The sequence below is a fragment of the Chiloscyllium punctatum genome, chromosome 22, assembly GCF_047496795.1.
Source record: "Chiloscyllium punctatum isolate Juve2018m chromosome 22, sChiPun1.3, whole genome shotgun sequence".
NCBI classification, from domain to species: domain Eukaryota; kingdom Metazoa; phylum Chordata; class Chondrichthyes; order Orectolobiformes; family Hemiscylliidae; genus Chiloscyllium; species Chiloscyllium punctatum.
Genome location: NC_092760.1, coordinates 82,272,560 through 83,425,992, shown reverse-complemented (window position 1 = coordinate 83,425,992; position 1,153,433 = coordinate 82,272,560). Strand labels below are relative to the sequence as shown.

Below are 1,153,433 nucleotides of genomic sequence, written 5' to 3'. Positions count from 1 at the left end.
TGCCAAATATTTTCAGGGAGTGAAGTTCACTATCAGCTTTCTTGAAACTATATAGTGCAGCTAATTGTCACATGTACTGTTTGGCCAAATCATTGAACCAGGAAAAAGGAAGAATTTCACTGTATCATGGGACACCACAGTTTCAGCATGGTCAAGCAAACTGATATTCACAAATTAGCAAGAAGTAATTAGCCGTTAATGTATTCATTTTAAGATGACTGAGCAAAGGAATGGCAAATCCTATTTATATTTGCTCCCCAAATGAAATGGACAGTGTGCTCGAGGGAACATTCTCCTGTGATGCATGTGTCCTTTCACAATTAGTGTTGGTATCCTCATAGCCATTTATGAAAACCTGTAGAGCGAGACATTACAAAGGATTACACCTTTAACTGTGCACCTGCTACCACTGGGCTCAGTAATAAATTTTACATATTATTTCAAAGCCTACCTTTTCTAAATGCATGGGGTTGACCGTGCCAGCTCCTAACCTTTATTGCAGTATAATTATCACAACTTTTTGGCACAGGGATCCAAAAGGTTTAACCCTAATGTATGATCTCCAGTCCTCAATGCAGCTCTGGATAAAATTATTAATTTCTGTTTTTTGCCCTGTAGTAATTGGAGTGAAGACCAGGTGGATCTTATTGACTATGAGATCCATGACTGGGGCTGTTAATCTGGGCTAATCAGGGAATCCGGGCTGACAATATAAACAGGAGATTTAGAGAGTCTCCTCATTCTAAGGTCTGGCTTTGAGCTGGCTGGTCAGAGCCCGTCTACGGTGCACATATAAATATTGGGTGAAGGGATACCGGCCTCTGTGCAGCCATTTCATTCCCCAAACTTGAAACCAACCCTTTTTCTTTCCAAAGCAACTACTGGAGAAATTCAGCTGTTCTGGCAGCATCTGTAGAGAGAGAGAGACAGAAAAGAAAGTTAAAGTTTTGAGTCTGAAATGATCTTTCATCAGAACTGGTTCAGATTTCCAGTGACCACAGTATTTTGTTTTAATCAAGATCTCTTTCTTTCTGCCAATTGAGATGGACCTCATTAAAATTGCCTTCTAGCCCCTTGACCAACTGGCCATTATTGACATGTCAAATCCTTTCAGTGAATGTTCAGTTGGCTATTTGACAATGAGGGCTATCATACAACTGAGCTTCATGTTAATTTTGCACCTGATGTCTTCACCCATAGAATATTGCAAAACAGGCAGGAATGAATGAAATCCCTTGGATGAATTCTCTTTCCTTCATCCTGAATGATGATTTGCTCTTCCCATTGGAGCCTCATTCTAAACTAAAGCTAACAAAACACTGTATAGACTGGAAAAAGAAATCAGCATCCTTCTAGTTTTCTAAATCAGATCACTGTGACATCATGGAGCCTTTCTTTAAATGCAACAGGGAGGTAGTTGTGACACATACATTTGTCTCTAAGCTAAACCAAAGATATTTCACCATATTTCAATCTTTTTGAGTAAAGCCACAAGGAACTCAAATTGGCATGAGACAGTGAAAAGATTAAAGAGTGCTGTCAAGCTCAATTCTGTACAAAGTAATATTTCAGTGAAAAAAAAGGACTATCTTGCCAGCAGCAATAGCATAAAGTCAGAGATGTTGGCCTATAATTTCCACTAGCCAGGCAGTTGTTATTCCAATGTGGAAAGGAGCTATACATGCGAACTCTGTGGAATCCCCATTGGCGCTGAGTCCGGGAGAATCGGCCATGAAAATTGAAGATTCTATTAGGCAACTCCTGTAATCCTCCAAAAGGCTTTCTTTATTTATTCATTGGATGTGGATGTTGCTGGCAAGGATTTATTGCCCCGTCCCTAATTAAGAGTCAGCCATATTGCTGTGTGTCTGGAATCACATATTGGCCTGACCAGATAAGGATGGCAGTTTCCTTCCCTAAAGGACGAGATGGGATTTTCCAACAATCAACAATAGATTCATGGTCATCATTAGACTCTTAATTCCAGAATTTTTGTTGAATTGAAGTTGTGCCATCTGCTGTGGCAGGATTTTTAACCATGGTCCCCAGAACATTAACTGGCCTATGGATTAATAGTCCAGCAATAATACTACAAGGCCATTCCCTCCCAATTAAATTGGGAAACTATGGATTGTCCTAATGAAATTAAGTTAGTAGTTACTATGGAGATGTTACTTAGGTGATAAATGCATAGTCTAACTCCTGTGTAACTGATAAACTGACCACATACTTTCCACACATGCCCAAAACAACATTTCTCCCAGACTCTTTACACCAACCCCAGACCCATCACTCAACAAAAAGACCACCCCCAGGATTTGACACCTTCCCACCCTTCCCTGTGGGACTGGACACCATGTGACTCAATGACCTCCAGGAACCTGACATCATCAACCCAATGCCTCCCCCCCAATCCCAGAGATCTTACACCGCCCTCATTCAGGGACTTGACACCCACTGCGTGGATCCGACATCGTCTCAAACCCAGCGTTGACACTATCCTGCCCACTCTTGCCCCACCCCCACTGCTAGTCCCACCACCTCTCTCTAGTACCCTGACACTCCTAAACCCGAGGAAATGACAAGCCACCCATTCCCCGTGGAGCTTACCCCCACCTCTCACATCACCATCAGACCTGGTACAACAATGCCTCTGATATTCCAAACTGCTCACCCATCTCAATGCCCCCAATCCTGCCAGCCCCCAATCTGGCAGCATCTCCTGTCACCTTGACAGACCCAGAAGCTTTGGGACCTGACCCAACACCCCATGCCTTGAACACAACACCATTTTCCTTGCCATCTTACACCCTGGAACTCTACCCCTTTCCCACATGGAATTCTATCCACCTAACACCCTACCCAGTTGGTATTCTACTTACCTAACACTCTACCCCACCCTCATCCTACCTCTTCTCACCTGGCACTCAACCTTCTTCTCATCTAGCATCCTATTCCTGTAACACTACACCCATCCTGACTGATATCCTTCTCTCCTGGCAACCTACTCACCCTACCCCTTACTTATCTGACATCCTACCCAACAGTCTGCACCCTCTCCATCTTGCACCAATCTGAGTTGGCATCCTACCTACATGCTGCACATTGGAAAGAAGGCGGTTGATGGGGGAACCTGAGTGAGGCTGACAAAATCATGAGAGGTATAGATAGGATGGATAGCAAGAAGCTTTTTCCCAGAGTGGGGGACGCAATTACTAGGGGTCACGAGTTCAAAGTGAGAGGGGAAAGGTTTGAGGGAGATATGTGTGGAAAGTTCTTTACACAGAGGGTGGTGGGTGCCTGGAATGTATTGCCAGTGGAGGTGGTAGGGGTTGGAACAATAGCATCATTTAGGATGCTATCATTTAGACAGATATGTGAATGGGCAGGGAACAGTGGGACACAGATCCTTAGAAAATAGACAGCAGATTTAGATAGAGGGTATGGATTGGCACAGGCTAGCAGGGCAGAAGGGCCTGTTCCTGTGCTGCAGTGTTCTTTGTTCTTTGTTCTAGTTCAACCTCTGGGTGTGGAAGGATTTTCTTATGAGGAAACATTGAGGAAGTTGGGTTTGTACTTATTGGAATGTGGAAGAATGAGAGGCAATCTTATTGTAACATTTGTTGATTGGGTGTCTTGACAAGGTAGATGCTGAGAGATTGTTTCCAATTATAGGAACATCTCCGGCCATATTTTCCAAGTAAAGAGTCACCCAGTTAGGACAGAGATGAGGAGGAATTTCATCTTTCAGAATCTGTGGAAAGCTTCATCACAGACGATGTTGAGGCTGGATCATTAAATATATTCAAGGCTGAAATAGATAGATTTTTATGCAGTAAGGGAATTGAGGAATCAGTTGTGATCTCATTGAATGATATAACAATCTCAATGGATCAAATTATATGCTTTCCTTTATTGGTCAGAGTGTTGAGTACAGGTGTTGGCAGGTCATGTCGCAGCTGTCCAGGACATTGGTTAGACCACTTGTAGAATTTAGTGGGCAATTCTGGTCTCCTTCCTATCCGAAGGATTTTGTGAAATTCGAAAGTGTTCAGAAAAGATTTATAAGGATATTGCCAGGGTCGGAGGATTTGAGCTATAGGGAGAGGTTGAATAGGCTGGGGCTATTTCCCTGGAGCATCGAAGGCTGAGGGGTGACCTTATGGAGTTTAATAAAATCATGAGGGACATGGATAGGGTAAATAGATAAGGTCTTTTCCCTGGGGTGGGAGAGGGAATAGGTTTAGAGTGAGAGGGGAAAGATATAAAAGATACCTAAGGGGCAACTTTTTCATGAAGAGGGTGGTATCTGTATGGAATGAGTGGCCAGAGGAAGTGGTGAAGGCTGGTACAAATGCAACATTTAAAAGGCATTTGGATGGGTATATCAATAGGAAGGGTTTGTAGAGATATGGGCTGGGTGCTGGCAGGTGGGATTAGATTGGGTTGAGATATCGGGTTGGCATGGACGGATTTGACCAAAGGGTTTGTTTTCATGCTGTACATCTCGATGACTCTATGACTCTATGAAATGAATCACCTCTGCTCCCTTGTCTCGTGGTCTTCTAGATTCACATAGTCTCAGAGAAATCATATGGGTTGCTTTTGCATTAGTGAGAGATAGTGAAGGTTAGTAACTTGAAGGTCACCATACCTCAAGTGAGAATGTGGGACCTTTATGATAACTTTAATCGGTGTAGGAAATGAACCCGCAACGTTGGTGTCATGCTGCATCAGCCAGTCAACTAAGCTAACTGACCCTCAGTGGTCTTGTAGATGTTTGGAAACACTGTCATCTGCTATGTCACCTCCAAGTCATTCACCATCCTTATTTTGAACAATATTGTCTTAACGTCACTGTCACTGAGTTAAAATCCTTGAACTGCTTTCCTAACAGCTCTGCGAATATGGCTTATGGCCCATGAACTGAAACAACTCACATCATCTTCTCCATACGGACATAGGGATGCATAATGAATGCTCTCATGACCAGAAACATCCATGTTCAATGAATCAATAATAAAAGAAAGAAGATTATTTCCCAGTGGCCAGGGAAGACAATAGCAAGATCTATGCAATGCTTCCACCTTCTTTTGAGGATTTTGTCCATAATATTGACAGGCTATTCCTCCTACTTAATACAACAATCGAGTGTTGAAGCTTCTGATGTATGCACTAACCCTCAGGCAGTACATTTCATGTCACTCCTACAATATATTTGATGTCCTTCCTTGTTACTTATTATCTCTTGATACAATTTACAGCCTATATTCTCGAGTGGAATTTACATTCAAGTGGAGTCTCTGAGGTCTTGAAAGGTTTGCAGTAATTAAATGCTGCTAGGTGTCATTTCAAGAGGATAAAAGGGAGACACTTGATTGCTGAAATTGTACAGATACACAGTGGATGTTGCTATGGCACTGTGAGGAAATCTCACAACCATGACCAGTGAAAGAGTTGTACATTTCGCACTCCTCTGTATTTTGCCAATGCTGACACTGGGATAAAAGCCTTAAAAAGCTGATGTTAGCATATTGGATGCTAATGTAGCATTTTTAGATGAAGTTTTCTAAAAAGTACATTGCAATCACTGCAAGGAATATGATTCTGTGTTAGACTCTGTAACAAGTGTTATGTACAAGCAATCTCTCATTATCTTCCTTCAGCTCCCTCCCACCATGTTGAAGTTACTTGCTTCATGCTCTGACACGTCTCAAATTTATGCTGATGGGTGGCAGCAGTGAATGCTTCAGGAGAATATAGATGCATATTCTGTAAAGCATGTGTCAGCACATAAGCTATATTCTTTTTACTCCATAACTGACCTGGACATTGTCTGTCGTAAGGCTTTCTTTATTTATAGCTAGTATAAACAAAACTTCAGGATAAAGAATACATTAACTTTATTCTCCTTGTCTGCTTTTCTGTCTAACCCCCAAGATTGTGTCATAATTTAATGGCAGTCTCACTGATATAAACAGTAACCCATTCCTCTTCATCTCTCACCAATGCCCTCTCCTCTTATCCAGTGTAATCTCAGCAAATGATTCACATTCGCACCACTTTCCCTCCAAAGTCTTAACCTCACAGGTTGAGTCTGTTTGATGCCTTCGTTATACTTCCTGATTTACTTGACTGATTGAGGGTGATGGATAATGCTTGACACCTGGATATAATGAATGGTGTAGAAATGGTATCTTTTTTTAAGAATACCTACAGTGTGGAAACAGGCCTGTCAGCCCAAGTCCACACTGACCCTCCGAAGAGTATCCCACCCAGACCCATTCCCCTACATTTACTCCTGACTCGCGCACCAAACCTCCACATCCCTGAACACTGGGACAATTTAGCATGGCCAATTCACCTGACCTGCACATCTTTGGATTGTGGGAGGAAACCGGAGCACCCGGAGGAAACCCACACAGACACTGGGAGAATGTGCCACCCAAGGCTGGAGTCAAATTTGGGCTCCTGGTGGTGTGAGGCAGCAGTACTAAACACTGAACCGCCATGCTGCCCTGTCATTTCACACTCTATAATGTTGTCATGAGCCTTTCCTTGTGGCTCTAATAGCATCAGAACTTTTCTGCTTTTCCTGAAGACCTAATGTGGACATACGGCCATAGTTGTTGTGTTTGCTTGATGATCTAACTCTCAGTTTGGTGGTCTCTTATCCACAGCTTTTGTCTAAGTAGCAATGTGGTGGCATCTTTGTTCAATTGTACTTTCTGGACTGTTGGTCTCTTCAAGTTTTCCTTTTTACCTCACCAAATCATGATTTTTTAAGTTAATGTTGGGTCTAAGCCTGATGCTGTAATTAATGAAGCTGAGAATTTTACCCATTTGCAACTCTGATGGTGAAAGTCCATTGTGTAATAGTGACGTAAGATTAAGGCTACATTGGTTTTGTTTATCATAAGCTGTTTGATAGTTTTTCAGTATCTCTTCATTTCTTCATTAGCTTGTAGATGGATTGGCGAACTGATTACATGATGAAATCCACATTCTTGAGCAAATTGTCTGAAATCTTCGTTCAGTGATTGAGGACCATTATGCAATACTATTTTGTCTGGAAAATAATGTGTGAAGAAAACCTTTCCCCCAGTGTTTGCCACATTGGTAGTGAGGCTTCTGATCTCTAAGCAACCAGCTTAGGAATAGTAGTCTTTAACTTTGAGAAAAAAATTACTCTTTCAGAAAGTAAAGAGAAGTAAACCTCGAACAAAAAACAGAAATTGCTGGAAAAGCTCAGCAGGTCTGATAGCATCTGCAGAGAGAAAGCAGAGTTCATGTTTCAAGTCCAGTTCTGAAGAATAGTCACTGGACTTGAACTCGTTAACTCTTTCCCCTCCAGCTCTCCACTGATGCTACCAAACCTATTGAATTTCTCCAGCAATTTCTGTTTTGGTTTGAGATTTCCAACATCTACAGTTCTCAATTTTAATTTAGATGCAAATATCATTTTTGCATGTGTCTACATAGGAAGGTTGGTGGTAGCTTCTCAGACACCACCTAGCATGCTGACTGCTGTACTCATGCTCTGACTTTTGTTACGAGCAGATGATTGACATGGATCCTTTGGAGATTTTCCCTTCTAACTTCCTACACAGCTTTCAGGATCACTGGTCTGTTATTGAAGACAAGAAGGTCATCCATCATTGAAGACCTGGAAACTCAACGACCAGTGAAGACCAGAAACTCATTCACCCTTGAAGACCAGAAGTTTATCCGTCATTGAAGATTGGAATATTGAACACTGGAAGCTTGTCTAGCAATGAAGACTGGAAGCTTATTCATCACTGAAGATCAGAATCCGTCCATCATTGTTAGGTGCACCTAATGTGGTTCAGCAACTGACGGTGTGGGAAAGAAACAGGCCAACAATCTTGGCAGTGTGTCCTTTCCTGAAAACATACCCCGCATTTCAATTCCATTGCTCTAATCACTTTGAATTTGTCCCTGAGCCTGGTAGAGATTTTGCTCATGTCAAAGGTCATGTCTGTACCTCAAAAGATAAGTGTCAAATCTTGCTTTGCAAACCAGTCAATTGCTGGTCCTGACAGCGTTTTGGCACAACGGCCAACTTGTGTGATTACATCAACTTCTGAAAGACCTGGATTCCATCACATTTCCCTGCTGACCATGCTGGTTTCATTAATATCTTCTGTCTTTGGATCCATAAGTTTTGTAATCTGGCCCATAACTTCAAGCCGTTGTCTTATGGTTCTTTCCGTTATAACTTGGTTGCCTGACTTTCAACTTCTTTAAATTATATGAAGTGTTTCTTAAAACTTTGACTCTGGCAAGTCCTGTGTTGAGCTTACATTCCATCCAGGATACTTTGGCTTCAAGATATATCAACCAGAAATTCCTACTGTGATTTTTATTTAACCTCAGACATCTTCAGGATCACCTTTCAATTTCCTGTATTTTGTAATTGTTGAAAATGTGTTCCATCTTTCAATGATTAAGTATCAATGAGGTTACAGAACATTTGTCCCATTGAGTCTGTGCCAGCCAAAAACAATTACATAGCTATTCTCATCATAAATCTTTACATAGACATATAGATTTGCAAACCTGCTTAAACTGCCTTGACTGACTACAGAAAAATAACTTGTCTCTCTGTAATGGAGATGCAGCCAAGTGATAAAGCTTTCTGTAACCACCTCAGGAGGTTTCCTTGCTGCTTTGTCTTACCATTACATTATCTGCTGTTGGCCCAATGGTATACCATGTGGACCTGTAAATGCAAAGTTCCCCTCAAACTGAGGCTTCTTGTGTTCAATTGTTGCCCTTGATGTGGAGCATTAATATTTTTCAAAGACTGGTGCAAGTGACATTTGAGTCAAGGCTGTCACCTCTGCTGGTTCACATTGTGGTTCAACTATAAACTGTAGGACTGAAGAAGGCCATTCGGCCCATTGAGTCTACTCTGCCATTCAATGAGAGCATTGTGATTACTATGGATGCAAATCTTCCTTTTACTTTCCACTTCTTTGTAAGGATATGCTTCATATTCAAATTAAATTTCTGTTTTCTCCTGCATGTTTTAAATGTGCAGTTTCAGTTCCCCTAAACAGCTGCCACCATCTTTTGGGATCATTATCATACTGTTCTCTGTGAGTTGTGCTGAACTAGATGCATCTGAGTAACGTGGACCATGGTCTGAAGTAAACCTTCTTTTAATACTTTATATACAGCCAGCATCAAGAGCTCAGAACAGAAATATGTCCATTTGACTGCTCTGTTATACAGCCCAAATCCTCACTTACTCACAATCTCATAATCATGAACATTAACCCATACCTGCACAGTAAACAGTGAGAATCTGACTGCTGCAATTTTGATTGGAAACTTGTGGATCATCAGGTGATCACCAATCTCCCATGAAATGTACAATTTTGAATAAGGAGAGGAACGCTCTGCTCACTGTTCAACATCAGCTCATGCAATGTCAATACCTCAGTTTTAATATTTTCATCCTCTTATTCAAACATAGCCTCATATTTCTTCATATCTCCACAACCCTTCAGCCCCACAATCCACTACATGTGTGTTTCTCCAATTCTCTTATGAAGCTCTAATTTACATCGCTCAGTCAGTGGAGGCTATAACTTTAAATGCCTAAGCCTTATCTTCTGTTACTTCCTCACCAAATCACAGCTATTCTCCTTCATTCCTTGTAGATCTGGTAGCAGCTGTGGAGAGAAAGTAGAGTTAGCATTTCACAAGGGTCACTGGACCAGAAACATTAACTCTGCCTTCTCTCCACAGATGCTTTCAGACCTGCTGAGCTTTTCCAGCAACATCTGCTTTTGTTTCAAATTATACAGCTTGCCTACATTATTCACATTAAGTGCTGGCAAATGGGACCAGATCAGTTTAGATATCTGGTCAGCATGAACGAGTTGGACCAAAGGGTCTGTTTCTGTGCTATAACCGCTATGACTCGATAAATGCTCCAAAACAGCAAACTGCCTGATTGTCCATTAACAAAATACTTGCTCTCCCAGAGAAATATTGCTTAGAAGTTGCCGGGAATGACAGTAAATGAGACTTTCGAACAATATTTTTTCTTCAGGCAGTAAATGAGACTTTCAAACAATATTTTTTCTTCAAGCATCAGAAGCAACGATCAAAAACGTATTGTTTATAATAGCAGTGAAATAATGCACCTTGCTGTTGGCACTGCCTGACCACTCTATCTTAAATTGCTGTCAACACTTTTTATTTCTTAATTGAAAATGTGCCTGGCAATACGTGCAGCGGCTCCCTGGAGCCAAATCCCACTAGTCTTCAACTGGCAACATGTGGGGCAGCTGGTGACCTTCATTTCCCAAGACAATTTAGCAATTTAACTCGTGTGAGCTATTTTGGAGGAACTACGTGATGAAAATTCAGCTCTCTCCACCTTTAGCGTTTCTTGTCTGTGGCAGTCTGAACTTATTGTTATCTTGTTAAATGAGATATTTCCAGAAAAAAAAAAGAACATTTACAAGGCTTCTTTTTGCTAACTCTGAGGAAATGTGTTTCATTACCTTCTTTGTTTTAATTTAAATGAAGTACAATCTGATGATAGTTATATATTTTTCAAACAGAAATGGCTTTGTAGTTTCCTGAAGGCATTCAATGCAGAATAAAAGACGTTTACATAAAAGGTAGAACTGGTTTTTTTTCTCCTATACATAATCCCTTTCTTTTCAAGACTTAAATAATAGATAATAGCTTTCTGATGTATATTCTTCACAGAAAGATTTTTCCCTGAGCTGTCATGAATGCTAACTGTTAGCGAATGGATTGGGGTTATGCTAAAGGAAAGTGAAAAGTAGTAGCTCCAAGCATACAATATAGAACATAAAAAAGTACAGCACAGAGCAGGCCATTCAGTCCATGATGTTGTGCATGTCCAGCAGTCGCTTAAATCTCCCCAATGACTCTGCTTCCACCACCACCGCTGGCAACACATTCCATGCATTCACAACTCTCTGTGTAAAGAACCTACCTCTGACGTCTTCTCTATACCTTCCTCCTAACTCCTTAAAACTTATGACCCTTCATGCCAGTCAATCCTGCCCTGGGGAAAGGTCTCTGGCTATCAACTCTATCCATGCCTCTCATTAGATTGTACACCTCGATCAGGTCACCTCTCTTTCCTCCTTCTCTTTAGAGACAAAAGTCTGAGATTAGTCAACCTCACTTCGTAAGACAAGCCCTCCAGTCCAGGCAGCATCCTGGTAAACCTTCTTTGTTCCGTCTCCAAAGACTCCATATCTTTTCTATAGTAGGGTGACCAGAACTGGACACAATATTCCAAGTGTGGTCTCAACAGGGGGTTGTAGAGCCTGCAGCAAAGTCTTGCAGCTCTTAAACTCTTTTAATGGAAGCCAAAACACCATTTGCTTTCTTAACAACCCTACCCACTTGGACGGCAATTTGAGCAAGGGATCTATGCATTTGAACACCGAGATCCCTCTGTTTCTCCACACTGCCAAGAATCCTGTCTTTAATCCGATAATCAACATTCAAGTTTGACCTTCCAAAATGCATCACTTCACATTTATCCAGATTGAACTCTATCTGCCATTTCTCAGGCCAGCTCTGCATACTGTCAATGTTGCGCTGCAGCCTGCAATAGCCCTCAATACTATCAATGGTACCCCAACTTTTGTGTCATCAGCAAATTTACTAACCCACCCCTCAACCTCCTCATCACACTCATTCATAAAACTACAAAGAGCAGAGGCCCAATAACAGAGCTTTGTGGGACCCCACTCAACACTGACCTCTACACAAAATGCTTTCCATCTACGACCACTCTATGCCTTCTGTCAGCCAGCCAATTCTGAATCCAGACAGCCAAATCTCCCTGTATCCCATACTTCCTGACTTTATGAATGAGCTTAGCATGGGGAACCTTACCAAATGCCTTGCTGAAGTCCATATACACCATATCCACTGCTCGACCTTTGTCGACCTGTCTTGCTACCTCCTCAAAAAACGCAATAAGATTTGTGAGGCATGACCTGCCCCCTCACAAAGCCATGCTGAGTGCCTTTAATCACTCTATGCTTTTCCAAATAGTCATAAATCCAGTCCCTCAGAATTCTTTCCAAAACCTTGCTGAACACAGACATAAGACTGACTGGTCTGTAATTGCCAGGGATTTCCCTATTATCCTTCTTGAAAAGAGGAACAATATTTGCCTCCCTCTAATCCTCCGATATGACTCCCGTGGAGAGTGAGGAAGCAAATATCCTCACTAGGGGCTTAGCAACCTCCTTTCTTGCTTCCCGGAGCAGCCTAGGATAAACATGGTCTTGCCCTGGGGACTTATCAATCTTAATGCTTGTCAAACTTTCCAGCACATCAACTTCCTCAATCTTGATTTGTTCAAGTCTATTTCCCTGCTCCTCAAAGTTTTCATTCACAACAAGGTCCCTTTTCTTTGTGAAAATCAAAGCAAAAAACTCATTTAGGGCTTCACCTATCTGCTCAGACTCCACACACAAGTTCCCTCCGCTATCCCTGATCAGCCCTACCTTCTCCCTGAGATAAAATTCTCTTATTCCTCACGTATGAGTAAAATGCCTTTGGGTTCTCCCTAATCCTTCCTGACAAACCTTTTTCATGCTCCCTCCTGGCTCTCCTCTGTCTTTTTCTGAGCTCCTTTCTAGCAAATCTACATTCATCAAAAGTGCTGCTAGATCCTTGCTTCCTCCACCTTATGTAAGCTGCCTTCTTCCTTTTGATGAGAAGGTCCTCTGTTCTCATCATTCAAGGCTCCTTAATCTTACCTCTTCTTACCTGTCTCAGAGGAGCAAATTTGTGCATCACTCGCAACAACTGCTCCTTAAATAGTCTCCACATGTCTGCTGTGCCCTTTCTGTGGAACAATTGCTCCCGATCTGTACTCCCCAATTCCTGTCTGATCATAATTTCCTTTTCCCCAATTAAATATCTTCCCTCGGTAACTGCTCCTTTCCCTCTCCAAGGCTATGGCAAATGTGAGGCAGTTGTGGTCACTGTCACCAAAGTGTTCTCCCACTGTCAGATCTGATACCTGTCCTGGCTCATTGCGAGCACCAAATCCAAAATGGCCTCTCCCCTCATTGGCCTGTTTACATACTGAGTAAGGAAGCCGTCCTGAACACACATGACAAAAACGGCTCCATCCAAACCATCTGCACTAAGGAGGTTCCAGTCGATATTGGGAAAGTTGAAATCACGCATAACAACAACCCTGCTACTTCTGCATTTTTCCAGAATCTGCCTACCTATGAGTTCTTCAATCTCCCTACTGCTATTAGGGGGTCTGTAGAAAACCCCAATGCGGTGGCTGTTCCCTTGCTGTCCCTATCTTCCACCCGTACTGACTCAGTAGACAGACCTTCCTCAACAACTTTCATTTCTGTAACTGTAATGTATTCTCTGATTAGCAATGCTACATCCCCTCCTCTTTTTACACCCTCCCTGTTCTTTTTAAATGTTCTAAACCCTGGAACATCCTGCCTCTGCGAAACCCATGTCTGCATTATGGCCACAACATCATACTCCCAAGTACTGATCCATGCTCTAAGTTCGTCACTCTTATTTCTGACACTCCTTCTGTTAAAGCAGAAACACTTTAACTGATCTCTTTGTTCCATCACATGAAAAACCTTCCTGATAAATTCACTACATCCTGTCACTGCCCCATCCACAGCTACCCCACCTCAGATATGTAGCTCTGGTTCACACCTCACTGCCAAACGAGTTTAAACCCTCCTGAACCACACGAGCAAATCTCCCACCCAGGACATCTGTGCCCCTTCAGTTCAGGTGCAACCCGTCCTTCATATACAGGTCCCACCTTCCCCAGAAGGTATCCCAATGGTCTAGGTATCTGAAGCCCTCCCTCCTGCACTAGCCTTGCAGGCAGGTGTTAAGCTGCACTCGCTTGTTCCCCACCTCAATGTCTCATGGCACCGATAGCAAACCAGAGATCACTACTCTACTCATCCTGGTTTTCAGCTTCCAACCTAACTCTCTGTCGGCTCTTTTCAGATCCTCAATCCCTTTCCTGGCTATGTCATTGGTGCCGATATGTACCATAATTTTTGGCTATTCACCCTCCCCCTTCAGAATCCTGTAAACCCGATCGGCGACATCCCGGACCCTGGCACCTGGCAGGCAACATACCTTTCGAGAGTCCTGTTCCTGACCACAAAATCTCCTGTCAATCCATCTAACTATTGAGTCCCCTACCACTAGCGTTTTTCTATTCTCCCTCCTTCCCTGCTGAGCCACAGTGCCAGGCTCAGTGTCAGAAACCTGACACCTATGGCTTTCCCCTGGTAGGCTGTCCCCACCAGCAATATCTAAAACGGTATAAGTATTGCTGAGGGAATGGCCACTGGGGATCCCTGCTCTTTTTATTGGTTCCCTTTTCTCCCCCTGACTGTAACCCAGCTGCCCTTATCCTGTGTCTGAGGAGTGACCACCTCCTTGTCCCTCTCAATTTCCCCCTCAGCCTATGAATGATCCGCAGTTCATCCAGCTCCCGCTTCAGTTCCCTAACTCGGTTTTCAAGGGGTTAGAGTTGGGTGCACTTCCCACAGATGTGGCCAATGGAGACATGTGTTGTGTCCCTCACCTGCCACATTCTGCAGGAGGAACATGCAACTGCCCTAACAGCCATATCCTGCTAATTTGAAAGCCCAGACAGGACTCAACAAGGAAGAGAAGCAAAGAAACAAAAAAGAGAAAATCTGAAAACTTACTGAGTTTACAGACTCTTAGTAAGGTTAGAGGAGGTGGGTGGGAGGTAGGCCCTACAGTGTAGGGTAACGGGTTTAGATCTCACCCACTTAAAAACTTCCCAGCAGCCCTCGCTTTTCACTGCCCTCTCTTCTCGTTGCTCTGTTTAAAAGCAATTGTTCTTTTCTTATTGCTGATGAATAAAGTCAGAGCCCAAGTTGATAACAGTGTCTTTACTGAGTATCATTAACCATTTGTGTAATCAACATCTCTTATTACACCCACGGCTAAAATCCTCACACTTGCAAAATATGGTCACATGCGAAATGATTGTGGCTAACTCATGAGAACAAGACAACTTATAACTTACAAATCCTGAAAAATACCCCATTCAAGGCATCTTTCATGTCTAAAGTTCATGTGCATCTTCACTAATCAACCTCTAACCTGTTTCAAGTTGCCATTGAGTCATTTAACTCATTTGAATAGGCAACAGCAATGCGCTAATCTACTTTGAACTAGCCCTGAGGTGAAAAGCCGTGCACGGGAGGCCAGTCCTCTCCGATTTCCACCTCAATGACTTTCTACATTGCACCAGGACCTCCAGAAGCCAGCGGTGATGGTGATAGAAGGCACTGAGCAAAGGAGTTGAGCAGTTTTCCAACACCTTCTGCTGGTGATGATGGGTGGTGACGCTGAGGGCAGCTGTTATGGTAAGGAAAAGCTGAAAGAACTGCGGATGCTGTAAATCAAACACAAAAACAGATATTGCTGGAAAAGCTCAGCAGGCCTGGCAGCATCTGTGCAGAGAAAATCGGACTGGACCCAAAATATTAATTCTGAGTTCTCTCCACAGATCTTGTCAGACCTGCTGAGCTTTTCCAGCAACTTCTGTTTTTGCAGCTGTTTATGGTCATTGCTAGGCAATTGTGTGGCACGAATATTATTTGCCACATATTCAGACTGCCTCCCTCAGTTGGGATGGCCTCTTATTGTCACATAGAAACATACAGTTTGAAGGTGAGCCATACTGAGCTTGAAATGTTAACTCTGTTACTCTCTCCATTGCTGCTGCCAGAACCACTGTGTTTCTGCCATAATCTCTGTAATTGCATCATTTAACTAAACTTCTGGCTCCTGACCAATTACTTCCCCCATGGCTGCCTTTCGAAAAGTTCAGGGTGCCCACAGAATATTCTGCCCAAAGGGATTTCTTCTTTTCATGTGACAGAGAAAATGTTCTCAGCTAGCAAGAACATTGTAATTAACAAGAGCTCATTTATCGCATGTTAACAGTTACTGTATATACTCATGTAAAAGTCAAATTTTTTAGACCACTTTTTACAGTTAAATTTATGGGGTCAACTATTACATGGATGCTACTTTTGAGGGGCTGAAATTAATGCTATAGTCCAAAATATTGTATCATTGGCAGAAGCCCAATTGATTTCTAAACGAATAAATAAAAATTCAATTAATTATGTTAATGTGACTGTATTCCACAAATGTTACAGGGGAACTGAGCTCAGCTGAGCTGCACACAAAGGGAGGTTGTCACCTGACTCTGACCTGATGCATCTTAAACTTTCATGCAAAATTGGCATGAGTTGCACATCAAATCACATAACAGTACGAAAAAGAAAATTCATTTCCCCATTGTAACATTGATGTTCAGGATATTACCTTGACACACAAATATTGATCTGTTATCCGTGAAGATCTATGATTAAATTTCCCATGAGATATGTGGAAAATTCAAAGTTTGTGAGAAGATTTGTAGCTCGGGTGCTCGTTGTTGTGGTTCTGTTCGCCGAGCTGGGAATTTGTGTTGCAAACGTTTCGTCCCCTGTCTAGGTGACATCCTCAGTGCTTGGGCGCCTCCTGTGAAGCGCTTCTGTGATGTTTCCTCCAGCATTTATAGTGGTTTGTCTCTGCTGCTTCCGGTTGTCAGTTCCAGCTGTCCATTTCAGTGGTCGGTATATTGGGTCCAGGTCGATGTGCTGATTGATTGAATCTGTGGATGAGTGCCATGCCTCTAGGAATTCCCTGGCTGTTCCCTGTTTGGCTTGTCCTATAATTCAACCCAAACTCTGGGTCAGATATGTGGATGACACCTCTGTAATCATTAAAAACACAGAAATAGAGAACACACACCGGATCATTAATGCCACACTCACAGGAATCCGATTCACTAGAGAGGAAGAAAAGGACAACCAACTCCCATTCCTAGACATGATGGTACAGAGAACACCGAACGGAGAATTCACCACAAAGGTTTACAGGAAAGGCACACACACAGAGCAAGTCCTAAACTACGAAAGCAACCACTCCAACACACACAAAAGAAGTTGCATCAAGACATTGTTCAAAAGGGCCACAACACACTGCAGTACACCAGAACTGCAAAAAGAGGAAGAAGAACACCTCTACAATGTATTCGCCAAAAACGCGGAATTTCATCAACAGATGCCTAAGGGAAAGACAATGGAATGAGGACATGCCACAACCCAAAGGACTAGGCACACTACCATACATCAGGAGCATTTCTGAACTGACAGCCAGACTACTGCGACCACTAGGACTCATAACAGTACACAAACCAACAGCCACTCTCAGACAACAACTCACCAGAATGAAGGAGCCGATACCCAGCATGAGCAAAACCAATGTAGTGTACAAAATCCCATGCAAGGACTGCACAAAACACTACATAGGATAAACAGGAAGACAGCTAATGATCTGCATCCATGAACACCAACTAGCCACGAAACGACACGACCAGCTATCCTTAGTAGCCACACACGCAGATGACAAGCAGCATGAGTTCGACTGGGACAACACTACTATTATAGGACAAGCCAAACAGAGAACAGCCAGGGAATTCCTAGAGGCATGGCACTCATCCACAGATTCAATCAATAAGCACATCGACCTGGACCCAATATACCGACCACTGAAATGGACAGCTGGAACTGACAACCAGAAGCGGCAGAGACAAACCACTATAAATGCTGGAGGAAAGATCACAGAAGCGCTTCACAGGAGGCTCCCAAGCACTGAGGATGTCACCTAGACAGGGGACGAAATGTCTGCAACACAAATTCCCAGCTCGGCGAACAGAACCACAATATGTGGAAAATTCCAGATATTTTGGCCAAAGAATAAGGGGTTGACTTTTACATGAGATCGACTTTTATTTGAGTGTATACGGTAGTTACAGTTTCATTGATGCAATAAACACTATTTTGGATCAGCAATGATCCGATTGGACGTGTGCGGCAGGCACAAGAGACCAAATAGCCTACGCCTGATCCCATTTCTCATGGCTTTATTACAAAGACTTGAGGTGCAGTGGTAATATCCCTACCTCTGGGCCGGGGGGTGGGGGGGAGGGGGGGCTGGTGTTAAGTCCCACTTGCTCCAGGGATGCACAGATTGATTATAAAATATCTGCAAAGACTTTGAGGAGGACCGCATGTTAAGTCTCATTCCTTTGAAGTCCTAAACTTCTCTACCCACAAATTCATTTGACATCATCATTATGGATGGAGCTTATGGAACTTCTCACAGTTAACTCCTTCAGACCCATATACAATAGAAAATTCCCTCGGGACCTTTACTTCATTCAATATTCTATAGTAGAGACAGGCGAGATGAATAAGAAAGAATTATGGTAGAATATGTTTTTTTTCTGCAAAGGCCTCTATCAAAATACGCAAACAATAATTGTAAGATGCTACTGTCCTGTAATACATGTAGTAACCTATTATTTTATGACAGTATTACATATTTTTCAAGTTAGTAAAGAAACTCTGCAATTGTAACAGAAGCACATCCGAGTTTTCTAACTTGGTGGCTCAGCGGTTAGCACTGCTACCTCACAGTCGTAGGACCCAGGTTCAATTCCAGCCTCAAGTATTGAATTGAGTTGGGTTTATTGTCACGTGTACCGAGGCACAGTGAAAAGTTTTGTCTTGCGAGCAATACAGGCAGATCACAGAGTTCAGTAGGAGAGATAAGTAAATAATATGTAAACAGTGGCAAAAACAAAACACAGACGCAGGAGAATGTTAAGAGTTTGCAAGCCAATTCAGTATTCTAACAACAGTAGGTAGAGACTGTTTTGAAACTGGCTGGCGCGTGTATTCAGGCTTCTGTACCTTCTCCTCAATGGTACAGGTTGTAGAAAATCATTACCAGGGTGGGATTGATCTCTGAGAATGCTGGTGACCTTTCCTTGACAGCGGGCCTGGTAGATGGATTCTGTGGATGGGAGATTGGCCTTTGTGATTGTCTGGGCCGAGTTCACCACTCTCTGTAACCATCTCTGATTTTGAATGGTACAGATACCATACCAGGTAGTGATACACCAAGGCAGAATGCTCTTGTTGGCGCACCTATAAAAGTTGGCAAGGGTATTCACCGTCATGCCAAATGTCCTCAGCTACCCAAGGAAGAAGACACGTCGTTGGGCCTTTGTAACCAGTGCGCCCACATTAAGAGTCCAAGAAAGCTTGTTGAGTTATAAATCCATGTGGAGTTTGCACATTCTACCTGTGTCTGTATGGGTTTCCTCTAGGCGCTCTGGTTTCCTCCCACTGTCCAAAGATATGCAGGTTAGTGGATTGGCCATGGGGATAAGGGGGAGTGGGCTTGCATGAGAAGCTTTCTAAAGAGTGGGTGTGGCATGATGGGCTGAATGGACTGCTCCCACACTGTAGGGATTCTGTGAGTCTCTACCTCACCAGCTCCAACCTACTTCACCCAGGTAAATAGTGCTGTGAAGAAGGCATATGGTGTACTGGGCTTTATTAGTGGAGGAATTGAGTTCCGGAGTCCTGAGGTCATGTTGCAGTTGTATAAGATTCTGGTGCGGCCTCATCTGGAGTATTGTGTGCAGTTTTGATCGCCATACTACAGGAAGGATGTGGAGGCATTGGAACGGGTGCAGAAGAGGTTTACCAGGATGTTGCCTGGCATGGTAGGAAGATCGTATGAGGAAAGGCTGAGACACTTGGGACTTTTCTCATTGGAGAAAAGAAGGTTTAGGGGAGATTTGATAGAGGTACAAGATGATTAGGGGTTTAGATAGGGTTGACAGTGAGAACCTTTTTCCGCATATGGAGTCAGCTGTTACTAGGGGACACAGCTTTAAATTAAGGGGTGGTAGGTATAGGACAGATGTTAGGGGTAGATTTTTTACTCAGCGGGTTGTGAGTTCATGGAATGCCCTGCCAGTAGCAGTGGTGGACTCTCCCTCTTTATGGTCTTTCAAGCGGGCATTGGACAAGCATATGGAGGTTATTGGGCTAGTGTAGATTAGGTAGGCTTCGGTCGGCGCAACATCGAGGGCTGAAGGGCCTGTACTGCGCTGTATTTTTCTATGTTCTATGTTCTATGTTCACTGCCCAAATCTATACCCAGACCCAAGTTTATATTTTACTGAAGCTACACTTGAGGAGTGTAGGTCTTAGGAAAATCTGGACCGAAATTTATTTTCCAGAATCTGCTTTTTAAAAAAATTACACATTGCCAACTTTGGGAAAATGAACACCTTGCCCAGTGCCTTCACTGGACCCTAATCTTCAATTCTGTAGTCAGCCATGGTCTACCTGCCATCCATTCTGAATCACTGACCCATGGAGAGACCCGCCCCATTGCATTTTATTGGGATTTCTTTTTGAACTCCTTGGAATTTGAACTACTGCGAATTTTGATTCATCATTAACAGATCATCCATGAGTAGGAATTGTGACCATGTGAGGCTATCAGTTGAAAATTAAATTGCTTTTGGCTTCCTTGAGTGTCATAGAATCATAGAGGACTACAGCATGAAACAAAGCCCTTCTGCCCAACCTGCCCAAGCCACCCAGTTTTCACAACCAAGCCTGTCCTACTTGCCTGCATATTCCTCATCACTATCTCATTCATGTACCTCTCTAAATGTTTCTTAAAATTGCATCAACTTTCAACACAATTTCTAGCAGCCCACTCTAGACACCTGCCACCCTCTGTGTGGAAAACATTGCCACTCTGGATCCTTTTGTATCCCTTCCCTCTCACCTTAAAGCTGTCCTCTCTAGTTTTAGACATCTCTACCATGGGGAAAAGCTGTCAGCTATCTACCACATCTCTGCCTCTCAACATTTAAAAGATCTCTACTGGGAGGTAAAAGGAGCCCACCAAATCCCATATACATGAATTCTGTGATCCTGAGAAGTCTCTGCAATCAGCCGTTTCTGTCATGTACTCAGCTTGAGGATGAGGTTGCTGTTCTGGTTCTAAGGAAAACAATTGCTTGCACTTCCTGGCCTGGTAACTAAACGGCACTGGCTTCGGGATGGTGAACAGATCCATGAGTAGGAATTGGCAATTCTAAAACGGCCTCAGCAGCAAGAGAGAAAAATATTGGCATCATCCTCACGACTTTTGATAATTCTACAATCACACAGGATCTAGTCTGTGAAGTTACTGAAGGTGATTACAGAAACCAAATAATGTTTGTCAATGTGACCTACACTTAGCAACAGAACAGCTGGGAATACTGAAGACAACTTTAGCACTCGGTGATAAATGGTGGAAAGACGATTGGCTGGCCATTTCAATGAAAAACAATATCCACAAAGAGATAATGCAAACAGCTGACTCACGAATGCTTACTGTTCACCCAGTGTGAAAGATTGGAATGAATTCATACACACATCACCTCTCCATAGTGTTGTTTGCTCATTAAAAAGCAATGGAAATAAACCCAAGCCAACACTGTATTATCCTTTCCTGGGTATTTTAAATTCTTTTTTAATCTCGATTTTCTTCTTTTGATTAGGGTAATGAGAAAACGACACTTCAACTATTCCAGATTCATCGAATATTCTCTGTTTTTTTTTGAAATGCTGGCTGTGTTCAGTTTTCATGAGCTTCCAGTCAAGTCTTATCTGTGTCAACACATTACCTTTGAATTGGTGCTAAAAATTGCTTATGGTTATGTGATTCATTATTTCTGCTCTTTTCCTGCCATTAATGGGCAAAGGATGTCTGCTTTCAAACTTAAGCTTGGGGCGATGTTTCAGTGAAAAACAAATTTAAATTTGACACAAAATTGCTTGAGTATAGATGAGCAGCAATCTTGCTCATGCACCCATTCAAACTTTGGGATTGTCTTTTTCAGAAGACCCTATAGAATCCCTACAGTGCAGATAGAGGTCAATTCGGTCCATCCAGTCTGCATTTACCCTCTGAAAATCCTCCTCACCCTATCCCCACGTTTTCCATGGCTAAGCTATATAGCCTGCACAATCCTGGTCAGTACGGGCAATTTAGCATTGACCAATCCACCCTAACCTGCACATCTCTGCGAGGAAACCAGAGCATCCGGAGGAAACCCATGCAGACACGGGGAGAATGTGCAACCTCCACACAGACAGTTGTCCGAGGCTGGAATTGAACCCATGTCCCTGGCACTGTGAGGCAGCGGATTCTGGTTAGGAAGGGATTAATTTCCTAGGGTGGTAGGACTGATATATGAAGACAAACTGGATTAGTTCTGATTCAAGTCACTGGTGTTCAGAAGAATGAGGGGGAATACAAAGAAAACTATAAAATTCTAACAGGACTAGGTAGGATAAAGCAAGAAGGACATTCCCAATGACTGGGGAGTCGAGAATAAGGAGTCACAGTCGAAGAATTTGGGATAGGCCATTTAGAACTGAGATGAAGAGAAATCCAAAGAATGAAAAACAATGACAGGGACAGTAAATTGACCCATCTCATAGCCATGCCACCAAATTCTTAAATTTATTGACATAAACATAGAAAGTGCTGTAAATATTAAGCAGGTTAAGCAGCATAGAGTCATAGAGTAATACAGCATGTAAACAGACTCTTCAGCCCAAACAGTCCATGCTGAACATAACCCCAAATGAAACTACTCCCACCTGCCTACTCCTGGTCCATGTCCCTCCAAACCTTTCCTATTCATGTACTTATCCAAGTGTCTTTTAAGTGTTGTAACTGTGCCTGCATGCACCACTTCCTCAGGAAATTCATTCCCCACATATCTACTAAGAAAGAAGCAGAGAAATCATTTTGAGACATTGTGATCCATGCATTCACTCTCTTTCCTGGAAACAACAAATACTGGAGGTCACAGCGGGTCAGGCAGCATCCATAGAGAGAGAGCAAACTTATGTTTCCAGTCCAGATGACTCTTCGTCAAACACAGATGCTGCAAAGCCTGTGAAAGATTTATGGCACTTTCAGTTTTCATTTCAGATTCCCAAAATCCACACCATTTTGCTTCTAACTAAATGGTAGGAGATTTTATTTAATTTATCAATGTGTTTGTACAATGACAAACAAACTCACTCACATGAGAAGGACTATAAGGAATCTTGAGGGGCAGGTTAAGCTAACAGGAAAATTATAAGGGCTAATGAGTTAAAGGTCTTTCCACTTCCTCAGTAAAATTAGCTCAAAGATGTTATGTTCACTGTGAGATGGGTCAATTTACTATCCCTGCTATTGCTTTTCATTGTTTGAGTTTCTCTTCATCTCAGTTCTAAATGGCCTATCCCAAATTCTTCGACTGTGACTCCTTATTCTCAACTCCCCAGTCATTGGGAATAGTCTTCTTGCTTTATCCTACCTAGTCCTGTTAGAATTTTATAGCTTTCTTTGTAATCCCCCTCATTCTTCTAAACTCCAGTGACTTTAGTTAGAACCAATCCAGTTTGTCTCCATATGTCAGTCCTACCACACTAGGAAACAGACTATTAAACCCTTCTATGCTCAGATAAGGAGACCAATACTGCATACAATAAATAAGGTGTGGTTTCACTACAGACTTCTACATTTGTAGCAAAACATCCCTACTCCTGTACTTGAATCCTGTCACTATGAAGATCAATGTACTTTTTGCCTTCATGGCCTACCAGACCTGCGTGTTCAAATTCATTCCTTATGTGTGTACATGGGACCAGAAAATCCACCAAATTTCATTATGAGAGGAATTCCACTGCACTGTTTCAGTGCGGCTCGTTTTAATTTTTTAAAAATTCCTTCACAGTTAGTGGACTTTGCTGACAATGTTAGCATTTGTTGCCCATCCCTGATTTCCCTTGTTGTGGTAACTCCTGGTTTTGGTAGGCCCTGAGTGTGGGTCCAGCACAGGATCTGACATCGCTGGTCCATCGACAGGGCGCTCCCAGAGACAAAGAGATGCCGTCCGAAGAATGACGACTCCAAGGTTTTGGGTTCGGCCCAGGTGGTATCGCAGGCATTGCTGGTCAGCTGGCTCAGGGTTTTCTTTCAGTTTTATCTTTTCATTCTTGAAGCATTTGAATGGTATGACAGTTGAAACCGTTCACTGTATTTTACCATGTTGTTCACTTTAGAGTACAAGTGACAATAAATCATCACTCATTTGTTGAACGATTGGTTTCAAAGCCAATTCAATGGGCAGCTGACAATAGGTGAGGACAACAGATTTCCAAACCCTTTATTTATTGGTACTTGGATCCATGTCTTTGGAATATCAGCCTGGGTTATCAGAATACTCACTCAATGACATTATCACACTGCCACCACCTCCGAGCCTACACATGAAGAAACATAATTCACTGGCAAAATCCATACCTTTTCCCAAAATATAATAGAATAACAACCTCAATGTTTCTTTATCTGCGTGCTGTGTTCTCCAGGAAACTTCAGTGCAGCTGGTGCAAACCATACTCATGGCACTACTGATAAATAATGGGATTCTAACTCTTCATCTTCAGTCGCGAATTAAGCAATCAGTTTTTTTTCTAATATCTTAGGCAAAATACTATTTAATTCATTTTCTTTTACAAAAAAAACTCTTTAACTAAATATCAATTGGCCCATCACATCTCATCTACTGAGAGGTCCTGATCATATATATTCATGACTTATTTAATTGCCATAGAATCTTTTACAGGAGTTGCTTTTGCTAACTAGTAAATGGACTTGGTGCAAAATAGAACTGTACTGCCTTTCTTTCCTGATCACCAGGTGAAAAGTCTGGAACTTCTACCCTAACATCATAGTGGGTGTACCACCGCAAGGACTACAGAGATTCAAGAAGGCTTCTCACCATCACCTTCTCATAGGCAATTAGGGATGGGCACTAAATGCTGGCGCCCCAGTGATGTCCACAGTTCCCGATTGAATAAATTTTATAATGGGGCAGGCTGCACCTGGGACAGGAGCTGAGCTAATGTTTCTGGTTAATGTGATCTATCATTAGAATTCTAATTAAAGGTCATTTTAACCTGAAGCAATAACTTTTCTTTTCTCCAGAGATGTTGCCTGACCTGCTGAGTATTTCAATCAATTTTGAATTTTGTTTTAGATTTCCAGCACATGCAATTTTTTTTCTCTTCTGTTGGTTCCTAAGTATTGGTAACTTGAAATTTATTGTTAGTCTATGTCAAGCCAATATCCTCTTGTTTTCATGCTGTGAGCTGACTCCAAAAATGTGACTAATGGTCAGATTCTCATTCAGCCTTTATGTCTGAGATGTTGAAGTCACGTCTTCAAATTTGACAGATCCTACTTTTGCCAGTAAAGGGAAGTGACAGGGACATGAGTAGCACTGAAAGAAAATGTGAAGACAGTGGGGCCATTTGAATTTAACCCTGAACTTTAACAGGTCCAATTTTGGTTTTTCAAAGTACCTTAACTCACTAGATGAAATTTGTTTAACAGTCATGATTTTACTTTAATAAGTTCTTTATCCTTTAAGTTTCAAAATCCAAGTGAATCTGTTGACCACTTTTTATGAAAAATCATCTGATGACCTCCTTTGATTAGCAGACCAGACGGAGTTGCATCTGTTTGAGATATTTCAATAGCATTAAGTTTCGATAATTCCTTTAGAGTTCTTCATTTTGAATGCTACATTGAATTTCAAAAGCCACAATCATCTCAGCAGGGGAGTTGCTGAGTCCACAGGTTGTATTGACATATTGAAGAGATTTTGTAAAGAATTAAGAGTATGAATAGAAGCCTTTTTAATCTCTATAAGTGAGTAACAACCCAAGGTGATTTAAAAGCCTTTATGTTTTTATGACTAGGTAATGGTTCATTATCAGTTTCATGGGGTCATACAATCCAGTAGAGGCCCTTCAACTCATCAAGTACTAACCTATCTACACTAATCTTAGTTTCTAATATTCAAACATTATAGCACTATCTATATACAGCTATCTATCTACATTTTAAAGGTTATAATGATTCCCATTCCATCTCCATTACCTTCCTAGGCTGTGCATTTCAGATGTTCTCCACCCTCTGGTAGAAAACATGTTCCTCTAAACCCCTCTAAAGCTCCTGTTCTTCACCTTAAAGTTATGGACCTTTCAACTAAGGGGGACAACTGTTTCTGCATAGTCAGAGATGTATTGGATTCTTAGAAGTTTATGATTCATTTCCACGCAGTTACTGTGTGAGTGGTCACCAGGTTAGTGTGGAATGTATGAGGGGCGATAAGGCAGAGTATAGGAGGCATAGTTGGCATGGAAGATATGAGGAGTGATGGAGGGATGGGATGAATTTGAGTGCGTGTGAATGATGAGGGCTAGAGTGCTGTACTCCTCCAAAACACTGTGGTGACAACCCATAGAAACAAAGTAGACTTTCTAACCAACTGGCTTTGGCATTTGCCTGGCTCCCAGCATTACTTACCTTCTGTTTCCAAAGTGGGCATTGATAGTGCCAACTTTCACCTAACCTGGTACAGTGAAAGTCTCAGGACTCAAATATGTTTACAGGGACAAGATGTGAAATTTCTCACCTTGAGTTATTCACCTCAGCAGCCAGAACTTGGCCCTGAGACTTAGAAACCGTACAGACATAACGGCATAGAGAGAGGCCATTTGGCCCATTGTGTCTTCACTGGGAGAATACACTAGCCATCCATTCCAATCCCACTGAGCAGCACCTGGTCTGTATCCTCACAAGTTACTGTGCTTCAGGAGAGGATCCAAGTTCCTTTTAAATGAGTTTGAGGTGGCTTCCACCTCAACCACAAAACTGAACAACGAATTCCAAACACCCACTGCCCTCTGTGTCCCCGCTAATCCTTCGACCAATCACTTAAATAGTGAATGCGGAGAAGACGTGTGCCTGGTGTTGCAGTAGAGATAAGCAGTGCAGACAATATATTTATCATACCAGTTATTTCCTGCAGTCCAATAGCCTGTTGAATCCTTAACCCTCTGCACTTATCAGTGCACATACCTTCCTTTTCTATCTGAAAGGACCCAGTGTAAACATTTCACTGTGTAGCTTGACTCCTGCTAATGAATATGCTTGGTTCATTTGGAATAAAATAAATGGTATTTGAACATTAACAATAGCACTGTCATCATTTATAGAGGCACTGTTTCTGAGTTCCTTCTACTCATTTTGGAAAGAAATCAAAGTGAATGTTTCAATTCAAATTGTAAATCTCAGTTCACATTTTCCACTAGTGGATACCAGATGAGAACTGGCAATTGCCTGATTAGCTCCCAAGGAGGCAGCGAATAGAAATGACAAACCGCACGCATCAAAGATGAGGATGTATTTCATCGCTGCCACCCATTGTGGATTTACTGTTTCTTGGTAAATTGCACAAACACCAACTCTCTCAGCGTCGATTGTCCCCATGCCCTTTCAGAATCTCATGTGTCTCACTGAGATTACATCTCACTCCAGAGATTACAGGCTCATTTTATTTACCCTTTTATGATGGGACAACCAATCTATTCAACCTTTGCTTTATTACATTTTCAAGGAACTGTCTCCTTCCTCACATATGGAGTCCAAAACTGCACACATCGCTCCAGGTTTGGTGTGAACAAAGCCGTGCACAATTATAGGAAGGCCTCCATGTTCTTGTACTTCAATTCCCTCTCAGTAAAGACTGAAAAGCCATTACCCTTCCTAGTTGATTGATTGTACCTGCTTTATTTTCTGCAGTCCTTGTATGACCCCCCTCTGAACATCAACCTTCGGAAGTTTCATGGTGTCAGTAGCCTGTGCTGGCTGGATGACAAGCAATAATAGAGACTTTGATAGATTGGCAGCAATGGGAGCACTGTTGTTGTTATCGTGTGACACAGGAGTACAAGTTTGTGCTCCATGGAACCACTGCTGTTTTCCCCAGATCCCTTCTCCCAGGTTAGCACCTCAGCGATTCTAGTGACCATTGGAGTACAGATTGCTGGACCACTGAGAGATCCTACAGTCAGTTTTGAAATCTATAGCTGTGATCACAGCAGTCTGAGCCAGTTGGCACTGAGGTGCAATAGCATAACACTGTACTGGGTTAGCATGGCACTGTATTGAGTTAGCATGGCACTAAACTACATTAGCATGGCACTATATTGAGTTAGCATGGCACTAAACTACATGAGCATGGCACTTTATTGGGTTAGGATGATACTGTATTGGGTTAGCATGGCACTGAACAAGGTTAGTGTGGCACTGAACTGGGTTAGCGTGGCACTGAGCTGGGTTAGAATAACACTGAATTGGGTTAGAATGATACTCTACTGGGTTAGCATAGTTCTCAGCTGGGTTAGCATGGCACTGTATTGGGTTGGCATGATACTGAACTGGGTTGCATGGTTCTAAGCTGGGTTAGCATAGCACTCTATTGGGTTAGGACAGCACTGTATCAGGTTAGCATGGTACTAAACTGGTTTAACATGGCACTGTACTAGATTAGCATGTCATTGAGCTAGAATCTCAGGTTCTCTAACCTTCAACTGGCAGTTTTGAATGGTCCTGCCCCTACAGTGATCGATAATGTGATATCAACCATGAAACATTGCTTCCTCACTGCTAGGCCTGCAGGTTTTCTCTTAGAGTTGGCTGCCAGGTCCTTACTGGAAGTGGTGCAGCAGTATTCCAAGACCTGCCTGGAGTCCTGTGCCAAGTTGGAGCCAAACTCCTCCCTTGATAGTGCCGACAGGGCCTTTGACTGATCTGCCAAAGCACCTTTCTGCCAATCCAACAACCTTTTAATGACCTTGTTTGAGCGCTCCTCTGATGCTGCCTGAACTGTTTTTCCAGCATCACTCTAATCCAGATTATGGAAAGATGTAGAGGACACCATTCCAAACTCAGCCTCGTGGGATTGCGCTGACCGATTCAGGCTCTCCACTGCCCTCTGGGGTGCATGCAGTGCTAATACTCCAGCTGTTAGCTTTGAAGGTCAGAACAAATGTCAATGCTTCTCCTTCAAGACCTGCTTTTCCTTTGGGCCTTCAGTCATTGTCTAGGAAAGCAATAGCAGCAGCTCTTGGTTACCTGAAAGCAGCAAGTATACACAAAGACTGTTTGGGGTGAGGAGAGATGGTGCAAAGCAGGAGGTGAGAAGGCTCGGCATCAGCAAGTTCACCATCTGACTTTGTCCAGACTGTGAAATGATGGTGAAATGGGAGTTCAGAAGGTGCAAAAGGCAGGAACATTCTGGATGACTTCAATAATGCTGGTTACCACAGCAACAATGACAACCTTATCAAGAATACCCTGCACCTTCCCATCCAAGGACGTGAACATTCGCAGACGTGCCCATTTCCTGCCAGTTGGTTGATCTTGGCTCCTGTTGTGCTAAAGGAGCCCACTATGGAGGTCTTGGGTAGTGAGGCAATATGGGTGGAGCTGAGAAATAAGAAGGGTGCAGTTACATTGTTGGGGCTGTATTACAGGCCTCCCAACAGTGAACGTGAGGTAGAAGAACAAATAGGTAAACAGATTATGAAAAGATGGGTAAAAACAATGACTGTAGATGCTGGAAACCTGATGAACGGCTTTTGCCCAAAACATCGATTTTCCTGCTCCTCGGATGCTGCCTGAACTGCTTTTCCAGCATCACTCTAATCCAGATTATGGAAAGATGTAGAGGCAATAGGGTAGTGGTGATGGGAGATTTTAATTTTCCCAACATTGACTGGGATACACTTAGCGTCAGAGGTCTGGATGGGGTAGAGTTTGTAAGACGTGTCCAGGAGAATTTTCTAGAGCAGTATGTCAATAGTCCGATGAGGGAAGGGGCCATATTGGACCTGGTACTGGGGAACGAGCCAGGACAAGTGGTAGATGTTGCAGTGGGGGATTTCTTTGGGAACAGTGACCACAATTCTGTAAGTTTTAGAATACTCGTAGATAAAGAAGAGAGTGGTCCTAAGGGAAGAGTACTAAACTGGGCCAAGAGCTGAAAATGTTTTGCTGGAAAAGCTCAGCAGGTCAGGCAGCATCCAAGGAACAGGAGAATCAACGTTTCGGGCATTAGCCCTTCTTCAGGAATGAGGAAACTGGGCCAAGGCGAATTATATCAAAATTAGGCAGGAGCTCGGAAATGTGGATTGGACACAGCTATTTGAAGGGAAGTCCACATTTGAGGTATGGGAGGCTTTCAAAGATAGGTTAAAGATAGTGCAGGATAGACATGTCACGTTGAAGACAAAGGATAGGAAGGACAAATTTGTGAACCGTGGATGACAAGATAAATTGTACGACTAGCCAAGAGGAACAAGGAAGTGTACATAAGGTCTAGGCAACTAAGAACAAAACGGGACCTGGAGGAATATCGGAAGAATAAGACAAGTCTTAAACGAGGAATCATGCGGGCTAAAAGGGGTCATGAAATAGCTTTAGCGAGCAGAATTAAGGAGAATCCCAAAGCATTTTATTCTTATATAAGAAGCAAGCGGGTAACAAGAGAAAGGATTGGTCCACTAATGGATAATGAAGGAAGGCTGTGTGTCGAACCTGCGAGAATGGGTGAGATTCTGAATGGTTACTTTGCATCAGTGTTCACTGAGGAGAGGAACATGATGAATGTTGAGATTAGAGATAGAAGTTTGATTAGTCTGGATCACATTGACATAAGTAGGGAAGATGTGTTGAGTAGGTTAGAGGTTATTAAGGTAGAGGTTATTAAGGTGGACAAATCCCTAGGACCGGATGGGATCGATACCAGGTTGCTGAGGGAGGTGAGAGAGGAAATAGCCGGGGCCCTGACAGATATCTTTGTGGCATCCTTAAATACAGGTGAGGTGCCGGAGGACTGGAGTGTTGTTCATGTTGTGCCCCTGTACAAGAAGGATAGTAGGGATATTCTGGGTAACTACAGACCAGTGAGCCTGACGTCAGTGGTGGGAAAGGTACTGAAGGAGGCACTGAGGGATAGGATCTATTTATATTTAGAAAAAAATGGCCTTATCAGTGATAGACAACATGGTTTTGTGCGGGGAAGACCGTGCCTTACCAATTTAATAGAGTTCTTCAAGGAAGTGACAAAGTTGATAGATAAGGAAGGGCTGTTGATGTCATATACATGGACTTCAGTAAGGCATTTGATAAGGTTCCCCATGGTAGACTAATGGAGAAAGTGAAGTCACATGGTGTGCAGGGTGTTCTAGCTAGGTGGGGAAAGAACTGGTTGAGCAACAGGAGCCAGAGAGTAGTAGTTGAAGGGAGTTTCTTGAAATGGAGAAAGGTGACCAATGGTGTTCCACAGGGGTCAGTGTTGGGACCACTGTTGTTTGTGATATATATAAATGATCTGGAAGAGGGCACTGTTGGTATGATCAGCAAGTTTGCAGATGACACGAAGATTGGTGGAGTAGCAGAAAGCATAGGACACTGTCAGAGAATACAGGAGCATATAGATAAGGCTGGAGAGTTGGGCGGAAAGGTGGAAGTTGGTTTTCAATCCAGACAAATGTGAGGTGATGCATTTAGGCAAGACTAATTCTAAAGCGAATTAGATAATGAATGGAAGAGCCTTGGGGAAAAGTTGCTGGGCAGAGAGATCTGGGAGTGTAGGTCTATTGTACCCTGAAGGTTGCTGCACAGGTGGAGAGAGTGGTCAAGAAGGCATATTATATGCTTGCCTTTATTGGACGGGGTATTGAGTATAAGAGCTGGCAAGTCATGTTAAAATTGTACAAGACATTGGTTCAGCCACATTTAGAATACTGTGTACAGTTCTGGTCGCCACATTACCAAAAGGATGTGGATGCTTTGGAGAGGGTGCAGAGAAGGTTTACGAGGATGTTGCCTGGTATGGAAGGTGCTAGCTATGAAGAGAGGTTGAGTAGGTTAGGTTTATTTTCATTAGAAAAAAGGAGTTTGAGGGTGGACCTGATTGAGGCTTACAAAATCATGAAGGGTATAGGCAGGGTGGATAGAGATAAGCTTTTTCCCAAGGTGAAGGATTCAATAATGAGAGGTCACGCTTTCAAGGTGAGAGGTGGAATGTTTAAGGGAAATACACACGGCAAGTAGTTCACACAGAGGGGGGTGGGTGTCTGGAACGTGTTACCTGCAGAGGTGGTAGAGGCAGGCATGGTAGATTCATTTAAGATGCATCTGGACAGATGCATGAGTAGGTGGGGAGCAGTGGGTTACAGATGCTTCGGAGCTGACCGACAGGTTTAGACAGTACATTTAGATAGGCTCAGGCTTGGAGGGCCAAAGGGCCTGTTCCTGGGCTGCAAATTTTCTTTGTTCTTTGTTCTTTCTTTGATTCACCAGGAATGAAGAGTGTCAGTGAGTGTGCTGCAGTAATTGGCTGGCCATAGTGGAACTGCTGGACTTATATAAAAGGTGTAAGATGTGGGTGTGGGACTTGCAATGGTGTGTGAAGGTCAAATGACGCATCTGAACATTAGGCATAATTTGTGATTGCTGAAGATTGCTGATGGATGAGTATCGAGGTTGTGATGCCTTGAGCAGTGCTTGAGTTTGGCGCTGTAGTTGGTTGGATACTGCCTTTGAAGATGTATTCATTGATTTTGACCACTCACGCAAAATCACTGTCTCACAATGTATCAGTTTTCATGCAGCCAAATTCCTGGCATTGAGCTTCTTGATTAGCTGCTCTCACTGCCTTTGTCGTTTGTGCCTAGAGGATTTTATCGGCTGCTACAGTAGGATGATCTCTGTGTTCCTTTCCAACTCTGATCATTCGGCCTCCAGCACTGCAGCTGAGAATCTAGGAGGTGTCTTTCACTGGCCTGCTGCTCCAGTCATCCAGTTAATTCCTGCTCAGTGCCTTCCCCAGCACCTGCTACAGCCATCTCCTTTAATGTAAGTAGTGATGGCCTTGTCTGTAATTGAGCTGTCACTGAGCATGTAGCCAATTAGCAACATACTTACTGCGTGTGGCACATTTTGAAGATGAGCAGGCATTTTGGGATTAGTGTGGTACCTGCATCATCTCCCCTACCTGTTAACACGCTGATTAAAAGCTTCCCCAAAAAGATAGTTTCAATTTCACGCTTCACAAAAAATAGTTTATGCATTTTTGATATTATACAAAATTGGATATAATATTACATTAACCATAACTTGCATGCAAGGTTGATTATTTGTTCTTTCATTGGATGTAAGCATCACTGGCTAGGTCTGAGTTTGTTGCTTATCCCTAACTGCCCTTGCACGGAGTGGCTTGGCTAGCCTCATTGGAGAGTAGTTTAAGAGTCAACTACATTGTTGATGGTCTGGAAACTAGGCCAGATTAGGTAAAGAATAAATTTCCTTCTCTAAAAGACACTGGTGAAACAGATGGGACTTTACAAAGGAATGATGATTCACAGGCCCAACCTACTCAACCTTTCCTCATCAGACAATTCCCCTATATCCAACACTTCATGGTCACTTCCCACTACTGAGCCTAGTTGTAATTCTAGATTTAGCCATTGGATTAAAACGTGATTGGCTGTCATAACAGGATACGAATTTATGCTCCCAGAGCATTAGATAGCACTCCTAGATTACTATTAATATTACCTCTGCACCATCACCTCCCCTTAGAGTTAATGCTTGATAGGGAATAAGCATATGCTCTCATTCAGGAAGGTCAGGGATTAGTGAACAGTTCATGAAGTATTGGCTCAGGATGAACCACCTTATCTATCATTAGTCATTCATCAGCAATTTCTAACTCAGGAATTAAGCCTAACGTTCAGATGATCCAATTCACCTTTACACACAGTTGCTAGTTTCACACCCACAAGTTGCAGTTTTCCATAACTCCATCTATTTAGCTATGGTGAGATGATCACTGCAACACACTCACTGACACTCTTCACTCCCCCTTGCAGGAGAGCGTGAACCACAACAGGAGGCAAGACCAACCAACTGACACGAGATGGGCACGTCTGCTAATGTTCATTCCCTTGGATGAGAAGGTGTAGGATATCCTTTGCAAGGTTGTCCTTGATTCTGTGGTAACCAGCATTATTGAAGTCGTTTTATAAGGAGAGTAGATTGGGCATGGACTCATTGCAGCTCAACAACCCTCAGTAACCCCATTGAAAATGGCCAGAGTTTTAGATCATAAGACTTCAGAGCAGAATTAGGCTATTTGGCCCATCAAATCTGCTCAACCACCTAACAATGGCTGATGTGTTTCTCAAACTCATTCTCCTCCTGCCTTCTCCATGTAAAACTTGATCCCCTTCCCAATCTTGGTGGACTTGACAAGGCAGATGCAAAAATGGGGGAATCTAGGACCAGAGGGCCTACTCTCAGACTCATGGATCACCCTTTTAAGATAGAGATGAGGAGGAATTCTTTTCTCAGTGGCTGGTGAATCTGCTGAATCCTGTCTCACAGAGGACAGCTAAGGTTACATTGTTAGATATAATTGAGGCTGAGAATAACAGAATTTTAATCAGCCAGTAAGGGAATCAGTTATGTGGGCAGGACAGGAAAGTGGAGTTGAGAGTTATAGGATCAGTTAATGAATAGTATGGCACTGGAAAAGCACAGCCAGTCAGGCAGCATCCAAGGAGCAGGAGAATTGACGTTTCGGGCATAAGCTCTTCATCAGGAAGCTCTTCATCAGCACATTCCTGACGAAGAGCTTATGCTTGAAACATCAATTCTCCTGCCCCTCAGATGCTGCCTGACTGGCTGTGCTTTTCCAGCACCAAACCTTTTGACTCTGATCTCTAGTGTCTGCAGTCCTCATTTTTTCCTCTGCCAGTGAATAGCAGAACAGTCTCAAAGGGCTGACTGGCCTTCTGCTCCTATATCTTGGTGTTGTGGCTTAAGGCTTGCAACAAATCATATAATATTTGACTTTTTTATTGTTGTTTGAATAAGAATGAGTCATTTGCATTTCTATATTTAAAGATGCATGACAGGTTGTCCTGCAGTTTCCTCAGAATGAATTGGCTGTTGCGCAATTGATGAATTGTGGACATTGTTTGGATAACACAAACTTTCTACAGAACCCTTAGAGTGATCTTGTACAGCAGGATGTTTGAGGACTGTTTCCCACAGTGTGATTTTCTATAGTGCGAGAGTGCAGAGGAACACAGCTGTTGCATTATAACAGAACAACCTGTATCTGGAAGTATTTTGTAAATCACAGATTGTACAATCATTGTGCTGTTGATTAAATCATATCTTCCCTGGAAATGCTGCCGTATTACCACCTCCTCTGGATCCAGTGAAATTTATCCGAAGTAATGGAAGATTTCAGATTGTTTAAAGCAGATAACTCCGAGGGACTATTGGCAATAACATCCGGTGTTCTTTCTAAATCACACAGCACTTTGATCTCTGTACAATTATGCCATAAAGTGTTGCAACCCTTCAATGAACAAATATTAAATGAAATTCTGGGGTTTTTTTACTGCATAGAGCACTATAGCAGCCTCTGCTTAGTTCATGGGTCATTACGTTTCTCATTTCATGTTTGTGCGGTTTAATTAGAAATATTAAAGAAACTTGTAATATATACGCAACATGCTGAATCCCACTTTCAGAGATTTATAAATCAGGAAAATAAGCAAGTCATCCGTCGAGCTTAGGCTAAGTTATATATTCAGCTCATCACATATCCACAGGTTCATAATCACATTTTCATGCCATGAATGTTTGTCCTATAAGTTTAATTAATATGAGAGTGACAATTTTTAATGTGTAGAGTGCTCGAATAATGCTTGAAAAGTGGGGGCAATTCACAATTAAAATGATATCAATTCTTTATACTCATGATATTCCTGAATAGCAACATCTCTGAATTTCCTTTATGACTTTTCAAGCAATCTAACCATGTCTGAAGAGGTCACATCTGTCACATATTTGTGCCTCTGAATTCAGACTTTGAAGGGACCTTCTCCGTGCATTACCCTCAAGTCCTCTCTGTCCATACAAAGCCCTCAATTCCTTGCCACTGAATCTCCTCTAGATTACACCTCCTTATTCCACCGTCATCCCATTCTTAATTCCCTATTTCCTTGAGATTCTTGTTCGTGCCATAGAAACATAAAAAATAGGAGCAGGAATACGCCATTTGGCCCTTTGAACTTTCTCTGTCATTCAGTATGACCATGACTTGATCATCCAACTCTGTACCCTGTCACTGCTTTCTCCTCATACCCTTCGATACCTTTTACCTTATGAAGTATCTCATTTGTACTTGAAAATATTTGATGTTTTGGCCTCCACAGCTTTCTGTAGCGGAGAATTCCACAGGCTGACCACTTTTCATGTGAAGGCATTTCCTCATCATCTCAATCCTAAATGGTCCACCCTGTAAAGGTAAGGTAAAGTCACCATGGTCCCTGAAGGCTGTTCTCACATTAGAGAGGGATACAACTGTTGGTGGCTTGCACTAAGGGTCATCCCATCTCAGGTAAAGGAAGCTCTGACAAGGAGAGCCCTTTAGGGCAGCTTTAGCAGGAATTGAACCCACCTTGTTGATATCGCTTTGCATTACAAACTAGCCATCCAGTCAACTGAGCTAACCAATCAGCCTACCCTACACTGCTAGACTGTGACTCCTGGATCTGGACTAGCTCCCCTGTTGGGAATATCATTCCTGCATTTACCCTTTCTGGTCCTGTTGGAAGTTTTCACAATTTCTATGAGATCTTTCCTCATTCTTCTAAGCCCCGGTGAATAGTGTCATAACTGATCTCTCTTACAACTATAGGGCCATACAGTATTCATCATCAAAACAGACCCTTTGCTCCAACTTGACCATACCAAAAATATTTTCCCAAACTAGTCCCATTTGCCTGCACTTGGCCCATATCCTTCTAAACCTTTCCCAATCATGTCTCTTAAATGTTGTAATAATACCTGCATCAACTATTTCCTCTGGCAATTCATTCCACAAACAAACAAACCTTTGAGTGAAAATGTTGCCTGTCCAGTCCCTTCTTCAACCGTTAAATCTCATTGGTGAAGGAGATACAAGGCATACAAGGCTGTGGGCCAAGTGCTGGGAAATGGGATTAGAATAGTTAGGTGCTTGCTTTTGCTTTGAGCAGATGTGAAGAGCCTTTTTCTGTGCTGTGGATCTCTATGACTAACCCTTTTACTCAATGAGATGGTTTCCCATAAGTGGCTTGTGATGATCTTTTCTCTTCAAACTCTGCTGCCTGTATACAGTTCAACAGGCAGTCCCACAAACCACACCCAGACACAGTGAAGTCATCATCAAGTCATGGAATATGAAAACAGGCTCTTCGATCCCACTTGTCCATTTCAACCACATTTCCCAAACTAAAACAGTCCCATTTGCCTGCATTTGGCCCATATCCCTCCAAATCTTTCCTGTTCATGTACCTGTCCAAATGTCTTTGTACAAACATCTACCACTTCTTCTGGCAGTTCATTCCACATGCACAACACCTTCTGTGTCAAAAAGTTGCCCCTTAATATAAATTCAAGTTGGGCTAGTGAAGAGACTTTCAAAGTAGCTATGTTCCCATGTTGCCCTTAACCTTCAAGGTAAGAAAGTTCTCAGGTTTGGAAGGTGATGTCAAAGAAGCATTTCTGAGTTTCCAAAATAGGCATGTACATGGAGTAGATTAAAGTTTGTCTCTCCACCCTGGAGGCTCCCTGCCTCATTCCTGATGAAGGGCTTTTGCCTGAAACATTGATTTTCCTGCTCCTCAGATGCTGCCTGACCTGCTGTGCTTTACCAGCACTACTCTAATCTGGACTCTGATCTCCAGCATCTGCAGTCCTCACTTTTGCCTATGTAAATGCAGTGTGCCACCGGCATATCTATTATTTCAATACTTATATTACAAGAACAATCAAAGCATTCAATAATCTGTTTTGAAATTGTACACTTAGAATAAGCAAGTGAGGCTTAGTTCCAAGGCAACCCAAGCCCACCCTTAACCATTTTGGTCTCACTCTCCATGATATTTGACAGTCTATCACTCTTGCATTGACTGACAGTGAACTAGTGATGTTTGCTATTTTAAGGTTGCAGACTGTATTTCGTATCAATTTATCCAGTAGACTGTTGTATATGTCCGCTTGAGAGAAAGTTGAAAAACAGTTCTGAAGAAGGGTCACTGGCATCAAAACATTAATTTAACACAGATGCTAGGAGAAAGTGAGAACTGCAGATGCTGGAGCGTTAGGGTCAAAGAGTGTGGCGTTGGAAAAGCACAGCAGGAACAGGAGAGTCAACATTTCGGGAATAAGCCCTTCATTGGGAATGGGGAGGGGGAAGGGGGCTGAGAGATAAATGGGTGAGTGGGGCTGGGGGGAAGGGGCTGGGAAGGCGATAGGTGAAGGCAGGTTGAGGGTAATAGTGATAGGTCATTGGTGAGGGTGGAGCAGATAGGTGGGAAGGAAGATGGACAGGTAGAACAGGTCAAGAGTGCATTGTCGAGTTGTAGGGTTGGATCTGGGATGAGGTGGGGGATGAGGTAGGGAGGTGGGGGATGAGGAAACTGGTGAAGTCAATGTTGATGCTGTGTGGTTGAAGGGTCCCAAAGAGGAAGATAAGGTGTTCTTCTTCCACTTGGCAGGTCTCTAGGATTTGATGGTGGAGGAGGCCCAGAACTTGCATGTCCTTGGGAGTGTGGGAGGGGGAGTTAAAGTGGTCAGCCACAGGGTAGTGGGGTTGTTTGGTGTATGTGTCCCAGAGATATTCCCTGAAATGCTCCACAATTTGGTATCCTGTCTCCCTGATGTAAAGGAGACCACATTGAGCGCAACAGACACAGTAGATCAGGTGGAGATGCAGGAAAATCTAAACTGAATGTGGAAGGCCTTGGGGGTCTTGGACAGAGGTGAGTATGGAGATGTGGGCAAAAGTTTTACAACTCTTGCGGCAGCAAGGGTAAGTGCCGGGAGTGGAGAATGGGTTGGTGAGGGGCTTGGACCTAACGAGGGAGTATCTCAGGAAGGACGTACTGGCCCTGGAGCATTTTCAGAAGAAGTTCACAAGAATGGTCCCAGAAATGACAACTTAACATATGAAGAACGTTTGAAGACTCTGGGCTTGTACCTGATGGAGTTTAGAAGGATGAGGGGGGATCTAAAATGTGCGGGAAACTTACAGAATATTGAATGACCTGGATAGAGTAGATGCTGGGAAGATGTTTCCATTGGTGGGAAAGACTGGGACACAAGGACATAGCCTTAAAAAAAAGGAAGGCCTCTTAGAAGGGAAATAAGGAGAAACTTCTTCAGCCAAAGAGTGGTGAGTCTATGGAATTCATTTTCACAGAAGACTGTGGAGGCAAGGTCATTGTGTTTTGAAGACTGAGATAGATAAGTTCTTGAGTATCAAGGGGATCAAGGGTTATGGGGAGAAAGCAGGAGAATGGGATTGAGAAACGGATTAGCCATGATGGAATGACAGAGCAGACTCAATGGGCTGAATGTCGTGATTTCTGTTCCTGTGTCTTATGGTCTTATGGTCTTATGAGTCATAGAGGGAATGGTCTCTGCGAAATGCTGATAGGATTGGGGAAGGAGATATATCTTTAGTGGTGGGGTCTGATTGTAGATGACAGAAATGGCAGAGGATAATGCGCTTTTCACATTTTGCAGGGATTTTCCTGCACATCCACCCACCTCACCTATTGCATCTGTTGCTCTCGATGTTGGAGAGACAGGATGCTAACTTGCAGAACATTTCAGGGAACATCCCTGGTATACACGCACCCAACAACCCTACTATCCTGTGGCTGACCACTTCAACTCCCCTTCCCACTCCACCAAGGACATGCAAGTCCTGAGCCTCCTTCACTGCCAAATCCAAGCCACCCACTAACTAGAGGAAGAATGCCTCATCTTCCACCTTGGGACCCTTCAACCACACGTCATCAGCGTTGACTTCACCAGTTTCCATATCTCCCCTCCCCTCCACCTCATCCAAGATCCATAAGCACTTCATCAGGAATGTGGTGATGAAGAGCTTCCTGATGAAGGGCTTAAACCCGAAACAACAAGTCTCCTGCTACTTGGTTGCTGTGTGACCTGCTGTGCTTTTCCAGCACCATAGTTTTCGACTCTCCACAGATGCTGTCAGACCTGCTGAGTTTCTCCAGCATTTTCTGTGCTTTTGTTACCTGCAAGTAGTATGCAGCAGTACATTTGGAATGCTTCAACAGTATTTCATTGGCTTTAAAGTAATTTGGTGCAGTTTTGAAGCTATGAAAGACTTGGACTTCCTCTTTGAAGATTTGAAGTATTTAAAGCCAATGAGTTCCTCTTTAAGAGCCAGTGAGGGAGTTGCCTGATCACAGAACCTCAACACATACAGAATTCACTGTCAGATTTTGGGGAAAACATTTTGGGGCTGAGAAGTGGAAAAGGTACAAATCCCACACAGTATTTTAACAGGAAATTTGAACATTTGAAACACTACCAACGAGATTCTCACCTTGCCATTAAGACCTTGTGTTCTTGACTCAAATAAAACAAAGAACTGCTGGTGGTGGATAGTTAGCATGCATGAATTCTATCACAGCATCATTAGATAAAGTTACATCAAAAGAACTATGCAATGTAATTTCTGTGAAGAATATGACAAAGCTTCAAGTGCTGCACGCTCTGACAGTTTGTTATTATTTCCCCTCAGCTACCTCCTACAATGTTTTGTTTCATGGTTTAGCTCATCAGCTGATTGGCTGCAGCGGTCAATTCATAAAAGCAATGTAAATGCACATCTTTTGCTGATTAGGTGTCAGCCCAGAAACAAGGACCAACACATGTACATAAAGGGAAGCCCATTGCCATTCATTGTATTAAATTTGTGCTGTCCACGATTTTGAACGTGCAGCCCAAACTATCTACAATATGGATTTGCTCCATGCAGAAGTGAGGGCACCTGCATTGAGGGTGGCTCACAGCTAAAGGGCAGACTGTGTGTCTTGAAGGGCAAGTGCAGTGTCGCAGCAGGAAGTGACAGAGGTCATTTGAAAGCTGAATCTGTGCTGTCGAACTTTGAGGAATGACTAAACAGTCCTGTGGACCATGCACCTATTCAATGGACAGCTCAGTACACAATGAGAGGGGATAGACATCCTGTATCTGCAGGACGGGTACAGGAGAAGCAACAAAGACATGAGTTCAGGAGGCAGTGGGAAGAACTTGTGGTGAAAACCATTACCAGGTTTGTAGCTCCCAGAATATGAACACTATGTAAGAAATAAATGTAGCAATCTAAAGTGAATTGTCAAGGGGAATGACTTCCGTCAATGGAGGATGGGGTTAGAAAGCAATCCGCTGCCCAACCAGTCTCATCCCTTTACTATTTCCTTTGTTATTTCACAGGACGTGAGCATTCACTACCCAGCCCCAATAACCCTTCAACACAGTGTCGTGCTGGTATATTTCAAAGGGCAGATTTGATTCAAACACATTACTGTGGGTCACATGTATATGGCAGATTATGAATTCCGTGAAACATTAGCGAACAAACAATTGACAATTCTTTCTTAGTGATCATTAAACCAGCTTTTATTTCATTCTAGTTTAATCCATGCCTTGTTGATCTAGTGACTTAGGACATTCAAGCAGCAAGCCTGATGTCTGAACCTCAGTTGCGGATTATATCAACTGTTAGGAACCACATTTGAACCAGCCGCCTAAATCAGTGCAGTGTCCACAATCTGGAGAAACACACTGTAATGCTGAAAGTAGGTTAGTGACCGTATGCATTCTGCAAGGGTAATAGTCGATATTTTCAGTCTGCTATCTCTTACTCAATGTAAATCTCCATTGGAACGACCTCCTACCAATGTTCATGAGGTGTCACGTTGGAGGTGCTGCGGCTGGACTGGGGTGGACAAATTTAAAAATCATACAACACCAGATTGTGTGATTTTTAACCTTCAATACTGCAAGCAAACTCTTCACTGACTGGCTTTTGCCTATCTCGTAGGTAAAAACAATGACTGCAGGTGCTGGAAACCAGATTCTGGATTAGAGTGGTGCTGGAAAAGCACAGCAGGTCAGGCCTACCTCATGCCTCCCGATCCTTTCCTGACCTCTGCTGCCCTGACTCACTCACCTGGGACACCTTTTCCTGACCGAAGGAGGATCAGCTGACTGACTGATTGACCATACTCCCCCTGGTCTGTTCATTGTTGCCAAACATGAAAAGCTGCCTGACTATCCGTCTATATATAAAAATAAAACAAGGCAAGGCAGAGATGATGTGAGCAACAAAGTCAGCACAAAGTGCCATGGAAGTGAAGTTAAGAGCCTGAGATGCTGGTTCCCGTCCATGAGATGGATGTCTGTCCTTGCATGGAAATCAGCCTGGTGTTGGTAAACAGGGTACAGCACTGAAATGTGGACATGCTTTGAAAGTGAGTCCCAAATGTGCCTTGATGTCACTAGGGATCCTGATGCTTTGCCAATGCAAACTCATGAAAGACAGGTGCGGAAGATCACAATCTATGGAGCATCTGTGAGACACTAGGTAAAGGTGATCAAGATAGAACATTGAACAGTGCAGCACAGTACAGACCCTTCAGCCCTCGATGTTGTGCTGGCCTTTTATCCTACTCTAAGGTCTGACTAACCTACATACCCTTCATTGTACTATCCAAGAGTCACTTAAATGTCCCTAATGTATCTGACTCGACAGCCACTGCTTGATCACCCATCACTCTCTGTGTAAAGAACCCACCTCTGACATCTCCCATCAACCTTCCTCCAATCGTCTTAAAATTATGCCAGTTTGTGACAACCATTTCTGCCATGGGAAAATGTCTCTGGCTATCCACACTATCTATGCCTCTCAACATCTTGTACACCTTTATAGAGTCATCACTCATCCTTCTTCACTCCAATGAGAAAAGCCCTAGCCCCCTCAACTTTTTTTCACAAGGCATGCTCTCCAGGCAGCGTCCTGGTAAATCTCCGTTGCACCCTCTCTAATGCTTCCACATCTTTCCTATAATGAGGCAACCAGAACTGAACACAATATTCCAAGTGTAGTCTAACCAAGGCTTTGTAGAACTGCAGCATAACCTCGTGGCTCTTAAACTCAATCCTCCAGCTAATGAAAGCCAGCACACCATACAGTTTCTTAACCCTATCAACTTGGGTGGCAACTTTGAGGGATCTATGGACATGGACCCCAAGATCCCTCTGTTCCTCCAAACTGCCAAGAATCCTTCCTTTAACCCAGTATTCTACATTCAAATTCAAACTTCTAAAATAAATCACTTCACACTTTTCTAGGCTGAACTCCATCTGCCACTTATCCGCCTAGTTCTGCATCCTGTCAAAGTCCCATGCAAACTACAATAGCCCGCTACACTATCCACAAATCCACCAACGTTCATATCATCAGCAAACTTACTAACCCACCTTTCCACTTCCTTATCCAAGTCATTTATAAAAGTCACAAAGAGTAGAAGTCCCAGAACAGATCCCTGCAGAACACCACTAGTTACCGAGCTCCAGGCTGAATACTTTCCATCTATCACTACCCTCTATCTTCTATGGGCTTTCTAATTCTGCATCCAGACAGCCAGATTTCCCTGTATCCCATGCCTCCCTTACTTTCTAAATGAGCCTAACGCGGGAAACCTTATCAAACTCCTTAGTAAAATCCATTTACACCACAGCCTTTTCTCTACCTTCATCAACATGTTCTGTCACATCCTCAAAGTATTCAATAAGGCATGACCCTCCCCCCTACCCCTTACAATGCCATGCTGACTATTTCTAATCAAACTATGGTTTTCCAAATAATCATAAATCCTGTCTTTCAGAATCCTCTCCAATACCTTGCCCACTACTGACGTAAGACTGACTGGTCTGTAATTCCCAAGATTATTCCTATTTCCTTTCTTGAACAAGGGAATAACACCTGCCACCCTCTAATCATCTGGTACTACTCCAGTGGACAGTGAGGACACAAAGATCATTGCCAAATGCGCAGCAATCTCTTCCCTCAGTTCATGTATTAACCTAGGACATATTCTGTCTGGCCCAGGAGATTTATCTATGTTTTTCAAAATTTTCAGCACATCATCCTTCCTAGGTTAACCTGCTCCAGCATATCAGTTTGTTTCACACTGTCCTCAGAAACGTCAAGGTCTCTCTCAGTAGTGATTACTGAGTATTAAGGACCTCCCCGATCTCCTCCAACTCCAGGCGCAAGCTCCCTCTACTATCCCTGATCAGTCCTACTCTCACTCTGGTCATCCTCTTGATCCTCACAAGCATAGAATGCCTTAGGGTTTTCCTTAATCCTTCCCGCTAAAGCATACCCCCTTTTGACTCTCCAAAGTCCATTCTTCAGTTCTTTCCTGGCATCTTGTAACCCTCTAAAGCCCTGACTGATCCTTGCCTCTTCAGCCTTAAGTAAGATTCCTTCTTCCTCTTGACTAGATTTTCCACACCTCTTGTCACCCACAGTTCTTTCAACCTACCATCCTTTCTTTGCGTCAGTGGGACAAACCTGTCCAGTACCATTAGTAATTTCTTCCTATAGAACCTCCAACATTTCTGTTAAACATTTCCCCGAGGATGGCTGTTCAGAATTTAGGCACCCCAGTTCCTGCCTAATAGTGTTGTAATTCCCCCCCCCCCCCCCCCCCAATTAAATACTGCCCCATAAAGTCTGCTCCTATCCCTCGCCATGAGTATAGTAAAGGTCAGGGAGTTGTGATCGCTATCACCAAAATGCACTCCCACTGAGGGATCTGACACTTGGCATGGTTTATTGCCAAGCACCAAGTCCAATATGGCCTCCCCTCTAGTCAGCCATATTGCATCAGGAACCCTTCCTGGACGCACCTGACAAAAACTGCTCCAACCAAACTATTTGAACTCATTAGATTCCAACTAATGTTAAGGAAGTTAAAGTCATCCATATCAACAGCTCTATTATTTCTGCACCTTTCCAAAATCTGCCTCCCAATCTGCTTCTCCACATCTCTGGTGTTATTGGGGAGGCCTGTAGAAAACTCCCAATAAAGTGACTGCTTCTTTCCTGTTTCTGACTTCCACCCATACAAGTGGAGGCCCAGAGAAAACGCTGGTGAATTGCAGCAGTCAGGAATTTTCACCATCCAGTTTCCCTCTACTGTCTTGAAAAATAGCAAACTGCTTATAAATGGAACACGATTAGAAAAGGAAGTATCTGTGAATATAAATGACCCTCTTTATACCCACTATGGAGATCCTCATCTCACCATTAAGATGAGAAAATGAAAATAGACTTTCTTTCGCTTGACTGAAATAAAACAAGGAACTCCTTTAAATAAAACAACATAAAACAACCTCTCCCCTACATAGAGCCAAAAAGATGTACAGCATGAAAACAGACCCTTTGGTCCAACCAGTCCATGCCAAACAACTATTCTAAACTGAACTAGTCCCCATTTTTCTGCATTTGGCCCTTATCCCTCTCAACGTTTCCTATTCATGTACTAGTCCAAATGTCTTTTAAATGGTTGTTATTGTACACACCTCTACCAATTCATATGGCAGTTCATTCCATACATGCACCACCCTATGTGTGGAAAAGTTGTGTCTCAGGTCCTTTTTAAATCTTTTGCATCTCACCTTAAACATATATCCTCGAGTTTTGGGTTTCCCGATCTTTGGAAAAGGACTTTTTGATACTCACTTTATCTATACCCTTTATGACTTTATAAATTTCTATAATGTCACCTTCAGCTCCAGGGGAAAAAGTCGCAGTCAATCCATCTGCAACAACAACAGAAATTGCTCGAGAAATTCATCAGGTCTGGCAGCACTTGTAGAGAGAAAGCAATGTTAACATTTCGAGTCCAGTGAGCCTTCTTCAGAATTGACAGTAGCAGGAAAAAGAGCATGTCAATACTGATGGCAGGAGGATGCAGGGGAGAGATAGGGGGAAGGAGTGAGTAGATAGATAGATAGAGAGAAAGGCAGTTGGGGATTGCTGATAATAAGCCAGGAAAGGAGAAAAGCAGATAGTGGGGACAAAAAACGGGTGAAAAAATGGTCTGGCTGTGACGAAAGCAGTCCATGTCATGCCCTGGTCTGGTGTGTAAAGGATATGGAAGAAAGAGTTCAGACCCGAAAAGTATTGACCTCTAATTTTCTTTTCTTGACATGAGAATCTCATTGTTCATTCTTGGATATTTTCTAAATGGACTTTCCATTGCCTGCTTTGTTCAATGTGCTGTTACAGTACTTTTTTGTTTTTGCCTCAATCCCTGTTTGGGAATCAGTTTAGCTCAGTTGGCTGGATTGTTGGTTTACAGAGCAGTGTAAGTTCAATTCCCATCACTGGTTTGAAGTGTCATGAAGGACTCCCCTTCTCAACCTCTTGCCTTGCCTGAGGTCTGGTGGCCCTCAGGTTAAATTACCACTTCTCTCCAATGAGAAAGTAGCCCCTATGATCTGGTAAGACTATGGCGACACAATAACAATCTCATTTTACCTCCTTCTCTCCTTTGGAGCCGTCCACATGACTTTGTGTCAGAACTGCTTTCAACCAAGGGCCACATGGGTCAGTATGTCTCATTAATCAAGAAAATGGTAATCATAATGTCACAGAGTCATGCAACACACAAACAGGCCCTTCAGCCCACCATGTCTATACTGACCAACAAACACCAAATAAGCTAATCCCATTTACCTGAACTTGGTCAATTGCCTACTATGTCCTGGTATTTTAAGTGTTTATCCAGGTGCTACTTAAATATTATGAGAGGACCTGTCTCCACCACCCTTTCACCCAGCATGTTTCATATTTCTACCACCCTCTGGATGAACAAAATCCTTCTCATATCTCCTCTAAGCCACTTGCTTCTCACCTTAAACTTATACCCTCTGGTCTTAGTCACATCTGCCATGGGGAAACGATTCTCATGATCTACTCTGTCTATACCTCTCACAATTTTATAGAATTCATTCAGATACCCCTCAGCCTCCTCTACTCCAAGAGAAACAAGCCCAGTCTGTTCAATCTCTTCTCATAACTGGGTGTCTTTGTCGCAGGCAACATCCTGGGGAATTGTTTCTCTGCATCTCTCCAGCACACTCGCATCCTCGTGTGGTGACTGGAACGACACACAATATTCCATCAATCTTGGCCTAACCAATCTTTTATGAAGTTGTAACAAGACTTCATTGCTCCTTTGTTCCATGCCCTGGCTAATGAAGGCAAATATCCCATATGCCTTCTCCATTGCCCTGTCTATCATGCTGATCCCTTCAGGAATTTATGTGCACCAAGGTCCCTCTGTTCCTCAGTACTCCATAGGGACCTACCATTCATTGTGCATGTCCATCCCTTATTTGACCTTGTAAAATGCACCACCCTGCCCTTTTCACGATTAAATTCCATCAGCTATTGCTCTGCCCAATTTACTAGCTGATCAACATCAGATTGTAGCCTGAGATCATCTCCTCAATAACAAAACTCCCAATTTTCATGTCATCTGCAAGGTTACTAATTATACCTTCTACATTCACATCCAAATCGTTAATGTATATAACCATCAGCAACAAACACCAATCCCTGTGCTACACTGCTGCTCACAGGCATCAAACTGCAATAGCCAACTCACCACTATTACTCTCTACCTCCTGTTTGGAAGCCAATTTTGGATCCATATTGCCAACTTGCCATGGGCTCTTAACTTTTGGACCAACTTTCCATGTGGGACCTTGTCAAAGCTCCATGTAAGCCATGTCAACTATGCTACCTTCATCAATACATTTGGTCACCTTTTCAAAAAACTCAATTAAATTAGTCAGACAGGAATTCCCTTGAGCAAATCCATGCTGATGATTCATGATCAATCACTGTCTTTTTAAAATATTAATTGATTCTGTCCTTCAGAATTTTTCCAAAATTTCCCTACCATTGACATCAGATTAACTGCTCTGTATAAACCTGCTCTAATCCCTGCTACCTTTCTTAATAAAAGGAAACACTTCACCTCTTCTCCAATCATCTAATAACTTCTTCCCAGTCTCCCATGGCAGCCCTGGGATACATCATCAGGCCCTTGACATTTATGCACCTTTATACCCATTAAAATGTTGCTAGAGCATCTAATACCTGTAATCAATCCCTTCAGCATTGGTGCAATGTTTTTAGAAGTCCTTGTTGAACATTTTTAAAATGAATTAAAGATTCCACAGAAGTTTCTTATAAATTGGAAAACATTCTTGCTGTGCTGCTTCTGGCTCAAAGGTTGTCAGGGCATACTCACAAAATTGAATATATTAATTTTTGCTTGATAATGCCCCATGAATTTTGACTACATGAAAGATGTTTGATCAATACATTTTTCTTTGTTGCTGTTGTCATTGAATGTCATTGGAAAATCTCAATGAGCTGTTAAAAGCTTTTCAATGATGCTAAGTAAAATATAATGGGGTTGATGCCATACATTATTAGTCTCTAGGCAACCAATTTACCAGGTAATAGTACTTTCAAATCCTACTTTAATCCACCTCTCAACTTAATTTAATCAAGATGAATTGTTTGATTCAATGTGCATTTGAGAACTCCATGAATATAGCTCTTTGGCCAGGAGCTCCTGTAGTGGGAATCTCCCATAGCCAGGAGTCTCATCATTACCAGGAGACCAAACATCTTGACCAAGGACAAGGAAAACCCATTTTTCACCCAGTCTATCTGTGGCCTTTCTGGCTGTTGGCAGGTTTCAATGAGACAAGCATAAAAACGACAATGATATTGCACCAAGACATTAAGTCAGAACAAATGTGTGATGACTTGCATCAATGCAATGCCCTCAATATTGAAATACCACACAATAACTAACATTTGGGATGCAGATTAAGGACCCTGGCTGGAATCCACTTGGACTACTGCAAACAGATCTAGTCACTGAACTTTAAGAAAGATATATTGGTATTGGACAGAGTACAATGAAGCTTTACTGGACTTTGGGAGTTAAATTATGCAGAGAGCATGTTTAAATTAAACATGTTTTCTCTGCAATTTAGAAAATTGGAGGGTGATTTGATCAAAGTCTTCAAGATATTAACAGGAAAAGACGTTTTAGATAAAGATAAACTGTTTCCACTGGTTGGAGATTCTAGAACTAGGAGCATTGTTTGAGATTTAGAGCCAGACCATTCAGGAGAGATGTTAGTGAAGTGTTTCTACATACAAAGGGTGGTTGAGATGTCCAATGTTCCTATGACAGGTTAGGAAAGGATAACAAGACATGTCCTGATTGATAAGGAAGGGTGGCTATTTCCTTGGTTAGCTGAACGAAAGCTGAATTTCCCGTAAACAAATGGGAGAGAGAAATTGAGACATATGGGGGTTTAGTTGGGTCTGGGGGTCGGGGGAAATCCAGGAGCCACGTCGAGTTGATTGAATGCTCTCTCGTAAACTGTAGAGAAAACAATGGGTCAATAGGAGGACAGGCGGTTAAATTACAAATGAGGTCCTTATGTTTATTGTCAGAGGAGTAAAGAATGCCATAAATGATATAATGACAGATTGATGCACCTAGTTCTATAATAATTAACTAATTGATGGAAAATATGGCTCCACAGACCAGAACGGAATGCCAGGGAGTGTCTCAGTTTGTTCTGATTCTCTTGAGCCAAGGCTCCAATGTAACAACGGCATTAGTTTCTGCTGTCAATTTGATTGCAGTTCTGTTTGATTTGGTATTGTTTATCTAAGCAAACAAAGGGACTTCACAGCTCAATCATTGTAAGTCACTCATTGATGTTAAGAATCTGTTTCCAGCAATGGAATATTGACTCTATTTTGAGTCGACATTTTAAGATCTATTGTCGAATCCATTGCATAGAGTGCGGCATTAAAAAAAACATTGCTAACTGATATGAAGATGGTGCCTGATTTCTGAAATGTCATTATGGTTTGTTTTCAGTTTCAAAGGAGAAAAAAGAATGCACATTAATCCCATTACAGCAAATTCCTGGCGATTCAGATATAGAAACACCAGCGGTACCAATTTATGCACTTCTATTACATATATTCAACATTTAAAAGAGTATTTCCATATTAAATGAATAAATTTGAAAGACTTGAGGGTTATTATAAAGGTCTCCTTTCTAAGGTAACACTCATTTAATTATTGGATTCACTGGAGTCTCAGTTCCATTCCCAGGTCTGGTTAACCTTGTCATTAGCGCTTTCTATATAACTCTGGGAATGTACAGAATTGTATAGGGTTGCACAGTGGCTCAGTGGTTAGCACTGCTGCCTCACAGCACCAGGGACCTGGGTTTGATTCCAGCCTTGGGTGACTGTCTGTGTGGAGTTCGCACATTCTCCCCATGTCTGCATGAGTTTTCTCTGGGTGCTCTGGTTTCCTCCCACAGTCTAAAGATGTGCAGATCAGGTGAATTGGCCATGCTAAATTGCCTGTGTTTGGTGCAGTAGTAACGGACAAATATATGCTGGGGGAATGGGTCTGGGTGGGTTACTCTTCGGAGGGTCGGTGTGGACTGGTTGGGCTGAAGGGCCTGTTTCCATACTGTAGGGAATCTAATCTAAATTCAAACATTTTGATATGGGATGCCACCCAAAATATGTAAAGTTGCTAACCAAAAGGCTACAGATTAGCACAGAATTATCTGGTGGAGGAGTTGTTTTATGAGGAAAGATTGATCATTGAAGTTTAGAAGAACTAATCTTGTGAAAACATGTAAACTTCTGAGGCAGCTTGATACAATACACGATGATGATTTTTTTTCCTTGAAGGGAAAGTCTTGTATTATTGAATACACAGTTTCAAAATAAGGAATCTCTCATTTAAGAAACAAGGAAGAAAGCGATTTCTTCTCTCAGCAGGTGGATTGTGTCTGGAACTCTCTTCCTCTGACAGTGGATGAGGCTGGGTCATTGAATGCATTCAAGGCTGACTTTTTAAAATCTATTTTGTTTATGGGGGCAGGCACAGCACTGGAATTAAAGCCACATTAGATCACCCATAATCTTATCGACAGCTAGAGCAGACTCAAGGGGTAGAATTGTCTGTTGCCAGAGGAGGTAGTGGATGCAGATATGACAGCAACATTTAAGGAGCATTTCGACAGATCCATGAACAAGCAGCGAATAGAGGGTTGAGGGCTATATGCAGGCAGATGAAGAAGCTGAATCGTTCTGAAGATGGGTCCACGCCTCTCCACAGATGCTGCCAGACCGATGGAGATTTTCCAGCAATTTCTGTGTTTGTTGCAGGCCTTTGGGTTTACTTTAAAATTGTGGCCTGCACAGCCACAGGTGAGCCGCAGGGCCTGTTCCTGTGCTCTGTCATTCTGTGGTGTACGCGATATGTTATGTGAGATTATTACCACAAGGGAGATCAAATCAAGGACTGAAAAGAGAATGGTTAACTGTTCAGTCTGTGTCGTTTAAAACACATTCTGCCAAACCTCAGGTGTCAATCATATGTATAATTTTATTAATAAGCCTATAAGCCTTCTGGCTTATCTATTTGAACATTTTTTAATTAATTGCCCCTTTTAATTATCACATTGAAATAATAAAAAGGGATAACTTATAACATTACATCAGGGATCACATCAATAACCACGTCACTCAAAAAGGGTTTAAATATTAAATATTAAACTCCAAAATTAAAAATGCAGGCTTTGAAATTCCCCTCTGTGTTGGAACTGTGTGCACATGGGTGAGCAATTGTGGTGGAGGATGTTGCTTTTAACGTAAGGCCATAAGTTATAGGAGCAAAATTAGGCCATTCAGCCCATCAAGTCTGCTCCACAATTCAATTGTGGCTGATATGTTCCTCAACACCATTCTCCTGCTTTCTCCTCATAACCCTTCATCCCTTTATTGATCAAGAACCTGTCTATCTCTGTCTTAAATACACTCAATGATTTGTCATCCAGAACCTTCTACGACAATGAGTTCCACAGATTGACCATCCTTTGGCTGAAGACATTCTCAGTTTTTCACAATGAGTCCATAGTGAATGAAGATGGTCCACGTGGTTTTAGCAGCTGTTTATTCAATTTTCCTGCAATGTTCCCCACTCTCCCATTGGAGTCCCAGCAGGACAGGGCCGTGGTGCAATGACATCCTCACTAAATTAGCAATCCAGAGACTGCTATTATTCTGGAGACCTGGATTCGAATTCCACCACAGTAGATAGTGCAATTTGACTTCAACAAAAGCAAAGTCGAGAAGAAAACATCATAAAACCACTACCGATTGTCCTGAAAACCCAAATGGTTCTCTACTGTCCTTTAAGAAAGTAAATTTGCCAGCTTCACCCAGCCTGGCCAACATATGACTCCAGACCCCCAATAATATTGTTGACTCTTAACTCGGAAGTGGCCATCTCAAGTCATTCAGTTCAATGGCAAAAAGGGACAGGCAAAAAGTGCTTGCCAGCCAGCAACACACACATCCCACGGATTAATTATAAAAGCAAGAATGACATCATAATCCCAATGGGACTTTCGAGCCAAGATTGGATAAATTTGTACTCAGGCTTTGGAAAGGACACAAAGAAGCTTCAACATGAAATATTTGGTGATCAGGAACACTGCACAGAAAGTAAAATGTGGGGAAGCATTAAGTTATTTATTATGGAGGGAAATGTAGAAAGGCAAAAGCTTTTTAAATGGTAAGGAGTATCAAGTGTGTCATCATTTACTGATCATAGAAAATCAACTTACAGATTCAGAAAGCAATTGAGAAAACAGATGTTATCAGTAACCGTGATTACAAAGGAAGAGCTGCTGTCATGTTCCAAGTTAATTTTTATTCCTTCATTCTATCATCGGATGTGGGTGTCCCTGGCAAGGCCGGCATTTGTTGCCCATCCATGACTTGCTTCCCACTCTAATCTTGACAGCCAATTCAGAGTCAGCCCCATTGCTGTGGGTCTGGAGTCACATGGGAACCTGACCAGGTAAACCATGGTGTGAAAATGCCAGTGTTAGACTGGGATGGACATAGTCAGAAGTCACGTGACACCAGGTTTATATTTCAGCAGGTTTATTTGAAATCACAAGCTTTCAGAGCACTTCCCCTTCGTCAGGTGATCTGACGAAGGACCAGCGCTCCAAAAACCTGTGACTTCAAATAAACCCGTTGGATTATGATCTGGTGTTGTGTGACCTTTGACCTTGACCAGGTAAGGATAGCATATTTCCCTCCCAAAAGGTCATTCATGAACCAGATGGGTTTTTAATAATATTTAATTATAATTTTTGTGGGGACTATCACTCAGACATTTTTCTAAAAATCTGTTCTGAGATGTTATGACACAACTCTGGAACAGGTGACACTTGAACTGAAAACTCCTGGCTCTGAGGTAGCGACACTACCAATGCACCACAAGATCTCACCAACACGTATGTTAATTGGACTTCAAATTGCATTACCTACTAAGCATTAAATTAAAATATTAATGTTGAGAATGTATTTGATTTTGAAGTCCGTAATAGATTTCCACATTGCCTTGGTATTTTTTGCCCGATTATAGCTCTCTCTACAAGGGCGATGATAACATAATGGTAATGCAATTCAAAAGCTCAGAATAATATAAAAAGAATGGTATAAATCCTCCCCTAGGCAGAAGTCTGATTGGGTTCTTGATGAAGGGCTTTTGCCCAAAACTTTGATTTTCTTGCTTCTCGGATGTTGCCTGACCTGCTGTGCTTTTCCAGCACCACTCAAATATTGTCATAAACCCTACCATGACAATTGACAAAATTTAAATTGATTCGAGTGAAATTTGGAATTCGAAGGGATGGTGATCATATTACCATTTTAATTATTAAAAAGCCTATCTGGTTTACTAAGGGATGAGACTTTTCTGTCCAAAATTCCTTTACATTGCACAGCCATGCTGCTGTACAGTCACTCTGAGGACCCCTATCTAGTTTCTAAAGTCTCTGCTGCACACAGATCTTGGAGGTACACAAGGATATGTGGAAATGTGGCTTTTGTCCTTTTCTGGATTGACCTCCCTGTGACTCCAGACTTGCAGCAATGTGCATGACTCTCAGCTGCTCTGTGAAGTGGCCGTAGCAAGCCACTCAGTTAAAGAGCAATTAGGGACGAGGACCAAATCCTGGAGTTGTCAGTAATCTCCACACTCTGTGAATGCATGTTAAAAGAAATCTCTTTAAAAGCAGATATCTAGAAATCAACCATAAATTCAAGGTGTCAGTGATTGTTTTATTAAGTGCTATGGAGAATGTTAACCAGCATTTGCAGTTTCACATCACTTCAGTTTGTGTTTTCTGGTTCAGGAGATGACTGCATTATATTTTTTGATGCGGCACTAGATATTCAGGAGAAGTGTGCTTGCAAAGTACTGTAGCTAGTTAAAACAGATGCTGTGTTTCAGTGTCAGAACTTTTAAATGGAGGCCAGGGACCAGTTGACATGCAATTATGAACTAAAGTTCTTTATCAAATTATAGATCATTTGAAGGATGATGAATATTTTATTTCTGGATCAACACCAAAATTGATTTGATTCCTAGCAAGTGTCAAAGCAATAAAGAAAGACTTCCAGTTATATTGTACTTTTGATATCCTTGGGACATTCCAAAACATTTCACAACCAATTAATTATTTCTGAATTGTAGCCATTTGTGTGCGCATTTGTTATGTGGAAAAATTGTCAAAATGTATGATCTTGCATATGAATCCTAACTTGGATTTGTCACAGAAGATGTCCACAATATGTGTTACTAAGCAACAAGGAATCCTGGCCTGGAAGTGTTTGGTCACGGAATTGAGGTCGTCTCACCTGAATTGATGAGAGAGGGTCTCCAGTCTCACTAAAACGGCTAGGAGGTCTGAATCCAGGGATCTCACCCCTCAAACTTGGCAACCAACATTTTCATGGAGGCAGCTGTGGATATCAAACTTCACCTGTCTTCCATTAAACGTGGTTCTGGAAAGAAAGGCAATCAAACCTGCAAACTTTAAAAGTACCACGAGATGGTGTAAACCTTTTGAGTTTATTTGGAGAGGGAGAATAACGATTTGGAAAGGAGACAGGGAAGTCTGCAGAGGCTGGAGAGCAGAGTCGAGAGTGTGTTACTGGAAAAGCACAGCAGGTCAGGCAGATTCTGAGGAGCAGGAGAATCAACGTTTCGGGTCAGAGCCTTACCCCGTTAACTTAACCATAAGCACTACTTCCGACCCCTTTGTCAGCGTCACCTCCTTTGGCGACATCACTACTGACTCCATAACCACGCCCACTCAAGTCACTCTCTCCGCCTCCACATTGAACTTCAGCTCCCCTCGAACTCCAGGTCCTAGCTCCTATCCCACCTTGAATTCCCAGCCCCACTCCAGGTCCTAGCTCCCATCTCTACCATGTCTTTACCATTCCCCAGACCTCCCCCTCACTGAGGACCAACGTTTAGTCCTCAGTAAAGGCCTCACCTTTATCCCTCTACGGTCCCAGATTAATGAGTTCAACACACGCTGTGACCTTGAATGTTTCTTCCACTGCCTCTGCCTCCATGCCTACTTTTACAACCAAGACACCCACCCTCCCATCGAGGACCCCTTCTTTCACCTCCAACACACCCCATCCACCGGGGCACCCTGTTCTGGCCTGTTACCCACCCTTGACCTCGTCATTTCAAACTGCTGCTGTGACATCAACCGCCTCAACCTGTCCAACTGCCTCACCCACTCCAACCTCTTGCCCTCACAACGTGCAGCCCTCCACTCCCTCTGCTCCAATCCCAACCTCACCATCAAACCAGCGGACAAAGGAGGTGCAGTGGTAGTTTGGCGCACTGACCTCTACACCGCTGAAGCCAGACGCCAACTCGAGGCCACCTCCTCCTACTGCTCCCTCGACCATGACACCTTATCAGCAACTCATAATCTTGCAGACCATACACAACCTCATCACCTCAGGGGATCTCCCACCCACAGCTTCCAACCTCTTATTTCAGGAACCCCGCACCATCTGATTCTACCTCCTACCCAAGATCCACAAATCTGACTACCCTGGCCGACCTATCATCTCAGCCTGCTTTTGTTCCACCAAGCTCATCTCTACCTACCTTCATACTGACCTACCTTCCGTGGTCCAGGACCTCCCCACATACATTCGTGAAACCCACGCCCTCCACCTCCTCCAAAACTTCCGTTTCCCCGGCCCCCAATGCCTCATCTTCACCATGGACATCCAGTTCCTCTACACCTCCATCCGCCATGACCAGGGCCAGCATTTATTGCCTATCCATCATTACATTTGACAAGGTGATAGTAAGGTGTCTCTTGAATCATTGCATTCTATGGGGCTGGGTACACTCACAGTGCCATTCAGAAGGCAGTACCAGGATTTTGCACAAATATGGTGAAGGGATAGTCAGTGATTTACAGCAAACTTTTTATTAACCAGCAGCTATGGGACCAGGAGTGTTCCAATTGATCAAATATTCTGGATAATCAAGAGCTCCGCATAATTAATGTAAACACACACACTAAGTAATGGAAGCGCAATGCAGGGGGTATACACATCACTGTTAAACTATATTTACAGCATAACCCATTTAAATAATAATGCAACTTTACCTTAACTAGCACTTAGTGGTGGTTTTTCACTTGCATCCTCAACAGAATGCAGTCAGTTCTGCGATAACACAATAGTTCCATTCTCGTGGAATACCGTGTTAAAAGAAAATCGCATAACAGCAGCACCATTTAAACAAATGGGGCCAGAATCGCATTATAACCAATAAATACTTTGAAACTTTGTGCTTTAGAAACAGTGTCCCCAATTCGGCAATCATCTTACAGCGAAAAGGCATTAATGAAACAGGCGTTATAGCAGAATGAAGTGCACAAGATCATCTCGGTAGATCGCGATATTTGAGGAGAAATTAACTCAAAATTGAATCAACTGCTAACATTTCATGTGGCTATTCGATTGAACAACAATTATATTTACATTGATTGATATCTCCAAGTGCTTTGCAAGTCTTTGAAGTAGGGCTATTCAGTGAGATTGTGTGCGATCCGAAAATCCTCAAAACCATTTTCTTGCCCTTTCCATATAACCCTTGATTCCCTTTATAATTAAAAATCTGTTTACTTCTGCCTTGGTTTCTTAATGTCCCAGCCTTAACATCTCTAATAATTTCACAGATTCACAAATCTCTAAGAGGAGACGTTCCTCCTCATCTCTGTCTTAAATGTGTGACCCTTATTCGGAGATTATGTCCCCTGGCCCTACAAGGGGTAACAACCTTATCATATCTATCCAGTCAAGTCCCCTAAGGATCTTGTATGTTTCAGTAAGATTGCTTCCCAATATTTTACATGGAACTATTCTTAGTTCAGTTTCTAGCATTTGAGCTCCGATATTCTGGTTTTGAACAAACTTTAGGCACAAATGACTACTATTACATCTTGAAAGGCAGAAGGGGAAGTATATTATTTACTCCAGACATTCCATGTCTCTCACATGATTAGTTGATCGTATGAAAGATTTGCAATCATGGTGGAAGACAAAAGGAAGATTATTTAGATAGAAAAGCAATAAACAAGAATTGCGGATGTTGAAAATTTGAAACAAAATACAAAGTCTTTTCCCTGGGGTGGGGGAGTCCAGACTAGAGGGCATAGGTTTAGGGTGAGAGGGGAAAGATACAAAAGAGACCTAAGGGGCAACTGTTTCACGCAGAGGGTGGTACGTGTATGGAATAATCTGCCAGAGGGTGTGGTGGAGGCTGGTACAATTGCAACATTTAAAAGGCAGTTGGATGTGTATATGAATAGGAAGGGTTTGGAGGGATATGGGCCGGGTGCTGGCAGGTGGGACTAGATTGGGTTGGGATATTTGGTTGACATGGACAAGTTGGACCAAAGGGTCTGTTTCCATGCTGTAGATCTCCATGATTCTAATTGCTGGAGAAATTCGGCAGGTCTGGCAGCATATGTGGACAGAAAGCAGAGTACACGTTTCAAGTCCAGTGACCTTTCTGCAGAACAGAGTTTCACCAGCAATTTCTGTTTGTTGTTATTAATGGGATTGACGTAGGCATGATTTCAGTTGAACAATAGAAAGTCAAAATGCTTCTATAAATGTTCAAGAGCTTCAAAAGACACTTTAAGACCAACAGCAGCCTTTACCAGAGCTCAACAAAAAGGGACAAGAATTAATGAAGGGAACTCGAAATCTGACAAGATGGAAATCCTGCATTTTTTTCTATGTGAAGGATCAGAGTGATGTAAAATTAATGTACCCTTCAATACTATGTTCAACATTTTGGTCTGGCTGTGCACTGTTCAATAACTCAATAAAACCTAACACAGAGTAGGTAATTTTTCTGAATATAGATAAATGTGCGATGTAAGATAGATGTTCAGATTGCTGAGTGCTGTTCTTGCAGTCTATAAAATTAATAGAACCTTTCTTTGCAAATGAGGCTTGATAAAAATGGGATTGTATTAATTGATTTATAAGACTATAATATTTTGAGATTGCAGCGTTATATGGAGGGTGGATGAAATAGGGTCATGTTGGGCACCGGCTTGGCTGTAAGCCAGAGTGGATTAATTGCTAAAGATCTCAGCAAGACTCAGATACTTTTCGTAGAGTCATAGAGATGTACAGTACAGAAACAGACTCCTCGGTCCAGCTTGTCATGCCGACCAGATATCTTGACCTAATCTAGTCCCATTTGCCAGCACTTGGCACATATCCCTCCAAACCCTTCCTATTCATATACCCATCCAGATGCTTTTTAAATGCCATAATGGTACTAGCCTCTACCATTTCCTCTGGCAGCTCATTCCATTCACGTACCACTTTATGCGTGATAACGTTGCCCATTTGGTCTCTTTTATTTCTTTCCCCTCTCACCCTAAACCCATGCCCTCTAGTTCTGGACTCCTCCACCCCATGGAAAAGACCTTGCCTATCCATGCCCCTCATGATTGTATAAACCGCTATAAGGTCACCTCTCAGCCTCCGACGCTCCAGGGGATACAGCTCCAGCCTATTCAGCCTCTCGCTATAGCTGTAATCCTCCAAACCTGGCAACATCCCTGTAAATCTTTTCTGTACCCTTTCAAGTTTCACAACATCCTTCCAATAAGAGGGAGACCAGAATTGAACTCAATATTCCAAAAGTGGCCTGACCAATGTCCTGTACAGCCACAACCTAACCTCCCAATTCCTATTCTCAATGTCCTGACCAATAAAGGAAAGCATACACAGTGGAAGATACAAATAACATGCCAGTAAGTGACGAAAAGACGAAAACAGGTAAGGCCCTGGAAACAATTATTTGTATGGAAGAACTAGTATTGGGTAAGCTAATAGAGCTAAGGATAGACAAGTCTCCAGGCCCTGATGGAATGCATCCCAGGATACTTAAAAGAGATGGCAGGAGAAATAGCAGGTGGACTGGCGGTAATTTTGCAAAATTCACTGGACTCTGGGGCAGTCCCAGCAGATTTGAAAATAGCAAATGTGACACCACTGTTTAAAAAGGGAAGTCAACAAAAGATGGGGAATTATTGACCAGTGAGCTTAACCTCTCTAGTGAGGAAGATGCTTGAGTCTATTATCAAGGAAGAAATAACAGGGCATCTCGAAAGAAATTGTCCCAACGTACAGATGCAGCATGGGTTCATGAAGGGCAGGTCATGCCTCACAAATGTTTTGGAATTCTATGAATACTTTTCAAGAAAGGTGGACCTTGGGGACCCAGTGGATGTGGTGTACCCCGATTTCCAAATGGCCTTTAACAAGGTGCCACACATGATGCTGCTGCATAAGATAAGGATGCATGGTGTTAGGGGTGGAGTATTAGCATGGATAGAGGATTGGTTGACTGATAGGAAATAAAGAGTGGGGATAAAGAGTGCTATTCTGGCTGGCAATCAGTGAATAGTGGTGTGCCTCAGGGATTGGTGTTGGGACCACAATTATTTACAATTTATACAGATGATTTGGAGTTGAGGACCATGTGTATGGTGTCAAAATTTGCCAATGACACTAAGATGAGTGACCGAGCAAAGTGTGCATGAGGACTGCAAAATGTTGCCGAGGAACAGATACATTGAGTGAGTGGGTAAAGGTTTGGCAGATGGAATACAATGTTAGTAAATGTGAATTCATACATTTTAGTAGGAGTAACAGCAAAATAGATTATTACTTGAATGGTAAAAAGTTACAGCATGCTGATTTGCAGAGGGACCTGGGTGTCCTTGTGCATGTACCGCAGAAGGTTGATTTGCAGGTACAACAAGTAATTCGGAAGGCAAATGGAATTTTGCCCTTTATTGCTGAAGGAGTTGAGTTTAAAAGCAGAGAGCTAATGTTACAGCTGTACAATGTGCTGGTGAGACCATACCTGGAGTACTGTGTACAAATTTGGTCTACATACTTGAGAAAGAATGTTCTGGCAGTAAAGTGGGTGCAGAGGATGTTCAGTAGGCTGATTCCAGAGTTGAGGGAGTTGGTGTATGAGGAGTGACTGAATAGATTGGGATCATATTCATTGGAATTCTGAAGAATGAGGGGGCATCTTATAGAAACATAAAAATATGAAGGAAATTGATAAAATACAAATAGATAGGATGTTTCCACTGGTGGGTGAAACTAGGACAAGAGGGCATGGCCTCAAGATTAGAGGAAGCAGGTTTAGAACTGAACTGAGAAGGAACTTCTTCACCCAGAGGGGTTGTTAATCTATGGAATTCCTTGCTCAGGGAAGTAGTTGACGCTACTTCAGTAATTGCTTTTAAAACTAAGATAGTTTTTTTTAAAAAATAAAGGAATTAAGGGATATTGGGGAAAATGTGGATAAGTGGAGCTGAGTCCATCAGATCAGCCATGATCATTATGAGTGGCAGAGCAGGCTCAAAGGAATGGACGGCCTACTCCTGCTCCTTGCTCTTATATTCTTATACCAAATGCCTTCTTCATTACCTATCTACCTGCGACTCCACTTTCAAGCAGCAACACTCCCCAGGACCTTACCATTAAGTTAATAAGTTCTGCCCTGATTTGCCTTTCCAAAATGCAGCACCTCACATTTATCTAAATTATCTGCTACTCCTCGGTCCATTGGCCCATCTGATCAAGATCCCATTATACTCTGAGGTAATCTTCTTCACTGTCCACGACACCTCTAATTTTGGTGTCATCTGCAAACTTACCAATGACACCTCCAATGTTCACATCCAAATCATTTATATAAATGACAAAAAGCAGTGGACTCAGCACCGATCCTTGTGGCACACCACTGGTCACAGGCCTCCAGTCTGAAAAGCAACCTTGCACCACCACCCTCTGTCTTCTACCTTTGAGCAAGTTCTCCCTTTACTCAATGAGATCTAACCTTGCTAACCAGCGTACCAGGAGGAACCTTATCGAGCGTCTTACTGAAGTCAATATAAAGCATGTCCACTGCTCTGCCCTCATCAATCCTCTTCATTACTTCTTCAAAAAACTCAGTCAAGTTTGTGAGACATGATTTCCCACTCACAAAGCCATGCTGACTATTTCTAATCAGTCCTTGCCTTTCCAAATACATGTAAATCCTGTCCCTCAGGATTCCATCCATCAGCTTTCCCACCACTCATGTCAGGCTCACCGGTTTATCGCTCCCTGGCTTTTCTTTATTATCTTTCTTAAGTAGTGGCACCACGTTACCTAACCTACAGTCTTCCGGCACCTCACCTGTGACTATAACTATATATCTATAACTGATATATGCTTCCTTCTTTTCCTTAACCAAAATCTCAATTTCTCCAGTCAATTCATCAAATCCCTACACCTACCAGTCTTGTCTTTCACCTAATAGGAATATACTGTCTCTGGACTCTCATTTTTTTTTGAAGGTTTCCCATTTTCCAGCCGTTCCTTTAGCTGCAAACAGCTGCACCCAATCAACTTTTGAATGGTCTTGCCTAATATCTTCAAAATTGGCCATCAACCAATTTAGAACTTCAACTTTTAGACTCGGTCTATTCTTTTCCGTCACTATTTTAAAACTAAAGTTAAAAATCATACAACACCAGGTTATAGTCCAATAGGTTTATTTAGAAATGCTAGTTTTAGGAGCTCCTGGTGTTGTGTGATTTTTAACTTTGTCCACACCAGTCCAACACTGGCACCTGCACATCATACTTTAAAACTAATAGAATTATCATCACTGGCCCCAGTGTGCTCCCCCACTGACACCTCAGTCACCTGTCCTGCCTTACTTCCAAAGAGTAGGTCATGTTTTGTTCCTTCTCTAGGAGGTACATCCACACACTAAATCTGAAAATTTTTCTGTGACGGATGTGCAAGATATGTATTCCTATGGACAAGGTCAGCAGTTTCTGAATCTACAGTGCAATAATATCCTTTCTATAATAGGAGAGCAGAACAGGACACAGTACTGCAGAATAGGTAAAAACAAGGACTGCAGATGCTGGAAACTAGAGTCTAGATTAGAGTGGTGCTGGGAAAGCACAGCAAGTCAGGCAGCATCCGAAGAGCAGGAAAATCGACGTTTCGGGCAAAAGCCCTTCACCACTCTAATCTAGACCCCAGTACTCCAGAATAGGCCTCACCAATGTCCTGTGCAAGCTCAACATAATGTCCCAATTCCTATACGCGAAGGTCAATGAAGGTAAGCATGCCAAACGCCTTCTTAACCACCCTGTCTATACATGAGGCAAACCTCAAAGGATGAACCTGAACCCCTTGGCCCTCTGTTCTACATTATCCAAGGCCCTACGTTTAATTGTATAAGTCTTTGTTGTTTCACCAAAATGCAATACCTCACATTTATCCAAATTAAACTCCGTCTGCCATTCTTCAACCCATTGATCCAAACATTCAAGATCTCTTTGTAATCTTAGATAGCCTTCTACACTGTCCACGTTACCATACTTTCTATTTAAATTCCAGCAATTTACTGCATTTTGAGATTAATTTCCTGCCCCCTGAGTCATGGAAACAGAAAATAAAGTATACAAATTTCCATTCTTAAGAAATGTTTTCTGTAATTAAGATGGTGGGAAAGCAATTTAAAGGGAACAAAATGCCTGAAGAGTAAGATTAGGATTAAGGTCCTGTTTATTTATTAGTTTCAAAGGAACAGGTTGAATATAGAGAATATTAAAATTAAAATTAATTAGAATTAGAATTAGATTTATTGTCACATGTACTCTCATGAGTGCTTTGAAAAATTTACAAAGTTGCCACTATCTTAGCTACAAAAGTTCCTAAGTACAGGATTTTAGGAATAAATTAGAAAAATAAAGAGATGAAACATTCAGCGTTACAGTCCTTCAAGCGGACCATTCCAGGCCTTACCACCGGGCCACATCAGGTCTCACCTCCAGTCCACGTCATCCTCGTCTCCCGTGCCCAATGAGTTCCTGAGTCCAGGCTCTGCACCTATCGCTGCTGCCAGTGACCGTCCAACCCCATCCCATCTCCCCCATGACATCAGAAGATGAAAGAAAAGAAGAGAGAAAGAAAAAGAGGAAAAATATGACGGGGGGGGAGGGGAGTTGGGGGTGGAGAGAGAGAGAGAGAGAGAGAGAGGGATGTGGCTGGCCTGGAGCATACCAGTTCAGGAGCCCTAACACTCCCTACCAGGTTGGCACCGTCCTCGTATACAATTCTTATATAATAGAACATTGAACATAGAACAGTACAGCACAGAACAGGCCCTTCAGCCCACGATGTTGTGCCAATCATTGATCCTCATGTAAGGTAAATCTAATGTACGAACCCTCAAATTTCTGTGACCATATGCATGTCCAGCAGTCTCTTAAATATCCCCAATGACCTCGCTTCCACAACTGCTGCTGGCAACGCATTCCATGCTCTCATAATTCTCTGTGTAAAGAACCCACCTCTGACATCCCCTCTATACTTTCCGCCAAACAGCTTAAAACTATGACCCCTCATGTTAACAATTTCTGCCCTGGGAAAAAGTCTCTGGCTATCTACTCTATCTATGCCTTTCATTATCTTGTACACCTCAATTAGGTCCCGTCTCTTCCTTCTTTTTTCCAATGAAAAACGTCTGAGCTCAGTCAACCTCTTTTCGTAAGATAAGCCCTCCCATTCCAGGCAGCATCCTGGTAAATCTCCTCTGAACCCTCTCCAAAGCATCCACATCTTTCCTATAATAGGGCGACCAGAACTGGACACAGTATTCCAAGTGCAATCTAACCAAAGTTTTATAGAGCTGCATCAAGATCTCATGGCTCTTAAACTCAATCCCCCTATTAATGAAAGCCAAAACATCATATGCTTTCATAACAACCCTGTCCACTTTGATGGCAATTTTAAGGGATCTATGTACCTGCACACCAAGATCCCACTGTTCCTCCACACTGCCAAGAATCCTGTCTTTAATCCTGTACTCAACTTTCAAGTTCGACCTTCCAAAATGCATCACTTTGTATTTATCCAGGTTGAACTCCATCTGCCACCTCTCAGCCCATCTCTGCATCCTAGCAATGTCATGCTGCAGCCTACAACAGTCCTCTATACTGTCAACAACACCTTCAACCTTTGTGTCATCTGCAAACTAACCCATCCTTCAATCTCCTCATCCAAGTCATTAATAAAAAGTACAAAGAGTAGAGGCCCAAGAACAGAGCCTTGTGGAACACCACTTCCAAGCAGAATATTTTCCTTCCACTACCACTCGCTGTCTTCTGTTGATCAGCTAATTCTGTATCCAGACAACTAAATTTCCCTGTATCCCATTCTTCCTGACCTTCTGAACAAGCCTACCATGGGGAACCTTATCAAATGCCTTGCTGAAGTCCATATCCACCACATCCAGCGCTCGACTTCATCAACTTGTCTAGTAACATCCTCAAAGAACTCAATAAGATTTGTGAGGCATGACCTGCCTCTCACAAAGCCATGCAGACTGCATTTAATCAAGCCATGCTCTTCCAGATGGTCATAAATCCTATCCTTCAGAATCCTTTCTAACACCTTGCAGATGTCAGACGTGAAACTGACTAGTCTGTAATTGCCGGGGATTTCCCTATTTCCTTTCTTGAAGAGAGGAATTACATTTGCCTCCCTCCAGTCCTCAGGTATGACTCCGGTGGAGAGCAAGGATGCAAAGATCTTCGCAAGCGGCAAAGCAATCACACTTCTTACTTCCCAAAGCAGCCGAGGACAAATCTGGTCTGGCCCTGGCGACTTGTCAATCTTAATGTTCATCAACATTTTCAGCACATCAGCTTCCTCAATCTCTATCCATTTCAGCATGCTTACCTGCTTCTCAATGGTTTCATTCACTACAAGGTCCTTTTTTTTAGTAAAGACAGAAGCAAAAAACTCATTTAGGGCTTCCCCTACCTCATCAGACTCTATACGCAAGTTCTCTATGCTATCCCTGATCGGCCCTACTCTTTCTTTGAAAATTTTCTTATTCCTCACATATGTGTAAAATGCCTTTGGATTCTTCCTAATCCTTCCTGCCAAGCCTTTTTTGTGCCCCCTCCTGGCTCTCCTCAGACCATTTTTGAGCTCCTTCCTCGCCTGCCTGTAATCCTCTAGAGCTGAGCAAGACCCTTGCTTCCTCCATCTTACGTAAGCTGCCTTCTTTCTTTTGACGAGAAGCTCCTCCGCTCTCGTCATCCAAGGTTCCTTTATCTTACCCCTTCTTGCCTGTCTCAGAGGAACACATTTATGCATCACTCGCAACAACTGTTCCTTAAACAGTCTCCACATGTCTATAGTGCCCTTTCCATGGAACAATTGCTCCCAGTCCATGCTTCCCAACTCATGTCTGATAGCATCATAGTTTCCTTTTCCCCAATTAAATATCCTCCCATTGTGCCTGCTTCTCTCCTTCTCCATAGCTATGTAGAATATGAGGCAGTTTTGGTCACTATCACCAAAATGCTCTCCCACCGCAAGGTTTGACACCTGTCCCGGCTCATTGCCGAGCACCAAATCCAAAATGGTCTCTCCCCTCGTCGGCCTGTCAAAGTACTGAGTTAGGAAACCCTCCTGAATGCACCTTACAAAAACAGCTCCTTCCAAACCATCTGCTTGAAGGAGGTTCCAATCAATATTGGGAAAGTTAAAGTCACCCATTACAACAACCCTACTACATTCACACTTTTCCAAAATCTGCCGACCTATGCTTTCTTCCATCTCCCTGCTGCTATTGGGGGGCCTGTAGTAAACCCCTAATGAGGTGACTGCTCCCTTACTGTTCCTAATTTCCACCCATACTGACTCAGTAGGCAGACCCTCCTCGACAATGGTAACTTCTGTAGCTGTGATACCCTCTCTGATTACTAGTGCTACACGCCCTCCTCTTTTCCCCCCTCCCTATTCTTTTTAAATGTTCTAAACCCTGGAACATCCAGCAACCATTCCTGCCCCTGAGAAACCCATGTCTCTGTTATGGCCACAACATCATAGCACCAGGTACTGATCCATGCTCTAAGTTCGTCACTTTTATTCCTGATACTCCTTGTATTAAAGCAAACACACTTTAACCGATCCCTTGGTTCTTTCCCAGGAAATTCCTTCCCACTGGCTGCGCTACCTCTTGTATTTGCTTCATCTCCATCAACTCTCACCACCGGTACACAGCTCAGGTTCCCACCCCCCTGCCATACTAGTTTAAACCCTCCTGAACCACTCGAGCAAACCTTCTACCCAGGACATTGGTCCCTTTCCAGTTCAGGTGCAACCTGTCCTTCATGTACAGGTCCCACCTTCCCCAGAAGGCATCCCAATTATCTACATTTTTGAAGCCCTCCCTCCTACACCAGCTGCTCAGCCACGTGTTAAACTGTCCCTGCTCCCTGTTCCTCACCTCACTATCTTGTGGCACCGGTAGTAAACCCGAGAACATTACTATGTTCGTCCTGCTCTGCAGCTTCCACCCTAACTCCCTGAAATCACTTTTTATATCCTCAGTCCTTTTCCTGGCTATATCATTGGTGCCAATATGTAACACGATTTCTGGCTGTTCGCCCTCCCCTTTCAGAATCTTATACACCTGATCGGAGACTGGCACCAGGGAGGCAACATATCTTCCGGGAATCCCGATCCTGACCAAACAATCTCCTTTCAATTCTCCTAACAATCGAGTCTCCTACCACGAGCACTTTTCTATTCTGCCCCGTTCCCTTCAGGGCCACAGTGTCAGGCTCAGTGCCAGAGAACTGACCACTATGGCTTTCCTCCGGTAGGTCATCCCCCCCAGCAGTATCCAAAATGATATACTTATTGCTGAGGGGAATGTCCACAGGGGATCTCTGCACTGTCTGTCTGTCCCCTTTCCTCCCCCCGACTGTAACCCATCTCTCCTTGTCCTGAGCCTTAGGAGTGACCAACTCCCGGTAACTCCTCTCAATTCCCCCCCCTCAGCCTCCCGAATGATCCATAGTTCATCCAGCTCCAGCTCCAATTCCCTAACACGGTTTCCAAGGAGCTGGAGTTGGGTGCACTTCCCACAGATGTAGCCAGTGGAGATGTGTGCCATGTCTCCCACCTGCCACATTCTGCAGGAGGAGCAAGCAACTGCCCTAGCGTCCATACCCCACTTATCTGAACGCCCACACAATACTAAACAAGAAAGCTTAATTCAATAAAATCAAGCAATAAACTTCTATTCAATAAAGGAAGTTTAGAAATGAACCATACCTTATTAACTTGGTTTGAGGAGGCGGGCGGGTGGGAGACACTACAGTTGTAGTGCCACGGGTTTAGCCTCCTTGCTAACATAGACGGTCACTTACTTTCCTTCTCGGCAGCCCCTCTGGTCCCCGATACTTCTGCTGCTGCACCCACCCCTACTGTGGAGGAAAAACACCGCTGGCCACTACCGGCAAGTAAGTTTAAAAATCTCCCTTACCTTAGCTGTAGCCTTCCTGGTTCACCTTACCTCCGCTGCTGCTCCCACTCATAATTGTACAGGTAGTTCTTCTATAAAGTGATGGTTGCGTTCTTGTGCAGCCCTGTGTTATGCAAAAACAACATTTAATGTTCTTCTGCTGTAGCCGCATCACAGCCAACACACGTTTTAAAAGTTCACATTTTCGAAACAGCGTCCCAATTCGTCAATCATGTTCAAGAGAATTTGCATTAACGAAATGCACGTTATAGCAGAACAACCTGCCTCATGTTGGACATGCATAAAGGACACATTAAAAAAAGTCAAATAAGAGTTAATAAAATCACTCCTTACATCTGATAAAATCCAACTAATTCTAAGACTTTTCTTTCTCATTTGCTAACATTTTGATATTAAAACATTGATTGGCACCAACTTAAACCAACTTGAACTGCTGCCTTTTGTTTTCAAATTAATAATGTGCAATAGAGCATTTGCTTTTTGAATAATCACCTCCTCTGCAAACATTTACTTGATTTAAACTTTCAGACTGACTGCAGAACATGACAAGAGCTGAAATAATGAGAATGTCTGAGCTAATTGACAAATGGCTTGTGGATGGAACTGGATGACAGTAAGATCAGGGAGGCAAAATTTTCAGACCTCTGATAATGTTTGTTAAATATTAGAAAGTATAATTGCCTCAAAAGCCAACCACAGCATCGATTGAATTCACTGTAAAATTACATAATATGTAAATGTGGCTTCAGTGTCAACACACTTTCATTTCTCCATGCCAACGATCTCCATTAATGAGATTAATTAGGGTTGATGTAAATCAATTGATAAATTAATTCATTAAAAATATATTTACTTGATAGAGCTTCAATCCATAAGCTGGTCAATAGTTTAGATTTGAATATTAGTTTGCTGTTAAACTGATAGAGTCGAAAAGGATGGTGCTGGAAAAGCACAGCAGGTCAGGCAGCATCCAAGGAGCAGGAAAGTCGACTTTTCGGCATAAGCCATTCATCAGGAATGTTAAAGTGATATTCACATCCAAACTAGTAAACCAGATGTGAGGCCAAGTGACATTATCACTAGATATTATCAATCCAGAGGGTTCTGGGATCCCAGGTTCAAAACCCACTGTGAGAGATAGTGGAACTTGAATTCAATACAAATTCTGGAATCAAGATTCTAAGGATGACCATGAAGCTGTTCTTGATGGTCAGGGATCCCTATCTAGTTCATAAATGCCCTTAAGGGAAGGAAACTGATGGTTTGGCCAACATGTAACTCCAGACCCACAGCAATGTGGTTGACTATTAACTGCCCTCTGGGCAATTAGGGATAGACAGTAAATGCTGGCCCAACCAGCAGCCCCCACATCCAGTGGATCAATAAAACAAAAGGTAAGGTAAATCTGGGCATTTAGTTATTTATGAGTATCGTACTTGATTGTTGTTGAAAACAAATTGAACTTAATTGAGCTTTTTATCCTGTAGTCGTTAGGGCAATACATGCGACAGATCCATATAAATGGAAAGCTATGTTTTTATTCTATATGAGAAGGAATGGTGTCAAGAGGGCTCTGGTTTCAAGATGCATTGCCAGGAAAATGCTTCAGTTAGATGACGGCTGACAAGCTTTCTTTAAATTTAAGATGGAATCACTCGGATTGGTCCAGGTATCGGAGTGAGACACAAAGCAGTGTCACTGGCTTTGCTGAATTGAAACAGGTGCTACACAAGAATCTGTTCATTCTGTTTGTAAAGAACATGGGACCCTGTGTCTCAGCATATGGGCGGCACGGTAAGGTAAGGGGTAAATGTAGGGGTATGGGTGGGTTGCGCTTTGGCGGGTCAGTGTGGACTTGTTGGGCCGAAGGGCCTCTTTCCACACCATAATGTAATGTAATCTAATCTAATATGTAGCTTCCAATACATAAAGGAACACCAAACTGAAAGCCTACTAATAATCCTAAATTGGTTTGCCAGTGTAATTCTTTGCACAATTGGGACTATTTAGAAAATGCTGGCCAATAACATCTGAAGTTGGATATTGTCTTTTGGGCTTTGTAAGCACGAACTGGCCAGGCACAGCCAATATGTTGCAAACAGCCAAAGGGACACTAAATAAAAACTGAAAGAACTGCAGATGTTGTAAATCAGAAACAAAAATAGAAGTTGCTGGGAAAGCTCAGCAGGTCTGGCAGCATCTGGGAAGATAAATCAAAGTTAATGTTTTGGGTTCTGAGGAAGAGTCACTGCACCTGAAACATCAACTCTGATTTCTCTCAATAGATGCGGCCAGACCTGCTGAGCTTTTCCAGCAGCTTCTGTTTTTGTTTGCACGCCAAAGGGACTAGTGGTTTGATGGATTCCCCCAGTATGTGGGATATACAATGTTTGGGATATACATTTAGCAGCAGCAGGCCACTGAAATTTATACAAAGACAAAAGAAATGCAGATACTGGAGTCCAAGGTAGACCAGCAGGAGGCTGGAAGAACACAGCCAGCCAAGCAGCATCAGGAGGTGGAGAAGACAACGTTTTGGATGTAACCCTTCTTCAGGACTGGGCATGGGTGTAAGGGGAGCTGCAGATAAAGCGGGGTGGGGGTTGGGGGGTGCATGGGGGATGGTTTTGGGTGGGGAAAGGGGCAGAATGGTGATGTAGTGATGGGTGAGCTCAGGTAGAGGGTACAGCCTGGTTGGTTGATGGTAGGAATGAATCCTGTTAGTAGCTGGAAAGAAGGGTTAGTAAGTAGAATTGAAGGGAGGGGGAAGGGCTGGAAAAGAAGTCGTGGATGGGGAGGGAGGTTATTTGAAATTGGAGAACTCAATGTTGAGTCCTCAGGTCTGTGGGCTACCCAGGTGGAAGATGAGATGTTCTTCTGCCAATTTGCCGTTTGGTTCATTGTGGCAATGGAGGAAGCCAAGGATGGCCATGTTGGAAAGGGAGTGGGAAGGGGAATTAAAATGGGTGGTGACTGGGAGGTCAGGTTGGCTCCTGCAATCCCGGCTGAGATGCTCAGTGAAATGTGCCCTGAGTTTACTTTTGGTCTGTTGTGGTTCTGTTCGCTGAGCTGAGAATTTGTGTTGTAGACGTTTCGTCCCCTGTCTAGGTGACATCCTCAGTGCTTGGGAGCCTCCTTGAAGCGCTTCTGTGATGTTTCCTCTGGCATTTATAGTAGTTTGAATCTGCCGGTTGTCAGTTCCAGCTGTCCGTTGCAGTGGTCGGTATATTGGGTCCAGGTCCATGTGCTTATTGATTGAATCTGTGGATGAGTGCCATGCCTCTAGGATTTTTGGCCTCCCCGATGTAGAGAAGCCCACATCAGGAGCACCTGATACAATAAACTAGGTTGGAGGAGAGGCAGGTGAACCTCAGTGTCACCTGGAAGGACTATTTGGGGCCCTGGATGGAGGTGAGGGGGAAGGTGTGCCAGCAGGTTTGCATTTTTTACAGTTGCAGGGGAAGGTAGGTGGGGGTTCGTGGGGAGAGTGGTGTGAACCAAGGACTGGTGAAGGGAATGGTCCAGAAGTTTATATGCCCTATTCCTTATCTATGTGATAATCAGTCTTTTTTTGGCATAGTGGCAGCATTCCATTCAGACGCTCAGAAACCAGGGAGTGCCTGTACTATGAATAATGTTTCATCTTTACATTGTTACTTCTTGTGAATTGTCCTGATGAGTGCATGGTGATATAGTTCAACAAAATGGATCTTTTTCAGCAAGGCTTAAGGCACAAGTATTTATTTTGATTAACCAATTGTCACATCTTTTCATGGATAGCCGGTTTTCCTGCTTTCTTACATTCTAAATACCTTACTGTAAATGTTATTGGATCCAACCCCTGAGGCATAACATTTAAAATGGAAATTCTGCAAGAGCTTAATAGAGAAAATTAGACAAAATTGTTAACAGTTTGCAGCCGAAGTAGGATATTTCAGAAATATATAACGTCCATGCTGTAGCTAAATATAAGACTCAATGTATGTAAATGTTCAGAATAAATTGCAAAGTTCCACTCACTGCTAGGTCTAATAGCTTAGAGAGCATGGTGCTGGGCTTCTAATTGAAAACCTTGGACTAATAATCCAGAGACACAGGTTCAAAGTCCATTGTAGCAGCTTGACAACTTCACTTTAGTTAATTAAATAAATCTTGAATTAAAATGCTAATATCAGTAATGGTGACAATAAAACTACGAGATTATTGAAAATGTCCAACTGGTGCAGTGATGTTCTTTGTCAAGAAAATCTGTCTATATGTAATTGCAGACCATCATTAAAATGTTTTTCTCTTAATGCCTCATGAAGCCACTCTGCTTTATTCATGAAGGCAGCTCACCATCACTTTCCCCAGGCAATTAGGGATGGGCAATAAGTACTAGATTTACCACTGATGCTCTCATCATGTGAATGATTAAAAATTAATTATGTCCCTGTCATTAATTATTAACTCTAGTTGTGCTTCAGGGGAATAGATAGATTTCACATTAGTATGGAAAATTAATTTTCCAACGTGTCCTCATCAAGTCAACAACATTAAAGAAAATAAAAATCTTATAATTTTGAGATCTTGCTATAACTGAACAGAAATATTGCATGTTTCAAGCAACAAGAGCTAAATACTGTGATTACTCTCTCCTGGCTGGGAGCCTCAATGGTTTGCACCTACTAGCTTTCGGACAAAAGCAATCAAGCATACAAGACTATGATTTATCATCCAAATCTTCTGCCTCCTCGCCCAATCGCACATCTTGTAGTCTGAGAGAATGACAAGCTGCCCTTAACCCTACCTCAGCATATGGTCTCATTCATGATCACAGCCTTGGGTCAATTATACATTGTCGGAAATGTGTAAGGTGAAGACAAGTTACAATTCCCTTCCTCCTAAAACAATCTATCAATGTGTCGTGAGGCAGTGGGCAATCCCAGGGGAAAATAAACGCTGGAGTTTATAGTTTGTGGAGTTTAATTTGCTATTTAAATTCACTAGAACTGGCCATATGGGAAAATTATCAAGTCTTGACAGTCACTCAGTGAGATGCAAAGCACATTCCCTTGTCTCACATCGCAATTCCTCAATTTAATGAGCAGACAAAAATAAAAACAAACCAGTAACACGGAACATAATTAGGTAACATTTATCAGACATAACAGTAATTTGTTTTTCAAAATATACACCATAAAAAATAGATGCAATCCTAATTGTGATATATTTTGTACGTATGTTGTGTTTGTTAATTCTGGACTTAATTTTAGTAATGTTAGTTAACATTTTCCTCAGGTCTGCCTGCACCATGCATTAGGCAAGACAGAGAATCTTTTACATTGCCTCTGACTGTATTAATACTGATGAATGATGAGTTGATCAAATACATGCTACTACCAAGCAGTTCTCCTCCTTGCCCTGTCTTCCTTTGGGATTGTGTTTGGCTTGACCTAATGTTTGAACTAATGGGCAGACACATTTTAATCATTTGTTGCATGCAAGGTCATGGATTTGAACCTGCACCTTCTAATACACTGGGGCACCTAACTGTAATGTCACTTGTAAAGATATTCCTTAATGGAGAGGTTTTCAAATATGCTACAGGGCTTTCACACAGATGTTAACTTTATCACATATTAGCAACATAGGAACAAACGAGTCTGTATAGTCCATTCAGCCCCTCAGCCTGCTCCACTATTCCACATGATGTCTGAACATTTGCCTCAATACTATATTTCTGCACTATCCCATGTCTCTTGATATCATTAATAACTAGGAGTCTATCAACTTCTGATTAGAAACTTTCTTAATGGCTAACAGTTAGTTGGGGACAAAATTCCAAGGATTCATTGCCTTCTCCTGTCAAATCATACTATGAGCTTGTTCCTTTTTCTTTTGAACTCTGGCAAATATAGGCACAGTCTCCTCAGTCTCTCTTTAGAAATAAGATGTTGTGAAACTTGGAAGGGTTCAGAAAACATTGACAAGGATGTTGCCAGGGTTGGAGGATTTGAGCAATAGGGAGAGGCTGAAGAGGCTAGGGCTGTTTTCCCTGGAGCATTGGAGGCAGAGGGGTGACCTTATAGAAGTTTACAAAATTATGAGGGGCGTGGATAGGATAAATAGACAAAGTCTTTTCCCTGGGGTGGGGGAGTCTGGAACTAGAGGGCATAAGTTTAGGGTGAAAGGGTAAGATAGAAAAGAGACCTAAGGGGCAACGTTATCATGCAGAGGGTAGTACATGTATGGAATGAGCTGCCAGTGGAAGTGGTGGAGGCTAGTACAACTGTAACATTTAAAAGGCATCTGGATGGGTATATGAATAGGAAGGGTTTGAAGGGATATGGGCCGGGTGCTGGCAGGTGCTACTAGATTGGGTTGGGATATCTGGTTAACATGGACGGGTTGGACCGAAGGGTCTGTTTCCATGCTGTACACCTATGACAGCCTTATCAGCTCAAGATCAGGCTAGTGAACCCCTCCTGCATTTCCTCAATGTACTGACATCTTCGTTGGATAAGAGGCCAGAACTGCACACAGTACTCCATGTGCAATTAAACAATTTTCGCTACAATTGAAGCAAGACATCTTTTGCGCCCGTACTAACATTTTCTTGCGATTACCTACAATTTGCTTTCCAAATTGTTTGCTGTCATATGCTAGATGTTAGGGACTTATGATCAGGGACACTGAAGTCATTTTCTACAGGTTTGGTACCAGAGGACTGGAGGATTGCAAATGTCGTGCCCTTGTTCAAGAAGGGCAGAAGGGATGACCCAGGTAATTATAGACCAGTGAGCCTTATTTCTGTTGTAGAGAAGGTTTTGGAAAGGATTATAAGAGATAAGATTCATGATTATCTCGCAAGCAACAATTTGATTTCAGATAGTCAACATGGTTTCGTTAAGGTATAAACAATGACTGCAGATGCTGAAAACCAAATACTGGATTAGTGGTGCTGGAAGAGCACAGCAGTTCAGGCAGCATCCAACGAGCAGCAAAATTGACGTTTCGGGCAAAAGCCCTTCATCAGGAATAAAGGCAGTGAGCCTGAAGCGTGGAGAGATAAGCTACAGGAGGGTGGGGGTGGGGAGAGAGTAGCATAGAGTACAATGGGTGAGTGGGGGAGGAGATGAAGGTGATAGGTCAAGGAGGAGAGGGTGGAGTGGATAGGTGGAAAAGGAGATAGGCAGGTAGGACAAGTCCGGACAAGTCAAGGAGACAGTGCTGAGCTGGAAGTTTCGTTAAGGGCAGGTCATGTCTCACAAACCTCATTGAGTTTTTTGAGAAGGTGACCAAGCATGTAGATGATAGTAAGGCAGTTGATGTGGCATACATGGACTTCAGTAAAGCCTTCGATAAGGTTCCACATGGATTAGAAACTGGTTTTCTGAAAGAACGCAGTGAGTGGTGGTTGATGGAAAATATTCAGCCTGGAGTCCGGTTACTAGTGGTGTGCCACAAGGATCTGTTTTGGAACCTCTTCAGTTTGTCATTTTTATAAAAGACTTAGATGCAGGCGTAGGTGGATGGATTAGTAAATTTGCAGACGACACTAAAGTCGGTAGAGTAGTGGACAGTGTGGTAGGATGTTGCGGGTTGCAGGGGGATTTGGATAAATTGCAAAATTGGGCTGAGAGGTGGCAAATGGAGTTCAATGCAGCTGAATGTGAGGTGATGCACTTTGGGAAGAATAACAGGAAGGCAGAGTACTGGGTCAATGGAAAGATTCTTGGTACTGTGGATTTGTAGAGGGATCTTGTAGCCTATGTTGTACATAGATCCCTCAAGGTTGCCACCCAGGTGGATAGTGCTGTCCAGAAGGCATACGGTGTGTTAGGTTTCGTTCGTAGAGGGATTGAGTTCCGGAACCGCAATATCATGCTGCAACTATACAAAACGCTGGTGCAGCCACACTTGGAATATTGTGTACAGTTCTAGTCCCCATTTTTCAGGAAGGATGTGGAAGCATTGGAAATGGTGCAAAGGAGATTTACCAGGATGTTGCCTGATCTGGAGGGAAGGTCTTACGAGGAAAGGCTGAGAGACTTGAACCTGTTCTCATTGGCAAGAAGAAGGCTAAGAGGGAATTTGATAGAGACATACAAGATAATCAGAGGATTAGATAGGGTAGACAGTGAAAGTCTTTTCCCTAGGATAATGACGCAGCTTGTACAAGGGCACATAACTATAAATTGAGGGGTGATAGATTAAAGACAGATATCAGAGGCAGGTTCTTTACACAGAGAATGGTAAGGGTGTGGAATGCCCTACGTGCTCATGTCGTCAACTCAATCACATTAGGGAGATTTAAACAATCCTTAGATAAGCACATGGATGATTTTGGCATAGTGTAGGGGGACGAGCTGAAAAATGTTCACAGGTTGGTGCAACATCAAGGGCCGAAGGGCTGTTCTGCGCTGTATTGTTCTATGTTCTATGATGCACCTACAATATTGTTCAGCACTTCAACATTGCGCCTTGCAGTACACCAAGAGGTTACATTGCAATGCTGTTGCTAGGCTGCTTTATGTTCAAAGGTAGTTACCTCTCTCAAGCATGTAGAGTGGGCATATCTCTGTGCTTTTAACTTGTTTCTGTAAAGCTCCCTCACTGGTGCACCTGCTTGGATGCTCACAGCATTGATGTCTTGCATTGTCACTTTGCATTGATGTGGAAGAGCCAGTATTGGACTGGGGTGGACAAAGTTAAAAATCACACAACACCAGGTTATAGACCAACAGGTTTATTTGAAAGTACAAGCATTTGAAGTGCTGCTCCCTGATGAAGGAGCAGTGCTCTAAAAGCTTGTACTTTCAAATAAGACTGTTAGATTGTAACCTGGTGCCGCGTGATGTTTAACTTTGTGCATCGCTAGCTCATTCAGAATTTTCAGGTCCATCATGCTCTGTCTTGCCTCACCTTTTAGCACACACAAAGTCCGGCAGCCCTGCAATTTTTGCAAGCAATGATCAGTTAAGGGGACAGACATGTATACCATAAGACCATAAAGTACAAAAACAGAATTAGGCCATTCAGCCCACTGAATCTGCTCTACCATTTGATCTTGGTTGATATGTTTCTCAACCTCATGCTCCAGCCTTTTTCATGCATTCCTTGATCACTTTACTACTCAAGAAGCTAGCTATCTCTGTCTTAACTACACTGAATGCCTTGTCCTCCACAGGAGAAAGTGGAGGTCAGAGTTGAGAGTGTGTTGCTGGAAAAGCATAGTAGGTCAGGCAGCATCCGGGGATCAGGAAAATTGACATTTCGGGCTGGAGCCCTTCTTCAGAAATGTAGGAATTCCTGATGAAGCGCTCCAACCTGAAACATCGATTTTCCTGCTCCTCAGATGCTGCCAGACCTGCTGTGCTTTTCCAGCACCACACTCTCAGCTTTGTCCTCCCCAGCCCTCTGCAACAATAAGTTGCACAGATTCACCACCCTCTGGCTGAAGAAGTTCCTCCTCATGTCAGTTAAGTCATCCTTTCACACTAAAACTGTTCCCATGGGTCCCAGTCTCTCATACTAGTGGAAACATCTTCTCCACATCCACCCTATCTAGGCCTCTCAGTATCATGCAACTGCAATGAGATCCCCATCCTTCTAAACTCCATCAAGTACAGACCTAGAGTCATCAATTGCTCCTCATATGCCAAACTCTTCATCACCAGGATCATTCTTGTAAACTTCCTCTTAAAATCCTTCAATGTCAACACATCTTTCCTTAGATATGGGGCCCAAGACTGCTCATAATATTCCAAACGTGGTCTGACCAGAGCCTTATACAGCCTCGGCAGTACATCCCTAATCTTGTTTTCTAGCCTCTTGCAATGAAAACTAAAACTGTATTTGCCCTCCTAACTGCCAACTGAATTGGCATAGCCTTAACATTAACCTTCACTTAATCTTAAGAGAATTCTGAACTAGGACTCCAAAGTCTCTTTGTTCTTCAGAATTCCGAACCCTGTCCCCATTTAGAAAACAATTTATGCCTACATTCCTCATACCAAAATGTATAACTTCACACCTTCCCACATTGTATTCTATCTGCACTTCTTTGCCAAATCTCCTAGCCTGTCCAAGTCATTCTGCAACCTCCTCACTGTCTCCTGTCCCTCCATAACTGTAGCAATAATGCTGTCAGTTCCTTAATTCAGATCGTTAATGTATAAAATGAAACTTTTGACATTCAAAGCACTTGCATTTGTTCACTCATGGACATCACTGTCTTGACCAGTATTTTATTAGGAGAAAGTGAGGACTGCAGATGCTTGAGTGTCAGAGCCAAAAAATGTGGTGCTGGAAAAACATTGCAGACCAGAAGCATCCGAGGAGCAGGGAGTCAATGTTTCGGGCATAAGCCTTTCATCATCCATTCCTGATGAAAGGCTTATTACTGAAATGTTGACTCTCCTGCTCCTTGCCTGTTGCCTGACCTGCTATGCTTTTCCAGCACCATACTTTTTGACTCCCAGTGTTGTATTGCCCATCCCTAGTGGCCACTGGAAACAGCTGAGTGGCTTTGAAGGACATTTTGGAGGTTAAGAGTCACATGTAGGCTTGATCAGGTATGGAGAGCAGTTTCTTTCTCTAAGAGGACATCAGTGAGTCAGATGAAATTTTACAATCTTAGACTTGATTACAGTTATTGAATTTAAATTTCACCATGGAATTCAAATCCAGCTTCCCAAGACATTAAGCAGGCCTTTTGGATGATCAATCTAGATGGCAGCATTACTAAACCAACGCTTCATCATGTTATTACGTGACACTGTGTGATGCTGGGATTACGCCAGGCTGCAGCTCATGTGACAAACACACTGAATGTGTTTCAACCAAATGGTCATGTCTCAAAGTCTGAGAAGAATACTTCTCAGTCAGGTCCATGGGAACTCTGATCAGTCAGGGGTCTTCTAACAGTCAGTCATGAGTATTATCCAATATCAGTCCAGGGGTTTGGACGAGGTCAGTTGGTCACTTTGGATATCCAAGCTCATGGTCCTATGTCCATGGAGTTTGGAATGGGCCCATGGTCAGTCCCAAGAGTCTCATGCTACCAGTCTGGACAGTTATGGTGAGCTACGCTGGAGAGCTACAGAGTGATCAGTCAGGGATCTGGTCATTCATCAGTCTGGGCTGTCACTTCAAACCTCTCAGGGAGTTGGGCTATTGGTCGATCTTGTGGTCTGTTCGAGGAAAGTCAAGCTAGGGGTTAACAGGGCTCATTGCTGTGCTGTAGTATCAATTGTGGGGAGTGGTGACAGTGTGCTGGAATGTAAAGGAGGGTAATAATTGCGAAGTAGGGAACAAATTAAAATGTAAGTTTGGGGAAAAAATGAGGAGTGGAAGGCATGGATTACTGAAGGAGAGGAATTGTTGATAGTCACCACCACCCTAACTTAGGACGGCATGGGTGGCTCAATGGTTAGCACTGCTGCCTCACAACACCAGGGACCCGGGTATGATTCCAACCTCGGGTGACCAGCTGTGTGGAGTTTGCACATTTTCCCCCTGTCTACGTGGGTTTCCTCCAGGTGCTCCAATTTCCTCTATGCTACTACCCACATCGTTCATAGCCTGGAAAAACATCAAAAAGGAGAGAGAAATCAGAGAACCACAGACCCATTAACCTTTAATGGGAATAAAAATACTGGAAAAATTCATAAAGGTTGTGATTACTGGATACTTAGAAAATAGCTGTCTGATCAGATTGAATTAACATAGGTTTATCCTCCTCAGGGTGATAGGGTAAGGGAATGGGTCTGGGTGGGTTACTCTTTGGAGGGCTGGAATGGACTTGGGCTGAAGGGCCTGTTTTCACACTGTAGTGATTCTAAATTCTAACTTCAGTGGAGGGAACAGTGGACAGTAATATGTGACATAAATATGCCTCAGACTCATGGGGATAGAGGGGAGAGATGAAGGATACAGTTGGGTGGAAATGTGTGGAGGCCCCAACTTGATGGGGTTCGACAGTGGGGGGGGAGGGGGCAAGGCAGAAAGAAAGATGAAGATTCAGGGTGAGGCCACCCAGATTGCCAGGCTGAGCTGATGACACACTCTGTGAAACATCACCTGCATTGCCTTCCATTTTCATCTGAGTTGCACATATGAGGGAGCATGCTCTGGCTGGAAGCAATGTAAGCTCCTTCGAGGGGAATGGCACTGATTTACTATATATACAGTCTCAGATTTCCCTATTCATAGAATTCTGCATTGAGGAACTCAACTGGATGCAATACAAATCTTAGACATAACAAATCTTTGCCATCTCATTGGTCGTTACAAATTAGTCTGTGAAGCAGAAATAATTCAACACTAGGCTATAGCCCAAAGGGTTTATTTGAAAACACCAACTTTCAGGGCATTGTTCCTTCATAGTTCTTCTTCCCTCACTAGCACCTGATGAAAGGGCAGCGCTCTGAAAGCTTTTGATATCAAATCAACCTGTCAGACTATAACCTGGTAGCATGTGATGTTTAACCTTGTCCAACCCAGTCCACACCAAAGAAGTAACTGCAGGTGATCTCAAAAACCTCAGCTGCAGGTCACAGTTCACAAAGACAATCCAGCTTCTCATTGGCTGCACAAGGACACGGAACTGCTTTCCTCACACAATGAACTGTAAGTATTTGAGAATAGGCAGTTATTTGCAAAGTCACTATTCTTGCGTAAGGTGGAGGCTATAGTTTTGGAGACCTAGCTTTCAATAATCATACCACACTTACAAAGTCCTACTGTAACTGCATGGTCTGGCTTGGGCTGCTCACAGTGGAATAAGGTGCTCTATATCAAAGCTTTGGTGTACAGGCATCCCATTGCTCTCCATGTCAGAGCCCTCCATGTCTCATTGTATCGAAGATTATGGTAAACTCTCACTGCTGACTGCTCACATGAATAAAATCCTGTTCTGTTTCTGATATTCCCCATGCAGGTTCTTTGGAACTGTGACCACCTTGTGATCCAGCCACACACAGGAGTTATAGTGGCTGGAATCATTTTGTGATCCCCTCAGAGTGCAGAGGGGGGCACAGGAGGTTCGGATTCTATTGTCCTGGATGCCCTTTCAGCCAGCCGAGTGAGGCACAGTGCCACCTCAGAATAAGGATGTCTTGCAATTGAACTGTATCATCTACTGTCACCTGAATGGGTGGGTCACTGACCAATTGCTGTGACCAAGAGGGTGACAGGAACATGATGTGCTTATGCAATTGACTGCTTCCAATAATCCACTGGGACGAGCGTCTAATCTCTCAATCCCCAACCCAAAAATGCATCAAGGCCATTCCTGATGTGATTTTTATAAGATCGTGCTATTCCCCTCATTTCCCTGTCACAAATTCAGTGCCACAGTCTGGAAGCACTGTCAGCTTTGAAACATAGCTAGCTTACCTCAGATGAAGGGCTACTCAGATGTGCGCATGTTGGATTCAGAGCAGCACAGCAAAATATGGCTGACTTCTTCAGGAGAAATGGTTTTCATTCCATCAATGGAAATCTACTCCAGACATCATTTGTGATCACCTGTACCAGATTGTAAAGGTCAGTAGCGAGGTACCCAAGAACTGCTGTGATAACTTTATCCCTGTTAACTCCGATTCTTGCTTCATTTTAAGGGTTGGACACCTCACATGTGTAGCACTGGATTAGTGGTGCTGGAAGAGCACAGCAGTTCAGGCAGCATCCAACGAGCAGCGAAATCAACGTTTCGGGCAAAAGCCCTTCATCAGGAATAAAGGCAGTGAGCCTGAAGCATGGAGAGATAAGCTAGAGGAGGGTGGGGGTGGGGGTGGGGGTGGGGGTGGGGGTGGGGCCCCACCCTCCTCTAGCTTATCTCTCCATGCTTCAGGCTCACTGCCTTTATTCCTGATGAAGGGCTTTTGCCCGAAACGTTGATTTCGCTGCTCGTTGGATGCTGCCTGAACTGCTGTGCTCTTCCAGCACCACTAATCCAGTGTTTGATTTTCAGCATCTGCAGTCATTGTTTTTACCTCACATGTGTGGCTACTGAAAGACAAGGCTATCCTCTGCAACAATGGCTGATGATTCTGACACACAATCCCCTAGTTAAAGATGAATGGAGACTATTCTTTCACCAAGGGCATGGTGAAGCAGCTGATAAGTCCCTGAAGACGAGGTTCCGATGCTCAAATTGGTCTTGGAGTGGGGAGTGGCCTTGCAGTGCAACCCACGCAGGGTTTGCTTGCTTTCATATTGTTTTCTGCACCTTGGACACAGACATGGAGAGGAAGGGATGATGCTGAGGAGCTCAGAGACTGACCGCAGTCTTCTGAGGAGGAAGACGAGAACACTGAGCAGGAGGAACATCTCCTTCACAGTGATAGAGTGTTGAAGCATTGGGCACGACACGCCAGCCACAACTTAACTGACACTTGCTTTCTGAAGATCTAAGTTAAGTGAAGTCACCACGCATTAACAGGGGCAGTTCATGTATTGCTGCCCCTGTTAGTCTCAGAAAGAAGGCCAGCCTATTTTTTGCTTCTTCTCTCTGTGTATTTCCTTCTGTTTTAATGGAACAATGTTTGCAGGCCTTTACAACAAGAAAAGACCTCATGGTGATTAAACGCAAGTTGTTATGCTCCACTGGGCATTAAGGAAAGAGCACTGGCTCCAAGAACAGTTGTCTGCTATTTAGCTGCAGCTACAGGGACAGTCAGAAAGGTGAGGATTTAAAATGCCAATGTATTTCTGAAAGAGATCTTCTGTTTGCCACGATGTGTCACCCGTGCCAACTATGGGCCCTGAATGACATTTGTTTTTCATGCCCTTTCCACTAAGTCAAATGCATAGGGCTATTCCTGGCAGGCAGTGTCTGACCTGGTGCACACTGGGTGTTGAACATGGTAATGGTGAAACGAGTGCCGGGTGGTTGCAGCATCAGTGAGTATTTTCGCTGCTAGTCATCGCAAAGTAAGTGCAAATTGGAGCTTGGTTCACACATGAGGAGGTGAGCTGTGGAGAATTGCGTGAGACAGATCATGAGATCTCATGGAGAAAGACACTCCTTGAAGCTCCCCGCAATTGACACTCACCTGTGCTTGGGCAAATTCAGTCGAATGTCTTCATTGGCATCAAGTTCGAGCTTTATAACCTCTGGGGAACAGCAGCTATATTTTTGCAACAGATTGAACTACAAAGCATGGAATTTCGAACGTCTCTATTCTGACTAAATCAGCCTGGGTAGTCTGCTTTCTCAGATCCATAGAAAGACAACAGGGCACATTGCATCTTCTGCAATACTGGAAGGTCTTGTTTAATTATAACAGTGCTTGATGACACCAAGGAGCATGTGCATTAGCAGAGTTTATTTCTTCTAAATATAGCTACAAATACCAGTTGATGATACTATTTTAATGAACCAGTATATTGAATCACAGAAATAAATGGTTAAACCAAAGGTAGTCTCACAAAAAACAGAATTTGCTGGAGAAACTCAATGAGTCTGACAGTGTCTGTGGATCGAAAACAGAGTTAACATTTTGGGTCCAGTGACCCTTGTTTCATGTTTCTCCATAAATTACGGTTTTTGTGTCAGATCTTAAGCATCCACAGTTGTTTTTATTTAGCCTGGAAGACACTGTTCAGAGTTGCTGCCACAAAATGTTGTTCATATGATTGCTAAATGAATATGAAGCAAATGTGAACGTTTAATGAAAGCAGAAAGCAGCAATTACATTTCTACATGGGGATCAGATACTGGTGAGACAACTTGAATCAAAGGGCTCAAAACATTGAACAACACAAGATAAATATGTGGGTGTCAGTGCTGGTTATATATTAAATAAGGGAGTTCTCAATCTCAATAGCCAACTTTGTCTTCACGTTGCTGGCACGTACATATTCATCATGTCTGAAATAACAGAGTGGAACATTAATCAATAGCAATATAATTTAAATACAAAATAATTCTGCTGCAACCGATGAAGAGAAATTAATTTCAGAAATTACAATTACTCATTGCATTGTATGTAAAATAATTGATGTGATTTGTTTGCTGTGATAAATTTGTTGCTTGGATTCATCCAAAAGACATAATTAAATAATTGCATAAGGATGTAATTGTAGAGCATTTTTTCTTGTGAATGCTATTTTGACAATAAAAGAAAATGCTAAGTACTTAATGTCTATTATTAAGTCTGCCGGGTGAGTAGAGGGCCATTTATTTCAGCAAAATTTAATTCATTGACAGCCAAAAAAGGGGAGCAAGTTTGTTTAACATGTCACATTTGAAGGGAATAAAGTGAACAGTGTGATATCCTCAATGCCATAATTCTACTCAATGTTTGAAGAATCAATGCATGTTATTGTATTATGAATGCAAGTGTGGAAGAACTATTTTCATAATTAACAATAAGTTGCTGCATCATTTGACAGGTTTTTAAATCATTATGGAGTCGCAGATTGATACAGTACAAAAGGAGATCAGCTCATTCCTGATGAAGGGCTCCTGCCTGAAACGCCGATTTTCCTGCTTCTCGGATGCTGTGCTTTTCCAGCACCACTCTAATCTTGACTGTGATGTCCAGCATCTGCTGCCATCCTCACTTTTGCACAGTACAGTAGGAGGCCATTCAACTATCATAACATTGCTGGATCTTTGAAAGAGCTGTCAACTTGTTTCAATTTCCCTGAACAGTCCCATAATCATGTATTTGTTTTTCTTTCAAATTCATCTAGCTCCCTTTTGAGATTAACAATTAATTGTGCCTGCATCATCCTTTCATCCAGATAACTCACTGTACGAAATGCAATTCTTTTCATTTCATGTCTAGCTCTTTTGTCAAAGACTTTCAACCCACACTTCCGGATTATTAGTTGCTGCAAAATTCTGAACTAACTTCATAGATTTACAAAAATGTAACTTTGAACACAATTCCATATTTCAACTTTTGGCATTTTTCATTGAGGTGGAAGAAATAAATTTGCATGTAGTCACAATCTTGAGATCCAATTTTGGGGTCATCTGCATGAGTTGTGTAAGTAGTGAATGGTTATTAAAAGATAGTTTTGCTGGGAATTAAAGAGTGTCTGCAGCTTAAAAAATGTCAATTTCCTACACAGTTAAAGGCAACAGTGCTCAGAAAAGATTGAAACAGTTTTTCACCTGCAGCAGAATGTTTCTTTCTCAAAATGAATTTTTTATTTACTTTGTGCGGCATTGTGAATTCAAACACAGCTCAAAGAAACCCAGAATCAAATAATTATGGAAAGTATCTTCATGGCAAATAAATATAAACGTGAATATTTGGCATTGGCCTATTTATAAATGTGATGAGCCATTGATCCATAACATTCAGAGATTGTTTTTGCACTACAATTACAACAGCCTAGAATTGAGACTGTAATTCAGATGAGCCCATGATCCCTGTCATTCACCTGATGAAGCCAGCAGAAGAGTCACATTGAATCAATCCACTGGCCTCATTATTAGTACACAAGAGCGCTGGAGCCTCTCTTCATGGATCCAGAGGCAGCTCACCTGTTGCTCGGGAGTACCAAGGTGACAAGGTCAAAGTCACAAAGGCGAGATGCAAGATCTATCGCTGTCTCAATTCCAATACAGCAATTTTCTTCCGTCTTTATAACACAAGCTTGTTTGACTGACCTTCTTCCATGTTATAACTGCACTGTGTTGTTATTTATCTTGTCCGTTCAAACATGACAGATCAAATGTTGTGCTATTTTTTTCTCCATAGAGATGACTTTCCAGTGACTTTCTCCTAATTCACCACTCATACTTTTGACATTTGTCTTTTCAAAGAGTATGATTTTTTGCCCTGAATCTTATCAGTGCTAATGTCAGGTAATCTTAAATGTAATCACATTACGGTCATGGGCCACTAGAGATTCTACTATTTCTCTGTTATGAATGCTATCAAACCAAGCCTAAATGAAAGTTACTCCTAGTGGGGTGCTTGACAAATTGAGTCATAAAACAACCTTGTAACACAATGTTTACTGGTTCTCATTCAGTTGGCAAACTTCTATTGAGATATTTCCAATTGTTAACAGATTAATTCAAGTCTCTCAAGATGAGTGTAATATTGCCTTGTCATACCATTGACATCTTATATTAATCATCCTCATCTTTACCCTGCCTTCGAATCAGGAATAGATCCCATTTGTTAGTTCTTCTCTGTTGACTCAAAATTAAGTTGTTTTAGTTTCTGCTGTCTCCTGGGATGAGAATTCTCCCTGTTTAGTTTCCAAATCCCCTTCCAGCATAAGTAATAACCTATTCTTGTCTCAGTCCTTTCAATCCTCAGAGACGGACCAATCTGTTTCAGGAGTGAGTGTTCATAGGTACTCTAAGGGACTGTGAGCTGTCAAAAGGTGCTGAAACCCTGAAGCTATTTGAGACGGCAGCTCACCACCACCTTCTCAAGGGAAAATAGGGATTGGCAATAAATGTTGGCCCAGCCAGTGATACCCACATTCCCTGAATGAATTTGTAAAAAACAGGAACAAAATGCAGATCAATACGATTAAGAATAAAGCATATCTGATTGGGATGGGTGTCATTGGGTGTAGAAATCAGAAGAGAAAGCGAGAAGCTGACACAGACCAAGGCTGGAGGAGCACATTACTGCAGATGTTGTGAACTGAACACAACAAATGCTGGAGGTCACAGTGGGTCAGGCAGTATCCATGAAGAGAGAGCAAACTCACATTTCGAATTGACATGACTCTTCAATGGACTGTGAATGAAGAGACCAAACAATATTCTGGGGACCTGGATTTGAATCCCACCACGGCAGGTGGCGGAATTTGAATTCAATAAATATCTGGAACTAATGATGACCATAAATCCATTGTCGATTGTCGGAAAAACCCATTTGACTCAATAAAGCCCTTCAGGGAAGAAAACTGCCATCCTTATATGGCCTGGCCTACAAGTGACTCCAGACCCATAGTAATGGGGGTTGACTCTTAACTGCCCTCTGGGAAATTAAGGATGGGCAATAAATGCTGGCCTAGCCAGCGACACTTTCATACCATGAATGAATTTTAAAAGGTTTTCTCCAGCCAAAACGTAATCACATTATAAAGAGATGTTTCTTCTGTTTGGCATGTGCTTCTGTTCAATCCACAATAAAATAAAAAAAGATTCACAGAAATATAGGATTAAATTTTTCCCATTTATAGTCTGTACTATTCATGTAGTACAGCAATGGTAACACTCTCACATAAAAACATACACTCGTACATACACACACACATTCTCACATAAAAACATACACTCGTACATACACACACACTCTCACACAAACACACGCTCTCACATAAACACACACACTCTCACACAAACACACATTCTCACATAAACACACACACTCACATATACACACACTCTCACCAAACATACACACTCACATACACACGCACTCACATAAACACACACACACACACAAAGACACACACATACACACACACACTCACACACATGCAACACACACACATACACACACACTCTCACACAAACACACACACACATAAACACACAAATACACACAGACACACACATACACATAGACACAAACACACTCACATACACATAATCAAACACACACACACACTCACACATACCTACTCAACCGCACAAACACACACAGACACATACACACACATAGACATGCACACACACAAACACACACATACAGACACACACAGACAAATATAGACACGTGCACACACAGACACACGCACACAGACACACGGACACACAGACACACGGACACAGACACACACACACACACACACACACAGTACAAAGAGTGCCATGTCACAATGTTACAGAGGTCTTCAACTGTAAGGGATATGCACTTGATAAATGTTCAGGTGATCTGTGTGATCATTGCTACCCCCTCCTGGTGTTGTGTCCCACTAGCCTGGCAACTGCTACAACTCCTACATCCTGGATCATTATTGTATACATGGTGCATGTGGGTACATTACAAGACTGGCACATTCCAAGGTCCACGGCTATATGCTGAGGGATGCACTGAAGCTTGGGCAGCTGCCACCAAGGCACAGTGGGGAAAGATCATTGTCTGAGGTGCTTCTGCCAAAGTTAAATGGGGGTCTGTTCAGTTATTTGACTCTGCCAGTGTCTCAACTGCATATAAATATGGTGTGGTTCAAGTAAGAGCTTCCTTTGGTTTGTTTATTGAACAGTCAAACTCCAATATTTGTTTGTTTGCTTGATATGTTACTACACAGAACCGAGTTGCGTTTGTGACTATGTATATCTACAAAGATATTTTTTGGGAGTAAAGTATATTTTTGAATTAAAAATAATTTTACGGGACTGGTTATTTGGGGAGAAGTCACTGCAACTGTGACTCCATTGTGTAATCTGCTGATCGATGCAGAGCACGGATACAATGTTGCATCTGCTTCACCCAGAATCCTGATGGAGCAGGTGATGGGGAAGCTCAAATCATGGCCGCACTCCTCGGACCGGTCTCGGGTAGTGAGCTCCGTCCAGTATAATCTCGACAGAGTGCGCAGTAAGATTGTTGGCATGTTGTGCTCTGCAGAGTTCAGCTCCTTTGAGTGACAGCCAATTCCAGTAGATGGCAGCTGGGCAGAGCAGACTATAAAATAGTAATTGACCATGATGCCAGCATTTGTTTGCAGTGTTGGCATGAACTTCAGCCTCAAATGGGTTTTTTTGTGTTCACTTTTGAAGGTTGCAAATAAAACTCGTGTTTGTCCCTGTAGGTCATGTTCCCTTCGTGTGTAATGACAGAATGCAGCAGCCATTGAGGACAGAGAAGTAATAACTCAGACAGGATGTTTAGACAGGATGTAGCTGTGGATAGGTAAATTGTGTGGTCTGTCAGTGAAACCATGACTAGGGTGAGAGAGTATTTGTGAGGTAGTGTTAGCCAGGTTGAGGCATGTGTCGTGAGCAGTGAGGATTTGTGACTGCACTGCCCTTAAACTGTCAGTGGGCCTTCCCAGCTAACTTCTCCCAACTCCCCCCACATCCCACAATTTATCTCTCAGCCCTCTTCCCCCTCCACATGCCCGCAACGTCAATTCTCCTGCTCCTGGGATGCTGCCTGACTTGCTGTGCTTGTCCCAGCACCACACCTTTCCACTCTACCAGTGGAATGGGTTGGGGAGGGGGCAACATTAGATCACCAATGCTTCTTAAGGTGCACAGTGGCTTTCAAAGAATGGTGCAGGTACAAGGAATGCCAGTCTTCCAGCTGACATCTATGGACAGATGACTTGCTCCAGGAATGGTACATGGTAAGATAGAGTGAGAATTGGTCAGAGGTATGTGGTAGGTATCTAATGATATGCACTTGCTATGAAATGTCAAGACATTTCGCTGAGCTTCACAGCAAGATTCCCTTCAAAATATTCAACACAACTCACACTGAACCAAAAAAACCCATACGATTCAGGCTGCTGTCTGTGTACTTTCTGATGAAGCAGTTTCATTCCTATGCATTATTGAAAATTACTGTGCTATTGAATGTATTGAGGTTTACAAACGGGATCATTTAATTATTTTGTAGGAGAATATTTAACAGGGCACTATATTGACAATTTTTTATGCAATTCAAAACTGCATGCTGAGGTTATTTGAAATAGTTAATTTCTGCATTTGTTTTCTGGTGACAAATCAATATTTGAGGCTAATGGAATATGTTTTTGAATTTAAAAAATGTCTATTTTTTTCCCCTGTTCATGTCAGAGTCTTCAAGAGGACACAGGCCCACATATTGTTCATGAGAAATAAAAGGGACAATTACGAAAAAGCAATTAAAAATATTTAATGCAAAATGCACGTCGGATCTAGGGGCAGGAATAGGACACCTGGCCCTTGGAGCCTGCTCTGCTCTTCAATAAGGTAGCTCACCATCTTACCTTCTGAAGAAAGGATGACCAGGTAGGGCCCAGATTCGTTGAAGTATAGATGAGTGTCCGTGATCTTACTGAAACATATAAAACCTTGAGGGGAATTGATAGGACGTCACTCAGAGGATGTCACTTCTTACGGGGAAGAGTTGAACAAGAAGACTTGGTTTAAAAATAAATGGGCTCACTTTGAAGACGGAATAAAGGAGTTTTGTTTTTCTCTAAGGATCAATTGCATGTTGAATTCTTTTCCTTAGAAACCGTAGCGCCTGGATCATTGAGTTTATTCAAGACAGTGTTCGATAGATATGTTGACAGATGTGGGAGTCAAGGCTTAAGGTAAAGTACAGTCAGTTCTGCTTTAATGTGGTAGTTCCATTTCTGTGCAATCCAGTGTTAGAAGAAAATCACGTCATAGCAGCACCATTTAAACCAATGGGGCCGGAATCACTTTGTGACCAATACAGTTCACACTTTAAAAGTTCGCAAATTTAAAAGGTCACGCATTTGAAACAGTGTCCCCAGTTTGTCAATCGCGTTACAGCAAATTCGCATTAATTAAATACATGTTATAACGGAACGATCTCTCAGTGGAATTGAGATCAGAAGCATCAACTGTGATTTTTCTGAATATTAAAAGGGCCAAATGGCTTGCTCCTGCTCCTGGTCCAATGTTCATAGTAAAATTTAACATTCAGCAGTATCCGTTGCTCCCGATGCAGTCTCCTCTACATTGGGGAGACTGGGCGCCTCCTAGCAGAGCGCTTTAGGGAACATCTCCGAGACACCCGCACTAATCAACCACACCGCCCCGTGGCCCAACATTTCAACTCCCCCTCCCACTCTGCCGAGGACATGGAGGTCCTGGGCCTCCTTCACCGCCGCTCCCTCACCACCAGATGCCTGGAGGAAGAACGCCTCATCTTCCGCCTCAGAACACTTCAACCCCAGGGCATCAATGTGGACTTCAACAGTTTCCTCATTTCCCCTTCCCCCACCTCACCCTAGTTCTAAACTTCCAGCTCAGTAACTGTCCCCATGACTTGTCCGGACTTGTCCTACCTGCCTATCTTCTTTTCCACCTATCCACTCCACCCTCTCCTCCTTGACCTATCACATTCATCCCCTTCCCCACTCACCCATTGTACTCTATGCTACTTTCTCCCCACCCCCACCCTCCTCTAGCTTATCTCTCCATGCTTCAGGCTCACTGCCTTTATTCCTGACGAAGGGCTTTTGCCTGAAATGTCGATTTCGAAGCTACTTGGATGCTGCCTGAACTGCTGTGCTCTTCCAGCACCACTAATCCAGTATCTAATTAGAGCAATTACATTTCTTTTATTTCACTAATTATGTTGGGAGATGTCTTGGTCTTTGTTGAGTTAGACAACTTTAGTCAGAAAGGGCACGCAAACGTTTCACAGTGCCTCTGATTTGAGTTGAGAAGAAACAAATTAACAAATAATTTTCATCCATGGTTTTAATCTACTTATTCTTAGAAATGGGTAGAACATGATTGTGAATCGTAGCAGGATGGAGTTTTACTGTGTCATAGAGTCATGAAGTCAGAGAGATGCACAGCACAGAAACAGATACTTCAGTCCAGCTCATCCAGGCCAACTAGATATCCCATCCTAATCTAGTCCCACTTGCCAGCACCCGGCCCATATCCCTCCAAACCCTTCCTAATCATATACCCATTCAGATGCCTTTTAAATGCTGTAATTGTACCAGCCTCTACCACTTTCTCTGGCAGCTCATTCCATACATGCACCACCCTCTGACTAATTTAAGCAGCACAACCTCAAAGTATGAAAGATGACAAGCCCATAAAAGTCAATCCAGGTCATAAAATTTCATGTTATTGAGTCCAATTTTAGATTAATTTGATGCTCACTGTAGTTCGCTAAGAAAGGTAAGACTCCATTTTATATTGTGCCAACTTGAAGCCATTTTGTATGCTTTTGTTTTATTTGATCAAACAATTCACAGTTTACAAAACATTTAATATTTACAGCTGTTTACAGAGAAACAGCCATTTTACGAGGGAGAGGGGCAGCAAAGCCAGGCCCCAAACCCTACCATTCAATCAGTTTTCAGGGAAATGAGGACAAACCTCAAATCCCAGTTTCAATCATTACAAAACAGTAACAATGACACTTGTACATATAAAACAGTCCAATTACATAACAAACAGTGCATACAATATAGACCCCCAGAAACCAAGTAAGCCCCCCCCATCTTTCCCACCTTCCGGCCACTCTAAGGTACCCCGCCCCTACGCACCTTCCGGCTCTTGGTCCACCCCATGCCCCTTCCAGTTCTCGGTCCACCCTGTCACACCTTCCGACCAACTCTCGGACAGCCCGCCCCAGTACCCGCCTGGGGTGACAGCGCTGAGAACGGCCTATCCGTCTTCTGGCTTTTTGTATGCGTTTATTTGAATATGTTAATTAGGTTTATTACATAATTAGCAACAAGTCACAAATACACTATTGACTAAGTAATCATGTTTTAATTGAAAAAGTGTTAAAAATGCTCAGTTATGATCTTGATGCTGGAGTATTAATTTGAGAAGCTCATAGTTTGACAGTTTTCATCTGTTTCAATAAGATCCTGTTCTGCTAGAGGATCAAAAACATTCAAAGCTCATCGTTATTCTTACAATAAATACCTTAATGGTGAAACCAAACAACATAAAAATTACACAACATCAAATAACTGGAGATATCATAAAGGTAACAGTGTTTCGTTTGAATGGCATACACCAAATTCCAACTGAACAAACTTATAAATAAATTGATCAACTATAAAATTACTCAAATAATCTAAGAAGAGCTATTGATCATGAAAGGAATAGAAATAAAGCTTACGAGTGACATCTTGCAAACTGGTCATGTTCTGGATGCTTCTGAATCAAAAAGGATTAATATCAACACAGCAACTTGAGGAGCTGCCCACCTTTTATTAGCCTGGTCACCTGACTGAAACTGTCAAAGACTGTCTGATATTGATAAGTCTTTTTGTTCTAAAATGAACTGTCTCCTTTAATTTACTATTTGAGAGTCATCCTTCGTGTTTTGCTTATATCTTTTACAATACAAGCATTGATTTTATTGTGCAAATTTACAATATTTTGTTAATTACATAATCAAAAATTAAATTAAATTACTCAATAGGTTAAGAAATAGCACTGACCAGCCTGAAATTGGCAAAACTGTACCCAGTGTCAGTCAGTACCTTCAGGCAGGAAAAGAGAAAATGGGAAAATATTTCCAATGTTCCAGCAAATTCAGATTTTGCCAGAATGTAATAACTTAAGTAGGGCTGTTGGTATGAATTAGTTATGACATCCAGGTGTTGGGAGTAAACTTTAACCCTCATTTTATTTCTGTTCCTTCGATTACACAAAAGTAATTTTAAAATCTTTTTGACATTCCAGAGCCTCACCAATAACTACTTTAGATGCACAGCAAGCCTACAGATTTGATCATCTTCATGTGGGAAGAGGAATTCTACATCTAATAACTGCTTGAGAATCTTAATATGACACTCTACTCACTGATTACACTGACCGTGACTGACTTACAATGAGACAGTTTTGCTGAAGCATATTACCTTCTGAATCTGGACAGTCCTTGTTACTGGCATGTGACTAATTGGGAACACAGATGAGAATAATTGCACTTTTGACCAATTAATTAAACATCATTTTGAAATTCAGGGCAACAGAGTGATTGAACCCTTTAAACCCTTCACTCTCAACTTCTAAAATGACTCAAAGTGATAATCCTTATTACTGACAGTTGTTACATTTTACTTTGTGTAAGTAAGATTGATGTATGTTATCATCCTGGTTGTGAGCACAATTTCAATGCAAGTACTTGTGGCTGATGAGTAAGGCACTGCCGCATCAGTAATGCAGGAATAATCAGCAGCATGTAATACCTCCACAGTCTGTTTGGGAATCTTCTTATACTTTCTAAGTGCAGTGAAATCTTTGAAGATTAACTTAATCTCACTGTTAGTTAAATGGTCCAATTATTAAGTATGTCAGTCAGGCAGTTGTGCAATGGTGTCATGAGCCATGGTCACAGTGGGTATCCCTTGTGCCCAATAAGCAGTCTTGTAACCAGATCATGAGAGTGCTCCACTTCATAGGAATTGTTGTGGTTAACCAACCACCCAAACCTGGTCAGAGACCTTGGATCACTGTCTTCACAGCTTCCCTCACTCCCTGTCATTTACCCAAACCACTGCCACCACAGCATGCCCTATGTGCTGGCCACTCACTCAGTTGGGGTGCTTGCCCACCTGCGCCAACATTAACAGCTGTGCTACCCACATGCAGTTTCAATCCATCAGGAAAACTGGCTACAATTGGTCAGAAAGACTTAAGAAGGTAGTGGGCGAACTGTCATTAGGTTTGTTAACCCTTTATCATGAGGCTATCCTGACTTTGACCACCCTGGGCAGGGCTTGGACTGGTATCGCAGGCTACCCCTGACTTACTGTGCCAGGATCCTCTGAGTGAAGTCTATCCTCCTTGACTGGACTACGGCCTGTCAACAACTATGAAAGGCTTCCTGGTTTTCTGTCAGTGAAAAGTACAGAATTAATATGCAAACAAAAAAGAACCGCAGGTAGTGAAAATGAGAAACAAAAGCACAAATTGCCGGGGAAACTCAGCAGATCTGACAGCGTCCATGGTGAGAAAGCAGAGTCAACATTTTGCGTCCTTTGTCCCTACCTCAGCACGTTCTCTCCACATTTGCTGACAGACATGCTGAGTTTTCCCTGCAATTTCTGTTTCTGCATCAGTATTATGAGCCTAGTCTCTCTGGCTGAGGGATCAAAGCGCAAAAAGGCAAGGCACTCAGTGAGTGAGTGCTGTGACAGTGAATGAGGAGCCTGGACGCACAGCCTGCTCCAGTCCATGAGCTGGGTATGTGCCTGAGCACACAGTGTTCTTGCTGCAGCATTACGTTCTGGTGCAGCCTGAGGTGAAGCATTGAAGTGCTCTCTAAGTAGACTGGGGGGGAGCCATGAGGGTTTTTTGAGGTTGGCACACGTCAGATGCCAAAGTCCGTGGATGGGAGGTGCATGTGGCAATGCCCATGGAGAGTGACTTGAGATGTATTGAGCCTAATTTCCAGCATGGAGCAGGTGACAATCTGGTTCTGCTCCTTCTAGTTTCCTTATTGAACTTTCCCCTTGTCTAACCAGTTAGACAATTTGACCAAGCTGGGCCAATTGCATATTAATGAAGACTGTACCATTAATAAGACATCTAATGAGCTGTAATCACCATTAATTGGTATCTCACTGCTATCTAGTGAGAATCTAACCTCGTCACTTGTGGAAAACATAAAGAAAGTTGCGAGTTGCTTCACATGGTGAGCTGGGCTTCACTGCACTTATCGTCCAGGTCTCCCATCTATCTCATCATAACCATGGCATTCAGACTATTGTAGGTTCCACCCCTTGCTTCAAGAGAAAACAATGTGTGGCTTAGACTGGAACTTGTAGATAGTGGTATCCCCAAGTTCCCTTTGATCATAATTGCCCTGCTTTTGAAAGCTCGCTTTACAGCACTTCACTTTTACAAAAGACCTACACTACTACCTGTTTTCACTAACCAAAAGAAATCCAAAGAGGATTTTCACGTTTATCAGAAAAGGCAAAATTTATCCCATATAAATTCTTCACTTTACAACATTTCAGCTTACAAAAGGTTTCATAGGAAGGCTCTACTTTCGGAAAGTGAGGGGGTACCTGTACAGATTGCTGTCACCATGGCGGAGAGAGAGAACATTTAAGCCAGTGTATGGGCTGCTTCCTAGGAGGGCTGCTTTTCCCTAGATGCTCTGGGGCACTCAAGCGTCTTTGGAGCCGCAATTAACTGGGCAAGTGCAGAGAGTTCCATCATACTCCTGACTTCTGCTTTTGTTGGTACAGGCAAGCTCTGGAGGTGAGTTAATGGTGAAAATGATGACAGATGTTTATTCAGTAAAATGCATATCACATTGACATGTGAACGCATCCAAGAATTTTCTAATGAAATGAAAGCATGTGGCTAAGCTCGTGTCTCTGTAGTGAAACCTTCAACAAGTCAATTCTCTTCAACCAAACTCAAGAATAGAATGGGCTTTAGCCGTTTCTACAAATTGGATGGAAATAGGATAGAAATTAGAGTTCCTCACCCCAGTGAAAATTAGGTGAAAGAGCTTACTCTGAAACAAGAAAGTAAATGTGCTTTGTTACATTTACAGGAGAACAATTGATGATTCTTTGGTTGTTGAGCAGAATAGTTAAAATGGAGGACAATGCCATCTAATGGATAACAAAGGAGTTACTCTCTCAACCTCACATAATCTACATATTAAAACCCATATTCTGTGCTTACTGGGCAATTTCCACTGGTAATTTGTTAAATTATGAATGTAGGTGTACAATCAGAATGCAGCGATTAAATACCAATGTATCTATGACAGTGGCTGTTGTCCGTCGTCTCCAACAATGGCTTGTAGTTAGTGTGACCCCTGACCCCGCTCTGCCATGAAAGCTGCAACACTTACTGCAGCATTACACAGTGGATTGAGAAGCAGCATGGGGTTGCAGGTTTCTGTTTCCTCTGGATTCTCTTCTCAGCAGGCTGGGCTCTTTGCTTTGACTCGACTCTCTTCACCATTGCCTTTCCAAATGGCTAACAAGAGGGGCCACTCCTGATGATGACTGCCTCCCCATCATCAATGCCAATGCCCACAAACATCACATCTCTTTTGTTGTGGATATTCAGGATTCTTATCCATTCCAGTGTTGCTCAGTTAGTCTCAACCCAGTGGCAGGAAAGTCTATGGGCCATCCATCTGCTGAATGTGGCTGAGCCAGCGCAGATGTCATTGGCTTAGCAATGGGTTTTTGCTGATGGAATGAGCATGCACCAGGATCTCCTGGTTGGCATTGGTGACCTTACCTTGTGGAGTGTTGGCATGGTTACTTACAAACCACTTTATGATTTAGAAGCAGGAGTAGACCATTCGGATCTCCATGTCTTACCATCATTCATGGCTGAGCTGGTTACTTCACATTCCCGTTAACCCCTGTTAAGCTTTGACATACCCACACCCCCGCCCATCAAGAGTCTACCTGGCTCTGTCTTAAAAATATTCCAAGATCCTGCCCCCAGCACCTTTCCAGGAAGAGAGTTCCGAAGAGTCATCTGAGATAGCGAAGGTGGAGACTCCAGTTAACCATATGCCATCAAGGAGAGATGGTGGCCTCACGGCATTATCGCTAAGAATTGAGAGTGTAGTGATGACTGTGAAGCCATCATAAATTGTCAGAAAAACCCATCTGGTTCACTAATGTCCTTTAGGGAAGGAAATCTGCCATCCTTACCTGGTCTCGCCTATGTGTGACTCCAGATCCACAACAATGTGGTTGACTCTCAACTGCCCTCTGGAATGGGCAATAAAAGCCAGCGAGACTCTCATCCCGTGAATGAATAAAACAAAACTAGACTATTAATCCAGAGAGTCAGGTGACATTCTGAGCTCCTGGGTTGGAATTACACCACGGCAGTTGATAGAGTTTGAATTCAATAAGAAAATCTGGAATTAAGATGATCTTTTTACCACAGTTGATTATTGGAGATAAACCTACCAGGCTCACTGAAGTCGCTTAGAGAAAGAAACTGCTGTCCTTAGCTGGTCTGGCTTACATGTGACTCCAGACCCACAGCAATGTGGTTGGGTCTCAAACGTCCTCTGGCCAAGTAGTGATGAACAGCAATGCTGATCTCGCAAGTGATGCCCATACTCCATAAATGAATGGGGTGGGGCGTTGGGGAAGATCAAACACTATGCTCAGTAAAGATTCTAGCTCAGTGTATATTTGAAACTAACAGTTCAGAATATGTTCAAGTGCCAGGAATCCATGACCTTTTGACTCAGACGAGGTAAGGTTGGTAGGAGAAGTAGAAACATAGTCATTAATGGTGTTGGTCCAAAGTGTCTCAAACTGCAGTTCAGAAGTGTACTTTATTCAGATTATGACTTCTGAAACAAAGTGAGCATCGATTCTCAGAAACAGATCCTCTTGGAGTCCCCTGAAAAGATGGTCTGGCACAATACTGGGAAAACGGAGATCAAAAATGTCACAGCTCACTTACAGGAGGAGCTGATGCCTGGCATTAACGTTCTTCCTGCTGCTTTGTATAAAACAGCTGACATCTAGTTAGGCACTTGGATTTCAGAAGAGTCTCTGATGAAATATAAACTTCTCAGTGAACACTGAATCAGTGTCAGTGATACTTAACTCATGACTACTCAATAGTCCTGGGTGTTGTGAAAATTTTAGCCCGTTGCTTAGTTAAAAATAAATTAACGGTTCTTACCTTCTTTATTTGTCATGATTCTTCACTGTAGTGAATTATATTTAACAGAAATTAGATTTCCAGCTGATTCCATCTATTTTTCTACCCAAAATCAGGCTGCTTGGAATGCATATTAGACTCTCTAATGACTGCATTCTATATTTAAATTACATTTGATTTTGTGACAGAACTTCCTTAGGCCATGGAGTCTTTTCTTTCGATAAATAGATTTGTAGGCTTGCCGTTATCCCGTACATCGGTCTGCTGAATAAAATGCCACTGTCACTGAATCGCAGAGTTGTTGTTGTGAAACTTGTTTTTAAACAAAACCACTGCAAGACTTGAAAGGGTTCAGAAAGGATTTACAAGGACGTTGGCAACATTGGAGGGCTTGGGCTATAGGAAGAGGTTGGGGCTACTTTCCCTGGAGCATCAGCGGTTTATAAAATCATGAGGGGCAGGGATAGGGTGATTGGTAGGATATTTTCCCCGGGGTAGGCGAGTCCAAAACTAGACAGTTTAAGTGAGAAAGGAAAGATTGAAAAGGGACTTAAGGGGTAACTTTTTCACACAGAGGGTGGTGCATGTATGGAATGAAGCTGGTATAATTACAACATTTAAAAGGCTTCTGGATGGGCCAAAAAATGTGATGCTGAAAAAGCACAGCAGGTCAGGCAACATCTGAGGAGCTAGAGAGTCGACATTTTGGGCCTAAGCCCTTCATCATTAATGGGAAGGGTTTAGAGGGATATAAGTCAAATGCTGACAAATGGAACTAGATTAATTGAGGATATCTGGTCAACATGGATGAGTTGGACTGAAGGGTCTGTTTCCATGCTGCAAAGCTGTATGAATCCATAATTGTTATGGATAGGAAGGCGATAATTGGGTCCATTTTGTCTGTGTGGGTTTTCTGAGTAAGCATTTGCCTTGATGTCAAACTCCTGTTTTTTGCCAAAGTCCCTCCATTGTTTCCTTTTAAGCAATCATCCTACAAGTTTGACTGATGAGGCGATGAACTGCGAGCATTGACTAACATGTGGAATATGGTACTGTTACAATCCCTGAGACACAGTTGAAGGAAGGGCAAGACTGGAAGTTCAACATTCCAGGATGTAGAACTGTCAGGCAGAATGGGAGGGAGCATTGCATTGCTGGTTATGAGAATCATCACTGCAGCAATGACAGAACTTCATTGAGAGCATTCAAGAGGATACTGGACAATTATTTCATTTGAAATGACGTGCAAATGTATGGGGACAAAAGCAGGAGTTTTGGACCAGGACACAGTGCTAAATTAACGAGCTTGGGTAGAGAAAATGGAACAAATGGCTTCCTTCTGCCTTGTCATAATTCTTTGATTTTGGGATTCTACACATAGATAGGGTCGATAGCCAACAGCTTTTCTCCAGTGGTGGGGAGTCTAAAGCATAGGTTTATGAGAGAGGAGAGATACAAAAGGGTCCAGAGGGGCTATTTTATTTACAGAGGGTAGTGAGTGTCTGGAATGGGCTGCCAGACATAGGGGATGGTGGAGGCCAGTGCAATTTTGTCATTTCAGAAACATTTAGACAGGTACACTGAGGGGGTAGGAATGGAGGGATATGCTCCAAATGCAGGCAAATGGGACAAGATTAACTGTGAAACCGGGGAAGGGCGGGGCATGGGAAAGTTAGGCCAAGGGGCCTGTTTCCATGCTGTGGACCTGAATGATTCTATGACTCAGCCCTCTTCAATGCCTCGAGAGAATCTGCTTCCAGAACAGTTCCAGACAGTTCATTCCAAAGCCAAACTCCACACTGTGTGTTAAAGTATTTTTCCACCTTGCATTTGTTTCTTTTTTACAAAATGCTTTAAATCTGTGCCCTCTGATACTCAATCCTTTTTATGAGCGGGAGCAGGTGCTCTCTATTCAGCCCACTCAGGATTTTGAAAACTTCTACCATATCTCCTTTCAGCCTTCCTCTCTCCAAGAAGAATGGTGTCACGGTTGCCAGTTGCAAAGGGAAGCATGTGTGAACTCTTCAATCCAGTATGCTCAGGAACAACTCATTCCTGAACACCAGAACAGTCAGGAATTTTGAATAATATTTGGCTGCTTGAATACACCAGTGTGGACCACTGAAGATATAGGCATTTATCAAAAATGTCAAACAGTAAGAAAACACTATCAAGCAAAAATAAAAATTGTTCCGCCTGTCCAAATATTGTGTCTGAAAAATGTGGTGCTAGAAAAACACAGCAGACCAGGCAGCATCTGAGGAGCAGGAGAATCGATGTTTCAGGCATAAGTATGCCTGAGGAAGGGCTTATGCCCGAATCGTCGATTCTCCTGCTCCTCAGATGCTGCCTGGCCTGCTGTGTTTTTCCAGCACCACAATTTTCAACTCTAGTCTCCAGCATCTGCAGTCCTCACTTTCTCCAAATATTGTGTCTTCCATGTTTGCACACCCCCCCCCCCCACCTCAAAATGATGCCTATGACATTGAGGAAGTGAATTATTCTGCAAAAAACAAAACTTTGAGATACCTGTTACTTCCTCCAGATAGGAGATGTAACAGAGAAATTGTAATAATCTTGATTCTGCTTTTGTTTCAGTTTTCAGATTGATATGAGAAGCTTGAAATTCCACATTAGCTTTCTCTCCAAAAGGATACCAACTGAATGATTTATCCAGCAGCTTAGTGTTACTTCTTGCAGACTTCAAAAGTGTGCTCTCTTGATGTTAATAGCTTTCAAACTGACTCCAAACAATTAATTTTCACACAACAGATATTGATTTGTTTTCAACTTCCGTTAAAAATGTTCCTGTTCAAACACTGTTAGTTATTTCCTCCATCAATTAACTGATTGAGATGATGCAAATTATTTTTACCCAGAGGGTTCTGAACTTCTGTAATTCTCTGCCACAGAGATCAGTCTTGGAGTATGTTCAAGTTAGAGATTGATAGATTTCTGATTATCAGTGGTGTGCAGGATTATGTGGATTGAGTGGGTAAAAGTCTTTGAAGTATTGGCTTAACATTGGAAGCAGAACGTAATGCACTCCCTCCCTTTGGGGTAAGTTTGCAAGAAGAAAATGTAAAGGAAGGGGATGAGATTTCTAAGAGAAAGAGGGTATGGAGAGGCTGGGTAGATGAGCAAGAGGAATGGGCAAAAATGCTGGAAACATTGAATAGATCAGCGCAATCTTGGTGCCAACGAAATTCGTAGACACCTCATACCATCTCGAGAACTCAGGTGGGAAAAGACAAGTTGGGGATTTGGGGAGGTTGATGGGGGCAGTGGAGAAAGAAGTCAGGTTTCTGTCTGCTCAGGCCATCCTCCAAAAATGGGCTATTTCTCAGGATTGAGTTTCTCAGCCATGATCATATTGAATGGCGGTGCAGGCTCGAAGGGCTGAATGGCCGACTCCTGCATCTATTGTCTATTGTCTATTGAGTGGAGCATATTGAGCTTGAACTGATCCAAGCAGACCTGGTGAATTATGGCACCAGGAGCATTGGTACGATTGGAAATTGCTGCCAGGTTGTAAATGGATGAAAAAACTGAAGTGTTCTTGGTGTTTTGAAAGTAATGTTATTTGGCCATGACGTCCCGAGTGTGCTTGCTTTTACAGACATTTTATTCTGGAGTATTTCCAATGTAATTTCCTCTGACCATTCCATTCTGAAATCCCCATGCTGGTCACTCTCAATTTTTGAAATCCCCTTTATATGACAATCCCGTTCATCAATAACCTCTCAGTTCCATTGATTAATGTTGATTTTCATCTGTGGTCATACTTCCACAGCTCACATTGATCAATCGCGCCATGTCAAAATGCATGCAGAGAAAGGTATTATTTTTCTTCCTGTGGCTTTGAGCTGATTCAAGTAAAATTACTGCAATTTTTTTAATGCTGATAAGCTGAAAATATCATGGATGTCATCTCAAAGAAGCTTGGCATCCGATTTCATCTTTCAGCTCAGACATTCATTTTTTTTTTCTCCTGACAGGTCTTAACTCCACTTAAAACTCAAATCAATCTGAGATTAAATGTTGAATCATTTGGAGACTCTTTGAACCCTCCCCCTCATACATTCCTCATCAGAGGCGATAAAAATCCTGAAATCTGACAGGCAGCATTACTCTTTTCCTTTGGGCCCCCACTGTTTTCACATCATTCCATCCTTTTTCATTCAGCAAAGTTTGCTTCATTTTTCTTGTCAATGCCAGACCAACATCTTCGGCTCTCCATTTTTATGGCCCTGAAACTAAACCTTGACTTTGAGAACTTGCATATATCTAGTGCCCTCAATATGAAGAAACTTTATCATAATATAAAGCCCACACAAGGCATTGGTACAGCCACATTTGGAGTACGGCACACAATTTTGGTTGTCCTGTTACAGGAAGAATGTTGTTAAACTGGAAAGGGTGCAAAAGCAAATTACAAGGATGTTACCGAGACTGGAAGGTTTGAGTTATAAGGAGAGGATAGATAGGCTGGATTTTTTTTTTCCCTAGTGCATAGGAGGCTGAGGGTGACCTTAATCACAAGGAGTATGGATAAGGTGAATAGCAAAGGTCTTTTCCCCAGAGTAGGGGGATCCAAACCTAAAGGGGAAAGATGTCAAAGGAACCTGAGGGGCAACATTTTCACTCAGAAGGTAGTGTGTGTATGGAATGAACTGCCAGGGGAGGTGGTAGAGGCTGGTACAATTACAACATTTAATCAACATTTGGACAGGAAAGGTTTAGAACAATATGGGCCAAAAGCAGGCAAATGGGACTAGTTCAGTTTAGGAAACCTGGTCAGTATGGATGAGTTGGACTGAAGGGCCTGTTTCTGTGCTTTATGACTCTATCACTCCATAAATCCAACTCCCCAAGGGTCTTCACAGGAATGTTTTCAAGCTGCAAAAATATTAGAGCAAATACTCAAAAGACTTAATCATAGATTTTGTTTTTAAGGAGAAATGAGAAGCGGAGAGTTTTCTGGAGTAAACTTCAGAGTTTAGGGGTGAGATGCTGAAAATCTAGCCACTGATGATGTTATAGGGTTATGAGGGGTCACGGGGATGGCCAGAGTCACATGAATGGGGCAAGGAGAGAAGCCCAGAGTGGCATCTCATGTTGTATCCTTTCTTTTTATTTTTGAGCACAGTGCTGGGGCCCTGAGGCAGACTTCCCTCCCAGCCCACCTCAGCCATGCCTTGGTAGCCTCATCTTGCTTCCAATTCAGCCCCCTCCCCTTCACCGACTCCCAACCAAAAGAAGGGAGCGTGGGCAGCCATTTTTAAATGGCAGGTTACTTTTATCTCCGTCCTGGGGATGAAAATCAGCGCTAAATTTCAATTGTAGATTCTTTTTTATGATCATTTGACATCCCACTGAGCTGGGATTTGAACTCATGGTCCTCGAGTATTAGCCTGAGTTTTCCAGTTTCTACCAAAGTGACTTTATCACAGCAGCACTCTTTCCCTTGGCTACAATTGGCACCTTAGTTCCCAAACCAGACTGTGACACATGTCTGATGGAGTATGCAGTGGAAATGAATGTAAAGGGCTGGAGAACATAATTCCACAAAAATGGCATCTAATCCCCATGAGTGCCAATCCCCACACTTTAAAACAGGCTCACTTTATCAGCATTGCATCTATTCAGTACCTACTTACACAAGCTATTTCACTGGTTAATGTAAACAACTTCTGTAAAAATGTGATCCCTTACTTCCAATTCCTCCACTCCACCTGTTCCCAGGAGTAATTCCACTTCACAACATCCCAGATGACCTCTTATTTCAGAGACCGCAATTTCCCCTCCTGCGTGATAACAATGCCCTCCAGCACATCTCCTTCAATTCCTGCATCTCTGCCCTCGAACCCCAACCGCAACAAGGATAGAACCCCCGGTCCTCACTTTCCACCACATACAATGCATCATCCTCCGCCATTTCCACTATCAAAGAGATATTTCCCTCCCCACCCCTATCTGCATTTCGGAGAGATAATTCCCTCCGTGATTCCCTTGTTAGGGCCACACCCCCCACCAACCCACTTTCCACACCCAACACCTCCCCTTGCCACTGCAAGAAGTGTAAAACCTGCACCCGCATCTACTTCCTCACCTCCAGCCAAGGCCCTGAAGGATCATTTCATATCTGGCAGAGAATTTCCTGCACATCCGTCCATTTCGTCGACTGCAGTTGGTGCTCTCGATGTGGTCTCCTCTACACTGGAGGTAGGAGGCCAACCCGCAGAGTGGTTTAGGTAACATCTCTGGGACACATGTACCAAACAACTCCACTGCCGTGTGACCAACCATTTCGATACCCACTCCCACTCGCCCAAGGACATGCAAGTCCTGGGCCTTCTCTACCGTCAAATCCAAGACACTCGGCAACTGGAGGAATAACGCCTCATCTTCCACCTTGGGAACCTTCAACCACCTGGTATCAATGTCGATTTCACTCCCCACCTCATCTCAGATCAACCCTCCATTTTCGGTACAGCCCTCTTGAACTGCCCTACCTGTCCATTTTCCTTCCCACCTACCCACTCCACCCACCCTACTGAACTATCACAATTATCTTCCACCTGCATCTACCTATCGCCTTCCCAGCTACCTCTACGCCAGCTCCAGCCCCCGCCGCCCTCACTTATCTCTCAGCCCCCTTCCCCTCCACATTCTTGATGAAGAGCTTATGCCCAAAACATTGGCTTTTCTGCTTCTCAGATGCTGCCTGACCTGCTTTGCTTTTCCAGCTGCACACTTTTTGACTCAGTCAAAATTTTGACAATTTTGGTAATGTTTAAATGGGAAGTGTTTACAAATTCAGGAGCTCACTATTAAACCTGATTTAAGGCCTATTTGTTCCAATGGGAATTTTTTTTGTGTAAGAAATCAACTCCCCAAATTCCTCAAAGTACAGGTTTGAAGAAGTGTGATACTGGATTCAAAACATTGATTCAAAATATTTCTCTCTCCACAAATGCTGTCAGACCTGCTGAGTTTCTCTAGCATTCTCTGTTTTTGTTTCAGATTTCCAACATCTGCTGTATTTTGCATTAATTTTGCCTCAAAAAGATATGCTTCATTTTGCAGAAATGATGAGATTTAGATTTGGAATGAATGGTATTGCTTAATATGTGGTCTGGAATAAGTACCCATCATATTCTGATAATCATCTATTTATTACGATTATTTTCCAATTTCAGTTTAATTAGGTCTCAATGCAGCATTTGCTTTCCTAATAGAATAGAACATTAACCACAGTAAATCAGAATTTGTTCTATTATTCAGGCAGGATTAGATAGTCTCAGCAGGGAACGTCTTTTTATCAAATTTTCCAAATTGTCAATGGATGAATTTAAATACTTTTCAATGGGATTTTATCCTGACAATGTAGAGATTACAGCCAAATAAATCCATTAACAGTTTCAGAAAACAATTCCCGAGTTAATACCTATTGTGCTGAGAAATGGAATTATTAAAAAGGAGATTGTTCTCAGACCGACTTGAATTAAATAAATGGCCTTCAGAGATGCAAGAGATTGTTTCAACAGACCGAAAGCATTGCATTTATTTGGTTCATTTTTTACAAAAAAAACTCCATCTTTGAATATTTCCTGGTAATAATACTGATCTTTCAACAGTGCATTCCGGTGAGTAACTTTGTATGTCATGTCAAGCATGGGGCAAACTATACTGCCTAAACAGAAAGGGATAGATATCATTTTCCTATCTAACTGCAAAGGAAAGTGGAGACACTAAATCTCTTTCTCCTTTGTTTTGTTTTAATCACTCATGAGAGCTAAACTCCAGCTCTGATTTTGCCCAGCTCTGATTGCCCTGGGGAAAGTGCTGGTGAACTGTCATCTTGAACCGATTTATGGTCTGGGTGAACCCATAGTGTCATAGAGTCATGGAGTACAGAAGTGGCCCTTTCACCCATTGAATCTGTGCTGATCTATCTACATTCATCCCACTTTCAGGCACTTGATCCATTGCCTTGAATGTTATATGCTCATTAAGTGCTCACCCACCTACCTTTAGATATTTGCGAGGTCTCCCACCTCCCAACAGTGCATTCCAGACTTGCACCACCCACTGGGTTAAAAACCCTTTCCTCAAACCCGCTCTAAACCTTTTTAAAATTATACCGCCTCATTCTTGACTCTTTGACTAAAGGGAACAGTGGTTTCCTATCTACCCTGTCCATGTTCCTCATAATCTCTTGTACCACAATCAGCTCCCCTTCAGCCTTCTCTGCTCTGAAGAAAACACAAAGAAAAGCTTCTGCATTTGATATGTTTAAGAAAAGCTTATCCTGCACTTGTGCCAGTTTATCTAAAAGAATCAAGCACCAGTGTGTAATGAAAAAGCTGGTGTAAAGGTACGAATACAGCCTTCAGTCTCATTTCCTGTGCACACTTTCTGAAAGGGCAACCTTTTCGGGGTGACCCACCAGGAGAAGTTGGTGTTTATCTTTTCATTTTGCCCAGCCCCACTCAAATCAAAGGGTGTGTGTGTGTGTGTGTATCAGTGCCTGTGTGTGTGTGTGCGTGCGAGTGTGTGTGTTTTTGAGTGTATGTGTATGTGTCTTTGTGTTTTTGTGTGTGGTGTATGTCTGTGTTTATGTATGTGTGTTTTGTGCATGTATGTTCATGTGCAGCAGGCTAACCAGAACAAATTATTCAACAAAACCATCTGAAGTGAATGTCCCCAACACAGGAAAGGACTGAGGAACTTGAGGGGTTGACCTCAAATTCCCTCCATTTTTCTCATTATTATTAGAAGTATGGATTTTTGTCTCACTTTGCAACACAAATACTAATTTCAAGAGCAAATGCACACAACACCTGTCCTGTTCTGTGTCCCTGATTTTGAAATGCAAACTCCTTTTCAGTAATGATCCCACTGGACTTGTTCTGGATGCCTTGTGTCAGGCGTGCTGATCATGTCACCCAACACAACTGACTGACTTTAACCAATGCTTTGGAGCTGGGAATGTGGTCTGAGAGAAGATCCTGACATTGGAGATCTGAACAAGTGCACTTCCAGCATTTTGTAAAGCATCACTGATAGAGCTGAAAACACTTGTGCCTTGTGGACTTGTGGCTTTCACTGGTGGGCCAGAGCACGCTATTGTACCGTGATAAGATGAGAAATGTGCCACAACATTACCAGGAAGCCTCACCTCTTGTCCCAAATGTCAAAAATGCATCTGTACTTCTGATCTCCTCGACAGCCTCAGTGTCAACTGTTGAAGGAAGTGTCTGCTGACACCAGGGACCCTATTGACTGCAAATGCTCAAGAGTCCAGAGACGCCCACATGCAGAGAACACCCATTCATGGACTTCTGATACTGCATGTGCATGGACCTGTGATGCTGTGCATGCAATATGGAAAAGGTAGATGAGCATGGAATTGTTTGTCTTAGTGAAGTGTACCTTGATACCAAATAGGTTGGGAACTCCTGCTGTAGACCGTGAGCTGGATGCTGGGTTCAGGATTTCAGTATCAAACACTCCGTTGCTCAGATGGCTGAAGGCTGCACTGGTGCACTGGACAACTTAATATTCGTGGAGATAAGTAACTTTATTTTTGAAATCTAAAATCTCAGATACTTGTTAGATGAATCAAGCCACAGGGTTTAAAATGAAATACTGTTATAACACACAAATCAAGGAATGTGAATGCTAATAATCACATTCTATTTGAGATAATGTTATGTTAAAGTTATTAAAAGTACAATGAAGACAGTCACTTGTAGTTTAAACCAAGCTTCTCAACTCAGGTTCTTTCCACACCCACTTGGCGTATAAACTTAATAAACTCAAGTAGGTCATGATCAGAAATTGGAGAGTAATCACTTTGAGGTCTGTTTCTGTTGGTTCTTACAGCTTTGATATTTCTTGAATTCTCCACTGATACCCAGTTACGTTGTCCCTTCAAATATTGTCCACCTGTCCCACTAGTGTATACTTCCTTTCAATACTGAGTTAAAAATCACACAACAGCAGGTTATAGTCTAAGAGTTTTATTTGGAAGCACAGGCTTTCAGAGGAGCAGTGCTCCGAAAGCTAGTGCTTCCAATTAAACCTGTCGGGCTATAACCTGCTGTTGTGTGATTTTTTAACTTTATACACCCCAGTCCAATATTGGCATCTCCAAATCCTTTAAATACAGATATCATTAACATGTAACCACCAAAACTCCACTGGGGGCCATATTATTTAGTTCTGGAGTCTTGGATTTAACATTTGTGCTCTCTTTCTGCAGCTTGGCTATCTCAGACGTTTAACTTTTGTTAAAAATGGCAAATATTACTTAAAATAGAATTAGCCAGCTGTATTTAATAATATCATCTTGTCACAATGGATCATACAAACAGTTTTAAAATTAATTGACGTGGATTGAAGATGGGGAAGTCTGCACATGCGTTGGTGCTGACATCACAGCACACAGAACATGGGAATGTCAACAGTGCAAGCACATCCTCATTGTGAGGCGTGGTTCCACCAGGCAATGTCACATGCCCTGACTGCACATGTGCTTCTAGCCATTTTGGCATTTGAAGGAATTGCTCTGGTGACAATATGGCTCCCATACCAACATCACATCAATGGTTTATCTTAACTGGTTTGTTGAAATTCAGAGCAGCCAAAACAGGCTCCAAGCAGACTTCAAAAAGGTACTATGACCCCCAGTAATTAAATAAAAGGTTTCTCTTCAAAAGCACAGAGTCTATGGTGGCTGTTGTTGATGAGTCTAAACCTATTTATTAGCCAGATTGGTATGGTCTGCTCCATTATCAGAAAAGTTGCAAATGGAACTATACATTTTTGAATTACTACTCTCAGTCTTATAACAGAGTGAAGATTATTGATCGGGCAGTTGAAGATGGTTGAATCGAGAATGCTTTGCTGAAAATCTCTTTCAGTAATGCCATACGGTTACAATGACTGACAGATCTCTAACAACTACAACAATCTCTCTTTGTGGCAGTTGAGAATCTAACCATTGGGGATTTTTCTGATTTCATCTCTGCTGACCTCAGTGTTTTCAAGGCTGCTTATTGTCATGCTCAGTTGGATGTTCTTTTGATGTCAAGGGCAGTTACTCTCACCTTTCCTTTCCAATCAATGTCTGCATCCAGGCCTGGATTATAACTGGAAAATAGATGGGAAATTATAGGTTATGTGAGTTGTCATTATCACAATATTTTCTGAGTTACTGAGGTGGTGATATTATACTGGATTTGTATCATGAGCAACATGGGACTTTCTGCTGCTGTGAGCTAATGAACTACCCTTTCATTCATAAAACCTGGAACTAGTTCCTGCTCAAATATATACAAAGACTGTGAGGATCACAATTAACTTGATTTTTTTTCCTGAACCTAGTTCTAACAAATCAAACTATCTGCAAATTGTAACAAAAGCAAAACACCATGAATTCTAGAGATCTGCAAGAGGAACAGACATTGCTGGAGCAGACATTTTATGTTGGACTCAAAACATTTTCTCTGATTTTCACTTCAGAAATCCCATCAGGCCAGTTTCTCCAGCATTTTCTGCTTTTATTCCATGTAATATGATAAAAAGTACGTCAAAACTATACATATATTAACATCTTTTTTTCAGAAGTTTGGATTCAAAAAGGCATTTGTGTGTGGGTTACTTTTGCCAGGGGTATAATAATTCCTTACATAGAAGTCTGAGACAGCTCAGGGAAAGCTCAGTTACCTTGATGTGAAAGCTTCAGCTTGTGAAAATTTCATTAGAAATTGGCAGATTATTAAAAACTGGAGAAGTCTGAGCTTTCAGCTTTGTATGAATTCGTGTAAGAAGACTTCACAGCTCACTGTTTGGAAAGTAGCAGTTCAGTCAAAGCTAAAGATTCGATATAGATGGATGATTTCTTGGGATTTCAATCTTTGTAAAGTGATGGTGTTGGAGTATAGATGAGACTCTACTTTGTGTTGTGTTTCAAACTGAGTTCTATACTTAGGTAGCTTGGTCTGTTCGCTTCTGTTGCATTTCTCTTTTACTGTTTGAAAAAGGTCTGAAGCCTTGTGCACCGCTGTTTCAGAGAACAATCATAATTTTAATTTAAAGAATATCTATCAAGCCAGACTTCACTCTGAGATTCTACAATTTCCATAGTAACATAAGCTAGGATCAAAACACTATAAATTATGATTGCCAACCACAGTGAACCCCAGATTGCAATAAATAATCAGCATCACATTGGAAAAGTATGAAGGAATTCATTTCTGTTAGCATTACATCATTAACGTATTGCAGAAGTTTGATTTGAGCCATGCTGGATGTTTCCCAGGACTGTCCAATGCTGGACCTGATGTTAGGAACACTAAATGCAAATTATTTATTACTAGTAGTGAGTGTGATCACCAACATACTTAAACTCAGTTTCAGTAGCTTGTTAGTGACCACCTCCATATTTACTATAATACCAGAATCCCTGAAATGATTCTATTGCGATGTTGCATGGCAGAAACAAACCTGAATTTTCCACTCTTGAATCAATTCCCAGTTCTGCAAACCTGACTCAGAAGAATGTGCCCTGAATCTTTTAGACTTTGTGAAAGAATGGGTGTTAATGGGAGTCAAACCTACTGCCCTGCAACCCCACCCCACCACCACCAAAACAGCACAGATACAGCCGCAGGGCCTGTCAGGTGAGAAGGTGGCCTGTGTGGATGGTTCTATACTCCAGCATTTGCAAGGCAAACGTTAAATGACAGAAAACTCTTTATCCCACAACACTCACACCTCCTCACTTCCCAGCACACATGACTCCTCTGTCCTATCCATGCCAGTTTCTGCTCCCCTGGCATGATGCCCCACACCATCAACACCAATCAACGTTCCTGTCCCCATCCTTAGGCCTCTGTGTAGCCTGAGGCCAACTTAACGCCAACTCCTGCCTGCCTATGCCCATCAACCACCACCCTTTGTTTTATACTTTCCATTTCAAATCACCAATTCCATCCCCCCACCCCCCACCCTGGGAAAATCTCAGGGCCAATGTGAAATTAAATAAAGTTCCCAATGTGTATTAATGAATCAACTATTTTTGAAAATAATCTCTGATGCAGACTGATTCATTACATTTAAATTCTCTTAATGCCTTATAAAACAAGCATTTGTATTCATAACCCAACATCAAAGACTTTACAACCACTTGTAGCTGTCAGTCCAACTGTGAAGTGACAGGCACCACACTGTGTAAATATAAGCTGTGAAATCATTCAAGCAGCACCATTCCTATAATGATAGCTCGCAGACTTATGTTAACAGACAGAGTGAAATAGCATGAGCTGTTTTTTAAAAAGAGCAGTCGCGTGTTTTTTTTTAACTTTAAACAACAGGAGTTTTAAATGAAAATCAGAAATTGCTGGAAAAATTCAGCAGGTTTGGCAGCGCCTGTGGAGAGAAAGCAGAGTTCAGATTTTAGATCCGGTGACCCTTCTTCAGGACTGATTGTCGTGAGGAAAGTGTTGGTACCTATGCTGAAGGTGGGGTGGGGTTTGGGAGAGGGGTTAACAGCAAATGGAGGTGGAGCCCAGAGAGAGAGAAAAACAACTGGGTAGACAGAGGAGTGGGTAAAGGTTAGCCTGGGAGAAGGATTTTTTGTTGTTGTTGTTCAGAAGACTTAAATGCCTTGACAGCTTGACTATTCCAATTAGTTTCTTTTTCCACTTTTTGTCCACATTCACATCTACTTTCAATTATCTATGATCTCCCTCAGAGCGTACCTCTCCCCACCCAACAGTGTCCATTGACTTTCCTAAAATACTACCTTCCCACTCCAAAGGGGGATCACATCACTCCAAATATTTCTACTGAGTTAAAATCTTCTCCTGAAATGTATATTGCCAAATGTCGTGTTTTGGAGGTTACATCTGTGAAAATTGGATCTTATTGTTGCCAGCTACACCTTGAAATGCATGGCTGCTTCCATAAGTGACAGATGTGTAACCAGAGCAAAGATCGATTCCTGTGACTTGGTGAAATTGCTGGGCGCTGGGTTTAGAGGCACTACATTTTAGAACGGGGCTCCAGTAACATTTTGGTTAAACTGGAGACCCTCTCTCTGTCTCTGACAATCAATACAGGCCATCCATTCGAAAAGTGGTCATGATGAGAAATGATTGGACACATATTAAATAAAACATGAAATGAGCAGACTGTAATTTTCACAACAAAATGGAAAATGCATCTATATTCGACCTGAGTCAAATGTGATTCTTCTGAGTAAGTTTGTTTCCATTATTAAGATGCATCCAACACACTGCATCCACCTGGACACCCCGCGCTGGCCTATTACCCGCCCTCGATCTCTTCATTTCCAACTGCTGCCGGGACATTAACCGCCTCAACCTGTCGTCCCCCCTCCCCCACTCCAACCTCTCGTCCTCACAACGCGCAGCCCTCCAATCCCTCTGCTCCAATCCCAACTTCACCATCAAACCAGCGGATAAATGGGGTGCAGTGGTAGTTTGGCGCACCGACCTCTACACCGCTGAAGCCAAACGCCAACTCGAGGACACCACCTCCTACCGCCCCCTTGACCATGACCCCACCCCCCATCACCAAACCAAGATCTCCCAGACCATACAGAACCTCATCACCTCAGGAGATCTCCCACTCACAGCTTCCAACCTCATAGTCCGGGAACCCCACACCGCCCGATTCTATCTCCTTCCCAAGATCCACAAGCCTGACCACCATGGTCGATCGATTGTCTCAGCATGCTCCTGCCCCACCGAACTCATCTCTACCTACCTCGACACTGTCCTATCCCCCCTAGTCCAGGAACTCCCCACATACATTCGAGACACCACCCACGCCTTCCACCTCTTCCAAGACTTCCGTTTCCCCGGGCCCAATGCCTCATCGTCACCTTTTGCCTCATATCCAGTCCCTCTACACCTGCATCGCCATGACCAGGGCCTCCAAGCCCTCCGTTTCTTCCTCTCCCAACATCCCCAAAGTACCCTTCCACTGACACTCTCATTTGTTTGGCCGAACTGGTCCTCACCCTTAACAATTTCTCCTTGGAATCCTCCCACTTCCTCCAGACCAAAGGGGTAGCCATGGGCACATGTATGGGCCCCAGCTATGCCTGTCTTTTTGTTGGCTACATAGAACAGTCCATCTTCTGTAGTTACACCCAAACCACTCCCCACCTCTTCTTCCGCTACACTGATGACTGCGTTGGTGCCACATCATACTCCCGCGAGGAGGTTGAGCAATTAATCAACTTCACCAACACATTCCACCCCGACCTTAAATCCACCTGGACAATCTCTGACACCTCCCTCCCCTTCCTGGACCTCTCCAACTCCATTAATGACGACTGACTTAACACTGACATTTTTTACAAACCCACCGACTCCCACAGCTACCTGGATATACCATTTCCACCACAGAACACACCAGATGGCCTCCTTCTTTAGAGATGGTAATTTCCCTTCCAACGTGGTTAAAGATGCCCTCCAATGCATCTCGTCCACATCCTGCGCCTCCGCCCTCAGACCCCACCCCTCCAACTGTAACAAGGATAGAATCCCCCTGGTGCCCACCTTCCACCTTACCAACCTTCGCATAAACCAAATCATCCACCGACATTTCCGCCACCTCCAAAAAGACCCCATCACCAGGGATATATTTCCCTCCCCACCCCTATCCGCTTTCCGCAAAGACCGTTCTCTCCGTGACTACCTGGTCAGGTCCACGCCCCCCAACAACCCACCCTCCCATCCTGGCACCTTCCCCTACCACCGCAGGAATTGCAAAACCTATGCCCACACCTCCTCCCTCACCTCTATCCAAGGCCCAAAAGGAGTCTTCCACATCCATCAAAGTTTTACCTGCATATCCACTAATATCATTTATTGTATCCGTTGCTCCCGATGCGGTCTGCTTTACATTGGAAAGACTGGACGCCTCCTAGCAGAGTGCTTTAGGGTAACATGTCCGGGACACCCGCACCAATCAACCCCACTGCCCTGTGGCCCAACATTTAAACTCCCCCTCCCACTCTGCCGAGGACATGCAGGTCCTGGACCTCCTTCACCGCCACGCCCTGACCATCCGGCAACTGGTGGAAGAATACCTCATCTTCCGCCTCAGAACACCTCAACCCCATGGCATCAATGTGGACTTCACCAGTTTCCTCATTTCCCCTTCCCCCACCCCACCCCAGGACCAAATTTCCAGCTCAGCACTGCCCTCATGACCTGTCCTACATGCCAATCTTCCTTTCCACCTATCCATTCCACCCTCCTCCCTGACCTATCACCTTCATCCCCACTCCCATTCACCTATTGTACTCTATTCTGCTTTCTCCCCACCCCCACCCTCCTCTCATTTTTCTCTCCATTCTACAGGCACCCTGCCTTTATTCCTGATGAAGGGCTTTTGCCCGAAACATTGATTTACCTGCTCCTCGGATGCTGCCTGACCTGCTGTGCTTTTCCAGCACCACTTTAATCTCGAACCTGGTTATAGTCCAACAGGCTTATTTGAAATCACAAGCTTTCAGACCGCTGCCCCTTCTCAGGTGAAGTGCACTTCAGCTGACAAAGGAGCAGCGCTCCAAAAGCTTGCAATTTCAAATAAACCTGTTGGACTATAGCCTGGTGTCATATGACTTTTGACTTTGTACCTTATGAAGAGCATTCATTAAATGGGTATTCTGAGTTCACACAATCAGTTGCAAATGATTGATAGTCCAAACACATCTCTGCAGGAGTTTCTCAGTGTGGTGTTTGAGGCCCAACCATCTTGCATTGCCTAATCCATGATCTTCCTTCCATCTCAAGGTTACAGATGGGAATGATCATTGATAATTGCACAATGTTCAGCATGATTCATGGCTCTATAGATACTAAGGCAATCAATTTCTGCTTGGAGCAAGACTTGAACAACATCTAGATGTCAGCTTCTAAGAGGCAAACAACATTTGTGCCTCACAAATGCCAGGTATTTCAGGCCATTTCAGAAAAGAGAGAATTCAACAGCTTTTTTTGACATACAAAGGTACTACCATCACTGAATTCCTCACTATTACCATCCTGGTGGTGACCATTGACTAGAAACTGAATTGGACAACACATATATGCTGTGGCAACAAGAGAAAGTGAGTGGCATTGTGGTAATGTCACTGCGTTTGTAATCCAGAGAACCAGACTAATGACCTGGAACATGAATCAAATTCAACTGCAGCATTTGGTGACATTTGGAATTAAAAGCTGGAAAAATGGTTTTGATCATTGACAGAACATATCTGAGGTGTTCATTCATGCCATTTCTTGGAAATTGTCCTTTAGGGAAAGAAATCTGACCAACGTGCAACCCTCAGAGCAACGTTTTAGAAAACCATTCAGTTGAATAGACAATAAATATTGACCAGCCAATGACACCCAAATCTTCTGAATTCATGTTTAAAAAAGAACACATCAGATGCTGGGAATTCCAAGGTTAATAACTCACTGCCTGACTCTCCAAGTATTTCCACAATCTGCAAGTGTGGTGGAATATTCCCCACTTGCTAGGATGAGTGCAGCTCCAACAATACTGAAGAAACTTGACTCCATTCAAGACAAAACAGCCCATCTGATTGGCATCACATACATCCACTAAAGCAGTGACTCTCTCCAACTATAATGCACAGCAGCGTGTAAGATCTCGAAGTTGGATAGCATCAGCTCACAAAGACTCCTGTGGCAACATTTTCCAAACCTGTGATCCCTAGATACCGTCTAGATAGACAAGGGCAGAAGATGCATGGAAACACCACCACCTGTAAGTTCTCCTCCTAGCCACTCATCATCCGAACTTGGAAACAAATCTCCGCTCCTTCACTGTCGCTGGATAAAATTCTGGAATCCCCTCCCTAATGGCTTTGCTGCAAATGGACTGCAATAATACAAGAAAGGTGTTCTTTTCGAAGGCAATTCGGAATGGGCAATAAACGTTGTCCGCGCCACTGATGCTGTCGGTCATAGTAGAAAATAAAGAAAAGCATATTATTGAACACAATCAATACAATGCTTCTAATATATTTAGATATATATTCCAAATGTTTATCAAGGGAACACTTGAGGCTTCATAATATTCTAATTATAGCTGTTTTCTCTCCATGATATTATGTAATGTGAGAGTGATTGCACCTGTATCTTTATGAGCCTCCATGCATACTCATAGTTTAGTGAATGCTTGTCACGTAAAGTTGTCAGATACATACTTCATAGGCAGATGATCTATTCATCTACATTAAAAAAGCACAAGAAAACATAATCAAAACTGGCCATGTGGCACAGTGTTTGTACTGATAACCAACTCAATATATTCAACACAGATGGTGTGGTGAATGCACCATTTTACATCATGACAAGTTGTGACAAGTAAGGCAATGAATAAACCAATTCCGTTAGCGACATGTGTAATTTAAATAAATGCACAATCAAAATTGTTCATCATGAAGTGGAATTCAGTAAAGTTCACATGGAAAACTCTACAGCATCATGGTAAATCCATACATATATGAAAGAATATGAATTCAAAAGCAAAAACCTACCTCAGATATATTCAAATTGTGTCACTATATAGTAGAGAAGTGTGGCAGTGTAAACGTAGGAACTAGGAGCAGGAGGAGGCCATCTGGCCTGTCAAGCCGGCTCCACCATTAAATAAGATCATGGCTGATCTTTATGTGGACTCACCTCCACTAACCTGCCTGCTCACCATAACCTTTAATTCCTTTACTGTTTAAAAATCTATTTTCACCTTAAAAACGTTCAATGAAGTAGTGAGTTTTGAGAAGATTTGTAGCTCAGTTTGAGGTTCTGGATATTTGCTCTGAGAGCAAACTTACATCCATTCAATGATGTTGCCTCAACTGCTTCATTGGGCAGGGAGCTCCACAGAGTCACAACACTTTTGGTGAAAATTCCTCCTCAACTCAGTCTTAAATCTGCTCTCTCTTATTTTGAGGCTGTGTCCCCTGGTTCTAATTTAACCTCCAAATGGAAACAACCTCCCTCCTTCTATCTTATCTGTTCCTTCATAAATTCTAACACACATCAATAGTCTTCACTTCCAGAGTCAGGAGCTCATTTTGCAAGATGGATCCGCCTGCAAATTACAGAAGCACAGTAACAGGAGGAAGCCTTTCAGCCTGGCCATCCTGCACTGCCATTCACTTATGGCTGACCGGATTCCAATTGCAGGAACAATCCCAATTCTTAGGTTTACACAAAAAATGCTGGAGATCACAGTGGGTGGGCAGCTTCCATGGAGACGGAGCAAGCCAATGTTTCAAGTTCAGATGACTCTTCATCAGGGATCTGAAAAAGAGTCATTTCGACTTGAAATGTTTGCTTGTTCTCTCTCCATGGATGCTGCCTGACCCACTGTGATCTTCAGCATTTGTTGTGTTCAGTACAGATTCCAGCATCTGCAGTAATGTGCTCCTCCAGCCTTCGCCTGTGTCAGCTTCTCGCTTTCTTTTTTGATTTCTACACCCAATGACACCCATCCCAATCAGATATGCTTTATTTTTAATCGTATAGATAGGCCACTAGTTTCTTTATTTACAAATTCATTCAGGGAATGTGGGCATCACTGGCTGGACCAGCATTTATTGCCAATCCCTAATTTGCTCCCAATTCTTAGATAGTCCCTTTGGGCAAAGCTTGAATTTTAGACCATTAGACTCTAAGACATAAGAGCAGCAGTTAGGCCATTCAGCCCATCGAGTCTGCTCTGCCATTCAATCATGGTGATAATTTTCTAAACCACATTCTACCATTTTCTCTCTGTAATCCTTGATCCACTTGATACACAAGAACCTATCTATCTCAGTCTTAAATATACTCAATGACCGGGCCTCCAAAGCTTCTGTGGCAATGAATTCCGTAGATTCACCACTCTCTGGCTGAAGAAGTTTCTCCTTATCTCCATTCTAAAAGGTCTTCCCTTTATTCTAAGGTTGTGCCCTCGGATCCTAATCTCTCCTACCAATGGAAACATCTTTCCAAAATCCAGGCCATTCGGTATTCTGTATGTTTCAATTAGATTCCCCCTCATCCTTCTAAATTCTATTGTGTATAAACCCAGAATCACCAAATGTTCCTCATATGTTAGGCTTTTTATTCCTGGGACCATTCTCACGAACCTCCTCTGAACACACTCCAGAGCCAGTACATCCTTCCTGAGATATGAGGCCCCAAATTGCACACAATACTCTAAAAGTGGCCTGAACAGAGCCTTATAAAGCCTCAGAAATACATCCCTGCTTTTATATTCAAGTCCTTTTGAAATAAATTTATCCAGTATGGACTCATGGGTCTTGAGTTGATTAAACAGTCCAATGCTGGATCCACAGACACTGCCTCTGGTGGGGCACATGGCGATGAAGATGACATGCTTGGGTCTTCACACATTCCTGCTTTTTGCGCTTGACCACTTTCCAGGCCATTCAGAGATGGTCGAGAGGGTGGGCAACTTGGGAAAGGCTTCTTCTCCAGCTTGGCTGATTGTAAACAAGAGGTTCTCATGAGTCATTGGGGATGTTACACCTTTGTTCATGGAGGTTATGAGGACATCCTCAAAACGTTCCCACTGCCCTCCTGGTAACCTCTTCCCAAGATGAAGCTTGGAGTGGAGAGTTTGTTTGGAAATTTTGTGCCAGGCATGTGGGTGAAGCAGCCTACCTGGTTTTGGAGCAGTATTACGTTTCTCCTTGAAGGACAGTTGATTCAGATTCTCCGCCCTGAGCTCAAACCTGTCAGGTACCTGCCGCACGTGCCGATTCGTTGGCAGAAAGTGTCGGTGGGCTCCTAGAGTAGGGGTAGGATTCTAATTTAAACACTTCAACAGATTGATTTTTGATTTGGGCAGAGACGTTTATTTTTTAGGCTCACTTGAACATTGAGCTGAATGAACATGGAGAAACCCAACGGCTGAGAACTTGGGGCAAGAAGAATGCAAAATTAACAAGCCTCATATTTTGGTCAGCTTGCCATTGACTAAAGAAATATTAGATTTTTTGTTTTTCTGCCTATTTTCGACTTATCAATTTGTAATATCTTAAATTCAGTACATTCAGCAGGTCTGTCATTCATGATTAATATTTGTTCATCCTGTAGGTAGCATTGCAATAGATAATCTCAATGTTAAAAGCCCCATGCTGTTTGATACATTAACAGTTGCTCTCATATATGCATACAGCCATATTTACAGAGTCTGTGTAATCTAACCATTGGATTCTTAGAAATCAGTCTATGCTTTTCCTTCAAAGGCTATTTTTAACCCAGTAGCTGATGCCAACAATTATTTTTTAAAAAAGAAAAGTAAAGAAGATATATTATTCATGGCAACCTGATTTCATTTAGGCTGTGTTTGCTGTCAATACTACTGCAAAAGCCACACTCATCTGACACACACAGACCCTATGGCTTCAGGCCTTGTATCAAAGAACAGGAGTAATTAAAGTGATTTATTTTCAAATGTTTTCAAGTCGATTCAATTAAAAACCTGACTATGACGTTCACGCAGGTACGCTTTCAGCATTTGCCTGCATGCATGTACATCTCAAATTGTGACAGGGGTAGCAACTAGAAAATAGAGATAGGGAGTAGAGCACAGTTAGAGATAGGGTCTAGAACACAGAGAGAATAGGGACTAGAACACAGTGAGATAGAGACTAGAACACAGATATAGGGAGTAGAACACAGTTAGACATAGGGACTAGAACACAGAGAGAGATAGGGACTAGAACACAGTTAGAAATAGGGACTAGAACACAGAGAGAGATAGGGACTAGAACACAGAGAGAGATAGGGACTAGAACAAAGTGAGATAGAGACTAGAATACAGATATAGGGAGTAGAACACAGTTAGAAATAGGGACTAGAACACAGAGAGAGAGATAGGGACTAGAACACAGAGAGAGATAGGGACTAGAACAAAGTGAGATAGAGACTAGAATACAGAGATAGGGACTAGAACACAGTTAGAAATAGGGACTAGAACACAGAGAGAGATAGGGACTAGAACACAGAGAGAGATAGGGACTAGAACACAGTGAGAGATAGAGACTAGAACACAGATATAGGGAGTAGAGCACAGTTAGAGATAGGGACTAGAACACAGTGAGAGATAGGGACTAGAGCAGAGAGATAGGGACTAGAGCACACTGATAGGGACTAGACCACAGAGATAGGAACTAGAGCACAGAGCAGGATAGAGATAGCTTCCAGAGTGGGATAAGAATTAAACCACCATGCAATAGTGCATTAGGCAGATGGGAATTATCTTGCCTTACCACTTACCCTCTTCTGTTATTCACAACCTTTGCAACAGTACATTCATTCTCTTCATCCAAGTCATTAATACATATTGGAAATAATTGTGGCCATAGCTTTGATACTTTTGACAGTCTATCAGTTATCAGTTGCCACCCTAGAAATGCCCCCTTTAGCCTGACTCTCTGTCATCTATTAATCAGCCAATCATCTATCCATGTTGTAATACTATCCCCACATCATGGCATCTGATCCTACCGAGTAGCTTCAAGTGCGATAGTTTATCAAATACCTTTAGAGATCTAAATATATCACATTTACTGATTCCCTCTTATCTACCCTAGTGTTATCTCATCAAAGAACTGAAATATATTTGTCAGGGATGCCAGGCAGGATATTTAAGAATAGTTCAAGATACCAGATGCTACCAACTCAGGAAAGCCTCAGAGGCAAGTTGCTGAAGCTCTTCAAAATCATCTGTTTCATGAGAATCTGCAATAGTTAACTCCATGATCAGCAACCCAAGGTTGTGTGTATACTTTGGAGATTAACTAGCTGATACAGGCTCCCACAGAGATCTGTATTTCGGAGCAAGTTTTCATGATTTGGTGCTGGTGTTTCAAGACATTGAACTTCAGGACAGCGGAAAAATGATCATTAAAAGCCTAAATGTCCCTACTTCAGAAAATGGGAACTGTGACCAAATGCTCTCAAGTTTGCTGCTTTAACCAGCCAATATTTCACAACCAACATGGTGCCTCTTCCATCCACTTCTTGCACTTGGGAAACACAGACGTGCATTGCAAAGCACGTCAGCAATAAGTTTTGAAAGACTGCTGTGAGGACACTTTGTGTACAGGAATGGGTATCCCAGCTCACAGGCCAGTCCAAGCTCCCTCTCAGGTCTGCTTTCTTATTTTCTTAATGTTCACTCATGTATTGCCTATCGTTATACTCACAACAGCCTTGTCTTGCCTGACAATGAGTGCATTGGCACTTCAGACAGATCCAAAAGCTCTCAGTGATATTGAAGAACAAAAAGCAGTCCATCAGAGGAACAGGCCCTTTGGCCCATCAAGACTGTGCCAACACATGATACCTTTCAAAACTGAAAACCTTTTGCCTTTATGCATCTGTGTCCCTCTATTCCCTGACTATTTGTATATCGGTCAAGATGCCTCTTAAAAGTTGTTATTGTATCATCCATCTCCCTTGGCAGTGCATTCCAGGCACTTACCACCCTCTGTGTAAAGAAACTTACCTCTCATATCTCCTTTAAACTTACCCACTTTTACCTTAAACCTCTGTCCCCTTGTAGTTAACATTGCTACCCTGGGGAAAAGGCTCTGACTATTCGTTCTATCTGTGTCTCTCATAATTTTGTAAACTTCTATTAGGTCGCACCTCATCCTTCTACAATCAAGTGAAAACAAAGCGAGGTTGTCCAATCTCTCCTCATAACTAATACCCTGAAAAACCAGGCGACACCCGGGTAAACTGTTTCTGTATCCTCTCCAAAGCCTCTGCATTCTTCTGGTATAGTGGTGACTAGAACTGTATACAATATTTCAAATGTGATTTAACTGAAGTTCTATGTAGCTACAATATGATTTGCCAATTTGTATACTCTCTGCCCTGACTGATGAATGCAAGCATGCCATATGCGTTCTTGACCACCTTGTCCATCTGTGATACCACTTTCAGGGAACTTTGGACCTGTACACCCAGATCCCTCTGTATGTTGATACTATTCAGGTTATGCCACATATTCTGTACCTCCCTCTTATATTAGATCTTCCAAAATGCATTACCTTGCATTTGGATTTAATGCCATCTGCCATTTCTCCACCCAAGTCTCCAGCTTATCACTATTATGCTCTATACTCTAGCAATCCTCCTCACTATCCACAGCTCTCCCAATCTTTGTGTTGTCTGTAAACTTACGGATCAGGCCACCCACATTTTCCTCCAAGCCATTTATATATATTACAAATAACTGGAGTACTAGCACTGATTCCTGTGGAACACCACTGGTCACAGATCTCCAGTCAGAAAAATACCTTTCCACTGCTACGTCTATCTCCTGTGACTAAGCTAGTTCTGTATCCACCTTACCAGCTCACCACGAATCTCAGTTTACCTACAGTATCGTCCTGCCATGAGGAACTTTACCAAAGTCCTTTCTAAAGTCCATGTAGATGGCATCTACCACCTTACCTTTGTCTCCCTCAGCATTCTGGGATAGATACCATCGGGTCCTGGGGACCTGTCTTCCTTTAATTTTTTTTAAGACACCCAACACCTCCTCCACTTTTATGTTGACATGTCCCGGAATATCAACACGTCCCTCCCAACACTCACCACATCCTTGTCCTTTGTGAATCCTAATGCAAAATATTTGTAAGGGACCTCACCCACTTCCTCTGGCTGCACATATAAAATCCTTCCTTTGAACTTGAGTGGATCTACCCTTTCTCTTGCTACCCTCTTGCTTTGTCTATATGGAAAAATACACCTTGGGACTTTTCTTCATCCTGTTTGCCAAAAGACATTTCATGGTCCATTTAAGCCCACCTCCCCCCCCCCCCCCAACACCCCCACCCCACCATCCACATTTGACAGAGGGTTCATTGAGAGTACCCTGAGCAGCTGCACCATTGTGTGTTTCGGGAATTGCACCATTTTGGATTGTAAGACCCTACAATGGATAGTGAGGACAACTGAGAAGATTATCAGGGTCTCTCTACCCTCTATGACAAACATTTACACCACAGACTGCATCCAAAAGACTAAGGGCATTGTGAAAGGCCCCACACACCCCTCACTCAAACTCTCCTCCCTCCTGCCATCTGGCAGAAGATACCAGAGCATTCGATCTCTCACGGCCAGACGGTGCAACAGTTTCTTCCCCCAAGCCATCAGGCTCTTTAACACTGTATGATCAGACTCTTTTCCATCTGAAATTCTTTGCATGATTTTGAATTGCTGCTAGAAAAATGTTTATTATTTATCATTCTTCTGTTACACCATAACTTGGGTGTTTTGCACTTTTCTGTACACTTCATACTGTCTACAATTGTCTAGGCTGTGCCCTCAGTCCTGGAAGGTTGCAGTCTCATTTTTACTGTCTCAGTTGTATATGGTGGAAATGACGAATAAAAGCTATTTTCTCTCTAATTCTTTGTTTGAGTTATTTCCTGCTCGAATTTAGACCAGCAAAGATCTCCTACTGTCTGGTCTCCACTGTGTCTGTAGCTGAGAGACTTCCTCCAGGCTGTCAAACAGAGCTCGGTCTCCTGGAGGATTCTCCCACCTTCAGGAAAACGGTTGAAGGGTGGGATAGGGCCCAGAAATTGGCAAATGGTGTGATTTATTGCTGCCTGCTCACCTCCAATCCTAATGTCCACATGGTTTAAAATTCAGCTCCTGCATGTTTAATTTCACGCATTGGATTTTATCTTGGGCATTTCTCCCAAGTTATTAAAACTGCTGATGTCCCCAGGTTTTTTTTATCATTTTGAAGCAGAGTTCGTAAGTTAAATAAACCATTGTGATTTATCCACTGCACAGTATTATCCTATCTTCTGTAAACTTAACGTCTTTATAATTTGCAGCCTGAGACAAGTACCTTGTCTGAATTTTATAGGATTGTCAGTCAAAGAGGCTGTAAGTTATTATATCCAGTGAATGTATAAGCAACATAAAAGTTTATTGCTCACCCTGGCCACATTGCCAAATTAGATTTATTGTCGAAAAGGTCATGGGATGGAATTTCCAAAAGGATGTTATGCTCTCCCACAGTAATTGCAGCAGGAGAGCTACAGAATTCCCAAAGAAAGTGTAAACACATTATTTCTCCGGGGATTTCATTGTAGTGATGGCAGAAGGGCAGGAAAGACCCAGTGGAAATTCCAATCAGATTATTTCAGTCAACAGGGAATAGAAGCTAGGCATTGTAATGGAAGAAAGAAATGAATCTGTTACTTTTTCATATGGGAACAATCTTTAAAAGCTCTGGCCAGGACATCTGTGTCAACAACGTATAGAGCATTACAAAACAAAACATTTTTAAAGGAAATATACCGCAAGATATTGTCTTTTTTATTTATTCTTTCAGGGGGTGTGGGAGCCATGGGCAAGGTTAGTATTTGCCACCCATTTACGAATTTCTGCAAATCAAAGGGCAGCTATGGGTCAATTACATTGTTATGGGTCTGGATTCAGATGTAGTCCAGAGCAGGTGAGGATGGCAGATTTCCTCCCTGAATGGCGATTAGTGAATGAGATGAGGGCCGCTGAAATTATTGGAATGTTGGTTAGTTCAGTTGGCTGGAAGGCTAGTTTGCAATGCAGGACGATACCAATAATATGGGTTCAATTTTTGCACTGGCTGAAGTTACTGTCAAAAAGCACTCCCCTTGCCTGAGGTATGACCGACTTCAGAGTAAACTCACTGCCAGTCAGCTCTCTCCAAGAGTAGAGACGCCCTATGGTCTTGCAAGAAAGTGAAAGCTTTTTATAATTGATGATAATGAAATGAAAGTACTGTGGATATTGGACATCTAAAACAAACAGAAAATGCTGGAGAAACTTAACAGGTCTCACAGCATCTGTTGAGAAAGAAAATGTTTCTCTGTTTCTCTCTCTCTCTACAGATGTTGCCAGACCAACTGATGATGGTTTTCATGCTCATCATCACTGCACCCTCATGTCCTATTCCAAACATTAGAAATTGAATTGAAATTTCACCATGATGTGATTTGAAACCAGAATATTAGAATTGAAACAGTAGGTTAGTGAAACTACAATTACTATTGTTTTCACATAAGTAAATCATGGTAAGTGTTCTAGAACTGTTCCTAAACCTGGCAGTATGAAACACTGAAAATTCACCCATTTTGCTCACCCTATTTTCTCACAGATACATAGTGGGGTTCTGCCACTAATTATGCCCTCTTTGGACTGTCTGCTTCCTTCATGGGGGCAGATAACCTGAATTGTTTTTCTATGTCATGCGTGAGGTGTGGGATTTGTGGGCAAGCCTGAGCATTGTCTGCCCGTTACTAATTGATCTTGAACTGAGCAGCTTGGCATTTCATGGGGCAGTTCAGAATCAAATACATTGCTGTGGGTCTGGAGTCACATGTCCAGGTCAGGATGATAAAGGACATGAGTGAAAAACATGTTTTTTTTAGTAGCAATCAAAAATAGCTCCATAGCCATCATTAGACCATTTTTGAACTGAGCATGTTATTGAATCCATATTACACCATCTTCTGGAGTGGGATATCAGCTCATGTCCCAAAGACCTCAGTATGGAGATCTGGATGATTAGTCTACTGACATAACCATGATGCAACAGCTTCTTCTGAGACCAACTGAAAATGGCCACGGTAACCATTTTAAGTCTGCCAAAACGTACTTTACGACGTATGTCTTAAACTACTTCTTAGCAAACTAAACCCACAAATTAAAGAACTCTTCAGCAGGGATTTGGAAATTTTGAGCTCAGTTCATAATCCTGGAGAAGAAAACCCCGGAGGAGGAAAATTCAGGCTTTGGAATCAGGTGACCTTAGCAATGAATACTATTGCAAACCAAAGCAATGATGATGGAATTCTGTTTCACACGTTAGTGCACAGAATGCCTTCACGGTCTTTACTCTGAAAAGAAAGAGCCTAGAACAAAAGCCAAGGGTATACCAGCTCAATTCTCCAAGAACTCTATAGCAAATCAGTCACTACAACAGCAACATTTGGGAAAATCATGGTTGACTTGAACCATGGAAGTTTTGCCACTGCAATAATTTGTTGCTGTTGGACGTTAAGCAGAATAATTCACAGAAATTCAAGTGAATGCCCGGAGGAAGGAGATCTGTGATCCTCTTCAAATGGAAATGATGGTAACCTGTTTTCAGCTAAGAACTGAAATTGAGTTTCTGGCCTGGACTTGCCTTAGCAGTGAGTTTGAGGCAGATTAAGATCTCCTTTTATGAGCTGTGCCTGCAGGATGCTGACAGCTGGAATGAGTCAATATTGCTTTGCGTGGGAAGTGCGGGCTTCTAGCACATCGCTGAGTGATCAATGTAAAACAATGCACTGGGATCTGTGACTCATGAAGCACGAGCTGGGACGTTCTTGGTGCTCCACCCAACTCCCTAGCTCAACAGTTGAATCATAGAATCAGTGCACTTCACATAGAGGCCATTTGGCCCATCAAGTTCTCACCGACCCACCAAAGAGCATCCCACCCAGACACACTACCCTCCCCTATCCCTAGGCCCTGCATTTCCCATGGCTAATCCACCTAGCCTACACATCCCTGGACACTATGGGCAACTTAGCATGGCCAGTCTACATAAGCTGCTCATCTTTGGACTGTGTGTGGAAATTGGAGCACCAGAAGGAAACCCACACAGACATGGAAGGGAGAATGTGCAAACTCCACACATTTATCATGAAAAATTCCAACCACAGGCCCTACTGGAGATGGCCCAGAACCTAAACAATGCTTCTTTCAGTTACCCTGTTTGTAGTAAAAGTTCTGATTCTTCTCCTTCTCCTTCATAACAGAGCGAAGGACAACAATAGCTTTATTTCCTGCGGACTGCGATAATAGATATATGGAAAAGTTGATGTTAAGCTCATCATCTTATTATACATTAAAACGATTGCGTGAATCATGCATTTTAGGAATTCATTGAGGTGGAACAAATCATCATGAACAAACATGCTCTAGGTTTCTTGTAGACAGAATGTCAAAACAGAACAAGCTGAACCATGAACTGCAGGGAAAGGACAGAGACTTGGTGATGGAAGATCAATGCAGTGAATACATTCAGATTGAACCTGGATCTGTGGCCCTGCCTGTTACAAAACAAAATACTGCAAGTATACATTGATGTGTTGGCTACCAAATTGCATTTGATTCTTGATTTACAAAGCAGTGGATTTGATCTGGGCTTAATCCCCAATTGAAATGATATTGAACTCTAAGTCAAAGCAAGGAGCAGTGATCTTTGGACACTTGTAAACAGAGAAATACAACTCCTGACATCCTATGTTTTTAAAGTGAAGACTTAAAATGAAATGCATTGAAAATTTCCAGGCTACACTATCACAAGAAAATTAATTTTAACGTAGAAGCAAGTAAACAAAAAGACTGACACATTTCAAGCATCTTCAGTCAGAACTGGCAAGTGAATGCTCCATCTTGACCTTCTACTCAGTATCACAGATGTCAATTTGCAGCCTATTTGACTCACTCAATATAATATCAAGAAATGGTTGAAGGCATTGAGCACAGTAAAGGTTAATGAGCCCTGACAGCATTCAGGCAATAGAACTGAAGACTGGTGCTCCTGAACAAAATCCACCAGTAGCTAAGCTGTTCCAGTGCAGACCAAAGAGTAAGGATATTAGAACAAATTAAAGAGGTATGTAATCAAGAAAGCTGGTTTCCATCACAACTGATGGTGCAACAGGAACAAATGCAGGCTTTGTTCCATTTTGCAGAAATGATCCTGATTTCTCCACTTTTTGTCAGTTACCATTGCATAATCTATTAGCAAGCATTAGAAAGTCCTAGGTCATACAACAAAAATTGTTGTCAAGATTCTAAACTCGATTTGATCAAGAGCCCTTCAACGGCACTTGTTTGAATCCCTACTCAACAACCTTAATGCAGACTGTGGCGAAAAATCCTCCGTGATGATATAAGGTGCTGAAAATGAAGGAAGGCTCTACAAAGATTTTTTTTGATCTGATGGCTTAAGTCATCAGATTCTTGAATGAGGGAATGAAATGTGCAGTGTGCTGGCAGACAACGTCTGGTTACTTTGCTCTGAGTTCCTTACAGACAGAACGTCAAAACAGAACAAGCTGAACTGTGAACTGCAGGGAAAGGACAGAGACTTAGCAGCGTAAGATCAATGCTGTGAATACATTCAGATTGAACCTGGATCTGTGGTCCTGCCAGTTACAAAACAAAATACTGCAAAGCTTAGAGAGTTTGGAGAAAATACTCAAAAAAAAAATCAAAGACAATGAGAAAAGATTCTATCCAAAAAATGTCTGTGTAAGCCTGAATGTGTTAGCACAGCAATTCCACAGGAGATTTAAGGAATCAGATGTGATGGAATAAATCATCATACTTGTCCCAAATCCATTCATTCAAGTAGGCATTGGTGGATTGGCTACAAAAATTCTATTTGATTTACAAAACAGAGGAGTTTGTGGATAATTATTATGCAAAATTATATTGAACTGAAAATCCAATCCAGGGACAGTCAATTTTGATGACTCTCACACAGAGGAAAATGCCCGTTCCTATCACTTTTGTGCTTTTGCATCATATGAAAGTTTACTTTGACCCCACATATCTCAGTGAGACAGGGGTGTCCCAAATGGAGATGGTCAAGTCCAAGTATCACACCCATCTCATAAACAGCCACTTGATGTACTGTATACAAGGAACACACTCAAACTGCAACCCAGATTTCAAAGCACTTCTGCAGATGATGTACAGTCACAGGTATCACACTGAAGCATTGTGTAGAGGACATAATGAACAATCATATATATTTTGTTTTAGGTTTAAATTGCATTAAAAATAAACTGATTCTTTTATATTTTCATTGGGTAGATCCTAAGTTACACATATTCACATAGAGAGCTTGTACTTAAAACGATCTGTGACTATTGTTTTAAAGCATTCAGCCCTTAAATTGGAGCAAGAACATGAGGTTATCAAAGATATAAGCCTTATGACACCCTGGTCTACACTCCTAAAATGTTGCTGATGATCACAGGTGACTTGTACATTGATGGAATGGAATCCTTTTCTGCTGTTAAGTCTGGTGTGTTAGGATGTGAATGCGTGAATGTGTGTACAATCTTTAGCACTGTTCTGAGATTCCCAACATGTCTCCAGTGGGTCCTTGGAAGAAGGCAGTGTATAGACATTTAATGCAGTTGTCACCCTGACAGACACAGGTCACCGGTCTCCTTCTTGCAGATGACACAGTTCCATGACAGAAATCCTGGAACACCCTGAGTCTGCATCGACACCACACCTTGCTCATCTGGAGGACGAGGATGATAGATGTTGGACCTCCTGTATCTCCTGAGCAGAGCTTCAGCTGCAATTTCTTAATGTGGAGGTCTGCTCAGAGCGGCTGGAGAATGTTGCAGATCCAGGGCTTGCCAGCACCTCTGGTGCTCCTCTGTTTGTCTGTACTGAGGATGCAGCATCAATAATCTTTGCTATTGACTAGATCCAACGTTCATTGTTCCAATAAATCTGAGCAGAAAGTATCAGAACCACATCCTTACTAATGCAAGCAGTCAACATTTACATCACTCACAAATGATGGATTGGCATAATCCTTGATACAGTGCGACATCCATAAAGGAAGGTCATAGAATACCTCCACATGGACCTTGGACATAGTGGACCTTATACTATGATGTCATCCAAGTAGCTTCGAAATTGACGTTTCAGGCAAAAAACATTCCTGATGAAGGGCTTTTGCCTGAAACGTCGATTTCGAAGCTACTTGGATGCTGCCTGAACTGCTGTGCTCTTCCAGCACCACTAATCCAGAATCTGGCTTCCAGCATCTGCAGTCATTGTTTTTACCTCTTATACTGTGAAGTACAAGGCATGCTGCATAAATGTAGTTGGTCCTTGTAAGTGCAGTATAATTACAGGTACCATGACTTCCACCGCACCCCCCATCCCATCCAACACTACTCATCACTCCAGCAGACAACTTTTATGTCATTTTTTTCTGTCACTCAACCCAAAATGTTAACTCTGATTTCTCTCCATAGACGCTGCCAGATCTGCTGAGCATTTCCATCAATTTCTGAATTTTTTTTCATTGTAAACCCAGCCAGGAACTGAACTGAACCCATGCTGTTAGCATCATTATCTAGTGGTCCAGACAACTGTGCTGACCAACAGGCAGAAAATACCAAAGAAAAGTCATTGGACTCAAAACTTTAACTCCATTTCTGTCTCTCTGTCTCTCCACAGGTTCTTGAAGCCTGCTGGGTTTCACCAGTACACACTACATGATCTTTAGCATCTGCAGTATTTTGAATTTAATGATCATGGCATAAAATAGTCTGACATTAATTTTATAATTCTGTGTTTCTGCAAAGTGTACTCATCTGTTTAAAGTGAGAAATTGCAATAACCCATACACTGATACAGGAACGTGTTTATCATTGTTTTTGGATCAGTTTTAATTCTGCAATGTATATTACAGTTACCTTGGCCAACAAGGTCAAACATTTTGAATAAAATTTGAGATTGTGCATTCCTGAGTGCAGTGTTACTCAGCCAAAATAAATTCCAAACAAACAAAATGTACTCGCAGTCAGTATTCTAGACCAGGGACAAGTGCCATCTTGTGGATGTTTAAAAAGTCCACAAAATATTTCACTAAAATATCAGTGTATTTTAACGAACTCTAGGAAGTGGAACTTTTAAGGGCATTGTCATTTCAAACTAAAATGGTTATCAATATTAATGCAAACAAGGAAAATTAAATTGAACTTATTTATTGCAGTAAGAATTGTTTGAAGCACTTAGGATTTTTAAGGGCTTGAGAGTACGAACGCTGAGAGGGTGTTTCTCCTCATGGAGGATCTAGACCCAGAGGGCATAGTCTCAGAATAAAGTGGCACCAATTTAAGACTGAGATGAGGAGGATATTTTTCTCTCAAAGGGTTGTGGGTATTTGGAACTCCTTGCCACAGAGTGCTGTGGGAGCAGAGTACTTGAGTATGCTTCAGGCTGAGATTCTTGATCAGTCAAGGAATCAAGGGTTAAGTTACAGGAGAGTGGATGTGAGGAGTGTGAGATTAAACCTGATCCTCTTGAATATGGCCAAACAATCTATTCTTATTCTTATTTCTTATGGTCTTATTGTCAATTATTATCCGTTAACCCCAAAGCAATTTAATCTTAGGCATTAGTTTCATGTTACGAAAAAATTGATCTGGATCTCCAAACAGTCAAGGTCCTGAAGATGCATGACAGAGTGTCTGTGGAAATGTTGGATCCTATTGTGGAAGATCTGGAACTGGAAGTCACTGTTCAGAATAGGGTGGCCTATTGAAAGCAGAGTTAAGAAGAAATGCTGTTCTCACAAAGGACTGAGAGTCTTTGGAACACTGTTCCCTAACGATTTATTTTTACAATAGAAATAGATAGATTCCTGAGGGGAGAAGATTATCAGAGGTAGGCAGGAGTGAGTTTATAATCAAATCAGCCCTGGCTTTAATAAATGAGCTGAGTGAGTGACTTCTGTTCCTAATTTATGTGATTGTAAACTAAGTGTCAAAGAGCAGTGTACTCTGGTTTCACAGTCAATATTAAATCAGCATCAGACATGTAGTCAGGCTACAAAGAAGATTAATATGTTTTCAACTACACTACACTGCCATCTGACACCTTCTTCCTTTCCACATGACATTTAAATTGCATTATGTCTCCTCACTTTGTCTTTTGTTCACAAAATGCAAACATCCCCTCATGGACCGGTTAAAATACATTAGATGAATAAATGTTCCTTTTGAAAGATTAGATTGCTCATGAGGCAAGGGCATCATTAGGGAAGGACAGCATTTATTACTCAACTCCAATTTTCTGAAAACCGTGCTGCTTTTCTTAATCAGTCGGTGTTTCTGAAGGTGGTTCCATTGTACTTTCTGCCTGGCAGCCTCGAGATTTGGATTCAGCGGAAATGAAGGAACAGCGATGGATATCCGAGTCTGAATGGTGTATGAATAGGAAGGAAGTTTGGAAGCAATAGTGTTCAAAACATCTCCTGTCCTTATAATTTCAGATGGCATTGAACACATGACTTGACAATCACCAGCAAAGGAACCTTAGTGCATTTTGCACATGGTGTGCACTATATCTTCAGAATCTAGACTGCTAATGTCAAAGCCCAAAGTAGTGTTGTGGGGGCATGGGCTTGAATCCCACTCCAACAAGTGGTGAAATTCGGATTCAATATAATACTTGGAATAAAAGCCTAGCCAAATGGCGACCATGGTTGATTGTTGCAAAAATAAAATTATATTCATTCATGTCTTTCAGGGAAGGGATATCTGCCACCCTTACCTGATCTGGTTTTGTAACTGGACAATAAATGCCATCCAGTCAATGATGTCCTTATTCCATGAACAAATGCATTGGTGAGATTCATAACATGGAGTAAGGAATGAAGACCTATACTCATCGTTAAATGAGAAGCATCTTGTTTATACACTGTAGCTACCGCCCAAATTGACATAACAATGGAGGTAATAGAGTCGTAGAGTCACACAGTATGGAAAAAGACCCTTTGGTCCAACTTGGCCATGAAGACCAGATTTCTTAAACTGAACTAGTCCCATTTGCCTGTGTTTAGTCTATATCCCTTTAAACGTTTTCTATTCATGTACCTGTCCAAATGTCTTTTAAATGTTGTAATTGTACCCATTACTCCCACTACCCCTGGCATTTCATTCCATATAAGCACCACCCTATGTGTGGAAAAATGTAACTCTCAAGTGCCTTTCAAATCTTTTCCCTCTCACCTTATATCTATGCCCTCTAGTTTTGGACTTACCTACCCTGGGAAAAAAGTCTTGATTATTCACCCTATCCTTGCTTTTCATGATTTTATAAACCTCGAGAAGGTCACCCCCCAGCCTCCTATGCTCCAGGGTAAACAACGTGTCTATGTTACATTAATCTTTGGTCCAGTTAAAAGACTTGGTAACAGAATTGTCAGTTTGGTTTCAGAAAGCTCTTTTCACTGTTTATAGGAATTATGTACTTTTTTCAATGCTGATTTATTATACATATTTCAAAAGACAATAAATACAATTCATTCTACTCATGACCATGCATAAGGTACAGATCTTAGAATAAATGTTTCTTGTTATGAGAACTCAGCCTTTAGGATACTATTTAAAACATGTATCTTTTGGCAAGCTTATGGACATGAGTCACCCTTAAATCTTTGTTCTCTGGCTTGGTCTCAACGATTGACTAATCAGGCTGCTGTGAAGTAAGATGTGATATTTGAACAGTGCTATATAAATGGATGTTGCTGATATTTTTTCACACCCAAAATTCAAATTTGAATTGTTAAAAGTATTATTCCAGTTCACAGCAAAACACATACAGAGCAATACAGAACAACTGGAAACCATAAATCCTCGATATAGAGTCAAAGAGTCATAGAGATGTACAGCACAGTTCAACTCATCCATGTCAAACAGATATCTTAACGTAATCTAATCCTATTAGCTAGCACTTGGCCCATATCCCTCTAGCACATAGAACATAGAATGTTACAGCACAGTACAGGCCCTTTGGCCCTCGATGTTGCAGCAACCTGTGGAACCAATCCGAAGCCCATCTAACCTACACTATTCCATTTTCATCCATATATTTATCCGATAACCATTAGGGTGGAACAGTGGCTCAGCAGTTAGCACTGCTGCCTCACAGCGTGAGGGACCTGGGTTTGATTTCAGCCTCAGGTGACTGTCTGCATGGAGTTTGCACATTCTCCCTGTGTCAATAGACAATAGATGCAGGAGTAGGCCATTCAGCCCTTTGAGCCTGCATCACCATTCATTCTGATTACAGCTGATCATCCACAATCAGTATCCTGTTCCTGCCTTATCCCCATAAACCTTGATTGCACTACCTTTAAGAGCCCTATCCATCTCTTTCTTGAAAGTATCCAGAGACATTGCCTCCACTGTCTTCTGGGGCAGAGCATTCCAAGTGTCTGTGTGGATTTCCTCCGATGCTCCAGTTTCCTCCCACAATCCAAAGATGTGCGGTTTAGGGGAATTGGCCATGCTTATTTCCCCAGAGTGTTCAGGGATGTGTAGTATTGTGCATTCGGTAGGGGAATGGGTGTGGGTGGGAAGCTCTTCGGAGGTTCGGTGTGAACTTGTTGGACTGAATGACCTGTTTCCACACTGTAGGGATTCCATAATTCTAACATTTAAATGCCGTTAAAGTTGATGAGTTTACTACTATTGCAGGCAATGCATTCTATGCCCCTACTACCTCTGACATCTGAACTATATCTATCACCCTTCAATTTAAAGCTATGCCCCTTTGTGCTAGCCATCACCATCCAAGGAAAAAGGCTCTCACTGTCCACCCTATCAATCCGCTGATTATCTTATATGTCTCAATTAATAGAACATAGAACACAGAACAATACAGTGCAGAACAGGCCCTTCGGCCCTCGATGTTGCACCGACCTGTGAACTATTCTGAGCTCATCTACCCACACTATCCCAGTAAGTCACCTCTCAATCTTCTTCTCTCTAACAAAAGCAGTTTCAAGTCTCTCAGTCTTTCTTCATAAGAAGTTCCTTCCATACGAGGCAACATCCTTGTAAATTGCCTCTGAATACTTTCCAAAGCTTCAACATTCTTCCTACAATGCAGTGACCAGAACTTTACGTGATACTCCCAGTGCAGCCGCTCCAGAGTTTTGTACAGCTGCAGCATGACATCGTGGCTCTGAAAGCAATCCCTCTACCAATAAAAGCTAACACACTGGATGCCTTCCTAACAACCCTATAGACCTGGGTGGCAACTTTCAGAGATCTATGTGCATGTAGAGCGAAATGTCTCTGCTCACCTACACTACCAAGAATCTCAGCATTCACTCAGGACTCTCTATTCCTGTTACTCCTTCCAAGGTGAATCATCTCACACTCTTGCATATTAAACTCCATTTGCCACCTGTCAGCCCAGCTCTGCAGCTTATATCTGTCCCTCTGTAACCTGCAACATCCTTCAGCCCTATCCACAACTCCACCAACCTTAGTGTCATTCACAGATTTACTAACCCATCCTTCTATGTCATTTATCTAGGTCATTTATAAAAATGACAAACAGCAGTGGCCCCAAAAGAGATCCTTTCAGTATCCCACGAGTAACTGAACTCCAGGATGAGCATTTCCCAACAACCACCACACTCTGTCTTCTTTCAGCTAGTCAACTTCTAATCCAAACCACTAAATCACCCTTAATCCCATGTCTCTGTATTCTCTGTGATAGCCTACTGTGGGAAGACTTAACAAACATTTTACTGAAATCCATATACATCACAACAACTGCTTTACTCTCATCCACCTGTTTGGTCATCATCTCAAAGAACTCAATAAGGTTTGTGAGGTACAACCTACCCTTCATAAAAGCGTGTTGACTATCCCTAATCAACTTTTTCCTCTCTAGATGATTATAAATCCTATCTCTTATAACCCATCCCAAATCTTTACCCACAATCGAATTAAGACTCACTAGTCTATAATTTCTAGGGTTGTCTCTATTTCCCTTCTTGAACAAAGGGACAACATTTGCTATCCTCCTCTCTTAGAATCATAGTCATAGACATGTACAGCATGGAAATAGACCCTTTGGTCCAACCCGTCCATGCCAACCAGATATTCCAACCCAATCTAGTCCCACCTGCCACCGCCCGGCCCATATCCCTACGAACCCTTCATATTCATATACCCATCCAAATGCCTCTTAAATGTTGCAATTGTACCAGCTTCCACCACTTCCTCTGGCAGCTCATTCCATACACGCACCATCCTCTGCATGAAAAAGTTGCCTCCTAGGCCTCCTTTATATCTTCCCCTCTCACCCTAAACCTATGCCCTCTAGTTCCGGACTCACCCACCCCAGGGAAAAGACTTTGCCTATTTATTCTATCCATGCCCCTCATGATTTTGTAAACCTCTATAAGGTCACCCCTCAGCCTCCGGTGCTCCAGGAAAAATAGCCCTAGCCTATTCAACGTCTCCCTATATCTCAAATCTTCCAACCCCGGCAACATCCTTGTAAGTTTGTTCTGAACCATTTCAAGTTTTACAACATCTTTCCGATTGGAAGGATACCAGAATTGCATGCAATATTCCAACAGTGGCCTAACCAATGTCCTGTACAGCTGCAATATGACCTCCCAACTCTTGTACTCAATACTCTGACCAATAAAGGAAAGCATATCAAACACCTTCCTCACTATCCTATCTACCTGTGACTCCACTTTCAAGAAACTATGAACCTGCACTCCAAGGTCTCTTTGTTCAGCAACACTCCCTAGGACCTTACCATTAAGTGTATAAGTCCTGCTAAGATTTGCTTTCCCAAAATGCAGCACCTCACATTTATCTAAATTAAACTCCATCTGTCACTTCTCAGCCCATTGACCCATCTGATCAATATCCCGTTGTAATCTGAAGGAACCTTCTTCATTGTCCACCATACCTCCAATTTTGGTGTCATCTGCAAACTTACTAACTATACCTCCTGTGCTCGCATCCAAATCATTTATATAAATGATGAAAAGTAGAGGACCCAGCACCGATTCTTGTGGCACTCCATTGGTCACAGGCCTCCAGTCTGAAAAACAACCCTTCACCACCACCCTCTGTCTTCTACCTTTGAGCCCGTTCTGTATCCAAATGGCTAGTTCTCTCTGTAGTCCATGAGATCCAAACTTGCTCCCCAGTCTCCCATGGAGAACCTTGTCGAATGCCTTACTGAAGTCCATATAGATCACATCTACCATTTTGCCCTCATCAATCCTTCTTCAAAAAACTCAATCAAGTTTGTGAGACATGCTTTCTCATGCATAAAGCTATGTTGACTGTCCCTAATCAATCCTTGCTTTTCCAAATACATGAGTATTCTGTCCCTCAGGATTCCCTCTAACAACTTGCCCACCACCGACATCAGGCTCACCGCTCTATAGTTCCCTGGTTTGTCCTTACTACCCTTCTTAAACAGTGGCACCACGTTAGCCAATCTCCAGTCTTCCAGCACCTCACCTGTGACTATCGATGATACACATATCTTAGTAAGAGGCCCAGCAATCACTTCCCTAGCTTCCCAAAGAGTTCTAGGGAAAACTTGATCAAGACTTATCCACTTTTATCCACTTTATCCACTTTTCTGTGTTTCAAGAATTCCAGCACTTCCTCCTCTGTAATATGGACATTTTCAAGATATCATCATCTACTTCCTGACATTCTATCTCTTCCATGTCCTTTTCCACAGTAAATACTGATGCAAAATACTCGTTTAGTGCCTGCCCTATCTCCTGTGGCTCCACACAAAGGTCGTCTTAGTGATCTTTGAGGGGCCCTATTCTCTCCCTAGTTATTCTTTTGTCCTTAAGGTATTTGTAAAAATCCTTTGGAATCTCCTTAATTCTATTTGCCAAAACTATCTCATATCCCCTTTTTGCTCTCCTGATTTCCCTCTTAAGTATACTCCTACTTCCTTTATACTCTTCTAAGGATTCACTCGATCTATCCTGTCTATAGCTGACATATGCTTCCTTTTTATTCTTAACCAAATCCTCAATTTCTTTATTCATCCAGCATTCGCTATACCTACCACCCTTCCCTTTCACCCTGACAGGAATATACTTTCTCTGAATTCTCGTGATCTCATTTCTGAAGGCTTCCCATTTTCCAGCTGTCCCTTTACCTGCTAACCTCTGCCCCCAATCAGCTTTTGAAAGTTCTTGTCTAATACCATTAAAAATGGCCTTTCTCCAATTTAGAACTTCAACTTTTAGATCTGGTCTATCCTTTTCCATCACTATTTTAAATCTAATAGAATTATGGTCGCTGGTCCCAAAGTGCTCCACCATTGATACCTCAGTCACCTGCCCTGCCTTATTTCCCAAGAGTAGGTCAAGTTTTGCACCTTCTCCAGTAGATACATCCACATACTGAATCAGAAAACTTTCTTGTACACACTTAACAAATTCCTCCCCATCAAAACTCTTAACACTATGGCAGTCCCAGTCGATGTTTGGAAAGTTAAAATCCCCGACCATAACCACCCCATTATTCTGACAGATAGCTGAGATCACTTTATAAGTTTGTTTTGGAATTTCCCTCTGACTATTCGGGGCTTCTGGCACTGTTCCTGTAGACAATGATGACATAAAGATTAAAGCCAATGGCTCTGCAATCTCCTCCCTGGCTTCCCAGTGAGTTTTAGGATGAATCCCATCCGATTCAGGGGACTAATTTACTTTCACACTTGCCAGAATTGCTAACACCTCCTGCTTGTGAATGACAATCCTGTCTGGTCTAGTAGCCTGTCTCTCAGAATTCTCCTTAACAATATTGTCTTTTTCTGATGGGAATGCTATCAAAAAATATTCATTCAGCACTTCCCCTATCTCTGCAGACTCCACGGGCAACTTCCCACTATTGTCCTTGATTGGGAGAAAGTGAGGACTGCAGATGCTGGAGATCAGAGCTGAAAAATGTGTTGCTGGAAAAGCGCAGCAGGTCAGGCAGCATCAAAGGAGCAGGTGAATCAACGTTTCAGACATAAGCCCTTCTTCAGGAATGAGGAGGGTGTGCCAAGCAGGCTAAGATAAAAGGTAGGGAGGAGGGACTTGGGGGAGGGGCGTTGGGAATGCGATAGGTGGAAGGAGGTTAAGGTGAGGGTGATAGGCCGGAGAGGGGTTAGGGGCGGAGAGCTCGGGAAGAAGATTGCAGGTCAAGAAGGCGGTGCTGAGTCCGAGGGTTGGGACTGAGAAAAGGTGGAGGGAGGGAAAATGAGGAAGTGGAGAAATCTGCATTCATCCCTTGTGGTTGGAGGGTTCCTAGGCAGAAGATGAGGCGCTCTTCCTCCAGGCGTCGTGTTGCCATGGTCTGGCGATGGAGGAGGCCAAGGACCTGCATGTCCTTGGCGGAGTGGGAGTGGGAGTTAAAGTGTTCAGCCATTGGATGGTTGGGTTAGTTGGTGCGGGTGTTCCAGAGGTGTTCTCTGAAACGTTCTGCAAGTAGGCGGCCTGTCTCCCCTATGTATAGGAGGCAACATCGGGTGCAGCGGATGCAGTAAATGATGTGTGTGGAGGTGCAGGTGAATTTTGATTGGGTGTCCTTGATTGGCCCTAGTCTTTCTCTCTTCATTCTTTTATTCCTGATTTACCTACTGAAAGCTTCAAGTTTTTCCTTGATCCTATCTGGCAACGACTTCTCACGTGTCCTCCTGGCTCTTCTTAGCTCTCTTTTTAGGTCTTTCCTGGCTAACTGGAAACTCTCAGCTGCCCTAACTGAGCCTTCACGCTTCATCCTAACATTAGCCTTGTTCTTCCACTTGACAAGAGATTCAACTTCTTTAGTAGACCATGTTTCCATCACTCAACCACTTCCTCCCTGCCTGACAGGTACATACTTATCAAGGACACACAGTAGCTGTTCCTTAATAAGCTCCACATTTCAATTGTAGCCTTTCCTTCCCCATCCTATGCATCCTAAATCTTGCCTAATTGCAACATATTGCCTTTCCTCCAGCTATAACTCTTCCCGTGCTTAATGTAGCTATCCCGTTCTATTGTTAAAGTAAACATAACCAAATTGTAGTCACTATCACCAAAGTGCCCACCCACCTCGAAATCTAACACCTGGCCTGGTTCATTACCCAATATTATATCCAATGTGCCCTCGTCCCCCGTTGGCTTGTGTCAGGAAACAATCCTGCATACATTGAACAAAAGCTGAGCCTTCTAAAGTATTCAAACTATAGTATTTCTAGTCAATATTTGGAAAGTGAAAGACCCCCATAACAACTACCCTGTTACTCTCACTCCTATCCAGAATCATCTTTGCTATCCTTTCCTCTACATCTCTGGAACTATTTGGAGGCCTTTAGAAAACTCTCAACAGGGTGACCTCTCCTCTCCTATTTCTAATCTCAGCTTGTACTACCTCAGTAGACGAGTCTTCAAATGTCCTTTCTGCAATCTTAATACTGCCCTTGACTAACAATGCCACACCTCCCCCTCTTTTACCATCTTCTCTGTTCTTACCGAAATATCTAAATCGCAGAATCTGCAACAACCATTCCTGTCCCTGCTCTATCTATGTCTTCAAAATGGCTACAACATTGGAGTCCCCGGTACCAACCCATGCTGCAAGTTCACCCACCTTATTTTGGATGCTCCTGGCATTGAAGTAGACACACATCAAACCACCTTTCTGCTTGCCAGTCCCCTCTTGCGACCTTGAAATGATATTTCTAACCTCACTAGGTTAGATTCCCTACAATGTGGAAACAAGCCCTTCGGCCCAACCAATCCACACCAACCCTCTGAAGACTAACCCACCCAGATCCATTTCTCTCTGACTAATGTACCTAACACTATGGAGTAGAGTGGTGCTGGAAAAGCACAGCAGTTCAGGCAGCATCCAAGGAGCAGGAAAATCAATATTTTGGGCAAAAGCCCCCCATCAGGAATACAGGCAGAGTGCCTGAAGGGTGGAGAGATAAATGAGAGGAGAGTGGGGGTGGGGAGAAAGTAGCATAGATAAATGAGAGGTGAGTGGGGGTGAGGATGAAGGTGATAGGTCAGGGAAGAGGGTGGGGGAAGGTAGCAAAGAGTACAATGGGTGGATGGGGGTGGGATGAAGGTGATAGGTCAGAAAGGAGAGTGGAGTGGATAGGTAGAAAAGAAGATAGGCATGTAGGACAGGTCAAGGGGACGATGCTGAGCTGGAAGTTCGAGTCTGTTTCAGGACATGGTTGCAGAGCTCTATCCAGAATCTGGTTTCCAGCATGTGCAGTCATTGTTTTTACCTATTAGCAATTTAGCATGGCCAGTTCACCTGACCTGCACATCTTTGGACTGTGGGAGAAACTGAGTACCCAGAGGAAACCCATGCAGACTCCAGGAAAACGCGCAAACTCCACATAGACAGTCATCCGAGACTGGAATTGAACATGGGACCCTGGTGCTGTGAGGCAGCAGTGTTAACCACTCAGTCACCATGTCACCCTTCAAGCTCCTGGACACAGGAACTACAATTTAGGTTCCCGTCCCCCTGCTGAATTAGTTTAAAACTTCCTGAATAGCATTAGCAAATCTGCCCCTCAGTGTATTGGTACCCCTTTAGTTCAGGTGTAGACAATCTATTTGTAGAGGTTCCACCTACCCCAGAATAAGCCCCAATTATCCAGGTATTCAAAACCCTCCCTCCTGCACCATCCCTATTGCCACATGTTCAACTCCTCTCTCTCCCTATTCCTCACCTCGCTAGCACGTGGCACGGGCAACAAACCAGAGATAACAACTCTGTTTGTTCTCGCTCCAAGCTTCCACTCTAGCTCCCTGAATTTCTGCCTTAAATCCCCATCCCTTTTCCAACCTATGTCATTAATGCCCAGTGGATCACACCTTGGGGTTTCCCCCCGCTTCCGCCTCAAGGATCCCAAAGACACGATCCGAGACATCATGAGCCCTGGCACCTGGGAGGCAAGACACCAATCATGAGTCTCTCTCGTTCTCACAGAACCTCCTATCTGTCCCCCTAACTATGGAGTCCTCAACGACTAATGCTCTGCTCCTCTTCCCCTTCCCTTCTGAGCAACATGGACAGAATCTGTGCCAAGTACCCTTTGGCTTACTTGGTAAGTTGCTCCCCCCTCCCCCCAACAGTATCCAAAATGGTATACTTGTTATTGAGGGGAGCTGCCACTGGGGATTTCTTCACTGTCTGCTGATTCCCTTTCCATCCCCTGACTGCAAACCCATCTGCCTTTTTCTTGCACCCAACGTGTGACTACCTCCCTGCAACTCCTCTCAATAATGCCCTCCACCTCCCGAATGACCCAAAGTTCATCCAGCTCCAGCTCCAGTTTCTTAATGTGGTTTTCGAGGAGCTGGAGTTGGGTACACTTCCTGAAGATGCAGTCAGCAGGGACACTCGTAGTGACTCTTACCTTCCACATTCTGCAGGAGGAACATTCAACTTCCCTAACCTTTATTCCCACTGTACTAAATTCCTAATGAAACTGCAGAAAAATAAAGATTTTTTAAAAATCTAGTTACCTTACCAATCTGGCACACAGAGCGATTTTTTGGTTAGAGGAGGAGGATGGCTAGGAGATACTACCTAAGTAGTGTTTCGGGTAATACAATCGCACAATTATATTACCTCACTTACTCAACAGTCCCGTGTCTGCTCCTGCTCAGCGTGCGCTCTGCCTATTCATGAAGTAAATTTATATAATTTTAAATTTATTTTCCCAGCAGGCCCCGGTCCTCACTATCCCTCCTCCCTCTGCTGCTGCTACTGGTAAAATACCCGTCTCCACCATTTCCTCTGGCAGCTCATTCCATACACGTACCGCCCTCCTGCATCAAAATGTTGCCCCTTATGTACCTTTTTATGTACCTCTTACCCTAAACCCATGTCCTCTAGTTCTGGACGCCCCCACCCCAGGGAAAAGACCTTGTCTGTTCAGCCTACCCCTCCCATGCCTCTCATGATTTTATAAACCTCCAAAAGGTCACCCCTCAGCCTCCAACGAACCAGGGAAAATGGCCCGAGCCTATTCAGCATCTACCTATATCTCAAATTCTCCAATCCTGCACACATCCTTTTAATCTTTTCTGAACCCTTTCAAGTTTCATAACATCCTTCTGATAGGAAGGAGACCAGAATAGCACACAATATTCCAACAGTGGCCTAACCAATGTCCTGTGCAGCTGCAAGATGATCTCCTAACTCTTGTACTCAATACTCTGACCCATAAAGGAAAGCATACCAAACGCCTTCTTCACTATCCTATCTACCTGTGACTCTACTTTCAAGAAACTATGAACCTGCACTCCAAGGTCTCTTTGTTCAGCAACACTCCCCAGGATCTTGCCATTAAGTGTACAAGTCCTGGTCTGATTTGCTTTTCCAAAATGCAGCACCTCACATTTACCTAAATTAAACTCCATCTGCAACTCTTCAGCCCATTGGCCCATTTGATCAGGATCCCGTTGTAATCTCAGGTAAACTTCTTCGCTGTCCACTACACCTCCAATTTTGGTGTCATCTGCAAATTTGCTAACTATACCTCCTACATTCACATCCAAACCATTTATATTAATGCAAGAACTGTCATGAACAATTCTTTAGCATATGCAGATAATGACAATGCTTCCCCTACTCAGAAAGCATGAAACCTCCAGGCATACATTTTTAAACAATTAAGACATAATTGGCACTTAAACTTTGTCTGCTATCTACGTAATTAAATAGATATGGTTTAAAATATACATGTTATTTTTGTGTTAATCAAGAACTTTATTCACTTTTTTTACAATGATTTACAAGGTTTTCCAACACAGAAGGAGGGTATTAAATCAATCTTTTAGTTAGAAATGGGTCAGTGCTGCTTTTTCTAAACATAGAGGCTGTGGTTCATGATTCAAACTGACCCTTAGATCCAAACAGTCCATGTTCCCAAACAGGAAAAAGTGAGGACTGCAGATGCTGGAGATCAGAGCTGAAAATGTGTTGCTGGAAAAGCGCAGCAGGTCAGGCAACATCCAACGAGCAGGAGAATTGATGTTTCGGGCATGAGCCCTTCTTCATTCCTGAAGTTAGGCAGCAAATAAATGTATTGCTGCCTCCTCATTGACTTGATCGTCATGTCGGTCCATTTGGGGACAGTATTACCTGTGACCTGACAGTTCAGAAAGAGGCATTAACATGGAGTATCTGTTGAGGGTAGCCTGACCTTCTTTAAGGCAACTACTGTCAGATCCCTCTACTAACACTGTCTACATCCAGGAGCTGCATGAATAGAGCACCAAGGAAGGGACTGTTGATAGATATATGTCACACCTCAGTGGTGGAGATAGAGAGGTGGAGGGTGGCAATGTCTCCAGGTTAGTAGAAGATGCTAACAGACCCTCTAGCCCACTCTCCAAAGAGAATGGATGAAGGTAATCAGAGAGTCTAGTGATCAGCCTGGCATCTGCCCTCAAGGACATGGTAGCAATGGAATGGAGAAGCTGAAATGATCTTTCTCACCTGGCTAAGGTGAGTGAATGAATCTTTACATTTCCAACACAGCTCTACCAACATTTAGGACTCCTGTCTCGCAAATGGACTCCTTCAACCTCACACACATTTCAATAATGCCAGCCTCTCTCCCAAGTCCTGCAGTTAACTCCATATCTCAGCAAATCAATTGTAGCAATCCCATCAATGAGATACAATCACTGACATTCTGCCCTGTCTTACAGGACAAGGTCATCCAGGGCCAAGTGGAACAGACCGGAACTAGTGGTGTCTGTATCTGCTGATGAGATGTCTGCTCACAGTTTGGGGTGGCCAACATCAAAGCTCATCAAATTTATTCAGAATCTTGAGGATGATAGTATGTTATGGCCCTTCTCATCTCCTTGTACACCTTCATCCTGCTAACTGGTTTGATGGAGAAGCCGCAAATAGTTGTTCCCTTTCTTTCCATCCCATTCCGCTTCTTACATAACATTGAGATTGCTGGAGAAACTAAACAGGTTTAGGGAGAGAAATGAAGTTAACATTTCAAGTCTGGTACGGCCCTTCTTCAGAACTGAAAAGCTTTGGAGAGTAGGTTCTTTGTTGTAATTTTTACAGAAGTGGACAAGGGCAAATAGCGTACAGGCCCATGCAAAGGAAAAAGAGATTATTAATAGTGAAGAAAGGAAACAAAGAAGAAAACGTGTGCAAATTGAGTTGTGAATTGAACATTCATGATTACATATCATTTTGCCAAATTAAATCACATTTCCTCAATTCCTGCATTCATGGAGCACAATCAGTACCTCGTTAGCCTGCTGGATGGTTCAACTCTTGTCTTACCAGAACAAATCTTGAAACATTGTCTCTGGAGTAATCTGCAGATGATATCTGCAATACATAGACTCTCCAATGAGTAACATGACTGAGCCTGATTAGATGTTAAATAAGATTATGCTCTGTGCACAGAAATATAGGAACAAGAGTAGGCCATTCAGCTCCTTACTCCTGTTCTGCCATTTAGTTGGATATGGACAGAGTTGCAGTTCAACTCCATTTAACTGCTGTTGTTCTATACATTTAATTTGCCTTAATTAACAGAGGTCCATTGATTCCAGATCCCATCTATGTAGCATACAGTGCCTCCTAACACAGTGTCACCTGTAAATGTATATATACACCTCTCTATTCTTTTATCCAAATCATTGAAATATATGCTATAGTATGAAGATCTGCAAACAGACTACTGGAGAGCACCAGGTATCACATAAATCATGACATTTCTATATGTTTAATATCTGAACTCACCCAGGAGTTTTGAAAATAAATTAAACTTTGTCTGCCCATTTTAATGGTTAAAAACCACACAACACCAGATTATAGCTGACAGGTTTATTTGGAAGCATGAACTTTCAAAGCGCTGTTTCTCCATTACCTGGTGAAGGAGCAGCGCTTCGAAAGCTAGTGCCTCCAACTAAACCTGCTGCACTATAACCTGGTGTGTGATTTTTAACTTTGTCCACCCCAGTCCAACACTGGCACCTCCAAATCATTTTAATGATGTCAGTTTATGCCCAAGATTCCTACAAATGGAGTAGCGTAAAATAATCAATTTCAATATAATTTCACCTGCTTTGCCTCTGTCAATCCCTTTAAGTATTCTCTAAGTTTTATTTGCTCATTTTTCAAAACTCTAAAGAATACAGTTTGCCTAATTTCTCTTCATACAAGAGTCTTGGTCTTTGGGGAACAAGTCTGGTGAACCTTCATTGCACTCCCTCTTTTGCAATGATATCTTTCCTGAGAAAAAGAGACCAAAACCTCACACAGTACCCCAGGGTGCAGTCTAACCAAGCTCCCACACAAGACTTTACTACTCGTTTACACGTACAACATTTCAAAGACATCTGGATGGATATATGGATAGAAAGGGATATGGGCCAAATGTTAGCCAATGGGACTAGATTTATTTAGGATATCTGTTCAGCATGGACAAGTTGGACTGAAAGGTCTGTTTCCGTGCTGTACGTTTCTATGATTCTAAAAGCTTCTTGTAATGAAGATTAACAATCCATTGGCCTTCCTATGAGGGAACATACAAGACTCTAGAATTGGAGAAACATAGCGTTCTCATACGGTTACAGAGCTGAAAAATGTTAGGATGAGAAAAGATTGTGGAGGAATTTGAAAACAACAATCAGAGCCTTAAAATTGAGTAAATTTAACTGTAAAGCTTAAGCTTTTCCAGTTTTACTTCAGCAAGTAAATCTGGGTTTGTTTTTGTTGACTGCTGTGGAACCTTCCTAATACATTTAGTCTATTTTATGTCATGCTCACTAAAATTGACAGCAGCATTATATTTTTAGACTGAGAAGTGAATTATAAAGCCCCAACATAACTTCTGTCACCTAACAGTCCAAACCAGCCCCATCTCCTGGTGTCATATTCACATTTTTAGCACTTTATCCAAAAGGATAAATGGTCTAATCCTGCTGCTATGTTTCTCCATTTACCTCTGTCTGAATAGAGTCACTGTCATACAACATGGAAATAGACCCTTCAGTCCAATCAGTCCACATCAACCAAACTAAACTGATCTCACTTGCCTACACTTGCCCCATATCTCTCCAAGCCTTTCTTATTCATGGACTTATCTAAATATCCTTCAAACATTGTAAGTGTACCTGTGTCCATCACTTTCTCTGGTAGTTCATTCCACACACAAGCCACTCTCTGTAAAAAAGCTGCCCTTCATGTTCTTTTTAAATCTTTCCCCTCTCACCTTAAAAATATGCCCCCTAGTTTTGAATTTTCCCACCATTGGGAAAAGACCCTTGTCATTTACCTTATCTATACTCCTCATAACTTTATAAATCTCTATAATGTCACCCCTCGACCTCCTATGCTCCAATGAAAACATTCCAGTCTATTTTTATATCTCAAACCCTCCATCCATGGCAACATCCCGATAGATCTTTTCTGAACTCTCTCCAATTTAATAATATCCTTTCTATAACAGGGTGACCAGAACAGTAAATAGTAATCCAAAACAGGTCTCACCAATGGCTTGTACGACCTCAACATGACATCTCAATTCAAAGAGTCTGAGCAATGAAGGCAAGCATGCTGAACCCCTTCTTAACCACCTTGTCTACCTATGATGCAAATTTCAAAAAAATTATGGACCTGAATCTCTTGATCTCTCTGCTCAACAACACGAGCCATGGCCCTGTCCTGAAATATATAGTTCTGCCCTTGTTTGTTTAGTCAAAGTGCAATACCTTACATTTGTCCACCTTAAATTCTCTCTGCCACTCCTCAGCCCATTGACCCTATTGATCAAGATCTCTATGAAATCTTAGATAACCTTCTTTACTGTCAATTATACCACTATTTTGGTGTCACCTGCAAACTTACTAACCATGATTCATATGTTCTATACAAATCATTTATATAAAAGATAAACAAATCTTTATGGAAGTATTGTCATTACAGGTATTTTCTACATTACAACAGTGAGTACACACCAGAAAGACTTGATTGGCTGCCCAATGGTTGCACAAAGCACAATGTAAATGAACATTTATTTTTATGGATTATTGCCTCATTTTTAAAATATCCTTTTATAGAACTAGAATGAGATTGAAATCTGCTGTCTGAATGTTTCCAACAGCAATGCCTGTGTTAAAAAGTCAGTTCCAATTCATTGTAACAATCACAGCAGTGATAGTTGTGTAGTTGGTCTCGTGGGGTTATTGCTGGTTTGTTAGTTCTGTTGCTGTGGTAATATTCTGAGGACTAGGGTTCAAATCCTTTCATCGTAAATAGTAGGGTGTAGATTTAACAAAGATTTGGTATTAAAGTGCCTAGTAGTGTTGAAGAATGTCAATTGCCATTTTAAGAACCCACCTGGTTCATTAATATTCTTTCAGGAAGGAAACTACCATCCTTCCTTGGTCTGGCTAATGTGTGACTTCAGACCCACATCAATGTAATTAACTCTTAACTTGCTCCTGGGCAGTTAGGGATTAACTATAAATGCTAGCCTCACCCATGATGGCCACATCTCATGAATGAATTTTTAAAAATTCAATTGTGAAAATTGCACCAATTTAACCGGGACTCAATATGTCTTGTTTCAAATCCCCCGTCCTCCAGGGATGTGTCATAATATGCTTGAACAGTTCAACTTGGCATCATTTAATTTATAATTTAATGTACATTTCTCTGTACACAGATGCGGCCATACCTGCTGAGTTTCCCCAGCATTCTCTGTGTTTGCTTCAGATTTCCAGAATCTGCAGTAATTTTGTTATTCATTTATGGGATGAGGGTACCTCAGGCCAATTCAGCATTTATTGCTCATCCCTAATTGCCCATTGGGCTTCAACCACATTGCTGTGGGTCTGGAGTTACATGTAGGCCAGACTGGGTAAGGATGGCAGATTCCTTCCCTAAGGATATCAGTGAATCAGATGGTTTTTTTTCCAACAATTGACAATGGATTATCGGTCATCATTAGACCTTTACCTCCAGATTTTACTGAGTTCAAATTATGACATTCTCCATGGCAGGATTTGAATTTGGGTCCCCAGAATAGTTGGCAGCATAGCCTCTTTCTGGTTATTAATGGGATATCACTGACATGCTTAAATGTCTTGAAAGGTGAGGAAACATTCAGAAGTATATTCCAGAAGTCTGCAGACAGTTTCTTGCTGATTCTTTAGGCTACTTTGAATTGAAATAAGTATCTAAAATTGCAGCTGTTAAGCAGGTACAGAGTAAGGCATTCAACAAGGTTCCCCATGGTAGACTGGTCAGCAAGGTTAAATCTCATGGAATACAGGGAGAACTAGTCATTTGGATACAGAACTGGCTCAAAGGTAGAAGACAGAGGGTGGTGGTGGAGGGTTGTTTTTCAGACTGGAGGCCTGTGACCAGTGCAGTGCCATAAGGATCTGTGCTGGGTCCTCTACTTTTCATCATTTATATAAATGATTTGGATGTGAGCATAAGAGGTAGAGTTAGTAAGTTTGCAGATGACACCAAAATTTGGAGGTGTAGTGGACAGCGAAGAAGGTTACAACAGATTACAACAGCATCTTGATCAGTTGAGCCAATGGGCTGAGATGTGACAGATGGAGTTTAATTCAGATAAATGCAAGGAGCTGCATTGGGAAAGTAAATCTGACTTAATGGTAAGGTCCTAGAGACTGTTGCTGAACAAAGAGACCTTGGAGTGCAGGTTCATAGCTCCTTGAAAGTGGAATCGCAGGTTGAGAGGATAGGGAAAAGGCGTTTGGTATGCTTTCCATTATTGGTAAGAGTGTTGAGTTCAGGAGTTGGGAAGTTATGTTGCGGCTGTATAAGACATTGGTTAGGCTGCTGTTTGGAATATTGTGTGCAATTCTGGTCTCCTTCCCATCAGAAAGGTGTTGTGAAACATGAAATGGTTCAGAAAGGATTTGCAAGGATGTTGCCAGAGTTGAAGGATTTGACCTATAGGGAGAGGCTGAATAGGCTGGGGCTCTTTTCCCTGGAGCGTTGGAGGGTGAGGGGTGACCTTATAGAGGTTTACAAAATTATGAGGGGCATGGATAGGATAAATAGACAAAGTCTTTTCTCTGGAGTTGGGGAGTCCAGAACTAGAGTGTATTGATTTAGGGTAAGAGGGGAAAGATATAAAAGAGACCTAAGGGCAACTATTTCACGCAGAGGGTGATACGTGTATGGAATGAGCCGGCAGATGAAGTGGTGGAGGCTGGTACAACGGCAACATTTAAAAGGCATTTGGATGGGTATATGAATAGGAAGAGTTTGGAGGGATATGAGCCGGGTGTTGGCAAGTGGGACTAGATTGGATTTGGGTCGGCATGGATGTGTTGGACCGAAGGGTCTGTTTCCATGCTGTACATCTCTATGACTCTATGACTCTAAAAGGAGCAATGCTGATTGGCTGATGCATAAATATAAGAAAGTAAGTTCCACATACAATCGACTTCAAGTCTGCCCTTCTTCCTTTATCTAATGTTTTGGCATTGCTGTCTGGAAATTATCCTGGGAACAGCTATTTGAATGGGATTGCCCCAGCAGAACACAAACTTATTTTCTCCAGTGAGACCACGAATGTGGGCTGTAAAGTTTAGACTTAGCCATTTATAACTTCAATGAAATGGAATTTCATAATGTTACGTCGGGGGAGTATGAAAGATGTCTGGTGCCTCTAAGTATCATCAACTCTGGGATCGCAGGCAACCTAAGAGACATCAGTGTGTCACAATTCCTGTATAATTGTTAATTGATGATTAAAAATAGGTCATATATTCCAAGAATGATGAATCACTACTTTATATTTAAAGGCTAGGAAAATACATAATGTTGAGAGTGATGAGGGCTTCAATTTAATTAAGATATATCTCAGTGAGTGAAACTCGAGAAATGTGTTTAGTCTTTGGAATCCTCTGGGTTAAAATACAGGGGATAATGTTATACATTTAGATGGTAATTCATATCAAATATGATGGTGCCCAGGACTTTCAGATCATTAATCTTGATCAAGTTCTCTCTCAACGTCCACATTTCAAGAAAAAAAGTCCCAGGGTAGATAATTTTTCTTCATAACTCAGTGCAATAAGTTAATGAATCAGCCTTGGAGCCTCTTGCTGGACTCCATCCAATAATTCTTTCTTCGAATATGGAAAGCAACATATTAGAACTGCAAAAGCTGACTCTCACTAAGGTTACAGCATCAACATCACTTTCTCAGCAATGTTCCTTCTATTTTTCTTTGCTTGTGCATGGTGTCTACCTTTTAATGTTAGATATACCCCTGTATTTAATTTTTTTAGTGCAATGGTGCCAAGAGTTGTCTTAAAAACAGGACAGCTTGAGAACGGCCGCTATGATACATTCTAAGTCACTGCACATCCACAAACTTTATCTTTGGTTGCAACAATTTATCAACCAAACCATTCCATTCTATTCTTGGTTTGATAGTACAAGCAGATTGGAATTGAATCTTCAAACCATGTTCTTATTCTGTCTAATGTTGGAAATGAGATGGGGTGTGTGGGGGGTGCATAGTCAGCTGTTATTATTCCTGGTCCTTTAATCCAGAAACTCAGGCTCAAATCCTGAAACTGGAACTTGATTAAAAAATAAAAAAAAGAGCGTGTTAAGAATCTAATGATGACTATGAAATGATTGTTGTGGAAAGATCCTTTAGAGAAGAAAATGTTCTGGTCCACCTGTGACTATAGGTCCACTGGAATATGGTCAACTTTTAACTGCCCTCAGGGCAATTAGGGATTGGCAATAAACACTTGCTCAGCCAGTGACACCGACCATTCTTGAATAAATCTTACAAAGGTTGTTGCTGAAGCATTTTGTCTTGTATCTGTCAGGACAAATACAAAAGTGCCAAATCTTAACCAATCATAATAGAGGGGTCTGATGGGTAGAAAAATGACAAACAGAAGTCACCAGAGAGAAGTATGAATGGGTTGGATATAAAGTGTGAATGGGTTTTTAGATTAGATTCTCTACAGCATGGAAACAGGCCCTTTGGCCAAACAAATCCACACCGACACTCTGACAGAAACCCACCCAGAGCCATTCCCTGAGCTTATATTTACCCCTGACGAATGTACCAAAACTACAGGCAATTTAGCATGGTCAATTCAACTGACCTGCATATTGTTGGATTGTGGGAGGAAACCAGAACACCCGAAGGAAACCGGAGCACCCAGAGGTAACCAGAACACCCAAAGAAAACTGGAGCACACAGAGGAAACCCACACAGACACTGTGTGCAAACTCCACACAGTCACCCGAGGTGGGAATCAAATGCTGGTGCCTGGTGCAGTGAGGCAGCAGTGCTATCCACTGAGCCAGTGTGCAAAAAATCAAATGTTAGTGGGTTGAATATGCAGTATACGTGGTTTGGATATGAAGAGTGAGTGGATTGGATATGAGGTGTGAATGGGTTGGATATGAAGTGTGAGTGTGATGGATATGAGGTGTGAATGGGATGGATATGAGGTGTGAATGGGTTGGATATGAAGTGTGAGTGGGTTGGATATGAAGTGTGAGTGGGTTGGATGTGAAGTGTGAGTGGGTTGGATATGAGGTGTGTGTGGGTGTGATATGAGCTGTGAATGGGTTGGATATGAAGTGTGAGTGGGTTGGGTATGAGGTGTGAGTGGATTGGATATGAGGAGTGAGTGGGTTGGATATGAGGTGTGAGTGTGTCGGATATGAGGTGTGAGTGGGTTGGGTATTAAGTGTGAGTGGGTTGGATATGAAGCGTGAGTGGGTTGGATATGAAGCGTGAGTGGGTTTGCCATGAAGTGTGAGTTGGTTGGAGATGAGGTGTAAGTGGGTTGGATATGAAGTGTGAGTGGGTTGGATATGAAGTGTGAGTGGGTTGGATATGAAGTGTGAGTGGATAGGGTATGAGGTGTGAGTGGGTTGGATTTGAAGCATGAGTGGGTTGGATATGAAGTATGAGTGGGTTGGATATGAGTTGTGAGTGGGTCGGATATGAAGTGTGAGTGGGTTGGGTATGAAGTGTGAGTGGGTTGGATATGAAGTGTGAGTGGATAGGGTATGAGGTGTGAGTGGGTTGGATTTGAAGCATGAGTGGGTTGGATATGAAGTATGAGTGGGTTGGATATGAGTTGTGAGTGGGTCGGATATGAAGTGTGAGTGGGTTGGGTATGAAGTGTGAGTGAGCTGGATATATGAGCTGTGAGTTGATTGAATATGAAATGTGCGTGGGTTGTATTTGAGCTGTGAGTGGGTGGGATAGGAAGTGGGAGTGGGTTAGATATGAGGTGTGAGTGAGTTGGATATGAGGTGTGAGTTGATTGAATATGAAGTGTGAGTGGGTTGTATATGAGGTGTGAGTGGGTGAGATATGAAGTGTGAGTGGGTTGGATATGAGGTGTGAGTGTGTTCGGTATTAAGTGTGAGTGGATTGGGTATGAAGTGTGAGTGGATTGGATATGAGGTGTGAGTGGGTTGGATATGAAGTCTGAGTGGGTTGGATATGAGGTGTGAGTCGGTTGGATATGGAGTGTGAGTGGGTTGGATATGAAGTGTGAGTGGGTTGGATATGAGGTGTGAATGAGTTGGATATGAAATGTCTGTGCTTTGGATAAGAAAATGTGAGTGGGTTGTATTTGAGGTGTGAGTGGAATGTATAAGAGCTGTGAGTGTGTTGGATATGAAGTGTGAGTGAATAGAGTATGAGGTGTGAGTGGGTTGGATTTGAAGCGTGAGTGGGTTGGATATGAAGTGTGAGTGGGTTGGATATGAATTCTGACTGGGTTGGATATGATTGTGAGTGAGCTGGATATGAGGTGTGAGTTGTTTGAATATAAAATGTGCGTGGGTTGTATTTGAGGTGTTGGGTGGGTGGGATATGAAGTGTGAGTGGATTGGATATGAAGTGTGAGTGGATTGGATATGAAGTGTGAGTGAGCTGGATATGAGCTGTGAGTTGATTGAATATGAAGTGTGAGTGGGTTTTATATGAGGTGTGAGTGGGTTGGATATGAGGTGTGAGAGGGTTCGATAGTAAGTGTGAGAGGGTTGGGTATGATGTGTGAGTGAGTTGGATATGAAGTGTGAGTGGCTTGGGTATGAGGTGTGAGAGGATTGGATATGAAGATTGAGTGGGTTGGATATGAGGTGTGAGTGGGTTGGATATGAATTATTTGTGGGTTGGGCATGAGGTATGAGTGGATTGGATATGAAGTGTGAGTGGATTGGATATCAGGTGTGAATGGGTTGGATATGAAGTGTGAGTGGGTTGGATTTGAGGTGTGAGTGCATTGGATATGAGGTGTGAGTGGATTGGGTATAAAGTGTGAGTGGATTGGGTATGAAATGTGAGTGGGTTGGGTATGAGGTGTGAGTGGGTTGGATATGAAGTTTCAGTGGGTTGGATTCGAGGTGTGAGTGGGTTGGATATGAAGTGTGAGTGGGTTGGATATGAAGTGTGAGAGGGTTTGATAGTAAGTGTGAGAGGGTTGGGTATGATGTGTGAGTGAGTTGGATATGAAGTGTGAGTGGCTTGGGTATGAGGTGTGAGTGGGTTGGATATGAATTATTTGTGGGTTGGGCATGAGGTATGAGTGGATTGGATATGAAGTGTGAGTGGATTGGATATCAGGTGTGAATGGGTTGGATATGAAGTGTGAGTGGGTTGGATTTGAGGTGTGAGTGCATTGGATATGAGGTGTGAGTGGATTGGGTATGAAGTGTGAGTGGGTTGGGTATGAGGTGTGAGTGGATTGGATATGAAGTGTGAGTGGATTGGATATCAGGTGTGAATGGGTTGGTTATGAAGTGTGAGTGTGTTGGATATGAAGTGTGAGTGGATTGGGTATGAGGTGTGAGTGGTTTGTGTATGAGGTGTGAGTGGGTTGGATATGAAGTGTGAGTTGGTTGGATATGAAGTGTGAGTGGGTTGGATATGAAGTGTGATTCGGTCAGTTATGAGGTGTGAGTGGGTTCGATATGAGGTGTGAGTGGTTTGTCTATGAGGTGTGAGAGGTTTGGATATGAGGTGTGAGTGAGTATGATATGAGGTGTGAGTGGGTTGGATATGATGTGTGTGGGTAGGATATGAGGTGTGAGTGGGTTGGATATGAAGTGTGAGTGGATAGGGTATGAGGTGTGAGTGGGTTGGATTTGAAGCATGAGTGGGTTGGATATGAAGTATGAGTGGGTTGGATATGAGTTGTGAGTGGGTCGGATATGAAGTGTGAGTGGGTTGGGTATGAAGTGTGAGTGGGTTGGATATGAAGTGTGAGTGGATAGGGTATGAGGTGTGAGTGGGTTGGATTTGAAGCATGAGTGGGTTGGATATGAAGTATGAGTGGGTTGGATATGAGTTGTGAGTGGGTCGGATATGAAGTGTGAGTGGGTTGGGTATGAAGTGTGAGTGAGCTGGATATATGAGCTGTGAGTTGATTGAATATGAAATGTGCGTGGGTTGTATTTGAGCTGTGAGTGGGTGGGATAGGAAGTGGGAGTGGGTTAGATATGAGGTGTGAGTGAGTTGGATATGAGGTGTGAGTTGATTGAATATGAAGTGTGAGTGGGTTGTATATGAGGTGTGAGTGGGTGAGATATGAAGTGTGAGTGGGTTGGATATGAGGTGTGAGTGTGTTCGGTATTAAGTGTGAGTGGATTGGGTATGAAGTGTGAGTGGATTGGATATGAGGTGTGAGTGGGTTGGATATGAAGTCTGAGTGGGTTGGATATGAGGTGTGAGTCGGTTGGATATGGAGTGTGAGTGGGTTGGATATGAAGTGTGAGTGGGTTGGATATGAGGTGTGAATGAGTTGGATATGAAATGTCTGTGCTTTGGATAAGAAAATGTGAGTGGGTTGTATTTGAGGTGTGAGTGGAATGTATAAGAGCTGTGAGTGTGTTGGATATGAAGTGTGAGTGAATAGAGTATGAGGTGTGAGTGGGTTGGATTTGAAGCGTGAGTGGGTTGGATATGAAGTGTGAGTGGGTTGGATATGAATTCTGACTGGGTTGGATATGATTGTGAGTGAGCTGGATATGAGGTGTGAGTTGTTTGAATATAAAATGTGCGTGGGTTGTATTTGAGGTGTTGGGTGGGTGGGATATGAAGTGTGAGTGGATTGGATATGAAGTGTGAGTGGATTGGATATGAAGTGTGAGTGAGCTGGATATGAGCTGTGAGTTGATTGAATATGAAGTGTGAGTGGGTTTTATATGAGGTGTGAGTGGGTTGGATATGAGGTGTGAGAGGGTTCGATAGTAAGTGTGAGAGGGTTGGGTATGATGTGTGAGTGAGTTGGATATGAAGTGTGAGTGGCTTGGGTATGAGGTGTGAGAGGATTGGATATGAAGATTGAGTGGGTTGGATATGAGGTGTGAGTGGGTTGGATATGAATTATTTGTGGGTTGGGCATGAGGTATGAGTGGATTGGATATGAAGTGTGAGTGGATTGGATATCAGGTGTGAATGGGTTGGATATGAAGTGTGAGTGGGTTGGATTTGAGGTGTGAGTGCATTGGATATGAGGTGTGAGTGGATTGGGTATAAAGTGTGAGTGGATTGGGTATGAAATGTGAGTGGGTTGGGTATGAGGTGTGAGTGGGTTGGATATGAAGTTTCAGTGGGTTGGATTCGAGGTGTGAGTGGGTTGGATATGAAGTGTGAGTGGGTTGGATATGAAGTGTGAGAGGGTTTGATAGTAAGTGTGAGAGGGTTGGGTATGATGTGTGAGTGAGTTGGATATGAAGTGTGAGTGGCTTGGGTATGAGGTGTGAGTGGGTTGGATATGAATTATTTGTGGGTTGGGCATGAGGTATGAGTGGATTGGATATGAAGTGTGAGTGGATTGGATATCAGGTGTGAATGGGTTGGATATGAAGTGTGAGTGGGTTGGATTTGAGGTGTGAGTGCATTGGATATGAGGTGTGAGTGGATTGGGTATGAAGTGTGAGTGGGTTGGGTATGAGGTGTGAGTGGATTGGATATGAAGTGTGAGTGGATTGGATATCAGGTGTGAATGGGTTGGTTATGAAGTGTGAGTGTGTTGGATATGAAGTGTGAGTGGATTGGGTATGAGGTGTGAGTGGTTTGTGTATGAGGTGTGAGTGGGTTGGATATGAAGTGTGAGTTGGTTGGATATGAAGTGTGAGTGGGTTGGATATGAAGTGTGATTCGGTCAGTTATGAGGTGTGAGTGGGTTCGATATGAGGTGTGAGTGGTTTGTCTATGAGGTGTGAGAGGTTTGGATATGAGGTGTGAGTGAGTATGATATGAGGTGTGAGTGGGTTGGATATGATGTGTGTGGGTAGGATATGAGGTGTGAGTGGGTTGGATATGAAGTGTGAGTGGGTTGGTTATGCGGTGTGAATGAGTTGTGTATGAAGTATGTGTGGGTTGGATATCTGGTGTGAATGGGTTGGATATGAATTGTGAGTGGGTTGGATATGAATTCTGACTGGGTTGGATATGAGGTGTGAATGGGGTGGATATGAACTGTCAGTGGTTGGGACATGAGGTGTGAGTGGATTGAATATGAAGTGTGAGTGGGTTGGATATGAAATGTGAGACGTTTGGATATGAGATGTGAGTGGGTTGGATATGTGGTTTGAGTGCTTGGATATGAGGTGTGAGGGGTGAGATATGAGTTGTGAGTGGATTGGATATGAAATGTGTGTGGGTGGGATATGAAGCGTGAGAGGGTGGAATATGATGTATGAGTGGGTTGGATATGAGGTGTGAGTGGGTGGGAAAGAAGTGTGAGTGGGTTGAGTATGCAGTGTAAGTGGTTTGGATATGAGGAGTGAGTGGGTTGGACATGAGGTGTGAGTGGTTTGGATATAAGGTGTGAGTGGGTTGGATATAAGGTGTGAGTGGGTTGGATATGCAATGTGAGTGGGTTGGATATGAAGCGTGAGTGGTTTGTATATGAAGTATGAGTGAGTTGGATATGAGGTGTGAGTGGGTTCGTTATGAAGTCTGAGTGGGTTGGGTATGAAGTGTGAGTGGGTTGGATATGAAGTTTAAGTGGGTTGGGTATCAAGTGTGACAGGGTTGGATATGAAGTGTGAGTGGGTCGCATATGAAGTGTGAGTAGATTTGATATGAAATGTGAGTGGGTTTGGTGTGAGGTGTGAGTGGGTTGGATATGAAGTGTGAGTGGGTTGGATATGAGGTGTGAATGGGTTGGATATGAGGTGTGAATGGGTTGAATATGAAGTGTGTGTGGGTTGGATATGAAGTCTGAGTGGGTGGGATTTGAAGTGTGAGTGGGTTGGATATGAAGGATGAGTGGGTTGGACATGAGGTGTGAGTGGGTTGGGTATGACGTGTGAGTTGGTTGGGTATGAAGCGTGAGTGGTTTGGGTCTGAATTGTAAGTGGGTTGGATATGAAGTGTGAGTGGATTTGATATGAAGTGTGAGTGGGTTGGGTATGAAGAGTGAGTGGTTTGGATATGAAGTGTGAGTAGGTTGGATATGAAATGTGAGTGGATTTGATATGAAGTGTGAGTGTGTTGGCATGAAGTATCAGTGGGTTGGATATGAGGTGTGAGTGGGTTGGGTATGAAGTGTGAGTGGGTTGGATATGAAATGTGAGTGGGTTGGATATGAAGCGTGAGTGGGTTGGGTATGAAGTATGAGTGGGTTGGTTATGAAGCATGGGTAGGTTGGATATGAAATGTGAGTGGGTTGGATTTGAAGCGTGAGAGGGTTGGATATGAAGTATAGGTGGGTGTGAGTATATGAGGTGTGAGTGGGTTGGATATGAAGTGCGAGTGGGTTGGATATGAAGTGCGAGTGGGTTGGATATGAAATGTGAATGGGTTGGGTATGAAGTGTTAATGGGTTGGATATGCAATGTGAGTGGATTGGAAATGAAATGTCAGTGGATTTGATATGAAATGTGAGTGGGTTGGGTATGAAGTCTGAGTGGGTTGGATAATGAAGTATGAGTGGGTTGGGTATGAGGTGTGAGTGGGTTGGGTATGAACTGTGAGTGGGTTGGGTATGAAGTGTGAGTAAGTTGGATATAAAGTGTGAGTAGATTTGATATGAAGTATGGGTGGGTTGTGTTTGAAGTGTGAGTGGTTTGGATATGAGGTGCGAGTGGGTTGGATATGAAGTGTGAATAGGTTGGATATGAAGTGTGAGTGGATTTGATATGAAGTGTGAGTGTGTTGGCACGAAGTATCAGTGGGTTGGGTATGAAGTGTGAGTGGGTTGGGTATGACGTGTGAGTGGGTTGGGTATGAAGTGTGAGTGGGTTGGGTCTGAAGTGTGAGTGGGTTGGATATGAAGTGTGAGCGGGTTGGATATGTGGTGTGAATGGGTTGGATATGAATTGTGAGCGAGTTGGATATTAAGTCTGAGTGGGTGGGATATGAAGTGCGATTGGATTGGATATGAAATCTGACTGGGTTGGATATGAGGTGTGAGTGGGTTGGGTATGAAGTGTGAGTGGAATGGATATGAGATGTGAGTGGGTGGGATATGAGGTGTGAGCAGGTGGATTATTATGTATGAGTGGGTTGGATATGAAGTGTGAGTGGGTGGGAAAGAAGTGTGAGTGGTTTGAGTATGCAGTGTAAGTGGTTTGGATATGAGGATTGAGTGGGTTGGACATGAGGTGTGAGTGGGTTGGATATGAGATGTGAGTGGGTGGGATATGTGGAGTGAGAGGGCTTAATATGAGGTGTGAGTGGGTTGGATATGAAGTGTGAGTGGGTTGGATATGAGGTGTGAGTGGGTGGGATATGAAGTGTGAGGGAGTTGGATATGAGATGTGTGTGGGTTCGATAGGAAGTGTGAGTGAGTTGGGTATGATGTGTGAGTGGGTTGGATATGAAGTGTGAGTGAGTTGGGTATGATGTGTGAGTGGGTTGGATATGAAGTGTGAGTGGGTTGGGTATGAGGTGTGAGTGGATTGGATATGAAGTTTGAGTGGGTTGGATATGAGGTGAGTGGGTTGGATATGAAATGTGAGTGGGTTTGATATGAAGTATGAGTGGGTTGGATATGAGGTGTGAGTGGGTTGGATATGAAATGTGAGTGGGTTTGATATGAAGTATGAGTGGGTTGGATATGAGGTGTGAGTGGGTTGGGTATAAAGTGTGAGTGGATTGGGTATGAAGTGTGAGTGGGTTGGATATGAAGTGTGAATGGGTTGGATATGAAGTGTGAGTGGGTTAGGTATGAGGTGTGAGTGGGTTGGGTATGAAGTGTGAGTGGGTTGAGTATGAAGTGTGAGTGGTTTGGATATGAAGTGTGAGTAAGTTGGATATAAAGTGTGAGTGGATTTGATATGAAGTATGGGTGGGTTGTGTTTGAAGTGTGAGTGGGTTGGATATGAGGTGCGAGTGGGTTGGATATGAAGTGTGAGTAGGTTGGATATGAAGTGTGAGTGGATTTGATATGAAGTGTGAGTGTGTTGGCATGAAGTGTCAGTGGGTTGGGTATGAAGTGTGAGTGGGTTGGATATGAAGTGTGAGCGGGTTGAATATGTGGTGTGAATGGGTTGGATATGAATTGTGAGTGAGTTGGATATTAAGTCTGAGTGGGTGGGATATGAAGTGCGACTGGATTGGATATGAAATCTGACTGGGTTGGACAAGAGGTGTGAGTGAGTTGGATATGAAGTATGAGTGGGTTGGATATGAGGTGTGAGTGGGTTGAATATGAAGTGTGAGTGGGTTGAATATGAAGTGTGAGTGGGTTGGATATGAGGTGTGAGTGGGTTGAATATGAAATGTGAGTGGTTGGAAGTTAAGCGTGAGTGGGTTGGATATGAAGTATGAGTGGGTTGGATATGAGGTGTGAGTGGATTTGATATGAAGTGTGAGTGGGTTGGATGTGATATGTGAGTGGTTTGGATATGAAGTGTGAGTGGATTGGGTATGAAGTGTGAGTGGTTTGTGTATGTGGTGTGAGTTGGTTGGATATGAAGTGTGAGTTGTTTGTATATGAAGTGTGAGTGGGATGGATATGAAGTGTGATTCAGTCGGTTATGAGGTGTAAGTGGTTTGTCTATGAGGTGTGAGCAGGTTGGATATGAGGTGTGAGTGAGTTTGATATGAAGTGTGAGTGGGTTGTGTATGAGGTCTGAGTGAGTTGTATATGAAGTATGAATGGGTTGTGTATGAGGTCTGAGTGAGTTGTGTATGAAGTATGAGTGGGTTGTGTATGAGGTCTGAGTGGGTTGTGTATGAAGTACGAGTGGGTTGTGTATGAGGTCTGAGTGAGTTGTGTATGAAGTATGAGTGGGTTGTGTATGAGGTCTGAGTGGGTTGTGTATGAAGTATGAGTGGGTTGTGTATGAGGTCTGAGTGAGTTGTGTATGAAGTATGAATGGGTTGTGTATGAGGTCTGAGTGAGTTGTGTATGAAGTATGAGTGGGTTGTGTATGAGGTCTGAGTGGGTTGTGTATGAAGTATGAGTGGGTTGTGTATGAGGTCTGAGTGAGTTGTGTATGAAGTATGAGTGGGTTGTGTATGAGGTCTGAGTAAGTTGTGTATGAAGTATGAGTGGGTTGTGTATGAAGTATGAGTGGGTTGCATTTGCAAAAGTCAAACAAAGCCATGGAATTCGCAATGAGAAGACGGAAATTTAAAAAAATCACAATACCATGTTTTAGTCCAACAGGATTATTTGGAAGCATTCACTTTCGGAGCGCTGCTCTGAAACCATCTAATGATGGAGCACTGCTCCGAAAACTAGTGCTTCCAAATAAACCTGTTGCACTATCACCTTGTGTTGTGTGATTTTTAACTTTACCCACCCCAGTCCAACACCGGCACCTCCACATCAGGCTACTGAGAGGTGCAGAGGAAATGAGGAACTGCAGACCTCATAATAGAATAGAACAATAGAACAATAGAACAATACAGCACAGAACAGGCCCTTCGGCTCACGATGTTGTGCCGAACTTCTATCCTAGATTAAGCACCCATCCATGTACCTATCCAAATGCCGCTTAAAGGTCGCCAATGATTCTGACTCTACCACTTCCACGGGCAGTGCATTCCATGCCCCCACCACTCTCTGGGTAAAGAACCCACCCCTGACATCTCCCCTATACCTTCCACCCTTCACCTTAAATTTATGTCCCCTTGTAACACTCTGTTGTACCCGGGGAAAAAGTTTCTGACTGTCTACTCTATCTATTCCTCTGATCATATTATAAACCTCTATCAAGTCACCCCTCATCCTTCGCCGTTCCAACGAGAAAAGGCCGAGAACTCTCAACCTATCCTCGTACGACCTATTCTCCATTCCAGGCAACATCCTGGTAAATCTTCTCTGCACCCTCTCCAAAGCTTCCACATCTTTCCTAAAGTGAGGCGACCAGAACTGCACACAGTACTCCAAATGTGGCCTAACCAAAGTCCTGTACAGCTGCAACATCACTTCACGACTCTTGAATTCAATCCCTCTGCTAATGAACGATAATACACCATCGGCCTTCTTACAAACTCTATCCACCTGAGTGGCAACTTTCAAAGATCTATGTACATAGACCCCAAGATCCCTCTGTTCCTCCACCTGACTAAGAACCCTACCATTAACCCTGTATTCCGCATTCTTATTTGTTCTTCCAAAATGGACAACCTCACACTTGGCAGGGTTGAACTCCATCTGCCACTCCTTAGCCCAGCTCTGCATCATATCTAAGTCCCTTTGCAAACGACAAATGCCCTCCTCACTGTCCACAACTCCACCTATCTTCGTATCATCTGCAAATTTACTGACCCCTCATCCAAGTCATTAATAAAAATTACAAACAGCAGAGGACTCAGAACTGATCCCTGCGGAACTCCACTTGTAACTGGGCTCCAGGCTGAATATTTACCATCTACCACCACTCTCTGACTTCGACCGGTTAGCCAGTTTTCTATCCAATTGGCCAAATTTCCCTCCATCCCATGCCTCCTGACTTTCCGCATAAGTCTACCATGGGGAACCTTATCAAATGCCTTACTAAAATCCATGTACACTACATCCACTGCTCTACCCTCATCTACCCTCAGTGAGATGAGGAGAAATGGTTTTACTCAGAGAGTTGTTCGGATTTGAGAGGCACTGTTTGGGAGGATGGTGGAGATGGATTCCATGGGAGGTTTCAGAAGACTGCTGGATATGTATTTGAAAGGGATGAATTTAGATGGCTACGGAGATAGAGCTGAACAATGAGACTAGTTAAGTAGCTCTTTTGAATGCTGCCCCACCGGACTCATCTCTGCATACCTTGACACGGTTCTGTCCCCCTTAGTCCAAGAACTCCCCACCTACGCTCGGGACACCTCCTCCATGTTTTTTGCTTCCCCGGTCCCCAACGCCTTATCTTCACCATGGACATCCTGTCCCTATACACCTGCATCTCCCATCATGAAGGTCTCAAATCCCTCCGCTTCTTCCTTTCCCGCCATACCAACCAGTACCCTTCCACTGACTGAACTGGTCCTCACTCTGAACAACTTCTCTTTCCAATCCTCCCACTTCCTCCAAACTAAAGGAGTAGCCATGGGCACCCGCATTGGCCCCAGCTATGCCTGCCTCTTCGTAGGATATGTGGAACAGTCCATCTTCCGCAGCTACACTGGCACCACCCCCAACCTTTTCCTCCGCTACATCGATGACTGTATCGGTGCTCCCACGAGGTGGTTGAACAGTTCATCCACTTTACTAACACCTTCCACCCCGACCAAAGATTTACCTGGACCATCTCAGACTCCTCCCTCCCCTTCCTAGACCTCTCCATTTCTATCTCAGGCGACCGACTCAACACGGACATTTACTAAAAACCAAGCAACTCCCACAGCTACCTAGACTACACCTCCTCCCACCCTGCCCCTGTAAAAATGCCATGCCATATTCCCAATTCCTTCGCCTCTGCCACATCTGCCTCCAGGAGGACCAATTCCAATACCGAACAACTCAAACGGCCTCCTTCTTCAAAGACCGCAATTTCCCCTCCGACGTGGTTGATGATGCTCTCCACCGCATCTCCTCCACTTCCTGCTCCTCCGCCCTTGAACTCCGCCCCTCCAATCGCCACCAGGACAGGACCCCACTGGTCCTCACCTACCACTCCACCAACCTCCAGATACATCGTATCATCCTTCGTCATTTCCGCCACCTCTAAACAGACCCCACCACCAGGGATATATTTCCCTCCCCTATCAGCATTCTGGAAAGACCACTCCCTCGTCAGATCCACAACCCCCACCAACGCAACCTTCACTCCCGGCACCTTCCCCAGCAACCGTAAGAAATGCAAAACTTGCGCCCACATCTCCCCCCTCACTTCCCTCCAAGGCCCCAAGGGATGCTTCCATATCCGTCACAAATTCACCTGCACCTCCACACACATCATTTACTGCATCCACTGCTCCGGATGTGGCCTCCTCTACATTGGGGAGACAGACCGCCTATTTGCAGAACGTTTCAGAGAACACTCTGGGACACCCGCACAACCAACCCAACCACCTGTAGCTGAACACTTTAACTCCCCCTCCCACTCCGCCAAGGACATGCAGGTCCTTGGCCTCCTCCATCATCAGACCATGGCAACACAATGCCTGGAGGAAGAGCGCCTCACCTTCTGCCTAGGAACCCTCCAACCACAAGGGATGAATGCAGATTTCTACAGCTTCCTCGTTTCCCCTCCCCCCACCTTATCTCAGTCCCAACCCTCGGACTCAGCACCGCCTTCTTGACCTGCAATCTTCTTCCTGACCTCTCCACCCCCACCCCCTCTCCGGCCTATCACCCTCACCTTAACCTCCTTCCACCTATCGCATTCCTAACGCCCCTCCCCCAAGTCCCTCCTCCCTACCTTTTATCTTAGCCCGCTTGGCACACCCTCCTCATTCCTGAAGAAGGGCTTATGCCTGAAACGTCGATTCTCCTGTTCCTTGGATGCTGCCTGCCCTGCTGCTCTTTTCCAGCAACACATTTTTCAGTTTCCTTTTTCATGCAAGTTTCAATCCAAGTTTTGACTTGGATTTGTTTCTAGGTTGAAGTGCCTCTGCAAAATAAAATGTCCCTTCCTAAATAAAACACTCTCATCGTGATGCCCATTCTCCCCTTTGGCTAGTTCTATTCATTTAATGCTTTTCGTATTACATTTTCATTGACTCAACTCTTATTCGCCTGAACTTCAATTCCTTAATTATTGTGTTAAATTGTTCTGTCAGCCATTCAACCTTAAAATGAATGTTTCTACAATTAACATTAACGCAGTAACAAATATTTCCTTTCATCAACTTGGCTTGGTGCTCCCTCTCTGTGGTTATTAGGGAAGAGTTTTACTCACTTTTAGTTTACCTTATTTGTTTATGATTGCAATTTCGAAGTTTTGTACTACTGCTAACACCCTCAAGTCATCTGTTTATCCTACTGCCTGCTGTAGACTACCTTTTCTATTTGTCTGTATTTTTGATTGTGGATTGAAATGAGAAAAGAACTACTTTCAAAACCAAGGATTGGTGAATGATTATTGCACTTTTATTAACAAGTATACCTAGCACTCATTATAAGTTCTGTTTACACTGCTGTTTCATCAAGTATTACCAAATGTCTGCCGACTGACAAGCTGGAGCCAGGGAGCCTGTAGGCTTGAACCTTCAGCCAGCAGCAAATAACCAATTAGCCTGTGGGCTAGTGTCAGTTATTAATGATAATGGTTTCCTTCCTGCCAATCACTATGTGATTGACTCCCAGGTAGTTGAATGGCTGGTGAGAGTGAATGTTTGAGGGAGAAACCATTAGCCCTCGAGAAGAAAAGGATCTGTTCTTGGCCTGCAGTAAAAAATCCCCTCAAGTCTGAAGATAGTGAATGTATTCCCCCTCATGAGTTACTGTAAGTTGTGACCTTTAAACAATATGTCAGAGATACTTCTAAGCGTGGAGCAGTCACCTTGTGACTCATGCATCTGGAGAAGGAAAGAAGATTGCGTAGCAGCAGTCTGATCAGCAAAGATTATCTCAGCAAATCCTGTGGACAGGGATTACTGAACCATTTCCCTGTCTTTCACTTCACCAACAGAGTGTGTGTGTGTGTGTGTTTGTGTGTGTATGTGTATGTGTATGTGTATGCATGTGTGCGTGTCCTCACAGCATCAGGGACCCTGGTTCCATTCCAGCCTTGGGTGACTCTCTGTGTAGTCATATTCTCCCAGTTTCTGTGTACGTTTCTTCCGGGTGCTCAGATTTCCTCCCACAGTCCAAAGATGTGCAGGTCAGATGAATTGATCATGCTGAAAACATTTACCCCGTAGTGTCCTGAGATGTGCAGGCTAGGTGGGTTAGCCATGGAAAAATGCAGGGTTACAGGGAGGGCAATGGGTCTGGGTGGGATGCTCCTTGGAGGGTAGATGTAGACTTGATGGGCTGAATGGCCTCTGCCCGTAGAGGTTCATGATTTAACTAATAGCGTTATATGTCGACAGCTCATAATTGTACACCTGCAGCTAGAATCTATTTATTTGTAATAAGTAGTAACTCTGATTAAGTACATTAACATGGTCTATGCTTTTGTCAGACTGGATCTAAAAGACAGGGAAATTGGGGAATACTTTTCAAAAAAATCTTTAACTTTCTGACAGCTCTGAAGGTAGAGGGGTTTGACCTTCAGTGCATTACTCCACTGTGATGAAACAGGAGGTTATCTTCAGTGGGGGCCGACATTGACGGTAGAATTCAACACTTCCTCCAGGATGCCGGCACAACCACCTGAGGATCAAAGGGTTTGAAGATCTAAACCTCAGTTCTGACACTAAGCTCAATGTCTACAGGACAGCAATGTTACCAACCCACGTGAATGCACTAGACAGCAGCCACCGCATCCTGAGAGAAATTATCACCAGAGGCACATTCTAAAAGTCCTGCAAATCTCCGGGCAGGACAGATGCTTCAATATCAGTGTTCATCTCTGGTCAATATGCTCAGCATTGAGGCACTGGTTACAATCATAATTATTTATCAATTTCTAGAATCTATTCATTTGTAATGAATAGTGACTCTTGTTAAGTACACAAACCTGATTCGTGTTTCAAAGAACAAAGAACAAAGAAAATTTACAGCTCAGGAACAGGTCCTTTGTCCTTCCAAGCCTGAGCCGATCCAAATGTACTGTCTAAACCTGTCGGTCCATTCCTAAGCATCTGTATCCCTCTGCTCCCCACCTAATCATGCATTTGTCCAGACGCATCTTAAGTGAATCTACCATGCCTGCCTCTACCACCTCTGCTGGCAATGTGTTCCAGATGCCCATCACCCTCTGCGTGAAGTACTTGCCGCATGTATCCCTCTTAAACTTTCCACCTCTCACCTTTACCTGCCTATACCACCTCTGTCAACCTGAGTCAAAAAGAGAGGGAAATTGTAGGGTTCTACTTAAAGTCTTTAGCCGTTAGCTCTGTGAATAATTGGCTTGATTTCCAGAATGCTATCCCAGTGAGGGATAACACTGGAGAGTTTGATATCTAAATATATAAATAAAACAAAAGATATACCAGGAATAGGTGTCTGAGCTCCAGAGTTAAGTTATTTGAATACATGCTTCTTACCCCACTCCAAAGGTCGAGCAAGTATTGATTGCTGAGATAAGGCTAAATTTAAATTGTGAAGCTGTTGCATCTCTGAATATGCAGAACATTGATTTTAATTGAATTGAATTATTTCAATAAATTCATTCAGAAAAAAAAACTTCACGAGATTGATTCTTGGGATGAAGGAATTGGCTGATAAAGAAAGATTGTAACGGTTGTGTCTGTACTCATTGGAGTTTAGAAGAATGAGTGGTGATCTTACATAAACATCCAAGGTTCGAAGGGGTTTTGGGAGGGTAGATGTTGACAGCATGTTACCCATTGTGGGGTAATGTGGAATCAGTAGATAGGGTTCAAAAGTACGGGTCTCTCATTTCGGACAATAATCAGGAGGACATTGAATTGAATTGAATTGAATTTATTGTCACGTGTACTGAGGCACAGTGAAAAGCTTTGTCTTGTGAGCAATACAGGCAGATCACAGAGTTAAATAGCATCGATAAGTAAATATTAGGTAAACAGCAGCAAAAACAAAAACACAAGTATCGGCGAATGCTCCAAGTTTATGAGGCCATTCAGTATTCTAACAACAGTAAGGTAGAAACTGTTTCAAAACCGGCTGGTTTGTGAGTTCAGGCTTCTGTACCTTCTCCCCGCTGGTAGAGGTTGTAGAAAAACATTGCCAGGGTGGGATGGATCTTTGAGAATGCTGGTGGCCTTTCCTTGACAGCGGGCCTGGTAGATGGATTCTATAGATGGAAGGTTGGCCTTTGTGATTGTCCGGGCTGAGTTCACCACTCTCTGTAACCATCTCCGATCTTGAATGGTACAGTTGCCGTACCAGGTAGTGATACATCCAGACAGAATGCTCTCGATGGCGCACCTATAAAAGTTGGCCGTCGTACCAAATTTCCTCAGCTGCCTGAGGAAGAAGAGACGTTGTTGGGCCTTTGTAACCACTGTGTCCACATGAAGAGTCCAAGAAAGTTTGTTGTGGATGACCACTCCCTGAAGCTTGACACTCTCCACTTGTACCACCTCTGTGCTGTTAATGTGTAGGGGGGCATGAGTAACATCCTGCCGAAAGTCAATAATGAGTCCTTTGGTTTTGCTGGCATTGAGGATATTGTTCTCAGTGAGGATGAAATATTGTCCCCAATCTTCACTGATTGTGGCCTGTGGGTCAGGAACCCAAGGATCTAGTTGCAGAGAGTGGGACTTAGTTGGAGATCACTAAGATTAGTAATCAGTCTTGAGGGCATAATAGTTTTGAAGACTAAATTGTAGTCAATGAGTAGGATTCTTATATAGCTGTTCTTGGTGTCAAGATGTTCGAGGGAGGAGTGAAGAACAAGTGATATGGCATCTGATGTGGATCTGTTGGTCTGATAGGCATTAGCGTTATGTTACAACTAAGAATCCTTTTTCAGAGAAGGAAGTGGATGCTGGGTCATTGAATATGTTCAAAGCTGAGTTTGGCTGATTTTTAGTTGACAAGGGAATCAAGCATTATGAGGACAAACAAGAAAGTGGAGTTGAAGCCCCAGTCAAATGAGCCATGATCATTCTGAATGACAGAGCAGCCTGATGGACCAACTGACCTCATCTGATCTTTTCTTTCTGTGTTCTATGGATATAATTGAACAAAATAATGAATGTTGCGTGACTCTGGCAACATCTTTGACTGTAAGCAGGTGGAGGTAAATGTTAACTTCAGCAGGACAGTGACGTAAACTCCCATGGTCCTGTTGGAATATAGGCCTGCCCTGTCTTTAGAGAGAGAGGTGAATGGTGATGGCATAATCTGAGGGCTATCACACCTCAGGTGAGGGGATGGAGTTGTGAAACATAGAAAATAGGTGCCAGAGCAGGCCAGTCGGCCTTTCAAGCCTACACTACCATCCAGTGTGATCGTGGCTGATCATGCAATCTCAGTGTCCCACTATTACTTTCTTTCCCTACTCCTTGAGCCTTTAGCTGCAAGGGGCACATCCAGCTCCCTCTTAAATATATCTAACAAACTGGCCCCAACGGTTTTTGTGGTAAAGAATTCCCCTGGTTTATAACTCTGCATGAAGAAACATTTATTCATCTCAGTCCTGAATGGCTTAGCCCTTATTCTTTGTTAAAAATCACACAACACCAGGTTATGGGTTGGCACGGTAGCTCAGTGGTTAGCACTGCTGCCTCACTAACTCCAAGATCAATTCCAGCCTTGGGCAACTGTCTGTGTGGAGTTTATGTGTTCTCCCCGTGTGTGCGTGGATTTCCTTTGGGTGCTCTGGCTTCCTCCCACAGTCCAAAGATGTGCAGGTCAGGTGAGCTGGCCATTCTAAAATTGCGCATGGTGTTAGGTGCATTAGATTCCATACAGTGTGGAAACAGGCCCTTTGGCCCAACAAGTCCACACCGACCCTCCGAAGAGTAACCCACCAGACCCATTTCCCTCTGACTAACGCACGTAACACTATGGGCAATTTAGCATGGCCAATTCACCTGAGCTGCACATCTTTGGACTGTGGGAGGAAACCAAAGCAACCGGGGGAAACCCATGCGGACATGGGGAGAATGTGCAAACGCCACACAGACAGTCAGCCAAGGCTGGAATCGAACCTGGGTCCCTGGTGCTGTGAGGCAGCGATGCTAAATCCTGAGCCACCTTGCCGTCCTGAGGGAATTGGGTCTGGGTGGGTTACTCTTCAGAGGGTCAGTGTGGATTTGGTGGGCATGTTCCCACACTGTAGAGAATCTAAAAACAGTTTATTTGGTATCACGAGCTTTCGGAGTGCTGCTTCTTCATTAGGTGGTTGTGGAGCATAAGATCATAAGGGATCCCACGATCTTATACTCCACAACCATCTGATGAAGGAGCAGCACTTCGAAAGCTAGTGCTTCCAAATAAGCCTGTTGGACTATAACCTGGTATTGTGTGATTTTTCACTTTGTTCAACAACGGCACCTTCAAATCATGACTACCATCGAAACCCTTATTCTTAGACTGTGACCCCCAGTTCTGGTAACCTCAGCTGGTCTGGGAATTGAACCCATGGGCTGTAAATCCATTGTAAATATTGTAAATCCATCCAAAAATCTGAATTAAAAAGTCTCTCAACAGGAGAGAAAACAGCTAATAAAGGATTGTCCACCTTTTACAGACTTTGCACATCGTTCCATTTTATTGTTTCCTGGAGTATTGCTAACAAAATCGTATGTGCCATGTTCTACTGAGACATATGGTTGTGTTAATAAGATTTTGTTTTGATTTGATTCGTTATTGTCACATATACCCAGGGACAGTGAAAAGTATTGTTTTGTGTGCAATGCGGGCAGATCAGTGGATAAGGGTAATAGAAGAGAGCAAGGAATACAATACCATGGCTACACAGAAGGTGCAAGACATTCTGCTCTTTTCATTGCAACTAACACTCTTTCTGCTCATGTGATAAGTTGAACAGTGAACATGAAATTTTAGCTGGATGGAAAGTAACCAGCTATCCCATTTGACTGACCGATAAAAAGAATCCTTATCAGTGCAACAATTAGCGGTGAGAATCCATTTTCACTTTTGTTCCAAATTTCAGTGAAGTTCAGTTAATAACAGGGTTCCATATTATCAGCACTGAGCATTTTAAGTGATTTTTCTCCTGCGTGATAGATTGGATAAACAGCAATGTTAAAATACCTGCACCCTCACTCATAGATCTTAGGGGCAGAATTATTGCCAGTCTGAAATGTCAGTACGTGCAGGCATTCAGGATTTCTGACACTTTACAATGGCGGTTGTAGAAATCATAATTAGCTGAAGCAATTGTTCACAGCAAATTCAACATAGGATTCAGAAGGATTGTTTTTTCAAATTTCCAGAAGGACCAGTATTTGGGATAGCATTCAAGGTAATCCCACTGTTTAGGTTTCAAGTAGACAGTTATAAGTTGCTTGTTATTACTGCGCAGACCTGTATTATGTAACTGCAAAACTAACCTGATTTACAATAGTGAGTTTCTTGTAAAATTGTTCCTGTTGGCGAAGGAAATTAAGTCAGTAAATCAACAGGAAAAGGCAGTGAAAACATCTCTGATGCCATTTTTAAATACAATATAAAAAGTGTGATTTTCCTGCCCCTGGAGAAAGCAAGAACACCACCATTTAAAGGTTCCCTGACCTTTCAGTCACATATTTTGCAGACTGGGATACATGTCACCCATCCTTCATTGTCACTGGGTGAATATCCTAGACTTCCCTAGCTACCATGGTGTGTAGCACCATTGGCTAACATACTACAATGGTTCAGGATGCACCCTAGCTGAACAGAGCAAGACAAAGATAAAAACCAAAAATATAGCGGATGCTGTAAATCAGAAACAAAAATAGAAGTTGCTGGAAAAGCTCTGTAAGTCTGCCTGCATCTGTGAAGAGAAATCAGAGCTGATGTTTCAGAACTGAGCAAGAGTCACCCAGACCTGAAACATTAGCTCAGGCTTTTTAACACTCAATCATCCTTTCAATCTTCAATAAAATGATGGGAATAGTCATCAATAATGCCATCAAGCAACATTCACTCACCACTAACACGCTACTATTTGGTATCCTGTCACTGTTTTTATCTTAAGCCAGGACTCGTGCTTAATGTACAGGGAAAGATAATGTAGAAGGGTAAATGTGGAGACTTCATGCAACCAGTACAAGGTGGAGATTCACTGTTATGTCATAATCCATAACTCCAAACTTGCATTCTGAGAATTTGGGTTAGAATCACACTTGAAGAGATTAGATTAGATTACTTAGTGTGGAAACAGGCCCTTCAGCCCAACAAGTCCACGCTGACCCGCCGAAGCGCACCCACCCAGACCCATTGCCCTACATTTACCGCTGCACCTAACACTATGGGCAATATTTAGCATGGCCCAATTCACCTAACCTGCACATTTTTGGACTGTGGGAGGAAACCGGAGCACCAGGAGGAAACCCACGCAGACACGGGGAGAATGTGCAAACTCCACACAGTCAGTCACCTGAGGCAGGAATTGAACCCAGGTCTCTGGCACTGTGAGGCAGCAGTGCTAACCACTGTGCCAGCATGCTGCCCACGGTGATGCAATTAAAATCAATTTAGAACAAAAACAACAGCTAGCTTAAATTTGACTATGGAGTTACATTTAATTGTCATAAAAACCTACCCGGTTAACTTATGCCCTTTGGGGAAGTGAAATTGGCTGTGCTTACCTGATCCACATTACACGTAACTCCAGGCCCACAGCAACGCTGTTGGCTCTAAATTGACCTCTGACAATAAGTACTGGATTAATGGTGCTGGAAGAGCACAGCAGTTCAGGCAGCATCCAACGAGCAGCGAAATCGAGGCTGCCTGAACTGCTGTGCTCTTCCAGCACCACTAATCCAGTATTTGGTTTCCAGCATCTGCAGTCATTGTTTTTACCTCTGACAATAAATGCAAGCCCAGCCCAGAGTCCCAATGTCTCACAAACAAACAAATAAAAACTGAAATACAACAAAGAACTGCAGACACTGGAGGTATGAAACAAAAGCACAGAAGCAGAAATGGAAATTTCTGGTGAAACTCAAGACGGTCTGGCAGCAGCTGTAGAGGGGAAAACAGAAGTAATGTGAGGTCGTAGATTTGTTCACCGAGTTGGTTTGTTTTTCTGTAGACATTATGTTGCCTTGTGAGGTGACATCCTAGGTGTGCCTTTGATAAAGTGTTGGTGGTCTGTCTATTTATGTGGTTTGCATACGGGGTCCTGTTTAGTGTTTACTGACTGAGTTCCAGTTGGAGTGCCAAGCTTCATGGAATTCTCTCGCGTGTCTGCTCTGCCTGAGCTCGGATGGTTACTTTGTCCCAGTTGAATTTGTGTCTTTTGTTGTCGCGTGGTTGGAAATGAGAGAGTGCTGGTCATGTCAGGCAGTGGTGAGTTGATTTTCGGGCACTCATATAGTTAGTTTTTGTCCTGTTTGTCCTATGTCGTGTTTTTCACAGTCCTTGCAAGGTATCTTATAGACGAGAAGTAGTCACTGCACTCAACACAATAACTCTGCTTTGGCTCCACAGTTTGAATCATAGAACCTATACTGTGTGGAAACAGAGTCGCGAGTGTGATGCTGGAAAAGCCCAGCAGGTCAGGCAGCATCCGAGGAGCAGGAGAGTCGACGTTTCAGGCATAAGTCCTTCATCATGAAGCCCTTCACCCTGCTCCTCAGATGCTGCCTGACCTGTTGTGCTTTTCCAGCATCACACCCTCGACTCTGATCTCCAGTCTCACTTTCTCCCATTGTGGAAACAAGCCATTTGGCCTAACACCAACCCTCCGCAGAGTAACCCACCCAAGTTCCTCTGTCCTATTACTCTACATTTCCCTTGATGAAGGCACCTAATCTACACTCCCCTGAACACTGTGATCAATTTCCCATGTCCAATCCACCCTGACCTGTGCATCTTTGGACTCTGAGGCAACCCAAAGAAAACCCACACAGACATGGGGAGAAAGTCTGTGTGGAGTTTGCACAGTCACCCGAGGCTGGAATCGAACCCAGGTCACTGGCACTGTGAGGCAGTGTGAGACACAGTGCTGCCAGACCAAATGATTTTCTCCAGCCATTCCTGTTTCTGTTAAACAAAAGCTACTTTTGGAAAGAATTGGCCTTAACAGTTTGAAAACAATGAGAGGATAAAGTAAAATGTTATCAATTTCTGAAGTCCTGTCTGACACAATGACATAAAAGGACACCTACTCACCATATTTTGCAAAGTTTAATTGAGTTTTGTCAAGGTTTCTTTTCCCACAAAGCCAGTCAGATTTTCTCACGCAATTTCCCAAAACCTCGACGCTGACGTGTACCTGATTGTCTCGTCTCAGCGTGGTCAGGAGTACTTAAGATAGCTCGGATTTACCGGCGTCCCAGGGACTGGCACCATGTTTACAAGGTTTTTGAGCACCAAGGGCAAACAATGGCATTTCAGAGCTGCTTAACGTGGCTTCTGAAGGCAAGGATGCAATCGTGCCCGCTTCGGAGACAGGGATCTGGAGGAACACATCTGCTCTGGCAGTCAACAGATGGGGGAAGAGGGATCTTGAGCTTACTCTGGTTACCCATTCTTGACAGGGAGTTAGGGTGATACTGGTGGGCACTCAACAGGAGGATGAAACCAAAACCAGTACCCACCCTTCACCCCACCCCCGAAGTCTCCTCTTAGGGTGCTCCAGACTTTCAGCCACCCTCAGCCCTGTGGGAGGTTAAGCAAGGAGGCAGCAAGGACATAATCAGCATGTTTACATCCTCTAGGCATCGCTGGGGTCATCTGACAAAACATCCACAATCAACAACAGTATGGCAGGCTCCCTCCACTCCAGCTGGACTTGACTGAGGTAGAGGTGAAGTTACCATAGTCTTACCATTTCAGAAGCCTGCCTTCTCATTAGAGAGAGATAAGTGGTGGTGGGTTTAACCTGAGGGTCTTTGCCCCTCAGGCAAGGGGAGAGGTTGAGAATAAGAGTCCTTCAGGGTGACCTCAGCCTGTGCTAACTGACCTAACCAACCCCATTTACCGACAATATAAAACCCATCACATAGTCATCATTTTTCATGTCCACAGATAAGTCATGTTGGAGTTGAAACATTAACTCTGCTTATCTCTATCCAGAAATGCTGCTTGGCCTACTGAAATTTACTGGCACTGAACTGCTTTATAATTCAGAAGTCAGAAACTGTGGGGTGAGTGCTTCAACACTGGACCTATTGAAAGTTCCCCTGTCATATACTGAGCTCACATCAAGTGTAATGGAATGCTCATTGCTGACCTGGATGTGTGTACACTCAGAACAGCCCTGGCAGAAAATTCCTCCCTTCCACCCTTGCCAGTGCAATACTCATGATCCACAGCAATTTTGCAACTTATTGAGGTTGCTGCAGAATACATCTCTGTCCCTCTTTCCCCAAATATCAGGGAGAAAGGCATAAGCAGCAATATTGTGGGAGCATAGACATTTACAAATAACATCAGTCTAACTCAGATACACCTCACTGCTCCTTCATTGTCATTTGATCGATATCCTGCAATTTTATGCAAAACACAAGTGTAGAAATATCATCACTTCAACGAGAGGAGTAGACCCAGTAAATTTACATTCCATTTAGATATTGAAGAATATTCTTGCACATTCTATAGAAATATAATATTTTGCCACCAGATTGGCCCATTAAAATATATGCATAAAGTTCAGATAGGGATGCACAAAAATGGTTCCAAATCCAAATTCTAAATCAAGAATTGGCCTTTCTATGTCCTGATAGAACTTTACACTGACAATAATTTTCAAACCCATAATGCATGAACAAGTAAGTTACTCCTGCTGTCAATTGTGTTAGTCTTTCTCCAAACTCACTGAATAATTCTCAATTTCTCATCTCTGCAATTCTTTATTATGATAATGTACAGAACAAAAGATAAGAGTTCATGCCTTGCCTGAGGAACTAACAAATATTTTGAAAATATCTTTCATTGTACAGCAAATTGAAGCAGTCCATCAACTTTATTGTAAACTGATGGAATAAAAAAAAAAGTGAAAATGCAACTACATTAATCTTTCACACTGCATAACCCATTCTGCGTGTGACCTCAAGAACACAAACAGCAATTCCATCCGTCAAAAGCTGCATGCAGCATTTTTACTTCATAAACAGTCACAAATCATTAAGACAGGTTTTACCACTTATGGTGTGCTTTTAAAAGGAATGCCAAAACTGTTGGTTAAAACAGAAAAAGTTTATCAACCAACATTAGAAAGTGTTTTATCATAGATATGCCATTTTCTGTCTTCTGTCAAATTGAAGAGCTAAGTGTTTGTGTTGGAATCAACAATGAGGATATCAACGTTCTCCATTGTTAAGGAGCAAATCGGACAGCGTGAGTATGACATTCATATACTTGGAGTCAAATTGGGAATTGGAGAAGATGGGCCCATATTGGCCTGTTGCTATAGAAGCTGATTGACAATGATACCTCTCTGAGAGACTTCAAAAGCATGGGAAAGCATGACACTGATACATTTTCAGAAATATTAGGACTGTCCATTCTCTTGTAAGAGTTCATAAACATGAAGTACTTCCAAACAATCTCCATGGCATTGAACCTTGTTTTCTTTTATGGTCTCATTCCCTCTCCTTTTAATGAGTAGAAGTTGAAAAAACAGAAACACGTATATATACAAGTCCATTCCTTTTAAATTTTTAATCTCTCTCTTACTCCCATCTTTCTATGCCTCCCCTTATTTCACTTTCCGCATGGCTTGACATAAAGGTTAGAAATTTCCCTCAGAAAGTTGTAGAAAACAAACAATCTTGATTTTGTTTTTGTAATGTAGCAGTGCTACTACTGGAGCAGGTGGGACTTGAACACGTCTCCTGCCTCAGATGTGGGAGCACTACCACCGCGCAACAGGAACCCTACAAGCAAGCTCAAGATATTTTCCAATTAACCTGCTCGGAGATGTTGTGACACACCTTCAGATGGGATTGACTTGAACCCAGGTCTCCTATGGCAGAGATAGGGATTTTACCACAAGATCATCCACAAACAAGATCAAGATATCTCAACTCAACCAGTTCAGAGTTGTTTTGCATACCACTGGATCAAGGTGGGACTTCAACCCCGAATGCCTGCTCCAGAGGTAAGGACACTACCACAGTACAGCAAGAGCTCTACCACAAGCAAACTCAACTTTTTAAAACTATTTTTTGCACCTGTTTATCTAATCAACCTGTTCAGAGATGAGGGGTAGAGACATTACCACTGCACCACAAGAAAACCCTACAAATCTGCTCAAATGAATCACCTTTATTCAGTCTGTATGATGGGCATCTAATTTAACTTACTGCCCCAGATATATTTCAATCCCAGAATTAAATGTTCCCTAATGAGTACTTTCTGACACAGACTCAGCAAAACTGAACAAGTTAATTGAAGAATCCTCATTAAGTAGCCACATAGTGGCTTGTCTTGTTTATACAGATCCTAGAATTCCTGTAGAAACTTCAGATGTGAAATGACTTTCCAACTTCAGAAGTTTCCAGTACAAAAGGACATAATAAGATAGTGGGCAAGTGCAAGGAGGAGTTCACTGTTGAAGATGAAATTTGGCACATGCATTTTGAGTTAATGATTTGACACATTGTAAGTAAAAGAGCTGATTATAAATAGGCTTGTGTTTGTGCACCCGCAGTGTTTACAGACAGATCAGTATTGTTGGGATGAGGGACACTTCATAGTTAACCCCATGTGTGGGTGTTCCACTTCAATGACATCAATTGGTTGGGAGGGGTGGGATATTGATGCAAGTAGGTTTGGGCCATTCTCCATTAGAGTTGTCTTTCTATTCTGTTGCTCTGAGGACATAGCTCGGCCGGGTTTCTGGGACTCAGGATCCACTGCACATTTCAGTCTGAGGTTAGGATGTGCTGGCCTCTTCATTTCGAAGCTCTGGTTTCTTCACCCCCAGCTCCTGAGCATTTTGCTCCTTCTCCTGTAGATATGGTCCTTATCCATCTTCAACTGAAGAAGAATGATCACTCCATTGTCTGTCTCAGGTGGGAGATGCCCCTTGCCTCCATCCAGTGTCCACTTTTCTTGCCCTCCTTCACCAGCTTCCCTCACTGGTCATCCCTCTGCTGGCTCCATTCCCACTATCAGGATCTCTTGAGTAGTATGAGCTTCAGTCAGCCGTGTAAGTGTTCTGCTTCCTACCTCCACACCCTTTTACATTTTCTAATCATTCTTTACAAGGTTCTTCATCCTGTTCTTCTCAATTCAGGGCTGAGTGGCTGCAGAGTAGCCTGTCTCATTGCAGTAATCAAACTCGCATTCCACTGAGGAACCCTCTAGTTTTCACTGCTGGTGTATTGTTATGGCAGACGTTTGAGCAGGTCTTATCAAGGTGGTATATCCCACTTCACAGCTTGTCACACTTGGTCCAACTATAGACCTGTGTCCTGTACTCTTGCTGATTTGGATGATGGCTCTGCATTTGATTGCAATATGGCAAGCTTTGCCCCAGACACAACAAATTCTGAGATGCCTCCTACTGACAAGGTAGCTGTGGCTCCCACCTGGATGTGGGGAATTAGATAGGTAACCCTTTGTTTCCCACCTTGGGAGTCTCCCTGATCTACCATTTACAGACAAACAGTCATAGGGTCGTAGAATCCAGCAGCACAGAGACAGACCCTTTGGCCCAAACTGGTCCATGCTGACCAAAATGTCCATCCACATGAAACCTATTTCCACGCACTTGGCCCATATCCTTCTAAGCCTTTCCTATCCATGTATTTGCCCAAATACCTTTTTAAAGTTGTTAATAAATGTTGTTAATTTGCTGGTCCAGGTCACAAAGGGCTCTCTGACCTTGGGGCTATTCCCAACAGTATTGATACGTTTGGTGTGCAAGGTAAGCACATCCAAAACAGGAAAATAAAGGGTCGTAACGATATGCAAAATGTACCATTCCAATGGCCATGTCGTAAAGAACAGTGTTGTAATGTCTCTCACTCGGGATGGAAAGGCATAATGATGATGTTACTGGGCTAGCAATCCAAACACATGTCTAATTCTCTGGGGATATGTGTTCAGTCCCCACCATTGCAGATGGTGAAATCCTTTTTGCAATAAAAAGTTAGCTGAGTAGTGAACATGTCATTATTGTCAATTGCTGTTCAAACTCATCTGATTTCCAAATGTCCTTTAGGGAAGGACATACTTACCTGGCCTGGCCTATTTCTGACTCCAGACTCAAAGCAAAAGGGCTTTTAGCTGCCCTCTTAAATAGCCCTAGCAAGTCACTCAGATCAAAGCACATCAGCAATAAATGCTGGACCAGTGAAGCCCACATTCCATGAAAGAATAAAAATAGGATCTTTATCTGTAGCATATTTATTTTCTTGGACACTTTGAGAACATCACAGCATAGATGGATTTTCTCAAAGGTCACACCAAAATATCAAAGGTTAGAGATGTTCTGCAGGCAGGAGACATCCACAGCACTGAATCCTCAATATTCCAAAATGGTTCTCTTTATGAGGAAGGCATAGTCAATGGAGGTACCTCCCTCACCACTTCTCACCACTTCCCCAATGGGGTGGCACACCCACTGGATTAGGGCTCAGTTGCTGGGTGCAAGCATCACTTCTTTAAGTATTTCACTTCAACATGAAGGAAAACAAACATCCACAGACAACCTTTCAACATCGAAAAGTGAAAGGCCAAATCCTCTCAAAAATTAACCAAACCCAAAAGCCCACAAATTTACACTAGTCTAAAATTCTTAATCACTTTTGTTCGCTTGCTAATAGAGTAGGATGGATTCTTCTTAATCAAGTCCTATTCTACAAGACAATTCTTTAAATCTGCACATTTGAATTGTCTCCTCAAGCCCATAAGCATTGCATGCTCCCTTTGGAAGTATTTTCATATTTTATATATTGATTGGATATATGCCAACATCAACACTTTTACAATGATGGATTACACCTATAACAGATGTTTTATTGTACATTGGCCAACATGTATTCAGTTAAGAATGTAATGCATGCTTTGGTATGCAATATTCCTTTCCAATAACTTATTTATTCATGTTTAGATCTAACTGGTGATTCAACTAAATCTGACCTTTATAATCTTTGTTATGAATCATAAGCACAATTACAGGAACATGAACAGGCAACAGATCTTTCAACTTTGTTAACGCCAGATTTGCATTTCCAAAGAGTGAACCAAAAGCCGTGGGAAAGATTTAATTGTTGCCCATGAGGAGGCGCTGTGAGTTAGGTTGTCCATTCCATTACCTGACAGACCTGTCATCTTCCAGATTCCCAGTGATTAAGTCCCAGGTTGCAATGATATGAGAATAGTCTCTCTTCCAGAAGTCAATGGAGGCCTTTAAATGGTCACAGGAGTGCCATAAAAGAACTCATCTGCTTACCATTCAACTCGTGACAAGAAGGGGAGGTGATGATATAGCAGTATTATCACTAGACATTCCATCCAGAAACCCAGGTCATATCTGGGAACCTGGGTTTAAATTCTGCCATAGCAGATGTTGGATATTCATTCAATAAAAAGAAAAAAACTGCAATTGTGAGTCTGATGATGACCGTAAAACTGTTGTAGAATGTCAGGAAAACACTATCTGGTTCATTAATGCTGCTTTAGTGAAGGAAACTGCCATCCTTACCTGGTCTTGCCTATATGTGACTCCAGGCCCACAGCAATGTGGTTGACTCCTACCTGCCCTCTAACCAATAGGTATGGGCAATAAATGCTGACCTGGCCAGTGACATCCTCGTCCTATAGATGAATCAAAAGAAAGTGAACTCAGAAGATGCCTGTGGTCTAGTGGGAGGGAGGGGATGCTTGTAATTCCTCCTTTTTTGGCATTTTGAGCCCCCAGTGAAGGGACCCACTGGTGAAAAAAGAAAGCCCTTCAGAAAGTCATATTCTGCCCTTGCAACTGATTCCCTTCCCCCCCTTGGTTCGTAGAAGTTAGTGGTTCTGAAAGAGTTGATGTTGAATTTGTGTAAATCCACCCAATCTGTTAATGTCACATGGCCTTGGGGTGGGGAAATAGACTTGCGCAAAGTACCGATGAAGACAATCATGACGTACCTGGCTCCTGATATTAATAGTTGTTACTAATTGGTTAATGTTAATTGTATTTATAGTGACCATGCAATAAACTGCAGCTTTTATACAAGACTAGTGTCCTTTCTTGTTAAGATTCTATAGTGGTCTATGCTTTACCACTGATCATTTGACAAGCTCCTAAGGAAAGGTGATTTGGTAGCTACAAAATATCCCAACCACAAGCCACCATTGATTGGGAACCAGAATAAAACAGGGAACTACAGCTGCCTGTAGATCGAAGACACAGGAATTACTGGAGAAACTCAGCTGGCCTGACAGTATCTGTGGAGAAAACAGAGTAAACATTTCGAGTTATGATCCTATTGAATGAAAGCTGAAGGGACTGAATGGTCAACTCCTGTTTCTATTTATGATTTTATGGAGTCTGGGACCCTTCTTCTTAACTGAATTTGAAATGTTAATGCTGTTTTCTCTCCACCAATGCTATCAGATCTGCTGAGTTTCTCCTGCAATTTCCTGTCTTGGTAACCAGTAGATATGGTAGCTCCACACCACTCACCTGTACCCCAGGGCTCCAGAGATGATCCTTTGAGTGGACCCCATGGTAGTACTGGTTGAGGGCATAAGTGCTGGTGATTGATCTTTGATTGGTCAATATCTGATGGGAGTCGGGACAACATCTGCTGTATACCAGGTGGAAAATTGTCCCAATACAGACAGGAAACCCCATGACAGATCAAAACCTAATGCCATCTGGGCTCTGAGCAATGGCTGCAGCTGGGTGAACAGGTTCTCCAATTGGTTCACGGGCCAAGCATTGCAACCATTCCATTTCTCACATGGTCTGGGAGTTTCATACTGGATTAACAGAAAATCTGAAGCAGATGTAGTTTTAAACTTGAAGTAAAACTAAAATAACTGGATTAAGGTAACTTCAGAGTCTGCGTTAGTCAACAGCAGTGAAAATAGTTTGAAAGATCTCAAGCCAGCCAGAATTGTAAACCTAAAAGGAGAAAGCCATGTTAAATAAAACCATTTGTTGGATATGGGCATTGCTGTCTGTGCCGACATTTAATGACCACTCCTAGTTGCCCTTGAGAAGATGGTGATGAGGGCTGCCTTCTTAAACTGCTGCAGCCTACCTGCTGTAGGTTGACCCATAATGCCATTCAAGATGGCATTCCAGGATTTTGACTGTGTGACAGTGAAGAATTGGTGATATATTTCCAAGTCAGGATGTGGTGTGGCTTGGAGGGGAACTTGCAGGGGGTGGTGTTCCCATGCATCGACGGCCTTTGTCCTTCTGGGTGGTAGTGGTCATAGGTTCGGAAGATGCCATCAAAGGAGCTTGGGCAAATTTCTGACCTATAAGGAATTAACAGATTTTAATTAAAGTGTTTGTGGGGACCAAGAGAGAAGGAGAGGCACAAAAACTTAGACACAACAAAACTAAAATGCGTGTCCTTCATGTCAATATAACTATGAATTTGCAAACTAAGCTTTTTACTATCCAGAAGAAATAAACAGTAAACTTATAAATGACATACTGGTCTGGCACTTTGTGTGGATCTCAAAAAGGAGCTCCAGTCTGATTGGTCACATTTTACTATTTGTATTCCCTCTAGGTAGTGAAGAGCTATGCATCATAACCCAGAATGTGATAACAGTTCAGATTTTTTTTTTCACACAATATTGTTTTATGGAGCCCAAGATTCCAACATGACTTTCTCAATATGTCCTGCCATTGTCTGCACATGTCATGGATGCCCAGGACTCTGTCTCTGTACTCTCTTTCAATCTGTCAGTAAGTCTGTGTTGCCTCTCCGTATCTCATTTGTCAAAATACGACCAACTTACATTGCCCTGCATTAAACTCTATTTCCTTCTTCTCTGCCCATCCTCAAGCCTATCTATGTTGCTGCATATGACTGTCACAACTATTATTTATCACTCATCCAATTTTGTTATCATGGGCAAATTTTGAAATGTTACTTTGTATTCCAATATCCAAATCATTTACACGTATTATAAAAGCAAGCTGTGGTTCTAGCGCTGTCTGTTGGGAAAGTCCTCCAGCCTGAAAAACAACCATTTCACATAACTTGCATGTTTTAAATCACTTAACATGTTTTTCTGTAATCCATGTAGACAACATGCATTGTTTCCCATTCATTAATCACTGTATATCAAAATATTCAATCAAGTTAGTCAAACACAGTCTGTCTTTTATAAATCTGTGTTGGGTCTCTCCCTAATTACCTTTTATGATTAGGAAGGGTTTAGAGGGATATGGGCCAAGTGCTGGCAAATGGGACTACGTTAGGTTGGGATATCTAGGCAAAAGTGAGGGCTGCAGATGCTGGAGATCAGAGTTTTCTAGATTAGAGTGGTGCTGGAAAAGCACAGCAGGTCAGGCAGCATCCGAGGAGCAGGAATATCAACGTTTTGGGCAAAAGCCCTTTATGGATGAATTGGACCAAAAGGTCTATTTCCATGCTGTACATCTCTATGATTCTATGACTATGTGCCTTTTCCCAATCACTATGTTTCTAAAACATAATGTTAAATAGCACTGTCCCACATCTGCCCCCTACTGTTATTAAGAAAGTCTATACACATTTCCTTGAATAATGGGGTTGGATTCTACGATTTCCACCAATCGGCATGTTTTCAGTAGGAGACATGTAAACTTTTTTAGGCAGGTAGACTATTGCATTATGCCTCATGATCAGTGTTCACTATGCTTTCTAGATACACATTAATGCAATCATCAGTGCAGACAGCAACGTGAATCCATTTCTCGTGCCAGCTCAGATCATCATGATGACCTTACCTTTATGATGTCACCCCTTGTTTGAGTTACTGTGACTCTCAAAGTGCACTCACCACCAATTATCTTTCTCCAATGAGAGAGCAGCCTGCAGTCCTCTGAGACAACAACAGCTTTCACTTTTATTATCGTACATGACCTGAAGGTATAAAGATTTTACACTTTGTCTTGTCTCGAATCACTTGAAGTTGACACTCTGCTGAAAACAAGCTCCTCTGCTTTAAAGCAATGGTTTGATATAGCCCAGACACTTATTTGCCTGAGGAATGTCAAGTGTCTATATAATAGGTAGTTATCAAAAATGTTTATTGCATTTTTCAAAACACAACATCCATGCCCTTTTCTTAAGTTGCAGGGAATAGCATAAGCATTGTCACATCAGCCAAATTGTCCTGTTGGAGGCAAACTCCCAACTCCTATTGGGATACTTTTCTAATTCCCCATTCACTCAAAGAGTCCTGATGCTTACTGAATATTTAAAAGGCTAATTAATACTAAAAATTAGAAGCAGGAATACACCATTCAGTCCCACAATCCTTTTCCACTGTTCAGTTAAGGTCATGTCTGATCGCACTGTGGTCTCAACTCCACTTTCCAGTTTGGACCTGGAACCCTTGGTTCCTTTGTTGATCAAACATCTAACTGGGTTTTGAATATATACAAGCAGCATTTACTGCTTCCTATTTAAGTGAATTCCAAAAGCTGACATATCTTTGAAGTTCTTTTCATTGTCAAGATACGGAAGCAAATAGAATAATCACATGGAATACTCCATAATAAGGGTAAATTGGAGCATGCACCTTAAATTTTAATTTGTACACATTCACCCAGACACTCTAATCAGGATTGAAGTCCTATTTCCACTCCTGATTGGATTGTACCTTTAGATATCTTCATCACTGGAGATAGCTCGATAGGGGTATCTTGTTCTGAACCGGTTGAGAATTCCATGAATCCAGCTGTGAAGAGACATGGCATAGGACCCTCCCCTCCTTTTTTACATGTCAGTTTGTTACATTCTGTGATTTAAATGTCTGCAGCAAATCCAGCCACTTTGGCAGCTGTGAAAAGGTAAGTACGTCAGGTTAATGGAGTTATATTACAAGTTCATTAAGGGGCGAGGGTACCAACTAGACAGAATGCGATGCTGCCCATGAATAGTGGACCAGATACATAGTCCAGCTGGGTAAGGGGTCACGCATGTCGAAAACCATGTGGGAAGGCTGTCAGATAAGTGACAGGAGTGCTTAAGGTAGGTCACAGATGGTGGAGGCCTGTGCTTTGGGTTTAGGATGGGTCAGATTTCTGGCAAGGTAAGTATTGGGTCTGGGAGCATTGGAGCAGGTGAAATAGCATTTGTGTCTGTGAAAGGTCATGCTAGCAGCAGGATAGGAGGCATTATCAAGTCCAGGGTTTGGGTCAGGGAGGCTAGACCAGTGACTGGGAAGATGGGAGCTGGGGGTGAGTGGGGGTTGTGGTCTAGGGGAGGTGCATTGACTCTGCAAGAGTGGGAGATGTTGGGTCTGGGGTAGTGACAGGGCAAGTAACGATGGGGTAGTTATCAGTTCTGGCAATATTGTTTCAGTGGTGAGCTAAATCTGATTGTGTCATGGAAGGGTCTGGTCAGCAGATAATCATCAGGGAGTCAATGTTGTAAGGGGTTGGAAGGAGATGGAATTGGGGCCATCAATCAGTGGTGAGTCAGCAGATGTATTTAGTATATATCCAGGAATTAGACAAAAGGTTCAGACTTAGATTAAGCTTTTGAGAGTCTGAAATCTCTAGCTTTAACAGGTCTCTTTTGGAAGGCTCAAGACACAGGGCAATTGACCCAGAGAAAATTCAAAATTATGGACAATGGTACAGAGTCACCCGTGCCCAGGATTCCCCATGGTCCCAATGTACTACTCCTGTCCACGTTGCTCCCACAATCCTCTTGGTATTAAATTGATTGGGATATTAAGTAACATTCCCACAAGCCACAGCCAACTTTGGTTAATCTTTTGTTTAGATTGTAATTTATTGCAAAGTATGCAAGTCCCTTTGCTAAAAGTAACATCAAAGTGCTCACTGTTCTGACTTTTTGATTGAATCATCTGTACTTAGCAATTTCACTGAAAAGGGCCAGGACAATTTGTTCTAAAAAACTTCAAAAGCTCTTGCAAACTTAAATTCTCTGAACTTGTCAATTTGAAGCATTTTCTTGTGATTTTTATAATCAACGAGTTAGTGTTTTTATGTCTAGATTTATAGTTTAATAATAATAATTTAAAATCATTTACACATAATGTTAGTAATGGCAGCACTAAGTATACAGATTATGATGCTAAACGTGATTCAGTGTTTCACTGAAATCTACCTGAACAAATGATATTTACAGCATTAATGATAATAACTATGTAAATAGATGTGAAAAGAAGTACACACAACACTAAATCTTGGAATTGAAACATGTCTTATATAAACTCAACAGAATATGACACCAAAATGCCTTTATTTTTCAAAAGAATATTGACTAATTCATGCAAGATACTCTTTGCAAATGTCACTTTATGTTGAGTTCTGTCTCATGGTCTTTATACCAGCATAACTTTAAGAGACATGCTGATGGTATCACTGTATGTGACCCAAGACAGTAAAGGTCCAAGAGTCCATTTTATTTTGGAATTACTTGAATACTAGATACTAAGTATATAGGCTGCAATGTTATTATTCAGAACTACAGCAAAATCTACTGGGCCAACGGAATTTATGCAATTATTTCAAGTTGATGGTCAGACCAGACGAGATGGAATTGGGGCCATCAATCTCCTGGATGGACCTTCATGAACCAGATAGGTTTTTAATGAAAATTGTTACAGCCTCAAGGCTGGCTTTTGTAGTTCCAGGTTGTTAGTGAATTTCATTATCTGTTACAGTAGGATTTGAGGAAGGAAACTTTCTAAGTGGTGGAGGGTTCAATGACAGGGGCGCATGGAGTTAAGGTAAGAGACAGAAGAACTAGAGAGGGCATGTGGAAAAAGATTTTTCATCTCGAGGTTGGTGGAGATCTCAAACTCACTGCCTGAAAGGGTGGTCGGGGCTCTTCATTACAATTAAGGAGTAGCTGTGCACTTGCGATGCCAAGGCATACAAAGTAATGGAAAATGGATTTAGAAGTGATAGGTGGTTGTCGGATGGCATTCGCTTCCCATTTTTGGGAAAGTTAGGTGGTTGTTTTTGACCAGCACAGACTTGAGGCGCCAAACAGCCTTTGTCTGTGCTGTAGCTCTCTATGGCACTGTGGCTATGATCTGATGTTCCTCGACCATTAGCCTGGGGCTCTGCATTAACTGGTTTAGTGATATTGCTACCCCGCTTTCTAATGGATCCCAGGCCTAATATGCTTTTAAATCAGAAGTATTTAAAAAATCCACAGTAGGGTAGCAAGGAAAAAAATGTATATATTTAATTCAATGAATGTGGAGCTGGGAGGAACAGGAATAATCCACATGCTTCCACATTAAGACTATTTGTCCTACTACTATTGCTCACTGATAAGCACCAACCCCTTCAACTGTTGCCCTGGTACCTGCCCTTGTTTGAGTACTGCCCTACTAGTGATCTTTTATTGTCCTTCCAATTCTTAGCTTATTTCTATTTCTCTTCAGATTGTTTTATCAATCCAATCAATGTGATGTTCCTGGAAAGTAAGGTTGTAAAAAATCCATTTGTATCGCATTTATAAGGCAAGTTTAACAAAATTGAAAAAAAGTCCTAAGGTATTATAGAAGTGCGTAATCAATGCAAAAAGCTGATATTGAGCTGAAAGACAAGTAACAAGATGTTTGATTGAGAATGTGATTTTCAAACAACATCTTAAAAGAGAGATCAAGAGAATTAGGGATTGAATTTCAGAACATAGTCTGCATGTTCAGAAGTATGTAATTGAAAGAATTTTTATTGTCACTAATGGATTTTATTAACACAATTGATTTTCTTTTATGAGGCTGTTTTCTGATCACCCAATATTAGAGTTATGTGCTGCCTGTGAATTTATGGTATTGTTTTACTTTGGGTCAGGTCAAATGTTATGGTTCTTTTCTCCCAATGTGCTGCTATTTTCATTATTACTATTCTGACTGAGTAACTTACCATCATCAGTTTGAGATGCCAGATTGCCTTTCATTGTATCCCTCAGGGCTTAAATCAGAATACATACATATATCGTTCTGATAGATCATCTAACAATTCCCAATATACATTGGAAATGGTGCATTTTAGTAAATCAAAATGCACTATGAGAATATTATTTGTTTTCAGATACTTTTATCAACTTACAGAATCAACTGTTCACATTTTAGTTTGAAATCCTCAGTCCAACTAATCAATGTCACTTCTTTCTTGCAATATATTTGTAGAAAAATTGTCTCAAGGGAAAGCTTTATAATTTAGCATTGATCCTACTTCCTAAGACATCCAAATGTCCCAGAAATGTAGAGTTATACCATTCCTTTCCTAACTAATTTATTTACATATTTGCGTATTCCATTCAACTTCAGCATCAGGAAACATAATTCTCATCAATTTATTCATTACAATGTCCAATTGCCATAATGCCCTGAGTTTCAGTTATCATGTTGTCAACACCTCCAGCATTCAAACATGCATTGCTTAATAGCTTAAATCTCTTACTTGCTGGTTTGATCATTCGTTTTTTTTTCAGGGTGTTTTATTTGTTTTACATCTGCCTAAGTTTTTCTAGTTTAAATCATTTTGTTTTCCTCGTTGGCCTGTTTGTGGCATTCCAGGTTAAGATGGTATAAAGAGCTTTGTTCAGTTCTGAAACATTGTGAGATTCTCTTTTTTTGCTCAATCTGTCCAGTGATATAATATGCATTGAATATCTGCTTCTGTCTAGGTGCCTTCAGTGCATATCATTGAGATTGCAAACCTCAGGCACTGCACTTCAATCAAGAATTTAACTCCTTACGTTTCCTCTGTATGGCCTAGATATTATTTGTGTATTGATTCAGAGGTAAACTGTGATATTTGCTGTGTTTTCTCTTTGCAGAAGGTTTTCTGCTGGTTCTATTGTGGTATCGAGGGAGGCAACACATTGTTTGTCCGAGTTCCATTCATAGTAATAAAACCAGCAATTAAACTCCCTTCTTACATTCCCTCAACATGACTCATCTTCCCCCTCAGTTCACAATTTTCTTTGTAGCTGTGTTCAATGTTGTTCATTCAATGAGTTTTCAATCCTGCTTACTTTTAACATTATTCATTGGAACAATGTTTTGGTCTGTCTCAGATATTCTCATGGCAAAAGTGTGTTCATCACTCCCATAAATAGGTAATGCATCTGATGTTCAGTAGCAAATGATTCTGCTCAATATTTCATTTTACAATTGTATCTCAGATGGGGAGGGGGGGGGGGGGGTTGGTGGGCGAATGACTTATTTTTGTGGTTCTTTGCTATGGACATTATTTTTTCACTTATCTCTATTCTCTTTTTAAGTACACTGTGATACTGTTTGTGGAATCCAGTTCTGATAAAAATCCACAAGAAATTTTTAACAAAAAGAAAAAAAAACCAAAGAACTGTGGATGCTGGAAATTTTATTATTTGTACTTCTGAAGAAGGGTGACTAGACCTGAAACGTAACTCTGCTTTCTCTCCACAGATGCTGCCAGATCTGCTGAGTTTTTCCAGCAATTTCTGTTTCAGTTTCTGTTGCTTGTTATCACATGGGCTGTGACCACAACCATCCCATTGTCAGCTACTAAGGGTCCTCATTAGCAGGTATTGACCTTTATCCATTCTTTTGTCTGTCCAACAGTTGTTCTCGCTCTCTGGGCTTCATCTCCATCATTGTTTATTCCTCCCCACAACCCACCTGTCTTCAGCACATATACCAATGTTTTCCTAGCTACAATCTGTTAAGGACCAGATCAAACCCCCTCAATATATATTAAGAAGAGGGTCACGACCCTAACTTTTTCTTATTTTAAAAGGTAAGTGCCAAGCATTGCCTCCTGAAAGCAATTCGACAAATACATGAATAGGAAGAGAAGAGAGGGATATGGATCCTGTAAGTGAAGACAAATTAGTACGGAAGGGCAAAATGTGTCGACACAGGCTTGGACGGCCAAAGGGCCTGTTCTTGTGCTGCACTGTTCTTTGCTTGCTGGAGGTAAAACAAAACCCAGTTGATAATTTTCACAACTCACACATGCACACAAGAAGCTAAGGAAGACAGTTGGATCTGCAAGAGGCAACTCTGCTCGGTCACCATGGCTTCATGCAGAGGAAATCATGTCTGACAAATGCAGTAGAATTCTTTGAGAAGGTAAAAAGCAGCAGAGGTAAGGGCGAGCTTGTTGAATTGGAAAAATATATTAAAATGTAGGGGAAAACTGTTACATGGCTTACAGCAACTATACATTGCTTCAAGGTACACAAACTCAAAAAGATCAGTCAATTGTGGTTGACAAAGAATTTTCAGGATTGCATATATTAAATGAAAAAGCTTATAAATTTGCCAGAAATAACAGTAATAACAGTAATTCCATTGATGGGGGATTTATAGAGTACAAGACAAAAGTGAAGACCGCAGATGTTGGAGATCAGAGTCGAAAGTCTGTTGCTGGAAAAGCACAGCAGGTCAGGCAGCATCCGAGGAGCAGGAGAATCAGCATTTTGGGTATAAGCACTTTATCAGGAACCCATCCTTCCTCATGAAGGGCTTATGCCAGAAACATCGATTCTGCTGCCTCTCGGATGCTGCCTGACCTGCTCTGCTTTTCCAGTACCAATCTCTCGATTTACAGAAGACAGCAAAGAAGAACCAAAAAGCTAATAAGTGAAAGCAGAATATGGACGTCATTGAGTGCAACAACATAAAAATGGGCTGTAAAAGCTTTTCATAATTTAAAAAAAGAGGAAATGTCTGGAAAAGACAAGCATAGCCAATAGAGTCTTAGAGATCTTACAGCACAATAAAAGGTCTACACTGGTTATCAAACTGTTGGCCATTCTAATCCCACTTTCCAGCCCATGGTCCATAGACTTGTATGCTGTGACATTTCAAGTGCTCATCTCAATAATGCTGAAACGTTATGAGGCTTCCAGCCTCCACCACCCTTTTAGTCAGTGTGCTCCAAGTTCCCACCAGTATCTGTGTGAAAGGTTTTTCCTCAAATCCCCTATAAACCTCCTGTTTCTCACAAAAAATAGCCCCGGCTATTTATCCCTCTACTAAGGGTGGCATGGTGGCACAATGAAGCAGCAGTGCTGCTTCACAGCGCCAGAGACCCGGGTTCAATTCCCGTCTCAGGCAACTGTGAGTTTTGGAGTTTGCACATTCTCCCTGTGTCTGCGTGGGTTTCCTCTGGGTGCTCCGGTTTCCTCCCACAGTCCAAAGATGTGCAGGTTAGGTGAATTGCCATGCTAAATTGCCCATAGAGTTAGGTGAAGGGTTAAAATGTAGGGGAATGGGTCTGGGTGGGTTGCTCTTCGGAGGGTCGGTGTGGACTTGTTGGGCCGAAGGGCCTGTTTCCACACTAAGTAATCTAATCTAAGGGGAGACATTATTCCCTATCAGTGCTCCTCAGAGCTTTGTGTACCTTATTGAGGTCCCCCTCAGACGTCCTTGCCCTGATGAAAACAATTCCAGCCCATCAAGTTTCTCCTCATAACTGAATCACTCCAGCCTATGCAACATCCTGTTGAAACTCCTCTGCATTCTGTCCACGACAATCATATTTTCCTTATAGTGTAATGGCCAGAACTGCTTACAATACACCAGCCATAATCCAACCACCATTCAAGGACGCTCTAACAAACTCTTTGCTCTGATACTCAATGCAAGTATCCCTTCTTATAAAGTCCTGCTGCCTTCAAAGATTCATGGACATGCGCACAAGAGGCCCCCTGATCCTCTGTACCAAGTACCTTACCATTCAACATGTTGTCCCTTGCTTTGCTAGCTGTCCCAAAATATATCAACTGAGACATGTGGAGGTGCCTGTGCTGAACGAGGGTTAATAAAACGCCAGGCTTCACTTGATGAAGGGGCAGTGCTCCAAAAGCTTGCGATTTCAAATAAACCTGCTGAACTATAACCTGGTGTCATGTGACGTCTGACTTTAGGCAAAAGTGAGAGCTGCAGATGCTGGAGATTAGAGTCGAGAGTGTGGTGCTGGAAAAGCACAGCAGGTCAGGCAGCATCTGAGGATCAGGAATATCGACGGTTTGGGCAAAAGCCCCCCATTCCTGATGAAAGGTTTTTGCCCAAAACATTAATTCTCCAGCTCCTTGCATGTTGCCTGACCTGCTGTGCTTTTTTCAGCACCACACTCTCGACTGACTTCTGATTTTGTCAACTCGTACACTTTAGGATTAAATTCTATCACAGCAACTCAGGAGAATTTATAATTGGTAATAGAGGAATGGTGCAGATGTTAGATGATTACGTCTAGATAAGTGGAAATGTGTGTTGTGAGGAAGTTATAAATTGATTTGAGGATAGTTTGGGCAGGCTTAGTGAATGGGCACAAAAATGGCAGATGGAATAAAATATGGAGTATTGTGTGGTTATTTACTTTGGTCAAAGGAACAGAAGGGCAGAGTATTTTCTGAATCACAAGAAGTTGAAAAGTGTCATGTACAAAAGGACATGAGTATTCTTGTCAAAATGTCCCAGAAGGTGAACTTGTAGGTGCAGCAGGTTATTAGGAAGGCTAATGGAATTTATAAAGTCACAGAGATGTACAGCACAGAAACAGACCCATCAATTCAACTCGTCCATGCCGACCAGATATCCTAAATTAATCTAGCCCCATTTGCTAGCACTTGGCACATATCGCTCTAAACCCTTCCTACTCATATACCCATCCAGATACCTTTTAAATGTTGTAATTGTACCAGTCTCCACCACTTCCTCTGGCAGTTCATTCCATACACACACTACCCTCTGTATGAAAAAGTTGTTCCTTAGGTCCTTTTTATATGTTTCCCCTCTCACCTTAAACCTATGCCCTCTCGTATTGGACTCCCCTACCCTGGGAAAAAGACCTTAGCTATTCACCCTATCCATGCCCCTCATGAGTTCATAAACCTCTATAAAGTCACCCCTCAGCCTCAGAAGTTCCAAGAAAAATAGCCCCAGTCTTTTCAGCCTCTCCTGGTAGCTCAAACCCTCCAACCTGGCATAACATTCATGTAAACCTTGTCCTTAAAGGAGGATTTGAATACAGGAATAGTGAAGCCTTGCTTCAATTATATAGGACGTTGATTAGGTCATATCTGAAGTACTGCATGCAGTTTTGGTCTACTAATCTTAGGAAGATTTAATAGCCACATAAGACCATAAGACCATAAGACATAGGAGCAGAAGTAAGGCCATTCGGCCCATCGAGTCGACTCCGCCATTCAATCATGGCTGATGGGCATTTCAACTCCACTTACCTGCATTCTCCCCGTAGCCCTTAATTCCTTGTGACATCAAGAATTTATCAATCTCTGCCTTAAAGACATTTAGCGTCCCGGCCTCCACTCCACTCCGCGGCAATGAATTCCACAGGCCCACTACTCTCTGGCTGAAGAAATGTCTCCACACTTCTGTTCTGAATTTACCCCCTCTAATTCTAAGGCTGTGTCCACGGGTCCTAGTCTCCTCGCCTAAAGGAAACAATTTCCTAGTGTCCACCCTTTCCAAGCTATGTATTATCTTGTAAGTTTCTATTAGGTCTCCCCTTAATCTTCTAACCTCCATTGAATACAATCCCAGGATCCTCAGCCATTCCTCGTATGTTAGACCTACCATTCCAGGGATCATCCGTGAGAATCTCCACTGGACACGCTCCAGTGCCAGTATGTTCTTCCTGAGTTGTGTGGACCAAAACTGGACACAGTGCTCCAAATGGGGCCTAACCAGAGCTTTATAAAGTCTCAGTAGCACAACGGTGCTTTTATATTCAAACTCTCTTGAGATAAACAACAACATTGCATTCGCTTTCTTAATCATGGACTCAACCTGCATGTTTACCTTTAGAGAATCCTCGACTAGCACTCCCAGATCCCTTTGTACTTTGGCTTTACGAATTTTCTCACCGTTTAGAAAGTAGTCCATGCTTGTAGTCTTTTTTCCAAAGTGCAAGACCTCGCATTTGCTCATGTTGAATTCCATCAGCCATTTCCTGGACCACTCTTTCCAAACTGTCTAGATCCTTCTGCAGCCTCCCCACTTCCTCAGTACAACCTGCCTGTCCACCTAACTTCGTATCATTGGCAAACTTCACTAGAATTCCCCTAGTCCCTTCATCCAGATCATTAATATATAACGTGAACAGCTGCGACTCCATCACTGGCTGCCATTCTGAAAAAGAACCTTTTATCCCAACTCTCTGCCTTCTGTCAGACAGCCAATCCTCAATCCATACCAGTAGCTCACATCGAACACCATGGGCTCTCACCTTGCTCAGCAGCCTCCTGTGTGGCACCTTATCAAAGGCCTTTTGAAAGTCGAGATAGACCATATCTGCTGGGTTTCCCTGGTCTAACCTACTTGTCACCTCTTCAAAGAATTCCAACAGGTTTGTCAGGCACGACCTCCTCTTACTAAATCCATATTGACTTGTTCTAATCCGACCCTGCTCTTCCAAGAATTTAGAAACCTCATCCTTAGTGATGGATTCTAGAATTTTACCAACAACTGAGGTTAGGCTAATTGGCCTATAATTTTCCATCTTTTGTCTTGATCCTTTCTTGAACAAGGTGGTTACAACAGCGATCTTCCAATCATCTGGGACTTTCCCTGACTCCAGTGACTTTTGAAAGATCTCAACCAACGCCTCCACTATTTCCTCAGCCACCTTCCTCAGAACTCTAGGATGTATCCCATCGGGGCCTGGAGATTTATCAATTTTCAGACCTTTTAGCTTTTCTAGCACTTTCTCTTTTGTAATGGCAACCATACTCAACTCAGCCCCCTGACTCCCTTTAATTGTTGGGATATTACTCATGTCCTCCACTGTGAAGACTGATGCAAAGTACTTGTTAAGTTCTCCTGCTATTTCCTTATCTCCCATCACTAGGCTTCCAACATCAGTTTGAAGTGGCCCAATGTCTACTTTTGCCTGTCATTTGTTTCATATGTATTGAAAGAAACTTTTACTATCATTTCTAATATTACTGGCTAGCCTCCCTTCATATTTGATCCTCTCCTTCCTTATTTCTCTCTTTGTTATCTTCTGTTTGTTTTTGTAGCCTTCCCAATCTTCTGATTTCCCACTGCTCTTGGCCACTTTATAGGATCTCTCTTTTTCTTTAATACATTGTCTGACTTCCTTTGTCAGCCATGGCTGTCTAATCCCTCCCCGGATAATCTTTCTTTTCTTGGGGATGAACCTCTGTACAGTGTCCTCAATTATACCCACAAACTCCTGCCATTTTTGCTCTACTGTATTCCCCGCTAGGCTCTGCTTCCAGTCTGTTCTCTGGAGAGGGGTTGGGCAAAATTGGGCCTGTATTCTTGAGAGTTTCAACAAATAAGCAACAATATCACTGAATCTTACAGATAACTTAAAGGGATACGCAGGTGCAGGTAAAATGTTTGCCCTTGTTGGGGAATCTCGGACCAAGGGGCTCAATTTAAACATCGGGCAGATGCCATTTGGGGCCAACACGGGGAGAAGTTTGTCTTAACTCAGGCTTATGATTCTTTGGAAATCTCTACCTTCAGAGGCCTATGGAAGCTCAGTCTTTCGATATACTTAAGCAGAGATTAATTTATTTCTGATTACCAATGGCAAAAAGGCTACTGGGGATTGTGTATGTAACAAATGTGCTGGACTGGCAACAATCGCATTGAATAATGGAGGAGGCTTGAAGGGCTGAATGGCCTCCTTCTGCTCCTACTTTCAAAGTTTTCTATGATAGGTTGAGTGGCATCCTCCTGTTCCAATGTAACCAAAGAAAGAGAAAAGAAGGACAAGAACTTACATTATGGACATTACTTCACATGAATCAGAGTCCAGCAAATCAATGTCCTGAGCGGGTTCTTGAGGTTACCTGATGTTGTAGAATTCCCTGTTCAATTTGGTAATACAGAAATAGCAGAGAAATCAGAAAATGGCTTTGTGTCTGGATTCACTCAAGGGAGTGCTGTAAAATATAATCGCCAAATTAGAGACCAAAGGGATTAGGAAGAATAAGGTCCTGAAGGAAATTCATGTTAATAAGACAGTTGTAATGGAGAAATTAATTGGGCTGAAAATGGATAAAATCTTCATACCTGATACAGCTGAAGGAAGTGACTCTCATGGAAGGCAATGCACTGGTGATCATCCATCAAATTCTACAGGCTCCAGAAGATTGGAAGCTCACAAATGTCACCAACTATGTCGGAAGGGAGCAAGACAGAAAACAGGGAACCACAGACTTGTTAGCCATATATGGGGCTTGGATGTATGTTGGTACAGTTGAATCTAAAGCATGTGATCCTTATAGACTGGCCATTAGCTCACTTTTCAGGAGAATAACAGGCATTTCCCAAGATTTCCCAAGAATTCTCTCAAATTTTGAGAGGCTGAGACTTGGATGCAGGGTTTCCTTGAGCCTGGATCTATTCTCTGTTCGAATTTTTAAAACCAGTGTGGGAAAAGAGTAATTAAAGTTATTTAATGACCATAAGCTTCAGTCATGTGACAGGGTTCTTGGATGAGTTCAACTGAATGGGGGTGGTTTTGATAGATTTGATCTAAAAACATTGTGTGTTTTCTGAGATAGCTATTAGGCCATTTCCATCACTTCAGGTAAAATGATTCTCAATTATTTTCTTCCAAACCAAACCTAGGTGGGGAAATGAAATGTCTGTGGCTTAACTGTGAGGCCCTGCAATTATCAAGAAATGGGATGTGTGGGATTCCACAGAGAGAATGAATTAGCCTTTGTCCTGCTAATTGCTGGAAATTTCTAAAAGCAACCAATTCCCTAATTCTGCAACAGCCATTTTAAATTCAGCAAGAATAATTTTCTTAAAATAAATGCAATTTTGCTTTTAAAGAAAAGATCACTTTTCATGCCTCACGTGACAGGAGTCTAACTTGGGAGCTTACCAATAAACCATAAGAAGACCATGAAAATTTGGAATGGGGTTAATTGTTCAGACATGTGAGGACATATTTTGATTTTAAACTTCCTATCACTCCTGCCTGATGTCTGTGTTTCTTTTAAAAATTTTCAGAGAAAGCTAAGAAAAGCATCGAAAACAAAACATGAGTAATTGGAATTTACTAATTCATAGACAACAATGAGTAACTTGCAATGCAATTTCTACTTACCTGACTCTGCCTTTTCTCCCTGAAAACATGGAGAAGATGATTAGCTATGCACTCTCCTTATCAAAAGCTCTTGTGTTGTCATTCATTGGAAAACTTCTATCCCTGAAACTGACTTCCTGCATTTTAAATTTGCAACTTCAGACACTTGGACCTAAATCACTTCAAAACATTTTGTTAAGACATCTCCCACTGTCAATTTTCTTATATAGGCAATTGGAAGAGATTAGCAGTGATAATGGTTTCCTCATGGTCAATTACTTCCTCAAAGTCCTGCCAGTGAATCCAAATATCTCTCATGCCCTTGGCATGTTTAAAATTAATGATCTGGATTTATATTAAGTTGTGCTACTAGTGAAAGCAACCAATATAATCAAAAACTTCGCCCACCCTCTTTCATCAGGCTGAAGATTTAAAAGTTTGTGCAGAACTACTAATAGATTCAATTACTAACAGGTTCTTTTCTGCTGTAATTAGACTTCTGAATATTTTAAATTCCATGTTGATCTTATTTTCTGTTCACCTTATCTGCAGTAGTAACATTGTGTTTCTCACTCTGTTCTCTAACTCTAATGCAGTATCTATGATATGACCTGCTGTACTGTACACTAAACAAAACTTTTCACTGTACCGAGGTACATGTGACATTAATAAATCAAACCAAATCAAATGCACCAAACCAACACGAAATATCATTAAACATTAACCACAAATTATATCCAGTGCAGTAGGCCATCGAGATACTGATGTAGTCCATGTCTTTTAAAAAGAGTCACCATCGTTCTAGAGGACCGTACGGCTACTCTCTCATTAGATTAACCCCAGGGGTCAACATGCCTCAGACGTGGGGTGAGGTTGAGTAGCTGAGACCTTCATAGTAATCTTAGCCAGTATATATGTCCAAATGTCGCAACATCCAGACACCATCCAGGCTTAGGCTAACAATTGGCAAGTAACTATCATGTCACACAAGTACCAAGCAATGACCTTTTCGGAGAGGAGAGAATCTAATCACGAGCCTTTGATACTCAATTACATTACTAATAGGATCAACATCCTGGGGGTGACCATTGGCCATAGATAATGTGGCTTCAAGGACAGGTCAAAAGCTAAGAATTCTACAGTGAGTAATTCACCACCTGCCTGCCCAAAGACAGCCCAACAAGTACCAGCACAAGTCAGGAGTGTGTCATAATACTTGTGTCTTGCCTGCATAAGTACAGCTCCTAAACACTCCAGAAGCTCAATGCCATCCAGAAGAAAGCAGCCCAGTTCAACACCACCTCAACTACCACCTTCAACATTTTCTCCCTTCTTCACTTGTTCATGATTGTAAGAGTGCCTATCACCCTTAAGATACATTGCCATTGGTCACGTGGCCTCCTTTCACATTAGATTAGATTAGATTACTTACAGTGTGGAAACAGGCCCTTCGGCCCAACAAGTCCACACCAACCCGCCGAAGCGCAACCCACCCATTCCCCTACATTTACCCCTTTTACCTAACACTACGGGCAATTTAGCATGGCCAATTCACCTGACCTGCACATCTTTGGACTGTGGGAGGAAACCGGAGCACCCGGAGGAAACCCACGCAGACACGGGGAGAATGTGCAAACTCCACACAGTCAGTCGCCTGAGTTGGGAATTGAACCCAGGTCTCTGGCGCTGTGAGGCAGCAGTACTAACCACTGTGCCACCGTGCCGCCCACAAATCTGAAATCTGAACATCTTCCAAATCTGAAATCTCTATCACTTTGAAGGGCAAGGGCAGTGGAACACTACCAACTGTAAGCCACCCTCCAAATCACTCAGCATCCTGATTTAGATATGGCACTATTCTGCCATTCCTTCACAGCCATTGGGCCAAGATTTTGGAACTCCCTTCCTCAGAGTATCCCTATACCCTAAGGACTATAGTATCGAACAGTTTACTCTAACCTCTTCCAGGGCAATTAGGACAGACAAAAAAACCTTCTCCATGAAGAATAAAACAAATATAATGACCCCACAAACCCTTACTTTAATTTACACCATATTAGACAATGCCCCCACCAACTTAACCTGTCACAACCTACAATTAAAGCAATCATTGAAAGTTTCAACTCAGAGGGCACATTAGCATTCCTTCAGCAAGGTCTTAAGATTAGATTCCCTACAGTGTGGAAACAGGCCCTCCAGCCCAACCAGTCCACACCGGGTAACCCACCCAAACCTATTTCCCTCTGACTAATGCACCTAACACTATGGGCAATTTAGCATGGCCAATTCACCTGACCTGCACATCTTTGTGACTGTGGGAGGAAACTAGAGCACCCGAAGGAAACCCACACAAACACGGGGAGAAGGTGTAGACTCTACATAGACAGTCACCTCAGGCTGGAGTTGAACCTGGGACCTTGGTGCTGTGAGGCAGCAGTGCTAACCACTGAGCCACCGTGCCGCCCACAAATCTGAAATCTGAACATCTTCCAAATCTGAAATCTCTATCACTTTGAAGGGCAAGGGCAGTGGAACACTACCAACTGTAAGCCACCCTCCAAATCACTCAGCATCCTGATTTAGATATGGCACTATTCTGCCATTCCTTCACAGCCATTGGGCCAAGATTTTGGAACTCCCTTCCTCAGAGTATCCCTATACCCTAAGGACTATAGTATCGAACAGTTTACTCTAACCTCTTCCAGGGCAATTAGGACAGACAAAAAAACCTTCTCCATGAAGAATAAAACAAATATAATGACCCCACAAACCCTTACTTTAATTTACACCATATTAGACAATGCCCCCACCAACTTAACCTGTCACAACCTACAATTAAAGCAATCATTGAAAGTTTCAACTCAGAGGGCACATTAGCATTCCTTCAGCAAGGTCTTAAGATTAGATTCCCTACAGTGTGGAAACAGGCCCTCCAGCCCAACCAGTCCACACCGGGTAACCCACCCAAGCCTATTTCCCTCTGACTAATGCACCTAACACTATGGGCAATTTAGCATGGCCAATTCACCTGACCTGCACATCTTTGTGACTGTGGGAGGAAACTAGAGCACCCGAAGGAAACCCACACAAACACGGGGAGAATGTGTAGACTCTACATAGACAGTCACCTCAGGCTGGAGTTGAACCTGGGACCTTGGTGCTGTGAGGCAGCAGTGCTAACCACTGAGCCACCGTGCCTTCCCCACTATACAAAGTTAAAAATCACACAACACCAGGCTATAGTCCAACAGGTTTAATTGGGAGCACTACGTTTCGGAGCGCTAGTGAACCATCTGATGAAGGAGCAGCGCTCCGAAAGCTAGTGCTTCCAATTAAGCCTGTTGGACTATAACCTGATGTTGTGTGATTTTTTAACTTAGTACATCCCAGTCCAACACTGGCATCTCCAAATCATTTCTGCTATACAGTCATAACCTGCAATTAAAGCAATCATTGAAAGTTTCAACTCAGAGGGACATTAGCGTTCCTTCAGCAAGGTTTTTGTTCTGAATGGATGGAGATTAATGGTGTTAATTGGCTTTTGAATTTTGCTCAACCTTTCAAAAGGTAACTTCTGCTCATCATCAAAATAAACAAATGGCTCTGCATTCTAAAAGCAATTTTAAGTTACTTAAAGCTGACTCACAGCGGATGAAAAGACACTCCAACTGAAAATGCTCTTATTTTTTGATGAACTAATTTTCGGCTGTATTAATCAATTGTCAACATGATTCTATTCTTAAGTGGATTTTTTTGAGGGGTAAAACATATTTTATCTTAAAAGTTTGTACTAAAATGTGGCCTAATTACGTTAATTTGTGGACTATTTGAGTCTACTGGCATGCAGCTGTCAGAAATCTAAGAAAATCATCTTAAATCTAATGTAATTTTAGATGTAATTTGTACCCAGATCTGTTTTTTTTTGCTTTCTCAAAACGAATGGGTGTTTCTGGAATCAGTCAGTTGACCCTCATTGTATCAGTTGTGATATTCCACTGACTGGTACTTCTGGCATTTCAATATTACACATTTCTCCTTCCTTTGAAGCTTTGCCCTTTAAACATGTTTTTTTATTCAGCAAATTCAATAAATATGGCATTTCAGCTCTGCCTTGTGCTGGGTTATAAACATGCCCTTAAATTTTCCAGGGGATTGGAAATCATGAGAAGCTTGTGAAAAGTGAGATCAAACACTTATTGTATTTTGCTTTAATCATGTCAGTTGAAAGGATCTTAGACAAACAGTACACTTCAAGAAGTGATTCAGAATCAAAGCAAATTTGGAGCTGAATTTAATCTGTAGTGAGATTTCTAATTGTATTCTTGTATAAAATTGCCAGAAACTCGAGGAATTCTGAGGATTGCGATTTTGGATTTTGAATACAGCAAAGGGAACCAAGAAACTGATAAGGAAAGCAAAAATAGAATATGAATACAATCTAGCAAAACAAAAGACATTAAAATGAACTCTAAAAGCTTCAACAAATATGTAAAAAGGAAATGTTTGAATGCTATAAGTTGTTTACCCAAATTAAAACACATTGCCTATTTATCTAAATGGATTAGATGCAGATTCTGTCTTAACCATTATATAGATGATTTCGATTGAATATAGGAAGAATAGTTACTAAGTTTGGGGATGACACCAAAATTGGTGGTGGACAGCGAAGAAGGTTACTTCAGAGTGCAGTGAGACCTTGTTCAAATGGGCCAAGGAATGGCAGATGGATTTTAATTTAGATAAATATGAGGTATTGCATTTTGGAAAGACAAAGCAAGGCAGGACTTACAAACTTAATGGTGGGGTTCTGGGAAGTGCTAGCAAACAAAGAAACCTTGTGGTGTACATTCATAGTTCCTTGAAGGTGAAGTCACAGGTAGAGAGGATAGTGAAGAAGGTGTTTGGTATACTTGCCTTTATTGGTCAGTACATTGATTATAGGAGCTGGGATGTCATATTGCAGCTGTACAGGACATTGATTAAGCCACTTTTTAAAACTGCATTCAATTTTGGTCTCCCCACTGGGAATGATGTTGTTAGACTTGAAAGGGTTAAGAAAGGATTTCCAAGGTTGTTGCCAAGTTTGGAGGATTTAACGAGGTGGAGAGGCTGAATAGGCGAGGGCTATTTTCCCTGGAATTTTTGAGGCTGAGGGGAGACCTTATCAAGGTTTATAGAATCATGAGGGGTATGAATAGGGTGAACAGCCAAGATCCTTTTCTCAGTGCAGGAGAATCCTAGAACAATGGAACATAGGTTAAAGGTGAGAGGGGAAAGATATAAAAGGGGCCTGAGGGGACAACTTTTTAACACAGACCGTAGTGCATGTATAGAATGAGCTGCCACAGGAAGTGGTGGAGGCTGGTACAATTACAACATTTAAAAGGCATCTGGATGGATACATGAAGAAGAAGGGTTTAGAAATGCTGGCAAATGGAACTAGATTACATTAAGATATCTAGTCAGCATGGACAAGTTGGAACGAAGGCTCTGCTTCCATGCTGCGCAGATCTATGCCTCTACTAGCATGGGTTAATGATTGGTTAACTGATAGAAAATGGAGTGTAGGAATCATGGGTCATTCTTGTGTTGGCAGACTGTGACTTGTGGAGTATCACAAGGATCAATACCTAGGCTATTGCTGTCCAGGATATATATCAATGCTTTGGATGTAGGGACTAAATGTAATATTTCCAAATTTGCAAATGACACAAAGTTAAGAAGGAATATGTGTTGTGAAGAAGATGTAAGATATTTTCAGGAGGATTTGGACAGCCTTCATGACTATGGCAGAACATGTCAGGTGAAATATAATGTGGAAAAATGAGATGTTATCCACTTTGGTAGGATTGGGTGCATATTCTGAGTTAAATGTTGAGAGGTTGAAAACAATAGATGTGCAAAGGGATTTGCATGTCCTTGACAAAACATCACAGAAGGCTAACATGCAGGTGCAGCAAGTTATTAGGAAGGCTGATGGAAAGTTATCGTTTATCACGCGAGGATTTGAGCACAGGCGGACTACTGTAAATCCTATGTTAAGTGCTGATCCAAGTACTTTTTCAAGGCTTTAGAGGCTTCTCCCAGGCAGTAAATTCCAGACTGTCATCACCCTCTGGGTGAAAAGAATTTTTTTTTTCAAATCCCCTCTAAATCTCTTGCCTTTCACCTTAAAGTTATGCCCCCTTGTTGATGAATGTCAGTAGATAGTCTAAGATAGGATCTTTCATCTAAACCTTACGCAAATTCTAGATAAGCTATGACCATTGCCTTTGCATGCTCAGAGATTTATAATATTGCTTCTCTGAATTAGTCATTATACAACAGTGAAGATGTCTTGTATTTACCTTTCTTCTCGTGAAGAAAAAAGATGAATCTTTACACTGACAATGCACAGCAGTAATTTAGGGAACAGCCTAGAAAATAATGTGAGAGATATGGATGACTAGGATGATACTTTGATCCAACAACTAAATAGTGATGTTTCATGATCTGGAAGCCAGTGTTTATTATTTATTGAGTCCTAACACTGAGATTCAAGCAACTGTCTCCACATTTGCTGAGCTTAAGGTGATTATGAAGGAAGGCAAGTGGAATTTTGACATTTATTGTGGAAGGATAAAAGTGGGGAAGTGTTATTGCAACTATACAATGCATTAGTGAGATTGCACCTGGAGTATTGCATACAATTTTGTTCCCCTTACTTGAGGAGAGATATGCTTATAGGATGCAGTTCAAAGGAGGTTCACGAGATTGATTCCAGAGATGAGAGATTTGTTTTATGAAGAGAAATTGAGCAGTTTAAGCCTATACTTTCTGGAGTTTAGAGGATTGAGATGAGGTCTAATTGAGGTTTATAAGCTGCTAAAGGGGATTGATAAAGTCGACATAGAGTGAAATCCAGGACGAGAGGTCATAATTTTAGGATAAGGGACAGCAGATTTAAAACAGAGATGAGGCAAAATTAGTTTTCTCAAATGATAATGAGTTCACTACCCCAGAGTATGGTGGATGCTGGGAAATTGAGTACATTTGAGGAGGTGATAGTCAGATTTTTAATTAGCAATGGATTGAAGGGTAATGGGGAGCAGGCAGGAAAGTGGAGTTGAGGCAGAGATCAGGTTAGCCAGGATCGTACAGAATGATGGAGGAGGCCTGAGGGGTTGAATTGCCTACTCCTGCTCCTAGTTCTTACACCCATCACTTAGTCTGTCGAGGTGATGTGCAGCATTTTTTGTGTCTCTCCATAAGTGCATGAAGGGCTTGTGTTGAGGCCCCAGTGATGGAGGTTTCTCAATAGATGTTTAAACACAGACCAGTTCAACAAGGACCACTCTCTCCATAAGGGTTCAAAGCTTATTAGCCGACAAGAAACTGTTAGTCATAAACTAAAGTTGTGCTGAGTATGAAAGAAAAAATGAATTAATTTAAACTTAAATATTTTATTTCCATGTCTTTCTTATCTAACCCACCACACTGTCATTTGGTAAGTTAAGTATCAGAAATGCCTTCAGAAATGAGATAACGAGAATCCAGCGAAAGTGTATTCCTGTCAGGGTGAAAGGAAAGGCTGGTAGCAGTAGGGAATGCTGGATGACTAAAAAAATTGAGGGTTTGGTTAAGAAAAAGAAGGAAGCATATATAAGGTATAGACAGGATAGATCGAGTGAATCCTTAGAAGAGTACAAAAGGAAGTAGGAGTATATTTAAGAGGGAAATCAGGAGGGTAAAAAGGGGAGATGAGATAGCTTTGGCAAATAGAACTAAGGAGAATCCAAAGAGTTTTTACAAATACATTAAGGACAAAAAGGTAACTAGGGAGAGAATAGGCCCCCTCAAAGACCAGCAAGGCGGCCTTTGTGTGGATCCACAGAAAATGGTGGAGATACTAAACGAGTATTTTGCATCAGTATTTACTGTGGAAAAGGATATGGAAGATATAGACTGTAGGGAAATAGATAGTGACACCTTGCAAAATGTCCATATTATAGAGGAGGAAGTGCTGGATGTCTTGAAACAGGTAAAGGTGGATAAATCCCCAGGACATGATCAGGTGTACCCGAGAACTCCGTGGGAAGCTAGAGAAGTGATTGCTGGGCCTCTTGCTGAGATATTTGTATCATCGAAAGTCACAGATGGGGTGCTGGAGGTTGGCTAATGTGGTGCCACTGTTTAAGAAGGGTAATAAGGACAAGCCAGGGAACTATAGACCAATGAGCCTGACATCAGAGTTGGGCAAGTTGTTGGAGGGAATCCTGAGGGACAGGAAAGGTATGTATTTGGAAAGGCAAGGACTGATTAGAGATAGTCAACATAGCTTTGTGTGTGGGAAATCATGCCTCACAAACTTGATTGAGTTTTTTGATGAAGTAACAAAGAGGGTTGATGAGGGCAGAGCAGTATATGTGATCTATATGGACTTCAATAAGGTGTTTGACAAGGTTCCCCATGGGAGACTGATTAGCAAGGTTAGATCTCATGGAATACAGGGAGAACTAGCCATTTGGCTACAGAACTGGCTCAAAGGTAGAAGACAGAGGGTGATGGTGGAGGGTTGTTTTTCAGACTGGAGGCCTGTGACCAGTGGAGTGCCACAAGAATTGCTGCTGGGCCCTCTACTTTTTGACATTTACATAAATGATTTGGATGCGAACATAAGAGGTAGAGTTAGTAAGTTTGCAGATGACACCAAAATTGGAGGTGTAGTGGACAGCGAAGAGGGTTACCTCAGAGTACAACAGGATCTGGACCAGATGGGCCAATGGGCTGAGAAGTGGCAGATGGAGTTTAATTCAGATAAATGCGAGGTGCTGCATTTTGGGAAAGCAAATCTTAGCAGGACTTATACACTTAATGGTAAGATCCTAGGGAGTGTTGCTGAACAAAGAGACCTTGGAGTGCAGGTTTATAGCTCCTTGAAAGTGGAGTTGCAGGTAGATAGGATAGTGAAGAAGGCGTTTGGTATGCTTTCCTTTATTGGTCAGAGTATTGAGTACAGGAGTTGGGAAGTCATATTGCAGCTGTACAGGACATTGGTTAGGCCACTGTTGAAATATTGTGTGCAATTCTGGTCTCCTTCCTATCGGAAAGGTGTTGTGAAACTTGAAAGGGTTCAGAAAAGATTTACAAGGATGTTGCCAGGGTTGGAGGATTTGAGCTACAGGGAGAGGTTGAATAGGCTAGGGCTGTTTTCGCCGGAGTGTCAGAGACTGAGGGGTGACCTTATAGAGGTTTACAAAATTATGAAGGGTCTGGCTAGGGTAAATAGGCAAAGTCTTTTCACCTGATGAAGGAGCGGCGCTCCCAAAGCTAGTGTGTTTCCAATTAAACCTGTTGGACTATAACCTGGTGTTGTGTGATTTTTAACATTGTACACCCCAGTCTAACACTGGCATCTCCAAATATTTTCCCTGGAGTTGGGGAGTCCAGGACTAGAGGGCATAGGTTTAGGGTGAGAGGGGAAAGATATAAAAGAGACCTAAGAGACAACATTTTCACACAGAGGGTGGTACATGTGTGGAATGAGCTGCCAGAGGAAGTGATAGAGGCTGGTACAACTGCAATATTTAAAAGGCATTTGGAGGGGTATATGAATAGGAAGGGTTTGGAGGGATATGGGCCGGGTGCTGGCAGGTGGGACTAGATTGGGTAGGGATATCTAGTTGGCATGGACGGGTTGGACTGAAGGGTCTGTTTCCATGCTGTACATCTCTATGACTAGATTAGATTTCTTACAATGTGGAAACAGACCCTTCAGCCCAACAAGTCCACACCGCCCCGCCGAAGCATAACCCACCCATACCCCTACATCTACATCTACCCCTTACCTAACACTACGGGCAATTTAGCATGAACAATTCACCAGACCTGCACATCTTTGGACTGTGGGAGGTAACCGGAGCACCCGGAGGAAACCCACTCTAAGTATCAAACTATAAATACTGCAATGTTTAACACCAAGTCAATCGATATCTCACAGAGATAAGGTCAAACATCAATCTTAAGTCATCTGAAGTTTGGAAATGAAAATGTGTTGCTGGAAAAGCGCTGCAGGTCAGGCAGCATCCAAGGAACAGGAGAATCGACTTTTCGGACATCAGCCCTTCTTCAGGAAGAAGGGCTGATGCCCGAAACGTCGATTCTCCTGTTCCTTGGATGTGCCTGACCTGCAGCGCTTTTCCAGCAACACATTCTCAGCTCTGATACTCCAGCATCTGCAGTCCTCACTTTCTCCTTGAAGTTTGGAAATGCCTACTTTCACCCAGCAGACTGAAAGCTAGATCTGCCAGCTGTTTAATGATTAGGCAAAAACAAAGGCAAGGGCAATTAGGGATGAGCAATAAATGTTGGCCCAGCCTGTGACACCCACATCCCATATGTGAATTTAAAATAAAGCAGCAAAGTAGAAATGTGATTACACGTGATATAGATCTGTTGGATGCGATTAATTAAAGATAAAAGGAAGGAAAGAACAGTCTATTTCATTTGACTTGAAGTTGTTAAATTTTAATCACTTGATAATTCAATTATTCTCAAACAAAAGACGATAAATCTTCACTAAATTATGAATGGCAATGACAGATGAGGTTTATTGTTTAAAACAGGTTAATTTATCCCATCAAGAATGTTCTTTTATGCAGCACTCAATTGTTTGTAAAGTAACTCCAGAAATGCAGAAACTGAAATTGGGAAACCTCAGCAATTCTGGAAGCATCTCTGAAAAGAGAGCCAGAGTTGATGTTTCCAGTCCAGTGGCCCTTCTTCAGAACTTTTCATCTCTCCAGACAAGCTGCCAGACCTGCTGAGTTTCTCCAATTTCTGTTTTTGTTTGTTTCAGATTTCCAGCATTTGCAGTTCTTTTAGTCTGGAATTCCAGCATTCACTTCCTACCTGCAAGTTATTTCACACATTAATTACTGTCTGTGAATAGAAATCTCCTGATGCCATTCCTAGGAGAACTTTCTGAATAATTTGTGATTCATTACCTACTTGTACTCCCGTAACTCGATTTAAAGTTAAATTCTGGATTAATGCAACTTCAAGCAGCCGACTTGATTGGCATCACATCCACAAACATTCACTGCCTTACCCATCAATTCTCAGTGTGTACCATCTGCAGGAAATGACTGCAGAAATTCACTATGGCTCCTCAGACTGCAGCTTCCAAACTGACAGGCCCTAGCATGTTGCAGGGCAAGAGCAGCAGATTTTTGGGAAGACTACTTCCCCCCCCAAGCCTCTCACCACCCTGACTTGGAAACATATCACCATTCCTTCAGTGTTGCCGAGTCAAAAACCTGGAATTCTCCTCTTAACGAAAGTGTGATGTACCGACAGCAAATGGAGTGCAGCAGTTCAACAAGAAAGCTCACCACCACCTTCTCAAGGGCAACTATGTATGAGCAATAATTGATGGCTCAGTCCAGAATCCCCACATCCCACGAGCGAATAAATTGCTGTTGGATCATATTTGGGGGTGGGGGGAGCGGGGGACCTCAGCTCTCTAAAACAAATGCACTGACAATACACATGCTTTTACCTGGTCCAACCTCCGCTTTTCAGGCTCTGGATATTAGGGACTCTAAAACCTTATTTCATTGGAGGCTGCAAATTGCTTAAAGAGCTAGCTTTCTCTGTCACTAAAGCACAAGTTGCTGGAAAAAAACTCAGCAGATCTGGCAGCATCTGTGGAGAGAAATCAAAGTTAATGTTTTGAGTCCGGTGAATCTTCTTCAGAACAGAATTTCTGTTTTTGATTCTGATTTCACATTTGCATGTTGTGGCGAAGCTGCTCCTTTAACAGGGTTATGTTGAATTTGACTTTTTTTTTCCCAGAGAGGTCGTACAGGTAGACAATCCTTTATCCAAAATCATCGGGACCAGCGGTTTTTCCGAATTCGGAATTTTTCGAATTTGGAATAAGTGACAGTTTGATGGTGACATTTTTAAAAATCTTACTGGAGGAGCGGACTTACTAACTAAAACAGGCCTTGAGAAAGAATCCAGGCCTGCTGGTGCTGGGCCACACCCCCCACGTCACATCTGAGTGACACGCATCAAGTGGGTGTTGACTTGGGTTAACTGTTTGCAAGTCAAACAACCTTGCTAATGAGAAAAGAAACTTCACGAAGAAACCTTCGGATTTCAGAGCTTTTCGGATTTTGAAACTTCGGATAAAGGATCATCTATCTGTAAATGACACAGTCTCAGAAAAATCAGGGGTTAAAGGGTTTGAGGGCCAATTTGATAATAGACAACAGATACTGCCTCAGGCAGAATGCTTTCAAGTTTAAAAAAGAACACTTGTACAATGAAAGGGGTGTTGGCCAGTATAGAAAATAAAGAGCATGAAAACATGGGAAGGGTTAAAACATGAAGCCCACTGGCGATCTGTTGCAAGGAGTCAGTGGAATGCAGGATGGGATAAGAATAGTGAAATGCTCTTACACCAATTAGCAGAGCAGGGTTGTGGCTGAAAGGTCACTATGGCGAGATGAGATAACGCAGTTAGTAAAGTTGGCCTTAAAGTTAGTAAAATTTTGGGACATGACATTAAATATCTAATTAGTAGTTAGTAGAGTCAGCTTGAGACAGGAGACTATCGTAATAGATAGAATAGCTAAATATCTAATCATGAAAGGTTAGTCTGGAATGGAGGATCACTGTAGCAGTGGTGATAATAAATATCTAATCATGACATTAAGAAAATATAAAGTAGGGTCTGGAATGAAAGACCATTGTTGCAAAAGCTGACACTAAATATTTAATCGTGACATTAGAATAACATTAAGAAGAATGAAGAAAAACTATAGGGGCACAACTAAAGAGATAATGGGAACGAACATCAATTGATTTATTGTGTAGCTCAAGAGAGGTACTTTTGATTCACATTGTTAGACATGCTGATAAGCTAACAGAAACATGATAAAAAAAATTAAAAAGCCACAGATCCTGAGGTTCATGGACATTCGAGAATCAGCTTTCTGAGTGTCACAGTTTTTTGTTTGCAAATCAAAGACCTACTTCTTGAAGAACTCTCTGTGTCTCCTGGTGACACCAGTTCTCCCAGCTCAGCTTTACTTTGTTTTGGTTTTTAGCAGTCGATGGAAATTACTGCTGGACCCAAAGAAACAAGTCCATGCTGATCCTCCCTTTCCCTGACATCTCTCCTGTAAGAATCTGTGTTTGACTTTACCTTTTGTGCCAAGGGGTGCTTATGGAGATTGTTGTAAGTAATTGGAACGGCATCATTAAGTTGAGATGATCTGTTGGGTTTTTAGAGATGTTAAGTTATTTGATATTCTGTAATCTGCTATTTGTGTTTCATTCAGTAATCTTGTAAATAAATTCTGTTTTGTTTAAAACTAAGTGGTTTTCCAGTGGCATTTCTCCTGGAATATCCATGCTACACCCACTTAAACAAAACGAGTAAAGTTAGAGTCTGGGCTACCTTCCTGAAATATTTTGAGGGGTCTGGCCTGGTCCATAACAAGTTCCTTCAGTTCTTTAATTTACTTTTGTCTGTGAACAGTGCCTATGTGAACTGTGACTTGACTCTACTTCATGCAACCCCACCCCCACATCTCCCTCCCCGAAAGTAAGAAATACCAGGTTCAGGTATCTTTTGCCATGACAGCATTCCATCATGGTAAGAAGCAGAACCCTCATTTCTTCATTTCTTTTGTTCAAACCTGAACCTGCACTAACACACGCTCTATGAGGGGAAATAGAAATTATACCTCATGTATACCTCAGTCAATGTTAATAAACACTATTGCATATGAAATTTGCATTTGAAACAAGGCTGATTGTCAAATTTGATGAAGGTTCACAAAACATTGAGGGCGAATATTTAATAAAATACTTAATGAGATTTCAAACATTTGCATTGTTAGTAGCATGAATTATATATAATTCAGAAGCCATCCCAGATGGCTGAGCTGAATCAATGTTTCTATCACATCTAATATGTGAAGGGATTCAAACTGAATGGTGCATTGCAGAATTTTTATACAAAAACGTTCTTGGTCTTTATACATAGTTCCTAAATTTCATTCAGTGGTAATGTTAATAAGGATATATGCAAATAAAAGTAAATGTAAAATTAATTAAAATGATTAAATATTTAATGGAGCATTAAGGATGGCAGGATGGGTGTTATGTCACAGCTACAAGAAAAACACATCTACAGTAGATGTTTGAAGCTTTAGCAACTTCAGCTCAAAGTTTAAGAGCTGGAGACTGAACTGTTGACACTGCAAGGCATCAGTGAGGGGAAAAAGTTACTTAGGTCCCTTATACTATGAAGCAATCACACGTCTTAGGATAGGGTCTTCTGACTGAGTTAGCATTCAGGGACAAGAAAATATAACTGAAAGCAAGGATGGCATGGTGACTCAATGGTTAACATTACTGCCTCGCAGTGCCAGGCACCGGGGTTTGATCCCAGCCTCGGGTGACTGTCTGTGTGGAGGTTGCACATTCTTATCGTGTCTGCATGGGTTTCCACTAGGTGCTCTGGTTTCCTCCCACAGCCCAAAAATGTGCAGGTTAGGTGGATTGGCCATGCTAAATTGTGCACAGTGTTCAGGGATGTGCAGCTTAAGGTGGAATTGTGGAAGTCGGAATGATCAGTATTGCTGAATGGTCTGCTTCCACACTGTACAGATTCAATAAGACAGGGGAGGAGACCCTGTGGCATGGGAACCTTAGCTTTTGTAGTTATCCACTGGGTTTGCAGATTTTTTCAGTGTCTATGGATGAGAGGGCGAAAGGTAAATGAGCCAACTGACTATAGTAACTTGCTACAGGAAATCACTCCAGTGGGAGAAATCCAAATAAATTCAGTTGGAATATTGGAAAATATTGATATGGAGCGATTGATAATGTTCCTTGCAGCAAACAGCATGATTCCAGATGGCTGTGTTACTCTGACTCTCCAGCATCTGCAGTCCTCACTTTCTCCCAGTCGTTGAAACCTTATTGTGAAGCCTCATGCAAGGATTCCAAGAATTTGAAGAAGTTTTCCTCCTCCCCTGATGAAGAGCTTATGCCCAAAACATTGACTCTCCTGCTCCTCGGATGCTGCCTGACCTGCTGTGCTTTTCCAGCACCACGCATTTTGGCTGCCTTAGCTGCCAAGGTTCTGGAGGTGTGCTCAGGATTGGAGTGGAACCTTCAGTAGTTGGGGGCAAGTTCCAGTCACCGTGATCCACGAAGGTATCAATGATATAGGCAGTACAAAGGAAATGGTTCTGCATGGTCAAGTGAGGGGAACCAGGCACCAAACTGAAGAAGCAGAACTTCAGAGGACATGACCTTGGGATTATTGCTGTTATTACATGAGCCGCATGCAAATCAGCATCCAGCAAATCAGATGACAGAGATGAATGTGAGGTTCAATGACTAATGTGGCACCAGTACTGGGGAAAGAGAGACCTGGTCTGGTGTGATATTGCATTGCATTGCAGCTAGTGTTCTTTTGAGCCAGATGGCGAGGGAAGTAGACTGGATTTGAAAGCAAATAGTGGGGGCATGTAGTTCAATTTGGGAAGACGAGACAAATTAAATACCAGAGGCAAATAAACCGAGGAAGGTATGAATAAAGGAAGTGATAAACAGACATGATAGGAAATATCATTTACCAGCAAAGACTAAAAGCTACAAACTGAATAAAAGAATAACACTAAAGACTCTGTGTCTGAATGTGCACAGCATTTGAGAGAAAATATTACAGAGATATGTCTGCAGAAAAGCATGGATGGGATCTTGAATAATGAAGGTTACATTTAGACAGTACAGGTAGCCAAACAAAGGTAGACATATGGGTCTGTTAGTTAATAGTGATATTAACACAAAACCTTAAGCTCTGGAAGATAGGATATTGTTTAGGTAGAGATTAAAAATGACAATGGCAAGAAGTGACTTGTGGGAGTGATGTACAGGCCCTCTAACAATAACAACATGGTAAAAACAAGGACTGCAGATGCTGGAAACCAGCGTTTAGATCAGAGTGGTGCTGGAAAGCACAGCAGGTCAGGCAGCATCCGAGGAGCAGGAAAATCGACGTTTCGGACAAAAGCCCTTTATCAGGAATAGAGCCTCTATTCCTGATGAAAGGCTTTTGCCAGAAACGTTGATTTTCCTGCTCCTCGGATGCTGCCTGACCTGCTGTGCTTCTCAATAACAACATGGTAGGCTGTAGCATCAAGGAAGTAGTAATGGGAACTGACAGAAAGGCATAGCATTAATCAATGGCGACTTTAACTTCTACACAGACTAGAAAATTCAAGACAAGTGACAGCCTCTCCCTACAATTCAAACCCACCAGTCCCGGCATCACTCTTGTAAATCTTTTCTGCACTCTCTCAGGTTTAACAGCATCTTTCCTCTAGAAGGGCAATCAGAATGCTGTGCAGCATTCTAAAAGTGGTCTCAACGATGTCTTGTATAGCTGTAAATGACATCCCAACTCTATACCCAATGTTCTGACCAACGCATTTGATTATAGCAAATGCAATTTATTCAAAAATAATCCGTACAAAAATATTTATTCAAAACAGGAGGGAGAGAGAGGGAAAGCAGGGAACTACAGGCCAGTTAGCTTAACATTTGTTATGCGGAAAATGGTAGAAGTTATCATTAAGGAAGGTCAAGGTAATCTGGCAAAGTCAACAAGGTTTTAAGAAGGTGTTACAAAGATGGTCTGTGTATTTACAGAAGGATAGTAATACATTGGGAATTGTTCAGAGAAAGGATTACCAGACTAATCATAGAATCCCTACAGGACCTTCAGCCTAACAAGACCACACTGACCCTCCGAAGAGTACCACCCTGACATATTTCCCTACTTGATTATCCTATATTTACTCTTGACTAATGCACCAAACCTATGTATCCCTGAACACTATGGGGCAATTTAGAACAGCCGATTCATCTAACCTGCACATCTTTGGACTGAAGGAGGAAACCAGAGCACCCAAAGGAAACCCGCGCAGACACAGGGAAAATGTGCAAACTCCGCACAGACAGTCACCTGAGGCTGGAATTGTACCTGAGTCCCTGGTGCAGTGAGGCAGCAATGCTAACCACTGAGCCACTGTGCCGCCCATGTGGAATGAGTGGATTACCTTATGAGGAAAGGTGTGACCAGCAAACCCTGTATCTTCTGGAGTTTAGCAGAGTCCAAGAGGACCTTTTAAAAAAAAAACTCTACCGTGAGCAAGCAGGTCATTCAACCCATCAAGTCCACACTGACCATCCAAAGAGCATCCCACCCAGGCCCACCCCCATAACCCTGCATTTCACATGGCTAACCCATGCATCTCTGGACACGACTGGGAAATTTAGCATGACCAATCCACTTAACATGCACAGCTTCAGATTGTGAGAGGAATCCAGAGCACCCAATGGAAACCCATACAGACACAGGGAAAATGTGCAAACTCCACACAGGCAAGGTCTTGAGGCTGGAATTGAACCTGGGTCCTTGGTACTGTGAGGCACCGCTAAGCCACCTTGCCATCCCTAATTGAAATGTATGCAAGTTGTATTCTGTTGTATGAAGATGCAAGAAAGAGGCAATCAGATTCTCAATTCAAGGAACTGAAGTTACAGTTAAGCCATATAGATGTGATCGAAAATAAATTCTCTCTGGTGTGAGTGCTGTAAAGTAGTGCTGTGGAAATTAATGGGCTGGCATTTTATTGGGTACTTTGAAATCTTTTATTTTGTGTTATATGTAAGTAATTTGGTTTATTCTATTTTATCTTCCTTGCTTTTGTGTAATAAACTTCTGTTTTATTGCTTAAAACCATCTGCAACATTGTCAATTTATGTTTCAGTGAAATCTTACATTAGCAAAACTAAAAAATTCAAAAAATGATACATCAAGCCAAATTTCTATCTGGGATCTGTCTTATCCAGTAATAACATTATTTGGGATCATAACAGTACCATCAATACTGGGATCTTATTGAAAAAGCTATTTTGGAGTTTATTGCTAACACTAACTATGAGCTCTGATATGATAACTCTAGCTTGCTGATAGTCAGGCTTCTGTTTCTGATACATTGCATATATAGCTGGCTACTCTGGACTGTTATCCACTGGATTGACTGCTTATTTGGCTGATTGCTAACCTAATTAACTGACAATAAGATGGAAACTTCATGTGTTATGATATCACTTAACTGTCTTAAAAATATAACATCTTTCTGAAAGTTATGCCTTAACATAATAAACAATAGAAACACCTCGATAAGATAGTGATGCATCAACTTGAAGGATGCTGTGCAGACACATAGCACTCGAATCTCCTTGTGAGGAGAATCCACGAGGGTAAAATAGGACAGGCTTGATTCCATGGAAAATATCACCAACTATCAAGACAGCAGTGACAGATCAAACCAATTTGACCAATCAACTCTTCATTCATTGCCCATCTCCTTCCCTTTATCCATTGCCCACCTCCATCCCTTCACCCACTGCCCATTTCCATCCCTTCATCCATTGCCCACCTCCTCTCCTTCATCCACAATCTATTTTGCCTCTTCGACACCTCAATTGCATTTGGAGCTTACACTACAACCCTATATAACTATGACTTAAACTCATGACAATGTAAAGGCAAAGCAGCAAGTAATTACCTTGACCTACAGGAAGAGGTGAATGTTAACAAGAACATACCTGTTATACATGGTCTGCTATCTGAAACATGCAAGTTTCTTGATTATATAGGAGTGATGGGAATGATTAACTTAATTCCAATAAGTTCAGCTTTTAATGAGCTACAAAAGCACATAGATTGGTTTCTCAATATTTGATGACAGGAAAGTCAATCTGCAATTTTGAGGGTGGAAAAAAATAATCATTAAAGTTCACATGACTGAGAATCTAATTTTTACCTCTCACTCAGTCAGATTTCCCCAGCCACCATTTGCTGCACTTGCTCTGCAGCTGGGAAATTCTGTCCTTTGTCTTTGCAATCTTCATTTGTCATTCTTCTTTCAGAGGAAGGGGTGTATGGGATCATGTTCAAATAATGACCGGAATCGGTGAGTGAGAATATAACCTCTTTCTTCAGCAATCATCGCACAGGTTCGAGGTGGCAATAGAATCCTAAAATAAAGTTCTTACAAGAGCCTTTTTATACACAGTTCTGACATATAGTAAAATTCCATTACTATGGTGTTACAATTTTTAATCTATAGATTAGATTCCATTCCCTACAGTATAGAAACAGGCTCTTAGGCCCAATAAGCCCACACTGACCCTCCAAAGAGTAACCTACACACACCCACTGCCACATGGGCGGCACGGTGGCACAGTGGTTAGCACTGCTGCCTCACAGCGCCAGAGACCCGGGTTCAATTCCCGCCTCAGGCGACTCTCTGTGTGGAGTTTGCACATTCTCTCCGTGTCTGCGTGGGTTTCCTCCGGGTGCTCCGGTTTCCTCCCACAATCCAAAAATGTGCAGGTTAGGTAAATTAGCCATGCTAAATTGCCTGTAGTGTTAGGTGAAGGGGTAAATGTAGGAGAACGGGTCTGGGTGGGTTGCGCTTCGGCGGGTCGGTGTGGAATTAATCTAATCTAACCCATTCCCCTACCCTGTATTTACCCCAACTAATGCACCTAACACTATGGGCAATTTAGCATGGCCAATTCACCTGACCTGCACATCTTTGGACTGTGGGAGGAAACTGAAGCACCTGGAGGAAACCCACACAGACACGGGGAGAATGTGCAAACTCCACACAGACTGCTACCTGAGGTAGGCATTGAACCAGAGTCCCTGGCACCGTGAGGCAGCACTGCTAACCACTGAGCTACCGTGCTAACCCTAGTACACAAAGGTTTGAAGGGCTTCTGTCCTGGAAGACAGGAAATGGGTTAAAACATATTCTAAATGCTGGCTGTTTCTTCTGAAAGGATTAAGAGTGCCTGTCTGGTTTGCTTGTATAATTGTCAATTCTTTTGCCTTTTAAAGTAGTAAATATTAGTGAAAATATTAAACCTATATGCTCAAAATAAATTAAAAATTGTAATAAAAGAATAAATAATATTAAACTGATGGCTTGCAGCTGGGTTGTGAGACTTATTTACTATTTGTCGGTATGAGTTACATTCATTCATGCAATTTCATGTGAGCGCTGTTTTGTCAGTTAATTTCTTGAAAGGATAATGGCCCAGTTAAAAGGTATTTAACAGGTCCTTAATCTATTCAGGTCCAGGAGATGGTTGATAAGGGCCAATTAATGTTATAATATTTCATGGAGACTTGATGGGGATGGTATGGTTCTAAATGCTGAGACAATACTGCTCATAGCAGGGGCTAAGATATGGGAAGGCAGAGATGGGCTTGCAAAGGTTGTTTTTAAATTTGTTATTACAGAACTGCAGTTTTATAAACCAACGAATGAATGAACGTCTTATAGTAAATAACAGGTGGGAAGGGGTTACGAATGAATGAACGGGAGCCCGGTATTAATGAATATAGTGAGCTGGTGAGTGAGTTAATAAGGAAAGCTTTATTTGACGGGGGAATTGGATCTTTCTGTTTCTCAGCAGCAATGAGACCTCCTTCTTCTCAAAGAGAATGTGCTAGAAAAACTAAATGGCCTGAAGGTGGTTAGATCTCCTGGACCAGATGGAACTGTACCCCAGAGTTCTGAAGGAAATAGCCAAAGAGGTAGTGGACAAGCGGGACATTGGAAGAACACAGCAAGCCAGGCAGCATCAGGAGGTGGAGAAGTCAACATTTTGTGTAGAACCATTCTTCTGGACTGGGGGTGGGTATAAGGGGAGCTGCAATAAAAGGTTGGGTGGCGGAGGGTTTTGGGTGAGGAAGAGGGGGCCGGATGGTGAGGTAGGGATAGGTGATCGCAGGTAGAGGGTATGGCCTGGTTGGTGGATGGGATGAACAAATCCAGTTGGTGGCTGGAAGGAAGGGTCAATGAGAGGAATGGAAGGGAGGGGGAGGGTCTGGGAACTGAGTCAGGGAAGGGAAGGGAGGTTATTTGCAATAGGAGAACTCAATCCTCCGGGCTGTAGGCTGCCCAGGCGGAAGAAAAGGGTGTTGTTCCTCCAATTTGTAGTTTGATTCATTGTGGCAATGGAGGAGGCTAAGGATGGTCATGTCGGAAAGGGAATGGGAAGGGGAATTAAAATGGATGGTGACTGGGAGGTCCGGTCAGCCCTTGTGGGCCCAGTTGAGGTGCTCGGTGAAATGTGCCCTGAGTTCACATTTGGTCTCCCTGATGTAGAGAAGACCACATCGGAAGCACCTGACGTAGTAAGAGATGCAGGTTAGAGGAGAGGCAGGTGAATGTCTGTCTCACCCAGAAGGATCATTTGGGGCCCTGGATGGAGTTAAGGGGGGTCCCACTACCTTGGATTCCAGCATCTGCAGGTTTTTGGCTCTAACAAAGAGACAGTGGAGGTGTTAATGGTGATCTTTCGGGAATTTCTAGAATCAGAGTGGGTCCCAGAGGACTGGAAAATCACAAACGTGACACCCCTGTTTAAAATGGGAGTAAGGCAAAAGATGGAAAATTAAGACTGATTAGCCTAACCTCAGTTGAGGGTAAGATCCTGGAATCCATTTTGAAGGATGAGATTTTTGAATACTTGGAAGTGTACGGTAAAATAGGGCAAAGTCAGCACGGTTTCATCAAGGGGAGGTCATGCCTGACAAATCTGTTGCAATTCTTTGAGGAAGAAGTGAGTAACTTAGACGAGGGTGTGTTAACAATTTACCTGGACTTCAAGAAGGCCTTTGACAAGGTGCTGCACAGGAGGCTACTGAATAAGATAAGGCCCCATGGTGTTAGTCACAAGGTGCTGGCATGGACAGAGGTTTGGCTGTCTGTCAGAAAGCAGAGAATGAGAATAAAAGGGTCCTTTTCAGGATGGCAGCCAATGACAAGTGGTGTTTCGCAAGGCTCAGTGTTGCGACCACAACTTTTCACTTTATACATTAATGATCTAAACGAAAGAACTGAGGGCATGCAGGGGAAGTTGGCAGATGATACAAAGATAGATAGAGGGAGAGGTAGCATTGAGGAGGCAGAGAGGCTGCAGAAGGAGCTGGACAGGTTAGGAGAGTGGGCAAAGAAGTGACAGATGGAGCACAACATGGGAAAATGTAAGGTCATGCACTTTGGTAGGAAGAATGGAGGCATGGACTATTTCCCAAATGGGGTGAAAATTCAGAAGTCTGAAGTGCAAAGAGAGTTGGGAGTTTTAGTTCAGGATTGTCTCAGGGTAAACCTGCAGGTTGAATCAGACTCAGTAGTTAGGAAGACAAATGCAGTGATGGCATTTATTTTGAGAGGACTTGAATATGAAACCAGGGATGTACTTCTGAGGCCCTCTCAGGCTCTGGTCAGACCACATTTGGAGTATTGTGTGCAGTTTTGGGTTCCATGTCTCAGAAAGGATGTACTGGCCCTGGAGTATGTTCACAGAAGGTTCAAGAGAATGGCCCAACAAATGAAAAGTTTAACATATGAGGAACGTTTGAGGACTCTGGGTTTATTCTCGATAGAGATTGGAAGGATGAGCAGTGACCTAATTGAAGCTTACAGGATACTGAATGGCCTGGACAGACTGGATGTTGGGAAGATGTTTTCATTTGTGGAGAGCTGGGACCTGAGGACATCACCTTAGAGTAAAGGGAAGACCTTTTGGAATGGAGATAAAGAGAAACCTCTTCAGCCAGAGAGTGGTGAACTTGTGGAACTCATTGCCACAGAAGACTGTGGAGGCCAGGTCATTGAGTACATTTAAGAATGAGATAGATAGATTATTGAAATGCAAGGGGATCAAGGGTTACCTATCAAGCACGATTGAATGGTAGAGCAGACTCAATGGGCTGAATGGCTTAATTTCTGCTCCTATGTTTTCTAGTCTTATGGTCTTTGTTTTGAAAATGATAAAATGCCTGCATCACATCTCGCAAATCATTCCACAATGCCAGCCTGGTGAAGGGGTGAGTACAGTGTTGGCAGAATGCAGGTCAGCCACATTATGTTGCCCGTCAATATGCAATGCTGACTTGCGAGACACATATTCCCAAACAAATACCACTCTTGAGCCGATACATTACCTGGACATCTTCATGCTGATCTTGGCAGTTAATGGCTTCAATGATGCACACAGAACACTTACAAGACTCAAGAACCACCTACTGCTTGACTTTTAAGGCAAGAGGAGAAAGATGTTGAAAGAACATGAGGGGAAACATGCTTACACAGAGAGTGGTTCAGGTGGGGATTGAACTGCCAGAGAAAGTGGTGGATACAGATACAGTTGCAACATTTAAAAGACATTTAGTTAAGTTCATGAATAGGAAAGCTGTGGACGGATATGGGCCAAGCTTATGTGGGTGGGACTAATTTAGTTTGGGAACATGGTCAGTATGGACTGGTTGGACCAAAGGGTCTGTTTCCATGCATATGCATCTATGACTCTATCAGGTGAAGAATTGAGGAGCATTCAGAAGAGGAAGAGGAGAAAGTGGAAATCTAGAAACTTAGAAAATAGGAGTAGGAGTAGGCCATTCAGCCCATCGATCCTGCTCCACCATTCAATATGGTCTTGGCTGTCTTCTAACTCAAAGCTGTACTCCACTCCCTCCCAATACCCCTTGACATCTTTCATCTCAAGAAAACAATTTCTTTATTTCTTCAATGTGTTCAGCGGTTTGTTCTCCACCTACAGTTGTTGAGAATTCCACAGGTTCAGAACTCCCTCGGAGCGAAGACTACTCTCCTCTCAGTCTGAAATAACTGACTGCAGATCATGTGACTGTGTCCCCTCAATCTAGATCCTCTGGCCAAGGGAAAGCATCATCCCTGTATCCAGCCCTGTCGGAATTGTATATGTTTCAATGACATTTTCTTTCACTGTTGGAACATGGGTGTTGCTGGCTGGGCCATTCCTAGTTGCCCCTTGAGAAGGTGGTAATCAGCTGCCTTCTTGAACCACTGTCATCCATGGGCCACTGATGGACCCACAATGCCCTTAGGTAGGGGAGTCCGGGAGTTTGATCCTGGATTATTGTAATCTCATAGGAACAGCAGCCCAATCAACCCAATCTCTTCTCATTCATCAATACTGCCATTGCAAAACGTGAATGAACTGTAATAGAAAGGAAGGCGAAAGGTAGAACATTACTTTTTGTTAAGTCTTCATGATGAAACTGTTCAAGAATGCAGCATGCCACCTCAACCACATTGCCTCAACCCTAACCCTTGCCTTTCTGCTCATCGTTGAACATTGCATTAGGCTCTTTCCAAAAAAACTAAAATAATAAAAATGCACATTCCAATCCAAATCTGCAAAGTTGATCAGGAAATGATACATACTCAAATATAACAAGTCATCTTTGTCCATTCCCTTAGTAGCATCTTTTGTGCACCCTTGAATGACCTAATGGTTAATCCTACGAGAAAATTCTTGAACATGATGTTTGAAGGTCATTGGCCTTTTATGAAGGACATTGGTGATAGCCTCACGGGGATAGCTCTGAGCAGCTCTCGATCTAAAAGGCTTGGCTTTGGACTGTACCATTGTAGCCTATGCTACACCAGTCTGAGTTGTCTCCAAGGGCACTGAGAGAGCATCAGGGGTATGAGCAAATGAACTTTCATCCTCGGGGGCAAAGCATGCCTCTGCTACATGGTGGCACTGCCACTCTCATGAGCCTCAGCAATCCAAGTGTTGAATCTGTTGGAGGGCAGGCAGATTGTGGTCTCATTGAAATGTGTAGGATTCTTCAGGGATTTGATGCTGAGGGGATGTTTCCCCTCATGGGATGATAGGACCAAAGTGCATAGTCTAAGAATGAAGGTGCCCCAATTTAAGACTGAGATGAGAAGGAATTTCTTCTCTTGGGGGGTTGTGAGTTTTTTTGGAACTCATAGAGCAAAGAACAGAGAACAGTACAGACCCTTTGGCCCTCAATGTTGTGCCAACCTTTTATCTTACTCTAAGAACAAAGGGATCATGGCTGGTCTTCTATCTGCTTGCCACAGACAGCTGTGGGGGCAGACCCTTGTGTATATTTAAGGTTGAGATGGATTCTTGTTCAGTCAGGGAATCAAAGGTTTAAGGGAAAAGGCAGGAAAATGGATGTAAGGAGTGTTGGGTTTGCCATGATCCTATTGAAAAGTGGATTTATCTTGAGGGGCTGAAAAGCCTTCTCCAGTCCTATTTCTTATCGTCTTATTGTTGGACTCCAGCATCACCCCAAAACCCCCTTTCAACAGCAGCCATGATTGCAGCAACCTTGTGTTTCCAAGACAGCCATGGGATACATTGACCTTTCAAAGGACATAGTGGCTCATAGTGCCAGACACTCACAGTATTGGACAACTATTGGGTGGAGCCAAACAACTCCGGGAGCAGGAGCTGCACAGAATAATTATATAATGCAAAAGGCAGTACATAAGGCTGTACTGTGCTACCTTCAAGGCAGTTGGAATGGAAGTAAATTGGGTGCATGATTAATGTGCATTATTGTTTTAGGAGACAAAATCAGCTGATTTCACCCTCCCTGTACTATAATGCTTCGGACTCTTTCCAAAATCAACAGATTTCAAATCTGGGCCATGCATGACGTGTACACGCTCATCATGAGCCACGTGTGGATGGATTATCCGAAAGTGTTTACAGCTACTTCAGCCATTTCTTTTGAAAATAACACAAAACACTATATCTACAAGAAAGCCCACATTCTTCAGAAACTGCTGTGTGTCTCCATTGTGTACTGTTGACTGGGGATTAAGCAAAAAGTGTAGCTCCTGCAATCAGCTCCCTGGAATTTCAGCCAGGTTTTGCTCTCTTGCTTTTAAGGAGTGGAAGAATAAACATTCTAATAGACTTGGGCTGAATACCATGAAAAATGTGTCTGTAACGCAAAAGATAAAACAGTAGCAGAAAATCAATATTGAATTCCCTTCATTATAGAACTTCTAACTTCCATTATTCTACACAGAAATTAAAATAATAAAAGTTTTAACACTTCAATAACTCTTCTAACAGCACTGATCCACATCTAAAGCAGTTTCAGATTAATCTCCCCCACGACACTCTTGTTCCCAAGAAAACTGGGGATCTGTTGCAGACCTCAGTGGTATTTGCCTCTCACGTCCTTACAAGTTCCAGCTGGGATGCATCAGATCAGTATTGCTCGCAGTTAAATGAAAGTGTCACACATCATCAGGATTTAAGATGCCAAGAATATCTGCTGCCCTGTTTAATCTCACTTGTTAGGGTGTCTCCTTCATATAGAACATAGAACAATACAGCACAGAACAGGCCCTTCGGCCCACGATGTTGTGCCGAACTTCTATCCTGGATTAAGCACCCATCCATGCACCTATCCAAATGCCGCTTAAAGGTCGCCAATGATTCTGACTCTACCACTCCCACGGGCAGCGCATTCCATGCCCCCACCACTCTCTGGGTAAAGAACCCACCCCTGACATCTCCCCTATACCTTCCACCCTTCACCTTAAATTTATGTCCCCTTGTAACACTCTGTAACACTCTGGGGAAAAAGTTTCTGACTGTCTACTCTATCTATTCCTCTGATCATCTTATAAACCTCTATCAAGTCACCCCTCATCCTTCGCCGTTCCAACGAGAAAAGGCCGAGAACTCTCAACCTATCCTCGTACGACCTATTCTCCATTCCAGGCAACATCCTGGTAAATCTTCTCTGCACCCTCTCCAAAGCTTCCACATCTTTCCTAAAGTGAGGCGACCAGAACTGCACACAGTACTCCAAATGTGGCCTAACCAAAGTCCTGTACAGCTGCAACATCACTTCACAACTCTTGAATTCAATCCCTCTGCTAATGAACGATAATACACCATAGGCCTTCTTACAAATTCTATCCACCTGAGTGGCAACTTTCAAAGATCTATGTACATAGACCCCAAGATCCCTCTGTTCCTCCACCTGACTAAGAACCCTACCATTAACCCTGTGTTCCGCATTCTTATTTGTTCTTCCAAAATGGACAACCTCACACTTGGCAGGGTTGAACTCCATCTGCCACTCCTCAGCCCAGCTCTGCATCATATCTAAGTCCCTTTGCAAATGACAAATGCCCTCCTCACTGTCCACAACTCCACCTATCTTTGTATCATCTGCAAATTTACTGACCCACCCTTCGACTCCCTCATCCAAGTCATTAATAAAAATTACAAACAGCAGAGGACCCAGAACTGATCCCTGCGGAACTCCACTTGTAACTGGGCTCCAGGCTGAATAGTTACGATCTACCACCACTCTCTGACTTCGACTGGTTAGCCAGTTTTCTATCCAATTGGCCAAATTTCCCTCTATCCCATGCCTCCTGACTTTCCGCATAAGCCTACCATGGGGAACCTTATCAAATGCCTTACTAAGATCCATGTACACTACATCCACTGCTCTACCCTCATCCACATGCTTGGTCACCTCCTCGAAGAATTCAATAAGACTTGTAAGGCAAGACCTACCCTTCACAAATCAGTGCTGGCTGTCCCTAATCAAGCAGTGTCTTTCCAGATACTCATAAATCCTATCCCTCAGTACCCTTTCCATTACTTTGCCTACCACAGAAGTACGACTAACTGGCCTGTAATTCCCCGGGTTATCCCTATTCCCTTTTTTGAACAGGGGCACAACATTCGCTACTCTCCAGTCCCCTGGTACCACCCCCGTTGACAGTGAAGACGAGAAGATCATTGCCAACAGTACTGCAATTTCCTCTCTTGATTCCCACATAATCCTAGGATATATCCCGTCAGGCCCGGGGGACTTGTCTATCCTCAAGTTGTTCAAAATGTCCAACACATCTTCCTTCCTAACAAGTATCTCTTCTAGCTTACCAGTCCGTTTCACACTCTCCTCTTCAATAATACGGTCCCTCTCGTTCGTAAATACTGAAGAGAAGTACTTGTTCAAGACCTCTCCTATTTCTTCCGACTCAATACACAATCTCCCACTACTGTCCCTGATCGGACCTACCCTCGTTCTCGTCATTCTCAGGTTTCTCACATACGCATAAAATGCCTTGGGGTTATCCTTAATCCTATCCGCCAAGGATTTTTCATGCCCTCTCTTAGCTCTCCTAATCCCTTTCTTCAGTTCCCGTCTGGCTATCCTGTATCCCTCCACTGCTCTGTCTGAACCCTGTTTCCTCAACCTTATGTAAGCCTCCTTCTTCCTCTTTACTTGACATTCAACCTCCCTCGTCAACCAAGGCTCCCTCACACGACCATTTCTTTCCTGCCTGATCGGTACATACATATCAAGGACACGTCGTATCTGCTCCTTGAAAAAGTTCCACATTTCCACCACATCCTTCCCTGACAGCCTATGCTCCCAACTTATGCTCTTCAAATCCTGTCTTACAGCATCGTAATTTCCCTTCCCCCAATTGTAAAATCTACCTTGTTGTGCGCACCTATCTCTCTCCATAACCAAGGTGAAAGTCACAGAATTGTGGTCACCATCACCAAAATGTTCACCCACTAATAAGCCCATCACTTGTCCCGGTTCATTACCGAGTACCAAATCCAATATGGCCTCCCCTCTGGTTGGACAATCTACATACTGAGTTAGAAAAGCTTCCTGGACACACTGCACAAACACCGCCCCATCCAATCTACTTGATCTAAAGAGTTTCCAATCAATATTTGGGAAGTTGAAGTCGCCCATGACTACGACCCTGTGGCTTCTGCACCTTTCCAAAATCTGTTTCCCAATCTGTTTCTCCACATCTCTGCTGCTATTGGGGGGCCTATAGTAAACACCCAACAAGGTGACTGCACCTTTCCTATTTCTGACTTCAGCCCATACTACCTCCAAAGGCAGATCCTCCTCAAACTTCCTTTCTGCAGCCGTTATACCATTTCTAATTAGCAATGCCACACCCCCTCCTTTTTTACCACCCTCCCTAATCTTACTGAAACATCTGTAACCAGGAACCTCCAACAGCCATTCCTGTCCCTCATCTATCCACGTTTCCGTGATGGCCACAACATCGTAGTCCCAAGTACCGATCCACGCCTTAAGTTCACCCACCTTATTTCTGATACTCCTTGCATTGAAGGATACGTACTTGAGCCCATCTCTGTGTCCGCAAGTATTCCCTGTCAGTGCTACCTTCTCCACAGCCTCCCTACAGTCTTGGACATCCTGACACACAGCTAGCTTACTTGCTGGACTACAAGTCTGGATCCCATCCCCCTGCCAAATTAGTTTAAACCCCCCCGAAGAGTGCTAGCAAGCCTCCCCTCCAGGATATTGGTGCCCTTCTGGTTCAGGTGCAACCCGTTCTGTTTGTACAGGTCCCACCTTCCCCAGAATGCAGTCCAATTGTACAAATACCTGAAGCCCTCCCTCCTACACCATCTTTGCAGCCACGTGTTCAACTGCACTCTCTCCCTATTCCTTGCCTCACTGTCACGTGGCACGGGCAACAACCCAGAGATGACGACTCTGTCTGTCCTAGCTTTTAGCTTCCAGCCTAACTCCCTGAGCTCTTGAATGACCTCCCCACCCCTCTTCCTACCTATGTCATTGGTACCAATGTGTACCACGACTTCTGGCTGCACACCCTCCCCCTTAAGGATTCTGAAGACACGGTCCAAGACGTCTCGGACCCTGGCACCCGGGAGGCAACAAACCATCCGAGAGTCTCGCCCATGTCCACAGAACCGCCTGTCCGTCCCTCTAACTAGAGAGTATCCTATAACTAGCGCTCTCCTCCTCTCCCCCTTTCCCTTCTGAGTCTCAGAGCCAGACCTCATGCCACAGACCCCTTCACTGCAGCTTACACCTGCAAGGCTGTTCCCCCCCAACAGTTTCCAAAGCTGAATACTTATTATTTAGGGGAACGACCACAGGGGAACCCTGCACTGCCTGCTTCTTCCCCTTCCCACCTCTAACTGTTACCCAGCTACCTCTGTTCTCTGGTGTAACTATGTCCCTGTAGCTTCTATCAATCACCCTCTCAGCCTCTCGAATAATCCTCAGTTCATCCAACTCCAGTTCCAGTTCCCTAACGCATTCGGTGAGAAAGTGAGGACTGCAGATGCTGGAGATCAGTGCTAAAACTGTGTTGCTGGAAAAGCAATGTGTTCCTGAAGAAGGGCTCATGCCCGAAACATCGATTCTCCTGCTCCTTGGATGCTGCCTGACCTGCTGCGCTTTTCCAGCAACACATTTTCAGCTCTATCTCCTTCATATGCTTGCCTCCTTCCCAAGCATCATGTTTCTAGATGTAGTATATGGCATTTTCTCATTTATTGATAATTCTTACTTGATTATGACAAAAGTACAGTGAACTGCTAGCATACACAGAAGCTGCAATTGCAGTTGGTTGCTGTCAATAAATCACAGAGATCTCCAGCAGAGAGAGAAGTTCCTTCAGCCCATTGCATCCGCACCAGTCAAAAACAACAAGATAGTTATTTCATTCCCTTTTTTTTAGCATTTGACTGATAACCTTGTATGCTTTGACATTGCAAATACACATCTAAATACTTCTTAAATATTACCAGGGTTTCCCTATGACTGGAGACAAGAGCATTCAATTTTCCAATCATTGTCCCCAGAGGTAAAAACAATGACTGCAGATGCTGGAAACCAGATTCTGGATTAGTGGTGCTGGAAGAGCACAGCAGTTCAGGCAGCATCCAAGTAGCTTCGAAATTGACGTTTCGGGCAAAAGCCCCCTGATGAAGGGCTTTTGCCCGAAACGTCGATTTCGAAGCTACTTGGATGCTGCCTGAACTGCTGTGCTCTTCCAGCACCACTAATCCAGAATTGTCCCCAGAGGCTCTGGAGAGCCGAATGAGGTAACGAGCCCCAGTGGTTCATCATGCTGAAGGATTCTTTTTCATATTCTTCCATGGAAAGGCTCTTGAGGTGCAGGAGTCATGTCCCTGCCTCTGGGTCAGAAGCTCCAGCTTCATGTCCCACCAGCCCCTGACAAGTATCACAATGTATCAGAGGAGATTGATTAAAAATAACTAGAAGCTGTTTTTATAGTGTAGATCAATCCTCACAGAGAAATAGATTGTTAGGGTCCTCAATTCACACAAAATCTTACATTCTTCCATGGGAGGGTACTTGAGGTACAGGGTTAATATCCTTACCTTTACCAGGAGGTCCTGGGTTCGAGTCATACCTGCTTCCGAGATGTATAGTAACATATGTGAACAGGTTGATTAGAAAATATTATGGGATGTGGATGTTGCTGTGAAAGCCAGCACCTTTCTAATTACTCTTGAGCTGAATGGATTGCTGGGTAAATTCAGACGGCCGTTAAAAGTCGATCAGATTGCTGTGGGTCTGGAGGCACATAAAACCCAGATCAGGTAAAGAGGGGAGTTTTCCTTCCTCGAAGGATATGACTGAAGCAAATGGATGTTGACAACAATCCACAAGCACTTCATGATTCCAGAATCTTAAAAATGAATTAATTAAGTTTGCCAATTGAATTTAAATTCTACCAACTTTCATGGTAGGATTTGAATCCAGGCCCTTAACCGGAATGCTTGGTTGTGTTCCATCTTCATTTGTCATGCTCCAGGATGCCATCCACGTGGAAAATCTCCCTTCCAGGATTCTAGATGTTTGCCCTTTCAAAAATCTCTGATGCAGAGGAGATCCCAAGTGATAGATGGCTGAAGTAATGAGTATGATTAATGTAGTATGATTAATGTAGTCAGAAATCTTGAATGCACAGTGTTGTTAAAAACCAGGTTGCTCTCAATTTTGTCCCACCAACATTAGTGAAGTAAGCTGTACTTCCTTTCTTACTTCTCCATTTATCTTGGGAACTGTTGCTAGCCCTGAGCACCATGTGTCAGTTCCACCAACTACCATGGTAGGATTTGAATTTAGACTCTTAGCCTCAGCCTGTGGATTATTATCTAAGAATTGTTACAATGCAGGTGGAGAGTATTTGAAGACCATTGTGTCTGTATTAGCTCTCTGACTATTGTAATTTAGTACCAATCTCTTGCCTTTTCCACATAACTTTACACTTTGTTTCTGGTTTTAACAAAACATACAATGTCCCCTTTAATAAGCCAGTTCCATCTGCCTCCACAATAGTTTTTGAGAGTGCATTCCAGACTCTAACTACTCGCTGTATGAATTAACATTTTCTCACCTCACATTTGCTTCCTTTGCACAACACTTTAAAATTGGATCCTTTCATTCTCAATCTGTTTACAAGTGGGAACAGTTTCTGCTGTCCACTCTGTCCAGACCCCTCGTGATTTTGAAAGCTTCTATGAAATCTCCACTTGGCCTTCTCCCTTCCAGGGAATTAGTCCTGACATCTCCAGTCTTTCCTCAGTGACAGTATCACTACCGCACCATCCCCTTCATAAATACCTTCCTGTTAAATATTCCTGACGAAGAGCTTATGCTCTAACATTGAATCTCCTGCTTCTCGGGTGCTGCCTGAACAGGCTGTGCTTTTCCAGCACCATACCTTCTGACTGTGATCTCCAGTATCTGCAGTCCTCACTTTCTCCTGCTAAATATACTGAATGACTGATATGAGCAGTCTCCAAAACACCATTGATTTTTGATAAAATCGTTCACTGAAGGATCGCACTGAAAATTGAAAGAATTTCAGTCAGGTTTCTGACAATTCTCCAAATGAAGATAATGAAATTTACGGAAGGAAATCTTCAGTGCTACAATGATGGATTGCTTACATTTTCCAGTCAAGGATAAGTCCCAGGAGAGTTGAAGAGCCAATAAACAGCTCCTGAGAATGGGTTTTGGAATCTTAAATCGTATGGGTGTCAGTTCCTCTGAGTATTTGGACAACATTTTGAACAGGCTGATATTAGAGGATTTTCCAGGGTGAATATGGGAGCCAGTGTTGACATGCGTGAGGGATGGGATAAGTAAGTGAGGAGATAGGACCAGCCCAGATAGCAGCACCTTACTGCACTCCACCCTCACCCCACCCTCCAGCTCTACTGGTCCTTCTGGCCTGAGGCTAAATTAGGGTGAACAGCGACCTCCAGCGCATAATCAATTGAAGTGGGTTTTTAAAAAATTATTTACTCATGGGATGTGGGTGTCACTGACTGAGCCAGCATTTATTGTCTATCCCTAGTTGACTCTTGAAAGGGATGCGGTGATCCTCCTTCTTAAGCCTCTGTAGTCCACGTGCTGTGAGTTTACCCACAACGTCCTTAAATGTTGATGTCAACGCAGATGACATCAAGAGCAAGAGAACTGTCCAATGGCAGGCCCCTATGATGGCAGGTGGTGGGATTGCAGCTGGTGGCAGCAGTGCAGGAAGATTTCAAGATCCTTTTCCCACACGCACTGCAGCCCCCCCCTTTCCCCTACTCCCCCGCACCCCCCACCCCCCCGCCCCCCCCCCCCCCCCCCCCCCCCCCCCCCCACCACCACGGTTTACTTGGTCTCAGGGTTTTCTCTCCATAATAGTGCCCTGAGAGAATGTCCTCTCCCTCCCATACTGCAGTGGCAGACAATAGAAGGCCTCTTGACACTTCACCCTTCACCTTTCAGTGGAAGACAAGAACGCCCCTGACCATGAATCAGCCCAACCACACGGCATCAACATCGATTTCACCAGTCTCCAAATCTCTCCTCTTGCCACCTCAACCCATATCCAACCATCCAACTTGGCACCACACTCTTGACTTGTCCCACCTGTTCATCTTCTTTCCCACCTATCTGCTCTACCTTGCCCTCCGACCTATCACTATTACCTCCACCTATATCTACCTATCGCTTTCCCACCCACCTTCCCCTGAGCCCCAACCTCAGCACCTCATTTATCTCTCAGCCCACTTTGCCTTCTACATTCCTGATGAAGGGCTTATGCCCGAAATATGGACTCTCCTGCTCCTTGGATGCTGCCTGATCTGCTGTGCTTTTCCAGCACCACACATTTTGCCTCTGGTTCTCCAACGTGTGCAGTCCCCACTTTCTTCCAGTTCAGATAAAGCCATTGTTGGGGGCCTGTTCCATACACAGGGCCACTTTGAACCTACATGAGAACCCGGTGTCTGCAACTTGATCCTAAATGAGGTATCTCTTACAGTTGATTATTGCATTGTGTTATATGAGCTGATGCACAAAGTATGACCTTTATTTCACTCTTGAGGGTTTATCTGTAGCAGATGAGTGCACACTTCAACCCAAATATGATGCACAAGCAGACAAGATTGCATAGCTTCTATTAGCTTCTAAGTAGGTTATCTTTTTTCAGATTATTCTATTAGAGTATTTTTTGACAAGTTGATGGCCAATATCTCAAAATACATTAAAATATTTGCCTTGTTCAATTCCAGTGGCTGTTTTCTGTTTAGGGAAGGACTGAATTACTTAATTGCAATCATTTCACTTTCATAAATCCTCCCTCATACTGCTTTCAATAACACTAAGGAAATATGATCACTCTTTAATACGATTTCACCGAACACATAGACTTCGGAACAGGAATAGGCAACTAGGAATGGGCATTCAATATCTGGCCTAACCAGTGATGCCAACGTGTTTACAACTGGGATTTTCTTGGTGAAAGGCCCCATTTTGTCTTTTAAGTCTATTTGTTGTCTCATTCGGCAAAACTGTGGAGTGGCAGGGCCAATTGGAAAGCCTCATATCACCTTTTCCTGGGAAGTCCCACTGCACCTTGTCCCACTCAACATTTGATAGGGTCAGCTCAAGGCTCAATCCTGGGATCGAAGACCCTGGGGGACGGGGCCCAGCTGCTGGGGAGTGCTGGTCGCTCAGTTCGGTTGTCAGTTCTGAAAAAGGCAGACTTGATTTGGCCCGTGTGTGAGGGTGACCCCACTGCTGACAGTCTTCGTTGACAGAATCCAATGCACTCTTCAGTCCAAAAAATGCATCTAATCACATTTGCAAGAGCTCTCTCAGCTTTCTGTCCTGCCTCTATGACTGGTTCCATCCCATCTTATTTGTGTAGAGATCTTCAGAAGGCTAAAGGCCCAACGAAAGTCCTGAAGTGCCTGATCTTGGATCTAACAATAGGCTTCCTACCTGTACATCATTTCTCATCACTTAAAGTTAAATGGAGAAGCTTTTCTGTAGAGTTTGATTTGTCGATAAATTCATTTTTTAAATTCATTCACAGGATGTGAGTATCACTGGTAGGCCAGAATTATTGCCCATCCTTAATGTCCCAGAGGGCAGTTAAGAGTTAACCACATTGCTGTGAGTCTGAAGTTACTTTATTCTGGGTTCCTCTGGGATCAATCACTCTTCTCCATAGCCCTCCCTTTATCCCTGCAGATCCCACTATTCAGATCCAGTGTTGTTTTTAATTCATTCATGAGATGTGAGCAATGTTGGCTGGGACAGCATTTATTGCCCATCCCTAATTGCCCAGAGGGCAGTTAAGAGTTAACAATATTGCTGTGGGTCTGGAGCCACAAACAGGCCTGATCAGGTATACACGACAATTTCCTTCCCTAAAGGAAATTAATGAACCAGATGAGTTTTCTGATAATCAACATAATTATAAATAGACTCTTGATTCCAGATTTTTATTGAATTCAAATTCCACCATTTGCCGTGGTAGGATTTGAACCTGGGTAATCAGGACATTACTCTTGGGGCAGGTGGTGGTCACAGGAAGAGGTGGGTGGGTCTCTGGATTAATATTTTAGCAATCATGTCACTAGGCCATTGACTTCCCCGTTTTGATGTTGCTTTTAATTTGTTTGTTAAAGTAAAAATCTTAAAACATCTTATGAAAATATTTCATTAAGCTCTAGCCTAAGTGATGATACCATAAGAAATTGAGTGGGAGAGGCAGAACAATACTGGATCTCAAAAGACCCACCCACTTAGGTTTCTTTATAATCTTAATAACAACATCCATTTTATTACTGTAACATGCACCTGATTGCTATTATACTATCTGATAAACCGATGTATCAGTGAATTTTGTTAAGAAAAAAGTCTCTTCCCATTGGAGTACTGAATGGTTTCCCTCTGCCACTTTTGACCAAGTAGTGTCTGTAACCACAATCAGAAAAGACAATGGCAGTAGCAATCTACCAAGCCACATGCTAATTGGCATTGTGACATGGTGGCAGTGGTAACGAGCTGAAAATTTGACCTAGCTGCACCATTATGGCAAGGCCAGCATTATTCTTGACTTGCACTGCCTCAGCAGTGTTCCATCCTTTTCTCATGTTCTCATCAGTGGCAGTCCCTCACAGACAAGGATGACTCTGTTACACTCACAGGGTGTGTCCACAGGTGGTTATACAGACTGATACAGTTCTGTTATACTTGGGGCAGATAGTGGTCATGGGAAGGGGTGGGTGGTGCATGGGTGTGGCAGTGTGCTTCTTTCGCTGTTTTCACCCAGCTTCCATTTCTTCCTGACGTCAAGTCTCAAGGTGCTCAAAGCCCCGATGACCAAGGTCCACGGGAGGGCCTTAGGGAATGCTGACCACTTCCAATACCTTGGAAGTGTCCTGACGGTGAAAGCAGCCTTTAGCCACCTGAGGAACAGAGTGTTTGAGAACAACAACGTCAGATCCGACACCAAGATCATGGTGTGCAGAGCTGTAGTGGTTCCCACCCTCCTATATGTCTCTGAGATGTGGGCTGTCTATAGCAGGGACCTCAAAGTGCTGGAGCAGTCCCACAACACTACCTCTACAAGATCCTGCGAATCCCCGGGGAAGACAGATGCACCAACACAACTTCCTCTTCATACATCACTTTTATTTTATGCCCCTTTTTTGACACTAGTGGTACTTGAGATGTGGGTAATTCTGTTAATATCGGTGGTGAGAAAATGTGAGTTGACTTATTGGACACCAGCTCTAACAGAACAAAGTACTAGCTGGCAGGTCTGTGGTACTTTCACTCACTGAATATCTCTCATACTCACAGGTTATAGCACAGAGCAAGCCATTCTGCCAATCGTGTCCATACTGGTTCGCCAAAGGATCAATTAAGCTTGTGCCATTTCCCACCTTTTCTCTGAAGTTATGCACATTCCTTTTCAGGTGATAATCCAATTCCCTCTTCAATGCCACAATTGGATTTGTCCCACCCTTACTCTCAGGCAGTGCACTCCAAATCTTAATTGCTCATTACATTAAAAGCTTTCTCCTCACTCTGCCTTTTTTTTAGTCCATCACCTTATATGTTTGAGCCATCTCATTCCTGATGGCAGAAATGGAAACTGTTTCTCGGTACCAACGATGCCCACATCTCCCAATGTTGAATATGTCTTTTGGAACTCCTTTCAATTTTTTCTTTGATGGAATGCACAACCCAGATCATCACGGGAGCCAACCTTCTATCCATGTACACAGCTCACTGCCACAGAAACACTGACAACACCAGCAAAGACCCTGGTAATCATCTCCTACAACCATTTCCGTCAGGCAGGAGGTACTGAAGCCTGAAGACACACATCAGCAGTTCAGGAATAGATTCTTCTTGGCCAGTATTAGACGGATGAATGGAGCCTCTAGCCTCAAGTAATGCTGACCTTTCTAACATTGATGTCATCTACGGCACACCCTGTGCAACGTAACCTGTGTGCCTCTGTCTAAGTGTTTTGATCTGTACTTCCTTGCTTACTATAATATGCCTGTACTGCTTGTAAACAAAGCTTTTCACTGTACTTCAGTACATGTGACAATCAATCAATCAATTATTCCAAGGATAACAATTCCCAAAGTCTCAATTCTATCTACAAAACTGATGTTCCTCTTCCCTGGAAACATTCACATAAATCTTTCTGTTTTTAGATCAAGTGGATCAATTATGTGTTTGCAGCATTTTTCAATTCTTTATTTCTATCGTGTGTATATATTAAGTGTTCTGAAGAAGGGTCACCAGACTCGAAATGTTAATTCTTTTCTCTCCACAGATACTCCAAGATCTGTTGAGCGTCTCCAGTGATTTCTGTTTATGCGTGCTTTAATGATTTATGTTATTCACTAACTTCATTTATATTTTCTCTTTCTCCATTTCCTTGCCCTGTTTTGGATGGGCCACTTTAACTTTTAACTGTCTTAATCCATTCTATGTGTTTTTTTTTGTTTTAATATCTTTCCAGTGCCTCATCAAGACCACCTCTTGTATTTGATGTCAGTTTGCATCTTGTCCAGTCCACTAACAATCTTTGTGATTTCACGATCCGTTTCTGCTTCGCTCTGCCATAAACATGACTAAACTCACCAAAGAATCTATGTTTCAGTTGTCACTTCCTAAAGCTTACAAACAAAAAAACCAACCTGTCATCTCTCTTTTCTGACGCTAACTGTTTGGTTTTATGCATTTTTGTGTTGATGTTTTCTGGAACAGATTAGGTGGAATCATTTACTTGGTATGGTTTTCTGATCTGTGGAGATCTAAAGCAGGCGTTTATTTTTGTCTTAATCTACAGCTATATTTTAGAGTGGAGTTTTATTTTAAATGATACCTTGTTTTTCATTGGTGATGATAACACTTTCTAATGTGCTTGCCATTCTATCACATTGGAATAAAAAGAGCTGTTAGTTAATGGATATTTCCTTTCTTCAAACTACATTTTTAGAATGCTACAGTGATGCCCTTTATTAATGTCTCGAGCGGAGCTTAATGGAAACTGCATTAGAAAGAGAGATGGAATTCCTGATTTATCTGTAAAATTATTTCTTGGAAGTCTGGGTTGACAAGTAACAGTAACACTTCCTGGGATCTCTGGATGATTTCAGCCAATTGCTTATCCATTTTGCATATATTGAACAAAGCAGAGAACACCACCGAAAGATTAAATTTCTAACAATCTGCTGAAAGATAATCATGTGGAACACTTAACTATGTTACTATTTCAAATGGAAAGTTCTGCTTTTGCCAAATTCTGTGCAATAAAAATCATTGTTGGCTCTATTTAACATCCGCACAGAAGAAATTGGAGCAGGATTAGGTCATTCAGACCTTTGAACCTGTTCCATGTGATCGTGATTGCTTGCACTGTCCTCATGCCTCTATATTCCCCGATACTCAAAAAGCTTTTAATCTCTACATTGACGATGTTAAAAATCACATAACACCAGGTTATAGTCCAACAGGTTTATTTGGAGGCACTAGCTTTCGGAGCACTGCTTTTTCATCAGGTGGTTCTGAAGCAGCGCTTTGAAAGCTAGTGCTTCCAAATAAACCTGTTGGACTATAACTCGGTGTGTGATTTTTAACTTTGTCCACTCCAGTCCAACACCGGCACCTCCAAATCATATCTTGAGAATGTTCAACAGCTGAGCATCCTCAGTTTCCATGGACAGGGAAATCCACTTGTATAGAATTCTTTGAGTGAAGTAATTGTTACTCAACTTGTTTAAATGGCAATTCCTTTCTTCTGAGTCAGATTCTGTAATGTTAGGTTAAAACTGCCCTCTCAGGGGAAACATCCTTCTCGCATCTAAATGATCGAACCCTTTGTGAATTTTCATAGTTTCAATTTGATTGCCTCTCATTTTTTTAAAATTCTAGAGAATATTGTTTTAGATTACTCAACCTCTCCTTCTTGCATAATCAACATAGTGTAGTGAATTATCATAATTCCCCCTCTAAAACCAGCCCAGGGGGTCCTCAATTTATGAACATCCAACTTATGAGTGCTTATATGTATGAACGGGATCCCATACAGTGCACAATTTTACAAAGATCCGATGTACATTTCTTATATTTACAAAGGGCTATTTGATAATGTTTTCTGACTAACATTCAAACCGTTTTATGAACAGATTCAAAACGCACCCCATTTGAAAACTAAAGGCCTGTCTGTGTAGTTTTTCTCACATATGGAACTCATTCTGTCTTAGGTTTTGAGGATTCATAATTCAACACAGCAGTAATAACTGGATAATCAGTCATTATTTGATTGAGTAGCAATATACTTTGATCTTATAGCTCATCTGGGTGTTTGTCACCTTTATAATTTGACTATTCCAAAGCCCTGTTGGCTGGTGTTGTAGTCAGCACCTCAACCTCACAGAATTACAGAGTGAAAGCTCCATTCTGTCTTTGCCAGCTCTCAGAATGACTGATCCCTTTGTACAATTCTCTCAATTTTCCCTAACTCTGCTCATTATTCCTTTCCAAATAATCTTGCTTTTAATGTTCCAAATGAAACTGCCTCTATTACGTTCTCAGGCATCGCACATCTTTCAACCCTTCACCATTGACGGTGTGAAAACGTTCTTTTCTCGTGTCAATTTTGCTTCTTTTGCCTTCATAGTCTTGCTCCTTCTGATTATCTGTAACTTCTTATGGCCCTCCAAAGCCACAACCACTTCCATGTGGAAGGCAGCAGGTACATGGGAACACTACCACCATCAATTTCCCAACATGTTTCAGTAAGAAGGAAGGACAAGGATGGCAAAGTAAGGGACCCTTGGATAATAACACAGGTTGTGAATTTAGTCAAAAGGAATAAAAGAAATACATGTAAGGTTTTGGAAGCTAAAATTGGATAGGGACTGTGAGGAATATAAGGAAAGCGGGAAAGTACTGAAGTAGGGAATTAGGGAATTAGGAGTGCAAGAAGGGGTCATGAAATGACCTTGGCAAGTAGGATTAGAGAGAATCCCAAGGCATTCTTTACATTAAAGAGGATAACCAGGGAGAAGGTGGGACCAGGATGAAAGAGGGAAACTTGTGCTTGAAGACAGAGGATGTGGGTGACATCCTAAATAAGTACTTTGTATCAGTATTCACCCAAGACAAGGATATGGAGGATAATATGCTACAGCATTTTGAGATCAAGAAAGAAGTGCTGTTGGGTCTCTTGAAGAACATTAAGTGGATAAGTCACGAGGGCCTGATTGTATCTACCCCAGATTATTGAGAGAGGCAAGGGAGGAGATTGCTGGTGCCTTGACCAAAATCTTTGTATCCTTGCTAGCCACTGGAGAGGTCCCAGAGCACTGGTGAGAGGCTAATCATGTTTTTCTGTTCAAGAAGGGAAAATTCAGGAAACAGCAGACTGCTGAGTTTCACATCGATGGTTAGGAAGCCTTTGGAGAGAATTCTTAGGGATAGATTTACGCACATTTGAAAAGCATGGCCGAATTAGGGACAGTCAACTTGACTTTGTGCAGCCAGATCATTGATTACTAATCTGATTGAATTTTTCGAGGTGGTGACAAAGGTGATTGATGAGGGTACAACAGACGATATTGTTTACATGGATTTTAGTCAGGCTTTCAACGAGATTCCTCATGCTAGGCCTATCCAGAAGATTAAGATGCATGGAATTCATGGTGACTTGGCCACATGGATTCAGAATTTGCTTGCCCATAGAAGGCAGATGGTAGCGATGGAATGGTGTTTTTCAGGATGGAGGTCTGTTACTAGTAGTGTTCCACAGGGATCCATACTAGGACCTCTGCTGTTTATGATATATAAATGACTTGGATTAAAATGTAGATGGGTGAGTTAGTAGTTTGCAAAAGATACAAAGATCACTGGAGTTGTGGATAGTTTAGAAGATTGTCAAAGGATACTGCAGAATATAGATCAATTGCAGATATGGGCTGAGAAATGGCAAATGGAATTTAATTCAGGTAAGTGTGAGGTGCTGCACTATGGGAGATCAAATATTAAGGAAAAGTATATAGTTAATGACAGGACCCTGAGTGGCATTGATGTACAGAAGGATCTTGAGGTTCAAGTTCATGGCCATGCAAGTGGACAGGGTGGTAAAGAAGGTGTATGACATGCTTGCCTTAATTTTTCGAGGAATTGAGTACAAGAGTCAGGATGTCATATTGCAGTTTTATAAGATTTTGGTTAGGCCACATTTACAGTATTGCATTCAATTCTGTTCATCACATTACAGGAAGGATGTGGAGACTTTAAAAGAGAGGGTGCAGAAGAGGTTTACCAGGACGCTACCTGGATTAGAGGGGATGAGATATAAGGAGAGGCTAAAAAAACTTGCGTTGTTTTCTCTTGGGCACCAGAGGCTGAGGGAAAACTTTATAGAAGTCTATAAAATTAGGAAATGCGTAGATAGGGTTGACAATCAGAATCTTTTCCCCAGAGTTGAAATGTCTAAAACTAGGGGGTATGCATTTAAGGTGAGAGGGGAAATGTTCAAGGGAGATCTGAGGGGCAAGTCTTTAACGGACAGTCACAAATGCACTGTCTGGGGCAATGGTTGGCACAGATCTGATAAGGGCATTTAAGTGACTTTTAGTTAAGCACATGAATACGCAAGGAATGGCGGGAGATGGACCAAGGGCGGGCAGAAGGGATTACTTTAATTTGGAGTCATATTCAGCACAACATTGTTGACCAAAGGGCCTGTTCCTGTGCCGTACTGTTCTATGTTCTATGTTCTATGTCCCCCTCCAATCCACTCCACACCTTGACTTGGAAATGCATCGCTGTTCCTTCAGTGTCACGGGGTCAAAATCCTGTAATTCCCTCCCTAAGGAGGGTCAGGTGGACTGCAGTGGTTCAAGGTGACAGCTCCTCACAATCTTCTCAAGGGCAACAAGGGATGGGCAATAAATGCTGGCCAGTCAATAACGCCCACATCCCACAAAGAATAAAAGAACTGTCCTTTGTTCCTCTTACTCTGGTTCCTTGTTCATTACTCCCCCTTCATCTTCCTTGGATGCTCTGTTTAAAACACATAGAACAGAATGGGGCTACTTTCCCTGGAGTGTCGGAAGCCATGGGTGCCCTTATAGAGGTTTATAAAATCATGAGGGGCATGGATGCGGTGAATAGACAAGTTCTTCTCCCCAGGGTGAGACAGTCCAAAACTAGAGGGCAGAGGTTTAAGATGAGATGGGAAAGGTTTAAAAAGGACATAAGGGGCAACGTTTTCATGCAAGAGGGTGGTGCATGTACAGGTGGTTCTCAGATAACATGCATTCCGGCAGTCTGATTTGCTTATAATGTTGCTGAAGAATTAGGAAATGGTGTTTTTGAGAATGCTTACCTCTATTCACAAGAGTGTGATTCCAGCAGTGATCGTTTTGCACACTTCTTTCTGCTCATGTAGCGATGTCAGCTGCGAACAGAGTAGTGAGAGGTATAATGGGCAGCTTCCTGTGAAAGGTACACTACTCCTAGATTATCCCTTCTTATGAATAGGTGGAGGGGCATTGTGACAAGAATGCTAGCAAGAAGTGTCTTGGTGATTTAGTTGCAGTGGTGAATGCAAAAGATTGGATATAACACTGGAAGAGCAACTTGATAGTATAAAGCATTTTGAGTGTAAGGAGAGAATATGTGATATAGCTTGTTTAGAGGGAGTTTACCTGATGCACCATGATGACCCTTTGTTCCTGCATTAACAATATTTAACAATAATTAACTGTGTTAAAATTATTTTTGTTTCATTGAAAATTTGATTTCCACCTTCATTTAGGCTGTGCTATACTTTGTGATCAACGTTTGGGTGATTTTTGAGTGATTGTGGTACTTCTTGCTGGTTTGCCCCAAGCCCCATTTTTCCTCTTGGCACCATTATTTATATTAAGTGATTTTCTATTAAACGAGGTTTTGCTGGAATGCAACAATGGTATTATAGGAGAACTACCTGTATGGAATGGGCTGCCCGAGGAAGTGGTTGGGACAGGTGCAATTAGAACCATTAAGAAGGCGTCTGAATGGGTATATGAATAGGAAGGGTTTAGAGGGATATGGGTCAAATACTGGCAATTGGGACTAGATTAGGTTAGGATATGTGGTCAGCATGGGTGAGTTGGACTGAAGGCTCTGTTACCATACTGCACATCTCTATGGCTCTGTGACTCTAATCACACTTTCGCACTCAGTTCCCCGACCCTCTAAGATCTCTCTTTAAACCATATATTTCTTTAAAAGCATATATGTAACCAAAGTTTTAGTGATACCAATTTTTGCTTCTTGGCAACCATTTGTCTCTGTGATGCATCTTGGGACAATTGTTAGAAACTGCTATAAAATTCCGCTTCCCTGGCTTACTATCTCAATGCTTTGTCTATCTGCCTCTCTTTCTCTCTCTCTCTTTCTCTCTCTAGCTATCTCTCTCTCTCCCCCTCTCTTTCTGGACTCCCTCTCTACCTATCCACTCACACTTTTCATCTTCCCCTCCCAGCCTCAACCCTACACCTTATCATCAGCATAAATACTAATCTTCCTAGCTGCTACCACTTCAGAAGTTAACTCTGTTTTCTCGTCACAGAAGCTGCTAGACCTGCTGAGTTTCTCCAGCAATTTTTGTTTTAGTTTATTTCAGATCTCCAACCTCTGCAGTTTTTGTTTTATACAATTGAGGTTGTTGGTGTAGAAGCAGGCAGAACCTATTGTGCTAACTCTTCCCTTTAGAATTGAATGATGAGAATTACAGTTGACAATATTAGCAGGTAAACTTTAAAGCCTAGAGCAGTCTTCCACTCATCACCTTAACTTAGTTAAAAATCACACAACACCAGGTTATAGTCCAACAGGTTTAATTGGAAGCACACTAGCTTTCGGAGCATTGCTCCTTCATCAGGTGATAGTAGAGGGCTCAATCCTAACACACAGAATTTATAGCAAAAATTTACAGTGTGATGTAATTGAGATTATACATTGGAAAATTGATTGTCTATTGAGCCTTTCATCAGTTTGAATACCATGATAGTTTCACTTCTTGGTAGTTTCACTTCTTAGCTTCATGGTATTGAAACAGACGAAAGACTCAATCGACAATCAATTCTTCAATGTATAATTTCAGTTACATCACACTATAAAGTTTTGCTATAAGTTCTGTGTGTTAGGATTGAGTCCTCTGCTATCACCTGATGAAGGAGCGATGCTCTGAAAGCTAGTGTGCTTCCAATTAAACCTGTTGGACTATAACCTGGTGTTGTGTGATTTTCAATATTGTACACCCCAGTCCAAGACCAGCATCTCCAAATCATCACCTTAACATAGGTTGTAATCTGTTTATTTTAACAGGTAGAGGAGTATAATAGCCGATATATGAACAGGCACAATATTCATCTGCTACACCATAAAACAACATTTATATAATTCCATTAACAAAAGAAAAACAACATAAGACACTTAACAGGGACTTTAACAGGCACAATAATCAACATCAGATTGGCATCTCAATTTGGGTATGCCCAAATGCACTCTTCATTGGACTAGACTTGATCTCCTGGCTTGATGATAGTGGAAGATTGAGGCTTACATTGGGCCATGAGGTCACAGACTGTGCTTGAATTCAGTTCTGCAATTGCTTGTGGCCCATCATGATTCATGGAATTCCAGGCTTGAGTTGCTTGATCAAAGTCTATCCCATTTATCACAGTGATAGTGAAACACAACATGGTGCAGGACAATAGTAGAAGAGTTTTAATGACAATCACTGATATTCTTCAAGGGCACCATGACTGAGACCAGCTTTATATTCCAGATTTATTCATCGAATTTAAATTCCAACCAATGTGGTAAAGGGATTTGAGCTTATGTCCCCAAAGGATAAGCCTGGCCCTCTGGATTCCTATTGACATTACAACTGCACAGTCATATTTCTCTAACTTTCAGATCAGGAAGTAGACAGACAGATTTTTAATCAAACAGTCAGGGAATTGAGGGTTATGGGGAACAGGCAGCAAAGTAGCATTGAAGATTATCTGATCAGTCATGATCTTATTGAATGGCAGAGTAGACTCGGTGGACATTTTTAATTCACTTGCGGTACATGGCCTGCTAGTTAGCATTCATTGTTCTCCTCTGGTTGTCCTTGAGAAGGTGCTAGTGAGCTGCCTTCTTGAAACATACCTTGAACTTCATATCCTTGGGCTGGGGTTCACGAGACTGGTGCCATGGAATCTGAGATAAAGTTCTGAGTGCCACCATCTGCCAAAGTCTCTGATGGATAGAAAGGTGTGTGAGACGCACGTTTATCTCAATTGTTTAAGTTAATTATGTCACTTTATAATATAGATGTGTCTCAATAGTGTAAAAACCAACAATTATGAATTCAAATATGTATTCAGTGTTTTAACCCAATAGGGCGGCACAATGGCTCAGTGGCTCAGTGGTTAGCATTGCTGCCTCACAGTACCAGGGACCCAGGTTTGATTCCTGCCTTGGGTAACTGACTCTGTGGAGTTTGCACATTCTCTCCGTGTCTGCATGGGTTTCCTCCGGGTGCTCCGGTTTCCTCCCACAATCCAAGATGTGCAGGTTAGGTGAATTGGTTGTGCTAAATTACCCATAGTCAGGGGTTAATACGGGGAATGGGTCTGGGCGGGTTACTCTTCAGAGAGTTGGTCTGGACTTCTTGGGCCAAATGGCCTGTTTCCAAAATGGAGGAAATCTAATCTAAAAACAAAATAAGGGCAGCACAGTGACTCAGTGGTTAGCACTGCTGCCTCACAGCACCAGGGTCCCAGGTTCAATTCCAGCCTTGGGTGACTGACTGTGTGGAGTTTGCAAATTCTCCCTGTGTCTGCGGGGGTTTCATCTGGGTGCTCCGGTTTCCTCCCACAGTCCAAAGATGTGCAGGTCAAGTGAATTGGCCATGCTAAATTGCCCATAGTGTTAGGTATATTAGTCAGAGGGAAATGGGTCTGGGTGGGTTACTGTTTGGAGGTTCGGTGTGGACTTGTTGGGCCGAAGGGCCTGTTTCCACCCTGTCGGGAATCTGATCTAAATTACCTACAGATTGGAGTCCATGTGTCTTCTTGTAATAATTTTCAGTTGACCTGAAAGAACCGATCAGGTACTTTCTGCTTAACAATGCAGAGAGTCAGGAGGTGAGTTACTCACCATGGTATTCCTAGTCTCTGACCTGCTCTTGTAGCCACGCTGTGTTTCTCATCTCCTGGCCTTTTGTTATCTTCTTGATGGTGATAGATGAATAAAGTTTTCTGTACTCGATATTTCTTCACTGTGTCCTACATCTACACGCTTATGACATGGGTGCTGGGGAGAAATAAACATTACTTCTGTTGGCGGTAGTGGGTGGAGGAAATGAAAAGAGAAAAGAAAACATAAAGCCACTGTGTCTATGTGGTGAATCCAGTTGAGTTTTCTGGCCAATGGATCCCCTCAGGATATGAAAACTGTGTTGCTGGAAAAGCGCAGCAGGTCAGGCAGCATCCAAGGAGCAGGAGAATCGATGTTTCGGACTTAAGCCCTTCATCAGGAAAGAAAATACCCTCAAGATATTGATAGTAGAGGATTCAGTGATGGTAACACCATTGAATATCAAGTAATGGTAGCTAGATTGTCTCTTATTGGAGAAGGTCATTGCCTGGAATTTGTGTGGTGTGAATGTTATTCAATGTTGCTGAACAGCATAATTCTGTTCCTATGCCTAATGGCCATATTAAGTGATTAATCTGGAAATGAAAATGCCAAATGCTCACTATTGAATAACCGGAGATGTATGTCAGATTATTTGACACTCTTGACTTCCAACAGAGTGAGGTTTTTTTGTGAATTGGGTTCATGTGTAGGCCCATGCCCCTCACATATTGCACAGTAGACCGATCTAGACTGCTGCCATGTTGGATTTTATTTGCTTTGATTTATTGTTGTCACATGTACCTAAGTGCAGTGAAAAGTTTTATTTTGCAAGCAATACAGGCAGATCATAGCAAACAAGGACATACAGATCAGAGGGTGCTTGACAGAGCGAGACATACAGGGTTATGGCTAAACTGGAGATGTCCAAAAGCAAGATGCACATTAGATTTGAAGTTATAGAGTCCCTGGGAGGTTGGCTGCTGTGATGGCCTGGGCTGCGTACACAACTTTCTGTAGTTTCTTATGGTCCTGGGGAGAGCGGTTGCCATACAGGGCCATTATGCACCTGATAGAATGTTTTCTATGGTGCATCTGCGAAGGTTGGTGAGGGTCCTTCTGGACATGCTGAATTTCCTGAGCCACCTGAGGAAGAAGAGGCAATGTTGTGACTTCTAACATTCAATAAATGTTAAGCTCATTTTTTTTTCAACAAGGCAATTACTCTGCTGTGCAGTTCTGAGGAAGGGTCATGAGACCCAAAAGTTTCTCTTCATAGATGCTACCACACTTGCTGAGCTTTTCCAACAAGAACATAGAACATCGAACATTACAGCGCAGTATAGGCCCTTCGGCCCTCGATGTTGTGCCGACCTGTCATACCAATCTTCCTGATGAAGGGCTTTTGCCCAAAATGTTGATTTTCCTGCTCCTCGGATGCTGTCTGACCGGCTGGCTGTCCTTTTCCAGCACCACTCTAATCTTGAAACTAATCTGAAGCCCATCTAACCAAATGTCTATCCAGTGACCATTTGAATGCCCTTAAAGTTGGTGAGTCTACTACTGATGAAGGGCTTATGCCCGAAATGTTAAGTCTCCTGCTCCCGGGATGCTGCCTGACCTGCTGTGCTTTTCCAGCACCACACTCTGGAGCAATCTCTCTCAGTTTACATTTCACAGCATTTACCCTGTATGAAAAACAGCAGCTTCATCGATTTCTGAGGCTGTGGGATTAAGTCGAAGCTTCATTAGCATTCTCCCAGTTGCTAACGATGTCTGATCGTCCACTTTCCTTGCTCATGCCTGGAAACCTTGTGGTTGTGTTGTACGACCAGTTGCTGCGAGAGATCGTACTGGTGAGTGCCTGGCAAAGCGGAGTTTTCTGTCAAGTCTGAACTGGTTGATTTCCGGGCGGTGTGGCTGTCTCAGTGACAGGGACAGCTTGCCAATCACACCCGGACAGCCTGAGATGGCACTTGGGGGGGCATCAGCGGGTATGAAGTTGGTGCTTTGTTTTGTGTGTCGTGGTCACGCCCTGCTGTTATCAAACTCACCGCTGGATGGATCGGACTGAGTGCATCTCTCCTCTCCTTCTGCTCTGCGCTTATCTGCAAGTGACTGCCCGACACCCCACAACCAAGCCGACTTAACACCCCACCCCGAGAGGGGAAGGGGGTGGGGTGCAGGTGTGGAGGAGCCTGGTTCCAGGGGAATGCAGCAAACTCCTCACTGCGCCTGGAAGTTCGCCTGGGATGGAGCATGAACTCAGCGAGTTCAGCAAGATCGATAACAGATCGATTTCCAAACCGGACGTCTCGGACGCCAGGCGAGGCGGTGTCTTCAGCGCAATCTTTGACGGTGAGATTCCGGCCCATTCCTCGTCGCTCCCCGTGGGTGAGTACAGTGGAGTCTAATGCTTATTGCCTCTGGGGTTGTTTTGTAGCTTTAAGCACACTCTCTCAGTGAACAGGCTGCTGAAACGTCTTGTTAGCCCGGAATCACAGTTCCAAGAGAGAAAGCTCGAAACATCCCACTGCTTTTCTTTCCCCCTTCTATGTGCACTTTCTGGAACGGATAATGCAGAATTATCTTTTTAAAATTTATTTTGGAGTGGGTAGAAGTGGAGATTTATTGAGGCAGGTGAGAGAAGTTTGATTCTGAACTGTTTACGGTCTTAACATCAGTCACTTTTCTGAATAGAATTGTCTCTTACTGATGTGCAATCTTGGCTTCATTCCGTTCCAGATTGGGAAGTGAGAAAAATCAAGATTTCTGTAATGTGTGCTTTTTTTTCAATAAAACTAACATTCTGAATTTAAACAAAAAAATCAGTGAATCTGGGGAGTTCCCAGAATCCCCACAGTGTGGGAAAAGGCCATTTGGCCCAACAAGTTTTTAGATATGAATTAGATTACTTCCAGTGTAGAGACAGGCCCTTCGGCCCAACCAGTCCACACCGACCCTCTGAAGAGCAACCCACCCAGACCCATTCCCCTACATTTACCCCTTTACCTAACACTACGGGCAATTTAGCGTGGCCAATTCACCTGAGCTGCACATCTTTGGACTGTGGGAGGAAACCGGAGCACCCGGAGGAAACCCCTGCAGACACGGGGAGAACGTGCAAACTCCACACAGTCAGTCACTTGAGGCTGGAATTGAACCTGGGACCCTGGCGCTGTGAGGCAGCAGTGCTAACCACTGTGCCGCCCTTATTTATTGGGTTAAAATACTGAATACACATATGAATTCATAAATGTTGGTTTTTACACTATTGATACACATCGATATTATAAAGTGACATAATTAAGTTAAACAACTGAGATATACATGTGCGTCTCACACTGCTTTTCTGTCCATCAGAGACTTGGGCAGATGGTGGCACTCGGAACTCTATCTTAGATTCCATGGCACCAATCTCATGAACCCCAGCCCAATGATGCAAAGTTCAAGGTGTGGGGCAAAGTCCCTAACGTTAATACTATTCTGAGTCTAAGTTTCCGTGCTGCATCCCCATTTCACAATAACTTCAGTACTTTTGTAGCCGTCAAAAATAGAACATAGACTAATCCAGTGCAGAACAGGCCCTTTGGCCCTCAATGTTGGGCCAACTCGTGAACTATTCTCAGCTTGTCCTCCTACAATATCCCATCATCATCCATGTGCTTATCCCATGTGCAAACTCCACACAGACAGTTGCCCGAGGCAGGATTTGAACCCGGGTCTCTGGCGCTGTGAGGCAGCGCTAGCCACTGTGCCACCCAGGGTTCACACCAGCCCTCTGAAGAGTAACCCACCCAGACCCATTCCCCTATATTTACCCCTGACTAATGCCCCTCACCTATATATCCCTGAACAATACAGGCACTTTAGCATGGCCAATCCACCCTAACCTATACATCTTTGGATTGTGGGAGGAAACCAGAACAAACCCACACAGACACAGGGAGAACATGCAAACTCCACTCGGCTGGAATCGAACCTGGGTCCTGGGTCACTGGAAGATAGCAGTACTAAGCACTGTGCCATCCTACCTCTGAAGTGCTGTGCCGACTGGGTGGTTAAGTGTATTCACCTTCACCTGACCAAGGAGCAGTGCTCCAAAAGCTTGTGATTTCAAATAAAACTGTTGGACTGTAATCTGGTATCACCCCAGTCCAACGGTGGCACCAAGTATATTCAAGGCTGAGATAGACAGGAAGGGAATCAAGGGTTATAGGGAAAAGTCAGGAGAGTGGCGTTATAGATGATCAGAATACCCATGCTCTGTTGATGGGCTGAATGGCCTACTTCTCCTCCTATGTCTTATGGTTTTATTTAGATTATATATACTGCTGATAATATCACTGTTGGAGTTACATACATTACTGAAGCAGTCAGCTCCTTGTGTCTCTGCAAAGTCCATCCCCTGGATTGAGATTTTCCATTTTATGGGAACAGTTACATAGTAGTTTTCTTGCTGGGTTAGTCACCCTCAGGCCTGGATAAACGTTCCCAAGAACAGAAGTTGGAATCCATGCCCTTCCTCTGGATGTGCCCTTCCTCTCTGCTGAGGCTATTTGGGAACTGGGAGTATAGAAAGTTGAGGGATGACCTTACTGAGGTTTAGAAAATCATAAGGGACATAAGGTGAATGAAAGGTTCTTTGCCCTAGCGTGGGGAAGTTCAAAACTCTGGGTAAATTTTAAAGGTGAGAGGAGAAATTTTTAAAAAGGACATGAAGGGCAACATTTTTACACAAAGAGTGGTTCATGTGTGGAATGAACCAGAGAAAGTAGGTGCAAGTACAGTTACAATGTTTAAGACATTTGAATAAGTTCATGAATAAGCAAGGCTTGGAGAGATATGACTCAAACGCAGGCAGGTGGGCCTAGTTTAGTTTGGGAACATGTTCAGCATGGACTGGTTGGACCAAAAGGTCTGTTTCTGTGCTCTGTGACTGGTAGCGAGTGCACCTCATACCTGCACCTCACAACCCTGGACATCATGGCTGTGTTGGCAGGCGGGTACTGAAGTTGGCATCTTGCATTCCTCCCCAATTTCAGGAAAAACCATTACTGGCAATTGAGCTTATTAACAAATGCCCTGACAAAAAATGAAAGTGCTGGAGAAACTCAGCAGGCCTAGTAGCATCTGGGGAAGGAGAAACCAGAGTTAATGTTTCAAATCCGGTGACCCTTCTTCAGAATTGTTTCTGATGGAGGGTCACCGGACTCAAAATGTTTATCTCTGCTCTCTCACTCTCCCCCCAGGTGCTGCCAAACCTGTTGAGTTTCTCTTGCAGTCTCTGTTTTTGTTTCAGATCTGCAGCATCTGTGGTTCTTTGTTTTATTTTAGGATCTGATGCTGCCATTACCATTCAGCGGTTGGTGTGGATATAGGTGAAGAAAGCCCAGGAAGTCATTTTTCAACAACATTGTAGATAAAGGTGAATGGAAGAGAAGTGCGTTTTGCCCATTTTCCAATGGGCATTAAAAGACATTTCTCCACCTTTGGCCTTCAAATCCCATGCCTGCACCCCTCCCTCCAAACGTGGTAGGCTACCAGTCCCTTTCCACTCTGAAACTTGGAGGTTTACCTTAATGTGGGTTCCTCAATCGCTCTTCTCTGTGGCCTTCCTGACATTCCCACTACTGAGAACCCGTAGATCTTTAAGATTCATTCACAGAATGTGGGCATCACTGGCTAGGCCTGGACTTATTGCCCATCCCTAATTGCCCAGTTAAGAGTCAAGCATATTGCTGTGATTCTGGAGTCACATGTAGATCTGGCCTGTCCTTAATGAACCAGATGGGTTTTCCAATAATCATCAATGGATTCTTAGTCATAATTTCTGAGACAGTTTCTGCTGCTGGCAAATTGGAATGGCTAGCAGTTCTTGGGAACAGAGCTATGTTTCCACCAAGGGGGTGTGAGTCTGACTCTCACCTACTTAAGGCCTCCCATACTGTGTTGTTGCCATGGGGCAGCCTTCACGAACATAAGGCCACTGTGGCAATGGTGTACTCTAGACAGAGCACGCTAAGTCTCACTCTTCCCCTGCCAAGATCCAGCCCAGAATTCCAAACCATCTCACAGGGATTTAAATTCTGTTAATTAAATAGATCTGAATTGAAAAAAAAACAAGTCACCTATGCCAGTGACCATGAAGTTATCCTGTTAGAATTCCTACTGTACAGAAAGAGGCCATTTAGCCCATCGAGTCTACACCAATCCTCCATAGAGCATCCCACCAAAACTCACCATAACTCCACATTTCCCAAGGCTAATTCACCCTAGCCTACACATTCCTGGACACTATGGGCAATTTAGCATGGCCAATCCACCTAACCTGCACAGCTTCGGACTGTGGGAGGAAACTGGAGCACCCAACGGAAACCCGCGTAGGCATGGGGAGAATGTGCAAACTTATTTTTAATTTCAAAAATATACTTTTTTCGTAAAATGTATTTTTTTATGTAAACGTAGTCACATACACAGTTTGGGTCTGTACATTACATATCAAGAAAACAAATATTGGAGTTTAACTCTATCCAAACAAACCAAAGACATCTCTAACTTGAACCAGACTATATTTACATGCAGAGTCGAGAGTGAAGTGCTGGAAAAGCACAGCAGGTTAGGCAGCATCTGAAGAGAAGGAGCTGCCTGACCTACTGTGCTTTTCCAGCACTATACTCTCGACTCTCATCTCCAGCATCTGCAGTCCTCACTTTCTCCTATATTTACATGCATTTGAGGCACCAAGAGGGTCCAATAACTGAACAGACCCCAATTTAACTTCACCAGAAGGGCCTCACCCCACTGCATCTTGGCACAAGCTCCACACGGATAGTTGCCCAAGACTGGAATTGAGCCTGGATTCCTGGCACTGTGAGGCAGCATTGCTAACCACAGAGTCACCCATGCCTGTTGTGTTAAAAACCACATTTTCAATAAATATTTCCTTTTTATCTCATTTACCTTTATTTTAGCTTCCATTTTAGTCAAACCATCATCATTTATTTTTTAAACCCAAAAATTCGAATGAAAAATGAGATTCGTTTAAATTCCTGGTTTGCTGTGTATGCGAATACTTCAATATGATTGGCTGAATATCCTGTTTATTACCAACACTGCTGATGCATGACAAAGCAACGCTCAATTTGATGTCAGATTCAATTGACACTAGAAAGTAAATAAACAGTGTCACAGTGATAGCTAGGTCTCAACAGGCAGTCAATTCTACAGGCACTTAATCCTGATCAAGTGAGACAATTAATGTACTTTAAATTTGTAAGAAACTAATAACAAAACAAGATACCAGTCATTCAGAAACTGATCCCCTCTCTACAAGTGCACGAGCCCATTACAAGTTTGCTGTTTGAATGAAGTGCACTTTTCCTGGACACTCTACCTACTATGAAATAGTCAGAACACTGCTCAACTGAAACAGCAAAAGTGGACAGGCTAAATGGGAACCCAGAAGATTTACCAAAGGCTGCCATGAATGGGTCCATACTATCGTTCTATTAGCAATGTATATTCTTTCCCTGAGAATCCCTTGTCGTATTACGGGAACCTTTTTGTTATTGATTCATTTCAGAAGACAAGGTGTCACATCAAAGTCTTTTGTGGGAAAATGAGGTGTAACATATTGGTATGGATATAAGATTGTCTGGCTAACAGGAAGGGAAGAGTGGACATAAATGGGTAATTTTCTGGTTGGCAAGATGTAATAGGTGGTGTACCACAGTGCTCAATGCTGGGTCTTCAACTTCTTTCTGTGTATATCAATGATTTGGATGAAGAAACAGAAGGTATGGTAGCTAGGATGACTGTCTGTGTGGAGTTTGCTCATTTTCCTCGTGTCTGCGTGGGTTTCCTCCGGGTGCTCCAGTTTCCTCCCACAGTCCAAAGATGTGCAGCTCAGGTGAATTGGCCATGCTAAATTGCCCATAGTGTTAGGTGCATTAGTTAGAGGGAAATGGGTCTGGGTGGGTTACACTTCGGAGGGTCGGTGTGGACTTGGTGGGCCGAAGGGCCTGTTTCCACACTGTAGGGAATCTAATTTTGCTGAGGACACAAAGCGAGGTAAGAAAGTGTAAAAAGGACACAGGTGATTGCAAAACGATATTGGTGGGTTAAGTGAGTGGACGAAGATCTGGCAACTGATGTATAATGTGGAAAGAAGTGAAGTTGAATAATTTGGCAGAAAGAATAAAAAAACATATTATCTAAGTGGTTTGAGATTGCTGAGGTCCTCATGCTTGAGTGGCAAAAGGTCTATATACTGGTCCAGCAAGTAATGAGGAAATCTGTTAGTGTTATCATTCATTGTGAAGGGATTTGAATGCAGAAGTCAGGAGGTTATGCTTCAGTTATACGGTGCCTTAGTGAGACTACATCTGGAGTAGCATGTATGGTATTGGTCTCCTTATTTATTTAGGTAAGCATTTAACTGCACGGGTGGCAGTTCAGATAAAGTACATTTGACTAATAGCTGGAGGGGGTGGGTTGTCTTATGAAGAAAGGTGGACAAGCAAGACTTGGATCCACTGGAATTTGGAAGAACGAGAGCAGACTTGTTTGAAAGATTCTGAAGGTTTTTGATAAGGGCATGTGGAAATGATGTTTCCTCTTGTCAGAGAATATCGAGCTAAGGCTCAAAATAAAGGGTCAATAACGTGAAAAAAGAGATGGGAGAAAGCTTTTTGTCGCAGAAGGCCGTGTGTCTTTGTGGAGCACTCTTCCTCAAATGCGGTGGAAACAGAGTGCTTGAGTGATTTCGAGCAGAGGCAAATAGATACATGATAAGCCTGGGCTTGAAAGGTTATTGAGAAGGGTGGGAATATGGAGTCAACAGGTCAGCTTTGATTGTTTTGAAAAGCAAAGTAGGCTTAGCGAACTGAGTGACCTACTCCTGCTTCTAGTTTGTATGTTCCTGCAGTTGTATGTTCGTATGACCCTGCTGAGATTAACCTCAGTTCAGAGTCTTGTCTTCACTGGAGGAATAGGACATTTGGGCATACACATTAAACCTATTTGATTTCATTTGAAGTGTTTCTCCTCAACAGCCACACTCTCAACATTAGTGTTTTTAACTATTGAGATCTGCGGTCTCTGGTACTTCAGATTTTGTCAATACAATCCCAATTGAGGAAGTGTTGTATAATGGTTGTGCTGAGCTGGGACCGAGCTTGGTACTTTCTGTTTCAAAGCAGAAGCTGTAATATAAATGCACCTGTCAATTAATCTCACATTTGTGAGAAGAATCTCCACCTGTTTACTTCCACAGGCAGATGGAAACTATTGATAAAAATTAGCTGTTAGTTTTCAGTTTCATCCCCATCAAGCCATATGCTTTCCTTCAGTGTTCAGTAAAACATGGCACGTGGAAATGGTAGCAACTCAATAACGTAACTTTGAGATACCGGTCAGTGTTTACATAAACAAGCAAAGAGAATACTGGAGAAACTCAGCAGGTCTAGCTGCATCTGCGCAGAGAGAAGCAGAGTTAACCTTTTGAGTCAGTAATGACTCTTCTTCAGAAATGGAAGTTCTTTCAGATGCAGCCAGACTTGCTGAATTTCTCCAGCACTTTCTGTGTTTTCGATTTCCAGTATCTACAATATTTTGTTTTATTTGGGTTTTCACATGAATATTGGAGGCGATGTTGAATTCCACTTACCACGGAAGGTGTAGGCCTCTGCTGACTCGAGGTATTCAGGAGGAGCTCCTACTTATTAAACTGAAGTGCAAAGGAGATTACAGTAGTGTCTATAAGCGCATTTTCATTGTTTTTGAAAGATGTAAGGGAATTCAAGTTGCTACAAGACAACAGATGTGTTCCTTCCTTTCTTTCTCTTACCTTTAATACTTACATTTCATTCTTTTTGTTAATTCTTTTCATCTTTCAATCGTGAATGATTTTCTGCAGAGCTGGTTTACTGACTTGCCACCCTCGAGGTTTTTGAGATATTGGGAGATCATCAGTTCTGCATGTCCGTGCCAGCTCATTCACACATTGATCTCTCTCCTGTTTCTTAAAATAATACACAGTGCTATTTGCAACAAGTAAAACACGCCATAGTTCAGTAACTCTGTCTGTGGAAAGACTAATCTCTTACACTTGTTCTTAGTTCCGGGCATTAAATAATTTGATTCTCTCACGGTGGAGTTAGTTGCTAGACTAGCAGAAAACAAACAGAATGCAATGGTCATGTAATTGTATTACAAAAAAAATCAAACAGTAGAAAATACAAGGAGGAAAACTGGATATATGTTTTGACTATTGAAAATTTGCAATGGTTATGTTGGTTTCCATAGTTTTACAAAGTTCAAGGAATCCTCTCGTGTTATGTTGAAATCCAAGGTTCTCATGTGCCTTATAGCAACATACATGCTGTTTCGAAAATATCAGCGCAAGTTGTGAAATATGTAAACAGAAATGGTTGACTGTCAAGGTCCCAATGTTTTGTGCCATGAGGTAACTAGAAGATGACTGGAGTAGGCTTGCTTTGTCAAAATTACAGAAAATTCACAGGCCGTTGTCAGGATCTGAACTTCTCAACTGTGTCAGCACATCTAGAAGACACAGTATAACATCAAGTCAAAATTCTGATCAGCGGTGTTCCAGCCCAGTCCTCTGCCAAGTTGCAATATTGGAAGGTGCAGAATGGAGACATTTGGTCCATGTCAATAGGGGCCATCAACAGCACTCATCTGGAAAAGAGAACCTAAAAATGTTCAAAAACGTTGAAAGGAAAATTGCTGAAATATGTTTTCTTCTTTGCCAGATCAAAATTAGAGTAGCTAATTCCCTATTATGTGAAAAAAACAATGCATTTTTTAATGCATGGTAGTAGAACAGAGTCTCATTTTGCACACACCGTGATGTTCCCAAATATCAGGCGCTTTGTTCTTCTTGGTCTTAGAGAATTGTAAGCTTGGGATGTGCTGCCAAAGAAACTTTGGTGTGTTGCTACAACGCATCTTGCAGATAGTACACATTGCAGGGATGAATGTATTTTGGGCAGATAAATGAGCCTTCATCTCACCATGGAGTCAGTTTGTTGCCACCATTCTCTTTAAGTGTGTGATCTCCAGAATCTGCTGGGTCTAGTATGGTGGAACAAAGCCACTTACTAGTCTAAGAAGAAGCTCTTGTCTTGAACAGGAAGTAGTTTATTGCAAAGTTAAAAATCACACAACACCAGGTTATAGTCCAACAGGTTTACATTCCAACAGGTTCATCCCTACATTAAACTTTATTTGGAATCACGAGCTTTGGAAGCGCTGCTTCCGCTAACTGCCAGCTGAAATTGGAGAGAATCTCCAATTAGTTTATTTCATTTTACCAATAGTTACATTGATGTGACTGACAGATGCAGAGATGAAAAGGAGAACTTGAATGTTGGGTCTTAATCCTTGAAGATCTTAAGCTGTCCGGCCACAGAATTAAGCAACATCACCATCTTGGGTGGAGCTTGTGGCAGCCTTCAGTATTAACCCTTTCAGACCGGTACACAACAGGGAAGGCAATGATTGTTTAGGTTTGGAGATAAAATTATGAGTAAGCAGATGATTTAAATGTCATTAGGAGTGAGCTTTATAAGTCAGAAAGCAAATCTTAGTTAAATATTCTCTTCTGACAAACAGTGTTATTTCCAGGCAAAGGAAATGTTATTGGAATTGATCCCCTGAAACTGTGCGGCTCTTGTTTGTGTCCTGGTGCACATCTGGAACAGTTTTACGAATGTTTGAAAAGAAACGGGGAGAGTTTGCTGACATATGTGAATGTTCAAACCAATGTAAAGTTTGAGATCCCAACTGTCCTACATCGACAGAAGTGGCCCCGACATTATGTAATGTACAGTCAGCAGATCCCAGTTGTGCATTGCTTGTGACAAAAGAAGAGATCTGTGCCTCTGTGTCTGTACATTCAGAGTTTCAGTCAGCGGTTAGCTAAGTAGCCATTTGAGGAAAGCTTTGAGTGTGGGATTTATCCCTACATTAAACTTTATTGAGAAGTAAATATTAACAGTTGGACTATTTGGGAGATTTTTAAACTTGGCTTTGCGCTGAAATGAGAATTACATTATGACCAGTATGTGGTAATCTACAAGGGTCATCTTAGACCATTTGGCCTAGTTTGATGAAGAAGCCAGATTGTCAGCCTGATTTCTGAGGTGAACATCTGCAATCATATTTGACATTGCTTTGTGTTGAGCTGAGAATAACTGTTCACCAGAGCACTTAGTAAATTGCCACTGCAGGTCATAATGGCTCAAGAGATCAGTCAATGCCATCAATCTTTATTTTCAAAGAGCAGAAGATGAAATGGTGCATGATGTTATCCATTTTTTATAAAGTAATAAATTAAAGGTGAGAACTTTGTTGGCTCAAACCAGGCAAGATTCTATCTGGGAAGTAACCAGGGTTAAAGAGCAGGAGACCTTTCCCCACTGTCATTGAATTATTAAAAGAGATGAATTTAAAATAAAGAACTGGATGCTGGAAATCTCAATCAGAAACAGAAATTGCTGGGGAAATTCAGCAGGTCTAGCAGCAACTGTGAAATTCTGAAGAAGGGTCACTGGATTTGAAAGGCTAACTCTGTTTTTCTGTTCACAGATGCTGCCAGACCTGCTGAGTTTTTCCAGAAATGTTTGTTTCTGATTAAAAGAGAATATCTAATCATTATCATATTTCTGTTTGTGAGAAATGACTGTACATGTTTTGTTGTACATTTTCTCCTGTACAAAAGGTATGACATTTCAGAAAATATTGCACAGTCTGTCAAGTGTTATGTGACATCTTGAGGTCATGGCGGTTGGCATAGAGATGCGGGTTCATTCTTTCTTTGAGACTGGGCTGGTATGCGTAGAATGGTTGCACTGGTTAGTATTTAATGCTTACTGGGCAGGGCATGGCAAAACTGCTTTAAAATTGGTTGTCATGGCAGTGACACCATACCCATCTGCCTATTTGCCCCCATTCACCCCAGTTGCAACTTTTGCAAGTGGCCGAGGAGGCACTGGGCACCCCACTGAGCTAGATGAGGCCCTGATGGAGCCAATTTTTGTCACTTAAGGCCCTCCTCACAGCCGCCTAAGCAAGTGGAATGTGTCAAGCCCACCGTGTGAGACGTGGCAGCTAGATGGGATGGGAATAGTGGGAGTGGGCGTGGTTAAGGAAGAGAGCTCAATTGAATTTGACTGGCAGTTCATACGAGACAGGACTACCTCTTGGTTCGGACTGCGGACTCACCTCATGTCAATTAAAGGACAGACTGACATCAAATCACTGCAGAGTGGGCTGGCCAACCTGGGAGGTTCATAATTGAAGGGGAGAGGGAACATCGATAAGGAGGAATGTCTTCAGCCAGAGGGTGGTGAATCTGTGGAACTCATTGCTTCCAAAGCCTCCTGTGGCAATGTCATTGAATGTACTTAAAGACAGAGATAGACATATTGCTGATTAACAAAGGGATCACAAGTTAAGGGGAGAAGGCAGGACAGGAAAGTTGGAGTACATTTTATATGGTCTTATTGTTCACACTCACATTCACTGCAGTTTAATTCAGTTAAACACAGAAATGTCCTTGCCAACGTAAGGCTGGTTGACTCTGTTTTGACAGAGTAGGGACAGTGAGTTTGATTAAAACCGTCATTACAGGCAGTCCCATCTTTGGAAGTTGAGGCTGATGAGAGACAAAAAGCTTGGTCGAAGAGCATTATCTGCAGGAAAGTGGTTCTACAGTACTTTTGCAAGGGCCATTCACAATGCCCTAGCCAGCAGCATGCACATCATGTGAATGACTATAAAAGAAAAAAGGCTGAGAGATTATTCTGTTAAGCAAGCGTGCCTTCGAAGAGGAAGTAATTTGTGTGTAAAAAGAAAAAGATGACTGATGCTAGAAATACTCAGCAGACACTCTGACAAGTCAGAAACAGAGGTAAATCTCTGACAAAAGTGGTCATAAGTTTAGAAGGTGCTGTCGAAGGAGTTTTGGTGAATTCCTGCAATGCATTCTGTAAGTGATACACACTGCGGTTACAGAACAGTACAAGAGACTGAATGTTTGTAGATTTGGTGCCAGTCAAGTCGGTTGCTTTGTCCTTTGTTGGAGCTGAACTCCTCCAGGCAAATAGGCAGCATTCAGTCATTCTTCTGGCTTGTACCTGTAGACAGGCTTTGTGGAGTCAGGAGATGTTTTACTTGCTGCAGCATTCATAGCCTTCAACCTGATCGTGTAGGTACAAAACTTACATCATTGGTCCAATTCAGTTTCTAATCACTAGAACTTCCAGGATGTTGATCGTGGGGGATTCAGTGATACTAAACATATTGAAGTCAAGAAGTTAAATTTCCGCTTGTTGGAAATAGTTAAAAATCACACAACACTAGTTATAGTCCGACAGGTTTATTGGGAAGCACTAGCTTTCAGAGTGCTGCTCCTTTGTCAGGTAGCTACCACATGGGGTAGTCCACCCCAGACCAACACTAGCACCTCCACATCGTTATTGGAGATAGTCTTTGCCTGGAACTTGTGAATCCCAAATGTTGCTTGCCCAGCCAAATTGGGATATTGCCCACATCTTACGGAGTTTGACCATGGACTGCTTCAGTATCTAAGGAGTCATGAAGGGTGCTGAACTTTTGCAATTATCAGCGAGTTTCCTTGCTTCTGACCTTATGATGGAGGACAGGTCGTTGCTGAAGCAGCTGAAGATGATTGGCCTGGGGTACCCTCCTGAAGAACTGCTGCAGAGATGTTCTGAGCAGAGATGGCTGACATCTAACTACCATAACCATCTTCCTTTGCACCAGGTATGATTCCAAACAGCTTTCCCAAATGCCCAATGACTCCTGTTTTGCTAGAGGTCCTTGATGCCACACCTGGTCAAATATAACCTTGACGTCAAGGGCAGTCAACCTCACCTCACCTGTGGAATTCAGCTCTTTTCAACTGAGTTCAAGAACTGAATGGCCCTGGCGGAACCTAAACCGAACATCAATGAGTCGTTTGTCTACAAAGATTGTAGAGATATGCATGCGCAAGACATGAATATCCTGTTCAGATTGCAACAATAATATGCCAGTACAGTTCACCACAAACAAAATCAGATTGTGTTGCAACCAAAAGGGTACAACAAGAACATTAAACTGAGTCTTTAGTATGATTGCAAGATGACTTAGAAGAATCACTGTTTTGCTTCAAACAGATGACACAAACCACTTGTGATATAATCAAAACCTGTTAACTGAGACTTGCTCATAGTGAGATTGAAATGATATTTTTTTCCAGGCTCTTCCAATTAAGCATCCTCAGTACTTTAAGTGCATATGGACTAAATTAGACAGAATGTCCCTTAAAATGAAATACATTAACCAATGACTGAAATGGAATTTGAAACTAGGTTCCTGAGGATAATTCCAGTGCAAATTACAAGCAAATAATTTTGTGGTTGCCTGTGGTTTCAAAGAGATTCTTATTGATGCTGAGTATTTCCTATCCTAAGGGAACATACTGAACATGAGAAATGTGTGGAGATGTACACTCTTGCATTGTTTTGAATGTGTTTTGATGAATTAGTTGCTGCCAAAATAACTACTTTATTTATTAAAAAAAAACTCATGCCATCTGTCATTTAAGTGCGATGGAGTTTTGATGCCAGTCCTTTGTATAAGAATCAATTCCATGCACAAATGGATGAAGGTAATCTTGTTGTGTGGCATCAAACATCTTGACCGACAGCAATTTGCATTTATATTGTGGCTCCAATTCAATGAAATGGCCGAAGATGTTTTGTGTCTGTGTGATCCATCAGACTTTGACACTGCATCAGGTAAACTGATATTATAGGAAAAGGAGTTAGCTATTCAGCCTCTCGAGTTTGGTACACCATTCAATGAGATCATGGCTGATTTGTGGCCTAATTTCATATGTATGCCATTCCATGTATCCCTTGACATCTTTGCTTAACAAAAAAATTACCTATCTCAGATTCAGCCGAGCAACTGATTTGGCATCCACTGCCATTTGTGGAAGTGCGCTTCAAATCTCTACCAACCTTTCTGTGGAGAAATGCTTCATAACATTGTTCCTGAATGATCTGGCCATAATTTTTAGATGACCCCCTCTGTTCTTCGACTCTCTGACCAGTTGAAATAGTTTATCGTTATTGAAGACCGAAGGATGTTAGCGAGTGAGGGATATTAAGGGACTTGGAAATGGGGAATGTGGATGGGGTGATAAAAGGGAGGCAAGATGATGTAAGAATTTGAAAATAAGAACATAAGTTTTTCAAATTGAAGTGCTGGTGGGTCAAGGATCAATGTAGGTCAGTGGGTGCAGGGTTGATGGCTGAAAAGGAATTATTGCATGTGAGGATAATGATGGTGGATTATTGCATGAAGTTAAGTTTACAAAGATTGAAGTACTTACATTGGGAGGTGATCATAATGTAAATGTAAGCTGCTTGTCTGGTGGGCTGAAATCAAATATAAGTTAAGGGAGATAGTGGCCAAATTGTAGTGTCACTGGACTAGCAATCCAGAACACCAGGCTAAAGCTCTAGGGACATTGGTTTGAATCCCATCATGAAATCTGTAATCAATAAAGTTCTCAACAAAGAGCTGACTGAATAGTGATGATGTAATTGTTGTGACTGTAACTAGGTCAGCCAGGTGGGTCTTCATAGAATAAGAGTTCCCTGATTAGGGCTGTTAACCTGGTCCGATCCGGGAGTCCTGGCTGACAGATATAAACAGGAGTGTCAGAGGTTCTGCTCACTTTGAGAGCTGGCTCTGAGGGAGCTGGATCAGTGTCAAGGACTCTCCATGTATAAATAAAGAGGGACTTGGTGATGGGATACCGGCTTCTGTAGAATTATTTCACTGGCGATGACAGAAAAACACGCTCCTGAAGAAATTCATTCACAACAGTTATCATTGAGTTGGGATAAGCATTTCTGGCATCATGCTCTTATTTGGGAAGTTTGACTTGTTCAATCCTGCCATTGAAGACTGGGGCCAGTGTGTGGTAAGAATGCATTATTTTTTTCTGGGCAATTGACATTGTGGCAGATGAAAAGCAGCAAGTAATTCTCTGGACAGCTTGTGGACTCATAGCTTTTTCAGTTATTAGGAGCCTAGCTTTCCCTGGTTTGGAACAGTTACTTGTTTAGCAACATCCAAATCACAACCAATCAAAATAAATATCTGGTTAAATGGTCACGTGGTTCTAATGGAGGTCAATACTGGCACGGCTGTCTCAGTGATCGCAAACCAGTTGTTAACAAAAGTGACTCTGCACTCCAACCCTTAAGTTTGTATAAGATCTCAGTTAGACTAAGAATCTGTACAGGGGATGTTTTCAGATTAAGGGTACAACCTGGTCTCTTGTAAGAAGCAGCTGGTTCAGTCACCACTGATTGCAGTAAAAGGCTTGGGCCCAAGCCTGATAGAGTGAAATTTGTTGAGAAAGGTTCACCTTGATCAGCTGAACGTTTTTCGATTAGGAAATGACTGCCAGATTAAAGTCCAAATTAAATACCTGGAGATTTTTCAGGGATGTCTAGGGGTAGAGTCGAGAGTGTGGTGCTGGAAAAGCACAGCAGGTCAGGCATCTGAGGTGCAGGAGAATCAACATATCGGACATACGCCCTTCATTAGGAATCCATTATGCTCGAAACGTCGATTCTCGTGCTCCTCGGATGCTGCCCGACCTGCTGTGCTTTTCCAGCACCACACTCTCGACTCTGATCTCCAGCATCTGCAATCCTCACTTTCTCCTCGGTCTGGGGACTTTCAAAGGTTGATAGTTCCGAGGGACTATGTTGACCAGGAAGCAATTCCACGATTCTGCAAGGCCCTTCCAGTGCCATTTGTCTTACAAGTAAAAGTTGAGGCTGAAATCAGGAGGCTGGAAAGTGAAGGAATCACCAAACCAATCCAGTTTGCAGAGTGGGCAGCACTGGTCATACCGATCGTGAAGCCCGATGGGTTGGTTCACCTTTGTGGGGATTTTATACAAACGGTAAACTACCTTTCCCAGCTGGATAAATACCCAATCACTCACACAGCAGACTTATACACAATACTGGCAGGGACATCGTCCTTCATGAAGCTGGACATGACCCAAACATGATTGGAATTGGGGTAAAATGAGGATTCCCAAAGTACGTTGCAACCAATACTCATATGGGTTTGTACCAATACCTTTTGCCGATCCTGGCAAAACTTAAACTGTTGGTGGTGATGAGGGAAACCAAAGGGCCATCATAACCTGAATTGAAACCTTTTTTGGACCTGGAGAGACCAGATCATTGAAGAGGATGACTATTATTATTGGGAGCAGGAGTGATTGCCCTCAGCAAAGGTCACTGTGACATACTGGCTGAACTCCACCAGGGTCACCCAGGGGTTCCCAAAATGAACATGTTGGCCAGAAGTTATGTCTTGTGGCCAGGATTGGATGTAGACATAACCACATTGGTGAGGCCGTGCCCAGAGTGCCAACAAGGACAAAAATTACCACCAGCAGCTCCCCCACAACCATGGGATTGGCCGGGTAAACCCTAGACTTGGTTACACGTAAACTATGCAGGTTCTTTCATGGGCTCAATGTTCTCAGTCATTGTGGATGCCCCCTCAAAATGGCTGGACATATATAGAGGAGAAAGTCTGCTGTGTGAGTGATTGGGTATTTTTCCAGCTGGGAAAGGTAGTTTACCGTTTGTATAAAATCCCCACAAAGGTGAACCAACCCATCGGGCTTTACGATCGGTATGACCAGTGCTGCCCACTCTGCAAACTGGATTGGTTTGGTGATTCCTTCACTTTCCAGCCTCCTGATTTCAGCCTCAACTTTTACTTGTAAGACTGCAGATGCTGGAGATCAGAGTCGACAATGTGGTGCTGGAAAAGCACAGCCAGTCAGGCAGCACCCGAGGAGCAGGAGAGTCGATGTTTCTGGAATAAGCCCATCGTCAGGAATGAGTGAATTCCTAATGAAGGGTTTGTGCCCGAAATATCAATTCTCCTGCTCCTCGGATGCTGCCTGACTGGCTGTGCTTTTCCAGCACCACACCTTGAACATGTATAGAGTTCATTTGTCAAACACTGGGACGATGATAGAAAACATGTGAGTGTCTTTTGCAATAGACGGATTCCTGAAAGTGTTGGTCTTAGATTGTGTATCTGTTACATTGGTTCTGATTTGGATGTTGTGAAAAAATCAAGATAAATATCTGGTTAAATGGCCATCTGGTTCTATACTGGCATGGCCATCTCAGTAATCACAAAAGATGAATGATATTCAGCAAATAAGGGTAGCTCCATACCATCCGTCATCGAATGGTCTGGCTGAAAGAACCATCCAAACTTTGAAGGCAGGTTTGAAAAAACAGCCTGTCATTGTTGGCCTCTCGCGGACAAGGATGACCCTCTTCCAATCTCAGGGCAAGTCTGTCAGTGGCTGTACAGACCAAAGGGGCTACCACAGGCTCTGTTATACATTCCTGATGAAGGGCTTATGCCCAAAACGTCGATTCTCCTGCTCCTCGGATGCTTACTGACCCACTGTGCTTTTCCAGCACTACACTCTTGACTCTGAGCTCCATCAACTGCATTCCTCACTTTCTCCTCTCTGTTATACTTGGGACAGGTGGTGGTTGTGCGAAGGTTTTGGTGGGGCATTGGTGTGTCAACGCATTCTTTCGCCTGTTTTTGCCAGGCTTATGTGTTTTCCCAGCCAGCAATGCCCATAACCTCTGAATGAATTGAAATAAAAACTATTAAGGAAACAAAGATTAAACAATGGTGGAAACCAGACTGTGTGAGCTGAAGAAACATTGCCTACTGTCACATCCTGCCGTTTTGTCCACAATGTTTTTACAGAAAAGGTTTGGATAAATATCACGTATAATGTGAATTTACACAAGCATTGTGAAAGTAACCAAAATGAATGATGGTTTCAAATAAGATTGTTTACCCCAGAAATGTAAACAAATTTCCAGTTTGTCTTCATAAATATCTCATACTCATTACTTGTGGAAGTAGAAAATTCTGCCCCTTCCAGACAAAAGAGGAACAAGATCTTTTATAAGTTGACATTGCACAGATGTATTGGCTGCACCAACATTTACTGCCCCCCTCTAATTGCCCTTGTGAAGGTTGTGACTGTGCCATTTCTGAAACACTCCCAAGTGTGTAGGAACATACACTGTTAGGAAGGGATTTCCAGGATTTTGACCTAGCAATTGTCAAGAAACAGTGATATTTCTCCAAGACAGGATGGTGTACCATGACACAATCACCAGTAAACACACACACTCTGGCTTTATTTTGGAATGAAGGTCATTGAGGAAGTAGCTGGGCCCAGGATATGACTCTGAGGACCTCCTATAGACCTGCCCAGGGACTGAGATGATTCACATCCAACCACCAAAACCATCTTCCTTTGTGCTTGTTAAAACTCCATTCAAGAGGAGAGTTTGCCCCTCAATTCCCATTAATTCCAGTTTCACTGGGGCTCCTCCTCCATCCCATACTTGGTCAAATGCAGCCTGTTAAGGGCAAATCACTTTCTCCTCACCTCTTGAGTTCAGCTTGTTTTGTAAAGTTTGGAACAAGGATGGCATAAGATTAGGACAAGTTAAAAAAAATCACACAACATCGGGTAATAACCTAAAAAGTTAATTTGGAAGTACGAGCTTTTGGAGTGCTACTCCTTCATCAGGTAGCTATGGAGCAGGATCATGCAATGCAGAATTTATAGCAAAAGATCTCAGTGTCATGCAACTGAAACAATACATTGAACAAACCTAGATTGCTGTTAAGTCTTTCATCTTTTAGAATGGGTTGCAGGTTACCTTTAAGGTAAACATTAACGTTGACCTTAAAAAAACTACCCCTTTACACCATACCCATTCATGTACTTGGGGAGAAGCTGATTGAAAGCCTTAAAATACAACATCAGACAAATTAAAATTTCTAAAAAATTTGTCATGTTGTTAAGACAATGTTAGGTGGTGTGAAGGAATCCCCTCTCTGTCCTATTGCTCAATTGTTTAATCACAAAGGTTGAATTTTAACAGTTTGCTATATTGTCTGCCCAGTATATAATTAAATGTGTAGCTCATTGTATTAAAATAAGCCAACCAAATTCCTTGAATTAAGTAAGAGTTAGATTTATTGCTAAAACTCACAAAAGTAAAGATAGAGTAAAATATCTCTCAATACCTGAAACAAACACAAGCAGACAAAACAAAAACAGTTACAAGTAGGAGAGGATAGATTGATCAAAGAATCCTGAAGGCCTGGGGGCAGGTTCAGACCAATCCTCTGAAAAGCATCAACAAACTCACTAACCCACATAGCCTGCACATCCCTGGACATTATGGATAATTTAGCATGGCCAAGGAAACTGGAGCACCCGGAGGAAGCCCACACAGACATTGGGAGAACGTGCAAACTCCACACGGATGGTTGCCCGAGGGCAAGAATTGAACTTGGATCCCTGGTTCTGTGAGACAGAATTGTTAATCACTGACCCACCATGCCACCCCAGTCCACGTTAAAATTCTTCGTTTTTAAAGAAATCTTCCATCGGATGCTCCTTCAACAATCTGTGGTGCCATTTTATAGATCCAGCTGTTCCATCGGATGCTCCTTCAACAATCTGTGGTGCCATTTTATAGATCCAGCTGTTTCATTTTGGTTGGTTTCCTGGAGATGGTGAGGATTAGGTTTAGGCACTACAGCCTACAGCCCGGAGGAATTTGTGTTGCAAAGGAAGAAACTATGGTCTCATTCAATGTAACGGCACTGTTCATCTCTATCGACAAAACCCTAGCCAGAGAAACAATAGCCAACCTGCTGGACATACAGAACAGACAACAAGACGGGGAACCTATCAACAAAGACGGCATATTCAAACTACTGGACCTGTGCCTCACAACACACTTCACATTCAACAACCAAATATATGAACAAATCAATGGCACACCCATGGGCTCATCCATCTCTGGACTCACAGCAGAAGCGGTAATGCAAAGGTTAGAACAAACAGTCTTACCGCAAATTCAACCCAAACTCTGGGTCAGATATGTGGATGACACCTTTGTAATCATTAAAAACACAGAAATAGAGAACACACACTGGATCATCAATGCCACACTCACAGGAATCCGATTCACTAGAGAGGAAGAAAAGGACAACCAACTCCCATTCCTAGATGTGATGGTACAGAGAACACCGAACGGAGAATTCACCACAAAGGTTTACAGGAAAGGCACACACACAGACCAAGTCCTGAACTATGAAAGTAACAACCCCAACGCATACGAAAGAAGTTGCATCAAGACACTGTTCAAAAGGGCCACAACACACTGCAGTACACCAGAACTGCAAAAAGAGGAAGAAGAACACCTATACAATGTATTCGCCAAAAACAGATACCCCCGCAATTTCATCAACAGATGCCTAAGGGAAAGACAACAGAATGAGGACATCCCACAACCCAAAGGACTAGCCATGTTACCATACATCAACCATACATTTCTGAACTGACAGCCAGACTCCTATGACCACTAGGACACATAACAGCACACAAATCAACAGCCACTGTCAGACAACTCACCAGGACAAAAGACCCGATACCCAGCATGAGCAAAACCAATGTAGTGTACAAAATCCCATGCAAGGACTGCACAAAACACTATATAGGACAAACAGGAAGACAGCTAACAATCCGTATCCATGAACACCAACTAGCTACGAAACGACACGACCAGCTATCCTTAGTAGCCACACACGTGGATGACAAGCATTCGACTGGGACAACACTACTATTATAGGACAAGCCAAACAGAGAACAGCCAGGGAATTCCTAGAGGCATGGCACTCATCCACAGATTCTATCAACAAATACATCGACCTGGACCCAATATACCGACCACTGCAGCGGACAGCTGGAACTGACAACCGGAAGCGGCAGAGACAAACCACTATAAATGCCGGAGGAAACATCACAGAAGCACTTCACAGGAGGCTCCCAAGCACTGAGGACGTCACCTAGACAGGGGACGAAACGTCTGCAACACAAATTCCCAGCTCGGCGAACAGAACTACAACAATGAGCACCTGAGCTACAAATCTTCTCACAAACTTTGAAAGCCCGGAGGACTCAACATTGAGTTTTCCAAATTCAAATAACCTCCCTTCCCATCCCTTGACTCCTTTCCCAGCCCATTCCCCTCCCTTCCAATGCTGTGTTCTCCCAGCCTCCAGCTTGTCTACCTTAGGTGTTGGCTCAGCATCTTCCAGTCAGTTTATACAATAAACAAAATGCAGCTTCTGTTGCAGATTTCGAGAGAGGAAGAGAGATGGGGCCATTTTTAACTTTGTCTGAATCTCTTGTGATGGTTCAGGAAATGTTCTGGAGAGAACCGTCATGCGACTGGCTTTCAAAACTGCAAAGTCGTGATGCCAAATAATCCATCGTAGTAATCTCATTAAAGATTTGTGTTCTTCTTTCCACTCGCCACCTCCCCATTCTTCTCCCACCATTGTTATGGACCAGACCAGACCCCCCTCAAAACATTTCAAGAAAGTAGCCCAGACCCTAACTTTGCTAGTTGTTTTAAGCAGATGTACAGTGGATATTCTAGGAGGGATGCAGCCGGTTAAACTTCTTAGTTTTAAACAAAACAGAATTTATTTACAAGATTATCAAATGATACACAAACAAAAAAGAACAGAATATAGAATAAATTAACCTATCCAAAAACTCAAGAGATTACACCAACTTAATAGTGCTTTCCTAATATTGCAACAATCCCCATATACACCCCTTGGCACAAAGAGGTAAAATCAAATACAGGGTCTTATAGGAGAGATGTCAGAGACAAACTTTGGCAGGGAACCCCCTCTTTCATGTAGCTGTTTCTTAGAACAGCAGCCTGAAACTTGCATGATTGCTTTAAGTGAATAGCCAGACCAAATAATAAAAAAAACTGAACAGGGAGAACTGGCCACCCCCCTTTCATTGCACAAGTGTTTTTTTTAACTTGAAAGCTTTTTATCTGAGGCAGTATCTGTTAGCTATAATCAAACTGGCCCTAAAACTCACTGAAGCCCAGACTTTTCGGAACTTGTGTATTTACAACCTGTATGTAAAAAAAAAGCTCAAGGGCAACATAACATTGTTTAAGGATCAGCAGATCAGCATCATCACACCAACCATCTATGTCCCTTCACGAAGAACATTTGTTTTCCCTTCAATTTCTCATTGGAGTTTTGACGTTGAAGTATTGAATCAATATTAGAAAAGGCTTTCCATTGTAATTGGAGTAATTCTTCACATGAGCAAAGCTTAAAAGTCTCCATGGTCATCTCTCAACATGCCCATTTGTAATCCACTTAGAATCCAGAAAAATTACAAGTTTGAAGTTACAGAAACAGTTGGCAGCCATTATAGAATTGAATGGACATTTAAGTAGACAACTTAAAAAAAACTCAAACCAGCCAATTCAATTAAAAGATCTCTCATTTCGTGTCTTCCCGAACAACCTGGCCAGTGTGAATCAGGCATAATGGGCTTTGATTTTCTGACTCAATAACCCGTGATCATACCAACTAAGGTTCCCTGCCCCCTGCCAAGCCTTGGAAAATCAATCTTTGCATTTCCTTCATGAGTTTTACCTTAGCTGTCCAAACGGTGCCCATTATGCCATCTAACTAGTTTGCAAAGCTTGTTGAGTGTAAGATAAATGTTTAAAGGAGGTTTGTAGATACTTTAAGAGAAGTAGAATTGATGTCAGAACTTGGGCTTTGTGCACCAGAATCTCCTAACAATGACAGTTTGGATTATCGTGAGAAGCTTTGAAGATAGTCCAAGCAATATTCAAGTTGTAGCACTTGAAACAGTTACATTTCCGCCAACATCTTTGATGTAGCAGACCAGTCTAAACAGAACGGAATCTATTTTTGTGGAAACAATAATCTGATATCTTTATTTTTGTTTCAGAGATTCAGTGGTCGTAAATGTGATGCAGCTAATGGATATCTCTTGTGTGAGTGCCGATGATTGAGGTGATTCTGTTGTAATGGAACCTCCAGCAGTAGGAGGCGATAATGAGGGAGGGTAGCTGGACCAGTCAAGTGGTCCCTCTCTGGACAAATGGATGTCTTTGGTGGCATTGTCTACTGCAGGCAACTGCATGTGGGCACTCACCCATAAAAGTCCAAAGGCTAGAGTATGCATGTGCAGAGTTAGGGTGTGAAATTGAAATAAGGATGAGCAGGAGGAAGTGAGAACGTGAGAAGGAGAGGGCAGGACAAAGGTGAAGAGGGGTGAGGGTAATGATCACTAACAGCACCCCCCACCCCAAACTGGTCTGCTTCACCGAACCTCCTCCCATCCCCTGGAGATGGCAAGGACTGCAGATGCTAGAAAGTCAAAGTCAATAAAGGGTGGAGCTGGAAAAAGCACAGCAGGTCAGGCAGCATCAAGAAGCAGGGGAGTCAACGTTTCAGACTGGGACCTTTCATTATGACTCTATGGGTACAAGAGTTGGGAGATTACATTGCAGCTGTACAGGACATTGGTTAGGCCACTTTTGTGTGCAATTCTGGTCTCCCTCCTGTCAGAAGGATGTGGTTTTTTTAGATTAGATTACTTACAGCATGGAAACAAGCCCTTCAGCCCAACAAGTCCACACCGACCCACCGAAGCACGACCCACCCAGACCCATTCCACTACATTTACCCCTTCACCTAACACTACAGCAGTTTAGCATGGCCAATTCACCTGACCTGCACATTTTTTGGACTGTGGGAGGAAACCAGAGCACCCGGAGGAAACCCACGCAGACACGGGGAGAATGTGCAAACTCCACACAGTCAGTCGCCTGAGGCGGGAATTGAACCCAGGTCTCTGGTGCTGTGAGGCAGCAGTGCTAACCACTGTGCCACCATGCTGCCCATGTTGTGAAAGTTGAAAGGGTTCAGAAAATATTTGCAAGGATGTTGCCAGGGTTGGAGGATTTGGGTTATTGGGAGAGGCTGAATAGCATGAGGCTGTTTTCCTTGGAATGTCGGAGACTGAGGGGTGACCTTATGGAGGTTTATAAAATCATGAGGGGCCTGGATAGGGCAAGTAGATAAGGTTTTTCCCTGAGTTGGGAGAATCCAGAAATAGAGAGCATAGGTTTAAGGTGAGAGGGAAAAATTTGAAAGGGACCTCAGGAGCAACTTCTTCACGCAGAGGGTGGTACCTGTGTGGAATGAGCTGCCAGAGGAAGTGGTGGAGGCTGGTCCAATTGCAACATTTAAAAGGCATCCGGATGTATATGAATAGGAAGGGTTTAGAGGGATATGGGCCAAATGCTGACAAATGGGACTAGATTAGGTTAGGATATCTGGTTGGCATGGACGAGTTGGACCGAAGGGTCTATTTCCGCGCTGTACATCTCTATGATTCCATAAGAAGGGCTCAGCAATAAGGAGCAGAGGCACAAAGCTTCCTCACCGCTGCCCCCACCCCGAACTGTGTAAACTACATGTTCATTATGTAAAAGTATTGAAAATACATCCTTGTTTAACCTTAATGCATGTTTGTAATAATCTGATGTGAACGGAAAAAGAATCCCTACTTCATGATCTTTGGGCCTTTTGTGTGTTCTAATCTCATGTTTCATTTTGTACCAACAAAAGATTTTTAAAAAATCTTTATATAAAAGAAGGATAATATTGGGGTGAATGAATGCAAGATGCTTGCATTCGTGAACAGGCAGACAACAAAGAGTTTGATGTGGTGACTTGGGAGGTCTCAAATGGAGCAACTGACCAGTCAGAAGGGTTGTGGCATACACTGTGGACACTATAGAGACAATAGGCTGTCTATGTGGCTCAATGGAGGATACTTAGTGAAGATTGAATAGCAGAATGCATCTAAAGTTTCTCCGTGGAGTCCCGGAACAGGAATTGTGCTACTTGTGGCCTGCAATTAACAAATTGATTCTGGATTAGTGGTGCTGGAAGAGCACAGCAGTTCAGGCAGCATCCAAGGAGTAGCGAAATCGACATTTCGGGCAAAAGCCCTTCATCAGGAATCGATAACTACCCTTTCCTGAACATCTTTCGGCATTGGTACCTGGTGGGTTTGAATTAATCAGCAAGTCACCACTGCTCAGGTCTTAGGTTAAAATCATACATTGTGTCTGATTGGCATATTTGAAGAGCTACTTGCCAGCTTTGGGTGGGTGCTGTTGCCATGCAGCAAATAAGGAATAGACAAGTCATAAATGTCCCCTAGCTGATAGTGATTACTGCAGATGCTGGAGGTTAGAGTCAAGAGTGTGGTGCTGGAAAAGCACAGCAGGTCAGGCAGCATCCGAGAAGCAGGAAAATCGATGTTCGGGCAAAAGCCCTTCATCAGGATTGGGGAGGTCTCATTGAAGGGCTTTTGCCTGAAACGTTGATTTTTCTGCTGCCTAACCTGCTATGCTTTTCCAGCATCACACTCTTGTTCCATCCAACCACTCTGTTCACACATCTTTCTCCCCCTCCCGATTTCCATCAGAGAGGTGGACTTAAAGTTGAAAACTTGATGTTAAGTATATCTATCCAAAGCAAAATACATAACTCATAATAATTGCATCTCTCTATGTCCTTTTTGTGAAATGTTCATGTTTTAAAAGTGGAGACATTAATCTGAAGCTGATTACATGAAGTGGAATATTAAGACTCGATTCACACCCGCAGGGAATCCTGAATTATGCCATTATGACAAAAATCAGTCTGGCTGGACTGTAAGACAAGAATTGACACAGGGAGCCAATGTCAAACATTTAAAAGTCAAAAAGAGGAAGTGTGTAATAGAAATGACAGAGGCTGGAGTTTTTGTAACTCACAGACCATTGCATGAGCTGTTACACTGGAGTCAGCAGCCGCAAAACTGTGCTAGTTCCATAAAACCCAACCATAGCATGAGCAAGTCACATGGATGTTTTGGTAAGAGCTGAGAGGATCCACCTGGGAAACATCTGTGCAGATGTGCCAGATTGTTCCTGACAGAGATGTCTGCTTCTGACCTGCTGAAGCACAGTGGGTTGTGAAGCACCCTCAGCAAACGAACACAGAATGGACACTTGCCGGATGGGCTGAATGGTTGGTGTGACATTTCAGTGATTCTGAGTTAGTGGAGTGGAGGAGACGGCCAGGAAAACATGTCCTCGTTAGGTCTTTGGCTGTCTTTGTTAGAAGAATGAAAAGCATAGAATCATATGATACAGAAGAGGGACTTCAGTCCATCACGGAACACCTACAGTGTGGAAGCAGGCCATTCAGTTTATACTGACCCTCCAAAAAGCATTCCACTCAGAATCAACCCCTCATTTCCCATGGCTAATACACCTTCCATACACATCCCTGGACACTATGAGCATGGCCAATTCACCCTAACCTACATTTCTTTGGACTGTGGGAGGACACTAGAGCAAACCCACACTGACATAGGGAGAATGTGCAGACTCCACACAGACAGTCACCCGAGGGTGGGATCAAGCCCAGGTCCCTAGCATTGTGAGGCAACAGTGCTAACCACTGAACTGCCCTATATCTTACCTTGTCTGTATTGCCAACTATGTTGACTTATTGTTTTAGTCCCAAATAATATAAATTCAAAACAATGAACAAAAATATACTAAAATCTCCTCAGAATATATATTCATTTTTTATATGTATAAATATATAATCTTGTTTCATGGGTCTGTTTTAATTCATTCCACAGCTTCTCCCTCTCTGACCTTGGTTTTAACATTTCATTAGAGGATACCTTATCAAGCACGTTTTAAAAACTCTTGTTTACCATATCCACTGAGCTGAGTTAATTATTTGAAGACATAACAGTAAGTTTGATTCAACATAAACTTCCTTTTGAAATATATGACTTTATTATTTTCTGCTTGTGGAAGAATTTAAATCCTAGATGAAAAATAAAGAGACACTGATTTAAGGCAGAGATGAAGAAAGACATTTTTTCTCAGAAGATTGCATGTCTTTGGAAGTCCCCTCCTCAAAAGGTAGTGACAATAGACAATAGACAATAGACAATAGATGCAGGAGTAGGCCATTCTTCCCTTCGAGCCTGCACCGCCATTCAATATGATCATGGCTGATCATTCCTAATCAGTATCCTGTTCCAGCCTTATCTCCATACCCCTTGACTCCACTATCTTTAAGAGCTCTATCCAATTCTTTCTCAAATGAATCCAGAGACTGGGCCTCCACTGCCCTCTGGGGCAGAGCATTCCACACAGCCACCACTCTCTGGGTGAAGTAGTTTCTCCTCATCTCTGTCCTAAATGGTCTACCCAGTATTTTTAAGTTGTGTCCTCTGGTTCGGCACTCCCCCATCAACAGAAATATGTTCCCTCCTGCCAGAGTGTCCAGTCCTTTCATAAGCCTATACGTTTCAATCAGATCCCCTCTCAGTCTTCTAAACTCAAGGGTATACAAGCCCAGTCGCTTCAGTCTTTCCGTGTAAGGCAATCCTGCCATTCCAGGAATTGACCTCGTGAACCTACGCTGCACTCCCTCAATAGCCAGAATGTCTTTCCTCAAATTTGGAGACCAGAACTGTACACAGTACTCCAGGTGTGGTCTCACCAGGGCCCTGTACAGCTGCAGAAGCACCTCTTTGCTTCTATACTCAATCCCTCTTGTTATGAAGGCCAGCATGCTATTAGCCTTCTTCACGACCTGCTGTACCTGCATGCTTGCCTTCATTGACTGGTGGACAAGAACACCCAGATCTCTCTGAACAGCCCCTTTACCTAATTTGATACCATTGAGGTAGTAATCTGCCTTCCTGTTCTTGCCACCAAAGTGGATAACCAGACATTTATCCACATTAAACTGCATCTGCCATGCATCTGCCCACTCACCTAACTTGTCCAGGTCACCCTGTAATCCCCTAACATCCTCATCACATTTCACCCTACCACCTAGCTTTGTGTCATCAGCAAATTTGCTAATGTTATTGCTGATACCATCTTCTATATCATTTACATATATTGTAAAAAGCTGCGGTCCCAGCACGGATCCCTGCGGTACCCCAAAGTGGATGCAGTATCTTTAAATATTTTTAAGACAGAGTTAGATAGGTTCTTTATTCTCATGAGGATTCAAGATTATTGGGGATCTGCAGAAATGTAGAATTGAGGTTAAAAAGAGTTCAGCCATGATCTTAGAGAGTCATAAAGTCATACAGCCAACTCGTCCATGCTGACCAGATATCCCAAACCAGTCTAGTCCCATTTGCCAGTACTTGGCCCATATCCCTCTAAAGCATTCCTATTCATATACTCATCCAGATGCCTTTTAAATGTTGTAATTGTATCAGCCTCCACCACTTCCTTTTGCAGCTCATTCCATACACTCACACTCCTCTGTATGAAAACGTTGTCACTTAGGTCCCTTTAAATCTTTCCCCTCTTATTTAACACTGAAACAGACTCAAAGGATTGAGTGACCGACTCATGGTCTGCATCCAGATAGTCATATGTTCACCTCTAAAGTGACGGGTGTTGCAGTAGTGGTTAGAAATTTGTTAATGAGGGAGCAGAAAGCATTCTGCAGCGAGAGACATGACCTCAGGATGGTATGTTGCCACCCTTGTGCCAATATGAAGGATGTCACCAAGTGAATGCTAGGGGAGAGTGATCAGTCAGAGGTTGTGGTTCATGCTGGTACCGATAGTATAGACAGGAAGGGGATATGTGCCACCAGTACTTAGATTGAAAACTGGCAAGCATGATCAAATCTCAGTGGGAATGTTTAGGTTAATCCCAGTACTAGGTTCTAGTGAGTACAGATGCAGATAGATAGATCAATGTGTGCAAAGATGGAGCTAGAGGGAGGTTTGGAAATTTCTGGGGTTATCACTGTGGGGAAAAGCACCAGTAAAATCTAGAGAGGTTGCATCTGAATAAAGTGGGGACTGAATTCCTATTGATGCATTTTGCAACTACCACTGGGTGCTTCCAACTAACTTGCAATGGGAGCCAGGAGAGAATATCATAGAATAAATATGCGGGTGCACAAAATATGGAAGGACTAGATAGCACTAGAATACAGCATAGCAAATGAATAGATGAAGTCAGAGCAAGGGAGATTTTAAAACTTTCTAAATCAGGGCCACACTGCATGCATGTGAAAGCATGGAGTATAGGACATCAGACTGTTAAGTGACAGGCACAGACTGTCGTGTGGAATTAGGATGTTTTGGCATTAGCACAAACCTGGCTGATTGAAGGGCAGGACGGGGTGTTAAATATTCCCAAGTACAGGGTATGCATAAGAATATAAGAAAAAAAGAGGAGTGAGTGGCAATATTGGTTCAGTAGAGCTGGATCTTTCTCCACACTGGAGAAAGAGAATGTTTCAGAAGGTTCAAAGGTTGAATCAGTTAGGACGTACATTTAGTAAGTTTGCAGATGACACCAAAATTGGAGGTGTAGTGGACAGCGAAGATGGTTACCTCAGATTATAATGGGAACTTGATCAAATGAGCCAATGGACTGAGGAATGGCAGATGGAGTTTAATTTAGATAAATGCGAGGTGCTGCATTTTGGAAAAGCAAATCAGAGCAGGACTTATACACTTAATGGTAAAGTCCATTGTGTTAGGGAGTGCTGCTGAACAAAGAGACCTTGGAGTGCAGATTCATAGCTCCTTGAAAGTAGAGTTGCAGGTAGGTAGGATAGTGAAGAGGGTGTTTGGTATGCTTTCCTTTATTGGTCAGAACATTGAGTATAGGAGTTGGGAGGTCATGTTGCAGCTGAACCGGACATTGGTTAGGCCACTTTTGGAATATTGCGTGCAATTCTGGTCTCCTTCCTATTTGAAGGGTGTTGTGAAACTTGAAAGAGTTCAGAAAAGATTTCCAAGGATGCTGCCAGGATTGGTGGATTTGAGCTATTGGGAGAGGTTGGATAGGCTGGGGCTGTTTTCCCTGGAGCGTCGGAGGCTGAGGGGTGATCTTATAGAGGTTTATAAAAGCATGAGGGGCATGGATAGGACAAACAGACAAGATCTTTTTCCTGGGGTTGGGGAGTCCAGAACTGGAAAGCATAGGTTCAGGGTGAGAGGGGAAAGATATAAAAGGGATGTAAGGGGTAACTTTTTCATACAGACAGTGGTGTGTGTATGGAATGAACTGCCAGAGGAAGTGGTGGAGGCTGGTCCAATTGTAACATTTAAATGGCATCTGGATGGGTTTATGAATAGCAAGTGTTTAGAGGGTGCTGGCAAATGGGATAGATTAGGTTAGGTTAAGTGGTCAGCATGGACAAGTTGAGCCAAAGGGTCTGTTTCTGTGCTGTACATCTCTATGAATCTCTGATGCTATGACTCTATAATTTGTTTTGATCTAAAGAAGAAGAAGAAGAATGCAATTATATTGCTCAGTTTAGTCTACAAGGAAATTACAGAGTTGCAAGTAGTATAGTGTTTAACCATTGGGACTTGTATATTTACCAGTAAATAGATTAACAATAGTGTAAAGAACATTGAAGAACAAACTTTCTCAGATTTCATTGGGGAGGTTTTTCCAATATGATATGTGGCAAATTAGGGCAGGTGATGACCTCGTTGTATTATCGCCAGTTTCTAAATCCATAAACTCAGCTAACATTCTGGGGGGTCTAGGTTCAAATCCCACAGTGCTGCAATTTGAATTCAATTTTCAAGGAATCGGGAATCTTCTGATGACCATCCAACCAGAGGAAAAATAAAATCTGCTTTGCTAATGTCCTTCATGGAAGAAAATCTGCCATCCTCACCTGGTCTGGCTTACATGTGACTCCAGGCCCACAACAGTGTGGATGACTCTCAGATGGCCTAGCAAGCCATTCAGTTCAAAAGCAACTAGGGACAATGAATGCATGTCCCACCAGGAATGCCCATGTCCCACAAGTGAATTAAAAACAAAATTCAATGACAAAAGAGACACTTCTAGATCTGGTGATTGCGAGTGAGGTGGGCCACATAGATCAAGTGTCAATGGAGGAACACATTCTATTATAAGATTTAGGATGTCAATGGAAAAGAAAATGGACAATCCAGTGTAGGAATCATTAACTGGCAGAGAGGTGGCATCAGTGGAACAAGAACTAAGCTGAACTGGATAGACTGCTGCCAAAGGTTGGCTGGAGAAACTTGAGCTGACCATTGGGGTATGTTCAAGGAAGCGACAGATTGGACGTAATCAAGGTACATTCCCTCAGGATAGAAATATAAGGCAAAGAAGGGCAGAGTTCCTTGGATGAAAAACAAATCAAAAAGTAAGACAAAGAATAAAAGTGTGCTTGGTACAGATGTCAGAGAAAAAAGTACAAGTAAGATCCAAACTAAGACAAAACGTTCAGAAGTGAAATAGAAATGCAAACAAGGGAAGCAAAGAGAAATAATGAGAAAAGACTGGCAGCTAAAATAATGGGAAATTGAAAAGTCTTGTGTGGACACATAAATAAATGGAAAAGTGTGGCAGCACCCTCTTGAACTGTTCCACCTGTCCACCTTCCTTCCCAATTATCCACTCCACCCTCCTCTCTGCCATATCACCATCACCCCCCCCCCTCCCAACTTCATCTATCTATCACATTCCCAGTTACCTTCCCCCCCCTCCAGGCCCACCCACCTCCCATTTTCCTCTCAGCCCCCTTGGACACTCCTCCCCCCCCATTCTTAATGAGGAGTTTATGCCTGAAACTTTGACTCTGCTGCTCCTCGGATGCTGCCCGACCGGCTGTGCTTTTCTAGCACCGCACTTTTTGACTTTGATCTCCAGCCTCCTCAGCCCTCACTTACTCCCAGACACATAAAAAGTAAAAGATTCGGAAAAGGAGAAACAGGGATAATTAAGGGGTATTGCAGATGGAGTCAGGGCATGGCTGATGTGTTAAATGAACATCTCGCATCTGTTTTTAGCAAGAAAGCAGATGTTACCAAGGCTAGGGTGACAGAGGAAACCCAAATCACTAGAAAGGTTCAATTTAATGATTGTATGTATTGCCAGAGGAACTGAGAATAATCAGTTCAAATGTGGTGGTGGTGGGGGGGTGGGGGGGGGGGGGGGGAACTTTCAGAAAAATAAGCCAAGATATAACTAGTAGGCACATGCAAAAAAAAGGGTATTTAGGGAAAAAAGGAGAGCAAGATTGGAGATCTTGAGGGAAAATTGTGATTAACTAACTTGCCTGGAGTCCTTTGAAGAGGGAAGAAAGAGAATTGGTGAGAGTAATGCTGTTGATGTGGTATACATTGTCTTCCAAAAGGCATGCAACATTGTGTCCCATAACAGATTTAAGGAAAGTTCTAGCCCATAATATGAAAGGAATAGTAGCAACATGGATCCAAAATTGGCCGAGTGATAGGAAATTTAGAGCAATGGCTCATGGATATTTTTCAGACTGGTGAAAGGTTTGTAATGGTGGTCCCCAGGGGTCAGTATTCAGACTGGGATCTTCCTGATTTATATCAATGAATTAGACCTTGGATTGAAGGGTTTAATTTTTAAGTATGCGTACGAAACAAAATTTAGAAACAATGCAACTACAACGATGACAGTTGCCAAACTTCAAAAAGACCTTGGTAAGTTTGTGGAGTGGGCAGCGAGTGACAGATGGAATTCAATGCACAGAGGTGTGATGTGATTTTTTTTGGTAGAGAGAATGTGGAGAGACAGTATAACATAAAGGGTTCATAAGTCGAGGAACCTGGGTGTGCATGTGCATGAATCATTCAAGATGGTAGAACTGGTGGAGAGCAGAGTTAATAAAGTCTATAGACTAGGCTTTATTAATAGCGGATAGAGCAAGGAGGTTACTTGGAATCTGTATGAGACACAGGTTAAACCTCAGCTGGAGTATGATGTATAGTCCTGGACACCACACACTCGGGGAAGATGTGGATGCCTTGGTGAGAGTGCAGAAGAGGTAAATGAGAATGGTACTGGGGGTGAGAAGCTTCAGTTTTGTGGAGAAAGTTGAGAAGTTGGGCCTGCTTTCCTTGGACAACAGAAGGCTGAGGGGATATTTTATAAATATTTTCAGGATTATGAGGAGGTTTGGATCGAGTGGAAAGGGAATAAAACTGTATCTGCAGGAAAAAAGGTCAAGAACAAGAGGGCGCAGATTTGAAGCAATTTGCAACTGTGAACGTGAAATGAGAAAGGAGCATTTTCACACAGTGAATGGCTTGTGCCTGTAATGCACCAGCAGGAAGTGTAATGGATACAGGTTCCACTGAGGCGTTCATTTGAGCATTAAAGAATTATTTAAATAGAAACAACTTGCGAGGTTATGGAGGAAGGGCAGGAGAATGACACCAAGTCATGATGACCATTTGGAGAGCTGGTGCAGACACGATGGGCTGAATAGTCTTGTTCTGCACCATAATGGTCTGTGTTCTAATATATTTTGTCATCTGACCTTTTGAGCAAAAACTGCTTTCATTCTGTTTCTCTTTATATTCTTTTATCCTCTGACAGTTTAGCTCCCTTGGGCTCTCTCTCATTTTCCCCCTTTGTCATTTGTAAATTTGCTGGAGCTAACAAGGTAATGATCAGAGTATAATATCCTGGTGTCTGGGATCTTTCTCTAGAACTGCAGTTATTTCTATTATTTTGCTATCTATTGATTTACAATGACAGAGTTCAGCAAAGGGTTAACATTTAAATATCCAGTTGGAACGGTGCCCCATTCAGTAAATATTCTTTCTCGACGATATTATTGTTACTTCTCATCATCTATCAGTATAATTTGGCTTTGGAAGTCACAACTGACTACTTGATTTAATATATCGTAAATCAGGAGCCTCATGGTGCAGTTCATTTGACAGCAATAGAACAACAGAAAATGGACAAAAATATGACAGGTATATATCTCGCCTTTTGAACTTTTAAACACAGAAACTCCTGAGGATTAACTGTTGCTATTCTTAATGTGAGATGCTATTTTACAGCTCTTTCACAAATAATTCATGCAAAAGACGTACCTTATTTAATGCAGCTTCCATTTGAAAGAACTAAATAAGTGAATTATCAGTGATGGTGGATTAGTTGCAGGTATTAATGAATAGAAACATAGAAAACACAAGTTAGGAGTTGGCCATTCAACCCTCATGCTTACTCTGTCATTCATTATGATTATGGCTAATCATCAAGCTCAATTCATTTATCTTCCATCATAGAATTGACTGTTGCTTCAGATCCACACCGTGCTTCTTGTGTTGTGTATGTCAGATTTGGACTACCAAAGAGACTTCTGCACCATATCTATTAAAGTTTTGCTTATAATATTAGCTCCTAACTCAATTGTGTATGGTTATATATTGTGGTACCTTACAACTATTTCCCTGATTTATCTCAATATAGCGACTGTATTTAATGTCTTAGTGGGTGTTGACTCTGGTATAACAGAGTTAAAAATCACACAACACCAAATTATAGTCCAACAGGTTTATTTGGAGGCACTAGCTTTCTAAGCACTACTTTATCAGGTGGTTGTGCAGCAGAACCATAAGTCACAGAATTTATATCAACAGGATTGCAGTGTCTTGGGATGGAGTATTAAACAAATTTAGCTTAAGTCTTCCATATTTCAGAATGATCATGATAGTTTCAAGTCCTTCATATGTATATCCCAGAACTTTTTTAAAGTTACATTCTCAAGATAGCTTCAGTAAAGTCTTTGATTAGGTTCCACATGGTAGGCTGTTGGAGAAAATGCAGAGGCATGGGAATGAGGGTGATTTAGCAGTTGTGATTAGAAACTGGCTTTCTGAAAGAAGGCAGCAAATGGTGGTTGATGAAAAATATTCAGCCTGGAGTCCGGTTACTAGTGGTGTGCCATAAGGATTTGTTTTGGGACCACTGCTGGTTGTAATTTTTATAAGTGACTTAGACGCAGGCATAGATGGATGGATTAGTAAATTTGCAGAAGACACTAAAGTTGGTGGAGTAGTGGACAGTTTGGAAGAATGTTACAGATTGCAGGGGGATTTGGATAAACTACAGAGTTAGGCTGAGAGATGGCAAATGGAGTTCAATGCAGCTAAATGTGAGATGACGCCCTTTGGGAAGAATAACAGGAAGGAAGATTACTGGGTCAATGGAAAGATTCTTGGTAGTGTAGATGTGCAGAGGGATCTTGGAGTCCATGTACATAGATCCCTGAAAGTTGCCACCCAGGTGGATAGTGCTGTTAAGAAGGCATACAGTGTGTTAGGTTTCATTGGTAGAGGGATTTAGTTCCGGAGCCGCAATATCATGCTACAACTATACAAAACGCTAGTGCGGCCACACTTGGAATATTGTGTACCATTCTGGTCAGATGTGGAAGCATTGGAAAAAGTGCAGAGGAGCTTTACCAGGATGTTGCCTGGTCTGGAGGGAAGGTCATACGAGGAAATGCTGAGAGACAGGTCGGTGCAACATCGAGGGCCGAAGGGCCTGTTCTGCACTGTATTGTTCTATGTTCTAACTATAGGTGCTATCTCAGCTCAGACAATGCATTGAAGATGTGAGGTTACAGTCTGTCTGTGTCTCAATGTTAGTTCAGACTGATTCTATTTCTAAAGTGGGATTTACAGAATTTTACATGGATTTATACAGCTTGTAAGCAAAATAAAATGTAATTCTGCAAATACAAATTCACCCCACAAACTTATACGTTTTTGCACAAAGGGGAGACCGAGTGAGTGTATGCTTGTGGATGTGTGTACTGGGCTGTGAGTGTCTCTGAGAGAGTGTCTGTATGTGTGTGAGTGTAAAGGGGAATAAGTCTTTGAGAGGGTGTGGTGCATGGGTGTGTATGTGCGAGTGTATTGAGAGAGAGCCTGTGTATGAGAGGGAGTCTGCGTGAGTTTGTGGGTCTGTAGGAAAGTATGTGTGTGTGTATTGTATAGTGCAGTGGGGTCACCAGTAGTGTGACATGAAGCCAAGGTCCCGGTTGATGCCATCCCCATTGGTGCTGAACTTGGCTGTCAGCCTCTGCTCGGCTACTTTACATTGATGCCTGTCCTGGTATAACAGGGTTTGCCGGAACAATGCAAATTCATGTGTACTACACATTCTGCTCCAGTGTTTTGTACAAATATTTAAATGGGCTGGAAGGTGTTAATGTTATATTCCCTGTCCTGTGACAGGTTAACCAGATGCACAATAGTTAAGTGAGTACAGGTATAAGGTTTGAAAGAACATAGAATGTTACATCACAGTGCAGGCCCTTTGGTCATTGATGTTGTGCCGACCTGCAAAAACAATCTGATGCTCATCTCACCTACACCGCTCCATTATTATCCATATGTATGTCCAATGCCCACTTAAGTGCCCTTAACATCGTTGAGTCTAATATTGTTGCAAGTAGCCACTACTATTCTCTCATGAAGGAACTACCCACAATATCTGTCCTAAATTTGTCACCCCTCAATTTAAAGCTATGTCCCCTAGTGTTAGCCTTCACCATCCGAGGAGAACGGCTCGCACTGTCCACTCTATCTAACCCTCTGATTATCTTACATGTCTCGATTAAGTCATAGAGTCACAGAGATGTACAGCATGGAAATAGATCCTTCGGTCCAACCTGTCCATGCTGACCAAATATCCCAATCCAATCTAGTCCCACCTGCCAGCACTCGGCCCAAATCCCTCCAAACCCTTCCTATTCATTTACCCATCCAAATGTCTCTTAAATGTTGGAATTGTACTAGTCTCCACCACTTCCTCTGGCAGCTCATTCCATACACGTACCTCCCTCTGTGTGAAAACGTTGCCCCTTAGGTCTCTTTTATATCTTTGCCCTCTCACCCTAAACCTATTCCCTCCAGTTTTGGACTCCCCCACCCCAGGGAAAAGACTTTGTGTATTTACCTTATCCATGCCCCTCATAATTTTATAAACTTCTGTAAGGTCACCCCTCAGCCTCCGACGCTCCAGAGAAAACAGCCCCAGCCTGTTCACCCTCTCCTGATAGCTGAAATCCTCCAACCCTGGCAACATCCTTGTAAATCTTTTTTCAACATTTTCAAGTTTCACAACATCTTTCCAATAGGAAGGAGACAGAATTGCATGCAATATTCCAACAGTGGCCTAACCAATGTCCAGTACAGCTGCAACATGACCTCCCAACTCAATACTCTGAGCAATAAAGGAAAGCATACCAAACGCCTTCTTCACTATCCTATCGAACTGCGACTCCACTTTCAAGGCGCTATGAACCTGCACTCCAAGGTCTCTTTGTTCAGCAACACTCCCGAGGACCTTACCATTAAATGTATAAGTCCTGCTCTGATTTGCTTTCCCAAAATGCAGCACCTCACATTTATCTAAATTAACCTCCATCTGCCACTTCTCAGCCCATTGGCCCATCTGGTCCAGATCCTATTGTAATCTGAGGTAACCCTCTTCGCTGTCCACTACACCTCCAATTTTGGTGTCATCTGCAAACTTACTAACTGTACCTCTTATATTCGCATCCAAATCGTTTATGTAAATGACAAAAAGTAGAGGATCTAGCACCGATCCTTGTGGCACTCCACTGGTCACAGGCCTCCAGTCTGAAAAACAACCCTCCACCACCACCCTCTGTCTGTTACCTTTGAGCCAGTCCTGTATCCAAATGGCTAGTTCACCCTCTATAACCTTGCTAATCAGTTTCCCGTGGAGAGCCTTCTTGAACACCTTACTGAAGTCCATGTAGATCACATCTACCACTCTTCCCTCATCAATCCTCTTTGTTACTCCCTCAAAAAACTCAATCAAGTTTGTGAGACATGATTTTCCACGCACAAAGCCATGTTGACTATCTCTAATCAATCCTTGCCTTTCCAAATACATGTACATCTTATCCCTCAGGATTCCCTCCAACAACTTGCCACTACCGACGTCAGGTTCACTGGTCTATAGTTCCTGGCTTGTCTTTACCACCCTTCTTAAACAATGGCACCACATTAGCCAACCTTCAGTCTTCTGGCACCTCACCTGTGACTATCGATGATACAAATATCCCAGCAAGAGGCCCACGTCTCAACCTTCTTCTCTCCAATGAAAATAGTTTCAGTTCCCTCCAGCTTTCCTTGTAAGACTTTCATTCAAGTCCAGGCAACATCCTAGTAAATTTCCTCCAAACCCTTTCCAAAGCTTCCACATCCTTCCTATAATATGGTGACCAGAATTGTATGCAATACTCCACATGTGGCTTTACCAGTGTCTTGTGCAGCTGAGTCATGACCTCGTGCCTCTGAAACTCAATCCCTCTACCAATAAATGTCAACACACCATAGGCCTTCTTAACAACCCTTTCAGGTGGAAACTTTCAGGGATTTATGCGCCTAGACACCGAGATCTCTCTGTGCATCTACACTGTCAAGAATTTTACCATTAGCCCAGTACTCTGCATTCCTGTTCCTCCTTCTGAAGTGAACTACCTCACACTTTTCTGCATTAAACTCCATTTGCCACTTCTGAGCCCTGCTCTGCATCTTATCTATGTCCCTCTGTAATCCACAACATCGTTCGGCACTATCCACAACTCTGCCTACCTTCGTGTCATTCTTCTACGCCCACATCAAGATCATTTCTAAAAATGACAAACAGCAGTTACCCCAAAACAGATCCTGGTGGCACACCACTGGTAATTGAGCTCCAGGATGAATATTTCCTATTAACCACCACCCTCTGTCTTCTTTCAGCTAGCCAATTTCTGACCCAAACCACTAAATCACCTTCAGTCCTGAAACTCCATATTTTGTGCAATAGCCTAACATCAGAACCTTATCAAATTCCTTACTGAAATCCATATACACCACATCACCCGCTTTACCTTCTGTTTGGTCACCTTCTTGAAGAACTCAATAAGGTTAGTGAGGCACGACTTACCCTTCACAAAAGCATGTTGAGTATCCCTAATCAAATTATTCCTTTCCAGATGATTATAAATCCTATGTCTTATAACCTTTTGCCAACATCTCACCCACAACCGAAGTAAGGCTCACTGGCCTATAATTACCAGAGTTGTCCAGACTCACTTTCTTAAACAAGGGACAACATTTGCTAACCTCCAGTCTTCAGGCACTACTCCTGTTGACAATGATGACATAAAGGTCAAAGTCAAAGGCTCTGCAATCTCCTTCCTGACTTCCCAGACAATCTGAGGATAAATCCCATCCAGCCCAGGGGTCTTATCTATTTTCAGATCTTCCAAAATTGCTAAAACCTCCTCTTTGTCAACCTCAAACCCATCTAATCTTATAGCCTGTGTTTCCACATTCTCACTAATATTGTCCTTTTCCAATATTATTTGGATAAGTACATGAATAACCAATGTTTGGAGGGATATGCGCCAAATGCAGGCAGGTAGGACTTGCTTAGTTTGGGATTATAGTCGACATGGACTGGTTGGGCTGCAGGGTCTGTTTCCATACTGTATGACTCTGTGACTCAAAATGCTAATCCAGCCCCTCCCCCCCCCCCACCCCACCCACTGCATCCCTTTTGCCATAAATGCTATATCTACCGCCTTCTTGAAAATGCATCATGTTTACGGCCACTACCACTTCTGTGGTAGTAAATTCCAGGGGCAAAAAAAGAGACAAGATATTAGAACAGTCATTTAAATTTGATAAAAATTTGGAATTAAGGGTCTAATGCCAACTATGAAACCATTGTCTCCTGTTGTAAAAGCCCATCTCGTAAAACCTGATGGTCCGAATGGTCTGCTTCCATGATTCTCTGATGATGGGTTTGGCCATTGTGTAAGCATCCCTCGTGGCTACAGCAGGACAAATGTCATGCTCCTCACAATGATTTAATTGTAATATTCAAACCTGCTACTGAACCTGCCTTCACATCATATCGCTTCTAATTGGAAAAATAAACTCTCGTTCTAAATTTTAAAGTGCAGCATTGATCTCGCATCAAGTGTCATTTAATTTTAACATCAACCATCCTTCTCTGTGAAGAAATGTTTCCTAAGTTCGCTTCAGAATTTGCTGATCCTAATCCTTAGAGAGAATTGTAAGAGATAGGATTTATGAACATCTGGATAGGAATAATGTGATCAAGGATAGTCAGCATGGTTTTGTGAAGGGCAGGTCGTGCCTCACAAACCTTATTGAATTCTTTGAGAAGGTGACCAAGGAAGTGGACGAGGGTAAAGCAGTGGATGTGGTGTATATGGATTTTAGCAAGGTGTTCGATAAGGTACCCCATGGCAGGCTAATGCAAAAACTATGGAGGTATGGCATTGAGGGTGCATTAGAGGTTTGGATTAGGAATTGGCTGGCTGGAAGGAGACAGAGGGTAGTAGTTGATGGTAAAGGTTCATCTTGGAGCGCAGTTACTAGCGGTGTTCCACAAGGATCTGTTTTGGGACCATTGCTGTTTGTCATTTTTATAAATGACCTGGAGGAGGGGCTTGAAGGCTGGGTGAGCAAGTTTGTGGATGACACGAAAGTCGGTGGAGCTGTGGACAGCGAAGAAGGATGTGGCAGGTTACAGCGGGATATAGATAAGTTGCAGAGCTGGGCAGTAAGGTGGCAAATGGAATTCAATGTAGCTAAGTGTGAAGTCATTCACTTTGGTAGGACCAACAAGAAGATGGATTACTGGGCTAATGGTAGACTACTTGGTAGTGTGGATGAGCAGAGGGATCTTGGTGTCCATGTACACAGATCGTTGAAAGTTGCCACCCAGGTAAATAGTGCTGTGAAGAAGGCATATGGTGTACTGGGCTTTATTGGTAGAGGAATTGAGTTCCGGAGTCCTGAGGTCATGTTGCAGTTGTATAAGACTCTAGTGCGGCCTCATCTGGAGTATTGTGTGCAGTTTTGGTCGCCATACTATAGGAAGGATGTGGAGGCATTGGAACGAGTGCAGAGGAGGTTTACCAGGATGTTGCCTGGCATGATAGGAAGATCATATGAGGAAAGGCTGAGGCACTTGGGGCTTTTCTCATTGGAGAAAAGAAGGTTTAGGGGAGATTTGATAGAGGTGTACAAGATGATTAGGGGTTTAGATAGGGTTGACAGTGAGAACCTTTTTCCAATAATGAAGTCAGCTGTTACGAGGGGACACAGCTTTAAATTAAGGAGTGGTAGGTATAGGACAGATGTTAGGGGTAGATTTTTTACTCAGCGGGTTGTGAGTTCATGGAATGCCCTGCCAGTAGCAGTGGTGGACTCTCCCTCTTTATGGTCATTTAAGCGGGCATTGGACAAGCATATGGAGGTTATTGGGCTAGTGTAGGTTAGGTAGGCTTCGGTTGGCGCAACATCGAGGGCCGAAGGGCCTGTACTGTGCTGTATTTTTCTATGTTCTATGTTCTATGTTCTTACACTGTCTCCCCTGGATTTAGACTCCTCAACTGGCAGAATAGTTTCTCTTAGTCTATTCAATCTGTTTCCCTTAATACATTACAAATATTAACCATATCGAACAAAGTAAATGAAGTGTAATTGAAAGAGATGTACAGGAGTATGGCAGGTCTAGATAAAGTAGTCAGAGAAGAATTAGTTGATAAAGAAAGTAAGAAACACTAATTTGAAGTTTTGAGTCAGAAATGCAGGAGGACGATGAGAAAGAAAATTGTTACAGTGTGAATAAAAATTACCTGGAATAAAACAAAGAACTGCAGGTGCTGGAAATGTGAAACAAAACCATAAATTGTTGGAGAAACTCAGCAGGTCTGGAAGCATTTGTGGAGAGAAAGCAGATTTAATGGTTTGGGTCCAGAGACCCTTCTTCAGGACTGATAATGACCTGGAACTCACTGTCAATGTAACTGGAAGAAGCAGAGATTAACAATGATTTCAAAAGGAGGTTTGAGGGAGCTAACTCAGGGCCACAGGTTTAGAGTGACGAAATGGAACTCACCAGATTTTTGGTGGAAAGTTGACGTTGAATCGAAGGGCCGAATGGTCTTCTGTGTGTTGTAATGACTCTAGGGCAGAAAATTATGATGTATCCTAGGATATTCGTTTGGGTGGGAGGATGCTGGTTGTGTGTTTGCAAACCCCATCCTGGCACCCTCCTGAATAAGTCTCTGAATTAGGATTAGCTTTATTGTAACATGTGCCCAATGAGTGCAGTGAAAAGTTTGCAAAGTCACCACTTACAGTGCCATCTTAGATACAATGTTACCTTAGGACAGGATCTTAGGAATAAATTATAACAGTAAAGAAATAAAAAAGTTCACCATTCAGTCCTTCACGCCATCTTGTGTGCAAGGTTCCTTGGTACAAAATCTGAAGAGTAAATTAGAAAATAAAGAAACAAAATGTATGACATTACAGTCCTTCAAGCAGGGGGCCTTGCCACCAGTCTGTGCTAGGCCTAGCCTCCAGACCACACCTGGCCTTGCTCCAGACCTTGCTGGGCCTAGCCTCCAAACCACACTGGGCCTAACCTCCAGACCACACCAAGCCTAGCCTCCACAGCACATTGGGCTTTGCCTCCAGACCACATCGGGCCTTGCTCCAGATCACACCGGGCTTTCCCTCCAGACTGCACCAGGCCTAGCCTCCAGACCACACTGGGGAAAGCCTCCAGGCCACACCAGGTTTACCGTCCAGACCACATTGGGCTTTGCCTCCAGACCACGATATGCTTTGCCGCTAGACCATGCTATGCTTTGCCTCCAGGTCACACTGGACCTTGCTCCAGACCACACCAGGCCTAGCCTCCAGACCACTCTGGGCTTTGTCTCCAGATCACTCTGGGCGTAGCTTCCAGACCACACTAGGCTTTGCCTTCAGACCATGCTGGGCTTTACACCAGGCTTTGCTTCCAGATTACACTGTGCCTAGTCTCCAGACCACACTGGGCCTAGCCTCCAGACCACACTGGGCTTTGCCTCCAGACTACATTGGACTCCAGATCATGCCGGGCCTCACTTCCAGACGGCGCCAGGCATCACCTCCAGAGCATGCCAGGACCTCACCTTCATGCTGAGGACCTACTGCAGAGCCACTCTAGGCACCAAGCTCCATTGCAGCCAATGGCCCATTGAGCCAGGAGTCCTCAATCTGGGCATCACCACTGCTGCTGCTAGTGACACTCTGGCTTCTTCTAAACATCAGAAGATTAGCGAAAAGACAATGACAAGGTTGGAAAAGGAGGGAGAGTTTCCGTGACAGCCACTGATCTCTGTTGTCATTTGAAGCCTTTAATTGCCACGTTAATGCCCAGTTAAGGGCCACAATGGGCAGCAGCTGGTGTTGACCCAGTATAAATGGGTACTAACTATGTAGGGAGCAATATTGGAAACTCCATACAGATCTGCTGTGTGCTCATGGCTCCTGAATTGCAATGCCTGAATGAGAAGCCTCATTCCAGTGCCTGATTGAGGAATCCTGAATTGGGAATCAGAGTCTGGGATGTTAGCCATCTGCACACTCATGCTGTCAATGCCCCTTGCTACTCAAGAACCTATCTATCTCCATCTTTAATACACCTGGCCTCCACAGCCTTCTGTTCTATTTTTTGTTTTAGTTTCGTTTCAGTTCCATTTCGAGTTTTGGGTGATTCTGTTCAGTTCTTGGAATAGGATGGCTGCAGATTGCAGTCCTCCTGAGAAGGGAAGTGTCAGTAGTAAACTTGGTTACATAAGAGTGGCCCAGACCAGATGTGGTGGCATTAGACCCTGAAGAGGTTACTGACAGCTGGGTAGATTCAAGCAGGTAGCTATCTGCAGTTCCAGACTACTCAGTGGAACTTAGAAGAATTTGAGTGATCGAGTTGGAATGTATTGAATTCTAAAGGAGCTTGCCAAGATTAAATGCTGAGAGGATGTTTTGCCTCATGGGAGAGTGTAGGACCAGAGGGCATTGAATCAGAAGAAAGGTGCTCCAATTTAAAACTGAGATGAGGAAGAATTTCATCTTTCAGAGAGTTATGAGCCTTTGGAATTCCTTGCAACAGAGAACTGTAGGTGTAGAGATCTTATGTACATATAGGATTGATTTCTGGGGGATTCACGGGTTAGAGGAAGAAAACACTGGAAAATGGAAGTGAGGAATGTCAAATCAGCCTTGATCCTATTGTATAGTGGAGCAGGATCGAGGGGCCAAATGGCCTACTGTTCCTATCTCTCATGGTGGTCTTCTTGTTTCCAAACTTGAAGAGCTTCAGTTACAAAGTTAAATTGGGGAATTACCTTCAAATAGAGAGGACCAAGTGGAGATTTGACAGAGTATTCAAAATCATCGCGGTCTGGACAGAATAGATCAGGAGAAATGTTCCAACTTCTGAGGTGATTGGGGACATAAGGATCAAAACAGGTGTAGGCAATTCAACCCTCTTGCCTGGTCCGTCATTCCACAGGGTCGTGGCTGATCTCATCTCAACCTCAACTCCTGATCACTCCCCTTAACCCTTTAACCTGTTATTCATTCTAAAATCTGTCTGTCTCCTCCTTAAATTTCTTTAGTGTCCACCACACCCTGGGGTTGTGAATTCAACATTCTTTAAACGAGGTAACTCCATCTCGTCTCTGCTGTAAATCTGTCATCCCTTATCCTAAGACAACAACCTTGTGTTCTAGCTCCCCCCCAGAGGGGAACATCTGCTCTACGTCTACTTTGTAAATCTCTGTTAGCACCTCAATCAAAACTTCCCCATTCCTTCTGTGGGAGCGAGGTCTAAAGTAATTAATAGATTAAGCAAAAGCGACACATGATAAGATTTTTTACACATGGGTGCATGTTTAGGAATTCAATGCCTCAGAGTGTGGTGGAGGCAGGATCACTTGAAGCATTCTAAATGGAGTTCAATTACCATTTGAAACAAAGGAATGGGCAGGGCTATGAGTAGGAGTGGAGTAGATTGACACTCATCAATTCATTCATTTGAAGAGTTACTTCTGATACAAATAGGCACAATGGCCTCTAACTACACTGTGTAATAAATTTGCAATTCCTAAAACTGGACAGAATGTTCTGACTGTGGTCTAACCAATGTTTTGTCTGGATTCATCATGTCTCTTGACTTGTACTTAACATCCCTTTTTATAAAGCACTATATTCCATCTAATCAGGCTCCAGTACTGTACATTTTGATCTCAGCTTATTGTAACTTGTCTTCCACTGTTTTGATCTTGTATTGTGTCATTTCGTTGACCTTGCTGAGAGCTGCCGTGTATTTGCTGAGCATCTAAGTTTTTGGCCTTGCTTGTAAGCTCAAAAAATCTGACTACGTTTCTGAAAGTGATTTGTCGGTGTTTATTCATAGAATATATTAGTTTATTCATGATATAGGAAGCAATTTTGACTTTGCCTGGCCTATACGAATTGGAAGATTGGCTTAAAAGCCGGGCTTACACTCGGCATGATTTTTACCTTCCATTGAATCCCTGGGTGGATAATGGATAATGTGGGAAGGGATGGCTGATGAGGGTGGATAAATGGTGGGCAAGTTGGTGTCGGTTGTCAAACCATCATTTAATATACTCTGCCAGGTACTTTGCATTAAAATTACACCCCATGCGATTTTGAGCATTTTAGTCCATCATCTCATCTTTAAAAGTGTGTGCAGGTCAGGAGGACAGTCTGAAAATAAAATGAACATTTTTTGACATTGGACACAGTGCATGAAGCATTTTTAATCAAAAGTGGTTTAGATTCAATGTAAGGGAACACTACTGTTGGACTGAGATATAGCTTGTGAGCTGCCGTTCATAGATTAAATCAGCCTGACAACTAACCATTTATTGCATTCTGCAGAGAGGGCAAGTATTCTTGCTTGTCTGGGAAATTTCAGGTTATAAGAAGTGAATGTATTTCTTGGAAATCCTGCTCCCCTCAACTCTTCGAGGGGGAAATGTCATTCAGACTTATGGTTGTATTGAGAATAGGCCTGTAAATATGTCGAACGGGAGAAGGACCAGAAGAAATTCCTGGTGAGTTATGTTTTCTTTATTATCTCCTGCCATGACCTACAACAGTAGAAGACCAAAGACTCTGGTGATTAAACCTACTGGTGTGTATCATTTATCCCAGTTTTAATACTACAGTGAAATCAACATCAGTTCAGCAGTGCTTTCTATTATTATCTATTACTTTTTAAGAAAGACACAAATGTAAAACAATGGATATACTGTCAGGAAAAGCACACTTACAGATTTTAACTTCCATCTCTAGAGACACCAATGTTATTAGATTTGCTGATCCCCAGTGTTGCTCAGATTAATTTCCTGAAGTCTGGCACGACTCTAAAATAGGGAAAAAAAAATTGTTCAGACATATTTAACCCTGATGGAGAAGTCTCATCACCAATTCCAAAAGATCTCTCACGTGCCGTCAGGGGAAAGGGGCAGCGTGGGAATTGTCCAGACGAGAAACTGCAACTCAACAGAGTCAATTTAGGAAGGTGGTGACGTGATGGTAACATCTCCGGATGAGTAATCCAGAACTCCAGGATAATGTTCTGGGGATATGGGATGGTGAAATTTAATTTCAACAAAGTATCTGCAGTAAAAACATTAGCCAACTGGTGACCATGTTGCTATTGCCAATTGTCATGAAAATTCATTTAGTTCATGAATGTTCTTAGAAGAATTTGAGTGATCGAGTTGGAATGTATTGAATTCTAAAGGAGCTTGCCAAGATAAATGCTGAGATGATGTTTTGCCTCATGGGAGACTGTAGGACCAGAGGGCATTGAATCAGAAGAAAGGTGCTCCAATTTAAAACTGAGATGAGGAAGAATTTCATCTTTCAGAGAGTTATGAGCCTTTGGAATTCCTTGCAACAGAGAACTGCAGGTGTAGAGATCTTGTGTACATATAGGATTGATTTCTGGGGGATTCACGGGTTAGAGGAAGAAAACATTGATTGGGGACATAAGGATTAAAACAGGTGTAGGCGATTCAGCCCTCTTGCCTGGTCTGCCATTCTTACTTTGTCTCCAGACTGGCAGCAGTGTGACATGTAGACGGAAGGAATGAGCTTTTCAACTCTTTGAGCCTATTTTGCTTTTCAGCGTGATCATGCTTGATTGTTTGCCTCAGTACCCTGTGCCTTCTTTCTCCCTATTGACTCTTAAGTGACCTCTAGACAATTAGCAATGGACAATGAACCCTGCCTTAGCCTCTGATGCTGACATTCCATGAAGAATTTTTTAAAAATTGAATTAGGATTCAGAGGGTTTGAGCTAGAGGGAGAGGCTGAATAGGCTGGGATTTTTTTCCTGGAAGCGTCGGAGGCTGAGGGGTGACTTTATAGAGGTTTATAAAATCATGAGGGGCATGAATAGGGCGCATATACAATGTCTTTTCCCTGGGGTGGGGAGTCCAGAATTCAAGGGCATAACCTGAACGTGAAAGGGGAAAGATTTACAAGGCTCCTAAGGGGCAACGTTTTCACGCAGAGGGTGGTGTGTGTATGGAATGAGCTGCCAGAGAAAGTGGTGGAGGCTGGTACAATTGCAACATTTAAATCTGGATAGTTATATGAATAGGAAGGGTTTAAAGGGATATGGGCCAAGTGCTGGCAAATGGGACTAGATTAATTTAAGATATCGGATCAGCATGGACAAGTTGGACTGAAGAGTATATTTCCGTGCTGCACAACTCAATGACTGTGAATCGAGTGCTAAGTTCAAACAGAAAACACATTTTCTGTTCCAAAGCTCTTAACTAACAATATGGAGGTCATAAATTTATGAAGTAAACATAAATACTCTTGAAGGCATATTTAAGTGCCATGATCTGAATTTTCAAAACCTCTCATCCCTTTTAAACATGAGAAAAACAGACTGATGCTATCTGTTAACATTTAAAAAAATCCACTAAACTGCTTTGATTGACAGACTGTCTGATACAGGTTAGAAAGAAAAATCATCCTGACAATTTCAGTCAAATTCTTTGTTGACATTTGCCAAGTGCCTCTAATATAGCTGAGATCATTATGAATATTTGACTAAATTTTAAAGTTTACAAATTCATTTGTCCCAGTGAAGGGTGAGGGTCTGAATTCACATTATGACAAACTGTTAACAATGGCTATTGAAGGATTACTGACTTTGTTATAGAGTCTTTGAGATGTACAGCACAGAAACAGACCCTTTGGTCCAACGCATCCACACTGACCAGATATCATGAATTAATCTAGTCACACTCCCTCTATCCTTCCAAACTCTTCCTATTCATATACCTATCCAGATGCCTTTTAAATGTTGTAATTGTAGCAGCCTCCATCACTTCCTCTGGCAGCTCATTCCATACATACCCTCTGTGTGAAAAAGTTGCCCCTCAGGTCTCTTTCATATCTTTCCCGTCTCACCCTAAAACTATGCCCTCTAGTCCTGGACTCTCCAATCCAGGGAAAAGACCTTGTCTACTTTTTCTATCCAGGCCCCTTATGATTTTATAAACCTCTATGATGTCACCGCTCGGCCTCCTACATTCCAGGGAAAACAGCCCCAGCTTATTCAGCCTCTCCCTGCAGCCCAAACTAAGTAAAGTTTTACTGTATTAATAACAAAATCAACAATTGAGGGGATTAAAAATCTTTTAATGGGTTTCAATAATGGAAGGTTTATTTCACAGCATCAATGAGTGTTTATCTATCAGACTATCAGAAGTCTATAATTTCCATCTCTGTTTTGCTCCTAATACTTGTCCATTATGGATACAGAGAACGTGGCCACTGAGGTGGTGTAGAAATCTGAGAGGGTGGTGAGAGGGATATGGGTGATTGTAGAATTAGGAGGGAGTGTGGGGCAATGTGCCTGTCTCCATTCCGCCTCTAACCAATTCATTCAGGCTTGGCAATGTTACCCTCAAAAGCAGTTCCAGACTTTTGAGTGACCAATTAATGACCACTTAATGACCTTCCCTTTCCATTGTTAACATTCTGCCAGAATGTGTGCAGATCTCTGTGCAGAGGCGATGGCCGAATGGTATTATTGCTGGACTGCAATTAGGAGACCCGAGTACAAATCCAATCAGAGCTGCAGGAATTTAAATTCAATAAAAAGCTGGACTTAAGAGTCGAATGATGACAATGAAACTGATGAAGGGCTTTTGCCTGAAACGTCGATTTCGCTGCTCGTTGGATGCTGCCTGAACTGCTGTGCTCTTCCAGCACCACTAATGCAGTATTTCCTTTCCAGCATCTGCAGTCATTGTTTTTACCTCAACAATGAAACTGATGCCAACCGATTGTTTGGAAAACCCATCTGGTTCACTCATGACCTTGAGGGAAGGAAATTGTTATCCTTACCTGGTCTGGCCTATGGTGACTCAGTGGTTAGCACTGCTAACTCACAGCCCCAGGGAACCCAGGTTTGATTCCAGCCTCAGGTGACTGTCAGTGTGGAGTTTGCGCATTCTCCCTGTGTCTGCATGGGTTTCCTTCCGCAATCCAAAGATATACAGGTTAGATGGTTTAGCCGTGCTAAATTGCTCATTTTATTCAGGGTTGTTTAGGGCAGGTGGGTCAGCCATGGGAAGTGTAGAGTTATAGGGATGGGGTGGTCCTGGGTGGGATGCCCTTTGGAGGGTCAGAGTGGACTCGATGGGCCGAATGGTGTGCTTCCACACTATAGGGATTTTATGTTCTATATTTTCTGGGTCTACACAGAATCCGTGAGTGAATTCTGGTGAAGCAGAAATGTGTGTCATGCGGGAATGTGAATTGTTCTGCATTGGTATGAAACAAAGCAGGGGGCTGTGTCGAACTAAGACAGTGAGTTCCCTCCTCACTGCTTCGGTTGGTGTAATCTGCTCACAGAAACAAGGGAAAGGGACCCTCACTGAATTGACTCCAGGATTCCTGAATCTCCCTTTGACACACCATAGGTCTGCACCTCCTGGTTGAGCATCTTTAATAGTCTGATGAGACTGGTGCAGACATTCCTGGGCCCTCTAGACCACCTTTCATTCATTACACACATGGGCAACTTGAAGTGGTGGTGTATCTGAACAAACTCAGCATAAGAGCCCTCTGGCAGTAATTAATCTTTCATGAGAAAGGAGGGTAGATGAAGTATTATAGATATACAACTGTGGTTCTATTTTATGCCCTGTTCTTGCAGGCACTGTGGGGCACCCCTGGGCCAGGTGTCCATGATGGGCCATGTATGTGGCCCAGTGTAAGACAGTTGTCTGACAATGGGCGCATTTAGTGTGCATTGCAGAGATTGCTAAAAAAAACATATTGGAGACACAATGCAAGAACACTCAACACTCAGGATGCTTGACACCATCCAGGACAAAGTAGCCCACTTGATTGGCACTATAACCATAAGCATCCATTCCCTCCACCATTGATGCTCAGTAGCAGCACCATTACTATCTGCAAGATTAAAAATCTCCCAACACCAGGTTTATAGTTCAACAGGTTTATTTGGAAGCACTAGCTTTCAGAGCACTGCTCCTTTGTCAGATAGCTGACAAAGGAGCATCACTCCAAACTCTAGTCCTTCCAAATAAACCTGTTGGACTATAACCTGGTGTTGTGGGATTTTTAACTTTCCACCCCCGTCCGACTCTGACTCCTCCACATCATATATGCAAGGTGCACTGTAGAAATTCATCAAAGGTCCTTAGACAGCTTTGAAACCCTCAAGCACTTCCATCCATGTACATGGGAACAACACCATCTGTAAGTTCCCCTCCATGCCATTCACCATCCTGATTTGGAAGTATATCACCATTCTTTCAGTGTCGCTGGGTCAAAAATCCTGGAATTCCCTCCCTCAGGGCATCGTGGGTCAACCTGAAGACCATGACAATACTGGTTAAAGAAGACACCTCACCACTACCTTCTCAAACGGCAACTAGGGACAGGAAATAAATGCTGGCTAGCCAGCGATGCCCACGTCCCATTAGTGAATTACCAAAATTACCCTCTTGCTTCTTTCCCTGGAGTCCATTCATCTAATTTAAATAATCATCCAATTGTGATTTGGAAGTTGCTGCTGTATGCTTCTATTGCTATTACACCACAGATGTAAAATGTTCAAGATTAGAATGGGGAAAAGATAAAGATTCTCCTTAACCCATTCTGGCTATTTTACCAATACTCACAAACAATGAGCCCCCTTGCCTTAACATTTTGAAGGGGCCCACAATAAGGAGCGCCCCTCCTCCTCCTCTGAATGTTACGAGGTGCCTGGATCCTCTCAGTATGTGACATGGCAAGGAGTAAGTTAAGCGAGAGATTACTTAGCCAAAACTATCAGCCAAGAATGCATTGCGAAACTGTGCACGGCAGCATATGTTAAAAGTAGAGGAAGTGGAAGTTCCCACAAGAACCAGCACAGGACTTTTGTGATTTACATCACAAATTATATGTGACCCACCGGCAACCCGATCTATTTCCAGGGTGTTTCTGCTCAGATACTCAGCACAAATACACATCAAAATTCCCCGTCTGTGTACAGTCCATGTATCTCCTGTCGATTCGCTTCAGGCCATTAATCTGATTAGGTCATGGTCTACTACCAGTGAAAGGGCCCGAGCAATCCCGGACAGCTCCAAAGGGGAATGGCAAGAGGACTGAGAACTTTGAGCGACTGAACATTTTCTCACAGGCCCACTAATTGGTGGGTGTGTGAGGCAGGAATCCCAAATGGTAAACATAGAACATAGAACAGTACAACACAGTAACAGGCCCTTCGACCCACAATGCTGAACATGATGTCAAGTTAAGCTAATCCCTTCTGCCTGCCTTTGGTCGATATCCCTCCATTCATTGCGTATCTAAAAGGCCCTTAAAAGCTCCTAATGTATCTGCCTCCACCACCATAACTGACAGCGCATTCCAGACTCCAACCACTCTCTGTGTAAAAAACTTTCACCTTACATTCTTTTTGAACTTCCTCCCTGCCCCCTCACCTCAAATGCATGCCCCCTAGTTTTAGACATTTCAACTCTGGGAGAAAGATTCTGACCATCAACCCTATCTATGCATCTCACAATTTTATAGACTTCTATCAAGTCTCCCCTCAGCCTCTACTGCTCCAGAGAAAATAACGAGTTCTTCTAGCCTCTCCTTATAGCTCACACCCTTGAATCTAGGCAGTGTCCTGGTAAATCTCTTCTGCACCCTCTCCAAAGCCTCCACATTCTTCCTGTAATATGACAACCAGAGTTGAATGCAATACTCTAACTGTGGCCTAACCAAAGTCTTATAAAGCTGCAAGTGAATTAGTTGTAAAAAGCTGAAATGTTAGAATGACCACCTCCTTCCACGTTGTACCTTGTGATCTGTGCACTCTGTGGGAATAGGGCAGGTTTTGGCCAATAAGAAACTTCATGATGATAGTGGCTTGCCAACCAATCAAGGTGAAAATCAAAGTCAAGATTATCAGACCTCGAGCAAAAGATCTATCAATCCTCCAGGTCCAAAGAGACCACATTCTGATAGAAATTGTGATACCTCTAGACCACCTGAATTTGTGAAGCTAGACACGTTGGGGGAGATGTGGTAAATATATTATATTTATATACATAAATGTGTAGTGCTAACTTTAATGAAAACGTCTGGGGGTGGGGTGGAGATGGTGGAGATGTTGCATGAGGTAATGTTCGGGTGACATTAAGATCCAGCCAATATGATGATGACACTTGTGGTCTCCATGAGTTCCCAAAGGGAGCTGATGAAGTCTGAACTGTTCCTGAAAATACTTAGAATTAAGCTGAGCAAGTTAACTACCTATTGCTATCATGCAATAATGTGGAGAAGCAGATGTTGGACTCGGGTAGACGGGGGCAGAAGTCAGACAACACCAGATTATAGTCCAACAGGTTTATTTGAAGCCACAAGCTTTTCATAGCAATGCCCCTTTGGCAGATGGGTGGCACAGTGGTTAGCACTGCTGCCTCACAGCGCCGGAGATCCGGGTTTAATTCCCGCCTCAGGCGACTGACTGTGTGGAGTTTGCACATTCTCCCCGTGTCTGCGTGGGTTTCCTCCGGGTGCTCCGGTTTCCTCCCACATTCCAAAGATGTGCAGGTCAGGTGAATTGGCCATGCTAAGTTGCCTGTAGTGTTAGGTAAGGGGTAAATGTAGGGGTATGGGTGGTTTGCGCTTCGGTGGGTCAGTGTGGACTTGTTGGGCCGAAGGGCCTGTTTCCACACTGTAATGTAATCTAATCTAATCTAAAAAAAACCTGTTGGACAATAATTTGGTGTTGTCTGACTTCTGACATTTACCATAAGATACCTCTTATGATATAAGACAAGTACCTCTTCTGCTTAATCTCATTCATAATCTATCCTGTCCCATGGATAATGACGCAGGCCCTCGGCTTAGTGTAGTGAAAGACAGTGAGCAAATCAAACCAGAAACTGTAAGTATAATAGTTGCAGCTAAAACTGTCAGTCATTTAGAGATGTTTAGTTTCATAACAACGATTATTAATCATGAAGTTTGGAAGAGGTCAAACAACTGTCTTAAAGGAGCACTCATTAAAAGTCCACCCACTGGCGACTGTAATATTTTAATTGGCTAGGAGCACACAGAACACAATTAAAATTGCCATGTCAGCATTTTCTGGAAAAGACGTGTCATCGTAAAAATACATTTCAATGCTTTCAATTCAAGATTATTCATAAGTCAGTCAGGCAGAATGCACTTGAACGAATGACACCTTTTTATTCAACTCTACTTTGTTTAAACTGAAGCTGAATGACCGGAAATATCCCATCATTTAAATAGGTTTTTGTTTAAAACTAACAGTAAATGCAACATTAAATAGAACTTTAAAATAATTCCCTTCATAGCTGCCAGAAAGTTACCACATAAGCATTCAGCGTTCCAGCAATCACCTACACCTTCTTAATCAAACATCAATGTTCACCCATTGGATGTGACCCTCAAAGGCATCTTTGCTCAGTTATCAACTGTCTGAAACTTCTTTGTTCTCAGCTTTCTGAACGCAGTTGAGTCTTGCATGTTGAGTAGAGTCTGTGATCTCCTGCCTTTGCTGGGATGTTCCAATCTGAGTGTAGTCAGTGAGTCCACACTCTGACATGAAGGTTTGCTTTGCATTCAAACACTTAGCTTTGGATCTTGCTGTGTAGCCTACAAAAATGCAGAAGTAATGTCCAAGGCTCATACTGTGAAGTGGAAGCAAGAAAGAATTAATTTTTGAATCAAGGAGTGGTGAGCAATTATGTGAGTTAAAACATATCACTTCCACATTCAAAGTTGGTGAAAATGTGGGAATACACTACAAAAGTTTGAATGGTTTGGTTTGGGAACTGACTCTAATAAGCAAATGTGCCTCTGGGAATGGGGTAGATCAATTAATAAATGCAATCATTATAACATATTTAAGGAGAAAGTGAGGACTGCAGATGCTGTAGATCAGAGCTGATAATGTTTTGCTGGAAAAGTGCAGCAGGTCAGGCAGCCTCCAAGGAGCAGGAGAATCGACGTTTCGGGCATGAGCCCTTCTTCAGGAGAATCGACGTTTCGGGCATGAGCCCTTCTTCAGGAGAATCGACGTTTCGGGCATGAGCCCTTCTTCATTCCTGAAGAAGGGCTCATGTCCGAAACGTCGATTCTCCTGCTCCTTGGATGCCGCCTGACCTGCTGCGCTTTTCCAGCAACACATTATCAACATATTTAAGGAACAAGGTGATGCCTTTTTGAAATAATATGTACCTTTACAATGTGTAGGTATTGTAAGTTGGGCCAGTAGTTATTGTCCATCCCATGAACGTGTGGTGGTTACTACCACCTTGAGCTGCTACAGTCCATGTGATGTAGAGATGGCTATGGTACTGTTAGGAAGGGAACTCTCATATTTTGACCCAGCAATGATGAGAGAACGATGTAATTCCAAGTCAGGATGGTATCTGGCTTTGAGGAGAGCTTGCAAGTGGTGGCATTCCCATACATCTCCTGCCCTTGTCCTCCTAGGTGGTAGAGGTTGCGAGATTGGATGGTGCTGGCGGAGAAATCAGGTTGAGTTGCTGCAGTGAATCCTGTAGATGGTCCATGTGTCATTGATAAAGATGATGGACCAAGTGCCAGTGAAAAGGGCTGCTTTGCTCTGGGAGAAAGTGTGGACTGCAGATGCTGGAGATCAGAGCCTAAAGGTGTGGTGCTGGAAAAGCACAGTCAGTCAGGCAGCAGGAGAGTCAACATTTTGAGCATAAGCTCTTCATCAGGAATGGGATTTATTCTGGATCATGTTGAAGGTGCGGCACTCATCCAGACAAGTGGAGAATATGCTATCATAATCATGGCTTGTACCTTGTAGATAGATCATGGACATGCGCTGGGGAAACAGGAGGTGAGTGACTTGCTGTCAGCCTCTGACTGCTTTTCTAACTATACTATTTATGTTCACAACCCCTGGCTGGCTGGTCTATTTTAGTTTCTGCTCAAATAAAATCCTCAGTGAACCGTACAAGTGATTGAATGCATTCGCTTCCATTCAATAACGGCAGCTCAGAGCATCAACAATGCTGCACTGAAGGAGACAGAGATTTAAAAAACTGAGGACTGTCAATTTGGCACCTTTTAAAATTAGCTCACTGGATGAAGGTGGTGCTGGCTGCACCAACATTTACTGCCTACCCTTAATTGCCCAGAAGGTAGTTAAGAATCAATCACACTGGTTTTGGGTCTGTAGTCACATGTAGGCCAGACCACGTAAGGATGGCAGTTTCCTTCACTGAAGGACATTAGTGAATCATGTGGGCTTTTCTATCATTAGACTCTTAATGCCAGTTTTCGTTAATTTTTAAATGGAATTCATATTGCACTATCTGCTGTGTTGGGATTTGAACCCATGTCCCCAGAACATTATATTTGGATTAACAATCTAGCGGTAATGCCACGAGGCCATTGATTCCTCATCTCTGCCTATCTATCAACTATCTCCAACTCTATCAATGAGCAAGTGAAACTAAGGACCGGCTTGGAGTTGTAGCTCTGTTTCTGGAAACATACAGTGAAACTGCAACGGTTTCGTGTGTCATATGGATGTTGCATTAATTGAAATTGTCAAGCTGAAGACTGAGAGATATCTATTAACCGACGGTATTGAGAGTTTGGATTTAAGGCAAGGAGATACTGTAGAGGGAAGAATTTCCACCAGCTAGCTGAACAGACTTCAGAAACTCGACTTCCTGTTTTCCTTGGGCTTGAAGTCAGCCAGTCTATTCTCGTTCGATAGTCACACCATGCCAATCTGCTGTCTCACTGAAGTAAAGATATTGTGCGAAATCTCATGGGCCCTTTCAGGATGAGCTTGGAGGGGTTAGTAAAATGACAGCAGATGTCATCGGGAGGAGAGTCGTGTGCCTTATTGCTACCGTGCCGTCATCATGAGGGGTGGGTAAGATGCTAATTTGGACACTTGCCAAGAGGCCAATTATGCCACTAAATTTGTCAATGAAGGGCTCCTTCTTCCCAGGGGTTACTGGGTGCACTACCACATGGCATCGCTCTGTCTCAGTGCAGCGTCAGGGGAGTGAAGTGGAGGTGCACAGTGGAACACCTCCTTTGAGGGCGGTTCCTTGTCAATGGGCATGCCCCCTTGGCTGCAGGGGTAGGATTCACAGCAATGACTATGGTAGGTCATTTTGCTCCTTTGAGTTGGCTCAGTAAGTGGTACTAGACAACTATCGCTACACATCCATGGTAGAGATCCAACCTGACCACTTTTGAGGAAACCCAGTCACTGAGCTGCCCTTCCCTTGGAGCTGCTACTGGCTTGGGAGGTCATTGGGTTGTCTCAAGGTCCTGCTTCCCACCGAAGTGAGTGATCTCCCACTGACGATAAGGGAACTTAGACAGTGCTGGGAAAATGTTGGCCCAGAATTTGTTTTAACTGCTGCAGGAACCATTTCTGTGTTTCCATTCCCTCCAATGCCCAGAAACCTTTCATGGACTTGGTAAAAATGTGAAAATTAGGGGCGTAAGTCAGCCATTTGGCCCTTCGAGTCTGCTCCACCACTCAATGGAAAAGCAAGCTGCTCCTCTATCTGAATGCCATCCCTTGCTTTTTTCACATCCCCTCGACACCTTTCAATTCTAAAAAAACTTCATCCCTCTCTTTCCCGAATATACTCAGTGACTTGGTCTCTACAGCCCTCTGTGGTAGAGAATTCCCCAGGCTCACAACCCTTTGAGTGAAGAAATCTTTCCTCATCTCGGTTTGAAATGGTCTTCCCTGCATCCCGAGACCATGTCGTGTAGTCTGGGCTCCCCACCCAGAGGAAACATACTCCCAGCATCCCGTCCATCCAGCCTTGTTAGAATTTTATATGTTTCAATCAGATCCCCTTGCACCCTTCTGAACTCTTCTGCATATGAGCTCAGTTGAACCAACCTTTCCACATAGGACAGTCTTACCATCCCTGATTTAACCTCATGAGCCTTCACTGGCTCTCTCTTCAGCAAGTTCATCTTTTCTCAGGCTGGGAGACCAAATGTGCACATAGTACTCCAAATGTGGTTCTTATCAAGTCCCTGTGTAACTGCAGTAACACATCCCTACTTCAGAACTGGTCGTGCAGATTTATCCCACTGCTCCAGGTACACAGGTTCTAAGACCCTTGTGAACATTTCATCTCGTGAGAATTTTCAACTTGTTAGTGAAAGAATCTTCAAAGAGACACAAAAATTTTAAAAGAAATAAAAAACAGAGTTAAATAATTGTGCAACAATTAATATATACCACTGGTTTAAGAAGGAGTCATAAAAGAAAATAGGAAATCAAAAATTGTGTGAACATGCAGCAACGCTACTGTCCTTTGGATGGAATGAGAGCTCATATTTGTAAATTTTCTTATCTTCGGGAGCTGAAGGACATTCATTTTCAGAATTTGCTTTGACTGCTGCAGGAACCATTTCTATGTTTCCATTCCCTGCAATGCCCAGAAACCTTTCATGGACTTGGTAAAAATGTGAAAATTAGGGGCATAAGTCGGCCATTTGGCCCTTCGAGCCTGCTCCACCACTCAATGGGAAAGCAAGCTGCTCCTCTATCTGAATGCCATCCCCCGCTTTTTTCACATCCCCTCGACACAAGTCGTTGCAAACTCATCCACTGCAGATTGCTTGAATCCTAACATTTTCTGTTGCCTTCAGTGCCGGGCCTGTCGGCAGTTCACCTGAATTCACAGTGATGTCTATGCAGGCCCCATTGCCAAAGCAAGCAACAGATGGCCGGGGGGGGGGGCTGGTGGGCTAGATCATGTATAACAGCAGCTTTTGGATTCCGACACCTAACTGTGTGTGTGCGGGTGCCAATCAGTGTTGCCCCCAAAATGTAACGAGAACCAGGTCAGCCTTAGAACCACAGAGTTGGTGACCTGTGACTGGAGCACGATTTCCTTCCAGAGAGAGGTGGAGGTCTCACCTGATCAAAGTAAAAAGACCTGTCGGCTGAAAAGCTCCCTATTAGTGTGAAAAATGGAAGTGACTGTGGTAAAAGAATTTAGAACATTCCTGATTTGCAGACCTTTTTTCTAAGGGGTACTGGGGCAGCACAGGAATAGTTAACTTTTGAGCAGGAAGTCCAATTTGGATGGAGTCTAGCATGTAATGAACTTTGTTTCTTGAATAATTGATTACATCAAGTTACATCTCTTCTGCATGCTGCAGAAAGAACAAGATTTACATATTCTTTGTGCCAGTGGTCATGTATCTTCTGTATATTTAAGAAAACAGGCATCCTTTCTATTCATATAAGGCAGGTCATTGTCAAAATGCGTGAATAGCTAGATGAATGCAATCAATACTGTCTTGTATTCTATAAAAAGCATGTGAAGGATTAACTAACTGCTACTGAATAGTACTGTTGATCTACATTGAGTCAGAAATGTGCTGAAAAAAGGATATTTCTTACTTTTGCTCTGGCGAGCTGGACATTGGATTGATTTAGGCTGTTGAATCCACTCTCCCATGACTCACACCGAGAAGAGGTTGGGATGGAAGGTGAGATTAGCGCATGTGGCACTTTTCAAATCCCGGGGAGCATTTTGCAACTAGTGAAGCATTTCTGAAGCACGATGACTTGTAGGAACCTTGGAACACAACCTGTGCACAATGACATCTCACAAACAACAGAGCAGCCACAGTGGCCCACAGTGGTGTGGTGGAAGCCAGCACTTGGAGACCTCCTGAGCTGGTCTGATGCAGATAGCCCTTGGAGAGAGACTGTGATGTTTGTCTTTTTAACTTGTGATTTTTCTGACCTATGGTTATACTGTGTACAGCTGTAATGTAACTTTTTTCTTCATTTCTCTGTCATGTAGCTGAGGATTGTACCAAGGTACTTTGTATCTAAGATGATGCCATGTGTTGGTGACGTTATTACACTGAAACTAATCTTGTATCTGAAGAATCTATACCGAGGCACCATAGTACATAGATGATGCTGCAAGTGGCTACTTACCAACTTTTCACTGTATCCATTTCATTACGCGACGATAAGTTAATTAATTAATTAATTCATTCATTCATTTGTTCATTCAACAGTGCAGTAATGAACTGATCATTTGTTTCCTGTGGACTGACAGAAGCAACAAGTCCTATCCCGACTCCCTCCACCGTTTATGCTTTTGGTGAGCAGTGGGGTGGGTTTTGGTCTAGTTAAAGAAGGTTAGATATGTGAAACACATTACTGACAGCACACCTGGCCTAATTAATATTCAACTCCTCGTTGTATCAAACACGCTGGATGCTGCAAAATCTCGGCATGGAAATCCGATTTGGATCTCTGCTGAATTCAGATCACTAGTTGCTCCCTGTTCGACATGGGCCACCAATAACTAAGGGAATGCTCCATTGGACCCCAGCCACATGCATCCCACATCCATGACATTGGTACCTGATATGTGCCAGCTTCATGGAACATTTGCTTCTGCACATCAATGGGCAGTGCACCTTGGGCAGCATTGGCAACTCTCCTTGTAATGCCTCTGTGAGGACACTGTGCATTTAAGGGCACACACCCAGCTCACAGGTTAGACCAGGCTGCATCTCTGGGCTCCCCACTCATTCTCACGGTACTCACCTACTCGGAGCCAACCTTGATGACCACAGCATTCTGCTTTGCCCTGCCTTTGCTTGGATTACCTCCTCAGCCAGAGATACTAAGATAACATTACTTCTGTCTTGCCTTTGCTGTTGAATGTGAGGATGTGGGCAACTGGGAGGTAGGACAAAATGGCTGAAGCAGCCTGTAATGGGGCCTTGAAGGAGCTGCACAAAATGGCTTCCGCATTTAATCGGATCGAGATCAGTCTGCGGTTTCTTGTTTCTGTCTGGTTCAGTGCAGTTTAACAATGCAGAAGCCATTTTGTGCAGCTCCTTCAGCCATTTTGGCCTACCTTCCAGATGCCCACATCCTCAAATGCAGACCCAAGGTTGAGAAATTTCTCATGGTTGGTAGCAGTCCTCACTCAGGTCAAGGGGCTCAGAGGATGCTGGCACAGTAAGACATTGGCAGATTTCTGTTGAGTTGGGAGTTGTTCCAGGAATGATTGGAATGGAATCTGATGTAAAGGATGCCAAAGGAATGTTGTCGGTTGTAAATGAGGAGAGTTTGGGAAGGCCTGGTGAGAAATCTCCCTGCGCCTCATGGTGGGAATCCATCCAATTAACAACTTGATCAAGTCACACTTGGTCAATCAATGTCAGGATAATGCCAAAAAGATTCAGCCCAACCTCACCATCTCTTTTGTTACATTTTAGGTGAGATGGTGACTTTCTGGACCCACCACCAATTAAGGACCTTCTACACAGTTAATGGATGGCTATTAACGATTCTAGTACACTACCTCCTTGATAATCTCACTTCCTGGCAGGCTGGAAACCTTACTAGTTTCCTGACTGAGCAACCTCGTCCCTTCTGCCTGCCCTTTGTCCATATCTCTCCATTCCTTGCATATTTCTTGTGCTTATCTGAAAGTGCCTTACATGCCCCTATCTTTATCCTTCTCAATCACCATCCCTGGCAGTATGCTCCAGACACCTACTATCTCTGTGTGAAAAGTCTTGCACCTCACATCTCCTTTGAACTTTCTCTCTCTCACCTTAAATTCATTCCCCGCTCCCCTCCCTCCCCTCCCCCCCCCCCCCCCCCCCATCCTCTCCCCCCAGTTTTAGACATTTCAACTCTGGGGAAAAAAGATTCTCACTGTCAACCCTATCTATGCATCTCATACTTTTATAGACTTCTATCAAGTTTCCGCTCAGCCACTGCCACTCCAGAGAAAACAAACTTTTTCTAGCCTCTCCTTAAAGGTCATACCCTCAAATCCAGGCAGCGTCCTGGTAAACCTCTTCTTCGCCCTCTCCAAAACCTCCACATTCTTCCTGTAATGTGAGAATTGAATGCAATACTCTAAGTGTGGCCGAACCACCAAGTCTTAGAAAGTTGCAACATGACATCCTGACGCCTGTACTCTATTCCCCAACCAATAAAGGCAAACATGCCCTACGCCTTCTCTACTACTCTATCTACTTGTGTGGTCACTTTCAGGGAGTTATGGACTTGAGCCCCCAAGATCCCTCAGCACATCAATGCTGTTCAGGGTCCTGCCTTTAACTGTGTGGTTTTCCTGAACATTTGATCTCCCCAAAGTGCAACACCTCACACCTACCCGGATTAAACTCCATCTGCCATTTCTCTGCCCATATGTGCGACTGATTGATATCCCACTGCATCCTTTGACAACCTCCTACATTATCCACAACTCCACCGATCTTTATATCATTTCCATCTTACTAACTTAACAATCTGAGGGTGACTGGAGGCCGAGATCAAAGGGTAGAGAGTATCCTTTGAAAGCCACTCCTGCCTTTGTCAGTAACACCACCGCCCCCCACTTTAAACTGCGTCCCCCTGCAAGACTCACCACATGGGAAGAGAATAAACAGCATTTCCTGTTGACTGAATGGTGATAGATTAGGAAAGGGGGAGGTGCAAGGAGATCTGAGAATGCTTCTACATCGGTCACTGAAGCATGTAGGTGTAGCCATGGTGGTGATGAAAGCTTTTATAGTGAGAGGAATCGAGTACAGGAGCAGGGATGTCTTGGTACAATTGTACAGAGCCTGGATTATCGTGTACAGTTTGGTCTTGTTACCAGATAAAGAGTGTTGTAGTTATCCAGGTCACCCAGTGAAGGCTTACCTGACTGATTCCTGAGATGATTGTACTGACATTTGATCAGAGACTGAGTCAGCTAGGACTTTATTCCCAGGCAGTTTAGAAGAATGGGGGGTAATCTCATCGAGGCCTATAAATCCTAACCGGATAAATGCAGGAAGGATGGTTTTGATGACTGGGGGGGGGTACTAGAACTAGGGTTACAGTATAAGGATAAGGGGTAGGCCTGTTCGGACTGAGATAAGGAGGAATGTCTTCAATCAAAGAATGGGGAACATGTGGAATTATCTAGACTGGAAACTGATATATCAAATGAATGATATGAATGTTGACAGAGTTCTCAGGACGAAAGGAATCAATGGATATGAGGAGGAATTGGGAACAGATGATCATATTCAATAGTCGAACAGGCTGAAAGAGCCAAATGGCCTATTCTTGCTCCTAATTTTCATGCTTCCATGTTCACCTTTTCTCTGCTGCATCCCTGAGGTGTAGGCCTCAGCCAATAGACTGTAGAGCCCAGGAGCTGCCCAGTATCAAGAGCAATGATAGGCTGGGAAGCTGGCTATCATTAGTTTCTGACTGTTGGTCCTTCATCAGCTGATTGGTGTGAAATAGTACAAGTATTCTTGACATCAGGAGTGGTGTGTTAGTCTCCAGATAACATGCTCACCCTGACAACACTTGAAAACAAAATGGAGACAGCTGATGTCGCAATCTTAAGTTAATTTCTTGTCTTAGATAGTTGCAGGAGTAGAGATACACAGTATTTGGCAGATGATAGCATGCTTGATATCTGCAGATATAAATGGCTGTAACATTATTGGTACCTTTAGGAAGATCATTTAACTTTTATTTAATTGAAAATGTGTTGTAACATTAAAGATTGTCCGAGAACCTCTCCCATCTTTGATGCTAAAAATCACTTTGTTACATTTATGAAGTCAATATTTGAACAGCTATGGATTTCCAACAGAATGCCCTGCTTTAGTTTTCCAGTGAATTTTTCAGACATGAAAATGACTTGGAAATGGGAATGTTCGATTTGACTCTCCATGTGAATCCTCTTTGACATCCATTGATATGGCTGCATGAGAGGCTTGATCAAATTAATCTTACTGATCGATGGAAGAACGATCCATTTGCTTATTGACCTCACAATCACGTGAGGAAGGATTAGCCAGAACCAATGAGCTTTCTCTTGTTTTCTCATTTGACCATCACAACGTGTTTTAATGAAATTTTAAAAGTGATGCAGGCTATCTCTGCCAACAGCAATTAGTTTCTAAAGTAGGTTGCTCATATTTTAAATGGGTTCTCAAGTCTCAGTGGTGATATTTAACTTCTTACAAGCATTAATACGTTCAATAATGGAAATGATCGCATCCAACCTGTCTGGTCAATGTAGCAGAGTTCTAATTTTTTAAATCACATTTGCTACATTTAAACATTTGATTGGTGGAGATTTAAAATGGAATGAGTTTTGATTTACTGGAGCCTTCCCCCTTTGATGTAAGCAAACATCAACCCGGATTTTCCAATGAGGAATCATTATTCCAGCATAGGTGGGAGTTGGGGATGAAGACCCTACAGGATCCTGCTCATAGCAGACTATGAAGGAGTTCCTGAGAAAATTGAATTGTCTGCTGGACAATTTTCCTACGCCTGGAATCCTCTGAAAATCTCCATTTATATCAGAGACTTTGGAGAGTCTCCAAAGGTAGACCGTTAAACAATTCATACAACTATTGACTAACTATTAAGAATCATAGATTCCCTACAGTGTGGAAACAGGCTGTTTGGCTCAACAAGTCTGCACGGACCTTCTGAAGAGTAACCCACCCAGACCCATTCTCCTACCCTATTACCAGACCCATTTGCCCCTAACCTAGACATCCCTGAGCACTATGGGCAATTTAACATGACCAAATCACATTAAGCAGCACATCTTTGAACTGTGGGAGGAAACCAGAGCACCCAGCAGAAACTCATGCAGAATGTGCAAGCTCCACACAGACAGTCGCCCAAGGTTGGGATTGAACCCGTATCCCTGGTGCTGTGAGGCTGTGGTGCGAACCATTGAGCCACCATGCCACCCATTCAGCTAACCCCCAACCTGCCCCACACACAGTTGCCCTAGACCCCTAACATTCCCCAGATCCAGAGACATCAGCCTCCCTACCCTTCACCCCCAATTCTAAAGCTGGGTCCCAGCAATCCCCCAGGATACAAGTCCCTATTCTGCAGCTGGAACTGCACCCCACTTACCCTAATGCTGGACCTGACATCCCCCCTTCCCCGGGCAATGCCCACCTTCCCCAGTGCCCAACACAGATGGCAGCCACGGGCTGTGACCTCCCGCAGCCCTACCAAGATTTTACGACATCCCATCACCCCCACCTTCAGGCTCTTGCCCTTCCCTCCCGGAAAACTAATATCTCCAATCAGCCTGACCTGTTTTCAACATTGCTAACTTAGTGCCCTTGTCACCTTGTGCATGGTACTCTACCCTTTCCCCGATTGGAACCCTACCTACCTTGTACCCCACCTTCCAATACGCCACACACCTGGTGCCCAATGCATTTGGCACCCTGCCTATCTGCCATTCTGCCCCATTCCCACCTGACACCCTAATCTTGCACTAACATCACTGTATCTATGTTTTACAGCTGCTATCAAAGTGGCTGTCTGTGATTCTGGATCATTAAATCTCAGTGAGAAAGAGAGTATGGTTTGTCTTCCTCCAATTGTTCTGCTCTATGATTCACAGGATCTTTGCAGCACATAAAGCCTTTGTGCCTGGAACACCTTTTCACACAGCTAGCATGACCTGCTTTTCATTTCCCACCTTTCCATCCTGACTCACCATTTCTATCCCAGATAATTACTCAATACCGTCTTGAATGTTCCTTTTAACCTGCCTCCATCACATTTTCAGGCTGAACATTCCATATCTTAACTGCTCATTCTCACATCAGTCTTACTTATTTTTTGCATATTTCCTTAAATAAGGTCATTGATTATTGAGTCAGACAGCAGATCTGAGATTATCTTCTTCCCTGTCCATGATACCACATTCCTCTTCCTTTTGTGACTGGGAACAGCTTTTTCCTATTTACTCTGTTCATGATGTTGAACACCTCTGTGCAATCTCTTATTAATCTTCTTCTCTCCAAAGAGAACAGTCTCCACTTTTTCCGTCTCTCCTCATAATTGAAATTCCTTATTCTTGGAACCATTCTTGTAAATCACTTCTGTACTCTCTCCAATGCATTCACATCATTCCTGTAATGAGGAACTCACTCCTATCGCACAATATTCTGGATGGGTTGATCCAACATCACTTCCTTGCTCTTGTACTCCATCCCCCTAATTATAAAGCCAAGGACACTGTACCCTTTAACTGCCCTGCTACTTTCAGCGATCAGTGCAAATATGCACATAGGTCTGTCTGCTCCTGTATTCCCTTTAGAAATGTACCCTCTGTTTTATATTGTCTTTCAATGCTCTTATGATCAAAGTGCATCGTATCACACTACTCTGCACTGAACCTCATCTGTCACCTATCTGCCCACTCAACTGACCTATTCATATTGTTTTGGAGATCCACACCTGAAGTCCTCACAGTTTGTAGTCCTTTTAAGTTCTGTGCCATCTGCAAACTTGGACATTTTCCCTGCTACACTAAGATGCAGATCATGATATCTGGAAAATACAAGGGTCCCAATATTGAGTCCTGGGGAACTGCACTGTCCAGCTCAGAAAGTATACATTGTCGTTATTCTTTGTTTTCTGTCACTCAGATAATTTGCATCCACTTTGCAATTGTCCCTTTTGCACCATGACCTATAACTTTCGTCTGTCAGAGTGGAAGTATGGTTCCACATTTCTGAAGGAGCCCTGATCAGGACCTTCAGTCAGAAATCTATAACAAGAAGGAATGGAGTGACAGTCTATGAGAAATTACCACTCCTCAGAAAATCCTGCCCTCTTTCAGTATTTACATTCCTATTTGTTATTACATGTCAAATTCATCTTAGCTTCACTAAGTTGTATGATTGAGTTTAAAGTGTGTATTTGGATGAGAATTTCAGTTGAATGCTGCTTTTAGCTTGCCTACAGATGCCTGCCTTCATTTCCTACAGATTATACCCTCTGAGGGTATAGATTCAAGTTTCATTCAACAGAACAATGGTGATATGTCACTATTCTAATTTGTCACAGTGCAATACACAATGTAAAGTGGCTAATGTAATGTCAGGATCCCAAATTTGGACAATGGATTGAAAGGCAGTGTGTGTTTGTCTAGTTGTAAATCCAGAGGTGTGAGGCAGCAAATTGGGGTAATGCAGTAGTGGTACTCATAGGGACTGATATGAATGCCAGTTGCACATTTGTCACTGTTCTTGGAACATTTACTGATGCTTTGTATCTCCAAGTATTCTGCAATGTTTTTGGAGGTGATTTGTTGAGATCCAGGATGTGTCAGAATGTGTCGCAGCATCTGCACTGCAAACGTTTCATGGTGTAGGTCCAGGCAAGAGCTAGCGGAGATGGAGGGGCAGCATTTCCTAAGCCTCTGGGAGTGCAGCATGACAGGGAGCTGGAGCAGAAGTTACAGACGGGGGTCAGCTTTTCATTTCCTCCTCCACCAATCAGACCTAGATTCCTCCAAGGTTCATGATTATACTGGGAGTCTGTCTGCAAGGCAAGCAATGTGCCAAGTCTTTCAGTTGCCATGGCCATTCTGCATCACATCAAATCCTCAACTGAGCCTGGTCTAGCATGTGCCAGGATGAGAAAGTGTTCAGAGTTCAGGAGGCTGACATGCTGCACACCTCACCTCTCTCTGCAATGCTTGATCCTCCAGCTCCCATCAAATTGGACCAAGTGATGCTGAGAACCGTTTCCATTGTAAGGCTTAGGAGATACAGGTTCCCTTGATCCCAATCCCTTCGTTGCTCTCTATTTTGTCACCTTGCTCTGTGAGATGGACAGGAGAATGTGGTGCAGCTCTGTATGTTTGGGTGTATATTTCTGCCATAGCTGAAGGGAGCGATGATTATGAAGTGGTAGAAGTGTGAGATGAATTGTGGCGAGAGTCCTTTGTGTCCAGGGACTGGCTGAGTGGTGGATTTGCAGTTCATGGAGCTGGAGCAGTGAGATGTAAAGTGATGTGTTGACTGTCCTCAAGACTTCTTGTCATACTCCTGCCATGTCTTCCTAAGCACACTCTGGGAATTGACCTTCTTGACCAGCTGCCCCCACTCTTTTCTAAGTATTGTTCTTGACCACAGGGCCAAAGCACTTTATCCTTTTAACCCATGACTGCTTCCAGTGCCATACCAACGACTGCTGACCCTTCATTTTGTTCACATTTCATGAATTTACATTGCATCCATATTTCCATGCAGCTTTTCTTTGAAAAGACAGGTTGGATTTGGGAAACACTCGGTGACAGGGCCATGTGATTGGTAAAGAATGCTGCTGGGCCTTCCTCCTGCTTGGTTTTAACTGATTCCAAGATCTATGGAAGCAACTAGTTCAATAAGATAACGTACCACCACCTTCTCAAGGCCAACTAAGGTAGGGCAATAGATACTGACCCAACCAGAGCTCCAATCAACAGTTGAGGTGGATGCACAATTTTGGAGTTACTCACCTCAAACTGAATGGCATGGCCACGTTAGGGATGCTAACTTCCCGACCAGAAAATTGGGATAACCCAATTTTTAACCTGTCCGGAAATTGATGTCGCAGTTAAAGTTTCGACACATCCAAAGCATAGGCCATCGTAATCACAAACAACGGATGAACTAATTTTTCACTGAATAATGTTGATTCTGTCTAACCAAATTACTAAACAAATTATAAGAAATCCAAAAGTGAATGTGTAGGAAGAAAAGTAATGAGCCATACATAGTGGGGCAGCTTGGCACAGGATGCTTCTAAACATGCAAACATAGGGTTTTGCATGAAAGGAACATGGTGCACCAAACTGTAAACTACAGTGGTGAGGGAGTCAGCCAGGATTATAGGAGTATTTATAGTTGGCTTCAGTTAACTTTTTAGTTATGTAATCCTTCGCCTTTCTTTATCAACCCCCTCCCTTTGTGGAAGCTTCAATTCCTTGTTCTGGTTGATGCCAGATATACAACTACCTCCTTGCCATTTTTAAAATTGCCACAAATCTCTGTAGAGGAACCCTGTAGAAATACATCAACTAGCTGCAAGCCAGATCAAATCTTTCAGCTGTCTCTCCTTCACAGAAGGTGGAATAATACAGAGAGCTACCTCCATTCTAAGTGGTAATGTTAGCGTTTCTTTTTCTACCAACTTTATTTTCTTTGGCTCTTCAAACACATTGAGTTGCAACCTACGACATCAAATCTTCGATTGTGCCAGTCTGTTCCAAAATTGAAATGTTTACTTGAAATGGATCATTCATTATATATATTTTTTTAACTATCAACTCTACTCTTGAAGGATAAACACAGGCATGTTTGAATTGTATTTAGATCAGGGTTATTATCAGCTTCACAATCAGGATTTTCCATTTATTTTCCAAAGAGATCCCAATTCCTAAAACTGAAAGTTATCTTCTGAAGTAACTGCACAAAGGCTGATATCCCATCACCAAGTCACTCTATATTTACATGTACGCAGTACACGGGCTCTGACCAGCCAGCTCAGAGCCAGTCCCTAGAATAAGTTGACTCTCTGAATGTCCTGTTTATTTTATTAAACAGTTACAAGACAGTTTATAAAAAACAGTTAACATTTACAGCTGTACACAACCGCAATTTTACAAGGGAGAGGAACAGCAAAGCCAGGCCCCAAACCCTACCGTTCAACCAGTTTACAGGGAGATGAGGACAAACCCCAAATCCCAGTTCCAATGTAAAAGACAGCGACAATGACATTGTTCATTCGACAATACTGTTACATACAAAAGTGCAGACAATACAGACCCAGCAAGCCCCCGCCCCTCCCATCTTCCGACCACTCTAAGGCAGCCCGACCCTGCCCACCTCTGTCCACCCCATGCCCCTTCCAGTTCTCGGTCCACCCTGACACACCTTTCGACTACCTCTAGGACAGTCTGCCCCGGCACCCGCACGGGGTGACAGTGGTCAGGACGGCCTGCCCACCTTCCGGCTTCACTAACCACCCTCAGCACCTTTCGACCACCTCTGGGGCAGCCTGCCCCGATACCCGCACGGGGTGACAGCGCTGAGGACGGCTACCCACCTTCTGGCTCTCGGTCTGCCCCTACGTACCATTGGGCTCTCACCCACCCTGATGCACTGTCTGGCCAGTGGGCTATCCTGGCATACCTTCCGGCCACATCCAGGACAGCCCGTCCCCTTCCCTGGGATGACAGCATGCAGGGTAGCCCACAAGCCTTCCGGATTTCAGCCTGCCCCTACGCGCCTTCTGGCTCTCGGCTGCTCTGACACCTTTCGACCACCTCTAGAACAGCCCGTCCCGATTACCCCTTATCGGGACGACAGCATTCAGAATGGTCTACCCACCATCTGGCTCTCGGGGCGACCAGCATCAGGATGGCCTACCCACCCTCCGGCTTTCGGGACAGCCTACCAACCTTCAGGTTCACAGGATGGTCTACCCACACTCTGGCTCTCGGGGTGACAGCTTTCAGGGTGACCCATGGGCCTCCCAGCTCACAGTAAGGCCTGCCAGACCCAGGGATACGCAAGACAGTGCGGGTGACAGACCCAACAAATGTCATAATACAGTTAATTACAGAGTCCTTTCTGGTACACAGTCCAAATAGAGTCTTCAAAATATAGAGTCCATTCCAGAAATGGAATCCACTCCAGTTTGAGGTGCATTGTCCAAAATGGAGCCCACTCCAAACTGCAGAGTCCACTTCTGAAGGCAGCAAATGCACAGCACACAGGTGTTCAGTCTCCATGGAGTCTTGGCCCAGCCTTGGAAAACCAGGCCCACTCACAGGAACATAGTACATTGTACAGGTGCTGTTAGCTCACAGGGGTTTGGTCCACTCATGAAGGAAAGGTCTTCTCCCAAACTCCAGGATACAGCAAGTGCTCACCTCCCAGCACACACACAGGTGTTCAATCTTCAGAGGCCCAGTCCCAGGGCTAGGCCTCCCCACAGGAACAGCTCCTCTGGTCAAATGTATGTCTTCCACAAGGGCTCAGTCCACACACCAAAAACAGTGAAGACACATACAAAAAACAAAAGAAACTAGAGTCCAAGGGCTAAGTCCTACCACAAAATTAACATTGTCCTTTTCTCAAAAGTGAAAAGAGTAACACACAGGCTGGAACCAGTCATTGAAACAACCCCCTAATGAGAACTGAGTCACACCTGAAACACATTGTGTACATCAGGAGTTTAGAAATCAGTCCTCACTAAAAGGAATATCAGTTAACAAACTGGCTAAATAATTCAGCCGGTTCAGGAATCAGGTTTCCCCCTCCAAAAAAAAGAAACAGAAACTAACAGTAACATACTGACTGTAGCACCAGCCAGCACAGAGTCAATCTCCTAAATTGAGAAGACCTCTAAATCTCCTGTTTATATCAGTCAGCCAGGGCTCCATGATTAGCCCAGGTTAACAATCCCAATCAAGGATCTCATAGTCAATAAGATCCACCTGGCCCTCATTCCAATCGCTACATATTCCAGACCATGAATGAACAGTGAATCAAATTTTTTGTTACAACATGTTTGGCAGGAGAATGTTTTAGGTGGACAATGCGCCATGTGTTGCTCATATCTTACAGTCTGTTAAAGGTTTTAAGAAACAAGTTCCACCATTTCCAAAATGGAAGACATCTCTTAATTTTATTAGAGCAATTCATTGATACCTTTTTGCAAAGTTATATGCACTTTCTAATAATCTTGGGGGTGGCACGGTAGCTCAGTGGTTAGCACTGCTGCCTCACAGCACCAGGGTCCCAGGTTTGATTCCAACCTCGGGTGACTGTCTGTGTGGAGTTTGCACATTCTCCCCATGTCTGCATCGGTTTTCTCCGGGTGCTCCGGTTTCTTCCCACAGTCCAAGGATGTGTAGGTCAGGTGAATTGGCCATGCTAAATTGCCCATAGTGTTAGATGCATTAGCCAGAGGGAAATGGGTCTGGGTGGGTTACTCTTTGGAGGGTCAGTGTGGACTGGTTGGGCCAAAGGGCCTGTTTTCACACCATAGGGAATCTAATCTAACAGATTTTTTTTATCTTTGTAGCAGTCATTCCCCAGCAAACCTTTCTTGACACTGTTTGAGTTTCACTCCAATGGAGTCAATAACCCATCCAGCCAAAATGCCTGCAGAATGTTGCAGATAGGCATTCACTGGATTCATATAAATGGCTTCATTAAAAACACATTACTGAATTTCCATACTCAGATTTAAAGCTTTCTTTCAGATAATGTGAGGGATTATGAATTGTTATTGTTGACTCAGCTCTTCACAGGTCTAAATCTGCCAGCCTTGACAAAAGTTATCGACAAGCAAGATAGGTATTGTTTACACAGATGGCAAGGCAGAATTAGATAGGACATTGGTCAATGTGAATGCCATGTTGAAGTGAATGATCACTGATACAAATATTTCATAGTGTCATTCAAATTTTAATAAACCCTTGTGAAGAATATTTGTGAAGATCATAACAATTTTATTCATAAGCGAAATAGAATTCACCACTGATGAGTAAATTGATTGTAATTATTGCTAATTAGTTTTTCACCACCACTATCGGTCATCTCTATCTAATGAGGGAGCAGCTGGATGGTCCAATAGGTCTTCGGTGGCTTTGCCTTTAATGGTATCACAGTAATTATAGTTACATCGTGTGGGAAATGAAGAATCAATCAGTTTGGTCACAGAATATTTTGTAATTTGCCAGCTACTTAATAAGTATCAGTAAATGAGGAAAATATTATGTGACATTAATCCCTATTTGAAGCTTGAGTGCTTTCCTAGCATTAAATGATTCTGGCTTATAGGCTTTTAACTTCTTCCTATATATTTATTGTACATAATTACAACTTTTTCGTTTTCCTGACTAGTTTATGCATGGATGCATTGAATTCAGTTGTCAGATTATATGATGGTCCAGGAGAAGGAATGTAATCTATCACAATAGCTGGGATACAATTTTGCAGCCAAAGCAGAAATATTCAAAGTGGAACCTTAAGTATTAATTTTTCTTGGCCTTGGTTTTTATTTATATAGTTTTGATATATGTACTTTCACATTATCAGTTGAGAACTACATGACCTCCTGGTGTGCGTAAGTACTGTTTATCAGTAATACTGCTCCTGCATTTGTTATTCCTTGACAGGAATGAGTTTAAGGTTTGGAAATGAAAATAACCTTTGACCTCACAACAAAGTTGACTGCTTATTCTGACATAACAGTTTTGGAGCTTATTTTTCTAGACAAGAAATGTCATCGCTCTCAAGTTAACAACGGAAATTGATGGTTGACTGCATTTCCTGCTGCATTTGTTCCATGCATCACAGGTTATGTGATAGAGTGTGCTGTGTGTTGATAATGTCAGTGGATCACAGATCAAACCATATGGCTGGACTTACTAAAGAGCTAATTAATAAACATAAACAAGATAATGAACAGCCTAAACGAGAATAAAGGGAATAAATATCTGGATGTCTCTGTATACAGGATTAAATGGAAGCACTTGGTAACAATGCTCATTTAATAAACAGGTGCAGGTTTGATGGGCCAAATGGCCTCCTTCTACCCTGGATCAATTCTTTGATTCTGAAAAATAGTCAAGTACAGGTGGTCCCCAACTTCCAAATGTCTGATTTATGAGCACTTGTACTTGTGAACGTGATCTCATATTACTACTCATTTTAAAATCCAACATATGAGCATTCGCATGTGTTTAGGAGCAGATATTTTATATTATACTGTATTGTGTTCTGACTTGTGTGCAAATTGACTTTCAAATGTACTCAGGAGCAAAACCTGTTTACAGTCCCTTACAGGGACTACCTGTAAGTTATCATTTCTGCGTATTGTAAAAAAGCAATGTTAGTAGGCAGTCAGAATGAGTAAAAATCGATAAATTGGTGAGCTGATAAAATTTGTTGTGATTTGTCTATAAAATAGGCAGTTGGGTTAAATGATTAAATTGTTAGATGATAAATCTGCTGATGAAACCATTGAGTATTGAACTTTAATAGCCTTTAATTATAAATTTTCAGGTAAATCAAATTTCAGAGTTCGATGCTAGAATTATATTGCAATTAAGGTTCTGGTCCATAGCACAAGCTGACATTTCTAATGCAGTGGAACTGCACTGAATCCAGGTACATTGTGGGTTTGCACTACTGGGAAATCCCTAACTCAGCACAGAACAAAACACATGAACTTCCATTAACTATTTTCGCTGACATTATTACATTTGCATTCCTTCAGTGTTGACGGTTACAGTTGAGATTTCCTCTCTCAGATTTCTTTCTTGTAATTTTTCACATAAATATCAGCTAATGTAACCAGTTCACTGATCTGGAATCTCATCCTTCTGTCTGTGATATGCATGTGAATTATCTTTCAACTGCAATGTTTCAGAGTGTAGATTGTGCAGTCTCCCAACTTGCAGTTTCATTAATCTGAAAGACTCAAAGCATCACATTTTCACATCTTATCATTTGTCATTGAACATTGTCAGATGAATTCCAATCAAACAGAAGTGAAAGAATATAGCAAATAATAATAAATAAATTATAAATAAATAATTAGAAATAGCCGATTGGTCATTAAGAGCTTGCATAAAGAACATGTCTACAGCATATCAACAGAAAATGATAGAGTATGTGAACTACTTCTGCTGGTAGCGGATTTGAGAACGAGGGGCATAGTCTGAAAATTAGGGCTAGACTATTCAGGAGAGATGTTAAGAAACACTTCAACATACAGAGAGTGGTAGGAGTTTGGAACTCTCTTCCTCAAACAGCAGTGGATTTTGAATCAGTTGTTAATGTTAAGTTTGAGCCAGATATATTTTTGTTAAGGGATATAGGCCAAAGGATTCTGCACTTCTGCAGGCAGGGTGACCAGCTGCAGTACCTCACAGACCGCAGTGTTCAGTTGGGCACACTGATGAGCTTACAGGGGGCATAGAGTGTGACAGAGGGACAAGTTACAGGGAGACGGTCACACCACAGCTACAGTCTGGTAGATAGGTGACCGCCAGAGGAGGCAGGCAAGTAGTGCAGGAGTTCCCCATGGCTATTCCCCTCTCTAACAGGTATACTGTTTTGGATAAAGTTGGGGGTGGGGTTTGGGGATAGCCTCTCTGGGAAGTGTAACAGCAGCAGCCAGGCCTGAACCACCATAACCAGCCCGGCTGTAGAGAAGGGTCGGGCGTGATCCAAGTGAGTGGTAGTGGGAGGAGACTCACTAGTTAGGAGCACAGACAGGTAATTCTGTGACTGTGCTTGAGAGTCCAGAATGGTGGGTTGCCTTCCTGGTGCCAGAGTCAAGGAGATCTCTGAGTGACTGCACAAAATTCTTAAGGGGGAGGGTGACTTGCCAGAGGTCGTTGTGCACATTGGCACCAACAACATGGATAGAGAGAGGGATGAGGTCATGTGGAGTGAGTTAGGAAGGAAGCTGGAAAGCAGGACCCCGAGGGTAATAATTTCTGGGTTATTGCCAGTGCCATGTGTTGGTGTGGGAAGGAATAGAAAGATAGGACAGATGAATTCATTGTAAAAGAGTTGCTGCTGGGGATGGGATTTCAGATTCTTGAATCATTGGGACCTCTTCTGGGGCAGGGATAAGCTGTCCAAGAAGGATGGGTTGCACCTAAACTGGAGGGAAGCCAATATCCTCATAGGAAGGTTCACTCGTGCTACTCAGGAGGGTTTAAATTAGAGTGGCAGGGGGCTGGGAATTAGAGCAGCCAGTCAGCAAGTGGAGGGATTGAGGGGAAGGTAGATGTTAGGAGCAGTGAAGAAAGAAAGAAAGGACAGGCAGAGACAGCTAAATGAGCACAATGGAGCGAATTGGCTGAAGTGTGTTTATTTCAAAGCAAGGAGTATTATCGGTAAGGCAGATGAGCTTAGAGCTTGGATCAGTACGTGGGACTATGATGTTGTGGCCATTACAGAGACTTGGCTGAGAGAGGGACAGGACTATCTATACAAAATTCTAGGGTATTGTTGTTTTAGATGAGATAGAGAGGGAGGTAAAAGAGGTGGAGGCGTTGCGCTAGTAATCAGGGAGAATGTTACACCTGCACTCAGAGAGGGCATACTGGAGGGCTCATCCACTGAGGCAATATGGATAGTGCTAAAATATATGATGAGTGCAATCATTCTGATAGAAGTATACTATAGCCCCCCCCCCCCCCCCGCAGATTATGGAAAGATGCAAAAACAACAGAGTTGTCATAGTGGGTGACTTTAACTTCCCCAATATTGACTGGGACTCTCTTAGAGCAAGAGGCTGAGATAGGGCAGAATTTGTTGTGCATCCAAGAGGGTTTCTTGAAACAGTATGTGGATAATCCAACTAGAGGAGGGACTATACTGGACCTTGTACTGGCTAATGAGCTAGACCATGTGACTGACCTTTCAGTGGGAGAGTATTTGGGAACAGTGATCACACCTCCTTAAGTTTTAAAAACTGAAAGAACCGGGGATCAGAAATCAAAAGTAAAATCAGACGTTGCTGGAAAAGCTCATCAGGTCTGGCAACACCTGTGGAAGGAAATCAAAGTTATCTTTTCGGTTCTGATGACCCTTCCTCAGAACCTGAAATTTTAAGATAGTTATGAATAAGGACATCAGGACCATGTGGGAAGGTACAGGACTGGGAGAAAGCAAATTACATCAGTATTAGGCAAGAGTTAGGGAGTATGAATTGGAAGGAGCTGTTATCAGGCAAGTCCACATTTGGCATGTGGGAATTGTTTAAAGATCAGCTGTTCAGAATTCAGGACCGGCATGTTCCCGTAAAGAGGAAGGATAAGGATGGCAAGGTTTAGGACCCTTGGATATTGAGGGAGGTTATGAATTTAGTTGAAAGGAGAAAAGAAGCATATGTAAAGTTAAGGCAGCACGGTGGCACAGTGGTTAGCACTACTGCTTCACAGCGCCAGAGACCCGGGTTCAATTCCCACCTCAGGCGACTGACTGTGTGGAGTTTGCACATTCTCCCCGTGTCTGCGTGGGTTTCGTCCGGGTGCTCAGGTTTCCTCCCACAATCCAAAGATGTGCAGGTTAGGTGAATTGGCCATGCTAAATTGCCCATAGTGTTAGGTGAAGGGGTAAATGTAGGGGAATGGGTTTGGGTGGGTTGCGCTTCAGAGGGTCAGCGTGGACTTGTTGGCCCGAAGGGCCTGTTTCCACACTGCAAGTAATCTAATCTAATCTAATCAAGCTAAAATCTGACAGGACCTGTGAGGAATATAAAGAAAGCAGGAAATAACTGAACCAGGGATTTAGGAGAGCAAGGCAGGGGGCCATGAAATGACTTTGGCAAGTAAGGCTAGAGAGAATCCCAAAGCATTCTATACATACATATAGAGGATAATGAGATTTGTATGGAGCGTGCTAATACGCTCGGGCATTTTGAAATTAAGAAAGAAGTGGTCCTGGGTCTATTGAAGAGCATTAAGGTGGAAAATGTAATTGGGTGGGTTAGTAAATTTAAAAAAGAAACAGAGATAGTTGGAGTTGTGGATAATATAGAAGGTTGATAAAAGATACAGCAGAATATAAGTCACTTTCAGAAATGGGCGGAGAACTGTCTGTTGGAGTTTAATCCAGGCAAGTGTGAAGTGCTGCACTTTGGGAGATCAGTTGTTAAGGAAGAGTGTAATGGCAGGACCCTGAACAGCATTGATGTACAGAAGGATCTTGGGGTTCAAGTCCATATCGCCCTGAAAGTGGCCAAATAAGCAGATAGAGTGGTCAAGAAGGCATATGGCATGTTTGCCTTTATTGGTTGGGGAAATGAGTACAAAAGTCAGGATGTCATGTTGCAGCTTTATAAGAAGATTTTAGTTAGGCCACAGTGAGAGTATTGTATTCAGTTCTGGTTGTCATATTACAGGAAGGATGTGGAGGCTTTGGAGAGGGTGCAGAAGAGGTTTATCAGGATGCTGCCTGGATTAGAGGGTATGAGCTATAAGGAGAGGCTAGAAAAACTTGGATTATTTTTTTCTGGAGGAGAAGAGGCTGAGGGGAGACTTGATAGAAGTCTATAAAATTATGAGATGCATAGATAGAGTTGATGGTCAGAATCTTTTTCCAGAGTTGAAATGTCTTAAGATTAAAGGGCATGCATTTGAGGTGAGGGGGAGAAAGTTCAAAGGAAATCTGAGGGGTAAGTATTCTACACAGAGAGTGGTTGGAATGTGAAATACACTGCCAAGGGCTGGTGGTGCAGGAAGACATGATCGGGGCATTTAAGTGACTTTTAGATAAGTACATGAATTTGCAAGGAGTGGAGGAATATGGACCAAGGTCAGAGTGGTGCTGGAAAAGCTCAGCAGGTCAGGCAGAATCTGAGCAGCAGGAAAATCGGCGTTTCGGGCAGGGGCCCATCATCAGGACATGGACCAAGGGCAGGCAGAAAGGATTGTTTAATTTGGCATCGTGTTTGGCACAACATCGTAGGCCAAAGGATCTGTTCCGGAGCTGTGCTGTTCTATGTTTGGAAGGCAGGCATATGGTTTTAGGCCACAGATGAGCCATAATCTTGCTGAATGACAAAACTGGTTCAAGAGACTGAATGGCCACCTACTGTTCGTATGTACCGATTCGTGAAATAAAGATGCATTTTGATGAATCTCTTGTCTTGCAGAATACCAATTAGATTAGATTACCCACAGTATGGAAACAGGCCCTTCAGTCCAACCTGTCCAAACCAACCCTCCGAAGGGTAACCCACCCAGACCCATTCCCCTACCTTTACCCCCGACTAATGTACCTAACACTATGGGCAATTTAGCATGGCCAATTCACCTAACCTGCACATCATTCGGATTGTGGAAGGAAACTGGAGCACCCGGAGGAAACCCACGCAGACACGGGGAGAATGTGCAAACTCCACACAGACAGTCTGCTCGAGGCTGGAATTGAACCTGGGACCCCGGTGCTGCGATGCAGCAGTGCTAACTATTGAGCCATCGTGCCGCCCCAATTTCAAGGGAAAACCAAAATTTACATTGCATAAGAAGGGAGTGCTGATTGAAATGTTTTGTGAAGATATCATGAATGAGTAAGTTCATAAGATTCTAAAAATGTTTGTACATATTTTTATGGAATGTATTTTAGTGAGTCAACAAACCTCTAGGAATTTTGAAGAATTTCATACATCTGAGGAAGTGGTGATATTCAGCAAGCCCAGGCTGTATGGGAGGAACTGGCTTAATATTAGGCTTAGAGGGAGGAACCTCTTGATAAAGAACAGAAATTGTGGGAGAAATTCGGCAGGTCTGGCAGCATCTGTGGAGAATAAGCATACTTGATGTTTTGGGTCCAGTCACCCTTTATCAGAACTAGTAATAGTGAGGAAAAGGTGGTGTGTGCATTGAAGACAGGAGGTGGGGGTAAAGGAGTGAGAAGATAGGCGGAGACAGAGCCAAGAGAGAGTCAGACAAAGATAGTTGGGCAAACAAAGGGATGAGTAATGGTAAGCCATGGAAAGGGAGAAGAGACCATTGGAGAAAATGGGTTGGCTGTGCTGAAAGTAGTCGAGAGAGTGTTGCTGGAAAAACACAGCAGGTCAGGCAGCGTCTGAGGAGAAGGAGAATTGATGTTTTGGGCATAAGCCCCTTATCAGGAAGGCTGAGTCCCTGATAAAGGGCTTATGCCGAAAATGTTGATTCTCCTGCTTCTCGGATGCTGCCTGAGCTGCTGTGCTTTTCCAGCACCACGCTCTTGACTCTGATCTCCAGCATCTGCAGTCCTCACTTTCACCCCGTGCTGAAAGTAGTCCATGTGACGAGATGTCCTGAGGTGTAGGGTGGATTAATGACGGAAAAGAAGGTGCTCCGGCCCTGAATTTGATATTGAGAACTGATGGCCAAAGGAAAACAAAGTGCTCTTCTTCTAGCTTGTGCTGAGCTTCGCTAGAGCACCGCAGCAAGCCTGAGACAGAGATACCCCGCTGGCCAAGGAACAGAGCGGTGTGTCGAAGTGGCAGAGTCAAAAAGCATGCTGGTCAGGCAGCATCCGAGGAGCAAGAGAGTCGATGTTTCGAGCATAAGCCCTTCATCAGGAATGTGAAGTGGCAGGCAATTCGTTACTCAATTCTTGCTAGAGCAGTAGGAGTATCTGGTCAGAGAGCAGGATTTACAAATGAACAGGTGTTGCCATAGTTTTTAGATTAAAGTGGTGCGGAAAAGCACAGCCAGTCAGGCAGCATCCAAGGAGCAGGAGAGTCAACATTTCGGACATAAGCCCTTCATCAGGAATGTAGAGGGGGAAGGGGGAATGAGAGATAAGTAAAGGGGTGGATGGGACGAGGGGAACGTAGCTGGGAAGGGGATAGGTAATGCAGGTGGGGGATAATTGTGATAGGGAGGGTGGAGCAGATAGGTGGGAAGGAAGGACAGGTAGTACAGGTCAAGAAGGCAATGCTGAGTTGGAGGGTTGGATCTGGGATGAGTTGGTGGGGTCGGGGGGGCGTTGTGGTAGATTTGAAAACGAGTGAAGTCAGTGTTGATTCCATCTGGTCGAAGAGTACCAAGGCGAAAGATGAGGCATTCTTTCTCCAATTGGTGGGTGGTTTTGATTTGGTAAAAACAAGGACTGCAGATGCTAGAAACCCTAGTCTGGATTAGAGTGGTGCTGGAAAAGTACAGCAGGTCAGGCAGCATCCAAGGAGCAGGAGAATTGATGTTTTGGGCAAAAGCCCTTCATCAGGAATCAGGGTGGTTTTGATTTGGCAGTGGAGGAGCCTTAAGACAGTTGGATGCTAAAGCATTGGGAGTAAGTACCACTGAAGAAAAGCTAAAGAATATCATCATTCCATTGCAATGGTAGCATGGTGATAGTTTGACATTCTTGAGCTGTATTTTTAAGTGTGGGATGAATAGATAAATTCTCAGAAGATTGCAGAGTCTAGACCCACTTCTTCAAAAGACTCGCACAAGAACTGTGAAGAGTCAACAAAATCCCTTTTGAGATTGCTGCTTACCCTGGAACATATGCTGTTGAACTGCCTTTGGCGTTATCCCAGACTATACTCGGTGAAAAAACAAGATGAAAGCAACCAATCTCTGGGACACTGGATGAAGAGAAAGAATCGTCTGGGTGCTCATACAAAAGTAGACCATCATTCTTCTGCTTCAGTATTGCCAGAGAAAACAATGCCTCTGCAGAATTGTCCTCTTCACTGTGATGTTCAAGAATCACATCACAGTCACTCCGATTGTTACAAGTTGAAAGATCATTCTGACCACCTGGTAAAGCTGAATGTGTTATAAACTCCCATTTCATCTTTAATAGCATTATATAGGACCTCTTTCTGAAAAACTGTCGATCGCAGAAACTGGCATCATTGCAGGAGTAGGTGATGAATCTGGCTCACTCTGATCCGCAGTCTGATTTCCTTCCTGAAGGGACATGAGTAAACCATATGGGTTTGTAAAAGCACAGTTTCATAGTTCTGAGAGTGTCTTCGTATTCTAACTTTATTATACCTGAAATGGCGGGGCCTGAAACACATGTCCTCAGACCATTAACCTTGGCCTCTGGTTTACTAACCCTGTGATAACACCAATATAATCAGAGAATCCCAGTGGTGCAGAGAGAGTAGCCATTTAGCACCTACCCTCTAAAGAGCATCCTACCCAGACCCCCACACTATTGCTCTAACCCCACATTTCCCATGGCTAATCCACCTCAGCTGCGCAGGTCTGGACATGACAATGCAATTCCCCATGGGTAACCTAACCAGCCTGTATATCCCGAAACACTACAGGCAATTTCCCATGGCCTATCCATCTAACCTGCACACCTTTGGACTGTGGGAAGAAACCACAGCACCCAGAGGAAACCTGCACAGAGAGAGATCGTTCAAACTCCACACAGTCATCCGAGACTGAGACCAAACCCAGGACTCTGGTGCTGTGTGGCAGCAATGCTAACCACTGAGCCACCGTATCATCGCACTGCCTCCCTTTAGTAAATGCTGGCAGCAAAGACCTGCATCTGAAGGTGGATGCAATGCTGCCTGGTGAAGCGTAGAATGTAAAATATCGAACAGTACAGCACATGAACCCATCATATCGATAATAACCTCTATTTTCCACCTGTTTATGGGTCCATAGCATGTCCAACAAGTTGGTAGGTGCTGTCAAGCAGTGAAAGCACTCTCAAAGAAAAGCACTTTCAACTGCGATCTCTGAAAGCTCTTCAGTGTGTCTGCTCAAAGCCTGGTCAGGTTGTTAGTTTCATGGCAAATTGCAGAATATTTGGGAAGTCAGTGCCAAAGCTTGATTAAAAGCTTTCTTGCATGCTGAGCAAAAAGTAACACCTTTGACCCTGTTTTATATATGTTATCTTCGTTGTGGTTCTGTTCGCCGAGCTGGGGATTTGTCTCGCAAACGTTTCGTCCCCTGTCTAGGTGACATCCTCAGTGCTTGGGAGCCTCCTGTGAAGCGCTTCTGTGCTGTTTCCTCCAGCATTTATAGTGGTTTGTCTCTGCCGCTTCCGGTTGTCAGTTCCAGCTGTCCACTGTAGTGGCCGGTATATTGGGTCCAGGTCGATGTGTTTGTTGACCCAATATACCGGTCATATTGGGTCCAGGTCGATGTGTTTGTTGACCCAATATACTGGTCACTACAGTGGACAGCTCGAACTGACAACCGGAAGCGGCAGAGACAGGCCACTATAAATGCCGGAGGAAACAGCACAGAAGCGCTTCACAGGAGGCTCCCAAGCACTGAGGATGTCACCTAGACAGGGGACGAAACGTTTGCAAGATAAATTCCCAGCTCGGCGAACAGAACCACAACAATGAGCACCCGAGCTACAAATCTTCACACAGACTTTGAAATTTTATCTTCGTTGCTTGTTAAATAAATTAGTAACTTATCCTAAAGGGTTGCTTTCTCGCCTTCTATCCTATCTTGTAAAAAGAACCCAGCAGAGAGTGGGTGATGTGAGAATTCTGACACAATATTTAAGGGGTTATCTCGCAGTCTGTGGTGAATGATGAACCATTAGTAAGTATTAGCAGAACAGGTTCTTGTCTTTGTCACGACTGACTGGGGATAGCATATTGAAAATCAAGCCCCATTATTCCCAATGTCCTCAGAAAGGTTTTTAAAATGCACATGAAATTCCTGAGTTCCCTGTCTTTTCGACCCAGGTTGCAAGAAAGCATGGGCCGAGTTTCTGCACTTAATGAAAAGTTACTATTTTCCTGCAAGTCACTAGACGTCAGCTGCAGGTAAATCTGACAAGCAGCTGGCGTATGACACCACTAGTTAAAGCTCTCATCTCTTTATATTTCCCCTTTACATGCACCGAGAAACATTTAGAGTGGAAAGAAATTGTTATGGTTGGAGGAATCACTGGGAAAGAAGGTCAGTATTTCCTGTTCACAGGATCTGTTGAGGTGATTATTGTGATTCTTCTGCTGGTCAGAATGTTCCTTCTAAACCATCCCCATCCTTCTCTGGATGAGTAAACAAAATATACGTTAACATCTGCTGTTCAATTTGGCAGGCTTTCTGTCTCTCTAGAATTTTCAGTTCTCTCTTCGCTGACCCTGCTCCCTGTTTATAAATCTCACAGCCATGGAGTCAAGTTGAAAATAATGGATAACATTTGGAAATCCAATGGAGTATTGCTTTGTGTCTACTCAATAAAACCTAAGACAGATTCAAAGATGTACATTTCTACTCAGCAGGCAAGAAAATTTGTAATTGTGTTCACTGCTCATTTAAACTATAAAATCCAGTGGCTGGAAGTAAATTCCCAGGAAACGAGAGAAGGTAAATGTATCAGGGGTAGACAGGATTGTGGATTTGAGATTGCAGTCAGATTAGTCATAATCTTGATAAATGGCAGAGCAGGCTTGATGGGCTGAATGACCTGTGTCTGCTCCTTTATTGAATTTGATTGATTCATACATTTATTGTCACGTGTTCAACGTAAAATTCAGTGAAAAGTTTATGCTGTCACCGTGCATTGATGCCATTCTTGTTACCTTGAAACAAAATAAAAAAACAAAGATACTAAAGGATAATGTAGGAAGGCTGTGTGTCAAACCTGAGAGAATGGGTGAGATTCTGAATGATTACTTTGCATCAGTGTTCACCGAGGAGGGGAACATGATGAACCTTGAGATTAAAGATAGAAGTTTGATTAGTCTGGATCACGTTGACATAAGTAGGGAAGATGTGTTGGGTAGGCTAAAGGCTATTAAGATGGACAAAACCCCAGGACTGGAGAGGATCTATCCCAGGTTGCTGTGGGAAGCGAGAGAGAAAATAGCTGGGGCCCTGACAGATATCCGTGTGGCATCCTTAAATACAGATGAGGTGATGAAGGACTGAAAGGTTGCTCATGTTGTCCCACTGTACAAGAAAGATAGTAAAGATATTCCAGGTAACTACAGACCAGTGAGCCTGATGTCAGTGGTGGGAAAGTTGCTGGAGAAGGTACTGAGAGATAGGGCCATTCTTTTCTAAATATAAATAGATCCTATCAGTGATAGGCAACATGGTTTTGTGCTGGGGAGATTGTGCCTTACCAACTTAATAGAGTTCTTTGAGGAAGAGGCCAAGTTGATAGATGAAGGAAGGGCTGATGTCATATTCATGGACTTTAGTAAAGCGTTTGATAAGGATCCCCATGGTAGACTAATGGAGAAAGTGAAGTCACATGGTGTGCAGGGTGTTCTAGCAAGGTGGGTAAAGAACTGGTTGAGCAACGGGAGACAGAGAGTAGTAGTTGAAGGGAGTTTCTTGAAATGGAGAAAGGTGACCAGTGATGTTCCACAGGGGTCAGTGTTGGGGCCACTGTTGCTTGTAATAAAATGATCCGGAAGAGGGCACTGTTGGTGTGATCAGCAAGTTTGCAGATGACACAAAGATTGGTGGAGTAGCAGAAAGCATAAGGGACTGTCAGAGAATACAGGAGGATATAGATAGACTGGATAGTTGGGTGGAAAAGTGACAGATGGTTTTCAATTCAGACAAATGTGAGGTGACGCATTTAGGCAAGACTAATTCTCAAGCAAATTATACAATGAACAGAAGAGCTTTGGGAAACGTTGATGGGCAGAGAGATCTGGGAGTGCAGATCCATTGTAACCTGAGGGTTGCCGCACAGGTGGATAGAGTGGTCAAGAAGACATATAGTATGCTTGCCTTCATTGGACGGGGTATTGAGTATAAGAGCTGGCAAGTCATGTTAAAATTATACAAGACATTGGTTCGGCCGCATTTAGAGTACTGTAACCAGTTCTGGTTGCCACATTACCAAAAGGATGTGGACGCTTTGGAGAGGGTTTACGAGGATGTTGCCTGGTATGGAAGGTGTTAGCTATGAAGAGAGGCTGAATAGGTTAGGTTTGTTTTCATTAGAAAAAAGGAGATTGAGGGAGGACCTGATTGAGGTTTACAAAATCATGAAGGGTATAGACAGGGTGGATAGAGACCAGCTTTCTTCCAGGGTGAAGGATTCAATAACGAGAGGTCATGCTTTCAAGGTGAGAGGTGGAAGGTTTAAGAGGGGTACACGCAGCAAGTAGTTCACACAGAGGGTGGTGGGAGTTTGGAATGCATTGTCAGCAGAGGTGGTAGAGGCAGGCACGGTCAATTCATTTAAGATGCTTCTGGACAGATGCATGAATAGGTGGGGAGCAGAGGGATACAGATGCTTAGGAATTGGGTGATAGGTTTAGACAGTAAATTTGGATCGGCTCAGGCTTGGAGGGCTGAAGGGCCTGTTCCTGGGCTGTAAATTGTTTTTGTTCTTTGTTCTTTGTTCTATAACTTAAAGACAGTCCAACCTTTCCTTCTCTGCCGCTACAGACCCATTCCGGGTTCCACCAGCCCATGGTTTTTTTCATATTTGTTCACTTAATTTGCATTTGGAAAACACTTGGATGTGAGAACAGCTTTGAGACATTATCTTGTGAGGACATAGATAAACGTAGCAGACACAAAGGCTGGCAGCGGAGGAAAGGGTCTGATCTGCAGGAGCCAAACTTTTGTGACGTATTAACGTTACATGCTTAGAAGCAGCATGTGCCAATATATTTCCATGGAGAATTGCGCAACTTTCCTGATAAATCCCTTCTGATGTGGTTGTGGGAAGTTGATTTGCAGACATTTCGTCCCCTGTCTAGGTTATATCTTCAGTGCTTGGAGCCTCCTGTGGACCGCTGCTGTACTGTGTCTTCTGGGATTTATTTGGTTCTGTTCCTGCTGCTTCTGGTTATTGGGTCCTGGTTGTTCGTTGTAATGGCCGGTATATTGGATCTAGGTCTATGTGTTTGTTGATGGAGTCCGTGGGTGAGTGCCATGTGTCTAGAAATTCTCTGGCTGTCTTTTATTTAGCTTGTCCTATGATCGTTGTGTTGTCCCAGTTGAATTTGTGGTTCCAAATCAACAAGCATATAGACCTAGACCCAACATACCGGTCACTACAACCAGAACTGGCAACCATAAGCAGCAGAAATGGAACCAAATAAATTCCAGAAGACACGGTACAGCAGCGCTTCACAGGAGGCTCCAAAGCACTGAAGATGTCACTGAGACAGAGGACGGAACGTCTGCAAATCAACTTCCCAACTGAGCAAAAATACCCACAACCACGACAACCAGCACCCGAGCTACAAATCTTCACACAAACCTTGAATGAATTCTTTCTGTTTTATGTTCAACCTCCATTTAAAAGATGTCTTAAAGAACAAAGAATAATACAGATGCTCTGACCCTCCAAGAATGCATTGACACATTTTTCCCATCCGTACTAAAACTGCCTTCACCTACAGGATCTGTATCCCTCTATTCCCTTCCTATTCATGTGTTCATCCAGGTGCTTCTTGACTGCTGCTATTGTGTCTGCTTCCACCATCTCCTCTGACAGTGCATTCCAGGCACTCACCACCCTTTGTGTGAAAGATCAGCCTCACACATTTCTTTTAAACTTTCCCCTTGCACCTGTGTCCCTTAGTACTTGAATCCTCCACCCTGGGAAAAAGCCTCAGACTTTCCACTCTATCCATGCCATTCACCATCTTATAGACTTCCAATAGGTCGCCCTTTAAAGTCATGCATTCCAGTGAAAACAAACTTAGTCTATCCAACCTTCCTTCATAGCTAAAATCCCCCACACCAGGCAACATCCAGGCAAACCTTTTCTGTACCCACTCTGAAGCATCCACATTTTTCTGGTAGAGTGGTGACCAGAACTGTGCACAATATTCCAAGTGTGGCCTAACTAAAGTTCTATAAAGCTGCAGCATAACCTATGTATCCTTATACTGAATGCCCCTTCCAATGAAGGTAAACATGGCACAGGCCTTCTTTGCTACCTAATCTTCCTGCACCGCCACCTTCTGTGCTCTGGGACCTGCACTCCCAGACCCCTCTGCATATCAATACTCATAAGGGTTCTGCCTTTCCCTGTATAATTTTCACCAGTACCTGTCCTTCCAAAATGCATCTCCTCACATTGTCTAGATTTTAGGGGCGGCACGGTAGCACAGTGGTTAGCACTGCTGCCTCATAGTGTCAGAGACCCGCGTTCAACTCCCACCTCAGGCAACTGACTGTGTGGAGTTTGCACATTCTCCCTGTATCTGTGTGAGTTTCCTCCAGGTGCTCCAGTTTCCTCCCACAGTCTAAAAATGTGCAGGTTAGGTGAACTGGCCACGCTAAATTGTCCGTAGTGTTAGGTGAAGGGGTAAATATAGGGGAATGGGTCTGGGTGGATGGCGGGTCAGCGTGGACTTGTTGGGCCGAAGGGCCTGTTTCCGCACTATCAGTAATCTAATCTAAATTCCATCTGCTTTTTTTCTGCCCTGCCTCCAACAGATCTAGATCCTGCTGACAATTCTCCACGCTATCTAATGTTTTAAACTTGACTAAAAATCTCTTCTTTCTTATCAATGATGGTCATCATCTTTTGTTTTCTTTTGTATTTTATTAGCCCAACATACCAAAGGTGCAATCTGAGAGCATAAACTATTTGATCCACTTACACGTGCAAAAAATAATAAACATATCCAAAAGTAGATTAGAACTATCTGAAACGGTGTTATGTGATGACCTTTACAATTTTACGGTTTTGTAGTTTTCACAATTTTTTCCTACATTTATCACTCATTCCAGCAGTGCTCTGAAAAAGCAATCTTTTACCCACAAAATGAAACATTTTCATCAAATAGAATCTGAATATAATTTAGCCTTGACATAGCTTTTCTGACAAAGTCTCAAATGCCCAAAGGTTAGCTGCAGATTTTGCGCCAATTCTGACATTTGAAAGAATGAGAAGAACTGAAGATGCAGCTGACTCGTGCTACAGACAAAAAACAATACTGTGCATAATGGCTCACCACCACCTTCTCTGATAGACTGATATCATTCCCGACAGATTCGTTTATTGTCTTACTTTCTCACAAGACAACCATTTGTAGAATGTTGCTAACTCACAACTGATTATAAAATGTAAGGCATTTGTGATGTGAGTGGCTTTCTGCATCAGACACAATGTGTGCGTGCTGTACTATTGCCAAAGGGTCCTCTTTCTTATATTAATGACTGTCATCTGACAGATTAGATAATTGAAAGATCTGCTAATCCATTTTTTAAATTCATTAATGGGATGAGTGTGTCACTTGCTCAGCCAGTATTTATTGTTCATCCCTAATGTCTATCACTGTGGGTCTGGAGTCACATATAGATCAGACCAGCTAAGGATGGCAGCTTCCTTCCCTCCAGGACATTAGTGAACTCAATGGATTTTATGACAATCAGCAATAGTTTCATGGTCAACATTAGATCCTTAATTCCAGATTGTTTTATTATTGAATTCAAATTCTACTGTCTATTGTCATAACATTTGAACCCAGGTGCCCAGAACATTATCTGGGTCTCTGGATTAACAGTCCTGCGATAATATCACCAGGCGTCCCCACAACCAGCCCCACAGTTGGATCTCCATTCATGACCCATATGGGGTATACATTACTTTAGCGCTATTGTGTTAGCCCTTGTGCAGCAAGGTGGGAGAAAGAGATTGGTTAGCTCAATTGGCTGCATAGTTGGCTTACCAAGTAGTGAAGGTTCAGTTCCTATGTAGCTGAGGATACCACAAAGGACTGTCCAATCTCTCCCCTCAACTGAGCCATGGTGGACCTCAGGTTAAACCAGCTGTTTACAGAAAGTACCTGGCACAGTGGTTAGCACTGCTGCCTCACAGCACCAGGGACCCAGGTTCAATTCCGGCCTTGGGCAACTGTTTGTGTGGAGTTTGCACATTCTCCCTGAGTCTGCGTGGGTTTCCTCCCACAATCCAAAGATGTTCAGGTTAGGTGAATTGGCCATGCTAAATTGCCCATAGTGTTAGGTGAAGAGGTAAATTTAGGGGAATGGGTCTGGGTGGGTGGCGGGTCGGTGTGGACTTGTTGGGCCGAAGGGCCTGTTTCCACACTGTAAGTAATCTAATCTAAACCTGGTAGGTAACGTCATGTCACTGCAGGAGGGGAAAAAAAACTACCATTTCACCCAGCAATGATTCACGTTTGCTTTATTGGCAGATTGAAAAGTAAATCTATGACAGAACAACAGTTGTTTAAAGCTGCAATTATGTTGTCTATTTACAGAATTCTCATTTGTAAATAAACTCTTGGATGCACCTGAAAGTCCCATCATTTAGGTCCATTCTTCTTAAAGTTAGGCAGCAGTAAAACTGGATGTTTGTTGATGCAGAATTGGTTTTGAAAAGCTGCTCTTCAGCTCATTTGCACATTTTTAACTTGTCAAAAACAATCATTGGAGTACACCAGGACTTCAGAATATGTTTGGATGGATTAAATCAGACAAATAAATAGAATGGGAGAAGCATTAGCTCATAAATTCAAATAGCCAACAGTTTGAGGATGATTGAATGTCATTTGCGAAATGAACAATCATGTCATGACATGTTTGAACTTGCAACCTTATTTGGAATTTCAAACATTATTTCGCTGTCTATATATGCACCAAGCCTCTCATATTACGATTTGAATTGCTAGATTGTTATGATCCAGGAATGAACACCATAAAAAGGTGCTGCAAGCAGATTCAATTGTAAAGTTCAAAGGGAATTGGATGAATGATTAAGAGGGAAAGCATTACAAGGATATGGGAGGCAAATAGCTGAAGTGTTGGCACAGACATCATGGGGCAAATGATTCCTATCCATACCTTAAAATTCTCAGATTCTATGTTCAGGAGACTGATATGGTCCTCACATGGTCATGCACAACTTAGTATATAACTACTGAGTAAAAATAATGAAAGCAAAACACCAAACATTCATTAAAATAATCCAGAAGTCTTGTGTAAAGCAGTTAGGATCTGTAGAAGTTAACTGGCGCCCCTAACTGTAGGTTAGGGGTGGCATGGTGGCTCAGTGGTTAGCACTGTTGCCTCACAACACCAGGGACCCGGGTTCGATTCCAGCCTCGGGCAACTGTCTGTGTGGAGTTTGCATATTTTCCCCGAGTCTGCATGGGTTTCCTCCTACAATCCAAAGATGTGCAGGTTAGGTGAAGTGGCCGTGTGTTCAGGGATGTAAAGGTTACGTGCATGGGTCCGGGTAAATGTAGTGGAGAGGGTCTGGGTAGAATGCTCTTCGGAGGGTCAGTAGGGGCTCGTTGGGCCAAATGGCCTCTTTCCACACTATAGGGATTCTAATTGTAAGGTTGGGGGATTGGCCATGCTAATTTGCCCCTTGTGTGCAGGTTAGTTGGGTTAGCCATTGGAAATGCAGAGATAGGGTCATAGGCTGGGTCTGCATGGGATGCTCTTTGAAGGGTCAGTGTGAGTTCAATGGGCTGAATGACCTGCGTCCATGCTGGAGAGATTCTAGGATTTTAACCTCTGCTCAAAATATATCATTTTTGGGATGAGTGAACAGTTCTCTGAGTATCCTACCAGTCTCTAATTGCTGATCTTAATGATATCAGCATATAGCAAAAGCAATAACAGGTATTGGCTTCTAAGTTGTTCCTGACAACACAGAGAGGCAATTGTGCATTTTATATGTGATGTAAGTATCTATCTTGTAATATGGAATAAGAATATCATGTTTAATTGAGACCGTGCCACCCCCTGCCTAAAATGCCACATGCGTATCTACCTCCACATGATATCAGTAGAATTCACTATTATCAGCGAGAAGGATAGTTGGCAGTGAATCTATCCGAGGCATCCCAGATTATATCAAACATTACAATAAGGAAGACTAAGAGAAGGAACCAATACCTGGCAAAGAAAACTCAAAATCAGAGTTCCCAGGGTTGAAGAGGCTAGTGCTATTTCAGAAACTCAAAACACAGAAGGGAACAACAAAAATAACATTGAGTGGAATAATTGATTATCAAAATAATTGGAAGTGACAGAATGGAAATAATATGATAGGCTTCTTCATTAGTTGGATGATATGTGAGCTTTGCTATTTTCATTGCATTTATTCATTCACATCCTGTCTGGAAGTTGTTTTTGTTAATTCCAAGTGAGCAAGAGCTTAACCAAATGTTTTTTTGATTAGTGTGGTTCAGCATGAAGTGATATTACTTCATCAGTGGTAGCTTGTTTATTTAAAATGCACAGCTTTTTAAAATGTGTGCAACTTGTAAATGGAATGCAAACCCTCCTGCTTCCCTCGCCAGTCCAAGGCCAAGATAATGGAGGGGGGTGAGTTCCTGTGTTAGAAACAAAAAGAGAGTAAAATGGAAGAAAGAGGGGAAAAATGTCAATCATGAACCAGTTAAAAACAGTGAAAAATTGCTGTACAAAGGAGGTGACACTCTGGGTTAATATCAGCACAAAACCCTAAAGATGATGACAAGTCAGTTGATCAAGAGAATTAACAAAGCTGATCTCTTAATACTTTTAACATTAGGTGATTTGCTGCCTATACCACTTTCTCTGGCAGCATATTCCATGTACACATCACCCTCTGTGTGAAAAAGCTGCCCCTCAGGTCCCTTTTAAATCCTTCCCGTCTCACCTTAAACCTATGCCCTCTCATTTTGGACTCCACTACCTTGGTGAAAAGAACTTGGCTAATCACCTAATCAATGTTCCTCGTGATCTTACAAACCTCTATAAGATCACCACTCAGCCTCCAAGTTCGAGGGAAACATGTCCCAGCCTATTCTGCCTATTCTTTAACTCAAACCTTCCAGTAATGGTAATATCCTTGTAAATCTTTTTTGCACCCTTTCCAGTTTAATAACAACCTTCTTATAGCAGGGTGACCAGAATTGTTTTGCTATCTTTCCTCCAATTATTCTCCTTTTCTGCTTTCAACAGAAAGTACCTTTAGTACCTTGTAAGAGCAAATTACTGATGTTGCTGGAATTTGTACTGAAAACAAGAATGTTGGAGTTCATAGTGAGTCAGGCAGCATCCATGGAGGGAAAGCAAGCTAACATTTCAAGTCTGTTGAGATCTCCAACATCCAGTACCTTGGATCATATAGTAATTCTATTCAATAACTGTTCCCAAGTTATTTCCCATAGAAAGCTTGATTCCCAAGCCCTGCTTTATTCACACTGGTGCCCATAATCATGGAGTTTTTTCAGAATAGAGATTTTGGATGTTGGTTAAGATGTTGTAGAGGATTCATGTGTTGCTATAAATTCTGTGTCGTATGATTCTGCTCCACAACCACCTGGTGAAAAAAGCTAGTGCCTCCAATAAACCTGTTGGATTATAACCTGGTGTTGTGTGATTTTTCACTTTGTCCACCCCAGTCTAACACTGGCTCCTCCAAATCATTATTTTTGAGGACTTGAGTTTTTACGTTTAGCATAAAAAAAATTTTTTAAACTTCAAGTTCAATGGAGATACCTGGATTATGTTGCTTTTAAAAACTGGATCACTAAAGGGACATTGGAACATCTTTATTTTAACAAGGCATTTCTTGGAAACATCACAACTTCAGCTAATTATTTTAACTCACTTTTAGGGAAACTTTTGGGTTGAGGTTTTCATTGTTTGGATATTATTTTGAAATGAAATAAAAGCACAGCAGGTCAGGTAGCATCCGAGGAGCAGGAAAGTCAACGTTTTGGGCATAAACCCTTCATCAGGAATGTTTTGTGTGTTATTTGGAGAAAAGCTTATGAGGAAATGATCATTGTCTGATCATTATGAAACATGATTTTCCTCTTGTATCTACGACTACCTGATTTTGTGTTTCCTGAGCATGTCGCATCTGCTAAGATCCCAGTGAAAACTGCACTCACGCTGTGACCTGTGTACTGAATCCATAGGCATCAAACATTCCCTACCTCTTCCATACCATCCTTTTTTCCTGTAAGAACTAACCATGATTGGCCAGAATTATTTCATTTCCTAAAATGAATCTCTAAAAAGGCAAATCTATATATTTTTTCTTTCTCTGGTGTTGTGTATGCATGTGCGTGTATTAACCACTTTTGTGAAGTTGTTGAATAAGTTTTGTTTTATGATAAATCAATGATTTTATATTTAATAAAGAAACCTGATGAATGGATATTTTAAATTCAATGTCAAATATAAAGACAGGCTTTATATTGGGAACAGGTAAAACAACCAAACTTAAATTGTGTCTCTTGGAGACAGTCAGTATATTCCTCTTATTTCAGTTGGAATAAGGAACTGGAATCCAAAAGATTCTTTTAATCTTCTGTACATAGCAGACTTGAAATCTCTCAAGAGTGTGCTGCTGGAAAAGCACAGCTAGTCAGGCAGCATCCGAGGAGCAGGAGAATCGAAGTTTCGGGCAAAAGCAGCTTTTGCCTGAAATGTCAATTCTCCTGTTCCTCGGATGCTGCCTGACCTGCTGTGCTTTTCCAGCACCACACTCTCAACTCTAGTCTCCAGCATCTGCAGTCCTCACTTTCACCTAGTTGAAATCTGCCAACTCAGGTTGGCATCAAATAATAATTTCTAATTTATTTCAAAACTTTATATTGTGAGGTATTTTAATTTAAAAAAAACCTATGTAGTATTCTTTTATTCTTAAGCTCAACAAAGAATAATGGTCTAGTCAGATGACTTACAAATTGTACTAGTTAGAATTCACTCCCTGATTTGTGCTAATTTTTGCAATTCATTGATGATTGGTTTTCAAAAAAAAGAATGGCTTTAACTCTGCCCATATTTATTCTTCTGCACAATGTTGATTTTTTTTTCAAAGTTGAGCTCTATGCATGCTTTAAGGTTGCAGAGTGTAATTTTTAAAAATCTAATTGTCCTTTTCGTTTATTCACCTGAATACTGATTATCAATTTGTAGATAATGTTAGTCCCCAAAATACCCTACAATTAATATACAAATTTTAGAAATGACACATTACAGGAACAAAATTAATTTGTTCATAAGTCACTTGGTAAAGATAGTTTTCTGGACCAATACATTGAGGAACTATTGAGGGTTCATCCTCTCCTTTGACCTAATATTAGTGTCTATTGATAAAAGGGCTAATTAATACTCTGGTTGGAAAAGAACCTTTAGGAAACAGTAACCAAAGAGTTGTGGCTGATGGTTTGCCATATGTTAGTCCGCATAATATACACCACAAGAGTTTGGCTCTTGTTGGGACAGCTGTCTTGAAGTTTATTTATGACTCTATCTACTCACAGTGCCACAATATCATAGACTTACAAAAGTAATCTGAGTTTTGTGCTTGCCAATGTCACTATATATTATGTGCATATAGCTGCCTGACCAAATATACTACACTGACTCCATTACATAGACAGAGAATGGCTGAAGACAAGGTGAGTAAATTTCTGCCAGATCATCAAATGTTATGATGGTGTGTAATTGCCTTAAACATATAAATCTGTCTGATCTGAAATCTATTCCATAATGCAAGATCCTCCCTTTTCCACTTAGCAATGCTTTCACAATGTTCATGTACAAGAACTCAAATAGATATATTGCATCCATGCATTAAAATAATGTCTTGGTGGATGTATGACATTACCAGGTGTACTCCTTACAGTCACTGAAGGTTGGCATGCAGGTATAGCAGGCAGTGAGGAAAGCTAATGGCATGCTGGCCTCCATAGCGAGAGGATTTGAGTATTGGAGTTAGGATGTCTTGCTGCAGTTATACAGGGCCTTGGTGAGGCCACACCTTGAGTATTGTGTACAGTTTTGGGCTCCTAGTCTGAGGAAGAACATTTTTGCTATTGAGGGAGTCCAGCCAAGATTCACCAGACTGATTCCAGTGATGGCTGCATTGATATGTGAGAAGAGACTGGATTGACTGGGCTTGTACTCTTTGGAATTTAGAAGAATGAGAGCAGAAACTCATAGAAACCCAACATCCTAATGGGACTAAGCATGCTAGATGTAGGAAGAATTTTCCTGATTTCGGGAAGTCCAGAACAAAGGCTCACAGTCTAAGAATAAGGGGTAAGCCATTCCGGACTGAGACGAGGAAGAATTAGTGGGCGGCACAGTGACACAATGGTTAGCACTGCTGCCTCACAACGCCAGAGACCCGGGTTCAATTCCCACCTCAGGCGACTGACTTGTGTGGAGTTTGCACATTCTCCCCGTGTCTGTGTGGGTTTCCTCCCACAGTCCAAAAATGTGCAGGTTAGGTGAATTGGTCATGCTAAATTGCCCGTAGTGTTAGGTGTTAGGTAAATGTAGGGGAATGGGTCTGGGTGGGTGCGCTTCGGCGGGTCGGTGTGGACTTGTTGGGCCGAAGGGCCTGTTTCCACGCTGTATGTAATCTAATCTAATCTAATTTCTTCACTGAGAGAGTTGTGAACCTGTGGAATTCTCTCCCACAGGAAGCTGTTGGGGCCAGTTCATTAGATATATTCAAGAGGGAGCTGGACGTTCGAGAGAAGAAGGTTGAGAGGTGACTTAATAGAGACATATAAGATAACCAGAAGGTTAGATAGGGTGGACAGGGAGAGCCTTTTTCAAAGTATGGTGACGGTGAGCACAAGGTGGCATAGCTTTAAGTTGAGGGATGATAGACATAGGACCCTGGTGATTGACAATGTGCACTTTTTATATGTTCCCTATTTCTTCGAAGGACTTGACTATTGCTTATTACAACATCATATACCTGGGCTGGACACAATGGCATATCTTTCCACCAGTCCGTTTGTTCTTATACAAATCTCAAACTCTTGTACTTTGTCCCATTTCAGGTTGGGATAACTATCTGCATGCTTCTTGTCCATTTACTGCTTTCTTTCCAACAATGTGTCATGCACGTGTACCTCTGTGGTGACAGCGTTGGAGGGAAATTGTCTTCTTGTCAAGTTACCTATTCAACTTAACTTGGCAAGTTGCCAACACTCAGGAGAAGTGGCGTTTACACTGCTGCTTGTTAAAGCAGAGGGAGAAAATTATTGTGGAAGGGTTAGCCCTAGGTCACGTGTACAAAATGGTATTCAGCTTGCAACAGTAACTGATTGGTCTGTGAGTGGTGACTAGTTATCTTTCACAAGGGCCTTCTGCAGGTAGCTGAACAGCTTGTGGTAGAGAAAATTATGGCCAGAAACCTTCAAGTTTCTGAAAGAGGAGGCCCTCTCTCTCTATCTCTCTCTTGCTCTCTATGTTTCTCTCTGTCACTTTTTGTTTCTGCCTCTCTGATATGGAAGCCTTTATCACAAGAGCAGTTGAATTTTGGAGCAGAGTTTTCCTTCAATTATGTAGAATATTGGTTAGACCGTACTGGGAGTATTGTGCACTGTTCTGTTCCTCTTGCTTAGGTAAGAGCATATTTGCCACTGAGGGAGTATGGCAGAGGTTCACCAGACTAATCCCTCCAATGGTTGAGACCAGTGAAAAGCCAGTGTATGTCTTAAATGGAGAGCAATTGCAAGGAATTTCAAAGTGCAGAGGGATTTGTGTGTTTCAGTTGATGAGTAACAAAATGTTAATATCGAGGTAAATGTTTAATCAAGAAGTCTAATGGAATGCTGCTCAAGAATTAAAGTAAAATAACTTATGTTATAGAGGGCACTAGTAAGACCACATTTTGGGAATACTTTGCAGTTTTGGTCCCTCGACTTAAGAAATGCATTGGAGTTAGTTCAGAGGAAGTTTATGAGATTGATGCCTGAAATGAGTGGATTGTCTTAGGAGGATAATTCGGTCAGGCTGGACTTGATCCCACTGGAGTTTGAAAGTGTGAAGTGTGGTTTGATGGAAGTGTATAAGCTCTAAGCTCTCAATGGTCTTGGTAAGATGGATGTGGAAAGGATGTTTCCTCTTGTGGGTTAGTCTCGAACAAGGGGACACTGGACAGACTTCCAGGACAGAGATCAGGAGGTTTTTTTTTCTCTCTCTGAGTATTGGAACTCTCTGTCACAGAAGGCTGGGGATTAAATCTTTTTAAGTCAGAGGTGAATAAGGTCTTGTTAGCCCAGGGAAGGGAAGGCAATCGAGGATAGATGGAAAAATAGAAATTGAAAACACAAACAGCTCAGCCATGATCTTATTGAATGGCAGAGCAGCCTCAATGGGCCGAATGGTCTACCTCTGTTCCTATTTCATATACGTGCATGTTAGACTGGGCCTATATAGTCTGGAGTTTTGAAGAGTGTGAGAGGTCTCAAAGGAACCTACAACATTATTAAAGGGTGTAAACATCATACCCACTTCGGCAGAAAGGCTAAAAGGATGTTTTCCCTGGTTGTGAGGGTTTTGAAACAGAGGACACAGTCTCAGAATAAACAAGCAATCCATTTAGGATGAGATAGGATTTTATTCAAAGAGTGGTGAATGTTTGGAATTCTCTATAGCAGAGGATGGTGCAAGCTTAGTCATTGAGTGAATACACAACTCCACTACATTGAGAAGACAGAACGCCAACTCGCAAACATCTCTGGGACACACACACCAAACAACCCCAATGCCCTGTGGCTGAGCATTTCAATTCCCTCTTCCACTCCACCAAGGACATGCAAGTCCTGGGCCTCCTCCACCACCAAATCCAAGCCAATACACGCCTGGAGGAAGAATGCCTCATCTTGTGACTCTTCAACCACACAACATCAAAACCGACCTCACCAGTTTCCTGATCTCCCCTCCCAACAACTCATCCAAGATCCAACCCTTCAACTCCGCATGGCCCTCTTGACCTGACCTATCTGTCCATCTTTCTTCCCACTTATCCACTCCACCTATCACAATCGCTCCCCCACTTGCATCCACCTATTGCCCTCCCAGCTACCTACCCCCAAAACCCACCACCACCCTCCTATTTATCTCTCAGCACCCTTCACCACTCACGTTCCTGGTGAAGGACTTATGCCGGAAACATCGACTCCCCTGCTCCTTGAATGCTGCCTGAACTGCTGTGCTTTTCCAGAGCCACACTTTTCTATAGTGATTGGTGGAAGTATAGTTACTGTTGACGTCTAGGATATGGGGATAGTGTGTGTATATTGCTGAGTGGTAGATGACCAGAGATAACCCAGAATACTTGTAAAGGCTCAAGGGCCTAAATAGCCTACTCATTTTTCCTCTGTGCCATTAGGGGGACTATCAACCTGCAGTCACACACTGACATCCTGGTTCCAAACATCCTCGATGGCTTGTGTTGTCTCTTGGAAGCTGTCAAGGTACTTGAAAGGCTTACTTGTCTGTCCTGGCAGCCATTCGAGGTGAGGCACTGCATGTTATATTGGTAGGAAGACTCTGTGTTTGAGGATGGGATCCACCTGATGACGGTTGATGACAACAAGAAGTTTGGTGAATGGGTAACCCTATGCAAAATAGACTGAAAAGGGAAGCTAGGCAAGGCTGTAGGCTGTAACTCTATGGTTGTCAAGGTAACACGGTTCATAAATAAAAAAAACATTTAAAAAACAACTGAAGCTCAGTTTGGGCCCTACTGAGGTGACTTGGCTCATTATAGTAGTGATCCAAACATGGAAAAAGAACTAAATTTCAGTGGCAACGTGAGGGTGGCTACACTTGACATTATTTGACCAAGTGCAGAATCAGGGAGTCCCAGAGAAATTGAAGTCTTCTGGAATCTGGGGAGACTCCACTGGTTGAAGTTATAGTTAGAACAAAGGAAGATAGTTGTGGGGTCTAAGACTTTGCTGCAAAAGGTACCGAAGGGTCGGTAACATGTCTAACCGTCTTCAGTTCCTTCTTCGCGACCTTCCATTCCTGATAAGCAAGGATGTGGGAATGTGCACTAATGATTTTGGTATACAGTTAACTCACAACTCCTCAGATACTGAACAAGCTACTGTCCACATGCAACAAAATCCAGACAGCACCAGGCTTGGGCTGATAAATGGCAGCATGTACTAGCTCCAACAAGTAAGAATCAAAACATCTGCCCTTGATTTTCAATGGAAATATCATTGCTGAATCCACCTCCACCTCAAAATAAACATTTACCATTCACCAGAAAATTAATTGCCCTGACTGAATCAGTACTGTGACTATCATTCACACATCAGTAGAAAGCATGTTTGCTTCAACGTTACTTTATTAGACAGTATTAGGTTAACTCTCTCCAGAGATATGTGGAGTAAAAGCATTGTGAAAATTGTGCATTTACAACATAGTGGAACTGTGCGAGTTTTCCCACTGAAAAGATTCTGCCACAAACCATGAGGTTTTAAAACATGGTTCCACAGATTTTGGGAGATCTGTGGTTAGTAACTCACCCCCAGACTCCAAAGACTGTGCACTGTCTACAAGGCACAAAGTTAAAAATCACACAACACTAGGTTATAGACCAACAGGTTTATTTGGAAACACTAGCTTTCAGAGCGCTGATGAAAGAGCAGCACACTGAAAGTTAGTGCTTCCAAATAAACCTGTTGGACTACAACCCGGTGTTGTGTGATTTTTAACTTTGCCCACCCCAGTCCATCTCCGGCAACAAGGCACAAGTTAGGGAGCTGAATATTCGATTGAATACTCTGTATTTGCATAGATGAATGCAACTTCACAACTCTCAAGTATCTTGCAATATCTTGTCTTTATTTGTCTATGGAAACAGTCTTGGTTATGCAGCACTTTTCATTATTTTAAACCTTTTTATGTTTGAGTGTTTAGAACTGTTTAGAGATGTAATTAATTATTTCACTTGTGTCTCCATTACAACTCAGCACATGCTCTCATGAAGGGCTTTCGATAAACCTATAATCTATCGTGGGCGGCATGGTGGCACAGTGGTTAGCACTGCTGCCTTGCAGCACCAGAGACCTGGGTTCAATTCCTGCCTCAGGCGACTGACTGTGTAGAGTTTGCACATTCTCCCCGTGTCTGCGTGGGTTTCCTCCTACAGTCCAAAGATGTGCAGGTCAGGTGAATTGGCCATGCTAAATTGTCCGTAGTGTTAAGTTAGGGGTACGGGTCAGTGTGGAGTTGTTGGGCCGAAGGGCCTGCTTCCACACTGTAATCTAATCTGGGCTTGATTTTATCCTGGACAAGGCCGTCTGCTGTTCTGGCACCCCATCCATCATATTGAATATTTATTTCCTCGACAACCACACACAATGGCAGCAATGTATACCAAATGAAGGATGCACTGCAGGAACCTGACAAGTCTGCATCAGCATCCCCTTTCAAATCCATAACATCTATCTATCTGTCTAAACCTACCATCTATAAAACTAAAGACAGTAAATACATGCAAATACCTGCAAGTTCCCCTCCAAGCAATGCACCATCCTGACTTTTTTAAAAGCCACTTTTGGGATGTGGAGACCACTAGCTGGGCCAGCCTTTGTTGCCTGTCCCTAGTTACCCTTGAGAAGTTGGTGATGAACTGCCTCCTTGAACTGTTGCAGACCAAATGCTGTAGCTTGACCCAAAATGATCTGAGGGAGGGAATTCCAGGATTTTGACATAGTGACAGTAAAAGAACTGTGACTTACTTCCAAGTCAGAATGGTGAGTGAGCTGTAGGTGGGGATGTTTCCATGTATCTGCTGCCATTGACCTTCTAGATGGAAGTGATCATGGGTTTGGAGGGTGCAGTCTGAGGATCTTTGGTGAATTGCTGCAGTGCATCTTGTAGATAGCACACACTGCTGTTCCTGAGTGTCAATGGTGGAGGGAGTGGGTGCTTGTGGATGTGGTGCCAATCAAGCAGGCTGCTTTGTCCTGGATGGTGTCAAGTTTATTGAGTGTTATTGGAGATACACTCATCTCCAGGCAAGTGGGGAGCATTCCATCGGATTCCTGACTTGTGCCTTTAAATAGTGGGCAGGCTTTGGGAAGTCATGAGGTAGGTTACTGGCTGGAGTATTCTTTTTTAAATTCATTTATGGGATAAGGGTCGCATTTATTGCAAATCCTCAATTGTCCAGAGGCTGTTGAAGAGTCAACCACTGCTAATATACACCCAACTGGGCAAGGGTGGCAATTTCCTTCCCTAAAGGGCATTAATGAATCCGCTGGGTTTTTCTGACAATCAGCAGTGGATTAACAATCATCATGAGAGTCTTAACTCCAGATTTTCTATTGAATTCAAATTCTACCATCTGCCGTGGCAGGATTCAAACCCAGGTCCCCAGAACATAAGCTGAGTCTCTGTATTAATTTTTACTGATAATACCATTGGACCATCACCTCCCCTTCCTAGCCTCTGACCTATCCTTGTAGCTTATGTGGGCTTATGTGGGAAATCCAGTTGAACTTCTGAATAATGGTGATTCCAAGAATGTTGATAGTGGAGAATGCATTGATGGTGACATCATTGAATGTGAAGGGGCAGCGATTAGATAGTCTCTTATTGGAGATGGTCATTGCCTGGCACAAATGTTACTTGGCACTTGTCAGCTCAAGCCCTGATATTAGATCAAATATTACTGTTTCTTCAGCATCATTACGTCAAAATCCTAGAACCTTGTCCTGAATGGAACTGTGTTTCGACCAAACCTAAATGGACTGCAACAGGGACCAAAGGATAGTGTCACAAAGCTGGTCATAGACCCATAGAGTCTTAGAGATGAACAGCATGGAAATAAACTTTTCAAAGTTTGGGAGAAGATTTGTAGCTCGGGTGCTCGTTGTTGTGGTTCTGTTCGCCGAGCTGGGAATTTGTCTTGCAAATGTTTCGTCCCCTGTCTAGGTGACATCCTCAGTGCTTGGGAGCCTCCTGTGAAGCGCTTTTGTGCTGTTTCCTCCGGCATTTATAGTGGCCTGTCTCTGCCGCTTCCGGTTGTCAGTTTGAGCTGTCCGCTGTAGTGGCCAGTATATTGGGTCCTGGACCTTTTCTCAAGGATACCGTGTCCTTGATTTTTTTCAGAGGGGTCATAAAGCACTCAGTGCTCCAAAGCGGCTGGGTTTGGTACAGAGATAAAAGGGTATTAAGAGGCCTTTTTGCTTATACGTAAGATTTTAGGCCAAACTTTTATGTTTTTAGAAGTAACCTATATAAGCCAAGGGTGCCTGGCCAGCTTTCTAGCTGAACAGCTCAGGTCAGAACCAGTTCGGGAGTTCAGCAGTAGGCCGTGTGGAAACAGGCTGCTAAACTCTCTCTCCTTCTGCCCTCCTAACTTCAACCTATAAGCCTTTGTTTCATTTTTATTGTATTTAAGGGGTTTGCGTATTGGAACTGTTGTGTGTATTCGGAACAGCATAATTAAATCTAGCTTGGATAGATTGAGTTCTGTAGGGGTTCTTTATTCTGTTCTTTGTGTTTCATTGTGTAATTTTGTGAATAAATTTTTGCGTGTTTTAAAACGTGGTAGTCAACCTCCGGGTAATTTTCACTGTACACTTACCAAAACAAACTGCAGAGTCATAGTTTGGGCTGCCTGCTTAAGAATGTTTTGAGTGGTCTGGCCTAGTCTCATAACAGTAGCTTACCATAGCTTTCCTGATGGCAATTAGAGGTTTTGGGGGTTGGGGGGCAAATTCTGGTCTTGTACATGATGTCAACTGAAGGAATCAAAGAAGCCTAACGCTGAAACCCTCTCCAACCAGACAGAATTGAACCATTTCCCATTGATATTCAATGGCATTATCACTGTTGAATCCTCCATGATCAACATCCTGGGGGTTAACCTTAACCAGGAACTGGATTAGACTGGCCATTATAAATACCCGTGGCCCAACATTTCAACTCCCCCTCCCACTCTGCCGAGGACATGGAGGTCCTGGGCCTCCTTCACCGCCGCTCCCTCACCACCAGACGCCTGGAGGAAGAACGCCTCATCTTCCGCCTCGGAACACTTCAACCCCAGGGCATCAATGTGGACTTCAACAGTTTCCTCATTTCCCCTTCCCCCACCTCATCCTAGTTTCAAACTTCCTGCTCAGTAACTGTCTCCTTGACTTGTCCGGACTTGTCCGACCTGCCTATCTTCTTTTCCACCTATCCACTCCACCCTCTCCTCCTTGACCTATCACCTTCATCTCCTCCCCCACTCACCCATTGTACTCTATGCTACTTTCCCCCCACCCCCACCCTCCTCTAGCTTATCTCTCTACGCTTCAGGCTCACTGCCTTTATTCCTGATGAAGGGCTTTTGCCCGAAACGTCGATTTCGCTGCTCGTCGGATGCTGCCTGAACTGCTGTGCTCTTCCAGCACCACTAATCCATTATAAATACTATGGCTACAACGACAGGCCAGAATTCTGTGGAGAGTAATTCACTTCTTATTTCCCCAGAGTCTGCCCATTGTTGTCAAGGCACAAGTCAGGAGTGTGATGGAATACTCCCCACTTGTCTGGATGAGTGTAGCTCCAATAACACTCAGGAAGATTGAAACCATCCAAAACAAGCAACCATCTTGAATGGCATGCTGACCGGTACCTTTAACATTCACTCCCAACACCACTGACTCACATTACCAGCTGTGAATAACATTACTGCAGTAACTCACCAAGGCTCCTTGCACAGCACCTTTCAAACCTACACTCAGTTTTATCTAGAAAGATAAGGGTGGTCGATACTTGGGAACAACACCATCTGCATCCAAATGACACATCATCCTGACCTGGAAATATTTCACCACTCCTTGAATGTCACTGGGTCACAATCCTGGAAATCCCTCGCTAATGGCATTGCGAGACTACCTCCAGCACATGGGCTACAAAGATTCAAGAAGGTCAGCACCACCTTTTCAATGACAATGAAGGGTCAGGAATAAACACTGTACCATCCAGCCTACACCCACGTTTTATGACAGAATTTTAAAAATGGCCTCAATTCCACCTTGATTGCGGAAACGGCCAGACTTTTTGTATTTTTGACTTTTGGTTTTGATTGTTATAGTGATCATAGTTATGAATTGCTGTCGAATACAATATCTCATGGGGAGATGAGAAGTGAGTTGCTCTCCACAGCATTCTGCCCTGCCCTTTTAGCCATACAATTTACGGTCTGGTCTAATTCAGTTTCTGTTTAAGGCTAACCCTCAGGATATGAATTTCATATGCATCAGTCTTGTAACAGATTTCAGGGAATTTTTTTTTGCTGCATTAATTTTAATATTTTTTAAGATCCTTGCTGTGGGAAATTATGATTACTCATAGTTTAGCAGAGTAGCTGTATTGAGAATTGCTTCCTCTTTAACTGTTATTTTGGGACATAAGTTCATTGATGGCCATGATGAGTACATTAGGGTTTGTTTTTTATAGCAGCCTTACTTTGCTTGTAAGGAAGTATACTTCAATCTAATTTACAGAAAAGGGCAACCTTATTCCAGACATCTTTCATCGTCATCTCCAAGATTTTAGAACTAATAAATGATGAAATGTAAACAAAACAAAAGAAAATGCCGGAAATCTGAAATGAAAAGAAAATGCTGGAGAAACTCAGCAAGTCTGGCAGCAACTGTGGAGAGAGAAGTGACGTTAAAGTTTTGGGTTAGGGACCTTTGGTTAATGATGTTCATTATTAAACAAAGACTATGGTGTTGGAATGCTGGAGATCTGAAAGAAAAGTTTTGAAGAAATCAGACACAAAGCATTAACTCTGTTTCTGTCCCCACAGATTCTGCCAAACCTGCTGAGTTTCCCCACCACTTTCTGTTTTTATTGTGGTACATCTGTGGAAACCGATGGTGTGAGCTATTGCACAGGGGAGCATTAAGTGGATAGTCTCAATTATGAACAAGATTGAACAATTAAGGTAAAGGAAACAAATAATATCTGAAGTTCGAAGGCATGCCTGACACAAAATGAAAGAAAAAATTCCAAAATGCAGCTGAGTGTGTTGGGTCATGCTTTAATGTAGTACGTGTTTATGTTTTTGTATTTATAGTGCTCATTGTCAAAGACTCACCTTTGGTTTCCACTCATTTTAACCCAACTGTGTGTTGTACATGGTATTGTAGTGTCATCCAGATATTAATTAAATATAATTTGGTGCATAGGGTCAATCATGAGCATTCATTGGAAAATAGTGGAAGAAATATTGGATCTGTTGGTGACCTAGACCATAAACTGGAGAATAAATAAACTGAGCTAAATTAAATTGAATTGAGTGATTTTTCATCACAGTCAAAAATGCAGTAAAGTACAGTGAAAAGCTTCAAATGTCACCACAATCCAGTGTCATTTTGAATAGATTAAGAATAAAAAGATATAACTGAAAGTCTATCTTCATTCCGCTGCCTCCACCACAAGTCCTGAGTCCTGAACTGGCTCATCAATGCAATTTCTTACGGGCGAGAAAGACAAAATAAAGAAGACAACATTACCTTAAAAAATAACCAAGTTGCAACTATTAGGCCAAAGATGTAAGGGCAAACATAATCGATTCAACCATGACTTACAAAGTAAATTAGGGATTAGATTCAAAGAGAAGCTATATAAAATTGCCAGGAAAAGCAGCAAGCCTGAAGATTGGGAGCATTTTAGACTTCAGCAAAAAGGAAAAAAAATATGTTTCATCAAGTTCAAAAGTACAGTATGAGAGTAAAATTACAGGAAACATAGAAAATAACTGTAAAAACTTCTATAAATTTGTGAATAAACATTCGTAAAACAAAATCTACGTCCTCTTCTTCCCTGGCTTACTATCAACAATATTTGTATTCTTTCTGGGCTCTGTTTCTTACTAAGTGCTTACTCCTTACCCCCATCCTTTATTCCCCAGCTCCATCATCAGTAAAAATACCTCTTTCTCTTCACTACTTCTAGTTTATAAGAGTCATTGAACTTGAAAAATTGAAAATATTAACTCTGTTTTCTCTCTGTTGAAGATGCTAGACCTCCTGCGTTTTTCCAGCAAATTCTATTCTTGTTTATTTGTTGATTCTTTAGAGTCAGAAGTCGGGGGGATGTTTTGTTGGTGAAAAAAATTACTGGAAGAAGAATGGAACACTTACATTGGATTCTGTCTTCATAAAAGTGTACACAAGTAATGTCTGAGATGTGTTTGGGAAACAAGGGTCTATTGAGAGGATCGCAATGAAGGTAATCATTATTAATAAGAAAATAGTGCGAAGGCTAAAGGCTGACAAATCGTCAGGGCCTGGTAGTTCATGAAAGGAAGTCATCCTGGACATGTTGGATGCACATTGGGGGCGCAGTGGTAGTCTGGCGCACTGACCTCTACACCGCTGAAGCCAAACGTCAACTCGAGGGCACCACTCCCTACTGCCCCCTCGACCATGACCCCACCCCCCATCACCAAACCATCATCTCCCAGACCATACAGAACCTCATCACCTCAGGAGATCTCCCACCCACAGCTTCCAACCTCATATTCCGGGAACCCCGCACTGCCCGGTTCTACCTCCTTCCCAAGATCCACAAGCCTGACCACCCTGGCCGACCCATTGTCTCAGCATGTTCCTGCCCCACTGAACTCATCTCTACCTACCTCGACACTGTCCTATCCCCCCTAGTCCAGGAACTCCCCACATACGTTCGAGACACCACCCACACCCTCCACCTCTTCCAAGATTTCCGTTTCCCCGGCCTCCAACGCCTCATCTTCACCATGGATATCCAATCCCTCTACACCTCCATCCTCCATGACCAGGGCCTCCAAGCCCTCTGTGTTTTCCTCTCCAGACGTCCCCAACAATACCCTTCCACCAACACTCTCATTTGTTTGGCCAAACTTGTCCTCACCCTTAACAATTTCTCCTTTCAATCCTCCCACTTCCTCCAGACCAAAGGGGTAGCCATGGGCACATGTTTGGGCCCCAGCTATGCCTGTCTCTTTGTTGGCTACGTAGAGTAGTTGATCTTCCATAATTACACCGGCACCACTCCCCACCTCTTCCTCCGCTACATTGATGACTGCATTGGCGCCACCTCGTGCTCCCGCGAGGAGGTTGAGCAATTCATCAACTTCACCAACACATTCCACCCTGACCTTAAATTTACCTGGACCATCTCTGACACCTCCCTCCCCTTCCTGGACCTCTCCATCTCCATTAATGACGACCGACTTGACACTGACATTTTTTTTACAAACCCACCGACTCCCACAGCTACCTGGATTACACCTCTTCCCACCCTATCTCTTGCAAAAATGCCATCCCGTATTCCCAATTCCTCTGCCTCCGCCGTATCTGCTCCCAGGAGGACCAGTTCCACCACAGAACACACCAGATGGCCGCCTTCTTTAGAGACCGCAATTTCCCTTCCCACGTGGTTAAAGATGCCCTCCAACGCATCTCATCTACATCCCACACCTCCACCCTCAGACCCCACCCCTCCAACCATAACAAGGACAGAACGCCCCTGGTGCTCACCTTCCACCCTACCAACCTTCGCGTAAGCCAAATCATCCGCCGACATTCCCGCCACCTCCAAACAGACCCCACCACCAGGGATATATTTCCCTCCCCACCCCTTTCCGCCTTCCGCAAAGACTGTTCCCTCCGTGACTACCTAGTCAGGTCCACGCCCCCCACAACCCACCCTCCCATCCTGGCACTTTCCCCTGCCATCGCAGGAACTGTAAAACCTGCGCCCACACCTCCTCCCTCACCTCTATCCAAGGCCCTAAAGGAGCCTTCTACATCCATCAAAGTTTTACTTGCACATCCACTAATATCATTTATTGTATCCGTTGCTCCCGATGTGGTCTCCTCTACATTGGGGAAACTGGGTGCCTCCTAGCAGAGCGCTTTAGGGAACATCTCTGGGACACCTGCACCAATCAACCACACCACCCCGTGGCCCAACATTTCAACTCCCCCTCCCACTCTGCTGAGGACATGGAGGTCCTGGGCCTCCTTCACCGCCGCTCCCTCACCACCAGACGCCTGGAGGAAGAACGCCTCATCTTCCGCCTCGGAACACTTCAACCCCAGGGCATCAATGTGGACTTCAACAGTTTCCTCATTTCCCCTTCCCCCACCTCACCCTAGTTCTAAACTTTCAGCTCAGCACTGTCCCCATGACTTGTCCGGACTTGTCCTACCTGCCTATCTCCTTTTCCACCGATCCACTCCACCCTCTCCTCCCTGACCTATCACCTTCATCCCCTCCCCCACTCACCAATTGTACTCTATGCTACTTTCTCCCCATCCCCACCCTCCTCTAGCTTATCTCTCCATGCTTCAGGCTTCAGGCCTTTATTCCTGATGAAGGGCTTTTGCCCGAAACGTCCATTTCGAAGCTCCTTGGATGCTGCCTGAACTGCTGTGCTCTTCCAGCACCACTAATCCAGAATCTGGTTCCCAGCATCTGCAGTCATTTTTTTTACCATATTGGATGCACTGCTGATCAACTTTAAAAATTCTATAGAGTCTAGAACAATTCCTTCAGATTGGAGGGAAGTAAATATTACGTTACTATTAAAAAAGGTAGGGAGAGAACTGAAAGAGAGAATTATAAACCAGTTAGCCTAGTATCAGAAGTAAGGAAAATGCTATACTCTGTTTTTGAAGACTTGGCAACACTATTAATGGAATTGAACAAAGCTATGAAATAATACACCTGTTTACAAAAGGGTTTACATAGTTTATAAAAGGCAAATAGCAAGTTATCAAATCCACGGGATTTTTTTCTGTATGTAATGAGTAAACTAGATGGGAGGACCAGTGGATGTGATGTATTTGGATTTTCAGGAGATTTTTAATAGGTCCCTCACAAGAGTTAATAAGAAAATAGTCCAAATTCCTGAGGTAAAGGCCAATAAAATACGAGGGCCTAATGCAAGTGGACAAAGTTAAAACACATGGGGTCAGGAGTAATACACTGACATTCATCAAGAATTGTTTGATAGAAAGGCAACAGAGAATGGAAATAAATGGATCTTTTTCCAACTTGCAGGCAATGACTACTGGGGTACAGCAAGAATCAGTGCTTGGGCCCGAGGTAATCTCGATCCATATAAATGACACTGATGAGTGAACAAACTGCAAGGTTTCCAAGTTTACTGATGACACAAAACCGGGTGGGATTGTGAGCAGTGAGCAGAATGCAAAGAGGCTTTAGGATGGTTTAACCAATTTGTGAGTGACTAGATGCAGTGCAACAAGGGAAAATGTGAAAGTATAAACTTTGTGGATGTAGGTTTGCTCGCTGAGCTCTAAGGATCATTTTTCAGACGTTTTGTCACCATACTAGATAACGTCATCAGTGATCCTCCAGATGAAGGACTGGTGTTTTGGCCTGCTTTCTATTTATGTCGTTAGGTTTCCTTAGGTTGGTGATGCCATTTCCTGTGGCAACATCATTTCCCGTGGTGCTATATTTCATGTTCTTTTTCTCAGGGGGTGGTAAATGGGATCCAAGTCAATGTGTTTGTTGATAGAGTTCCAGTTGGAATATCATGCTTCTCGGAATTTTCATGCGAGTCTCTGTTTGGCTTGTCCCAGGATGGATGTGTTGTCCCAGTCAAAGTGGTGTCCTTCTTCATCTGTTTGTAAGGATACTAGTGAGAGCGGATCATGTCTTTTTGTGACTCGTTGATGTTTATATATCCTGGTGGCTAGTTTTCTGCCTGTTTGTCCAGTGTAGTGTTTGTTACAGTTCTTGCAAAGTATTTTGCAAATGATGTTAGTTTTGTTGGTTGCCTGTATCGGGTCTTTCAAGTTCATTAACTGCTGTTTTAGTGTTCAAAGTTTGGTAGAAGATTTGTAGCTCGGGTGCTCGTTGTTGTGGTTCTATTACCATTATAGGGCAAGCCAAACAGAGAACAGCCAGGGAATTCCTAGAGGCATGGCACTCATCCACAGATTCTATCAATAAACACATCGACCTGGACCCAATATACCGGCCACTACACCGGACAGCTCAAACTGACAACCGGAAGCGGCAGAGACAGGTCACTATAAATGCCGGAGGAAACAGCACAGAAGCGCTTCACAGGAGGCTCCCAAGCACTGAGGATGTCACCTAGACAAGGGACGAAACATTTGCAAGACAAATTCCCAGCTCAGCGAACAGAACCAAAACAGCTGTTTTAGTGTGTTGGCAGGTTTGTGGACTACCATGATGCCAAGAAGTCTGAGTAGTCTGGCAGTCATTTCTGAGATGTCTTTGATGTAGGGGAGAGTGGCTGGGGTTTCTGGACGTGTTTTATCTGCTTGTTTGGGTCTGTTACTGAGAAAACGGTATACTATGTTCATTGGGTACCCATTCTTTTTCAATACACTGTATAGATGATTTTCCTCCTCTTCATAGTTCTTCTGTGCTGCAGTGTGTGGTGGCTCATTGAAATAATGCTCTAATGCAGCTTCATTTGTGGGTGTTGGGATGATTGCTTCTGTAGTTCAATATTTGGTCCATATGTGTTGTTTTCCGGTAGACACTTGTCATCACTAAGTGGAACAAATTAGAGGAAACCTTCAAGACCCATCAATAATCCCCTTATTGGCAAAAAATTCACTAGAGGAAGAAAACAACAACAAACTGCCATTCCTAGATGTTGCAGCAGAACGCACAGCCAATGGGGAACTTCAAACCAGTGTTTACAGGAAAACAACACATATGGAAAATCACCTCTCCAGTCTATTCAAAAGGAATGTGTACACAATGAACACAGTCCACCGATTTCTCAGCAACAAACCCAAACAAGCAAACAAAACACGTCCAGAAACCCGAGCCACTCTCCCCTACATCAAAAACATCTCGGAAATGACTGCTAGACTGCTCTGACCTCTTGGCATCATGGTAGCCCACAAACCCAAACAGAGACATGCCAAAAATTCCCAGAAGTATGGCATTCCAACCGGAACTCTATCAACAAACACATTGACTTGGATCCCATTTACCACCCCCTGAGAAAAATAACAGGAATGACATCACCACAGGAAATGATGTCACCAACCCAGAAAACCAAAATGCATAAATAGAAAGCGGGCCATACCATCAGTGCTTCATCCGGAGGGTCATTGATGCTACCTAGTATGGTGACGAAAGGTCTGAAAACGAACCTTCCGGCTCAGCGAGTAAACCTACATCTAGAACCTCAACCTGAGCTACAAATCTTCTCAAAACCTGGTGTACACTTTGATGTGAAAAACAAAAGGGAAGGGTGTTATTTGAGTGATGATAGTTTGGGAAGCATGGATACACAGACAGATTTGGGTGTCGTTGTAAACCATTAAATGAAAGTAAGCAGACAAGTACAGCAGGCAATTAGTAAGGCAATGGTCTGTTAGCATGATTGTGAGTGGATTTGAATTCAGATGTAAGAATGCTTGATGAAACCACATCTGAAGTACGGTGTACCATTTTAGCCTCCCTACCTAAGAAAGGATTTAGTTCCCATTTGAGGAAGTGCAGTGTAGATTCACTAGTCTGAAACTAGGAATGACAGGTCTAGTCTACGAGGAGAGATTGGTTTGACTGGGTTTATGAAGGATGATTGAAATATTTGGAATTGTAATAGGCTGACAGACTAGATGCTGGATGTTTTCCCTGGTTGCTTTCCTAGAATCAGGAATACAGTCCAAGGATACGGAGGGAGGGGCTGAGATGAGGAAAATTTCTTCATTCAAAGTGTATCGAATTTGTGGAATTCTCAATCACAGAAGGCTATGAGGCAAGTCACTGAATATATTCAAGAAAAGCAAATATATATTTAAAGACATCAAATTGTATGGGGAGAAAGTCGGAATGTGGTATCGAGGTAGAGGATCAGCCGTGGTCATACTGAATAGTAGAGCAGGTCTCAAAGGGTCGAATGGCCTACTCCTGCTCCTAGTTCCAATGTTCCATTTGGCCCATCGAGTCTGCTTCGCTGTTCAAACTGATCATGGCTGACCTGATCATCAGTAACTTCACCTTCCTTCTTTTTCCTCAGAGTCCTTGATTCCTTTCCTGATTGAAAATCTATCTGTACCTCGAATAACCTTAGTGACCCAACCACAACAGTCCTCTGAGGTAAAGAATTCCACTGATTCATAGCCCTCTGAGTGAAGAACTTCCTCTTGCTCTATGTATTAAATAGGTGACCCCATATTCTGAGGTTTTGCCTTCTGGTTCCTGACTCTTCCATAAGGGGAATCAACATCTTCACAGATACTCTAGCAAGCTTACGTATTTAATTCTTTCATTCTTCTAAATTCAAATGAGTCCCGGCCCAATTTACTCAAACTCTCCTGATAAGAAAATTCCTGCATTTGTCGGATTGTTGTGGGGAGGTGACACTGGACTGTTAATTCAGAGACCCAGTTAAAAATCCCACAACACCAGGTTATAGTCCAACAGGTTTGTTTGGAAGTACAAGCTTTTAAAGCGCTGCTCCTTCATCAGAAAGCAAGTGAACCAGGATCATAGGACATAGAATTAATTGTAAAAGATCAAAGTGTCGTACAACTGATGCGTTATGTTGAACAAACTTAGATTGGTGTCAAGTTTTTGATCACTTAGAATGGGTTGCAGATTTCGATTCATTAATATTGTAAATCACAGAATTCTTTCAAGTCACGTTCCCGAGATAATTTCAGGTTTTATACTTTTAATAAGGTGACATTCAGCTCAGACAATGCATTAAATGTGTGAGGTTAGAGTCTGTCTGTGTTCCAAAAGACTGGCTCTTTTTCCAAAGTAGGAATTGATAAAAATTTCACCTAGATTGACTGCCTACAGATTGTGTGCTTTTTGAACAAAATAGAATGTATCTGCAAATGCAAATTCACCCCATAGACTTATACGTGTGTGTGCGTGTGTGTGAGGGAGAGACCCAGATAACGTCCTCAGGACCTGGGTTCGAATCATGCTGTGGCAAATGGAGGAATTTGAATTCAATAAATAAAGAACCTGGAATTAAGAGTCCACTGATGACCATGAATCCATTGTCGATTGTCAGAAAACTCATCTGATTCACTAATGTCCCTGAGGGAAGGAAGCTGCCATCTTATCTGGTCTGGCCTACATATGACTTCAGACCCACAGCAATGGGGTTGACTGTTAACTGCCCTCTGGGGTTGAGCAATAAACGCTAGTGGTGCCCTCATCCGGTGAATGAATAATGAACCTTTTCTTGACCTACCCTTATTTTCTGGCGGTCTAAGATATGGAGCAACTTTGTTGAATCTAATGAGTTTTTTTGATAGCCACAGAAAACCTGATGAATTTCCAGCAAAACCATCTCAAGTCATTTCTGCTGTTCTTGTGGCAGGTTTATGCAAGATTAAATTATTGCTGGTTTCAAGAGAGTGGTGAAACTGCTATTTAAGTTCTGAGCTTAGATAGTGTCATAAATCACTCAAACTTTACAATATTGCATGGGGAATATTATCAAAATTCTGTGCTTCAATCACTTTCTTGTGTCCACTCCCAGCTATCTACCATCATGAATATTCATAAAATTAAATTATGATAATAAGATTGAGAGCAGTGCTTGAAGTAAATTGGTTGAAGATTCTGCGACACTGCAGAATAATACTGCCACATAGACTAATTTTTTTGCCACTGTTGAAGTTCAGTCTGAAGTGGAGTCAGAAAGGATTATAAAACTTTAAGAATAATATGAACCTTCTCTGAACTGCCTCTGATGTTACGATTTCCTTCCTTCGATAAGGAGACCGTGACTGTTCATAGTCATTGAGCGATGAGATGGTGATGAGGCACCTGCTTGAAGCACTGTGATTTGTCTTGTAGACAATCTATATCATTGATGCAATTCAGTTTTTGGCCAATGATAAGCCATACTGGTGAATTCAGTGATGACTAGGCCATTAAATGTCAAGCGGAGATGGTAGATTCACTCTAAATTGAGATGGTCATTCCCTCGGCATTTGTGTAGCACACATTTTCCCTGCCACTGGTCAGCCCAAGCTTGAATGTTACCCTGGTCTTGCTGCAAATGCATATAGGCACCTCCAGTATTGAAGGTTCTCACTTGGATGGGGCTATTTTCTTTGGGAATAGTCGAAGCTACTGTCGTTCTTCTGTGTAAGAAGTAGGGTTTGAATCCGATTGTATTGCTATGAATATCTTCGATGCATCAAATTTCATATCAGATTTTCTCTGGCTTGTGCACGCACTGACATATTTCTTTATCAGTCTTTTCCTTCACTTTCACCACTTCTCTGTCCACTCAATTCAGATGTGATTGAAATGTCAGTTTATCTGCAGTGTTTGGCTTCAGTGAATTGATAGTTGACTGTTTACCCTGAAAAGTTCCCCTTCATTTGATCTAATGGCTGACAAAACATGTTGGTTCACACCAGTGCTGACATTCATCTGCATAATTTGAAGTGAAAATCTACTTTAGAGTTGTACCACTTTAGCTCCTGAGTCAAGTCTCACTACAGACGTAAGCAAATAATCAAACTAGACATTTCAGTGTTGCACTGAAAGAATGCTATCTTGATGGAAACGCTGTCTTTTAGATGGCGCATTAACTCAAGTGACTTCAGCTTGCTCCTTTGGTTAAAAATAATCCCATGGCTGCACTTGCGGAACAGCGAGAGAGTATTTCCTGTGTCTTGACGAACATTCGTCTGTCACCTTGCTTCACTGAGAACATTTATCCATGGGGTAGTAGCTTTTATTCATTCACAGGATGTCAGTGTCACTGGCAAGCAATGTTCCTTCAAAACTGCCTGGCTTTGTGCCATACAAAATCCAAATAGTGCCTGTGTGGGCCATGTACAAATCAGCCCTTTTACATTACCACAGCCTTTAATTTTGATTCCTGCGAACAATGAGGGTGTCGCTAGCAAGGCCAACATTTGTTGCCCATTCCTAATTACCCTTGAACTATGTGGCTTGCTGGGCCATTTCAGAAAGCAGTTAACAATCAAACACTTTGCTGTGGATCTAAAGGACATTTGTGAACCAAATGGATCTTTACAATATTAGTTTTAGAGGCACTGTCCACTAATAATGGTTCATAGTTGTCATTTGACTAACTTTCAATGCCAGATTTTATTGGGTTCAATGTTTCTCCATCTTCCTTGTTCAGATTCGAGCCCAGGATATTAGCCTGCATGTCTAAATTACCAGCCCTGTGATATTGCCACATTTCCACTGCCTCGCTTCCCAACTTTAAAAAGGGGCACATTATTAAATAAAGATTCTTGCTTACTCCGGAAAAATATCAGAGGGTTTGAGAGGCAATTTCGATGTGCCTTAATGGTTTAAGGCTGTTTGAAAAGACAATCAAGAGTCAACCACTGCATTAATCCGGCTCAAATGAAGGTAATGTTTCGAGTCTGGTACAACCCTTCTTCAGAACTCAAGATGTTAACTCTGCTTTCTCTCTCCACAAATGCTGCCAGACCTGCTGAGTTTCCGCATTCTCTGTGTTTGTTTCAGATTTCCAGCATCAGCAGTATTTTGCTTTCCTTAAGCCAGACAGCTGGATTAACATTAACAGAAGTGCTACATTACTGCTCCCCCTTCCCACCGGAAACGATTTTCTTTCTCTTCCAGCTGTATTTGCTGACACTGCATACATGCTCTGGGCTGCTTTAAGCCATGTGTTCCCCAATGAGCAGCCATGCACAGTTCCCCACATTTGCTGGTGTTACTGCCTTTTCTTAATTAATTTCTTACCCACCCGTAACTGCCTTTGAACTGAGTGCTTTGCCAAGCCATTGCAGAGTACAGTTAAATCAATCACTTCAAAGCTAATCCGCTGAGAAGTGAAGGGCTTGAAATTTGAAGAAGGTGGATGGCTTACCATTGTTGATCACTATAGGCAGGGGGTGGACTGTAATGGGTCGAGGGTGTGGTGCTGGAAAAGTAAAGCAGGTCAGGCAGCATCTGAGAGCAGGAGAATCAACGTTTCGGGTATGAACCCTTCCTTTACTAAGGAGACTGAGACACAATGCTGGCTCATTTAAATGTTTGGGAACATCCACTGATGCAAAACTCAACTATTATACCATTAGAAACTTTCAAATTATCTGTTGAGGAATATCAGAGGAATTCAATTTGTTGTGTTCTATTGTCTATTAAAAGATGGCTAAATGAAGAATTTTGTTTCCACAGATCCTATTCGCCTCAGTAAGAATTCAGCAGCTCAAAAAATCTGTAGAATGGCAAATATGTAAATGACTCATTGCCAAAATCTTCCTCAAAGACTGTCATTGAACAGTGATGTATGAGGCTTATTCATAGGCACAGAATTGCTTAGTTTTTTTAAGGAGAAAATGTTTGCTCAGTTCATTTGTCAACTGATGCATTGTTTCCTCAAAGTATAAATGTCAAAATGTGGAAAAGATACTATCGTTGATTTCAGCTTGCGGAAGGCTTGTGTATGTGTTCCATATGTTTTTGCTACATCACTTGTCATTCATGGGTTCTGTATTTCACTTTGGAAATGTCTGATTGTTGAAATCTTCCATATCTGAAAGTGTATTAGAAGGCCACATATTCAATTGGCAAACTTTCAAGGGAGCAGAAGGTCCAATATACATATCTCTAACTGAACCTCCCATTATTAACAGATATTCTTGCAATTTGCACAAAATCAGAAATTGCTGGAAAAGCTCAACAGCGTCTGTGGAGAGAAAGCAGAGTTAATGTTTTGTTAATAAAACACTGGCCAACTAATTGTCTATCATTGATTGGTCTGGAGAAAGTGGTGGCAATGTGACTTTTTAAATGCTCAAGTCCACACAATTAACAGGACTGTCCAAACTCGGAGTGGATGGATTAGTGCCTGGAGTTTTTGTTTCTGGTTTGTCTCACAAGTCAACAGATTCCAGAAATTTTGAATTCATTAGCATGAATAAAATAAAATTTAATTCTAAAACAAAATCTGTCTAAAAAGCCGAATGATAATTGATTATGGGGCCCCAGGGAGATGTAGACGAAAGTGTCCATTTGTGTAATGCAGCTCAAGTAAAGACGAGAGCTTGTTTCTCTAAAGATTATCTGACTCTGGATGAGTCTCAGAGAGGAATGCTAGATGATGTACTGTGCGAAAATGAGCACAGGAAAAATAAAATAATGCATGAGCAGAATCTTAACAAAACAGTCCTGCTCACACAAGGGAACCTGCTTTTAACTAAAATGGACTGAAAGTGACTCAAGGTGATTTTGGGCAACACGGTGGTACTGTGGTTAGCACTTCAGCCTCATAATGCCAGAGACCAGTGTTTAATTCCAGCTCTGCACAACTGTCTGGGTGGAGTTTGAATTTTCTCTCCAGTCTGCATGGGTTTCCTATGGGTGCCCTGGTTTCCTCCTACAGTCCAATGATGTGCAGGTTCAATGGATTAGCCATGCTAAATTGTCCCTTAGTGTCCAGGGATGTGCAGGCTAGGTGGATTAATCAAGTTAATGTGGGGTTACAGGAATAGGGTGGGGGAGTGTGTCTGTGTGGGATGCTCTTCCAGCAGTCAGTGCAGACGTGTTGGGCTGAATAGCCTCTTTCCATATTGTTGGGATTCAGTGATTTTAAACTAGCCCACAATATTAGCAGCCACTTACAGATTTTCTGTGTAATTACTGTGTGGTATGAAACATCACATTCATGGTAAAAATCTACCAGGGATTTATACAACTTCTCCCCTGTCTGATTTCATAGGCAGGTTCTTCTTCAACAGCAATATCATAATCACTTACCCAAGAGGTTAAGGAGGAATTGACTTAAATATAATAGGTCCGTATATAGTTTCTGAAATCTTCTGCAGTGGTTACACCACCTTGAGGCGAATTGTAGCAAAAACAATTACCACGATCGCACAGAAACTTTAATTTCTCTATAATAGCTGCAAATAATTGACTGACTCCATGTCACCCTTAACTGTGTTCTTATAAATGATGTCAAAAATCTGTAGCCTCACTTGTAATAGAGTGAGAAGTAAGTTACATCCTTTTGAGTGAGGGATATACCAGTTCAAGGCTGCAATCTTCTCACAGTTTTTGTGTTTTCAGTGATTAAAGAATAATATTTTTTAATAATTGCTATCTAGCTCATTGATGGAAAAGATGGAGAATGCATCCCTTTCCATTTCAAACACTCACTGTTAGTATCAATCACTCCTGCATTAAATTAGGTGCAATGTTAAAGTCTAGTACTTTCTCAACAAGGCACCTGAATTTTAACCTAACATTTCATTTAATTTATTTGACGTATATGTAGCTACAGAGCCAGGTGTTAGCAGTGGTATTCCTCTGATTGCAACTATTGCTACCTCATGGCTCTGACACCTTTACCATTGCATCCCCAATCCCAAATTGCAAAGGAACAAAGGAACAGGAGTATTGATTAGAGTGGTACTGGAAAAGCACAGCAGGTCAGGCAGCATCTGAGGAGCAGGAAAGTCGACATTTCAGGAATGATGAAGGGCTTTTGCCTGAAATGTCGATTTTCCTGCCCCTCGGATGCTGCCTGACCTGCTGTGCTTTTCCAGCACCACTCTAATCCAGACTAGGGTTTCCAGCATCTGCAGTCCTCACTTTTGTTCTAAAGGAACAGGAGTAGGCCATTCAGCCCCTCGAGCCTGCTGCATTATTTGATGAGATCATGGCTGATCTATGACCTAACTCCATATGCCTGCCCTGGCGCCCATGTCCCTCAATACCTTTGCATTTTAAAAATTTGTCTATCTCAGACTTAAATTTAACGATTGAATTAGCATTGACCGCCCTTTGAGGAGGAGAGTTCAAACCTGCACTACTCTTCACAAGGCAACATGCTGTCTAACATCTCTCCTGAATGACCTGGCCCTAACTCTTAGACTATGTCGCCTGGTTCTAGAATCTTCAACCAGTGGAAATGATTTATCTTTTTCCAGCCCAATATTCCTGAGGACATCAATCAGTTCAGCCCTTAGCCTTCTAAATTCTGGAGTAAACAGGCCTAATTTATATAATCTGTCCTCATAATCCAACCCCTGAAATCCAGGTACCATCCTGGTAAACCTTTGTTCCACTCCCTCCAGGGCCAAAACATTCCTCCAAAGGAGTGGTGCCCAGATCTGCTCACAGTATGCTAAGAGAGGTCTAACTATGGTTTTGTATAACTACAGCATAATGAGTACATCCCAATACTCCAGCTCTACAGACGTTCACCTTCTTGACTATTTTCTGCACCTCTTCAATCCATTTTCAAGACCTACACACCTGACCACATTCCCCTCCCCCCCCCCCCCCCACAATCTCATTTGATATCCACTATATTTAACTTTGTGCCTTCTAAAAATAATATCCTGATCTATCCTGTTTTGATCCAAAATGAGTAACCTCATACTTGTTTATATGAAAATCCGTCCACCATAGCTTTGCCCATTCACCTCATCTATCCTGGTGTAGTTTTACATTGTCTACACGGTGGCGCAGTGGTTGAACTCTAATACCCCTCATCATGTGCTGCCAGTTTGAGTGCTTACCTATTATTCTAACCCCTCGACCAATTTCCTAGCTATGTCAGTAATTTGCCCTCAATTCCATGGACTTCCACCTTAGCGAATAGTCTCTTTTGTAGGACTTTATTTAAAGGCTTCTGGGAGTTCATATGAACAGCATCCACCAATGTACCTCTGTCCACCATCTTTGTCACCTCTTCCAAAAACTCTGAGGTTTGTCCAGCATGACCTATCTTTCATGAATCCATATCGACTTTCTCTGATTTACTGAAATCCTTTGAGGTGATCAGCTACCCTATCCTTGAATACAGGCTCCAACAATTTTCCTACCGCAGATGTCAGCTAGCTAGTCTGTAATTCCACAGTTTCCCCTCTGTCTCCCTTCCGAAAGGGCGGAATGACATGAGCGAATTTCCAATCCGGAGGTACAACTCCTGAATCCAGGGAATTTGAAAAGATTATGGGTAGGACATTGGCAGTGTGCTCTCCTGCCTCCTTTAACACCCATGGATGCAAACCATCAGGTGCTGAAAATTTGTCATTCTTCAATTCCATTAATTTTCCCATTATTGATGATTTACTTCAGTTTTATTTAAGCCCTGTCCTGATCCTCTGTTAATTTATTTGGGAATTGTAGCAATACCTCCTCTCTTTGTGCTGAGAATACTGAAGAAAAATAATTGTTCAGCATGTCCACATTTTCCTGTGGTCATTGACAAAATGTAATATTCTCAGCCTTCAGTGGGCCAATAGTACTCTTAACCCGCCACTGTCCCTTGAAATAGTTACAAAAGCTTTTCTTGTCTTTTATGTCCCTTACAAGTTTTCTTTCATAATCCTCTTGAGCCATTCTTATAAGCTGCTTTCTCGCCCTTTCTTGCTCTTTGTATTTGTGCCAGTATATGGGGTTTTGTTTTGTTCTTTGTATTTTTATAAGCCTTTCATTTTGATTTTATGCTGTCTGCTACCTCCTTAGATATCCATGGTTGTTTTTTTTTCTCTTCTCATGGGTACAAATTGCTTCTGAACAGCAATAAAAGTTTCTTTGAAAGTCCTCCATATTCTTTTGTTGATTTACTTATCAGAAAACGTCCCAGTTTTCTGTGGACAGTCTCTACCTCATTCCATTAAAGACTGCCTTACCTAAACCCATAATCCTGAATTTTTTTGGCTCTTACAAATGCCATATGAAACTTGGTTGTGTTATGATCACTACTGAGTAAATGCTCATGAATGACTAAGTCACTAATTAAATCAGGCTGATTGTTCATTCCTAGATCTAATATTGCCTGTCCCCTTGTAGTATCCAAGATACATTGCCATCGGAAACTATCCAGGACACATTCTAGAAATTCACAACCTTTCCATCTATACTCAGGTAAAGAACGAAGGCAGGGCAGTAGGTGTAGTCTAGGATCAACTGAGAACTGCAGATGCTGGAGATCAGAGTCGAGAGGGTGTTGCTGGGAAAGCACAGCAAGGTCAGGCAGCATCCAGGGAGCCGGAGAATCGACGTTTCGGTCATAAGCCCTTCATCAGGAATGAGGCTTGTGGGCCCAGGGTTGAGAGATAAATGGGAGGGGGTGGGGTTGGGGGGGAAGGTAGCTAAAAAAGCGATAGGTGGATGAAGGTGAGGGAGAACGTGATAGGTCAGAGGAGGGAGTGATGAACAGGTCAGGAGGGCTGTGTCGAGTTGGAGACTTGGGACTGGGATAATGTGGGGGAAGGGGAAATGAGGAAGCTGTTGAAATCCACATTGATCCCGTATGGTTGCAGGGTCCCAAGGCAGAATATGAGGAATTCTTCTTCCAGGCATCGGGTGGTAATGGTTTGGCGGTGGAGGAGGTCCAGGACCTGCATTTCCTTGTTGGAATGGGAAGGATGAAGTGTTCAGCCATGGGGCGGTGGGTTGGTTGGTGCGGGTGTCCCAGAGATGTTCTCTGAAACAATCTGCAAGTTGGCATCCTGTTTCCCTGATGTAGAGGAGACCATATCGGACGCAATGGATGCAGTGGCTGACATTGATGGAGGTACAGGTAAATTTCTGACGGATGTGGAAGGATCCCTTGGGGCCTTGGACAGAGGTGAAAAGAGTGGTGTGGGCACAAGTTTTGCACTTCCTGCAGTGGCAGGGAAAGGTGCCAGTGTGGGGTGTGGGCTGGTGAGGGGCATGGACTTGATGAGGGAGTCGTGGAAAGATTGGTCTCTCTGGAATGCTGATAGGGGTGGGGAGGGAAATATATCTTTGGTGATGGTGTCTGTTTGGAGGTGGCAGAAGAGACAGAGGATGATGCGATGTATGCAGAGGTTGGTGGGATGAAAGGTGAGGACCAGGGGGGTTTTGTCCTTGTTGCTTTGGGAGGGGTGGGGTTCAAGAGCAATGGTGCATGAAATAGAGGAGATGTGCTGGAGGGCATAATAGATATAGTTTATATGGATTTTAGTAAGGCCTTTGATAAGGTTCCATGTGATAGGCTGCCCTGCAGGGTGAGATCACATGGAATCCAAGGGGAGCTAGCAAATTGGATACACAATTAGCTTGATGGTAGGAAGCAGAGAATAATAATGCGAGGATACTTGTCAGACTGGAGGCCTATGACTCGTGGAGTGCCTCAGGGGGCAGTGCTTAGCCCACCACTGTTCGTTATCGATATCAATGATTTGGATGAGAATGTACAAGGCATGCTTAGCAAGTTTGCTGATGACACTAAAATAGGCGGTATCATGGACAGTGAGAAAGGTTATCAGAAATTGCAGCAGGACCTTGATCAGCTGTATGGAATGAGCTGCCAGAGGAAGTGGTGGAGGCTGGTACAATTGCAACATTTAAATGAAATCTGGATGGATATGTGAATAGGAAGGGTTTAGAGGGATATGGGCTAAATGCTGGCAAATCCCTTTTGTATCTGGTGCTGTTTGAAGTTACTTCTCAACTGCAGTAATCAGCATTTGATTCAGGTCAGGGATTTCAGGTGCTTGAATCCCTTAGGATATCTGGTCGGCATGGATGTGTTGGACCAAAGGGTCTGTTATGGTGCTGTACAGTTCTGTGACTCTATGACTCTCAGTACTCATTCTATAATTCTGTGCTCTTTACATTTGATTGTAATTGTATTTTTAATTAGAAAAAAAACTATGCCAATTGTATACTTAACAAGCTATGTCTAAGAAACAGACAACAGAAAGACTAGATATTTAAATGGACTACCTTACTTTACTTGAAAGACTTTAGGAATATTCACCAACCTGGCTCATCAATTAGCTGAAATAAAACAAAATACATTGGAGGTGCTGGAAGTCTGAAACAAAAACAGAAATTGCTGCAGAAACTCAGCAGGTCTAATTCTGAATAAGGGTCACTCCCCAGATGCTGTCAGACCTTCTGAGTTTCTCCAATAATTTCTGTTTTTGTCACCAATTAGCTGCTTTCCTCGCACTTGCATTACATTGTGGTTCATGATGCAACTGTAGTGCTGATCTTACTGCAGATTCTTGACCCACGACTTTTATCGTCTCCTGCTCACCTTTCACACTGGAAACTTTACTTCCTACAGTGTACCTCAATTAAAGCTCTCACCTTCCTCTCAGCACTGAATTCCCACTTGGAATCAAATTCTTAGATCTACTCACTCAGCCGCTGTCTCATTGACACAGGTGAAGTCTTCACTCACACTGACCGTATTTCTCACTAACTGGACCATGGAAACGTTCCCTTTTGTATCTGGTGCTGTTTGAAGTTACTTCTCAACTGCAATAATCAGCATTTGATTCAGGTCAGGGATTTCAGGTGCTTGAATCCTGACTGCCCCACCGTCATGCAGTGCATCTTTTAACTAGACTATTTTGACTTCTTTAATAGGTATTATCTGACTAATTTAAAGGTTGACTGCAACTTGAAGAATAAGGATCATGAGATCCTTCTAGTAGGTGTGGCAGGACAGCCTTTGCCAAATCTTTGGCTGGTTTTGGCATTCCGAGCAAATCCTGGCCACACGCAACAAGATTCCAATAAATATCAGAGACTATATGTCCCTTATCTCATATGTATAAGTACATATTAGTTAAGTACATGGTGAACAGGAATCACAGGACATCACTTTTGGTCAGCTCCTTTATCTCCCTTTGTTTTTGTTTTGTAGCCAGTGTTTATGACATTGCCAGATGCTCTACCTCACACTGACTGATACCTGTCAAGAAGGTCTCATGTAATACCTTCCAAGTGGTCTTCTAAAAATCTGTGTATAGCACACTACAATCACATGGCCCTTGTGAGGTCTTACTACCTTCCAAGGATAGCAACATGTTGGTGAAATCCAGCCTTCCTTTGGGAACATAGGCTGACAGTTTGTGTTACATTCTCTCTCCCAGGACATTTTACCATCTGGTCTCTTAGCAGATGCTCTTCTCTGTTCTGACCATTGAGATGAGTTAACTTTATGGTTTCCTGTGTTAAATAGGAATTGCATTTGCAGCTTGTTAATCCAGCTAACAATATCCACATCCTACAACCAGATTTAAAAAAAAGATTATTTGGTTTGCCTTACCTTTTTTGACAATGTTTTTCACCTTTTCAAAATTCTTTTCCTTTTTAATTGTTGCCTTATATTTTTGATTCTGTTAAACCAGTCGAGATACATGGCCTCACAATATTGTTGTGTGAATGTGTTGTCTTCAGCCCATTGATCCAAATCATAGAATCCCTATAGAGTGGAAGCAGCCCATTCGGCCCATTGAGTCCACACTGGCCCTCTGGAGAACATCCCACCTAGACCCAGTCAGTTTATGTGACCCTGCATTTACCATGGCCAATGCATATCCTACACATTCCCGGACACTATGGGGTAATTTAGCATGGCCAATCCACCCAATGTGCACATCCTTGGACTGTGGAAGGAAACCCACACAGAAATGGGGAGAATGTGCAAACTCCACACAGACAATCACCCAAGGGTAGAACTGACCCCAGGTCCCTCGCACTATGAGGCAGCAGTGCTAACCACCGAGCCACAAAATGGCTTTGCTGACTGCCAGTGATAGTCTTATTTCTTACTTACATTGCTTAGACCATCATTAAGGCAGAGTTTCCTGTTTTCAGATGGTCTTATTTGCTTCTACCTTCTTTATCTCCTCTGTTCCATCTGGAGATTTGCCACGCAACAAATCTCTACCAGGCGGGCTGTTTGAAACTATATTATTTGTTTTATTATGCAATGGTTGTGTATTATATTTATGCACGTTAGAGTGGACTCAGTATTAAAATCCTAGTCCAAAGCAAGTCTGACTCCAATTCACCAATTAATTTGGTAGCTTTATAATGAATTGGCCTATATCTGTTGCACAATCCCATTTGATTTACTAGAAACAGTCTTCTATGCAATAGTTTGTGAAATCAAGGTTTCAGACCTGAACTGGAATTGTTCACATTACAGGTCCTGCCCCCAAAGAACTCTGTCAGGTTCAATATTCCAGAGCTCATCTCCGAGTCTGGACTGCCTAAAGGATGACAAATCATATCATGCTTTCCAACAGTTGCTGTACAGCTGATATAAATCTCATGAGCCGTTATTTCCCAGACTGCCAATCCTTCCTCTTCTTAAGTATTGGGATACCACAAGACTCCTTCCCGTGCCTGGGAACCAACCCAGGCTAATTCAGTGACTGAATGTCTGATTTCAGTGACTCAACAGTTCTCATTGAGGTTTGGCTGACTTCCAAGTGTTGAGAGGAAGCTCCTCCACTTCCATTCGCATGTGGGTTGAACAGGACTGCATCCAGCTGCAGTTATGGATTAAAGTGCCCACTGTCTCCGTCGAGATCATTTTAGCAACACTTCTGCTCAGGCAGTTCTAACTGCAGGCATGACCATAAATATTTCCAGTCTGAAAACTGACACACACAGACAGAACACTGACCATGTCGCATAATTAGATACCCCAATAACATTTTAACAAAAGCTGTTGATTGCCCTCAATATTTATCTCTTTTGCCCACTGATGTCCAAAATTCTTCACCACTCATTATTTGAAAAAACTTTGGGCACTCCTCAGTTTAGTTTTTGACTAAAGCATAGTGTCAGCTGTGGGTCAGTTTGTAGCACTGTTGTCTTTCTGGTTCAAGTCCCACTTCAGGACTTGGGTACAAACGTCAATGCCGAGATTTTATGCAGTACAAGGAGTGCTGCACTGCCACAGGAGCTGGCCAGAGGAGAGTATGTTTAACTTCTCCATAAGGGCAGAATGGTGGTTCAGTGGTTAGCACTGCTGCCTCACACCACCAGGATCCTAGGTTCAATTCCACTCACAGGTGTCTGTTTGCATGGAGTTTGTGCATTCTCCCCATGTCTGTGTGGGTTTCCTCCCACAGTCCAAAGACGTGCAGGTTAGGTGGATTGGCCATGTTAAGTTGCTCATAGTGTTCAGGGATGTGCAGGTTAGGTTGGTTAATCATGGGAAATGCAAGGTTGCAGGGTAGGGATGTGAATCTGGGTCAGCTGCTGTTTGGAGATTGGTGTGAAACTGATTGGCTGAATGGCCTGCTTTCATTCTGTAGGGAATCTATCAATGGACCTAAAGAGTCTAACTGCATTTTGTTTTTGAAGCAGCGTAGAATGAGAGAAAATGATGGAAATACTGAAGAGGTCTGGCAGCATTTGTACAGAAAATAAACAACTTACTTACCACACAAGTGCTGCCTGACCAGAATTTTCTATTTGCATTTCAGATTTCTTGATAGCACTGTTGGTGACATCTGATGATCGAGAGTAGGCTGATAGGGCGGTAATTGGCTGGGTCGAGTATCTCCTGCTTTTTATGTACAGAACACATCTGGACAATTTTCCTCATTGTCAGAATCCAGCATTGTAACTGGAAGAGTTTGGCTGGGAATGCAGCAGGTTCTGGAGCATAAGTCTTTAGTACTGTTGCCGATTGCTGACAGTATTTCTCAATGTCATATGGAGCAAATTGAATTGACTAAAGTCTGGTATCTGTGATACTGGGGAGATCTGGAGGATGCTGAGATAGATCATCAACACTTCTGGTGAAAAATTGATGTGAATGCTTCAGCTTTATCTTTTGTAGTGATGTGCTGATTCCCCCCATCATTGAAGATGGGGATATTTGTGAAGAGTGTGATGCTGGACAATCACAGCAGGTCAGGCAGCATTCAAGGAGCAGGAGAATTGATGTTTTGGGCATAAGCCCTTCCTGATAGAATCCCTGCAGTTTGGAAACAGGACCTTCAGCTCAACAAGTCCACACCAACCCCTCCAAAGAGTATCCCACCCAAATCCATTCCCCCTACACTTACCCCTAATTAACACATCCCTGAACACTATGAGCAAATTAGCATGGCCAATTCACCCGAATCTGCACATCTTTGGATTGTGGGAGGAAACTCTCACAGACCTGAGGCAAATGTGCAAACTCCACACAGACAGTCGCCCAAGACTGGAATTGAACCTGGGTCCCTGGCGCTATGAGGCAGCAGTGCTAACCACTGAGCCACCGTGCTGTGATGAGGGGCTTATGTCCTGAAACGTTGATTCTCCTGCTCCTCAGGTGCTGCCTGACCTGCTGTGCTTTTCCAGCAACACACTCTTGACACTGATCTCCAGCATCTGCAGTCCTCACTTTCTCCCAATATTTGTGAAGGCCCTCCTTTTGTAACTAAGATAGTGCATTTTCTTTCTTTTTAATCATGAAAAGGAGAACATGTGGAGAAATGTACTTGTCAGGACATTTGTGACTTACCAGTCACATCATAACTTTTTGCACTTTGGAAAGAAGAGTCTTTATGCACACTTCAAGGAACATACTTGAAGAATGTTGGAATAATTCAGACTGAGCAGCTGCAAATTGATCCACCTCACAAGGATGATTGACCACTGCTGCAGCATTGTGCAACATGAGCAATTCTGATCACGCAGATCTCCATATCCCCACATGAGGGGCATGGATAGGGTGAATAGTCAAGGTCTTTTCCCCAGAGCAGGGCTGTTCAAAACTAGAGGGTATAGAGGGTGAGAGCGGAAAGATTTGAAAGGGACAATGTTTTCATGCAAAGGGTGCTACGTTTATGGAATGAGCTGCCAGAGGAAGTGGTGGAGGCTGGTGCAGTTACAATGTTTAAAAGGCATCTGGATGGGTACATGAATTAGAAAGGTTTAGAGGACCAAATGCTGGCAAGTGGGAGTAGATTAATATAGGATATCTGGTTGGCATAGGTGGGTTGGATCGAAGGGTCAGGTTCCATGATGTGCATCTCTATGACTCTATGACTCTAGGCTCTGGGAAATACTCAATTGTACCAGCAGGGAAGAATCCCACAGTGTTGAGGACTTTAGATTGAAATAATATCCAAAATTCTTCACTACTCATTCTTTGGAAAACTTCAGGCACTCCTCAGTTTAGTTTTTGACTTAGGCATGAGCGTACATTTTTGAACAAAAAAAATCTCTGTTGAAAATGTCACTGGCTTTGAAGTTCATTTGACAGATTAGTTCCTTTCTGACAGTGATATAACGCAGATCGAAATGTTTTTCCTCTTTGTGTTAATTATAATTTTCTACAGTATATGACAAATTAATTCAAAGTGAAGTACAGTTGAGCAAGAGGACATTTTCCATCAATCAATATCTAAGCAACATTGAAGAGAGAAATCTCAATAAATGTTTCGTTTGAGATTTGGAGTGATTTATGCAGTTAAACACTGAAATACAATGCTCTTAAAAATCTGTTAGAATTTTTTGCATGTGGATAATTTTGTCTTGCTAATTAACTCACCTGGTTTCCTTTAAACTGTTTGTTTTCTTGTGTGTTGGTGGAACTTCATTATTGCAATCTTCTTTCTGAATTTTAAAATAAATTCTTTGGGTATAATTATTTCTTTTGGATGTAAACATTGTGATAGCAGAATTAGATACAAATCTGAAAGCAAATAACCTATCACTGGGAAAATTAACAAACACAGGGCTCACTGACTTCAGATAAAGTAACAAGCAGTTTGGAAAGAATGAATCAATAGTAATTGTAGATTTATTTTAGACACAGAAAAGAAAATGATGTTTTGTTTTGTCTCATCATTTCCCATTTTGCAAATTTAAATCTGATGAAGTAAAATAATATTTTTATTAATTAGTAAGTTTTCTGTTTTATACAAAAAAAAATTTGCGCAATAATGACCTTTGTAGATCCTGTTTGTACCTTGTGCTGTTTGCTTACCTCACATGGGTGTACCCTTGTTCAAAATAAAATTCATAGGAGCTTTGAGATGAAGATTTTAAATCAGCAATGACATTTATGGACCTGCTGTCAGTCACTGTAATTGAAACCCTGGCTAATGTATGAGATGTCACACTTTCAAGTTGATTTGAACATTGTTGTGGTTCTGTTCGCCGAGCTGGGAATTTGTGTTGCAAACGTTTCGTCCCCTGTCTAGGTGACATCCTCAGTGCTTGGGAGCCTCCTGTGAAGCGCTTCTGTGATGTTTCCTCCTGCATTTATAGTGGCCTGTCTCTGCCGCTTCCAGTAGTCAGTTCCAGCTGTCCGCTGCAGTAGCCGGTATATTGGGTCCAGCTCGATGTGTTTGTTGATAGAATCTGTGGATGAGTGCCATGCCTCTAGGAATTCCCTGAACAGCCATGGAATTCCTAGAGGCATGGCACTCATCCACAGATTCTATCAACAAACACATCGACCTGGACCCAATATACCGGCCACTGTAGCGGACAGCTGGAACTGACAACCGGAAGCGGCAGAGACAAACCACTATAAATGCCGGAGGAAACATCACAGAAGCGCTTCACAGGAGGCTCCCAAGCACTGAGGATGTCACCTAGACAGGGGACGAAACGTTTGCAATACGAATTCCCAGCTCGGCGAACAGAACCACAACAACGAGCACCCGAGCTACAAATCTTCTCCCAAACTTTGATTTGGACATTTTTTGCTTCCGCACGAAACACGACAAGATTAAAATTAAAATCTCAAGACTTGCTGAAAGAGGTTATTATCTAAAATAAACCATAGAACACAGAACAGTACGGCACAGGAATGGGCCCTTTGGCCCACAATGTTGTGCCAAATGTGATGCCAAATTAAACTAATCGCTTCTGCCTGCCCTTGGTCCACATCCTTCCATTCCTTGCATATTCATGCTGCTTCTCTAAAAGTCCCATAAACACTCCTATCATAGCTGCCTCCACCACCACTCCCGGCAGTACTTTCCAGATTCCTACCACACTTTGTGTAAACATCGTGCCCCTCACATCTCCTTTGAACTTCCCCCTATCACCTTAAAGGTATGCCCCCTAGTATTAGACATTTCAACTCTGGGGAAACGATTCTGCCTGTCAACTCTATCTATACTTCTCAAAATTTTCTCGACTTCTATCAAGTTCTCCCTCAACCTCCACTGCTCCAGAGAAAGCAACCTGAGTTTTTCTAGCCCCTCCTTATAGCTCACACCCTCTAATCCAGGCAGGATCCTGATAAACCTCTTCTGTACCCTCTCCAAAGCCTCCATGTCCTTCCTATCATGTGGCGACCAGAACTGAATGCAATACTTTAAGTGTGACCTCACCAAAGTCTTATAAAGATACAGCATGATATCCTGACTCTTGTACCCAAAATAGGATGGAGTACAAATACATAGGCCAAGATTTTGTCAAAACAATGAGATCTCTGGAATTGGTCAGGGAACCTATGGAGAGATTTTCTCCCCTCCCCCCGTTACCAAGAGAAGAGCCAATAGCACTAGCAAAGGATGTATACCAGTCCAAGCCATTTGTCGACTTCAAAGTTGAGTGATTCTGTGGGAATGTTTATTGCAGAGGGCTGTGGAGTTTGCACCATTAAATATATTCCAGGCTGACAGTGACAGATTTTTAATCAGGAAGGGAATCGAAAGTTATGGGGAAAAGGCTAGAGGGTGGAGTGTGGATTATCAGACCAGCCATGCTCTCATTGAATGGTGGAACAGCCTCAATGGGCTGAATGGCCTACATCTGCTCCTGTGTTTTCTGGTCCTATGATCTTACCATCTTGATGGGGGCTGTAAATTGAACTGACAGGTATAATTTAATCTTCATCCATCATAGCAACCCCTATGCAGTAGAGCCTCGATTAACCCAACAAGATGGGCGGAGAGTAGTTTGGATAATTCATCATCCGGATAACCCATCTGATCATGAACAAGTGGTCATTTATGAGTGCTGGTGATCCGAACATTTCTCAGTTATCCAGCAATGCACGCTATGATGCGGTCTAACTGATAACTGAATACTGAGTTGCCTAATGCCGTTTTTACAGGATCTTGAGATCTTGTTCGGATAATCCGAAATTCAGATAATCGATGTTCAGATAATCAAGGTTGCACTGTATTCATTATGGCAATGGCTGTTGCAGGCAGGAGTTCTTTTCATTTCCGGCGTCTGCTAACAGATTGTGCGACTTCTCACGGTGGAATTAGAATCACTATATCACCAGGACTATATTCTTGTCAGTCTCCTCTTGTGTGGGAATCGACAACCCGAGAGGTCACATTTAAAAATAAGTGATTGCCCATTTAAGACAGAGCTAAGAATTTTTTTTTTGTTTCTCAGAGAGATCGTAGCTCTAAAAATAGAGTGTGACAACTTAAAGACCGGAGGACGACAATTCTGAGAGCTTTCCTGAATTTTAAAACCTTGTTTTATTTTTTAAAAGTCTGTCCATCTGTCTGCAGAAGCGAGGAGTGAGGTCAAAAGACCAAGTGTTGGGTTTGTCAGAATTTTACTGGGCCATTTATCTTCTCAGCCTGACTTTCAAAAGCAGAATATTCTTTCTAATTTGGAGAAAGCCACTTAAGGTGCATCGTGGCTAATCCTTACATTCTTCCCAGTACAGATATGAAATGTCTGGGAAGTTTGCAGCACACTGAGAGACCACTTGACTCATCATGTCTCTGTGGGGCAAAAATATGAGCCACATTCCAGCATTTGACTCTGCAATGTCTGACATCTGAGGTCCACATTGAGAAACCTTTCAAATGAAATTCTCTATCTCTAGTACTCTTTCAGCAAATGTGCTCCAGACCCCAACGAGCTTCTGGTTGAAAGAGTTTTCCGAATTCTCCTCCATAATCCTTCCAGTTTAAATCAGTGCCCCCAGTCAGCTGAATAGACCCTTCCCATCCACTCATCGAGGCCCTTTACTGTTCTGTAATCTCAATCCTATCTCCTCTCACTGTCCTCTTTTCCAAAGAGAGTAAATTGAACATGTCCAGTCTTTTCTCCATGCTACACCTCTTTGTAAGTCTCTGCAGCAATCCCACTTGTCTGATTACATCCTCTCTGTAATGAGGTGACCACAATAACAGTATGTGGCCTGACTCATTTTATGTTGCAAAAAAGCACAAAAGTGAATGAAGTGAACACTCATCGGCAATAGATCGGCAATAGATCGGCAATAGATCTTGATGTCGATCATACAGTCCCTCTTCTGCTGGCAAAACTGGAGCTGAACCGTAAGAGATAGGAGCAACAATTAGGCCATTCAGCCCATTGAGTCTGCTCCGCCATTCAATCACGGCTGACAAGTTTCTCAAGATTAGAGTGGTGCTAGAAAAGCACAGCAGGCCAGGCAGCATCCGAGGAGCAGGAAAATTGACGTTTCAGGCAAAAGCCCTTCATGAGGAATACAGGTGATGAAGGGCTTTTGCCTGAAACATCGATTTTCCTGCTGCTCAGATGCTGCCTGACCTGCTGTGCTTTTCCAGCACCACTCTAATCTAGACTCTGGTTTCCAGCATTTGCAGTCCTTGTTTTTACCCTGATAACTTTCTCAACCCCATTCTCCCACTTTCTCCCTGTAAACCTTGATTCCCTTGATACTCAAGAACCTATCTATATCACACTCTTATATATACGCAATGACCTGGCCTCCACAACCCACTGTGGTATTGAGTTCCACGCTGATCAGAGAGGGTCACCATATGCTTTTAAAGAGTGGTTCATCTGATGAATCTAGTTGAACCTTTTGAAGATGGTCTTCTTGGTGAGATTAGCAGACTATCACAAGAATAGACAAAGACGTAGAATCCTTCATTGATCTTGGAAGTTCTCCAGTGAATAGTTTTGGAAGAGCACTAATTGGTCAGAGATTTTTACAGAGACAGCTGATGCTTTGCAAGCTGATCTTATGGTTACTGCTATTTTCTGGATGTCTGTGCAAGATAAGCTGGATATGAGGTTGCTACAATAACCCTTTTATTCAGCTAAGCATTATAGTTACCATCTGGATTTCACGTCTTGACTTCAAACTCCCACCTTTAACCAGCTAGGCCCCATCCTCTGGAGGTTCCCACCAAAGAAAACTGCCTTCTGACAAATTTCTACAGAAAATACCCATATACTTACTCATATAAGTGTGAGGAATAAGTTAGAAAGAGGCAACACAGCACAAGTACAACACTGATCTTTTCCTCATGAATTGATCATGCGGTAGGTGTAACAGAAAGTATGGCTGTGTGGCTTTGGTCCCAGATTAGTAACCGAGACATCATGAAGTCAAATTTATGGAAATTAATTGATGATTTGTGGATTCGCATCAGAAAAAACAAACATAATCGTTAACCAATAACCTTGCAGTGATGCTCCTGATTTATTGACCTTCAGGGAATCAAACCTACCATTCCTCTGAAACTAGGCTTACATACCCACATTGAACACATAAATGACTTTGACTTCCACCCAGTCTGACTGAGCAAAACCATCCAATTGTAAGAAATTGCCCAAAATTCAGTGATAAGTCACAAAGTTGTGGGATCGCCAATGTCAAATGAATCATTTGCAGTAAACTCTCCAGTATCTGGCATGTACAGGGAATTGGTGGGTGCTGATTACATGAATCTGCTGGTTGCATGAGCAATACCCTTATTGAAACTCAATACAGTGCACTCTAGGATTCTTTGAATAAAGTAAATCTCAAATTGAAATGTCGAGAGGACAGTGCAATTCATTCTCTGGATTCAGGAAGCTCTAATAGTATTTCATCAGAGCCACCAACAGAATTAGTGCTTACACCTTGAGCAGTAGCTGATGTCAAGGGCTGTGGAGATGGAGATTTTAAGATAGTAGCTCTCATGAATATATTTTACATCTGCCAGCTTTCAGCTTTCCTTCTGTCATGTCAAAATTGGAAATGCAAGAGGTGAAACTGCATTAGAGTTTATGCAGTATAGCAATTTGACAGCTCAACAACTTTCAGGACATCTTCAGATCCGCTTTTAAATATTTTTACATCTAAATAGAACAACTTACAGTATTATAGGGAAAAGGGAGAAGATCAGCACAAATTCAAAATGCTTAGAGAGCTAGTGTAGTTAAGATGGGTTGAAAGGCCTCCTTTAGCATTGTAACTATCCTGCTTCCATTTTTTTTTCCATTGATAAAGAATGTGTTGAAGCTGCTCCTTTAACAGGGCTATGTTGTTTTTGGACTTTTTTTCAGAGAGGTCAGAAAACTCGCAGACTCTACAAAGTCTGGCGTTGAAGCGTTTTCAGGCCAGTTTAATTATAACTAACAGATACTGCCTCAGGCAACAGGCTTTCAGGGTTTTTTTTAAAAGAAACTTGTACAATGAAAGGGGAGTGGCCAGTTCTCCCAGCTCAGTTTTACTCTGGTTTGGTTTGGGTTTTAGCAGGAGTGTTATGAAGCTGTTGGACCCAAAGAAGCAGGTCGAGGCTGATCCTCCCTCCCTCCCTCTGAGATCTCTCCTGTAAGACTCTGTGTTTGAGTTTTCCTTTTGTGCCTAGGGTGTGTTAAGGGGGATTGTTGCAAGTATTAGGAACAACATTATTAAATTGGGATAACCTGTTTGGTTTTCGGATAGGTTAAGTTATTCTGTATTCTGTTCTGTTTATGCTTCATTTGGTAATCTTGTAAATAAATTCTGTTTTGCTTAAAACTAAGCAGTTTGACCAATGGTATCTTTCCTGGAATATTCATTTTACACCTGCTTAAAACAACTCGCAAAGTTAGAGCCTGGGCTACCTTCCTGAAAGGTTTTGAGGAGGTCTGGCCTAGTCCATAACAAGAAACTACCAATGGTTAACAGAGAAAATCTGGCAAAAGTGGCTGATTGGGTACTATATAGATCCAGTAAGTTAAAAATGCTTATATGAATTTAATTCCAGGAATTACCAGGACATTTGCAATGGTTATCTTTCAACTCATGTAAGCTGTGAAGTGTCAGTCCACTAACGTATTCCACTGTTTGGAAGGTCACTTAAAGTTTTTAAACTGTGTTACCCAGAGCCCATATGACTGCTTAAACCTGACCTCTTTAAGACCCTTAACAGCTGTCAAGAACAGAAACCTACATTGACCAGCCTGGGCACCATTCCAGCTAAAGTCCTCAAAAGGAGTTTGGTACGCTGGATATTTTGTATTATAGAACTGCTGCCTCCTTTCAATAGCAAAATATCTTTGAGCAAAACGTTTAAGAAATAAGTAATTTTTGAATATGTTACTTTGAACAATAAATCCATCCATCCCAACGGATGGAGCTCAGAGAGTAATTACGTTTATGGAGTAATAGACCTCTGACAGGATTATAAGTATGTTGTTTGAAAGTTTCATGTGAGTTAACTCTGCAGCACAGTATTTCCAACCTCTGTCTGGCTCTCAGCAACAGACTGCAGCTTTGAATGAATCTCACATTGGTGTATTTATTATGCCTGAGTTCTATGCATCTGGATACTTTTCCATGTTACCAACGTTTTATAAATAGAGTGCCGTGTTCTTGGTGCATGACGATGTTCAGTCAGAAAGAACACATGCCAAAAATGGTTCATTAGAAAATTAATCCTGAAAAGAGTTGGACCTATAAACTGATGAGGGTTTACACAGTTGAGATCAGTTCTCAGCAGTTCATTTAATTTTCTGCTGTAATCCCTCTTTCACTTCACAGTGCCCGTGGGCTTTGTTTGGTGTCATTCTTTTAGTGGAATCTGCATTTTTTGATTTAGTTCGGATTTCAGGTGTTGACCTATAATCGCTCAAAGCAGGGAATAACTAGAATATTAAAAATAAAGCCGGTTTGGGTTGTCTGAAAGTTGTTTTAAGTTTGTTTTACAAATATGACATTTGAATTCAAAATCGAATTAGCTTTAATTGTCATGTACTCACACGAGGATAGGAAAAAGTTTACAAGTTGCCACTTATGGTGCCATCTTGGGTACTAAGGTACGCAGGTACAGATTCTGAAATTAGAAACATTAGAAATATAAAGAAATAAAAGATCTAGCATTTGGTAATAAAATTCAAAAACTTTGTTGAAATAACTGCAGAGAGGCCGGTATCCCACACCAAGTTACTCTTTATTTACGCATGCACAGTACGTGAACTCTGACCACCCTCCTCAAAGCCAGTCCCTAGAATGAGGAGACTGTCTGAATCTCCCAGTTTTTTTTTGTCTTTCTTCTTTTCTTTTTGCTTAACCCCACACTACCACCTAACTGTGGTAGTGCTAAGCTCATGTTTATTTCTGTCAGACCGGAAAACCCCAATTAAGGATCTCTTGGTCAATGAGATCCTCCTGGCCCTGGTTCCAATCACTAGAATAGGAATAAATTAGAAAATAAATAAAGAAATGGCAGGTTCAGAATTATCGCCCTTCCACTCCAATCTTGTCTCCAGACCAGACTCTGGGCCTCAAAATTTAAAAAAAAGCTAGTCTTCTGGGGTCTTTCCTTCTGGAGGGTTCTCAACTGCAAAAGTTTAGTTAACTATATTGACAATTTTAATTTCTTTGTGCAAAGATTAGGCAGCCTCAATTCATTAAGCCTTGCAATATAATGTAGATGATCAATTCACTTATAACCAGAATATTGTCCAAATAATATGCTCGAAGAACCATAAAGAGTCTGCTCATTGGCATCTGCCAGTGTGTTGTGGTTTTTGCCTCCATCAGTGTATTTGTTCTTGTTGAGACAATGCTGTTAACTCCTGGAATATAAGGAGAAAGTGAGGACTGCAGATGCTGGAGATCAGGAATTCATGATGAAGGGCTTATGCCCAAGATGTCGATTCTCCTGCTCCTCAGATGCTGCCTGACCTGCTGTGCTTTTCCAACAACACACTCTCGTCCTGGAATATAAGAAGTAGATATATGTTGTGGAACACTGGAAGATTCAACAGACATTCATTACACACCTGGTACACAACTATCTTACACTCATAGGCATGTTAGTGTGTAGGCTATTACTAAACTGCTCTGTTACAAGCAGTATCCCATCAGTTTGTCATGCTTCAAATAGCCCCAGTTAAGACGCAAGCTGAGACAGCTACAGCCTCAGGTCACATACTGTGATATGGTGATGATATTTCTCTCAAAGATATACAATATACTCGCTGCTGGGCATAACATAGCAATTATCTTTTTGAAATATGGAGTACTTTTACTTTTAGAATTACAATCCCTACAGTATGGAAACAACAAGTACACACCAACCCTCCGAAGAGTAACCCACCCAGACCCATTCCCCCTGAATGATGCATCTAATCTACATAATCATGTGTCACAAACTTGATTGAGTTTTTTTGAAGAAGTAACAAAGAGGGTTGATGAGGGCAGAGCACTAGATGTGATCTATATGGACTTCAGTAAGGCTTTCGACAAGGTTCCCCATGGGAGACTGATTAGCAAGGTTAGATCTCATGGAATACAGGGAGAATTAGCCAACTGGATACAGAACAGCCTTAAAGGTAGAAGAGAGAGGGTGGTGGTGGAGGGTTGTTTTTCAGACTGGAGGCCTGTGACCAGTGGAGTACTACAAGGATCGGTGCTGGGCCCTCTATTCTTCGTCATTTATATAAATAATTTGGATGTGAGCAGAAGGGGCATAGTTAGTAAGTTTGCAGATGACACCAAAATTGGAATTGTAGTGGACAGCGAAGAGGGATACCTCAGATTACAACGGGATCTTGATCAGAGGGGCCAAATGGCTGAGAAGTGGCAGATGGAGTTTAATTAGATAAATGTGAGGTGAGATTAGATTCCCTACAGTGCAGAAACAGGCCCTTTGGTCCAACAAGTCCACACCGAACCTCCGAAGAGTAACCCAGACCCATTCCCCTACTAATGCACCTATCATTATGGGCAACTTAGCAGGGCCAATTCACCTAACCTGCACATCTTTGGATTGTGGGAGGAAACCGGAGCACCCGGAGGAAACCCACGCAGACACGGGGAGAATGTGCAAACTCCACGCAGACAATCACCCGTGGCTGGAATCAAACCCAGGTCCCTGGCGCTGTGAGGCCGCAGTGCTAACCACCAAGCCACTGTGCCGCCTCTTGCTGCATTTTGGGAAAGCAAATCTGAGCAAGAGACAAAAATTGGTAAGGTCCTAGGGAGTGTTGCTGAACAAAGAGACCTTGGAGTGCAGGTTCATAGCTCCTTGAAAGCGAAGTCGTAGGTAGGTAAGATAGTGAAGAAGACGTTTTGTATGTTTTCTTTTATTGGTCAGTGTATTGAATATAGGTGTTGGGAGGTCATGTTGCGGCTGTACAGGACATTGGTTAGGCCACTGTTGGAATATTGCGTGCAATTCTGGTCTCCTTCCTATCGGAAAGATGTTGTGAAACTTGAAAGGTTCAGAAAAGACTTACAAGGATGTTGCCAGGGTTGGAAGAATTGAGCTATAGGGAGAGGTTGAATAGGATGGGGCTGTTTTCCCTCGAGCATTGGAGGCTGAGGGGTGTCTTTATAAAGGTTTATAAAATCATGAGGGGCATGGATAGGATAAATAGGCAAAGTCTTTTCCCTGGGGTCGGGGAGTCCATAACTAGAGACCGTAGGTTTAGGTTGAGAGGGGAAAGATATAAAAGAGACCTAAGGGGCAACTTTTTCACGCAGAGGGCGGTACGTGTATGGAATGAGCTGCCAGAGGATGTGGTGGAGGCTGGTACAATTGCAATATTTAAGAGGCATCTGGATGAGTATATGAATAGGAAGGATTTGGAGGGATATAGGCCAGGTACTGGCAGGTGGAACTAGATTAGGTTGGGCTATCTGGTCGGTACGGACGGGTTGGACTGAAGGGTCTGTTTCTATGACTCCATGACATCCCTGAACACAATGGATAATTCAGCATGGCCAATCCATCTAACCTGCATACCTTTAGAATGTGGGAGGAAACCAGAGCACCCAAAAAACCCACGTAGACGCGGGGAGAATATGCAAACTCCACACAAACAATCACTTGAGCTGGAATCAAACCCAGGTCCCTGGCGCAGTGAGGCAGCAGTGCTAACCACTGAGCCACCATGCCTTCCCCTCTGGAGGGTTTGACAAGGTCGATGCCAAAAGGGTATTTCACCATTCATGGCAAATCTACAATGAGCGGCAATGTTTCAAAATAAGACGGCATTTAAGGCCTAGATGAAAAAGTAATCCTTGAAATAACTCCACAGCGGCTGGCATCCTGTCACAAACTCACCCTTTATTTCCACATGGAGAGTCCTTGACACTGATCCAGCTCCCTCAGAGCCAGCTCTCAGAGTGAACAGAATCTCTGACACTCCTGTTTATAGCTGTCAGACAGGGCTCCCTGACTGAACCAGGTTAACAGCCCCAATCAGGGGCTGACCTGGCTGACCTCGTTAAATCACTACAATCATATTTTTCGTTTTATTTATTTGTGGATGTGGATGTTGCTGGCTAGGTCTTTATTTATTTATTTATTGTCCAGAGGGAAACTAAGAGTCAAGCATTTTGTTGTGGTGTCGCATGTCAGCCAGAACCAAGATAAATGGTGGCAAGGTGACTCAGTGGTTAGCACTGCTCTTTCTTAGCTCCAGGGACCCGGGTTCGAGTCCAGCCTCAGATGACCATCTGTGTGGAGTTTACACGTTCTCCCCATGTCTGTGCGGGTTTCCTCTGGGTGCTTCAGCTTTCTCCACAGTCCAAAGATGTGCAGGTCAGGAAGACAGGAGTAGGGGGTGGGTTGTTCTTCAAAGACTGATTGGCTGAATTGCCTGCTTCCACACTGTAGGGACTCTATTATCCATAAATAGCAGATTTCCCCTCATAAACAACACAATTGACTCAGATAGGCTTTTACAGAAAACTGACAGTGGTGGCACAGTAGCCGTTAGACTGGTTTTTCAGCTTCCTTAATAAAAACTCGAATAAACTTATCGAACAGAATTAAGATGGAGTAAAATTTTGTTGACATCATCTAACGCACTTTTCCAAGTATGTTGTTTAGACTTGCTTAATAATAGATTCCAGAATTTCTTAATGGCCTGGATATTCCATGGATGTGTATTCGGTGGGGAAGGGTGCATATAATAGGGAGCTAACTCACCACTTTCCTGCCAAACACCAAGCTCCTACCTATAACATAGACACTGGGAGGGCACCAAAATCAACATGCCACCCTCCCCAATAGGTAAATAAGTAATTAAGAGTCACTGGGTCTTGGTAAAAGCCTTCAATATTATATTGCCTATACTATAGGTACTTGTGTAAGCAGGAGGGAAGAAGCAGACATTCCATTTTGAAATAGCGAAAAGGTATAGGATACTATCTTCAGCAGGTACGCTTTGTCCATCAAGCGTCACCTACACCTTCAAGAAATTAGCACCCCCTTCCTATTTGCTTATATTACAAAACCCAAGCCCATCACACCATTTACCTCAGACTGGAATCCATGGGACTGTGTACACGCACCTACAACCCTGATAATGTCCACCATCGAGTGCTGGTGCTGGCAGAACCATCAAGCGTACCAGCCAGTCTAACTGACTGGTAACTCCATTGGAAGGGACTGTCTCCCAGTGAAGGGCAGAGGTCGCAGTGTGCACTAATTCAAACAGCCACAGCACATTGTAGCTGTAGAGTTAGACCATTCGGCTTGACATGCAGCTGCTGACTTTTCGTAAAGACATCTGCCCCGTTCCATCGTCCTGTAGCTTTCTATACAATGACTAATGTTAGGTTAATTCGCTTATAGCTCACCATATATGCTCTCCTCAACAGCCTAAAAAGCAAAATAACACTCGTTAACTTCCAGACTAATGTGACTATTCTTAATTCTAAGGAATTTTAGAAAACTATTGCTGTCACAACTATTATCTCTGTCAATGTTGTTGTTGGAAGCCTCATTGTAGATAATCAGGTGCTGGGCCTTTGGTTTCTTTTAGTCCCTTAAGTTTTGTCAGAATCTATTCTCTGTTAATATTAATTTCCTTAATGTACACGTTCCCTGTAACCCTGAGATTACTATTGATTTCTAGAATGCAACATCTGTCTTCCTCTGTGAAGGCAAACAAAAAAAACTATATTTTGCAATACATTTCCAAATCTTCATTTCCCATAATAATTTCACCTATCCCTGCTCTGAATGGACTAATACTTAATTTGGTCCTTTTTTTTATTTATAAAAACGCCTACAATTTGTGCTTACATTTCTGATGAGTCAGTGTTACTCTGATTTCTCTGTTTTTATCAATGTTGGGTGGCCCTCTACTGGTTTTTAAATGTTCTCAATCCTGAGAGTTTCTATTTTCATTTGCATCGTTGTAAGCCAATTTGTTTAACTTACTGCTTTCTTGCTGAGTTTTTTTAAATGAAATGTTAGTCAGTTGAACATTTTAAATTGTTCCTTTACATGCTTTTTCAGTTTAATTTACAGCCATAAATTTTATCTATTTATTTAAATAATCCTAGTCACTTCCCCTCATAACTATGAATTGGCTTTGTTTAAGTTTAAGATTATTGACTGCCATTGGAATATGTGGCGCAATTGTAATGAAAACGGAGCATCATTATTCAACTTTCATTACTTGATTTGAATATTTGGAATTGTTGTGGACGAAAGATGGTTAAAAAAAATTATTGACTGCTAAAATGGCTGCTTTGATCACCTGATAAGCCTAGGCAACCCGCATGAAATGCAGAAAAATGGCTGCCTCAGAATTACCATTTTAATCAAGGAGCAGTGAAAATCAATGAGACATCAAGAAACTTGATCTCTTGTTTTACTTCCACTTACATTAACTTCACACATTGGATTGAAGAAGGTTATTTACAGTCTTTTTGATTTGAGACAGGAAATGGAGCTACACTGAAGATATACGAACAAACAATATTTCAATGTGTCACTTTGAACTGGAAAGGAGATAGAAAGCCATGGGAGCTCAAAGGAGCAAGGATATTGAGCTTGCTTCTTTCTCTCTCTGTCCCTCTGTCTCTCTCAATTTCAGAAATAAATGCAGTTAAAGATGCAACTTAGAAAAGACAGGATTCATCAAGAAATCAAGATTATCTACATGCTTTTCCATTCCTAAAGAAACAGTCCAACAGCTAAATTATCTCACAATATATGGGCTCTAAAACTTTAAACTGCACTGCACATCCTATCCTGTCTGAGCTGTATCTTTTTAAATGGATTATCTGTACTATGTGCACATGTCAGATATTATATTGACTAATTGGACTCTGGGTTTTTTATGTAATAAAAGTCTACTCTCTTTCACTCAAGAAAACTGTGAATTTGGCTCTCCTGGATTTTTGATCTTGTTAACTAAATTTAATTCAGGTGTAATAGCTAGGTGCTAAAATTAAATGTGAAATATTAGTTGAACCTAAGAGGGATTTTAAAAAGATGAGAGCAGAACACTTCCTCATCTAGGTTTCTTTCGACTCAAAAAGATTGAGTAGGCTGGGTCTGTACTCATTGGACTGTCAAAGAATGAGGGTATATCTTAGAGAAATATAAAATGATGAAGGGAATAGATAAGATAGAAGCAGGGAGGGTGTTTCCACTGGTGGGTGAAACTAGAACTGGGGGGCATTGCATCAAAACAAAAGGGTAGCAGAGTTAGGACTGAGTTAATGAGGAACTTATTCTCCCAAAGAGTTGTGAATGTGTGGAATTCCCTGGTCAGTGAAGCAGTTGAGGCTACCTCATTGAATGGTTTTAGGGCAAAGATAGATAGATCGATTTTTGAATAGTATAGGAATTAAGGGCTATGGTAAGTGGGAGGGTAATTGGAGCTGAGTCCACGAGAAGATCGGTCATGATCTTATTGAATAGTGGAGCAGGTTTGAGAGGCCAAACTCTTGCCCCTATTTCTTATGTACAACATGGAATTTAGTTAAAAATCACACAACACCAGGTTATAGTCCAACAGGTTTACCTGGAAGCACTAGCTTTCGGAGTGCTGCTCCTTAATCGGGTGACTGTGGAGAATAAGATTCATAACCACCCGATGAAGGAGCAGCGCTCTAAAGCCTAGTGTTTCCAAATATTGTTGAACTATAACCTGGTGTTGTGTGATTTTAACTTTGTACATCCCGGCATGCAAGTCCAACACCGGCATCGCCAAATCATAACGTGGAATTTAATATTGTTATGGTCACTCGTTCCCCATGTATCCTTTACTATAGCATTACTAATAAATCCTGCTTCAGTAAATGTTACTCGATCTTAGATAGTTCCATCCTCCTTAGTTTTACATAGTATTGCTGAAATAGACTGTCACAAAAATTCAACATTCACATGATGTAGACCACCCTTACCAGTTTCATTATCCCAATCTGTATGAAGATTCAAATTCCCACATTTATCACATTGCCTTTGTTCCAAATCCAATAATTATTTGTTTAATGCTCTGTACAATGGTACAACTACTGTTAGTGGAGGTTATAAATTTCTTTCACCAATGTGTTTTGACTGTTGCTAATCCCAATTTCTACCCTTACTGATACTACACTCTCTGAGGCCAGATCCTTTCTCATCATCATCCTTTCCTATCAGGGGTACCCCTCCTCCTTTGCCAGTCTGACTGTTTTTCCAAAAATATTGAGAGCTATGGAATATTTAATCTTAATTTCATAATTCCATTTTGTGTCCATATCTCTGTACTGATGATTCAATCTAAACCATTTCCCTTAATCTTGTCCAATAGTTCATTTATCTTACAGTGATGTTTCATGCATTCACATACAGACCTTTAATTTCCATCTTTTTTTAACTTATGTTCCCTGCAACTCCCATCGAGTCCACACCAATCCTCTGAAGAGCATCCCACCCTCTGCCAATGTCTCAATCTCTCTCTCTGGATTTCTAAATCTCCCTTTTCAAAATCATCCTCCACCCTGAATCCACACAATGTTAGTTTAAAGTTCTGCCCATAGCCTTTAGTTGTGTGTGTTGATCAGGAGACTTCTCTCAACATGGTGTGAGTGCAGTCCATCCCAATGGAGTGTCTCAGTTTCCTCTGACTGCTGAAGTATTGGCCACAAATTGGAAAACCCTCTTCTCAAACCATTTTTTTTTGTTCCATGAATTTAATTCTTTAATCCGCTTGACGTTTTGCCCGTTGGTATGTGGTTCAGGTGACAGTTCAGAGATGATTACCATTGATGTCCTGTAATTTAGTTTACACCCTAACTTCTCAGGGCCTCTGAACACAGCATGTTTCTATCTATGGTCTACACACAAAGGGAGGTGATGACTAGTGGTATTATCGCTAGACTATTAATCCAGAGACTTAGACTACGTCCTGGGGATCTGTGTTTGAATTCCATGATGGTAAATGATGGAATTCAAGCTCAACAAAAATCTGGAATTAAGTGTCGAAGGATGAATCCCTTGTTGGGAAGAAAAAGTCTGGTTCCTTCAGGAACCTGCAATCTTTACCTGGTCTTGCCTACATGTGACTCCAGACTCACAGCAATGTGGTTGACTCTTAACTGCCCTCTGGGCAATTAGGAATGGGCAATAAATGCTTGTCTAGCCAGTGACACCATTATCCTGTTCATGAATTTTTAAAAATGTCATTGGTTCCTGTGTGTAATATCCACAAATTGGATACTGCTTCTCCAGCTGTGAGGAAAACTCCTTATCCCTGGTACCAAGTATACAACACAACATTTGGTGCTCCTGGTCACACCTACAGAAAACAATATCTATTCTCCCAACTATCCTCCATTCCTAACACTACCACATTCGTCTTTGCTCAAGTTTAATAGTGACTGTCACCTGTAGATGCTTGGATCAGAGAATCCCTACAGTGTGGAAGCAGGCCATTGGCTCATCGAGTCCACACCAACCCACTGAAGAGCAACCCACCCTCTACCCTATCCCTAGAACCCTGCATTTCCCATGGCCAATTCACCTAACTACACATCAAAGGCCAGTTCAGGCATGCACCTTGCAGTACACCTCCTCATGCACATTGCTCCTGTTGTACCAAGTCAGTAGCTGACGCTCCTTTATCATTTGATGCTGATTCCTTTTACAGTGGCACAACCACCTCCTGGAAGAAGTTGTTGAAGTAAATTTGCACTTCCCTGATGTGTCATAATGTCAGCAGTTCAATCGCTGATTAGAATACTCTGAGCCAAAGCAGAGTAATGCAGAAATGTTTACCCTGCATCACACTGACATCCAGGAAAATCCACCTTCTGTAATTGAAATACACCCTCTGTCCTACCAAATGTATCAACTGGATGTGATCTATTTGGATATTCAGAGGGCCTTTAACAAGGGGGCCACACAGGAGACTGCTAAATAAGATGAATCCATGGTGTTCGGGCAAAGTACTCGCATAGCTAGAAGGTTGGCTGACAGGCAGAAAGCAGAGAGTAAGGAGAAAGGGGTTTTTTTTTCAGGATGGCAGCTGGTGACTAGTGGAGTTTCAAAGGGTTTTGTGTTGGGGCCACAAGTATTCGTATGAGACATTAACGATCTCGACAACGGAACTGAAGGCATTGTTGCAAAGTGCAGATGATTCAAAAGTAGGTAGAGGGATGGGTCATGTTAAAGAAGCAGGGACGCTGCAGAAGGAGAGGCTAGGAGAGTGAGGAAAGAAGAGGTAAATCAAATACAGTGTGAGAAAATGTAAGGTTATGCACTTTGGTTGGTATTTCCTAAACTAGGAAAAACTTTTGGAACCTGAAACACATAAGGACATAGAATTCCTAGTCCAGGTTTCTGTTGAGGTTAACAGGCAGGTTCAGTTGGCAGTTAGGAAGGCAAATGAAATGTTGACATTCATTTCAAGATAATGAGAATATAAAAGCAGAGATGTACTGCTGAAGCTGTATAAGCCCCTGATGAGACCGCATTTGAATATCATGAGCAGTTTTGGACCTGTACTTACGGAAGGATATGCTGGTGTTGGCATCATGGCATCCTGAATAGCAGAGCATACTTAATGGGCCAAATGGCCTAATCATGCTCCCTTATCTTTAAGGAGAAAGTGAGGACTTGCAGCTGCTGGAGATCAGTCAAAAGTTGTGGCACTAGAAAAGCACAGCCAGTCAGGCAGTACCTGAGGAGCAGGAGAGTCATATAACCTAGAACAGAGAATGTTACAGCGCAGTACAGGCCCTTTGGCCTTTGATGTTGTGCCGATCTGCAAAATTAACCTGATGCCCATCTAACCTACACCATTCCATTGTTATCCATATGTGTGTCCAATCCCCATTTAAATGCCCTTAATGTCGGCGAGTCTACGACTGTTGCAGGCAGGCTGTTCCACACCCCTACTACTTTCTCAGTAAAGAAACTACCCCTGAAATCTGTCCTAAATCTATCACCCCTCAATATAAAGCTATGTCCCTTGAGTTAGCCTTCACCATCCAAGGAAAAAGGCTCTCACTGTCCACCCTGTCTAACCTTCGATTATCTTATACGTCTTAAGTCACCTCTCACCTTCTCTCCAATGAAAACAGCCTCATTTCCCTCAGCCTTTCCTCATAAGACCTTCCTTCCATACCAGGCAACATTTTAATAAATCTCCTCTGAACCCTTTCCAAAGCTTTCACATCTTTCCTATAATGCAGTGACCAGAACTGCACGCAATACTCCAGGTGTAGCCTTACCAGTGTCTGGGACAGCTAAAGCATGACCTTGTTGCTCTGAAACTCATTTCCCCTACCAATAAATGTCAACATACCACATGCCTTCTTAACAACCCTATCAACCTGGGTGGCAACTTTCAGGGATTTCTGCACCTGGAAACCGAGATCTCTCTGTTCATCTACACGGCCAAGAATTTTACCATTAGCCCATTACCCTGCATTCCTGTTATTTCTTCCAAGTGAACTACTTCACACTTTTCTGCATTAAACTCCATTTGCAGCTTCTCAGCCCAGCTCTGCATCTTATCTATGCCCTTCTGTAACCTACAACATCCTTTGGCACTATCCACAACTCTGCCTCCCTTAGTGTTATCTGCAAATTTAATAATCCATCCTTCTATGCCCAAATCCAGATCATTTCTAAAAATGACAAACAGCAGTGACCCCAAAACAGATCCTTGCAGCACACCACTGGTAACTGAGCTCCAGGATGAACATTTCCCATCAACCAGCACCCTCTTTTGTCTTTCAGCTAGCCAATTTCTGATCCAAACCGTTAAATAACCTTCAATCCCGAAACTCCGTATATTGTTCAATAGCCAACTCTGTGGAACCTTATCATACGCCTTACTGAAGTCCATATTCACTGCATAAACGGCTTTACTTTCATCCACCTGTTTTCTGGACCTATCCTTCACAAAACCATGTTGACTATCCCTAATCAAATTATTCATTTCCAGATGATTAGAAATCCTATCTCTTATAACCTTTTCCAACACCTTACCCACAACCGAAGTAAGGCTCACTGGCCTATAATTACCAGGGTTGTCCCCAGTCCTCTTCTTAAACAAGGGAACAACATTTGCTATCCTCCAGGCTTCTGGCACTATTCCTGTCAGTGATGACATAAAGATCAAAGCCAAGGGCTCTGCAATCTCCTCCCTGGCTTCCCAGAGAATACTAGGATAAATCCCATCCAGCCAAGTGGGGTCTTATCTATTTTCAGATTTCCTAAAGTTGCTAAAACCTCCTCTTTGTCAACTTCAATCCCACCTAACCTTGTGGCCTGTATCTCCATATTCTCACTAACATTTTCCAATGTGAATACTGACAAAAAGTATTCATTAAGTGTTTCTCCTATCTCCTCAGATTCCACATACAACTTCCCACTACTATTTTTGATTGGCCCTAATCTTACTCGTGTCATTCTTTTATTCCTGATATACCTACAGCAGGCCTTAGGGTTTTCCTTGATCCTATCTGCCAAAAACTTCTCATGTCCCCTTCTGGCTTTTCTTAGAAGTCTCTTTAGAACTTTTCTGGCTAACTTATAATTCTCAAGCCCCCAAACTGAGCCTTCACACCTCATCCTCCCATAAGCCTTCCTCTTCCACTTGACAAGAGCTTCAACTTCTTTGTAAACCGCATTATAAGAAGGATGTGGAAGCTTTGGAAAGGGTACAGAGGAGATTTACTAGGATGTTGCCTGGTATGGAGGGAAGGTCTTACAAGGAAAGGCTGAGGGACTTGAGGCTGTTTTCGTTGGAGAGAAGAAGGTTGAGAGGTGACTTAATAGAGACCTATAAGATAATCAGAGGGTTGGATAGGGTGGACAGGGAGAACCTTTTTCCAAGAATGGTGACGGTGAGCACAAGGGGACATAGCTTTAAACTGAGGGATGATAGATATATGACAGATGTCAGAGGTAGTTTCTTTACTCAGAGAGTAGTAAGGGTATGGAATGATTTGCCTGCAGCGGTAGTAGATTCGCCAACTTTAAGTACATTTAAGTCATCATTGGACAAGCATATGGACATACATGGAATAGTGTAGGTTAGATGGGCTTCAGGTTGGTATGACAGATCGGCGCAACATCGAGGGCCAAAGGGCTGTAATGTTCTATGTTCTATGTTCTAAACCATGGCTCCCTCTCTCAACAGCTATCTCCCTGCCTGATAGGTATATACTTATTAAGGACCTGCAATAGCTGTTCCTTGAATAAGCTCCACATTTCAAGAGAGTCCATCCCCTGCAGTTTCCATCCCCATCCTATGCATCCTAAATCTTGCCTAATCACATCATAATTGCCATTCTCCCAGTTATATCTCTTTCCCTGCAGTGTATACCTATCCCTGTCCGTTGCTATTGTAAACATAACTGAATTATGGTCACTATCGCCAAAGTGCTCACCTACCTTCAAACCTAACACCTGACTGGGTTCATTCCCCAATGCCAAATCAAATATGGCATCATCCCTGTATCAGAAAACCTTCCTGCACACACTGGACAAAAAATGACCCATCTAAACTACTTGACCTTATAAACTTATCCCTGACCTCAGTACCCTAAACCTTCTGTGCACTGGAACTACAATTCAGGTTCCCACCCCCCTGCTGCATTCATTTAAATCCCTCCGAAGAGCATTAACAAATATCCCCCCCCCCCCCTCTCTGGTATCGGTACCCCTCTGGTTTAGGTGAAGACTATCCTGTTTATAGAGGTCCCACCTTTCCCAGAAAGAGCTCCAATTATCCAGGAATCCAAAACTGTCCATGCAGCCACATGTTCAGCTCTGCTCTCTCCCTGTTCCTCACCTCGCTAGCACTTGGCACTGGCAACAAATCAGAGATAACAACTCTGTTCTAGTTCTAAGCTTCCACCCAGCTCTCTGAATTTCTGCCTTAGACCCCCACCTTTCTTCTTACCTATGTCGTTGGTGCCTATGTGGACCATGACTTGAGGCTGCTCCCTCTCCACCTCAAGGATCCCAAAAACATGATCAGAGACATGACAAACCCTGGCGCCTAGGAGACAACACACCAATCGTGAGTCTCTCTCTCATTCCCGCAAAACCCCCTATCTGTCCCCTTAACTATGGAGTCCCCAGTAACTAAAGCTCTGCTCCTCTTCCCCCTTTCCCTCTGAGCAACAGGGACAGACTCTTTGCCAGTGGCCTATGCCCCAGTGCTTACCCCTGGTAAGTCATCCCCCCAACAGTATCTAAAGCAGTATACTTGTTGAGAGAAACCACCACAGAAGATCTTTGCACTGCCTGCTGGTTACCTTTCCTACCCCTGATGGTAAAACATTTACCTTCTACAAATAACTGTGGTGGAACTACCTCCCTGTAACTCTTCTCAATAACTCACTCCACCTCCTGAATGATCCGAAGTTCATCCAGCTCCAGCTTCAGTTCCCTAACATGGTTCTTGAGGACCTGGAGTTCGGTGCACTTCCCACAAATGAAGTCAGCAGGGACACTAGAGATGACCCTTACCTCCCACATATTGCAGAAGGAACATTCAAATGCCGTAATCTCCATTCCCATTATTCTAAATTCCCAAATAGACTGCCGTGAAAATAAAGAAACACTATAGAAAACACTTGTCACTGTTCCAATCAACGCACAGAACTTTTTTTGTGATTAGAGGAGGAAGGTGGGTGGGAGACACTACCCGAGTAGTGTTTCGGGTAAAGCAACCACCCAAATATGTGACCTCGTGATCTCTCTGACTGCATCCAGGAACTGAAGAAAAAAACAGAACTAAAAGAAATTTAAACTGTATACTCACGTATCCTGATAGGCCCTCTGCTCCTTGGAGATGTTTTGAGCATAAGGGCTTCCTCAGGAGTGTGGGGGGGGGATGGCCCAAGGGGGCTGAGAGATAAATGGGAGGGGGTGGGGCTGGGGGGAATGTCGCTGGGAATGCGATAGATAGATGAAGGTGGAAGGGTGATGCTGATAGGTTGGAGTGGAGGGTGGAGTGGATGGTGGGAAGGAAGATGGACAGGTAGGATTGTTCAAGAGGGTGGTGCCGAGTTGGAGGGTTGGATCTGGGATATCACATTCCTAGCTTCCTTCCCTCTAGCCCCACCCCTCTCCCATTTATCTCTTAGCACCCTTAGGGGGCTCCCACCCTAGATTCCTGATGAAGAGTTTATGTTTAAAACATTGATTCTCCTACTCCTCGGATGCTGCCTGACCAGCTGTGCTTTTCCAGTGCCATACCTTTTGACTACTATATCTTATGGCCATATGGAACTCAGTGCCACAGAGGGCTATGGAGGTTAAGAAACTGAGTGTATTTACGATAGAGATTCTTGATTTGTAAGGGGATCAAGGGTTCAGGAGAAGGCAGGAGAATGGAGTATGATCAGGGCATCGGAAATCGGAATATACAGGACTGGAAATGACTGTCTAGTTAGCTCCAGTGAAATTTGCATATCATAATATAAGATTTGATAACTTAGAATTACTTCATAGAAATGTTCAACATTATGAAAGGGTAGATATGAAAGGTGATCTGACCTGCTAACTGGGATGGCAATGACATACTGGTGTTGTTGCTGGACTATTCATCTGATGGCCTGAGTAATGCTTTGGGGACCTGGGTTTAAACCCTTCCATATAGAAATAGAATTCAAAAAATATCTTGAGATTGAGAGAGCCCAATGATGAGCATGAAACCATTGCCAATTACCAGGAAAACAACTATCTGGGTTCATTCATGTCCTTTTGGGAAGGAGAGTGCTAGCCTGTATGGGACTCTCGACCTACAGCAATGTGGCATTGTGGTTTTTACTGCTGGATGGGCAATAAATGCAGGCCGAGCCAGTGATGCCACATCCCATCAATGTTTTTTTTAAAAGATGTCAATAATAAGCCAAATCTCAGGAGTAATGGAGAAACTAATTAGATTTTTTCTTTCCATGCCTAATTTTTCTTTTAAATTCATTTATGGGTTGTGACCTTAGTTGGTGATAATGAGCTGCTTCGTGACCCACTGCAGTCCACTTTCTGTAGGTTGACCCACAATGCCCTTAGAAAGGGAATTTCAGGATTTTTACCCAGCGACAGTGAAGGAATGACAATGTATTCCCAAGTCAGGATGGTGAGTGGCTTAGAAGGAAACTTGGAATGTGGTGGTGTTCCCATGTATCTGCTGCCCTTGTCCTTCCAGATGGAATTGATCATGGAGATTTAGAAAGTGCTGTCTTCGGATCTTTGGTGAATTTCAGCAGTGCATTTGTAGATGGTATACACTGCTGCTCCTGAGTGTCAGTAGTGGATGCTTATGGATGTGGTGTCAATGAAGTGGGCTGCTTTGTCCTGAATTGTGTCAAGAACTGCTAAATTACCATATTGTCAGAATGTGGGCTGTATTTCAAGTTTTGGCTCCTGTTCCAAAATCGATATCCATATAAATGTGAAATCTCTCTTTATTTCCCTTTCAAAATCTGATGTTTGGCTTTGCTATTTTTTAACATTCCATTTACGGCAGTCAATATGTTTGATAGGTTCTGTTATTAACCATGGTCTGATAATGTTCACGCTACCATTTTTCAAAGCAAGAAACTCAAATGAGTGGGAGAACATTACACATTCTAACAAAAGCAGTAACATTTAAGTTCCTACGCAAAGAAATTTAGGCTGGGGATTCAATTGTTTGGTGGTGGAAAGGAATAGATATAAAGAGCTCTCCCTGTTCAGCGTTGTTCCCTATAAATTTGAATCCCAGCAAGTTGTAAAGACACAAACCAAGACACCTTTCTTTCTGCTTGCTGTTTATTAACCCCCTAGTCTTTTAGCTCCTTTTGATTGTGTGTTTTCCCATTCTATCTCTGCAATCACATTCCAATTAACACAACTACTTGACTATTAACAATCTGAGCATAAAATTTAGCATCTTACAGGGCCATCCACTCACTTTAGTGTCTCAAAATGATGTACTCCAGGGCTACTTTTTGAGATATTTCGCACCTTGATGCATCAAATGCTTCTGTCCCCCGCATTTGAAAATGTTAACTGCCTTTCATCCATTTAATATATCTTGTGTATCTGATGTTTCACTACCCAGACAGTGGTACTAGTATTTCAAATAAAATTAAGAATTTTCAAGGAAACATCATAAGTTACTCTTTTCTCCTTCCTCTTTTTCAGAAGGGTTCAAACTGCTGGTTCAAGACCATCCCAGTTCAGATGACTGTCCAAAAGATGTGCTGTCATTATCATGGCCAGACCAAACAGCACTTAGTGACAATGCTTTTCTGCATCCAACTGAGATAATGTGTTCCACATCCTGGGCATCATCCTTATCAACCAGTCCGAAAAGATCCAAAACGGTGAATCAAGATGCAGATGAGAAACAAGGTGAACTGGTTTTGAAATTCAGCACAATTAGTCGAAGAATTTTGATGTGTAAAAGGAAAAAGAATGAGAGGATGTAACGTTAAAGTGCTGAGCAAATAAAGCAAGAGTGATGTGATAAAAGAAAGTAAGTAGTTAGAGTATGGACTCTATTGCCTAGACGTGTGGTGGATACAGATTCAATTGAGGCATTCAAGAGGGCATTGGATGGTCACTTGTATGGAAATAGTGTGCAAGGGCATGGAGAAAAGATAGGAAATTGGATCTAGTTGATAGACCCGATGCAAGCATAATAGGCTAACTTGTCTTCTTCTGCACTGTAATAATTCTCGAATTCTGTGAATCTGATTTATTATTTTACATAGAACAATATGTTTGACCATTTTACAGGGCACGGTGATGCAGCTAAGTAAACTTCTTCTAAATGAAGAAAGGAAATATCAGTTGGAATTCCTCAAAACATTTATCTGTTTAACTAATGTCTCTAAGAATATTTTTTACACCTGAGTAAACCAGAGTAGAATTCTTAAAATTCTTTGTTTTTCCTACTCTATTGCTAACCAGCTTGAGAAGATGATGAAACTCAGAAATGATATACCATCTGGCCTCTGTGATCACTCTTTATTTCTTTCCTGTGTATTTAATTCAGACACCTCCTTATAGTCCAGACACAAACTATTTCAAGAACTTTATCCAACCCTGATATATACAACTGATTCATCCTGAGCCTGTGATTATCCAAAGAGATTAAATCCTAACTTTCGAAGCTTATTCTTGATGCTCAGAGACTTGATTTGAATAATATTGACACGATTTTACATACACAACAAAATCTCCAATATTCATCAACTGTGGAAACAGTGATGAGACCAACGTCTCATTTAACCTAAGTGCAGTGCATAATACCGTACAGGTCTTATGTGCTACACTTGGCAGGATTGGAGGCTTTGAGCTATAGGGAGAGGCTGAACAGGCTGGGGCTGTTATCCCTGGAGTGTCGGAGGCTGAGGGGTGACCTTATAGAGGTTTATAAAATCATGAGGGCGTGGATAGGATAAATAGACAAGGTCTTTTCCGTGGAGTGGGGGTATCCAGGACTAGAGGGCATAGGTTTACCGCAAGGAGGAAGAAATTTAAAAGGGACTTAAGAGACAACCTTTTCATGCAGAGGGTGGTGTGTGTATGAAATGAGCTGCCAGATGAAGTGGTGGAGGCTGGTACAATTGCAACATATAAAAGGCATCTGGATGGGTATGTGAATAGGAAGGGTTTGGAAGTATATGGGCCACCTGCTGGCAAATGGAACTAGACTAGATTGGGATATCTGCTCAGAATGGACGGGTTCGATTGAAGGGTCTGTTTCCATGCTGTACATCTCTATGACTCTATGTGCTATACCACTTTTCTCTCTTTGCTTGACTTTTTTAATTTCCTTAAATGCCTTATTGGATTGCATAAATATATTCAATGAAGTGAGTAACTATTGACACTGTCCACAGAGTAGTTTGATGAAACCACTGAGAAACTATGATGTCCCATAGTGTTAATGGTTTGTGACATCGACACTTAGCCATAGATGTCAGTGTCAGGGTCATTTGGATATGAATGTCGGTGACAAGATCAATAATTATTGTCCAATTGGTGCTGCTAAATCCTTCTTGTGTCAGAGTAGAGCGTGCAGTATAGGTTCACCCACAGTGTGGTGAGGAAGGGAGTTCTAGCCTGTTGACTTAATGATACTGAAGGAAAGATGATAGAATTCCAGGATGCTGTGTAGCTTGATGAGGAATCAGAAGATGGTGATATTCCCATGTGGCCGAAGCCATGGTTTGTGGTGAAAAAAGGGAAGCTAGCAACCTCCTAAGGTCTGCATTTAATTGTTCACATACAGAAATTGTTGTCCAATATACCTTTTAAGGATAATCAGTTTTTTTTTTCCACAAAATTTGAGGCATTTACTTCACTCATCAATGGTTGGCACTTATATTGAAACAGGCAAAGACTAAATTTGCTGGAAATATCTTGTTCTGTATTCTTCTTTACTTTTGGATTGTAGGCCAAAACGCAAAAAGCTTTTTGCTTTAAAATAAGGAAACTGTGAAAGGGAATGTTGCAGTTTCAAACCAAGTCAGTGGAACTCATTATCAGTCATATCTACACTGTTGCTTGGTAAAAAATGCTAGAGGTTCTTCAGTATATAGCTGTGTGTTCAGGGCAGCTTTGCACAGAAACTGACTGTTGATTTTTTTTTCAGTCAGGACCAGTCCAATGGTTCAGGAATCATTAGCATCACAATGACTCTTCGACTGGTTCCTGTGCAAGTGGAAAGTCTGTGTATGAAAATACAAGGCCAAAAAGCCTCTATATTCGAGAAAAACAAGTGTCTCTCTCTCTCCCCTTGTGGAGAAAACAAGCAATTGGAAAATAGTTAGCAATTCTCACTCACCATTTGCTTATAATTCAGGGATGCCTAAGCAGGGAAGTGTGGTTGCATTTGGTGAGACTATATCTGGAATACTGGGACAGTTTTGGTCTCCGTACTTGAGGAAGGATGTGTTTGTATTTGAGACAGTTCAGAGAAGTTTTATTCCAGAGACGAAAGGTTTGTAATATGAGGGGAGACTGAGCAGTTTAGGTCAGTACTCTCTAGAGTTGAGAAACTTGAAAGGAGATCTAATAAAGCATATGTAAGATGCTAAAGTGGATTGAAAAAATGATTTAGAGTAGATGTTTCCTTTTGTGGGACAATCTTGAATGAGAGATTATAGTTTTAAGATAAGGAGGAACAAATATAAACAGAGACAAGAAGAAATTACTTCTCTCAAAACGTTGCGTATCTGTGGGATTCACGAAGTCAGAGTACAGTGGATGCTGGGACATTGGATAAATTTAAGGAGAGATTGACAGATTTTTAATGAATAATGGAATATTACAGCATAGTACAGGTCCTTCGGCCCTCAGTGGATAGAAGGGTTATGGAGAGCAGGCAGGAAAGTGGAGTAGAAGCCAAGATGTGAAAAGCCATGATCATATTCAATGTCGGAGCAGGCACGACGGGCTGAATCATTTATTCCTGCTCCTCATCTGTGTGTCTCTCTAGGCTGCTGCTTCTAATCAGTGACTGAGATAATGAACAGTTACTGTGCCAATTGCCCTGTGTCAGTGGTCAAGAATTGAAAGTACTCAGGAGGAGAAAATTTGAGATCACAAGGACTCAAAAGAAACAAAGAGACACCTCATTGAATCCCATGGACTGATCGTATTCAATTGTTCCCCTAACATTTTTTTCTCCAGCCCTGACATTCATCTTTTCTTTGTCTGTATCTGTCTGCATATGCATGTAGGAGTTTAAGAAGGGCAAAAATTATAAGTTGAATTCACTTTTTGTTTGCTTTTGGCTAGAACTGATCCATATGTAATAAATAGTGATTTCTTGTAAGTACAGAAACATGGTCAAAGCTTTCTATCAACCTTGAGTTAATGAGACAAGAAAATTTGGATTTTGAGTGTTTTGATTAATTAATTAGTTTTTGTGGTGTCCCTGAAGTAATGGAGCCCAAGTGTCAGCACGTTACCCCAAGTGGGTTGTGACAATGGTGGCCTTTTTTCTCATGGTTATGACTGTAATGATCTTGTACAATATAATCGCAATGAATAACAGTCTGAAAAAGCTCAAATTGATGTATTTTGAGTAAGATATCCATTCTGTGATGGCTTCCAACAAACATGCTTGAGCAGTGGTGCTTTGACAATAGAATTATATAAGACATCAAAACAGAAGTGGTGCAGTATATCACATGAATTGATTTTTTTTTGCAGTTTGCATTTAATGGTTAGCTTCAAAGGAAAATGCACCCTTTTCGATTCCAGTTGCAAATTTTTTTTTATTCCATAGAATATAGAAAAAGATAGTGGTTTCACAGGCAAATCCAAAGTATCATTTTCAATTTTGCATCATTCAATATGAAGTCTAAATGCCAATGAAGTGTATTTGCCTTGTCATGTAATTCACTGCAAATCTTTCTCAATCATTTTGGTAAGAATCGGCCAAAGTATCCAACGGTCCTCATATTCAATGTTTGGTGCCTCAAAGGCATGTGCATGGTTTTAGATGTGAACTGAATAGACATTAGTTGATTTCGCTGCTCGTTGGATGCTGCCTGAACTGCTGTGCTCTTCCAGCACCACTAATCCAGTATTTGGTTTCCAGCAGCTGCAGTCATTGTTTTTACCTAGACATTAATTGCACCTATTGTTGAATAACCTGTTTCCATTCACAGATCTGGAGTGGCCACTTGGATGAGATTCTGTAGAGTTCTGATGTTTTATTAAACTCTCTGTTGACAAATTGCTTCTTTCAGAATAATATTGGTGGGAAGGGAAGCTGTGTGCTTTTAAAGGTTCCTACGTGAGGGGATACTGTCACGAGCTGGTGATAGCTGTGGTCTTTTCAGTCTCCCAATTATTGTTACTCGCATCACAGATGTTGGAAAATCCACATTGAACCCATATTAAATTTTGTCATAGTTGATGGATATTGCCAAATCAGTTTCAGGATCTAAATCATTCTGCTTTTGGCAGAAATAATTTTGTCTCTAAGAAACCCTGTTTCACCCTCGATAAAATTGCAGTTGTGAGTATTGGGAATGTTTTGGGAATGTCAATAGCTGGGATGTTCTGAGTAGATGCAATCATTGCTAGACTGTCACCCAGATCAGAAATTGCCCCAGCTTTGGGACAGCAGGTGGCATAGAGGCAGGGATCTAGGTTTGATTCCTGTCTCGGGTGACTGTCTGTGTGAAGTTTGCACATTCCCCCCATGCCTGCGTGGGTTTCCACTGCGTGCTCGACTTTCCTCCAAGAGCCCAAAGAGGTACAAATTAGACGGATTGGCCATGAGCCGAATAGCCTCAGTCTGCACTGTAGAATTCCTGGAATTTGGCCCATCGAGTCCACACTGACCCTCGACGAGCATCCCACCCAGACCCACTCCATCCCTGTAACCCTGCACTCCCCCATGGCTAACCCACTTAGCCTATACATCCCTGGATACTATGGACAATTTAGCATGGCTAATCCACCTCACCTGCACATCTTTGGACTGTGGGAGGAAACCGGACCACCCAGAAAAAACCCATGCAGACATGGGGAGAATGTGTAAATTCCACACAGACAGTTGTCCGAGGCTGGAATCGAATCTGAGTCCTTGCTGCTGTGAGGCAGAATTGTTAACCACTGAAGCCACCATATCTCCCTAAGTTCTGTGATGCTGCATGGTGTTGCCTCATGGATATTCCAAATCCAGCTTTTCAAACTATGCTAAGAAAATTCATCAGAATATAATAGAAAAAGGGAAAGACAGAGCACCCCATGTACACTTCACCTGACAGTGCCCGCTACTGTCAGATAACTTTAACGGTTCAACTTGAACATCAGTGAATGAATGAATGGGTTTAGTTGGGTGAAGTGGTTGAGTGGGTGATTAGAAAGTGACGATTGATAATGTGTATGGAGTAGGTAGAATAAAATGGATAAGGTAGTGAATGGGTATATCCATAAGGTAGGTGCTTGGGTAGTTGGGTTAAGGTGTCATTAGGTTGGGTCTGATTGCAAGGGATCAGATAGGGAGCAAGCCAGGTCTGATCAGGGGGTAGTTGGGTGATGGGAGATAATCAGGCTTGTGACAGCAATAGTTCAATAACTCGGATATTACCATTGTCCAGAAACTAAACTGGATGGGCATGTAAACAATGTGGTTGCAAGAGCAGATCAGAGGCTAAGAATCCTGGAGTGAGTAACTCACCTCCTATCTCCCTGGAGGCTGTTCACCATCTTCATAGCACGGGTCAGGAGAGTGATGGAATGTACCCCACTGGCCTGGATTGGTGCAGTACCAACAATATTGGGAGGGTGTACTCAGGACATGTTTGGAAGTGGACAGGTTGAATTGGGTGGATATATTTCAGTGTCGATATGTCAGCACAGAGGAACCTCGATTATCTAAACGAGATGGACGGGCACTTTTTGTTCGAATAATTGATTATTTGGTTAATTGATTCAATGCCTTTCTTCTGGAGTTTGGAGTTTTCTGGTAAGTCCGCTCCCCATTCAGGAGATGGAGCAGCAGCATACCACGCACGAGCCACTGCCCTCCCCAACACCGCCCCCCCATCCAACCCCCAACCCCGTCCAACACCGCCCCCCATCCACCCCCCAACCCTGTCCAACACCGCCCCCCATCCACCCCCCAACCCCATCCAACATCGCACTCCATCCACCCCCCAACCCCTTCCAACATCCCTGCCCCCCCAACTCTGTCCAACACCGCCCTCCCGTCCACCCCCCAACCCCGTCCAACACCACCCCATCCACCCCCCAACCCCACCCAAAAACCCCGCCCCCAACCCTGTCCACCCCCAGCCGCACCCCCACTCTCTGCCCTCACCCCAAACCCATCCAACATCACCTCCCCTTCTCCCCACCCCCGCCCACTCCCAACCCCGTCCAACACTGACCCCCAATACCCCCATCCCTGCCCCCACCCCAGCATCCCCCCACCCCCCGTGCACCACCACCTCTTACCCCCCGCCCCCGTCCCGTCCCCAACCCCTCTCTGGGGCGGCCGGACTGGACACCGACAACAAGGCTGCTGCTGTTGCTGCTGCCTTTTGGCGGGTAAGTCTCCAAATAGTACACACACACACACACACACACACGCTTGCACACACATACACTTATGCAACGTTTTGACAGGTTCCATCTTTGCCTTATACAGAACATTGTTGGAGAGATTATCTGGGGTTGGGAGGTTTTAGGGTATATATCTGTGTAGAACTCCAGGGAAAGTGTGTGGGGTGAGAGAGAGGGCAGAAGGCCAGTCATTTGGAGAAGATGCCTGGGCTCCCATTGATCTCCAGGACTGTTCTCGGCAGCATTTCAGTAAGCCGAGTTCACTTTTAATCGCTGTAAACAAATGACGCAATCAGTGTTGAAAACACGTTGTTGATGTAATGTTTCTATTGGGACCTCGAGATCTCCTTCGGAATCCGATATTTGGATAATTGATATTCAGATAATCGAGGTTCCTCTGTATACCTTTAAGACACTGTATCACAACATGTGATCTGAAGGTATTACGGCCTCATCCTCCATCTGACCTAAAGTTCACTTGAAGCATGACACACTACTGGAGGCATGTTGCACTCAGTTATAATATAACAGCTTAATGTATGCACAGATAAGTGTGTGAAATATTTATACATCATAGTCAGATGAAACAAACTTCTGTTACTACAATACCTATGGTGAAGGATTAGTGGTTTGGGAGCATTGAAATTAAAATAGCAGCAGATAGAAACCTATGCAGGGAGAAAAATGGGAGGGAAACAAGAGCAAAAGCAATAGACAGAATAGGAAATAAGGAAAGTGTTCAACAGGGGATCAAACAGGGCCACAGCGAAAGATAATATGAACAAGACTAAGAATGTTAAAAAGACAAGCCTTAAGGCCTTACGTCTTAATGAGTGGATCATTTGCAATAAAATGGATGTATTCATCATCAAAATTGATATAGATATTGTTGGGCTAAGGTGACCAGGGGTGGAACTGACCATCCAGGGGTATTTAGTTTTCAGGAAGGGCAGACAATAAGGAAAAGGAGAAAGTGAGGACTGCAGATGCTGGAGATCAGAGTCAAAAGGTATGACACTGGAAAAACACAGCTGGTCAGGCAGCATTCAAGTAATAGTAAAGTCAATGTTTCGAGCATAAGCTCTTCATCAGGAATCTCTTCATCATCCTGATGAAGAGCTTATGCTTAAAATATTGATTCTCCAACTCCTTGGATGCTGCCGGTGTTTTTCCAGTGCCATAATAAGGAAAAGGAGGTGAGGTAACATTGCTAGTTACAGAGAGAATTAACCAAATAGTTAGGAAGGATATTAATTCTGATGAAATGTATCAGTAGAACTTATAACTAAGAAGGAATAGAAAATGAGAGTGTGTGTTACATATATGTATACCCCCAATCTGTAGTAATTTTAGGGAACTTTGTTAAACAGGAAACAGGAGATGCAAGCAATCAAGGTACAGCTGCAATTATGGGTGCATTTAAATTGGGCAACAGTACTGTAGAGGAGGAATTCCTGGAGGTTGCGTAAAATGGTTTTCTGGATCAATTTATTGAGGAACTGCCGAGACAGCAGGTCCTCCTGGAGTGGATATTGTGTAATTGAGAAAGGGAATAATTGGTAATCTAGCTGTGTAAGACCCCCTTGAGGATGAGTGATCATAATATGATAGAATTCTTCATTAAGTTGGAGAGTGACATAGTTGATTCTGAGACTAGGGCTCGGAGACTAGGGTTACTTAAATGGATGATAAAGGATCAGCAAACAGTTAAAGAGCGCATATCAGAACTGCAGTAATGGTTCATGCACGAAATTAACTGGAGAGGTGACTTGACTGTGGCTCACAAGAGAACTAAGGCCTAGCATTAGATTCAAGGAAGGGGCCTACAAATTGGCCAAAGAAGCAGCAGACCTGAGGATTGGGAGCAGTTTAAGTATTAGCAAAAGAGGACGCACAAATTGATTAGGAGGAGAAAGAAAAGAGGAAGACAGCAATTTTATAGGAACATACAAATAAATTACAAAAGCTTCTATAAATGTATGAAAGGAGAAAGGTGATTTAAGACAAATGTAAGTCCCTTAAATTCAGAAACAGGGCAAGTTATAATAGGGAACAAAGAGATAGTAGAATATTAAATATATCATTATAGTTCTGTCTTCACAACAGGGGGGACACAAATCAAGTCCCAAAAATGTTGGACAGTAGCGGATCCAGTGAGAGAGAGGAGCTGAAAGAAGTCAATTTCTACAGGGAAATGGTGTGGGAATTGGATGGGATTAAAGGCTGATAATTCTCCAGGGACTGATATTCTATACCCCAGAGTACTTGGAGAAATGGCCCGCCCTAGGAATAGATGCATTGGTGGCTATCTTTCAAGATTCTATGGACACTGGAACAGTTCCTATTTGACTGTAGAGTAGCTAATTTAAAAAAAGGAAGTAGCAAGGAAATGGTATTATAGAACAGTTAGGCGGTAGAAATGAGGGGAAAATGCTAGACTCCATTAAAGAAAATTTAATAACAGACCCCTTGGAAAACAGTAACGGAATGAGAAAGAGAGTCAGCATGGATATGAAAATCAGGAGTCATACTTGACATATCTACGGAAATTTGCCAAGGATGAGTTGATATGGTGGAGCCAGTGGATATGGTTTATGAAGCCGTTCAGAATGCTTTCCATAAGGTCTCATGTAAGAGATTAGTGGCTAAAGATGCAGAACTAAATGTAATATCTCCATATTTGCAGATTATACCAATCTGACATACAGTGAGCTGTGGAAGTGGATGTGTAGATGCTTCAGTGTGATTTGGACAGTTGTGTGTGAGCAAAAGCATGGCAGATAAAGTACAGTATGGATGAATGTGAGGTTATTCACTTTGGCAGCAAAACCAAGAGAGCAAATTGTTAACTGAATGGCTATAGATTGGGAAAGAAGGAGGTGCAATGAGAGCTGGTTGTCCTTATAAATCAATTGCTGAACATAAGCATGCAGATGTAGCAGGGAGTGAAGAAGGTAAATGGTACATTGGCCTTCATAGCAAAAGGATTCAATTACAGGAGCAGGGATATCTTGCTGTAGTTGTACAGAACCTTGGTGAGACCTGACCAGGAGAATTGTGTCTTGACTAGTTTTGGTCTCCTTAGCTGGGGAAGGATGTTCTAGCTACAGAGGGAATATAACAAGGGTTTACAAAACCAATTCCTGAGATGGTAGGACTGGATTGGTTAGGACTAAATTCATTGGAGTTTAGAAGAATGAGGGCATCTTATAGAAATCTATAAAATCCCACTAGGACTAGACAGGGTCAATGCAGGTGGCATGTTCCTGACTTCCAAGGGGTCCAGAGCAGAGGGCCTCCATTTAGGAAACAGGGTAGTCCATTTAGGACTGAAGCAAGGAGAAAGTTATTCACCCAGAGAGTGGCCAGACTGTGAAATTGTTGTTGTTGCCAAAAGATTAAATGTTTTTGAAATGGAGCTAGAGAGGGAAATAAAAAGCAAAACTTTCTGAGGCCACTTATAGGGTAAAGATGACACTTATTTGTAAGTAAAGCTGATATTCATAACATTTTAAAATTCATCTGTGGGGGTATGTGTGCCTCTGGCTAGACCTACAGTATTGACTGCCCATCCCTAGGCTGATAGATTTAAGTATTAACATTTCCAGTTCAGTATGGATTCTATTTTGGAACTTCAGTACTGAACTAGAGTCATGCTGTGTTTGAAACACTAATTCTGCCTTCACTCTCCTCAGATGCTGCCAGACCAACTGAGTTTCTCCAGTATCCTTTGCTTTTATTTCAAATTGCCAGCATCTGCAGTATTTTGCTTTGATCTGAAGGGCTTTGTTTGGTTCCTAGCCTTGTGTGTTATTACATATTTTAAAAATAAGGTTATAAGTGTTCTTGCTGTAAATCTGCTACTTATGAGCGTGACTGAAGTGTTGAATTGGAAAGACTTGTGTCTTAAGACAATTACTTTTGATCTACAAGCGATAGTGAGCCATGTACAAATGGTGAAACTGTTTCCACAGCAATATAACCTTAATCCATACATCAGCAGAAAACATGTTTCTTTCAATGTTACTTTATAAGACAATATTAGGCTTTCTCTCTCTGGAGATATATGGTTAAAAAAAACCACTTTGACTCTTGAAAATAATGTATTGACAACATAGTAGAATGGTAGGAGTTTTGTCACTGAATTGGAAAGTCATAGAGCATAGAAACAAACTCTTCGGTCCAATTCATCCATGCCAACCAGATATCCTAAATTAATCTTGTCACATTTGTCAGAATTTGGCCCATATCCATCTATACCCTTTCTATTCATGTACCCATCCTGATGTCTTTTAAATATTGTAATTCTACCAACCTCCACCATGTGAAAAAAGTTACTCCTTCTATTCCTTTTAAATCTTTTCCTTCTCACCTTAAACCTGTGCTGTCTAGTTTTGGACATCCCCACCCTGAGGAAAATACCTTGTCTATTTATCATATCCATGTCCCTCATGATTTTATGAACCTCCATAAGATCACCCCTCAGCCTCTGATGCTCCAGGGAAAATAGCCCTAGCCTATTTAGCGTCTCCCTGTAACTCCCTATCACCCTCCAACCCTGGCAACATCATTGCAAATCTTTTTTGAACCCTTTCAAGTTTAACAACATGCTCCCTATAACAGGGAGACCAGAATTGCATGCAGTATTCCAAAGTGGCCTAATCAAAGTGCTGTACAGTTGCAATATGACCTCCCAACTCATGTGCTCAATGCACTGTCCAATAAAGGCAAGCATACCAGATGCTTTCTGCACTATCCTGTTTACCTGCAACTCCACTTTCAAGGAACTATGAACCTGCAGAACTAATTCTGCTCCAAATAAAGAGATATATGTTCTTAGATTATTTACCATTTTCATCTGTAACCAGCCTTCCTTAAGTGCAGTATTGTTTAAATTCAACCCCCATACATTGGAAATATTTTCTCAGTTTTCTGATTCTCTTTTCAATGTACAGCTCACAGTAATCAATCTCCTGCCAGATTTCATCCAGAAATGAAGCACTGATCAAGTAAAAATGTTAAAATCTATGGTTCAACTTTAATTTAAGCTTCTTTCTTAACTGTTCAACTGGAGGAGAGACTTGTTCCAGCAGGAGGTAACTCATAATAGAACCTGTTAATAATTCGGCTCAGTTGCCTGCAGTGCACAGAGGTACAGAGATTGATAAAGTGTCTTTTTTATTTAACCTGTGGTTATACAGAATATTAATTCCTGTGAAACTGGATGTGAAATCCTCAAAATCCACTTATACAATTGCAGTAAAGTCAACCTCAGTCAGTATTAATATTTCAAATGAAACAACTGCCTAATTTGTACATTTCAGACCTGTCATTTTGGATCTAATGCAGAAGTTAAAGTTAATGTCACTTACTGCTCCCCAGAATGGTGTGAAAAGGGTTAATTTGGTGGTTTGGCATGGAGGAGACACCCACACCCTTTCACCAACTCAACAGTTCAGTTCTGAACAGGCAAATCCCTGGTTGACATGCTTGACCAGTCAACAGTTAAGGCCAGTAAATGTCCAATTTACAACCACTTACTGGCCTTAAACCATCACCAAGTCTGTTAAATAATGAAAAAAAAAGCAAAGATTTGTCACTGCCGGAGAACTGAAATGTAAATAGAAATTGCTGGAGAAATTCAGCCAGTCCGGCAATGGAGAGAAAGCAGAGTTAATGTTTCAGGTCCAGTAGCTGTTGTGAAAGAAGATCACAAAACCCCAGACTAATGTTCTTGGGCTCTGGGTTTAAATCCCACCATGGCAGGTGGTGAAATTTGAACATAATAAAAATCTAGAATGAAATAACAGCTAGTCTATTAGTGCTTATTCTTGCAAGGGCCCATCTAGCACATTAATATCCTTGAAGGAAGCATATCTGTTGTCCTTAGGAGAAAGTGAGGACTGCAGATGCTGGAGATCAGAGCTGAAAATGTGTCACTGGAAAAGCACAGCAGGTCAGGCAGCATCCAAGGAGCAGGAGAATCGATGTTTTGGGCATGAGCCCTTCTTCAGGAATGAGGAGAGTGTGCCAGTCTATCACCCTCACCTTAACCTCCTTCCTTCTTCTGGATTAGTGGTGCTGGAAGAGCACAGCAGTTCAGGCAGCATCTAAGGGAGCTTCGAAATCGACGTTTCGGGCAAAAGCCCTTCATCAGGAATAAAGGCAGTGAGCCTGAAGCGTGGAGAGATAAGTTAGAGGAGGGTGGGGGTGGGGAGAAAGTAGCATAGAGTACAATGGGTGAGTGGGGGAGGGGATGAAGGTGATAGGTCAGGAAGGAGACGGTGGAGTGGATAGGTGGAAAAGGAGATAGGCAGGTAGGACAAGTCCGGACAAGTCATGGGGACAGTGCTGAGCTGGAAGTTTGGAACTAGGGTGAGGTGGGGGAAGGGGAAATGAGGAAACTGTTGAAATCTCCATGCTTCAGGCTCACTGTCTTTATTCCTGATGAAGGGCTTTTGCCCGAAACATCGATTTCGAAGCACCTTGGATGCTGCCTGAACTGCTGTGCTCTTCCAGCACCACTAATCCAGAATCTGGTTTCCAGCATCTGCAGTCATTGTTTTTACCTCGTTGATTTTAACCTCCTTCCACCTATTGCATTTCCAACGCCCCTCCCCCAAGTCCGTCCTCCCCTACCTTTTATCTTAGCCTGCTTGGCACACTCTCCTCATTCCTAAAGAAGGGCTCATGCCCGAAACGTCGATTCTCCTGCTCCTTGGATGCTGCCTATCTGTTGTCCTTACCCAGTCCGGCCTACATGTGACTCCAGACCCACAGCAATGTGGTTAATTCTTAACCACCAGCTGGGAAATCAACAATGGGCAATCAATTCTGGCCTAGCCAGTGACACCTACATCCTGTGAATTAAAAAAAAGTATTGACTTAATTTATGCTTTGACTTTTTTTTTGAAGGATCTGAAATAGAACTTTATGGAGTATAACCAGCTTTTACAAAACCAGAAATTGCTGGAAAAGCTCAGCAGGTCTGGCAACATCTGTGCAGAGAAATCAGAGTTAATGTTTCAGGTCCAGTGACTCTTCCCCAGTACTGATGGCAGCTCGGAATATGTTGGTTGAAATACATACAATAGGGTGGGGGGAGGGGGGCAAGGAGTAAACAGAGGTGGCGATAGAGCTCAAAGGGAGAGAAGAACAGTTGGACAGACAAAGGAGTCAATAAGGATCTAGCTGAGAGGGTGAATAGCTGTTAATGGAGACTGTTAGTGACTAACAATAAGTTGTGTGTAATGGTAGACTGTGTGATCACAAGGCATGGTGTGTAGGGGAGGAGTGAGGACATGGGGAGCCTTAAAACTACTGAACTCGATATTGAGTCTAGCGGGCTGCAGAGTCCTCAAGTGGAAACTGAGCTGTTGTTCTTCATTGAGGCCTTGTGATCACACAGTCTGCCATTACACACCACCTATTGTTAGCCACTAACAGTCTCCACTAACAGCTATTTACCCTCCCAGCCAGATCATTATTAACGTTTGGACTCTATCCCCACCTACTGTTTACTCCTTGCCGTCTCCCCCTCCACCCTATTTTCTGCATATAAAACGACATATTCTTAGTTACCATCAGTACTGGGGAAGGGTCATTGGACCCAAAATGTTAACTTTGATTTCTCTTCACAGATGCTGCCAGACCTGCTGAGCTTTTCCATAACTTCTGTTTTTGTTTCTGATTTACAGCAACTGCAGTTCTTTCAGTTTTTATTTAACCAGCTTTATTCAGCTTGACACAATACTTATGGGAGGCACATATTGATAAATATAATTTGCTTATGAATTCTGCTGGGAACTCTGTTCTGATTGGAGCCAATGTATACATGTAACTTGCAAGAACTCTTGAAGACTGTATCTTGATGCTTATGTTAGCTGAAGAAACTTGGGACCCACAACACAAATCTGATGGTACACAAGTGAAATGAAGTTAATTGTATCACCATCATCAAAATATTATTGATGCAGGATATAGTCATAGAAAGTGGGAGCTTTGATATTATTGCGAGACACTGCCAGAGCAATACGTGCTTGGAAAGTAAGTAGTCTGCCCTCTTGTGATACATTGTAGTTCAATGAGATGCTATGGTAGGTCAAGCATGGCGGGGGTTTGGGGGGGGGGGGCGGGCAAGTTAAAATATTAACACAGTGTATAATATCCAGCAGAGGGAGTGAATAGGAAGGCCTGCAGTGTTTTGTGGCATAGACAGGAATATTAACCGAGAATGCAAGATAATCTGTTTTCAAGTAGATTCGAGGGCACGGCCTCTATTTTTACATTTACTGAACTGAAGCAAGCAAAGTACTTTCCATTTTCTCTGTGTACTGGGGCAAGCCTGTAACAGATCAATACCATTTACTTTATAAAGCATCAGAATTGGATCTCAGTCCAGCAATGTGAATTCCACAAGAAAGGTTTGAAATAAAAATATGAAATAAAATATTCTTGTGGATGGTAACTTACCCAGTGTAGGAGCAAAAGGATTCTCTTAACTTTAATCAAACCCCTGAAAATGTAAACCTAACATAAATAATAAAATGTTGCCTTTATAGTTTCTCTCTCCAGGTGATGTGTATTCTCAGAAATTACTGTTTTTGTTAGGATTTCCTTTAGAGTCATAGAGATATACAACCACCCTAGGTATTTCTATTTCTACTGGTTTAGTTGTTTAGTCAGCAACTATTAACAGAAAAAACAAAAATCAAATAGCTTTTCTAAAGAGACATTGATTATTTCCCATTTATGGGCACATTTGTAATTTGCAATTGTTTTGTTCCCAAACCTGTCGAGGCAGGCAGCACACAAACTGATGCTTCCTTTTATGAATGATTGTCCGATACGATCAGCACCGCAACAGGAAGTCCAGCAAGGCATGTGTTTAGCACATGTTTCTGTGAATCTGCACCATTTAAAGACACACTTTCCCTTTTAAAACTGCAGTGGCTGTCTGTGGTACAAAGGATGGTAAGGAGCAGAACATCAAAATGAACAAGAGCAGGATTTACACAGTTAATGGTACACAGTTAATGGTAGGGCCCTGGGGAGTGTTGTCGAACAGAGAGACCAAGGGGTTCAGGTACATAGTTCCTTGAAAGTTGCATCACAGGTAAACAAGGTGGTAAAGAAGGCATTTGGCGAACTTGCCTTCATTGCTCAGACCTTTGAGTATCAGAGTTGGGATGCCATGTTATGGTTATACAGGATATTGGTGAGGCTACTTTTTATACAGGATATTGGTGAGAATACTGTCTGCAGTTCTGGTCACCTTGCTACAGGAAGGATATTATTAAATTGGAAAGATTTACAAGCATGTTACCAGGACTGAAGGGCTTGAGTTACCCTGGCACGTATTTCACTGGAGTATAAGAGGTTGAGTGTGACTTTATAGAGGTTTATGGAGTCATGAGGGATATTAATAAGGCAAAGGTCTTTTCCCTAAGGCAGGGATAGGGGAGTTCAAAATTAGAATATAATTTTAGATGAGAAGAGAAATGTTTAAAGGAGACCTGAGGGGCAACTATTAACGAGAGGGTGGCTCACAGTGGAATGAATTGCCAGAGGAAGTGGTAAATGCTGGTACAGTTACAACATTTAAAAAAAAAATTGGACAGGTACATTAATAGAAAAGGTTTGGAGGGATATGGGCTAAGTGCAGGCAAATGGGATGAGTTTAATTTGAGAAACTTACTTGGTTTAGATGCACCAGACCGAAGGGCCTGTATCTGTACTGCATGACTGGAGATGTTGCATCAAACATTTGCCAAGAGGAAAGAGACCATACTTTCTATTGGGGACAGGACAAACATTTCCAAGATTGGAAACATCAAAATATGGAAAATAAGAGCCAAATTGGCCATTCGGCCCATCAAGCCTGCTCTAGTATCATTATGATTGTGGCTAATCCCTTCTCTTAACGCCACTCCGCTGCTTTCTCCCCATTCTCTTGGTGCCTTTTGTGCCTTGAGGACTAGGCATCAAGCTGGAGCGAATTCACTTGCATACTCAAGATCAATTCATGCACTTTTAATTGGCATCGTTATCCCCCATAGTGCTACCAACCTCTCATATTACTCAACAGCACTCTGTCCACGCACTCAGAAGCAATTCTGAACAGTCAGGACTCAGGTGGAGCATCCTGAAATTTCATCCCACCCCCACATACTGTCCAATGGTGCTAGATGTCACACCCACCGTTCACAACCTCTACTCACCTGCAACTGTTGTGGTATCGCAGGTCCGTCATTCCAATGCTTTATAGCACACTCGCTGACAATCTTCTCACCCTCCTGTTGAATAAGGTTATCCTAATGGCAGGAAGCCTCGCAGACTGGGAATGGGACAGGCACATTCTGAGACAGCTAAATCCACAGATGGAAGCTGTAATCATCATCATTGGTCCAGTTATGACAGAGGCCTCACATCTGGTGTTAGCAGATGGTAAGTACCTGCCTGAAGGCCCTTCAAAAACCCCACCGCTCCCTCATCCCTCTATCTGACGTCAAGTGCAAGCTGCAATTGGATGTCATGGAGTCATAAAGTCATAGAGACAGAAACAGACCCTTCGGTCCAACCCATCCATGTCATAGAGTCATAGAGATGTACAGCACAGAAACAGACCCTTCGGTCCAACTCGTCCTTGCCGACCAGATATCCCAACGTAATCTAGTCCCACTTGCCAGTACTCAGCCCATATCCCTCCAAACCCTTCCTGCTCATATACCCATCCAGAAGCCTTGTAAATGTTGCAATCGTACTGGCCTCCACCACTTCCTCTGGCAGCCCATTCCATACACGTACCACGCTCTGTGTGAAAACGTTGCCCCATTTAAATCTTTCCCCTCTCACCCTAAACCTATGCCCTCTAGTTCTGGACTCTCCCATCCCAGGGAAAAGACCGTGTCTATTTACCCTATCCATGTCTCTCATGATTTTGTAAACCTCTATAAGGTCACCCCTCAGCCTCTGACACTCCAGGGAAAGCAGCCCTAGCCTATTGAGTCTCTCCCTGTAGCTCAAATCCTCCAATCCTGGCAACATCATTGTAAATCTTTTCTGAACCCTTTAAAGTTTCACAACACCCTTCCAATACAAAGCAGACCAGAATTACATACAATATTCCAAAAGTGGCCGAACCAATCTCCTGTACAGCCGCAACATGACCTCCCAACCCCTGTGCTCAATACTCTGACCAATAAGAGAACACATGCAAAGCTTTTCATTGTGCCTCAGTACACGTGACAATAAATTTAATTCAATTTAATACAAAACACCTTCTTCAGTATCCTATCTAATTGCAACTCTACTTTCAAGGAGCAATGAGCTTGCTCACCAAGGTTTCTCTGTTCACCAACACTCCCTACGACCTTACCATTAAGTGTATAAGTCCTGCTAAGATTTGTTTTCCCAAAATGCACCACCTCACATTTATCTAAATTAAGCTCCATCTGCCACTTCTCAGCCCATTGGCCCATCTGATCAAGATCCTGTTATAATCTGCTCACAGATCTTTTCCCTCTCACCTTAAAAGCTAGCCCCTCTAGTTCTGGACTCCCTCCAACCCAGGGAAAATACTTTGTTTGTTTATCCTATCCATGCCGCTTATGATTTTATGAACCTCTATAAGGTCACCCCTCCACCACCACCCACTGTCTTCTACTTTTGAGCCAGTTTTGTATCCAAATGGCTAGTTCTCCCTGTATTCCGTGAGATCTAACCTTGCTCACCAGTCTCCCATGGGAACCTTGTCGAACACCTTACTGAAGTCCACATAGATCACGTCTCTCACTGTGCCCTCATCAATCCTCTTTGTTACTTCTTCAAAAAACTCATTCACGTTCGTGAGACATGATTTCCCACGAACAAAGCCATGTTGACTATCCCTAATCAGTCCTTGCCTTTCCAAATACATGTACATCCTGTCCCTCAGGATTCTCTCCGACAACTTGCCCACCACCGACATCAGGGTCACTGGTCTATAGTTCCCTGGCATAGTTGAAAAATGTGGTGCTCGAAAAACACAGCAGGCCAGGCAGCATCCGAGGAGCAGGAGAATTGGCGTTTCGGGCATAAGCCCTTCTTCAGGAATGAGGCTGGGGTGCCAAGCGGGCTGAGGCAAAAGGTAGGGGGGAGGGAATTTGGGGGAGGGGAGCTGGGAATACGATAGGTGGAAGGAGGTGAGGGTGAGGGTGATAGGCCGGAGAGTGGTTGGGGCGGAGAGGTCTGGAAGAAGATTGCAGGTCAAGAAGGCGGTGCTGAATCCGAGGATTGGGACTGAGATAAGGTGGGGGGAGGGGAAATGAGGAAGCTGGAGAAATCTACATTCATCCCGTTGGTTGGAGGGTTCCTAGGCGGAAGATGAGGCGCTCTTCCTCCAGGCGTCGTGTGGTCAGGGTCTGGCGATAGAGGAGGCCAAGGACCTGCATATCCTTGGCGGAGTGGGAGGGGGAGTTAAAGTGTTCAGCCAAGGGGCGGTTGGGTTGGTTGTTGCGGGTGTCCCAGAGGTGTTCCCTGAAATGTTCCACAAGTAGGCGGCCTGTCTCCCCAATGTATTGGAGACCACATCATGTGCAACGGATACAGTAAATGATGTGTGTGCAGGCGCAGGTGAATTTGCGACGGATATGGAAGGATTCATTGGGGCCTTGGAGGGAGGTGATGGGGGAGGTGTGGGCGCAAGTTTTGCACTTCTTGTGGTTGCAGGGGAAGGTGCCGGGAGTGGAGGTTGGGTTGGTGGAGGGTGTGGACCTGACGAGGGAGCCGCGGAGGGAGTGGTCTCTGCTGAATGCTGATAGGGGAGGGGAGGGAAATATATCCTTGGTGGTGGGGTCTGTTTGGAGGTGGCGGAAATGACGGAGGATGATACGCTGTATCCGGAGGTTGGTGGGGTGGGTAGGTGAGGACCAGTGGGGTTCTGTCCTGTTGGCGATTGGAGGGGTGGGGTTCAAGGGAGGAGGTGCGGGAAGTGGACGAGATGCGGTGGAGAGCATTGTCGACCACGTCGGAGGGGAAATTGCGGTTTTTGAAGAAGGAGGCCATTTGGGCTGTTCAGTATTGGAATTGGTCCTCCTGGGAGCAGATGCGGCGGAGGTGAAGGAATTGGGAATATGGGATGGCGTTTTTACAGGGGGCAGGGTGGGAGGTGGTGTAATCTAGGTAGCTGTGGGAGTCGGTCGGTTTGTAGCCCTGGCATACCTTTACTGCCTCTCTTAAATAGTGGCACCACGTTAGCCAACCTCCAGTCTTCCGACACCTCACCTGTGACTATCAATGGTACAAATATCTCAGCAAGAGGCCAGCAATCAACTTCCCTACCTTCCAACAGAGTAATAGCTAAAACGTCTAGTCTCATTTGACAGCATTTGGCCCATATCGCTCTAAACCCTTCCTGTTCATATACCTATCCAGATGCCTTTTAAATGTTGCAATTTTACCAGCCTCCACCACTTCATCTGGCAGCTCATCCCAATCACGTACAACCCTCTGTATGAAAAAGGTGCTCCTTAGATCTCTTTTATATCTTTCCCCTCTCACCTTAAAAGCTAGTCCCTCTAGTTCTGGACTCCCCCCAACCCAGGGAAAATACTTTGTTTATTTATCCTATCCATGCCCCTTATGATTTTATAAACCTCTATAAGGTCTCCGACGCTCCAGGGAAAACAGCCCCAGCCTGTTCAGCCTCTCCCTATAGCTCACATCCTCCAACCCTGGCAACATCCTTGTAAATCTTTTCTGAACCCCTTCAAAGTTCACAACGTCCTTCCTGATGAGATATTATGAGCATGACTCTCCTGTTTTGCACCCACCAGAGCTCTGTCCTGGACAGATGCTGTGGTCTCGTGAGGAAGGATAAGAGCACCACACCTCCAGCAAAGGATCGGCCTTTTCTGATCAGATGCATGCAGCTACCGATTCTGGTCCTGCCACTGTGTGTATGCTTGAGACTGCCATAGAGCTTGAGCCAGCATGTGATGAACAAGGAAGATCTGCAGTCAGAACCAGGCAACAAGATGGTTTATCCGCTCAGCTCCCAGGGGGCAGTGTGCCAGTGTGCTGGCACAAATGATTCGGTTGAGGGTGCTGATGGGGTGATCTGCTCCTTTAGTGACTATCTGCTAGGCAGCAAGGTGGAAGGCGTTCACTAGCACAGTTAAAATCAGGGAGTGTATGGTTCAAATCAGATCTCTTCCCCAATTATTTGAACCTGGGAGCCATCTCTCTGTCTTGTCTCTTTCTCCATTTGATATATTTCTCCTTGGGTCTCGGCATCAAGAATGCATTCAGAATGCTTAGTTAAAAATTACACAACACCAGGTTATAGTCCAATAGGTTTAATTGGAACCTGTTGGACTATAACCTGGTGTTGTGTGATTTTCAACTTTGTACACCCCAGTCCAACACCAGCACCTCTGAATCATTCAGAATGCTTGATGGTTTGGCAGTCCTAACTGAGAGCCCATGCTCACCAGGTGGAAGTGAGGACAGCAGATCCTGGAGATCAGAGTCGAGATTGTGGTACTGGAAAAGCACAGCAGGTCAGGCAGCATCTGAGGAGCAGGAGAATTGACGTTTTGGGCATAAGCCCTTCATCAGGAATGACCTTTTCCGGCACCACAATCTCGAGACCATGCCAAGGTGATCTTGCCAAGGAGTCCACCTGTAATTCTGCACAGGGGAGCTTGGAGCTCACCCTCTTTGATCAATTCCTTACCTTGTGAAACCAGCTGGTGTGCAGTATTTGGTTACCAGGGGCTTATTTAACATTGCAGCACATCTGGAAGACACCCAACATCTCAATCCTGCCCTGGAAGCTAAGGCTGAGCTCATGGCACCCAGACTCAGACAGTGGCACGATGGCTGTGAAAGTCAGTGCCTAACGGAGAGACCTACATCTTCTTGAAGCAGTCCAGAAAGCTACCCTCCAACAGATTATGAGGTTGGTTAAGGCGTCGCACTGCCAATGCCTCTGTGGAACACTTGTCCCCTCTCATCTCAGGACAGCAGCATTTTAGCTCCTGCAACTGCCACTCTGCTCAAGCACTTGCTGCCACTTCTGAACCAACCAGCCTGTACATACTACCACCCACACTGAGACATTGAAATTTGGAGTCAGACACTCATTATTCAATGCTCAAGGGTATTCTGTAAGTCCATTTGCACCAGCCACAGTACAGATACTGGGAGACACTGCATGGGAGAATGAAACTCAGCAAAGCCAAACAGAAAGGGAGTTGTGTAGAAACTGGTTTGGTAATATTGGATACATTGCAGAATAATGGCATTCTGGTAAGTTGGGGTACTTTATTGGAGAATTTGGACACAAGTGATATTATAGGACGTTGTTGACAAAGATAGAAATGGGTGAATTATGGAGCCAAGGTGGTGGAAGGATGATGTTCTAATAGATCTCGAATTTATTGGCTGGTTACTCACAACTCTGCAGAGTAAAGATTCGTACATGCTCCTTCTTGTCTCCTGCTGGCACAGTGTTGTGTTTGCTGTCAATGACTCTCTGCACCATTGAGAATCCCACTACCCTGACAAAGTCATGGTAGGTAAAAACTAAGTAAAAAGAATTCCTGATGAAGGGTTTTTGCCCGAAACATCGATTCTACTGCTCGTCGGATGCTGCCTGAACTGCTGTGCTCTTCCAGCACCACTAATCCAGACCCTGACAAAGTAATGTGCTCACTCACCACCCTGTTTAGAGAGTTGGTAATGAAGACTGGTCTCTTGCTGGACAGAATCTTCTAGGATGCAATAATAGATGATTAGCTGCACTTACCATGAGTGATTGAGATGTTAAGAATGACAGTGGCCATTGGCAGCAACCCGCACAAGTGTGTGGATACATACCCAGTTGAAGAAGGTGGCACAGTTCTGTAGCCTCCTTGGTGAATGTCAGGTACATGATAGTGAGGATGGCAGATGTTGGAAGGTCGATTAAGTTCAAACGTTGCTCCTGTGTGAGGTGAGGAACTCCCTGAAAACCTTCAGTGGGAAAGGCCTGAGAGCCCATCATCGTCACTGCCTTCCCTCCACACAGACCTTTCTCTCTCTACAGCCTCAGATCCATCTCCTTTGCACACTTTTAAAAAGTCTTTAACTTTTGTGACTTCTCCAGGAATGGCGGGGGAGGCAAACTCCAACCACATGTCTTTGATAAATTAGCACATTGCCACAATTCTTCAAAGCGAGGCTGTTTGACATGGTGAAATCTGCTTTGTTATGTTGCCATTGCACCTGCCCCTTCTGAGCAAGGGCTGAGGCACCACTTTGAGAATCTGTGAGTGCAGTAGCCTCAGCTCCAGCTGAGATTTGCAGTTTTTTGTGGTGAGATTTCAGTTGCAAAGATGTCACACTAAGTAGGGGGAGATTTCTCAGCAGAAAGCATAGCATGGATGACATTTTAAAAAGAAAAGAACCACAATTGACAATGCAATTTGCAAATGTCAATTTGTAGGAGGTCTGTGCTGTTCTTTTGAGGGAGACAACAAACCATTCTTGTGAGTCATTGCAGATCATTCGGAAACAGAAAATCGCTTGCAGATTTGGCTTGTTTGTTGTGCTGTGCTACAATAGTTTGTGGCTATAATTCCTGCATAATGGTACAATAGTTCTTTTGTGATTTGTCCAAAGTCATACATTCACCACCTCAGCTACAATATCATGAGGGAAGCACAGCCCCTTTGTTTTTAAGGATTTGGGGAGAAAAGCGAAAGGTGAATTCATTGTGTTCACATCTTGCCAGTGTCAAACTTCAATGGGGAGTGCAGTGGAGATTAAGCCCCGCCATTCCTGGAGAAGTCACAAAAGTTAAAGACTTTTTAAAAGTGTGCAAAGTTCTCCAATGTACCTGATTTTTATTTTCAGGCAGACAGAAGGCACGGGCCAGATTTCTGAACTTAATGGGAATTGCTACTTATCACATATCAGTAGACTCTAGCTCCAGGTAAACAATTATGTGCCATAATCTATAACTCTACCAGTTAACTTATTTTCTACATTTGCTCTAATGCACATGTGCACACAGAGAATAGAAAGAGTGCTATGGATGGTGATAAATAGTAATGGCACAGTGGTCTTTGTTCACAGGGAATGGTTCTTTGCTCATCAGAACTTTGCCTCTCAGTCTTCTGTCTCTGGATGCTTTCAGTGATTTTTAGGAGACATGGAGTGGCTAGTTCACACTTATGAAAGGTCCTTGATGAGTTAATTAAAAGTAGTGGCTTATAGCAACTGATAGAGGAAACATGAACTGGTCTTCTTTAAGCTTTCTGTAGCTTTTACTTCAGAGGACAGACAGAGCTCCTGATTTATATAGTCATAGAGATGTACAGCATGGAAACAGATCATTTGGTCCAACCCGTCCATGCCGACCAGATATCCCAACCCAATCGAGTCCCACCTGCCAGCACCCGGCCCATATCCCTCCAAATGCTTCCTATTCATATACCTATCCAAATGCCTCTTAAATGTTGCAATTGTAGCAGCCTCCAGCACTTCCTCTGGCTGCTCATTCCATACATGTATCACCCTCTGTGTGAAAAAGTTGTCCCTTAGGTCTCTTTTATATCTTTCCCCTCTCACCCTAAACCTATGCCCTCTCGTTCTGGACTCCCCGACCCCAAGGAAAAGAATTTGTCTATTTACCCTGTCCATGCCCCTCATAATTTTGTAAATCTCTATAAGGTCACCCCTCAGCCTCCGACGCTCCAGGGAAAACAGCCCCAGCCTGTTCAGCCTCTCCCTATAGCTCAAATCCTCCAACCCTGGCAACATCTTTGTCAATCCTTTCTGAATGCTTTCAGAACAACATCTTTCCAATAGCAAGGAGACCAGAAATGCACGCAATATTCCAACAGTGGCCTAACCAATGTCCTGTGCAGCTGCAACATGACCTCCCAACTCCTGTATTCAATACTCTGACCAATAAAGGAAAGCATTCCAAACGCCTTCTTCACTATCCTATCTACCTGCAACTCCACTTTCAAGGAGCTATGAACCTGCACTCCAAGGTCTCTTTGTTCAGCAACACTCCCTAGGACCTTACCATTAAGTGTATATATCCTTGTTAAGCTTTGCTTTTCCAAAATGCAGCAGCTCGCATTTATCTGAATTAAACTCCATCTGTCACCTCTCAGTCCATTGGCTCATGTGATCAAGATCCCGTTGCAATCTGAAGTAACCTTCTTCATTGTCCTTTATACCTCCAATTTTGGTGTCATCTGCAAACTTACTAACTATACCTCTTACGCTTGCATCCAAATCATTTCTATAAATGATGAAAAGTAGAGGACCCAGTATCAATTCTTGTGGCAATCCACTGGTCACAGGTCTCCAGTCTGAAAAACAACCCTCCACCACCACCCTCTGTCTTCTACCTTTGAGCCAGTTCTGTATCCAAATGGCGAGTTCTCCCTGTATTCCAAAAGATCTAAGCTTGCTAATCAGTCTCCCATGGGGAACCTTGTCGAACGCCTTACTGAGGTCCATATAGATCACATCTACCACTCTGCCCTCATCAATCCTCTTTGTTACTTCTTCAAAAAACTCAATCAAGTTTGTGAGACATGCTTTCCCACGCATAAAGCCATGTTGACTCTTCATATTCAGTCCTTGCCTTTCCAAATACATGTACATCCTGTCCCTCAGGATTCCCTCCAACAACTTGCCCACTACTGACATCAGGCTCACTGGTCTATAATTCCCTGGCTTGTCCTTACTACCCTTCTTAAACAGTGGCACCAAGTTAGCCAACCTACAGTCTTCTTAGCCATGGTGGCTGTCTTAGGGTTTTGTTATATTTACCCACAGCTCTAAGACATTCCTCACTATGTCCAAGCTGCTTGAGAACCAATCACGTTGTTGTTGGCATGCAGAAAGGCTTTTTCCATGTTTAAATAGTCAGAAGTCCACAGATCAACCAACTACTTTAATAACCAAAGCTCCATCCTAACACAACCTTTTGCAAGCTACACTTCAACTACTGCTGGAACCAGCCACTATGTAAAAAGTGTACTCAGTGAGTGTCACATTACTTGCTTTGCAGCAATCCTCCAGCAATCCTTGTCTTTTTTTTAAACCAGGTCTTTTCCCATACAAGTCCCCGATTAAAAAATACGGAAAAGTAAAAGGACACAGCCTTTACATCAACATGTTATGAATAACAGAAATTTGACATACGTTGCCTGTCAATCTGAACAGTGAACAATAAAGGGAGAATAGGAGGTTGGCTTGCATGATGGCCTGGGCTGTGTTCACAACTCTCTGTAGGTCCTGGGCAGAGCAGTTGCTGTACCAGGCTGTTATGTACTGAGAGTGAACACTTTCTATGATGCATCTGTAAACGTTGGTCCTTATGGACTACCAAAATTCCTTCACATTCTGCGGAAGTAGCATTGTTCCTTGACCATCACATCTACTTGGGTGGTCTAGGACAGACTGTTGGTTTTCGTCACCCCTAGGAACCTGATGCACTTGACCCTCTCCACCTCAGCTTCATTGATGTAGATAGGGGTGTGTCCTCCTCCTTTGTTCCTGAAGTCGATGATCAGTTCTTTCGTTTTGGTGTCATTGAGGGAGAGATTGTTATCTTTCCACCATGTTTCCAAGCATTCCTGTAGCCTCTTTCCTGTAGCCTGAATGACAAATGTGCAGCAGAAATGGAAAGTGGTTGCAGTGGGCTGAGTAAGTGTGCTCCTCAGAAATATGAGGTAAAAACAATAACTGCAGATGCTGGAAACTAGAGTAGACGAGAGTGGTGCTGTAAAAATACAGCAGTTCAGGCAGCATCCGAGGAGCAGTAAAATTGATGTTTCAGGCAAAAGCCCTTCATCAGAAATATGTAAACACAGAAATAAAATGCAGGAGTAGGCCATTCAGCCTAACTGGAATTTCGAAAAATGAGGGGAGATCTCATAGAACGTATGAAATCCTGACTGAACCATTTGGCCCCTCTCCTTACCCCTTGATCCCTTTAGCCACAAGAACCATGCCCAGCTCCCTCTTGAATCTATCTAATGAACTGGCCCCAACAGCTTCCTGTGGGGGAGAATTCCACTGATTCACAACTCTCTGAGTGAAGAAATCCTTCTTCATCTCAGTCCTGAATGGCTTACCCCTTATTCTTAGACTGTGAGCCCTCGCTCTGGTCTTCCCCAACACTGGGAACATTCTTCCAACATCAAGCCTGTCCAGTCTCATCAGGGTTTTAAATGTGTCTATGAGATACCCCACCCCCCCCCCCCCCCGCCCCCCCCCACCTTATTCTTCTAAATTCCAGTAAGAGAAAGTGACGACTGCAGATGCTGGAGATCAGAGTCGAGAGTGAGGTGCCAGAAAAGCACAACAGGTCAGGCAGCATCCGAGGGTCAGAAGAATCGACATTTCGGGCATAAGCCGTTCATCAGGCGATTCTCCAACCCCTCAGATACTGCCTGACCTGCTGTGCTTTTCCAGCACCACACTCTTGATACTAAATTCCAGTGAATACAAGCCCAGACGATCTAATCTTTCTTCATACATCTTGCCATCCCGGTAATCAGGCTGGTGAACCTTCTTTGTCTGAGAGAGCGGGCTGTACTTGTAAGTGATGTGAACCTCTTGAAAAGACAATTGTATTAATTGGGTACTTACACAGGACAGGTTAAAGGCATCTGTAATCTCAGAATTCTGCATGTTAAATTCATGTCGTGGCCATGGACAACCTTGACCATATCAATGATCATTTCAAATCAATCCTGGAAATTGCTGTGTATTGTCAGGCAAGCTGGAACATTTCACCTGCCTTTCTTAATTCATGAACACATTTCAAGGTCTCCTAGACTGCACAAAGTCCTGGAGCTGCTTGCCTCACGTCTTGAACTTTGAACCTTTCACACTATTGGTCCCTGGGGCAGAAGTACATCACTACCATGCCCTTATTCCCTGTCACTTGTTAAACTTTGGCTTTTTGCTGCTAGTTCGTGTCTTAAGCCAACCAAGGAAATAGCACAGTTTGTACTTCTGTCACCTTTACTCATCAGATTCTGTGTAGCTGTTGTCAGAGGCAACATTTATTAAGAAACTGCCCAGCTCACAGAAAATGAAGTGCGTTGTTATGCCATTATGCACAGCCTGTTTACGAAACAAACTCTCTCTCGATGCTTTTACTCTGAGCTGGAAATTGTTCCAACAATCTGCAAAAGCTGTTTTTTTCGCAGTTGTGCTCTGAATTAAATTAGCTTTTATGTTTCCCTGCTCTAAGTATACATAGGAATGTCACCATTTGAGATTTTGGATTATTTTCCCCAGAAGAGATTTCCGATTTAACTTGTAAAATAGTTTGATGTAAAGTTTACATTTAAAGTTCCTGTGAAAACAGAAAAAAGCTGGAACAAAGAGGATTGGATACATACATAATCTGCTGTAAATTAATCAATGCCATTCTGATACACTGGGGAGAAAATTGACTGGTGGAGACTGCTAGACAGGTCTTTCCTTTAAAGGTTTGTGTGTAGTTTGACTGGAATTTCCCTGGTCCCAATTCATGGACATAGATGTCAGGAGAAGGCCTGATGATTAACCCAGGAAGTGGCCATTTGGTCCATCATGTCTAGTCAAATTAACTAGAAAAGAAACTCAACCAGTCTCACTCTCCCACTTTTACCCTGTTATCCTGCGATTTATCTCTCTTCAGGAGATTCTCCAGTTCCATTTTGACAGGCATGATTGAATCTGGCTCCAATGAGAGCAAAACCAGCCTCACCCACTATGTGACACAATGAAGTCTGTTGAACTGTGAAATATTCTCCTCATGTTTGTCTGAGCTCTCTCCAATGCCATCACTTTCCCCAAATGAAGTACCCAGAATTGAATACAGTAGTCTACTACCTGTAGGTTCCCCTCCAAGCCTTGCACCAACCACACTTGGAAATATATCGCTAATTACTTCACTGTTGCTGGGTCAAAATCCTGGAACTCCCTCCGGGATAGGGTGTCCGAATACCCAAGACTGCACTAGTTCAAAACATCATGTTTTCCAGAGTGAATTATGGACAATATTGACTAACATCCCATGATGTTTTGTTAAAATGTTCAAGCTGCACCTGTGGTATATAAAGATTCTTTCTTTGCTTTTAGACTTGAGACATCCGATTATAACTTCCTGCATTCCATTTGTGTCTCTTAATGATTTTCTTAACCTTTGTTACCAAATCACTTCTCTGGCCTCAGTCTGCTTCCTTAAAGTCTTTGTAAGTTGTTGCTCAGTTTCATTCCTGATGAAGGACTTTTGCCTGAAACGTTGATTTTCCTGCTCCTCGGATGCTGCCTTTCCAGCACCACTCTGATCTAAACTCTGGTTTTCAGCATCTGCAGTCCTCACTTTTGCTCAATAATGTAAGCCTAATTGTAGCCTCCTATGATTCTCATGTGTACCCTCCACAGATCTGATGATATGAAAGTTTGATATTATTTTATTTCCAAATTATCTGTGATTTCAGCGAATGAAATATCATCATTTCGTAAATTGGGGGAATCACTGAACATTCCCTGCCAGACACTCGTAATATCACAAACTCTGATGCACAATATATATTGTTATAATTCTGATACCCCATTTGTAGGGCCAGCTGAGCAACTTCCCATGAATGGATTTTGATCACCAACTCTTGAATTGGCTGAACTTTGCACATTAGACCAAGATTTTGATTCCAATACATTAATTGTTTTGAGTGCAACTTCATGAGGAAAGTTAACATTGAGCATGTAATGTGATCTCTGCCTTTAAGGCAGTGCTGAGGTGAGTAACTTACTGTTAATGGATTTTATAGCTCCAGTCTTTAAAATTTACTGAACTTTACACATTAAGACATTAATTCATATCCAATTGCTTAAAGCGCAAAGTACATTAGAAAAACAATTGATTGTGTGACATGATTTATGTTTCTAGACTTGCATTTACAATACAAAATGTTTTGGAGCCACATTACTACAGTGGATTAACAATACTGGCTGGACTGTTCTGGACTGGTGTATTACCCTGATTTTAAGTTACAGTGAGTGAGATGAACATGGGATATAAGTGTTGAGGGTTTGGCCAGCATTTGTTGGCCATCCCCAACTAGACCAAATGGAGGTGACTTGCCTTTTTGACCTGCTGGAGTCATGGGGTGTAGATGCCCCACCGTGCTCTGAGGGAGGGAGTTCCAGGATCTCAGTGGACTGTCACTAAAAGATTGCCAACTTCTCCAGGAATTCTGTTAACCACATGCACAAGTTACAGCCAGATGTCTAGACTGCCCATGTGGAAACTCCATTCCCAATTCCTTTATTCACTGAAATGAAAACAGAAATTATTGGAGAAATTCAGCATCTGGGAGAGAAAGCGGTGTCAACATTTTTGAGTCCAGTGACTCTTCTTCAGAATCTTTATTTACCCCTTCGGGAGTCGTTCCCTTGCATTTATAGGATTTGTGCGTTACTGGGTAGGTCAACATTTATTGCCCATAGGTATGTACGTTAGCTCGCTGAGCTTGAAGGTATGTTTTCAGACGATACATCACCATATGGGGTAACATCATCAGTGAGAGTGTCTGGTGACACACTGGTGGTATGTCCCACCTCTCATTTTATAAATCTTGGTTTCTTCAGGTGGGTGATGTCATTTCTGTTTTTTTTTTCAGGGGAAGGATATAAATCGATGTATTTATTATGGTATTCTGGATATAATGGGTAAAAACAAGGACTGCAGATGCTGGAAACTAGATTCTAGATTAGAGTGGTTCTGGAAAAGCACAGCAGGTCAGGCAGCATCTGAGGAGCAGGAAAATCGATGTTTCGGGCAAAAGGCCTTCATCAGGAATAGAGGCAAAGTGCCTCTCTCCACCCTGCAGGCACTCAGCCTCTATTCCTGATGAAAGGCTATTGCCTGAAACGTCGATTTTCCTGCTTCCTGGATATAATGCCCATCCCTAGTTGCCCAGAGGGTAGTTTAAAGACAACCACATTGTTGTGGATGTGGAGTCACATGTAGATGAGACTTGTGACTTGCCTACGGTGACCAGAGTGGGTTCCAGAGTAAAAGCCAGCAATCTACCAATCATGGTAGCTTATGGAAGAAGTTTCCTGATGTTGCCCCACACTTATGGATTGGTGCCCCTCAATCTATACATAACCAAATGTATCTCTGCAATGGACAGGGATGTCGATAATCCTCTGTGGACCATAACTACTCACTTTACCTTCAGTCATTGCATTAGTTCTGAGGAGTGTTATGAACCAGACCAAACTCCCTTCACATATAGCAAGGAGATAGCCTAGATCATAACTTTTATCTTAATTAAAAGTGAGTTTGAGGTGCTGTATTCCAGATGTAATTTGATTAATTGCCCTCCTTGGCTTGAAGCAGCACTCACTTTATTCTTACTCTACTGTTAAAATGCAACCAAAAGAAAGAAGAATTAGTATAACTTTAAGTTTGCTGGAAAACTTAACAGAATAATAAATTATTTAATGACGAACTGACAACTGTTCCAGTCGAGTAGCGTTTCATCAACGCATGTTTGGCAAAGACAAATTCGGTAAAATAGATTGTCTCACATGCAATGTTTCTCCAATCCAGAAGGAAAGAACAGAAAGAAAACATTCTGGTGGATGGAGAGAGGTATGATAGCTCCCACAACCAACTTCAAAGCCCCAACAATCTCTGAAAGGTAAACTTAAACCTGGGTTCTATGGGAGCCTGACTCCACCCATTCAGGCTGCTTCTATTGTTCCAACTTAAAAAAAAAACTCAGAGCCTCACAAGTTGTTTACTTTATTGGCTTGGAAGTGATAGCTTAGCACCAATGGCTCAAACTCTCCTATCAAAAGAAATGACAAAATACACATGTTAAATCAAAAGTATTGTCACAGCAATGAATCCAGGAAATGGTTTCAGTTGCATATGACAGCAAATCTTAATTTGTGACTAATTAAACACAATGGTTTTGGCAAAAGAAACCATTATTCTGAACACTGACATACTGTTAGGAAAACACAGTTAATTCAAAGCCGAGCCTATAGATGTGTGTAGCTAATTTACACCATCAAAATTGAGGGACGTGGATAAGGTGAATAGATAAGGTCTTTTTTCCAGGAATTCAAATTCCATCATCTGCCATAGAGGGATTTGAACCAAGGTCCCCAGTACCTGGGTCACTGGATTAAATAAAATCTAGAGATAGCATCACTTGTGCATCATTTCCCCCACTGCAACTATATTGGAGAGCACCAACAAAGCAGCAGGGATTGAAAGATTACCTCTCCATGAAAATAAAAACTCAGAGTAGATATTGTGGTGATTTTGGGTTTCTCTATTCATTTCGCTCACCTTTTTATCATGTCCTTTCTGGATATGGCGAGTGATCTTTCTAGCAGAGGTATAAACTGATGCTTTTAGCAGAATGTAGGTGGTTAAGCACGAAGTGGCAGGAAGGAAGGCAGATTAAAGAGGTATTTTATGATAATTACCAAATTAAGATGAAAATGAACTAATAGGCCTCCCACCGTACTCTTCACATATTTGACTTTCAATAGAGTAATTTTACAACTTAATTGTTCAAAATGACTCATTTGGCAGTAAACGTGCTATAGCGTGGGCTCTGAAATGTAATTTTCTAGTGCATCTTGATTGCGAAAGGAATTCATGGAAAGGTTTTCATGCAAAGTGTAAAATATCAAATGTTTCTTTGTTCGGGTAACAATGAAAGTGAAGAAATGTGTCATGATTATGCACTTAGTAAAAAAAATGGCCATGTTTCACATACTCTGTCAGCCCTGGAGTGACAATGCACATAATCTGAAGGCAGATGCAAAAACTAATTGCTGAAAATGTTTTCAATGTTTCAATTAATGAATGAGATGCATCAAAAAATTGTTCCCTTCAGAAATCATATCCATGAACATATGGATGAGGAGCAGGAGCTGGTAAGGATTGCTGTTAATTGTCAGGAAATATGCATCTTATTCACTAATGTCTTTTAGGGAAGGAAAATGCCATTCGGCCCCTCAGGCCTGTTAGACGATGTAATAAGATGAAGACTAATCTGATTGTAAATTTAACTCCATATTCCCACTTACTCTGATAAAACTGTCAACTCCTTATTTACCAAGAATTTATCCATCTCTGCCTGAAAAGTATTAAAACACTCTGCTTGAGGATGAATTCCCTGCAAGAGATTTTTTTTTGCCTTATCTCTGTATTAAATGGGTGACTCTTCATTTTTAAATGGTGACTTCTAGTCATACAGTAATCAAGTTAAACAGCATGGAAACCCTTTGATCCAACGAGTCTTTTCCAACCATAACCCCAAACTAAACTAGCCCCACCTGCCTGCGCTTCGTCTACATCCCTTCAAATGTTTCTTATTCATGTACTTATCCAAATGCCTTTTAAAAGTTGTGACTGTACCTGTGTCCACTACTTCCTTCTCATGAACCACTCTCTGTGTGAAGAAGTTGCCCATGTCTTTTTAAATTCTTTTTCCTCTCACCTTAAAAATATGATCCCTAGTCTTGAAATCCCCAACCCTGGCATTCACCGAATTAGATTTCCTACAGCCCAACCAGTCCACACTGACCCTCCGAAGGAGAGTAACCCACCCAGACCTGTTTCCCTCTGACTAATGCACCTCGCACTTTGGGCAATTTAGCATGGCCAATTCACCTGACCTGCACATCTTTGGATTGTGGGAGGAAACAAGAGAAAACCCACGCAGACATGAGGAGAATGTGCAAACTTCACACAGGTAGTCACCCAAGGCTGGAATTTGAACCGGGGACCCTGATGCTGTGAGGCAGCAGTGCTAACCACTGAGCCCTCGTGTGGCCTATCTATAGCCCTCCTGATTTTAAAAACGTCAATATGATCCCCTCATCCTCCTACCCTACAGTGAAAAATGTCCCAACTTATTCAGCCTTTCCTTATAACTCAAACCTTCCAGATCAACAAAATCTTGGCAAATCTCTTCTGAACCAACTCCAGTTAAATAATACCCTTCCTATAACAGGGTGACCAGAACTGTACACAGTATTCCCGAAGGCATCTCACCAACATCCTACACAACCTCAATGTGAAGTCCCGATTCCTAGCCAACAGAGTGGTGTTGAAAAAGCACAGCCAATCAGGACCCATCCGAGGAGCAGGAGAGTCGACGTTTCGAGCATAAGCCCTTCATCAGGAATTGCTGATGAAGAGCTTATGCTCGAAACATCGATTCTTCTGCTTCTCAGATACTGCCTGACTGGCTGTGCTTTTCCAGCACCACCATTTTTGACTTTGATCTCCAGCATCTGCAGTCCTCACTTTCTCCCAGTCCCAACTCCCAGGTCTGAGCAATGAAGGTAAACATGCGAAACACCTTTTTAACCACCCTGTCGATATGTAATGCATATTTCAAAGAATTATGTACTTGAACCTCTAGATCTCTCTGCTCTACAACACTACCCAAGGCCCATCTAGATTTTCTAACTAGAGGAAACATCCTCTCCACATCCACCATGTTAAAATGCCCTCATACATTTTAATCAAGTCACCTTTTGCTCTTCCAAACTCCTGTTTATGCCTAAGCCTAGCCTGTCTAAGCTTTCCCAAGTCAACCCAACCTACTCTAGGCATCTGTCTAGCAAATTCAAAGTGAATTTGCAGTAAATTGCTAAAGTCTTGTATACAATCACATTATTATATTGTTATTACAATATACATTATTTTCAAGCAGGTTAAAAAATACAAACTGGGAGAGAGAAATTTGGAAGGGTTGGTCAGTTAGTTATGTTGTAGTATGATGTGCATAAATCTTTAAGGGGGAAATCTTAAACTACCATCAATCGTTATGCTGAACTAGATATGATGTTTTAGCCCGTGTCTTAGGTCAGTCTCAATGAATAGCAATCAAAATCAGATGCACAATAATTAGCTTCCATGTGAACATTATCTGTATATCTCATGTTATCTTCAAATAAGGAAGCCAGATTATTTTATCGTGAATCCTTGTAATTGACCAGTAAACATACATCTGAAGAGGAGAATATAAACTAATGGCAGCTAGTGGTTTCTGAAGGTTTTTGATTTTTTGAACATACTAGCTTCATATGGCATGACAGCTCAATGGCTAACACTGCTACCTCACAACACAAGGGACCTGGGTTTGATTCTGCCCTTGGACAACTGTTTGTGTAGAGCTTGCACATACTCCTAGTGTCTGTGTGGTTTTCCTCTGGGTGCTGTGGTTTTCTCCCACAGTCTGTAGTTGTGCAGGTTAGGTGGCTTAGCCATGGCAAATGTAGGGTGACAGGAATAGGATAGGGAAGTGGAGTGGATCTAGATAGGATGCAGTTCGGAAGATCGGTGTGCATTCAATGGACCAAAAGGCCTGCTCACACACTGTATGATACTATACTGGCAGCACGGTTTGAGCATTTGATTGCAAAATATGCAAGTCCTGGTAAAATTGATTGAAGCTGGGAGAATTCGAACAGTAAAATCTATTTGCTGTGAAGTTCAAAGCAGAAATAGAATTTAAATAGCAGAATCTGGATTGAGACCTCCCTTTAAATAAAATTTGATAGTTAAGATTAACTTCTGCAAACCGTGCTGAGAAGAAGAATCTAGTCACTAAAATTTTCCGACATCTAAACGAAGCCTGTTAATCACAGAAAAAACTTCTACAGGCATTTTCCAGGTAACCTGGTCTGGAACATTACAACACACTCCAGGGGAGATATGACTTGAACCCAGGCCTCCTAGGTCACAGTTAGGGATACTGCCACTATCCCAACTGCTGGCACTGTTTCAGGTACCCTTATTAGCAGCAGTCTCTGTTTTGTACCAAGAAGCCCCTCTTGTTGGGGAAACTTTAGATTTAAAACTGGGAAAAAAGACAGCTCAACAGCACCACCATTGTAATCAGGCAATAACCTATGAGCAGCGAAGGAGATGGCAACTAAAGGTACTGCAATTAAGAATCAGTTTCATTCCAGCAAGAAAATTGAGTACTTGTTAAAAAGATTCACTCCACATCGTAAATCCTGCAAAACAGCAACTCAATGGCCACAACTTTACCAAAATTCACTTGGAAGTGTTTTTTTTCCAAAATTGTGCTTATGTCCAAAACATCGATTCTCCTGCTCCTCGGATGCTGCCTAACCTGCTGTGCTTTTCCAGGACCACACTCTCGACTCTGATCTCTAGCATCCGTAGTCCTCATTTCTCCAAAGAATAACTAAGGAAACTGTAGGGTGCATGAGTGCCATAGAATCTTTGTGTGGATCTGGAAGACGTGGTCACAGTCCTCAATTAATCCCTTGCGTCCGTCTTCACAACGAAAAAGGATGCTGCAGGTGAGCAAATAAAAGAGACAGTAAATAGTTTTGGTTCAAACTTTCGATAGATCCATTTTGGAGTGTACTATGAGTGTTCTAAGAGATCCAAAATAACATCCGTGAAATGCATGCTTACTTCATTAGGAGTTGTGCTGAATGTTAGGTTGGTGAGGACATTAGCATTGGCAATGCATGGTAACCAGGTGATCACTGAGGAGGTAGACCATGATACCCATCAGTGAAAAGTCATTTTCACCCTGCTCCCTTTGATTTGGAGCGTAACATTTTAGCCCCATCTGAATCACACAAGGCTGAGCACATGCTCAGTTACAAAAAGAACCGCTCCCAACATCCTTATGATCCCAGAACCCTAAGACCACAAGATTTAGGAGCAGAATTAGGCCATTGAGTCTGTTCTGCTGTTGAATGTGACCATTGCTGAACTGATAATCCTTAGCCCTACTGTCCTGCCTCTTTCCTCATATCCTTGATTCCCTCACTCATTAAAAATCTGTCCGTCTGGACCTTGAGTATACTTCATGACCCAGCCCTGACAGCCCTCGGTGGTAAAGAATTCCACAGATTCACTACACCGCAGCCCCCCACTCCCCCACCACCACCACCTGGGAGAAGAACGTTTTCCTCCATCTCCGTTTTTGGTTTGAAACTCCATCCACTCATGGACAACATAGCCATTGTGTGAAACAAGGACTGTCTTGGAAAGCTCTAAGCAGTTACAGTTGGACTCAGACATGTTTTCTATTCCTCCTGTTACCTTTAGAATGATATAGACTGTATACAGTTACTTATAGATATAAACAAATTTATCGTGCTATCTAAGATCATCTGCTGAGATTTAATGATGGCTCTACCCTCCCAAAATACTTAGCAGCACTTGTCAAAAAAAGGGCTTGGTTAGCTTAGTTGGCTGGATAGCTGGTTTGTAATGTACAATAATTCACCCAGTGGCTGAGATTACCATGAAGGACTCTTCTTAATCTCTTCTCTTGCCTGAGGGATGGTGCTGCTCAGGTTAACCACCTCCAGACTTCTCTCTAATGACAGAGTAAGACTATGATGAGTTTACCTTTGCTGAAAAATCCCTGGACTAGCACAGGAAAGAGGATTTGTAGCAGCATTCTATCCCAGATACACACACCTTATTATTACCTCTCAACAGTGACCTCACAGAATTTCCTAAATCCGAGGAAGAAAGAATATATTTTCAAGATGGCAGCAAATAGCTCTTGGAGACCTACAAGGTACTTGTGCCTCATATTTCTAAATGATAATTAATGACTTTGATGAGGGGTATCAACTGCAATGTTTCTGAATATTGGTGACCACGTAAAGCTGGGATGGAAAGCCGCAGTGGTGGGGGCACAACGGGATTACAAAAGGATGCAGATCTTGTTTGTTGAGTTGACAAGCTAAAGTACAAAGTGGAATGATGAGGTTAATCCCTGACAGGACGAATAGAAGGAATTCAGAGGAATTTTTATGTCCTTGAAAATGAGAGTTAACATGAAAGTGCAGTAAGCAATCAGGAAAGCAAGTAATATACTGGTCTTTTTCACAGCAAGAGCTTGAAATGTACAAATAAGAAAGTCTTGCCTATGAGGGGGTACAATAGAGGTTCACTTGATTAATTCATGGGATGAGCAGAGATGGATTAGTATGAGACCGGAGGTGATGAAAAAAAATACAGTGTATGCCGGAAACCCAAAATAAAAGCAGAACGTGCTGGCGTAACTCAGAAAGTCTGCTAGCATTTGTGGAAAGAGAAATTGACTTAATGTTTCAACTCCAATGATTGCCCTTCGGAACTGGAATAAAAGTGACCTCATTGGACCACATAAAATTGTTGGAGGAATTGTCAGGAGAGGTACTAACAGACTGTAACTCTTAGTTGAAAGGTCTAGAACCAGGGTCAGTCAATCAGTCAGTCATTGCAAATTTCTACTTGGGAGTAAAATAGACATTATCTGATCAAATATTAATTGTTTTTCTGTCTGATTTTCCTTTCTATTAATTAGTGGTGGGTGTTAAATGGGTAAATGATAAATAATGACCATTTGTTTCCCTGCTTAGATTATAAGTATAAGTTTTATAGGTTGTGTTAAATTTGCACTTGTCCAGAAATTCTCCTTCCTATATAGAATAGGAATCACTATTACAAGGATTCGATAATAATTTTATTTGAGTTTAAGGTATATTGATTTGCAGTTTAACAAAACTTTTGTCCATCTATTCAAAACACTGTTAGGCTTTGTTATATCCTAATCAGGTAGATTTACAACATATTAATTTACTTTCACTTTGATGATAATATTTGCTAATACATGAGTTAATTAATGCAAGAAAATCATTGTTGATTACAGGCAGACAGATGTATATGTGTAACAAATGATATTGGAATTGAATAATTGGCTGTGATTTTGTGAAGAGGTTGGCAGTGTGAATTCTAATATTAATTTCTGAATGGTGGTTCTTTCCTTTTTCTATCAGCACTCACTGATCTTAGTTAAGTTAGTTTGCAAAAGATAGATTCAAGGTCATTAATGGAACTACCAGTGATAGCAATAAAATGGCTTTTTTTAGCAAAGGAAATCTGCCACCTTCACTTGGTCTGGTTTCCACATGACTCAGGGGCACAGTAATGTAGGTTGACAATGCACTGCCTCAGAAATAAGCAAGTAAGCCACCCAGTTCAAGGGTGATAGGGATGAGCTAGCATCTGTGAAAGAATTACAAATAAAACTCTGGAGAATGGAATCAAGGAGGTCTGCATTGCCTGGAATTCTGTAGTATCCTCCCTAGTGAAAGACAGTAAATAGATGTGCAGCTCCTGGCAATCATTCAACAGTACCCAGGGGTGTTGCTTCGCTCAGTTGGTAGGTTTTTCAATGCAATGCCAACAATGCAGGGGTTCAATCCCAACATGAGCTGAGGTGACTATGAAGGTTTCATACTCTCAACCTCACCCCTTGCCTGAGGCTTGGTAGCCCCCAGGTTAAAGTAACCATCAATGTTCTCTTTTTAATGAGAACAGCCCCATGGTCTGGTGGGACTGTGACAACTTTACCCTTTACAGTATCAGTAGTATTTGAGGTAAGATCTCTGAGACAAATTAGTTTTTTTCTTAATTCTTTCATGGGATGTAGGCCTCTCTGATGTGCGGCCAGCATTTGCTGTTCATGCCTAATTAACCTTGAACTGACTTGATTTGATTTGATTTATTGTTGGCACATGTAGCTAAGTACAGTGAAAAGTTTTGTTTTGTGAGCAGTACAGGCAGATCATGCCACACAAGGACATACAGATCATAGGGCGACTGAACAGGATGAGGCATACAAGGTTACTGCTGCACAGGAGGTGTTCAAAAGCAAAATCAACATTAGCTTTGAAATTTGAGAGATCCATTCAGTAAGGAAGAAGTTCTTCTTGAACGGAGTGGTTTTGCTAAACCATTCATGGGCAATTAAGAGTCAACAGCCTCTAGACTGGACTGTTCCAATGCACCTTTGGCTGGCCTCCACACTTCATCCTATAAACCTTTGCTGTCCTCCTAATTGGCAGAGGTCCTGCTCACTGATATTCCCTGAGCTCACTGAACCCACTTTAGTTCCCAATTGAGCAATGCCTCGATTTATTAGTTTCATTTTTGTTTACAAATCACGCTGTTCCTGGCCCCTCATTATTCTTGTAATCTCCTCCAATTTAACCACCAATACTTATGTGTTCCTCTAATCCTGGGTTTAAGCATAATCCTGATTTTAATTGTACTAGTAAATGTGTTTTCCTTGCCTTTAAGAGAATTCACCTTTAAAGGGTCCATGTGCTGTGTGTAGACACAATGTTGCAACTCTACCTGCTGGTTAGACTGCTGTGAGTTTGCAATCTATAGGCAAGAGTTAATTTGCTGTAATATATGCTTCATAACTCACAATGTGTTTCACTGTTTTAAATAAATAAACCCATCAAGTGACCTGTTGAGTGATTCAATTGTTACAATGTTATCAGTAAAAGGACAGACCAGTGGCAGCTGTGTATTCAGTTAACTGGCCTTATGGTATAATCACTGGACTGTTACTCCACAGACCCAGATAATGTTCTGGAGATGTTAGTTTGAAGCCTGCCATGGTGTAATTTGAATATAATTTTTGAAACAAAAATCTGGAATAAAGAGTCTACTGATGACCAGGAGTTGATTGTCAGGAAAAATCCAGCTGGTTCACTCATGCCCTTTCGGAAAAGAAATTACCATTCTTACCTGGTTTGGCCAACATGTGATTCCAGATGCACAGCAACATGGTTGATTCTGAACTGTTCTCTGGGCAATTAGAGATGGGCAATATATGATGGCCAAGCCAGGGATGCCCACATCCTATGAAATGAATAATAACAAAAAAGATCTAGAGTCTTATCTTTTGAACAGCCTCCCTAAACCTCACAATTTCTCTACCTCTTTCTCTCATCCCTTTAGATGCTCCTTAAAATCTGCCTCATTGACCAAACATTTGGCTAAAGTTAAAAATCACACAACACCAGGTTATAGTCCAACAGGTTTCATGGCTACAATAAACATTTGGCTCTTAGTCCTCATGCACGTAGTTCCTCTATAATCCAATGGTTGCATTCTTGTGAACCCCACATTATAGAAAACTTATGCTTTAGAAACAGCGCATATTGATGTAATTGCATTACAGCCAACACACATTTTAAAAGTTTGCATTTTTGAAACAATGTCCCCAATTCGTCAATCGTGTTACAGCAAATTCACGTTAATGAAATGTGCGTTATAACAGAATGACTTGTATCTCCTTACATAGCTTGTTGTCATAGTTTATTTGATTAATTTTCATGTGACACGTGTAATGGTGGTATGCTGTTAAAGTCCTGCCATAAATACAAATTCCTATCATTACAAAATGTCTGTCATTCCCGTTGTGACGAGGCTGCTCATTCTGGCAAGGTGATTTTGTCCTTGACTTTTTTCAGAGAGGTTACAAACTGCCCAGACTCTGAAAAGTCTGAGAGTTTGGATAGATTTTAGGGTCTATTTGTTTACAGCTAACAGATACTGCCTCAGACAGAGGACTTTCAAGTTTAAAAAAAACAGTATGATCAAAGGGGAGTGACCAGCTAACTGAGTAGCTAGCCTTTGTTTAGATTAGCCAGGTTAGAGTTCAACTGCACTCTGTTGTGAAAACCTATCACTCTCTCTTCTCTCCTCTTACTTCAAGTCTGTAACCCTTGTTTTATTTTACCTTTTGTGCCAAGGGGTGTTTATTGGGATAGTTGCAAGTATTTTGGAGCAGCATCATTAAGTCGGATAGCAGGTCATGTTCGGTTAGGATAAGTTATTTCAGTATTCTATTTTCTGTTCTTTCTGTTTCATTCGGTAATCTTGTAAAGAAATTCTGTTTTGTTTTAAAACAAAGTAGTCTGACGAGCTAATTTTCTCCTGAAATATCCACTGTACACCTGTTTAAATCAAATAGCAATGGTAGGGTCTAGGCTACCTTCTTGAAATGTTATGAGGGGTCCGCCCTGGTCCAGAATACTGTTCAGACTCACTGGTTTGGATGAAGTTGGAGAAAGTGAGGACTGCAGATGCTGGAGTACCAGAGTTGAAAAATGTGGCACTGGAAAAATTCAGCAGGCCAGGCAGCATCCGAAGAGCAGGAGAATCGACATTTCAGGCATAAGACCATAAGACATAGGAGTGGAAGTAAGGCCATTCGGCCCATCGAGTCCACTCCGCCATTCAATCATGGCTGATGCGCATTTCAGCTCCACTTGCCAGCATTCTCCCCGTAGCCCTTAATTCCTCTAGACAACAAGAACCTATCAATCTCGGCCTTGAAGACATTTAGCGTCCCGGCTTCCACTGCACTCCGTGGCAATGAATTCCACAGGCCCACCACTCTCTGGCTGAAGAAATGTCTCCGCATTTCCGTTCTGAAATGACCCCCTCTAATTCTAAGGCTGTGTCCACGGGTCCTAGTCTCCTCGCCTAACAGAAACAATTTTCTAGCATCCACCTTTTCCAAGCCATGTATTATTTTGTACGTCTCTATTAGATCTCCCCTTAATCTTCTAAACTCCAACGAATACAATCCCAGTATCCTCAGCCGTTCCTCATATGCTAGACCTGTCATTCCAGGGATCATCCGTGTGAATCTCCGCTGGACACGTTCCAGTGCCAGTATGTCCTTCCTGAGGTGTGGGGACCAAAACTGGACACAGTACTCCAAATGGGGCCTAACCAGAGCTTTATAAAGTCTTAGTAGTACATCTCTGCTTTTATATTCCAACCCTCTTGAGATAAGAGACAACATTGCATTCGCTTTCTTAATCACAGACTCAACCTGCATGTTTACCTTTAGAGAATCCTCGACTAGCACTCCCAGATCCCTTTGTGCTTTGGCTTTATTAAGTTTCTCACCATTTAGAAAGTAGTCCATTCCTATATTCTTTTTGCCAAAGTGCAAGACCTCGCACTTGCTCACGTTAAATTCCATCAGCCATTTCCTGGACCACTCTCCCAACCTGTCTAGATCCTTCTGTAGCCTCCCCACTTCCTCAGTACTACCTGCCTGTCTACCTAACTTTGTATCATCGGCAAACTTCGCTAGAATGCCCCCGGTTCCCTCATCCAAATCATTAATATATAATGCGAACAGCTGTGGCCCCAGCACCGAACCCTGCGGGACACCGCTCGTCACCGGCTGCCATTCTGAAAAAGAACCTTTTATCCCAACTCTCTGCCTTCTGTTAGATAGCCAATCCTCAATCCATCCCAGCAGCTCACCTCGAACACCATGGGCCCTCACCTTGCTCAGCAGTCTCCCGTGTGGCACCTTATCAAAGGCCTTTTGAAAGTCCAGATAGACCACATCCACTGGGTTCCCCTGGTCTAACCTACTTGTTACCTCTTCAAAAAATTCCAACAGGTTTGTCAGGCATGACCTCCCTTTACTAAATCCATGTTGACTTGTTCTAATCAGACTCTGCTCTTCCAAGAATTTAGAAACCTCATCCTTAATGATGGATTCTAGAATTTTACCAACAACCGAGGTTAAGCTGATTGGCCTATAATTTTCCATCTTTTGCCTTGATCCTTTCTTGAACAAGGGGGTTACTACAGCCATCTTCCAATCGTCCGGGACCTTTCCTGACTCCAGTGACTCTTGAAAGATCTCAACCAATGCCTCTGCTATTTCCTCAGCAACCTCTCTCAGAACTCTAGGGTGTATCCCATCCCATCCCATAAGCCCTTCTTCAGGAATGTTTTGGATGGTTTAAAGCAAGTTGAAGATCTCATGCAGTACAGTTTGCCCTAGCATTTGCTTGGCAGTCTTTGTGACAACATTTAGAAAGCTTATAATCTGAGGACTTCATTTTCAAGATGATAAAGCATCTTGGGAGGATAACCTAGCAAAAGAAAAATAAAATTATTAAAGGCACTATATATATAAAATTTATTACAATGCCATAATATCTACACTTTGTGATTGTGCATGGGCACACATTGATCCACCCATTCTAAAAGGTTGTGTATTAAAATGTAAGATTAGTAAATTCATAATGTTCATCACGTTGGAATCTTATTTCAGAATTGTATGTTTCAGTTTGAACCACTTTCTTTAAACAGACTGATTGAATTGGAATTTGTGAGATGCCAGTTATTAGTAAACATTGTGTTATTAAAATTCGAGATGTTTCTTCATTACTTCATCAGATTTGGGTATCACTACAACACTAAAGATTGTTGTCCATCCCTTGCTGCTCTTTGTCTGAATGGCGTGCTAAGCCATTTCCATGGGTAAGTAAGAATGGGCCATATTACTATGGGTCTGGAGTCACATGTAGGCCAAACCCAGGTAAGGATGGCAGTTTCCTTCCCTAAAGGACATTCTTGAATCAGACGGGCTTTTCTGACAATAGTTTCATGGTCATCATTAGATCATAATTCCAGACTCTTATTGAATTCAAATTCCACCATCTGCCATGGCAGGATTCAAACCTATGCCCTCAGAACATTGCTGGCAACTCTCGACTAATAAGCCAACAACAATACCCTGGGCCATCACCTCCCTTTGGTAAGGACAACAGTGGAATATTATCTTCTCTAAAGGACATTGATGAATTCAGTTTTTTCAATCATGTACGATAGTTATTATGGTCATCATTACTCATTAGCTCCATAGTTGAACTTGAATTCCACAATCTGCCATGTTGGATTTCAACCCAGAACTTTAATAAAACAAAGTGATGGAGAAACTCAGCAGGTCTGGCAGTACCCATGCAAGGAAACAGTCAACATTTTTATGTTCTATAAAAGTGTCATTCAGGACTTGAAATGTTAACTTTACTTCTCTCTCCAAAGATGCTGTCCAACCTGCTGAGTTTCTCCAACACTTCTGGCTTTTATTTCAAATCTCCTGTATCTAGAGTGTTTTCCTTTTATCCCCAAATTTTTAGACTGGGCCTTTGAATAGCTAGTCAAGAATTTATTGCACTGAAGTATCAGCTATGAACAACAATTGAATATTTGGTTGAAATAAATAGAAACAAGATGTCATCAGTTCCAAAGAAACATCATGTTAGACTCAAAACATTAACTCGGTTTCTTTTTCCACAGATGCTGCTAGACCTGCTTACTTTCTCCAACACTTTCTGAAAGGAGATAAGGACTTGTTTTAAACATTTTATCTTTAAACAAATGTAGCTTAAAAGATTTTGCGTAATGTGCACTTTCTTTGAAATCTTCCCCATCATATTTCCCAGTGTTACGCACCAGACTAAACTCCCTTAAAATATATTGAGAAGATATTTCAGACCCTAACATTTTCATACTTTAATGGTAAGTGTAAGATGTTCTGTTCCTGATGCAATTTGATTGGTCAAATGACCAGGTTTGTTATGTTACACACTTTTTTCATATACTATAATTAAGATACAAACAAAATAAAAGTAAAAGAAATGAATTGGTTTAACTGTAACTATTGAAATTCTAAACAAAATGATATACATATTAACTACTACTAATTAACTGTTCCTATAAACAGACCTTTGGCAAAGGCAAATTCAGTAAAATAGATTGTCTCATGTGCAATTCTAGCAGCAGGAAGAGAACCCCAGCTTTTATCTGTAACAGAGGAATTAGAGTTTCACATCCAGCTTTAAGATCCCAGCCACTGCAGAAAGCTAAAAATAAAAATCCTGATTCTATGGGAACTTGATCCCACCCATTCAGGCTGCTTCTATTGTTCCAACTTAAATAAAAAGAAGGCCTCATAAACCGTTTACTTAATGGCTTTGGAGCAAACTGCAAGTCACCTCTTTCTCAACCTATCTTCATAAAAAAAAGGGTCAAAATGCACCTCTTAAAACAATAGTTTCATCACAATAGTCGTACTTGATTGATTGTTTTAGGAACTATTGCAATAAATTATTGATTCTCAGATTGACTGTGGTAACCCTTCAGAGATGAACTGGGTCTAAAATATATCCCAAAGGATCTGTATTCCACAAATCTGAGTAATCCAAAATGTTACTGACCAGTTGCACAGTAATTGCAATATTTTGGTTGAGGTTGAAAGATGACTCATATCTTTAGATGTGTTCAGAATCACGATCCACATCATGGATTTGACAACACACAAGTCTGTGTGAATTATCATCTGAAATGTTTTAATTGTTGGGGAGACGTTTGTCATAGCTATGAATTAACGGGGCTGACAATTTGATTACTAACCAGATTGTGCCCCTATTTATGACACTGACTGACTCTCTCATAGTTTGATTGGGTTAAGATTAATTGAGAAACGATGTGTAAATTTTTTTAGAGGGATTAGGGCTAAGTGCTGGCAAATGGAACTAGATTAGATCAGGAGTTGGACTGAAGGGTCTGTTTCCGTGCTGTATATCTCTATGACTCTATGACTCTATGCTTCTATGTTTCTCATCACATATAAAGGAACACTTCACCAATTCTTCCCTAACTCCTGTTTCATGAATGTAGGCCACCAGAGTGCAGAGTAGAGCTTCAGTATGAAACAACTGCACAGAGAACCTAACAAAGTTGAAGAGTTTTTTTTTATTCAGCTAGTGTACATTGTTATACACTGAATTATTTAAGGCAGTGGTTCACACTTTTTTTTTATGTCCTGATGTCATACACGGGTACATGGTTCCTTGAAAGTGGAGTCACATGTAGATAGGATAGTGAAGAAGGTATTTGGTATGCTTTCTTTAATTGGTCAGAGTATAGAGTACAGGAATTAGGGGATCATGTTGCAGCTGTGCAGGACATTGGTTAGGCCACTTTTGGAATATTGGTACAATTCTGGTCTCCTTCCTATAGGAAGGATGTTGTGAAACTTGAAAGGGTTCAGAAAAGATTTACAAGGATGTTGCCAGGGTTGGAGGATTTGAGCTATAGGGAGAGGCTGAACAGACTGGGGCTGTTTTCCCTGGAGCATTGGAGGCTGACGGGTGACCTTATAGAGGTTTATAAAATCATGAGGGGCATGGATAGGATTAATAGACAAGGTTTTTTTCTCCCCAGGGTGGGGGAGTCCAGAACTAGAGGGCATAGGTTTACGGAGACAGGGGAAAGATTTAAAAGGAATCTAAGGGGTAACTTTTTCACACAGAGTGTGGTGTGTGTATGGAATGAGCTGCCAGAGGAGGTGGTGGAGGCTAGTACAATTACAGCTTTTAAAAGCTTTCTGGATGGGCAAATGAATAGGAAGGGTTTAGAGGGATATGGGCTAAGTGCTGGCAAATGGAACTAGATTAGATCAGGATATCTGGTCGGCATGGATGAGTTGGACTGAAGGGTCTGTTTCCGTGCCGTATATCTCTACGACTCTATGACTCTATGCTTCTATGTTTCTCATCAACATATAAAGGAACACTTCACCAATTCTTCACCAATTTTTTTTTCTGATTGTCCCCCCTGAAATATATTTTACTATATTCAGTGGCCAGTTTTAAAATGTGAATTGCTATTTATAGCCAACTCGAAACAAATAATCAAAACAGGAGCTGTAGTAGATCCTCGAACCTGCTCCATAACTCAGTGAGATTGTAGCTGAACTGGTCATATTTGAAATTCCACATCTATCCCCAATAATGTTTGATTCCTTTGCTTAACAAGAAATATTTACCTTTGCATAAAAGCAGGCTGCTTTGTCCTGGATGGTGTCAAGCTTCTTGAGTGTTGTTAGAACAGCATCCATCCAGGCATGTGAAGAGTACGCCATCACACTCCTGACTTGCATCTTGCAGATGGTGGACAGGGTTTGGGGAATCAATGAGAATTGCACAGTGAAGGTTCCTAGCCTCTGATCTGCTTTTGTAGCCACCATATTTATATGGCTAGTCCAGCTCAATTTCTGGTCAATTTTACCCAAGGATTTTGATAATGGAGGATTTAGTGATGGTAATGCCATTGAATAATGAAGAACAATGTTTTGGTTCTCTCTTATTGGAGATGGACATTGCCTGGCATTTGTGTGGCATTTACGTTACTGACCACTTGTCAGCCCAAGCCTGGATGTTGTCCAGATCAGGCTTGATTTGAACATGGATTGCTTCAATACTTGAGGAGTCATGAATTCTCCTTATTTCTGTCATAAAATGGCAACTCCTAATTTTAAAACTATTGCTGGATTCCCCACAAGTGCAAACAGCCCTTCCATGTCTATCTTGTCAAGACTATTTAGGATCTTTCATACTTCAACCAAATCACTCTTCACTCTTCAAAACTCTTATCCAACCTTTCCCTGTAAGACAGCCCACTCATTCCAACCATATATATCTCCTCTCAACTGCTTCCAATATACTCAGGTCCTTCCTTAAATAGGAAGACAGAAACTGCACACAGTGTTTGAGATGTGGTCTCACCAGTGCTCTCTGTAAACAAATTTGCTTTCTGACCCTTTGGGTCTTCTGCTGCACAGCCTCTGCATATTGGAATTCTGCAGTCCTTCTCCATTTAAGTAATACTCTGCTGTTTTACTCTTCCTGCTAAAATGAACAACCTCACACTTTTCCGTATTATGGATCAATTGCTCAACCCATTTATATCTGTGTAAAACCTTCCCATACATCCTGTACACAACATGATTTCCTATCTATCTTGGAATCATTGACTTTTGCTCTTACATCTTCGTTCCCTCCATCGAAGTCTTTTGATATAAATTGTAAAATGTCGAGGTCTAAGTGCAGAAACTTGTTGCACTTCACTCATAACATCCTGCCAATCAGACAAAGATCCAGTTATTAATGCTCCCTGTTTCCTATCAATCAGCCAAACCTCCATTCATGCTAATGTATTACCCCTACACATGAACTTTATTTTCCGAACTAACCTTTATTGTAGTACCATATCAAATATTTTCTGAAAATCCATATCTGCAGGCTTCATGTTCTTCACAGCACATTAGCCCTTTAAAGAACTCCAAGAAATTGGTTAAACATGACTTTGCTTTGTTGAAACCATGTAGACTCTTCCCAATTACCTTGAGATTTTCAAACTATGCTGTTATTATCTCCTTAAGCCCATGACACCTTTCCCCATGACAGCCCACAATCTAACTGGCCCATAGTTCCCTGTACACTGCCTCCCTCCCTTCTTGAACAGTACGTTTATATCTGCTACTTTCCAGTCTAATGGAACCTTTTCTGAATCGAGGGAATTTTGGAAAATAAACACCAACGCATATAATACCTCTTTGACAACATCTTTTAAGACTCTAAGATGAAGTCCATCTGGACCCATATTCCTACTAATACCTTTTATACAAGGGTCTGTGTACAGCAGCGATTTCCATATATAGAACTCAAAGCGTGCAGTACCTCTGAACATCATGGCCATTAGCTGTTGACCTGAACCTGAAACGTGTTGTCACCTCATAGCTCTATCAGTTTGCTTAGTACCCCTTCCCACATGATTGTACTTCCACTAAATCCCTGTGCCCCTTCTACTTCCTGACTTACAGCTGCTACTGGGATGTGATTTATATCCTCCACAGGGAAGACAGAAGCAAAGTATTTGTTCATTTCATCCATCACCTCCCTATTAACCCCCCAACTCTGACTCCCTAGAGAACCAAGTGATGGTTTACTCTTTTCAAATACCTGAAGGAACCATTGCTGCCCAATTTCCAGCTCACTTCCTCTAATGAATTTCTCCTGATTAATCTTTTAGTCATTGGTCATGATATTAAGAACTATAAACAATCATCTGACATCACACTTGCCTTTGCACTCATATATGCTTTTTCCTTAAATCTGTCGCTGTCCCTTAGCTTCCTTTGTTAACTATGGATGGTGGGTTCTTCCTTTAGAATTTTTCTTTATGGTGGGAAAGTGTATATTCTGAGTTTTATGAAATATCCCCTTAAAGGTCTGCCAGTGTATCTCCATTGTCCACTAGCCTAGTACAACATTTCAACTCAGATTTCATGTCCACACAGCTTTGCTTCAAACTGGATGGAGAATTCAATCACACTATGTTCGCTGATACTGAGAGGCACGTCAACCTTGAGGTGATTAATTAACCCTGTCACATTGCACAATATCAAGACTAATATAACACACTCTCTAGTCCGTCCCAGAATGTGCTGCTTTAAGAAACTATTTCAAAAGTGTACTTGAAATTCTTCCTTCCAGGTTATTGCTGCCTGTCTGAATTTTCCAGTTTTCATGTGGATTGAAGTCACCCATGGTTGTAGCCATCCCTTTATCACAAGCACCCAAGACTTTTAGGAAGCCTATGGACCACTCCCATGAGTGACATTTCTCTCCACTATTCTTCATCTCCATCTATATCGATTCTACGTCCTGATCTCCTGAACCAAGATACTTACTAGTCTGTGGCACAATTGCCATCCTTGATTGCTAGAGCCACACTTCCCCCTTTTACCTGGATCCTATTTCTCTTGAATGCCATTTAACTCTCAGTATTCAAGACTCAATCCTTGTTACTCTGTCCCCATAATGGTGATTAGAACATAGAACGTAGAAAAGTACAGCACAGAACAGGCCCTTTGGCTCACAATGTGCCGAGATTTAATCCTAATGTAAAATATAATAACTTAACCTCCACACCCCTCAACTCACTGCTATCCATGTGCATGTCCAGCAGTCGCTTAAATGTCCCTAATGACTCTGCTTCCACCACCACAGCTGGCAACACATTCCATGCATTCACAACTCTCTGCATGAAGAACCTACCCCTGACGTCTCCTCTATACCTTCCTCCTAATATCTTCAAACTATGACTTCTCTTACCAGTCAATCCTGCCCTGGGGAAAAGTCTCTGGCTTTTGACTCTATCTATTCCTCTCATTATTTTGTATACCTTGATCATGTCTCCTCTCTTCCTCCTTTTCTCCAGAGAGAAAAGTCCGAGCTTATTCAACCTTTCTTCATAAGGCAAGCCCTCCAGTCCAGGCAGCCTCCTGGTGGACCTTCTTTGCACCCTCTCCAAATCCTCCACATCTTTCCTATAGTAGGGTGACCAGAACTGGACACAATATTCCAAGTGTGGTCTCACCAGGGACTTGTAAAGATGTAGTAAAACCTTGCGGCTCTTAAACTTGACTCCCCCTGTTAATGAAAGCCAAAACACCATATGCTTTCTTAACATCCCTATCCACTTGGGTGGCAACTTTGAGGGATCTATGTACTTGCACACCCAGATCCCTCTGTTCCTCCACGCTGCATTAGATTAACTTTATTTAGTTTAATATTTGCTATCAATTTGTTTACATTAACATGAATGTCTTATGCAGCTAACATTTGACTTTTTGTCATTCGCCAATGTCTAGTCTTGATTGTTGGTACAATAGTCTCTTTTACTCTCTACCCCTTCCTGCCATTCTCAGACTCTCACTTCCCATATGATCTCTTCCTTTCTTGTCTTGTCCCCGCTCTTAAATGTACCACAACCTTCTGGATTTGATCCCTTGCCCTCATCAGTTTGATTAAAATGATCACTCCTTCTCTTTACATGAACACTGGTCCCAGAGTGTTCCATGGTTACCCCCTACTTGCCCCAGCACTGGTACCAGTCACTGACGGACCAGAACTCCCCTGTCCACACTGATCATTGAGCTAATCACTTGAAGATCTTTCTAATTTTATGCATTGTACACCTGTTACACATGGCTCAATTAATAATCATCAAATGATAACCTTTAAATTCTTTTATGTTTTTTCCATTTAATGTCTAGTTCCAGGTACTTTCAATGTAGAATCTCTTTCCTAGTTCAACTTATGTCTATGGTACCTTCAAGAACCAAGGCCACTCGATCCTACACGTTCCACTGTAAGTTCCTTTCTGCTCCTGAACAGATCTTCCAAATCCCAACACCAGGCCAGCAACATAAACTCTCTGGGACTCTTGTGTTTTGCTACCAAGAGTATTGTCAATCCCTTTCACTGTAGCATCACCTACCACTACCACTACATTCCTTATGATCCTTTCACTTGAGTGGTTTCCTGTACCACAGTGCCATGGTCAGTTTGCACATCCTCAAACCTGTGGACAATTAAAGCGGCTAATGCTCCTGCTCTCTCCATCCTGTTACCTGCCTCAGTCATAATTGTGCTCTCCTGTCACTGACCACTGACCAAATGAGAAGACCCTGTTCTAAATGAGGTGACTGCTTCCTGGTACAAAGAATCCAGGTAACTTTCCTCTTCCTTCATGTGCTGCAATGTCTGCAGTTCAATCTCTGACTCATCAATACAGAACTGAAGTTGAGCTACACCCTTACTGGAGATGCATTTGCTCTCGATCATAATTGCATCCAGGAGCTCCCACACGCTGCAGCCTTGACACATCACTTTAACTGCCATCCCCTGCCAATTTTAATATTTAGTTATATATTCTCTTACTTATGTCACCTTTTATGTGTTTTATTATTTTATCACCAATTTGTAATTAATATTTAGGAAGAGAAAATACCTTCACCTTTTTTCAGAGACTCACCATACAATTCTCTCATTCCTTTGTCATAAAAATGGCACCAATTACAATTAGCTCGTACCTATTGAGCTTTGTCACTGACTGTCTGCCCTGGAGTCCTTTTCCTGCCTGCTTTTCTCAGTGATACGGGCTGCCTGTCTTATTACCTATCCTGTACTGCCTTGAAGAAAATGCTGGTGAGCTGCTTTCTTAAGCTGTTACAGACCTTGGGGTCGAGACACACCACATTGGGAAGGGAATTCCTGGATTTTGACCAGGTGACAGTAAAGGAACGGCATGGTCCCATGTCAGGATAGTGTGTGGGATGGAGGCAACATGCAAGGAGTGCAAATCCTATGCATCTCCTTTCACACATATTAGATTCTCCTTTTATCAATACAGCTTGACACAACCCAGGACAAAACAGCCCACTTCACTGGCACCACATCAACAAACATCCACTCCTCCCACCACTGACTGTGTGTACTATCTACAAGATGCACTGCAGAAATTCACCAAAGATCCACAGACATCTCCTTCCAAACCCATTACCACGTCCTTCTAGAAGGACAATAGCAGCAGATACATGGTAACACCACCCTTTGCAAGTTCTCCTCCAAGCCACTCACTATCCCGACTTGAAAATATATCACCATTCCTTCACTGTCACGGTCAAAATCCCAGAATTCCCTCCCTAAGGTCATTTGTGGGTCAACTCACAGCAAATGCAGTGGTTCAAGAAGCTAGTTCGCCACCTCCCCCTCAAGGGCAACTAGAAACAAACAATAAATGCTGGCTAGCCAGTGACACTACATCCCATAACTATATAAAAACAATCTGTTTCTGCCCTTAAGTTACGATCATAGTACCAGTGAACTCAGGTCAATTGTTTTCTAATTGGATTGTAGTCAGGAATTTAACAGCAGTCACCTGCTGCAGGACACAAATAGAAAATCATAGAGTCAATGCAATAACATTAATAATGACAGTGAATGTCATATGACCAAACGACCAGAAATAGACCAAACCAGAGTGGAAAACCCTATCCCTATCCAGTTGCATAGCTGACTGTGTACTCTACTGAGTATGTATCTTGCTTAAGGTGTATTGCACATGTTTATTTATGTGTCCTGACTGTCTTGCAGAAATAATAAAAACAAATAACCAATGCTAATTAGCAGCAGTGTGTACTCTCTACAAAATGCACTACAGAGATTCACCCAAGTTTCTTAGCCAGCACCTTCCAAACCCACAACCACTTCCATCCAAAAGGACATGGGAACACCACCACTTGCAAGTTCACCTCGAAGACACTCACCATCCAGACTTGGAAATATATCACTGTTCTTTCACTGTCACTGGGTCATAATCCTGGAATTCCCTCCCAAAGGGCATCGTGGGTCAACTCACAGCAGGAGGACTGCAGCAGTTCAAGAAGGCAACTCACCCCTTCCTTCTCAAGAGGCAATTAGAGACGGGCAATAAATGCTGGGCCAAGCCAGTGATGCCCACAGCCCAGAAAAATGGTTTGTTAAAAAAATGTGAATGAATTAAAACATTGAAACTGATGAGTGTCAATTTGTTCAAAAGAACCGAAGAAGCAAAATTACATTCTTTAGAGTATCGAATGATTTACAGAAACTGAAATTAATTACAATGAAACAAAAATGTGTTAATATCTGAATCAGATACTTGAATAATGGAGGCAAATGCATTATGTTTCCAAACAATGTAAGTTAATTTATGTCATTGTTCATAGAGCATTGTTCATGCTATTCGACAGAAATTTCACCTGTAGTACAAAGCAATAAGCTAAGAAACCTTATACGATTCTTTATTGCAAGGTTTCTAAAAAAGTTTAGATTCATGCAAAAAACAAAGAACAGTATATACAGTACAGCCTTCAATCCATCATGTCTGTGCCAACCATGACCCCATTCGAAGCTAATCCGATCTGCCTGCTTATGGACCGTATCCCTCTCTTCCCTACCTGCTCATGGGTCTGTCTCAATGTCCCTTAAACAGTGTTGTCATAACTGCTTCTACCACCTGCCCTGGCCATGTGTTCTCAACATCTACCACCCTCTATGTAAAAAAACATGCCTCACCCATCTCCTTTCAACTTTCCACACTCACCTTAAACCTATGATCTCTCATAAAATATATGTTTGTCAAAACCATTTGCATGAAATTTGCCACCATACTAATAAGACAATCAGCTCGCATCTATATTTGTATGTTTAAAGGCAAAAATCAGAAAGCAGTTGTATATTTTTCACTCCCCTTTACAATCTTTGGTGCGCAGGCAAATTATTTGTAATTAATTCCAAAAAAACCTTTCTGAAGCTGAAAATATAATTTTACAAGGAGTGACATTCCTTCAGGTTTTGATGTTCTTGGAAAACTTAATTATTTATTTCTGCACACTGTATCTTTCTCTGAATGGGAACACACAAACAGAAGTCTGTTGCACTATTCAATTGGATTCATGGCTAATCATCTAAGAACTATTCAACTCAGGGCTCAGCAAATTCAACTCACGGTGAATCATCTACTTCAATGCCACATTCCCACTCTATACCCTACCAATTTCTACCCTGAACTTGCTTGCTAATTAGATTCCATAACTGTCTGGGGCAAAGAATTCCAAAGATTCATCACCCTCTGAACAAAGACATTTTCTCTGAGAATCGTAGAACCCCAACAGTGCACTCAGCCCATCGAGTCTGTAGCAACTCACTGAAGAGCATCCCACACAGATCCAGCCTCCCACCCTACCCCCTACATGGCCAATCCACCCAGTTTACACATCCCTGGACACTGTGGGAAATTCAGTAAAAACAATGACTGCAGATGCTGGAAACCAGATTCTGGATTAGTGGTGCTGGAAGAGCACAGCAGTTCAGGCAGCATCATCATGAAGGGCTTCTTGCCCGAAACGTCGATTTCGAAGCTGCTATGGGAAATTCAGCATGGCCAATCCACCTCATCTGCACACCTTTGGTCTGTGGGAGGAAACTAGAGCATGTAGCAGAAATGCGCACAGACAGTCACCCAAGGCTGGAATCAAACCCAGGCACTGTGAGGCAGCAATGCTAACCACTGAGCCAGCGTGCCACCCATATCTCAGTCTGAAATAACCTACCCTTATTCTCTGTGATTATGGTCTCTGGCTCTGGATTCATCAGGCAGGGGGAAAAGTCTTATCTATGTCCGTCCCGAAAAAAAAATTCAATAAGATCACCTCTCATTCTTCAAAACTTCTGGGAATATAGGCCCAATTTTGCCCACCTCTCTCTACACCTAAGACAATCCTGGAGAAAGCGAGGATTGCGGTTGCTAGAGAGTCAGAGTTGAAAAGTGTGCCACTGGAAAAAGCACAGCAGGCCAGGCATCATCCGAGGAACAGGAGAGTCGATGTTTCAGGCATAAGCCCTTCATCAGGAACGTGAAGGGGAAGGGGGCTGAGAAATAAATAAAGGGGTGGGGGTGGGGCTGGGGAAGGTAGTTGGGAAGGTGATAGGTGGATGTAGTTGGGGGTGGTAGCAATCACCTCCTCTCTGTATCCAACTATCCCCATCCCACCTACCTTCCCCCCCAGACACACCCCCACCTTCCTATTTATCTCTCAGCCCCCTCCCCCCTCCACATTCCTAATGAAGGGCTTATGCCCGGAACATCGACTCTCCTGCTCCACGTAGGATAATCCTGGCATGACAGAGATTAGTCGGAGTTTTACCCTGTCCCTGGCCATCTCGCAGTCCCACCTCTCTCTTTATCTCACTTAATTTTACCTCTGTACATGATCTTACATTAAATTATATATTCAAAATGACCCTTGCTGGTTTCAGTTCCGTATTTCTCCGTATGGAAGTTTCAGTTTGATAGGTTGAAGAGGTTTGCTGTTTTCACTGAAATACACAATCTGTAGGGGGCAGCAAGCTAAAAAGGATCTGTGTGAACTGTAGCTAGCAAAAGCCCAGCATAATTTCTGGGCTGCTTGTAAGCGCATCACTGAATGTAGTTCCTTCATCATAATGATTAAACTCCCTGACTCTGGATTCATCAGTCAAGGGAAATATTCTATCTGCATATAAGATCATGAGAGGCATGGATAGGATGAATGCACTCAGCCTTTTCCCCATGGTTAGGGAATCAAAGACTAGAGGCATCAATTTAAGGTTAGAGGGGAAAGAATAAAAGGGAACCTGAGGGGCAACTTTTTTACATGGAGGGTAGTACGCATATGGAATGAGCTGCCAGTGGAAGTTGTTGAGGTGGGTTTATCAACAACATTTAAAATGCACTTGGACACATACATGGATAAAAAAGGTTTAGAAGCATATGGGCCAAGTGCAGGGAAATGGGGTCAGCTTGAATAGACATTTTGGTTGGCATGGACCAGTTTGGGCCAAAGGGCCTGTCTCCATTCCATAAGATTCTGATTCTACATCCATCCTGATACACCGTTAAGAAGTCTCAATGAGTTGCCATTTTAGTTCCCTACCTAAACTGTTTCATGTACCAGTAGAACGGCAGTATTTATTGCTATTGAGATATTCAGATCATATGGGGAGAAAGTGTTGCAGTGACAATAGCTCATTGGGCTAACCATGCAGAGCCCAATGTTCTGGGGCTAGAAACAAAATACTATCAATTCTAGAGATCTGAGATTGAAAACAGAAAGAGAAACTCAGCAGATCTGGCAGCATCCGTGGAGACAGAAACAGTGTTAACATGCCAGTGTTCTGAAGAATTTGTATTGGACTTGAAGTGCTAGCTCTGTTCGTCTGTACATTAGGAAGCTCAGAGGAACAGAGGGATCTTGGGGTGAATGTCCACAGATGGCTGAAGGTGGCAGGACAAGTTAATAGGGAATTGAAGAAGGCACTTATGAGTCATAGCGTAGACTATAAGAGCATAGATATCATGTTGGAGCTGTACAGGACTTTGGTTTGGCCACAGCTGGTGTACTGTGTGCAGTGCAGTTCTTTCATTGCACTGTAGGAAGGAAGTGGTTGCACTGGAGGGGATGTTACCTTGACTGGAACTAGGAAGAGAGTATGGATAAGCTCAGGTTTTTATTTTGGAGCAGAGAAGTTTGAGAGGGGACCTGATTGAGGAGTATAAGGTTATGAGGGACATTGACAGGTTGAATAGAAAGAAACTGTTCCCTTTTATCGGAGAGTCACTAACTGAAAGGTTTAGAGAGATTTGAGTATGGGTCTATAATGCACTGCCTGGAGGGTGGTTGAGGTGGGTAACATTTTTAAAAAGTACTTGGATGGACACTAGAAATGTAATAAGATTCAAGGTTATGGGCCTATTGCAGGAAAGTGGGACTAGTGTAGATGTGATTTATTTTTTGGTGATACATGCTCAATGGACTGAAGGGCCTCTGCTGTATTGTTTGATTCTAATATTGCATGAGTAATTGTAGTGAAAACCCATTTGAGTCACTGATGAATGTTCAGCAAGTAAATCTAACATCCTTCCCTGGTTGGGCCTACATGTGACTCCAGGCCCATTGCAATGTGATTGTCTCTTAACTGCCTTTAGAAATGGCGTCGCAAACGAATAAGTTCACAGGAAATTATTAGCAGCCTTGTCAGTGATGTCCATTTCCCACAGAAAAATTAAGGACGAAAAGAGGATTCTCAATTCTATACTTGCTGTACGCATGAAAAATATCCTTCAATTCTATTTGTTAGACTTCGATGTCAACTGTGTTGATGGAATTATTACTGACAATAAAGAGACTTAATCACATCTGCAGAAAGAACCCTCTAAACAATCAATACTTTATAGCCTTTTGGTCTAATTTAATCGCATTTTGTGTTTAAAGTTCAGTAACATGTCAATAGAAGCTTTTGATTTTACCAGTAGAATTTGAATGCTGTAAATCTTTGTTGATTTAGCTGATGGATTGATAAATATTGGGAATGTCAAGTGGGGCCAGAGGTTATGGTTTTAGTTACACAATTGTAATAGCTGTTTGTAAGGTAAGCATTGACCATCATTCGACTAGAAAACTGAGGAGCAGAAGTCTGCTGTTCAGCCCATCGAGTCTGTTCTGTTATTCATAGCTGTTCGAACAATCCTCAACTCCAATTTACATCTGTTTCCCCCTTTGTGAAATTACTTTGTGAAACTGAAATGAAACCATTGCCGGATACGTTGTGAAACAGGCAAATCCAAAAGTTGCTGTCTGTGATTAGCTGCTTCTCCACAGGGACCTATCTGCAAAAGCCCTTGCAGATGAAGCTCAATGAGAAACCACTGAACTAACACATTCTGAAGTGACTGGCCTCACTGTGTAAACCCTTGAAAATGTTTTGCTTTCTCCCATGAGGTAATTGGAGTTTTCTGATAGCTTAAGCCACAATTACTGCTGAACAATCTCTCTGACCCTCCACTTTTGCACAGTCTCACGCCAGTTTTAGTGTTCAATCTACTGGGAGATTATAAAATTTCCCTGCACTCCAGCGTTAGCTTTTCAAGAATGACCAAGATTTGAATTGTCAGATATTAGTTTCCTGAAGGGTGATTGATTATTTTTGTCTCCCTGAACCAGCTTTTAATAAAGTGCTTCCTCAGTCAATGGAGTAATTGAATTAGTCAATTGATACATTGGAATATCATGACAACCCTTGTGTCAGATCATCCTTAATCAATATTGTTGCTTTTCCTGCCCCATCACATTAGTCCATCACAGAGCTGTTTTGTGTTCTGTTCTGGACAAAGGAGCACATTATATGCCACATGAGAAAAGACCAAGGTCCAATTAGCTAAGCTTCTACCTTCTTAAACGAAGACAGAACAATAATGTCATGGTTAACCAAAGACGCTACTTTTTTTTTTGGTTTATGGGGATTGCATGTATTGGAACAATTGATTCAAATTCATCTTTCCTCACCGTGGCATAGCAGAAGACCATTTGTCCAGCAGGCCTGTTCTAACTCTCTCTGGAGCTTTGCAACTTGCCCCATTCCCTGTTCTATCCTATGAGTATTTCTCTCAGGTTCTTGACTGATTTATTTTTGAAATCATTCATCATTTCTGTTTCTATACACTTTGCATCCAGTTTAGAATTGTCTCCTTCCTGGATTCACCAAAAGCCTTCAAAGGGGTTTTTCTGATCATACTTCAGAATTGTCTCCCTCCTCCTTACCCTTTGTTTTATCATCTTTATTACCCAAAGATGCATGTTATGTCTTGCATTCCTCATTTGCCAAATCCCAAAATGTTATTATCTGAAAGAAATTGATCTAACTTGTATTTGGCTTAGTCAGTATGAACTCCTGCCACAACTTCCTCAGGATTCTGTTCTACAGATCAATCACTAACTCACTCAAATAATCTTTCATCATTTACTTCTGAGATTATGTTGTCTTCAAACACCATCTTCTGGTTCTTCTTTTCTAGACAACATGCTGGTCTATATTATCTCATCCTTTCTTTTAGGAGCTGAAATGCAAATAACTTAACCTCTTAATCATTGTTTTTCCAGTAGAAAATTGCCCATTTTATGGAACAGCTCAACATAATCCAAACTTTCTTTCCTCTCATTTACTCTGGTTACTCTCTTCTGTATCCTCATTGCAATATGATTGTCAGAATGTGGACAATCTCTAGGAGACAAGAGCTGGACAAGCCCTATCAACACTGTGGCTATCAAAGCGGGTCGCAGACTAGGAAGGCAGATTATTATCTAAATGGAATCAATTTAGGTAAAGGAGCAGTACAAAGAGATCTGGGTGTTCTTGTACACCAGTTAATGAAGGTAAGCATGCAGGTACAGCAGGTAGTGAAGAAGGCTAATAGCATGCTGGCCTTCATAACAAGAGGGATTGAGCATAGAAGCAAAGAGGTTCTTCTGCAGCTGTACATGGCCTTGGTGAGACCACACCTGGAGTATTGTGTGCAGTTCTGGTCTCCAAATTTGAGGAAAGACATTCTGGCTATTGAGGGAGTGCAGCGTAGGTTCATGAGGTCAATTCCTGGAATGGCGGGACTACCTTACGCTGAAAGACTGGAGCGACTGAGCTTGTATACGCTTGAGTTTAGAAGACTGAGAGGGGATCTGACTGAGACATGTAAGATTATTAAAGGATTGAACACTATGGAGGCAGGAAACATGTTTCCGCTGATGGGTGAGTGCCGAACCAGAGGACACAGCTTAAAAATATGGGGTAGACCATTTAGGACAGAGATGAGGAGAAACTTCTTCACCCAGAGAGTGGTGGCTGTGTGGAATGCTCTGCTCCAAAGAGCAGTGCAGGCCCAGTCTCTGGATTCATTTAAGAAAGAGTTGGATAGAGCTCGCAAGGATAGTGGAATCAAGGGTTATGGAGATAAGGCAGGAACAGGATACTGATTAAGGATGATCAGCCATGATCATATTGAGTGGTGGTGCAGGCTCAAAGGAGAGAATGGCCTACTCCTGCACCTATTGTCTATTGTCTATTGTCTATTGAATCCTGTAGCATGTAACTCACCTCCTGGCTCACCCAAAGTCCTCTCCTCTGTCTCTTTCCCCACTCCAGTGGGGCTGTCTGTTCTTTCCAGTCTGGAAGTTAGACACCCCATGGTTCTACCATTCTCACATTCCGATCACTTAATCTGAACTATTGCCACCCTTTCTCCCCCAGCATTCCCCCCACCCACCTCCAACTACTGCATAAATGCTGGCCCCTCTCCACTTCAAGTCAGCTCTGATGAAGAGTCCTCTAGACTGGAAACTTTAGCTTGCTCTCTCTCCCTGGATGCTGCTAGACCCACTGTGATCTCCAGCATGTGTTATTTTCACTCAAGAAAACAACACCATGCAGGACAAAACAGTCAATTTGACTAGCGCCACTTCAATAAACATTCACTCCCTCCACCCACCGATGCTCAGTAGCAGCAGTGATTACTCTCTACAAAACGCGCTGCAGAAATTCACAAAGGCTCATTAGAAAATACTTTCCGACCCCATGACCATTGCCAACTAGAAAAAAAGGCAGGAAATACCTCCAAGTTCCCTTCAAGCCAATCACCATCCTGACTCAGAAATGTATCACTGTTGCTCATCAAAAGTTTGTAACTCCCTCCCTAATGGCACTTTTGGGGGTTCTTACAAAAAAATGGACTACAGCAGTTCAAGAAGCCAATTCAGGATGGGCACTAAATGTTTGCGCAGCCATTGATACCCACATCCTGTGAATAAATTGTGAAAGATTAGTAAAATGTGATGTGTTTTCAGTAGATCGTAGATTATTCTTAAAAGGTTTGAAATTTCAAAAGGATCTATGGGGAGTCTAGAAATCAAAAGTTACCGTTTCAGACTGTGAGAAGTCAATGTTTTCACACACAGATGAGGAGAAATTTCTCCATTCAAGAACTTTTGAATTTTTGGAAATTTTTACTGCAGAAACTTGCTCATTGGTCAGAAAGTATATTCAAGCCAAAGATAAGTAAATCTTTGATTACCCTGGGAATCAATGGTTATGGAGTAGTACAGAATGAGAGAGGTTTAGGTGGATGCTGGGGATAAAAAAGGAAATATATATAAACAGGAGTGTCAGAGGTTCTGTTCACTCTGAGAGCTGGCTCTGAGGGAGCTGGATCAGTGAGAGTGAAAGCTCTTTACCTTTCTGTATAGGAGAGAGGTGAGGAGAAGAACATCTGAACAGCCTGGAACCATCCAATCAGTGTATCTTTTTACTGCTGTTGGTATCTTCCTGCTGAGGAGGAGATTATTTTGAATTTTTGGTTTTTCTTTATTGGTTATTGTGAATGTTTGTTTTCTGGCTTTTCTTTCTGTTTATTTCTGTTAATTTGAAGCTGTCCTCAGCTGCACAGGCAGCTATCACCACCACTGAAAAAAAAAAGAAAGGTTAGACAGAATATTTAGTTTAGATTACATCAACTGAGAATTTGAAGAGCCAAATGATCTATTCCTATTCCTATTTCCGACTGTGATGTGGTTTTCTGTGTGTTAACTCACATAACACAAAAGACGGAGATGTGGGTCCTTATTGAGGAAGGCATCTTGAAGTTGAAAGGAAACGTATCATTTCACTGGAGGCAGTTCAAAGAAGATTTGCTCAGCTGATCCCTGGTAAGGAGGGATTGTCTTCTGAGCAAAGGCTAAAACAATTGGGATTCTGTTCACTGGAGTTCAGAAGAATGAGAGGTGATCTCACTGCAACATGTAGTGTTGGCTTGATGGCTTGACAGGGTAAATGCTCAGAGGATGTTTCCCTTTGTGACAAAGTCTCGGATCAGAGGGCAGAGTCCCAGATTAAGGTGGCACCAATGTAATGCTGAGATGAGGAGGAATTTCTTCTCTCAGAAGGGTGAGAGTCTTTGGAACTCCTTCCCTCAGAGAGCTGTGGGGACAGAGTCCTGTATTTTCAAGGAACATTACGATAGATCCTTGACCAGTAGGCAATCAAGAGTAATGGGGGAAAAGGCAGAACAGTTCTGAAGAAGGGTCACTGGACCTGAAACATAAACTCTGCTTTCTCCCCACAAATGCTGCCATACCAGCTGAAATTTTGGAGCGATTTTTATTTGTTTTGTCTTTCCAGCATCCATGGTTCTTTAGGTTTATTGATGTTGAATCTGCTCTGCTCAGTTGTGACCAAAATGTATAAAATCAATCGCAAAACAATCTTTTGATTTGGGTTTGACGAGATCCACTTTGCAGTTCTGGAGGAATATCTTTGTTCTCAGTATGGTTTGCATGTACATGGTAAGGAAAAAAACAATTTCACTTAGCGAGTAGTTAGGATCTGGAATGGGCTGCTCAGAAGTGCAGTGGAAGCAAATTCAGTTGAGGCATTCAAGAGGATCATTGATGATTATTTGAATCGAAGCAATGCACAAACTTACAGGGAAAAGACAAGAGAGTTGGCAATAAGTTAAAAATGCTCGGAGCGTTCTTACAGACTCAACAAGTTGAATGGACTCTGATGCACTGTAACAATTCTCTGATTTTGTGAAATCCAAATAGTCATCTGTGAACTGAGTCTGTCCTTAATCTGGGACTCCGCCCTTTAATCTGCGACTCTGCCACAAAGCAAAACATCCTCTGAGCATTTACCCTGTCAAGCCATTAAGAATCCTACATGTTGCAGTAAGATCACCTCTCATTCTTCAAAATTATACTCTTAGATTTTTGCAAGTAATCACAATAGTGTAGGAGGTTCCTGATGGGTCACTTCCAACAGTTTGTGTGCAGCAATGATGTGGAAATGTTTGCTGAGTAGGTACATGAAGAAACTAAAAGAATTGCGGATGCTGTAAATCAGAAACAAAAGCAGAAGATGCTGGAAAAGCTCAGCAGGTCTGGCAGCAGCTGTGAAGAGAAATCAAGTTAGTGTTTCGGGTCTGGTGACCCATCCTCAGAACCAGACCTGAAACGTTTACTTTGATTTCTCTTTACAGATGCTGTCAGGCCTGCTGAGCTTTTCCAGCAGCTTCTGTTATTGTTTCTGAGGTACATGTAGAATATTTGTAGTCTGAAAATCAAACACTTTTCCTTCTGCAGTAGATAAGCTCTGAGAGCATTCTGGGATCTATCTATTCCAAGCATAGCAAACTTAGAGGGATCATAATATTAAACAACAAACCTGTGAAAAGCAAAGCATGTTTGAGAGAGTGAAAGATTTGCTGGTAATGTTCCGATCATAAGCTTTTCAAAAAGGAGCGACCTTGATCACAAAATTTCACCATATGCAGGGATAAAAAGTTGAAGAAAGCGAGTCATCTCTCTTAGGCATCTTTGTCCCGTTGTGTAGGCATCTTATAATTCAATAGGACCATGCCTGATCCCATTTGACTTAAAGACAATAACCATAAGCTGAAGTAGGCCATTCAGCCCATCACAGCTGCACCACTGTTCATTGCTGGTCTGATAATCCTCAACTTCACTTTCCTGCCTCTTTCCCATAAGTTCTTGATTTCAGCTTTGAATGTGCTTAGAGACCCTGCCTCAACAGCTCTCTGCAGTAAAGAACTCCATAGATTTACCAAATGTGCAACTTCTTATTCTGAGATCACGCCCTCTGATCCTTGACTCTTCCACATGGGAAAAACACCTGTCAAGTCCCCCAAAGTTTTGCATGTTTCAATAAGGTCTCCTCTCATTGTTCCAAACTCCACTGAATACGGACCCAACCTATTCAACCTCGCTTTCTATACCTGTGATCACCCTTCTCTGGATCGCCTCAAGTGCCATGATACCTTTCTTTAGATAAGGGGATCAAACTTTTCACAGTTTGCTAGCTCTGAAGAAGTCAACTTTGCTCACGTTGATATGACATTTTTTCACTCTTGCATACTAAGCCTTTTGTTTTCCTGCTGCTTCAATGAGTTACTGGTGTCTCATTGGTGCCATGCTTGTATTTATATCCCTGGATCCTGCAATGTCACCCCTGCCACCAACTGGATTCATTCCTCCCATTGACCAACCAGGTCATACCCTCAGCCTGCCTTCACTTATCCCCATTTCACCACCCTGCCCCCACCACCCCCTTTATCTGCAGCTCCCCCCACATCCACCCCCAGTCTTGAAGAGGGTTACACCTGAAACGTCGACTTCTCCACCTCCTAATGCTGCCTGGCTTGCTGTGTTCTTCTAGCCTTCTGCTTGTTGACCTATAATACAGAGGCAGCATGGCAGATTTTGAACAATATGATGTTGGGGTACAGTCAGTTCTTCTATAATGTGATGGTTGCATTCTTGCGCAAATTCCATTATAGGAAAATCACACTTTAGAAACAGTGCTTAAAATGTTGCCAATATAATTGTGTTACAGCCAGTACATGTTTTAAAAGTTCATACTTTAAAAACAGTATCCTCAATTCGTCAATCGTGTCACAGTGAATTGGCGTTGATGAAACATGCATTATAGCATGTATATCCTGGCCGATAAACAAAGTAAATGGTTATTTGAGTTGAAAGTACCTGCCGCAAAATGTTTTAAAAGTCCTCAGTTCTTGTGACTTTGGGGGATTAGGAGTGGACTAATATCCATTTGCAAGCATCAAGCTTAGAAAATGCTTGCACCCTGAAAATTAATCTCTTCAAGGTTAGGAATCTTGTATGGAAAACTCTTAGTGCAAAGTTCAGTTGCCTTGGATGTAAATGCCATGGATGTATATATCCATCTTTCTTCAAAAGATGCACTGATTGCTGTGATGCTCCCCTTGATGGATGATGATGCTCTGTACCTTGGAATCCAATAGCAGTTTGAGTTCATGCTGAATATGTATGCTGTATATCTGAGGTGGGTTGGCGTAATTTTTCAGGTAATATTGCAATGTACCTAAACCTGTCTGGGTTAAGGTTAGTGAGGTCATGTACAGACTCTAAGTTGCAGTCTGGAGTGGAGAGTTGGTTACCACTGTACTGTACAAATATCTAGATCTATGCGTGCTGGTAGTCCAATGATAGAAGGTCCTACAGTGTCAGCAAGTAAGTGGTTTTGGGTGTCAAGATACTGGTTTAGAATCTGTGTTTGTGATAAAATAAACAATTCAAATTAGCTCTGCAGCAATCTCTCACTTCCTGAAATATTTCAGATTGGAGATGTTTCCTGTGTCCTGGCTCTATGGTTTAAATGTAATCGTATTTCCCACCCTTGCCACCTACAAAGCATCTGTTGGCCTCACGCAGTGCGAAATTAGAGTGGATCCATTGCAACCCTCATTTTTCACTTTCCCTTAACATAGTTATCATAACATCTTGCATTTATATAACACCTTTGACAGGGTAAAGTGCTCCCTGCTGCTGCAGCAAATGAGCACTGTGAACCAGAATTTGACACTGAGCCATGTAAAGGGATGTTCAACAGATGACCATATGCTTGGTGAAAGAGATAAGACTTTAAGCAGGGGTGAGTGATAGATAGGTTTGGACATAGGCAGCTGAACACATAATTCCTGAATATAGAGCCATTATTCCAGACCCACAGCAGTGTGGTTTGACAACCCTCTTCACCACCCTCCGCCCAACCCCCAGCACCCCACAGCAAATGAGCAGGGAGAAACTTACTTGGATACAGGGTATAGATAGAAATTGCTGAGTGAGACAATATTTCCGACAGGTTTAGGCTGTACCAAGGAGCCAATTACAAAAATATAGAGCCATTATCATTACAGAAGGTCAAGAGACAGTGGAAATGTGTTCAATGATTGGCTTCAGTTCTTATTCATATTTGATTAAATGCTTTTTTTTAATGTTTTGATTGTTTTTGCACTTCAGGCCTGTAAGTGTTCCCCAGATGATCAGGTAAATACTCATTTTCAGTTAGATGCAGCTTGTAAGCTAATATTGTCCCTCATTTGTTTTGTAGTCTTAGTGTTTGGGGTGGTCACAGTTAGGTAGAATAGCTCAGTCAACAGAACGGCCAGTTTGTGATTTCTTGTATCTTCCTCAAATCTGCCAAATCCCCAGAGCTCACCTTCATGCCTTACTAGTCAGGAGTGTGATAGAACATTCTCCAACTGCCCGGATGGGTGAAACTCCGACACACTCAAGAAGCTCCACACCATCCAGGACAAAACGGCCACTCGATCGACGCCTTATCTGCCACATTCAACACTTACTCCCAATACCACTAATGCCCAATGGCAGTACTGTACACATGACGAGAGGCATTGCTATAACTTATCAAGCCTCTTTGGACCGCACCTCTCAAACCTGGGTGTTCTAACACCTGAAAGGGCAAGGGCATCAGATACATGGGAGCATCACCACCTGTAGGTTTCCCTCTGAAACACACATATCTCAACTTTTACTTTCATTTCACTTGTGGGACATGGTCATTATTTATTGCCCATCCCTAGTTGCAGTTGGGAAGCTGGTGGTGAGCAGCCTTTCTGAAACACTGAAATCCATTCACTGTAGATAAACTCATAATGCCACTAGGGAGGGAATTCAAGAATTTTGACTCACTGAAGGAAAGATCATATATTTCCAAGTCAGGATGATGAGTGGCTTTGAGGGGAACTTGCAGGTGGTGGTGTTCCCATGTATCTGCTGCCCTTGTCCTTCTAGATGGAAGTGGCTGTGGGTTTGGAAGGTGCTGTCTAGGGATCTTTGGTGAATTTCTGCAGTTCATCTTGTAGTTTGTACACACTGAGCGTTGGTGGTGGAAGGAATGGATTTTTGCGGATGTGATACCAATCAATCGGGCTACTTTGTCCTGAATGGTTTCAAGTTTCTTGAGTGTTGTTATTGAGTGTTGCAAGTGGAGAGTATTCCATCACATTCCTTTCTTGTGCCTTGTAAATAGTGAACAGACTTTGAGGAGTCAGGAGGTGAGTTATTCACTGAAGCTTTACTGGCCCGTGACATGTTTTAGTAGCCACTGTATTTATGTGACAACTCCAGTTGAGTTTCTGGTCAACAGTAATCCCGTAGATGTTAAAGAGGACTAACTGGGACCATTAAATGTCAAGGGGCAGTGATTAGATTGTCTCTTATTCGTGATGGTCAAAGCCTGGCATTTGTGTGGCACAAATATTACTTGACACCTAGTCCAAGCCTAGATATTGTCCAGATCTTGTTTCATTTGAACATGGACTACGCTAATATCTCAGTAGTCATGAATGGTACTGATCGTTGTGCAGTCATAGATTTCCTACAGTATGGAAGAATACAATTCCCCCCTCAAGTCCACACTGACTCTCTGAAGAGCATCCTATCCAGACCTAACCCCCCTACACTATCCCTGTAACTCTGCATTTCCTGTGGCTAATCTACCTAGCTTGCACAGCCATGGACAATATCAGGCAATTTTGCATGGCCAATCCACCTAACCTCCACATCGTTGGACTCTGGGACGAAACCGGAGCACTCGGAGGAAACCCATGCAGACATGGGGAGAATGTGCAAACTCCACACAGGTAGTCACTCAAGAGTGGAATTGAACGAGGGTCCCTGGCACTGTGAGGTAACAGTGTTAACCGCTGTGCCACCCCAGTTGTTGGCAAACATCACCATTTATGACCTAATGGCGGAAATATTTTAGCTGCTCCTTCACCATCTTTGGTTCAGAATTTTAGAGCTCTGTTTCTAATAGCATTGTGGGTGTACTAACATTACATCAACTGTGAGCACTTCAAGAATGTACCAACTTACCAATAATTTGGAGGTGCTGATGTGGGACTGGTGTGTACAAAAATAAAAATCACACAACACCAGGTTATAGTCCAATAGGTTTAATTGGAAGCACTAGTTTTCAGAGGGCTGATCCTTCACCTTATAATCCACAATCACCTGATGAAGGAGCAGTGCCCCGAAAGCTAGTGCTTCCAACTTACCAAGGGGAATTAGAGATTCATAACATATACTGGCCAGTGATGCTCACATCCCTTGGAAGAATAAGTAAACACTGACAGGCCATAGCTTCTGTTTGTTTGGCTAAAGCAAGCATCTTTTCAGAGGGTGCTGCTGATCCACATTCATTCTAGTCATCTTGAAATGCAGTAGTCCATAGGTTCTCTCCAGCACTAATGCTTTGCAGCAATAATGATTGACTTCTTGCAAAATGTTTCGAGTTGAAGTCCCTCACAGCCAGCATGTTGTTTCTTAACTGGGCCCAAGGATGGGAAAGTCCTGGGTGTGAAGTACAGAGACATAACATTTAGTGGCACTCCTCGATTAAGTGAAAAGCCAGCTGCGACAGACTCCAATACAGAGCCTGACTGCAAGGATTTACTATAATTATTAAATGTAAAAGGTAAAATATTGAGATTTAACAATGTCACACACAATAGAGGTGCTGCATTTTGGGAAAGCAAATCTTAGCAGGACTTATACGCCTAATGGATAAGGTCCTAAGGAGTGTTGCTGAACAAAGAGACCTTGGAGTGCAGGTTCATAGCTCCTTGAAAGTGGAGTCGCAGGTAGCTAGGATAGTGAAGAAGGCGTTTGTTATGCTTTCCTTTATTGGTCAAGAGTATTGAGTACAGGAGTTGGGAGGTCATGTTGCGGCTGTACAGGACATTGGTTAGGCCACTGTTGGAATATTGCATGCAGTTCTGGTCTCCTTCCTATCAGAAAGATGTTGTGAAACTTGAAAGAGTTCAGAAAAGATTTACAAGGATGTTGCCAGGATTGGAGGATTTGAGCTATAGGGAGAGGCTGAACAGGCTGGGGCTGTTTTCCCGGGAGCGTCGGAGGCTGAGGGGTGACCTTTATAGAGGTTTACAAAATTGAAAGGCATGGATAGGTTAAATAGGCAAAGTCTTTTCCCTGGGGTCAGGGAGTCCAGAACTAGAGGGCACAGGTTTAGGGTGAAGGGGGGGCGAAAGATATAAAAGAGACGTAAGGGGCAACTTTTTCAAGTAAGAGGGTGGTACATGTATGGAATAAGCTGTCAGAGGAAGTGGTGGAGGCTGGTACAATTGCAACATTTAAGAGGCATTTGGATGGGTATATGAACAGGAAGGGTTTGGAGGGATATGGGCTGGGTGCTGGCAGGTGGGACTAGGTTGGGTTGGGATATCTGGTCAGCATGGACGGGTTGGACCGAAGAGTCTGTTTCCATGCTGTACATCTCTATGACTCTATTTATTATATAAAATGATGATTTTTGGCACATTAATCATACAATTATATGATTTATATAATTAGCAGAATATTCAAATGTGCAATGTGCTATATTTCCAGCTTTCAATCTCCTGCTGATTTGAAAGATTTGATCACATAGAGTGATAAAGAAAAGTCACAGTAAATGGCAACATGAGTTAATTTAGCCTGTTTAAATGATTTAAGATCTGTGTCGTGCTGATGCAGGAGGGATGAAATGGAAGCAGGGGAGACCTACAGTATCCAAGTGCCTGCTCTACCTGTTTAAAAAACCAGATTTACGAGTAAACGTTCACTGTTACTATGAGGGGAAGTGATGGCCTAGTGGTTTTATTGCTAGACTGTTAATCCAGCGAATCGGTCATGTTCTGTGGTTGGATTCTGGTTTGAATCCTGACATAGCAGATGATAGAATTTCAATTCAATGAAAACTTGGAGTCTAATGATAATGATGAATCGATTGTTGGGAAAAAAAAATCTGGTTTGTCAATGTCCTTTCGGGAAGGAATCTGCCATCCTCACCTGGTCAGGCCGACATGTGACTCCAGACCCACAGCAGTGTGGTTGACTCTTAACTAACCTCTGGCCAATTAAGGATGGGCAGGAAGTACTGGCCCAGCAGTGATGTTCTCATCCTGAGCGAATAAAGAATCAAGCTTGTTTTGCTTGATTGATTTTGCTTGATTTTGCAGACAGACATTAGAAGCTTGCTCTTGTCCTCACAGCATATATGCAGCCCAGCAGGAGGGAATTAATGTCTTTATTTATTGAACACCATAATCCAATGAACCGCTGAGTCTTCAGGCCTAAGTCCAAGGGCTTGCAATTGATTGGTTAACATCTGTTTCATCCCGTATACGTCAGCACAGCTGTATTCAAAAACAAGAGTATTCCTAAATGAAATAAGTTAGTTTTAGAGTAATGCAAAGAAGTGTTATGAATTGTAAAATTGTATATACTGATTAACTTTAAAAAAATGGATAGGGGCACCTGTGTTTTCTTACACCTGAAAGGACAAGGGCATCAGATGCTTAGAAAACAAGGTGGAAAATTCTATATTCTAATTGGCAAATTTGATCATGAGGATCCAATTATGTTAATATGGTTATTTGAGTGTCTCACAGATCTGACCATCATCTCTGTTTACTTTCAAAAGGAAATGACTTCCCATGAAAGAGAAATGGAGTTATCCCCAGTAAATATTTATCCTCCAATCAATACCATAAAAACAGATCAGCCAGTCATGATCACATTGCTGTGTGTGGGAGCTTGCTGCTCATACATTAAGTGCAATCGATCACTATTTTACTGGAAGGAACTAAGCTTTAAAGGTACTGAATTGCAACGCACTTCGGGGTATCCTGAGGCCATGAAAGGTGTAATACAAAAGCAAAGCTTTATTTTTGAACTCACTCACAAAGTTCTGGGTGACAGCGTTTCTATTTCTTGGGATCTGGGAACTAAAGGCTGGGCCAGTTCTTTCTGAACTGTTGCAGTTCATATGTTGCAGGTAAACACAGTGCTAATTGGAAGGAAAACAATTGACTTGACAAAAGTACCAATCGATAGTGTTGTTGGTAATGAAAATTATAAATTATCCTTCTCTATTCCCTTTAAAAGAATCCTTAGTTTAATAAAATAGCTAGATGTAAACGATATTTGCTACAAAGATGAAAACTTTCATGAGTCAAAAACAAATGCACTAAAACTCTCGATTTGGAACTGAGTCTGCATGTCATTGTCAACAAAATATATTTGATTTTTTAAAAATGAATACGCACATTGTCTTACCCATAAAAAGGTGATGTGTTGCTGATGAGGCATTGTGGAGGCCTTGAAGCACCAATCTAGAATAATATCCTGAACATGATGTCTTCAAATCCACTATTCAGATGCTTTTTTTGTTTCTGGCTATGAAAATGGACAGGATCCTGTGACTGATAGCCCTTTCCACTTCATAATTGTCCAGCCACGCATGTTAGAAATTTTATTTGAGTGAAAAGCGTTATGAAGCATTTTCAGGTCTCTTTTACAAGGCAGAGGAAACAGAATGTCACGAAGACTGGGAGCAGTGTTTTTTTCCCCAATATTAAAATGCAAGGATTCTGTAAAATAGAAATATCAATTTGGTAAGTAGTAAGCCAAACCAGTCAGAAAATGTGTACATGTGTGCATCAACTTCAAATAATTTCTGCAGGTAAATGCCTAGCATAACACGTGGGTGTCGAAGGTCATGAAAGGACTACATGCATGACCACTGGCATAGATTCATTGATGTCCACTTAACGTTTGTAAGACAAACTCTCTCTCCTAATTCAGCTGAATGGAAATCACTTCCTGTTGAATATCATGGCTATTATCATGCAGAAACAGGCCATTTGGTCTAATATGTTTATGCCCCACATGACCTTACCCTTTAATGCTCCCTTACACATGCACAATGAAAAAGCAGTGTCAGCTTTGCTGCAGCAAAGTGCTGGAGGCTTGTCTCCTACATTTGAAGGTCGTGAGGCCCGGCCTCTCTCCAGAGTTAGGCTGATAAATGTTTGCAGCTCGAGCTGTTTCAGCTCAGACTTTATGAGCTGGAGACTGAGCTGTAGTCACTGCACATCCACAGGGAAATAGGGAGAGGTACCTGGATACTCTATTCCCAGAAGCAATCACATTCTTTAGGTTTGGCTCTCCTGATTTGGACACTGCTCAGGGAACTGAAGGGTATGACTGCAAGTGAGCCAGTTCCGGGAATCCAGCAGGCAGGAGTTCAAGAGCCTCGGTTTCATAATTGTCTTACAGATTTGTGACTGTTCCACCAGGTTTGGATGATAGTGAGGGCTGCAGGCTGGAGGAGCTAAATAACCAGGGCACTGTGGTGCAGTCATTTAATTGTTAATGGAGGAAAAAACAAAATTAATTGTAGTGGGAGACAGTGTAATAAGGGACACTGTTCTCGACAGCATAGAATGAGAACATTGACTTCCTAATGCCAGGGATTGGGGAATTTGCTTAGGACTGGAAAGGAATTAGAGTAGGAGAGAGAGGATCCAGTCATCATGATTAGATTAGATTAGATTACTTACAATGTGGAAACAGGCCCTTCGGCCCAACAAGTCCACACCGCCCCGCCGAAGCGCAACCCACCCATACCCTTACATCTACCCCTTACCTAACACTACGGGCAATTTAGCATGGCCAATTCACCTGACCTGCACATCTTTGGAGTGTGGGAGGAAACCGGAGCACCCGGAGGAAACCCACGCAGACACGGGGAGAATGTGCAAACTCCACACTGAGAGTCACCTGAGGCGGTCCATATAAGTACCAGTGAACTAATAGGACAATAACAGAGGTTCTACATAGACAGGATGAGGAACCAGACACCAAATTAAGAAACAGAACTTCAAAGTTTATAATCTCTTGAGTATTGTCTGAGTCATATGCATCAGCACAGGATATCAAAGAACAGAGAAATGGATGTATATGCAAAGACAAGTGTGGGATAAGTGTGTCTTGGTTCACAAGGCACTGGCACTGTGAAAGTGGGGAAAGTAGGGGCAAGACCATTGTACAGCCTGCACCTAAACCGTGCTGGGGCGGGCCTGTATTCTAATAAGTTATATAACTACAACTGCACAACTACAGAAGTAGAGAGAGTTATAACCTAAATTGTACCGGCAAGGGATCAAATTTGACAAGATTTGATAAATCAAAGAATAGAGACAAGCAACTGAGTTAGGTATTAATGTGAAATTGATAAACAGACTCTAACTGAAGTTGATAGAGAGTACAAATCTAAGAGCAACTCAAAGATAAAGTTGGAGGTTATAGAAATAATAAGAAAACGCAAATCAAGACCCTGTACCTGAACGCTGCATGGAGGATTTGAAGCAATACAACTGAACTAAATGCACAAATAAAAATAAATAACTATGATCTGATTGCCATTACAGAGATGTGGTTGAAGGAAGACCTAGAGTTGAACCTGAAACTGAAGGGCACATGTCACTTACCAGGGACAGGAAGGTAGGAAAAGATTGAGGCCTGGTGATCGGATTAGGACACCAGTGTTGAGTGACCTCAATTCTGGAAACCCGGATATAGAAGAGTGGCTTGTGTAGAGATGATAATGGCTAGGAGTCACGTGTGGGAGTGGGACAGGAGTGTACAGCCATCCCTAACAGTAATAACATGGTAGGATGGAGGATAAAGGAAACAGTAATAAGAGCTTATCAGAAAAGTACACTGATTTTAATCTAATTAGAAACCGGCAAAAAGTCACATGGGTGATAGTAGTCCAGATATGACGCTCATGAAATGTTCTTAAGATAGTTTGTTGGAACAGCAAATTCTGGAACCAACCAGGAAGTAGGTTATATTAGAACTGTTATTGTGCAATGATTTAGGATTAGTTAATATCTTAAATAATAGGCAGCAGCAATCATACATTCAGCTTGAGGTAGAGAGGAGTGGGTTGGAGACAGGCATTTTAAATAAGGGCATGTAAGCAGAGCTGGCTGAAGTGAGCTGGCAAAATAAACTAACGAATAGTCACTGAAGATGCCTTGATAGATATTGAAGGAGATATTTCAGAATACACAGATAGATACATTACAAAAAGAAAGAAGCATTCCAAGAGGAGGACCCACAACTAAGATTAAATAAAAGTATCAAACATAAGAAATAAAGACAGGTGGTGGCTGAGATGGTTGGAGAGAACGTTAAAAAAAAACAAGTAAAGTGCCAAAAAGATTAAAGAGGAGGAAAGATTGTCGTACAAGAAAGCGAACTATAAACATTTTTAAAAAGTCTGAATTTCTTCAGATATTATACAGAAAAAGAGTGAGATTTGGTTCTCCAGAAAGTACATGTGGAGAATTAATAATGGAAAATAACATATTGGGCAGGTATTTTGCTTCAGTCTTCACTATAAAGGATATAACATCCCACAAGTCCCTGTAAATCAGGAAATGGAAGGGAAAGAGGAACTCAAGAAAATTACAACCATTAGGGAAGTGGTGCTGAATAAATTGTGGGAGCTGTGGGCGGAAATGTGAAGTAATCTGTTTAGCCATGATCTTATTGAACAGTGGATCAGGCTAGAGGTGCTGAGTGGCTCCTAATTCATATGCTTGCTGATAATTTGGTGCTAAATTGCATTGTCACATTTGCTGTTTTACGGAACAAACTTAATTAGAGGCCTTTCTGGTGGCTCAAATGGATGAACATTTTACCTTAATACAGTTCAAAGTGGATTGAAAAGATCCCCTGGCACTACCAACCTGTATTCCTTAACAAGCAGAAGCAAAACTCAATTATTTGCCCCTCATTAATTTGCTTTTTATGAGGTTTTGCTGTGTACAAATGGAACTGCCTTATTTCCTACCATTTGAGTGATTAATTGTAAGTGTCTCAGAGTATAAAAGACACGATATGAATGCAAATTTGATCTACTTTAAAATCTCTTTTGATTCCAATACCAGTGTCATATTTGATACCTCACAAATGAATATATTTGTGTGTGGTTAAATAGCTTTCAAGGGAGCATAAAGAACCAAGAACAGTCCTCGTATTCCAGAAACATAATTTAATTGATCTGGTGTTATTATGCTGTTAGTATTTCTTCACTTGTAATTCAGTTTAAGCTGAAGGTGATTTGGAGAATTCTTTCTTAAGCACTTTTATATGATGGAAATGATGTTAGAGAGCAGTACTTCCCTCAACCTGTGTAACCCAAAACCTGATGGTAGCTCACACAGATAAAGGTATTTGCTAGCAATACTTAGAGATCGATTCATAAGAACATCATTAGTCCATTTATGTACTGAAGTAAGTGTAACATTCGGTAGACTTGAGATATCAGTGTGCGATCTACGAGGAGTGAGTCTGCCTGCAAAATTGGAAGGCCATCGAACATGCCCCAATCCACTCGGCTCCAAACCTCCCACATCAAAAGCTCAACCACTTTCGCTTGAGCTACCTTTTGGAAACGCCTGAAAATGAGAACAAATAATCTGAGGGGTCATCTGAGCTAGTTTGCTGAACATTGACACCAAGTTGTGACAGTCTTACTTGGCCTGGCTATCGGAATGCCCAAAGCTCACTTACCAAAGCAAATCTTCTCTGGAGCACTTGAAGGGCTTGGGTATGCTCTGTAGGTGGTCAGAAGAGATGCTTTGAAGGCTTCACGTTGGAATCTTCATGTGAACTTCAAGTCCCGGAAACAGCTTGCCCAGGATCTCTAAACCTGGCGCAACCAAATCAAAACAGAGGTAGCCTCCTTCAAACGGAAGTGAATGGCAGAGACAGAGAGAAGACTCGCAAAATGAAATCCTGAGCCAGAAACTCATCTGATTCATTGACATTGTTTTGTACCATAGAACCTTCTGGACACAGCTTAACCATAGCAATCATGTATATACTTACTGGAACCCAAGCAAAAACACCAGATCATGACTTAGACTCTTTACCTTGAAGAATGAATAGCAAGTGTATGATTGTGCATTGTATCAATGTAAAGACATCACGTCATGCATTCTAGATTACCACAACCAAAAAGGTGTTTTTCTTCAAACAGTCCTGTCAAGACCCGATTCCCTTCTTCATGCTTTCTCTTGAAGTTGGTAGATACTTTGTTAATGTATGTCATTCTATCCTTCGTGTAGCACGTTTCCTGCTGTTGGTATGTTTCACATGTTGGTTCCAGACCTGTAAAATGTCTCCATATTTAGAGGTTAGTTAAGTAAGACTCGATTGTTATTATGTTGTCTGAACTATGCTGATTGCTGATTAACTTTCAGTCAAGAGAAAGGTTCTCAACAGCTACAGCCCTCAAGCAAACAAATTAGGAATCCCAAAACTAACTGATCTGCTCTTCATCTGAGGGCCTAGTGGAACTTTCACTAGAATCTGCATCCAGAGACCCAGATAGTGTTCTGAGAACCAGGATTCAAATCCCGCCATTAGCAAATAATGAAATTTGAATCCAGTAAAATCTTGGAATTAAGAGTCTAAGGATGACCAAGAAACTGTTGCCAATTGTTGGGAAGATACATCTGGTTCACTGATGCTGTTTATGGAAGGAAACTGCAGTCCTTACTTGGCCTGGTCTACATGTGACTCCAGACCCACAACAATGTGGTGACCTCTTAACAGCTCTCTGGGCAATTAGAAATGGCCAATAACATAAACAGTGATGCCCACATCTGATGAATGAATAAAAAAAACAACCATTTGTTCACTCACTCATCCACAGTCACATGCATATGCATCTTTAGGTCAATAGACTAAGATTCTGTTGTACATGTATGAAAGACATGTAGACCGCATATGGACTACCATTCAACTCAACTGGACTCCCTATAAACCCAGTGGCTACAAGAGCAGGTTAGCAGGTAGAAATGGTGCAGCAAGTAATTCACCTCCTGATTCCCAAATCTCATCCACTATCTACAAGCCACAAGTCAGGAGTGTAATGGAATACCTCCCTCCTTCCCCCAATTGTTCAGATGAGTGCAGCTCCAAACACACTTGACATCATTCAGGATAAAGCAGCCGGCTTGATTGGTTCCACCACCTCCAAGTTTCTCTCAAAACCACTCACCATTCTGACTTGGAAATATATTGGCCATTCCTTCAGTGTTGCTGGGTCAAAGTCCTGGCATTCCCTCTCGAAGAGTCCAGCCACAGCATCTTCAAGAGGGCAGCAGTTCTAGAGGGCAGCTCACCACCACCTTCACAAGAGAGCGGCTATCAATTCTTTTCTCATTCTTCCATACAATAGAATCCTTACAGTGTGGATGCAGGCCATTCGGCTCATCAAGCTCACAATGTCCATCCGAAAAGCATTCCACCACCCCCCTCTGATAACACTGCATTTCCCATGGCTAATCCACCTAGCCTGCACATCCCTGGACACAATGGGTACTTTCACATGACCAGTTTACCAAACCTGCACATCTTTGGACTGTAGGAGGAAACCAACTCCACACAGACAGTCAGCCAAAGGTGGAATTGAACCTGGGTCCCTGGCACTATGAGGTAGCAGTAATAACCACTGTACCACCCTTTAAATACCTTATAATTGACTCTGATGTACCATGTGCTTTCCACATTGATGCATGTTACTGGATGTTAAGTTCCTTTGATTTCTGTACAAGGAAACTGCACTGTATAATGCTCCTTTAAGCTGGAAAGGCCTGTCATTTCACATTTCCCACATTGTATTCCACTGTCACTTTTTTAGCCCACTTACTTGACACAGTAAATGGGAATAATTGTGCAATAAGTACTTCCCCCTGTCTATCCAGAGCAACAGTGAAATGTAAAACCAGCATTAAAATCAATCATTTCCTCTAACCTATACTTACTTGACTGAAGTAACTTCACCAAAGTGTGGTGGAAATCCCTGCTTACGCTTGTATGAATGGTTATTGCGCTTTTGTCAGTAGAATTATATTAGTGAATTAACATTTCTGACCCAAGTTTAGATTTATTCCTAACTTTTAGTAAAAATGGTACCTAATCAACTTTGTAATGAGCAGAATACAGTCCTTATTTAACAAGCCTGTATTCATAAAATCCAGGTCAAAATGTCCACTATTAGATATGATGAAATCACTTGCTGAACAATTATGAGTGTGCTAATAGTTACACTAACAGTTCGTGTAAGATTGGTCAAACTCATAGTGTGGTTCACTTTCACTTACTAAAAGTGACATATATTTATGAAATAACTGCACAGAGGCTGGTATTCTGTCACCAAGTCACCTTTACATGTACACAGTACACTGGCTGTGGCCAGCCCGCTCAGAGTTTGTCCCTGAAGTGAGGAGATTCTGAATCTCCTGTTCATTTATTTCTTTTTCCCCATTAATATATATTTTTCTTTTTCTTTCTTTTATCCATAGTGCTTATTCTTCCCCCCCAGCACCCATGTCATGTGTGTGCAGATATCGGACACAGTGAAGAACAACATGTGTGTCAATCTTTATTTATATTCCAGCACCAGGAAGAAAGGAAATCCCCAAGTAGCCAGTGACAAGCAGTGCCCTTCACGATAAAGAACAATGCCGAGTGATCACGAAAGTGAAAGGGAGGGCAGGAATTAAATCAAAATAGAGTCGAGGGGAAATAAAACACTCCACACCCCGCAGTGCCAACTTCTTCCCCTGTCTTTTTTTGGTGTAGCACACAGTAAAGAACAACAGGTGTATAAATCTTTATTTATATTCCACCACCAGGAAGACAGGAAATACCCAAGTGGCCAGTGACAAGCAATGCCCTTCACATCAAAGGGCAATGCTATGTGATCAAACAATGAAGGGGAGAGTGGGGACTAAATCAAAATAGAGTTGGAGGGGAAAATAATACACTCCACAACCTGCAGTACCCACTTCTTGCCCTTTTTATTTCCTTTATTTTCCCTTTTTTTCTTTTTATCCCCACACTACCGACTAACTGTGGCAGTGCTTATATTTTCCTCAGCATCCATGTTGTGTATATGCAGGTGTCAGACGCAGTGAAGAACAACAGGTGTATAAATCTTTATTTATATTCCACCACCAGGAAGATAGGAAAACACCCAAGTGGCCAGTGACAAGCACTGCCCTTCACATCAAAGGGAAATGCTGTGTGATCAAAACAGTGAAGGGGAGGGTAGGGACTAAATCACAATAGAGTTGGAGGGGGAAATAATAAACTCCACACTCCATGGTGCCCACCCTCTTCCCCTGTTTATTTATTTTTTTCTTTTGCTTTTTTTTTCAAATTTCCACCACCAGGAAGAAAGGAAACACCCGACTGGCCAGTGTCAAGCAGTGCCCTTAATCATCTAGTTATTTTTTTTTCTTTGTTTTTTTTAATTTTTTTCCCCAGCACCCATGGTGTGTGTGTGCAGGTGTGAGACACAGGAAAACACCCGGTGGCCAGTGACAAGCACTGCCCTTCACAAAAGGGCAATGCTGTGTGATCAAAACAGTGAAGGGGAGGGTAGGGACTAAATCACAATAGAGTTGGTGGGGAAATAATACACTCCACACTCCATGGTGCCCACCTCTTCCCCTGTGTTTTTTTTTCTTTTTTCTTTTTTTTTTCTTTTTTTGTTTATTTTTTTCTTTTCTTCTTTTACCCCCACACTAACTGCGGTAGTGCTTATTTTTTTCTGCAACACCCATGGTGTGTGTGTGCAGGTGTACATTTCTGTTTATTTTTTTAAAAATTTGTTTTCCTTAACCCCCACACTACCGCCTAACTGCGGTAGTGCTTATTTTTCCCCAGCACCCATGGGGTGTGTGTGTGTGTGTGTGTGTGTGTGTGTGTGTGCGTGTGTGTGTGTGTGTGTGTGTGTAGATGTGAAACACAGTGAAAGACACAAAGTGCACGAATCTTTATTCAATTGCCACCACCAGGAAAATAGGAAAACACCCAAGTGGCCAGTGACAAGCACTGCCCTTCACATCAAAGGGCAATGCTGTGTGATCAAAACAGTGAAGGGGAGGGTAGGGACTAAATCACAATAGAGTTGGAGGGGGAAATAATACACTCCACACTCCATGGTGCCCACCTCTTCCCCTGTTTATTTTTTTTAAGAGACACTCAGGGTCTGAGTCTCCTGCTTATTTTTTTAAATTTAACCCCCACACTACCGCCTAACTGCAGTAGTGCTTATTTTTTTTTCCCCAGCACCCATGGTGTGTGTGTGCAGGTGTGAAACACAGTGAAAGACACAAAGTGCACAAATCTTTATTCAATTTCCACCACCAGGAAGATATGAAAAACACCCGAGTGGCCAGTGACAAGTACTGCCCTTCACATCAAAGGGCAATGCTGTGTGATCAAAACAGTGAAGGGGAGGGTAGGGACTAAATCACAATAGAGTTGGAGGGGGAAATAATACACTCCACACTCCATGGTGCCCACCTCTTCCCCTGTTTATTTTTTTCCTTTTGGGGGAAAACACCCGAGTGACCAGTCACAACTCCAGGGTGTTGGTGGACACCGCGTGACAGTTGTTTATTATTTTAATTTTTTTAAATTTTTTTTTCTTTAAGGGCAATGCTAACAGTCGTTTTTTTTTCTTTTTTTTTCTTTTTTTTTACCCCCACACTACCGCCTAACTGCATTAGTGCTTTTTTTTTTCCCCCAGCACCCATGGTGTGTGTGTGCAGGTGTGAGACACAGTGAAAGACACAAAGTGCATGAATCTTTATTCAATTGCCACCACCAGGAAGATAGGAAAAACACCCGAGTGGCCAGTGACAAGCACTGCCCTTCACATCAAAAGGCAATGCTCTGTGATCAAAACAGTGAAGGGGAGGGTAGGGACTAAATCACAATAGAGTTGGAGGGGGAAATAATACACTCCACACTCCATGGTGCCCACCTCTTCCCCTGTTTATTTATTTTTTTTTCTTCTTTTTTATTCTTTTTTTTTCTCAAGACAGTGAAGGATGTCCTTTTTTTTTATCCCCCACACACTACCGCCTAACTGCGGTAGTGCTTATTTTTTCCCCAGCACCCATGGTGTGTGTGTGTGTAGGTGTGAAAGACACAAAGTGCACGAGTCTTTATTCAATTTCCACCACCAGGAAGATAGGAAAACACCCGAGTGGCCAGTGACAAGCACCACCCTTCACATCAAAGGGCAATGCTGTGTGAGCAAAACAGTGAAGGGGAGGGTAGGGACTAAATCAAAATAGAGTTGGAGGGGGAAATAATACACTCCACACTCCATGGTGCCCAACTCTTCTCCTGTTTATTTTTTTTTCTTTTATTATTTTATTTTCTTTTTTTTTTAATTTAACCCCCACACTACCGCCTAAGTGCGGTAGTGCTTATTTTTTCCCCAGCACCCATGGTGTGTGTGTGCAGGTGTGAGACACAGTGAGAGACACAAAGTGTACAAATCTATATTCAATTACCACCACCAGGAAGATATGAAAAACACCCGAGTGGCCAGTGACAAGCACTGCCCTTCGCATCAAAGGGCAATGCTGTGTGATCAAAACAGTGAAGGGGAGGGTTCCCCTGTTTATTTTTTTTTTCTTTTTTTTTCTTTTTATTTAACCCCCACACTACCGCCTAACTGCGGTAGTGCTTATTTTTATTCCCCAGCACCCATGGTGTGTGTGTGCAGGTGTATAACACAGTGAAGGACACAAAGTGCACAAATCTTTATTCAATTTCCACCACCAGGGAGATAGGAAAAAAAACACCCGAGTGGCCAGTGACAAGCACTGCCCTTCGCATCAAAGGGCAATGCTGTGTGATCAAAACAGTGAAGGGGAGGGTTCCCCTGTTTATTTTATTTTTTTTCCTTCTTTTTTTTTCAACACTGAGCCAATCGTCCACACAATGGGGGGAAAACACCCGAGTGGCCAGTGACAAGCACTGCCCTTCAAACCACATGATCTCCTGTTTATTTATTTATTTATTTTATTTTTTCCTTTTTTTTAACCCCCCACACTACCGCCTAAGTGCAGTAGTGCTTATTTTTATTCCCCAGCACCCATGGTGTGTGTGTGTGCAGGTGTAAAACACAGTGAAAGACACAAAGTGCACGAATCTTTATTCAATTTCCACCACCAGGAAGATAGGAAAAAACACCCGAGTGGCCAGTGACAAGCACTGCCCTTCACATCAAAGGGCAATGCTGTGTGATCAAAACAGTGAAGGGGAGGGTTCCCCTGTTTTTTTTTTGTTTTTTTTTCTCCAAGGGCCAGCCCCTCTTCCCCAGAGAGACAGGGGGGGATTTATTTATTTATTTTTATTTTTTTTAACCCCCACACTACCGCCTAACTGCGGTAGTGCTTATTTTTATTCCCCAGCACCCATGGTGTGTGTGTGCAGGTGTATAACACAGTGAAGGACACAAAGTGCACAAATCTTTATTCAATTTCCACCACCAGGGAGATAGGAAAAAAAACACCCGAGTGGCCAGTGACAAGCACTGCCCTTCGCATCAAAGGGCAATGCTGTGTGATCAAAACAGTGAAGGGGAGGGTTCCCCTGTTTATTTTATTTTTTTTCCTTCTTTTTTTTTCAACACTGAGCCAATCGTCCACACAATGGGGGGAAAACACCCGAGTGGCCAGTGACAAGCACTGCCCTTCAAACCACATGATCTCCTGTTTATTTATTTATTTATTTTATTTTTTCCTTTTTTTTAACCCCCCACACTACCGCCTAAGTGCAGTAGTGCTTATTTTTATTCCCCAGCACCCATGGTGTGTGTGTGTGCAGGTGTAAAACACAGTGAAAGACACAAAGTGCACGAAACTTTATTCAATTTCCACCACCAGGAAGATAGGAAAAAACACCCGAGTGGCCAGTGACAAGCACTGCCCTTCACATCAAAGGGCAATGCTGTGTGATCAAAACAGTGAAGGGGAGGGTTCCCCTGTTTTTTTTTTGTTTTTTTTTCTCCAAGGGCCAGCCCCTCTTCCCCAGAGAGACAGGGGGGGATTTATTTATTTATTTTTATTTTTTTTAACCCCCACACTACCGCCTAAGTGCGGTAGTGCTTATTTTTATTCCCCAGCACCCATAGTGTGTGTGTGTGCAGGTGTGAGACACAGTGAAAAGACACAAAGTGCACAAATCTTTATTCAATTTCCACCACCAGGAAGACAGGAAAAACACCCGGGTGGCCAGTGACAAGCACTGCCCTTCACATCAAAGGGCAATGCTGTGTGATCAAAACAGTGAAGGGGAGGGTTCCCCTGTTTATTTTTTTTTTCTTTCTTTAATTTAACCCCCACACTACCGCCTAACTGCGGTAGTGCTTAATTTTTCCCCAGCACCCATGGTGTGTCTGTGCAGGTGTGAGACACAGTGAGAGACACAAGGTGCACAAATCTTTATTCAAATTTCCACCACCAGGAAGACAGGAAAACACCCAAGTGGCCAGTGACAAGCACGGGTTCCTGTTCTTTTTTTTTCTTTTTTCTTTTTTTTTAACACTCGAGTGGCCAGTCACAACTCCAGGGTGTTGGTGGACACCGCGTGCTCCTTCTCCAAGGACACCCGGCGGGTTCCTGTTCTTTTTTTTTTATTTTATTTTTTTTATTTTTTTTTCTTGCTCTTTTACTGAAATAACTCCAAGGAGGCCAGTCACCAATCCTGCTATATTTATACAGGGTGAGCCCTCGACGCTGATGGAGCTCCCTCAGAACCAGCTCTCAGCGTGAACAGATCCTCTGACAATTCTGTTTATTTTTCTTTTTTTATGGTGTGTGTGTGTGTGCAGATGTGAGACACAGTGAAAGACACAAAGTGCACAAATCTTTATTCAATTTCCACCACCAGGAAGATATGAAAAACACCTGAGTGGCCAGTGACAAGCACTGCCCTTCACATCAAAGGGCAATGCTGTGTGATCAAAACAGTGAAGGGGAGGGTTCCCCTGTTTGTTTTTTTTTTCTCCAAGGGCCAGCCCCTCTTCCCCAGAGAGACAGGGGGGGATTTATTTTTTTTATTTTTTAATTTTTTTTTTAACCCCCACACTACCGCCTAAGTGCGGTAGTGCTTATTTTTATTCCCCAGCACCCATAGTGTGTGTGTGTGCAGGTGTGAGACACAGTGAAAAGACACAAAGTGCACAAATCTTTATTCAATTTCCACCACCAGGAAGACAGGAAAAACACCCGGGTGGCCAGTGACAAGCACTGCCCTTCACATCAAAGGGCAATGCTGTGTGATCAAAACAGTGAAGGGGAGGGTTCCCCTGTTTATTTTTTATTTTTATTTTTTTTACTTTTTTTTTAAGGGAAGGAAACACTCAAGTGGCCAGTCACAACTCCAGGGTGTCGGTGGACACCCACGTGCTCCTTCTCCAAGGACACCCGGGGTTCCCCTGTTTATTTTTTATTTTTTTTTTTATTTTTTTTTCTTTTCTTTTTTTTTTCTTTTTTCTTTCTTTTTTTTTTCTTTTTTTTTATTTAACCCCCACACTACCGCCTAACTGCGGTAGTGCTTATTTTTTCCCCAGCACCCATGGTGTGTGTGTGTGCGCAGGTGTGAGACACAGTGAAAGACACAAAGTGTACGAATCTTTATTCAATTTCCACCACCAGGAAGATATGAAAAACACCCAAGTGGCCAGTGACAAGCACTGCCCTTCAAACCACAGGGCAATGCTGTGTGAGCAAAACAGTGAAGGGGAGGGTAGGGACTAAATCAAAATAGAGTTGGAGGGAGAAATGATGCACTCCACTCCCTGCGGCGCCCACCTCTCCCTGAACGACTCCAGGGTGTCGGTGGACACCGCGTGCTCCTTCTCCAAGGACACCCAGGCCCTAACGTAATCGACACTCCTGATTTTACTTCTTTTTTTTTTTTTTTAAAGACACAAAGTGCACAAATCTTTATTCAATTTCCACCACCAGGAAGATATGAAAAACACCCGAGTGGCCAGTGACAAGCACTGCCCTTCAAACCACAGGGCAATGCTGTGTGAGCAAAACAGTGAAGGGGAGGGTTCCCCTGTTTATTTTTTATTTTTATTTTTTTTACTTTTTTTTTAAGGGAAGGAAACACTCAAGTGGCCAGTCACAACTCCAGGGTGTCGGTGGACACCCACGTGCTCCTTCTCCAAGGACACCCGGGGTTCCCCTGTTTATCCTCTTTTTTTTTTTCTGACAAAGCAATGGCTGTAAAGTGTACCATCGTGAAGGGTAGGTATCAATTAGACTTATTTTTGTTTTTCACTCCTGTTATTTTTTTTCAATTAGACTTATTCTTTTTTCTTTTTTTTTTCTTTTTCTTTTTTTCTTTTTTTTTGTCACAACTGCAGGGTGTCGGTGGACACCCGCGTGCTCCTTCTCCAAGGACACCCGGGGTTCCCCTGTTTATTTTTTTTTTTTTTTTTTTTTTTTTTTTTTTTCTTTTTCTCCAAAGTCCCAGGCAGCAGCAGGGAGGCAGGCCCCAAGCAGCAACAGGAACAGTCCTCGCACGGTCACAGGAATGGTCCAATCTCTCCCGAAGGGAAGGAAACACTCAAGTGGCCAGTCACAACTCCAGGGTGTCAGTGGACACCCGCGTGCTCCTTCTCCAAGGACACCCGGGGTTCCCCTGTTTATTTCTGTCGCTCAGGGTTCCCTGATTGGCCCAGGGAAATTACCCCAATTAAGGATCTTATATTCAATTAGATCTGCCTGGTTCCAATCACTACTGTTTATAAACATGAACAGTTTCTCAACAAACAAAAGGAATATGTTCAATTCTTGTGACTTCTTGAATTATTCGGGAGTTTGGAGAACATCTAATTGTGACTTCTCTATATTACATTGTCTCATTCAACGAGAGTGGGCTTGCCAACGAGACAGGACCTTCTCTCGTAGAAGATCGATTGTGATGGTTTGAAATTTGTCATTCTTGCATCTCTTGTGATGCCAGATGCAAAGCTTTGCTGACATGTCTTTCATTTCAGCAAGATTCAGTCATCAATTTCTTTCACTGACTTAAGAATAACATGGCAAAACAAATAAAGGCAAACTTCAATTAACTTTAATATTTTATGCAGCTCGCTGATGTCAGGGATACTATAAATGCATGGTTGCATCACAGACTACTTCTTATTTCTTTTATGTGATAGGTGCTTAGTTGGAACACTTTACAGTTATTAGCCATGATAGCTGAGTCCATTTCTCTCCCTCCCGAAGCCCAGTGCTGCTGAAGCTAATTCCAGATCCACCTTCTAATGCTGCAGGTAAGGTTTAGTCAGCTTAGCAGAAACCAGGAACCAGTCACCCGGCCTACTGATGAATGGCTTATTGCCATAACATGGCCCAGTGAGACATCAGACAATGATCTCAGGGAAGACTTTATCTGAAATTCAGAGCATCTAAAGCTGATTAAAGCTGAGAGCTGCTATTGATTGTGATAAGAGGAAGAGCCTATTGATGCATTTGCTAAATAACCAAATCTGCCTGTTGTGAAATATCTGCTGTTTTAAATCTTTATTGAGAAGTTAAGTGTTTGTGGAATTACAGGGAGGTTGGGGGGGCAGGGGGGGAGGTGGAAGGTGGGCTGGTTCTCTTGTACTTCAGAAAGCACCAGGCACTTCATCACTGATGAAGTCCTTCTGAAGGATTGTCACCGTGGTAATGTGAGGGATGCAGCAGATCCATTGCATGCAGCAATTTCTGACAAGCGGTGATGTGATTTCACAAAACTTTTGTGTTGTGGTAAAGGGCTGAGGTAGCAGCCAGGACAATGGAGGGGGATTCCCCTGAGTATTTTTCAACATGATCACCCATGGCTTTTATTATACCATCCACCAGTGAGGACAGACAGCATCACCTCCAGCAACAGAGTTCTGCCTCAGTGAGGGATTGGAGTGTCAGACTGCATCAAATGTTCAGACCTCTGGGATGGAACATTGAAATGTCAACCTACTGATTCAGAGAAGGGATTGCTCTGCCACAGCTGACACTTAGTTGTAATTGACAACTGTTATTATGACAATCACCTGATGAATGAGCAGCGCTTTGAAAGCTAGTGCTTCCAAATAAACCTGTTGGACTATAACCTGGTGTTATGGGATTTTTAACTTAGTTGCGTTGCTAGAATAGGAATAGCCACATGTTAGGGTCAGCAGTTAGATTTAGGAGCATTTGATTTAATTTATCCTTAAAAAGCAGCACCTGTGACCAACTTACAATCTTTTCGATCTAAAAGATGACTGCTTGGGGTATACCATCTTTGATGAGTTACCAGTCAGGCTGTAGCATCTTCATTAGTATGGAAAATGCTGCAAGCTAGTACAAATGCACAGCTATCTCTCATGAGAGATGGGTGATTTCAATTTGCTTGACGGTGCTGATGATATCCTGAATACAGTGAGTTTTCAAGCGGGTGGTGAGGTGGGGTGGGGGGGGGGGGGGCGGTTGTGGGGAGGGTGAGAAAGTGTTGCTGGACCTCCCATTCTGTCACTATGGTAACGGCACAGAGTAGGAGCTCTGAGCAAAGTGCTCCATAAAGCAGGTGTCGAGTTGCGCAGTGCTTCAGAAGCTCCTATGTATTTGTGAGCAGCGAGCTGTTTTAAAGTCCCTGGGTGAAAGAGGAGACGCACAGTTCAATGCTCCATTGTAGGATTTTTGTGAATACCGGACAAAGGCAGGATGGTGCACCACTCAAGATCCATTCAATCCTTCAAGCAACAAAAGGGTCAGTAATACTTTGAATTGTTGCTAAATCTATGGCTTTGTTTTATCACTGTGCAGCTTGTCCGAGCATTAGCATCATACCAAGAGCAAGCATGCAGATTGCACTGTGCTTTGCAGTATACCTTAGCATCCTCGTTTCCGTGTATCTTTTACACTGTGGCGGGGAAGGGGCTTGCTTTCTGTTCAGTTTCATTTTCTTTGTACTGTGTCTTCATGTGCTGTTCACCTCAACGTCAGCTCAAGTTTTTAAGTAGGTCTTCAAAATTTGGGCCAGCAGCCAAGAATGTGGAAATGATAGCATAAATTGTTGAACAACTACTCAACATTGGTACCTTGATCCAATTAAAGAATGCATTCTACTGTGTAGATTAGAATGACTGGTTAAAGTATTGAGACAGCCTACATAAAAGAAAAGCTTATTGTCTGAACTCGTATTGTAGTAGATTGAAGACTAAAATGACATAGTCTAATACCAAACATTTGCAGCTACTCATCACATCTATTACAAATCCCAGCAGACCACATTCATGGTGATGTCAGCAATAGAATGTTAGTCATTCTCTTCTACCTATTTAAGCAATTTAATTTGGGCACGAGCTGCCAGGCATACTATTGGATATAGGGTTGAAGTAACTAGAATCACAGGAGTATGATACATTTGGTTGCACTGATTTGTTAGCTGAAACATTTTCTCTTGCTGGTGTTGCTCACACAGTTAAAAATGTGACTTGGTTTGATTCCTTTCCCTGCAAAAAAACGTTAATGCCTCCTGCCTTATCTGTGTCAGACAGCAATGAGGAAACATTCTCGCTGCAAGAGAAGTGATTTATAGGACTTACAAGGGATGTAACCTATAATCGATACACCGCTGCAGCACAGAAAGAGGCCATTTATGCCATCGTGTCTGTCACATCTCTGAAAGGTCCCACTTGCCCCTGCCTTTCCCTGTAGCCCTGCCGAGTGTCTTCCCTCAGGTGCCTGACACTGCTCTCTCAGGCAGTGAATTCCATATCCGGCCACATCAATTAGACATGAAAGCTGATGCATATGAACCTTGCTCTAGTTTATGTGATTGTATTATGAAGCTTTGCTCTGATTTTGGTTGCATAACCATTGAAGTTTTGTCAGTCAAATGTATTGTTGGTGTGGTGCCTTCTTTTTCATTATATTAATGTGCAGAGTGATAGTTAATTTAGTACATTGAGTAATTCATGTTGTAGTTACATTATTTCATGAGCTTGATCAAGCAAGGGATTGTGCTAACTTTTTAAGCTTGACCTTTACTACTTTTTTTTCTCTCTGCTCTTCAGTCTCTTTATTCCATACCATTAACTCCTTGCAATGTGTGTGCACAGGTGACCAACACCCTCCAGCAGCTCTCTGCGCAATGTGAGGCTCTGTGATGAATGTTAGGCAGGTACTAAAGAATTGGGTACACCTAAACTTAATCCAGTCTTATTCTAACGCAGTTCTGAATGGGATCACGGTATAGTCAGGCAGAGCAAACCCACCTAGTTTCCCCCTCAAAACCCGTACGGGTAAAGTAAACCAGCATCCTCGGTCAAGATCAGCCAATCCAAGGCAGAGTTGATATTGAATATAATTCTCCCTCTGCTGCTTACTTTTAAAGAAACATTAATTAAGGCTTGGAGACTGGGACAAAGGAGACATCAGTTTTTATATGCTCAATACTCTTCCTTGAGGAATCCTGATTCGTGCAGCTAATATAGATTTATTCTAAGCATGGCTTGAACATTCCGATATCTTATGTTACAAAGGACCTATTGAGATGAACTGTTGTGGTCTATGACTAATGCTTATGTTTCACATTGTTAACATGTCATCACTCTCAAGGAGGTTTTCCAGATTTAGTTTTCAGTAGGCATGCACCTTATTTACTTGTTGGATCTTGCTTTTTGTTGGATATAAGTGGCGGAGATGGAGGGGTGGCAACGGCTGTAATTTAACATCAACATTTTAACTGAAAGTTGTTTTCCCATCTCCCTAAATTGCAGTATGTTAGATTTTGATAGTTTGGGATGTTGGACTGTCAGACCTGGCCTCTTCAATTGTCTGTCTTCCTCACACTCATCTTTAACTCTGTGATTTCCATTAAACTGATGCGCTTTTGTGTTGGTCTGAAACTAATAGTGTCAGCTATTGCATGTTAAGTTAATACCTGATCATACAATCCCAACAATGTAGAAAGAGGCCATTCGGGCCATCGAGTCAGCAACAACCCTCCAAAATGCATCCTACACCCCATTCCTGTATTTCCCACAGCCAATACCTGCGCCCACACCTCCTCCCTCACCTCTATCCAAGGCCCTAAAGGAGCCTTCCACATCCATCAAAGTTTTACTTGCACAGCCACTAATATCATTTATTGTATCCGTTGCTCCCGATGCAGTCTCCTCTACATTGGGGAGACTGGGCGCCTCCTAGCAGAGCACTTTAGGGAACATCTCCGGGACACCCGCACCAATCAACCACACCGCCCCATGGCCCAACATTTCAACTCCCCCTCCCACTATGCCGAGGACATGGAGGTCCTGGGCCTCCTTCACCGCCGCTCCCTCACCACCAGACGCCTGGAGGAAGAACGCCTCATCTTCCGCCTCGGAACACTTCAACCCCAAGGCATCAATGTGGACTTCAACAGTTTCCTCATTTCCCCTTCCCCACCTCACCCTCGTTCTAAACTTCCGGGTCAGCACTGTCCCCATGACTTGTCCGGACCTGTCCTACCTGCCTATCTTCTTTTCCACCTATCCACTCCACCCTCTCCTCCCTGACCTATCACCTTCATCCCCTCCCCCACTCACCCATTGTACTCTATACTACTTTCTCCCCACCCCCACCCTCCTCTAGCTTATCTCTCCACGCTTCAGGCTCACTGCTTTTATTCCTGATGAAGGGCTTTTGCCCGAAACGTCGATTTCGAAGCTACTTGGATGCTGCCTGAACTGCTGTGCTCTTCCAGCACCACTAATCCAGAATCTGGTTTCCAGCATCTGCAGTCATTGTTTTTACCTAACCTGCACATCCCTGCATGCTACAGAGCAATTTCCCAAGTCTAATCCACCAGGGCTGCACATCTTTAGATAGTGGGAGGAAATTGGAGAACCTAGAGATAACCCATGCAGACACGGGGAGAATGTGCAAACTCCACACAGACATTCACCCGAAGGTGGAATCAAACCTGGGTCCCTGGCGCTGTGAGGCAGCAGTGCTAACCACTGAGCTACTGTGCCACTGTGTCGCTAATGCTAACTTCTGTTATTTGGGAGATAATCTGGTCATTCAAAGCCAGATTTGTTAAACCTGAAAGAACTGCAGATGCTGTAAAACAGAAACAAAACACAAATTACTGGAAAAGCTCAGCAGGTCTGGTGGCCTCTGTGGAGAGAAAGCAGAGTTAATTTTTCAGGTCTGGTGACCCTTCCTCAGTTCTGAGGAAGGGTCACTGGACCTGAAACATTAACGCTGATTTCACTTAAACTAAGTAGCGGGGGGGTGGGGTGGAGGGGACAAACTGGATGTTTAAGAAGGAAATTGGAGGGAAAGTTCGAACAAGGGAAGTCAAGAAAGACAACTGTATCAATGAGGCCGAAAACTCAGAAAAGGATCATGCTGTAAGGTTGAGTGAAATAGGAGTTGATGGGAAGGGTGAGGGCAGTAACAAATTAAAAATACTATACATGAATGCACGAAACATTAGAAAAAAGATGGATGAGCTTGAGGCTCTTTTGGAAATTGGCAGATACGATATTGTGGGGATAACTGAGACACGGCTTCACATGGACAGGGCCTGGGAAATGAATATTCAAGGCTACACGTGCTATCGTAAGGACAGACTGACGGGCAGAGGGGGTGGGGTGGCCATGTTGGTAAGGGATGATATTCAGTCCCTTGCGCGGGGGGACCTAGAATCAGGGGATGTGGAGTCAGTATGGATAGAACTGAGAAATACTAAGGGTAAAAAGACCCTCTTGGGAATGATCTACAGGCCCCCAGACAGTAGTCTGGATGTCAGATGTAAGTTAAATCAGGAGCTGAAATTGGCCTGTCGCAAAGATGTTACTACAGTTGTTATGGGGGATTTAAACATGCAGGTAGACTGGGAGAATCAGGATAGTATTGGACCTCAAGAAAGAGTCTTTGTGGAGTGCCTCAGAGATGGATTCTTAGAACAGCTGGTGCTGGAGCCTACCAGGGAGAAGGCAATTCTGGATCTGGTATTGTGCAATGAACCAGAATTGGTCAGGGACCTCGAAGTGAAGGAGCCATTGGGAAGTAGTGACCATAATACAATAAGCTTCAATCTGCAATTTGAGAGGGAGAGAGTACAATTGGAAGTGACAATTTTTCAGTTGAATAAAGGGAACTATGGAGCTATGAGGGAGGAGCTGGCCAAAGTTCAATAGTGCAATACATTAGCAGGGATGACAGTAGAGGAACAATGTCAGATATTTCTGTGTATAATGCAGAAGATGCAGGATCACTTCATTCCAAAAAGGAAGAAAGATCCTAGGAGGAGGCATGGGTAGCCGTGGCTGATGAAGGAAGTTAAGAAACATATAAAGTTAAAAGAGAAAAAGTATAACATAGCAAAGATAAGTGGGAAAACGGAGGACGGGGAAGCTTTTAAAGAACAACAGAGGATTACTAAGAAGGAAATATGCAGAGAAAAAATGAGGTACGAAGGTAAACTGGCTAATAATATAAAGGAGGATAGTAAAAGTTTTTTTAGGTATGTGAAAAGCAAAAAGATGATTAACACTAAAATTGCGCCCTTGAAGACAGAAACAGGGGAATATATTACGGGAAACAAAGAAATGGCAGAAGAATTGAATTGGTCCTTCAGATCTGTGTTCACTGGGGAAGACACAAGTAATCTCCCTGAGGTAACAGTGGCTGAAGGACCTGAACTGAAGGGAATTTATATTTGCCAGGAATTGGTGTTGGAGGGACTGTTAGGTCTGAAGGTTGATAAATCCCCGGGGCCTGATGGTCTACATCCCAGGGTACTGAAGGAGGTGGCTCAAGAAATCGTGGATGCGTTGGTGATTATTTTCCAGAGTTCGATAGATTCGGGATCAGTTCCTGCGGATTGGAGGGTGGCTAATGTTATACTGCTTTTTAAGAAAGGTGGGAGAGAGAAAGCAGGAAATTATAGACCAGTTAGTCTGACCTCAGTGGTGGGAAAGATGTTGGAGTCTATTATAAAGGATGAAATTACAACACATCGAGATAGTAGTAACAGGATAGGTCAGAGTCAGCATGGATTTATGAAGGGGAAATCATGCTTGACTGATCTTCTGGAATTTTTTGAGGATGTAACTCTGAAGATGGACAAGGGAGATCTAGTAGATGTAGTGTACCTGGACTTTCAGAAAGCTTTTGATAAAGTCCCACGTAGGAGGTTAGTGAGCAAAATTAGGGCGCATGGTATTGGGGGCAAAGTACTAACTTGGATTGAAAGTTGGTTGGCTGATAGGAAACGGCTCCATTTTGGAATGCCAGGCAGTGACCAGTGGGGTACAGCAGGGATCAGTGCTGGGACCGCAGCTTTTTACAATATATGTTAATGATATAGAAGATGGTATTAGTAATAACATTAGCAAATTTGCTGATGATACTAAGCTGGGTGGCAGGGTGAAATGTGAGGAGGATGTTAGGAGATTACAGGGTGGCCTGGACAAGTTAGGTGAGTGGTCAGATGCATGGCAGATGCAGTTTAATGTGGATAAATGTATGGTTATCCACTTTGGTGGCAAGAACAGGAAAGCAGATTACTACCTAAATGGAATCAATTTAGGTATAGGGGCTGTACAAAGAGATCTGGGTGTTCTTGTACACCAGTCAATGAAGGTAAGCATGCAGGTTCAGCAGGTAGTGAAGAAGGCTAATAGCATGCTGACCTTCATAACAAGAGGGATTGAGTATAGAAGCAAAGAGGTTCTTCTGGAGCTGTACAGGGCCCTGGTGAGACCACACCTGGAGTACTGTGTGCAGTTCTGGTCTCCAAATTTGAGGAAAGACATTCTGGCTATTGAGGGAGTGCAGTGTAGGTTCACGAGGTCAATTCCTGGAATGGTGGGATTTCCTTACACTGAAAGACTGGAGCAACTGGGCTTGTATATGCTTGAGTTTAGAAGACTGAGAGGGGATCTGATTGAGACATATAAGATTATGAAATGGATTGGACACTCTGGAGGCAGGAAACATGTTTCTGCTGATGGGTGAGTGCCGAACCAGAGAACACAGCTTAAAAATATGGAGTAGACCATTTAGGACAGAGATGAGGAGAAACCTCTTCATCCAGAGAGTGGTGGCTGTGAGGAATGCTCTGCCCCAGAGGGCAGTGGAGGCCCAGTCTCTGGATTCATTTAAGAAAGAGTTGGATAGAGCTCTCAAGGATAGTGGAATCAAGGATTATGGAGATAAGGCAGGAACAGGATACTGATTAAGGATGATCAGCCATGATCATATTGAGTGGTGGTGCAGGCTCGAAGGACAGAATGGCCTACTCCTGCACCTATTGTCTATTGTCTATTGCTGAGCTTTTCCAGCAATTTCTGTCTTTGTAATTCGATTTGTTGTCCACCATAGGACTTACTAATCAGAGCACGTGAACCATGTTTTAAGCAGCAGCACAATTCTTAATGTTTTGGGGTGGTGTTATTTCAGAAAGTGGGTTGGAGAATGATTGGGAGTCCACCCGTCAGCCCACTCCAACTGACTTTCTACAAGCTATTCTCTTGGGAGAGGCAGGTTATTGACTTCAAACCGGTAATAACTCATGAACACTGATGTTAATGTGGGCTTTGTGTTTCCTGGAGGTCACCAATGAAAACAAGGTGACAGCGCAGTTGTCATTGAGGGGGCTGAAGAATGACAATAAATAATTCCCAGGTAGAACAAAATTGAGATATGGAGTCTCCCAGGAAGTTGTGGGAAATCGAGTTAAATCAGAGGATCCACCTTGATTGGTATTTGTAGTATATTGAATACTGCATTGAGCATTTTATTTGTTAATGGGATGCGAGTGTCACTGACTACAGCAGTACTTATTGATGAGAATTAATCACATTATTGTGGACCTGGAGTTGCTTGCAGACCAGACAAGGATGGCAGCTTTCATTCTCTGAACAGATTTTAGCTTTCATACAACATTCAACACTGGTTAGATTGTCACCATTAGGCTGGCTTTTTTTTTAATTCCAGAATTTTATTGGGCTCTGATTTCAGGTTTTGTCACGGCGACATTTGAACCCATGCTCCCAGAACATTAACCAGGGTTTACTTGATAATTAGCCCAGTAACATCACCACTCAGCCATCATGTGCTCTGTGGCTAGCCCGTGCACAAGTATTTGGCCTGGTTCAAGAAGAATTAAGTTTCCAATTAGGGACAAATTAAAGTCTATCAGTTGAGGAGGCGAGCTATTTAGTTAAGAGTTAAACAGGAAACCTTTTCTGCAGTTCAGCATGTAAGTTACCGACTGAATCATGTTTACACAATGTTTCTTTTGTTCATTCAATAATATAGAAGTCTTACAGCATAGTTGTGTGATTTTTCCCATTGCTCACTGGAACTCAAACAACTTTTCAAAAGTTTTGTGTTTTGCAAGTTGATGCTCGATCACTGGTTAGTTTTAAATCTGAGACAGATGCAGTTTTCTTTCGCAAAGGTATTAATGTTTATAAGCTAAAGGTAGGTGTACAGAGTTAAACCAGAAATCAGCATAATCTCATTGAATGACAGAATGGGCTTGAAGGGCTGAATGGCCTTCTGCTGTTCCTATGGGAATTGTACCAGTGTCTAAGTTGCTGAATTATCTGCATGCATTATTTTGTGAGAATGCATTCTCCACTATGTGACTTTCTCTGAGGGGTCAGGGCAATCCTCCCAGAGCACCTCTTGGAGTTCCTTTTACAATCCTCAGGGAGGTTAAAGATAGTAATTTTTTTCTGTTACTGTCAGAATACTTTGTTAATGAAAATAATATTCTACTGGCATTAAAATAATATAAAGTTCATTGTCTGCCTTGTGAACTGATTCTGTCACTCGTGACTGGGAGGACCTATCTCTGAATTTCCCACCAGACACACTGAGACCTAAATTAATACTTCCAAGTCAGAGATGCAGAAGCAGTCTGTTCCCGGCTGTGTGAACCCAAACTGGGGGAAATTTGCACCAATATGTCTGATTTTTGTCATGGGTGGGGTGTGTGGAAATAGGAGATGTGGGGCCAACTCCAGAAGGAGTGTTGGGGCTACCAGCTCCAGATACGGGCTAGGAAGGGAATTTGTTTTTGTTCATTCGTGCAATGTGGATATGGTTAGCCAGGCCAGCATTTATTGCTCATCCGTCGTTGCTCAGAGGGCAGTTAAGAGTCAAGCACATTGCTGTGCATCTGGAGTCACATGTAGGCCAGACCAGGTAAGGATGGCAAATTTCCTTCCCGAAAAGGCTTGAGTGAATCCAATGGGTTTTTCCTGACAATCAATTCACGGTCATTATTAGATTCTGAATTCCAGGTTTGTATTGGATTTAAATCCCACCATCTGCCATGGTAAGATGTGAACCTGGGTCCCTTGAGCATGGGTCTCTGGATTATACCACTCGGCCATCACCTTCCTGAGTCACCTGTGTGTTCTGATGCTTTGTTGAAGATTCAAAAAAAAAAGGAATAAAATAAATCTGGCCTCAAACCCACTCACCCACGATACACTTGCCCCCAGTTCCATCCATTCCAACATATGTCATCAGATTACCATCTCCCAAATCTCCACAGTTCCTCATGCTCTGAATTAGAACATAGAACATTTCAGCACAGTACAGGCCCTTTGGCTCTCGATGTTGCACAGACCTGTGAAACCAATCTGAAGCCCATCTATCCTACACTATTCCATTTTCATCCATGTGTTTATCCAATGACCATTTAAATGCCCTTAATGTTGATGAGTCTACTGTTGCAGGCAGTGCGTTCCACGTCCCTACTCCTCTCTGAGTAAAGAATCTACCTCTGACATCTGTCCTCTATCTATCAGCCATCAATTTAAATCTATATCCCTCATGTTAGCCGTCACCATCCGAGGAAAAAAAGCTCTCAATGTCCATCTTATCTGACTTCTGATTATCTTATATGTCACAATTAAGTTATCTCCCAACCTTCTCTCTGACGAAAACAGCCTCAAGTCCCTCAGCCTTTCCTTGTAAGACCTTCCCTCCATACTAGGCAACATCCTAGTAAATCTCCTCTGAATCCTTTCCAAAGTTTCCACATCCTTCCTATAATGTAGTGACCAGAACTGTAGGCAATGCTCCAAGTGCAGCTGCCCTAGAGGTTTGTACAGCTATGGCATGACTTTGTGGCTCCGAAGCTCAATCCCTCTGCCAATAAAAGCTACCGTGTACCTTCTTAATTACCCTATCAAACTGGGCGATAACTTTCAGGGATCTGTGTACATGGACACCAAGATCTCTCTGCTCATCTACGCTACCAAGAATCTTACCATCACCCAGTACTTTTTGTACCAACATATATTTTTCTATCCAGCAACACACACACACACACACCCCTCCATAGCTCCTTGTTTGTGAGCAGGTCTAAGGACACATGTTAAATCAAAATAAACTTCTTCTCTGCCTATTAATGACTTCACCATTTTAAAAAAATGATAAAACTTCATGCACACTTATCTGGAGGAAACCCAGCAGACACTGGAAGAACATGCAAACTCCACACAAACAGTTATCCGCAGCTGGAATCAAAACCCAGTTGCCTGTGCTCTTTTGATCTATTATGAAAAACAAATATTTGAACTTTATAATCCCATTTCAATGAATTTATAATGACTTGGAACTACCAGTCAAATGGTAAATTGTTGGACACCCACTGCGATAATGAAAATTTATGTCCTCCTCAGTAATGCAGCACCAACCCATTAATATCCACCTTCAAGCTTGTGTCAACAGTCGCATTTTTGATACCTTCTTTTCGAATATTTGAAGAGCAGTAGGCTTAAAGGCTTGATAAATCTGCCTTGATAGTTCTCTTAACAGTTCTAGTGCGCTTGACATTTCCAACAGTTCTATCTACTTTGTCACTCATACCTACTTTTTAACAATTGCAAAGGGCACGTGACCTCTCCCAAAAGGAACATTACTTTTTCCAAAGGTACACTCGGCCTGTATTTAAAAACCTAGTCCTCTTTCCAAGAAACTCTGGTCAGTTTTGACTTCCTTCAGTAGATCCAAAGTATACAATGCGTGGTTTGGACCTCTCACTTGCAAATAGTAGAATTCCTACAGTGTGGGAGCAGGCCACTCAGCCCATCAAGCCCTCTGAAGAGTATCCCATCCAGACCCATTGCATCCCTGATCCCTGCATTTCCCATGGCTAATTCGCCAAACCTATGCATCTTTGGACTGTGGGAGGAAACCAGAGAACCTGGAAGAAACCCACACACACCCAGGAAGAGCATGCAAACTCCACACAGGCAGTCACCTGAGGCTGGAATCAAACCCGGAAACCTGGCGCTGTGAGGCAGCAGTACTAAGCACTGAGCCACCGTGCTACCCAGTATCAGAACTAACTGAAACAGCTGCATGTTACCTTGTAGTTACCTCTGAACCATGAGGACTCCATGCTGCTACTTTATTCTTTTGCTCTCTCCCCTTCAGAATCCATTACTTGCCATCTGCTGCAAGCTTGTAAGATTAATTTTGGTTTTGTGATTGTAATTTTTAAATAAGGAATACATAAAAGGATACCAGGATTTGAGGGGCTGGCAGACACACCTGGAATAATTGCTGATCAAAAAGAGTCCCATGTTATGTTAGTGAACCCCTAATGTGAGAGGTCAATACAATCAGTTCTGCTCTCACACAACTGGCCTGTTCTTGTGCAATCTCGTGTTATAAGAACATTGCGTAATAGCAGTACCATTTAAACTAATGGGGCCAGAATCGCATTATAACCAATACATACTTTAACAGTTCGCACTTTAGAAACAGTGTCCCCAATCACATTATAGTAAATTTGCATTAATGAAATGCGCATTATAGCAGGATGGCCTGTAGTTAAATAAAGAGCCGTCATCAACTATCTCACGAAGAGACTGTCTGTGAGGATGAGGAAAATGGTCTGAATTATACAAGTAGCTTCCACAGTTTACAGCAGTCTCACTAGAAACTGGAAAGCAAGAGAAGGGCTGATGTTAAAGATAATTAATTTACGTTTAAATTTCCTCACAGGTTATGTATGTCATGTTGCTATGCAGATATGCTGTGGGGTAGCAAGGTTCTTTTGTTATGATGTATCTCTGCAGTACTTCGCAGCCTGGGAGACAACCAACTGTTCAGAGTGGTAGTGAAAATCTGCCTGCAGTCAGATCAAAGAAGGCCCTGAGGAACCAGGGGGTGTTTCTAATGTGGAATCTCTGAGTAAAAGATGCAAGGCTGGGCTTAGGCTGGGGAAATCCACATTTATGAGGTAGGACTGGGAGGCTTTGCCTTGCTAAATGCTAAAATCTTTAGGAAACCTTTAACCCCATAATATAGATTTTAAACTAAGGAAAACTGAAGTGAATTCCGAAGAGCTGTTTGGTTTGGTTGGGTTGCAGGAGAAATGGGGCGAGATGTAAATGTTTGGAACTCTCTTTAACAAATCGCTGTTGATGCTAGATCAGTCGTTAATTATAAAATTGAGACAGATAAATGGTTGTTAAGCAAATGTTTTAAGGGATATGGGCCTCCATAAGATATATGGAGCTTGGTCATACATCAGCCGCGATCTTATTAAATAGAGGAACAGGGTTGAGGGGCTGAATGGCCTACTCCTGTCCCTATGTTTCTATTGGGGTTACCATTGATGAGACAGACATAAAAAGTGAACCCTGATTGAAACTGCTTAACTGTGGATTAATGAGTGTTCTGTTAGAATGTAGTGTTCAAAGCACAAGTGTCTATGGGAATACAGCTTGTTTTCTTGTGACATTTATCGCAAGAAAGGTTTTTGTTTAAAAGTGGCCTTTTCTGTGAAGAATTGGAATTTTGAAAGACTTATTAAATGTTAGCAGTCTTTACTGTGATCATAATGCATTTTTCCAAATTAGTAGGATTTTTCTGTTTGAGGTTCTGGGGTTAGAATGGACTTGTTTGCTCAATATATTTGGCTATAATGCAAATACACTGGCTCCTTTAAAATGACACTGGCAGATGCCGTCCACGTACTTTCAGGCTACTCACACACTCAGGGCTCTGTGCTCATAGTGAGTGCATTATCAAGTTAAAATGACATCCTGTTGTTGACATGATTGTCAGGAGATGTAGCATTCTGGCAGTCGCATATCTTCTGAGTCACAAGGTTACATTTTCACTGCAGCAGTATGATTAGATTAGATGCCCTACAGTGTGGAAACAGGCCCTACGGTTTACCCCATGTTGTGGCAAATACAACAATCAAAATAAGGAGAATTTGTTTTGCTTATTAGTGTTGTATCTTTGAAATTATCTACCCCAGAGAGCTGCAAAGGTTCGCTCTTTGAGTATATTCAAAGTAGAGATTGATAAATGTTTGATTAGCAATGGCATAGAGTGTTATGTGGACTGTGTGGATGAAAGGTGCTGAAGTAGTCGATCAGCCGTGATCACATTAAATGGCAGGCAAGGCACAACGGGCTGAATGGCATACTCCTGTTGCTATGTTCCAAGAACCAGTTTGCTTGTTTTCCTAGGAATCTACATCACCTCACACTTGCCCAAACCTTTGCAGATTCTTTGAGAACTTTGAGGAATGAAGTGGAAAATTGAATTGGTGCTCTTTAGAAGACAGAACAACCCCAATAAACTTTCAACGTAAATCACTTGAAGAACACCTATATGTTCTCAAACTGAACACAAGGTATTCTAATTTGACACTGAACTATAATTTAACAGGATACCTCCTTTGCATATCCTGCATCTGCAGTTCTCACTTGCTCCTACTTATTAAGCGGTAATTTCCAAATGACTTGTGAAATCTTTTGTGCAGGCATATTTTCCGTAGAATATTTCATCTGCATAAAGTAAACAAAGCAGTATTAATGGTTAATTATTTGATCCTCCACTTCATATTATTTTAGGAGATATTCTATACATCTCGAAACAAAGGTCTTTAGTAAAAGAATGAAGACTTGAAGAAAAGGTGCATAAGCATTAGGCCATTGTTTATTGAAGGAAGATGATCTTCATTTACAAAGCAAGCTTAGGGTTTTGGGATGTCACATTTTCATGGTAAGACTCATGGGAGCATTTAGCATTTATACAGGATACTTCCAAATCAATCAATGTGAAGAACAACTTACATTTATGAAGAATATTTCTGTTCACTTGGTACCACAAAACTTGGAGTGTTGCTGAAAAAGATGTGCCCTTGAAGCTTTTAAATCAGTTTTAATATAACAGCATAACTGAGCAGAACATACTCTACTGTACCTTTCACAGAGCAGGACAATTCATCTGGTCACCATTAAACCCTCAACCAACAGCATAAGAACAAATTATATTGTCACTGATTTAGTCACTGTCTATTGGACTTTGCTGCGTAAAAAATAGTTACCACGTTTCTTCTTTATTTTTTCATTTCCTGATTGGCTGACAAGACCAACACTTTTGTTCATCCCTAATTACCCTTGAGACAGTGGTGATAGAAAAGTACAGCACAGAACAGGCCCTTAGGTCCACGATGTTGTGCTGAGATTTAATCCTAATGTAAAATATAGTAACTTAACCTACGCACCCCTCAACTCACTGCTATCCATGTGCATGTCCAGCAGTCGCTTAAATGTCCCCAATGACTCTGCTTCCACCACCACAGCTGGCAACATATTCCATGCATTCACAACTCTCTGCATGAAGAACCTACCTGTGATGTCTCCTTTATACCTTCCTCCTAATATCTTCAAACTATGACTTCTCGTACCAGTCAATCCTGCCCTGGGGAAAAGTCTCTGGCTATTGACTCTGTCTATTCCTCTCATTATTTTGTATACCTCGATCAGGTCTCCTCTCTTCCTCCTTTTCTCCCGAGAGAAAAGTCTGAGCTTATTCAACCTTTCTTCATAAGGCAAGCCCTCCAGTCCAGGCAGCCTCCTGGTAAACCTTCTTTACACCCTCTCCAAAGCCTCTGTATCTTTCCAATAGTAGGGCAACCAGAACCACAATATTTCAAGTGTGGTCTCACCAGGGACTTGTAGAGCTCCAGCAAAACCTTGTGGTTCTTAAACTCATTACCCCTGTTAATGAAAGCCAAAACACCATATGCTTTCTTAACAACCCTATCCACTTGGGTGGCAACTTTGAGGGACCTATGTATTTGTACACCCAGATCCTTCTGTTCCTTCACACTGCCAAGAATCCTGTCTTTAATCCTATATTCAGCATTTGAGTTTGACCTTCCAAGGTGCATCGCTTCACAGTTGAACTCCATCTGCCATTTCTCAGCCCAGCTCTGCATCCTGTCTATGTTGTGCTGCAGCCTACAGTAGCCCTCTATACTATCAACGACACCTCCAACCTTTGTGGCATCTGCAAATTTACTAACCCACCCCTCAACCTCGTCATCCAAGTCAGTTATAAAAACTACAAAGAGCAGAGGCCCAAGAACAGAGCCCTGCGGGACCCCACGCAACACTGTCTTCCAGGCAGAATACCTTCCATGTGCTATCTTCTTGAACTGCTGTGCTTCATAATGTGTAGACACACCCACAGTGGTGTTTGGGCAATATTTTATAACATTAAAAGAACAGCAATTTAGATTCATGCCTGGATTGTAGCTTGCTTATGGGGAACTTGCATCTGTTGGTGTTCCTGTGTGCCTGCTGTCCTGGTCCTTCTAGGTGGAGAGGTGGCAGTTTTGGAGGTTGTTGAATGTGGCTTGATGCGATACATCTCATAGACAGTGCACACTGTTTCCTGTGTGCCAGTGGTGATGGAATTGATCATTTAACATCCCTGCCTGAATTATATTAGTGACTACTCATCAAAGGCTTTGGTGCAGAAGCAGCCTCAGGGCATAAACAGTGCTACATAATAACTTCTCTTTCTGCCTTTGTTTTAATCTTCAAGAGCAAGCGATGAAAGAGCAAGGTCATCTCAAGATTTATAAAACAAGTGGTAAAGTTCCATTAAGAGTTCTGGGGAAATACATGTTTCAGCTGCAGGTGGTGACTGGAACATGATTCACACCAGGAGTTATATCTTGAATTGATATGCACGGAATGATGTGTGTAGGTTCTGCATCACTATTGCATGTAATGTCATGTTTGAGCATTACTGGAGGTGTTTCTTGAGCAATACCTTCTTATTAAACTCTGGGCTAAATTTTGAAGTCTCAGTCAATGAACAATGCAAACATTATTTGCAGTTGTTGTTTCAGCTCCAAATATATTTTCTGCACTTTATTATCAAAGTTGTTTTGAGGGTTGGATATAAAAATCCGTGTCAAGGTAGCAGTGTTCGTGTGTTGTAATCAGAGTTATTGGAGCAGCATTCATGCTGCAGTCTGCGGCTGTGGATAGTGATGGTGGAGGCTGCAACACTCATTCCATCCCATGGTTAATCAGTAATATCTTTCACCTAGCATTGCCATATGCTAACAGCTTTTGCTAGTCACCTGTTAATGTGTCTGGCCATCAGAACCTGAGGTGGGATTTGAACTCAAAGGGTCTACCTCTGAGGCAGGAACAACAGTCCCAGCAACACAATGGTAACAATGAATGAGTCAGCACCAGATAATCAATGGCACATGCTAAAAATCTGGCACACCGATTATCTGTATGTATTCTTCATCCTGATGAGTTTTACATAAAATGCTTTCAGAATTATAGATAACTTTAGGACTTTAAATTAGAAACTGTTACACTTCCAAATTAAACATATGGGAATTGCCTGCTTCATTACATTTTGATGAAAGGCATTAATATCATCTGACACTTTTGTGATTCATGTTATTAGCAGATTATTTTCAAGACTCTCATCATGGTTTAATTCATTGTAGTAACTTTAACAGTCATTTGCACAATGTCTTGAATGAGGGATACGTTTTATGACTGCATCCAAAAAATGATGTTTTATGTTCTATTGTTGATATTTAAAGGAGATGAGCAAATATTCATACTGTTCAACATATTTTATAACTACTTCAACTTTATCTAAATCACCATAAAGTGATTCTTCTCTCTAACATGTATAAACCACACAATACTCAATCCTTTTTTAAGATGCTATAATGTATTGATTTACAAAAGCAAGTTATATTTATGCACCATCTCTAATGTAATTAAGTGTATTGTAAAACAAATCACGACACCAAGTTACAATGGGGGCATTAGTTCAGATGGCGAATAGCTTAATCAAAGATACAAAAATCAGAAATTACTGGAGAAACTCAGCAGGTCTGGCAGCATTAGTGGCGAGAAAACAGAGTTGACGTTTAAGGTCTACTGACCCTTCTTCAGAACTGGAAGGGAAAGATCTAGCATTCCAAGACCTGTGACTGTTCCTCCAAACTCTTCAGATGCTACCAGACCTGTTGAGTTTCTTCAGCAATTTCTGTTTTGGTTCTTTTCAGATGGCTGCCCTCCGCAGTTCTTTGCTTTGTTTTAGCTTAGTCAAAGAGTTATGTTTTAACCAATGTTTTAAAGGAGGAAAATGGAGATAGAGAAGTTTACAGGTTTTGGGGAGGAAATTTCTGAAGTTAATATCAAAGCACCTGAGGGCACAGCCACTCTTTGGAGGGAGGAATGAAAGCTGGGGGTGCTCAGGAGATCAGTGTAGGGTGAATGTAAATATCTCAGAGGGTTGAGGAGCTGGAGTGGATTATGCAGTGAGAAATTAATTGAAGAATTTGAAAGCAAGGGTGATAGTTTTCAAATCAAAGTGTTGATTTACTGGGAGCCTGTGTAGGTTAGGAGACACATTGAGATTTGCTACCACATGGGACAGGGAGAACAGTTTTGGATCACCTGAAGTTTTCAGAGACTGTATATGAGGTCTATATCTGCTAGTCATCTGTGGAGTTAAATTGCTCCAATGTTTGCTGATATTCAGTTTGCTTACAGTTCAACATAATTGCAGGGTTACAGGAGATGGGGTTCTTGGAAAAGTACTTTACAGAGAACATAAAATATACAATGTTACAGCACAGTACAGGCCCTTCGGCCTTCAATGTTGTGCCAACCAGTGAAATTAATCTGATGCCCATTTAACCTGGACCATTCCATCATTATCTATATATATGGCCAATGCCCAATTTAATGCCCGTAACGTTGGCGAGTCTACAACTGTTGCAGGCGGGCCGTTCCATGCCCCTACTGCTCTCTGAATAAAGAAACAACCCCTGATATCTGTCCTAAACCTATCACCCCTCAATTTAAAGCTATGTCCCTTTGTGTTAGCCTTCACCATCTGAGGAAAAAGGCTCTCACTGTCCAATCTATCTAACCCTCTCATTATCTTATAACATCTCGGGTAAGTCAGCTCTCAACCTTCTTCTCTCCAACAAAAACAGCCTCAGTTCCCTCAGCCTTTCCTTATAAGACCTTCCTTCCATATGGGCAACATCCTAGTAAATCTCCTCTGGACCCTTTCCAAAGTTTTCACATCCTTTCTATAATGCTGTGACCAGAACTGTACACAATACTCCATGTGTGACCGCACCAGTGTCTTGTACAGCTGAAGCATGACCTCGTGGCTCCAAATGGCAACTGTCAGGGATTTCTGCACCTGTTCATCTACACTGCCAAGAATTTTACCCTTAGCCCAGTACTCTGCATTCCTGTTACTTCTTCCGAAGTGAACGACCTCACACTTTTCCACATTAAACTCCATTTGCCACTTCTCAGCCCAGCTCTGCATTTTATCTATGTCCTACTGTGACCCACAACATCCTTCAGCATTATTCACAACTCTGCATACCTTAGTGTAATCCGCAAATTTACTAATCGATCCTTCTACGCCCACGTCCAGATCATTCATAAAAATGACAAACAGCAGTGGCCCCAAAACAGATCCTTACGGCACACCAATGGTAACTCCATGATGAACATTTCCCATCAATCACCACCCTCCGTCTTCTTTCAGCAAGCCAATTTCTGATCCAAACTGCTCCATCACCTTCAATCTTGAAACTCTGTATTTTGTGCAATAGCGGACCGTGTGGAACCTTATCAAACATCTTACTGAAGTCCATATACACCACATCAATGGCTTTATCTTCATCCACTTGTTTTATCACCTTCTCGAAGAACTCTATAAGGTTTGTGAAGCATGACCTATCCTTCACAAAACTATGTTGACTATCTCTAATCAAATTATTCATTTCCAGATGATTAGAAATCCTATCTCTTATAACCTTTTCAGCTGTACAGGACTTTGGTTAGGCCACATTTGGAGTACTGTGTGCAGTTCTGGTCGCCTCACTTTAGGAAAGATGCGGAAGCTTTGGAGAGGGTGCAGAGAAGATTTACCAGGACGTTGCCTGGAATGGAGAGTAGGTCGTACGAGGATAGGTTGAGAGTTCTCGGCCTTTTCTCGTTGGAACGGCGAAGGATGAGGGGTGACTTGATAGAGGTTTATAAGATGATCAGAGGAATAGATAGAGTAGACAGTCAGAAACTTTTTCCCCGGGTACAACAGAGTGTTACAAGGTGAAGGGTGGAAGGTATAGGGGAGATGTCAGGGGTGGGTTCTTTACCCAGAGAGTGGTGGGGGCATGGAATGCGCTGCCCGAGGGAGTGGTAGAGTCAGATTCATTGGCGACCTTTAAGCGGCATTTGGATAGGTACATGGATGGGTGCTTAATCTAGGATAGAAGTTCGGCACAACATCGTGGGCCGAAGGGCCTGTTCTGTGCTGTATTGTTCTATGTTCTATGTTCTATGTTCTAACACCTTACCCACAACCGAAGTAAGGCTCACTGGCCTATAATTACCAGGGTTGTCCCCACTCCCCTTCTTAAACGAGGGAACAACATTTGCTATCTTCCAGTCTTCTGGCACTACTCCTGTCAACAATGATTAATGTAAAGATTGAAGCCAAAGGCTCTGCAATCTCCTCCTTGTCTTCCCAGAGAATCTGAGGATAAATCCCATCCAGCCCAGGGCCTTATCTATTTTCAGATCTTCCAAACTTACTAAAACCTCCTCTTTGTCAACCTCAATCCCATCTAAGCTAGTAATCTGTATCGCTGTATTCTCACTAACATTTCCTTTTTCCAATGTGAATACTGATGAAAAGTATTCATTAAGCGCTTTCCATGTCCTCAGATTCCACACACAAATTTCCACGACTATCTTTAATTGGCCCTAATCTTACTCTAGTCATTCTTTTGTTCATGATATACTGATAGAAGGCCTTAGGGTTTTCCATGATCCTATCCGCCAACAACTTCTCATGTCCCTCCTGGCTCTTCTTAGTCCTATTTTTAGATGTTTTTTTCACTAACGTATTACTCTCAAGCCCCCTGTCTGAGCCTTCACACCTCCTCCTCACATAAGCCTTCTTCTTCTTCTTGACACGAGCTTCAACTTCTTTCATGAATCATGGTTCTCTCTCTCGCCAACTTCCTCCCTGCCTGATCGATACATACAAAGGAAACTCAATTATCTGAACGAGATGGGCGGGCACTATTTCATTCAGGTAATCGAGCCCTCTGGGCCTCGGAGTTTTTTAAAGTCTGCTCCCCATTCAGGAGACAAGGCAGCAGCACACAGTGTGCGAGACTCTGCCCCCCTCAACCGTCCAACACTGCCCCTCCCCCACCGCCCCCCCCCCCCCCCCCCACCCCTTCCAACACCACCCCGGCCTGCCCCCGTCCAACACTGCCTCCATCCGTCTCCACTCCCACCCCCACCCACCACTTGCCAGTCCCCCAACCCCATCCAACGCCACCCCTCGCCCAACTCCCACCTCCCTGTCCAACACCAACCCCGCCTGCTCCCATCCAACACCACCCCCTGCCTGTCCCCACCTCACCCACACCTGCCCACTGCCTGCCCCCAACCCCATCCTACACTGACCCTGCCTGTAATGTCCCATCCTACACCACCCGCCGCCCCCGAGCCCCACGCCGCATCCCCCCCCACCCCACCCCTGCCCACCCCCTCTCCTGGACAACTGGACTGGACACCAACAACAAGGCTGCTGCTGCCGAATTTTGGGGGGGTGAGTCTCCAAATTGCACGCGTACACGTGCACACCCACCCACACACACACATATACACACATACACACACACATATATATATATATATATATATACACACACACATACGCACACACACATATACACACATACACATATATACACACACATACGCACAGGCACACACACATATATGCACACACACACATATATATATACACACACATATGCACACACACATATACACACACATACGCACAGGCACACACACACACACACACATATATACACACACATACGCACACACACCCCCACACACACATATATACACACACACACACACATACACATATATACACACACATACGCACACACACATATACACACACACATACGCACAGGCACACACACACACATATATACACACACGTACGCGCACACACACCCACAAACACACATATATACACACACATATAAATACGCACACATACGCACACACACATATACACATATACACGCACACACACACACACATACATACGCACGCACACACAAACACATATACACATGCATGCACACACACACACACGCATGCATGCGCACATACGCACACACAAATGCACAAACACACACACATACACATATATATACACACACATACACGCACATACACACGCACGCACATATGCGTGCACACATACACACGCGCGCACACACATACACATGCGCACACACACGTACACACGCGCACACACACAAACACATACACACACATGCGCACACACACAAACACACACATACACACGCGCAAACACACAAACACTCACACACACGCATACGCGTGCACACACACATGCGCATGCACACACACATACACAAACACACACACATACGTGCACACAAACACAAACACACACATACACACACACACAAACACGCACACACATAAACACACACACACACACACACACACACACACACACACAGGCACACAACGTTTTACTGCAACTGTTTGACAGATTCCACCTCTGCCCTGTACGGGACAATGTTGCAAAGATTAGCTTTTATTAATGGAAGGATCGAGTTCCGGAACCATGAGGTTATGCTACAGCTGTACAAAACTCTGGTGCAGTCGCACTTGGTGTATTGTGTACAGTTCTGGTCACCGCATTATAAGAAGGATGTGGAAGCTTTGGAAAGGGTGCAGAGGAGATTTACTAGGATGTTGCCTGGTATGGAGGGAAGGTCTTACGAGGAAAGGCTGAGGGACTTGAGGCTGTTTTTGTTGGAGAGAAGAAGGTTGAGAAGTGACTTAATAGAGACATATAAGATAATCAGAGGGTTAGATAGGGTGGACAGGGAGAGCCTTTTTCCAAGGATGGTGACGGCGAGCACAAGGGGGCATAGCTTTAAATTGAGGGGTGATAGATATATGACAGATGTCAGAGGTAGTTTCTTTACTCAGAGAGTAGTAAGGGTATGGAATGTTTTGCCTGCAATGGTAGTAGGTTCGCCAACTTTAAGTATATTTAAGTCGTCATTGGACAAGCATATGGACATACATGGAATAGTGTAGGTTAGATAGGCTTCAGATTGGTATGACAGGTCGGCGCAACATCGAGGACCGAAGAGCCTGTACTGCGCTGTAATGTTCGAAGTTTGAAAGGAGGGGGGGTTTAGGGTACACCCACTGAACTGCAGGGAACTCCAGGGAAAGTATGGGGGGGGGAGAGAGAGGGCGGGAGATCAGTCATTTGGAGACGGTGCCTGTTTAATCACTGTGAACAAAAGACGCTATCACTGTTGGGAGCATGTCTTTGTTTCTATCGGGACCTCGAGATCTCCTTCAGAAAATCCGATATTCAGATAATTGATATTTGGATAATCGAGGTTCCTCTGTACTTATCAAGGACCCGCGATAGCTGTTCCTTGAATGAGCTTCACATTTCAAGAGAGTCCATCCCCTGCAGTTTCCTTCCCCATCCTATGCATCCTAAATCTTGCGTAATTGCATCATAAGTGCCTTTCCCCCAGTTATACCTCATTCCTTGTGGTATATACCTATCTCTGCCCATTGTTATAGTAAACATAACCAAATTGTGGTCGCTATCACCAAAGTGCTCACCTACCTCCAAATCTAACATCTGGCTGGGTTCATTCCCCAGCACCAAATCCAATATTGCATCACCCCTTGATGGCCTGTCTACATACTGTGTCAGAAAACCCTCCTGCACACAATGAACAAAAACTGACCCATTTAAACTACATGAACTATTATATTCCCAGTCAATATTGGAGAAGTTAAAGTCCCCCATAACAACTACCCTGTCACTCTCACTCCTATCAAGAATCATCTTTGCTATCCCTTCCTCAACATCCCTAGAACAATTTAGAGGCCGATAGAAAACTCCCATCAGGGTGACCTCTTCTTTCCTGTTTCTAACCTCAGCTCAAGCCCTCTCAGTGGATGAGCCCTTAGTCGTTATCTCAGCTACTGTAATACTACCCTTGATTAACAATGCCATACCCATCCCCCACCCCACCTTTACCATCTTTTCTGTTCTTGCTGAAACATCTAAATCCATGAATCTGCAACAACTATTCCTGTCCTTCCTCTATCCATCTCTCTGAAATGGCCACAACATCGAAATCCCAAGTACCAACCCATGCTGCAAGTTCACCCACCTTATTCTGGATGCTCCTGACATTGAAGTACATTGAAGATTAGATTAGATTAGATTATTTACAGTGTGGAAACAGGCCCTTCAGCCCAAAAAGTCCACACCGCCCCAAGGCAAATTTCCCCCAAGGATATTGGTACCCCTCTTGTTCAGATGAAGACCATCCTGTTGTGTAGAGGTCCCACCTTCCCCAGAAAGATCTCCAATTATCCAGGAATCCAAAACCCATCCCTCCTGCACCATCCCTGCAGCCATGTTCAGCTCTGCTCTCTCCCTGTTCCTCGCTTCACGAGCAACAAACCAGAGCTAAAAACTTTGTTTGTTCAAGCTCTAAGCTTCCACCCTAGCTCCCTGAATTACGAGGGATGTACTTCTTCAGTCTGGAGAGGATTCTTTGTTGCATCTTTTACAGAAGTAAATGTTTATTTGTGCAGAAAAATTGCCTCATTTTCGAAGAAAGGCCACAATCGTTTTGTGAAGAATTTCAATTCTGATCCTGCCAATACTTAGCATCGGATTTAACAGGAGGCCCTACTCTTTGAAAATGAGTCTGAGTTCCTTGTCTGTTCCAGGCTCAATTGTGTTTCTTGCTTGCGTGAACTTTAAATAGACATCAGCTTTTTAATTTGTTTTGGAAGGTGCCTTTTTCAAAATAGATAAAAGCCTTGAATTTGAGTGGGAAATCAGTATCCCTGTGCTTCCCAGAGAGTTATTGCACTGTCGATTTTTTTACATCTCTTCTGTTTGGAGTTGGAAATACAACAGTTCATAAGACAGGTAATGTCACCCCGTAGGCTGTCATTTAACATAGTTGAAACAATGCTGCTAATTTCAATGAGATATTATGATTCAGCTGTGGATTTTGATACTTGGTTGTACATTCCAATGTGAATTGTGTTTGAACACTGGTGTTTGACCAATGTGTACACATGCAGACAAGAAAATACTTCATTGGAGAGAGATTCCCGATAGTCAAGAGATTACCATCTGTTTGCTTTGGTGAGTTGTGAAAAAAACAGATGGTACTGTGGGTATTGGCTTTATCACTAGAATGCAGGCTACCTGGCTACTGATCTCATTTTCTGAAAGCTTGCTGCATGTAAAACAATTTCTGTCAACGCAGTAATTAAGGCTAGAACAAAACAAAGAACTGGGGATGCTGGAAATCTGAAACAAAAACAGAAGTTGCTGGTGAAATTCAGCAGGTTTGGCAGCATCTGTGGAGCAAGAAACAGTTAACAGTTTGAGTTAATAGTCATGCCATTTCACTTTAAAGTAACATGTCTAAGTGTTCTTTGATGTTACAAAACGTTGTAGAGTCTTAGAGTTATGCAGCATGTAAACAGACCCTTCGGTCCAACTCATCCATGCCAACCAGATATCCTAATTTAATCTAACCCCATTTGCCAGCATTTGGTCCATATCCCTCTAAACCCTTCCTAGTCAGTAACCCATCACATGCCTGTTAAATGTTGCAGTTGTACCAACCTCTACTACTTCCTCTGGAAGCTCATTCCCATACACGCACCACCCTCTGCATAAAAAGGTTGACCCTTAGGTCCCTTTTGAATCTTTCCCCTCTCACCCTAAACCTATGCCCTCTAGTTTTTGACTCCCCCACTCTGGGGAATGACCTTGACTATTCACTCTCATGCCATGCCCCTCATGATTTATAAATCCCTACAGGGCCACCCCTCAGCCTCCGACACTCCAGGGAAAATAGCCCCAGCCTATTTAGCCTCTCCCTATAGTTCACATCCTTCAACCCTGGCAATATCCATGTAAACCTTTTAAGTTTAACAACCAGTGATTTTTTTTTACTAATTTCAATGTACCTTTAAGAGCTGGTTGACTCAGTTGCCAATGGAGCAGGTTAAATTCCTGTTCTGGTTGTGGTACACTGAGGATCTGCTTCCTGCCCCTGTCCCTGCCCCTGAGTGACAAAGGTGATGGTGAACTGACAAGAAAACAGCTTTCGATGTAGCTCATCAGAAGAAAAGCTCAAAGACCTGCCTTCAAGAAGACCAGACATCACTCCCTCCTGGCAGCTAAGTTTTACATTTTTAGTTGCACACTTTCTAGCAATGCATTGACCAATCAACATCAACCGATGCTTTGAAATCTAAAGAAAGACTGGCAGTTAACTGTCAATCATCATTAACAGTTGGTTTCCTCTTGGCAACATCTCTACCAGTCGGAATCCTCTTGGCAGCTAATCAGTACTCTCCTTTCATAACTTTATAAATATAGGCTTTCACCCATATTGATAATTTTTCTGAAATGTCCTGATATGTGCAAGAGTCTCTGCAGCAGGATCCACAGTTTCCCAACGCACAGGCCACAATCAGTGAAAATTGAGAACAATATTTCAGCCTCACTAACACTTAACACTGGAGACCCCAGGGAGTGCATACTCAGCCCCCTATTGTACTTACTGTATGCCCATAACTGTGTTGCCAAATACCAGACTAATGCCTTTTATAAGTTCACTGATGACACCACCATAGTCAGTCGAATCTCAGATGGCGATGAAACAGACTACAGGCAGGAGATGGAAGACCTGGAAAAATAGTGCACTGAGAACAACCTAACTTTCAATGTTGGCAAAACCAAGGAACTCATTATTGACTTATGGCGGAATGTCACTCATACCCCCCCACACGTTAACAGCACAGAGGTGGAACAAATAGAGACCGTCAAACTCCTGGTAGTGGTCATATACAACAAGCTTTCTTGGACTCCTCATGTGGATGCACTGGTCACAAAGGCCCAACAACGTCTCTTTTTCCTCAGGCAGCTGAGGAAATTTGGCATGACGGCGAATACCCTTACCAATTTTTATAGGTGCGCCATCGAGAGCATCTTGTCTGGATGTATCACTACCTGGTATGACAACTGTACCATTCAAGATCGGTGATGGTTACAGAGAGTGGTGACCTCGGCCCGGACAATCACAAAGGCCAACCTCCCATCTATAGAATCCATCGACCAGGCCCGCTGTCAAGGAAAGGCCACCAGCATTCTCTTAGATCCATCCCACCCTGGCAATGTTTTTCTAGAACCTCTACCATCGGGGAGAAGATACAGAAGCCTGAACACACTCACCAGCCGGTTTTGTAACAGTTTCTACCCTACTATTGTTAGAATACTGAATGGACTCACAAACTTTAACATTCGCCCATACCTTTTTTTCTTTTGCTGCTGTTTATCTATTATTTACTATCTATGCTGCTTAACTCTGTGATCTGCCTGTACTGTTCGCAAGACAAAGCTTTTCACTGTACCTCGGTACATGTAACAATAAATTCAATTCAATTCAATAAAAAGCTTTGACACAATGTATCTTTCTATCAGCAATGCTAAAGCAATTTTTATTAAAGGAGAGAAACAAATCAGCCCCTTGGTTAGCCAAGTTCAACTGCATTGTGATTCAAATCGAGCAAAGCCATTTGGTTGTTGTCAGGTTTAAAATCAATCCTTCTTCTTTGTTAAAATCTTGCAATACACAGGAAGTGCATGAATCGTATTGAACACATTATTCCTGCAAGGAAAAATGCAACTACCGTTGCAAGTACCATTAATACAATCAGTGACCAGGTCCCCACAACAAGAAATCAAATTGAGGTGTTTCTACACATATTCTGGATTAGTGGTGCTGGAAGAGCACAGCAGTTCAGGCAGCATCCAAGGAGCTTCGAAATCGACGTTTCGGGCAAAAGCCCTTCATCAGGAATAAAGGCAGTGAGCCTGAAGCGTGGAGAGATAAGCTAGAGGAGGGTGGGGGTGGGGAGAAAGTAGCATAGAGTAAGCAAATGTGGCTGTGGTAGTGAGTTTGTTTCACTACATGGTTGAAGAGCTTCTCTGCAGTCATTGTTTTTACCTGTTTCTACACATAGCCTACAAATAGCAAGCTTACATCCTTATTCTCTTGCCAGACATTCTTGCTGGGACTTGATCAATGATGGATTTCATCTTTGTTTCACATTGCTGATAATTATAGCCATACACCCAATAACACCGGTTTCAATTGCCAAATTAATTCCATTGGATTCTTGGAACCAATAGTCATCTTTTTAACTTTGTAAATCTGGATTGGATTCAAACCCAGATTTCTGAAGTGAGAAACTAATGTTTTAACTCTGTATATCAAAACGTTATCTTCAGCAATTTCATCTGGTCATGAGTAATGGAATGATTCACTAATGAATAAACAGTGAATTATTTAATGAAGTTATTTTGATAGGCTCCATTTCACAGTAATTTCATCAAGGAAGGTTAATGCAAATTACTAACCATTCAAAGGTCTTTGGCAAATGTTAACAGTTTGGAAAGCTCTTCATGGGTGGAATCTTCGAGCGGCCCGAATGATGTGAGGTGTGGTGAGAAATCTGGCAGAATAGCAACTCACCATCAGGGACAACTCATTGTGTCATGAAAATAAGTTCGAGATACACAAACAAGATTCTCGCCAGGCAGTTGCCAATGAAAGGGGATTGTTGCTTGTTAACTGCAGATCTCAGCTACTTTGCATCATAACGTCTGCCATAGACACACTGGTCACCAGCAATTTTTGACATGGAAGTCAGAGTGGCTACTTGGAGAATCCAAGAGGCTAAAACGAGGCATTTAGACAGATACATGAGCAGGCAGAGAATAGAGGGATATTAGATTAGATTAGATTACTTACAGTGTGGAAACAGGCCCTTCGGCCCAACAAGTCCACACCGCCCCGCCGAAGCGTACCCACCCATACCCCTACATCTACATCTACATCTACCCCTTACCTAACACTATGGGCAATTTAGCTCGGCCAATTCACCTAACCTGCACATCTTTGGACTGTGGGAAGAAACCGGAGCACCCGGAGGAAACCCACGCAGACACGGGGAGAACGTGCAAACTCCACACAGTCAGTCGCCTGAGGCGGGAATTGAACCCGGGTCTCCGGCGCTGTGAGGCAGCAGTGCTAACTAATGAATAAACATGTGCAGGCAGATGGAATCAGTTTAAAATGGCATCACAGAAATGGTGGGCCAAAAGGTCTGTTCCTGTCTACGTTCTTCAGTTAACTCTGCCTCTGTCCCCACAGACCTGTTGAATTTCTCAGCAATTTTCATGTTTATTTCAGATTTCCAGCACCCGTAAGATTGTGCCTTCATCATTAAGGGTGCAGTCTCTCACTGGATCAGGATTACATCCTGTGGTGTGCAATGCAGCAGATATGGGGCTTGCATATGAGATTGAGAGTGGTGTCAAAAAAAGGAGGTAAAGCCATAGCCTGGAGGCAAAGCAAGTTTTCAAGTTCCAACAGAGGGATTAACAGACGCATAATCATCCTGCACTTATTCTGAAATCACGCTGATTGGAAGAAATATAAAAAAGGAATATAATTGCTAACCCGAACAAAAATCGCTGTAAAAGCCAAGCAGGTCTAGCAGCATCTGTGAAGCGAAAGCAGAACTAACGTCTCCGGTCCAGTGACCCTTCTTCAGTTCTGAGTTGTTCCAGCAATTTTTGCTTTTCATTCTGACTTCTAGCATCTGCAATTCTTTGTTTTTTTTTTGAAAAAATGAATTGCTGACATGCTTTAAAAATACTAATTTGACTTAGCTGAGTGTATACTCGCTACGCATTTTTACTTTCTTCATATTTATCCTTTCCATTACAACATTTCAAGCACCTCTTGAAAACTGGGACAGAAACAACATTTCAAAACATGCAGTAGTGTCTATTACTCTGTGAGGATCACCCAGCTTTGATGAATCAAAACCAAAATGCATTAATACTGTTCAAAAACAATTCTAATTTTGACGTGAATTTAATTCTGTCTTTTTGGCTCCAAAAAAATGAATTGTGTCTGAAATTCTGGGATTTGTTATCTTAGAAATTTGATTAGTTCAGATTTGGGAAACTTGGTGTGCAGGTTGAGCATTCTCCACTTCATCAAGTGGTTGGAAGGGCAGTGGACATATTTCTGAGAAAGGATCACTGGACTCAAAATGTTAACTGGGATTTCTCTCCACAGATTCTGCCAGTTCTGCTGAGCTGTTCCAGCAATTTATGTTTTTGCTTCTGATTTCCAGCATCTGCAGTTGTTTCAATTTTTATTTAATATTTCAAAGATCATGGAATCACTACAATGCGGAAGGAGGCCATTTGGCCCAACAAGTCCACCCCGACCTTCCGAAGAGTAATCCAAACCAGAACTATTCCCCTACAGTTCTACATTTCCCCTGCCTAACCTACACATCCCTCAACACTATGGGCAATTTAGCATAGTCAATTCATCTAACCTGCACATCTTTGGATTGTGGGAGGAAAACGGAGTAACTGAAGGAAACCCATGCAGACACTGGGAGAACGTGCAGTCTCTACACAGGCAGTCGCCCGAGGCTGGAATTGAACCCGGGTCCCTAGTGCCGTGAGGCAGCAGTGCTAACCACTGAACCACTGTGCTTCCATTTCTGCAGGCTGTTTGTTATAATGGAATCAACCGTGCAGTCAATTATAAGGATCTCTTTCAACTTATTGTGTTGGGGATGCCATGCGTCTCCATCGAGGGCTTCAGCAGTGCTGATGATTCAGTCAAGCATTGAGACATCAGTGACTGGCTAAACACATTCTAAATGAGAATCTGGGGACAAATACTGAATTTAGCACATCCTTGCACCACTTAGGATCATAATTCATTAATCGTTCTCTCCCACTAGTAAACTTTAATTTGCTCTCACTTAGATTGAGTCACATTTGCTGTGAAAATAGCAGTCAAGCTAATGGTCATTATTTAAAGGTAAATACCACAACAACTCTTAGCGAAGGCCAAACAATGAGGTCATAAGTGAATATCTGAGTTAGGCTGATCCAACATTAGTAATGCCAAATTTGGCATTTGCTGTTAATCTCACACTGAAATGCATAGGTAAGTGTGAGGTTGTTATATTTATATGAGTTAAATTTGCCACAGGAATGTGTCTTGCCATTTTAAATGCAAGTATTCATTTAACCTTGCAATAGTTGTGAATTAATATGGAAAAACCTCTGACGCTGAAAATAGACTTTTACGAGTGTGGTGTTTTACAGAATTATACCATGCAGAAGAGGCCTTTCAGTTCATCAAGTCTGTACTACACTAGTCCTAGTTTACAGCAGTTGGCCCACAGCCTTCAATGTTATGACTACTCACATAATGGTCCCAAGTATTTTTTAAAGGTCGTGAGATTACACCCCTCCAGGCAGGGCATTCCAGATTCCCACCACACTCTTACTGAAAACATTTTTTCTTCACATTGGCTGTAAATCTCCCACCTACATTCACACATGTGATTCAGGGAGAAGCCTCTATTTTATTCAGGACAGTTCCTTTAAGGATGAAATGAAATGAGGATATTTCTGGAAAAGTGGATAATGAGTTTTCCTGGGTTATAGTTCATTAGACTTATGAAAAATACTCTTAAGATCTGAGGTTGCTGTGCAGATGATAGTTAAAATGCAGAGGATAAATGGATCAAACACAGCGAATGTTGGAGAAACTCAACAGATCTGACAGAATCTATACAGAGAGGAACAGAGTTAACATTTCTGGTCCAGTATGACTCTTGTTCAGAACTCTGCTGTCCAGAATTCTTCAGTTCTGAAGAACAGCCCTATTGGACTCAATCCATTAACCCTGTTTCGATCTCCACAGATGCAACCAAACACAAAAAGTTTCAAAGTTACAAATCACACAACACCAGGTTATAGTCCAACAGGTTTATTGGAAGCACTGGCTTTCAACCACCTGATGAAAGAGCCGCACTCCGAAAACTAGTGCTTCCAATTAAACCTGTTGGATTATAACCTGGTGCTGTGTGATTTGTAACTTTGTACACCCCAGTCCAACAATGGCATCTCCAAATCATAAAAAGTTTCGCTAGCGTTCCGTGTTTGTTCGGGATTTCCACAACTGAATTAAGACTAGTCTATGAAACTACAGTTCAAGCAACATAATTCTTACGCGAAAAACCAACAAAACTCACTAGAGTGGAGATGCATTTTGTATTACTATTTCGGAAAAAATAGAAATTGTGGTGAAGGAGTGTGTGGGGTTGCTGAATATATGCATCAGAGGATCAGACTGTGAGCCAAGGGTTGGTTAGTTCAAAGCAACTTTGACAAGCTACACTTCAGGATTGTCGTGACTCAAGAGATGGATACATGTGCCTTACTTGTACTCACTATATCAAAAGGCCATGGACAAAATACAACATCCAGTGAAAATGCCTCAAGGGTAAAATCCATCGATTGGAGAATGAGTGATCTTACAAGCTGGAGGCTGAGACTGAAAGTCTGTGAGATTGTACATGATGCCACATTTTGGACATGAAATGATGTGAATGTTTGTAAGTGTTTTTTATATCAGAACTAGGAGCAAGAATAGGCAATTAAATCCCTTAACCTTGCTCCACCATTCAAGACGATCATGAGTGACCTCATCACAGCCTGAACTCCACTGTTCTGCTCACTCCCCATAAACCTTTAATCCATTACTAATTAAAAGCTGTCTATCTCTTCCTTAAATGTATTCTCTGTCCAGCATGAACCACACTCTGAGATCATGAATTCCACAGATTCATGATCTTTTGTGAGTAGTAACTCCACCTCACCTCTGTTTTACATCCTGCTATCCCTGAAATGATGGATTCTACTTATAGATTGCCCAACAAGAGGGAACATCCTTTCAACATCTACTTTTGCAATCCCCTTTACCTCAACTGGATGTCCTCTCGTTCTTTTAAAACTCTAGCAAGACAAAAACTCTTCGTAGTCTCTCCTCATAAAACAAGCCTTTCACCAACAATTCCACACTGACCCTCTGAAGTGGAACCCACCCAGATTCATTCCCCCACCCTTTATTTACCCCTGACTAATGCACCTACATATCCCTGAACACTATGGGCAATTTAGTGTGGCCAATCCACCTGACCTGCACATTTTGGACTGTGGGAGGAAACCAGAGCACCCGGAGGAAACCCACGCAGACACGGGGAGAATGTGAAAACCCGACACAGACAGTTGCCTGAGGCTGGAATCGAACCCGGGTTCGATGTAAGGCTGCAGTGAGTCTTTGTGCTTCCGTAGGAAGGAGGAAATAATCTCTGGAAATAAGTTACTGAACCTTCTCTGAACTACCTCCAATGCTATTGCATCCTTCATCGAGTATAGGGACCAAAACTGTACACACTTCTCCAAGTAAGGTCTTCATTGTGTCAGCTAGTGTAAGTGCAATTTGCCTTTTTAAAAATTCCTGTTTTATTTAGTTTGATTTTAGTCAGCTTGTTGCAATAAAAGTTTTAAAATGTGAAATCCTGTATGTCAGCTTCCTTCGATTAGCATTGTCAGCATTTCTTTCTTAAAATGTTGCTGGTCTCCACAGAGAATGTCACCAAAGGAGCTCTTTGTTTAATGATACGGACTGCTTTGGAGATTTTAAAGATGCAAAATGTCTCTTTTCTCTTAACGCAATTGTTCTTTCCTTCTCTCTGTTTCTTCTAATTTTGACATCAAATGCATCCAACTCTAAATTACTTCCTGCTCAGTCATTTTACTGTTGACTTTCATAATCCCTGAATTTGACTGGTAAAAGAGGCGAGCAAAGATGGCAAGCTATGGACCGATAATTTATTCTTGTGCGTCCATTCCTTGTAATACAGGAGTAATGTTCAAGTCATTATGGTCATTAGGCAAGTCCTGGTGCTAACTGTTTATATAGCCTCCCTTCTTGACTTCGACGTCTGTCGGGTCTGTAGAGTGGGTATGAATTCATGGCTTGTATTTGGAACTTCAGCTGTTTCACTGTAGTATGCTCCTAGGGCAGTTCTGCAACTATGTGGCTAGATTACCAAATGCACTTGGAGTGTATATTAAATTCTGCTCTGCACATAACTCTAGTAATTCCTGCACTATGGAGGTCACAGATGTAATCAATCAAAGGTCAGATCTAGGTCAGAGGATGCCTGTAGGATTGCTTTATGCTTGTCTGGCTTGGCTTGTGACACACTCCACTTACAATGACAAGCTGCCGATCAATACATTTCATCATTAGAAGACCACGCAGTTAAAGCCAAATATAATGTAGACGAGAATATCCCTTTATTCCTAGAAGGTCATACCCTTCCAGAAACTTTTCAGTGATTACTGCAGTCTTCAAACCTAGGAGAAAACAGAGACAGATAACTGGATTCCCTCCAAAATTGGGTGAACTGAAAGATAAATGCTGAAACTCAAGATTAAAAAAAAAACTTGAGTTAACTGAGCACTGTAAAGCCACGAAGCAATTTTTACTTCATCGGTTCCAGTCCGTGGGACTGAATCAGAATTCATAGTTCGGTCAAAACTATGGCCCACAGTGAGACGCAGAAGGTCAAATCTGCAGAAAGTCAATTTTATGGAAAGCCATCATTCTTAAAGTTTATTTACACCAAGTAGCCAGAAAAATACAAAAGAGAAGGAAAAGCATTAGATTTATGTGTTTGATTGCAAGAAAGGCAGTCACTATTGTTGAAGGAGAAAACAAGTTCATTAAACCTTAGTTGGCAGATTGTGTCCAATTCAGGACATCATATTTGAAAAGGAAGTGAAAGAATTGTTTGCAGAGACGATTTATGAGAATAGTTGAAGGGAAAAGGAACATCAGTTATGCAGCTGGAGTGGAGATGTTTTGGAAATTCTCCTTGGAGATTAAGAATAATTTTTAAAGGATGGAGTCGGTAAGGAGGAAGAGAAGGATTGGAGACCATTGGGAACTAACCTATGGTAAAAGAAGTAAAAGTGATATGAGAAAAAACTTTGTCATTGCAGCAGTTAGTTAAGGTCAGTAACCTGCTGCTTGGGAATGTAGTGAAGGTAAATTGAAAATAAGCAAATGGGAGTTTCTTTCTTTCACCTCGATTCACGCAATCAGACAGAGATATATATGGAAGCTTCACAGGTAATTGTTCATGCATATGCAAAGGTGGTACACTTTCCCCCGGGAAGAAATGAATTTCAAGAGCTATTACAAAACTCTGATGTTTATAGACTTTTTTTACGTTATTTGAATGCACAAACCACCTATGATACATGCAATTGCATTCATCTAATCATTTTCTGGATGACTGGTGCTGGAAGAGCACAGCAGTTCAGGCAGCATCCAAGGAGCTTCGAAATCGACATTTTGGGCAAAAGCCCTTCATCAGGAATAAAGGCAGTGAGCCTGAAGCGTGGAGAGATAAGCTAGAGTGGGGGTGGGGAGAAAGTAGCGTAGACTACAATGGGTGAGTGGGGGATGGGATGAAGGTGATAGGTCAGGGAGGAGAGGGTGGAGTGGATAGGTGGAAAAGGAGATAGGCAGGTAGGACAAGTCCGGACAAGTCATGGGGACAGTGCTGAGCTGGAAGTTTAGAACTAGGGTGAGGTGGGGGAAGGGGAAATGAGGAAACTGTTGAAGTCCACATTGATGCCCTGGGGTTGAAGTGTTCCGAGGCAGAAGATGAGGCGTTCTTCCTCCAGGCGTCTGGTGGTGAGGGAGCGGCGGTGAAGGAGGCCCAGGACCTTCATGTCCTCGGCAGAGTGGGAGGGGGAGTTGAAATGTTGGGCCATGGGGCGGTGTGGTTGATTGGTGCGGGTGTCCCGGAGATGTGTCAAAGTCAATCAATAATACTTGATTGGAATTAACACTAGGGTACATACACAAACGTGTGGGGTGGAGGAGGAGGTAATCAGGTGGCTATCTGCTTTCTATATATAATCTTATTTTGATGTGATACCTGATCTTTAATTACTGGAACATTATATCTGCTATTGCCACACATGTCTTAATGTCTTAAGGTAAACAGGCAGGAGGCTGGACGAACATGGCAAGTCAGGCAGTATCAGCAGGGGGAGAAGTCAACATTTTGGGTGTTACCCTTCTTCAGGACTGGGGGTGGGTGTAGGGGGAGCTGCAGATAAAGCGAGTGGTGGGGGTAGGGTGGTGAGGTGGGGATAGGTGAAGACAGGGAGAGGGTGCGACCTGGTTGGTCAATGGGAGGAATGAATCGAGTAGGTGGTGGGGAGGAGTGGAAGAGAGGGGGAGGGGCTGGGAAGGGACTTTATTTGAAATTGAAAAACTCAATGTTGAATCCTCGGGGCTGTCGGCTGCCCAGGTAGAAGGTGAGATGTCGTTCCTCCAATTTGCAGTTTAGTTCATTGTGGCAACGGAGGAGGCCAAGGATGGTCATGTTGGAAAGGGAGTAGGAAGGGGAATTAAATTTAGCAGTGATTGTGAGGTCTGGCTAGCCTCTGCAGGCCCAGTTGCGGAGCTCGGTTTTTGGTTTCTCCAATGTAGAGAAGACCACATCAGGAGCACCTTATAGAGTGAACTAGATTGAAGAAGAGGCAGGTGAACCTCTGTCTCACCTGGAAAGACTGTTTGGGGCGTGGATGGAAGTGAGGAGGATGGTTTACCAGCAGGTTTTGCATCTTTTCTGGTTGCAGGGGAAGGTACCTGGGGATTCGGTGGTAGGGGATGAGTGGGGTGGTTTGGTAGGAAGAGTTGCGCAAACCAAGGACTGTCAAAGGAAACGGTCTTTGCAGAAGGCAGAGAGGTGTGGGAAGGGGAAGATGTTCTTGGTGGTGGGGTCTAGATGGAGTTGGCAGAAGTGTTTAAAGATGATGCATTGGATGTAGAGACTGGTGGAGTGGTAGGTGAGGACAAGGGGTACTCTATCTTTATTTTGTTTGGAGTGGGGGGTGTTTAAAGCAGTGGAGCGGGGAATGGAGGTGGTAAGTGGAGGGATGTCTGGATGATAGTGTTGGGAAAAACACATTATTCGATATAGGTGGACATCTGGGATGCTTGGGAGTGGAATGTTTCCTCGTCCGAGCAGATGTGGTGGAGGTGGTGGAATTTGGAGAAGGGTCCTTGCAGGACACTGGGTCGGAGGAGGTGTAGTCCAGGTAGTTATGGGAGTCTGTAGGTTTGTAGTAAATGTCCATCTGGAGTTAGTCGCCGGATGGAAATGAAGAGATCAAGAAAAGGGATGGAGGTGTCCGTGATGGACTAAGGGAATTTGAGGGTGGGGTGGAAGTTGTGCTCAAAGTTAATGGACTCCTCCAGTTCAGCCTGGGTGAAGGATGCAGCACTGATGCAGTCATTAATGTAATGATGGAGGAGTTGGGGCACAGTGCCTGTGCAGGTACTGAAGAGAGACTGTTTGACATAACCGACAAAGAGGCAGCCGTAGCTGAGGCCCTGTAATTTGGAGGAAACTTGAGGAGTTAAAGGAAAAGTTGTTGAGGGTGAGGACCAGTTCGACAAGGTGGAGGAGGGTATTGGTGGAGGGGGACTGGATGGGTCTGTTGGAGAGGAAGAAACTGAGGGCCTGGAGGCCCCTCCTTTGTGGGGTATGCACGTGCATAAAGGGTTGCACGTCCATAGTGAAGATAAAGTGCTGGGCGACGGGGAACCAGAAGTTTCCAAAGATATAGAGGGTGTGGTTGGTGTCACGGATGTAGGTGGGAAGTGCCTGAACCAAGGGAGAGAGGATGGCGTTGAAGTAGGATGAGATGTGTTCAGTAGGGCAGAAGCATACCGAGCCATGGGTCAGCCAGGATACTTGAGCTTGTGGATCTTGGGGAGCAGATAGAACCAGGCATTGCAGGTTTGGGGGCTATGAGTTTGGAGGTGGTGGATGGGAGATCACTAGAAGCAATGAGGGACCAAACTACAAAATGGAGGAACAACACCTCATCTTCCTCTTGGGCAGCCTACAGCCCAGAGAACTCAACATTGAGTTCTCCAGTTTCAAGTAACCTCCCTTCCCATCTCCTGACTCTCTTCCCAGCCCCTACCCCTCCCTTTCATCCCTCCCAACCAGATTTATTCCTCCCATTGACCACCCAGGTCGTACCCTCTGCCTGTCTTCACCTATCCTCACCTCACCACCCTGCCCCTGCCACCCCCTTTATCTCCAGCTCCCCAACACCCACCCCTAGTCCTGAAGAAGGGTTATACCCAAATTGTCAATTTCTCCACCTTCTGATGCTGCCTGACTTGCTGTGTTCTTCCAGCCTCTTGCCTGTTTCCTTTGGATTCCAGCATCTGCAGTTTTTTTTGTCTCTAATGCCTTAAGGTAGCCCATCTGACCTTCCTGGCATGGGAAAGGAGCCATTTGTTCTTAGCCTAGCGTTATTCGCATGGGAATGGTATCAGTTCACTGATGCTTTCGTAACTCTGGGACATGACCTTTTGTTTCAACCCTTTGTCATCTATTTTTGCCCTATTTGGTCTGTTAACATGTTAAACCTCACAAAACAATAATATGCTGGATTAATTCAACCATTTTTTTTCTAAACTACATTATTTGCTAGAAATATTATTTTACCTGAGATTTATTAAATTTTTACCTTCACCACAAGGAAAATCTACAGAGAAGAATATATGAACATATGAATAATAAGCAGGAGTAGGCTATTCAGCCCCTCGAACCTGCTCTGTTATTCAAATAGAATCATAGCTGATTTGACGGTTACCTCAAACCCACATATCTGCCTCGCCTTCATAACTTATTATCCCCTTGCCCACCTTCATCGACCTGTCTCGTCACCTCCTTAAACAATTCAATAAGATTTGTGAGGCATGACCTGCCCCTCACAAAGCCATGCAGACTGCCTTTAATCACTCTATGCTTTTCCAAATAGTCATAAATCCTATCCTTCAGAATTTTTTCGCAAAACCTTACTGACCACAGACGTAAGACTGACTGGTCTGTAATTGCCAGGGATTTCCCTATTATCGTTCTTGAAAAGTGGAACAACATTCGCCTCCCTCAAACCTTTTGGTATGACTCCCATTGAGAGTGAAGAAGCAAAGACCTTCACCAGCGGCTGAGCAACCTCCTTTCTTGCTTCCCGGAGCAGCCTGGTATAAATCTGGTCTGGCCCTGGGACTTATCAATCTCAATGTATGCCAAAATTTCCAGCACATCAACTTCATCAATCTTGATCTGTTCAAGCCTGTTTCCCAGCTCCTCAAAGTTCACATTCACAACAAGGTCCCATTCCTTAGTGCAGACTAAAGCAAAAATTTCATTTAGGGCTTCCCCTATCTGCTCAGACTCCACACACATGTTCCCTACACTATCCCTGACCGGCCCTACCTTCTCCCTGATCATTCTCTTATTCCTCACGTATGAATAAAATGCCTTTGGATTCTCCCTAACCCTTCCTGCCAAGCCTTTCTCATGCTCCCTCCTGGCTCTCCTCAGTCCATTTCTGAGCTCCTTTTAAGTAAGCCTGTAATCCTCTAAAGCTGTGCTAGATCCTTGCTTCCTCCACCTTACATAAGCTGCCTTCTTCCTTTTGATGAAAAGCTCCTCTGTTCTTGTCACCCAAGGCTCCTTAATCTTCTTGCCTGTCTCAGAGGAACAAATTTGTGCATCACTCGCAACAATTGCTCCTTAAACATGTCTGCAGTGCCCTATCTGTGGAACAATTGCTCCCAATCTGTACTTCCCAGTTCCTGTCTGATAGCGTCATAATTTCCTTTTCCCCAATTAAATATCTTCCCTTGATAACTGCTCCTTTCCCTTTCCAAGGCTATGGTAAATGTGAGGCAGTTGTGGTCACTGTCACCAAAGTGTTCTCCCACTGTGAGACCTGTTCTGGGCTCATTGCTGAGCACCAAGTCCAAAATGGCCTTTCCCCTCATTAGCCTGTCTACATACTGAGTAAGGAAACCCTCCGATCACACCTGACAAAAACAGCTCCATCCAAACCATCTGCACTAGGGAGGTTCCAGCCAATATTGGGAAAGTTCAAGGCACTCATAACAACAATCCTGCTACATCTGCATTTATCTCCCGACTGCTATTAGAGGGTCTGTAAAAACCCCCAATGAGGTGGCTGCTCCCTTGCTGTTCCTAGTTTCCACCCGTACTGACTCATTAGACAAACCTTCCTCAACAACCTTCGTTTCTATAGTTGTGATGTACTCTCTGATAGCAATGATACACCCCTTCCTCTTTTCCCACCTTCCCTGTTCTTTCTAAACGTTCTAAACCCTGGAACATCTAGCAACCATTCCTGCCCCTGTGAAACCCACGTCTCCGTTATGGCCACAACATCACAGCCCCAAGTACTGATCCATGCTCTAAGTTCATCTCTCTTATTTCTGACATTCTTTGCATTATAGCAGACACAGTTTAACCAATCCCTTTGTTTCATCACGTGAAAACCGTTCCTCATAGATTCACTACGTCATGTCACTGCCTCATCTACAACTACCCCGTCTCAGATATGTAGCTCTGGTTCCCACACCCTTGCCAAACTAGTTTAAACCCTCCCAAACCATGCAAACAAATCTCCCATCCAGGACAGGCCTTGTGTGTATTTAAGGCTTATCTAGCTAGATTCTTGATCAGCAGGGAAATCAAAGTTTATGGTTACAGGGGAATGGTTAGGAAGTAGATGTGAGGAAGGTGGATTCCAGAAATGATCCTATTGAACTGCAGAACAGGCTGGAGGTCCTGAGGGGCCCACTCCTGTTCATAACTTTTATTTTTCTATGTATGCTAAAATTAAGGCATTGGCCCTTTTAACCTTTACTATTTTGATTGCAGTAATATTCATTTTGACCTTGAGAAAAAGGTTAGATTAAATAAACCTTTTCTTTTCCTGTTCTTTATAGGTAAAGCTGTTAAGCTTACATTTATAATTTGACTTTGGTAGTACTAAATTAATTTTACAGTCTTTTCCGCAGCAGTGTAACTGCTGGTTTTTATACTTTATTTTCAATCTGACTCAGCTTGTTATTTTCAGTCTCTATCCATCTTTTAAGGGAATTTCAATTGCGGAATATTGCTGAGGATGTTATAAGTTGGTGTGACAGTTCCGATTTGTAACTTGTGTCGGGCTGATTAACTAAATGAATAGTGAGAAGTGGTTTGAAGATAGCCATACAATTTTACAAGTAAATGGAATAAAAATAAATAATGGGCTGACATTTGCGCTGAATTACATTCACTTGCTGGACAGGATTTTTCATTAAATAAGAATCACTGAGAGTTTGTTTTATGCTTTGTCGCTGAAACTGATTGAGTTTATCAAATGTTAATCAGCGTGCTTCATCAGTATTCCTACTGTAATAATTTATAAACTAAAATCAGTCACATTCCTTCAAGAAGCATTCAGGATTTGCAACTGGAAGTTTAACAGCCTGACAGGTGCAGTTAAAAATGATTGAATGAGTATTTTTGCTGAACGATACTTTCTTGTTTCACTGAAATAAAGACTTGTTATCAAAGGTTTTCATCTTGCATATAACAAAGAAAATTACAGCATAGAAACAGGCCCTTCAGCCCTCCAGGCCTGCGCTGATCCAGATCCTCTATCTAAACCTGTTGCCTATTTTCTAAGGACCTATACCCCTCTGCTCCTTGCCCATTCATGTATCTGTCTAGCTATATCTTAAATTACGCTATCGTGCCCCCCTCTACCACCTCCACTGACAATGCATTCCAGGCACCCACCACCTTCTGCATAAAGATCTTTCCACGCTTATCTCTCTTAAACTTTTCCCCTCTCACCTTGAACTCATGACCCCTGGTAATTGAGTCCCCCACTCTGGGAAAAAACTTCTTGCTATCCACCTTGTCGATACCTCTCATGATTTTGTAGACCTCAATCAGGCGCACCCCCCAACCTCCATCTTTCTAATGAAAATAATCCTCATCTACTCGACCTCTCCTCATAGTTAGCGCCCTCCATACCAGGCAACATCCTGGTGAACCTCCTCTGCACCCTCCCCAAAGAATCCATATCCTTTTGGTGATGTGGCGACCATATTAGGACAAATGCAAGAGTGCCAAACTTCAAAGGGAGCAACAATTACCCTGCATGTGAAAGGGTTGCTGATTGATTGGCAAGTTGATTCCAATTGGATTGATGTGTTACTATGGGGCATACAGCAGGGAGTTTCAGTCTTGTTTCATTCCAACTGGGAACTCTGTGCTCTGTTAAATCATTAAAGCACTTTTTCATAGATTTCACTTTTGTGATTATGTTTACAATTGCTGTTCACACCCAAGTTCCCATTTCAACAGTATTTGCTTTTGTACTTGTTACAGGAATCTAGTCCATGGCTTATGTTTTTTAATCTACAACCTTTAGCTTTAGGAATTGAGGCTTGACTGTAGAAGATGGGATTAATGCAATGGAAACACCTTGAACTCTGACTCAGTTATAATGTTGGGATTATGTCACTTTAAGAGGCTAAAGGTAAGGAGGTTGAACTGCTTGGCTTCAGTGATTGTCAGAACATCTAATAGAAATGGCAGCTCTGAAGGCTACCCTTTTTCAACAAAATTCATTTGTGGGGTGTGACTGTCGCTGACTGGGGTGGCATTTATTGCCTACTCTTAATCACCAGAAGGCAGTGAAGAGTCAACCATATTTATGAGGGTCTGACTAATAGGTAGGCCAAACCAGATTTCCTTCCCTAAAGGACATTAGTGGTGACTTTGTCCATGATCATAAGAATATTTTAGTCTTCAATCCATCTTACTATCATGTGTTCACATTTTACCTGTAGCCTCTGAACCCTGAAGGCTTAAAATCTAATTATAACGTTCAATTGAACGTAAGATATTGAACAAAAAGTGGATCGTATGGATCTTGGATTCTGTTTCACTGATTTGAAAGAAAATCAAAAACTTCACAATTTTAAAAAAAGGGATAAGTCCCTGCAGTTTTAAAATGGCAACACAACACACCAGTTAACAAATGTTCAATGGTCTAAAACCCTGTCATCTGAACAGAGACATCACACTGCTTTTAAACGATGAGTTAACACTGCAATTTAGATGTTGAGCTTTGCCGATTTTGTAAGTAATAGAGCATTCCATTAAGGTACAGAGTGGTGATCAAATCATTAATAAAAGGCATGGGATTCTGGTAAATTATTGTAAGATCGCTACATTCATGAATCCTTTATACTTCATTACCTTCGGAAACACAACCTTGTTTCCTTACAATATGACTGCAGGGGATAGAATCTGCAATCACCATACACATCTCACTTTGTTACTGTGTTATTCAAACGGATTGAATCTATCAGAATTGAGAAAAGTCAGAATTCCATCAAAAATCACAAAGCTATTTGCATTAAATATACTTTTTAGATGTAATTTTACATTCTGGAGTGTGGAACATATTTTGTTACTATCCTTACCTTTATCAATTCATCCCACATTGACCTTTTCCTTTGACTTCATCGCCCTTCTGCTCACTCTAAACATCTCCCTCCATACAACCTCTCCCACCCATGTACAGTACCCTGTTAATGTTACCATCTTAAATAGCCTTTTGAAATCAAAGGCATTAATCACAGGCAATGTCATCTCCAATTAACTCATCTGCATCCTGTATTCTCTTCAAATCCCAGCCATTTTCCTTTCATCACTTGTGAAATATTCTTCTCCCCCACGTCCCCTTGAATTCTAATTTCTTTTCTACCTCCTGCTCAGAGAGGTTATGACCTCTCTGTGTGATTTGAACCTAGAGATAGGGACACTGTCACTACACCCCAAAAACTGTTAGATATTTTCCAATCAATTATTCAGAAATGTTATTATAACACCTCTGGAGCAGGTGAGATTTGAACCTGGGCCTCCACAGCCAGAGGTAAGGACACTACCATTGTGCCACTGCTAAGGTTTTATCTTCATATATGCAATAACACTTCTACAGTTACTGATTTGCTCAATCACTCACTTCCCTGCAATGATCTCCAGCAAAAATGTAATCCTCATCAATTTGGTAATTTCCCCTATGGATCTGTCTTCACATTATCAAGCTCAAAGATCACAGAGTACAATGTACCTGGGGTCAAGGGGTTTAGATATCAGTTATTAGGTCTGGTAAACATACCAAGTCAAACACTCTGATGGACCTCACTATAAGACCAGAAGGATCAAGAACTGGAGTTGGTCATTCGGTCCTTTGAGCCTGCTCCGCCATTCAATAGGATCCAATATTCCTCACATTCACTTTCCCATCCTTTCTCTGTAACTCTTGATTCCCCCACTGATCAAGAATCCATCTATCTCTGCCTTAAATATAGACAAGGACTCTGTCCCTATAGTTCTTTGTGTCAAGGAATACTGAAGACACACAACCCTCTCACCTTCCACCCGACTAAATCATCCGCCGACATTTCCACCACCTCCAAACGGACCCCACCACCAGGGATATATTTCCCTCCCCACCCCTTTCAGCCTTCCGCAAAGACCATTCCCTCCGTGACTACCTGGTCAGGTCCACGCCCCCCTACAACCCACCCTCCCGTCCTGGCACCTTCCCCTGCCACCGCAGGAATTGCAAAACCAGCGCCCACACCTCCTCCTTCACCTCCATCCAAGGCCCCAAAGGAGCCTTCCATATCCATCAAAGTTTCACCTGCACATCCACCAATATCATTTATTGTATCCGTTGCTCCCGATGCAGTCTCCTCTCCATTGGGGAGACTGGACATCTCCAGCAGAGAGCTTTAGGGAACATCTCTGAGACACCCACACCAATCAACCACACCGCCCTGTGGCCCAACATTTCAACTCCCCCTCCCACTCTGCCGAGGACATGGAGGTCCTGGGCCTCCTTCACCACTGCTCCCTCACCACCCGACGCCTGGAGGAAGAACGCTTCATCTTCCACCTCGGAACACTTCAACCCCAGGGCATCAATGTGGACTTCAACAGTTTCCTCATTTCCCCTTCCCCTACCTCACCCCAGTTCCAAACTTCCAGCTCAGCACTGTCCCCATGACTTGTCCTACCTGCCTATCTTCCTTTCCATCTATCCACTCCACCCTCCCCCCGACCTATCACCTTCATCCCCTCCCCCACTCACCTATTGTACTCTATGCTACTTTCTCCCCACTCCCACCCTCCTCTCATTTATCTCTCCACCCTTCAGGCTCTCTGCCTCTATTCCTGATGAAGGGCTTTCGCCCAAAACGTCGATTTTACTGCTCCTTGGATGCTGCCTGAACTGCTGTGCTTTTTCAGCACCACTAATCCAGAATCTGGTTTCCAACATCTGCAGTCACTGTTTTTACCCTGTTTTAACCCTCTGAAAGAAGAAATTCCTCCTTATCTCAGTCTTAAATTGGCACTCCTTTATTCAAGGACTATGCCTTTCTGGTCCTAGACTATCCCATGAAGGGAAACCTCTTCTCAGCGTCCTAACCAAGGGTCACTGGACGTGAAACGTTAGCTCTGATTTTTGTCCACAAATGCTGACAGACTTGCTGAGCTTTTTCAGCAATTTCTGTTTTTGTTTCTGGTTTACAACATCAACAGTTCTTTTGGGTTTTCTCTCAGCATTCACCCTTAAGAACCCAATACGTTTCAGAGAGGTCACTTTTCATTATTCCAAACTCTAGTGAGTACAGCCCCATTTTGTTTGGTCTTTGTTCATTGGACAATCCCTCTATACCAGGGATTATCCCAGTGCATCTTCCGTGAGGGAGAGGCTGAAGGCTGGGGATGTTTTCCCTGGAGTGTCAGATGCTGAGGGGTGACCTTATGGAGGTTTATAAAATCATGAGGGGCATGGATAGGGTAAATAGACAAGGTATTTTTCCTGGGGTGGGGGGTAGTCCAGAACTAGAGGGCATTGGTTTAAATTGAGAGAGGAAAGATTTTAATGGGATCTAAGAGGGTACTTTTTCATGCATAGGGTGGTGCGTGTGTGGAATTAACTGCCAGAGGAAATGGTGGAGGCTGGTACAATTTCTACATTTAAAAGGCATCTGGATGGGTATATGAAAAGGAAGGATTTAGAGAGATATGGGCCAAGTGTTGGCAAATGGGACTAGATTAGGGCCGGATATCTGGTCGGCATGGACAAGTTGGACTGAAGGGACTGTTTCTGTGTTGTACATCTCTATGACTCTGAGACCCTATGAACTGCCTCCAATGATTAGATATTTTTCCTTAAATAATGGGACCAAAACTGCTCAAAGTGCTCCAGATATGGTCTCACCAGCATCTTGTACTGTTGGAGGAAGAATTCCAAACTCTTATACTCCAACTCTCTTGAGATAAGGACTTTTATTCCATTAGTCTTCCTGATTAATTATTTCACGTGTTCTACCCTTCTGCGTTTTGTGCACAAGTACTCCCAAGTCCCTTTGTGTTGCAGCTTTCTGTAGTTTTTCTTTCATTTAGGTAATATACTGTTCTTTTGTTCTCCCTTGAATAACTTTGCATTTTCCCACATTATATTCCATTTGACAATTTTTTGCCCAATTATTTAAATTGTTGATATCTTTTTGTATCACTCTCACAACCTGCCTTGGCGTCTGTGTTATTGTTGTGTGCAAATTTCCCTACAGTAGATTCACTTCCTTCCTCCATGTCACTCATAAATATTGTGGACAGTTGCAGTCCCAGCATTGATTGCTACGGAACCCCACTGATTACAGGTCACCAACCTGAAAGAGAACCTGTTATCCTCTCTCCTGTCAATTCCTTATCCATGCCAGTCTACTACCTGCCACATCAAAGGGTCGTAAACCTTAACCTGTTGTGAGGTACCTTGTTGAATGCCTTCTAGAAATCTAATACAACATATGCCATCAATCCAGTCTGGCTGAGAATTTCTTAAAAGATCTGTAATAAATTAATCAGACACAATTTCCCTTTCATGAAACCATGCTGTCACTGCTTGATTCGATTATAATTTTTCGTTGTTAAAACTACTCACTGGAAAGCTAAGATAACCCCTGGATCTTAGTCTTTTTTTTGTATTTCTTACCATATTTCCCATGATGTCGTCGTGCCCTCTGCAATTTATCAGAGAATCACAGAAGTGTGACAATCCTGTCTGCACCAACTTGTGAAATGTGCATCATTCCTGACTCTCAATCTTATGCCTTCTTCTCATACCATTGTATGTTATTTCTACCTAAATAAACATCCAATGCCATCTTGAAAGCGTCAATTGAACCAACTACTTGCTGTGTGAAAATGTTTTTTCTCACTTCACATTTGCTTCATTTACAAACCACTTCAAATCTGTGCCCTCTTTCTAGATTATGTTTGTCAAGCAAGAACTGTTTTTCCCAATTTGCTTTGCCCAGCCTTGTACATGATTTTGAAAACCTTGATCAAATTTCCTCTTGATCTTCTTCTTTCCAAGGAGAACAGTCCCAAATTCCTCAATGCATCCTCATAACCAAAGTTTCTCATCCCTGGAGGTATTTTTATGAACTGCTTCTGCTTTCTCGTCATTGCAATCCCACCTCCTATAATGTGGGGGCCCAGAACTGTACGCAATACTCTCATTGAGGTTCAACTCATGTTTTATACAAGTTCAACACTGTGTGATTTGTTAATTGATCTCCAAACCTCTCCTGCCAACTTCAATAATCTCTGCACACATACACCCAGGTCACTCTGCACTTACACTCCCATTATAATTGTATCCCCTCTTTTCTATTGATTTTCAAGTGCTTCACCTTGCATTCCTCTGCATTGAATGCCATCTGCTACCTATCCCCACTGCACCAATGGTTGTCAATAGTTCTTTTGAAGTTCCACAGTGTCTTCCGCACGGTTTAAAATTCTTCCAAGTTACGTGTATTCTGAAAACATTATAATTATACCCTGTACACCCAGATGTAGATCATTAACATGTATCATGAAAAGCAATGCTGTTCCCTGGGGAACTCCAATATAAACCTTTCTGCAGCTGAAAAAGTACCCATTGACCACTACTATCCTTTTCCTATCATGCATCGCTAATGTCCTTTTATTCCATGACCTATAATCTTCCTCAAAAATCTACCTTGTATCTCTTTATCAAAATGTGGAGGAGCCAGTGTTGGACTGGAGTGGACAAAGTTAAAAATCACACAACATCAGGTTATAGTCCAACAGGTTTATTTGGAGGCACTAGCTTTCGGAGCGCTGCTTCAGTACCACCTGATGAAGAAGCAGTGCTTCAAAAGCTAGTGCTTCTAAGTAAATCTGTTGGACTATAACCTGGTATTGTGTGATTTTTAACTCTTAATCAAAGGCCTTTAGGAAGTCTACGTATTCAACATTAACAGTGCTGCATTCATCAAATCTTTCTGTTCCCTCTTCGAAAAATTCCAGCGAATTAGTTTAACTAATTCCCCTTTAGAAATCTATGCTGACTCTTTGTAATCAATGTAATTTTTTCCATCTGAATTCTAATTCTCTCCTTTGGAATTGTCTCCAGAAGGTTCTGCAGCACGTTAGTTTGTTGACTGGTCTGTAATTGCTGGGCTTATCCTTGCAAACCCTTCTTGACCAAGACAGTCATCTTCATAATTTTCTAGATGTCCAGCACCTCCCCCGGGTCTAGGGTAGAATGCAAGATTGTGGCCAGTCTCCCTCCCTTTCACTTCCTTCAAAATTCTTCGATGTATCTCATCCGGTCCTGGTTTTTGGTCAACATTAAGTATCAACAATCTTCCTTATCAATCGTGGCCCCTTCTAATAACTTTCTCTGTCATTCTCTGCTTTTGCAGTATCTCCCCATAATCAATAACATAACAACCTGTGTTTCTGTGGATAGCATTCTACTGATTCTCTTCACCAATCTTGACCCGTGCAACATTTGATGTGGTTGGCTATGCTGTCCGATCTGCTATGTAGATGTGTTGCCTTTTATGGCTCATGTATGCTTTTAGAATTTTTCTACTTTTGTTAGTCCTTGACCCTTCAAGTCTTTGGTTGACAACCAGTTATCTGGAGAATCAAACAGTAACTTGGTGAATTTTCATTCAACTCAAACTAAGAACCACAACTCTGAGAGTTTTTGAAAATTAATTTATGGCATGTGGGCATTTCTGGCGAGGTCAGCATTGTTACCCATCCCTATTTGCCCATTGGACATTTCTGGGGGCCTGGAGTCACATGCAGGCCAGAGTAGGTAAGGATCTTTCTTTCCCTCATGTGGATAAGAGGTGCTTTCCCTGACAATGGCTTCAATTAGAATCTTAAATACAGATTGTTATTGAATCCAAATTTCACCGCCTGCTCTGGTGGTATTTGAACACAGGTCCCCAGAACATTATCTGGTTCTCTGCATTAATAGCCCAATGATAATGTCATGAAACTATTGCCACCTCATTGAAAACAAACGGAAGGCTTAGTTTGTCATTGAAGTCAGACGTTTTCTTTCCTGAGGTGGATATTTTAAAATCAACCTGCTCAGAAATGTTGTGACACCCCATGGAGCAGGTGGAACTTGGACCTGAAACTCCTGGCTCAGAGGTAGGGATGCTGCCACTGCGTCACAAGAGCCCTCAATCATTTTTTTATGAAGTACATTTAGGCCTTTTCCTCAGTGGATACAGTTCAAAAATCCCAAAGTAAACATTGTGTTGACAATAGTCTATGCAAATAAATCATCCAATCAAATTCACTGAAACTCTTATAGATTAAAATGGGTGAATAGAAACAAATCCTCCAAAAATCATTTAATAAGTCCCCTCAGAAAGGATTTGCAATTAAAACTCTGGTGGGTTAGAATTAACTTGTGAAGTAAGTTATTAATTGGACGGTTAAAAGGAAGCTGATCCCAGTCACCAATGCGAAATGTTCTAATTACTCAGCCCTAACTAGCCCCAGAGTAATAACATTTGTGTTTGTGCTGTTCAAAATTGTGACTTTAAAGGAATTTGAAAAGGAATATTTGCCCAGAAGCAATGTTTAGCGTGCATGGTAGAAAGAATATCTGCTCAAAAGATAGTTTCTAAATTGCACTTTTATCTCATTTAAACTTGAGATAAAAAAAAGGATGGAAGCAGAAAGCAGGAAACTACAGACCAGTTAGTGTGACATTTGTCATCAGGAAAGTATTAGAAGCTAACATTAAAGACATTGCAACAAGGGTACTTGAATGACTTCAAATTAATAAGGTCGAGCTAACATGGTTTATTAAAGAGAGGTCTTTTTCATGCATTCATGGGATATGGATATCACTGACTAGGCCAGCATTTATGGCCAATCCTTAATTCCCCAGAGGCTAGTTAATAGTCAACCATATTGGCTGTGGGTCGGGAGTCACATGCAGATCGAACCAGGTAAGGATGTCAGTTTCCTTCCCTAAAGGACATGAGTGAGCCAGGTCATGTTTAACTTAATTTTTTGGAGTTCTTTTAAGTAAACTTTGCAGTAGATGAAGTGGATATATCGTACTTAGATTTTGAGAAGACATTTGTTTAAGGTGTGATATCAAATGCTATTGAGGAAATTAAAAGCCCATGGTGCTGGGGACAACATACTGACATGAATAGAAGATTGGCTGGTGATCAGGAAGCAGAGAGTACAAATAAATGGGTCTTTTTACAGGCTGGCAGGATATGCTAGGATTTGGGGGTTGGTGCTCGGGGTCTCAAATCTCTACAATTTATTTAAATGATTTGGATGAAGGGATGGAAGGCATGGCCCATAAATTTGCTATTGACATAAATGCAAATGGGGAAATGAGATGTGAGGAACACATAAGGAGCCTACAAAAAGATAAAGATAGATTAAGTGAGTAGACAAAGATCTGGCAAATGGAGTATAATGTGGGAAAGTGAAGCTGTCCATTTTGGCAGAAGGAATAACAAATGAAGTATATTATCAAACGTAGAGAGATTTGAGTGTCTATTGCATGAACTGCAGAAAGTTCGTATGCAGGTCCAGCAAGTAATCAGGAAAGCTAATAGAATGTTATATTTTAATGTGAGGAGAATTTAATGCAAGAGTATAAAGGTTATGCTTCGGTAATACAGGGCATTGGTGAGAGTATATCTGTCCACCATACTCGTCACTGTACTCACAGAAAGATGTTATTGCATTGAAAGCAATTCATAGCAAGTTACTGGATTAATACCTAGCATGAGTAAATTAGAGGGGTTAGAGGGGACGTAATTGAAATATATAAGATCCTGACACTTGCATATGAAAAGAACATTTCCTCTTATGGGAGAATCTAGAACTAGGTATCATTGTTTCGAAATAAGGTGTTCCTAATTAAGGCAGAGATGAGGAAAGAAAAAATTCTCTCAGCTGTTTCTGAGTCTTTGAAATTCTCTCCATCCAAAGGCAGAAACTGAAAATATTTTTTAAGTAGATTCTTGATGACCAAAGGGTTGGGAGTATGCAGGAATGTAGAATCGAGCTTGGGTCAGCCATGATCTTATTGAATGGTGGAGCAGGCTCGAAGGGCTGAGTGGCCTACTTTTGTTCATATGTTTGATAGAAATTCAGATCTGCTCGTCAAATTTTGAGACGTCTTGTCCCATGTATTTATAGTTTAGGCTATTTAAATTCAAGATCACCGATGTTGGCTTGGTTGCTGAGAATGTAATTATATTTCAAACCTGTATAACAAATAATTAAAGACTCACCATGCATCAATCAAGTTTGCCTGAGTTGTCACGTTAGACTTGCAATTGACAACTCTGAATTATTCGCCTCCGGGTTTTATGCCACTCTGATTGCAAGGCTGGAGATGGATCAATTTAGTCAGGTATATTGCTGGTGCTACTGCTGTGTGGAATGTAATGAAAAAGTTTTGAAAGGGAAAGAGCCTGGAGTTGTACAAGTATCTCTTGCACTGAGCCTCCAATTCCAGTGCCAAAGAGAGAAGCATGATTGAAAGCATACGGTGTCTGGTGGCCAGAATTTCTAGCTTTCCCCATCAGTTCTGAGTGAGAAAAAGAAAATGGATGAGGAAAACGCATTCATAAATTAGGGCAATTGCTGAATATTTCATTATTGAACATCTCATGATATTTGTTTGCACCATACAAGATTGACTTTGACTGAGAAAAACAATACATTTTGCTGAAGCTTTCCATCCTGCAGCCTTCAGGACTACTCGCAAAACACCAAAGAAACAAGAAAGCAAGATTTATACTGTGTGAGAGGAGAGTACTGATAGGTTGGAGAGAGAGACTGATCTGTAAAGACACTGCCACGGAGAATGCAGCAGTTAATGATGACTGACAGATCACTGCCACGTTTTGTTTATAATTTGAACCAAGTACATTCACTCTGATTAGCTGAGGCACTGCCCTGAGGAATGAACCAGAGAATGACTATCACCTTCTTTTGTTAAGTTGAAGCAGGTGTAGTGTGTGTGTTTATGTTTTTCTAAAGAAAAGGTTATAAGGAACAGAGTGCTGTACATGATATCTGTAGCCTCCAGTACATGCAAGTACACCATGCCATGAGCCTGTCTGACAATCCGTAAATTTTTGTCAGCTTTGTACTTTCCACACTTAGTATTGTTTAGCAAACGTTGTCCAATTACAGAATCACAGCTAATATTGAGCACAACATAGAACATAGAACAAGAAATACTATAGCATAGTACAGGCCTGTCAGCCCTTGATATTGTGCCAACCTTTTATCCTTCTCTAAGATCAGATTTACCTGCATATCCTTCATTGTACTGTCTTCCATGTGCCTATCCAAGAGTCGCTAAATGTCCCCAATGTATCTAACTCTGTCTTTTCCCTGGGCTGGGGGAGTCCAGAACTAGACGGCATCGATTTAGGGTGAGAGGGGAAAGATATAAAAGGGGCAACATTTTCATGCAGAGGGTGGTACGTGTATGGAATGAGCTGCCATAGGAAGTGGTGGAGGCTAATACAATTGCAACATTTAAAAAACATCTGGATGGATATATGAATAGGAAGGGTTTGGAGGGATATGGGCCAGGTGCTGGCAGGTGGGACTAGATTGGGTTGGGATATTTGGTTGGCATGGACGAGTTGGACCGAAGGGTCTATTTCCATGCTGTAGATCTCTATGGCTCTACTAGCACTGCTGGCAGTGCATTCCACGCATCCACACTGTCTGTGTAAAGAACCTATCTCTAACATCTCCCCAAAACCTGCCTCCAATCACCTTAAAATTGTGTCCCCTTGTGATAGCCATTTCTGTCCTGAGAAAAAGTTTATTCACTCTATCTATGCCTCTCATCATCTTGTAAACCTCTGTCAAGTCACCTCTCATCTTTCTTCATTCCAATGAGTTTTGAAAGCAAGGGCTGGTTGGACACAGTCAGCATGTGGGCAGATGGGATTGTAATTGGCTGGATTGGGTTTTGAACCTTGCTGGGCAATTTTCTTCACATTCACAGGCATCGCTGGAGCGCAGGTCTTCAGTATAGCTGCTGGAAGTCAGTTAGCTCAGTTGGTTGGATGGCTGGTTTGGGATATTGAGTGACACTAGTAGTGTAGGTTCATTTCCTAAGCTGGCTGAGATCAACAAGAAGATCTCATTTTCTTAACCTCGCCGGAGGGGTAGTGCCCCTTGGGTTAAATTCCTCACTAAGTTCTCTCTTTCTAATGAGAGAACAGGACAATGGTGACTTTGGAGTGACATAAAGGCCCATAATTTATGCAATGCCAGTACATTTCTTGAAATCATATGGAGTGAATCCATATGATTTCATGGGTGGCACGGGGGGCTCGGTGGTTAGCACTACTGCCTCACAGCGCCAGGGGACCTCGGTTTTATTCCAGTCTTGGGAGACTGAATGTGTAGAGTTTGTACATTCTCCCCATGTCTGCATGGGTTTCCTCCAGGTGCTCCGGTTTCCTCCCACAATGCAAAAATGTGCATATTAGGTGAATTGGCCAAGTTAAATTGCCCACAGTGTTTAGGGGTGTGTAGGTGAGGTGTGTTAGTCAGGGGTAAATGTAAAGTAATAGGGTAGGGGAATGGGTCTGGGTGGGTTACTCTTCGGAGGGTGGGTGCGGGTCAAAGGGCCTGTATCCATACTATAGGGATTCTATGATAATTAATCAATTGGCTGAAGAGTGACTGAAGACCCATATTAATGTCTTCAGGAAGGTCAGTCCACACTGTAGGGATTTTATGATGATGAATCAATTGGTTGAAGTCTGGCTGAGGACCCATATTAATGACTTCAGGAGGAGGTTATGCTGAACCATCTACTTCACATTTCTGGCTGAAAACGGATGCACATGTTTCAGTAACCTTCTCTTCCAATATAAACTTACAGATCATGATTTGAGTTATGACTTTTCTGCCTTTTTCTGCATGTGGAAACTAGCTGGCTAGCAGCAAAAATATTTGGATATTTTTTGGAGCTGCTTGGGCAAGGTCAGGGTCAGAGAATGAAATTGGAGATGTTTTCACCAAGGAAATGGAGGAAAGGTACTGCATCAAATAGCATGGCACGTCCAATGCTGAGTAATGGACAAGTGAGATTGACCCAATCCTCAGCACACAGCAGGACCTTGCTCTGGGTTTTGGGACTCTGACATAAAAATCAAATTAGGATCTTTACTCAGCACTTGCCAGGAATCAGGCTAGCAGAGTTGTTTACCTGTCGTTGGCCGCTTAAATGCCAATCTCCACAATCACCATCTTATTAAGGTACACGAGACAAGCTCCCATTAATGTCATTCCCTTCGGACACCTCCACCCTCAATGGGAGAGGTGGACACTCTGAGGCAGGTGAGCAATTATGAGGATGCCTGAACACAGAGTTATGAGGATACATCGGATTGAGGGATGGGGAGGGGGTGTGGTGGTTGGGGAGCATGGGATGATGGTGGTAGGCAATTTAGTTTTGGAAAATTTCCATGATTTGAATTACTGGAGTCTTAAGGACTGCCTTCCCTCACAATGGTCCCTCTTTAAGAGATTAATGGGCCTACAAATGTAAATGGAGGGTGGTGATGGCTCCCCATCCATGGGTGAGTCCTCTAAATTATCTGAATTGGAATTTTAATCGTGCAAATGGACTGTGCATCTGCTAAATGAGCAGACAATCCATTTCCCAGGGCATGCTGGGAAACTCCCCTAGCTATGGAAAGGCACTGGGGGTTGCCCAGACATGCATCTTGATTACTTTCCTATTGTCCTCTCCGTAAAATCCAGCCAGTATAAAGCTGGAATTACTCTGCCATAACTGGAGTGGAGGGTGAGAGACCAGTGAATCTGAAAGCCAGACCAGGTAAGGATGGCAGATTTCCTTCCCTAAAAGTCATTTAGGAACCAGATGGGTTTTTCCTGACGATTGACAATGGTTTGACATCACCATTAGGCTGTAAATATGTTTCTCCTGGATTCCATGTCAGAATTATCAGTCACTACTTTTTTTGTTGGCTCTGCTCCTCATCTACTGAGGTGTAGCATTCCAGCCTCTATTACATTTTTTAGAGCTTTCTAATTCTTGTCAGTTCCCAGTGAAACTATCACCTTAACCATCTTATAAGGGAGCAGCTCTGAAAGACAAAACACTTTTTTAAAACATTGACAGTCAATATGGAAATTGAGGATCTTCTCTGGAATTGGATCCCAAGTGGGTCCTGATGACAGCTTTCTGAATACTGGATTAGTGGTGCTGGAAGAGCACAGCAGTTCAGGCAGCATCCAACGAGCAGCGAAATCAACGTTTCGAGCAAAAGCCCTCGAAACGTCGATTTCGCTGCTCATTGGATGCTGCCTGAACTGCTGTGCTCTTCCAGCACCACTAATCCAGTATTTGGTTTTCAGCATCTGCAGTCATTGTTTTTACCTTGACAGCTTTCTGAAGCCTATTGCACTTGAACTCTTTGGATGTGTTGAGGTCTTTCCTAATTTGTCTCTTTTCACTGCACCAAAGGGTCCTAACAATTTTAATTTTGATAATAAATGGCCTGAAACATGTTTGTTTCTATTGAGAGAATTTTTATCCATGAGTACACTTTTCCTGTGAAAAGTCAATACAAATTGATTTTCAAAATGTTGTTACTGATAGCGAAAAGGGTTTGCTCTCTGGATGCAGTATCATAAAAGCTCAAAAGCTTTGCAGTCTGTAGAGTTTTGGCTGGGGTTTTACTGCTATCATCGTAACTTGTAGGCGTCCCAGCAGTAGTTACACTGCAAAGTAGAGTCTGCGGGAAGAAATAAATGAAGAAAGAGAGAGTAATCACAGGTTATTTTAAGTCACTTGTAGATCACGAGGATCAAGCTTGGCAATGGTTACTTGGAAAATAGGTTCATGCATTGAAATTGGGACAGGTGTAGAGTCATACATCACACAACCAAGCCCTTTGGCCTACCATGTCTATGCTGACTGACAAACACCAAACTACAATGATCCCATTTTTTTGCCTGCACTTGCTCCATAGCTTGCAATGCCCTGGATTTTAAGTGGTCATCCAGGTGCTTCTTAAATGTTGTGAGAGTACCTGCCTACACCCATCCTCCATTTTTCTAACATCCTCTGGGTGAAAATGGAGTGGGGAAGAGATCCTCACACTCTACCCTGGCTCTGCCTCTCATAATGTTTAGTACCTCAATCAGAACTCACCCCCCCCACAACTCAGCCTCCTCTGCTCCAAGGGAAACAAACCCACTTGTCCTGTCTTTCCTCATGCCTGAGACTTTTCATCACAAGCAACATCTCAGGAAATCTCCTGTGCACTTTCTCCTCGACAATCACATCCTTCCGAGATGTTCAGAATTGTACACAGTATTCCATCTGTGGCCTAGCCAATGTTTATAAAGTTGTAACAACTCTTCATTGCTCCTATATTCCATGCTCCAGCTAATGAGGCAAGCATCCCATAAGCCTTCTTCACCACCCTGTCTCCCAGAACTAACACCAGCAGGAATTTCTGAACTTGTGAACCAATGTCCCTTTGTTCCTCCGTACTTCCTAGGGGTCGAATATTTGTTGCATATATCCTTCCCTTATTAGATATCCCAAAAATACATCACCTCTCTCTTTTTGTGATGATATTCCATCTGCCATTGCTCTGCCCAATTCACCAGCTGATCAATATCAATGTAGCCCGAGACCATCATCCTCACTATCAATAACACCAATTTGCATGTCCTCTGTAAGCTTTATAATTATTACCTTCCACATTCACACCTAAGTTGTTAATGTACATAATAGACAACAAGGGTCCCAGTAAAGATTTCTGTATGTAACAGAATAGAAACAGCCCTCCAATGTCACAGTTTGCCTCCTATTTGTACGCTAGTTTTGGATCCAGTTTGTCAATTTGCCTTGGATCCCCTGGGCTCTTCCCTTTCGGACTGCCCTTCCATGTCGGGCATTGTTAAAGGCCTCTCTGAAGTCTACCTGAACCGTATCAACTGCACTACTCCCACCAATATGTTCAGTCTCCTTTTCAAAAAATGTAGTCAGACAAGATCGCCCTGTAACAAATCCATGCTGATTATCCTTAATCAATCACAATTTTTTCCAAGTATTAATTAATTCTGTCCTTTAGATGTTTTTCCTAATAATTTCCCAACCACTGATGTCAGACTAACTGGTCTGTTATTTCCTGACCTATCTCTATTCTTTCTTAAGCAAATGAACCACATGAGCTATCCTCCAGTCATCCAGTCATGTGGCCATTGGCGTATTAAATAACTCCGCCGTCATAGAATCATAGATTCATAGAGATGTACAGCACAGAAACAGACCCTTCGCTCCAACATATCCATGATGACTAGGTATCCTAACCTAATCTAGTCCCATTTGCCAGCACACGGCCCATATCCCTCCAAACCCTTCCTGTTCATCTCCCCATCCAAAAGCCTTTTAAATGTTGTAATTGTACTGGCCTCCACCACTTCCTCTGGCAGCTCATTCCATACACACACCACACACCACCCTCTGTGTGAAAAAGTTGTCCCTTAGGTCCCTTTTAATTTTTTTCTCTCTCACCCTAAACCCTCTAGTTCTGGACTTCCCTATCCCAAGGAAAAAGCCTTGTCTATTTATCCTATCCATGCCCCTCATGATTTTATAAATCTATGTAAGGTCACGCCTCAGCCTCCGATGATCCAGGGAAAACAGCCCCAGCCGATTCAACCTCTCCCTATAGCTCAAATTCTCCAACCCTGTCAAAATCCTTGTAGATCTTTTCTGAACCCTTTCAAGTTTCACAACATCTTCTCAATAGGTGGGAGACCAGCATTGCACACAATATCCCAAAAGTGGCCTAACTGATGTCCTCTACAGCGGCAACATACCTCCCAACTCCTATACTCAATGCTCTGACCAATAAAGGAAAGCATACCAAACGCCTTCTTCACTATCCTATCTACTTGTGACTCTACTTGCAAGGAACTGTGAACTAGCACTCCAAAGTCTCTTTATTCAGCAACACTCCCCAGGACCTTATCAATAAATGTATAAGTCCTGCCCTGATTTGCCTTCCCAAAATGCAGCACCTCATATTTACCTAAAACAAACTCCATCTGCCACTCCTCAGCACATTGGCCCATCTGATCAAAATTCCATTGTACTCTAAGGTAAACTTCATCGCTGTCCACTATATCTCCAATTTTGGTGTCATCTGCAAACTTACTAACTATACCTTCTATGTTCACATTTAAATTATTTATATAAATGACAAAAAGCAGTGGACCTAGCACCAATCCTTTTGGTACATTGCTGATCACAGATCTCCAGTCTGAAAGGCAACCCCCACCGCCACCCTCTGTCTTCTACCTTTGAGCCAGTTCTATATCCAAATGGCTAGTTCTCCCTGTATTCTTGAGATCTAACCTTGCTAACCAGTTTACCACAGGAACCTTGCTGAATGCTTCACTGAAGCCCATATAGATCACATCCACCGCTCTGCCCTCATCAATCCTCTTCATTACTTCTTTAAAAAACTCAATCAGGTTCATGATATATTGAGCGATACATTTTAGATTTGGGAGCAGGCTACTTGGTCGTGAACAATGAAACAAAATTAATTAATGATTTCATGATAAAGGAGTCTCTGGGAAAGTGGCTACTTAGCTAGTTGACAGGGAGATCTCCAGTGGTACTGCTGTGACTGTTGGGCAGTGGGGGCCTCAATAACCAGTGGAAAAACAGGGAGACCTTTACTTGTTCTTTTGTGGGACCCTTGACCACATTTTATGAGAATCAGGGAACTAATTGTTTCCAATTGGAGCTACCATCAGTTGAAAGAATAGCCTACCATTCCCAGTAGTCTCAGCAATGCAACTGGGAGAGGTGGCTGACGCTGGGAATGCATTTAGGAGAAGAGGAATTTTATTTCAAAAACAAATCCCTTACTCATTACTTATCCACAAGCAAATACAACAATTGCAAAACAGGTTGGTACCGATTCTGTGGAAAATATGGTGGAATATTGAAGAACAGGATGTCTGGTCAGGCATACAGTTAAGTGAGACCCAGGCAAAGAGGGAAAATGGTGTCAGAGGTTTTAGATTGCCTGGGGATAGCTATTGGCACCCAAGCCAAATAGGAGGCCATCAGCATTCAGCTGGCCATACCCACTTCCCTTGTGTGTGTGTCACACACACCAGAAAACCAGAGGTTAAAGATTTTTTCAATAGAGTCAAGGCTTAAACCTTTCCAGTACATGTTTTATTTCAATTTGCACATTGCAAAACTCCTCCACTGTTTGTTGCCTTATTAGACAACTAGCCATGTTCTCATCCAACGATCCTTCATTAGCATATAACTCTTACCTGTTTCCTCATTCCAATTGGCCTTGGGTGTCCCTGCCAGAATCGATGAGATGATAGCACCAACTTTCCTGCTGTTGATGACATGGTGTAGCAATGGGAAAACAATGGGCGTCTCCCACAATCCTCTGACAGTTTATTGGCTCCTCCACCTCAAGCCCATCCTTAGAATAAACGGGTGTCAACTTAAGCCTGAGATGAGGAGGGATTTCTTCTTTCAGAGGATTGTGAGCCTTTACAACTCCTTGCCACAGAGAGCTGTGGGGACAGAGTCTTTGAGATAAATAGATTCTTGATCAGTTGGGAAGTTGAAGGTTACAGGGAAAGTGGGTGTGAGGAATGTCAGATCAGCCACAATCTTATTGCAAGGCAGAGGGGGGCTAATGGCCTATCCCCGTTTCTATTTATATGGTCTTGTGGAGAAGCAGTACTTTTTCTATTGTGCTCTCTGTCTCATTGTATAATTCGCTCTAGAATTAGTCTTGTCTAAATGCATCACCTCACATTTGTCTGGATTGAAAACCATCTGCCACTTTTCTGCCCAACTCTCCAGTCTGTCTATATCCTCCCGTATTCTCACCAAAATTTTAAAAAAGTGTCTTTCTAAACTACCTTACTGTACCAAAATTATAACTTGCTAATTAGTTGGTCGTGAGCAATGAAACAAAACTAATTAATGATTTCATGATAAAGGAGTCTCTGGGAAAGTGGCTACTTAGCTAGTTGACAGGGAGATCTCCAGTGGTACTGCTGTGACTATTGGGCAGTGGGGGCCTCAATAACCAGCGAAAAAACAGGGAGATCCTTCTCTGTCTCTCTTTCTCTCTCTACCTCAGTCATTAAGATTACAAGATTCAGAGCTTAGACCTGAAAGCGGCACTTGATGTATCTCTCTCAGTGAAATAGGTTGAAAAAATCCTGATAACAATTCAAATGTGAGGAATCCTAACTGTTCCTCAGCTGAATCTGAAATGTAGTCCAAAGACTTTCTATTATTCAGTGACCACCACAAACGGATCTTGTCAGAAATTCAAAGGAACCGTGTTAACTCAATCCATTGTTGTTGTCTGAATTTAACCCATGACCTACGGAGGTGTTTTTTTAAAAACTCCCTTTTATGCCTGTTTTGCCCCGTCCGAATAATCCAGCAGAATGAAATATGTCTTTGCCTTATTTGTGTATGAATGTGTGTGAGTTTGGTATTACAGGGAAATATTATCTAAATCACACAATAGATGAGTCAATAACGAGTTTGCCACTTGCTTGAAGAATACATTTGCCTGAAATAAATGTGTATTTTGAGCTTATTGAAAAGTCTATTGAAAGTTTATTTTACTCTAATTATCTACCACGAAGAGAAACAGATTTAACCATTGTTGGTGATTCAGTAAGATGTTTACAGTCTTGGTACGAATCATGGTATAGTGAAGTTTTTTCCCAGCATACACTACCCTGCAGCCTCATAACAGAATGCAGAAATCTGCTTTAACCATGCAACTCTGGTAATCTCTCTAGACACCAAACTCTGATATTATTCCATTATCCCATGCATATAAAATAATATCAAAGTCTTCTGAACAGCACTGCAGCTGTGCTTATGTTCCAAAGACTGCAGCGGTTTAAGAAAGCACTCCCCACCACCTTCACTAGGCAAACATGGAAGGACAGCAATGCCCATATCTCATGAATAAATGAAAAATGTATCTACATTTATATAGCAGCTTCCCTTATCGAAGTGCTTCATGCAGTGAATTACTTCCAAAGAGAGTGACTGTTAATTCAGTAAGTGAGGTGTCAAAGTGATGGTTGAGGCAGACCACTGTACTTTGGAAAGGAACAGAGTTTAAACAAGAAAAGTTGTATAAATCTGGGAAGCTATCAGTGTAGCAAGACTAATACAGGAATGTTATAGATTAGAGGTCACTGCTGGTCCTTAAACAACGATACAATAGCATGCTTTCATGTTGACATAATATTGGTTGAGTGGGCAATCTTTCCAAATCACTGTATACATTTATTCTCTGTGAAAAGTACAAAGTCAGATTTTGTCGCTACAGCAGAACAACAATGCCACGACTGTACTCAAAGAAAATAGCCCACAAAGATTTTCCGTTCTCTTTTGGCTAGATTTCACCCTTTGCAATGTTCATTTCACCCTCATTACAAATACAAAGGGTCTTCAGGAATATCTATCTCACCAAGGAGCCTAAAGAAGAAATCAGACTGAAGCGTTTTAGTCAGCAAAACCAGTAAAATGCATTAGTCCTTAGAGTACTGGGGACATGCACTTTAGAAGTTGAAATATTATAAACAAAGTTTATAAAAATCTTTACATTAAAAAATCTTAGAATTTTAATTAGAATAAAATGGTTTGACATTGTACAATATAAAATTAGTTTTCCAGGGTGAGAGAAACCTTTCAGAAGCAATGGAGTAGCAGAAAGCATAAGGGACTGTCAGAGAATACGGGAGGATATAGACAGACTGGAGAGTTGGGCAGAAAAGTGGCAGATGGTTTTCAATCCAGACAAATGTGAGGTGATGCATTTAGACAAGACTAATTCTAGAGCGAATTATACAATGAATGGAAGAGCCTTGGGAAAAGTTGATGGGCAGAGAGATCTGGGAGTGCAGGTCGATTGTACCCTGAAGGTTGCTGCACAGGTAGATAGAGTAGTACTTCACACAGAGGATACGTGTTGCCAGCAGAGGTGGTAGAGGCAGGCATGGTAGATTCATTTAAAATGCATCTGGATAGATGCATGAGTGGGTGGGGAGCAGAGGGATACAGATGCTTAGGAATTGACCGACAGGTTTAGACAGTAGATTTGGATCGGCTCAGGCTTGGAGGGCTGAAGGGCCTGTTCCTGGGCTGTAAATTTTCTTTGTTCTTTCTTTGTTCAATTATGCATTCGATACATTGCAAAAAACAGTTACAACTAATTAGCAAGTTATAATTTTGGTAGAGTAAGGTAGTTTAGAAAGACACTTTTTAAAAATTTTGGCGAAGATTTGCAGTTCAACTTGTAAATTTGCAAGTCTACCAGCTCAGCGAGCAAACTGGCACTTCTTTTAATTAATTGAATGTGGGCATCACTGGCTGGACCATCATTCATTGCCCAACTCTAACTATCCAGAGGGCAGTGAAGAGTCAACCACATTGCTGTGGGTTTGAAGTCAGGTAAAGGTGGCAAATATCTTTCCCTAAAGAGACATTAGTGAAGCAGATGGGTTTTTCCCCAACGATCATCATCATCAGACTTTTAATTCCAGATCTGCCATGTAATATCCACTATCTGCCATGGTAGGATTTGAACCAGGTGCCTGGGTCTCTAGTTTAATAGGCTAGTGATAATACCACTAGGCCAGCACTATCACAGGATTCAACTTCTGAATTTCCATCCCTCACTGGGCACGTGCAGTTGTCGTTACCAGTTATAGGATCATAGTAATGATGAACTTTATTAAGAACAGAAAATCCAGGCTATTGTGTTAATGCTTAAGATTTAAGATACCTACCATTTAGTCTCTCAATATGCTCGTAAAATAATACTCGCTTTATTATATATTGGCAATAATGCATAAGAATGTCATCAAATTATGGTTCCATTCACAGTGCATTAAAACAGATTTGAGTATGGCTGTGATGAACTAGGAGCTGTATTGCTCAGTGGGAATCTGTGGGGGTGAAGTATATATTTCAACATCATAAAAAAGAATGGCATGCTACTGTTAGTTTATGTCACTGCAATTTATTGTTTTAATTTTCCGAATCCCAACATTCAATAGTGCTTAACCTGTTTGCAAAGGATAATGTTATTTCTTGCTTTGGATTGTGTTATGCTTCATATTTGCTCTATGGTTTGTGCTGTGCCAATTCCATTTATGGAAATTTTTAAATGTTATTTAAATACCCTATTTTTTGAGAGTTACTTTGAATCATTAATACTGCCAGTGCAAGTACTCCTTCAATTTGACAAGGCATGTTTCTTGAATTTGTCAAACCAGTTTGATTCTATTACTTATTCACTGAGGTTAAATTATATAGTTGCATTGAAAGTATATGTCACATGAGACTGAATTATACTCATTAGGCTGATGCAGGATTCAAAGCTTTACCTGTGTGACATTAGTTAATATCCCAGCTTGTCTCTCACAGTGGATATTCTTTCAAAAGCTTCTGAGTGTCTTGTCATTGTTCCTTTGGACAGCAGAAACTCTTGAGGGGAGTTACAAAGCACCTCAGAAGAGGTCAATAAGACCGATTGACTCATAGGACACTTGGACTTGTGATGGACCAAAATGGATAAGACTCATTCACAAAAGGCACAAACCATATTAACAGACCTCGTCGGAAATGTGGAGAGTGAAGTTAATCAGAGGGAATAGCCAAACTTCCACACATCTATATTTGGGTCGCTCAGTGGTTAGCCCTGCTGTTTTACAGCACGAAGGAACCCGGGTTCGATTCCACCTTTACGTGACTGTGTGTGAAGTTTGCACATTCGCCCTGTGTCTGTGTGGGTTTCCTCTGGGTGCTCCGAGATCCTCCCATAGTCCAAGGATGTGCAGGTTAGGTGGACTGCCGAGGCTAAATTGCACATAGTGAAGGGATGTGTAGGTTAGGTGGGTTAGCCATGAGAAAGGGTTACAGGGATGGGATGGGTCTGAATGGGCTACTGTTTGGAGGGGTGATGCGGACTCAATGGACTGAATGGCCTGCTTCCACACTGTAGGGATTCTATGATACCGTCTCACCGAGCCCACCCTGAAAGCTCCACATTTGTAAGAATCTGAAGGTGCTGCATTGGATTTAATGGCCATCTCAGAACCCATTGATTTAGAATAGGAACATGTAGTCCTTAATATTCCAAGGAATTACCTCAAATAAAAGACAATGGTAAAGTAGGATATTGGAAATCTGATGCAGAAAATACTTGGAACCAATGAGGCAGCATCTGCGGAGAGAGAAACCAAATTCATGTTTAAAATCAATGACGTTACAGCAAAATGTGAAATAATTATGACAAGCCCGACAATTCCGTTTCTCCTCCATCTCCCCAGGGTTTCTCTTTCCTCTGTGAACTTTGTATTTGTTCTTCCTCAGACATGAAGCCTTGTGTGGCTCTGTTGTCCGTCTGTAGCTTAAAATATGCCTTCTATTCGTGAGCACACTTTAATTATACTGCAGTCTGTGAAGTGAGTTCTTCAAAACTGTAATGTCAGCAGAGTAGAGTGTAAGCAAGGTCTGATAGAAGCTATGGTTTGCAAGCTAATCAAATCAAAGTGGGCACAATGGGATATAATTACCAGCAACGGTTCCCCTGCAATCTCATCAATCAAAAGTAAAAGCTAATTGTAATCACCACATGAAGAAAAAGTGCCAGGATACTGGCATAAAAATCTATAATGCAATGAGATCACGTACCTATCATAAAATACATTCATAGAAGATTTTAGTAGTTTCAGTTTTTCTAAGTGAGAAATAAAATGATCAGTGGAATTTGATACATTATTTCCATTTGCTTTACGGTTAAGTGTAAAGCCTATTACAAGTGGAAAGTCTGCCCTGTCGTGGAATACAAAGTGTAGAAAATCTTAACAATCCTTTGTTTAGAATTGCCATAAGATCGGCGGGGCGGTGTGGACTTGTTGGGCCGAAGGGCCTGTTTCCACACTGTAAGTAATCTAATCTAATCTAATCTAAGATTAGCCATAAAATCCCTCCAATCTGGTTTCCTCCCTGCCTCAGTAAAATCCCTCCAGTCTGGTTTCCGCTCTGCCTCAGTAAAGACCTCCAATCCAGCCCCCCTACAATCCACCCTCCCATCTTGGCACTTGCCCCTGCCACCGCAGGAACTGTAAAACCTGCGCCCACACCTCCTCCATCACCTCTATCCAAGGCCCTAAAGGAACCTTCCACATCCATCAAAGTTTTACTTGCACATCCACTAATATCATTTATTGTATCCGTTGCTCCCGATGCGGTCGCCTCTACATTGGGGAGACTGGGCGCCTCCTAGCAGAGCGCTTTAGGGAACATCTCCGGGATACCCGCACCAATCAACCACACCGCCCTGTGGCTCAACATTTCAACTCCCCCTCCCACTCTGCCGAGGACATGGAGGTCCTGGGCCTCCTTCACCGCCGCTCCCTCACCACCTGACGCCTGGAGGAAGAACGCTTCATCTTCTGCCTCGGAACACTTCAACCCCAGGGCATCAATGTGGACTTCAACAGTTTCCTCATTTCCCCTTCCCCCACCTCACCCTAGTTCCAAGCTTCCAGCTCAGCACTGTCCCCATGACTTGTCCGGACTTGTCCTACCTGCCTGTCTCCTTTTCCACCTATCCACTCCACCCTCTCCTCCTTGACCTATCACCTTCATCCCCTCCCCCACTCACCCATTGTACTCTATGCTACTTTCTCCCCACCCCCACCCTCCTCTAGCTCACTGCCTTTATTCCTGATGAAGGGCTTTTGCCCGAAACATCGATTTCGAAGCTCCTTGGATGCTGCCTGAACTGCTGTGCTCTTCCAGCACCACTAATCCAGAACCAACTCTAACATTACCTCCTTACTTGTATATTCTATGCCATGACCAATGAAAGCAAACATCTCATATGGCTTCATTACTATCCTATTCAGGGAACTGTGAATAATTATCCCAAGATCCCTCTCTTCTTTTAGGCTACCCAAGCATCTTGCCATTATTAAATACTCCCTCATATACCTTCTTCTTCCAAAGTGCATCACCTCACACCTATCAGGGTTAAATACCATCTGCCACTGGTCTGCCCTTTTGACCAACTTGTCTTTATCTTCTTGAAACCCACAACCATCTTCTTGGCTATTAACCACTCCACCAATCTGAAGCAAATTTGCTGAACATTCCCCCACATTTTCATCATTATAATTTGTGTATATAACAAACAGTAAGGCTTCCAGTACTGATCCTCATGGTACACTGAAGGACGCCAGCATCCAGTCACTCAAACAGCCTTCTACTATTACCTTTTGTGTCCTATTACTAAGCCAGTTTCTGATCCATCTTGCTAAATTTCACTCAGTTCCATGTACTTTATTCTCCATATTCTCCCATGTGGGACCTTGTCAAAACCTTTGCTAAAATCCATATAAACTACATCAACCGAACTTCCCTCATCCACACACTTTGATTACATTTTCAAAAAAGCTCTAACAAATTAGTTAGGCATCACTCCCTCTGACAAAGCCAATGTTGACTATCCCTCATTAACCCATGCCTTTTCCAAGTGGGTATTAATTCACTCCTTCAGAATTTTCTCCTGTAGTTTGCCTATCACTGATGTGAGACTCACCAGTTTGAAATTCCCTGGTTCATCTCTGCCACTTTTAAAAAAAATAGAATCACATTAGCCATCCTCCAGTCCTCTGGCACTTCCCCTATGGCCAGAGACGATTTAAAAATTTATGTCCGAGCCCCTGCAATTTCCTGCTTCACCCCCCACAGCAGTCTGCGATGCAATTCATCTGGGCCAGGGGATTCATTTGTTGTTAAGTCCAACAGAGCCTTCAATACTTCCCCATTTCCTTTGACAAACTGTATACGTTCCATCAGTCCCCTTTTCCTGAATTCCGTACCTCAGTTCTTTTTTTGCGGATTGACGACTCAAGTGAAGTACTCTTTCAACACCCTTCCAATGTCCCTTCCAAGCCCTAAAATATCTTTGGATTCTCCATAATCCAGTTCATCAGCCCTTTTTTTTTGCTCCTCTAATTGCTTTCTGAAGTTCCTCCTGCACTTCCTGTATTCCATACGGACCGCAACTGAATTGCTTCTTTTAGACTTGCTAAAAAGCCCTACTCTTCTTCTTTATCGAGTCCTGAATCATCTTAGACATCCTGGGTTCACTGAACTTGTTGCTCCTACATTTCCCTCTGGAGGGTACCCTCCCCAGCTCCTTTTCGAATGCCCCCATTATTGCTCCGTTATAGACATACTCGCAAGGAGCTGTTCCCAGTCCAGGCCAGATCCTGATTTATTTTAATAAAATCTGCCCTCTCCCAGTCCAAAGCTGTCTTTTGCAGACCATCTTTTTCCTTGTCCAGAACAAATTTAAATTGTACCGTGTTGTGGTTGTTATTTGCAAAAATATTCCCCTACTGCCACATTGAAAATGTGTCCGGCTTCTTTCCCCAGAACCACGTCCGGCACTGCATTGTCCCTTGTTGGGCCATCCACGTTTTGATACAAAAAAACTGCCCTTGATGTATTTCAAGAAATCTATCTCCTTTAGACCCTTGACACGATGACTGTCCCAATTTATGCTGGGAAAATTAAAATCCCCTGGTATAATTACCTGATGGAGTCAGCTATTATGAGGGGGCATAGCTTTAAATTAAGGGGTGGTAGGTATAGGACCGATGTTAGGGGTAGATTCTTTACTCAGCGAGTCGTGAGTTCATGGAATGCCCTGCCAGTAGCAGTGGTGGACTCTCCCTCTTTATGGGCATTTAAACGGGCATTGGATAGGCATATGGAGGATAGTGGGCTAGTGTAGGTTAGGTGGGCTTAGATCAGCGCAACATTGAGGGCCAAAGGGCCTGTACTGTGCTGTATTTTCCTATGTTCTATGTTCTATGATTGCTACTCTTTGTGAACTGTCTATATATTTGCTCCTCTATTTCCCATTGACTCATCGGGGGCCCATAATACACTGCCAGTAAAGTCATTTCTCCATTTGATGCAGCCTCCATTGATTGTCCAGTGATTATGTTCTCTGCATAACTTTGACCTGGAACGAGTTGATTGACTACTGCTATGAAAGAAGCGGAAAACTTTTTTCTGAATTTATGTCCACTCAGCCAATCATTGAGGAACTGATCACCACATAGGCACTTATATTTTGTTTTCACAGGAGATACCAATCTTACAAGCTGCGACAGTTATCAAAGATCGAACTGTAGTTTCCTTCATGTACAGGATTAGAACCCCCCTTATAACACTCATGATTAATGATTAATAATGTAATGATACTGTGTTGTAGGTCAATACTAGAAACAGAAGTCACACACACACACAGAGGCAGGGACACACACACGCGCACACACACACACGCAGGGCCGCACACACACCCAGGGCCACACACACACACACACACACAGAGGCAGACACACACACACGCGCAGAGCCACGCACACGCACGGCCACACACACGCACACGCACACGTCTATAAGCACTTCCTGATGTCAGTGGAGCCAGTCTCATTTAATTAAATTGTTTTGAAGTCTTCTCTCTTTCAAGACCCAGTAGTGGAGCTCCCTTCCTCAGACAGCAGTGGGGTTTGGTTTAATTAATATATTCAAGACTGAGTTAGATGGAAATTTGATCAACAGGGCATTCAAATGTAACGGGCAGGGTGAGCTGACAGAAATGTACAGATGAATCCACAAGCAGAGCCCTGATCTTATTGACTGAAAGAATAGACTTGAGGGACCAAATGGCTGAGTCCCACACCAATTTCTGGCCTTCTTATAATTTCCCCCAATTGAACTTGGATAAGCTGGTGCAGCGTAGCTGACAGCTTATGGGCATGTATAAATAATACATTCAGTGCTTGAGTTAATATTTAAAATAGTTTCCCTCCCTCACTCTCCCACCCAAATCCCTTCAATACACTGCATGGCCTCTGCACCTCCTGCTCACTCACCTCTCCACCATATATCCCACCTACACCAGCACGAACAACCACCTTCAACTCTCTCAGTGCCTCATTTTCTCTCATTTCAGGAGAAAATAGGATGAAAGAGCCAAGAGGGGTGTTGGGCTGCTGGATATTGAGAATGGTGAATCCTGACGGTGACTGCCCTGAGAGGCCAGCTGACTGTGTTCATATCCCTGGGTCAATAAACAGTGAAGCATCTGATTGATCATACAAAATTCCCGTGACCGATGGCAACGCCCCTGGACTTGGCTGAAGTTGATTCTACTTTGACTCTGAAGACCTGTCCATTCGGCTGATGCAGAGGATGTACATGGAGCTCCTGCCTCCATCAACAATACCCATCACTGATAGGGCTGTTTGGGCTCAGACTGTTGTCTTTCATAGGTGTCTTAATGCACTGTCATTTGTTAAACCTGGGGAGGAGTTGGCAGGTGGTATGGAGGCTCACTTAACAGAGTTCAAAACAACATCAGTTTTTCTGTTCGAGTGCACTACAGTTCGTTTTGATGATTAAGAAAATTTTTTAAAAATATACTTTCAAACCTTTATCCTCCTGAAAATCTAAGGCACATTCCAAAATAAAATGTAACATGTTTTAATTGGGAAAATTAAATGTTTTGCTGCTATATAAAGTAGTCATGAAAGGGCAGATGTTGAAAGTGTCAGCAGTTTGAGAAAATTGCAAAAGAATTTGAGCAAACGCTTTGCACATACTTAACACAATTGCTTTGTCTGCAGTGAAGTCCTGATGTGCTTTGTGTTAATTATGAGATGATAGATCCAAATCGGTATTACCCACAATATTACCTCGAAATCATCTTCCACATGTATGCTGATGCCCTCAGCTCAGCTGCAACTCCTTTTACTGTCTTTTATTGCCTGCCTGACCTTGTTAGCAAAAGGACCTTATCACTTACTAATTGTTCAACAAAATAATGGTGTTTACAGCATTAATTATAAACGCTTGTGGGTTCATTAGCCATAGAATAACTAATTATTGCAGACCATTCTTAAGTGTACACTTAACAGGAATGCTGATAATAAAATTTGTGTAAGCTTTCCCTGGGAATTAAAAGCATGTAACATTTCCAAGGTTAGTTCACTTTGCCAGGCTACTAACTTCCAGAATACCTATCCAAATCTTTGTCAATTTTTTTCAGCTACATGACAATTTTTTGCCGACTCGCTCTTTCGGACCCTTGGTGATTATTTGAATTTTAACAAGTTCTTTTGCACCGCTTCCCTTGCTGACTGCATTCCTCATCCTCTCAGGCAGTTTCTTATTTTCTAAAGTTCTCCTTTTAACAAAGGATGTCTTTCCATCAAAGACAGGAAGCTCCGGAGAAGCTCCGGAAGCTTCTGTGGAGAGAACTGTTGAGTTTTTTTCAAATACGTTTGTGAGATGTGGTGAATGCTTCAAATCCAACATGATTCTTCTTCAGAACGAGGTGAAGTTTTGAAGCACACACCACACTTCACAGACAGGGATTTCCCAGCTAAGGAGGCCTGACCACCAGACCAAGCCATCTTGGATACAGGTGCACTCCATGTCAGTGCTGTGCCCTGGGTGAAACATGATGCCAAACAGCAGAGGAAGAAGGTCAATGATTTTCTGCCCTCTGCCATGATAGGTGCTACCCGCTTCTTGCTACTTCCTCACCATCACAGAGCCACCACTGAAACTGGCTGTGCCACGGAACAGACCACTTGCCAAAGTTGATGGACTGTAACCCTCATCGCTTAGATCAGAGTGGTGATGGAAAAGCACAGCTGGTCAGGCAGCATCCGAGGAGCAGGAGAATCGACATTTCAGCCTATTCCTGATGAAGGGCTTTTGCCCGAAATGTCGATTTTCCTGCTCCTCAGATGCTGCCTGACCTGCTGTGCTTTTCTAGCACCACTCTGATCTAAACGCTGGTTTCCAGCATCTGCAGTCCTTACTTTTGCCTATAACCCTCATTGTTGTATGCACCTTTTTCACACAATAGCTCTCGCCCATCTCATCTGTATATATAAGCCTACCTGCCCCCTTGCATTTCCTATTCACTCACTGACGATATTCCACCACTTCACCTGCTCATGCATCACCATTATCAGATCCTCCATCCGTTTTCCACACTCACTGGAGGAAACAGTTAGTTCAACCTCCAGACTGATATCTCCACAGATATCTCTCTGGCTGACCCATCAGTAATCTGTTTGCATTGGACCTGCAAGAATGACCAGGGCCCAACCCCAGAACTGCAAGGACATGGATCCCTGGAGTATGTTTCTGATTGACCGTAGTTAACCCCCTGGACAGTGTGATGACGCTGCTCCTTTAACAAGGTTATGCTATCCTTGGCTTTTTTATTTTACAGAGAGGTGGTAGGAGCAGCGATTCTGAAAAATCTGGGCTTATGAGAATGCTTTCAACTTAAAAACATGTGCAATGAGAGGGGCACGGCCACTTCTCCCAGCTCAGCCTTTCTCTGGTTTGGTTTGATTTAGTTTTGGCAGTTTGGCTGTTCACTGAAAGCAGTCAGGTAGTTTGAAGTTGCTGGACCAAAGAGACACACGTCCATACTGATCCTTTCTCTCTGACCTCTCTCCTGTAAGACCCTGGGTTTGATTTTACCTTTTTTTTGCCGAGGGGTGTTTATGGGGATTGTTGCAAGTATTTGGAACAGCATCATTAAGTTGGTATAATCTGTCGGGTTTTCAGAGAGGTTAAGTTATTCTGTATTATGTTCTCTTTTGTTTGTGTTTCATTTGGTAATCCTGCAAATAAATTTTGTTTCGTCTAAAACCATGTGGTTGGGCCAGCTATATCTCCCCTGGAATATCCACTCAACACCTGCTTAAAACAGTGAGCAAAGTTATGGTCCAGGCTACTTTCTTGACATGATTTGAGGGGGTCTGGCCTGGTCCATAACAACAGGAACCTTGACTAAATGTGGGGGAAACCCCTGCAGACTTTCTTCATTTCACTCCCTCTTTGACTTTGACTTGTTTGAAGCGCATGCAGTGTGTTGGCTGCATAACTTACTGGCACTTGTAACATTGACATGGGACGGGGCAGCAGAACAACATACCCAGCCTTTTGACTGCTCAGGTCTCCCCCACCCTGAGACACTGCCATGCCTCTCCCTCTGCATTGAGACAATGGACCAAGTACTGGAAAGTGGGATTGGTATGGATCGGTTAGCACAGACTGGATGGGTTGAAGGGCCTCTTCTGTGATGCTAAGAATCTTGAATGATTGATATCTTAACACTGACTGCTCATTTAGAGGAAAGGGTTCCCCACCCCCAACTTTGTCAAAACCCTTCCTAATGTTAATTCTTCTTTTTAGCCTCTTCTGAAGTATTGAAGATACTTCTGGTTCTCTCTGCATTAACACCATTGCTGAATTTTGGAATCATGCTGGTGAATCTCTGTTGGCTCTATGGGCTTAGTGCTCTGTCAATAAAGGTTTTGCTGTGTAATGGAAGGTTCTGCTGAAGTTATAATGGCTAAGAAGGACACCTAACAAAGATGCCAGTGTGTGAGAAGTGTTAGCTCTTCAGTACACAGAACGGATCTAGTGACTTCACTGTCCAGGCGACTGCTTCCACATTGTTAGGAGGAACACCACGGCAATCCAATGCAGTATGGCTTTTCTTGAGTTTCAGAGCACTGTTGAATTTGAATTGAATTGAATTTGTTGTCAAGTGTACCGAGGCACAGTCAGCAGATCACATAGTTAAACAGCAGAGTTAAGTAAATAATAGGTAAACAGCAGCAAAAACCAAAATGCAGGAACAGACGAATGTGACTTCATTCAGTATTCTAACAACAGCAGGGTAGAAACTGTTTCAAAACCAGCTGGTGCATGTGTTCAGGCTTCTGTACCTTCTCCCCGATGGTAGAGGTTGTAGAAAAATATTGCCAGGGATGGATCTTTGAGAATGTTGGCGGCCTTTCCTTGAATGTGGGCCTGATAGATGGATTCTATAGATGGGAGGTTGCCCTTTGTGATTGTCCAGGCTGAGTTCACTACTCTCTGTAATTGTCTCCAATCTTGAATGGTACAGTTGCCATACCAGGTAATGATACATCCAGACAGATTGCTCTCGATGGCACACCTATAAAAGTTGGCAAGGGTATTCACTGTCATGCTAAATTTTCTCAGTTGCCTGAGGAAGAAGAGACGTTGCTGGGCCTTTGTAACCAGTGCGTCCACATGAAGAGTCCAAGAAAGCTTGTTGTGTATAACCACTCCCAGGAGCTTGACACTTTCCACTAGTTCCACCTTTGTGCTGTTAATGTGTAGGGGGGGGCATGAGTAACATCCCGCCGAAAGTCAATAATGAGTTCCTTGGTTTTGCCTGCATTGAGAGCTAGGTTGTTCCTAGTGCTCCATTTTTCCAGGTCTTCCACATCCCATCTGTAGTCTGTTTCATCACCACCTGAGTTTCAACCGACTATGGAGGTATCATCAGCGAACTTGTAAATGGCATTAGTCTGGTATTTGGCGACGCAGTCATGGGTATACAATGAGTACAGTAGGGGGATGAGTATGTATCCCTGGTGGGATCCATTGTTGAATGTTGTGAGGATGAAATATTGTCCCCAACCTTCACTGATTGTGGCCAGTGGATCAGGAAACTGAGGATCCAGCTGCAGAGAGTGGGGCTTAGTCCGAGATCACCAAGTTTAGTAATCAGTTTTGACTACAGTTCAACCTTCAATGAGTAGGATTCTTACGTAGCTGTTCTTGGTGTCAAGATGCTCTAAAGAGGAGTGAAAAGCAAGTGATATGGCATCTGACTTGGATCTGTTGGTAGGACAGGCAAATTGGAGTGAGTCAAAAGTAATGGGGAGGCTGGAGTTGATTAATGCCATGACCAGCCTTTCAAAGCACTTCCTGCCCACCGAAGTTAGGGCCGTTGAGCGGTCGTCATTGAGACATGCTGCATGAGCTTTCTTAGGCACAGGGATGATGATGGCCCTCTTGAAACAGGCAGGGACAGGGGCCTGCTGCAGGGAGAGGTTGAAGATGTCCGAGAAGACCTCTGCCAGTTGGTCTGCACATGCTCTGAGTGCACGGCCTAATACTCCATCTGGTTCCATCGCTTTCCTTGGATTCACGCGAAGGAAAACTGATCTGACCTCTGATGCAGTAACTGTTCGGATAAGTTCATCAGGACTTGTTGCAATAGGTGTTACCTCTCAGCCGAAATTCTGCTCAAAGTGAGCATAGAAGGTGTTGAGATGGTCTGAGAGGGATGTGTCATCATCCGCTATCTTGCAGTGTCTCTTTTTAGAACCTGTGATGTCATTTAGTTCTTGCCGTAGTCGCCAAGTGTCTGTCTGGGTTTCCATTTTGTATCAGTATTGGTCCTTGGCTATCTTAATGGCTCTGCGAAGTTCATACTTGGATTCCTTATATTTGAGTGGGTCCCCTGATCTGAAGGCCTCACACCTGGTTTTTAGCCAGTTCTGTATGTCCTGATATATCCAGGGTTTCCTGATATGAACACCCAGATTGACTTCCTCGGTATGCAGTCCTCCACACACTTGCGGATAACCACTGTGACAGTGGTGGCGTACTCGTCCAAGGTACCTACGCACTGTTTGAACATGGCCCAATCAGCCGATTCCACACAGCACCAGAGTTGATCCTCTGCCTCCTCTGACCAGCACTGGACCTGTATCCGCGAGGGGGATCTCCTGCTTGAGCTTTTGCCTGTAAGCCGGGAGAAGAAACATGGCATTGTGGTTGGAGTTCCTGAAGTGAGGGCAGGAGATGGAGCAGTAGGCTGTTTGGAGAATATGAAATCATAAGACCATAAGACCATAAGACATAGGAGTGGAAGTAAGGCCATTCGGCCCATCGAGTCCACTCCGCCATTCAATCATGGCTGATGCGCATTTCAGCTCCACTTGCCAGCATTCTCCCCGTAGCCCTTAATTCCTCTAGACAACAAGAACCTATCAATCTCGGCCTTGAAGACATTTAGCGTCCCGGCTTCCACTGCACTCCGTGGCAATGAATTCCACAGGCCCACCACTCTCTGGCTGAAGAAATGTCTCCGCATTTCCGTTCTGAAATGACCCCCTCTAATTCTAAGGCTGTGTCCACGGGTCCTAGTCTCCTCGCCTAACAGAAACAATTTTCTAGCATCCACCTTTTCAAAGCCATGTATTATTTTGTACGTCTCTATTAGATCTCCCCTTAATCTTCTAAACTCCAACGAATACAATCCCAGTATCCTCAGCCGTTCCTCATATGCTAGACCTGTCATTCCAGGGATCATCCGTGTGAATCTCCGCTGGACACGTTCCAGTGCCAGTATGTCCTTCCTGAGGTGTGGGGACCAAAACTGGACACAGTACTCCAAATGGGGCCTAACCAGAGCTTTATAAAGTCTTAGTAGTACATCTCTGCTTTTATATTCCAACCCTCTTGAGATAAGAGACAACATTGCATTCGCTTTCTTAATCACAGACTCAACCTGCATGTTTACCTTTAGAGAATCCTCGACTAGCACTCCCAGATCCCTTTGTGCTTTGGCTTTATTAAGTTTCTCACCATTTAGAAAGTAGTCCATTCCTATATTCTTTTTGCCAAAGTGCAAGACCTCGCACTTGCTCACGTTAAATTCCATCAGCCATTTCCTGGACCACTCTCCCAACCTGTCTAGATCCTTCTGTAGCCTCCCCACTTCCTCAGTACTACCTGCCTGTCTACCTAACTTTGTATCATCGGCAAACTTCGCTAGAATGCCCCCCGTTCCCTCATCCAAATCATTAATATATAATGCGAACAGCTGTGGCCCCAGCACCGAACCCTGCGGGACACCGCTCGTCACCGGCTGCCATTCTGAAAAAGAACCTTTTATCCCAACTCTCTGCCTTCTGTTAGATAGCCAATCCTCAATCCATCCCAGCAGCTCACCTCGAACACCATGGGCCCTCACCTTGCTCAGCAGTCTCCCGTGTGGCACCTTATCAAAGGCCTTTTGAAAGTCCAGATAGACCACATCCACTGGGTTCCCCTGGTCTAACCTACTTGTTACCTCTTCAAAAAATTCCAACAGGTTTGTCAGGCATGACCTCCCTTTACTAAATCCATGTTGACTTGTTCTAATCAGACTCTGCTCTTCCAAGAATTTAGAAACCTCATCCTTAATGATGGATTCTAGAATTTTACCAACAACCGAGGTTAAGCTGATTGGCCTATAATTTTCCATCTTTTGCCTTGATCCTTTCTTGAACAAGGGGGTTACTACAGCCATCTTCCAATCGTCCGGGACCTTTCCTGACTCCAGTGACTCTTGAAAGATCTCAACCAATGCCTCTGCTATTTCCTCAGCAACCTCTCTCAGAACTCTAGGGTGTATCCCATCGGGGCCAGGAGATTTATCAATTTTAAGACTTTTTAACTTTTCTAGCACTATCTCTTTCGTAATGGCAACCATACTCAACTCAGCCCCGTGACACCCTTTAATTTTTGGGATATTACTCCTGTCTTCCACTGTGAAAACTGACGCAAAGTACTTGTTAAGTTCTCCTGCTATTTCCTTATCTCCCATCACTAGGCTCCCTGCATCAGTTTGAAGTGGCCCAATGTCTACTTTTGCCTGTCGTTTGTTTCTTATGTACTGAAAGAAACTTTTACTATTATTTCTAATATTACTGGCTAGCCTACCTTCATATTTGATCCTCTCATTTCTTATTACACTCTTTGTTATCCTCTGTTGGCTTTTGTATCCTTCCCAATCTTCTGATTTCCCACTGTTCTTAGCCACTTTATAGGATCTCTCTTTTTCTTTAATACATTTCCTGACTTCCTTTGTCAGCCAAGGTTGTCTAATCCCTCCCCGGTTAATCTTTCTTTTCTTGGGAATGAACCTCTGTACAGTGTCCTCAATTATACCTACAAACTCCTGCCATTTTTGCTCTAGTGTCTTCCCGGTTAGCCTCTGCTTCCAGTCTATTTTAGTCAGTTCCTCTCTCATGCCCTCATAATTACCTTTATTCAACTGTAACACCATTACATCAGATTTCGCCTTCTCCCTTTCAAACTCCCTTTCAAAATCAAGCTCAAAGTACCATTACTTTACAATTACTTTCACTTGTCAGTATCTAAATTCAAGTCCCACCAACACTTCAAGTTGTTATCTATTGTAAATTTAATTAAGTCTGATTTGTAAAGAAGAGGAAAATACGCACATCAACCAGAATGATTGCCTTCATTCATCAAGAAGATTGAATTCCATTACTTGCGGTAAATCTGCCTTCATTTATGTTTAAAATGGTGGCATTCTTCATTTTACTATCCATGTTTGTCCTCTGGAGAGTTCTATGTTTCTCAACAATCCTCAACTGATCAGATTCTTTCAAGACTTTATTCAATTTGGCTGCACTACAATTTGTAATGATCCTGATTTAATCTCCCTCTGTTTCCCTGCTCAGGTCAGCTGGAGAGCTGACCACTCCCCTCTGTTTACACAGGTCACTTCTAAAGCATGACCCCTTCGGCCTGAAGTCTCATCTGTTTACATGTAAACAAAAGGCCTCTCAAAATCCTTTTCATCTCTGTACCAAACCAGTCTGATTGGAGCCTGGCCCTCTGAAGAAAATCTTTGAGCAAAGGAACAGCTTTTAGAAAAACAAACTAGCTTTGTGACAACTTCCAACTATCAATTCTCACTGAACCTAATGCGATTTTCAAGCTATATATCAACATTCAACAGTGGCTTTTTACCTTCTTTCTAATGATGGGAATATATCAAATTCATACCATTTGATTCATCCAGAGATGCTCCATCCTGAATGTTGTGAGTTTTCATGATCTCGGCGATATCTAGCACCCACAGATCTCCGTGTGGAATTTCAGTCGTGATTGGAACCTAATCTGTTCAGCTTTTGCTCTCTCTGCGTCCACAGTCCCTGTTTTTTCACACATATATTGAAGCCTTTAATGCTGTCATCACAGGCATATTTGTATTTGCAGTGCATCGTAAATCATCATTCTTGAAAATAAATGTCTTTTGAGCTCCTTGTTTTCTTTCCGATTCAATATTTGTATCAAAATTAATCTGTCCACAATTTTCTCATTCCATCTCATTGAACTTTCACTAACAATTTTCCCTCTGATCAACTCTCAACATTTTAATGGGTGCAACCATTTATGCCGGACAGGAAAAAGGCTTGCCAATCAAATATTATCCATTTCTCATGCAATGTAGTTTTTCTTAACATGATTCATAGGAAGTCAGTGTCACTGTCATTTATTGCTATCTCTAAGTTCTCAGAAGACAGTTAAGAGTCACCCAAATTCCTGTAGATTTGCAACTATATGTAGATCAGACTAGGTAAGGATGACAGCTGATTTTGTTCACAAAAAGACATTAGAAGTATTAGCATCCCTACTGAGTGTAAGCAGACCATTCAGCCCATTGAGTCCAGACTAACTCTCCAAAGACCATCCTACCCAGACCCACCCCCCTTACCCTAAAACCCTCCAATCCATATAGCCTGTGTACTATACTAATCCACCTAACCTGCATCTCTCTGGACTGTGGGAGGAAACTAGAGAACCCAAAAGAAATCCGCACAGACGTGGGGAGAATGTGCAAACTCCGCACAGTGGGTTGGAATTGAACCTGGGTTCCTGGCATTGAGGCAGCAGTGCTAACCACGGGGCCATCATGATGCCCTAGTAAACTAGCTCTTTTTACAACAATTGACAATGTTTACCTGGTCAGCATTGGGCTGACATTTTCTTATAGACATTTTAAAAAAAACAAATTCAAATTTCAACATCTGCTATGGTTGGATTCAAATTCTTGCCCTGAGTATATTAGGAGCTCTGGATTACTGGTCCAGTAACATTTCCACTACGCCACTCCTAAATTGCCATTGCCTTTGAAATTTGACATTCTTGCATGTGTCCTGAAGAATATAAGACAAGAAAACTTTTCTTGTTACTTTATCAATTTTTTTCTTTTCTGTGTGATACACAATTTGTTGGATACACAAGTTAATAAGTGGGCAGCAATGTTGTTGAGGTAACTAGGATCTCAGAAATGTAATGTGTTGTGTAACATTGCCTTAACTGTTGAAACAAAGGAGAGAGAAACAAACACAGTAAAAGCTGAAAAGGAAATAGGGAATAAGGAAATAGATTGCAAATGGAAAAATAAAAAATAAGTGCGTGAATTCAGAAAGGAGGTGAGTGAAGATAATCAAAAAGAGTAAATATAATATGAAGAGATTTTAATCAGTTGTGTTTTAGAATCCTTAAAAAAAATAATAAATGGTAAGGATATCTGTGCGAATTGTACAAGCATTACAGTTCAAAAATGGCCCTATCCTTTGTGACCAGAGACAATAGAACTGTTTTCATAAGCTCTGAAGATAGGTTCAGTTCCAGCTCAGCACCGTCCCCATGACCTGTCCTACCAGTCAATCTTTCTTTCCACCTGTCCACTCCACCCTCCTCTCTGACCGATCACCTTCATCCCCACCCCCATTCACCTATTGTACTCTATGCCACTTTCTCCTCACCCCCACCCCCCTCTCATTTATCTCTCCACCCTGCAGGCTCCCTGCATCTATTTCTGATGAAGGGCTGTTGCCCGAAATGTCAATTTTCTTGCTCCTTGGATGCTGCCCAACCTGCTGTGCTTTTCCAGCACCACTCTCATCCAGAGTCTGGTTCCCAGCATCGGCAGTCCTTGTTTTTACATATTTTCAGTAATGTTAACTGTGAAGCCATCAACCACTGCTGTAAAAATCCATCTGATTAACTAATGCCCTTTAAGGAAGGAAATCTATTATCCTTACCTAGTCTGGCCTATGTGTGACTCCAGAACCAAAGCAAAGAATTGGACTCCTAAATATCCTCAGAAATGGTGCAGAAGTTATTCAGTTCAAGAATAATTAGGCATGGGAAACAAACATCAGAGTTGCTCACATCTAGTGAAAGAATGTTTTGTAAAAAGAATTGAAAGATGAAAAAGGATAAGGTTTCCCTGAGAAATAGGCATCATCTCTGAAGAGAAAAACTGAGTTAATGTTTTGAGTCCAATGACCCATCTTTAGTAGTGCAAGCAGCTAGGAAAAGCTGGTTTTATGCTGATGGTGGGGGTAGGGAGAGAAGGAGTGAGTGGTGAGTGGTGATAGAGTCCTGAGAAAGAGAGAGAGAGAGTGGGGGAGGGAAAGCACACAGTCTCCTTCCGACACTCCTATTTGGCTCCAATGATGTATAATCATCACCACCAGACCCTCAACAAATGCCATTCAAGCTGAGATGGATTCTCCACATGAACTGGAAGGACATGCACACTGACATCAGAGTCCTTGAAGGAGCTGACAACATCTGCATCAAGGCCATGATACTCCTGATCCTATTTCTTACTGTCTCATGCTCTTATGATCATCTGAAACCAGGTCTGCTGGACTGGCCAGCTGCTTGGTACACTTGCATTCAGACTGCCAAGCTAATCTTCTTCGGCCAGTTCAAGGAAGGCACTCCGATGAGACAAGAACAAAGGAAGTATTTCAAAGCCTTGCTGAAGGCCTTACTCACAAAAAATTCCAAAAATGATGCAAATGCATGAAGGACCCTTTTTCTGAAGAAACCAACTTGGAGGAGCCTCCTGCATGAAGGGACACATTTCTTCGCAAGAGGAAGTACAGAAAAGGAACCAGAGGAAAAAATGTCAGTGATCTCATAGCCACGGAGCACTTCTACCTCCTGGATACACCTACCAGGGACATGTGGCTTATCAACTACACAAGGAACCACAGAAGTGATGACCAGCAACACGGACGACCATGGCAATGGCCTATGGTTAAAAACGTTTAAACAAAAGGGTTAGGTTAGCACATTCAAGTTGTTTTTGATATGTGAATTGGCTAAATTCAAATGAGTTTGTTTATTGTACTTTGAAATTATGTTGTGTACAGAATACAATTTTAACCAATATACTTAAAGATATAACTGACAAATTCCAGAAGTGTTATAATCAATCCTGGAATTTATATTTTATCATGTTGATTCTAATGCCACACTCAAGTCAAATGCAACCTTGATATCAAGGGCTGTCACTCTCACCTTACCTCGAGAATTGAATTCTTTTATACATGTTTGAAGAAAGACTGTCAGCACTCATAACATTTTTCAATATCTAGAACCTCCAACAGTTTTTTGATATCATGTGGAGTGAATTGAATTGGCTCAATACCGGCATCTGTGAAACTGGGGACCTCCAGATGATCATTGACTTGGCATTTCTGGCTGAAGATTATTGCAATTGCTTCTGCCCTGTCTTATACAGTGATGTGCTGTGTCACTCCCATCATTGAGGGTGGGGATATTTGTGGAGCCTCCTCCACCAGTGAAATGTTTGACAATCCACCACCATTCATGACTGGGTATGGCAAGACTACAGAGCTTAGATCTGATCTGTTGGTCATGGTATCACTTAACTCTGTCTATCGCTTGCTATTTATTCTCTCATTCTTGTAAATTTTGCTTTGCTAAATGGTTTATTCTCATATATATTTGGAACACCCTCCCTGGCAAAATACCAAAACTCCTAAAGAACTGGATATCATATTCCAGGTGAGGTCAACTGCTGTTTGTTACTGGTTTGTCATCACTGTCTTGATTTTGAACTATAAGTCCTGAATATTCAGCCCAGGATCTTCAATGCCTCATCAATTACTTTCTCAACCTACTCTGCCACATTTGACAGTTTAGACAGCTATGCACCCAGCTCTCTTTCTCTCTTCCTATATCCCCTTTTACAAGAAATGTTCAAAGTTAATGGATCTTCTTTTACTATTTCATGAGATTTAGGCATTGCTGGCCAAGCCAGTGTTTATGACCCAAGTCCTTGAGATGACGACGGTGAGCCTTCTTGAACCAAGGCAATCCATGTGTGAGAGGCGCATTCACAGCGTTATTCAGGAGTGCGCTCCAGGAAATTAACCCAACCCCCAGAGATGAAACGGTGATATATTTCCAAGTTAGGACAGTGAGTGACTTGGTTGGTGATGGTGCTCCAATGCATCTGCTGCCCTTGTTCTTCTAGTTGGTGGAGGTTGGGGTTTGGCTGGTGTTGGCCAAGGAGGTTTGGTAAGTTGTGGCAGTGGATTTTGCAGATAATGCATACTGCTGTGACTGTGAGTTGGTGATAGGGGGGGGGGGGGGGGGGGGGGGTCAGTGTTGAAATTGGTGGATGGGGTATTAATCAACTGATTTGCTTTGTCTTGGATTGTTTCTTAAATGTTGTTGGAGCTGCACCCATCCAAGCAAGTGAGGAATATTCCATAACACTCCTGACTTATTCCTTGTACATGTTGGATCGAATTTGGAGAGCTAGGAGGTGAGTTACTCCTCTCAGAATTTCCAGCCTTTGACTTGGTCTTGCAGTATTTCAATGGCTGGATCCATTGAGTTTCTAGTCAATGCTCAGTGAGTAGGTTGGAAGATTTATTGAGTGACAGGGGAAGATGGATTTGTCATCTAGTTTTCTAACAATGGTTAGGCATCAGGAGTCTATCTTCTAATCTCCGTTGGTATAGATGATGAGGTCAATGTATTCTTTGGTTTCCTTGAGAGAGCAGAGGGTTGTATGTTTGGAAATGATCTTCCAACTTGCAACACACACATCATTCTAATGTTGGTCACTGAAGAAAAGAGAACGTGAGGACCAGATGATGCCTGATCTGCTGGGCTTTTCCAGCTCCACACTCGTTAAAGAACAGGTGGACATGTATTTTATCACATTAGCAAGGTGTTCAAAAAGTTCTTTACAATATTCTGCAGTTATTTTAATCAACCTTGTTGACATGTTAATAACAAACCTCTAGGGAAGGTGAGACTTGAACCCAGATCTTCTGGCACAAAGGTAGGGACACTACCACTGCAACATAAATTTTAAAGCATTAATTTGGAAGAAAGCCTTAAGTTAGTCAGGGGTGGAATAATCAAACGGCACAGTAGAGCTGATCCTTTCTCTTCTGGTGCTACCTACAAATTGTTAGTTCATTGAAGTTCATCTGAAAGTTGTTTGACACCTCATTTTAATGCACTTGGTAACAGGGAATCATCTCCTGTCTTCATTGCTTCAGGAGCCCTTCACACATCCTGGGTATTTTAAACGTTGCCTTTACCTTAAACTGGAAACGCCAGAAATAAATCAGTCTTTCATAATGTCCCACTAAACACAACATTATAAAGTGACCGAGAAGCTCCGTATCGGTGAATATTCATCACAGCTGGCAGGAGTTCAGTTTTCTTTTTGATCTTGACCTGACCAGCATCCCCGCAGGACAGTTTGTTAACAAACCTGCATCTTCCTAGCTGCTTTAATGTAATAAATGCCCAAGGTGCTTTCACTCAGAAGGATTGAGATGTTGTAGGCACCCCCACGCACCATCTGAACACCTTCATAGTTTACCTTCAGGGGAACTTGTAGGAGGGCGCTCAGCACTTTGAAGTGGGTGAAGCAATAATAATAACGATAATGGGTCGAAAGAAGAAAGAGTGTTTGTGCAGTTGTGAAGGAACAGATTTTAGTGTCAGACCTTAGTGGGTAGGTGAATGATAACAACTGGTGCTAAAGGCGTTTGTGGTTCGTGTCTACTTCCAAGTCACATATGTCACAAAATCAGGAGGGACATGGTATGAATCATATTATCTCACCAGAACATAATCACAGGGTCCTTGTCGTAATAAAACCATAAAGATGATACTAGGTCACTGTACTATCATCAAATAAACCTTGAAAAGTGGTCTTTTCCAAAAAAAAGTATATATGCATTTATATTGCACCTTTCATGACTTCAGGGTATTCCCAAAGCACATTGCAGCCAAAGAAATGATACCCTTTGTTTCTAATTTCAGAAGTGAAACAGCCAATTTTCACACAGGACCCTCCTTTCAAACATGTGAACATATTCTGTTTTTAATTCACTGATTGAGGAATAAATATTGGCCTGGACACTGGGAATAACTGCTACTCTCCTCAAAAAGGGAAACTTTTGCTTATACCTGAGTGAGCAGAAAAGGATGAGGGGGGATCTAATTGAAACTTACAGAATACTGAATGGCCTGGAAGAGTGGATGTTGAGAAGATGTTTCCATTGGTAGGAGAGGCTGGGACCCAAGGGCATAGCCTTCGAGTAGAACATAGAACATAGAACATAGAACAGTACAGCACAGAACAGGCCCTTCAGCCCACGATGTTGTGCCGACCACTGATCCTCCTATATGCACCCTTAAATTTCTGTGACCATATGCATGTCCAGGAGTCTCTTAAATGTCCCCAATGACCCTGCCTCCACAACTGCTGCTGGCAACACATTCCATGCTCTCACAACTCTCTGTGTAAAGAACCCGCCTCTGACATCCCCTCTATACTTTCCTCCAACCAGCTTAAAACTATGACCCTTCATGTTAGTCATTTCTGCCCTGGGAAATAGTCTCTGACTATCGACTCTATCTATGCCTCTCATTATCTTGTATACCTCAATTAGGTACCCTCTTCTCCTCCTTTTCTCCAATGAAAAAAGTCAGAGCTCAGTCAACCTCTCCTCATAAGATAAGCCCTCCAGTCCAGGCAGCATCCTGGTAAACCTCCTCTGAACACTCTCCAAAGCATCCACATCTTTCTTATAATAGGGCGACCAGAACTGGATGCAGTATTCCAAGTGTGGTCTAACCAAAGTTTTATAGAGCTGCAACAAGATCTCACAACTCTTAAACTCAATACCCCATTAATGAAAGCCAAAACACCATATGCTTTCTTAACAACCCTGTCCACTTGGGTGGCCATTTTAAGGGATCTATGTACCTGCACCCCAAGATCCCTCTGTTCCTCCACACTGCCAAGAATCCTATCCTTAATCCTGTACTCAGCTTTTAAATTCGACCTTCCAAAATGCATCACCTCGCATTTATCCAGGTTGAACTTCATCTGCCACTTCTCGGCCCATCTCTGCATCCTGTCAATGTCCTGCTGCAGCCTACAACAGCCATCTATACTGTCAACGACACCTCCAACCTTTGTGTCATCTGCAAACTTGCTGACCCATCCTTCAATCCCCTTATCCAAGTCATTAATAAAAATTACAAACAATAGAGGCCCAAGGACAGAGCACTGTGGAACACCACTCACCACAGACTTCCAGGCAGAATATTTTCCTTCTACTACCACTTGCTGTCTTCTGTTGGCCAGCCAATTCTGTATCCAGACAACTATGTTCCCCAGAATCCCATTCCTCCTGACCTTCTGAATGAGCCTACCATGGGGAACCTTATCAAATGCCGTGCTGAAGTCCATATACACCACATCCACAGCTCGACCCTCATCAACGTTTCTAGTCACATCCTCAAAGAACTCGATAAGGTTTGTGAGGCATGACCTGCCCCTCACAAAGCCGTTCTGGATGAGTGGTGCTGGAAGAGCACAGCAGTTCAGGCAGCATTACGTCACAAAGCCGTGTTGACTGCATTTAATCAAGCCATGCTCTTCCAGATGGTTATAAATCCTATCCCTCCGAATCCTTTCTAACACCTTGCAGATGACAGATGTGAGACTGACTGGTCTGTAATTGCTGGGGATTTCCCTATTTCCTTTCTTGAAGAGAGGAATTACATTTGCCTCTCTCCAGTCCTCGGGTACGACTCCAGTGGAGAGCAAGGATGAAAAGATCTTCGCAAGTGGCGAAGCAATTGCATTTCTCATTTCCCAAAGCAGCCGAGGACAAATCTGGTCTGGGCCTGACGATTGTCAATCTTAATGTTTGACAAAATTTTCAGCACATCAGCTTCCTCTATCTCTATCTATTTCAGCATGCACACCTGCTCTTCAAAGGTTTCATTCACTACAAAGTTTGTTTCTTTCGTAAAGACAGAAGCAAAAAACTCATTTAGGGCTTCCCCTACCTCCTCAGACTCCACACACAAATTCCCTATGTTATCCCTGATTGGCCCTACTCTTTCTTTGACCATTCTCTTATTCCTCACATAAGTGTAAAATGCCTTTGTGTTCTCCCTAATCAGCTCTGCCAAGCCTTTCTTGTGCCTCCTCCTGGCTCTCCTCAGACCATTTTTAAGCTCCTTCCTTGCCTGCCTGTAATCCTGTAGAGCTGAGCTTGACCCTAGCTACCTCCACCTTATGTAAGCTACCTTCTTCCTTTTGACGAGAAGCTCCACCGCTCTCGTTATCCAAGGTTCCTTTATCTTACCACTTCTTGCCTGTCTCAGAGGGACATATTTATTCATCACTTGCAACAACTGTTCCTTAAACAGTCTCCACATGTCTATAGTGCCTTTACCATGGAACAATTGCTCCCAATCCATGCTTCCTAACTCATGTCTAATCGCATCATAGTTTCCTGTTCCCCAATTAAATATCCTCCCATTTTGCCTAATCCTCTCCTTCTCCATAGCTATGTAGAATGTGAGGCAGTTGTGGTCACTATCACCAAAATGCTCTCCCAGCACAAGATCTGATACCTGCCCCGGCTCGTTTCCGAGCACTAAGTCTAGAATGGCCTCTCCCCTCGTCGGCCTGTCAACGTACTGAGTTAGGAAACCCTCCTGAACACACCTTACAAAAACAGCTCCATTCAAATCTTCTGCTCGAAGGAGGTTCCAATCAATATTGGGAAAGTTAAAGTCACCCATTATAACAGCCCTACTGCGTCCACACTTTTTCAAAATTAGATTAGATTAGATTAGATTAGATTAGATTACTTACAGTGTGGAAACAGGCCCTTCGGCCCAACAAGTCCACACCGCCCCGCCAAAGCGTAACCCACCCATACCCCTACATCTATATCTAGATCTACCCCTTACCTAACACTACGGGCAATTTAGCATAGCCAATTCACCTGACCTGCGCATCTTTGGACTGTGGGAGGAAACCGGAGCACCCGGAGGAAACCCACGCAGACACGGGGAGAACGTGCAAACTCCACACAGTCAGTCGCCTGAGGCGGGAATTGAACCCAGGTCTCTGGCGCTGTGAGGCAGCAGCGCTAACCACTGTGCCACCGTGCCGCCCACCCACCGTGCCGCCCACCGTCCCGCCCACACTCTGCCAACTTATGCTTTCTTCCATCTCCCTGCTGCTATTGGGGGACCTATTGGGGGTCGTTAAACCCCTAACGAAGTGACTGCTCCCTTGCTGTTCCTAATTTCCACCCATACTGACTCGGTAGGCAGATCTTCCTCGACAATGGAAGCTTCCAGGGTTTAGAGCATTTAAAAAGAATGTGATACCCTCTCTGATTAGTAGTCTACACCCCCTCCTCTTTTTCCCCTTCCCTATTCTTTTTAAATGCTCTAAACCCTGGAACATCCAGCAACCATTCCTGCCCCTGAGAAACCCATGTCTCTGTTATGGCCACAACATCATAACACCAGGTACTGATCCATGCTCTAAGTTTGTCACTTTTATTCCTGATACTCCTTGCGTTAAAGTAAACACACTTTAACTGATCCCTTGGTTCCTTGCCAGGAAAATCCTTCCCACTAGCTGTTCTACCTCTTGCTATTGACTCATCTGCATCAACTCTCACTCCGGTATACAGCTCAGGTTCCCACCCCCCTGCCATACTAGTTTAAACCCTCTCGAACTACTCGAGCAAACCTTCCACCCAGGACATTGGTCCCCTTCCAGTTCAGATGCAACCCGTCCTTCTTGTACAGGTCCCACCTTCCCCAGAAGGTATCCCAATTATCTACATATCTGAAGCCCTCCCTCCTACACCAGCTGCGCAGCCACGTGTTAAGCTGCACCCTCTCCCTGTTCCTCACCTCGCTATTTCGTGGCACCGGTAGTAAACTAGAGAACACTACTCTGTTCGTCCTGCTTTGCAGCTTCCATCCTAACTCCCTGAAATCGCTTTTTATATCTTCAATCCTTTTCCTGGCTATATCATTGGTGCCAATATGTAACACGATTTCTGGCTGTTCACCCTCCTCTTTTAGAACCTTATACACCCGATTGGAGACATCCCGGACCCTGGCACCAGGGAGGCAACATACCTTCTGGGAATCCCGATCCTGACCACACAATCTCCTGTCGATTCCCCAACTATCGAGTCCCCTATCACGAGTACTTTTCTATTCTGCCCCCTTCCCTTCTTTGCCACAGTGTCAGGCTCAGTGCCAGAGTAGAGGCAAGTCCTTTTAGAATGGAGATAAGGTGAAAAATCTTCAGCCAAAGAGTGGTGAATCTATGCAATTCATTGCCACAGAAGGCTGTGGAGGCCCGGTCATTGAGTGTATTAAAGACTGAGATAGATGGATTTTTGATTGTCAAGTGGATCAAGGGTTGCAGGGATAAAACACGAGAATGGGGCTCAGAAACTTATCAGCCATGATTGAATGGCAGAGCAGACACAATGGACTGAAAGGCCTAACTTCTGCTCCATGGTCTTATGGTCTCACTTTAATCTCTCTTCCAGTAAAATCTCCTCCAACATTTGTAGCACTCATTGGCTATTGCCAAGGTTTTCTGCACAGGTTTCTGGATTGGCATTTCAACCTTCTGACTCTAAGGCAAGCGTATCTATGCCTCGGTTAATGAATTGAATCGAAATAGCTTTATTGTCACATGTACCCAAATGCCAACAGTGAAAAGTTTACAAGCCTTCATTTAAAGTGCCATCTTAGGTACAAAGGTAACTAGGTACAGATTCTTGAGTACAAACTCTCAGGGGAAAAAAGTTAGAAAAATAAAGAAATAGAAAATACAGTATTACAGACCTTCAAAAGTATAATTCATAGTAATAAATTAGAAAACATAAAGAAATTAAAAGAGATAATAAAGCACAAGTGAGACACATTTCAACACTGAGACACAATGCTTAAAACTGAACCATCTCAGTAACAAGCCCTGAATGGATTCAACTTCACTCAGCAGATTGTTTAAGCCTGATGCCTTTGGATTGTTGAAGTTCCAACACAGCAAACCTTTATGTACTGAATAGTGAGACTGCAGACTGAGATGCTGCTCACAGTCGGAGTTAATTCTCTTCCGTCAATCAACTGTAACACGTCATCCATATCTCTGGCACCGGCTGTGTATTAAAACAATACAGATGCACTGCCTCTTCATTGACAATTTGATCTTCTTTACAATGTGTGACAATTGGATGATATATGAGAAGGTAATAAGGCAATGGAAGAAATCCAAAATTCCACCCTCCCGATGAAGCTGAGAACCTGTTTTGTTGGGGACTTTTTGCCTAGATCAATTTGAATCTTGGTTGCAATTAACATGGGAGTTGTTATACATCACTGTTAGTTTTAATGAGATTAATATCACTGAGTATGCTGTGAAGTGACTGCATGCTGTTGAAGAATTTAGCAAAATTAAATGGTGTTGTATAATCATGCATATAACCTCATAACAGTCAACAATTATGAAGTGCAGCCTCAAACATTTATTTGGAGTATCTTTGCGTGATTGCTTCACGTGAAAGCTTTGAAGACCAGAACATTGCCGAGCTAAAGATAATTAATTTTGCTGTTGACCCTTTGCATTGTAAATATTCAGTAGAATTTTCAGAAGTTGTTTTAATAAATGGTTGAAGTTACCTTTAAATTTGCATCAATATCATCTCCGTTAAACTGCAAGTAGTGTAGTGCACCACACAAATTGTATCATTTCTGTACAGAATAGGTTTTGTTAATGAGAGATATTTAGCAGATAAGTCATTACTCTAGCCTCTACAATTCAGTGTGATCATTCCACTTAGCACGATAGTAAGTAGCACAGTTGGGAGTCTCTTTTTAGGAAGACATGACTAACTGTTCACAGGAAAAAAAGGAGTTGAATTCATGTAGTGTCTTTCATAACCTTGGAATGACCCAAAGCAATTTACCATCAATGAAGCACTTTTATATAATAGCCATTCTAGCAATGCAGTGAAACATGGCAGTCAATTAACAGGCACCAAAATTCCGCAAACATGAACAGGTCAAAATCTTAGGTGATTTGTTTTACAGATGTTGACTGGTAGAAAAATCATGAGTTGTAGGAACAGAAGTAGGCCACTCTGCCCATCGAGTCTGCTCTAGCACTCAATGAAATTGTGTCTGAACTGACAATCCTCAACTCCACTTTCCTGCCTTATCTCCTCAGCTCTTGATTCTCTTAGTGATTAAAAATCGATCTGTCTCAGTCTTGAATATAGTTAATGCCCCCACATTGAAAGTTCTCAGAATTTAATAGATACTAGAAGATCTCTCCAAGTGTGCTGTGAGTCGTACGATGGTAACTTGTACATTCATCTAAGAGGCCAGGTAGGATCTTGGTTGATTGCTTCATCCAAAATATAGCACCTATAATAGTACCCTGAAATAATTACCTAGATTACACCTACAAATCCGAGAGCAACCATTTGAAACCTGAACAGACTTTGGGTCCATTCTCAAAGGAGATTAGAAGGATGAGGGGAGATCTCACTGAAACTTACAGAATATGAGGATTGGATAGAGTGGACATGGAGTAGATGTTTCCACAAGTAGGACAGACTAGAGTGAAGGGACAACCCTTTAGAATTGAGATAAGGAGGAATTTCTTCATTAGACAGTGGTGAATCTGTGGAACTCATTACCACAGAGAGCTATGGAAGACAAGTCATTGAGTCTATTAAAGACAGAGACAAGGTTCTTGATTATGAAAGGGACAAAACTTATGGGGAGAAGGCAGGAAAAAGGAGTTGAGAAACATAGCCATGATTGAAAAGTGGAGGAGACTGTACTGGCCAAATGGCCTAATTCTATTCCTAGTTCTTATGGTCTAATGGTCTCGAACTCATAATTCTTCATTACAGAGGCAAAAGTGTTTGTGACAACTGCAACAAGACCCATGGGGAGCTCACTGAGTACAAGTTCTCATGGTAACAGGCAAAGGCCTGCCCAGCTGGAACCCATCACCTGAGCCCTTTATAAATCCAGGGATGGATCAGTGGAACTGTCTGTCCCACGTTGGGATAAGCCTATGTAAGCCACGTGTAGTGGCTCAATTTTGGTGTTCAACAATACACAGTGTTCCTTTCCAGTCGAGCTTCCCAAGTGGATACATTGGTGACAAGAGTCAGGGAAAGTTTCAGACAGTCTTGTCGACAATGAATCCATTCAGACCGTGACAGGAAAATATGCCGCTGGTTGGGAAACTGGAACCTGATGATGCTATTGTGGAATTAGTTAAAAATCACACAAAACCAGGCTATAGTCCAACAGGTTTATTTGAAAGTACAAGCTTTTGGAGTGCTGCTCCTTTGTCAGGTAGCTCATGGGGCAGGATCACAGGAAATATGAGAAAGAGGTGCTGGAAAAGCACAGCAGGTCAGGCAGCATCCGAGGAGCAGGAGAATCAATGTGTTGGATAAGAGCTCTTCATCAGGAATGGGGGTGGAGTGAGAGCCCAAGGGGGCTGAGAGATAAATGGGAGCGGGGTGGGACTATGGGTCGGCTGCTGGGAATGCGATAGGTGGATGAAGATGGGAGGTGATGATGATAGGTCAGAGGGGAGGATGGGGTGGATAGGTGGGAAAGAAAATGGTAGGATCGTTCAAGAGGGCGGTGCCAAGTTGGATGGTTGGATCTGGGATAAGGTGGGGGGAGGGGAGATGAGGAAACTGGTGAAATCAACATTGATTCCTTGTGGTTGGAGGGTCCCAAGGCGAAAGGTGAGGTGTGCTTCCTCCAGGCGTTGAATAACTAGAACTTGGCGGTGGAGGATTTGCATGTCCTTGGCAAAGTGGGAGGGGGAATTGAAGTTTTGGCCACGGGACGGTGGGGTTGATTGATGCAGGTGTCCCAGAGATGTTCTCTTTGATGCCGTGGCCCCTTTTTCCTCTGGGATCTTACCCCATGAGAGAAGAGTTTTGAAGTCTTTACTTTCCTGTGTTTGGATCTCTTAAGAAGCAGACATTGACCAGAAGCCCCCCCAAAATCCACCTAACCTGCTTACACCCTGCATTTTAAAAATAATAGGAATATTTCGCTCTGTTTCTTTTGACGGGCTGCCTCTTTGATTAATATGTTTGTAATCCCAAGTTCTCTTCCACTGGTACCAGATTTTACCTGATTGCCTTTGATGCTCCTTTACCCTGGGAGGCGGGAGACATGATTTAAATTGACCTGTATGCCCAACATAAACATTCTCTGAGGTACGACTGCTCAATGCAACAGCAAACTGCCTACGATTGAATCAAGTTTTCATCCTCAATACTTTGTTGTCTAAAGTTTTGGCATCAAGCCAATATTTTCTCCACGCTGATAACATTTGGAGAGAATTCAAAGAACAACAGCAACTTGTAATTATTGAGCCCTTCTGAGATCACAGCCTAAGATGCTTCACTGCAGAATTTTAAGCTAAAGTTTAGTGGAGTTACATGTTCTGAAGAGCAAAGGAGACAGAATAGAGGCTGTCTGAAGGCAAGCCAACAAGTTGCTAAATGATTTAAATTATGGATGCTGAAGACGACAGAATGAGAAGAGAGCAAACACCACAGAAGCTCAGGGTACTGAACGACATTGTCTTAGTTCTCAGAGCAGATGTGTGATTTTGCCCTTAAGAGAAACATTCATGATTTCATCACCTTTCATATGACTGAGTGGTACAAAGATCTCAGTCCACATCCTACTGAGCTCTGCACTCCTGCATCATGACAGTCTGAGGAAAATGTGTTGCAGTTCAACTCAACTGTTGAACTTAAACCCACACACTTATTTGTCAAGGGTCTAGGATATACACATAGCTTCCAGGCACTGTATAAAAAGTTTGGTGCATCCTTCAATACCATGCGACTCACATCCCGTCATTATACTATGAGACAGCAAGCAGTATGGTCAAAGAATGTGATGCTGGAAAAGCACAGCTGGTCAGACAGCATCCAAGGAGCAGGAGAGTCAATGTTTCGATCATAAGCTCTTCATCAGGAATGAGAAGGTGGCCCAAGGGGGCTGAAAGATAAATGGAAGGGTGGGGGTGGCGGAAAGGTAGCCAAGAATGCAATATGTAGATGAAGTTGGGGTTGGAGCCATTATGTCACATCACAATGTCACATCATACGTCAAACGGGATTACAGAGATGAAGAGCTGTCCTGAAAGTAAAGTTGAGGATCGTGAAGTGAAAGTGCTGTCTAACTGGGAGCCTGTGCAGGTCATTGCACCCTTGTTTTTTTTTCATCTGTGGGATGTGGGCGAGAGGTGGTGGTGAATCGTCTTCTTTAACCACTACATTCTGTTTGGCGTAGGTGCACCCACAATGCCGTGAGGGAGAGAGTTCTAGGTTTTTAATCTGAAGGAGCCACAATATATTTTGAAGTCTGAAGAGTGAGTGAGTGGCTTGAAAGGGAATTTGCAGGGGGTCATGTTTCCATGCATCTGCTGCCCTTGTCCTCCTTTATGGTAATGTTTGTGGGTTTGGAAGGTGCTGTCGAAGGACCCTCCAGAAATCTTTCATGGCGTTTTGTAAATGGTACACACTAGTCCTGAGTATAGGTGATGGAGGGAGTCAGGGGATGCTTATGGATCTGGTGCCAGTCAGGTGGGCTACTTTGTCCTGGATGGTGTTCAGTTCCTTGAGTCCTGCTGGAGCTGTACCCATTCAGGCAAGTGGGGAATATTCCATCACATTCCTGACTTGTACCTTGTAGATGAGGAAAGGCTTTGGGGAGTTAGGAGGTGAGTTACTCACTGAAACATTCCTAGCTTCTGAACTACTCTTGTCTCCAAAGTGCTTACATGACTAATCCAGTTCAGTTTCGGTCCAATGGTAACCTGCGGGATATTGATATTGGGGGAATTCGGTGATGGTGATGCCATTAGGAACAGCAGTAGATCATTCATGCCTTCAAGCCTGTTTTGCCATGTGATGTTATCATGGCTGATCTGTGGCCTAACTCTGCCTTTGGCCCAGATCCCTTAATACATTGTCCAAACAAATATTTATTTATCTCAGATCCAGCATCTGAACATTATGGAAGAGAGTTTCAAATATCTACCATCCTTTGTATGCAGAAGTCTTCCTGATTGCTGTCCTGACTGGTCTGGCTCTAATTCTCAGACTGTGCCCAGCTCTGGAATGTCAAGGGGTAAAGGCTTGATTCTGTCTTGTTAGAAATGGTCAGTGACTGACACTTTGTGAAAGGTAAATGGGACCTGATAAATTCATTCAATTTTGAACTTGTGGAATCAGAACAGACTTCAATCTCCTGTCTAATGAGACACCGTGTAGGTTGTTCTCCAAGTTGTCAATCACTATACGAATATAAAAACTATATCAGTGACAAATATATCAGTGAAACGTGGGTTGCTGGGGAATAGAAAGGATCTGCTGGGAAGTAAAGGCAACTCATGACAAATGATGTGGAGGATGAACAAACAAAAACATTTGCTGAACATTGGTTAGGGCACATTTAAAGAGGAACAGAATTTGCTCTAATGTGTGGGAGAGACAGATTCAAGAGAAAAAAAAGATGAAGGAGGAGAATATTAATGTTGGGTGCTTTGATAATTGAGGGAAGCTATTGCCAAACAAAAAGAGTGGTACAATATAGAGGGACATAGAAACATGACTATGAGCCAGTAACTTAGAATGACACTGAATCCCTGCAGTGTGGCAACAGGCCCTTCAGCCCAACAAGTCCACACCAACTCTCCGAAGAGTAACCCACCCAGATCCATTCCCCTACTGTTCTCCATTTACTCTTGACTAATGCACCTAACCCTACACGTCCCTGAACACCATGGAAATTTAGCATGGCCAATTCATCCAACCTGTACATCTTTGGACTGTGGGAGGAAACCCATACAGACATGGAGGGAATGTGCAAACTCCACATAGATAGTCACCTGAGGTGGGAATCAAACCCATGTCCTTGACATTATAAGGCAACCGTGCTAACCACTGAGCCATTGTGCTGCCCCTTGTTTGACTTATTCTTGAGCAAAGCATATAATGGCAAATATGTGACTTGTCTCACATGGAGGAAAGGAGCTGTAGGGAAAGCAGCCTTCTTGCACTGGATGTCTAATAAAGACGGTGTTATGTCCATTCTTGACCCGCATAACTTTTCAATCCCCTGCACCTGGATTGTGCATTATTCTCCAGCAGTTGCTTATGACCAAGTTAATAATAACCATTGTTGGATTTCTCATCCTTTTAAAAGCATTCCATTTCAACATTGCTTTGTGCTCTTGTTTTAGTCTCGTTTGACTGCATGTTCTGAGGAGTTGCAATCACGCATAAAATCGAAGCCGTTACATCTCGGACGTTTCATGCAGGGTTTTGTTGCTGTGAAAAGCCATTGATTCATTTTCCTTGTTCCACTTGGACAACCGTCTTTCTCAGTTGAAAGCGAGAAAATAGTAACTTGAGTTTCTTTAACACGTCCTGTGGATAAAGCAACTTTCTTCTGAAATTCCTGAAACTACGGAAAATGCATGTTTTAAGTCTCTCGATGTTCCTAAATAGTGGTCGTTTTCTAGAACGTTGTTGAGTGGTTACCTGGGTGGTAGACAAGGTTAAATCTCTCTACCATTAACTGGGCAACAAATCAGTTAAATACATCAGTGATGTCCCCAGTCTCTAACTCTAACTCAAAATTAGAGATATTCAGGGATGCTCCTTGGGAACAGGGAAATTGTTCATTGAAAATAACATTTCTTGGGCAATTCCGATCAAGGTCAGGACATTCAGTCTTTCTCAGACATTTATTTATCTGCTTTGTGATGATCTGGTAACCTGAAAATTTGGTCAATTACTTTAAAGAAGTTAAAAATCATACAACACCAGGTTATAAACCAACAAGTTTATTTGGAAGCACTAGCTTTTGGAGCGCTGCTCCTGCATCAGGTGGTTGTGACAAGGCAATCACTTGATGAAGGAGCAGTGCTCTGAAAGCTAGTGCTTCCAAATAAACCTGTCGGACGAGAACCTGGTGTTGTGTGATTTTGATGTTTGTTCAGCCCAGTCCAATACCAGCTCCTCCACATAATGACTACTTTAAAGAAGTGATTGAACTGATAAGTGCCTCACATGAATCAAAGCCCAAAACCCAAAATCGTAGAATCGCGCTGTTTCGGAGTTTGTAATTTCAACTGTTGACGATGAAAAGTTGGCTTACAGGAAATTTATTTTATGTTATTTGCTAATATTGTTTTTTTTAGTAGTTTATTAAAGCCAACTCCCAGACAAAACTGTTTTAGTTAAGTTTTCCAATGTAGGTACAACTCTATGAAAGAAAGAATGACGGAACAAGAATATTAATGATATTAACCATATTATTTTGCATTTGAGACATTGTTCATATTTATTGAAACGTCTCCTCAAGTGTTGTGTACAGTTGTGGACCTTCTATTTAAAGAGGACAAGCTTTTGGAGCTCTGCTCCTTCATCAGGTAGCTAGGGGGGTAGGATCATAGGAAACAGACTTTATCGTATATTTGCTGTAAACTCTATATCCAATGATCCTGCTCCACTAGCTACCTGATTAAGGAGTATCGCTCTGAAAACTAGTGCTTCCAAATAAACCTGTTGGATTACAACCTGATGTTGAGTGATTGTCCACTCCAGTCCAACACCAGCACCTCCATATTATATTTAAGGAGGATATACTTGCCACAGAGGGAGTCCAGTGGAGATTTACCAGATTTATCCCTGGTTATACAAGGTTATTTTATGAGGAGAGTTTCTGGATATTGGTCTGTATTCTTTACAGGTTCAAAGACTGAGGGGTTACCACATAGAAATCGACAAAATCCTTCGAGGGTGTGGTGGGTGGATGTGGAAGTTTCCTTCAGCTGGTAACTTCATAAGTGGGGGCTGCAATCTCAAGATCGTGAGTAGGTCACTGCTCTAAGTTGAGGCTGAATTTTTCCAATCAGTGGTTGGTGAATCTTTGGAATCCTCTACCTGAGAGAACTGTCAGCCATTGAGGAGTCTCAAGGCAGCAAACCCTACATTAGTGAAAGAAACACAGAAAGCAGAATTAATGTTACAAGGCTGGTAAGACTCTAAATTGAAGAGTCATGTTGAACTCAATTTCAACTCTGTTTCTCTCTCCACAGATACTACAGGACCTGCTGAGTTTCTCCAGCATTCTCCATATTTGTTTCAGATTGAATTGAATTGCATTTATTGTCACGTGTGCTGAGACATAGTGAAAAGCTTTGTCTTGCGAGCAATACAGGCAGATCACAGAGTTAAGTAGCAAAGATAAGTAAATAATAGGTAAACAACAGCAAAACAAAAACATAGGTACAAGCAAATGCTAAGAGTCTGTGAGACCGTTCAGTATTCTAAAAACAGTAAGGTAGAAACTGTTTCAAAACCTGCTGGTGCATGTGTTCAGGCTTCTGTACCTTCTCCCCGATGGTAAAGGTTGTAGAAAAACCTTGCCAGGGTGGGATGGATCTTTGAAAATGCTGACGGCCTTTCTTTGACAGCGGGCCTGGTAGATGGATTCTATAGATGGGGGATTGGCCTTTGAGATTGTCCAGGCCAAGTTCACCACTCTCCGTAACTGTCTGCAATCTTGAATTATACAGTTGCCATACCAGGTAGTGCTACATCCAGATAGAATGCTCTCAATGGTGCACTTATAAAAGTTGGCAAGGGTATTCGCCGTCAAGCCAAATTTTCTCAGCTGCCTGAGGAAGAAGAGATATTGTTGGGTCTTTGCAACCTGTGCGCCCACATGAAGTGTCCAAGAAAGCTTGTTGTAGATGATCACTCCCAGGAGCTTGACACCATCTACTCATTGCACCTCTGTGCTGTTAATGTGTAAGGGGGCATGAGTAACATCCCGCTGAAGGTCAACAATGACTTCCTTGGTTTTGCCAGCATTGAGAGCAAGGTTGTTCTATTATAGATTCAAGGCCTGACACTGTATGGAATCAAGGCCAGGTGCAGGATAGAGTCAAAGTATGGTGCAGTCTGGAATCACGGCCTAGCGCTGTATAGAATCAAGGCCCAGCACAGTGTAGAGTCACGGCCTGGCGCAATATGAAATCCAGGCCCGGTGTGATATGGAGTCACAGCCTGGCGCGGTATGGAATCAATGCCCGGCGCAGTAAGGAGATTAGGTGTCAGCGTGGACTTGTTGTTCCAGACTTTTTCTTTCTGTATTTTCTAATTTACTCCTACGATCTGTAATGCTGGACTTCTTATTTCTTTATTTTTCGTAAGAACCAGTACTGAAGAAGCTGTACCTCATTACCTTGTACCTAAATCTTTTCACTGCACCCATGTGAGTACAGTGACAATGCATCCATTTCTATTCTATTATTCTACAAGGTATAGTCTTCAGATAAAGTGTGTTTGTCTGGCAGTCCCTGTAGCCAGGTGAGTACTTTGTTTAATAGCTTCACTGATGGCTGCCTATAATACATTGCTTTCACACTTTAAAGCTTTTAGAAACAAGCTCTCACCAGCCACCTTCAGTAGAAATCTGTGTCTGCACTGACAGAAAGGTCATTTGGCAATGACTAACATGTATGAGATAATTACCCAGCCACTCCATTTCTCTGTGTATTTGTTAATGGACTTAAAGGTGAGAGTGCAGAGCAGTGGGTGCTGGAAACTCAACGTTTCATTTACTTCACTCCCAAGTGGCTGTCATATCGGAGTTGTGCCTGAGTGTCCTCAAACACAGTGTATTGGGTCAAGGGCCTGAACTAAGTACCCCCATGCTCATATGTGCAAATAGTATGGATTGGGTTGGGGAGATTTAGAAAACGTTGAAGATAAGAGCAGGCATAGGTCATTCAGACCATCCAGCTGGTTCCACCATTCAACATTATCATGGCTAATCCTTCATATCAATGTCATACTCTCTTTCTCTCCCATTACCCTTTGACCCCTTTAGCTTGTAGAAATCTATCTGTTTCCTAAATGTATGCAGTGTTTGGTCTCCATAGTCTTTTGTCTTCAAGAATTCTGCAGGTTCACCACCCTCTGAGTGAAGAAATTTCTCCTCATCTCACTCCAAGCGGCCAACCCTGTGTCATGAGATCATCACCCTTCATTCTGGTTCCTAATGATCAGAGAACCATCTTTCCCACATCTACACTGTTCATCACTGTCAGCATTTTATACATTTTAATGAGGTTCCCTCTAATTGTTCTAAATTCCTGTTAATGCTGTCCGATCATGCAACAGTCCTGTGGTCCCAATCATTTGCTGAGTGAACCCTTGCTGTATATTGTCTGTGGCAAGTGTTTCCTTTCTCAGGTAAAGTGACCAAAGCTGCACACGGTCCTTCAAGTGTCATCTCACCCAGACTCTGCAGTAAAACTAACTTCCTTGCTTCTGTATTCAAACCGTCTTGTAATGAAGACCAACATAACATACCTAACTGGTTTGCTATACCTATGTACTTGCTTTCATTAACAGGTGTACAAGGACACCCAGCTCTCTTTGTACATCACCAATTTCCAATCTTTCGCCATTTGACTAATACTCTGCAGTTCTGTTTTCCCAAACAAAATGGACAAACGGAATTTGATCCAAACACAAAAAAAAGGAGGACCATCTACTTGAAATGTCACCACTGCTTCTCTCTCCACAGATTTATCTTGATCTGCTAAATATTTCCCGTATGTGTTTTTTTAATCAAACGCAGAGTGTGGTTCATGGTGAAAACAATGGCATATATTTTCTCTAACACAAGACAGACCAGGAAAATTGTCAGAGGAGGATCCTGATCCCATTCAGGATGGGACAGTTTACATTTCAGTTTTGTGTTCAACCAAAAATCGATCCGGATTACTGTAGTTTCCCAGCCTTCTTAAATCTTTTTGAGCTGCCCACTGATTTGGCTGGTGAAAGTGAACCATGCTGAGAGTAATTGGGTCAGCCAAAGGTCTATTTAAATCTCCAAAAGGAAGTGTGTTTCCATCCTGGGTTCTTGCAGTTTCAAAGCATTGGAAGAATGTTGAATATTCAATGAACTGAGTTGCACTCAAAGCCCACACATTCTCAGGAGTCTCCCTGAGGGTGCTTGTGGTAAGATAAGTATGAGGAGGGAAGTGCTACTTCCTAATAGTTTTGCAAAACACTCTGTTCATCTGTTCACCAGGCATGGAGAAAGACTTCAGAGGACATTAACATCAAGACTGTCATCTCAGACCTAGATTCAGTGCATAAAACACTAGTCACCACAAAAGAGTAACAATGGTGTGTACTGTTCTTCATTCAACACTCCTGCCTCCCCCCACCTCCACGGCAACCATTCTTCCTCACTCACTCTACCCCAAATTCGAATCATTATCCCCAGTGTCCTTCCTTCCTTCCATACATCCTTTCCTGCAAGACACCATTCTAAGCAAGTTATTTCAATGGGAGAGAACAGAGAATGGATTATCAAATTGGTAGTCACTTTACAATGCTACATCTCTTGTGCCTGGCAAATTTGTTAACAAGTCCAAGCCCCTTTGCCTTCACTAATTCTTCATGGTGAAGGATTTGACAAAACTGCAGCATCTGCTTCTTGGGGAACTGAAGCAGGTGGGATAAGCAGGGGTGGGAAGGCGTGATGAAGACATTGTGTGGTTGGGGAGAGGGAGAGGGAGAGACAGGGAAGTGGTGGGAATCACTGAAAATGGGGGATATTGCTGACAACAAGCACAGCGTATAGAACTTGTTAGCTTGTAAGTTCATAAACTTGCTCAAGCATAAGTTGAAGTTGATTCAGGTATTGCAGACTGATTGAATTAGAATTAGAATCCCTCCTGTGTGAGAACAGGCCCTTTGGTCCAACAAGCCCATACCGACCCTCCGAAGAACATCCCACCCAGTCCCATTCCCCGACATTTACCCCTGACTCATGCACCTAACCTATACATCCCCGAACACACGGCCAATTCATCTAATCTGTACATCTTTGGAAACTGGAACACCTGGAGGAAACCCACGCAGACACGGGGAGAATGTGCAAACTCCACACAGACAGTTGCCCGAGGCTGGAATCTAACACAGGTGGTTGATGCTGTGAGACAGCAGTGCTAACCACTGAGCCACCATGCCGCTGTTTTGTGAAATCAGATTCTGGAATCATTTAGATATTATTATCAGAGAAGTTTCAAATTTGTGATCCAGAGGCACAACTATAGGAATTTAATTTTTTGTTGCGCAAAGTGGCGATTTTTCCGCTTGTGTCTGAAGGAAACATTTTAGTAGATGGTGATAGAGAAATATTGTTTTCAATTTCACACACACTAAAATGCACCTTAATTGGACTATTGAGTTAATTATCATCCACACTATCAAGTCTTAGTTTCCCCAGCATTTTCTTTTATTGTTGGTTTGGCTTCTTTGCTGTAAAGGTGAGAGTTGGTCTAATTTAACAAGTATCGCTCACTACAGAATTCAGACGATTTGATCAAAAGCAGTACATTACAGATGATGGAAAAGGGAAAAACAAAACAGAAAATCCCACAATCCAAAAAATGTGCAGCTCAGGTGAATTGGCCATGCTAAATTGCCCGTAGTGTTAGGTAAAGGGGTAAATGTAGGGGAATGGGTGGGTTGCGCTTCGGCGGGTCGGTGTGGACTTGTTGGGCCGAAGGGCCTGTTTCCGCACTGTAAGTAATCTAATCTAATCTAAAAGAAAATGCAGGTCAAGCAGGACAGTAGGATTGACAAGCCAGGTCAATCACCTTTTATTCAAATCTTCATTTCTAATTAATTTGCAAAACACTATTTCAACGTTGTGTATTGTACAAATTGATACTGTCTTTCAAAACACGTTTGTAATGTGGAATTTCTGTGTTTCACTAGAAAACCATTAGAACATTAGTCTTCCAAATGATTTGTGTTTTTAATGACATTTATGAAAGTTACAAATGAGGCATATATTAGTAATCCTTGTAACAGCATGGCATTGTGTCATGCATAATATGCAACCAGAATAAAATTCACATATATCGATAGATGTAATGTGAAATATAATTTGAAAGGCAGGTTTTTTTTCCAATATGCTGCTTGGTTAAAAGCACTGGCTGTGAAACTCAGGGAATCATCATGAATTGGTGAATTTTAGTCTGACATTTAAAAACCTTTAAGCAAATGATCTGGTCATTTGTCACATTGCTGCATGTGCTACTTAGCTGCCATGCTTCAAAGAACAAAGAACAATACAGCACAGGAACATGTCTTTTGGCCCTCCAAGCCTGCATTTTGCCCTTCCATGCTAAAATTGTCTTCACTTAAAGGATCCATATCCCTCTATTCCCTTCTCATTCACATGTTCGTTCAGGTATTTCTTGAATGCTACTATTGTGTCTGCTTCCATCACCTCCTCTGGCAATGCGTTACAGACATTCACCACCCTTGCCTTGGACATCTCTTTTAAACTTTCCCCTTACACTTTGAACCTGTGTCCCCTAGTAATTGATCCCACCACCCTGGGAAAAAGCCTCATACTTTCCACTCTGTCCGTGCCATTCACAAGTTTATAAACTTCCATTAGATCGCCCTTCAACCTCCTCTGTTCCAGTGAAAATAAATCCAGTCTATCCAACCTTTCTTCATAGGTGAACACCCCCCATACCAGGGCAACATCATGGTAAACCTTTTCTGTACGTCTTTAAAGCATCCTCATCTTTCTGGTAGAGTGGTGACCAGAACTGTACACTGTATTCCAAGTGTGGCTTAACTAAAGTTCTACAAAGCATAACTTGTCTATCCTTATACTCAGAGCCCCTTCCAATGAAGGCAAATATGCCACAAGCTTTTTTTTTGAACTACCTTATCCACCTGCGCTGCCACCTTCAGGATCTATGGACCTGCACACCCAGATCCCTCTGCATATCAATATTCCAAAGGATTCTGCTAATCATTGTTTAATTTCCACCTGTATTTGACCTTCCAAAATGCATCACTTCACATTTGTCTGGAATTCATCCATTAGAATAATGATTACATTTCAAAAAATTTAACTTCATTGGTTATGAAGTGTTTTCCATACCCTGAGGTGATGAAAAATGTATAAACAGAAAGAGAATTTCTCAGAGAGCTTATCTATAGTTATGGGGATGTTCACAACCAACAGTTTCACAGCTGACTTGAATTGGTCACGTGATGCATAAAAATGGTTACTTAGAATGACAACTTCAGAAACATACACATTACTCATAATTCTGGCAAATATGTGATATAGTAAAATGTCTTGTCCAATTGTATGTAGGAAACAAATACCTTAGAAATGTCACTAAATCATTTATACCTTTCTGAGTAGAATTTCCAACACCGGGAGCTGACCGGAACCACGGTGGGAACAGGTGAGGTGAGAGTCACTGCCCCCATAGCTCGTAAATGTTTGACTGAGTAATGGCATTGTGGAGCCCCAGCATAACAGAAGTTAATTGGAATCAGGGAAAAAAACTGTTTTCTGGATGGAGGCTTACCTAGAACAAAATATGCTTGTGGTTGTTGGAGGTAATCACTTGTCTTCCAGGATATCTCTGCAGGAGTTCCTCGGAGTAGTATCCTTGGCCTAAATATCATTAGCTGCTTTATCACGGACCTTGTCTCCATTCGAAGTTTAGATATGTGGCAATCATTTCTAGGTCTGGCACAATTTACAACACCTCAAGTGCTGAGGCAGTCAATGTCTACAAGCAATAAGACCTGGACAACACTCAAATTTGGACTGATAAGTGGCAAGCAAATGGTAGGCAATGGCCATCTTCAACAAGTATGAATCTAACCATCTCCTGTTGACATTCAATGGTGTTGCCATCACTGTATCCCCCACTATCATCATCCTGAGAGTTATCATTGACCAGAAACTGAGCTGGACCAGCCATATGAATACTACAGCTGCAAGAGCAGGTCAGAGGGGAGGAATATTGGAAGAAGTAACTCATATCCTGTCCTCAAAGCCTGACCATCGTCCGCAATGCACAAATCAGGAGTGGGATAGCAGCTCCAACAACACTCAAGAAGTTTGACCCATCCAGGGCAAAGCAGCCCACTTGATTGGCACCACAATCAACATTTACCACCTTCTCCTACTGATGTACAGTGGCAGCCGTGGGTACCATCTACAAGATGGACACAGTAACTTACCAAGCTCCTATAACGTCTGCTATTTCCTCTTCAAATCACACACAATCTGACTTGCAATTGCATTACCATTATCACTGGGTCTAAATGCTGGAACTCCCTTCCCAACAGGATGATGGACAACATGGACAACAGCACTTCAAGCACTTCACTACCACCTTCTCCGGTATAATTAGCGATAAGCAATAAATTTTCTTTTAGATTATTTACAGTGTGGAAACAGGCCCTTCGGCCCAACAAGTCCACACCGACCCACCAAAGCACAACCCACCCAGACCCATTCCCCTACACTTTACACTATGGGCAGTTTAGCATGGCCAATTCACCTAACTTGCACATTTTTGGACAGTGGGAGGAAACCAGAGCACCCAGAGGAAACCCACGCAGACACAGGAAGAATGTGCAAACTCCACACACCTGAGGTGGGAATTGAACCCAGGTCTCTGGCTAAGTGAGGCAGCAGTGCTAACTACTTTGCCACTGTGCCGCCCACATTTGCCTAACCAGTGACACTCACATCCCTCTAATGACCAATAAACAAAAGGTGACCAAGGAGTCCCTCCAGGCTGAACGTTTTATTGCATTGTCTGACTATAAAGTAATCAATTATGATAAATTATAAATAGCTAAGAACAGACAGAGGTTGCTGAAACATTATGTCTTGAATTCCTCAGGACAAATGTAAAAATGTCAAATTTCATACAGTCATACTTTATATTACAGACGTAAAGGGTGCTGATTGGCCAAGATGTTGCCAAGGAGAAGATAGTCTAGAAACATAGGCTTCTCAAATTCCTCAGTACTTCCAAAAATAAGGGGCAAGTCTTGAACAAATCCCATTTGTTCACAGGAAACAGGTATCTCCAAATGAATGCATGTTACCTCTAGATGGACAATGTTACAATCTGAGAAATTTCTGGAGAAACGCAACAGATCTGGCAGCATCTATGGAGAGAAAACAGAACTCTGAAGAAGGGTCACTGGGCTTGAAAAGTTAATTCTGCTTTCTCTCGTCAAATGCTGCCAGACCCGCTGAGTTCCAGCAATTTCTTTTATGTTTCAGATTTCCAGCATCTGCAGTTGTTCTGTCATAATGCTGCAAGCTCAAGTGATTACCTTAAGCTGGTTGTACCTGAAGGTGTATGTGCTGGCATAATCGAGTGTGGATATCTGTATACTTCAGGTATGTTAGAGAATTGCTGATTTCAATGCTCTTTCACCTGGGGTAGTATTGGTGGCGGTGGTCTGTGGAAAGGAATAGTGGCCTGCATTCATTAGGGATGTGAATAAACATTTTGTACAGGATGCTGCCTCTTTCTTCACCAGATTTTCTCTCTACATTCTTCCTTCTCTCGCAGTAAGATGATGGTGGAGGAGGGCTTCTTAGCCCAAGGCATGTCCACTCCTCCAGCATTTCTTTTCATTTCTTTCTCTCCTTCTTTTCTCATTTGTTTTTTCTTTATTTCTCTTTTATTTTATTTACCACTTGTTGAAAAGTTCTGAAGCACATGACAACGGTATTGGTGGCGGCAAGTAGACCCATCGCCGACTCATGGCTACTGTGGTGGAGGTGAGTTTGGGATCCCGGTGGCGTCTGCTTCCAGCATGGATCCGCTGCGGCTGAGTTTGGGCCCAGAACAAGGCCCTGCAGCAGTGGTTGCCATGGCGAGGTGGGCCTGAAGCAGACTCATGGTAAAAGCAGAGTCAAGTTTAGGCTGGCGCAGTACTCAGCAGCATTGGTGGAATTTGCATTGGCAGTCCTCCAGCAAGGATTCACAGCGGCAAGAGCATTGCTATAGGTGAAATGGCACTGAAGAGTGGCAACCTTCATTCCAGCGGCAGAGAATGGACCCATGCCTGACTACCAGGCCCATGGCCCAGTAAGGAGCACTTAACTTGAAGGACTGTAGAGTTGAACACTTATTTATTTATTATTTATTTATTCTTCTGCCTTTATATTCCATGTTTTGTTTTTCTTTTCTTTGTTCTAAGAAGGTGCCAGAGAGTGGTAACACTGTAGAACACTTTTCACTGTATTTTATAACAGATGGCAACAAATAAATCAAATCAGATCAGATGCACATTTACAAGAATTACAATTGTTGATGCAGCTATGAATGCTTTCAGGCTTGTTCAGCAAGTGCTGCCTATTGACTGAGGTAACAGTTCTGGAAGAATTAACACTGAAGTTGGATTAAACAACCCCAATCAGGTGATGTCTCAAAGTTTTGGTGAAGATTCTGGCAATGTGGCATGAGGTGCTGATGCAGACAGAAAGATCATTTCTGCCTTCAGATAGTGGTCAGTAATTATGCCTAACTCGTCAGTGTAACGTGCACTCGTAGCTATGATGCAACAAACCACCTTTTTATATGTAAGACAACTGCCTCTTATAGAGTCATACAGCACGGAATGGACCCTTTGGTCCAACCAGTCCATGCCAAAAATAATCTCAAACTAAACTAATCCCACTTACCTGCATATCCCTCTAAACCTTTCCTATTCATGTACTTATCCAAATGTCTTTTAAGTGTAACTGCCTACATCCACTACTTCCTCAGGAAGTTCATTCCACACACATACCAACCTCTGCATGAAAAATTTGCCCCTCGTGTCTTTTTAAATCTCCTGCCTCTTATTTTAAGAATATGGAGAGTCATAGAGTCATAGAGATGTACAGCACAGAAATAGACCCTTCGGTCCAACCTGTCCACGCCGACCAGATATCCCAACCCAATCTAGTCCCACCTGCCAGCACCATATCCCTCCAAACCCTTCCTATTCATATACCCATTCAAATGCCTCTTAAATGTTGCAATTGAACCAGCCTCCACCACTTCCTCTGGCAGCTCATTCCATACACATACCACCCTCTGCATGAAAAGGTTGCCCCTAAGGTCTCTTTTCTATCTTTCCCCTCTCACCCTAAACCTATGCCCTCTAGTTCTGGACTCCCCGATCCCAGGGAAAAGACTTTGTCTATTAATCCTATCTCTGCCCCTCATAATTTTGTAAACCTCTATAAGGTCACTCCTCAGCCTCCGACACTCCAGGGAAAACAGCCCAAGCTTGTTCAGCCTCTCCCTATAGCTCAAATCCTCCAACCCTGGCAACATTCTTGTAAATCTTTTCTGAACCCTTTCAACTTTCACAACATCTTTCTGATAGGAAGGAGACCAGAATTGCATGCAATATTCCAACAGTGGCCTAACCAATGTCCTGTACAGCCGCAACATGATCTCCCAACTCCTGTACTCAATACTCTGACCAATAAAAGAAAGCATACCAAATGACTTCTTCACTATCCTTTCTACCTGTGACTCCACTTTCAAGGAGCTATGAACCTGCACTCCAAAGTCGCTTTGTTCAGCAACACTCCCTAAGACCTTACCATTAAGTATATAAGCCCTGCTAAGATTTGTTTCCCAAAATGTAGCACCTCGCATTTATCTGAATTAAACTCCATCTGCCACTTCTCAGCCCTTTGGCTATTTGATCCAGATCCTGTTGTAATCTGAGGTAACCCTCTTCACTGTCCACTATGCCTCCAATTTTGGTGTCATCTGCAAACTTACTAACTGTACCTCTTCTGCTCGCATCCAAATCATTTATGCAAATGACAAAACGTAGAGGGCCCAGCACTGATCCTTGTGGCACTCCACTGGTCACAGGCCTCCAGTCTGAAAAACAACCCTCCACCACCACCGTCTGTCTTGTACCTTTGAGCCAGATCTGTATCCAAATGGTTAGTCTCCCTGTATTCCATGAGATCTAACCTTGCTAATCAGTCTCCCATGGGGAACCTTTTCGAACGCCTTACTGAAGTCCATATAGATCACATCTACTGCTCTGCCCTCATCAATCTTCTTTGTTACTTCTTCAAAAAAGTCAATCAAGTTTGTGAGACATGATTTCCCATGCACAATATGTCCCCTAGTCTTGAAATCCCTCATCTTAGGAAAACGACATCTACCATTAGCCCTATCTATACCCCTCGTGATTTTATAAGCCTCTATTAGGTCAGCTCTCAACCTTCTATGCTCAAGTGAAAAAAGTACCAGCTGATTCAGACTTTCTTTTTAACTCAAACCATCCATACCCGGCAACATCCTGGCAAAGATTTCCTGAGATGGTTTATCCTCTACATAATAATTGGACAGCTTCTTAAACTCAACATAAAAAAAATGAGAAACGCTGGTCATGGCCAACCCAAACATCGGTTGCCATTGGCCATTAACCCAGAACCCAGTAAAATAAATATCCTAAAATATTGCTGTCTCATTAGAGAGAGGTGAATGGAGGTGATGAATTATAAATTTTCATGGTATCCTCAGCCAATCCGGGAATTAAACCAGTCCTGTTGTGTGTCTGTGCATTGCAAACCACCATGCAGCCAACTGAGTCAAGCGACTCCCCAGCACAAAGCTGCCAAATCACAGGATTTCTGCAATCACAGTAAACATTTTGTGTGGGTTTTGCAAGTGCAGGATAGTTACATCCAATGTGTACTCTGTTTGTTACAAACAACTGATGACACAGAAAGTTTACTAAAAAACAGCTAACCCGAAGGTGCACAATTCAAAATGCAGAAACAGATGGTTGACACGTCTATTACTTGTCAATCGAATTTTAAAACCAAGCCTTACCTAATCTCAATAAAGTGAGCTGAGCTGAAAATGGAATAATATAACATTCTGGCTGTCAGAGTTTACTGGCTTATTGTATTCAAGTTGAAGCACGGTAATGTTAAAAAGCTCTGGTGATATCTTTTCTTTCCTGATGAAATAACCCTGTCAATGTACTATAAAAATAAATTTATGTTGCTTCCCTGATGATCTCTGCAGAAAAATGTACAACAGTGATATTTGTGATCTAAATAATGACTTCTGGTGCAAAACACTAACAATTTACATTACCTCAGAGAGGCTTGTTTCAAGTGCACTGATATTTATTGGCATCTCCCACATTTTATTGAAGATTTTTTTTCAAAGAGCCGCTTCCACGATACACTTGGTAACACATCTGGACCTGATATCAGTGCTGTTATTTATGTTCATTTCAACACACTGTCTTAACGTCTCAAAATTAAATCCAGCTATCTGAGAACAAGCACCATCTATTTGAGTGGTATAACCTTGGAGCTTCTGTTTATTGTATTTGCAATTGGTAATACAAGCCAATATTAACAGTACTGAACACCCCCATAATATTATGAAGAGAATTAATTGCTTCTTGGGCTTTTCTTTGGATAGGATTGCTTTTTCATATTTCTTTTAGTTTCATACTTGTGCAGGAGGTGGGCAACCCAAACTAAACAGGGAGAAAGCAGTTTTACGAACGTAACCAGCAAGACACAGTAAAACAAACACCTTATCCCCACCCCATCCCATATCAATGTCTTAGGGTTGTCATGGACTAGAAACTCAACTGGACTTGCCATATAAACACAGTGGCAACAAGAGTGAGTCAAAGACTTGGAATACTGTGGCGGATATCTCATCTTCTGATTTCCAGAGACTATTCCTGATGAAATGCTGATGCCCAAAACATTGATCTTCCTGCACCTGGATGCTGCCAGACCTGCTGTGCTTTTCCAACATCACACTCTCGACTCTGATTTCCAGCATCTATGTCCTCACTTTCTCCTGTCCATCATCCACAAGGCGCAAGTCAGGAGTGTGTTGGAATACGCCCCACTTGCCTATACTTCTCTAACAACACTCAAGAAGGTTGACAGCATCAAAGTTAAAGCAGTCTGCTTGATTGGCACCACATCCACAGACATCCACTCCCCCCACCGCTGACACTCATTTACAGCAGTGTGTACTATCTACAAGATGCACTGCAGAAATTCACTAAAGATTCTTAGACAGCACCTTTCAAATGCACGGCACTACATCTAGAAAGACACGGGCATCAGATACATGGGAACACCACAACCTGCAGGTTCCTCTCTAAGCCACTCGTCATCCTAACTTGGAAATATATCTCCTTCAGTGTTGTTGGGTCAAACTCCTGGTACTCCCTCCTCAGTTGGCATTGAGGGTCTCATTTGGATAGCATTTGGACAGCAGCGGTTCAAAAAGGGAGCTCACCACTGCCTCCTCAAGAACAACTAGGGATGGGCAACAAATGCTAGCCTGGCCAGCAATGCCCATGAATGAATTAAAACAAGCAAATGTCTCCCCAAAGATAATAGCTGGCATTTTGCCAATTGATGTGCTTTTACTCTTACAGCACAATTTGTCTGATATCAAACAAAGCAGTGCATCAGATCATGGAGGTTATATCTAGCACATTTGAAGTTCCTACAATCTTTTGCGTCGATTTACAAAACATGATATTGGAAAGTATCCCTGCCCAGAAAACTGCTGCTCTGAATCATCAAGTCATCACTCTTTCTGCTAATAGTGCTTGTTTGCAAGCTCTGCAGGTGGCCCTTAATATTGAATTTATGTTCAAGAACACAAATGGGACTGCCTTCCAAACATACTGACAGCTATTTGCCACGGAAACGAGCAGATCATTATGGAGAATTCCTTGTAAAGTCAGTTTTTCAGAGAATTGCTGCGTGGATCAACAACGATCAAAGGCTTACTTTTGTGATAAATGCATTTTCAGGTCCATTAGTCAAACTGCACCTTTTACCATTCTTATTCTTGAGGAATATTTGGTTGAACAGAAGCATTACCTGATGGTTCTGCTTTGTGGTTGATTTTCCATTTGACAACTTGCAAATAAGAATAGATGGAAACACATGGGAAACAAAAAACACATTTCACAATCAACACAATTTTGAGCATAATTTGCAGTCAATTTCATTCAGTATTTGAAATAAACCCCACAGCCTGAAGAGCAAAGGCAGAAAGAAAAATAACAGTAGAGTTTGAGTAAAGTAGCCTACTCAATGCATTGTAGAAGGGCTGTTGTGGTACAATGGTACTGTTTCTACCTCTAGGGCAGGAGACCTGCGTTCAAGTCCCATCTGCTTCAGCGATGTACCATAACATTACTCAACAGATTGATCATAAGTTTTTTTAAAGAGAAAAGCAACATATTTGCCAAAGAATGATTTCAATGTAGTATTCTACACTTCGGGTGTAAAGAGACTTCATTAAACCTGCTTAATTAGTTCTGGGTGGAATGTGAATTCATCGCTTCAATTATAACCAGCTCTTACTTCTCAGTAATTTCTTCATCACAGTGCAACATGCTCCAAGTCAATAATCCTAACTCACTTAAAAAGTAAATTGGCCCATCAATCACATCGTCTTCCAACTCCAATAGCTTGGAGCCAAGTGACACATCTGATTGGACGAATGGGTTATGCTATAGTGAATATGTAACTACCAGAATCAATGGCAGAATCATCAAGAGGTGGTCTGCTATATCTTTAAGCTAGAAACTGGCCGTGTTTGCAGATACTACCAAACCTGGAGACTTCAAATATTGGATTTGGGAGGTGGTGATGAAGGTTACGGAACCAAGGAAATGAATTATATGAGATGGTAAAAAGGTGCAATCAATCCAAAACTGAGAGAATGAATTGGTTCAAACACATTGGTAGGTGGCAATGCAGTTGAAATTTAATGGGCTGGGATTTGAGATTGGAAACAGCAGAGTTGACAGCACTTACTAATACTGTTTTGCGAAACTCAGCAATGTCTGGTTTCCAGTCATGTGGTTAATCAGAGATTTTAAATATTACTGCCAATTTATTTTTCTGGTTGCTTGACAAGATGGGCAGTTACCTAGAAAAATAGATCAGGGTGGGTCAGTTTGCACCTTCGAACCTGCTTTGTCAATCAGTATGATTATCAAGCTCAATACCTTAACCTTGACCTCCCCCCTCCCCATGTCCCTTAATCCTTTTAGCCACAAGACCCAAATCTACATGCTTCTTGAAAACACATAATGATTTGGTCTCAATCACTTGCTGTGGAAATGAATTCCAATGTCTTACAAATATAAATCGATTAGAAATCATTGAATTGACTTGAATTTCCATTTTTACACCACTATTTGAACTTCAAAACCCCTTGAAATCACATTACACATTGTTACAAGAGCTGTAAGTAGAACTTTTTTTTAATCGTGTGGGGTTCAAGGGCAATGCTGGCTGGTCAAACATTTATTGCCCATCTCTAGTTGCCCCTGAGAAAGTGGTGTCTTCTTGAAGCACTCTAGTTTACGTGCTGTTGGTAGACTCAAAATGCCCTCAAGGAGGGAATTCTAGGATTTTAACCCAGTCACCCTGAAGGAATGATGATGTATTTCCAAGTCAGGATGGTGAGCAGCCTGTAGCTGCTGTCCTTGTCCTTCTAGATGAAAATATTCATTGGTTTGGAAGGTGCTATCTAAGAGTCTGTGGTGAATATCTGCAGTGCGTCTTGTTGATGGTACACACAGTGGCTACTGAACATCAGTAATGGAGGGAGTTGATGTTTGTGGATGTGGTACCCATCAAGCAGACTGCTTCGTCTGGTTGGTGTCAGGCTTCTTGAGTAATGTTGGAGCTGCTGCCATCCAGGCAAGTGGGAAGTATTCTATCACGCTCCTTACTTGTGCTTTGTAGATGATGGACAAGCTTTGGTGAGTCAGGAGGTGAGTTACTCACTGCAGTATTCCTAAACTTTGACCTAATCTTGTAGCCACTCTGTTTATGTAGCAAGTCCAGTTGATTTTCGATCAATAGTAATCCCGAATATGGGTGTTCAATGATGGTAACATCTTTGAATGTCAGGGGGCAGTGGTTAGATTCTTTCTTTACAGAAATGGTCGTTTCCTGGTATTTGTATGGCACAAATGTTACATGCCACTTGTCAGCTGATAACTGGGTATTATCCAGATCTTGTTACATTTGAACACAGACTGCTTCAGAAACATCGTAAATGGTGCTGAGCATTGTACAATCATCAGTGAACCTCCTCACTCTGACCTAATGATAGAGGAAAGGTCATTGATGAAACAGCTGAATATGATTGGGCAGAGGACACCATCCTGAAGAATTCCTGGAGCTGTGATGTCTGACCTCCAACAACCATAGCTATCTTCCTACATGCTGGGTATGGCTTCAATCAGAAGGGTGTTTGCCTCCTGATACCCATTAATTTCAGTTTAGCTTGGGCTCCCTGATGCCACACTCGGTTGAATGTAGCCTTGATGTCAAGAGCTGTCACTCTCTCCTCCCCTCTGGAATTCAGCTCTTCTGTCCATGTTTGAACTAAGGCTATATGAGATCAGGAGCTGAGCGACCCTGGTGGAACCCAAACTGGGCGTCACTGAGCAGGTTATTGCTGAGCGGGTGCTGCTTGATAGCACTGTTGATGACACCTTCCACCACTTTACTGATGATCGAGAGTAGCCTGATGGGTTGGTAACTGCCTGGCTTGGATTTATCTTGTTATTTTTGTGGAGAGGGCACACTTGGGCAGTTTTCCACATTGTCAGTGTTGTAACTGTAATACTTACAATTGAACAACCACGCTGTAAAAATTAATTATATATTTGTTGAATGTTAAACTTCTCCATTGCAATAGAAGCAGTTTCCATTGATATTTGAAAGAATACTGAAGTAATTAAAATTGGAAAATAATAACTTCTGTGTTAGTCTCATGGGAGCATTTGTAAAATGTTTTAGAACAGAAGAACTTTTTTTTGCTTACTGATTTGCTGTCTGTGAGAATACTTCAATGTAATTATTTGCTCAAACTGGTTGCTGTTGTTGGAGATGCCCTGTGGTTAGTATCAGAAATGAATTGACTGTCTGGATTAGGGGAAAACATGCCTCAGTGATTGCTAAGCCTTTTTGGGCACCTTTGAGGTGAGGGACAAGCAATACCAGTTTGAAATTGACTGCAAAATCAAGGTGTGCTTGCATGTGAAAAGTATTAAACAATACAGTGGGCCCCAATTTATGAATGTCTGACTTGATTTGATTTGATTTATTTATTGTCACATGTACTTAAGTACAGTGAAACATTTTGTTTTGACAGCAGTACAGGCAGATCATAGCAAACAAGGACAAATAATCTGGATGAAAGGACTGGCAGCATTCTGGCAAAGTTTGCCAAGAATGCAAAATTAGGTGGACAGGCAGGTAGTACTGAGGAGGTGGGGAGGCTGCAGAAGGATTTAGACAGTTTGGGAGAGTGGTCCAAGAAATGGCTGATGAAATTCAATGTGAGCAAATGTGAGGTCTTGCACTTTGGGAAAAAGAATGCAGACATGGACTATTTTCTTAACGGTGAGAAAATTCATAAAGCCAAAATACAAAGGCATCTGGGAGTGCCAGTCCAGGATTCTCTAAAGGTTGACTTGCAGGTTCAGTCCACGATTAAGAAAGAAATGTAATGTTGTCATTTATCTTAAGAGGTTTGGAATATAAAAGCAGCGATGTGCTTCTGAGACTTTATAAAGCTCTAATTAGGTCCCATTTAGAATACTGTGTCCAATTTTGGGCCCCACACCTTAGGAAGGACATAGTGGCACTGGAGCGTGTCCAGCGGAGATTAACACAGATGATCCCTGGAATGGTAGACCTAACATACAATGAACGGCTAAGGATCCTGGGAGTTTAGAAGGTTGAGGGGAGATCTGATAGAAACTTAAAAGATGATGCATGGCTTAGATGGGGTGGACGCTGGGAAGCTGTTTCCATTAGGCGTGGAGAGTAGGACCCGTGGGCACAGCCTTAGAATTAGCGGGGGTCAATTTAGAATGTAAATGAGGAGACATTTCTTCCACCAGAGAGTGGTGGGCCTATATGATTCATTGCCACACAGTGCAGTAGAGTGGAGACCAGGACGTTAAATGTCTTCAACGCAGAGATTGATAAAATCTTAACCTCACTAGGAATTAGGGATATGGGGAGAGTGCAGGTAAGTGGAGTTGAAATGCTCATCAGCCATGTTTAAATGGCAGAGTGGACTCAATAGGCCGAATGGCCTTACTTCCACTCCAATGTCTATGGTCTTATAGCAAACACGAACTTAGAAATGCTCATACCTATGACTACAGTTCCATGCATGGGTGTAATTTTAAATATCTGACATGCAAATGTTTCCTGTCCTTATGACTGATTGCTTTCTATCATCCTTATTATTTTACATTGTGTTTGACTTGCATACAAATCAGCTCGCGGATGGATTCAGGAACTCAAGCTGTTGTCAATGTGGGAATTGTCTGTACTTGGAGGACCAGCATTTAACATGTTCTTTTGCTGCTGTACAACAATCAATTGATAAAACAAAGATCATTTTGTAACTATGATTGTGCTTTTTCCTTTAGGAATGAACACAAGCTTTAGTGGCATCATCCACGAACAGCCATTGACCCCATCCCGAAGAAGCTTGCCCTGTTTGGCTCAAAGTCAGACCCTCCCAATCAATCTGAACAGACAGTCTTTACAACACCCGTCTAATCAGAAGCAGACATTGAGTGCAGAGCCATCTTCCACAAACGTGTCTTACGAGAAAGGTCAGTGGTCCCAGAAAATGCTCTCCATTAGATTGATGGATGATGCTTTGAAATCTAGCCTATACTTTGATACAACATGACATGGTGCTCAAGAAATAGTGCTGCTACATTGGAGGGTATTCCAAAGATTTTTTTTTGGATCATTTATTTGTATTTTTCATTCATTCATGGGGTGTGGACATCACTGGCCTGGTCTATATTAATTGCCTATCCCCAAATATCCTGAGGGCTGTTTAAGAAACAGCAGCATTGCTGTCGGTCATCTGTAGGCAGACCAGGTAAGGATGACAGATTTGCTGTCCGAAAGGATATTAGTAAAGCAGATGGGATCAGGGGTAACGTTAGGTCTGGATATTTATTCCAGATTTCTATTGAATTTAAATGTCACCATCTACCCTGGTGAGATTCAAACCCATGTTCCCAAAATGCTTTGGAATTATTACCCCTGTGACATTACCACTTTCCCTTAACCAAGTATCATCAAGACTTTGCATTTCTTTCATGCCTTGCCTGTCATCAAAATTCTAAACTGATTTTAAACAATCCTTTCAATATAGTTACAGATTTTCACAGTCAATTATTGCATTGATATGGCAATGAAGCACAACTCTTTTAATGCATTTAAAAACACTGCATGTTTTGGATTGCTATATTTTATGCATCAATCTCTTCTTTACCACCATTAGCAGTGTTTTTGACTTTGCTGTGAGCACTCTCACATCTGTTTAGTTGCTTCAGTTGCACCCCACCATCAACAGAAAAAGAAGGAGTAACAATTAAAAATAAAATGGAAATTATTTTATTAACGCTGAATTTTCCAAAATGGTGAAGCATTTATTCGTACAATATACAACAGAAAATTGGATTGGTATGGTTCCTTTGACAAAGTAGAACTTCCCCAAGCACCTCATAGGATTCCCGATGAAGAGCTTATACTCAAACATTGACTCTTGGATGCTGCCTGACCTGCTGTGCTCTTCCAGTTCCACACTTTTTGACTCCGATCTCCAGCATCTGCAGTCTTCACTTTCTCCTGGATCAAACACAATTTGACAGCAGGCCACGTATGGAGATAGTGACTAAAAATTTGACCAAAAAGGGGATTTTAAGGAGCATAGTAAAGGAGGAAAGAGAGGTAGAGATGCAAAGATTCGAGGGAGCATTTTTCAAAGTTTAAGGCCTTGCTAGATGAATGGTGAATCAATTCGAGAATGTGCAAGAGAAAAATTCGATAAGTGTACTCACATTGAAGGACGGAAAAATGTTACAGAGATAAAGAGACCCAAGTTTGTGGAGAGATTTGAAAAGAAGAAAATTTTAAATTGATGCTTTGCCAAACCTGGAAACTGAGGGTTACCAAACAAAGAAATGTTGACTGAGTGGCACAGGGAAGTTAGGAAATGACAGCAGTATGCAAGACGAGGAAGGTGACCTGCCCCAACCACAACCACTTCCCACCTCTCCTTCCCCAATAAAGCTGGCCCAATCTGAGGGCTTACAGCTCTACAATTTCAGTACATTTCACACTTTTAGAGGACAGTGCAGTTGAGAGAGAGACAGAGACAGAGACAGAGACAGAGAGAAAGAGAGAGAGAAAGAGAGAGAGAGAGAGAGAGAGCCTCATTCAGAAGAATCGCACAATGAACTAAAAGCTCTGGTGCAAAAAGAGGTCATTTGACCCATAGTGTCTGCACCACTCTCCAAGTAAGCATCATGACTTAGTGTATTCTCCTTAATTCCCTGTCCCTTTTACGTTCCATGCCCTTTTGAGTGCCTCAATTGCACACGCTTCCACCTCACATCCAGGCAGTGCATTCCAAACCCAAACCATTCAGGTCAACTTAAACTTGTTTCTGATGCAAATAGCTTGAAAGCAGAGTTAATGTTGAATAGTTGGAACCAGGAAGATGGCCCTCTGTGGGTGATAGGAGATGACTTGTCATAATTCTTTCATTGGTCTTGCTGGCAAGGCTGGTGTTTGTGGTCCATCTCTAATTACCATTGAACCGAAGCCTCTTTGCAAGATAGTTCAGTCAACCACAGTGCTTTGGGTCTGGAGTCACATGTAGGCCAAACCAGGTAAAGTGAGCAAATTTCCTTTTCTAAAGGGTATTAGTGAAGCACTTCGATTTTTTTTGTTCAGAACAATTGGTGATTCTTGAAATGGCTAAATTTCTATTCCAGATTTATTGATTGAATTCAAATCCCATGCTGCCCTCATGGGATTTGAACCCATATCCCCTAAGAATTAGCCTGGACTTTTGGATTGCCATGCCAATGATGTTACTACAATGTCACTGCCTCCCCATCATCTGGTCACATGATTAGTTGTTGTGGTGCACTAGCAGAGATTTAGACTATCAAAGGTGGTCTCCTTATCCACATCAGCCTTATGGAAGGCTCCACAGAGCTCTCCACAAATTCCATCTGAAGCAAAACACCCAGGAAGATTGAAAGTAGTTCTTGGCTGAGCCCTTGAGTGCTTCAGTTGGCTTCCTGATGGGTGGTCTTGCTGCTAGATTTGAAACCATGGGTAACGCATTGCAGCATTAAGAAGGGATGAAGCTCTCCTTTGGACACCACACTGCCAACTCACCCACTTCCCATTCCCAAAGGGCTGGAAGAATTTAAGCCATTAACTATCTTCCTGTCTTCGCTGACAGCTTCTGAATCTCTGAACATGAACAGCGTTTTCATGGATAATACAACGGATGAAAGAAATGGAGAATTTCAAAAGGGAGATGAATATGGGGCAGGCTAGGTACATATCCATGAGAAATGAAGATGGAACATCCAAAGCTAAGCTACACTGGATAGCTGAGGATATTGATGAGAAAATAAGGGAGAAAAAGGCATTTAATGCACTGAGATTTCCAATATCAGTTTAGCTTTTACAACATCGTCTCTGCTGGGCACAAATTTATTTAGGAAGATTATGTAACTTTTATTGTCCTAATATATATTCTTGTGTATGGATTATTATAGGGAAATTCATGACAATATATCAAGGCTGCCTGCAGTAATTGAGATTTGAGCACAGTCTCATCATCCAAGCCAGAAGCAAAGAATGATAGTTATTAGATAATGATTTTGAACAGTTGCTAATGCATACAATACTGTGTTTTCTTTGTTGGTATTTAAAATGCAATTGTAATACTCGTGGGCAATAAATGTGTTAATTGGTAATTTCCTGACAAAATGTAGACATGAAATTAGTTGTTTGCAATTATCTATGAAGTAAATGTTTCAGTTTTCACTTTGACTAGCCTCCTGTTATGTCCATAACTGAATTGCTGGAAGTTTCAACTTCATTGGAATGAGAAACAGGTGCTAGCAAATTGAGAGTCAATTATAGACTGGTCATGCAGGAACCAACAACATATGGAGGGATGGCTTGGAGGATTTGCTGAATCAGCTTCAGGAGTTGGAGGGTAGACTGAAATGCAGAGCCTCCGAGGTGGGAATCTCAGAAATATGACCTGCGCCTGCGCTTTACCATTTAGGCAAAGGCAGATCAGGGAGGTAAATGCATGGCTTCATAGATGTGCAGAAGGGAGGGGTTCAGATTACCGGGACATGGGCATCACTTTTGGGAAAGGAGAAAGCTGTTCAGAAGAGATGGGCTCTTGAGCAATAATGGAACTAATCTCCTGGCTGAGAGAGGAAACAGCGTATTTACATTTGCTGGGCAGTGGAAAGTGGGAAGTTTTGCAAGCACCAGAGAGGATAAGACCATAAGACATAGGAGGGAAGTAAGGCCATTCAGCCCATCAAGTCCACTCTGTCATTCAATCATGGCTGATGGGCATTTCAACGCCACTTACCCGCACTCTCCCCATATCTGTTAATTCCTTGCGAGATTAAGAACTTATCAATCTCTGCCTTGAAGACATTTGACGTCCCAGCTTCCACTGCACTACGTGGCAATAAATTCCACAGGCCCACCATTCTCTGGCTAAAAAAATGTCTCCTTATTTCCATTTTAAATTGACCCCCTCTAATTTCCACGGGTCCTAATCTCCCCACCTAAAAGAAACAAATCCTCAGCATCCCCCCTTTCTAAACCATGCATTATCTTGCAAGTCTCTATTAGATTTCCCTATAACCTTGTAAACTCTAATGAATGCAGGATCCTCAGCCATTTTTTGTATGTTAGACCTACATTCCAGGGATCATCCATGTGAATCTCTGCTGGACATGCTCCAGTGCCGCTATGTCCTTCCTGAGGGGTGGGGACCAAAACTGGACACAGTATTCTAAATGAGGCCTAACCAGAGCATTATAAAGTCTCAGAAGCACATTTCTGCCTTTATATTCCAACCCTCTTGAGATAAATGACAACATTACATTTGCTTTCTTAACCACGGACTCAACCTGCAAGTCAACCTTTAGAGAATCCTGGACTAGCACTCCCAGATCTCTTTGTACTTTGGTTTTATGAATTTGCTCACCATTTAGAAAATAGTCCATGCCCGTATTCTTTTTTCCAAAGCACAAAATCTCGCATTTGCTCACATTGAATTTTATCAATCATTTTTTTGACCATTCTCCGAAACTGTCTAAATCTTTCTGCAGCCTCCACACCTTCTCAGTACTACCTGCCTGTCTACCTAACTTTGTATCATCGGCGAACCTCACCAGAATGTCCCCAGTCACTTCATCCAGATGATTAATATATGAAGTGAACAGCTGCGGCCACAACACTGAACCCTGAAGGACACCACTAGTCAACTAGCTGCCATTCTGAAAGAACCTTTTATCCCAACTCTCTGCCTTCTGTCAGACAGCCAATCCTCAATCCATGCCAGTAGCTCACCTTGAACACCATGGGCCCTCACCTTACTCACCAGCCTCCCTTGAGACAGCTTATCAAAGGCCTTTTCGAAGTTTGGGTAGATAACATCCACTGGGTTTCCCTGGTCTAACCTACTTGTTACCTCTTCAAAGAATGCTAACAGGTTTGTCAGGCGCAACCTCCCTTTACTCAATCCATACTGACTTGTTTTAATCCGACCCTGCACTTCCAAGAATTTAGAAATCTCATCCTTAATGATGGATTCTAGAATTTTACCAACATCTGAGGTAAGGCTAAACGACCTGTAATTTTCCATCTTTTGTCTTGATCCTTTCCTGAACAAGGGGGTTACAACAGTGATTTTCCAATCATCTGGGACTTTCCCTGACTCCAGTGATTTTTGAAAGATTACAACCAACGCCTCTGCTATTTCTTCAGCCAGCCCTCTTAGAACTCTAGGATGTAGCCCATCAGGGCCAGGAGATTTATCAATTTTTCGACCTTTTAACTTTTCTAGCACTTTTTCTTTTGTAATGGCTACCATACTCAACTCTGCCCCTTGACTCTCCTTAATTGTTGGGATATTGCTTATGTCTTCCACTGTGAAGACTGACACAAAGTATTTATTAAGTTCTTCAGCTATTTCCTTATCTCCCATCACTAGCCTTCCTGTATCAATTTGGAGCAGCCCAATGTCTACTTTTGCTTCTCATTTATATCTTATGTATTGAAAGAAACTTTTACTACCATTTCTAATATTACTGGCTAGCTTAGCTTCATATTTGATCCTCTCCTTCCTTATTTCTCTCTTAGTTATCCTCTGTTTGTTTTTGTAGTCTTCCCAATCTTCTGATTTCCCAGTGCTCTTGACCATTTTCTTGGCTCTGTCTTTTTCTATGATACATTTTCTGGCTTCCTTTGTCAGCGATGACTGTCGAATTCACCCCCACCACCATCTCCCCCCTCCGATAATCTTTCTTTTTTTTTAGATGAGCCTCTGTATTGTGTTCTCAATAACACCCAAAAACTCCTGCCATTGTTGCTGTACTGTCTTCCCCGCTAGGCTCTGCTTCCAGTCAATGTTCGTCAGTTCCTCTCTCATGCCCCCGTAATTTCCTTTATTTAACTGTAACACCATTACATTTGATTTTGCTTTCTCTCTTTCAGACTGCAGACTGAACTCTACCATATTATGATCGCTACCTCCTAAGTGTTCCCCTACTTTAAGATCTTTTATAAAGTCTTGCTCAATACATAGCACTAGGTCCAGAATAGCCTACTCCCTTGTGGGCTCCATCACAAGCTGTTCCAATAAACCATCTTGTAAGCATTCCATGAATTCCCTTTCTTTGGATCCACCGGCAACATTATTCACCCAGTCCACCTGCATATTGAAGTCCCCCATGATCACCGTGTCCTTGCCTTTCTGACATGCCCTATCTATTTCCTGATACATCTTGCGTCCCTGGTCCTGACCACTGTTGGGAGGTCTGTACATAACTCCCATAATGATTTTTTTTTGCCTTTGTGGTTCCTCACCTCCACCCACTCAAACTCCACATCGTCTGACCCTATGTCATTCAGTGCCATAGATTTAATTTTATTCTTAACTAACAAGGCAACCCCATCCCCTCTGCCCACCTCCCTGTCTTTTCAATAAGTTGTAAATCCTTGGATGTTGAACTGCCAATCCTGAACCCCCTGCAAACAGGTCTCTGTGATGCCTACCACATCATAATCATTCACGATGATTTGTGCTGTTAATTCATCTACTTTGTTCCAAATATGATGAGCATTTGGGTAAAGCCCCTAAATGCTAATTTTCTTATCCTCAAAATTTCCATCACCTTTCATAATATGTGCTACGTTATCCTTCCTTTTAGCTTCATTCCTCGTCTGCCTTGAACTTAAACCTTGCCCACGTGCTAACCTGCTGCTTATCTTTCTACTTGACTCCACACTCCCTGTTGCTTTTGCCTTCCCTTCACCTGACTCACAAGTTTAAAGTCTTACCGATTACCCTATTTATCCTCTTGGCCAGAATATTGGTTCCAGATCGGTTAGTGGAGACTGCCCCATCGGTACATATGGCCCCGGTTCCAAAGCTGATGCCAATGTCCCATGAAATTGAAATCCCTCTCACCCACACCAATCTTTTAGCCACATGTTTACTTCCCTAGTTTCGTTTATTCTTGTGCCAATTAGCATGTGGCTCAGGCAGTAATCCAGAGACTATGGCCCTGGAGGACCAGTTCTTCAATTTCCTTCCTAGTGCTTGATAATCCCCAAACAGGTCCTCCTTCCTAGCATTGTCTATGTTGTTTGTGCCAACATGGACCACAACTGGATCTTCTCCCTCCCGCTCCAATATCCTTTCAAGCTGGTCGGAGATGTCCTGCACCCTGACATCAGGCAGGCAACACACCACGTGGGACTCCTGATCCAGCTCAAAAAGGATACTATCCGGCCCCTAATTTTTGAATCCCCTATAACAGCTACTTATCTTTTTGCTCTCCCCTCTTCAATAACCTTCTGCACCATGGTGCCATGGTCAGCTGGCTCATCCTGTCCACAGCCCTTTTTCTCATCCATGCAGGGAGCAAAAATCTCATACCTGTTGGACAAGATCAAGGGCTGAGGCTCCTGCACCCCTGAACTCAGGTTCCCCCTACCTTCCTCACTTACAGTCACAATAAAAGGTAGGGGGGAGGGAATTTAGGGAAGGGGCTCTGGGAATATGATAGGTCTCAGCCTGCTCCTGCCCCACTGAACTCATCTCTGCAGCCCTGCAGTATTTTCACTATCCCTCCAGACCTCTTCTTCTCTGAGGGTGAATGATCAGTCCTCAGCAGAGGCATCACCTTCATCCCCCTAGGCTCCCGGATTAATGAGTTCGACACGCGGCGAGACATCGAGCATTTCTTCTGCCGCCTTCGCCTCCGCGCCTACTTCTTCAACCAGGACTCTCGCCCACCCTCTGACAACCCCTTCTCCCGCCTCCAACACACCCCATCCATCTGGACACCCTGTGCTGGCCTCTTACCTGCCCTCGATCTCTTCATATCCAACTGCCACCGTGACATTGACCGCCTCAACCTGTCCACCCCTCTCACCCACTCCAACCTCTCACCTTCGCAACGTGCAGCCCTCCACTCCCTCCGCTCCAACCCCAACCTCACCATCAAACCGGCAGACAAGGGAGGGGCAATGGTAGTTTGGCGCACTGATCTTTACACCACTGAAGCTAGACGCCAGCTCACAGACACCTCCTCCTACTGCCCCCTTGACCATGGCCCCACCTTACACCACCAAACCATCATCTCCCAGACCATCCATAACCTCATCACCTCAGGGGATCTCCCATCCACCACCTCCAACCTCATAGTCCCACAACCCCGCACCACCCGTTTCTACCTCCTGCCCAAAATCCACAAACCCGACTGCCCTGGCTGACCCATTGTCTCAGCCTGCTCCTGCCCCACTGAACTCATTTCTGCACACCTCCTTCCACCTATCGTATTCCCAGCGCCCCTCCCCCCCCTACCTTTTATCTCAGCCTGCCTGGCACACCAACCTCATTTCTGAAGAAGGGCTTATGCCCGAAACGTCGATTCTCCTGCTCCTCGGATGCTGCCTGGCCTGCTGTGTTTTTCCAGCACCACATTTTTCAACTCTGGTCCCCAGCATTTGCAGTCCTCACTTTTTCCTCACTTACATCACACCCTGTTGTCCCTGATCACTGACTGAATTTGAATTACTTAATCTCCCAGGTGTGACTGCCTCCTGAATCAAAGCATCCAGGTAACTATCCCCCTCCTGAATGTGCTGCAGTGTTTGAAGCTCAGATTCCAGATCATCAACTCTGAGCCGGAGTTCTTCCAGCAACCAACACTTGCTGCAGATGTGGTCACTGCCATTCGCAATGGGATCAGCCAGATACAGCACATCATCTGTCCAGCCATCTCTACTTATTTAATAAATTTATACAAATTTATGAGTTAAATAATTTCTCGTACTTCTGTGTTGTCTTATTCAATTAAGCAAGTAATAGTAAACTTTTAATCAATCACATGATGCACAAGAAATATCAATTGAAATGCCTTACCTTAGCAACACATGAGAGTCCTTTTTTCGGTGAGTGGAGGAGGGCAGTGGGAGACACTACATATCTTGGGATTCAGCCGCTGCCAAAATGTATTCCTGAAACTCCTGAGGTAAGTTTTTATATTTAAAAATTATCTTCCTGTTGGGCCACTGGTCCTCGCTATCGCTCATCTCACTCCAACTGCCACCGACAAAATGAAGAAGCGATAGAAGAGAGAAGATGGGGTCAAGGGAAAGGAGGGGATGGACGTGAGCTTGAGTGTTGACACCGATTAACGAAATGGCTGCATTCCTGAAACAGATCAGGGCATGGTTAAATTGTATGTATGTAAATTCATGGAGTATGATGAGCAAAATTAGGGAACTGGAAGCAGAAATTGCTTGGGGAGGATATGACATAGTAACACTATGGCCCAAGCCAGAACAGTTCTTAACATCAGGGGTTATAAAGCCCTCAGTAAGAACAGGGTGGGTTAGAAAGGAAGATGGTGTAGCAGTGTTGGTGACACAGGCAGTGGATGAGGGTAGTGCTGTGAATGTTGTGTATTTAGATTTTCAGAAGCATTTGATACCATGCTACATGGCAGGTTGGCTAACAAATTCAAGATGCTTGCGATTGATGGGTCTATGGAGGCATGGATCAGAAGTTGGCTAAAATGGGAACCTGAGGGTAGGTATAGACAAGCCTTTCTTAAATAGGGGATGAGTTGAAAGTTGTGTTCCCCAGGGATCGGTTTTGGGGCCCTTGCTGTTTCTGATTTATACAAACGATTTGGAGATGGGTGCTCAGTGCAATAATCTCTAATTTTTCAGATGGTACTAAGCTAGGGAGAATAGTGAGTTGTGACGCTGATGCTGGGTGACTTCAAAGGGATGGTGTCTCAGTGGTTAGCACAGCTACCTCACAGCTCCAGGGACCTGGGTTTGATTCCAGCCTCGGGTGACTGTCTGTGTGGAGTTTGCACCTACTCCCCATGTCTCTGTGGGTTTCCTCTGGGTGCTCTGGTTTCCTCCCACAGTCCAAAGATGTGCAGGTTAGGTGGATTGGCCATGCTAAATTGCCCATAGTGTCCAGCGATGTGTAAGCTAAATGACCTGATTCCACACTGTAGGAATTCTATGATACAATGGCAAGTTAGCCAAATGGACAGACACCTGACAGATGAATTTCAATGCAGAGAGATGTGGTAAATGCGTTTAGGTATGAGAAACATGAGGGAACAATCCAGGCTCAATGGTAAAAGATTCAGGGGAGTACAGGAGCAGAGGGATCTTGGAGATCGTGTGCATGATTCTCTTACAGTGGCCAGGCATGTTGAAACATTTGTTGAGAAGGTGTATAAGATCCTTTGGTTGATAACTAGAGGATAGAATATAAAAGCAAGGAAGTGATGGTGCACCTCTACAAACCTTTGGTCAGGCCACATTTGTAATATTGTGTTCAGTTCTCGACACCTTCTTTTTGGAAGGATGTTCAACCCTGGAGAAAGTGTGAAGGAGATTTACTAGAATGATACTGGAATGAGGGATTTTAGACAATAGACAATAGACAATAGATGCAGGAGTAGGCCATTCAGCCCTTCGAGCCTGCACCGCCATTCAATATGATCATGGCTGATCATTCCCAATCAGTATCCTGTTCCAGCCTTATCTCCATAACCCTTGACTCCACTATCTTTAAGAGCTCTATCCAATTCTTTCTTAAATGAATTCAGAGACTGGGCCTCCACTGCCCTCTGGGGCAGAGCATTCCACACAGCCACCACTCTCTGGGTGAAATAGTTTCTCCTCATCTCTGTCCTAAATGGTCTACCCCGTATTTTTAAGTTGTGTCCTCTGGTTCGGCACTCCCCCATCAGCGGAAATATGTTTCCTCCTGCCAGAGTGTCCAATCCTTTCATAATCCTATACGTTTCAATCAGATCCCCTCTCAGTCTTCTAAACTCAAGGGTATACAAGCCCAGTCGCTTCAGTCTTTCCGTGTAAGGCAATCCTGCCATTCCAGGAATTGACCTCGTGAACCTACGCTGCACTCCCTCAATAGCCAGAATGTCTTTCCTCAAATTTGGAGACCAGAACTGTACACAGTACTCCAGGTGTGGTCTCACCAGGGCCCTGTACAGCTGCAGAAGCACCTCTTTGCTTCTATACTCAATCCCTCTTGTTATGAAGGCCAGCATGCTATTAGCCTTCTTCACGACCTGCTGTACCTGCATGCTTGCCTTCATTGACTGGTGGACAAGAACACCCAGATCTCTTTCTACAGCCCCTATACCTAATTTGATACCATTGAGGTAGTAATCTGCCTTCCTGTTCTTGCCACCAAAGTGGATAACCAGACATTTATCCACATTAAACTTCATCTGCCATGCATCTGCCCACTCACCCAACTTGTCCAGGTCACCCTGTAATCTCCTAACATCCTCATCACATTTCACCCTACCACACAGCTTTGTATCATCAGCAAATTTGCTAATGTTATTGCTGATACCATCTTCTATATCATTTACATATATTGTAAAAAGCTGCGGTCCCAGCACGGATCCCTGCGGTACCCCACTGGTCACTGCCTGCCATTCCGAAATGGAGCCGTTAATCACTACCCTTTGTTTCCTATTAGCCAACCAATTCTCTATTCAATCTAGTACTTTGCCCCCAATACCGTGCGCCCTAATTTTACTCACTAACCTCTTGTGTGGGACTTTATCAAAAGCTTTCTGAAAGTCCAGGTACACTACATCCACTGGATCTCCCTCGTCCATCTTCCGAGTTACATCCTCAAAAAATTCAAGAAGATTAGTCAAGCATGATTTCCCCTTCATAAATCCATGCTGACTCTGTCCTATCCTGTTACTATTATCCAGATGTGCCGTAATTTCATCCTTTATAATAGACTCCAGCATCTTTCCCACCACTGAGGTCAGACTAACTGGTCTATAATTTCCTGCTTTCTCCCGCCCACCCTTCTTAAAAAGTGGCACAACATTAGCCGCCCTCCAATCCTCAGGAACCGACCCCGATTCTATTGAACTCTGGAAAATGAATCACCAGCGCATCCACGATTTCCCGAGCCACCTCCTTCAGTACCCTGGGATGCAGGCCATCAGGTCCCGGAGACTTATCAACCTTCAGACCTAACAGTCTCTCCAACACCAAATCCTGGCAAATATAAATTCCCTTAAGTTCAGGTCTTTCAGCCACTGTTACCTCAGGGAGATTGCTTGTGTCTTCCCCAGTGAACACAGATCTGAAGTACCCATTTAATTCCTCTGCCATTTCTTTGTTCCCAGTAATATATTCCCCTGTTTCTGTCTTCAAGGGCCCAATTTTTGTCCTAACCATTTTTTTGCCTTGGACATACCTAAAAAAGCTTTTACTATCCTCCTTTATATTCTTGGCCAGTTTACCTTCGTATCTCATTTTTTCTCTGCGTATTTCCTTCTTACTAATCCTCTGTTGTTCTTTAAAAGCTTCCCAGTCCTCAGTTTTCCCACTTATCTTCGCTAAGTTATACTTTTTCTCTTTTAACTTTATATGTATCCAAGTAAAGGATTGAATTCCATTTACCACTGATCAGCCCATCTGACAAGCCCATCTCTATCCTCCTGTAAGCTAAAGCTATCTCACTCATTATTTGATACCTCACCAATCATTGAATCATTCACAATTTAGCAATAATAATCTTGTTATTTCTGTGATTATTTATCTTGTTCCACTACACCAATGTAAAATTATTTTCCCACTTGCTATCCAGAGCTGATTTAATTTCAGAGTGAAGCTTATGTCAGTATTGCAGTGCGGACATTGGTCTGTCAAACTGAAACAATTTCACTTAGTTCCTTTGTCACTCCCTGTGGAGGATGACCAAAAGTAATCATATTCGAGACTTTCCTATAGAACTGAACCGCACTAAGTTGTGATGATCAAAATTAATACTGAATCATTACTGCTTTCGTCTTTCAGCTGATGCAGAACCTAACCAATGCAATGATGCAATTAGTGCTAATCTTTCTCTCATGCAATCACTAGAGACAATGAACAGGTCTGACTTCCATCACTAAATGTAAGGGTTTTATTAAATGAGGCAGTGCTATGGTTTGGTGGCATGATGGCTCAGTGGTTAGTACTGCTGCCTCACAGCACTAGGGACTTGGGTTCAGTTTCACCCTCAGGTGACTGTCTATGTGGAGTTTGCACATGCACCGGTTTCCTTCCACAGTACAAATGTGACTATGTGCGTGGGCCATACTAAATTGCCCATAGTGTCTAGATAGATTAACCATAGGGAGTGCAGGGTTACAGAATTGGAGTGAGTCTGGGTAGGATGCTCTTCTGAGGGTCAGGTGGATTTGATGGGCTGAATGGCCTACTTCCACACTGTAAGGATTCTATTCACTGGTGGTAATGTCATGAGACTTGCTAACCCAGAATTGGTAAACACTCCAGATGTGTTTCAATCCCATTGCAGCCACTGGTGGAATTTAAATGTGATTACAAGATGTGTAATTTAAAGGCTGTTTGCTGCAGTAGTCACCATAACCTTATGATCAATCATGGTAAAAAACATCCATGTTGTTCACTTGTAAAGGAAATTTGCTGTTGTTACCTAGTCTGGCCGATGTATGACCCACTGTAAGATTCTGGATTAGTGGTGCTGGAAGAGCACAGCAGTTTAGGCAGCATCCAAGTAGCTTCGAAATCGACGTTTCGGGCAAAAGCCCTTCATCAGAAATAAAGGCAGTGAGCCTGAAGCGTGGAGAGATAAGCTAGAGGAGGATGGGGGTGGGGATTGAGTCTTACCTGTCTCCTCCATTAGGCCATTCTATTCAAGGACAATAAAGATTGAGCATGATATGCTGATCTTGGCACATATCCTGTGACAGAGTAAATAAATGATATAATTCAGCCAGCAGTATTTTTCTAAAATGATCTTCTCGTCTTCACTGGCAACGGGGGTGGTACCAGGGGACTGGAGGGTAGCGAATGTTGTGCCCCTGTTCAAAAAAGGGAATAGGGATAACCCCGAGAATTACAGGCCAGTTAGTCTTACTTCTGTGGTAGGCAAAGTAATGGAAAGGGTACTGAGGGATAGGATTTACGAGTATCTGGAAAGACACTGCTTGATTAGGGACAGCCAGCACGGATTTGTGAAGGGTAGGTCTTGCCTTACAAGTCTTATTGAATTCTTCGAGGAGGTGACCAAGCATGTGGATGAGGGTAGAGCAGTGGATGTAGTGTACATGGATTTTAGTAAGGCATTTGATAAGGTTCCCCATGGTAGGCTTATGCGGAAAGTCAGGAGGCATGGGATAGAGGGAAATTTGGCCAATTGGATAGAAAACTGGCTAACTGGTCGAAGTCAGAGAGTGGTGGTAGATGGTAAATATTCAGCCTGGAGCCCAGTTACAAGTGGAGTTCCGCAGGGATCGGTTCTGGGTCCTCTGCTGTTTGTAATTTTTATTAATGACTTAGATGAGGGAGTCGAAGGGTGGGTCAGTAAATTTGCAGATGATACGAAGATAGGTGGAGTTGTGGACAGTGAGGAGGGCTGTTGTCGGCTGCAGAGGGACTTAGATATGATGCAGAGCTGGGCTGAGGAGTGGCAGATGGAGTTCAACCCTGCCAAGTGTGAGGTTGTCCATTTTGGATGAACAAATAAGAATGCGGAATACAGGGTTAATGGTAGGGTTCTTAGTCAGGTGGAGGAACAGAGGGATCTTGGGGTCTATGTACATAGATCTTTGAAGGTTGCCACTCAGGTGGATAGAGTTTGTAAGAAGGCCTATGGAGTATTATCGTTCATTAGCAGAGGGATTGAATTCAAGAGTCGTGAAGTGATGTTGCAGCTGTACAGGACTTTGGTTAGGCCACAGTTGGAGTACTGTGTGCAGTTCTGGTCGCCTCACTTTCGGAAAGATGTGGAAGCTTTGGAGAGGGTGCAGAGAAGATTTACCAGGATGTTGCCTGGAATGGAGAGTAGGTCGTACGAGGATAGGCTGAGAGTTCTCGGCCTTTTCTCGTTGGAACGGCGAAGGATGAGGGGTGACTTGATAGAGGTTTATAAGATGATCAGAGGAATAGATAGAGTAGACAGTCAGAAACTTTTTCCCCGGGTACAACAGAGTGTTACAAGGGGACATAAATTTAAGGTGAAGGGTGGAAGGTATAGGGGAGATGTCAGGGGTGGGTTCTTTACCCAGAGAGTGGTGGGGGCATGGAATGCGCTGCCCGTGGGAGTGGGAGAGTCAGAATCATTGGCGACCTTTAAGCGGCATTTGGATAGGTACATGGATGGGTTCTTAATCTAGGTTAGAAGTTCGGCACAACATCGTGGGCCGAAGGGCCTGTTCTGTGCTGTATTGTTCTATGTTCTATGTTCTATGTTAACATTAATTCAGTGGATTTGGGTATCACTAGCTAGATAGCATTTGTTGCCTATCACCGATTACCCTTGAGAAGGTGATAGTGAGTAACTTTCTGCAGTTGATTTGTTCTAGGTAGGTCTACTTAGGTGCCATTAATGAGGGGGTTCCAGGATTTTGACCCAGCGCCAGTGAAGGAATGGCGATATACTTTCAAGTCAGGACAGTGAATGACTTAGGAAGGACCTTGCAGGTGATTGTACTCCCGTGCATCTACTGCCATTGTCCTTTTAAAGTGATCATGGGTCATGGTTACTGAGTGACCCCTGGTGAGTTTCTGCAATGCTTCTTGTAGATAGTACACACTGCTGCTACTGAGTATTGGTGTGGAGAGTTTAAATGTATGACTCTGTGCCAGTCAATTGGATTGCATTGACCTGGATGGTATAAAGCTTCTTGAGTGTTTTTGGAGATGCACCCATCCAGGCAAGGGGGTGGGCGATACTCCATCATACATCTGCCTTGGGCCTTGTTAAGAATGGACAGGCTTTGGATAATCAGGAGGTGAGTTACTCGCTGCAGGATCCCTAGTCTGTGATCTGCTCTTGTAATATATACTCAGCTAGCCCAGTTCAGTCCTTTGTCAATGGTAACCACCAGGATGTTGGTAGCAGAAGATTAAGCAATGGTAATATTGTTGAATACAAAAGGATGATGGTTAGATTCTCTTGTGTTGGAGATGGCCATTGCCTGGCATTTGTGTGGCTCAAATATTGTTTATCTCTTGTCAATGTAAGCCTAAATGTTGTCCAGTTCCTGGTTCATTTGTAAATGGATTCCTTCAGATTCAAGGGTGAGTGGTGCTGAACATTTTACCAGTGAACATCCGCACTTCTGACCTTTATATGGAGAGAAGCTTATTGATGAAACGGCTGAAGATTGTTAGGTCGAAGATACTACCTTGAGGAAAAAGGGTGTTTGTCACAATGATAATGTCCTGACGTCTATCTTAAGAATACAGGTTCACATTGCTTCTGCACTACTGATGTGTAATAACATCTCAACACATTGATTAGAAAATGCCTTGAATGCGGCAGGACAGATTAACACAACAGTTGACCTAAGGCACTCCTGTGGGGATGTTTTGGAGCTGAAAAGGCTGACCTCCCCCAGGCACAGACATCTTCCTTCATGCGAGGTACAATTTTTGAGATGTTTGTGACTGTAGGAAGGCAGAATTTATTGCCTATATTACCTAGTTTTGCTGACAAGATGAGAGCCAACAATTTGCGATATATTCTGCAGATTACTTTTATTTGAAATTAATAACATCAATGGATGAGGGAAAGTATGTATATGTATTGATGTGGAGAACTAATTTGCCCCAAAAATATTACAATTCCAGTTCAAATTGTTTCCCTTCCATTAAGTTCTATGTCAGTGTAAATAATTCAGTACCAGCTTGGACTGTAACAAAACCCATAAAGAAATGGAATCGTTAATCAGGTTACACAGGATTTACCCTGTGCCTGTCGAGTTGTCTCGAGCATTGTAAATTTTACAACTACTCATTAGACATTTCCTCAAGAGAAACTATTCTCTAAATATAGCTCTTGCTTCCACAGGATTTCTTTTTTTTAATAGAACTTATTAAATTATTTTTGATGTTTTGTATTTTCATGGAATTATCGCACCTTAGAACATAGGAGGCCAAACAAAACCCCACAATGATCCTTATTCTGTCTCCTTGAAAGAAATGATGCACCTAATACCTTACCCACCTTTCTCTATTTCCAGGCTGAAATATAAAAACCAAAGAACTGCTCATGCTGGAAATCAAAAACAAAGATATTAGACTAGAAAGGATCGAGGTTAGTTATGAACAGGTGTTATCAATTCTAGAAGGAGTGAAAGTAGACAAGTCCCCTGGTCCGAATGGGATTTATCTGAGGATTCTCTGGGAAGCTAGGGAGGAGATAGCAGAGCCTTTGGCTTTGATATTTGAGTCATCATTGTCTACAGGTTTAATACCTGTGGACTGGAGGATTGCAAATGTTGTGCCCTTGTTCAAGAAGGGCAGCAGAGATGACCCAGGTAATTATAGACCAGTGAGTCTTACTTCTGTTGAAGGAAAGGTTTTGGAAAGGATTATAAGAGATAAAATTTATAGTCATCTAGCAAGTAACAATTTGATTTCAGATAGTCAACATTGTTTTGTCAAGGGCAGATTGTGTCTCACAAACCTCATTGAGTTTTTTGAGAAGGTGACCAAGCATGTAGATGAGGGGAGGGCAGTTGATGTGGTATACATGGGCTTCAGTAAAGCCTTTGATAAGGTTCCACATGGTAGGCTGATGGAGAAAATGCTGAGGCATGGAATTGAGGGTGATTTAGCAGTTTGGATTAGAAACTGGCTTTCTGAAAGAAGGCAGCAAGTGGTGGTTAATGGAAAATATTCAGCCTGGAGTCCAGTTACTAGTGGTGTGCCACAGCGATCTGTTTTTGGACCACTGCTGTTTGTCACTTTTATAAATGACTTGGATGCAGGCGTAAGTGGATGGATTAGTAAATTTGCAGATGACACTAAAGTCGGTGGAGTAATGGACAGTTTGGAAGAATGTTACAGGTTGCAGGGGGACTTGGATAAACTGCAGAATTGGGCTGAGATGTGGCAAATGGAGTTCAATGCAGCTAAATGTGAGGTGATGCACTTTGGGAAGAATAACAGGAAAGCAGAGTACTGGGTCAATGGAAAGATTCTTGGTAGTGTGGATGTGCAGAGAAATCTTGGAGTCCATGTGCATAGATCCCTGAAAGTTGCCACCCAGGTGGATAGTGCTGTTAAGAAGGCATACAGTGTGTTAGGTTCATTGGTAGAGGGTGCAACATCATGCTGCAACTATACAAAATGTGGCCACACTTGGAATATTGTATACAGTTCTGGTTGCCCCATTACAGGAAGGATGTGGAAGCATTGGAAAAGGTGCAGAGGAGCTTTACCAGGATGTTGCCTGGTCTGGAGGGAATGTCTTATGAGGAAAGGCTGAGAGACTTGGGTCTGTTCTCATTGGACAGAAGAAGGCTAAGGAGGGATTTGAGAGAGACATACAAGATGATCAGAGGTTTAGATAGGATAGACAGTGAATTAATTAATTTATGGGATAAGAGCATCACTGGTCAGGCCAGCATTTGTTGCTCTTCCCTGATTGTCCAGAGGTTAGTTCAGAGTCAGCCACATTGCTGTGGATCTGGAGTCACATGTAGGGCAGACCAGGTAAGGATGGCAGATTCCTTCCCTAAAGGACATTTGTGAACCAGAGGAGTTCTTTTCCAACAATTGACAATGGTTTCATAGTCATCATTAGAGTCTTAATTCTAGATTAATGCTTCTAAATTTGGCAAATGGAGGATAATGTGGGCAAATTCAAACTTGTCTACATTGTATAAGACAGTTAGTAATTGAAAATGATTTGGAGGTGCCAATGTTGGACTGGGGTGTACAAAGTTAAAAATCACACAGCACCAGGTTATAGTCCAGCAGGTTTATTTGGAAGCACTAGCTTTCGGAGCACTGCTCCTTCACCAGGTGCACAGCCACCTGATGAAGGAGCAGCGGTCTGAAAGCTCATGAAAGGGTAACTGACATCATGAGCTTTTTCAGACGTTGGGATTTAAAGGACTGTGTTTCAGATAGCCCAGGTTCAAGTCTCACCTGCTCCAGAGGTGTGTAAAAACATACCAGCAAGTAGGATTGGTGAATCTCCCTGCAACATCACAGACGGTTGTATTTGTGAGAGTAGATATTGGCACCAAGTGTGGAAAAGTGCAATGCAGGTCATTCTGTGATAATGTAACAGTTATGTTCCTTGTCAACCCTGTGCTGTAGAAATTTACACTATAGAAAACCACAATAGGAAATTGCACTGTATGAGATCACAAATAGAAAATCACTATACCTGTTCAGTAGGAAGAGGTAAAAACAATGACTGCAGATGCTGGAAACCAGATTCTGGATTAGTGGTGCTGGAAGAGCACAGCAGTTCAGGCAGCATCCAAGTAGCTTCGAAATCGATGTTTCAGGCAAAAGCCCTTCATCAGGAATAAACTGTTCAGTAGGAAGTTTGTGTTATCCAAACAGCGTTGACAATTCATCAATCGTGTTATAGCCAATTCACGCTGATGAAACGTGCATTATAACAGAGCAACATGTATTTAAATAGAAGGAGACTGTAAAACTCGATGGTGTGGAGGGATCTGAGTATAAGAATCACAAGCAAAAACACATAATGCTGGAGAAACTCAGCAGGTCTGGCAACACCTCGGTAGAGAGAAAGAGTTACCATTTCAAGTCTGGTATTTATCAGAAGTCAATTCCATGAGGTTAGCATGTAGGTACAGCAAGTGATTTGGAAAGCAGATATAATGTTATAATTTATTGGTAAAAGCTGTCAGTGAAAGTTTGGCACTAAAATGAATATCTGACAGATGATAGAGTCAAAAGTTAGGGGTGCTGGCAGAAAGTGGAGTTGATACCAAAACCACATCAGCTGTAACCTTCACGGTGAAGTAAGTTCGTTGAACCAAATAGTCTATTCCTGATCCTAAACTCAGTGTCCTGCAGAAGGCCCTTACCTCTGGTATTCCCTCCTTAAATCTTGCTACCTTTGTTTTTATTGAGGATGCTCCTGAAAACCTATCTATCTCGCTAAGATTATAGTAGCCCACAATAGTAAGATCTTATGAGATTCAGTGTCATATTTTGGATTGTAATACTCCTTTTGCAGCACCTTGTGATCTTTCCAACGTTAAGAACTCTGTACAAGTTGCAAATTGTACTAAACAGTGTCACTGGCTAAACATTCCTCACCTATTTCATGCATACGTTTGTGAAATTATTTGCTTGCATATTTAAAGTTGACCTCACAAATTGTTTTTTTTTGTGCCTTCTCTTTGCAGACATAGTTTCAGACCCAGTCCCAGATGAGTGCGTGCTGGGATATTCCTGTCAACAGTGCCATTCCAATATTTCATCGCAAGGACGTCTCAATGACTGTGTTACCTGCCTAGGTATTCATTGTTTCAATGCTTTGTGCCTGTTTGTAATAAAAGGTGTTAAATCAGCGATCTATAATTTCTCTGAGAAGACCATTCAACTGCCAATTCTAAATCTCTTGCCTCCAATAAAGGAGTGAGATGAACAATGAAATGTTGTGCCAGGTTCATTGGAAAATAAATGCAGCATTGCTGACATTATTACTGATACTGCTGCTTTAAACCAGCACTAGCTGACTGGGAACTGGTCCTGGCTGTCTCAGACTGTGGGTATATTCTCTCTGAGGCTGTTATTTTCTTGCTGCTAAGTAAGCTCCTTCAATTCCTCATGTAATGTAAAGCTCCTTTATTGATATCTGTATATAGTAGTTTCTCAAATACAGCTCTCTGCCTACAGGCTCAATCAAGACTAATCTTTTCTTTTCTACTGATGCTGGAGTCATGTCATCATTTAATCATCATGCTTGATATATCATGTTAAAGAACTTGTCTACCCTCCCCTCGCCTCACCCCCCCTCGCCCCAAGGTTCTCTTTGCTTGGACTCCATTATTCCAATAGCTCACTTGCACCTACTTACATCATCTTTGTAATCTTTGATATTACATTGTTACAATCATTGTCACAATTTTTGCCTTCCTTCAATGTCTCAGTTTAACAGGTTGAGATAAGCTGGAACTCTGCCTAGATATCTTGACCTGGTTCATTTGAGGTCATCCTGAGGATGATGGTGTTTTCCAATGTCTAGAATAGTTGTAACGTTCCTGTATTTTGGAGAATGTGTTCTTGGTACAGTTGTGTCGTATCTTTTGATAATTGCACTTGGTCTCACTTCGTGACTCAAGTAAATACAATGCCTTCCTGTCCCATCTGAAATGCTCCGGCAATATAAAACCTCAGATAATCTGGTTCCCTGATGAACAAAGCTTCTGTCGTCATGTCCCTTCATCAGACTTCCTGGCCTTGTTTTACAGTTGACTGAGATTTTGTCTTGTGTGTCGGATTGCATCACCTCTGCTGCTTTTTGCTGGGGCTGTTTTATCTTCTTGTGATCTTGAGTTTATATTTGGTTTAAAATTGTTGTAGAACTGGTGATCCATTTTAATCATCCATACATTAATAATTCCATTGGCAGGTACCCATGATGCAATGATGTTGGTCTGTTACTGAGTCAAGCCCATTCCTAGTCTGGATTCTTATAACTTCAATATCTTGCCTGCTGTTCCCTCTCTGTTTGACTGAGGATGGGGAGCATGTCATATGCTCAATGTCCACCTCCAGAATAAACTTCCTCAAATCCTTGTTCATGAACTAAGGTCTAATGTCCTCTGGTAATTCCTCTGGAAAACCGTGTACCTCCTTTTTCAGTGCCCTCTTCACTGCATCTACTTTGTCTAAATGAAGTCATGCCTCCTCAATCCATCCTGAATAATAGTTGGCCTGCAATACAACTTCCCTCTGAAATCAGTTCAACCCATTGCTAATCTCTCCAATAATATTGTTGGGAATGTGGATGAAATCGTTGACTTTGTACTTGGCACTTGGTTGTGTATGGCCCACATGTAGCACTTTGAAATGTAGTTCTATATGTCCTTTGAAAAGTCTGACCACCACACGGATTGTCATGCTCTTTCCCTGTACTTGGTGGAAACTGGATGTTCCCCGTGGAGTTTCAGTAGGATTTCTCTTCACATCAACTTTGGTATGAGCAATAAATCTTCCACTGTTGTCCAGTATTGTCTTTTGCTTATGGTGCCATTTCAACAAGTGGTCTGCTGGAATATATTTTGACCTTCCCTCCACTCACCCACCCACAATGCATCCATGGATACTCAGCACAACAACCACGCACACACCACCTTTGGGAAAGAGTTTACTAACCTTTGTGAAGTCTGTATCAGATTTTGAGATACTTGTGCATCTACATTGCATTTCTCCTCAATGTCTCTCCTTATCTGGTAAAATGTTGATTACAGCTATAGAATAAGATGTTACTTTTACAAAAATAAGTTGCTCTTTTTCTGCTCGCTTCACTGTTTCTCGTGCATGTATCTCCCATTACTCGCACTTTGAATGGAATTTGATTATGCTGTCATACCTCACCAGCCCAAGCCTGAATTATTACATGTGTGGAGACATGGCTGAAATGTTTTTCCAACCCAATAATATTACCAAAGCTTCAGTGTCCATGTCAACCCAAAATGAGTCAATGAGTCAAACCTTTCACTGTTAATGCTTCCTTCTTTTTGGCTGTATACTTCTGTTAGTCACCATCAAAATTCTTTCTGTAAAATAAATTAAATTTTCATATTCCATTGACTTATGCTTGAATAAGGATTATTCTAGTCCTATGGTAGTGTAGGAATTAAGTCTGGACTGTAATGTGCTAAAGCAACAGTAAAGTCACATCTCCTTTATCTTTTCAAGAGCAGCAGTATGTTCTTGACTCCAGTACTGTTGCTGGCCTTGTTTTGAAAGCTCAATAATGGATTAAGTGAGACTGGCAAAGTTAGGGAAAAAATTCCCACTTGATTCACTATGCCGAAGAACCTCTGGATATCTTCTATGTACTGCATGCTTGAAATTCATTGATCATTCACGTCTTCTTTTGATCCACCTTGGAGGTTGTGTCTAAGAGAAGTATGAACAGTTCTCATTCAGCATAAGGCCTGTATTTTGTTATGTCATTATCATATACCTGAATGTTTGGTTGTGTTTCATCTTCACTTGTCATGCTGTAGGATGCCATCCATGTGGAAAATGGTTCCTGGTCTCCCTTCCAGGATTCTAAGATATTGAACATTTCTGATGCGGAGGAGATCCCGAGTGGTAGATGGCTGAAGTAATATCACCCAAGTAGTGTGATTAATGTAGTCAGAAATGTTGAATGCACAGTGTTGTTAAAAACCAGGTTGCTCTCAATTTTGTCCCACCATCATCAGCAAAGTAAGCTGGACTCCCTTTCTTACTCCTTTGACTGAGTGAGATCCACACACTGTCTTGGTTCTCCAATTATCTTAGGAACTGTTGCTAGCCCTGAGCAGCACTGTGTCAGTTCTGTCACTGAAGATATCACCTTGCTTTCATCCAAGTTTTCTAACTGAGGTCTTACTTTTCCTTTCAAAGGATGAGGAACTTTTCTGGGAGAGTAGAAGTAGATCAATTTAGCATCTTCTTGCAGAATATCCTGCTTCAATTTGCCTGAAGCTTTGAATAGTTTTCTAAATTCTTGCTGCTTTATTCCTTCTTGTCTTCATTCTGAAATATTCTATCTATTTTCTCTAAGCATCCGAAGTGAACACTTGTATGCTCAAGATGAGATATTCTCATTCCTCAGTATTTGTAATATTTCAGTGATGCTTTTTCCTCTAAGACTATTGGTGGTAATGTATCCCACAATCTATGCCTCCTGGACCTTGGAGCTTTATTTCTGTTGGTCTGATTCTCTCAGATTTTAACGATGGCAGCCTGTCTGTCTAAATTGAATTTAATTTTATTGAGCTTTCTCCTTGTGTAATTTGCATTTTTCTCAAAATTATGGACGAGTTGGACCAAAGGATCTGTTTCTGTGCTGTACATCTCTGTGACTCTATGTCGTTTTGCAGGAATGTTATCATTTTTGGGGTCTCGAAGGAGCTGTTAATTAATGAAATTCCCTAAATTGGACACGTATAATGCTTAGCACTTCCTGCTGGACTTCTAGTTCTGTTTTGCGGTCAAACCAAATATGGCTGTTGATACTGACCATCTCCTATGGCTTTCTAACATCATATGCTCATCAGAAGAATTCTCAATCTATCAGCACTCACTTATTATGACCATGATTTTTACCTGTATAGTGGATTTGTTGGATTGTTCTAGTGATACAACCTCCTTGGATTAACGATAGTTGCTCATTTCTTATCTCGCACATCAACTACCATATTCATCCTGCAAAGGTCTGTACATGCAATATCCTACTCGATAATATAAATCTGGTAAAATGACTTCAGTTAATTCTCCTAAACGCAGGTATTGATGAATAATTCTCACCCATTTTATCTCTAAAATTCTTTTGGGGTGAAAGAAGTATGCATTGTCTGTTTTAATCAATGCATCATGCTCCTTCGTACTTTCTTCCCTGCTTTGTCTTACTAGAATATTGTGAGCTGTTACCACTTCCAGAGCTCCTACTTCCCATCTTATGATGGGTCTTCTGTGTTATCTCATGGCTGAGGTAATGGCAATGGAGCTGTCACCCCTATGGATTATAGCAACTTAATGGCCCAGGATGGCTGATATGTTTTTTCCCCTTCTTACATAGCATGTTCCAATTCTGTTTCTATCCTCCAGGATATGTTTCTCTTGTGGCTAAGCTTCAAAGTCTTGCAAGGATTTACTTTCTTGTCCTTTATCATCTTCCCAGCCTCTAACGCTGTAATTGAAGTTTTCCAAGGTGTCTTTCTGCCTCTGAGTCTTCTCCATTCCCAGCATTTTTTTCTGTTAATCTTCAATATATTGCATCTATTTGACAGCGGCAATTTCATTGTCTTCAAGATTACTCCAATGGTCCATATAAACCAACACATCTCACTGACTGTCCATGTAGACCTCATGTCTCAACTACCACTGCCTGCCTTTTGGAACCTTCCCTTTCGAGCTGTGACCCTTGGAATCTGCTGTAACATCAGACCCTGGTTCTGTTTCGGTTTTCTCACTGCCGCCATGTTTTATCTTGGAACTTTAAGCCAATGTTGTTACCTGCTCTTTGAGGTATTGCTGTTCCCTGAAGAAAAGTTACACCTGAAACGTCAACTTCTCCACCTCCCTGATGCTTCCTGGCTTGCTGTATTCTTCCAGCCTCCTGTCTGTCTGTTTTGGATTCCAGCATCTACAATTTTTTAGTCTCTAGTTAAATATCTCTGGGCTTGAATGTCTGTGCATACACCTTCCCCCAAGTCACCTGCTCCTCATTATTAAGTAAGGCTTTTGTAAGTGTTCTGTGACACTTCTTTACTTGAATCTGTAAATAAGTTATCCAATACAGCTCTCTCATGTACTATTTAGGATCTCTCTCTTCACATGTTCCATGATTGGTGCCTTGTTTCCGACAGATGTCATGTGATTAATTACAGCATCATGTTACATGAATGTCATCGCAGTTTTGGTTGTGATCGACGCTTGTAATTTAGCTTCAGAAACGGCATGGTAACACATGGAAACACGCGGGTGACTTTAAGCTGGATTGTGAAACATTAAACCCAAAAATGCAATAAGGCTCATGCAAGAAATGTTAGAGAAATCTGTACAAAATGAAATCCATGAAAAGAGAAATTCAAGATAGGGATTAGAAAGAAGATGCAGGCTTAAAAGGCAGACTTTGTGTAAGTCTAAACACTAAACGCAAGCTAGAAAGGATCTGTTGTTTTAATTCCTTCATGTTAGATTAGATTCCCTACAGTATGGAAGCAGGCTATTTGGCTCAACAAGTCCACACCAATCCACCCCCCTCCCTAATATTTACCCCTGACTAACGCACCTAACACTTGGGCAATTTTGCATGGCCAATTCACCTGACCTGCACATCTTTGGATTGTGGGAGGAAATAGGAGCACACCCTTATAGACACAGGGCAAATGTGCAAACTCCACACAGACATTCGCTCGAGGCTGGAACTGAGCTCAGCCCCCTGGCGCTGTGAGGCAGCAGTGCTAACCACTGAGCCACCATGCTACCCCTTGTGAAGTCGGATTCTGGAATCATTTAAATATTAGCGTGAAATATGTGAGATCTTCCTGGACCAATGGTAAATTAGTGAATTAATTATTTTAAGTAAACTTGAAATTCTATAATGTCCTTCATAACTATACTCCAAAGTGCTTAACAATCAATTAAACTTGCGAAGTATGAAGGTTGTAATGTAGGGAACACAACAGCAATGAGGCAGTGACTTAGTTAATCTAGTCAATGTGACAGTAGCTAGTTAATCTAGTTAATGTGACAGTGACTAATTAATTTTATTTTTTTTTGTGATGTTGCCTGACCAAGGATTAAATACGGTGAATAAATTCCCTATTCTTTTTTGAGGGAGGACTTCTACATTAACCCACAAAGACGAATAGGGCTTTGGTTAATTATTTCATTTCAACTCTAATGATGCTGAATCCCTGTGTCCTGCAGTCAGGGATCAGGCTTGAATTTTGTGCTCAAGTTCTGGGGTGTGACATGGTTTTCGGCCACTGGGACATGTATCAACTGACCCACAACCTGCCCTGCAGTGATGGGTTATATTTCAACATAAGTTCAGTTGATATCATGCTTATTTCCCACACTGGCTGAGGCTACCATGAAGGACTCTCCTCCTCAACCTCTCTCCCCTGGCCTGAGGCGTGATGACCTTCAGGTTAAACTACCACCAGTTGTTCCTTTCTCATGACAGAGCAGGCCTTTGGTCTTCTGTGACTGTGGGAACTTTACCTTTTTTCTAGCACCCTAGAAACAGCACATTTTGAGGTTTGTTCTCAGGCACCAGATCTGATAACTTTCTCAGAATGTATTTTCGGTATTCTGTCAGAACACTTGAAAAATATTCAGACCAGGAAAGTATCCCACATGGACTCACTAATAAAGAACACTATCGTCTTCTCCACTGGTCATGAGTGACTCTATTTAACATTCCAAGATGGATACTGTGTCCCTGTAGACTGTGTTCAGTAGCAGCTGAATATGAGAACTTGCATTTAAACTAAATTGACTAAGTTACAGAATGCTATTCTTTCGTCCTGATCAAACATGTAACTGAATGCAAATTTAATATGATAAACATTTTTTGACAGTGAAATCTTTGAATAGATTTATTAGATTGCTTTATGACATATGATAAATATTTGTGTATTCCACACTGTGCTTAATGAGAACAACTGTCGTGCGAATCCATAATGAGTAGCACTGTGAACATTTTTGAATTTTGCAACTGTGTGTAGCAAACCCTGGAGAGTTACAATCAGCTTCTGTAGGATAGGGTTCGAGTTGATAAATCTATTGACAATATCTTGACAAATATCCAACTGTAAGCTCTATCTGGTCTTTTGCAGATGAAGTGAAGGAATGGAACACTATAGAGTCTGAGCAAAAAACGTATGATTCTCGGAGTGATCATGATTTCCTCATTCAAAACACATTAAATCGTCAGTCATCGGAAACTCAGGATGAAGAACAAGGGGTATAATTTTTCTGCCGTTTAATACAGTGCATTTTGGGGAGACCTCTAGGGATCATAACTCTGCTCATTCCATAGAATCCCAACAGCATGGAAGCTGGACATCAAGTCCACACTGACCCTTCAAACAGCCTCCCACCCAGACCTACCCCATTCCTGTAACCCCATATTTCCCATGGCTAGTCCACCTAGCCTGCACATCCATGCAATGGAAGAAGAAACCTGTGCACCTGGAGGGGACCCACACAGACGCATGCAGAACATGTAACCTCCACAAAGACAGTCACCCGAGGCTGGAATTGAACCCAGATCCTTTGTACTGTAAGGCATCAATGCTAGCCACTCAGCCACCATGCTGCCCCAGTCTATATTTAGTGTGTTGATGGCATTTTAAAACTTAGGAAGGAAAATTGAGATAATTTTTTCATTTTGCTGCCTGGGTAGTAATCTGAAAGAATAGATCACTTGTCAAGTTATAAAAGACATCTGATTTTTATCTTCGTGATTTCAACAGAAGCATTTCTTACTCACAACTCCACTGCTGTTGACTTCTTCTGGAGCTATCTCAATGCTTTTCCTCCCTTCAGAGACATCTTGCTGCTTGGCTGACTGACTCTAATGAATGATGTCTCCTCAAAATTCAATCAGGGTTATGAAGTATTGCCAATGCCAAAATGATAGATGTCCCTTGAATAGTCAGGCATTGTTAGTATATGGGCCATTGCTTGAGAACTGGGCAAAATGTCATTGACATCAAGAGACATTGTTAACTTGAAACATTCGCTCCTTCCTTAGAAGTTATTAAACAAAAGAAGGTGGATCTATTGGTGTATTGGTCATGTAACTGGGATGAGTAGTCTGGAATCCCAGACTACTGTCTGGGAACATTGATTTGAATCACACCATGGCAGATGGTAAAATTTGAATTCACTGAAAATCAGAAATAATAAGCTTTGACATCAAGGCTGCATTCGACTGAGTGTGGCATCAAGGAGCCCTGGCAAAACTGGAGTCAATGGGAATCAGGGGGAAAACTGTTGGACTCATACCTAACACAGACAAAAATGAGTGCGGCTGTTGGAGGTCAGTCATCTCAGCCCCAAGACATCTCTGCAGGAGTTCCTCAGGATAGTGTCCTCAGCCCAACCATTTTCAGCTGCTGCCTTCCATCACAGGGTCAGAAGTGGGGATATTCACTGATGATTGCACAATGCTCAGCATCATTTGCAACTCCTCAAATACTGAAGCAGTTGATGTTCAAATGCAATGAGATCTGGTCAATATCTAGCCTTGGGCTGAAAGGTGGCGAGTAACATTCATGCCACACAAATGCCAGGCTATGACCGTCTCTAATAAGAGACGGTCTAACTCCTGACATTCAATGATATTAGAGTCGAAAAGTATGGCTCTGGAAAAGTACAGAAGGTCAGGCAGCATCCCAGGAGCAGGAGAGTCAATGTTTCAGGCAATCATGAAGAAGGCTTATGCCCGGAGTGTCGACTCCCCTGCTTCTTGGATGCTGCTCGACCTGCTGTGCTTTTCCCATGCCATACTTTTCGACTCTGACTCTCCAGCATCTTCAGTCCTCACTTTCTCTCATTCAGTGATATTACCACCACTGACTTTCCCACTATCAACATCTTGGAAGTTACTTTTGACCAGAAACTAGAATCGCCACATAAACACAATAGTCAGAAGCTAGGAATACTGCAGCGAGTAACTCATCTCTTTACTCTCCAAAGCCTGTCCACCATCTACAAGGCACAAGTTAGGAGTGCAGTGGAATACTCCCCACTTGCCTGGATAGGTACAGCTCCAGCAACATTCAACAAACTTGTCACCATCCGGAACAAAACAGCCTAATTGAATGCACCACATCCACATGCAATCACTAATCACTTCGTCCACCACCAAAGGAGACAGGACATAGAATTGTAGAAGCATCTAGCTGTTTGACAGAGCAAATTGATGATTTTGGCTTCCCTGCTCTCTCCTTTTGACCCATAGGCACCCTTTCCAAGTATTTACTCTCTGAGGAAATCTACTGTTGTATCTACTTTTACCATCAACTTTGGCATTCCACATCATCGCATCTCACCACATTAAAGAGTTTCTCAGTATCTTGCCTTGGGTTGAACAAAGGGCTGTAGCCAATATTTAACACTTCTCTGACTCAGTTAAATCCACACATTCTACTGCAGCTCCTTGGTCAGATGAATGTCATAGATTTCTAAAGTAGTGGTCAGAAAGGAATTTTTTTTTCTCTTTCAGAGCAGTCTGAGTAGAGAGTGAACCAATGTCAATTACCATTTTTAAAAGTCAAACTGTATATACGCAACAGCACACAGATAAATCAAATGTAATAAGTTTCTCAAAGTTGTCAAAGTTAGTTTTTTGTCCAATTTTTCAACTTGTCAAATTTTACCATTTACACATTCATTCTGCACGGGAACAGGCCATTGTGTTGGTCCTGGCTCTCCAAAGAATATTGTGAATTAGTGCTACTTTCCTGCCTTTTCCCTTACCCCTTTGACATTGTTTCTATTACAATAATCCGCCAAAGTCATCTTGAATGCCTCAATTTACCACACTTCCAAGGCATGCATTCCAAACCAGAACCACTGGTGTGAATAAGGTTTGATCACATTAGATTTATTGCTTTCTGTGCTAATGATGAAGAATTGTGGTTGAAACCTATGAAAAGTGAAAACTATTAGGGATAGCAAGAGGAAATAAAAATGCCTGAAACTTCCTTTTAAGAATGTTAATTCTGATGGGTCCTGTTGTTTTATTTGACACTGCCCCTTATATCTTTCACCTAGGATGACAAATGCTCCGAGATGTCATTTGGTCTTTTCTTCAAAGATGGGAAGAAGCGGATTGATTACATTTTGGTCTATAAAATATCGAGTATACAGGTGGAGAAGAGGAATACTTTCGAAAGAAACCTGCGAGCAGAAGGACTGCAACTGGAAAGAGAGGTGTGAACCAAAGAGAGTTATTTTATGAGTGGAGAAGAAAGTCTAGCAATATAGAAAGAGGACAAGTCATTTGGAAAGAGTATTCAGGGCCTCTCGCACCTTAGTGTCCCATCTTGCCTCAATCCCTTTTTCCTTCCATTCTGTTACAGAGCTTCCAATTTCTTTTTCTCTCTTCCTGCTTTTTTCTGCCTCTCCACTTGCTTAGAACCTCATGCATCATAATTTATCCTTGTGCTGATGCAAAAGAACTGCAAGCTGAAAGGTCAATTCCTACTGATCTGATCTATCCCAGTGTTGTTTTGCTTTTATTTCAGATTTTGGTTAGCTACTATATGCTTTCACATTAGGTTATTTATAATAATCTCCCATGTCACTGTGTTTAAATATCTGTGTGAAGTTGCTTCATAAAAGGAGCTCATTCACTAGCTTTACCGGTTGAAGGAGTGAGCAGCTGATCTCTACTGTCTGTCTCTGGTCAATGCTCTATTAGCATTATCTATCTATCTATCTATTTATCTATCTATCTATCTATCTATCTATCTATCTATCTATCTATCTATCTATCTATCTATCTATCTATGTGTCTGTCTATCTATCTCTCACACACTCTCTCTCATGTGCTCTCTCTCACACGCGCTCTCTCTCTTTTGCACTCATCAGCCATGCTCTCTTTCTCTCATGTTTGCTTTCTTGCACTCTCTCATACTCACTGCCTCTCTCTCTCTCTTGCATCCTTCTCTTATGTGCTCTCTCTTTCCTGTAGCTTCTCCCTGACTCACTCACTCACTCTCACTCTCTCACATTCTCTTTCTCTCTCATTCTCTTCCTCTATCAGACTCTAACTGTCTCATGCTATGCATCTCTTTCTCTCTTGCAGTCAATCTTTCTCTATCAAGATCTTGTTCAGTCTCTCTGTCTCACATGTGCTCTCTCTCCCTCACACACTCTCTGTCTCTCTCATGGTCTCTCTCTGTCAAGCACTCTCTCTCTCACAGTCTTGGATTCACACACACTGTTCTTGGCAGTAAGGATGAGCTATGGATAAGGAAAGGATTAGCGATTAGCCTCTGTGGGGAAAATAGTTTGGCAGCAAGCTCTATCTGGATTTCCACATCATACTTGGACATTTGGGTAGAACAGCAATCAAAATCCACTTTGTTGGGAAGTGAAGAAGTTTGAAGAAAAATAATTATACAATAAACTCATGGTTATGTATCAATAAGTAGTTTATTTATCATAGGATAGAGGTCCAGGATCATGAGAACTGATTTAAATAAAACATATCCCTTGATGAATAAGCTACAAGTCAGTTGAACTGGAAGAAGCTGGAGACTGGCAAATAGTAAATATAGACCACGGTTTACTCACATCACTGAAGTCTGTTAGGGAAGGAAACCTGCTGTCCCTACCTGGTCTGGTCTACATGTGACTCCCACAAAAATATGGTTGACTCTTTGGGAAATTAGGGACGAACAATGAATATGGGATTAACCAGTGGTGCACACATCCATGACTGAATCAATAAAAGACATTAAAATATTCCCACAAGTACTCGTGTCATTTTGGACAAAACTAGATGACATATTTAACTAATTTTAGAAGCTTGTTAATTGAAGATATTTGTTTATAGCATAATTTATCTTCCAATAATGTTGAAAATATTTGACAACAATAGTCCATTTAGTAAGGGATCTACATATATTTATTATTTCGTTCGTTTGATTGAATGAGTATTATTTTCAGGCGATAGTTTTGGTGCAGTTCCTTCTGAAGTAGATAAGTGTCTGCGGTGAGGAGACTTTAGCCCTAACAAAACTCTCAATGAAATTTTGATTTCAGGCAAAAGCACAATTCAATGCCTTTATGTTACGACAATGACACTATGGTCGACCTTGTGTCTTTTTTAAATAAAAGAGTCGATTTGAGTATCGTGCAGATTTATTGCAATAATATAACATGAAGGAAACACACTTCACAATTTGTTTTCACCTGATAACTATGGAATAATTTTTTTTTCATGAAGTATGGATCCAAATCCTTTAGCAGTAACTAATTATGAAACAAGTAAGGGATGTGATTAATGCTGAGCTTTGTTTCACAGGGAAGCTCTTGTAATATCTGTAATTATTTCTTAACACAGCAGGTTACTTTGTGATAATTATTTCTGTTGTTTTCATTTTCAAGACAATAATTTTTCATTAGTATAATCCATTTCTCAAAAAGCCTTAACATTGTACTCAGCATAGCAAAAATGGTAAAAGTCAGTGATCATTATTTGAAGAGATTGATTCCAATGGTGAAAATGCCCTTTAGAAATATTTACATATACTGTAGATCTACAATGATTAAGTCAATCAAAATGATTTGGGTGTAACATTTGAATACAGTTCTGATTTCATAGGTTTTTATTTCAACTCTTACCAAGTCTTATTTTCAGCAATTTCAGTTGGTTCCTCGTTAACGTTATGACACATCTTGCAATCAATGTATGGTTTTTTCTAAGCTACAGAGCCACTGCATCACTGCTGCTTAATGCACTGCTGCAAAGTATTGTGACTAGATTAATGTTGGTGGTCGAGATTTAACCTTAAATAGTCTCTATTAAATTAAACAGTAAATAACTATTGCGCAGATTGAGAGAATACAATGTGGTAGGGGCAGAGTGGGAGGGAGCCTGAAAGATAACTTGTGAATTTAGTGCAGAGGGGAAAGATGTGGTTTTTTTTTGTCAAATTTTCTCCAGCTTCCACAAGCTGCTGACTCTCAAGGCTTTAGTTAGTTGAATGGATAGATGATTCTTTAGTGAGTTTTTTAAAAAAAATTCTATCTCTTTAAAATGCACACTGTAGTTTAAACTGAAACTGGAAACAATACAATCTTGTCACTAAAATTATTGCTTAACTAATTAACCTATTTGGTGTAAGTACAGACAGCAGTTTAGTGATGCTTCTACACTTGAAATCTCACATAATAAAGATAACAAGGGAGGTGATTTGTTGTTGCAATTGTAACATGTGGAAGCTGGTGCAAAACAGTATTACCCATGACATATAGATCTCCAGGAAGCGTCTGCAATTTGAGGAACTTTGACACCAAGTTCATGCATGGGAGTTCCCTGAACACTTTATTTTTCGGAACATACAAATATAAAAAGTGCAGCAGCAAATGAGGTAACCACAGGGAGCAAAGATAAAAGATACAGGGCTTGTTATCTGAATGGACGGGATCATTCATAACATGGATGTTCAATCGCACCTGGACACATCAATGGGCGTGGTGTGATATTCATTGCAGAAACATGGTTGGAAGTGACCACAACTAGGACATATAAAATTTCAGAAGGACTGGGTGCAAGGGAAAGGGGTTGGGGAGGCTCTGTTACTAAAAGATGAGATCAGTACAGTAGTCATAAATGGTCTTTTGTGGAATCACTACAATGTGGAAACAGGCCCTTTGGCCCAACAAGTCCACATCTGACCCTCTGAAGAGTAACCTACCCCAAACCCAATCTCATGTCCTATTACTCTACATTTCCCCTGAATAATGCACCTAGCCAACACATCCCTGAACACTGAGAGCAATTTAACATGGCCAATCCACCCTAACCTGCACATCTTTGGATGTGGGAGGAAACCGGAGCAAACCCACGCAGACCCGGGGAAAGTGTGCAAATTCCACTTAGCCAGTCACCCGAAGCTGGAATTGACCCCAAGTCCCTGACGTAGTGAGACAATAGTGCTAACCCCTGAGCCACTATGTTGCCCCTTTAGTCAGGGGATCAAAATAGAGAATCAGTTTGGGTGGAGGTAAGGATTATCAAAGGAATAAAATCATTAATGGGAATTATTTACAGTCCCCTGCCAGTAACTATACTGTGGGATGGAATACACATCAACTAATAACAGAGAATCGCAATGAAGATTGGATAATAATCATGAGCTATGGAACTGCACCCCAAGATCCTCCTGTACATCAATGATCGTAAATGATCTGCTATATACTGTATACTTCCCTCTTACGTTTGACTTCCCAAAATGCATCACCTCACACTGGTCTAGATTAAACACCAGTTCTCATTTCTCTGCCCCACTTTCCAATTAATCGATATCCTGCTGTATCCTTTGACAACCTTCCTAACTTTATCTGTAATTCTATGAATTTTCTTGTCATTTACAAACCTAATCAGATCACCTACATTTTCATCCAAATCATTTTTATAAATTACAAACAACGGAAGTTCCAGTACCAATCCTTGTGGAACACACTGGCCACAGACCTCCAGTCAGAAAAACATCCCTCTGTAACTACCCTCTGTCTTCTATAACCAAGTCAATTTTGTATCCAACTTCCCAACTCACCACAGATCCCATGTAACTGAATGTTCTGGACCAACCTACCATAAGGGACTTTATCAAATGCTTTATTAAAGCCAATGTAGACAACATCCGCTGCCATACCTTCATTAATCATCTTCATTACTTCCTCAAAAAAACCTATCAAATTTGTGAGAGCACCTTCGCTGCATGAAGCCATGCTGACTATTTCTAATAAGTCCATTATTTTCCAATTGTGAGTAAATTCTGTGCCTAAGAATTTTCTTCAATATTTTCCCTATCACTGATGCAACGCTTACAGGCTGTTTTTTTTCCTGGATTATCATTCTTAAACAAAGTAACAGCATTGGTTATTCTCCAGTTTACTGGGACTTCACCTGTTGCTAAAAACATCATAAAAATCTCTGTCAAGGCACCAGCAATTACCTTCCTTGACTCATTCACTGTCCTGAGATATATCCCATCAGGCCCTGGGGACCTATCTACCTTAATGTTTTTCATGACTTCCAACACCTCCTTGTTCTGAATATCAACACACCTGACCCAGTCTTACCAGCATTCACATCTTTCTCCTGGGTGAATACCAATATGAGGCAATCATTAAACACCTCACCCAGATTCTCTGGCTCCATTCAAAAATTCCCTCCTTTATCTTTGAGTGGATCCGTTCTTTCCCTAGCTGCCCACTTGCTCCTAATATGTGCAAGATGCCTTGGGATTGCCCTTAATCCTATGACATTTCACGGCTCCTTTTATCCCCCAATTCCTTGTTTGCATTCTTTTCTGCTTCCTTTGTATCCCTCAGGGGAGGAATTTCCATTTCAGTGTTACAGAAGAAGAGGTATTTTCCCTCAGTACCAGACCTGATGACAGTTTGTTAAGAATATTGATAAAACCAGTTAGCCAAACCTATGGATCATCCAGCATTTGTTGCTCACCTCTCCCACTGGTCCTTGAACTAAGTGGCGTGTTATATCAAATCAGAGGGCTCTTAATTGTCAAGCACACTACCGTGGGACAGTAGTCACATGTAAAATAGATTTCCTTCCTTAGAGTCCTTCATTAATCAGATGTGCTTCATCATAATTAACGAAAGAGTTATGATCACTATCCTTTTTCTAAAAATTGGTGATTGTAATAACTAATTAAATTCAAACTCCAACAGCGAGATTCAAACCTGGGTTCCAGAAGATGAAAACACACCTTTGGATCAGTAGCCCCAATGCCATTCCCATTCTGTCACTGCTGCTGCTACTGCTACTTCAGTGCTTCCCAGACATTTTCCCACCATGACTCCATTTCGAGGCTTGAAGATGGTCACAACCTCTCAGTGAAAAGTGGAAGGAGAAGGATGCCAGGGCGGGGTCAGCTTGCATCTCCATGTGGGCTCCTGGTCACTCTGGGTAGCACCATCCTCCATTCTAGCCCCTTTGAGCAGTGAACTACAGGAGAATAAATTAACTCACTCAAAAGTTTATTATCGTTAGTGAAGACCATTTGCTATCCACAATTACAGACTTAACACAGGCACAGATTCGAAATGGTTACAGAAAAATTAAAATGGTGGCAGAGTTTTTTTGTTACTTTATTAATATAAAAAAAACACTCAATTTCTGATCCTTGCAATACCAATTCATAGAACAATGTGTTTAGAAGCAATATAAATTTATGTGATTGCTCACAATTTGTTGGTTATTCTGTCTCTCGAAATTTTGAAGATTTAGTCATGTAACAGAAATTTAATGGGTCTTTAACTGTGAAGTAATATTTTTGATTGGCTGAGATAAAATAGATATTTTGCCAGACATGATATTTGTGAAAGTAACACTAATCCTTCATTCATATGTGGTCAGAAATTTGCCTGAAAGTGACACGGATATGTATTGATAACATTCTTTTTGATAGCAATTTAATTCTTATTTATTTATTTTTCTGTCTGCAATCTCAGCAATCCCTCACAAATAGCGACATAATGTTTGTGAAACTCCACGCTCCTTGGGAAACGATTTGTAAATACGCAGAAAGAATGAACATCCACATGCCTTTTAGGTATTGTACTTGTATTACTGTTTGTTTTAGTCTCTGTTGAATCAGTTATTGTGTAACTGCGGAGTAGGAAGATAGAGAAATGTCTAGGAAGGGATGATGCACAATGTTTAAAGTTCCAGTTAGCTCAGTTAGCTGGAAAGCCAGTTTATGTTGCAGAGTGACATCAATTCCTGCACTGGCTAATGTCACCATGAATACTCAAGCTTGCCCCCTTCCTCTTCACCCTCAAGTTAAACCTACAAACCTGTCATCTCTCTCTCTCTTTATAAGAGCATGAACTATAGTGAATCTCATGACATATCATTTGCCTGACACAAGATTTTAAAATCACAGTTAACATGAGAATTGTTTATCTGCTCCAATAAATAATACCTTCTGTGATAGGCAGACAGTTGTTGCAAAACGTGAAATATACAATATATGTCCATTTTCTTGATAGCTGGTCAGAATTTACTCAGGATAAAGTATAATAACGAGTTGATAGCTAAATTTTTGAGCATGTTTCACAATGACCTCCTTTACTGTTAAATAATAACAAACAATATTTAGTTGCAAATAATGCATGTGTATATAGTTGAGCATGTATATGTGGTTGGTGCAATCATAACATTCTCATAGCTATTGCCATCTTATTTCTGTTGCTTGAAAAAGGCAGTGAGGAATGCTACTTTGTCTTTCCAAATCTTCCAGTCCTTAGTATTTTTTTTCCTATTCTTCCAGGAAAAAATGTTATTACACTGATTGGAAGAACAAAGTGATGAGCAGGTTGGTGGGTGCTGTGCAGTATTTGTTAATACCATCACATAAAGTTTCCAGCTGATAGTTGTAAATTCAGAGCTAGGGTCAATCTGTGAAATTGCTGTGTGGCGGAGCGCAAATTGTAGAACTAAAAATAAATATGACTCAGTGATATGTTAATGGACCTGAGTGACAGTCACATTTTAAGTGACATTAGTACTGATGTACAGGCCACAGCTGCATACCTTACAAAGATCGATCAGGCTCTGTGCCACGTAGATAAAATAGATTACAGCAACACTCTGAGATCTGGTGAGATATTTATGCGCAGTGGATGCCTTTTCATCAAGTTATACTCTAACCCATCATTTTTCATCTGTTGATGTGGATGCACTGAAAATTATGCTCACTGTTACAGATTCCAGAATGAGTAGTGCTCTGTGAACAAAACCCTCCTCCTCTGGGAAAGTAATACAGTGCTATGGCTGTTACGGATAAATCCTCACTTTGAGCTTTGTGAAAAACATTTATAATTCCATTTCAACTGTTCAAGATTGTCTTAAAATAAAAGCATCAGATAGGCTGCTGATTAAAAGAAGCAATCATTAGAGCATTTTTTTTTTGGATTGGAATAGTGGGATCTCCTGTCAGGGATATGACAGCTTGGCTTCTCTACTGTAACTGAACTGGAAATTGGTATGTTCTCTGATGCCTTAGAGCTGAACTGCCAATCTGCAACACTCAGTCTTGTCAGCCTGCTTTTGATGCAATGACACTCAGAACACTTTTTTTCTGTGTGTAGCTAACAATATTTCCCTGTAAAGTAGCATCAGTGTCTTTAGACTTTTCTGTATTCACAAAGCACTGAAATAAATTGATCTGTATATATTGCTGTTGTTGCATTTATCGGGACATGCAACTTAGACTCTTTCCAATTAAATCTGCTACAATTAAAGAGCATTATTTTAGGTGAAGTGTTTCCTACTTATTTCAGAGAAATTCAGTTTGGAACATTAGGTTTTCAGAGATATTCACTTGATGCTCTGCAGCTTCTGCTGAGGCATTGAGCAGATTTACCTGCAAAATTGGTCTTGAGTACAACGCATTACTCAATGTGTTATATAACCGAGAAGTATTTCTTTGAGCAGCAAGTCTTAGTGCAGAATTTTCCAGTGCCAGATTTTCAAGGAGGTTGAGACTGCAGACATTTGGCTCATTTATTGATTTTTGCCATTTGCAAAAATCATTTCACTCCACATTAAATATGTGACAGCTTCATCATGAGGATAAAATAGATTTTTTTTGACATAAGGAGACCCCTTGTTTAATTAGAATGCACCATTGATGTGTTCAAGTTAGTTTATTTAGTGTTCAGACTTCTCCATTTTAATTGTTGTAGATATGGAGGCTATTCATGTAGTTCCAGAACCAGAGGTCAGGGTGTAATGATTCATTTAAGACTGAAATGAGGAAAACTTTCTTCACCCAGAGAATGATGAGCCTGTAGTATTCTCTGCCACAAAAGGCAGTTGAGGACAGAATATTGAATGGTTTCACAAGGAATTAGATATCGTTCTTAAAGCAAAGGAATAAAAGGGCAAGTGGAGAAAGCGGGAACAGGGTACTGAGTCAGATGGTTGGTCATGATCATATTGCAGCTGACTGGAAAGGCTGGGTGGCCTGTTCCTGCTCCTAGATTCTATATTTTGATGCTTGCAGCATTGCCACATTATCAGATTCGGGAGAGGCGTGAATTTCTTGCCCCGCTTTCTGTGATGGTTTCCCCAACTAGAAAGTCAGCTTTTGAGAATTTGGTTGTCATAAAAATGTTTCTTTAGATTGTTCTGTTGTATTTTCCTGAATCCGTCTCGATCGCTAGCTTGCCAGTCTTGTGAAAGGACCAGAAGCACAAATCATACAGCTCCGTTCTGGTGCAATCAGAGGAATGGCAAAGATGTGGATTTGGAAAGCGCTTTTTTGGAAGGTTCCAGTATTTCGTTGGGTAAAGTTGCAAAGTTTTCCACAAAATAAAGTATCCCAAGCTCAAGAGACTTGCTAGGAAATTACATCAGAATGCAAACTGGTGCAAATATTGTTAAGTGGAATAAAATATATTAAATTGTTAATCACAATTAGGGCAATTGATTTCAAGTGCTGGTCAAAAATATGGTATTGTAAAGGAGCCACTTTGCTATAATCATTTTTACTTCTTTGTATGAATTATTCTATTTTCACAAATTAAGACACATTTTACACTTGATGTAGAGTAATACCTTTCCCACATGTGACACATTTGAAATCAATCCAAGTATCTTCCATGATGTATGAAAGTAGTAACTCTGTGTGTCAAAAAAACCAAGTTTAAAAAAGGTATGAAAGACACCTTTAACCGTATATAAACTTGTGAAGCACAAAGCATTTCTGAGGGCTCTCAACGTATAACAATATTTCCCAGGTGATTTCTAATGTGACTTTACAGTTATCCAAATTATTGCATGGCTTTTTTAAATTCAGTGTTTTCCAAATAAATTTCAAGACCACAGTCAGTTATCTGAAAAATCTTGCTCCTGTTTCTGAAGATCTGACATTAACACTTTGCTTTCATGTATAAACAATAAAGAATGTTCTTACACCAGTTGCCAATATTAGAAACGGTTAATGAAATCAACTGGAATTTTTATTTCAATAAGAGAGATGACTGACTGTAATGTCTTCCAAATGAGTGAGATGTAAAACTTCCTATCACATTGGTCAGATGTGATCTGGATAACTATCCAAATGTCAACGTCTGTCTGTGTTGGTTAGATAGAATCCCCACAGTGTGGAAACAGGCCATTCGGCCCAACAAGTCCCCACTAACCCCTCCGAAGAGCATCCCACTCAGACCCAAGCCCCTACTCTGTTTATGTAAAATTACAGCTTTTTCCGTGGGAAATCATGTCTCTCAAACTTGATTGAGTTTTTTGAAGAAGTAACAAAGAGGATTGATGATGGCAGAACGTTAGATGTGATCTATATGGACGTCAGCAAGGCGTTCAACAAGGTTCCCCATGGGAGACTGATTAGCAAGATTAGATCTCATGGAATACAGGGAGAACCAGGCATTGGATACAGAACTGGCTCAAAAGTAGAAGACAATGGGTGCTGGTGGAGGGTTGTTTTTCAGGCTGGAGGCCTGTGACCAGTGGAGTACGACAAGGATCGGTTCTGGGTCCTCTACTTTTTGTCATTTACATAAATGATTTGGATGCGAGCATAAGAGGTACAGTTAGTAAGTTTGCGGATGACACCAAAATTGGAGGTGTAGTGGACAGCGAAGAGGGTTACCTCAGGTTACAACAGGATCTGTACCAGATGGGCCAATGGGCTGAGAAGTGGCAGATGGAGTTTAATTCAGATAAATGTGAGGTGCTGCATTTTGGGAAAGTAAATCTTAGCAGGACTTATACACTTAATGGTAAGGTCCTAGGGAGTGTTGCTGAACAAAGAGACCTTGGAATGCAGGTTCATAGCTCCTTGAAAGTGGAGTCACAGGTAGATAGGATAGTGAAGTCAGAGTATTGAGTACAGGAGTTGGGAGGTCATGTTGCGGCTGTACAGGACATTGGTTAGGCCACTGTTGGAATATTGCATGCAATTTTGGTCTCCTTCCTATTGGAAATATGTTGTGAAACTTGAAAGGATTCAGAAAAGATTTACAAGGAAGAGGCTGAATAGGCTGGGGCAGTTTTCCCTGGAGCATCGGAGGTTGAGGGCTGAGTGGTGACCTTATCGAGGTTTATAAAATTATGAGGGGCCTGGATAGGGTAAATAGACAAAGTCTTTTCCCTGGGTTCGGGGAGTCCAGAACTAGAGGGCATAGTTTTAGGGTGAGAGGGGAATGATATAAGAGACGTAAGGGGCAACATTTTCATGCAGAGAGTCGTACGTGTATGGAATGAGCTGCCAGAGGATGTGGTGGAGGCTGGTACAATTGCAACTTTTAAGAGGCATTTGGATGGGTATATGAATGGGAAGGGTTTGGAGGGATATGGGCCGGGTGCTGGCAGGTGGGACTAGATTGGGTTGGGATATCTGGTCGGCATGGACAGGTTGGACCGAAGGGTCTGTTTCCATGCTGTACATCTCTATGACTCTGTATTTCCCATGGCTAGTGCACCTAATCTACACATCCTGAAGACTATGGGTAATTTAGCATGGGCAATCCCCCTAATTTGCACATCTTTGTGCTGAGTGAGGAAACCAGAGCATCTGGAAGAAACCCATGTTGACATGGGGAGAATGTGCAAACTCCACACAGACACTTGTCCAAGGCTGGAATCAAACCTGGGACCCTGGTGCTGTGAGGCAGCAGTGCTAACCACTGAGCCACTATGCCATCCCTGAAGCTTAAACCTGTCAAATGTTTTGAGCTGTATGGGGATGTAACAAGCAGGATGGTGAAAAGGAACCATGGAATGTTGTAAATTTCAAAAAAGTATTTGATAAGGTACCACATGAAAGGTTACTGCTCAAAATAAGAGCTTATGATCTTAAGGGTGATGTCACGGATAGAGTTTTGGGAAAGTAGTGATACTTGGGTCATTCCAGGTTGACAAAAACTAACTGGTGATTGCCAAATGAATCAGAGCTGTGCTTTAACTATTTACAATCGTTATGAATGACTTGGATGAAAGGGCAGGCTATATTGTTGCCAAATTTGCTGATTCTACAAAGATAAGTAGGAAAATAAATTGAAGAGGATCAAGGTGACTATAAAGGGATACAGATGTATGAAGTTAATGAGTAACAAATTAACACATGAAGTATAAAGTGGAAAAGTATGAGGTTGTCCACTGTGGCAGGGTGGACTGAGCAGAATGTGATTTAAGTGCAAAGACATTGCGGAATATTTCATTGCAGAAGGATCTAGTGTCCTTCTGCCTGAATCAGAAAATGCTGACATGCATGTTCAGCAAGTATATTAGCAAGACAAATGAAATAGCAGCCTTTATTGTAAGATGAATGGAGTAATCAAGTAACACGTTTGCTGTAACATGGTAGGATATTCGGAGACTGTACCAGAGCACTGTGTAAACATTTGGCCTCCTCATATAGGAGTGTGTATTTCCACTGAAAGCAGTCCAGAGACCATTCTCTTGGCTGATCCATTGGAGAAAGGTGTATCTTAAGAGGAAACATTGAGTAGTTTGGGCATATACTGACTGGAGTTGAAAAGAGTGAAGGGTGACCTTACAGAAACCTCTAAGATTCTGAGTGAGCTTGATGGGAGAGATACTGAGGGGCTGCTTCTACTCATGGCAGAATCTCAAACCAGGGAGTGCAGATTAAGTCCCATTTAAGACGGATGTGGATTAATTTATTTTCTCAGAAGACAGTCTTTGGAATTCTCTTCTGCAGAGAGCTTCGGAGTCTGGGATTTTGAATATATTGAAGGCTGAGTTAGGCTGGCATTTGATTGATATTTGTTAGATTAGATTCCTGACAGTGTGGAAACAGGCCCTTCAGTCCCCTAAGCCTGCGCCAATCCAGATCCTCCATCTAAACTTATCGCCTATTTTCTAAGGATCCATCTGCTTCCTGCCCATTCATGTATCTATCTAGATACATCTTAAATAACTCTACCATCTCCACTGGCAACACAGTCCAGGCACCCACCACCCTCTGCGTAAAGAACTTTCCACACATATCTCCCTTAAACTTCTCCCCTCTCACTTTTAACTCGTGACTCCTGGTAATTGAGTTCCCCACTCTGGGGATAAAGCTTCTTGCTATCCACTCTATCTATACCTCTCAATGATAATGTTACAATCTTACAGGACTTTTTATTGCATTGTTAACTCCCTTTGGAGAAATGCATTGCAAAGTTGAGAACAGATTTTCCAGGATATGCAGCAACCCTGATGAAGTTTCCTTTGGAAATGCCTGCTTGAATTGATCATTAAATTGGGGGAGCTGTTGAAACCCATGGTTAGCCTGAGTGATGTGATCATGAGCCAATCATTCTGATATCTGATTGTGAGTTGATGTCCATTTTAGGGTATACCTCAGTGAGTGATTAGAATTGGCTGGCACCCACAATGCATCATGGTGTGTTGTGGCAATTAGCCAAATTTTAAATATTACCACCAGATTTGCTGTCCTGGAAATCACAACAGCATACTTACTGATTTGAATTCTTTTTCAGCCTTTGCCAATTAATTGCCCCTTTTGCATTCTATCCATTTCCAAATTAATCTTTCTGAATCTATCTTACAATTAGCCTCAGGCAAACCTCATGTGAGGAGTTTTTCCAAACTTTAATTCCAAATCATATTGAATAGTATGCTGTATAAAAACTATCAAGTGATGATTTCTCACAAGACCTGGATTAATCATGTGATTAACAAACTGGTTTATCTCAATGCATACAGAAATTCCAATAAAACTGCTAGAAAAATATTTCTGGCATTTGCTAATCAATTATTTCATGCAGTCATGTAATTCACACAAAAGTAGACATTTTAGTCAATTATTTTGGAATAAATAATCATTAATTTTGGCAAAATCCAAATGTAACTGTGTCAGCAAGACTTCAAGACAAACTTAATAAGATGACACATTCAATAAATATTTAACACATTTTGCTTGGATTGATTGTGATTGTAAACATAATCTCTATTCTGGTATGCAGTGAGAATAAAAGTTCTGGTCTGCAGAACTTTATGGATTTAACATCATATAAATGAGTAGAGACTGATTAGATTAGATTAGATTAGATTACTTACAGTGTGGAAACAGGCCCTTTGGTCCAACAAGTCCACACCAACCCGCCGAAGTGCAACCCACCCATACCCCTACATTTACCCCTTACCTAATACTATGGGCAATTTAGCATGGCCAATTCACGTGACCTGCACATTTTTGGACTGTGGGAGGAAACCGAAGCACCCGGAGGAAACCCATGCAGACACGGGGAGAACGTGCAAACTCCACACAGTCAGTCATCTGAGGCGGTAGAGTGCAGGAGGGCATGTCAGAAGCATCATCAGACATACCTAAAAATGAGGTGTCAACCTCGTGATGCTACCAAACAGAACTAGCTGCATGCCAAACAGCATAAACAGCTGCAGAATGCTGGAGAAACTCAGCAGATCTGACAACATCGGTGGAGAGAGAAACAGAGTTAATGTTTTGAGCCCGGTATGACTTCCTTGAAACGTTACCTCTCTCCACCCGACACTGCCAGATCAGCATCCTCTGTATTTGATTCAGATTCCCAGCAAATCTGCGATATTTTAACTTGTAACTGTGAACTGATGCTGGGTTCACATACAACTCTTGGAAGTATGGACTGAATGGGTTAGTAAACTGTTGAAATTTAGTTTGAATATTCTAGAATTATTTAAGTGTATTTAATTTTAAATATCAGTAGTTTGGCGTTTTTCTATTAGTGTTCAGAGGAATCTACGACAGCTGAAGAGTTGGTTGCCAAGAAATCCAATGAAACTCGATAAAGAAGCTCTACCAGATCTGGAAGAGACAGATTGCTACACTGCACCATTCAGTAGAGCACGCATGCACCAGTAAGTATGTCTCATACACATCTGTATGTTACATAAATGGAATTTCAAAACAAATTTATACTATTAATTTGCATTAATGGTGTAGACTTTGCAGAAGTCTGAGAAGTTAGGACAGTGTATATAAACTGTCTCTCTCACTTGCTCTTTTATATTTTAGGTTAAGCCTTTTGACTATTCTAGTACGTTATGTTCTTCGACTGATGCACAAAATTTAAATGTGGACTTTTACATTCTCTTTTCTTTCTTCATTAAAACATTTTTCAGCTTCACCATTAACAACAAAGACACGTTTTTCAGTAATTCAACAAGGAGCAGAATCGTACATCATATGTTACAAAGGACTAAATATGAAGATGGAAAATCCAAAATGGGTAAAGTGTTAATTAAATCATTATATTTCAACTGCAGAGCAGCTATTGTTTCACTATGAACAACCTGCAGATCACTAAAATTGGTCCCCGTATTTGTAATCTTATTTGTTGAGTGAATGCATCATATGTTGCATTCCCACATAAGGTGTGTTATTTCAATGCCTTGGGAGACCAGTGAAAATCAAAGGGTGGTAATTTTGCCAGGTTTGAACTAAAAGGTCTGTCTAATAACCCCTCCTGGTCTCCATTGAGTTAAGCTGGTAAAAAAATGTACATTTGTGGATCAGCAATAATTGTGCGACATCTTGTTAATTTTTATTTACTTGTGAGATGTGAATATCTCTGCTGCGCTTTTCCAGCAACACATTTTCAGCTCTGATCTCCAGCACCTGCAGTCCTCACTTTCTCCTCTCTGATTGGGCCAACATTTATTGCTCATCCTTAGTTGTCCTTAAGAAGGTGGTGGTGAGCTGCCTTCTTGAACCATTGCAGTTTGTGTGGTGTAGAAAGACCCATAGTGCTATTTGTGAGAGAGTTCCAGGATTTTAACCCAGTGACACTCAAGGAACAGGAATTTCCAAGTCAGGATGTTGAGTGACTTCGATGGGAGCTCCCATGTACCTGCTTCACTCATACTTCTAAATGAGTGGAGGTGGTGCCAATCAAGCGGGGCTACATTCGAAGACTTTGTAACTGTGCTGTACTGTGGTCAACATATTGAAGAGACTGGGAGTTAATTGTAGTTTAGTATAACACATCTGGTTGTCTTACATGTGAATTGAATAGGTCAAGTGCTTGTCGCAGTGTAAAATTTCATTTGTAACAGAGCCAATGTTATAATCACATAAAAGAATTGTCAGTGTCCTACGTGTAAAATCACTGACCGATAGAGTTATTTATACAGTGCTGAAGGGTCTGAGAGCCTGGGCTCTGGATGGTTCAGGCTGGAGAAATCCCGACGAAATCAATGTCAGGACTCTGGATTCTTACCGCAAGTATTGGGTTGAGTAACATTTTCATAAGAGAAGGTCTGGAGGACAGAGCATATCTTTTCCTGCTCAGTCTCTTGGCAAACATAATGAATATGCAGGAACAAACAGCAGAAATATAGCCCATGCTGCTGCGCGATCCTTCAAGTATTAAACATTGAGACCAAGAAACGTGTAAGTGAAGGCGAATCAGTGCACTCAGTGATCTGGACATTCTGAGAAATAACAAGAAGAGTCAGAAAGCCGTCCTTCATTTTTTTAATTGATTTTAGCATGGGCTCTGCTTTTCGATCACCAAACCTGTGAACTTCAGCATGGCCATTTCTTTACATTTAAGTTGGTTTCCATATTTATACAAAGGGGTAAAGTATTTCTGGCAATAGAAATGGTATGTTGCTCTGACATTTCAGAAAGAATCCATTGTACAAAGTATAATGAACAGCATCTAGTTTATGCACAGGCCGTTGGGAACATTCCTAGGGATGCTAGTGCGGCTGCACTTGGAATATTGTATTCAGTTCTGGTCGCCCCATTACAGGAAGGATGTGGAAGCATTGAAAAAGGTGCAGAGGAGATTTACCAGGATGTTGCCTGGTCTGGAGGGAAGCTGTTATGAGGAAAGGCTGAGAAACCTTGGTCTGTTTTCATTGGCAAGAAGAAGGCGAAGAGGGGATTTGATAGAGCTGAAAAATGTGTTGCTGGAAAAGCGCAGCAGGTCAGGCAACATCCAAGGAGCAGGAGAATCGACGTTTCGGGCATAAGCCCTTCTTCAGGAATGAGGAAGGTGTGCCAAGCAGGCTAAGATAAAAGGTAGGGAGGAGGGACTGGGGGAGGGGCATTGCGAATACGATAGATGGAAGGAGGTTAAGACGAGGGTGATAGCCCGGAGAGGGGATGGGCGCGGAGAGGTCGGGAAGAAGATTGCAGGTCAAGAAGGCGGTGCTGAGTCCGAGGGTTGGGACTGAGATAAGGTGGGGGGAGGGGAAATGAGGAAGCTGGAGAAATCTACATTCATCCCTTGTGGTTGGAGGGTTCCTAGGCTGAAGATGAGGCGCTCTTCCTCCAGGCGTCGTGTTGCCATGGTCTGGCGATGGAGGAGGCCAAGGACCTGCATGTCCTTGGCGGAGTGGGAGGGGGAGTTAAAGTGTTCAGCTACAGGCGGTTGGGTTGGTTGGTGTGGGTGTCCCAGAGATGTTCTCTGAAATGTTCTGCAAGTAGGCGACCTGTCTCCCCAATGTAGAGGAGACCACATCGGATGCAGCGGATGCAGTAAATGATGTGTGTGGAGGTGCAGGTGAATTTGTGATGGATATGGAAGGATCCCTTGGGGCCTTGGAGGGAAGTGAGGGGGGAGGTGTGAGCGCAAGTTTTGCATTTCTTGTGGTTGCAGGGGAAGGTGCCGGGAATTGAAGTTGTGTTGGTGGGGGGTGTGGACCTGACGAGGGAGTCGCGGACGGAGTGGTATTTCCGGAATGCTGATAGGGGAGGAAAGAGAAATATATCCTTGGTGGTGGGTCTGTTTGGAGGTGGCGGAAATGACGAAGGATGATACGATGTATCTGGAGGTTGGTGGGGTGGTAGATGAGGACCAGTGGGGTTCTGTCCTGGTGGCAATTGGAGGGGTGGGGTTCAAGGGCAGAGGAGCGGGAAGTGGAGGAGATGTGGTGGAGAGCATCGTCAACCACGTCTGAGGGGAAATTGCGGTCTTTGAAGAAGGAGACCATCTGGGTTGTGCTCTCCACCGCACATTATCTCAGTCCTAAGCCTCCAACTTGGCACCGCCCTCCGGACCTGTCCATAACCTTTCCCATCTATCCACTCCGACCTATCACCTTCTCCTTCACCTTCATCTACCTATGGCTTTCTCAGCTACCTTCCATACCACTCCACCTCCCCCCCCACCACCCCCCAACCCAGCCCCATTCACCTCCCATTTATCTCTCAGCCCCCGGCCCCATTCCTGATGAAGGGTATATGCCCAACACGCCAATCCTCCGGCTCCTTGGATAGTGCCTGACCTGCTGTGCTTTTCCAGCAACACACACACACATGGAATATTGTGTTCAGTTCTGGTCACCTAATTATTGAAAAGATGTGGAAGTTTTAGAGAGGGTGCAGAGGAGATCTACCAGGGTGCTGTGTGGACTGGAAGCATGTCTTATGAGGAAAGATTGAGGGAGCTAGGGCTTTTCTCATTGGAGCAAAGAAGGATGAGAGGTGACTTGATAGAGGCATGCAAGATGTTGAGAGGGGTAGATAGTGTAGATAGCTAGAGACTTTTTCCTAGGGCGGAAATGGCTATTTCAGGTGATTGGAGGAAGGTTTAGGGAAGATGTTAGAAGTAGGTTCTTTACACAGTGAGTGGTGGGTGTATGGTATGGACTGCCAGCAGTAGTAGTGGAGTCAGATACATTAGGGACATTTAAGCAACTCTTGAATAGGCAAATGGAAGACAGTACAAAGAAGGGTATATAGGTTAATCTGATCTTAGAGTAGGATAAAAAGCTGGCACAACATTGAGGGCCAAAGAGCCTGTACTGTGCTGAACTGTTCTATGTTCAAGGATATCAGGCCTGCTCTCTGTTTCAGCAACCTCAGCAGCAAACACACAGGATGTTCAGCAAGGAAGCAATGAAGTGCCCGATCTACCCAGCCGTCAGGGTTCCTGACTAAGTAAGGCAGAGGTACCAGCTCCTCCCACTGCATGGGATTGGCCACAATCGGACTTGGGAGCATTTCTCAGTCAGGGCATCTTTCACCGTGAGCTACAGACTTCAGTCAGTGGGACCGGGGCCTGCAGGCTGTGGGCAGTGCCTCAATGCAATTGTAAAGGGGGGAAACTGGGTATTGAAGTGGGACACACTGTACTGCAGGACAGAGAAGGGAGTAATAAGGGAGTGGGGTTTATTAACGATCAGTAACCCGCTGGATTCATCGGATGGGGTGGGGGGGCAGTGAATGATCACTCCAGGCATGGCTCTGTGTGGGTGTGAAGGAAAGCAGGGTCGACACATGTAGCTGAGTTGGGTGGGGTCTTAGGGAAGTGGTTGAATCCCTGCCGGGGCTGAGAATGAAGGCTCTTGGGATCTGAAACTCACTCCGCTGGGCCCCATTGTTAATTTGGAGCTGTTTGTTGGAGTGGGGCATTTACACAGTGGCTAGCCCACCCATGGATCGTCGAAATGGCTCAACAGGAGACTATTGAGGCCATTATGAAGGAGTTCCCTGTTGACCTCCAGGTTTCCTCATGTGGGGTCAGTTTTGGAGTCGGGAGATGGGGGATTCAGGTCTTAGTAAAACTTGCTAACCTGTCTGGGGTAAGAATGCTGCAAGGAATTTCTGTCCTCGCATTTGTCGCACTTCTCCTCCTTCCCTCCTCCTCTGTTCCCCTCTTCCCCTCTTCCCCTCATCTCTCCTTCCCCTGTTGTCCTCGTGCTTCTCTTCCTCTTTCCCTCCTCCTCCTCCTCTTGCCCTCTGCCTTCCTCCCACTCCTTTTCCCCTCTTCTCCCCTTCTACCCTTACCCCCTTTTCCACTCCTCCACTTTCCCTTCTCTTCCTCCTCCCCTCCACCTCTTATGTCCCTCCTCCCCTGTCACTACCATCTTACACATGAAAAGCTGCTAAACCAGTTTTGTAACCATTGTCTAAACCAAAAGATTTGAAGACATTATTTTCAACTTCAGTTCAAGTGAAACAGAGAGAAGGATTCCCGATTTGTGAAGTGCCCTCTCCCTCACTTCCCATCTGTTCCAGCCTGTTGTTGAACTCACCTCTGATTGATCTCCTACCCTCTGATTGGTTACCCAGCCTCTGATTGCAATCCTACCCTCTAATTGGTCTTCTGACCTCTGATTGTTCTCCAACCATCTGATTGGTCTCCCAGTCTCTAATAGGACAAAAGGGTAACTAGGGAGAGAATAGGGTCCCTCAAAGTTCAGCAAGGTGGCCTTTGTGTGGAGCCACAAAAAAAATGGGGAGATACTAAATGAATATTTTGCATCAGTATTTACTGTGGAAAAGGATATGGAAGATATAGACCGTAGGGAAATAGTTGGTGACATCTTGCAAAATGTCCAGATTACAGAGGAGGAAGTGCTGGATGTCTTGAAACGGTTAAAAGTGGATAAATCCCCAGGACATGATCAGGTGTACCTGAGAACTCTGTGGGAAGCTAGAGAAGTGATTGCTGGGCCTCTTGCTGAGATATTTATCATCAATAGTCACAAGTGAGGTGCCGGGAGACTGGAGGTTGGCAAACGTGGTGTCACTGTTTAAGAAGACAAGCCAGGGAACTATAGGCCGGTAAGCCTGACCTCAGTGGTGGGCAAGTTGTTGGAGGGAATCCTGAGGGACAGGATGTACATGTATTTGGAAAGGCAAGGACTGATTAGGGATAGTCAATATGGCTTTGTGCGTGGGAAATCATGTCTCACAAACTTGATTGAGTTTTTTGAAGAAGTAACAAAGAAGATTGATGAGGGCAGAGCAGTAGCTGTGATCTATATGGGCTTCAGTAAGGCGTTCGACAAGGTTCCCCATGGGAGACTGATTAGCAAGGTTAGATCTCGTGGAATACAGGGTGAACTAGCCATTTGGATACAGAACTGGCTCAAAGGTACAAGACAGAGGGTGGTGGTGTTTTTCAGACTGGAGGCCTGTGACCAGTGGAGTGCCACAGGGATCGGTGCTGGGCCCTCTACTTTTTGTCATTTACATGAATGACTTGGATGCGAGCATAAGAGGTACAGTTAGTAAGTTTGCAGATGACACCAAAATTGGAGGTGTAGTGGACAGCGAAGAGGGTTACCTCAGATTACAACAGGATCTGTACCAGATGGGCTAATGGGCTGAGAAGTGGCAGATAGAGTTTATTTCAGATAAAAGCGAGGTGCTGCATTTTGGGAAAGCAAATCTTAGCAGGATTTATACACTTAATGGTAAGGTCCTGGAGAGTGTTACTGAACAAAGAGACCTTGGAGTGCACGTTCATAGCTTGTGGAGTCGCAGGTAGGTAGGACAGTGAAGAAGGCGTTTGGTATGCTTTCCTTTATTGATCAGAGTATTGAGTACAGGAGTTGGGAGGTCATGTTGCGCTGGACAGGACATTGGTTAGGCCACTGTTGGAATATTGCATGCAATTCTGGTCTCCTTCCTATTGGAAAGATGTTGTGAAAGTTGAAAGGGTTCAGAAACGATTTACAAGGATGTTGCCAGGGTTGGAGGATTTGAGCTACAGGCAGAGGCTGAACAGACTGGAGCTGTTTTCCCTGTTGCCCCTCATAATTTTTACAAAATTATGAGGGGCATGGATAGGATAAATAGGCAAAGTCTTTTCCCTAGGTTTGGGGAGTCCAGAACTAGAGGGCATAGATTAGATTAGATTACTTACAGTGTGGAAACAGGCCCTTCGGCCCAACAAGTCCACACCGCCCCGCCGAAGCGTAACCCACCCATACCCCTACATCTACATCTACATCTACCCCTTACCTAACACTACGGGCAATTTAGCATAGCCAATTCACCTGACCTGCACATCTTTGGACTGTGGGAGGAAACCGGAATACCCGGAGGAAACCCACGCAGACACGGGGAGAACGTGCAAACTCCACACAGTCAGTCGCCTGAGGCGGGAATTGAACCCGGGTCTCTGGCGCTGCGAGGCAGCAGTGCTAACCACTGTGCCACCGTGCCGCCCACGGTGAGAAGGGAATGATATAAAAGAGACCTAAGAGACCACGGTTTAGGGTGAGAAGGGAATGATATAAAAGAGACCTAAGGGGCAACTTTTTCACACAGAGAGGGGTACGTGTGTGGAATGAGCTGCCAGAGGATGTGGTGGAGGCTGGTACAATTGCAACATTTAAGAGGCATTTGGATGGGTATATGAATAGGAAGAGTTTGGAGGGATATGGGCCAGGTGCTGGCAGGTGGGACTAGATTGGGTTGGGATATCTGGTCGGCATGGACAGGTTGGACCGAAGGGTCTGTTTCCATGCTGTACATTCTCTGACTCTGTGGTTTCCTAGGCTCTGATTGGTCTCCTGACCTCAGGTCTCACATCCTCCGTATGGTCTTCTGACTATTGATTGGTTTCCGAGCATCTGCTTGGTCTCTCAGTCTCTGATTGGTTTCCCAGCCTCTGATTGGTTCCTTCATGGGACAATCATCCCATCCACAGGACAGCCTGGGGCAGCGGCGTCATGAAACTTGGTGAGCTTTCCCTTCGAAGATAGATCTGTGACCTGGAAACAGTTCCGATCTGTGTTGCCTGCCATGAAAGGTCAAACCCTGTTTTAAAATGATGTCTACCTTTAGCTGACAGATGTCAGCAAATGGATAACCAACTTGGCAAAATGAGTGCACTGGCGAAAACATCAATCTCCCTCTCCTCAGTAAGTAATTGGATGTTTCTCTTTTCTTCAGGTTTGAATAGGTTACTCAACAATGGAACGTATGATGCTGCCTTTCCTCCACATGAGGTGAGAGACAACACAAAGATGTATTCCTCTTTAATTAGCTGGGGAAGCAAAATGGAATTTTCCATATTTCATAAATAAACACTGAAATTGCTGCAGAAATGCAACAGGTCTGGGAGCATCTGTGGAGAGAATATCAGTGAACATGTTGAGTCCAGTGACCCTCCTTCAGAAGAGGATTTGAAACACAGATGCTGCCAGACCTGCTGAGTTTCTCCAGCAATTTCGGTTTTTGTTTTATACTTTGGGCATCTGCAGTTCTTTGTTTTATTATGTGACATGCTTCTTCACACTTCAGAAAGATATTTGCTGTGGTAATGTTGTGTTAATTGTTTTGGTTAGGATGTGGCTTGGGGACACTGAGGTAGAGTTGCTGTCTTCACTGCTCACACACTAATCTGGCAGAGTTAATTGTCCCACTCTGACAGAATATCCCTGATTTCTGGTCAATTTCACAATGGACAAATTCATAAAAAGTGGAAAATTCCCATCTGAGAGATTAGTGTTCAGTGGCGAAGACTTTAATCCCCTAAAATTCAAATCATAAAATCTCTACAGTGTGGAAAACAGGCCATTTGGCCCAACAAGTCCACACCGACCCTGCAACGAATCTCCCACCCAGATCTATTCCCCTACATTTACCCTGACAAACGCACCTAACCTACACATCCCTGAACACAATTTAGCATGGCCAGTTCATCTAACCTGCTCATCTTTGGATTGTTGGAGGAAACCAGAACACCTGGCGAAACCCATGCAAACAAGGGGAGAATGTGCAAACTCCACATAAACAGTCACTCAAGGCTAGAATCGAACCCAGAACACTTGCACTGTGAAAATGAACTACCATGTCATTATGACGCTGCATCATTCAAAGCCCATATGCTTTACTAGCAAAAGAAATTGTCAACCGTATCTGCAGTTGCTTAAATATAATGATCTGGGATTTTGAGGGATTTTTGATCGCTGACTATTGTGTTTGCAGCTTTTAGTATCTTCACCAATGTAGATAAACAGAGGGATATTGATTTACTCATCCAGTCAATTTTCTCTCCAGTATTCACAGCTCACAATGGGCCAACTCCTCAGAGAAGTGGCAATTATACACATTTAGCTACCCTGCTCCTTTGTACTGACTCTGGCCTGCAGCTCCCTACTTTTTGGCCTGAATGTCTGATTTGCAGCATCTTCAGTGATGGGAACCACATACAATCAGGAAACCTTCCAGCAGAGCACTAGATCTGAGCTGGAGGGGTGACCAAGTTTCCCCCTTGTTTTTTTTTAAACAAGAATTTCTATCAAAATGTCCCTGAGCTTCTTTGCCAAGGAGATCAAGGAAGCTTGTGAGGTACGTGGGTGAGGCATCATGGTGCCAGATGGGTAAGGGTGGGGGGTAGGGTGGCAAGTAAATGGATAAGGAAGGGCGGGTTTGCTTGTGATGGGTCGGAGACGTAGTGTGGTTGGTGGCTGACAGATTCCAGGGTACGGTTGGTGAGGAAGTTAACTGGCTGATGTGTTGGGGCAGTGAAGTGGCAGGGACATGAGTCAGAGGTCAGGAGGGGCCAATTGTTGGAAGGTATTAGGTCTGGACATGTGTTAGTGTCAGGTGGTATATTTGGAATTTTGTGCGATGGAGGGGCAGGACAAGGGTTTTGAGGAGTTGAATGATCACATGTCTGGGTAAATCGAGCATTAGTTGGGAAATCAGTGGGATAGTTTGGTGTACGGGACACATTTATTGCATTCATTCACAGGATCTGAGCATCATTGGGTAAGCCAGCATTTATTGTCCATCCTGAACTGCCCTAGAGGGCAGTGAAGAGTCAACTACACATTGATATGAGTCTGGAGTCACATGTAGACCAGACTAGGTATGGAGGGCAGATTTCCTTCCGTAAAGGACATTAGTGAAGCAGATGTTTTTTCTTGACAGTTAATAATAGATTCATGGTCATCATGAGACTTTTAATTCCAGATTATATTTTTATTTTTCCATCATCTGGCAGGAGTTTGAACCCAGGATCCCAGAACAATACCTGGGTCTGTGGATTAATAGTCTCTCAATAATACCACTCGGCCATTACCTCACATCGGTGTCAGGGCAGCATTGAGTGCCAAGGGTGAGGTGGAGTTTTGACTGGACAGAATCAATATTTGTGGGTGGGTGGAGTTGGATGTCTCCATTGTGAGTGAGGGAAGGTCTAGTGCGAGTGAGTTGGAGATAGTGAAAACTGCAGATGCTGGAGAATCAGGACTGATTAAAGGTTCTGACTTGAAACATCAACTCCCCTGCTGCAGCTTGACCTGCCGTGCTTTTTCCAGCTCCGCTCTTTATCGACTCGATATGAGTTGGAGCAAGTTTTAATGTCTTTCGTTCTTCCCGGTTAACAACTCAGCTTAAGTGCGTTGGAACCCTCTGAATTCTCCAACTCTGACAGAGTTGGGGACTTTCTCCGATGATAATTGTCCATTGGAGGTTTCAACTTCCCAGGTGATTGCCACATGATCCGTGCATGTGGACCTCCAAGAGAACCCATGGTATATCATAGAATCCCTACAGTGTGGAAACAGGCCCTTCGGCTCAAAAAGTCAACACTGAACCTCGGAAGAGTAACACGTGCAGATGCATTATGCTAACCTGTTATCATAAATTTACTCGTGACTATTGAACCTAATCTGCACATCCCTGAACACTATGGGCAATTTAGCACGGCCAATTCACCCTAACCTACACATCTTTGGATTGTGGGAGGAAACCGGAGCACCCGGAGGAAACCTGCACAGACCCGAGGCTGGAATCAAACCTGGGTCCCTGGCACTGAGGCAGCAGTGCTAACCACTGAGCCTTGTGCCATCCATGGTATAGCTGTCAGCATGCTTCCTGTCTCTGACTATCTGGAGACTGAGAGATGAGGGTTGAAGTGAGCTCATCTACATTGGGGAGACCGCAAGCAGATTGAATGATTGCTTTGTGTTAAATCTCCTGCTCAGTCAGCAAACATGACCCCAAATTTCCAATGGCTTATCAAATCGTTTCTCCATCTGACTCCCATGTTGACCTTTTCAATGAAAGAAGTGCAAGGATCATCTCACCTTTTGACTCAGCTCTCTGGAGCTTTCTGGACATGACATTGAGTTGTACAAAGTTAGACTAGGACCTCTTCTTCCACCTTAATCAATGTGTTCTATTTTTCCCTTCCCTTTTGTTCTGTGGTTGTGATTGGTGCCCTGCAACTGCAGGGGGAGCACTTATCACGCATTCATAGAATCATAGAATCCCTACAGTGTGGACACAGGCCCTTCAGCCCAACAAATCCACACCGACCCTCCAAAGAGTAACCCATCCAAACCCATTCTCCGAACCTATTACTCTACATTTACCCCTGACTAAAGCATCTAACCTGTATGTCATTGAACACTATGGGCAATTTAGTCTGGCCAATTCACCTAACCTGTACATGTTTTGGATTGTGGGAAGAAACTGAAGCACATAGAGGAAACCAAATAACAGTGGCTTCTTCATCTTCTTTTGTTGGGTGTGGGTGTCACTGGCTTCTCCAGTGTTATATTGCACATCCCTAGTTGGTCTTGAGAAGGTGGTGGTGTGCTGCCTTCTTGAACCACTGCAAACCTGCATCCCCACTGCCAATGAGAGCGACTGGGGTGTGCTCGAGTAATTTAGGGATGGCCAGAATTAAGATAAATTAAGTTTCCCTCTGGGGCATTTCCCCACAGGGCACTGACTGCAGTGGTGACTACAGCACAGAGTCGGCACAATCTGGAGGTGAGAATTGGAGCATTGATTACACCTATGGCACTACCTTCCAGTTCCAGACTTCCTGCTGCAGTGCGGTGGCAGGAGAGAACACATTGCATCAGCCTCTGACTTCCTTGTTTCTTTATTCCTTCATGTTGTGTCAGCATATTGCTGTTTTTTGTGGCAGTTCACACCTTTTATTATTCTCTGTTTTCATTGCCACTCCTTTAACTGTTGCATCATAATATGGTTTTATTATTTAATTATCTTTCTGCCCAGTCGCAAATCTTCTCTTTCATTCTTCCTGCGCTTCACCCCCCACAACTCCCCCACAACCTTCACCATCCTCCAGCATTTCCATTTCACTGACCTTCTACTCAGCAAGCTGTAACATTAGCTCGAGAGTCTGGGACCAGAGGGCATAACCTCAGAAAAAGGGGTTGTACATTTAAGACAGAAGTGAGGGGGGGTAGGGGGGGGTGGGGTTCCTTTCTCAGAGGGTTGTGAATCTGCAGAGAGTTGTGGAGACTGGGTCATTATGTATAGTCAAGGCGGAGATTGACAGAATTTTAATCAGTAAGAGAATCAGGGCAATTGGGATATAGCAGGAAAGTGGAGTTAAGGATTATCTGATCAGCCATGATCTGATTGAACAGGCAAGCAGACTTGATGGGCTGAATGGCCTACTTCTTCTCCTATGTTTTCTGTTCTTTCTCTGCTCCATACAGCTGCTGCCTGCCCTGTTGAGTATTTCTAGCTTTTATTTTGTTTTTGTTTGCTCTTATCTCTGACTGCACAAGCAATCTTTGGAATTTTACAATTGGTGAAGTACAGGCTGGTGTTATGCCAATGGCTCCAACCTGCGGAACAAACCGAAGGTGTTTTGAGGTCAAGCCAAAATGGACTCAGTCCAATAACTTTGCACTACCCTTGAGCAGATATCCACAATAGAAACATAGAGATTGGACAATAAATTAGTAGACAGGGAACATTGAATTCTGAGCCTGGTTCAGCAGGTTTTAGAAACACTTATGCTTGCAGAAAGACAGAGTGTGATAAGAATTAATTTTGAGAGCTTGATGATATTTTGTTGAGACATGAAAGTCATCACATATGCAGTGATGTGCACAAAATACAAATCTATTCGATAATTCTCTGAATCTTCACTGTTTCCATTTAAGTTTCTTTCAATTTTTTTTTTCGCATCTTCTTGCCAAGAGTGGATTTCTGCTGTGTTTCACTTTCCTTTGTCATCTTAAGAATTCTTTGCACCTTGGTTCCTCATCAATATTCCTTTGGATGCAGGCACGTTTGGATGTCCTGGGATGAGAAGTTGAGAAGTCCCATTGTTGGAAGCTGAAAGCAGGACCCCTCCCCTGATCCTGTTCCCAAGAAACCCTGAGTTGGCATTCCACTGCCAGGTGGTCTTGGAATAGGCCACCAATGCTGCCGTCCACTTGAGGGCTGTGTCTGCCCTCCCAGGCCCCAACTCAGTCAGATATCAGGCATTCCTCGCTTCACCAATGACAGATGGGTTCGAACCCCAGTGTGTCTGTTTTGGCCCCCTCGCTGGTTCCAGGCAAGGATACCCTGCAATCCGGAACATTCAGTCATGGATACCATATCCAGGGATGCCCCTTCCATGGGCCACCTCGGGCACTTGCAGAGAAGCCACGAGGGTTTAACCACTTGCTTGCCCGTGTGGATGCAGTATTTCCTGCTGCCAATGAAAAGCTGGCAGGAGAAGCAGGAGGTGGCCCTTGGACTGGGCAGTTGGTTATCAGAATTCACCACCCGTTGTCCAGCAATGGGAAGCAATCGGGCCTCCTACCCAATGTCACCTACTGCCCACTGACATGACCTTCCCACCTCACCAGTCCGTTTCCCTTTGGACTCATAGAAGTTAATTAGTTGCTTAATTTTGACTGGCACAGACCTGATGGGCTGAATGGCCTTCAGTCCATCAAGTCTGTGCCAGTCAAAAACAAGCAACTCACTATTCTACTCCCACTTTTCCCATTGCCTTGTATGTCTTGACATCACAGGTGCACATCTAAATACTTCCCCAATGTTAGGATTTCTGTCTCCACCATCCTAACAGGCGTTGAGTTCCAGATTTCCCACCACCCTCTGGGTGAAAAGTATTTCCTCACATCTCCTCTAAACTTCCTGCCCCACACTTTAAATCCATGTGCTCTCTTGTTGATCCCTCCATCAAGGAGGAATCTTCTTCCTTCCTATTGAGTCTATGCCCCTCATGTTTTATCCATCTTAATCACGGCCCTCTCAGTTTCCTCTGCTCCAAGGTAAACAACCCCAGTCCGTCCAATCTTTCTTCGTAACTGAAACTCTTCAACCGAGGGGTTTGCACCTTTTCCAGTGCATTACACCCCTCCTATAATGTGGATAACAGAACTGCACACAATACTCGAGCTGTAACCTAAGCACTGTTACATACACTTCCAGTGTAACCTTCCTGCTGTTATACTCTGTGCCTTGACTGTAAGATGAGTAAAATCCAGTCCTTTGCTTTCATCAGCGTGCACTGATTTCTGCTCCTCTAAACGTTACATATTGTGTGATATAAACTGCACTGCCTTATGTTTTAACCTGTGGAAACCTGTGACCCCATGCATCCAACGTTCTGCTTTAGTTTAGGTTTGTGTCATACATATATCGCTTCGTGTTGGAAGGTTATTTTTTAGGAAAGTACCTTGTGCTAACACCTTTGCAAATTTATGCTTGAACACACAGGTCAGGTATAGTTTGTCCATTGAAAAGCGTTGGCATTAACTTGTATGTTTCATTTCCACCATTTTATTATTTAAAATACTGCAGATGCTGGAAATCTGAACAAAGCACAAAGAATGCTGAAGAAACTCAGCAGGTCTGATAGTATCTGTGGAAACAGAAACAGTTAATGCTTCAAGTCCAGTACGACTCTCCTTCAGAATTGTGATGTTTCTCTCTCTCCCTTGCTCTGTCTCTCTTTCTCTCTCTCTCTGTCTCTCCCCCCCCTCACAAGAGGCTGCAAGACCTGCTGAGTTTCTCCAGCATTCTCTGCTTTTATAATTTAACTGGGTGTCAATAGAGTTCAATGAACCAAAACTTCGCTCATTGTGTTTTGGTGCATCTTATAATTCCCTACACTGATACATCTAGATGTTGTGCTCAGTCAGGATCCATTAATAGATGGGGGACATAACTCAACAGTTCAAGTGAATCGAGAGAAAGGGCACGAGCAAAAAATTAGTTTAGTGTACACCACATATTGTTCTTTGCATAAGGTGAGTTGATAAGATGGTTCCACAGTGTAATGGTTAGCACACTGAACTGTGAATCCAGTGATCTGAGGTCAAATCTTGATGGGACATCACATTGTGGATGTCTTTGGGACAGTAGAGACAAGATGGGTCAAATAGCCCCCTCCTGTGCTGTATCATTTCTATGATTCTAATTTAGTATTGCCTCCTTCAGTTGATTGATGAGGGAAGGGCTGTAGACGTCACTGTGCATGGACTTCAGTAAAGCATTTGATAAGATTCCCCATGGTGGGCTGATGGAGAAAGTGAAGTTGAATAGGATCCAGGGTATACTAGTTGGATGGATAAAGAACTGGTTGGGCAATGGGAGACAGAGAGTAATAGTGGAAGGGAGTTTCTCAAAATGGAGGTCTGTGGCCAGTGGTGTTCCACAGAGATCTGTTCTGGGACCACTGTTGTTTGTGAAAAACATAAATGATTTGGAGGAAAGTATAGGTGATCTGATTAACAACTTTGTAGATGACACTAAGATTGGTGGAGCAGCAAATAGTAAAGGGGACTGTCAGGGAATACAGCAGAATATAGATAGATTGGAGAGTTGGGCAGAGAAATAGCAGATGGAATTCAATCCGGACAAAAGTGAGGTGCTGCATTTAGGAAGATCCAGTTCAAGAGTGAACTATACGATAAAAGGAAAATGTCCTAGGGAAAATTGATGTACAGAGAGATCTGGGTGTTCAGGTCCATTGTTCTCTGAAGGTGGCAACTCAGGTCAATAGGGTGGACAAGAAGGCATACATCATGCTTTCCTTCATCATACGGGGTATTGAGTACAAGATTTGGCAGGTCATGTTGCAGTTGTATAAGACTTTGGTGTGGCCACATTTGGAATACTGCATACAGTTCTGGTTGCCACATTACCAATGGATGTGGATGCACAGGAAAGGGTGCAGAGGAGGTTCACCAGGATATTGCCTGTTATGGAGGGCACTCGCTATGAAGAGAGGTTGAGTAGATTGGGATTATATTCATTGGAAAGATGGAGGTTGAGGGACTGCCTGATTGAGGTCTACAAAATCATGAGAGGTGTAGACAGGATGGATAGCAAGACATTTTTTTCCAGTGTGGGAGACTCAATTATGAGGGGTCATGAGTTCAAAGTGAGAGAGGAAAGTTTTAAGAGAGATATGGGTGATAAGTTCTTTACGCAGAGGGTGGTGGGGGCCTGGAACCAACGGAGGTGGTAGAGGGGGGCACAGTAGCATCATTTAAGATGCATTTAGACAGGTACATAAATGGGCAGGGAGCAGAGAGATACAGACCCTTAGAAAATGGGCGGCAGGTTTAGATAGAGGATCTGGATCAGCGCAGGCTGGGAGGGCCAAATGTGCCTGTGCTGAAATTTTCTTTGACCTTTGTTTTGTTTGTTCAGAGAAACAGGTTCTTTAGTTTGTTTTCAATTTCAGTCATTAATGAGGGAACTATTACAGTTAATGGGCCAATACCTTCGTTTCCTTAGTGTTTGTCATCAGATCAATGCTAGATTTAAAACTAGGCTTGTTGGCAGTTTTAAGCTGCATTGCTGTTACTTTTGGTGGTGCATCCTGGCACTGCTTGAAACCTTGCTATTGATTCTCTCATTGGATGCAGTCATAATTGGTAAGGCCAGCATTTGTCACCCAACCAAAGTGTCCTTGAACTGAGTGGCTAGCCAGGACATTTCAGAGACGAATTACAAATCAACCACACTGTGCTGTATCACTTCACACTGAGAAAGTACTGGTGAATGAAGCACACTGGTCCAACTCCTCTTGTGTAGTGGCGTTCCAGTACGAAGGTTCCCAAGTATTACTTGTTCTGTCTGGATTGTAGGACAGATCAGGTATGAACAGCAGATTTCCTTCCGTAAACAATGAGTGAATCAAATGAGTTTTCCAACAACTGACGATAGGCATCATGGCTGGGATTACTAAGACTAGCTTCCAGATTCTGTATTTTTGATTGGTTTTAAACTCCATCAGCTGCTGTAGCCCATTTCTGTGTCTCTGGATTTCTGACTCAGTGACATTGCCACTATGCCACCACCTCCACACATAGCTCTTGGGCAATCCTAACGTCTTGTACTAATGGAATAGAAACTGCTCTTTGAAAAGACTTTCAAGCCAGCATGTAACTACCACTAGAGAAAAATGGAAGGTGTGCAGGGAATAATGAGAGACATTCATTACTTACTGTTAATGGCACTGCTGAATCATCTCACCCACTCAAAACCAAGCATTAACTTTAAGGGAGAGCAGAGTCTAGGAAGCATATATCCCTGTTCTATTCTACACAACAGAGGTACATTGCAGAAGTTTCAGTTGATTTCCTTTTCAGTTAGATTGTTTGGCTCCGAGGGGAATTGTGAGTTCCTTTTCTTTTAAGGCACTGAACTTATGAACGGTTTGAGTGAAGTAGTGTTCAGGAAGAGGCAGAATAACTATTCTGTGACATAATGTTCTATGAACTTGATATTCTCTAATAAAAATTCATGAAGGTTAAGACGATGGTTTAAATACTCAATGGACCTTATTATTGCAGATGCATATGGCCTATTGCCAGGATATTATAACTAGGCATTAATTGGTAATTTTTCCTCCACTACTCGGAGTAGCGTTAAATTTACGGAGGAGAGGAAATTATCAAATCACATAGATAGGAACGTAGGTCTCAGCAATACACACAGGCCATTCAGCCCCTTGATTGTGTTCTGTCAGTTAATAAGACCACAGCTGATCTAGTGTTAAAAATTACACAGTCCTGTGTGTGTGTGTGTGTGCGCGCATAAGAGAGAGAGAGGAATAGATTTTCCTTCTCACTGTCTTAAAGAGGAGGCCCTTTAATCTTGGACTGAGTCCCCTTTTTCTAGTTCCCCTCCAACCACATTAAGGACAATGTGATAGACAATAATTACAGAAGGACTGCATTTTCAAATCCAATGAAGAGCTAACAGCTCAAAAAGGTAAGGTAACAGCCTGAAATCAACCCAAATTAAAATGGACAACCAGAAGATCATGAGAAATAGGAATAGGCCATTTGGCCCTTCAAATCTGGTCCATCATTCAAATAGTCATAAAGTCATAAAGCACGGAAACAGACCCTTCAGTCCACCCAGTCCATGCCCTCCACACTCCCAAACTAAATTAGTCCCACCCGTCTACTCCTGGCCCATATCCCTCCAAACCTTTCTTTTTCATATACTTATCTAAGTGCCTTTTAAACCTTGTAACCATGCCCACATCCGCCACTCCCTCAGGAGGTTCATTCCACACACGAACTACCATCTATGCAAAAATTTGTCCCTCATGTCTTCTTTAAATCTCCTTCCTCTCACCTTAAAAATGTGCCCCTTGTCTTGAAATCCCCCATCCTAGGGACGTGACTGATCTGACATTCCTCACTTTCACTTTCCAGCCCTTTCTCCACAATCCTAGATTCCTTGACTGATCAGGAATCTATCTACCTCAGATTTAAATGTACATAACGCCTCTGCCCCCATAGTTCTCTGTGGCAAGCAGTTCCAAAGACTCCCAATCCTCTGAGAGAAGAAATTCCTCCTCATATCAGTCAAAAGCGAAATGCTGTGGATGCAGAAAATCTGAAACAAAACTAGAAAATGATAGAGGTACTCAGCAGGCCTGGCAGCACCTGTTGGGGGAAAACAGTTAATGTTTTGAGTCTTGAATGACTCATCTTTGGAACTCAGTGAATTCAGTTTGAGTGTCATAGAGTCATCGAGATGTACAGCATGGAAACAGACCCTTCGGTCCAACCCGTCCATGCAAAGCAGATATCTCAACCCAATCTAGTCCCACCTGCCAGCACCCGGCCCATATCCCTCCAAACCCTTCCTATTCATATACCCATCTAAATGTCTCTTAAATGTTGCAATTGTACCAGCCTCCACCACTTCCCCTGCAGATGATTCCATACAAGTACCACCCTCTGCGTGAAAAAGTTGCCCCTTAGGTCTCTTTTATATCTTTCCCCTCTCACCCTAAACCAATGCTCTCTTGTTCTGGACTCCCTGACCCCAGGGAAAAGACTTTGCCTACTTATCCTATCCATGCCCCTCATAATTTTGTAAACTTCTATAAGGACACCCCTCAGCCTCCGACGCTCCAGGGAAAACAGCCCCAGCCTGTTCAGCCTCTCCCTATAGCTCAGATCCTCCAACCCTTGCAACATCGTTGTAAATCTTTTCTGAACCCTTTCAAGTTTCACAACATCTTTCCGATAGGAAGGAGCCCAGAATTGCACGCAATATTCCAACAGTGGCCTAACTAATGTCCTGTACAGCCGCAACATGACCTCCCAACACAGTACTCAGTACTCTGACCAATAAAGGAAAGCATACCAAATGCCTTCTTCACTATCCTATCTACCTGTGACTCCACTTTCAAGGAGCTAAGAACCTGCACTCCAAGGTCTCTTTGTTCGGTAACACTCCCTAGGACCTTACCATTAAGTGTATATGTCCTGCTAAGATTTGCTTTCCCAAAATGCAGCACCTCGCATTTATCTGAATTAAACTCCATCTGCCACTTCTCAGCCCACCTGGTACAGATCCTGTTGTAATCTGAGGTAACCTTCTTCGCTGTCCACTAAGCCTCCAATTTTGGTGTCATCTGTAAACCTATTAAGTGGATCTCTGATTCCTCCCAGTTTAGGCTTCTTGATACCACATCCTTAAACAAACCTGGATGCTGTTTAACTCTTGACAGAGATGAGGAGTTTTGGTTTCTCATGGTCCCTGGAGTGATCAGAATGAGGTTGGCCAGGTCGATCTCATTGAGCATGATTCCCTGATTGGGGCAAATCAGGGAATCCTGGCTGACAGCTATAAACAGAAATCTCAGGGATTCTCCTCACTGTACGGACTGGCTGGAAGCTGATAGGTCAGCATCCATGTACTGTGCACATGTAAATAAAAGGTGACTTGATACTAGCCTCTATGGAGTTACGTTAAAAACACATGGGCAAGCAGCAAGTAATCTGAGTGAAGTTTCAGTTGAATGATTTCTAATTTAAAAATGTAAATAAAATTATGCAACACAGTGAAGGAGTTATGTCTTTAAAATGAGTATAATTAAGAATCACATGAGAGAGGAAACATCTCCGATGCAGTTGAAAAATGTCAGGCATCGTGAGTGCAGACATCAGTGAGCGGAATTACACACTGCTAAGCTTAATCAAAATGCAGAAGGTGTTTTGCAGGGAGATATTCTGTGATTATGTTTGTCTAATGTAATTTTCTGCAATTGACGTATGTGTAAACTTTAATAATTCCCTTGCCTACTTTTTATTATTCAAGTAGTTACACTTGAACTGAGTTTCCAATATTATGTGAAAGGTGTTTCTCCCTTTGAACGAAACTTGCCCACAACAGCGATTTTTTTTTGACACAGTTGATGTTTTGTGGCAATATCAACCTGAAAACATACAGGGGACCTGGCCGTAATTACACCCTGCTGTGGAATTGTTGAGTGATTTCTGCATGTGACCCTTTCAAGTCAGTTTTGCTCCAAAGGCATTTTTTTCGAAATTCGACAACTTCAGTTGCCAGTCATCTGTCCTAAATGATCTGCCAGACTAGATTTCGGCATAGATAGTAGACGTGTCATGGAAGGGAAGGAGGGAGTCAATGTAATATTTTTATTTTGTGAATGGGAGCCTCTAATTCACACCCGAAATGGTGACTTCTCCACTTTCTGACGCTGCCTGGCTTGCTGTGTTCTTCCAGCCTCCTACCTGTCTATATAGTCCATATGCATCAGCAGGCACTTGACGAGTAGCCTATAGCTGTGAACGTATGTGTTATATATGACAAGACTTGGTTTAGCAAATTGTTTAAACACTTCTGTCTGTAGTTCCTTATGTTACATTCCAAAATGTCTGCTGGCCTCTAGCAGGTAAGCTTTCAAGACATTCCACAACTTGTTTTGCCTCTCTGGCTGAATAATATCTTCCAGAATCTTCTGTATATCTCTCTCTGCAGGTGCTGCTGGCTTCTTTGCACTTCAGCTCCACTACTCACTTCAATACCTCTGTCCTTGACTTCAACGTTCACCTTCATTTAAGCATTAATTCAAAATGAAAATACTGGAAATCAAAGCTACAAACAGAAATAGTCAGCAGGTCATGCAGCATCTGTGGAGAAACAGCCAGAGCTTTGTTTTTTCAATTCATTCACAGGATGTGGGTATCTCTGGCCAGGCCAGCATTTATTGTCCATCCCTAATTGCCCAGGGGGCATTTAAGAATCAACCATATTGCTGTGGGTCTGGAGCCATATGTAGGCCAGACCAGGCAAGTTTTCTTTCCCTAAAGACATTGTCCTAAATTGGTTCAGCAATCAACAGTGGTTACGTGAAGTGTAATGAGTCACATGACTGTGGAGCCATCAGATTGTATTTTTGTTATTTCAGATTTTCGTTGAATTTAAGTTTCACTCTCTGCCATGTTGGGATTCTAACTTATATCCTCCCTGAGCCAACAGACTGAATTTTGCTGATTGCCGGCAGGTTCTGTCGATGGGGCCAAATGTGGGAGGTGGCAAGGCTTGGATCTGAAGATTTTTGATAGTGCCCAATGAACAGGGCCCCCCACTGGCGCTGCTGTCTAACGAAGGAGAGCAAGCCACCTCCAACCGCTGCTGATCCAATCAAAGGACTGACTAGCAGTGCCACCAGGGGGCAGCATCACCAATAAGTGGTTAATTCCATGATACTGCTCCCTAGATGAATGTTCAGCTGTATTGGGGGGAGGGTGGGTGGTGGCACAAAGCTCTGAGTTAGATAGGTCCCATTGGGCAGGGGCTGGTGGATTTATGTAGTTTTAATACTATTGTTGCTAAGTGAATGCTCGTGACACTGATGGTAGCTTCTCTCGTGACCATGGAACATCCATATTGGAGGATCACCTCCCTTAAACACACTGGAAGATCACCAACTTATTCTTGTTTGCTGGCCCTGCTGAGCCAAAAATGTGTTTGGCTCAACTGTTCGGCAGGTTGGAAATTGGTTAGCTCAGTTGGTTGGATGGATGGCTTTTAATGCTGAGTAAGACCAACAATGTGGGTTTCATTCCTGCACTGGCTCAGGTTACTATGATATATACTCCTGCTCAAACCATTCTCTTGTTTGCAGTACAGTAATCCTCAGGTTAAACCACCACCATCTTGTCTCTCTGATAAGTGAGCAGCCCTATTGCATTGTAGGACTATGGCAGGTTGGTATCCACACTCTTATCTTTGTCAATTGGTAACTCACCCCTTGACTTTGTCCATTACATTATGAACTGAGTTCCTTTATAAAAGGCACAAGAACAAGTGTACATAGACTTAAAGAAGCAAAGATGATGTGGCAAAGAAATACTGTTTTCGCACAGTACAAAGTTAGTGCCTGATGTGCACTGCCTGGAAAAGTGGTGGAGGTAAGTTCAACTGAGGCATTCAAAGGGGGCATTATTTATCAAGGGATAGTGTACATGGCATAGAGGGAAAAGTCAGGAGATTCACACTAATGAATGATACTGTTTTCAAGAGAATGTGCAGGTGCGTTGAGCCAAATGTTTCCTTCCGTACTATAACCATTCTATGAGTGTGTGAGTTCTTTAAAGAGCTAGATATGGAGTTGAGCTAACGATGAGGTGAAACGATATGTCCAGGAGCAATATGGATTCCAGTGACAACATGCACATTGCAAATGTAGCTTTCTGTAATGACAGGTTGTAGTCTAAGCTATGAAATACATCTGAGACAGATTTCCAAGTAGACTGAATCTGACCTACAAAGTCTGTATTACTTAACAAGCATTCGAGATATATTACACTGACAATCTTCCCCCATTGACCTGTCAGTCTTTTTGCCTACCTCATTCCCAAAGGGGTCAGAGAACTCCGACATTTTAATCCCATGGCCTTCCATGAGAATTCTGAGTAGCATTGTTTCATTTTTGCTACTTTCTCTTTTATCTCAGGATATTAACACTTTGTGAAATCGTTCTTTTCAGGTTTCACAAAACTTTAGTGGGTTTTGTTTTCCTTTTATTTTTGTACAAGCTTCAGTGCTTTATTATTTATCTTCCCTGTATCTGTCAAAACCTGTGGACCAGTACATTGTTCTTCCTTCCAACTAACTGGTGTCAGTCAAATCCCGTTGTGCACCCATTATTCTCCATTATGCTCAGGAATTTAGAATTAAGAATGTTGATAGTTCTGCGTTTTTGTTACATTCAACTCAATTTACCTTGGATCACTTCGAGCATTGTGTCTCAAATGCATTGCAAAAGTTATCCCCATTTCCTACACCATATCTGTCCAAAGATGATTAGGATGTACTGCATCCATATTTCTAAGATAAGGTCATGTGTTTCAATAATAAAATGTCAACAAATGTTCATTTGATAGAACAGAATGTACATTTTGCACAAAAGAAAGACATCTTGCTGCAGCTTTTAATTATGCACTCGTCAGGACACATGCAAGAATGCCAAATTTCAAACAAAGTTAAAAATCACATAACACCGGGTTATAGTCCAACAGGTTAATTTGGAAGTATGAACTTTTGGAGCGCTGCTCCATCATCAGGTAGCCAGTGGGGCAGGATCATAAGACAGAATTTATATTAATGAATTGAAACCTACAACCCAATCTAAAAGAGGAAAGACTTAACAGCAATCTCGGTTTGTTCAATATATCATGTCATTTGCATGACACTATGATCTTGTGCTATACATTCTTTGTTTTCATGTCCTGCCCCACTAGCTACCTGATGAAGGAGCAGTGCTCTGAAAGCTAGTACTTCCAAACAAACATGTTGGACTATAACCTGGTGTTGTGAGATTTTTAACTTTGTCCACCCCAGTCCGACACCGGCATCTCCTCATCAAATTTCAAACAATCCTAACAATTAATACCACAGGAGAAATAGATGCTGATTGGTTGGCATATTGTTTGAAGCATTGCCATGGAGAAAGTAACTATACAGTCCCCGGACTACCAATAGAAAATCTGATCAATTGTTGTTTGAAATTTGGCATTTTTGCATTCTGTCACTTCAAGATGAAAAGATTTTCCACATCTCCCTCTTTTTCTCTCTCTGTTCTGCAAATTCCAATATGTTTTTGTGTGAGAACCTTTTACAGATTTGATTGTATGATTTTAAATGACTATTTCTCTGTACAGGGAAGCTACAAGAGCAACCATCCAATCAAAACACATGGAGCACTTAATCACAGGCACTTGCTCTATGAACGTTGGGCTCGATGGGGAATGTGGTATAAATACCAGCCATTAGATCTTATCAGGTAGGAACATTATCTTCATGGATATTGTATCTGAATTGTTCTCATCTAATCCTGAAGGTGAAAAATATGTCCAAAGAATTCATGTTAAGAATCATGATATTTATATTAATGGCAATATTTGCATACTTAGATTCCATGGTGCCATTTTTGTAGCCTAATGTCTTTTGAGTTTTAAATTTACAAAAGAGATTATCAGAAATGCAAATTGCTTCAAAGTTGCGAGAATTTCCTGTAATGCTGAAATAGGCATGTTCACATAATTGAAGTCTGAGTCCAATTTTTCTTTGGAACATAGTAGTTGTAAAAAATTAAGTATTTAAACAAGAGTTCTAAGCGCATCTAGCATTAAACCTATGCTGACCAAGAGAAAATGCAGCGTCCAAATAGAAAATTGTATTGATTTATCTATTTTTGATGGCTTGCCCATTATCAATATTTCAGCCTAGACATTGATTTAGTCCTGTTTTCAAATTGGTGTGGAGATGTTCCCTGTGCTCAGAGGGAGAAGCTGAAAGATCATGAGAAAATGTTTGTTCGGACTCAAGTAGATCGTAGCGATGAGTACTGCCAGCCATTGTCCCTCACCACAACCAGCTTCACTGACTGAGGAATTGAATTTCAGGCGATCAAACCAGAAGGGGACCTCATAATTCCCTAGTGAGTGTCCAAAAGTGGGTGACAGTGTGTGCTAATAAACATCAGGAGCACATTGTTACTACCACATAGAGAGGGGTGAATAGGTCCCCACTTTTTAAAGACCACCCCTGCCTCCTTGATCAGTCATTACAAATATTTTGCTCCTTTTTAGCACCCCTCATTAAAAATGAAATTTAGTAGAAAATGAAGGAGTAAATTACCAAAGTTTTCACCATAATAAGGAAAAGCAATTTTGTTTTGTTTACGAAGCCTAAGAAGAAAAATAATCAAACATGACATCGAACAGACAATAGGAGAGAGTCTCCATTGCAAATAATGCAAAGTTTACACAGTTTGAAAAGCCCTTTGGTTCTGTGAGATGTTGGATCCTTAACTGGAGACTCCAGTTGGATCTTCAGCAAGAATGACTCGTCTTCGGAAAATGTTCTGGCTCTGAAGGAGAGTCATGTCAGACTCGAAAGGTTAGCTCTGTTTCTCTTTGCAGAGATGTTGCCAGACCTGTTGGGTTTCTCCAGAAAGTCTTGCATCATTTCAGCATTGGCAGTATTTGACTTTTATGTGAAACTATTCTCAATTGTCTAGTTTATTTACATCCTTTGGGGAAGGAAATCTGCTGTCCTTACCTGGCCTAGTTGACAGATCAACAATAATATGACTGACTCAACTGCCTCCAAAATCACTGCAAAGTCACTCAGTTTAAGGCCATTTAAGGGCAGGCAGCAGACATCAGGTTCATGAGTGATGCTACCCCATGAATGAATATATGAAAATAAAGATTATCTTTACCAATTTTGCAACAGGTTAGCTCTGTTTCTCTCTGCAGAGATGTTGCCAGACCTGTTGGGTTTCTCCAAAACGATATGTTTTTGTATAAAATAGTCCAATTGTACGCCCTTTTCAAATAAATACTTCAGTGGTACAAAAGCGAAACAAATAATGACGTGAACCACTGTTAGACTGAAATATGAAGCAAAACTATATTTACAGAACATTAATATATTGTTCCTGTGGATGGTGTTGACATGCCTGAGCTTGTTTAAACATGTTAAACTACAGAGTGTATTACTCAACTGTGCAAAGTCTGAATCATGCTAATGTTCAAGATATACACATCACTGTGAATGTCAGAGCCAGACTTAGATAGATTTAGATTTTATTGTCATGTGTATTCAGGTACGGGGTACAGTGAAAAGTGTGCAATGTCGCCACAGACGGCTCAATCATAGAGATAAAGTGCCGGGCATTAAATCATCAGTACAGAAGTATATAAATAAAGAAATAAGTTTACAAAGTTCAGCACTACAGTCTTCTTAGTATGAAAGTAGAAAATAAAGAAACAATATTTAAAATGTCAACATTGACACTCCTTTCCTAAGCCAGGGGTCGACAGATGCTCCAAGCAGGGCTTTCCCAAGAGGCCTCACTCTCCCCTGCTCTGGGTAAAGACCCCATCTATGTTCCTCAAGAGGCCTCACTCTCCCATGCTCTGGGTGAAGACCCCCTCTGTGTTCCCCAAGGGGACTCACTCTCCCCTTCTCGGGGTAAAGACCAAATCTGTGTTCCCCAAGGGATCTCACTTTCCCCTGCTCTTGGTGAAGACCCCACCTGTGTTCCTCAAGGGGCCTCACTTTCCCCTAGGCTGGGTGAGGACCCCACCTGTGTTCTCCAGCCCCCCTCATTGCTGACCAACACTGCCGATCTCCATCGGGCACATGCCACACCTGTCTGCCACTCGCTATGAACTATCGTTGTTGCCATCATTCTCCACTGACCACCACCACCTCATCGCTGACTGCCGCTCATGCAGAATCACAGAAGGCCAGAGCGAAGTTATGAATGGTTCAAAAATGTAATCGGTAATTGTGAAAAGTCTTGCTGAAGTGCAAGACATCCAGGATGTCGCATGAGTTCAATCATTTGACTGAGCGAGCGATTTGTTGCAGTAGAGGTTCCTGGGGGTGCAAGCTGACAATGTGAGCTGGGGGGCAATAGGGATGATATTGACACAGGGAAACAGCAAAACCAACCCAGCCCACTCCTTTAACCCACAAGTTTCGAGGATTGAGGAAGAAACAAATGAATGGGTGGCACGAAGGCCCAGTGATTAGCACTGCTGACTCACCATGCCTGGGATCCAGGTTCAAGTCTAGCCTCAGGTGACTGTCTGCGTGGATTTCCTCTTGGTGCTGCAGTTTCCTCGCACAATCCACACAAGTGCCGGTTAGATGAATTGGCCAATGCTAAATTGTCCACAGTGTTCAGGATTGTGTAGGTTGGGTGCATTAGTCAGGGGTTAAATGTAGGGGAATGGGTCTGAGTAGGTTACTCTTTGGAGGGGTCGGTGTGGACTTGTTGGGCCGAAGGGCCTGGTTCCACATTGTAGGAATTCTATGATCTATGAATGAGGAGATGGTGGAGACTGGTACAATTACTACTTTTAAAAGGCATCTGGATGGGTATATGAATAGGAAGGGATTAGAGGAGGCAGGCCAAATGCTGGCAAATGGGACCAGATTAATTTAAGATATCTGGCTGGCATGGATGGGTTGAATCGAAGAGTCTGTTTCTGAGCTGAAAGTCTCTATGACATGATGAATCGAAGATTCAAAGTGTCACAAAGAAAAAGTTTAAGAAGTCAAGAAAAAGATTGATTTAAAAGATAAAGAGATTATTGCAGCTCTGAAGAGAGCCTTGCTCAATTACCAAGTTGTCAATTTGTTTTGTGTAATTGCTGTTACCAAGAATGGAAAATCCTTTCAGCAGGCTACTTCAGTAAATCTCATTTCTTAGGAATAAAATATGTGCATTTAACAAGTGGCAGACTGGTATCAACTGGGAGAAAGTGAGGACTGCAGATGCTGGAGATCAGAGCTGAAAAATGTGTGGCTGGAAAAGCGCAGCAGGTCAGGCAGCATCCAAGGAACAGACGAATCGACGTTTCAGACATATGCCCGAAACGTCGATTCTCCTGCTCCCTGGATGCTGCCTGACCTGCTGCGCTTTTCCAGCAACACATTTTTCAGCAGACTGGTATCAACCAAACTAAGTTGGTTTTGATCCACAGTACTTTGCCTGCACTTGACTATATAAAAACAATAAGTGCAGAATAATAATCAGCATATAAAAGGTGAGGTAGTGAAGTTTATATATTCAGTTAATATCTAGTCTGGAGTAATAAAAACAATTAAGGAGACAGTTCCAGGATTTTGACCCAGAGACAATGGAGGTATGATGATATATTTCTAATTCAGGACATTTGCAAGGGATGGTGTTCCCTTGTATTCAGTGCTGCTGTCCTTCTAGGTGGTAGTGGCTGTAGTTTTGGAGGTATTATCCAAGGAGCCTTGATGAATTTCTGTAATGCATCTTGCAGGTGGTACACACTGTTGTTACTGAGCATCAGTGGTGGAGGCACTTTGTGGATGTCAGTCAAGTGGGCTGTATTGTCAAGTCAAAGCCAGGATATTGTCCATGTCTTGCTGCATTGCCAAAACTGAAGCAGTTCTTGCCCAGAGTTGTAAATGGTGCTGAACATTGTGCAATCATCAACAAACATCCCAACATCTGTCTTTATGATTTATGGAAGGTTGTTGATGAAACTGCTGAAGATGGTTTAGCCAAGGACAGTACCATGAGGAACTCCTGCAGAGATGTCCCCTCTGGAGTTCATCTCTTTAATCCATGCTTGCACCAAGGCAGTAATGAGATCAGGAGCTGAGTGGCCTTGGTGGAACCCAAACTGGGTGTCACTGAACAGGTTATCAGAGTCATAGAGTCATAGAGATCGACAGCGTGGAAACAGACCCTTTGGTCCAACCTGTCCATGCTGACCAGGTATCCCAACCCAATCTAGTCCCACCTGCCAGCACCTGGCCCATATCCCTCCAAACCCTTCCTATTCATATACCCATCCAAATGCCTTTTAAATGTTGCAATTGTACCAGCTTCCACCACTTCCTCTGGCAGCTTGTTCCATACATGTACCACCCTCTGTGTGAAAACATTGCCCCTTAGGTCTCTTTTATATCTTTCCCCTCTCACCCTAAAACTATGCCCTCTGGTTCTGGATTCCCCGACCCCAGGGAAAAGACTTTGCCTATTTACCCTATTCATGCCCCTCATAATTTTGTAAACCTCTATGAGGTCACCCCTCAGCCTTCAATGCTCCAAGGAAAACAGCCCTAGCCTGTTCAGCCTCTCCCTATAGCTGAAATCCTCCAACCCTGGCAACATCCTTGTAAATCTTTTCTGAACCCTTTCAACTTTCACAACATCTTTCTGATAGGAAAGAGACTGGAATTGCATGCAATATTCCAACAGTGGCCTAGCCAATGACCTGTACAGCCGCAACATGACCTCCCAACTCCTGTACTTGATACTCTGACCAATAAAGGAAAGCATACCAAACACCACCTTCACTATCCTACCTACCTGCGACTTCACTTTTAAGGAGTTATGAACCTGCACTCCAAGGGCTCTTTGTTCAGCAACACTCCCTTGGACCTTACCATTAAGTGTATAAGTCCTGCTAAGATTTGCTTTCTCAGCACCTCGCATTTAGCAAGCAATACAAATTGAGCAGGTGGGAGGTGTTGTTATCTTAAGAGTACAACTTGTGAAAGTTGTCCATACTTGTATTTGTAGGCTATGAAATTAGACCTATAGAGCCTCTTGACATTTTTTAAGGTGTGAATTTTTTTTAGCTCAATTGCATATTTATGTCCATCACTTGCAACATTCAGCAGTCATTCTGTTCCAGGAGACAAAACCCTGCACAATGTTGTACCATGCTAATAATGTCGTGTCATTGATTACAGGCGATACTTTGGTGAGAAGATTGGCTTGTATTTTGCATGGTTGGGATGGTATACTGGAATGCTGATCCCTGCTGCACTGGTCGGCTTGTTGGTATTTCTTTACGGATTATTTACAACCGAGTCCAGCCAAGTCAGGTAGGAAGCTTTTGCAGTTCTTGAGTAAGTAACGGGACAATAGGACAGCTGTCTTATTGCTTTATTGAGCTGTGAACAGCTGCCAGTGTTTTTGAGCATGGCATTTAGGAAATAACGGGGTCTGTCCCTTTATCAGAAGTTGACCCTGATTACAGTAATGTCTCCAGTATGTAGAAAACCCAGGGGAATGTTGGAGTTTCTTTCATGAATGTGTCAATTGCATGAGGAGTATTAGCCAGGAGAACCTGATGCATTACTGCTGAATAATGTACAAAAGTAAAAATCACACAACACCAGGTTCTAGTCCAACAGGCTTATTTGGAAGCACTAGCTTTCGGAGCACTGCAAATGAATGTGTGTTTTTAAAAATGAGCAGCCAAAACCACTCATAAATAATATAATATCTGGCTGCTTAAGATGATTCTATCTTCGTTCATAAGGTCAGTCTTGAATAGAATAATTTATCTTTTATTGAACTCGCTTTCATAAAGTATCTGATTCTTTATTCCCTTTCAATTGCAATTAACAGTGGAGTCCCCCTTCTCCAGATCCCAAAGCATCCAGAATTCCCCGTTTGAATCTCAAATATCAGTTACAATTCTGGATGTTTGGGTGACTTCACTATACCATTTATTTCATCATGGCTCCAATTTTTGATCTCCAAAAACTCCTTTTAAATCCACTTGCATTATTTGCTACAACTGCATGTCCTGTTAGCTTGTTCTACAAATCTATTGCCCTTTGTGAAGATCTCTCAGTAGGTACAGGATTAGGCTACTCAGCCCATTGAGCCTGTCCTGCCATTCAATCTGATCATGGCTGGTCGAACAGTGCAATGCCTTTCACCCGTCTCATCCTCACAACCCTGTAAACCACTGACAAATGTCAACCTATCAATCTCTACATTAAGCATTCTCCAAGAATGAGCTTCCTCAGCCTTCTGTGTAGAGAATACCAAGGTTCTCAACCCTCTGAGTAAATGAAAAAATCCTTCTCAATGCCCTCTTCTTTGTAATCTTGTCATTTTAACTTGTATTCTTGTGCCCAGTGTCCAACCCGAGAGTTATCTATATTTAAGTGGCAATTACCTAGTGGCATTATCAATATTTTATTAATCCAAAGACTCTGATAATGTTCTGAGTTGGGTTGGGGACTTGGGTTTGAATCCGGCAGATGGTGAAATCTGAGTTCAACAAAATAAACATCTGTAGTTTGGAGTCTCATGAAAAGCCATTGACAATTGTCGGGGAAACCCATCTGCTTCACTAATGTCTTTTAGGGAAGGAAACTGCTGTCCTGACCTGGGACTGGTCTACATGTGACTTCAGACCCACAGCAAGATGGTTGACACTTAACTGCACACTGGGCAATTAGGGATAGGCAATAAATGCTGGTCTAGCCAGTGATACCCACATCATGGAAATGAATAAAAGAAGAGGACAGACACTTATATCAGTGTATGTAGTGGAGTGGGTGAAAATGCAAAACAATTGGGATTAATGGTCACTTGCTGAGCTGTACACTTTATGTAGCTGGCAGATGATATTCAGCTGTGTGAGGGGGGAATGATGGGAAGGAGTTGCTGAAGAATGGGAGGGAAGCTTTGAAAGCACATCCTCAGGGGGTGGGGGGGATGGTGCTGGGGAATGGGCATGTACACAATACCAGTGACTGCAGCCTATTCTTGGGGAGGCCCTGTCTCATTGGCTACTTAACCTGATGATTAGGATGACAGGTGTCCAAAGCAGCCAATCTCTTGCATGAATCATCCTGGTTGACAGGGGGCTCAGCCAGTGTTCTGAACAGCAGCAATCATTGGCCAATTTGATACTAAATTGCCAAGTATAACTATTCCTGATGAAGGGCTTTTGCCTGAAACATCAATTTTCCTGCTCCTCGGATGCTGCCTGACCTGCTGTGTTTTTCCAGCACCACTCTGATCTAAACTCTGGTTTCCAGCATCTGCAGTCCTCACTTTTGCCCCAAGGATAACTTGTCTTGCTCTACTCATGAGCTGTTCCACTCAGGCAGTTTCTGGTGCTGCTTGCTTCACTCTCTTTCAGAGCTGACTGGAGGTTTGTGGAGCACATGGTGTCTTTCTGTTGAGTTGACTCTCACAAAGCCTTTGGTTTCTGTTGTCCTCTCCTTCCCTCATTCAATGGTGTGCCTGAGTCCATTGACAATAGTGTCACTGTTGTGTAGCAGTACAAGAGGGAGTGAAGGTGAGGAGGGTAGGGAGTGAGGGAAAGGGAGGGGGAGGGTAAGATCTGACAGAGCGGGAGAGACGGAGAGTGAGGGGGAGGGATTGTGGGTGAGGGAGTGAAGGAACTGAGGGCAAGGATATTGGGGGAGTGAGGGTGAGGATGTGGGCAGATTGAAGGTGGATAAGTGAGGAAGTGAGGCAGAGGGAGGAGGAGTGAGGATGGGAGGTGTGGGGGAGTTGGTGCTGAGTACAGTGGTAGTGAGGGTGAGGGAGTGAGGCCAAGAGAAGAGAGAATGGGTGGAGTGAAGATGAAGATTAAAATGAGAGGGAGTGAGAACGAAGTGAGGAAGGCAGAAATGGGGGGGGTGGGTGAGGGTGAGGGGTAAGTGAGGGCAAAAGGTAGTGAGGGAAAGGGAGGAAGGCGTGAGAGTGGCTGAAGGAGGAGGAAGTGATTGTGAGGGAGGTGTTAGTGAGAGCTAGAGAGGGCTTGGTAAGGGGGTGAATGAGTGGGAGGAGTGTAAGGGTGAAAGGACAGAATGAAGGTGAGAGGTAGGGACCCAGGGCAGAGAGGAATGAGGACAAGGAGAATCAGTGGGATTGGGGGAGAATGGGGAAATAAACTGGGGGTAATGGGGATAAGAGAGAGGGCATGAGGGTGGGGGAATGCTCGAGAGAGAGAGAGGAGTTTGGGTGAATGAGTCAGAGGGAACTGGACACAAAGACATTGTGGACATATAATCAGCCCCTCCCTCACCTACACTCTGAGTAGGGAGATGAGGAAAATCAAGGCTGAAAGTTAACCCACTTTAACCTCAACTTCAATCTGAATTCTGCCAAGTCCTACTGCGAACATGTGCCACCAGAGGAGTCTGCAGAGTAGGTGTTAGTTAAACCCAGCTGCTGAACTTGGCCCCAGTCCACTCCCCATTGCTTAGTAACTAGGACCTGAGCCTAGTTGGCTCTTTCCAGCTCTGTTAAGTGAAACAGAAAGGAAAGATTTATTAGTAATCTCTGCTGCTTGACACATTTAATTATGAATTATTTGTTATTTTCAGAATTATTGCTTTTGTTTTGTTAAATAACTTGTTTATGTTTTCTTCATACATTAATTTTTGTTTTAATTTGGAAACTCATGTTTAATGTCATTCCAAACTAAATCTTAAGCAGCTCGGTTTCTTCCTGAGGTGGAATGAGTAATCTGATTGATTGCTTTTAGGATGACATATTAATTTTGTTCCCCGTAACAATGGGAAGTGTTAAAAATACTCAGCAAGTCTAATAGCATCTGTGATGACTGAAAGAGACTACCATGACCCTTCATCGGAACTGGTTCATATTATGGACCTACAGCATTCACTCCATTTCTCTTTCCACAGACACTACCTGGCTTGCTGTCCCTTTCCAGCCTTTTCTGTTCAATTGTCAGAATTTCTGTATCTGCAGTGCCTTGTTCTTTTCTGGTTTGATTTATTATTGTCACACGTACCTAGGTACAGTGAAACGTTTTGTTTTGCATGCAGTACAGGCAGATCATACCATACAAAGTGCATTAGGGGAACAGAACAGAACAAGTTACGGCTGCCCAGAAGGTGCACAGAGAGTAAGATCAAGATTATGTTTAAAATTTGAGAGGTCCATTCAGCAGTCTAATAAAAGCAGGGAAGAAGCTGTTCTTGAATCTGTTGGTGTGAGTGTTTAAGCTTTTATAAGTTCTGCCTCACTGAAATAGACATTTATATGTGTTGTTTGTATCAATTTAAAATGAGAAAATATTTATCATTCAGTGTGAAGTGTCGCTTTTCTGTTAACAGAGCCCACTTACGTTGATACAAATAGCAAATTATTGCAGATCGGTGCTAATATTCAAGAAGGTTCTGTCATTTTAAGCTTATTAAGCCAGTCATATATGTTACTGTTCAATGTGTGGAGTTTGCACATTCTCCCAGTGTCTGTGTGGGTTTCCTCCGGGTGCTCCGGTTTCCTCCCACAATCCAAAGATGTGCAGGTCAGGTGAATTGGCCATGCTAAATTGCCCACAGTGTTAGGTGCGTTAGTCAGGGGTAAATGTAGGGTAGGGGAATGGGTTTGAGTGGGTTTCTCTTTGGAGGGGTGGTGTGGACTTGTTGGGTCGAAGGGCCTGTTTCCACACTGTAGAGAATCTAATCATATTTTCATTTGTAAATAAGGTTACTGTCTCTGTGCTTGTGAGGTTCAAGTCTTTTGAATGTTGTTGTCTGGGTATTGTACAGAGCTAGTTACAAAGGAGCACAGCTGGAAACATAATATGAATGATTACGTTGTGTGTGATTGTCTGATGTGTATCATTCTGAAAACCTTGATTTCTTTATGAATAGAGACAAGGGGCACAAAAGCAAAGAATTTGTTTTTGAAACCTATGTAATACTCTTCAACCTCGCTGTGATAAAGGTTCCAAATTCTGGGCAACTGAAGCATATAAAGCAGAAGGGGGAGGGATGGGTGTTAAGGAGTGCAGAAACAGAAGGACAGTGGCCCCAGATTTCTCTCCTTGGCATTGACTGGAAGACAAGAGTACGAAGATCGGGAGACCAAAGACACAATTATGGACTGTTTGTTTCTAGAATTAAGAGCCTAACAATGACCCTGGAATTTTTGCCAATTGTCAGAAGAAAACCCGTCTGGTTCACTAATGTTCTTTCGGGACGGAAAATGTCATCCTTAAGTTCAGTCAAAAAATGCAGGATCTGAAATCTACTTTCAATAATCAGGGGTCACGGGGACTATCATCAGTTGTCATAAAATCCACCTAATTCAATAATATCGTTTTTAGGGAAGGAAATATAAGTACTAGGAGCAGGAGTAGGCCGTCTGGCCCCTCAAACCTTCTCCGCCATTCAATAAGATCATGGCTGATGTTTTTGTGGACTCGGCTTCACTTACTCACCTGATCACCAGAATCCTTACATCCTTTACTGTTCAAAAATCTATCTACCTTTGTCTTTAAAATATTCAGCAAAGTAATCTCAATCACTTCACTGAGCAGAGATTTCCACAGATTCTTTTGGGAGAAGAAGTTCCTCCTCAACTCAGTCCTAAATTTATTCCTCCTTTTTTTTATTTTGAGGCTATGCCCCTGAGTTCTAGCTTCACCCACCAGAGGGAAATAACCTCCCTGCTTCTATTTTATCTATTCCCTTTATAATTTTATATGTTTCTATAAAGTCAATGAAATTGCCATTTTTATCTGGAATGGCCTAAATGTGACTTCAGACCAATAGCAACATGGTTGACTCTGAACTACCCTCTGGACAAATAGGGATGGGCAATAAATGTTGGTCTCACCAGTGATGCCCATATCCCATGGAAGAATTTAAAAAAAACTAGGGGAAAGTGAGCAGTCTCAAGTGATGGAAAAAATTGGAAGTATAGAAAAAGAAATTAAGCAAAACATTAACTTTTCTTAGACAGAAAAGTATTGCTGAAACTGAAAGGGAAAATATCCAAAACATTTGTGAGACTGGTCCTGTCATACAGTCCAGAAACCTGGACACCGTCAAGTAAAGAGGTAGGTATTTTTAATTAACCTGTTCAGAGATGTTATGACACACCTCTGGAGCAGGTGAGACTTGAACCCAGTCTTTCTGGTTCAGAAGTGGAGACAGTAACATTGCCAAGTACAGAGGAACAACAGTGAGACCAACGGGATGCAACTGCTGAGTTGGTTTTGTGGAGTAAAGAAAAGGGACAAGATCAAGAACCAGCACATCAGGAGTTCAGCATGGGTTATGGAAGCATGAAATCAAGTTGCTCATGAAATCGTACTGCTATCTGTTCCAGGGGAAGAGAGGGTGACATGAAGGGACTGGCAGGGAGAAGAAGAGGTATTCCTAAGACCAGATGAAAAAATGCAGTGGTGATCATTTGAAACACAGTGAGATTGTCAGAGGAATGGGTACTGGAAAGGATGAGATAGAGAAAGATTATCAGCCAGCATAGTGGGAGAAGCTGAAAGGAGGAAACGACAAGCCATGCAGCTCTTCAATGTGGAATGTACTGGTCATCTCAGATCACCCTTGAATGAATGTACCGATTGTAGATATTAGAGACTATATTTGACTCCTTCACAACACACAATATATTTGGAGAAGTGTCAACACTCCTTCAGAATCTTGAAAATTAGATTAGCTTATTTTAAAGTCTCAGATTTTTTTCACCAAACCATATGAGATTCTTTAACCTTTAAAAATTTGAATTTGTTACTGTCAGAACTGGTTATGCTGATCGGTACCATAGCCAACCACCAGCATAGCAATAATCTCCTGATGTAGGGTGACTAAAACTGGTCTCCACACTCCAGAGCATACCTGTACACTGCTTTAAACATCAACTATGCAACATCTTTTGAATTTCTCTTTTGCAATTAAAAATTTAGACCCAAATTTCCTTAATGCATTCAACAAATCTGATACTGATAAGTGAATAGAAGCATTTCAGAAAGCTGAGATTTCTTTTCGAATCATTTTCCATATAAAACAAAACTATACTATGATTTATTCTGGTCATGTTAATTATTTGATCATTATTGAATTGCATCTTCCACCTTTTGTTCCTGTTCTCTTGAGCTCCATATCCTTTTGACATTGAGTTGCTTTATATCCCACTTTGCTTTGTTTCATCAATGCCAATGGGTTAATTTACAGGCTGTTCATTAAAAAAACCACACTGCTATCATACTCGAAATTGCTACAGCAGTTTCACCAGTCTTGCACTGCATGTCTAACGATGATTGATGACTGCTGTCCAGGTTTTGTGGGAATTATCACCAAATTCTAACTCACCTTTGGCAATGTAATGAATAATGTCATTTTCTGTCCTGCATCATTATGCCTGATGGGGCTGACTCTCTGTTCAGATTATAGCTCGCAGTTCCCAGGCTGATTTCCCTTGACATATCCAAGAGCTGCCAAGGCAACTTTGGTTTGGTACCCACTTTGATCACCGCCACCACCCCCCCCAACCCCCGGCCATCTGCTGGCAAGCTTAGTACAGTCGGGCGAGAATGGAATGGTCATGAAAAGGTTGTGGTGTAATGGTAAAATCAGTGGACAAAGTCCACTTTTTGACGGAGTCTCACATACGACGCAAATATGTGAAATAAAAGTGCATGGGATTGGGGGTAGTGTATTAACATGGTTTGCAGACAGTAAGCAAACAGTTTAAATAAATGGATACATTTGTGACTGCCAGGAAGTTGGGAACAAGCAACAAGCTGCCTTTATCAACAACTCCCACAACCCATGAAAGGATATAGGGGAAAAAAAAAATCCAGATCCTTAAAAGTTCAAGAAAGGGCTGAGTTGCCTTACAATATGCAGTCATGCTAATTGTAGGTGAGATTAGGGACCCTTCATATGGATGACAGTGCTATGAAGATGTGGGTGTAGTGTACCTTTAAGAGAGTTAAAAGCTGACAGAACTCCCTGACAGCACCCAGTGTTCTCAATAAGGTAACAAAATAACACTTGGTTGAAAGCTAGATTAGCTGGGTTGCCTGGAAATGACAAAACAGATTTGAATTAGGCCAATCAGTTTAAATTATACCCTGAAAAATGCAAAACTCCAATCAAGTTTGAATTTAGTATATTGACAATCTTAAAAGCCAGTGACACAAGCTGATGCTTTGGGGAATAATATCAGGGAAAATTGAACAGTTAGGAGGAGAACTGACACAAAGCCAACAGATGTCGACTGTGAGTCAGAACTGTCTGAGAGGTGCCTGTCAGGAGAAAGAGTTTGCACAGAGAAAAACAACGACACTGACCTGGAGAGAAAATCTGCAAAGAGAAGATTTGACAGTGGGCTGGTTTTGAAACCTTGATTTTTTTTGGTAAATCATAGTTGGTGGGGGGGGGGGGGGGGGACTAGTCTTATAGAAGGGAAAATAAAAGATAGGTTAGAGGAAGGAGTTGTAAATAGCTGTTAGTTATTCTCTCTTATACGTCAAGAAATAAAATTGTTAATTTTTATTTTAAATAGTGCTTGGCCACTCAAATTTGTACAGAATTCTGCACGAGATGAATCTTTTCCATATTGATGGTTTAAATGAAGCAGGATGATTACCCCATGTCATTACAACAGCAATGTTCTGTGATAGCTGCTCTGATCAAGTACAAATGATGAATCTGTAGCATTTCAGTTTTTCCAAACAAGCCTATAAACACAATTCCTCAATCTGGTCAAATTTCTCCAACAGTTGTGTCACATAATGGTTACAGTCCATCCTTCCCTTCCTAATTGGTGTTATTAATGGTAATCTTCCATCAGGAACTGACCCTCTCCCTCCAACCTCCTTCAAATTCGTTGCCATCACCCCTCTCCTCAAAATTCCTTTTCGTCTTCCACCCTTGTAATTTGATAATCATTACCGTATTTGCAACCTCCCATTCCTGTCCGAAGTTCTTGCTGCCACTACTTTAATCTGTGCCTATCTTTCCCAGAAACCAGTGATTGAATTCTGCCTCTCAGGTTGCTGTTTGAGCCACAGGGTCAAAGACTTGCTTATTACTTTCAAGTTGACAGGAGCAATGGTAAATGATCCCTCTTTGTTCTTCTCAACCTTTCTGCAGCCTTTAACGAGTTTGGCTGCACCATTCTGCTCCCTAACTCTTTCTACTGTTGCCCAGCTGGGGTAGGGGGGCAAGTGCCGACTGTCCTATTCTTATCTGTCCAGTCAGAGCTGAGAAGCCCCTGTAATCTCATTCCATTGCATCAACATTACCTCTGGTATCTCCTAAGGACCTATCCTCAATCCTCTTCCCATGTTTCACCTGAATGCTGTTTCATGGCAGCATCAGCATCAAGCATTGTGTTAATTTCCACACAACACTCAGATTCAGTTTTCAGACACTCCCATCCTCTAAATGATCTGATTGCTCACCCAACATCCTGTACTGGATAAATAGAAATTTATTCCAACCAAACATTAGGAAGATCAAAATTATTGTCTATCGTCTCACTGAACTTCACTCCTGACTCCCTCAATTGTTTGAGATTGTCACAGGTGGCCCTTAGATGGAATTCTCACCATATATCAACACCATCACTAAGACCATTTATTTCCACATCTTTAATGTTGCCTCTGCCCCATTAGCTCATCTGTTGCTTAGATCTCCCTCCCTCACCGCACCACCAAAGTCTTCCTTTATCTCATTACCTCAATGTGCTACAGGCTAGTCTCTCATTCTTATCTCTGTACACTTGCGGTCTTCTCACTCTCTTCCACCTGTAATACATGTGCACCATATCCTGTTTACCTCACACTTTTCATTAATCTGTATTGGCTCCCGGTTAAGTATAGCCTCCATTTTAACATTTTCATCCTAAGTTATGCAGTTCATTCATGGCCACATCCTCCCCGCTGTGTTGTCATCTCCTTGAGTCCTACAGCCGTCTGAGTAATTCTTTTAATTCTGACCAAGTGACCATCCTCAAGTTTGATCATTCCACTTTCAGTCACAGTGCTTTCAGCTGGCAGGAGTCTGTGGTTAGTTATTCTGTGTTGTGATGTTATTCTGATACACACTAGCAGTTTCCTCACTAACATAAACATTGCTGTATAAACCAAGACATCACGTATTTTGTTCACTGTCTCAAAATACCAAATCTCTTGTCATGTGCATGACAAAAAACATTCAGGTAGAAGGGGTACATGATTATAGGTCCTTGAGGAAATGTTTTGATTCAGATTTATACAATGCACCTTGAAGTGATACTGACTGATTCCTTCTGTCTTGATCTTCCAGTCAGGAGATCTGTGAAGCCAATGAAACACGTATGTGCCCAATGTGTGAACGCAACTGTTCTTACTGGATGCTGAATGAAAGCTGTGTCTATGCCAAGGTAATAGATTTCAGTGCTTGTTGAAATTTTAAAATTAAATTGCAGATGTCCATTTGTGTGCCAAAACTATGACTATTTCTGTGAGATCTAAGTAAAAACAGGCTATGACTTTCTCTCTCTTAGTGTCCTATTGTGTTCTTTCTAATGGCAATTATTTCTAAAAGTGTATGTTCCAAGTGATGGGTAATGGGATTAGAACAGTTTGATGTTTGTTTTTGATTAGCACAGGATCGATGGGCTGAAGGGCCTTTTTCAGAGCTATAGACCTCATTGTCTTGAAGGATATCAATCATTAAAAGATCCAAAGTTGAGTAATATTGTTAATCCAGATTGGCCATGATCAGGTGGAATGACAGAATAGGCTCCAGGGATTGAATGAGCTACTTTTGCTTTTTGGACTGTTGGATGTAACGTTGATATAACATTGTAAACTGTGGTGCCTAGTTTTACCTTAATTTGTTCATTTCTTTCTTTCTCTCTGTACATAAGCATTATATTACAACATTCCGTCGCATTTACGAGTAAATAAACTGCTCATAGTAGTATCATCTTGAATAGATGGCTGGCATGTTGGCTCAGTGGTTAACAGTGGCAGAACCATGGGTTTAATTCCCTCCCTGAGGCAACTGCCTGTGTGGAGTTTGCACATTCTCTCTGTGTCTGCATGGTTTTCCTCTGGGTGTTCCAGTTTCTGCCCATAGTCCAATAACGTGCAGGTTAGGTAGATTGGCCATGCTAAATTGCCCGCAGCGTCCAAGGATGTGCAGACTAGCAGGATTAGCCACAGGAAATGCAGAGTTACAGGGATGGGGTGGGTCTGGGTGGGATTCTGTTCAGAGGTCAATGTGAACTTGATAGGCTGAGTCTCCTGCTTCCACACTGTAGAACGTTTATAACAGAATATGCCTGAGTTATTGGAGCCTATGGCCATTTATCCTCACAGTAGGACAGTGGTGATTTTCCTATTCTAGTGCAAGTCATCTCCAACTGAGTGGTGAGAACAGAATCCAAGATTGTTGACTCAGTTGCTTTGCACTTTTATTCACTGATCCAGGTGCTACATTGAATTATGTAAAGACAAAGATAACATCACCATTGTCCCAAAGGGCTGCTCTCTCATTAGAGAGATAAAACATGGTTTAATGTGAGGGGTCACTGCACCCTGGGTGAGGGGTGCAATTAGAACCTTTGCGGTGATACCAGCTGGTGTGGAAATTGAACCCATGCGTTGGTATCACAAACTAGCTGTCCAGCCAATTGAGCTAACTGGTAGCATTATATGGAATCCAATGCACAAAATGGACTTTTTGTCCCAAATTCGACATTTGACATGGAGTTATTACTTGACATACATTAGAGTCAAATGGTCTTGTTACTATTTATACTTCATTGGACATTTTATCCATGTCCATCCTTATTAATTCCAAAGACCTCTATTAGGTCAGTCTGCTTAGGCTTCTCCTTTCTAACATTGTAGATGCTATGATATTGTAGATACAATTGGTTTAGCGGTAATTCCCCTTCAACAGGAAGAGTTGGGAAAAAGACTCTAATGCATGTCAAGTAATAACTCCATGTTGAATGTTGACTTTGGGACAAAAAAGTCCATAATGAATGCCATTCAGCCTTTTCCATCCAGGGTTTGTCTCTGAGTGCTTGCTATCATCCATTTGAAGTTAAGCTGGATTTGATTAATAGAATAAAGGTCTGGTGATCAATAACCATTGGGAATCAGTTAAAAAGGAAATTCAATATGTTCATCAAATATACATTACCTTTAAGATAAGCAAAACTCCACAATAATAGTCCATTCTGGACATTCTCGGAACATCAAAGGGAGCAATGGATGGAAGTAGTTGATTATATTGTAGAAGTGGAGGAGTAGGCCTGAGGCTTGTCAGTTTACAAACCACCAAAGGGCCACCAGACCATTGATAAAGTTAGAGAAAAAGATGTTTGATAATAAACTAGCTAGAAATATAACAAGCAGGTTAGATAAAGTTTTACACAAGTATATAAAAATGGAAGAAGTGAAATAAAATGAACATTGTCCTTGAGCAGCTGAGAAAAGGTTATTATGGGATTATCATGGATGAAATGCAAAGAAATTGAACAAATATTTTGCATTTTTTTTCATGGTAGAAGATTTAAGTTGCTTCTCAACGTTAAAGGTAACTAAGGGGCTGCAACTGAATAAGTTAAGCTAATGTATGTTAACAGAGAGAAGGATGTGAAGAAATTTAATGATCTAAAAGATGGTGTGCAAATGAAGGAAGGGGTGTGTAAAAACAAAAGGTTTTCAAACAATGAGTAGTTAGGGTCTGGAATGTACTGCCTGAAAATGTGGTAGAGGAGGATTTAATTGAGATATTCCAAAGGGTTTAGATAATTGAATAGTAATGGGTACAGGGATATGGGGAAAGGTGAGGAGATTGGCAGTAGATAATAGAGTCGGTGCAGGCACAATGGGCTGAAGGACCTCCTTCCATATCATCATAATTCTGTGATCCTGTAAACCCAGCAAATACTGTTCAGACAGGGAGTTAGAAATTGCCAAGCTTGTGGAACAGAAGCTGCAGCTGATTGGGTTTTGCCACTCACTGTGTACATTAGCAGCAGTATCCACGTGGCAGATGGCAAGTCCAGATCATCTGAAGACTTCTCACCACAGCCGCGGCTGGTGGCTTCGGTGATACCTGTCAGGTCCAACCTGTGGCTGATATTGCTGGCATCCCTGTGTTCGTACTCTAGCAAATAGAGCACAGCAGGCTGAGAAGCTGAACAGTGATTCAGTGTAAGCGTTAGTCAACCGTTTGTGTCGTTTGAGCTCTTATAACCAAATAAAGCAAGAGCCGGGCCCTCTGTCTGAATTTTATCTTCTGTTAAACCAAACTGTTGTGATCTCCATGCAGAGGTGTGTGTACAGATACCAGGCAGGGAAAGTGTAGTCATAAGGGATATCCTGACCCAATTCCTCCTGTTGAAGGAAAACTGCTGCTAAACCAATTGCATCTACAATATCAGAGCAAAAATTATAACATATGAAGACACCTGAAGACTTAGATATTACAAATTAAAGAACAATAGGGAAAGAAAAGCATGAGGAAGAATCCTGAATTGGCATCAAAACTTGAAATGGAGTTTTATTTGGCAGCCATTTTAGTTATTGCTTGGCATCCTGGGCCCCATGAGTTGGATATTTGACCTAGTCGCACCAGAAAAACTTCAAGAGCATTCTTCATTGGGCACCAATGCAACTCAAGCATAGTTTAATGATTTTTGTTTTGACTCTACTTTCTCATTGTCTGTGATGTTGCTGTTGGGACATTGAATGCTCGGGGTGGGTAAGTCCTAATAATGGATATCAACCCCTCTTTCCTCACTGTAATATATAGGAACAGAACTAGACTATGTAGCCTTTTGATCTGTGGGCTTTGTCATTTAATACGATCATGACTGATATTCGACCTAACTCTATAGACACACTTATGTTGCACAATGCCTCATACCTTCAGTTAACTTTTTTTTAAAAGTCCAATTTAAACATTTTCAACTGGTTTAGCCAAAAAACACAATTTGGGTTTGAATGTCAAATTAATTGGGGAACATTGTGTTTTTTGTAAACTCTTTAACTTTCATGGTGATTCTAGAAATAGTGAGGCATAATTTCCAGCATGGCATGCTACACCATGAGTCGTATCAACTGCTGATTTATGCAGGTAAATATTTCAATCTGCCATTCTTGATATCATTGAATGATTTTTTATCGTGGTCTGCAAATTTTACAGTTCAAAGAAGTTTACATTACAGTGCAGTTCTGCAACTTGCATGAAATGATAATATAGACATGATGATTGGAATTTCTAATGAATTGACAAAATAAAGTAAAATCCCTCATAAAACATGAAAGAACTGCGGATGCTGGCAATCAGAAACAAATACAGAAATTGCTGGAAAAGCCCAGCTAGTCTGACAGCCTCCATAGAGAGAAATCAGAGTTATCATTTTGGGCTTTGACCCTTCCTCAAAACCAGTAAAAGTAAAATCCCTGTTGGACAATTGCTTGCTCCAGACTAACATTACCGGGAGTATCCTCTAGTCAAATTGCTGTGCTGTGCACAAACCTTTTGCCAGATGCTTAGCTTTGTACTGGCACTGACAGTTGCAAGAGATTCATTCTTCTCTTGAAAGGTAATGTTGGATTCCTCAGCTATAATTCCAAAGCATTGTCAGCAAGCAGTTAATAGCAAAGGCAATATATTTCTAATGAGTGAAATTGAAAATCAGGACAATATGTATTGATTTTACAGGCAGGATTAAATCATTAGGACCTTGTATGAAGCTTACTACACTCAGTCTATATGTACTTACTCTGTGTAACACAAATCAGATATATAAGATACTAATGCTAGCTATTATTGGTGAATTTTATTTCTTCTAATATCAGGAATGCTTACGGTCGCTGAAAGATCTTAATGCATTTTTTTTCTTATTAATTAAATCTATGTCAAATTGAATGATAAATGGCTGGATTTGCCCTTTTGAGACAAAATTAAGTTGGGAAATTTGGTTCTGGGTTGCAAACCCACAGTTGATACCAGTATGCTGTGAAGCATAATTTTCACAGGGTTGGGATCTTACAAAATACAGCAAAAAGACACATCATCTAAAAGCTGTTATAAACCCAGGAGCTTTGAAAGACCTTATGATCTTAAGCAAACTCCTGAATCTCATTCGAATGAACATGTTGTGAATTTGTTTCTTTTTCAATGCTTTCTTGATCTTAGCTTCTTTATTTATTTTTGAATCTGATTATAGAAGTGACATGGAAGGAGGGGAATATTTAGAAAGGACCTAATGAGCAACTTTTCATAAAGAAGGTGGTTCGTGTATGAAATAAGCTACCAGAGGAAGTGGTGGAGGCTGGCACAATTACAACATGTAAAAGACACCTGAATACATATGGGCCAAGTGTTGGCAAATGGGACCAGATTCATTTAAGATATCTGGTTAGCATGGGCAAGTTGGACCGAAAGGTCTGTTTCCGTGCTGTACATTTCTATGACTCTATGTGGGATCAGGAATAGGCCACTTGACCCCTCAAACCTGCTCCACCATTCAATATGATCATAGATGATCATCAAGCTCAATGCTCTAATCCCATGTTCCACCCATATTCCAGCTATATTCCTTGATCCTTTAAACCACAAGAGCTATATACTGTCTACCTCCTTCTTGAAAACATCTAATGTTTTGATCTCAACTATTTTCTGTGGTAGTCTATGGAATTCACTCCCTTCTCTGGGTGGAGACATTTTTCCTCAGCACAATCCTACAAGATTTACCCTGAATCCTTGAACTATGACACATGCCTGGTGGCTCAGTGGTTAGCACTGTTGCCGCACAACACCAGGGACCCTACTTCGATTCCAGCCTTGGGCGACTGTCAGTGTGGAATTTGCATATTCTCCCCGTGTCTGTGTGGGTTTCCTCTAGGTGCTCCAGTTTGCTCCCACAGAACAAAGATGTGCAGGTCAGGTGAATTGGTTATGCTAAATTGCCCATGGTGTTAGGTACATTAGTCAGAGGGAAATGGGACTGAGTCGATTGCTCTTCAGAGGATTGGTGTGGACTTGCTGGGCCGAAGGGCCTGTTTCCACACTGTAGGGGATCTAATCTAATGGTTCTGGACTCTGCCTCCATCAGGGGCATCCTTCCAACACCTAACCTGTCTAATCTTGTTAGAAAGTCATAGGTTTTTGTGAATTTTTAGAGGGTTCTATGAAATTTAATGAACCAATGCTGCCAACTGAAAACATGCCTGACAGCCAGATATTGGAAATTTTGGCCAAGATGTTCAGAGAAGATTGTGGGCTAATGATGCCCAAAAATTCAAGATAAGCAGTTGCAGGCCTCCAGGGGAAATGTAAAACTAGTTGAGAAAAAAACGCAATAGAAACAAAGGTATTGACCCGACTGGTACTCCATCATGAAGTAAGGTTGGACCAATATGTCTCATTTGCCAGTTTTACTGGTTATTTTTCTACCTGGCCTGTGCACTGAAATAAATATCTTCTCTTGGTACTGTTATAGTGCTCACTGCTTAGTTCCTTCCTGTGACTTTTTAAACTAAAAATTGATGGAGACATGAATAATGTCACATTCTAGCCAGCCCCAGAGATTTTGCAAACTTGGACAGCATTTATTTATGCAACAGATATTTGGAAAAGGCTGAAATGTCAGCAGGGTTGTTTTTCTCGAATTCTGAAGCCAGTGGAGATGGCGAATTTCACTGTTCTTTGGAATGAAGCACCTCATTAATTTTTGCAAATAAATTTCATCTCCAGTGTATCATCTTGGATGCATATGCCTCGGAAGGACTGCAGCAATTATATCAAGAAGAATGTGCCCAATTTGTCATGTCTGCAGTACACTCTAACTCTTAAAGTCATGTGCACCTGCTCTAAGACTAAGACTATAGATGTAGCTGCAGAAGTGGGCCATTCAGCCCATCAGTTCTGCCATTCAATGAGATCATTGCTAGTCTGGTATTCCTCAACTTCGCTTTCCCACCTTTTTATCATAATCTTTGGCTCCTTTCCTGATTAAAAATATGTTTAGCTGAGCCTTAAATGACTCAGTGTCTAAGGCCCTCTGCAATAAAGAATTCCACAGATTCACTCTCCTCTAAAGGAAAAGATGCTGCCACATGTCTGTCTTAAGTGAGCAACCACTTATTCTATGATGATGCCCTCTGGTTCTAGACTCTCCCGCAAGGGGAACCAACCTCTCCGCATCTCCTCTGTCAAGTCTTCTGAGAATCTTGTATATTTCAATAAGTTTGCCTCATTCTTGTTGTGGTTCTGTTCGCCGAGCTGGGAATTTGTCTTGCAAACGTTTCGTCCCCTGTCTAGGTGACACCCTCAGTGCTTGGGAGCCTCCTGTGAAGCGCTTCTGTGCTGTTTCTTCCGGCATTTATAGTGGCCTGTCTCTGCCGCTTCCGGTTGTCAGTTCGAGCTGTCTGCTGTCGTGGCCGGTATATTGGGTCCAGGTCGATGTGTTTGTTGATAGAATCTGTGGATGAGTGCCATGCCTCTAGGAATTCCCTGGCTGTTCTCTGTTTGGCTTGCCCTATAATGGTAGTGTTGTCCCAGTGGAATTCATGTTGCTTGTCGTCTGTGTGTGTGGCTACTAAGGATAGCTGGTCGTGTCGTTTCGTGGCTAGTTGGTGTTCGTGTATACGGATCGTTAACTGTCTTCCTGTTTGTCCGATGTAGTGTTTTGTGCAGTCCTTGCATGGGATTTTGTACACTACAATGCCGGAAGAAACAGCACAGAAGCGCTTCACAGGAGGCTCCCAAGCACTGAGGATGTCACCTAGACAGGGGACGAAACGTTTGCAAGACAAGTTCCCAGCTCGGCGAACAGAACCACAACAATGAGCACCCGAGCTACAAATCTTCTCCCAAACTTTGCCTCATTCTTCTAGATTCTAAGAGGTACAGGCCCAATCTTCTGAACCTCTCCTTATAGTTCCTCCATCCCCAGGATCATAAGGCCATAAAATATAGGAGCAGAATGAGGTGCCAGAGGAAGTGAGTGGTGGAGGCTGGTGCAATTACAACAGTTGAAAGGTAGCTGGATGAGGAAGGGTCTAGAGGAATAGTAGCCAAACTCTGGTAAATGGGGCTAGATTAATTTAGGATATCTGGACAAGTTGGACCAAGGGGCTTGTTTCCATGCTGTGCTCTATGACTTGAATTAGGCCATTTGGCCCATCGACTTTGCTCCGCCATTCGATCATTGCTGATATATTTCACAACCTATTCTCCTGTCTTCTCACGTAACCCTTGATCTCCTTACCAATCAAGAGCCTGTCTATCTCTGTCTTAAATAAAATCAATGACTTGGCATCCACGGCCCCCTGTGGCAATGAGTTCCTCTGGCTGAAAACATTCTTCCCCATCTCAGTTATAAAGCGTTGTTCTTTCACTGGCTTCTGGTCCTATTGTCTCCGACTAGTGGAAACATCTTCTCCAAGTGTTCTCTATCCAGCCTCTCTGTATTCTGTATGTTTCAACCAGAATTCCGCCCATCCTTCTAAACCCCATTGAGTACAGATCCAGAACCTTCAACGACTCCTCATATGATAAATCCTTAACTACTTGGATGATTTTTGTAAACCTCCTATAGAACCCCTCCAAAGGCAGCCCATCTGTCCTTAGATACAGATTCAAAACTGCTCACAATGATCTATCCCCCGACTATCCCTACCAAAATGTATAACCTCACATTTTCCCACATTGTCTTCCATCTGCCCACCTAGTGAACTTTCTCTGGACCAGCTTCAATGCCAGTATACCATTACTTAGTTAAAATGCCAAAAGCAACTAATTCTAGTTGTGATCTGACCAGTACCTTGTGTATCTTCAATAAACCAACCCTCATTTCGTACTCCATTCCCTTTATACATGAAGGTTAATATTCCATTTGCCTTCCTCATTAACGGTTGAACTTGGATATTATCTTTTTGTGATCTGTGAGTGAGGATTCCCAAATCCCTCAATTCTGTTGCTTTCTCCAGTCTTACTCCATTGAAATAATATTCAGCTTCTCTATTCTTCCTGCCAAAGTTTTTAACTCCATATTATGCTCTTTCTGCCAGGTCTTTACCCACTCACTTAACCCTGTCTGTATCCTTCTGCAGACCCCCTTCTGTCATTCTCCCACCATTTTTACGTCAGCCACAAACTTACTGCATCACCTTCCTTATCCAAGTTATTAATGTATAATAAGTAAGCTTTATGCCAAATATGCTCCAGAGAAACTGGAAATTAAGTGACTAACCATAGGCTAATGAAGATTGCTTTCATGCTTTTGTGGTGTACTCAAATGAAAGTTCAAATTAATGGACAAAAATCTGCTGTCAAATTAATGGTGAGGTGAATGGCACATGTGATGTTTTTCTCTGTATAAATAGGGCACTGCTTTGAAGCAAGGAGTAGGTGAGTAATGTAACATCCAAAGTTTGCTGACTGAATCATGCCACTGTCTCAATAAATTTGCACTGACAATTTGCACTGTGTGCCTCAACATTGACACCCATCAAGTGTCATGAAGGTGTAATCTGTGACAAATAGTACATATGCATCCGCAATGACAAAACCCGTCCTGCAAAGTGAAGTTACGCAGCCAAGTCAACAGAGCTGAATAAAGACAGATTGTGTTGCCCATCCACCAAGATGTACTCTGATTGTATAGGTAGAATATGTCTGTATGAAACATAGAAGCATGGAAAATAGGTGCAGGAGTAGGCCATTCGGCCCTTCGAGCATGCACTACCATTCAGTATGATCAAGGCTGATCATGCAATCTCAGTATTTCACTCCCACTTTCTCCCCTTGATCCCTTAAGCCAGGGCCACACCCAGCTCCCTTTTTAAATATGAGAGTGGTGCTGGAAAAGCACAGCAGATCAGGCAGCATCTGAGGAGCAGGAAAATCAACGTTTTGGGCAAAAGTTGTTCATCAGGATTGAGGTTGGGAGCCTCGGGTTTAGACAGATAAATGGGACGGGGATGAGGCTGGGGAGAAGGTAGCTGAGAGTGCAATAGGTGGATGGAGGTGAAGGTGATAGGTCAGAGAGGAGGGTGGAGCAGATAGATGTGAAGGAAGATTGACAGGTGGGGCAGGTAAGGAAGATGGTGCTGAGCTGGAAGTTTGGAACTGTAGTAAGGTGGGATGAGGGGAATAAGGAAACTGGTGAAGTCCACATTGATGCCATGGGGTTGAATGTTATCAAGACAGAAGATGAGGCATTCTTCCTCCAGGCATCGGGTGGTGAGGGAATGGTGGTGGAGGAGGCCCAGGACCTGCCTGCTCTCGGCAGAGTGGGAGGGGGAGTTGAAATATTCAGCCACAGGGCAGTGGGGTTGATTGGTGCAGGTGTCCTGGAGATGTTCTCTAAAGTGCTCTGCAAGAAGGAGACAGCAATCTCCTCTACACTGGGAAGACCAGACACCTTTTCACCTCGGGACCCTTCAAACCCATGGCATCAATGTGGACTTCACCAGTGTGGACTCGGAAAGGTAAACCAAGCTAAGAGCAGAAAGATAGAGCTAAAACATGGAATAGACTTTCCAGAGCATTTTTGACAACTCTTGTCAATAAAGTTCCTGAACGCAGAAAGCAGAGTCATCTCCACACATTTTAAAATCATGAGCAGGCTGGATACAGTAGATAAGGAGAAACTGTTCCTGCTTGTAAAAGGAACAAGAACAAGAGGGAATCAATTTAAAGTAATCTGCGAAAGAAGCAAGGATGAAGTATGGAAAATCTTTTCACTCAGTAAGTAGTTGGGGTCTGTGGGTGCACTGGCTGAAAATGTGGTTTAGGCAGGTTGAACTGCTTGTAGTATCTACATACATTTGCTGAGACCTTTATAAAATGCTTTAAAATTCTGTGTTTTAAGTCTTGCTTTCAGTTCTTTCTAATGTTTCATTCACTTTTCGGCAGTTCATTTTCTTTTTTCTCAAGAATTAGACACTACATTTGGCATTGCAGTGGAACTATGAGGTCTTTTAATTTCTGGATTGCTGGTTAGGTCATTGGTGGACCACATTGTCCTGAACACTGTCTAGTGGACAGGTCAATTTTCAAAGTGATCCTTAAGTAAGCATTACACCTCTGATTTGTATATTCAAAGCATCAAACATCCATTTCATCTGTTTCTTTTGTGAACATCCTATGATTTTAAGAGGTGTATTTTGTCCTTTTTTTATGAAGGAAGGTTGAGGCAGAGATGATGTGTGCTCTGCTCAAAGCTAATAAAGTAAACAGCATGTTGGGCTTTAGTTTTTTTTTTAAGTTGGAACAATAGAAGCAGCCTGAATGGGTGGGGTCAAGTTTCAACAGAACCAGGATTTTTAGTTTTAGCTTTCAGCAATTGCTGGGTTCTTGAAGCTGGATGTGGAAGTTCTTATTCCTCTCTCTGTTTAGCTAATAGCTGTTGTGCTCTTTCTGCTGCTAGAATTGCATTTGAGACAATCCATTTTACTGAATTTGCCTTTACCAAGGGTGTGTCTATGGGATGTTACTGTATTGGAAAAGGTAATTAGTAATAGTTGAGATACATATATACATAATTTTGTTATGCATTTTGGTGAGGATACAGTTAAACCAATTCTTTTATTTTTATTTTGTCAGTATTCTAACTGTAGTATGACAATAAAGTGGGTTTTGCTTACAGTCGAAACATTTAACAAATCAAATTGCATTTGGAATGCCATGCCTTACACTTACCTTTAAAATAAGAAAAAGTTAAAGACTAAACTATCTTCTTAATATATTTTGAGGGGGTTTAGTCTGGTCTATAAAACTTTGCCTTTGCAGATATGATGGATACAAAATGTGCAAGTGCACATCTTCCACCATGTTACTTGACAATGAGTAGTGAGCCCAAGAATTTCTAGGCTTTTTTTTAATGTGATTAATAATTATAATATTTAAGTCATTGTATTATAGTCACGACATTGACAGACTCTAGTTGACTCGATTTCCTTTAGATTTTAGCGTTGAGTTCAGAATTTTGTTTTGGAATGTGACTCAAAGAATAATGGAGTGAAGTGTCTGGCACTGATTTTGAAAAGATAAGACAGAATTATTGTATCCCGTGAATGCAAAGCTACAGGATGCCAGTTACACAGACCATGCCATCTGTTATAGAATAGACCATTACATACAAATACTGCAAAGGTTACTGCAGGAAGGTGCACAGGCTTTATTTTAAGACAGACATTTGTAAATTGCTTTCATTAATTTGTAAGCTGAGTACAGCCTGTTGGCATAACAATTCATTGCAAAGTTGAAAGGCCATAGGTTTAGTAGTGTCACCATTTAGATATTGTTCTTCGCTGAATATCTGAAGGATAATTCAGTGGCTCTTGTTTAACGTCCCTGACAAACAATGGTTCAGACTGAGGTCTTCTCCTTGCGGTCTTGGCAACAAAGGTGAGATCTGTGGATTGCTCGGATCAACAGAAGACTCAGTGTGAAGAAAAAAATCACAACTGAGTGGGGTTTGTCATTTGGCTGTGTTGTGAGCATGGTGATATCCAAGGGTTTTTCACTGCCTCCTCAGTGATGGGCAGGCCACTGACTGTGCACCCTATATAGCAATGTGTCAAGAGACAGGTATACAGAGGGGCATCCCACTGCCACGAGACCCTGAATCAGGGCTATGCTGATGCAAGTTTGCCAACCACTTGATGCATAGGGCCAGGAATCCAAATCTTGAACTCACAGATCCTGTGTGCAAGTTTGTCCATCAGTCCTCAGAGATTTGGCATGTGAGCTCAAGAGGCAGAGTATCAAACTGCTTTCATTTATGAATGTAATGATTGGAAGCAAGTGGGTCTCATCCACAATGAGATCCTTGACTGGGGCTGTTAACCTGGGTCAATCAGGAAATCCCAGCTGACCAATATAACCAGGGGATTTAGAATCTGCTCAGTTCAGAGAACTGACTCCGAGCTGGCTGGTCACAGTCACTATACTGTGCACATGTAAATAAAGGGTGACTTGGTGATGGGATACCAGCCTCTGTGCAGTTATTTCAACCAGATACCTGAGTTAGGCAGGGAAGGATGAGGTGTTGAGGGGTGAGAATGATGGAGGCTAAATTCAGTTTTTTTTAATGGTTCTTCCATTGAAAAGTCCATCAAACAGTGTTTCCTGGAGCTCTTTGCCACTGTGACCAGATGTTGAAGCCCAAACATGTCATGACTCCTCAGTATGAGCTGAGACAGGGGGATATGGGGACCTGAGAGAGCAGAGACCTTGTGAAGCAGAATGTGCAATTACAACATTTAAAAGACATTTAGAAAAGTACATGAAGAGGAAAGGTTTGGAAGGATATGAGCCAAATGCAGGTAAGTGGGACTAGTTTAATTTGGGAGCATAGTCAGTGTGGACTAGTGGGACCAAAGAGTCTGTTTCCATGCTGTATGACCTTATGCCAGCTGTTCTAAAGTGGATAGAGTTCATTGTTGACTCTGAGCTCACAAGCTTAACCTTGTGACCCCACTTAGGGTCGTGACTTCCACATTGAGAGACCTTGCTCTCGCCGTCCTCTGAGAAATATTTCTGAGGTTCTTGTGTGTTGTGTTGCCCAATTAAGATGGCATCTTCACAGGGAAAGCAGAGGAGGAAGTGATCTACCCAGGCATTGGTAAAGCAGCAGGGCAAAGAGAAGACAGAGAGGCATTAAGGTAAACATGTTCTGCACAGTGTCCCTGCCTCATTGGAGTTTGACTCCTTCACGTTCCCTAACACAATCAATGCACCCAGTGTCTTGTTGTGCGTTCCCACTCAGCACTGAATGATGCCCAGCAAGTTGATATCTGAGCAGTCTGCAGCAGTAATTGTATCCAGAGGCCTGGCAAATAAATTCTGAGCTAGCTACAGCCCTTCCTGCTCCTGTCACTGGCCAGGCAACAATTCTTAGATATCTAAAAGCAGGAAATCCTTGTCAAGGAATGTTAATGTCAGGGAAGGGGGCTGGAGTAGGAAAGAAGAGATCTAAGATGACACGATCGACAGCTTGCCCCATTATCTGATAAATACCATAATGTACCATGACAGAGGACAGAAAGTCAGTCATTGTCCGACATGGTGAGATGGTTGCCATTGATGGGTATTCCTGGTGAAGAGCTTTTGTCCAAAACTTCGATTTTCCTGCTCCTTGGATACTGCCTGACCTGCTGTGTTTTTCCAGCACCACTCTAATCCAGATTCTGGTTGCCATAGCTGAACAGCTGGTCATATGTGGGGGCAGTGAGAGGTGGATGTGAGGCTGGCAGCATTGGCAAGTACAATGCAGTGAGGTGGATAATGAGTGTGAGTCCCCAGTGCTGGGGAATGTTCCTGTAAGAGTGTAGGGATCAATGCACTAAGCAGTAGATGTGAGGTGTTGTGGTTAACAGGTGATCAGATTAGATCCCGTACAGTATGGAAACAGGTCCTTCGGCTCAACAAGTACACACCGACCCTTCAAAGAGTAGCCCACCCAGACCCATTCCCCTACCCTATATTTACCCCTGACTAACACACCTAACACTATAGGCAATTCAGCATGGCCAGTCATCTGTCCTGCACATTTTTGGATTGTAGGAGGAAACCAGAGCACGTGGAGGAAACACGCAGACACAGGGAAAACGTGTAAACTCCACATAGATAATTAGATTAGATTGGATTACTTAGATTAGATTACTTACAGTGTGGAAACAGGCCCTTCGGCCCAACAAGTACACACCGCCCCGCCGAAGCCCAACCCACCCATACCCCGACCTCTCCCCCTTACCTAATACTACGGGTAATTTAGCATGGCCAATTCACCTGACCTGCACATGTTTGGAGTGTGGGAGGAAACCAGAGCACCCGGAGGAAACCCACGCAGACACGGGGAGAATGTACAAACTCCACACAGAGAGTCGCCTGAGGTGGGAATTGAACCCGGGTCCCTGGCGCTTTGAGGCTGCAGTGCTAACCACTGAACCGCTGTTCCAAATGTCTATTAACCAGATATTCTCTCAGCTTTGCTGTGTTCTGTCTCTCAGTTAGTATCAGAATTAGAATTTGGTTATATTGTCACACATACTGAAGTAATAAGTAAGAAATAAAATTGTAAGTAGTATAGAAATATGTAGTATATCTTTAAGACACATGCTCTTGATATCAAAACTATATCATAGCAAGTAACCTGGGGGTGTAATGCCTCAGATTCCATCTTACTTGGGATTTCTTGAAGCATGATATGCTACAAGAATGATGCTGTTCTGCTGTAATCAAATAGACAAATACTAGCCCATAAATTTATGTGTCTGTGAATGTTGTAATTGTATATATTACCCAGCTACAATAAATATCTGTTGGATCCTTCAATAATGCAATATCCACCTCAGGTTATGTTATGAAGAGTAAAATCAGCATTGTTGTATCAGGTAAAACACCCTGCTGGAGCCAAAACCCAATTAAACCTGGGATACCTGTGGCATTAGACATCTTCTGAATTCCCTTCGCAAAGTTCTCTTTCCCTCTACCTCTCTTTGTCCTTGAGAAACTTCTTGAAATCTACTTCACCTTGTCCTACTTTGATTGTGGTCCTAATAAAGTCGTAGAGATGTACAGAACGGAAACAGGCCCTTCGGTCCAACTCGTCCATGCTGACACCAGATATCCTAAACTAATCTAGTCCCATTTGCCAGCATTTGGCCCATATTCCTCTAAATCCTTCCTATTCAAATACCCACCCAGATGCCTTTTAAATGTAATTGTATCAGCCTCTACCACTTCCACTGGCAGCTCATTCCATACCCACACCATCCTTTGTGTGAAAAAGTTGCCCCTTGGGTCCCTTTTATATCATTCCCCTCTCACCCTAAACCTATGCTGTCTTGTGCTGGACATCACCACCCCAAGAAAAAGACCTTGTCTATTTACCCTATCCATGCCCCTCATGATTTTCTAAACATCAATAAGGTCACCCCTCAGCCTCCAACGCTCCAGGGAAAACTGCCCCAGCCTGTTCAGCCTCTCTCCTATAGTTCAAATCCTCCAATTGTGGCATATCCTTGTAGATCTATTCAAAATCCTTTCAAGTTTCGCAATATCTTTCTGATAAGGAGGTCAGAATTGCACACAATATTCCAAAAGTGGCCTTACCAATGTCCTGTACAGCTGCAGCATGACCTCCCAACTCCTATACCTCAGTGCTTTGACCAACAAAGGAAAGTATACCAAACACCTTCTTCACTATCCTGCCTACCTGCAACTCTATTTTCAAGGAGCTATGAACCTGTACTCTTTGTTTAGCAACATTCCCTTGGACCTTACCACGAAATACATAAGTCCTGCTCTGATTTGCTTTCCTAAAATGCTCCTCTTTGATTTAGTTTTTTTTTATCTGATTATTTTTCTGTGAGAAAAGGTAGCTGTGTTGAAGCTGTTATGTAATTAGAAGTTATAGCTGATAAAATTTTTTGCAGCATTTTTTGGTCACATTTAAAACAGTCTGAGAACTAGCAATTCCAACCGTTTAGATTCTGTGATCTGTACAACAAATGAGGTACATATTTGCACATACACATATTAAATAATCAAAGGATAGTTTAATAACAAACTATGAGCATTCACACCCTTTATTGCACAAGCTGAATGTAAGTTTTTCTAACTTGCACACACCTCCAAGGAATTAGTGTTATATAATTCTGTAATAGTTATCAGTATTCACACTGTGAATTAAATATCTCTTCAGAAGAGGAGAAATTAAGTTGTGGTTGTAATGCAAGTGTGTATGACAGTGTGAGGAATGATCATACGATAACATAATTAAATAAGGCACAAGAGGATCTGTTTAAACATTCAGAACTGCTAGTAGAGGTAACGGTAGATGAAAAATAATTATTTTTAAAAATAGCAAATGTTTAAAATGTTTCATAAAATCAACAAACATTGGAAGGAATTTAAGACTTTACACCTTTAATTAATTTTATCAAAGAGAAACAAATAATGATAAGCAATTGTAAAATAAGTATAAAACTGTGGGGAATCCTCATGTTTGGGTTTGATTTTCCTCTTCAGGTTATTTGATTTTGCCTTTCTTCAAAATTTTCAACACTCCTGCAATGTTCCCTGCCCAAGAGGTTGATTCGGGGATTTGCTGTTGCAACTTTGCTAATGTTATCCTGTGTTTGAACATGAGGAAGCATTTGTGTAGCTTTTCTCTCCACCTTCATTTCCACATTCCTTCCATCATGTTGTCTTTCCTGTCCCTCTGCCCTCCCCCATTCAGTGGGGAGCTTGCATGACTTTTACTTGGCATCCTTGTCACGACCTATCACCAACTCAGCAACTGGGAACGGCAAACATTGAAGCCACGCATGGAAGAGAACTCACTCACATCGAACAATACTGTGACAATAATGAATACTTTAAATCAGGTGCCTCAAACCTTTTATAGTTCGGATGGTAGTGGGTTCAAAGTGAGAGGTGACCTTATTCAGTAACAATAGCTTCACGAGTGATTCAATGCCATCTAGCTTGTGAAAAGTTGGGGATAATACGTGGAAAGTGGCCATTATTACCACAGAACACTCTCTTTTTGAGTCACTCAATAATTTACTGTAAGATTATTTGAACAAGCATATCAGTTCACAGTCTGGCAATGAAGGATACAATGTGTAAATTTGTTCAATGCAAACAATGGATGTGAATTACTTTTTCTTTACAAAGCTCTGACAGTCAAGCCACTCAATGAAATTCTACTTTTCTGTTTGTCTGTTCTACATCTCACCAGGGTAGTAAACTGTATAAAGTCTGGCAGTCGTGACAAATACGTAATACAGAGGAATGAGTGTGGCTACCAATATCTCCATCAAAATAAATGACCTGAAGGAGCAACTTTAAATCTCGTGTTAATCTGTTAGCATCTGCACACAATGTACTTCATATTTTAACTGGAGTATTGAAGCATTAATTTATGAAGAATATTTCTCAATGTGGCATCAGTGAACTTGAAAATGCTAATTCAGTTTGTAAGAAATCAACATACCATGATGTCTCAGTATCTGTGTATTGGTTATGGGCTGTCTGTGGAACAAGATAATTAATGTTTTCATTCTTTCTGCTCCCTTTAGCTGACATATCTATTTGATAATGGAGGCACAGTCTTCTTTGCCATTTTTATGGCTATCTGGGGTAAGTACAATTCCATGTTGTTTTTCTATCTCAACAGCAGCTTTTACTTTGAAAAATAAATCATATTCTTCAAGTTCTAACCAATTTGATGTCACTATTGGTACATAAAAGATCGCTGTACAGTCTGTTTGCAAGTGATATTTCTTTGGTGCCAATACCAATGGTTTTTTAAGAGACAGAGGTGAGTCAAATTATGCGACATTTTCATATGCAGGTGGTAAGGGATCCATCTGGATTGCATAATTTGGGTCATTAGTCTTTCCAGTACTGGAAGGTGGGACTTCATTCAATGCTGCTGGGTTGTAGTATGCAGCTCCTTCTTGGTACCTTAAATCAATGACATCATCTGTGTTGTCCAGACGTAGAACTGAAATAAATTGGAACACAAGGTGATCATTATTGGAATGAAATAACTCGAGAGGAACTTGCATACTAGTGCATTGGTAATCATTTGTGTGACATTAATAAACTAACTAGCTTATGTATAAATTCCAACTTTAGTGACATCATCAAAGACCCCTCCCACCCCAGTATAATCTCTTCCAACCTCTCCCATTAGGCAGAAGATACAAAAGCTTAAACACGCGCACCAACAGGTTCAAGAACAGCTTCTTCCCCACTGTTATTAAACTTCTGAATGGACCTCTCAAATTTCAAATCTAATGTTGACCTTGCTTTTTATGCACCTTCTTTGTAGCTATAACTTTGTATTCTTTGCTCTGTTCTATTACCCTAATGTACTTTGTATGGTATGATCTGCCAGTACTGCATGCAAAACAAAACATTAACCATACCAAGGTACATGTGACAATAAGAGATCAAATCAAATCAAAAAAATAAATCAAATCAAATCAGAAATCCAATGCAAATATTAACCCATCTAAGAGAATCAATTGCTTCATTTCTAGTCCGGTGATTTTAATTGGCATGTTTGTCATTTTTTTTCTTGTTTCATATATAAGTAACACATTTATTTATACAGGTTTATTTAACAGCTCCGACTGCAACTTACAGTTACAGGTAACTGTGGATGCAACCAGCTTCTGCCTTACTTCTGCTGGACTGCACATAGCCATATGGTCATATGGTCATCTGGTTTCCATCTCTGTCCTTGACTCAATACCATATCCAGCTCTTAAAGCAATGCTGCAGAATCATATACAGCAGAATCAAAGGCAAAACACTGCAGATGCTGGTATCTGAAACAACCATGGAGAACACTGGGGAAACTCAGCAGGTCTGGCAGCATCGTGGAGAGAGAAACAGAGTTAATGTTTTGAGTCTGAAGAAGAGTCATACCAGACTTGAAATATCAGCTCTCCATCACTGCTGCCAGACCTGTTGAGTTTCTCCAGTGTTCTCTGTTTCTGAGACAGTGGAAGCCTCGATGAAGAGCTAGTTGCATTTGTTCCTGCATGAAATATTGAAAGCTGGAAAGTAAAGTTCACTTCCACTTAATAAAAAATCTGATAGAGTCATACAGCATGGAAACAGGCCCTTCAGCCCAACTCATCCATGCTGACCTGGTTTCCTAATCTAAACTAGTCCCATTAGCCTGCATTTGGCCCAGATCCCTCTAAACTTTTCCTGTCCATGTACTTGTCCAAATGTTTTTTTAAAAGTTGTAATTGGACCCACCTCATTGCATCTACCACTTCCTCTGGCAGCTCATTCCATTTACCTACCATCTGCGTGAAAAAGCTGCCCCTCAGGTTCCTTTTGAATCTTTCCCCTCGCACCGTATACTATTCCCTCTGGTTTTGGATTCCCTTACCATGAGGAAAGGACCTTGACTATTCACCTTAACTATGCCCCTCATGGTTTTATAAACCTCTATACAATGACCCCTCAGTCCCCTACACTCCAAGGAAAAAAAGTTCCAGCCTATCCAGCCTCTTCTTCTCGGTCAAACCTTCCGTCTTGGGTAACATCCTTGTAAATCTTTGCTGCACCCTTTCCAGTTTAGTAACATGCTTCATATAGCACGGCAACCAGTTGTCCGCAATACTCTAAACGTGGTCTCACCAATGTCTTGTATGGCTGTAGCATGACATCCCAATTTCTATACCCAATGCTCTGATCAATGAAGGCAAGTGTGCCAAATGCCTTCCAAACGGTTTTGATTATGCTTCATTCTAAGAGGTGGGGATAGGGTGGCTCAGTTTGTAGCATGCTAGATCCAAGCCTCTCCATTTAAGCCCTTTTCCAGAATTAGCTAGCCACATCAGGAGTATTCATGGCACACGATCAACAAGTTGATAACCAGCCTGTTGGACTTTGCAGTATATATTTTAAAAATCACTTAATTTTTAAAATATAGACACATTCATGTGATAAAGCTTGGGCAGCATTTATTGCTCATCCTTTATTGCCCAGAAGGCAGTTAAAAGTCAACCCCTTGCTTTGGGTCTGGAATTGCATATAGGACAGACTGGATAAGGACAGGAATTTCCTTCTCTCGAAGGCACTGGGGAACCTGATGGGCTTTTTTCCCCAAAGACGGTTTCAAGACCATCATTAGATTTTTAGTTTCAGATTTTTATTTTCAGAAGTTGAATTCAAATTCATCCATCAGCCATGGCAGGATTTGATTAGAGACAAAATAACTGCAGATGCTGGAATCAAAAGTAGACCAACAGGATTCTGGAGGAAAACAGCAAGGCAGGCAGCATCAGGGTGAAGAGTCTCCACATGAATCGTTGACTTCGCCACCTCCTGATGCTGCCTGGCTTGCCGTGTTCTTCCAGCCTCCTGCTTGTCTATTATGGCAGGATTTGAATCTGGGTCCCCAGAACATTTACAGGGCCACTTGATTAGTAGTCTTGTGATAATACTACTAGGTTGGACACTTTTTTACTTTGATGGATTTTTGGCAGCTTATGGTTGCATTTGTCAAATGTCGTCATAGATTGACTCATAATTCCTTGCAGTGGAGCAGTAAACCCCATCATGTGTCCAACATCAACCTTCCTTTTGATAATCATAGGATCCCCACAGTGTGGAAACAGGCCCCTTCGGTCCAACAAGTCCACACTGACCCTCCGAAGAGTATCCCACCCAGACCCATTCCCCTACCCTATTACTTTGCATTTCCCCTGACTAATGCACCTAACCTAGCACTATGGGTAATTTAGCATGGCCAAACCTAACCTGCACATCTTTGGATTGTGAGAGGAAACCAGAGCACCTGGAGCAAACCCACGCAGACATGGGGCGAATGTGCAAACTCCCCACAGACAGTCACCTGAGGCTGGAATTGAACCCAGATCCCTGGCGCTGTGAGGCAGCAGTGTTAGCCACTGGTCCACTGTGCTGCCCGAATAAGTTCATCAGTAATTTCCTACACTTCTAAGTAAATGTGCCTCAATGAGCATGAAACGCTGTGACAATGTATCTTTCCCCTCCTGAGTGATTTTACAGTTGCATTGAACAGTGTGGCAGTGTAAAGATGAGAAACAATTGAAATGAAAATTGTTGAAGTGCATATTCAGCTGCTGATTTGCCCTTTTCGGTTGCTGCCAGGGTTAATGTGTTCATGTTAAAACTTAGTGTAATATGTTAGTCTGGTGCATTTTTGTTTGGGGAGGTTACAGTCATACAGGAAAGGAAATTTGATAATAATGTGCGGTTTTGGTCTTATCTGAGGAAGGGTGTTCTGGCTTGTGAGGGAGTGTAAAGAAAGATTGTCAAACTGATTCCTGGGATGTCAAATGTATTGGATCAGTTAGGACTACATTCATTGCCATTTAGAAAGATGAGTGGGAATTTCATAGAAAACTGTATAGTTCTAATAGGATTAGACAGAGTAAACACAAGAAGTGTTTTTCCTGTGACTGGAGGTGTTCATAACCAAGGGTCACAATCTAAGGATTGAGATGAGGAGAAATTCCTTCACCCAGGGAGTGGTGAGCCTCTGGCATTCTCCACCACAGGAAACCATCCCTGCATTACATTATCCCAACCACCAGATCCCTGATGGCAAAATCTCTCCTCATCTGCCACAAAGAGCAAACATCTCCAACCTTTCAGGGTAATTCCAGTATTTTACCGAGTGCACAACAGTCTTTTAAGTATGGTAGTGGCACCAGGGATTCCACAGCCCTGACACATACCTCTGCCTTCAGTGAGTGGCAGCAATGGGCAGTATTGGATGAGACATGAACATTAGGGTCTTGGCATTGAGTTAATGAAGCAAATTTAGGATGATAGTCTGAGAAAACATAATAGGCCTCGTGGAGAGAAGCCCTCCATGAAACTCAACACAACATCCTTCGGTTTAGATTAGATTAGATTACTTACAGTGTGGAAACAGGCCCTTCGGCCCAACAAGTCCACACCGCCCCACCGAAGCATACCCACCCATACCCCTACATCTACATCTACATCTACCCCTTACCTAACACTATGGGCAATTTAGCATGGCCAATTTACCTAACTTGCACATCTTTGGACTGTGGGAGGAAACCGGAGCACCCGGAGGAAACCCATGCAGACACGGGGAGAACGTGCAAACTCCACACAGTCAGTCGCCTGAGGCGGGAATTGAACCCGGGTCTCCGGCGCTGTGAGGCAGCAGTGCTAACCACTGTGCCATCATGCCGTTCTGACAAAATTTAACTCTCAATTTTAATATATGCAAATTTGATCAATGAGGAGGCAAGGAAACTGCACCAAAAGTGCTGAATGTGATAAAGTCTTTGGGGAAGCTTTTTAATCAGAAGGAGGTGGTAGCACAATGGTAATGTCACTGGGCTAGTGATCCAGAAATCTGGTCCCATGCTCTGAGGGTGTAAGTTTGAATTCTCCCATGGCAGATGGTATAATTTGAGTTCAATGAAAGCCAGAATACAAAGATAACCCATCAAGGACTTTGTAGCCAATATTGATTATTGTTTAAGAACCCAACCGTCCCTTTAGGAAGACACTTTGCTGTCCTTACTCAGTTTGGCAAAGGTGATTCCAGACCCTCAGCAAGATGGTTGACTCTTAACTACTTCTTAATGGCCTTGTAAGCTACTCAGTTCAGAGGTAATTAACACTGGCTTTGTCAACACTATCCACATCCCATTCAAAGATAAGACTGTACTTGCATAGTTTCAGTCAAATAGAATTACAAACATTGAATAGTCATCTTCCCTAATTCTACTTTTACCTATTTCCAAAGACTTCTTGTTTGGCATTGCAAGAAATTTGTCAGCTTTTGTTGTTCCAATCCTTTCCCAAATCAGATTTGTATTTCCCCTGCCTGGATTTTCCAGCTTCCCGGTTCAGGCTAGGAGGTGAGGGGAGGGGCCGAGGCAGGAGCCATAACCGTAAATTGGGCACCATGCAGCAGATGTTGTATCCACCCTCTGAGGAAATGGGAGAGGTCCTCTCCTGAGACCTTTAGCTAGCCATTTTGTCTGTTACAGAAGAGGCTGACAACATGCTTGTATCTGGATTAGTGTAACTATTGGGGATAGATGTGTTTCCCTTAATGTCCACTGGCTTTTACAAAGATTGACAACCCCACAAATTAAACATCACACCCAATGTTTTCTCAGCCCGACATGCATGGCCAACTCACAGCAACCCACTCGCCTGTCCTCAATTAGAGTCCAGACTTAGGTCCATTGCTGGACGCCCTCTTTGGGACAAGCTGCAGTCTCTACTGTAATCGCTACTCTCAGGTAACACTGCTAAACCTTACAGCTAGAAGGTTCCTGGAGGAGATGGGGTGTGGAATACATATTTCAGGACAATTAGTAACCTAATGCTTCTTAAATTTCTCTTCCATTCTGAAGAAGGGTCACTGGATCTGAAACGTTAACTCTACTTTCTCTCCATAAATGCTGTCAGATCTGCTGAGTTTTTCCAGCAATTTCTGTTTTGGTTCTGATTCTCAGTGTCTGCGGTTCTTTGCTTTCTTCTTCTCCTGTTATATGGGTGTTAGACAAGCTGATCCAAGCTCACACTCAACTGTTACAGGATTGTGGGAGAGAGAGAGGGAAACCATCTCCACCCTAACCCATATACAAATGGTTTTCTTGCTTTCTCTCTCTCTCTCTCTCTCTCTCCCTCTCCCTCTCCCACTCCCGTTCTCCTCCTCTCTTCTCTTCTCTCTCCCTCTCTCTCCCCCTCTCTCATCTCCCTCTCTCCTCTCTCTATTGTCATGCATCCTGCTCTCAGTCTGCTGGTCAGAGACATAACATCTAATTTGGCACAATTAAGAAAACTACAAGGGTAAGTCAATAAGGAGATGGATTTGGGCAAAAAAAAACAGACAGAATTGTATGTGAGTAAAAGCGCTGTAGTGCACTTTGATAAGTTATGAGAGAACCTGTTTCATGTCACAGAGGCTGATCTGAAGGTAACAATCAATATGCAGTGAAACTTCAATGGGAATGGCTGAGGTGAAGTCCATGGTACTCCTTTCAAAATGGATAAGTACTTGTGGCAAAAATGGAAGTTGCTGGAAAAATTCAGCAGGTCTGGCAGCATCTGTGAAAAGAAATCAGAGTTAACGTTTCGGGTCCAGTTCTGAGCAAGGGTCACTGGACCTGAAACATTAGCTCTGAGCTCAGTTTTCAAGTTGGGCTCTGATGAAGAGTCATCTGACCTTGCTATCTCTTCATGGATGCTGCCTGACCTGCTGTGATCTCCAGCATTTGTTGTTTTCTCTATAATTCCATAATGTACAAAACGTATTTGTTGTTTGAACAAATATAATGTAATATGTCACATGCACGGATAACTACATGGAGGTATTTGTAAGAGTCAACATTTTATTATAACATTTTGCGATTGCTATTTTGTCAACTGCATACCTGGATCATTGGAGATGTTGTCATACATTCTGCGATGATTAAAGTGATGTGATTTTTGACGTGCACAGAAAGTGTAAACCAGAAGTGAGAGAAGAATAATTCCCAAAATGCAACCAAGAATGGCTCCAATTATCACTCCTCCATTAACTTTTCCTGGCACAGGGACTGGATCTGAAAAGTTTTAAAAATAAATGGGTCAATGTGTAATGAGTCAGGTCATGGAAATAGCACAGGAAAAAAAAGCTACCCAACATTGTCATGTTTCTTCCTTAATAATTCATTACTCTAGCAGCAACAAATGACAGTTTATATAAATGAAAGCAAAACCCACATTTGTGGTTTAATACACAGGTGAGACCATGAACTGGAATTTTCTTCAGTAGGATAAACTTATTGCTGTTGGTTATATTAACTGATACGTACATAAGGTTGACTCTGCAAGATGTTAAAAGCTTAGCTGTTTCAAAATTACTTCCAAGAGCAAGGTGAAAAATAAGTTCAATTTAATTCTGCTGAAGAATGTCAGTGATCTCTTCAGGTAAAGTTATCACAGTTTCAAAATAGATGTGAGCAAATGCTGTCCAGAATCATCTTATGTTTTGTGATCGTGAAAGTGATGCTCTTTATATGTGTTATAAATGTCTCAAAACATGATTGTTCTCAACCTGTCTGTGTCTCTAATGTGGAGAGGTAATGAACATTGCAGTTGGAGAGAATTGTAGGAGTGGGAGCTCAAGGGGAGAATTCACTGGAATGTTGAACATTTTAAATTGTTTGGAAGAGGTGAACCAAAAGAATGACACTTAAGTTAGTGAGTCAGAGGTTGAATAGTGAAATATAAATGTAAATACAATAGACAATAGGTGCAGGAGTAGGCCATTCTGTCCTTCGAGCCTGCATCACCACTCAATATGATCATGGCTGATCATCCTTAATCAGTATCCTGTTCCTGCCTTATCTCCATAACCCTTGATTCCACTATCCTTGAGAGCTCTATCCAACTCTTTCTTAAATGAATCCAGAGACTGGGCCTACACTGCCCTCTGGGGCAGAGCATTCCACACAGCCACCACTCTCTGGGTGAAGAAGTTTCTCCTCATCTCTGTCCTAAATGGTCTACTCCATATTTTTAAGCTGTGTCCTCTGGTTCGGCACTCACCCATCAGCGGAAACATGTTTCCTGCCTCCAGAGTGTCCAATCCTTTAATAATCTTATACGTCTCAATCGGATCCCCTCTCAGTCTTCTAAACTCAAGGGTATACAACTGAGCTCCAGTTTTTCAGCATAAGGTAGTCCCGCCATTCCAGGAATTGATCTCGTGAACCAACGCTGCACTCCCTCAATAGCCAGAATGTCTTTCCTCAAATTAGGGGACCAGAACCGCACACAGTACTCCAGGTGTGGTCTCACCAGGGCCTTGTACAGCTGCAGAAGAACCTCTTTGCTTCTATACTCAATCCCTCTTGTTATGAAGGTCAGCATGCTATTAGCCTTCTTCACTACCTGCTGTACCTGCATGCTTACCTTCATTGACTGGTGTACAAAAACACCCAGATCTCTTTGTACTGCCCCTTTAGCTAAATTGATTCCATTTAGGTAGTAATCTGCCTTCCTGTTCTTGCCACCAAAGTGGATAACCATACATTTATCTACATTAAACTGCATCTGCCATGCATCTGACCACTCACCTAACCTGTCCAGATCACCCTGTAATCTCCTAACATCCTCCTCACATTTCACCCTGCCACCCAGCTTAGTATCATCAGCAAAATTGCTAATGTTATTACTAATACCATCTTCTTTATCATTAATATATATTGTAAAAAGCTGCGGTCCCAGCACTGATCCCTGCGGTACCCCACTGGTCATTGCCTAGCATTCCAAAATTGAGCCGTTTATCACTACTCTTTGTTTCTTGTCAGCCAACCAACTTTCAATCCAAGTTAGTACTTTCAATACCATTCGCCCTAACTTTGCTCACTAACCTCCTAAGTGGGACTTTATCAAAAGCTTTCTGAGAGTCCAGGTACACTACATCTACTAGATCTCCCTCATCCATCTTCAGAGTTACATTCTCAAAAAATTCCAGATTAGTCAAGCATGATTTCCCCTTCATAAATCCATGCTGATTCTGACCTATCCTGTTACTACTATCCAGATGTGTCATAATTTCATCCTTTATAATAGACTCCAGTATCTTTCCTACCATTGAGGTCAGACAAACTGGTCTATAATTTCCTGCTTTCTCTCTCCCACCTTTCTTAAAAAGTGGTATAACATTAGCCACCTTCCAATCCGCAGGAACTGATCCCGAATCTATCGAACGCTGGAAAATAATCACTAACGCATCCACGATTTCTCAAGCCACCTCCTTCAGTACCCTGGGATGTAGACCATCAGGCCCCGGGGACTTATCAACCTTCAGACCTAACAGTCCCTCCAACACCAATTCCTGGCAAATATAAATTCCCTTCAGTTCAGGTCCTTCAGCCACTGTTACCTCAGGGAGATTGCTTGTGTCTTCCCCAGTGAACACAGATCTGAAGGACCAATTCAATTCTTCTGCCATTTCTTTGTTCCCCGTAATATATTCCCCTGTTTCTGTCTTCAAGGGCCCAATTTTAGTCTTAACCATTTTTTTGCCTTTCATATACCTAAAAAACCTTTTCCTATCTTCCTTTATATTTTTGGCCAGTTTACCTTCGTATACCTCATTTTTTCTCTGCATATTTCCTTCTTAGTAATCCTCTGTTGTTCTTTAAAAGCTTCCCAGTCCTCTGTTTTCCCACTTATTTTTGCTATGTTATACTTTTTCTCTTTTAACTTTATATGTTTCTTAACTTCCCTCATCAGCCACGGCTACCCATGCCTCCTCCTAGGATCTTTCTTCCTTTTTGGAATGAAGTGATCCTGCATCTTCTGCATTATACACAGAAATATCTGGCATTGTTCCTCCACTGTCGTCCCTGCTAAGGTTATAGCACCATTGAACTTTGGCCAGCTCCTCCCTCATAGCTCCATAATTCCCTTTATTCAACAGAAATATTGTCACTTCCGATTGTACCCTCTCCCTCTCAAATTGCAGATTGAAGCTTATTGTATTATGGTCACTACTTCCCAATGGCTCCTTCACTTCGAGGTCCCTGATTAATTCTGATTTGTTGCACATACTGACAAAAAACATATAGAAGTGGCCTAGCCTATGTCAATGAACTAATTAGAGTCTCTGTGTATGTAATTCAAAGGAGTGAGTGCCCAAAGAGATTTCTAACTGGTGGCTATATCGTACTGAGAAAAAGGATTATTGAAGAAAGGATGTCATTGGTTAGAGGTAGATCAGGAGAGTCAATGTACCTCTTGGTGGCAGCCCATGCAGCAACTGGAGACCAAGGCTCCATGGCTCAAAGGCAGAGCTATGGCCATCATCCCTGTGACTCCCACCTGTTATCCAGAAAGGTTTCCCTCCATTCCAGAGGGTCAACTGCCCTGGGCCCCTAAATTCTTAGCTTTACAGACTTTTCCAGAGGCACCTCAATTTTCAATCAAGCTCCTACTGCCTGACTCCACCATAGACCTGTCCCCATCTTTTCTAGTGGCAAAGCGACAGCATTAGGGGTTCTTGTCCTCTGATCGTTCATTGGGTTAATATGTTTCGGGATCGTGGATTCGTGCAGCATTTGGAGCAGAAGTGTGTAAGATCTACCTTAGTATTTAATTTTAAATCTTTACCTTTCTCAGTCGATCTGGCAACAGTTGTAGTAATGATGGAACTAATGGTAGTTGTTACATCAGCTGGACTTCTTGTGGTACTCTGATGAAAAGTGGTGGGAAGTGAAGCTAATGTGGTTGAAGTACTGTTTGTCTCATTCCCTGGAGCAGTTGTTGAAGTGTTGCTAGATATCGTTGATGTAGAAGTTGCAGCCGTTGTGTTCCCTGAAGTTGTATATTCTGTGGTAGCTGTATCATTGGACTGGACTGTGGTTGCTGCAGTGGTCATGTTCAAATTTACCATCACATTAACATCACTGGTGTTTTGGAATGTGGTAGACATTAACTCAGTCGTGCTGTTAATTGTGCTGAAGTGGCTTGTCATAGACAGTGTCACATTTGGGTTACTTGTGCTCTCTACAGGTATAGTTGATGCAGTTGAGTCATTAGCAGCTCCCACAGAAGAATTGACTGGTGTTCCAGTGCTACTGGGAGTGGATAAACTGCTCATATGTGAAGTGGATGTTAGTGGGCTGCTGCCTGTTAACGCTACAGAAGACATGTTGGTATTGGCCATGATGACCATTGTTGTATTCATAGTTGTTGGAAAGGTAGATGAAGGTTCTACCGATGATGTCATCATCCCTGCTGAGGTGAGAGTGATCAACATTGATGAGGTTTCATTGTTTGCAGATGAAGTCAATGATGTTGAGGTTGTGATCTCTGATCTTCCAACATCCCACAGATTGGATATTAGGCAAGTGACCATTAAAAATGTTCGAAGTGATGCCATTGTATTAGATATTCCAATAAATATCTTTGAACCAGAAACCTAAAAGAAAATTTGAGCATAGTTCAGAGTGTATCATAACAGTGTCCTTTTGGAGCATTACTGTGTATTTTTACACAAGAACAGTTTATTTTGACAAAACATAGCAAGTTTCTTCTAAAATAGAGTAGAATAGAATGGCAAAACAAGTTGCAATTGTATATTCACTTAATGGAACTCGAGATTATTACTATGCATATTACTATTAACAAGTTCGAGATTAGATGGGAATTTTAACTCCATCACTGCCCAATTCCAGTGCAGAAAGGAAGTTAATATCATTGTCCTTCCCCTCCTCCCGAGAGTGAAGGCTGATACATGCTCTAGCTCCCACTCAAGTTTTGACATACCCCTCTGTCTGTGTAATCTATGTCTAGGTGAGCTGATATGGTTCCAAAGCAGCTGATGAGCTGGAAAGCTTAGGGTCCACTGATGGGTGCTAACGATGTGGCTTCAACACACACAAAATATCGCACCGTGGGGAGCTGGCCAATGTGACTTCTGAAGCTAAACATTACAAGAAAAAACAAACCTTAGATAGAGATGTTCCACACTTTGTTGAATTATGTAGTTTTGTCTCAATACTTAGCTAGTTATGTTTTCCTGTGCTCCCTTGACACCAATCATATGTCAAGTCAAAGATCTATTTTCCTTACTGCACAGCTATCCCTCTCCTTGGCCCTATTGCCTCACTGCTGGCACTAAATATCTTTAGCCTTTGCAGACTGTTAGCATGTAAGGATGTCACCCAGCAGTATTCTTCCTGGCAAAGTAGCATGCAGGAAGAAACCGCTCTATTTCAGACTTCTTGCTCTAATGTAGGGGGTAACAACTATTCAAGTTTGAGAAAGCTGCAGCTCTCTGTAATGTGCACAGTCCTAACATACAAGCAAATGTGCAATGACCTGGGTAAGAGTCCTTCAAATCCTTCAAGTTATGGCTGAACTGATTGTGACCGCGAATCCACATTCCCGCCTAGTCCTGACTGCCTTTAATGCCTTCCTTACTGAACCCTATCCATAAGATCAAAAGAAATAGGAACACGATTAGGCCTACCAGTGCCTTGAGCCTGCGCTGCCATTCAATAGAATCACTGCTGATCCAACATTCCTCACGTCCACTTTCCTAAACCTTTCTCCATAATTATCAATTCCCCGACTGATCAAGAATCTCTCTATCTCAGCCCTTAAATATGGATGATTTCCCCCAAAACTCTCTGTGGCAAGGAGTTCCAAAGTTTTTCAACCCTCTGATAGAAGAATGCCCTCCTCATCTCTGTCTTAAACCAACATCCCTTTATTCTGAGACTGTGTCCTCTGGTCCTAGACTCTCCCATGAATGGAAGCACCATTGATCTGTCAAACCCCTTAAGAATCCGGTGTGTTCCATTGAGATGACCTCTTATTAATCTAAATGCCAGTTAATACAGTACCACCTGTTTGCCTTTTGCTGGTAAGATAGTCCTGCCATGTGGATGGGTCAGCTAAGTGAACCTTCTATGAACGGCCTACAATGTAATTATATCTTTCCTTAAGTAAGGGGACTAAAACAGTTCTCCGTACTCCAGATGTGGTCTCTCCAGCACCCTGTATATCCAGATGTGGACTCTACAGCACCCTGTGCATCCAGATGTGGTCTCTCCAACACCGTGTACATTTACAGTAAGAATTTCCTACTGTTACGCTCAAACTCCCTTGAAACAAGGGCCAACATTCCTTCAGCTTTCTGGCTACATCCTGCCTTAAGACAGACTTATACATTTTGTTTTCTTTTAACTTTATTACGGTATCCATCTGCTTGTCATAACATGAGGAAGTTATTTTTTAAAGTTAGCTTTAAATCATAGGGTTTGATCCATCAGAGAAATACTGGGGTGATAAAATACATTGTTTCTGGCAGGCAGACAGTATTCAGTAAAGTAAAAAAAAAGGAAATAAAGATAGATCAAGCTGGTATTCCACAACAAAGTTATCACTATCAATAAAGAGGAAAGATAAGTTCTCATGTTATGGGTGTGTGCAAAATGCTGTTGTTGCAAAATGTGCATCCAAAACACGTTATGCTGCTTTACGCTGATCCCAGGTGCTGACTGATATTTGATGCAATTTTAATATTTTCTATTCTTATCACAGATTTTCAGAACCAGCCTGTGTTCTGTGTCTTTGTTTGAAACTTGTCAGTGTCAAGTCATAGAGATGTACAGCATGGAAACAGACCTTTCAGTCCAACTCATTCACACCGACCAGATATCGTAAATAAATCTTGTCCCATTTGCCAGTCTTTGGCCCATATCTTTCTAAATCTTTTCTGATTCGTATACACATCCAGGTGCCTTTTAAATGTTGTACTGGAACAAGCATCCAGTACTTCCTCTAGCAGCTCATACCATACATGCACCACCCTTTGTGTGAAAAATATCCCCTTAGGTCCCTTTTAAATATTTCCCCCTCATTTTAAACCTATACCCTCTAGTTCTGAACTCCCCTACCTTGGAAAAAAGGCCTATGGCTGTTCTCCCGATCATGATTTTAGAAACCTCTATAATGTTAGCCCTCAGATTCCGACACTCCAGGGAAAACAGCCCCAGCTTATTCAGCCTCTCCCTATAGCTCAAAACCTCCAACCCCGGGAACATCCTTGCCAATCTTTTCTGAACCTTTTCAGGTTTAACACCTTCCTTCCACAAGTGTTAGTGCAGTGTGCTTTCCAAACCTGAAATTGAAAATCACACAACACCAGGTTATAGTCCAACAGGTTTATTTGGAAGCACGGGTTTTCGGAGCACTGCTCCTTAGTCAGGTACTTCCAAATAAACCTGGTGTTGTGTGACTTTCAACTTTGTCCACCCCAGTCCAACACCCCAACACCTCCAAATCATGGCTTTCTAAATGTGCTCCCTTTATGATCCCACTTTGGAACTGGGAGGAGGGTGGGGAATTTGGTGGTGTTGGCGGCTGGCTTCATTCGTAAAGTTTCTAAGATAAGACAGCACCTAGTTCCCTTCCACAGCCTCAAGGTTCAGTCAGTTATGCCATGTCCACTTCAAGAGAAACCTAATTGTATAATTATGTTCCTCCAGCTTATGATCTCATTACTTCCTCTATAACTACTGCTCTCTTTTTAAGGAATTTACCAATTATAATCATACATCCTAACTGCCCACAGAATTTTCTTTAAGCATTATAATTGAACAAGTAATTGCTTCTTTAATTATTTTAAACTGCATCCTCATGTTGTAATATCAGCAACTGTTACAGATGATTTATCAAATAGGAACTTCACTCATTTTGCAATGAAGTAGGACATTGGGAGATTTCTGTCTTAAAACAAGTTTGGTTTATTTTAGTTATAGAGTCATACAGTTCAGGAGAGGTCCTTCAGCCCATTGAGTGTATCAAACCGATCTACACTAATTCCATATGCCAGCACCGGGCTCATAGCCTTTAATCATATGATATTTTAAATACTCATCCACATACTTTTGAAGGTAGTGATATTTCCAACCCCTACTATTTTCCCAAGCAATGCATTGCAAATCCCCTCCATTCTCCAGGGATAGGGGAGGGTCCGGGGGAACATTTTCCTCAACTCTTCTTGAACTGTCCTGCCCTTTACTTTAAATGTATGTCTCCTTATTATCAACCCTTCAAGGAAGGAAAACAAAGTCAAAATCACTGTATCCATGAAAATGAACAGCTTCATTTTGTTTTAACTTTTGGTTTAATTAGTGTTCTACTAATGGCTCAAAATTTAACAACTGGTATATAACTCCAGATGTTTAAAGCTGGCATGGCGATCAAGGGGTTAATGCAACCTAATGCCTTTGATGCAGATAGTTCTTGTGTCACAATGGTAGTGTCCCTAGCTCCAAGTTAGCAGGCCTGAGTTCATGTCCACCTCCTTTAGAGATGTGTGATAACATCTCCAAACATGTTGAAACCTACCAAGTATTCACAGACAGTTCTTTGTTTTGGACCATATTAGTGGTCAGTTTCACCAATGTGGAAGAGAGCAGCCATTGAACAAAATTTTGCAATGATTTTACAAAGAAAACCTAACAGATGCCAAAAAATGTTGAACTTATGATTGTAAACCAACAGTAACCAACATGACCTACTTATGGATATTTTCCTATTGTACTACAAATAGGTTTCAGACATTCCTTTTGCTTAAGTTGTGTGAAAAGTCAGGGCCTTTATTTTGGATGTCATCGAAATCACACACCTAAATTATTTACGTAGGCTGTGCATGTTTTCAGCAGATAATTACCAGCCGTGTAACCAGTCCTGCGTTACTCATTGATTGCAACACTTCAGTAAAGCTCTCATGCGTCTTGTGTCAGCAACGTGTGCTTATCTCTTGGATAAGATTTCTTAAATATAAGACCAAGTGAAGTAATCAGTAATTGTGTGCATGCAGTGCAGAGATTGGTAACTGAACCTGGGCTCCAGTGATTTTTGTCCTGATTGGGTAATGTTTACTGCCCAAAAACAGTGAGGTATTTTTATGCCTGAGTCCAAGTCACAGGGTGGTGTATGGAATTGGAAACATTTCAGGTTATGATAATTGCAGTTTGTTGAAAATTATATTGCCCAAAACGTCGATTTTATTGCTCCTCGGATGCTGCCTGAACTGCTGTGTTTTTCCAGCACCACTCTAATCTAGACTCTGGTTTCCAGCATCTGCAGTCATTGTTTTTGCCACCTTGAAAATTATGTTGCAAGAGGGTCCAAGTTACACGATTATTTTAGTGTTGATGTCTACCTACTTCATGAATCTACCTTACTTGGATTCAATTACACTTCACTAACAGCAACAGTTAACATTGAGCTAGCCCCTGTGACTTGATACGACCTACCCAAGCAAGCGACATACTCATAGGAGCATTATCTAACACTGTTAGATACTGAGATGTTTAAAGAGATATTAGAGATGATGACCGAAGCTTTCATCAAAGGGTTAGGCTTTAAAGAGCATTTTAGAAGAGAGAAAGGCAGAGCGGATTTTAGGAAGGGCATTCCGAAGCTTAGAGCTGAGGGCATCTCAAGGAAAAGATCAGGAGTCACATGACTCCAGGTAATAATCCAACAGGTTTATTTGAAATCACAAGCTGTCAGAGCATTGCCTCTTCATCAGGTGAGGGTGCATCCTCTAACTTTTATCACAGTACGACAGTGGAGTTAGATCCTCGCGAGAATACATAAAGCTTAAATTAAAGTTCTCTTTCTCTTCCTTTCTTTGCTTGTGGGCACTTATTTGTTTTTGATGTGTCACTGGACTTACTACTGCCTTTTGTACCATTGTTGCTTTTCCATGTGAAGTTGAAAAAGCAAAGGAATGTGAAAAACAGACTGATCCATTTAGGAAGGATGAGGAGAGACAGTGTAAACGCAGCAGCAGGTTTCTAAATGGGGTGCAGCATCCATGATACCCACTGATCTCTATGAACGAAGATGGGCAGGAGAGGTGGAAAAACTAGTTCAAAAAGTGCATAGGATTATTACCTTTATAAATACAGACATAGAACATTAAACTAATTGTATTACATTTAACCTTTATAAAACATTGCTTTAAAAAATTGTTCACGTGATGATAGGATTGTTAGCCAAGACAGAGTTTATCGCCTGAGCTAATTGCCCCTGAGAAGGTGATAGTGAGTTACCTTTTTGAACTGGTGCAGTCCTTGAATTGTAGGGATAACCACGGTGGTGTTAAATGGGGTTTTGAGTATCTTGATTCTGTGACACCACAGGTGTAGTGATATGGTTCAAAACCACGACAGTGTGTGGATTGGAGAGAAACCTACACATGGTGATTTTCCAATATCTGCTGCCCTTGTCCTTCGGGATGGTATTGGTTGTGGGTTTAGAAAGTGCAGTCAGAAGAGCTGGGGGAGTTGCTGCAGTGCACCTTGTATACACTGTTGCCAAGGTGTTGTCCAGAGTATGCTCCGTATGGGCATAGGATTCCTCAGTATCTGAGGAGTCAGGAATGGTGCACTGCACCTTTTATACACTGTTGCCACGGTGTGTCATTGGCGAAGGGAGTGAATGCAGACGGTGGTGGATGGGGGAACCAACCAAACAGGCTTCTTTATCGTGGATGGTTTTATGCTTCTTAAGTGTAGTTGGAGCTGCACCTATCCAGACAAGTGGACAGCATTCCAACACATTCCTGTCTTCTTCTGCCTTGCAGGTGGATAGGTAGTACAGAGACAGGAGGTGAGTTACTTGCCACATAATTCCTGGCCTCTGAGCTTCTTTTGCAACCACAGTAGTTGTGGGGCAGCCTAGTTTAGTTTCCGTGAATGGTAACCCCCCAGGAGTTTGATGCTGGAGGATTTAGCTTTATAAAATAGTAATAATCAAAAGGAGAAGGTTAGATTATTGTTTGTTGTAAATAGTTATTCTCTGGCACTTCCATGATGCAAATCTTTCTGCCATGATGCTAATCTTACCTCCCACCTATCAGTCCAAACCTGGATGTTGTCCAGACTATGCTACGTATGGGCGTAGGATTCTGAGGATCTGAGGAGTCATGAATGGTGCTGAATATTGTGCAATCATCTGCAAACATTCCCACTTCTGACCTTGTGACAGAGAGAAGGTGATCAGTAGAACAGCTGATGGGGGTTTGACACTGTCCTGAGGTTACACATTATCTTGAATATCGTTTTCAGTTCTGGGAACTGAGCTTTGAGGAAAATATGAAGATTTCAGAGTGTTCGTAGAAAAGATTCCTGATCCAGGCTCCGGAGAAGAGTAACTTCAATTGTGTATATAGAATGAAAAAGCCTGATCATCATCATCAATGCTTCATCAATAACCTTCTGTCTATCATAAGGTCAGAAGTGGGGATATTCGCTGATGTTCAAAATCATTCACCACTCCCCAGGTACTGAAGTAGTCTTTATGTTCAAAGTAACAAGATTTGGACAATAACTAGGCTGGAGCTGACAAGTACCAAGTGGCGTTCATGCCACACAAATGCCAGGCAATAACCATCTCCAATAAGAGATAATCTAACCATCACCACCCTTTGACATTCAAAGATGTACCATCACTGAATCCCCTACTATTAACAATCTGACCAGAAACTCAGCTGTACCTGCCACATAACACAGTGCGTACAAGTGCAGGTTTAGAGGTAAGGAATAATATAGTGAGCAACTCTGTTCCTAACTGCCCAAAGCATGTCCACCCTCTGCAAGGCACAAGTTGGGAGTGTGATGGAACACTTCCCACTTGCCTCGATGGGTACAATTCCAACAACACTCAAGAAGTTTGACACCATCCAGGGCAAGGCAGCCCCTTTGACTGGCACCAGATCCATAATCATCTACTTGCTCCATCACCGAAGCACACATTGCTAGTGAGCAATCTCCAAGATGCACTGCAGAAATACACCAAAGATCCCTCCAAGCTCATGACCGCTTCCATCTCAAAAGACAAAGGCAGCAGCTACATGGGAACCCACCACCTGCAAGTTCCCCTCCAATCCTCTCACCATCCTGACTTGGAAATGTATCTCTCTTTCTTCAGTTTCACCGGCTTAAACTTCTGCAACTCCGTCGCTAATGTCCATGTGGGTCCAACTACAGCACATAGACTGCAGTGGTTCAAGAAGGCAGCTCACTACCACCTTACAGACAAGAGTGGAGAGGGAATTTGATCAAGGTGATCAACTTCACGCGGAGTCAAGTCAAAGAGAAAGACGGTCTTGCTGTTCGGCAGAACAGTCATGAACCAAAGGACAGAAATTTTAAAGTGATTGTCAAAAGAGCCACAGATGGAATGAAGAAAATGTTTTTGATGCAGTCACTGTGTTATCAGGACTGCACAGCCTGGGAGCTGGGTGGAGGTGGATTAGCTCGTGACTTTCAGGAGGGAATTTGTTGAGTAATTGGAGAAGAAAAAATTCAGGGTTACAAGGAAAGCTGAAGAGTGGAACAAGCCAAACTCACCCTCGCAGCCTGGTGGCTCTGGTTGCATGGCTCAAATAACTTCCCTTTGTGCTGTGATAAGTCTATGATTTTTTGATTACCATAGAGATAGTTCCTTTGTGTATACTCATGGTACCTCATCATTATTGAGCTCCTTTCTGCAATATTTCTGTTCAGGTTAGATATTCAATGTCCTGTTATAAAGGAATCGTGGTCTTTGTTTCATGATTTTCTGTGGAAGGGTCACTGGACCCGACACATTAATTCTACTTTCTCTCCACAGAGGTTGCCAGACCTGCTGAGTTTTCCAGCAACTTTACATTTTGTTTCTGATTTTCAGTGTCCACAGTTCTTTGTTTGTTTTTGCCTTTGTCTTTTCTCATTGGAAATAATCTAACGTCGGGTTGCTTACCTCCAAGCACAATCTTAACAACCCAATTTCTGATTTCATCATCTTGTTGAGGTTGAGTTCCAATGGTAGCATGCTTGGCATTTAGCTCAATCCAGAACTGAGTTTGAAACTTTATCCAGCAGCTGAGACCAATTACTTGCACCTCCAAAGTTTTGACAGTCACCACCTCTGCCTTTATTCCACCACAACTGAAAACATGTCATCATTCTTTTTGTAATGCTGTATTCAGTCCCCTTAAACTCCATCTTAAATAAACTCCAGATGTATCCACAACCTGGCTGCTTATAACAAAATCCTACACTAAGTTCCATGAAATGAACCACTAGAGGATGTGGTGGAGGCTGGTACAATTGCAACATTTAAGAGGTATATGAATAGGAAGGGTTTGGAGGGATATGGGCCGGGTGCTGGCAGGTGGGACTAGATTGGATTGGGATATCTGGTTGGCATGGACGGGTTGGACCGAAGGGTCTGTTTCCATGCTGTACATCTCTATGACTCTATAACTGTTACCTTTGCCCTGAATGGTACCCATTCGCTTCCTGTCCCCTTTCCACATTGTACTCAACTTGTTGAGAGTTTATCTAGTGCCTTATCTAGCTTTAGTTCACTTCTGACTGCAGGAGTCAGCCTCCTGTCTGATTTATCATCAACTGAAAAATACCCTCAAATCGTTTTAGGCTCAATATTTTGACTTCTTCAAAAAAAAACTTTCAAATTTGCAAAGTTTCATTCCATTTTCAAGAGTATTCTTAAAACAGATCAATTACTCTCACTGAATCTCAACCAGTTCTTAGCTATTCCATTCTACCTGTGAACTTGTGCATGGAACCTTGTTCATACAGGGTTTTGTGGTGCAATGGCTAGTGTTCTTGCTCTCTGAATTAGAAACCTTAGATTTGGAGTCTATTTCAGGACTTGATGACCAAGAATGGTCCATCCATGAAAGTTCAGTGTTGACCTGCAGATCTGCCCAATACACCCCAATAGAAAGCAGAATGAGGAGACCGATACTATGCTATCATGTGAAATGGATAGATTGGTCCCTCATCCTTCACCATCCACAGCTCCACACAAAATGTGTGCACAACATCATGTTGCCACAGAGACCTGGACTCATGTGAACAGCAAAACGCCAACTCCATTCTGCTAATTGCAGATATATAAATTGATGCAAAAGTAACACTAAATACCCAAGTCATTATGTTCATTGGCAAGCATGTTAAAACAACAGAGTATCTTAACTTCCAGGACTTTTCACTGTGTGCAGTACAGTTCCAGCCACAACAAAAGGATTTTCTGATATCATAGATATTCCGCCCCTTTATAACTCTGAAAACCAGTTGTAAACCAGACAGAAATTGCTGCTGACACTCAGCATGGTCACTGGATGTGAAATATTAACTCTGCTTTCTTAGCACTGAGACTGCCAGACCTGCTGAGCAATTTTGTGTGGTTTGTTTCAGATTCCCAGCATCCGCTGATCTTTGTTTTCTATTCTAATGGTTTGTTATGAGTTACTCGTGCAATGACATCCTAATGTGTACAGTTTGATTCTCTTGTGTGTTTTCATTTTCTGTCTGCAAAGCAGGTTTTTAAGATACCTTCCTGAACTTGGCAGAATTATCAAAAATCAGGAGAGGTGTAATGAGATAAATTTTCCCTCAAGAATCTATGATTTTAAGACATTGTCTTAAAAGTTTGCAGCAACTTAACAGAGATACATCTCAAAAAGATCGACTCTCACTAATTTACAAAGCTTTGTACCTTTTACTCTATGCTAGTATCTGCATCAAACATAAATCAGATACAAATACAGTTACATTCACAGTCCCCTTGAGTAAGTGCCTCTTATTGCACTAGTGTAAAATATTATTTTCATGCAAACAGGTACATGATTAGATTCCCTAAAGTGCGGAAACAGGCCCTACGGCCCAACAAGTCTACACCGACCCTCCAAAGACCCACCCAGATCCATTTCCCTCTGACTAATGCACCTAACACTGTGGACAATTTAACATGGCCAATTCACCTGACCTGGGAGAACAGACTGTCGCCCGAGGCTGGAATTGAACCCAAGTCCCTGGCACTGTGAGCCACCGTGCCACCCAATGTTATAATTTAGTGGAAAGAGGCAATTTAGTATTACAGATTGTGAAGGAATAGCTGTCAGCTGATGGTAAAGAGACATTTTTTTCTGCTGTAAATCACATGTGCTATCATCAGTTACCCATAAAACAGGTTTCCACAGTTATCTATTTAGATGGAGTTGGGTGGGGGGGTGGTAAATAGAAAATCCCAATCACAAAGATGAGTTGGTTTGTGTTCAGTGTAAACACAAGAAAAAGTTGCTAGTTGTAATGTACGATTTAAGCAGTGCTGCAAATTAGTTCAGCACTCCTGTAAGAAGCGTCTCAAAAGTAGGATTGGCAGAGGTCTGGGATCAGGCCCTGGTGTTCATAATCTTCACTGACACTGAGAGCTTCAGGAGCAAGGCTGGCGTATTTATGCACCAACTCCTGCCCCACCCGCCCACCAGCCCCCCCAAGCCGACCTTGTGCTAGTTCTTATGGCAAATAGTTATAGATATGGAAGTGTTAGCTTGTCATGAAAACATTGACTTGACAGCAGCAGCAGTCTCTGCAGCCAGAAATCAAAGAACTACACTTAATTTACACAACCTGCCGTGTTGTCTGGAATGTTGACCCACTGCTCCAAACAGCTGCTGAATGCTTTCAATACTTAAATCATTTAACTGTAGAACTGAGCGCTGAACACTCACTGAGCAGGTGTTGGCAGGGGACTGTTCCACCTCACTCAACAAAGATAAAACTCTACTTCAAATCCATGCAGCAGTCTAATAATAATAAGGAAATACTTACTTGATGTGATGTGCTTCAGATTATGTTTAAGAAATGCTGGAATGGTTTGTGTATCCAAGTTGACAGTGTCCTGCGTTGCTCAGGTGAGTGAAACTGTGTGGTGGTGAAATGGATGCGATGATTGAATTAAAAGAGTAGGTGTGGTCTCGTACCTCTTACACTGAGTGTCAGAACCGGATAGACCTGATTAGCCATTTCTCGATTCATCCATGAAAAAGTATTCATTTACATTGCACAGAGGACAAATATATCTTCCACAATGGTGAGGTGGGTGTGTTCTGCACACCTTAACCATGTCAGAGATTTTGCACTGTTATGTTTGTGTGACATAGATTCTTTTGTTTGGTTAGTCTTATCGGCAACCTGCCCAAACTCAGTTCATCTATAAGACACCCAGCAATGCTGTAAGAAAGAGTAGATTTACAATGGAACAGAAATGATTTTGGCAAATTTCTCAGCATAAAATTCCTGTAATTCACAAACCCGTCCCTTAAGAATTTAGGTTAGATTGGATTTCCTGGTAGGGTGAAAGGGAGAATTTGCATTTACAAAGCCCCTAGCACACATTGATTTAATTTGATTTGATTTATTATTGTCATATACCAAGATACAGTGAAAAGTATTGTCTTGCATGGTAACCAGACAAATCGTGCCTTACATAAGTACATCAGGCTAGTAGAGCAGAATGTAGTGTAGCAGTTAGAGAAGGTGTGGAGAAAGATCAACTCTAATATATGAGAGGTCTGTTCATAAGTCTGATAACAACAGGGAAGAAGCTGTTCTTGAATCTGTTGTTTTTGAGTTTGATTTTGATTTATTGTTACCACAAATACTGCGGAGCAGTGGAAAGTGTGGTTTTGCGTGCTCTACAGGTAGGTCGTACCACACAAAGTGCATCAGAAGAGCAGAACAGAGTGCAGAATAGAGTTTGTAATTTTTGGAGAAGATTTGTAGCTCAGGTAATGGATCAGGTTGTGAGAGTGATTAGATTAGATTAGATTACTTACAGTGTGGAAACAGGCCCTTCGGCCCAACAAGTCCACACCGACCCGCCGAAGCGCAACCTACCCATAGCCCTACATTTACTCCTTAGCTAACATTACGGGCAATTTAGCATGGCCAATTCACCTGACCTGCACATCTTTGGACTGTGTGTTTGCTAAGCTGGTAAATTTGTTCTCAGACATTTTGTCACCATGCCATGTAACATCATCAATGAGCCTCCAATGAAGCGCTGGTATTCTGTCCCACTTTCTACTTGTGTGTCTTGGTCTGTTACGGTCGATGATATCACTTCCAGTTCTTTTTTTCAGAGGTTGCAATATACAGTGTTACAGCCACAGAAGGTGCAGAGAGAGAGAGAGATCAACCTAACATTAGAAACGTCCATTCAAAAGCTTGATAACGGCAGGGAAGATGTTGTTTTTGAATCTGTTCATATGTGTATTTAAACCTTCACACCTTCTGCCTGATGGAACAGGATGGAAGAGAATACAGAACTTCAATTATCCGAATTTCAGATTATCCAAACAAGAGCTCAAGGTCCCGTAAATATGTTAATAAATTTAAATAAAAGGACAGCAAGAGCCAGCAGTCTAGGCAGGTAGTGGGAGCAGGAACAGGATTGTCACAGGATCCCTGTTCCTGCAATTGCCCACACCCCCATGGGGTCCATGTTACTGTTATTGCCCCCACCCCCATGGGATCCCTGTTCCTGCTACTGCCTCCCACCACCACGGAGAACCCTGTTCCCGCTATTGCCCTCACCTCCACAGGGATCCTGTACCTGCTACTGCCCCCCCCATCCTGTTCCTGGTACTGCCCCCCATCCCCCGACCAAGGGGAACCCTGTTCCTGCTACTGCCCCCCCCCCCCCCATCCCCACCACAGGGATCCCTATTCCTGCTATTGTCCCCACCCCCACAGGATCCCTGTTCCTGCTATTGCCCCCACCCCCACGGTGATCCTGTTCCTGCTATTGCCCCCACCCTCAGGGGATCCTGTTCCTGCAACTGTCCCCCCTTACGCGATCCCGGTTCGTGCTATTGTCCCCACCCCCACTGGAATCCTGTTCCTGCTATTGTCCCCACCCCCATGGGATCCCTGTGCCTGGTATTGCCCTCACCCCCATGGGATCCCTGTTCCTGCTATTGCCCCACCCACCACGAGGATCCCTGTTCCTGCTATTGCCCCCACCCACCAAGGGGAATCCTGTTCCTGCTATTGCTCCCCCCAACCACAGAGATCCCTGTTCCTGCTACTGCCTCCCACCACCACAGAGAACCCTGTTCTTGCTATTGCCCTCAACCTCATGGGGATCCTGTACCTGCTACTGCCCCCCCCCCCCACCAAGGGGATCCTGTTCCTGCTACTGCCCCCCCCCCCCCCGACCACGGAGAACCCTGTTCTTGCTATTGCCCTCAACCTCATGGGGATCCTGTACCTGCTACTGCCCCCCCCCCACCAAGGGGATCCCCACGGGGATTCCTGTCTACCTGATATTGCCCCCACCCCCACGGGGATCTCTGTTCCTGCTACTGCCCACCTCCCACCACAGGGATCCCTGTTCCTGCTATTGTCCTCATCCCCACAGGATCCCTGTTTCTGCTATTGCCCCCACAGCCCCGGGATCCCTGTTCCTGCTATTGTCCTCAGCCCCACATGATCCCTGTTCCTGCTATTGCCCCCACCCTCACGGGGATGCTGTTCCTGCTATTGTCCGCACCCCCACCAGGATCCTGTTCCTGCAACTGCCCCCCCTTACGGGATACCTGTCACAGCTATTGTCCCCACCCCGACTGGGATCCTGTTCCTGCTATTGCCCCCACCCCCATGGGGATCCCTGTTCCTGCTATTGTCCCAACCCCCACGGGGATCCTGTTCCTGCTATTGTCCCAACCCCCCCCCCCCCGGGGATCCTGTTCCTGCTATTGCCCCCAACCCCACGGGATCCCTGTTCCTGCTATTGTCACCACACCGATGGGATCCCTGTTCCTGCTATTGCCCCAACCACGCGAACTCTGTTCCTGCTACTGCTCCAACCATGGGAACCCTTTCCCTGCTATTGTCCCTACCCCCACGAGGATCCCTGTTCCTGCTATTGTCCCACCCACCACAGAGATCCCTGTTCCTGATATTGCCCCACACCCCCACGGGGAACCCTGTTCCTGCTATTTCACCCCCCAAACACAGGGATCCCTGTTCCTGCTACTGCCTCCCACCACCACGGAGAACCTGTTCTTTCTATTGCCCCCACCCCCACGGGGATTCTGTTCCTGCTATTCTCCCCATCCCCACGGGGATCCTGTTCCTGCAATTGTCCCCACCCCCATGGGATCCCTGTTCCTGCTATTGTCCCAACCCTCACGGGGATCCTGTTCCTGCTATTGTCTCCACCCCACAGGGATCCCTGTTCCTGGTATTGTAGCCGCCATGGGAACCCTGTTTCTGTTGTTGCTGCTGCTTTAGGAACCCAGATCAGTTGTCTGAACAATCCGTTATCTGAATGAAATATTCAGATTATCGAGGTTGTTCTGTATAACCTGGGTGGGACGGGTCTTTGAATATGCTGGCTGCTTTTTACACGACAGTATATAGGGTCAATGGAAGGAAGGCTGGCTTGGCTGCTTTCACAATTCCTGCAATTTCTTGTGGTCTTAGGCAGAGCATTTGCCATACCAAGCTGTGATGCATCTCAATAGGATGCTTTCTGTGGTGCGTCAATAAATATAGGTAAGAGTCCTTGTGGACTTGCCAAATTTCCTTCGCCTTCTGAGGAAGTAGAAGTGTTGCTGTGCTTTCTTGATTGGACCATTGACGTAAATGGACCAGAACTGGTTGTTGGTGATATCTACTCCTAGGAACATGAAGCACTCAACCACCTCCACCTCAGCACCATTGATACAGACAAGGGTGTGTAGTCCACTGTGCTTCCTACTGACACTGAGGGAGAGACTATTGCTGTTGCACCATGACACTGAGGGAGAGACTGTTGCTGTTGCACCATGACACTGAGCTGTCTGTCTCCTCCCTGTACTATGTCTTGTTGTTTGCAAAGCAATCAACTACGATGATGTCATCAGCAAATTTGTAAATGCAGTTAGAGCTGAATTTGGCCACACTGTAGTGGGTGTATAATGAGTATCGTAAGGGGCTGAGTACACAGCCTTATCGGGTACTGGTGTTGAGGATTATTGTCGGGGAGGTGTTGTCATCTATCCTTACAGATTGTGGTCTGTGGGTCAGGAAGTTAAGGATCCAGTTACAGAGGGACAACTTGAAATAAAGCAGCAGCCAATAAATAACTTTTGAAGTTTAGTTAGTTCATATGTCAGAAAAGACAACTAGCAGTTGGTACATAGTTTAGTTCCACAAAATACAATGGGATGCATGACCATTGCACACACTTCAGAATCTCACCTTCTGGCAGAGACATAACATTGATTTTTGGAAATAGATATTATATGGATTTTTGTTCCAATAACTTGTGAAACTTAATAAGAACCAAAAGAACTGCAGATGCTGTAAATCAAAAACAAAAAGATGAGTTGCTGGAAAAGCTCAGCAGGTCTGGCAGCATCTGTGGAGAGAAATCAGAGTTAATGTTTCAGTTCTGAGAAAGGGTCACCAGACCCAAAATGTTAACTGATTTCTGTTCACAAATACTCCCAAACCTGCTGAAATTGTGAAACTTGTTTTGTAAGTTGACAACAGTGCAACAACATTTGTAGCCGACTATTTAAAGGCCTTGTTCATTAATCAGCTGATGTGCATACACTTGTTGGATAGTTGAAACATTTGGAAGTAAAGGAATATTCATCTTTGTTATCTTTTGCTATTCACACAGTCTTGGAAGGTAGCCCGATTAGATCAATAGGTGTTAAATAAATAATGCAAATTTGAGAGGGAATGAGATTTTAACAAGCATTCGTACTGGATAGGAGGGAGTATGGGGTGAGTGACATTATCATAACTTAAATGTGGGGGTGGGGGTGGGGTTCTGCTATTGTGAATGAGTTGGAGGTTTTGTTAGTCTCTAGAAGAGGAAGAGCAACCTTACAGAGATTTTTAAAGTGACAAAGGAATTTAATGAGGGAGAGAACTATTTTCAATTACGAGTGAGTCCAGATCAAGGTATAAACAGTACCTCGATGTGGTACAAATGAGCAAGATTATTCAAAATTTGACACCTTTTGCATGTTACTGAGGGTTTCAATACAAAAAGCTTCAGTAGTATTCTCTGTTACAAAGCAAATAAATATGAGAAAATCATTAACAGATCAAACAGAGAATTTCAGTTTGAGGCAGGTAGCATTGATTAATCTGATGGACAGTGGGATGGACGTATGATGAAAAAGGGTTTAGACTGATGGAGAACCAGGTGGGAAAAGATCTTAAACAGGGAAATTTATTTATCTCATTAACTTCAAACTCAAGTGAGCAGAACAAAATGAAAGCAAATGGAGTAAATCGTGGAGTTTGTAAAGGCGTAGAAGAAAACATGTGAAATAAATCCTTTCAAGTCTGATGCAGTTTTAAAAATAAATTTAAAGTAATTGGTGTTATTTTTGTGAAGAAAACTGACAAAATATATCTGACGTAAGTGAAAGAAAATCAGCAAAGCATAAAGGTAAATATGAAACTTTGCAGCAGGGGATGAACGTGACATTAATTTAATGATATTTGAAGCTTTCATTTCAATGTCAGGAGAGCACATTCCCATCAAGGGCAGCTCATTCAAACGATGACGTTGTATTAGGGTGTTGCAGTATCACACCCATGACTTTCTACATGTGTAATCTCATCTGTATTGTCCTGGAATGTCACAAACAAAGTGCTTAACCGCAGTAAATTAAAAATACACACAGAAAGAATGTGCTTGCTCTCCCCTCTAAGAAACAGGTTGCAGAAATTAAGGAAACACCCTCTTGATTTGGTGAAATCAGTCAAACTAGGTGATAGCCTGTCGCCCATTGACTTCAGTAGAAGTGACAATGAGGAGCGATGTAAGAGGACAGACAACCATCAGTTCTGCCATGCACATTGTTTAAGATATGCTTTGGGGAGAGGTTATGGGAGAAACGTCATCCATTTGCCATTGTAATTATTAAAATGGTGTTCACACAAAAATTAAAATCGATTGCAATGGGTTTGGAATCTTATCCAACCTTTAATGAAGCCTCCCCTCTGAGCAAATAATGAGCCTAAAGACAGGGTTTCACAAGCTATAGGTCGTGACCCCCAGTGAGCTGATGAGGCATTATTTTGAAGTTGCAAGCTTCATTTCAGCAATGGTTGCCCTGGAGCTCAGGTTGAATATTAAGAGTTGTGAATCCCATTTCAATCCATGCTTTTTGAGGGCCAATTGCTGCTGCTGCTGCAAAACAAAGATGTGTGAAAAGGTAGGTGTTCTTTACAAAAAAAAATCCCTGCTGTTTAAATATTTCTAACCATGCACAACATGAAGGGCACAGCCCCATTACCTCTGTCAACTGTGCTCAACAACTCTTATATCCCTAGGATTTTCGCAATGGGGTGACATGAAATGGGGTCATAACAAAAACATATTTGGGAAAACATGCTTTAAGTGTTGGCTCCCTTTAGAGTTTCTTCTTGCTGCTTATTACTCCACAATGTTTATAGCAGCAGATATTTCTTATATGATTCAGGTCTTTGGATCTTTCGATAACATTGTGATTCTATTAAGGAGAATTAATATTTAAAGAATTGTCATAGTATACAATTTTGTTTGCTGCTGATGGCCCACAGCACTTAATAGATTCGGCATACAAATCAGGAATGGAGGGAGATAACAGATGGAAAGTTACACCTGAGTTAAACCACTTCTCAGATGAGGTGGGAAAGGCAGGACCTTCATGAGAATTGAATCCGCACTGCTGGCATCACTCTGCATTACAAACCAACCTTCCAACCAACTGAGCTACCTGACCCCAAACTTAGTCATGCTTCCACTAATTTCACCATCATGGTAACACTTCCGGTACTGCTTGTGATTCTTTTAACTTGTCACTTGATGATACAATCAGATTTATTTAAAATTAAGAGCTTTTGGAGCACTGGTCCTTCGTCAGGTGAAGACTATAACCTGGAGTTGTGTGATTTCTGCCTATCTCCTACCCCAGTCCAACACCAACACCTCCACACTTGGGCGGTACAGTCTTGTTCTAATGAGGCAGACTTGTGTTTACAATATAGCATTGTAATCCATCACTTTTGTCATTATTGAATTTTAAATGCATGCATTATTTTGTGAAGGGATGTGTATTTGAAAGTCTTGAGAAGGAGCATTATTCGGGAAAGCAGGTCACACTTACATTGAAGAATAATACCATCACTGTGGCAACAGCACTGAGAGCTCAAAGTTATTAGCATAATTATGCCACCTCCCAACCTTACAGAGCAGCACGACAATCTGTCCTTTGTTTGTATTATTCCTTTGGTTTCATTTTACATTTAAAGCTCAATTACACTGACCCTTTTCCATTGAGGATGTGAGGAGTTCTTTGTCAATGTATGTCATTTTAATTATGTGGAATTTCTTTTTATGAAAGTAAAGGTGGGCGGCTCAACAAAGTGCCTTGAAATTTTTGAAGGATCCAGAAGTATCTGAGGGAGATTTTTGCAAGCAGTCATCTGATAGCACTGTTAAATATTCTTCAGGGAAGGCTTTGTGTTCAGACAGAGGAAGCCCTATCTTCCAGTTCACTTTGTTACCTTGCTGCTGTGCTTCATTTCATCTGGGTCACATGCAAGTTCTGCTCCTTATGGTGTGACTGCTCTTGTGTGAGAAAGAAAAAAGATAGATCAGGTCACAACTCTGCTCTATTCGGTAATAATGGTTGACAGACTTGAGCCGCACAAAACTTGATGACTGACGGGCAGTTGAATTCTAAAGAGGTTTGCATCCTGCATCGTGAAGCTGGAAAGGCAAACTCTATTTTATGGAGCTATTCACATGGGAACACCAACACTCTCCCAAGGCACTCACCATCCTGACTTGGAAATATATCGCTGTTCCTTCCATGTCGCTGGGTCAAAGTCCTGCAATGCCATGCTGAATGGCATCATGGGTGTACCCCTGGATACGGACTGCTGTGGTTCGAGAGACAGCTCACCACCACCTTCTCAAGGGCAACTAGGGACAGGCAATAGATGTTGGCTCAGCCAGTGACACCCATGTTCCACGAGTGAATTTAAAAAAAAATTGTCTTCAATAGTGACCAAATAAGACATGGAAATAAAGGAAAACTGAATATACAAGAACACTCAATGGATCCGTTGGATAAAGGGCTAGCTGAACCTTTAACTGAATAGAAATTACTGAAAAATGCTTATAAGGAGCTGTGTCATGAATAACATTCCTTCTAAACTGCATGGCTGCTCAGAGGTTCTGTGCATGTTGATCACTGCGTTGATGCATTGACTTCAATGCCATGCAAACACCTCAGAGATCTGCTCAGCAGAAAGGGAATTACAGAGAATGTAGGTCACAACATCAGGTCACATAGAACTGGGATCTGTGTGTGTAAGATTTCACAGGTGTCCTTCCCTACTCTCCCCAAATGTAGTGTACATACTAAATACAAGCTGTGATTGTTCACTCACATCAGTGCGAGTTTACCTTCTATCAGTAACATTAAAAAAAAAGCAAAAAGCACTGCTGCAAATCAGAATCAAATGCTGAGAATTCTGGAGAAACCCAGCAGATCTGGCAGCATCTTTGGAAAAAGAGAAACAGAGTTGATGGTTTGAATCCAGCATGAATCTTCAGAACATACTGGTTGCGAAACGTGAAACTCTGTTTCTCTCTCCACAGACGCTGTCAGATATGATCTTGCTACAAGGTCAGGCAACACCCTGTGAAGAGAGAATCGGGTTACCATTTTAAGTCATTGACAATTCTTCAGGACACTATGGACTGAATCGTCAGTCGCCAAGCACTTATTACCTGTCTGAATTGTGGCCAACTGATCGAAAATCCCGGGGAAGGTGAAATTGTGGACATTGTGTTGGTTCCTAAAATGGAACAAGGAACTGTAGATGCCGGAATAAGCAATAAAAAGAGAAATTGCTGGAAAAACTCAACAGAGCAGGCAGCATTTGTGGAGAGAGAAAGAGAGTCAATGCTTTGGGTGCATTGCCTTATCTTCTACCTTGTGGAGTCATTATGTTTCAGTGAAAGTCTAAAGTTGGTCATTCATAGATGGTGAAAGCCCTTGGAAGAAACAGCCTAGGAAGGACCAGTTTCTCTGCCAAAGGTTTATCTGTTCATGGCTACATCAGTAACTGTTGACATTTTGGACAATTCTTCCTCCCCAGAATACCTCAGTTGAGAACCCTGGCTTGAGGCTGTGGATTTCAGGCGTTACATGGTCTATTACCTAAATCTACTTGCTCTTTTGTTTTGCTAAGCTCTTATAAGAAGGTAGAAACATAATTTTGGCTCCGACTATGACAGATTGATGTTTGTGTAGATTTGTATAATCACATAAACTTTGTCGTATTTTCCTTAACACTTTCTTGCCACGTATCTTTAACTTGTATTGACAATAGGAGGGTCATTTCAACTGGCAGCTTGATTATAAGTTTGCATCATGTCTCATTCCTTATCTCAGAAAATCAACACAAATTGACCATTAGATGCTTCTCTTGAAATAAGAAAGGTCTCTTTCTCGACAGATTCACACTCCCAATCTCTCCTCTTTTCTCTAGATTTTTATCTTTTTGGATGGATATGCTGTCCTTTACATATATAGTAATGCTAAAACAATGCCTTAGCTAGTGCCTACTCTCTTAGGTCCATGTAAATAATTCCATGGCTCCATTCAGAGAAGGCCTGGTTAGATCACCAGATATCTTGCCTCACCTTTATTCCTCAACCAACACCCAAAACCAGAGATTTGATCATTTGTCTTATTGCATTTTGGGGCATTCTGAGTTTGTGGAAGATGCTGTTTAAATTCAATTTTTTAAAAAAATGTTGTGATAGAGGGTATGATTTATATATTAATATATTTTATTGTAGAGTTTGGATTTTGATCTCATGGCATGTTCGTATTCCTTTATCTGTATGAGAGGGTTTAATAATAAAGGTGTCACTCTTCCTGGAACCCTGGTTTAAAACCAATATGTCGAAAGTGAGGACTGCAGATGCTGGAGATTAGAGTCAACAGTGTGGTGCTGGAAAGGCACAACAGGTCAGGCAGCATCTGAGGGGCGGGAAAATCAATGTTTTGGGCAAAAGCTGTTCATCAGGAAGGGGTTTTGACCAAAACGTCGCTTTTCCTGCTCCTCAGATGCTGCCTGATCTGCTGTGCTGTTCCAGCACCACACTCTCGACTGAAAACCAATATGTGTCAGGCAGGAGGTGACTGGTACCCATCTTGGATGATAATGTAAATTTGTTTATATTGTGGGAGTTTTATTATTTTCTTTTAAGAGGATCAATAATTGATTTTTTGCGAGGAGAAACTCATAGATTGGAAACTTTTAGGGACAATTTGCAGGTGAACTGTGTGTAACGGTGGCTCAGTGGTTAGTGTTGCTACCTCAAAGCGCCAAAGACCCGGGTTTGATTCCAGCTTCGGGTGATGTCTGTGTGGAGTTTGGACATTCTCCCGGGTCTGTGTGGGTTTCCTCAGGGTACTCCAGTCTTTCCCCCACAGTTGGAAGATGTGTAGGTTAGGTGGTTTGGCCATGCTAAATTGCCCATAGTGTCTAGGGATGTGTAGGCTCAGTGGATTAGCCATGAGAAATGCAGGGTTACAGGGATGGGGTAGGGGGTTGGGTCTGGGTGGGATGCTCTTGGGGGGGGGGGTCGATGTGGACACAATGGGCCAAATGGCCTGTTTCCACACTCTAGGGATTCTATGATTCTAACTGACTGAGGCTACATGATGGGGAAAGGCAATATTTAAAATTAATTAATTTGAAAATTCTTGACCAGAAATGTTCTATGAGAATCTTGAAGGGGTTATTTGAACCTAAGAGAGTTTCAGGTCAGTTTTGTGAATGATCATGGAAAATAACAATCAAATTCTCAAGACGATGAATTGAAAGAATCAATTAATTCAAACCTATAGATGTAATACAGAAGGGAACTCACCCCTTGTATTTGAAATTATGTTTGGACAGATATGATTTTGTTTTAGTTTTGTGTATTTTGAGATCTTCCAAACAGTGTTATATGAAAATAGATTCATTTGTTCCATTTTATCTTCATTAAACTTCTGTTTTATTGTCAAAACCAAATCTGAAACCTGACATGCTTATGTTTCAGAGAAAGACCACCTCTTTAAATAAAACAAAATATGATCTGTCAAGCTGGATTTCAGTCGCGGGTCTTGAGCAGTAATGGCAGCAGCAGAGATCATAAGAGTCTCTAATCTTGTATTTGTATAATTACAGCCACAGTGTTCCTGGAGTTCTGGAAAAGGCGTCGAGCTGTTCTCACTTATGATTGGGACCTAATAGACTGGGAAGAGGAAGAGGTAAGTTTGAAAAACCTTTAATGAAATGCATGCTGCTTATGAAATGTCAAGCACAAATTGAGCACCAGGAACTTTCCGAACATGCAAAAGCATGGAATAGGGAAAAAAGGTTGATTTAATATAATGCTAGTTGTAAAGTTAAGTTTAAGGATGAATAGATAAAGGGTATCAGTTGATTATCTAAGTATCTTAGATTAGATTAGATTAGATTACTTACAGTGTGGAAACAGGCCCTTCGGCCCAACAAGTCCACACCGCCCCGCCGAAGCGTAACCCACCCATACCCCTACATCTACATCTACCCCTTACCTCACACTACGGGCAATTTAGCATGGCCAATTCACCTGACCTGCACATCTTTTGGAGTGTGGGAGGAAACCGGAGCACCCGGAGGAAACCCACGCAGACACGGGGAGAACGTGCAAACTCCACACAGTCAGTCGCCTGAGGCGGGTATCTTGAGCCCATGTAAAAAGGACTGTGATGACTCTTCACTTGTACATTAGTTGGCCTTCCTGAACGTCACATAGGAATTTAATTCCCCACTGGGGTGGAGTTTCTGTCTTAGCACGAGGTTTTGTGGGACAGTCATATCATCCCTACTCTGAGTCCAGAAACTCCAGTTTCAAATCCATGCCAAGACTTATTGGTCATGGAAAATACGTTTGTAGACAAACGGGTTTATAATAGGTTAGAAATCAGCAATTAGTGAAAAAAAAAACACAAGCAAGTCGAAGACTTCGGCTTTATGAATAGTCTTGCAAGAAGATTTTACAGATTACAGGAAAAAAACAGGAGATAAACTGTTAGGTCAAGCCAAAAGATCTGATATACAGGATCTAAAACTCTGGAAATTGCTTGTGTTGCAGAATAGTTGCGTCTTTGGATGGAATTTTATTTTATGGGAGCACCAATTATATGGGCTATGGTGAGAAATGTGGTGAAACCATGTGAGGAGTCCAGTGATGGCAATCTGACACAAGGAACAACTTTTAACTAAGTTCTGGAAGTAGATTTGTGATTCTCACTGGGAGTAGCCAGTTCCATGTTAAGGGGCATGGATCATTGTTTGTTAATGGCCTTATTAACTGTGGATCTTACCCCATTAATGAGCAACTTTCTATCGTACCATTTACTGTGAGCAAACTAGATGCCAATGATTAAAATGTTGTGAAACTTGAAAGGGTTCAGAAAAGATTTACAAGGATGTTGCTTGTGTTGGAGTTTTCAGCTATAGGCAGAAGCCGAACAGGCTAGACTATTTTCCCTCGAGTGTTGGAGGCTGAGGGGTGATTTTATAGAAGTTTTTAAAATCATGAGGGACATAGCTAGGGTGAATAGTCAAGGATAGAGAAGTCCAGAGCTAGAAGGCATAGGTTTAAGGTGAGAGGGGAAAGATATGAAAGGGACCTAAGTGGTAACTTTTTCACAGAGAGTTGTGCGTGTATGGAATGAGCTGCCAGAGGATGCGTGTTGCGGCTGGTACAATTACAACAGTTAAAAGGCATCTGGATGGGTATGTGAATAGTAAGGGTCTAGAGGGATATGGGCCAAGTGCTGGTAAATGGGACTAGATTAATTTAGGATGTGTGGTCAGCATGGATGTGAAAGGTGTGTTTCCATGCTGTACATCTCTATGACTCTATGACTCTATAAATAAGCGCTTGTACCTGTGATTTCCGCTCTGGACTTGCTCCAAATCCATGTAAGACACCAGACATCAACATCTCCGTGGGAACCAGCTACACACAACCCAGAGCCATGGACATTGGCATCTGACATTGTCAGAACTCTCATGGCACATCTCTTATCCACTTACAGTGCACTTCTGCACATCAGCATTGTACCTCATTGTAATACTGCAGCAAAGACACTTTGTACTTAGAGACACATACCCAGCTCATGACCAGACTAGGCTGTATTTCTGAGCTTGCTGTCTTAGTGCCCACTCACTTTCTGCCTACCCAATTGCTCATAGCACCCCTTCCTTGCCTTTTTGGACCTTGCCCCCATAGCTAGAGATACTGGGCTCACACTACTACTGTAGGGCCAAGCTATTTTTCACTGTCATAAAACCAGTAGAATTCTCATAGTTGGCAGTAGTCCTCAGTCAAGTCAAGAGGCTCAGGGGGTCCTGGCGCAGTAAGTGATGGTCAGCCTCCGATACCAGTCCAGGGGATTGGACACGGTCAGTCAGCCACTTAGGGTGGTCAAACTCAAGATTGTTTCCTCATAAGGGGTAAGGATCAGAGAATAGAATCCTAACAAAGTGGAAGCAGGCCATTCAGCCCACTGAGTCCACACCGACGCTCTGAACAGCATCCCATCCAGACTTACCATCGGTCTTGTAACCCTGCATTTCCCACGGCTAACCCACCTAACCTGCACACTCCTGGACAGTACAGGCAATTTAGGCTGGCCAATCCACCTGACCTGCACATCCTTTGGAGTGTGGGAGGAAACCAGAGCACCCAGAGGAAACCCACGCAGACACGCAAACTGTCCACACAGACAGTTGCCGAAGGCTGGATTCGAGCCCAGGTCCCTGGCGCTGTGAGGCTGCAGTGCTAACCACTGAGCGACCGTGCCACCGAAGGAAGGAAGGGATGGGCAGCCTTCTATCCACCTGGGCATTTATGGCCCTATTGTGGGCAGTTTTTCTTTTGGAATTAGAGCAAGGCAGATATTATAGGTGACGAAAGTAGATGGCACTGTTGGTGCAGGCAGTGAGGCGTCCCAGGCATGAGTGGGCAGCGCAGAGGGCATGCAGGGTGAATGGTGGCAGGGTTTAGGGTGGGTGACGGTGAGTGAGGGAAGCTGTTGCAGGCCACAGTGAGTGTGATAGAGCATGAACCTTGGTGGGAAGGAGCAGGGAAAAAAAGAGTCAAAATGAATGTGCACTGACAGACTGTAGAAGGACATTGCCTTTCCAACATTACTGGGCATTCCTCCAAAAACCTCAGACTGCACTGACCCCGGTGACAGTCCTCCCAGGTGGGCAGGTTGGTACTGGGGCATCCACTGCTGGTCCTCTGCCATCACCTCCAGGTCCCTGCCCACAAAGCAGGATGTCAGTGTTTTCATTGTCTGTAAAAAAGATCAGGAAGCTGCAAACTGCCAGTGTGTTGCAAGGTGCATTATGGGACCTTTTAAAGATGGCAGCATGTCAGGAGTGCTGATCAACTCCAAAAAAACCTGGCAGTGGTAATTTGTTCTGGGTATTGTGGGTGGTAGAATAGAAATAGAATTGGACGCATGGGGTGACATAGGAATGAAGTAAGTTGTTAACATGGTGAATTTGGTAAGATGTGACAAGACTAGGTCTCACAGAGAAAATCCCTCCAGAAAACTCAACTAGGCTGGCACAGCCAAAGAAGTACAATTCATCCCTCTGTTTTTCCAGTGTTTCAAGGTATTTCAAATGATGTTCGATAGATCTAGGCAGCTTGGTTGCTTATTGTTTTCATTTTGAGTAATAGATTCCTGCTTTATTGTTGAAGAGAAGCTGTAGTCTTGTGTGCCTATGTTTCAGTGAAAAACTGCCACATCAAAGAAATATTTCTCTGTGATCTATCAAGCCAGACTTTCCTCTAGGTTCTGGTTAGTCCAGTTGTAACAGCAGCAGGGGTCATAACACAATGGGGAGTTGGAAAAGGTAATGGATCATGGCTTGGCTTTAGAAAACCCATTCCCAGTCATAGGCCTCCCTTGTTCCCTGACTGATCAGCACACACTTGGCCCAATCATTTGATGTTAGCTAGATTAGCTCCATCCTTGTGGAGCAAGTGCACTCTGTCCTGATGCCCTCATCGTAAGCTCCCTGTCGCAAGATGCTGAAGACACCAGATTTAAGTCAAGATTCAAGGGCAGTTCTGGCCAATCAAATTTTCAACCTAATGATGTTAAACCTTAAGTGGATCATTTATAAACGGAAATAAACTTTGTCCATCTTCTTCCTGAAACTGTTCCACTTGTATTTGCTTGGCCTCATAGAACATGAATATTGCTAAAGAAAGAAGCATTCCACAGCATGTCTCTCTCCACCCACCCCCAGTGTTAACTTCTGCTATATCATCAGTCTCATAGAAATGTTAGTCTGTTCTAGGAACATAGGAATAGAGTGAGGCCACTCAGCCCTTTGAGCCTGTCCCACTATTCATGACTGACCTGTGGCCTAAATCCATATTCCTGCCTTTGACCCATATCCCATAATGCCTTTCCTTAACAAAAAAAAATTGTCTATCTCAGATTTTAAATCTTTCAACCGACTTTGTTCCCACTTCCACTTGTGGAAGAGAGTTTTGAACCTCTTTTATCTTTTTTGTGTCGAGGTGCTTCCTAACCTCTCTTCTGAATGATCTAACTCTAATTCTCAGACTGTGCACCCTAATTCCAGAACTCCCAACCAGTGGAAAGTACATCTTTATCTACCTTGTCTCCACCTATTAGCATCTAGACATCTTTGCATAGATTACCCCTTAGCCTTCTAAATGCTAAAGAAAACAGGCCTAGATTGTGTCATCTCTGTTCATAGCTTAACTCCTGAAGTCCAAGTATCATCTTGTACACGTACATAGTTATCCCTCCAAGGACAACATATCCTTCCCAAAGTGTGCTGTCCAGAAACTGCTCACAGTACTCCTAGTGGAGTCTAACTAAGTTTTTGTATAAGTGTAGTATAACCTCTGCGCCTATATACTCCAGTAATAGAGTCATAGAAATGTACAGCATGGAAACAGACCCTTCGGTCCAACTCGTCCATGCCGAGCAGATATCCCAACCCAACCTAGTCGCACTTGCCAGCACCTACCCTATTTCCCTTCAAACCCTTCCTATTCAAATACCCATCCACATGCCTTTTAAATATTGCAATTTTACTAGCCTCCACCACTTCCTCTGGTAGCTCATTCCATACACGTATCACCCTCATGAAAAAGTTGCCCCTTAGGTCTCTTTTATATCTTTCTCCTCTCATCCTAAACCTCTGCCTGCTAATTCTGGACTCCCCACCCCAGGGAAAAGACTTTGTCTATTTACCCGGTCCATGCCCCTCATGATTTTATAAACCTCTATAAGGTCACCCCTTAGCCTCTGACACTCCAGGGAAAACAGCCCCAGCCTATTCAAACTCTCCCGATAGCCCAAATCCTCCAACCCTGTCAACATCCTTGTAAATCTTTTCTGAAAACTTTCATGTTTCACAACATCCTTCTGATAGGAAGCCCTCTAGAGATAAAGGCCATCTTTCCATGAGCTTTTTTGATTACTTTCTGCAGTTATGCATCTTAAAGATTTATGCACCAGAATCCACCCCGAGTCTCTTTGGACATCCATTGTATTTAACTTTACCCCATCTGGAAAGTACTCTGATCGACTCTTCTTCAGTCTAAAATGGATAACCTCACATTTGCTTACATTAAAATCCATCTGCCATAGTTTTGCCCATTCACCAAGTCTACCAATATCCCTGCCAATATATGCTATCAGCTACACTGTCTACAATGCCACCTATGTATTTGTCATCAGCAAATTTGGATATCAGCAAGTTTGAACCATTCTGCAGGTTAAACTGAAAAATTCTGCCACAGCCCCAGGAGCAGTTTGGGACAGGCTAGGTGGGTAATAACCTTGCATGATAGTTCCATTGTTAGATTCCCAAGCAAATATACCCCGAGAGTCACCATTGCCTAAAACAAAACCTAATTGGGCAGACATTGGGAATTCAGCGAAGAGTAACACCCCTGAATCCTCAAAGGCTTTTCACCCATTGCAAGGTACAAGTCAGCAATGCGATGGAATGGTCTGCATTTGTCTGGATGAGTACAACTCCAGAAACACGTAAACCATTCAAGACAGAGCAGCCCCCTAGGAAGGCACCCTGTTCCATGACTTTCAACATCCATTCCTCTCCGCCACCAGCACACTGACTGCAGGGTGTGGCATCAACAAGAAGCTCTACACCAACTCCCCAAGGCTCCCTCCACGGCACCTTCCAAATCCAGGACCTTTATAAGAGAGGCAGATGCCTGGGAACGTCACTTTCTTTAAGCTCCAAATCATGCCCCATCCTGGCCTGGACCTATATTTCTTTCCCTTCGCTTTCAGTGGATCAAAGTCCTGGGAATCCTTCCCTAACAGTTCTGTGGCTGTACTTACACCACAAGGCCTGCGGGGGCAGCACACCACCGCCAGGGAAATTAAGGACAGGGAAGATATGCTGACCTAGCTAGCGATGCTCACATACCATGAATGAATGAATAAAACTCTGTTTCAGTGACCTGTTGAAGAAAATCCAGACAAGGTCAACAATGCTGTGCTGTTCATGATGTGCTTTTAAAGGAACTTTTCTTTTTGGCAGCCATCTGATGGCATTAGCACAATGCTAGGTAATAGCATCCTTTTAACACAGTTCACCACACTTCATGGAATCCTATAGCAGGCCGTCCAATCCATCTAGTTCCACACCAACGCTCCGAAGAATACCCTGCCCAGACCCCTGTGTTTTCCCATGGCTAACTCACCTAGCCTACACATCCCTGGACACTGGGCAATTTAGCATGGCCAATCCACCTAACCTGCACATCTACGGACTGTGGGAGGAAACCAGAGCAAACCCACACAGACACGGGGAGAATGTACAAGCTCCACACAAACAGTCACCCGAGGATGGAATCGAACCTGGGACCCTGGTGCTGTGAGGCAGCAGTGCTAACCACTGAGCCTTCATGTCACCCCAATTTTATAACTTTATTTCCAGTTTTACAAATGGAATCTCTGCAACTTAGAAAGGAAATAGCTTTCATAATATGGAGCACTGTTGAAAATCCCCCATAATGATATTGTTGTTCCTTTGTCACAGGAAGAACTCCGCCCTCAGTTTGAAGCAAAATATTCCAAAAAGGAGCGTGTGAACCCCATTACAGGAAAGCCAGAACCATTCCAGCCATTTCTCGATAAACTCAGTCGACTCCTTGTGTCTGTCTCAGGAATTTTCTTTATGGTAAGCTCTGGAGAAGATGCATGTCATTTTATCATTGCTTTCCCCACCAACTAACAACAATAGAAAAGTTATTGTCCCTGTGGTGACAAAACAGAAGGAGTTACTTGGGAACTTTACAGCTCATTGTGCTCTCAATTTAGAGCATGCATTGTGAAAGAAAATATGACATTTATTGAATTTTTCCAAGCAATTCAGAATTTGAAAAGGATAAAATCAGTCTCCAAAGAATTGTGTTTCTCGGTTAAAATAATTGCAAATTTCAATATGGAAAATAAAGTAGCTGTCTGGAAGTCTGTATATACTGAAAACTGACTTTTTATAGGAACTCAGTAAATCATTTCAGTTAGTTGTTTCAGCAGTACTGTTAAAGGTCAGTTATCTCAGCTCATTATCCAAAGAATAGTCAGATTTGACTCTTACTCTATTCCCATTTCAAACAGTATGCTGTTTTGGAAAATGTAGGGGGTGATGGATTCTCAGGGGAACGTAGCATGAACAGCCAAGTTTCTGGTATTGAGACTGGCTCTAATGCAATGAGGGGGACGTCAGCTTCCAAGAGATCAAGTTTGTTAGGGGATTCTGTAGTCAGAGGAACTGACAGACATTTCTGTGGCCAGCACAGAAAAAGCAGAATGGTGTGTTGTTTCCCTGTTGCCAGGATCAAGGATGTCTCAGAGAGGGTGCAGAATGTTCTCACGGGGGAGAGGGGCCAGCAGGAGGTCTTTGTCCACATTGGAACCAACGACATAGGAAGGGAAAAGGTTGAGATTCTGAAGGGAGATTACAGAGAGTTAGGCAGAAATTTAAAAAGGGGGTCCTCAAGGGTAGTAATATCTGGATTACTCCCAGTGCTACGAGCTAGTGAGGGCAGGAATAGGAGGATAGAGCAGATGAATGCATGGCTGAGGAGCTGGTGTATGGGAGAAGGATTCACATTTTTGGATCATTGGAATCTCTTTTGGCGTAGAAGTGACCTGTACAAGAAGGACAGATTGCACCTAAATTGGAAGGTGACTAATATACTGGCAGGGAAATTTGCTAGAACTCCACGGGAGGATTTAAACTAGTAAGGTGGGGGGGTGGGACCCAGGGAGATAGTGAGGAAAGAGATCAATCTGAGACGGGTACAGCTGAGAACAGAGGTAAAAACAATGACTGCAGATGCTGGAAACCAGATTCTGGATTAGTGGTGCTGGAAGAGCACAGCAGCTGCTCCTTGGATGCTGCCTGAACTGCTGTGCTCTTCCAGCACCACTAATCCAGAAGCTGAGAACAGAAGTGAGTCAAACAGTCAGGGCAGACATGGACAAGGTAGGACTAATAAATTAAACTGCATTTATTTCAATGCAAGGGACCTAACAGGGATGGCAGATGAACCCAGGGCATGGTTAGGAACATGGGACTGGGATATCATAGCAATTACGGAAACATGGCTCAGAGATGGGCAGGACTGGCAGCTTAATGTTCCAGGATACAAATGCTACAGGAAGGATAGAAAGGGCGGCAAAAGAGGAGGGGGAGTGGCATTTTTGATAAGGGCTAGCATTACAGCTGTGCTGAGGGAGGATATTCCTGGAAATACATCCAGGGAAGTTAATTTGGGTGGAACTGAGAAATAAGAAAGGGATGATCACATTATTGGGATTGTATTATAGACCCCCTAATAGTCAGAGGGAAATTGAGAAACAAACTTGTAAGGAGATCTCAGCTATCTGTAAGAATAATAGGATAGTTATGGTAGGAGATTTTAATTTTCCAAACATAGACTGGGACTGCCATAGTGTTAAAGGTTTAAATGGAGAGGAATTTCTTAAGTGTGTATAAGACAATTTTCTGATTCAGTATGTGGATGTACCTACTAGAGAAGGTGCAAAACTTGACCTACTCTTGGGAAATAAGGCAGGGCAGGTGACTGAGGTGTCAGTGGGAGAGCACTTTGGGGCCAACGACCATAATTCTATTAGTTTGAAAATAATGATGGAAAATGATAGACCAGATTTAAAAGTTGAAGTTCTAAATTGGAGAAAGGTCAATTTTGACAGTATTAGCAAGAACTTTCAAAAGCTGATTAGAGGCAGATGTTCGCAGGTAAAGGGACGGCTGGAAAATGGGAAGCCTTCAGAAATGAGATAACAAGAATCCAGAGAAAGTATATTCCTGTTAAGGTGAAAGGGAAGGCTAATACATATAGGGAATGCTGGATGACTAAAGAAATTTTGGGATTGGTTAAGAAAAAGAAGGAAGCATATGTCAGGTATAGACAGGATAGATCGAGTGAATCCTTAGAAGAATATAAAGAAAGTAGGAGTATACTTAAGAGGGAAATCAGGAGGGCAAAACGGGGACATGAGATAGCTTTGGCAAATAGAATTAAGGAGAATCCAAAGGGTTTTTACAAAGATATTAAGGACAAAAGGGTAACTAGGGAGAGAATAGGGCCCCTCAAAGTTCAGTAAGGTGGCCTTTGTGTGGAGCCACAGAAAATGGGGGAGATACTAAATGAATATTTTGCATCAGTATTTACTGTGGAAAAGGATATGTAAGATATAGACTGTGGGGAAATAGATGGTGACATCTTACAAAATGTCCAGATTACAGAGGAGGAAGTGCTGGATGTCTTGAAACAGTTAAAGGTGGATAAATCCCCAGGACCTGATCAGGTGTACCCGAGAACTCTGTGGGAAGCTAGAGAAGTGATTGCTGGGCCTGTTGCTGAGATATTTGTATCATCAATAGTCACAGGTGAGGTGCCAGAAGACTGGAGGTTGGCCAACTTGGTGTCACTGTTTAAGAAGGGCAGTAAAGACAAGCCAGGGAACTATAGACCGGTGAGCCTGACCTCAGTGGTGGGCAAGTTGTTGGAGGGAATCCTGAGGGACAGAATGTACATGTATTTGGAAAGGCAAGGACTGATTCGGGATAGTCAACATGGCTTTGTGTGTGGGAAATCATGTCTCACAAACTTGATTGAGTTTTTTGAAGAAGTAACAAAGAAGATTGAGGGCAGAGCAGTAGATGTGATCTATATGGACTTCAGTAAGGCGTTCGACAAGGTTCCCCATGGGAGACTGATTAGCAAGGTTAGATCTCGTGGAATCCAGGGAGAACTAGCCTGGATACAGAACTGGCTCAAAGGTAGAAGGCAGAGGATGGTGGTGGAGGGTTGTTTTTCAGACTGGAGGCCTGTGACCAGTGGAGTGCCACAAAGATCGGTGCTGGGCCCTCTACGTTTTGTCATTTACATAAACGATTTGGATGTGAGCATAAGAGGTACAGTTAGTGAGTTTGCAGATGACACCAAAATTGGAGGTGTAGTGGACAGTGAAGAGGGTTACCTCAGATTACAACAGGATCTTGACCAGATGGGCCAATGGGCTGAGAAGTGGCAGATGGAGTTTAATTCAGATAAATGCGAGGTGCTGCATTTTGGGAAAGCAAATCTTAGCAGGACTTATACACTTAATGGTAAGGTCCTAGGGAGTGTTGCTGAACAAAGAGACCTTGGAGTGCAGGTTCATAGCTCATTGAAAGTGGAGTCGCAGGTAGATTGGATAGTGAAGAAGGTGTTTGGTATGCTTTTCTTTATTGGTCAGAGTATTGAATGCAGGAGTTGGGAGGTCATGTTATGGCTGTACAGGACATTGGTTAGACCACTGTTGGAATATTGTGTGCAGTTCTGGTCTCCTTCCTTTTGGAAAGATGTTGTGAAAGTTGAAAGGGTTCAGAAAAGATTTACAAGGTTGTTGCCAGGGTTGGAGGATCTGAGCTATAGAGAGAGGTTGAACAGGCTGGGGCAGTTTTCCCTGGAGCGTCGGAGGCTGAGGGGTGACCTTATAGAGGTTTACAAAATTATGAGGGGCATGGATAGGATAAATAGGCAAAGTCCAGAACTAGAGGGCATAGGCTTAGGGTGAGGGGGAAAACTATAAAAGAGCCCTAAGGGGCAACATTTTCATGCAGAGGGTGGTACGTGTATGGAATGAGCTGCCAGAGGATGTGGTGGAGGCTGGTACAATTGCAACATTTAAGTGGTATTTGGATGCGTATATGAATAGGAAGAGTTTGGAGGGATATGGGCTGGGTGCTGGCAGGTGGGACTAGATTGGGTTGGGATATCTGGTCGGCATGGACGGGTTGGACCGAAGGGTCTGTTTCCATGCAGTACATGTCTCTGACTCTATGGCTGCTGCCAGACTTGCTCAATAGTTCCAGTCTCTTTATTTCGGAACCCCAGCATCCATAGCATTTTGATTTTATTTATCCACGAACCCAGCATTGTACCACATTCGTTCATGTTGCCTCTGTAATGTCCTCCCATCAGCTTTACATTTCTCTGAAGGTTAAATATCACACAACACCAGGTTATAGTTCAACAGGTTTAATTGGAAGAACACTAGCTTCAGAGTGTCGCTCCTTCATGAGGTGATAGTGGAGGACTCAATCCTAACACAGAATTTATAGCAAAAATTTACAGTGTGATGTAACTGAAATTATACATTGAAAAATTGATTGTCTGTTAAGTCGTTCATCTGTTTGAATACCATGATAGTTTCACTTCTTTCATGTGTAAATCACAAAACCGTTTTTTTTAAAGTTGCATTCTCAGGTTAGCAGTTAACAATGGATGATAGCTAGACAATATGTTGAAAGTGTTAGCCCCCTGTGTTCTCTGTCTATGACCTGATGTTTAGATTGATTCTAATCTAAAAAGTGAGATAACAGAGTTTTACATAAATTCATGCAGTTTTAGAGCTCAGAGTTCTACATTAAAGCGTGCAGTTTTTAAGCAAAGTACAGTGTAAGCCTGCAAGTACAAATTCACCCCACAAAATATATGTGTGCATGTGTGTCTTTGTCTGTCTATGTGTGTGTGTCTGGGTTGGGGGTTGTGAGTATGGGAAAGTGTATGTGTGTGTGTAGTGAGTGCAGAGTGTCTTAAGTCTGTGAGGGGGTGCATGCATGAGTATGGGAGTGTGTGTCAGTAAGGTTGTGTGTTTGTGTCTGCGTGTCTGTGTATATGTGTGTGTGTGTGTGTGTGTGTGTGTGCGTGTGTGTGTGTGTGTGTGTGTGTGTGTGTGTGTATAGTGCAATGGTGGTCACCTGTAATGTGTCATGAACCCAAGGTCCAGGTTGAGGCCCTCCCTATGGGTATCAAACTTAGCTATCAGCCTCTGCTCGGCCACTTTTTGCTGCTGCCTGTCCCGAAGTCTGCCTTGGAGGATGGTCACCTGAAGGTCTGAGGTTGAATGTCCTGGACCACTGAAGTGTTCTTCAACTGGGAGGGAACCCTCCTGTCTGTTGATCGTTGTGCGGTGCCCATTCATCTGTTGTCATCGCCTTTGCTCGGTTCCTGCAATGTACCATGCCTCAGGGCATCCTTGCCTATAACGTATAAGATAGACAACGTTGGCTGAGTCACATGAGTACCTGCCATGTACAAGGCGGGAGGTGTCCCCACGCGTAATGGTGGTATCTCTGTCCACACTCTGATACGTCTTGCAGCGCCTACCGTGACAGGGTTGTATGGAGTTGTCCTGAGAGCCGGGCAGCTTGCTACAAACGATGATCTGTTTGAGGTTTGGCGGTTGTTTAAAGGCAAGTAGTGGAGGTGTGGGGAAGGTCTTGGTAAGGTGCTCATCCTCATTGATAATGTGTTGCAGGTCACGAAGAACATGGCGAAATTTTTCAGCCTGGGATCAATTTCCTCAGAACCATGGTGTGATCTTGTTTTTATGACTGACATGGCTGTGATTGGATAGTTTCTTCCCTTCCCATTGTGCTTGACCATTTGATTATCTGGTCCCTTGCCTGAATGCCCCACAATCAATATCCTGGGAATTACCATTGACCAGAAACTGAACTGGCCTGGTCATACAAACAGATCAGAGGCTAGCGAACCTGCCCCGAGTAACTTACCTCTAGACTCTCCAAAACTAGTTCGCCATCTACAAGCTGCAAGTCAAGGATTTGGCAGAATATTCCCCACTTACTTGGATGGATGAAACTGCAGCAATGCAAACCAAGTTTTAGACCAAAATAAAAGCAAATCACTGCAGATGCTGGAATCTGAAACCAAAAGAGAAAACGCTGGAAAATCTCAGCAGGTCCAGACCATCCAGGCTCCTTCGGTTCTATATTTATTAAAGAGTAGGACCAGTCTGGCAATGTAAATGTGCCTCTGATCTGGGACCTGAAGCCACTTGTTCCTTGTCATTTCAAATCCGCACTGTTTGCGTGGTCAGCCAAGGGTCAGAACGTAAGTGACCACATGACAAATGTAGATGCTGAAAATCTGAAATGTAGTCAGAGAATTGTGGAAATATTCCATGGGTCCAGGTCACACCTGCAGTGGGAGAAACTAAATTGATGTTGTACCTCAATGACTTTTCATTGGAGCTGAGATGGACAAGCTTTCAGTCAGCCTGTCAAGTTTAACACCTTCTTTCCACAAGTGTTAGTGCAGTGTGCTTTCCAAACCTGAAGATAAGAATTACACAACACCAGGTTATAGTCCAATAGGTTTATTTGGAAGCACTGTAGGTCAGGCAGCATCTGAGGAGTAGGAGAATCGATGAGCAAGGGATTTTGCCTGAAACATCGATTTTCCTGCTCCTCGATGCTGCTGACCTGCTGTGCTTTTCCAGAACCACTCCAACCTAGACTCTGATTTCCAGCATCTGCAATCCTCACTTTTGCCTTAATTGGAAGCACTAGCTTTCAGAGTGCTGTTCCTTCATCAGGTGGTTGCTGATGAACCATCTGATGAAGGAGCAGCGCTCCAAAAGCTAGCGCTTCCAAATAAACCGATTGGACTATAACCTGGTGTTGTGTGATTTTTAACTTTGGCCACCCCAGTCCAACACCGGCACGTATAAATCATTTCAGTCAGCAGTAAGTGTCAGATTGGTACCAATGGGAGTGCTGAACTGTTGGTTTCTATAAAAGGTCATTCTGTTTTAATTCCTCTGTCTGTGTGAGTTTGTGCTGAGTGGCTTAACCAGTCGGAGTCCAGTAATTCCAACTGTGCAGAGATATCCCAGAAAATAATTACCTCACTATGTATTGATTTAAATAAAAAGAAAATCCGGCTGAAATGTGGAGGAAAATATTTGTTGTAAGTCCTGTCACGTTTCAGTTTAATGTCACTTTGAGGCAGGCAAATTGAGGTCAGTGCAAAACAGCTCCTCCAGCCCACTCACACAGATCAATGAAGACGAAACCTGATTCACTCAGGGTATCCTGCAGAAACCTAATGTAAGTTGACATTTATCTACAATATTATTTCCCTGTAGTCAATCTTAGGTTATGGTTCAGTAGATTTAGAGTGGTTTTGCCACAAGTTGTTCATGATTCATCCTGAGTGTAATAATGCAGTGGTTACATAGTGCACAATAAAAGATGTCAAACCAACTCCCAAGTCAAACCGACCTTTGCGTGGTGTTAAGGAAACCCATTGTTGCACAATGGGAGAGAGTTCTCTGGTCGTGATCTCATTTTGAGCTCTTGTAAAGAGAAACCAGAAACCAGCCTCTAAGACTGAAGGGTCAGGGAATGGAACGCTGGATGTCAAGAGGTGTTGAGAGTTTGATAAAGAAAAAGAAGGGAGCATATGTTAGGCATGGTGCATTAAAGACAGGAGTGGCCTTTAAGAAGTATAAAATGCGTAGAGTTCACTTCAAAGCAGGTAGGATGGCAAAGAAGGACCACAAAATGTATTTGGCAGATAGGATTTAGGGGCTTCGTAATTATTTTAAGCGTAGGAGGATTACCCCCCATGGAAAGAGTGGGGTCTGTGAGAGACCACTGGGGCAACCTGTGCTTGGAGCCAGTGGACATGGGTGAGATCTTAAATGAATATTTCCTGACTGTATTCACAAAGGAAAAAGCCATTGTTGCTAGAGATTTCAGTTGGGATGTTGAGGTTCCAGAACATGTTCAGATTAATAAGGTTTTAGAAATGCATGAAGATGCACAAAACCCCAGAACCTGATGAATGTTATCCTAGACTACCGTGGGAGGCAAGGGAGGAGATTGCTGGGGCTTTGGCAGAGATATTTAATCCATCACTAGCCACAGATGAAGTGCCAGAAATAGAGAAATTATTGGAAAAAATTCCAAGGGATAGAATAAATCAACACTTGGAAAGGAAGAGATTGATCAGGGAATCAACATGGATTTGTTAAAAAGAGAGAGATCCTGTCTCATTTCGCTGAAATTTTCAAAGAGCTGACTAAATACATTGGTGAGGATAGTGCAGTTGATGTGGTTTACATGGACTTCACTAAGGCCTTTGACAAGGTGCTCCATGGAAGACTGGTCAAAAATCATGATAGCCTATGGGATCCAAAGGAATTTGACAAACTGGATCCAAAATTGTCTCGCAAATAGGGAGCAAAGGGTAAAGGTAGAGGGTTTGTTTTTGTGATCAGACTCTTGTGACCAATGGTGTACCATAGGAATTGGTGATGGGACCCTTGCTATTTATTATCTACATTGACAAGTTGGATGTGAATGTCGAAAGTCAGTTTACAGATGACCTGAAAATTGGTGCTGTTTATGATCGTGAGAAGGCTAATCTCAAACTATAGTTTGAAGTTGATCAGCTGGCAAATTGGGCAGACCAATAGCACATAGAATTTAATCCTGATAAATGTGAGGTGTTGCATTTTGGAAGGTCTAATAAAGAAAGGATACATAGAGCAAAAGGTAGGTTCCTCAGTAAATGCTGAGCAACAAAGGGACCTTGGTGTACAGGTCCATAAGTCCCTGAAAGTTTCAGCACAGGTAGGCAGGGTAGGGAAGAAGGCATATGCAGTGTATGCATAGCTTCATTAGCCAGGGCATAGAATATGGGAGCAAGGAAGTCTTTTTACATCTTTATAAAATATTGGCTAGTCCACGGATGGAATACTGTGTACAGTTCTGGTTGCCACACTATCAGAAGGGCATAATTACACTGGAGAATGTGCAGAGGAAATTCACCAGGATGTTGCCTGGGATGATGAGCCTCAAATATGTGGAGCAAGTGGATAGGCTGGGTTTGTTTTCCTTGAAGCAGAGGAGGCTGGGGGTTGGGATCTGACTGAGGTATGCAAATTTGATATTCATAAATAGGGTAGATTGTGAGAATCTTTTCCCCATGGCAGGCATGTCTAAAACCAGAAGGCATAAGTTTAAGGTGAGGATTAAGTGGATTAGAACATAGAGCATTATAGCGCAGTACAGGGCCTTCGGCCCTCGATGTTGCACTCACCTGTCATACCAACCTCAAGCCCATCTAACCTACACTTTTCCAGGTATGTCCATATGCTTGTCCAATAACGACTTAAATGTACTTAAAGTTGGCAAATCTATTACCATTGCAGGCAAAGCATTCCATACCCTTACTACTCTGAGTAAAGGAACTACCTCTGACATCTGTCCTATATCTATCACCCCTCAATTTAAAGCTATGCCCCTCATGCTCGCTGTCACCATACTTGGTAAAAGGCTCTCCCTGTCCACCCTATCTAACCCTCTGATTATCTTTTATGTCTCTATTAATTCACCTCTCAACCTTCTTCTCTCTAACAAAAACAGCCTCAAGTCCCTCAGCCTTTCCTCGTAAGACCTTCCCTCCATACCAGGCAACATCCTAGTAAATCTCCTCTGCACCCTTTCCAAAGCTTCCACATCCTTCTTATAATGCGGTGACCAGAACTGTACACAATACTCCAAGTGCAGCCGCACCAGAGTTTTGTACAGCTGTAGCATAACCTCATGGTTCTGGAACTCGATCCCTCTATTAATAAAAGCTAAAACACTGTATGCCTTCTTAACAACCCTGTCAACCTGGGTGGCAACTTTCAAGGATCTATGTACCTGGACACCGAGATCTCTCTGCTCATCTATACTACCAAGAATCTTACCATTAGCCCAGTACTTTGCATTCCGTTTACTCCGACCAAAGTGAATCACCTCACACTTGTCTGCATTAAACTCCATTTGCCACCTCTCAGCCCAGCTCTGCAGCTTATCTATGTCTCTCTGTAACCTACAACATCCTTCGTCACTATCCACAACTCGTCTGCAAATTTACTAACCCAACCTTCTACGCCCTCATCCAGGTCGTTTATAAAAATGATGAACAGCAGTGGACCCAACATTGACCCTTGCGGTACACCACTAATAACTGGACTCCAGGATGAATATTTCCCATCAACCACCACCCTCTGTCTTCTTTCAGCAAGCCAGTTACTGATCCAAACTGCTATATCTCCCACAATCCCATTCTTCCACATTTTGTACAATAGCCTACTGTGGGGAACCTTATTGAACCTTATTGAATCTCCTCCCTGGCTTTCCAGAAGATCCTAGGATAAATCCCATCCAGCCCAGGAGACTTATCTAGTTTCACACTCTACAGGATTTCTAATACTTCTTCCTTGTGAACCTCAATCCCACCTCGTCTAGTAGCCTGTATCTCAGTATTCTCCTCAATAACATTGTCATTTTCTAGGGTGAATACTGTCGAAAAATATTCATTAAGTGCTTCCCCTATCTCCTCTGACTCCACACACAACTTCCCACTACTATCCTTGATTGGCCCGAATCTTACTCTCGTCATTCTTTTATTCCTTAAATACCTATAGAAAGCCTTAGGGTTTACCCTGATCCTATCCGCCAACAACTTCTCATGTCTCCTCCTGGCTCTTCTGAGCTCTCTCTTTATGTCTTTCCTGGCTACCTTGTAACTCTCAAGCGCCCTGAATGAGCCTTCACATCTTATCCTAACATAAGCCTTCTTCTTCCTCTTGACCAGAGATTCCACGCTCTACAGCTCCCTCCCTGCCTGGCAGGTACATACTTATCTAGAACACACAGCTTTTCCTTGAATAAGCTCCACATTTCTAATGTGCCCATCCCCTGCAGTTTCCTTCCCCATCCTATGCTTCCTAAATCTTGCCTAATCGCATTGTAATTGCCTTTCCCCCAGCTGTGACTCTTGCCCAGTGGTATACACCTATCCCTTTCTATCACTAAATTAAAAATAACAGAATTGTGATCGCTATCACCAAAGTGCTCACCTACTTCCAAGTCTAACACCTGGCTGGGCTCATTACCCAGTACCAAATCTAAGGTGGCTTCGCCCCATGTTGACCTTCTGCATACTGTGTCAGGAAGCCCTCCTGCACACACTGGACAAAAACTGACCCATCTATAGTACTTGTACTATAGTGTTCCCAATCAATATTTGGAAAGTTGAAGTCCCCTATGACAACTACCCTGTCTCTCTCACTCCTATCGAGAATCATCTTTGCTATCCTTTTCTCTACATCTCTGGAACTATTCGAGGCCTAAAGAAAACTCCCAACAGGGTGACCCCTCCTTTCCTGTTTCTAACCTCAGCCCATACTACCTCAGTTGACGAGTCCCCAAACATCCTTTCTGCAACTGTAATACTGTCCTTCACCAACAATGCCACACCTCCCCCTCTTTTAACATCTTCTCTGTTCTTACTGAAACATCTAAATCCTGGAACCTGCAACAACCATTCCTGTCCCTCCTCTATCCATCTCCAAATGGCCACAATATCGAAGTCCCAGGTACCAACCCATGCTGCAAGTTCACCTACCTTATTCCGGATGCTCCTGGCATTGAAGTAGACACACTTCAAACCAACTTCTTACTTGTCGGTGCCACCTTGCGTCCCTGAAACTTGATTTCGGACCTCCCTACTCTCAACCTTTCCTATACTCATTCCCCTGCTGGATTAGCTTAAACCCACCCCAACAGCCTTAGCGAATATTGGTGCCCCTTTGGTTCAGATGAAGACCATCCTGCTTGTAGAGGTCCCACCTACCCCAGAAAGAGCCCCAATTATCCAAGAATCCAAAACCCTCCCTCCTGCACCATCCCTGTAGCCACATGTTCAACTCCTCTCTCTCCCTAAGCCTTGCCTCACTGGCATGTGGCACGGGCAACAAACCAGAGACAACTCTGTTCGTCCTAGCTCTAAGCTTCCATTCTAGCTCCCTGAATTTCTGCCTTAAATCCCCATCTTTCTTCCTACCTATGTCATTGGTGCCTATGTGGACCACAACTTGGGGCTGCTCCCCGTCCCCCTTAAGGATCCCAAAAACACGATCAGAGACATCATGAACCCTGGCACCTGGGAGGCAACACACCAACCGTGAGTCTCTCTCACCCCCCACAGAACGTCCTATCTGTCCCCCTAACTATGGAGTCCCCATTGACTACTACTCTGCTCCTCTTCCCCCTTCCCTTCTGAGCAGGAGGGACAGACTCTGTGCCAGAGCCCTGTGCCCCCTCAATACTATCCAAAATGGTATACTTATTGTTGAGGGGAATGGCCACAGAGAATCTCTGCACTGCTTGCCGGTTCCCTTTCCATCCTCTGACTGTAACCCAAATGCTTTTTTCTTGTACCTTAGGAGTGACCACCTCCCTGTAACTGCTCTCAATAACTCCCTCCACCTCCCGAATGATCCGAAGTTCATCCAGCTCCAACTCCAGTTCCCTAATGCGGTTTTCGAGGAGCTGGAGTTGGGTGCACTTCCCGTAGATGTCGTCAGCAGGGGCACTAGTAGTGACCCTTACCTCCCACATTCTGCAGGAGAAACATTCAACTGCCCTAACCTCCATTCCCACGATTTGAAATTCCCATTTGAGTGGTGGAAATATGTAACGAGATGCCTGAGAGGATGGTAGTGGCAATATTTAAGAAGCATCTGGATGAACACTTAAGATTCTAGGGCATAGTAGGCTATGGACCAAATGCAGGTAATTGGGATTAGTGTAGTTTGATATTTGTTGGTCAGCATAGACCAACATAATGGGTGGCACTGCTGCCTCACAGTACCAGAGACCCTGGTTCGATTCCAGCCTTGGGCGACCATCTGTAAATGCACATTCTCCCTGTTCTGTGTGGGTTTCCTCTGGGTGCTCCAGTTTCCTCCCACAATCCAAAGGTGTGCAGGTTAGATGAATTGCCCATAGTGTTCAGGGATATGTAGGTTGGGTGCATTAGTCAGAGTAAATCTAGGGTAAGGGAATGGGTCTGGGTGGGTTACTCTTCAGAGGATCGGTGGTGTGGATTTGTTGGGTTAAAGGGCCTGTTTCCACACTGTAGAGATTCAAATTCTAAAAATTCTAATTCTGGACATGAGTGGTCCAAACCGCCTGTTACTATGCTCCATGACTTGTATTCATATGGTACCATGCAGTAGCACTGGCTGTCCTTAAGCACTTTGCGACTAATGAGGTGCTTCTGAAGTTGAGTCTCTGATACAATGGAGCAAATACAGCAGCCAATTTACACACATCAAACTGACCCCAACAGCAGAGTGATATTGACCAGAGAATCAGAGAATCCCACATAATCTCCTTGCTTTTTCTCATTCACTCGCAGGATGTGAGCATCACAGGTTGGGTCAGCATTTAGTGCCCATCTCTAATTGCCCAGAGGGCAGTTAAGTGTCAACCTAATTGCTGTGGGTCTGGAGTCACATGTAAGCCAGACCAGGTAAGGATGACAGATTTCCTTCCCCAGAAAACATTAGTGGATTTTTCTGACAATTGACAATGTTTTCATAGTTGTCATTAGACCTTTAATTCCAGGTTCATTTTAATGAATGCAAATTCCACCATCTGCCACGGTGGGATATGGACCCAGAACATTGTCTAGGTCTCAGGGTTTATAGTCCAGCAATAGTACCATTACGCCATTGCTTCCTTTTTATATTTGGTGTTGACTGAGGGATAAATGTTGACCAGGATACCAGAAAAGATTGCACTGCTCTTTTTCAGAATAGCTCAATAGATCATTTTACTTCAATGAAACAGTCAGATGGTGACCTAGCATAGTGCCTCATATGGGAAACAGCATCCACGCTCGAGCTGACCCAAGTCTGAAACGTGTGTCTGCTCCCCTTTACCATCACAACGTTTCTCAGTATGACTCAACAGTGTTCCTTTTCTTTTCTTCCATTGGCTGTAGATTCTGCTTGTCCTGGCTGCAGTCTTTGGGGTGGTGGTGTACCGCCTTGTGACGATGGAGATCTTCTCCACGTTCCAGTGGGATTTTGTGAAGAAACACTGGCAGTTTGTCACAGCAGGAACTGGTGTCTGCATCAACTTCATCATCATCATGTCTTTAAACGTGGTGAGTGCGGGCGGGCCAGCACACATCCCCCCATCACCTTCACAAGCAAACCCCCATCCCAACCCCACTGCTCACTGTTAATCTTGGTGTGCCTGAAAGAGAAGCTTGTAAAATTTGGCAAATTTATAGCTTTTCCAAAATGTTTTAAATAAAAAGCCTAACTTCTACTGTGAGAATCAACCAGGGTGAAGGTAGAGGGCTTGTGGAGGAAACTAAACAAGTGCAGATATTGTCTGCTGAAAGGTTCAGGTCGTTTAAATTCAGCATGAGGACTGATTTTTAACATTGCTCAGGATTGAGCTGCAGATTCACAACTGTTAAGTTAATCCTTTTGATGAATAGAGTACTACAGATGAGTGAAACACTGGCAGAGGGCTATTTCGTACCTGCACATTGGGTAATCCATCAGAAGAAGCTACAGCACAAATTCTCTGAAGAGGGGAGTTTACTTTCACAACTAACACCATGCTTCGGTTAAGGGTTTGTACAGTTAAATGTTTGACTTTCTGCTTATTTTTGTTTCAAGGTTTATGAAAAGGTTGCATATCTACTGACAAATTGGGGTAAGTCAATCCTTTTGAATAAGTGGCAAATTCCAGGGAACAAAGGTATAAAGTGAAGGGGGAAATGTTCAATGGAGGTTTGCGAGGCAAGTTTTTTACAGAGGTTGGTAGGTGTCTGGAACACGCTGCCAGGAGAGGTGTAAAAACAGGTACAATAACAATGTTTAAGAGGCTTTTAGATACACACATAAACAGGCCAAGAATAGACGGATACAGATCACATGCAGGCAGATGGGGTTAGTTTAGAATGGCATTATGGTTGGCACAGATATAGTGGGCCGAAGGGCCTGTTCCTGTCCTGTATAGTTCTATGTTCTTAACTCATCCTTTGAATTATTTAACTTCTGAAAGACAAAATGCCTACATTCCATCAAATAAAATCTTGCAACTAAGCAAGATTTAGGATGCATAGGATGGGGAAGGAAACTGCAGGGAATGGGCACAATAGAAATGTAGAGCTTATTCAAGGACCAGCTACTGCCTGCCCTTGATAACTGTATACCTGTCAGGCAGGGAGGAAGTGGTCGAGTGAGGGAGTTGTGGTTTTCTAAGGAAGTTGAATCTCTTGTCAAGAGGAAGAAGAAGGCTTATGTTAGGCTGAGACGTGAAGGTTCAGTTAGGGTGTGAGAGTTACAAGTTAGCCAGGAAAGACCTAAAGAGAGAGCTAAGAAGAGCCAGGAGGTGACATGAGAAGTCATTGGCAGATAGGATCAAGGAAAGCCCTAAGGCTTTCTCTAACTATATAAGAGTGACGAGAGTGAGATTAGGGCCAATCAAGGACAGTAGTGGGAAGTTGTGTGTGGTGTCAGAGGAGATAGGGGAAGTGCTCAGTGAATATTTTTCATCAGTATTCACACTAGAAAAAGACAATGTGGTCGAGGAGATTACTAAGGTACAGGCTATTAGACTAGATGGGATTGAGGTTCATAAGGAGGAGTTGTTAGCAATTCTGGAAAGTGTAAAAATAGATAAACCCCCTGTGCCAGATAGGATTTATTGTAGGATTCTCTGGGAAGCCAGGGAGGAAATTGCTGAGCCTTTGGCTTTGATCTTTATGTCTACAGGAATAATGCCAGAAGACCGGAGGATAGCAAATGTTATGCCTTGTTCAAGAAGGGGAGTAGAGACAACCCTGGAAATTATAGACCTGTGAACCTTACTTCAGTTGTGGGTAAAGTGTTGGAAAGGTTATAAGAGAAATGACTTATAATCATCTCGAAAGGAATAAGTTGATTAGGGATAGTCAACACAGTTTTGTAAGGGGTAGGTCATGCTTCACATGCCTTATTGAGTTCTTTGAGAAGGTGACCAAAACAGGTGGATGAGGGTAAAGTGGTTGATGTGGTGTGCATGGATTTCAGCAAGGCATTTAATAAGGTTCCCCATGGTAAGCTATTGCACAAAATGCAGAGACATGGTATTAACAGTTTGGATTTAACAGTTTGGATCAGAAATTGGCTAGCTGAAAGACAGAGGGTGGTGGTTAATGGGAAATATTCATCCTAGAGTTCAGTTACTAGTGGGGTACCACAATGATCTGCTTTGTGTCCACTGTTGTTTGTCATTTGTATAAATGACCTGGATGAGGGTATAGAAGGATGGGTTAGTAAATTTTCAGATGACACCAAGGTCGGTGGAATTGTGGATACTGATGAAGAATGTTGTAATTTATAGAGAGACATAAATGTGCTGAAGAGCTGAGCTGAGTGGTGGCGAATGAAGTTAAATGTGGAAAAGTGAGGTAATTCACTTTGGAAGGAGTAACAGGAATGCAGAGTACTGGACAAATGGTATATTCTTGGTGGTGTAGATGAGCAGAGAGATCTCGGTGGCCAGGTACATAGATCCTTGAAAGTTGCCAACCAGGTTGATAGACTTGTTAAGGTGGCATATGGTGTGTTAGCTTTTATTGGTAGAGGAATTGAGTTTTGGAACCATGAGATCATGCTGTAGCTGTACAAAACTCTGTGCCACCACATTTAGAGTATTGCATACAGTTCTGGTCACCACATTACAGGAAAGATGTGGAAGCTTTGGAAAGGTTTCAGAATAGATTGTTTTCAGAATAGGATGTTTTCAGGTATGGAGGGAAAGTCTTACAAGGAAAGGGTGAGGGCCTTGAGGCTGTTTTCATTAGAGAGAAGAAGGTTAAGAGGTGACTTAATTGAGACATATAAGATAATCAGAGGATTAGATAAGGTGGACAGTGAGATCCACTTTCCTCAGATGGTGATGGCCAGCATGAGGGGTCATAGCATTAAACTGAGGGGAGATGTTCGAGGTAGTTTCTTTACTCAGAGTAGTAGGGGCATGGAATGCCCTGCCTGCAACAGTAGTAGAACCGCCAACTTTAAGGCCATTTTAATGGTCATTGGATAGGCATAATGATGAGAATGGAATAGTGTAGGATAGATGGGTTTCAGATTGGTTCCACAGGTCAGCGCAACATCGAGTGCCAAAGGGCCTGTACTGCGCTGTAATGTTCTATGTTCTAAAAGGCTAGCCAATTTAATGCAGTTATCTTTCAGCTTTATTAAAACTAAACATATGTGTAGACCTAAAAAGAAATGTATTTCTTAGCATGAATGTTAATTTGAAAATAAAATTTGAAGTTATTTGGGCTAAATGTTTAGAAGAGGCTTCATTCACTGTTAAGGTGAACCACAGAGAGTTAAAAGACTAAAGGAAAGCGTTCAGAAAAGATTTCCAAGGATGTTGCAGGGTTGGAGGGTTTGAGCAATTGGCTGAATTGGCTGGGATTATTTTCCCTGGAGCATTGGAGGCTGAGGGTGACATTATAGAGGTTTATAAAATCATGAAGAGCATGGATAAGGCGAATAACTAAGGGGTTTTTTTCCCCTCAGGACAGGGGAGTCCAAAACTGGAGGGCATAGACTTAAGGTGAGAGGGGAAAGATTTAAAAAGGACCTGAGGGGCAACATTTTCACACAGAGGGTGGTACAGGTATGGAATGAGCTGCCAGAGGACATGGTAGAGGCTGATACATTTACAACATTTAAAAGGCATCTGAATGGGTATATGAATAAGAAGGGTTTAGAGGGATATTGGCCAAGTGCTGGAAAATGGGACTCGATTAAGTTAGGATAGCTAGCCTGCATGGATGAGTTAGAACGAAGGGTCTGTTTCTGTGCTGCACATCTCTATGACTCTTTGACATCCCTTCATTTTTATTCGATAACTTATGCAGACATTATCTATTGTTGCAGAACATCCTCGCACAGAATCTGAATGGGAGAATAGCTTTGCTCTCAAAATGTTTCTCTTCCAATTTGTAAACCTTAATAGTTCAATCTTCTACATTGCTTTCTTCCTCGGCAGGTGAGTGGCATTCTAAACTTTGGACAAGATTCCAATTTACGGCATATCCTCAGTTGTGCACAAGTCCATATCAAATGAATCAGTGTCAGTCGATATGTACTTTTCAACCAGAAATATTTAATTTCTGATGCACAGTTTTGAGATGTAGAGCCATTGATTTTGATTTACAATGAAGTTTGTTTTAAGTTGGGTAAGTACAAGTTGCTGAAGTGTCTGTTCTAACCATTGATCCCTTTTGATAAATGCTTTGTAACATTGTAGTAAACAAATAATGGACTGATTTTAGATGATGGGCACTTTGAACAATCTTGAGAAAGGGAGATAGAATCACAGCCTCCCCTTACGTCAAGCTGTTGCCCATAACTACCTGGAGGTTATGATCTGGACCTTTTGAGGCCTTTACGTCATCTACTTTACCCCATAGAACTGAAGTGTTAGTGGCATATTGTGGCCAGATAGGCCACCCAAAATAACTGATTTATGATGAACTTCAATCAACTGGCCATAAATTAAAGCATGCTGGGTAATGGAAACCAGCCTTGACTAAAGTGACTGTGTCAATCCACACACTGCAGAATCCAGACAGGCTACAGCTGCCCACAGTTTGCAAACAAACTTGACAGTTGTAAACCCTGCAAGACTCACCTGGAGTTGGACTTGAATGGGACAATGGAATGTCACCCTTAGGACAATTGGGCGCATCGAGTCATTCACCAAACATGGAGGGGCCTAGCATCTTTATTTGGAAGAGACTGTATGCACCCAGCACCTACCATAATGGACACCTAAGGGCCACCCAGCCATCAATGTGCCAACCCCTGGTTGGGTCAAATTGGTCAGAGTAATCAAACCTGACCAATCCATTGGCAGATCCTTAAGACCCTCCCAAAATGGCACAAAGACTCGGAAGGATAAGAATTTCCACAAAACCCCACTCAGGGTGGTAACTCGAGAATAACCACCCAAAGAGAAGCCAACCCTGAGACTCCTTGGGAGGGCATCAGATGCCATCATCACCTGCAGCCTGGCCAAGTTCTGGTGTGGTGTTATATGATCATTCAAAGTTAAACTAAAGCATAAGATAGTTTATTGTTAGTTTATAGTAGACTTGATTATTCTAATGTTAATTTTGTCAAATAAATGAGTATTATTGTCTATCGTTTTAAGAGTCAACTCACAGTTCTTTTGCTGAATGCAAATTTTTAAACACATTGTGTGACAGATACAATAACATATACTTTCATCAACTGAGTTTTCAGATCTTGTCAATTTCACAATCCCATTCAGTTCTGAAGGTCTTTGGAGTGAAGGAGGAAATCCAGGGTTCTTACTTTATAAAATAAATTACACAGTCACTGCTGCAATGAGTGACATTCTGCACCAGTTGTAATTGATTAAAGTAAGGTCTGTGGGGAGCCATGGATGTTTGACCAGCTTGCTGTGTTAAATCATTTAACGTTGTACTGGGAAGCACAATTCAGCTGAGTCATGGGGAAAGTAGCTCTGTGTTAATCTCTGCTGGCCAGTTACAAACCTGCCTGACTGAACACCACCTCATCTAGGCCAAACGTTGTTGAATGCAACTTGTGGTTAATACTTGCGTAATTGACTAAATCCTGTGGGATTTACAAATGGAGCTGTAAATTTTAATAAACACGGGGCCATGGTGTGGGGAGTGCAGACGGAAGTGTAATGCTGGGTTTGTGAAATGTGGGAGATTGTGTTACTGAATTATTCACTGGAGACACTCACTTCATGGCCCCATTAGCACAAGCAGGCGCTTCTCCACAAATTCTCAATGATCTGTCAGTCAGGCTGCAACCAGACACTCACACTGTAAAGATGGTCAAAAGTATGACATATCACAGAGAAATCCACTTCTCCTCCTCACTCCCTCCTTGTACTCTTGCTTTCACTAAGCTCCCCCCCCCCATCTCACTTTCACGGGTGAACCGGTTCCCAAGACCATTGTATCTCAGCATGAAATATTTCCTCTCTCCCAATGCTCACCAACCCCACCATACCCCAGACCCAACAGGACCACAGCCTGACTGCCACACATTCCTAACATGTGGTGACATCTCTTTAAGGACCATAGACTGAAAAGGTGCAGATGATCCACACTTGTGGCTCAATGTTAGACCATTATATAGAACATCGAACATAGAACAATACAGGGCAGAACATGCCCTTTGGCGCTTGATGTTGCACCGACCTGTGAACTAATCTAAGCCCACTCCCTACACTATCCCATCGTCATACATATGCCTATACAAGGACTGTTTAAATGCCACTAATGTGGTTGAGTTAACTACATTAGCAGGCAGGGCATTCCATGCCCTTACCACTCTCTGGGTAAAGAACCTGCTTCTGACATATGACATCAGCTATGCAGCTATGCCCCTCCATACAAGCCGATGTCATCATCCTAGGAAAAAGACTCTCACTCTCCACCCTATCTAATCCTCTGATCATCTTGTATGTCTCTATTAAATCCCCTCTTAGCCTTCTCCTCTCCAATGCGAACAGTCCCTCACCCTTTCCTCATAAGACCTTCCCTCCAGACCAGGCAACATCCTGGCAAATCTCCTCTGCACCTTTTCCAATACTTCCACATGCTTCTAGTAATTAGCGTTTGTGAAAACTGCCACATGTTTTCAGCTTTGTGACCATGTTAGTTCAAAGGGGTGACTCCAGTGACTGACCTCATTGAGCTTGACCCATGTTGCTGACCTGTTTGTTTCCGCATGTCTGCTTCCCGCGCATGCGCGAGCACATATATACGCACACGCACACGCACACGCACACGCGCACTCACTCACTCACTCACTCACATATTCACACACTCACTCACTCTTCCACCTTGGGTGACTGTCTGTGTGGAGTTTGCACATTGTCCCCTAATCTGTGTGGGTTTCCTTTGGGTGATCCAGTTTCCCCCCACAGTCCAAAGATATGCACGCTAGGTTGATTGGCCATAGGAAATATGGGGTTACAGGGATAGGGTCGGAGTTGGGCATGAGTGGGATGCTCTTTGGAGGGTCAGTGCTGAATCAAAGGGCCAAATGATCTCTTTCCACACTGTAAGGATTCTGTGTTCTTGTTGAATGGTCGAACACACTTAAGGGATTAATTGGCCCACTCCTGTATCCAGTTTCCTTTTACATTAAAAGATGTCTTTACAGTATTCATCTGGTTTCTCCACCACCTCAGTACAAAACCTCAGCATTTCCACATTGCAAACTGGATAGTTAAAAACTCATTGCCATCTCAATAGTGGAGCCAAGCATAAAAATGTCCATGCATTCTGACATGTTGTATAAATAAAATATTTATTAACTTCATTCAGGAACATCTAGTAGACCAAACTGTTACTGATTTGATGTTGATCAAATGTTTTCTTTCCCAATTGGTGAATAACACCCCCTAGAAAGGAAGGGCTTTTATTATTTTAAAGTTGGATATGTTTGTGATAACGAGGAAAAATGTGCTGTTAGACGTAAATTGGACTGCACATTTCTTCTCAGCAGTCCAGTATCAAGGAAGCCTTGACACTGCTTTTGTGCTCAAAGTATACAAAAACTAATGTGTGCTGCCTTCATTCACTATAATTCCTTTACTCGCAGGATTGATGGCTTTGTGTAACAACTTGTCAGGCAGGGTATGAGAGGCATTCAAATAAAAGAAAAGATAGTCCTGGGACATTTAATTCAGAGTTGCATTGCCTCACCGGGACAACTCAACCAAACTGATGAGCAGAAGATCTTCAGCTTTAGCTTTTGTTCCTTCAGATCTGCGTTCTTTTGCCACGGTTTATTCAACTTTGCCCAATTAACTCCAGGTTACTGTTGCTAACAGTTTATTATTTATTCATTCCCAGGATAAGGGCATCACTGGCAACGCCAGCATTTATTGCCCATTCCTAATTGCCCCACATGGCAGTTAAGAGTCAACCACATTGCTGTGGGTCTGGAGTCAAATGTAGACCAGACCGGATAAGGCAGATTTCCTCCTCTAAAAGGCATTAGGGAACCAGATGTTTATCTTTCCAACATGGTCATCTTAATTCCAGACTTTTATTGTATTCAATTCCCATCACCTTCCCTGGCAAGATTCCAACCTGTGTTCCCAGAACGTTACCTGGGTCTATGGATTCATGGTCCAGTGGTAAAACCATTATGCCATCATCTCCCCATCAAGTGTTTTATTGCAAATGCCCTTGAGTTAATCACAGAAAATGGAATTAGTGGACGTGGTTGATATGCTGATTCAGTTTTAACCAATACTGCTCTAAAATCCTCTTGTGTGTTGATCAGATTTGCAGGTCGACCAGGTGCCTATACCAAGCTGTTTCACAGGTGGAGACTGGAGGAGGTACTAATCCATTATCTTTGTTTTCTTGCTTGATATGCTACAGTTGTACTCGTCCCTTTCAAATTGCTAACACAGTGCAAGAGATTAGTGGGCGGCACGGTGGCACAGTGGTTAGCACTGCTGCCTCACAGCGCCAGAGACCCGGGTTCAATTCCCGCCTCAGGCGACTGACTGTGTGGAGTTTGCACGTTCTCCCATTGTCTGCGTGGGTTTCCTCCGGGTGCTCCGGTTTCCTCCCATAGTCCAAAGTGTGCAGGTCAGGTGAATTGGCCATGCTAAATTGCCCGTAGTGTTAGGTAAGGGGTAGATGTAGGGGTATGGGTGGGTTACGCTTCAGCGGGGCGGTGTGGACTTGTTGGGCCGAAGGGCCTGTTTCCACACTGTAAGTAATCTAAAAAAAAACAGTCATGCTACAGTGCAAGGCAGTTAATGGAAAGTCTGAAGAAAGATGAGCTTATTTTCATTTGGCCTTTCAGTGGTATTTCTCAATAATATCAATGTTAGACATGCAGATGCATCTGAATCTGTATTCAATTTGATGACATAACTATTAGTTTACGGGAGCAGAAGATGTCTGATTTTCAGAGTCCAAATGTTTGAAACAAGTGCAGCAGTCAAAATCTTTCTTGTTGTGAATGTGTTGCACTATAAGTTAAAAGGATGACTTTTCCCAATACCACTATGCTGATGTGAAGGAAATATACAAACTGTTCCAATCCTTTTATTAGAATGTGGGAAAAAAGAACAAAGAACAATACAGCACAGGAATAGGCCCTTTGGCCCTCCAAACCTGCGCTAACACATTTTGCCCTTCCATAATTCACTTACAGGATCCGTATCCCTCTATGCCCTTCCTATTCATGTATTTGTCCAGGTCCTTCTTTAATTGCTATTGCATCTGCTTCCACCACCTCCTCTCAGAGCACGTTCCAGGCACTCACCACCCTTTATATAAAACATATCTCTTTTAAACATCTCCCCCACCCTGTACTTTAAACCTGTGATCCCTAGTAATTGGGAGAAAGTGAGGACTGCAGATCAGATTGAGAGTGTGCTGCTGGAAAAGCACAGGCAGCATCCGAGGAGCAGGTGACTCGACTTTTCAGGCGTAATCCCTTCATGAGAAATGACCATGATATAATTCCTTATTCCTGATGAAGGGCTAATGCCCGAAACATCGATTCTCCTGCTTCTCAGATGCTGCCTGACCTGCTGTGCTTTTCCAGCACCGCACTCACGATTCTGATCTCCAGCGTCTGCAGTCCTCGCTTTCTCCGAGTTGATTTCAATCCTACTGTGAATTGTCTTCCAAGGATGCCTACCTTGAAGAGGTTCTCCTCCTCTCGGTATTCCTGATGAAGGGCTTATGCTCAAAATGTTGATTCTCCTGCTCCTCTGATGCTGCCTGATCCCCTAGTAATTGACCTCTCCACCCTGGGAAAAAACTCCTCATACTTTCCACTCTATCCACACCATTCGCAAGCTCATAAACTTCTAGCAGGTTGCTCCCCCACAACCTCCTGCATTCCAACCCCAATCTACTCAAATATTTCACCATAATCTCTCTGTTACAGCATTTGGCTCAAATAATGACTTCCGAGTTCAATGCATTCTTCAGCGGAGCTGATGTCTCTGTTCTCCATTTGTCACCCCTTTTACCAGAAGAATTTTTAAAAGTTAATTTGTGAGATGCGGGTATCATTTCCTTGGTCAGCATTCATCACCCATCCCTAATTGCCCCAGGGAAGGTGCAGATGAGGTGCCCTGAATATCTGCAGTCCATTTGGTATAAGTAGATGCACAAAGTTGTGAGGGAGGGATTTCCAGAATTTTGACCCCTTGATATGTAGGATAGGTGCATTAGTCAGAGGTAAATCTAGTCAGAGAGCAATAGGGGAGGGGAATGGGTCTGGTTGGGTTACTCTTCGGAGGGTCGGTGTGGACTTGTTGGGCCAAATGGCCTGTTTCCACACTGTAGGGAATCTATGAAATTCTAACACTGAAAGAAACTTGATATAATTCCAAGTCCAGATGATGAGTGGCTTTTAGGGGAACTAGCAGGTGGTGGTGCACCCAAAAATCTGATGTTTTTGCCCACCTAGATGGTAGTACTCCTGGGTTTGGAAGGTGCTGCCTGAGGATCTTTGGTGAATGTCTACAACGAATCCTGTAGATGGTACACACTGCTGCTACTGAGCATCTGTAATGGAGGTTGTGGATGTGGTGCCCAATCTGCTTCGTCCTGGATGGGTTTCAAGCTTCTTGAGAGTTGTTGGAGCTGTATCCATCCAGGCAAGTGGTGGTGCTCCATCACATCTGCAGATGATGGGCAGATTTCAGGCAATCAGGAGGTGAGTTACTCACCATAGTATTCCCAACCTCTGGTGCCATGCTATGCCACAATCATCTGTCTCACATCTTCTACAGCTGTAGCTGCCCTTTGACCTCCACCATCCAGGTGGTCAGGGTTGACTTTCCTGCCCTTCTTGTTCCCATTTTCCCCTCCAAAAAACATCACTATCACCTATCAGAAACGGCCAAATGGTTGATCTATTTTCTTTTCTCGATGTCACTTTTCACAGATCCTTTTGCCGTTGTAATTTCATGCAAGCATTCAGATTTCAAAGGCCTTTCTGAGGCGTGAAGTGGATATAGTGTAGGATTTTCTGAATTTTTTTTTTGTCCCTTGTTGGAAGCTTGAACTTTCTGATCTGAACGTACCCAAGGGAACCATTTGGGGAGCTGATTGGAGAAACCAATTATGCTTGAAATGTTGTAGCTGCTTTGAGTGTAATCCTAGCATCCTACACGTCATGCATGTATTTAATGCTTCCGTATACTTAATGTAATCTGATAAATCTTTACCTCTTATTTGACACAGTGTCACCCCAGTGGCTGCCTAATCGACCTGTGCATGCAGATGGGTATCATTATGGTCCTGAAGCAAATGTGGAATAACTTCATGGAGCTTGGCTATCCGTAAGACTTTTCATTTTCAATCTCGGCTGGAAAGCCAATTAAGATGAACTCCGTGTGACATTGAGCGCTTAATTCCCTCTAGTTTGCCTCCCAGATGCTATATTTGGAATACGTTTCCTCTTGCCGACCACAAAACTTGACTGATGCGAACTAGAATCACTCACTGACAGAGACAGGGTTTTTTTAAAGAATATTGCATTCATGAATGCGTTTGGGAAGAATAAAATCCACACATGTTCAAAGTTACGTGAATCAGATGACCCTAATTTTTATTGAGCTTTCTCAACCTCCAGTCCAAAAATCCCCCAAATCAGGAGTAAATTAGGCAGTTGCCAAATCTCCACACACCACCCTTTAGCAACATCACTTCCAGTGCATGATGGGAAGGTGCCAATGTTGGCCTGGAGGGGGGATGGAGGGGGGCAAAATCAGAAGTCACATGACACCAAGTTATAGTCCAGCAGGTTTATTTGAAATCACAAGCTTTCGAAATCACCTGCCCCCTTCATCAGGTGAAGTCACTTCACCTGGCGTCATGTGACTTTTGACCTGCTATGCAAATAGGACAGAATGGTGTAAGCAGAAAGGAAGCGGTGTCCTATTTGGTATTTGCTGACCAGGTCTGATTGTAGCATCGTGCTCCATCAGCGACAGTTCCAGCAGGGTTTGGAGAGAGAATGCAGGAAATATTCACAGGACCGACCCCAGGAAAGAGGGACTTCTGATATCTGCATAGGTTGGAGAAGCTACTGCTCTGCTTGAGAGGGAGAGAAGGTCAAGGGAGATTTAATAGAGGTGGTCAAAATCATGAGGGATTTAAACAGAATAGATAGGGAGAAACTCTTTGGTGGAAGAGGTAAGAATCGAAGGTCACCGATTTCAGATGATTGGTTAAAGGTCCAAACTCAACTCGATGGAAAATATTTTAATCTAGCAGCTGGTTAAGATCTGGAATGCACTGTCTTGGAGTGTGGTGGAATTTAGGTAATTATGTTTTTTTAAATTCATTCACCGGATAAGGGTGTCGCTGGCTAAACCAGCATTTCTTGCCCCATTCTAAATTGCCCAGAGGACAATTAAAGAGTTAATCACATTGCTGTGGGTCTGGAGTTACATGTAGGCCAGACCAAGTAAGGATGGCAGTTTCTTTCCTAAAAGGACATCGGTGAACCATTTGGTTTTCTTGAACAATTAACAATCTTCATTAGACTTTTTTTTTCCCCAAACAAACTGAACTCAAACTCCACCATCTGCAATGGTGGGATTTGAACCTGGGTCCCCAGGACATTGCTTGGGTTCCTCAAGTCTGGTGACAATACCACTTAGCTGTTAACCCTCCCTATAAGCATTGCCACGGAAAAGGGTTAAAGAGCAAAAGGACAAAAAAACCTGGGTGTGGATCATGCTTAATTGGTGGTGCTGACATAATGATGATGTGATTGGACCAGAAACCCAGACTACTGGTCTGCAGGCATGGGTTTGAATCCCTCCTGGTAGCTAAAGAAATTTAGAATCAGTAAAAATCTAGATTTAAAAGCTAGCCTAATGTGACATGTGACTATTTTTCTAAAAATGTATCGAGTTCACTCATGTCCTTCCTTTAGTGAAAGAACCTACCAACCTACATGAATATGCTTTATGCTCGAGCCCTGGGCAGCGCTGTCGAACAAACAGACCCAGGGGTCTGTTGACAGATGCATCACAGGTAAACCAGGTGGTAAAGAAGATGTTTGGTATGCTTGCCTTCATGGCTCAGATCATTGAGTACAGGCGTTCGGACATCATATTGAGGTGGTACAGGACATTGATGAGGTCACTGTTGGAATACTGTGTACAGTTTTGGTCACTGTGCTATAGGAAGGATATTATTAAATTGGAGAGGGTGCAGAGAAGATTTACAAGGATGTTACCAGGACTGGAGGGTTTGAGTTATTGGAGTAGGCTGGGACTTTTTTCACTGGAGCATAGGAGGTTGAGGGGTGAGCTTTTGGAGGTTTATAAAATCATGAGGGGCACAGATAAGGTGAATAGCAAAGGTCTTTTTTCCTAGGGTGGGGGAATTCAAAACTTGAGGGTGAGAGAAGAAAGATTTAAAAGGGACCTGATGGACAACTTTCTCACACACTTCGTGGTTCGTTTGTGGAACCGACCGCCAGGGGAAGTGGTAGATGTAGGGACAATTACATTTAAAAGATGTTTGGTTAAGGTTTGGAGGTATATGGGCCAAGTGTAGGCAGGTGGGACTCGATCAGTTTTGATAAACTTGGTTGACATAGACAAGTTGAACCAAAGGGTCTGTTCCCATGCTGTATCATTCTCTAACTGTCTAACTTTGAATTTGGAGCCATCCAAAATCTCCAACTGTAGCTTGGACTTGGGGGCTAGCTCAGAGGGTGCCAAATGCCGGGTAATTGCACATTGGATGTTTCAGCTTCCCGGGCAATTCTCGGAGAGTCAGCTACATCAGAACATCCTCACCGTCTTGACACGTAACTCCCATCTAGACTGCTGAAGCAATGGTCTTACTCTTGGGTGATCTGGGCCTGTGTTTATTAATAGACTGTATGTGAATGTAAGGATGCTGAGCAGGAGGCTCAAAGCTGGAAAGAGGCTAACACTAATGGAACTTGACGGACGACCAGCATTCCCTTGGATTTTCATACCAGCTGTGTGCATGCGTAGCATTGGCTTCCAGAATCAAGTGCCAATGCTAATCCTGTGAGTGGAAGATCAGGGCTTTACACATGACACCACTGCCATCACTGACACCATCTTCAATTCTGAAGCCATAATATTATCTAGTATTAGAAAACAATGTTTTCTGCGCACATTTCTCTTCTAACGCAGGGACAGTGCATGGATCATTCGAACTTTCCCAGAAAAGTGCCGAGAGGGCTGTGCAAAGCACCAGTGACCTGGGTTCAATTCCAAGCTCAGGTGACTGTCTGGACTTTGCACGTTCTCCCTGTGTCTGCTTTGGTTTCCTCCCACAGTCCAAAGATGTGCACGTTAGGTGGATTGGCCATGCTAAATTGCCCAGAGTGTACAGGCATGTGTAGGCCAGGTGGGTTAGCCATGGGAAATGCAGGGTTACAGGGATAGAGAGGAAGGCTGAGTCTGAGCGGCATGCTGCACACAGAGTCAGTGCAGACTTGATAGGCCAAATGACATCTTCCCGCACTGTAGGGATTCTATGAGTTCATCAATCAGTCATGCAACTACACCTGCAGTCTTTCAAAGTCAGGCAAATGGGTTTAGCCTTCAGGCAGCATACACCGAAACAAAGAGAAGAGTAGCAGGGGTAAAGGATGAACAATCCCCTTGACTTGGCAAAAGTGAGGACTGCAGATGCTGGAAACCAGAGTTTAGATCAGAGTGGTGCTGGAAATGCACAGCAGGTCAGGCAGCATCCGAGGAGCAGGAAAATTGATGTTTCGGGCAAAAGCCCTTCATCATGAATGAGGAATTATATCATCCTACTTATGTATGAGGGACATAAAGTAAACTAAGATACTGAAAATGCTGGATATTGATACTAAGAAAAATAAAGAATCATTCTGGAGTCAAAATATCAACTCTGTTTCTCTCTGTATAGATGCTACTAGACCTGTTGAGTTTCTCCAGCATTCTGTGTTTTATGTGCCAAAGACTCCACTGTTCTAACTTGATAACACAACTTTGTTGAATGTAGATTGTGAAATATATTTTCATGACCAGAAGTGTGTAAAAGAGGTGGAGGAAAACAATGAATGAAAGACTGACAGATTGCTGTGTGATAATAATATACTGCAATTTTGTTGCTGGGCAGAAAATAGTTTAGTTACTGCAGCCCCTCCTTGACTTCCCTCTATATGGACCTGTCAGTATCCTGTTTGGCCAGAAGCAGTGTTGGCCTATTGACCTCCCCATTCTCTTCCCTGCACCATGTTCCCAGGATCAGGAGTGTGGGACTAAGGTACATACAAAATTTGAGGCTCAGCTCCCTCGGTTATGGAACAGGAGCTGGACCCCCTGCACAACCAACTTGGACGTGGAACATCAACTCCTTAAAGTTGCAGAAAACACAAGGGACCTGGTTGGATTGGGTGGAGGAGGGGTGGGGAGGTTGCTCTCATGAACCAATGTTATGTTTTGTTGGATGGAATTGTGATGTTGAACACCGTCCCTGCCACACCCCCAATGGGAAAGACAAGGGCAACTACCAAGGGTCGTCCGGGTGCCTGGATGAGGCAGTGCTTTTGTGTGTGTCTCGGAGGGGTCATCGATCTTGGTGCTTCATGTGAAAGACAGTACCCTCTAACAGAGCAACACCATCCGGGAGGGACAATGGTAATTTTTGTATTCAGTTCCTGCAGTAAGACTTAAACTCACAGCTTTCTGAGCCAGAAGTCAGTGTTACCAACTGAGCAACAGTTTGACAATGTTACTTGTGCAAACATTAAATTAGGAAGTGCACCATCTGAATACTTGCTTCAACAGAACAAAGTTTAATTTACATCTAATGCATGTCATCATTGCTACCATTAAGAATGCAGGATCTGTGCCAATTGTAGCAAAATATTTAATGTTCATGATTAATGATGATCAATTGGATTTGTAAAAACAAAAAAAAACTACTATTAATTTGTTAAATGTAGGAAAACTGAGGACCTGAGAGTAAGTAGGATATTAAAAACTTTTCTTTGTGTTATACATACCAGAAGCAATTTTCAGTTCTTAAATGGTGCAGAGCTCCAACTTCCTTGCAAAGTCTGCCATTTAGTGGTAAGAAGTGGTAGTGCAGTTGGTCTTATTGAACTTGGAATAAAACCATTGACACAACCTTCTTGCATTTTCCACATTCAAGGCATTCAAGTTTGCCAAGCTCACAACCCAGAGAGATGTACTCGCATTTTACATGTATTTCATGTCTGGAAAGTTTAATACAATGAATCTCCAAGGTGTGAATTTGCTTGTGACTTTCTGAACGCAGTGGTAGCCTCTCTGCGTCTGGATTCAGTTAATGCTTGGCCGCTTATGTATGAGGGACATAAAGCAAACTAAGATACTGCAAATGCAGGAGATTGAGACTAAGAAGAAATAAAAAATCATTCTGGAGTCAAGATATCAACTCCGTTTCTCTCTATATAGATACGTTTCTCCAGCATTCTGTGTTTTATGTGCCAAAGACTACACTGTTCTAACTTGATAACACAACTTTGTTGAATGTAGATTGTAAAATATATTTTCATGTCCAATGGTGTGTAAAAGAGGTGGAGGTAAACAAAGGATGAAAGACTGACAGATTGCTGTGTGATATTAATACGCTGCGATTTTGTTGCTGGGCAGAAAATAGTTTCGTTACTGCAGTAACTTCCTGATCTGTTCAGACTGTTACAGAATTGGTGGTCACGTCGGAAGGTGAAGAAAGCGGGTCACAGTGTGGAGAATAAAGTATATTTACCTCAGTGGGAAAAGGATTGGAATCTGCAGCCCATGAACATCCATGGCCTCATAGATGAATATCTCGAAATGGGTAAGACCCAGAATATGAGCAATGGATTTTAGCCTCATATTTCTGAATAAAGAGTCTCATGTTTTTGATTATATATTGTCTAATTTCAGTGTGTAACATTGAACACTATCCCTTATCAATCAAGGTAGCACCATAACACATCATTTTGAGAGTGTGATCTGTTGGGATTAGATTTAGATTAGAATCCCTACAGTATGGAAACAGGCCCTTTGGCCCAAAAAGTCCACAGTGACCCTCTGAACAGTAGCCCACCCAGACCCATTCTCTGACCCTACATTTATCCCTGACTAATGTACCTAACACTATTAGCATGGCCAATTCACCTGACCTGCACATCTTTTGGATTGTGGGAGGAAACCGGAGCACCCGGAGGAAACCCACGCAGACACGGGGAGAATGTGCAAACTCCACACAGACAGTCGCCCGAGGTTGGAATGGAACCCTGGTCCGTGGCACTGTGAGGCCATATTTTTATGTTAAGTGTGCATTTCATGGTCAATCACAGGTTGACCATAGACACAGATGTTAATTGCACATCATCTAAGATGCCTATTATTCAAATTCAGATCTTGGCTGGAGATTTTAACAATGTACAAGTAAACTTGTTAAAGATAATTGTTGATCTATAAGAAATGACAACTTTTACACATGAATTATATGTGAAAGAAAAATATATAAAATTGAAATACAAGGTTTATAGAGCTACAATTATTCAACAATAATTTAAAGTTTAGATTGAATTTCATTGCACATTTACATTGACTTCACAAATTAGGCTGCATTTTCTGGTATTCACCGTGTCTGTTGTAAGTTTAACTAATGTAACATTTTCCTCAAAATAAGTTTAGAGCTCAAATATATTTGAAAGATATTCTATTACAGAAGAAAATTGTTATGATTCCCAATTGTTGACGTTGTTACTGGACAAGCCAGATCCCAGAGTGAAACTTGGCTTGATAGATCATATTTTAAGACCATAAGACCATAAGACATAGGAGTGGAAGTGAGGCCATTCAGCCCATCGAGTCCACTCCACCATTCAATCATGGCTGATGGGCATTTCAACTCCAGTTACCCGCATTCTCCCCGAAGCCCTGAATTCCTTGTGACATCAAGAATTTATCAATCTCGGCCTTGAAGATATTTAGCATCCCAGCCTCCACTGCACTCTGCGGCAATGAATTCCACAGGCCCACCACTCTCTGGCTGAAGAAATGTCTCCACATTTCTGTTTTGAATTTACCCCCTCTAATTCTAAGGCTGTGTCCACGGATCCTAGTCTCCTCGCCTAACGGAAACAGTTTCCTAGCGTCCACTCTCTCCAAGCCATGTATTATCTTGTAAGTTTCTATTAGATCTCCCCTTAATCTTCTAACCTCCAATGAATACAATACCAGGATCCTCAGTCGTTCCTCATATGTTAGACCTACCATTCCAGGGATCATCCGTGTGAATCTCTGCTGGACACGCTCCACTGCCAGTATGTCCTTTCTGAGGTGTGGGGACCAAAACTGGACACAGTACTCCAAATGGGGCCTAACCAGAGCTTTATAAAGTCTCAGTAGCACAACGGTACTTTTATATTCCAACCCTCTTGAGATAAATAACAACATGGCATTTGCTTTCTTAATCACGGACTCAACCTGCATGTTTACCTTTAGAGAATCCTCGACTAGCACTCCCAGATCCCTTTGTACTTTGGCTTTACGAATTTTCTCACCATTTAGAAAGTAGTCCATGCTTGTATTCTTTTCTCCAAAGTGCAAGACCTCGCATTTGCTCACGTTGAATTCCGTCAGCCATTTCCTGGACCACTCTTCCAAACTGTCTAGATCCTTCTGCAGCCTCCCCACTTCCTCAGTGCTACCTGCCTGTCCACCTAACTTCGTATCATCGGCAAACTTCGCTAGAATGCCCCCAGTCCCTTCATCCAGATCATTAATATATAACGTGAACAGCTGCAGCCCCAGCACTGAACCCTGCGGGACACTGCTTGTCACTGGCTGCCATTCCAAAAAAGAACCTTTTATCCCAACTCTCTGCCTTCTGTCAGACAGCCAATCCTCAATCCATACCAGTAGCTCACCTCGAACACCATGGGCCCTCACCTTGCTCAGCAACCTCCCGTGTGGCACCTTATCAAAGGCCTTTTGGAAGTCTAGGTAGACCACATCCACTGGGTTTCCCTGGTCTAACCTACTTGTCACCTCTTCAAAGAATTCGAACAGGTTTGTCAGACACGACCTCCCCTTACCTAATCCATGTTGACTTGTTCTAATTCAACCCTGCACTTCCAAGAATTTAGAAACCTCATCCTTAGTGATGGATTCTAGAATTTTAGCAACAACCAAGGTTAGGCTAATTGGCCTATAATTTTCCATCTTTTGTCTTGATCCTTTCTTGAACAAGGGGGTTACAACAGTGATCTTCCAATCATCCGGGACTTTCCCTGACTCCAGTGACTTTTGAAAGATCTCAGCCAACGCCTCCACTATTTCCTCAGCCACCTCCCTCAGAACTTTAGGATGTAGCCCATTGGGGCCAGGAGATTTATCAATTTTAAGACCTTTTAGCTTTTCTAGCACTTTCTCTTTTGTAATGGCAACCATACTCAACTCAGCCCCCTGACTCCCTTTAATTGTTGGGATATTACTCATGTCTTCCACTGTGAAGACTGACGCAAAGTACTTATTAAGTTCTCCAGCTATTTCCTTATCTCCCATCACTCGGCTTCCAGCATCAGTTTAAAGTGGCCCAATGTCTACTTTTGCCTGTCATTTGTTTCTTATGTATTGAAAGAAACTTTTACTATCATTTCTAATATTACTGGCTAGCCTACCTTCATATTTGATCCTCTCCTTCCTTATTTCTCTCTTTGTTATCTTCTGTTTGTTTCTGTAGCCTTCCCAATCTTCTGATTTCCCAGTGCTCTTGGCCACTTTATAGGATCTCTCTTTTCCTTTAATACATTTCCTGACTTCCTTTGTCAGCCATGGCTGTCTAATCCCTCCCCGGATAATCTTTCTTTTCTTGGGGATGAACCTCTGTACAGTGTCCTCAATTATACCCACAAATTCCTGCCATTTTTGCTCTACTGTCTTCCCTGCTAGGCTCTGCTTCCAGTCTATTTTCGTCAGTTCCTCTCTCATGCCCTCATAATTACCTTTTATTTAACTGTAACACCATTACATCCGATTTTGCCTTCTCTCTTTCAAACTGCAGACTGAACTCTACCATATTATGATCGCTGCTTCCTAAGTGTTCCCTTACTTTAAGATTTTTTATGAAGTCTGGTTCATTACATAGCACTAGGTCCAGAATAGCCTGCTCCCTTATGGGCTCCATGACAAGCTGTTCCAAAAAGCCATCCTGTAAGCTTTCCATGAATTTCCTTTCTTTGGATCCACTGGCAACATTATTTACCCAGTCCACCTGCATATTGAAGTCTCCCATGATCACCATGACCTTCCCTTTCTGACATGCCTTCTCTATTTCCCGGTACATGTTGCAACCCTGGTCCTGACCACTGTTAGGAGGTCTGCACATAACTCCCACTATGGTTTTTTTGCCTTTGTGGTTCCTCAATTCCACCCACACAGACTCCACATCATCCGATGCTATGTCATTCAGTGCCATAGATTTAATATTGTTCTTAACTAACAAGGCAACCCCACCCCCTCTGCCAACTTCCCTGTCTTTTCGATAAGTTGAAAACCCTTGGATGTTTAACTGCCAGTCCTGACCCCCCTGTAACCACATCTCTGTGATGCCTACCACATCATAATCATTCACTACCGATCTGTGCCATTAGTTCGTCTGCTTTGTTACAAATGCTACAAGCATTAAGGTAAAGTGCCTTAATGCTAACTTTCTTATCATTAGAGATATTGGAAGTCATAAGATGTCCTAAGTTATCCTTCCTTTTTGCTGCATTCCCAGTCTGTCTCAAGTTTAAATCTGCCTTTACATATGCTATCCTCCTGCTTATCTTTCCATTTACCTCCATACTCCCTGTCGCTTTCACTTTTCCTTTCCCCCAACTCAGAAGTTTAAAGTCCTACTGACCACCCTATTTATCCTCTTCGCTAGAACATTGGTACCTGATCGGTTCAGGTGGAGACCGTCCCAACGGTACAGATCACCCCGGTTCCAAAACTGATGTCAATGCCCCATGAAGTGAAATCCCTCTTTCCCACACCAATCCCTTAGCCACATGTTTACTTCCCTAATTTTCTTATCCCTATGCCAATTGGCATGTGGCTCGGGCAGTAATCCAGAGATTATGACCCTTGAGGACCTGTAATTCAATTTCCTTCCTAGTGCTCGATAATCCCCAAACAGGTCCTCCACCCTAGCTTTGCTTATGTTGTTAGTCCCAACGTGGACCACAACAACTGGATCCTCCCCCCTCCCGCTCCAATATCCTTTCAAGCTGGTCGGAGATGTCCCGCACCCTGGCACCGGGCAGGCAATACACCATGCGAGACTCCCGATCCGGCTTGCAAAGGATACTATCTATCCCCCTAATTATAGTATCCCCTATAACAGCTACTTGTCTTTTTGCTTCCCCCTCTTGAATGGCCTTCTGCACCATGGTGCCATGGTCAGCCAGCTCATCCTGTCCAGAGTCCTTTTCCAGGGAGCAAGAATCTCGTACTTGTTGGACAAGGTCAAGGGCTGAGGCTCCTCCACTCCTGAACTCAGGTTCCCCCTACCTGCCTCACTTACAGTCACACTCTGATGTCCCTGATCACTAACTGAATGTGAATTACTTAATCTCCCAGGTGTGATTGCCTCCTGAAACAAAGCGTCCAGGTAACTGTCCCCCTCCCGAATGTGCCGCAGTGTTTGAAGCTCAGATTCCAGATCATCAACTCTGAGCCGGAGTTCTTCCAGCAACCAACACTTGCTGCAGATGTGGTCACTGCCATTCACAATGGGATCAGCCAGCTCCCACATCATACAGCTACAGCACACCACCTGCCCAGCCATCTCTGCTTAGTTAATTACTTTATTACTTTGTACAGGTTTGAGTTAAATACTTTCTGATACCTCTCTGCTATAGTCTTTTTCTAAAAACCAATTAATAGATAAACAAAAAAAAGTAATTTTTTAACCAGTCACTGATAAAGAAATAGAAAATCCTTACCTTAAAAAAAACAGAGTACTTAATAAGGGGGTTAGAGGAGGAGGGCGGGTAGGAGACACTGCAGTTGTAGAGTCTCAGGTTTAGCTGAGGATAGACATTCTCACCTTCACACAGCCCCTTCAAAGTTTTTTTAAAACAAAGACATCTGGCCTGGAGCTTTTAAGCTAAACTCCTTACACTGAGGTATTTTATTTTAAACATTCCTAAAAGACCTCCCTGTCTTGGGACAAACTATTTCACACATCCAGCTTCGGCCCAAGACTTCTGCAAAACTGCCTAAACTGAAAGTAAAATGCCTCTGTCCAAAGTTATGATTATGTCCTCTAAGCACAATCCCAAAAAAAGAAATTTCGAGTCTTCTATCATGCATTGTACTGTTGACTTTGTTCATTCATAAACTCTCCTATTGTAAAAACAATTGGTACCCAATCCTCAACCACCTTAAAGAAATAGAACATAGATCATACAACTTAGAAAAGTACAGCACAGAACAGGCCCATTGGCCCACAATGTTGTGCCAAGATTCAATCCTAATGTAAGATATAGTAACTTAACCTACGCACCCCTCAACTCACTGCTATCCATGTGCATGTCCAGCAGTCGCTTAAATGTCCCCAATGACTCTGCTTCCACCACCACAGAGTCCATGCATTCACATCTCTCTGCGTAAAGAACCTATTTCTGATGTCTCCTTTGTACCTTCCTCCTAATATCTTCAAACTATGACTTCTCATCCCAGTCAATCCTGCCCTGGGGAAAAAGTCTCTGACAATTGATTCTATCTATTCCTCTCATTATTTTGTACACTTCAATCAGGTCTCCTCTCTTCCTCCTTCTCTCCAGAGAGAAAAGTCTGAGCTTATTCAACCTTTCTTCATAAGGCAAGCCCTCCAGTCCAGGCAGCATCCTGGTAAACCTTCTTTGCACCCTCTTCAAAGCCTCTGTATCTTTCCTATAGTAGGGCGACCAGAACTGGACACAATATTCCAAGTGTGGTCTCACCAGGGACTTGTAGAGCTGCAGGAAAACCTCACGTCTCTTAAACTCAATCCCCCTGTTAATGAAAGCCAAAACACCATATGTTTTCTTAACAACCCTATCCACTTGGGTGGCAACTTTGAGGGATCTATGAACTTGCACACTCAGTTCCCTCTGTTCCTCCACACTGCCAAGAATCCCGTCTTTAATCCTATATTCAGCATTTGAGTTCGACCTTCCAAAATGCATCACTTCGCATTTATCCAGGTTGAACTCCATCTACCATTTCTCAGCCCAGCTCTGCATCCTGTCTATGTCACACTGCAGCCTGCAGTAGCCCTCTATACTATCGACGACACCTCCAACCTTTGTGTCATCTGCAAATTTACTAACCCATCTGTCAACCTCGTCATCCAAGTAATTTATAAAAAGTACAGAGAGCAGAGGGCCAAGAACAGAGCCCTGCAGGACACCACTCAACACTGACCTCCAGGCAGAATACTTTCCATCTACAACCACTCTCTGCCTTCTGTCAGCCAACCAATTCTGAATCCAGACAGCCAAATCGCCTTGTATCCCATACTTCCTGACTTTATGAATGAGCCTACCATGGGGAACCCTATCAAATGCCTTGCTGAAATCCAAATACACCACATTCACTGCTCGACTGTTGTCGACCTGTCTTAACACGTCCTCAAAGAACTCAATAAGATTTGTGAGGCATGACCGGCCCTCACAAAGCCATGCTGACTGCCTTTAATTACACTATGCCTTGCCAAATAGTCATTAATCCTATCCCTCAGAATTCTTTCCACTGTTTAGTAGAACACCATTCTGTCAGTTTCATTGACCAGGCTAGTCACTTGACATAGATCTTGCCTCTTATAGAATCCCTACAGAGCAGAAAGAGGCTATTTGGTCCATCGGGTCTGTAACTACCCTCCCAAGAATAACCCATGGAGACCCACCTTCCAACACCATCGCTGTGGCAACTACTTTGTAGAACACCTCCGTTCTCTCCACAAAAATGACTTTTAGCTTCCAGATGCCTGCCACTTCAACACACCAAGGTGGCCTCTGGTGAATATCTATGTCCCTGACTGACTACAGTGTTCCAGTGAAGGTCAGTGCAAGCTGGAGAAGCATCATCTCATTTCCTGCTTGGGGACCCTGCAGTCTTCAGGACTCAATATTGAGTTCAATAGTTCTAAAGCCTGAATACCTTCTTCCATGTTCTTTACCCACCCTCATGCATCAGGCCCTATCAACTCATGGGCTGTTTCAGCAGAGTCAACCCTTCTCACCTACTTATGGTCCCCATTATCAGCTTTTCACCTTCTGTGACTTATAGTTATCCATTCCTTTGTCTATTTGACTGCTTTTCTCCCATGCTTTGCTCTGTCTCACTTAGTCTCTCACTCCTTTACCTTCTCCCTCCACCCCTTTGACGATACGTGCATTGGAGGTGGTGCAGCAAACTATCACTATCGTAGTCCCGGTAATAGGGAGTTGTCCGATAATGAGAGGCTGAGTAAACTGGTTCCAAATTCTCTGGAGTTCTGGAGTTTCGAAGAATGAGAGATGAAACGTCATGTGATTCTGAAAGGGCTTAATAGGGTAGACTCTGAGCAATTGTTTCCATTGGTCTTTTCTCTTATCCATTCCTGGGATGTGGATATCTCTGACTAGGCCAGAATTTATTGCCTCTCCCTAATTGCCCAAAGGACAGTTAAGAGTTAACTACATTGCTGTGAGTCTGGAGTCACATGTAGGCCAGACCTGGTAAGGATGACAGTTTCCTTCCCTAAAGGACGTTACTGAACCATATGGGATTTTCCAACAATCAACAATAAATTCATGGTCATCAATAGATTCTTAATTCCACATTTATACTGAATTCAAATTCCAACATCTGCCATTGGATTCTAACCAGGTCCCAAGAACACTACATGGGTCTCTGGCTGAACAGTGCAGGGATAATATCACTAGGCCATCAGTACCCCTTATTGAGGAATCTAAAACATGGTTAAGAGGCTGAAGGTTTGCATTATGAAAAATGCCAGAAAGGCTGGGACGTTTTTCACTGAAGCATAAGAAATTGAGAGGTGACCATCAAGGAGTTTATAAAATGATGAAAGATGTAGATAGAGGTAGTTGTCTTTTCCTTAGGACAGGGGATTTCAAGACTAGGGGGCGCATTTTCAAGGTGAGACAAGAGAGATTTTAAAAAGACATGAGGGGCAAAGTTTTTACACAGAGGGTGGCTCGTGTGTGGAATGAACTTCCTAAGGAAGTGGTGGATGTGGGTACAATTACAATGTTTAATCGACATTTGGATAAGTACATGAGTGGGGAAAGTTTAGAGGGATATGGGCCAGGTCAGGTGGGTGGGAGTAGTTTAGTTTGGGATTGTGTTCAGCATGGACTGTTTGGACCGAAGGGTCTGTTTCCATGCTGTATGACTCTATGACTGAGATAAGGAGAAATTACTTCACTCAACAGGTGTGAATCTTTAGAATTCTCTATGCTCCATCATTGAAAGGATTTCAAGTTGGGGCAGACAGACTGCTGATCCCTCAGGGAATCAGGGTGCATCCTGAGAAGTAGAGTTAAAATCCAGGATCAACCTTGATCCCACAACAAAATAGCAGCATGGAGGGGCTGAATGGCCAATTCTGCTATTGTTTCTTGTGATCAATGCAAATAGCACAGATTCATATATTCAATGTGTTACTAGTTGAATGATTTGTGTTAGTTTTTGATGATATAAACAGTGCTAATTGTGATTCTCATTTCCATCTAGTTTTACAGTTTGGCTTCACAACGATATTTGTTGCTGCCTTCCCATTGGCTCCACTCCTTGCTCTCCTCAACAACATTATTGAAATAAGGCTGGATGCTTACAAATTTGTCACACAGTGGAGGCGACCGCTACCTGCAAGAGCCATGGATATCGGTAATTCAGTCAGAGCCATAAACAGTAATGTCCCCATGTGGCAATGTGCCATGGATATCGGTAATCCAATCAGAGCCATAGACAGTAATATTCCCATGTGGCAATGTGCAATGGATATCGGTAATCCAATCCGAGCCATCGACAGTAATGTCCCCATGTGGCAATTTGCCATGGATATCGGTAATCCAATCAGACCCATCAGACAGTAATGTTCCCATGTGGCAATGTGCCATGGATATCGGTAATCCAATCAGAGCCATAGTCAGTAATGTCCCCATGTGGCAATGTGTTGCTCTCCAAGATACAGAATGAACTGTCACCTTTGTATTGTGAAGATCTGGTAGAATACCTGTATCTCCTCCTTTGTTAAAGCTGCTGCTGAACGTTTGGTTTCCCTTAATTCTGCAGAAGTCTAAATGTCAGAAGACTTTGAATGTATCTATCAAACCGAAGGAGCTTTCTTCCACTTCCTCATCTGGACAGGAAACCTGAGTGCACTCCCTCACTCTCCCTCCTACTATGTTGGCATTCTGATGCTTTCCTCTTCTAAAATGTTTTGAGATGTTTCCCATTCTTACTAAATCCCTAAATCCTGTCCGTGTTGAGGTCAAACTTCATTATTGCAGCTTTGTATCATTGCGACATGACCAGTGCGCTATTCCTTGTTGCTTCCTAATTTGTGAATCTGACTCCGAAAGCCTACACTTTATAACATCTCAGCATAACTACTTTGTGATTGACTCTGTTCTCTCTGACCATCTTCAAACCTGAATTCTTAAGTGACTTGGTTCACTGCCTTGGCTTTCCAGGAAATGAGTGCCATTAGATTCTTTTCAATTATTGGTTGATTTGTCCATCAATCTAGACAAAAGAGAAAGGGGAACAGTGCTTCCTGGTTTTCCATGTAGATTATTTTAGATTAGATTAGATTAGATTAGATTATACTTACAGTGTGGAAACAGGCCCTTCGGCCCAACAAGTCCACACCGACCCGCCGAAGCGCAACCCACCCATACCCCAACATTTACCCCTTACCTAACACTACAGGCAATTTAGCATGGCCAATTCACCAGACCTGCACATCTTTGGAGTGTGGGAGGAAACCGGAGCACCCGGAGGAAACCCACGCAGACATGGGGAGAATGTGCAAACTCCACACAGTCAGTCGCCTGAGGCAGGAATTGAACCCAGGTCTCTGGCGCTGTGAGGCAACAGTGCTAACCACTGTGCCACCGTGCCGCCCATATTTCTGACACTATCTTTCAAGTGTGTGGTGTCTCACTGATAAATCTTAAAGGACTCCAGCTGCCTAGATTGTAGAAGCCAAGTGGTGCTTTATAGAGTATTCTAGTATATTTTGAAAGTAAAGTTTAAGGATATCAGACAGAACAAAATCTCTCCAAAGTTCAAACCGACTCAAAAAGATTGTGCCTCTAGCACTATCTCCAGATCAGGAAGGTAGGAGCTGAAATAGGCCATTCAGCCTCATCTGCCTGTTCTATCATTTGGTAAAATTACTGGCTGATCTGAGATGCAGCTCGTACCATTGATGCTCACTTTGGCTCAAGAGTGAGAATTGGAAAAGTTTAGGGAAACAGTTCCAAAGCTAATGATCCAAGTGCAGTCACCAATCGAGCAGATAAGATCAGGGATGCTAAAGAATCCAGAAAAAGGGGAATACAAATCCAAGTGGGTTGCTGTGCTGTAGGAGACTGCAATGATCAAGAGAGATTTTAGCACACTAATCTGGAGCAGGAATCCTGCACTTCCCCTCTCAAGCCCCTTCCTCCATTCAATAAGATTGTGTCTGATCTGATTACTCCTCATTCCCGCTTACTCCAATAGCCTTTCACCCCTTCACTTATCAAAAATCTGTTTATCTCTGCCTGAAAAACAAATATTCAAGGACCCTGTTTCTGTTGCCTTTTATCCAAAGAGTTAAAGTCAAGGCCGCGAATGTTAAAATTAACTTTGTGCTTAACCAGGAGCCACCATAGGTTCAATGAACAAGGGTGAGAATTGAATGAGATTCAGACTGAGCTTGGATATCGACAGCCATGATTTAGATCTCCTTAGGTTCATGGAAGATAGAATGTGGGGGATGTGGAGTGAACCAAAATTTCATTTAGAATAACTTCCAACTGAAGCCTCAGATAGCGTCTCGGACTAGTATTGCTCCAAAACGTAGAATCACTGTGATATGGAAGCAGGCCTTTCAGCCCAAGTAGACCATACTGACTCTCCGGCAAGCATCTTAACCAGTCACACCCCTCCACCCCCCACACTATCCTCATAACTCTGCATTTCCCTATTGGCTAGTCCATCGAACCTGCACATCATTGGACTGAGGGAGGAAACCATCATAGACACAAGGAAAATGTGCACACTCCACACAGGCAGTTCCCCAAGCGTTGAATCAAACCCAGGTCCCTGATGCTGTGAGGCAGCAGTGCTAACCACTGTGCCACCATACCACATGTCCAGCGGTGCATTGCTTTCTGAATCCTGCACCAAGGTCTCAGCCTGGATTGTATGTTTGTGCTCTTAACTTAGGTTCAGACTAACTATGTGCTGACTCAGGGCCAATATTTACTCAGTTAATTTAGTAAAGCAGCAATGATATGATGGGACATGTGACTTCAATGTGCTGTCGAATCGCGATGTTTCTTTGAAATCAAACAGAGCCTATAGTTTAAATTTCTCAAAGTTTAATTCTCTAGAACACAACTCTGGAATCACAGAATTTCAGAGCACAGATAAAGACCCTTCAGCCCATCTAACCTATCCCTGTCTATAAATGCTCACCAAACTATTCTCATCCCATTTCCAGCACCTTACCCTTAGCATTGTATGTTTGGCATCACCTGTGTTCATAGTGTAATCATTCGAGCTGAATTCCAGAGGTGTGTGAGGATGCTGCATTAATAATCTATCATATGCAGAAAAGTTGCTCACCCACCTGAACGAACATTTGACTATCTGTAAAAGAAAATGAAAAAACTGTGGGTGCTGTAAATCAGAAACCAAAACAGAAATTGCTGGAAAAACTTAGCAGGTCTGACAGCATCGGGAGAGAGAAATCAAAGTTAACATTACAGTTCCAGTGACCCCTTCCTCAGAACCAGTTCCTCTGAGGAAGGGTCACTGGCCCAAAATGTTAACTCTGATTTCTCTCACTTACACTGCCAGACCTGCTGAGCTTTTCCAGCAATTTCTATTTGACAATCAATTCCTGCTCCAAATTCCTACATCAACCATGATACAAATTGTACCAAATTTTAATGCTCATTTATTTATTAATTTATTGTATTTTAGAAGCTCTACAGTGTGCAACCAGGTCCTTTGGCCCCACAAGTCCACACTGATCCTCTGAAGAGTGTCCTGCTCAGACCCATTCCCCTACATTTACCCCTGACTCATGCACCTAACCTACATATCCCTGAACACTATGGGCAATTTATCATGGCCAATTCACCTAACCTGTACATCTTTGGATTGTGGAAGGAAACCCACACAGACATGGGGAGAATGGGAAAACTCCGCACAGTCTGTCCAAGGCTGGAATTGAACCTAGGTCCCTGGTGCTATGAGGCAGCAGTGCTAACCACTGAGCTACCATGCTGTCTCGTCTAGTTTAACAAGCATTTCTAATTCAAATGTAAAGAACCTTTTAAAACAGTATTCTTAAAGGATAGTGTCTAATAAAAGGAAAGAGAACAATGACGGAAGACCATAAGCATGTTTCCCAATTTCAACGAAACTTGATCTTCGCAGCACATTGTCAGAAAATCCAAAAGAAGCCAAAAAACATAAAGCATTTGTTTATCCTCCCTTTTAATACGCACAAATGAAGATTTACGTAAAGTTGCTTTCTGATTACAGCTGCTTTGTGCAGTTTTACTAAGGAGTGCAGTTAGGATCAGTTAGTCTAAGATGACCTAACATAATCTGGTAAGTAATAGCTGTTACACATTTCCAGTGAGATAGCCCAGTCAAACCAAATATGTCATTAATTAGGAGCTATTTTAGCTGCTGAAGGTTACTGTTCAGGCAAAGTAGGATAAAATCTAGTGGTTACTTGAACCCAGGCCTTTTAGAATCTAAATGCTATTTTAAATGTGTAATAGCCTTCAACTCTACAAATGCTAATTCCTTTGAGAAAGCAAGGACTGCTGAAGCTCCAATGGTGGTCAAATTGTTTTTTTGGCTTAAACATGGAATAGGCAACAGTGAATCTGCAGCCTATTTGACAGTCTGTTCAATTTTTGCATCTTGTATGAAAGAGAGAAATAGAGCAAAGGTTAAAATCAAAAGCTGCTATTTGGAGCAGCCAAATTTGTTGAACCCGATGAATTTTCTGCAGCCTGCATTTAAAGTTTCAATTAAATTAAAGGCAACGGGATAAGCAGGCTTAGAAGGCATTTGGGAAACTCACCTTTATTTATCGAGTCATTGAATACAACAGCAAGGAGGTTATGACGGAGCTGTGTGTAATGTTATTTAGGCTGTAGGTGGAGTACTCTGCACTCCTGGTCATCTCCATATAGGAAGGATGTGATTGGAGTAGAGAGGGCACAGGGGAAATTCACCAGGATCCTGATTGGCCTGGAGCGATTTGGCGAAGAAGCAGGTGTCGAGGCTATGCAAGTTTTCCTTAAAGCAGAAGGAGGAGACTTGATTAAGATATCCAAAATTATAAAAGGCATAGATAGTGTAGATAAAGGAAAACTTTTTCCCATTATTATAGGGGTTAATAAATAGGTGGCATACATTTAAGATAAAGGGCAGAAACGTGCTGTCTGAAAGTGCAATAGAAGCAGGAACCCTCAAGACGTGTGAGGAGAATTTAGATGATCGCTTGAACCATCATAGAATAGAAGGTCACAGGCCAGGTGGAAAAAACTGGGACTAGGAAAGACAGGTGATTGCTGGTGATTGCAGGCATGAAGGCCTCTTCCCGAGATGTAAACTCTGACTTTAAAGCATGATGCCACACACAGGTGCCATATTAAATGACAACTAAAGATATTCCCTTCTTCAGCTGCACGGCTGAAAAAATGTAATTAAATTGTTTGAATTTTTCCAGAATGTTTTAATGAGAATTTTGTCCCTAGATCCATGAAAGCTTGCATTTCAGTTTAATCTTGATCATTTGTAATCCACATTTTGGGTTTCCTTGCATTCTGCAGTCTTGGGCAAAAAATCATCAGTTAGGATAATTGACGGGATGGCTGGCTTGTCATGCAGAGTGATTCCAACAGTGTGCGTTCAGTTCCTGCTTTTGTTCTCAATGTATTGGAATAATTTAGAGTTGACTATAGGAGTTAGTTGTGTCAGTATTCCCATTCAAATTTGGAAGAATGAGAGGTGACCTTAGTATGATTCTTGATAGGATCGTTGTGGAGAGGTTGTTTCCCAGTGTTGGACAATATAGCACCAGACAGCATCATCTCAGAACAAGGAGTTTCTGACAGAGACGAGGAGGAATTTCTTCTCTTAGAAGGTGATAATCTGTGGAATTCTTTACCACAGAGACCTGTCAAGGCTGAGTAGACAAGATTGAGATAAATACGCTTTTAATCAGTAAGGGAGTTGAGCATTATGGGGAAAGTGCAGGAAAGTGGAGTTAAAGATTATCAGATCAACCATAATCTCATTGAATGGTGGAGCAGACTGGATGGGCAGAATGGCCTATTCCTGCTGCTACGTTTGATAGCGTCAACCCATCTGTGGATATGAGGTGAGGACACATTCAGCTCAGGAAGAAATAATCTGTTGATGCTCAATTGTGTGAGGAATGTTAAGATTGAACTCTTGGATGTGATAGCAAAAGTCTTGGCTCTTGACTACTACATGAAGTTAATATATTCAGGAAGGAGGGGAAAAAATAACATTGTCAGGTTATTGCTGTCGTGCCCAATTCTGAACCTTTTTTCAAATGGCACTGTTTATATGGCAATCATGTCCAATGCTTATGGATAGTGTGAGGCTACCTGGCTGTGCAGACATTGGAAATCTCAATGTTTTAGTCAGATTCTGGAGGAGTGAATACGTTGTATTTGAGCTTAGCATAGCATCATCCAGCACAGAAGAGACCCTTCGGCCCACCAAATCTGTGCCAACACTTTCCAACACTTGTCTCATAGCTTTGAATGTTATGACACTGGACATTGTGAAAATTGGATGGATGAACTTCGAGAGAGTTGGGGGAGGGGGTGTGGGGATTGGTGGGGGCAGAGGTGAGTGTACTGGCCAAAAGAGAAAGTGCTGGAGAATCTGACGGGCTTAAAGGTGGATAAATCATCCTGATTAGACTACGCCTCAGGATTCTGAAGGAGATAGCTGAGGAGATTATAGAGTGGTGATCTTTCAAGAATCATTGGAGTCAGGTAGGATCCAGAGGACTGCAATACCACTGTTTAAGGAGAGGGTGGTGAGGGAGGAAGCAGAAGACAGGAAACTTTATACTGCTTAGTCTAATCTGAGTCATTAGTAAGATTTTAGTGTCCATTATTAAATATGAGATTGCAGAGTACTTGGAAGTGCTTAGTAAAATGGGAAACACAGCTTCGTCAAGAGGAGGTCATGCCTGACAAATCAGTTAGAATTCTTTGAGAGGTAAAGAGCAAGTTAGACAGTGGATGTGATCTGGAAAAGCGCAGCAGGTCAGGCAGCATCCAAGGAGCAGGAGAATCAACTGCGAATCCTCTTGCAAGGATGCCTTCCTTGAAGAAGCTCTCTTCCTCCCTCTGCAAGGATTTCAGTGAGTCCCTCTCTCACAGCACACCCCAGGTCATCTCCTCTGCCGATTCTCCTGCTCCTTGGATGCTGCCTGACCTGCTGCACTTTTCCAGCAACACATTTTCAGCTCTGATCTCCAGCATCTGCAGTCCTCACTTTCTCCTAGTGGATGTGATCTATTTGGATTTCCAGAAAGCCTTTGACAAGGTGCCGCACAGGAGGCTGCTAAAACGATCAGATCCCATGGTGCAACATACTGGCATGGATAGTGGATTGACAGACTGGCAGAAAATAGAGAGTACAGGATAAAGGGGTCTTTTCAGGCTAGCAGCCAGTGACTAGTGGTCCACAGGGGTCTGTGTTGGGACAACAACTATTCAAGTTATACATCCACAATCTAGATGAATGAACTGAGGGTGTTGTTACTAAGTGAGCAGATGATACAAAGATAGTGGATGGAATAGTAGTGTTGAATAAACATAGAGGCTACAGGAGGCTTGTAGATTGGGTGAAGAAGTGGTAGATGGAAGACAATGTGGGTAACTGTGAGGTTATGCACTTTGCTACAAAGAATAAAGACACAAAGTCATTTCTATGTGGGAAAATCTTAAAGACAAAGGGTCTTTGGAGTCCTAGTTCAGGGTTCTCTTAAGGTTAACATGCAGATTCTTTTCAAGAGAGCTATAATACAAGAGCAGAGTCATACTGCTGAGGCTGTATAACGCTCTGATCAGTCGACATTTGGAGTGTTGTGAGCAGTCTTGGGTGCTGTATTTTTGAGACGTTGTGCTGGCATTGGAGGGGGTCCAGAGGAGTTTTACAAGAGTGATTCTGGGAAAGAAGAACTTGTGATATGAGAAGAGTTTGTGAACTGTGGTACTTGATGGAGTTTAGAAGGATGAGAGAGGAATCTGACTGAAACTTACAGAAGACTGGGAGGATTGGATAGAGTGGACCTGAAGAAGATGTTTCCACCAGTAAGAGAGACTTGGATCTGAGGGCACAGCCTCAGAGAGAAAGGACAGCCCTTTAAAACTGAGATGAGGAGGAATTTCTTCAGAGAGTGGTTAATCTCTGGAACTCATTGCCACAGAGGGCTGTGGAGGCCAAGTCATTGAGTGTACTTAAGAGAAAGATAGAGAGTTTCTTGATTAGTAAGAGATCAAAGATTATGGGGAGGAGGAAGGAGAATAGAATTGAGAAACATTTTAACTATGATTGGATGGTGCAGTAGACTCAATGGGCTGAATGGCCTAATTTTGTTTCTATACCTTATGGTCTTTGGATTGGTATTGGTTTTCTATATTTATGGTTGCTGCATTAAGCTCCATTTTGCAATTTGTAAACAGGTACTATAAGTAGATTTTCTACTGTACTTGTCCAATAGCACACAGGAATAGGCCTGTTGTCATCTCCAGTATGTGCTAATGTTATCCTTCACCAAATATTAACATGAATTTTTCTCCAGCAGAATATTTTACCTGATGTGACAATGCTTATGTTATTCTGTGTCACATCAGAAACTGAATGAGGATATTATAGCATTAAATAATTCAATAACCATTTATCAGACATTAGTTTACCATTAACTATTGTACACAACCATTACATGGTTCAGGCACATCAGTGTCTGGGCTAACATTTAGCTGGTAAGTTACACAGAGTGGATAAAGAGTGGAGCTGGAAAAAGCACAGTCAGTCAAGCAGCATCAGAGGAGAGGGAGAGTTAAGATTTCAGAAGTGATGAGGGGTTCTGACCTGAAACATCGACTCCCCTTCTCTGATGCTACCTGACCTGCTATGCTTTTTCCACCTCCACTCTTCATTCACTCTGATTCTCCAGCACCTGGAGTTCTTACTATCTCCAAGTTACACACATCAGTTTGGATCCCACTTGCCAACCTCTGAGAAAAAGAACCGGAAATGATATCACCCACCTTAACAAACCAAGACCCATAAATAGAAAGCAAAACATAATACCAGCATTCGCCCGGAGGCTGACTGATGATGTTACCTTGCATGGTGATGGAACATCTGAGAACAAATCTACCAGCTCAGCGAGCAAACTTACAGCCATGTTATAATGAGCATGTCACTTAAAGATATATTGACACACTAACCATGAGGCATAACGCAACAATTTCTCTATCTAATTTTACTTTGCCAATCATTGATCAGTATCGCAGGATTTTTGTTTTCAAGCAGCTGTACAGTTCCTTTTTAAAGCGATTTACAGTCCTTACTTCAACAACAATTTAGGTATCTCATTTTCTGGCTTTCTCCTTATGTGGTCCTTTTCTCTAATTGCCCCTTCAATTATTTCTGTCCATGACTTCATAGAGTTTACGGTCGGCCACGTTGGAGATGTTAATGGCAATCTACGCACAGGTGTTAGATTTCTGATCAAGAAAATTGTGACTAATTTCAGTAGCACTTTACGAGTCAGGCCATCAAAGTGAGGACGCATAAGATGAAGCTGAATTTTTAAACCATTCAGACTTTCAGTTTAAAGTGGGAGAATTGAGGCCTGTAACTTGGAACTTTCCATGCAGGTGCTGAGCTTGCACTTCAGGCCTTTGAAGGGCAGGTTAGCCAGATGAATGGAATTTTGGTTGGTCACATCTGTGAATAAATAAAGTTGTCTTACTGTAATTGCACTGTCTAGCTTAACCAGCAGATGGTATGCTTTTGAGACATTGAATGTTCCCTGATTAACTGACATGTCCAAAAGCTAAATTGTTTTTCATCAACTCATTTAAAAACCTTGTTCTGTTTAAGCAGTAGAGTCACTGCCAGCAGCAATGCACACTGACGAAAGGTTTGGTAGCAGTCTGCTTGTTGGCTTTAAAAGGATTGATAATATATAAGTTGTACTGTATGTACAAAACGTAGCATCAGATGTGGACAAAATGTTCTTTTAGAAAGATGACAATCCAGATTATAGAAGACGAGAGCAATAACTATCCAAAAGAAACAAAAAGATTATCTTTAACACACGAGCCACGTGAATTTACTGAAAAGTGATCACTTCTTTTGCCTGCGGTACAGTAAGGTTTTATGCATTTTTCCTTCCCTGCAGGAAATATCAGAAAAGAAGATTATTATAGACTGTGTTCTCTTCACTAGGAATCTGGTATGGAATTCTGGAAGGAATCGGAGTACTTGCTGTGATCACCAATGCTTTTGTGATTGCCATAACCTCAGATTACATCCCTCGCCTTGTCTACGTATTCAAATACGGTCCATGTGCAAATCAGGGATACATACAGGAAAAGTATGATCTTTCTCAACTTTTCTATTCAGATCCAAGTCTGAAAAAACCCTCATTATGTTATGTGTGCTTTCAAATGATTGATAGGTGGTTCATTAAAAAGGGATCAGTCTTTTCAAAGTTTGCCAGCAGTGAATTTGGGAGCTCAAGAAATGTTTCCTATACTTACGAGTGATAATTTTATATTTTCCTGCATTGTGATCTAACCTGCATACAAATAAACTTTCAAACAGAGTCAAAAATGGAATCTATTCACAACCCAGGATCTGAATGTACCGTCATTGAAAATCAAATGTCGTGTAATATTTTGCTAAATTGGAGACAGTATGTAGGTTGTTAAAGTGATTGGAATTTCTCTGCAAAGGGATGTCAAACTAGAATCCTATGATCGTCACAAAACAGAGGGAGTCCACTCAGATCACCATGGAAACAGGAGAAGTGGCAGCAGACAGAGGCAATTCATCCTTCAAGGCAGCTCTGTCATTCAATGGTGCCATGGGTGATCATCTATGTCAACACCATTATCCTGGACTAGTCCCATAACTCTGAATATTTTGTCTTAATATGGGGAAATCCTTCAATTTCAGCCTCGAACATACCCAATGCCTGAGCCCCCATGGCCTTCAGGGTGGAGAACATTCCAAAGATTTATCCCCTGCCGAGTAAATAAACCTCCCCCCTCAGTCTGAAATGGACTGTCCCTTAGACTGTGTCCCTTGGTTCTCAACCACCCACCACTTCCCTGATCCAGGTGAAATATCTTTTCTGCATCTACCCTGTTGACCCCTGGAAGAATCTTGTAAATTTGGAAGAGATCATCTCTTATTCTCCTATACTCCAGAGATTATAGGCCACGTGTCTTTAATCCTTCCTCATGGAATAACCTGTCCATCCACGATTAGATGGGTGAACTGCTGTTGTTCCACCTCTGGGGCTAGAATGCTTTTCTTTCAGCAAGGAAACTAAAACTGCACACAGTATTCCAAATGTAGTCTCGCCATGAGACTCTATGCAATTTCAGTAAAGCATCTGTATTCAAAACATCTTGTCATGTAGGCCACTGTAACATTTTGGTGCAGTTCTGGGCTGGCTCTCTGAAGGAACAATTCACCTACTACCACGCTCCCTAATATTTTCTCAACCACGCCTTGCACATTCTTCCTTTTCAGATGATGATCCAATGCTCCCTTGAATGCTTCTATTCAGCCTCTCTCCACCTCATTGCCAGTGTATTCCATACTGTCACCAGCCGTTGTGTGAAGCTGTTGTGTCACCATTTTGAATGTAGGGAGTGAGATACAGGGGGACCCGAATTAGAAACGTCCGTACTTATGAATGCAGTCCCACACATTGTTGTAATTTGAAGGACCCAACATACAGGCATTGTGTTCCAATTTGTGTATAAATTGACTTGAGAATGGCTAATAGCGGAATTTGAATTCAATAGAAAAATCTGGAATTAAGAGTCTAAAGTTGACCATAAAAATTTCATCAGTTATCAAGAAAAGAAACGTATTTTGTTCTCTAATGTCCTTTAGAGAAGGAAACTGTCATCTTTACCTGATGATGCCTACACGTGACTCCAGGTCCGCAGCAATATAGTTTGATCTTAACTGCCCTTTGGGATGGGCAATAAATGGTGGCCTAGCCAGCGTCACACTCATCCCATGAATGAATTTTTTAAAAGTGGACTCGATAATGGAACCGTTCACCACCCTGGGTCTACCTGTGAATAAGATTTTAGAATTATTGCTGCAGGAAATGTGATGTTATGATGATAAAAGAGACATGGTTTAGAGAAGGGCAAGGCTGGGTGCTAAATATTCCTGCCCACAAGCTGTTCAGGTAAGACTGAAAAGGAATAAAAGTGTGATGGAAGAAAGGGTGTTCAGGGGTAGTACTGTTCAAAGATAGCACTGCAATCACTTTTTTCACACTTTCTTTGGATATTCCTGGAAGAGGAAAACACAATCTATCAGAGTTGGCTTCCTGCTGAGATGGGGAAATCAGTCAGCTCCTTGTTTTCTCTTCTTACCATCTCTCGCTTTCTTTGAAATTTTCCTGACTTTCTAAGGATGGGACTTTCTGGAGATACCACTTTGTCAGACAACACTGAACTCTTTTTTTCTCTGTCAGTGGCAAACCTCTTTTCTTTTTGGAAAAAAAGAGCACATTTTAGGATTAAACATTTTAAAGGAACATTAACGATACTCTTGTGTTCATGACAAGACCACACTTTTGCAAGAATGATCTGAGAAAAAAATGCAACAAAATGTTAGCAGCTGGAATGCACTGCCTGACTAAGAGTGTGGTGGATGCCTGGTTCAATGAAGCATTCGTCCTCACCCTGAATAACTTCTCTTTCCAATCCTCCCACTTCCAGTCCTCACCCTGAATAACTTCTCTTTCCAATCCTCCCACTTCCAGCCCCGGCCGACCCATTGTCTCAGCCTGCTCCTGCCCCACCGAAGTCATCTCTGCATACCTCGACACGGTCCTGTCCCCCTTAGTCCAAGAACTCCCCACCTATGTTCGGGACACCACCCACGCCCTCCACCTCCTCCATTATTTTCGTTTCCCCGGTCCCCAACGCCTTATCTTCACCATGGACATCCAGTTCCTGTACACCTCCATCCCCCATCACGAAGGACTTAAAGCCCTCCGCTTCTTCCTTTCCCGCCCTACCAACCAGTACCCTTCCACCGACACCCTCCTTCCACTGACTGAACTGGTCCTCACCCTGAACAACTTCTCTTTCCAATCCTCCCACTTCCAGAAGGGCTGATGCCCAAAACGTCGATTCTCCTGCTCCTTAGATGCTGCCTGACCTGCTGCGCTTTTCCAGCAACACATTTTCAACTCTGATCTCCAGCATCTGCAGTCCTCACTTTCTCCTCAATGAAGCATTCAGAAAGGAATTAGAGTGTCACCTGAAAAGGAAGAGTGTGCAGGGTTAATGGATCAAAGTGATTGTTCATTCAGAGAGCTGGTGGACACAAAAACGGCTGAACGGCCTCTTTCCAAACTTTAACAAATCTGTGATTTGTTCCTTCTCCCGGCAGGTACCTTATATCCGAGACCTCTGAATCTCAATCCTACCAGCAGCTTCTCCTGGTCTACTCTGGCCAAACCTCCCATGGGTTTTAATCAAGCTTCCTTTCTCAGTGTTACTTCATCAGGAAAAGCAGTCACACCTTCACCAGCCTGTCAACATAACTGGAGTTCCTCATTCGTGTAGCCATTCTTGGGAAGCTGCTGCATTTTCAGTCTCTTTAAAGACCATGAGTGTTTTTCTGAAATGAATCTGATCCTAACCAGTCATCAAAAGCTGTAGCCACATACTCCCCTGAGGTCTGAAATATTCGCAATCTTACAAATGTGCCTTGGCCTACTACGTAACACAGATTAACTCAATGTATCACACGTAATCAAAGGATGCCCCACACTGTTTTCGGATGGAAAGACGCAGACTAGGAAAACATGTGTCAGTAAAAATTAATGGATTAATATAAACCTTTAAGGGTTAAGATCTCAAAAGATATGTATTCCAATGTTGTTTATTAAACTAGCCAGGTAATCAAGATGCATAATGAGACCTGAGTAAATCCCTCTGGGATTTGAAGCTTGTGGACAGTTTACAGGCTAATGTGTAGTGTAATTGGTATTACTTTTTCACAGATACCTGACATCTTCCAATTTTCTTGCAGATGCTTGACAGGCTATGTAAATGGCAGCTTGTCCTTCTTCAGCATGGCTGATTTTGACTCAACAGACAAAGGCTACTGCAGGTGAATATAATTCTGCGAAAGGAAGGAGACTGCACTGTTACCCCTAAACCACCCACACCTCAGTGCACTGCAATCTTCAGAAAAATACATGGGCAAATAAATAGCACCCAACATGTAATCTGGAACAAGTTACTGAAGGTTCATTTAGCAGTTGTTCAATTATGTAGCACTCTTGCCCATCACCACTGATTTGCTGCTGGTCCTCTGTCGCAGATACTATCGAATCCCTATAGTGTGGAAACAGGTCATTCGGCCCAATAAATCCACATTGATCCGCCAAAGAGTATCCCACCCAGACCCATCCCCCCCATAACCTATCACCCTTCCTTTCCAATGGCTAATGCACCTGAACACTATGGGTAATTTAGCATGACCAATCCACCTAGCCTGGACTGTGGGAGGAAACCAGAACACTTGGTGGGCAACCTGCAGTTGTTGTTGGTAGCCTTTCTGTGGTAACGAGAAGTGTAAATGGATTCCATGGATGGGAGGTTGGCTTCCATGATGGTCTGGGCTGTGCACACAACCTTCTGTAGTTCTTACGGTCCTGGGCAGAGCCTGTTCCAAGTCATGATGCAGCCAGACAGTATGCTTTCTGTGTTGCATCTGTGGAAGTTGGTGAGGGTCCATATGGACATGCTGAATTTCCTAAATTCCTGAGGAAGAAGAAGTGCTGTTGTGCCGTCTTGACTGTCATGTCTACCTGGAAAGTCCAGGACAGATTGTCAGTTATCGTCACTCCAATGAACTTGATGCTCTTGACCCTCTCCACCTCCAATCTATTGATACAGATGGGGGTGTGTCCTCCTCCTTTCTTTCTGAAGTCAATGATCAGCTCTATACTTTTGCCAATGTTGAGAGAGAGGTTGTTATCATTTCACCATGTCGGCAAGCCCTCTATCTCCTTCCTGTATTCTGATTCTTCATTGTTAGATATCCATTCTACAATGGTGGTGTTGTCAGTGAACTTGTGGATGGCGGTTGTTCGGAATTTAGCAACACGGTCATGGGTGTACAGGAAGTACGGTGGGGGGCTGAGGACACATCCTTGGGGGGCTCTAGCATTGAGTGTTATCATGGAGGAGGTGCAGTTGCCTATCTTCACTGATTGTGGTCTGTGAGTCAGAAAGCTGAGAATCCAGTTGCAGAGGGCAGGGCCAAGACGAAGGTCATGGAGTTTTGAGATCAGCCTGGAGGGGATTGTGGTGTTGAAGGCAGAATGGTAGTCGATGAGCAGGAGTCTGACATGGCTGTCCTTGTTGTCCAGGTGTTTCAGGGATGAGTGCAGGTCTAGGAAAATGGTGCCCACTGTGGACCTGTTACATCGGTAGGCCAATTGCAGGGAGTCGAGGCAGGTTGGAGATTGGAGCTGATGTGGGCCATGAGCAGCCTCTCGAAGCACTTCATGATTATGGAGGTCAGAGCCACTGGGCAGTAGTCATTACCGTATGTGCTTTCTTAGGTTTGGGGATGATAGTGATCTTCTTAAAGCAGGTGGGGACTATAGCTTGTCGGAGGAAGAGGTTGAAGATATCAGTGAATACCTCTGCCAGCTGGTCTGCACAGGATCTAACTGAACAGCTGGGGATTTCATCTGGGTCCATTGCTTTCCTTGGGTTGACTCCCAGGAAGGCTAATCTGTTGTCTGCAGCGGTGACGGTGGGCACAGGTGCATCTGAGGCTGTTGCGACAGGTGACACCATGCCACTGGCATTCTGCCCAAACTAAGCATAGAATGCATTGAGTGCATCCAGGAGGGATGTGTCTTTATCCACTATCTTGCTTTCTTCGTTTTGTATTCTGTAAATGTTGTTTAGGCCTTGCCATAGGCAACGGGAATATACTTGGTTGGTTTGGGTCTCTAACTTGGTGCAGTACTGCCTTTCGGCATCTCAGATGGCTTTACCGAGGTCAGATGTGGATCTCCTGTATGGGTCTGGGTCATCCGACTTGAATGCTACACCTCTGGTCTTCAGTAGGGAGTGGACTTCTCAGTTCATCCTGGGTTTCTGTTTGAGGAACACCCAATTGACTTCTCTGGCTTGCAGTGCTCCACGCATTCGATAATGGGGTCCATGACGGTGATAGCCTACTCATCGGAAGTTTTCCGCCAATATGGTCCAGCTCACCGATTCCAAGCGGTCCCAGAGTGACTCTTTCACAGTCTTGGATCAGCCTTGTATTTCTTTCCGTTAAGCATCCTCCTGTTTCAGCTTCTGCTTGTAAGCTGGGAGGAGGAACAGAGCACCATGATCTGCTTATCTGGAGTGAGTGTGTGGGTGGGGGGCGGGGGGGGGGCGGTGGGGTGGAGTGGTAATCATTTTTGCTAGTGGTGTAGCAGTGGTGCAGGATGTTCAGTCCTCTGGTGGGGCAGGAGATGTCTTTGTGGTACTTTAGCAGCATCATCTTGAGGTTGACCTGATTAAAGTCACCAGTTGCAATGAATAAGGCCTCACTTAATATTTAACTGGACTTTATACGAGGAGTTAAGTAAGTTAATGATTGAAATGACAGTATATGCGAACAGATTTACCCTCATTGCAGCAGCAAAATCCAGGCTATTCTTCCATAATTGCAATGATATTCCATTTTCTTACTTATCAGTAGGATAGAAACCTGACTTATAAAAAAGCACAAACTGAACAATCTATTATCAGAGGTAGGTCAGGATTTAAACACAGGAGCCAATAAAGGCATCCTGAGTGCAAAGTATATGCTTATGCTCTTGTATATGCTCAAACAAACAGAATGGATAATCATGAGTGTTAACATTTGATTTTTCACATTTTCTTTGCTTCAAGGTACAGAGACTACAGAGCTCCACCATGGGATCATGATCGATATGAGTTCACTTTACAATTCTGGCATGTTCTAGCTGCACGTTTGGCTTTCATCATCGTGTTTGAGGTCAGCCATGTCTGTTTACACCCTTACATGATTGAATAATATTGTTTGTGAGTTCACTGTCTCTCAACACGTTTGAGTAAACCATCAGTGTCAACTAACGGAAAGTTACAACATGAAATGGAAAACATTTCTGTGAATATAGTATAAAACTAATTGGAGTAAAACATGTTGTCTTTATTGTGTGATTAGAAGGAATTTGGGGTCTGTGGATCAACACCCCAGTGTTGGACTGTGGTGGACAAGATCATAAGTCACAAGATGCCAGGTTAAAGTCCAACAGGTTTCACATTTCGACAGTTCTAGATTTCAAGTAAACCTGTTGGACTATAGCATAGGGCTGAGTGATTTCTGGTCTTATCTAAGATGAGATTTCAGCACGGGTCAGGAATCCTTTATGCAAAAACCTTGGGACCAACTGTTTCTCGGATCAATTATGTTTTTAGTTTTTGAGTCCATTATGAATCTTTCAGATCCTTTTGAAAATATTTTGCTTAACCTGACTGGACCTAAAAGGGCTCAAACAGACTCAATAGTACTCAATAGCCTCATGGTATTATCGCTAGACAATTAATCCAGAAACTCAGCTAAAGCTTTGGGGAACCCAGGTTCAAATCCCACTAGGGCAGATAGTGGAATTTGAATTCAACAAAAAAAAATGAAGAATCCACTGATGACCACGAAACAATTGGCTCATTCATGTCCTTCAGAGAAGGATATCTCTCATCTTCACCTGGGCCAGGCCGATATCTGACTACATAACAATGTGGTTGACTTTCGGCTGCCACGTCAAATGGCCTAGCAAGCCAATCAGTACGTGGGCAGCTAGGACTGGGCAATAAATGCAAGCCAGCCAGTGATGCCCATGTTCCCATGAGTGAATAAACAAAAAGTGACCTATAGAAATGCTGAAATAACACAAAAAGGTGGCACGGTGGCTCAGTGGTCAGCACTGCTGCCTCACAGCTCCAGAGACCCGGGTTCAATTCCGGCCTCAGGCAACTGTTTGTGTGAAGTTAACAACAACTGGCTGTTAGCTGTCAATCATCATGAATGGGTGCATTCTCCATGGCAATGCCTGTCCTAGTCAGAGTCAACCAATTGGCTGTCTTCTCTCATGTAGCATAACCATTACCTTCCCATTGTGAAATTTCCTGTTAAATTTAAGAAAATATGTTTTGACACAATTACCTCTTTTCAGCAAGTTTTAACAAAAAAAGCATTTGTTATCCAAATATTTTCTGAACATATTTTGATGCCTTTTCTCTCTCAGTAACTCACATTGCGATTTTCCAAACAGTACATTTTAATTCAATATTAAAATAAATGATATGTTCTACAATTGTGATTAAAAACATCCATTTGATCTTTTTATGCCTCCCCTTCTCCCAAAACCCCTGACCTTGGGCTAGGTAAACGTGGTGCCCAAAATAGTTATGTATGTAAATGGGGGGGTGCTGCCCCTTTAAGAGAACTGATCAGGTGATCAGAAGGACAGAGCTTGGGTCCAGTCTAGAACAAGCTGTGGACATGTGAGCATTGTCAATAATGTGCTCCTGTTTGGATTTACCATTTGTCAACTGGTTCCAGGTTCCAAGGAAGCGCCAATATAAGGTTAAGTTGTCTATGGTTCCTAGAAAAAAGGCTATTGAGTAAAAGTAAGGGACAATACAGGTAGAAAGAACTGAGAACATGCGTTTCTTTCATTAGAATTAACATTAGAATTAGCTTTATTGTCATGTGCACTGGAATGAGTGCGTGATAAGTTTGCAATGTCGCTGCGTTTGGCACCATCTTCCGTATAACGTTATTCTAACTTGATATTGTTTTAACTTAAATTCTGAAAGCAAACAGAGACAATTTCAGAGAAATAGGTAGGAAGGGGAAGGAAGGACAAAATATATAACGATATAATGTAGAAAGAGGGATAGGATGTAAGGCAGGATTTCAGGGAGCTAGGGTGGAAGCTGAGAGCTAAAACAAACAGAATTGTTATGTCTGGTTTGTTACCCGTACCATGTGATAGCAAAGCAAGGAACAGGGAGAGATTTCAGCTGAACACATGGCGGTAGGGATGGTGCAAGATGGAGGGTTTCAGGTACATGGATAATTGGGGCTCATTCTGGGGAAGGTGGGACATTTACAAACAGGACGGTCTTCACTTGAACGAGAGGGGTACTAATATCCTGGATGGGAATTTGCTGGTACTATTCAGGTAGGTTGCAACAAGCTCAGCCGGGGGATGGGAACCTGAGGTGTAGTTCCAGTGCACAGGAGGATGAGAGTGGGGAGGACAGGGACAGGATTTCATGGTCTACTTCAATGCGAGAAGTATCCGAAATAAAGAAGGTGAGCTTGCTGCATGGATAGGTACCTGGGACTTCGATGTTGTGGCCATTTCGAAGACATGGATAGAGCAGGGTGAGGAATGGATGTTGCAGGTTCCAGGGTTTCGATCTTTCAATAAGAACAGGGGAGGAGGTAAAAGAGGGGGAGGTGTGGGCTTGTTAGTCAAAGATAGTATAACAGTGGCTGAAAGAACTTTTGATGAGGACTCGTTTACTGAGGTAGTCTGGGCTGAGGTTAGGAACAGGAAACAGGAGAGGAGAGATCACACCACTTGGGAGTCTTTTATAGTCTTCTGCAGAGTTCCAGGGATGTGGAGGAGAGGATTGGCAAAACGATTCTGGGGAGGAGTGAAAGGAACAGGATGGTCATTATGGGGGACTTTAACTTCCCCAACATTGACTAGAAATGCTATAACTCTAGTACGTCAGTTAGATCAGTTTTTGTCCAATGTATGCAGGAAGGTTTCCTGACATAGTATGTCAAAGAGCCATCAAGTGGGGAGACCATATTGGCTCTGGTATTTGGTAATGAACCAGGCCAGGTGTTTGATTTAATGATAGTGAGCATTTTGGAGAGAGTGACCATAATTCAGTTACGTTTAGTTCAGCAATGGAAAGGGAAAGGTGCATGCCACAGGGCAAGAGATATTGATGGGGGAAGGGCAACTATAACGTGATTAGGCAAGACTCAGGATGCATAGAATAGGGTAGCAAAATGCAGGGGATGGGGACAATTGAAATGTGGAGCTAGTTTAAGGAACAGATATTGTGTGTCCTTGATAAGTATGTCCCTGTCAGGTAGAGAGGAAGTGATAAGGTAGGGGAACCGTGGTTTCCAACAGAAATTGCATCTCTTGTTAAGCGGAAGAAGGAGGCTTATGTGTTGATAAGACAAGATGGTTCAGATGAGGCGATAGAGAGTTACATATCAGCTAGGAAGGATTTCACGAGAGAGTTAAGAAGATCAAAGAGAGGACATGAGCAGTCTTTAGCAGGTAGAATAAAGGAGAACCCTAAGACTTTCTATTGGTATGTGAGGAATAAAAGGATGACTAGGGTAGGAATAGGGCCAATCAAAGACAGAAGTAGGAAGTTGTGTGTAGACCCTGTTGAGATCGGAGAGGTGCTAAATGAATATTTCTCATCGGTTTTTACTCAGGAAAGGGAGAATATTGTAGAGAAGAGTGAGATATAAAATGTTAGACTAGAAAAGATTGAGGTAACTAAGGAAGAGGTGTTATGAATTCTAGAAGGAGTGAAAGTAGACAAGTACCCTGGGCCAGATGGGATTTATCCGAGGTTTGTCTAGGAACCAAAGGAGCCTTTGTCTTTGATATTTGAGTTGTTATTGTCTACTGGTTTAGTGCCATAGCACTGGAGGATTGCAAATATTGTGCCCTTATTCAAGAAGGGCAGTAGAGATGACCCAGGTAATTATAGACCAGTGAGCCTTACATCTGTTGCAGGAAAAGTTTTGGAAAGGATTATAAGAGGTGGGATTTATAATCATCTAGTAAACAATGATTTGATTGCAGATAGTCAACATGGTTTTCGTCAAGACAGGTCATGTCTCACAAACCTCATTGAGTTTTTTGAGAAGGTGACCAAGCATGTGGATGAGGGGAGGGCAATTGACGTGGTGTACATGGACTTCAGTAAGGGCTTTGATAATGTTCTACATGGTAGGCTGATGGAGAAAATGCAGAGGCATGGGCTTCAGGGTGATTTTGCAGTTTGGATTAGAAACTGGCTTTCTGTAGGAAGGCAGCGAGTGGTGGTTGATGGAAAATATTCAGCCTGTAGTCCGGTTACTAGTGGTGTGCCACAAGGATCTGTTTTGCGACCACTGCTGTTGTCGTTTTCATAAATGACTTAGACACAGGCATAGGTGGATGGGTTAGTAAGTTTGCAGATGAAACTAAAGTCGGTGGAATGGCAGGCAGTGTGGAAGAATGTTACAGGTTGTGGGGAGACTTGGATAAACTGCAGAATTGGGCTGAGAGGTGGCAAATGGAGTTCAATGCAGATAAATGTGAGGTGATTCACTTTGGGAAGAATAACAGGAAGGCAGAGTACTGGGTCAATGGAAAGATTCTTGGTAGTGTAGATGTGCAGAGGGATCTTGGAGTCCATGTACACAGATCCCTGAAGGTTGCCATGCAGGCTGATAGTGCTGTTAAGAAGGTATACAGTGTGTTAGGTTTCATTGGTAGAGGGATTGAGTTCCAGAGCTGTATTGTCATGCTGCAACTATACAAGATGCTAGTGCGGCCACACTTGGAATATTGTGTACAGTTCTGGTCGCCCCATTACAGGAAGAATGTGGAAGTATTGGAAAAGGCTGAGAGACGTAGGTCTGTTCTCATTGGAAAGAAGAAGGCTAAGAGGGGATTTGATAGAGACATACAAGATGATCAGAGGATTTGATAGGGAAGACAGTGAAAGTTTTTTCCCTAGGATAATGACGTCAGCTTGTACAAGGGGACATAACTATAAATTGAGGGGTGATAGATTTAAGACAGATGGCAGAGGCAGGTTCTTTACTTAGAGAGTGGTATGGGAGTGGAATGCTCTGCCTACCAATGTAGTTAACTCAGCCACATTAAGGAGCTTTAAACAATCCTTGGATAAGCACATAGATGATGATGGGATAGTGTAGGGGGATAGGCTTAGATTAGTTCACGAGTCGGCACAAATCAAGGGCTGAAGGGTCTGTTCTGCGCTGCACTGTTCTATGTTCTATGTTCTATGTTCTATAGGAGCATGGCATTGCTGGTCAGGCGAGCAATGGGTGGGTGCTGCAGATGCTGGAGATTAGAGTCAAGATTAGAGTGGTGCTGGAAAAGCACAGTAAGCCAGGCAGCATTCCTGATGAAGGGCATTTGCCCAAAACGTCGATTTTCCTGCTCCTTGGATGCCGCCTGGCCTACTGTGCTTTTCCAGCACCACTCTAATCTTGAGACTAGCATTTATTGTCCATTCCTCATTTTTTTAAGAATTAGAATCATTGCCCAAGTGTTAACCACATCTCTGTGGTGCTGGGGTCACATGTTTGCCAGATTTGTAAGGATGGCAGATTTCCTTCTCTGAAGTAGACGAGTTAATCAACAAATCTTACACAGTCACCATCAGGCCAAACATGTTTGCTCCAGGTTTATTCCAAAATCGAATTCGGATTTCATAATTTGACATGGCATGATTCAAATCCATGTGCCCTCTGAACTCACTATTATTCTCCATCCCAATTTATCTTATTAAAATGATAAGATGTAACTTATCTGGACCAGATGACTTTCCACCTTCAGCACTGCCAAGTTTCTAAATATTTCCACGATCTCTACTTTATCTGATCTAGAGAGATAATAGTGCAGGAGATAATGATAATCATTATCTTCTTTACTACTATGTTGGTCGCACATCCAATTTTCTCATGAAAGCTATTGCTAATTGAGATTAAAAAAAATTGAATATGCTTTCAGGAATATGAAGCAATTCGTGGAAAATAGAGACATTTTATCTGTCACGGTAAAAGCAAACATCTGTGGATGCTGAAAATGCAAAATAAAATCCAAACTTGATAGTTAACCTCAGCAGGTTATTTGGAGAGACAAATTCTGTTCAACCTGTTTCTCTCTCCACAACTGGCACCAGACTTGCTGAGTTTCTCCAGCTCTTCCAGAAGTTTTTTAAAAATCTGTGTTCCTGCTGTGGGAGCTGTGCTGCCAGCATTTATTATTGAGTCTGAATTGCCCTGAAAAGTTGGTAATGAGCCATCTTCTTGAATTACCCCAGTTGACATTTTGCAGACCTATCCTCCTCCTTTTCAAAACATCTCAAAGCCAAGCACCTGGCTAATACAAAACTGGACATGTTTAGGTTTTGGATTTAGAAGGATTCTCTTATGGCAGTGTCAGCTTAAGCTGAGTAGATAATAGGTGCACTGTTAATGCTTCTCAATAGCTATTGGTTATATAAAAAAGATTTCACAGAAATCCCCAAGGTTTATGTATTTACATTAAGAGTGATTAAATGTTTGGAGGAAGCAATACAAAAATGAAGTACCACTGTTAACAAAGAAGGTAAAACTTGATTTTTGCTCACCTTGTATTCCCTCCCTCTCAGTATTTTGCTCGATTATGAGCCAGTTGTTTATAACATATCAAAGATTAAAAGCAGCACTTAACAGAGGCTAATGGTTTACTTTGCTATTCCTTCACTTCAAAGCCAGACACTGCACTTTTAGAAGTCTCCCTTAATGATTTGATGTAACAAAGTTAACGTAACATATTTAAATTTGTTAATTAGTATTTTCATTCATACTTTTATATTGGTATTAACTTAGTGAATAGTGTTTCTACCTGAAAAATATTTTATATACCTCTTCAGTATATTTATCTTGGCTGATTTAGAGTCATAGAGTCATAGAGATGTACAGCATGGAAACAGACTCTTCGGTCCAACCGTCCATGCCGACCAGATATCCCAACCCAATCTAGTCCCACCTGCCAACACCCGGCCCATATCCCTCCAAACCCTTCCTGTTCATATACCCATCCAAATGCCTCTTAAATGTTGCAATTGTACCAACCTCCACCACTTCCTCTGGCAGCTCATTCCATACACTTACCACCTCTGTGTGAAAAAGTTGCCCCTTAGGTCTCTTTTATATCTTTCACCTCTCACCCTAAACCTATGCCCTCTAGTTCTGGATTCCCCACCCCAGGGAAAAGACTTTGTCTATTTACCCCATCCATGCCTCATATAATTTTGTAAACCTCTATAAGGTCACTCCTCAGCCTCCAACGCTTCTGGGAAAACAGCCCCAGCCTATTCAGCCTCTCCTTGTAACTCAAATCCTCCAACATCCTTATAAATCTTTTAAGTTTCACAACATTTTTCTGATAGGAAGGAGACCAGAATTGCACGCAGTGGTGGTGGTGGAAGCAGAGTCATTGGGGACATTTAAGCGACTGCTGGACATGCACATGGATAGCAGTGAATTGAGTGGAGAGTAGGTTAAGTTACTATATTTTACATTAGGTTTAAATCTCGGCACAACATTGTGGGCCAAAGGGCCTGTTCTGTGCTGTACTTTTCTATGTTCTATGTTCTGTTAGGAATTCAGACTTATCGTCCAGAACATCCCCTAGACAGGAAATCAGAAGTCATTGTTCCCCTTTGACAACTGCTGTGCTGCGCATGTGCAGAAGTGAACAGAATTGTTTTGGCAAGAATAGAATTAGTGTTGACCCCCACAGGTTGAACAGTCAGACATATTCAATCATCGCTGTGTACATTTCACACAATTTCAGGTCACTTCAATTGAAGTCCATGTCACTGCTCACTCGGCTGCACCTCAAGCCCCACTATTCCCAGAGTCACCACAAAATTTCAAAGTTTTATAAAGTATGCAGAGAGTCCCCTATTTATCTGCCTTTTGAGATCAGGTTGAAAGAAAATGTGGATTGGGTGTCTGTACTTAACAAGAATTACTTTTATTGCAAACAATTAGTTCCTAGTGGCACAGTAGCGCCAGGGGCCTGGGTTTGATTCCAGTCTTGGGTAATTGTCTGTGTGGAGTTTGCACATTTTCCCTGTGTCTGTGTGGGTTTCCTTTGGGTGCTCTGATTGCCTCCCACAGTCCAAAGATGTGCAGGTTAGGTGAATTGGCCATGGGAACATACAGGGTTATAGAATAGGGGTATGAGTCTAGGTGGGATACTCTTCAGAGGATCAGTGTGGACTTGTTGGGCTGAATGGCCTGTGTCCACACTGTTGGTATTCTATGACTATGGTATACCTAAAGGTAGCAGGTCAGGCAGCATCCAAGGAACAGGAGAATCGACGTTTCGGGAGGGCTGATGTTTCAGGCATAGATCTTCATCAGGAATAACTGCTCACTAGCTCACAGACTGAGCAATTATTTGCCACCAACAAAGCTTCATTTGACCACAGATGTTTACCTCCAACACATTAGCAAATCAAATTTTAACAACAGCAGCTGTGTAAACAGTATTTACTAGGAGTACCAGGTTACGTGTTTTGAAAGCATTCAGTAATCCTTGGCTTCGAAACCAGACCATCAAGAGGACATAGACATTCTTTCGTCCATCATAGAGATAGAGGTCAGAATTATTTAATATCAGGGCAGATCATAGAATCACTAAAGCGTGGAAACAGGCCAATCAGCCCATTGAGTCCACACAAACTCTTTGAAGAGCATTCCACCCAAACCATTCCAACCCTGCATTCCCATGGTTAATCCATCTGAGCTGCACATCTTTAGACTGTGGGAGGAAATGGGAGCACCCGGAGGAAACCCACGCAGACAAGGGGATGGAGCTGATCCAGTGGTGCTCACTACGCCTGACCAACTATGCAACCTAATTAGCCATGTAATTGTTCTTCAACTCTCCTGTCCAAAAGGGGCTCATTAATATTTTCATGACTGTGCTCCTGAGCTGCAATTTGTTCAAAGTTCTCAGCGTGGTTTCGAAAAGAGAAAATGTTGGATTTCACACTAAAGCTTGAAAGGTTGAACAAGCTACTGCATAAGCTCAAGTTTTGGGATCCATGAGGTTTGAGTATCAGAATCAAATTGCAATATTTAAAATAGCAAAGGTCGTATTCTTGAACAAATTCTTCAGGTTTTAACAGTTTTACTGCAGAGAACAGTGAGAGCAGCATTACAGACATTTGATGTGCTTAGCATTTTGGGAAAGCAAATCTTAGCAGGATGTATACACTTAATGGTAAGGTCCTAGGGAGTGTGGTGAAAGAAAACTATTTAATTGTCTAACAAGAATTTTGTCTTAAATGTAGCTGCAATTCTTTTCTTTCTGCTTGTCTGGGATTTGACTATCACTGTCAAAACCAGCATTTGCTGTCCATCCCTAATTGCCGTTGAACTCAATGGCTTACTGGGGTCATTTTAGATGCGACCACATCGCTGTGGTTCTGAGTCTCATGTGCACCAGAGTAGGACAGGATACTATCTTCCCTAAATGCGAGGTGCTGCATTTTGGGAAAGCAAATCTTAGCAGGACTTATACACTTAATGGTAAGGTCCTAGGGAGTGTTGCTGAACAAAGAGACCTTGGAGTGCAGGTTCATAGCTCCTTGAAAGTGGAGTCGCAGGTAGATAGGATAGTGAAGAAGGCGTTTGGTATGCTTTCCTTTCTTGGTCAGAGTATTGAGTACAGGAGTTGGGAGGTCATGTTGCGGCTGTACAGGACATTGGTTAGGCCACTGTTGGAATATTGTGTGCAATTCTGGTCTCCTTCCTCTTGGAAAGATGTTGTGAAACTTGAAAGAGTTCAGAAAAGATTTACGAGGATGACAAGGTTGGAAGATCTGAGCTATAGGGAGAGGCTGAACAGACTGGGGCTGTTTTCCCTGCAGCATCGGAGGCTGAGGGGTGACCAAATAGAGGTTTACAAAATTATGAGGGGCATAGATAGGATAAATAGACAAAGTCCAGACGTAGAGGACATAGGTTTAGGGTGAGAGGAGAAAGATATGAAAGAGACCTAAGGGCCAAATTTTCATGCAGGGGGTGGTACGTGTATGGAATGGGCTGCCAGAGAAGGAGGCTGGTGGAGGCTGGAACAATTGCAACATTTAAGAGGCATTTGGATGGGTATATGAGTAGGAAGGGTTTGGAGGGATAAGGGCCGGGTGCTGGCAGGTGGGACTAGATTGGGTTGGAGTTTCTGGACGGCATGGACGGGTTGGACCAAAGGGTCTGTTTCCATGCTGTACATCTCTATGAATCTATGACTCTAGTCAGAGATGCTCAAATTCCCATGAGTGAATATTAAAAAAAAACATAGGGCCCTCTTTTGTGCAGACAGAGAGGAAATATGCAAAAACTTCATCTGCTTCAACTCAAAAGAATAGGTGACAGCCCTCCACGGGTTCATTACTCAAAGTTTTCATCAATCAGAGAAAATTTAACACATAACTAAAACATGACAATTATCTAGCAGTCATTATTAACTGGTGCATTTTTCATAGCAATGCCTCACTCATTTCAAGCAGTCAGTGAGGTCTGCAGATGCTGGAGATCAGAGTTGAGAGTGTGTTGCTAAATAAGCACAGCAGGTCAGGCAGCATCTGAGGACCAGGAGAATCAACGTTTTGGGTTTTCTGGCGAAGGGCTCCGGCTTGAAACATAGATTTTCCTGCTCCTTGGATGTTGCCTGACCTGCTGTGCTTTCTCAGCAACACATTCTCAACTCATTGCAAGCAGTGCCTGTTCGATCCAGCCTTGGATGGATTGTGTAAGGAGCTTGTACGTTTGTTCCCTGGCCATATGGGTTTCCTTCGGGTGCTCTGGTTTCATCCCACAGTTCAAACATGTGCAGGCTGGTGGATTGGCTGTGGGAAATTCAGGGTTATTGGGATGAGGTTGGGGGGGCAGGGTTGTGGGTCTGGGTGGGATGATCTTTGGAGCGTCAGTGTGGACTCAATAGGCTGAATGGTCTGCTTCCACACTGTAGGGATGCAATGATTCTACTCACACACCATGTGACAATGAATCAGGAATCTTCTCTCCAGCAGGATGCATGTTGTGCTCCCTTTACTTTGATGATTCTTGTGAATCGTTCTGACTAGGGCAAGTCAGAAAAGATTTTGGCCTAATGTGTCCCTTCAGCAATACTCCAGTTCTGTATGACTGGAAAACAATCCAACTATCTTTGTTGCCTTTCAGGAGATGTGTCAGAATTTGTGGAGGGGAGGTGAGGTGAGGTGAGGAGAATGGGAAAGAAAAGGAATATGAGATATATATAGTGGAGGAAGAATGCCCAATTATAACTGGATTATATTCAGGGTAGACATCATACTAAGTAATTTTTTTCCAACTTTCCCATTTAGAAATAATATTGCGAGGTTGTGACTTTGATCCTGTGAAGGGGTCAGTTTAGCTAAGGTGGTTGGTTAGTAAAGCAGTGTGATGTGAATTCAATGTCCACCCCAGCTGAAGTTACCATGAAGGACTTTCCTTCTCAACCTTTCCCCTTAGTCATAGCTCTCTCTCTCTCTCTCTCTCACACACACACTAACGAGAGAGCAGCCGTTTGGTCTGGTAAAATTCTGACAACAATGCTATGCTATGTTCATGTGCGTGAAGCACAAATGGCTTGCAATGTTCCTTATTAACCCAAGATTGTTTTGAATAGATTTGTAGCTCAGGTTGAGGTTCTAGATGTAAGTTTACTTGCTGAGCTAGAAGATTCATTTTCAGATGTTTTGTCACCATACTAGACAACATCATCAGTGAGCCTCCGGTGACGTGCTGGTGTTACGTCCCACTTTCCATATATGTGTGTTTGGGTTTCCTTGGGTTGGTGATGTCATTTCCTGTGTTGGTGATGCCATTTCCTGTTCTTTTTTCTCAGCGGGTATTAGATAGTGTCCAAAATTGATGTGTTTGTTAACAGAGTTCCGGTTGGAATGTCATGCTTCTAGGAATTCTTGTGCATGTCTCTGTTTAGCTTGTCCTAGGATGGATGTATTGTCCCAGTCAAAGTGGTATCCTTCCTCATCTGTGTGTAAGCTGAAAATGTGTTGCTGGAAAAGCACAACAGGTCAGGCAGCATCCAAGGAGCAGGAGAATTGAAGTTTCGGGCATGAGCCCTTCTTCAGGAAGCCCTTCCTCATCTGTATGTAAGGATACTAGTGACAAGTGGGTCATATGGACAGCCAATGTGGAACTTCAAACTAGCGGCGACAGGAAAACAACACATATGGACTAAATACTGAAATACAGAATCAATCATCCCAACAACCATAAATGAAGCTGCATTAGAACATTATTTCAATGAGCCACCGCACGCTGCAGCACAGAGGAAAATTACCTATACAGTGTGTTCAAAAAGAACAGGTCCCCACTGAACACAGTCCGCCAATTTCTCAGCAACAAACCCAAACGAGCAGATAAAACTCATCCAGAAACCTTAGCCACTCTCCCCTACATCACAGACATCTCAGAAATGATTGCCAGACTACTCAGACCCCTTGGCATCATGGTAGATCACAAACCCACTAACACACTAAAACAGCAGCTAATGAACTTGAAACAATCAATAAAGACAACAAGCAAAACTAACATGATTTACAAAATACTGTGCAAGAACTGTAATAAACACTACATTGGACAAACAGGCATAAAACTAGCCACCAGGATACATGAACTAGCCACAAAAAGCCATGACCCACTATCACTCATATCCTTACATACAGATGAGAAAGGACACCACTTTGATTGGGACAATGCATCCATCCTAGGACAAGCCAAACAGAGACACACACAAGAATTCCTAGAAGCATGGCATTCCAACCAGAACTCAATCAACAAACACATTATTTAGACACCATCTATCGTCCTCTGAGAAAAAGAACAGGAAATGACATTAGTATAGGAAATGACATCATCAAGTCAAGGAAACCTAAAAGCAAAAATAGAAAGTGGGTCACTAATACCAGTGCTTCACCGGAGGCTCACTGATTATGTTACCTAGTATGGTGACGAAGCATCTGAAAATGAACCTTCCAGCTCAGCGAGCAAACCGACATCCAAAATAAATAAGTGGCTAGTAACCTGCTGGGAGATAAGGTTTGAATACCAATCTCAATGACAATGTCCTTTTAGAATTAGAATTAGAATTAGGTTTATTGTCACGTGTACTCAAGCTACAAAAGAACAGGAGTGCAGTGAAAAGTGAACAATGTCGCCAACACACAGCACCATCTTAGGTACAAACTACCTGGGTGCAAGTCTTTGGTGCAAAAAAAGAAAGAAAAATGAAAAAAAGTACACTATATTACAGATATACATTGCATAAGTGTAAGTTAAGAAAGTAAACAATAAAGCTAAAAAGATAAATATTACAGATTTTCTCTCATTGCTTCCACATGGTCAGACTGGGTGCTACTGGTTCCCAACAGTAGCCACTTTCACTTCAAGTTTGCTGCGCAACCCCACTCTACTCTGCACTACTGATAGAAGAGAGAAAAAACACATGAGAGAGAGGAGAACAATAAGAGAAATAAAAAGAAAAAGATTGGACGGAGCAGACAAGCTCCAGATGTAGCGTTTGACACTGCCGCCATTTTGAAAAGAATTTGAATTTCCCTTGAAGGGTATTTTATTTCAAGGATTATCTTTGTCGAGGAGGGCAATCTGTCAAGGAGGAGGTCATCTCCTGCTCAAACATGCTCCTCATTAAATCATTGTGTCCCTACAGTGCACAATGAGACCATTTGGCCTATTGAACCCACACTGACCCTTCAAAGAGCATCCTATCTAGCTTAGGATCTCTGGTCAGCATGGATGAGTTGAGCCGAAGGGCCTGTCTCCGTGCTGAATACCGTTGTGACTCTGTGAAAAACGGGGTACCATAGGGATGTGGTGCATAGATAATGAGGCAATTTTGGGAAGATAGCCAAGAAAATTGGCTAGAGCCTGTGGAGAAACATCCTTGTGAAATTTAATAAAATTACTCCACGCTCTTTTTTGGCAAGATTCAGCCCAAAGGGTTAAAGATAGTGTGAAGGAATTGGATGTGGATGATGATGATCTGTGTTGAAACTATGTTTTCTGTTTTATTTTTAGCACTTAGTGTTTGGCATCAAATCCTTTATAGCCTACCTAATCCCAGATATGCCCAAAGACCTGTGTGACCGGATGAGGCGTGAAAAGTACCTCGTTCAAGAAATGATGTACGAGGCGGAACTGGAACATCTGCAGAGGGAACGGAAAAAAAATGGGAAGAGATATCACCACGAATGGCCTTAGTTCAAACAATGAGACTAACCAACGGACAATCCAGAGGAACTGCACTTCTACAGAGAATGGAGATGCCAGCTATGCTGCACAAGCTCTTGCAAGTTTTATACATATATAGATATGACTTTTTAATATAATTATAAAATTCTCAAATGCATGATTTCAAAAGAAAAGGAGGAAGGAGTTGAATTCTTTGTCTGTCCTTTGGATTCCAGATCTATCTGGCACCTAAAAGAATCATGGAAGTCAAGTGTTAACCTCATGGTGGTTGGGTGTTTAATTTTGAATAATGCTATACAAATCAACATGAGCTCACATCACAACATCATATGGTCCATCCATACCAAAGAATGAGAGGTTTATTTGTACGACAGTCCCCTCTCATTTTTAATCTCTGCTGATGTTTGTTCCTCCATCCATTTCTTTTAGTTTTCTCAGACTGTTTTGAGAAACTTGTTGGTCAGAGAGTTGACAGCAGCCAGAAACACAGGTGGCTTTGCTGGGCTAATACTGAACCACTGCAAGGAAACATTTTCAAGATCTAACCTGTATACATCAGATTAGGGTTTGCAAGCTTTAATCAGTATTTCAGCTTAATATTCTATTGCTAATGGCCATGCTATTGTAAGCCATTTACAAGTGTCTGCTTTTCTCTGTTTTGAAGGTGCTCACCCTTTCGCTATCTTGTTAACATTGCACCATTTAAACCAAGCGAGAAATGAGGAAAAGTGATCTTTATTATTGGCTGACACTAGGTCTAAGTAGTATTACAGAGGATCATGACACCTATGTGTATTAATCCGTCAATCAAACCAGCTTTCAGAGTTACATTTGTGTTGTACAAAGCAAGAAAGCACCAGTGGGCAATGAAAGGTGACTTCCTTTTCGATATCCTACTTCAGATTTCTTGTTATAGTACAGCTGATGGATAACGTGTTCTCTTGTGTATCATCTGATGCTTACCTTCATTCATGTGCTTGTTGCATACCACATACTAGAATGGGAAGCATTAAATTCAGGCAGCTTTCCATATAAATGATAAATAATGCACAGTGAATGGGGATAAAGTGTGTATTGCCTGACACCACAAAACAGGATAAATCTGTTCCCATAAAGATAACGAAAGAATGCAAAAGAATACCTTCAAGATCTATAAATTTGACGGGACATTCCACAACATAACAACCCACAGTGAGATGTTTTCTTATGAGGAATCTCGCCATATGAAGTTGACTTTCTTCCCAGAGCAGGTTAGTGTCAATGTCACTGAAACCCTGTCCAGAGATAATTCACACTTGGTGTTGCATAATGGCAAGACTTAAACATTTACATGTGTGTATCTTGTTAGCATCTCTTTTTTTTTCTTCTTCTTGTTTCAATGTCTTGTCTATTTCTTTGCTTGTTACCCATGCAGGGACCCGTTGCATCTCGCATCTCATAGTTTGTTTCAGTTAACCTAAAATGTAATATGCAAGCACAATGCAACACACAAACTTTAACATTCATATCACAGTTATTTCCTGATTTTGTTATATGGAAGCTATAAAGGGCTTGGGATCTACAGGAGTAGAAATCAGGTCAATACCAGTACGGGAACCGTACATATTGATTCCAGTGATTTAGGGGTCACGGGTTTAAAAAAGGTCTGTTGTAAGACTACCACATCAAAATCAAATCCACCAACCATTTGTAGTAACTTTAGTATTAGCTTGGATGCCTATACGCGACAACAGTGATACTATACAAGAATATGAAATATTTAATTGGGCTAGCTTCCTTATTATCATGGCTCGCTAGAAGAAATTCTTTAATTTGCCCATTGGCAGTCATTATGTTTTTCTGACTCGTGGGATGGGGGGTGTGTAGCAGTGCAATTAAGTTATTACTATGCAGTTCAGAATGTTGGGCATCACTGATGAGCCTTACATAATATAGGATTCAATATCATAATATCATAATTGGAACTTTCATCCCCAAAAAATATTGCTTGAATAATAGATTACACAGGAATGTCTTAAAATAAAGTGAAGTTTCACAATATAAGGACATGGCAAACAACTGGCACAATTTAAATCCTGAGCTATGCATTGTGACTAACAGTTCATTACTTTCTTACCTAATATACAGGAATATTGTATAGTGCAATTGATTTCATTTGTTGTACATGTCGTCAGTTGTCAGTGTAAATCTCAATTTGCGGTGTTCTGAGAAAGTTATGTTTCTATGAATCATTCAAAACTCACCTCTTCCTATATTTGTAATTATTTAAGGTGAAGTTGAGAGGCTAATGGTTTATGCAAGATTTACCTCTTCCTTCAAGTTCATTCCTTCCACCCATGGATGCAGCATAAGCAAAGGTGACAATGAGAAGGAGCATTTTATAGCTCATTGTGCACTTCCTCCATTGGTTATTAATTTATGTACCTTTGGCACATTGCTTTTTTTGCCTTCAACATTTAGCTAGATGGCTGATAAACAGCAATTTGAAAAGATGAACCTGGAATGGTTGTATACTTTAACAAATTCATTCCATTCACCCACTCATTCTTGAGTATACCTGATAACTAGAGAAATGTAACAACAACTGAGATGTTTTAAGTATTTTTTTGAAAAACCATTCTGTATTAGTGACTTCAAATATCTGTATGAATTGTTATTGCTCTCCATTATTGTGTTTGCATGCAAATTACAGCAAAGCCTCTATGATTGAGGCAATTTCTATATGGTACAACTTGGCCTCTTTTGCACATTTTTCTACTTGTGTCACCTAAGTTACATTTGGTAAGCTTTAGCCTTGCATGCTTGCAAGTAAAATACTCAGCACGTACTCATTTCAGGTTTTCAATATTTCCTACAGTTTATAGAATTTTGATTCATTATAAGGGAATAACAATTTAAGATCTTTCCTACTTCTATTTCAAAATTAAATGTTCTTTCTTATTATCCTGTTGCAACACTGCAAAGCATCTACTATCTCAGACTAATCTTGGAAACAGCCACTGATACGATACCTTGAGTCAACATATTTTCATGATGAGGAATTTCATTATCATTTCTGCTGTTAAACGTTGAAAAAATTGCTCAAAAGTGTCTTGCTCCTTTGCAATCAACTTTTATTGAACCATATTTTATTTTAGCACATGATGTGGAGGTGCCAATGTTGGACTGGGGTGGACAAAGTTAAAAATCACACAGCACCAGGTTATAGTCCAACAGGTTTATTTGGAAGCACTAGCTGTCAGAGCGTTTCTTCTTCATTACCACCTGATGAAGGAGCAGCACTCCAAAAGCTGTTGCTTCCAAAGAAACCTATTGGATCATAACCTCGTGTTGTGTGATTTTTAACATTTTAGTACAATTTTGCTCATTGTATCCACCTATTGTTGCTTACAGTTTTTCTGATCCCTCAATTGGTACTGCCATCAGGTGCAGTCATTTCACCACCCTGAAGTATTATTGGAATTTTAACCATTTTGTGACTAAATCTTATTGATTTGACCAAGTTTCTTAAATCTGTATTTTTAAACCAAAGCATCTGTAATTTCTGTTGTTTGAACCAAGCTGTCTTGGCTTAATGAGGACCTGAGGTCTCAAATGTTTTTTTCCAAATCAGTTACATAAAAGTTTCAGTCCTCTCCGCAGTGAGCACTAGGGAATGGCATGGAGTATTTCCCCTTGTCCTGACATAATTCTTTTTTATAGCCGATGTTTTTCATTCTTTAACCAATATCCTATCTCTCATCCAACCTCCAGTTTTATCCTAAGTCTCTTGCATTTTAACTTTGTTATTTGAAGTCTTGTTACAGAATTAAGCATCTGAGAATGATCATGAAATTGGTGTCAATTGCCAGGAAAAGCACTTCTGGTTCACTGATCTCCTTCAGGTAAAGATTGACCATCCATACTTGATCAGGCCTACATGTGCCTGCAGACCCATAGCAATGTGTTTGACTCTTAATTTCCCTCTGGATAATTAGTGATGGGGAATAAATACTGGCCTGTCCAATGATGCCCACATTCTGTGAATGAATATAAAAAACACACATCCCTCAGTCCACCAGGCTTGTTCCTTTCTTGAAGGAGTCTAAGGGCTTGGTTAGGACAAAGTGAGGACTGCAGATGCTGGAGATCAGAGTTGAAAAAAATGTGATGCTGGAAAAACACAGCAGGCCAGGCAGCATCCGAGGAGCAGGAGAATCGATGTTTCCTGAGGAAGGGCTTGTGCCCGAAATGTCGATTCTCCTGCTCCTCAGATGCTGCCTGCCCTGCTGTGTTTTTCCAGCATCACATTTTTCAACTAAGGGCTTGGTTAAGCAAGCTGTTCTCCTTATGCGCCAATTTTGACTAATTTTAACTAGGTTATTATTGCATGAATAATCCTCAGTGTATTCTAGATGATTAATCCTGTTATTCCGTATGGGGTTACAGCAAGACTAGTGATTGTTTATTCACATTATTTCGATAAGTTATCATGCTAGCCTGTTTCCTGATACCCAGGTTTTTTTGTAAGATTCCCTACAGTGTGGAAATAGGCCCTTCAGCCCAACAAGTCTACACCAACCCTCCAAAGAGTAACCCATTTCCCTCTGACTAATGCACCTAACACTATGGGCAATTTAGCATAACCAATCCACCTGACCTGCACATCTTTGGATTGTGGGAGGAGACCAGAACACCCAGAGGAAACCCACGCAGACACGGGGAGAATGTGCAAACTCCACACAGACAGTCACCCAAGGCAGGAATCGAACCCGGGTCCCTGGCGCTGTGAAGCTGCAGCGCCAACCGCTGAGCCACTGTGCCACCCATAAAAACACTGTAACTACCATTGAAGATCTAAGACCCCTCAAGATTCTTTTGACCGATTTCGAACCAAGAGGCCCCTCTTGAAGGGTCTTAAATCTTCACCATTAGTTTTTAAGATGTATGAGCAGACGTAGGCCACTCAGCCCTTCATATCTGCTCCACCATTCAATGAGAATATGACTGATTGTATAATCCTCAACTCCTCTTTCCTCCTTTATCCCTATTCCCTTTATTTCCTCACTGACTAAATTCTTTTTTCCATCTAAGCTGAGAATATTCTTAACTTATAGTTTATAATATAAGTTATATTTTTAAAGTTAAAAATCATACAACTCCAGGTTATAGTCTAACAGATTGATTTGGAAGCACTATCTTTCAGAGCCCTGCTCCTTCATTAGGTGGTTGAAGGATGAGGAAGCAGCTAGTGTGCTTCCAATTAAACCTGTTGGACTATAACTTGGAGTTGTGTGATTTTTAACTTTGTCCACCCCAGTCCAACACTGGCTCCTCCATATCATTATATTTTAAAAATATTCTTGAACATTCCCAGTTTCGATAGCCCTCTGTAGTAAAGAATTCCACAGATTCAGGACCCCAGTCATCTCAGTCTTAAATAGGTGACCATTTACTCCAAGGCTGAGGTGACTTCTGGTCCTAGATTCTCCCAGAAATGGAAGCATCGCCTCTGCATGTACTTGGACTTGTTCCTGAATAACTCTATAATTTCAATCAGGTCGTGGCTCATAGAGAGAGACCAGATTTGACAATATGTACATATTGACATAAACTGCTTCCTTCAGGGCTTCAGTCAAAACAGAAATAATGGTCAATAATGATTGTTTCTTAACATCAAAGAAAAATCCTTCCTAGTGTCCACAGGAACTCTGAGGCAAGCAATTTTTGGTCCTCTGAACTAAATTGTATTGAGTTTTTTGAGCCTGTCAGGACTTCCATGTTATTCGTGTCTTAATTATTGATTTTGCTTGGCATAATTCTGCTTGGGGAGGGCATATTGCTCTTTACCAATAATTAGAAGATATTATGATTCACAATATACACTATTTTGGGTATTCTCTCATGTTAAAGACCATTCAAACCTATCAGGCTTTTCAGCTGTTCTTAGCCAACATTCTCACAGGATCAAGACAATTTGTACTGCACACTTTTATTTTCCTGGGCCCATTTTTCTCTTTTGATCACCTTTCTAGTACATTTAAGATTTTAAAAAATTCCATTCCCCACTTGTTTGCAAATGAAATGAGGGTCATCGTTGTTTCGTCTCAATATTTGGAAATGCATTTACCTTCCAGTTTTTCCTGGAAGTTGGTGGGACCCCCCCACCCCACCCCCACCCCACCCCCACCCCGTCCCTCTGCACAACAAAGTAATAATGGTGATGTGGAAGTGGTTCTAGGGAAAGTCTTGAGTTTGTAGAAAATGGTAATTTGCTGTCAGTGAGTTTAATCCTCAGTCGGTCAGCTTCATGTTCAGAAGCTAAATTCCAGTCAGGCAACGACAAAAAGAACAGGTTGTATGCAATTTGTCCTTCCTTTTATGACTAATCTTAAAATCATTTAATCTTAGGTTAAAGCTTCATACTGTCCTTAAGTGGAAATCATCCAGACTTAAGAATTAAGAATGCAGTTTACAAGTTAAGAAGTGCACTCAGTTCTCAGGAACCCCCGTTAAGTTATTGCAAAATATTACTCTGGTGAATGAAGATATATTTTGTTAGTTAAATTGCTCTGTATTTTGTATTACCAAATAACATGATGCTGCATGCAACTTATATTTGCAAATTTTGCAAGGGATGATTAATAAGCAGTTCATTTTCAAATAGAGAGTGCTACAATGGTTTGCTGTTCTGCTTCAGAAACTATTTGTTCTTCAATCTGAGAAGAGCTAGCATGACTTGAATAGTGTCATGTTTATTTCGATGCATCACTTAGAATATGGCATTTGAGGTATTTTTGAGAACAGTAAGAATGCTGTTGGTCAAAAGCCCGCTGTAATTAAAGCACTGCTATCGGGTCTGATGTAGTTGTTATTTTATCATATTCTTCCTTGAGACTTCAAGACTAAAGTATTTTCCTTGACCAGATGTTTAGGGTGTCAAACTTGTCTCTTGATGAAATAAGAGTTCAAAAGTCAATAAACTTTTTGTTCCGCCATAACAATCTTTCTTCTGAGAAATGGCAGTACAGACTTGATAGGCCCAAGGGTCTCTTCTGTACTGCATGCATCTATTACTCGAAGAATTATGAGAGCACTATTTTATGAGGCTGGTTACAACTTGCAATTCAATCACCAGGTTTAAAATGCCACACCTGGAGTGAAGCGTACAGTTATTTTTTTGTGTGTGTGTATAATCTGAAGCATAAAAATGACACAAACCACGTGGTAAATTTGCTTGGGCCTGTACCGTAATATTTACGAAATGCTATGTTTAATTTTGTAAGATTTACATGTACAAATTGTAATGACTGTATTATACAGATTTGGATATCAGAATTTTCATTAATAAATAATTGTATGCATATCAATGTTTGGATGAGTGAAAATATACTCTATGATTGACACAGCCAGAGTATAACTCCATAATGCCACTATACAAAAACAGGGATTGTTTCCAGAGTCAATAGATGGGAAGCTGGAAAAGCACATCAGGCTAGACAGCATCTGAGGAGCAGGAAAATCAATGTTCTGGGCCAAAATCTTGACCTTCCTGCAGCTCGGATGCTGTCTTACCTCCTACGATTTTCCAGCTTCCCAATGATTGACTATGGGTTCCTTCATCTGCAGTCCATACTGTTTCCTAGGGGTTGTTTCCAGGGGAGTCCAGTTGTCACACTGTCTCCTCCGGAAGTCTCACATTGGATCACAATTTGCTCAAAACATAACAGCACTTTTAACGTTCAAACCATTGTTGATGTGTAAATTATCCAGGAATATGGAGTGAAATGTGTTTTAACCTGACCTTATGACCAGCCCTTTTGATAAACCAGCAAAAATTATATCTCAGAAATACAGGAAATTTACTGTATTATCATAATTTCCATGAAGTCCGAGTTGTCAGTTAAGGGTAGTAGTGACAAGGTGCCTGCCAGTAAGTTTTTTTTAAAGGCAAAGTTGCATTATTATTTAAGTGGTTCACGGTATAAATAAAGTATCATAGTGATGGGTAAACTCCCTCCATGGCACTTCTATTACTTAGTGTGTGTTTTTATATTGATTACATAGACATGGTAGCTCAATGATTAGTACTGCCGGCCCACAGCACCGGGGACACAGTTCGATTCCACCCTTGGGTGACTGTGAAAATTCCACACAGACATTCTCCCTGTGTCTGTGTGGGTTTCCTCTGGGTGCTCTGGTTTCCTCCCACAGTCCAAAGGTGTGCGGGTTAGGTGGATTGGCCATGGGCAATGCAGAATTACAGGGATAGGGTAAAGGGCGGAGTCAGGGTGGGATACTTTTCAGAGGGTCAGTATGGACTCAATGGGCCAAATGGCCTGCTTCCACACTGTGGATTTTAAGGTTCTTCTATGATAACAAGAATACAGGCACACTCTTGGCCCCATAAGTGCCAGTTTGTAAAACTTATGCTGCATAGCGAAGGGAGACACACTGGGAAATACAAGGCAACACGTGCGTTACTTCACCATTAACTCAGTGAAAATAAAAGTTCGCTCACAATTTCTTCATGGCTTCTATGGAATTACTTCACTTATACATTCATTTCCAGTTAAAGTTGCCAGAGAATGTTAGGGCTGGTACTTAACAGTGTAAGAATCCTTTTGATTGTGAGATTAATTTTTGTGAAAAAACATTCAATCTCTCCTCAATCCGGAAAGGAAACAACTGCAATGGTGCAAGCTCATATAAAATGTTTTAAGTTTAATTTTCCATTCTTACCTGAATGCCTTTCTGTCTCCGTCTTTAGGCTAATCTTGGTTTCATTCTCTCTTCCTCATACTGTACCTGAATTTACTCTTAATTCATCCAGCTTCTCACCTTGTCATTCATAGAGTCATAGTCAAACAGCATGGAAACAGACCCTTTGGTCCAACCAGTCCATGCTGAACATAATCCCAAACTAAACTAGCCCCACCTGCTTGTTCCTGGCCCATATCCCTCCAAACCTTTCCTATTCATATACCTATCCAAATGCCTTTTAAATGTTGCAATTGTACCCTCATCCACGACTTCCACATGCAAATCACCCTCTGTGTAAAAAGAAATTGCCTCTCATATAATAGACAATAGACAATAGGTGCAGGAGTAGGCCATTCTACCCTTCGAGCCTGCACCACCATTCATTATGATCATGACTGATCATCCTCAATCAGTATTCTGTTCCTGCCTTATCTCCATAACCCTTGGTTCCACTATCCTTGAGAGCTCTATCCAACTCTTTCTGAAATGAATCCAGAGACTGGGCCTCCACTGCCTCTGGGGCAGAGCATTCCACATACCCACCACTCTCTGGGTGAAGAAGTTTCTCCTCATCTCTGTCCTAAATGGCCTACCCCTTATTTTTAAGTTTTGTCCTCTGGTTCGGGACTCACCAATCAGCGGAAACATGTTTCCTGCCTCCATAGTGTCCAATCCTTTAATAATCTTACACATCTCAATCAGATCCCCTCTCAGTTTTCTAAACTCAAGGGTATACAAGCCCAGTCGCTCCAATCTTTCAATATAAGATTCCAGGAATTGACCTTGTGAACCTACGCTGCACTCCCTCAATAGCCAGAATGTCTTTCCTCAAATTTGGAGACCAGAACTACACACAGTATTCCAGGTGCGGTCTCACCAAGGCCCTGTACAGCTGCAGAGGAACCTCTTTGCTTCTATACTCAATCCCTCTTGTTATGAAGGCCAGCATGCTATTAGCCTTCTTCACTACCTGCTGTACCTGCATGCTTGCCTTCATTGACTGGTGTACAGGAATACCCAGATATCTTTGTACTGCCCCTTTACCTAACTTGGCTCCATTTAGGTAGTAATCTGCCTTCCTGTTCTTGCCACCAAAGTGGATAACCATACATTTATCCACATTAAACTGCATCTGCCATGCATCTGACCTAACCTGTCCAGATCACCCTGTAATCTCCTAACATCCTCCTCATATTTCACCCTGCCACCCAGCTTTGTATCATCAGCAAATTTGCTAATGTTACTATTAATACCATCTTCTATATCATTAATATATATTGTAAAAAGCTGCAGTCCGAGCACTGATCTTTTTAAAATTTCTCTAGTGTGCCCCCTAATATTGGAATCGCCCATTGTAGGGAAAATTCAACTACCATTAGCTCTACCTATACATCATAAACTTATATCAGGTCATCTCTCAACCTCCATCACTCCAGTATAATACATCCCAGCCTAGAATCCCTACAGTATGGAAACAGGCCATTTGGCCCAACAAATCCACACTGACCCTCTGAAGAGTAACCCAACCAGACCCATTCCCCTACCCTATATTTACCCCTGACAAATGCACCTAACCCACACATCCCTGAACAGAAGGGCAATTTAGCATGACCAATTCACCCAACTTGCACATCTTTGGATTGTGGGAGGAAACCGGAGCACTTGAAGGAAACCCATACAGGCATGGGGAGAATGTGCAAACTCCACACAGACAATTGCCTGAGGCTGGAATCAAACCAGGATCCCTGGCGCTGTGAGACAGCAGTGCTAACCACTGAGCCACCGTGCTGTCCCTGCCTATCCAGCCTTTCTTTATAACTCAAACATTCCATTTCTGGTAACATCCTGGTATGTCTCTTCTGAACTCTCTCCAGCTTAATAATATCCTTCCAATAACTGGGCGACCAGAACTGGATGCAGTATTCCAGAAGCAGCCTCACCAATGTCCTGCACAACCTCAACATTCCTCCATTTCTTTCTCAATTTTAAAATCTTATCAGTTAAACATTGGAAATAGAAGCAGGAGTAGTTCAAAAAGCCCATCAAGCTCACTCTGACATTCAAACATAATCCTGATAGAACCTCGAATCTACCACTCTCCTCCCACATCCATTGACATGCTTAGTATCTAAAAATCAATCTACTACTTGCTTAAGTATGTACAGTGAAGTGACATGGCCCACATAGCTTTCTGCAGCAGAGAATTCCACAGGTCCACCAGCCTGTCAGTGTAGAAATGCCTCTGCATCTCTGTCTGAAATAGTCTACAAGTATCCCGAGACCATGATGTCTTGTTCTTGGTGTCTTAGCCATGGGGAAACATCTTCACTGCATCCAGTCTGTACAGCCCTGTCAGAAATCTATACATTTCAGTGAGAGCCCCCCTTGGGGAATCAATCGTGGACCTGCCAACTCTGGACTCAGTCTGGTGAATCTTAACTGCCCTCCGTCTACAGCAAGCATATGATCTCTTTGGTAAGGAGACCAAAACTGCACACAATGCTTCATGTGTAGTCTCACCAAAGCCCCTGTGCAGCTCCTGTACTTAAACACTCTTGCAGTAAAGGCCAACATAGCATTTGCCTTCCTAATTGCTCACTGCACAGTACATTTGCTTTCAGTGGCCAGTGTTCAAAGACACCAAGGTCCCTTTCTTTAGGAAAGATTTGTGTACAGTTACCATTTAAATAATACACTGTTTTTCCTACCAATGTGTACAAAGCCATGCTTTTCCGTGTTACATTGCATCTGCCAAGCATTTGCCTGAACACTCAACTTGTCCAAAACACCCTGAAGCCTCTTTATATCTGCCTCACCATATACTATCTCACCTTGTTTTGTTTCATCAGAAAACTTGGAGATATCATATTTGATTCCATCATCCAAATTAGTGATATATATTGTGATTAGCTGATCCTGCAGTACGAGTACTCAATGCTGATTACACTCTGAAAAGGGTATGCACATTTCTAGTCTCTGTTTCCTGTTAACCAATTCTCAATCCACAATAAGATATGTAACAATCCCATTTGGTCTGATTTTGCACACTAACCTCTTTTGTGGGGTTTTATCAAAAGCTTGCTGGAAATCCAAATGAACTTCATCTACTGGGGCTCCCTCATCTATTTACATTCTCAAAAACTTCCAGTAGGTTTTTCTCCCCCCAGTTTGCTGGCACTATTCCAGGATCTACAGAACGTTACAAGATAACAACTGATGCACCTTCTCCTTCTGTAGCTACCTCTTGTGATGCAAACCCTGGGTGGTTATCACCTTTCAGTCCCTGCTCTGAACAAAGGTCATATCGGACTCACAATATTATCTCTTTCTTTCTCCACTTCTATCAGGTCGCCTCCTAATAGCTGCCAGACTTTCTTAGTTTCTGCGGCACTCAAGATTTCCAGCATTCATAGTATTTTGCTTTTATTACAGCCTTTTCCCTGGTTCGTTTCTCAACATATTGGTCTAAAAGACCCATCTTGTGTAAACTCCAGGACTGAATCCACCACAGCATTACTGCTAATGTCGTTTGCACAATCTATATGTAGATTAAAATCACACATGATCATCATTTTTGCATGCATCATTCATTTTGTGTTTAATACCATTCCCTACCTCGTCATTGCTTGGAGACTCATGGGTAATTTAACAAATCTCGACTGTCTCTCGTTGCCTCTCCGCTCTACCCAGACAGATTCTATATCTACATTTTCTTCACTGAGGTCCTTTTTATTGTGGCCAAAATATTGACTGTTTTCCAGAAGGGGTTAAACGCATTTCCTGGGGAAAGAGGAATCGAAGGATACCGGAGGAAAGAGAAAACACGATACTGAGTGGGATGATCATACTAAATGACAGAGCAGGCTTGAAGGACCAAATGGTCTCCTCTGATATTCTATGTTTCTCACTATTTCACTGATTTTATCTTTCACTAACAATGCCACCTCGCTTTCCTTTTAGAACACATTTAGGTGTTCAGAGGTCAGCATTTAGCCTACCACCCTACAGCCATGTCGCTCACCACAATCATTTTGCACTGCTAATCCATCTACTTGATTAGATTAGATTCTCTACAGTATGGAAACAGGCCTTCCAGCCCAATAAGTCCACGCCAACCCTCCGAAGAGTAACCCATCCAGACCCATTCCCCTGCCCAATGCACCTGAAATTGTGGGTAATTTAGCATGGCCAATTCACCTTACCTGCACATCTTTGGATTGTGGGAGGAAACCAGAGCACCCGGAGGAAATCCACACTGACATAAGGAGAATGTACAAACTCCACACAGTCACCCGAGGCGGGAATTGAACCCGGGTCCCTGGTGGCTTGAGCCACCATGCTGCCCACTGAAATAGTACATTACCTATTAATACATCTTAAATCCCACCAGCTCCTGGTGTGAGATTTGAGCACTGCCTTAGAGAATTAGTTTGGCTTGAATACTAATCCAGACACATTACAGTAATTAGAGCATCTATCCTGGCCAAGCTGTGTTTGAAAGTCAGTTCAGAGAGAAGGAAAAATACAATGATGTGGTCCCTAGTCTGTGAAGTTGGTTATGATTGAATGAGGGATGGGAGAGGAAGAGGTGGAAGAAGGAGCAGAGACAAGGAGGAAGAGGAGAAGGAGGAGGAAGTTATTCCCTACATTGTGACAGGGTTGGATGAAATAAGGGAATTGGATAATCCAACTGAATGTTTCAATGCAACAAGCAGCTAACTTGAATAGATCCATCAAATTCTATAAAACAAAGGCTGATTACCCCATTGATGAAAATTGGAATGTACAGCAATATTCCAGTTGTTCAGAAATTGCTCTTCCTAACGGAGTCAGTAATCCAAAGCCACTCAATCCCATTGTTATTGTGGTCTAGTTTTGAAATGATAAACTTCAAAATGAGTTGCAAAATGAGAAAGTTGGTTTTTCCATCTGACTTATTAACTGTGGTGGAATTACCAAACATGTGATTTTTAACCGATATCTGTCGAAATAATTCTTTCCCCACTTCCTTCAGTAACAGTTCACTGACGTGAATTTTGAATTCACACAGTTCTTAAACATCCATCTCAATTATCTTGTGAAACTAAAGATAGGTATCTTTAATCACACCAAAATTACAATGAAGGTGTTGTTCTGGGATATGCGCCGATGGAACATTCATCGCCTCGCTTATTTTCCTTGTCAAACAATTATCTGACAATGTATTTTCATTGTTAGCCTGCAATGTAAATTTAAGATACTGTAAGTGATAGTCCTCTTCCTAAGGAAATAATGATGCACATGTTAAGAAAAAGAACATTTTTCCAAAACATTTTAGCTTAGGAAGATCATACTAAGGTACAATTATCAATATCAAAGTGTGACTCAAGCCTAAAGAGAATGTCAAATTGCTTTCCTTTAAACTCTTTTTACTCTAGGTTATTTTGATTATCAAACCATATGTTATCCTCTTGGGCAAGTCATTACCTTCAAGAGAGAATTCCTCTAACTGTTTTGAGTAAAGTCATGAGAGCTTTAATATCAGCCAGGGAGGACAGTCAGTAAAGTGTTGGCTTAAGTGTTGATTCAAAAGATGGTGCTTCTGATAGTGCAGCACTTCCTCATTGGGGTGACAGCCAACTTTATGTGTTTGAATCACAGGATAGGACCTGAAGCCACAGCTCTCTGAGTCAGAGCTGAGATTGCTGGCCATTGAACCAGGACTGGTATTTGTTGTATGAAAATTTCATAAATTTAAGGAATATTGAGCAGCTCTATGTGCCATTTTTGCAAATGAGAAATGATTTAGGGAATAAAAACTTGAAAAAAAAGAGATGGTTAATTATAGATAGATTAAAAGGCTTAAGTAAATAGAGCTTCAAAATGCAGTGTTTCAGACAGTAAATGAACTTTTCGATCACCATGATACATTGGTGAATAGTTGATTTCTCATAATTTGAGGTAGGCATAGAGCACTGTTTTAAACACTAATTAAGATTTGTTTAAATTGTGAGAGCATCTTTCAGGGCTTAAAATGTTTCGATCTGCTGGGGCAGTGCATCAGAAATTGAGCCCCACAATTCATGGAGTCATCCCAAGTGTGAACGTTTTGCCCAATTTTACCAAACTGTCTCACTCAAGTTAGAAGACTGTGTGCACCAAGAAACTAACTTTGTAAAAATTATTTTAATAAAACTGTTTTTAATTAATGGTGAGAAAGAACCATGAATTGCTCATTTATATCTCTAACTTAAACTCTACCCCTTCATACAATTGTTATTCACATAAAAACAGATTTACAGAGATGCAAGATGAGACACAAAAGTTATAGGTGGGGAAGGAAGCAAAGTCAGAGAAACACAATCTGGCACCAATTTGGATCAGAGATATCAATGAGTTGCTCTTCTTTTGATCTTTTCCTGATTACTTCCAATTGTTTACTCATGGCATGAGATTGTGGTTATATCAATTCTTAGTCTTTCATTCTCAGTCCATATGGAAGTTATTTCCTGAAATGTGAATTTGCAGAGGGGGCAATTTGTTGGAAAATGGTGAGTGACAGCAGCTATCAGATTTTCTGTCAGAGGCACTGAAGTGGTTAGCACTGCTGCCTCATAGTGCCAGGGACCTGCATTCAATTCCTCCCTTGGGCAACTGTCTGGGTGGAATTTGCATGTCCTCCTTGTGTCTGCATGACTTTCCTTTGGGTGCTCTGGTTTCCTTCCACAGTCCAAAGATGTGCAGGTTAGGAGAATCAGTCATGGGTATTGCAGGATTGCAGGGAACAGGGTTGGAGGAGTCTGGGTGGGTTCTTTTTGGAGGGTCTGTGTGGACCCAATGGGCTGAATGGCATGATCCTGCAATGTAGGGAATCTATAATTCTATGTTGAATCTGGCCATGAAATCAAGGTAAACTTTGAAATACTGAAGATGAGACAGGTCTTCCAGTCTTCAGAAAGGCAGACATGACCCACAAGATGGGTGTTGGGTTCTTTCAAAATATCCGACCCTTTGACTTTTTAGGAAATACCTGGGCAGTTTCAATGCCTTATGGATAATTATGGTCTACCAAGAAAGAGACAAGAGAGAGGATTGGAGGCAGGCAAATGTTGTTCCTCTTTTCAGGAAGGGGAATAGGGAAATCCCTGGCAATTACAGACCAGTCAGTCTTACGTCTGTGGTCGAGAATTCTGGAATGCTTGGAAAATATCTCCAGATCTGAGCAGGAAATTCGGAGGGTTCTGACTCACTTGACTGGTTACCCAGGAGACATTAGAAGGATTGTCAGTTTGGAAATAATCTTCCACCAGTTCTTTGCTAGAATCTATTTTCCCCCACTTTTCCCTCTTACTCTCATATCCTGTCCCCAAGGAGTCTCACCTCCTCCTCCTGCCCCCTCCCCCCAATATCAGTTTAACCCTATGCCTATATCTCTGACCATCCAAATGGAAATACAGTACATCTACTGATATGGATATTTAATTCTGAATTAGACCTAGAACATAGAACATAGAACATATAAAAGTACAGCATAGAACAGGCTCTTCGGCCCATGACATTGTGCCTAGGATTATTCCTAATCTGAATGAAAATAACCTAACCCAGGCACCCCTCAATTCACTGCTATCCATGTGCACATCTAGCAGTCGCTTAAATGTCCCTGATGACTCTGCTTCCACCACAACCGCTGACAATGCATTCCATGCATTCACAACTCTCTGCGTAAAGAACCTTCCTCTAATGTCTCCTTTATACCTTCCTCCTAATATCTTAAAACTATGACCCCTCATGCCAGTCAATCCTGCCCTGGGGAAAAGTCTCTGGCTATTGACTTGATCCATGCCTCTCACTATCTTGTATACCTCAATCAGGTCACCTCTCTTCCTCCTTCTCACCAGAGAGAAAAGTCTGATCTTAGTCAAACTCTCCTTGTAAGACAAGTCCTCCAGTCCAGGCAGCATCCTAGTAAACCACCTTTGCACCCTCTCCAAAGCCTCTGTATCTTTCCTATAACAGGACGACCAGAACTGGACACAATATTCCAAGTGTGGTCTCACCAGGGTTTTGTAGAGCTGTAGCAAAACCTCGTGGCTCTTAAACTTGATCCTCCTGTTAATGAAAGCCAAAACACCATATGCTTTCTTAACAACCCTATCCACTTGGGTGGCAAATTTGAGGGATCTATGCACTTGAACACCAAGATCCCTCTGTTCCTCTACACTGCCAAGAATCCTGTCTTTAATCCTATATTCAGCATTAAAGTTCGACCTTCCAAAATGCATCACTTCACATTTATCCAGGTTGAGGCCCATCTGCCATTTCTTAGCTCTGCATCCCGTCTATGTCACATTGCAGCCTGCAATAGCCCTTGATACTAAAAATGGCACCCCCAACCTTTGTGTCATTGGCAAATTTACTAACCCACCCCTCAACCTACTCATCCAAGTCATTTATAAAAGCTACAAAGAGTAGATTCCCAAGAACAGAGCCCTGCAGGACACCACTCAACACTGACCTCCAGGCAGAATACTTTCCATCTACAACCACTCTCTGCCTTCTGTCAGCCAGCCAATTCTGAATCCAGATAGCCAAATCTCCCTGTATCCCATACCTCCTGACTTTATGAATAAACCTACCCTGGGGAACCTTATCAAATGCCTTGCTGAAGTCCATATACACCACATCCGCTGCTCAACCTTCATCGACCTGTCTCATCACCTCCTTAAAGAACTCAATAATATTTGTGAGGCACGACCTGCTCCCTCACAAAGCCATGCTGACTGCCTTTAATCACACTCTGCTTTTTCAAATAGTCATAAATCCTATCCCTCAGAAGTTTTTCCAAAACTTTGCTGACCACAGACGTAAGACTGACTGGTTTGTAATTGCCAGGGATTTCCCTATTCCTCTTCTTGAAAAGAGGAGCAACATTTGCCTCCCTCCAGTCCTCTCTCTAGTCTCTTTCTTGGTAGGTCATACAAGGTCAATATGTTAAACACTTCGGCAATTACCTTACCATGATCCTTGTCCAGCCATTTAAATTAACAGACATTATTTCTTGGAAATGTTGTTTTGACCTGCTGTTTTAAAATATATTGTTTCTGAATCCTGAGAAAATCAAGTCACTTTCACGGAACTGAAACCAAAATCTCATTTACCTCTACTTCGGAGACCAGGATCCCAAATAATAATACTAGATCATAAACTATTCACTTACATAAAATATACAATGGAACGGATGTTTAGGAAAACAATCTTACCTCTAGGGTTTCCTTGTCTCCTTCTTGTCCAAAACAACACGCCTTTTTGAACTGTTTTGACAGATTGCATACTGGTCTGACTAACAAAGGCTTCACATTTTCCTTGTGTGTGTGTCCTGGAAGACAGCAATCCCATTAAATATCTTACAGTTATTTACTAGTTGCTTGAAGTACAGCTAATTGGTCATCACATGATCAGCAATTGGCCACCCATATGCTGGTTTTTCATTACTTGTAGTGTTGACATTCTGGCTATTGAGGGAGTGCAGCGTAGGTTCACGAGGTCAATTCCTGGAATGGCAGGATTGCCTTACACGGAAAGACTGAAGCGACTGGGCTTGTATACCCTTGAGTTTAGAAGACCGAGAGGGGATCTGATTGAAACGTATAGGATTATGAAAGGACTAGACACTCTGGCAGGAGGGAACATATTTCCGTTGATGGGGGAATGCCGAACCAGAGGACACAACTTAAAAATACGGGGTAGACCATTTAGGACAGAGATGAGGAGAAACTACTTCACCCAGAGAGTGGTGGCTGTGTGGAATGCTCTGCCCCAGAGGGCAGTGGAGGCCCAGTCTCTGGATTCATTTAAGAAAGAATTGGATAGAGCTCTTAAAGATAGTGGAGTCAAGGGGTATGGAGATAAGGCTGGAACAGGATACTGATTAGGAATGATCAGCCATGGCTGAATGGCGGTGCAGGCTCGAAGGGCAGAATGGCCTACTCCTGCATCTATTGTCTATTGTCTATTGTCTATTGACATCTACAGCATCAGTTCAATGGCACATTTGACAGGTATTTATGAGTACACTCTCATTCAACATATTATAGAATCCCTACAGTGTGGAAAAAGGCCCTTCAGCCCAACGAGTCCACACTGACCCTCCAAAGAGGAACCCACCAGACCCATTCCCCAACCTTATATTTACCCCGGTTAATGCACCTAATCTACACATCCCTGAACTCTGTAGGCAATTTAGCATGGCCAATTCACCTGACCTGCACATCTTTGAATTGCAAGAGGAAACCCACGCAGACATGGGGAGAATGAGCAAACTCCATACAGACAGTCGCCTGAGGTGAGGAATTAAACCTAGGTTCCATGATGCTGTGAGGCAGCAGAGCTAACCACTGAGCCACTGTGCCACTTCAAATAAGAGACTTGTCCTGATGCAATATTTCAGTTTTTAACAAGGTTAGTACATAGACTGTTTTAATTATTACTTGTTCCCCTGTTCTTCATATCATTGTTTTCCCTCATGTTCAAAGCTGTGCAGATGGATAAGATCCTCATGAATTGGTTGAATTGTCAATTTCTATATGTTCTGCAATTTAAAATATTTTATACCATCCTAAACAAAAAGTGACACTGCAGCTTGTGGGGAAGGGGTGAGGTGGGGGCATCAAATATCTGCAACAATGCAGGTGGCACAGTAGCTCAGTGATTAGCACTTCTGCCTCACAGCTCCAAGAACCCAGTTTCGATTCCAGCCTCAGGCGACTGGCTGTGTGAGTCTATACGATCTCCCTGTGTCTATGTGGGTTTCTTCCGGCTGCACCGGTTTCCTCCCATGATCCAAAGATGTGCAGGTTAGGTGGATTGGATGCCCATCGTGTCCAGGCTGTTCTGGCTAAGTGGATTAATCATGGGAAGGGCAGGGGTGTGGATCTGAATGGGACGCTCTTTGGTTGGCTGGTGGAGACTTGTTGGGCCAAATGGCCTGCTTCCACACTGTAGGCAGTCTGTGATAATTTGTGGCTTTCAAATGTGCCATGTCTGATAAAAACACATTACCTGAGTGCATAAGTACAGGCAGAATGAAATCATTTTGAAAGAGAGCCATCAGTTTTATAATCATACTGATACTCCTCTGTGGAAACTGTACTTTACAAGGCAAAGATTGATAGATTCTTGTTGTCTCGGGGAATTAAGGGCAATGGGGAGAATGCGGGTAAGTGGAGTTGAAGTGCCCATCAGCCATGATTGAATGGCAGAGTGGACTCAATGGGCCAAATGGCCTTACTTCCACTCCTATGTCTTGTGGTCGTATGGTCTTACATATAAAGACTGAGCAGCATTGGGGCTCAGTTAATGTACTAACAATCCAGAAGCATCCCATGACAGAGTTCAAATCCCACCCCAGCAAATACAATATTCACAACTCATTAATTGATTATATAAATCTAAGACCAAAAAACTTCAGAACAGGCTAAAAAACTGCAAGTTTCTGGAAACATAATTTGCTTATGTTCTTTCAAGAAATAAATTATCTTAAGCTGATGGGATTTCAACAATGAGTTATATTTCCATAACACCTTTGACATAATAAAAAAGTTTTCAAGGCACATCATTTGAGCATGTGATCAGAAAATATGACACCAAGCCACAAATGAGTTCCTTGTGCTGACCTTTGACCAGAAACTGACTGAGCTCACCATATAATCAAGGTAGCTGCAAGGACAGGTCAGAGGCTAGGAAGCCTGCAGCAAGTAATTCACCTCCTGATGCCCCAAAGCCTGTCCACCATCTACAAGGCATACGTCTGGAGTGTGATGGAATACTCTCCATTTGACTACCTAAGTGCAGCTCCAACAACACTCAAGAAGCTTGACACCATCCAGGACAAAGCAGCCCGCTTGATAGATATCACTTCCACCACCATCCACTCCCTCCACGACCAATGCTCAGTAGCAGCAGTGTGTGCTATCTACAAGATGCACAGCAGAAATTCACCAAATACCCTGAGACAGCACCTTCCAAATCTACAGTCACTACCATTTATAAGTGCAAGGGCAGCAGATACCTGGGAACACCACCACTTGTAATTTCCCCTCTGAGCCACTCACCATCCTGACTTGGAAATATATCACCATTCCTTCAGTATCACTGGATCAAAATCCTGGAATTCTGTCCCGAACAGCATGGTGCGGTTCAAGAAGGCAGCTCACCATCACCTTCTCAAGGGTAATTAGGGATGGGTAAAAGCATAGCCAGTGGCGTCCACTTCCCACAAGTGAATATAAGAAGTGACTTATAGTCCAGTGACTAAAATCCTGGTGAATTAGGTTTTATGCTGTTTCTTAACAGACGTGGAGAAGCCGAACGTATGAATATACGAAGGTGAGCAAAGAACAAGAGTAGGCCATTTGGCCCCCCGTGCCTGCTGTCATGTTGAAGAGAGTTACAACTGATCTGCTTATATTCTACCTCTGATAACCTTGAAAAAAAAATCCATCTCTGCCTTAAAAAGAATGTAAATACTTTGCTTCCACTAAATTTACTGGAAGAGAACACCAAAGACTCAGGATGAGCTGAACGAAAAACAAATCCCCCCTTCCTCTGTTTTAGATTGGGCAACTCCTTTTTTTGAAACAGTAATTCATGTTTCTCCTCCAAGAGAAACCCTACTTCCCATAAGTAATCTCTCAGGATCTTATAAATTGCAATCAAGTCACCTCCTGTTTTTCTACACTCCTGTGAATATCAGTCTTTTCAACCATTCCTCACAAAACAACCCATTCTAGGTATCAATTGAACAAACATCTGAACTGCTTACAGTGCATTTACATTCCTTCCTCAAATCAGGTGACCATTACTGAACACAGTGTTCTAGACATGGTCTCACCAGTATGCTGTATAACTAAAACATCGGTTTATGATTTCAATTTTCCTTGCAATAAACATTAACATTCTATTAACTTTCCCATTTACTTGCTATACCTGCATATTAGCTTTTGCATCTCAGATCTCTGCAATCCCCCCTTTGACACCCCACCCCACCCCCAGCCCCACTGTTGAGATAATGAGCTCTTTTGTTTTATTCTTCTTGCAAAAATGAACAATTTTGTGTTTTCGAACATTATATCGCATTTGCAAACTTGGCCCATTCACACAAACCATCAACAATGGTTATGTAGCCTTCTTCATTCCTTTTTACAACTTCCTTTTCCCTATCTTTGCATCATCAGCAAATGTGGCAACCAGACCTTTGTTCCTTCATCTAAGTCTTTCATTAAAGTTTTAATCAGTTTAAGTACAGCATAGTGACCCCTATGGCATCCACATGTTACATATTACCAACCAGCAAAATACCCACTTATAACATTTCTTCACTTCCTATTAGCCAGCCTTTTTTTTTTAATCAGTGCCCATATCTTAACCCCTATGTCATGAATATTTATTTTCTGCAATGACCTTCGCTTTGGAAATTCATCAAATACTTTCTGGAAATCTAAGTACAGTCCATCTACAGGTTCCCCATTATACACAGCGAATGGTATTCCACATAAAACCCCAAAGATTGGTTTGATATCATTTTCCTTTCAAAAAACCACATTGACTCTGCCCGATCATTTTGAACTTATCTAAGGGCACCACTAAAATAAAACTTACTTAATACTAGCTTCTACCATTTTCTGTCCAACAGATGTTAAGCGAACTCAGTGTAGTTTGTACTTTCTATCTCCAATCTTTTTAGAATAAAGGAAGTACATCTGCTATCTTTAGAGTGATACAGCACGGAAACAGACCCTTCAGCCAAAAGCATCCAAACCAACCAGATTTTCTAACCTGAACTGAACTTCCCTGTATTTGGTCAATATCCCTCTAAACCTTTTCTATTCATGTACCTGTCCAAATGTCTTTTAACTGTTGTTATTTGTATTCACCTCTACCACTTAGTCTGGCAGTTCACTCCACATATGCACCACCTTCTGTGTGAGAATGTTTCCTAAACTGAACCAGTCTCATTTGCCTGCATTTGGTTCATATCCCGCTAAATCTTTCCTATCCGTATACCCATCCAGTTTTAAATGTAATTATACCAAGCTCTAGCACTTCCTCTGGCAGCTCATTCCATACGCACACCACCCTCTGTGTGAAAACGTTACCCCTCAGATCCCTTTTAAATCTTTCCCTTCTCACTATGCCCTCTCGTCTACCCTAGAGTAAAAGACCTTTGCTATTCACCTTAGCTCTGCCCCTCACACTTTTATAAACTTCTATAAGGTCACCCCACAGCCTCCTACACTCCAGGGAAAACGTCCCAACCTATGCAGCCTCTCCTTATAACTGAAACCTTATTTTCTCGATAATATACTTGTAAGTCCTTTTTGTACCTTTTCCAGTTTAATAATGTCTTCCTATACCAGGGTGACCACAACTGAACACAGTACTCCAAACTTTCATACCTCATTTCTTTACAGATCCTAGGATGAAGTACATCACAATTTGTGTTGTCTTGTCAGCCCATAGTTCCAACAATTTACTTAACACCGTAGCTCTGGTGATTGTGATTTTCCTAAGTTCCTCCCTTCCTTCCATATCCAAACTGAATGCAGCTCCAACAAGATGGTCAACACCATTCAGGCTAAAACCTCAGTTTAAGCAGCATCTCATCCATCACTTTCAACATTTACTCCCTTTAGCGAGTTTTGAGAAGATTTGTATCTCAGATTGAGGTTCTCGATGTAGGTTTGCTCATTGAGCTGAAAGGTTCAGTTTTGGACATTTTGTCACCATACGAGGTAACATCTTCAGTGAGCCTCCGGATGAAGCACTGGTGGTGTAGCCCACTTTCTATTTATATGTTTGAGTTTCCTAGGGTTGGTGATGTCATTTCCTGTGGTGACATAATTTTCCTAGGGTGATGTCATTTCCTGATCTTTTTCTCAGATATCCCATTTACTACACCCCAAGCAAAAGAACAAGAAATGACATTATCATAGGAAAATTATGTCACCACAGGAAATAACATCACCAACCCTAGGAAATTTAAACATATAAATGGAAAGCGGGCTACACCAAAAGTGCTTCATTCGGAGGCTCACTGAGGATGTTCCCTCGTATGGTGACGAGTCGTCCGAAAATGAACCTTCCAGCTCAGAGGGCAAACCTATATCCCTTTACTTCTGTGAATGAACTAAAACAAAAATCCTGCAGCAATGACAGAAACCAGACCTCTGAAGAAGTTAGAGTCCCATTTTTGGCAGGACAACAAGGCAGTCAGAGGCAAAGTGTGCTTCAGACCACTTCTGATTATCCTTTTAATTGGAATTCATAACAGGGGGCTAAACATCCTCCTAGAAGTTAGGCTTCCATTCAATTATTACAACTTAAATCTCCACCTTGGTCATTTTCCAACAATGTTAATGCTGTAGCAAAAATAAAACTATACAGTGAAGCTTATAATCTAGGAACAAGGTTCCAAGTCCAATACATATGACAGCAGATCAATTTGCTTTAAAACTTGGGTATCATGAATTACCCAGGTTGGTGCCTCAAGTGTGCAATACAACAGTTGGAATGGGAGAATAGTTTCCTCCATTTTAACTCCATCCTCCTCCTTTCCAATAAAGTCACCATTGTCTCAAAGGACCATGGGGCTGCTCTGTCATTAGGGAGATAGGCAACTAGTTGTGGGTTAACCTGAGGGTCACCATGCTTCAGACAAGAGATGAGTTTAAGAAAGTGGGACCTTGATTTTAAGGCTGTGTTTGGCTGCAGCTCTACTGTGTTGGCAATGTATCAAGTTGCATGTGAAGAAACAGTGATACATGACCAGTTCAGCATTTGCTTTTCTATATTTGAGATTAAGTCAGCACTGTTAACAGCTAATCCAATGACCTCTGGTCAATGTATCTAGCATTGTCAATTTGGTTGGGCTTGTTAATATTAGATCACAGAACTGTCAATAGGGTGACAATAGATTGTCACTCAGAGGCAGGTGAATATTATGAGTCCGCTACCCCAGTGTTCTGTGGAGGCTCAATCACTGAATACATTCAAAATGCAAATCAATAGTTTTCTAAGTATTGTGTTTTGACCTAAACCAAATGGACAACATCTGTTCAAGAAGGCAGCTCACCACTACCTTCTTGAGCTCAATAAGGGCTGGGCAATAAATGCTGACCCAGCCAGCGATGTTCACATCCCACGAATGTCAAACATATCAAATGAAATGGGGCAGGGGTTAGTGTAGGAATAGGTGTTGATATGGAAGATCTAGTTGAATTCAGCTTTAAAGAGCTGAGTGGCTTTCTATTACTCCTGTTTGTCATTGATATATCAATATTCACCCTAATGATCACTAGCATGGAATCCCTACAGGGTGGCAGCAGGCCATTCAGCCCAATGAGTCCACACGAACACTCCGAAGTGCATCTCTCCCTGAGCAACCCCACTACCCCTTCACCATAACCCTGCATTTCCCATGGGGTTAATCCACCCAACCAAGACATCCCTGAACACCATGGGCAATTTAGCATTGCCAATTCACATAAATTACAAACCTTTGCACTGCGGGAAGAAACCGGAGCATTCACTGGAAACCCACACAGACACAGGGTCAACGTGCAAACTCCATGCAATCACCAGAGGGTGGAATTGAACCTGGGTCCCTGGTGCTGTGAGGCAGCAGTGCTAACCACTGAGCCACTGTGCCGCCCAGTGTCACTTCATGATTGGATTTTGAACAATGGTGTCAAATCCGTTGCAAACCTTGACCTAAAAATTCAAAACAACATTTCCAAAAAACAGAATAATCATTGTCTGTAATGAGGTGAAAGATATTGAGAGCTGACCAGCCCTACAAAGTCTGAATCTTTAAAAACTGCTGAAACAGACCTGATAGAAAGCTTAGCAGAAGACCAGTTATCAATGACCCGAGGAACCCCAAAGGACTATAGTAGAGGTAGGATACAGAATACCAGCTGTCTGCCAGTGGAGGCCTGTCAATAAAAAACAGAAGGGCTGTATTGTTATTGTCACTTTATTTAATTACAGCAATTCTCAACTTGAACAAAACTACCATAATCATACCTGTACATCTCTTTAGGGATTATAGTTGGCAATGAAGTTGAAAAAAGCTCTGACATGTTCAGTGGCAAGCAACCATTGGTACTTAAATATAAAGGTAGTGTCTTTGATGATGGTGCAGGATACATAAAGCCACCAATTGCAGGCCAGAATGATAAGGTTACTCCAGCAGCCAAGCCTCCGATTGCACCCTAAGTAAGTCAGATACATTTGTGTTCAAAATAATGGATAAAAAATGATAATAAATTAAAAACAAAGGTAGGAATGAGCTATTGACTTACAATCCAGTTTGCACAAGGAAATAAAATGCCCAAGGTAAATAACCCAAGCATTGGTCCCCCACACATCCCATGAATACTGAGTGCTGCCTGTAAGTTAAAAGGAAACAGTTAGAACAATTAACACAGCAACAAAAAAACACATATTTTTCAAAGTCACTTTCCCAGCATTAAGAAGGAGGAAATTGAAAGTGCTGGAAATCTTAAGGGTTTAAAGGAAACAAGACTGTCAGCATGGTAGCTCAGTGGTTAGCAAAGCTGGCTCACAGCACCAGAGACCAGAGTTCGACTCCTGCCTCAGACAAGTGTCTGTGTGGAGTTTGCACAGCATCTGCGTAGCTTTCCTCCCACATTCCAAAAAAAAGTGCTTGCCAGGTGACTTGGCCATGTTAAATTGTCCATAGTGTTAGGTGCATTAGTCAGGGGTAAATGTAAGGAAGTGAATCTGAGTGGGTTACTCTTCGGAGGGTCGGTGTGGACCTTTTGGGCTGGAGGGCCTGTTTCCACACTGTAGGGAATCTAACCTAATCAAACAAGGGAATTACAGGAAGTGCCAACTTTTGGGGAAAGATACTTTGGGAATATCCTTCTTCAGAATCAAACTCTGGAAAAGGTAAAAGGATTAAATAGAATTGGAAAGGAGGGAGAGTTACTCGAAACACAGAAAGCAAGCTCACCAGCACATGACCTGTGCACTATTTCAAGGACAATTGATCAGGGATTTACGGTTGATGCCAGAATTCACTGCAATCTGGCATCAAAATAAACATGTACAACATTCAAGAGACAATGAACTATGGCTGTATCAATCCACAGGAGGAGACAAAGAAGATAGCCCAGTCTAGTTCTGATAATGACATACTCAAACATGAATGCTACCCCACCTCTGGATGTGATAAACCCAGCCCAGTTTATGCCCATTTCTTGCTGTAAAAGAAATAGCCAATTTTCAGTTTCAGTTGTGTGGTTCATCATCTCAGTCCCATTGAGGGAGCGGGCTAGTTACAGAGAGGGATGCCAAGTCTGAAACTATAAGCGTAACAATACAGAGCCCTGAAAAGGACCCACGAGTCTTTGAAGGGTGGTAAGAAGTCATCTACTTTGGATGTGTTGTGCAATATCTTTGTGAACAAACAACATTTAACAGGACAGGAAATACAAAAGCCTTTTGTGGTCAAATATCTATAACTGCGCTGAGTCCTCACAAGATCCATTGAGCAAAGGAAAGATTGTATCAGTACAAGAATATCTCCCCTTTATCAAAACCGAAAGAACTGCTGATGCTGTAAACCAGAAACAAAAGCAAAATTTCCTGGAAAAGTTCAGCAGATCTGACAGCACCTATGAAGAGAAATCAAAGTTAATGTTTTGGATTCAGTTCTGAGGAAGGGTCACTGGACCTGAAACGTAACTTTGATTTCTTGTCACATTTACTGCCAGACCTGATGAGCTTTTCGAGCAACGTCTGTTTTTGTCTCCCCTTTATCCCCTTTTAAATTAGCTTTGTGAACATTCCTGGAACTTTCAATACAAGTACATGACTCCTTTAGTGTGGAAACCAAAACTGTATACTCTTCTCAAGGAGGAGCTTCATCAATGGTGCACAACATAAAGATGTATCACTGGGGAATGAGAGGCACATCTGAGCTCTATACCAGAGATGGTATTTCATAAAACAGGAACAGAGCCCATTGGACTTAACATTTCCAAGACCATCAGTGATGGCAAAATGTTCCTGCATTCTGCTCCATTAAAGTTGCAGATGGTGTAACCATGGACCCATTGTTTACCAGGCAATTCCCATTTTCCTCGCCCCAATCCTCCTTCCCAGCTAGAGCAGTCTTCAGACAAGGAGAAAGACAGAGTGAGAGAGACTGAAGTTTCATCACTGTACATCTTAGGCATACGCCACCAGTAAAAATATTGAATGATCTTTAGCTCTTTATATTCCAGTACATTGTGAATCATAGGTCATGAGTGACCCATAACTAGTACAAAGGGACAAGGTAGCTCATGTGAAAAGTCACTGGAGGATGAGATAACCAACAAGCTCAGCTATAGATGCAAACTTTGTGCTATGTTTCAGCTATGTAATGGAGAACAACATTGATTGTGGTGACACCAATGGTTTCTGTTGGTACATGCTCAATGTGAATCCTTAATAATACTGAAAGGAAACTGAATGCATCTCTGTGTGAAAGAAAATCCCTTTGTTAGATATTGCTTCCTCATGGAGCACTCTCAATTAATAAAGCTTTGATACAGAATTCGGTGGATCTTAGAGTTAAAGGATAGTTTGATGTTAGACAATGTCTGCCAATTAAAGCAACGATGGGACTCTGCCAGTCAGCAAACAATCCAGCATTATGTAAAGATAACTGGGAGGAAATTGAGATGTAAATTGAGAATAAAATTGCAGGTGAAATCAATGGAGGAATTGGCGCTGAGACAGCACACAATAGGATGCCAAAAGAAGCTCTTTCAAGAGCGTCACTTACAAATAATGTTTAAGCACCTCTACACATGCACACCATGATTTATTGATGATTTGGGGACCTTTTCTTATTGGTTTGTGAAGAACTGTTTGTTTTATAATCTATAAAAAGAAATCTTCATTAGTGTTACAATGAATAATATATGCAAGTAATGGGTCTGCACCTGAATATTCAATTAGGGTAGCACATTAAACAGCGCAGAAAAGCTGGCAGTTTTACTGTTTAGAATTCAAGAGAGTCATTTGATAGATAGACTGCAGATACTGCACTGCACTTACCTGAATGATGCCCCCCATGAGTGATGCTGCAACTGCCATTGAAGTGCAAACTACACCGTACACTATGCCTGCAAGACAATAGAAATAAAAATGATGAGATTGGTAAGGAAATTCAAACATATTTAGACTAAGAATTCAGTCACAGCTATATTTAATTATCATAGAAGTATTCAGAAATACCACTGGTTTGTAAGGATCAGGATCTTCATTTTATGTTTTACTTTATAATTCTTCAAAGTACTGTCTACAACATGTCTCAGCTCTTAGCTCTGGTAAAGTCTGTTTGCTTCTCTCTGAGTCAATATCCAGCCTAAACTAATCAAGCATGGTGAAGCATAGATCAGTTATCAGACTCACATAATCAAATGAAAACAACAACTGCAAATACATTCATAAAGTGCCTATGGCTCAATTAAGCATTCCAAGGCTCTTCATTGGAGCAAATACTTGCAAGGATTTGAAATTGAATCATATGAAGCAACAATGTAGGTCATGAAACATTTGGACAATAATGTTAGCTTAAAGAAGCAGTGTAAAGGAAGAGAGAGAAGGAAGGATGAGGTTCCTTGACTTGTAGAGTAAGGACACGGAATGTAAGCCTGTCTGTGATGGAAGAATTAAAGCTGTGGATGTGTATGAGGCCAGAATTGGAGGAATGACAGGCCTTTCAAGCCTTGAGGAAATGGCAAAGATTCCAGAACTGGGTGACGTTGAGACCATGGTGGGATTTTAAAAACTGAAAAGGTGAGGATTGAGGTGATGACAAGTGAGCAGTCAGCGTAGTTCAGCCAGTGGGTAAATTTGGTGCTGGCTTGGAAAAGGACAGCAGCAATTTAGTTGAGTTAAAGTGTATGCAACACTTGAGTTCCAGGCAAATGAAAAGGAAAATCTTAAGATGTTACTGTTGCCTCATTTCTATAATATTTCAAAGCCTGCTTTCCTTCTAGGAAAATCCCTAAATTAAGACTCCAGTGAAAAGGGTAAGACCCTATTTATGATCCTGGAAAACAAATGATCCCTGGAGAAAATTGTCAACATAATGCAATCTTAGTTAACTGGATATACTATGGTGCAAACCCAGAAAAAATATACAGCGCATAATAACCGCAATAGTGTGACAGCAATGGTAATACTGTATTAACCAGAATTTACTGAGGGAGGGAGCTGGAGTGAATTGCTCAGAGTCAGAACAAAATTGACATGCATTAACACAAAGCTACACAAAAGCACACAGGTTCTGAAGGAGGAAACCTGTTCAGGACATCTGGAAGTGGATTATATTTCTGTTCACCTCAAACCCTCTTTCAATTGAAAACTTGATGGGTAATGTAGACAGATAGTACTTACACAAGCCCTTACTGATCCAGGTACTTGTCTTTTCTGACACATTGAGGAAGCACTGTTTCACAAAGTCTTCGTATGTTACAGTTGCCAGTGCGTTAATACTGGCAGCTACTGTGCTATAAACCAGGGGGACAAAAGCATTAACACCGCAACATGTTTACAACCTACTAGTATGTTTTAACATAACAATTTCAGTGCATGATGTAAATGTGGATATTCCAACGTACTGACCTAAGTGTGCCACTAAATGCACAGGCTACAAAAAGCCCAGGAAGTCCTGGTAAGTGTCCCAATATTTCCATAACAAAATAAGGCATCAGCTGCAAAAGAGAGAAAACAAAAGTAAAATCTATCAGGAAAATGTTCCCTAAGGACTGTGCTTGGAGTTTTCTCAGCCCGTGAGCAATGTGACCCATGGTGCAACATAATCAAAAGAGTCACAGAGATCTACAGCACAAAAAATGCCCCTTTGATCTTTCACCTGCACCAATCAAAAACCTGATGGGAGGTGCTGGTGTTGGACTAGGATGGTCAAAGTTAGAAATCACACAACACTAGATAACAGTCCAACAGGTTTATTTGAAAGTACTTGGGGGTGGCACGGTGGCACAGTGGTTAGCACTGCTGCCTCACAGCACCAGAGACCTGGGTTCAATTCCCGACTCAAGCGACTCTCTGTGTGGAGTTTGCACATTCTCCCCGTGTCTGCGTGGGTTTCCTCCGGGTGCTCCGGTTTCCTCCCACACTCCAAAGATATGCAGGTCAGGTGAATTGGCCATGCTAAATTGCCCGTAGTGTTAGGTAAGGGGTAGATGTAGGGGTATGGGTGGGTTGCGCTTCGGCGGGGCGGTGTGGACTTGTTGGGCCGAAGGGCCTGTTTCCACACTGTAAGTAATCTAATCTACTAGCTTTCAGAGCGTGGATCCTTCATTCGGTAACTAGTGAGGCAGGATCATAAGAAGGTATGTGCATGTATGAGAGTGTGGGGGGTGTATGTGTGTGTGTGTGTGTGTGTGTGTGTGTGTATAAGAGAGAGCATGTGTATGAGAGAAGGTCTGTATGAGTGTGTAAGTATGTAACTGTGTGTGAGAGAGTATAGTGTAGTGGGGTCACCTATAGTGTGACATGAACCCAAGATCCCAGTTGAGGCCAGTCTCTTTCTCAGACACACACACACAAATAACCGCCACGCTCATACCCACACACACCCTCTCTCACAGGCTTATACTTGTGCACACACTCTACCAAGCACAGCACACACAAACACACACAAATACATACTTTTATACACATTTATAGCAAAATATCATAGTGTCATGCAATTAAATTGCTGTTAAGTTTTTCATCTTTTACAATTGACTGCAGGTTTTGGTTCATCAATATGTAAATCCTAGAACTTCTTTTAAACCACATTCTCGAGGTAACTTAAGGTTTATAAAAAAAGTGGCATCTCAGCTCAGACAATGTATTAAAGGTGTGAGGTTAGAGTCTATCTGTATCCCAATCTTGAGTCAGACTGGTTCTATTTCCAAAGTAGGAATTTATAAAATGTTATATGGATTGACTGCCTGCATTGACTACATGCAGATTGTGTGCTTTTTGAGCAAAAACAGAATGTATCTACGAATACAATTCTGCAAATTCTGGTCGCCCTACTATAGGAAAGATACGGAGGATTTGGAGAAGGTGCAAAGAAGGTTTACCAGGATGCTGCCTGGACGGGAGGACTTGCATAGAACATAGAAAAATACAGTGCAGTACAGGCCCTTCGGCCCTCGATGTTGCGCCGACCAAAGCCTACCTAACCTACACTAGCCCAATAACCTCCATATGCTTGTCCAATGCCCGCTTAAATGACCATAAAGAGGGAGAGTCCACCACTGCTACTGGCAGGGCATTCCATGAACTCACAACCCGCTGAGTAAAAAATCTACCCCTAACATCTGTCCTATACCTACCACCCCTTAATTTAAAGCTGTGTCCCCTCGTAACAGCTGACTCCACACGCGGAAAAAGGTTCTCACTGTCAACCCTATCTAAACCCCTAATCATCTTGTACACCTCTATCAAATCTCCCCTAAACCTTCTTTTCTCCAATGAGAAAAGCCCCAAGTGACTCAGCCTTTCCTCATACGATCTTCCTACCATGCCAGGCAACATCCTGGTAAACCTCCTCTGCACTCGTTCCAATGCCTCCACATCCTTCCTATAGTATGGCGACCAAAACTGCACACAATACTCCAGATGAGGCCGCACCAGAGTCTTATACAACTGCAACATGACCTCAGGACTCCGAAACTCAATTCCTCTACCAATAAAGCCCAGTACACCATATGCCTTCTTCACAGCACTATTTACCTGGGTGGCAACTTTCAACGATCTGTGGAAATGGACACCAAGATCCCTCTGCTCATCCACACTACCAAGTAGTCTACCATTAGCCCAGTAATCTATCTTCTTGTTGCTCCTACCAAAGTGAATGACTTCACACTTAGCTACATTGAATTCCATTTGCCACCTTACTGCCCAGCTCTGCAACTTATCTATATCACGCTGTAACCTGCCACATCCTTCTTCGCTGTCCACAACTCCACCGACTTTCGTGTCATCCACAAACTTGCTCACCCAGCCTTCAAGCCCCTCCTCCAGGTCATTTATAAAAATGACAAACAGCAATGGTCCCAAAACAGATCCTTGTGGAACACCGCTAGTAACTGCGCTCCAAGATGAACCTATACCATCAACTACTACCCTCTGTCTCCTTCCAGCCAGCCAATTCCTAATCCAAACCTCTAATGCACCCTCAATGCCATACCTCCGTAGTTTTTGCATTAACCTGCCATGGGGTACCTTATCGAACGCCTTGCTAAAATCCATATACACCACATCCACTGCTTTACCCTCGTCCACTTCCTTGGTCACCTTCTCAAAGAATTCAATAAGGTTTGTGAGGCACGACCTGCCCTTCACAAAACCATGCTGACTATCCTTGATCACATTATTCCTATCCAGATGTTCATAAATCCTATCCCTTACAATTCTCTCTAAGACTTTGCCCACAACAAAAGTGAGACTCACTGGCCTATAGTTACTCGGGCTATCCCTGCTCCCCTTCTTGAACAAGGGGACCACATTCATCCTCCAGTCTTCTGGCACTATTCCCGTAGACAACGACGACATAAAAATCAAGGCCAATGACTCTGCTATCTCCTCCCTAGCTTCCCAGAGGATCCTAGGATAAATGCCATCAGGCCCAGGGGACTTATCTATTTTCGCCCTTTCCAGTATTCCCCAGACCTCTTCCCTACGTACCTCAAGGCCATCCATTCTAATCACTTGTGACTCAATATTCACATCAGCAACAGTGTCCTGTTCCTGAGTGAATACTGACGAAAAGTATTGATTTAGTGTCTCACCAATCTCCTCCGCCTCCACACACAACTTCCCACTACTATCCCTGACTGGACCGATACCTACCCTAGTCATCCTTTTATTCCTGACATACCTATAGAAAGCCTTTGGGTTTTCGCTAATCCTACCAACTAAGGACTTTTCATGTCCTCTTCTCGCTGCTCTTAGCTCTCTCTTTAGATCCTTCCTGGCTACCTTATAACTCTCAATCGCCCCAACTGAACCTTCACGCCTCATCTTTACATAGGCCACCCTCTTCCCTTTCACAAGGGATTCCAATTCCTTATTAAACCACGGCTCCCTCACAAGACCCTTTACTCCCTGCCTGACTGGTACATACTTATCAAGGACACCCATTAGCTGTTCCTTGAACAATCTCCACATATCATTTGTGTTCTTCCCTTGAAGCCTATTTTTCCAATCCACGCATCCTAAGTCATGCCTCACCGCATCATAATTTCCCTGCCCCCAGCTATAACTGTTGCCCTGCAGTGCACACTTATCCCTCTCCATCACTAGAGTAAAAGTCACCGAGTTGTGGTCACTGCCCCCAAAGTGCTCACCTACCTCCAAGTCTAACACCTGGTCTGGTTCATTACCTAGAACCAAATCCAGTATAGCCTCACCTCTTGTTGGCCTGTCTACATATTGTGTCAGGAAACCCTCCTGCACACATTGGACAAACACCGACCCATCTAACGAACTCGAGCTATAGCTTTCCCAATCAATATCTGGGAAGTTAAAGCCCCCATAACAACCACCCTGCTACTTTCACTCTTCTCCTGAATCATCCTCGCAATACTTTCCTCTACTTCTCTCGGACTATTAGGAGGCCTGTAGAAAACTCCTAACAGGGTGACCTCACCTTTCCTATTTCTAACCTCCGCCCACACTACCTCAGATGGCAAGTCTTCCTCCATCACCCTTTCTACTGCTGTAATACAAGCAATGCCACACCCCCCCCTCTTTTACCCCCATCTCTGACCCTACTAAAACATTTAAACCCTGGAACCTGCAACAGCCATTCCTGTCCCTGTTCTACTCACGTGTCTGTAATGGCCACAACATCGAAGTCCCAGGTACCAACCCATGCTGCAAGCTCACCTACCTTATTTCTTATACTTCTGTCATTGAAGTATACACAATTCAAGCCACCTTCCTGTTTACAGGCACCCTCCTTCGAGATCGATGCCATGTTCCTAACCTCCCTACACTCAAGGTCCTGTACCCTAAAGCTACAGTCCAGGTTCCCATGCCCCTGCAGAGTTAGTTTAAACCCTCCCAAAGAGCACTAGCAAACCTCCCCCCAAGGATACTGGTGCCCCTCAGGTTCAGGTGTAGACCATCCTGTTTATAGAGGTCCCACCTTCCCCAGAAAGAACCCCAGTTGTCCAGAAACCAGAATCCCTCCTCGCCTGCGCGCTTTTATAAGAAAAAAAAACCTTCCCAGGTAAGCTAGCGCGACACCAGCTTCCGGGTCCGCTAGGCGCTTAAAAAAAAACTTTAAATTTTAGCCGTTAAAAAAACAATAACTGGACTATACCGTGACTTTTAAAAAAACACCAGACAGCTGTTACCTGCTCCGCCGAGAGAGTGAGCCTTATGAAGAAAGGTTGAATAAGCTCGAACTTTTCTCTCTGGAGAGATGGAGGAAGAGAGGAGACCTGATCGAGGTATACAAAATAATGAGAGGAATAGATAGAGTCAATAGTCAGAGACTTTTCCCCAGGGCAGGATTGACTGGTACGAGAAGTCATAGTTTGAAGATATTAGGAGGAAGGTATAAAGGAGACGTCAGAGGTAGGTTCTTTACGCAGAGAGTTGTGAATGCATGAAATGCGTTGCCAGCTGTGGTGGTGGAAGCAGAGTCATTGGGGCCATTTAAGCAACTGCTGGACATGCACATGGATAGCAGTGAGTTGAGGGGTGCGTAGGTTAAGTTACTATATCTTACATTAGGATTAAGTCTCAGCACAACATCGTGGGCCTAAGGGCCTGTTCTGTGATGTACTTTTCTATGTTCTAAATGCAAATTCACCCCATAAACTTATATATGGGCATATGTGTGTGTGTGTGTGTGTGTATATATACATGTGAGAGAGAGAAAGAGAGTGTGAGTGTGTGCATCTGAGTGTGTGAGTGCACATGAGACACTGTGTGTTTGTGTGTGTGCATACTTGGTAGAATGTATGCGTGTGTGTGACTAACTATAAGCCTGTGAGAAGGTATGTGCATGTGTGAGAGTGTGGGGGTGTATGTGTGTGTGTGTCTGAGAGAGCGTGTGTATGATAGAGGGTCTGTGTGAGTGTGTAAGTCTGTAAGAATGTGTGAGAGTGTATAGTGTAGTGGGGTCACCTATAGTGTGACATGAACCTAAGATGCTGGTTGAGGCCAGTCTCTCTCTCAGACTCACACAAAAATACCCCCCATGTTCATACCCACATACACCCCCTCTCACAGGCTTATACGCGTACACACACTCTAACAAGCACAAACACACACTCTCACATGCGCACTCACTCATATGCACACACTCACATACACACACACTTTCTGTCTCTCTTTCTGTCTCCTTCACATGCGCGCGCACGCACACACATACACACACACACACACACGTATGAGTCGATGGGGTGAGTTTTCATTAGCAGAATTGTATTTGCAGATACATTCTATTTTGCTCAAAAAACACACAACCTGCAGGCAGTCAATCCATGTAACATTTTATAAATTCCTATTTTGGAAATAGAACCAGTCTGGCTCAAGATTGGGATACAGACAGACTCTAACCTCACACCTTTAACACATTGGCTGAACTAAGATGTCACCTTGTTTTTATAAAACTTTAAGTTATCTTGAGAGTGTGACTGGAAAGAAGTTCTGGGATTTGCATATTAATGAACCAAAACCTGCAAACCATTCTCATAGATGAAAGGCTTAACAGCAATTTAGGTTTGTTCACTATATCATTTTCATTGCATGACACTGTGACCTTGTGCTATAAATTCTGTGTCTCATGATCCTGCCCCACTAGTTACCTGATGAAGGAGCCACGCTCTGAAAGCCAGTGCTTCCACATAAACCTGTTGAACTATAACCTGGTGTTGTGTGATTTTTTTTAACCCAATCAAAAACAACCAGCTGACCATTCTCATCCCACTTTCCAGCACTTGGCCTATTGTATGCCTTGGAAAATGCTAATTTAAATACTCATCAAATATTATGAGGCCTTTTGCCTTTAGGACTGCAACAGGCAGTGAGTTCCAGATTTCCACCACCCTCTGGGTGAATAAACGTTTCCCTCACACCTCCTCTAAACCTCTGCCTGTTACCTTAATGATCATTTCCCCAGTCATTGATCCTTCCGACAAGGGGAAACATTTCTTACCGTCTACTCTGTCCATGTCCATTATTTACATTTGGATAAAGACAGTTTTACCATTTAAAAGTTTTAACAACAAGAAGCTCATTAGTAAGTGGGCTGGTTTGTATGCATTTGCATCTCCAAGAATAAAGAAGAGCAGTACAGCACAAAAACTGGCCCTTCGGCCCATCAATATTGTGTTGGTACATGATGCCTGGCTAAACTAAAAACATTCTGCCTCTGTGCAGGCTGCCTCCCTCAACTCACACCCTATTTATGTATCTGTCAAGGTGCTTCATGAATGTTCCTAATATATCCACATCCTCTGGCAGAACTTTCCAATAGGGTCCAGTGGGGTTTGCGGGAGTTGGGTGTCAGATATGGTGGGTATGGGTCAAGCTCAGGCAACAAGGTTGTTGCATGCGGTCAGAGAAGAGAAAAGGGAATGGCTGCTAGGGTCCAATGGCAGGGGTATCAACTTGGATTGTGTGGGTCAAATCCTACAACAAAGTGGGAACCATTTGAGAGAGGGGTCTGCTGGAGCCTATGGGAGGGGTGTATCGGTTCCTGGGAAGAGTTGTTTCAGAGTATGGGGGTTCTAACTGGTCTGTGGGAATTATTATTAGGGCTGTGTGAATTAAGTATGGGTTCAGTTTAATCATTGCTTGGGAGTTATAATGTGTATTTAATAGCCTAACTTTGCATGACTCACTATTTACTTAATTTTATCATGTCATTTGAAGTTTCTGTTTTTATCGAGACTTTCAGAGTTTCCAGATGTAGGTGAATTGACCAGCCCAAAATTCATTTTGTAAGCAATTGTCTTGGAGTCTTTTATGATTTTGCAGGTTCCCCAATGCACAACTGTGATCTGTGCTGACAGTGACTGTCTATCTATTAGAAAATCAGCCTGGATTTTCTCAGTTTAGCAGAGGCATGAAGGAATTATTAATTAGGCTCTTCAATAGTATCAGAGGATGCTTTTCAGCATCTGATTTTGATACATTCAGAGAGTAACCTGCATGCCAAGTAACCTGTGGAACCCAAAGTTGGAAGATGGTTAAACTGAGAGAAAGTGATAACTGCAGATGCTGGAGGGTCAGAGTCAAAAAGTATCACGCTGGAAAAGCACAACTGGTCAGGCAGCATCAGAGGAACAGGAGAGTCAATGTTTCAGGCATAAGCCTTTCATCAGGAATTGGGAGGGGGAAGGGGGCTGAGAGATAAATAGAGGGTGGGGTGAGGCTAGGGGGAAGGTAAATGGGATGGTGATAGCTGGATGCAGATGGGGCCAATGGTGATAGGTCTGTGGGGAGGGCGGAGTGGATAGGTGGGAAGAAAAATGGACAGGTGGGACAGGTCAAGGGGGTGGTGCCAAGTTGGAAGGTTGGACCTGGGATGAGGTATAGGGAGAGGAGATTTTGAAACGAGTGAAGTTGATGTTGATGCTGTGTGTTTGTAAGGTCCCGAGGTGGCAGATGAGGAGTTCTTCCTCCAGTTGGTGGGTGGCTTAGATTTGGTGGTGGAGGAGGCCCAGGAGATGAATATCCTTGGGGGAGTGTGAGAGGGAGTTGAAGTGATTGGCCACAGGGCAGTGGGGTTATTTGGTGCGTGCGGACCAGACATGTTTCCTGAGTCATTCTCCCTTTGCTACATGGCAAGGATCATATTACATTTGTAATATCTATTTGTTTATAACTGAGAAAGTTAGCTCTAGTCTACAGTGGTTTGTAATAACCATTATAAATGCTGCAATGAATTTGTAGATTTATGTAAAAATAAAATCTTCATTTTTTTGAATGCCTGTTGCTTACCTGGTCTGAAGCTGAAATGAATCCGGCAGTCCATGGATCACAGCTTACATAGTAGCTATACATCACCAGTCCAGAGAATACCGCACAGACAATGATGACCCAGAGTCCAAGCAAATTCAGGTACAGTGCCCTGGGACAAGAACTTAGATATTCTTTATTATTTCTTTATTGGATATGAGTGCCATTGACAAAGCTAACATCTGTTCCCTGTCCCTAATTGCTCCAGAGACAACCAGGTGCTTTTCTTGAAACAGTCCACCTGCAGGTGTACCCAGAGCAGTGTTGGGGAGTCCAGGATTTGAACTCAGTGACAGTGAGGCAGTTCCAAATCAGGATTGAGTGTGGTCTGGAAGGGAACTTGTCAGTGATGACTGAGGTGATGTTCATCTTCTGGATGGTAGACTTCATGAGTTTAGAAAGTGCTACCAAAGGAGGTTTATGATGAGCTGCTACACTCCTAGCCTTTAATTTTCTTCAACATTGTTGCCAGTGTGCGGTCAGTGGCAAAGGGGGCGAATGTTAAAGGCGGTGGGTGGGGTGTCAATCACGTGTATTGTCCCAGGTGGTGTTGAACCCTTTGGTTTTAGTTGGAGCTGTCACATTGAAGCAAGTATTGAGTATTCTGCCACACTCGTGATTTGTGCTGTGTAAGTGGTGGACATGTCACTTAGTGACAGGAGACGAGCCACTTGCAGCAGAATTCCAGCCTCTGACCTCTATCACATGTACAATATTTGTGTATTGGACATCATGGGGTGTCACAGTTCCCAGTTCAAAAGTTAGATAAGGGACCCACTAACAATTGCAATGACTGCTGTGCAACAGTTTAACGCTGGGAGTGAGAGTTTGTCACTTTAAGACAAGACACTTGCCTCTGTTTCAGGAGGTAACACTGTTTTGGCAATCTGCCAATCATTCAGGATGCCAATAGCTCTGTAATAGCACCAGCTGGGATCGGTGGCCACTGCTGGGACTGCAGGCAGTCCCAACATGCCCATCAGACCAGGAAGGTCCAGAGCCTGATGCCTCAGCAAGGGCTTGAAGTAGGTGGGCTCAAGAGACCAATTGGGGGGAGGGATTAAAGGGGAGTCAGTGAGTGGGGAGTCAACGATGGACTCTGGAATCCCTTAAACAGGTTCCCACACCCCTTATCTGACTCCAAGGCTCTCGGCATGGTCTGGGGCTGCTCTCCCTCCAGTGGTTGTTGCACGATACCCTTGGGTTGCCATTAAGTGATCACAGAAGGGCTTCAATAGGCCCAAGCATGTGTTGATCTGCAAACATTTCACTACACTCTCCAAAATATCAGGAAGGTCAGGCCGGGTGGGTAGACTGTGGAAAGACCACCTGCTGGATTTTACATGCCCTCCCACCTTGAGACCCCTGAATGGGTTAGCTTAAATTCCAGCCCATATGGCTGACCTGGTAACCTCCAGAACGCTGATGATGGTGGATTTGAAGATGGTAATGCTGATGAGGAAAGGTGGATAGATTATTTTGGTTCACAGGAAGTCATCTTGTGATGCAAATGTTACTTGACCCTTGTTTGTCAGGTTTTGCTGCCTCTGGATACAGCAGCTTCAAGGCACATAAATTTGTACTGAAAACTGTGTGAACATTGACAGTCGTCTTCATCTCTGATCTTATGGTGGAAAGAAGCCATTCAGACCATCGAGTCTGCACCAATCCTCTGAAGAGCATCCCACCCAGACCCAGAGTCCTACTCTAACCCTGTAACCAACCCTGCATTTACCATGGCTAATCCACTGAGCCTGCATACCCCTTTCATGCCTGAAACCTTTGAAGAGGGTTGGGACTAGACAGGACCCTGGAGAGCTATTGCAGTGATGTCCAGAGGCTGAGATGATTGGTCTCCAACAGACACAACCAGATTATTTTGTGATGGAGATGACTCCAAGCAGTGGAAAGTTTTCCTGTAATTCCCATTGACATGAATTTCATTAGGACTTCTTAATGTTGTACTCAGTCAGGTGTTACATTGGTGTCAAGGGCAGTGGCTTTCACTTCATGCATGGAAGTCAGCTCTTTTGTCCATGTTTGAACCAAAGCTGGAATGAGATCCAGAACCTAATGACCCTGGAGGACCTCAAACTGAGTGTCAGTAGGTTGATGCTGTGCAAGTGCCTCTTGCTAGCACAATTGATGATGTGATTTAACACTTTCTTAATGATCAAGAGTAGACTAATGGGGCATTAATTGTCTGGATTAATTGGCTGGATAGGATTGTCCTGTGAGTGGATGGATATATCTGGACACTTTTCCACATTCTTAGGTTGAGGCCGGTGTTGCACCTGCACAGGGACTGCTTGGCTTACGGGCACAGCTAGTTCTGAAGTTCAAGTTGCTTGTCTTTGATAGATGAAGACTTAATTTGGCCAGAGGGCCTTTTTTTCCTACAGTAGATCTCTGTGATCTCTGTTTTGGGCGGCACGGTGGCACAGTGGTTAGCACTGCTGCCTCACAGCGCCAGAGACCTGGGTTCAATTCCCTGCCTCAGGCGACTGACTGTGTGGAGTTTGCACGTTCTCCCCGTGTCTGCGTGGGTTTCCTCCGGGTGCTCCGGTTTCCTCCTACAGTCCAAAGATGTGCAGGTCAGGTGAATTGGCCATGCTAAATTGCCCGTAGTGTTAGGTAAGGGGTAGATGTAGGGGTATGGGTGGGTTGCGCTTCGGTGGGGCGGTGTGGACTTGTTGGGCCGAAGGGCCTGTTTCCACACTGTAAGTAATCTAATCTAATCTAATTCAAAGTTTTCGGACTTCATTGTTGCCAGGATGTTGTCATTGGATACTAGCCTTTGCTGTGTTCAATGCCTTTCAGCCGTTTCATGGTATCACTTGGATTAAGTTTAATAGACTGAACACTGGCACTTGTTTTGATGGAGATCAACACAAGTCATCCACTCAGAAGCCTTTAGCCTCTTTTAGCCCGTGTGGAGCTGGATGGCCAGTGGTCAGTAGGCCTGAGCCAAGGGTAGAGGCCAATGGTCGCAGGGCTGGTGTGGAGTGGCCGGTGGACTCAGGCCCAGACTGGTCAGCCTGACACAGATGCTTGAGCCCAGCAGTGCGATGAGAGCGCAAATCTATGTGTGGAACGCAGAGTGACAGAGGCTATAGAAGAACTGCAGCATTTATCTTTTAACTCTATTTCTTTATTTTCTTAATTTATACAATGAAGAACTGCAATGCAGAACATTTAGCTTTTCTTTTTATTTCTTTATTTTTGTACCTAATCTATTTTAGCACCTAAAATTTGTATTGAGGTACTTTGTATCTAAGATGGCATATTGTGTGGCGACATTGTCCACTTTTCACTGTATTCCTATAATTTGTACATGTGACAATAAACCTAATTCCAATTCTAGTTCTAAATATTGCAACAAATTATGGAGTGATTGCAATCAAATAGAATTAATTGGGTTGTTGAGAACTTACCTCTTCAGTTGAATAGTCTCATTGTGTAGACCTCAGAGAAAGAGTGACATTTAGCTATTAAGATGGTCTTCAATTCTTTTGTGCACTCATTTAGGCATTGCATTTTACAATAAAGCTACACATGGAAAAGTATTGCATTTATTAAGCAGAGTGAATAGGCAATGGTTGTTATAAATAAATTTTACAGATAGCTTTGTGTCAGTGATGAGGAGAAAGTGAGGACTGCAGATACTGGAGAGTCAGAGTTGAAAAGTGTGGCACTGGAGAAGTACAGCAAGTCAGGCAACTTCGGAGAAGCAGGAGAGGCGACGTTTCAGGCAGAAGCCCTTCATCAGGAATGTGGAAGGGGTAGGGGACTCAGAGAAAAAAATAGGGTGGTGGGGATGGGGCTGGGGGGAAGGTAGCTGGGAAGGCGATGGGGGATACAGGTGGGGTGTAATAGTGATAGGTCAGTGAGGAGGATGGAGTGGATAGGTGGGAAGGAAGATGGACAGGTGGGACAGGTCAAGAGGGTGGTGCTGAGTTGGAGGGTTGGATCTGGGATGAGGTGGAGGAGGGGAGATTTTGAAACTGGTGAAGTGGTGAACCGTGTGGGGAAGGGCTTATGCCCAAAACGTTGACTCTCCTGCTCCTTGGATACTGCCTGACCTGCTGTGCTTTTCCAGCACCACACTTCCCAACTTTGTGACAGCAGCCATTTTTATTAGGGAGATAGGGGATGCTGTGGCCCAAGTCCAGAACCTGTGTGTAAATGGAACCAGACTGAAGAGGTAATAACCTCATATCTTTTGCTGTAAGGGTCCTAAGTGAAATGGAGTTTAACTGTCCTGCCAACAGCACAAATCTGTCCCTAATTTTGGACCTGACAACCTCACTGATTGAGGTCACTGGATGCTTGTTGTGTGAAAGGAAACAAATATCATATTAGACAAAAACAGAACATTGTGGAAGCAGGAAATCAGGGAAAAAAAAGACAATAAACAGAGAAGCTCAGCAGGTCTGGCAGCGTCTGTGGAGAGAGAAAAACAGAGTTAACAGTTCAAGTCCAGTATGACTCCAGAGTTCTGAAGTCATGCTGAACTTGGAAGGTTAACTTTGTTTCTTTCTCCTCAGAGGCTGCCAAACCTCCAAGTCAAAGGCAAAAACAACATTTATACTGTATGAGTGAAGGGTGTTAATCAGTTGGCAAGTGGACTCAGATTGATAGAAGAGTTTAAAGAATCATTGAGTGATACAGATCCACAAAGCAGAGGAAGGCCCTTCAGCCCATCACATCCCTGCCAGTCAAAAACAACCTGCTAATGATTCCTATCTCATTTTCCAGCACTTGGCCCAAAAGGTGTATGGTTTGTCATTGCAAGTGCACATCTAAATACTGATTAAATGGTATGAAGGTTTCTCCAATATGTTCTATGAATGTTACAAATGTCACATTTGATACACTCAGGATGATTTTTTTTGAGGGAAAGATTGAGGCATACTGTTGGGGGGAGAGCTGAGAATGCCCTACTTGGTTGTAGAATGTACTGGGACTGTCAGTTGGTGAATGAATAGGAAGAAGATTCTACCTCACAGCAGTAACATCCTTCACCCTTAATGGTGTAACGGTGGGCATGGGTCAATGTAAATGTGCATGATTTTACCACCTTGGATGGTCAAGCAAACAAACAGTCTTTCACTTACATTTTAGCATGTTTTTCCGATCTGCATGAAATGCACCTTTGGATGGTGGATTGGTTCACTCCGTAGATTCCTAACCAGGTAAACGTACCCCCGACTGCCAGTGTCCAGAAAGTGTGACGCCTCAAAGGATCTACCGTGAAACTAATTTTAAATGTACATTAGAAAGAAAAACAAGTCTTACATTCTTGCTGAAATAACATCCTTGCTCATAAAGGGCAACATTTCATCTCCTCAAGACACCTCACAAGATTACTCATTCAAAGGGAAAAACCACACAATGCCAGGTTATAGTCCAACAGGTTTATTTGGAAGCACTAGCTTTCGGAATGGAACCACCTGATGAAGGAACAGCGCTCTGAAAGCTAGCGCTTCCAAATAAACCTATAACCTGGTGTTGTGTGATTTTTAACTTTGTCCACCCCAGTCCAACACCGGCACCTTCAAATCAAGGGTAAAAACAACATTAATACTGTATGAGTGAAGAGTGTTGATCAGTTGGCAGATAGAGTCCGACTGATAAAGGAGTTCAAAAAGTCATACAGATCCACGACGCTTAAGAAAGCCCTTCAATCCATCACATCTCTGACAGTCAAAATTAACCTGCTAATGATTCCTATTCCATTTTCCAGCACTTGGCCCAAAAAGTATATGGTTTGGCATTGCAAGTGCACATCTAAACACTAATTAAATGTTATGAGGGTTTCTGACTCTACCAGCCTTACAGGCAATGAGTTCCAGATTCCTACCAGCCCCTGAGTGAAAAAGTGTTTTCTCGCATCCCCTCTAAGCCTTTTTCTCCTTACCTTAGATCTATACCCCCGGTCATTGATCCCTCCATCAAGGGGAAATTTTTTTTCTTGTCTACCCTATCCTAGCCCCTCATAATTTTATACACCTCAATCTTGCCCCCGACCCTCCTCAGTCTCCTCTGTTCCAAGGAAAACAACCAGTCTGTCTAATCTGTTTTCACAACTGCAACTCTGCAGTCTAGGCAAAATCCTAAGACCATAAGACCATAAGACATTGGAACAGAAATTAGGTCCTTCAGCTCATCGACTCTGCTCTGCCATTCAATTATGGCTGATAAATTTCTGAACCCCATTCTCCTGCTTTCTACCCGTAACCCTTGATCCCCTTGACAATCAAGAACCTAGCTATCTTTGTCTCAAATATACTCAATGACCCAGCCTCCACAGCCTTCTGTGGCAGTGAATTCCATAGGTTCACCACTCTCTGGCTGAAGAAGTTTCTTCTTATCGGCACTCTAAAAGGTCTTCCCTTTACTCTATCCTGATAAACCTCCTTTCATCCATGGCGAATTCACTTATCTTCTGGATGTAGGGCTGCTCGCTGAGCTGGAGGGCTCATTTCCAGATGTTTTGTCACCCTACTAGGTAACATCTTCAGTGGGCCTTGGGCAAAGCCTTCACCCAGAGGCCGACTGAAGATGTTACCTAGTAGGGTGATGAAACATCTGGAAATGAACCTTCCAGCTCAGCGAGCAAACCTGCATCCAGAACCTCAACCTGAGCTACAAATCTTCTCAAAACTCACTAGAATACATCTATGATTGACAGTTAACGGCTTGGCTTTGTTTAAATTTTAAACTAGTCAAACTGACTCTGATTAGTTGGGGCATTTTCCTAAAAAATTCACCAACAAATGGTAGCCGTCTATCTTGTTGAGTTGAAATAGGTGCAGTGTGTGTACATTTTCTTGCTGTCTGCAAATAAGAGGGCACTGTGTTTGTTGTTTCCAGTACACATTAGTGCACCACACTGTGAACCTGATGGATGATATCATTAATTTGTACACCCTCTCCTCTGCACTCTCCTCTCATGCAGTATAAATGCTGGCTTTCCCCATGAATTGGTAGTCTTGTGAACTGTCCTGTCACGTGGAAGAAGAAAAATTCGGCAAAGTGATTTTTTTTGTTAATATTAAAGTTGTATCTTGCCAAATGACCAAGTGATGCTCTAAAATAAAAACAGAAGGTTAATTGGACCTGAAGCGTTACCACTGATTTCTTTCCATAGATGCTACCAGGCCTGCTGAGTTTTCCAGCTATTTTTGTTTTTGTTTTAGATTTCCAGTTCTTTATTGATTGCTTGAATAATTTTCTATTTGACTTTTAAACTCAATACATTTTGAAATGAAAACAAACTGGAACCCTGAACAAGAGGAGCAAAGACAGAAGCTTTTTGGTACACTGTATCTCTACCGATGTTATTATTGTCCCATATGACAATAGAGCACGGAAGAAGCCCCTTCTAATGCCTAATTATGTTTGTGCTAATTCTTTAGTAGTGCTATTTAACAAGTTCAATTTCCCAACTCATTCCCCCCGTCCCACCTCCCCCCACCCCCCCCCCCCCACCCCCACCCCCCCCACCCCCACCCCCACCCCCTTGCCGGTACACTGTTCATTTCTAGCCCCTTTGAGTCCTGAGTCTTTTCTGACAGTTATGGTCATATCGACTTGCAACACATCTTCAGGTAGGGGTGTCGATCGTGTGCATGGAGAAAGGGAGATTTCTACTTTGAGAGTATGTCAGCCACTATTTCAAAATAAAGAGTGGCCCATTCAAGACAAAGATCGAAAGAATTTCTCTTGGATGTTTGTGTGTCTTTCGGGGAGGCAATGGCCAAGTGGTATTATCGCTAGAATATTAATCCTGGGGCCTGGGTTCAGTTCCTGCCATGGCAGATGGTAGAATTTGAATTCAAGAAAAATCTGAAATTAATATGGTCATGAATCAATTGTCATGAAAAATCCATGTGATTCGCTAATGTCCTTTCCTTCCTTATCCAGTCTGGCCTACATGTGACTCCAGACCCACAGCAAGGTGGTTGACTCAATGCAGTAAGGGATGGGTAATACATGCTGGTCTGACTCAGTGACAGCAACATCCTGGGAATGAATAAGAAATACTCTGTCCCTTAAATGGTGGTGGAAGCAGAATAGTTACATTTTTTAATACAGAGATGGATAGTTTCTTGTTAATCAAGTGGGTAAAATGTTATTGGAGAGGAGGAATGTGCAGTAATCAGGTCCGCTATGATCTTAGCGATGGGTGGAGCAGGCTCAATGAGCCAAGTGGCCTAGCCCTGCTCCCACTGCACATGTTTGTACATTGTGTTAAAATAAAAGCTTCCACTCGTGACCGCGACTCCTTCGCTTGTCACCTTCAGCCTATGCCCTTTGGTTACTGATCTTGTTTTCATTTCGAATGGTTCATGACTTTAAACACATTGAACAAGTTTTCTCCCTCTGAGAAAAAGAACAGGAAATGAAATCACCATGGGAAATGACATCACCACGTGAAATGACACCACCAATCCAAGGAAATCTAAACACATAAATAGATAGCGGGTTGGAACACCAGTGCTTCATCGGAGGCTTCCTGATGATATTACCCAGTATGGTGATGAAACCTCTGAAAATGAACCTTGCAGCTCAGCAAGCAACCTGACATGCAGAACCTCAATCTGAGCTACAATTCTTTTCAAAACTTGCTCTCTCTTAACCTTCTCCATCCTGAGGAGACTGACTTTAACCTCTCAAGTATGCTCATGTCAAACAAAGGCCCTCATCACTGGTGGTGTAGGGAGCAGACTTAGATGAGGAACTTCTCTACTCAATGGGTTGTGAATCTGTGGAATTCCCTCCCCAGGGAAGCAGTTGAGACTTTCTCATTGAATGATTTTTTTTAAAGTTAAGAGAAATAAATTTTTTGAACAGTCAAGAAGTTAAGGGTTATGGTGAGAGGGAGGACAAATGCACCTGAGTCCACAAAAAGATCAGCCATGATCTTATTGAATGGCGGGACAGGCTCAAAGGGCCAGACGGCCTACTCCTGCTCCTAGTTCTTATATTCTTATGACGTATGTATAAAGCAGAATATTGTGGATGTGTGTAATTTGAAATGAAAGCAGAAGATGTTGCAATAAACTCAGCAAGCTATAGCAGCAGCTGAGGAAAGAAACAGATCTCACAAGCAAGATCTTCTGGACCTTCCTGAAGTTTTATAAAGACCAAGTGGAGAAAATTTAGGCTGGAGACAAAAATTTAAGTTAAGGGCAAGGGTTCTATTAAGTCCTTAGAACCTGACAGACAGGATTCATGATTTTGTATTCATTACTATGCCATGAATACTCATTTGCACTTCAAGCTATTATGATTACATTGAGTGGCATGAGGTTGTTAGACAAAATTGGATAACGCACACATGATTTGGGCGGCACGGTGGCACAGTGGTTAGCACTGCTGCCTCACAGCGCCAGAGACCTGGGTTCAATTCCCGCCTCAGGCGACTGACTGTGTGGAGTTTGCACGTTCTCCCCGTGTCTGCGTGGGTTTCCTCCGGGTGCTCCGGTTTCCTCCCACAGTCCAAAGATGTGCAGGTCAGGTGAATTGTTCATGCTAAATTGCCCGTAGTGTTAGGTAAGGGGTAGATGTAGATGTGGGGGTATGGGTGGGTTACGCTTCGGCGGGGCGGTGTGGACTTGTTGGGCCGAAGGGCCTGTTTCCACACTGTAAGTAATCTAATCTAAGTGTGAAGTAGGCAGGCTGAATTTCTTTCTTCACGCTCCAGTGAGTACAAATGACTTCATTGATGCAACTGCTTGATAACCAAGACATCTGTTTATGCAAAAGCTTGCAGTGTTAGGCCTGTAACTTGAACAGGCCACAGCTCTAATGTGTTGCCATCTTGCTTCCTTGTGAAATGCTCACAGTGCAAGGGACAAACCCTGACTGGGTCAACCAAACCTGCCCGAGTAAACCAGCTACGTTGCACAATGCTAGTGAACCCGCCTTGGGCAGGATATTGGAGCAGAACTCAACTCTAAAACTTCAGATGAAAGTCAGCTGGGTGGAACGAGAAGGGAGGGTATGGAATTTAAAGTGGCTGGCTGTCGGAAGCATCCTGATGCATTGAGAGAGGAAACTGAGATGCAGAGGGAAGTGTCGCAGGTGGGAATGAGGCAGGCAAGGAATGGTGGGAATTGCGCACTGAGGGCAGGGAACACTATGATGTAATAGTTGCACCGAGGAAGGAGAAGGAGCAGGTGAATTGAGTAAAGGGTCATGAAAATATAAGATGAGGAAGTTGGTGGCAAAGGATATTCCCAAAGTAACCCACTGTGGAACTCCCAGACTAATATCAAACAGTCTGTTATGCCTCACTAAGGGTGGTATATTGGAAATTAGGTCTTACTATCTCCAGAGTCATCACAAAGATTGCAAATTTTATCAAAGCATACTAATTTCCCAATTTGCCCATTAGATAGACCCAGGCTAACAGAAAACATGCACGAGGTTCCTGCAATTTAGGAGAACTATACTCGATTTTTAAAAAAGCCATCATATGTTCTATTCTGAAGAAGGGTCACTGGACCCAAAATGTAAACTCTGATTTCTCTTCACTGGTGCTGCCAGACCTGCTGAGCTTTTCCAGCAAATTTTATTTTCACATTCCTAAGTCATATATTCTTGTAATTTATCCTTCATCCTTAGTAAGGCCTCAAAATTGAGGATTGAGGATTGGCTGTCTGACAGAAGGCAGAGAGTTGGGATAAAAGGTTTTTTTTCAGAATGGCAGCTGGTGACAGGTGGTGTCCCCGGTTCAGTGTTGGGGCCGCAGCTGTTCACTTTATATATTAATGATCTGGATGAAGAGACTAGGGACTTTCTGGCAAAGTTTGCCAATGATACAAAGTTAGGCGGACAGGCAGGTAGTTCTGAGGAGGTGGGGAGGCAATAGAAAGATTTAGACAGTTGAGGAGAATGGTCCAGAAAATGGCTGATGAAATTCAATGTGGGCAGATACCCCAGTTTAACAAATTCAAAGTAAGATTCCATCATAAAATCAAAACTAGATAAATTGCAATTATAGTTATGAACTGGTTTTCATCTCCACAATATAACGTCCAGTCAATTTCATTGAGGAAAGGCGACTTCTATATACTTTACAAAAGGAAATCTACCGCAATGTGTAAATAAAATATTCAAAATCACACGACACTAGGTTATAGTCCAACAGGTTTAATTGGAAGCACTAGCTTTCGGAGTGCCGCTCCTTCATCAACCATCTGGTGAAGGAGCAGCACTCCGAACGCTAGTGTTTCCAATTAAACCTGTTGGACTATGACCTGGTGCCGTGTGATTTTTAATTTTGTACACCCCAGTCCAACACCAGCATCTCCAAATCATAAATAAAATATGGCGATGAAGGACATAGCCCTGAATTATGTTTCTATTGCTGACTGCATGTTTTTACCTTGAGCTTAGTCATGTGTTGATGTTTTTACAAAGATTTTTTGAGGGATGCTGATATCTCGAAACTTCATTTGGTCCTGGTTTATTGTGGTTGTATACCCCTTGATTATCCAGAATCTTTGATCAACTGGCATACTCCTTGACCAATAGGTGCCAGTTAAATATTGCATTGGTTAACATGCTTTAATATGATTGTATTTGATCCCCTGACTCTTTGTAAATAACATTTAGGTATGACATAAATAAACCAGGTGATAGGAAAAGAGAACAGATTATTAAAATTAAAATACTCAATGAAAGATGTATTTTATACTCAGGAAGAGCACGTATTGGACCAATATTTGTTTTGTCTAGGGAACAAGGTCGACAAGCAGGAGGCTGGGAGAATACAGCAAGCCAGGCAGCATCAGGAAGTGACAAGGTCACATACAACTTGTTAAAAGCGAGGAAAGGCAGCTATCTCTGCTTAAGCTAATGGTCTTGGTTACATCACAAAGGCCACAAGGACAGCATTTGTCTCAAAACCAAAAACATGTCCTTTGGAGTCATACAGTTGCAACTGACTAAAGTACCAATGACTAAGTGATGCTGGAAAATCAAAATCTGAGCAAACATTCCCTGGCACTTCTTTAACTGGATGATGCAGTTTTAGATTTAAACTGCTGATTGGTTTGGGAAGTTCAATAAGTTTCAAAATGTAGTCAAAGTAAAAGGAAGGGGGAAGTGAAAGATAATCGGAGGAGAACACTTGGGAAATTGAGGAGACCCTGACAATTTGATTGAAAATGAATGACAGGCAATGTGAGTGCAAGTTGTGACCTTCACTCAGGGCATAATATGGTCATCTAAGATTCAGTGAGAATTACTGCTTTAATATGATCATACATTATAACTTGTAAAACTAACATAGAATCACATTCACCAATATGGGTCAACATTGAACCATTGCACACTTGGGCCTGTTAAGGTTTACAATTGGCAGCAATAGCAGATTATTGATAGATTGTAGACTCTTTTATATAACCTATTCAGTACAAATAGGATCCAAGGGTCTATCTCCTAACCAGTTCAGGAGAGGAACGCAGAGGACACTGCAAACAATCCATCATGTTAGCAGCTGAATAGTAGAGATGGTAGACTTGATGGAGACTAAACATGTCAGTGGTAAAAATTTATGAACTTCTACCTGACCAACTTAGTGCAGCTTCTGATGAGTCCAGGAAGAGGTACTTATCAAGAGGATCCAAAGCCAAGTATGCCTGGTAAAATTTAAATTTGAGAAAGGGAAATGATCATTTTGTATGCTGTACATTTCTGTGCAGAGTGCAGTGAAATAAGAGAAGGGAAACACAACTCAGTGGCAAAGCAGTGAGCAAGAAAAATTGGAAAGAAAGGCCAGTGGCTTCAGTTACTTAGCTGCAATGAACACTGAACTGGTATTTTCTGGGCGAGAGAGTATGATCAAATACTGGGAAAGAATGAGGAACTCAAGAAACAAGGATATCAACTTGAGCTTCAGGTGGGCAAAAGCTGGAGGGCATTGAGAGAGATGAACAGTGTTTGGATCAAGAGTTAATGATGGAAAGATCCTTGTCCTAGTCTGCCCTAGTCATGTAATGTCCACTAGGAGGCACACACTGTACTTCAATAAAGTGCTTAGGTTTGTTATGGACCAGAGCAGATGAAGGGCCTTTGCCTGAAACATCGATTTTCCTCTTCCTTGGATGCAGCCTGACCTACTGTGCTTTTCCAGCACCACACTCTTGACTTCTAATCTCCAGCATCTGCAGTCCTCACTTTCACCTGGCAAAGCAGACCACTCCCTCCTCACCGACCAAAGTATTGTAAGCCTAGATCCTAACTTATATCTTTAGTTATGGGCAAGTGTAAGCTACTGTGTTCCAGCTATGATTTTATTGGTCCACCATTAGTTTTTAATTAAAACTTTATTACTATAACACAGTTAAAATTCAAAAAGGGGTGTATTGGCATAACTTTGCTCCATGGAAATTCTTAACAAGTTAATATATTATTTAATCACTAAACACTAACTCATCCAATATAGATAACAATCCATAAAAACACCCTTTGGCAAGAAATGTAATCCAGGAAAACAGTTATGATTCTCTCATGCTGTGTGTTTCCACTTCAGAAGGAAAAAAAACCATCTGCCCCTTCTGATTTTTAAGAGGAAGCCTCACTGGCTAAGACTTCACTCTGTCAGCTGGGAACTCAAATGTTTAGAGCAGCAGCCAGCAGAAACCTTCTTGTCCAACAGAAAGCCACACTACAATGCTTCCTGGGTTTGCGTGAGCCCTGACCCCACCCGCTCATGATTCCTTTGGCTTATTTAAAAAGCAAGTACCCAGAGAGATCTCACAAGCTGTTTACCTGTTTAAAGGAGACATATCATCACCACTCTGGCAGCACATCTCTGCATGGAAAACAGGACAGAATATCGCTCTTAAAGGCACAGTCTCATCACAAGTTGAGTACACTGTTGTGTTATATATCTGAAACATATTGTGCTCCAGTTTCCTCCCATTAGCTAAAGATGTGCAGGTTAGGTGGATTGGCTAAAGACCCATAGTATCTCAGCTGAGTGGATTATCCATGGTAAATATGTGATAATGGGGTTAGGGTGGAGGGAGGGTGTGTGTATTTGTAGTATTCTCTTAGACGTATTGGTGCAGATTTGATGGGCTGAATGGTCTCTTCATGCGCTGTTAGGATTTTATGAATCTATGAACGTACACCTACCAAGAGAAGGCAAGCTTTCACTTTGGGGAGAAATGGATCTTTGCAGAAGTGCTGAGGTTGTGAATCAGTGGGTAGACTGGGTCTTGGATTATGCAAATTGCTAGACCAGGTACATGGGGCAGGACACTCCCAGGTTAACTGTGGATGAAGCCGGAATTCGATCTCTTTACACTATTACAAGCTAACTATTTTATCACAGCAGACAGCTATTCTGTCTACTGGAAGTGGACCAGCTGACTTCAGTGGCTATTGTTGAGACTTCCAAAGGACGCTTCAGCCGGTATCTCATTCCGGCATCGTCATGAGCAGCAATGGCCCTCAAATTCATAAGTGAAAAACTCAACCACTTCATGAAAGATTGGGAAATTCAACAGTGTGCAGCATCTCTACACACTCCCAGTCAACTTTAATAACGTCATGGATTGAAAGGATCAGCAATAAGTATTTCTGGAATAGAGTGTTTCTTGGGATGAAGGGATGGTGTTACACAAAGACTGAATCGCATGACACCAGAGTATAGTCCAACGGGTTTGTTTGAAAACATTAGCTTTGGCGTTCCCTGATGAAGGAGTAGTGCTCCAAAAGCTCATGGTTTCAAATAAGCCCATTGGACTGTAACCTGGTGATGTGAGATTTTTGACCTTGTCCAAACCAGTCCAACACTGGCACCTCCACACCACAAAGATTGAAAGCAACATGTGAATTGACCGTCTCTAGGAAGAAGCAACATCAACAATCAATTTAAAAACTGAAAGAACTGCAGATTCTGAAACAAAAGCCGAAGTTACTGGAAAAGCTCAGCAGGTTGGGCAGCATCTGTGAAGAGAAGTCAGAGTTAACATTTCGGATCTGGTGACCTTCCTCAGAAAGAAGGGTCATGGGACCCGAAACGTTAACTCTGATTTCTCTTCACAGATGCTGCCAGAACTGCTGAGCTCTTCCAGCAATTTCTGTTTTGTATAAGCAATCTATTTCCTGGGAAAAAAAAGAGATGACGACTGCTTTGAAACCTGTTTGAGAACCGAGATGCAATAAAGCCACAAAGGACAAGGATTGCCCTGCAGAAGAATTTAAGGAGTTAATTGCAGGAAAAGCTGTGCTTTAAAATGACAGATCTTGGCCACACTGTCACCGACTGGGGATGAGGATCAATCCAAAATCACAGAATTACAGCATGTTCCCGTACAGAAGGCCATTCAGCCCATTCAGCCCACTGGTTATATTACCTCGTGCCAATCTCTGACTTTTCCTCATGTCCCTGGGCTCTATTTCTATCCAGATAAACATCCAATGCAGTCCTGGATGCCTCAATTGAATCTGCCTCCACCAGATTTTCAGACAGTGCATTCCAGACCCGAACGAGACGCTGTGTGAAAAAGTCCTGTATCACTTCATCCTTGCTTTGATTGCACCTCACTTTTCAATCTCTGACTTCTTTTTCTTTTCTTCTTTCACAAGAGGATACACCTTCTCCCTATCTGTTCTATCCAGCCTGCTCATGATTTTGAAAACTTCTATTAAATCTCCTTTCAATATTCTTCCCTCCAAGGAGAATGGTCCCAATCTTTTTGGTCATTCTTCATGTCTGCAAAATTTCCACAGAGAACCCCCTCTCCCTCAAATGGTGACTCAGTGGTTAGCACTGCTGCCTCATGATGCCAGGGCCCCAGGTTCGATCCTAGCCGTGGGTGACTGTGGGGTGTTTGCACATTCTCCTTGTGCCTGCATGGGTTTCCTCCCATAGTCCAAATATGTGCAGGTTAGGTGGGTTGGCAGTGCTAAATGGTGTTCAGGGGTGTATAGGTAAAATGCATTAGTCAAGGGTAAAGGTAGATCAATAGGGTAGGGGAATGGGACCAGTTGAGTAACTGTTCAGAGGGTCAGTATGGACTTGTTGGGCCAAGTGACCTGTCACCACATTGTAAGGATTCTATGATTCAAACATGCCCTCTCATGTTGCCATATCCAAGCCTGAAGTGGAAAAGGAGGGATGGAGCTTTTTCCTGTACAAGGCGATTGATGCACTTGCAACACTGGGTCCATATTCCAGCGGTGACCACAGACCTACTGGTCTCCTTTGCAGTCTCTGCCCAGGTGAGTCTCTCTCCTCCTTCCAGCCCTGGGAAAGAGAGCCCCGTACCTTGTCCATTCAGCACAGACGGGCACCTGTGGAGAAAGGCATTATCGAGCCCTAAGGCTATAGTGGGGCTTTCCTTCTGCCTTTTGGCTGAAGCTTCCAAGTGAAAGTCCTTGCTTGATCTCTTCCAATGAAGGATGAGCAGAGGTGCTTGCAGCAGAGGAGAGGATGCCTCTGTCTCGACAGCAGCAAACGCACAAGGGGCAAATATCTAAATGACAGATCACTTCCTGCCACCATAATTGCCGATTCCAACCTTCCCCGGTAAGACTTTCATCTGAATGGACCCCCAAACCTTGATTGTAACAAAATATATCTTCTCCAAGGCAGGAGATGGTGAATCACTATTGAAACTGGTGTCTTTGATCATTCTGAACATTTAAACGGTTTTGAATTCTGGATGGAAGCTCTGGTTATAAATAAATAGCAACTACAGCTGGTGCAGAACCGAACATTGTCTCTTTATAAGTGATACAAGTTGGTTTCCCGGTAAAAGTAATAGGTTGGTTTGTTTATCAAAACAAGGATGAGCTGATTTGTTCATGAGCAGATGCTTCGTTGCTGGTTGTGAGTTGCACCTGCCTGTAGTTCTTCACCCACTGATGACGCAGGGGTGTGGGCATCGCTGGTAAATTGTAGCCCATACCTAATTACCTTTGGACTGAGTAGTTTCAGTGGGTAATCAACTGAATTTCCAAATGGAAAAGGTACCCAGTCTCAGAGACTCAGTCAGCACTTGTGGCCCTACCATTAAATCTATCTCCCCTGACTCTGCAACATCAGGATGTTATTGACAGAATCCCCAGCCGTGATAAAACATGAAATCAGAGATTACCTTCAAACCCAATGGTGGTTCCACTCAAGCAGTTTTGTTACTTATTCATGAGCTTTGAACACACTGGCTAGGCCAACATTAATTGACATCCGAAAAGTTAAGAGTCAACCACATTGGCCGTGGGTCTGGAGCCACATGTAGGCCATACCAGGTAAGGATGGCAGTTTCCTTCCCTAAAGGACATTAATCAACCATATGAGTTTCTCCCTTGACAATCAGAAATTGTTTCATGGTCATCAATAAACATTTATTTCCAGATCTTCTTTAAACTGAATTCAAATTCCACCGACTGGCTATGTTGGGAATCAAATCCAGGTACCCAAAACATTGCCTGTGTGTCAGGATTAACAGTCCAGCAATAATATCACTATGCCATTGCCTGCCAATGCAAATCAATCACTTGTCAGTGGAATTAAAATCCAAAATTTATTTCTCAACATTAACAGGAATGTCTAAATTGCAACACATTCCTATTTTAATGAAAAATATAAACACTTCTCCATTGAACTCTCACAGTATACTTTATAAGTAGTAACTCACTCAAAAACACTGAGCCTTTGGCCATCCCTGGCTATCTTCCACATGTTGCTGCTTCCTCCTAACTTGATGGTTCCTTGGATAAGAACTGTTAAAAATCCCAACACCATCACAACCATTTGGAAGACATCTGTCCACACCACTGCCTTCAAGCCACCCTGAAAGAGAAAAGAGGCATTAACATCAAGATTAACAGTTCATTCTCAAGAACAGTCTTTGTTTGTCAAGCAACATCATTTGTATATCATCTCAGACAGTGAGAGGTGGCAGGGGAAACTAAGTTGATGCAAAAGCCAAATTGAGCAGACAGCAAGTCAGTTTAATGCGCAGGACAGATGGCCCAATCATTGTGGGGAGCACAGCGGGGCAACTGCTTATCAGGACATGACAAATCTCAACTGTGGAGAAATGGACAGGTCATGGATAATGAACTTACTGGGTAACTTGCTGGAGCTAGCTGTAACACTCTCTGTTACCCGCGCTTACAAGTGGGGGAGGCAATGGCCTAGTGGTATTATCACTAGACTGTTAATCCAGAGACCCCCAGTAATGTTCTGGGGACTCAGGTTCTAATCCTGCTACAGCAGATGGTGGAATTTGCATTCAACAAAAAAAAACACCTGGAATTAAGAGTCTAACGATGACCATAAATTGATTGTCGGAAAAACTACCATCATTATTTGGTCTGGCTTACATGTGACTGTAGGCCCTCAGCAATATGGTTGACTCTTAACTGCCTTCTGGGCAATTAGGGGACAGGCAATAAATGCTGACCCAACCAGTGACATCCTCATCCCCCAAATGAATTTTAAAAAAATCTTACAAATTCAAGCATTCTTACCTGTCAGTTTCCTATTTGATAAAGTAAAAAATCACACAGCACCAGGTTATAGTCCAACAGGTTTAATTAAACGTTCCTTCATCAGGTGATAGTCGCTCCGAAGGCTAGTGCTTCCAATTAAACCTGTTGGACTATAACCTGGTGTTGTGTGATTTTTAATTTTGTACACCTCAGTCCAACACTGGCATCTCCAAATCATGTCTCCTATTTGATAGAATGTTTAAAAATAGACTGTGCTTTAAAAATACTACTAAACTCGAGGTTTTGTGATGGTCTGGAGGTATCTGTGGAGAGGAAACACAGTAAATGTTTTTGGATCCAGTGACACCTCTGCAGAACAGACTCATTAACTCTGTTAGCTAATGTTAACTCTGCTTTCTCTCCACAGCTGCTTCCAGACCTGCTGAGCTTTTCCAGCAATTTCAGTGTTGTTTTGGATTTTCAGCATCCACAGTCCTGAAAAAGGGTCACTCAAGCTGGAGGGTTGACTCTGATTTCTGTCCACAGATGCTGCCAGCCCTGCTGAGGTTTTCCAGAAATTTCTGTTTTGGTTTCTGCAGTTCTTTGTTTCCTTTTGTTTTGTGATGGTAGTGACCCTACTTCAGGGTCAGAAATTCCAAGTTCAAAGTCCACCTAAAGGTTCGATGGCTATTAGAGGTATGGTGTAATGGGACCAAGCAATTTGATTTGTCAATCTGTCCATACACCTGTCACTGGTGGAAAAGGGCCAGAGAGATAGCTGGAGGATGAGAACCTTGTAGCAGCTATAGTGTAACAGCTTCCGATGCAATGTCTTGTTGGGAGCAAGCCACACCATCATACCAAGGGACTCTCAGTATGCGCCTATTGTTAAAAAGAAGACGATAAGCCTCATCAAAATAACTAAATGAACAAACCACCTCCTTTATGAGGGTTAATCAACCACCCTTTGACCTGCCTCCAATTAGTTCAGCAATTGGTCGATTCAAAGTTAATAAGATTCCTCTTCCAGAATTTTATAAAAAATTTTCATTGCTTGCCCAAACAAAAACTCCCTCATTTTTGGAAGTTGGTTTTGACCTAACCCACCAGCAAGAAATTGAGGATATTGTGTTGATTGTCTGATTGACATAGAACCCCAACAGTGTGGGGAGTGAGCTATTTAGCCCATCAAGTCCACACTGACCCTCCAAAGAGCACCCAACACTACTCCTGTACCCCTGCATTCTCAATGGCTAATCCATTTAACCTACACATCCCTGAACACTATGGGCAGTTTAGCATGGGCAATCCCCCACCCTAACCTGCACATCTTTGGACTTTGGGAGGAAACCCTTACAGATACAGGGACGATGTGCAAACTCCACACAGATAGTTGCCCAAGGATGGAATCAAACCTGGGTCCCTGGTGCTATGAGGCAGCAGTGCTAATCAATGAGCCACTCCAGTTTTGCAGCAGAAATCCCCAGGTTTAGCCCCAGGGGCTTCAATTAATTATTGACAGTTCATTGCCCACCTGAAATGGCTGAGAGAAAGATGGAGAGCAGCTACCACCCAGGGAAGATTGGTTGATCACTGCTGGATTCCAGGGAAGGGGGGAAAGGAGTAACGAAAGGGACAGTTACACAAAATGTGATGATGGGGAAATGGGATGAGACGTGTGGGAAAACAGGATGTGGGAGTGAGAGGGATGAAGGGTGGGTTAATGGATAAGGGTGGTGAGAAGGGGAGACCTGGGGCAGGGGATGTGGGGTGGGGGCATGGGATGAGGAGTGTTGTGGGATGGAAGGGGTACATGGTGGGGGTGTGGAAGAGGGGAAGGAAAGACAAAAGAGGGAGAAGGGAGTGAAGCATTGTGGGTGGGGGAACAGGAAGGAAGGGGAACTGAGGGAAAGAGGGCAGAAGGAGATACCTGGTACGGAAGGGAATGGGGGTGTGAGGATGGGAAGGGAGGGGAGATTAGGTTAATTAAGGGGCAATGAAGGATGGGGCAGGATGGATGGGGTAATGGGTAGAGGAGGGAGGGCGAAGATGGCCATAGCATCATCTGTGAGCCCTAGAGTAGAAATTCCTCTTCCTCCTAGGCCCACAAAAGAAACTTCCTATCGTCCTGCTGGTTTCCTGTTATTAGCTGATCAACAACATCGTAAAATTCATAAGTCTCCCTGAGCAGTTTAAACTGGGAATGCTTTTAACTGTCTGCTCATCTGATTTCTCCGGGATAGCACTCATCCTGTTTCAGTTTGCTATCATGCTGATAGAATAAACACAATCAATGAAATGAAACGTTTGGAGATAAACAGCCATTAAGACCAACATTTGCATTAACTGTTGTTGCTGTGCCTAACCTATTCATTTGCATGTGTGGACTCTTGACATTTTTATGTTTCATGCCCATGGCTTTGAAGGGCCCCCAGCAGTTCATGGCCTTTTGAGGAAACTCCATAATCACTACAGCCTCAAGGGCCTGGATGATTCCTTGTGGTCCAGGGTGCTGGCTTTAAACCTGTAGCTGTCTAGTGACAGAGTGGCTCAATTCCACCTTCCAGATACAGTGTGAATCAGGGTTAGTGCATGTATTTTAGCTTGTGTCAGATGTTTGTATGAGCGGCACATTGGCTCGGTGGCTGGCACTGCTACCTCACAGTGACAGGGACTAAAAAAACAGCAGACGCTGGAATCCAAAGTAGACAGGCAAGAGGCTGGAAGGACACAGCAAACCAGGCAGCATCAGGAAGTGCAGAAGTTGATGTTTCAGGTGTAAACCTTCTTCACGACCAGGGACCCGGGTTCGATCCCAGCCTTGGGCGACTGTCTGTGTGGAGTTTGCACGTTCTCCATGTGTCTGTGTGGGTTTCCTCCCCCAGCCCAAAGATGCACGGTTTCGGTGAATTGCCCATAGTGGGTGGGTTACTCTTTGGAGAATCATTGTGGACTTGTTGGGCCCAATGGCCTGTTATCACACTGCAGGGATTTTCGGGAATATTACTTAATACTTAAAAAAAAGACTTTACATTATGTTAGCAAAAAATTGTTTCAGTCAAGATTAAAACATTGAAAAAAACTGTTCGTTTTAACGTATGTTCAACTGTGAAATTGTTGCACAAGTGCCTCATTCACTGATATTTAATCTAAATAATCTTTGCACACAAACACTTATACATACCAGGGTGCAGTAGAAGGTGCAAACAATTCCTGTTGCAAACACTGAGCCCCATAGATTAAAACCAGTCACTAAGGAAGAAGAATGCATATACTTAAAAATGCAAATAATATTAATTAAATGTGATGGGTAAATATAATTGTTCTTAAAATAATTAGAATTGAAATAACCAATGTTTTGTTCTAAACAAGTTTTAAACAAATTTGACAGTGAAATGGGGTACAGAGTAGAGATAAAATCGGGAGAAAGATCCAATCAGATATAGAAGGAATGCTAGGACAGTCCAGTAGGAGGAGAAGAAACACCAGGACAAGACAAATAGGAGGTCTAGAAAGCTAAGGAGCTTGACTGGTAAGGCAGATGAATTGAGAGCACTGACCAGCACATGGGAATATGATATTATTGTAAGCACTGAGACACAGTTGAAGGAAAGACGAGACTGGCAGCCCGACATTCCAGGATATAAAAGTTTTAGTTGTGTTGAGATTTAGGGAGATATAAACAATCCTTGGATAAGCACATGGATGATGATGGGATAACGTAGGGGAGTGAGCTCAGAATAGTTCACAGGTCAGTGCAACATTGAGGGCCGAAGGGCCTGTTCTGAGCTGTATTGTTCTATGTCCTATGAGGGTCAGTAAGAGAGGTGAAGCATTGCATTCTTGATAAAGGAAACCATCACTGCAGTAATGAAGAACTATGTCCTAGAAAGGTCTTCAAATAAGGCCATCTAGTTAGAGTTTAGGAATAAAAATGGGATGATTACTTTGCTGGGAATAAACTACAGGCTTCCCATCAGTTAAAGGGAGACAGAGGAGCAGATACACAGGAAATACACAATAAAGTGTGAGAGATATAGGATTTCAGTTGGAGGCAATTTCAACTTTGCTAACATTAATTCGGACTACCTTAGTGTGAAAAGATCAAATGTGATGGAATTTTTAAAGTAAAGGAGTCATGGAGTAATACAGCACAGAAACAGACCCTTCAGTCCAACCCGTCCATGCCAACCAAGTTTTCCAAACATTTGCCCTGCATTTGGCTCATATCCCTCTCAACCTTTCCTATTCAGATACCTGTTTCAATTGCATCCAAAAGATTATTTTGTACAGGTTCAAAGATAATACTACTGAAGATGGGAAAGTGCTAGACCTAATCCGAGGAAATGAAGCAGGTCAAGTGGTTGAAGTATCATGGGTGAACATTTTGGGGACAGTGACCATAACTCTGTAAGACTCAAAGTCATTATGGAAAGGGATAAGGATAGCGTAGAGGTCAAGTCCATCATAAAACCCTAACCACCCAATGCCTGGAGGAAGAATGTGAGGTAAAAACAATGACTGCAGATGCTGGAAACCAGATTCTGGATTAGTGGTGCTGGAAGACCACAGCAGTTCAGGCAGCATCCAAGTAGCTTCGAAATCAACGTTTCGGAAAAAAGCCCTCCATCAGGAATAAAGGCAGTGAGCCTGAAGCGTGGAGAGATAAGCTAGAGGAGGGTGGGGGTGGGGAGAAAGTAGCATAGAGTACAATGGGTGAGTGGGGGAGGGGATGAAGGTGATAGATCAGGGAGGAGAGGGTGGAGTGGATAGGTGGAAAAGGAGATAGGCAGGTAGGACAAGTCCGGACAAGTCATGGGGACAGTTACTGAGCTGGAAGATTAGAACTAGGGTGAGGTGGGGGAAGGGGAAATGAGGAAACTGTTGAAGTCCACATTGATGCCCTGGGGTTGAAGAGTTCTGAGGCGGAAGATGAGGCGTTCTTCCTCCAGGCGTCTGGTGGTGAGGGAGCGGTGGTGAAGGAGGCCCAGGACCTCCATGTCCTCGGCAGAGTGGGAGGGGGAGTTGAAATGTTGGGCCATGGGGCGGTGTGGTTGATTGGTGCGGGGGTCCCGGAGATGTTCCCTAAAGTGCTCTGCTAGGAGGCGCCCAGTCTCCCCAATGTAGAGGAGACCGCATCGGGAGCAACGGATACAATAAATGATATTAGTGGATGTGCAAGTAAAACTTTGATGGATGTGGAAGGCTCCTTTAGGGCCTTGGATAGAGGTGAGGGAGGAGGTGTGGGCGCAGGTTTTACAGTTCCTGCGTTGGCAGGGGAAAGTGTCAGGATTGGAGGGTGGGTCGTAGGGGGGTGTGGACCTGACCAGGTAGTCGCAGAGGGAACGGTCTTTGCGGAAGGCGGAAAGGGGTGGGGAGGGAAATATATCCCTGGTGGTGGGGTCTGTTTGGAGGTGGCGGAAATGTCGGCAGATGATTTGGTTTATGCGCAGGTTGGTAGGGTGGAAGGTGAGCACCAGGGGCGTTCTGTCCTTGTTACGGTTGGAGGGGTGGGGTCTGAGGGCGGAGGTGCGGGATGTAGACGAGATGCGTTGGAGGGCATCTTTAACCACGTGGGAAGGGAAATTGCGGTCTCTAAAGAAGGAGGCCATCTGGTGTGTTCTGTGGTGGAACTGGTCCTCCTGGGAGCAGATCCAGCGGAGGCGGAGGAATTGGGAATACGGGATGGCATTTTTGCAAGAGGTAGGGTGGGAAGAGGTGTAATCCAGGTAGCTGTGGGAGTCGGTGGGTTTGTAAAAAATGTCAGTGTCAAGTCAGTCATCATTAATGGAGATGGAGAGGTCCAGGAAGGGGAGGGAGGTGTCAGAGATGGTCCAGGTAAATTTAAGGTCAGGGTGGAATGTGTTGGTGAAGTTGATGAATTGCTCAACCTCCTCGCGGGAGCACGAGGTGACACCAATGCAGTCATCAATGTAGCGGAGGAAGAGGTGGGGACTGGTGCCGGTGTAATTACGGAAGATCAACTGCTCTACGTAGTCAACAAAGAGACAGGCATAGCTGGGGCCCATACGTGTGCCCATGGCTACCCCTTTGGTCTGGAGGAAGTGGGAGGATTCAAAGGAGAAATTGTTAAGGGTGAGGACCAGTTCGGCCAAACGAATGAGAGTATCGGTGGAAGGGTACTGTTGGGAACGTATGGAGAGGAAAAGACGGAGGGCTTGGAGGCCCTGGTCATGGCGGATGGAGGTGTAGAGGGATTGGATATCCATGGTGAAGATTAGGCGTTGGGGGCCAGGGAAACAGAAGTCTTGGGGGAGGTGGAGGGCGTGGGTGGTGTCTCGAACGTATGTGGGGAGTTCCTGGACTAGGGAGGATAGGACAGTGTCAAGGTAGGTAGAGATGAGTTCAGTGGGGCAGGAGCATGCTGAGACAATGGGTCGGCCAGGGTGGTCAGGCTTGTGGATCTTGGGAAGGAGGTAGAACCGGGCAGTACGGGGTTCCTGGACTATGAGGTTGGAAGCTGTGGGTGGGAGATCTCCTGAGGTGATGAGGTTCTGTATGGTCTGGGAGATGATGGTTTGGTGATGGGGGGTGGGGTCATGGTCGAGGGGGCAGTAGGAAGAGGTGTCCTCGAGTTGACGTTTGGCTTCAGTGGTGTAGAGGTCAGTGCGCCAGACTACCACTGCGCCCCCTTTATCCGCTGGCTTAATGGTGAGGTTGGGATTGGAGCAGAGGGATTGGAGGGCTGCGCGTTGTGAGGGTGAGAGGTTGGAGTGGGGGAGTGGGGTAGACAGGTTCAGGTGGTTAATGTCCCGGCGGCAGTTGGAAATGAAGAGGTCGAGAGCAGGCAATAGGCCAGCGCGGGGTGTCCAGGTGGATGCAGTGTGCTGGAGGTGGGCAAAGGGGTCCTCGGAAGGTGGGTGGGAGTCCTGATTGTGAAAGTAAGCTCGGAGGCGGAGGCGACGGAAGAATTGTTCAACATCACGGCGTGTATTAAATTCATTGATGCGTGGACGGAGGGGGATGAAGGTGAGTCCTTTGCTGAGGACTGATCGTTCGTCCTCAGTGAGGGGGAGGTCTGGGGGGATGGTGAAAACTCGGCAGGGCTGGGAGCTGGGATCTGGTGTGGGTGTGGAGCTGGGAGTGGGGGCGGAACCTGTAACTGGAGTGGGTGTGATGGTGGGGGGAATGGGGGTGGAGCCATGAGCAGGGGTAGTGTTCCCCTTGGGGTTCTGGGGGTTGGGGATAGTGACAGTGGGGTCTGTGGGGGGCATGTCAGTAGAATGCAGGCGAGTGGCGCTGGTGGGGGTGGAAGTGGTGGTGACCACGGCAGTAGGGGTGGCGGAAGTCACTGAGCATGTGGCCTCATCTTCTGCCTTAGGACCTTGCAATCACACAGGATCAATGTGGATTTCACCAGTTTCCTCATTTCCCCTCCCGCCACTTTATTCCAGTCCCAAGCCTCCAAATCAGCACCACCCCCTTGACCTGCCTACCTTCCTTCCAACCCATCCACTCCACCCTCCTCTCCGACCTATCACTTTCACCCCCCCACCTTCAAGTACCTATCATATTCCCAGCTATCTTGCCCTCAGCCTCACCTGTCTCCTATTTATCTCTCAGCCTCCCTGACCCACAAGCCTCATTCTTGATGAAGGGCTTATGCCTGATACTTGGTAAAAACAATGGCTGCAGATGCTGGAAACCAGATTCTGGATTGGAGTGATGCTGGAAAAGCTCAGCAGTTCAGGCAGCATCCGAGGAGCAGGAAAATCGACACTTCAGGTAAAAGCCCTTCAGCAGGAATGCAGGTCTGACCCACAAGCCTCAATCTTAATGAAGGGCTTTTGCCCGAAATGTCGATTTTCCTGCTCCTCGGATGCTGCCTGAACTGTTGTGCTTTTCCAGCACTACTCTAATCCAGGTTATGCCAGATTCTCCTGACCCTTGGATGCTGCCTGACCTGCTGTGCTTTTCCAGCATCATAATCTCAACTGAAGAGGTAAAATGTCTAAATTGGGGGACAGGCTAAATTCGTATCATTGAACAGGATCTGGCAAACTTAGACTGCGAGTAATGACATGCAGGTAAAACTATATTTGAAAAATGAGAGTCTTTGGCAAGTTTATGAAGAGTAAAAAGATTAACAGGGAAAGTGTGAGACCTATTATAGACCAAAGGGGCAATCTGTGCATGGAGCCAGTGAACATGGGTACGGTCTGAAATGAATACTTCTCATCTGTACTCACACAGGAGAAAGACTTTGTAGCTGGGGATTTCAATTGGGATGGTAAGGTTCTAGAACATGTTAAGATAATAAAGGAGAGGTATTAGATGGGCATAAAGGTGCATAATTCCCGAGGGCCTGATAAGATGTATCCCAGGCTATTGTGGGAAACGAGGGAGAAATTGTTGAGGCACTAGCAAAGTTATTTAATACTTGAAAATGTATATTTGAAGCACAGGTGAAGTGCAAGATGACTGGGAGTAAGCTAATGTGATTCCTTTGATTATGAAGGGCAGCAGGGGATAGACTGATATCAGTGTGAGAGAAACTACTAGAAAAAAAGTTATGAGGGAAGGAATTAATCAACACAAGCAAAGGTAGGAATTTCTTAGAAGGAGGTCCTGGCTAGTAAATTTAGTCACGTTTGTTGAAAAGGTGACTGAATATATTGATTAGGGTAATGCAGTGTGGACTTGGATGTGATTATCAAAGGTGTAATTAGTAAGTTTTCAATGACACAGAAATGGCAAGGAGGCTGGTCTCAGGCTACAGTCTGACACTGATCAGCTGTAAATTGGGCAGAGTAATGGTCGATGGAATTTAACCCTGAAAAGTGCAAGATATGCAATTGGAAAGTCTAATAAGGGAAGGATACACACAATGAATGGTAGCACTGAAGAATGAAGGAACCTTGGTGTATAAGGTCCTTAGATCCTTGAAGGTATCATTACAGGTAGACAGGTGGGGGGGGGGGGGGGGGGGGAATGGGGTGGGGGGGAAGGTGAGTGAAGAAGTCATACAGGGTGCATGCTTCCTTACTCAGGGTGTAAAGTACAGGGGCAAGAAAGTCTTGATACAACTTTTTTAGACATTGGTTTGGAATAAGGTGAGCAGATCTGCTCATCATTCTATCAGAAGGATGTGATTGCATTGGAGAGGGCACTAAGGATATCCACGAGGATGTTGTCTGGACTGACAAGTCTCAGTTACAAGGAGAGAGTGGATGGGCTGGGTTTATTTCCCTTGGAGCAGAGCAGGTTGAGGTGGGATATCTAGATAAAATATAAAAGAAGCATTGACAGAGCCGATTGTGAGAATCTTTTCCCCAAGGCAGATGTGTTTAAAACCACAGGGCATGAGTTGAAAGTGAGGCCTAATTGATTTAGAGGAGATCTGAGAAAAAGGAAATTCTCCCAGGGAGTTGTATTTATGGAATGAGCTGACTGAGAGGCTGGTGAAGGCTGGTGATGACATTTAAGAAACATCTGGATGAGATTTTAAAATGCCAAGGCACAATAGGCTATCGACCAAGTGCAGGTAAATGCGATTAGTGTTGTTTAGTGTTTGTTGGATGGTATAGACATGGTGGGAGGGGGGGAGGGTTGGGGGGGCAATGGGCCTGTTTTGTATGACACTATAACTCTAAAACCGGGGCACCTAAATCATAACTAATTTGAAGAAGAGTAGAATAATAAACGAGACATTTCTTACCCTGCGTTGTTCTAGAACACTCTAATATACTGTGACTGCACTCCAGGTAATTGAAAAAGAAGTCTTACTGATGTGTCTTCTCAAACATGAGTGAACATGAAAAGAACTACAGTGAAAAAAAATTCTGAAATGGATCAAGTCTCTACAAATTTGCTTATAGTGCAGGAACCTCATGGCTCCCAGAAGAGCTAAATATTTATTTCAATCTTCATTTTGCTGGTTAGGAGAAAGAGAAAAGAAGAGTTTTCTTCTGAATATAGTCTAGATACAATGAAACTCTACTTTCTGAAATCCAAACATCCTTGTTGTGGAATAGAGTTCGATTGTACTTTGAAATAATGTGTCAATACAAGCGGCATCCACACACACAGCAAACAAGGATAGCTTTAAATGTTGAATTACCAGAACTTACCACTGCCACTGTACTTCAGCTGGTACCACAGTAAGCCTTCATTGTGAACAAACAGCTTTTAATGTCTAATAATTATTATTTTATTGTATTTACCTTGATTCAGTGCCAGAGCTGGTGCATACACCACAACACCAGTATAAAGAATCTAAATATAAAAGAACAAATTAAATCTTTCCAGTTTTACACAGACTATACATGTAAATGTAAATACTGAATTTCAACAAATGTAATTTCTTACAGTTTGCAGGATGTATATAATGGTAGCAGCAACACGAACCACCCTATTGAATCTCAATTCCAAATACTGAAAGAGAGCAGGAAAGATATTATTTGATACATTCACATGACTGTTAAACAATAGAGAAAGATAATTTTGTATTTTCATGCCACCTTTCAAGTTCTCAAGATATCTCAAGTGCTTCACAGTCAATAAACTTTTCAAACTGAGTCAAGGTTGTTTTGTGTGCAGTGAATTTGCATAAATGTCACACAGGCAACGGAGAGATGGTGTTTTGTTTGTCACTTTATCCAGGACTCTGGAAGGTGTCGCCTGCTCTTCTTTTGATAGTGGTCCGAGATCAATAGTTGGAAATATTTGTGACAGGAAGGATGGATAGTCTGAAGTTGTGCATTAGCTGATATGCAAAAGAGTAAGGTTCAAAGATTAATTTGGTGAGTAAACATTTCTAGTTCTCTTTTATTTAGGAGAACCCTTTCAATTTCATAAACAAAGGCAGAAATTGCTTGGAAGGTTCAGCAGGGCTGGCAGCCTCTGTGAAGAGAAATCAGAATCCTTTCAATTTCATGTCTGAGCGTAGAACCTATAATAGAAATAGTGCGATCAACATACAAAAGGTTTATTTTTAGCAATGCAGAAGACAGACTTAGTTGCTGCCCATTAGCATTAACATGTACAAGTCAGCAAATCAGAAAATAGGCACCAAATACCGCAATTATAAACTTCTAAAGCACCGTGAATTGTGGAAACTCACTTATTCACGTACAAAAACATCATCTTCTCAAAACGTACTTCTGAAAAATTCAATAATAACATGCCCGTACAAGACTGCTGGAAATAACTGAGCAGAAATTCAACTCCAATCTGTCTTTCATGAATCTGAAACATGACCAGCAAACAACTGTAAACAGGGAGTGCAGGAGGTTAACTTAATGGCCACTTAGAGTCATAGTGATGCACAGCACGGAAACAGACCCTTCAGTCCAATTCGTCCATGCTGACTAGATATCCCAACACAATCTAGCTCCACCTGCCAGGACCCAGCCCATATCCCTCCAAACCCTTCCTATTCATATATCCATCCAGATGCCTTTTAAAAGTTGCAATTGTATCAGCCTCCACCACTTCCTCTGGCAGCCCATTCCACACACTTAATGTTGTCTTGCAGTTTGAACCATAAACCAGAAGCAGCAAGCATCCCAATCACTGTAAGATTAGTTGAATAACCAAATGAAGATCCTTCATGAGTTATGGACCTAAATTCCCAATTTAGGTACACATGAAATGTGTTCTGATCCGATACATCGTACATTGAGCAGCTGATCCACGAGACTACTTTTTGTTTGTTCACTAGATGTAGGCATAGTCAGCTGGGGCAACATTTATTGCCCCCTCCATTATTGCCCAATGACTGTGAAGAGTTAACCGAGGAAGGGTTTAGAAGGATATGGGTGAAATGCCAGCAAATGGGACTAGATTAATTTAGGATATCTGGGCCAGCATGGACAAGTTGGACCATGCTGTACAGCTCTATGACTCTATGACATTGCTATGGATCTGGAGACACATTTGTTCAGACCAGTTAAGGATGGCAGATTTTCTTCTCTAAAGGGCATTAGTGAACCAGATGGTCTTTTGCAAGAATCAACAGTAGTTACACAGTTAATGTCAAACTATATCTTTCTTCCAGATTTCTACTGAATTCATCTTTCCTTAACTCCTGCGACGTGGTTCAAGCCTATGTCCTTATAGGAATAACTTGCTCTCAATGATGTTAATATTATCTTTAAATAACAGAGCCACTCCTCCACCCTTTCCTAGCTTCATATACTTGTTGAATGTCACATACCCTTCAATGTAACTAATCACTAAAACTGTTTCCAACGCTCAAAAGATCTTACATATTTTTGATTTTCTGTTTAAGTTGATAAGGTTTTGAAGACATTTTAGAAATTGCCTGAAATAGGTAAAAAAAATTGAGAAATTACTCAGAATCTTCTAGATGTGTAAAAATGATTGAGTAGTTCAATGAACATTCAGCTGATACAACAAGTTTACTACTTTCAACAAATAAAATGATTTTTAGTCATTTAGTATCTATCATACTTTGTTAAAAGTCTTCATCTTACACTCATCAGGATATTTAAAAAAAAACAAAGTAAAGGGAAAGCAACATTTATACTGTAACTTAATTGTTCTTATATTACCTGCAAGGCAAACTATGCCAGTGATTTCCCACATTTGGTCATTGTTGAACTTCAATCTCTTTGGTAGTGTCAAACCTGAAAAAAGACACTACCTGTATGTCTGAGACAGAATTACAACTGTCCTGGATGTAGGTTTGCTCGCTGAGCTGGAAGGTTCATTTCCAGACGTTTTGTCAGCCTACCAGGTAACATCTTCAGTGGGCCTCAGGCAAAGCACTGCTGATCAGTCCTGCTTTCTATTTATATGTTTGGGTTTCTTTTGGTTGGTGATGTCATTTCCTGTGGCAACGTCACTTCCTGTTCTTTATCACAGGGGGTGGTAGATGGGGTCTATTGTTAGAGTTCCGGTTGGAATGTCATGCTTCTAAGAATTCTCGTGCGTGTTTTTGTTTGGCTTGTCCTAGGATGAACGTGTTGTCCCGGTCGAAGTGGTATCCTTCTTCATCTGTATGTAAGGATACTAGTGAGAAAGGGTCATGTCTTTTTATGGCTTGTTGGTGTTCATGTATCTTGGTGACTAGTTTTCTGCCTGTTTGTCCAATGTAGTGTTTGTTACAGTCCTTGCATGGTAAATGATATTTTGTAAATGACATTAGTTTTGCTTGTTGTTATCCATCCTAGGACAAGCCAAACAAAGACACACACGAGAATTCTTAGAAACATGGCATTCCAACCGGAACTCTATAAACAAACACATCGAGTTAGACCCCATCTACCACCCCCTGAGAAAAAGAGCAGGAAGTGACTTCATCACAGGAAATGACATCACCAACCAAAAGAAACCCAAACATATAAATAGAAAGCAGGACTTATCAGCATTCTTCCAGCTCAGCGAGCAAACCTACATCTAGGACCTCAACCTGAGCTACAAATCTTCTCAAAACTCACTATTACAACAGTTACCTAATTTGAGAATTTGGCAACATACTAGGATTTACAATTAAGATAATAACAGAGAAGCTACAGATCTCCACAGATACTGTAAGACGAGCTGAATTTCTCCAACATTTTCTATTTTAATTTCGGCTTTCCCATATCCGTAGGAATTTGCTTTTACTGATGTATAAATGTTTTTTTCCTTTATTTTAATCTTGGTATGAATTGTCCTGATGAGTGCAAGATGAAAATCATCAAAAAAATGTATTTTTTAATAAAGATAGTTCATAGCTACCATTGTAAATCTTTCACTACTCTAAGAAAGAGCCAGATTTTACAAATAAGATTGAATATAGAAAACATGGTAAATTTAGTCTATTTTCAGACATTTCATGTTTAGATCTCCAAGAGAACATTTTGTATTAAAGTAATGTTCAAATGCCAAAAATATCTTTGTGAAATGATTTGTCTGAATTTAAAATGCCAACCAGAGGCATAGAGTCATAGAAACGTACAGCACAGAAACAGACTCATCGTTCCAACTTGTCCATGCCTACCAAATATCCTAAAGTAATTTCATAGAGTCAGAGTCATAGAGATATACAGCACAGAAACAGACCTTTCAGTCCAACTCCTACATAAATCTAATCCCATTTGCCAGCATTTGCCCCATATCCCTCTAAAACCCTTCCATCAAGGTCCCTTTTAAATGTAATTGTACCAGCCTCCACCATATCCTCAGAAATTCATTCCATACGTGCACCACCCTCTATCTGAAAATGTTGCCCCTCAGGTCCCTTTTAAATCTTTCCCCTCTCACCTTAGATCGATACCCTCTAGTTTTCAAGTCCACCAACCTGGGGAAAAGGCTTTGACTATTTACCCTGTCCATGCCCCTCATGATTTTATAAACCTCTATATGGTTATCTTTCAGCCCCCAATGCTCCATGAAAAATAGCGCCAGCCTATTAAGCCTCTCCCTATAACTCAAACTCTCCAACCCTGCCAACATCCTTGTAAAGCTTTTCTGAACCTTTTCGAATTTCACAGCATCTTTCCTATAGCAGGGAGACCAGAATTTAATGCAGTATTCCAAACGTGGCCTATCTAATGTCCTGTATAGCTGCAAAATGACCTCCCAATTCCTCACCTCAATGCACTGACCAATAAAGGTATGTCTACCAAACACCTTCTTCACTATCCTGTCTATCTGCAAATTTACTTTCAATGACTGTGAATCTGCACTCCAAGGTCTCCTATTTCAGCAATGATTTGCCTTTCCAAAATGCAGAACCTCATATTTATCTAGATTAAACCCCATCTGCCACTCCTTGGCCCATTGACCCATCTAACCAAGGTCCTATTGTACTCTGAGGTAACCTTCTTGGCCGTCTACTACACCTCCAATTTTGGTGTCATCTGCAAAGTTACTAACTGTACCTCTTATACTCATATCCAAATCATTTTTTAAAATGAAAAAAGCAGTGAGATTTTCAGTGACAATAATGTATTTTTGAAGATGTGATAAGTTCCACATAGCACACATTATGACCATTTATCTGCACCTTCTGCAATAAGAAAGTAATTGTAACAATGCATTGCTAACATGAGTGATGTGGATATTACTTCTTATAAAACACAAACCTGACGTTACACAGTACCTTTAATATGTAAACACTTCAAGGCATTTCATCGGAACATTACAAACAAAAGAGCACACTGAGTCATGTAAGAATGAAGAAATTAAGATGGATGAACCAAGATTGTCCCAGAAGTATAAGTTTAAGAGAGACTGAGAGATTTAGAAAGTCAACTCTAGAGTATGGGAGAGCTGAAGACATGGCCATCAATTGATCAATCAACATTATTCACCTTACCTCATATGTACTGGCAATTCCTGATCTGTAGAAAACTGGTACAAAGAGCTCTGCCGTGAAGATGACAACAAACATGAAGGCAATGCAGAAGAGAATGAAAGAAGCCCCATACCGATAAACCTCTGAGGGACCTCCTAACACAGTCACTGCAGACATGAAACTGGCAGTGAGAGACAAGGCAACTGGAGCACAGACCATCTGCCTCCCTCCAACCAGAAACTCACGGGAGGTAGCATTCTTCCTTTCTTTAATGGCAAAAAAGACTCCTATCCCAGAGGAAATTACAAACAGTGATGCAAAAACGACATAGTCCCATGCTGTAAAAGTTCCCACAGCAGGATTTATGAATTGAGTCATTTTCCCTTTCCTGAACTGTCACTCAGAGATAGTTCCCACAGGGATTGTTCCTGGATCCTTCAGCCGGCTTCCCCTATATAAAACTGACCCCTTCTTCAAGAGATTATGTTTTCAAAGGGATGAAAGGAATGCCTTCCTAATCAGCACACACAGCAAATAAAAGTTCAAAATGATTGACTGTAGCCTTGGAAAAAAGATATGCATTGTGTTATGGTGACAGCTGAGGAAGTCCAAACAAGGTACAAGAAATAATGACTGCTCTCTTCAGCTTTCATTCGCCAGTTAAAGATTATACTGACCATTGAACCAGGCAACAAAGTTCTGCTTTACAATTCAGCAATTTTATGCGACAATTTCAATTAGCATTCCACAATACTCATTGCATAAAATAACAAGGTCATATAGTTCACAACTCAACATGTAATGGAGTTCAAATTGGCCAGAAAATGAACTCTTGGATTATCTATTTTTAAAATTAGCACTGTCAACAGAATTCCAGCCTCGACACTGCTTTGCTCGCTTAAACAATCATTTACAGGTGCTTTCAATAAATTATGTTAATTGATAATCTTCACATACCAAGATAAGGCTGGAGAATTTTTAAGAGTAGAATGGAGAAAAGAAAAATAATTTGGGAAAGCCAACTTTACAATATTAGCCTGAAACTTACAGAGTGGTCCTGTGTAAGTGTCAGGTGTGCCATTAGAGCTGGGGATCTGTAAGGGGAGGTTGTGTCGTTTTCAGGTTGAAGACAGGTTTTGCTAGAAACCAGGCTGTTGGTAAGACAACACTTTACAATGTCAACCTTTGCAAATGTAAAATTGCCTTTGTAAAGGTCAAGTTGCAATCACCCCAGAAGACCAAAGAGCTGCTCTCTCATTCAAGGGAGACAACTGCTGGTGAGTTTAACCTGAGGGTCACCATGTTGCAGGTAAAGGGGTGAAGTTAAAAAGAGATACATTTCATGGTGAGCTTAGCTGGTACAGGAATTGTACCCTTGCTTTTGTCATCATTATTTATTCATTTGTTATTTATTATTTGGCAATATTACTTAATATTCAGAAAGACTGCAGAAAACTGAGGGACTTGGACTTCCTTTGCATAAATTTCGATAAGCTACCATTCAAGTTCAGTGGGGAGTATGGAATGGTGACCATTAGTTCAAAGAGAATGGAGTGTAAAGAAAATGAGGTCTTTCTATTTCTGTACAAGATATTACTCAGACAAGAGTTTTGGACCCCATATCTAATAATGGAAGAAATATTGGCATTGGGGGCAGTGGAGAGAAAGTTCAGGAGGGTGATTCCAGGGAGGGAGGGACTGTCTTATAAAGAGAGTTTGAGCTTGTAGTCTGTAAGTTTAGAAGAATGAGAGTGGAGCCAATTGAAACAGTTTTTGCAAGAAATAGTGCAGTCATGTAGTTCACAATTCAACAAGTAACCGATTGATCAGAACACAAACATTTGATAATCTATTTATACAATTAGCCTCACTAACTGAATTCCAGCTGAGACAACGACTTTTCCATTTAAACAATTATTTACAGATAAGTCAAATGTTAATTGATCATTTTGTCCACTCCAAGCTAAGTCTTTACAATGTTTGAGAACAGAACTTAGAAAATGTTTAATTTTTTTGGGGAAAAACCAATAAAGGAACAAAAGGAACCTAAACTGAATAGGTACCATAAGACCATAAGACATTGGATCAGAAGTCAAGTCATTCAGCCCATCGAGTCTACTCCGCTATTCAATCATGACTGATACGTTTCTCAGGGTAGTAGAAAGTGAGGATTGTCGATGCTGGAGATCAGAGTCGAGAGTGTGGTGCTGGAAAAGCACAGTAGGTCAGGCAGCATCTGAGAAGCAGGAAAGTCAACATTTCAGGCGTAAGCCCTTCATCAAGATAAGTTTCTCAACCTTATTCTCCCGCTTTCTCCCTGTAACTCTTGCTTCCCTTGTCAATCAAGAACCTATCTATCTCAGTCTCAAACACATTCAATGACCTGGCCTCCACAGCCTTCTGTGAAAATGACTTCCATAAATTCATCACTCTCTGGCTGAAGAAGTTTCTCCTTATCTCAGTTCAAAAAGGTCTTCTCTTTATTCTAAGGCTATGCCCTTGGGTCCTAGTCTCTCCTATCAACAGAAACATTTTCCCAACATCCACTTTGCCCAGGCCATTCAGTATTCTGTAAGTTTCAATTAGATCCTCCCTCATACTTCTAAACTCCTTCGGATATAGACTCAGAGTCCTCAAACAGTCCTCATATGTTAAGCTTTTCATTTCAGGGACAGTTCTCGTGAACCACCTCTGAACATGCTCCAGGGCCAGTACATCCTTCCTGAGATATGGGGCGAAAAACTGCACACAATACTCCAAAAGTGATCTGACCAGAGCTTTAGAAAGCCTCAGTGTACAACCCTGCTTTTTATATTCAGGTTTTCTCAAAATAATTACCATAATTGTATTTGCCTTCCTAACAACTGACTCAACCTATAAGGTTACCTTGACAGAATCCTGGACTAGAACTCCCAACTCCCTTTGCACTCTAGATTTCTGAGTTTTCTCCCCATTTAGAAAATAGTCCATGCCTCTATTCTTCCTATCAAAATGCATGATCTCACACTTTCCCATGTTGTACTCCATCTACCACTTCTTTGCCCATTCTCCTAACCTGTCCAAATCCTTCTGCAGCCTCCCCACCTCCTCAATGCTACCTGACCCTCTACCTATATTTGTATCGTTTGCAAACTTAGCCAGAATGCCTTCAGTTCCTTCATTTAGATCAGTGTTAAACGTATAAAATGAAAAGTTGTGGTCCCAACACTGAGCCTTGCAGAACACCACTTAACATCGGCTGCCAACATCTTCCTTCCTTGGAGAGTTTTGGATTGGTGGCAGCAGCTAATGTAAACTTGATGCCAACAGTCAGCCACCTTATTCTTGTTGCAGCGATATTGATTCCATTGTATGTTCAATTAATTGAGTGCAAATATTCGAGCTTGATGTGGGGTATTTTATTTAAAAGGTGTCTTTACATATCATGCCTTGCATGAAGAATATCCCCACTAGCTTAATTTAAATTAATTTAGCTACTCAGTGGGAAGCTTTAACATTCTCTACAATGGATGCTCAATCAGGGTAAAGACAATAGACAATAGACAATAGACAATCGGTGCAGGACTAAGCCATTCTGCCCTTCGAGCCTGTACCACCATTCAATATGATCATGGCTGATTATCTTTAATTAGTATCCTGTTCCTGCCTTATCTCCATAACCGTTGATTCCACTATCCTTGAGAGCTCTATCCAACTCTTTCTTAAATGAATCCAGAGACTGGGCCTCCACTGTCCTCTGGGGCAGAGCATTCTACACACCCACCACTCTCTGGGTGAAGAGGTTTCTCCTCACCCCTGTCCAAAATGGTCTACCCTGTATTTTTAAGCTATGTCCTCTGATTCGGCACTCACCCATCAGCGGAAACATGTTTCCTGCCTCCAGAGTGTCCAATCCTTTGATAATCTTATATGTCTCAATCAGATCCCCTCTCAGTCTTCTAAACTCAAGGGTACACAAGCCCAGTCACTCCAGTCTTTCAGCATAAGGTAGTCCCGCCATTCCAGGAATTGACCTCATGAACCTACGCTGTACTCCCTCAATAGCCAGAATGTCTTTCCTCAAATTTGGAGACCAGAACTGCACACAGTACTCTAGGTGTGGTCTCACCAGGGCCCTGTACAGCTGCAGAAGAACCTCTTTGCTTCTATACTCAATCCCTCTTGTTATGAAGGCCAGCATGCTATTGGCCTTCTTCACTACCTGCTGTACCTGCATGCTTACCTTCATTGACTGGTGTACAAGAACACCCAGATCTCTTTGTACTGCCCCTTTAACTAAATGGATTCCATTTAGGTAGTAATCTGCCTTCCTGTTCTTGCCACCAAATTGGATAACCATACATTTATCCACATTAAACTGCATCTGCCATGCATCTGTCCAGTCACCTAACCTGTCCAGGTCACCCTGTAATCTGCTAACATCCTCCTCACATTTCACCCAGCTTAGTATCATCAGCAAATTTGCTAATGTTATTACTAATACCATCTTCTATATCATTAACATATATTGTAAAAAGCTGCGGTCCCAGCACTGATCCCTGCAGTACCCCACTGGTCACTGCCTGCCATTCCAAAATGGAGCCGTTTATCACTACTCTTTGTTTCCTGTCAGCCAACTAACTTTCAATCCAAGTTAGTACTTTGCCCCCAATACCATGCGCCCTAATTTTGCTCACTAAAGACAAGAATTAAGCTGATAATTTCTGGATACACAAAACATCAAGGGATATACAGATATATGCTGGAGAATGGCATTCAATAATGGCATTTGGGCATCACAGGCTGGGCCAACATTTATTCACCACTCTTAATTTGTAAGAGTCATAGAGATGTACAGCATGAAAACAGGTCCTTGAGCCCAACTTGCTCATACTACTTGGTAATTTCCCACAAGAAGATGATAATGAGAGCCTTCTTGAAGCACTGTAATTAGATTGATGAATGTTTGAAGGAGAGAATGTAATTCATGATCTGGAATGGTTGACTGAAAGGGCTGAATGGCCTACTTCTGTTCCTATGGTCCTATCTTCTGGGAAGACTGTTGGATTTCAGCCTTTAACACAGAAGGTAACAAGTTATTTCAGAATGGGAGAACAGAAAATCTAGCATGGCAGCATGTATTAATGGCAAACAATGTCACTGATATTAGGAACTGTACATTTTTCTTTTATTCTAATCAAGTTGAAGAATACAATTCTTCTCACTTCAGGTACCTAGGGTCAAATTCAAACACAGCAAAGTCAGGCATAATAGTGCATATTTAATGTGAACTTACCTCAGTCTCAATGTTAGAACGATACTGTGCAGCACCTTTATTCCTGTTGACACCAGTCTCACTAAATCTCTTGATGCTACACTCAGTAAGACGCTGCCTTGATAGCAAAAGCAGTCAGTCTCAGCTCACCCAGAGTTTAGCTTTTTTTACTCGGGTTTCTAAAAAGGCTACATTAAACAGGAGCTAAGTGGCTCTGGCAGAACCCAACTGAGTGTCAGCGAGCAGGTTATAGCTTAACGAGTGCTGGGTTGGATTTGTCTTGCAAGTTAAATCTGGGTATTTTTCCATGTTGTTGTGTAGATACCAGTTTTGCAGCTGTACCTGGTCAGCCTGCCTTGAGTGTGGGCAGTGCTGGAGCACAAGTCTCCAATACTGTTGCTGGAATGTCATCAGAACGAACAGCCCACTCAGCATCTCTAGCACATGGAGTGAATCAAATTGGTTGAAGAATGGCATCTGTGATCTGATGAGTTCAGGAGAAGGCAAAGGTGGATCATCAATTCAGCATTTCTTGTTGAAGGCATATGAAAGTGCTTCAACCTTGTCTTTTTTACTGATGTGCTGGTCTCCCCCATCAAATTGAGTCATGGATATCTATGGAGCATCCATATCCTGCTGGCTGTTAATCAGCAGACTGTAAGAAATAAGATTAACAGTGTGTCATTTAGTTCCTGAAGCATGCACTTCCATTTAACATGGTGATGGCTGATTCAGCATTCCTCATATTCACTTTCTTGTATTTTCCCCATGACTCTCATTCCCCTATTGATCAAGAATCTATCTCAGCCTTAAATATTCAGAAGGACTCTCTGTGGCAATGAGTTCCAAAGATTCACAACCTTCTGAGAGAAGAAATTATTTCTCATCTCAGTCTTAAATTGGCGCCCCTTATTTCAGAGACTACGCCCTCTGACCCCAGACTCTGCCATGAGGGGCAACATCCTCTCAGCATTTACTCTGTCAAGTCCCTCGTGAATCATGTCGGGTTTAATGAGATCGCCTCTCAGTCTTCAAAATTCCAATGAGCAGAGTCCCAACCTGTTTAACTTCTGCTCGTAAGACAATCCCTCCACACCAGGGATCATTTTTGTGAACCTTTTCTGAACTGCCTCCAATTGTTTAATTGTCCAGTCCCATTTATGGTTGGATGTGGCAGGGCTTGGTGTTAGATCAGGTCTATTGCTTGCGGGATGGCTGAGCTCTATCCATTGCACGCTGCTTCTTTTGTTTGATACACATGATAACTTGACAAGACTGGGAGTGCCTGATGCACACAACTTGTTAAAAATGAAAACACTCGTTTTCTGTGCATATTAATTGTATAACTAATGCTTTCATGTATTTACAAAAATATTTTAAATGTATATTGCCATTTAAAACTATGCTTAGATTGGTGGTGATGTGTGCTTATACTGCAGAATTATATTGTGAATTATACAAACATATGAGCATACAAATATACAGATGAACGAATGAATGTAGAATTAGAATTAGGATTATTATTTAGTTTATGGAATAGGAGCACATGAAGGCCACTTGGCCCTTTGAGCTTGCTCCTCTACCCAGTAACGTAATGACTGTAATCAGGTCAGGTAGCTGGGCATTATAGAATATGAGTTTCCTGATTTAGGCCTGTTGATCTGGTCCAGTCAGGGAGCTCTTTTCATGCAAAGATGAATTTCAGGGATATTGGCTCAGTGAGATGTGGTGCTGTTGTCAAAGGCTATGCGTTTGTAAATAAAGAGTGTTTGGTGCTGGGATGTCAGCCTCTGAAGAGTTATTTTGAGTGAGGTCATGGGTAGATCTGTTTCAGTTTTAACTTTCTATTTCACTACATTAGGGATATTCCTACCTCTGCCTTAAAACATTCAATAACTCTTCCTCTCCTGCTTCTGGGGCAGACAGTTTCAAAGTTGCTCAATCATCTTGAGCAAGAAAAAAAACTTCTCGTCATTGATGTCCTGAAAAGGTTTTAAAATAGTCAGCCCTACGCCAGACTGACTCACAAGAGGGCACATCCTTTCTACATTCACTTTGTCAAGTCGAGTCAGGATCTTACACATTTCAGGCACACTTTACTCTTCTAAATTTCAGTGAGAAACATGCCCAGTCTGTCTGAATTACCTTCATATGATAAGTCACCCATTTCAGATATCAATCTCGCAAACCTCCTTGGAATTGTCTCCAATTCATTTATATCCTTCCTTAAACAGTGAGACCTAAACTGCACACTGTATTCAAAATGTTGTCTCACCAATGTCCTGTATAGCTGAAGCTTTACACCTTTAGAATCCCTACAGCGTGAAAGCCGGCCATTTGACCCATCAAGTCAACACCATCCCTCCAAAGAGGATCCCACTCAGACCCACCCTATCCCTGTTCTCCTTCTTTTCCCATGGCTAATTTACATAGCCTGTTCATCCCTGGACACTATGAGCAATTTATCGTAGTCAGTCCACCTAAACTAGGCATCTTTGTATTATAAGGGGAAACTGGAGTACTTGGAGGAAACCCATGCAGACACGGGGAGAATGTACAAACTCCACACAGACAGTCGCCCGAGGGTGGAATCAAACCCAGGTCCCTGGTGCTGTGAGGCAGCAGTGCTAACCATTGAGGCATCATGTCATCCATGGAATAATTACTTCTCTGCCTATTTTATGTTTTATGTTTTACCGTTCATAACGTTTATGCTTAATTCTCTTCATGAGAAATGATGGCATTCCATGTGTGTTCTTAATTACTTGCTGTATCCCTGAGTATGAGCCTTTCGTGACTCATGAACCAGAGCAAGTAAACCTTTCTGCACCTTTAAACTCTGCAGCTGTTCTCTAGTTAAACAATACGCTGGGTTTTCAATTTTCCTGCCAAAGGTAACACCTTCACCTCTTCCTACATTATAATCCATCTGTCAGACTTTTGTCCACATCCTCAATTTCTCTATACCCATCTGCGACCTCCTTCTGTCATCTTCACTATATACTCCCTTACATAGATTTGTGTATTCGGCAAAATTTAGCGACCATGCCTTTGCTTCTCTCATTGAAGCCATTGATTCAAATTGTAAAAGGACGAGGCACTGATACAGAACCCTGCAGACCTCCACTCATCACATCATGCCAAATATCATGATTTCTGTCAGCCCATCAAATTGTTTTCCATTCTGAATAGTCACTCCCTCTACAATGAGCTCCTACTTTGTGCAATAGCATTTTATGTAACATCTTGTTAAATCCCTTCTGGAAATCCCAACACAGTGTGACAATACAAAGGGACAGATAGGAGGTTCTGTGGGAACAAGAGAGACTCACAGGTGGTGTGTTGCCTCCCAGGTGCCAGGGTTTGTGATGTCTCTGATCGTGTTTTTGGGATCCTTAAGGGGGAGGGGGAGCAGCCCCAACTCATGGTCCACATAGGCACCCATGACATAGGTAGGAAGAGAGATGGGGATTTAAAGCAGAAATTCAGGGAGCTAGGGTGGAAGCTTGGAGCAAGAACAAACAGAGTTGTTATCTCCGGTTTGTTGTTCGTGCCACGTGCTAGCGAGGTGAGGAATAGGGGGTGAGAGGAGTTGAACATATGGTTACAGGGTTGGTGCAGGAGGGAGGGTTTCAGATACCTGGATAATTGGAGCTCATTTTGAGATAAGTGGGGCCTCTACAAATAGGATGATCCACACCTGAACCAGAGGGGTAACAATATCCTGGGGTGGGGGGGGGGGGAGGGGGGGGGGGAGTGTAGATTTGCTATGCTCTTTCAGAGGGTTTAAGCTAATTCAGCAGGGGGGTGGGAACCTAAATTGTAGTTCCAGTGTCCAGGAGGTTGAGAGTGGTGAGATCAGAAATATGGTTTCAAGGTCGCAAGAGGGCACTGGCAAGCATGAAGGTGGTTTGAAATGTACCTATTTCAATGCCAGGACCATCCGAAATAAGGTGTGTGAACTTGCAGCATGGGTTGGTACCTGGGACCTCGATGTTGTGGCCACTTCAGAGACATGGGTAGAGCAGGGACAGGATTGGTTGTTGCAAGTTCTGGGATTTAGATGTTTCATTAAGACCTGAAAAGAGGGTAAAAGAGGTGAACTACATTTTCTTCTTACAGGGGCGGCATGGTGGCTCAGTGGTTAGCACTGCTGCCTCAGGGACCCAGGTTTGATCCCAGCTTTGGGCGATTATCCGTGTAGAGTTTGCGCATTCTCCCCGTGTCTGCATGGGTTTCCTCCGGGTGCTCCGGTTTCCTCCCACAGTCTAAAGATGTGCTGGTTAAGGTGAATTGGCCAAACTAAATTGCCCATAGTGTTAGGTGGATTGTCAGAGGGAAATAGGTCTGGGTGGGTTACTCTTCAGAGGGTCGGTGTGGACTTGTTGGGGCAAAGGGCCTATTTCCACACTGTAGGGAATCTAATCTAATCTGGGGGCAGTGGAGTATGGCATTGTTAGTCAAGAACAGTATTACAGTGGCAGAAAGGACGTTCGCGAACTCATTGACTGAGGTAATATGGGCTGAGGTTAGAAACAGGAAAGGGGATGTCACCCTATTGGGAGTTTTCTATTAGCATCTGAATGGTTCCAGAGATGTAGGGGCAAGGATAGCAAAGATGATTCTGGATAGCAGCGAGAGTAGCAGGGTTGTTATGGGGGCTTTAACTTTCCAAATATTGACTAGAAAAACTATAGTTCGAGTACTTTAAATGGCTCAGTTTTTGTCCAATATGTGCAGGAGGGTTTTCTGATACAGTATGTAGATAGGCCAACAAGAGGTGAAGCCACATTGGATTTGGTACTGGGTAATGAACCAGGCCAGGTGTTAGATTTGGAGGTTGGTGAGCACTTTGGTGATAGTGACCAAAGTTCGGTTATGTTTACTTTAGCTATGGAAAGGGTCGAGGTATATACCTCAGGGCAAGAGTTATAACTGGGGAAAAGGCAATTATGATGCAATTAGCCGGGATTTAGGGTGCATAGAATGGGAAGGAAACTGCAGGGGATGGGCTCAATTGAAATATGGACTTTATAAGTATGGACCAATCAGGCAGGGAGGAAGTGGTCGAGTGAGGGAGCTGTTGTTTGCTAAGGAGGTTGAATCTCTTTTCAAGAGGAAGAGGAAGGCTTATGCTAGGATGAGATGTGAAGGCTCAGTTAGGGCGCTTGAGAGTTACAAGCTAGTAAGGAAAGACCTAAAGAGAGAACTAAGAAGAGCCAGGAAGGGACTTGAGAAGTTGTTGGCAGATAGAATCAAGGAAAACCCGAAAGCTTTCTATAGGTCTATCCGGAATAAAAGAATGACTTGAGTAAGATTAAGGCCAATCAAGGACAGTAATGGGAAGCTGAATGTGGAATCTGAGGAGATAGGAGAAGCACTTAATGAATATTTTTCATCAGTATTCACACTGGAAAAAAAAATGTTGTCGAGGAGAATATTGAGATACAGGCTACTAGACTAGATGGGATTGAGCACGAAAATCGAAGTTTCAGACAGGAGCCCTTCATCAGGGAATGAGGCTGAAAGCCTCGGGGGTGGAGATATAAATGGGAGGGTGTGAGGCTGGGGAGAAGGTTGAGCAGTTCATCAATTTTGCCAACACATTCCACCCTGACCTTAAATTCATCTGGACTATCTTTGACACCTCCCTCCCCTTCCTAGACCTCTCCATCTCCATCAAGGACGACCAACTCAACACCAACATTTTTTACAAACCCACTGACTCCCATAGCTACCTGGATTACACCTCTTCCCACCCTACCTCCTGCAAAAATGCTATCCCATATTCCTAATTCCTCCGCCTCCACCATATCTGCTCCCAGGAGGACCAGTTCCACCACAGAACACACCAGATGGCCTCCTTCTTTAAAGACCATAATTTTCCTACCCACGTGGTTGAAGATGCCCTCCCATGCATCTCATCCATGTCCCGCACCTCCACCCTCAAACCACACCCCTCCAACTTCAACAAGGACAGAACCCCCTGGTCCTCACCTTCTACCCTACCAACCTTCGCATAAACCGTATTATCTGCGACATTTCCGCCACCTCCAAACAGACCTCACAATCAGGGATATATTTCCCTCCCCACCCATTTCCACTTTCTGCAAAGACCATTCCCTCCATGACTACCTGGTCAGGTCCATGCCCCCTAAAAACCCACTCTCCCGTCATGGCACCTTCCCCTGCCACCACTGGAATTGCAAAACCTGCACCCACACCTCCTCCCTCACCTCCATCCAAGGCCCTAAAGGAGCCTTCCACATCCATCAAAGTTTTACCTGCACATCCACCAATATCATTTATTGTATCCGTTGCTCCCGATGTAGTCTCCTCTACATTGGGGAGACTGGATGCTTTCTTGCAGAGCGCTTCAGGGAACATCTCCGTGACACCCGCATCAATCAACCCCACCGTCCCATGGCCGAACATTTCAACTCCCCCTCCCACTGTACCGAGGACATGCTGTTCCTGGCCATCCTCCACTGCTACTCCTTCACCATCCGACGCCTGGAGGAAGAATGCCTCATCTTCCGCCTTGGAACCCTTCAACCCCAGGCATCAATGTGGACTTCACCAGTTTCCTCATTTCCCTTTCCCCACCTCACCCCAGTTCCAGACTTACAGCTCAGCACCATCCTCATGACCTGTCCCATCTGTTAATCTTTCTTCCCAACTATCCGCTCCACCCTCCTCTCCGACCTATCACCCTTACCCCTTCCTCTATCCACCTATTGCACTCCCAGCTACCTTCTTCCCAGCCCCACCTCCCTCCCATTAATCTCTCCACACCCAAGGCTTCCAGCCTCATTCCTGATGAAGGGCTTTTGCCCGAAACATCGATTTTCAATCTCCTCAGATGCTGCATGACCTGCTGTCCATTTCCAGCACCACACTAATCTTGACTCTAATCTCCAGCATCTGCAGTCATCACTTTCACCGAGATGGGATTAACGTTCATGAGGAGGAAGTATCAGCAATTCTGGAAAGTGTGAAAATGGATAAGTCCCCTGTGCCCGATGGGATTTATCCTTGGATTCCCTTGGAAGCTAGGGAGGAGATTGGATTTGATCTTTCTGTCATCATTGTCTTCAGGAATAGTGCTCGAAGACTGGAGGATAGCAAATGTTGTTCCCTTGTTTAAGAAGGGGAGTAGGGACAACCCTGGTAATTACAGACCAGTGAGACTTACTTTGGGTGTGGGCAAAGTGTCGGAAAAGGTTATAAGAAATATGATTTATAATCATTTAGAAAATAATAAGTTGATTAGGGATAGTCAACATGCTTTGGGAAGGGTAGACTGTGCCTTACAAACCTTATTATGTTCTATGAGAAGGTAACCAAATAGGTGGATGAGGGTAAAGCAGTTGGCGTGGTATGTATGGGTTTCAGTAAGGCATTTGATAAGATTCCCCATGGTGGGCTATTGCACAAAATATGGAGGCATGGGAATTGAGGGTGATTTAGCCATTTGGATCAGACATTGGCTAGCTGGAAGAAGACAGAGGGTGGTGGTTGATGGGAAATGTTCATCCTGGAGCTCAGTTACTAGTGGTGTACCACAAGGATCTGTTTTGGGTTCACTGCTGAATGTTGTTTTTATAAAGGACCTGGATGAGGGCGTAGAAGGAGGGTTTAGTAAATTTGTGGATGACACTAAGATCGGGGGAGTTGTGGACAGTGCCAAAGGATGTTGCATGTTATGGAGCAACATAGATAAGCTGCAGAGCTGGGCTGAAAGGTGGCAAATGGAGTTTAATGCAGAAAAGTGTGAGGTGATTCACTTTGGAAGGAGCAACTGGAATAAAGAGTACTGGGCGAATTCTGGATTAGTGGTGCTGGAAGAGCACAGCAGTTCAGGCAGCATCCAAGGAGCAGCGAAATCGACGTTTCGGGCAAAAGCCCTTCATCAGGAATAAAGGCAGTGAGCCTGAAGCGTGGAGAGATAAGCTAGAGGAGGGTGGAGGTGGGGAGAAAGTAGCATAGAGTGCAGTAGGTGGGTGGGGGAGGGGATGAAGGTGATAGGTCAGGGAGGAGAGGGTGGAGTGGACAGGTGGAAAAGGAAATAGGCAGATAGGACAAGTTCGGAAAAGTAATGGGTACAGTGCTGAGCTGGAAGTTTGGAACTAGGGTGAGGTGGGGGAAAGGGAAATGTGGAAACTGTTGAAGTCCACATTGATGTCCTGGGGTTGAAGTGTTCCGAGGTGGAAAATGAGGCGTTCTTCCTCCAGGCGTCTGGTGGTGAGGGAGCGGCGGTGAAGGAGGCCCAGGACCTCCATGTCCTCAGCAGAGTGGGAGGGGGAGTTGAAATGTTGGGCCACGAGGTGGTGTGGTTGATTGGTGCGGGGGTCCCGGAGATGTTCCCTAAAGCGCTCTGCTAGGAGGCGCCCAGTCTCCCCAATGTAGAGGAGACCGCATCGGGAGCAACGGATACAATGAATGATATTGGAGGATATGCAAGTAAAACTTTGATGGATGTGGAATGCTTCTTTAGGGCCTTGGATGGAGGTAAGGGAGGAGGTGTGAGCGCAGGTTTTACAGTTGCTGCGGTGGCAGGGGAAAGTGCCAGGATGGGAGGGTGAGTTGTAGGGGGACGTGGACCTGACCAGGTAGTCACGGAGGGAACAGTCTTTGCGGAAGGCAGAAAGGGGTGGGGAGGGAAATATATCCCTGGTGGTGGGGTCTTTTTGGAGGTGGCGGAAATGTTGGTGGATGATTTGGTTTATGTGAAGGTTGGTAGGGTGGAAAGTGAGCACCAGGGGCGTTCTGTCCTTGTTATGGTTGGAGGGGTGGGGTCTGAGGGCGGATGTGCGGGATGTGGACGAGACGCGTTGGAGGGCATCTTTAACCACGTGGGAAGGGAAATTGCGGTCTCTAAAGAAGGAGACCATCTGGTGTGTTCTATGGTGGAACCGGTCCTTCTGGGAGCAGATATGGCGGAGGCGGAGGAATTGGGAATACGGGATGGCATTTTGCAAGAGGTAGGGTGGGAAGAGGTGTAATCCAGGTAGCTGTGGGAGTCAGTGGGTTTGTAAAAAATGTCAGTGTCAAGTCGGTCGTCATTAATGGAGATGGAGAGGTCCAAGAAGGGGAGAGAGGTGTCAGAGATGGTCCAGGTAAATTTAAGGTCTGGGTGGAATGTGTTGGTGAAGTTGATGAATTGCTCAACCTCCTCGCGGGAGCATGAGGTGGCGCCAATGCAGTCATCAATGTAGCGGAGGAAGAGGTGGGGAGTGGTGCCGGTGTAATTACGGAAGATCAACTGCTCTACGTAGCCAACAAAGAGACAGGCATAGCTGGGGCCCATTTGTGTGGCCATGACTACCCCTTTGGTCTGGAGGAATTGGGAGGATTCAAAGGAGAAATTGTTAAGGGTGAGGACCAGTTCAACCAAATGAATGAGAGTGTCGGTGGAAGGGTACTGTTGGGGACGTCTGGAGAGGTAAAAATCGAGGGCTTGGATGCCCTGGTCATGGCGGATGGAGGTGTTGAAGGATTGGATATCCATGGTGAAGATGAGGTGTTGGGGGCCGGGGAAACGGAAGTCTTGGAGGAGGTGGAGGGCGTGGGTGGTGTCTCGAATATATGTGGGGAGTTCCTGGACTAGGGGGGATAGAACAGTGTCGAGGTAGGTAGAGATGAGTTCAGTGGGGCAGGAGCATGCTGAGACAATGGGTCGGCCAGGGCGGTCAGGCTTGTGGATCTTGGAAGGAGGTAGAACCGGGCAGTACGGGATTCCTGTACTATGAGGTTGGAAGCTGTGGATGGGAGATCTCCTGAGGTAATGAGGTTCTGTATGGTCTGGGAGATGATGGTTTGGTGATGGGGGGTGGGGTCATGGTCGAGGGGGCAGTAGGAAGAGCCGTCCTCGAGTTGGCATTTGGCTTCAGCGGTGTAGAGGTCAGTGCGCCAGACTACCACTGGGCCCCCTTTATCCACTGGCTTGATGGTGAGGTTGGGATTGGAGCAGAGGGAGTGAAGGGCTGCGTGTTGTGAGGGCGAGAGGTTGGAGTGGGGGAGGGGGGGTTGATAGGTTGAGGCGGTTAATGTCCCCGTGGCAGTTGGAAATGAAGAGGTCGAGGGCAGGTAATAGGCCAGCGCGGGGTGTCCAGGTGGATGCAGTGTGTTGGAGGTGGGCGAAGGGGTCCTCGGAAGGTGGGCGGGAGTCCTGATTGTTAAAGTAAGCTTGGAGGCAGAGGCGACGGAAGAATTGCTCGACGTCACAGCGTGTTTTAGATTCATTGATGCGTGGACGGAGGGGGTTGAAGGTGAGTCCTTTGCTGAGGACTGATCGTTCGTCCTCAGTGAGGGGGAGATCTGGGGGGATGGTGAAAACTCAGCAGGGCTGGGAGCTGGGATCTGGCGTGGGTGTAGAGCTGGGAGTGGGGGGCGGAACCTGTAACTGGAGTGGGTATGATGGTGGGGGGAATGGGGGTGGAGGCATGAGCGGGGTAGTGTTCCCCTCGGGGTTCTGGGGGGTGGGGATAGTGACAGTGGGGTCTGTGGGGGGCGTGTCAGCAGAATGCAGGTGAGTGGCGCTGGTGGGGGTGGAAGTGGTGGTGACCGTGGAAGTAGGGGTGGCGGAAGTCACTGAGCATGTGGCATCAGCGATGATGTGAGTGGTGGAAGTGATGTCATGTGTGATGCATGAGGAATTGTGAGGGGTGGAAGTGGTTGTGGGCGTGGTCATGATGGGGGCGTAAGTGACAACATCAATCATCATGGGGCTGGCAGCTGCATCAGCCGCATGGCTTATGGCGTCTGAGTAGATGCCGAGGCCATGGGGAATCTTCTGGAATGTTTGAGGAGCGCTGGTTATGGAGGTGGGTAGATAAAAGTTTGTTGTACTTACAGTTTTTGATGTTTGAGATGGAATTGAAATACTGTTTGTTGAGAGTATGAATCCTCCTGAGGATGTAGTACAGAGTGGGTCCTTTGCAATTCTGAGAGAGTGTGGCCCTCAGCTGGGGCAGGGCTGACTGTAGAGAGGTTAGGTGCTGGCGCATTGCTGTGAGCGTGAATCTGAGGATCTTGAAGGAGAACTGTTGCTAGTGTTTTTGAATCCGTAGTCTGTACTGTTTGTCCTGTTCGGGTCCGAACTCTGCTGGTTTAAAGTTGGTCCGAAGTCCGTGTGGGATGAGTTGGTTACGGAGGCAGACACTGAGGAAGCAAATGTGGCTGTGGTACCGAGTTTGTTTCACGACATGGTTGAAGAGCTTCAGAGCAGAGGAAATGACCTGGGAGTTGCAGTGGGAGAGGGACTCCCTGAGATTCTTGTAGAGAGAGGAGGTAAACTTCTTCAAGGCAGGCATCCTTGCAAGAGGATTCGCAGTAGGGTTAAAATCAATGGTAAAAACAATGACTGCAAATTCTGGAAACCCGATTCTGGATTAGTGGTGCTGGAAGAGCACAGCAGTTCAGGCAGCATCCAAGGAGCAGCTGGGCTAATGGCAAGTTTTTTGTCATTGTAGAAGAGCAGAGAGATCTTGGTCTCCATGTATAAGATCCCTGAAACTTGCCACCCAGGTTGATAGGGTTATTAAGAAGGCATACAGTGTGTTAGCTTTTATTGGTAAAGGGATTGGGTTTTGGAGCCACGAGGTCATGTTGCAGCTGTACAAAACTCTGTTGCGGCCACACTTGGAGTATTGCACTCAGTTCTGGTCACCGCATTATCGGAAGAATGTGAAAGCTTTGGAAAACGTTCAGAGGTGATTTAATGGTGTTGCCAGGTATGGAGTGAAGGTCTTATGAGGAAAGGCTGAGGGACTTGAGGCTGTTTTCATTAGAGAGAAGAAGGTTGAGAGGTGACTGAATCGAGACATATAAGATAATCAGAGGGTTAGATAGGGTGGACAGTAAGATCCTTTTTCCTCGGATGGTGATGGCTAGCATGAGGGGACATAGCTTTAAATTGAGGGGTTATTGATGTAGGACAGTTGTCAGAGGTGGTTTCTTTACTCAGAGTATTAGGGATGTGGAACTCCCTGCCTGCAACTGTCGTAGACATACTAACTTTCAGGGCATTTAAATGGTCATTGGATAAACATATGGACGATAATGGAATAGTGTAGGATAGATTGGTTTCAGATTGGTTCCAGAGGTCGGTGCAACATTGAGGGCCGAAGGGCCTGTACTGTGCTGTAACGTTGTATGTTTGATGTTCTATGACAATGCCCAGCTCTACCCACAGAGCATATAGCACCTTCACTAAGAAACAACTTACTGTAGCTCTGATGAAGGGTCATCTAGACTTGGAACATTAGCTTTCTTTCTCTCCATTGATGTTACCCCACCCACTGTGGTTTCCACTTTTTCTTTTCTTGCAGCTTCTACACTTCAAGCATGATTTTTCTCAATGTCATATTGATTTGTCCCAATCACTTGAGGGCTGAGTTATAACCTTATTGTTAATTGATTCCAGCATCACCCCCATGATAACCACCAAGTGAATTGACTATAGCTCCCTGTTTTTTGCCACCTTCCCTTCTTGAATCAAGTGGCTATTTCTGCTAGTATCCAGTTCAATTGAAATATTCCTTAATAAAACCTACAGCATGTAGTGTTTCAAGAAGGCAGTTCACCACATCTTCTCAAGGGCAACTCGGAGCGGCAATTAATACTGACCCAGCCGCATGCCTCAAGTAAATACAAAACTTTGTGTTTTTGGAAAATTAGCACCAACTCTCTCATCAATAAATGACACAAGTTCAGTTGACTTGCAAGTCCAGGACAGGTTTAATCGTCGAAAGAATGATCAAACAGGGGTGGTAGGGTGGTCAAACAGCACCAGAGAACCAGTGTGATTCAACCCTCGGGTGACTGTCTGTGTGGAGTTTACATGTTCTCCCTGTGTCTGCGTGAGTTCCCACCACATGCTCTGATTTCCTCCCACACTCCAAAGATGTGCAAGTTAGGTGGATTGGCCATGGGAAGTTGCCCCATAATGTCTGGGGATGTGTAGGCTAGGTGTGTTAGGCATGGGCCGAAGAATGCTGGAAAAGCACAGCCAGTCGGGCAGTATCCAAGGAGCAGGAGAATTGATATTTCAAGCATAAACTCTTCATCAGGAATGAAGCGTTTTGAGCATAAGCTCTTCTTCAAGAATGTGCTTTTCCAGCACCACACTCTTCAATGCTGATCTCCAGCATCTGCAGTCCTCACTTTCTCCTCCATGTTAACAATGGGAAATGTAGGGTTACAGAGAGAGGGTCTGGCAGGGATGCTCTTTGGAGAGTTGGTGTGGACTCGGGCCGAATGGCCTGCTTCCACATTGTGGGGGTTCTATGATTACAGAACTGCAGTAGTTTGAGTGACAGAGGAAAATAATGAGTTCCTTTACACCAGTTTCCTGCAAGTTGAATTCTTCACGGCTGCTAAATCTCTAGATCTATTGACTCATTAGCACACCCGGCCTCGAAAATAATATCTCAACACAGGTCTACATTTGCTTTCATTGTGGGCAGAAGCCATACATGAGTTTTACACATGGCATGGTGTAAAACTACGAAATAGATAAAGGCCAGCATACATGTGTTTCAAATGCCACGATATACTTCCAGCTAAGTATACCAAGAAATGTAAAAATGAGTTAATCATTGATGTAAACTTTAGGGAAATAAGTATAAAAAAATCTACTAATTCTGTCCTAAAATAAGAGAACAATTCATCTTTTAGTTTCAATTCCTACAGGTCTCAAGGAATCTGACACCAGATCTGCAGTGGTATCTTGGATAAATGTCAGAGAAAATATGTTTTTTTTTCAGAACAATCCCAGAGAAATAATAATCGATGCATCTAATGTGATGGACTTTAACAACTACTGAGGCAAATTTCACCAAAAGAGAAAGGAGCAGGACAGAATAAAGGATCCATCTCCTAGAAAATGAACTGCAAATTTCGGTAAGTTACTGTCAGAGACACCAGATAAAGGAATGTTGACCTGAAGATTGAGATATGGACACACTTTTAGGTTGACATTGTTTTCTTTTCATCACCCGTAGGATGTGGGCATCGCTGGCGGGGGCAGTACTTATTTCCTTTCCCTGGTTGTCCTTGAGAAGGTGGTCGTGAGCTGCCTTCTTGAACTGTTGCAGTCCACCTGCTATAATTGGACCCACAATGTCAGTCGGGAGGGAATTCCAGGATTTTGGCCAAGTATATTGCTTGGTGTACATGAGCCTGGATGGGTGAAAGGGTCAATACTTGGTTGACTGCAATAAACACCACCCACAATCATAATGTCACCAGGACTTGTAGCCATATAAAACCTCATCTAATAAACTGCAATGGACATATCCTTTTTTACTCTTAGAATCCCTAATATTGAAAATCACACACCAAACCTTCAAAGACCATCCCACACAGACCAAGCCCACTGTCCCAGTAACCCCACATTTCCTAGTTAATCCACCTAGCCTGCACATCCCTGGACACCAGGGGACAATTTAGCATGGCGAATCCACCTAACCTGCACAGCTTTGGTATATGGGAGGAAACCCAATGGAAACTCACACAGACGTGGGGACAATGTGCAAACACCACACAGTCAGCTAATGTTATAATTAAACATGAGTTCCTGGCACTGTGAGACAGCAGTGCTAACCACTGAGCCAAATGCTGTGCACTCATTCGACTCAGTAGACCCAAAGGTGGCTACCCTTGCACTCACCAGGCAATATAAGACCCTGAAGAACTTTGAAGATGTAGATGGCAGCACACACAATGGTTACAAGACAAACAAAATAAAAATTGTTACAATGTAACATTGCTTTATCATGGCCCAGAAATTAAATAGAAAGTTGTGGAAACATACTAGTAAATTTATCATTTAATGTTATTGTTTTTGCAAATATGAAGAGGATATATTTTGTGATCAAAGTCATCAAATGTGATGAATTCAGTTTTTAACTTTAAAAAATGGAACTTCCATTCGGTATCTTTAAGTTCCACAAGGATTTGTTGTTTTGTATTTCTCAGAACACACAGCTCTTGGACTGAGAATCCTTGAGCATCCTCCCAGCTTAATTCAATCAGCTGAAGGTCAGTCAAGGTTAATTGACAGTAAACTGGCTGCAAATGAAGGGAAGAAAGTCTTTCATTTATTTAACACCATTTGTTGCCAGCAGATGTCTTAAAGTGCCTTACAGCCAATGATGTACTCTTAAAGAGCAATGAAATGTAATCATTTGACCCTGTGTTTCTAACTGTGATGTGACCACCTCACTATATGTGTTTTCCATGTAATCTTCTACATCACAAATGCACAACAGTGACTCCAGCCACTTCTTAAATTCCAAAACCCAGAAGCTTAAGCTATTGCAAATGGTGACACTTCCTGCGAATATGTTTGTCTGGGACAAACACATCGGTACTTACTAGTAACCTTAACTTTATATCACTTACTTTGTTTTCCTGCAGTTTGCATTATCATTTTGTTTTACTTTGTCTTGACTTTACTGTCCCTTTGGTAGAGTTACCTATTGAGGTCCCAGTAGCCAACACTCCTCTACAAATTATACATATGTCTGGTGTTAAGCTTTGCTTTCTCTTTAGTTTCTACCTGTGTAGAGGTATGTCCCTGTAGGTTCACCTGTCCTGTCTACAGTTTGTCCTACCAGCAGTCCTCATTTGATCACCTGCTCTCAGACACTCCATAGCTGCCCCTGTTGCTGATCCAGCCATAACACAACAGAGAGGAAGCCAGAGAGCAACAAACCAGCACTAATGAAGATACCCCAAGGCTTGATCTAACATTGGCATCCACCCGTGAAATGAGACATTGTGGTTGGAAAGAAAATAAGACGTCTAATTCAAAAGAGAGTGCGTGGAAGCCAAGTGAGCTACTTGACCAACTCACTGGACAACTGAGCAAACATAATTTTCAAGACTTCGTGTGAGAAAGTAGGACCACAGGTAAAGAATTTAAAAACGGAGATGTACTTCTGAGGCTCAATAAGGCTCTGGTCAGACCACTTTTGGAATATTGTGAGCAGTTTTGGGCCCCATATCTCAAGGAGGATGTACTGCTCCTAGATTGTGTTCAGAGGAGATTAATGAGGAACGGTCCCAGAAATAAAAAGCTTAATATATGAGAAACGTTTGAGGACTCTGGGTCTACACTTGATGGAGTTTCGGAGGATAAGGTGGGGGGGTGGAATTAATTGAATCATACAGAATACTGAATGGCCTGGACAGAGTAGATGTTGGGAAGATGTTCCCATTGGTAGGAAAGACTAGAGCCCAAAGGCATAGCCTTAGACTAAAGGGAAGACCTTTGAGAACAGAGCTAAGGAAAATCTTCTTCAGCCAGAGAGTGGGAAATCAATGGAAAACACTGCCACATAGGGCTGTGGAGGCCAGGTCATTGAGTATATTTAGGACTCAGCTAGATAGGTTCTTGTGTATATAGGGGATCAATAGTTATGGGGAGAAAGCAGGAGAATGGAGTTGAGAAGCGTATCAGCCATGATTGAATGGCAGAGCAGACTTGATCGGCAGAATGGCCTAATTTCTGCTCCTATGTCTTATGGACTAGTGCAGATAGTGGTATATGTTTGGCTGTGCATATTTGGTAGGCCAAAAGGCCACTTCTGAACTGCATGATTCTATGACCCTCTCTCAAACTAAGGTTTTGCAAACACTATGAAATCCCAATGTGATGGTGTTCATGAAGGATACCTGATAATAGGATAATATTATAATATCTGATAATAGGATTCCAGAAGCTCCCTAGTATTCTCCTTTGAGCATGGGCTGCTTTATGTTCACCTGAACAGACAAATAGCACCTTTTTTTAAACATCACATCCAAAAGTTGACAAAATAGAAGAACTTTGGCGATTTCTATTGCACCCTCAAACTCTCTTGTGCTCATTACAATATGCTTTCCCGTCAGTAACATGCTGATAAAATGGAGGCAAACCCTTTTTGTTTTGTATCTGTGTTGATTTCCCAGACATTCTGTTTGTTTAATGTTTCAATGATTCATGTCAGGAACCCAATATCAAGGTTACCTCGCAAGCAGGTCAATCAAGAACTGTTATATTCAGGACAATTTAATAATCTGCCATTGTAATTTCTGACACATAATCTAATGCTTCTGATCTTTGTGAAGATTGTAGTTCAGGTTGTGGTTCAGGTTGTACGTTTGCTCGCTGTATCCTGGTGGCTAGTTTCCTGCCAGTCTGTCCGATGTAACTTTTGTTGCAGTCCTTGCAGGGTATTTTATTTATGATGTTCGTTCTGCTAGTTGTTGGTACAAGGTCCTTTGGATTCATCAAGAGCTGTTGCAGTGTGGTAGTAGGTTTGTGGGCTACCATGATGCCAAGGGACTGGAGCAGTCTGGTTGCATCTCTGAAATGTCTTTAATGTATGGCAGGGTGGCTAGAGTCTCTGGGCGTGTTGTGTCTTCTTGTTTAGATCTGCTATGTAAGAATCGGCGGACTGTGCTTATTGGGTACCTCGGTAAAAACAATGACTGCAGATGCTGGAAACCAGATTCTGGATTAGTGGTGCTGGAAGAGCACAGCAGTTCAGGCAGTATCCAAGTAGCTTCGAAATCGACGTTTCAGGCAAAAGCCCTTCATCATTTGAGTGGGAGCAGCGGCCGAGGAAAAACGAACCTGGGAGACTACAGCTAAGGTAAGACAGTTTGTTTCAAAATTACTTACCTGTAGCGGGCAGCGGAAGTGAGGTTGGAGCGCATAGCTGGGCGGGAAGGTAAGTGATTAGTATTTGAGTGGGTGTGTTCAGTGTTCTTGTTTTTGGAGACAGTGTACAGTCATGGCAGCGCAGGCGGTGGAATGTTCCTCCTGCAGGATGTTTGAGGTAGGGGTGACCACCGATACTCCTGCCGACTTCGTGTGCAGGAAATGCAGTCAGATCCTGATCCTCACCGAACGAGTTAGGGAACTGGAACTGGAGCTGGATGAGCTGAGGATTATTCGAGAGGCTGAGAGGGTGATCGATAGAAGCTACAGGGACATAGTTATGCCGGAGAACAGAGGTAGCTGGGTAACAGTTAGAGGTGGGAAGGGGAAGAAGCAGGCAGTGCAGGGTTCCCCTGTGGTCGTTCCCCTAAAAAATAAGTATGCAGCTTTGGAAACTGTTGGGGGGGACAGCCTTGCAGGTGTAAGCTGCAGTGAAGGGGTCTGTGGCTCTGAGATTCAGAAGGGAAAGGGGGAGAAGAGGAGAGCGCTAGTTATAGGGGACTCTCTAGTTAGAGGGACGGACAGGCGGTTCTGTGGACATGGGCGAGACTCTCGGATGGTTTGTTGCCTCCCAGGTGCTAGGGTCCGAGACGTCTCGGACCGTGTCTTCAGAATCCTTAAGGGGGAGGGTGTGCAGCCAGAAGTCGTGGTACACATTGGCACCAACGACATAGGTAGGAAGAGGGGTGGGGAGGTCATTCAAGAGCTCAAGGAGTTAGGCTGGAAGCTAAAAGCTAGGACAGACAGAGTCGTCATCTCTGGGTTGTTGCCGGTGCCACGTGACAGAGAGGCAAAGAATAGGGAGAGAGTGCAGTTGAACACGTGGCTGCAAGGATGGTGTAGGAGGGAGGGCTTCAGATATTTGGACAATTGGACTGCATTCTGGGGAAGGTGGGACCTGTATAAACAGGACGGGTTGCACCTGAACCAGAAGGGCACCAATATCCTGGGGGGTAGGTTTGCTAGCACTCTTCGGGGGGGTTTAAACTAATTTGGCAGGGGGATGGGATCCAGACTTGTAGTCCAGCAAGTAAGCTAGCTGTGTGTCAGGATGTCCAAGACTGTAGGGAGGCTGTGGAGAAGGTAGCACTGACAGGGACTACTTGCGGACACAGAGATGGGCTCAAGTGCGTATACTTCAATGCAAGGAGTATCAGAAATAAGGTGGGTGAACTTAAGGCGTGGATCGGTACCTGGGACTACGATGTTGTGGCCATCACGGAAACATGGATAGATGAGGGACAGGAATGGCTGTTGGAGGTTCCTGGTTACAGATGTTTCAGTAAGATTAGGGAGGGTGGTAAAAAAGGAGGGGGGGTGGCATTGCTAATTAGAAATGGTATAACGGCTGCAGAAAGGAAGTTTGAGGGGGATCTGCCTCTGGAGGTAGTATGGGCTGAAGTCAGAAATAGGAAAGGTGCAGTCACCTTGTTGGGTGTTTATTATAGGCCCCCCAATAGCAGCAGAGATGTGGAGAAACAGATTGGGAAACAGATTTTGGAAAGGTGCAGAAGCCACAGGGTCGTAGTCATGGGCGACTTCAACTTCCCAAATATTGATTGGAAGCTCTTTAGATCAAGTAGATTGGATGGGGCAGTGTTTGTGCAGTGTGTCCAGGAAGCTTTTCTAACGCAGTATGTAGATTGTCCAACCAGAGGGGAGGCCATATTGGATTTGGTACTCGGTAACGAACCGGGACAAGTGGTGGGCTTGTTAGTGGGTGAACATTTTGGTGATGGCGACCACAATTCTGTGACTTTCACCTTGGTTATGGAGAGAGATAGGTGCGCACAACAAGGAAGTTTTTACAATTGGGGAAGGGAAATTACGATGCTGTAAGACAGGATTTGAGGAGCATACGTTGGGAGCATAGGCTGTCAGGGAAGGATGTGGTGGAAATGTGGGACTTTTTCAAGGAGCAGATACGACGTGTCCTTGATATGTATGTACCGATCAGGCAGGAAAGAAATGGTCGTGTGAGGGAGCCTTGGTTGACGAGGGAGGTTGAATGTCTAGTAAAGAGGAAGAAGGAGGCTTACATAAGGTTGAGGAAACAAGGTTCAGACAGAGCAGTGGAGGGATACAGGATAGCCAGAAGGGACCTGAAGAAAGGGATTAGGAGAGCTAAGAGAGGGCATGAAAAATCCCTGGCGGATAGGATCAAGGATAACCCCAAGGCATTCTATGCGTATGTGAGAAACCTGAGAATGACGAGAACGAGGGTAGGTCCGATCAAGGACAGTGGTGGGAGACTGTGTATTGAGTCGGAAGAGATAGGAGAGGTCTTGAACAAGTACTTCTCTTCAGTATTTACGAATGAGAGGGACCGTATTGTTGAAGAGGAGAGTGTGAAACGGACTGATAAGCTAGAAGAGATACCTGTTAGGAAGGAAGATGTGTTGGACATTTTGAACAACTTGAGGATAGACAAGTCCCCCGGGCCTGACAGGATATATCCTAGGATTATGTGGGAAGCAAGAGAGGAAATTGCAGTACCGTTGGCAATGATCTTCTCGTCTTCACTGGCAACTGGGGCGGTACCAGGGGACTGGAGAGTAGCGAATGTTGTGCCCCTGTTCAAAAAAGGGAATAGGGATAACCCCGGGAATTACAGGCCAGTTAGTCTTACTTCTGTGGTAGGCAAAGTAATGGAAAGGGTACTGAGGGATAGGATTTACGAGTATCTGGAAAGACACTGCTTGATTAGGGACAGCCAGCACGGATTTGTGAAGGGTAGGTCTTGCCTTACAAGTCTTATTGAATTCTTCGAGGAGGTGACCAAGCATGTGGATGAAGGTAGAGCAGTGGATGTCGTGTACATGGATTTTAGTAAGGCATTTGATAAGGTTCCCCATGGTAGGCTTATGCGGAAAGTCAGGAGGCATGGGATAGAGGGAAATTTGGCCAATTGGATAGAAAACTGGCTAACTGGTCGAAGTCAGAGAGTGGTGGTAGATGGTAAATATTCAGCATGGAGTCCAGTTACAAGTGGAGTTCCGCAGGGATCAGTTCTGGGTCCTCTGCTGTTTGTAATTTTTATTAATGACTTAGATGAGGGAGTCGAAGGGTGGGTCAGTAAATTTGCAGATGATACAAAGATAGGTGGAGTTGTGGACAGTGAGGAGGGCTGTTGTCGGCTGCAGAGGGACTTAGATATGATGCAGAGCTGGGCTGAGGAGTGGCAGATGGAGTTCAACCCTGCCAAGTGTGAGGTTGTCCATTTTGGAAGAACAAATAAGAATGCGGAATACAGGGTTAATGGTAGGGTTCTTGGTCAGGTGGAGGAACAGAGGGATCTTGGGGTCTATGTACATAGATCTTTGAAGGTTGCCACTCAGGTGGATAGAGTTTGTAAGAAGGCCTATGGAGTATTATCGTTCATTAGCAGAGGGATTGAATTCAAGAGTCGTGAGGTGATGTTGCAGCTGTACAGGACTTTGGTTAGGCCACATTTGGAGTACTGTGTGCAGTTCTGGTCGCCTCACTTTAGGAAAGATGTGGAAGCTTTGGAGAGGGTGCAGAGAAGATTTACCAGGATGTTGCCTGGAATGGAGAGTAGGTCGTACGAGGATAGGTTGAGAGTTCTCGGCCTTTTCTCGTTGGAACAGCGAAGGATGAGGGGTGACTTGATAGAGGTTTATAAGATGATCAGAGGAATAGATAGAGTAGACAGTCAGAAACTTTTTCCCCGGGTACAACAGAGTGTTACAAGGGGACATAAATTTAAGGTGAAGGGTGGAAGGTATAGGGGAGATGTCAGGGGTGGGTTCTTTACCCAGAGAGTGGTGGGGGCATGGAATGCGCTGCCCGAGGGAGTGGTAGAGTCAGATTCATTGGCGACCTTTAAGCGGCATTTGGATAGGTACATGGATGGGTGCTTAATCTAGGATAGAAGTTCGGCACAACATTGTGGGCCGAAGGGCCTGTTCTGTGCTGTATTGTTCTATGTTCTATGTTCTATCAGGAAATTGGGTACCTGTTATTCTACAGTGACATCTTGAAAGGGGAGTCTGTTGTTGTTCTCATCCTCTTTGGTGAACTTTATACCAGTTAGAATGTTGTTTATGTTTGTGGGTTTCATCTTCTTTATTCTGTTTCGTGATCACAAAGGTGTCATCCACATCGTGGATCCAAAGCCATGAGATCACCAATATCGGGATTATTGGTAAAAGTGGTTATGCAGGGGTTAGAATGAACAGCCCTCCCCATAATCCAGCTCAAGCTTTGGATCCGCTATGTGGATGACACCATTGTCATCATGAAATGGAAAAATTAGAAGAAATCCACAAACACATGAACAAGATCCTTACTGGTATAAAGTTCACCAATGAGGAAGCTCCCCGTATTAGATGTCGCAGTCAAACCAAAAGCCAATGGAGAGCTGCAGACCAGCGTCTATAGGAAAGCGACACTTGCTGACCAGATACTCAACTATAGGAGTGGTCACCCTAACACCCACAAACAGAGATGCATCAGGACATTAGGTACATGGGCTACAATACACTGCAGCACCCAGGAACTACTAGATGCTGAAGAAAAACACCTGTACAGTGTATTCAATACTAACAGGTACCCGATAAGCACAGTCTGCCAATTCTTACATAGTAAACCTAAACAAGAAGACACAACATGCCCAGACACTCTCATCACCCTGCCATACATTAAACACATCTCAGAGATGGCAACCAGACTCCTCCAGCACCTTGGCATCGTGGCAGCCCACAATCTGCAACAACACTGAAACAACTCTTGATGAACCCAAAGGACCCTGTACCAACAACCAGCAGAACAAACGTCATATACTAAATACCCTTCAAGGACTACAACAAACACTCCATTGGACAGATGGGCAGGAAATTAGCCGCCAGGATACACGAGCACCATCTAACCACCAAAAGGCACAATCAACTCTCACTGGTAAACTTACACACAGACGATGAGGGACATCAGTTCAAGTGGGACAATACATCCATCCAGGAACAGACTAAACAAATACATGCACATGAATTCCCAGAGGCTTGGCATTCAAACTGGAACACCATCAACAAACACATCAATTTGGCCCCCATTTACCACCTTCTTGGAAAAAGAACCAGAAGTGATATCACCCACTACAACAAACCAAGATACATTAATAGAAAGTCGGATATAACAGCAGTGCTTCAACGGAGGCTCACGGATGATGTTGCCTAACATGGTGACCTACCATGGGATCTGAGAGCAAACGTACCAGCTTAGTGAGCAAACTGACAACATAAACTGAGAGAATTACAAGGACAGTTACTTAACTGAATGACGATATAAGCACAAGATTGCAAATGAATCGCATTTGTTCCCCACCTTCACTTTCTTACAATGAATACAAATCCCATTTTAGTTTCCAACATGATGAACATTTGTGATAGACTGTACTTACATGGATGCCATTACTTGAAACCTTTGTGTCAGTTTTCAATATCAAGCGGGCAATTTGGTGAATGAGGTTGAATGGGAGGGCAGGCAGCTTTCACAGCTGGAGTTTCAATGGAAAACTGTCGTTTAGCTGCTCACCCATGTCTGACAGGATATGGTGGCTGGTGAACAGGAAAGGATAAGGATTGGAGTGCACCCGTTGGGAAAAGGAGGAGGCTGGGTTGATATCGTAGGTCAAGGGTGCAAAAACAGAGTATAATGGCTCATGTACGTGAGCCACTGAGGTGAGCCGTGATGTAAATGGCTAAAGGGATCTTGGGATATTGGAAGAGGGTGGGATTAGGATATTGACCTCGGTTGTTGAGACCGTGGTGCTGGAAAAGCACAGCTGGTCAGCCAGCATCCGAGGAGCAGGAGAACCTATATTTTGGGCATAAGCCCTTCCATTTGTCTATTGTCATGTGATAGTGCTTTGCTAGAAGGTTGGAACCTGTACGGTCAGCGCCTGTTGCTCTGATGCCTTACCGTCATGTTTAGACTGTTAATAAATATTGTCCAAAAAAACTCAGACATCTGTCACAACCTTATATGAAGATCCAAAGTACAGGATGGTGGCAGTGGTGATGGCACCACACAAGGGTAGAGAATACTTTTCTCAGAAGAATCTGAAGAGCTATGAGCTACGTTCGAGGAGACATGAGAAAGAAGTCCTGAGAAGACTCCCCTGAATACAGAGAAAGAAGACTTACCTGAACTGAGATAAAGTGAGATATACCCCAAGGTGACAGCATGTCTGATCAGCTTTTGCCCTTTCTAAAGCCCCTTAAATGCTTTGAAGGATCAGTGCAAGCATTTAGATAGGAGTTGTGGAAGATGCACAAGGGGAGGCGATGGTCTAATGGTGTTATTGCTGGACTGTTAATCCAGAGCTCCAGGTAATATTCTGGGGACCCGGGTTTGAATCTTGTCACAACAAATGTGGAATTTGAATTCAATAAAAATTTGGAACCAGAAGTCTAATGATGACCATGAATCTATTGTCAATTGTTGGGAAAACCCATCTATATCACTAATGCCCTTTATGAAAGAAGCTGCCATCTTTACCTGGTCTGGCCTACATGTGACTCCAGACCCACAGCAATGTGGTTGACTCTTAACTGCCACTGGGCAATAAATGCTGGCTTAGCCAGCACTGCCCTCATCCCGTGAATGAATTTTAAAAAAACTTCCTTGAGAACGGAGCATAAAAGATGGACCTCCGTCCAGTGCTGTACACCAGATACATCAAAGACATTTTCTTCCACTGGACTCATGGTGAGGAATCACTGAAACAATTACATAGTAATATCCACAGGTTTCATCTTACTATGAACTTACTTTCAAAATCAGTCTCATTCTTGAACACACGTATCTCCATCTAGGATGGACATCTCAGTACCTCACGCTATCCAAACCAACAGATAACCTCACGATGCTGCACTTCTCTAGCTACCACCCAAAATATATTAAAGAAGCCATCCCCAATGGACAGCCAGGATTTTCTCAGACAAGGAGGAATGCATCGGACTTCTAAAGATGCTGAAAGATGCCCTTATAAGAACAGCATATGATGTTCAACTCATTGATCACTAGTTCCAACGTTCCACCACTGAAAACTGCAACAACCTCCACAGAAGACAGACACAGGTCACAACCGATAGTGCCTTTTGTCATCCAGTACTTAACCAAAGCGAAGAAACTACGTCATGTTCATTGCAGCCTTCAACATGTCATCATTGAGAATGAGAATCTCACTAAGATCATCCTTAGGCCTCCACGTCTCAACTTCTAATAGCTGCCAAACTTTAAACAGACCATCATTCGCAGCAAACTACCCAGCCTTCAGCACAACAATGACCACAACACCACACAACCATGCCACAGCAACCTCTGTAAGACATGCTAGATCATTGACATGGATACTGCCTTCACACATGGGAACACCAAACACCACCTACATGGCAGATACTCATGTGATTTGGTCAATGTTGTCTATCTCATATGCAGCAGGCAAGGGTACCCTGAGGCATTGTATATTGACAAAACCATGCAGACGCTCTGATAACGGATGAATAAGCACTGTGCAACAATTGTCAGACAGGAATAGCCCCTCCCAGTCAGGGAACAATTCAGAGGTCAAAAGCATTCAGCTTTTGATCTTCGGGTAAGCGTCCTTCAAAGCTCTGATGAAGAGTCATCTAGACTCAGACGTTAACTTGCTCTCTCTCCATGGATGTTGGCTCACCCGGCTATAATCTCCAGTATTTGTTGTTTTCAGTACAGATTCCAGTATCTGCAGTAACTTGCTCCTCTTCAGTTCATATGTGGAATGCACTGCCAGAGGACATGATAGATGCAGGTACAGTTACAGCATTTAAAAGACTTTTGGGCAGGTACATGAATAGGAAAGATTTAGAGGACGATGGGCCAAATACAGGCAAATAGGATTAGTATAGTCTGAGAATCTTGGTTGACATGGATGAGTTGGACTGAAGAGTCTGTTTTGGTGCTGTATCACTCTGTGCCTGAAGTTTTCCACTAATGTGATTGGGTGACCTGTTGTGGGGAATTTCCTCAGTTCTTCCAAGAATTTGATCAGTCTTATGATCCTCCTCCAGACAACAAACATCCTTCATCTGAGATTCCACAACAGGAGATGCACTTAGGAGGTAAACCTGATAATATGATACCAATAGATCCAGTTTCATCATTTTAGGAAGAGTTTTCTGTGACAATACAGCAGAACGTACTGGAGAAACTCAATGAGTCTGGCAGCATCTGTGGAGAGAGGGACACAGTTCTTTGATTCTGACATGACTCTTCTTCAGAGATGAAAAGTGCTGGAAAATGGTGTTTTTTAAATGCTGCAGATAGATGGATAAGTGGAACAGATGGTGAAGGTGTGCAGAGGAAAAGACAAATGCAGTGATATGGTGTTAAAGGAGAGATAGGGATGTAAAAAAAAGTGCAAATGGTAGTTGTAAAATAGAGAGAATGGTTTGCTGTGCTGTAAACCAAAAAGCCAAAAAGACACTAATGAGACAGAGTTGGGGAGGGTTGGTGACAGAAGGAAAAATGGATAACTGAGGTCATACTTGGAAGTGGTAGAACTTGATATTGAGTCCTAGAGGATGTGAAATATCTAAAGTAGGAAATGAATTGCTGTTTCCCCAGCTTGGATTGGAACACTGTCATAGGCCAAGCATGGAAATGTCAATATGGGTGTAAGGTGGCTGATTAAAATAGCAAGCTGCTGGATCATTCCTCCTGAGGCAGCAAGGGTGTTACATAAGGTGACCATTTCTGTGGTACCTGACTCTTCATTCCTTGATGCAGTGCCTCAGCATTCCTCCTGTTTACAGATCAGAGTGAGTGGGGTTCCGTACTTACTCCTGTGGTGATACTAGTTTCTGTTTTTCTGAAAGAGGCCCTACTTGTGGCTATTGAGGGTGACATGGGCTTTTATAACATTTGCAGCTTTACCAACTGGTCACAAAAATCCTTTAACCTGCAAAACTCAGAGCAAGTCTGATATTGTTGCAGTCCATAGCAATGCCTTAAGATGCACAAAGGTTTTTTTAGTAATATTGAAGCATAAGATTAATGGTCAATTTTTAAAAGACAGCCCAAAAAGTTATTTATTTTCATTTAGTGTCCTAGATATATTGTCAGACATTATGGTAGGCCACATTAAAATTTCTCTTATGTTGTCTTCTCATACAGGAGTAACTACCAATGTAATCTTACAAGTCCTGTCTGCAAATCTTCCTTTGCAATGGAAGATCTTGTAATGGAAAATGAGGCAGGATTAATGAATTACGTCTGAGTAAATGATCCCCTCAGAAATAGTGATCATAACATGGTAGAATTGAGTATTCACTTCAAGAGTAGGAAACTTGGGTCAGAAACAGTTGTGTTAAACGTCAATAAAGGGAAATATAATGAAATGAAGATAGTTAACTAAAGTAAACTGGGTGGATAGATTAGCACGAGTGACAGTAAACAAACTTTCATGTTTTTAAAAAGGTAATTCATGACTCTCAGCAATAATTTAGTCCTGTAAGGTGGAAAGATTTTAAGAAGGGATAAACCAGCTTATCAAGGAAGTTATAGAATGTATGAAGTTGAAAGAAAAAGCTTATAAGGAGGGATAAATCAATGCCAGCTCCCAAAGGACGGGGGGGGGAGCGGTAAATTCAGAATTAGGCAACTAAAAAGGTAATAAAGGCAAAGAAAAACTGAGGGCAAACTGGTGCAGAATAAAAAAAATCTGACAATTAGATCTTCTTTAAATATATAAAATGGAAGAGGGAGGTCAAAGTGAACATCACGCCCATTGAAAATGAATCTGGGGATACAAATGTGGGAAACTGGTGACGGACTTAAACAGATGTCAGTCTTTACAGTGGAAGATCCTTTGAACATGCTGTTAATGTTAAAGAAATCAGAGGATGATTAAATACCATCACCAACACTAGAGAAGTGATGTTAAACAAATGGGACTAAAAATGGGTAAGTCCCCTGGCTGTAATGGTTTGCATCCTCGGATCCCAAAAGAGGTTGCTACAGAGATAGTGCAGTGGTTGTCATTTTCCTGAAATCCTTGGATACTGAGAGGATTGGAAAAATGCTACTGTAATATCCCTATTCAAAAGGGGAGGAAGGCAATAAGCAAGTAAGTAAAAGTCAATGAGGCTATTATTGGAAAAGAATTAGAATCAATCATTAAGGATGTAGTGGCAGAACATGCAGAAAACCATAATCTAATGGAAGAGGTCAGCACGACTCTGACTAATATATTGGAGTGTTTTTGCAGGCAGTCTCAACCAGAGTGGATAGATGGGAAACAGGTGATTTGTTGTATTAGACTTCCAGAAGGTACTTCACAAGATACCTCACAAAGGTTAGTTCATAAGATAAGAGCCCATGGTGTTGGAGAAACATAGCAATGTATAAAATACATGCAGGAGTGAGTCATGTGACCCTTCCAGCCTGCACCACCATTCAGTACAATCATGGCTGATCATGAACTCTCAGTATCTCATTCCCGCTTTCTCTCCATACCCTTGATCCCTTTAGCCACAAGGGCCATGTTCAGTTCCCTCTTGAATATACATAATGAGTTGGCCCCAACAGCTTCCTGTGAGAGAGAATTCCACAGGATCACAACTCTCTGAGTTGAGTGAAGAAATTCTTCCTCATCTCGATCCTGAATGGCCTACTCCTCATTCTGAGAACCCCAGCTCTGTGACGCCTAGTTCTGGACTTCCCCAGTGGTGGGAACAAACTTCCCATATCAGTCCGATCAGAATGGTATATGTTTCTTTGACATCCCCTCATTCTTCAAAGGATGTTGGCATGGTTAGAGAGTTGGCTAATGGGCATGAAATAGCAAGTGGGATATGGGGTTAATTTTCATGATGGTAACCTGTGACCAGTGGCATTCCACAGGGGTCAATGCTGGTACTGAGCTGCTTACTCTATACATGAGGAAGAAAGTGAATGTATATAGCCAAATTTGCGATGATACTAAGATCAGTGGATAGGCAGGTTGTGAGATGGATACAACTTAGGTGAGGTTAAGTATGTGGGCAAAGGTTAGCAAATGGTGTATAATGTGCGAAAATGCAAAGTTGTACATTTTGGAAGGGAGAACAAAAGAATAAAATATTATTGAAATGGAGAAAAAAATTGCAGAAACTTGCAAAACAAAGGGACCTGGGGGTCCTCGTCCACAAAACACAAGAAGTTAACACACAAGTGTAGCAGGTAATCAGGAAGATGAATGGAATGTGGGCTCTTTTTTCAAGGGGGCTGGAGTATAAATGTAGGAAAGTCTTACTGCAGCTAAATAAGGTGCTGGTGAGACCACATCTGGGGCACTGTGAGCAGTTTTGAACCCCTTCTTTAAGTAAAAATATCATTTAATTGAAGGTAGTTCAGAGAAGATTCACTAGGAAGATCCCTGGTATGGAAGGATTGTCTTATGAGCAAAAACTGCACCCTGGGACTCTACTCATTGAAATTTAGAAGAATGAGAGGTGATCTCATTGAAGCATATAGGATTGTTAAAGGACTTGATATTTAAACGCTAAGAGGATGCTTCCTCTGATGGGATAGTCTAGGATCAGAGGGCATAGTGTCAGAGTATAAAGGTGTTAATTTAAGGCTGAGGTGAGAAGGAATTTCTTCTCTCAGAAGATTATGACTCTTTGGAATTCCTAATCACAAATATCGGTGGGGACAAAGCCCTTGTGGATATTTAAGGCTGACAGATGGGGGTCTTTAACTTCCCCAACATTGATTGGAAATGTTATAACTCTAGTACGTCTGATGGATCAGTTTTTGTCCAATGTGTACAGGAGGGTTTCCTGACACAGTATGTCGAAGGGCAGACAAGAGGGGAGGCCATACTGGATCTGGTGTTTGGTAATGAACCAGGCCAGGTGTTTGATTTAGTTGTAGGTGAGCACTTTGGAGAGAGTGACCATAACTCAGTTATGTTTAGTTTAGTGATGGAAAGGGATAGGTACATGCCACAGGTCAAGAGTTATCGATGGGGCAAGGGCAATTATAATGCGATTAGGCAAGAATTAGGATGCATAGAATGGGGTAGCATGCAGACAATCAAAATGTGGAGCTGATTTAAGGAATAGATATTGCGTGTCCTTGATGGGTATTTCCCTGTCAGGCAGAGAGGAAGTGATAAGGTAAGGGAATCATGGTTTACCACAGAAATTGCATCTCTTCTTAAGAAGAAGTCGGAGGCTTATGTGTTGATGAGGCAAGATGGTATAGATGAGGTGATGGAGAGTTACAGATCAGCTAGGAAGCATTTAAAGAGAGAGTTAAGAAGAGCAAAGAGAGGACACGAGCAGTCTTTAGCAAATAGAATAAAGAAGAACCGTAAAGCTTTCTATAGGTATGTGAGGAATAAAAGGATGATTAAGGTAGGAATAGGGCCAGTCAAAGACAGAAGTGGGAAATTGAGTGTGGACCCTGTAGAGATCGGAGAGGTGCTAACTGAATATTTCTCATCGGTGTTCACTCAGGAAAAGGAGAATATTGTAGAGGAGAAGGATGAGGTATGAGATATTAGACTAGGAAGGATTGAGGTTAGTTATGCACAGGTGTTAACAATTCTAGAAGGAGTGAAAGTAGATAAGTCCCCTTTGCCGGATGGGATTTATCCAAGGATTCTCTGGGAAGCTAGGGAGGAGATAGCAGAGCCTTTGGCTTTGATATTTGAGTCATCATTGTCTATGGGTTTAGTACCAGAGGACTGGAGGATTGCAAATATTGTGCCTTTGTTCAAGAAGGGCAGCAGACATGACCCAGGTAATTATAGGCCAGTGAGCCTTACTTCTGTTGTAGGAAAGGTTTTGGAAAGGATTATAAGAGATAAGATTTATAATCATCTAGCAAGTAACAATTTGATTTCAGATAGTCAACATGGTTTTGTCAAGGGCAGGTTGTGTCTCACAAACCTCATTGAGTATTTTAAGAAGGTGACCAAATATGTAGATGAGGGTAGGGCAGTTGACGTGGTATACTTGGACTTCAGTAAAGCCTTTGATTAGGTTCCACATGGTAGGCTGTTGGAGAAAATGCAGAGGCATGGGTTTGAGGGTGATTTAGCAGTTTGGATTAGAAACTGGCTTTCTGAAAGAAGGCAGCGAGTGGTGGTTGATGGAAAATATTCAGCTTGGAGTCCAGTTACTAGTGGTATGCCATAAGGGTCTGTTTTGGGACCACTGCTGTTAGTCATTTTTATAAATGACTTAGACGCAGGCATAGGTGGATGGATTAGTAAATTTGCAGATGACACGAAAATTGGTGGACTAGTGGACAGTTTGGAAGAATGTTACAGGTTGCAGGGGGATTTGGATAAACTGCAGAATTGGGCTGAGAGGTGGCAAATGGAGTTCAATGCAGCTAAATGTGAGGTGATGCACTTTGGGAAGAATAACAGGTAGGCAGAGTATTGGGTCAAAGGAAAGATTCTTGGTAGTGTGTCTGTGCAGAGGGATCTTGGAGTACATGTGCATAGTTCCCTGGATGTTGCCACCCATGTGGATAGTGCTGTTAAGAAGGCATACGATGTGTTAGGTTTCATTGGTAGAGGGATTGAGTTCCAGAACCGCAATATCAGGCTGCAACTATACAAAACGCTGGTGCGGCCGCACTTGAATTATTATGTACAGTTCTGGTCGCCCCATTACAGAAAGGATGTGGAATCATTGGAAAAGGTACAGAGGAGATTTACCAAGATGTTGCCTGGTCTGGAGGGAAGGTCTTATGAGGAAGGGCTGAGAGACTTGGATCTTTTCTCATTGGAAAGAAGATGGCTGAGGGGGCATTTGATAGAGACATACAAGATGATCAGAGGATTAGATAGGTTAGACAGAGAAAGACTTTTTCCTAGGATGATGATGACAGCTTGTACGAGAGGGTACAACTACAAGTTGAGGGGTGATAGATTTAAGACTGATGTCAGAGGCAAGTTCTTTACACAGAGAATGGTAAGGGCTTGGAATGCCTTACCTGCTAAGGTAGTCAACTCAGCCACATTAGGGAGATTTAAACAATCCTTAGATAGGCACATGGATGATTTTGGGATAGTGTAGGGGGACGAGCTGAGAAAAGTCCACAGATCAGCGCAACATCGAGGGCCGAAGGCCTGTTTTGCGCTGTATTGTTCTATGTTCTATGTTCTATGTTCTAGATAAATTGTTGATTAGTCAGTGATCAAAGGTTATAGGGAAAAGGCAGAAAAGTGGACGCGAGGAATGTCAGATCAACCTTGATCCTACTGAGTGATGGAGCAGGCTCGAGGGGCCAAATGGCCTACTCTTGCTCCTATTTCATATCGTGTTATGGTCGAATCTGTGACTATTGATCGCTCATGGGCATGGGCCACGTGTGAGTGTTTAGAAGAACTGAATGTAACTTCTGTGGTCTTCCTCATGCTTCACTCCTTTCCTCATCTTCGACTTGAAAATAGGATGTAAGAATGTCCAAATGATTTCCTACTGCTAACTGCAGGAGGATGTTGGTAACACACAGTCCCCCTTCAATGCTGCAATTTCAGCATGCAGCAGTGTTTCCTTGTAAAGTCCACTCTTCAGCAGAAGACATCGTGAAAGGGATAAATCAAATCTGCATCCAGTCAAGCAGACGTAGTACACTCTCACCTGGTGTCCAATGTCTTCATCCTGACGAAGGAGCGCATTGGAAACCATTCATTTCAGGACAATGAGTTTAGGAATATTTTCTGTAGACTTCCTCTTTTAGCTTCAAGTACTGATAGGTCAATTTCAGAATGATCACAATTTCAATTACCAAATCAGGGAGAACTCTAACAGCCTCATGTCACTTAACAGTGGACATTTGGAAAGAGTGTTGGGGTTTGAAAATGCATTCAGTTAAACAGGAATAATCTGATTGAAATGTTTCAATCAATAAGATAATAGATGCTTTTAGTTAATATTGTTGGAATGTGAGGATGTACATGGAGGAGATGTACAGATAGTGTTTAATTCAGGTGTAGATGGGATACTGTGGCATTCTATGATATGATGGTGGCTTTGGTAATCATGAACTAGTTTTCTGCTGGAAGATCAGAACCTGCATGGCACAGAGCATGCTGCTCTGTAGCTTTACCATCATATATATTCTGTTCACAAAAGTTATCTGAAAGTTTCTGGGAAGTCTAAATTAAGCATCATGCAAAGCTGACAAGTTTATACTGTGGTGTGGAGGAGCTGGTGTTGGGCTGGGGTGGACAAAGTTCAAAATCATACAACACCAGGTTATAGTCCAACAGGTTTATTTGGAAGCACTAGCTTTCGGAGCATGGATCTTTCATCAGGTAGCTGTGGAGAAGGATCTTATCGAGAATTTATAGCAAAAAGGTCTCTACTAAAACAGGTTGCAAAGGAACTGCTGGTACCAGATGCAACTGATAGCATTGAGGATGACGGCACATGCCTTATGGCCCCATCTGATCTCTCAATGCACCATTGTCCCGCTTTGTGAAATGAAAAGGTACCTTTTTAAAGATGGGACCTTGAATCATTTACTACTCCCCCTTCCCTTACACCAAACTTCCCTTTTGAGTTTCTATGTTCAGACACTCAAAAGCTGCCTGCCACATCACAGCAGCCTGAGGGAGAGTGGAGACAGAGTGGGAAGGCTGCAATCCTTTACGATTATGCCCCCAGATACTGCCTGACCATTTCCAGCATTCTTGAGTTATATTTCCAATAGCTGCAGTATTTATCTCATTATCAGCTTCCCTTGTGTGCAGGCAGACACTCTCAAACTACCAGGACATGTCGCTAGTGCATCCAATGAAAGAGAGCCAATAATCCTTTGGTGATAGACAGGCCTCCGACAAATTCAATTGAATTGCTTCTGGCTAGACAGCCAGTGATGACTCACTCATTCATTTAAAATTGGCATGAGGAAGATGGAGAAAAGTGTTTGCATAAAATTTTGTTAGAGCATGAAATCTGATATAAGAAGGAATAGCTAAGATTAAAAAAAATACCAATGAACAAGCTGGTATTTATTTCAGTAGTCAACAAATATTCTTTATTTGTGGGTTCATATAAATTACATTATAGTTTTTTGAACAGATCATACAAAACCAGCATGTATGTCAAAACAGAGAATTGCTGCTTACAACCAGAAACATGTTGCTTTAAAACTTTTGTCAATGGTTCATTCCTTTCATTAAACTTCATAAAAATGTACTAAAATAAGGCAACACATAACTTATACACGTCTTACAATTAGCAAGCACATAAATTAAAAGAAACATTTTCAGAACTACTCAATATTAAGTTTTTTCTACATTGATTAATATAGTTGTTATTGTTCCCAGATTGGGTTAGAATACCAGGACAGTGCATCAAGTGCCTTTTCTGTGAACCCACTGAATGGAAAGGATGTTGTCGCTGCTCTACTAATGTGATTTGTCCTTTATGGTTTCAAGGAGCAGTGTGTCGGTTCCAGAGCTGAAACTGTACAATCAGTGGTTTCAGTGTTACACATTCCACATTGACAGCTTATAGCAACAGGGTATGTGTAGTAAGGGTCAACATTGGCAGGGCAGTTTGGAATGGTTATTGTTTCATAGATAATTTCTCTGTAGCTGCAAATATCTTGATAGATGGACGCCAAAGAATTCTTGCTGACTGGATCCTAAAACAAAAAGTTGGAAAAAATGTAAGGACTGTGATGCAACTATCAATTAAGCAACAGAACAGGAAATACATATCAAAATATTTGCTCGTTCATTAGATAATTTGATTATAGCTAATTGAACTATCCATGTCTGTCCCATTTTGTAATCCATGCTAACACACTATACAGTCTGTATCAGTCTACATGCAATTTTGAGTTATGTCTTTGCTTAAAGTCTCAGATGATTACAAAACCAGAAAATGTTTGTAACATTATGTAAATGAGTCAGCATCCATTAACAGAGGAGTTTTGGACATCAGTATGTTAAATGTACCATTTCATTTTTAAAAGGGACAGACCTCCTGTGTTTTGTTTTAAATATTCAGGTATTTGTCTTTTGGAATTTCAGCAGTCCTGGTTGCAAGTTATTTAATTTACAAAGATTGATCATTTGTTCCTGCAGGTGCAGCATAGATTTTGACCACTTTGATGCAGAATATCAAATGCACAAAACTGATAACTTATCAATATTGATATGAGGTTTCTCACCTTAGTGAAGCAGTAACCAGCGCACCAAGTTGCATTGACCATGCCACAATACCCACATTCTTCCTTCTCCACTGAAATCGTGATGTTAGTTAACTGACATCTGTTCAGTGATTGGACAGACATCCAGCTTAGTAAAAAGATAAATATGTATATTACAAAAATCCTGGTCACCATAATTTGGAACATAAAGTTTACCTGAAAAAAAGGAACATGTTTCCAATTAATACAAATAATAAGACCTTTAACAGTCTCCTTTGATTATGAATTAACATTTTCATATGCTCAAACACAGCATATGTTGATATTGAATGACAGTCATTCATACAGGCCTAGTACATTAAACCATAATACTTCCCACATTACAGAAATTCAATACCTGTTTAGCCAATATTAAAAAAAACTAATAATTAGTTGTATTTCAGCGACCAGTGTTCTTCTGCAGTCAAATCCCTCACTACAAACCATGTCATTTCTTCTTTGCTTTCTTAAATTCCTTAAAATCAAAGGTGACTCATTCATAGCCACATAGTAAGATTTTCCATATCTGAAGACAAGTATATATTTTAAAGAACTTGAAGTTAAATATAGAGCATGCTATTATTGTTTAGCACTTCTTAAAAAGAAAGTCAAAATACCTTTATCTATGTTCATGTAACGGAGATGTTCTTCCAGCTACAGTGCATCAGCAATGCTCAAATTATCAGAAACTGAATTTGCCTTTATAGTGAATCAACGGTATCATATCCAGATCAAGGGATTTATGGTTTTACTTGAACCAATCATTCCTGTTATTTTTCTTCATCCATTTCCTCACCTGAAGTAATTGGAAACCCGAGGTTTCTGTAGCGATTAAGTTGTCTGTCAAAACATGAGGGGATTTTTTAGAAATACTCTTGATTATAAAGGCTTTTTGAGAAAAGAGAAAGGAAAATATTTAAGGATTATTGAAAATATAAGCATTAGCTGTAGAATATTTATTTAGTGGTTACAGCTTATGCTTCTGGTGTCATTCCCTAATGTTTCTCTTCGAAGGTCTTTGAAATTCACTTACTTAAGATCAGTTCATTTTTAGAAAAGGAGTGACTTTAGTTCACAAGGATCTGGATTATACAGGACTTGCAAGGTAACATATTAACTATGACTAAGAGATAATAAGATGGAAATAAAGTAGGTGAACTTCAGCTTCCACATAACCACAAAATAGATAGAAGTGATTTGACCATCCAATGTACAGTTCAATCTGCTTTGGCTAAAAAAAATCCAATCATGAAAAGGTATAGCTTTTCTTTGAATGGAAAACTCAAATGTTCTACTAATTCAAGGAGCATTAGCAATAAACTATTGGTATTAGAAGTTTACACAGCCAACTGATAATATTTATGTTGCAAGCTCTAAGGTTGGCTCAGTGAGTTTATCCAGTGAGCATTTAGTTTTGTAGACAAGAGAAATCTGATGTGCGATCTCTCCTGTTGGTGCTTTATAATTTTTTTCTGTGATGGTTATACTATAATTGACCGCATCTTTTATCCCTGTGGTATGACACAAGTTGTCAAACATTCCTTTCCCATCATTTCAAGTAGTCTCTCGAGTTTTTCAAAGAATCAGCCTTGACCCCTCTTCTTCATCTACATATTTCCCTGTGGCAACAGCATCTGCAGGCACATGATCCTCTTCCATGAATACTCTGATGACAAAAGGACTTCACTCCTTCACTCTCTCAGGATTGCTGGGCAGCTTACTTAAGCCTGGCCCTGAATAGTTTCAATTTCCTCCAGTTAACACTCGGAAACAGTACCTTACCCCTGACACCACCTCCAACCTCACCAACCACTGTCTCACACTGAACCAGATTGTTGGCAATCTTGACTAATTTGAACTTGAAGCAAATTTATTAACTCTACTGCCATTTTGATAACATAGCAATCACCTCTTCCTCAGTTCATTTGCTTGCAAATCCTTTGTATCAGGCTTTTTTGACTCCAGGTTTGACTATTCCAAAACTCTCCCCTTCTCCAGTTTCCAAAAAATACAGCTCACCCAAAACTCTGTTGACTGCACCCTATCCTTACAGTACATATTACTTCCTCACCACTGTTGTGCTTGCTGATCTACATTGGCTGCTGGATCTTTAACATTTTGAATGTAAAATGATAAGTAGTACATTATTATTCTTTCATGGCTTGAGCTGTCCTCAGTTGAAAGTGTGGTGCTGGAAAAGCACAGCTGGTCAGGCAGCATCTGAGGAGCAGGACAATCGATGTTTCTGGTGTCAGCCTTCCATGAGGAATGAGGCCTGTGGGCTGGGGGGCTGAGAGATAAATGGGAGGGCAGGGGTGAGGTTGTGGGTAAGGTAGCTGAGAATGCGATAGGTAGATGAAGGTGAGGGAGAAGCTGATAGGTCGGAGAGGAGGGTGGAGCAGATAGATAGGAAACGTGATGGACAGAGCAGGATGGTGGTGCCAAGTTGGAAGCTTGGGACTGGGATAATTTGTGGGGAGGGGAAAGGAGGAAGGAGTTGAAATCCACATTGATCCTGTGTGGTTGCATGGTCCGAAGGCGGAATATGAGGCATTCTTCCTCCAGGTGTCAGGTGGTAAGGGTTTGCCGATGGAGGAGGCCCAGGTCCTGCATGTCCTTGGCGGAGTGGAAGGGAGAGTTGAAGTGTTCAGCCACGGAGTGGTGGGATTTGGCATTGGCTCATAAGCCTCATTCCTGATGAAGGCTTTATGCCCAAAATGTCAACTCTCCTGTGCCTCGGATGCTGCCTGTCCGGCTGTGCTTTTCCAGCATCACACTCTCAACTCTGATCTCCAGCATCTGCAGTCCTCACTTTCTCTTGAAGTGTCCTCACTCCTGTAATCTTCTCTGGCCTCACAACCTCTGCGCTGACTCTGTTAATCCAGTTAGGGTCTTTTGTATGGCCATATCGTCTTCACCTCCACTGCTGGTGACCATGCCTTCAGCTCATTAGGCCACAGACTTTGATATTCTCTTTCTCACCCTTTCCACCTTACCAGCTCTCTCTCTTCCCTAAATCTCTTTTTAAAGTGTCCCCAACTTGGGGTTGTGATAATTTGTAAATAACATAGTCTACATTATCAATGATGCAAGATCATGTGACTATGGGAAATAATGGAAGATGGTTCTGAAGACGGATTTCTGAGGAAGAGACATAACGGACTTGAAATGTAAACTTGGCTTCTCTCTCTGTTTTTATTGTCAGATCTGCAGAGTTTCTCCAGCATTCACTGGTCATTCAATCTGAGAACTTTCGACAAAGTCTTGTTCAGTACCTAGGTAGAAGGATGTAGCCAATAAAAAGTCACATGTTCAGGCACCCAGATTTCTGCAATTTATATGAACTTCATTCCTAGATATAACCAAACTGCAAACACAGATATAAAACACAGATCAAGTTTTTGATTAGCCATCTGGCAATTTCTTCTTTGACTTGGCCTGCATTTTTCACAGAATCACCTTGAGATTTTGCTTCTCTCTGTAAAAGGCTAGATATGAAATGGAGACAATGGAAGGCTGGATGAAAGCAGTGAGGACAGTCAGAATAAATGCACTCAGGATCATAAGGAAATGTAGAAAAAACCCCCAAAAGATGGATAGTGTTAGAACGCAAATAAGCATCATGACCTTCTTGGGTTCTTTGCTACTAACTTTTATATAATTCCCTGGGAAAAACAAACCTATCTCAAAGCAATCCTGGGCTAATTAAGTGGGAATTGAGAAAAATTCTACTTGCAGTTTCCAAAGATTATCCAGAAGATCTCAGTGATGATAAGATACATCATCCAAAGTCCAAACTAACTTATAATTCCGTAATATCAGCACATACACAGACGCAGAAACACACAGATCAACACTCAGACAAATGCATGTATAATACACAGGTAACACACACACCAACACCACCACTCTCTTCCCCACCCCTCCCCCCCAACCTCCAAATTTTGGAATCCACACTCATCATAAAGTATGAGTGAAAACTGAAAGAACTGTGGATGCTGTACATCTGAAACAAAAACAAAAGTTGCTGGAAAAGCTCAACAATGGAAAGCTGGATGAAAGCAGTGAAGACACAGCATCTGTGAATATAAATCAAAGTTAACGTATCAGGTACGATCTGAGGAAGGGTCACCTGCCCCAAAATGTTAACTCTGATTTCTCTCCACAGATGTTGCTAGACCAGCTGAGCTTTTCCAGCAACTTCTGTCTTTGTTACAAAACAAAACCTGTGGCTTATTCCAGAGGAAACCACCGTCAAAATGTACCACAGGTGCTAAAAATTTGAAATGAAAACAGGACATGTTGGAGAGACTCAGCAAGTGTGGCAGCATCTGTGGAGAGAGAAACAGAGTTAACATTTCATGTCAAATATGATTCCTCCTCAGAAGAGTAAGAGGTGAAATGAAGTATGCACTGTCAAAAACGTAGGGAGGAGCAAGTGGAAAAGAAGAGAAACTCATGTGAGGGTGAGAAGCTGACAGAAATTAAAGATCAAGTTTTCACAAAGCGAAAGTCAAAGGAACAAAATCAGACATTTCTAGAGAAACTCAGTGGGTCTGGCAGCACTTGTGAAGAAAAAGCAGAGCTTCAGGTCATTAACCCTTCTTCAAAACGTCAACGGATGGAGTGATGGTTGTAATGAAGAGAATCAGGTCTCCTGCAGCATTAATAGTAATTTGTTTCATGTCTCAGTCAGGTTAACTTGGTAACCCTCTTACATCTGATTCACAAGGTTTAAGGCCTTTTCCAGGGTTTTAGCTCAATATCAAAAGCAACACTGAGGTGCAGTGCAAAGGGAATGCTGCCCTGTTGAAGATGACATCTTTCAGATAAGAAATTAACTGAGGTCCAATCTGCCCTCTTGGGTAAGTAAAATAGATCCGAGGGCACCAATCAGTAGAAAAGTAGTGTAGTTATCCCCTGTTGAGAGTGTCGAGAGTCAATCTTTCCCTCAATGCTGGAAAAGCACAGCAGGTCAGGCAGCATCCGATGACCAGACAAATCGACATTTCGGGCATAAGCCCTTCATTAGGAATCAGGCTTATGCCCAAAATGTCGATTTTCCTGCTCCTCGGATGCTGCCTGATCTGCTGTGCTTTTCCAGCACCACACTCTCGACTCTGAGCTCCAGCATCTGCAGTGCCCACTGTCTCCTCCCTGTAGTTATCCCCTAGTCGACATTTCTTACTCGACCAAGTCACTAAAAACTGACTGTTCATTACCGACAGGTATTTGTGGGAACTTGCTGTGTAAAACATGGATCCTCTGCTGCTTACATTATGAACAACACTGGAAAACATATGTCATTGGCACGATTTCATCTGAAAGTGATCCACAAGTTTGCTTATTGTAGCAATTGGAACCAGGTTGACCTCATTGATTGGGAGGTCATAGATTGGGGCTGTTAATCTAGGCCAATCAGGTAAGCCCTAAATGACTGAACTAACCAGGAGGTGAGAATCTCTTCAGTTCAGGCAACTGACTCCAGGCTGACTGGCCATAGCCACTGTACAGTAACACAAATAAATAAAGGCTGAATTGATGATGGGATATCAGCCTCTGTGCAGTTATTTCACTATTGACACCACCATTGTAAGTCACATATCAAACACTGATGAGTCAGAATACAGGAAGGAGATAAAATGCTTGGTGTTATGGTGCAAAGATAACAATCTCTCCCTCAATGGCACCAAAGCTAAAGAATTGATCATTGACTTGAGGAAGAAAGGAGGAGGATACTCCCCTATCGACAGCAATGGAGCTGAGGTGGAGAGGGTCGAGACTGTCAAGTTCCTAGGACTGATGATAACTATGAATCTGTCCTGGACCTTCCTCATACATATGACAGTCAAGAAGGTGCAGCAATGCCTCTTCTTCTGGAGGCTCAGGTAATTCAGCATGTCCATAAGGATCCTCACCAACCTTTACAGATGCACCATAGAAAGCATTCTATCTGAGTGCATCACGGATTGGTATGGCAACTGCCCAGGGCCATAAGAAACTACAGAGAATTGTTAACACAGCCCAGGCCATCATGCAAGCCAACCACCTATCCATGGACTCCACTTACACTTCACGTTGCTGAGGAAAGATTGCCAACATCATCATAGACCCCTCTCATCCCAGTTATACTTTCTTCTAACCTCTCTCATCAGGCAGAAGATACAGAATCTTTAACGCATGTACCAACAGGTTCAGGGACAGCTTCTTCCACATGATTATTAGACTGCTGAATGGACTTCTCAAATCTCAAATCTAATGTTGATCTTGCTTTTGTGCACCTCCTGTGCAGCCATAACTTTGCATGCCTCTCTCTGTTGAAACACCCTATGATCTGTATGTCCTTGTGTGTTATGATCTGCCTGTACTGCCTGAAATACAAAGCTTCTCACTGTATTTCAGTGCATGTGACTACAATAAATGAAGTCAAAACAAAAGCACTTGGATATTTCTTGATGATCAAGAGAAGTGCTGGAAATGAACCTTTTTTCTCTTTTTCGTTTGAAGTGCTAAAAAATCTCTGCGTGAAATGAACTCTCCAGATATCTCAGCTCATTCTATATTTATATTAACCATAAAACATAGCAAGGGATGTAAATAAATATTATGCTCGAAATTAGTTTGGATAACGCAAACCATATTTAGCAATGATTTGGAGATTTGGAGATGGTCATACTTAGCAACCATGATGAGAGAAGGAGGACTGACTGAAAGGAATGGCAAGCAAAAGGGGCTAACATTCAGCGATGTTAAACACACAGCATAGACACACACTTAGGCTGAAGATCAGATCAATTTGAATGCTACCAAATGCTGATAATTTAGTCACGGCAGACGTTTTGGACACCAAAGGTTCTTGAATCATTTTGTAGCACAATGGATAAGTCTAGTTGCAGCTAGTAAGAGGTCAATGATTTGTTTGTTGTTGTCAAATGGCATTTGTCTTTAAGATTATCTGCCATCTATAAGTAGCAGATGGCCTGCTCACCGCTAATTAGAGTTTGCATCATATTATAACACATAGCGTGGAAGACATTATCAAAACTATTGGCTTGTAATAATTGAATAACACCAGTTTTACTTCTTGTACAGAGTTGTAAGAGATTCATCTAATTACTTAAATAGTTTTGGAGAGGTACTGTTACCTAATAACCAAGAACCCCAGAATAATGCACTGGGGGCCATGGATTCAAATCCATCCATAGTCATTTGAGGACTTGAAATGCAATTAAAATGTCTGGAATTGAAAGCTTATCAGAAATTAGGAACCGTGACACCATCACTGTTTCCTGCAAAAACTCAATTGGTTCACAATTCTCCTTCAGCAAAGGAAACCTGGTCTTTCATCAGTTTGGTCCACATGTGACTCCAGACCAACAGCAGTGTGGTTGACCCTCAACTATCTTCAGAAATGGTGAAGCAAACAATGAATTGCAGCAATTTGGCACAGGGAATGAATGCTGGCCTTGCCAGTGATGCCTACAATAGATGAAAGGACAAAGACTTTAGAAAATGCTTTGATTATGTTTTAAGGATTAAGTTTTATGGATATTATATTGAAATGAATTCTCAGAATCTGAACATTACAGGATAAGCCATTGTCTCTTTCTAATTGTCCTTGGGAAGTTTGTGATGAGTTGTCTTCATGATCCGTTGCAGTCCTTGTTTGTAGGCAGACCCACAGTGCTTTGAGAAATGGAGTTCCAGGATTTTGACACACTGACAGTGACGACAATATTGTTGCAAGCAGGTTAGTGTGTGGTTTGGAATGCACTATGTAGGGGGTGATGTTCCCATTCATCTGCTGTCCTCGTCCTTCCAGATGATAGAGGTTGCAAGTTTGTAAGGTGGTAATGACAGAGGTATGTTGAATTATTGCAGTGCATCTTGTAGATGTACACACTGCTGTTACTGTGTGCTGGTGATGAAGGGAGTGAAAGTTGAAGGTGGTGGATGAGATGCCATCTACTGATTACTTTGCTCTGGAAGGTGTTGACCATCTTGAGGACTGGTTACTTGAGTGTAGATGGAGCTTGGTGAGACAGGAGTCGAGTTATTCACCACTAGTTTCTGACCTGTTCTTATTTTTTATTCACTCATAGAATATGGGGATTGCTGCCTGGCCCAGTAGTTTATTGCCATTGCTAGTTGCCTTGAGGAGGAGATGGTGAGATGTCTTGTTGAACTGATGCAGTCCTCCTGCTGTCGGTTGACAAGCAAAGCCCTTAGGGAGGGAATTTCTGGATTTTGACCCAGCCACCGTGAAGAAGTGGCAATATATTTCCAAGTCAGGATGGTGAGTGGTTTGGAGGGGAACTTGCAGATGGGGTGTTCTCATGTATCTGCTGCCCTTGTCCTTCAAGATAGATGTGGTCATGAGTTTGGAAGGTGCTGTCTGAGAATGGACTTCTGCAATACATCTTGCAGTTAGCACACACTGCTGCCACTGAGCAACATGCTGTCCATGGAATATCCGAGAATTGACCAGTATCTGTGCTGCTGATGCCATCTTTAAAAGTCTGTTGGATACCCAGACAAGCACTGTCCGTGTGGAACTCCCAGACAGGATCCCTGATATAGTTGCCCCAGGCATGGCAGACAAATATTCAGCTGCTCACTTTGCAGGCAGGGCAAGGAGATCCTGCTGGATGGGGTGGTGGAGAGACAGAATAACCTAAGACCAGTACAGCAGGTCACAACAACAGGCCATATCAACTCGATGCAAGGCTGCCGCACTGAGCAGTGAGGACTCTCAGCCATCTGGAAGAGTGTCCAGCGCTGTAGGAATAGGAGCAATGATCTTCCCTACTCCACCAGTGTTAGGTACCACCACATCCTTTCCAAATACCTCACCATCACTCTCTCTCTGCTGCTGCACCCATCTCCCACCAAAGCTCATGCTTCACCACCCATTATTTCCTGCAACACCTTCCTCACTTACTGTCACCCATCCTAACAGTACTAACCCTGCATACTCACTGCACTACCTGCACGTTCGCTCAGAACCCGTCCCACATGCACCAAAAGTAACAGCTGTGCCATTCACTTTAATATTTGCCTCTCTCTTATTCCAGGGCAAAAAGAAACCCCAATAGGAGGAAAGAGTCAACACGCTGGTCTGCCCAACATTCAGCTCCTTACGTGGAGACTATACTGACTCTCTCCACCTTGAGTGGTTGATTGACTGCGTCCAAGTCCCTGGACTAGTTGACTTACTGTTCCAGGACCCCTAAGTGAAGGCAATCTCACGTGACTGGACTGAGATCTGCTGACAACTATGACAAGTTTCCTGGCTTCATGTCTGTGCTAAATAACACATTAAAACACCAGTCCATGGGTCGAATATCTCTGGTCAATGGGAAAAGTGAAAGAAAGCAAGTTGTGGTCTGGATACTGTGTGTATCCAGGTGTGCTCAGGGTAAGTGAGAGCCAATGGACAAGACCTGACCTGCAGCCTGGTCCAGTCCATGAGCTGAGTGCATGCCCCTAAATGCACAGCATCCTCAGAGAGAGTATTAATGCTAATGTTTAATGATAGTTCCTGGGGCAGCTTAAGATACAGCACTGAAGTGTCTTATAAGTGGATCCGAGATGTGCCATAGGTTCCTTAGAGACTGACATGTTAGATGTCAGCATCTGTGTATGTATGTGTGTGTGCATGTATGTGCGCATGTGTGTGAGGTTATGTGTGTGTGTGTGCACGCATGCATGCATGTGTGTGAGGTTGTGTGTGTATGGGCGCGCTTGCGTGTGTGTATGATTGTGTGTGCGCGCACATGCATGTGTGCATATGGTTATGTGTGTGTTTGCGCGCGTGTGTGTTTATGTGCGCACGTGCCTGTGTGTGTGTGTGCACATGCGTGCGTGTGTGTGTGTGTGTGTGTGTGTCTGTGTATTTGTGTGTGCACATGCCTGTGTGTGGTCAGTACCCACGGAGTGTGCCTGGGAGATTAGTGCCCAAGATCGAACAAGGGATCAAGTAGGGAGTTAGAGTCACCAGGCTGTGATAATCACATTAAAAATTCTTCAGGATTTTTGCTTACCTTCAAATATCCATCGAAATCATTTTACATTTTCTGGAATTTTTTCATAATCTGCAGCTTTATGGTTTTATTCCAAGCATGTTGGCCTCCTGGTTTGTTGCTGCTACGACAAGATCCTATCTCTTTCACAGGACCCAATCAGCAAGACCAGACTAAAGGAAACCCATTTGTGAACTGACACTTCATGATGTGACCCAAAGGTTCATGAGTTGACCTCGTTAGATACCTCATTGTCTAATTAGAAATATAGATAATTTTAGGAGTGGGCTTTGCATATCCCCAGATAGATTAGTTAAGTATTAATTATGTATTTGTCTCTTTATTTAGTTAAAAATCACACAACACCAGGTGATAGTCCAACAGGTTTAATTGGAAGCACATTGGCTTTCAGAGCGACGCTCCTTCATCAGGTGATTGTGGAGGGCTCGATCGTAACACAGAATTTATAGCAAAAATTTACAGTGTGATGTAACTGAAATTATACATTGAGAAATTGATTGTCTGTTAAGCCTTTCATCTGTTAGAATACAGTGATAGTTTCACTTCTTTCATGTGTAAATCACAAAAACTTTTTTTTTAAGTTGCATTCTCAGGTTAGCTGTTAACATTGGTGATAGCCAGACAATATGTTGAAGGTGTTAGCCCCCTGTGTTCTCTGTCTATGCCACGATGTTTAGATTGATTCAAATCTAAAAAGTGAGATAACAGAGTTTTACAGAAATTCATGCAGTTTTTGAGCAAAGTACAATGTAACTCTGCAAGTATAATTTCAGTTACATCACACTGTAAATTTTTGCTATAAATTCTGTGTTATGATTGAGCCCTCCACTATCATCTGATGAAGGAGCGTCGCTTCCAATCGGAAGCTAGTGTGCTTCCAATTAAACCTGTTGGACTATAACCTGGTGTTGTGTGATTTTTAACTTTGTACACCCCAGTCCAACACCGGCATCTCCAAATCATGTCTCCTTATTTAAGGAGGGATATAAATGTCTTGGAAGCAGTTCAGGATGTCTACTAGAGTAATGCCTGAAATGGGTGGTTTGCCTTGCAAGGAAGGCTGGGCCAGACTTGGCTTGTATCCATAGGAATTTAAAAGACATGAGAATTCAAACACATGAGGTCTTGACAGGATGGACGTGCAAAGAATGGGCAGAATCTTTGCAGATACTGGATGATGTAAGCATTAGTGAGAAAGCTGGGGAAGTTAAATGGCAGTGAGTAGCTTCTCAATGTTGAGAGCAAAAATACCCATCGCCCAACCAAGTGTTGAACAGTGAGATGAGGTTCTTGATTGTGTGTGGAGCGAGGCCTATTTGCATGCATTAGAATGTGTTAATATCTCATTATTAGTTTACTTAACCTCTGTTAAATGCATTTTTCCTTCACTAAGACATTGGATAGAAATGAAGAATTAGAGTTAGAGTTTATTGTCATATGCATTTGTACAATAAGAATCCTATGAAAAGTGTTATAAATCACCCTACGAGATGCAACAATGTCCAACTTGCCAGTCAGAACAGTTACCTGACAACTGAAGCTCACTTCCTGTTCCTTGGACACTTATCAGCCATGTTTCAGCTATGGGTTGGGAGCAAGGGAAGGAAGTTTGTGTCTACAGCAAGGGGAATGGGTTTGGGTCTGCAGTAGGGGGAGGGGATATTTGTCATGAGCAGGGGGAGGGGTTTGGGTCGGGAGGAAGGGGGGGTTTGGGTCGGGAGCATGGGGAGGGGGTTTGGGTCGGGAGGAAGGGGAGGGGGTTTGGGTCGGGAGGAAGGGGGAGGGGGTTTGGGTTGGGAAGAAGGGGAGGGGGTTTAGGTCAGGAGTGGGGGAGGGGGTTTGGTTTGGGAGCTGGGGAAAGGGAGTTGGGTGGGGAGCAGGGGGATCGGTTTTAATATCGGAGCAGGGATAGGGGATTTTTGGCCCAGAGCAGAGAAAGGGGTTGGTCAGTTTCCAACAGTATCAGGTTAAGGTCTGGGATGGGGTATAAATCATGCAGCCAACAGGAACATCAAGAAGGACAAACCAATCAGCACTCTATTTGACTTGGACTGGCTGTGATGCTGCCTGAACTGCTGTGCTCTTCCAGCACCACTAATCCAGTATTCCTTCATCACCAGGCTATGGTTCCAAATTTGTGGCTGTGTATTTAATGACTACTACAGCACATGTGAAAGTTCCCCAATTCATTAATGTTGCAAATGGACACTTCAAAGAAATGTTTGAGATCCAGGTTTGTTTTCACACACGTTGTTCAAGGACTTTAGGACGTCCTCTTCACTGGGCATAAGTAGCACCGTGTGGATGGAGTTAGTTGCAGAGCATGATAAGACAACCGGATAAGTGATAAAAAATGGCAGTACATACACAGAATGGTCTTAATAACATTAGAGCTTTGTGTATCAATGATTACTGTGTGTGGCAGTATTTAGTATTAATGAATAATGAATAGGGTGATTTTAAAGTCAAAACCTGAGGGTTGCTATTGAAGTTGCCTTCTCTTGGGTCAGTCTATCTCAATTCCAGTCTCATTGGCTAGCAGCAAAGGTGGAATGATGTGAGCCCAGCTTGGGACCATTCAGGGTCAAACTGTAGGTATAGTAACCCAATACTCACAGCAGCTTGGAGGGTCGGGTCACAATCCACCAATCTGTGCTCCAACCGGTTACCAGGATTGCTGAGGCTCCAAAGGAGGGGCATTAGCTCCACAGCACATAAGCGTCATCTAGCTGACAGTTTGTGTGCTCCCACCCCTGTCATGTACTCCATCAAAGCCCTTGCTGATGCCTATGTACTAGACAGCCTCCTCTACGACAGTCCTCGCTAGGTGTTGCAGTCTGAAGTAAGGTTCTCTAGGCCCACAGTCACTCAGGGTTGTCCTCCAAAGCCATCTGCAGTCTCTCTCAGGGAAGGTCAGCAGCCTTCTCATCATCCAGTGCTGGGGTAGCATTGAGTAGGTAAAGACACCCATTTCAGCATCTTCTCTCTCCACCATCAATGTACAGGAAGCAGCAATGGGTACCATCTACAAGATAATACAGCAGAATTTCACCAAAGATCCCTAGGCAGCACCTTCCAAACCTACAACTATTTGTGTCTAGAAAGACAAGGGCAGTAGCCACCTGCAAATTCTCTTCCAGGCCACTCACCATCCTGATGAGGAAATTTATCATAATTCCTTGTATTTGCTGGGTCAAAATCCTGGAACACCTTCTCCATCAGTACTGTAAATGTTCCTACTCCACATGGACAGCAGTGGTTCAAGAAGGCAGCTCACCACCACCTTCTCCAGGGCAACTAGGGGTGGACAATAACGCCCCGTGTAAAAAGGTTTTAGTGTTTATTGTTTAGTGTTGAGCTAACCCTCTGACCAATGTGTTGTGTGAGCATCTATAAGACCATAAGATTTCAGAGCAGAAGAGCTGATTATGTCCATTTTGTCATTCAATGTGATCATGACTGATCTGGTCATCCTCAACATCACTTTTCCATCTTTTGTAATAACTCTTGATTTCCTTACCAATTAAAAACCTCGCTATCTCTATCTCAGCCTTAAAAATGCTTAACAACTTAGCCTCAACAGAATTCCACAGACTCACTACCCTGTGAGGGAAGAAATTCCTCCTCATCTCTTTCTTAATTGGGTGACCTCTTATTCAGAGATGATGTCCTCTTGTCCTAGACTCTCCCACAAAGAAAAACAAACTCTCTGCATGTATCCTGCTAAGTACCCTGAGAATCTTGTAAGCTTGTAACTCATTCTTCTAAACTCCAATTAGTTCAGGCTCAATTCACACAACATCTCCAAGTAAGATCATTCCTCCATGCCTGGGATTAACCTAGTAAATCAGCTCTGGACTACCTCCAATGCTAGTGAGCAATTTTGGGCCCCATATCTCACGAAGAATGTACTTGCCCTGGAGTGGGTCCACAGGAGGTTTACAAGAATGGTCCCAGGAATGAAAGGTTTATCATATAAGGAATGTTTGAGGGCTCTGGGTTTATACTCGATGGAGTTTAGAAGCATGAGGTGCTTCTAGAGCATAACTGCAACTTACAAAATACTGAATGACCTGGACAGAGTGGATGTTGGGAAGATATTACTAGGGTGGGAGAGACTGGAACCTGAGGGCACAGCCTTAGAATAAAGGGAAGACCCTTTAGAACAGCGATAAGAACATTTTAGCCAGAGAGTCAGAGAATTCATTGAGTATATTTAAAACAGAGATAGATAGGTTCTTGATTGTCAAGGGAATCAAAGGTTATGGGGAGAAAGCAGGAGAATGGGGTTGAGAAACGTATCAGCCATGATTGAATGGCAGAGCAGACTTGATGGGCTGAATGGCCTAATTTCTGCTCCTATATCTTATGGTCTTATATTTTCCCTTCAATAGATTCAGGATCAGTTCCTGCAGATTGGAGGGTGGCTAATGTTGTACCACTTTTGAAGAAAGGAGTGGGAGAGAAAGCAGGAAATTATAGACCAGTTAGTCTGACCTCAGTGGTGGGAAAGATGCTGGAGTCAATTATAAAGGATGAAATTACGACACATCTGGATAGCAGTAACAGGATAGGTCAGAGTCAGCATGGATTTATGAAAGGGAAATCATGCTTGACTAATCTTCTGGAATTTTTTGAAGATGTAACTCTGAAGATGGACAAGGGAGATCCAGTGGATGTAGTGCACCTGGACTTTCAGAAAGCCTTTGATAAAGTCCCACATAGGAGGTCAGTGAGCAAAATTAGGGCACATGGTATTGGGGGCAAAGTACTCACTTGGATTGAAAATTGGTTGGCTGACAGGAAACAAAGAGTAGTGATAAACAGCTCCCTTTCGGAATGGCAGGCGGTGACCAGTGGGGTACCGCAGGGTTCAGTGCTGGGACCGCAGCTTTTTACAATATATATTAATGATATAGAAGATGGTATTAATAGTAACATTAGCAAATTTGCTGATGATACTAAGCTGAGTGGCAGGATGAAATATGAGGAGGATGTTAGGAGATTACAAGGTGACCTGAACAGGTTAGGTGATTGGACAGATGCATGGCAGATGCAGTTTAATGTGGATAAATGTATGGTTATCCACTTTGGTGGCAAGAACAGGAAGGCAGATTACTACCTAAATGGAGTCAGGTTAGGTAAAGGGGTAGTACAAAGAGATCTGGATATTCTTGTACACCAGTCAATGAAGGTAAGCATGCAGGTACAGCAGGTAGTGAAGAAGGCTAATAGCATGCTGGCCTTCATAACAAGAGGGATTGAGTATAGAAGCAAAGAAGTTCTTCTGCAGCTGTACATGGCCCTGGTGAGACTGCACCTGGAATATTGTGTGCAGTTCTGGTCTCCAAATTTGAGGAAAGACATTCTGGCTATTGAGGGAGTGCAGCGTAGGTTCATGAGGTCAATTCCTGGAATGGCGGGACTATCTTATGTTGAAAGATTGGAGTGACTGGACTTGTATACCCTTGAGTTTAGAAGACTGAGAGGGGATGTGATTGAGACATATAAGATTATTAAAGGATTGGATACTCTGGAGGCAGGAAATATGTTTCCGCTGATGGGTGAGTCCCGAACCAGACGACACAGCCTAAAAATAAGGGGTAAGCCATTTAGGACAGAGATGAAGACAAACTTCTTCACCCAGAGAGTGGTGGCTGTGTGGAATGCTCTGTCCCAGAAGGCAGTGTAGGCCCAGTCTCTGGATTCATTTAAGAAAGAGTTGGATAGAGCTCTCAAGGATAATGGAATCAAGGGTTATGGAGATAAGGCAGGAACAGGATACTGATTAAGGATGATCAGCCATGATCATATTGAATGGTGGTGTAGGCTCGAAGGGCAGAATGGCCTAGTCCTGCATCTGTTGTCTATTGTCTAATAATGGCCTCAAGATAGTTCACAGTATTCCAGACATGGTCTAATCAGTGTCTTGTGGAGTGTGAATGAGACTTCCCTGTTGTATATTCCATCCTCTGTGACATAAAGACCAACATCCCACTTGCCTTCCCTGTTTCCCTCTGATTGAACTTGCATGCTAACATTTTGTAATTTACACAGAAGGACTCTAAATGCCTCTGTGCTGTAGCTTGGTGTTGCACTTGAGTGACAGTGACTCAGATTAACAACAATATGGAAGATTGGTGGGAAGAAACCTAAGACTATCAGCGTTCCCTCTAATTTTACTTCAAGCTGTGCCAGCCTCCAGGATCAGTGCATAGCAGAGGTCTCTGAAATCAGAATTAAATGCCTCAATCATTGTGCTAACAGTGATGACCATGCACGGGTCCTTACAGTGAATTGGTAGAAATGTTGAAGACTATCCCAGATAATTTAGACATACCATACTATAAAATGACACAGTGCCGAAGAAACTACCAAATATAAGAACAATCTCATTCACAACAAAATACTCAATCCTTAAGAAACCTGATGCACCTTTGTTTTACTCTGTATGTGTTTCAGAAACTGTCTCTGTTAATTTCATCAATGATTGAGTTGTTCACACTGAATTGTACAGTCACACACAAACATCTACATATATGAAAACCTAACATCACCTTAAAATAAAAAAAACAGAAAATGCTGGAGAAGCTCAGCAGATCTGACAGCATCTGTGGAGAGAAAGGAATGTTAACATTTCAGGTCCCGTGACCCTTCCTTGGAACTGGACCATTCCTTAAAATAGTTTCTTTCAGCAGGACCTGTGCTAATGATTTAAAAAATAAGATCAAGAGTAAAATACATTCAGAAATTTATATTATCTCAAAGAATGAAATAGCCTTGGCTAAATCCACATTGACCAGTAGCATTGGAACAGAATGACTGAGGGAACAGACTTAAGACCAATCTATTAATTCTTTAGTTGCTTAGAAAATAAGATGTTTCCTGCCAATATCATTTTTCAGTAATGAAATATGACAATTCTATTTATTAATTAGTTATGTTCTCATTTGTCCTTGGAGCATGGGCTTCAAAAGTTATCATAAAAAGCATTGGCATAGATCCACAGGAGCACTTAGAAAATAAAGCTAAACATGAAATGTAAGACATCAAGTCATAGAATCAAACAATACAGAAACAGACCCTTTGGCCCAAACAGTCCATGCTGACAATGTTCCCAACAAAGCAAGTGCCAGCTGCCTGTGCTTAGCCCATAATCTCCCTCCAAACTTTTCCTGTTTGTCAATTTATCCAAATGTCTTTCAAACGTTATAACTATACCTGCATCCACCACCAATTCATTCACTTTCTCTGGAACAACTCTGGTCCTTTTCAAATCTGTCTCCTCTTAAAAATATGTCCCCTAGTTTTGAACTCACCCACACCAGGGAAAAGACCCTTGTTAATTACCCTAACTATGTCCCTCATGATTTTATAAACCTCTATAAGGTCACCCCTCACCCTCTTATGCTCCATTGAAAAAGGTTCCAGCCTTTCCAGTCTATTTTTATATCTCAAACTTCTTCCATTCCCGGCCATATCCTGGTAAATCCTTCATGAATTCTCTCCTATTTAATAATATCATTCATATGACAGGGAGACCAGAACTGCACACTCCAGAAGAGGTCTCATCAATGTCCTGTACAACCTCAACGAGATGTACCAACTTCTACACTCAAAGGTCTGAGCAATGAAGGCAAGCCTGCTAAACACCTTCTTAGGTCCCCACCCCGTCTACCTGTGATGCAAATTCCAAAGAATTATGGAGCTGAACCCCTAGGTCTGTCTGTTCTCACACTAACCAGGGCCCTACCATTAACTGTCTCAGTTGTGTCTTTGTTTTACCAAAATGCCACTCTTCCCATTTATCTAAATTAAACTCCATCTGCCACTCCTCAGCCCACTGACCTTATTGATCACAATCTCTTTGTAATTTTAGATAACCTTCTTCATGGTCCATTATACCACCAATTTGGATGGCATTCACAAACTTACTAACCATGCCTCCTATATTCTCAACCAAATCATTTATATAAATGACAAACAAAAGTGGGCCCAGTACCAATCCCATGGAACATGCTGGTCACAGGCCTTCAGTCTGAAAGTAACACTCCACTACCATGCTCTGTCTCCTACCATAAAACCATTTTTATATTCAATTGGCAAGCTCACACTGAATACCATGCGATTTAATTTTACTGATTAGTCTACCATGCGGAACCTTGTCAAAGGCTTTACTAAATTCCAAGTAAACAATGTCTAATGCGTTGCCGTCATCATTTTTTGGGTTACTTCATTAAAAACTCAATCAGGTTCATGAGACACGATTTCCCTCGTACAAAACCATACCTAATCATTCCTTGCCTCTCCAAATGCAAGTAAATCCTATGTTTCAGAATCACCTCCAATAATTTACCTACTACCAACTATATCCAAAGGTCTACAGTTTCCAGGGTCCTCCTTACAGACTTTCTTAAACAAAGACACAATGGGCACCATGTTGACACAGTGGTTAGCACTGCTGCCTCACAGTGCCAGAGACCTGGGTTTGGTTCCCACCTCAGGCGACTCTCTGTGTGGAGTTTGCACATTCCCCCCGTGAGTGCATGGGTTTCCTCCGGGTGCTCTGGTTTCCTCCCACAGTCCAAAAATGTGCAGGTTAGGTGAATTGGCCATGCTAAATTGCCCCTAGTGTTAGGTGAAGGGACAAATGTAGGGGAATAGGTCTGGGTGGGTGGCTCTTCGGAGGGTCGGTGTGGACTTGTTGGGCTGAAGGGCCTGTTTCCACATTGTAAGTAATCTAATCAAAGTTAGCCACCCTCTGGTACTGGTGTTCTTAGATGACAAAAATATTTCTGCTAGGGGTCCTGCAATTTTTTCCCTAACTTCCCACTTTGTCCTAGGCCATACAATCCTTGATTAAAGAGCATTAAATCAAACTGTAACCTTATTTTAACAAATGTTGGTCACATTTATATGGTACATTGGGAATTACAAAAATGGCATCTGGTTCAAAGCTAAAATTGATGTGCATATGAGTGAAAGTCTACTCTGTCAAAATCTGATAGTATTCAAATGCAGCGGCAACGTTGTTATTTCTGCCACCTTTGACATGGTGCGAAGTTCTAGCGTGCTCTACAGGAGCATAAAAAATTGGAAATGTTTTGGACAAGTAACTGAAAGCTCGGTCAAGGAGTTAGGTCTAAAGAAGTAACTTAAAAGAGGGGAGTGAGAAGGAGATGGAGGTGCTTAGGGAGAGCATTCCAGAAGTTGGGTTCAAATGGCCAGCCCATGCTGGAAGGAAGAGAAGCCATTTCTCAAAATGCCAAGACAGGCAAAAGTGAAAGCAAATGAGGATAGTCCTTCACAGCTAGATAGTGGAGGGGCAGGCATGAGAGAATATTCTGTAGTTAACTGAATCAGTGCTATCAGGGAAATCAAGGAGGGCATCAGAGATGATGCAACTGGGACAAGAGTCAGAGACAACATCACATTGAGGCTTCCTTAAGGCTACAATACTCTGTGGCATGATGGGACAAATGTTGAAAAATGTGGTGCTGGAAAAACACAGCAGGTCAGGCAGCATCCAAGGAGCAGGAGAATCGACATTTTGGGTATAGGCTCTTCTTCAGGAATGAGGCTGGTGTGCCAAGCGGGCTGAGATAAAAGGTAAGGGGGAGAGGCGCTGGGAATACGATAGGTGGAAGGAGGTGAGGGTGAGGGTGATAGGCCGGAGTGGGGGTGGAGGCGGAGAGGTCGGGAAGAAGATTGCAGGTCAAGAGGGCGTTGCTGAATCCAGGGGTTGGGACTGAGATAAGGTGGGGAGAGGGGAAATGAGGAAGCTGGAGAAATCTACATTCATCCCGTATGGTTGGAGGGTTCCTAGGTGGAAGATGAGGTGCTCTTCCTCCAGGCGTGGTGTGGTCAGGGTCTGGCGATGGAGGAGGCCAAGGACCTGCATGTCCTTGGCAGACTGGGAGGAGGAGTTAAAGTGTTCAGCCACAGGATGGTTGGGTTGGTTGTTGCGGGTGTCCCAGAGGTGTTCCCTGAAACGTTCCGCAAGTAGGCGGCCTGTCTCCCCAATGTAGAGGAGACCACATCATGTGCAACGGATACAGTAAATGATGTGTGTGGAGGTGCAGGTGAATTTGTGACGGATATGGAAGGATCCATTGGGGCCTTGGAGGGAGGTGAGGTGGGATGTGTGGGCGCAAGTTTTGCACTTCTTGCGGTTGCAGGGGAAGGTGCCGGGAGTGGAGGTTGGGCTGGTGGGGGGTGTGGACCTGACGAGGGAGTCACAGAGGGAGTGGTCTCTCCGGAACACTGATAGGGGTGGGGAGGGAAATATATCCCTGGTGGTGGGGTCTCACCTCCTTCCACCTATCGTATTCCCAGCGCCCCTTCCCCAAATCCCCTCCCCTCACCTTTTATCTCAGCCCGCCTGACATACCAGCCTCGTTCCTGAAGAAGGGCTTATGCCTGAAACGTCGATTCTCCTGCTCCTCAGATGCTGCCTGGCCTGCTGTGTTTTTCCAGCACCATATTTTTCAACTCTGGTCTCCAGCATCTGCAGTCCTCACTTTCTCCCTCCTGATGGGACAAATTCCTGAATGCAGAAACTCAAATAAAGTATTGCAAGAAAAGCCAATGCATATTCCACTCAATCACCATCCAATCCCTACAATGTGGAAGCAAGCTATTTGGTCCATTGAGTCCAAACCAACCCACTCAAGTGTATCCCATCCAGACTTACCCTATCCCATAACCCTACATTCCATCACGGCCAAACCACTTAGCCTGTATATCCCTGAATACTACAGGCATTTTAGCGTGGCCAATCCACCTAACCTGCACATTTTTAGACTGTGGGAGGAAACCGGAGCACCCGGAGGAAATCCACGGAGAGAATGTGCAAACTCCACACAGACAGTCTGCCCGAGGGTAGAACTGAACCTAGGTCCCTGGAGCTGTGCGGTAGCAGTGCTAACCACTGAGCCAGCATGTCACCTCATAAAACAACAAAATTGAGATGGCATATTGTTAATGTGATGTGCAAAGGAAGCAAGGCTGAAGAGAAGCAAAGTTGCTCTAGTGAAGATGATAGTGAGCTGCTTTCTTGAACCGTTGCAGTCCATGTGCTGTAGGTAGACCCACAATTTCATTAAGAAAGTAACTGCAAGCTTTGAACCCAATAACAGTGAAGGCATAGGGAGTCAGGAGGTGAGTTACTCACTACCATCTTCCTCACCTCTGACCTGCTCTCGTAGTCACTGGATTTATATGGCGAGTCTAGTTGAGTCAAAGATAGCCCCCAGGGAGTCGACAGTGATAAATTCAGTGATGGTAACACCATTGAATGTTAAGAGATGGTGGTTAGGTTTCTCTTATGCAGTCATTACCTGGCATTTGTATAACGTGCATGTTACTTGCTGCTTGTCAGCTCAAGCCTAGATATTGTTCAGAACTTACTGCATTTGAACATGGTCTGCTTCAGTATGTGAGGAGCCACAAATGGTGCTGAACATTGTGCAATCAATGGCGAGTGTCCCCATTCTCTGACCTTATGATGGAGGGAAGGTCATTGATGAAACAGCTGAGGATGGTTGGGCATAGGACATTATTTATGCATTTAATAATTTGCAATATATTCATAGTTAAATAAGTTACATATAGTCAGCCTGTCACATTCTTCCTATTTTTTATATCAATTTTGGCTCATCCAATGTCTCAATTACATTGCTCATTATCTTCTTCCTCACTCAGGGCAGGTGTGAGATATTTAATTTGCACCCTCTGCTTCCTTTGCTATTCTTTATTCATTCACAGGATGTGGGGGCGATGACTGATAAAGTCAGTATTTGTTGCCTACCCATACCTCCACCTGAATGGAAAGAATTGCCAAACCATTTCGAACGTTAGTTAAGAGGCAGCCACATTGCTGTAGGTCTGAACTCACCCACAAGCTAGGCCAGGTAAAGGTAGCAGATTGCCTTCCTTAAACAATACTTTTAAATCAGTAACAGTCAATGGTTACAATTGCTGAGATTCGCTTTAGATTCCAGGTTTGTTTGAATTTATTTTAAAATCTACCTCTTGTGTCATGAATTTTGAGTTTATGTTTCTAAAACATTAGTCTGGACTTCTACCTGACTATTCCACCCTGGGCGGCATGGTGGCTCAGTGGTTAGCACTGCTGCCTCACAGTGCTAGAGGCCCAGGTTCAATTCCTGCCTCAGGCAACTGTGTGCGTGGAGTTTGCTCATTCTCCCTGTGTCTGTGTGGGTTTCCTCCCACAGTCCAAAAACGTTCAGGTTAGGTGAATTGGCCATGCTAAATTGCCTGTAGTGTTAGGTGTAGGGGAATGTGTCGGGGTGGGTTGCTCTTTGGAGGGTCGGTTTGGGCTGAAGGGCCTGTTTCCACACTGTAGGTAATAATCTAATCTTAATACAACACCACCATTCCTGGGCTATTGCCCGAAACGTTGATTGTCCTGCTCCTCTGATGCTGCCTGACCTGCTGTGCTTTTCCAGCATCACTCTGATCTAGTGGTTTTCAGCATCTGCAGTCCTCGCTTTTGTCTACTATCCCACCATCTCCCAGCACTGGGGATGTCTCCAATTTATATCCTTCTTCTATTTATGCACAAATAAAATATGTTTGGATTCCTCTCTACGTTAGCTGCCAGTCTGTGCTCAGTATCTTTCTTTTCTTATTTCCCTTTTTGTTTCACCGTGGTATCTTTGATATTCAGACTGGCCTCACTTGCTTAATCAATCTGATATCTGTTATATCTTTCCTTTCCTTTTTCCTTACTCTCCATTTTGTTTTTGTCATCCAGGGAATTCTGTCAATGGTTGTCCTTGCTTTTCCCCCTCAAGGTAAGTGTGGTCAAACTATCTCCATTGTTCTGTTGCAGTTTTACCTGACAATCAATAATTCCATTTTACCAAAGTAAGCACTAATTACTTAATTTTACCCTGGATTGTCCGCTATTCTTTTCCATAGTTAACTGAAACCTTGTGATATTATGATCACTGTTCCCTAAATGTTCCCCTCCAGACACTTGGTCCACTTGATTCACTTCCTTGCTTGATGGGCCTGGCACAGACTCAATGAGTCTATATTGTTGGAAATGATTCTATGATGCAATGGTTCTCTATGTAATTTTCTGGAACACACTTATGCAAATTCTTCCTCTTGGTCTTCATTCAATTGTTCTCTCGATCTACATTAGGATAATCGAAGCCCGTATTGTCATTATTGTATCATTTTTACAACTCTCTGCAATTCTGCTAGATTTCCTCCATACCTTTCCCACTATTTGGAGGACTATAGACTCCACACAACACCATACTGATTGCTTGATTAATTAACTGAAACCAAATAGATTCTGTCATTGACCTCTCCACAACTTTCAAGGAGAAGGTGAATATGGTTCTTTGGACTAAAGGGATCCAAAGATATGGGGCATTAACAGGACCTGGATGATCAGCTGTGATCAGGAGAGCCAGCATAAAAGACTGAATGGGGGTGTACTCGTGTCCCAAAATTTCTGTTTCCATGTTTCTGACCTGTCTCTCTCCAGCATGTTATTGTTCTCCCGAAACAACATGGCTACCCTTCCTCCTTCTTCTCCTTCCCCATCTTTCCTAAACACTTGCAATATTTAGTAGACTTTGTGTCCATTTTTTTAGCCAGGTCTCCATTCCAGCCAAAAATGTCATCTTTCCATGTGCTCCTCTGCATCTGCAATGCACCGACCTTATTTACCAAGCTCTCTGTCACTACATACGTGCACTGTAAATCTAATTCAAACCCAGTTTTCACATCATTGTACTTCCTCTTAGTCTGGCCCAAACTCATGCCCAATTATGTCTAATGCTGGGTCACGATGGTGAGTGGCTTAGAGGGGAATTACAGTGGGTCACACTCCCACATTTCTGATGCCATTGTCCTTCTAGGTGGTTGTGATCATAGGCTTGGAAGGTACTGTAAAAATGACTAATGCTGTCACCCCCCCCCCCCCCCCCCCCCAACTCATGCGAACGCCAATTTCTCTTTTCTAATCTTATATCTTCCTGGCGAGTCTTTTGAAAGTTTCCTCAACTGCAAGATCATGACACATGAAAAGTTCCTCTGAGCAGAGAGCAAGGCATGTTTCATATGTGACAATATTATTTGGGATGAGAATTCCTGCAGCCGAGAGACTGAGCCCACAGTTCACTAAATGGGAAAATGACAAGTGAGATGTCCAAGTACACCACCACCATCTGGTGGTTTGAACAGAAATTGCAACACAAAGACATTTTTCTTTCACTGTGTGTGGGCAAGTTCTTGTTGGCATCACAGGCCATCATAAATATTTCACCCCATTGTGCTCTGAGTTTCGCCACAATGATTATTTGTGTACTTGCTCCTTGTTGCCTTTCTCAGGCAAACTTCAATTCAGCCCGATTCCAATGGTTGGAGTCACTCTACACTGAGGTATAATGTGGAGGAGCCAGTGTTGGACTGGGGTGGACAAAGTAAAAAATCACACAACATCAGGTTATAATCCAAGAGGTTTATTTGGAAGCACTAGCTTTCGTTGCTCCTTTATCAGGGAGCTACCCTGAAGCAGGGGGACTAGCAGGTGCCCCTTATTTATCAAACTTGGCGTTTTGCATAAGTAGTCCTCAGAGTGCGGTGTGGGAACGCAGGCAGTGTGCACTGATAATACCCAGTGCAATCAACCTGCTTCTCTCAAAGACAGTTACCACTTTTAAACAAGGGAGTCAATAAGAGGGAGCGATTACTCTGCTCACACTAGCTGCTTAAGGCAGCTACATGAATGCAGCATGTGGGAAGAGAAAGGGCTGTCACTGGTGAGGTCAGCATTTGTTGCCCATTCCTAGAAGGTGGTGGTGAGCTGCCTTTTTGAACCAATGCAGTCTGTGTGCTGGAGGTAGACCCACAATGCCATGAGGGCAGAAATTTAGGATTTTGACTCAGTGGCAGTCAAGGAACGTCGATATATTTTCAAATCACGATGGTGAATCACTCAGAGGGGAACTTGCAAGAGGTCGTACTCCCAATTTTCTGCTACCCTTGTCCTTCTAGGTAGTTGCAGTCATAGATTTGGAAGATGCTGTCAAGTGATCTTTGGTAAATTTCTGCAGTGCAACTTGTAGTTGGTGCACACTGTTATTGTTGTGTATCAGTGGTGGAGGGATTGGATGTTTGTGGATGTGTGACCAATCTAGCGGGCTGCTTTGTCCTGGATAGTTTCAAGCTTCTTGAGAGTTGTTAAAGCTGCACCCATCCAGGCAAGAGGGGAGTATTCCATCACCCTTCTGGTTTGTGCCTTGTAGATGGTGAGCAGGCTTTGGAGAGTCAGGAGGTGAGTTATTCGTTGCAGAATTTCTAGCCTCTGACCTGTTGTGGGAACTGCGGTACTTATTGGCTGCTCCAGTTCAGTTTCTAGTCCACAGTAACCCAAGGATGTTGATCGTGGGCGATGGGATGTCATTTTTCAAACCAGTGCTCCTCTCACTACCTTCCTGCTGGCTGGTGTGATGAGCAAGGTGTTGTTGGTGTGACCATGAATCTTCCCCTATCATGCTCTTGCCCCATACCTGCCCTTTCTGATTTCCTGCTTTCAGACACCCAAGAATTGCCACTTCCCATCCACAGCACCATTAAGGGATAGAGACAAAGCGATGTAACAGAACTGCTCAATAGTCCCAATCACTCAATGTGTCACTCTGTGTGAAGTGAGTGTCAGCTCAGATACCTGCACTCTACCCTCGACTTACACAGAGTAGGGGAATGAGCAGCTGAGTATCCGGACCATGAGGGGGGCTGCAGTGAGGCTAACAGTACGGGAGGAGGGGGGGGTACAGTCAGAGTAACAGTACGGGAGGGGGGGGATACAGTCAGAGTAACAGTACGGGAGGGGGGATACAGGCAGAGTAACAGTACGGGAGGGGGATACAGTCAGAGTAACAGTATGGGAGGGGGGCAACAGTCAGATTAATGGTACAGGAGGGGGGCTACAGTCAGGCTAACAGCACGGGAGGGGGCTACAGTCGGATTAATAGTACGGGAGGGGGGCTACAGTCAGAGTAACAGTGTGGAGGGGTCGACAGTCAGATTAATGGTATGGGAGGGGGCTACAGTCAGGTTAACAGTATGAGAGGGGGCTACAGTCAGCGCAACAGTTCAGGAGGCGGGGTGGCTACAGTCAGAGTAACAGTCCTGGAGGTCAGCGACAGTCAGATTAACGGTATGAGAGGGGGCTACAATCAGGTTAACAGTTCAGGAGGGGGGGGCTACAGTCACAGTAACAGTACAGGAGGGGGGCTGCAGTCAGATTAACAGTACAGGGAGGGGTCTACAGTCAGGCTAACAGTACAGTAGGGAGGCTGCAGTCTGGTTAACAGGATGGGAGCGGTGTACAGTCAGACTAACAGTATGAGAGGCGGGCCATATGTATAAGACCTGCCCAAGACGGGGAGGGCCCTCTTACGCACAGATGGCGGGAGGTGGAAATGTGACCCGTGGACCCCCAAAGACCAGTAAGGTCCACCCAGACAGCAGGGAAACGGAGTCTGGGGGCACCCAGAAAGAAGAACAGGCTGGAGTGGAGGAGGCGGCAGCCAGCGGAGAGACACAGCAGCTGATCCTAGCTCTAGCCGGGCAGATGGAAGAAATGGAGGAGGAGGAGGTAATCAAGCAGGCAGAGGAGTGGATACCTGTTAAAAACAGGAAGAGGAAATCTTGCCCAAAGCCCCCCAGCAAAAGGGGAAAAGACAGCTGCACGAGGGAGGGACGGCCAGCTCTTCGGAGGGGGAAGATGGACGCAAAGAAGGCCACCACCACCAGAAGAAGAGACCGAGCGCCGTCGGTAAAGAGGAGGGCATTTCCTCCCAACCAGGAAACAATGGACCCACCGAAGTCCACCCTCCACCCAGTGAGAACCAAGAGGTACCCACTGGCCCACAACTACAGGCAACCGAGAGCTGTGATCCTCTGACAGTCCCACTGTCAGACACAGAACTGGACAGTGAGGACCCTTGCCTTGGCTCAATGACACCAGAGCGGGTAAATGACCCCAGTGAGGAGCTGGATAGCTACCTCAGCCCAGCGAAGGTCCAGCAGTTCGTGCTTACCATGGGGATGTAGACAAGCTACCCCAGAGACAGGACAGTCAAATGGACAATGGTAACCCCATAAACTGGGGGTTTAAAGAAGTTTAATTTGCTTTCATATAACAGGGCACCCACTCTTTAGGTGGGTTCCGCTGAAGCCACAGCCAAATACCAAGAGACTGGATAGTTAATAAATGTAACTGTTAATAGGATAACTGTGAATTCGATTAATTCAATTTGTTCTTTGTAATGTTAAGACATGCAATGTATATAACTATGAACAACATGGAAAAATTGTACAAGTACCAGAGATTTATTTACATGAATAAAGTATATTTTGAAATTTAAAAAAAACAGTATGAGAGGGGGTCTACAGTCAGAGTAAAAGTATGAGGGGGGGTTATAGTCAGGTTAACAGAACAGGAGGGAGTCTACAAGGTAAAAACAATGACTGCAGATGCTAGAAACCAGATTCTGGATTAGTGGTGCTGGAAGAGCACAGCAGTTCAGGCAGCATCCAAGTAGCTTTGAAATCGACGTTTCGGGCAAAAGCCCTTCATCAGGAATAAAGGCAGTGAGCCTGAAGTGTGGAGAGATAAGCTAAAGGAAGGTGGGGGTGGGGAGAAAGTAGCATAGAGTACAATGGATGAGTGGGGGAGGGGATGAAGGTGAAGGTCAGGGAGGAGAGGGTGGAATGGATAGGTGGAAAAGGAGATAGGCAGGTAGGACAAGTCCGGACAAGTCATGGGGACAGTTACTGAGCTGGAAGATTAGAACTAGGGTGAGGTGGGGGAAGGGGAAATGAGGAAACTGTTGAAGTCAACATTGATGCCCTGGGGTTGAAGAGTTCCAAGGTGGAAGATGAGGCATTCTTCATCCAGGCATCTGGTGGTGAGGGAACGGCCGTGAAGGAGGCCCAGGACCTCTATTTCCTCGGCAGAGTGGGAGGGGGAGTTCCCTCCGTGACTACCTGGTCAGGTCCACGCGCCCCTACAACCCACCCTCCCATCCTGGCACTTGCCCCTGCCACCGCAGGAACTGTAAAACCTGCGCCCACACCTCCTCCCTCACCTCTATCCAAGGCCCTAAAGGAGCCTTCCACATCCATTAAAGTTTTACTTGCACATCCACTAATACCATTTATTGTATCCGTTGCTCCCGATGCGGTCTATATTGGGGAGACTGGGCGCCTCCTAGCAGAGCGCTTTAGGGAACATCTCCAGGACACCCGCACCAATCAACCAAACCGCCCCGTGGCCCAACATTTCAACTTCCCCTCCCACTCTGCCGAGGACATGGAGGTCCTGGGCCTCCTTCACCACCGCTCCCTCACCACCCGACGCCTGGAGGAAGAACGCCTCATCTTCCACCTCGGAACACTTCAACCCCAGGGCATCAATGTGGACTTCAACAGTTTCCTCATTTTCCTTCCTCCACCTCACCCTAGTTCTAAACTTCCAGCTCAGCACTGTCCCCATGACTTGTCCGGACTTGTCCTACCTGCCTATCTCCTTTTCCACCTGTCCACTACACCCTCTCCTCCCTGATCTATCACCTTCATCCCCTCCCCTACTCACCTATTGTACTCTATGCTACTTTCTCCCCACCCCCACCCTCCTTTAGCTTATCTCTCCACGCTTCAGGCTCACTGCCTTTATTCCTGATGAAGGGCTTTTGCCCGAAACGTCGATTTCAAAGCTCCTTGGATGCTGCCTGAACTGCTGTGCTCTTCCAGCACCACTAATCCAGAAGGAGGGGGGCTAAAGGCAGGCTAACAGTATGGGAGGGCGTCTACAGTCATGTTAACAGTACGGGAGGGGGCTACAGTCAGGTTAACTGTACGGGACGGGGCTACAGACAGGTTAACTGTAAGGGATCGGGTTTACAGTCAGGCTAACAGTATGGGAGGGAGCTACAGTCAGGTTAACTGTATGGGATCGGGTCTACAGTCAGGCTAACAGTGTGGGAGGGGGCTACAGTCAGGATAACAGTACGGGATGGGGTCTAGAGTCAGATTAACAGTATGGGAGGGGTCTACAGTTTGGATAACAATACGGGAGGGGGCTACAGTCGGGCTAACATTACGGGAGGGGGCTACAGTCAGGCTAACAGTATGGAAGGGGGCTACAGTCAGGTTAATAGTACAGGAGGGGGCTACAGTCAGGTTAACAGGTATGGGAGGGGGGCAACAGTCAGATTAACGGTACAGGAGAGGGCTACAGTCAGGTTAACAGTACGGGAGGATGTCTACAGTCAGGTTAACAGTACGGGAGGGGAGCTGTAATCAGACTAATAGTAAGGGAGAGGACAGCAGCTGAAAATGTGTTGCTGGAAAAGCGCAGCAGGTCAGGCAGCATCCAAGGAACAGGAGAATCGACGTTACAGGCATTAGTCAGGTTAACAGTACGCGAGGGGTCTACAGTCAGGCTAACAGTATGGAAGGGGGAAATACAGGAACCTTGGAGAATAACTTTGACAGGGCTTCAGGGGATGAAGGAACACTGCCACAGATCCAGACCAGGATGTGGGGTAATGTCTTTGACAGGTATCACACAGGTATATGAGAGATGTTCTCTCCAAAATGGGCTTTGGGGAGGGAATCTGCAATTGGATCAGACTGCTCTACACCAACATTGTCAGTGCAGTCTCAATCAATGGGTGGGAATCAGATAGCTTCCCAGTCCGATCTGGAGTCAGGCAGGGCTGCCCTCTCTCTCCTGCCTTGTTTGTGTGCTGCATAGAGCCATTTGCCGAGTCCGTCAGGAAGGATGCGAGCCTGAGAGGGGTGACTATTCCTGGCAGCGGAGGCCTTCAGGTCAAGGCCTCCCTGTACATGGATGACGTCGCCGTTTTCTGCTCGGATCTGCTGTCCGTGCACAGACTCATGTGCCTATGTGACCAGTTCAAACGGGCCTCGGGGGCCAAGGTAAGATTAGATTAGATTAGATTACTTACAGTGTGGAAACAGGCCCTTCGGACCAACAAGTCCACACCGCCCCGCCGAAGCGTAACCCACCCATACCCCTACATTTACCCCTTACCTAACACTACAGGCAATTTAGCATGGCCAATTCACCTGACCTGCACATCTTTGGACTGTGGGAGGAAACCGGAGCACCCGGAGGAAACCCACGCAGACACGGGGAGAACGTGCAAACTCCACACAGACAGTTGCCTGAGGCGGGAATTGAACCCAGGTCTCTGGCACTGTGAGGCAGCAGTGCTAGCCACTGTGCCACCGTGCCGCCCAAAGGTAAACCGAGGCAAGAGCGAGGCCATGCTCTTCGGGAACTGGGCCGACCAATCCTTGATCCCCTTCACCGTCAGTACCGACCTCCTGAAAATGCTGGGTATTTGGTTCGGGGGGTGGGGCGTGCGCCAAGTCTTGGGAGGAGCGTATCAGCAAAGTGAGGCAGAAACTGGACAGATGGAAGCTACGGTCGCTCTCCATCGTGGGAAAAAACCTGGTCATCAGGTGTGAGGCACTGTCATTGCTATTATATGTGGCACAGGTCTGGCCTATTCCCAGAACCTGTGCCGCTGCAGTCACCCAGGTCATCTTCCAGCTTATATGGAGGTCAAAGATGGACCGGGTCCGAAGGGACTCGCTGTACAAAGATCTGGGCAACGGGGGAAAAAATACACCCAATGCCATCCTCACCCTGATGGCCACCTTTTTGAGTGGCTCCATCAAGCTGTGTGTGGATCCCCGGTACGCAAACACCAAGTGTCACTACATACTGAAATTCTATCTGTCCCTGGTGTTGCGAAGGATGGGCCTGGCCTCGCTGCCGCAGAACGCTCCGAGTAGTTGGACCGTTCCGTATCACCTGTCCTTCGTGGAGAAGTTTATGAAGAAAAACACCTTTGACCACAAGTCCATCAGGAAGTGGTCAGCACGTAGTGTCCTTGAGACCCTTCGGGAAAAGGAGAGGGCGGATCCTGTCGAGCGGTTCCATGAGCAGACTGTCAAAGCCATTTGGCAGAATGCCTCATCGCCAGAACTTTCCAACAAGCACCAAGACATGGCTTGGCTGGTGGTGAGAAGGGCTCTGCCTGTGAGATCCTTTATGCACACCCGGACTCTCAGCCGCACCGCACGCTGCCCTCGAAGCGGCTGCGGGGGGGGGGGGGAACGAGACTGTCACACACCTCCTTCTGGAATGTGCCTACGCAGATGAAGTCTGGAGAAGAATGCAGTGGTGTTTGTCGAGGTTCGTCCCGAGCAGCGCTGTGATGCGGGACTCCGTGCTCTATGGCCTGTTCCCCGGGACGCACACCGAGACGAACATCAACTGTGCCTGGAGGATCATCAACTCGGTGAAGGACGCTCTCTGGGTGGTCTGAAACCTGTTGATCTTCCAGCTGAAGGAGCTGACCCCAACTGAGTGTTGCAGACTGGCACATTCCAAGGTCCAGGATTATGTGTTGAGGGACCCGCTGAAGCTTGGGGCAGCTGGGGAAAGACCGCCTGCCTAAAGAAGAACAGGGGGCCCGTGCAGTCATTTGGGCTCTGCTGACGCCTCAACTAAAAATGTAATCGTACCGACCTGTAAATAGGAATGATTATTCTGTTTCGGTATGCAAACAAATTGAATGTTTACATATGTATGGCATGTCCAACTGTACAGACCATTAAAGTATTTTATGAATAAAGTATATTTTTGAAATTAAAAATATGTGGGGTAATGTCAGACAAACAATCTGACTCTATAAGCAATCAGGGAAGAGTCCAGCTTCCACATGACTGTGGAGTTTTCTCTCCCTCCAGCCTCTGCTCCACCTCCTCCCAGTCGTTGTGTGAATCTGACTGCTTTGCTGCTGTGGCCACTGTGGAAGTACTTCCAAATGAACCTGTTGGACTATCACCTGGTGTTGTGTGAGTTGTAACTTGGTCCACCGCAGTCCAATACTGACTCCTCCATATCGTGGCTACCAATGACACCACCAACTACCGGCTCAAAGGGATGACGATCTCTAAGAAGTTCATGAATAAAGACAAAGTTCTTCCAAATGAGCCTGTTGAACTATAACCTGGAGATTGTTGTGATTTTTAACTTTGTCCCTGCTCCTGATTGACCCGCTGTGTCTACAGCACAGAAAAACACCCTTCGGCCCTTCAAGTTTATTCCAGACAAAAGCAAGCACCTAACTATTCTAATCCCATTTTCTAGCAATTGGTCCATAGCCTTGTGTGCCCTGTGCATATTTTGAAATGTCCTGAGGGTTTCTGTCTTTACAACTGTTACAGGCAGCGAATTCCAGATTCCTCTCAGCCTCTGGGTGAAAACACCTTTCCTCACTTCCCCCTGAACTTCCTGCTCTTAACCTCAAAGCTGTGCCATTGATCCCTCTACCAGACTGAAATAAATAACTGTTGTATTCCATACACATGTTCTTGAAATGTGAATCATTGCCTGTCCCCCCCGTGAACATCTTTCATAAGGTTCCCCAATCCATCTTTACCAATTCACACCTCAACAGATGAGCCCTCCACCAAATAATCTAACATGGCCCTGCTCACACAATTCTCACTTAGGGGTCATCACAACTCAAACAGACAAGTCAACATGCAGAAACAGTTTGTAAGCACTGTGACAGATATATTTACATTAGTTGGTTTTATGTGTCAACCCACAGCAGGTGGACTGCAGCAGTTCAAGGAGGCAGCTCACCCCCACATTCTCAAGGGTACGGGTAATAAATGCTGGGCCCAGCCAGCAATGCCCCATAAATGAAACTTTAAAAAAAGTCATTGCAAAATCCTTCTGGATCACTAAGGTCCTTTAGAGTCATAGAGATGTACAACATGGAAATAGACCCTTCGGTCCAACCCGTCCATGCCGACCAGATATCCCAACCCAGCCTAGTCCCACCTGCCAGCACCTGGCCCATATCCCTCCAAACCCTTCCTATTCATATACCCATCCAAATGCCTCTTAAATGCTGCAATTGTACCAGCCTCCACCATTTCCTCTGGCAGTTCATTCCATACACATACCACCCTCTGCGTGAAAAAGTTGCCCCTTAGGTCTCTTTTATATCTTTCCCCTCTCACCCTAAACCTATGCCCTCTAGTTCATGAACTCCCCGATTCCAGGGAAAAGACTTTGTCTATTTATCCTATCCCATGCCCCTCATAATTTTGTAAACCTCTATAAGGTCACCCCTCAGTCTCCGACGCTCCAGGGAAAACAGCCCCAGCCTGTTCAGCCTCTCCCTATAGCTCAAATCCTCCAACCCTGGCAACATTCTTGTAAATCTTTTCTGAACCCTTTCAAGTTTCACAACATCTTTCCAATAGGAAGGAGACTAGAATTGCATGCAATATTCCAACAGTGGCCTAACCAATGTCCTGTACAGTCACAACATGACCTCCCAACTCCTGTACTCAATACTCTGACTAATAAAGGAAAGCAAAACAAACGCCTTCTTCACTATCTTATCTACCTGTGACTCCACTTTCAAGGAGCTATGAACCTGCACTCCAAAGTCTCTTTGTTCAAGAACACTCCCTAGGACCTTACCATTAAGTGTATAAGTCCTGCTAAGATTTGCTTTCCCAAAATGCAGCACCTCGCATTTAGGGAAGATAGTATCCTGTGCACATGAAACTTAGAACCACAGCGATGTGGTCGCATCTAAAATGACCCCAGCAAGCCATTGAGTTCAACGGCAATTAGGGATAGACAGCAAATGCTGATCTTGACAGTGATAATTAAATCCCAGACAAGCAGAAAGAAAAGAATTGCAATTACATTTAAGACAAAATTCTTGTTAGACAATTAAATAGTTTTCTTCTACCACACTAGACCAAACAGGACCTGTGAGATCCCATCAGAATAAACGATAATGGTATGCAGACTCGAGACAGTAAAAAGGTTCTATCAGACCTAAACTGAGTAAGAGAACTCATCAGCCAGTATCAAGGAGAGTGGGCACACTGGAAAGTTCACTTACAGCTGGTTTGGAACAGCTAAATTGCTCAGCAACATCCAAATCCGAGCCAATCAAAATAGACTCCTGATTAAACAGTCACCCAGTTTTATTGGAGGTCGATATCAGCACGGCTGTATCAGTGATTGCAGAACCAGTCTTTACCAGGTTTGTGTAGGACCTTGGCTGACTGAGAACCTATACCAGGCATCCTTAACAGATTAAGGGGACAACCTCAAATCTGATCTCTTATGAGAAGCAACTAGTTCAGTTTCCACTGATTGCAGTAAAAGGTTCGGATCCCAAGCTTGATGGGACAGAATTTGTTGAGAAAGGTTCAACTTGATTGGTTCAACTTGATTGGTTCAACATCTTTCAATTAGAAAATGGCTTCTAGTGAAGTTCTAATTAAATACCCAGACATCTTTCAGGAAGGTCTAGGGACTATCAAAGGGGTCAAGGCTGCCTTACATATTGACCAGGAAGCAATTCCCCGATTCAGCAAAGTCACCCAATGCCATTTGCTCTATAGGCAAAAGTAGAGGGAGAAATCGGAAAGCAGGAAAGCAATGGCATCATCAAACCAGTCCAGTTTGAGGAATACGCAGCATCAAGTTATTCCGACTGTGAAGCCCGATGGGTTGGTTTGCCTTTGTGGGGATTTTAAACAAATGGTAAACTGCTTTTCACAGGCGGATAAATACCCAATCCCTCAGATAGAGGATTTATACACAAAGCTGGCAGGGGGCTGTCGTTCATGAAGTTGCACATAAGCAATGTGTTCCTACAATTTTAATGAGATCAGGATTTCCAGAGTGGCACGGTGGCTCAGTGGTTAGCATTGCTACCTCACAGCACCAGGGTCCCAGGTTCAATTCCTGCCTTGGGTGACTGTGTGGAGTTAGCACATTCTCCCTGTGTCTGCGTGTGTATCCTCCCACAGTCCAAAGATGTGCAGGTTGGGTGAATTGGCCAAGCTCAATTGCCCATAGTGTTAGGTGCATTAATCAGAGGGAAATGGGTTGCTTTTCAGAGGGTTGGTGTGGACTTGTTGAGCCAAAGGGCCTATCCCCACACTGTAGGGAGTCTAGTATAATCTAATCAAAGTATGCTACAATCAATACTCAGAAGGGTTTGTACCATCGAAAGTGCTTCTGGATAGATGCATGAGTAGGTGGGGAGTAGAGGGATACAGATGCCTTGGAATTGGGTGATAGGTTTACAGTGGATTTGGATTGGCTCAAGTTTGAAGGGCCTGTTCCTGGGTTGTAAATTTTCTTTGTTCTTATCTCTTTGTACCAATACACTAGACTGCCATTTGACGTATCATCAGCCTATACCGTTTAGGAGTGGACGATGGAGAACATTTTACAAGGTCCACTCCAGGTCGCCATTGATGTGGGTGACATGGAAATAACTGGGAAGACCAACAAAGAGCATTTAGAGAACTTGGTATTAGAGCTTAAAAATTTCTTCAAAGAGGATGTATGCCTTAGGAGGGAAAAATATGTTCCAGGCACCCAGGGTGAACTAGATGGCTAGTTGGCAAGACCAGGTTACACCCATTGGAAGATAAACTGAGGGCGATCAAAGGTACCCCAGCTCCCACGTCTGTACTGGAGCTTCGGGCTTCCCCTGGGTTGATGAATTCTTATAGAAAATTCACACATAACCTGGTCTCCATCCTCATACCTTTACATTTGCTATTGAAAAAGAGTCCAAGCTTGGAAATGTTTTCATAGCCAAGGTGAAGTCTTTAGGGAATTGAAGAAGTAGCTAACATCATCCAAGGTGTTGGAACACGACAATCCCAGGCGATATGTGATGCTGGCATGAGATGCCCCCCTGTATGGTATTGGGGTAGTGTTAGCTCACAGATGGCCCAATGCAGAGGAAAGCTCTTTACCATATGCTTACCGGACTTTGACTGATGCCGAATGTAAGTACCTCCTGTTATAGACTTGGCCAGACCACTCAAAACGTTCTTAAGCAGGCAGCCCCAAAGCATAACTTTGCAATTTGTTTCAGTAAGTGTACAGTGAAAATTACCCAGAGTAAGATGGCGAGGTTGACTATTAGATTTTAAAACAGACAAAAATTTATTCACAAAATATTAGAATGAAACATAAAGAACACAAAAAAGAACACCTACAGAACACAGTCTTTCCAAATTATACTTAAAGATACTGTTCCGAATATACACAACAGTCCCAATGAGCAAACTCCCTTTAAAAACCTATATAAATGGAACACATGCTTACAGGTTGAAGGTGAAGGGCAGACAGAGAGAGAAAGTTTGCACACAGCTCCCTGTTGAACTTCCCAGTTCAAGACTGAACTAAAACTGCTTAGCTCAGCTAGAAAGCTGACCACTCCCCTTTCATTCTACAGGTCAGTTCTAAAACATGACCACTTCGGCCTGAAGTCTCATCTGTTTACATATAAACAAAAGGCCTCTCAAAATCCTTTTCATCTCTGTACCAAACCAGACTGATCGGAGCCGGGCCTGGTTTATGACCCCTCTGAAAAATATCAAGGACAGAGTCTTCTTGAGCCAAGGAACAGCTTTTAGGGGAAAAAAAGGACTAGCTTTGTGACACTCCAGAGGAACAAGGAAGGTTTGGCGGTTATGTTTGATATGAGAAAGCTCCACCAAATGGACATAGATTTGTCATAGTAATGAGCACAAACCCCTGCTTAGGCTATATAAAGAGGACTGGGCCACACCTCCTATAGCTTCAGGGTGAATTCAGCAATAGGCTCTCATTTTAAGTGTGTACAATTACAAGTTGTAACACCGTCCGGGTAGCCAAGTAACAAATACAGATGCCTTCAGCTGCCTCCTACTGGGAGATACAGCAGCGGCGGGTGCACAACAAAAAGAGACCTTTCTCATTTTAGACTTTTTGGACAGCCTTTTGGTGACCACTGACAATGTCAGACTGTGGACACAAAAAGGTTTTGTCTTGGCAAATAAAACAGCCAAGTGGTGGTAATGGGAGCAACAAAAGAACCATCACAAACAGAATTGAAACCTTTTTGGACCCGGAGAGGCCAGATCACAGTAGAGTACGACATTGTATTGTGGGGATTGTCCCAAGCAAAGGTCACCATCAGATACTGGCTGAACTCCACCAAGATCTTCCAGGGATGTCGAAAATGAACATATTAGACAAGTTATGACTGGTGGTCAGGATTGGAAGTAGTTGAAAAGTGTGGTCCTGGAAAAACACAGCAGGTCAGGCAGCATCTGAGCTGCAGGAGAATCAATGTTTCAGACGTAAGTCCTTCATCAGGAATGTGGAGGAAAGGAAGGGGGCTGAGAGATAGATAGGAGAGTGGGAGAGGGGCTGTGGGGAAGGCAACTGGGAAGGTGATAGGTGGATGCAAGTAAAGGGTGATGGTGATAGGTCAAAGCAGAGGGTGGAATGAATTGGAGGCAAGGAAGATGAAGAGGGAGGACAGTTCAAGAGGGCGGTGCCGAGTTAGAGGGTTGGATCTGAGATGAGGTGGAGGGAGGAGAGATGAGGAAACTGGTGACATTGACTTTGACGGTGTGTGGTTGGAGGGTCCCAAGGCAGAAGATGAAGCCTTCTTCTTCCAGGTGTCAGGTGGCTTGGATTTGGCGGTGGAGGAGGCCCTGGACTTGCATGCCCTTGGCGGAGTGGGTGGGGGGTAGTTGAAGTGTTTGGCCTCGGGGTGGTGGGGTTGTTTGCTGCAGGTGTCCCAGAGGTGTTCTTTGAAACGTTCCACAAATTGGCTTCCTGTCTGTCCAATGTAGAGGAGACCACATCGAGAGCAACAGACACTATAGATGAAGTGTTTGGATGTGCAGGAAAATCTCTGTTGGATGTGGAAGGATCCTTTGAGGCCTTAGATGGAGGAGAGGAGGGGGGGTGTGGATGCAGGTTTACAACTCGTGTGGCAGCACAGGAAGGTGTCAGGTGTGGAGGGTGGATTGGTGGGAGGTATGGAGCTAACGAGGGAGTCATGGAAGGAATGGTCTCTTGCGACATGCTGATAGGGGTGGGGAGGGAAATATATCTCTGGTGGTGGGGTCTGACTGTAGGTGGCGGAAATGGCGGAGGATGGTGCCCTGTTTCTGGAGATTACTGGGGTGGAATTTGAGGATTGTATCCTCATTGCACTTGGAGGGGTGGGGTTCAAGGGCAGAGGATGTAGACATAGCTCTTACTCCGAAGAGTAACCCACCCAGACCCATTTCCCTCTGATGAATGCACCTAATACCGTGGACAATTTAGCATGGCTAATTCACCTGACCTGCACATCTTTGGACTGTGGGAGGAAACTGGAGCACCCGAAGGAAACCCGCGCAGACACGGGGAGAATGTGCAAGCTCCACACAAATAGTCACCTGAGGCTGGAATTGAACATGGGTTCCTGGCACTGTGAGGCAGCAGTGCTAACCACTGAGCCAGTGTGCCACCCTGGCTGACAGAAATAAACAGGCATGTCAGGGGTTCTCTTCACTCTAGGAGCCAGCTCTGCACCAGCTTAAATCAGATTTTCCCAGACCTGGGAAAGGGAGTGGGGTGAAACAGCATCAGGAACACCTTGAGGCGAGAGGGCAGTGGAGTTTGGTGTTGAAACTAGGGAAATAGCCCTGCCTGGGTAAGAGGAACAGTCAACATGAGGTCCTCTGGCATACAATGTTCAGGTAGGACAGGCAGTCCTGAATAAGCTCGTGGACAACTTGAAAGCTACAACCTCGCAAACGGGGCAGGAGCAAAACTTACCCGGCTCCTCAGCACATCCAGCAAAGCTGACAGAACCTGTGGGTTCACCACCACCCCCCCCCCCCCCCCACCCCCCCCCGCCTCCACCTAGCGGCAAAGCAACCACAGAGGACGAGACAGATGCAGCAGCTAGCGCAGCCTCAATGCTGTTACCGCCTGAAGAAGGTAAATTTTGATTGAGATGCTTAGGGCACAAGAGGCCGGTCCGGTGCACGCCACCAGCATTTGAGGCAGGATTGGAGGAACCATACCTGGTGTGTAAACAACCCAGGAGAAGCTACAGGAGAAAGGGCAGGCCTACATCCCTGGACGTGGGGGACAGGGATGTAGTAGTTGTAATGAGGTCAGCCAGATGGATCTCAGAGAGTACAAGTTCCCTGATTGGTTCGGGTTAACAGCCCCAATCAGGGAGCTATTGCTGATAGATATAAACAGGAGATTTACGTTAGAGCCCGGGTGTCCTTGGAGAAGGAGCACGCGGTGTCCACCAACACCCTGGAGTTGTTCAGGGAGAGGTGGGCGCCGCAGGGAGTGGAGTGCATTATTTCTCCCTCCAACTCTATTTTGCTTTAGTTCCTACCCTCCCCTTCACTGTCTTGATCACACAGCATTGCCCGTTGTTGATGTCTCTTTATATTTTTATATGTGAAACTGGGATTTGAGGTTTGTCCTCATATCCCTGTAAACTGTTTGAATGGTAGGGTTTGGGGCCTGGCTTTGCTGCTCCTCTCCCTTGTAAAATTGCTGTCTCTTGTCTGCAGGTGTAAATGTAACTTTGTTGTAAACTGTTTTTGTTATTTGTTTAATAAAATAAAAAAATAAACAGGGAGGGGGGAAATAAACAGTAGTGTAGGTGTCCACCGACACCCTGGAGTTGTTCAGGGAGAGGTGGGTAGCGCAGGGAGTGGAGTGTATTATTTCCCTGTCTGATTCTATTTTGATTCAATCCCTGCCCTCCCCTTCACTGTTTGATCACACAGCATTGCCCTTTGATGTGAAGGGCACTGCTTGTCACTGGCCACTCAGGTGTTTCCTTTCTTCCTGGTGGTGGAAATTTGAATAAAGATTTGTGCACCTTGTGTCTCTCACTGTGTCTCACACACTGCACACACACACACACACAACATGGATGCTGGGGGAAAAAATAAGCACTACCGCAGTCAGGTGGCAGTGTCGGGGTAATGATAAAAAACAGAAGTGTAGGTGTCCACCACCACCCTTGAGCTGTTCAGGGGGAGGTGGGCACCGCAGGGAGTGGAGTGCATTATTTCCCTGTTTGATTCTATTTTGATTTAATCCTTGCCCTCCCCTTCACTGTTTGATCATGCAGCATTGCCCTTTGACGTGAAGGGCACTGCTTGTCACGGGCCACTACTTTTAAAAAAAGAAACAGGAGTTTCAGGGGTTCTCTTCGCTGTAGCAGCCAGCTCTGAGCTAGCTGGATCACCTTCATGTACTAAGCACATGTAAATAAAGGGTGACTTGGGGACGGGATACTGGCCCTCGTGGAGTTCTTTCAGCATTAAACCGTGATTTGGTTTTAATTTCAGTTCTTATTGTCACACTTACCCAAGTACAGTGAAAAGTTTGTTTTGTGTGCAGTGCAGGCAGATCATAACATGCGAAGATCATTGGATGATTGAACAGAGTGAGGAATCCAAAGTTACGGCTGCAAAGAAGGTACACAGGAAGCAAGATCAACATTAGATTTGAAATTGGAGGGGTCCATTCAGCAGTCTAATAACAGTGGGGAATAAGCTGTTCTTGAACCTGTTGCTACATGTGTTGAAGTGTTTGTATCTTCTGTCCTAATGGAAGAAGTTATATCTGGGTGGGAGGGGTCTTTGATGACTTTGGCAGCCTTTCCGAGGCAACAGGAAGTGTGAATGGAGTCCATGGATGGGAACACAAAGAACAAAGAACAAAGAAAATTTACAGCCCATGAACAGGCCCTTCGGCCCTCCAAGCCTGAGCCGATCCAAATGTACTGCCTAAACTTGTCGGTCAGTCCCTAAGCATCTGTACCCCTCTCCTCCTCACCTACTCATACATCTGTCCAGATGCATCTTAAGTGAATCTACCGTACCTGCCTCTACCACCTCTACTGGCAACGCATTCCAAATACCCACCACCCTCTGTGTGAAGTACTTGCCGCATGTATCCCCCTTAAACTTTCCACCACTCACCTTGAAAGTGTGACCTCTCCTTATTGAATCCTTCACCCTGGGGAGAAAGCTTGTCTCTATCCACCCTGTCTATACCCTTCATGATTTTGTAAACTTCAATCAGGTCCCCCCTCGATGTTTTTTTTTCGAATGAAAGTAAATCTAACCTATTCAACCTCTCTTCATAGCTAGCACCTTCCATACCAGGCAACATCCTCGTAAACCTTCTCTGCACCCTCTCCAAATGTCCACATCCTTTTGGTAATATGGCAACCAGAAATGTACACATTATTCTAAATGTGGCTGAACTAATGTCTTGTACAATTTTAACATGACCTGCCAGCTCTTATACTCAATACCCCGTCCGATGAAGGCAAGCATATTATATGCCTTCTTGACCACTCTATCCACCTGTGCAGCAACCTCCAGGATACAATGGACCTGCACTCCCAGATCTCTCTGCCCATCAACTTTTCCCAAGGCTCTTCCGTTCATTGTATAATTCGCTCTAGAATTAGACTTGTCTAAATGCATCACCTCACATTTGTCTGGATTGAAAACCATCTGCCACATTTCCACCCAACTATCAGTCTATCTATATCCTCCTGTATTCTCTGACAGTCCCTTATGCTTTCTGCTACTCCACCAATCTTCATGTCATCTGCAAACTTGCTGATCATACCAACAGTGCCTTCTTCCAGATCATTTATGTATATTACAAACAACAGTGGCCCCAACACTGACCCCTGTGGAACACCATTGGTCACCTTTCTCCATTTCGACAAACTCCCTTCAACTACTACTCTCTGTCTCCTGTTGCTCAACCAGTTCTTTATCCACCTAACTAGATAAAGGTTGGCTTGTGTAATGGTCTGGGCTGTGTTCATAACTTGCTGTAATTTCCTGTGGTCCTGGGCAGAGCCATTCCAGGCTGTTGTACATCTGGATAGAATGCTATCAATGGTGCATCCATAGAAGTTGGTGAGGGTCCGTATGGACATGGCAAGTTCCTAGGATGCCTGAGGAAAAACAGGCCTTGTTGTGGCATCTTGACTGTCACATCTCATGGGTGGTCCAGGACAGTTCGTCGGTGATCGTCACTCCTAGCAACTTGATGGCCTTGACCCTCTCCACTTCAGCTCCACTGGTGTAGAAAGGGGCGTGCCATCCTCCTTGCTTCCTGAAGTCAACAATCAGCTTTTTAGTGTTTTACCTCTTCTACAACGCATTTAAATTTCAGGTGAATTTTGTTTTGCCAGCATGAAGCTAAAAGTTTGTTCAGATGCAATTACCCACAATATAAAAGAAATCACATTTATTTATTGCGTTCTTCCAGACCAATGTTTCCTAAGATTTAAGGGCACTTCTGTTTACAACATAATTATTTGTTAGAGCTGGAGGTTGTATAATGGAATGAATTTGATTAACATCTGAATACACAATCAGCAGGTGCCTGATAATTATTATAAAGGGGAAAAAAAATTCCAATGAATGGAGAACTTTTAAAATTTTGAATGGAATCAAATTTCATATTAAAGCTAAGGTTATGTTTGACGTAAATGTTTATTTCAGCCTGCACTGAGAACTCAACAGCGTAATAAATAAGAGCTTTCTGCTAGCCTTCAAGCTAATCATCGTTGCTCATAAACCTTCCTAGTTACACAGAAGCCACAAATATGTGGAAGTATTTCCATAATCTGCATATTCAGCTGAGCCAATGTCTTTCAGCTACGCTAATAAACAAAGCTTCTGTCTGCTCTCAGCTGATGATAAGACACTCCATGGTACTATGTTGAAGAACAGCAGGGGAGTTACTCCCAGTGTCCTGGAGCAGTATCAATCACTCAACAAACATTGCCAAAGCACCCACATTAAAGAAATATTCTGCATTGCTGGAAATCTGAAGAGGAAACAAAGAATGCTAAAGAAACCCGTAGGTCTAGAAGCATTTGTAGAGAGAGAAACAGAGTTAACATTTCAAATCTGACATGACACTTCTCCAGATGCTGAAGCATCATCTGACCATTGTTACATTAGAGTTTGTGGGAGCTTGCCATTCATAAATTGACTGCCTTGTTCCTTATGTTGCAACAGTAGCAATGCTTTTAGGAAAAAAAACTGTCTGTAATTAACTCTGAGTTGTTTTGGGAATCCTGAGGTTATTGAAGGTCCCATGTAAATGTAATTCTTTCATATGCCTCCAGAAAGCCAGAATTATGAAGTTACTGTAAAACACATTTGATAATTGGTGTTTATAGTAACTTCACAACAAATCTCTGAAAAAAAACCTGCCTGTCAGGAAGACACATTTTCCTGATCCGTACCATTGATTGACACTCTCTGATATGTTGTGCTATTAATGAATTTACACCGCATTTTTTTATTCTGCCTCAGTCTGTTTGGATTTTGTGGACCTCAAGGTTTAAGGACAGGACTTCTTTCTAGTCAAGACTAATTTGTGGTTAGGTTTAAAATGTGAATAGCTAAACTTATTTGTTTAAATAGCCCTGAATATGTGCAGATCAGTAGGAATATGAAGTTACGCTTCTTTAAGATCTACTGAATCTAATTGTAAAGGTCGTTGACAATTATAATTTCCAATACTGCGGCTTACATATTAAGAAAACATCATTGTGTCAAAAAGGACACACCCAGATGTCAAAGACATAATTGTCAGTTGTAGGTGGAGTACAAATCTACCTGCATGAATGTAACTACAGCTTTCATTTTCCCGCCTACTGTTTAACACGGAAGTCAACCAACAATCTGAGAAATCAATGGCCGTGGATACAAACCAAAGAACAAAACACAAAATTTCAGAGAGAATCTTTCCAAAGGAAATAAGCTTAAAATCAGGAGGTAAATGTGGAATGGAGAGACAGAGATGGGATGACACAACAGATGCTTAATAAGGTACCAGTCTTGCCTAATTTCCTGTCCGGGTTGAAAAGTTCAAGTCAATTTTCCGCATTATCAGAGGCTCCAAGGGTGAAATTCAAATGATTTTTGAATATAGGCCTCAAGTACTGCAGTGAATAATCAGCCTGTATCTTGCAACACAGCAGCATGTCAACATCAAGTTCATTTCAATGATTTCAACAATGTCCGCCTCATTATTAGTGGCTGGATGCATAAGGGAGATTGTGAGTGTTCATCAGTATCATTCCATGGCCCAAGTCAGAGCTCACAGCAAAACACAGGTGATCAACACCGTCACTGCACAGGCAGCTAGGCAGGTATTAAGCAGATGCACAAGTGCAAACATATCAATGAGGTTTAAAGTCAAGCAAGTGAAAGGCAAATTCCAGAAGATGAACACATTTTCCATATTGTTAACCTCACACAACATATTAATAGAATCAAATAATTAGAAGTTTTTACAGCCATTAACATCAGAATGCCTTGAAAATTCAGGAAAACACATCCTAAAAGCTGAATTTAATATAAGATCCACTGCCAACTTATTATCTCACGGCATTTAATGTATTGGTACACTCACTCGTGGGCTTGGAAGGTACTGTCAAAGACCCTGAGATCGCACTTTTTAATCTCATGATCACTTCCATCTAGAAAGACAAGGGCAGCAAGTACATGAAAACACACCATCTGCAAGTTCTCCTCCAAGTTACTCACCATCCTGACTTGGAAATATATTGCCGTTCCTTCAATGTTGCTGGGTCAAAATCCTGGAATTCCCTCCCTAAGGGCATTGTGATTCTACCTGCAGCAGATGGGGTGCAGCTGCTTACCAACATGCTGTCAAGGGCATCTAGGGATGGACATAAACGCTGGCCCAAACACTGCGGCGACAGTGCCAAGATCATCTTAGCTTTCTGAAATCTTCCACCTGCTAGATATCAATGATCCAGCAGTGGGAGCTGGGCTACCAAAACTGAACATGCATGATGCATTTGAATCATTTCAACCGTCTCAAAAACCGGTATCCAGATCGTTTCAGTAAGAGTGTTGCAATATTACATCTTGAAGATGAGCAATCCCTATCTATGGACCCACCAAGGAAGTATAACACGGACGTTCAGAAGAAGACTTGTGTGGAACTGAATGAGATGGATCAAAATGGCACCATTTGGAAGGTGGAGCACCACACAGACTGGTGTAGCTCCAGCATATGCATTTCTAAGAAAGATGGCACTTTACTAATGTGCCTGAATCCAAACTAACTCAAGCATTAACTTAAAGAATGATCAAAACCTTCATCTACTGACAACAGCAATGCAACAGGATCAGCACTTAACAGCACAGACTGTCAAGTCAATATCACCATGATAAACCTCCCCATGCCTGTTTACTCCACCCATGGATTCCATCCCAATTGAGGTAAAGTTGAGACATTAAACAAGGGTCCACTCAAAAGGCTAACCAGAATCCATGAGGTGCCTTGGATTTCCCAATTTTCCCGTACCATATATTCCCAACTTCATGGGAAAGGTGTCTGTGCTGAGAGATTTTCTTGAGAAGAATGTCCTCTTTCTGCAGGAGGACAATCACCAAAATGTTTTTCATTCTCTCGAGAAGGCTCTCTCTACAGAATCTTTTCTACTGCAATACTACCAAGCCAGAAAAAAACCCACCATTTTCAAAGTGAATGCATCCAACAAAAGACTGGGAGTAAATCTTCTGCAAGTAAAAAACTGCTATTTTTTTTTTAAAGTGAGAAGCAGCCAACTATTTCAATATCGAAGGTGACATGTAATCACTGGTATTTAGCGTCATCCGGTTTCACACATACCTATTCGGCAAGAAATTCACCTTCGAAGCAGATCCTAAGCCAAGGGAAATGACCTGCCACAAAATACCTGCTAATGAAGGCACCTCCTCATTTGTGGCATCTAATGTTAATGTGCAAAGATACATTTCCGAACTGTGTATGTGCCAGGTGCCAAGAGGATTCCATCTGACAGACTGAGCAGATTACCCAACCCACACAAAGTCTAAGAAATTACTTTTCATTTACACAGTGAAACTCTTGATCACAAAGTTGAAGATGTTCTCAAGATTGATCTGTCACTCTTTGACCATGGCGAGCAGTTACAATTGGTCACCAACAAAGAAGAGCAATTACAAGAATTGCAAAAGATAATTATCCAGGGGTGTCCTGACAGTGTTAAGTATGTATTTGAGAAGTTTCATTCATTTTGGCCATACAGCAATAAACACGGTATATCAAGTCATCTTCAATGGCAAAAAGGCCCGAATACTAAATGCATTACATCGAGATGTCATGTTTGTCTTAATCCAGCAGCACATGGGTGTGGAATACACATGATGCTGGTACGTGAATCTGACATTGGTCAGGGATCAATCAGGATATTCAACCCCTCCAGAACATACATGAAGCATGCCAAAAATATCAATCCCAGCAACTAAGGGAGCCACACCAAGTTCTATTCACTCCTTGGATTAAAGTCGCAATTAACCTATTCGTGGTGCAGAGGGATTACATTCTTGTTGTGGATAACTTTTTCAAATATCCCATTGCACTACACTTTGATAACACAACACGTGTGATCATCACTGGCATGACTACAGCTATTTTCAGTTTATTCAGTCTCCGACGTCAGATAGTGTCTGACACCAGATTGCATTTCACTGGCAAACTGTTCCAAGATATATAGGAGGCATGGTTTGTAAGTTTGCAGATGACACCAAAATTGGAGGAGTAGTGGACAGCAAAGAAGGTTCTCTCAGAGCACAATGGGATCCTGATCTAATGGGCCAATGGGCCAAGGAATGGCAATGGAGTTTAATTTAGATAAATGCGAGGTGTTGCATTTTGATAACGCAAATGAGAGCAGGACCTATACACTTAATGGTAGGGTCCTGGAGAGTGTACCGAACAAAGAGACCTAGGGGTGCAGGCTCACAGTTCCTTGAAAGTGGAGTCTCAGGTAGACAGGATGGTGAAGAAGGCATTTGGTATACACCTACTTTCATTGGTCAAAACATTGAGTATAGGAGGTGGGATGATATGTTGCAGCTGGACAGGACATTGGAGAGGACATTTTTTGAATATTGTGTTCAATGGACTCACAAACTCTTTACATTCGCCTGTATCTATGTTTGTGTTTTTGCTGCTGTTTACCCATTATTTACTATCTATGCTACTTAACTCTGTGATCTGCCTGTGTTGCTCGCAAGACAAAGCTTTTCACTGTGCCTCAGTACATGTGATAATAAATAAATTCAATTTAATTCAATTCTGGACTCTCTTCTATAGGAAGGATGTTGTGAAACTTGAAAGGATTCAGAAAAGATTTACAAGGATATTGTCAGGGTTGGAAGGTTTAGATTTTGGAGAGAGGCTGAATAGACTGGGGCTGTTTTCCCTGGAGCATCGGAGACTGAGGGGTGAACTTATAGAGGTTTATAAAATCATGAAGGGCGTGGGTAAGGTAAATAGCCAAGTACTTTAGCGAGGGTAAACAAGTCCAAAAATAGAAGGCATAGGATTAAGGTGAAAGGGGAAAGACTTAAAAAGGAGCTGAGGGGTAACTTTTTCCTGCAGAGGGTGGTGCATGTATGGAATGAGCTGCCAATGGAAGTGTTGGAAGCTAGTACAATTAAAACAATTAAAAGCCATCTGGATGAGTATATGAATAGGAAGGGTTTAGAGGGACATGAGCCAAATGCTGGCAAATGGGACTAGGTCAGATTGGGATGTCTGGTCGGCATGGACGAGTTGGATCAAAGGGCGTGTGTCCATGCTGTACAGCTTTATGACTCTATAACATGCGTACTAAGTGGGCACATGTCACATATCATTCTCTAAGAATCTAGCAGAACCAATTGGATATACTAACAAGTCTATGATCATTAAGTGTCGAAGATCAAAGTTAGATTTTTGCATGACATTGCTGTATTTTTGCATTGCATTAATGGGTAATGGATTACAATTGCCATCACAATCTGGCTGGCATTTTAAGTATTTTCAAGGCTGCAATGAACAGATTTTTTAATCACTAAAGGAATCAAGGGTAATTGGGAAAGGATTAGGAAAGTGAAGTTGAGGATTCTCAGGTCAGCCATGATCAGCCAGCAGGTCATTGCATGGCAGAGCAGACTCGATAGGTGGAATATCCTACTTCTTCTCCTATGTCTTATGGTCATTCAGTTTCACAGCATACAGCCCCTGATATTCTGTAGGAAATTCAGTAGTCAGTTTGCAACTGACACCCTTTAACAACCAGCATTGAAATTGTATGTTTTGTGGATAGTCACAGTGGGTAAAAATGTTGACCTGGACATGGAAAGGAACACAATTGCTCTTCTCGGAGTCATGTCATTGAGCCTTTTCCAATCGCCTCAGAGGTCAAGTGGGACCTTGGTTGAACATCCCATGTAAAAGACTACACTTTTGACAGTGCAACATTCCTTCAAAACTGTTTGGATCATGGAATTGCAAAGCAAGATTGACAACACCAGGCTAACAGATCATAGTAGACACCACAATATCTCTTTGCTATGTTATCACTGCTACAAAAGCCAACAGGTACTCTCAATGAAATCCCATGCCAAGACATGAGCAGTCCATACCCAAAGGAAATGAGGAAATATTGCTGCGAACTGAAGAACAGGCCCTTTTCATTCAATCTTTACCTACCCTTGAGAAATAAGGCAGGACAAGTGACTGAGGTGTCAGTGGTGGAACACTTTAGGGACAGTGACTATAATTCTATTAGTTTTAAAAGAGTGATGGAAAAGGATAGACAGCATCTAAAAGTTAAAGTTCTAAATTGGAGAATGGCCAATTTTGACAGTATTAGGCAAGAGCTTTCAAATGTTGATTGGCGGTGAATTTTCACAGGTAAAGGAACGGGTGGAAAATGGGAAGCCTTCAAAAGTGAGATAATGAGAGACAGCGTGTGCCTGTTAGAGCGAAAGGCAAGGCTGGTAGGTGTAGGGAATGTTGGAGGACTAGAGAAATTGAGTTTTTGGTCAAGAGAAAGGAATAAGCGTATATCAGGTACAGAGAGTAGAGATCAAGTGAATCCTTAGAAGCGTATGAAGGCAGGAGGAGTAAATTAAAAGGGAAATCATGGGGGCAAAAAGGGAACATGAGATAGCTTTGGCAAATAGGGTTAAGGAGAATCCAAAAGGATTTTATAAATACACTAAGAGCAAAAGGATAACTAGGGAGAGAATAGGAGCCCTCAAAGATCAGCAAGATGGCCTTTGTGTGGAACCACAGGAGATGGAGGGAGATACTAATTGAATATTTTGCATCAGTGTTTATTGTGGAGAAGGACATGAAAGATACAGAATGTGTGGAAATAGATGGTAACATCTTGAAAAATGTCCATATTGCAGAGGAGGAGGTGCTGGATGACTTAAAATAAAGGTGGATAAATCCCCAGGACCTGATTTGGTGACTCCAGAACTGTGTGGGAAGCGAGGGAAGTAAATGCTAAGATATTTGTATCATCGATAGTCATAGGTGAGGTGCCAGAAGACTGGAGGTTGCCTAACATAGTGCTAATTTTTAAGAAAGGTGGTAAGGAAAAGTCAGGGAATTATAGACCGGTGAGGCTGACATCAGTGGTTGGCAAGTTGTTGGAGGGAATCCTGAGGAACAGGATATACATGTAAATGGGATTACAGGACAGACAAGGACTGATTAGAGATAGGCAACATGGGAAATCATCTCTCCTGAACTTGATTGAGTTTTTAAAAAAATTAACGAAGAGAATTGCTGAGGGCAGAGCGGTTAATGTGATGTAATGGATTTCAGTATGGCGTTCGACAAGGTTCCTCATGGTAGACTGGTTAGCAAGGTTAGATCACGTAGAATACAGGGAGAACTAGCCATTTGGATACAGAACTGGCTTGAAGGTGGAAGACAGAGAGTGGTGTGGAGGGTTGATTTTCAGACTGGAGGCCTGCGACCAGTGGTGTGCCACAAGGATTGGTGCTGGGTCCACTGTTTATCGTCAATTATGTAAATTATTTGGATGCGAGCCTAGGAGGTACAGTTGTAAGTTTGCTGATGTCATGAAAATTGGAGGTGTACTGGACAGCCAAAAAGGTTACCTCAGATTACAATGGGACCTTGATCAGGTGGGTCAATGGGCCAAGGAGTGGCAGATGGAGTTTCATTTAGATAAATGCGAGCTGCTGCATTTTGGAAAGGCAAATCAGAGCAGCACTTATATGCTCAATGGTAAGGTCCTAGAGAGTGTTGCTGAACAAAGAAACCTTGAAGTGTAGGTTCATAGCTCCTTGAAAGTGAAGTCGCAGGTAGATAGGATAGTACAGAAGGCGTTTGGTATGCTTTCCTTTATTGGTCAGAGCACTGAGTACAGGAGTTGGGAGGTCATGTTGCAGCTGTACAGGACATTGGTTAGGCCACTTTTGGAATATTGCGTGCAATTCTAGTCTCCCATCAATAAGAAGGATGTTGTGAAACTTGAAAGGGTTCAGAAAAAAATTACAAGGATGTTGCCAGGGTTAGAGGCTGAATAGGCTGGGGCTGTTTTCTCTGGAGTGTCAGAGGCTGAAGGGTGACCTTATAAAGGTTTACAAAATTATGAGGGGCATGGATAGGGTAAACAGAGAGGGTCTTTTCCTTGGTTGGGGGAGTCCAGTACTAGAGGGTATAAGTTTAGGGTGAGAGGGGAAAGATTTAAAAGGAACCTAAGGGGCAACGTTTTCACGCAGAGGGTGGTACGTGTATGGAATGAGCTGCCAGAGGAAGTGGTCGAGGCTGTACAATTCAAACATCTAAAAGGCATCTGGATTGGTATATGAATAGGAAGGGTTTGGAGGAATATGAGTCAAGATTCCAGCACCAATCTAACCTTGACTCTTATCTCCAGCATCTGAAGTACCCACTTCCGCTTAGAGGGTTATGAGCCAAGTACTCGCAAATGGGACTAGATTAGGTGAGGATATCTGGTCAGCATGGATGAGTAGGATTGAAGCTGTACATCTCTATGACTCTATGACTGTAATCACAGTGCTGAACTGGACTCGCAGCCTGCACTCCTGCAGCTGTGAGGCTGTTTGAAGGAGAAATGCAACCTATTGGCAAAGTTAGAGCAATCCACACTGACATGCTCATACACTGATGTGAGTAACACTCGGAACTTGCTCCTGGGTGACCCAATTGCCTGTCTGCAGTGCGGATCTGGCCTTGGAGACAGAAGGTACCTTCCTTACTCCTTGCCCCGTTGGTCCTGGAGTGTGACTATTGAAATACATTTTGTAAAAAACACAATGGTGACTGATCCCAAATAAACAAAAGAAATAGGCGGTCAAAATTTGTCTCTGTTAGTGTTGCAAATCGGGCCATATTGGAGAGATTTGCTGTTTTATAAATGTCTCATATTCAATTCTAGTGACTGAATGGGACTAAGTTTCCAGGTAATGCATATAACAGGCCAAGACCAATTCCTTCCCTGAGGAATTCAACAAACCCAGTACAAATTCTAACTGCTACTGAGCAGTAAATTCAAAATGCTTTTAAGCAAAGGAAAAATGAATACTTACACCATAACCTGGCACATTCAAGGTACATGTTAAAACTAGTGGTAAAGCTGGGTATCAATATCATTCTCAAATCTGACATAAATCTGAAACAGTAGTAAGGAAGTGGAGGAATTGCACTCCAAACAACTTGATTTGGCAAATAGACAAACGATATAAAATTCTACGGTGGACTGCAGTTCTGAATGGAGGAAGAGGTTACTTTAAATCAATACACCCTTACTCCAGTTGTACTTTTAAAGCAGCAAAGGAATAAATATAAAAACAGAAGTTGCTGGCAAATTCTGGCAGCAGCTGTGGAGCAGTAGTAGAGTTAATGTTTCGAGTTCACGAACATTTCTTCAGAACTTTTCTTCAACATTAAAGCCATTTTGCTTCAACGCTGTTCTCTTGTTTCTCTTCTTCTATCAATTTTTTTTTTGTGTGGATCTGCTCCATACTCAAGTTCTTACATAGGAACAGGTGGCAAGTAGCCAGTACCCAGGGGTTGAAATAGGTGTCTGTCAGTCTTTTCTTCCTTTCTGAATGGACCGCTCAATCTTCAAATCTAATATCGATCTTGCTTTTGAACACCTCCTGTGCAGCTGTAGCCTTGCTCTGTTCAATCACCCTACGATCCGTATGTTCTTGCATATGCTGCTCACAAAACAAAACTTTTCACTGTACTTAGGTACATGTGACAACAATAAATCAAATCAAATCAATCGACCAGGAGACTCCCCAGTTCTTACCCCATTGCCATCAGGCGAATTGTAATCACAGGCTGACAATCGACTTATGTTACAAACACAGCTTTCATGTCCAACTCTTCCTGGCATTGGAAGTCAAACTCAAAGATTCTACCTCACACGGAACACTACCACTGTGCTGCAAGATGTCTGAGGCATATTTCAGGAGGCTCATTTACAGAAAATCAATTTGGAACAGGTTGGAAATTGAGAAAGGTGAATGTGAGGGAGCAAATAGAGTTAGACTTACCAAGGATGCACTATCCATAGGCAGTACAGGTGTCAATTAAAATAAGTGGCAGGTGCAAAGGAGTTTCCTTCAGTATGTGTCATCTTGTTGCAGTAAGTTGCTGCTATTTCAGCACAAGGGAGAGACGCTGTCGCGAACTCACACAGCAGGATCAAAATAGAAGGAACTGGAATGACAAATATTACTCACACACACCCACTGCTCTACATATAAGTCATCTTTCAGGATTCTCTCAAACCTTCTGAGGGTAAGCTGCTTTATTCAAATAATTAATACACAACATACTGAGGTTGTTGCTGCTGCTTGACATATACTGGGCAAAATATCTTTACATTTCAAAGAACGCTTTTGTTTTTACCCTAAACAGGTTGGTTTCTACAGACATTTCAGACAGCAGACGGGCATAAGCACAGTACTGGATTCCTAGTTAAGGTGTAGTCATGGAGCTGTTTAACTGGTAAGTGTTTTAGAGCATGGTTGACATTGATGTTGGAGGACAGGAACATCTGCATGCTTGTCTAATTAGAATCGGATGCCAATTTTGCCTAATTACATTTGAATTTGCGTCAGGCGCTGTCTGCGTAACAATACCATGTCTAACTGTGTTGGCTTGACTTATCATGTGCAAACTACAGACTTACACGAGTGCTCCATCCCCTAGAATGGCAAGGCCACAATAAATATCGAAAATGTAGTTTCTGTTGAGGGAGAGGACTCCAGGCCCTTTGGAAATAGACAACTTTATTTAGGGCTGTCCCATTGAGATGTTGCCATCTACTAACTATTTTGGAATCTGCTCTGAGCAGATTCACCTGCAGAGTCAAATGTCATAATAACCCAATGTGCTGATTCACCAGAAAGAGAAGCCTGTAGACATTCAGGATGATTTAGTTTCTTACAAAACAGTTTATGAGATTTGAGCACCCATTGGTAGGATCAGCATTTGATGCCCCATTGCAATTCTCCTTTGAACAGAGTGGCTTGCTAGACATGTCAGGGGGTAGTTTAACATCCCTGGACCTGGAGCCAAATACCAGGAAAACAGGATTTAGAATAGTTAAGTCATTGTTTTTGACTGCTGTGGAAGCAATGGGCCAAAGAAACTTTTTCTGTGCTGTCGATCTCTATAACATCAAGATCTGCTGTCAAGGGCATTAATGAACCAGATGGGTTTTATTTTTAAACCAGGCAATGCCATATGCTATAGATGTCTGTAGATATGTGAAGAAAAAAATGTTTGGTGAAGACAAATGTAGGTCCCTTACCATTACAACCAGATGAATTCATCATGAACAACAGTTATTTTCCTTGGAGCATCGGAGGCTGAGGGGTGACCTTTTAGAGGCTTATAAAATCATGAGGGGCATGGATAAGATAAATAGACAAGGTATTTTCCCTGGGGTGGGTGAGTCCAGAAAGAGCAAGCATAGATCTAGGGTGAGAGGGGAAAGATATAAAAGGAACCTAAGAGGTAACTTTTTCATGCAGAGGATGGTGCGTGTATGGAATGAGCTGCCAGAGGAAGTGGTGGTGGCTGGTACAATTGCAACATTTAAAAAGTACCTGGAGGGGTATATGAATAGGAAGAGTTTAGAGAGATATGGGTCAAGTGCTGGCAAATGGGACTAGGTTAGGTCAGGATATCTGGTTGGAATAGACGAAGTGTCTATTTTCATTCTGTACATCTCTATGACTCTATAACAAACTGGCAGACCAGTTGAACATATACTTTGGATCTGTCTTGTCTAAGGAGGACAGAAACAACCTTCTGGAAACGCTGGGGGATAGAAGATTAAGCATGAAGGAAGAACTGAAGGAAATTCTTATTCAGGAAATGGTACTGGGGAAAGTTCCAGTGGAGGTGGTAGAGGCAAGCACGATAGTGTTATTTAAGATGTATCTAGACAGATACATGACTGGTCAGGGAGCAGAGGGATACAGATCCTTAGAAAATAGCTGATAGGTTTAGATAGAGGTTTGGTGCAGGCTTGGAAGGCCGAAGGGCCTATCCCTGTTCCAGAATTTTCTTTGTTCTAAAACCCAATAAGTCTCCAGCGCCTGATGCTCTGCATCCCAGAGTACTGAAGGAAGTGGCTCTAAAAATAATGGATGCATTGGTGATCATTTTCTAGCATTCTATAGACTCTGGAAGAGTTCCAATGGAGTGGAGGTTAGTTAATGTCACCCCACTCTTTAAAAAAGGAGATAGAGAGAAAATGGGTAATTGCAGGCTGGTGAGCTTGACATTGGTAGTGGGGAAAATGCTGGAGTCAATCGTTAAGGATGTAATAGTCAAGCATTTGGAAAGCAGTGACAGAATCAGCCCAAGTCAGCATGGATTCACTAAATTGAAATCATGCCTGACAAATCTTCTGGAATTTTTGAGGACTTTCAAAAGGCTTTGGACAAGGTTCCACACAGCATCTTAGTGAACTGGTTGGCAGACAGGATACAGAGGTTTGGAATAAATGGATCCTTTTCACAGTGGTAGACAGAAATGAGTGGGGTATCACAGGGTTCGGTGCTGGTACCCCAAGCTGTTCACAATATACATTAACAATTTGGATGAACAAATTGAATATAATATCTCCACATTTGCAGATGACACTGAGCTGGATGGCAGTGTTCGCTGTGAGATTGCTGCTAAGAGGCTGCAGGGTGACTTGCACAGATTGGCTGAGGGGACGAATACTTGACAAATGCAGTATAATTTTAATAAATGCGAGGTTATCCACTTTGGTGACAAAGACAGGAAGGCAGATTATCTGAATGGTGGCATTTTTAGGAAAAGATGAGGTGCAGCGAGACCTGGGTGTTCATGGTGGAACAGTCACTGAAGGTTGGCATGCAAATGCAGCAGGTAGTGAGGAAAGCTAGTGGCATGCTGGCCTTCATAGCGTGAGGATTGGAGTATCACAGTAAGGATATCTTGCTGCAGTTATACAACATCTTGGTGAGGCCAGTATCTTCGGTATTGAGTCCAGTTTTGGGCTCCTCGTCTGAGGAAGGACATTGTTGCTATTGAGGGTGTCTAGCGAAGATTCACCAGACTGATTCCCAGGATGGCAAGACTGATATACTAGGAAAAACTGGATTGACTGGGCTTGTGCTCACTGGAATATTGAAGAATGAGGGGCGATCTCATAGAAACATATAAACCCTGATGAGACTTGACAGGTGAGATGTGGAAAGGATGTTCCCAATGTTGGGGTAGTTCAGAATGAAGGCTCACAGTCTAAGAATAAGGGGGATGCCATTCCAGACTGAGATGAGGAAGAATTTCTTCACGCAGAGAGTTGTGAACTTGTGGAATTCTCTCCCACTGTTGGGGCCAGTTTTATAGATATATTCAAGAGGGATCTGGACGTGGCCCTTGTGGCTAAAGTGGTCAGGGTGTATGGAGAGAAAGTGGGAATGAGATACTGAGAGTGCATGATCAGCCATGATCATATTGAATGGTGGTGCAGGCTCGAAGGGCCGAATGGCCTACTCTTGCAACTATTTTCTATGTTTCTAATGACAGCTTTATGATTACTCCATTACTGAGATTAGCTTCCAATTTGAATCTATTCATGGAATTTATGTCCCACTAGCTGTAATGATGGGATTTGAACATACAAGTTCAGAGCTTTATTGGAAGCCGAATAGATTACTAATCCAATGACATAGTATTAAATGGTTAAACACTGTAAATGTACATGATCTCTGCACATAATATAAGATTAAATCCTGCACGTTACACCTTCTTAGTCAAGAAGACTAAGTGCCCTATTTTCTTGTGTTACTCACAATTAAAACTGTGATAGGAACTTCTCAATTTCTTTTGCATTCGAGTGGTATTGATGAAACTAAGTCACATAGTGTGAGAAGAGTGATTTAGTGTAAGATATAACAGCAAAATCTGTTTATATCTTCATTAAATTCTTGTGTATGCATGGGCTCTCCCTATGCTCTGTTTTTGTCACACTTTGTACGATAATAAATTTCTATATCCTCATTTCTGATTTTAAGTGCTCATGAAAACTATGTCACATGCTCACTTTATCTCTTTCACTTTAAAAGTCAGTTAGCCCAGATGGCTGGACAGTCTCTCCTCATGCAGAGTGATGCCAACAGTATGGGTTACACTCCTGTACGAGCTCAGGTCACCATGCAAGCTTGGCCTTCCACTTGCCTGAGGGCTGGCGACTCTTGCCTTAAACTCACCACAGTAATGATTGGAACGAGGTCAGCCGGGTGGATCTCAGAGAATATGGGTTCTCTGATTGGGGCTGTTAACCCGGTCCAATCAGGCAAACCTAGTGGCAGATATAAGCAGAAGTGTCTGGAGTAACCTGACCTTTGCATTCCTGTATATAGTTATTCTATCGATCTTTACAAACCAGCTAGCAGCAGTTACCAAGCACGCACTCACTCAAGTGTGCACTTGTGCACCTTCAGAAACTGCTTATGCATAACTGGATTTTATTGGCTGTCCATTTTAGTACTAACCATCAAAACATTTTTTTAGGTATCAAGTGATCCCTTGCATTTGAGCTCACAGGTTTCTTTAAAAATTCCATGTCATGGCCCAGTTGGTCCTAGACTTGTTGTTATCCTTGTCTTGTTGTGGTTCTGTTCGCCGAGCTAGGAATTTGTCTTGCAAACGTTTCGTCCCCTGTCTAGGTGACATCCTCAGTGCTTGGGAGCCTTCTGTGAAGCACTTCTGTGCTGTTTTCTCCGGTATTTATAGTGGCCTGTCTCTGCCGCTTCCGGTTGTCAATTCTAGAACAGCCAGGGAATTCCTAGAGGCATGGCACTCATCCACAGACTCTATCAACAAACACATCGACCTGGACCCAATATACCGGCCACTACAGTGGACAGCTCGAACTGACAACCGGAAGCGGCAGAGACAGGCCACTATAAATACCGGAGAAAACAGCACAGAAGCGCTTCACAGGAGGCTCCCAAGCACTGAGGATGTCACCTAGACAGGGGACGAAACGTTTGCAAGACAGATTCCCAGCTCGGCGAACAGAACCACAACAACGAGCACCCGAGCTACAAATCTTCTACCAAACTTTGAATCCTTGTCTTGCGCAAGTGATTGTGAGCAATTCTTTGACCCAGCTTACCGCATTTAAACAGATTCTGTTGTAAATAGTTTTTAATAAACCATCGTTGTGACTGAAAAAAAAATAAACAGAAGTGTCCACCTGCACGCACATAACATGGGTGCTGGGGGAAAAAATAAAAAGAAGAAAAAAGAAAAATAAAAAGAAGAGGACAAGTGTCAATCATCCTGTTTACTCTGAGAGCTGGCTCTGAAGAAGCCAGACCAGTGTCAAAGGCACTCCATGTGTAAATAAAGGGTGACTTGGTGATGGGATAAAAAAAAAAGGAAAGATAAAAAAAAGAAAAAGAAAGAAAGAAAAAAGAAGTGTCCACCTGCTCACACTTTGGTGCTGGGGGAAAAAAATTAGCACTACCGCAGTGAGGCAGTGGTGTGGGGAAATGAAAAAAAAATGTTAAAAAATAAACAGAGGTGTCAGAGGTTCTGTTCACTTCAGGACCTGGCTCTGAGCTAGCTGGGTCAGTGTCACGTACTATGTACATGTGAATAAAATATGATGTAGTGATGGGATACCAATCTTCATGGAGTTATTTCAACCACCCATCAGATCTCTCAAATGAACATGCCAGCTGTGGGACTTTGATGATTTTCACTTTCCTTCTGAACCTTGAGTATTCCAAGTACCTGCCCAGTAGCCATGTAGCAGCCCACTCCACTCTGTGAATACTTTGAGTTCAAGCCTCTTAACTTATCAACAAGCTCTTGCATAAGCAAAATAAAAGACAGAGTCACTTTTGAAGAAATCTGTTCAATGGTGGAGCTGGCCAGGTGACTGCTCAGAGACCCCTCAACCTGTCTCTCACTAACAATTCAATGCCTCTACTCTTCTGTCATTGGTATGTATTCTGTACAAATTCCATACTCACTTTCTCTGCTCATACCATCCCCCTCAGCTGAATTGGGCTGGGTTTACCTTGCTGGGGAGCACTGGTTGAGAAGAACAACTCACTGAGGCTCCTCCAACAGCATCTTTCAAATCCATGGCCTCTCCCATCTAGAAATACAAAGGAAGAAGATTCAGGTTTTGCTTCCCCCTGAGCCATGTGCCATGCAAACTTGGAACTACAATGCTCATTTCTTCACTGTTACTGGATCACAATCCTGAGAAGTCCCAAAGAGCACAGTGGGTGTTCATGCAGTGTGTAGCAGTTCAAGAAGACGGCTAACCATCATCTTCTCTAGGGCGATTAGGCATGGGCAATAAATGTTGGCCAAGTCAACGACACCCACATCCTGTGAACGAATTTTAAAAAAGGAAGTGAATGAATATAGACTGATGTCAAACCATTCACTCCGTCTAAGGTTGTAGTCATAGAGCTCATTCTATGGTAAGAAGTCGGGGAATATGAATGAAATACAAGGTGGTAAATATCTGCATGTCTGTATAATCATAATTGTGTACCTGCTCTGTGAAACTGTGTTTCAGCATGTGTCATGTGTTGTTTGCATAGCAACAACACTGTGCCTAACTTCTCCAATTCACTAATCCTGAATACTTTCCTTGTTGTTAGTATTGCATACCCCACTAAGTAGCAAGTCGGGCGTTTTCACGGACAAGTTGTAACACTTTCCTGTGCTGTTGCTTCCCGCACAGTTATTGGTGCTTCTGCCTGACTTGTTCCTGGCACTGCAGCTAACAGTAGCACAACATTACTGTCAGTCTGCAACTCCTCATTTACCCCAGCCTCCTGGCTGCATTTTTGAAACAACCATTTTCCATTTCCCACTCACCATGGGCCAGACCTGGCTGTGCTCTTGCTCCCTCTGCTGGTGCCTAACAGCTTGATCTCACCTTTGGTTAGAGCCAAACTGAACACTGATTTACTGACTGATTCACTCACTCACTCATTCACTCACTGACACTCACTGACACTCACTGACACTCATTCACTCACTGACACTCACAGACACTCACTTACTCACTCATTCACTCACTGACACACACTCACTCATTCACTCCCTCTCTCACTCATTCAGTCACACACTTGTTCACTCACTCGTTCACACACTCACACACACTCATTCACCCATTCACTCACTCACTCCCTCTCTGCTGGGACTGTTTATATCAAACTCTTTTTGAATTGAATCAGAACAATAATTAGGATAGTTGATTGCAAAGTTGTATCCAACTGTGTAATACAGGGTCTGAATCCGATGTATCGCTAGTCAATAACCCGAGGAACAGTTAGAAGGACACAGAATATACTCTGGGTGGGGATTTAAATGGTCTTCATGAACAGTGGCTCAGCAGCAGCACTATTGCTCAGGCTGGTTGAGTTGGAAAAGACTTAGCTGTTAGATTGGATCTGGTGGTGAGGGAACAATTGTCATTACCAATCTGTATATGTATCTATCCATGACAGTGTTGGTAAGAGTAACCACCTCACAGTCCTTCTGGAGACAAAGCTCCACCTTCAAATTGACAGTGCTCTATACATTTTGAGTGGGCATCCATAATGACTAACAACATTGAATCCATGAAAGGACGTGGACAATCAACGTTTACCTGGCCAGTCACATGAAGGTTGGGAAGCTGCTGGCAGTCACTTTTACCCTCGCTGACACTCTGGGAACTGCCCCACCAACACGGCTATGTTCGAATGCAATCCTGACCACCAGACATAACTTCTTGCCAACATTATTATTTCAGAGACCCCTGGTTAACCCTGATGAAGTTCAGCCAGTGTCTGGCAGAGACCTTTGCTCAGGATAATCGCTGTTGCTCTTCACAATAATATACCATCCTCTATTGTGATCTGGTCTCTCTGGGTCCAAAAATGTTTCAATTCTGGTTGTGATGGCCCTATGGTTTCTCCCATTACGATAGCCTGGTTCAGTTTGGGTAGGACTGGACCTTTCTGTGTCCAAAGTCCAATATTGTCAGCTATGACTGGAAGTGACTCCAGAAAATTTAAAGCCACGACGGACTCTTCCAGTAGTGGCACCACTGGTGATGTATCTGCCAGGGGGAGGTGGCTCAATGCACCCACATTGGCCTCCTGGATGGTGTTTCAACTTGTAATTATTCACACTTAGAATTAGAATCTACAGCTGAATTCACTCTGAAGTTATGGGCAGCACTGCCTTGTCCTTTCTTAAGTCAACTTAGCAGGGGTTTATGGTCTGTTATTATTACAAACTAACCTTACATAAAAGTATTGGCAGAACATCCTGAATGCAAACCTTCCTTCTCTATCTGGGTGTATTTACACTTAGCATCATCCAAAGTGCTGGATGCATACACAATTGGACATTCCTCTCCATTGGGCCACCTATGAGCCAATAAACCCCAATACCATGTGGGTAGGTCCATGTCTGGTGGTGTTTTGCAGGATATCAATACTGGGACGTCCGTCATTTGAGATATATATAGAAATGACTTGGATGAGAATATAGATGGGTGGGTCAGTAAGTTTGCAGACAATGTCAAGATCGGTAGAGTTGTAGAAAGTGTAGAAAATGGTCATAGCATACCAGATCTTGCTTGGGATCATAGTGTGCTAATACCTTAGAGGATCACAGCCGTTTCTTCACTTCCTGGAAAGCATTGCGTGGCTGCATGACCATTTCCAAGGCTGACCTGTTTTTTAAGGACTGATGCAAAGGTGCCAGGTTGGAGGCCAGGTTATATATGAACTTTCCATAATAATTCACCAGCCCAAGGAAAGACATACGCTCCAGTGAGGATTTGGGAGCCGGGACACCATTGATCTTCCAATGGGTATAATCCACTCTTGTTGACTCTGTAGCCAAAGTAGGTCACTTGGGGTACCTGGAACACACATTTTTCCTTTCTAAGGTGTACACCCACCTGGGAGAAAGACCTAAGGACCATGTCCAAGTTCTCTAAGTGCTCCTAATTGGTCTTCCCTGTTATTAGCACATCATCCAGATAAATGGTGCACTGGGGTAAACATGTAAAATGTTCTCCATTGTCCTCTGAAAAATGGCACAGGCTGACAGTACCCCAAATGGCAGTCTCATAAATTGGTGCAAACCCTTATTAATGTTAATTGTAACATACTTCTGGGAATCCTCATCTTAAACGCATGGCTCATGTTCAGTTTTATGAAGGCAGCCCCCCACCCACCCTTGCGAAAAGTAATTTATCATTTGTTTGAAATCGCCACACAGGTGAACAGACTTGTGAGCTTCAAAGTCTGTACGGTGCTGCCCTTCCCCAAATGGGACTGATTTGATAATTCCCTTGCTTTCCAGCTTTCTGATTTCAGCCTCTACTTTTACCCAAATGGCACTGGGTGGGTCTTGCAGACTCATGGGATTACTTCCTGGTCAACATGCAAGTTGACATTGGCTTCTTTGATAGTCCCTGGACCTTCCCAAAAATCTTTTGGATATTTAATTTGGATTTCACTCAAACAGCTATATTTGAATTTTTTAAAAATGATGAGCTAATCTCAGTGAATATTTTTCAACCAGTTTTGCCTCATAAAACCTGGGTCTGAGCCTTTTACTCCAATCAGTGGAAACTGAACCAGCTGCTCCCATAAAGATGGGAACCAAAGTTGTACCCTTAATCTTTAAAGGTTTCCTGTTATAGGGTCTCAGTCTAGCCAAATTATTGCACAAATGAAAGGATTGGAGTCCAGAGCGAATTTTGTTAATGACCGATTCTGCGATCACTGAAATGGCCGCATTGTTATCGACCTCCATTAGAACCGGGTTACCACTTTACCAGATGTTAATTTTGATTGGTTCTGATTTGGATGTTGCTAAGCAATTTAGCTGTTCCAAGCCAGCTGTAGGTGGACTTTCCAGGATGCACACTCTCTAGGATACCAGCCTCTGAGTTCTCTTACTCAACTTAGGTCTAGGATTCTTTTTGTTGTCCCGAGTCGACAACCCGACAGCAACTACGATGATTTGTCAGCCTGGATCCTGAAGAAAATTTTAACTGTTTAGCCAAGGGTTGGCTTTGTTTTGGGATTTTGCTTTGGGCTGACCAAGAGTCCTTCAGTTCAGGATGTGGGAAAGGCTTCAGAAATCTGAAGCACAATGGGACTTAGGAATCCTAGTTCAGGAGTCTGTCAAGGTTAACTTGCAGGTTCAGTTGGCAGTTAGGAAAACCAATGCGATTTTAGCATTCGTTTCAAGCGGCCTAGAATACAAAAGCAAAGATATACGGCTGAGGCTGTATAAGGCCCTGGACAGACAACATTTGGAATATTGTGAACAGTGTTGGCCTCCATATCTAAGAAAGGATGTGCTGGTGTCAGAAGTCTTCCAAAGGAAGGGTACAATACTAATTCTGAAGATGAAGGGCTTATCCTATGAGGAGCAGTTAAATACTGTGTGTCTGTACTTGATGGAGTTTTGAAGGCTGAGGGAGAATCTCATTGAAACTTACAGAATACTAGGAGCCTAGATAGGGTGGCTGTGGAGAGGATGTTTCCACTGGTAGGAGAGACAAGGACTTAAAGGTATAGCCTCAGAGTGAAGGGACAACCCTCTCAAACTGAGATGAGGAGGATTTTCTTCAACCAGAGGGTGGTTAATCTGTGGAATTCATTGCTACAGAAGGCAGTGGAGGCTAAATCCTTGTGTACATGTAAGACAGAGATAGCTTGGTTCTTGATTAGTCAGGCGTTCAAGGATTATGGGGAGAAGGCAGGTGAATGGAGTTGAAAAATATTTGAGCCATGATTGAGTGATGGGGCAGTTTTGATGGGCTGAATGGCCTCATTATGCCCCTGTATAGAACATAGAACATAGAACAATACAGTGCAGAACAGGCCCTTTGGCTCTCGATGTTGCGCTGACCTGTGAGCTATTCTCAGCTGGTCCCCCTACATTCTCCCAAAACCATCCATGTGCATATCTAAGGATTGTTTAAATCTCCCTAAAGTGGCTGAGTTGACTACATTAGCAGACAGGGCATTCCATGCACTTACCATCTCTGTGTAAAGAACCTGCCTCTGACACCTGTCTTAAATTTTTCACCCCTCAATTTGTAGTTATGCCCTCTTGTACAAGCTGACATCATCATCCTAGGAAAACACCTTTCACTGTTTACCCTATCTAATCCTCTGTTCATCTTTTATGTCTCTATCAAATCCCCCCTTAGTCTTCTTCTTTCCAATGAGAACAGACCCAAGTCTCTCAGCCTTTCCTCATAAGACCTTCCCTCCAGACCAGGCAACATCCTGGTAAATCTCCTCTGCACCTTTTCCAATGATTCCACATCCTTCCTGTAATGGGGTGACCAGAACTGTACACAATATTCCAAGTGTGGCCGCACCAGCGTTTTGTATATTTGCAGCATGATATTGCGGTTCCAGAACTCAATCCCTCTATCAAAGGAACCTAACACACCGTATGCCTTCTTAACAGCATTATCCACATGGGTGGCAACATCCAGGGAGCTATGCACATGTATTCCAAGATCCCTCTGCACATCCACACTACCAAGAATCTTTCCATTGACCCAAGACTCTGCCTTCCTGTTATTCTTCCCAAAGTGCATCACCTCACATTTAGCTGCATTGAACTCCATTTGCTACCTCTCAGCCCAATTCTGCAGTTTATCCAAATCCCCCTGCAACCTATAACATTCTTCCAAACTGTCTACTACTCCACCGACTTTCGTGTCAGCTGCAAATTTACTAATCCATCCACCTATGCCTGCGTCTAAGTCATTTATAAAAATGACTAACAGCAGTGGTCCCAAAACAGACCCTCATGGCACACCACTAGTAACTGGACTCCAAGCTGAATATTTTCCATCAACCACCACTCGCTGCCTTCTTTCAGAAAGCCAGTTTCTAATCCAACCTGCTAAATCACCCTCAAACCCATGCCTCTGCAGTTTTTCCATCAACCTACTTCAGATCTGTGTTCACTGGGGAAGACACAAGCAATCTCCCTGAGGTAACAGTGGCTGAAGGACCTGAACTTAAGGGAATTTCTATTTGCCAGGATTTGGTGTTGGAGAGACTGTTAGGTCTGAAGGTTGATAAGTCTCCGGGACCTGATGGCCTGCATCCCAGGGTACTGAAGGAGGTGGCTCGGGAAATCGTGGATGCGCTGGTGATTATTTTCCAGAGTTCAATAGAATCGGGGTCGGTTCCTGAGGATTGGAGGGCGGCTAATGTTGTGCCACTTTTTAAGAAGGGTGGGCGGGAGAAAGCAGGAAATTATAGACCAGTTAGTCTGACCTCAGTGGTGGGAAAGATGCTGGAGTCTATTATAAAGGATGAAATTACGGCACATCTGGATAATAGTAACAGGATAGGACAGAGTCAGCATGGATTTATGAAGGGGAAATCATGCTTGACTAATCTTCTTGAATTTTTTGAGGATGTAACTCGGAAGATGGACGAGGGAGATCCAGTGGATGTAGTGTACCTGGACTTTCAGAAAGCTTTTGATAAAGTCCCACACAAGAGGTTAGTGAGTAAAATTAGGGCGCATGGGATTGGGGGCAAAGTACTAGATTGGATAGAGAATTGGTTGGCTAATAGGAAACAAAGGGTAGTGATTAACGGCTCCATTTCAAAATGGCAGGCAGTGACCAGTGGGGTACCGCAGGGATCCGTGCTGGGACCGCAGCTTTTTACAATATATGTAAATGATATAGAAGATGGTATCAGCAATAACATTAGCAAATTTGCTGATGACACAAAGCTAGGTGGTAGGGTGAAATGTGATGAGGATGTTAGGGGATTACAGGGTGACCTGGACAAGTTAGGTGAGTGGGCAGATGCATGGCAGATGCAGTTTAATGTGGATAAATGTCTGGTTATCCACTTTGGTGGCAAGAACAGGAAGGCAGATTACTACCTCAATGGTATCAAATTAGGTAAAGGGGCTATTCAGAGAGATCTGGGTGTTCTTGTCCACCAGTCAATGAAGGCAAGCATGCAGGTACAGCAGGTCGTGAAGAAGGCTAATAGCATGCTGGCCTTCATAACAAGAGGGATTTAGTATAGAAGCAAAGAGGTGCTTCTGCAGCTGTACAGGGCCCTGGTGAGACCACACCTGGAGTACTGTGTACAGTTCTGGTCTCCAAATTTGAGGAAAGACATTCTGGCTATTGAGGGAGTGCAGCGTAGGTTCACGAGGTCAATTCCTGGAATGGCAGGATTGCCTTACACGGAAAGACTGAAGCGACTGGGCTTGTATACCCTTGAGTTTAGAAGACTGAGAGGGGATCTGATTGAAACGTATAGGCTTATGAAAGGACTGGACACTCTGGCAGGAGGGAACATATTTCCGTTGATGGGGGAGTGCCGAACCAGAGGACACAACTTAAAAATACGGGGTAGACCATTTAGGACAGAGATGAGGAGAAACTACTTCACCCAGAGAGTGGTGGCTGTGTGGAATGCTCTGCCCCAGAGGGCAGTGGAGGCCCAGTCTCTGGATTCTTTTAAGAAAGAATTGGATAGAGCTCTTAAAGATAGTGGAGTCAAGGGGTATGGAGATAAGGCTGGAACAGGATACTAATTAGGAATGATCAGCCATGATCATATTGAATGGCGGTGCAGGCTCAAAGGGCAGAATGGCCTACTCCTGCATCTATTGTCTATTGTCTATTGTCTATTGTAGAACCTTATCAAAGGCTTTACTGAAGTCCATGTATACCACGTCAACTGCCCTACCCTCATCTACATGCTTGGTCACCTTCCCAAAAAACTCAGTGAGGTTTGTGATTCACGACCTGCTCTTGACAAAACCATGTTGACTATCTGAAATCAAATTGTTACTTGCTAGATTATTATAGATCTTATTTCTTATAATCCTTTCCAAAACCTTTCCTACAACAGAAGTAAGGCTCACTGATCTATAATTACCTGGGTCATCTCTGCTGCCCTTCTTGAACAAGGGCACAATATTTGCAATCCTCCAGTCCTCTGGTACTAAACCTGTAGACAATGATGACTCAAATATCCAAGCCAAAGGCTCTGCTATCTCCTCCTTAACTTCCCAGAGAATCCTCAGATAAATCCCATCTGGCCCAGAGGCCTTGTCTACTTCCACTCCTTCTAGAATTGTTAACACCTGTGGGTAACTAACCTCAATCTTTTCTCGTCTAATATCTCATACCTCATCCTTCTCTACAATATTCTCCTTTTCCTGAGTGAACACCGATGAGAAATGTTCATTTAGCACCACTCCGATCTCTACAGGGTCCACACTCAACTTCCCACTTCTGACTTTGACTGGCCCGATTCCTACCCTAATCATCTTTTTATTCTTCACATACCTATAGAAAGCTTTAGGGTTCTCCTTTACTCTATTTGCTAAAGGCTGCTTGTGTTCTCTCTTTGTTCTTCTTAACTCTCTCTTTAAATCCTTCCTAGCTGATCTGTAACTCTCCATCGCCTCATCTGTACCATCTTGCCTCATCAACACATAAGCCTCCTACGTCTTCTTAAGAAGAGATGCAATTTCTGTAGTAAACCATGATTCCCTTACCTTATCACTTCCTCCCTGCCTGACAGGGAAATATCTATCAAGGACATGCAATATCTGTTCCTTAATCCAGCTCCACATTTCCATAGTCTGCATTCCCTGCATTTTGCTACCACATTCCATGCATCCTAATTCTTGCCTAATCGCATTATAATTGTCCTTGCCCCATCGATAACTCTTGACCTGTGGCATATACCTGTCCCTTTTCATCGATAAACTAAACATAACCTAATTATGGTCATTCTCTCCAAAATGCTCACCCACAACTAAATCAAACACTTGGCCTGGTTCATTACCAAACACCAGATCCAGTGTGGCCTCCCCTCTTGTCAGCCCTTCGACGTACTATGCGCTTCTGTACGCATTAGACAAAAACCGATCCATCAGACGTACTAGAGCAATAACATTTCCAATCAATGTTGGGGAAGTTAAAGTCCCCCATAATGACCACCCAGTTCCTTTCACTCCTACCCAGAATAATTTAACTAATCTTTTCTTCCACCTCCCTGGAACTCTGCAGACGCCTATAAAAACCTCCAAGAAATGTGACCTCTCCTTTCCTGTTCCTAACCTCAGCCCACATTACCTCAGTAGACGAGTCCTCATCAAAAGTTGTCTCAGCCACCATTATACTATCTTTGACTAAAAAGGCCACGCCTCCTCCTCTTTTACCGCCTTGTCTGTTTTTTTTGGTCTTGTATGGTCTTATACCTGATGGTCTCTCCTCTCAGTTCATTTCTGAATGTGGCATGTTTTCTATTCATTCTATTAAGTATGGAGTACACAGGAATATGGATTATCAACTTTGAAATTCACTCCATGCCACAGAGTGTTTCCTGTATGGGTTGCTGCTGCACATTCTGCCTTCCTCATCTTTGTCCATTGCTGAGTCAACATTTGACCTGCTGGAGGCAGAGAACCCCAGTATAGCATCCTCTATTAAAAGATCCTTTTTGTTTCCAATGGGAATCTAGGATGGAGAGTATTCGAACATAGAACATAAAAAAGTACAGCACAGAACAGGCCCTTTGGCCCACAATGTTGTGCCGAGGTTTAATCCTAATGTAAAATCTAATAACTTAACCTTCGCACCCCTCAACTCACTGCTATCCATGTGCATGTCCAGCAGTTGCTTAAATGTCCCCAATGACTTTGCTTCCACCACCACTGCTGGCAACTCATTCTATGCATTCACAACTCTCTGCATAAACAACCTACCTCTAACGCTTCCTTTATACCTTCCTCCTAATATTTTCAAACTATGACTTCTCGTACTAGTCAATCCTGCCCTGCGGAAAAGTCTCTGACTATTGACTCTATCTAGTCCACTCATATTGCCCCCAGAAGTCCCATCCAATAAAAAGGTAAATAGTTTCAGTGGGTACCAGTTCATATGTGGGATTTACGGACTGGGGGAGATTGTTTTCCATGGTTGGAATTGTTTCATTTGCGGCCTCTGTTTCGATATTTACAGGGGTGGCTTTTAAAACTTTGGTTGTACTTCAGCCCCACCTGCCTGACCTACGGGCACACAGTGTGGAAGAGGGGTGGTGGCTGACAAGAAGGAAGGTTTCCTCATGTTCCTGCTCCTGCCCTTAGCCAAAAGACATCAACAAGTCCTAATGAAAGGTTCTGACCTGAACCACCAACTCCCCATCTCCTCTGATGCTGCCTGACCTGCTGTGCTTTTTCCAGCTCCATCTTTATCCACTGCGACTCTCCATCATCTGCAGTTCTCATTATCTCCATCAACAGGTCCAAGCAGTGGCCAGGGAGTGAGTCAAAATACCCCAAATCTACCCATAGTTCACAGTTACATCCACACTTGTGTGTCCATTGAGATGCAATTTTCACTGACCTCTAGTGATTGGTGGACACCACAGGAGCTGAAACGCATTATTGCCTTAATGAAGATATTTTGGTTTAGTTTTGATAAGTAAACATTGCAGTTCTGTGCGTTTCTGCTTGGCTTTTGCTTTTTGTTCCTGTGCACCAGCAGGGACTCTCTAACCTGTTGAAGTTTTATTTTTAAGAGTTGATCATCAACTTTGTCCACTGCACTTCAAATGATTATATTTAAGTTGAAACTTGAAACTCCACTAAAGATAAAAGAACACTGTATTACTTCTAATTGTTACATGATTAACTATAATAACACTTAAGGGTTCCATTTCATATCTTGTTTTATTCATGAGTAGAATTATCAATTCAGTTCTCATGACAATTACACTTGCCAAATGCCTTCTGTTCCTTTTGTGAACCTGATTCAGCAGATCTACATGAAGTAGCAACACATCTATGAGAACTAAGGGCAAGTCCTGACTGTTTCTTTACCAAGTTATATTTAGAAGTGAAAGAAAATATTCATTAAGGCAGGGCACAAAACCTGGTGCAGGAACACATCGAAATTCAGAACTGAAGATATCATTCTTTCTCTCTCTCTCTCTGTCTCTCCCTCTCCCTCCCCAAGAGAGAAACACAGAGGGATGAATATTAGTAATGCCTGGCTCTTATGGTTTTCTAACATGATAACGACTTTCAAACAAATCTTGTTTGATGGTCTTGGCAGTATTTGATTGACTTTGTGGGACCATGTAGAAGTATTTGTTGTAACTAAACCATTCGAGATAGAAATGCAATACCGTGTTAATGTGCCTCCCTGCTCGTGTGTCATGTAACCTCCACTTTGAGGTACTCACTGCAGACATCCATCTTACAGACAGCTCAACAAACAGAGAGTACAAATCAGACTGCCACAATGTGAGCTGGGGTTAGAGTGAAGCTGAAATCATGTGTAGAAAAGTTTCTAACAGCGGAGTATGGGAGCTCTGAAAATGGTGAAAAGCCACAGGAAATCACTGAAAAGGAACAGAGAAACAGGCTGCAGCTAAATGACCCAGTAAGACATGATGGTTACAAATGTTCCACCTCTGGGCCCAGTCGAGAAAAACATCTACATGAAATAGACATGGCAGATCTTCCACTTGCAATGAGCAAGATTGTGACAGATTTAATTAACAAGCCAAAGCAAATGCTAATAGCTCGCATTATTATTTTTATTGGAGAGAGGCTGTTTCAACATATATTTCTCTCCAAATCTTTCTATAAAACGGAAACGAAGAATACTGCAGAGACTTTGAAAGGCATGTAGGCTTACTGCAAACTCCAGGTGAACATAACTTTTGAATGGTATACGGTCAATATTAGAACTCAAGGTGAAAAAGACTCCGTTAACATTGTTCACACAATCCTGTGAATTTGCGCCACTGAAAGATGATCTTTTAGAGATTAGAGAGTATTAGGCATGGAAGATTCCACAGTGAGACCACATCTACTGAGAGAGGAGAAATTTACTTTGAGGAAAGGAATCAATATGTGCAGGTTCACTGACATTATGTGCCAGCAACCAGAATATACAGATGGAAGAACAGATCAGGCTTTATATTATGCTGATAGATATTCCAGACAGAAAGGGCAGAAAGATCAGAAAGAAAATGAAGAGGGTTAAATGCTGCAGAAGGTGCCACACAATTTTCCACAGAAGCCAGAAGGAAGCTAAACAAGGAGCTACAGATCATAGAGTCGCAGAATCATACAGTACGGACGCAGATCCTTCATTCCAACTCATCCATGCTAACCAGTCATCCCAATCCAACCCAGTCCTGTTTGCCTGCATTTGGCCCATATCTCTCTAAACCTTTCCTATTCATACACCAATCCAGATGCCTTTAAAATGTAATTGTACCCACTTCCCAGAGGAGGTTTACATGAATGACCCCAGGATGAAGAACTTGTCACATGAGGGGCAGTTGAGGACTCTGCTTCTGTACTCGATGGAGTTTAGAAAGACGAGAAGGGAATCTCATTAAAACTTACAGAATATTGAGAGGCCTGGACAGAGTGGATATGGAGAAGCTGTTTTCATGAGGACGAGAGATTAAGACCCGAGGGCACAGCCTCAGAATGAAGGGGTGACTCTTTGGAACTGAGATGAGGAGGAATTTCTTCAGCCAGAGGGTGGTGAATCTGTGGAAGTCATTACTGCAGAGGCCTATGGAGGTGAAGTCAGTAAGTGTATTTAAAACAGAGACAGATAGGTTCTTGATTAGTAAGAGGATTAAAGTTTATGGGGAGAAGGCAGTAGAGTGGGGTTGAGAAACATATCAACTATGATCAAGTGGCGGAATGGACATGATGGGCTGAATGGCCTAATTCTGCTCCTATATCTTATGGACTTATGACTTATGATCAACAATCCATTTCTCTGCTTTACTTTTAATGTCTCACTATCTTTGAGTTCTCTTTCCACCTATCCAATTCACTCATTACCTTCACCCCATCATAGGCTTAAATATCATTTTTCCTAGTTACTAGCAGACCTGAAGAAGGATCGCTGGTCTTGAAACATTAATTCTGCTTTTTCTACATACCCACTGAGTTTCTCCAGCAATATCTATTTTTGTTTCAAATGGCCAGCATCAACAGTTCTTTGTTTTAATTTAAACTTTAGGATAGTTGGATTGCTTGATTGTGATCATTATTTAAGATAAAATAAACTCACACCAATTTGCATCAATGAAAAAGAAAACAAAAACCTACTTAGTACAACAAACCTGATCTTTAACGAATGGAAAGATGAATTATTACTTAATAATCTGCCAATTTAAACTGTACTCCCTTTAAATCCATACACCGTACACATTCATTCACAAATAGGATGAACACAACAGAAAAGACAGTCTGTTTAGCAAGAGTATCGTGTTGAAAAGGAACAAATTATATGGATCAAGAGTTCAGCTGACAAAAGTGGGACTAGGTGACTTCCTCAAAGTTCCTTTGATTCTTAGTGCTGATATTCCATTGGGGGTACCTTCAGCAATCCTCAAATCAGTAACTAGGAGAAGGTGAAGACTGCAGATGCTGGAGTTCAGAGTCGAAAAGTGTGGCGCTGGAAAAGCACAGCAGGTCAGGCAGCATCCGAGGAGCAGGAGAATCGACGTTTCGGGTATAAGCCCTTCATTAGGAATGTGGAGGGGGTAGGGGATAAAGAGTGGGTTGGGGATGGGGCTGGGGTAAGGTAGATAGGAAGGCAATAGGTGGATGTAGATGGAGAGTAATTGTGATTGGTCTGTGGGGAGGGTGGAGCGGATAGTTGGGCAGGACGGCACAGTGACTCAGTGGTTAACGCTGCTACCTCACAGCGCCAGGGACCCGGGTTCGATTCCCACCTCGGGCAACTGTCTATGGGGAGTTTGCTCACTCTCCCCATGTCTGTGTGGGTTTTTTCTTCCCAAAAAAAGTACAAGTTAGCTGCATTAGTCATGCTAAATTACCAATCGTGTTCAGGGATGTGTAGGTTAGGTGCATTAGTCAAGGGTAAATGTCAGGGAATGGGTCTGGGTGGGTTACTCTTCAGAGGGTCAGAATGGACTTATTGGGCCAAATATCCTGTTTCCACACTGTAGGGATTCTATGAAGGAAGGTGGACAGGTGGGACGGATCAAGAGGACAGTGCCGAGTTGGAAGGTTGGACCCTCCACACCTGTTACTTGCCCTTGCCGCTGCAAAAGGTGTAAAACCTGCGTCCACACCTCCCCTCTCACCTCCATCCAAGGCCCCACACCTCCCCTCTCACCTCCATCCAAGGCCACAAATGTTCCCTTCACATCTGGCAGAGAGGTTCCTGCACGTCCACCCACCTCATCTACTGCAGCCACTCCTCTCGATGTGGTCTCCTCAACATCGGACAGCCAGGATGCCAACTCGCAGAGTGTTTCAGGGAACATCTTTGGGTCACACCCACCATACAACCCACTGCCCTGTCGCCGACCATTTCAACACCCTCATCCACTTCCCCAAGTTCATGTAAGTCCTGGGCTTCGTCCAAGTGCAAGTCACCAGATAACTGGGGGAAGAATGCTTAATCTTTTGCCTTGAGACCCTTCAACCACATGACATCAACATCAACTTCACTAGTTTCCAAATCTCCCCTCCCTCCACCTCATTCCAGGTGCAACACTCCAACTCAGCACAGCCCTCTTGACCTAACCCACCTGTTCATCTTCCTTCCCAGCTATCCTATCTTAGATTTGAGGGGTATTTACTGGCAAGTAAAGTTGGATGAATGCAGAAACTTTCTCTCTACAATACAGATAGTATTCAGAGGATACAGAGAAGTGTTGTGTGCTGCTTGGTATTTCTCTGGTAGACAAACAGGAGACTAGAAGAACACAGCAAGCCAGGCAGCATCAGGAGCTAGAGAAATCGACATTTCGTGACGAGACCCTTCATCAGGATGGGGGGTGGGTTCAAGGGAGCTTAGAAATAAATAGAGGCAGGCGGGGCTAGGAAAAAGGTAGGTGGGATAGCAATAGACAGATGAGGGAAGGGTGTTATTGTGACAGGCAGTGGGAAAGGTGGAATGGATAGATGGGAGGGAAGATGGACAGTTAGGGTCAGGTCAAGGAGGTGGGGGAGAGAGTAAGGGCTGGACATGGGATGAGGTTAGCATGGGCCAATAGAGAAGCTATAGGTTCATCTAAGCAAAGGTGCAGACCTCAAGAGGTAGTAGTTATCTTCCTTGAATGGAAGATATAATGGATGATCTACCAGTTTATGAATATATGTGCTGTACAAAGATACATGTCAATAAACAATTGCTGACCACAGTCAATATCCACTGTGACTGCAAGATAAGGTTTGCAAGATGATACCAAACAAAAATGTGCAATTAAATATTTCAAAAGTTAATGACATCAGTTATGCACTGACAGTAAAAGATGTTTGCCCACATCCCCAAAAGCACACCTTAAAATAGAATGCTGAAATAGATTAGAAAAGAATAGAATCATGGAATAGAATTCCTCTCATGTTAAAACAGGCCATTTAACCCATCAAGTCCACAATGACCCTCTGAAGAGCACCCAAACACACTCCATCCCTGTAACCCTAAGCTACCTAGTCTGCACATCCCTGAACACTATGGGCAATTTAGCTTGGCCAATGCACCTAACCTGCAAAACTTTGGTCTGAACCGTGTGGGGCAAACAATGAATTCCTCCAGTAGTGTAAGACCCACAAAATAGAGAAACCCTAATGCAGTTCAGCCAATGGGTTATGTTTGCATCAAGGTGGTTAATGTAAATAGGACATTGCTATATTTGGATCATGAAAGATTGCCTGGACATGTTCTTTGCTTGATAACATTTTTATCAGTATCAATGTAGGAGTGACAATTTGACAGTTGAGTCTGACCAAATTCCTCTTCAAAGCATTTTCTTCAAGCTGCCTATCTGTTGCAGAGCATCTACAAAGAATGTTACTCTTGTTGGAGAAGTAACAGCTGGATGTGACATGCAAGTAAGGGAACATCACTGATATGCTGTCAACAGTAGCACTCCCTGCACAGAAAGGAAAGGGTGGGGTGATAGTATTTTTTCAGATCCAATAAAAAAAACTGCAGCTCCGAACTCAGCAGAGAAATTGAATCTAACAGGTAAACACCTTTCACAGATCAAGTCAACCAGCCAACAAGATGAAACTCTCCAAGTGTTACAAGAAATGAAGATGAAGATATGGCCTAAAAGCATTAAGAACATTCCTGTGTTTATTGGGCATATAAGAAATGTATTAATAGCCCAAGGCAGCATATTGTACAGAGGGAATGGATTCATTATCCCTCAGAAGTAGACAGGAGTGACACTAACATATAACCATAGAAGGCACCAGGGAGTTTAGGCTGCATAAGGCAAGAGAAACACTCTACTGACCAAACATGCACAACTAAATCAAGGAATACATCAGTCAGTGCAGGACTTGTAATGAAAACTAACCTAAGCAAGCTGGAGTTAAGCAGCCACTGATAACAAAAGAAATCCCATTCAGATCGTGGATGAAACAGGGAGCAGACCTCTTCACTCCTGCAGGAATTAATTATCTTGTCACTGTAGATTATTATTCTGGCCACTGGGCTGTCTCTAACATCCAGTGGTGACATTTTGGAATGTCTGAAAGCACATTCAGTCATTATGACATTCCAGATGTTATGATAAGCAACAATGGCCCTCCATCCAGAATTGAAGAATTCAGCTGTTTCCTAATGGATTGGCTAATTCAACACAGCATTGTTCCCACGTTATCCCCAGTCAAACAGAAAGGCTAATGTAGCAGTGAAAAGCACCAAAGGCATTACTAACGATCAAGCAATCCAACACAGATGTATAAAAGGAAACCCTGAGAGGAGAAACATGCCACCTGAAGGTGTGGAGAGTTGTCCAGTGAGACAAATGTCACACTGCTCCCAAACTACACTTCCAAAAGGGCGAAGACTACTGAAGTCAGCAGCATTAACATCTGTGAGTGGTAAAATCAAGATAAAGTGGCAGAAAGCTAAAAATTCATTTTGACAAGATTGGTAAACCACTACAACAATGAACAACAATACTCACATGTCCATTATAAAGCAGGCATCAATTAAAAACAGTGTATGATTCAAATGTGCGGAGACTTGAGTATAATGAACTGTTAATACAGTTGTGTGTATTGTATGTAACTTGGTTGCTCATAATGTAATTGACAATGCATGCATTTCTTTCTGTTTATTTGTATAAAAGGGAGGAGAATTGAGATAGAATTGCGACACTCTTGGGTTGCCATAGTCCTGAGGCTGTCACTCAGGTATCAATCTTATGAACAATTCTGTATTTATTATAATAAGATCAACCAAGGGGACCTCAGAGAATATTGATGCTGATTGGTGCTGTTAATCTGGTTCATTCATGGAGCCCTGGCTAATAAAAAAGAACAGGAGTGTCAGACAACCTGCTCACTCTGAGAGCTGGCTCTGAGGGGGCTGGATCAGTGTCAAGGACTCTCTATGTGTAAATAAAGGGGGACATGGTGGCAGGGTACTGGCTTCTGTGGAGTTATTTCACTGGCGACGAGAGTGGGATGCTGAGAAACCATTTGATATGTGGGGTCAGTGATGTAACAGTGCAAAAGTACCAATGAGCTGAAGCCGAACTGGACTTCAAACAGGCACTACAACTGGTTTCGTCATTGGAAAACACGACAAGTGGAGAATAAGTTGCAGAAAATAGACACCCTCACCAGCTGGTGGAACACCACTTGAGTGAATGCAATTTCATGGCCTCACTTAGGGCACCCATTTAGAAAATAATCTATGCCTCTAGTCTTCCTACCAAAGTGCATAACCTCACACCTTCCCACATTATATTCGATCTGACACTTCTTTGCTCACTCTCCTGGCCTGTCCAAGTCCTTCTGAAGCCTTCCTGTCTCCTCAGCATTACCTGTCCTTTCACCCATCTTTGCATCATCTGCAAATGTAGCAACAAGGCCCTCAGCTCCTTCATCCGGATCGTTAAAGTATAACATGAATATTTGTGGTCACAACACTGAACCATGAGCATCACTACTCGTCACCGGCTGCCATCCTGACAAAGACACTTTTAACTCTGTGCTTTCTGCCAGTCAGCCAATCCTCTATCCTTGCCAATATCTTGCCCCTAACACCGTGGGCTCTTATTTGGCAGTCTCATGTCTGGTCCTTTTCAAAGGCCTTTTGGATATCCAAATAGATCATGTCCATTGGTTCTTCTTGGTCTAACTTGCTTGTTACTCCTCAAAGAATGAAAAGGAGTGGACAATGTGAGAGAGAACATGATGAATTGATATGGAGGTTGAAATCACCAAAGTGGTGAATTCATTGAGTCACAGAGACAAAGGAAGGAAAGGAGGAAAGTATCTTGGTGAGAAAATGCTGATTGTTCCTCCAATGATTTTGAATGAGCTTGGTGAAACAACTGAAATGCTCAAAGGAAGACACGACACCAAAGGAGAAGAGGAGACTTTGAGACAAATGCCAACCTATCACCATAGTGAGGCAACAGATTATAGGTATAGTAATGTTGAGGGACTCCATTCAGAGGTCATTAGTAAGCACCCCTTGGCAGCTTTTCATTAAGACTCGAATTTGTATGTAATTCTGACATTCAATAGTATTACTGTTACTGAATTTCCACACTTCAACATCTTGGGGATTGCCATTGACCAGAAACTCAAAAGAACTCACCAAATTTGAGTTGATGAACAAAGAGACCATGGAGTGCAAGTTCATAGTTCCTTGAAAGTGGAGTCATAGGTGGATAGCATAGTGAAGAAGACATTCGGTATGCTTGTCTTTATTGGTCAGTGTGTTAAGTATAGAAGTTGGGAGGTCACGTTACAGCTGTACAGGACATTGGTTAGTCCAAATTTGGAATATTGCATGCAGTTCTGGTCTCCTTCCTATCAGAAGGATGTTGTGAAACTTGAAAAGATTTAGAAGGATGTTGTCAGGAATGGAGGGCCATGGGAGACTGATTAGCAAGGTTAGATCTCATGGAATACAAGGAGAACTAGCCATTTGGATACAGAACTGGCTCAAAGGTAGAAGACACAGGGTGGTGGTGGAGGGTTGTTTTTCAGACTGGAGGCTTGTGATCAGTGGATTGCTACAAGGGTTGGTGATGGGTCCACTACTTTTCATCAATTATATAAATGATTTGGATGTGAGCATAAGAGGTACAGTTAGTAAGTTTGCTGATGACATCAATATTGGAGGTGTCGTGGACAGCGAAGAAGGTCACCTTAGTTTACAACAGGATCTTGACCAGATGGGCCAATGGGCTGAGAAGTGGCAGATGGAGGTTAATTCAGATAAATGTGAGGTTCTGTATTTTGGAAAGGCTAATCTTATCAGGACTTATACACTTAATGGTAAGGTCCTGGGGAGTGTTGCTGAACAAAGAGACCTTGGAGTGCCGGTTCATAGCTCCTTGAAAGTGGAGTTGCAGGTAGATAGGATAGTGAAGAAGGCATTTGGTATGCTTTCCTTTATTGGTCAGAGTATTGAGTACAGGAGTTGGGAGGTCATGTTGCGGCTGTACAGGACATTGGTTAGGCCACTTTTGGAATATTGTGTGCAATTCTGGTCTCCTTCCTATTGGAAAGATGTTGTGAAACTTGAAAGGGTTCAGAAAAGATTTACAAGGATGTTGCCAGGGTTGGAGGATTTGAGCTATAGGGAGAGGCTGAACAGGCTGGGGCTGTTTCCCCTGGAGCATCGGAGGCTGAGGGGTGACCTGAAAGAGGTTTATAAAATCATGAGGGGCATGGATAGCATAAATAGACAAAGTCTTTTCCCTGGGGTGGGAGAGTTCAAAACTAGAGGCCATAGGTTTAGTGTGAGAGGGGAAAGATATAAGAGAGACCTAACCGGCAACAGTTTCACGCAGAGGGTGGTACGTATATGGAATGAGTTGCCAGAGGAAGTGGTGGAGGCTGGTACAACTTTAACATTTAAAAGGTATCAGGATGGGCATATGAATAGGAAGGGTTTGGAGGGATATGGGCCAGGTGCTGACAGTGGGACTAGATTAGGTTGGGATATCTGGTTGGCATGGATGAGTTGGACTGAAGATCTGTTTCTGTGTTGTACATCTGTATGACAGGCTGAATAAACTGGGGCTATTTGCCCTGGAGCATTGGAGGCTGAGCAGTGACCTTATACAGGTTTATAAAATCATGAGGGGTATGGATAGGATAAAATAGACAAGGTCTTTTGCCTAGGGTGGGGGTGTCCAAAATTAGAGGGCATAGGTTTAAGGTGAAGGGCCAATATTTAAAAGGGATCTAAGGGGCAATGATTTAATGCAATGGTGGTTGCGTGTATGGAATGAGTTGCCAGAGGAAGTGGCAAAGGTTGGTATAATTACAACATTTAAAAGGCATCTGAATTTGTATATGAATAGGAAGAGTTTAGAGGGATCTGGGCTAAATGCTGACAAATATGATGAAATTAGTTGGGGCTAACTGGTCAGCATGGATGAGTTGAACTGAAGGTTCTATTTCATGCTAAACAACTCTATGATTCTAAATAAACTTAGTGACCACACTAGCAGGTCAGAGGTGAGGAGTACTGCAGCGAGTATCTCACCTCCTGATTCCCCAAAATCTGTCCACCATCCAGAACAGACAAGTCAGGAGTGTGGTGGACTACACTCCACTTGCCTGGATGGGAGATGCTCCAACAACACTCAAGAAGCTTGACACCATCAAGGACAAATCCCCTGCTTGATTGGCACCACATCCACAAGTATCCACTCCCTTCAACAATGACGCTCAGTCACAGCAGTGTGTACTATCTACAAGGTGCACTGCAGAAATTCACCAAAGATCCTTAGACAGCACCTTCCAAACCTAACATCACTTCCATCTTGAAGGACAAAGGCAGCAGATACATCAGAATATCACCACCTCCATGACACTCACCATCTTGACTTGGAAATATGTCACAATTCCTTCACTGTCACGAGTTGAATTTCCAGTAATTCCCTTCCAAAGTACATTGTGGGTCAACCTACAGCAAATGGACTTCAGTGGTTCAAGAAGCCAGCTTACCACCAACTTCTCAAAGGCAACTAGCGACGGGCAATAAATGCTGGTCAAGTCAGCCACACCCAAGATCTACACAAGAATGAAAAAAAAAGAGTCTAGGAGATATAAAACAAAGTCAATAATGAGAAATAAAATTTATTGCCCCCGATTTCCTGTCATATGTCATGGACTGCCCCTGATTAACCAACCCCACTGCCTCACCTTCCACTCTCGTGACCTCACTTATCTGTTATTGTACCATATTCACTCAATTGCCACCTACCCATGTTGCATCTGTCATCCTATACCTTCACCAACCTGCCCCTCACTCATCTGCTACTCTACTCTCCCTGACCCATTTGTCACCCTAATTCACTTGCTCACTATCCTGTGACATTTCATAATACTGAGTCCCATGCCAATGCAAGCTGTTGTTGTATTGTTATGTTATGTCTTATAGTTATAAGACTTTAAGGCATGTCTGATAGATGTGCATTCTGATTCAACCCGAGAAAAAAATTGAAATTGCTAATAGTTGTTAATTGAGACCTGATAATCTTTGTAAGTTTCCTTACCTGGATGAAGCAAGTCACGTTCCCTAACAAACTCCTCTGAACATCAAGTAACACAACTGATCTCCTGATCACCTCCAACCCCTGACATTTCGCTCTCACACCCTCATCCACTATACGTTCTAGTAATTGTAAATGTTTGATTGGCTAAAATAAAGCGATTCTGTGACTGGGAGTAAATAGAAATGCACATAATCTATTGAATACACCTTTGTAAAAAGCAATGGTACATAAAACTTCATAGCTTTCACTATATATAGCCACATTTTCATTTTGTTTTTAGTTCCTTTCACATCACACCAATGTTTGTGTTCTTATGTTCACACTGTACTTGAGTTGAATCTTGTTATTCAGAGATTGGTTCTAACATTTCAGAAACAATGGTGCTGAATGATTCAAGATGACTCTTGTAATGTGATATGTTCAACGTGAGATACTCAGTAAGTAATTTCCTTTATAGCAGGATTCACTTAAACTAAACATACAAGGTAATAAATACATCAACTCCAAGGCTCATGCATAAAGCTTTTAGGTTTGTCCCTCTTGTCCTTAATTTCAGTCAATGGGAAATATGCAAAAATATTTTGCACATATGTTAAAACAAAAGATTAAACCTGAAAAAGCTGTCGTGTATAGGTCAGAACCAAGAATGGCTGGATAAATGTTGGTGATAAATGTTGTGATGAAAGGAATGTCATATATATATGTATACACACACACACAAATCTAGTTTGGCTTTCAAACTAGTGGCATATGGGTGTTGGTTAGTTCATTCATTATGTGTTAGAAAGCAAGTGACCTCAAATCCCCTGAAATGTTAATGGAACACTTTTGAGACCGTGGGGTTTACAATTAAGAGTGTAAACTTTGAAGGTATTAGTTTATTTTCGGTTTAAAATAATCAAGGATTGATTTTATATTCAAGAACTCAGAGATTTACAATTTTAAGATATAAAAGTAAGGAGGATACCTGACTAGAATCAAAACAATTCTAGTTTCTTTCCTAGAAAGGAATATAGGTTAGTTCAATGAGAACTCAATTAGTTCCATATAACGGTTAACCTTGTGAAAACTCTACACCATGATTGGTTGAATTGAAATCGGCAAATTATCAAAACTCTGAGAAAATCTACACTTTATGAACATTAATATAAGAAGACTTCAAAGTTCACAGGTTAGAACTGGGAAGAAGCGGATATGTTGAACCTAAAAATGTGATATTGAATGGCTTAGAACACTGAAAAAGAGTTGGCTTTGAAGAATAGATTAGGCTTTGTTTTACTTCATGTTTTAAAGTTTCTCAAAGTGTGTTCTCTATTTAGGTAGCTTCATTTGTTTTATTTTATATTTTTTCTTCTGTGTATTGAACATCTGTTTTGCTGTTAAAGAAAATTGGCAGTTTTGAGCAGTTTTGTTTCAGAGAATGATCATCACATTAAATTTTAAAAATCAATCAAGTCAGATTTCATTCCATGGTCTGACTTGTTGATTATTAACATCAGCTGGGATCACAACAGTGTGTATCAGATCACAAACATTGCTATGAGTGGTCACTTATTTATCTACATTCAGTAAATAAAAACAACCTCCACAAAATGAAAATAATGCCATTTGAATGTCATCCAGCAATTTATTAAATACTTTATATTGCAATGTTTATTGATGTAGTCTACACGATTCCTTCCAAAAAAAGGCATTTCGTAAAGTGTTGCCCAAAAGGGTTGTAAGTAAAGTTGGAACTCATTAAATTTAAAAGGGACAGTAGCTACCTGGATACAAAATTGGATGAGGGACAGGAAATAGAGAAGTGGCTGTAGTCCCATTGGAAAAGGTGAAATCCGAATCCAGCCATTAAATGACAGAACAGAGCCACACTTAATATTTTTAAACAGAACCAAACTTATTGCATATCAAATATAATTGAACAAGTCAGCACCATTACCTTAACATGACAGCTTATAATGACTTATGCCCGACACTCAGTGCTACTCCTTACTTCACCACTAAGAGTCTACTTCGCCTATAAGATCTTTAAGATTCATGCCCTTTTCCTGGAATGATGTCAAAAGGTATGTCACAATCTCAGGAAACAATTGTACTTATTCTTTGTATTTTAGCTATTTCCTGATGTACAAATTCTATTGGGATCCTGTCACTTGCTTTTGGTTAGCTGCTCCTCCACTTTTGTTTACAGACCTGTCCACTATGGACTCTCTAACTTCACAATCTATTTGTTGGCAGACACCCAGTTGCTTTAACGCTGCTGACTGCTTCCTTCCACAAAACGCAGAGAGGACTAATATCAATTTTTTCCACACAACCCAGGGGCAGCACGGTGGCTGTGATTAGCACAGCTGCCTCACTGCGCCAGGGACCCCATTCAATTCCATCCTCGGGCAATTGTCTGTGGAGTTTGTACATTCTCTCTGTGTCTGAAGAGGATACTCTTGTCAGCAAATATGCACAAGTAAACAGAAAAGCCTTCTAATTAAGACTGCACTCTGAACCATTATTTCTTTGGAAGTGCGGTATGCTTTGGGATAATTTAATCAGAAATACAAAGAAATGAATTTAACTTCAATTTAACCCTTTGACTTGGCAACTTGTGAAGAACTTGTATTGTTAGTGGAGCTTAGGCAGACTCCCTGGTGGATGTTTAAGCAAAATCTATATTTCTGACCGTGAATCGGGAAGTGGTGTGATACTTTTGCTCTCTTATTTCTTGCTGATTCCCATACAATTAAAACTAAAATGTTAAGTACTGTTGGCATGCAGTGGAGACGCATGCAATCATAATGTGGGGAAAACCATTCATTGGTGAAATCAGTCTATCAGCTAATATTGCAGCAGTGATAGACAGACTGTAAAGAAGTCTCCTGGAGAAACAGGAAGACTCTTCATCATGTCAACAACTTTCCTGCGCAGCTTCATTGGCAATATTAGAATTACTGACAAAGCAAAGACTAGTTTTTGAATTTTAATTTCATGTCTAAATACTTTGAATTACATTTATTTCACTTTATTCACGTGCGCATCACCGTTATTTATTGAGACTGAAAGTAAAAGTATTGGGATGCTTCAAAGTTTTGTTTTTATTTATTCACGAGATGAATTTATTGCCCATCCCTAATTGCCCAGAGGGCAGTTAAGAGTCAACCCCATTGCTGTGGGTCTGGAGTCACATGCAGGCCAGACCAAGTAAGGATGGCAGCTTCCTTCCTTGAAGGACATTCGTGATCCTTGATAGTTATAGTAGAGTTATGGTAATTTCTTTATTGTGAAAGAAACAATGCGTTTTTTTTTAATATTCACTTTTTATTGAACATTCATTTAGTGTCCAGTATTGAACTTGCTACTCTGTTGAACATGACTGGATTTGCAAGCTCAGCCAACACTCTCTTCAATGCATTTTAAAGGGCATTGTCCGAGACTACTCTCAGCGAACAGAATTGAAACCCAAATAGCTTAATACAAAAGCCTGAAGGATACTTCCAGTCAGTACCCTGAAACGGAACCACATGTGGACATTGGTGATACTTCCTATTAGAACGTAGGAAATCAGAACCTCAGTAGACCATTCAGCCCCTCGAGCCTGCTCCACCATTTGAAACAATTGTGGCTGACCTCATCACAACCTCAACACCACTTTTCTGCCCACATTTCACGACTCTTCAACCCATTATTAATTAAAGATCTGTCTATCTTCTCCTTTAGTTGACTCAATGGCCCAGCATCTACTGTACTCTGGGGTAGTGAAATTATTGGATTGATGACCCTTTGAGAGAAGCAATTTCTCCTCTTCTGTGTTTTAAACTGCTACCCCTTATCCTAAAACTATGTCCTCTCATTTTAGATTGCCCCACAAGAAGAAATATCCTTTCCATTAAAAAAAAGAAAGAACTGCAAATGCAAGAAATCTGAAACAAAAACAGAAGTTACTGGAAGATCTCAGCAGGTCTGGCAGCATTTGGCAGAGCCCATTCTGAAGAAGGATTACTAGATTTAAAATGTGAACTCTGCTTTCTCTCCACAGATACTGCCAGATCTGCTTAGATTTTCCAACAATGTTTGGATGGGTTTCAACATCCTTTCCCAGTTTTACTTTGTGAATCCCCCTTAACACCTTATATACTTCAATTAGGTTTCTCATTCTACTAATCTTGAGAGAGTTTAGGTCTAAATTGCTCAATCTCTCTGCACAAGACAAGCTCCATATCTCTGGAATTAATCCATTGAACCACCTCTGAACTGCCTCCAATCAACTACATTGGTCATTAAGGGGCCAAAACTGTGCATAATACTCAAGATGCAATCTCTTTAAGACTTTGCATCATTGCAGTAACACTTCCCTCCTTCTATATTCTATTCCTTTAGCAATAAATGCCAAACATTCCATTTGCCTTCCTTATTACCTGCTAAACCCAATGTACTAGGTTTCGGGGATTCATACATTCAATCTCTCTGCACCAAAGCACTCTAAGATTTCTTCCATTTTGATCATGTTGCCTTTCCATTCCTCTAACCAAAATAGTTAACCATACACTTATTTGCATTAAACTTCATCTGCCACATGTTGGCCCATTTACCTAACCTATTCATTTGTAAATTGTATACTTTCCCACCTATTTTCATATCATTTGCAAATTTAGTTATCATACCTTCTATTCCTGTAATCGGTCTTTGATATAGATTGAGCCTTTCATTTGCTTGCCTTGACTGACTTTTTCACCAGCCCCTATCACATCCAGTATAACAAACTTCTCCCACTACAATTTGCTAGGCCCTCTAAACCTCTTGGGACTCGTATTCGCTTCTCTGATCCCACTCCAGCTAAAACCCATCCCATCAGAGATCCATCCTGACTGTTACAAACCTCCATGCAAGTTGATATTCTCCTTGGAGTGATTGCATTCATTTGTTGAGCAAGCAAGTGTCTTAATCCTTAATACATGCAAACCTAATTTAGATTATCATTTGTAGTTTGCTTAAAGCAAAATCAACAGTTTTAAAGTCTACAGCTGCAAGTTTTGAATAGCTTTTAATTCAAGGGGTGCATTGTAAAAGCAGTTTAATTAAGAAACAACTGAAACTGGATCCTTATAAACTGAGTGAGCTGCACCCTTTTTGTTGGGAGCATATATAAATCGCCAATCAAGTGCAACTTACAAAACAATGCAGGAGTTAAGTGTCTCATGGAGTTCAGAGGAGGAAGAGAGAGATGGTTGGTTGATGTTTGGTTGAACAAAACAGATAGATAGTGGGTATTCTAGTCTTTAAAGTAAAAGTAAGGTATTCAATTTGTTTTCAGATGCCTAGCATTTTATTCTTTTTTAAAACCCAGCATAGTAGGTATAATAATGAAAAGAGTGCAATAAAAATTAGAAATAATAGAACCAAATGTAAAAAGCAGAGTTATTTGAATGATTCTAATTAATAACTTAACTAAATATGATAAAGCTGTCATGATAGATTATGTGTTACAGCTGCAGCAAATGAGAACTGCTGGACACCAAGCTGAATCACAGTAAACACATCTATACCTTGTGTTTGCAGATCAATCAACTTCCAATCTGAGTTTGGGATGGAATCTGAGCTGGAGCCATTGTGCCACATTGCATTTTAAGAGCACATTTTTGGCATAACATGATTAGATTAGATTCTCTACAGTGTGGAAACAGGCCCTTTGGCCCAACAAGTCCACACCGCCCTCCAAAGAGAAACCCACCCAAACCCATTCCCCTACCCTATATTCACCCCTGACACTGAGGGCAATTTACCATGGCCAATTCAACTGACCTGCACATCTTTGGATTGTGGGAGGAAACCGAGCACCTGGAGGAAACCCACATAGACACAGGGAGAATGTGCAAACTCCACACAGACAGGTGGGAAGTAAAAAAAAATAATAATGTACATTGCATCTGGATTGCTATCAATCTCAGATTTCTTACGGTCTTCTGTAACCAAACATTTCATTCCTGCATCTGTCTCAAGGTTTGCCAACTTCAGCCAATCCACTTCTTGTCTCTTCATTTGATGATTGACTGAGACTTTTTTCAAAATGAAAATAGACTGTATTTCTTTCTGAAACTATATGAACAAGTTTACAAATTATATGGTTAGTCTTTTTCACTATCTTAACAAAGTATGGCAGGTAGAAGCAACACTTATGTTGAAAATCATCAAGTGCTTCCTTTTTAATTGTTGAGGTGATTATTTTCCATTATTAGTTGCATCCTTTAAATGTACAATTTATCAAAGTACTTACTAAAACAGAGAATTTAAAGCAGTATTTGGTTTCAAAGTTCATCAAAGAGTGTTGTACCAAAGTTTCACAGCTTACCCATCTTCAAGTAACTTTCTCTTTGTGGAACCCAGTGTGAATCAAACAATGTCTTTACTACCTTTTTCAGTAAAACGAAAAACAATTTTGGCCACAATATGATGTGGAGTAATGCACAATGTGACAATCCGAAACTGTAAACCGATTTCCAAGTGCGATGAAACAAGAAATATATCCACTATTGGATACAGTCTTACATTGATAATGAAATGGAAATTGATTTTTCCAGCCCTAAAAAGTAACAATTTGAACAGTTAAATCTCAATCCTGCGTATGGCAAATTTTTGTTTGCGCTTTTGAAATGGCAATTTTATATGCTTTAGCATGTTTTTCATACGCTTTCTTTCTGACTCCTATTTTCTCAATATTGACCAATTTTCCCTCTCTTTATTTCTACATCTGACCTTGATTTGACATCAATTCACCCTCTCTTCTCTGTGAGTAACAATGTCATTGGATTAGTATTCCTGAGGTGAGGCCTAATATTTTGGGGACAGTGGTTTAAGTTGTGCTACAGCAGCAGATGGCATTTAAATTCAGCAAATAATTGTGGAATATAAAAGTTGGTCTCCTGCAGGGGAGGGGATGGCCTAGTAGTATTATTGCTGGACTGCTGATCCAGATGATGTTTCAGGGACCTGGATTCAAATCCCGCCATGGCAGGTGGTGGAGCTTGAATTCAATAAATACTTAGAATTAAGAATCTAATGATGTCTATGTGTCAATTGTTGGAAACCCCATCTGGTTCTCTCATGTTCTTTCTGGAAGGAAACTGCCATCCTTGCTTTGGCCTACATGTAACTCAAGACCTACAGCAATGTGGTGGACTTTGAACTGCCCAAATGGGCAATTATGGATGGGCAATAAATGCTGCCTAGCCAGGAATGCCCTTATTCTGTGAATGAATAGGGGGAAAAAAAGGTAATGTTGATCCTGTCAATCAGCATTAATTGTAATAAATATCAGTCTGGTTCACTGGTATTCTTTATGGGAGGTAATATGTTGTCCTGACCTGGTATAGCCGACATGTTATTCCTGACCAACGGCAATGGGATTGACTCTTAACTGCCTTCTGAAATGGTGTAGCTAACCACTCAGTTCAGGGGCAGTTAGGAATAGGTTAGGAATGTTGGCCTGGCCAAGAGTCCAGACATTCCAAGAATTTTTATAAAAATTGGAAAATGTTAAAGTTTGTACCAAAGGATGCCCCACTCCCAGAGTATTTGGTCCAGTGGAAACACTGTAACAAAAGTCAAAAGAACTGTGGACGCTGTAAATCAGAAACAAAAATAGAAATTGCTGGAAAAGCTCAGCAGGTCTGGCAGCATCTCTGGAAAGAAATTAGAGTTCACTCGCAGCTTGAGTGACCCTTCCTCAGAAACATTGTAATTTTTGTTTTTCTTGCATTGTTTTGCAAAATTCCAATCCACAGTGCATTGTGCAACTTTGGACAAAGGCATTATCTAGTAAATGTCTTGGTCCATCTATTTAATATGTTGAGAGAAGCTGAGGAAAGCTAGTTAAAAGCAAATTACTGCGGATGCTGGAATCTGAAACCTGAAACCTAAAAGAGAAAATGCTGGAAAATCTCATCAGGTCTGGCAGCATCTGTAAGGAGAGAAAAGAGCTGACATTTGAGTCTAACTGACCCTTTCACAAAGAGTCTTTTCTCTGCTTACAGATGCTGCCAGACCTGCTGAGATTTTCCAGCATTTTCTCTTTTGGGCTGAGGAGAACTATCTCAAATAGTGAGACCAATACATATTAGAGGTTTGTGAATATAAATGTGTTACCATTCCGATCTGTCATCATCTTTAAAGCCAGTATTATTTATTTTCTAATCAACTTTATAATTCTGTGTTTAAGGACTTACCAACTCAGGAAAAGTCATGTGTCAATTTCAATTGAATAGGCTAATCTATTTGGAAAACATCATGTATTTTCATAAAGTCAGTCTCCTGATTTTTTTTTCTTTGGAGCTTTCTTTTCTCTATACATCATTCCAATACTGAAGAATAGGGAAGATTAAGTGTGGAGAGAGCGGGAAATTGAAGAGCAGATGCACAGTTCCACTAACTGCTGTCCAAACCGACAGACTCCTGTGGGGGTATTGACGCAAAATGAGCCCCTCACTCCCTCAGAAGAACCACCTCCCACCCTGTCCCGGACCTATTGCAATGTTCTTGATACATGAACACACCTTGCACCCCCGCCACGGTCCATGTTGCTTCACATGGTTGACTGGACCCGAAACCTTAACTCTGCTTTCGCCCCACGAATGTTTCTCCAGCAATTTCTGTTTCATTTTTTCTCTCTCTGAGCAGTAAGGGAGGTTGTTTCCAATTTAAATTCGCGTGGCCATTGCTATATTTTAACAACCTGTTGCCATTTCTTGAAGTAACGTTATCAGGTTGACAAAAATCTAAATTGGAAGGTGGGGGCGGCCCCAAACTCTAAACTTGTTATTGTTTGGTTTTGTATTGAGAACTCCAATTAATCGCACGCACATACACACTTGCATGTGTATACATACACACACACACACACACACATATATATATATATATCTAACGTGGTTATGCAAGTGTCGTTACTAATTTTAAAGTTACACTGTGGACATTTTCAATAAGCTGCAATTTCTGTTGCGACCACTAAGTGAGGCTGTAATGCTGCCGTGTTTGGGGTGAATCACCAAAAAAACACTTTGCTTTGCCCTTCAGAATATACAGCACCATTGGAGTTGAAAGCAGCAACATGTAGGACTAACTAACGTGTGAAATTGTAATGATAAATATAAGTATTCTGGCTTCAAACAGGTAAATCAAAAAAAGAAAATACTGTTGTTGAAATTGGTTTCAGGAAGCCTCACTATCAGCAATTGCATGCAGTTTCTCCTCGATTTGAGGTAAATTATCAATAACCTGTCATTGTTTCAATGACACGTTAGGCTTGAATTGCACGGATCATTGCCCCTCTGGCTTGGTTTTATTTGTATATGTCTGTTTTGACGGCTGTTCGCACAGAAATACAACTCTCTGCTTTTCCTCGTAGAAAGCTTGCTTTGAGAGATTTCACTCGGGGGACAGGTCACTTGTTAACGTGGCCGGAGTGGAATAACAGTGACGACTCGTTCCCCCCACCACCCCAATCACTGTCATCTTCACTGTGGTACCGTATCTTGTCACTGGCAAAGCAGACGAGAGAGTGGCTCGACGGAATCTCTAAGCGCCATGGGTACCAGATGGAAGCTAAATTTTCACTGTATTTGTCGAGGTTAAATCTGTAAGTATTATTGGCCTTTGCTTCTCGTCCGTCATTTCATGTTCAAATCTACCTGCAGTAGGGCTGTTAGGGGATATGAGACGTGTTCGCGTTAGAACGGTTCGTCTGTGTTGACTGAAGCTGAAGAGAATATAAGTGAGGTTATGAGGCAGTCTGCAGTTTTTGCTTCACTCGCTGTGCAATGTACAGACGAATCAATCTCGTGTGTCTGTGTGTGCATACTGTATTTCTCAGGCACACAGAATTGGAGCTGCTCAGTTCGAAATGAAGCAATCAAAATTGCTTCGAATGAAAATACATTATTAATCCCGTTGCCTCTATGGTTGTTTGAGTGTGTGCGTGTTTGCAGCTCTACCTTGGCAGCGATTTAACAGAGTAAATAAGCATCCCCCTCTCTTCCCACTTCCTGGCGTTTAGTTGCTGTAGGGTTCAGGAGCCTTGTTTAGCCAGGGATGTTAAGACGCGGTTCACGCATCAAGAACATTGCAATAATCGAGGGGGACGGGGTGCTGAGGGGGGGGGGGGGGGGGGGTGAGGCTCGTTTTGTCTCAGGACCCTGGAGGAGTCGGTCATTTTGGACAGCGGTTAGTGGAACTGTGCACCTGCTCACAATCCCCCCCCCCCCCCCCAAGCCCCACAAATTTAATAAAGGAAAGCAGGACATCAGATGTGCAAAAAATACACGATGTTTGTTTTGTTTTGGTTCAACACGCCCCTCTTCCCTCCCTCCCCCGCCCCCCACCTCGGTTAAACTCAAAACAGAGATGTTTTGTCTCTCCCGTGCCAGGAAGAAATCGGCTGATATTATTCATTTATGCACCACGTGAATTCAGCCTAGAAATTATTTGACAGGAGAGAAACGCTGTGGAGCTTGGAAATCAGATTTCCAAGTTTTTGTTTTGTTTGGGTGGCGGGCTTGAGGTGTCTATTAATAACACGCACTGTGCCTAACCTGACGGTTCCAGCAGCAACTTCTTCCGCTTGTTTTTTTTTGTTGTTGTCTCTTGCAGAGCCTGTGAATGGGGCAAGTCACAAAGTGAACTCGTCTTTGTTGGTGCTCCCCAGCACAACCCCTCACCTGCCCCACTCGACCTTTCAGTCACCCCTCAAAGTTCAATAAGTTGTTGGAACACATACACAGAACTGGAACACTCACTCACAAGAAAGGGGAGAGAGTTTTACTTGAAACAAGAAGACACGGTTTTGTAAAGAAAGGGGAGAGAAGCAGTTTTGTATGAACACAACAAGACAGTTGTGTGAAGAAACAGGAGAGAAACAGTTCCGATTGAACACACATGCAAGAAGAGTTTTGTGAAGAAAGAGAAATAGTTTTGTTTGAGCACACAAGACATTTTTTGTGAGGAAAGAGAGATACAGTTCTGTTTCAACTCACAGGGCAGCGAGTTCTCTATCGTTGCTGGTGGTTTCTTGAGGCTGGCTTCATTGAGAAAGGGACATGGAGGTGGCGATGGTGAGCGTGGAAGGTGGCGGGTGCAACACTCACCCGCCTTACGGTTATGCCCAGCGGCTCGCCAATTCCCGAGCGGCTGCCGCTGCCGCTGCCGCCGCCGCCAACAGCGGTCACCAGGCGGCGGCGGGAGTAGGCGGCCGGGATCCCGCCCCATGCAACCACAACAACGGGGGCAGGAGGTGGCGGAGAGGGGGCCGGCAGAGGCGGAGGAAGAGAGGGGAGACCAGGAGGAGGCGGGGGGACCGGCCGGGAGACATCGGTTCGCGCCTCCGGTTGGATGAGGAGGAGGAAGAGGAGGAGGAAGGGCGGAGGGAAGAGGAGGAGGAGGAGGGAGAGGAGGAGGGAGAGGAGGTGGTGGACGAGGAGGAGGAGGGGGAGGGGGAGGAGGGCGGTGGTGGGGGTGGTCTGCAGCACCGCCGCCGTCCCCACTACGGTTCCCCGCACCGTTACCGGACCATGGACGGTGAGGGAGCGCCGTGGGCAGCGGAGTCTCCGGGCGGAGGAGCCTGTTGCGAGCGGGTGGTCATCAACGTGTCGGGTTTACGGTTCGAGACCCAGGCTCGGACCCTGGGCCAGTTCCCGGACACCCTGCTGGGCGACCCGAGCCGCCGCATGGGCTACTTCGACCCGCTGAGGAACGAGTACTTCTTCGACCGCAACCGGCCGAGCTTCGACGCGATCCTCTACTATTACCAGTCCGGCGGCAGGCTCAAGAGACCGGCCAATGTCCCCTTCGACATCTTCAGCGAGGAGGTCAAGTTCTACGAGCTGGGCGAGGAGGCGACCCTCAAGTTCCGCGAGGAGGAGGGTCTGGTCAAGGAGGTGGACAGAGCCCTGCCCGAGGATGAGTTCAAGCGCCAGGTTTGGCTCCTCTTCGAGTACCCGGAGAGTTCGAGTCCCGCCCGGGTCATCGCCATCGTCTCGGTGCTGGTCATCCTCATCTCCATCGTCATCTTCTGCCTGGAGACCCTGCCCGAGTTCCGGGACGAGGACTTCCCGCGCCCGGCCGGGGTTCCCGCCAACCGGACCGCTCGGCCGGCGGCGGGCTGGCCCCTGGCCTCCCCCTTCGGTGACCCCTTCTTCATCGTGGAGACGGTGTGCATCGTGTGGTTCTCCTTCGAGCTCCTGGTGCGCTTCTTCGCCTGCCCCAGCAAGGCCGCCTTCTTCCGCGACCTCATGAACACTATCGACGTGGTGTCCATCGCGCCGTACTTCATCACCCTCGGCACCGACCTGGCGAGCCGCCAGACCAACGGCCAGCAAGCCATGTCCTTCGCCATCCTGCGCACCATCCGCCTGGTGCGGGTCTTCCGCATCTTCAAGCTCTCCCGCCACTCCAAGGGCCTGCAGATCCTCGGCCACACGCTCAGGGCCAGCATGAGGGAGCTGGGGCTGCTCATCTTCTTCCTCTTCATCGGCGTGGTCCTCTTCTCCAGCGCCGTCTACTTCGCCGAGGCGGACGACCCCAAGTCGCAGTTCACCAGCATCCCGGACGCGTTCTGGTGGGCGGTGGTCACCATGACCACGGTGGGCTACGGCGACATGAAGCCCATCACGGTGGGCGGCAAGATCGTGGGCTCCCTGTGCGCCATCGCCGGCGTGCTCACCATCGCCCTGCCCGTGCCCGTCATCGTCTCCAACTTCAACTACTTCTACCACCGAGAGACCGAGAGCGAGGAGCAAGCGCCGGCGTCGCAGGCGGCACCCGCCAGTTGCCCCTCGCTCCTCCGCAAATTCCGGCGCTCCTCCTGCTCCTCCTCATCGCTGGGCGCCAAATCGGACTATGTGGAGATGGACGAGAACCTCCGGGAGTCCCTGTGCCTCAAATCCAAAGGCAACGGCACCGAAAGCGCCAAACCGAACGCCCTGCATCTGAAGGCGGTGGAGACCGACGTGTGAGCACCCCCCCCTCCTCCCCCCAGACCCCGAGGCGTTTCAGACTCCCCCCTCCCCCTCTATAACCTTTTTAATCTCCAGAATAATTGGTTGTCAAAGCACTAACGCTCTTGCCCCTATTCAGTGCTCCAGCAGCAAGCCAGGGGCGCGGCGAGACTCACAATCTAACGGGATAAGTTTCTCTCTCATTATAGACACACACAAAATAAAGCAAAATCCGCAACGGGCGGTGCATGGGACCAGGAGAGACGCCCCCGTGGCTGGAGAAATCATCATTCTTTTTGCACTGTGTCCGCTCTCAGACGGAGACCAGAAAGAAAAAAAAACTTACTTTTTGACACTTTATTGGCGGACTGAGGCAACCAGGCACCTGAACTCAAACCCAGGACACTTCTTAATTTCGTGTGGGGTCGTTACTCGTTTTTACATCGTGTTTTCCCAGTGCTATATCCCCAAATCGTTAATAATGCTTTTTTTTTCTCCCTTTCTCTGTTGAAGACAGCCAAGTCAGTTTCTATAGTTTAAGAATCGTCGGAAACTGCCCGATGGTTCAAACTTTTTTTAAAAATCTGGTCTTTCTGTTTTTCTTGTAGAGAATACAATCTCTGACCCAGTCAAACTTGTTGGTATTTTCCCGCCTGATTTATCAGATCACATATTTTATTTAAAGGCAAAACTGAAATTATGACAATTTCGTATTTTGAGTTCATTAATCTGGACACAGCAGTGACGAAGCACTCCAAAAAAATACTTTTAGTCAAAGAAAAAAAAGTTTGACGGGGAAACTGCTAACTTCTGAGCAGTTAGCACTGTTTAGCAGGTGGGACTGTTACACGTACAATTCGGTAAGTGGGATGGTTGATTAAAAAGGATAGTTAGGAAGGCAGCCAGGAGAGGAACACAGCGAAAGAAACCGAATTTGTGTCGATCGCCTGTTCAGATAATCTCCAGCTTTCTTAAAATCGGAGCGAGTCACTTTCAGAGCGCCGTTAGGGGAGGGTGCTGGATATCACTTCATTTAAGCATAATATTAACCCATTAGAGATGGGGAAAACACTGTTGAATTGTCCTGAACTGTTTGACGTGTGGCTGTGGTTTCGAGTTAAGTAACCCTGTTGTACACCACTTGGCTTTTACACTCTTTCTTCCTGGTCTGCCAACACAAAGAAACAAAACTGTGAACTTTTGGGAACTCAGCTTGCTGTGTCTTGTGTACTAACTCCCCGCCCCCATACTGTGAAAGATTGTCAAAGACACGAACTATCGACAATCCATCGGAGGTGACTTTACACCACACTTACAGAAATGAAACAAACACAACGAGATTGTAGCGAAACCTGAACTTGCACTTTTCAGAAAACTTGCTTTTGCGGCATCTCCGCCTCAGCCGGAAGCAGAGACCTTCCTTATTAAGGAGATAAAAGTCCAGCGGGAGTAACTAGTGATTATTGTTACGTTTCCTCGTTCAGACGGACTGAAATGAATGCAGTTGCACTTTGCAGATGTACAAAGTTAAAAATCACACAACGCCAGTCTATAGTCCAGCAGGTTTATTTGGAAGCACTAGCTTTCGGAGTGCTGCTCCTTCATCAAGTGGTTGTGGATGTAGGTAGCAGACATTAAATATCCCGAAGGATGGCTCTTAATGTTTTCCTCAAAACGACCAGAGCGCAGGGGAATGCAACAGCCCTCCCTCTGAAAGGCATATGTTGTGGATTTTTAAATATATATATATATAAACACTTTGAATGAATGATCCTCCTCAGAGTCCGATGTCCTAGAAGTCGGAGAGTAACGCACTCATGGTGAACCGAGAAGGTATGAAATGGTTTAATTGTTTTTGAATCGTTCGGGCGCCGATTGGGGGGAGGATGTTGTGGTTCAGTTGCAGACTGGCAGGCCATAGGCGAAGATTTCAAATTTCCCGCTGGTTTGGCAGCAGACGAGCGAGCGAACACTTACTGAATGATTGTTGGCACCCCAGTAGGTTTCAGAGTGGCAGGACACTCAGTCCCTGGACAATTGCCCAAACCAGAAATTGCTGGAGAAACTAGCACGTCTGGCAGCGTCTGTGCAGAGAGAAAGCAGAGTTAACACTTCCAGAGTAGTGACCCCTTTCCCACTTCCTGGCCAGTGGTCTTACACCACTCCTAAGTATCCCATATTTCTGTTCAGGGAACAAAGTTACAATTTTTGGTCAAATGATATTGGATTAGATAGGTATGTGCGGATGGACCAAAGGGCCTCTGTGACAACGTTTAGGTCAAATCAATTGGGTTTAAGACTGCATTTCTCCATATGCTCATTCTCATTGGTTGGATCTGGCATTGCAATCTGTTAGAAATAAATTTTCGGATGAAATGTTTTGGTGGCTATGTTACCCATGCTGACTATCAGAATGATTGGGCAGTATAGTACATGGTATAGAAACAGTACTGATGCCTCACAGTCCCAGGGACCCAGATTTGATTCCAGTCTCAGGTGACTATATGTGTGGAGTTTGCACATTCTCCCCGTGTATGCGTGGGTTTCCTCCCACAGTCCAAAGATGAGCAGGTTATGTGGATTACTGGATTAGTGGTGCTGGAAGAGCACAGCAGTTCAGGCGGCATATGTGGATTGGCCATGCTAAATTGCCTGTAGTGTGCAGGCTAGATGGACTAGCCATGGGAAGTGCAGGGTTACAGGAATGAGTTATAGGATGCCATTCACAGGATTGAGAGAAAATGAGGACTGGAGATCAGAGTCAAAGAGTGTGGCACTGGAAAAGCACAGCTGGTCAGGCAACAGCCAAGGAGCAGGAGTCATAGAGTCGTAGAGATATACAGCATGGAAAAGGCCCTTAGAGTTGATGTTGATTCTCCTGCTCTTCGGATGCTGCCTGACCAGCTGCGTTTTTCTAGCGCCACACTATTCATGGCATTGGCAGGGACTAGATCGGCCAAGTGACCTGCTTTCATGATTCTATAATACCACCACTGCTGACCTAAGTAGAATTTCTAGTTGCCCAGCAGTTCAGGTTCATGTGAAAACTTATTAAGTCACAACCTGATGTCCATGTCATAAGGAAATTATGCACCATATTGTTCAAGACCAATTATTTGTCAACACCTGGAATATTGCCCACATGCTGTTCTGCTCTGGTTGAATGTGGCATTGTAATCATTTTATTTTTAAATCCTGTTTGACAGAAAGCTTCTTTATTTGCACTCATTGTCTGCCACAGGAAAGCCATGATGTGGAGGTGCTGGTGTTAGACTGAGGTGGACAAAGTTACAAACCTCGCAACACCAGGTTATAATCCAACAGGTTTATTCGGAAGCACTAGCTTTCGGACCTCTGCTCGTTCATCAGGTGGTTGTGGATCATAAGACCATAAGACACAGAATTTATAACAAAAGATTACAGTGACATGCAACTGAAATGATATATTGAACAAACCCAGATTGTTATTAAGTCTTTCAACTTTTAGAATGGGTTGGAGATTTTGATTCACTAATATGTAAATCCCAGAACTTCTGGAGTTTACATATTAATGAATCGAAACCTGCAACCTGGTTTGTTCAATATATTGTTTCAGTTGCATGACACTGTAATCCTTTGCTATAAACTCTGTGTCTTATGCTCTTATGTTCCACACTTGATGAAGGAGTAGCACTCCACTGGACTATAATCTGGTGTTGTTTGATTTTTAACTTTGCCATAGGAAAGGATAAAGCCAATCAGTTGGAGAAGCTGGTGCTTTTTAGGAAGCACTTTCAAACCTAAACTAAACTTCTTGCAGAGTTCAAACTGTAGTAATGCAACATTCAGTGCATGTAAAGGGGTGGCACAGTGGCTCAGTGGTTATCAATGCTGCCTCACAGTGCCAGGAACCTGGGTTTGATTCCCATCTTGGGTGACTGTCTGTGTGGAGTTTGCACATTATCCCCGTGTCTGCATGGGTTTCCTCTGGGTGCTCTAGTTTCCTCCCACAATCCAAAGATGTGCAGGTTAGGTGAATTGCCCATACTAAATTGCCCATAGTGTTAGGTGTGTTAGTCAGGAGTAAATGTAGGTAAATAGGTCTGGGTGGGTTGCTCTTCAGAGGGTCGGTGTGGACTTGTTGGGCCATTTCCACATTGTAGGGAATCTAATCTCAAATAATATTTACACATGTTGGAGCATTAATCAGTTCCCCCGCCTCCCCCCCAAGCAAAGTTCTTTGTAAAACTATAAATTAGTTGCTTCTGTATAATTTGGGAACTCCTCAGCTTTTGGTAGTGTATGACCCTTTCCATTTATAAAGAGAGGTTATCATTACATGAGCTGATATACATTATATCTGCATATGTATACATGGCTACTTAGCTTGCTTTCAAACTGTTGCTGTTATCAGCACAAATCGAGTAAAGCCATCATACTCCCTGAGGATCTCTTTCCCATTAGAGGGAGGCCACTGTTGGTTTTTTAACCTGAGGGTCATCATTACTCAGGCAAGGGGTGAAGATGAGAAGGAAAGTCGATTATGGTAATTTCAGTCAGAGCAGGAATTAAACGAACGCTGTTGGTTTAATTTTACGTTACAAGCCAGCTGTGATCTAACTAATCCTCAAGTCTAACTTTCAACTGACTCAGGGGCTGGGCTTTTTGATGGGATGTAAATCTCACTGGGGTTCTCCCCTCAGATTGCACGGGAACAGACAGCTGGCTGTAATTTTCAGAATTGACCAATTAGTGACAATTGCCTGAACTCCATATAATAATAATAATAATAATGGAATTATTAGTGGGCTCTGAAAGCTGCCAATCTAGGTTAGACTGTATTGTATGTATGGTGTCTCCATCTTGAAGCCCCCATCACTCATTAAAATAAAACCAAAAAGCGCCCTGTGAATCCAGAATCAATAGCAGGGGTGGAACACCCTTCACAGAAAAACCTAATGTAACAGATGCACCAAAGTAGGCAAGTAAGTTGGGAGGACCTCCCAGATTGTGTGGAGTGTTGGCTTCCTTCACTGACTGGAGATTTCTCCGCATCAGTTAGTCTATTCCCAGTGTTATGGAGTAGCCAATCCTAATTGGTCTTTTACACCTAAACTGGCGATGTGCCATTTGTGGACAGGCAGGAGGTGGGGATAATATTGCAAACCAGGCAGCATTAGGCAGTGGTGAGGTTGCCGGTTCAGGTGTAACCTGACCCTTTCAACCAGCTCCTCCTTCTTGAAGAATGGGCCTGAGGTGGATAAAATGGTGCTGACAAATTATTACATGCTTCATATCAAGCAGGCACATGTATCGTTCAATCCTGTCTGTGCTTTTTGTTGATAATTCAGCTCAACAGGTTGTGAAGATCCTTCAGAATGAATACATTGAGTGTTTATTATGAGTGCCCTCTCAAACCAATAGCTGAATTACTGAAGTACGCCTGACATCCCCTTCAGTTCAACAATCAAAATAAGGAGCTTAACTTCAGGGGAGCACTGGTGGAGAATTCTACCTGCCATGAAAATCATTTGCTTGCATTTGATGCACCATTTTAAACATAACCAGAGAGCCCAATATAAATCTCAGTCTTTTATCTGACCAACATGCAGCAGCATTTCAGCAATATTCCAGATGCATAGATGTCCAGTGAGACAAAGGGATTTTATTGTTAGACTTTTATGCAATGTTAATTGTCTCAATAAATGGATTAAATGTAACACATAATCGTTCTTACATTTTTAAATGCCTTTGCAGCTCTCTATTGCTGAAGCTGGCCTTCCACATTTTAAATTCTCTCTGATGGCCCAGCCACACTGGATGCCAGGGATATTCCTGAGTCTTTTGAACTCAGTGCCCACATGGAGAGAGAGAGAAAAAAATCTCCAGCTCACCTGTGAACATAGGAACAGGAGTAAGTCATTCAGCCACCTGTGCCCACTGAATTGGCTGATCTGTGATCTAACTCAGTATACCAGCCTTTGGCCCATTTCCTTAATACCTTAGCTTAACAAAAATGCATCTATATCTGATTGAAAATCAATGACTGATCCAGCATCCACTGCCATTTGTGAAAGAGAATTCCAAATCTCTATCACCTTCATGTATAGAAGTGCTTCCTAACATCCCCCCGTAAATCTTAGACCATATCCCTAGTTCTATTTATTGAACTGCTCCACTTATGATAATTTTGAGGTCATAGATTCTGCAAAGTAAGAGTTTAATTTACTTGGATTAAAAGTCAAAGTAACTTTTGATGGTGAGATACTGAGGCTTCCTTCTCTCCCTTCTCCGTAAATGAAAGTGATATGCATCTTCCACTAATAACATTGCCTGCTTGAAGCTTAGTTTTATGTTTTACATCCAACTACTTCACTTCAGGTTTGACAAAGACTAAAATAGCCACTCTGATACCAGCGGAAGCTTTTTGAGTATTTTACTTGCATTATTGGACAAGATAGAGTCAAATGTCTGACATGTGATCCTCTTCCCATTTAGTTTCCAACCTATCTCCATTTCACCATTCATTGTTAGGACGTTAAATGTTAGGATGTTAAAGGGCCTCTAAAAATCCTCTCTTGTTCCATAAATATGCCTGCTTATCCACTTTTCTGTTTCAACACCCACATGGTTGACTTTTATAATTTGGATTTCAAAAGAGCGGTCAGGTGTGTATCTGAAGAGAGAAAATTTACAGGTCAGCAGAGAATAGGCAGTCGCTCTTGTGAAGAGTCACAGCAGTCACAATGGGCTGAGTGGCCTCTCTGTGTCCTGTAAATAAAGCTTTTTGAAGACACAAATTCCTTCTCATTCTCTTTCCTATGACCTCTCTCTCTCTCTCTCTCTCTCTCTGCCTTTCCTTCATGAAAAAATCTTCAAGTTGCTGAAATGAAAACATTAAACTAAAGGCATTATTTCCTCATCCATCCTGTCTAAATGTTGAACTTATTTTATGAAGCACCATTACTGGACAGAAGTCAAAATATGACGTTGGGTAACTGGGGCTACAGTGATTTTATCTGACTGGGGCCAACTTTTCTGTGCTGGCATTGGAGCACTGAAAATATATGCCTCTGTTTACACTGCTCAGTAGCTTTTGCCCTTTCCCTTAATCTCTCAGTTTACAAAGCATTGCAACAAAAGTCACTAATGATTAATTTTGATTAGTTTTTATATTATGCAAGACCATTGTGGGCAGCACAGTGGTTAGCACTGCTGCCTCACAGCGCCAGAGACCCGGGTTCAATTCCCGCCTCAGGCTATGGCTGTGTGGAGTTTGCATGTTCTCCCCGTGTCTGCGTGGGTTTCCTCCGGTGCTCCGGTTTCCTCCCACAGTCCAAAGATGTGCAGGCCAGGTGAACTGGCCATGCTAAATTGACCGTAGTGTTAGGTAAGCGGTATGGGTGGGTTGCGCTTTGGCGGGTCGGTGTGGACTTGTTGGGCCAAAGGGCCTGTTTCCACACTGTAAGTAATCTAATCTAAGATGTTTTTTGCCCAGTTTCATCATCCAGCTATTTTAATGCTCTATCTTAATAACATATTCAATCCAACTTTCTGTGAAAGCGTTGAAGGAACTTTTAATATCATAACTTTTCAGGTCATAGGAAAGAGAATGAGAAGGAATTTGTGTCTTCAGTAAAAGTTTTAATAAAAGAAAAATACTGCAGATGCTGGAAATCTGAAAAAAGCAAATCAGCACATCTGACCGCATCTGTAGAGAGAAATAGATTTGATGTTTTGAGTCTGGCGTGAGTCTTGCTTAGTTTCAATAAGATTTGTTTGATTGAAGTCTTCCGCTTTTTGTTTGCAGTGAAGAAGACAGTAGGCAGTGTGCACTCATACCGTACTCAATCAGGTCAGTGTGACTCCAGAAGATTCATTACCATTCCTTGGACTCCACAGGACAGCCCTTGGCTGCATCAGTTTGAAAATCAATTTATCTTTTTTAACATGTGCATGGAATGTCATTGAGGTCTTAATAAGAAAACAAGGAATAGGTGACGTGGTTACAAGAATTAACAGCATTGAAAATCCAACTGGATAGTACTGCAAATGGATTCTACAGAAACAAAGGTAAGGACAGTTGCTTTATACTTTATACAGTAATTTAATAATGCTGGTGTTAGCAGTTCCCTTGTCTGAACTTGGAGTTGGCGATCCTATAATGTTTGGCTAATAGTGGAGAAATAGTGTATGCATACTTATTTGGTTATATTGTTGCTAAACTATTCATATGTTGAAATATATTTGACAGAACTAAATTCATTTCAAATTCACAGCAAGCAAGTGATTTTCAGATCATATGCTTTCTTTTTCTGTCAGAACTTCAAATAACAAAATATTCTATTTGTTATGTGTGAATAATGTTTACAAAAGACAATCCAGCAAATGATAAAATTAGTAAGATACCAGAAAGTACAATTGCCAGTGTTACCAAACCATGGGGATGCTGTCACAGAGAGAGAGAGAAAATAGGTGATTGTTTAGCTGAGGTTCACAATGCCTCATGCAAGGGGAGAAGTTGAGAAGGAGAATCCTTCACAATAACGTCAGCTGGTGCAGGAATTGAACCCATACTGTTGGCATCACTAAACCAGCTGTCCAGCCAACAGAGCTCCCCTTGATTATTCAATGCCGCCTCTGTTGGTCGCAATAAGGTTCATTTCAAAGGATCTAGCAGAAAGTGAGGACTGCAGATGTTGGAGATCAGAGCTGAAAATGTGTTGCTGGAAAAGCGCAGCAAGTCAGGCAGCATCCAAGGAGCAGGAGAATCGACGTTTCGGGCATTAGCCCTTCTTCAGGGCTCATGCCCGAAGCGTCGATTCTCCTGCTCCTTGGATGCTGCCTGACCTGCTGCGCTTTTCCAGCAACACATTTTCAGCTCATTTCAAAGAATCCTCTGGATACTTTTCTACTATAGCCAATTAAGCTTATGTTTTAAAAGGAGCTAATTTAAGCAAGCTTTTTTGAATTTGCAAAAAGATTGAGTTTATTAATTACTAAAGTGAGAAGAAATGACAATGCAACAAGCACACACACAGACAGAGTAGAAATTAGACACGAGTCCACAAAGTTATAAAATTTCTGATGAGCCTCTGAATTGTTTGTGAGGAACACATTGTTAAACAATGTAGCTATCACAGCAGAAGTTACAGGTAGTGCTGATATTGATAGTTGAATAATGAATTTCAAGATACTTGACTTTGTATGATAGAGTCCTTACAGTGAGCAAGCAAGCCCTTCAGTCCACACTGACCCTCTGAAAGCATCCCATCCTGACCCAATCCTTACTCTATTCCCTGTAACCCTACATTCCGCATGGCTAATCCACCTAGCCTACACACCTTTGGACTATGGGAGGAGACCAACACAGACATGGGGAGAATGTGCCAACTCCACACAGGCAGTTGCCCAAGTGTGGAATTGAACCTGGGTCCCTGATGCTATGAGACAGCAGTGCTAACCCCTGAGCCTCCGTGCCACCTGTAGGTTGAATGAAACTCTTTAGTCCAAATTGCATTTGGCAGTGGCTGACTGGCAGTACTCAGACTGAAAAAGAGTCCTTTCCTGTTTATTCACCAGCAGCATAGGGGTATTTAAATGGCTGTTTTCAGAAGTTGTGACCCTCACAACACACTATTCTACACACTAAGACATTAGGCCATTGACACATGCTGACCAGAGATGAAACTCATTTTGAACCCTGCCTGTGTGAATTCTTGAAAGGGAGAAAATACAAGTATGTCCCTTGCCCTGATTGCTGTCTGTTTGCCATCATGCTACCAGCCTGAAATACTCCCAGGAGAATGTAAGCCCAGTTTGTTGTTTATTGGTTTGAATTCATTCATTAAATCTGGGCATCAGTGGCTAGACCAGCATTTATTGCCCGACCCTAGTTGTCTTTGAGAAAGTAAGAATGGTAAGCTGCCTTTTGAACTGCTGCAGTCCCATAGTCAGATCGACAATGCCGTTAGCGGGTGAGATCCAGGATTTTGACCCAGCGACAGTGAAGAAACGGTGATATATTTCCAAGTTAGGATGGTGAGCAGCTTGGAGGGGAACTTGCAGGCAGTGGTGTTCCCATAAATCTGCTGCCCTTGTCCTTCTAGATAGCAGTGGTTGTGGGTTTGGAAGGTGCAATTTAAGGAATTTTTGGTGAATTTCTGAAGAGCTTCATTAACCCTCCTGTTAATGAGCACTAATGGTGCAGGGACTGAATGTTTGTGGATATGGTGCCAATCATAGAGGCTTATTTGTGCTGAATGGTATCGAGACTTTTGAGTGTTGTTGGCACTGCATTCACGTAGATAAGTGATATATCATACACCTGGCTTGTGCTTTATTGATGGTGGGCAGGCTTTGGGGAAGGTGGTCAGAGTCAAAAAGCGTGGTGCTTGAAAAGCACAGCAGGTCAGGCAGCATCCGAGGAGCATGAAAATCAATGTTTCGGGCATAAGCCCTTTGGGGAGTCAGGGGGTGAGTTACTTGGAGGAGGATTCTGAGCCTCAGACCTGCTTTTGTAGCAAATAATTTCGATGGCTAGTCCAGTCCACTTGAGTTTGTATTCAGTGCTAACCCCCGGGATGTTGATAGTGAGGGATTGAGTGATGGTAACACCATTGAATGTCATGGGGTGATGGTTTGATTCTCTTTTGTTGAATATGGATTTTGCTTGGTATTTGGCAATGGACTTCTTCAATACCTGAAGAGTTACGAATGGCGCTGAACATTGGCCAAGCATTGGCAAATATCCCCACTTTATGATGGAAGGAAGGTCTTGGACATTATCCTGAGGAACTCCTGCAGAGACGTCCTGGAGCTAAGATGATGGATATCTAACAACCACAATTATCTTACGACACGCCCGAAATGACTTCAACCAGAGCAGGGGCTTTCCTCCAAATCTGACTGACTCCAATCTTACAGGAGCTTCTAGATGCTACACTCTGTCACATTCAGCCTTGATGCGAAGGACAATTCCTGCCTACCTTTGTGTTCAAACTGTAATGAAGTGAAGGGCTGGGTGGTCCTGACAGATGTCAAACTGAGCCAGTAAGCAAGGTACTGCTGAACCCATGTCACTTGATAATGATGACACCTTCCATTACTGATGATCAAAATTAGACTGGTGGGATAGAAATCTCCTGCTTTGGATTTGTCATGCTTTTTGTAAGCAGAACATACCTGGGCAATTGTCGGGTAGATTCCAGTATTGATGCTGTACTGGAACAGCTTGGCCAGAGGTGAGCTGAAAATGTGTTGCTGGAAAAGCACAGCAGGTCAGGCAGCAACCAAGGAGCAGGAGAATCGACGTTTCGGGCATGAGCCCCTCTTCAGGAAATCCCGAAACGTTGATTCTCCTGCTCCTTGGATGCTGCCTGACCTGCTGTGCTTTTCCAGCAACACATTTTCAGCTCTGATCTCCAGCATCCGCAGTCCTCACTTTCTCCTTGGCCAGAGGTGAGGCAAGTTCTGGAGCACAAGTCTTCGGTACTGTTGCAAAGTGCTACTCAGGGCCCATAGCCTTTGCAGTATCGCGTTCTTCCAACCATTTCTTGACATCATGTGGAGTGAATTGAATTGGCTGAGACTGACATCTGTGATACTGGGCACCTCTTGAGGAGACTGAGATTGGTCATCCATTCACCATTCTGACTGGAGGTTGTTGCAAATGCTTCAGCCTTATCTTACGATGTTCTGGGATCCTACGTTATTGAGGATGGGGATATTTGTGGAGCTTCCACCTCCGGCAGGTTGTTTAATTGTCAATAAACACTCATGTTGAGGTGTGGCAGGACGGCAGAGCATAGATCTGATTCTTTGGTTGTGGAATCAATTCGCTCTGTCTATCACTTGCTGCTGATGTTGTTTGTCATCAAATTATTCCTGTTTTGTAGCTTTATCAGGTCAACATCTTAATTTTGGGTGTGTTGGTGCTGCACCTGACATGTGTTCCTGCACCCATCACTGAACCAGGATTGATTCTCTAGCTTAGAAAAGTGAAAGACTGAGGATGCCTAAATCTGAAATTTAAAAACATAGAGAAACTCAGCAGGTTCGGCAGCATCTGTGAAGAGAGAAACAGCGTTAACATTTCAAGTCTGAACCTCTCAAGCAGTTCTGAAAAAGTGTCAATCAAATTTGAAACAACAACTTGCACTCTCAGTGAATTGTGACTGAATACTTCCACTTCCCTGAATGAAGACAATTGCAATATCTCTTTTGCAGTGTCATCATAATCTGAGCAGCATTTGCCTTATGGCAAGGATACACTTATGAGGAGAGATTGACTAGGTTAGATTGTCTTTGCTGGAATTCAGACGAATGAGGGAGATCTTATAGTATCCCCACCCCCACCCTCCTCTAGCTTATCTCTCCACGCTTCAGGCTCTCTGCCTTTATTCCTGATGAAGGGCTTTTGCCCGAAACGTCGATTTTGAAGCCCCTTGGATGCTGCCTGAACTGCTGTGCTCTTCCAGCACCACTAATCCAGAAACTTATAAATTTCTAACAGGACTAGACAGGGTAGATGCAGGGAGGATGTTCCTGATGGTGGGTATGTTCAGAACCAGGAGTCACAGTCTGACCATTTTGGATGGAGATGAGGAGACATTTCTTCGCCCAATGAACTGGTGAGACTGTGGAATTCATTACTGCAAAGCATTGAGTGTAACCAAGAGGTGGCTAGATATAGCACTTGGGGCAAAGGAGCTCAAAGGGTATGGGGAGAAAGCAGGATTAGGTTATTGAGTTGGGTGATCAGCCATGAATATGATGAATGGCAGTGCAGGTCCGAAGGGCTGAATGGTCTCTATCTGCTCCTAGTTTCTCTGTTTCGATAAACAAATATTCATTTCACAACTCAGCTGCGCCCCCTTGTCTCCATTTGCAAATCCATTTTTTGGATCCCTAATCAACTCTACTCCTTCCTTTATACCATTTTGATCAGGGGAACCAATCGATGCATTGTATTTGGACTTCCAGAGGGCGTTAAACAAGATACAATTGGTTCTGCTATATCCCGTGTTATAACAAAATCAGTGATAGAAGCACCATTTGAACTAATGGGGCTGGAATCGCAATATAACCAATACAAGCTTTAAAAGGTGGCACTTTAGAAACAGTATCTCCAAATCATCAACCATGTTACAGCGAATTTGCATTAACGAAACACGCTTTATTGCAGAATGACCTGTACCTCACAAAACATTCACTCGTAAGCTAAGAGCCTATGATGTTGGAGGTAGTGTATTGGTGTGGATGGAGAATTAGCTAATGCGCTGGACATAGCAAATAGGTTAAGGGCTTCTTTTCTGCAATTTGGCAATCTGTAATCAGTGAGTTCCTCAAGGGATCAGGGCTGGCACCGCAGCTGTTTACAATAGATATTAATGACTTGGAGGAAGGAAGTAAATGTATGTAGCCAAATTTGCAGACAACACAAAAATAGATGGAAAGGCAAGTTGTGAGAGGCATGCAAACAGTTTACAGCGAGATGTTGATCGGTTAAGTAAGTGGGTGCAAAGTCGGCAAGTTTGTTACTTTTGGAAGGCAGCATATAAGAACAGAGTGTTATTTAAATGGAGAAAACAAACTGCAGAAAACTGCAATACAATGGGACTTGTGGATGGTTGTGCTTGAAACAAAGAAAGCTAGCACACAGGCACAGCAGGAAATCAGGAAGGCTAATGGAATGTTGGCTCTTATTTCACGGAGATTGGAGCATAAGAATAGAGGGGTCTTATTGCAACTGTACAAGATGTTGGTGAGATCACGTTTGGATTTCTGCGAGCAATTTTGGTCAGCTAATTTAAGAAAAAAATAGTGTTTTATTGGCTGCAGTTCAGAGAAGGTTCACTAAGATGATCCTGTACATGGAGAGATTGTCTGATAAGCAAAAGTCAAACTGTTTGGAATTCTATTCATGAGAGTTTAGAAGAATGAGAGGTGATCTCATTGAAACATGTAGGATTCTTAAAGTTTTGACAAGGTAAATGCTGAGAGGATGTTTTCCCTCATGGGAGAATCTAGGTCCAGAGGGCATAGTCTCATAATGAGAGGATGCCACTTTAAGACTGAGATGCAGAGGAATTTCTTTGTGAATCTTTGGAACTCCTTGCCACGCAGAGCTGTGGGAGGGCAGAGTCCGTGTGTGTATTTAAGGCCAAGATAGAGAGGCTCTTGATCAGTTGGGGGAATATAGGGCAAGAAACTGGATGTGAGGAGTTCTGGATCAGCCATGATAGTATTAAATGATGGAGCAGGCTTAAGGAGCCGAATGGCCTACAGCTTTTCCTACTTGTTGTGGTCTTAGGGTCTTGACTCCTCCTCCTGTGCCTGTAAGTTATTATTTTTCCTGAGGTAATTTAGAAGTTTACTGGAGTTGAAATTCAAGGTCCTCTTCTCTCCTGTCAAAGTCATTCACACCAAAAAGGCCAAGGGACGCAGATGCATAGGAACACCACCAACTGCAGCTTACCCTCTAATGTCACCCTCCATTTTGACTTGGAACTTCATTGCTTTTCCTTCACTTCTGCTGGGTCAACATTCTGGAACCCCCTTCTGAACAGTCCTGAGGGGGTATCTCTGCCAGACTACAGTGATTAAGAAGGCAGCTCAGCACCACTTTCTCAAGGATACCGAAAAGTGGGCAATAAATGCTAGCCCACAACGCGATAGCTACATCCCAAGAAATAAGTTTTATAAACAGTTTTGGAAGTCCTGAAGTATCTTAAAATTACGTCAAATCCTTTTTCTGAAGGCCAAAGAGGTGCTTGAACTTCTGTTAAGTTTTCACTAGAAAACAGAACTCAAATCATCCACTAGCTGGCCCATTATATTAAGCACTGGTTATAAAATCAGACCCTTGCATTTCTGATCATTGGGTCCCACACTGTCTGGGCAGCAGTATCAACCTCAGACGTGAGATTTCTGTTTAAATTAATATGTTTCCATTGTCATTTTTGTTTGTTTCTGTTAAAATTTAATAGTAAGAAAGAAGGTCTTAGAGGAGGATAGAGACAGGTTGGTCAGATGTGTAAATCAGTGGCAGATGGAATTTAATCCTGAAAAGTGTGAAGAAGAAATAAGACAAGGGAGTACTCAATGAATGCAGAACACTAGGAAGCTCAGAGGAATCGAATCTCAAGGTGCTTGTGCACAGAACCCTCAATGTGGCTGACCAGGTCAATAGCCTAGTTCAGAAAGCATATGTGACACTTGCCTTTATCTGTCATAGCATAGATTATATGAGCAGGGAGGTCATATTGGAGCTGTGCAGGACTCTGGGTGAGTACAGCTGGAGTACGGTGCAGTGCTGGTCACTGCGCTATAGGAAGGATGGTGATTGCATTGTCAGGACTGCAGAGGAGATTCACCAGGTTGCTGTCTGTGATGAAGCACATTAGGTATAAAGAGAGGCTGGATAAAATTATGAGGGGCACAGGAGGGAGAATACGAAGTAGCCGTTACCCTGAATTGCAATCTCAATAATGAGAAGGCATAATTTTAAGGTGAAGCGAACAAGGTTTAGAGAGGATTTGAGAAAGTATTTTTTCATCCAGCAGGTGGTGGGAATCTGGACTGCACTGGCTGGGAGGGGCATAGAGAGGGAGAGAGGAAAACTTACAATCTTCAAAAAGTACTTGAAATGTGATAGCAGTCAGTGCTACAGGCCTTGTGCTGGGGAGTGGGATTAGTATAGATGGGTCAGTGCAGACTGAATAGGCTGAAGGGACTCTTCTGAGCTATGTGACTCTAAAACTAACATTCTGATCTGCTGTTACCGTGCCCCGATGAATGGTTGTTTAAACTGCTTGTTCAAAAGAGTAGAAGGTCTGATGCTACTGCAATGATCTTGACATCTAGCTACTAGTCTTTATTCCTTATTACAGACAGACTATGTATACAACAACAATGCCCATGTAAGTATTTAGTAGGACAGCATTAAAATCTCACTTCCAGTACACGTGACTCTGCACTAGTTTCAGCAGTTGATGGGGCATGACAGAAACGTAGAAAATAGGAGCAGGAGTAGGCCATTTGGCCCTTCAAGCCTCTTTGTCATTCAATATAATAATGGCTATATCATCCAACTCAGTACCCTGTTCCTGCTTACTCCCCCAACCCCTTTGATCTGTTTAACCCTAAGTACTATACAGAGGAACCTTGATTATCCAAATATTGGATTATCTGGCAGGATCGCAAGGTCCAGATGCTTGGCTAAATTGGATGCTGCCTGAACTGCTGTGGTCTTCCAGCACCACTAATCCAGAATCTGGTTTCCAGCATCTGCAGTCATTTTTTTTACCCCTAAATTATGTTATCTGGCATTCGATTATCCAGAATTCAATTAACAGAACGAAATACTGCCCACCCATGTCTTTCAGATAATCGAGGCTCCTCTGTATCTAACTCCTTCTTGAACACATTCAATATTATGGCCTCAACCTCTTTCTGTAGCAGAGAATTCCACAGGGTCACCACTCTGTAGCATCTGTAGAGAGAAAGAGTCCAGTGACCCTTCTTCAGGACAGGTGACATGGGGGTGTGGGGAGGGGTTGGGAGTGGAGGAGGAGTGGACCAGGGTATCCTGGGGGGAACAGTCTCCATGGAAGACTGACATGGGAGGAGAGGGAAATATGTCCTTAGCGGTGGCATCTTGCTGGAGATGTCTGAAATGGCAGCTCATGTTCCTGTGGATGTGGATGTTGGTGAGGTAAGAAGTGAGGGTCAGGGGACACTATCGCTTTTGTTGGAGGGAAGAGAAGGGGTCGGGACTGAAGTGTGGGAGATGGGTCAGAGCCGGCTATGTGCCATGTTCTCCACGGTGTGGGGTATCCTCACTGAGGAAGAAAGTAGACATTTCAGAGACCCTCTTGTAGAACCAAAATAATAATAGGCGGCACGGTGGCGAGCACTGTTGCCTCACAGCGCCAGCGACCCAGGTTCGATTCCTGCCTTGGGTGACTGACTGTGTGGAGCTTGCACATTCTCCCTGTGTCTGTGTGGGTTTCCTCCCACAATCCAAAGATGTGCAGGTTAGGTCATGCTAAATTGCTCATAGTCGGGTGAATATGGAGAACGGGTCTGGTTGGGTTACTCTTCAGAAGGTCGGAATGGATTTGTTGGGCTGAAGGGCATGTTTCCATACTGTAGGGAATCTAATCAGAACATCCTTCCTGTGTTTACCCAGTCTAGTCCTGTTAGAATTTTATAATCAGCCCTTCATCCTAAGGCTGTGTCCCTATATTCCAGATATTCCCAAAACTGCCTTTCAGTATCTATCATATGTAGCTCTTTCAGAACTTTGTATTTTTCAGTGTGGTCATCTTACATTCTTTTGAAATCTAAAGAATAGATGTCAAATTTACTCAGCCTGTCATCGTACGACAAGCTTTTCACCTGAGGAACCAATCCAGTGAACTCTTTCTGTACTACCTCCAATGCATAAGACCATAAGACCATAAGACATAGGAGTGGAAGTAAGGCCATTCGGCCCATCGAGTCCACTCCGCCATTCAATCATGGCTGATGCGCATTTCAGCTCCACTTGCCAGCGTTCTCCCCGTAGCCCTTAATTCCTCTAGACAACAAGAACCTATCAATCTCGGCCTTGAAGACATTTAGCGTCCCGGCTTCCACTGCACTCCGTGGCAATGAATTCCACAGGCCCACCACTCTCTGGCTGAAGAAATGTCTCCGCATTTCCGTTCTGAAATGACCCCCTCTAATTCTAAGGCTGTGTCCACGGGTCCTAGTCTCCTCGCCTAACAGAAACAATTTTCTAGCATCCACCTTTTCAAAGCCATGTATTATTTTGTACGTCTCTATTAGATCTCCCCTTAATCTTCTAAACTCCAACGAATACAATCCCAGTATCCTCAGCCGTTCCTCATATGCTAGACCTGTCATTCCAGGGATCATCCGTGTGAATCTCCGCTGGACACGTTCCAGTGCCAGTATGTCCTTCCTGAGGTGCGGGGACCAAAACTGGACACAGTACTCCAAATGGGGCCTAACCAGAGCTTTATAAAGTCTTAGTAGTACATCTCTGCTTTTATATTCCAACCCTCTTGAGATAAGAGACAACATTGCATTCGCTTTCTTAATCACAGACTCAACCTGCATGTTTACCTTTAGAGAATCCTCGACTAGCACTCCCAGATCCCTTTGTGCTTTGGCTTTATTAAGTTTCTCACCATTTAGAAAGTAGTCCATGCTTTTATTCTTTTTGCCAAAGTGCAAGACCTCGCACTTGCTCACGTTAAATTCCATCAGCCATTTCCTGGACCACTCTCCCAAACTGTCTAGATCCTTCTGTAGCCTCCCCACTTCCTCAGTATATCCTTCCTTAAAAATGTAAGCCCAAACTGCAGAAGGCCTCTCTTATTCTTCTAAACTCTTCTAAATTAGTTAAGAGAAGGTTCTGTGCAGGAATAAATTTACTTCTTATAAGGAGTAGTTTCTGCTTTTGTTTAGATTGACAGAAATAACAAGAATAATATGCATGATTCTTAAAGCTGGCTGCATTTATATTTATACATCTAAATAAAAGCAGCAGTATTATGATGACTGAGAGCATATTGTAGACAAATTCATTTTAAACATAAAGAATTTAACATTGGTTGTGCTTGTACCTATTGGATAGGTAATTACAATGAGCAAAAATCTTCGAAAATCAAGAATTATTCAGAATGACTAAGTTAGCTCTGTTATTATGCTGTCCCACTGTTCTCAATGATCAAACACTGACTTGTTCCTGCCCTTACCCATTAAATCTTCTTGATAAACCCGATACTTAATTTTTTATTGCATGTTGTAAAACATCAATTAAACTAAAAAAATATAAAATCACAGGGACAATTACAAAAGTGATTTGCTTTGGATGGCAATGTTATGAAGATATTACTTAATAGCTAAATGTAATAGCAAGATGTCATCAGTTTTGCATGTAACTAATAATCACATTTAAATTTTTTGCAATGTAATAATTATTTGGCTTTTTACAGAGAAAGTGTATTTTTACAGTCCAGCTTTTTAGTTCCAAAATAATCAAAAGTCCCTTCCCAGAATATTATCTTTTGAGAAAAATGCATAACAAATGTTGAAGCAGGATTAAGTTTCCGTAAAATTGCTTTTTTGTATTTAAATGTTTTCAAATCAATAGAACCTGATATTTTCTCCGTATTTTTGCCAACTATGGCAGGAAGGAGAAAGTACTTGGCAGTGATGCATCTCAAATATTTGATGGAGCACAAACACAGAAGCCCTTTCTGTGCGTACTGTTGCTGTTAGCAGCAAATAGAGTTCACTCAGAAGTCAGCAGACCCCTCTTGCTGACAAAATGGTGCAGAAACTATTTAATTGAAAAACAAAGTGGTAAAATTGGCAATATAAGTATTCCAGATGCTGTGGGCAGCACTGGAAAGGATACACATTTGAAGGGTCTAAGTAATGCATTTCATAATTCACGTGGTCTCTTCTGATTTAAGACAGCCTGTCTTGACAAGGATTTATTCTCATGTCTATCTTAAATGTGCAACCTCTTATTCTGAGATTATGCCCTCTGGTCCCAGACTCGCCGAAGTACGTGTGCACCCTTTAAAAATGGTTTTATAAATAGGAAAGCATTTGTCATGGCATAACTATGATTGTGCTTCTTTATGGGGCCAAACAAGGAGAACTTAATGGTACAATTAATTCTGCTTTACTCTCACAAAAATGCCGACAGAGTCATGGTGGCCTCTGTGCCATAAACCTTGGGATTTTCCCTGTATTGTCTCAGTGGTTTATTATTGCAATTTTATTGTGAATGACTTCAGTGATCTTTTAGTTTTGTTTAGTAGAAATTATTGAATCATTTGTTTTTAGATGCTTCCCAGTCATTAGATATCCATGTCACTTATGTTCTGAGCATCCAACTGTGTTTAATAATTGCAGTTGGACATTTAACCTCATACCTGTTCAGTGCGCTGCTGGTTCTCTGATGTTCTGCCTTCCCTTTGCTGATAGGCTGTGGCAGGCTCTGTCATGGCCTCCACCTGCCTTTGATGATTGTATTGTGCAGGCAGTTCCCATCTCCCGGCGGATCTCAACATCATGAAATGAGCATCAAAATTATTGACAGTCCAAATCGAGGTTCCCGATTTTAAGGTGTCTTTGAGTGACCAGATATTATTATCAGAAGTTGGAAAATTATCAGTCAAGCCCTTGGTTTGACAATGAACATACTTTTGAATAACATTTTGAACAGTTCCTTAATACTTTATTCCTTTCTATTTACCCTATCTCTTTTATTATAACTACTGAATCAACCTCAGCCAGGTTTCCTTCTAACCTATACAATTAACATGGTTTAAGTTCAAGGTTCTTGTTTTGAATGTGAGTATATTACTATCACACATAACGAGGAATTTAAATTGTATTATGTTCAGTTTTCACCTGAGAGGTTTTGACTGCAAGGTTGCGAATAACTTTGCCCCTGGTCGAATTGTTCATATGAGAGAATTCTAGAAATTCATCTTCCATTCTTGTTCATTTGACAAATTCACCATGGATTCTGGATTAGTGGTGCTGGAAGAGCACATCAGTTCAGGCAGCATCCAAGTAGCTTCGAAATCGACGTTTCGGGCAAAAGCCCTTCATCAGGAATAAAATTCCTGATGAAGGGCTTTTCCCCGAAACGTCGATTTCGAAGCTACTTGGATGCTGCCTGAACTGCTGTGCTCTTCCACTAATCCAGAATCTGGTTTCCAGCATCTGCAGTCATTGTTTTTACCAAGTTCACCATGGAGTCTACTCTACCATTCAATCAGATTGTAGCTGATCTGAATAACTCTCAACTCCACTTTCTTGCCTTTTGCCCAGCACCCTCGATTTGCTTACTGATTAAATATCTGTCCAGCACAGCCCTGCAAATACATAACAGCCCAACCTTGACAGCCTTCTCCAGTAAAGACCTCAATAGATTTGCTATTCTCTGTGAAAGGGAATTCATCCCCATGCCTGTGTTAAAGGGGTGACCACTTATCCCTAAGATTATACTGTCAGGTCTTAAACTCTCACAAAGGAAAACCACCTTTCCACATCTGCCCTGTCAAGTCCCCTAAGGATTTCAATAAGATCGACTATCACTCTTCAAAACTCCAATGAATACAGGCCCAACTGACTCAGTCGTTGCTCCCAACACCGTCCCTCCACACCTAGTATCAGCCTAGTGAGCCTTGTCTGGACTATTCCCAATGTCAGTATATCTTTCTTTCGATGTGGGCTCCAAATCTGGTCACAGTATTCCATTTGTGGACTGACAAGTGCCTTCTACAGTTTTAGCAAGATCTCCCTATTTTTACACACCATTCTCTTTGAAATAAAGCCAGTAGCCCATTTGCTCTCCCTATTAACCACTGACTTTATGTGCTAGCTTTTAATAATTTTGCACAAGGGTTCCCAAATCCCTCTGTGTTAATGGTATGGAGGTGCCGGTTTTGGACAAGGTCAAAAATCACGCAACACCAGGTTGCGGTCCAACGGGTTTACTTGAAAACCGTAGCTTTCGGAGCGCTACTCCTTCGTCAGGTGTTAGCCCTGTTGGACGAGACTGGTGTTGTGTGATTTTTGACCTCTAAATGGAGAACAGTCTTTCTCCATTTAAATAATATTCACCTCCTTTGTTTTACCTGCCAATTTAACATTTGCCCATGTTGTATTCCATCTGCCAAATCTTTGCCCAGTCATTTAGCCTGTCTATCTCCCTCTGAGCACTCATTGTTGACATTTTCAGCGCTTGCCTTCCCACTTATTTCATGTCATCCACCATTCTGGCTCAGCACATTCACTTTCTTCATCCCAGTCATGAATATTTGTGGCTCCAGCACTATTAATAGGAAATGACGTAAGCGTGGTTATAAGAGTCATGATTTGAAGATGCCGGTGTTGGATTGGGATGTACAAAGTTAAAAATCACACAACACCAGGTTATAGTCCAACAGGTTTAATTGGAAGCACTAGCTTTCGGAGTGATACTCCTTCATCAGGTGAATCACCTGATGAAGGAGCATCGCTCCGAAAGCTAGTGTGCTTCCAATTAAACCTGTTGGTCTGTAACCTGGTGGTGTGTGATTTTTAACATGGTTATAAGAAAGGTTGTAACTCAGATGATCAGTCAACCTAATAGGCATAGGTGGATATTAGGAATATGAAGGGTCAGAATACACTGGTGACATGTATTTATAGCACTGCATTGAAGACTCTCATTTGGTGACAGAGCAGGAAGGACGATTTTCCTTCTCACCAATGGAGAGAATTAGTTGGGAGACAGAATGGGGGTAGGGTCCTCTTCCATTTTGTTAATTCCCCACCATAAAACCTGCCTCAAGGGAGCACAGAAGACTCCACCCATTCCTCTGTTTCAATGTTTCAGTAAAATTTGTTTGTCTCTGTTTATTTACAGAACCTTTTAATCTTATTATTCAATCAGGGTAAGTGGGTGTGGCTGGCAGTGCCAATAATTATCATGCATCCTGTTTGCCCTTGGGATGGTGTTGGTGAACCACTGTGATCCATTTGCTGCAGGTACATCCAGTGTGTTGTTAGGGAAGGAGTTCCAGGACTTTGACCTAGTGACATTGAATGAATGCAGATATATTAGTGAGTAGCTTGAAGGGGAACTTGCAGCTACTGATGGTCCCATGTATCCGCTGCCTTTCCCTTTCTGGAAGGAAGTGACCAATGGTTTGTAAGATGCTGTCTAAGGAACCTTCATACAATCAGATATTTGTAATTTAATTTTATGTTTTTAACCTTCTGCTTTATTTCCTGATATTCTATTTTATTAGACTCTCTGTCTCTTCTTCTCTCTTTCTATTTGTCTTGATCGGGTAGCTACACTCCTGAATTGCCTTGGCTTTTCTTTTTAATTTTCTAAATCTCCCTTCGGGTTGGCCCCTCCAGCTTTAGGTTTGAAGCTCTATCCACAGCCCTTGTTAAATAATTTGCCAGTGCACTAATCCCAGCTCTCTGGAATTACCCCAATGCAACAGTCCTCAGTTGCCCAGTACTGATGCCAGTGTGCACCAAGAAACAAAAATCTGTCTTCCCACACTAGCTGCCACGTCACTGATGTAATCGTCACTCACTTAATTCTCTGTTTGGCCTCATGCTAAACGTGGCACAGAAATTAATATCTTTGAGAGTCTATTTTACAATTTGGATCCTACCTATTCAAACTTTCAGCAGAATATTATCCCAGTTCTACCTTTATTTATTCATTCATGGGATGAGGGCGTGACTGGCTAGGCAGCATCTATTGCTCATCGCTAATTGCCCAGAGGACAGTTGAGAGTCAACCACATTGCTGTGGGTCTGGAATCACACCCAGGCCAGACCAGGTAAGGGTGGCAGCTTTCTTCCCTAAAGGGCATCAGTGAACCAGATGAGGTTTTCTTGACAATTGATTCATGGGTCTGCATTAGACTCTTAATTCCAGGTTTGTTTTCCTTTTTTGCTGAATTCAAATTCCACCATTAGCTATGGCAGGATTCATACGCAGGCCCCCAGAGCATTATCTGGGTCTCTGGATTAACAGTCCAGTGATAATACCACAATGCCGTCACTTCCCCTATGCCGTTGGTTCCAGCATAGAGCTAATCAACTAGATCCTCCACTCCTACTCCAAGTTCATCTTCAGCTCAAAGAAGATCTCTTTAACTCCGGCACTGGGCGGACATCCTAATACCCGCAATTCCCAGTGGTGGTACTGAGAACAGTATCCTGCCAAGTCCTGTGTTATGAGTGTCATTCGACCTGATTCTGCTCACGAGTGCTGAGTGTTCCACCATGCAGCTCTGGGACTACCCTGCCCTATTCTTTCATCCAGCAGTGTGTCATTCTCAAGGGGCACACAGTCGCACTTATCCGGTGCTGGGATATACTGTGAGAGATCCTGGGAGACCAGACTGCAAGATGTCCTGAAAGCACCTTTGTATTTGGTACAAATGTCTTGGGACAGTGGAGTCCAGGATATCACCTATTCGAGCTTTCATGAAATCTGCAAAGATTGTTAACACAGGCTGTTGTTGTGAAAGCCCACATGAATTGTCACTGGGAAATAATAATTTCAGTAAATAATATCCTTTACAAGACATTTTAAGTAAATTCTAGAAGCAAGTTGGAAATTAAGCCTAGAAAGTGGGAGGGACTCTGGTTCCTGACATGGTTAGGTAGAAACCTATTAGTCAATTAAAGCTAAGGACATGAAATTACTGAGATTGAAATTAATACCAACAGGTTTTCATTGGTTCATATGGTCAGGGTTACAGTCAGCATCAGTATAAATGTAGTAATTGTAACGAGGTCAGCCAGGTGCATCTCACAGAATACAATTCCCTGATTGGGGCTGTTAATCCAGTCCAATCAGAGAGCTCTGGGTGACAGGTAGGAACAGGAACATCAGAGAAACTGTTCACTCTGAGAGCTGGCTGTGAGAGAGCTGGATCAGTGTCAAGGACTCTCCCTGTGTTAATAAAGGGAGACTTAGTGATGGGATACCGGCCTCTGTGGAGTTATTTCAGTAACCTTCTTTGCGTTTTCATTTGCTTGGCTAGTGATCTTTCTGAGTTTGTTGATGATAACCTCTGTTGTGAAGAGTAGAATAACAGAAGGCCACTCAGCCCTTCAAGCCTGCTCTACCATTCAGTAAGATCATGACTGATTGTCCAGCTCGGGACCTTATACCTGCTTCCTCCCCAGTCCTTTTGATCCTTTGAAACCTAATCAATAACACAAAGTAATCAGAGATCACCATTCACTGAGTTTTCCTTGTTCTGTTGAATTACATATACTGCAAAGATTGGAGGGAGCCTTTCCATAGTTGTTTTGCTTGCATGGTATTTAAAAAATGCAGAAACGAGATAATGTTACTGGGTTTCATTTAAGTGGACGTAGGCATTTAGAGAGTGTGTTGAATATCAATATTTACATTGCTCCCATTTCTACAAATATATAAACTCAGTTGGGAAATGAAGAAAGCTGTTACATAGTTATGCCTCAGAGATTTCTTTATTGATTCATGGGATGTGGGCACCGGTGGCCTGGCCAACATTTAATGTCCATTTCTATTTGCCCAGAGGGAAATTAAGCAGCATTCACAGTGTTGACTGTCTGGAGGCTAGACCAGATATTGGTGGCAGAATTCCTTCTGTAAAGGCCATGAGTGAACCAGGTGAATCGATAGTAGTTACATTGTCACCATTAGTCTAGCTTTTAATTTTCAGATTTTTAACTAGATTGAAATTTCACCATGTTGAGGTTTGAAAAGTCAAATATTAGACTGGAGTTATAGGATGACCGACTCAGTTATTTTACCAGTGCACCACCCATTCCCCTGGAGAGTTTGCAACAATTATAAAGCCAGTGGCTGTCATCTTGGGCTCATATCTGCCATGCTGGGGGCTGCTGTCTTAAGATCTGTGGTCAGGAGCATGAACGCAACTGAAAGAGGCCAATGGTAACTAGATTATGAACAGTTCTACTGTTAGCTGAAGCTGGGGCGGCAATGGTCTAGTCATATTATTGCTAAACTATAAATCCAGAAGCTCAACTAATGTTTCAGGGACCTGTGCTCAAATCTTGTCATGGTGGAATTTGAATTCAATAAAAAATTTGGAATTAAGGGTCAAATGCTGACCATGAAACTATTATTGATTGTCAGAAAAATGCAAATGCTTCGCTCGTGTCCTTTTACTTAGTGTGGCCTACATGTGACTTCAGACTCTTAGCAATGCGGTTGACTCTTAACTGCCCTCTGGGCAATTAGGGATGGACAATAAATGCTTGCCTAGCCAGCGCTGTGCACTACCAGTGAGTGAATAATGAAAAAACATTGGCCCTGCACATTTGATTATATATCAACCATAGAGAACTTATGGCCTCCTCAGGGGAATTAGCAGATGTTTTCCATGAAACCATTGGAAACCACAGTGTTGATCAGACAGGCCCCTTAAGAAGCTAAGGGAACCATTAATTGCTGGTGACTGCATATCCCATTCCCTCTCCGCTGCTGATCTTTTAAAAACACAAGCTGTTCCAGAGACTCGAATATGATCTTTGGAAGAGTAACTATGAATTCTGTCTGCAACATGTCTCGACTGTGTGACCATTTTGAAGATCCAGCCATTGAACTCTGATACTTATTTATATTGTGGGGAGGAGGCAAATCTTTTCACGACATTGGCAGTCCAATTCGACTATGATCTGTGCAGAATCGGCTGAATCGATGCAAAAGATCAGGGGATTTAAATTGTGTAAGGATCATGGCTGGAACCATTTACTCCCATTCTTTCTGTGATCTTTTACAATATTTGACAATGACCTGTGCCTGTGATGGCAACATTGTCCCGTTAACAGAGATTGGAAAAGCTGTACTAACTGCATTCTCTCGAGTTTGGAAGAATACGAGGTGATCACAGTGAAAACTACAAAATACTTTAAGGGGGCAGACAGGATAGATTCACGGTAGATTAGATTAGATTACTTACAGTGTGGAAACAGGCCCTTCGGCCCAACAAGTCCACACCGCCCCGCCGAAGCGTAACCCACCCATACCCCTACATCTACATCTACCCCTTACCTAACACTACGGGCAATTTAGCATGGCCAATTTACCTAACCTGCACATCTTTGGAGTGTGGGAGGAAACCGGAGCACCCGGAGGAAACCACGCAGACACGGGGAGAATGTGCAAACTCCACACAGTCAGTCGCCTGAGGTGGGAATTGAACCCGGGTCTCTGGCACTGTGAGGCAGCAGTGCTAACCACTGTGCCACCGTGTTTCCCCTGGTTAGAAAGTCTAAAACCAGGCAGCATAAATAAATAGAAGGATGGAGCCACTTAGGCTGAAGATGTGGAAAAATTATTTTACTCAACCTTTGGAATTCTCAAACCCAGAGGGTAGTGGAGGCTCTGTCTTTGAGTATGTTGAGTTATACATTTTTAATCATCACTTGGTGTATAGAGTTGTGGAATGGGATGAATAAAAGGCATTGAAGAATTTGATCAATCATTATGGCATTGCATGGTGGGGTAGGCCTAATAGGCTGAGTGGCCTTCTGTTGTTCATATGTTCAGGGTGAAATTTGCCTGAATCATCCCTGAAACACCACCCCCCCCCCCCCCCCCACCTCACCCAAACACACACACACACACACACACACACACACACACACACAAAACCTTCTCAAATATACAATATATATCAATTACATTTAATTTACTGGAAAACTGACTAGTGTACAATAATTTAATTCTTAAATCATTCAGTATAGTCTTTTTTTAAGGAGCTCACAAATTTAAGTGAGGTTAAGGAGAAAGTGAGGATTGCAGATGTTGGAGAGTCAAAGTCAAAATGGGTGACGCTGGAAAAGCACAGAGGGTCAAGCAGCATCCAAGGAGCAGGAGAATCAATGTTTCGGACATAAGCCCTTCATCAGGAATGTGGGGAGAGGGGAACGGTGGCTGAGAGAAAGATAAGAGAGTGGGGTGGGACTGGGGGAAAGCTAGCTGGGAGAGCAAGAGTTAGATGCAGGTGGGAGGTGAATGTGATAGGTCGGTGGGGAAGGTGGATCAGATAGATGGAAAGGAAGATGGACAGGTCCAGAGGGAGGTGCCGAGTTGGAAGATTGGAAATGAGCTTGAACAAAATGAGAAGACAAGGCAGTATCAGTTAAAAAGATGCTTATCTCTCGATTTTATAATCAAACTGCACAAAGTTGCATATTTAAATATACTTCAATATATATAAAATATTTAAATATATCAAGACAAAGTTTTTACTGAGAATAAGAAACCGTTACTTCTAATATGTTCCCTAAATCTATTGGTTGATGGAAGATTTCAGATCTGTAATTTTGTCTGGATAAAAGCAAATTACTGAGGATGCTGGAATCTGAAACCAAAAGAGAAAATGCTGGAAAATCTCAGCAGGTCTGGCAGCTTCTGTAAGGAGAGAAAGGGTCAGTTAGACTTGAAATGTCAGCTCTTTTCTGCAATTTTGTCTGTGTGTTTAGCAATGTGAGATGTAAGTGGACTAGTAGATTTTCAAGTGCAATTTCTTGATTGTGGCCAAATTGATATTTGATTGTCATGAGTTGTTTGAACTTTGGAAGAAATTAAGAAATGTAATTTCTTGCAACGTATCTCGATGCTTCTCTTTATTCTGCTTGCTTGCTGCTGACTTTGAAGTGGCATCTTTCAATGATGTTTATTCTTCCTGGGATTGCTTAATAAATTCACAGAATGAAATTTTGGATGGACTAAAATACAGATACATGTGATTCCAGATGTTCTGTCCCCAAACATCATTAGCTCTTTGGGAGGTATGCAGTGTTCTGGACCAAACCCCCTCAAAACATATTAAGAAGATAGCCTGAACCGTGACTTTTTCTTATTTTAAAGATAAGTGTAAGGCATTGTCTTCCAGATGCAATTCGATTGATCAAACTACCAGGATTGAAACAAAACATACTTTATTCATACACTATAATTAAAATACAGATGAGATAAAAATAAAAGAATTGGCTTAATTGTAACTCAGTCAAAATGCTTAACAAAATGATATGCATGTTAACTACCTCTAATTAACTGTTCCAATATAGTAGCATCCCATAAACCTACCCTTGGCAAAGGCAAATTCAGTAAAATGGATTGTCTCATGTGCAATTCTAGCAGCAGGAAGAGAACCCCAGCTTTTAGCTGTAACAGAGAGGAATAAGAACTTCCACATCCAGCTTCAAGGTCCCAGCAACTGATACTGAAGGCAAAAACTTCAAAAAAAATCCTGGTTCTATGCAGTTTGACCCCACCCATTCCGGCTGCTTCTATTGTTCCGACTTTTAATACTTGGTAGTGTGGATGAGCAGAGGGGTCTTGGTGTCCATGTACACAGATCTTTGAAAGTTGCCACCCAGGTAAATAGTGCGGTGAAGAAGGCATATGGCGTACTGGCTTTTATTGGTAGAGGAATTGAGTTCCGGAGTCCTGAGGTCATGTTGCAGTTGTATAAGACTCTGGTGCGGCCGCATCTGGAGTATTGTGTGCAGTTTTGGTCGCCATACTATAGGAAGGATGTGGAGGCACTGGAACGGATGCAGAGGAAGTTTACCAGGATGTTGCCTGGTATGGTAGGAAGATCGTATGAGGAAAGGCTGAGGCACTTGGGGCTGTTTTCATTGGAGAAAAGAAGGTTTAGGGGTGACTTGATCGAGGTATACAAGATGATTAGGGGTTTAGATAGGGTTGACCATGGGAACCTTTTTCCACGTATGGAGTCAGCTATTACGAGGGGGCATAGCTTTAAATTAAGGGGTGGTAGGTATAGGACCGATGTTAGGGGTAGATTCTTTACTCAGCGAGTCGTGAGTTCATGGAATGCCCTGCCAGTAGCAGTGGTGGACTCTCCCTCTTTATGGGCATTTAAACGGGCATTGGATAGGCATATGGAGGATAGTGGGCTAGTATAGGTTAGGTGGGCTTGGATCGGCGCAACAGCGAGGGCCAAAGGGCCTGTACTGTGCTGTATTCTTCTATGTTCTATGTTTTAAAAAAAAGGCCTCACAAGCTGTTTACCATGTTGGGTTTTGAGCGGACTCTGTCTCAAACTTTCTTGATGAAAAAAGGACAAAAGTAAGTAAGACTTCAGTAAGGCGTGTGACAAGGTTCCCCATGGGAGACTGATTAGCAAGGTTAGATCTCACAGAATAGAGGGAGAACTAGCCATTTGGATACAGAATTGGCACAAAGGGAGAAGACAGAGGGTGGTGGTGGAGGGTTGTTTTTCAGACTGGAGGCCTGTGACCAGTGGAGTGCCACAAGGATCGGTGCTGGGTCCTCTACTTTTTGTCATTTACGTAAATGATTTGGATGAGAGCATAAGAGGTTAGTAAGTTTGCAGATGACACCAAAATTGGAGGTGTAGTGGACAGTGAAGAGGGTTACCTCAGATTACAACAGGATCTTGAGCAAATGGGCCAATGAGCTGAGAAGTGGCAGATGGAGTTTAATTCAGATAAATGCGAGGTGCTGCATTTTGGCAAAGCAAATCTTAGCAGGGCTTATACACTTAATGGTCAGGTCTTAGTAAGTGTTGCTGAACAAAGAGACCTTGGAGTGCAGGTTCATATCTCCTTGAAAGTGGAGTCGCAGGTAGGTAGGATAGTGAAGAAGGCGTTTGGAATGCTTTCCTTTATTGGTCAGAGTATTGAGTACACGTGTTGGGAGGTCATGTTGCGGCTGTACAGGACATTGGTTAGGCCACTATTGGAATATTGCGTGCGGTTCTGGTCACCTTCCTATCAGAAGGATGTTGTGAAACGTGAAAGGGTTCAGAAAAGATTTACGAGGATGTTGCCAGGGTTGGAGGATTTGAGCTATAGGGAGAGGCTGAACAGGCTGGGGCTGTTTTCCCTGGGGTGTCCGTATAGAGAGGTGACCATATAGAGGTTTATAAAATCATGATGGGCATGGATAGGATAAATAGGCAAAGTCTTTTCCCTGGGGTCGGGGAGTCCAGAACTAGAGGGCATAGGTTTAGGGTGAGAGGGGAAAGATATAAAAGAGACCTCAGGGACAACTTTTTCATGCTGAGTGTGGTACATGTATGGAATGGGCTGCCAGAGGAAGTGGTGGCGGCTGGTACAATTGCAACATTTTAGAGGCATTTGGATGGGTTTATGAATAGGTTTGGTTTGGAGGAATATGGGCCAGGTGCTGGTAGGTGGGACTAGATTGGGTTGGGATATCTGGTCGTCACGGACGGGTTGGACCGAGGGGTCTGTTTCCATGCTGTACATCTCTATGACTCTATGACTATGACTCTATGACACCCCTTAAAGCCATCGTATTTTCACAACAGTTTACTTCTTAAAAGACAGCAACATCCAATATGGACACTGTACCTTCATAAAATAATTTCTAGAAAAATCAACTGATATATTGTGTAGTGTCTGGATTGAGGTAATATGTCTGGGCAGTTACTTAAAAATGCATATGGCTTTCCCAGGTGTTAATTCATTTCACTGTTGAATAGATTCAAAGAACAGCCACTGTTGGACTTATTGTCGCCATGGAGATAGGTTTTCCAATAAAGTATTTGAGTGAGCAGTTTGTAAAATAAATGTTGATGGAAACCAGGAAAGGATACTCCAGGACTCTGCCATTTTCAACCTCCCTCTTAAAAAGTAGTTAAACAAATGACTGTGTTCATCTTACTCTGTTAGTAATCGAAGTGCATGCTATCTGTCTAGAAATTCTCTCTTCTTTTGCATATATATGTGTGTGTGTGTGTGTGTGTATGTGTGTGTGTGTGTTGTTGCAATGATACTTCATGTGTTGTATAAATAAACATTCATCCTTTCACTAACTAACAAGAAAGCAAGTTAGTTTCTGCTTTTTAATGTCACAGCTCTGTCGAAGTTTAAAACGCACCTTCTCAAAAATGGATCTTGGAGTTATCTGAGAAAGTTAGGGATGGGTGTGAAGGTTATCCCACCACTTCTCCCGACATATAAAAACATGCACTGCCTCTGCTTCACAAGATAGATGCGCAGAGTTCCGTTACCTCTTGCCATGTGGTCCGTGCACAGAACCGAAACTAAAATTTGCTCTTCCCATGGATCTGACATTTTTGATTGTGCTTTTCAAAGGATATGATTAAATTAGATTAGATTAGATTCCCTACAGTGTGGAAACAGGCCCTTTGGCCCAACCAGTCCACACCAACCCTCCGAAGAGTAACCCACCCAGACCCACTTCCCTCTGACTGACTAATGCACCTAACACTATGGACAATTTGGCATGGTCAAGCCACCTGACCTGCACATCTTTGGACTGTGGGAGGAAACCCACACAGATATGTGGAGAATGTGCAAACTCCACACCGACAGTCACCCGAGGCTGAAATCGAACTGTATATGCAATATAACGTGGATATGTAATGTGGTTGCAGTAATCTAGGCTGCCTTTAGGGATACCTGCCAGGCTTTAATGTGCACATCTATTACACAGCCAATTATTAGGATTACAAAAGCTACAGTATCCTTCACTATTTCTGCTAGGGAGAAAGCTTCAGCTTTCACCAACGGCATAGTTTCCACTTGGCAACTTCATATGAATCCCTTAGCTTTCCTCATGTTGCAAGCAAGTACTTGTATCCAGGGGAGATACTGGTGTTGTTATGATATTAGTAGATTAGGGATCCAGAGGCCAGGATAATAATCTAAGGGGATGGATTGACACCCTGCCCTAGCAAATGGTTAAATTTGAAAAAAAGTCAGCCTAATGTTAACCTTTGTCAATTGTCATTAAAATGAAGAACCCATTTGGTTCACTAACATCCTTTAGGGAAGGAAATCTGCTCTCCTTAGGAGGTCTGGCCTACGTTGACTCCAGACTCAAGCAATGTGGTGAGTATGAGGACTGCAGATGCTGGAGATCAGAGTCAAGGTTAGAGTGGTGCTGGAAAAGCACAGCAGGTCAGGTAGAATCCGAGGAGCAGGCAAATTGATGTTTCGAGCAAAAGCCCTTCACCAGGAATGGTATTCATTCCTGACGAAGGGTTTTTGCCCAAAACATCAATTTTCCTGCTCTTCGGATGCTGCCTGACCTGCTGTGCTTTTCCAGCATCAGGCTAATTTTGGCAATGTGGTAAGTGATCATTGTCAGTGGCTCCCACATCCAAGAATTAATAGAAAAGGTGTTGTCTGACCATCAAATATCATTGTGAATAAAAATAAAACAAGCCCTTATCCAGAAAGTGGTCACAATTGTTCATTGTGGAACAGTCTTTGGTGCATGAATTATTTGGGGTAAAAGAGAAACAGGGTGTGGATGGCTCTTCAGAGAACACTGATATTCTCTGTGCCCATGGAAGCTGAACTCAGTGAGAAATCTCCCTTAGCAGAGAAATATTTTACTGTGGGTGTTTCAGAACGCCCCACCGCCACCCCCCCCCCCCCCCACCACCACCACCACCCCCCACCCCACCATTGCTCTTACCCACAGACTTGTGTTAGACTGTTTTTGATTTTCCAAAATTGGGCCATTAGTCTCCAATGTATGTAAAATAATTATTCAGTCAGGATGTAAAGCAAAATACTATTGATGGTTAAAATCTGAAACAAACAACATAAAATGCTGAAGAAACTCAACAGGTCTGGCAGCACTTTGAGTTCAATATGACTGTTCTTCAGAACTCTTCTGAATTGTTCTTCTCAAGAGCAATACTGGATGCTGGACTCTATTTCTGTCTCCACAATGCTGCCAGCCCTGCTGAGTTCCTCCAGTATTCTCTTGTAAAACAATTCTCTGTTTTTGATTCAGAAAGATTTGTTAAATTCCATTTTAAGGTTATAAATTCTTATGATGATATTGAGATAGAGGGAAACTGGCCATAGTTCTTTCTGAAGGCTCAAACAAACCAGCACATTCAGGAAACAAAAATACTGCAGATACTGGAATCCAAGGGAGACAAACAGGAGGTTGGAAGAACACAGCAAGCCAGAGGTGGAGAAGTCAACATTTTGGATCAAGACCCTTTATCAGGATATATTCAGGGTTGTTTTGGTGACATCATCAGGAATAACTGAGTGGTACGTTCCGAGTCGGATTGAAAACTACTCAGGAATTTGTAATGGGAGCAATTTGTATTTCTTATCCTTGTTGGGATGAATCTAGCGAGACGTCATTCTAGTTTTCTGAAGACTGTTGATGTAGCAAAATACATCAGTATCAGATTTAACATATCTCATTCATTTTCATTAAGTGTATTTTCATTACAGTGCTTTTCAGAATCATCATTTTAGTAACAAATATCAATTTTCCTTTTAAAGTCTGCAATCCAGTCAAAACTGCTAAAGCGTAATCTTGAAAAGCTTTTACAGCTGCTTTTCTGAAGTTCATTCTGTGAATCGTTCTGCTGCATGGTTATTGGCAGTGACACAGTCATGAAATCCTTCGGACTGTCTGATCTTTGTAGTTCTATTTACCAACACAGTTATCAACTCATTTTAAAACTGATTCCTCCCTTTGAAGTTTACAATTGCACTGAGCAAAATGTACTCATCATTGCACTTAATTATAAACAGTGCCACCCACTTTGTCTCACAGGTTTCATTTATATATAGGCATGTTATTTTTCACATGTATCGGTAAATAAGCAATAGAGCTGCTTTATATATTTGGCATAGGGCTATAAGCAATGTGTATGCAGTGATAACAGTGATAAACATTCATCATTATTTATGTTGATTTACTAGAGAGCAGATGTTTCCTTTGAGGTAATATAGCCAATTAAATGTTAGCTATGATTAATCCAGGCATAATCTTCCAATGGAAAATAATTATTTACTGCATGGTTACAAGAAAAACTTACTCTGACAATATCAGATTAACTTTAAAGTAATACCTACTATTCTATTGTTTAAATTCTGGTTTAGATATATAGTCACTAGACCACACCAGTCTACTTTCTTAATATTTTCTCATCAACTTTACTGAGAGATATCATTGCACTCTTGGTCTCTTGGCTCAGAAGCAGGGACACTACTGCACTACAAGAGCCCACAATCTATCTTCACATCAAATTGCAATTATATGTCTCCACACACTGCACTTTTAATTGATTACAGGATCTATCGAATACATTCAGGATAAACTCCATGCTTCATCATATCTTGCTCCCTTAATTGCCATTTTCAGATTGAGAACTGAGTGTCCCTGTTTGCGGACCAATTTTAACCTCATTTTAATTTTTTTAATGTTTACTTTGTTTTCTTGTGAATTCACAGAATTTACATCTTCCCTTAACCTTTCTAAATTCTGAATTCACGGTCATTACCTTTGGTACAAACTTACAAATTAGGAGGAGGAGCAGGTTACTTGATCCCTTGAACCTGCGTCACCATTTGACCAGGTTATGTCTGATCTGCACACACCCTCCGTTCTACTTTTGTATCCTCTATAAAACCTGACTCCCTTATTAATCAAGAATCTGCCTAACTCAGCTTTAAATATCTTCAAGAGCATGCCTCCACTTTTTTCTGAGGAAGTGAATTTCACAGGCCAACAACCTATTGAGAGAGAAAATAAATCTCCTCATCTTCATCCTAAATGGGAGCTTTCTTATTTTTAAACTATTTTAAACTACTCTGTGTCTCTGAGTGTTTTGCTTCGACTGAGGTGGGAACGGGAGGACACAGGAGCAGAGTTACCTGGGTGTATACATACGCGGATCATTGAGGGTGGCAGGACAGGTTGTGAGAACCATTAAAAAGGCATGATTTGGAGATGCCGGTGTTGGACTGGGGTGTACAAAGTTAAAAATCACACAACACCAGGGTATAGTCCAACAGGTTTAATTGGAAGCACACTAGCTTTCGGAGCAACGCTCCTTCATCAGGTGGTAGTTAAACCTGTTGGACTATATCCTGGTGTTGTGTGATTTTTAACATTAAAAAGGCAGACCATAACATGGAGCAGTGAAATAGGCCATTTAGCCCATTTAGAGCTGAAAATGTGTTGCTGGAAAAGCGCAGCAGGTCAGGCAGCATCCAAGGAGCAGGAGAATCGACGTTTCGGGCATAAGCCCTTCTTCAGAAACGTCAATTCTCTTGTTTCTTGGATGCTGCCTGACCTGCTGCGCTTTTCCAGCAACACATTTTCAGCTCTGATCTCCAGCATCTGCAGTCCTCACTTTCTCCATTTAGCCCATTTAGTCTGCTCCCCCATTCAATGAGACCATAGCTGATTCGATAATCCTCAATTCCACTTTTCTGTCTTTTACCCATAACCCTTTGATTCCCTAACTGATTCAAAATCTCTCTCTCTCAGCTTTGAATGTACTTAATGTTTGATACTCCATCGCCTTCTGTGGTAAAGAATTCCACGGTGTCATTACCCTCTGAGAGAAGAAATTCTCATTTCTGTCTTAAATATGCATTTCCTATTCTGAGATTAGGCTCTCCAGCTTCATACTCTCCTACAAAACCTCATGCTCTCCTACAAAATTACTGCATCTCTGTCAAGTCCTCTAAGAATCATGTATGTTTCAGTAAATTGGCCTCTCATTCTTCTGTATTCCAATGAGTACAGCCCCAATCTACCCAACCTTTCCTCATAGGACAGTCCCTCCATACATGGTGTCAGCCGAGTGATTCTTCCCTGGATTGTCACCAATGCCAGTATGTCTTTCCTTAGATAAAGGGCCCAAAACTATTCACAATATACTGTATTCCAGTTGAGCTGTGCATACAGTATCCTAGGTTTTATTAATAGGATGAAAGAGTATAAGAGCAGGGAACTGATATTGAAATAATACAAGACAGTAGTTAGATCTCAGCTGGTGTATTACATACGGTGTCACATTCTACGAAAGATGTGAATGCACTGGAGAGAGTCCAGAAGCAACCAACAAGAATGATTTCTGTGATGAGAAATTTCAGTTATGAGGTTACATTGATGGGGTTGAGACTGTTCTCCTTGAAGAGAAGATGTCTGATGGAGATCTTGGGTAGGCTGGAGAGAGTAGGTAGGAAGAAAAAACCCTGCTTGCTTGAAAAAGAATCAAGATCCAGAGAGCGTAGATTTCAAGTGATTTGCATGAGGAGCAAGGGTGATGTGAGAAAAGACCTTTTCACGCAGTGAATAGTTAGCATATGGAATACATTGCATGGGAATGTGATGGAGGCAGGTTCAATTAAAGCAGTCGGGAGAGTGTTTGGATGACAGTTTGGGTAGAAATGATATGCAGGAATGGCCTGCTTTTATTGATATTTGCAGAGCGATCTCGAATTTCAATCCGGCAGGAAGTGCTTCCTCAGTGAGACAGATGGGTTGGGAAGCCTTCAAAGGGTGAAACTGAATTGCTGCAGCCATGCCCAGAGGTGAGGCTCCCTCTAACTACATTGCATACCTTTGACAGATTTGTCATTTCATCCTGTCTACTCTTTTTGATTGTTTGAAATTTAAAAATTTTTGTCAGCCTGTCAAGCATATTACACCACACCTCTGGAGCAGATGGGACTTGTACCCAGTCCTCCTAGTTCAGACACAGGGCACTACCACTATGCCATTCGGGTCCTCTGTATTGTTGGGGGAAAACTGGAAACAGGATGCTCCTGGCATGGCTGTGTTTAAAAAGCCACAGAAAAACACAGTGGGTTTCTGACCCAGACACAACTTGCTCCCAGACAGACGTCCCCTATAACGCAGTCCAGCTGCTGGTTCAATTCTCACTTTTGCCAAATTGACCACAGTTTGGCATCTTATGTAATTTCACAATCTCACTCTTCTCATTTGTTTATACTGCATTCAGCAAACAGTTTACAGCAAAGGATTGGAAGTTACTCAACATGCTATTAAATAAGGGTTACCTGATGCATTAGCCAGTATATATGCTTATGTGACAGAAGTTTGTTACCATTATTCAGCCAAGTTGTCTGTCAGACAGTCAGGTATTTCACAGCCCCCAGTGGCATACACGGCAATGCTGTTAGTATACCAGAATATGTGATTTATTGCACATGAAACAACTGAAGTATGTGAAGTGTTCTGTGATTGGTCAAGGTATTGCAGGAGAGAATGCACCAGTTAGATGATGACTGATAGCTAACTGTAAAGCTTTGTTGAAATGTCTTGTTTAAACATGTTTTAATATACATGATAAAACAAAGCACTGCAGACGCTGGAAATCTGAAACGGAAACAGAAGTTGCGGGAAAAAAATGAGCAGCAGATTTGGCAGCATCTGGGGAGAACAAACAGAGTTAACTTTTTGAGTTCTGTAGAAGGGTCATTGGATTCAAAACATTAATGGGGGAGGTGACGGCTTAGTGGTGTTATTACTGGAGTGTTAATCCAGAGACCCAGATAAGGTTCTGGGGACCTGGGTTGGAATCCTGCCATGGCAGATGGTGCAATTTGAATTCAATTAAAAACCTGGAATTAAGGAGTCAGATGATAACCATAAATCTATTGCTGATTGTCAGGAAAAACCCATCTGATTCATTAATGTCCTTTAGGGAAGAAAACAACCATCCTTACCTAGTCTGGCCTACATGTGACCCCAGCAATGTGGTTCCCTCTTAACTGCCCAATGGGCAATAAATGCTGGCCGTACCTGCGTCACCGTCATTCTGTGAATGAATTTAAAATAAATTGTTTTCTCTAAATAATGTTGCCAGACGTGTTGGGTTTTCCCAGCAATTTTTGCTTTTGCTATTAATACACGGGGTTTTTTGTAGACAGAAGAAGCATGTACAAACACTGTATCTGTTTCAACTTAACAAATCGAAAACTGCCAATCCCTGGTTCATTCCCCAGGGCAATGCCTTAGCTAATTAAAGTCAATCATCCGGGGTTAGATTTAAACTTGATGTCATGTTGTGGCTGAATAGGACATTGGTGAGACCATTTTTAGAATACTGCATACGATTCTGGTCCCCTTCTATAGGAAAGAGGTTGTTAAACTTTAGACAGTGCTGAAAAGATTCACAGGGATGATGCCACAGTTGGATGGTTTGAGCCACAGGGAGAAGCTGAACAGGCTGCAGCATTTTTCCCTGAGCATCGGAGGCTGAAGGGGTGACCTTCTAGAGGTTTATAAAATCATGAGGGGCATTGATAGGGTGAATAGCCAAGATCTTTGTCCTGGGGTGGGGAGTCCAAAGCTAGAAGGCAACGGTTTAAGGTGAGAAGAGTAGGATTTAAAAGGAGTCAAGATTAGAGTGGTGCTGGAAATGCACAGCAGGTCAAGCAGCATCCGAGGAGCAGGAAAATCGACGTTTCGGGCAGGAGCCCTTCATCAGGAATGGCTCCTCGGATGCTGCCTGACCTGCTGTGCTTTTCCAGCACGACTCTAATCTTGACTCTAATCTCCAGCATCTGCAGTACCCACCTTTACCTAAGATTTAAAAGGACCTGGGGTGTAACTTTTTCACACAGGGCGGTGCGTGTATGGAACATGCTGACAGAGGAAGTGTTGGCGGCTGATACAATTACAGCATTTAATAGGCATCTGGAAAGGTACATGAATAGAAATGGTTGAGAGGGGTATGGGCCAAATGCTGGCAAATGGGACTAGGTCAGATTGGGATGTCTGGTTGGTGCAGAGGGGTTGGTCTGATAGGTCTGTTTCGGTGCTGTATGACTTTGTGACTCTAAATGCAGGGTGGGAAAGGCATCTACCAGCTTTGCTGCCACAGACTTCATCAGGTTAACAGATGGAAGGCACTGGGCACACCACCTTCTATCTCTAACTATGTGTTCTTCTGCATCTCAAATACCACTGTACCCCCCAGCATCCTTCACCCTCTACCTCACCACCCAGCCAAACATTGATTTACACAAATTCTTGATCCTGAAATATTACTCATTGCATCATGAGTGCGTGTATCTCCAGCTACATAATCCCATAATCTGGAATTCTTTCTGCAGTCTCTCTTAGGTTAGCTTCACCTCCTTTACAACCTCGATTGTCCGAATGAAACGGACGGCAAGTATTTTGTTCAGATAACTGATTTTTCAGATAATGGAATGGATAACATTTTTACAGGACCTTGAGAAACTTGGATAATTAATGTTTGGATAACTGAGGTTGTTCTGTATACCTTTAGCAGAGCTTTGGTCATCCCTTTTAATACCTTCCTTTGGCCAAGCGTCCAGTTTTAAATTAGAGTTGTATGAAGTGACTGGGTTGCTTTTTCCCACACTAACTGCACTTCTTTTAAAAATGCAGATTGACCCCTTTTTTCTAAGCCAAACAAAAATACTAATACTTCCTTACTGTCAACATAATTATCATAAAATTGGTTCCAAACCCAAAATCTGCTATTGCTTCCTCTCTCTGCAAAGCATTACTAGTAATTTCTGAACTGAAACCATGACCAATGAAAAGAATATGCCATGCAAATAATTCATACGCATATTAAATATTAAATTTTTTAAAAGTCTATGAAATATATTAACAAATTTCCAATTTACAGTGTCCTTGATTGAACATTGAGTTTGAGAATGTCAGACTATGAACTCTGTTCTTAATTTTATTTGTACCCTTTTGACCCCGTCCCTCATCACTGTCAATTAAATTGTCCAATTTCCTCTCACCTTTGCAAAACTGTGGCCCACACCCTGGTTGAGGTTATTTATAAAGTTCGAAAAGAGCATTGGACCCATAATTGTCCCCCAAGGAGCACCACAGCAAACCACTTTCCATTCTGAAAAGCATCCACCATCACCTTCTGTCTCTTGTCACTAAACCAGTTCCATATCTGTTGTGAAGCAGGGTGACTGGACCCAACACATTAACTCTGCTTTCTGTCACAGATGCTCCCAGACCTGCTGAGTTTCTCCAGCAATTTCAGGTTTCGTTTCAGATTTCCAGCATCCCCAGTTCTTTGTTTTATAATTATATCCATGATAGCACATTTCCCTTCATTCCATCAGCTTTATTCTCCCTAACAAGTCTTCTCCTGGGTCATATTTTGTTAAATGACTTCCAAAAAGCTATCTACAGAGGAACCCCCATTATCCAAAGGACACAGGCAGAGAGAATTTTGTTCAGTTAATCGAATTCCGGATAATCAAATGCCAGATAACATTGTTTAGCCAAGCATCAGGACCTTGCAATCTTGTTGGATAATCCGATATTTGGATAATCGAATGCCAGATATTCGAGATTCCTCTGTACACATTTGTACCTTGATCAATGTCTTTGTTAGCTCATCAAGCGAAAGTTGTCTATATCACATACTTCGCAGTTTTCCTGGATCAACCCAGTTTCTCCAGATTAAAGTTTATTTTACATCGGATAATGATTTCCTACAAATTCCCCATCATCGATCTTCAGCTGACCGGATTGCTATAGCGCGTGTTTTGTTAATACAAGTTCGTTATAACACAATTGACAGATTGGGGACACTGTTTCTAAAGAGCAAACTTTTAAAGCATGTGCTGGTTATAATGTGATTCTGGCCCCATTATCTTAAATAGTGCTGCCTTTACGCGATTTTCTAATCACAAGGCGTTGCATAAGAACGGAACTACTTTGCTATAGCAGAACTGACTGCATATGCAGTTTTTAAAATGTGCGTGGCTGAGGATTGATCAAAAAGCACACACAACCACAACGTGCCAAATGGTGCAATAACGTTTTGGGATGTTTGCATGTCTACATCCTGGAATAAATTCTGCAACATAAGCTTTCTATTGACCTCATTACAGCACTATTTTCCAGAGTTACTGCTTATCTTAGATGCTGTCTTGCTGTGTGTGCTGTCATACAAAATAACGTGAACTCATTCTTTCGAGAATCAGCAATTAAAGTAGAACTCCATATTTATCAGAATAAATGGGTTGGTTCTGTGGCCTACTTTTTCTGGTCTAATGGAAACAGTTGAACAGGATTTCAGCTTTCGGTCTGTACTGAATTGCCCAGCAACACATTGTTAACTGGTGGAAAAACCCTCACTAACACAAAGACATTTATGCTTAATTTAAAGAAATCAAATCGAACCCATGGGCTTGTTACTGTGTCATTTCAGGCTGTTATTAACTGAGGATCACAGAATGGTTTCAGAACAGAAGGAGGCCATTCAGCTTAGCATGTCTGTGCTGGTTCATTCCAAGAATAACTCACCCATGCCCACTCTCCCCGGCCCTGCATTTTTTTTCATTTCACATAATTTTCCATAATTCTCTTTGGATTGACACTCTGTGCCCTCTGGCTCTTGATCCTTCTGACAGTGGGAGCAATGTCTCCCAGTCTCTTCTGTTTAGTCCCCTTCCTGATTTGGAACACTTCAATCAGATTTCAGATTCAGGCAATACAGAAGTTTGAAAACATGCAGCAACAGTTTCAAGAACAGCGCCTTCCTTGCTGTTACCAAACCAATGTAAGAACCTCTCATTAACTAGAGTTGATCTTTCTCTGCACCTTCTCTGTAGCTCTAACATGAGTCTGCATGCTGTTCTGTTACCCTAACGTACTTATGGAAGTGATTGGTTAGCACGCAAAACAATACTTTTCACTGTATCTCGGTTTGTGACAACAATAAATCAAAACAACAATCTCTACTGATGCAATTGATCTGTCTATAACTGATGTTCCTCCTGCCTAGGGCCATGCTCATGAATCTTGCTGCATCATCTCCAAAGCTTTCATATCTTTCTTATGAAATGCCTAGACCTGGACGCTGAATTCCAGTTGATCCCAAACCAGTATATTATTCAGGTTTATTGTAAAATCCTTGTTTTTGTACTTTCCACTCTTACTTATAAAACCCAGGATATGAAAAGCTTTGTTAATTGTGCTGTCACCTCACCTGCCACCTTCAATGATTTATGCACATAACTGGTCAGGTCCCTTTGCACTTGCACCTCATTTAGAATGAGTTATAATATTTCAGCTTGCCACAATATCCTTGCACTCCCTACCACAGTAAATGATTTCTGTTATGTGTGGTGTGTGATTCATGTTATGTATGACCATCACTTCTGGATATCTGAATAGTAGCAAATGAGTGTGGTTATTTTTGTGACTTTTTAAATACAAACTTGGTCAGACGGTATTACCAGACTAAACCAGTCAGGGTCAGACACAGGGAACCCCTTAGGTCTAAGTGGGAAATTATTTGTAATGTGGTGGTTTAAGATAGAGAGAGTAAATGGTGAAGGCCATTAACTTGCTTTTCGTTCAGAACAACCAATTATTGATTTTGCCAGAGTCAATCCAGATTGGAAAGGTGTTTTGGAGTTGGAGTTTGGAGGAAAATTGGAATGTGTCAGAAGCAAGCACAGTTACTGCCTTAGAAAGGAGTGTGGGATGGTTCAAGGAAAGTGCACATGTTTGAAGAGTTTAGATTGTGAGACATCCAAACTACGAGTGCTTAGTTAGGAATCTGTAGTTAAATAAAGACTGAGAATGTTTATGCTCTCATTTTTGTGACCATTCGTGCAAAAAGACTGGACAGTTCACAGTACGCAAACTGGGAAAAATCAAGAGTCAAACTGAAAGATTTGATGAAGAAGTGTTATTACTTTGGATATTTATGCATTTTTGTGTAATATACTCCTATCTTATTGTTAATGAAGTTCTACAGCCTCAGTGACCACCACATTAACTAACATGAACTGTCAAGCCAGATTTCATTCTGAGACCTGACCTGCCTAGTAATACCATGAGCTCATCATTCGGGATAATGTGAAAGGTGATAAATGTGATAAAAAATATCTGGAATTAAAAGTCTAATGGTGAACATGAAACCATTGTCAATTGTTGTAAAATGCCATCCAGTTCGCTGATGTCCTTTTAGGGAGGGACACTACGTTTACTACCTACATGTGTCTCCAAACCTACAGGAAGGTGGTTGACCCTTGACAGGGATTAAGACTGCGTAATAAATGCCAGTCCAGCTGATGGTGTTTATATCCCATAAGTTAATAAGCAAGTCACACTTCCCTGCACTTGTCAGCATTGTTAACAAAACAATCTATGTTCAGCAAATGACCATGTGTATGTTTATTCAGTTACAGAATGTATTGGGAACTTTAAAAAGGAATGGTTATTATTGACAGTAGAAAGGAAAATCTATGTGTATTCTGTTGGGTTGCAATAGGAGGTTGAGTAGCTAGATCACAAATATTCACCAACCTGTTACCAATACCACTACTAATCAGGCATTAGTGGTGAAGTTGATCCAAATTCCCTGTAATTTAAGTGTGAAGGTAGTTTAACTTACAACAAGAGTCTGAAATGTACAACAACGTAACTTTAGCAAAGGGCAAGTGACACAGTGTGCTCCTAATCATGGTTAGTGCTAAGCCTTTAGAATCGCATTACAAGACTGTAGGTGTTATCCTTAAACTAATTATACCAGTGCAGTTCCATTGTATCCCCCTCAAAAATTGATAAAACTTTGTGTGAGTTGAAGAGAAAACTAGATTAATTGTTTACTTTTTTCATAACTTGATGCATAAAAAAATCAATTTCATCATCACTTAGTTGTGTGAATGATGTTTTACGTTCAAAATATTAAATAGTATTAATAGGAATACCTAAATAATTGCCATGTAGAAGTTATTTTTAACAGAATCGGAGGTGATTTATGTCAACTACTTCAGTGCTGAGGAGGTCGTCAAGATAGGGTCATATTTAGTACCAGAAGCCACCTTGGAGAAAGAGCTTCAAACTATTCTTCAGAGGCTTGTTAAACAGCAGGTCACCAAGTCAGATATCTGTCCATGCACCTTAAAGAGGCTGCACAACATCTTGGTGACCAGTGCAACAAACCCTGACCAGAGTTTGATTTTAAAAAAAGGCATTATTGTCGATTTCAAATGTTTAAGGGGGAAAGTTTACTTAAAAGGGAAATCAGGAGGTCAAAAAGGAAAATGAGATAGCTTTCGCAATTAGGGTGAAGGAGCATCGAAAGGATTTTTACAAATACACTAAGGACAAAAGGGTAACTGGAGAGGGAATAGGGCTGCTCAAAGATCAGCAAGGCAGCCTATGTATGGAGGAGATGGGGGAGATACCAAACAAGTATTTTGCATCAGTGTTTACTGTGGAGAAGGACATGGAAGATAAGGAATGTAGGGCACTAGATGGTGACATCTTGAAAAAATGCCCACATTACAGAAGAGGAAGTGCTGGTTGTCTTGAAACGCATAAATGGAGATAAGTCACCAGGACCTGACCCTAGATCTCTGTGGGAAGACAGGGAAATGATTGCTAGGCCCCTTGCTGAGATATTTGTATTATCAATAGTTGCAGGTGAGGTGCCGGAAGACCGGAGGTTGGCTAACGTGGTGCCACTTTTTAAGAAGGGTGGTAAGGACAAGCCAGGGAACTATAGACCAGTGAGCCTGACCTCAGTGATGGGCAAGTTGTTGGAGGCATTCCTGAGGGACAGGATTTATATGTACTTGGAAAGGCAAGGAGTGATTAGAGATTGTGTGTGGGAAATTGTGTCTCACAAACTTGATTGAGTTTTTTGAAAAAGTAACAAAGAGGATTGATGAGGGCAGAGCGGTAGATGTGATCTATATAGACTTCATAAGGTGTTCGACAAGGTTCCCCATTGGAGACTGGTTTGCAAGATTAGATCTCATGGAATACAGGGAGAACCAGCCATTTGGATAAAGAAGTGGCTTGAAATAGAAAACAGAGGGTGGTGGTGGAGGGTTGGTTTTAGGCTGGAGGCCTTCTGGAGTGCCACAAGGCTTGGTGCTGGGTCCTCTACTTTTCGTTATTTATATAAATTATTTGGATATGAACATAGGAGGTATAATTCTTAAGTTTGCAGATGACACAAAATTTGGAAGTGTAGTGGACAGCGAAGAAGGTTACCTCACATTACAACAGGATCTTGATCAGATGGACCAATTGGCTGAGAAGTGGCAGATTGAGTTTAATTTAGATAAATGCAAGGTGCTGAATTTTGGGAAAGCAAATCTTAGCAGGACTTACACATTTCATGGTAAAGTCCAAGGGAGTGTTGCTGAACAAGAGACCTTGGAGTGCAGGTTCATAGTTCCTTGAAAGTGGAGTCGCAGGTAGATAGGATAGTGAAGAAGGTGTTTGGTATGCTTTTCTTTATTGGTCAGAGTATTGAGTACAGGAGTTGGGAGGTCATGTTGTGGCTGTACAGGTCATTGGTTAGGACACTGTTGAAAGGATTCAGAAAACAAATTGCAAGGATGTTGCCTGGATTGGAGGATTTGAGCTATAGGGAGAGGCTGAACAGGCTGGGGCTGTTTCCCTGGTGTGTCAGAGGCTGAGGGGTGAATTCATAGAGGTTTATAAAATCATGAGGGGCATGGAGAGGGTAAATAGACAAAGTATTTTCTCTGTGGTGGGGGAGTCCAGAACTAGAGAGTATAGATTTAGGGTGAGAGGATATAAAAGGGACCTAAGGGGCAACTTTTTCACTCAGAGGGTGGTGCATTCATGGAATGAGCTGCCAGAGGAAGTGGTGAAGGCTGGTACAATTGCAGCATTTAAGAGGCATCTGGATGGGTATGTGAAATGGAAGAGTTTGGAGGGATATGGGCCATGCGCTTGCAAATGGGACTAGATTAGGTTGGGATATCTGGTCAGCATGGATGAATTGGACTGAAGGGTCTGTTTCTGTGCTGTACATCTCTATGACTCCATGACTGTAAATGCTACTTACGAAATGTACTGCTGAAGCTGTGGAGAAAACCTCTGAAGTTCATTCGGAGTCTTTCTCAGGCACTTACCAAACACCTGAGCCACGTTTATTCCAGACATGCTCTGAGGGCTTCCCTAAGTGCCACACTGCTACTCTGCCTTGTTGAACACCTTATAGGATAGCCAGAAATAAGTGAGTGTTTGGTCTCCAACCTATTTCTAGCAATTTTTCTTGGCCTGAAGGGGAAAATGGGAGAAGGGATTCCTGTAGTCACAATTGGCCTCAGCAGATCATCGTTCACTGCATATTTAATACGAAAGCTGCAAATTAGCCAAAGGCTACCACTTTTGGATTCAAGAATGTCCCAAGTTATGAAGGGAAAGGTATCTCAACAATTTGAATAAGTAATCCATTCAAGGCTGCAACTGTGATGTGAGCTGTATGTTTTACTCACAGACTGCCACTGTCAATCCCAAAAGATCTATTTGGAAGTTCAAGCTTTCGGAGCGTTATAAGCTCTGTGTCCTATGATCCTGGAGGAGAAAGTGAGGACTGCACATGCTGGAGATCAGAGCTGAAAATGTGTTGCTGGAAAAGCGCAGCAGGTCAGGCAGGATCCAAGGAGCAGGAGAATCAACATTTTGGGCATGAGCCAGGAACCTGCCCCAGTAGCTACCTGATAAAGGAACAGTGCTCCGCAAGCTAGTGCTTTTGAATAAACCTGTTGGACTATAACACAGTGTTGTGTGATTTTTTAACTTCGTCTAGCCCACTCCAACACTGGCTCCTCCACGTCATGAATCCCAAGAGTTTTGCTGCCTTACAATTGAGCAGCACCTTTGCAATTGTACTCAGGTCATCAGTTTGCTGATAAACTCAAACAACTTGCTTGTCTTGTTGAAAGACCATTCTGAACTATCCTGGGCCACCAAACCTCGTCTAAACAAGGGCGGCACAGTGGTTAGCACTGCTGCCTCACAGCACCAGAGACCTGGGTTCAATTCCTGCCTCAGGCAACTGTCTGTGTGGAGTTTGCACATTCTCCCCGTGTCTGCATGGGTTTCCTCCGGGTGCTGTGCTTTCCTCCCACAGTCCAAAGATGTGCAGGTTAGGTAAATTGGCCATGCTAAATTGCTCGTAGTGTCAGGTGAAGGGGTAAATGTAGGGGAATGGATCTGGGTGGGTTGCTCTTCGGAGGGTTGGTGCGGACTTGTTGGGCCGAAGGGCCTGTTTCCACACTGTAAGTAATCTAATCTAATCATCTAATGCTGGATCTGATTTGGCAGCGCATAACAGAATCCAGAGTGCGCTTATAATTTTCTTTCTAACTCATTCATGGGACATGGGTGTCACTGGCTGTTCAGCAATTATTGCCCTTCCCTAATTGCTCTTGAGAAGGTGGTGGTGAGCTGCCCTCTTGAACTGCTGCAGTCCATACTACAGTTGCAACCTCTTTAAGGATTTTTTTAACTCACTTACGGGATGTGGGCATCGCTGGATAACCAGCATTTTTGGCCATCCCAGGGTTAGTTAAGAGTCAACTACATTGCTGTGGGTCTGGAGTCACATTTAGGCCAGACCAGGTAAGGATGGCAGATTTCTTCCCTAAAGGACATTAATTGGGTTCGTGACATGGTTTCTTTATGTTTGCTCAAAGTAACGTGCATTCACAGACAGGAACCCGCACTCTGCAAACAAAAGGAAACTGTGAACTGTACATTTTTTATGTATTAACTAAAACTTAGAGGAGCCTATGGTTTCCCCATTGCTTTCTCCATGTTGATGCTTTGACCAATCAGTGTTGACTTGCCAAAGAGGAAGCATCCTTTTCTCTATTGTGTAAATGGTTGTGATGGGGTTAAATTTGGCACTCTTGCATTTTGTCCTGACGAATGCAAGAGACAGAAAGCTTCAGCCACATGTATCCATTTTCTACAGTATTCAGTATTAAAGTTCTGACCCACTGATTGGCTGAAAGACTGATTGGTTTGAGAGAAGTGAGAGAATACAAGGAAAAGTAAAACTTCTTTTACCCAATTAAACATAAGTCCTTTTAAAAATTCTCCAGTAATATATGTGTGAAGGAATGAAACTTCAAGCCAGGAGGAAGGGCATATCCTTCCTGGATACACAAAACAACTGCCTGCATTTATAGGCACTATCAGTTAAGGGATTAGATTATCTGTTTGAGAATCGTTCTAGAAATCCCACGAAACAGTAAACCACATTCGAAGTGAGTGTGAGAGGAAGCTGGCTACAAATGTTGAAATAGCTATCAAGAGTCTAGTATAGGGATTTGTATACAATGGTGTTTGTTGTTGAGAATGTGGGGCTGGAAAAGCATAGCAGGCCAGGCAGCATCTGAGGAGCAGGAGAATCGATGTTTCAGGCATAAGCCTTTCCTGATGAAGGGTTTATGCCCAAAATGTCGATTTTCCTGCTCCTCGGACTGTGCCTGACCTGCTGTACATTTCCTGCACCACACTTTCGACTCTGATCACCAGCATCTGCAGTCCTCACTTTCTCCCAATGGTGCTTGTGGTCAACGTTAGACGTGGTGAGCAAAAAGGCCTGCTTCTCTGCTTCTACCATTCTACAGTTACTTCAAAAGGAAACGTTTGAGCAAAGTGAGTGTACTCCAGAGAGTGGCAATTGGGGAGTTATAGTAGATTATGAGGAATTAGCAGATGAAAATAACAAATATTTTGCTTGTGTCTTCACCGCAAAAAAGCATTCATGTAATAACTGTAAATAAAATGGGGGAAAGGAAAAATTACAATCAATAGGAACATGGTACTCAGTAAACTGATGGAGTTGTTGCTGGCAAGCAACTGGGTCCAGATTGACTTTACCATAATGTCTTAAAAGAGGTTGCTCATGAATTAGAAAGTGCATTGATATTAATTTTCCAAAACTCTCTGGATTCAGGAAAGTTTTCCAACAAAGTAAAGTGTAGCAAATATAGTCAAGTGGGGGAGGCAGGAAACAGGAACCAGTCAGCTTGATGTCTTCATGGGAGAGGTGTAAGGATCAATTATTGAAGAGGTTAAAGCTGGGCACTTAAAAGATCTCAGGTCATTCAGGAAGAATTAGCATGGGTTTTCTGACAGCAAAATCATATTTAATTAATTTATTAGATTTCTCTGAAGGATTTAGGTGAAGTGGATCCCGTAAACCTATTTGGGATTCCAGAAGGCATCTTATAAAGTGCCATAAGAAAGTTTATTTTATGAAATAAAAGCTAACGATGTCGAACCAACAGTTTAACATGGAAAGAAGACTGGCTGGCTGAGGGAAAACAGAAGATAGTCATAAATGGGACATTTTTTGATTGCCAGGGTGTGACAAATGGAGTCCCGCACAGATCTTTGCTGAGGCCCCAACATTTTACAATTTAGATTTATGACTTAGGTAAAGGGAGCAAAGGATGTTAGCTGATTCCAAGACATGTAGGACATGTGTTCCAAAGAAGACCAAAAGGATCTGCACAAGGACACAGAAAAGTTGGGTAGCTGGGCAATATCTGGTGGATGGAGTATAATATGGAAACGTGTGAAGTTGTTTGCTTTGGTAGAAAGAATGAAAAGTCAGAATATTGTTTAAGAGAACAATTGCAGAAGTCTGAGATGTAGAAGGAAGTTGGTGTTTTTGTGCATGAATCACAAAAAAGTAGCATGCAAGTTCAACACATAATCAAGAATGCAAGAGAGTGTGGTGCTGGAAAAGCACAGCAGGTCAGGCAGCATCCGAAGAGCAGGAGAATCAACTTTAGCCTGAAATTCCTGATGAAAAGCTTTTGCCTGAAATGTCGATTCTCCTGCTTCTCGGATGCTGCCTGACCTGCTGTGCTTTTCCAACACCACACTCTCGATCTGATCTCCAGCATCTGCAGTCCTCACTTTCTCCAACTTAATCAAGAAGGTTAATAGGATGCTGTCCTTTTTAAGTAGAGGAATTGAACATCAATGCAAGGATGGTATGCTTCTGTTTTACAGGGTGTTGGTGAGATTACATCTCAAATACTATGTACAATTTTGGTTTTGTTATCTAAGGAAGGATGTGAATACGTTGGAAGCTATTCAGATTTTTGGGTTCAGCGAGGGCCAGAAATTAATGGGAAGGCTGTGCTCAAGTCACACATACTTTGTGGAATCAGTGAGGGGAATGTTAATTTGGAGAACTGTGTAAGTTTGGATTTGAGAGAGGGGTTTAAGATGCCACTAAACAAGGAAACTGACTCCACTTTTACTAGTTTGAGTTGAACTAGAGAGCATTAGGCTGTTTTCGTTCAGCCTTCTTGGAGAGGTATGTGCCTTTTAATTTATTTTAACTTCTCATTTACAGTAGTATTTCAACTTAAATCTCCATCTTCCCGGCTTCATCGTGGTTACCAATGTAGACAAAGAATGATAGTGGCAAGTAAACAGTGCCAATTTGGGAGGCTAGAGGAATCTGCTGAATGCCATTCAAGAAATATTACAATGAATATTCAGTATTCAAAGCTGCTTTCTTATCTGTTGGTAGGCATATGTTTGTCCTCACCTGTATCTCCCTTTCACCATCATCCCTTAAATGGTCTAATTGCATTCTGTTTTTGATGATTGCTGATGAACAGTTGGATGCAGATTACAATGTCTTTGTAAGGTGACTGTCAGGTAGCTAGCATGTTGAAGTACAGACTCTGCATATCCCTGCCACGAATCAGTTCTCCAGTTGTTGACCATCCTTTCCATGCTAGAAGAAATTGTTGAAGAATTCAAAAGTGAAGCCAGAACATAAAAGTACATCACCTGAGATATTTGAGAGCGGGGACAGTAAAATGTGCAGTGAAACACATGGACAAACTGGGGTTAATCCTATGTGGTTCCACTCAAGCAAAGAAATATGTAGCCAAGCATGTACGCAAGCTAAGCTAACTTACTGCAACTTGTCCCAGTTAAGCGAGACATGAGGAAGCTATCAACCACACTCAACCTGTGTTGCAGAAGTATAAAGTACATGATCCAATGCTAAGTGCTACGTACCCAAAGCAGGTTGTGATTAGTGTATTGTGTTGCTAAGGTCAATAAGAAGAAAGCAATATATGATTGATGCGGATTGTATATAAAAATATGATTGTAACCACCAAAAGGCAGACTCTCCAGGCAAGGGCGACTGTTGTCCCTTTAATGTTGAGTCCCTTGCCTTGCAAGTAATAAAGGCGCTGTGTGTGTGGGTATCAAAAATACTATTGTCTGACTGAACGTTTCTTCGACAAGATCAAAGTTAAATATCACACAACACCAGGTTATTGTCAAACAGGTTTAATTAGAAGCGCTAGCTTTTGAAATGCTGCTCCTTCATCAGGTGAAGGAACAGTGCTCCAAAAGCTAGTGCTTCCAAATAAACCTGTTGGACTATAACCTGGTGTTGTGTGATTTTTAACTTTGTACACCCCAGTCCAACACCGGCATCTCCAAATTTGACAAGATCATTGCCATGTCCTGCAATACTGACTCACTCGTGTTTGAGGTGAACTTCTCCATTCTATCAGCAGTGATGGTCAGTCTGCCTATAGAATTCCAGCCTGTGCATCACCCACTGCAACTGCTCAGCGATTCCTCTTCAAAGTTTTCCACAGTATGCCATTTGAGTCCAGGTGTGTGAGTGCTGTCCGTTGACAGGCTTGTTGGTGCACACCTGAGAAGAGCACACCAAGTATTAGGTGAAAATTAAAGTACTTGCTTACACGATCCCACCCAAGTGTGAGTTGAAGGTGGTACGTGGCAGTGTTTGTGAGTTGTGTGATGGGACAACATGAGTTCCAAGGACATTGGATCCATTGCCTAGAAGGGTCAGATGGTGACCTGCAATACCCTCAGGGTTAGGGAGAGAACACCAATGAGTGATGTGCCTTGTTCCTGAACAAGGTGGCTTCTTCCCTTGACAATCATCTTCTCCATCTTCTCCCTCATGAGTGCCAGCCTTCTGGTTTAGGTCCCAGTGGTGTTAGAGCAAGCATCGGGACAAATTCTCTCTGTCTGTCAGGATGAGCAACAACCATGGTGTCTGGCGTCTGTCTCCATTCCTACCCCCAACTCATCTTAATTAGACAGGAAACCCTTCTCTATCCCAATTAAGGGTTCACCCCTGGGAATGTAGAAACATCGGTTTGATTCTCACTGCAGACAGATATCTGATGCTATTGTTTCCTGTCTCCAGTGAGACAATCCAGCCTGGAAATGAAGTAAACATGACTAAATGTCATTTGAAATGATTTGCAAATATTTAATAGTTTCACAATATAACTGGTGACTGTTCATTTCTCAGATAGAGATGGTGAAACTTCAGTGCTCCTCTTCGTCACTCTTTAGTCATTCTTTCATGCGACGTGGGTGGCACTGGCAAGGTCAACACTTTTTTTCCCATCTGTAATTTCCCTTGAACTGTGCAGCTCACTGAGGGCCATTTCACCAGGTAGTTCGGAGTCAGCAACATTTCTGCAGTCACATGTAGGTCAGGCCAGGTAGAGACTGCGGATTTCCTTTTTTTGAAGGACATCAGTGAACTGACCCCTGTGAAGTAATTTCAGAAACATCTTTCCCATGTCTACCCTGTGAAATAAAAAAAGAAAAAAAGTAAACAGAAGTCTTGCCCCTTATTTGCAGTTATGTTAGGGCCCGGTGTCCCTGGAGAAGGAGCAGTCAGTGTTCACCAACACCCTTGAGATTTTCAGGGAAAGGTGAGCACTGCGGGCTGTGGAGTGTTTTATTTCCCCCTCCGACTCTATTTTGATTGAATCCCTGCCCTCCCCCTTTACTTTTTGGTCACATAGCATTGCCCTGGTCGCTCAGCACTGGCTACTCGGCTATTTCCCTTTCTTCCTGGTGGTGGAATATGAATAAATTTTTGTACACTCATTGTTCATTCACTGTGTCTTACACCTACACACACACGACATGGGTGCTGGGGAAAAAAAATATATATAAACAGGGGATTTAACTGGTCAAAGGAAGAAAGAGAACAAAGGAAAAAGATTTTAAAAAATAAACAGTAGTCTCGGGTATTCTCCTCATTTAGGGACTGGCTCTGAGCTAGCTGGTCAGAGTCCACGTATTGTGCACATGTCAATAAAGGGTGTCAGGGTGATGGGATACTGGCATCTGTGGAGTTACTTCAGTTTCCTGGTCACCCTTTTCATGACTGATTTGAATTCAATATTTATTCATTGAATTTAATTTCCACCAGCTGTCTTGGTGAGATTTGAACCTGTGTCTCCCACGCATTTGCCTGGGTTTCTGGTTCACTAATTTAGTGACATGACCATTCCACATTCATGTCCCCCGGTTGGTTGTTTGTTGGTTGAATCACAGCATTGTAGAAACCCTACAGTGTGGAAGCAGGCTATTCAGCCCATTGAGTCCACACCGACCCTATGAAAAGCAGTCCATTCAGGTCCCACCTCCCATCCTATCCCCATTTTCACCGTGGCTAATCCACCGAGCCTGTACATCCCTGGGCATTATGGGCAACTTATGGTCTACCTACCCCACAACAAATGGGTTGCAAGATATTTAGAGAATTACTCCCTGCTCTTTCCCTATCTCTCTTGCCTTGTGCTTTCTTCTACAAGTAAAAGAAAATTCAGACTGATGTATTAATATGATAGACGACATGTTCACCTGTTAGACAGAGTACAATCAGTGAAGGAAGAGTATCATGGAGACACCTCAAGCTGCCTAGAGTGAAGTTCATGGTGGATAAATAGATGAAGATGTTGGAGAATGCCCTACACTAAAATTGATGAGTGCACATGCACTGTTATGTGGGTGTTCGGAATGCTGCAATAGATTAGATGTGAGAGATGCGATGAGAGGATTATGGTGACTCGCACAGCACGATGTAGGTGAATGTGCAACTGTTCTCACTTTACCAACCTGTTAAGGGCACAAAAATATTTCCTGTACTCTTTTCAGAGGCATGACAGCATACTCGTACTAATTATCTCTCTGGCAACCTCTGACAACACCTTTTTTGTTTCTGTCTTAAAGTGTTCTCCATGCAGTGTTGAGGAATCGTATGTTACCCCCACCTGTTCACAGTCTCCAGTAAGGCATGGCTGGGGGAATCAGTCAACCTCAGTGGAGGCTTTCAGTATCTCAGATCCCTTGTTGAGGTTGCACCTAAAACTCACATGGTTGGAGTAACTCGATGAACACTGAAGTTAAGATGAGAAAGTGAGGGAATCAGTACAGGGTAGACAGTAAACCTTGAGGCAAAATCCTCAGGCAGTATCTGAGCTGAAGGTCGACCTGCTGAATGGACTTCGCAGATTTTCAAGCGACATTGGTCTTATCCCCCAACGACAGCCTGGCTGCACTCCGAATGCTTCCCAGTTAATGTCTGGACCAATGTCTACCCAGCCACCAGGAAAGGGCCATCTATGGTTTAAAGTTTAAAAAACAACTTGCATGGGGTCAAAGTGAACCAAGAAAGTTTATTTTCTCTGAGTCCCAGTTTACGGAAAAGGTAAATTGTTTCTTCTTTGCTTTCATCATCCATGGTCTTGAGAGAATATGTGTTCTCATTCTGTCAGTTTGGAGGCTCTCCCTTCCTTTTTCTTAATGTGTAAATAAACTCGTTATTTGTTAAATGCCTTGCCTGGTTTTTCTTCATGGACTACTTATTCATTCTCCTGTCAGTAAAGAGAGGAGAAATCGCATGGCAGCCTGTATTATATTTCAACAGCTGGTGAATGGAGTAAGGGTTCTGTGTTACATTACCCTTTATCTGGCGAGATGTTGGGCATGATAAACACTGCACAACAGATCTTGGTGAAAATCATGTTCTGTTCAAGGAGTGCTGCAGCAGCGTTGCAGCTGGCAACAATGCTGCCAGTCACTTATCCCATCACCTCTCCGTGCTTTTCCACATGTTCGACCATAGCAGGCTGTAGGGATTGCTACCATTGCACAGTGAGGGTACGGAGACACCATCTGGAGTGTGGCTTTTACTGAAGGATCTTTTCACAACTGCCTGTGTACGCTGTGGTGTTAGAGCACCAGTGGTTTGCCCTGCTTTCCATTGTCTGTGTTTGGGTTCCTATTCGTAATCCGAGTCATCAAGAGCTAGTTCTTTTCTCTGAGCAGACAGCTTTTGACCTGGTATTCCCAGGTTGGATGCTGTTAATTCACAATTGACACAGGATAAACAGACATGATGTAATATCAATAGAAACTGAACACAAACCTGCCTGGATTAGGTGCCTGTGATCCACCTTCTCTTGAGATGTGTAACACAACCTCTGAACAGCTGGGTAGTCAAGGGTGGCACATGGAGCAGGCCTTTCCTGTTGATAATTTTCTATGAAGTCAACCATATGCAATACATCATATTGACAAGAAAGTTTGGAGTCATGTGCACTTTGAAAAGCTTGGGGTGTGAGGGTCATTACCACATCCTGAAGCCAGTTGGCTCAGCAGTATGTCAACAGGGGAGATCTTCCAAGGGACGCCTAATTAGTGTGCCATCATTGCATTCTCCATCTAATTAAGCATCGTGGACTGACAGAACAGTCAAAAGGGGAATTAAGTGGAAGGGACTGTCTTGCTGACAGCCTCACCAGGGGAAGTGAGCACTCGTAGGCATTTATATGTCAAAAGAGGCCATCCAGCCCATTGTGTCTGTACCATAGGATAAAGTCCTGATTCGACTAATCCCACTTTCCAACCACTGACCCTTGGCCTGGAGGCTATAGTTACACCAGTGAATATCTAAATAGTGATGACATTTTTGAATGCTTCTAACTCAACCACCATTTCAGGCAACTAGTTCAACATTTTTTTATGCTTTGGTGAAAACGCCTCTTTAAACACCCTTTGCTTTCTACTTACTTTCTTAAATCTGTGCCCCATTTTTTGTTGACCTCTCTACCAGTAGCAAATGTGCCTTCCTATCCTTATACACCTCTATCATGTAAGACTGGTTAGCAAGCTTAGAACACATGGAATGCAGGGAGAACTAGCCATTTGGATACAGAACTGGCTCGAAGGTAGAAGACAGAGGGTGGTGGTGAAGGGTTGCTTTTCAGACTGGAGGCCTGTGAACCAGCAATGTGCTACAAGGATCGGTGCTGCGTCCACAGCTTTTCGTTATTTATATAAATAATTTGGATGTGAACATAGCAGGTATGGTTAGTAAGTTTTCAGGTGACACCAAAATTGGAGGTGTAGTGGACAGGGAAGAAGGTTACCTCAGAGTATAATGAGATCTTGGTCAATGGGCCGAGGAGTGGCAGATGGAGTTTCATTTAGATAAATGCGAGGTACTCTACTTATCTCTTCTTAGCCCACACCTGTCTTCCCAATTTCATGCTATCGGGGAGGCCACATGTTTTCTTCACCCAAATTGTCAGAGGCAGAAAAGCTGAGGAGCAGGGTCACATTCAGGGGGATGGGCATGAAAAATTGATAAAATGTATCATGAACGGCTTATGCCCGAAATGTTGACTCTCCTGCTCCTCGGATGCTGCCTGATCTGCCATGCTTTTCCAGTGAAACACTCAACTCAAAATGTATCAGAAGCCCAACTGCTGGATGGTTGTTTAGAGCAGCTTAAATTTAAATTGAACAATCCCACATTTAAATTTATGTCTAGGTATACACACAAACTTAAATTGTCAGACTTCTCACTTAAAAAGCAGAACAGTATTTCTTTTGTAGTGCTGGATATGTAGCATTGTTATCCCTAGTTTGTTACCCGTGCCGAGCGAGCTGAGGAATAGGGAAGGAGAGCAGTTGAACACGTAGCTACAGGGATGGTGCAGGAGGGAGGAATTTGGATACCTGGAAAATTGGTTGCTGGAAAAGTGCAGCAGGTCAGGCAGCATCCAAGGAGCAGGAGAATCGACGTTTCGGGCATGAGCCCTTCTTCAGGAATCATGCCCGAAACGTCGATTCTCCTGCTCCTTGGATGCTGCCTGACCTGCTGCGCTTTTCCAGCAACACGTTTTCAGCTCTGATCTCCAGCATCTGCAGACCTCACTTTCTCCTACCTGGATAATTGGGGCTCATTCTGGGGTGAGTGGGATCTCTACAAATGGAAAGGCTTACACCTGAACCAGAGAGGTACCAATGTCTTGGGGAGGAAATTTGCAAATGCTCTTCGGAAGGGTTTAAACTAATTCAGCAGTGGGATGGGAACCTGAATTGTAGCTCCAGTGTAAAAGAGGTTGAGGTTAGTGAGGTCATGAATAAGGTTTCAAGGTCGCAGGAGTGTATTGGAAGGTAGGAAGGTGGTTTGAAGTGTGTCTACTTCAATGCCAGGAGCATCCGGAATAATGTGGGTGAACTTGCAGCATGGGTTGGTACCTAGGACTCTGATGTTGTGGCCATTTAGGAGACATGGATGGAGCAGGGACAGGAATGGTTGTTGCAGGTCCCTGGATTTAGATGTTTCAGTAAGAAGATCTATATGGACTTCAGTTCAACAACGTTTCCCATGACAGACTGGTGAGCAAGGTTAGATGGCTATTTGGATACAGAACCAGCTCAAAGATAGAAGACAGAGGGTGGTGGTGGAGGGTTAGTTTTCAGACTGGAGGCCTGTGACCAGTGGAGTGCCACAAGGATCAGTGCTGAGTCCACTACTTTTCATCAGTTACGTAAATGATTTGGATATAGGCATAAGAGGTACAGTTAGTAAGTTTGCTGATGACACCAAAATTGGAGATGTAGTGGACGGCGAAGAAGGTTACCTCAGAGTACAACAGGATCTTGATCAGATGGGCCAATGTGCTGAGAAGTGGCAGATGAAGTTTAATTTAGATAAATGTGATGTGCTGCATTTTGAGAAAGCAAATCTTAGCAGGACTTATACACTTAATGGTAAGGTCTTAGCGAGTGTTGCTGAACAAAGAGACCTTGGACTGTAGGTTAATAGCTTCTTGAAAGTGGAGTCACAGATAGATAGGATAGTGAAGAAGGTGTTCAGTATGCTTTCCTTTATTGGTCAGAGTATTGAGTACAGGAGTTGGGAAGTTATGTTGCGGCTGTACAGGACATTGGTTAGGTCACTGTTGGAATATTGCGTGCAATTCTGGCCTCCTTCCAATCGGAAAGATGTTGTGAAACGTGAAAGGGTTCAGAGAAGATTTACAAGGATGTTGCCAGGGTTGGAGGATTTGAGCTATAGGGAGAAGTTGAATAGGCTGGGGCTGTTTTCCCTGGAGCATCGGAGGCTGAGGGGTGACCTTACAGAGGTTTATAAAATCATGAAGGGCATGGATATGATAAATAGACAAAGTCTTTTCCCTGGGGTGGGGGAGTCTAGAACTAGAGGGCATAGGTTTAGAGTGAAAAGGGAAAGGTTTAAAAAGGACCTAAAAAGGGGCAACTTTTTCACACAGAGGGTGGTACGTGTATGGAATGAACTGCCAGAGGAAGTAGTGGAGGCTGGTACAATTGCAACATTTAAGAGGCATCTGGATGGGTATATGAATAGGAAGGGTATGGAGGGATATGGGCCAGGTGCTGGCAGATGGGACTAGATGGGGTTGGGATATCTGGTCAGCATGGATGGGTTGTACCGAAGGGTCTGTTTCCATGCTGTACATCTCAATGACTCTCCATAACAGGGAAGGTGGTAAAAGAGGGGGAGGTGTACCATTGTTAGTCAAGGACAGTATTATGGTGGCAGAAAGGACTTTTGATGAGGACTCGTTTACTGAGGTTGTATGGGGTGAGGTTAGAAACAGGAAAGGAGAGGTCACCCTGTTGGGAGTTTTCTATAGACCTCAGAAAAGTTCCAGAGATGTAGAAGAAAGGATTGCAAAGATGATTCTGGATAGGAGCAAGAATAGCAGGGTTGTTATGGAGAACTTTAACTTTCCAAGTATTGACTGGAAATGCTGTAGTTTGAGTACTTTAGCTGGGTCAGTTTTTGTCCAATGTGTGCAGGAGGTTTCCTGATACAATATGTGGATAGGCCAACAAGAGGGGAGGCCACATTAGATTTGGTCCTAGGTAATGAACTCGGCCAGGTATTAGATTTGGAGGTAGGTGACAGTAACCACAATTTGGTTACGTTGACTTTAGCAATGGAAAGGGATAGGTATATATGGCAGGCTAAGAGTTATAGCTGGGGGAAAGGCAATTATGATGTGATTAGGCAAGATTTAGGTTGCATAGGATGGGGAAGGAAACTACAGGGGATGGGCACAATTGAAATGTGAAGCTTATTCAAGGAACAGCTACTGTGTGTCCTTGATAAGTATGTACTTGTCAGGCAGGGAAGAAGTGGTCAAGCAGGGGAACCGTGGTTAACTGAAGAAGTTGAATCTCTCATCAGGAGGAAGAAGGGAGCTTACATAAAGTGAGAGGTGAAATCTCAGTTCGAGCTCTTGAGAGTTAATACTTAGCCAGGAAGGACCTAAAGAGAGAGCTAAGAAGAGCCAGGAGGGGATATGCTGGTGCGGGCGCTCTTGGAGTATTGCATACAGTTGTGTTCACCCCATTGTAGGAATGATGCGGAAGCATTGGAAAGGGTGCAGAGGACATTTACCAGGATGTTGTCTGGTATGGAGGGAAGGTCTTATGAGGAAAGACTGAGAGACTTGAGGCTGTTTTCGTCTGAGAGAAGAAGGTTAAGGGGTGACTTAATAGAGGCATACAAGATGATCAGAGGATTAGATAGAGTGGTGATGGCTATCACGAGGGACATAGTTTTAAATTGAGGGGTGATAGATATAGGACAGATGTCAGAGGCAGGTTCTTTACTCAGAGAGTAGCAAGGGCATGCAATGCTCTGCCTGCAACAGTAGTGGACTCACCAACATTAATAGCATTTAAATAGTCATTGGATAAACGTATTGATGATAATGGAATAGTGTAGATTAGATGGGCTTCAGATTGGTTTCACAGGTCGATGCAGCATCAAGTGCCGAAGGGTCTGTACTGCAATGAAATGTTCTATGTTCTTTAAGGGGGGAGGTGAGGTGAATATGTGGCAAGGCTTAGGAGTGGGGTTTTGGGGCAGCCTACAGCCCGGAGGACTCAACATTGAGTTCTCCAATTTCAAATAAACTCCTTTCCCTTCCCTGACTCCCTTCCTAGCCCCTTCCCCTCCCTTCGATTCCTCTGATCGACCCGTCCTTCCAGCTACCAACTGGATTCATTCCTCCCGTCGACCAGCCAGGTCGTACCCTCTACTTGTGTTCACCAATCCATACATCCCCGCTCCCCAACCCGTGTATCTGCAGCTCCCCACACACCCACCCCCAGTCCTGAAGAAGGGTTCCACCCGAAACATTGACTTCTCCACCTCCTGATGCTGCCTGTCTTGCTGTGTTCATTCAGCCTCCTGCTTGTCGACCTTACTTGTACGTGTTCCATCTTCCCCATAAATAGTCACAATGCCTCAGGAATCTAAAGCACTTCCTCCGAGCATCATCTCTCCAGCCACGCTGCTTTTCAATTTCCTACCTAACCTCTAAAGTCTGCTTGCAGAACTATATCTCTCTTTCCTCCTTTGTCTTTCATCCCAACAATGACCATGACCCTGCCCCCTTCAGCATGCCCTTCAGTCACATACTTGACTCTGGCATCTCGGAGGCACCATACCATCTTGGATTCACAGCTATGGAGAGATAGCCGTTTGTTACTCCATCCTCTACCACTACTACCATTCTATACCTTTTTCTCCCCTTCCTGAGTAGCTGCACCATCCACGGTGCTGTCACCCTGGCTCTGGCAGAGATCCACACTTACTATTTCCCAATAGGAAGGATGTTATTAAACTGGAAAGGGTAAAAATAAGATTTACAACAATGATACCAAGATTGGAATGTTTTAGTTGTTAGGAAAAGATGGATAGGCTGGGACCTTTTTTACCTGGAGCCCAGAAGGCTGGAGGGTGACCTTATAGAAGTTTATAAAATCACCGTTGGCTTAGATAAGGTGAACAGCCAAGGCCTTTTCCCTCGTTTGGGAAGTCCAAAACTAGAGTGCATCGGTTTAAGGTGAGCTTTAAAAGTGGAAGTGGGGGGTGACTTTTTCACACAGAGGTGGATTAGCCATGCTAAATTACCCCATAGTGTGCAGGGATGTGCAGGTTAGGATGGATTGGCCATGCTAAATTACCCCATAGTGTGCAGGGATGTGCAAGTTAGGGTGGATTGGCCATGCTAAATTGCCCCTTGGTGTGCCACAATGTGCAGGTTAGGGTGGGTTGGCCATGGGAAATGTAGGGTTATGGGGACAGGGTGAGGGCTGTGTCTCGATGGGATGTTTTTTGAAGGATTGGTGGAGACTTGATGCGCTGACTGGGCTGTTCCCACACTGTAGGAATTGTAAGGGGTGGGGGGGGGGGGGGGAGTACAGCAGGTTAGTGGATTGACTGCCCATTAAATATAATTTCTGCAGATTGTGTTAAATCGGATCAGGTTTTCAAACCTGATTCAATAAAATTCCGAAGTATCAATTAGGTAAAGTTCTAAGACTAAGAATAATTGCCAAAATTTTAAGATACGTGATTGGTAAACTGTATCTCACCTGGAATGGTATGTTCTGTTAAACTACTACATTCAATTGCCAAAGTGGAATTGCAAAAAAGTGATTTTTCCTCTGATTTGAGTTTTGAAAAACAGCAGCACTAGTTCAATGTTGGATTTTATTACAGCACCCTCTTCATTGTAACACAATAATCAGATCAGAATTTACCTGTTACACTTCACAAAATAGAATAAATGTGTGTTAGCGTAACATATACATCAAATTAATTTTGTCCTGTATGAGAAGTATCACTTTAACTGTGCTTGTACTTCAAAGAAAATTGTGAAACAGATTAATGAATTATTGTGCAAAGTGATCTATTGGTTATAATTCTTAATTGAACCTTTTTTTTGTAATTAAGCCCATTGAGGTTGTTGTACTCAACTGAGCACCTAGTCCATGCATGAAATATGACTTCTAATTTTGGAATTATGATGTCAGGCTTGATATCATGAGATTTGAAAGTAAACTCCAATTAATTAAAGCCCCTCATGAGACCCACGCATGGCTGCAGTTCTCATGGCCCATCATGCATCAGCTTGATCCTATGATCAGAAATAACTTTATAAGTTATATATTTTATTACCAGATTCAGCTTGAAGCTTCACAACGGAAAATGCTGATACTGAATCGGAAATTGAAATGTTTTAAATTCCAATTTGACTGATGGCATGAATTATTGAAGCAGCTGTATTTTTAAAAAATAAAATCCATTGTGTTTCTGTTTCTCTCAGACTTCTAAAATGTTGAAGATAAATATTTGTATGCTTAATGGACAGGAAAATCCACCTATCATGTTTCATTTAATTTGGTGACGTTAAGGAGCAGTAATTGTTATATGTGAACACTGCAAACTATAAATACGAATATATTAAACATGAAAAATGAAATGTCAAGTCATAGACTTGGGCAGATAAATACTGTATTATATTGCCTTTTTGCATAAGTTCGGAAATTGAACAACTTAGTTCAGAGAATTGTTTTAGTTATATATTATATCAGTTTTCCTATTTGAGTAGTATTAATTCTGGAGTATTTTTGGCTGTTCAATTACTCTAATTGTTATCAATGCTTTGCTACTGAAATGGAAATAAGGATCAGCAGAAATGTAAGAATGACAAGCAATTTGCAGTCATCTATTCTACAGTATGGCCTAAAGTGAAAATTGCTGCCATTGAGATATTGCTACTATACGTTTTAAATATTGTTTTCATTTACAAAGAACAAAGAAAATTTACAGCCCAGAAACAGGCCCTTTGGCCCTCCAAGTCTGAGCCAATCCAAATCAACTGTTTAAACCTGTCGCCCAGTTCCTAAGCATCTGTATTTCTCTGCTCCCCACCTACTCATGCATCTGTCCAGACGCATCTTAAATGAATCTACCGTGCCTGCCTCTACCACCTCTGCCGGCAACGCGTTCCAAACACCCACCACTCTCTGTGTGAAGTACTTACCACGTGTACCCCCCTTAAACTTTTCACCTCTCACCTTGAAAGAGTGACCTCTCATTATTGAATCCCTCACCCTGGGAAAAAGCTTGTCTCTATCCACCCTGTCTATATCCTCCATGATTTTGTAAACCTCAATCAGGTCCCCCCTCAATCTCCTTTTTTTCTTATGAAAATAAACCTAACCTACTCAACCTCTCTTCATAGCTAGCACCTTCCATACCAGGCAACATCCTTGTAAACCTTCTCTGCACCCTCGCCAAAGCGTCCACATCCTTTTGATAATGTGGCGACCAGAACTGTCCACAGTATTCTAAATGCAGCCAAACCAATGTCTTGTACAATTTTAACATGACTTACCAGCTCTTATACTCAATACCCCGTCCAGTGAAGGCAAGCATACTATATGCCTTCTTGACCACTCTATCCACCTGTGCAGCAATCTTCAGGGTACAATGGACCTGTACTCCCAGATTTCTCTGCTCATCAACTTTTCCCAAGGCTCTTCCATTCATTGTATAATTTGCTCTGGAATTAGTTTAGAATACATCACCTCATGCATAAAGCTGGGCTTTGAGACTCACCAGACTGCATATTTGCCCAAGATAGAATCATAGACTCATACAGTACAGAAGAGGTAGTTTGGTCCATCAGATCTGCATCAACAGAAGCTACTTTTTTGAATCAACCTATTCAAAGATGTTATTCTCCTCTCGAGTAGGTGAAGCTTGAAAGCAGGCCTCCTGGCTCAAAGATAGCTGCACTGCTACTGCACCAGAAGATCTGCACTGATGGAAAACTATTCCAAAGCTTAATTAGTCCCACCATCCAGCATTTGACCTATAGCCTTGAATGTTATAGCCTATAGCTATAGCCTTCCAAATGCTCATCCACTTATTCTTTTCAAGGGTGTGACGTTCCCTGCCTCAAACACCCTCCCCAACAGTGCATTGCAGACCCTCACCACGCTATCGGCAAAAAGCCTTTTCTTCAAATCTTTCATGCACCTCCTGCTTTTTGATTTCATATTAATTATATCCTTGTTATTGAACATTCAACTGTTCACCCTACCCATGCACCTCATAATCTAAAACACCTCTATAAATACCGCCCAACCTTCTCTACTCTAAAGAAAACAACCTGAGCTTATCCAGTCTCTCTTTTTAACTGAAGTGCTTCATCTCTGGTGAATCTCTCCTCCTCTAGTGCAATCACATCCTCCCTATCCTCCCTATTTGAAGGCTTCCTAGAAATCTGAGTATGTGGAGCGATTATGCCCTGACTTTTCACAGGAAAAAGTGTGAGCATTTAGGCGAGTCAACATTTCAGAAGAGGGGGCCTTTAGAGTTGGGAAAAATGTTTCGCAGAGTCTTAGAATCATGGAGGTGTACAATATGGAAACAGACCCTTTGGTCCAACTTGTCCATGTCAACCATATACCCTACCCTAATCTAGTCCCATTTGCTAGCACCTGGCCCATAACGCTCTAAACCCTTCTGAATCATATACCCATTCAGATGCCTTTTAAATGTTGTAATTGTACGAGCCTCCACCACTTCCTCTGGCAGCTCATTCCATACATGCACCCCCCATGCATGAAACAGTTGCCCCTTAGGTCCCTTTTAAATTTTACTCCAGTCATGGGATTATTATAATGCAAACAGGCTATTCAGCCCATCGTGTCCACCCTGGATTTCCAAATGAGCAATTCACCTCATGCCATTCTCTTCCCTTCTCCCTGTAACCCTGCACATTCTTCCTTTTCTGCTGGCAGTCTTTTTTTCCCAAAGACAATCCTGTGAGAAAACAAACTCTCAAAGGAAATAGCCAAACCCCACCACAAGAAATCTTCAAGACCCAACTTTGGATTATTTCCATTTGAAAGTCTTTCAGCATGACCATCCCATTAGATCATGCCTGGTTTAGCTAACACCACCCTCAGAAATGTGCACAGATTATGGATATTTTAGTGGCAGCCTTACACCGGTTACAAAATCAAAGAATAGACAGAAGAAATCCTTGGTCAAGTTGACTTGTGATTGACAAATGACTTGAAGGCAATAGTCTAGAAATTAGCACAACCCATTAGTAAATTAATGTCTGTGTTCCTCAGCTAACTAATTGGCATATCTGTCAATTAAGTTAATTTTTTTGGCAGTGAATTGAATTAGACTTGTCAATGTGATGGGGGTGGGTGAGGAGAGTAGGGGATTTGATAGCTTTCCAATAAAAAAGGTTTTATTTCCAGACAGAGTTTTAAAAATGTTAGGAAAAGTAATTTAATTGAATTGCAGACAGGAAATTTTTATTCTTTTGTGAAAATAGGCATCAAAATAACATATTTGCACAGATGCAAAATACAGCTGAAACCAAAAGTCTGAAATAAAAACAGAAAATGCTGGAGATATTCAACAGGTTAAGCAGGTTAAGCAGGGTCTCATTCCACAGATGCTGCATGACCTGTTGAGTATTTTCAGCGTTTTCCATTCTCACTCAACTTTGTGTATCAGCTTTGTGAAGACAAAGCAGAAGATTGACACAAGGTAATGATGTTCATTTGAAAAGTGCATGGGCAGTGGGCTAGATAGCCTCCTTCTACACTGGAACAATGGTAAGATTCTGTGAAAGGAGAGTGCAGATTGCTTGGCAAATGTATTCTGATTGGTAGAGGCATTGCTATGAGGAATGCATCTGTAAATTCTGATTGACAATTAAAAACTACACTTTGTTAAATTTTAGATCAGGCAGGTTTTCTCTAATCATATCTGGTGCATCAGACAGACAGGTCAAGGATTACAAGAAAACATAGAATCCCTACAGTGTGAAAACAGGCCCTTCACCCCAACAGGTTCACGCCAACCCACCCAGAGCAATTCCACTACCCTATCACTGTACATTTACCCCTGATGAATGCACCTGACTTACACATCCCTGAACACCATGGTCAATTTAGAATGGCCACTTCACCTAACCTGCACATCTTTGGATTATGGGAGGAAACTCACACTGACACGGGGCGAACGTGGAAACTCTACACCAACGGTCACCCAAGGCTAGAATCGAGCCCGGGTCCCTGGTGCTGTGAGGCAGCAGTGCTAACCACTGAGCCACTGTACCACCCCATGTTTTAATGCAGTCACATCAGATGCAATCTGTGATTGTGACAAGAGATGTTATGGTCTTGTCGTAATGGCAGAAAGCTGATGAAGAAAGATCAACGTTGCTCAGGATACTGGGTACAGATTTGGATGACAACAGCACATTAAACGATTTTGGAGATGATAGCGAAGTTGGAAATGGGGTGATAGTTGCAGGGATCAATAGAGGGGCAAGGGCTGTTTTGTTTAGAGAGGGAAACAATGATGGAGTTTGATGAGGAAGGGGTCAGTTACTGAGGAGTGAGTGTTGTCTTCCCGATCAGCTGATATGGCAACTAGGAAGGGGAGTTGGCTAGTCACCCGTACAGCAGGAATGGAGTTTGGTGAAGAGAGATGGCAGATTTATTTGAAAAAGTTCAGGACTGGGACGAAGAGATGTCTTAAGGTCTTTTAGCCGGGTATATAGGAGAACGTGGAGGCAGCTGATCATATGGCTACATTTTAAGCGATAAAAAACTATATGAATTCCTTGTTCTTGCAGATTTAGGAGTCTTGGGAAAGGAGTGAGAAAAGACAAATTGTAATCGACTTACAGGACACATGCGTCAGTAGAATCAGCATTAGTGTTGAAAACATAACTTCTGTCTTTGGAAAGTGACATCGCAATGGGTGTGCAATATCACTGAATGTATCTTTGAAATCCATGCTTCAAGTAGCTAACTACTGTCTTGAAACCTAAATGCAAAGGTATTACCAAGTGACCTCACCTTTGTGATTTGATCTGGCATTCACTCTTGTTCTTACAATGCCAAATTTGACCAGGTGAATGAGGCTTTGCAAATTTCAGACCTATGATGAAACCTTTTTGAGTGGAGGTGAGAGTTATGACTAGGGCTTCCTTAAGAGGTTTCAGCACCTTAAAGTTACATCTTCTCCTGACTTGGGCAACAGATCTACATTTGTATAACGCCTTTCATGAACTGTGGACATTGCAAATGATCAGCTCTCGATATACACTGGAGCAGCAAGCAAATCCAACCCAGAATGTCCCCAAATTACCCCGGTGAATCGATTCCTAGGGGCAACCACTTGGAGGAACTGTGCTGCCTATAAATGGAATGGAAATGATTGCCGAGAAGCTGCCCCTCCAATCACAGCCTGGTTCACACTTGTGCTTGCTGCTAATAGAATTGCATTATAGAATTGTCAATTTGAACTGGAGCAAACCGGCCTGTGGTTGGAGGAGCAAGGTGAGTAGCAGTAGTCACTAAGGCTGATGGAAGAGGAAGGGAATGGTAAGTGATTCGTCCAGGCAAGGGAATAAGGGCAGCAAGGCTCGACTTGGAGGCTAGCGAAGGGAGGCCAGAATCTGGGCAATGAGACTGGGGTGTAAGGTTGGAGCCTGGGGAGCGAGGCTGTATAGTGAAGCAAAGGGCCTGGGGGGTAAGGCAGAGGGTCTGCAGGGTGAGGAGAAGTGGAACTACAAAGTAGGGAGGGAGGAGTGCATGAGGGGGTGGGGGGTGAGGCATGCAATTGAAGAAGTGATGCAAAGGGGCATGGAGAGTGAGAGACTGCACAGTCAGAAAAGGGTCTGCAGAAGGGAGTGAGGATCTGTAAAGGGAGAATTGGTCTACAGAGGCAAGGTGGGTCTGCAGTAGGCCTGAGGATCTGCAACAGACTGAAAGGGGAAAGGAACTGAAAAAAGAGAAAAGAAAAACTTTAATCCTTTCAACAAAGCAATGCGCACCCCAGTGGAAGCAGGAGAATGAGGTAATGACTTTGCAGAGTTTCTACAAAGAACAAAGAAAATTTACAGCCCAGGAACAGGCCCTTCGCCCCCCAAGTCTGAGCTGATCCAAATGTACTGTCTAAACCTGTCGGTTAATTCTTAAGCATTTGTATCCCACTGCTCCCCACCTACTCATGCATCTGTCCAGAAGCATCTTAAATGAATTAACCATGCCTGCCTCTACCACCTCTGCTGGCAACGGGTTCCAAACACCCACCACCCTCTGTGTGAACTAATTGCTGCGTGTATCCCCCTTAAACGTTCCACCTCTCACCTTGAAAGCGTGACCTCTCATTATTGAATCCTTCACCCTGGGAAAAAGCTTGTCTCTATCCACCCTGTCTATACCCTTCATGATTTTGTAAACCTCAATCAGGTCCCCCCTCAATCTCTTTTTTTCTAATGAAAACAAACCTAGCCTACTCAACCTCTCTTCATAGCTAACACCTTCCATACCAGGTAACATCCTCATAAACCTTCTCTGCACCCTCTCCAAAGCATCCACATCCTTTTGGTAATGTGGCAACCAGAACTGTACACAGTATTCTAAATGCGGCTGAACCAATGTCTTGTACAATTTTAACATGACTTACCAGCTGTTATACTCAATACCTCGTCCGATAAAGTTAAGCATACTATATGCCTTCTTGACCACTCTATCCACTTGTGCAGCAACCTTCAGGGTACAATGGACCTGCACTCCCAGATCTCTCTGCCCACCAACTTTTCCCAAGGCTTTTCCATTCATTGTATAATTCACTCTAGAATTAGACTTGCCTAAATGCATCACCTCACATTTGTCTGGATTGAACGCCATCTGCCACTTTTCCGCCCAACTCTCCAGTCTATCTATATCCTCCTGTATTCTCTGACAGTCCCTTATGCTTTCTGCTACTCCACCAATCTTTGTGTCTAGATTAAAGTAGCAGGAGTTCAGGAGGTAGAATACCGAAAAATATAGTGGAGGTTATTTCAATGTACAGCACGTCAGTATGTGTAGTGTTCAACAGTTTTGTTTCATAAAGATTTGCACTTATGTGCTGTCACATTTTGAAGTGGGTTACATGCTGTGAATTACAGGAGGTGCATTGACAGTATTAGAGATGAACATGAAGTCATCAAGCTGTAGGCTCACCAATCCATAGAAAACATACTTAAGACCATAATATATTGGAACAAGAGTAGACCATTCGGCCCCTCAAGTGACCTCCGCCATTTAATTGGATCATGGCTGATCTGACATTCCTTGCATCCTCTTTCCTGCCCTTTCCCTAAAACTCTTGATTCCCTGACTGATCAATAATCTGTCTATCTCAGCCTGAGATATACAAAAGGACTCTGCCTCCCCAGCTATCTGTGCCAAGGTGTTCCAAAGAGTCACAATCCTCTGACAGAAGAAATTTATCCTTAATAACCCTTTACTCTGAGATTATGTCCTCGGAACCTAGATTCTCTCATGAAGGGAAACATTATTTCAGTATTAACCCTGTCAAGCCCCTTAAGGATCCTATGTCACCTCTCATCCTTCTAAGTTCCAGTGAGTAGATTCCAAACTGTTCACCATTGCTCATCAGACAATCCCTCCCTACCAGGGATCATCCTAGTGAATCTTCTCTGAACTGCTACCAGTGAAATGATATATTCCCTTAAACAAGGGGATCAGAACTGCTCACAGTGCTCCAGATATGGTCTCACCAGCACCTTGTACTGTTACAGTAAAACTTCCCTACTCTTATACTCTAACCTCCTTGAAATAAGGGCCAACATTCCATTATCCTTCCTGATTTCCTGTTGCACCTGTATGCTAGCTTTCTGTGTTTCATGCACAATTTCCCCAGGCCTTCTGTGTTCTATCTTGCTGCAGTTTTTCTCCATTTAAATCACATTCTGTTCCCTACTTTGGGTGATGGAATTGTGTGTGCCCACAGTCATCATCATATTATGCACATTTTTCATGAATAAATTACTGTGAAGGGCCTGTTAAGTGAGAGTGAAATGAAGATGAGGTAGCTCTCAAAGTTTTGTTGGAGCAGTAGGATGGTGGCTCAGTGGTTAGCACTCCTGCCTCACAGCGTCAGGGACCAGGGTTCAATTCTAGCCTCAGGTACTGTCTGTGTGGAGTTTGCACATTCTCCCTATGTCCCACAGTCCAAAGATATGCAGGTTATGTGAATTGGCCATGCAAAATTGTCCCAGCGTTCAGGGATGTGTAGGTTAGGTGCATTTGTCAGGGGGAAATTGGGTCTGGGTATGTTATTCTTTGGAGGGTTGGTGTGGACTTAGATTAGATTCCCTACTGTGTGGAAACAAGCCTTTCAGCCCAACAAATCCACACTGGCCCTCTGAGGAGTTACCCACCAAACCCCTTTTCCCTCTGACTAATGCATCTAACACTGAGGGCAATTTAGCATAGCCAATTCATCTTTGGACTGTGAGAGGGAACTGGAACACCCAGAGGGGACCTGGGCAGACACAGGGAGAATGTGCAATCTCCACACAAACAGTCACCCAAGGTTGGAATCGAACCTGGGACCCTGGTGCTGTGAGGTAACAGCACTAACTGCTGAACCACCATGCCACCCCTGACTCGGTGGGCCATTGTGGCCTGTTTCCACACTGTAGGGGATTCTTTGCACATCCCACTTATCAGTGATTCAGTATTGGGAAGAATAGCTGGGCTGACTGCTGACATGGTTACAGTGGCAACCAGAAGCACTTTGAAATGTGGTAACATGTAAGTGCAAATCTTTATGAAATAAAACTGTTGAATAATGCACAATTGTACAGTGGTATGCTGTTTATTGAAATAAAATCCACGATACTTTTCCTTGATACACTATCTCCTGACTTCCTGTAACTTTAATCTAGAAACTCCATGTTAATTTGCAAGGGAATGTTAGTCAATAATAGAAACCCCAACCTTTTTTTAATTTATTCCTAACCCCACAAATTCTGAGGTGAATTATAACAATCTTACCATGAGGCTAAGTTTAATCAGCTCAAAATGGGAAACTGAGCTTTTGATCCCTAAAATTCAGTCACATTCTGAGCATTTAATTTAACCAACCTGTTTGGGCGTGGTATACCTCATCTTCAGGACAGGTGGGGCTTGCAGCCAAAGCTAACTGGGCAAGAGATAGGAACAATACCACTGCACCACACAACTCTCTACCTAGCGTGTTGCATGATCTGATAGGCCACACAGCCTTATCCTTTGAGTGCACTCATCATAATTCCAATTGTATACACATGCATATTTTCTGTTATACTGACTTATTGGTTGATGTTCCTTATTGGGAGCACAAAGTCAGGAAGTTCACTCTTCCAACATATCATAATGTTTACTTATCGTGTCAAGCCACTGCAATTTATAAGATATTAGGTGGGGCTTGGTGTTCCACAAAAATAACAAATTGGAAAGTCCTAATCCATTTTCCTTTTTGATGAGTGAATTATTGGAACCACTGTTACCTATATTTATTGTTAAATAAATTATTGTGTCCCTCTTCGTGTAAAACTGTTGAAATTACTGATGGCAGTGGAAAATGTAATGTGCTAGTGCTATTTGATCCATGTCAGTGATCATTGTTGTAATTGTTGCATCTTGTTATTGATAGGAGCTATTTTGAAAGGTGGTGTTCAATGCTAAAGGTCACGCTATTTAGGAGACGCAATGCACACATGTGTAGCACTCATCATTGCATTCTGATTTTGGCAAGTCCTGAACCAGAATTCAGTGTGTTCTTTTTTTGTATATTTTCTTTCCCCCAGCACCCATGTTGTTGCGTGTGTGCAGGCGTGAGACACAGTGAAAGACACAAGGATGCACGAACCTTTATTCAGTTTCCACCACCAGGAAGAAAGGAAACACCCAAGTGTCCAGTGACAAGCAGGGCCCTTCTCATCAAAGGGCAATGCTGCATGATCAAACAGTGAAGGGGAGGGCAGGGATTAAATCAAAATAGAGTTGGAGAGGGAAATAATGCACTCCACTCCCTGCGGCGCCCACCTCTTCCTGAACAACTCCAGGGTGTTGGTTGACACCGCGTGCTCCTTTTCCAGAGACACCTGGGCTCGAACATAACCGCGGAAGAGGGGCAGGCAGTCGGCCCTAACGACCCCCTCCACGGCCCGCTGCCTGGATCTGTTGATGGCCAGTTTGGCCAGGCCCAGGAGCAGACCCATGAGGAGGTCTTCAGACCTGACCTCCCTCCTCCGTACCAGGTGTCCAACGATCAGTAGCATGGGACTGAAGTGCAACCAAAAGCAGAGAAGGAGGTTTTTAAGAAAATCAAAAAGGGAGTGCAAACGCCCACACCCAATATATACATGGTCCACGGACTCCACAGCACCACAGAACAGGCAGTTGTGATGGGAGTACGTGAACCATCGCAATCTGCGGTTACAGGGGACTGCTGCGTGCAGCACCCTCCACCCCAGATCCCCAAGAGAAAGGGGGAGGACTCCCGCGTAGAAAGCCCTCCACTGGGGATCTCCACCGTCCAGTGGGAAATGGGTTCATTGTGTTCTTAGCTGCAATAATCTACGAGGGGAAGAAAAAGCAGGAATTAAGTATTGGACCTGTGGCTTAAAAAGGAGAAAATAAGCTATTCTGAAAATATATCAGGAAGAAAATTAATATGAGGATTGATCACAGAGATGAAAGAACGGTCTGGTATTTCATCTGTAAAATTTGCAAGAAGGAATGGATTTTCGGAAAGAGGTAAATCCTGAGCTAGGTAGATAACAGTAGCATCGATTGCACAATCCTTACCAGGTTTGCCTGATATGCATTCATTAGACGGCATGGTGTCTCAGTGGTTAGCCCTGCTACCTCACAGCGCCATGGTCACAGTTTCAATTTCAGCCTCGGGTGACTGTCCGTGTGGAGTTTGTACATTCTCACTGTGTCTGCGCAGGTTTCCTCCTGATGTTCTGGTTTCCTCCCACAATCCAGATGTGCAGACTAGGTGAATTAGCCATGCTAAATTGACCATAGTGTTAGGCGCATGAGTCGGGGTGAATGTAGGGTAGGGGAATAGGTCTGGGTGGGTTACTCTTCGGAGGGTCGGTGTGGACTTGTTGGGTCACTGGGCCTGTTTCCATACAGTGGAGAATCTAATCAAAGTAAACTTTGGCTTTTATAATAATTGGTATTCGTACTCAGTCATTGGATCACTTCATCTACATCTGTGGCCCATTGTGAACCTCCTGCACCATAAGCCTCTGTGTTTCTGATAAGATTCTCACTTGCGGAATGTCATCGGAACTGCAATTCATTGATGGTCATTCTCCCTTCAATGCTCAACAGTAACAGAAAGCAAAGATGCCTTGCTTGGAGATGAGATGACACTTTATTAATTTTCTCTGCACAGTGTAAACCTGGCCTGCTCGAAAAGTAGGAATTCACTGGACACAGACTTATATCCATTCTTCCACAAGGTTGCTTGTTGCAACATTATCGAGATTAACCCACGAGAAAGACATCAGTAAACTCTGTGACTTTAAACTAAGAATTCATGTGCAATACTTTCAGAAGCATTGGACTCTGCCTGTATGTTACCTACAAAATATGGTTTGTTTAACTAATTATTAAACAAATCAGAATACTTAGTTTGTTTTATTTCACAACCTTTCAACAAGAAAACTAAGGGGAGGATTTCTCCTTGAGCAAATTGGTTGGCAATTGAAATGTGCCAAACTGTTAATGCTCCCTGTGGTAACTGAATCATGACAAGTGTTTGTTGGATGCAGTTAATTTGTAAATTTACTTTTTCACATCATGAAGATTCATTTCTATACAGAGGGAAATCTGGAGCAGGTGTCAGTAATTCTGCATTGAGACCTCTAAGCTGATGCATATGGGAAGCCAATCAGCTTTCAGAGAAGATACCTTCAATGCTCCCATCAACAAGAGGCTTTCCAATTTGACGTTTGACACATGGAAGACCAGTTTTGCAGTTCTACTCCGTACTGGAACTGACAAATTGTCTTGAAGGTTACAGCTATGATAATTTGGGTATATAGATACATGGCCCTTGTCATTGAATCATTGAGGTGTACAGCACAGAAACAGACCCTTCGGTCCAATTCGTCCATGCTACCAGATATCCCAACCCAATCTAGTCCCATCTTCCAACACCCGCCCCATATCTCTCCAAACCCTACCCATTCGTATGTGTTTAACACAAAAGCTTAGCAGTGAGGAATACCTATTCTGAACAAAGTTCGCTGGACCCAAAGCATTAATTCTGCTTTCTCTCCACAAATTCTGCTAGACCTGCTGAGTTCCTCTAGCACTTTCTGTTTTCGTTTCAGATTTCCAGCATCCATAGTTCTTTGTTTTATCTGAGTGCAACATGTTTAGTTAGTTCAGTGAGTGTTATTACCTCTATCCTGTGCAACCATATGTGGCTTTTTAATTTTGGTTCCTGTCCCTAATGTGCAGCGTTATTTTTAGCTGGTATATTCGCAAGTTGTGACTCGACATTTCAAAATCTAAGGTGCTGCTTGTTCAGATGCTCCTTGTTCAATAGCATTTCAATTCATTATGAATTCTGTTTATGTGCGTTAACAGTTGAATTAACTTTATAATTCATGCACAGTGAAGCCAAATTTAAATGTTTTGACTGTTGGAATGTTCTTGTGGACGTGGGTGTTGCTAGCTGGGCCAGGATTTATTGCCCATCTTGATTACCAACGAGAAGGTGTGGGTGGGCAGCTTGCTTGAACTGCTCCAGCCCAATTGGCCCAGCCACACCCTCAGTGTTGTGAGAATGGGATTTTACCCTAAAATAGAGAAGGAATGTAGATAAACAGCAAACTTTGTTTTAACCAGTACCTCATGGGTGGCACAGAGGCTCAGTGGTGAGCGCTGCTGCCTCACAGCGCCAGGGACCTAGGTTCGACTGCCAGTCTCAGGCGACTGTCTGTGTGGAGTTTACACATTCTCCCCATGTCTGCGTGGGTTTACTTCAGTTTCCTCCTGTACTCCAAAGATATGCAGGTTAGGTGAATTGGCCACGCTAAATTGTCCCCAGTGTTCAGGGATGTGTAAGTTGGGTGCATTAATCAGGGGTTAAATGCAGGGGAATGGGCCTGGGTGGGTTACTGTTCAGAGGATCGGTGTGGACTTGTTGGGCTGAAGGGTCTGTTTCTGCACTGCAGGGATTCTTATGAACCAGTATTCTCGATAAATTAGCAAAAATTATATATCTCAAATACCGCAAAGTTTACTGTATTAATCTGTCCAATTATTATAGTTTTTAAAATTTATTTAACTCATTGTAAATATACATGCTGTTCAATCAAACAGCCACATGAAATATCAACCATTGATTCAATTTCAAGACTATTTCTCTTCAAATACACAATATCTGAGTACTGTCGTCAGTTGAAGGTGTGATTGAGAACGCTCTCTGCCAGTAAGTTTGCTTCAAGGCAAAGTTGCATAATTAGATTAGATTCCCTACAGTGTGAAAACAGGCCCTTCAGCCCAACAAGTCCACACCGACCCTCTGAAGAGTAACCCAACCAGTCCAATTTCCCTCTGACTAATGCACCTAACACTATGGGCAATTTAGCATGGCCAATTTACCTAACCTGCACATCTTTGGACCTGTGAGAGGAAACCCATGCAGACACAGGGAGACCGTGCAAACTCCACACATACAGTCATCCAAGGCTGGAATCGAACCTGGGACCCTGGTGCTATGAGGCAGCAATGCTAACCACTGAGCCACCCATTTGTTTTTTAGTTATTTAAGTTATTTGTGCTGTAAATAAAGTATAACAGTGATGTCTATACCCCCAGCATTATGTTTCAGTTATCTCATAGTGTTTTTGCATTGATTATGTGGATCCGTTGATTATCCAGAATATTTGATCAGTCAGCACATTGCTGGTTCTGTGGGTGCTGGTTAATAAAAAGTTAGCTGTAATGTCATGTCAGAGTGGGATATGGCTTAGGGAGAAACTTGTAGGTGGTGGTCTTCCCATACATCTGCAGCCCTCTCTCTTCTATGTGGTGGACGTTCTAGGTTCAGAAGGTGCTGTTAAAGAAGTTTTTGGTGAGTTGCTGCAAGACACCTTGTACAGGTATATAGTACTTACTGTGTCCTGTATGTGAATGTTTAATTTGGTGAGTGGGGCTACACTGAAGCAGGCTGCTTTGCCAAGATGGACAGGTTTTAGAGAGTCAGGTGTTGTGTTATTTGCCTCATAATTCCCAGCTTCTGACCTGCTGTCATAGCCATAGTATTAATATGCTGGTCCAGTTTTTTGTTCATTCGCAAACTTCAGGGGGAGGAATCAAAGTTGGTGGGTAATGCCAATGACTGTCAAGGTGGGATAAGTAGGTTCTCTCTTGAAGGGGATGGGTATTGTCGGCCACTTGAATGGCATAAATGTTACTTGTCATTTGACTTGCTCCAAGTCTGCAAGTTGTTCAAATCTTGCTGCATATTGGCATGGAGTATTTTTCAGTACCTAAAGTTACAAACGATACAGAACATTGTACAATCATCAGCAAACATCTCCACTTCTTGCCTTGTGATGGGAGGAAGGTCATTGATGAAGAAGCTGAAGATGATTGGGCCAAGGAAACTAGCCTAAGGACTCCTGCAGAGATGTCTGGAGTTGAGATGATTTGTTTCTAAATCTATTGCCAGCATCTGATGCTACAGGCAATCAAATGCAGCTTTGATATCATGGGCAGTCACTTTCAATCCTCTCTCGAGTTCAGCTCTGTTGTTCTTATTGAAATAAAGCTGTAATCTGACTGAAACTTAAAGAATTCTGACAGGCCTAGATAGACAATGTGGAGATGATGTTTCCACGAGTAAGGCTGTGGAGGCCGAGTCATTGAGTATCTTTAAGGCAGATTTATAGGTTCTTGATTGGTAAGAGCATCAAAGGTTCTGGAGTGAAAATGGGAGAATGGGGTTGAGAAACAAACCAGCCTTGATCGGATTGCAGAAAAGACTTAATGGGCTGAATGGCCTAATTCAGCTTCTATATCGTATAGTCAAATGGACTAATGAGCTCAAGCAAGGTGTGCCTAGCAGTAGTTAAAGAGGTTTTTGATGAGCTACTGCAAGATGGTGGCACAGTGGTTAGCACTGCTATCTCACAATGCCAGTGACCCAGGTTCAATTCCCGCCTCAGGTGACTGACTGTGTGGAGTTTGCATATCCTCCCCGTGTCTGTGTGGGTTTACTCCCACAGTCCAAAAATGTGTGGTTTAGGTGAATTGGCTCTGCTAAATTGCCCGTAGTGTTAGGTGGAGGGGAATGGGTCAGCGTGGACTTGTTGGGCCGAAGGGCCTGTTTCCACACTGTAGGATAATCTAATAAGACACCTTGTATATAGTATGTATTGTGTACTGTATGTGAATGTTCAATTTGGTTAGTGGGGCAACACTGCCTTCCAAGATGGACAAGTTTTGAGGAGTCAGGTGTTGCATCATTTGACTCATAATTCCCTGCTGCTGTAGCCATAGTATTTATATGCTGGTCCAGTCTAGTTTTTTGTTCATTGGTAAACTGTTTAACACAAAGGATTAACAGTGAGGATTAACAGTGACTGAATATCAGTGAGCAAGTAACTGCTATGTAAGTGCCATTTCATAGCACTGTGTGTGACCCCTACCATCTCTTCGTTGATGATCTAGAATGATAGGGCAGTAATCGGCCTGGTTAAATTTGCTGTGCTATTTGCTCACGGGACAGAACTGGGCAACTTGCCACATTTTCAGGTAGATGCCAGTGCTCTAACAGTGTAAAGTAGATTGGCGTGAGATGCACCTAGTTCTGGAGCACAGATCGTCAGTACGACAGCCAGAATATTGTCAGACCTCGTACCCTTTGTAGTGTCCAGTGTCATCAGCCATTTCCTGATATCATGTGCAGTGAGAGAAATTAGCATCTGTGAGAAGGCAGGCTGATAACCCATTCGTCTGAGAATGGTTCTAAATGGTTCAGCCTTGTCATTTTGATGTGCTCGGTTCCCCCATCATTGAGGAAGGGGATATTCGTGGTTTTTTTAATCATACTCCACTCTTCACAACTGGATGCCCCAGGACTGCAGAGCTTAGATCCAATCTGCTCCTCTCCTGTGGTTATAATCACAATTCCATGTCTGTCACGAGGGAGCATTTTGTGTCCAGTTGCAGAGTATAGTCCCTTAGAGACTGGTGGGTGCCACAGAGACTGAGGTGAATCCTCACCCCAAGTAATGATATTTTAATTTGACATTGATAGCTTTCCATTCTGTCGACAGTTTGACTTTGTTTTTTTGCTGCAGTGCATCACCAGGCGCTGTCCAACTTGATTATCATTTTGCTTTACAATCACATCCATTCATTGTGCGATTGTATATTCTGTCTATTCCACTATTTCACCTGCACGTTTTCTTAGTGTAGTGCTGCTAATTGACATCTTAACTTCAGGTAAGCATTGTGTAGTCCTACACTCTTCCCTGAATCAGTATTGATCCCTTTACTAGATGGTGTGGTAGAACGGGGGAATGTGCCAGGACTTGAGGCTACAGTTTGTGGTTGAGTACAAATCTGCTGTGGATGATGGCCCACAGCATCTCATGGATGTAACAAACCATTGAATATTAAGCCAAAATCAGTTGCATCCTGCACTTCAGATTGTTAAAGTATTTTCTACCTGCACATATGTGAAGTTGCCTAGTGATGTCTTGCATGCAAACAGCAGGGCAAATTTAACCAGGCCAATTACTGTCCTATCACTCAACTCTAGATGTGACGTGGAGGTGCCGCTGTTGGACTGAGGTGGACAAAGTTAAAAATCAATTCGGCAAAAATGACGACTGCAGATGCTGGAGATCAGAGTCTGGATGAGAGTGGTGCTGGAAAAGCACAGCAGGTCAGGCAGCATCGGAGGAGCAGGAAAATCGAAGTTTTGGGCAAAAGCCCTTCATCAGCAATTAAAGGCTTTTGCCCGAAACATTGATTTTCCTGCTTCTTGGATGCTGCCTGACTTGCTGTGCTTTTCCAGCACCACTGTAATGCAAAGTTAAAAATCACACAACACCAGGTTATAGTCCAGGGCAAGAAACCTGGTGTTGTGTGATTTCTAACTTTGTTCAACACTAGATAATCAACAAAGAAATGAAAGGGGTCACAGACAGTGCTATCAAATGGCATTTACACAGCAGATTCAGTCAATATTATTGAAAACTGGATTAAGTTTCAATTTTACTATCCTTAAAATAATTGGTTTTCGGTCAGAATTTAAACATACTCATTTTGGAAATGGTATTATTTCTGTATTGTTCTAATTCGTGATTCTGTGAAATGGAACTTTGTTTATAAGTGAAAAGCACTCAAGTTAAACTTCAAAAATAGTCTTCAAAAATAGTCTGTATCTCAATATCAGTAATAGTGGATAAGATTTTTGAAAACTCAGGCTTTCTACATAATTGAAGTTAGTTTAAGAGAGTCAGAATTAGCAATTAAGCTCATTTGGGACTGAATTCAAGCTGAAATGCATAATTAATTCAATACTTGTATTTTAATTTTGCAATTCAGTTGAAACACAGGATCCAAATCACTACTAAATTGATGCTAATAAAATAAAAGAGTGCAGACTGTCAGAAACAAATTTCCTGGCATTGTATAGTGATGGCTTACTTGTCCAAAATACAGCTCAAAGTGAGTAATCTAATCATAATAAGAATAAGATGCCTTGCAGGTTTTAAATGATGCTTGTGTTATTAATTGAGCACATTCATTAAGAATCAAGAATTCTTACAGTGTGGAAACAGGCCCTTCGGCCCAGCAAGTCTGGCAAGGCCGCACCTGGAGTATTGCATGCAGTCCTGGTCACCGTATTATAAGAATGATGTGGAAGCTTTGGAAAGTATTCAGAGGAGATTTACTAGAATGTTGTCTGGTAGAGAAGGAAGGTCTTACAAGGAAAGGCTGAGGGAACTGAGGCTGTTTTCGTTGGAGAGAAGAAGGTGACTTAATTAAACATATAAGATAATCAGCGGATTAGATAGGGTGGACTGTGAGAGCCTTTTTCCTTGGATGATGAAGGCTAACATGAGGAGACATAGCTTTAAATTGAGGGGTGATAGATTTAGGACAGATATCAGGGGTAGTATCTTTACTCAGAGAGTAGTAGGGGTGTGGAACGGCCTGCTTGCAACAGTAGTGGACTCACTGATTATAAAGGCATTTAAATGGGCATTGGACATGTATATGGATAATAATGGAACAGTGTAGGTTAGATGGGCATCAGATTAATTTCAAGGGTCAGCACAACATCGAGGGCTGAAGGGCCTGTACTGTGCTGTAATATTCTATGTTCTAGCAACCTTTCCAAAGAGTAACTCACCCAGACCCATTCCCCTCCCCTGTTATCCTACATTTACCTTTGACGAGGGCACCTAACCACACATCCCTGAACACTATGGGGCAATTTAACATGGCCAATTCACCTAACCTGCACATCTTTGGATTGTTGGAGAAAACCCACTCAGATACTGGGAGAATGTGCAAACTCCACAAAGACAGGCACCTGAGGCTGGAATTGAACCTGGGTCTCTGGTGCTGTGAGGCAGCAGTGCTAGCCACTGAGCCACAGTGAAACTGAGAGCAACGTACCTGCTCCTCTCCCCCACCCCCTTCCCCAAATTTCTTTGAGGAGATAATGAGCAGGCTAGACCAAGGAGAGCCAATGGATGTTATCTCTCTGAACTTCAAAAAGACGTTTGACAAGGTGCCACAATGGCCTGGACAGAGTGGATGTTGGGAAGATGTTTCCATTGGCAGGAAAGACGAGGAGCCAAGGGCACAGCCTGAGAGTAAAGGACAGACCTTTTAGAAGCAAGATAGGGAGAAACTTCTTCAGCTAGGGAGTGGTGAATCTATGGAATTCACTACCACAGAAGGCTGTGGTGGCCGGCTCATTGAGTATATTTAAGACTGAGATAGATATGTTCTTGATTGTCAAGTGGATCAAGGGTTAATGGGAGAAAGCGGAAGAATGGAGTTGAGAAACATATCAGCCATGATTGAATGGTGGAGCTGACTCGATGGGCTGAATGGCCTAATTTCTGCTCCTCTGTCTTATGGTCTAACCCTTCCTTACCCTTGGGTTAAAAACTCAATCATTATTCAGTCACCTAACCATGTTAATCTTAACATGGCCTGAAAATAATATCAGTTCAGATCTGTCCCTGGACAGAGCAAAATGTGAAAATAAATCAGTCATAAATAAGAGGTTGTAGGCACTGATCCAATTTTAACTCTGCCCTCCGATGACCTATCCATAGCAATGAAATTCAAAAACTCGCACAGCAATAGAGATAAATGACAATTTGATAACATTGGTCTGATTTGGCTGTTCTCTGTTGTTGCAGAATGGACCAAACAAAGGTTGATCAGTTAAACTAAATGAGTGTTCCTTAACAGGAATATTGCACACAAAGAGTGGAACTGTCTGCTCCCTTGAGCACCATGAGTAGTGGAAAATACACCAAAAATTAATATAAAGCAGAATCTAGACACTAAGGGAAAGATTTCCAACTCTCCTCTTTAGGTTGACACAAGTTCATAATTGCATTAATGATTAGCATCAACCTTATTTCTGTACACTTGCATGTCGGTAATAGACAATCCACCTTATTTCTATGCAGCTTCCAGATTGCCCCTTCTTCTTGCTGCCAATCCCTGACATGAAATTCTGAACAGGAAACTGGCAGCAGCAGCTGGCTGCTTGTTTCTCTGAGCCTCCGTCCAACTCTGCTGTCGTCACCATTTCACTGCAGGCCCCATGGTCACTATCCTCCTCCATCTTTCAACCAAGCAAGTTAACAGCAGCAAATCACCAACCTTAGCACATCATCACAGGCAGCTCTGGGAACAACTGCTGGACCACTTCATCCCTTTCGGACTTCACTTTGGAGCTAAGGAACATCTACAACCTGAATGTGTGTGCCAGGTCACTCCACACAGGGACAGACACATCTCATGCACTCACACAGGGTGAATCTTATGGCTTTGAGCTTCATTCCTTGGCACGCACTTACTTCCTGCTTTCTTAGGAGCTGCCAGCATCTGTGATTTGTTTTAGAGGTAGCAGCCATGTTTCAGAGCAGTCAAGGAGTGAACATGTTAATATGTGGTGCTGAGCCACATTAATGTCACACCAACAGCACTCACAGTATTTTGGTGGCTCAGTGGTTAGTACTGCTGCCTCACAGTGCTAAGGACCTGGGTTCGATTCCAACCTTGGGTGACTGTCTGTGTGGAGTTTGCACATTCTCCTCATATCTGCGTGGGTTTCCTCCGGGTGCACTGGTTTCCTCCCACAGTCCAAAGATTTGAAGATCTGGTGAATTGGCCATGCTAAATTGTTCATAGCGTTCAGGGGAATGTACAGTAATAGGGTAGGAGAATGGGTCTGGATGGAATACTCTTCAGAGGGTTGGTGTGGACTTGTTGGGCCAAATGGCCTGTTTCCACACTGTGTAGGGATTCTATGGTGCAGGGATAATATTTGGCCAATCATGTCTGCACTGGCTCTGTGCATTTTAACTTATTGCCAATCTCCTGCCTTTTTCCAGGAATCTTGCACACTGGGAAAAGGCAGGAATTTGGCAATGAGTTAAAATCAGTTGAAGCTGCCTCCACCATATTTCCAGGCAGTGCGTTCCAGAGCCATCCCAGCTAATCGCATTGTGGAAAAGTAATTTATCTCCTTTCATTTGCATTTTTTGACTAACTCCTTAAAACTGTACCATGTTGCTCCCAATCCATTTACAAGCAGGAAATATATTCTGTCCAGATCCCTCATGATTTTGAAAACTTCTGTCAACTATCCCCAAAGCCTTCTCTCAACGAAGCCAACCCCACCCTCTCCAATCTGTCCTCATAACTGAAGTATCTCATTCCTGGCACCATTCTCATCAACCTTGTCTGCACACTATCCAATGCATTCAATCTCTCATCTAGGGTGACACCCAGAACTGAGGTCTAACCAGTGTTTTATATAAGCTTGGCATACCCTCCCTGCTCTTGTACACTCTGCCCTCGTTAATGAAGAATAAAATGTACAATGCTTCATTAATTGATCTCTGTACCTGTCATGCCATGCTTAATCACTTATGTAAACATACAGGGAGGTTTCTCTGCTCCTTAATGTCCTTTGGAATCATATCCTTTATTTTGCATTCTGCCTCTCCATGTCCATAAAGTCACATTATATTTCTCCACATTGAAACATCATCTGTCACCTATTCGACCACTTCACCAACTTGTCGATGTCTTTTTGAAGTTTGAAGTCAAAAATCCCACAACACCAGGTTATAGTCCAACAGGTTTATTTGGAAGCACTAGCTTTTGGACCACTGTTCCTTAGCCAGGTAGCTAGCCTGTCGGACTATAACCTGCTGTTGTGTGATTTTTAACTCTGTCCACCCCAGTCCAATACTGGCACCTCCCCATCATTTTTGAAGTTCTACATTATCCTGCTCACATTTTTCAGTCTGCCCAAGCTGTGTGTCATCTGCAAATATTAAAATTGTCTCCAGCAAACTAAGAGTTAGCTTATTTATACACATACAGCAAAGTCTAGGCAACTCAACTACAAACTTTCTGCCAGCTGGGAAAAATACACATTAACCTTAAGGCTCAATTTCCTGTCTCTCAACCAATTTTCTATCCTGAAAACAACAAATGCTGGAGATCACAGCAGGTCAGGCAGCATCCATGGACAGAGAGCAAGCTAGCGTTTCCAGTCTAGATGACTTTTCATCAGAGGTTAGGTGTGGAGGGGACAGCATTTATGCTGTAGTCTGTGGGGGGTGGGGGGGGGGGTGAGGTAGAGGGATGGCTGGGGGTAGTGGGTTTAGTGTCTTGGTGAAGTAAAGATGTTGATAGTTCAGATTAAGTGATCTGAATGTGAGAATGGCAGGACAATGGGGACAGACTTAAAAGGACAGTAAAGTGGGATAGGGGGAGGGGAGGACATGATAACAAGCTAAAAGAAAGGGAAGAAATGTTCACAATTTGAAGGTGTTGGACTCAATATTAAATGCTAACGTGTTTTCTGATCACTTAATCTGCTTATGCAAAGCTTTGGGATTTCCCCACATTGAGTTTTGAGAAGATTTGTAGCTCAGATTGAGGTTCTGGATGTAAGTTTGCTCGCTGAGCTGGAAAGTTTGTTTTCAGGCGGTTCATTGCTGTACTAGATAATATCATCAGTGAGCCTCCAATGAAGCACTGGTGTTAATGACCCACTTTCTATTTGTGTGTTTATAAATGAACCTTCCAGCTCAGCAAGCAAACTTACATCCATTTCACCTTATATTAACTGTCATTCTTTTTTGTCATAATCTCTCTCTTCTTCATTTGCTTTTTCACTTTCTGACCTTTATATCTCGGTTCTTGATTGTATTGACTATCTGACCCTATCATAATTGCACTTCTTCATTAGCTTAATTAGTCTCCTTCCTTCATCCAAGCTGCTCTAGGTCGTTGTGCTCTCTTTCCCTTTCCAGGCAGTATCCATCTACTGGGTCCAAACCATCTGCAAACGACCTCCTCCATCTCCAAATGTGGGCCATTGTTTATCCACTGTTTCCCTCAGCAGCTTTGGTTCCACTCTCTCTGACCCAGCTTTTTTCTCACCTAATTGAAGTCCATTCTACACCAGATGATTATTCTTACTCTGGATTGACCTGTGTCATTTTCCAATGTCAATTTAAACTTTATCACACATTGCTCACTGTCCCCTTATGTTCCCCTATCAGCACTTGATCTACTTTGCACACCTCACTCCCAAGAATGATGTCTAGCATTGCCTCCTTCCTTGTTGGGTTGGATACACTTTCGGAAATTTTCATCAACACAATTTAGGAATGCCCCTTATACTATCACTATCCCATTCTCTGTTCAGGCTATACATTTTTGTAATTTCCTTGCAGCTTTATTCATCTATATCTTTCCCACTAGTTGGTGGTCTAAAGGTTGCACTGAGGAGTGTAATTACTTCTAAATAAATTGTCTTTGAACCCTCTGGAATATTCCCTTTTCTCAGTACATCAATGCTCTCCCTAACTAAAAATTCCAACCATCCTCTTTTTACTCCTTTACTACATTTTCTAAACAGCCTGTAACCAGGAATATCTAACACCCAGATCTGCCCTTAGGGCAGCACGGTGGCACAGTGGTTAGCACTGCTGCCTCACAGCGCCAGAGACCTGGGTTCAATTCCCGCCTCAGGCGACTGAGGCGGGCGACTGTGTGAAGTTTGCACATTCTCCCCGTGTCTGCGTGGGTTTTCTCCGGGTGCTCTGGTTTCCTCCCACAGTCCAAAGATGTGCAGGTCAGGTGAATTGGCCATGCTAAATTGCCCATAGTGTTAGGTGTAGGGGAATGGGTGGGTTGCAGGTCGGTGTGGACTTGCTGGGCCGAAGGGCCTGTTTCCACACTGTAAGTAATCTAATTTCCTGAGCCAAGTCCCTGTTATGCTACAGCAGCATAATGCTGCAAGGCAGTCTGTACCTTTCATCGCCAATCTTATTAACTGTACTCTACACGTTGTCATCTGTATAGTGTCCCCCACATGGGGGTCAGTACGGCTGGCCGACTGGTTTGTGATGCAGAATAACACCAGCAATGTGCCTGATATTTCATTTTTTCAGAAAGGTTTCTAAAAGTTTAAAGATACTTGGAAAGAGTTGCATTGCATTGTGCAGCTAGGGAAGAGACTGACATGTACATTTCAAATACATTATTGCTTTCTTCAGTTTGAATGGTGGTTGTAATAGGATGTAGAGTTAATCGCTTAATTAACGTGGCTGGTGAATGGTCTGAGATTGACTAGACAGTGGAATCTTCTCCAAGGCTTTTTCTATATAACATCAGGTGGAAATTTGCGACTCAACTAATCAGTAGTTTTAGCCAAGATCAGGCTCCTTTTTGATAAAGTTGACAGCAGAACTTGAGCTCAATGCATTTCTTGGTCTTTCATTTCTTTTCCCTCTTTTTCTTTTGGCAACACTCATCCCTCTCTCAAAATCAGAACAAGGCATTTTGAAAAGATTTAACACTAAAATGAAGGTAGCTAGCATGCGCTTTAACTTCAATTTCCTGTTAACGTTACTATAATAACTCAGAAAACTAGACAGGAAAGAAGCACAATTTATGTTGAACACCAAAGTGCAGCCATTACTCATTGAGTTTGTAGTCCCAGCCTGGGGCATAGAGTTCGACAGACCCATCCCTGGATTTGCTTTATAAAGGGCTCAGGTGAAGAGTTACGTCTGCCAGGTCATTGCCTGTTACCAAGAGACCGCATACACAACAAGCTCCATGAAGAGATTAATTCATGATTTGACGTCAGCTTTGTAGGGGTTATCACAGTTACCATGTAGATCCCTTCATCTCAACCTCACCCCTCACTTGAGATGTGTCAGTCCTCATGTTAAACCATCATTGGTCATCTCGCTCTGATGGGAGAGCATCCCTATGGTGATCTGGGACTACGGTGACTTTACTGTAACCCAGATTTAGATTTTATCTCCGTCTCTCTTGCCCAAAATCCACCTGTTAATTTATTAATCTTTGCTTTCATACTTTTTGTCAGCATCCCCACTCCTAATTACTTTCCAGTGACGCCTGGTGTAAAGTGAGTTTGTATAGAAATCAGGTAATGACATTTTCAGGTTCACATATGAGGCTGCACACAGTTGTACCAATGTGAATGACGAATGGCAATTATTTGACACCGTAGAAGTGAACTGAAGCTATTAAAACATTCAATTTAGAAACACCTTCCTGCAAGACATTAAATAATCCAGCTTTCAGGCCTTTCAGGATTACTGATTATCCCCATGATGCCTGTTTGGCTGAGATCCTATCCCAATAAAATCATGAACTCAGCACGGAATCTGTTTTCACAATTGAAGTGAATTGTTGGCTTTTCTTGATTGACATCTTTAGGTGGTTGTAATAAGCTGTTCTTTCTGTCATCTCTTTTGTCAATGTTTCTTGTTTGTTTGAACAAATTAAAAAGATTTGAAGTGTTTGAAACCTCTGCCATTGAACATTTAATGAACTGTCTTATTGATACTTTCAGGGATGCTCAATAATTGCTGATGCCCCAAGTGAAATACACATCCATGAAAGAGTAATAATAAACATATAGGGTTGTAGGAACAGCAGATATTATTTCGAAGCATATTTCTGAATGTGTTCTTTTTCTTAGCTGTTCCACACTTACCATTGTTATGATATAGCCCATTACTTATAGTAGGAACAGAGATTGGGGTAGAATGGAGACAGAAGGTTTCGCTGGGCACTCAGACACCAGCAACAGCTCCCACTTTCCTTCAGAGTAGATCTCCCCACTCCAGGCAGAACACAGATGATGGGTGGGTGAAGTGACTATTTTAGGTTATTCACGTCAGCCTGTATCGCTAAGTCATTGTCTTCTATCTCCTTTAGAAATCGGATGGACGCGAAAGCAGTGGCACAAATCAATGTGGACTGGAAAAAGATGAGTCTGCCACCAACACCTGACACTGCAGACAAGCAAAACTCTCACCAAATCAATCCTCACCTGTGGGACAAAGGAGGAATTTGCACATCACAAAATCTAGCTTCAGAGACTAGTGAGTGTGGCATATATTGTTTTTATATGAACTTACTTCAAAAAGAAAATGTTGTCAAAACTAAGGGGTAGATTTTAACTTTGGTGTCATGGAACAAACCTGAGTGGTGATGGCCCAAAACTAAATTGCCACCTTCCAGCAGGGAATAATTGCTCAGTGGTTGGCACTATTGCCTCACAGTGCCAGGTACCTGGGTTCAATTCTAGTCTTGGGTGATTGCCCATATGGACTTTCTCCCCCTGTGGGTTTCCATCTTCCACAGCCCAAGGATGCACAGGCTAGGTGAATTGTAAATGCAGGGGTGGAGGGTTAGGTTGGATGCTGTTTGGAGGGCTGGTGCTGACCTGATGGGCCAAATGGCCTCTCCTGGCACTGAAAGGATTCTATGGCACTGATGCCCTGGTCATCACCACTCTTAGGTGGCAGCTGGCCTGCCCCTGTCCTTCATAGGTACATTCGCAAATTATGACTTCGCGGCACGTGCCCAGTCCAGTTGTAACTTTGACAGACATTCAAGCATCTCCCAGTTATATCGGAAGTTATAGCAGGTGGAACACCAAAGAGTAAATCAGAAACAATTTTTAAGGAAAAGGGATAAGCAGTGGTGGCCACTTCATGCGCCAAAAGACAGTGTCAGCCACTGCCCTACCTAGGCTCCTCCCACCTAGCAATTGTCCCCATGTAAACCTGACTTCCATATCGCTAAGCTCCATGCTTCTAACTGCAACAAGGCATCCAATGATAACATTGTCCCGCCAACATATATTGTGGGTTAGCAGTTGAATAATTAAAATCTACCCCAGAGTTGATTACATCACTCCACTATTTTTATTGCTCTTATGCATGCATTCCATGCCTGAAACAGAAATACATTAATGCAGTCATCTAATCATGTCCAGCTGTGTATGTAAAATTCAAACTTCGGTTTGACTATTGCTGGATGTAGCAGGTTTAACTGTAAATGTTATACTATCGTTGTATCATAACACTCTGGCTATTCCTTTTGTAATTTTTTTTAATACACTGTACAATCCTTGCCAGTATTTCTGTAGACTTAACTCTTCTACTCTCAGAAAACTCTAATGATCATTCTGAAGATATGAAAAATGTGATTTGATGTTTTCTGCATCTGCAGCATCAATGAAACATTATGTTTCTATCGATTTGGAGATTACTGTGTATAGTCTGGCCAATTTGTAATAATCAAAGATGCAGTAAAAATTATTCAATGATAAATAAACATATTTTAAATATCTTAGGCACGACACCTGAAAATTACTAATCAGGCCCAAGTGTTTAAAGATGTATTTAAACCATTGTTCATTTAAAATTCTGCCATTTCAGTCATTCCACTAAACATATATTTTAATGGCCAGTTCATTCCTTCATTTGCATCATTTTCATGATTGAGATGTGAGCATCGATGGCAAAATTAGCATTTACCCCCTGATCTTATCTTATCATCGATGGCAAAGTTAGCATTTAACCCCTGATCTTATCTAACCATCAATGGCAAAGTTAGCATTTACCCCCGATCTTATCTAATCATCAATGGCAAAATTAGCATTTACCCCCGATCTTATCTCATCATGTGAAGGTTGTGGTGAGCTGCCCTCCTGAATTGCTGCACTCCATGCGGTGCAGGCCCATCCACAGATTGGTCGGGAAGCATTGTGACCGAATTCCAGGAAAAGAAAAGTCAGGATTGTGAATGACTTGGAACAGAAGTTGAAGGTGATGGCAATTCCGATGTGTTAGCTGCACTCGTCCTTCATGATGATTGGTGATAGACCTCGCAGGACTGGAAGGTTCTGAGAAGGGGCCCTTACCAAGTTGCTGCAGGGCATCTCATAGATGGTACACACTGTGGGTAAGGCACATGAACGTGTTGGGTTTTGAAAACTAACCAGAGGATCTCCTATCTTGTTTCCTGAGCTGGAATGATTGGTCTCCAACAATTGTATTTGATAAGACTCCAACCAGTGAAGAGCTTTTCACACCGGTGACCATTAACTTCAGTGTTGCTGGGACCCTTGATAGCACACCCTGAATAAAACTGCCTTGATGACAAGGGCAGACACTTTCATCTCATTTCTGAATTTAACTCTTTTGTCCAGTTTTGGATTAAGGTCATAATGAGGCCCATAGAGATACCAACACAGAACTTAATTATTCACAGAAAAATAAGATGCATACTGAAATGTTTCCTCTGTGAGTCAAGCCATCTCCTGATATTACATTCCTGACCCCCATGGGGCCATCACACACCATATTATTTTCATCTACGTGAGATGTACAGAATACAGTTTGGTCCTCCCATCCTCTAGATTGACTGATCTGACTGTGAACTGGTTGAAAGGTCTGCTTTGGTTTGCCATCACTTGGCACCAGCTCTGTGTGTAGTTCTTTGGTTTCCAGCACCTCCTAGTATCCCCTCCATGTCCCTTTATATCCACTATTTTTGGATTTCAGCCCGGCATTCATGTAACCATTTGTAATTCGGAAAGCTGGCCATTTGTTTGCACTGTATCTTTGAACACAGTTAGGAGAAAGTAAAGACTGCAGATGCTGGAGATCAGAGTCAAGAGTGTGGTGCTGGAAAAGCATCCAAGGAGCAGGAGAATCGACGTTTCGGGCATAATCCCTTCATCAGGAATGAGGCTTGTGGGCCCAAGACTGAGAGATAAATGAGAACGGGATGGGTTAGAACATAGAACATAGAACAATACAGCACAGAACAGGCCCTTCGGCCCACGATGTTGTGCCGAACTTCTATCCTAGATTAAGCACCCATCCATGTACCTATCCAAATGCCGCTTAAAGGTCGCCAATGAATCTGACTCTACCACTCCCTCGGGCAGCGCATTCCATGCCCCCACCACTCTCTGGGTAAAGAACCCACCCCTGACATCTCCCCTATACCTTCCACCCTTCACCTTAAATTTATGTCCCCTTGTAACACTCTGTTGTACCCGGGGAAAAAGTTTCTGACTGTCTACTCTATCTATTCCTCTGATCATCTTATAAACCTCGATCAAGTCACCCCTCATCCTTCGCCGTTCCAACGAGAAAAGGCCGAGAACTCTCAACCTATCCTCGTACGACCTACTCTCCATTCCAGGCAACATCCTGGTAAATCTTCTCTGCACCCTCTCCAAAGCTTCCACATCTTTCCTAAAGTGAGGCAACCAGAACTGCACACAGTATTCCAAATGTGGCCTAACCAAAGTCCTGTACAGCTGCAACATCACCTCACGACTCTTGAATTCAATCCCTCTGCTAATGAACGATAATACTCCATAGGCCTTCTTACAAACTCTATCCACCTGAGTGGCAACCTTCAAAGATCTATGTACATAGACCCCAAGATCCCTCTGTTCCTGAACCTGACCAAGAACCCTACCATTAACCCTGTATTCCGCATTCTTATTTGTTCTTCCAAAATGGACAACCTCACACTTGGCAGGGTTGAACTCCATCTGCCACTCCTCAGCCCAGCTCTGCATCATATCTAAGTCCCTCTGCAGCCGACAACAGCCCTCCTCACTGTCCACAACTCCACCTATCTTTGTATCATCTGCAAATTTACTGACCCACCCTTCGACTCCCTCCTCTAAGTCATTAATAAAAATTACAAACAGCAGAGGACCCAGAACTGATCCCTGCGGAACTCCACTTGTAACTGGACTCCATGCTGAATATTTACCATCTACCACCACTCTCTGACTTCGACCGGTTAGCCAGTTTTCTATCCAATTGGCCAAATTTCCCTCTATCCCATGCCTCCTGACTTTCCGCATAAGCCTACCATGGGGAACCTTATCAAATGCCTTACTAAAATCCATGTACACTACATCCACTGCTCTACCCTCATCCACATGCTTGGTCACCTCCTCGAAGAATTCAATAAGACTTGTAAGGCAAGACCTACCCTTCACAAATCCGTGCTGGCTGTCCCTAATCAAGCAGTGTCTTTCCAGATACTCGTAAATCCTATCCCTCAGTACCCTTTCCATTACTTTGCCTACCACAGAAGTAAGACTAACTGGCCTGTAATTCCCGGGGTTATCCCTATTCCCTTTTTTGAACAGGGGCACAACATTCGCTACTCTCCAGTCCCCTGGTACCACCCCAGTTGCCAGTGAAGACGAGAAGATCATTGCCAACGGTACTGCAATTTCCTCTCTTGCTTCCCACATAATCCTAGGATATATCCCGTCAGGCCCGGGGGACTTGTCTATCCTCAAGTTGTTCAAAATGTCCAACACATCTTCCTTCCTAACAGGTATCTCTTCTAGCTTATCAGTCCGTTTCACACTCTCCTCTTCAACAATACGGTCCCTCTCGTTCGTAAATACTGAAGAGAAGTACTTGTTCAAGACCTCTCCTATCTCTTCCGACTCTATACACAGTCTCCCACTACTGTCCTTGATCGGACCTACCCTCGTTCTCGTCATTCTCAGGTTTCTCACATACGCATAAAATGCCTTGGGGTTATCCTTGATCCTATCCGCCAGGGATTTTTCATGCCCTCTCTTAGCTCTCCTAATCCCTTTCTTCAGGTCCCTTCTGGCTATCCTGTATCCCTCCACTGCTCTGTCTGAACCTTGTTTCCTCAACCTTATGTAAGTCTCCTTCTTCCTCTTTACTAGACATTCAACCTCCCTCGTCAACCAAGGCTCCCTCACACGACCATTTCTTTCCTGCCTGATCGGTACATACATATCAAGGACACGTCGTATCTGCTCCTTGAAAAAGTCCCACATTTCCACCACATCCTTCCCTGACAGCCTATGCTCCCAACGTATGCTCCTCAAATCCTGTCTTACAGCATCGTAATTTCCCTTCCCCCAATTGTAAAAACTTCCTTGTTGTGCGCACCTATCTCTCTCCATAACCAAGGTGAAAGTCACAGAATTGTGGTCGCCATCACCAAAATGTTCACCCACTAACAAGCCCACCACTTGTCCCGGTTCATTACCGAGTACCAAATCCAATATGGCCTCCCCTCTGGTTGGACAATCTACATACTGCGTTAGAAAAGCTTCCTGGACACACTGCACAAACACCGCCCCATCCAATCTACTTGATCTAAAGAGCTTCCAATCAATATTTGGGAAGTTGAAGTCGCCCATGACTACAACCCTGTGGCTTCTGCACCTTTCCAAAATCTGTTTCCCAATCTGTTTCTCCACATCTCTGCTGCTATTGGGGGGCCTATAATAAACACCCAACAAGGTGACTGCACCTTTCCTATTTCTGACTTCAGCCCATACTACCTCCAGAGGCAGATCCCCCTCAAACTTCCTTTCTGCAGCCGTTATACCATTTCTAATTAGCAATGCCACCCCCCCTCCTTTTTTACCACCCTCCCTAATCTTACTGAAACATCTGTAACCAGGAACCTCCAACAGCCATTCCTGTCCCTCATCTATCCATGTTTCCGTGATGGGGTTGGGGTAAGGTACCTGAGAATTCGATAGGTAGATGAAGGTGGGGGAGAAGTTGACACATCGGAGAGGAGGGTGGAGTGGATAGATGGGAAAGGTGATGGACAGGTCAAGAGGGCAGTGCCGAGTTGGAGGCTTGAGACTGGGATAATGTTGGAGGAGGGAATATGAGGAAATTGGTAAAATCCACATTGATCCCATGTGGTTGCAGAATCCCAAGGCAGAATAAGAGGCATTCTTCCTCCAGGCATCGGGTGGTTAGGGTTTGGCGATGGAGGAGGCCCAGGACCTGTATGCCCTTGGCAGAGTGGGAGTTGAAGTGTTCAGCCACAGGGTGGTGGGGTTGATTGGTGTGGGTGTCACAGAGATGTTTTCTGAAATGATCCACAAGTTGGAGTCCTGTCTTCCTGATGTAGAGGAGACTACGTCAGGGAGGCAGGATGCCAACTTGCAGATCGTTTCAGAGAACATCTCTGTGACACCCACACCAACCAACCCCACTACCCCATGGCTGAACACTTCAACTCCCCCTCCCACTCTGCCAAGGGCATACAGGTCCTGGGCCTCCTCCATCGCCAAACCCGACATCTAGAAGAAGAATGCCTCTTATTCTGCCTTGGGACCCTGCAACCACACGGGATCAATGTGGATTTCACCGGTTTCCTCATACTCCCCCCCCCCCCCAAAATTATCCCAGTCCCAAGCCTCCAACTCGGCACTGTCCTCTTGACCTGTCCACTACCTTTCCCATCTCTCCGCTCCACCCTCCTCTCTGACCTGTCACTTTCTCCTCCACTTCCATCTTTCTATCGAATTCTCAGGTGCCTTGCCCCCAACTCCAACCCCCTTCCCATTTATCTCTCAGCCCTGGGCCCACAAGCCTCATTCCTGATGAAGGGATTATGCCCGAAACATCGACTCTCCTGCTCTTCGGATGCTGCCTGACCTGCTGTGCTTTTCCAGCACCACACTCTTGACTTTGGATACAGTTGTCTAGTGGAACACAGAACACTACAGCACAGGAATGGGTCCTTTGGCCCATGATGTTGTGCCGAACCTCACGTAAAAATAAACTAATCCTGTCTGCCTACCTTTGGTCCATATCTTTCCATTCCTTGCACAATGTTGTGTTAATCTAGATATCTCTTCAATACCCCTATTGTATCTGCATCTTGTCTGATGATCTCATTATAACTGCTTGATTCCATTGTAAGAATAACTGATAGGATCAGCTCAGGTTTGATATCTTTCTGGTAGTCTAATAAGTTTTTATTTCTCTAGTGTGGTTCTTCAGTTCTTATTTTCTTATTTGACAAGAATAAGATGTGCAAACAGGATTGAATCTTTTGTCATTGCTATAATGAATGTTTGCAATTGATTGACATTTGTATGTAGTTGTAAGATGAACTTTCTTTTTCAGGGAGATTTTCAAAGTATTGTTGTTTATTGAGTCAATGTGAGGAACATTTCAAAGACTTACCAGATTTACCAATGGCTCATTGATTCGTATGTAGTGGGTATAGGAAGGATGGAGGTGGAGGATGCATGGACATAGATGGCTAGTGTGTGCGTTGTTGCTATGAATGTGCTTGACGAAATACAATAAAGCATGGGTGGTATATATGGGAGTATGAGGGAGCACGGAGAATGTTAGGGGACACAGGTAAGCCCTTTTAAACTCATCTATCAACTCTGCAGCAGGCTAAAACTCATGCACGTTTTATACCCTCATGTACCTGATGGGTTTTCCACAGATTTTCAGAATCAACCTATCAAAAATAGCATGGGTCATGAATTTTTTTTTCCCATGTTGTTTTCTGAGCTAAGATGATTGGCCTCCAACAGTTGTATTTGGTAAGACTCTAACCAGTGTAAAGCTTTTCACACGATTGACCATTAACTTCAGTCTTGGTCCTTGATGCCACATCCTGAATAAAGCTGCCTTGACATCCAGGGCAGAAACTCCCATCTCGTTTCTGGAATTCAACTCTTTCAACGAACCTTCAGTCACAAACACAATGAGGCCTTCATAATGGCAAATCCAACTTCAACTGACATGTTTCCCAAACCAGGGAGGGTTGGGAACAGAGGGGTGATTTTTGAAATCCCTGCCCATGGACCTCATGTGACCCATAAAAAAGCAAATTGCTGCCAAAGCTGAGAATAAGAAAGGGTGAGAAAGCATCACTTGATATTTGTGGAAAGAGAACAAGATTAACATTTCAGGTAGACAATCTGTCATCAGAACTGATGAGAACGAGAGATTGGAGAGTTTCTTAAAAGCAGTGAAAGAGCAGAGGAAGCAAAAGACAAAATTCCAGGTAGGTTTGAGATGTCTGGCCCGTAACATTGGTTTCAAATTGAAATGTAGATAATGGGTGGAGATGTTCTGTCCGACAGAGTTGAGCTTAAAAGCAGGACAGGTAACAAACTTGCAACATCAGCTTGGCAAGCCAGCACACTGGGGACATTTGTCCTCTGTGGAAGGATATTTTCTAAGACAGTAAGATCCCACCCTGTATCTCCTACTAAAATCTCTCCAATAATAACTTTTCTTTCCATAGGGCCTCATCATTTGAGGTCCCTCCTTGACACAGTTAACTGTTGAAATAACGCAAAAAAGATCAGGCTCCACAAAAAGAGTTTTTTTGTAGAACAAGCCAGTTTTTAAACAATTCAGAAGCATGTTAAAAGTTTTCTTCTCCTTATGTGCTGCATCCTGAGCAGTATTATTATCTCCAGTGTGTAAAATTTATAGCACACTTCTGCCTGTTAAATATAAATTCTAACCTGTTAGTTATGGTTCGCTTACAGCCTATCATCTTGCCAATGCGAATATTCAGACTAATTTATTCATCTCTCATATTACTGCATCAGGAGCAGTGTGCTTCAGCTACATAAATATAAACCATTAACATTATAGTCAATAACTTCTATATTTCTCAGAAGTGCTTTGAACTGTACAAAACAGAATGGGTGCAGATAGCCTTTGGATTTTGTGTGTAACCAACGTCCCTGTGCTTCACCTTTTCAAACATGTGCTGACAATTTGTGAAACTGCTTTAAGCTTTTACTGTATTATAGCCTGTTCAAAATACTGCCTGCCATCATCAATATTAAATACGCCAAAGGTTATAAACTGGTTGATTGGTAAAATATCACAGTAAGCCCTAAATGAATCTACTGGGTGTCTGACATACTGTGAGCAGTTTGAACAACAAGACACTATGTGCATTGTTCACTGATAAAGCTTCAGCCACAACTACATTTAAAGTTGCATGAAGACCAGCATGAAGACCTTTAACAACACACTGTCGCCTCTTGCTGAGCTGACGTTACTTGATATAGTTAATTTCACAAAGACAGCTTGGTTGAGAAGTTTTGCAATTACACTTCAATTTCAAAGATTTACTGAGCATCAAATTTTCCCATGGAACCTTTATGAGAAACATTAAAATGTTGCTGTAATGTATTTAAGTTTAAAAGTATTTCTTCACTCTTGGTGGTGGTACATTGCAGTTGGTGTAAACGTGAAGCAACATGAGCCATAAAAGCCAAATGTCCTGCAGAAATCCAGCAGGTCTGGCAGTATCTGTGGAGAGACAAAGTTTGGAATCTGATGCACTTAATTTCATGGCCTTGCACTGACTAGTAACTAAATCTGGCTCGAATGGAGTTAGCACATAGTGGGCTGGTTTAACGTTGTACCAGCAGCAGGTTTGAAGGAATGTCCATCTCAGCCACCAGCACAACTCTATGTGCAAAGGGTCAGGATGGTCAGACAGCCTCCTTTTCAATGGGCCAGTTGACAAACCAGGAGCTAATGGGTGACGGAGAGAGGCAATCAACAAGAAGCCAGTCCACCAAGTTTCCCTTGTGAAAATGATGTCGGGGGTTGGGTCCCTCATTAATGGACCTCCTGGCCTCATCATGGAGGGCACTTCCAAGACATAATCCCCCTCTTCTCCCACAGCCCAGGTTCCCAACTGCAATGGCAAATTGACCCAGGCACCTTGCACACCATCTCCTTGCCACTGCCACCACTGCCCTCCACAGAAACCTGACTGTCCCAAACTCACCTCGCTTGAGGAATCCGTGTCATATCAGTTGTTTCACCACTGCTCCACAGAGGTCCAACGGCCCCTGATTGCCTGAGAACTCTCTTTTGATGTGGGACTTCCTGTTCCTGAAAAAAGGAGGTGGGTGCAAAATTCTCATCTCTGTTGAATGTCTAAGGGGTAGCCATTCTTCCCCTGGATCAGCTGATGAACTGCGAGCCCTGGGTCATTCCTCCATTGCACTCTACCATTTCAGCCCTGGGGGGGGTGTCGACTCAGACATCGTTTTAAATCCCCCTGAAATCTAATGTAAAGGAGCCCCGAAATTAGTTTACAACCCCCATAAAATGGACAAAGCAATTAATTCCATTTGTTGCATTTGTTACTTGACACGACATCCTTCCGATAGGAAGGAGACCAGGTTTGCACACAATATTCCAAAAGTGGCCTAACCAATGTCCTGCACAGCCGCAACATGACCTACCAACTCCTGTATTCAGTGCTCTTGGACAGCGAAGAATGTTACCTCAGAGTACAACGGGATCTTAATCAGATGGGTCAGTGGGCTGAGGAGTAGCAGATAAGTTTAATTTAGATAAATGTGAGGTGCTGCATATTAGAGAAGTAAATCAGAGTAGGATTTGTACACTTAATAGGAAGGTCCTGGAGAGTGTTGCTGAACAGAGACCTTGGAGTGCAGGTTCATAGCTCCTTGAAAGTAAAGCCGCAGGTAGGTAGGATAGTGAAGAAGGCGTTTGGTATGCTTTCCTTCTATGTTTTATCTGCCTATGCACATCGGGTAAGAAAGGAAGAGGGCTTTAAGAGTGGATTAACAAATACCGATGAGAGAAATACTCTTAACTGCAGTAAATTATTCAAGTGCTTGTTAAAAAGCTTACTACAGGATAAGTTAAACCTTGAATGGTAGATGCTCACAATTTATCAGAATGCATGTGTTAATGTCATACACAAAGTAGGCACTAAATGCTTTATTTCAACTTGTTTTATAATGACAATACTGTTGTTTCAGCAGATTTGCATTTCTTCTCAGTGATCTCTTTTTCAGTTTAATTTCCCTACTTTCCACAACTGTTCAAGAAATGATAAATAATCTGATGCATCACTTCACATAGCACTTTCGTAATTGAAGTATGTGAGCAGCAGATTTAAAGAGGAACATTTTCTATCAAAGTTTTACCATTAAAAGAAGCAAATACCAAAGTCGCTTTTTTTAAATGATGTATGTTCTAAAAGCTTTACATATTAAATTTGCTATGTGCAAAGTCAAATGATTATATATGTAAAAAACTGATTCAAGAAAAGTAGTGTAGTGAAAAAGTAATATATTTTTTTCACAAATGTAGATAAACAGATATTACCTGGTTTACATGGAAAATGTAAAATTACATTCAGGGTTCCCTGGTCATATAATGTCAGTGGTACTGGCAACGTACAGAAAGATTAATAGTTATTTGAACTTAATTGCAGGAAACATGCAAAATTAAGAAACAGCTGCATATAATATGGCGATTAATAATTCTGTATATTCAAGACTATGTAAAAATTCTGTAGTGTATAATTGTATGGAAAAGTTTGAATGTATTTGAGGGTGGTTTGGACAGCGTCTGATTTGCTGCAAAATTATGTCAGTTACTGGATCACCCATACTGTTCCTAGATTCTGAATATTCATTTGCCTTTGTGTGTTTGAAAAAAACATTTCTTTTATTGCCTAATTCATGAGCCTGTCCTTTGTATCTGTGTTTCACATGATTCCTGAGATAGTTTTACATTGCATGATGCAATTTATTTTACACTTTCCCTGCCTGCTGAAATGTGTAAATACGTCAAATATTTATTGATTTGGGTGCTAATGTAAGTGGGCATTTGGAACCCTCTTATTTTATAAAGTAAAATAAATCTCTATGTTCATAAGCATTGAAATCAGCAATATTAGAAAAGTTGTATATAAGGGAAAATGTGCAATAAAAATGTAAAATAACTAAATATGAACTGTGTCAACTATTGAATCTTTTGTAAAAAATGGGAACACCTTAGGAGTTGTGCTGAATCTGTTTGTGTGACAATAAACCAAGTTTATAAAGTGTGTTTAATGAAATAAAATATCTCGAGGCACTTAACAAAAGCAGTTAACATTTTTGTCAAAATATTTGGAATAGTTGACATTTGTCACTGAGCCACAGAAGGAGAAATGAGCAGAGATTGAAAAATATCTCGATCTAAAAAAGGTGGTTGTTGCTGTCCTGTACTTCTCTTGGTTCTTGTTCTTATACTAAAGACCTTTGACTCAGCCAGGCAGACACACTTGGAATATTTACAGATGATGTAAACCTTATAGAAGTGCAATAAACTGTATAGAGAATTATGAAATTTAAGCATGATATATTGAGCAGACACATCAGATGAGATTTAATGCAGAGCAGTATGACATAACCTATTTTAGTTAGACAAACAAAGTGGGACCACACAAAATAAAGAATACTCTCAGCTCACTTACTCTTGACCCGCAATAGCACCTAGGAACTTGTGACAAAATTAGGAGATTTATTCCATTGATTATTCAATCAATGGAAAGGTATAGTCATAATCACTGAATTATGCCAATTAGCCATCCATTGCTGTCCACAGGGCTTGGTTAGTTCAGTTGGCTGGATGGCTGATTTTCAACACAGAGTAATGTCAAAGCATGGATTCAACTTCTGTATTGGCCGAGGATACCACAACAAACTCTCCTGAACCTCTCTGCTCGCTTCGGCTGTATGACTCTCAGGTTAAACCACCACAGGTTTTGAGGCTCGCTGTCTCATTCGAGACGAGCACTATGGTGACTTCACCTTTACTCATCCAGTGGTTGGACAGGTCCAAAGGACAGCATTGGTAGCGAAATGATGTTGAGTTGGGAGGATGTGGTTCAAGGAGTTTTTAACAATGAACATGATCTTATAAAGTCTAATGGTATCAAGTTAAACATGAACAAGGGAACTTTCTGCCGATTATAACTGCAAACCAAATTGATAAATCTGAATAGTGCCATGCTAAGCAGCACTTGGAACATAAGACCTATGAGGAGCAGTCGACTATATTTCACCAGAAGCCTGCTCAATCATTCAATGTCATCATGACTTAGATTCACTTTCCCTTCTTCATCATCTGAATGTTTACTGCCCACTTTCCCTCCAGCTGAGTAATGCAAATTTCAGAATGACTACATTCCCCCCCACCAGCTCACTGACCACTTTTTGGGGCTGTTCTTAATTCCCTGGAACAACCACTCTGTACCTGCTGGCTTTCGACTCAAATCGTCAACCCCAAGTACCTTGCATAACCCCTTTGAAGATTTCAACACCTGGCTTTAAATGCCAGTAGTGTGGTCTTAAATGACGCTATTTGGCCTTAACTGGGAACAAATGGGATTGCTTTGGTGAACATTGTCAGTGCTGGGAATGCTGTTTGTTTAGTGGCCAACTCAGTTATGCAACTCTTTTTTTTCACTTCATTAGGAAATATTGAGGGTGTTGAGGTGCAATCCAGACTTCTAAAGGGCAGAACCTGTCACATTCTGTCGATCTATGTTCCATATACCCCATTCTGTTTCTCAACTGATAACAAATTCCTCACCCAAATCAAGAGGTTATCTTGAATTGTGTACACTTCCATCTGGGCTACAAATCTGGGGGATCACGGTAATATCGCTACATGAGCTAAGTTGCAACAGTTCTAGTGACACTGATCATAACGCTGCCTTTGGGCTAAAAACGCTCCAGCTACAATTCCCATCTGTGCGGGCAATGGGTCAGAGCAAGTTGAATCAGAATACTTAGGAATAATCCACAGACTAATGCTGGGGGTGCACTGTTTCAGGTGGCAGGTTCTATTAAGTCACCGCACACGGCTGATGTTACTCGTTTTCCAATGAAACTATTTACAATTGACACATTATTGGATTAAAATATTTAGGCGTCAGCACTTTAAAAGTTGGAATCGTATATTACAATTCAAATTAATATTTCATAACCCGTTATTCAAGACAGAATACAATAATGCTCAATGGTGTTGAATTCTTTCATTTGATACACTGAATAAAGTATCTTAAAGAGTGGAGTCAGTTTACCAATCCTTACATCGGGTAACACTTTTGCCTCTTGTATGAATAATTAAGACATGGCCGTAATGGAGAACAGATTTCCTGCGTATTCCCTTTATACCAGTAAAACAGTTTGTGCACAAACTTGAGCTTTCTTTGCACTTCAGTTTTTTTTGTCACAACCATCTTTAAAAACCAATTTCCAAGAGTTGATCAACAAAGGACTTTGTGGAAGTCTCTTCAAGCAGCTGTGTAAAATTCAGAGTTAATTCAAAATCAATTTGGTGAGACATGTTACGAGATACATTCGCGACAGGTCGGATCTGAACCCCGACCTTCTGGGTTAAACTTGAGGATACTACCACTGCTCCACATCCATCAAAGTTTTACCTGTACATCCACTAATATCATTTATTGTATCCGTTGCTCCCGATGTGGTCTCCTCTACATTGGGGAGACTGGGCGCCTCCTAGCAGAGCGCTTTAGGGAACATCTCCGAGACACCCGCACCAATCAACCAAACCGCCCTGTGGCCCAACATTTCAACTCCCCCTCCCACTCTGCCGAGGACATGGAGGTCCTGGGCCTCCTTCACCGCCACTCCCTCACCACCAGACGCCTGGAGAAGAACGCCTCATCTTCTGCCTCGGAACACTTCAACCCCAGGGCATCAATGTGGACTTCAACAGTTTCCTCATTTCTCCTTCCCCACCTCATCCTAGTTTCAAACTTCCAGCTCAGCACTGTCTCCTTGACTTGTCCGGACTTGTCTGACCTGCCTAGCTCCTTTTCCACCTATCCATTCCACCCTCTCCTCCTTGACCTATCACCTTCATCCCCTCCCCCACTCACCTATTGTACTCTATGCTACTCTCTCCCCACCCCCACCCTCCTCTAGCTTATCTCTCCATGCTTCAGGCTCACTGCCTTTATTCCTGATGAAGGGCTTTTGCCCGAAACGTCGATTTCGCTGCTCGTTGGATGCTGCCTGAACTGCTGTGCTCTTCCAGCACCACTAATCCAGTATTTGCTTTCCAGCATCTGCAGTCATTGTTTTTACCATAAACACAGAATTCACAATTGCGGCTCTAGGTCAGTAATGAAAAAGCAAGATAAATCAGCTCCTTCCAACTGTGGTATCAATAAGCTTCGACAGCTTAAATAACTGATTAAAGAGACATGATTTCTGGGCCAGGCATGACTATGACATGGACTAGGAGATGATTATGCCATGTACATGTTAAAATGCTGACATCTGCCTGATGATGGTGGGATGGAGGAGAGTGTAAGGTGAGAGTGGGACTTCAGGAGATGGGAGAGTCCTAGACAGAATGTTGGATGGCACTGGCCAGACAGCAGAGGGGAGAGTGCAGTGGCAATCATGGTTAAGGGATGAATACGCAGGGAGCAGATTATTCGGTGTGCATTATGGTAATAGAACAGAGCGGGGAATACAATATTACAGCTGCAGAAAAGGTGCACAGAGAATGAGATCAACATTAAAAACGCAAAATTTGAAAGGTACATTCAGAAATCTACAGTGGGGAAGACGCTGTTCTTGAATCTGTTGGTACGCATGTTTAAGTTTTTGTATCTTCCGCACAATGGAAGAGGTTAGAAGAGATTATAACCAGGGTGGGAGGGGGTCTTTGATTATGTTGGCCTGTACTGCAAGCAAAACAATATGTTTCACTATAGCTGGGTTACATGTGACAGTAATAAATCAAATCAATAGACAGAAGAGTTTCAAAGGACCTTTCTTAAGACAGAAGAGGTCTCAGGTCCTCAGGTCTCTCCTGATCCCAATTGTTTCTGCAGCCAATCACCCTATCGCTCCAGGATGAGCATCCACTTCTTCAGTTGGCTGGTGAAGAAGTCAGATTGTGTAAACAACATAATTCATCTTCATTGCATTAAAAAATGGAAAATGAGCAAATCAATCTCACTTTAGGCACCCAATCATTTAACTATCCTTAAGGTTCATTTCTGCCTGTGGCAGGTACCGTAATCCATGCCCAGATTAAAGTGACAGCAAATACATCCAGAATGTGAAGGGAAACCTGTGACCACCATTTTTTTTTTAAATTCCCCTTGCAGTTTCCACAAGGAATTATAATAACAATGAGCTCCAGAATTTCTTTTCTACAGACTGTCACACACCTCCTTCTAGAATGTGCCAATGCAAAGTAAGTCTGGAGAGGAATGCAGTGGTGTTTATCGAGGTTCGTCCCGAGCAGCTCCGTGACACAGGACCCCATGCTCTATGGCCTGTTCCCCGGGATGCACACCGAGACGAACATCAACTGTGCCTGGAGGATCATCAACTCGGTCAAAGATGCTCTTTGGTCTGCCAAAACCTGTTGATCTTCCAGCTGAAGGAGTTGACCTCGACTGAGTGTTGCAGACTGGCACATTCCAAGGTCCAGGACTACGTGTTGAGGGATGCGCTGAAGCTTGGGGCAGCCGCTGCCAAGGTGTGGTGGGGAAAGACCACCGTGTAACATCTGCCTGCCTAAGAAGAACAGGGGACTCACTCAGAAATTAGGCCCCACTAACGCCTCAGCAAAATACCTGGATGGTCAAGGTATGGACTTGTATATATGAATGATTAATTCCGACCTCTGTATGTAAAGAAATGGAATGTATGTATAAGAATAGCATGCTGAAAATGTGTTGCTGGAAAAACGCAGCAGGTCAGGCAGCATCCAAGGAACAGGAGAATCGACGTTTCGGGCATAAGCCCTTCTTCAGGAAACTATAACATGACCAATTGCATACTTATCAAAATAATTTTATGGATTAAAAGTAAAAAATATTGAAGTACAAAAAAAATTATTTTCTACAAACAAACTAGGTTACATCTGCAAGTCCCTCTTCGCAATTTGGATCAAACGTGTTGCTCTTCTTCAGAATCCTCTCCGACACATCAATTGTGATTGGTGGGAGGCCAGCTGAAACTGAAGACAATAGTTGAATAATCTCACAATTTGCTTCAATTAAAGACACTTAACTCATCCGAGTAACGTGCATGAATTGTGAAAATAATATCATCAGCCACATACAAATATTTTGCCATTGTAGTTCCCAATATGTTCCATGCTTCTCTTAACAGCATCTGCTACGTCACACTTTGTTGAATTCAGTTTAATTTGCCATTCATTAATTTGTTCTCAAACACTTTTTAGGTATCAATCTTCCAGAGTCACCTGGCATGACATTTAGAACAGTAAATGGCAGCAGTTAAAAAAAATGACTTGGACTGAGATTGGTTGTCTAAAGTGAGATAGATTTGCTCATTTTCCATTTTTTAATGCAATGAAGATGAATTATGTCATTTACACAATCTGACACAGACTATAATAAGACTACACAACATCAACTGCCATTAATAATCGATTAAAGTGAGTCAAGATAGCATTGGCATTGCAAACATTCAAGATGATAGGAAGAGATTAAAATTCAAGGCTGCAACTTTAGGATGCAAGTGAAATATACCTTGTGATTCCAATGCAAGTGATACCTTTAATTATAGCACTGTATTCACATGCAAATCAGCTGGCAGAACAGTACAATCCATAGTGGTTGTTGAAAGCTATTGATAATAGAGGTGTAAAGCACAGCATTTACTTTGGACTGTGAGTGTGTGTTGGAGCAAATTAATAATAAAAACCAAAAAGGCTAATGGGACGCTGATTTTTATGTCTAGAAACCTGAAATAGAAGGATTCAGAAGTTATGCTACCATCCAGACAAAACACTAGTTAGGCCCCACTTGGAGTACAGGGGTCCCTGGTTTCTGAACGTCTGACTTACAAATATTCGTATGTGCAAATGTGTACATGGTTGTAGTTGTAAAGACCTAATACACCTGGACTTACAAACACCTATTTTCCCTTGCCCCACATTATGTTCCAGAACAGAACCAATAGCAACAGCCTCTCATGAGAGCAGATCTGGCCACCGCACTTTAGGAAGGACATATTGGCCTTGGAGGGAGTACAGGGTAGGTTAACAAGAACCATTTCTGAACGTTAGGCGTTAAGTTATGAGAAGAGATTAAACAAATTAAACTGTTTAGAACCTACAAGGTTAAGGGATGATCTGATTGAAGTCTTCAAGATGTGAACAGGAAAAGATGGGGTAAATTTTAAAAAAAGGAGCTTTGAGAACTAAGGGCATATTCTAAAATTGAGGGCCAAACACCTCTCCATTCAGAAGAGATGTTAGGAAGCATTTCTACACAAGATGGAGGATGGGAAAGATTTCTCGCTGTGACAGCTGCTCCTTTTTTGAGGTATTTTAGGTGCTGAAGGTGATTTCATCGAATTCCAGGAACAACAATTACTGTTTTATATGCTGTTGCATTGTTTTGGAACTTTGGAAAAAAAAGTCAAAACAACAGCAATTTTAAAAGGGAGAAGAATAAACAAAGGCAGCACATGGTGAGGACAGTGCAGGAGAGAGAGAAACAATAAGACAATCGACAATAGACAATAGGTGCAGGAGTAGGCCATTCTGCCCTTCGAGCCTGCATCACCATTCAATATGATCAAGGCTGATCATCCTTAATCTGTATCCTGTTCCTGCTTTATCTCCATAACCCTTGATCCCACAATCCTTGAGAACCCTATCCAACTCTTTCTTAAGTGAATCCAGAGACTGGGCCTCCACTGCCCTCTGGGGCAGAGCATTCCACACAGCCACCACTCTCTGGGTGAAGACGTTTCTCCTCATCTCTGTCCTAAATGGTCTGCCCCGTATTTTTAAGCTGTGTCCTCTGGTTCGGAAAATCAAATCAGTAATTAGATTAGAGGAAACCCACACAGGGAGAATGTGCAGACTCCACACTGATGGTTGGCCAGGGCTGGAATTGAACCTGGGACCCTGGTACTGTGAGGCAGAGAGAGGGAGAGAGAGAGAGAAATTAGTTTGATTTTTCTTAAGCAAAGGTATTAAGTGAATTGGGCAAAAGGCAAATTGATGGAGTTAGGTCACATATCAGCCGTGATCTCATTGAAAGGTAGAACAGGCTTGAGAGGTTGAATGGCCTACTCCTCTTCCTATGTTCCTACAACATTAAAGTTCACGGGAGATTAGAGGTTTCATGATTTCATCCATCTAAGCCAGAGAGTGCTGTGTGGGTAGAAGAATGAAATTAATAATGCCACCTACAAAAAACAAAGAACAAAGAAAATTTACAGCCCAGGAACAGGCCCTTTGGCCCTCCAAGCCTGAGCAGATCCAAATGTACTGTCTAAACCTGACGGTCAATTCCTAAGCATCTGTATCCCTCTGCTCCCCACCTACTCATGCATCTGTCCAGACGCATCTTAAATTAATCTACCGTGCCTCTACCACCTCTGCTGGCAATGCATTCCAGACACCCACCACCCTCTGTATGAAGTACTTACCGCGTGTATCCCCCTTAAACTTTCCACCTCTCACCTTGAAAGTGTGACCTCTCATTATTGAATCCCTCACCCTGGGAAAAAGCTTATCTCTATCAACCCTGTCTATACCCTTCATGATTTTGTAAACCTCAATCAGGTCCCTCCTCAATCTCCTTTTTTCTAATGAAAATAAACCTAACCTACTCAACCTCTCTCCATAACTAGCACCTTCCACACCAGGCAACATCCTCATAAACCTTCTCTGCACTCTCTCCAAAGCATCCACATCCTTTTGGCAATGTGGTGACCAGAACTGTACACAGTATTCTAAATGCGGCCAAACCAATGTCTTGTACAATTTTAACATGACTTACCAGCTCTTATACTCAATACCCCGTCCAATGAAGGCAAGCATATTATATGCCTTCTTGATCACTCTATCCACCTGTGCAGCAACCTTCAGGGTACAATGGACCTACACTCTCAGATCTCTCTGCCCATCAACTTTTCCCAAGGCTCTTCCGTTCATTGTATAATTCGCTCTAGAATTAGACTTGCCTAAATGCATCACCTCACCTTTGTCTGGATTGAAAACCATCTGCCACTTTCTCACCCAACTCTCCAGTCTATCTATATCCTCCTGTATTCTTTGACAGTCCCTTATGCTTTCTGCTACTCCACCAATCTTCATGTCACCTGCAAACTTGCTGATCATACCAACAGTGCCCTCTTCCACATCATTTATGTATATTACAGGCAACAGTGGCCCTCAACACTGACCCCTGTGGAACACCACTGGTCACCTTTCTCCATTTTCAGAAACTCCCTTCAACTACTAATCTCTGTCTCCTGTTACTTAACCAGCTCTTTCTCCACCTAGCTGGAACACCCTGCACACCATGTGACTTCACTTTCTCCATTTGTCTACCATGGGGAACCTTATCAAAAGCCTTACTAAAGTCCATGTGTATTACACTAGTTGTACTTTTTAGGAAGGGATTCGAAACATATCTGGCTGTCAAATGAGTGAACATTCTGAATAAGAGTCAGATTGAACATGCTAGCTCTTTGTGCTTCTGGGGCTTGATCTGTTTACAGATTCTGCTGCGCGTAAGGTTCTGAAGAATGTGTTACCTGTGGCAGTAAAAATGTTTTAATAATGATAACAACAAAAATAATATGCTTCTACAGAGCCTTCAATTGAGCTAATAGATTGCAGAGTGCTTCACAGTGTGGTATAAAGCATCATTTAAAATTGAATTGGTTAAGGAATTATGAGAATGTGTGACCAATAACATGTTCAGAACAGCAGATTTTAAACGGCATCTTAAAAGAAGAAAGAGCAGGAGAGGAGTGTAGGGAGGGAATCCCAACACATAAGGTACCAGTGACTGTCTTTTCACATACTAACGGCGAGATGATCAAAATAGGGGATGCGCAAGTGGACAGAATCGCAAAGACAATTCCTTGGTCCACCAATGAGTTGAATTGTAACTGGTTACAATTAAAGAAATTAGCAGACAAGGAAACAACTGATGGGATTTGAAATATAGATATCCAACATGGGCACAATCAGGGTGTGAGGCTCCTTTTTGAGGCCAAGTTGCAATGCTGCATTATTCTGTCCTAACACCTTCAATTCTCTCCTAACACTGAGCCATTTCTTTAAAACAAAAGTCTCTAGTGATGCAAGGCAGCTTGTCCACTGGACTCTTGCTGCCAAAGTACAGACAGTAATATAACAAACATTGGGGGCTCTTGTAACACAATGATATTATCTTTACCTCTGAGCATGCCAACATAGATTCAGACTCACTTGCTGAAGAGGTGTGTAATAACATGTTTAAATTGGTTGGTTTTAAAAATAGCTGTCGGGGAACTTTAACACCAACTTGCACGCAGCAAAGTTCCACGAGCAGCAAAATGATAATTACTTGATAATCTGTACTTACGATGATATTAAGTAAGAGGTAAATATTGGCAAGTGACTAGACAGAGCAATTCTTTAAATAGTCCTGTGCAATGTTCTAAATTTCCCTGAGTTGACACACAGAGACTCTCAGTTTTTATCTGACAGACAGCATCGATGAAAGTGCAGCTAATCTTCAGGTATTGCATTAAGTAATAGTCTGTCTCAGGGAATCTCCAGACTTCTCTTGTGTGTTTCCACTGCGGCTCTAGCTACTGGAGCTTTGTCCTAGTACTTTTCCATTTTCTTTCACCACGCACAGATCTCCAGAATCTGCCAAGGGTTTGACAAGGCTCCCCAACTCATCCCTCTGGTCTTATTGTGTGCAGCGGTTATTGTCCAGATGCTCATGACACCCGGTTCTATTTGCAGCAGTGGCTCAGTTAATGATACCTTGACCTCTCAGTCAGAAGGTGGTGGATTCAAGTGCCCCTTTAGGAACTGAGTCCAAAACAATCATGGCCATCACTTGGTGCTGAGAGTGTACTGATGTGTCAGAGGCACCTTCTTTCAGACGAAGTGTTAAACCAAAGTCATGTCCCCATGAAGTGGATGGAAAAGATCCTGCCATTCTAATGTGATGAAGAACAAGGGAGTTATCCAAGATGGTTTTTTATCAATCCCTCAACACGGCAAAAAAAAAGGCTTATCTATTCCGTGTCATGGCTCTGCGTGTGGGAGCTTGCTGAGTGTAAATTGGTTGCCACATATTTCGCATTCCAACACAAACAACGGGCAGAATATAAAGGCCCTGTCAGAAGTAAGTTTGCAGGTTGAGGGAAGCAACTTTATCAGATGGGTGGGTGTCTTTTTCACCTCCCTCACTGATGAAGCTCAGGACAGGAAGGTGGAGGGTAGCCTTCCCAAACCATTCATTACATCCACTACTGGTATTCAAACATCTTTGGACAGGGGACTCCCTTTGTGAGGTAGCTGTAAATAGTCTCTCCAGTAATAGAATAATACCAATGCAAGTTATTGTCATCACGTATTCCGAGTGGGTTTCTGTTGATCTGCAAACATTGTGTTGTAATGAGTGTTTAATATTCTTCAGGCCTTGTTGGAACCTTAACGTTTAGCTGAGGAGATTACAGAATCGGGGTGTCCATGAAGGAGGCTATTTGGCTGATCATGCCCTCACTGATCACTGAGCATTTTATCTTTGTGCCAATCTCCTGCCATTTCCCCCTTCAGCCTGCACATTGCTCCTGTTTAAATAATCGTCTAATGCCCTCTTTGATGCCTGAGTTGAACCTACCTCCAACACAATTCCCAGTGGCATATTCCAGAGCTGAATCAGTACTCTATGAAAAAGTCTTCTTTCCTCATCTTAGATCTGCTCCTTTTGTAAAACACTTTAAACCTCGACCCTCTGGCTCTTAGTCCTCTTATAAACAGGAATGCTTTCTCCCAATCTGCTATGCCCAAACACCTCAGGATTTTGAATACTTCTACCACATCGCTTCTTAAGAGAGGTGAAGGCCAAAAGATTCCTTTGATGTGTAAGCACAAATGGTCTGATTTAGTCGAAGCAACCCTTTCAAGATATGTGTAAACATTGGCACAGTGATGTAACTGAGATATAGCAATACAACATACTACAGAGTGATTATTATGGAATAATTTAATGTCAAGGCAATGCAAGTAAAGAGTAGCAGATGGAGTTTAATTTGGATAAAGATAAGGTATTGCATTTTGGTAAAACAAAAAAAGGCAAGATTTATATAAGAAAAAGGTAGAGCCTTGAGTAGTTTTGTGGAACAGAGAGACCTCTTTGAGGTTCTTTGAAGTTTGCCTCACATGTAGATAGGGTGGTTAAGAAGCTGTTTAGAATGCTTGCCTGCATTACCCAGAGCTTTTGAATAAAGGTGATAAGATGTCATGGTCAAAGAGTGTGGTGTTGGAAAAGCACAGCAGGTCAGGCAGCATCTGAGGAGCAGGAGAGTCGACGTTTCGAGCATAAGCTCTTCATCAGGAATGAGGGGCCACTCCAGCATCTGCAGTCCTCACTTGAGATGTCATATCGAGGTTGTACAAGGTGTTGGTGAGGCCTCTTTTGGAGAAACTGTGTCCAGTTCTGGATGCACTGTTAAAGGAAAGATATTATTAAGCTGGAGAAGATTCAGGAGAGATGTTACTGCGAATTGAGGGTTTGAGTTATAAGTAAAGGTTGGATAGTCTGGGACTTTTTTCACTGGAACATAGGAGGGTGAGAGGTGACCTTGTAGAGGTTTATAAAATCATGAGGGGGTATAGATAAGCTGAATGGCAGGTGTCGTTTCCCTCAGTTGGAGGTTTGGAAGACTAAGGGGCATATTTTTAAGGTGAAAAGAGAAAAATTTTAAAAAGACATGAGGGGCAATAGTTTTTTTTACACAGTGAGTGGTTTGTGTGTGGAATAAACTTCCAGGGGAAGTGGTGGATGTGGGCACAGTTACAACATTTAAAAAGCATTTAGATAAGTACATGAATAAAAATGTTTGGAGGGATATGGGTAAAGCACAAGCAGGTGGGACAAGTTTAGTTTGGGAACAAGGTCTCCCTGGATTTATTGGACCGAAGGGTCTGTTTCCATGTTGTGTGATTCTATGACTCTAAGTGAAAGGGATCAGTATCAAGTAGTTATTAAGAAAATCTTACAACCTACTTGGAGCAGAGCTGGATTTTGACTCCACAATGGTAAAAAGAAACAGAATTGGGGAGCTGACCTGTCGAATAATTCCCAGAACTATTCCCAGTTATTCTCATGCTGCAGACATAAATGGAAAATATGTGGCTGCAATTGTGTGCTATCTGCTCCGCCATTAATCTCTGAGAGAGGAATTAATCATCTGAGCCATTCCTCATTGCTTTGAATGCCAAGTCCCTGTCCTCCCACATTCCAGCAAGCACAAATAGTTTTGCATTTTGCAGAAAATTTCCATATCCCAGCCATTAAATTCCGATTATCCTCATCTTCATGCTGGGTGCCTGAAACACAACTCATTGGAGACGTGGAGGTGGTGGTGGGGGGGATGGCGGTGGAGCGGGGGTGAGGAATGGGTGTAGGTCCTGGTGCTGTGGAAGAAAGAGGCACTGGTTGTCAGGTATGTTAGGGGCTTAAGTGAGCTGGTGCTGGGATTTGATCATAATGATTGCAACGATTTAGAGAATGGCAACACTTGCAACATCAGCCACAGTTCATCACCATGTTTTGATATTGCAGCTTTAAGGCAGCAACATCTTCTCACGTGGGCATTGAGTGTTCAGCTCAGATGGTTACAGCATGGTATTAATAATGTTATGGTCATGGGTTCAATCCCCACACTGGCTAATGCTGCTGGCTTCTAAGCTGTGATAAATGGGTGGCTCAGTGGTTAGCACTGCTGCCTTGCAGTGCCAGGGAGCCAGGATTGATTCCAGACTGACAATCAGCAATCCCTGATGAAGGGCTTACGGCTGAAATGTCAATTCTCCTGCTCCTCGGATGCTGCCTGACCTGCTGTGCTTTTCCAGCACCACACTCTCAACTCTGAGCTTCAGCATCTGCAGTCCTCACTTTCTCCCCGGATAGGGTGGGGTGCTCTGGGATGGGTCCGTGCAGATCGATGGGCCAAAAGGCCTCTTTCCACACTGTGGGGATTCCACGATTTGCGAGACAGAGTTTGACCTACGTTCTAATACATTAAGGGTGGTGATCAAGAGCTTGCTCAAAGAGTTACCTTTCTTTAAAAAAACTCTTAAAAGAAAACAGTGGAAGAGATTTCAGGTAGTGGAGTAATGGTAACCTTACTGGGCTAGTAATCCATGAACCCTTGGTTAAACCTCTATTCAAGTCCCACCACAGGCACAGCATCAAATATATGTCAACAAAAATCTAGATTTTTAAAAATAAATAGCTCTTATTACAGCTGTGCAAACATTGACAATTGAATTGCTAACGGATTCACTGACGTACGTAAAGGAAGGAAATCTGTCATCTTTACTTAGTTTGGCGGTCATGTGACTCCAGGCCCACAGCAATGGACTGACTCTTAACTGCCCTCTGGGCAATTAGGGATGGGCAATAAATGCCGGACCAGCCAGTGATGCCCACATCTAATATAACGAATCAAAAGAGAAGATAGGTTTAGGAGAGAGAATTAATTTCAGGGGTTAACTCCAAAAGATTAAGTAACATTCCTGAGTTGAAGTCATTTTTTTGGAACAAAACTCTTTTCATGCCACAGAGGGAAGCTGATGTTTATGTTGGAGCTGGGAGAGGATTCTTCTGACGTTCCTGATGCTAAACTGTGATACAGTGGTCAGTGTTACAGCGTCAGTCAGGCATGGAGCGTGATAAAGCAGCACCTGTTTTCAAGACTCCAGTTATTGGCACTGGATGCTGAGGAAGAGAAAAAAACTCTCCTCTGCGAAGACTGGCCAGAGGCAGCCTCGGAAGAGCAGATCCCCCACAGGATGTGCTAGGTTTGGAGAGGGAAGAGCAAGTAAATGAAATGCTACTCTGTTAGCTTCTGTCATGTGATGGGGAAGCAACCCTATTATATACATTCAGACTGTATTTCCAGTTATCACAGAATCGATACATTGCAGAAGTCCATTTGCCCCATCGTTTCTGCTTCAGTTCTCTGAATACGCTATTCACTTAGCGCCTGCCTTCTCGCCATAGCTTTGCACCTTCTTCCTTTTCAGATAATCTTCTAACTCCCATTTTGAATGCCTCAATTCATCTTGTCTTCACCACAGTGCATTCTGGGCCTAATCATCTGCTGCACTGAGTTAGTTTCTCCTCCCATGACTTTTGCTTATTTTATTGATTTCTTTCATCTGTGCCCTGTTCTCTCAATCCATTCACAAGTGGGAGTGTTCTCTCTGTATTTACACTGTCCAGACCTCCCAAGGGTTTGAAAACTTCAATCAGGTCTCCTCTCAACCAAGATGTACAGTCCAACCTATCCTCATATCTGAAATCCCTCAACCCTGGAACCATGCTCATTACGAAATAGATTGTTCCCTAATTGTTTCAGTCTATGGTGATGTAAATACAATATTACTACCACTAATCCAGGCATTTCACTAATGAACTGAGAACACAAATGCAAATACCATTATAGTCGCTGGTGCGATTTAAATTAAACTAAATTAATTACTAAGTCTTGTTCACTAATGCCCTGTAGGGGAGGAAGTCAACTGAATAAAGGCAAAAAGACTGTGGATGCTGGAAATATAAAATAAACACAGAAATTGCTGACGAACTCAGCAGTGCTGGAGAGAGAAAACGAGTCAGGTAAGACTCTCGAATTCAGAGAATATTTCCAATGGCCTTGGTAAATTCCCTGAAATAACCTCATCCCCACCTTCTCCCTACAATGATGTGCGACAAACCATTGCTTCCTATTTGCCTGGCCTCCTGGATAAGAGTGACAACTTTCTCGAAGCTATATTTTTAATGATGTGAAGGAACTGTTTTAACATTTTTTATTTCAAAAATATACTTTATATTCATAAAATATTTTGATGATCTGTACAATTGGTCATTCCGTTTCTTGGCATACAGAGACAGAGTAATCATTCATATATACCGGTCTGTACGATTACTATCCACATATTTAGCAGGGGGGTCAGTGGAGCCCCCTTACTGCGTCGGACCCCTGTGCTTAGGCAGGCAGACATTACATGGTAGTCTTTTTTAACCTTCAACCTTGAGGTGGCACAGTGGTCAGTGGTTTGCACTGCTGCCTCACAGTGCCAGGGACCTGGGTTTAATTCCACCTTTGGGCAACTGGCTTTGTGCAGTTCGCACGTTCTCTCCATGACTATGTTGGTTTTCTCTGTGTGCTCCAGTTTCCTCAGTTTAGGTGGATTAGCCATGCTAAATGATCCGTAGTGTCCAGGGATGTGCAGGCTAGCTGTCTTAACTATGGTAAATGTGGGATTATAGGTGTAGGTTGGAGGGAGTGTATTGGTCTGGGTGGATGCTCTTTGGAGGGTTGGTTTGGACTCAATGGGCTGATTGGCCTCTGATTGGCCATCTGAATCCTCATCCAGAGCGGAAAGATCTGAACAAAATTCAGTCAATGGGAAAGAGAACTGCAAGTATTGGCACCAAAGGGCAGCTCTCTCAAGACAGAGACAACTGATGGTGGTTTACCCCAAGGATCATCATACCTCAGGTGAGGGGAGGAGATTGAGAAGGAGAGTCCTTCATGGTAATCTGAGCTAGTGTAGGAATTGAATCCACTCTGTCGGCATCACTCTACATTGTAAACAAGCTAACCAGACCCCAGAACGGTAGGCATTTCATCGTAACACAAGGACTTTACCTTCTGTCACCTTTGGTGACTATTGGTTATGTCGCTTGATATCTAGTGTAACTGAGCTCAGTTTGCATTTCACACACTCCACCCATTTGGTCCTGAAAATTTCCAGTGTGGTTCAGTAATTGGCTGACTGAATTAGTCAACCTCCTGAATTGAAATTTGAATCAGGCATGACTTAGGCACCTAACAGACGGTGAGGTGATGGTCACAAGCAGCCTTCGATTGAAAAACAAATCCCTTATTTGACATTCCTTACAGCAGGGATGCTGGATATTGGTGCAATCTGAACTCGGGGCAGGTTTTGGGGGCCAGGTCAGGTAGTGTGTTGTAAACCCATTCACAGAGATACAGGCTATTTATTTTCCAGGCTTCATTTAAGGCCTACAAATCTGCCTTGGCCTTCAGACACCAAGGAGGTGACAGCTGTGGCTCCTGTTCTCATTGCACATAAAGCTTTGGTTGGAGATTCTTCCACAGCAGAAGGTGTTTAAGCTGTCCTTGTGGACCTTGAAGGAAAGCTGCTGCTTCTCCTGGCTATCAATTAATGATAATTGTCTCACAATCAATTGCTCACCAGGAACTGATTAACTCTGTGGGTTAGTTTATTTAGATTAGATTAGATTAGATTACTTACAGTGTGGAAGCAGGCCCTTCGGCCCAACAAGTCCACACCGCCCCGCCGAAGCGCAACCCACCCATACCCCTACATTTACCCCTTACCTAACGCTACGGACAATTTAGCATGGCCAATTCACCTAACCTGCACATCTTTGGACTGTGGGAGGAAACCGGAGCACCCGGAGGAAACCCACGCAGACACGGGGAGAATGTGCAAACTCCACACAGTCAGTCGCCTGAGGCGGAAATTGAACCCGGGTCTCTGGCGCTGTGAGGCAGCAGTGCTAACCACTGTGCCACCGTGCCGCCCACAAACAGTTAAAACAGTCAAATACATTATAAGTTATGAAGTGCGTATTACAGCAAGCCACCACTTTTCTGCACTCACAGCTTGTAGACTCACAGCAGACTGCAGGGTGGCACAGTGGTTAGCACTGCTGCCTCACAGTGCTAGGGACCTGGTTTGATTCCAGCCTCAGGTGACTGTCTATGTGGAGCTTTCACATTTGCCCTGTGCCTGCATGGGTCTCCTCTGGGTGTTCTTGTTTCCTCCCACAGTCTCTAAAGATGTGCATGTTAGATGAATTGGCCATAGTGTTCAGGGAAGCCTAGTCTAGGTGCATTAGTCAGGAGAAAAATAGAGTAACAGGGGAATGGGTGTTGGTGGAATATTGTTTGGTTCTGGATTAGTGGTGCTGGAAGAGCACAGCAGTTCAGGCAGCATCCAAGAAGCTTCTTGGATGCTGCCTGAACTGCTGTGCTCTTCCAGCACCACTAATCCAGAATCTGGTTTCCAGCATCTGCAGTCATTGTTTTTACCTCGGAATATTGTTTGGACTTGTTGGGTCAAATGGCCTGTTTCCACACTGTTGTGATTCTCTGAAATCAGAACCCATGGGTTAAATTGTACAGCAAAAGACTTGCACAGAGTTAGAAGACTTTTATTGTGAATCTGTAGTTTAGCACAAACAATAGTTTCAATTTTTTCCCTTCTACATACATTTCCTGTACAGAAGCTAACTCCCCACTGGGAAAAATAAACAAAAAAAAGGCAAAAAGTGCCCATTGGGGGGGCACTGAAACTGTTCATTGAAACCCCAAAGACAAAAAGGGGAAAACGAAAGGAAACTAAATCAAAATGTCATTAGAGGGGAAACAATGTACCAATGCCCCTTCTCCTGCAAAGCTTGAAGGGTATCTATGGATATTGCATGCTAAAGAGATTGAGGGGTGATTCCAATAATGAAGGAATGGCAGGCAACAAGGAACGACAAACCCCTCCATAGCCCAAGAGTTTTGCTGTTTTGTTTGTATAAACAGAACGCTGTCACCAACCAATGCCATCAGGGGCAGTGTGACAAGAAGCAGAAATCAAAAACCAGAAAAGAGGAAGCCGAAGTGAGGGGTGGCTACATCAATGTAACATAATGCACCAGGATACAATGCACCAGTCTCTTGGGTGACCACAAATCTCCAAAGGGCTTCAAGGATATCAGTGGACATCACATGAGCCCTATCCAAGGACACCCAGGCACAGACATAGCTAAGGAAGTGAAGCAGTGAGTTGGCAATTATAATCCCTTCCCACAGCCTGCTGCTTGAGTCTTTTGATGGCGAGTTTAGGTTGGCACAGATGTAGGCCCACAAGGATGCTAGGAGAAAGTGAGGACTGCAGATGCTGGAGATCAGAGCTTAAAAATGTGTTGCTGGAAAAGCGCAGCAGGTCAGGCAGCATCAAAGGAACAGGAGAATCAATGTTTCGGGCATAAGCCCTTGTTCAGGAATGCTCTCAGACCTGCCTGTACCACCTCCTCCTTGATGTGGGTACCCAAAGATCAGGAGCATGGGGCTGAAGTGCAACCAAAGAAGAATAACAGATTTTTAAAGAAACTAACTAACAAGGGATGTAACAACCCATAACCAATGAATCCATGTCCACAGTCTCTACGGCACCGCGAGAGTAATGGGAGTTGATGAACTGCCTTAGCTACAGATACCGTATGGAAAGTGAGAGACTTGGTGATAGGATGGCTGCCAAGGCATGTCTAGGAAGCAGATGGAGGAGAAGAGGTGGATGGTTTACTTTTCTGCCCCAAGTAGAAGGAGATGGAGGGTATTACCATGAGGTGGCTTCGATCATGGGGCGTGCGCTCTTGAGGGAAGTTCTGGAACCTGGAGCAAATATGGAATTTTGTTCGAAAAGCGGGATCACGTGGATGGGAGGCCCCACTGCACACTTGAAACTCTTTCGACTGATGAATGACGCCAGGTCTGACTACTGCCATTTTCAGGCAAAGGGGGGGGCCATCGAATATGAGTTAGACAACAACGGCCGCTCAATTTGTCAAGAGCATTCTCAAATCTGGTCACCAGCGTGGCAACAGAGTTCCCTTCCACCAACCAATTGAAGCAACAGAACACCCCAGTTCTTTTAAAAGTTAAACACCCACCATCAATTTTACCAATGACAAATAACAAAGATAGAAACCATACCAAGAGACAGGGGCACTACCATTGTGCCACAACAGCCATCTGTTTTCAACCAACTCTGGAGCTATTTTGGTTTACCCTTAGATCCTGCTGTATTTTCAACACTGACAAGATAGTATGCCAGGCAGAGTTACAGCATTGGTTACACATGGCACACAGGGCCCTGAAGAGTCCAATAATGAAAAATAAAAAGGTGGAAAAAGCAAGGGAGGGAGGTAATTTGAAATAGTGTTGAAGAGGTGAGAATGTACTCCACCTCCTGAAGTACCCACCTTTCTCTCAAAGGAGAACACAGCTCTAATTTTCTTTGAAATGCAGCATAACATATTTCAGGTAATCTATTTTTAAACTTTAGGAAAAATAGAAACCATGATTCAAAAACAATGTAGTTATTAGTTTGGCAAAATTTACAGATAATCAATGAGCAAAAATACAGCACAGATAATTTGTTATTCATTTGTAGGATGTGGGCATCGCTGGCTGGCCAGCATTTGTTGCCCATCCCTAGTTAAAGAAAAAAAAAACAAAGAAAAGTGCAAGACAGGAACAGCCCTTTGCGCCTCCAAGCCAGTGCCGACACATTATTCTGTTAGAAAACTGTCTTCACTTACAGGATCTGTTTCCCTCTATTTCCTTCCTATTCATGTGCTTGTCCAGGTGCTTCTTGAACGCTGTTATTGTGTCTGCTTCCACCAGCTCCTCTGGCAACGTGTTCCAGGCACAAACCACTCTTTGTGTTAAAAAAACTTGCCTTACACATCTCTTTTAAAGTTCCTCCCTTGCACGTTGAGCCTGTGTCCCGGAATAATTGACCCGTCCACCCTGAGGAAAACCCTCAAACTTTCCACTCTCTCCATGCCATTCACAATCTTATAGACCTCTATCAAGTCGCCCCCTCAACCTCCCGCGTTCCGCAGAAATCAAACCCAGATTATCCAGCCTTCCTTCACAGCTAAAATCCCCCATAGCAGAGAGCATCCTAGTAAATCTTTTCTATACCCTCTCCAAAGCACCCACATCCTTCTGGTAGCATGATGACTCGTACTGTATGCAATATTCCAAGTGTAGCCTTACTGAAGTTCTATAAAGCTGCAGCATAACTTATCTGTCCTTATACTCAATGCCCCTTCCAATGAAGACAAACATGCCATGGGCCTTTTTTCACTACCTTATCCACCTGTGCTGCCACCTGTTTATCGCTTATCAGTCCATTTGTTTCTAAATGTGTTATAGATCTTGTCCCTAAGAATCTTTTCCAATAATTTCCCCACCACTGACGTGAGGCTCACAAGCCTGTATTTTCCTGCTACTCTTCTTCAACAATGGGACAACATTAACTATTCTCCAGTCGTCTGGGACCTCACCTGTGGCCAAACAAGGTACTGTCAATGCTCCAGTAATTTGTTGTCTTGCCTCCCTCAATATTCTGGGATAGATCCTATCAGGAGCCGGGGACTTATTTATCCTAATATTTTTTAAGACTCAAGACAGCTCTTCCTTTTTAACAGCAACTTGGCTTAGAAATACAACATTCCCTTCCCTGAGATTATCCTCCACCAATTCCTTCTCTTTGGTGAATACCAATACAAAGTATTGTATTCGTTTAAAACACATACATTCCCTTCTTTCTCCTTGAGTGGGCCAACCCTTTCCCTGGCTACCCTCTTGCTATTTATATCTGTATAAAAAGCCTGAGAATTGTCCTTAAACCTGTTTGCTGATGACTTGTCATGACTCCTTTTGGCCCTTTTAATTCCTTGCTTAAGTTCTTTCCTATTTTCCTTATATACTTAAAGAGCTTTGTCAGTTCCCATCCTCCTAGACCTAATGTCTGCTTCCTTTCTCTTTTTGACAAAGGTCAAAACATCCCTGGTCTCCCAAGGTAATTTGCCATACCTATCCTTCAGAGTCAAGAGTGTGGTGTTGGAAAAGCACAGCAGGTCAGGCAACATCCGGGGAGCAGGAGAATTGACATTTTTGGCAAGAGCCCTTCCTAGGGAGCTCAGCATCACACTCTCAACTCTGATCTCCAGCATCTGCAGTCCTCACTTTCTCCTTTTCCATTCCTATCCTTCATTTGTGCAGGAACATGCTGCTCCTGAACTCTTCTCAACTGGTTGCCCTTAAAGAGGCTTTGTAGTGCTTGCTGCAACTGAGTGGCCATTTCAGAGGGCAATTGAGAGTCAACCATGTTACTGTGCATCTGGAGTCACAGGTAGGCTAGACCAGATGAGGATAGCAGAATTCCCTCCCTGCAGGGCATTAGTGATAGGCTCCTCCCACCAACTATTAGCAATCGTTTCATGATCATCAATAGATTCTTAATTCCAGATATTTTGTATTGAATTCAAGTTCCACCATCTGCCATGGTAGGAATCGAGCCCATGTCCCCAGAACATTAACTGAATTTCCAAATGAATGATCTGGTAATAATCTCACTCGGCTATCACCTTCCCCTAGATTTATTCTACTGGATCTATGCTGCTGCCTGTTCTTCTACTCAGGACATCTTCATCCTGCAAGAGATGATGGGATGAAAGAACCCAGCTATTCTCACTTTGATCTGTTCAGGCCTCTGGTCCAGGTGGGATGGAGCCCAGGCCTCTCAGTCCAGAGGGAAGGACTGTGCAACAAGAACCAAACTCATTTTTAAACTTTTAATCAATCTGTTCAGTCACACCAGAAACAAAATGTTAACCCTCTTTCCCTGTCCAGAGATGCTGCCAGACCTGCTGAGTTCCTCCAGCACTTTTGCTTTTGTATCAGATTTCCAGCAACTATACTATTTTTGTTTTGATTAAAGGTGGTAGTGTTCTTGCCTCTGACTCAAGAAACCTGGGTTCAAACCGCATCTGCTCCAGAGGTGCATAATAACATTTCTATATCAGGTTGATGATGAAGGATTTCAGCCTGAAATTTTGATATACTTAAACCAGAGGGAGGGACAGCACTGCACCTCAAGAATACAGCTTTCTTTTTTAATCTTGGCGAGAGTAAGGATTGCAGGTGCTGGGATCCAGAGTCAATAGATGTGAAGCTGGAGGAGCAGAGCAGGTCAGACAGTATCTGAGGGGCAGGACAGTCAACATTTCAGGCTGGAATCCTTCATCATCAACCTGATATAGAAATGTTATTACACACCTCTGGGGTAGATGAGGTTTGAACACAGGCTTCTTGAGTCAGAGGCAAGAACACTACCATTGTGCTATCTACTTTCAACCAACTCTGGACCTATTCTGCTTTATCCATAGAGGCAGCTGTATTTCCAAGACTAACTGGAATGAGCACAAAAGAAATTTACAAGGATGTTGCCTGGACTCAATGATTTGAGTTATAGGGAGAGTTTGGACAAGCTAGAACACTTTTCTTTAGAGCATAGGAGACAGAGGGGCGGGGTACCTTATAGAGGTGTATAAGATCATGAGAGACAAGGATCGGGTGAATGCACTCAGGTTTCTTAATCCAAGGGTAGGGGAATCAAGGACTAGATGGCATCGATTTAAGGTTGGAGGGGAAAGAATAAAAGGGACCCCTGAGGAACAATGTTTTTAAACAGAGGGTGGTATGTATATAGAATGAGCTGCCATTGCAACTATTTGAGATGGGTACATTAACAACATTTCAAAGGCATTGGAAAAATATATAGATAGGAAAGGATTAGAAGAATATGGGCCAAGTGCAGGGAAATATGGACAGATATTTTGGCCAACGTGGACAGTTTGCGCTAAAGGACCTGTCTCTGTGCTGTTGGACTCTATGACTATAACTGCCAAGCAGAGTCATTACATCAATTACTCATTGCATACAGAATCCTTAAAGGTGAACTTTCTTAAAGGCAAGGTGCTTACAAAACCCTGTCCACACAAGGGAAGGAAACATTCCTGTGTGACCTTCTCATTGCTATCCTATTGCAGTTGTCTCATCCTGGATTGGAGGCTCCTGCAGGTTCCTCCCTTGGCAGGCAGCTGCTACTGCCACCATTGATAGCCAACATACTGAGGATCTTGGCAGTTTGGACAGTTTTTCTTTTATGAACAATTTAGCAAAACTGATCAAATCTGGCAAAGTTAAGCTTGTGAGGTTATTTTAATGGCTGTTTCTGTCAGCTGGAAGGAGAGGTGATGTTAAAGCTAAAATTGCACCCGTCAGGTTCACAATATTGCAAAGTGCACTTTTTCGCTCTGAATAACGTTTGGGAAAACCATCTGACCTTTTGTTTTGCATAAGCAGCCCAGAAATTCTAGTTATTCTATATTTGGTAGTTCACTGGCTCTCAGTTATGCCAGAATGCCTTTTAAATAATGTCTCGGTTTGTGCTCTTTATAGCACTGGACTTGAAGGGGAGCCAAATTATCCCTTTGCCATTGTTACTGTGAGAAAATCATAGCTGCAGCTGTTTGCCATTAGTTTTTTGAATCTGATGCATTTGGACCAGTTTACATCATTCCAAAACGTATCTCCGAAACAAGGTCAGGTTGTTTGGGTTTAAACTGACGTATGTTTTTTTTCTGAATGATTATTTCAACATCACACACATTTTACAGTTAAGCATGTCGTTTTATTTTCAAATATGTCGGAACACATTTCAGGGAGAAACATCATTGCATCTTTGCCTGCAAGGGTCGAAGTAATTCTGTTTCTGTTTCTAGGTTATTGATCTGCCACCGCCCAGTTGTAATCAGAGTTAACGGGAGCCTCTGACTGCCCCAGTATTCACTCTTTGGCCTTGTTAATGAACACAAGAGTTGCCAGTGTCAACCAGCAATGTGAATCTCGAACTGCAGGCCCCTCACACTGAAGAGGCCACAGGCAGGGCTGACACTGCTGCTTGGCTCAATGGGTCTCCGAAAATAGAAGAAATCAAACTACAAGAAATAAACTCTGAATTTGATGTCTAATTATCAAAATAATTCTGAGTGGCACCTCTGCTGTTTATTAGAATCTCCTTATATAGCAATAAACTGTGAATTCAAATCTGCAAACAAGATCTGATTTGGGAGTTTTGTTTATTCGTTCACGGAATGAGGGTGTCATTGGCCAGGGCAGCATTTATTGCTCAGAGGGCACTTAAGAGTCAATCACATTGCTGTGGGCCTGGAGTCACATGTATGCCAGACCAGGTAAGGATGGCCGACTCCTTCCCTCAGGGACATTAGTGAGCCAGAAGGATTTTTTCCAACAATTGACAATTGATTCAAGGTCATCATTAGTCTCTTACTTCCAGATTTTACCGAGTTCAAATTCCACCATCAACTGTGATGGGATTCAAACCCTCATCCCCAGAACATTACCTGGGCCTCTGGCTTAACAGTCTAGCAATGATAGCATTGGCAATTGTCTCCCTCAGTCTGGTGACTGGCCAGAATGCCAAAATGTTGGCAACAATAAATTTAGTGAGGGTGCAGGTACAAGCACAATCTGTTCACACTTTATCCAACTTGGAAGATGTGTGCAATACCTTCTAAGTTCTACTACCATCCCCATACTAGCTCACTAATGTCCTTCAGAGAAGGAAACTGCCATCCTTACCCAGTAAGGCCTACATGTAACTCCAGACCCACTGCAATGTGGGTGACACTTAACTGCTCTCTGGGCAAATAGGGATGGGCAATAAAAGCTGCCTAGTCAGCGATGCCCTCATTCTGTGAATGATCCAAGAAGAAAAAAACACTTAAATTCATGTTAAGCTAGACAGTAGAAAATTGAAGGGGAATATGTGACCCCACACACAGAATTGTCTGTGCTGACATACTCCTGTTCAATTTTCTACTGTCTGATAGACACAGTCCTTCACTTTTTATTTCCAAATTGTCACTTTTGTTCCAGTTCACTCAGTGATCACATGAAAGTCATATCTTAGTGTTTGTATTTCTCAATCCCCTGTGTACCACAGACTGCTCCAGCCCAAGAGTCCGGCATTAACATGAACGGAACTTTTTCTTTCCTTAATCATTCACAGAATAAGGGTATTGCTGGCTAGGCAGCTTTTATTGCCCATCCCTAATTGCCCCGAGGGCAGTTAAGAGTCAAGCACATTGCTGTGGATCTGGAGTCACATGTAGGCCAGACCAGGTAAGGATGGCTGTTTCCTTCCCTGAAGGACATGAGTGAACCAGATGGGTTTTTCCAACAATTGACATCATTAGATTTTTAATTCCAGATGTGCATTGAATTCAAATTCCACCATCTGCTGCAGTGAGCTTCAAACCCAGGTCACCCAGAACATTATCTGGATCTCTGGATGAACAGTATAGTAATAATGCCAGTAGGCCATCACTCCCTTGTTTGTTTGAAAGCAAACTAAATTGTTGGTACCAAACCATCGTTAGCTTGTACTTCCACTGATCCGCAGACTTTTCCAGCTGAAGGGAAAGGTCTAATGAGAAGCACTTGTCATGTGGATTGTCCTATTTCAGACAGTTCTGATCCAGTATCATACTGGGGGCTTCTACCCTTGCTATTGAACGAGGCTTAGTGGATTTGAAATGAGGCCTCTCATCCCTTTTAGTTTTGGAATAGTGCAATAAGGAAGCGCTATCAGAAAATGAAATGCAGCCTATAAACTAAAACTGAGATTTCGTAAGACCAGTGTCCAAACCTCACAAGGAAGACAGTAGGTTTAATTTTCTTTTATTTACACATGGGATGTGGTGTCACTGGCTGAGCCAACAGATATTGCCTATTCCTAAATATCTTTCAGAGGTGATGGGGAGCTACCGTCTTGAACTACTGTGTATACAGTTGTAAGGGTCAGGAGGAGTTAATACTGAGGAGTGCCTTAAAAACACCACCCACTATGTTGATGTCACAATGGAGGAGGACCACCGAGGATCCCAATGTAGTAAGATCTCAATTCTAAATTCTGACTGTAGAAAAGCAGTTCTGAGAAAGGCCCTTCTACTTTTGAAGAAGGGTCACTGCACTGAAAACATTAACCCTGTTTTCTCTCCATATCATCCTTACAGTGTGGAAAGAGGCCATTCAGCCCATTGAGTCTGCACTGACCCTCCAAAGTGCATCACACCAGACCTACCCTGTCCCCGTAACCCCGCATTTACCATGGCTAATCCACCTAGCCTGCACACCTTTGGACTTTGGGAGGCAGACACGGGGATAACATACAAATGCCACACAGACTGTCACTCAAAGCTGGTATTGAATCTAGGTCCCTGGCACTGTGAGGTAGCAATACTAACCACCATGCCACTACACCAAGTTGGTCCAGCAGTTTTTGTTTTGTTTTGAGTCCTCCAGAAGAGCCATAAACAGCAGCAGCATTCCTAACCCACACAGTTAGAAGCTCTGAAAGCAAGAAAAGCAAATAATCAGTATTTGAAATAATATTACTTGGAAAATTTAATTTGAGAGATAGATCAAGTAGAGCACAAGTTGGACATCTCAGGGAACAAATTCTTGAAATAAAGAACAATGGCAACTAGGACAGTTTTCTCATTGGAGATATATGACTGATGGTGGTTTAATTTGAGGACCACTACACCTCTAACAAGGAGACGTCAAGAGACAGAATCCTTCCTGGTGTCTTTAGCTGGTACAGGAATTGAACTTATGGTGTTGGCAACCCTCTGTATCATAAACCAGCCATCCAACCAACTGAGCTAACCAAGCCCCAAGCTATATAATAGGATCCAGATTAGATACTGAATCAAAAGTTGAACAGGTGATTGCATTCCTATATGTAATTAAAAGTATAGCTGATGATGTTACAGCTTACCAAGGAGTAAAAGAAGCAAGAAATATTTGGTGAACTGCTTTGATGATAACATTGACCACAGAATAAATAAATTATTCTAAGAACGAGATTTAACAGAAGAGTTCAGGTTTCAGAGGAGTCAATAGATAATTTCATTAATTATCTGTATAAAAATGTGACAATGATAAAGCTAGAATTTAAGAGACAGAATTGTTATTGCAATTGCTAATGAGTCTTCTTCAGATCTATTGCAGTCGAAATGTTTGACTCTACAGAAATGGTAGAATGAAGCAGAATTCTGGAAGTCACTTAGATCAATTCTATGAGAAGATCAACTTTGGCTCTGTAAACCAGCAGAATCCACTCATTTCTTCAGATACAAAATCTGTGAAGACTCTGAGAAACCAGTACAGGTATCGCAGACTGTAGATACTGGCAATTACCGTGAGTGCTTTGGAGCAACAAAACCTCACTGACACAGGCAGTGCCCAATTGTTAAAAAAGAACAGCAACTAAGTTTCAGAAAATGTGCAGACAAAGGACACAGTAACAAAGCAACAAGAACTTAATTGACAGTCATGCATAGAAGTTCAAGAGGTACAACATGTTTAATTAAAAGAAAGACAAAGGCATTCCTTGAAGAAATAGTAAATCCAGAACTAGGCTTTTTGTGAGAACATACTTATGTCAATGAATATTTCACTCATTTCAAGTTTGATATGGTGGTATCACAATTTAATCAGACAGTGCTCCATGGTTGGGGGAACACTGTCTACAGCCAACAGCAGTACAACCATATTATCCAGGAGACATGTCATAAAGAATGAAAGATATGCTGGGAGCACCTCTCAAACACAAAAGGTGTTGGCTTCTATGGAAACTCTCACTCCCTGGTATAAACTAATGTCTTAATCTCAATCTTCTTCCAACAGTAGAAGGAGACAAACTCATTAAGTCAAGAAACTACTGCTCCAGAAACAGCTGGGGTTATGCAATATCTAGTCAAAGAATGACCTTTCCCACCTAAGGCGTACCAGACCTCTACATGCCATTTCCATGTAGTACATTGGTGCAAGAAAAACAGGGACAGTTAATCCAATTTATCCTCCAGAATCTCAAGTTTGTGATTACTGAGATGTAATGTCATCTAGACTATGAATCAACTCACCTTCTCGCCATGACAGCCTGCAACCATCAACTAAGAAGAGAGGTTATCAATCAGGCCAAATCCAATAGACCAAAGATGGTTTAGACTTAAAACCTGATCATCTTCCCAGCGCCAATAATGTAATGATAGCCCTATACCAATCTGTTCATTGTACAGCTGATTTTTCACACTCAGAAATTTCCAGGCAAATTGTGGAATTCACTGATCAACACACGTTAATCCAGCAACAGTGCACATTTAAAGTGACCAGTCATGTGTCACATGAATAACTAGAATTAATGTTATCGGCAGAACTATGAACTTTATCTGAGGTGTAAGAGAAACAGTATCACAACACCCACCTATCCGACACCTGCCTAATTTTCTTTAGCATTGACTTAAAATTGTTCGCACATACCTTACCACCCAACTGGGAGGTTTAAAAGGTCCAAGCTGTTGTGTTATGTCTCAAACTCAGTGTTCCGGGTCTACCTTTATGAGGTGCAGAATGTGAGTATAACTTTAAAAGACGTGCTCATGACATCATCACTGCATCATTGCTAAGGACCTAAGGGTAGAAAGAGCTCATATCCTACCTTACCCAGGTCACTTGAAAGATGAAAAGCTATTGAAAGCAGTCTGTGAGTTTAAACTGAGCCCAGACACTTTTGCGACTGAGTGTGGAGTGTTCATACACAATAGTTGTAAATGTCTGGGGGATGCTTCAATAGCAAGGTATCCGAACTAAGAACCTTGTTATGATAGATACCATCAGGATTGCTGCTTCAGGTAATACCACTTGTTGGAGACAAAATTGCAGCACAATCTGCATTTTGATTTGTGGCAATTCTAATCGATTATCGGGAAGTTGTACACAAAATAAATCCCACTCTGCTCAAACAGAATTTCACTCACCTTGACAGCTCCCAAGCTATGTCTGATTCCAAGAAAAACCTATGAAAAATTGATGGTTTTACTTTGTTTTGATAATAAAGTGAAAACATTGAATTTCAAAGGCTTTTCTTTGAATCAGAGCTTGGCAGGGAACTGTCAAGGTGGGTGAAATGCTGTTTGAGTAGAATTTCTTTTTAATATTCATATGTATATACTCCCCTGGGGAAACTGGTAAAACAATAGCCTTTTTTTCACACAGACCGTGGTTGTGATTCACAATGCATGGACTGTGAGTGTGTTAGAGGCAGATTTAGTTAAGACTTCCCAAAGGCAATTAGATAAACGATTTTCAGGGCTGTGGTGAAAGGGGGAATGACTAGAACTAGCTAGATTATTCTAGCATAACCGTGACAGCCCAAACAACCTTCCTCTGTTCTATATTCTATGCTGCCTTTATTCTGTGTTCTAAATTCTTTGGTGAATTTTTATAAATGAAGCATTCTGGGGCATCATATAGGAGAGGAACTAGCTCCATCTCACTGAAACTCAAAAAGGAAACATGCTGATTGATGTACAACACTCCCAAGTGTTCACAAGTCTGCAAGGTCTGAACAATACAATAATAATGAGATGCTGGACCAGCAAAAGATCAATTCATCAGGAATTCAATTTAGAGAGACATGGCTACGGTAAGTTAGGTGCACTGATTTATTTTAAAAATTGATTTCCTTTAAAGAAAGCAAGTGTCTGAAAAAGTGCAACAGTGGAGTCATTCATGTTCACTAATACATTTTCAGAGTAACCTTTGCATGTGTAGCAATGTTTCTCACCAGCATTAAAAACAGGTTGTGCTGTGAGTGGAAACAGATCACATTTATATGTGCTGTTTTTAGCTGTTTGATAAATTGCACCTGCAATTTCTTCTCATATGTCAAATCTTGACTACCTTATGAATCATTAAGGAGCTGGGATCCATTTATTTCACCAAAATCAGGAGACAGGTTGCCAATGTTTGCCGTCCTTAATACATTCTCTGGATGTGGGTGTTGTCAGCAAGACCAGCAAGTACTGGCCAGGTGGAGGCAGTGGTGAGTCACCTTCCTGAACCCTGCGGTCTGTGTGGCAAAAGAGCTCCCACACATTGTTGAGTAGGAAGTTCCAGGATTGTGGTCAGTGAGGATGAAGGAATAAAGGTAGAAGCCAGTGTGGGGGAATTTGGAGGTGATAGCGTTCCCATGCATTTACTGCCACTGCCCTTCTGATGATGGTTGGCATGCATTTGACCTTTTACCCCACACAGTCCCCACACAGGAAGGCAACTCATTGCCAGCCCTTAATGACTGCAAGGTGGGAAGGAAAAGGTAATATTCAACCAGCACATTGGGAATAACATGATGTTCCCAAAATGCAAGAAACAACAGTTACATTGCAGTAATATTGCCAGCTGAGTGGCCACATCACGTTGAGACGAAGACGAGACAAGTTGCACATAAACTGAAAATGTGTTGCTGGAAAAGCGCAGCAGGTCAGGCAGCATCCAAGGAACAGGAGAATCGACGTCCAAGTCCATGACTGTACTATTAACTATACAAAAAAAACTCTGTGTGAATAGTTTCCTGTGTTAAACAAACATATAACAGACATCCAGTTGGCAGTTCTCCTAACACCAGGCATTCAGACATTAATTTGATGACAAGTTTCTTGCAGTTCAGGCTGGCAGGAAGTGTTTAATTTATTTTCAATACAACTGTGGCTGGATTTTATAAATTTAAAATGTGACAGGGCGAATTGTTTTCATCCCATGGTACCATTCATGGCTACAATGCTGGACTGTGTCAGAAACTCCTCATTGAACCAGCTGTACATGAATTTTCAAATGCCTACCAATAAAAGGGTCTGGTCATCAAATTATGAATCAATTCCCTGTGACAATGCAACTTAACATCTCTTGCTTCCCCAATAGCAGCAAAGCTTATAACTGCCATATTAAAAAAATCCTTTGCAATTCAGTTTAATGCCAGTCATAGCTCAAAGTTAAAGAAGGTAGCTTTCATCTGCAACAGTGTACATAAGTAATAAAGTGTTTGAGAATAGAAGGGAGAGAAAAAAGAATGTCAATCACAACTGAATAAGATCGAAGACTGAGAGCTGGGTACATTGGGAATGTGGAAAGATGTGTTAAGAGAATGAAAGCCTTTAGTTCATGAGAAAGGTATCAGATATGTGGCAGATAGTGGAGAAGGGATAATGTAGTGATAATTCAGAAGTTACGTGTTGTCTCAATGATCAACTTGTCTTTTGCTCTTACCATTGTTTGTATTTTAACATTTGGAGCCATTTCTGTTCTGAGCTTTTTGGGCTAGTCTGGGGTCGGCTCTGAGGAACGGTCACTGTGCTCAAAACATTAACTCTGCTTTCTCTCCACAGATGCTACCAGACCTGCTGAGTTTGCTCGGCAATTTCTGTTTTTGTTTCTGATTTCCAGCATCTGCAGTTCTTTCAGTTTTTGATTTGTCTGAATGGGTTATTTTTTCCAACTAAACCTTCTCAGTTGTAACAATGCAATGTAGCACTATTATGAAATCCAAACTCCAATAAAAAAATGGCATTGGTAAATGTGTAAATCACACATATTTCATCACACCTTGACATCAAGACAATAATTGTTTGGGTCTGGCAACAGATGTCTAATTTACCGAGGGGAATTTAAGGAACATTCTCCATTTCTTGGTGTCATTCCGAGCACAAAGTTTAATGGATGTGGTTACTGAAGGTCATTCATCTCAGTCCCAAGAGGGACTGTAATCATTTCTCATGGACTAACCATCTTCAAACCTTAATCAATGACCTATCTTCCAACAGGAGGACAGAACTGGGAATATCCACAGTCATTCCACAATGTTCAGCATTATTTGTGATTCCTCGGGTACTGAAGCCTATGCAGCAAAGTGTGGATAAACTTGTGTTTGGCCTGATGAATGGCCAGTAACATTGACACCATGAAAATGCTAGGCAGTTCTCCAACAAGAGAGAATTGAACCATCTCCTAAGAGATAACCTAGGGCAAACAATCCTATTTAATAGACAGAGGTGTTTTGGATAAAGTTTTCTGAAAACATTGAATGAAAATGCTGGTCTTTTCCTGTATAGAATTAGTTGAAATCTTCAGCATGTATGACAGTAAAGTGTGAAGCCTGACTGGAAAATTCTACTTGTGGCCCGTGAGAGATTTTCTTTCTTGTTGATGCCTGAAGCGATTTGCTAGTGTTGTGAATAACTGCCAGGACATTCCTTCCCAAGTTTCTCTTCCTTCATGACTTCACCTTCACTCCTTTCTTTTGTGGCTATTTTGTCTTCCCTGATTAACCCATGGCTCATATCGATGACTCATTCTGTTCTTCTTTAGATTTTACTTCTCTCTCTTTTCAGGTTTTACATTTGATTAAAGCGTAGAAGTTGTGTGTATAAGTTGCTCTTAAGAGAAAATGTCTTCTGGCTGAGGAATGGATTGAGAATTATTTTCAGTATTGTGAGGTCTATGGACAAATATTGACACCTGTGACAATGACTCCTGTGAGATCATCCATGTCCATAGAGAGAGAGATGTGCAACGTCATCATGGCTTCCATTTGATAGAATAAATCAATTTCACTCACTCCCTATACTTGTGTAAAAAAACAATTGGTCTGTCAAAAACCCTTCAAAAAGATCAAAGTGCCCAATAAAGCCTTTCTATGTTGGAAATTTATTGAGAGGATTCATTGTGTTCTGGCCATTGGCAGTCCTTGCTTGCAGCTGAATAGATGTTAACCTCTGTATTTCCCTCCCAAAATCCTTTCAGCTCTCGGATTTCTCTCATCTCCTTTAAGATACTGTTTACAATGGACATTGTTCAAGTGTGTTTTGGTCACCACTCTGCTATGCCCTTATTAGGATTAATTGTCATGTGTACTTGAGTACAGGAGTACAGTGAGAAGTGTACCAAGTCACCATTCTCAGATGTCATCTTTGGTACAAAAACCTGAATAAAAACAAACAGCCATCTTAGATTCAAAAACCAAAACACCCATCTAAGATAGAAAAACCAGAACAACAAAATCCAAAGTTTGGAAAAACAGACACAAGAATAAAGGGGAAAAATGTCCAGGTCTGAAAGTCCTTACTCCATAATTAGTCTTATCTCCATGAGGTAAGTGGGCCTCCCTCCTCAAAGTTTCAAATCTCACTGCTGCTCCAACAGGCCCTCACAACTCACTCCAACAGGCCTTCAGAACTCACTCCCTCAGATCCTGAGAACACACACCCATAGGCCCTCAGAACTCACTCCAATAAGTCCTGAGAACTCACTCCAACAAGCCCTCAGTACTCACTCCAACAGGCCCTCAGAACTCACTCCAACAAGCCCTCAGAACTCACTCCAACAAGCCCTCAGAACTCACTTCAATAGGCCCTCAGAACTCCTTTCCACAGCTCCTGGTAACTCACTCCCACAAGATCTCAGAACTCACTCCAACAGGCCCTGAGAACTCACTCCCTCAGACTCTCTGTACTCACTCCCTCAGGCCCTCAGCACTCACTCCTGCTGCCACCTTTTCGAGACCATTGCTGCTGCTGCCGAATCCTGGAACATGTCACCTCTGCCTCATTGCTGCCATTCTATTCCAGCTGATGCCCCACTGAAAATGCCACAAAATGCAAATAGACCGAGCAAACCAAAAAGAAAAGAAAAGC

The 1,153,433-nt window shown here is 42.7% G+C and overlaps 5 protein-coding genes and 1 long non-coding RNA gene across 13 annotated transcripts; 3 read left to right on the top strand and 3 right to left on the bottom strand.

Annotated features, from left to right (window-relative positions):
* The first annotated feature begins 245,742 nt into the window (after window positions 1–245,742).
* ano3 (anoctamin 3) lies at window positions 245,743–819,343 on the top strand. Of its 5 annotated transcripts, XM_072592727.1 has the most exons (28): window positions 245,743–246,347; window positions 397,748–397,957; window positions 600,215–600,403; window positions 620,621–620,731; window positions 627,788–627,915; window positions 630,735–630,893; window positions 637,176–637,276; window positions 637,997–638,041; window positions 645,448–645,579; window positions 645,844–645,950; window positions 653,363–653,418; window positions 669,661–669,782; window positions 675,257–675,391; window positions 685,376–685,472; window positions 703,165–703,225; window positions 737,233–737,315; window positions 744,175–744,315; window positions 758,315–758,479; window positions 759,006–759,042; window positions 762,270–762,381; window positions 766,698–766,755; window positions 769,637–769,734; window positions 775,104–775,249; window positions 784,180–784,332; window positions 794,200–794,347; window positions 798,052–798,132; window positions 800,934–801,039; window positions 815,002–819,343. In XM_072592727.1, exons 1-28 carry the CDS (start codon window positions 246,206–246,208, stop codon window positions 815,182–815,184), a joined length of 3,306 nt encoding a protein of 1,101 aa, XP_072448828.1. In that variant the 5' UTR covers window positions 245,743–246,205; the 3' UTR covers window positions 815,185–819,343. The 5 variants fall into 5 exon arrangements, with proteins under 5 accessions (XP_072448828.1, XP_072448833.1, XP_072448831.1 ...); XM_072592730.1 differs by lacking the exons at window positions 245,743–246,347; window positions 397,748–397,957 and adding an exon at window positions 398,031–398,081; XM_072592729.1 differs by lacking the exons at window positions 245,743–246,347; window positions 397,748–397,957 and adding an exon at window positions 485,590–485,736.
* LOC140493819 (uncharacterized) lies at window positions 701,618–725,916 on the bottom strand. The gene is made up of 4 exons (XM_072592733.1): window positions 725,806–725,916; window positions 713,762–714,572; window positions 710,032–710,202; window positions 701,618–703,592 (listed from the first exon to the last, which is right to left on the bottom strand). The coding sequence occupies exons 2-4, from the start codon at window positions 714,531–714,533 to the stop codon at window positions 703,417–703,419; spliced, it is 1,119 nt and encodes a 372-aa protein (XP_072448834.1). The 5' UTR covers window positions 714,534–714,572; window positions 725,806–725,916; the 3' UTR covers window positions 701,618–703,416.
* Window positions 819,344–828,270: 8,927 nt separating the features above from the next.
* slc5a12 (solute carrier family 5 member 12) lies at window positions 828,271–888,091 on the bottom strand. Its single transcript, XM_072591782.1, has 15 exons — window positions 887,735–888,091; window positions 882,775–882,840; window positions 882,630–882,681; window positions 875,630–875,697; window positions 871,647–871,801; window positions 859,095–859,235; window positions 853,960–854,089; window positions 845,602–845,690; window positions 845,374–845,486; window positions 844,027–844,094; window positions 841,257–841,343; window positions 840,979–841,166; window positions 840,784–840,887; window positions 833,157–833,272; window positions 828,271–829,135 (listed from the first exon to the last, which is right to left on the bottom strand). Exons 1-15 carry the CDS (start codon window positions 888,089–888,091, stop codon window positions 829,001–829,003), a joined length of 1,869 nt encoding a protein of 622 aa, XP_072447883.1. The 3' UTR covers window positions 828,271–829,000.
* Window positions 888,092–927,918: 39,827 nt separating this feature from the next.
* LOC140493816 (uncharacterized) lies at window positions 927,919–1,019,315 on the bottom strand. Of its 2 annotated transcripts, XM_072592726.1 has the most exons (5): window positions 1,018,922–1,019,315; window positions 1,018,481–1,018,541; window positions 986,322–986,449; window positions 928,506–928,728; window positions 927,919–928,065 (listed from the first exon to the last, which is right to left on the bottom strand). In XM_072592726.1, exons 1-3 carry the CDS (start codon window positions 1,019,151–1,019,153, stop codon window positions 986,428–986,430), a joined length of 315 nt encoding a protein of 104 aa, XP_072448827.1. In that variant the 5' UTR covers window positions 1,019,154–1,019,315; the 3' UTR covers window positions 927,919–928,065; window positions 928,506–928,728; window positions 986,322–986,427. The 2 variants fall into 2 exon arrangements, with proteins under 2 accessions (XP_072448827.1, XP_072448826.1); XM_072592725.1 differs by lacking the exons at window positions 927,919–928,065; window positions 928,506–928,728; window positions 986,322–986,449 and adding an exon at window positions 940,601–940,956 and having other exon boundaries at window positions 1,018,471–1,018,541.
* Window positions 1,016,986–1,018,632, top strand: LOC140493817 (uncharacterized). The gene is made up of 3 exons (XR_011963774.1): window positions 1,016,986–1,017,062; window positions 1,017,298–1,017,528; window positions 1,018,539–1,018,632. It is a non-coding gene; the product is annotated as an uncharacterized lncRNA (long non-coding RNA).
* Window positions 1,019,316–1,019,422: 107 nt separating the features above from the next.
* On the top strand, window positions 1,019,423–1,143,642 carry LOC140493815 (potassium voltage-gated channel subfamily A member 4-like). 3 transcript variants are annotated; one of them, XM_072592722.1, is made up of 5 exons: window positions 1,019,445–1,022,713; window positions 1,028,670–1,028,932; window positions 1,108,407–1,108,573; window positions 1,134,700–1,134,809; window positions 1,143,600–1,143,642. In XM_072592722.1, the coding sequence occupies exon 1, from the start codon at window positions 1,019,456–1,019,458 to the stop codon at window positions 1,020,896–1,020,898; it is 1,443 nt and encodes a 480-aa protein (XP_072448823.1). In that variant the 5' UTR covers window positions 1,019,445–1,019,455; the 3' UTR covers window positions 1,020,899–1,022,713; window positions 1,028,670–1,028,932; window positions 1,108,407–1,108,573; window positions 1,134,700–1,134,809; window positions 1,143,600–1,143,642. The 3 variants fall into 3 exon arrangements, with proteins under 3 accessions (XP_072448824.1, XP_072448823.1, XP_072448822.1); XM_072592721.1 differs by lacking the exons at window positions 1,134,700–1,134,809; window positions 1,143,600–1,143,642 and adding an exon at window positions 1,110,171–1,111,204; XM_072592723.1 differs by lacking the exons at window positions 1,134,700–1,134,809; window positions 1,143,600–1,143,642 and having other exon boundaries at window positions 1,019,423–1,022,713; window positions 1,108,407–1,111,204.
* The last annotated feature ends 9,791 nt before the right edge of the window (window positions 1,143,643–1,153,433 follow it).

Bases quoted from the DNA above. Each gene is read 5' to 3' on its own strand.
- slc5a12 (XM_072591782.1), bottom strand. From the start codon at position 888,091: ATGACTCAATTCATAAATCCTGCTGTGGGAACTTTTACAGCATGGGAC. The intron at 844,095-845,373 runs GTAAGTACTATC...ATTGTCTTGCAG, and splicing joins CTGGATCAGTAAGGGCTTGT to GCATAGTGTACGGTGTAGTT. The intron at 841,344-844,026 runs GTAAGTGCAGTG...TTTAACTTACAG, and splicing joins TCATGGGGGGCATCATTCAG to GCAGCACTCAGTATTCATGG.
- LOC140493819 (XM_072592733.1), bottom strand. From the start codon at position 714,533: ATGGCATCACTTCGAACATTTTTAATGGTCACTTGCCTAATATCCAAT. The intron at 710,203-713,761 runs GTAAAGATTTAA...AAAACTTTTCAG, and splicing joins TGCCAGATCGACTGAGAAAG to ATCCAGTCCCTGTGCCAGGA. The intron at 703,593-710,031 runs GTATGCAGTTGA...AATTTATTTCAG, and splicing joins CAACATCTCCAATGATCCAG to TTCTACGTCTGGACAACACA.
- ano3 (XM_072592727.1), top strand. From the start codon at position 246,206: ATGGAGCATGAACTCAGCGAGTTCAGCAAGATCGATAACAGATCGATT. The intron at 758,480-759,005 runs GTGAGTGCGGGC...TTTTGTTTCAAG, and splicing joins TCATCATGTCTTTAAACGTG to GTTTATGAAAAGGTTGCATA. The intron at 798,133-800,933 runs GTGAATATAATT...CTTTGCTTCAAG, and splicing joins ACAGACAAAGGCTACTGCAG to GTACAGAGACTACAGAGCTC.
- LOC140493815 (XM_072592722.1), top strand. From the start codon at position 1,019,456: ATGGACGGTGAGGGAGCGCCGTGGGCAGCGGAGTCTCCGGGCGGAGGA.
- LOC140493816 (XM_072592725.1), bottom strand. From the start codon at position 1,019,153: ATGGGGCGGGATCCCGGCCGCCTACTCCCGCCGCCGCCTGGTGACCGC. The intron at 1,018,542-1,018,921 runs GTGAGTTGAAAC...CCCCATTCACAG, and splicing joins GATAGAGAACTCGCTGCCCT to GCTCTGCAAGAGACAACAAC. The intron at 940,957-1,018,470 runs GTGCGTGTTATT...ATTATCTTGTAG, and splicing joins GAACCGTCAGGTTAGGCACA to ATGGTACCCATTGCTGCTTC.